This window comes from Plecotus auritus (assembly GCF_963455305.1).
Source record: "Plecotus auritus genome assembly, chromosome: 7".
Taxonomy (NCBI): Eukaryota; Metazoa; Chordata; class Mammalia; order Chiroptera; family Vespertilionidae; genus Plecotus; species Plecotus auritus.
Window position 1 is genome coordinate 45,987,481 of NC_137774.1, and position 867,706 is coordinate 46,855,186.

Here is an 867,706-nt window from a genome sequence, read left to right on the forward strand (position 1 = left end):
AATGCGCAACCACTGAGCCACATTGGATGGGCCCTACTGTCTCTTAAAGCGGATTTGCTTTATTCGTTGACATTCTTCGCCTGATCTTTTTAGGCATTTATTTTAGTTTTCAGTCCCTGTCATGCCTGTTGAGGGATTTCATGTCAGATAATCCAAAAAAGATAAGAGAAAAGGTGGTATTTTCTAGTCTAAGAGCTGTTTTCCTGATAGTGGTGAAGGAGTAGGACAGTGGTCAGCAAACTGCGGCTCGTAAGCCACATGCAGCTCTTTGGCCCCTTGTGTGTGGCTCTTCCACAAAATACCACGTGCGAGCACGCATGTACAGTGCAATTGAAACTTCGTGGCCCATGCGCAGAAGTCGGTTTTCGGCTCTCAAAAGAAATTTCAGCCGTTGTACTGTTGATATTTGGCTCTGTTGACTAATGAGTTTGCCGACCACTGGAGTGGGGGATTTGAGAAGTATAGACAGGGCCTCTCCTTTCAACAGGATTCCTGGATGTAGAAGGACCTTGGGGCACAGACTATGATAAGCATCTCACAGCTCACCCAGGACAATAATACCTGATTTACCCGAAGGATCAGCGCTCAATTGTGGAATCTTGAAATAGAAGGAGTGATGTAAAAGCAGAGACTCAATGAGCTGAGAAAGATGGAACTTTCCAGAATTTTCTTGGACCCTGTAAGCTCTGGAGTTCTGGGGAAACAGCCATGAGAAAAAGTTCCTGAAAATTACTAATTTAAGACCGCTTGCCAAACATATGGGATAAGACTAAGTCAGATTTAATTTGATCTAGAAAAATGAAGGTGTGATACTTCTTGCATCCTGATGTCTTAGAACAAGCCATAGCTGTGGCAAATGCCTATTGAGTGTCCTTTATATCTGGGGATTGTGCCAGGTGCTGAGGAAATACCTATATCAACACAGCAGGGTCCCTACCCTCAAGATGCATACAGGCTAACAGGAAATATAAGGAAATGTGCAGATAATTATAATAAAGCAGGGGTTCTTAATATTGAGTCCATGGAAACCTAAAGGGCTCTATGGGTTCTATAAAACCTCTGAATTGTATGCAAGATTCCTTGTGCACTCTTCTTCTGGAAGATCTACAGCTTTTAGCAGATTCTCATAAAGACCTCTGATCCAAGAAGGTTGAGAGAATGCAATACAGTATGGTAAGTACTACATTATGGGAAGTACAGCAAGATCCAGGGACATATAAGAGGGACCCTTAACCCGGAATGTGGCAGGAGTGGGAGGGGGTTCTGGAAAGTCTTCTTAGAAAAAGTTATCTTGAAAATATAATCTGAAGAATAAGACATTAACCAGATGAACAGGCGGAAAAATCTTTCAGAAAAAAAACAGGATATAGAAGGGAGAATGAAGGTCAGAAAGAAGTTCAGAGTAGCCTGAAGGTTGAGAGCAAGAGAGCAGAGAGAGCAAGCATGGAGGAGGGTGAGGGGTCTGGAGGCAGTCCATAGGGCCAGATGTATGTATTCACCATGAGCCAGAATTTAGATTTTATCCAGAGGACAATGGGGAACAGTGGAAAAGTTTTAATTTGAAGAGTAACATGACCAGGTTTGTGTTTTAGAAGAATCACTCTGGTCATAATGTGGAGAATGGAGTGAAGTGGGGCCAGGAGAGACCAGTTAAGAGGCCACTGTCAAACAGTCCAGATGAGAGATGATGGTGACTTGGTCTAAGAAGGGGACAGCAGGCTGGAAAGACCTGGTCAGATTGTGGTGATTGCTGTTGTGAGGATTAAGGGAGTATGTAAGGTATCACACCAATGCATGAAGACATTAAAGTGCCTAGCAAAGTGCGTAAGGATGTCTATAATGCCTAGCACAATGCTTGACACAATACAAATGGATTCCCTTCCTCCTTCCTCTCATGGCCTCCTGAATTAAAAGCAAGCCCTCAGTGTATCTTTTACACACTTTTATAAAAGCACCTATAAAAATTCCTTACACATTTTCAAATCCATCCCTGTGTCCTATGGCAACTGAGTGTAAATGAATCAGGAGCATTTGGCTAGAATTGAATGATATTATTCAGGGGTCTTATGGTTTTCGAACCAGAAACACAACCAGGCAAAACCCAGAGTGCTCTGAAGAAGAAAGAAAAGCTTGGGAGTTCTTACAGTGAAAAGTTCATTCTTAAGGAGAATCAGTCCTGCATTCTTAACTTCTGGATTGGTCTAAAATGATAATCTTCCAGATCCTTGTTGTTCTGAATAATGGATGACAGGTGGTCTGGATATATGAATATTCTTCCCTAAGTCCTTTGGGGGGTAATCAGAGGGTTAACTATAGGATTTATATACATACTAGAGGCCTGATGCATGAAGATTCGTGCAAGAATGGGCCTTCCTTCCCCTGGCTGCCAGCACTGCCTTCGCTCTGGCCGGAGCCACCTTTTTGTTCTGGCCTGGAGCCGCCTTTCTGCCTTCCCACACTGCCCAGAGGCCAGGAGCGGCTGGGGCGGTGCAGAACACCTGTGTGGTCACCATGGCGATGACACAAGCATCCCACCATGCTCCCTCGGCATCTGGGTATGCAAATTAATTCGCCATATTTGTTGGGTTAATTTGCACACTCACGCCTGTTTGGCTTGCAGGTGTAACGAAGGTATGGTCAATTTGCATCTTACTCTTTTATTACTGTAGATACACATGCATATACGTATACGTTTCCAGGCATAACTGGAGAGTTCAAAAGCTTAAGTTCCCAGGCTAGTTAAAACAAGAGTGGACTCATTTCCTCATGCTTCAGGCTACTTGATTTCACTAATTTAGCAGCTTGACTAAAATTACATCATTTTATTTTTTCACTCTTTTCTTACCTCCCTTAAGACCAGTGCTGTCCAAGAGAAGTAGAATGTGAGCTACCAAAGCAAGCCACATATATAGGTTTAAATTTTCTAGGAGCTATGTTTAAAAAGTAAAGACAAATAATTGAAGTTAATTTTGACTTATTAACCCAATGTAAAAAGAATATTACGTTTCAACATGTAACCAGTTAAAAATCATTAATAGGATGTTTCACATTCTTTTTCTTATGCTAAGTGTTCAAAATCCATGTGTGTTTCAGGCCTAGAGCACATCCCATTTCAGACTGGCCACATTTTTAGTGCTCATCAGCTATCTGTAGCTGGTGGCTACCACATAGGACAGCCCAGTTCTAGACCATGAACTCCTTGCAGGCAAGGCCAGTGTGTTCAACTTGTATCCCAGGGAACTATCTCAGCACTCGATACATAGCAGCTGCTCATTAAATGTTTGTCAGATAGAAAGATGGCTGGATGGGTAGGTGGATGAGGAGGTCCCATCCAGATTTCCAGGCATCATTTTAGCCGAGCCTGAAAAGTGAGCAGGATTACAATATGTGGTGAGCCGGCACGGCCATGGCATACTCAGCCCCAGGGTGCCTTATGTGCCACACCAGCTCATCCAGGTTTAGTGACCCTGAGAGGGGGCGTTGAAGGATTGAGAAAAGACAGACAAGAGAATAAAAGCTGGGTCTGGGTGGGACGCTGCTCCCGGATGGAGAGACAGCGCCACGGACTACAAGCCGTGTCTTTATTTTATGTCCAGATGCCATGAGGCAAAGTAAGGGCGTGGTCAAGATGTTTACAACATTCTCGTGGGTTTCGATCCTACTCAATTACATGCACCTGAACTCTATCAAGCCCACATCACTCAGGCACGTGGGGCCACGTGTTTGGACCATAAGTTCAAGCTTACAACTATAGCTGTTCGCTATAATTGTGCTGGGAGGGCTCTGCCCTCCAAGCTAGGACTTGCACGTGGCCATGAGAGGACTGTGCCCTCTCATTAGTCCGAGGCTTGAACCTGTCCAAATACTGTAGCCGCTCTCCACACAATATAGGTGATGACAAAGGATGGTGGGCTGCAAGGAACCAAATCATGGGCAAAGGCGAGGAAAAGTGATACCAGGCAACAGTGGGATGAAATCATGTTTGGTTACAGTATGGAATACATGCTGCAGAAAAGAAGGTGGGATGTGACCCTGGAGGTTCCTGAAACCTGACACCACACTCTCTATATATCTGGGGATTCTCAAGCTTCTAGTGTAATTTTCATCAGTAAATATTTAAAGAACAATTGAAAAGAGAAGTAAGAGGACAAGGTAACAAAAGACAGGAAAGGATTACAAAAAGAAAGGAGAATGTTAGCAAAGTGGTCAGCGATCGCTGGTGTTAATGTTGGCAAATAACGAACAATAGGAAAGTTTATAGGATCCAGGTTGTGACCATGCTGGTGGTTGGTGGAAAGAGGAACAGGTTACTGGAGGCAAACAGTCCGAGAAGTCTGAATTATGCTCAATGGTTAGAAATGAAAGCAGGGTTGTCGGGCTCAGTGTCTGCTGGCCCTGGTGGATCAGGTCTGGCGGGGACGTAGAGAGCCATGTGTTGGTGTAGAGGGCCCAAGGTTCAAATCAAGCATCTCTGTTGTTATATGATATAGCACTGTTGCCACCTGGTTTTTAAGGAGTCAAGCTGGTTTGCTTTTCTTTGTGTCAGTTCTATTCACCAGGTGGAGAGAAGAATCAAGAAATTGCCCTAGATTTGCTGAAAATAAATATAATTCTTCAGGCAAAAAAGTGTGTGGGTATCTCATTGTTTTGAAAATCTACATCAATCTATTCTTGAAAGATATTTTCTATCAAAGGTTCTTGTTTAAAACATCTTGCATGATATTGGGCAAGTCCTTACGCCTCTGAGCCTTAATTTAATTGTGTGCAAAACAGGGATAACAATAACACAAATTAATAGTCAGTATGTGTTCCTTTTTATTAACACTATTATATTAATCATCAGTATCATTCCCTCTTCAAAAGGAATTATACATAGTCTTTCACAGGAAATTTATAATGCTCTTCCATTATTTTCTATAGATGTATATTAATCAGAGTGTGGTTCCTGGTTTAGAGTTTTAAATGATACATGAAAAATACATAACCTGCAGAAAAAAGTCACCTAAGGCAATCAAAGTTCTTATAAAAATAAAAAAATATATAAAATAGAAAAGCAATGCCAACTGGAAGTTATATTCATATATATATATAACTTCACGAATGGCTCTTCACAGAAAGGTCCACTCAGATAAAGAGATTCCTCTATGAACTCAGGAGCCTTTCTCTGTATGTCTAAGCTAGAGAAATGGAAAGGCTTGAGGGAAATCCCAATATTCACAATGCGCCTTGAGGACACGCAGAGCCCTCTGCAGAGGTAGAATGGCACAGTGGGTAAATGTCTGGACTTGGCAATCAGTTCAATTGGCTCTACCACTTACAGCTATGTGACCTTGACCAAGTTTTTCATCTATAAATAGTGATGATGATAGCACAGACTGAATGGGATTGTTTTAAGAATCAAATAAGACAACCTTTGCAAAGGCAAATTGTGTCCCCACGTGGAGGACGGGGAAGGGGGCTCCGTGGGTCTCTTTTACAAGGGCCCTAATCCCATTCAGGAGGGCTCTACCCTCAGGACCTAATCACCTCCCTGAGGCTCAACATAAATGTGGGGGGACAGAAACATTCATTCCAGTCTCTCTACTTTGGCATATATTTGAAATTCTCTGTAACAGAAAATTTAAAAATTATTTTTTGTTATAATGATTTCTACAGGGAGGGCTGGATTCTAGGGACAAGAAAATGAGATCGAAAAGAAAATAAGAGATTCCTCAGCTTGATTGCCACAATCCTGCATAATCTGGTCTCAACCTACCTCCTCAAATTCATGTTTCCTGTCCCTTCAGCACACCTGTTCCTCTCAGTCACCTCTCCTCTGTCTTCTCCACCTGCCTGTTCCTTTCTGGCCATCTTCTCCCCTTAGTCTCTGCTATTTCCCATTGGAAGGCCCTTTCTTCACAAGCTCACCTGGCCAACGCCTCCCCACTTGTCAAGGCTGAGCTCCAAGTTCACCTCCTCCTTGAAACTTCTCTGAACACAGTCTAGCCAAAATTTCTGTTTTACTTAAAATTACTTTGTTTCCTGCCTGTGCATACTTTCCCCTCTAAAATGAAAATAGAAGACATTGTCCAGCTCTGAGGCAGGCACAGAGTAAGCCCCTAGCAAGTATTTAATCAACAGAAAATATTGATTCAGTTTGTGATCCCGAATCCACCTCTACTGCCTTTGCAGTCTCATCTCGACCTATTCTGATGACCCAGCAGACTGATTGATTCTGATTCCTTGAAGATACCCTCATGCTTTCCTCTTATGACCAACATTTCCCTGCCAGGCCTTCTCTAGGTCTCCACCGACTGAAATTCTGCCCACTCTTGGAGGTTTGTCTCGTGTACCTTTTCCTCCCAAAGCCTCATCTCTATTCTCCATCTCACCTGCAGCCCAAACATTTTAATTTCTTAAACAGTGAATTTAAATTCAAACAGTTTTGGCCAGAAAAAAATCACTGACCACTTTGAGAATCTCATGGAATCTATGGGTGCTCTCTCCACTCCCCATAGGCACACATACATCTCACAGTTGATTTTGTCGGGGAGGCCCATGGACCCAGGTTACATTCCTGCCCAGGTCCCTGCCTTCTACCACTAATCATAATCTTTCCGGTGCTCAGGTGTTTTGTAAATGAGACATGTTTTCTTCTAGCCTTATGAGGGTCTTAAAGGAAAAAAAAACATGCTTTGCTTAACTTTGTATCCCCCATGGCACCTATAGCATGATGTTGCATACTCTGTAGGTTCTTTTTTTGTTGTTGTTAATCCTCACCTGAGGATATTTTCCCATTGATTTTTAGAGAGAGTGGAAAGGAGGGGAGAGACAGAGAGAGAGAGAGAGAGAGAGAGAGAGAGAGAGAGAGAGAGAGAGAGAGAGAGAGAGAAACATTGATATGAGAGAGACACATCGATTGGTTGCCTCCTGCACACATCCTGGTCAGGGCTAGGGATGGAACCTGCAACTGAGGTACATGCCCTTGACTGGAATTAAACCCGGGACCCTTCAGTTTGAGGGCCAATGCTCTATTCACTGAGCCAAACCAGCTAGGGCTTCTGTAGGTTCTTGAAAAACATTTGATGCACAGAGTCAAGTTGGACTGATTGCATGATGGTTGTGGATTCCTGTTTAATAATCATATAATTAATCAACTACATGCTTTCTAACAGCTGTTCTGGTTCATGTTAGCTCTCCAATTTGTTCCTTTTTTAATTTTCCTCTCCAATTTTTAGAAAGAGAGGAAGGGAAAGGGAGAAAGAGAGAGAGAGAGAGAGAGAGAGAGAGAGGCCATCTATGTGAAAGGGAAACATCATTTGGCTGCCTCCTGCATGCCCCCTACCATGGACTGGGCTGGAAATCCGGGCATGTGCCCTGATCAGAAATCAAACCAGCAACTCTTCGGTACAGGGGACTGATGCCCAACCAACTGAGCCACACTGGCCAGGGCCAATTTGTTTCTTTACTTCTTTTCTACTGGGGAATTACACTGTGGCCTGGCCAAGGAACAGAATCGAGAGGTGGTTTTCAGATTTGTGTGGCTGCTGAAACTCTTAGGGTAATTGTGAGGCACCTGTGGCAGAGGCTGGAACACCAATTGGATTTTTTATTTGACTGGGCTAAGCCCTTGATATCCTCCAGCCCTCACTCCTCTTGACCCAATAGTGCAGCAAACATTAGACCTGCCAGGCCAAATAACAGCCTAGAGGCACTCCGGGATACCGACTGGGCTCGCAACAGTGTTTATATGAGGATGGATCTGCTGTCTTGGCAAAGTGTGCGGCCTCCCCCATCATTACTCTCAGAGGCCACTGCAAGGCTCTGTTTGCCCAAAAACCCTTCCCCAGGGGCTTGCCATGGTGCTGCCTGCCTATCTGTCCGAAACTTCCCACCATCCATATGACTCTTCTGGTTTGGACCAGAGCAATAAAGTGTCACCATCAGATGCACATGCCACCTGAGAATGGAAGGTGATTCTCTCCAGGACCCCATTTGTATGTGAGCATGAATATTCTAGTCAAGTTAGCTAATTTTTCTCTTGGGAGAGTCTGACCACTGGTGGTTGGGGAGCCATTAAAGGGACTGCTGGCTGCCGTGTGTCAGGGAACCTCACCGAGCTCTCCTGTGTGAGTCAGTCAAATTTTCTAATTAGTTGTGCAGTGTTTTTGGCACGTTAGGAAATGGTGATTCCTGCTCTGCCCTTAAAAGGAGATTTCCCAATTTTCTTCTATTGAGGACATTGATGATCGCGAGCCCATAGAGAACACCACTGCTTTCCTTACCAGGTAGATGGAAGTTGGCTCACAGGAGGGAGACGCAGAGGCCCTGCCCAGAGTCTGTGTCCAGATTCTGTCTGCCCTTCACATGGGCGTGTGGGAGCCACTGAATCTAGATCCCTACAGATAGAAGAGGCTGCAGGGGCCAACTACTCATCACTTCACAGATAAGGTTATGAGTCGGAGGCTTGCCCAAGCACAGGCAACAAATCAATGCAGAGCTAGGACTCGACCCTAAACCACCTGCCCACTCTCCACCCAGGGTTCTCTGTGTGTCCTCATTGTCCACACAGCAATATTCCGGTGCTCCTACTGTGTGCAGAACTCCTACTATTTGTGGAGAAAAATAGCACATCATCTCAGGAAGAGTCACTAGAAGTCAGTAGACGCTGGTGTGCTTAGGTGAGGGGGTGGAGGGATGGGAAAGAATGCATAGAAACGGGGCTTGTGCTGAGCTCAGACAGAGTGTGGAGAGGAAGGCACAGGGCAGCAGGATAATGGGGAGCAGATCTAGAAGTCAGAGGGAGATTTAAATAGAAGGATGCCCATTCTTCCCCAAACTGTCTATTTGTAAGTCTCAGAAACCTCCAGTTACCTCCTTTCCCCACAATGCTTGAAAGCCTGTGAAAAATGCCTAGGATTTTTTTTTTTAATTTTTTTTTTTTTTTTTTTTTTTTTTTGGCTCCCAACTGGATGGTCAGAGGCTCTACGTAAGCAGCCTGAGTTCAAATCCCAGCTCGGTAGTGACTTGACCTAGGACTAGTCACAGCCTCTCTGAGTGTCCAATTTCCTTCCTACAAGCTCAGGGTCACCATGTGGGTCTAGGAGCCACTGTACATGAAGTGGGAAGCACGGTGCCTGGCACACAGATAACTGCTCAGTAAATGATGGCTGTGATCATTCTGGTACTTGGCTCCTCTGTCTCCATAGTTCTGGCTCCTGCGTCAACACGAAGTTGGCCTAGAGACAGATGAGCTCCCCGGGAACATACCTGGAATCAAGACCTATTAAAAGTTTCTCTCTCTTTCCTCATAGCCGCGTCTTTCATTTCGGGGAGAATTAGAAAGAGCTATACTGGGAATGGAAAATTTGCATGTGACAAGAGGTATGTGCAGACACATGTTTGCAAATGAGGTCAAGGTTTCAAAATATTCCTTCTCTGACAGATGAGTCAAGCCCCACACAGTGGTCTTACTATTTACCAATCATGACGGCACATTCAGCGACCGATAGGGTCGTCTGCCAGGAGTTATATTGGAGGGAGTTACTCATTGGAAAATGTGGCTGCATTGCCCAGACTGAGAACTGAACTTGGACTTCCAGGGATTTCACCCAAAATAAGCTGAATTCCTCGGCTATAATTGTAGGAGAAACACGGCCAAGGAGTCTGTGTGCCAGCCCTGCACCAGTTCCTGCTGGGGAAGTGTGGGTTCAGGCAGGAGCCACTCCGGCTTTCAGCGGGAGGGCACAGGGCACTGGCCTATCCAACCTCATGGCATTTATTGTTCCTGTCAAGGACTGTTGCCAGTTGGTCAGTCATTCGTCCTTTGATTCAATTATTTACTCACTGCCTCGGGGACTGTTTTGTGACCACCTAATATAATAGCTAACACTGGTCTAGTACTTGTGTGCTAAGCGCTGTGTATGTGTTATCTCCTGTGGTCCTCCCCACAGCCCTATGAGATAGGTATTATAGTATAGCAGGGCCAAATATTTCAGCTCAACTACAGCAGAGCTGTGTGGAGAAAATGTAAGTGTTTCATTGTGTCTGTAACTAATCAGGCCTTCTTTCGGAGTCTCCTGCCACCCCCACTCACTCGTGTTGGGAGTGGGATGAACTAAGTGGCTAATCCAGTTGAAATCTTTGTCTCATTTTATTAGTTAAACTAGTGGCCCAGTGCACAAAATTTGTGCACATTAAAAGGGGGACCCAGAGTCAAGTCCCCGCCCACCCACATGTGCCTCAAAATCACATGAGACCCAGACCCAGCGGCCCCTCGCATGGGGCTAGATCCAGACCCGGCCAGTCCCACCCTTGTCAAGCCTCACTGGCAGGGGGGCGCAGCCTCAGGTCCCCCATCAAGCCCCGCTGGGCGGGGGGCGCGGCCTGAGTTCCCCTGACCCAGCACTAGGGGTGCACCTTGAGGTCCCCTGTCAAGCCCCGCCAGGCAGGGGGATGCAACCTCAGGTCCCCTGGCCTGGTGCCAGGGTGGGGGGCGCGGCCTGAAGTCCTCTGTCAAGCCCCACCTGGTGGGGGGCACGGCCTGAGGTCCCCCGGCCTGGCGCTGGGGTGGGGGGATCAGCCTGAGGTCCTCTAGCCCAGCACCAGGACAGGAAGCGCACCTTGAGGTCCCCCATCAAGCTCCACCAGGCAGGGAGCATTGCCTTGGGTCCCCTGGCCTGGCGCTGGGGCAGGGGTCACTGCCTGAGGTCCCCCAGCCTGGTGCCGGGGCAGGGGGCGAGGCCTGAGGCCCCCTGTCAAGGGGGAGGGTGTAGCCTCAGGTCCCTGCTGATTGCTCATTAAGACTGCTTAAGGGAACTTGGCCTCAGCTGTGGGTGCAGCCATCTTTGTGACGGAGTGATGGTCAATTAGCATATTCCCTCTTTATTATATAGGATAGTCCTCTTTGATAATGCCCAGTCTCTCAGACAGTACCCTCTGCTGCCTCTCTCTTTCTCTCTCTCTCTCTCTCTCTCTCTCTCTCTCTCTCTCTCTCTCTCTCTCTCTCTCTCTCTCCCCGTGTGTGTATGTGTGTGGTGTGTGTGTGTGTTGGAGTGTGTGAACAAGGATGCATGGCTCACTCCATCTTGTGGTTGAGGGAAGTTTTGGAGTTGCTGGTGTCATGTACTCTGGCCTCTGGGGCAAAGTCCCAAGTTCTCTCATTTGATGTCTTAGCACATGTCATCCTCCTCTATCGCCCACCCAGAAGACCATACTCCTGGACCCAGCTCTCAAGGTTCTCCCCACTAGAAGTGGATTCCCACTTTCCAACTTTCTCTTATATGCTTCCAATTTGTTCCTGAAGACCTGACATTTCCAACTACACCCGAGATAAGGGATTTGCCCGTGATTTTGCGCACCTGAGCCGGATCACTCCCTTCTCTGAACTTCTAAGATCATTATATCTGGCAAGTAAGTCTGTACTCCTTTGATATATCTTCTTATTGTTTCATAAAATCACTTACATCTCTCGCTGTTATTTAAGTTTTAAGCTCCCTTGAAGCGTGGATGATGCCTTAGATCTGGTTAAACTCACCAAATCCAATCCAGAGTCCAGCATAGAGAAGGGCTGCAGGTGTTCCCTGAAAAACGGCGCAGATGCCCAGTGTGTGAGCAACTTCTAAAAACACAGGAGAAACTAACCAGTAGCACCACAGAGAAATGGGCTAGAGGTATGAATAGATAATTCACAGAAAAAGAAATGAAAATGGTCCTTAGTCACATGAAAAAATGCTCAAACTTGCTCATCACAAGAACAATAAAAATTAAAAATACACGCATACTATTTCTAACCGATCAGATTGGCCCAAACCCAAAAGCTTTACAGCACACTCTTGGCAAGATGGCAGAGAAAAGGGCACACTCGGGATTACTGGGGCACTGTATCTCATTGTGCAGAAGCCTATTGCATTTGGGCTGGGAGGAAGGATGTAACATGGTAGTTTATTTGTCTTTGCTCTCACCTGAGCACTTTCCTTGCTCAGATCCTCCCATACCTCAAAGCTGTGTCCATCTCCAATGTTGGCAGCAGCATGACCCACACGCATTCATCGCATTAGACACGGTCACCCTTATTTCAAGGCTACAGGACAAGAGACAAGGAGAAGTGTTTTCCTGAGGCCTGCATGGTGTTAGTGATGAGAGAGGGTGTTTAGGGCCCTGCACACGACAGTGTTTTGTGCTTGGGACTTAGTGTCACAGGCACCCCTAAAATACACTTTAATGAGGGCATCGTATGTTTGTGATAGGTGGGGCCCCTAAAGCACAGGGTGCAGGGCAGAGGCCCAGGGTAGCCCTTTTGCCAAGTTCTAAGTAAGTTCTGCTTCAACATCATCTCTAATGAAAAGAGCAAGGTGGAGAAAAGTACGTAGAGAATGTAAGGAAGGATGTATCTTTTTTTGTTTGTTTGCCACAAAAGGTAAGCCATATTTTCTTTTCATATTTTCAAAAAAATATCTGGAGAGAGAGAGAGAGAGAGAGAGAGAGAGAGAGAGAGAGAATAGGGTAGAGACAGGATAAAAATTGGATTTCTCAGAACACATTTTGTTTATATAGATATGACTTTGGAGTCATGTAAATATTTTAGAAACTATACAAAATCAAAGTTAAAAAATCTAAAGTAAATGAAAAAAAAAAAGGAGCATATTCTTTGTCCAATTTGAGGCATAACCATACAGAGAAAAACAATCCCAGGTGACTTTAAAGCATAGAAACTTGAGTGTACATTTCTAGTGGGACATACCCTAATGACAAAAAGAAGTGTCTTGAGGGGGAAAAAAAAAAAAAGAGAGGAAAAAAATTGTCGTCCACAAATACTATTTCCCACAAATGCAACCAGAGTTCCTTGGAGAAACTGCTGAGTCTGAGTCTGAGGTAGGAAATATACAAGATGAGCTTGCAGCATCTTGTCAAAACAGACAGCAAGGAAACAAAATATCAGAAACTATTAAGTTGTGACAAAAGGACTCAGGAACTAACTTGACGAGATTCCCTCTGGCAAAGATGGGAGGCACAATGTGAGTATCATCCTGTATAATAAAAGGCTAATATGCAAATTGTCCCCTCCACAGGGAGTTCAACTGGGAGTTCGACCAGAGGGCAGGGCCCGCTGGCCAACCACCTGTGGGTGCCCCCCGCCTTCATGGCCAGCCCAATTGGCCCCAATCTTGGGACAGGCCAGCCGGACTCCACCCATGCATGAATTCATGCACCAGCCCTCTAGTAATGATAATAATGGCAACGAATGGAAAAATGCTAAATATGTTTAAAAACATGAGTTCTTAATGATTAAAAGAAAACAGTGGATTTATTAGTTAACTTTGAAGAGGGCAAGGGAACAATCTCCTGATTTCAAAAACAAGTAGAAGTAAAAAAATTAATCAAGTATTTATTTCATCTTTTCTATACACACTGCACCTCACAATAGCCAAATTATTGATAAGGAAGAAGTTATATTTTTTTAAAGAATCCCTATCTAGAGGTACAGATGGATATATTTAAGACAAAATAATATGATGTTGGATCTTATTCAAAATAATCTGGGAGGGGTGGATAGAGTTATTGTTGAAACAAAATTGTCTACAGGTTAAGAATTGTTGGAAGCTGGGTGATAGGTCATGAGGGGCGGGTCACCAAACTATTGTTGTTTTTGCTTATGTTTGAATTGTCCATAATAAAAGGTTAAAAATAAATAATACATAAAAGGTATTTTTAGGTACAAAAAAGTACATGCTTTTTGAAAAACATTAAAATAATATAGAAGTGCAGAAAGTGAGAGGTAAACCTCCTTCATCCGCAGCCTGCCCCACACGGCGACCTCATAGGGGGATGGGTGGGTAGGTTCTGTGGGAACATTTTGCATTACTGCTCAGACATTGTCACTATGCTGCTCTGAGGAGGGAATGTACTCTTTCACCGTGTTGCTTTCAGGCTTAGTCATGTGACTTGCTTGACCAAAACACTACAAGCAGAAGGAGTCTCTTCGGGAGCCAGTACATGGCTCTCTTTTCTCTCTGTCATGTTATTCCAGAAAATTGGATCCCAGAGTGAAGACAGCAGAGCCACACCAGCCCATGATACACTAGTGCAGAGGACAAATAACCCTTTATTGGTGTACACTGAGATTTTGCAGTCATTTATCACCAGACATACCTTACCTATCCTGATCGATTCAATATCCTTCCACACCTCTGCTGTGCATCTATAAACAAATGTTTCCCCACAAATGTTACACATACTACTCTTCCATTTGCTGTGTGTGTGTGTGCGTGTATGTGTGTTTCGTTAATCTTCAAACAAGGATATTTTTTCCATTGATTTTTAGGGAGAGTAGAAGAGAACGAGAAAGACAGAGAGGAACACATTGATTGGTTGCCGCCTGCATGAGCCCCGACCATGACCCTGGCCAAGGAGGAGTCTGCAACCAAAGTATGTGCCCTTGACCAGAATCGAACCCAGGACCCTTTGGTCTGCAGGCCCACGCTCTATCCACTGAGCCAAACCAGTTATGGCTGCTTTTTGGTTTAATTAATAATGTATTGTGGGCATTTGAGTCTACCTTGAAACAAAACCAGTCTGAGTTCCCAAAGGCCAAAGAACACTTTCCTAATGCCAGAAGTTTCTGTGTTGTTTTTATTTAAATAGGGGTCAGTGGAGAGGTTCTCCAGAAAAAACTGGTACGGGAAGTAAGCTGAGTGTGTCAGAGTGTGAATTCAATGCTAGAGCCCTCTTGTCACTGGAGCGTAATTGGCAGTGAGCTGTGGACTTTTGCACGATTCCAGTGCTTTTCCTGCCTGGGAAAGGCAGGAAATCTCTGAGGCTGTTAAAGTGCTTGTCTTTCTCTTTGTAGTCTTGCAGGCACTGCCTGTGGCTGGAAGTGAAATCCTGGATTTCCTCAACAGCTTGTAGTCCGAGGGCTGTGACTGTGGTTATGATCACAGGTGAAGTGCCTGGGAACTGAGCACTTACTTTCTTGGTTATGTTATCAACCCTGCGTTCAAATTGGCCTCCTGGGTTCCTTACCTGTGCTCGTGGCAGCACCATGCCATGCCAGGTACAAACACAGGAACATTGGCACCATCTTTCATTTTCCAGTCCATGAGCGTAGAAGCCCCATGAAGCAGAGAGTTTTACCTGTTTTATTTACTGCCATGTCCCCAGCGTCTGTAACATTGCCTGACGTGTAGTAGATGCTCAATAAATAATTTATGCATGGCCCGGTCGGTGTGGCTCAGTGGTTGATTGTCAACCTACAAACTAGGAGGTTGAGGTTCAATTCGGTCAGGGCACATGCTCAGGTTTTGGGCTCGATCCCCAATGGGGGTTGTGCAGGAGGCAGTTGATCAGTGATTCTCTCTCATCATTAATGTTTCTATTTCTCTCTCCCTCTCTGAAATCAATAAGAACACATTTAAAATAGTAATTTATGCATGAATGAATCTAAACAGTTGTCAAGTCCTGTGATTTCTCTCTCTCTCTCTCTGTTTTATCTTCCATTTGTCATCCTCTCATTCACATTGTTATCGCCTGTGGGGGATTAAAGATGGCCACAATTTTTTCACAATGTCCCCCATTGAGAGGTGGTGTGGATGTCCCTAACTCTTGCGTGTGGGTGGGTTCTGTGACTACCTGAACCAATAGAACACGGTAGAAGTGATGCTATGCAGTCTGCAGGCTGAGGACTTAAGAGGTCTGCAGTTTCTACTTCCTGTCTCTTGAAACACTCACTCTTTGAGCCCCGGGCAGCTGGATAAGCCCTGAGACTTTTCCAGCCCCGTCTTCCCAGGAGCCAGATATAAGAGAAGCTATCTGAACCCTCCAGCCTATCTCAGCCTGTCAGTGGGACAGCGCTGAGAAACTCCAGGTGGATGTTATGTGGAACAGAAGGAACATTCAGCGGAGCCTTGGGCTGATCTACACAATTGTGGCTGAGCCCAAATTCCTGAGCTACACAACTGTAAGGTATAAAAAGTGTTGTCATTTAAACCATTACGTTTTGGGGGTGATTTGTTAATGTCAGAACATTACCGTACTCAGGACCTTATGCAACTTCTTACCTGGAAAATGATCCGTACACTCAGTTTCCTGACCATGCTCCGCACTGCTGTTTGTTTTCATGCAGAAACTATTTGGGGCTCCTGCTTTTCAACGCAAACAAACAAGTCATTGTCAATAGAACAGAGCACCATCTTCTTAGCCTGCCCCTATTGGCCTTCTAAGATCTGTTTCTGAACTCGACTTTGCCAGCTCTCCTAGTCCTCCCTCACATTTCCTATGTTCCAGTCAAATCCAACTTTTGGCTCATCGCCTTGGCACGCCATGATTTCGATCACATAGTTCCTCCTCCAGGAATGCCCTTCACCTCATCTGCATCTGTCCACATCCTACTTGTCTTCCAAAGATATCCAAGAATGTCAATCTCTCTCGTGGAAACAATCTCTTCTGAATTTACAAAGCATTTTACCTGGGCCTTTCAAAGGTTTGCCCTTTTCTACTTTTCTAACATTATAATTTGGAAAGATGTGTTTAACAGTCCTCATAGACCAGGAGTCCTTGAAGGCAGGGTCCACATCTTATTATTGTAAATTCATTATCAAATATTTATTGGACAAACAGATGGATAAATGAGTGAATGGGGCCCAGTCTCACTTCTCTCTTGTCATAGGTCAACAGTAAGAGCACTTTATAAACTACTGGAGGCCTGGTGCACGTATTTGTGCATGGTAGGGTCCCTAGGCCTGGCTGGCAATCAGGGCCAATCAGGGCCTTCCAGCTGCCGGCTGGGGCCTCCCTTCCTTGGCTGCCAGCTGCCAGCCGGGGCCTTCCTTCGTTCTGCACTGCCCCCAGGTGGTCAGTACACATCATAGCGAGCAATCAAACTCCCTGTCTCCCAGTCGAACTCCCAAGGGGATATTTTGCATATTAGCCTTTTATATATATAGATGGTTCAGTTTATAAATACATCTGCTTGAAACATGTTGCCAGGCCTCGGGTTATCTCCATTTCTCAGCTCTGCTTTCTTCTGTCTTGGTTTCTTTCTGGGGTGGGCTCTCCCAGGTGCTGGCACAGACAGTCCCTAGCAGCCTCACACTGATACCCTACCAGTTTAGCAACCCCCACAGAAAAGTGTGCTTTTCTTTCTCAGTAGTTCCAGAAGAAGAGTAGAAATTAGGAGTCACTAGACACACAGGAGCCCTTTTCCTGTGGCCAAGGGTTTGGACTGTCTTAATGGCCCAGTCCTGGGTTTTCAGGAGACCCCAGGAGCAGGAGCTGGAAGCTCTGGTGATAGGGATTAGCCTAAAGGATAACGGTACTGTTACCAAAGGAATGGGGAATGGAAGTTGATAGGGAAAACAACAGATACCACCCTACCCGTGCTGGAAGAGGATACCAAGTCTTACATAAATAAAAGGACTGCTCTTCCTTAAGCCTACTTTTGGGTACTTGTTCTGTACTGGACCCTCTAAAAAGAACCATCCCAACCAGGCCACAGAGTGTCCAGGGCCCAGGATAGCTCCATTCCACTGCACACCCCACCATCTCTGTTCCTTACCCAAGTTTTTTTGTTGTTATTCCTCACCTGAGGATATTTTTCTATTCATTTTTAGAGAGAATGGAAGGGAGAGGGAGAGACAGTGAGAAACATTGATGTGAGAGAGACACATTGATTGGTTGCCTCCAACACGCAACCTGACCGTGGCCAGGAAACCTACAACCAAGGTCTGTGACCATGACCAGAACTGAACCCGGGACCCTTCAGTCTGCGGGCTGATTCTCTATCCACTGAGCCAAAATGGCTAGGGCCTTTCCCAGACTTTTTAATTTGTCTCTGATTTACCCTTTCTTACCCAATCACATCTTGCTCTCATAGTTCCTGACTCACTATCTCTCTTAGCATCCATGAGCATGAAACACAAGAGCCACTTCCCTGTGCAAACCTTCTGTACCATCAGCATGCACTTACATCTTTGAGCTGCTAGCAGCCATCAGGCAAAGAGCCTATCTGAATAGTGAAGAGACAGAGATCTGGTGATATTGTTTGAGCCCCTGAAGCCAGCTATCACTCTATTGTGGGTTGAATTGTGTCCTCTAGAAAGATATGGTCCCCGTGATTGTGACTTTATTTGGACATGGGATCTTTGCAGATGTAATCAAGTTAAGATGAGGTTATATGGTGTCCTTATAAAAAGACACCAGTCCTTGTAGGAAGAGGACAAGAGACATAGAAACAGACACATAAGGAGAACGCTATGTGATAATGGAGGAGGAAATTGGAGTGATGTGTCTACAAGCCAAGGATTGTTGGCAACACCAGAAGCTCAGAAAGGTATCACGCGGAATCTCCTCTAGAGTCTGGAGAGAGAGAGAGAGAGAGAGAGAGAGAGAGAGAGAGAGAGAGACAGAGAGAGACAGAGAGAGAGAGAAAGAAGAAGAAGAAGAAGAAGAAGAAGGAGGAGGAGGAGGAGGAGGAGGAGGAGGAGGAGGAGGAGGAGGAGGAGGAGGAGGAAGAAGAAGAAGAAGAAGAAGAAGAAGAAGAAGAAGAAGAAGAAGAAGAAGAAGAAGGAAAAGAAGAAGGAGAAAAGAGAGCCTACAGAAAGAAGTAACCTTGCTGACACCTTGACTTCAAACTTGTGAGAGAATAAGTTTCTGTTGTTTTATGTCACCCACTTTGTGGTAATGTGTTAGGGCAGCTGAGAAGGAAACCTATACTATGTCTGTGTTTCTCCTTTGCTCTCACACTACTATCAGACTCACAACACTTCTGTACCAGATGTGTGGGGTTTTCCCCACACTAAGCAATTCTCTGACACCAGCTGGATGTCTTACAATTCAACTCAATTCTGACACTGTCTACCTGGAGAGAGCTTCAGATCCCAGAGGTACGGGCTCAGCCCCACAGACTGCCCTCCCCCACCTCAGAGCCCATCACAAGTTCAGGTTGTCACCTGTGCTTCTGACTGACCCGAAATAGATTGGTTGGAAGTTCCAATGACACCCTCCTTGGGTTTGATTAATTTGCTAGGGTGGCTTACAAAACTCAGAGAAGCACTTTCCTTACTAGGTTGCTAGTTTGTTATAAAAAAATATATCTCAGGATGAAGGGATGCATAGGGCAAGGTGTGGGGAAAGGGCACCTTGCATGCCTTCTCCCAGGACCTCCACATGGTCACCAATCGGAAGGGTTTATGGAGGCTTCATTGCGTAGACAGGACTGATTAAATCATCGGCAATTCATGTTTGAACTCTCGCCTCTCTCCTCTCCTTGGAAGTGGGGAGGTGGGGGTTGGGACTGAAAGTTCCAACCCTCTAATCACTGGTTGGTTCCCCTGGCAACCAGCCCCCATCCCTAAGTAACCTAGGGGCTTTCCCAAAGTCACCTCATTAATGTAACAAGACACCTCTTCTGGCTCTCATCACTCAGGAAATTCCAAGGGTTTTAGGAGCTCCGTGCCAGGAACTGGGACAAAGACTAAATATATATTTCTTATTATAAATCACAAGATCACAGCAGCCCTAGGAAACTCATATACCCTCTCACCCCTTCCCCTGCCTAGTTTTGTGAGCCAGTGAATTCCCTGGTTGTACAGCAAAATTGTTTCTATTACAGCTGAAGTCCTCAATAATACAACGTGTTTTCTACTCTACATGCTGAGGATACAAGAATGAATTAAACCCTGTCCCTGTCTTTGAGTTACCCACCCTGTGGCACTAAGCCCAGCGCCATCTAACATTACTGGGGCCAAAACCAGTGAGAAGGATGAGAAGAAACCCAAAGCAGTACTGGGAAGGCAATTTCTTAGCGCTGATTAATGAAAGTAATTCATCTCAAGCACAGTCCAGACTCCAATAAAAAATGGTAATGACTTCCCATCTCATACAAGATAAAGGCCAAACTCCTTAGCCTGGCACTGGAGGCCCCGGCCTATATTTCCATCATCTCCCACAATACTTGGCTTCTCCTCCACCTCATTTGCTCCAGCCACATCAAAATACTAATTATTCCCCAAGGACATGGATGGTTTAAAAAATTATTGCATTCACGCATAGTAGCTCTGTCAACACATAGTCCTTCCCTCCATCTCAGAGTCCTACCCATCTATATTGATTTCCTAGAGCTGCCATAACAAATTACCACAAGCTGGGTGGCTTTTTTTTTTTTTTTTAAAGATTTAAAAATTGACTTTTAGAGAGAAAGGCAGGGAGAGAGCAAAACATCAATGTAAGAGTGAGACATTTATTGGCTGCCTCTTGCACACTGTCTACTGGCCATCAAGTCTGCAACCTGGGCAGGTGCCCCCACTGGGAAATGAACCAGCAACCTTTTGGTGCACAGGACGACGCCCAACCAACTGAGCCACACAGGCCAGGGTATGGGTGGCTTTAACTGACAGACATTTATTCTCTCAAGGTTCTGGAGGCGATACATCTGAAATCAGGGTGTCACCAGGGCCATGCTTCCTAATCCTTCCTGGCCTCTCCGAGGCTTCTGGTGGCTGCTGGCATTCCTAGACGCATCACTCCAATGTCTGCCTCTGTTGTCACATGATGTTCTTGTATCTGTGTCTGTGTTCAAATTTCTCTCTTGAATGGAGCCCACCCTAATTCAGAGTGACCCCAGATCTTAACTTGATCACATCTATAAGCAGGTATTGGGGGTTAGGGCTTGAACATTATCCCTTTTGGGGGAACATTATCCTTCAAAGCACAGCTCAAATACTACTTCCTGCCGGAAACCCTTGGCACCTGCCTACAGCAGGAACGTCCAGTGCGCCCGAGGTTCGCTGCAGCATAGACACTGCTGAAGTTACTTAGACTCAGGCACAGGCCTAGGAGTCAAACCCTGTCTGTATGGCCCAAGTCCCTTGGTCAGTACCTATACTAGTCAGAAAGTAATCTATAAATGTTTGTCATTTTTAAATTAAACTGATAAGGAGAAGAGTGATAAGACGAGGGAGAGAGTAGCTGTATGGCACATGCTGGAAGGGTTTTTGTTTTTTAAAAATCCTCACCCTAGGATATTTTTTCCATTGATTTCTAGAGAGTGGAAGGGAGGGAGGAGGGGGAGAGCGAGAAACATTAATGTGAGAGAGACACATCGATTGGTTGCCTCCCACATGCACCCCTACCGGGGCTGGGGACCCTGCAACTGAGGTCCGTGCCCATGACTGGGAATCGAACTGGGGATCCTTTGGTCTGAGGGTCAGTGCTCTAACCACTGAGCAACTGGCCAGGGCTGGAAGGGTTTTTAAGCCATTAGAAGACAGAGAATAAGATTAAAGCTATCTAATAAGAACTGAAATGCGATGGAATTTCTCTATCCCTCTTCTGCAGCTCGTCCTTCTCTGTTCCCACCTTGCAATCATTTTGATCTCCTGCATCATCTAGATGGGGGGCTTTGAGATGCTCCGAGGGCCAAGCAGAGTCTTTGAGACCAAGAATGGCTCCAGTCCAGTGGCTGCACTGGCCTCCAGGCTCAAGGACAGTGAGAAATCGCCCCTCTCTATGACTCTGGCATAGCCTCCAGCCCCAGACTCTGCCCCAAATCAAACTCACACCAGGAAGACCTTCTGTGTCTGCCTGATGTGGTACAGTCTGGGCCCTCATGGTGCTTCACGGAAAATTGTTGGCCAGTGTCTGGGCCCAGATAATGCTGATCCCAGCACGAAGAGGAAACAGCATGGCTGGCTCAGAGCCCGGGCTCTCTCCCTCTGTCTGTGATCTCAGCACTTGACAGAGTGGAGCTATTGCAGTCTGCCTTGAGACAAGAATAACATTGCAGCATCCTAGTCATCCTGAAATAGCTGAGACATGATCACCCAGTACCTTGACGCCTGTCCTTCAAGGAGACACTTTCAGAGACTGGCCCAGTAAAACACAGCCGTATTTATTCCTCATTCGAATGTGTCAGTTAGGCCCTCAGTCAGACTTTGGGGCCCAGGTTTCAGCAACCCCTCTGTTAGGGTTCCTCTCTGGTGTTTTGGTAGCTCTTGCTGAATTGGGCAGTTGATGTAGAGACTGTTTCTAAATCAGGGTCTAAGAATAACTGGCCTCCTTAGGAAAACTACCAAAAGAATCAAGAGGAAAAGGAAGTATTAAAGACAGTCCTCATATTGCACTTCCATGGCCTTATCCAGAATTATTTTAAGCACTGTCAGTAGATACTGCAGTAGACTGTATTATTGTCCCCAATATTTTCTGTCCCTTCTTATGGGAGAATTATATCTCTCCCACCATGGTGACATTAAGCTTAGCCAAGGAAATGTAAACAGAAGTGACACCTCATTTTTAAGAACAAGGCTTAACCATCAACCATTCTTTTCCTGCTGCCCTAACATCAGCCGTGTTCCAGATAAGGGCTGCTCCTCAGCCTGGTCCCAGGGGGAAGAGCCAAAGCCAACCTGTAATGGACACGTGATATGAGCAAGAAATAAACCTTTGTTGTTGTAAAGCCACTAATTTTTGGAGCTGTTTGTTATTGCAGCTTAGTTTAGCTTAACCCTGAGTATTATTGTCATCCTCATTTCACAAATGGGGGAATAAAGGCACCTAGAGACTGTGGAACTTGCCAAGGCCATACAACCAGGATTCGAATCCAGACTACATCTCTTCCACCAATGTCTTTGTTGTTTTTTTCCCAAACTCCTTCAGCCGGCAAGATCCCCAGGAATGTTCTGTTTTTCTGTATTTCCCATGGAGGTAATTAAGAATAATCAGCAGATTATTTGGTCCTCAGTAGGTAGAATGGACCAGGTAGGTAGACTGTACAATAAAACATATCTGGTTGTTGAGTGAGCTGGCCTCATTGGTATGCAAAGCAGTTAACAACTAAATTTTTTCCATACCAACAGTCTTTCAGGAATTAACAAACAATTTTATTATTAGAGATTTAAAACTGAAATCAAATTTTGTCTCAACACTCCAACTCTTCAACCATTTGAAAGCTTCTCTCCTGTCCCTGGTTTGGAACTTTGCAATAGGCCCTAAATGTTGGGGGATTATGGGTGGCTTCCTCTTGATTTGCCTCTTCCACGCCACCCCCACTCACCTGGGGCCTCAGGCTCCTGCAGAATGACAGAGTTGGAGTGGTAAGGGGGATAAGAGGCAGGAAAAATCTTATGTGGCTTTAGTGTCTTCTGGGTGTGGCAGGAGGTCAAATGCTGGCTCTTTGTAACAAGGGCCTCTTTTGTTTTGTTTTGTTTTGTTGTTTTGTTTTTTTGTTAATCTTCACCTGAGGACATTTTTTCTCATTGATTTTTAGAGAGAGTGGAAGGAAGGGAGAGAGGGATGGAGAGAGAAAGAGAGAGGGATAGAAACATGGATGTGTCTCTCTCACTGCTGGAAATAAGGCAAGCCCCAAAACCAGAGGTCCTGGTAGAACACAAAGCATACTCAGGAGCCAGTCAGCAAGGCGAATATCTGTACTCCTGCAGGAGGGTGCGCGCTCAGGGTCTGGGAGCACGCATACACTGAGCAGGCAGTCTGCTCAGGCTTTTATCTCTGATGCACATGATTTGTCCCTCACTCTTGATTGGAAGAGCTTAAGCTCACACTCTTTCCCGATTGGCTAATTTAAAGGAAGGGGTTGACCTTTGCCGTTTCAAAATGGTGGCCCCCAGGTGAGCTGTAAGTCATGCGAGCCAAAATGGTGGTTGCCTAAATTCCCTTCTTTGACAGAAAAGATTACTTGTTTATTCTCACACTCACATTTAGATTGGTTGCCTCCCACATGTGGGCCTCCCACACGCAGGTAAGTGCCCTTGACCAGGAATCGAACCTGAGACCCTTGTTGAGCAGGTCCATGCTCTAACCATGGAGCACACTGGCCAGGTCATCAAAGGCCTCTTTTATGGACATTAAAAGACAGAATTCCCTAGAGTTTTCCTCTTGGACATCCCACAGTATCACTTTCTGGCCCAAGTAATGAGCTACCTGACTCACTACTTAGGATGGAACCCTTCCTTCCCCCCACTAGCTTCTGCACCAATCTCTTTCTTCTGAGGTAACCTGGCTCCAGCACAAGGCTCTCCTCCGTAGAGTCCTTTTTTGGTTAAACAGCCTTACTGAGATATAGTTGGCATGCAATAATAAGCTGAACATATTTAAAGTGTGCTACTTGGTAAGTTCTGACTTTTGAAGGGGCCCAACGAGCCAGAATCAAGATAATAAACATTGCATCACTACAAAAAGCTTCCCTTTGGCCCTTAGTGAGTCCTCTTCCCTTTCTCCCCACCCCCAGGCTCCACTGCTCTGCTTTCTGGCACGTGGGTAAGTTCGAATTCTCTAGAATGTTAATGGTACCGTACAGTATGCACTCTTCCTTTGTGGGGCACTCAGCCTAATTCTTTATAGGTTCATTATGGAGTCTCTTTTCAAGAGAATTTAAGTCTGGCCACCTTCCGGGGTGCACAGGCCCATGGGAAAGTCCACTCACCCGTGTCTTGTCACAGTGCAAGTGCAGCCTGTTCCCAGGCAGCCACCGGACTGCTCCCCCTTTGTTTTCCAGGTGTGGCAGCTCCAGCACAAGGACTCCTCAGGGAACACGGGCCAGCCTTTCTAAGCACTTGAAGGTCTGTTCCACTTTGCTCGAGGAAGGGAAAGGCACCCCTTCTGTCCTTTGCACCCCATCCTGATGACTTGGGTAGATCTTCCCTTTCCAATCTCCTTGTGGTTACCTCAGCTCCCAATTACACAGCCTTCTGATGCTATTGTAACTGGACAATCAATGGGTCTGGGCTGCCTGTCACTAGTTGAGCCAATTCAGCAGAGACAGGGTTGAATCATATATGAATGTTTATCCCAATACTGCTGGCAGTGTGGGAGAGCAGCAGGTCATCCACAAAAATCTGCTCTGCAGCCCACCATAAGCCCGCTGCTTATATAGGGTAGGACAAGGATTACATGGGGAAGTAGAAATTACAGGCACGAGGAAGTAGGCTATGCAGGCTGGGGTGGGACTCTATTGCTTGGGCAACACGGTTGTTAATCTTTCCATGATAATAGGCAGGTCTTGAATGAGAGTGAACTGCATTCCAAGGTTGACTTCTACTCCAAGGTTGACTCCCAGGTCCCGGGAACATACAACTTCCAGCCAAATTAGAATGTCCTTTCTTTAATCAGAACAAGGCAATCATGGTTAATAGAGCATGATTAATATTTCCCATAACCATAGCTAGTCCCCAATATTTTATTTTTGTTTCTAACACTTCGAGTCCCCAGATCAGTTTTTTGGATCACCTCAGTAAGTTCTGTCTGCACAGATATTCTGAAGTCTTTAGAATATATTAAGTTCTCAGCTGAAACAGACAACAGGAAAAGTTACATGCTAATAATCTCTGTCAGCGGTCACCAACCTTTCGGATCTCATGGACCTCCAGTGGTCCATGGTCCACCGGTTGGCGATCATTGATCTATGTCATAACTCAGAGGTAAAAGGACAGCCTTGTGCAGAAATGTCCCTATCAGGTTTCTGCACCCAAATCCAACATGACTGTGTGTGTCTGTGCATGTGTGTGTGTGTGGGGGCAGGCGGTGGGGAGTTCCCCATACCACCAAGCAATTCTCTGACAGCAGCTGAGGGTCCTATAATTAAGCTCAATTCTGACACTAACTAGCTACCTGGAGTGCTACTATATTTTTCCGTGTATAAGACGCTATTTTTTCTAAAATCGTTTGACTGAAAATCGAGGGGTGTCTTATACACGGAAGTCAGCCGAGGAGGGAGCTGCACAGGTGAGTAGCTGCCTGTACCTTATCAAACAGGCTTCCTCCAATCACAAGCTTTATTGTTACTGACGGCAGCTGATGCAGTAATTAGAGGTGAAGGTGGAGAGTGTGCAGATACAACAGGGACCAAGCGTTCTGAGCCCATAAAGATGTCAAAAAATAAAAAGATAAATACACGTAAGCGATTGTCTTACTCTGCAAAATTCAAACCGAATGTAAACAACTATGCAAAAGAGCATGGAAAACAGAGCTGCAGAAAGACAATTTGGACCTCCTCCCACTGAGTGTAGGATCAGACAGTGGAGAACACAGGAAGAACAACTCCTTAAGATTACGCCAAAAAAGAAGAAGGCCTTAAGAGGAAAATGTTTAAAATATTGATTTCTTAATTTTGGGATGGAAAAGTGGGGGGCTTCTTATACATGGGGCATCTTATACACGGAAAATAAGGTAGTTAGCTTCAGATTCCACAGGTTAAGGACTTAGTCTCATAAGACTTCCCCCCAGACCTCACCCCAAACCTCAGGCACCAGTCCCAAGCCCAGGTTATCACCTCTGTGCTTCTGACTAAGCAGCCATGGTTCAGAGGTTTGATTAATTTGCTAGAGCAGCTCACAGAACTCAGAGAAACATTTCATTTACTAGATTACCAGTTTATTATAAGAGGACATAAATAACTCAGGAACGGCCAGATGAAAGAGATATACAGGGTGTAGTTTGGGGAAAGGACTCCGAGCTTCCATGCCCTCTCGGAGCTCCCCGCTCTTCCCAAATCTTCACGTGTTCACCAACCTGGAAGCTCTCTGAACTCCTCCTTTCGGGTTTTTATGGAGCCTGCATTACAAAGTCATCATTGATTAAATCGCAGGCCATTGGAGATTGATTCAACCGCCAGCCCCTCTCCCCTCCCCAGAGGTCAGGGAGGTGGGACTGTAAGTTCCAATCCACTAATTGCAAGATTGATTCTCTTGGCAACCAGCCCCCATCCCAAGGTCAGCTCAAGACCCACCTCATTAATATAACAAAAGACACCTGGATGGCTCTCCTCACCGAGGATATCCCAAGGATTTTAGGAGCTCTGTGCCAGAAATGGGGTTGGAGGCCAAATATATATTTCTTATTACAAATCACAGTCCCCAACCCTGATGCCTCCAGTTGGACTTGTAACTCAAGGCTCTCAGACTTCATCAGCTTCTAAGGTCATGCTGCCCTTGGATGTCCAGAACACTCTAGCCCAGGGCCAGCCCCCTTGACCAGAATCTCTACTTTGAGGTGTCTAGGACTGCAGAAGAAATGCTCTCAAAGCTACAAATCTCCCTGACCTCCACTCCCACCTCAGTCAAGGAGTGACCCTGTGACTCTGGGTCACTCCATGACCCTCCTGAGCCTAGAGTTTGAGTCCTCTGGCATTGGCTATCCCTCCCATCAGCATGGCTTCACCCCAAGCGTGGCACAGATCCCTCCTTCAAGTGCCCCCAGCAATTTTTTAGTGTTACTATGTTCCGTGCCACATTAGAAACCAAACATTATTCGGGATATACTTAGGCTAAAATATTTTTTGTTGTTTATCTGAAATTCAGCATTTTATCTGGCAACCCTCTCCCCTCCTGAGTCTTTCTGTGGCCCTTGCTGTGCCCCCCATTGCAGAATTGAACTTGTTCTCCCACATGGAAGTGTCCTGGAGACCCCTCCTTTCCCAGGTCCAGGCTTTGCAATGCTCAAGATTCCAAGAGCAGGAAGCAGTTTTCCCCTCGGAGACTCAACGCTCCTTCCAAGTCCCTATTTTAGGCCACAGGCTGACTGATCTTGGGAACATCCATTCCTTTCAGGGAAGCCCTACGCAGACCCAGAATAATGTGGTCTTTTCCTTAGCCCCAAGGGCATCAGAACAATCTTCTCAGCACATTTCCTAGAGTTGCATAGCTGTTCTAGAATTAGCCGGCCTGGGGAATGTCCGTGGAGTCCAGGTTGCCTCAGGCCATGCCAGTCAGGCTGCCGTTAGAGACCTCAGTGGTCCTGCAGCAAAGAGACCAATTCCAGGTTCGCTCCTTAACCTTCTGATGCCGGTGTCTGGTCTTGGACCAGACTGCCTCACAGGTCTCCCCAGAGGAAGCCATAATTTTAGAAAGGAACGTGATGTAGCTCTGCCCACGGTGAAGACTCTAGTTTACATCATGCAGAGAAGCAAACCGCCCTGTTCTGTAATGGGGTAACACATTCGCTCTACCTTTACAAAATCAAAGCCTGTTGGAGGATTTTCCCCAGGTCAAAGCAGTAAGCTGTCCCCAGGCTGACCTCCCAGCCTCGACCTAACGGAGAGACTGCCTGTGTATGGGAAATGTTCGTTTTTTGCCTGGCCCATGTGGTTCAGTGGTTGGTCCTCATCCAGACACCGAAGAGTTTGCCGGTTCGATTCACGGTTGACGTTTCTCTCTCCCTTTCTCGCTCTCTCTCAAAAATCAATAAAAAAAAAAAATCTTAAAAAATAAATCCATGACCCTTCTGCTAAAAATAAACAAATAAGAAATTTTCGTTTTTCCTGCTCAGAACCATTAAACTTATATAAAATCTAGTTTAGTCTTAGCCAAGATTTCCCCCACACCCTCACCCGTACATACCACTAGTGATTCATACAACTGGTAGACTTTAAATCTTTGAATGCCTTGCTAGGTTTACTTATTCAAAACACAGTGATGCTTCAGTTATGTAGCTTCCGGAGCAGATTTGTTCTCCAGTTAACTGAGGCTTATTTCTGAAGCCCCAGCACTGCTTAGTTTAGTCATTTTGGTTGGAATCCATGAAAAATGTCACAGCACAGTACTACGGGTGCATTTTTTTTTTTTTTTTTTTTTAGTTTCTCTGTCTCCTTTGTCCTCAGGCTACCAGATGGTTTAACACTGCTGCTAACATGTCTGTGCTCCCCGAGTTTCACCCACTGTTGAGAAGGATGTGTTAAAAAAGAGTAAGTGCAATTTTTGCGTATAGAGACTTTTCTCACAAAAAAGGCTTTTGTCTTTAGTGTGGGACTCTGTGAGGGTCATTACAGAAGCCAAAGCGTTTTGTTTTAGATTTTCATCATTCTGAAAGGTTACGATTTTCCCTCCTTCTGGATCAGAGACGATATTATCATGAAATCTGCAAGTTCCTTTAGAATGAGCTCTGGCAAGCTATAAAAGTTAGAGCCGTTGCTAAGGGAACCAGGCAAAGCTTGCTTAATGCCTAAACCTGGTTATTATATTTAAAATCCAAGTTGCCGCCAGAGACTCCTAATGGGAGAGGGAAGTGGGAAATTACTTCTCTCATGGGAAAGGGTAGCTCCTGAGGCTCATTCCCGGAGGCCTAGAGACACGCTTATGTGACTTCTCTTCCGTGTCACTAATGCTGGAAGGAAAGGAGAGCCGTCTTCCAACAGGAAATGAAGAGGAGACACGGCAGCCCGCCTTTCTCCACCAGCTGTGTGGCTGACTGAGGTGGAGAGACCAGAGAGCCGAGGAAGCCCACAAGCTCGATAGCGGCTCGAGAGATGTACAGGATGACCCCGAGACAGAGAGAACTGGATCCTGAGACATTAAGGTGAGGAAAGAGCAAAATACTGTGTTCCCCTTTTAAGGAAATAGGTTACAAAATGAAAATGTTGAGATTGAAGGACAAAGACATTAAATTGTCCCTAGTGGCATGCTCTCCCCAACCTTCACCCTTCCCTCTTCATCCTGATGGCACATCACAGGGGAGGGGATCACATGAGGTCATCTAGTTGTCAGACTGAATGAACTGTTGCAGGAATGAAGGTCCACAGAGACCCTCATCAGACAGAAATGCGAGTTCCAGCTCTGAACCCAGGATATTTTCTCACTGCATCAATCAAGGCAGGAATTTCCCTGGAAAATTCAGGAAATTTCTCACTTCCTAGTGCTCCCTCCGAGCTACAGAGAACAGTGTTTCTAAACTGTGTTCCACAGAACACTAGCCCAAGAGATGCTCCGGCAATTCCACGTTGGGGCATACACCTAAAATACGTGAAAGCAGGGACGCAAACAGATATCTGCACATCCGTGTTCACAGTGTTACTCACTATTGCCAAAAGGCGGGAACAACCCCAGTGTCCGCTGATGGACGAACAGATAAACAAAAACGTGATATATACATACAATGGGAAACTTATTGTTCGGCCTTAAAAAGGAATGAAAGTCTGACACATGCTGCAACATGCATGAACTCTAGGACGTGAAGTGAAATAAGCCAGTGACGAAAGGACAAATATTACATGATTCCACTTATATGAGGTACCTGGAATGCTCAAATTCATAGTGACAGAAAGTAGAATGGTGGTTGCCAGGGACTAGGGTGGTGTGGGGGAGGGGAATGAGGCGTTATTTAATGGGTACAAAGTTTCAGTTTGGGAAGATGAAAATCTTCTGGCGATGCATGGTGGGGATGGTTGCCTAACAATGTGAATGTATTAATGCCCCTAGGTGGTACATTTTGTGTTAGTTATATTTTCTCACACACACACACACACACACACACACACACACACACACACGCGCGCGCGCGCGCGCGCGGAATGCTCCACTAATCAGTGGTATCACCAGACAAACCAGTCTCAGGAGGTCTGACACCTAACCCTCCACCCCTTTCACACACAGCCTCAGCCCTGGCTGTCACGGGGCACATTCACTAAAAGACTCCGATAAGTCCTAAATCAAAGGCTGTTTAATTGGATTTAATCAAGCATTTCCTCAACTGCATACAGACCCTTTTCATTTCCATGGGGCACTATTAATAGCCCGCATCCACGTGCACACTCTGGAAATGCTGATAAAGAGCTGCATTCCCTTCCAAGTCCTTCTGTCAATACTCCACTGGCTGCTGCCAGCAAGCCTGCAAGATGGTCCCCAGAAGTTAGACCTCAGTCATCTGTGCTGACTATTGAACAGCCAATGAGCTTATTAATGGCTCCTACTTACTGATGAAGAAACTGGAGCCCAGAGAAGGCAGGCCCTGGCTCAAGACTACACAAACCACTCTGCCAAGATCGGTCCAGGGGTGAGACAGAATCCCTGTTTCCTCAATCCCGGTTTGGAGTATGTCCCCCAACCCCTGTGTGATCTCCCGTCATCCCTTCTGGGTGCCCAGATGTGTGAGCAAGTTCACTGAAGACCCTCAGAGCCCCAGGGCTGCTGGCCAGCAAGCCAGGGACACCAGAGGTGACAGGACTCAGGGAATGCGGCTCACGTCCCTGACATCTGAGTCCTTAAAGGCTAGAGCTGCCAGCCTATTCGCTGTGTTTTCCATTCTCCAAATGGAGATGTCCCACCCCCTATAGTAGCTCCTGGATTTTCCTGACGTAAGACTCATCCAGGTGCTGATTGAAATAGATGCCAGTGAAATAAGTCAGACAGAGAAGGACAAACACTGTATGATCTCCCTTCTATGTGGAATCTAAAAAAATGCAACTCACAGAAATAGAGAACAGATTGGCCATTGCCAGAGGCAGGGGATGGGGGTGGGGGGAATGGGTGAAGGAAGTCAAAAGGTGTGAACTTCCAGTTATAAGATAAATAGTTCTGAGGATATCTAGTTTACAATACTGTATAGTATATATCTATTTTTTAAAAAAATATTTTTATTGATTTCAGAGAGGAAGGGAGAAGGAAAGAGAGAGACAGAAACATCGATGATGAGAATCACTGATGGGCTGCCTCCACACTGGAGAAGGACATTTCTCACTTCCTAGTGCTCCCTCAGAGCAATAAAGAACAGTGTTTCTAAACTGTGTTCTATAGAACACTAGCCCAAGAAAAGCTCCAGCAATTCCACTTCTGGGGATATGGGTATACACCCAAAATAACTGAAAGCAGAGACTCAAACAGATAACTCAAACTCCCCCACTTAAGTATATTTTTAAGTTGCTAAGAGAGTAGATCCTAAAAGTTCTCATCACAAGGGGAAATTTTTTTTGTAACTGTATTAGATGATGGATGCTAACTAAACTTATTGTGGTAATCATTTTGCAATATATATATACTAGAGGCCCAGTGCATGAAATTCGTGCATTGGAGGGGTGGGGTCCCTCAGCCTGGATTGCAAGAGGGCGCAGGCCATGCTGAGGGACCCCACCAGTGCATAATCGGGGCCAGGGAGGGATGCAGGAGGTTGACCATGGGAGGGCTCCAGGGTGTGTCCGGCTGGTCTCGCTAAGTCCAGATGGGCCAGACCCCAGCGGCAAGCTAAACTATGGGCCAGAGCATCTGCCCCCTGGTGGTCAGTGCACGTCATAGCAAGCAGTTGAGCGGCCTTAGCATATCATTAGCATATTACGCTTTGATTGGTTGAACAGACAACCAGACGACTGGCACTTAGCATATTAGGCTTTTATTATATAGGATATGTCAACTCATTATGCTGCATGCCTTAAACTTATACAGTGTTGCATGCCAATTATCTAGCAATGAAACTATATTAGTAAATAAATTGTGCTTCAGTATCCTCATCTTTAAAAATCTATATATATAAAAGCCTAAGCGACCCTTTGACTGTTCAGTAGCTATGATGCGCACTGACCACCAGGGGGCAGATGCTCAATGCACAGGCATGGAAACATGGAACAGACTGATGAATCTTAGAGGGGAGGAGAGGAGGGAGGGCAGGAAGAGATTAACCAAAGATCTTATATGCATACTAGAGGCCTGGTGCATGGATTTGTGCACCGGTTGGGGGCCCCTCAGCCTGGCCTGTGGGGATCGGGCTGAAACTGGCAGTCTGACATCCCCCGAGGGGTCCCGGATTGCAAGATGGCACAGGCCAGGCTGAGTGATCCCACCAGTGCACGAATCTGTGCACCGGGCCTCTAGTAAATAAATAAAATGAAATCAAGTACAGGTTCCCAGGCCCTTTCTCCAGAGATTCTGACTGAGGAGGTCTGGGGCAGAACTTAGAAATGTTCTAAACAGCCCAGCCAGCTCAGAGGCTCAGTGGTTGAGCATCGACTATGAACCAGGAGGTCATGGTTCGATTCCAGGTCAGGGGACGTGTCTGGGTTGCAGGCTTGATCCCTAGTGTGGGGCGTGAGGAAGTAGCCAATTGATGGTTCTCTCTCATTATTGCTGTTTCTCTCTCTCTCTCCCTCTCCCTTCCTCTCTGAAATCAATAAAAATACTAGTATATTAAAAAAAAGAAAAAGAAACGTTCTAAACAAGAGTCCTGGGTGATCCTATCTTGGAGGGAGTTTGAGAACCCTGAAAGGTACCCCAACAGAACACCCTCTGGTTTACTCCCCCAATCCACAGATATTGCCGCTGAGGTGCCACAGAGCTAAAGTGATGGTCCACATTCACACAGCTGCTTTCCTAACAGCCTTTAAAACAGATACAAAATAGTGATCTGTCTGCTCCCCTCTACTCATCCCTGTCCTAACTCTCCCTGCCCAGTGAAGGCCTCCCTTCCCCCACCCTCCTCCTGTTCTTTGGGCAGGTCCAGCTGCCGTCTCCCTGCCACAGACCTAACTGTGACGGCAGTGTTGACCCAATTGCTTTCTGAGCACTGATGGAGACCAAATGGTGCTTGGCTTTGCTGGCCCACCCCATTTCCTCTGAGCACGAAGCTCTCAGCTCCAGCTATGCTGCAGGAGGGAGCTGGCAGCCTCCGAGTCTGCCCTCCACAAGGAGCTCACCCCAGAACTGTGGCTCCAGCCCAACAAGGGAGATGGATGACCCGTGGGGAAGAGCCTGGGCACACACACAGCATTCCGCCATCACTTGGCAGAGCCTTGTCAAACAGCAGATGGAAAAGCCTGAGGACACTCAATTCCCCAGATTCCTTTTCTGCGAGCTCTACCCCATCTCAGCCTTGGCAAGTTAATCTTTTCAAAGGAGTTAAAACCCAGCTCCTCCCCACCTACGCACACACCAGTTTTCTTTTTTTAAATACTCACCCTAGGATATGTTTATTGATTTTTTTTTTTTTTTTAGAGAGAAGAATGGAGACAGAGAGACACAGAGAAAGACAGACAGACAGACAGACACACACACACACACACACACACACACACACACACACAGAGAGAGAAAGAGAGAGAAAGAGAGAGAGAGAGAGAAAAGAGAGAGACAGAGAGATGTGAGAGAGAAACATCGATTGGTTGCCTCTTGTATGTGCCCCAACTGGACTGAACCCACAACCTAGGTATGTGACCTGACCGGGAATCGAACCTGCAACTTTTTGGTGTATGGGATGACACTCCAAACAACTGAGCCACCCAGCCGGGGCACCAGTTTTCTTTACTTCAGGTCCCAGGCAAGGGGGAGCTAAGAGACTGATAGATCAGCAAGAATGTGTGGTTCTGGGGTTGTCCTCCTGCCCTTGCTGGTGAGGCTGCAACTCCTGCTCTGGAAGGCCCAGAGTGGAACCTGCTATTGGCAGGGTCTTACCGGCCACACGTTCCCTCCGCGGGGCCTCAGTGTTGCATGGGGCCCTGGGGCCCTGGCCAGCAACAGGAGCATGGCTTGCACACAGAGCCGGCTTCAAACCCTGGCTTCCTGGCTGAATGATGATAACGCTGAACATCTGTGGGGCTCTCTCTGCACCTGTAAAATGGGATCATAGTGTCTCCTTCACTGGGCTGTGGTGGAAAGTAAATGAAATGCTATGTGTCCAGTGCCTGGCACCCAGCTAAATGCTCAGTGAATGGTAGTAGTTGTTACTTCCTGAGGTCTCAGGACACTGCCTCACCTTTGTGTGGCTCCCCTTTGCCATGAGGAATGCCACCAAGTACAATCAGCGGGGATCTGGGCCTCGGCCATCATAAGGCCTAAATACTGGGCATCCAGAAATATTTGATTCAATTAAATAAAACTTTACTACACACACAAATGCACACAATACTAATAATGGCCACCTGGGGTGGGGTGTCTTAATTTGTGAATTTTCATCCTATATAATAAAAGGCTAATATGCAAATTGACCAAATGGTGGAACTACTGGTCACTATGACACACACTGACCACCAGGGGGCAGACGCTCATTACAGGAACTGCCCACTGGTGGTCAGTGTGCTCCCACAGGGGGAGCGCCGCTCAGCCAGAAGCCCTGAGCTGGGTGCAGCAGCGGTGGTAGGAGCCTCTCCTGCCTCTGCAGCAGTGCTAAGGATGTCCGACTGCTGGCTTAGGCCCTCTCCCCCCAGGCCTAAGCCGGCAGTCGGACATCCCCCAAGGGCTCCCAGACTGAGAGAGGGCACAGGCCAGGGCACATTACAATATTAATTTACAATTGATTTACAGTGTATATTTTATGATCAACTGTCAGGTGACTGAGGGATCCCCTCCCCCCCCCCAGTGCATGAATTTCGTGCACCAGGCCTCTAGTGTAAAATAAACCTGGGGGTATAAGAAGATATACTTCGATCTCTATTGCTAAATTGCTTCCAGAAAGGTTGCATCAATGTACACTTGAGTGTACGATGTGGGAGAGTGCCTGCTTCCCCGGCCCCCTCCTCAGCAATGCCTGTGGAAACATCTCCTAGGGCAGTGGTCGGCAAACTCATTAGTCAACAGAGCCAAATATCAACAGTACAACGATTGAAATTTCTTCTGAGAGTCAAATTTTTAAAACTTAAACTTCTTCTAATGCCACTTCTTCAAAATAGACTCGCCCAGGCTGTGGTATTTTGTGGAAGAGCCACAATCAAGGGGCCAAAGAGCCGCATGTTGCCGACCACTGTCCTAGGGCATCACCAGTTTGATGAATTATCTTATAGTTGTTCTGATTGGTGAATCTGTGATTAATGGTGAAGTTGAAGTAGTTGTTTTTTTCCCCCTACTTATTGGATATCTGTATCTCTTGTGAATTTCTTATTCATGTCCTTTGCTTATTTTTCTAAGGCTTCTTCATTTATTAATTACAATATTAATTTACAATTGATTTACAGTGTATATTTTATGATCATATATAAAAAATATAAATCTTTTATCTGTCATCTATAAGCTAATTTTTGTCTGATTTTAGTTTTTAATTTATTTTATTGTATTACATGTATTCTAAAGTTTAACATTTTTAGGTAGTCAAAACTGTCTTTTTTAAAATTGAATTTAAAGTAAGTTTATTGGGGTGACATTGCTTAATAAAATTATATAGGTTTCAAGTATACAATTCTTAAACGCATCATCTGTATATTGTATTGTGTGTTCACCACCCAAAGTCAGTCCTCCCATCACCATTTATCCCCCCTTTCCCCTCTTCTACCTTCCCCACCCCCTTTCCCCTCTTGTAATCACCATACTGTTGTCTGCGTCTATTAGTGTTTTAGGTATTTTTTTTTTTTTTTGCTTAATTTCTTCACCTTTTTCACCCAGCTTCCCAACCCCCATCCTCTCTGACAGCTGTCAGTCTGTTCTCTGTTAGTCAAAACAGCCTTTTCTTTCATGATTTCTCTTTTTGATAAAACCCCAAAGAACACCTTCTTTACTCCAAGATTCTATTTTTACTTATATTTTATTCTAGTACTTTCTTATTTCTTATATTTACACATGTAGTCCATAAAGAATGTGCTGTTCAATATGGTAGCCACCAGCCACAAATGGCCATTTACATTTCAACTAATTAAAATTAGAAATTTAGTTCTTCAGTGCACTAGCCCCATTTAATAACCATGTGTGGACAGTGACTACATGTTGAACAGCACAGGTATAGAGTATGTTAGACAGAAAGTTCTATTGGATAGCACTGATCTACAATTCATTTTGTGAATGATGGGGGAAGGTAGGTAGTTCAGATAGTTGTTTCAACAACATCTTTTGAATAATCTACTGCTTTTATCCCGATTTGAATGCCACACATATTTGTAAGTCTAGTATTACATACTAGCACATATTTCTGTGCTTCTTATTCTATTCCTTTATTTTTCTAATTGTCACACAATTCTGACCATTATGATCTTATATTTTATTATTTAGTAGAGCAGCATCTTTTCTTTCCTTGTTATTTTTAAAAAAATTTCTTGGCAATTATCATACTTACTTTACCAGACAAATGTCACAATCATTTTGTAGTTTGGAGTTGGATTTATATCTATATAATAGCTCAACTCATGATGGGCTCGATGGGCCCCCTGCTTTCTCAACTTCCTTCCCATCCCATCAAACTGTAGGCTCCCACTAGACGTAGCCGCTTCCCTTCCACAGTGTCACTGTGCACTGTGCACTCCTCCTGGAACTCGCTGCCTGGGTCCACTGGGAACTTAGGCTCTTCCTCTCAGCTCAAAGCTCCCTCTCCCTGTAAGCCCTTTCTGATGCTCCCAGGCTGTAGATGCCACTTCTCCTTCTGTCCTTTCTACATTCCATGTTGGAACAATGAACTTAGGATTTTGCCCTTGTTTACAAGGCTGTCTTCTCACTGTGAAAAACAATTTGAGGATGTGGACTATGACCTTTCAACTTTGGATTTCCATAACCTGCCACAGTACTTGGCTCAAAGTTGTCACTCAACAAAAATGTATTGAGTCAAAGAGCATCATCAGGCAAAGCTGGAAAAGCTGGCTGTGGCCTGCCGTGGGAGGCCTTGACTGGAGACACTGGTGGGCTTGGCGCTGGCAAGGGCTAGGACAGAGCTGTTCTGTGTTCATTTAATCTGGCAGTAATGCAATGCTGAATTGGAGTGGAGAAGCAACAGAAAGCCAGACACTAGAGAAGAGGCCCTTATAAGAGTTCAGGGCAGACAGAGTAAAGGCCTGAATGAGGCTGGTGGCAGGGGCTTGGAAAGGAGGGACATTGTTGGGGACGACGCAGGGTTAGAACTGTCAGGTGACTGAGGACCAACAGAGCCAACACTATGGCCAGCAGCCTAACACGCTCTTTCTGCAATTTATTCTCATGGAATTTTCAATACCTGTACATGTGCTGTGTCCTTCACAAACATGACAATGAGATTTTATTATAAAATCGAAATGAATTATGATAATGACAACAGCAATTGTTCTAGAACTAGTTGAGTTTCCTCAGTCAAGTCACTTCACCTGTGTCTGTAAAATTGGCATCGTGATGGTACCTCCTTTAGAAAGCTTTGGTGAGTGTATACTTGGGACGTGCTTAGAGCAATGCTTTGAACAGAGTAAGTTCTCAGTCGTTGGCTATTTTAAAAATTATTACTCATACATTTCCATCCAGAGAAGCACCCATTTATCCCTGCACCTAAGGTAGCTCCCAGCTTGTGACAAAAAGTGACCAGTCATCCAGTCAATGACTCATTCAGCCTTACATGGGGCAATTTGTCAAAGGCTTTGAAGGCTCAAACCTATACATAGATGTATGTATGCAGTTGGGAAAGAAGCTAGTCTTCTCCTATCAAGATAGGTTTGTTCAAAGATATCATTACCTCACTGTTCAATGTGTAACTGGTAAAAATTGCTCTCTTTGTCTCCTTTGAGAGGTGATGTAGGAGTAGCTAAGCAAAGAGCTAACAAGCACATGGCGTGTGTAGAGTGTGAATAGGGCCATGTAGAAAGGGCCATGCAGATGGAGAGTGAGGAGAGGCCACCCCACGTGAGACCCACCCATTCATGTCCCCAAAGCAGGACAGGATGCTATTTTTCCACAGGGCTCCATTGTCCATGCGGAGAAGGTGAGTTGAGAGGGAGGAATTGGAGGTTGAAGCGGTCTTGTTCTTTCTACCCCCAGAGAAGGGTGCATGAGGAGCTGTGATACTTCCGTTAGGGAGAAACTACCCTGCCAGCAGATTTTTAAGTCATAAGGATTCAGGTCCAAGGCCTCTCATCCTAGACTTTGCTTTGTGGCCTCCTTAGAGTCTACGGCCCAGCACTGCTACTTGCTGCATTGCCTGCATTTCACCCAGTTTTATCATCAACCTGGCTTCTTGCCCATAAATAAAGTGAGACTTGCCAGTGTGCTTATCATAGCTCTTATCATCTTTAGAGAAAAAAGTGAACTATCCCAGGATGTCTGTTACAAGATGATCTTATCGTCTTGCTCATAATGAGAGTGAACATAGCATAGTGTTTATTATTGATTCTGTCCTCTTACCAAGAACGAAGGTGAGAGGTGCCCCCATCTTTATCAAAGCTTCTGTTAGTCCTTCCTGTGAATGGAGGTTGAAATGGTATAGTGATGGCCAAAGCCAAATCTGTCCAGCTACTCTGGAACTCTCTCTCCATCCATCCTGCCTTGTCCTCGGACGTGCCTGTCTCCATCCTCCGGGACAGGATTCTGACACTTTAAGGTCTTTGGTGGGCATTGCCAAGCTTGGGAGGGTCACACTAACAGTTAATGCCTTTGTGCTGGAACAAGGTCCCCACTGTGCCTCTCCGGGTGAAAACAAAATCCCCGAGACACAGAGCTGACTTCCAGAACAGCTCCCGTGCTAAGCCAGCCAGCAGACTCCAGAGCTAATCGGGACCAGATGTGAGTTCTTCCACTGGAATATATTGCAGGTCACAGATTTATTTTTTGAGAGCACCTATAATAACAATTAAAGTCATAAAATGTGTTTTCCCTAGATATTTTCTCCTCGTCAACCAAGCAATATAGTCTGATAAGTTTGGGCTAACCTGGGCCAAAGTCAACATACTTGCTTTGTTAGAAATCTGCAGAATGTGTCTGTCTGTGGAGGTGCGCTCTGGTCAGGGACAGCTGCCAACAGACAAACAGTTTCCTAAAATATCCCGTGCATGCAGGAATGATAAGCGGACTCCGTGGTTGAGAGGTGGGAAGAGAAAAGCCTGGGGGAGAGGCATAGAATGAATGGCATTAAGCATAATTCATGTAAGGTGGCAGATACTTCCTGTGTTTTAAAAACGGAGTGTACAAAGGATTCAGCGACTGCCGACAACTTGCTCCATCCCGGCCTCACTGCCAAAGTTCAAGTGCTGGGCTGAAGTCCACCTCTGGGAAGCAGACTGGCAGACTCCTGGGCTGTCCTTTCTTCTAAGGTCTCCCATCAAGACACATCTACTTATTGAAGATGTTGCCAGGCCTTCTCAGAGCTGATTCTCTGCCCCCTTAGACAGGTATTGCCAATTGTCCTCACTTGGGTCCCAACCTCATGGACAGTGGCTTGGTGTCCAACGAGAAACGTCAGTGAGCAGGGGCCTCACTGCCCCCCTCCGCCCCCCTGCCCCCCGCATCCCTCTTTGGCCCTAGGGCTTGTTCCTTTACTTGATGGCATCCATTCCCATTGCAGCCCATCCCTTATTTCCCAACACTACACTCCCAATGCCCTCTGGTCCTCACCTCTTTTCTATGCTTAATGTTAACGTCAGCAGCAACGGGAGAAATAATAATCATGTGATGCCTGATAGAATGCCATGATATCATATATCACATCTGTGACATTCCTGCCCGAGATTCAGAACCTGAAGCCAATCATGAGGAAACATCGCGTAAACCCACGGAAAGACATTCAACACGGTGATCATGAAGGCCGAGGAAGCACTAAGGAGTGATTCCAGACGGGAGGAGACTAAGGAGACATGACAACGGCAGGCAACATGTGGTTAGGAGTTGGATCCTTTTGTTGTTATAAAGGACGTTACTGGGACATGGTGAAACTTGAGTGGTGGAAATAGAGCAGTGTCAATTTTTCTATTTTTAAATTTGTTCTGAGATTATGTCTGGGAAGGTCCTTGTTGTAGGAAATCTACACTGAGGTCCTCAGGGGTGACGGGGCATCATATCAGCAACTTACTCTCAAACAGTTCAGAAAAAAAAAGGTGATTTTTACCATACTTTCAGCTTTCATGTAAATTTGAGATTATTTTAAAATAAATTGTTCTAAGTTATCTAAGAAAAATTTTGCCTCTAATTCCTGACCCCCATCTGCCTACCCACTCCTCAATAATAGATAGCCATATATCCTAGTGTATTCTTTAGCAGTTTCTTTCTAATGTATATATCAGAATGAAGAAACGAATGCCCACACTTACGAGGCCTCTTTAAGACAAGGGTCTCTGAATCATAATCTAGAAGATCTGGAAACTGTGCTCAGGTTGGGTAGCTCCTTTCTCGTTCTCATAGCTCTTGGGGATCCCCATTCTATGGGTGTGGAGCACCTGGCTCACAGCTGACCTTATTCAGGTCTGCGACTTGTACTCTTAGGCCTCTTTCTCTCGTCTCTCATCAGAAGTCACGTGGCTTTGTAGAAATAAAAGGGCCTCCTGCTCCAAGAGCTCATTTACCCAAGGCCCCCAATCCATGGGAATCATATACAGTGGACCCTTGAGCAACACAGATTTGAACTGAGTGGGCCCACTTATACATGGATTTTTAAAAATAAAAATACCTGCCCTAGCTGGTTTAGCTCAGTGGATAGAGCGTCGACCTATGGACCAAAGGGCCCGGGGTTCGATTCTGGTCAACTTCATTAGACATGAGGAAAATACAAAGTAAAACAACGATGAAATACCCCACTAGAATGGCTGTAATAACAAAACAACTGACAACATTAAGTGTAGACAAGGATATGAAGAAACTAGAACCCTCAGGGCTGGTGGGAATTTAATGCCTGTGCCACTTTAGATAACAGTTTGGCAGCTTCTTAAAAATTTTTACATAAACTTATCACATGACTCAGCAATTCCACTCTTAGGTATATACTCAAGAGAAATTAAAACATGTGTCCATTCAAAAACTTGTGGCAAATGTTCAAAGCAACATTTTTCATAATGGCCAAACACTGAAACAACTGAAGTGTCCATCAATTGATGAATGGATAAATGAATGTAGTCTATCCATATAGTGGCTGCTATTCAGCAGGAGTATAAATATGGGATCAGTGTGAAGGACTGATATATTCTACATGGAGCAAGCTCAAGAATATTATGTTAGTGAAAAAAGCCAGGCTACAAAACACTGTATATGATTATGCTTACATGAAATTTCTAGGGAAGACTAAACCGGAGACTGAAAGCAGGTTAAGGGTTGCCTGAGGTGGGGGTGGGAGGAAGGATTGACTCCAAATAGACACAAAGGAAATCTTTGGGGTGATGGGAATATTCTAACACTGGGTTCTAGTGATGGTTACACAATTGTATAAATTACTCAAACTTGTCTGATTGGAGTTCTTACCATTTGCAACAACATGGATAGAGATGGAGAGCATTATGCTAAGTGAAATAAGCCAGGCAGAGAAAAATAAATATCACATGATCTCACTCATTTGTGGAATACAATGAACAACATAAACTGATGAACAAAAATAGATCCAGAGACAGAGAAACATCAATCAGAACGTCAAACCTCAGGGAAGGTAGGGGAGGGTGGGGGTAAGGGGGAAAGATCAACCAAAGGACTTATATGCATGCATATAAGCCTAATCAATGGACACAGACAACAGGGGGGTGGGGTCATGAATGGGAGGTGTGAGGTAATGGGGGAATAAGGACACATATGTAATACCTTAATCAATAAAGAAATTAAAAAAATAAATTACTCAAACTTGTCTGACTGTACCTTAGTAATAGATGAATTTTATGATATGTAAATTATGCCTTAATAAGGCTATTTAAAAAAAATCATTCCTAGAGGTGGGACGAGGTTAAAGATAGAAGACGCCTTAGAAATCCCAGAGAGTCTTCTCTGTGCTTTGTTTCTTGGATTCTCACTTCCAGAAATCAAATCTCCCTTAAAAAGAAATGCAAAGCACCTCTCCACAGAATGACAGAGTGGTGACATTTCTGACCTTCTGATTCAGCAGACTCTGAGACTAGCCCCAGAAGACCTCCACAATGAACAAGCACATTCAGGTTATGTAGGATTCACAGTTTGTCTAAGAACAATGGATGGGACCCTGCGTTATATTTGTTCAATGAAGAGTCCATTTTAATGGGTTTTCCCCAAACAAGCAGGATAAAAAACAGTTGGCTTTAAAGATAAATCGAAGACTCCATCTCTGGTGATAGAAAATTGTTCCCAACTTTTAAATTATAGACCCCCTCTCATCCCCTCAAAGTTTCAAAATTCATAGGGTCTCTTGCCTACCCCTCCTTACACTAATTTTCCTCACCCCACCCAGCAGAGGGAAGATGTTGGTAAACATATGTTAAGGACCAAGTGATTAAATTTTAGGATGCTTCCATTGTCATCTTCTCTCTCACTGTCTGTCTTTTCTCCCTCTCAATTCATCTTTCCAAAGTCTTTTTTGTTGTTGGTATCATGCTTTTTTCTCTCCTGGTTTTGTTATTGTTGGGCTGCTTTTAACAATTGTGGGGCCTGGACCAAGAGAACAAATGGAGGCCTGGCTTGTTATATTTCTAAATATTTATAAATTATAAGCCAAAATGAATGTCAAACTGTTAAATAAAATCTGTTCTTCCTCCTACCTTGACATTTACCTTCATAACAACCTTGGAGGCCAAGTTCGAATTTAGAATTCTCATACTCCTTGGAATATGGAAGCTTAGAGCAAGCCTGCCCACCCCCAACCTCAGGCTGAGGCCTGCCATCCTACTCTTCTCACCCCCAGCTCCATCCCACACCAGGAGGCACCTCATGTGCACAGCTAAGGACACCCCAGCCCACAAATCCAGGCTTCACCCTACTACACTGCCATCCCCCACAAGCAGCTTGACCTTGGCCACCCCTCAGGCCTTGGGATGTATACCACTCTGGTGGTAAGATCCACCCTTGAGCGGGTGGAACCAGGGAAGAGGCCAGTGTAAGTCCTGGGAATGGGCTTGGGCCATTTGAGCAGGCAGTTTTAGAGTCCTGGTACCCCAAATTCTGGTCTAATAGGGAGGAGGAATACAGGATGAGTCTTTGGGAGAAGTAGGCCTGGAGGGGGATTAGGCAGGGAGCCCTGTTGGCCAGGTCAGGGGCAGTACTGATTGTCCTGATAAATTGCCTCAGTTGATTTCCTGATATTCATCCACCCTGGAATAAACCCTGCTTAGTCATGGTTTTTATATACTGCTAATGTTCCACACAGGAATTTTCCATCCATATTCCTAAGCGACATTAATCTCTAATCTTTATTTGTGCCAACACTGCAAGTTTTGATATCAGGGTTATGCCAGTTTTGTAAATTGAGTTGGGAAGCTTTCCACTTTTTCTGTGTTCTATAACTGTTATTTCATTCCTTCTAATCTCTGAGGCATTTATAAAAACATTCTCACTGTAAAAAATTCAAATCATACAGAAAAAGCAAATATTTTCCTTGACTATCTCTTCAAATCTTAATCCCCTGCCTAGAAATGACCATATTATCCATTTGCTGTGTATTCATGTCCATCCATTCATGTGCATATATATATTTATCATTTTCTACTTTTCTTTTTTACACAATGGGATTAAATTCTACTTACAGAATTGCAAGTTTTTGTGTCTTGCATACTTTTTGTTTTGGTTTGGTTTTACTTAGCAAATGTGTGTCTTGGAGAACTCACCATGTCAGTACACACAGAACTATCTCATCCTATTTAAATGCTACATGATAGTCCATAGTATGGGCATATTTATTTAAAACTATTTCCCATTTGAGGGACATTTAAGTGGGTTCCAAATTTTCTTTATTACTATGCTGAGTTAAACATTGTTTCATAGCACTTATTACCTTCTGATTTTATCCTATTTGGACATTTGTTTGTTGGAATGTTCATTTGTTTCTTGTCTGTCTGCCAGCACTAGAACTTCAACTTCCTCAAAGAGAAACCTTTTGACGCTCTTTTCCTCCTGTGCCTACAACTGTGTCTGGTACACAGTAGTCACTCAATGGATAGTCACTGAATAGATAAGTGAGTGAAGATCATCTTTGTAAATGGCTCTTTGGATGTACATGCTATTGTTTCTTCAGATTAGGTACCTAGAAGTGGAGCTCCTAGTCAAAAGGCGCAGGCATTTGAAATATCAACAGATATGGTCAAATAGACCTCCAGTCTAACAATGTATACCTTCACAAGTGATATAAAGGAGAATTCGCTTCTTCACATTCTTGCCAACATTCACCATTAACAAACAACTTTTTATTCAATTTATGAGTGAAAAATGCATCTTAAGTTGGCTACTGCTGCAGTTGACCATGTTTTTGTTTCTTGGCCATGTGGAGATCCTTATTTGTGAATTACTTTTTTCTATTTTTGTCCCATTTCCTACCTAGTTACTTGTATTTTATTGATTTGTGGGAGGTCTTTATTTATTTTGGAAAAATTGTTAAATATGTGGCCACAATTTCTCCTAACCTGTTGATTTTGATTTAACTTTATGGTATCATTCTAGTCTGCATTAAATAGGTTATATTTTAATGAATCAAACTTATTCTTCTTTTCCGTTATGCTTTTTTCAATTTTTGAATCTTAGTATTGATTGACTAATCTCTGTGAATAATGAGAATTTTTTCATAATCATAAAGAGTACCCTTTCAAATTGATAATCTTTAAATATTTGTTAGATGTTTATTTAAGAGGACAGAAAAAGGCTGTTTTGAAAATGATAGTGGAACATGGCTTCTTTATATGCCAAAGAAGGGATTTATCCCAGACACTGAATGTCACAAAGCATTTGAACTTATTGGCATTATCTTTTATTTTAGTCTTTTTCTTGTTCACAAGTAGATCCCCAGGGATGAAAATGATCTGCTGCACTAAGTGAAAGCCAGCGTCAAGGCGATGGGTGCCCATAGGAGCCCACAGGAGGACAGGCTTCCATTCTGGGTGCAGGGTCTGATTCCACCCCCCCGGCCCTTCATTCCCACCATAACCTGTTATCTCCCAATTATGTCTGCTTCGGTTGGGGACAGGGAGTTGAAATATGGGCTAGGTCTTGGACTTGATGTTTGTTGCATTTTTATAGTTAGAGATTTGGCTCCCTGGTCTAAACTTTTAAACTAGTAAATTGAACCTCTTGTATTTCTCTCTCAACAACACCATGCCAATCTAAGTTAGTACTTAGTGCTCTACAAGTATTTGTCAATTCCTCTCTGCCCTCTCCTCCCTGCCCTCCTCTTTCTAGATAATCAGTAGCCTTTTTGAGAAAAGCCCAGCTATCGGGGGCAGTGGTTCTCAACGGAAAGATGCACACCAGAATCACTTGGGCAGCTTTAGAGCATAGACTCCTGGGCTTTACCCTACATTTGCTGCATCAGAATCACCAGGGGTTCTGAAAGGTTTAAATTTCTCCAGGGGATACTGAGGTGCAGCCAGCGTTGAGAACACTCAGGTCTTGATTTTTAACATCTGACATCATCCTTGAGGAACAGTTAAACCACCCAAAGAATATACAGTCAGCCAATGTGACTAATTCTGTAGGACAAATGACCCAGTTTCTTCAGGTAAAGTGTCATGAAAAACAGAGCAGGAGAGTGGAAAGTGTTATAAATGAAAAGAGTTGAAGCATGTCAACCAAATTAAACATGTAGACTTTTATTTGGTTCCTGATTTGAACAAACTAGAAATAGCCATTTTGAGATAATTAGAGAAAACTGAATACTGGTAATTTTATATTAAGGAATTATTATTAACTTTGTTGGAAGCAATGATGGGAGGGGAAGAAACTTTCCTCTACCCTGCTAGGTTTTTCCAGGTGGTCTAATCATCAAATAGGCATGAGGCAGATTAGCAAGACAAATTACATAGGTACGTATGGGAACCCCACACACATGACAGACAGGCTCAGAGACTGACAGTTAAAATGAGTTATATATGACTTTCTGAGTGAGGGATGAAGTAAGGCACATTTGGGAGGAAGGACAGGAAGGTCGTTTGAAGGACGATAAGAAGAGCAGATGTTCAGTAATTAAATGTTTGCCCTGCCATAGGTTATAAAAGTTATTTCTGGTGCTAACTCTTACCACGGGCAAGGCCCCTAATTTAAATTCTTTAAGGGAGACGTAAAGGTTTCTCATGAGCCCTCAGGGTCTCAATTGCCTTCAGCTCAAAATAATTCACATGCCAAAGTAGCACATCTTGAGGAGGCCTGTTCTGAACCCTTTCATGATATTGCTGTGATGGTTGTGTTAAAAAAACAAAGTTTCTGTCCTTATCTTTAGTCCTTACCAGTCGGAGATAAATACTGACGTATTTAAGGGTGAAATAATATACCTGGAATTTGCTTTTCAATATTTCTGGGGGGAAAATGTGGGAGGAAGCAACGAAGCAAGAAGGGTGGAGTGTTGCTAACTGTGGCAACAGGGTGATAGGTACAAGGGGTTCTTTGTATTATTTTTTCCATTTTTGTATATGTTTGAAAATTTCAATAAGGAAAACATTTTTAAAAAGTGGAGTTTGGCCTTAGTGAAAAGAGAATCATGATATACCTGGGAACTGGCTTTTCTATATTTTGTCTTGTAGACAAAAACAAACACACACACACACACACACACACACACACACACACACACACGCACACAAACACCAACCTATTGTTTTTCAAACTAGGTTTTCTTGATTTTTAACTTAAGAGTTGTGTGTGTGTTTAATTAAAATGATGAGAGGAAAGGATGCTAACTGTGGAGTTAACCATGCTTTGACTGTAGTGAGGCTGTACCAACATCATGACAGAGTTCCACTGGCAGCAACTTACCCTAAATTCAAGCAAAGTGCCTCAGAGGCAATCAGCAACCTCCCTTGAAGCCTCATATCTCAAGTCCAAGTTCCGTTAAGTACTGTCAACAATGAACACACGAGGACAAAACCATTTCTCTGTCCTCTCTCACTTGGCCTATTGACTTCTACTGGACTTGCCAATTCCAGTTACAACACCTCTGTTTTCTGATTCAGGCTGCTTCTATCTTCACTCCCTCATGACGCTAACCTCATCTCTGACCCTCGCGTGAGCTCAAATTCCCCTTCCTTTTGATTTTACTCCAAAGAAAATGAAAAGTGGAGTGGCAGGGTGGAGGGAGACCTGACTCTACATGCTACCGACGGTCTAGGTTGGAGTCAGGCTCACTGTTCACTCAGCCACCCCTTTTGTTTTTTGCTTTTTCTTTCCTTCCTGCTGAGCAGAGAGGGGTTGCTGTTCTCGCTCAGCTGGCTGATGTCACCTCATCTTGGGGCCAAACACTGTTTTATGCTCTTATTAAATGAAGAAGCAAGCTTTGAAACCTATTCCTTGGCAGCTCATGACAGAGGGCAAGAGGAAATACCACGCTGCTAGTGTCAGAATTCAGGAGTGTGCCCAGGGCATTTCTTGCACCACCTGACGTATCATCCTCCCAGGGTTTGTCTTGCCGGGTTTAGCCTTGGCATCCTGGGAAAGGACAGCCACAATAAGTCCCTTCAGATCTGTCTGGTATGTAAAGCAACAGTGGTGCTTAGGCAGGCGAGCCCTGGAATTGCATTATGGGACCTTGGCACAGAGGGTGCCCCGGTGGGCAAACCAGTCCCTGTTATTTGGAGCAAATTGGAAGACAGGGACCACCAAAGTCACGTTTTGCCCATTGTGCTCTCCCTGAGGCTGGTGTCTAGACACCTTGTGAGAGGCTGGCTGCCCTCCCTGCCCTTGTCATCGGAGGTTTAGCTGCTCCTGTGAACACCCCAAGCTTGTGCCTGCCACTCAAGAGTTGGTCTAACACTGCTCCGCCTGACCTTGCTTTAGGCTACTTGAACAGTGCCCCCTGTGACCCGTGGGCAGAGCTCAGGAGAAGATCTGAACTGGAGGTGTAAACCTTGGAAATCCTTTTGTTGTTTTTTTTTTTTTTTTTTGGGGGGGGGTGTCATACTACAGTCCTTTATTATTTTATTTATGAAATAGATTTGACATACAACACTGTATAATTTTAAGGTGTACAATGTGTTATACATTTACATATCTATCTATGTAATAGAGGAATATGCAAAGTAGTCGGGACACCATAACGTCATGACCGAACAGCAGGGACCTGAGGCTGCATGGCACCTGGCTGGGGTGAGGGACTCAGGCCACCACCCCCATGGGGCTTGACAGGGGACCTCAGGCCTCACCCCCCCACCCCGGCGCCGGGCCAGGGAACCTGAGAATGCACTCCCCCTCCCAGAGGGGCTTGATGGAGGTGGGGCCGGCCGGGTCTGGGTCTCCTGCATTATCGAAGCCTGTTCGAGTGGTGGGTGGGGACTTGACTCTAGGTCCTGCAGCGCACCCCAGACTCTGACAGGAGGGAGATTTCCATATACGATTTTACTAATTTTCTTTCATCTGTGACACTTCTATTATAGAGAAAGGGCAAATAGCAATATTAAAATATTTCCTCTAATTAATTCCCTTTTAATGTGCACGAATTTCATGCACCAGGCCACTAGTTGTAATATGATTACTATTGTAATGATACTTAGAAGCTTATCACATTACAGGATTATAGTTGAATATTGTTGTCCATGTTCATCATATTGTGCTTATTTACTACTTGCTGCAAGTTTGTACCCTTAAACAACATTGATCTTATGCTCACCCCCATCTCTTGGTAAGCATAATTTTTTTCTGTTTTTTACAAGTTTGACTTCTTAAAGATTCCATATGTAAATGATATCCTATATAATAAAGAGGTAATATGCAAATTGACCATCACACCTTCACACAAGATAGCCACCCCCATGTGGTCACAAGATGGCTGACACAAGATGGCCAGCAGGGGAGGGCAGTTGGGGGGACCAGGCCTGCAGGGGAGGGCAGTTAGGGTTGACCAGTCCAGCAGGGGAGGGCAGTTAGATGGCTGCCCCCATGTGGTCACAAGATGGCTGCCACAAGATGGCCGGCAGGAGGCCTAACTGGTTTGGATCAGTGGATAGAGCGTCGGTCTGCAGACTGAAAGATCCCAGGTTTGATTCTGATTAAGGGCATGTACCTTGGTTGCGGGCACATCCCCAGTAGGAGGTGTGCAGGAGGCAGCTGATCGATGTTTCTCTCTCTTTGATCTTTCTAACTCTCTATCCCTCTCCCTTCCTCTCTGTAAAAAAATCAACAAAATATATTAAAAAAAAAAAGATGGCTGGCAGGGGAGGGCAGTTAGGGGTGACCAGGCTGGCAGGGGAGGGCAGTTGGGGGCGACTAGGCCTGCAGGAAAGGGTAATTGGGGGTAACCGGGCCTGCAGGGGAGGGAGGGTAGTTGGGGGGGACCAGGCTTGCAGGGGAGGGCAGTTAGGGGTGACCGGGTCAGCAGGGGAGGGAAGTTGGGGGCGATCTGGCCAGCAGGAGAGGGAGGGCAGTTGGGGGTGACCAGGCCTGCAGGGGAGGGCAATTGGGGGTGACTGGGCTGGCAGGGGAGGGCAGTTGGGAGGGAACAGTCCTGCAGGGCAGTTGGGGGCAACCGGGCCGCCAGGGGAGGGCAGTTGGGGGCGATCGGGCCAGCAGGAGAGCAGTTAGGCGTTGATCAGGCTGGCAGGGGAGTGGTTAGGGGGTGATTAGGTTGTCAGGCAGGCAAGCGGTTGGGAGCCAGCAGTCCTGGATTGGAGAGGGTGCAGGCTGGGCTGAGGGACACCCCCCCAGTGCACGAATTTTGTGCATCGGGCCTCTAGTCATACAATACTTGTCTTTCTGGTCTGACTGACTTCACTTAACACAATGTGCTCAACCCCCACCCATGTTGTCACAAATGGCAGATATACTCCTTTCTTGTGGCTGAATACTATCTATCTATCTATCTATCTATCTATCTATCTATCTATTTATCTGTCTCTATCTCTATCTCTGTCTATATCTAGTATATCTTTATCTATATCAATATCTATAAATCTATATTTATATATAGATATCAATATAGATATAGATGATATAGATATAGATATCTCCATCCATGTTCAGGGCTCCTTGATGTGGCAGGTGATAAGCCTTGGAAATCCCTTTTTTTAAAATATATATAAGACAGTCATCATTGTGGACCAAGTAGCCATTGCTACCAAGGAACCATCAGACAAAACAGTTCTTCATAGGAGCCCCATAAAGGCAGTCACACAAAGTAGCCTCACAAAGCAGCCCAGCAAACATAGGGGCCATTGCTAACATAGGGGCCTTGATGCACACGTGGCCAGCCACTGGCTGCTCAGCAGCACATCTTCATTCCCACTCAGACACAGGAGCCTTGGAAATATTGATTGCCTCAGGCTGGAAGTAGAAAGTGAGGTCCTGACACCACTTTGGGGATCACCACTGTGTATTCAGGTCTGCTGGAATGTCCAGGCTGTGCTGCCTGTGCTGCCATTTTGCTGCCTTCAGGTCCCTGGACAGGCCCCCTCACCCCCTCGGCATCTCTTGCTTGACCAGGCCAGGTGGGGAGGCCCAGCCTCCAACATCCTGCAAAGGCGGTTCCTGGAGCTGAGGATCTCACCTGCTGTGACTCCACCCTCTGAGTCCTGCCCAGCCTCAGGAGTCATCTGCACCTGGCCAGCTTCTCTTGGGCTGGAGGTGTGCAGGGAAGAAGGGGACCCCAGCAAGGGGACAAAGGAGGAATGTTGGCAGAGGGGGCCCCGCTGGAGGAGGCCAGCATTGGAAAGACTCAAGGGACAATACAGGGACGAAGTGGGCAGGGGGTGAGAGGGGCAGGGATCAAGGGAGGGAATTGACAGCCAGCAGATCTCTTCCCCCACATTCCTCCTGGGATTTTTTTCATTCTCTTGGTTAGAGAAGAATAGCAATTAGCAAATTCAGTAAAAAGAGCCAGATACGGAGACTGTTTGTGCATTTGGGGGCCAACATGCATTAGTGAAGGAATGTGACCAGAACTATATATAACCCCTCTCTGGGCCCACCCACCTGTCCAGCGAGTGAGCCATGGTCTGTTTGTTCTGGGCTGGTATGTAGCTCACTGCACTCTGGGAGCTCACCATCTGGACTGAAGCCGTGCCGCCAGTAGCTCTCAGTGACCATATATGGCAAAATGACATATGTGATAAAAAGAAGCCAAATTCTCCAGTTGCGTCAGCCCCCAGAGTATGCAACCAGCCTGGGTCGAAACCCCTCTGCAGCCCGACTCTCTTCCTCCCACCCCCACCACCTTTGCTCCGAAACCAAAGGCGCTCAGCGATTGGCTGGGGGAGCAGGACTGGGCGGGAGCTCAGGTCCAGACTGACTGAAATTTGTTTGGGATGGGGAAGATGAGTAGCGAGGGTCAGAGCTGTGAGTGTGTTTGAAAGTGGCCTTAAACCAGAAAGATTGTAACTTAAGAATGAGAGCACATTCTTTCCAGAAAGCAGCCTGGTGTAGTGCCGGTGTGTATGTGGACAGTGAGGCAGGGGCACAGTCCACCCCACTTCCAAGGATCAAGTGAACCCACGTTCCCCAACATACCTGTAATTCCCTTGAGCCTTACTGACCAGGAGAAAGATTCAGTGTAGATTGCTCAGCTGGGGGTGGGGGTGATATATTACTAATATATTCTCTCCCCAATCTTTCTCTCTTCCCCTCGGCCCTGCCCCCATCAGCCAAACCCCATGGCTGCATCCATATCCTTCAGCCGGTTCCCACTCCAGGCCAGGCACTGTGCTGGAGGCTGGGGGAGGTGACCGCACAGACAAGATCCTGGTCCTCAACCAGCTGGCCCAGGGGGACAGACCAGGCAGTGGCATTGCTGCCCCCGGGGGAGGATATCCAGCCCAGACACAGGGACTAAGATGGCTCTGGGAGGAGGGACACTGGAGCCAGGCTTAAAGGACAAGCAGTAGTTTGCCTAATAATGGATGGGGATTAGGCACAGCAACCCCAGGCTGAGGAGAGAGAGGGTAAGTTCCATGTTGATGTGGTGAGACCTGAGCCTGGGATGTAGGCAGAGGCCAGAGCAGTGAGGCCTTTTCCAAGAGGTGCTAAATGGTCTGGACCTCTGCCTACAACCCCAGCCTTCTATCACATCTGAGCCCACTAACCCTGAGCAGATGCCAGTCCTGGCCCATGCCCCAGCATCCTTGATGCACACAGAAACAGATTCATTTTCTCTCTCTCTCTCTCTCTCTCTCTCTCCCTCTCTGATACATGCTCATGCCCACCCATTGCCACATCAAGGAGCTTTAGCAAAAGGGAAGAGCAGAAGAGCAATGATGTACGAATGAGAACCAGGGAGAGAAGGTAGGCCTGGTGAAGGCAGCTTGCCAGGAAGGGGTGGGCGCTGAGAGTGAAAAGTGTGTGGGAGGGAGAGCCAGGAGTTGTTCTTGGAAGGGGAGAGACATTCTAGCATGTTCTGGGCTCCTCTTTTGGGGAAAGAACAGATTGGGATGGAGATAGCTGGTCAGCAGAGGGGGTGGGGGTTGGAGGGGTGGGCCAACATAGGTTTTCTAGCCCAGCCTCCCGCAACTGACAGCTCAGCTCAGGATGTGTTGTGTGCCTGTGTCTCTGTAGGGGGGTCAACACCCCCTCCGACACCCTCTTCCTAGCTTATGGGAACTGTGGGCCCTGTAATTCCATTTCTCTGAGCTGACGACTGGCTGCACGAGGTCCCTGAGAAAGTGCTCTGGTGTGATCCAGCAGGGAACTAGGGTCTGGAGGTATTATCTGGCTTTCTCCCCTCCAGGGTGCATATATTGACCAGACATCTTGGAATCTGAGGGTCTGTCCTGAAAGGTGTGCCTTCAGAGACCTGTCTACTGAGCATTCAGGGGGAAGGATAGACTTTAGGACGGAGTTTAGTCATTACTTCCACCAGGAAGTCCTCCCTGGCTCCCCAGGGCAAGCCAGGTAGCCTCCTGTGTGCTTACCTGGACATCAGAATGCAGCGGGATACGTCCAGGGGGAGCAAGAAGCAAAGTATAATGTCTCTTCTGACCTAGCCTGAAAGTCACACATCGTCCCTTTCACTGTATTTGTTTATCTCCCAGACTAACACATGTAGGAGACTGCAATGGGCATAAATACCAGGAGGTGAAGATCTATAAGGGCCATCTTGGAGGAGGCTGGTTGCCATAGTTACTAAACTTGGGGTTATTCATTATGCAGCCATAGATAATGAATACACTGTAGATGCCCTTGAAAGGGTACTTGGGCTCAGGGTGACAGGCAGATAAGGCTGGGTAGGACTTGACTCTATATTCTCTTTATTAGACAGGATTCTTTATGTCTCTATATTAGACAGGGTGTTTTTTCCCCATTATGTGAGATAAAAATTCACTTCGAACTGAAGTGTAGAAAGAAATTTATTGACTCATATAACAGAAGAGCCCAGGAATAGTACTGGTTTCAAGAGTAGCTGAAATGAAGATTTCATGAGAAAGTATATGAGTAATTGTCAAGTGGGAGGCATGGACAAGTTAGAGGTGCTTGGAGGAGGAAGAGATCAATAGAAGTGAGGATAATGAGACATGGAGACCCACTGTACTCTTCTTGTCATTATTATCTATGTTTTCAAAAGTCTACAACAAAAAGTAAAAACAACAACAAAAACCCAGAATGGACACGCTTCCTAGGAAGTGGTCATGTTGTTGGTCTGTCTCTCTTCACACATGTGTAGTGTTAACCACACTCACGTGCACATCAAATACCCTCAAGACACAGACTGAGGCCTGGCTAGTTTGGCTCAGTGGATAGAGCATCAGCCTATGGACTGAAGGGTCCCAAGCTCGATTCTGGTCAAGGGCACATGCCCGGGTTGCAGGCTCGACCCCCAGTAGGGGGCATGCAGGAGGCAGCCAATCAATGATTCTCTCTCATTGATGTTTCTATCTCTCTCTCCCTTTCCCTTCCTCTTTGAAATCAATAAAAATATATATTAAAAAAATACAGAGTGATTCTCTGCATCGAGTGGCTCCCGATGCACATCTGGACACCCTCCAAAGTCCCCAAGACCTTCTAGATGACAAGCCCTACCTATTATGGGAAGTTTACTTTGCTGTGACTCCCATGTCTATTGCATCTATTTGCTGCTATTCAATAAATCAGTCCAAATTAAAGCACCTGCTCTGCCAAAGAGGTTGAGCTACTTGACTCCTTTGGAAGCAGGAATAAATTCTGACGACGGATTCAGTCACTCATTGGCTAGGAGCTTCCTAGGAGGGAGTAGCCTTGGTGTGAACACTGAGGCTGATCAGAAGGCGTGGCAGTTCGGGGCTGTCAAGCAACTACATTTCTCCAGACTCTCTCTTTTTTTAAAAAATTTAAATTTTTTATTGTTTAAAGTATTACATATGTCTCCTTTCCCCCCCATTGACCCCTCCCCGGCTGCTCCTGGCCCCCAGCACATGCTCTCACCCCCCTACTGAGTGTGCCCATTGGTTATGCTTATAAGCATGCATACAAGTCCTTTGGTTGATCTCTAACCCCCCTACCCGCCGACCCCCACTCCTCTGCCTTCCCTTTGAGGTTGGACGGTCTGTTCGATGCTTCTATGTCTCTCTACAGTCTCTTGAAGGGCCTTGTGAGTAGTGTCCCTCCGTGGCCACACAGCACCTCCCCAAACTAGATCACACTCCTTTGATACATATTGTCCTGGAACGGTGTTCCTTCCCCTTGGAGAAGTTACCTGAGTTGTGACTATACCACCCATGAGCATCATTTTTGTTTAAGGACCGTTTCTCCTTGAGAAACAGGGACAATGGACTTGCTCACCATTGTGTCTCCCATGCACAGCAGTGTGATTGTTCTGAGTTGAGTTTGGGGGGCTATGTCCCTGGATTTCAGTAAGAGTTTGTTAGAGAAATGAAAGAATGAACAAGTAACTAATAACTAGTTCAGTCTCTCAGAATCCCCTCGTCATGACTGGCTACCGGGGGGCTGTTGCTGACCCTGTCCAATCAGCTATGTTTGGGAGGGGCGTTGGGTGGTACATATCTGAATGCAACAATGAGTATTTCTAGAATGGGCATCGCTGGGCCTCCATGAATCTTTGTGTCCCTTCCTTGTAAAGGGTTGGCACTCCTTCCCCTGACTTACTCCAGAGCCTGGTCCCAGCTGTGAGGAGCAGCACAAATGTTGGTGAGTCCCCCACCTCCTGAATGAGTTGTCCCCAGGAGATAGCTACTGGCCCTTCTGCGTGAGGTTTTGGTATATACATAGCATGTCCCCTCACTCCTCTCTCCTTCCCCAGAAGCCTGCCCTTTGCTCCATTTCCCGGAGGTGCTTCAGCTGGGGCAAAGGCAGCATCTCAGGGCTAGTAACTCCATTCTGGAGTTTACTAACATGGGATGAAAACATAGCCTATGTTAGGAACATGGGCTCTAGATTCAGACCACAGCCCCTTCACTTCCAAGCTGCAGGACTCTGGGCAAGCTTGAGCCTCACCTTTGCATCTGTAAAATGGAAATAGCAAAATGGCAAAAACAAAGGCTGTTGCAAAGGGTAAGCAGAGTCTGTAGTAATGATTCTAACTTGGAGGCGCCTTAGCCTGTTAAAGGCTCTGAGAAATCCTGCGGTGAAGAGACCCCCATCTTATTGGACAACAGGTTAGCAAACCCAAGTGCACATGGGATCCTAGGGTTCTACAGAAAGTGTTTCCGGAAACACTACTCTAAGTTTTTAGCCTTTTACTTTTAGAATACTGAGGACCTTTAAAACGACCACCGGTGAGATCCAGGTGGGCTTGGCTTCCGGTGCGATCACGCTGAGTAGAGTTTGGGGGTTACGTCCCTGGATTTCACAGGGGGTTACTGAAACTCTCTAGTGCAGTGGTCGGCAAACTCATTAGTCAATAGAGCCAAATATCAACAGTACAACAATTGAAATTTCTTTTGAGAGCCAAATTTTTTAAACTTTAACTTCTTCTAACGCCACTTCTTCAAAATAGACTTGCCCAGGCCGTGGTATTTTGTGGAAGAGCCACACTCAAGGGGCCAAAGAGCCGCATGTGGCTCGCGAGCTGTGGTTTGCCGACCACTGCTCTAGTGCATTCCATAACTGTGGTTTTTCAGGGATGTTGTGATGCTATCAGCGATGCCCCTCTCTTTAATACTGAAAGGACCTCTTCTCTGGCAAAAACTGGTCGTGGTCATAGAGGCTTGGAAGTGGGGAGCACCCTAAGGTTTGGTTGGGGCTCTCTCATTCCACGGTTGATAGATGGGAAAACAGACTCAGCTAGAAAGTCAGGTGACTTGCCCAGAGGCGCACAGAAGTGAGGGGCAGGGCCCAGGACTCAGAAGCAGCTGTCTGCTGCACACTGGATGGACGATGCTGGGCCCTGAGGGAAGTGACATCTCCTTGGTGAGAACTGGGCATGTAAAGGACCACTTGGTGGGGACTGCAAGGCCCCTTGGCTCCTCGCTCCTTCTCCCAGCATGGGTTATATGGAAGGAGGTGAGGGAAAGGCTTATGGCCGAAGGTCAGGGGTTAATAGGCCTGAGTCCAGATGGCAGGCAGCTGGGCCGAGGCACAGACCAAGCACTGCTTCCTCCCCTTTCTGGTGATTCCAGGGATGAGAAGGCAGGGTGGGAACTTGCAACAGATGGAAGGGGGACCAGAGGAATTTGGGAATGAGCCCAAGGGGCCCAGCTCTTAGAAAATGAGGGGAAACATGTTCTGCTCCGAGAGAACGTTATTTACAAGAGGAGAGCTAGGCAGACTGGTGGGGTCTGGCTTACATTTTTTGGCCATGACCAATCATACCAAGTCATGTTTCTAAGACAACTAGAGAACCAAATAGGAACAACATTAATGGTGATAAGAGGTGGCTGTTGCAGACTGGGCCAAGCCAGACAAGTTGAGCTCAAAGATCAGAAGTTTTGAGGCCAGTTCTAAATTTAGAGTCCAATTTTTGAGGGAGCCAAAATGAGCTCTCCCTGCATGAAGTATGTCAGAAGAATAGGAGATACAAATCCCAAAGAGCAGCTAGCACAGAGGGGGTAGGGAGCCCCTTTCAGCCAGAGATGCTAAGAATGAGATCAACCAGGCTCTTTATAAAAAAAAATAATAAAAAAAATAACTCAGTGTCTCTTTAAACTAAGAGCTTTGAAAGAACTGCATATCACATCCCCTCTTCTCTCTTCCCTCAGAAAAACCCTCAAAGCAACTCAGGATGTATGTGGAGGTGGCAAAATTAAGTCTCCATTTCCTCGTTCAAATCCAGCCCCCATCTAACTCCGAAGGGCCCAGCTCTTCACAGCGGGGAGAGGACAGGTCATCCATGAGGGCAGACCTTTTCTGTTGGTTCAAACCATCTCTCACTGGACAATTCACAGGATTGAACTGACATGACACCCAGGCCATGCTGATGCCAACGTGCCGCACAGAACGGTCAGTGGAGCCAACTCTTCCGGTTCCCACCGCGGACCAGGGGTCCAAGGACTTGGGCTCCTGGGCTCCACCCTCTGCTTATTCTTTGGCCCATTGACCTCTTCCCTTTGCCATCTGCTTTGCTAAGAGATCCTGGAGCATTTGCCTTTCAGAGACACACTTTCCTCATCTGTAAAATGCCAACTTGTGTCAAATCCACCCCTGAAATGTGTCCTGCATTCACACCCAAGTTGTGTCAAATCCACCCCTGAAATGTGTCCTGCATTCACACCCATCCTCTGTTCCCATGTATGGTGTCTAGGCCAGGTCTTCAGCACTCCTGTGAGTCTCCTCACCTACTGGGCTGCCTCCATTCACCCAGCACACACAGGGCTCCCTTCAGCTCCCTGGTCAAGCCACTCTCCTGCTCCAAACTTTTGCATAGCTTCACATCGCCCCCAGAATCAAGTCCACAGAGCTTAGCCTGTGTTCCGAGTCATCCCCTGTGACTAAAGGTGGCCCCAGCCTACTTTTTTTTTGTCTCATTCTTATATACACAGTTCTTCCTGCAAAGTGAACAGTTACACTCCCGGTCACAACTCTGGGCCCTCACTCACATGCATCATTTTATCTGAAATGTCCTTTTCCACATTTCTGCATGTCTGACCTTTACCTTACTGACCTCCCACCCAAAACCTAATTATTAGCTGTATGATCTTGAGCAAATTATTTAAACCCTATGTCTGAGTAAGATCACTTCCAAAGATGACCACAGCAGTTTCTTCCATCCTGCGTGTCCTTTGCAATGTGACTTTGCCACTCCTCGCATGACAATTTCCCTTCCACTTGAACCTGGGCTGGCTCTGTGACATTTGTTGACCAATTGAATGGTGTACTTGATGCTGTCACTTGCAGTTTCTGTGTTTGCACTCTGGGAAGACAGCTGCTATGTAAAGAAGTCCCAGTTATCCTGCTGAAGAGAGAGAGGTCACATGAAGGACAACCAAAATGCCAGCTGACAGCCAACCCCGAGGCCCTCATCATGTGCAAGGCCATCTTGATCCTCCAGCTCCAGCCAAAAGCCCAGCTAACACTGTGGAGCAGAGATGAGCTGTCCCTGCTGAGCCCTGCCTGGATTCTTGACCCACAAATTATAACAAAATAAAATGATGGCTGTTTTAAGCCACTCATTTTGGGGTGGATTGCTAAGCAGTAATGGATAAATGGAACCGTCTCCTCCTACAAAATGGGAATATCAATGGTTTCCTGCCTCAGAAGGGCTGGGAGGATGAAAGAAGTCAATCAATAGAAAGCACTTAGAACAGTGTCAGCATGTTAGAAGCACTCAATAAACGTTAGCTCCTTATAACCTGAAATCGCTTTGTTTAATTTTTCTTATTCATCCCCAACCTCCTTCCCCAATAGTGCGAGACATAGCGTAGATACCCAGTAAACACAGTTGAATGTCAAAGGTCCCCTTCTTCATTGAGACTTCTGATTCCCTTCCACCAGAGGGCGGTTACTCTCCCTCCCCTGACCCCATGGCACTTCCTCAGCGCCCCTCCTAATGTAGATTCCGTCAGCCCTGAGCTCTGGTTGTAGTCTCCTTTGTAGAATGTCAGCTCTTTGAAGGCAATGACCTTGCCCATGGTACGTGGAATGAATAAATGAATGAACTAATGAAAATGGGAACAATGCCACCTGCCCTATCAGCCTACTAACCAGGCTTATTGTACAGGAGTCCCCCCTTATCTGAGGCTCCATTTTCTGTGGTTGCTGTGGTCAACTGCAGTCTGAAAATATTAAATGGAAAATTTCAGAAATAAAACAACTCATAAATTTTCACGAGTAGTGTAAGGAAATCTCTTGCCAGCCATCTAGCTTCATCTCAACCCCCCATGCTGGATATGCTACCCACAGATTGTCTCTTAGTAGCCTCTTTAGGGGGGTGGTGGTGAGGAGAGGGGGGGAAAGGAAGAGTGAGCCAACATTCACACAACTTTTATTATAGTATATTGTTATAATTGTTCTATTTTATCATCAGTTATTGTTGTTAATCTCTCACAGGGCCTAATTTATAAGTTAAAGTTTATCATAGGTGTGTTTGCATAAGAAACAGCATATACAGGGATTCAGGCATTCACAGGGGTCTTGGAACCTATCCCCTGTGGTTAAGGGAGGACAACTATAATTGAAAAGGAGATGAAAGAAGTACTCAGATACCTCTGTGCTTCTTCTGGAGAAATATATTTAGCTCCAATTCTACTGCTTCGGTGTCTTCTGGTCCCATCTGGGTGACCTTTATCTGTTAGGGCAGGAGAGAACAGAACATGGGACTCCTAGAGGAAGCCTCCCTATTTCCTGGTTTAAGAGCTGGCTGACCTCGCAGGCCATGGCAGTACAGGATGTGATGTCACAGATCAAGTCCGTTTCTATTGTTGACAGATGCCTGAAGTTCCATCACGACATGAAAAAGAGCTGATTCCTAAGCCATAATTCAATCGAATATCACTTTAATATCTCTGAGACTTGCATGGTCTAAAGAGGCAATAAAATAGGAAAGAATGCAGGATCCCATCTGGTTCAAAGATCTTCAGCTTTAGGTAGAAATGACTAATCATAAAAACCAAAAACATGCTACATCAGATCAGGCAGTAGAGTTTCCTGTGTGGGGTGTGACATATAACTTAGATCTAGGCTTCCTAGGCCACGTGGCACTTCCTTTGAATTATGGGGTCACCGGCACAGCACTGATAAACAGGGAAGACCAGATGTTCTGTAATCTCAAGAGTCAAGAAGGCAACCCTCAAAACGGTGTGAGGTGAATATTACAGTTTTCTTGGTGAGTGAGCACCTTTAAAGATTTAAAATTAAGTATAGAAAGGTTAAGGAAATCCAAATCATGGTATTAATGCTTCTATGTGAAAGAATGTGTGTGCATTTGGTATTTAGGTATTTATAACTCAATATGATTTGGCCTACTTAGAGTAAAAATCTTGAACTTCCAGTATAAAATTAGTAAGTATGAACTGACTGAGATTCATAATTTTAACCAAAAATCTTCTCAAATATGTACCTAGCTTTGGAACATTTAGGAGAACTCAATGTTCAGTATAGTTGCAAGTTTAATTTATTGGGTGAATAATTTAAATTTAAGTACTTGGAAAGGTTTTGTTTATTAAGTCAGACCACTAAAGTACATAAGGAAACTGAACACAATGAATGCTTAAATGCAGTTGAAAATGGTTAAGGGAATTTACCTTTGGAACTGAAATCAAACATTCAAAATCCCTTTAAAAGGGTTGTTAAAATATGTTGAACACAAATAGAGTAAGATTTGTAAGCTGAAGCTTAAGGAAGAACTTGAGTTTTTGAATAGTAATTTCAATAAATAAAATAAGAATTTTAAAAGTCATGCCCTAGTTGGTTTGGCTCAGAGGATAGAGCGTCAGCCTGTGGACTAAAGGGTCCCAGGTTCGACTCTAGTCAAGGGCACATGCCCAAGTTGTGGGCTCGATCCCCAGCAGGGGGCATGCAGGAGGCAGCCAATCAATGATTCTCTCTCATCATTGATGTTTCTAACGCTCCCTCTCCCTTCCTCTGTGAAATTAATAAAAATATATTGAAGAAAAAATCAGTTAAACCTCTGAACCATCCCTGTCTAGCAAATGAGTTTTATGGTAGTACCTGCCTCATAGGATTGTTGAAATGATTAAATAAATATAGGGTTAAAAGTGTTTGGCACTGCAACTGTCACATGATAAGCATTCAATACATCATGCCTATTTCTTAAAGGAGAGTATAAAAATGTTCTTAGACCAGTGGTGTGGCTCAGTGGTTGAGCATTGACCTATGAACCGTGAGGTCATGGTTTGATTCCCGGTCAGGGCACATGTCTATGTTGTGGGCTCTATACCCAGTAGTGGGGTGCATGAGGCAGCCAATCAATGATTCTCTCTCATTACTGATGTTTCTATCTCCCTCTCCCTCCCTCTCTGAAGTCAATAAAAATATAGTTTTAAAAAATGTTCTGAGATAAGAGGATGTTCTGAGACAGGATGTGACACAGAACACAGGTAATACCGGTGGCTCAGTCAATATATCCACCCCACACCGTGACCCCTTAGTCCCTCTCTAGCTAGCAAGGTTCACCCTCATTTTATCTGGGCCTCCCCAAAATGTGGTAGACTTCTTCAGGAGTGCTGTTCAGTTCATTATCATTACACCACCCAATGTCTCCTTTGCCAGTCCCCATGGTTGACATTTCTCCCACTTCACTCATTCATTCACTCATTCATCCATCCTACAAACATCCATTGATGTTTTACCAGGCATTGTTCTAGGCAGTGGGGATACTTTAGTGAACACAGATGACAACCCCACCTACATTCTAATAAGGGAGACAGACATTACACAAAACCAACAAGGAAATTATGAAGTATGCTCTGAAGCAAAATCTGCAGGACAAGGGAAGGGAGTGCCAGGGGTGGGGTCTGTAATTTTAGAATGGGTAGCCATAGTAGACCCCAGTGAGGAGGGGGGTAGCCATAATAGACCCCAGCTGAGCCATTTGAGCCAAGTCCTTAAGGAGGTGAGAGTGAATTCTGTACACGGGACAGCAAGTACAAAGGCCAGGAGGTGGGAGTGTGCCCAAGTATCAGAGGAGCTGGAGAGGCTGGAGAGGAGTGAGCAAGGGGGAGGGTAGGAAATGAGGTCAGAGAGGTGCCAGGGGCAGGGGTGGGAGCTGATCACAGAGGACCTCACAGCTTCGGTGAGAACTTTGGCTTTTACTCTGAATGAAGTGGGGAGCCACTGGGATATTCTGGGAATGATGAGAGAAATTTATAAACTGTATATTAGATATTATTTAATCAATACTCAAATTCAGGAGCATGATAATTCCTAATAAATTGAAATAAAACTTTGGGGTGTCATTGTTCTTAGAAGAAACAAGCTAAAATATTTAGAGCTGAAGCATCATGTCTGCAACTTATTAAGTGTTAGGCAAGAAAAGTAAAAAACTCTAGCTATTCATAATAGTTATCTATCACTGAGTAATAAATTACCTCAAACTTAGGGGCATAAAACAAGATCACACACATTATATGAGGGATTCTGACATTACCACTGTTCATTTTTCACTTCTTTACTGTCTTTTAAAACACATTAATTCAGTCTGTAATGTTAATTGAGCTCCAATCATTTTCAAGCTGCAGCATTCAGAATTGTAGAGATCTAAAGAAGATCAACATAGGTCCTTCCATTAAATAACATAGACTTTATTTATTTTATTCAACAAACACTTAATGAGCACCTACTATGTACCAGGCATTACTCTGAACAACGAGGACACATCTCGGAGTAATATAGAGACAATTTCTTCTTTCATTGAGCTTAAACTATAGTGGCGCTAGTTAACAATTCTATCCTATATAATAAAAGGCTAATATGCAAATTGTCCCCATGGGTGGGAGTACGACTCACCAGAAGTTATGTGTGCACTGACCACTAGGGGGCGGCGTGAAACATGGTGGGTGTCGGTGACATGGCGCTGGCAGCGGGCCACAGTGGAGGCGCTGCTGGCCCCAATGGGCCCCGATGAGAGTGGGTCTGTGATGGGATGGTGGAGCAGGTGATTGGGCGGCACCAGGCCAAGGTGGGTGTGAAGGGAGGTCCCAGCCAGCGCTGGCAGCCAGCAGCCAGCAGCAGCTAGAGACCCTATCCATGCACAGATTTTGTGCACTAGGCCTCTAAGTAAACAAATAAGAAAATTAAGTAGTAACAGGTGCTGTAAAAAATACAATGGATTTATACACTGAGTGGCCAGATTATTATGATCTTGAATGCATAATAATCTGACTACTCAGTGTATATCCTATATAATAAAAGGCAAATATGCAAATTGTCCCCTTGACCAGGAGTTCGAGCAGCAGGCAGGCTGGCCAACTGCCCATGTCCCCTCCCCCTGGCCAAGCTGGCCGGACCCCACCCATGCACGAATTCATGCACCGGGCCTCAAACACACACACACACACACACACACACACACACTGAGTGGCCAGGTTATTATGTGTTCAGAGATCATAATAATCTGGCCACTCAGTGTATACTAGAGCAAGCATGTCAAACTCAAAGGCTAACATGGGCCAAATAAACAAGGTTTAAGTTTATGTGGGCTGCAAAAAGCTTCAATTTTCATAGAAATGTAGGTTTATTTTGATAGAGATATGCTGAATACAAAGGGCTGAAATAAATGAGTAATTGTTAACATAAAATAATAGAACATTTTAATAAAGATTAATATTTTTTCTTGAACATTAACTTACCAGACACTGAATAATTGCACAAATTAATAAGCTAACTCAAATAAACCTATTTTTCTTGTTCTCTGAAAGCGAAATATTTCCTGTTGCGCACACCAAACAAGCCAGTCCAAGACTAATGATGTGGCAATCGGCTGCTAAAATATTCGCTGCTAGTATTAGTGGAGAGAAATGGTGCGCCTGCGCATAAGGCACATAAGGGAAATGAATGCAACATTATGCTAGTAATCAGTCATTAGCGAATGTTGTTCGTTATTAATAATTATGTATAACAGGATATTGTAAAAAATAAGTTACAAAATTTTTATTAAAACGTTTCTTATATACCATTATATTGGCTGGGCCGCAAAAATATTCGTTGTGGGCTGCATGTGGCCCGTGGGCGGCAAATTTGACATGCTTGTACTAGAGAGTGATTGGGTAGCTACTTTAGACTAGGTTGTCAGCCAAGAAGGCACTTTTTTTTTTAAAAAAATATATTTTATTGACTTTTTACAGAGAGGAAGGAAGAGTGATAGTCAGAAACATCGATGAGAGAGAAACATCGACCAGCTGCCTCCTGCACACCTCCCACTGGGGATGTGCCCGCAACCAAGTTACATGCCCTTGACCGGAATCGAACCTGGGACCTTTCAGTCCGCAGGCTGACGCTCTATCCACTGAGCCAAACCGGTTTTGGCAAGAAGGCACTTTTTGAGAAACTGAGATGACAAAAACAACCAACCAACCAAACCAAACCAAACCAATCCAAACAAAGTACCCCCACACCAAACCAATAATATCTCCCATGATTTCTGAGGACCAGAATTTGTGAGCAGTTTTACTTTATCATGAAGCACAGTAAAGACGTTGTCCAGGGCTACAGGAATCTGATGACTTCCCTGAGGGAGGAAGATCCACTCACAGGGCTGTTGATGGGAGGCCTCAGCTCCTCCATGGGAAGACTTCTCCATGGGGTTCCTTGCATGTCCTCCAGGCATGGCAGTTGGCTTCCCTCAGATTGAAAGGACCCAGAGAGAGAAAAAGGAGGAAGCCACCAACATGCTTTTTAAAAAAATATTTTTTAAAATATATTTTTTATTGATTTCAGAGAGGAAGAGAGAGGGAGAGAGATAGAAACATCAATGGTGAGAGAGAATCATTGATCGGCTGCCTCCTGCACGTCCCCTACTGGGGATCGAGCCCACAACCCAGGCATATGCCCTTGACCAGAATCAAACTGGGGACCCTTCAGTCCACAGGCTGACGCTATATCCACTGAGCCAAACCAGCTAGGGCCACCATGCTTTTTATGACCTAGTCTTAGATATCATATATCTTTGCTCGGCCATATTCAATTATTCAGAAGTGAGCCCTAAGTCCAGCCCACACTCAAAGGGGGCAAAATTAGCTCTACTACTTTGAGGAGCAAAATATCAAAGAATACTCTTTGCTATACAAGATTTGTTATTGTAATAATTGTTGTTATAATATATTTGACTTTGCTGGTACCTCCCCGCCCCCCGCCCCTTGGAGGAGAAGTACTGCATAGACCTTCCTCTAACCAGGTCTCAACTCTCTTTGTGTGATGAGGGGCCTGAGAAGAGCCTGAGAGGGCATATGCAAGGACAATTTATGGGGAAAGAGAGAGGCCTGGGCAAAAACTCAGCATGAGAACAAACCTTTACCTCTCCTTTTATCATGTTTGCTGTGCCTCAGGGAGGAAGTGGCTCCAGGAGTTACCTCCAAGGGTGGCTTGGGCAGCATGGTTAGAAGGGTAGCCACTGTTTCTAACATCCCCTCTCTGGTGCCTCACATATCACACCTGTGGGTACCACAGGCTCAATAACTATTTGATGACGAGGGTGTTGAAGATTCTCACATGTTTGCTGCTTGTTTGTGTGGATGAATCTTCCTACTTGTCTGTGTCTTCACTCCTGATGCCTATTGATTATTGAGGGATCACGATTTAGATGAGAGACTGGCATCATGATCCCAACCATGATGGCATCTCGTGAGCAGAGGGAAATGGAATGATGGCTCACGAATTCATTCAGTCACTAGGATCACAATGATAGAAAATACTCCCCATGTCCCAGGTTCTGTTCTCAATGATGTACATATAGGGTGGGCAAAAGTAGGTTTACAGTTGTTTGTATGGAACAATACACATTAATAAATAACAATACAAGAACAAACTCTGTTTCACGTACTCACAACTGTGAGCCTACATTTGCACTCCCCACCCCCACCCCCCCGTATATTAATTGATTTAATCATGGAAGCAACCCAATGAGGTGCTGTTATACAGGTGAGGAAACAGGCACGGAGACTAAGAAACATGCCCAAGGTCACAGAGTTCAGCGTCTGATTCCAACAGTCTGTGTTTAAAACCACTATGCTAGATGGCCTCTCAAAATTTAGGCAATTCATCTCCAGCATTTTCAGATCTAAATACAAGCAGGAGTTAAAGAGTACCTAAATGATTGAGATTAAGGTTTGGGGAACTAGAAAGCCCAGGGATCCAAGAATGCTAAGTAGCCTGGCTGGGATGTATACAGCAGGCAACCGATCCATGTTTCTCTCTCATATTGATGTTTCTCTCTCTCTCCCTTCTCCTCTCTCTAAAATCAATAAAAACATATCCTCGGGTGAGGATTAAAAAAAAAAAAGTGAACCTAGGAAACCCGTAGGGCAAACGTTTTCAAACTGGATTCTGGAGTCCCAGGCTTCCTGGCATGTCGCAGGAGCTGCCTGGCGGGGGTGAGGGGGGCTGGGGGTGGGGAGGTGAAGGAGGGAGCCCTGTGGAGCCTCAGCATGCAGCTCACCGCAGCATTGGATCTGTTTCACATACTGTTCCTCTGTGAAGCCCAGGTTTGCATGGGCCACTGCACAGCTCCAGATTGTCGGCCAAATGTGGGAAAGACTTTGAAGTAGGCAAACATTTTACTGCTTCCTTTCAGTGGAGGTGTCTCCAGAGAACTCATCTAGGCTTATCTGATTCGACAGGGGTTTGCACCTTTCTCTTCTTTTCCGTTTTTCTTTACCATTTTGCACTTCCATAGAGACAGAAGTTAACTGATGGAGGTGATGCAAATGATTTCTGTTCATAGACATGTAGATGAATTCTGCAAGGGAAGATGCAATTGGCTTCTGCCCTCCGCAGAGATCATTTCTGCATCGATTAGCAAGTTAACTTCATTCCTGATGGTCTCTGTTTTGTGCCTGTTCTTTGGATTCTCATTTGAACTGGGTTTTATGTCATACCGGTTCTCTCAATTGATGAGTTCCATACAATCTTTAAGCGTGCCCATTCTATATTTATATGGCAGTCATAATCTTACTTTAAAATACTATCCTGTAGCAAGATTGACTCCACTCTGGCCTCCGTTCTTTCTATTTTTTAAATCCTCACCCCAGGAATGAGGATATTTTCCCATTGGTTTTTAGAGACAGTAGAAGGGGCAGGAGCAGAGACACATCGATTGATTGCCTCCCACGTGCCCCAACCAGGGCCGGGGATTGAACCTACAACTGAGGTACGTGCCCTTGACTGGGAACCGAACCCCCAACCCTTCGGTCAACGGGCTGATGCTCTAACCACTGAGAAAACCGGCCAGAGCCAGAGCCATTTTTTTTCAAGGGAAAATCTGACCATATTCCTCCCTGGCTTGCAACTGACATGCTATGTAGACAGACGGCTGATAGCCTTGCAGATCTGGCTTCTGCTAAGACAACTGCGGGCCATCATCCTGAGTCTGACACCTTGCTCTGTAGCAAACGGTGGGACAGCCCCAAGGAAGGCACTCTGTGAAGGGGCAAAGCCGCGCCTGCGCCTGCCTGAGTAAGCCCAGGTTTTACCAGCAGCTCTCAGAGAATTGCCTTTCTAGCACAGGACAGAGAAAGTTTTTGAGTTTTGCTTTGTTTTATTTTTCAGATTGAAAGATCCTTCCCCAAACCTCATTTCTGAGATCCTAGATTCTGTGCCAAATTGAATTTCTAAGCCTGACCCTATAAAACAAACACAGTTCTACTCAGAGTTCAACCCTGGTCTCTTATTCTTTTTAAATATAAAATCCTCCCGTGCTCTTCAGTCCCCTTAGGATAAAACACAAGATCCTTGGCGAGGCCTTCCCACAGGGCCGCCTGACCTAGGCTGCCCAACCCTGTCCAGTGACACTGGCCTTCTAAGCCATTCCTTCCAGACTCAGGGTCTTCCCATTTTGCGTTAACACAGCCCTCCCTTCCCTCTTTCACCTTGTCCTCATTCTCCCTCTCATCACTGTCTGGCTAAAATAACACTTACTCATCCTATAAGTCTCTTCCTAGATGTTACATCGCTTCCTCAGAAGGACTTGGCTGGTTCCCCACCTCCACCCCCTTCTCTGGTCTCAGCACCCAGCACTTCTTGCCAGCCTCGCAGTGAAAGTTAGTTACTTAACTATTTGTCTAATGTCTCTCTTTCCCAAGAGACCACAAGACCCAAGAGTCAGCAACCACCTTAGTTGTTTACTAATCTGTCACCTTTGCTTCTATCAGAGCTGGCACATGGAAGGCTCTCTGGCCACACCGTTTATTGTTGATCAACAGAAGGGTTCTGCAGCCCAGGTATGAGGGTAGAAAATGGGGAGGATGGGTGGGCGTGGAGGACGGTTCATGTGTGGGGGCTGTGAAATGAGTTATGGGTAGGGCTGGGATGCTGTCTGTTCTCTAATTCATGGTCCAGCCTCCTTCCCTTGAGTCTGGACAGCCTATAATTCATCAATCTTGAACTATCCTAGGTCATTGCTTCATCAAATCCTGGTTTTCCTTCGGACTATTCCTTGCCAGTTGGCCTTCCTTTTTGCTAATTTGCCATTAACCTCTTAAATAAAAGTGCCCCCAGAGCATCTCAAAAGGCAGCTGTTCCAAAAAATGTAGCAGTCCTTAAAAGGTTAAATGGAGTTACCTTATGACTGGCAGTTCAATACTAGGAATATATATACCCAGGAGAAATGAACTTGTACAAGAATGTTCACAGCAGCATTATTTATAATAGCCTAAAAGTAGGAATAAGCCAAATGTCCATCAACTGATGACTGGGTATATATGTGGTATATCCACACAATGGAATATTATTCAGCCATAAAAAAGAATGATAGATGCTATTACATGGATGAACCTTGAAAACACTATGTTAAGTGAAAGAAGCCAAACACAAAAGACAACATATTGTATGATTCCATTTATATGTAATGTCCAAAATAGGCAAATCCAGAGAAACAGAAAGTAGATGATTGGTTGCTTAGGACTGGGAGTTTGGGAGGAAGTGGGAATGACTGCTAATATGTATGCATTTTGCGGGGAAGGGTGATGAAAATTTTCTCAAATTGATTGTATTGATGGTTGCACAGCTCTGTCAATTTAATAAAAACCATTGAATTGTACACTTTTAAATGAGTGTATATACGGTATATGGCTCATATCTCAATAAAGCTGTTAATTAGTTCCTACTGCTTTTTGGGTAAGGATTCTTGGGATAATCTATTGAAAGACTTTCTCCTGCCTCCCCTACTCCACCCCCTCCCTCATGAAAAATCCATAGTGGATGTTTATAAAACTTTCAGAAAACATCAGGAGATCCCCAGACTGACCCAGGTCCATTTACAAAGCAGAGGTTCTCAAACCTGGAGGACTTGTTAAAACCCAGATGGTGCCATGGCAAGTGTGCTCAGTGGCAGCCGTGGGCAAACTACGGCCCGCGGGCCAGATCCGGCCCGTTCGGCTGTTCTATCCGGCCCGTGGAGCCAAAAGAGTGGAGGGTTCTCTTGCTCTCCCCTCCGCTCCTTTACTTTGAATTTATATTAGTTCACACAAACACTCCATCCATGCCTTTGTTCCGGCCCTCCGGTCCAGTTTAAGAACCCATTGTGGCCCTCGAGTCAAAAAGTTTGCCCACCCCTGGATTAGAGCAATGACCCATGCACCAAAAGGTCCCGGGTTTGATTCCCAGTCAAGGGCACTTACCTGGGTTGTAGGTTGAGCCCCAGCCCAGCTGGGGTACATGCGGGAGGCAACCAATTGATGGGTCTCTCTCACATAGACATTTTTCTCTCTTTTCTCCTCCTCTCCCTTCCACTGTCTCTAAAAATCAATGGAAAAATATCCTTGGGTTACAATTCACAGAAATCAAACAGACAAACAAACAAAAAACAACCCAGGTGGCTGGGGCCCACCCAGAGTTTCCGATTCTCATTTCCGGAAAGTTCCCAGGTGATGTTGATGCTGCTGGTCCAGAAGCCAAGCTGAGATGGATGGTGATGTGTACAAAGCCCAGAGCAGGACCCAGAGGGGAGACTGCAGCAGCCCCCGGGGTCACGGGGATCCCTCTGGGGTCACAGGGCCAGGGAGGAAGCAAGGAGCCTCGTCAGGTGGGCTCCTCAGCCTTCTTTGGAGGGGACAGGGGCAGTGTCTGTCTTCTGAAGGGCAGCTTGGCTGAGGGCGCCCAGGCTGGGGGCAGGCAGCCCGAGTGTGAATCCCCACCCTGCCCTCTGTACCAGTGTCCTTGGGCAAGTGGCATGTTAGGTAAGACGGGGACACAGAGTTTCCACTGGGGTGATGAACATTAAGTGATGCTCAGTAAGTGCTGCTTCCTCTGTCCATCTCTGACCCGACTTTTGCCGCTGAGGGTTTGGAAATGTGAGGCTGAGTTTTGGACACTAAGTGCAAGGCTTTCTATCGGCCCTTCCTCAGTTTAGTTTGGCTGGTGAAGCCATCGTCCAGCCTGCTCAGGCGCTGCCTGCTCTTCCTGTTAGTGTGGCTGATACCATGTTGTAGTTTTAGGGTTCCCCGCGGGTGGGAGAGCAGGGAAGAGTTGGAACTCTGACTTGGGAAGCTGCCTTCATGGCTTCTAGTGGGCCTCTGCACCCCACTTAGAAAGACCCACCTCACACATTGTTTTTGGAGTAGTAGAGGGAAAATAGCCCCAGGTGCCTCCCCTGCTGGTGTGGCCCTATGAATACCTACTGTGTGCAAGACACGCTGAGGAGACATGAGACCTGAGATTTGATGTCTAGACCCCAGGCAGCCTAGTGACCAGCTTCAAGAGGGGGTGTTTTGGAGGGGAGGGGGCGGTTCTTTCCTCAATGGGCCCTCTTCCCCGTGAATAACCAAAACGAGAACTTAGGAACAAACTTCTTATAGAATTTAATGTGTGCAGGGGAGTGCTGGGCTGAGGCCCGAGGGGAAACCTGGCAGGGTGTCTGCCAGCAGAAAGGCGCAGGTCCCAGAGGGCTGGACTGGGCTGACCGACCGCAAGCTCACCAGGAACTTCTCTCTCCGTCTCTGCTCACAGCAGCTCCTTAAACCCGGATCTGTGGCGTTTGGTCCTTCTTCTTCACCTCTGCCCAGATGTCCGACAGGTCCTGGATGAACTGCTGGATCTGACAAGGCAAGGGGACCAAGTGATCCTGCCCAGCGACAGGCCGCCACCCAGAAACAGAGCACATCTAGGAGCCCCCCTGTTCCTGTGACCACCTGCAGCCACTTTCCCTCATTCGACAATGATTCCAGTGGACACGGAGGACCAGGCTTCGTAGACTAACTGCAATAAATAGCCGTGGAGCTGGAACTCCTGGAGGCAGTGATGGGAAGGAGCCAGGCTGGGAATCTGGCTGAAGGGCAAGAGGAGAGAGGAGGGGGGACGGAAGCATTTGGTAGGCAGGGTCCGGCAGTATGGGGTGGAGCGTGCTCCCCCATGTGATAATCTTTAAGGTGTCATTCACCTGAAACCCAGAACAGATGCTCCTTATGCTAATCTCCAGTCATCTGGGAAGTTTGAATTCTCTTTGCTGGCTTCTTTTTTTATGTTTTATTCTATTTATTTTTTTGGTTAATCCTCACTCCAGGATATTTTTCCATTTATTTACTTATTTATTTAGAGTGGAAAGGAGGGGGAGAGACATAGAGAGAGAGAAACATCGATTGGTTGCCTCCCACATGCACCCTGACCAGGGTCAAGCCTGCAACCGAGGTACGTGTCCTTGACCGAATTGAACTGGGGACCCTTCAGTCCACAGGCCTATGCTCTATCCACTGAGCCAAACAGGCTAGGGCGCTGGCTTCTGTTTGAAAGAACATGAGGTCAGTTCGACGGTGGAAACTGTGCTGCCTTACAAATTAGAGGCCTGGGTCCCGATGCAGCTCTGGGGAAATCACTTCATCTTTCTGGGACTCAGTAGCTTCATCTTTAAAAAGGGAGAGGGAGGAAAGCTTGGCCTAGATGACCCCTAAGATCTCAGTTCTAGCATTTCTCCTTTTCAAGAATGTCCCTGGAGATAGGACTGTCCCAAACTCCCACCAACTCTGTCAGTAGCTAATACTGGGACCATTACTGATGTGACGCCTAATTTGCAAAAGAGGAAACAGAGTCAGCGAATTAAAGTAACTTTCCCAAGGTTACAGAGAAGAAAGCCCAGCGTTTCCCAAACCATGTTCTTACAATAAGTAATCACATACCCTCCAAAAGGGTTCAGTGGTCAAGTAAGTTTCAGAAATGTTAAACATAAATTATATTGAATCTCCTTAGAGAGCCTCAGGTCTCTGAAGTCCCATATTTACAAACCCATGTAACTTAGTTTTACTTTAGAGTTTTCAAAATTTTTTAGTCCATAGAGTCCTTTTATTTCCCCAAAGGAAATGTCTAAGCCCAGCTTGGAAAATGCTGCTCTAGACCTTCCCCCATGCAGTATGTGGAATTCACATGGTCTCGGCCGTTTGCAGGCTGCACTGTGATGCTGTGCTCTTACTTCTATATAAGTGGCTCCCGAAGCCCGTGGTTGGATCGGTTGCAGGGATTTGTCAAGAACATTGTTCACTGAGTATCTCAGAAGCCTCTTTGAGGAATTTCAGTTAGAATTAAGAGCTGGAAAAGGCTCACTTTCTCTGAGGAAAACGTATGTTTTCTTATTTGGGTACCAGAGCTGCATGTTGCTCTTCCTTCTGGTCACCAGGAAGCTCAGCATCAACATCTGTCCTTTATAAGGCCAGAATCTACAGTCTTTATTTCTCTCTCTTGCCCTGACCTCGGATTTCAACTTATGTTTTTCCTGGTCCTTATTTTCAATTGTTCAGGCTACTTGATTGTGTGTATTTCTCTCAGTAGGCTCATATCCTTTGGGAATGAAGTGGGATATTTTAAAAGAGCATTTGGGCTATAGTAAGTATTCCTGTGGAGACAAATCAAGGTTGAAAGGGAGTCAGAAAGCTCAAATTTTGGAGTAGATGAGCTGGAAGCTATGCTCTGAGCAGGGATGCTCATGCCGAGGCGAGGAGCTGGGCTCACAGCCCCCTGCCCACCTGTCTTCACAACAGCCAAAGGAAAGGGCCCCAAGGACCCCCAGAGTCCCTGAGACCCCACTGCTGGGGAGAGGGCTGCAAGGTCCAAACTCTTTTTATAATCTAAGATGTTATTTGTGTTTTTTGCTCTTATTCTCTCATGAGTGTGCAGCGTTTACCAGAGTAGAATGTTTCAGTGACATGGGCTGTCACAACAGAATGAAGGCAAAAGCAGACACGAGAAGCCACCCGTCCTCCATGCAGCCAGACATTAAGGGGATTTGTAAAAGGGTCAAATACACCACTCATCCCACAATAGCTTTTGAAAATGGATTTTTCATTAAAAATTCTATTTATGTTCATTTGCTTCCTGTCATTTAAAAATGAATGAATTAAGTATTTTTAACTTTTCCGTTTGAGTTTCTAATATGGTAAATATCAGTAGATATAACTGGCATAAACAGAAGCTCTTTGAGGGTCTTCAATAAATTTTAAGAGTGTGAAGGTATCCAGGTACCAAAAAGTTTGAGGATTGCTGCTTCAGCAGAGACTTTCTTACAAATTCCCTTCACGGTCTTTGGACCTTCAATAACCCTGCCCTCACTTGCCTTAAGAAGGAGGCAGAGTTTTTGGTTTAAGGAAATCCTTCTTCCTGGCTGGTCAGTGGGTGAAATCCTTTACATTTCATGACTTTCACCTTTTTGTTGTTGTTAAACAGGGGAAATGCCTCTTAATCAATTGCTTTTTGTAGCTTGTGTTTGATCTTCATTCACCAAATACTTGTTGAGGGCCTACTATGTGGCTGGCATTGATCTAGACACTGGGATACAGTAGGGAACAAAACAAAAAAAATCACAGTTTAAGAGCTTACTTTCTACTCCTTCACAGCAGAGCTAAAGACTTTTGCTTTAAAGGAATGTTTTCTGCACATTGCAAGAAACATAGTGAATGCATCTGCTGCTATGGAATCTCCTAACTTATGGGTTGTGTTCACCTTTGGTCAGAAATGAGATGATTTTAGGTGCCACGTGACATGGCATCAAATAGCTTTGGATCAGACAGTGAAAAGTTATTTCCTTTCAATGACTTCAAAGAGAAAATCTCAGACTAGTACTAATATGTCTCTACGACTTCCCTAAACTCGCTGGTTGTCCTCCCTTCTCCCTCACCAACATTCTCTTTTTCCCAAAGAGTGGGCCTCAGGCATAAGCCTTTGGGAATTCACTAGATCTAACAAGACTGTCTTGCACAATGAATTCAATAGTGGGTCCCTGCTACTGTCCCTGTTGATTTGGGCCAACAGGGTCTCAGTTCTAATGCCGTGGTTTTCAAAGTGTGGAACCCAGGCCAGCACCTGGGGCTTGTTGAAAATGGAAATTCAGCCCTGTCTGGTGTGACTCAGCTGGTTCGAGCACTGTTCTGTGAACCGAAGGGCTGAAGTGCTGAGGATTCGATTCTGGTCAGGGTACATAGCCAGGTTTTGGGTTTGATGATGTTTCTCACTCATATTGATGTCTCTCTCTCTCTCTCTCTCTCTCTCTCTCTCTCTCTCTCTCCCCTCTCCTCTCCTCTCCTCTCCCTCCCCACTCCCTCTCCCTTCCTCTCTCTCTAAAATCAATAAAAAACACACACCACAATATATCATCAAGTTCAATTAAAAAAACAAACCTCACACATCCTCTGGTGAGGATTAAAAAGAAAATGGAAATTCGTGGGTTCTCACTTCAGTCCCGCTGAATCAGAGACTCTGGGATGGGGCCCAGCAACACTCCTCAGACCCTAGGTGATTGGAATCCTGTTAACATTTGAGAACCGGGGCTCTATCCGGTTCTTTCCTCCACTCAACCAGTCAAGCACCATCTTGGTTCAGTAGACACAGTCCACCCGGCACCTGCACCTCCTCTTACCATGTCCAGCTGTTTGTGCGTGTCCTCCAGGGACACGAAGGTTGTCTCCTTTAGCTGCTTGCTCACGATCTGGAAGAGGTTCAGCGTTGCCATCTTGATGGTGCCAAGCAAGAGGGTCTTCTTGGCGGCGGTGTTCTGGATGTGCGCCCAGCGGGATTCCTGGGGAGGACATGAGGGAGGGATGTGAGGGCAGCCTGTGTGTGTGTGTGTGTGTGTGTGTGTGTGTGTGTGTGTGTGTGTGTGCGCGCGCGCGTGCGCGCCTGTCCCTCCCTCATTCTCCCAGTAGCCCTGGCCCTGAAGCCTCTGCCCCAACGGGTGGCTCACCCAGATGATGACGTCGCTGCGGGCGCGGTCGAAGCGCATCTGCAGGCGCGCCAGCTCATTGTTGTGCTGCAGGATCTCGTCGTCCTTCTCCTCCATGTAGCGTGCCAGCCGTGCCTTGGCACGCTCGATCTTCTCCTGGCCCTCCTGCGCCGACTGCATGAGGTCCTGGTGCATGCTCACCAGCGTCTTGTGCCGCGCCATCACCTCGTGGATCTCCTCGAACTGCAATGGGGGGCTTTGTTCACAGCACTGCAGTCCCAGGGTCCTACTCTGCCCCTGTTACCCGCCAGCTTCCGGCCTAGTTTCCTTGGCCTAGCAGAGAGACCCTAGGCCAAGGTCAAGGGGCAGAAGCTCTGAGGATATTGGAGTCCAGCTGCTTGTTCCTCTTGGGTTGGTATGGGCCATGGGCCATATGTTGGGGGTACATGCAACTGGACCAAGAGTTCTCAGTCTTGCTGCGCATTGGAATCATGGGAGGAACTTTAAAAAGGACACCTGGCAGGCTCTACCCCCAGAGATTTGGATTAATAAACTGGTCTGAAGTGGTCCCTGGCATCTGAATTTTGCAACTCCCCCCTAAATTCCTTCCCCCTCCCAGGTGATTTTAGGGTTGCAAATTGCTACAGGGAACAGCCGGAGAAAGATGATGGAGCATATGTGGCATGTTTAGGAAGCTCAAGAAAGGTTAGTATGAATGACCCTAGTTCAAGAAGGGGAGGGAGAGATCACCTGGAGAAGTAAAAACAGTGCCCAGGGAACCCTGGAAGGAGCATGGACTTCATCCCCTGAAGGATTTTAAGAAGCAGAGAGAACTGCATGTCTGTACGAGGAGGAGGGTGCATTTTGAGATGTTTCCTAAAGCAATGATGATCCTATTCAACAAGAATGTACCAAGAACCACCACAATCCAGGAACTATGCTGACTGCTAGGGACAGAGCATGAGATAAGCCAGGCAGACCCTGCTCTTATAAAGCCTGCAATTTGGGGTGGTGTGGAGGCAAAACAGACAGACAAGTAAATAGTCAGTTACAACAGAGTGATAAGCCTTATCTCTGGCTGAGGGATGGGGCAGGACGGGGACTGTGAGGGTAATATCTTCAATATGGTGCTCTCTGGTATTCAACATTTGCTGAGACCGCCCTCCAGCAGAGGCTGCAGAGGGTACCAGTGGGTCAGGAGGCCTGCCAGGCTCCGCTGCCTCCTCTGCTCTAGAGCCATGCCACTCTGGCCCTGACTCACAGGCCCCACTCAGCAGAAGAGATGAAGGCGGTGTGAGCACCAGTCCCAGGGTGACAAGTCCCCTCCCCAGGCGTCTATCAAAGTGAGCTTTCTGGCTACCCAGGGGACACCCCTTGAGCACTTTGTTCATCGCATGGCGTTTCCAGTGATAGATTGGTGTCTGGGATCTGCCCTGCTGGCCTTTCCCCAAGTATGCCTCTGGGGAAGGGCCACCCAACCCAGCATTAGGGGAGATGGAAACAGAAAAGGTTTCCTCGGGGAAAGGATGCCTAAAATGAGACCAGAGGTATGAACAGAAGATAGCCAGGCAAAGGCATGGGGCGGGGGGTGGAGGGTTTGGGGAGGAGAGGTGTGGAAGGATTACAGGTAGAGGGAAGAGCCTGGTTAAAGATCATGGATGTGTGTGGCATGTTCAGGAAGCTCAAGAAACTTTAGTATGAATGACCCGAGTTCAAGATGGGGAGGGAGAGATCCACCCGAAGAAGTAAAAAAAGTGCCCAGTGAACCCTGAGAAGGAGTGTGGACTTCATCCACGGAAGGATTTTAAGAAGCAGAGAGAGAACTTCATGTCTATGTTTTGAAGTTCACCCAGCACATGGTGCAACAGCATACAAGTTGAATGAATGGGCCACATCCAAGCTACCAGGAGCACCTCTCCAAAACACAGTGCTGATGGCAAAAGGACTCAGTGCCAACTTGAAGAGGCTCCCACTATCCAAGGATGGGACACTTGGAACATCAGGAAGAATAGGTGCAAAGTATCAAAACATACCAAACATGTTAGAAACCCATGAGTTCATAATGATTATAACAGCAGTACAAGTTGCTTTTGGAGGGTGCTGGAAAACCAATGCACTATTCTGAAAAGAATCGAGCATTTAAGTAGCTTCTTTAAGACTCACACAGGGACCAAGTAGTTGACGAAGGGAAGGTTCTCTCTAAGGAGTCCTTTCCTTTATGGAAGGATTCTAGTTACATGTGAAGAAGGGCTGATAGGACATTTCCTTAGAGGGGTCTTCTGCCCCTTACTACCAAGGAAATCAGAATTGTGACTTCTATCACCAAAGACTCACCTTTCCCGTTTTTAAACACATCAGTGGCATCGGGCAATATGTCCTCTTTCAGGTTTGGCTTATTTTGGTCATCACAATAATGCCTGTGACTTGAGAAACATATCCACCAAATGCAGTGTGGGGACCTTGTTTGGCCCCTGATTAGAACAAACCAATTGTCCAAAAAGCATTTGTGCAACAATGGGGGGATTTTTAACATCAACTAGATATTTAACATTAAAGAATTACTAACACATTTTCCCTAGGTGTGACAATGGCATTGGGACTACATTAAAAAGAGCTCTTCTTTTTTAGAGTTACATACAGAAATACTTATGGATAAAAAAATATAATTTGCTTGAAAATGGCAGAGGTGGGAGGTTTGGGGGATTTGACTATGAGTTGATAATTGTTGGAATTAGGTGATGAGTAATGGACAGTCAATAGACTGTTCTGTCTATTTTTGTATATGTTCGAAATTTTACATAATAAAAAGGGTTTAAAAATATTGATGGGAAAAAGTAAGTCACAAGAGGACATGTACAATAGTATTAGCAGTTTATGGGTATGTAATATGTTGCCAAAGCAATAAAAACAAACATGTGAATGAGAAATGAGAAAATCAGGAGACCCGGTTACCTCTCAGGAGAGGGGAAGAAGAATGGGTTTGGAAGGGCGCACAAAATCGCCTATAGTGTTTTATTAAAGAAAAAAAGAATTAGGGGCAAATATTAAGATTTGACAAAGCTGTGATGAGTACTTGGGTGCTATTTTATATTTCTCTATACTTTTCAGTATGCTTAAAATATTTTGAAAGAAGGAAAGAGAGAAAGAATCAGAGGTGGGGGATTGCACTGGCTGTAGAATGCTGGAATGGCTGGTGTCCAGGGATAATACAAACTTGAGCTCCAGGTGAGGCACATTGGTGGTCTGGATGAGGAAGGGGCAGGGACTGGATTCCAGAAATACTTAGGAGGCAGATCAGACCAGAGCTGCTGATTGATGGCTGTGGGGAATGAGGAGGAGGAAGAGTTGAGGCTCAAGTTCTGGTGAGGCTGTGGGTGGGAGGCTGTGGGTGGGAGGCTGTGAGTGGGAGGCTGTGGGTGGGAGGCTGTGAGTGGGAGGCTGTGAGTGGGAGGCTGTGAGTAGGAAGCCTTGGGTGGGAGGCTGTGAGTGGGAGGCTGTGGGTGGGAGGCTGCGGGTGGGAGGCTGTGAGTGAAAAGCCATGGGTAGGAGGCTGTGGGTGGGAGGCTATGGGTGGGAGGCTGTAAGTGGGAGGCTGTGGGTGGGAGGCTGTGGGTAGGAAGGCTTGGGTGGGAGGCTGTGGGTGGGAGGCTGTGGGTGGGAAGCTGTGGGTGGGAGGCTGTGGGCGGGAGGCTGTGAGTGGAAGGCTATGGGTGGGAAGGCTTGGGTGGGAGGCTGTGGATGGGAGGCTATGGGTGGGAGGCTGTGAGTGGGAGGCTGTGAGTGGGAGGCTGTGGGTGGGAGGCTGTGGGTGGGAAGCTGTGGGTGGGAGGCTGTGGGTGGGAGGCTGTGAGTTGGAAGCCGTGGGTGGGAGGCTGTGGGTGGGAGGCTGTGGGTGGGAGGCTGTGAGTGGGAGGCTGTGGGTGGGAGGCTGTGAGTGAGAGGCTGTGGGTGGGAGGCTGTGAGTTGGAAGCCGTGGGTGGAGGCTGTGGGTGGGAGGCTGTGAGTTGGAAGCCGTGGGTGGAGGCTGTGGGTGGGAGGCTGTGAGTTGGAAGCTGTGGGTGGGAGGCTGTGGGTGGGAGGCTGTGAGTGGGAGGCTGTGAGTGGGAGGCTGTGGGTGGGAGGCTATGGGTGGGAAGGCTTGGGTGGGAGGCTGTGGGTGGGAGGCTGTGGGTGGGAGACTGTGGGTGGGAGGCTGTGGGTGGGAGGCTGTGAGTGGGAGGCTGTGGGTGGGAGACTGTGAGTGGGAGGCTGTGGGTGGGAGGCTGTGAGTTGGAAGCCGTGGGTGGGAGGCTGTGGGTGGGAGGCTGTGAGTGGGAGGCTGTGGGTATGAGGCTGTGGGTGGGAGGCTGTGGGTGGGAGGCTGTGGGTGGGAGACTGTGAGTGGGAGGCTGTGGGTATGAGGCTGTGGGTGGGAGGCTATGGGTGGGAGGCTGTGGGTGGGAGGCTGTGGGTGGGAGGTCTTGGGTGGGAGGCTGTGGGTGGGTGGTCATGCCATGCACCTGGACCAAACACACCAGCAGCGGACTGGCCTGGGGATGGCAGGAAGCAGATGAGATGAGTTGTAGACAAGATAAATTACTTGTAGGGGCCTGAACTCAGGAGGGAGACACAGGACAGCGAGATACAGGCCACGCTCCTCAGTGCATCCTTTGTCTCTCCGCAGCTGCCACAGGGCATCGATCCACACTGAGAGGGCATCTCAGACCTCACTCTGCCCTGATAAGGGGTCCTGCCTCCTGCTGTCACATGGGGTCATGGGGAGACAGAGTGGAGAGCCACTGACATGGGTGGCACCCACAGGAGGCCCAGGGAATTGATTAGGGAGAAAAGTGGAGGGTTTGGGACAAAGACCTGAGGAATGTGTCAGGAAGGAGCTAGGAAGAGGAGTCCCAGAGAAGCCTGAGGAGGAAGGGCCAGAGGTAGGAGGAAAGCAGGAGGGGAAGGAGGGCCCCAGAGGAAAGGGCAAAGGTATGCTTAAAGGAGGAGCATCAACAGTGTCGGGTTCAGCTGCGCTTGAACAATGCAGGGCTGAGGGGCGATGATGCCCATGCAGTGGAAAATCCACATACAGCCTTTGACTCCCCGAAACTTAACCACTGACAGTCTACTGGAAGCCTTATTAATTACATAAAACAGTCGATTGCACGTATTTTGTATGTGATGGGTATTGTATACTGTATTAGAGAGTGTTGCTGAAAAAACATAAGGAAGAGAAAATACATTTATAGCGCTGTACTGTACTTATCGATACTGCAAGTGTATTCCATTGTTTTAGGCTGCATGGTTCGTCTGAGCTTTTTCAGATTAACTATTGAAAAAGTCACATGTAAGTGGCCCTGCACAGTTCAAACCCCTGTTGGTGAAGGGTCAACTGGACTGCAGGGTGCATGGGTGGGAAGAGGGTGGGGCAGTTCCCATCTCTCTGGCAATGAGGTGGCTTCAGGAAGAGCAGTGGTCAGTGCACTGTGCAGCCCGCAGAGGAGTGGTTAGAAGCCAGCGCTCAGCCACGTACAGGCTGTGAGACCCTGAGCAGTTTCCCTGACCTCTCTGAGCCTCCACGTCCTCCTCGGGGCGAATGAGTGAACTGAATGAAGTCACGCGTGTGCAGCACCGAGCTCAGGGCCCAGCACACACTAAGCTCTCAAGCGCTGCCTTAGGTTGGGTGTTTTCCAGTTTCTCTCCCTTCCTCTCCCTATTTACTCTCAAGTAAACAAAACGCCAGGGAGGAGGGGACGCTGGGAGAGAAGTAGGCCACATCCTGACGCAGGCAAAGCTTCTCGCTGCGCTGCTAAAAGAAACCTCCTTCCCCAAGACACACCACCCATACAGAGGCATGGACACAGCTGTCACTTGTGCAGACACCAAGGTACAGCACCCAGCCCCCAGCCCCGATCAGGGGCCTTTCCCAGCTGCCCTCAGAGTAGGGTGGGCATCCCTGCAGAGGGTCCCTACGCCCCCTGTAGCCCCAGGCCGGGGCCCCCACTCACCTCGGAGTTCTCCACCACCTTCTCCAGGTACTTGTTGAAGATGGAGTAGTTCTGCAGCTTGCTGCTCAGCCGCTGGTGCTGCAGCCGCAGGGCCGCCATCTCCTGCTTGGCCTTGGCCAGCTCACGCATGCGCTGCCTCTTGAGGTCTCTCTCCTTGTTGGCTTTCTTTAGGGCGCGGATCCGTTTCTGGTCATTCTCCTGGGGCCAGGGAGGTGGTGTCTGCCAGGCACTCACCCTGCCCTCCCTGGGGCCCAACTGGTGGTGCCCCTCCCCCCCCCGCCCCTCAGGGCCTCTGTTTGCTGAGTCCAGCCACCCTGAGGATGGGCAGGGACCATCCAGGTGGGCAAGAAGGCCTGATTTTTCTCCTGATTTGGTACTTGGTGCCTCAGTTTCTCCCACTGTAGAAATGAGAGGCAGTAGCCCCTCTCCTTCTTCCAAAAGCTGGGGCAACAGTGCTCAAGCCATAGGGAGATGAGCGAGGAGAGGGGCCTGCTCCAGAGGACCCGGGGCAAGGCCACGCCAGAGATCATGCAGCTAGGAGCTCCGACTGGCATCACGCTCAGGCAGGCGGAGATGTGCGCGCAATTCCAGGCCCAGAAAAAGACAGGACACTCAGCCACTGCAATTCAGGCCGACCCCCCTTCTGCCTTTTTCTGCAAAGCCCTCCCCCCAAGATTAGAGGGTGAGCCCACCCCTCACAGGGCACGCGTGTGGCTCCTTTCCCACATGGATGGCATGTGTGCTGGTGCCTTTGGAGGCATGTGGGGAGGACACAGAGGATTGGCACTGTTCCTGTCAGCCCAGGAGAAGACTGAAGGCTCTAATCCAGTGGTTTTCAAGTCCAACTGTGCATCACAACCCCTGGAGGAACTTCTTAAAAATGTATTTGCCTGGGCCCGACCTCAGGCCTCTGAAAGCAAGGGGAGGGGAGTGCCGGGGTCTGCATTTGGAATAAGCAATGCTGCTGGTGACCATTTGGAGAACCCTGTCCCCCAAATTTCCTGCTGCCCCAGCCACTCCATTCGCTTTCCTCTGGTCCATAAGAGGAACTGCACCTCTGGAGAATATGCCTGGTCCCTCCGCTTCCTTTCCCACCTGGGTTAGGCCCAGAGCAAGACAGAAGAGGCTCCAGAGCAGGACTCCCCTGTGGCAGAGCCAGTGATTTCTCCCTGGAGTTGGGCCAGCCCTTCCTTTTTGGAGAAATCTGGATTTTAAAATGGTGACATCGCTCCTCAAAGGACCAATTGAGAGGAGTTGCCTCAGAGTGGACTCTGGTGCCTGGTCCTTCAACCACCCCCTCCCTGGATCCACAGTGCCAGGAAGGAAGGATGGGGTGACTGAGGAGACTAAAACTCTGCCTGACTCATCTTTGTATCTCCAAGTGCCTAGCCCTGCCCCTAGTGCATTCATTCATTCATTCATTCATTCAATACATCATGTGTACCAGGTATGGGAAAGGAAATGGTAAACAGAAATCTAGAAGGAGCAGAGACTGATAGGTAAACAAGAAATTACCAACAGCAATAAGTGGGGACCTAAAGGGAGAAGCCCCAGGCATTGTTGAGCATTGTGAGACATCTAATCCAGGGTGGAATCAGCCAAAGCAAGGAGGAAGAGGAGAGGCAGGATGTGGAGGAGGGGACGAGAGTGTGGGTGTCCACTGGGGGTGGCCGCACACCCAGATACCTGGATGAACTGTTCAAACTTCTGAATGTGGGCCTTCAGCTGGGCCTCCTTGATGCCCAGTTCCTCCCAGCGCAGGTTCAGAGTTTCCATTCTTCGCTGAAATGTCTTGGGGTGGAGGAAGCAGGAAGGTGAGGAGGGCCTCTGGCATGGGAACCAAGGAAGGCCCCAGCATCCTCTGCTCAAGCGTCTCTCTCTCCAGGCCTCCCCACTTTCCACCCCATGCCTGGTTCAGAGCAGAGCATCCTGGGTTACTGGCACCCCCAAGCCTGGGATTGTTTCTGTGTCTGCAGAGGCAACACAGAACCACCATCCAGGACTCCTGGCGTTAGCCAAAGCCACCCACAAAATGAAGGGCTGTCCCTGTGGCCCCTGCACCCCTCCCCCAGTCTCCCACCTCCTTCTTATGCAACATAGCATGGTGCATGATCTTGGCCTCCTTCTTCTTCTCCAGTAGCTGGATAGATGGGGACTCCGACTGCTCCTCAATGTGGGGGAACTTCCTGTCCAAGACATGGGCAAGAGGGGCTGGGGCAGGCTGTGCTGGGAGTAACCGTGGAGACAGACAGCCATGGGGAAGGAAGGGAGCCCTGTCTGTGCTGAGTGTGCTGTGTTGAAGTCCAAGGAGCAAGGTGAAGCAGGGTGATGATGAGGGGTGGGGATCCGGTGATGGGGGTGGATTGGTGCCAGGTGAAGGGGCAGGACGATTTGGGTCACTGGGTTATAGGAGAAGGAGGTGTTGGAAGGTGGGGTGTGGGTGGGAATGGGAGGTCCCGGCCCAGGCCCTGGGCACTCACTGGAGCAGCTGGAGCAGCCGCTCCCCATACTGGAGCCGGAAGTACTCGGCCAGGTCTTCCTCTTCCATGATGCCTAGACTCATGGTGGCGGCGGTCTAAGGCCCAGGCAGCCCAATCTCTGCAGGAAAAGAGTGGGTGGTGGAGCCACAGGTAGCTCAGTAGTGGTCGGCTCTTGCTTCTCCTTTCTGACTGCTTTTCAGGGTCCAGAGGGCAGGTGTCTGAGAGACTCCTGGGAAAACGGCTGGAGACTGAGAGCAGCAGCCACCAGAGACCTGGTTACCTAGCAACAGGCCGCCGTTCCGTGGACCACACCTGGAACTGGGCTTCGCCCTCTGACCTCTGGCCCCGCTGGCCCTTGCTGGCTGGGGCCCGCTCTCTGCACCTGCGTTTACCTGCAGGGACTTTGTGAAGAAGGTGGGCTGATTAGATGCTGGCGTCCAGGCGGGGAGGAAGGTAAACCGGTTCGGTCGAGGGGTGTCCGTGTGAGGGCGCCCTACCCTGAGCCTCCCTCCCCTCCCCGGGGCAGGGTGTGTGAGGCCGAGGGAGGGGCTGGGCTGGGACAGGGGGCAGAGCAGAGAGGGACAGAAGGAGGGAGGTGCTTGGCTGAGGCCGGGATCTGCGGGAGGTGCGGGGAGGCCTGAGCCCAGAGCCAGGGTGGGCGAGGGAGGTGCAGGGTGCATGTGGGGGGCTGGCAAGAGCGCGGGACTGCAGAGGCCTCCCTGGGAATGGGAATGCGGGCCCCGGGCAAGGCCCCTCCAAGGGGAACAGACCCTTCTTTTGAGGTTGTCAGGATATTAAAATACGAAGACGCGCCAAACCAGGCACCGTAGATGTCTCTTATGGACGTGTTTGCTGTGTGGTGGCTGCCTTTCTTGATCCCATCAGAGCACCATGCGTAGCTCATCTGTCCCGAGGGTCAGCGTGGAAATGTGAGAACCTGCGTGGGAGGCGGGGCTCGGGGAGGTGCGGGCCCGGCTCCCCCTGCCCACCCGTCGGGGCCCCGCTCTGCACCCTCTGCACCCCCGAGGGTGGGGGGCTCCGGCTGGGGCGGGGGTCCCTGCTCAGCAAGCCCGCCCCCGCGGCATTGCCGGTCCTCTGGCGCCCCCTCCCGGCCGCCCCACCCCCCTCAATTCTGGCCTGGGAGGAGGAGACTGGTAGGGGGCGCTGCCAACCCCGCCCCGCCTCCCCCAGTCACACTGCCCAGTCTTTCCTCCAGAGCTGGTCGCTTCCAGCCAGCCCCGAGAGCTCAGCAGAGGCAGCGGTATAGTCCTCCACCCAACCCTCTCACCATGCTCCCCCGCCCCCCCGCTCTGCCGAATGGCAGGGTGACAAGAACACCAATAAAGATGGTAAGCACCTCACAGGGGTTTCTCTCTTTGTTTATCCCTAGAGCCTGGCACAATGGATTGGGGTTTCCCCCTTTTTCCTTGAGGGCTCCTGGTGATGCCAATCCTGAGGAGGAGGCTCTCTGTTCTCCAGTCAGCAGTGTGCCTGGCTCATCCTTGGTTGCATCTATGGAATTAGCTGGGCCAGGGCCAGATGCAGACAGTAAGACATCCTCCTCGGCCTGTGTACCCCTCACATCTGGGGCTCTTTCTGCTGCTTCCTCTGTACCTTGCATGAGAGTCATCAGAATCTTTATCTCCATCACCCTCCTCCATCCTTCTCTGGGATCTCACCGTCTTCCCAGGGATACCCAGCAAGATCAGGGCTGTCTGAGACTCACAGAGGCTGTGCTCCCCATCCCTCCCCCTCTTCCCTCCCTGAGGGAACCCTGCTCTCCCCCTCCTCATTTTCTTTTTCTTTTTTTGTAAATCCTCCCTCGAGGATATTTCCATTGATTTTTAGAGAGTGGAAGGGAGGGGAGGGACACACCGAGAAAAACACCAATTGGTTGCCTCCTGCATGCGGCCCAACCAGGGCCTGGGACCAAGTCTGCAACCCAGGTACATGCCCTTGAGGGGAATCAAACCAGTCCGCTGGCTGACACTCCATCCACTGAACCAAACCGGCTAGGGCTCCCTCCTCCTTTTCTATCTTGACATCGGCCTCTGAGACATATAGCAAAATCTCCTAATGGATTTAGGTGGTTGGAAACCCAATAGGCATAATAGTTTCTGCTTTCTGTCCCTTCTCATCCTCTCTCTGAGACAATTATCAGCTTAAAAAGGGGGAGGAGGAAATATCAGGAAAGAAATTAGGTCAATATAAATATTATTCTGCCATACAGACCAGCACGTAGCGTGTTGGGTATGAGGAAACTGCTTTTTATCTTTATTTTTTTCCATTTCACATACATGGAATCATGCAGATACGTTACTTAAATGCAGCCATGTGTCACTTAAGGACGGGGTTATGTTCTGAGAAATGCATCATTAGGCAAGTCTGTCGTTGTGCTTACATCATAGTGTGTGAACAGAAACCCCGGGGGTATCACCTACTCACACGCATATGGGATAGCGCTCCCAGGCTGCAAACCTGTACAGTGTGCGACTGTACTGGATACTCTAGGCACTTGCAACACAATGGTATTAGTGTATCTAGACATACCGAAACATGGCAAAGGCACAGTAATAATGTGGCATAAAAGGTGAAAAACGGTGCACCTGGAGAGGGCACTTGCCAGGAACGGCGCTTGCAGGACTGGAAGTTGCTCTGGGGGAGGCGGTGAGTGAGTGGTGAGTGGATGTGAAGACCTGGGACACACTGCCCACTACTGCAGACTTTATAACACCGTGCATTAGCCACACCAAGTTTATAAAAATACCTCTCTTCCTTCAATAATAAATTAGCCTTAGCTTCCTGTATCTTCTTTACTTTATAAATTTTAAAACAGTTTTAACTTTTCAACTCTTTTGTAATGACACTTAGCTTAAAGCACAAACACATTGTGCAGCTATGCAAAAATGTCCTCTTTCTTTATGTCCTTATGCTGTCAGCTTTTATTCCACTTAAACATTTTTTTTTTACTTTTTAAATATTTTTGTTAAAAACAAAGACACAAACACACACATTAGTTTAGACCCACAAAGGGTCAGGATCATCAATATCAGTGTCTTCCATCCACATCGGGACCCTACCGAAGGTCTCCAGGGACCATGTGTGGGGCCCTCATCACCTATGACAACAATGCCTTCCCCTGGAAGACCCCTGGAAGGACCTGCTGCAGCCCTTCTTGAGGTATCACCCTTCTCAGAAATATGTCTATGGTGGTTTGCTTGATTCGTTTCCTTTTTTTCCATCATGGATTTGCTTACAAGCAGATAATACACCATGAACAGGCCTCTCTATTAATTAAAACCTTATGATGTTGGGGTCCATGTTTTCAAACTTTTTATGGAGCTTGAAGTCTGCAAAAGCTTCTGCTGAAGTGTCACTGTGTAACCTTAAGGGACCACTGTTGTGTATGTGGTCTATCCTTAACCAAAATGTAGTTATGTGGCACATAGCTATGTTTCAAGATGGCATTGTATTGTATTGTATTGTATTGTATTGTATTGTATTGTATTGTATTGTATTGTATTGTATTGTATTGTATCGTGTTAGTTCTGTAATAAGCAGCTAACAAGTTCCAATATGAATTTTCCTAGTGGGGTGCTTCTCCTGGGAGATTTTCTTCCAAGCAGTGAAGGGTCTAAGCCTTTTCATCTTGCAGCTCCATGACCTCCATGACTGCGTTGGAAGGGAGAAAAGAGAGAAAGGGGAAAAAAGGCCCTCCCGCTGTGAACAAGCTCAGCATCGCCCTTGTGCCCTGGCCTTTGCGGGGAACAACCACATGCCAGGGGCTGGGATGTTATTCAGCTGTGGCCCCAGGAAGAGGAAACTAATATGACGAGCATCACACCGGTGTGTGCTGAACTCTTGAGAATCAGAAGGATGTTTGGAAGTAAGCTGAAGGCAGAGCTTCAGAAAGAAACAAATCAACAAAGAAAAAACAAACAAACCAGGCCAACCATGAGCTCACGTATGAAAAGTTTTAATGGAAACATTATCAAATTTAATTTAGTATAATATTAAAAAAATCCACCAGAACCATGAGTACAAAAATGGTTTAATATTGGGCAATGTATTAATACAATTAAGTTTATTAATGTCTCAAGAGAAAAGGTTTATTATTGTTGCAATAAATGCCAACATGTCATTGAAAAATACAACATCTGTCCTGATTAAAAAACAAACTATTAGTATTCAAAAGCACTTTATTAACATGATAAAAAAATCTGAACCCTACAGATAACATTAAAATGTACATTAAAGATGTTATTGTTAAAGTTAGGGACATAGGCTTTCTTCTATCACTACAATCATTCAACATTGTTTTGAATACTCTGCTGCAAAAAGACAATAAAATTAAGTTTTCTTTTTTTTATGTATGGCAGATACTGTGATCATGTACTTTGAAAACCCAAGAATGGTTAATCAATGAAAACCGATTAGAATTTAATGTAATACTATCCTAATACATAAAAAGCCAGGGGGAGAGAAACCAAGATGGCGGCATAGGTAAACACCTCAACTGCTGCCTCGCACAACAATTTCAAAACTACAACTAAAAGACAAAACGGACATCATTCAGAACCACAGGAAGGCTGGCTGAGTGGAAATTCTACAACTAGAAGGAAAGAGAAAAGCACACTGAGACTCAGAACAACTGTGGAAGGCAGAGGTACTGAGGCGCGCGTGTGGAGAGGACTGGCAACTGAGTACATGGCTGGCTTTCTCAAGTGGGAGGGAGACAAAAGCTCCCGACTGCACTGAACTCCAGTTCTGGGCAAGACTCTGGGGACCCAGACTCACTCGGGGAGAAACTGGACTGTCTGGCAGCGGGCGGAACTCGAGGGCAGCTTTCTCTCAAAGGTGCTTGCAGTGATTACCACAGGACACTGAGACACAGGGGCCTATTAGGGCAGGGCTGACGGAAAACCAATGCTGTCTGCTCCGCCCTGAGACTCCGCCCCATCCAAGCTGAGCACAGAGGCTTTTGCAAGTCTTGTCTCATAAGGGTGTCTCCAGCACAGAAGTTCTCCCAGCGTAGACACAGCTGATCCACACAGCCAATTGGCCTGGAGGTCAATTCCTCCCAGTGATACCAACAACAATCAAGGCTTAACTACAACAAGACTGTGCACACAGCCCACAAAGGAGTGCACCAAGAGTGTCCACCTCAGGGAACTGGGGAGGCTGAGCCACTGGGCCCTAGAAGACACCTAGCACACAAAGCCACTCTATCAACTCAGGGAAGCAACCAAACAGCAGAGACAAAGAAAGAGATCACAAATGAAAGAAATGGAGGAAAGCAAACGACTAGATATAGAGTTCAAAACCACAGTTATAAGGTTTTTCAAGAATTTTCTAGAAAAGGCCGATAATTTTAGTGAGACCCTTGAGGATATGAAAAAGGACCAACTAGAAATTAAACATACACTGACTGAAATAAAAAATATCATACAGAGATCTAACAGCAGACTAGAGGATCACAAGAATCAAGTCAAAGATTTGAAATACAAAGAAGCAAAAAACACTCAACCGAAAAAGCAAAAAGACATAAGAATCCAAAAATATGAAGATAGTGTAAGGAGCCTCTGGGACAACTTCAAGGGTACCAACATGAGAATTATGGGGGTGCCAGAAGAAGAGAGAGAGCAAGATACTGAAAACCTATTTGAAGAAATAATGACCGAAAACTTCCCCTACTTGGTGAAAGAAATAGATTTACAAGTCCAGGAAGCACAGAGAACCCCAAACAAAAGGAATCCAAAGAGGACCACACCAAGACACATCATAATTAAAATGCCAAGAGCAAAAGACAAAGAGAGAATCTTAAAAGCAGCAAGAGAAAAACAGTTAGTTACCTACAAGGGAGCACCCATATGACTGTCAGCTGATTTCTCAACAGAAACTATGCAGGCCAGACGGGAGTGGCAAGAAATATTCAAAGTGATGAATAGCAAGAACCTACAACCAAGATTACTCTACCCAGCAAAGCTATCATTCAGAATTGAAGGTCAGATAAAGAGCTTCACAGATAAGAAAAAGCTAAAGGAGTTCATCACCACCAAACCAGTATTACATGAAATGCTGAAAGGTATTCTTTAAGAAGAGGAAGAAGAAGAAAAAGGTTAAGATATTATTATGAACAACAAATACATATCTATCAACACGTGAATCTAAAAATCAAGTGAATAAAAAAACCTGATGAACAGAATAAACTGGTGAATATAATAGAATCAGGGGCATAGAAAGGAGTGGACTGACAATTCTTGGGGGGAAAGGGGTGTGGGGGGTGCGGGAAGAGACTGGATAAAAATTGTACACCTATGGATGAGGACAGTGTGTGTGTGTGGGGGGGGTAAGGGCAGAGGGTGGGGTGGGAACCGGGTGGAGGGGAGCTATGGGGGGAAAAAAAGGAACAATTGTAATAATCTGAACAATAAAGATTTATTAAATAAATAAATAAAAAAAGCCAAGGACTGTCACAACTGAAACAACCAGATGGATGACCGAACAGCAGGCTGCATGGGGTGACAAGGCCAGCAGGGAGGTTAGTGAGGGATGACCAAATGACTGAACAGCAGGCTGCGTGGGGTGACCAGGCTTGCTGGGGGGTTAGTGAGGAACGACCAAACGACTGAACAGCAGGCTGCATGGGGCAACCAGGCCAGTGGGGCATGTGTGGGGGGGGCAGTTTGGGGCAACCAGGCTGGTGGGGAGGCATTTGGGGGTGACTAGGCTGGTGGGGGGGGCAGTAAGGGGCAACCAGGTTGGCAGAGGGGGGCAATTGGGGTGACCAGGCTGGCAGCCAGAGGCAGTTAGGGGTGATAGGGGTGGAAGTTAGGGGCAATCAGACAGGCAGGCAGGCAGGCAGGCAGGCGAGCAGTTAGGAGCCAGTGGTCCCGGATTGTGAGAGGGATGTCCAACTGCTGGTTTAGGCCTGATCCCTGGGATTGGGCCCAAACTGGCAGTCAGATATCCCCCGAGGGGTCCTGGATTGGAGAGGGTGCAGGCTGGGCTGAAAGGATACCCCCCCCCATGCACAAATTTTGTGCACTGGGCCTCTAGTACAATTTATAAAGGGGAAGGTTGATTTATATGCATGGACATGGAGAGATGTCTGTAATAAACAGCTATGTGACAGAAGCAAGATGTAGAACACTATGTATGGTGTGACCTAGTCAGTGTGTGTGCATGTGTGCGTGTGTGTGTGTGTGTGTGTGTGTGTGTGATTAAGTATAGAAAAAGCATTAGAAGGATGTAACCATACCTCTGGGGAAGGACCTGGCATTGGTGGGGGTGATGGTTCTTTTACTTTTTACTCTTTTTATTTCTGTTTGCTTATTTTTTTATGACTATACTAGAGGCCCAATGCACGAAATTCCTGCAAGAGTAGGCCTTCTTTCCCCTGGCTGCTGGCACTGGCTTCCCTTTGGCACCTGGGACCCGGGCTTTCCTCTGGCTGATGCAGACACCCAGGATCTGGGCTTCCCTCTGGCTGCCAGCAGGCATCCGGGACCTGGGCTTCCCTTGCAGCCCTGGCTTTGTCCGGAAGGACATCCAGTCTAATTAGCATATTATGCTTTTATTATTATAGGTATTTTTATTGATTTCAGAGAGGAAGGGAGAGAGAGAGATAGAAAAATCAGTGATGAGAGAGAGTCATTGATTGGCTGCCTCCTGCACATCCCACACTGGGGATCAAACCTGCAACCCAGGCATATGGCTTGACTGGGAATCGAAATGAGACCTCCCGGTTCATAGGTCCACGCTCATCCACTGAGCCACAGGGGCTGGGCCAGCTATGGACTTTTTATAAATTGTCTTTATTGTGCTGAGGAAATTTTTATATCTATTTTATTGAGAGTGTTTATCATGAATCCATGTTGAATTTTCTCAAAACTTTTTCTCTATTGAGATAATCCTGTGGTTTTTATCTTTTTTTTTGTTAATATGGTGTATCACATTGATTAATGTTTGTATGTTAAACCAACTTTACATCCCAGGAATAAATCCCACTTGGTCATGGTGTATACACTTCTTGATGAATTGTTGTAATCAGTTTGCTTGTATTTTATTGAGGATTTTGGCATCTATTTTCATCATAGACATTGGTCTATAGTTTTCTTTTCTTTTCAGTCTTTGTCTGACTTTGGAATCAGTGTGATTCTTGCTTCATAAAATGAGTTTGGAAGTGTTCCCCCTTATTCTATTTTTTAGAGGAGTTTGAGAAAGATTGGTATTAATTCTTTGAATGTTTGGTAGAATTTAGCTGTGAAGCCATGTGGTCCTGGGCTTTCCTTTGTTGCTAGTTTTTAGATTACTTTAATCTCCATATTTGTTAACAATCTGCTCATGCTTTCTATTTCTTCTTGATTCAGTCTTGGTAGGTTGTATATTTCTAGGAACTTACCTATTTCTTCTAAGTTATCCGATTTGTTCACATGTAATTGTTCATAATAGTCCCTTATAATTTGTTTTCTTTCGGAGGCATCTGTCGTAATGTCTCCTCCTTCTTTTCTGATTTTATTTGAATTTTCTCTCATTATTCTTAATTAGTCTAGCTAAGAGTTTGTTGATTTTATTTTTTCAAAAACCCAATTCTTAGTTTTATGGACTTTGCTGTTGTTTTTCTATTCTCTATTTGATTTATTTCTGCTCTGACTTTTATTATTTCCTTCCTCTGCTAACTATGGTTTAGTTTGTTTTTCTTTTTTTTTAGTTCCTTGAGGTATAAAGTTAGGTTGCTTATTTGAGATCTTTCTTCTTTTTTAATGTTGGTATTTACTGCTATAAACTCCCCTTTTAGTACTGCTTTTGCTGCATCCCTTAAGCTATGTTCTTGTTTTCATTTGTCTTGAGATTTTTTTGGTTTCCTTTTGATTTGATTCTTTAACATCGTGGTTGTTCAAAACTATATGAATTTAAATTACAGGTAGATTAGATTTAAATGTAAAAATGTATTATGTAGCAGGATATCCAATGGAAATTACACAATTGTTTTCCAATAAAATTGACACTTTTCTGCCCCCTTGTGAGAAAAAGTACTGCCAGAATATAGCCTTGATGCAGTGAGGTTCGTCAGTCACATTTGAGTCTCTGAAGATTATACTGCGCAAGTAGGTATCCTGACCAAAAGCATATGGAGTATTCATTTCTCTGCATCGTCACCAACACTATATATTACTACTCTAAATTTTTTTGCCAGTCTGATAGGTGAAAATGACACTTAATTGTTGTTTTAATTTTCCTAATTATTAGTGAAATGATGCATCTTTTCATATACATAGCCATTTCTCCCTCTGTGTGTTTGTTGTTCATATTCGATGCACATTAAAATTGAGTTGTTTGTATTTTATTTATTGACTTATAGGAGGTGTTTATGTTTTCTTGGTAGTAATCTCACACTTTCGATGCTCTCTTATACCTATCCTAATATTTTTGAATGTGTTGGACCCACATTAGATGCAATAAGAGGCAGGGAAGACAACCAATGGCAAGCTGACGAAGAGTAAATAACACAAGCCAACTCACCAAATCCCTGGGAGAATGAGCTTAAAAGCAGAGATGGCACCAAACAGAAGAGGGGGAGGCAACTTTGGCCGTCTTACCCTGTGACCGCATCACAGGAAGCACAGCAGACCTACAGTCCCCAAGAATGTTCTCAGGCTTAGAGCAGACTATTTTATTAACAACCTGAGTTCACGCTTTGTGAGTTCGTTCTTTGACATGGCACAGACTCTTACCCAACTCCTCTCAGATCTTACTTGCCTCATCTGCATGTGCTTTACGGTATCAGTGACATGAGGAGGGGTCCTGTGATGGAGCCGATCTGGAGTAGTCCTTGTACAGTTCTATATGCTTGAATAATTGTGTTCTTGGCTCAACCACTTGGTTACAAAAGCATCAACACTGTGCAGCCTCCTACTTAACTTGTTTGTTTCTCCCAGTGTCTCCTCTAAATTCATTGACTTTAGTTATTTTATTTCCAACTAAACCCACTACACTTCCCTGTCACACACAATAGTTTCCTTTATGATCAATACTGCCCAACATATGTATGTAAATATTTTCTCCCAGCCTATCCTTTGTCTTTTACTTGTTTGTGTTTTCTTTTATCATAGAAATTTAAAATATTTATCTAGCCAAATCTGCTTATCTTTTTATTTTGGGGAACTCTGTGTTTTGTTTAAAAGTATTTCACACTCAAAATTATAAATGTATTCCAACCCATTTACTTTTAGAATTATGTTATTGATTTTTTTTATTTAATTGTGGCAAAATACACATAACATAAAATTTACCACCTTAACCATTTTAAGTGTACTGTTCAGTATTGTTACATATATTCATATTGTTATACAACCAATTTCCAAAACATTTGCATTTTGCAAAACTGCAACTCAATATGTATTAATCAACAACTCCCCCTTCCCCTCTCCTCCCTATCCCCTGGCAAACACTATTCTGCTTTCTGTTTCTATGAATTGACTACTAGGTACCTCATGTACGTGGAATCACATGGTATTTGTCCTTTGTGACTGGCTCATTGCACTTAACATAACTTCCTCAAAGTGTATCCATGTTGGAATATGTGACAGAATTTGCTTCCTTTTTTAAGGCTGAATAACATCCAGTTGTATGTATGTACCGCATTTTGTTTGTCCATGTATCCGTTGATGGACACTTGTTGCATCTACCTTTTGTCTCTTGTGAATAATGCTCTTATGAATATGGTTGTGCAGACATCTCTTTTGAGAAGCTGCTTTAAATTCGCTGGGTATGTATCCAGAAGCAGAATTGCTGGGTCATATGAAAATTCTATTTTCAATTTTTTGAGGAACCACCATACTGTTTTCCATAGTGGCTGCACCATTTTTCATTCCCACCAGCACTGCACAAGGATTCCACTTTCTTCACATCCTCACCACCTCTGTTAATTCTTTTTTTTAATGGTAGCCATCCTGCTGGGTAGGAGGTAATATCTCATTATGAAATTATATTGTTTTGATTAGAAGGGAATTAAGTGAATACATTCTCATTATACATTATTCAAACAATAAAGATACAGAGGAGGCCTGTTTATTCCCCATCCAGTCCCGTTTCCTAGAGGTGACTGTGCATTCAACAAATACTTAGGTGAATACCTGAGGTTTGCCTGACACTCTCCTAGCTGGATACAACAATGAACAAAATAAGTTCACCACTCAGACAGTGGCTGAGGGAGGAAATAGGAAATGCATTCTGGTGACTACATCCGGGGATGTTGTCTTCAGTGGACTGCCCTTGCTACCACCATAAGTGACCGTGGGGAGGTAGGTGTGGAAAATTGGGACAAAGGAGTCAGTAATGACCAAAGACCCAGGCGCCTCCCATAAAATCTCTTCAACAGGTCCTCCGGGACCTCTGGGCACAGAACCAAGGTCTATGAGCTTCTCAAGAGCTTACAACAGGGTTTGAAGCCTGGAAATAATTATTAGCTCTAAAATACAAAAAGGAAACCACAAAAGAAAGAATAATTTATTATTTAAATGCATACTAAGGTAATATTCCAACTTCATAAGTTGTTAACTTTAGCATTCACACGGCATTTCACTTATTTGAAAGTAACCTGTGGACTTGATTTCCTCACTTCTCAAGAATTCCTAATTATGCACAGACTTTTTGGGGAAAAATATCAAAGCAAGTTGCAAATGAAATGAGTTACTTATAGACAAATAATTTCAAAAACAAATTTATAAAAATCCTTTCATTGTCCCCCTAATTATATTTAGTGTTGATTAAATTATGGTATTATCATTCTTTTTCCCCAAATTATACTTAGAACGCATTTTCGTCTGTTTGCTAAAACAGGCTTAGGGCTTAGAATTATCCCATTCACCCTGGCCAGTGTGGCTCAGTTGGGTGTCGTCCTGTGCACCAAAAGGTTGCCGGTTTGATTCCTGGTCAGGGTACATGACCAGAGTTGCAGGCAATATTCCCGGTAGGGGGCGTGCAGGAGGCAGACCCATGTTTTTCTCTCTCCCTCTCCCTTCCTCTCTCTATAAAAATCAATAAAAAGCAGGTTCCATGAAAAGCATGTGACATTTAAATATGGCACAAGACAAAAAAATCAATAAAAAATAATTATCCCTTTCTTCTGACCTTGATGTTCTAGGAATGTGGCCCTCCCTTGGTATCAGGAGGCTGGCCGATGATCTCAGTGCATTTCTGGGAGCTCCTGCCAGTGACCTCATCACGCAGAAGAGACCTAAATGAGTGGGAACAGTCTTCTCGTTATTCCATTCGCTTTATTATTCTCCTTGCCTGGGGCTCCTTCAACAATTACACTTTCTTAAAAACCTCAAACAGGTATTCTGATAGCCATACTTCTCAGTATTCAAAGGTCAAAATTGAGTTTTTTTAAAGATAAAATATTGCCCTTGAGTACAAAAATAGAGAGTAAAAGTGTAATGCACTACTGGGAATAATAAAGAACAAATTAGGATAATGGTTCCTACTTCTTAGTGGCCGTCGAGAGAGGATTACTACATATTGGTGAGGAGTAATATTTTAGATTGGGCACTGGGGACCCAAACATTCAGTAGATTATTCTGTGGGCTTTTGCTGTGTCAGGAATATTGAATAAGGAATTGGAAAGCAAATATTGCATCTCCTCAAGGTGTTTGTCATTCTCACTTGCCGATTTTCCTCCAAACCTCTTTTGAATAAGTGGTTTTCCTTTTCTCCTGTGAACCTCTGCCAATGTCTTCCCCCATCTCCTCGTTCCTTAAAACTTGATTGACATTCCACCCTCTAAACTTGACATCCATTTTTGCTGACAGCTCTCTCTTGTTGGGTGTTTCCCCATTATGTCTCTTTATCTCCTTGGCAACTGTGTAGTCTTAAAATACCTCAATGTCTCTTACTGGCCGCCCCTTCAATTACTGCACAGAATCACAGAACTTTAGAGCTGGAATAGCTTTGGAGTCACCTCTTCCAAACTTCTCATTATATATAGAAAAAAGGGGAGACGAAGATCTCATTTCATCTTCAGCAACTACAAAGCCAGGATCCCAAATGAGACTACCTTCAGGTTCCCCACAAGATTACAAACCAGGAGAGGCTCTTTGCTCCTGTCCCTGGAGATGCTGTAGAGTTGGGAGGGAGGCTGATGGATCCTTGAACCGAACACAGAAACTAAAAGAAAAATCCCAGGGAGGCACAAAGTGGTTGGATGTCTCTCTTTGTGAAATGCAGTCTAGAGCAGAAGGCCAGATACCAAGACTAGGGGTCAGACCCTGCCAATTCTCTCTTTCACATTGTTCTGGGAAGATCACTCCCCCTACCTTACTGCCATATGTGGCAAGAAAACAGTATTGGCCCAGTGCCAACTTAATGCCAGCCCAAGGCAGTGGGGTTAGAGGAGACAGCATTGAAACAGACACAAGGCGCTCAGAGGGAGGCGGCCCCTAGAAAAGAGCAATGTCTGAGGATTTAGGGAGAAAATACGGCCTGGTTGGAAGAGGCAAAGGGGGAAGTGGTTGCTCACAGACAGCAGCACTGGAGGCTCTCTGACTGCTCAAGTACACATTCCAGCCACGGTAGCTGGTGGGCTCAAGGACACATGAGCTCCTGAGAAAAAATACAGTCAAACCTCGGTTCTCAAACGTCTCCCATCTGGAACAATTCGGTTGCGGGTGTGTGTGTCTCAGTTGTCCAACAAAACTTTGGTTCTCAGCCTGACCACTCTTTTATGCCAATACCTGTCTGACCATCAGTCACATGTCTCTCAGGCGACAAACAAAGGAGAGAATGTGGAAGTGGGAGTCCATTTACTTTTAAACCTCGCATTGTTAACACCTCAGGAACTTGTGCTGTGAATATTTTCGTGTTGTTTTTTTTTTTTTTTTTTTTTTTTTTTCTTTTGAGGGTCTGGAATGGATTCATTCAATTTACATGGATTTCTAATGGGAAAAAAATGATTTGGTTTTCGAATAGCCTTCTGGAACAAATTAAGTTCAAGAACCTAGGTTCCACTGTAATGTGATGTCTGAGGAAGACAACTGTTATAAGAGAAAAGCAACAGATTGGAGAACCTGTACCAAAGGAAGCAGAACTAATGGATCAAAGGAATAAGAGTTTAAAATAGGCAACGAATATCCTCAGAGAGATGAGAGAAGATATTGAAAATATGAAGCCAGAAGCAGGCAAAAATGATGAACAAATTTGATTGACATACTGGGTATGAAAACTGAGTGAAATAACTCAGGGGTGCATTGAATGGCAGTATGGATATAAACAAAACATTAGTGAATGAAGACCATATTTAGGAACTTTCCCAGAGGCATCAGAAAGAAGTAAAGAAAGAATAAAAGTGAAGATACAGAGGATTGAAGTAAAAATTAGAAAATCCAAGCAACAATAGGAATTTCATAAGAAAAAAATGGAGAGAATGAATATTTGAAGAAAAAATGACCAAGAATTTCCAGAAGAGCCCTCTAATTGAAAGAAGTTCATATTTAAGAAAACAACCATCACACCTTGACATATTACAATGAAATTTAAGAATATGGAAAGTAAATAGAAAAGCATTTAAATTTAATTTTAAACAAATAATTCATTGTCACGGTTCAACAAATCCAAAAAGGTACAGTGAAAAGTCCAACTTCCATTCCTTATTTCATCTACCCAATTCTCACTTCTTACCTAAATATCACTTTCACTCCTTTTTGTAATATTTTCAGAGTTTCTTTATGCAAATACATTCTTTTTAAAAAATGTCTATACAAAAGGTGGCACATAGACACTTCTGCCCCTTACTTTGAAAATTTTAAATTGAATATATATTAGGTATTTTTTCCATATCAATATACACCTGGCCGCTTTTAATTATATGATGTTCTACATACCACAGCTTAGCTGGTCTCTTATCAATGGACATTTGGGTTATTTCCAATTTTTTGCAATAAATAACAGTATAAACATTATTTCACACAAAGGCAGGTATAATCTATAGGATAATTTCTAAGAAGTGGGATTGCAGAGTCAATCCATTTGTATTTCTTTTTCTATAAACTGCCTGTGTTTATAGAAAAACCTTCTTCTATCAATCTATTGGATTTGTTGGTCTTTTCCTCATAGGTTTGTAGGGAGAAAACCTTTTTGTACATGAAATGAGTTGCAAATATTTTTCCTTGTTTGTCTTTTGACTTATGGTGTTTTTTGGGGGGTAAAATTTACTTTATTTTCCATGCATCAAAACATTAATATTTTTTATGGCTTGTGGATTTTGAGTCATAGTTAGAGAGACTTCCTATTGCAAGGTTATTAAGGAATTCTTTCACTTTTGTGGTTTTAATTTTTACATTTTTATCTTTAAGCCAATTGGAATTTATCTTGTGAGGTAAAATCCATCTTCCCCTTCCACTCTTCTGATAGTTGTCCAACTGTCTTCAAATCATTTATTGACTAGTCCAACTTTTCTTCATGAACATTTTCTGTTCAGTAGGTCTGTCCATTCACAGGTCTTTATACTGAGACTTCAAGTGTGTTGGTTTACATCTCTTCGAGCTGGCATCCTTCCACTTTGCTACTTTTCCAGTTGTCATAGTTATTCTTGTTTATTTTCACATATAAATGTTGGAATCAGATTCTTTAGTTCCAAATAAAGTAATCAATGAAAGAAGACCTAGTTAATATTTTTATTGAGATTGCATTACATGTATAAATTAACGTAGAGAGAATCAACATCTTTGAGATATTGAATTTACCAATCAAAAAACATGGTATGCTTTTTCATTTGTTTCAGTCTTTTCATTTTTTGTCCTTCAACAGAATTTTAAAAGTTTTCTTTATATATGTCTTATACAGTTTTTGTTAAATTTATTCCTAGGTATTTTATTATGATTTTTTGTTGTTGTTGAAAAAGAAAATTCTAAAACCTTCCAGAGAAAAAGCAGATCACCTACAAGTAACAAGAAATATGTTGATATTAGACTTCTCAACATGAAACTGAATGCAGTATAACAGTGGAGTAGTATTTTCAAAAGACTTAAGGGCAAAGACTTCTCAAATTCTAGAATTAATGCATCTTAACTACTATTAAAATGTGATCATGAATTAAAAATATTGCTAGGCACATAAATTCTCAAAAAGTTTACCATATCTGGATCTTCTTTGAAACCATTTAACAAATTATTTTCTTAGTGGTTGACCTTGGCATTACAATTAGCATTTTAATTTAAAACAATCTGGTTTGGGTAGATATTAACTTAATTTCAATAGTCCACAAAACTTTGCTCCAATACACCTCCATTCCCTTCCTCCTTCTTTGTGTTATTATTGTCATACAAATTATCTACACTAATAAAAGAGTAAGATGCAAATTGACTGTACCTTCAAGATGCCCACCAGCCAATCAGGAGTGAGTATGAAAATCAACCCAAAAAAGATGGCAGGTTAATTTGCATACATAGGCACCGAGTGGCCGGGGGCGGGGCAGGACACTTGTGTCTTCACCTTGGCAACTATGCAGGCGTTCTGCACTGCCCTAGCCACTCCGGGCCTCTGGGCAGCATGGGAAGGCAGAAAGGTGGCTCCAGCCAGAGCAAAGGTGGTACCAGCAGCCAGGGGAAGGAAGGCCCATTCTTGCACGAATCTTCATGCATTGGGCCTCTAGTATCTTGATATATTATAAGCCCTCTGCTAGCTTTTTAAAAAGTTCTTATTAACTACAGTTTTATAATTATTGCTTTATGCAGTTGTTATTAAATCAGATAGGATAAAAAAGAATTACAGCAGAAATATATTTATACTGTCTTTTGTATTTACTTATATAGTTATCTATACTAGTGTTCTTTATTTCTTCAAGTGGATTCTAGTTACTGTCTAATTCCTTTTATTTCAGCCTGAAGGACTCCCTTTAGTATTTCTGGGCAGGCCTGCTAGTGGCAAGTTCTCTGTTTTTATTTATCTAGAAATATCTTAATTTCACCTTCATTTCTGAAGGAGTTATGCTAGGTATAGAGTTCTTGATTGATAGTCTGTATCTTTCAACACTTTGAAGGTGTTATTTCACTGTCTTCTGTCTTTATCATTTCTGCTAAGAAGTCAGTTGTTAATCTTATTGAGGCACCCTGGTATATGATAAATGGGTTTCTTCTTGCAGCTTTCAAGATTTTCTCTGTCTTTGACTTTTACCAGTTGGACTATGATGTTATTTTGAATTATTCTATTTCGAGTTTGTTAAGTTTCCTGAATGAATATATTGTTTTCATCAAATTTGGGATGTTTTTAGTCACAATTTTTTCCAATGTTATTTCTTCTCTCTATTTTTTTTCTTCTCCTTCTGAGACTCCTATTAGGTGTATATTGGTATGCTATAAATTATTCTATAGGTATCTAAGGCTCTGTTCTTTTTTAAAAATTCTTTTCCTGAGAGTTGATAATCACTATTAACCTATCTTCAAGTTTGTTGATTCTTTCTTCTGATAGTCTAAATTTGTTATTGCGCCCCTTTAGCGAAGTTTTCATTTTAGCAGTTGCACTCTTCAATTCTAGAATTTCTATTTGATTTTTTTTGTAATTTCTATTGTTTGTTAATATTTTCTACTTGGTGAGATACTATTGTCATAATTTCCTTTAATTTTTTAGACATGGTATCCTTTAGTTTTTAAAAAATTTCTACTAGCTAATTTAAAGTCTTTGTCTATTAACTTAAACATCCTTGCCTCCTCAGAAATATTTTCTGTTGGTTATTCATTTCACAGGGTATCTGACATACTTTTCTGTTTCTTTACATTTCTTTTAAATTTTGTCAAAATTACACATTTAACATAATATATTGAAACAACTTGAAATCAGATTCTCTTTCCTCAGATTTGTCATTGTTGCTGTTTTTTGTTCTTATTGCTGATTATTTGTTAAATGACTTTCCTAAATTAATTCTATAGATGCTACATTCCCTGCAGCATGAAGCCCTTGAGTTCTCTGCTGGGCCCTTTTTTAAGTTCTTATTTTTAAGTCTGTTTTCTAGGGTTCACTCCTGGTTCAGTATAATTTAGTGGTGAGTCAATGATTGGTCAGAAGCTTTTTAAATGCCTTGTTTGTATGTCTTCTACCCTTTGACAAGGGGAACAATGTCTGAAGGTACACATTCAAACTTGAGGCAGCTTGAATGCTTGAATAGCCTTAGCTTTCGCTTTCTAAGTGCACAGGGCCTGAAGGTCAGCCAGAGGTGAGTGACTGGGGCCTTCTTTCCAAGGTCTTTCCTAAGCATGCACATGTGTGCAACCTTCTAGATCCCCAAGAATATGTTGGAGCTTTTCAAAGTTCCCTGTGGCTTTCTAATTCTCCAGAGCTTACTTTTAAACTTTTGCTCTTGTTTGTTCCAACCAAAATCACAGCCTTAGGCAGTTTAGGTATTTCCAGCAGACTGCTATTTTTTTTTTTTTTTTTTTTTGTAATGCCCTTGGGAAGGTTCATCTACTGTCCAAAGTCAAATCACATAGCCACAACACCTTGGGAATGGATGTTTTCCTGGTAGCTGCTAATTCAGACAAATATTGACTATGCTCTAGGGATGGGGCTTTTAACATAGCACCAAAAGAGGTCAGTGTTCTCCAATAGCTGTGAGACTGCTGACTTTTCATGGCTACTAGGCCAATGACATGGGGCGGGAGAGAGGACAGGAATAGGCCCAAGTTATAATTCCACAGATACCACTCTTTTATTAAAGTTCAGTAGTTTTTCTTGGATAGATGATTTTCAGTTCATTCAGTGGCTTTGATACATTTCCAAAGTTCTGAAATGGTTGATTTAAGTTGTTTTGTCAGTATTTTTGCTGTTTTTATGGAAGAGTGGTTCACCAAGAACCTCACTTCACCATTCCAAAAGTTGATCTCCCTTGAAAGCATTTTAAAGGGAGCAGTACCTCGGTAAGATGGGAACTGAATCCAGGAAGAAGCGATGAAGCATGCAAAGTAAAGGGGAGAACATAGTCTAGAAAAGTATAAGGTTACCTTAATTAGCAATGCTTCTATCCTGTAAAAATACATATATTACAGATAATTCAGAAATAAAGTCATAGAGTAGAAACATGGCTGGGGAAGGAGAATGGGGAACTGATGAAGGGAGGAAAGACTGGAGGGTTATGGAAGTATGCTAGGGTACTTGCCCTGTTTAAGTATAGATTTGTTAAGCTTAAGATATTGACAGGGGAAAGAATAAACATAAATAAAGGTCATAATAAGTTAGGTTAACCACGAGAGGAGTATAAATGGAATGTATTATTTTTGACAGAATAATTTGATCTTGTCAATGGAAAGTAGAAAATCTAAACTTTTCTTTTGAAGAAAGAAATTTTGAACTATTCCAAAAATGTAAAAGAGTAGAAAGAAAGTATAGTAAATGGAAAACACAAAGTGAGGTAGCAGAAAGAAGTCCTAAAATAACATTAATAAATATAAATAAGATGAATTAAACTCACAAATCAAAATACAGAGACTCTCTGATTGGCTATAAAAACAAGATGCAATAATATATTGTGAGCAAGAGATCATTGGAGCAAAATTGGAAAATAAAAGGATAAAAACATTTTATTATTTAACATGTAATATTATTTTATTTAATATTTTAATAGAAATATTTAATATCAAGTAATATTTATTTAATATTTAATAGTATTTTATTAACCACATTATAAAAGAAAGAACTTTAGGGTAACAATTTTAGCATCAGAAGAAAAAAATGAATTTAGGGTGAAAAAATAACAGGTAACAAATAGAAATGTTATGTATTAATAAATAACAAATAGCCCTAACCGGTTTGGCTCAATGGATAGAGCATCGGCCTGCGGACTGAAGGGTCCCAGGTTCGATTCCAGTCAAGGGCATGTACCTGGGTTGCGGGCACATCCCCTATAGGGGGCGTGCAGGAGGCAACTGATCGATGTCTCTCTCTCATCGATGTTTCTAACTCTCTATCCCTCTCTCTTCCTCTCTGTAAAAAATCAATAAAATACATTTAAAAAAAATAAATAACAAATAAAAAAGACAATCATAAATACACATGCACTCAGCAATGTAGCCTCAAAATACATAAAGCAATAAACAGCTAAAATGGGGGAAATAGATATATCCAAAATTATATTTGGAGATTTAAAAAAAGTGCTTTATTTTTAATTGATTTCAGAGAGAGGAGGGAGAGGGAGATAGAAACATCAATGCTCAGAGAGAATCACTAATTGGCTGCCTCCTGCCTTCCCTCGCACTGGGGATTGAGTCCACAACTTGGGCATGTGCCCTGACCGTGAATCTCGGAACTGTGACTTCCTGGTTCATGGGTCAATGTTCAACCACTGAGCCACACAGGCTGGGCTATTCAACCCTTTCAGGATATGATACATCAAGCAGACCAAAAACAGCAGAATAGAATATTTGACTAATGCAATTAATAATCTTGAACTAAAATATGTCTCCACAGACATACTTCTTTTTAATTAACAAAGGAAATATATTACAAGTCACAAAGAACAATTTCAAACCATAATGAAATAAAGTTAGAATTCAATAAAAGGAGAACACTTAAAAATCCCAGCCCTAACCGGTTTGGCTCAGTGGATAGAGCATTGGCCTGCGGACTGAAGGGTCCCAGGTTCGATTCTGGTCAAGGGCATGTACCTTGGTTGCAGGCACATCCCCAGTAGGGGGTGTGCAGGAAGCAGCTGATGGATGTTTCTCTCTCATTGATGTTTCTAACTCTCTATTCCTCTCCCTTCCTCTCTGTAAAAAAATCAATAAAAATATATTTAAAAAAATCCCATATTCCTGGGGAAAAAATTAAATTACCTTTGGGCTAAAGAAGAAATGACGAGGGAAATTATGAAGTATTTAGAACTGAGTTACATTGTCAAAGTTTGTGCTGAGTTACATTGTCAAGATGTGCACTAAAGCAATACATGAGGGAAATTAAAATTTTTGACTACATTTATTGGAAAATTAGAAATACTGAGAACAGAAGAGTTAAGTGTGTAACTCAAGAAGTAAAAAAGAAAAGAAAAAGAGCAATGGAGTGAACTCACAAAAATAAGAAGGAAGGAAGTAACACATAATGGCAGAGGTGAAAAGAAAACAAAAAATAATAAAATGACCAAAACTAAAAACAAGTCTCTTGAAAATACTAAACACAAACCTCTGATATGCGTAACTAAGCAAAAACAAAAACAAAAACAAACTGTGTTCAACTGACTATAGGCTTTTCTTGCTCAGGCTGGCCAACTTATGGTTTCAAGAGGGTTGTTTCTCCTCTAAGGAAAGGAGAACAGGAGGGGATAGAGCCTATGTAGGAGGTGGAGTCTATATCTGGGAAAGTTTTGCTTTGAATAATAGTGGTAACGGTAGTGGTAAAATGCAGATTTCTACATGCAAGGGAGTCTGGGAAGGTAACCATTTTCCTTGAACACAATGGTTAGGAACACAATTTGAGTCAAGAGAGAAGAATGAATATTGGGTAGGCATGCAGCAGTTTTTGCCTCAACAATTATATACGCAATGCATTGGAAAACTTGGGTAAAAAGCACACATTTTCAGAAAAAATGTCCTATAAATGAATAGAAAACAGTATAAACACTCATACACTAAGTTCCCTTTATACAAGAAAACTTGTTCTACTAGACTCCAGCACTCATTGCCATGGTGGTGGCCACGAAGTTGGTGGTGGGTCCCAGTTTGAATGGAGTTGTGACATCTGGTGGCTCTTCTTTCCCAGCTTATTTTTACTTAGATCCTTTTGGTTACAATGAGACTGATTTCTGGCCACTGATTAACAGTTATTTAAGAAAATATCTTGTTTTCTAAAGGCTTTTTTAGTCCCTATCCAAGACAATGCTAAGCAAAATTTAGCTATTACCCCACACTACTCTGGCCCTCTATGGAAGGAAAGATTTCTTCAAATGTGCAAGCATTCTCAGTCCCTGAGTTGGTTTAGCTCACTAGTCCCAGGAACAGGCACAGCGGGTGTGCTTGCTGCTCACAGCTGGGCTCAGAGGCAAGGCGGGCAGCTGTTGTGAAGGGCATTCAGATCTTTCTAACAACTTTCCTTAGAAATGGTGAGCCCCTGGCAGCATCCATTCACAGCTCTCAGACCTCAGTTACCGCAGGCTCAGCGTGTCTCTGACCGAATCTGTCTCACTGAGGGCAAGCTTCTCACTATCCTCCAGCAGAAACCTAGAAAGCCAGTCACACCACCTCTAAGCAAAAGCATGTGTTTGATTCTTTTCTTCCTGGAAATATACTCTTTTTTTCTGGGAAAAGGACACCCAGATTTCAATGTAACTTGCCAAGAAAAAATAGGACTGTTTGTTGACACCATCTGCTTCCAGAGAAAAGGAAGACATTGCAACATGGTGACATCAGAGGGTGTCAGGATTTTCCTGCAGGTCTCCCATGACAAATCTTCTCAGCTTTTCCCATGGGTAATGGGGGCCCATGGATGCCTGGTGAGATCAGAGTCATTTGTAAACTCGCAGAGGCCCTCGCTGTAGGCACCCAGAAATAAACAGGTGCAGCCAGTGTTGGGAGGGAGGCTGAGGAGCAGGGGGTACAGATCTGTGAAGCTGAAGTTATTATTGTGGCTCTGACCCTATGTGGCCCGTTATCAGTTCTAGGAAACTCAAGTGGAACATGCAGTCACTTGTCCTGTTTCTTTCACACTTACACCAACTCCTTCCCACCCTGACCAAGACTAAGGCAGCATTAGGGTAGCCTGTCTGCTCAGGAAGAAATGCCTGAGGCTGCTCTGGGCTGGGCCAGCTGTTGGTACCTGTGTTTATTAGAGGCCAAGTCCAATGCAGGTCCTTGCAGCTGTCCCCTTTCCCCAGGCCCCTCTCCTATCTCTCACACAAAGCTAGCCCAGCAATTGGCACCTGATCCTTGGGTTTTTCTGTAAGTTCCAGGCTCCAAGAGCTGCAGGGTCTTCAGGGAGCCCGCCTCAGCCTGAGCTGGAGCTTTGGGAGGGGGCCAGACCCGGTTTGCCCAAGGAAGCACTGGGGAGTTTTCCCAATGTGTTTGGTGCCTCCTGGTGGAAAGCTGCTGAACTGCTGGTGGAACCTCTTCCTCCTTCCCTCCCTTCATTTAACCCTAATCATTTACTAAAGGCCCTACCAAATATTGGATGTTTGGGCTTCAGTTTATGAATTTGGAGGGGACACAATTCAGTCCATAGCTCATACATTACCTTGTCATTAGATCCTCACAGGCTTCTGAGATGCAGTCCCTTCCTACTTGGACAGTCGCAATGTTCTGTCCAAGACAGACATCCCAGCAGCCCTGGAAGCTCCCTGACTCAGACCCATTGTTCACAACGCAACTGGCAAAAGAGAGTCAAACAGCTTCAGTGCCTCTTCCCTGGCTGTGACACCTTCCCTTCCTGGAGGCAGCATGATGTTTGGATGAAGGCCATGGGATTTGCAGTGGCCATATCTGGGTTCAAACCATGCTAGACCCTCTGATAGTCATGATCCTGAGCAACTAAGTCAGTTAATCTCCTGCACCTCCATTTCCCCTGCTGTAAAATGAGCATGACAAGCGGTACTATATGCAGATGTTAGGCACAGAGAGGGTGGGCGCAGTCAACCTGGGTGAGTTCCCTCTCCTTTAGGGTGACATTTAGGGTGTCCACAATCTGATTCCAACCCATGTCGCCAGCCTATTTTCCACCACTCCGCATGTGAAATTCACAAGCCAACTCAACGAGTCGTTCCCGCCTTATCCCTGCCTCTGATTATTGCTCGCTCTCCTGCGTGGACTAATTGGAATTACTATTAACATAGAGGTGGAGAGGACTGGCTCAGACAGACCTGGTTTTGAATTGTAACCTTTCTGAACTTCAGTTACTTCACGTGTGAAGAGTTGATGCTCTGACTCAATGAGATAAGCTTTGTCACGTTCTCAGCAGGGTGTGGGAGCCCAGGTTTGTCACTGACAGCTGAGTTGCCAAGTTCGCACAGAAAATCCCAGTGTTGGTGTTTTCCAGAGTCTCTTGTAGGGAGTATTAGTTCTGCAAGATTGTGGTTGGTGTGACCCGGAAGAAGTTTGTGGTACTGGATATAAAAGGAGAATTACAGGTCCAACAGAGCTAACAAGTTTGTTGACCACAGGGCTTTTTCAAGTCTTTAATTACTAATGTTTATTGTAATTTTCTCAGAAGTGACAATAATTTATGTCATTTTCCAAACTGGTTAGCCACAGAATCCTTTTTTTTTAAAAAAATTCTTTATTGTTTAAAGTATTACATATGTCTCCTTTTCCTCCCATTGATCTCTCCCGGCTACAGAATCCTTTTTCAAACAAATATATCTTTATTGGTTTCAGAGAAGAAGGGAGAGGGAGAGAGATAGAAATGTCAATGATGAGAGAGAATTGTTGATTGGCTGCCTCCTGCATGATCCGGGATTGAGCCTGCAACCTGGACATATGCCCTGACTGGGAATCGAACTGTGACCTCCTGGTTCATAGGTTGACGCTCAACTACTAAGCCACTGTGGCCAGGCCAGAATTCTTTTTTAATTGCCCCCACCCCACCCCACTAGGATTAAGTGTTGTACAAAAGTCATTTGGGAAATAATAGTTTAAGTAAACCTGAGAATAAAAGTTAATAGCTCATTCAATATTTGCTTTCCTTTTAGCTGGAACCAACATATGTTAGAACTTAACATTTCTGATAGTCCTGAGACTGGGAGCTAAACATTTATTTAGTTTTGATTTTATGAAGTTTAACTGACCTACCGGCTAGTCAACAGAGTAAAAGTCACAGCTGGAAGTTGAAGTCTTCAAGTCCTAGTTCTTTCTTCAATGTGCAAGCCTACTCTTCATCATCTCCATAGGGTGCCTCTGAACATCCCAGCCCTCAGCCATCGTACCTGCCCCAGACTTCATGAAGTACTCACTGTTTGAACTTCTCATGTGACATTTAGCTTGTCCTGTTCATCCTGTCTTGTTCTGTTTGTGTACATGATTTTGGTTATTCATGATGGGCCTCTCAGATCACACCTGGGTTTGTGCGAATGAGGTGACTCTGAATATGGATTATCCATGCAAGAAAGATCAACCACATGTTAGGAATTTGAGACTTTGAGCCACATAATATCCCAGCAGTCTGATTTCTGGGGAGGAGAAAGGACTGAAAGTTGAGTCACAGGCCACTGATTCAATGAATCAGGCTTATATAAAGAAGCCTCACTAAAAGCCATGGTCTCCAAAGCTGGGTGAGTCTCCCTGGTTGGTAAGACTCCATCTATTGTTGCATCAGTGTGCTGACCGCATGATGCATTCTGACTCCACAGGGAGAAGACATGGGACCTCACACTTGGGACCTCACAGACTGCCCCCTCTGCATCTCTTCTTTCAGCCGGTTCTGATTTGTGTCCTGTGGTTATAATGAAATTGTAATCATAAGTATAGAGCTTTCTGGAATCCTGTGAATGGCTCTAATGAATTATTGAACCTGAGTGGGGAGTGGGCCCCTTCAAATCTGTAGCCAGTTAGTCAGAAGTGAGGGTGTCTGAATTGAGGGCAGTTGTGTGTCCTTAACCTGTAGAGTATGGCCTAACTCCGGGTAGTTGGTATCAGAAGTCACTGCAATTATGTCGAGTGAAAGAAGTCAGACATAAAGGAGTACATATGATAGTCTCTAAAAATGCAGACCACTACACAGACACGGTAGACGAAAGGAGGTTTACAGTTCATATGGAAAAAGACGTGCAGGCTCTGATTATCACATCTGTAAATCTACTTGTGCCCACCCCTGTATAGTGACAGAAAGTAGACTTTAGAAAGCAGTGCTAAGACCAGGTAGAGTGAGGGGGAAAGGAGGGATTGCAAAGGGGCAGGAGGAAATTTGGGGTGTGTTTGTGTGTATATGTTCACTATGTTGATTGTGGTGTTGGTTTTAGAGGTGTATAAATGTTAAAAACTTATCAAATTGTACAATTTAAATGTGTGCAGTTTATTACATGTCAATAATACATCAATAAAGCTAGTGTTGTTGTTTTTTTAAAAGAAAGCTCAGCGCGGTCCTCACCTGTGATGACCCTGTCCAGAACCTTGCATGGTTTACCCAAAGTCTACCGAATCAAAACCTTTCCTGATCTGGTCCTAAGCCATCTTTCCAGTCTTGATATTTCTTGCTATTCTCCAAGTAGACCCCATACTTCCCACCTTTGTAACATTGCTCACGCTCTTCCCTCTGCCTGGAATGGCCTTCCCTGAGTTACCACCCTCTCTGTCTACTAGTTAGCTTTCCTGTCCTTTAAGCTTAGCTTAAATGTAATGCCACAAAATCTTCCTTGACTTCTTGAGTCAGAAATGATCTGTCTCTTCCCTAAACTCCCATAATGCTTTTGTGTGTGTGGCATTTTTCAGTGTCTTGTGCTTCTTATGTATGTGTGCACGTATAGAAGTAATCTTCTGCCCAGCTGGTGTGGCTCAGTGGTTGAGCATAGACCTATGAACCAGGAGGTCACAGTTCGATTCCAGGTCAGGGGTGCTGGGGCTTCAAACTTGATCCCCAGGAGGGGGCGTGCAGGAGGCAGCAGATCAATGATTCTCTCTCATCATTGATGTTTCTATCTCTTTCTCTCTCTGAAATCAATAAAAATATATTTTTAAAAAAGAAGTAAATCTCCCAGAAAATCTTAAGGGTACGGGGTTATGTATTTTATTCATTCTTGTATTTTCCAGGACAAGTAGCATAATTCTTTACAAATAGAGGCTAGTCAAATAATAAATAGCCGGAAACACACATTTCTCAGCATCCTTCCCATCTCATTTTTAGATCCTTAAACCATTATATCACTCAGTTTCCTTTCAGCTCTTCCTCCTCCTGCACCTCGTGCTCCCCTTTCTCCTCCTCTTCCTCTTCTTCCTGCTGGACCACACTCACCTTCTTAACTCTTTCCTTAAGCCAGCACTTATTCCTCATCCTTTTGTTTAAGTTAGGGACACACATGTGTGTATTTTGGTATTATTTATTGTATGTTCTGTCTACATAGTGAATACTATCTATACCCAGATTTCAAGTGATAGCCTCCTTAAACCTTAATATTTAATGTTCCATCTTTTGTCCAATTTCTTGGCCATAAAGCAGTGATGACAGTTTCAGGCTTTGGCCCCAGGCTGGCTCAGAAGCCCCACTCTGCCACCTACTAGCTGTGTGTCCTCAAGCCAGTTACTTAGCGGTCAGCTTTGTCATCTGGAAATTGGATATGGTGATAATGCCTTCCATCTAAGAGGCTGTAGGACTAAAGGAGCTACACCTGTGAAGTGTCTGAACAATGTCTACATAGGGTAACTCTCAGTAGCTATTGTCCTTTTCCCTTCGGGCTGAGAAGCGTTCAGCAAAGGAGTGGCAGACGCGCAGGGCATGGTTAGCCACAGACTCGCTCGGAGTTTGCATCACTTGGGGATTCTGATGGAGCCCAGGAACCTGTCTTTTTGGATATGCTCCTCAGGCGACTTGGGTGGCCAGGCAGGCGTGGACCTGCTGGCATAGCAGAAAATGCACTCAATTTGGGGTAAGGAGATCAGGGCTCTGGTGGTGTTTTTGCCCGTGACCGAATGTGTGACTTTTCCAAGACTCCATTTTCTTGTTTGTAAAATGCAGCGAACAAATTTGCATTATTCCTAGGGTTGCTGTGGGAGATCTAATTGCTAAAGGCATGTCTGTGGGAAACAGGCTTGCTGTGCAGAAAGAGCACAGGCTTTGGAATGAGACAGGCCTGAATGTGAGCTCCGCTTCTGACGATGGGCTAGGCAGTGCCAGCCCCCCTTCTTCCTAACAGGACCCTGATTTTGCTTGGGGTGCAAATGTGCCCACTGGAAAATACTCCACCTCCCATATGCCTTTGCAGTTCAGGGTGGCTATGAGAGCAGACTGATGCTATGGATTTCTGGGAAGTTTTTGTTTTCCTGATGTAGGCATTCAATCCTGTGGCTCCCTTCGCTTTCTTCTCCCTGCCTGGAGCATGGATGAGAGGCCTGCAGGTGCAGCGGCCACCGTGCTATGAGTGAACAATATGGGAGGGAGGCCTATAAGCTGAGGATGATGAGGCAAAGAGATGAAAAGATTTGGGTCCCCGGTGGCATCGCGAAGCGGCTGTACTAGCTCTGGACTGCCTACCCCTAGACTTCTTATGTAAGACAAATGAATCTCTAATTATTTAAGGTAGAGGTTATTTTTTGTTGATTATTTGAACCCTTAGGAAGACTTTTAAAAGAACAAAGTTGCTAGAACCATGACTAATCCATTGGACATTCTGGGTGTGTCCCCTTCCCCAGCTATGAGACATTTTCTGCGTTTGAGGTCCCTTCTAAATCCCATATCCTATACTTACCTGATTATGAGATAGAAGAATTGGCTCTGGGGGCTGGTCCCTGGAATAAAGGACCGTTTTCTGGGATGTGGGGAGGGTTTGCAAAAGCACCCCACCAAGTGATTAGGCACAGGTGCCATGTGGACTACCTGTGGCATCTGAACCCTACAGAGGCCGTCGCACACTAATCAAAGCAGAGGTGGGGTGGAGTGTGTAAAATGGGAGTCCCAAGGACATTGCCTTTGCTCTGACATAAGAATGGAAGGCAGTTCTAAGGATTCTATTCCTGGTGACACATTTGAGAGTAAGAATGAAAACCTATGAACTCCCACCCCCTCTCCCCGGGACATATTACATTTCCATCATCTTCTTTTATTGGAAACTAAAGTACCTGGGTCTGAGTGTGGGCACCTGTGTATCGGAGAGGGGGTGGAGGGGGGGGGAGAGTTCTGGTTTTCATTACAATTCTCACCTGCCCAAGCATGGCTTTAATAGGATCAGATGCTTGCCCTTTAGGACCCACAGGAATGCACAAGACTCATCAAAGCCAGCTGCTCCCTCTGCTGCTGGAATCCTGCAGGCCCCATGGTCACCCCGGCACTGCCGGTTTGATCTGAGCACTCCCGCCATGGCCGGATTCAGCAGCACCAGATCCATACTAGTAAAGCTCTGGCAAACCTCATAGACCAAAAGGCAGTGACCACAGAGGGAACTTGGTTTTTTAGCAAATGTTTTTTTCCTTCATGACCTTTTACAAAATTGAACTGCAATCAGACAAGGAGAGGAACCCGTGGGGCTTCCGCATGGAGGTGCTTTCTCTCCCCCGAGGCCCGTGGAGCCCCAGTCAGGACTCAGGGACTCTGTCCTCAGCAGGCTGAGTTCTGTCCAGTCCTTTGGCTCCTTCCCAGACTGGCCTTCACAAGGCAGTCCCGTTCTGTCCCCTGCTCGGAGTCGCTCGTGTCACTTGCCTCCACGACCAGCAGCTTTGAGTAGCTGACTTTCCGCTCCTGGGGCAGTCTGGGCTGGACCGACAGGAAGAGGGCCAGCCAGAGCCCCAGGACTGCGCAGCTGGCCTGGTAGAGCACTGCCAGGCTGAAGCGCCTCACCACGAAGCCCCCCATGAAGCTGCCCAGGCTGGCCCCGCCCCCATAGAAGTGGCCTCGGAACATGGCACTCAGAGGTCTCTCCATTCGGGGGGTGGCCAGGTCCTCTATGGAAGCGCCCACTGCCCACCACAGAGCCCCATTGCTGAGGGCACTCAAGAGCTGCACGGGGAGGATGGACCACCAGCTCCAGAGGAAAGAGTAGTACAACAGCTGCCCTGTGAGGCAGCCCAGCCCCAGCCCTATCGTTCCCAGTCTGGACAGTTTCCTAAGCAACGTGGTTCTGAACGGGTGAAGCAGAATTTCCCCCAGCAAGCCCAGGGCGACCGAGAAACCCATCACCAGCTCGCTGCTGCCATGGTCTTGCATGTGCCAGAACAGAAAGTTCTGGATGGTGCTGGTGACGGCTCCTATCAGAAAGACAGTGATGGCTAGGAGGATGAGGCGGGGGTCGCCCTCCACCAGAGACAGCGCTTTGCTGGTTTTGTAGCTGGGCTGCTGGCGCCTGCAGATGGGGACGGGGAAAACAGTGCTCACCGGCAAAGCCAGGGTGCTGACCAGCGCGTAGCCGTAGAAGGACACCACACCCCGGGGGCCGCCGGTCTTCAGGGAGCAGTCCAGCTGCTCCACCAAGGCTGCGATGCCGCACACGCCCGCCGACGTGCCCAGCAGCTTCCAGACCCAAAGGTTTCTGTGACGGTCAGTGGCGTCCACAAAATCCAGGTACTCAAAAAGGCTGTCGTCCGCCACCTGCTCCAGAGGGGCCGCCAGCAGCTCCCAGAACACCAAGGACACCAAGCAGGGAATGAAAGTCCGCAGCAACCCTTCCACCGGCAGGCCCAGGGTCCCTGAGTTCCCCTTGGTCGCGGACACATTGGCTGGACTTCCCAGCGCTGTACCCTCAGCGAGCAAAGGGAGGGCGGTGCTGACCACCTTCAAGGCACCTTCCCAGGGAGTAGCTTCCCTCCCTGAAGTGACAGGATGGAGGACTTCGGATGTGGTCCGGGCTCCTTCCACGGAGCCCACAGAGTTTCTGGGCAGATGACTGGAAGGCGCTTGGACACTTGCCGCGGGTCCTTTTCTGAAGCCGGAGGCGTGGCTGATCCCAGCACTCCTCTCGGCTGGGAGGCTTGAGCCGGGCTCCTTGGCCAGGGTGAAGTTCACAGCTAGCGCCGCCTCCGCTGGCGGGACTGCGGGGGTCACGCTGTGGCCGGCGTGACAGGAGCGGTGCCCCAGATCTCCGTCCAGCGGCGGCACCAGCAGCACCAGCAGGCTGGCTCCCACCGAGCCCAGCAGCGAGCCCGTGAGCAGCACCCTCCTCCTCTGGTGGCTCTGGGCCAGGAAGGCACAGAAGGGAGCCCAGAAGGCTGCGATCAGGTGCTTGCTGCCCATCAGGATGCCCACCCAGGGCGCGGCCAAACCCAGCTGCCTCAGGTAGAGGGTCAGAAACGGGGTCACGGAGGCATCCCGGACCCCACACACCAAGTGGAAGAGCCCGGCCACTCCCAGCGCCCGGCTGATGTCCCATTGGGGGTTGGCGCTCATGGCTGCCTGGCGCCCTGGGACCCAGGCTGCGGAGGGGGAGCTGCGCGGGGCAGCGCGGCGGGCCCGGGAGGGAGGGAGGCTCGCGCCGAGGTGTGAGCGGATCCCGCCTCCGGCCTCGCTCTGAGCCCTGGTCACCTGGTCAACGGCCGCCCCCGCCCCTATGTCCGGCCTCCCGCCCGGAAGTGGCCCCGCCCTGAGGGACGGTGCACCTGGGGGCGGGGCCGCGCACCTGCGGCCGCACTTGCCGCGTCCCGGTCTTCCTGGGCCGGACACTGCTGCCTCTCCCCCGCCCCTGCCACCTGCCACCTGCCACCTGCCACCTGCCACCTGCCACCTGACGCTTCCCGGTCCTCCTAGGCCGGCGGGCACTGCTGGCTCTCCCCCGCACCTGCCGCGTGTACAGGTGCTGCGCTCCAAGCTGAGCCCCTGCGACCCCGGCTGTTCTGTTCCGTGTCTCTCAGTCTCTCACGAGCCTGAGTTTGATCCCTGAACTGCTTCAGGCGAGTGAAACTATCGGGGAGGCGGAGAGTAAATATAGAAGTCAAATTCCTTCCTCATCTTCAGGATTTACTCAAATGCCAGGACCACCTGTTACTGTCAGGGACCGCCCGAAGCCATCCTCACTGAAATACCACCCTACCCCTCGCAGACTCGCACCCTCCTGTTCCCCGCTTTACTTTTCTCTCCAGCAGGTACTGCCCAGCACACGATCTATGGGGCTCTTTATCACTTTTTATCTTGTTTACCACCCGCCTCTGTCCAATCAAAGCTCCAGAAGGCAACTATTTTTGTCCCCAGGGCTCAGAGCTGCTTCATTGGACGTGGGTGCCCCCTGGAAGGGGCATGGCTGGGTGACACCATCCTCTTCAGTTGGGACCACCCCCAGAGAGGGCTTGGTAGCTGAGGGCTGTCTTGGAGTGGCACTCCACACCCCATCCGGGCATCCATAGACCCAGAAAGGGTTAGTTCTAATCTACACCTAGGATGTCCAACTTGGGAGTACACACTCCAGAGGAGGTTAGCTAACATTTACTTAACAAGCCACATCCAGAGACAGGGTTGCTCACAGCACCGAATTTGGTTGGGGTAGCGGGGAGTTGGGGTGGGGGTGTATGCGTGGCAGGATTTGGTCTACAACTTGCTTTCATTGCAAGCTGAACGGGATGGGCTCAAGCCTCGCTTTTATGTTCTCTGTATTCCTTTCTCCCCCACCCACAGCTAGTCCTGGGGGCGAGGGAACTGGTTCTGGGCCACTGACCTTCCCTGTTTTACATTGGCTGTGAGTTTTTGAACTCAAGAGCCAGCATTTTGTTGTCTCTAATCTCTGGTTTCTCCGAAACTAGCCTGCATTCCCACCTCTGTTTTGCGAGTCCCTACGTCAATGTGTGGTCAGGAGACACTACCTGGCCCAAGTGGATTCACAGGGTAGTCCTGCCCCCAGTCCCTATTAAAATATGAATACTGTCGGTGTTAGATAAGCGCAGAAACACTTTAGTGTGCATTTATTGAACCTGACACTTTCCTCTCAACCGAGAGAGACGCGCGGGAGTGGGTGAGGTGGGCAGAAGGAAGGGAGCAGACATGGGAGGCAGAGGAGGTGTAGTTGCCTTTGTCTACTTCCCATTTCCCCCCAGGACACAGGGCCCTGACCAAAACAGCAGCTGTCACTGTGGTTTTAAGGGCTGGGTGGAAGCTTGAGTGGGAGAGGTGGGAACTGGAAGGAGCGGGAGGAGCTGGGCTTGTGTGTGCGCAGCTTTGCCCAGGCATCCTTGAGCCTTCATTGTGGGCTCCATCAACCTCACGGCCAGCCTCCTTGTGCTCCAGGCACTCGCTGGCTCCTAGCTGGGGCCAGTCCAGGGCAGCCTGGCCTTGTTCTGGCCATTGGTGTGAGTATTTGGACTTGGGGGGTAGTGTGTCCTTCCTCGTGGGCCAGCAGCTCTCAGACTCAGGGTGTCCACTGCCCCTTCAGGCTCATTGGACGATGCCAGAGAACGTGTTGATGGGCATGAGAAGGGGCTTGGGCTTGGCTTTGGTCCTTTCCATTTCCTTCTGCTGGTGTGAACTGATCCAGAGCGCCTTGGACTTCTGGACCCCGGAACATGGCTCTGGGCAGGGGGCAATCTCGAATCTGTGTGTAGAGAGACTTGCTCAGGAGACGGATCTCAGGGGTCAAATCTGCCAGCAATTTTAAAGGGTATCAAGGAGGGGGCCCCATAGAGGGAGGAGGAAGCATCAGGACAAGATAGAGCCCCCTGGGCCAAGGGCAAACACTGGGAGAGGAGAGCATGCCTGTATGGGTCACTGTGTCTGCCTTCCTTACCCAACCAGGGTCACAGGAACTGGGCACAGCTGCCACAGTAGGGTAGCTTGTGTTGCAGGGGGCAGTGCCAGGACCAGGCATTGGATCAGGAGGGCTGCAGCTGCAGGTTCATGGGAATCTCGGCTACTAGGGGTGAGCTGTTCTTTTGCCCTTCTTCCTGGATTCAAGTCACAGGGCAGTGGCCCAAGTTCACACCCACCAGGAACACCTGCCCGGCCTCAGGATCTGCCTCTGACAAGGCTGGAGGCGGGAGATGGGAGGGGCTGGCTTCTGCTAGGCTTGCCCGGTGGGGCACGCAGCCCAAGAGGTGGCGGGCCCAGCCTCACCTGACCACATCCCTGAAAGTGCGCCGATTGTCCTTGTCCAGCCACAGTGTCAGCAGCCTCTGGTCCTGGCTCTGGATCTGCACGTTGGCCGCACGGAAGGTGTTTTTCACTGTCTGCAACAAAGAGACAGCTCCGGCATCACCTCTGTGGCAGGCGGCCCTGCCAACGTCTCCTCCCTGTACACAGGTGTGTTCCATCCAGCACACGGGTCCCAGCTCTCTTCCTGCAAGTGACTCGGCAGTGGCAGTCCTGCACAAATCGCTTCCAGGCAGTTCTGGTCCCCGCGGGCCTCGGAGTTTCTGCAGTCCTTCTCCCAACCTGCCATCCTTAATTCAGAACACAGCCTGCGCTGCTGTGGCCGGTGCCTGCCAGGTTATGAGGTGGCCTGAGCGCTCCCATATGACAGGCAAGCTATGGGTAGAATTTTCTAAGTCCTGACCCCCCAGTTCCATGTTGGATTACATACAAAATTATTTACCTGGGACAGAGACAGGGCGTCTAGAAAGAGGCCACCTACCCCCCAGGACTTAAATCAGGCCTTATCACTTTGCATCCTGGAATTGTCTGGGGGCCAGATATGGGCGGAAGGGATCCACCCTCTGCACAGGGAACCTGGGCCAAGGTGTTCAGCCTTCCATGCCCCAAAGCCCTACGTGGCTTCTCTAGAAAGTACCCAGGGCCAAAGGAGAGCATCTCTCTAACCTCCAACTTCAGGGGCCTCTCAGAGAGGACCTTTCCCACCAGCAGGGAACTGGAGCTGCCTGGCTGCAGGTGGGATTTCAGAAGGCCTTTCCAGTCACTGGCCCAACCCACATGCAGCTTTGGGTGATTCCTCACCACAGAACAGTGGAGTGCTAGAGCCTGGGACATTTGTCCAAGTGTTCTCAGCCCTGGCTGCTCGTAAGAATCATCTTTCAAAACATAAAATTAGAGATTCTGACTTAAATGGTCTGGAGTCCAGCCAGGCGTGATTTTGTGTTAGAGAGAGAGAGACAGATCTATGTGCCCTGACTGGGGATTGAATCTGAAACCCATTGGTGTACCAGATGATGCTCCAACCAACTGAGCCTCCCAGACAGGGCCAGGCATGAGCATTTTAAAATAAGCTCCCCATTGTAGGCATGGCTGGGAACCACTGAGCTCACCTACCTCTGCATTGTCACAGAGCAGAGGCACCAGTTGCAGCCTAAAGGGGGTGGGGGGATGGGATGTCAAGCATGTCCTGGCATCTCTGCTGCAGTATTGGGGGCTGGGGTAGGCCAGCCAGAAATCTATGGGCAGAGTGTGCAAGAGTCTCGTGGGAGGAGGGTCAAAGCCCAGACTCTACAGCCAGACACCCGGGTTCTCATCCTGGCTCTGCCCTGTATTAGCTGTGTGACCTTGCACATATTTTTCAATCTCTTTGTGCTTTTGTTTCTCACCTATTTAGGAAAAATGTGGTAATAATAGCAGCCACTTTGTAGGTCGATTGTGGAGATGAAAAGACAGCATATGTTAAGCTCCCGGGACATGACAAGCTGTTTATTGATGATAATTTTTCGGAAGGAGCTGGCATAAATGATGGCCTCCACTGTTAGAGGAGAATGGAACAAACCCACGGTGGGTTCTTTCACTCCTCAGCCTATCTCAGCCGTGGGCAAACTACGGCCCGCGGGCCGGATCCGGCTGTTCTATCCGGTTCTCTTGCTCTCCCCTCCGCTCCTCTACTTTGAATTTATATTAGTTCACACAAACACTCCATCCATGCTTTTGTTCTGGCCCTCCGGTCCAGTTTAAGAACCCATTGTGGCCCTCGAGTCAAAAAGTTTGCCCACCCCTGGCCTATCTCCTGGCCCCAGCCCCCTTCTTCCATCACTCTATAGACTAGGCCAGTGGTCGGCAAACTCATTAGTCAACAGAGCCAAATATCAACAGTACAACAATTGAAATTTCTTTTGAGAGCCAAATTTTTTAAACTTAAACTTCTTCTAATGCCACTTCTTCAAAATAGACTCGCCCAGGCCATGGTATTTTGTGGAAGAGCCACACTCAAGGGGCCAAAGAGCCACATGTGGCTCACGAGCCGCAGTTTGCCGACCACTGGACTAGGCCACAGGGCAAGTTCACGGTCAGCCAGAGTGAAGGTATTCTGGCTTCAAGAACAGAAGGGCTTTGTGAGTCTGAGCAGGTGGGCTGTGGGGAAAAACAAAATGCACCCAAATTTTTCTAAGATAGAGGGTAACACAAAGGGAGAGGGGCTTTCCCCTGCAATGCAACAGAACCTGCGGCAGCTTAGGTGCCATGGCGCTCTCGGTCATGGCGGGCAGGTGTGGCCCGGGAGTTGGGGGAGAGGCAGTGGACCCTAGTGGAAATGGACCAGACGGCCAGCTGGTGATTATGGACACTCAGATGTCATCCAAGACCTTCCAGAAAGACCTGGACAGACAGCAGGGAGGCTGGGGTCCTGGTGAGCTGGGGGCTGGGGGAAAGCCACGGGCATTTAGTATGACATGGGTGATGCCCCACCTGACATGACCTAGCCAGTGAGGCTCCCACAGAGGGGAAGGCAGAGGTTTGCAGGGATTGACTGTGGCCACTGCAGGGCTGCGCTAAGTGTCTGCCCGCAGGACCTCAGCCACCATGGCCCTGCCCCTTAGATAACCAGAAGCAGTGTTGGGGCCTTTCCCATGTGCCTGCATGCAGGTAGCTGCCTTCGTTTCCCCTTGGGGGTCTGCACCCCTGGACACACCCAACCTGCCGGCTTTGGCCTGTGAGGGTCGAAGGAGTCTTGGCTGTCAATCTATAAATGTGGCCGTGGGTCAGTGGAGAGGACCCGATGCAGGATTTGCAAAGACTGCCAGTCTAACTCATGAGGGGATGAGCAAAAGGCTGCCAGTTGTTTCCTGCCTTCTACACCCCAATGCCCAAATTTTACCATTCTCCACTAATTTCCTAAATCAAAGTTCCAATCCAGCCTCAATAGTGTCATTGCGGCCCCTTAAACACACCAAGCCTCGATGCCCGAGCCCTGCTGTTCTCAGAGCCCGGAACACCTTCACTCCGCTGACTGTGAACTTCCCCTGTGGCCTAGTGTTCATCATCTGACCCATTTGTACAGAACACGCACACGCTCCGGCTCAAAGAGGAAAGCGCAGTGACCGGAGTTTCTCCCAGCGAGTCAGTGCAGGAGTAAAATGCAAAAAGCCCGCAACCAGGTTGTTTAAAGAGGCCATTAAAAGCAGAAAGCATTGTAAGACACTGACTTCAAAGAGGAAATACATGCGGGTACATGGGTCCACCTCGGAGCTGACAGGTTAAACACAGAGCTGTCCCTGGGAAGGAAGACTCCAGCTCAGCACAGCAGACCTCTTAGCCAATCAGAGCTCTCCTACAGTGGAGGGGCTGCCTCAGGAAAAGTGAGCTGTTCGGGATGAGAGCTTGTAGGGGTGAAGGATGGACCAGCTGACCCAGAAAGCATCTGGAGTGGCCAGACAGCACGCTGAGTGCCGGCGAGAGCAGGGAGCACTCAGACAAGGGCCTGTGTGTAGGAGCTCACGGTCCATGGACACACAAAGGCCGTCACCTGTAGTGGTGTAAGTGCTTCTATGGCTGCGACCATGAGGCTTTCTGGGGGCACAAGGGTGGGGCACCTCGCTCACTGGGGAGTGGAGAGTGGGGTGGGAGGAGGACGTGGAGGGAAGGGAAGAGATCGAGATGGGTCTCCAGGGGGAGTTGACACCTGAGTTTCATATAAAAGGAGAAATGGAAGTTACGAAAGGAAGATGGGGAAGAGGAAGGGAGAAATGGGGTTTCAGGCCAAGCACAGCGCAGGAGCAAGGCCCAGGGGTGTGACTGCTGGACACTTTAAGTACCCTGGTGTCAAGGGCCTGCAGGGTGGCCAGAGTCATGGATGGAGAGGAAGAGGAGCAAGCTATGCCACACTGAAGAGTTTCTGCCCTTTTGCCATGGAGAATGGGAAATGGCAGAGGGTTTTGAGCATGAAGTGATGTGTCTAAGTTCTGTTTTAGAAAGGTCGCTGGGGCAGAGGTGCGGAAGGTGGGCCTAAGGGGTGGATCCAAAGTGAGGATCTGCCTGGTAGTTGAGGGTATATAAGAACATGGTTCAGTGTAATCATGGGATCTAAGGCCCAGCTAAGTAAGGAAGTGAAGCCCGGAGAGGCCATCAGATAGGGAGAAGATGGGTGAGTCTGTATCAATAGGGAATCCATATCAAGAAGTATGGATAAGGGCAAAGGGCAATGAGGCTGAAAGAGCTGGTTTGATTTGGTCAAAGGTCATCTAGCTGGACCTATAGTGTTTAGGAGTCTGGCAGTTGTGCAGTACAGGAGATGCCAGAATGTGTATTTTGTAGTTACCTCCGTATGTCTTAGGTCTTCAGAGAGCCAGCAGGTGGGGGACAAGGCCTTCACTCTCATAATGCCTTATTTATGCCAGTTCATGCTCAATATTTCAAACCGACTGATTGGAAAGCAGATTCTTTCTGATAGGAAGACCCATTTCCATAGCAAAGGCTCAGAAAGGCTCACAAGTCCTTCCTCTGAACACCCATCCCCCTGCGCTCCCAGCCACCTGCCCTATTTGAACATCCCCAGTTCCCGTTCTACCCAGTACTTACAGAGAAGGACCTTCCTGCCAAGTTGGACGACTTGACAACTTCCGTCACGTTAACACTCAGGCATGTGTGGTCTGTAAGGGAGAAACATTTTGGGGGGAAGTGGGTAGGACTTGAAAGGGGAAGGAATGAGATGGGGGCAGCTATGAATGGGCCTTCAGGGAAGTAGGACAGTTTGAGATTCTAGGTCCTAAGAAGACTCCCTCTCCCCACATGAACCTTCTCCCACATTCTGCTTAGCCCCTTCCTGACTCCACCTTGGTTCTAGCCACATTTCTGTTCCTTCCTGATTATATTATCTATTTCCCTCCCCTGGAGAATCCACAAGTTTCCGCATCCTCAGGCATAGCAGCCAACCCAGATCCCTTTCTTCATGCCCTCGGCACCCCTTTTCCAATGGGAGAAAGTTCTGTTGAGCTTCCTCGCGGCTCCTGGGAAGGAACCTAGCCCAGGATGTGTGTGCAGCAAAGCACCACGGAGCGGGAGGAGCGCAGCACTCCCGACAGGCTGAGAGCCTTCCCTGGGTGTTGGAATGGTGGCTAATGTGTCCAGATCATGTGTGACTGCTCCCAGGCTCCCCTTCTCCCTGCTAAGGAGGGTTCTTCGATGTCGATGCCTGAGGCGGGTCTGGCCTCAGTCCTGACAGGGTTTTGTGATGGAAGACTTGGAGGAGACATAAGCTAGAGTGGGGGTGGGCAGTGTGAGTCTTGTGAAGGAGAGAGAAGAAATACAAAGTTAACAAGAAGTTAAGATTATCATTTACTACATGCACATAAACTAGTATCTTAGCTCCATTTTAGAAGTGAGAAAACAGGTAGAGCGGTCACAAGTAACTTGCCCAGGTCACGCAGCGGTAAGTGACCAAGCTGGCTCCAAAGCCTGACCTTCCGGTCCTAGAATCTGTGCTCTCGACCCCCACCCTCCACCTCACCTCTCGGTAAGAGCTATTGCCAAGTCACACGCCCCCTTCACGGTGGGCGTTAGCAACCTACAAGTAAAGGATGTCTCGTGCCCTGGCCTGGCAGCTCCGATACACCAAGAATGTCTGGCTGTGACAGAGCTTCATGTCATCCACAAATTCAACCCACCCGGAAGCCATTTTATCAGGAAGTGATCAAAGCAACAAATTATTTCTTGACTGTCCTTTTGGTGACAGATGCCAAGACAATTTAGGAGCGATGATGCCCATAAATAAACACAAATGCTTTACAGGACAGATGTCGTAACTGGAGAGCTAGCAAAGCCGCACAGGAGAGGAGGGAGGGAGTGAGACATACTCCTCATAGGCTTCCAGGCTGGTTAATGTGTATTTTCAGTCTGTGTTTCTTCTGGAACCAGATTCATTCATTCTTTTTTAAAAATAGATATATTTTATTCATTTTAGAGAGATAGAAACATCAATGATGAGAGAGAATCATTGATTGACTGCCTCCTGCACGCCCCCTACTGGGGATCGAGCCTGCAACCCATGTGCCCTTGACCAGAATCGAACCCCGGACCCTTCAGTCCTCAGGCTGACGCTCTATCTGCTGAGCCAAACCAGCTAGGGCTCATTCATTCTTTTTAAAACAAATTTTTGGGTGTAAAGTAACATTTCTTTTATTCAGTAAATGTTTACTGAGTACCTACTATGTGCCAGGACATGTGCTAGGCACTGGGGGTAGAACAGTGAGCAAGATACATTTCTGCCTGGTGAACTGTTTGCTCTGGAACAACCTTCTACAAGCATCTGTGGCTTACAGCCTGGACACCTGGCCTGCTGAGATTTGGAGGTTGCAGAGGAAGTGTGAAGAACAGAGTGAGGAACACGGGCTCTAGTGTGAGGTGTGGCCTTGGGCAAGTTATTTCATTTTCTTCAGTTTCCTCTCCAGTAAAAAGTTGCTAATAAGAATAATGCCCATGTCATCGGGTTAATATGCTTACAGGAATGGATATATTTGACAGAGAACATAACATGGCCTTTGAGCAATGTATGTGGTGGTTAGAAATCCACATCACCAACCTTTTCATTATTCCAGAGGCCAGGGTGCTCATAGGAACAGCTCACATTTATAACCTATGCATATAATTATATGCACATAAACTGGTGTCTTCTATGATCTCAATTTTAGACTTAGATAATTAGGTAACGATCTTCGTATCAATAGATATCTGTCATTCTATAATTAGTTAGTAGATACTTTGGATTAGTAGTGCCCTTTGTGACCTGGAGGGTCCCTGCCCAATTGAACAGCATTCAAAATAAAAATCCTATCTAATAAAAGGGTAATATGCAAATTGACCATCACTCCAACACACACAAGATGGCCGCCCCCATGTGGTCAAAGATGGCCACCCCCATGTGGACACAAGATGGCCACCACAAGATGGCCAGCAGGGGAAGGCAGTTGTGGGCGATCAGGCCAGCAGGGGAGGGCAGTTGGGGGGGACCAGGCCTGCAGGGGAGGGCAGCTGGGAGGGACAAGGCCAGCAGGGGAGGGCAGTTGGGGGGTGACCAGGTCAGCAGGGGAGGGCAGTTAGGGGCAATCGGGCCAGCAGGGGAGCAGTTAGGCATCGATCAGGATGGCAGGGGAGTGGTTAGGGGGCAATCAGGCAGGCAGGCAGGCAGGCGAGCGGTTGGGAGCCAGCAGTCCTGGATTGTGAGAGGGCAGTCGGGCATCCCTCGAGGGGTCCCAGATTGGAGACGGTGCAGCCTGGGCTGAGGGACACCCCCCACCCCATGCATGAATTTCGTGCACCAGGCCTCTAGTTTCCAAATAAAATTCTAGCCCTGCAGCCCAGGTGCAGAGAAGGAGCTGCTGCAGCCCTTCCTGTGGTCCCTCCGCCTTCATCAGGCCTCAGACGTGCAATCCAGTGCTATAGTGCACGCCTGCTGCTCACTGCTCAGCATCTGAAGGCAGGAGCTGCGCTTCACTCCAGCAGCCTGGTGCCAGCCCTGGGCCCAGCATGAGTAGGAGCTCAACCACATTCAATGACCCCAGGGCTGGGGTGGGAGGCCTCCCCTGGTTCACCTCTCCTCCTGTCACTGGACCCTTTATCCTCCACCCTCTTGTTTCTTCACCCTCTCTCTGCTCTGCTTTCCCAGCTCCTTACCTTCAGTGTCACTGGCTGGAAGGGCCTTCAGGACCAGCCCGGTGGCCCTCAGGGAAATGGTAACCTCTCGGGTCCGGTGGCTGAGCAGAGCCTGGGGAGGGAGATCAGGCACAGATGGCGGCCCTCACATCCTCACATCAATAGTCTCACTTCCAGCCCCTGCCTCGAGTTTTATCTGTGCCCAATAAGGGGACACGGGAAAAGGGCTTAGAGCACTCTCAGCCCCAGGGGGCATGTGCAGCCTTCTAGACCCAAAGGACGAGGAAGGGGACAGCCCCTTGTTCCTGAAATCAGGTCCCCTCCTTGTCTACCTGTGAGGCCACTGGTAACCCTCACATTCCTAGAAAACTCTCTGAAAGCTGGGACACTGGGGGCAGTGGCCGGAAAAGGGCAGAAAGCTCCTCTGGCTCTGTTTTCCCTCCCCGTGATCCTGACACCTGCTTCCATCCAGTGGCACCTCCTGACCACACCCACCACTGACCTTCTGGTAGCACAGGGAGAGCTCAGCCCCTGGGGCCTCAGCCACGCCTCTCCTCCTGGGGGAGAAACCATCTGAGGGAAGATAAGAGGCTGAAGGTGGGAGGTCTTCCCTGGACCCCAGTTTCCCCACCTCCCTGAGCCTCAGGGGGACCAGGCTGCAAGCTTGGAGGGACCCAAGGTCACCTCAGTATTTAGCCAAGGCAGGTGGGAAAATGGGGCTTGGGGAGGCTGAGTCAGGGCGAGCTTTGGAAAAGGGGAGCATCACCTTTGGGGAGTTTGGAGTCTTGGATCTTCACCTTCAGCTCAGTGAGGAAAATGTCCTCTGCAGAGTCTTGGCTCAGATTGCCGAAGAAGATCTGGAGAGACAGGGAAGGGGGGAGGAGGGGGAGGTGTGGTATGGGGGAGGGGGAAGGAGGTGGAGAAGGCTGGCTCCCTGCCAGAGGCAGCTCCCCCTGCAACCCTAGAGCTGGAGGATGTGGGTGGTTGGGAGAGTGTACAGAAGCTGTCAGAGTCCCCCTGCCCCTCCTGCCAATGCTGGATTCTGAGTGGCATCCAGTGATGACCTGGATCTGACTCTGTCCATCTACCTACACACATATCATATGTACAGCAAATCATAGATTTATAAATAGTGGAGGAAAGTATGATTGAAACCCAAACTACTGTAACCACCACTAAATGTGGGTGGCAGGAGCGGGGGACACAATTCACATGGGGGAGGGTAGTAAAGTCTCTTGTAGACCCTGGGAGGATGAAAGGGTGAGGGCCAGAAAGGAGGACCTGACAGTCCTCGATGTGCACAGAGGAGCCGGGGCTACAGGAGCCAAGGGCTAGTGAGAGCTGATTTTCTCCCAGTGAGACCCCGAGGAAATATGGGGGTGGGAGTGGCTCCTGAGGGAAGAGGGACAGAGCAGAGGGGAGCGGCAAGAGGGAGGGATGTTGGAACAACAGGGAAGAGTAGCCACAGGATTCTCAAAAGAACAGGGATGGAGAGAGGAAGAAAGTGTCCGCCAGAAGCCAGGAGCTGGCCTGGCTCTCACAGCGAGGTCTCCGTGTTCTGTTGACCATAAACAGTTTCTCAGATGCCAACATTGTTAGGCGAGGCCACTCTGTGACTGTGATGGGCCAAGACAGAAAGCAGACCATGCCACTGGCAAGTCTGAACACAGGCAAAAATGGGAAGACTGTGCAGCCCACAGCCCTTCCGCTCCCCTCCCAGCAAATAGTGAGCAGCTGCTGTTTCTTAGTGCCAAAGAATAACAGTTAAAACTACTGAGATGTCCAGTTGTAGAATCATTCCTGCTTCCTGACAGCATTCGATCCAGAGCAAAGTCATATTTTTTGGAGCCCTCTCCAAAGTCACCGGCAGGAGGCCGAATGCTGTAAGTTCTAACAGTCCCCTCCTGAGATGCCTTGTGGTTCTCCAGTGGTGTGGCCCCCCTCACTCAGCAAGTCGGGAAACTCATCTCTGTCCAGCGTCAAGTGTGCTCCTGGGGGCCTTCAGCTGAGGGCAGTGGCAGCTACCGATTCTCTCAATGTTTGCATCGCTGCGATGTTTACTCCCTATACCAGGGACCTCTGAGAGTTTTTTTTTTTTCCCATTTGTCTCTTTTGTGTTGCTTTGGTTTGCATTTTGAAAACCAAGGAAAAGTCCTAAATCCTTTATTTAGGTCAAGATCAAGGCGGCAATGAAGAAAAGATCTCCCCCAGGAAGCAGAGTGTAAACAAGACTTTAGTAAGCTAGAAGGACTTCCACAAGAAGCTAGAGGCAGAGGTGCCCATAGGAAACTAGCCTGCAGGCGCTCAGAAATCCAGGAAGAAATCCAGTAAGAAGGTAAAATGAACAGCCCAGGGTCTCTGGGTGGGTTTATGATGTGCACCCTGGTAACCTGTGTTTCCCCTGAGCAGGTACTGAGGGGTGGGGGCCTGGGGCCCAGCAGGCTGCCCCAGGTGGAAAGCTTACCTTGACTGTGTAGAGCTGGAAATAGATGGGCTGGGTGCCCATGCGGACATAGTAGGTGATGACATCCAGGATGAAGGGGTCTACAGCCTGGGATGTGTCCAGGGAGGGAGGCTGTGAGGGAGACAGAGAATGTTTTCAATGACCTCCTTCCATGCTACTGTGGGAGGTGCCACTTTCTTAATAGAGAAACCCCATAACCCCCACCTATCCTCTGTCATGCACTAACCCAGCTGGTCCTTCAGCGCAGTCCAAGCCTTTCCTACCACCCAATTTCCACTCTAGTCAAAATATGCCTGTACAGAACCCCACTTCCCCAGGGACTCGGGTTCATTGTAATTGCACCAAGACATACTTGGTATCTCGATGTGCAAAGCATTGTGCTGGGTGCTTGGGGTCGACAAGATGCTTGAGAATATAACTAATCATGAAAGAGACTGGACTGGATTCTAGGTTTGGATTAGCTACTCACTAACCTTGGGTGTGAAAAGTTGAACCAGAAGGTGATGTTTCCTTCAGTTCTGGTGGTAGCTGAATATATTAATAAACTAACTATTTTTTACATATTATTGGGAAGGGACTAGTGCAATGTCCTACAAACCCCCCCTCCCCCGAGCCCCATATAATTCTAAAGCATAATAATTTGGTGTTTTAGGTAAACAGAACAGAAAGTCTACATAGAATCTGATAGCATCAGAGTTGGAAAGAAACTCAGAGTTTATCTAACCCATCTATGTATGGTCCTATAAGATCTCCTCTGATTCTCACATCTGATCTATTGAATACTGTTCCCTTCAAAAAGGTTATGCTGAAGTACTATGACCTTATTCTAATCATGCTGCATTCCTCACACTGTATCCAGTCTCCTCATGTGGAAACTGCTTTTGGAGTAAGTGTAAGGGTCATACAAATTGTTAATTATAAGGAGAAGGAGAGCAGGGGAAAACCAAAATCTTATATGTGTCCTGGCAGGGGGAAACACTACCAATAAAGGTACATAGTTTTGAGGAAAAGGTATTTTAATACCTAGCTAAATAGTCTTTCATGTATATGCAGACATTGTTTAGATAAGCAATAATTCAGAAAACATGCCTCCCTCCAACATCTTTATTCAAATAAAAGATATAAGAAGGCACCCCAAATCAATCAGGCACTAAAGCAAAATGGAGATCTCAATAAAGTGGCAAGTTTGAAAATAAATACGTAAAAATCAGTAAGTCCCTTTTATACTAGCAGTAACACCATCCAAAAACAATGGGAGAAAAATACCATCCTCACTTGCAAGGAGAAATATTAAACGTGAGGATAAATTAAGCAAGAAATGGGTCAAATCTATATGCTGAGAACTGCACAACTACCATGAGGGATACACAAGAAGACCTTAATAATTAGAGTTATACTTTGGTCTCAGAGAAGGTGACTTAATATGCTAAAGATGCTAATTCTCCTTCAAACTCCAATCCATGTCCCAAGGGAATTAAAAATAAAATAAAGCGCCAGCCAGTGTGGCTCAGTTGGTTGGGTGTCGGCCCTGTACACCAAAAGGCTGCAGGTTGGATTCCCAGTCAGGGCACATGCCCAGGTTGATCCCTGGTAGGTAGCATGCAGGAGGCAGCCGAGTGATGTTTTGCTCACACATCAATATTTCTCTCTCTGTGTCCCTCTCCCCCTAAAGAAAATCAATAAAACATTTTTTAAAAATGAAAACAAAATTCTGAAACCAAACATAAATAAGCACATTCTGAAAAGCTTTGAAAAAGAAGAGTAATGGGGTAAGCTTACCCTGACAGCTATTAAAATACAAAAGTGCTAATTTGTACAGAACTGAATAGGTCAATGAGAAAGAATAGGTATCCAGAAATAAACTCAAGCATATGTTAGAATTTAGTAAATGACGAGAGTGGCATTTCAGATGGATGGAGCAAGATGGTTTATGCAATAAATAGCTTAGGAAAACTGCTAACCATTTGAAAAAAATAAAATTACATACTCCACACTAAACACTGAAATTAATTGCAAATAGGTTATTTAAATGTAAAAGTTGAGATGTTAAAAGTATTAGGGTAAATTATCAGTGAAAATTTATTTAATCTTGGATACAATTTAATCAGTAGATAAGTCCTTTCAAAACATAAAAGTGCTATGTATATCTACATAAATGTATTAAACTTTTGAAGATCAAAAGCTCTATTGACATAATTGATAGGCAAATAATAAAGTGGAATAAAATGTCTGCAACACATATGATCGCAAAAAGGATAAGATTCTCTTAATATGTCAAGGCCTTTTCAAGTCAGTAAGAGACTAGCTTCTTCCCACTATCGGCCGAAGGTGGGGGTGGCGCTGCGGTTTGTGTATGAGAATGTGCTCTGGCATCAAGCTGCTTGATTCCATGTGGGACTCTACCACTCATTCAGTACCTTTGGGCAAATTACCTAATCTCATTGTGCCTCAGCTGCTTGATCTGTAAAATGGGGATGTGGAGACAATAGCACCTGCCAACAGGAGTATCTAATTGGTAGGGAGGCCCTGCGTTAAGTGCTCATAACAGTGCCTGGCACATGGACGGACCCTGGAAGCATTCACTATTATAATCACAGACAAAGCACCCCAGGAAACTCACAAGAGAAGGAGTGTAATTGGCCTACACATTTAGGCAAGGATGCGTTCCTTCATCTTTTCCACCGTGGTTTTGTCCAAAGTACAGTCAGTAACCACGGGGATTGCTTCCAGGACCCCTATGGATAGCAGCATCTACTCACACCCTCCCGTGTACTTTAGATCAGCTCTAGATTACTTCTAATACCTAACACAATGTGAATGCTATGTACATAGCTGTTATACTGTATTATCTGGGGAATAATGACAAGGAAAAAGAATGTGTATGTGTTTAGTACAGAGGCAACTGTAGGCCTAGCACACATGAGCAACAGTGTAACTTCTTCTTCCTGAGTGTTTTCCATCCCGGGTTGGTTGAATCGGCAGACGTAGACCCCGTGGATAAGGAGGACTGCGGCGCCTGGTAGGTGTTCTGAGTAAATCCCAACCACTCGCTGGTCAGGGTTCGCTCCTGTATTGCTCTCCTGCCTCCTCCAACCATGGATCCCCTGGACTGACTCTTTAGGTCAAGGGTCAAGAGTCATATCAGAAATGGCCCCCACCTGCCTCCCTCCACCCTGCTGCCCTCCCCGCCCCTACCATCTCTGCCAGCTTCTGGATGGCCGGGCACAGGGTGTTGACGGTGTTCTCATACCAGGGGTCTGCCCGGCCCAGAAACGCCGCCAGCTCTCCGAGCTCCAAGTGCCGGGATGATGCACGTTTCTGAGGACACAGGGATGAGGCCAAGCCGTCAGGCCTTGTCTCGGCCCGCTCTTCCTGGCTGCAGGGTCCCCAGGTACCCGTCCTAGGCAAACCAGCTTTGGGAATGTGGTCCAATCCCTTAACCTCTTGGGGCCGTTTCTGCACCATCGACGGTGCTGTTCTATCTCGGATGAAGCGGGAATGCCCTCTCTGAGGGCCACTTGCCAGGGACATTGCGAAATGATCATCAGCCTTAAAAGGAGGGAGGCGAGTGTTGCACTGAACTTAATCTTCCCAAAAAGCAGCGGAGTGGGCAACAGGAATGAGAACCCTCGAGTGGGGCTTCCTCTCCCCCAGCAGGCCAATGGGCTTCCGCTGCCTGAAGTTCCCAGGAAGTGGTGTGTGTGTGCGCATGTGTGTGCGCACACATGTGTGCACGTGCATGTGTGTACATATGCATGCGCGTGTGTGTGCCCCTGTTTGAGGAGAAGCTTGCCATTAATTCCATTAGAAAAGCAAAACGAAAACCAGAGATGGGCAGGCTGCCTGCCCCTGTGAGAGAACGTCCCGCTGGCCACACTCAGCCCCAGGGCCGTGTCCGTGGCTTCTGGAAAGACCTCTAGGGTCTCTCCCAGCTCCGCCTCCAGAGGAAGGGTGACCCTAGTTCCTGGAGCCGGGTGGCAGGCTGCAGTGTGTCCTGCCCAGCCCCTAACCCAGCCCCCTGCTCCTGACGCCCCTCCCCCTCCCCCATGCCTCCTCCCCTCTGTCACCTCAGGAGTCAGCACAGGGATGTAGTAGAGCTGCAGGCTGAGTCTGGGAGACAAGCAGAACGTCTGGGTTTCTCGGTTCCTGGCAAGGGTACAGGGGGTTTCAGCACAGGCCCACCGGTGTCCCCAGAATCCCCCGCCCCCAGCCCCCCTCTGGGCCCTACCTGAGGCTGTGGTAGGCCCTGGCCAGGCGCCCCAGCATCCTGTCGTCCCCCAGCACCAGCACCCGGGCCGTGTGCAGCCGGGCGACACCGGGCAGCAGTTCTCCATCCCCACTGGGCCTGCCTGTCCTCCGGTGAAGCCCGGGGGGCCCGTCCCAGTGGCTGATGTCCGGGGGCCACATGCGCTTCTTCACGCCCCCTTTGCGCTGCAGCCCGGCGCGCTCCGTCTCGGGGCTGCTAGGTGCGGGCAGCTCGTCAGCGCCCGAAGGAAGGTCCCTCTCGATGCCACTGTCAGTGGACAGCACGGACACGCGGGCCAGCTCCTGGTCGGGCAGGAGGCCCTGCAGGTCCAAGGCCTCCAAGTCCATGCCGAGGTGCTGCTGGGAGCGCGGGTGCAGGAAGAGCACCAGTTCCTTCCCTGTGACGTGGAGAACAAGGGTACCGAGGGCAGAAGGCGTGAGAGCTGGCAGGGCCTCACCCTGGCAAGGTCGGGGTTCCTGTTTCTCAAACGCTGCTTCACTGAGCAGCAGCCCCACAAGATGTGCCACGAAGGAGCAGAGGTTCTGTGGCCAACAGACCCAGCCCCCCCTCGCCTGCCCCCTCTTGTTGAGTTCCATTCCTCAGCAGCTAAAGGCTCGAGAAGTCTGCGGTCAAGGAATCAGCGTCATCAGTACCTCCCGACTCTAGACCCTCTTTGTCACCATTGCTCATTAGCATCTGAAAACAGACCAGTAGCTTGGGGGAAGACCTCCAGGCTTTCCTGACCTCCAGACACGGCCCTGGGGGCTGAGTATGTTCATTTAATTTCCCACGAGGAAACAGGCCCAGGGAGAAAACTGGGTCTGTCCAGCTGTGGGCAAACTACGGCCCGCGGGCCGGATCCGGCCTGTTCGGCTGTTCTATCCGGCCCACGGAGCCGAAAGAGCGGAGGGTTCTCTTGCTCTCCCCTCCGCTCCTTTACTTTGAATTTATATTAGTTCACACAAACACTCCATCCATGCTTTTGTTCCGGCCCTCCGGTCCAGTTTAAGAACCCACTGTGGCCCTTGAGTCAAAAAGTTTGCCCACCCCCACAATGGGTTCTTAAACTGGACCGGAGGGCCGGAACAAAAGCATGGATGGAGTGTTTGTGTGAACTAATATAAATTCAAAGTAAAGGAGCGGAGGAGAGAGCAAGAGAACCCTCCGCTCTTTCAGCTTCGTGGGCCGGATAGAACAGCCGAACGGGCTGGATCCGGCCCGCGGGCCGTAGTTTGCCCACGGCTGGTCTAGACTCTAGGGTGACCCAGCATGTGAACAGAAGTGCCAGGACCTGCCCCAGCTCACTAGTCCAGCTCTGCTCCCTGCAGCCTGTGCCTTTGTCTTCCCCTCTCCCTTGACAAGGGCCAGGGGCACCAGGAGGGGACGCCAGTGTGGGGGGGAAGTGCTGGGTGAGCGGGTCTTTCTGGCAGGCCCCTTCAGCTCCGGGAGCCATGACTTCCCTTGTGACTGCCTCCTTCTTGGGGACCTGCATTGTCTGTTGGCATCATCATGCGCATGTGGCACCTTCTAGACAATGCGAGGCCAGTGGCTAATGCACTAAGCTATTCTGACATAAGGAAAATGCCTTCTTCCTTCAGATGTGCAGAGCAACTCAGCACACACCCCCCTTCACACAACAGATGTACACACAGGCACACAGACACATACAGACACACACAGATACACCTAGACAGGTGCACACTCAAAGACAGACACAGACATCGACACACATAATAGATACAAAGATACAGTCACACAGAACACACACAGACACAATAGATACACATACAAGCACAGATACATACACACACACACACACAGAGACACATGTACACACAGACACATGTACACACACATACACAGATGCACAGAGACACACACATATGCCACTGTTCCCATCCAGCTGCCACGGAGGAAGTCAAAGGCGTGACTTACAGAGCTGCTCCTCATCTGTCCACAGCTGGAAGGTGATATGCGGGCTGGGCAGGGGGATGCTTGAGGGCTGGGCTGGGAGGGGGTCACCTGAAGGAAGGAGCAGGCTGTGGAGACCACGGAGGAGAAGATTGTGGGATTCTCCTCTGCCCTCCCACCCCACCCCCAGCTCCTGTATGGGGCCTAGAGGGGGTTGGCAGAGACCCTCGCCCTCCCACCCCCACTCTGGTTACGGCCTCTCTCTCTCTGCCACCGTCAGCTCACCAGGGCCTAACACTGCAGCAGTCCCTCCTGCCCAACGGTGCTCAGAAGCTCCGTTTCCTGCAAACTTCTTAGCTCAGCCTTTAGGACCCTTCACAAATCAGCTCGCAGGGTCTTTCCCAACCTTTGCTCCTATTGCTGGTCCCTCCACTAACCCCACGTGCAGCCATGCTGCCTCTCCCATTGTTCTTAGGCGCCCTGCCTTCATCCAGAGGAAGGGGAAAGGCTGCTGTATTTCTCAGCGTCTCTCCCAGTAGCTTGCACACAGAAAGCACTCAATTAATGTTTGCTCCGGGGGGTGAGGCTAAAGAGAGCTCAGGAGCCAAGTACTAAGGTCAGCAGGACCCCTGCAGTCCAGGGGAGAGACGGGGCTGGCCCTCCTCTTCTCCTCCTTCTGAAGCCTTCCTGACCACTCCACCCCGGTCGTCATCCCCTCCTAGCAGATTTTACTGGCTGCACTTAACAATGAAATCCTCACACGTACGTAGACTTAGGATTTGATTTCTACATAGCATGGCTCCCTCCCTTTCAAGGCTGCAGGCTTCCTTAGTGGAGAGCAACCAACGCCCACAGAACACTTACGACTGCCAGGCGCTGTTCTCCGCACCTGGCACACCTTGCCATCACCTCACCAGATCCTGCATGGGCCACACATAGTATTCGTATCCTCACTTTACAGAGGAGGAGCCAGTGGCACAGAGAGGTTAAGTAACTGGCCCAAGGCCACACAGTGAGTCACGGAGTCAGAATGAGGCCAGGTATGCCAGCGTCAGAGTGCATGCGCTTACCCAGGACCCTGCGCTCAAAACCACTGTCCCATGCAGGGGCTCAAAGGGGTGCTGGCTGGTCAGTGAGATGTGCAGGACAAGTCAAGGTAGGAGGCAGGTGCTGGATGTGGCTGGGTGCCGGGGGTGGCCAGACCTGGTCTCACCCTGTCCATGCAGTTACTGCAGAGTTAGCAGGTGATACCCAAGGAGAGCACCCGCCGCTTACCGCTGCAGCGCCCCCTGGCGGCCGACGTCGGCCCCAGCAGCGAGCAGTAAATCTCCTCCAGCCTCTCCAGGTGCCCCTCCTGGGTCGCGCTGGGCTCGCTGGCCATCTGCTCCACCGCTGCCACCACCGCGTGGAAATGGCGCTCCAGGGTGCGGCGGGGGCTGGCCTGTCGAGGAGCAGTGTCAGAGCCTGGATCCCGGCCCAGCACCCGCCCACCCCAGCTCGACGCCAAGTCCGCAGGTGCATGGACAACCCAACCTGGAGCCTCCTCTCTGCCTGGGGCGAAGCAGGGGGCGGGGCGCAGACGGAGCTTCCCTGCCAAGGCTCTGCGCCCCCACATCCAAGGCGCCTCTCCTGCCCCGCCACAGCTGCTACCAGATGCTGCCTGCGACTGCCCGTCCGCTCTGCCCCTCCACCCTGGGGTGGGAGACAGCTGGTGCCCAGCAGTGTGGGGAACCCAGCCCGGCAGGATGGCTGCTGGCACCCACCTCCTTGAGGCGTCACCAAGCGCTTGTGTCAACGCCCTGCCCCCACCAGAACGTGAACTCCAGGAAAGCAGTGAGTTTGTCTGTTTCATTTATAGCTGCATCGCCAGCTCTGTGTCCATCAATGTATGGAATATTTCCTGAACTTCTCTCATTTTTATACTGCCTTGACATAGCACCTATACTGCTAAGTACACATTATTTTTATTTAAATCAGCTCCGTTTTTTGGTTCAAGAATATTTTAAAAAGAAATGTTATATTGCTACCCTACATAAAAAGGCTGGCTCAGTGGTTGAGCATTGACCTATGAACCAGGAGGTCACGGGTTCGGTTCCCGGTCAGGGCACATGCATGGGTTGCAGGCTTGATTCCCATGATGTAATCAGCCGGTCAATGATGCTCTCTCATCAGTGATGTTTCTATCTCTCTCTCCCTCTCCATTCCTCTCTGAAATCAATAATATATATATATATATATATTTAAAATAAATAAAAAATAACTAATGATCACAAAGCACTATGGCCGGCCAAGCTTTAGGGCTGGAAGCTTGGTCTCTTTTTGAAAAGGGAAATGGGCAAGTGATGGAGATGTCTGAGGTAAAGCACCAGGCTGAGCCTTTCTCCTTAACGGAAGCAGGTCTTGAACGAGTTTCTCACGGTGCCCTTCCGTGCCCTTCAGCACCGGTCCTTCGCCTGCAGTGGGACAGCTCTGACACCCTGAGAACTGCCCTAGACCCTGCTCTCTGGCCGTCTCCCTCGCCGCACCCACCACCAACGAATCCTCTCATCACTGGTGTTGCAGGGCCCACACAAATGACACGGGCTGGCACACAGGTCTTGCTGCAATCTCTCTTCTGTGTTAGGGGTCTGCTGACTCGGGCCTCCACTTCCTGTGCTAAGGCAGAGTGGGGCGTTGTGACTAGCTAGGGCACTAATAAATATCTGCTGAACGATCAACTGAATGAACAAAAGCAACGAGAGGGATATGGAATCAGTGTTGGAAGGGGCCATGGGGACCATGGCATCTTGTTGCTTCATTTTATAAATTAATTATAAATAAATGAATTAAATATGTCTCTATTGAGCACCCACGATGTGCCAGGCACTGTTCTGGATACCCCTGCCCTCTTGGGGCTTATACTATAGTGTGTCTGCGGGGGTGGGAGAGGGAGAGGGCTGGGGAGATAATAAAACTGTATACAGCCCTGGCCGCATGGTTGAGTGTCAACCTATGAACCAGGAGGTCAGGGTTCAATTCCCGGTCAGGCCACATGCCTGGGTTTTAGGCTTGATCAATGATTCTCACCATTGATGTTTCTCTCTCTCTCTCCCTCTCCCTTCCTCTCTGATATCAATAAAAGTACATTTTTAAAAATAAAACTGCATATAGAGGGTGATATCTCAGTTTGTTAGAAAGAAGTGGTGGGGGAGGCGACTGAACGTGGGCTTGAAGTCAGATCTGGGTTCAAATTCTGACTCTGTCCCTTTGCATGTGTGACCATGAGTAGATGCTAAGAGTAGGTTAGCATCTTCTCTGTCCCTGAGTTTTGAAAAATGACATCCATTTCAGTGTTGTGGTGAGAATTTTAGAATGTGATATATGAGAAGTGCTTAACACAGTGCCTGGAACACAGCAAACATCCAATAAACAGTAGCTATTATGATTATCATTGTCATTATCATTAAGGCAACATATCAGACTGTCAATTGCTAATATGTCTGGGTAGAGGGGGGTGAATGATTTTTATTTTCTTCTGTGACTTAACTGCATTTCTCAGGCTTTCCTTAGCGCATGTGTATTAATTTTTGACTTATGAACAAAGGTAATATGGCAATAGGAGAGGGGGCAGACGAGTAGAGTAAGTAGTTGGTGTGGGCATGGAGGGCCCAGGACCAGACCCCACAGGGCTGGGCAGGGAATTACCTGCAGCTTCCTTTGCAGAGCATCCACCCGGCATGCGCCGCCCAGAGCTGCCTGCAGGGCGTGGGAGACCACGTGGCGCATGCAGGCCTCCGGGGTCTGCTGTGTCTGGGCTGCCTGGATCTCCAGCAGCAGGGCGCTGCACACGGAGGGAGACACCAGCTCAGGATCCACGAAGAGGAACACTCTGAGGGTAGAGGTGGGAAGGTGTGTGCTGATGAGAATGACTACTAGGTGAAGAGCCACGGGAGGGGCACCCTCAGAGTCTTGCGCTCCCCCAAGTTATTTAGTTCCTCCCAAAACAGGAACCTCAAATTCAAAAGTCTATGGGGGCGGGGGCAACAATAAGGAATGGTGAGGACTGTGGCAAGGATGAGCATGCACAGCTCTTCTAGAGAGGCAGCTGGTCCGTCTACTCCAAGCATGTCAAACTCAAAGGCTGACACGGGCCAAATAAACAAGGTGTAAGTGTATGTGGGCCGCAAAAAAACAAAAGCTTCAATTTTTATAGAAACGTGGGTCTATTTTGATAGAGACATGCTGAATACAAAGGGCTGAAATAAATGAGTCATCGTTAACATAAAATAATAGAACATTTTTATAAAATTAATATTTTTCCTTGAACTTTAACTTACCAGACACTGAATAACTGCACAAATTAATAAGTGTAACACAAAAAACCCCCTATTTTTCTTGTTCTCTGAAAGTGAAATATTTCCTGTTGCACACACCAAACAAGTCAGTCCAAGACTAATGACGTGGCCATCGGCTGCTAAAATATTCGCTGCTAGTATTAGTGGAGAGAAATGGTGCGCTGCGCGTAAGGTGCATAAGGGAAATGAATGCAACAGGATGATAGTAATCAGTCATTAGTGAATGTTGTTCATTATTAATAATTATGTATAACAGAATATTGTAAAAATTAAGTTACGAAATTTTTATTAAAACGTTTCTTACATACTGTTATATTGGCGGGGCCGCAAAAATATTCATTGTGGGCCGCGAGTTTGACATGCTTGGTCTAGTCTCTGGTATTCAGGTAGGTTCTAACCTAAATCCTGCTTCCTCCTTTGGCGTGATGGCCCATCGACCACATGGCCCTCTGGGAGGGACCCTAAACCCTTCTTGCTGAAACTGGTGCTCTGAGCAGCCCCATCTGCTCTCATCATCCCTATCACACCAGGAGACCACCTCAGCCAGCTGCGCCTCCCAACCTCTCCAAGGCTTATTTCTCTGAGCCCTTCCCCTCCCTGCACCTCCATGAACACAGAGCCTCAAACCATGCCTTTCAGCAGGGGAGGAAGCTATGCACCCAACACCATCTGTCCCTCTCCCCACCTGTAACAGTGGGCACTTCCTCAACCTTAGCTACAGGGCCAGGCACACCGATGACAGCCCGCAGACCTCTGTGACCGTGGCCTGAGCCCCTCTGCTCTAGGCATTCTGGAGCTGCCTCGGCTGCCAGCCTAGCTGATGCTGCCTGACGGCCACGGGCAGGATGGAGGTGAAACAACAGAACCCCGGGGTGGTCAGTGTCTTGTCCAAGAAGGAGACCCTTCCTACTCTCAGTGAGCTCCAGAGAAGGACCTGCACCCAGAGACGCACCCACCGCTGGACACATGTCATGGACAGGAGCTCCGCTGGGCTCCCCTCAGTCCAGCCCCCTCTCTTGTCCTCCTGTCAGTGAGCAGTCACACAGGCTCAACACTGGAGGGGTGACAGGCAGCGCCTGTCGGAGCCACTCACCTCTCCTGGTAGGGGTACAGCTCGCTCTTCAAGTTCTGCTCGGCAATGACCAGCCTTTGGTACAGCGTCCCTGCCAAGCAGAGCACTTCAGCAAGCTGCCGGGCCTCTGACCCCAAGCCCCTCCCCACAGCAGGTGCTGGGATGTTTGAGCTCCCAGAATCCTGAGACCAGTGTGAGGCCTTGGGTGGAGCTGGATTGCAGCATGGGAGACGCAGCTCCTACCTGGGGCAGCCAACTCGGTTCTCAGCCTGATGGCACAGTCCAGGGCCACTGTGCAGTAAGGGGCGGGCAGGGTCAGTAACCGCACGCAGAGGGCGTAGGTCCTCCGGTAGAGCTCCTGCGAGATGCCTGTGGCCTGGGACAGAGGGAGGGGTTGGATGCCTGGAGCCCGAGGTCAGGAAGGGTCCTGGGTGGGGTGGGAGAGGAGGACGGTGGGCCTGAAGCAGGACCTGGGCTCCCACTTCTCTCCCAAATCTATGCCTTCAATCTCTTCTCCCAGTGCCTGGAGGACAGGCTATTTGACACTCCACTCCAGCTCCCCAAGAGGGAAAGCCATCTGTCCTGTTCCCCCAGTAAGTCCTCTCCCTCCTCACCCTCTGTTCAGTGGGCCCCCCACGCCCCCCGGCCTCCAGGTTTCATTGCCCACTGCTAGGGAAAGGGCACAGACAGTGAAAGGAAGCCGATCCGGCCCTAGCTGGTTTGGCTCAGTGGCCAGAGCTTAGGCCTGTGGACTGAAGGGTCCCAGGTTCGATTCCGGTCAAGGGCACATGCCTAGGTTGTGGGCTCCATCCCCAGTAGGGGAAGTGCAGGAGGCAGCCGATCAATGATTCTCCCTCATCATTGATGTTTCTCTCTCCCTTCCAAACTGAAATCAATAAAAATATATTTTAAAAAAAGAAAAAGAAAACGAAAGAAAGGAAGCCGATTCGGGCGGGAAATCCAAGAGTTCTTCCAGGATCGCCCAGTCAAGGGGAGAGGACGTGTCCAGCCCAGACCCTCATCGTGGGTCCCCCTCCCCCCCCCCCCCCCCCCCCGCCACCCCCCATGCACCTCAGCCGGCTCACCTTGGTGAGCACGTACATTAGCGTGTGCAGCAAAGGGATGATGATGTGCCGGGTGTCCTCACGTTCTGCCTGGAAAACACGTATGGGGCTGGGGTTGAGGGGCTCACACACCTTGGCAGGAGGCAGCTGAAGGGGGTTAGGGGATGGCAGGGACGTGGTGGGAAGGGCCACAGTCTGCCCTGTGGAGGAGGCGCGTGGGGAGAGCACAGGGTGGCGGTCCCAGTGTGAGGGGGCGGGGGCGGGGTGCAGGCGACTCCGTGGGGGAGGGGCGGCGGTGAACCAGGGCAGGAGCTGGGAGCAAGTGGACAAGAAAGTCCCCACCTTGGAGGCTCCCTTGAGCGCAGCCCTGGGTGTGCAGGGCACTGGGAGCTGTGTGCGGGGGCGCGGGGAGCGGTGTGCAGGGCACTGGGAGCGGTGTGCGGGGGCGCGGGGAGCGGTTTGAGGCAACTGGACATTATAGTAGCTGTGCAGTCATGTTTCCAGGTGCGTTCTCTCTCTCCAAGTGGTGTGATTTTCCATTGGTGCCCACGTTATGATTTTTTTAGAAAGATGTCAGCTCACGTTAAACAGTGGCGTCATTTAAAGAAAATATTGCTCATAGAAAAGTACAGGAGGGAGACGCGTGGTGGAAACGCAGCCAGTTCACAAATGAGCAGTCTGGGGGACGCAGCGCGCAGGGGCTGAGCCCCAGCGGGTTGGCCTCTCTTCCTCTCACCCCTTTGGCCTCTCGGGGCTGGGGACCCACCTTTTCCAGTTCTCGGAGCAGAATGCGGACCAGCGCCGGGCTCTTACCAGGATCCCGCTCGACCTTCTTGTGCAGGGACCATCTCCACATGCCTGAGCCAGGAGAAAGGGGCCCGCCCAGCCAGGCGGGGGCAGCTCTCAGAGGAGACCCCCTGAGCAGGACCCCGAGTCCCGGAGCCCCAGACCATGTCTTCTAGCAGCCCTGGGGCTGACCCTTGGCGAGGCACTGGCTCCAGGTACACCTGGGAGGCCTTGTCACATGTGGGGAGTTCTCACCTGCTGCCCCTGGTGGACAGAGAATTCCCAGTGCAGACAGGAGGGAGGTGGGACATAGGGAGAGGGGTGTGCGCACGTGGCTTACGGAGCAACATCCTTTAGAGGTCAGCACCTCCACCCACGTTTCTGGAAGTCACGTGGGCCTGGAGGGCCCAGGGATTTCGTGGGCAAGGGGAGTTGGGGCGGGTGGTTAGGAGATAGACTGCAGGTTCCGGGGCGCTCTGCCACAGTCGCTGGCAGGTGAGCAGGCGGCAGGGGGCAGGGAAGGCTTCTGGTTCTTCAGGCCCCAGGGGTCTCCAGCAGGGTGAGGGTTCTGCTGGAAGCCCCTCCCTGTGAGCTGCAGGCCACATGCTCTGTTGAGAAGGTATGTGTGTGTGTGGGGGGGGAAGTGGGGGTGAGGACCGCTGGCTCTTACCTTGGTTGCTCCGCAGGGCGGGGGCCGGGGCACTGAGCTCCCGGAGCACAGCCTGCACGCTCCGCTGCAGGTCCAGCTCCACATCTGGGGGCAGATAGGGGGGAGCTGAGAGACCAGGAGCTTTGGAGCTCAGCCCCTGGTCCTACCCTCGCCCCACGTCCACTCTTCCACGAGAATGTCTGTAGCCCCTTCTCCGAGCCTCAGGAGGTGCCTGAAAATATCAACTAGGGCTGGCAGGCAGCACCCGGCCCGGGCAGGGAGACAGCCTCTCACACAGCGTTTCTGTGATTCCTGTAAAACCAGCATTTCCAAGAGACATTTAAGATGGTACACAAATGATCCTAATATTTGATAACGATGATCATTTTAATGGGTAGTGGAAAAACATATAACCAGTTCCTCAACAAATGCATGAAGCCAAAGTTAAAGTCAGTTTACAGACACATATTGGATAATACCAGGAAGAGGCCAAGACTCTCTCCCTGACCAAACTTCACTCAGGCTCTTCTGAGCCCTCTTCTCCACTGGGCCTGACCTTGGCCCCTGTCCGGTCCTTGGCCTGCCTAGCAGTTTCAGCAAGACTCCTGCTGTCAGTGTATAGAGAATCCCCCACTTGATATCTGATCAAGTTCGCCGTCCCCATGTCTGATGTATAAGTCCTTGACCTGCCTCTAGCGAGAATCCTGTCAGGTCAGTTGAATAAGAAACCCCCCAGCCCTGAGGTCTCTTCTTAGTAATTTCCCATCCACTGGCCCTCCCTTGTGGGAGGGCTGTAACTCTCCAGCTATCTCTGCTTACTCAGAGTTGAGCTGATGTCTCTCTCCTATTTCAGTAGTCTCGCATAAAGAGTGCTTTAACGAGTGCCAGGGTAGTTTTTTCTTTAATAGTGGTGCGTTGACATGGCGGCACAGAAATAAGTAACTGATGTTGGGAAGCGTGGCAGCCATGAGAATGCACTTGGCAGGTCCCACTATGAGACGTTCCACTGACCAGGGCGGGCGCTTGGTGTGGCTGGGCTGGGAACTCCATTGCTTTGTGCCGAGGCCATGCCACCCGGCCCACACTGAGGGCAGCAGGGATGCCAAAGCAGGCTGGTCCTGGAGATGCAAGCCTTCTCTGGTGGCTGACTTTGGCTCAGGGATTCCCCAGTCGCCCTGCGGAGCCTTCCTCTGTGACCTGTCAGTCTGAGACATTTCCCCCCACCCCTTCTTCCTTCTCCTTCATCCAGTTTCAGATTTGCATCAGGGCCCAACAGCTTGCTCCTCAGTCATCTCCAGCGCCCTCTCCACGTTCTGCCCACAGGTGTTTCCCCACATAAACCCTTGCGTACCTACTCCTGCCTTGGTATCTGCTTCTTGGAGGATCCGATGAGCACAGGAAAGATGGGAGATGCTCCCTGCATGTCAGTCCCCCTTTATGATGAATGCCAACTGAGAGTTTGGCTTTGTGGGCAAGTGTGCTTTCTCTGGGTGTCAGACAATACCAGCCATATACCTCAGGGGCTCCCCTTTTGCCTCAGCCGCCAGGAAACTTACAGCCAAACTGGGGCCCAGCCTCAAACATCAGCTCATCCCCAGTGATGGGGACCTCTGTTCTGTCCCTCTTCGGTGCTTCTGCTTTATGTCCTACTTAACACATCTACGAGTTGCTTCGGATGCCTCGGAAGCAGATGGGATGGAGATGGTAAGCTTTAGAAACAAACAGGCTGCCTCCGGGAATCGAAGTGTGTTTAGGCCAAGGCACTCCCTGCCCTGGTGCTCACAGACGGGCTCCTCCGGGCGTGGCTCTGGCACAGGCTTGTGCAAAGTCTGCTGGGGCCACTGGCCACGCTGAAACCTCGCCCTTGTCCTCCAGATCACATCAAGGCCCAATTCTAAGCCCGCTTCAGCTTGAGAGCGGGCAGTGAGCTGTTCCAGCCCATGTTTGCCCACCTGGCCACTGGCCAGGAAATAATTTAGCCTGGCACGAGGCTGGCCACAGCTGCCCTTTCATCTACTCTTCTCCACCTTGCATGAGGATTGGTTGCAGGGTGAGTTATTAAAAAATAATTGATGTTAAGTCTTCTCCCCTTCCTTCTTTTCCTCCCTCCTTCCCTCCTTTCCTTCTTCCTTTCTCCCTTCCTCCATCTCCCTCCCCACCCCCGCCTGCACACACAGACTTACAGCTGATATGTGACTTCCTCCCGGCCCCCTAGCTAGAGGGCAGAGGAGCCTTTATCTTCGGAGCTTTAGTTTCCCTTTGCTTTGCAAAGGGAGTTACTTTTCATTTTCAGAGAAAAATAGAGAAGTTGCCTGTAGCCCCAGGAGACAGCCCCAAATAAACTTTGTTTTCAAAAGTCTGGGCAGCCGGAACACACTCTTAGGCTTCGGTCCACATCTGGCTGCAGATGTGTTTTGTTTGGGCTTGTAGAGTCTCAAAAAAAATTGAATGGGCTGCCAAGATGTACAAATCAGGAGACTCTGCATTACAGTTGGGGGTTTGGGCATCTCCTGGACGTCTGCTGACACTGGCATGCGTTCCTTTCACAGCTGCCCCATGAGGGTAGGCACAGGTTCTGGTTCTTCCCAGTTCCCACTCTCCTCCTTTCACTCATCTACATCCTCCCCGAGCCCAGGAGTTTGAGACCCTGGCCATGTGATTGAGACAATCAATCAGATTGTCTTTAAAGGCGTGGGGAGGGAGCCTGCAGCCTTTAGTTAAAGAGGGAAGTGGCAATCCAAGAGTGTGTGGTTGGATTCCCTGAGAGTTACAGGGCCCAGGGGTTATGGGGACCCAGGGAATGAGGGAGACCAGGGCTAGCTGAGACATAGCTTACTGGGGGTGGCAAGGATCTCTGATGAGGGCAGCAAAACACTAAACTCTGTGCCCTTGAATGCCATTGCCATGTTCTCCTGTGCCACCTTTGCCGGAGCATAAGAATGTCCCCAAGGGAACCCCCTTTCTCCCTATGGACCATGGAAGCCTGGCCAAGGGGCCTGCAGCCCCCATGGAATAGAGACAACATACTTTCCCACCAACCAGACTCTCAGACCCAGGTAGGTGTTGTTATAGCTAAAGAGGCAACAGGGAGAGAAGGAGAAGAAAGGCTGAGAGGGTCCTGACCATGGTAGGACCCCCATAGTTCAGGGTCTGCTCCTCAATTTGAGACCATTCAAAGCTGTCCTAGGACTTGGCCATGCCAGCTCTCCATTGCCCTTCAATCCCAGACGAGTCAAGTCTCTTACCACACACCTCCTAGGGTTGTTTGCTTTCTCCTAGTCCCCAACCTTGGTGCACTTAGAATCACCTGGAAAGCTTTCAAAGTAAATACCCATGCATAGTCCCCCCAAATAAATATCTCTTCTCTGAGGGTGGGGCCTACTGATCAACTTTTATTTTATTTTATTTTTTAAATATATTTTTATTTATTTCAGGGAGAAGAAGGGAGAGGAAGAGAGAGACAGAAACATCCATGATGAGAGGGAATCATTGATTGGCTGCCTCCTGCCTGCCCTACACTAAGGATTGAGCCCGCAACCCAGGCATGTGCCCTTGACTGGAATCGAACCTGGGACCCTTTGGTCAGCAGGCCAATGCTCTGTTCACTGAGCCAAACCGCCTACGGCTCAGCTGGATCTTCTGACTGGCGCTGCTGCCTGGCGGTAAGTGGCGTGTGGCCAGTGTGCATGTCTTAGGAATGATAACCATCTGGTAGCTGTGCTTGCCCTAGGGTGTCCCCTCAGCTTCCCCAGGACAGGGATCCTCCAGGGCACTGGAGTCTGCGCCGCCGGGAGGCCTGCAGAGTGCTCTGACGTGCTGGGTGACCACTGGCTAACACACACCTTAGGGGAGGGGTCATCGCTCCTTGCTGTCACAGGTTCATATAAGGAAATGAATCTAGGTTTTGGAATCAGCCAGATCTGGGTTGCAATCCTGACTCTGCCACTTACTAGCTTTGTGGCTTTGAGCAAATTTCCTAACCTCTCTGAGCCTCAGTTTTCTTTTCAGTAAAATAAGGAAAATCACACTGATATTCCTACCTCACAGAAATATCTGACGTTTGCATGAGGCCATCTATAGTGAAATCGCTAAGAGAAGGATGCTGGAGCCAGATCACTGGGTCAAATCCTGATTTCACCACACAGTATCTGTGTGACTGTGGGAACAATACCTGTCCTCCCTGTGTCTCGCTATCTCCGTCTGTAAAACGGGAGTAAGAATGATATCTATCCTTCTAATGACTAAATGAGTACATATTTGTTGTGCTTTCACTAGTACTTCATATAGTGTAAGCTCTATAAAGGCTTTTGTTAAATAAATGCAAGTTTTGGTAATAAACCTTGCCTATTACTGTCCTTATTCCCAGGGTCCAGCTCAGTGATCTATACACAGTTGAGGCCAGTAACAGTGTGTGGATATCCGAATGGGGATGTTCTCACATTCGGGCGGCTGGGTTGGGCTCTCACAGCCGGCTGCGGGGAGGTCCTGCCAGCCCTGGGCAGCCTCACCTGCAAGAGTGTCTTTCCCATGATGCACCAGGCGCACTAGACCCCTCTCCCTGACCATACTGACCTGAGCTCTCCATGGGAGCCGACGTGTGAGGAGGATGTGGTTGTCTCGGGCAGCAGAATGGAAAGTAAAGTGGTTTGGTTTTTCTCTGCACAGAGATGGTTCTGCAAAATAAGAGGCAGTGAGCATAAGGGATAGGAAGGTGCAGAAAGTGTACTTGGGGATGGAGAGGCTCCCAGGGACCTGGGCTTCCAGCACACTGCAGGGCAGTCTAGGTTTATGTAAGAAACATGTCTAAGGTGCTTGCTATGTGGCAGGCACTCCTCTAAGCACTTACAAAGGGTCAGCTCTTTAATATTAATATTAACCTTATGTTGTAGATACTATTTTCTCCTAAAGTACAAATGGGAAAATTAAAGCACAGAGAGCTCAAATAACTCTTTAAGGTTAAATAGCCAGTAAGTAATACAATGAGCACTGGACTTGGACCATCTGGCTTCAGAGCCCATGCCCCATCATGAGTACAGGCTGCTCCACTGGAGGGGAGGGACTTCCAAAGAGAGAGAAAACAAAGAGACAATATTAGGAATGACAAAAATGCATATATACACTGAGTGGCCAGATTATTATGATCTCTGAACTATGGACATATGATGTTGTGCTGAGTAAAAAAAAACCATACTCAAAAGGTTACCTGTTGTCTGCTTCCATTTACATGACATTTTAGAAAAGGAAGAATTACAAGGCCAGAAACTAGAGCAGTATTGTGAGGGGCTGGGTAAGGTGAAGGGTTGACTGCAGAGGGGCAGGAGGGAGCTTTTGGGGGATGGAACTGCTCTGGATCCTGCTTGTGGTGAAATCTGTACCTGTGTTAAAACTCATGGACTGTATAGCAAAAGTAATCAATTTTAATGTATGCAAATCTATTATAATCTACAATAATAAAAGGGTAATATGCTAAGTAGACCAGAAGTCCTTCCAGACATCCTTCCGGATGAAGCCGGAGCCGGAGGGAAGCCCGAGTTCCGGGTGCCAGAGGGAAGCCGGTGCCGGCACCAGGTGGAAGGAAGGCCTACTCTTGCACGAATTTTGTGCATCGGGCCTCTGGTTAACAAAATAAAAAAGTAAAGTATTTTTTAAAAAGAGAAGCCCACATCTTACTTTGCAAATGGCATCACATGCTTCTATGCTCAAATAGGTTTGTGTTTTGTTTTTTTTTACCAGATTCTAGAATTTACAACAAAAAAGGACTGCTCATTCAATGGTGCTCTTGCAGCTTTATAAAACCCAACCATTCACACATAGGGCACCAGCTTATTTGGATGGGGGCTGCTGTCCAGACCACTGTCTCACTGGCCTCTGGGTAATTTACCCAGCCAGGGAGGGCAGGGCTTTGTCATTCATCCGTCCAAAGGGGCGCTTGCTGTGATTTGTCTGCTCCGAGGGGGAGGGGATGCTTCTTTCTGATGTGCACACAGGCCCCTGGCGCTGGCCGCAGCCTGCAGCCCTGTCTGTGCCCTCTGTTTCCCCTCCAGCTGCCAGTGTGCGGGAGGCTGGGAAGCCAGAGGAGCCCACGGGCTTGTCTTGTATGAGACAAAGCCTGAGAAACTGCTCTATGCAAAGAGCATGACACCTGCACCCACAGACTTGAAACATGTATTTGGGCTGCTCAGAGGCCCTGTGAGTTGCTTCCTAGCTCCTGACAGAGCTCTGAGGGACAGAGGTTGCTGAGGAAATGGAAGAGCGTCTATGGAACACCATCCATGCGGCAGACATTGTGCAGGGCGGAGAGCACAGAGAGAAATAAATGACGTGGTCCTTGCCCTTAGAAGCTGGAGGTCTAATCAGACAGTGACTTCTTAGTGACCGCGGTCACACTCCCGGCCGAGACATGCGCACTGACAGCTCACAGACCCAAGGTCCACAGCATGCTGACAACATACTCGCTTCACAGACTCACACGGGGAACCAGAGGCGTGCTTGGCCTAGTGTATTCTTAAAACTCACTTGTCACATCAAAAACCAGGCCTGTGGTAAACATAGAAGGCACAAGTGGCTGTACAGTGGGAAGCAAGTGTCCTCCTCACCTCTCCTCTGGCCCATCAGTGCCCTTCCCCAGAAGGAGCCATCGTGTTAAAAAGTCCTAGTCTGTGGCCAACCTTTAAAAGTATATGCGTAACCATGGACACAGGCAGCAGTGTGGTCGGCCGGGGAAAGAGGGAGGTCCGGGGTGGAGGGAGTCAATGGAGGGGAAAAGGGACATTTGTATTACTTTCAACAATGAAGATAAATTTAAAAAATAGAAAAGGAAAAAGGAATAAAAATAAGGTCAGCTGGGCTCGGGCGGCCCGTGGTGCCTGTGTGAATCATCTGACAAGCATCCATGGGCACTCTCTGCTTCTCCGTAGCACCTGACACATGGTGTCCTGTTTAATTGTCCGGTTGCCCCGCTAGAATGCAAGCTCCACGGGGGCAGGACCCTGTCACGTCCACTGCTGTGTCCCCATTACCCCCCAGGGTTTACACCACCTAGAAGGCCCTCAGTAAAGATCGTTGAATGAACAGCTGTCAGGCACTCAGATGGAGATAAGACAGTGTCACTGTCCCCAAGCTACTCTCAGGCCAGGAGCAGAAGCAAGTCTGTGGGGCATGGCTGGGAGGACAAATGGCACAGGAAACAGAAATCATCTTGATGCTCGGAGTACTGGCAGAGGAGCCAGTCATCCCATGGGGAGGGGACACGGGCACAGACACAGTAGTGAGGACGCTGTGCGCTGCCACACTCACATCACGGCCACCCCTGCCACATGTGCCTGGGGATCTGTCTCGGGCCCCATCTTGGACAACTGGCTGCAATGTCCGGCTGCTCCTTTTGTGCCTCTGACCAAGCAAATGGCACAGCAGAGCTCAGCTCACATGCCCTGCGGCCTCCCTGTTCCCCCAGTCACATCAAGAACGTGACACCACAGGAAAGAAGTACATGACCTCTGCCACCAGCACAGGCAGCAGGGCAAGCGGCTGGGGGTGGAGCCCAGTGAGCTGGGAGAAGCGCCAGGTCACTGCACTGTGGCCTCTCACCCTGCGCTGTCCATGCATCGTTTCATTTGTTCAACAGCTATTGAGCCTCATTATGTGATGGACACTGTGCTACAGACACAAGGTTGGAAAACGTGTCTTCAATTGAAGACCAAATCAATGAACAGATGGATTCATTCATTCATTTATTCAATATTTACCGAGCATCTTCTGTATGTCAGACACTGTTTCAGGTCCTGGGGATATGGCAATACCTTATCACAGACCAAGACACCTGCCCCCTAAAGGTTGTGCTCTAGTCTAGTGAGTATGTAGTGAGTACGGACGGTATAGACAAGGTCAGTGATTAAATTGCATATTAGATGATGGCAGTGCTGTAAGAATGAGACTGGGAAGGAGAATGAGGGGTTTCCAGAGCTGGGGATGTGGTTTTTAGAAGGGTGATCAGGGAGTTCTCATTGAAGAGGTGACATCTGAGTAGGAACCTGCAGGAGGAGGAGAGCAAGCCAGGTGGCAGCTGCAGGAATCATGCTCCAGGTGAAGGGAGGAGCTAGCCAGGCACTAAAGAGGGTGCCGGCGGACAGTTCTCCATTGCTTGTGCAGGTCTGTGAGGGTTCGGTTCAGATCACATCTTCAAGAAAGTTTGTGTCATGAATAGCTTTGGAAAAGGGAGAGTGTGTCTCCCCCCCCCCAGGGCAGAGCGTAGATTTACTTGCCATTCAGTATAATAAGAGACAATGTCTCCTTCCAGGGCAAAGATTTGCTGGCAGCTCATTGTGAAAACTGGGCTTCCCGAGCTCAGGTTCCTTGGTTGGGACAGCATTCACAGGCTCCACCTCCGTGCTGTCCCCCCATGGGGGGGAGGTAAGGGGAACCAAAAGACATGACACCCATGCTCTGATTGTGCCGGGAGTAATAAAGTCCTTTGTCTCTGACCCTGGAGTCTCGTGTTTCCTGCCAATGTCCTTAGAACTGTGGCAAGCAAACTTGTTAGTTGTGGGGAAGCATGGGACTTGGTTGAAAAATTTGTAAGGAGGATTCTCCGAAAGGTCGGGGGGCCTCTGAGGGACCTTGCCGAAGGCAGCAGCCCCTGCCTTGACTTTTCCAAACAAGTCTGAGCCCCGGGGTGTTTTACCGGAATCTTTATGTCTAGTCTTTAGATGTCCTTGCTTAAAGGACACTACAGACGCATGTGTCTTCTCAAGGATGCTTACCCTGCTGGTAGTGTCTAATAGTTAACTTTAGTTCAAACTGTTACAATAAAAGCTTGAGGAGGCAGGCGAATGGGGCTGTTTGGTTTCTCAAACCAAGCTGTCCCTTAGCCCTCTCTTTCACAGAAACGTGTGTCAGAGTAATCATTCATCCATAGCTCAGGGTCTGCCAGTCAGCCCCAGCAGTTAGTTATAAGTAGGGTAAAATCTTAGACCCTTCATTGTTCTTGACAGAGGGACCAGACCAGAGACAAAGAGAATGAGTGAGTGAATGAATGCATGAATAAGTGAATGAATGAGTGCATGAATAAGTGAATGAATGAATTGGGATTTAGAGGGCCTGTCTCCTTAAATACAGCACATTCACAATGAGCAGTCCTGGGGCAGGTGCAGACCCACACTGGTCACTGCCTTAGGGAGCAGCAGGCCCCAGGACTGTCCACAGAACCACAGAGGCGCTCGTTGGGACGCAGCAGGAAGAGGCAGACGGGAGTGCGTTCACAGCTGCCGCTGTCCATAGTTGATGCAAGTAGCGTGGGAAGGCTTCCGGAGAGGAAGCACTGGAGTGAGCAGGATTTAGGGGAGGATGTGAAGAGGCCTGGCTCAGGGTCAGTGTTTCACAATGAAGATCCCAGGTTCTGACAATCCCCGCCCACCCCAGCACCCCAAGCTCCTATTGCTGGCTCCTAGGGCAGGCTGTTCAGACAGAAGAATCACCCCCCAGACCTCCCTGTGGCCACCCCTTCCGGACTAAACCCGAGGAAAAAGATGTGGATTTCCCAGGACTGCATCTCTGCCTCCCTCATGCCCTCTGTCCACAGCCTGGCACAGAGAGAAGGGGCCTCCTAAGCTTGCCACCTCCCTGCTCCCCCACAATCCACTTTCCCCTCCTCCTGCCACCGCTGCTTCATGCCCCAGGGTGTCAGGGGCAAGTGCTCTTTCCAGTGCTCTGGCCCTTTCTCCATTGAGACAGTCACGCTGGCCAGACAACACACCTGGTTCTCTGGTTTAGAGCATGTGGTAGCAGACTCACAGCAGGGGGGAGGGAGTAGGAATGAGGGTCCCCTCACCCCTCACCCCTCAACCCTCACCCCATGAGGCTTTCCAGATCCTGTGGGGTCGGGGAGGGGACAGCTTGCTCCCCTGTGGCTGTCCCCTGTGGGTGGGGCGGCCCATTTCCTCCTCTATGTCTGCCGATAGCTGGGAAGGAAACACCTGGCTGTTGGAAGGCCATTCTGAGGGTGAGGGGAGAGCATTGTTCCCGAGGGCAGGGAGCCTGCACGCAGGCTGGGAAGCTTGGGACCAGGACAAGGTGGCGGTGACTGCAGCGTGGCCTTCTCATTCACTGTCAGTCCGGGAGACAGATCTCTTGGAGATAACAGAGGGGCGCGCAGGCCCTGGCGAGCGGCTGTGCAGCAAAGTGGCCTGGCAGGCAGCATGGGTGCTGGGCTGCCTGGGTTCAACCCTCTCTATTGCTATGGCAACTTGGACCAGTAGCTTAAAACCTTTGCCCCTCAGTTTCCCTAACTTTAAAGGAGACCTAATTGCCTGGCCAGTGTTGCTAAGTGGTTGAGCATCGACCCATGAACCAGGAAGTCACAGTTTGATTCCTGGTCAGGGCACACGCCTGGATTGTGGGCTTGATCCCCAGTGTGGGGTGTGCAATCATCTCATCGTTGATATTTCTGTATCTCTCTCCCTCTCCCTTCCTCTCTGAAATCAATAAAAATATATTTTTAAAAAGGAGACCTAATAATAACACCTTCTCACAGGATTACTGTAAAGACTAAATGAGATCATATTCAAAATCCACTTAAAACCAAATAAAGAAACGGGACAGGCCACACCTGTAAGTCCTCCATAAACTCTACACTTTAGTGTCCAAATTGAAACTCTAGCCGTTCTTTCCTTTAATACCACCTCTCACAGCCACTCTCCTATGCCATGGGTTTGCACACAAACCATCTGCCTCCCTCAAGGCTCAGGTGCACCTCCTGCCGAGCCCTTCCTGATCCCACATCCAGCGCCAACCTCCGCCTTCACACCCCTCCCGCCCAAGGCTCTGGCGCGTTTGACCTTCTCTGTTAGTCATTTGTAGCCAGGTCTCAACCCCCACACCAGCCAGCCGGTCAACTTCTCAAGGATGGAGACCGGCCTTGGTTGGACTCGCGCTGGCTGCACGTGTAGAAGATGCTCAATCCATGTGTGTGGAGAGAAAGGCCAGACTGGCCTCACTGGCTCCAAGTTCCCCGGGAGAGGGGTGGGCAGAAGCTGCCCCAGAAGAATTGCAGAGGGAACCCAGAAGGTTCGTTCTGAGTTGCCTAATCACCCTGTACTCTTCGGTAAGTTGCGTCATCTCTCTAAGCTTTAGTCTCCCGGCCTATAAAATGGGCATTAGAACACTTATCCAGCCTGCCTCCGATTGCTCATGAGAATCCAGTGGGATGGGGACTGTACTCTACAGCACAGATGGGGCATGTATATTAGTCTTATGATTATTGGCATTTGCACGATTCGGAGAAGAAAGAAGAGGTCTTCTCACAGGGGCCTGTGTCCTTTCTTCTTGTGAAAATGGGCTGAACAATCTTAACTTGGCTGCGTGGTCCCAGTAGCCACCAGATCTGGGTAACCCTCAGAGAGGCTGGGCCTGTGTTCATCAGAGCCAGGGCTGTCTCAGACCTTCCCTGGACCCCCCTCCAGCATCCCTCCTCCAGGCACCCCATCTGCTCTGCTCTGATCTGCCTCTTCAGCTCCCTCTTTGCAGACCCCGCCCCAGCCAGCGCCTACCTTGGCTCAGCTGCTGCAGCTCAGCCCAAGTCCTTCGGCCAATGAGCTCCCCACAGTCCTGCCCAGGGAGGCTGCCAGCCCCAGAGAAGCGATGCCTTAGAGGAGCCAGGCTGGTGTTTTCAGTCTCAACGGCAGCCTCCAATCTGCAGAGAAAAGCCCAGGGTTGAACAGGCCGGCTCTGTCCCCTCCTCTTCCTTCCCCTTCCCCTTCCCCACAGGCCTCAGAGCTCCTCCCAGGGCGCACCCTGCTGCGAGGTTGCTCTGTGGTCAGCCACGGTCACCAGAGGTTCTTTATTCTGATTGAGCAGGAGGTGGGCACCTCTGTCTCCTCCCAGAGGTCCTGCTGCTGACTGGGCAGGGATGCAGGGAGAGCTGACCTCTCTCCACAGTTCCAGACACACCAAGCACCCCTGCCTTCCGACACACAGCCAGGGAAACCTTAGGCACCTTCAAAATGTGTAGGAACCTAGCTCATCATTCCCCTTCACACCCACTTTTCTGCTCCTCGCCTTAGAATCAGAAACCTGAGAGTCTGACACCTCTGACTCCCTCAACCTCTACCATCTAAGCAGCACCAAGTCCTGACAGCACCTCATGAACCCACTGCTTTTCCCACCATCCCTGCTTCATCAGGCCACCATCGTCCTTTGCCGGGACTGACCAGCAGACCCTGAGCGACGGATGAATGATTGCTTTCACACACGTTTCTGTGAAAGAGAGGGAGGGCTAAGGCTCTACTTGGCTATCGCCGCCAAGTCGCCCTGTTCGCCTGCCTCCTTTGGCTTTTATTGTAACAACAGCTTGAACTAAAATTAACCTCTAGATACAATCAGCAGGGCAAGTATCCTTGAGAAAGCACATGCTTCTACAAGGTCGGGTCTAAAAGACTAAACATAGAGATTCTGGCAAAACACCCCAGGGGACTGGACTTGTTTGGAAAAGTCACGGTCAGAGGCCCCCAAACTTTGGGAGAATTCTCCTTACAGACAGACATTCCAACCAAGTCCCGTGCTTCCCCACAGTCTTTCTCCTAAATTCTGGCAACAACCGGATGTCTCCCAGGAATGCTGCCTCCACCTTGCAGCCAGAGGGCTCTTTCTGATAGTGAAACACATTCTGATCATATTACACCTTCCATGGCCCCCTTGGGCTGAGCTGCAGCCAAACTCCTTGGCGTGACTTGTAAAGACCTTCTCAAGCTGGTCCTCCTTTGATCCCCAGCCTCGGGCTCTATCTCATCACTCTGTCTCCTCCCAGAAGTCCTGAAGCACTGCAGCTCCTCAGTTATCCGGGCTTCACCTGTGTGCGCATTCTCTTCCCAGCCCTCCTCCCGGCTCCCTTTAAGTTATCCTTCTTTCAGCAGAGAAGAGCCAAAAAGAAGAAGTCAGAGGGGCAGGAGGAAGAGTGGAGGGCCAGGAAGCTGGGGAGGGAGCGTCAAGGAGATGATGGTCAACACTGTCAAGGATGGCAAAGAGGATACGGATGAGGATGACAGGTACCTGCTGACCTTGGTGATGAGGAGAGGGCAGGGCTGGGGAGTAGCTGGCCTCCAAGGTGACACATCTGCTAACTTGTCATGCTTTTTCTTTTTCTCGCATTTTGAAGCCAAGCAGTCTCTTGGGGGAATCTTCAACACATTTCTAGACCTTGGTAAAGCTCACAGATTTCTATGCTCTCATCGATTTGGCCTAATGGGTAATGGAGAGTGACAGATTGCTGATGGCGTTGTCTGAATGTCTAGATTCAGCTCTGCCTGACCCTGCAGCCTAGATCCACTCTTAAATTGTTCAACTATGTGATCCAAGACATACCCCCTTTTTTTTTTTTAAATATATTTTATTGATTTTCTACAGAGAGGAAGGGAGAGGGATAGAGAGCCAGAAACATCGATGAGAGAGAAACATCGACCAGCTGCCTCCTGCACACCTCCCACTGGGGATGTGCCCGCAACCAAGGTACATGCCCTTGACCGGAATCGAACCTGGGACCTTTCAGTCCGCAGGCCGACGCTCTATCCACCGAGCCAAACTGGTTTCGGCCATACCCCCTTTTTTTATTGGGCTTGTTTGAGCTAGGTTTCTGTCACTTGCAACCAAAGGAGAAGTCCCTTTTTCTGCAAAGACTGGAATACATTTTGTTCCATCCCCTCATTTCCTAGAAGAGGACATTCGGAAAAAAAAAAAAAAAAAAGAGTCCAACCCTAGCCAGTTTGATTCTGTGGCTAAAGCCTCGGCCCGAGGACTGAAGGGTCCCAGGTTTGGTTCTGGTCAAGGGCATGTACCTCAGTTGCTGCAACCAGTCGATGTCTCTCTCACACATGGATGTTTCTCTCTCTGTGTCTCTCCCTCTCCATTCCACTATCTCCAAAAGTCAATGGAAAAAATATCCTTGGATGAGGATTCACAATAACAACAAAAAAAGCCCACACACATACACAAAAAAAGGGAAAAAAAAGAGGCCTGAAATTTAAATAATTTGCTCTATGGTTCTGCTTCCCTCCCACATGTACTGTTCTGTCTCCCTTTTGTGTGACTGGATTCACATTCTATTTTGCATCTTTGTATTGGGGTTCTTAGGTCACATGTCTGCCTCGCCCCTCTGGCCGTCCACTGTAACTTCTGGGAAAGCAGAGAGGAAGTCTTCATTACCCTACTCATCATAGGATAAGAGAATGTTAAGAGAATGCTTGGCTCATTAGATAAAGTAAATGGATGAATGGGTGAAGGGAAGGAGAGAGGGGTGGAGGGAGAGAGGGGTGGAAGGGAAGGGAGGGAGAGAGTTGGGAAGGGTGAAATGAATAAGGACCGAGAACTCAGCCCCCGCAGGTTCAGGACTGAGCAGAGGCCAGGCAGTGTGGCCATTCTTATCAGCGTGGGCCTAACTGAATCGGAAGTCACAAGCCAGTGATGCCTCTGTGGCCACCCTGCTCCTCTTATCAGCTGCTGGGTCTGTAACTGCACTGGGTGTGGCAGCCACAGAGGGGGGCTTGGTGCCTGTCCACACTCCAGAGCTGTCCCTGAAAGGAGCAGAGGCCTCCCCGCTCCTCGGTCTCTCCTGGGCATTGGGAGCTGCTCCTGCAACTCGGCCTGGGGCTGTGAAGTTACTGATCTTTCCTGGCCCATCCTCATCCCTTTTCCCAGGAGAGCCCCGTCCGGTCCCACCTATTCAGACAAATATGTCTCATCTATTTTCTGGACTTCTTTTTTTTTCAGTTACAGTTTACATTCAATATTATTCTGCATGAGTGTCAGGTGTACAGTATAGTGGTTAGACAATCATACACTTTACAAACTGGTCCCCCCCCAATATTTCAAGTACCCACCTGGCCTCAGGCATAGTTATTACAATATTGTGGACTGTATTCCCTGTGCTGTACTTTACATTCACTTGACTATTCTGTAGCTCCCAATTTGTACTTCTTTTTTTAAAAAAATATATTTTATTGATTTTTTACAGAGAGGAAGGGAGAGGGATAGAGAGCTAGAAACATCGATGAGAGAGAAACATCCATCAGCTGCCTCTTGCACACCCCCCACTGGGGATGTGCCCGCAACCAAGGTACATGCCCTTGACTGGAATTGAACCTGGGACCCTTCAGTTCGCAGGCCGATGCTCTATCCACTGAGCCAAACCAGCCAGGGCCCAATTTGTACTTCTTAATCCCTTCACCTTTTTCACTCAGTCTCCAAATCCCCTCCTCTCTGGCAATCATCAGTCTGTTCTCTGTATCTATGAGTCTGTTTCTGTTTTGTTTGTCATTTATTTTGTTCTTTAGATTCCACATATAAGTGACATCTTAGGCAGTGGTCAGCAAACTGTGACTCGCGAGCCACATGCGGCTCTTTGGCCCCTTGAGTGTGGCTCTTCCACAAAATACCACAGCCTGGGTGAGTCTATTTTGAAGAAGTGGCGTTAGAAGAAGTTTAAGTTTAAAAAATTTGGCTCTCAAAAGAAATTTCAATCATTGTACTGTTGATATTTGACTCTGTTGACTAATGAGTTTGCCAACCACTGTCTTAGGGTATTTGTCTTTCTCTGACTGTCTTTTTTCATTTAACATAATACTCTCTAGGTCATGCTGTTGCAAATGGTAAGATTTCATTCTTGTTTATTATATAGGCGAGAACTGTTCCATTGCATGGATGTACCACAACTTTTTTACCCATTCATCTATTGATGGGCACCTGGGTTGCTTCCACAGCTTGGCTATTGTAAGTAGCTGCAATGAACATAGGGGTGCATGTATTCTTTTGAATTAGTGTTGTGGGTTTCTTTGGATATATACACAGAAGTAGAATCACTGGGTCATAAGACAGTTCCATTTTTAATTTTTTGAGGAATCTCCATACTGTTTTCCATAATGGCTGCATCAGTCTGCATTCCCACCAACAGTGCAAGAGGGTTCCCTTTCCTCCACATCCTCTCCAACACTTGTTTGTTGATTTATTGATGGTAGCCATTCTGACAGGTGTGAGGTGGCATCTCATTTAGGTTTTAATTTTCGTTTCTCTGATGAACCAGTGTCAGATTTGAACTTGGGTTCATTTAATTGCAGGTCCTGAGAACGGAAAAGGATCATCCAATAGAACTTTGTCTACTTCTGATGAACTCGTAGCTTACAGGGGCTGCTTAAATGTGTAGCTTGGTTACCTATCAGAATACTTACACATGAAATCAGGAGTCCTTAGTTTTTTCTACTGTCCACTGAAACCCTCCGTTTCAGCATATGGAGTAAAACCCAGTGGTATTTGGTATTTTGGATGTAAAATTCTTGTTGTTTGTGGGATTGTCCTGTGTTGAGCACACAGCTGGCCGCAGTGCAGTAAATGCTAGTAGTGCTCTCTAGTGGTTGGACGAATGAAATCTCCCTGCTTGTTTCCAAAGACTGCGGGGACCCCCCTGGCTGAGAACCAGTCTTCATTTCTTCTGCTTCTCATAGGCTCGGCCTTACTTGTGCATCCACGGTTCTCAGATGTGAAAACTCTGTCTCATGTTTGCGAGATGCGCTACCTTTGAAAACGCCATGGATGTGTGCATAGGCTCTTGTATGAGGAACTGGACTCAATCACTAATATTTAAGAAACTACTGCACTCAGTTCTGCAGGGTACATATTCTTGGTGAGATTTGGCGTGAAAATCACAATGCCAGCATATCAACCCAACCGTGACTTCACACAAAGAACAAAGTGAGAGTTTAGAGAACCTAGGACCACATAAGTGAGCGGCTCTGCCCAGAGAGCAGCCAGGCGTGTTCAGTTCAGTGGTTTAAAGTGCATTCATATTGTTGTGCAACCACCACCACCATCCACGTCCAGAATCTTTCCATCTTGTAAAACTGAAACTCTGTCCCCATTAAACAATGACCCCTCATGCTCCTCCCCCAGCTCTTGTCCTCCACCCTTCTCCTCCCTGTTTCTGTGAATATGACTATTCTAAGTACCTCATATAAGTAGGAACATACAGAATTTATCTTTTTGTGTGTGTGTGTATGACTGGCTTATTTCACTTAGCATAATGCCCTCAAGGTTCATCCATGCTATGGCATGTTGCAGAATTTCTTTCCTTTTTAAGGCTGAATAATAATCTATTTTATGTACATGCCATATTTTGCTTACCCATTTATCTGTCAATAGACACTAAAAACTCTTTATTCTTAAAACATTAATAACATCACACCTAAAAATTGATAATTCCTCAAAATCAAATACCTTATCAATGATAAATTTCTCTGTTTGTATCAGTGTTTTAAACATTTGATTTCTTTGAATCACCATCCAAAATAAGAGCCCACGCATTGCATTTGGTCAATGTTTTATATCTTAGAGCTTTTTGAGCAAATCTTTGATCCTATTTTTTAAAAACTTGATTGTTCAAAGTATTACAAATGTTCCCCCCTTTTCCCAGTTGACCCCCTACACCCCACTCCTACCATCCCTATTTTTATATTTAACACAAATTTAGTATTTTATTTGTTTTTGTGTACATCTATCTTTTTTATAGTCCTTTCAGATCTACTAGTATTAAGATTCTATTCTGATTGTTATCCTATCCTAGTGTATTGACAGTCTCAAAGAAGACCCTTAGCAGGTAATAAAAACATCCCATCTGTGGCTTCAATTGGAGAAATTGTTCCAAATGTTGACTAGTAGGTGATTAAGGTCAGAGCCCTGGGTCCAGCTAGGGGACAGCACCCATAGGCCAGCACCACCGCGGTGCGGCTCAGCTGTACACCTGCTTATATACAAGCTCACTTCACACTTTCCCATCTCATCCCAAATCTCTTTTGTTTCATATGCCGTCTGAGCTTCTATATGCTGGATATTTTTGATGAATTCAAAGTGAGGAGACCCTGAAATCTGACTCTGAAGAATAAACAAGCAGTAATGTGTATGTGAATAACGAATACAAAGCAGAGTTCTATATGCCATAAAATGCCATAGAGAAAAGGCTTGGGGTGGGGTGGGGTGGTGTTACTGGCCATGGAAGGGACCTCCAGCTGCCTTAGCAGAGCTAAGCCAAATGCTTTGCTGAGATGATTTATTTTACCCCATTTGTTTGGCTTCAACAAAATGAGGTTGATTTGGCATGACTTCTCAGTGATCCCACATTGACTCCAGGTAACCATAGTTTCCTTTCAAAGGGCTCCCAAGTCATCTGATGGATAATATAGAAGCTGGAGGGGAGCTCGCACGCAGCCACTTGTCTTCTAGAGCCCCATTGCCCCATTTTGAACATTGTACTATCTAGGACATTGACATCATTCCATTATTTAGGGTATTCCTGCAGACAGAGCCAATAGCACTAACCTGAGCCACATGCTTCAGGGATTTACCATCTTAGATATTGTCCTGTAAACCAGCAGGGGACTAAGGGGGAAGAGGACGAAGGAATCTGAGTGTGGCTCATACATGAGAAAGCGGGCAGGACTGGGAGGTTTTTTGTGATGTTGTGGAGCTTCATCAGTTATTAAGCATCAGTGGTGGTTGCTTTGTGGGATTTCTGTTATTTCTCATTCTTGGATTATTTAAAAAAAATTTTTTTTTATTGATTTCAGAGAGAAGGGAGAGAGGAGAGAGAGGGATAGAAACATCAATGATGAAAGAGAATCATTGATCAGCTGCCTCCTGGGCGCCCTCTACTGGGGATTGAGCCTGCAACCCAGGTATGTGCCCTGACTGGAATCGAACCGTGACCTCCTGGTTCATAGGTCGATGTTCAACCACTGAGCTATGCTGGCTGGGCTCATTTGAATATGCCATCTTGAATTAAATTATGTTCATCCTGTGGGCTGCTGCTCTGCCTCCCCTCAGAGTCTAGGTGCTCCCTAGGGTTGTGCCATGGGGTCCATGTCCACCTGCTCACTGCTCACGTCTCTCTCCGTGATTTCATGTAGTCTCTTGGCTTCACCTGCCACCCATACATAGACAACCCCATATTTTTTATGTTCTGATAATAAATGTATTATTCAATTTATTTTTTACACATAAGTAATATAAAACATAATTTAAAATATACATTCACTATAGCCAAGTTCTATTCTTTTTTTAATTTTAATTTTTCAAGTGCAGTTGATGTTCAATTTTACATTGGCTTCAGGTGTACAGCATAGTGATTAGACATTTATATAACTTACGAAGTGGCCCCTCTGGTAGGTCTAGTACCCACCTGGCACCATATGTAGTCGTTACAGTATTATTGACTGTGTTCCCTGGGCTGTCTGTACTTTACTTCCCTGAGACTGTTTTGTAACTGCCAATTTGTGCTTCTTAATCCCTTTACCGTTTTCGCGCCGCGCCCCCACCCCTTTCCATCTGGCAACCATTAGTTTGTTCTCTGTATCATGTATCTGTGTTGTTGTTTTTTTTTGGTTATTGTTTGTTTTGGTATATTTGGATGCCACATAAAAGTGAGGTCATATAACATTTGTTTTTCTCTGTCTGACTTATTCATTAGCATAATACCTTCTAGGTCCTCCATGTTGTCACAAATGGTAAGATTTCATTCTTTTTATGGCCAAGTAATATTCCATTGTATATAGGTACCACATTGTCATCCAATTGTCTATTTAAAAAAAAATACTTTTATTGATTTCAGAGAGGAAGGGAGAGAGAGAGAGATAGAAACATCAATGATGAGAGATAATCATGGATTGGCTGCCTCCTGCATGCCCCCTACTGGGGATTGAGCCCACAACCGGGGCATGTGCCCTTGACTGGAATTGAACCCGGGACCCTTGAGTCCGTAGACCGATGCTCTATTCACTGAGCCAAACTGGCTAGGGCCCAGTGTCTATTGTTGAATACTTAGGTTGCTTCCATATGTTGGCTATCTACACTAATAAAAGAGAAATATGCAAATTGACCATCACTTTGTGACACCCACCCGCCAATCAGGAGTGAGTATGCAAATTAAGTTGACAAAGATGGCGGCAGCCTTGTCCCCCAGCCGCTCCGGGCCTCTGGGCAGCATGCATGCAGGTGCGGAGTGGCCAGGTGGGGCAGGATGCCTGCAATGAGGGGGAGGGCGGGGGGTGGAGGGAGCTATAGGAGCGGCACTCCGGCTGGAGCGAAGACTGAAGGCTCCGGCCAGAGCAAAGGCCTGAGTCCCAGGTGCTGGAGGAAAACTGGTGCCGGCAGCCAGGGGAAGGAAGGCCTATTTTACGAATCTTTGTGCAATGGGCCTCTAGTTGTAAATAATGCTGCAGTGAATATAGGGATACATATATATTTTCAAATTCGTGTTTTGGATTTCTTCAGATAAATACTCAGAAGAGGAATTCCTGTGACCCCTATTTTGGGGCCTGAAAATTTTCTTTTGACTTAAAAAGTAAAGCAATATATTATCTAAGAAAATTATGAAAGTAAAGAGTGCTGAGGAGGGCAAATCCTATCAGATGTTTAAAAACTATGTAAAACCTCAATAAAGAAAAGTGTGTCCCTTGCCAGTTTGGTTCAGTGGATAGAGCCTCGGCCTGTGGATGGAAGGGTCCCAGGTTCGATTCTGGTCAAGGGCACATACCTCAGTTGCAGGCTTGATCCTAGCCCTGGTCAGGAGCATGTGCAGGAGGCAACCAATAGATGTGTCTCTCTCACATTGATGTTTCTTTCTTTCTGTCTCTCTCGCCCTCCTTTCCACTCTCTCTAAAAATCAATGGAAAAATATCCTTGGGTGAGGATTAACAAAATAAAATAAAAAGAAAAGCGTGGCACCAATGCATAGGCAGATTAATGGAACTGACTAGAGAGCCAAGAATAGACACATAAGGAGACACAAATACATTTTGGGATTTAGTGTGAGATGAAGATAGCATTTCAAAGGAGTGATGAAAAGATTATTGACTAATGATACTGAGAAAACTGAATAGCCATTTAGGAAAAGGTAGAAGCTGGAACCTTAATACCAAAATAAATTCCCAGTACATTTAGGACATAAAAAAGAAAGCATAAAGTCTTAGAAGAAAAGGTGGTAGAAGGCTAAGTATGATGCCAAATCCGGAACACACACACACACGTGTGCTTGTGCAGGTCTGACGAATTAGACTGCATACAAATATGTGCATAAACGGACTCAAAAGGGTTGCAGCTCATTTCAGAGAGCGAAATTTATTCATCTATCAAAAGGCCCTTCCAAGTAACGAGAGACTCAATAGTCAGGCAGAAAAACGGGCGAGGATATCCAGAGACTGTCTGTGGGAAAAGATATACAAAAGGAGAAGATGTTCAGGCTTTACTTGTGAGAAATATAAATGAAAAATTTAAAAATTTTTAAAAATTATTGATTGAATTTTAGAGAGAGGAAGGGGGAGAGAGAAAGAGAGAGGGAGAGAGAGAGAGAGAGATTTGTTGTTCCACTTATTTATGCATTCATTGGTTGATTCTTGTATGTGCCTTAACAGGGGATCGAACTCAAAAACTTGGCATATTGGGACAACACTCTAACCAACTGAGCTACCCAGCCAAGGCCTAAATTAAACATATTCATCTATTGAAGCATCAAATATCAAGGATGTAGGAAGTAGGTATACCCATTTGGGGCTGGTTTTGGAATGTATCCCTGTCCCATACAGTTCTACTTCTAGAAATTTATTCTATAGATATTTAAGTATGAAACTGAACATATATGAACAAGGTGACTTATTGCAGTGTTCAAGGTAATACCAAAAACATTGGAATAAGCCAGCTAGCACTACTAAGTACATTAAATTATGTTGCATCAATACAATGAAATATTGAATGATAAAAAGCAGGTGCAGAAAAGTGTGTATAGTGGGCTATCAATTAGGGAGCCTATATAATACTAGAGAAATCAAAATACATCCAGGTAAAGATATTTTAGGCTTTGTGGGCCATAGGGATCCTGCACATTTTTGCACCTTGTATTTTTTAACTTTCCAAGTAATAGGCCTCTTTCCAAATCACTTTGTACACATCAGACTCACAGTTTTTATTAGTTGCAAAGTACTCTGATTATTGGTAAAGCTACGGAGAGTGTCTTTGTCATATCCATTTTCTGCTAGAGCATGTGATGTTTTTATGCACTCATGCTCCTGTGTGTTTTTGTGGGGTATACTAGTATACGTTAAATTGCTGAGTCACACATGTTGTATTTCTTTAAGACTGATACTCCTGTATGGCTTTTGAAATGCTCTCTTCTACTCTGCATGAATACCCATTCTCCCACACTCTTGTCAACATTAGATATTAATCAATATTTAAAATGTTTCCCAAGTTGATGAGAGGAAAGTGGCATCTCATTTCAATCGACATTTCTTTATTAGTGAAAATAAATACCTTTTGTTGTCTTTTTATAATCTATAATGTCGTATTTATAACAAAGCTGGGGAAGGTGTGGAAAATGTAAAGGTTTGACAAAGTTGGGTGTTGGATACTCAAGTGTTAGATGCTCTCCCAATGTTACTGTATGCTTATACTATCTCAAAATAAAAAAGGAAGACTGTCTAGGTCTCCTGGGGACGTTCTTTTACCTAATCTCCCCGCCCTCCCGATGTGACTTGTCACTGTCCCCTAGCCATACATGTCACCTGTGGGCAACTCCATACGGTTCACTTCACAGGCTCTGTGAATATCTTGCTATTTTGAGAGTCGAGCACCGCGGGTAGCAGGTAGTATGGGTTCAATACTTACTCATGGAATGAATGTCTGCAAATTACTCGCTTTGAGGAAGTCTCCTTTCTGCCTGACTGTGCTTGCATTAACCCGTTGCTTCAGATGGCTTTGTGATAATTCTGAAACATCGCGTACATATTACCGTACAAGCAAACTTTGCAGAGAGAAAAAAGTATTGGAAAGAGAAGGATCGTTCCAGGAAAGTTAGACAATCAATAGGTTAATCTATCAGCAATGATCAACCGGATGTGAGAAATGGCGGAGACTCCTTCCCACCCTTTTGCTGTGTCTAACACCTCGGTTCCCCTGGAGCCGGCACTTCTGCCTGTTTTGTCCTAGCGGTGACCTCAGTTTATAATGAGCTCGTTGGCTTCCCTCCTGGAACGTGAGCTGGGGCAGAATCTTGTCTGCCTTGTTGTCCACTGTCCCTAGAGCCTGGCACATAGTGGTACTTGATATTTCTTTGTTGAAAAAAAAACAGTTGGTGCTTTCCTAGCTAGATTCTGAACTTAATTTGTTGTTTTAATTTTAGGAATCCATGTTGAGTCATTTCTGCCAAATTAACGGTAATGTGATAGACCAGCATGTGGATGTTCTGTGTGACGGAGAGAGGGATGTCGGGTGACAAACAGGCAGATAAAGACTTTAGTAAACAGAGACTTGTTAGAAGGAGCTCCGTGTGTTTTAAATGCCCCATGGTTGAGTGTGTTTTCCCTGCTGTAAGTGCTTGATTTTATTCTTTAGCCCAACCTCATAGCAGCCAGTGTATAATTCACTTTTTAAAAAAAAAAATGTTTTTATTGATTTCAGAGAGGAAGGGAGAGAGAGAGAGAAAGAGAAAGAGAGAGACATCAATGATGAGAGAGAATCATCAATCAGTTCCTGCATGCCCCACACTGGGGATCAAGCCCACAACCCGGGCATGTGCCCCAACCGGGAATCGAACTGTGACCTCCTGGTTCATAGGTTGATGCTCAATCACTGAGCCATGCCAGCCCGGCTAATTCACTTTTAAAAACGTCCCTTAAACGTTTTTTGTCTCCCTTCGACCCCGTGGTAAAATATACCAAACATTAAATTTACAATTTTAGCCATTTTTAAGTGTACAGTTCAATGGTCTTAAGTATGTTTACACGCTGTGCAGCCATCACCACCACCATCTCCAGAACCTTCTCATCTTCCCAAACTGAAACTCTGTCCTCATTAAACACTAACCCCTCAGCCCTCCCTTAGTTTTGACCAAAAGGTTCAACTTTTTCATTGATAAGTAGCCTGATCCATTAGGAGTATTGTATTCAGTGTATCGTCTTACTAATTATAGAAAATTAGAGGTCCGGTGCATGACATTTGTGCCCCGGTGTGTGTGTGGGGGGTCCCCTCAGCCCGGCCTGCGCCCTTTCGCAGCCTGGGAGGCCTCGGACATCCTTAGTGCTCCCATGGAGGCGGGCCATTGCGCTCGCCAGCTGTGAGCCGGGCTTGTGGCGGAGCAGTGCTCCCCTGTGGGAGCACACTGACCACCAGGGGGCGGCTCCTGCATTGAGCGTCTGCCCTCTGGTGATCAGTGTGTGTCATAGTGAAGGGTCGTTCAGCCGTTGTATCAATTTGCATATTACTCTTTTATTATATAGGATTACAAGATTACCAGGTATGCATTCTAACAACGGCTGTGAGCAGTGAAAAGGGGTGATTCCACACTTAGAGATACCCAATGGTAAGCTGGGTGTGTGGTCTTCCAAACATGGAGACATACAAAAATTATAAAATTGTGTTTTTCAGAGTTCTGACTAAAGAGGACCTTTTCAGTGAAACGGACAAGGCCAGCAGACCTTGGGGGGTCCCCAGAGAACTGGGCACAGCCACACACCCTTTCCCTCAGGGCCAGCACCAGCCTCCTGCCTTTGGCTTCTTCGTGGGAGAAGTCTGTAAAGCTCATTGTTTTTACCTCTTGATCTTGGGGACACTTAATATAAATTCAGGCTCAAAGGGCTATGGTTTGGGTATTCCTTTAGGAGTGAGATTTCCTTTCGACCTAGTTTCAGCCCAAGTCACTTTTTATTGCAGTGGTTCTCAGTCTCGGGTGGCACCTGCCTTTACGCAATCCTCTAGGTCAGGGTTTCTCTGTGGAAGTCCCCAAGGGAGTGCTTCAGAGCCGAGAGCCTGGCTGCCCTCGCCTGGGCCGGAGAGGCTGGCACATGTGCCCCCGTGAGCACGGCCGACGGTTGGCATGACTCTGTGTCCGGTCACCTGGGCTGGAACGGGAAGGGACGGTCCTGTGGAGTGGCAGTATTCCTGGGTAGGTTTATTTTCTTAATGCTTTCGCTGCCATCGTGAAGTCATGGTTTGTTTTGCTTTGTTACTATTATGAGTGCTCTGGCCTGTGTTGGACTCACTTAGGACGGTAGTCACCACGTGGTCCCTCCGTTCTGGGTTGAAATGAGATATGAACTTCACACGGCTCAGCACTATGCACGGGCTGCACTTACACTGGGGTGTCATCAATCACCTTTGTGGCTTGGGAAAGAGTCCTTCACCTCAAAGCCTTGTTTTGCACAAGTGTAAGTCGTGCAAAGCATTATCAGATGGGTGACCTTTGTCCTGCGGCCCGGTGCACTCTGCAGCTGGCATCTCCAACGTGTGCTAGACCCAGACCGAAGTATAGACAGGGTCAGCCTCCACTTTTGAGCAGTTCGTGTCCAGAATGAAGGAAGGAGAAACCCTGATAGAATAAACTGATATCAGCCATATGAACAGCCTCAGTTATGCTCCTTCCAAAAGTTGCTGGTTATTTTTGTTTGGTTAATCCTCACCTGAGGATATTTTTCCATTGATTTTTTAGAGAGGGTGGAAGGCGGGGGTGGGAGGAGATACATCGATGGGTTGCCTCCCACACGCACAGGATGTGCCCTTGACCAGAATTGAACCTGAAAGCCTTCAGTCCTTGGGCAGACGCTCTATCCACTGAGCCAAACCTGCTAGGGCAAGGTTGTTGGTTATTTTTAGCAAGTGGTCTCTGATCTTTGTTGCTAGGGTAAACCTATACCAGGTCACATGGGGTAACAGGAGTTAAAGGGTCAAGTCAATCTGTCAGGTTTGGGTTGAGCAGAACCATGTTTGGAAACAAAGGTGCCTTGTGGGTAGGTTGGGCAGGGGAATTATATAGAAACTAGAGGCCCGATGCACAAAATTTGTGCAAGGGACTTGGCCCTCGCAGTCATGGTTGCTTGCCTTGGCCCTCGCAGCCCCAGCTTCATCCAGAAGGTGGTCTGGAAGAACGTCTGGACTAATTAGCATATTATGTTTTTATTATTTATATACACTAGAGGCCTGGTGCACAAAATTCATGCACGGTGGGGGAGTCCCCTCAGCCCAGTCTACACCCTCTCCAATCCAGGACCACTCGGGGGATGTCCGACTGCTGGTTTAGGCCCGATCCTGGGACCACTGGCTCCTAACTGCTCACCTGCCTGCCTGCCTGATCGCCCCTTACTGCCCCCCCTGCTGGCCTGGTTGCCCCCAACTGCCCCTGCCACTGGCCTGGTCACCCCCAACTGCCCACCCCCCACCAGCCTGGTCACCCCTTACTGCCCCTCCTGCAGTCCTGGTTGCCCCACACAACCTGTTGTTCAGTTGTTTGGTCGTCCCTCACTAACACCCCTGTTGGCCTAGTTGCCTCACACAGCCTGTTTGGTCATCCATTCGGTTGTGATGGTCGCTTAGGCTTTTATTATTATAGACTAGAGGCCCGTTGCAGGAAGATTCCTGCAATAGGGCTTCCTGCAGCAGTCTGCTTCCCTCCCTTCTCCTCCGACCCGCCTGCTTCTCTCCCTTCTCCGCCTGCTTCCCTCCCTTCTCCCCCGCCCTGCCTGCTTCCCTACCTTCTCCACAGCCCCACTTGCTTGCTTTTCTGAAGCTTCGCTCCCTTCTGCAATGCTTGGCTTCCTTCTACGCTGTCTTCAGTCTTCGCTCTACTCCTGGATATGCAAATTAACTGCCATCTTGGTTGGGTTAATTTGCATACCCGCTCCTGATTGGCTGGTGGGCGTGGCTTGTGTGTAGCAGAGGTATGGTCAATTTGCATATTACCCTTTTATTAGATAGGATAATAGAGAAATATGCTAATTAACCAGGACGCCGTAATGGGTCGACTGGACAGGAGGAGGTTGCGCGTGCAGCATTGGGGGCGAGGCGGCAGGGGCCTCCATGTGCCTGTGCTGGGAAAGGGACTGATCAGCAGCAGCCATGGCTGCTTCAAGGGCTGGAAAGTGAGGCAGGGCCGGACCAGCAGTGGCTGCTGTGGAAACTGGGGAAGGAGGCAGGGCCAGACTGGTGACTCGAGGTTGGGCGGTGCCACATGATTTCAAATTGCGCACTGGGCTCCCAGTTATAGATAAGCTTGTTCTTCATAGGGGTGCCGTAAATGTCCTGAGTGTGTGTCTTCTCAGGGTTTTTCATGGAAGCTTACCTCACTAATAGGTCATTGTTTAAGCTGGCACAATGTACAAATTGGGCTTTAGTGAAAGGCACTTGATTTCAGGTTACACAAGTAGAGGCATTCCGTCCACCCTGAAGATATACCAGACCTATTGGCTTTTTATTAGCCTCAGAGTACCCAGAGTGACAGAAGTTCATCTAAATCAGATTGGGACAGACTTTATGAAATGTAGGGAAATATTTTAAGCAAAAGCTCTTGCTTAGTTGTTTGTTATTGCTTGTTTTTGGAGAAATCAGCTTTGTGTTTTCTGCTTCCCCGCACTGGCCCTGCCTTCCCTCGCCAAGACCTCCTCCTGCCCAGGCTCTCGCTGGGGGCTCAGGGGTGAGGTGTTCTTCCCAGGGCTCCTGCACCCGCTCCCCGCCATCTCTTCCTGTCTGTTCCACCCTTGCTTCTCCTTGGTATTACCTACCCTGTCCTTGTGTGTTGACTTCAGCCCTGAGGGACTGTGATAGGGTCAGGCTGTGAGGCCAGGCCAGCCTCCCGCTGGCGGGAACTGCTACATTTTTGCTTCTTTCTCAGTGTTCAGATGCATTGCTTCAGCTCTAACAATGTTGAATCTGTCTTCTTTGCATGATAAGTGTGAGGCTATGGAACCAAAGAGGTGTAATTTTAAGGCTATATCCCATTTTGACTGCAATTCTGTGGCCATAAGCATGATCTTGGACCCTTGTAGTACAAATGGTTGGCAAATGGAGGATATGCAATGTTTTAAAGACCCTAGACCAGGGGTGGGCAAACTTTTTGACTCGAGGGCCACAATGGGTTCTTAAACTGGACCGGAGGGCCGGAACAAAAGAATGGATGGAGTGTTTGTGTGAACTAATATAAATTCAAAGTAAAGGAGCGGAGGGGAGAGCAAGAGAACCCTCTGCTCTTTCGGCTCCGCGGGCTGGAAAGAACAGCCGATCGGGCCGGATCCAGCCCACGGGCCGTAGTTTGCCCACGGCTGCAATGGACTTTAAAAAAAAAGGTATTTGCGCAGTGGTTGAGTTACATTTCACTGTTTTGCACACCGAGGCTGTTTCGCAGGTGCCAGTGGGAAAGTCTGGAAGTGAAGCCTGGGGGTCTAGGCTTGAATCTCACAGACTCCCCTCTTTGGTTAAGTCCCGTGATTGGAAAGGGGCTTGCAAGAGACGGACTTGTTTTTACTTTATTTTTGTTCATCTTCACCCGAGGATACTTTTCCATTGATTTTTAGAGAGAGTGGGAGGGAAGAGAGAGACAGAGAGAGAAAAACATCGATGTGAGAGAGACACATTGATTGATTTCCTCCTGCACACACCCCTACAAAGGCCAGGGATCTAGCCTGCAACCGAAATACACGCCCTTGACCAGAATCAAACCCAGGACCCTTCAGTCCACGAGCCGGCGCTCTAACCAGTGAGCCAAACCAGCTAGGGCAAGAAATGGGCTTGTTTTTAGAAAGGTCTGCCTTTGCTGCTGTCCTGGCACCTGGCCGAGAGCTCCCGGGGTGCTGAGCCCCTGGCGTCACCAGTTGGGAGAAGCCTGGAGCCCATTTGCTCACTCCAGTCTCCCCTCAAACCCTCTGCTGATGGATTCGTGGTGAATATTTTAAAACCAGAGTTGCATTTTTACCTTTGACCAAAAGAGTGTGAAGTGGGGGTAGAATTCCCCATCTGTTGCTTATCATTTTAATGGAACATTAATACTCCACCTGAGGAACCACAAAACGGCTTGTGTTTTTTTGTTGTGTTTTTTTGGTACAGCCCAAAGCTAAGATTGGTTTTTATATTTTTAAAGAGTTGTAAAACCAAAATCAAAACAGGCGAATATGTGACAGAGGTCTTACGCTGTATGTCCCTTTATAGAAAGAGTTTGCTGACTTCTTGTGTTATTGGCCTGAGTATAATGTTCCTATTTTTATTGTGAAACATTGCCCTTCGATTATTCGTGTGTTTCTTTTTGCAAACTTTCCCTTCTCCCCTTTATTTTTAGAGGCAGGTTGAATGTAAGCCAATGCAGGGCCAGCTTAGCCGTTAGTGGCTCTGCTGGGGAGGGAGGGGCGGAGTGATGCTGCCCCCTGGTGGTGGCACACGGCTCACCTTGCAGACTTGAATCTGACCTGAGGTTGATTCCCTCAGGAGGCTGGTCCCCTTTTTAGTTTTTCCTCTGGGGGGCGCTAAATATTTTGTGCGTCGTGTTAAAGAAGTTATTTTTAAGTATCTACCGTCAATTTGACAAGTTTTCAAGTTAGAGGAAATTTCCTCTGTGACGCCTATCCCATAATTTAACTTTAGTCCACTCTTTTTTTCCTTGCTTTAACTGCTTCATTCTTTCTTTAATTACTTTATTCGGGTATAATTTACACACCATAAAATCCACCCATTCCAAGTGTGAAGTTTAATGATTTTTGGTAAATTTATTGAGTTGTGAAACTATCACCATGCTAAGGTTTTACAACTTTCCTACCACCCCAAGCAGTTCCTTTATTCCTACTTGTAGTCACTCCCCACTCCCACCACTAGCCACAGGCAGCTTTTGGCCTCTGTAGATTAGCCTTTTCTGGACATTTTGAGTAAATAGGATCATGCTTTTACATCTGGCTTCCTTCACTTAGCACAGTGTGTTTGAGTTCCATCCACGTTGTAGCTTGTATCAGTAGTTAGTCAGTACTTAGCTTGTATCAGTAGTTAGTCAGTACTTAGTTCCTCTTTAGTGTTGACTAATAGTCCGTTGTATGGCTATTAGTTTCCCCATTCACCAGTTGATGGCAACTTGGATTGGTTCCACTTTTGGGCTATTTTGAGTAACGCTGCTAGAATACTTGCCTATGAGTGCTTGTGTGGATATATATTTTCATTAGGGGAGGAGCGTGTGGGGATAAATACCTAGGAATGGAAATGCTGGGTTATATGGCCAATTTGTTTACCTTTTGAAGAAACTATCAAACTTTTCCGAAGTGGCTGCAGCATTTTACAGTCCCTTTGGCAATGTATAAGGTTTCTAGTTTTTCCACACCCACGTCATCACTTGATATTGTCTATTATGGCAATTCCAGTGGTTGTGTACTCATTGTAAAACCGCAATGAATACCTCATTGTATGTGCGTTTTGTTGTTGTTTTTACGTTAGAAAGAGGAAAGGAGGGAGAGAGAGAGAAACGTCAATGTGAAAGAGAAACATGGATCAGTTGTCTCCCATATGCACCCTGACCAGGGGTCGAACCTGCAACCTGGGCATATGCCCTGACTGGGGATCAAACCCATAAACTTGGCATATCAGGACAATGCTCCAACCAACTGAGCCACACTGGCGAGGGGTCTTTTACTATGTTTTTAATTCTACATGAAGTTTTAAAAATATTTAAAATATTTACAATTCTGACTATTACAGAATCTCAAGCACTTGGATATCTAATGTGACAGAACAATATTGATGAATTTCTTTTCTTTCTTTTCTTTTTTTGTTAATCTTCACCTGAGGGTATTTTTCCACTGATTTTTAGAGAGAGTGGAAGAGAGAGGGAAAGACAGAGAAGAACATCGATGTGAGAGAAACATATTGATTGGGTGCCTCTTGCACATGTCCTGACCAGGGCCCGGGCCAGGGAGAAGCCTGCAACTAAGGTATGTACCCTTGACTGGAATTGAGCCTGGAAAACTTTGGTCCACAGGCCAAAGTTCTATCCATGAAGCCAAACCGGCTAGGGCAGCCGTGGGCAAACTATGGCCCGCGGGCAGGATCTGGCCCGTTCAGCTGTTCTATCCGGCCCGCGGAACCGAAAGAGTGGAGGGTTCTCTTGCTCTCCCCTCCGCTCCTTTACTTTGAATTTATATTAGTCCACACAAACACTCCATCCATGCTTTTGTTCCGGCTCTCCGGTCCAGTTTAAGAACCCATTGTGGCCCTCGAGTCAAAAAGTTTGCCCACCCCTGGGCTAGGGCATGAATTTCTAATTATCTGAAAATCCATGGACTCTTATGGCCTCCAGGATCTTATATTTAGTTGATTCCCCTCATTTCCTTCCATTTATTACAGTTGCATTATAAAATAGGATGGATTACAGATGTGCATTTTGTAAAAGCATGTGTCCACTCACATTTGAACCTGTCTCTATGGAAGGGAAAAGCAAACAAATTATTTGCTCTTGGCATCATACGTGACTAAATTAACTTAGTCGTGTCAGCACTCACTTTACGTGAGCCCATCACTGTCCTGAAAAAAAAAATTAGGGTCTTCTTATTAAGGAAGAAGGGGGAATGGAGGAAGGAGGGAGCAACGAGAATAACGCCCAGCACTGTATTACTGCGCCCCATTTTCTGTAGGTGTGAGGATTCCTGAAAAGGGCGGCATGCACGCATGCAATGTGCTCAATAAATGTGGATAAAATCATGGAGAATTAATGTCGTACAGGTGGATAAGAGAGTTGACAAAGAAATATAAAACCCAATAGATATTTTTAATGCCCCAAGAATTATGTTTTTCATGTCTTAAAACTTCTTGTGTCTGTATCTAAGGATTCAGAGTGAGTGCTAGACAATTCTGCTTCGGGGTTGTCCTGGCCATTAGGTTCAGTGGGTGCGAATGCCGGCAGGTTCCTGCAGCAAGCTGGGGCGTTTGGTGCTATGTAGTAGTTACTCTTAACGCCCCTATGTAATTGCTACACTTGGACATAGAGGTGTGAGTTTTGCTTTGTGACAGGTTACTCAACTGCTCTGTCTGCAACCACACATCAGTGCTGAGATTCTCATAGCATGTTTGAAACATGCTGTTTCTTTTTAAAAAACTTTTAATTGATGTATTATATACGTACCAAAAAAAGTTAATATCATGGTTGAATAGCTCTATGAATTTTCACAAACTGCGTAATCTTCCCTTAGATTTAAAAACCAAAGACAGGAGAAACCAAGATGGCGGCATAGGTAAACACCTAAACTGCTGCCTCGCACAACAATTTCAAAACTACAACTAAAAGACAAAATGGACATCATCCAGAACCATAGGAAGGCTGGCTGAGTAGAAATTCTACAACTAGAAGGAAAGAGAAAAGCACACTGAGACTCAGAGGAGCTGCAGGAGGCAGAGGTACTGAGACGCACGTGGAGAGGACTGGCAACTGAGTGCGCAGCTGGTTTTCTCAAGTAGGAGGGAGACAAACGCTCCCGACTGCTCTGAACTCCAGTTCAGGGCCAGACTCTGGGGACCCAGACTCATTCGGGGAGAAACTGGACTGTCAGGAAAGAGAAAAGCACACTGAGACTCAGAGGAACTGCGGAAGGCAGAGGTACCAAGGCGCGCGTGCAGAGAGGGCGAGCAACTGAGTACGTGAATGGCTTTCTCAAGCAGGAGGGAGACAAAAGCTCCCAACTGCACTGAACTCCAGTTCTGGGTGAGACTCTGGGGATCCAGACTCATTCGGGGAGAAACTGGACTGTCTGGCGGTGGGCGGAACTCAATGGTGGCTTTCTCTCGGAGGTGCTTACAGTGATTACCACGGGACACTGAGACACAGGGGCCTATTAGGGCAGGGCTGACAGGAAATCAATGCTGTCTGCTCCACCCTGAGACTCTGCCCCATCCAAGCTGAGCACAGAGGCTTTTGCAAGTCTTGTCTAATAAGAGTGACTTCAGCACAGAAGTTCTCCCAGTGTAGACACAGCTGATCCTCACAGCCAATTGGCCTGGAGGTCAATTCCTCCCAGTGATACCAACAACAATCAAGGCTTAACTACAACAAGACTGTGCACACAGCCCACAAAGGAGTGCACCAAGAGTGTCCACCTCAGGGAACTGGGGAGGCTGAGCCACTGGGCCCTAGAGGACACCTAGCACACAAAGCCACTCTATCAACTCAGGAAAGCAGCCAAACTGTGGAGACAAAGAAACAGATCACAAATGAAAGAAATGGAGGGAAGCAAAGGACTGGATATAGTGTTCAAAACCACGGTTATAAGGTTTTTCAAGAATTTTCTAGAAAAGGCCAATAAATTCAGCGAGACCCTCGAGGATATGAAAAAGGACCAATTAGAAATTAAGCATACACTGACTGAAATAAAAAAATATTATACAGAGATCTAGCAGCAGACTAGAGGATAGCAAGAATCAAGTCAAAGATTTGAATTACAAAGAAGCAAAAAACACTCAACCAGAAAAGCAAAAAGCAAAAAGAATCCAAAAATATGAAGATAGTGTAAGGAGCCTCTGGGACAACCTCAAGCGTACCAACATCAGAATTATGGGTGTGCCAGAAGAAGAGAGAGAGCAAGATACTGAAAACCTATTTGAAGAAATAATGACTGAAAACTTCCCCCACCTGGTGAAAGAAATAGACTTACAAGTCCAGGAAGAGCACAGAACCCCAAACAAGAGGAATCCAAAGAGGACCACACCAAGACACATCATAATTAAAATGCCAAGAGCAAAAGACAGAGAATATTAAAAGCAGTAAGAGAAAAACAGTTAATTACCTACAAGGGAGTACCCATACGATTGTCAGCTGATTTCTCAACGGAAACTATGCAGGCCAGATGGGAGTGGCAAGAAATATTCAAAGTGATGAACAGCAAGAACCTACAACCAAGATTACTCTACCCAGCAAAGCTATCATTCAGAATTGAAGGGCAGATAAAGAGCTTCACAGATAAGAGAAAGCTAAAGGAGTTCATCACCACCAAACCAGTATTATATGAAATGCTGAAAGGTATTCTTTAAGAAGAGGAAGAAGAAGAAAAAGGTAAAGATAAAAATTATGAACAACAAATGCATATCTATCAACAAGTGAATCTAAAAATCAAGTGAATAAGAAAATCTGATGAACAGAATAAACTGGAAATATAATAGAATCAGGGCATAGAAAGGGAGTGGATTGACAATTCTCAAGGGGAAAGGGGTGTGGGGGGTGCGGGAAGAGACTGGACAAAAATCGTACACCTATGAATGAGGACAGTGTGGGGGGGTAAGGGCAGAGGGTGTGGTGGGAACCGGGTGGAGGGGAGCTATGGGGGGAAAAAGAGGAACAATTGTAATAATCTGAACAATAAAGATTTATTAAATTAAAAAAATAAAAATAAATAAAAACCAAAGACAAAAATAAAAATACATGATGGGAACCGAGCACCTCAGAAGTTCCTTCAGGCCTCCTTCCTGTAATGACTCCCCTCCCCCCCAAGGTAACCACTTGCAAATAAAGGAAATCATGATTCCTTTAGTGCCTGGCTCATCCACTCTCCCGTTTGTGAGATTCACCTAGAAATCGTTGTATATTTTAAAGGATCATTCCTCACGATGAAGGCACAGCATGCACTTGCCGAACCCGGCTGGAATATGTTTGCACATTCTGCTGTTATGGCTCGTTTACAGCTTTGGGGAATTAAGAGTAATGTTGCTTTGTACATTCTTGTAAATGTCTTCTGGGGGACATATGTGTGCCTTTCTGTTGAGCATTCCTGTACTCAATCACTGGGACATCGGGATGCTTACATTCAGTCTTCTAAATGGAGCACGCATCTGATGCTCACACCTGCCCTGGGAGTGTCTGGTTGGCCCCACCCCCACCCACCATTGGTATTTAGTGACTTTTCATTTTAGCCTCTGGAGGATGTGTACACAGCACACAGAAAGCTTGGATGCTTCTGGTTATCCCGCAGAGTCTGAGAGTTCAGAAGCAATGGAAGAGCCGCCTGGTCAACCTCAGGCACTGCTGGGTTTCCTCAGCATCGATGGAAAGCAAACAAGGTTGAGGAGACACGTTAGTGGTATATGCCAGCATCACCACCACACGCCCTAGACATCCCGGGAGATACACAGCTTAGGGACAGTGGCAAATAACAACTCCTGGTTCCAGCTGGTTATTGGCCTGGTGCCCAACATCCTTTTTGTAATGCTTGCGTAGCTGGGTCAGAGGAACGCATGAGCAGTACCAGCAAGGGACTGACAGTTCATCTGCATCTGAGTTCCCCAGAGGACCAGTTGGCAGGGCAGACGAGGGGCGCCCTCTAATGCCAACGTAAGATGGTTCCTGAGACAGAAATGTTGCTTTCGCGGGCAGCCCCACGGTCAGTAGTGGTGGTTCCCACCGCAGCACAGCAGCAGGAGGGCAGACCCGAGGTGCTAGAGGGATGCAGGGGGCCACCACCAGGGCTCCCACCTCCTGAGAGTCAGTGCCCTCCGACCCCCTCCCCTTCTATCCCTCACCCCTTCCCCAGGCCACCAATGCCCCAGGGTTCTGAGAGTTTAGAGCAGCCGTGGGCAAACTACGGCCCGCAGGCCGGATCCGGCACGTTTGGCTGTTCTATCCGGCCCGTGGAGCCGAAAGAGCGGATGGTTCTCTTGCTCTCCCCTCCGCTCCTTCACCAGCAGCAGTGTTAACATGGCAAGGTCGGGAAACATGGCCTCAGCTCCTTCTTCTGAGTGGGCGGATTTATATCCGCCCATTCAGTAGAAGGAACAACCTCTCAATCTTCCAGAGGCTCCTTGTAATGCCCACGGACGCGTCCCCCGACATCACCCTGGGAATGCGTAGACACGTTATCGTGGTGATGTAGGGAGACACGCCCCTGGAGAGCACAGTATCAGAGCATTAGCTAAAAAGGAGACCAACAACACTGTTCCCACTGAAGTTGATGTTTTAAAGACCAAAAACCTTTCAACCCAGTCTACATTGCCATCTACATCTACGTCCCGGGCATAATTTGGAAGTTGCACTAAAGAAAATGTTTAATTTACTGTTTACACATTTTGTTCTTTTCTATTTGTTTTAGTTTTAAATTATTTTATTATATTTAAGTTTAATTTGAAAGGCTTTTGTACCTTTCCTTTGTTAGGCAATTTTATTTTGCCTTTGCCATCTTCAATATAAGGTATGTTATTGTGCTATGATGCCTCCATTTTTTGCAGTTTCAAATTATAATAATTAGTGTTTACATTCTTCTTGTTAAAATGTTTGAAATGAATAAAACTATTGAAATAAAAAAAAAGACCGTACCCTTTTATGTAACGATGTTTACTTTGAATTTATATTAGTTCACACAAACACTCCATCCATGCTTTTGTTCCGGCCCTCCGGTCCAGTTTAAGAACCCATTGTGGCCCTCGAGTCAAAAAGTTTGCCCACCCCTGGCTTAGAGTCTGGGCCTGGCCTGGTGCTGCTGTGTCCTTGGCTGCCCTCACCCCACCCCACCCTCCCCACCCAGGTGCCTGGGTGCTCCTGAGGGCTGAGACCATCCCCTCCCCACCCTCCACCCAAGCCTGAGCCTGGGCACTGCTCCAAGTTCAAGTGTATCCCGCTGTGGCACTGCAGCCCGCATGTGGAGTCAGTGGACAAGAGGCACTCCCTTCTAGGGGCCATGCCCCAGACCTACAGCTACAGCTGCAGCAGGAGGAGCTGCGCTTCCACACCAACCAGCTGCCCAGCCCTTCTTCCGGCGCTGAACCTGAGCAAGCTGGGCCGAGCAACCACGAGATCCAGCGGTTGCCCCGGAGGCGGCCAAGTTCATGCACCTGGAGGAGCTGGGCACATCCCGGCACACATCCCCGAGATCCCCGAGAGCATCAAGTTCTGCAAGGCCCTGGGGACAGCAGACCACAGCGGGAACCCCTTATGCAGGCCCCGAAGGCTCCACTCGGCCTGGCTCACCTGGCCCTGAATGCCCTAGGCTTGCAGGCGCTGCCCCGGGACCCTGGGCAACCTCGCCCACCCGGTGGCCCTGAGATCTGGCCGAACCTGCTCAAGTCCCTGCCTGCAGCCTTGTCCTTTGGATCTGGGAGGCGATGATGTGGAAGTGCTGCCTCGGGTGATGCCCTCAGGTGGGCGGTGGCTGGATGAATCCAGCTGCCTCTGGAGCTCGGGAGCCTGCGGCCTGGTGTACCTGGACGTGTGGGAGACCCACTGGACGTGGCCGTGGAGCTGGTGAGGGCGCTGCTCCTGACCTGCTGCTGCCCCGGGCCCCGCCGCAGTGGCTCCTGGCGGCTGGGTCAGCTGAAGCGGCTGGTTCAGCTGAAGCAGCTGTCCATCTGAGTGGGCCAGAGCCGCCGGAGGTGCCCGAGGCCTGAAGACTGCGAGAACTCGTCAGAGTGGTCCTCACCGAGACCCTGCTGAGGGCCTTGCCCCTCCTGGGGAAGCTGGCCAAGCTGACCAACATCAGTGTGGACCGGGACTGCCTGAAGGTGCTGCCCCTCAAGATCGGCGGTGTGGCACTCAGTGTCTCGTCCTTGAGGGTCAGCCGTCTGGTCATCCTCGGACACACTGCCAGCTGTGGGTGCTGAACGTGTCTGGGCACCGGCTGCAGAGCCTGCTGGTCTCACTGCCCCCTCCCCCTCCCCTGTGGCTGCCTGTGAACCAGGTGCAGCTCCTGCTCCGCTTCTAGACCCAGGACGACGCCCAGACCATGAGAAGGTGCTCACCGGCTCCCTGCTGTCCCAGGACCCCCACCCAGCCTTGAAGACAGGGCAGTGGAGCAGCCCATCTGAGGCTGAAGTGACCCCCTGCTCAGCCGAGGCAGTGTCATCTAGTCCCGAAGGCCCCTCAGGCAACGAGGGCAAGTGGGGGTGGGCAGCTGCCCAGAAGCAGGGCCTGCAGCATCAGCCACGACTCACCCCAGCAGCTCAGGTGACCAATATGGGTGTGGAAGAGCGTGGGAGCGAAGCCTGCAGGGTTTGGCCGGGGTCCTCCACATGGCGAAGCTGAGCGGCACCCGCAGAGCCCTGAGCTGGCCATGCTGAGCAGCCCCTGTTCCCCCAATGCAGGCCCTAGAGCAGGGGTCCTCAACTACGGCCCGCAGGCCACATGTGGCCCGCCGAGGACATTTATCCGGCCCGGCGGGTGCTGCTGCCTGTCCTGCTTAGCAGCCGACTCGTCCTGGGCCCACAGTGCACATAGGAATTTGTTCATAGTTTTTTGTTTTTTTAAAACTATAGTCCAGCCCTCCAACGGTCTGAGGGACAGTGAACTGGCCCCCTGTTTAAAAAGTCTGAGGACCCCTGCCCTAGAGGCAGAGAAGGTGAGCTGGGAGGGCAGCCAGGATGACTCACCGCTCATTCTCAGCAAGTCCCAGGATGGACAGAGCAAGCGTGGGCCCCTGAAGCGGCTGCCTGAGCCCCCTCCACCCCACACCCACCCCTTGGGAGACCTTGATCCCCAGACTAGCACCTCCCTGACCACCTGTCCCTTAGATTTTGCTGAGGAGCTGGGGTCCTCGGAACTGTCTCATGGGCTGTCGCCACATGCCGTGGGCCTGGGGGAGGTGACACTGCACAGCAACTGCCACCCAATGCGGCCAGGATGCTGTGTCCTGGGCCTGGTGCCCTCCTAGAGGGTTGGTGTGCCTCCCCTGAACTTGGGATGGGGCCCTGCGGGCTCCAACACCACCCTTACCCAAGTCTTCTAATTTGGGTGTTAGTATTTTAAAGAGATTCCTCGGGAGTTCTGACCACCAATTAACTGCACCCTCCCAACCTCTTGGCAAGATTGTAACTAGTGATGTTTGTACAACAAAGGCTATTTTGCTGTTTAAGGAGAATAAAACTGACAATGTTTACCTTCAAAAACAAAAGAAATGCTGCTTGCGTGATTTTGTTTCTACTCGGTGCAGGTCAGATATGAAAACCTGATCAAGTGCCTCACAGAGGTTACTTCCGCTTCCCTGTGGGGCTGGGAGGGTGGTCTACTGCCAGCTGAGGCCAGTTTACAGGCGCTCAGACAGGGAGCTCAGGTGTGCACTGCTCAAGGGGACCGCTTCTTAGCAGCCATTTTTCCTCTTTGATTAAGAACATTGTGGTTGCAAGCCCAGCCGCCGTGGCTCAGTGGCTGAGCGTCGACCTATGGACCAGGAGGTCACGGTTCAATTCCTGGTCAGAGCACATGCCCAGGTTGGGGGGTGGGGGCAGTTAAGGGTGTGGGGGGGGCCCACTAGGGGGCGTGCAGGAGGCAGCTGATTAATGATTTTCTCTCATCATTGATGTTTCTATCTCCCTCTTCATTCCTCTCTGAAATCAATAAAAATATATTGTAAAAAACGTTGTGGTTGCCCATCAAGATAGACTTGAGAGACACCCTCCTGGTGTGTGTGCGTCCTCCGCTCTTGCTTAGAGCTTCCCTTGTCTTGACCACCGTTTCCCCTCTGGTTAGCTAGGGTCAGCAGGAGAACAAAGGACCTGTGAACCAGGACACTGCGTGGCCCGACACTCAGGGCTTTCTTTCCTGGAAGTGCAAGTGGCCTCAAGAGAAACAAAAACTGTGCATTTTCTGGGTCAGTTACTTCCTGAGGAAAAAAATCCAGATGCTGAGAAAGGTGAGCCTTCCTTGCTGAAGGCTTTCAGAACCACCCAGTCCCAGCTTTCAGATGAAGCGAGGATTAATCGTGCATCGAAAGGAAGTGCCTTTCTAGGTAAAGACCTAGGGCCACCGTTTCTACAAGCAGTTGTATTCCCTATAGATGGTCCACATTGATGTCATGGGAATGGGGGTATGTGAGCTGATGTGTTGTGATTGTATGCACATGTGTGTGTCTTCCCCCTGGAGTTCCATCCCCCTTACAGAGCAAAATGGCATAAAAAATCCCATCCCCACTGCTTTCGGGGTGGAGCCGTGTCCTCTTTCCACCCTACTGGGTGCACTGCCATGCCACTCTGACACTAACTACCAGAGGCATTATCAGATCCCACAAGTTAGAGACCCAGTCCTTTACAAGACTGTCCTTTCTTCAGACACCAGCCACACTTCGGGGGGCCCCAGGCCTCCCACATTTCCAAAGGATGGGCTATAAATCCAGGGCCTCCCATGACACCTTGAGCTTGACATTCACTATTAATGACTCACAGAACTCAGGGAAGCTCTGTACTTGTTCCAGTGCTATTACAAGGCTAGGCGTAGGCTGAGGTCTGGGAGGGCCCAGGAGCGGAGCTTCCATGCCCTCTCTCTGTGGGTCAGGGCACCGTGCCCTCTCAGCACATAGGGTGGACTCACCAAACAGAAATCCCCTTAGCTTCTGCATCCATTGTTTTTATGGGTTCCATTCTATAGGCAGAATTGATTTGAGTCAGTCTCTGTCTGCCCTCCCTCTCCTGGCCTTTGACCTTGGTTACCTTATGGCAACATGATCATACCTGTCTGAGCATCTACATTGGGTGCAGCATTTATATAACAGATAAAGCAATAGTAGCAACGTGAATATACCTAGTGTTTGGAGGAGTGAGTGTGGGGTCCATATAGTAGGTTTTTAGTTTAAAAGTATGTCCCAGTATTTGACTACCAATATCGGTATTATAATTTTACCAACAATGGCAGTGATTGTTAGATCCTATTGCAATGATGGGAGATGGAACCTGAAAAATAAAGGTCAAAGGTCCTGGCACATTCCTGGAGTTCCTTTTAGTCATCAATAATTAGTGGGTCCATCATCATATCATATGATGAACATGTCCCCTGGGGCAAGGCCACACAGGTGTGCAGGCTTCATTTGAGGTTCAGGTTCCAAAGGAAGGAATGGTCTCAGCTTCACCCTCTCATAATAGAGCTCAGAGCCTTTTGTGAAAAAGATTGGATTTCTCTCTGCATAACCCATGGCTTCATTCCTTTACCCTCAGCTGTTAGTTCCCCTTCTCCCCATCCGTACAGGACTAACGGGTGATTTCTACCACTAGGCAATACAGGTACATTCATCATTAACCCCATTTGTGCCAGATGGAGTGAAAGTACAGCCCACACAGTCAGGGCCGTAAGAATTCTGACATAAAAAGGTAAAAGCATATTTACAATTTCTTGCCTAGGAATCATGCCTGCTTCTGACCATTGTAGTTGCAGCCCAGTCCTGGAAGTACTGCCTCAGGTAGGAAAAAGTTGTGATGTGGGGAAGAAAGAAAAATATATAGTCATTCCATTATCTCCCCATGGTGGGAAGAATGGCATAGTCATACCAGCTTCCTTTCCCCCACCCCTCACCCCTAGATCCACCAGAAAAGCAGAGGGATCTATCTAGTGGGGCACACCCTTAGCATCCCCATGGTGAGTGTGAGCAAACACTCCCGAAGACATGTAAACAAGCCCAGCTGTTTTATGTACGTATATCTCCAGCTGTTTTAATTGCTTTAATTGCCCAGTCCAGTTACCTATGCAACCATTACTCTGAGTATGAGGATGTGTCCCTGGGTCTAACTTGGCTCAGGATCTTCTGTGCTGGTTCTTTTGTTGTGCTCTGAGCATTCGTATCTACCACCTGGTACACACGGTCCAGAGTCAGTCTATTCCCGTCAGGACCCATGTCTAGCCCTCTGGGGCTGCAACATGGTCTAACGTCCTCCACTTGCCAGTCTTCCCCCGGGGACCCTGCCCCATAGCCATCTGCAGTCTCTGTCTCTCTTGTTGGTACAGGACACTTATTTTTTCATTAATCCTCACCCGAGGATATTTTTCCATTGGTTTTTAAAGAGAGTGGAAGGGAGGGGGTGAGACAGAGAGAGAAACACCAACGTGAGAGAGACACATCGATTAGTTGCCTTGCACATGCACCCCGACCAGGGCCAGGATTGAGCCTATAACTGAGGTATGTGCCCTTGACTGGAATCAAACCTGGGACCCTTCAGTCCACAGGCTGACGCTCTTTCTACTGAGCCAAACCGGCTAGGGCAGTGGTCGGCAAACTCATTGGTCAACAGAGCCAAATATCAACAGTACAATGATTGAAATTTCTTTTGAGAGCCAAGTTTTTTAAACTTAAACTTCTTCTAACGCCACTTCTTCAAAATAGACTCACCTAGGTTGTGGTATTTTGTGGAAGAGCCACACTCAAGGGGCCAAAGAGCCGCATGTGGCTCGCGAGCCGCAGTTTGCCGACCACAGGCTAGAGCAACAGGACACTTCTTACTGGCGTTTTGGGCCTCAAGGGCTGCAAGAGGAGTGCGTCTTGATTGAACCCATTTCTGCCTTATTGCAGCCCATGGACCAAGGAGGCCACCGCAAGCGAACACACTGGTATATACACTCATCACCGTCAACCACCACATGAATCTGATTGACATGTACTACTTTAATGCATTCTTCAAATTTCCCTAGTGACGTCCACAGCGCCATGCCCCATTTGAGCATCTTAACAGGCCAATTTCCCATGGCCCTTCTGCCCGACTATATGGCCAGGCTCTTGGTCACTACCCACAAGCCAGTACAAACCCAAACACAGAGGCAAACACCATGTACTTGGCCTGGGGACCTGATTTATTTTTACCTTCTTTGTTCAGAGCGGTGGTCTTCTAAACAGGAAACTATTGTTCACCTTGGAGGTCAGCCATCCCAAAGCCAAGCAGTTCGGTGTTGGTCAAAGAAAAGCTGTTTATAGGTCACTGGTCACTGTCCATGTGGCAGTAGAATCAGGCAGCTCCTGGTGTGGTCCCAAGGTCAGCCATTAGGGGAAGACATACCTGCTTGGGAAGATGCCGAGTAGCCCTCTGCACCCCCTCCTAGCGTGCTCCTGTGCAAGCCTTTTCCATGTTTACTGTGGAATGCTTCTGGGCACTGCCCGCCCCACCCCTTCCCCCTGCCCCGTAATCATCAGTTCCGTAGTTATAATATCTGCAGATATTGTCTTTGCAAGCAGTAGTTTGGGGTATAGTGCTGCTTTAGGCCCAGTCCAGAGGTTATTGTGCCCTGTTTAACATTCAGGGGACTAAGACTTGCAAGGCATTTCCTCTGGGATGACAGCTCCATCTCCATTTATTTTCATTTTACAGTGCCTTCCCAACATTCATATGTTAAACCCTAAGGTGATGGTACTAGGAGGTAGGACCTCTGGGGGGCAACGAGGCTTAGGTGACATCATGAGGGTAGGGCCCCCATGATGGGATCCGTGTCCCTGTAAGAAGAGGGAGACAGAGCTTCCTACCCACACCATGTGAAGACACGGCGAGAAGGTGGCATCTGCAACCAGGAGGAGAGCTCTCCCCACAGACAGAGTCTGCCAGCACCTTGATCTTGGACATCCCAGCCCCCAGGACTGTGAGGAATGAATGGCTGCTGGTTAAGCCCTCCCCCCACAAGGTATTTTGCTATGGCAACCTGAGCTAAGATGGGGGGGGGGGGGCTGTGGTCCGAGCTGGGACACAGGTGTGAGCCTGCTGCACAGAACGAAGAACTAAAGTGACACAGGTGGGGACAGTCTGCCACCTGCCTGTTATCAGCCTCAGTAAAGAGGTAAACGGAGACAAGCTCAAGACTGTAAAAAAGATGAGTTTATTCGGTGATAGCGAGGAACTGCAATTTGGGCCGTGTGAACTGTAAAGCTACAGGCGAGTCTGCGGAGGGTTTGGGGAGGGCGGTATTTGTGAGCAGGGAATGTAAGGAGGGAGAGTTCAGTTGGAGTCTGTTAAAATGGAGATCAGCCTTGAAAACTCCCTGCAAACAGAGTTCAATTCAGCGTATTTTGTGAGATTAACCCAACTTGGGTGGTTTTTTGTTCACGCCTCTGGAAACGATAAGCAAAACTTCCCATGGTTGATGCAAGGCAACCCCTAACCAACTCCCCCTAAGAAAACCCCAGTATTATCAGTTTCCTAACCAGGCATTTACGGGAAATCAGTCTCTCTTGGTCCTTAAGTTCTGTTTTCCTGACTCTGCCTGAGGTTTCCTATTTCATGCTTCTGGTTCCATTTGAGATGGAAATTTTATCACACTGCCTGTGCCCCCAGGGCGGTGGGGACAATGCCCCTTCCCCGGAGGACCTGATGTAGCGGCAGGGTTGGGGAGGAAATAGAAGAGTTCAGAAACAGGAAAGGAGTGCGCAGCTTCCTTCCCAGAAAAGCAAGAAGCCCTATTCCAAGGGCAGGGGCCAACATCCCAGTGCTGGAGGGGTGGGGGTGACAGGGAGGATGGGAGTCTGAGCACTGGGGAGGCACCCAGATGCGGGCCACACTCGTCTCCTGTGCGTGTGAGGCTGCGGGTGCTGGACAGGGGTGTAGGCGGTGCCTCTGGAGGGCACATGGAGCTCAGGTCAGGGACCGCAGGGAGGGGTCTGAGGAGGGTGAGTGACCACTGCATTCTGAGCCCCAGAGGAAGCTCCAAGCTGCCAGAAAGGAACAAACTGCTAAATTGGACGTCATTAAAATGAAGACCATCTGCTTGGCAAAAGGCACCGCTACGAAAATGAAAAGACAAGCCGCAGACTGGAAGACATATTTACAAAACATTTACTGTGTCTGCAAAAGGACTGGTATCCAAAATACACAAAGAAAACATAATTTGACATTAAGAAAACAAACAATTTAAAAATGGGCAAAGCATCTGCACAGATACCTCACCAGAGGAGGCATGCACATGGCAAATACACACACGGGAAGATGCTCAACATCACGGTCACTGGGGAATCACAGATTAAGACAACAATGATATCACTGCACACCCACTGGAATGGGGAAAACCCAAAATGCTGGCAACACCAGGTGCTGATGAAGCTGTGGAGCCACAGGAACTCTCATCCACCTGGGGAGAGTGCAAAGGGCCACAGCCACTTTGGAAGGCAGCCTGGCATTTGTTTTACAACTAAACATGCTTATACCATATAGTTGAGTAATTGTGCTTTTTGGTATTTACCCAAATAAGTTGGAAATACCCGTCCACACGGAACGCAGTACATCAATGTTTATAGTGGCTTTATTCGTAACTACCCAAAATTGGCATCAACCAAGATGTCCATCAGTAGGTGAATGAATAAACAAATCAGGGTACATCAATACAATGGAATGTTATTCAACAACAGAAAGAAATGAGCTATGAAACCACAAGAAGATCCGGAAGCGCCTTAAATGCATATTGCTAAGTGAAAGAAGTCAATTGTAAAAGGCTACAATCAGGGGTCCTCAAACTTTTTAAACAGGGGGCCAGTTCACTGTCCCTCAGACCGTTGGAGGGCCGGACTATAGTTTAAAAAAAAAAACTATGAACAAATTCCTATGCACACTGCGGGCCCAGGATGAGTTGGCTGCTAAGCAGGACAGGCAGCGGCACCCGGCGGGCCAGATAAATGTCCTCGGAGGGCTGCATGTGGCCCGCGGGCCGTAGTTTGAGGACCCCTGCCATAGTTTCAACTGTATGATATTCTGAAAAATGTGTTACAACGGAGACAGTAAAAAGATGATTTGCTTCCAGTCTAATTACTAAAATAATGGTTTCAACTTCTTTACTATATTAGCCTACTCAGTATAACCATTTCTTTCAAATTGGCAAATTGTATTTTTGAGAAATTTCTTCATTTTACCCAAAGTGCCTAATTTATTGGTGAATATGTACTATCCTTTTATTATCTTTTTTAGTGTGTATAGGACCTGTTTTTCATTCATGATATTGATAATTCTCTCTCTCATCAGCCTTGCTGGGGTTTATCAATTAGTATGTTGGTTTTCTAATTTATAGATTTCTGTTCTTACACTATTTCCTTCCTTCTACTTTCTTTAGGATTGATCTACTGTTCTTTCTCTGGCTTTCTCTGGCTTATTGCTTGATTCTAAGATATGCTTTTTATGGCAATAAATTTTCTCCTAAGCATTGCTTTAGCATCCTAAGAGTTTCAATATCATATGTTCATTATTAACCAGTTTAATATATTTTCTAGCTTCCATTTTTTTTTAATTTTTTTGACCTGTGAATTATTTAGGGATGTTGTGCTTAATTCCCAATCAGTTGGAATTAATATTTTATACTAGAGGCCTGATGCACGAAATTCGTGCAAGAGTAGGCCTTCTTTCCCCCAGCTGCTGGCACTTGCTTATGTCTGGGACCCGGGACTCCGGCTTCCCTTGCAGCCCTGGCTTCATCCAGAAGGTCATCAGGATGGATGTCCGGAAGGACATCCGGTCTAATTAGCATACTATGCTTTTATTATTACAGATTAATCCTCACCCAAGGATATTTTTTCCATTGACTTTTAGAGAGAATGGAAGGGAGAGGGAGAGACAGAGAGAAACATTGATGTGAGAGAGACACATCGATTGGTTGCCTCCCGCATGCCCCTGACTAGGGCCCATGCCCCTGACCAGGGCCAGGACCTTGCAACCAAGGTACCTGGTCTTGACTGGAATTGAACCTGGGACCCTTCAGTCCATAGGCCGATGCTCTATCCACTGAGCCAAACTGGCTAGGGCTAATATTTTTTTTTAAATATATTTTATTGATATTTTACAGAGAGGAAGGGAGAGGGATAGAGAGCTAGAAACATCGATGAGAGAGAAACATCGATCAGCTGCCTCCTGCACACCTCCCACTGGGGATGTGCCCGCAACCAAGGTACATGCCCTTGACCGGAATCGAACCTGGGACCTTTCAGTCTGCAGGCCGACGCTCTATCCACTGAGCCAAACCGGTTTCGGCTAGGGCTAATATTTTTATTGATAGTCTAATTTCAGTGTAGTCAGAGAACATACTTTGAGTTCAATCATTTGAAATTTGATATTCTATTTGTATTTAAAAGTTATGTGAATTCTGTTGTTGGGCACAGTGTTCTATTTCAAAAAGATCACATTCATTTTATTTATTTACTAGGGGCCCAGTGCATGAATTTGTGCACCTTGAAAGGAACTGTGGGCCGCAAGGCTATGGTAGGCACAGGGGTGGGTCTCGGCCCATCCTCCACACCCCCACCTGGCCCCTCCTGCTGAGGCCCCCTGTCCCCTGTCTGCCAGCAGCCCTGCTCCTGCTGCCACCATTCCCACTTGTCCTGCTTGCACCCGCTGACTGGGCAGAGCGGTTGGGGCTGGCCCCAGCAGCGGGTGCAAGCAGGGCCAGTGCTGTCAGTGGGTGCAAGTGGTGGCTGTTGCCCTGATCGCCCCTCAAGAGCAGGGGTGGTGGAGAAGCCCTCAGGGGCACTGAGTGATCGGGACTGGCACCAGCAGCGGGTGCAAGCAGTGGCTCCGAGCAGTGGCTCCAGTGCTGGCTGCGGGTGTGAGTGGGGCTGGCGCTGTCAGCAGGTGAGAGCGCTGGGCGGGACTGTGGCGCATGGGAGCAAAGAAGTTTCAGTAACCACCAGAGGCTCGCCCCAATGACAGTAACTGGTGCCCTGCCTTGGTCTGGCGCCCTCACTCACCTGCTCCACCATCTCGCCACCGCCAATGCCCACCATGTTCCGCACACGCCCCCTGGTGGTCAGCACACATCATAGTGACCAGTTGTATGGTTGTTGGGTTGTTCCAGTTGTTCTGCTGTTTGGTCTTTTTGTATATTAGCCTTTTATTATATAGGATAGGATTATTTATATATTTTTAAAATATATTTTTATTGATTTCAGAGAGGAAGGGAGAGGGAGAGATAGAAATATCAATGATGAAAAAGACTCATTGATCATCCTCCCTACTGAGGATGGAGCCTGCAACCTGGGTATGTGCCCCAACTGGGAATTGAGCCATGACTTCCTGGTTCATAAGTCCACACTCAATCACTGAGCCATACCAGATGGGCAAGATCACATTTATTAATTATTTTGTCCAGATCCTCTATATCACTACTGATTTTTTGTCTATTTGTTCTATCAGCTATTGAAAGAAGTGTGTTAAAGTATTTCACTATGGCTGGGGAGACGTCAACTATGCCAGTTTCTGCTTTATAGTTTAAATGCATGTCATGGGATGCATGCAGATTCATGATTGTGGTATCTTTTTGTTGGATGGACTCTTTGATCTTTATAAAATGTCCCTTTTCATCTTCTGTAATGCTTCTTGCCTTAAAAATGTTTGTCTGATATTAGTGTAGCACCACTAGCTTTTTGGGTCAGGTGTGCATGATGTTATCCTTTTAGTTTTTCTGTGTTCTTAGATTTAAAGTATATCTCTTATGAACAATGTATAATTTTTTAAAAATCATTGGACAATACTAGGTATAGAATTCTAGGTTGATGGGTTTTTCAGCTCTTTGAGGGTGTCATTTCGTTATCTTCTGGCTTGTTGTTACTGTTGAGAAGAGAGATCTCAGTTTTATTGTTGATCCTTTGATGATAACATGTTTTTTTTTCCTTTGGCTGTCTTTAAGTTTTCTTCATTACCTCCCTCCCTCCCCCCTCCCCCCAGGAGTTTGACAATGAGGTGCTTGTGTGTTTTAAAAAGTAAACTCCAGACTTTATTGGAATTTCACCAGTTTTTTCATTAATATTCTCTTTCTGTTTCATGAGCCAACCCTTGGTACCACATTGCATTTAGTTTTCAGGTTTCCCACATCTCCTTTGGTCCTTCCTTGTTTTTTATGACACCGACTGTCCGAGGAACTGGTCAGATTATCCTGTAGAATGTCCCACATGGGTTATCTGATACCTTCTTCATTAGACTAGGGTTGTGGGATTTTGGAAAGAAATCAGAAGTGAAGTGCTCTTCTCATGTAATTTTGTTTTTATTCTGTATGAGATTTGCTGAATTAAGAGTTGTTGTGCTTCTTCACTTTTGGCCAGTTGAATGTTAGGAGGAGATGCTGTGCCAGTCCCAGGCCCAGGCCCTAGGAGGCATCACCTGTCTCTGCTTTCCTGTCTAGTGCTAACATGCTGACCCAAGGTGCCTGAGAGACCCACCAAGCAGAACAAAGCCCAACCTGCAGCTCGAACCCAGCCCCGCTGAGCCCATTCTAGGTCCAGGGATCCCTCGATGTCCTACAGATGCATAAGCGAGAATAAATAAGCACAGTTAGTGCACAGAGCACCAGGTGTGCTTTACTGTTTGCAAGAGAGGCCAGTGCAGACCTGCAACAGCTCACGGTTCTGTGTTTCTCCATCTCCTGCAGCTGTGTTTGGAGCAGTTTTGTCTGGTCTCTGTACTTCTCCCAGGCCACAGGTGTCCTCCACCACCCCTTTGCCTCCTCTTCTCTCCCTCCCTGTGCTCCAAGACTGAAAACACCCCCAGATCCGGAGGGCCCGCATCGAGCTGACTTTCCTTGCTCTCAGCAGCATGATAAGGCTTAAATGGAACAGTGTCAGGGAAAATTTAAGCACAAATACATTTTCTACAGAGAAGAAAATTCCCCAAATAAACAAAACAACCCCCAAGAATCTTATTTCTGCTGTCGGTGAAATAATTTATGTGAATTGCCCAACTAGTAGTTAATTGTCACACAACAAAAATAATTCTAGGTCTTTAAATACAAGATTAATGTTTTATTTAACAATAATATTAAATTCAATTCATTTATTCTTGGATATCCCTCGCTCATATAGTAGGTCATCCTATTCACACAATAAAAAAGATTGAAGGTATATAGCCGACCGCTCTCTGGTGCCTGGCTGGAACGGTAGGAATTGCGATTCCGGATAGGAGCCGGCTCTGTCCACTTCTCTCCAGTTGTGAATACTCTGGGCGCCTATAGGCCCAGAACCTTTGGATCAGGATGAAGCAGGAGGAGAGGAAGGAGGGGGTCTGTGCACCATACAATTGTCTGCTAGCATGGTTCCCTTCCCCACCTCCACCAGTTTAAATCCTGGCCCCGGCCCTGCCCTCCACCCTATCGCCCTAGCCCAGTGGTCAGCAAACTCATTAGTCAACAGAGCGGCAAACGGCGGCTCGTAAGCTGCATGTGGCTTGCGAGCCACAGTTTGCCGACCACTGCCCTAGCCTTCCCTTCTTTCTTTCTTTCTTTCTTTCTTTCTTTCTTTCTTTCTTTCTTTCTTTCTTTCTTTCTTTCTTTCTTCCTTTCTTTCTTTTTCTTCCTTCCTTCCTTCCTTCCTTCCTTCCTTCCTTCCTTCCTTCCTTCCTTCCTTCTCTCTCTCTCTCTCTCTCTCTCTCTCTCTCTCTCTCTCTCTCTCTCTCTCTCTCTCTCTCTCTAGTATTCCTCACCTGAGGATCTTTTTTCACTGATTTTTAGAGAGAGTGGAAGAGAGAGAGGTAGGGGGAGAGACAGGCGGGGACAGAGATGGGGGCTAGTCTGAAGGTCAGGAATGAAAAGTCTCATCCCTATTTCTGGAGTCAAGGGGACTGGACTCCAGACACAAAGGGTTTCCCAGGCCTTTGACAAAGGAAGGAGTGGGCCCCGCGGGCCGCAGGTTGGGAGAGGAGGCCTAACCCAGACCGCAGAGCACCAGGGCCTCCAGTCCTTCTAGAAAGGATTCTGACCATGTTGGTGGCCGGGGCCCTCAGAGGTCAGCTCTCCTTTCTACCTCAGGAACCTGAGGGGCTGTGTGGCCAGGCCCCTCTCTCCCTAAAGCCTGTTTCTGTCCCAAGCAGAGCCCCGAGGCCCCAGAAACCACTGACGCCCTGCCCTGCCCTGCCCAGGGCAGGGCCCTCAGCAGGACCCTGACTCAGCGCAGGCCCGTGTGGTTCTCCACCAGGAGCGAGACCCTCACAGCCGACCGTCTGGAGAGGCTTGGAAGAGGCTGCTTCTGGTCGTTCTGTCCGGGGTGGGCGGGGTGGGGGTGCGGGGACGGTGGGTGCAGGGCCCCGCTAGGGCAGAGCTCCGCTGAAAGTCATGATGGGCAGGCAGAGGAGGGAGCAGAGATCGGGCGTGGCCTGGGCTGGTGAGTGGGGCGACCTCTGGGGCTGGGGGCAGAGGCTGCTCTTCTCAGGCTTGTAGCAAGGTGAGACCTCACACCTGTGGGCGGGGCAGGAGTCAGGACAGGCTCACGTCCCTCCAGCAACTTCCAGGCCTCTGGATGGGAACAGTTCAGAAACTGACCCCTTCCCTCACCCGCACTCAGCTGGGGAGAGCGGCGCCCCATCCTACCTGACCACACTCTGCAGGATCTTCCTCTCATCCTGGTCCAGGCACACCGCAAACGGGCAGCTTTTGGAGCCAATAATCTGTACCTTGTCCACTTTGATCTGCGAGGTGCTGATCTGGAAGGAAGGCCGAGGTCAGTCCCGTGGAATTGCCTGCTCCCCTGGGGTGGGGTGGGCATTTGTCTGTCAGCTCTCTAAGGCGAATGGCCAGCTCAGGGGAGGGGTTCTGTGCACGGCTCAGGCCCTGGCTCCGCCCCAGCCTCTGCCCTTTCCTGAGCCTGGAAGAAGCAAGTGCCCTAGAGGAGAAGCTGCACCGTGCTCTGCCCCCCACCCCCACCCCCTGCGGTGAGAGTCCTGGGGGTCCTCCGACTTAGGGCAGAACCCTTCCACACCACATATTCCCTTCCTCCTAACGCCGCACAGCACTCCACGTGTGTGCACACACCACACCTCACCCCTCACCCTGCTTCTCCTCCCACCCACAGTCCCCATAGCCTTGGACACCCTTCCTCTCACACAACATGCCCACGTGCACACACACGGGTGCACACCCCCCAGTAAGTCTCCTGAGGGTGTGGCTTCAAGGAGAGGGAAGCTCTTACCTGGTTAAAGCCCTTCTTGGATTTGGGGTTTTGCCTCTTCACCACTTCCGTCAGGTTTAGCGTCAGGGACTCTACACCGGAGTCTGAAGGGCAGGGGTGCTCAGGCCAGGCTCAGAGCCCCTCCCTGCCACCACCCCTGCACTGCCCACCTGACCAACCTAGCTCCTCCTGCTTCCGGCAGGCCTTGTTGAGGTTGATGGAGGTGCAGACCTTCTCCATGTTAGACCAGCGACTTCGTCCACTGATGGCCCCCTGGAAAGACAGCAAACCAGGTCCTCTCTCAGCTCAGGGCCCCGTTGCCTGCCACCTTCCCTTCAAAGAGGAGGCCCAGATTGTCAGGGCCCAGAGCTGCCTGTCGTGGGCACACCCAGGGAGCTCTCTCTCATTCACCCAGGTCTGCCAGCTCCTTCACTGAGAGCCCTGGCCCCTGTGTAGACCTTGCTGACTCTGGGGAGGGCGTCATGTCACTGGCTTGGTTCATGGGTCAGCCTGTGACCAGGTCATAGGACATGAGAGCTGAACACCTTAAGGGGTGGTCTTGATGACCTCCTGCTGAGCCCAGAGTGAGGAAGAGAGGGGCCCACAGGCCTGGAGCTCCTGGCAGAGCCAGCCTGGAACTCCCTTTCATTGGGGACCTCCATGTTGCCAAACCCAAGAGGGTTTCTAGGTCCTTGGTCAATCTTAAGGTCAGCTCACTTGCCCTTGCAAGAGAATTTGCTTCTGTTCACCCCTCTCCTCTCCTGGGCTTTTGTGAGGGCACACTCCTGGCTCCCCACCACCTTTCAGCTGGGGCCTCTGCTCAGCACTACACCCTCCTCAGCCTGCGGTCACATGACACGGGTCTCAGGACCTTCTCCTGGCTCCTCTGCTCTTTGCACTTGTACGTTCTCCATTAGGGAACCTCGACCACCTATACACCCCTCCTCATATTTCATGTCTGAGTTCAGGCCCATCCATCCAACTGCCTGCTCTGACTTCTTCCTTCTACCTCTCAAGGGCACTGCAAACTCACATGTCCCACATTCCTGATCTGCTGCTATGGGACCTGGGCTGCTTCTGAGACAACGTACTATTAGTTTCAGAAGACTGAAATCTGGGAGTCCAGGCCCCTCTTTTTTCCAACCCATCCCTAAGCCCTGCTGCTCACATAATCTACGTATAGCCCCCATTCCTTTCCATCTCCACCACCACCAGCCTAGACCTGGCTGCCACGTTTCTCTCCTGGAAAACCACCGGAGCCTTCTATGGGCCTTGCCGTGTCCCCTGTGGACCCTCCGATCTGTTCTCCACAGAGCTGCCAGAGGGAACTTCTAAACCTCAAATCTGATCATGTCACACACATTCCCAGCACTACCCCAAACTTAAGCCCCTTCAAAGAATATATGCTCTTGTGACTGGACAAAACTCCTCTCACTATAATTAAGGCCCTTGGTATTCTGGCCCCGCCTCTCTCTTTAGCCTCACCTCATCACCTTTGCTGTTCATGCTCTCTTCTACCACAGGGCCTTTGAACATGCTGCTTCCTCTGTCTGGGGAATACATCCCTCTCTTTTTAGCTTAACTAACTAACCCCTGTTTTCCGCCCCCCCCCCCCCCCCCCCCAATACTGACTCAATGTCGCTTCTCTAGGAAGCATCTAACTTTCCTGACTGGGTTGAAGAATCCCCTGGAGGTTCTCCCAGTACCATGTACCTCTCCTTCGTCTGTTTGTCACAATTGTAATTATACATCTGTGGGTCCATCTAACCAGTGCCTACCATCCCTCCAGGCTGTAAGCATTTTGTTCACTCTTGACAACACTACCTGTGCCCAGAACAATGTCTGGGACTCAGTAGGTGCTAAACACCTGGCACACAGCTCTCAGGGTCAGTCCCGCCTGCCCACCTCCATGGCCACCAAATGTAAAGTAGCCCATGATCACCATCCCATGAACCCTTTGATTGCCTTGTCAGACATGACCTTGGCCATTTCCTTGTTTCCTGCCTGTCTCTCTCTTCTGAAAAAGCTAAGGGCAGGGACCATCCCTTCCTGCTTACTGCATTCCCCCTTACCCAGCACAGGGCCTGGCAGGAGTCGGTACTAAATAAATATCTTTTGAATGGTTGAAAAAGGAAGAAAAGAAGGCAGGAGGGCCCCCATTTGTGAGGTCAAGGTTCTCATGGCCTGTCCCCCAAAATATGACATGCTCAGAGACTCATGCTCATGGGCACCCCTTCCTCTCTTACCTCAAATATCTCTTCACTCCCTATCCCACTAATCCCACCTCCAATGCACCCAACCTGGCACACCGGCCCCCAGACCATGGCCTCTCCCTCATGGTGCCTCTGGAAGCCCCAGCCTTGCCCCACTCTCCACCCTCGCCCTGTAGCCAGGCCCTGACACTTCACGGGAGCTGCTGGGCACATTCAGGAGGGGCAGAGCCTTCTGCGGTCTCCAGCTTGAAAACTGGGGCCCGGGAACCTGAGTCTGGCTCTGCGTGAGGAGGATCAGGAGCAGACCCCAGAGGGCGGTGGCCCAGTGCCGTCTTACCTTGCTGTAAATTATCTGTAGTGTTAGAGGAACGGCCTCCCGGTCCCCATCAATGCCCAGCCTCTTGCTGCCAGGACCTGTGCCACACACAGACAGACCCTTCACTCAGTGCCACTTGCAGACCTTGGAGCTCTACCTCCCCGCCCCCCACCTCTGGCCCTGCTTTCCGGTGACCCTGCCTCCCAGTGCTCTCCCTCCCCGGAGCTCCACCTCCTGCTCCCCGCCCCCCCCCCTCCGCCCCCGCTCCACCTGTCTCCAAGGACTCAGGCAGCACTCACCTGAAGCCTTGATGGCTCGTGTGGCAGCAGAGTGACCCAGCTCCAGGGAATGAATGAAGATCTCCGTGGCCTTCTCCCCGGTGATGAAGGTCAGCTGCAGAGGACAAGACCAGGCATCAGTGTGGACCCCTGCAGGGACCCACCAGGCTCCTCTGGCTCAGGGCTGGGGGCTGCCATGGGGTGGGGACGGGGCACAGGCTGGGGCCCGGTGATGTGAGGGAGGCCTGCCCGTGAGTCCGAGGGAGCAGGTGGCTGGGGCGGCAGGGCACTCACCTCTGTCTGGTAGACCTGCAGCAGCACCGGCCGTGCAGCGAAGCGGCAATAATAGAGCAGCATGTCGGCCAGGATGGGCAGCTGGGTGGGGGAGCCCTCCAGGGGCCGGGAGTCCTCCTTCAGGGACTGCTGCATCGGGGGAGCCAGAGCCAGAGGGGCAGGTGGACAGCGAGTGGGAGGGAAAGGGGAGATGAGAGGAAGAGGCAGAGGAACATGCACACACATGCAGAGAGACGCAGAAGAGAGAGCCAGGGAGGGGTGGTGAGGCGAAAGCAGGAAACAGACGGCCAGGGGAGCACCCACAGCCGGTCTCCACACCTCTCCCGACCTGGCCCGGGGGCTCAGGAAGGCCCCTGGCAGAGCTGGACAGAGAGGAGCTGAGGACGGGGGCTGAAGCCCCGGGTCCCCTGGATCCTTCTGAGGAGCCTCCCTGTCACTGTGGTGACTCCACCCCTGCCCCCAGAGCCCTGTCCTGCTTCTCCCCTGCTCTCCCTGCTCATCCCCAAGTGCACCCTGGTCTTCCGTGGAGTCCTCGAGCTGGACCTCCCCAAACCAGGGCCTTCTGAGCCAGGCCCTGGTGACCCCAGCCAGTGGGCCTTCTCTTCCCTCCCAGGGGCCACTTACCTGGCACAGGACTTCGGGGGGCAGGTGCATGAGGCCCAGCACATTGCGCTCATACCAGGGGTCGAGCATGCCGAGGTAGTGAGAGATGTCGTTGGTGCTCTCCTCCCACTGGGCCGTGCCCAGCTCCTGAGACAAGGGGCGAGTGTCATGCCCAGCGACCCAAGAGGCCTGCCAAGGCCCTGGGCAGCCCTGCAGCCCTAATCTGAGCTCCCCCCGCCCCACCCGTCGCCCTTGGACACGTCTGTGTCACACAGCAAAACGCCACCCCAAGTGCAGGGCGGGGACCACTCCTGGGAGCAAAGGCCAGGTGGGAGAAGGTGCCCCACAACCAGTGATGGCTTTGGTGGCCTCCAACCAGCCCTCTCGGATGACTGCGACCTGCTCATGTCCATCTACTTTCCCACCCGTTTGGTGCAGGGCCAGGACATACTGTAGGGAGGGGGTGCCTCGGGGACTCGGGGGGGAGGGGCGGTGTCTGGCTCCGAGGGGCCGAGCAGGCACTGTAGCAGGTCCCCGGGCTTCGCTTCATGGGCACGTAGAAGAACTGCAGCTTGAAGAACCGGGTGAGGAGGGGGCGATTGCTCTCCAGCAGCCTGGCAACAAGAAGGTGGTGAGAAGGTGCCCCGGGGCCCTGTGGGACCTAAGCTGAAGCCTGAGATGCCACCAGCACCACCACCCTGCCACCCCGGCCGACGCACCCAGTCCGGCTCTTACCGCAGGTTGCTGTAGGCCCGAGCTACCTTCCCCGAAATCCGATCAGAGCCAAAGACCACAACGCGGAGGGTGGAAGCCTTGGGGTCCTCATCTCCACTCAAGAAGGGGCGGCGGCGCTGATGGCGTGAGGCGGGCGCCAGGAGCCAGCTGGGCAGCTGGGTGCTGAGCTTGGGCTGGGGCAGGGAGCGGGAGCGCTGGGCGCGGGTGGGGGGCAGTGCCAGGCTGTCCAGGGGGCTGCAGAGGCTCCCGGCCCGCCGCAGGGGCAGTGCTGAGTCCGGGCTGCTTTCCAGGCCCCGAGAGTCCCTCCGCAGCACCAGCTGGCTGGTGCTCTTGAACAGTTTGTAGATCCTGTTAAACTTCTGTCCGGGCCTGCGGTAGGCCCGGCGTTCCCGGCCGCCCGGCCTCTTGGGCCACTCCGGGGAGCTCTCCTCGCTGTCCTCCACGTAGCCACTGTCCACGCCATCAGAGAGGCCCGAGACAAAGGAGGTCAGCAACTGGCTGGAGAGGGTGGCCCCCGAGGCCTGGGATGAGGCAAGGCTCAGGGCGGAGTCACGGGAGGCCTCCGAGCTGGTGGAAAACAGTGAGTCCCTCTGGGCACACTGCCCATCTGTTTCCAAGTCCTCCTCCTCCTCTTCCTCCTCCTCCTCGTCCTCATCCTCGTCCTCGTCCTCGTCCCCCAGGAGCCCCGGCTGCTGCAGCTCCTGTTCCTTGAGCAGCATCTCCTGCAGGACGTCTGCACGGGAAAGGGAGGCACCGCTGGGTGTCCGGCCCAGGAACCCTCTCCCGCTCACCTTTGGGAGGGTGACAGGTTCAGACAGAATGGACTTGGGGAGGAGATGCCAGAAGGCGGATCAAGTCCAGCCCAGGACTCAGAGTGCGGCCTCTGCCCTGCCCAGAGCCTGCTCAGGCCAGCGAGCTGATGGGGAGTGGAGGCTGCTGCACAGACGGGCTGGGAAGAGAGCCTAGGCCGCTGAGGTGGGCACCACGGGGCCCCAGCCGGCTGCTTACCAAAGCTGTCCTGTTTCCAGCTGTAGGTGTAGCACCTGGCGACAGGGATGGGGATGGTGCGGAGCTTGCCGGGATTCGCAGTATCTGTAAGAACGGGTGGGGCCAGCCAAGGTGACGCCTGGGAAGGAGCCCTGAGATTGGCCAGCCCAGTGCCCTCGCCTTAGAGAAGAGGGCAGAGTTGGGAGAGGGTGGGCCAGGCCGTGAAGCTGGGTGGGCCAAGGCTGAACTGGAGCTGAGAGCTGGGATGCTGGCTCGCAGCCAGAGGGCACTGTGGGGTGCCATGCCCTTTTGAATGCTGTGTAAATGTGGCGGGCACACACTTTGATTCTCCTCTTACAGGGTCCAAACGGGAAAACAAGGGCACTCTCCCTTCAGATGTGAGGATATTGTGCCCCTTCTGTGGTAACACCGTTGTGGAGAGGAATTTTCTCAGGCTCCTCAGGGTGAGGTGTGGCCATGTGACTAAAGTGGGCAAGGGGATATGTGTCGATGTGATGTGTGCAACTTCCGTATTATCTTCATGCCAAATAAAAGGCCCCTGTCCTTGATTAGCACACACTTTTCCTCTCCCCACAGCCCCACATGACGCGCCCAGCCCTGACCCCGCAGGCAGGAACCAGGCACCAGTGTGGAGGACATGTTGAAGAGCGTGGTCCCCAAGTGACTGTGTGGAGCAGAGCCTCCAGGCCGACCTGGACTGCTCACGGTGGGAGTCAGAGCAGGCGACGGGGAATGTGGGCCCCCCGTCCCAGAGCCTCACCTAAGACATCGGGGAAGCCGGCTTTCTCTCCCACCGCCTTCAGCTTGGTCCTGAGCCACTGCCGGGCCTCGGCGGCATCCCCGATGCCAGCTGCCAGCTCCTGGGCCTCTGCCGTCTCCGTGTAGACGTCCTCGAGCTCGGCCAGGGCCTTGGCCTGGAACCCCAGGAGGCGACTGGCTTGCTCCTGTGCCATGGCCGGCTGCCCGCCGCCACTTCCCAGGTTTTCCCGAGGGCAGCAGGGCCCAGGCCCTCCCAGCCTCATCACCCATCTCCACCCATAGACTGGGAGCCAGGCCTGCCCCCACCCGCCATCTCAGGACATGGTCATGAGAGAAGGGCCCGGAGCCAGAGGATCTGTCCAGGGCCACACAGCTGGCCTGTCCCAGCGCTGGGACCAGACACCAGTCTCCAGCTTCAGTCTGAATCTCATTCCCCTGAGGCGGGTCCCATCCACCCTGGTCAGGCCCCAGCACAACAGAGAGCCTCTTAGCAAGGCCAGCTCTCCAACCACCGCCCGCCATGCCCTGGGGTGAGGAGGCCAGTGTACCCTGGAGACTGCAGCCCGAAGATGGAGCAGACACAGGTCTGTGAGAAGGGGGCAGGGTTGACCCCGGGCCCCAGACACATACCTGCAGCCTGCAGTGCAGACCTGCGAGGTCACAGTGGGCCCCGAAGGTGGCCTGGAAGGCGTGCAGGAGCAGGGTGATGTAGGCGCTGTGGGGCGAGTGCCCGGGCGCGCTCAGCTTGTTGGCCACGGCGAGGAACTCTGCCTGCACCTCCACGGGGTTCAGCAGCAGCACGGTGCTGGGGGCACAGAGGAGTGGCTGTGGGCACCAGGGCGCAGCCACAGGCCTCATGCTGGGGTTGTGTCCCTCCGAGGCCCGGGCCTCCTCACAGCCCAGGTAGGGCCTGAGGCCACGAGAGAGGTGGGGGCTCAAGGGTCCCCGTTCTAAGAGGAAAGCGTATGGTCTACTTTTGAGCATTTTCCCCCCAGGGTTTTCAAAGACCTTTGAAACACTGAACTCAATTTTTTAAAAAAAAGTTTTACCTTAATCTTTATATAAACATTTTTTTCTACAGGACATCTGAATGGATGTAAGATTACTCAAGAGAAGACTGTGTTTTAGGTGAGGTGGCTGGAAGGGGGAAGTGGACAGACACATGCCGTGGTGCAGGGGGGCTGAAATTTCGGTCCCCGCCCTGCTCCTCAAGCCACGGGTTGCAGGGTAAGGTGGCATCTGCCAGGAGGAAGGCGGGCCAAGTCAGGGCTGCATCCGAGTCCTCTGCCCAGGGGACCCTTTTCTAACTGCCGGAGCATCACACAGCCGGCACTGGCCAGGGAGGAGTGTGTGTCCAGCCACCTCTGCCTCTGTCCCCGCTCCACCCCGGGCTCCTCCTCGGTGCCAGTGTGAAGTTTGTTCATTATGAAAATTTCAAACATACACAAATGTTGAGAACCTTGAACCCCGAGGTGTTGATTACTCAGTTAACAGTTAACAACCCAGGAGGGTTCTCGTTTCGCCCACGCCCACGCCGACCCTCTTCGCTGCATCTCCTCGAACAAACAAACGCGTCTGACAGCTGAGCCATCGCGGTGCTAGTGCGCGTGGCTCCCCTTCACTGCGCTCTCTCCCAAACCCCAGCTGCGAGCTGCGTTCACACCAGCGCAAAGCAGTGCCGGGCAGGTGGCGCTCCCCCCAGTCCCTGTGGGCATCTGCCCAGAGCGGGGCCCTGGGCTCCGGACTGGGCGCTGTCAGAGGCATCATCATGGAGAGAAACTGTTTGATTTCTCTCTTTTAAGAAAAATGGGGCAGGCTCACATAAGCAGCCCCTAACTGAGCCCCTCTCCTTCACTGCGGGCTTGATCCCAGGTGCTGGGCACACATGGCCTCACTTGATTCACTGCGTGCAGGACCAGTCCGGCCAGCCTGTGCCTCGCTGCCGGCACACCATCTCCGCTGGAAAACCAACCATCCTTCCCAACTCACAGGAAACAGAAGTGAGTTCATCCTCAGCCCCGAGACCTTCTACTCACCTCTCGGAACTCAGTTCCCTGACCTTAAAACTACCTTTTCCATAAGGTGAGCACGAGGATTGCAGGGAGCAGCGATGCCCATAGCAGTGCCCAAAGCTCAGTAAGTGCCCGACGATGTTGGTGAGCGTTCACCAGCCCCCTGCCCCGCCTGGGAGGTAGCTTATTTACTTGCTAAGCTAACATTTACAAATACGTTCGGACCTGCTGTCTCGCTCAAAACCTGCACTGCTAGGGGATGGGAGGGCGGGGGTGACTACAATTTCTGCTGCTGGAGCTGACGCGTCTGGGCGCCCAGGTGTCCAGGAGAGACAGCGCCCACACGCCCGGAGACCCACTGGAGGGTCCTCAGAATGGAGGCTTCTCTTCTAGTGTTGGTCAAACTGCAGACCTGGCCCGGTAAGTGGGCAATGCAATCCATTTGGGGAGTTGCAACCAGACTTGCCTCTTAAATGAAGTGGAATAGAAGGGGACAGAGCTCACCCTAGGAGGTAAGGGTAAGTTTCAATTCATGAAACCTGTTTTAGCTGTGTGTGTGTGTGTGTGTGTGTGTGTGTGTGTGTGTACCAGGCTGTCACAGAAAATGAATTCTTTATTGCAGACTCTGGTTAAAAAAAAAAAGTTTGGAAAATACTGCTTTAAAAACAGGCAGAAAGACACTGTGGGAAGAGCATGGGATTTCGAGGAAGACTGAGGTTCGGGTCCTGGCTCAGGCACTCGTAGCTGTGTGACCTTGGGGAATTACTTGGCCTCTCTGACCTTCAGTTTCCTCATCTGAAAAGTGGGGTGAAGTGAGGTAATGTGTGCCTAGCACCTGGCATGATCAATGCAGCTGATTCTTAACGTTTTTTTTTTTTTGTTTTTTTTTAAGTCTCAGACCTGTTTAGGAATCTGATGAAAAGACCCTCAGCCAAGAAAGCGGCTCTGTGCACAAAACATCACCAGCAATTCCAGGGTCCCAGGTCTAAGCCTGTCTGCTGGGGGCTTGGGTGGGGTGCAGTGAGGGAGGGATGCAGGGGTGCTGGTGCAGGAATGGTGGAACAGTGGGCGCAGCCCCATCCCGACCCCACCCTCACCCCCATGCTGTTTCTCCCTCCCCAAGAGCACTCACACAGTGGAGCTGCGGTGACTCCGAATGGGCAGACCCTGCTCAGCCCTCACCAGCCGCTGGTAGGAGATTCCTGTGGCCAAAGGAAAAGAACAGATTCCTGCGTTTACCTGGTCCATCGGTGCACGTGGCCTGTACCCCACAGTGGCCGCACCGGACAGTTAGGATGAGAGTTCCTGGATGGGGTTCAGGACCAGGGGCAGATCACACCTAATGCCTACAGGGCCTCTGACAAGATGAGCCCCAGGTCCCACCTGGCTCCAGCCACCTGCCAAGCTTTGCTCCTGAGAAGAGAACCGAGGCCCGTCTCCTGCTCTCCAGCAGTCCTGGCTCCTGTCACGGCTGGCCTCTCTCAGTCCGGGTGTCCTGCAGTGGGTGTGCTGGGCACCCTTGGGCCATCCCCTCAGCCTCAGCCCCTCCCACACACTCTTCTTCCCCCAGCATCTTGGCCTGGCTTCCCACAACTTTTCAGGGACCACAGACCCCCTGATGGGTCCCTCCCAGAATGAGCCTCTGCACCATGCTCCCTCGCAGCCTTCCTCTCCGCCCCGTCCACCTGCCGGCCTCCTTGACTTCAAATGTGTGGAGAAATGAACTGAAGTGTTTCCTGCAACTTGGCTCAGTTCTGCAGCTGGAAACAGACCCTCCACAGTGTGTCTTCAGTTCTGTGCCACCCTCGGGAGGAGATCAAAGCACATTTCGCTCTCCTCACTGACAAGGGTGACAGAGCAGAGGCTGGGCCTCAGGGAACAGTGCCCTTGTTAGAACTTGGAAGTCTTTATGGGGTTCCTGTCTCCCTGTCGGGGGCAGGGCCAGCCTGGGCTGGTGGGAGTGGGGAGCAGAAAGGCGATCCACTCGGGAAGCATTGCAGAAAGCAAGAAGAAAGACCCTGATGTTTGTCTAGCACATGGAAGAAAATGGCCAATTTATGCCATTCTGATTTAGCACCTACTTGCTTTGATTTGGGCCTTCTGTTTGGTGTTTCTTTTATGTAATTGTCACATGTTTAGACATGACTGTTGTATCTGTTTTGATAGGAGAGTCCCAGACAGTGGCTACTCCTATCAGGACTGGGAACACTGTCTGGCAGCACTCACATACACATGAGAATAAATCTTCCCCACCCCCGTGCCCCTTAAGCCCCCCAGGAAAACGCTGGAGTGGATGAGGATGCCCACCCAGCACGGGTTCCCCGCGAGGAGCACACAGACAAGCTGCCTCCTCTCAACTCTTCAGCTCTTTCCTTTTATCATGGGACTAGAGGTCCAGTGCACGAATTTGTGCATAGGTGGGGTCCCTCTGGGTGGCCTGCAGGGATCAGGCTGAAACCCACAGTCCAACGCCACCTGCAGCTCCTACCTGCTGCTCCCGTTCATCCCCACTGTGCCTGCCTTGGGCTCGCACCCAATCAGTCCTGATCAGGAGAGGCGAGTGCTGCTGTGGCAGCGTGAGCTCTGCATCTGGCACCCTCCCAAGGGGAGTGGTCTGTGGGATTGGGCTGAAACCAGCTCTCCAACATCCCATGAGGGGTCCCAGATTGCGAGAGGGCGCAGGCCAGGCTGAGGGACCCCCTGGTGGTCAGTGCACGTCATAGTGAGTGGTTGAGCAGTCTTAGCATATCAGTAGCATATTACACTTTGATTGGTTGTTCAGTTGTTCTGCCGTTCGGTCTATTTGCATATTACCCTTTTTTTTAAATATATTTTTATTGATATTTTACAGAGAGGAAGGGAGAGGGATAGAGAGCTAGAAACATCGATCAGCTGCCTCCTGCACACCTCCCACTGGGGATGTGCCCTCAACCAAGGTACATGCCCTTGACCGGAATCGAACCCGGGACCCTTCAGTCCGCAGGCTGACGCTCTATCCACTGAGCCAAACCGGTTTCGGCTGCATATTACCCTTTTATTATATAGGATGTCCTTAACAGTAACCCACACCCCATGGACTCATCGCCTCACCTCCTACTCTGCCTCTATTGACGCAGGCCACACAGCTGGCCACTTTCCTGGGGAGGGGAGCAGCCGGCAAGATCACTCTCCCTCCAACAGATTCTTCCAGATGCCGGCCATCGGCTTCCAATCCCATTATGCTCCTGAACCACCCTCCTGAACTGCCCTCCTGGACTGCCGGACCTGCCCTCCTGAACTGCCCTCCTGAAGTCACAACACCCAAGGCCTCAACCTTATCATCATTTTCCTTGAATTGCCTTTTTTTTTTTTTTTTTTTTGAGTCTTTGATACTGTTGACCACTTTCTCCTTGAAGCTTGCTCTTCTCCATTAGTCTCCATGACAAGGAACATTCAGCCACATCTTGTATTTCTCTCCCTGTTTATCTTAGGACCAGAGGGTAGGGTAGGGTCCCTAGGCCTGGCTGGCGATCTGGGCTGATGGGGGCCTTCCTTCCCCCAGCTGCCAGCTGTCAGGCAGGGCCTTCCTTCACTCTGCACTGCCCTCTGGTGGTCAGCGCACATCATATCAAGCAGTCGAACTCCCGGTTGGTGGAATTCCCGAGGGGGCAATTTGCATATTAGGCTTTTATTATATAGGATAATATCTGAATAGTCTCATTTGGGGACCGCAGGGGAGGTAGAGCTGGGAGCTGCCTCATATCACTATGTAGACTCCATATAACCTTGCCCTGTGCCTGATTTTGCTGTTGGGGGACTTTTAGGAGGATGTCTGTGCCCCTGGGCACACCCTCACCCAGAGGGAGTTATTTCCAGAGCTGGATATCCTGGATGCCAACAGTTCCCAAGTGAAGCACAGAGCATCAGATGAAACTCCCCCACCCCCCAACAAAGACATTAAAACAAAAAATCAGGTGGAAGGCAATCCAGGTGTCAGAGTAAAAACAGCACAGACCCTCTCCTACTAGTGGTCCCATGAACATTTGGGACTAGGCTTCTCCATTTCTGCTCCTCCATCCTTGGCAGGAGACTTCGTCCTCAAGGTCATTCCATTGTCTAAGATGGCTGCTAGAGTGCCAGCCATCAAATCCTCATTTCAGTTAACAGGAGGAAGTGAGGGGGAGGAGGGTGTAAAAGTGTAAGCCACTGTTATTTCAGGCTTTCTTTTATAGGCAGCCGGCTCAATTAATCACACTCCATGATTTCTGGAACATCTGCCTTCCACTCCTTCCCTGAGTCTCCCCCTATAGTAACATATGATGAGAGAAATATACACTGAGTGGCCAGATTATTATGATCTCTGAATGCATAATAATCTGGCCACTCAGTGTATATCCTATATAATAAAAGGCTAATATGCAAATTGTCCCCTCCCCCTGGCCAGGCTGGCTGGACCCCACCCATGCATGAATTCATGCACCAGGCCTCTAATATATATAGACTAGAGGCCCGTTGCAGGAAGATTCCTGCAATAGGGCTTCCTGCAGCAGTCTGCTTCCCTCCCTTCTCCTCCACCCGCCTGCTTCCCTCCCTTCTCCTCCACCTGCTTGCTTGATTCTCGGCAGCTTCACTCCCTTCTGCAGCACTTGGCTTCCTTCTACACTGTCTTCAGTCTTCGCTCTGTGCCTGGATATGCAAATTAACCACCATCTTGGTTGGGTTAATTTGCATACTTGCTCCTGATTGGCTGGTGGGCATGACTGGTGGGCGTGGCTTGTGGGCGTAGCGGAGGTACAGTCAATTTGCATGTTTCTCTTTTATTAGATAGGATACACACTGAGTGGCCAAATTATTATGCATTCAGAGATCATAATAATCTGGCCACTCAGTGTATATTTGTATTTATTATGTGTATATGTTCATCCTCAGTTCCTGGGACAGAACTCCTAAAATCCTTGTCATTTCCTAAGTGATGGGGTGAGAGCAGCATCTATAACAAGCCCCTTTTAACTGGACCTGAGATTATGCTAAGGAGGTGACTCTGGGTGGGTCCCTAGATAGCTTCCAGCAGGGGGCTGGTTGCCCTATGGAACCAGCCATGTGATTGATTTGAGGGCTGGAACTTTCAGACCTCCCCCAGCAACCTTCAGTGGGGGCAGGGGCTGGAGATTGAGGTAATCATCAATAGCCAAGATTTAGTCAATCATGCCTACTTAGTAGGATCTCCATGAAACTCCTAACCAATGGGGTTCAGAAATCTCCCAGGGTGGGTGCCAGGAGGGTGGTGTAACCCAACTCCACAGGGACAGAAGCTCCTACACTCAGGACCCTTCTAGACCTCACCCTCTGTACCTCTTCACCCAGCTGTTCCTCTGTATCTTTCATAGCATCCTTTCTAATAAACCAGTGGATGTAAGTAAAGTGTTCACCTGACTTCTAGGAGCTGTTTTAGCAAATTACTGCACCTGAGGAGGGAACTCTGGGAAATCCTGATTTGTAGCTAGTTGGTCAAACGTAAGGGAGACCTGGGCTTATGGTTAGCATCTGAAGTGGGGGCAGTCTTTCGGGACTGAGCCCTCCACTGCGGGTTCTGTGCTGACTCCAGGTGGTTAGTATTGGAATTAGATTGAATCTGTGGACACTCGGCTGGTGTCTGGGGAGCTGGAACGGGTGTGTGGGGGAAAGACTCCCATGTATCTGGGGTCAGAGTATAAACAGCACAGACCCTCTCCTACTAGTCTGTGTTGGCTGACTTTCCTTTAAGAGACCTAAACCTTTCAATCCATAATCAGAGACAAAAAGTAGAAGATGCAAATGTTTATGATCAGTAATGTCCCAAGTGAAACGTATTGCCACTGAAGAATATTCACAATTTACCTGCCACCAGTCAACAGGCAGCACTGACCCCATCCAGGTTTTTTCCTGATTGGCAGGAGGTCCAGGGTGGGAGGGCACTAAGCGAAAGGAAAGGGCCGGGAGAAACTGCCCAAGAAGCAGAAGGTGCTTGGGAGCCAGGAGCACCCAGGGCCTGTCAGTCATGCAGTCCCCTGTCTGGGTCTTTTGAAAGAAACACAGCATTTTGCAATGTGAAAAGGTAGTTTTTTTGACTCAAGCAGACATGGGTTCAAGTGGTAGAGCTCTTGTTAGCTATGTGACCACGGAAAAGCTCCTTAATTGTCTGGCCTTCGGCTTCATCATCTGAAAGATGGAAATACTAGTAACTATCCAGGGGGCTGCTCTGAGGATAAATGGGACCGACACTTAGCAGTGTTTAGTGCACCGTAAGCACACAGGTAATGCAGCCATTGCCACCACCACCACCACCACCACCACCACCACCACCACCATCAACCACAATGTCAGCCCTGCTTTTGACAAGGAAAGCTTACGTAAGCTGTCCCAGGTCACCAACTAATAAGTAACAAAGCAGACGTCTTTGTCATACTAAGGTCCATGTTTCTTCTCTCACACCTGGCTCTATAGCTTGGGCAAGAAACAAACTTCTCCAAGTCTTGGTTGTGTCATGTACAAAATGGGAATAATATTGCTTTTCCCTCTTACTTCATGGGGCCGTGGTCTGGGTGAGAAGCAGGCATTGAGGCTGGGGCACTCTGAGTGACTCACACATCGGATGCCCACTGTCACTCCTCAGGATTACAGATAAATTCTTTGCAGGCAAGTATTGTGCTGAGCGCAGCCATGTGGTCACAGCGTAAATATTCAACAAACATGTGGGCTTAACCCCAGAGGCTGTGGTGGGCAGGACCTGGCAGCACTGATGTGAGGTTTCCTGCCAGCCCCAGAGCACAGCCAGTAGGCACCCTGTTGGGGGTGGAGTCAGGAAGAAGGGGGAGGCCCTGGGCTTCATAACCTGCCCACTTCCTCTGCTACCCAGCCACATCAAAGTGGAGTAAACTGTTTCATTCATCTCCATGGCAACTCGCTCCCTAAGGCTCCCTGGGTGGAGGCCCCAACTCTTCAGGTCCCTGGTCATCTTCTTCCTGTGACCTTGCCAGGACCTCTCTCTTAAGCCAACACACTCCAAACCCTCCTGCCCAAGCAATGTGAAATCAATGTAGGTCAGCATGTAGCCTCTAAGAGGAAGATAGCCTCCTCCCATTTTATAGATGAGGAAACTGAGACTCCCAGAAGTAAAATGTCTTTGCAACGGTCCCAGAGCTCCAGGATTTGAAACCACAGAGGTCTAATAATACCTAGTACTGGTAATTGCCAAGTGATTGAGCCTCATTCCCAGCCTCCATTCCAGCCCCCCTATGGCTCCTCCCACTGCCTCTCTCAGCTGGGAGCGGGGCACTTAGCCACATGCCTCCACAAAACCACACTGAAGCATTTTCTAACAAGCCCACTTAAGGCTCCTGCAGATGAGGGTCAATTTTGTTTAACTTACTATTTGCTGTTGATGAGGGCTCAGGTTCTGTGAAATTAGAGGTTAACGTGTGGATGTGAGATGAGTGTTTTGTTCCGGACAAAAGATACCCTCAAAGGTTACAGTTTTATTCTCCTAGATGATATTAACTAATTTGGTATCTAATTTTGCAACCTTATTCTAGCTTGCATGAGAAACTTATGTCAGTTTCTCGCAACCTCCTCTAAACCAGCTCTGTCATGTCGCTGGTTCCCTCGGTGACGGGTTGAACACATCTGGGACACGGGCTCGGTATGCATTTGTCTGAGAGCTTGGTTTTTGTTTGAAGACGCCTCTCTGACATGAAAAAGCGATGGTTTCCTGTTTCAGTTCTGCTTTCCCTGGAAGAGAAGTTCCTAGCACGGGCAGCCTGGCCTGAATCCCCTCTCCACACATCTGCCTTCTCCTGGGTCACCGGCGTATCTGAGGACTCGCGTGGTCCCTGGACATTGCCCCTCAGTGTGGGGGTGGGGGGGAGGGCAAGGAGTGCCAAGGGTCCTCCCTGTGCTGAGTCCAGCTCCAGTTGCTGCTCTGCCTGGCTCTTGTCCCCCAGGCTTAGAACCCCATGTCCCAGCATCTGGGCCTCGCCACAGCCCGCCCCTCTGCTCCACATCTGCTCGCTGGGCTGCCCAGAACAGAGTTCCTGCTCAGCTGCCCACAAAAACACTTCCAGGCATAGCGTGCGTTCAGCGGAGGAGGGCCAGCTGGCTCCACTTGAAATTGGGAAGCGGTCGCCCCACATTGCAGGTGACAGCCCTCATACAACCAACATCTCCCTCAGCCATTTCAAAGAAAGTTGTTTACATCTTTGGTATAGAAGATAGAAGGTCCTGCCAAGGCATTTGCATTTAAGTATTTTCCGTCTAAATCATAAGCAGGAATACAACTTTGCATTCTTGTGAAAGGAATTCTGGTCACCAGCGAGAAGCCCAGAAGTGATCTAGATCTACTTACTTTGGGGTCAGTGGGAAGGACGGGAATGAAAGAGATTAAACTTAAACTGGTCTGTTCATTTAGGGTGCCTTGGAAAGTTAGGCTGGCAATTTCTCGATTCATCATGTGCCCAAGCACCTTTCCTAGTTCAGCACCTTCTCCTCAGGGTCTTCCTGATTTCTTAATTCTTCCACCAAGTCTCTCCCATGAAGTGAGGTCCATGCAATAGGTAGACTTGGGTGATGGCCAACCTCAGCCTGTGCCTGCTCTGCTCTGTGACAACACACAGCTGATTGGCTGGGGGCAGATAGATCAGATAGATGATTGGTTGGGGAAGGAAGTCATGAATCCCTCAAAGAAATCTACAGACAGAGCTTCAGTCCTGAGCTTCCTAGGGTTTGTAAATTGTTGGGGAATAAGATTTGGTACTTCCGTTCTATGTGTATAATGTGTACAATGAGAATGAAACAATGTCAGTACTAAATAGGGCTTGGTGTGTAGAGATTTAAAAGAAAAAATGGGATTACAACATACATAGTATTTTGGGGCCTGCTTTTTTAAAAATTCAAGTTACCCAGCACCTTCTGATCTCAGTAATTACATTTCTATATCATTTTTAACAATGCACTAGCATTCCACCAAACGACTTTGCTACAATATACTCAGCCATGTCCAATATTTAGGTTTTTTGGAATTGGTTGATTACTAGAAAGAACTCATTGATGAACATCCTTGTAGGAAAATCTTTACATAGCCATAATTGTTCAAATTTCTAGGAATGGAATTGCTGGGTGAAAGGATATTCTTTTTAATGTTTTAGAGAACACAGCCTCCCCTTTTCCTAACCAATACTGGCTTTTTTTTTATCTTTGCCAACTTGTTAGGGAAAAATGGTGTCTCACTGCTAAGTTTTGCATTTTCTTTATTACTAATGAGGGTGAATGTCTTGGAAGTTGTTCCTCAGCTGTTGTTAGTTCTTTTTTTGATGTGCTTAAAGCATGCTTTATTCGAATTTTCATTAGTGTGTTGGCCTATTTTTACTTGACTCAAAAGAACTCTTCATGGGTTTCAATACTATTAATTTTTATTGAAAATATTTTTCTTAGTTTGTCATTTACCTTTCACTTATAGTGGGTTTTGCCAAATAAAGAGCTTTAAATTTCATGCTCTCAAATCTGTTGGCCTTTTATAATTTTTGTCTTGCAGGGACAATCCATTTCCATTCTAAGCTCAGGTAACCTATTTTTCTTCTATTACTTTTATGGTCTTGTTTTCTACACTTAAGCTTTTAATCCATCTATAAGATATTTTTATAAAACACAATTTTGTTTTTTGGAGATAAAATTCTAACTCATTTTTTATGGTCTCTCCATTATCCTGATATCACTTATTAAATGGCCAATTTTTTTTTCAGGACCCATTTGAGGATGCCACTTTGTTATATAACAATTTTTTACTATTTCATTTGTTCCTAGCTATTCTATTTTGTTCCATTATTCATGTATTCTTTTCCCAATAGTGTATGATTTTCATAACTACATAACCTTAGGGTACCTTCAAAGACCTAGTAAGGAAATATCCATCCTTACTCTTCTTTAAGAATACATAAATATATATAAAATGCATGGGTAAATGCTATTGTAGAGCACTGATAGACTTTCTCTATTTTGTTAAATTGTAAAAGATGTTGTTGGTATTTTGATCATGGAAACACCTGATATTATTACAATATTGACTCAATCTAGCAACATGTGTTTTAAATTATTTATCCTTTGGTTAAATTTATTTCTTCTATTTAGGTTAGTTGCATTTATTTTATTTATTTTATATTTGTAGTCACCATTGCAAATTGTTGTGGGTTTTTTTCATGTCTTCTAACTGGTTAATGCCATTATATGGCAAAGCTCTTAGCTCCCTGTTTACCAGTCTGATAGTCCTTCAGGTGATCCTCTTAGTCTTAATAAATAAGCAATTGTTTGATTTCTACCTATTAAAATTTTATCTTCTCTGGAAAAGGAAATATTCTTTATTTATTTTTATTTTTTTTGCATAGGCAAAATAGTTGTAAGCATGAAGAGAAAGATTATTGACTAAATGGAAATGCCTCTAGTATTGCACTGTGAACTGTTACCTTATTAAGAACACTTCCATATATTAAAAGTTTTCATATTTTAGAGGGGTTTTAAATATTAGGAATGGATATTGAATTTTATCAAATGTTTTAGAGGGGCCTATTCAGTTGTTTACTGACTTTATTCCTTTGAGCGACTGATGGGATGAATTACTCTAATATCAGACTACCTCTCAGGACATCATACTTGATTATGTTTTCTCTTGCTCTACAATAGTTTTCTTCTACCTCATTTGCATGTGTATTATAGCACCTGCAATTTCTCAAGAATTCCTACTTTGCAGACTCTACCAGGCCCCTGTCCACACTTGTCATGGCGCCCATTAACCTGTCCATTCCCAACACCAGCCACTTTCCGTGGCCAGACTGAACCTATCCACACATACATTTCCCCACGTGCTCCTGAAGCAAAGAGAACAAGCGAGGGCCTCATGTAAACATGGACTTCGCTGTTGGACCTGGGTAGCCTCAGAGACCACTTGTATAACCAGAGCAGAGGCACAGGCCACATGGTGTGGTCTCCTTGCCTTGACCTCCTGCTCAGCCTCCCCTAAGAATTCCTGTTTTTTCCCTTTCTATCCTTTCCCGAGGAGATTTTCTGATTTTCAAAGAGAGGGGAAGGGATGGAGACAGAGAAGGAGACAGGGACAGTTGCCTCCCACAGACTGGGTAGGGATCCCATAACCTGGGTATGTGCCCTGACTGGGAATTGAACATACAACCTTTTGGTGTACTGGACGAAACTCCTACCAATTGAGCACCACGGGGCAAGACAAGAACTCCTCTTTGAGTTACTGCCTACACTCACTGCTTTCAGCCATCAGATGCTGGTGCGCATATGGTACACACAGCACCATAAAGAGGAGACTCCAAGGTTTTGAATCAGGGCCATGGGCAGAGACAAGCTGAAGGTTGAGAGGCGAGGAGGATCATAGCCAAAGGGCAGTACCAGAAGAACCTCCTGCATGATTCCCGCGCAAGCCGACTCAGCACTGACCTGGGGCCTTGAGCTCAGCATCGATGAAGGTGAGCAGCTCCTGGCTGATGCTGCAGTACGGAACAGGCCAGGTCAGGAATCGGTGGTAGGTGCCAGCTGCTTTCAGAAGAAGGTCTGAGTCTGGCGGGAAGTGCGGTGTCTGCAATGCAGAGGGAGTGGCAAGCAGAGAAGTCTGAGTGGGAGAAAGTGCACTGATATTCCAGAGCAGAACCTGCTACTTTTCTGGAATGTTCCACAAAGGGCACCCATTTCCTGGCAGCCGCATGTCCAAGAGCAAGGTCAGGAAGAACTGGAAGTAACCCACAGGCAGTGAGTTACAGATAGGCAAGATGGTGCCAGGGATGTCTCTACCGAAAGGGCCTTGGTTTTATTAAGCGTAACATTGTTCACCCAGGTCAGGAGAGCAGCGCTCTGAAAAGCTGGAGTCAACCTAAACGGTGCTGCTGCTGCCTCTCATTTTGTGGGAATGGTCTTCAATGTCTAAACCACATTTATCCTTACTGGAGGGAAACGTTTCTTCTGTGAAGTGAATTGACTCAATGTACATGGACTCATCTGATGCCCCTGGTCTGGCAAATAGGGGGTGATTACATTGGGTAACACTGACCGCTGGGGTACAAAATGAGGTGGGCATAAAATCTCTCTAACAGGTCTCTTTCATGGCTTGTGACTGGCTCCTCCATGGACGCCAGATGTGCCAGGCACAACAGCATCCACATGAGTTACTGGAGACTCTCAAGACGGCTAAGCTGAAGCCATCAGAAGGTTGACATGCATCTTGAGCGTCATTGATGGACAGTTTCTCTCTCAGTGTTTATCCTCCGAGTTGTGAGGGCTATGCCTGCCCTGTGCAGGCTGCTTTCTTTCTCTCCCCACGCCCGCCCCCCGGAACTTACACAGAGGACAGTGGAGTAGAAGAGCAGGGCCAGGGGCGTGAAGAGGTCATAGGAACCCTTCTCTTGGACCTGTGGAGAGGACAGGAGAGGAGGGTGAGGCTCACTCACAGGTACAGACAGAGCAGCACGTCCTTGTCTTATTGTTGTTGCTTTTTAAATACATTTTTATTGATTTCAGAGAGGAAGGGAGAGGGAGAGAGAAATAGAAACATCAATGGTGGGAGAGAATCATTGATTGGCTGTTTCCTGCACACCGCCCCTGGGGATCGAGCCCACAACCTGGATATATGCCCTGACTGTGACCTCCTGGTTCATGGATCAATGTTCAACCACTGAGCCACGCTGTGAGCCATGCTGGCTGGGCTAGTCTTTCTTTCTTTCTTTCTTTCTTTCTTTCTTTCTTTCTTTCTTTCTTTCTTTCTTTCTTTTTTCTTTCTTTTCAATGAAAAGCAATGCAACCACCTGACAAAATTTGGAAAATAGAAATGAGAAAAAAACTCCACTCACAATGGCCCCTTCCAAACTCAACCACTGCTAATGTTTCAACGTACTTCTCCTTACACTGTTTCTCTGTGTATTTTCCTCTGCAAAGTCATCATAGTGTGTATATTTTTACTCTTAATGTCTTTTACATATAATATTATAGATGAATTTCTGTTTTGTTACATGATCTCTAAGCCCACCTTTTGTTCCCCTTCTGTTTATACATTTACCTGTTACCTGTATTGTAACGTTTTTGTGTTTTTTTTTCCCCAGTTTGTTGTTTGCTTTTAAATGTATGGATTTTTTTGTGTACATAAATTATGTGTTAATTTTTCCTTTATGGAATTTTGCTTTGTCGTGCACCGATCATGTGATTATTCATATATTTTCTTTGAAACTTTATTTTCTTAAATTTAAGTCTTTAATACATCTAAAATTCCATTTGCTGTATGGTATGAATTAGGATTCTCACTCTGTGTTTTTCCAAATGTGTAACCAATTTCCCCTAAACCATTTAATAAATATTACTGTTGTAATTTTATTACATATTAAATTGTGTTAATACCCTTAGATAATATCCATTATTTTTATTAGCTGTATAATATTCCTCCTTGTAGATACCTATAATGTACTAGTTTCATTTTAGACATTTGAGATCATTTCTTGCTATTTAATTACTTTTGCAATGAAAACCTTTGAGCAAATTTCTTTTTCGATAATTTGAATGATTTATCTAGAATACAGTTCAAGAAGTGGAATCGATCAAGGTTATAAACATATTTATGATCTTTTAAACATATTGCCCCATTGCTTTCCAAAAGGATTTTGCCATTTATAAGATCTTATATGTTTGAACATGCCAGTTTCACTACAACCTTCTCTGCATTGCTTATTATAATTTTTTGCTAATTTGCTAGGCAAAGGCTGTCTCATTATGATTTTAATTTGCATTTGTTTTATGATCACGGGGGCAACTTTTTTCCTGTATATGTTTAAAGTTCTAGTTATTCTTTTGTGCACTGTCTTTTTTATAGCGCTCACCCACCACAGCACATACACACCTGAGCGTGGGATTTAGAATTCTTCCGCCTTTCAGCCCCGCCTAGAACTCTTGGGCTGAAGCCCCCCGCAGGCTCAAATGTAAGGTTCTCCTTTCCTTTTTCCTGAATAGACTGTGTACCTGCTCCCCTGTCACTGCACAGTGGTTGATCCTTTACATTTGGGTTGTGCGTTAAGCACTCCAGGGGAGGGTTAGCTCTCCTAAGCTGGTTTGCGTATAAATGCACCAGGTTAATGGTGGTGCTAGAACTGGGACCTTGGGAGTCTTGATAAACCAATACTTTCTTCTTATAGGTAAAGGGTCAGCTAATAGAGAAAGGTAAATGTTTTCCAACTCAGTCATGTATTAAAAAACTTGCCAAAACCGGTTTGGCTCAGTGGATAGAGCGTCAGCCTGCAGACTGAAAGGTCCCAGTTTCAATTCTGGTCAAGGGCATGTACCTTGGTTGCAGGCACATCCCCAGTAGGAGGTGTGCAGGAGGCAGCTGATCGATGTTTCTCTCTCATCGATGTTTCGAACTCTCTATCTCTCTCCCTTCCTCTCTGTAAAAAATCAATAAAGTATATTTTTTTAAAAAAAAACAACCAAAAAAAACAAACCACAAAACTTTAGCTCAGCTGGTGTGGCTCAGTGGTTGAGTGTCGACCTATGAACCAGGAGGTCACAGTTCGATTCCCAGTCAGGGCATATGCCCAGGTTGCAGGCTCGATCCCCAGGAAGGGGTATGCAGGAGGCAGCCGATCAATGATTCTCATCATTGATGTTTCTATATCTCTCCCTTTCCCTTCCTCTCTGAAATCCATAAAAAAATTTAAAACACACACAAATAACAGCAATAAAAAAAACTTTAAAGAGAATTCTTTAGTAAAGCGCCAGAATCCCCCTTAGGGACTCAGCTGTCCTGGAACCCCAGCCCAGCTCAGCTCTAACTGCACTCTTCCTCTTAGACATAGAGACCTCCTTATTGACCTGTTAGAGGAGGTCTCAGTTTAACTCTCCATCAGCCTTTGTTTTCATGGATCTTTTTGAGGAAAGGAATTCAGCAAGGCTTCCTCCCCCTTTCTAGTCAATACCTGGACATACACGCAAGCAGCTTAAAGGACCCTGGCTCACGTACCACGTGTTGTCATTGCGAGGCCCACACCTCTTCCCAGAAACCTTCGATCCACGGCTGACACAGAGCTCGCAGGTTCCCAGAGCCTTTGCCAAGCCCCTCGGCGGCCCAGGCACCCCAGAACTGACATTCTGTAGGGCCTCTTTCTTGACCGTGAAGCCGATCCCAGCTCACCATCACCCCTGGCCAGCCTCACCTCTCGTGTCTTCTGCAGGATCTGCTCCAGGAGGATGAGGAAGTGACCTGGGTCCCTGCTGACCAGCTCCTGCAAGCTCCAGCAGTTCAGACACAGCCCGGCTAGGAAGGGAAAGGCCAGTGGTCAGATTGGGGGTGGAGAGAAGTGGGGACCTCTGGGGCTGTACGGGAGCATTCCTTTATGAAGTAAGAGGCTCTGAAAACTGTACCAACACTCAACCCTATCATGCCCATTAGGACAAAATGACAAGTTTCTTATTCTTGGAAACTCAAGAGACACAGAGAGGGGCTATGGTCCCCCCTCAAAGGCCATGAGCGGCCACGATTCTGCTCCCCTGTACCTCCAGAGGGCACCAGGTCTCCCACCACCACCTGCCCTGCTTCCTACAGGAGGAGCTGGAGTCCCCGAGATGCTGGGAAGGAGGGCAGAAGCAGTGACTGCTGGAAGAATAGGGAGAGGAGCCACAGTGAAGTCCGCCCCCAACACCCCAACACAAGGCTGAGTCCCTGACAGCCTAGGGGACTTCCCAGGACTGCCTGGACTGGAGGCCAGGAGGGGGAAGCCACATTCATTTCTTTTTTGAAAGTTAGAATGAACACTTTGTCTTTCTAACTTCCCCACACTTTCTTATTGTGTCAATAAGAATTCTAATTTTTACTTCCCTGCAGTCAGCAAGGGTAAACCCTTAAAAATTAAAGGGGTGGACGTGGAGGCGCTTGTGCATGTGTGTGTGTGTGTGTGTGTGTGCAGTGTGTGTGCAGTGAGAGCAGTAGGGGCAGAAGTGGTTACACCAGGAGTTTCATGGAGCTCCAGCCCCCACCTCATGGTGGGGGCTCCTCCAAAAGTCCTGGAGGCCCGAATAGTGTGTTTCATGTGGTCATGGGATTTTGTAAATTTGTAAAATTAAGATATTTTTGTGTGATTTTACTTAATGATGGCCCTCTCAATTCTGTGAGCTTATGCTCCATCAAAACCTGGGAAGGAGGCAAGAAGAAAAATACTACCACCTATTGTCCAACTGCCATGTGTCAGACCTTGCAAACACATCTCCATTGAGCCTCCCACCCTCCCTTCAGGAAGGTGGTTCCTGTTGTCATTATTCTCATTTTATAGACAAGGCAGCTGAGGTCCTGAGAGGTTAAGTGACACACAAGTTTATAGAGCCAGTGAGAGAGAGTTTGATTCGGATCGGTTTAATTCCAAAGGCCAAGGAAAGCCTCCAGAGGCGGTGACTTCTGAGCTGAGACCTGGATGAGAAAGAGCCAGTGGGCACAGTTCTGAAGGAAGAATCCCAGGCAGCAAGTGCAAAGGTCCTGAGGTAGGAATGAACCAAGCTGTGTTCAAGGACCAGTGGGTATCTCTCTCATAGGGCAGTTAGGGAGGCAAGTGAGATATGGAATAGAAAAAAAATCTTTACAAGCATAAGAATTATTACAATTAGCCACCAGCCTTCAGAGAAAGAACTGCCCCAGCCTGCAGATCCCTCTGTTTCTCAGTCCTGGGAAACATGGAGCATAGAGGCCTCCTACTCCCTGTGAACAGGATTCCACCGAGAGCTGCCTATGAGGTCCCAACCGCTCTTTCGGAACCAGCCGATATGGTATTTCCAAGCAGGTTAAATAATGACTATGCTTCTGCAGGGGTGGGCAAACTTTTTGACTCGAGGGCCACAATGGGTTCTTAAATTGGACCAGAGGGCCGGAACAAAAGCATGGATGGAGTGTTTGTGTGAACTAATATAAATTCAAAGTAAAGGAGCGGAGGGGAGAGCAGAGAACCCTCCGCTCTTTCGACTCTGCGGGCCGGATAGAACAGCCGAATGGGCCGGATCCGGCCGGCGGGCCGTAGTTTGCCCGCGGCTGTAGCGTATGCTAAGGAAGCAAGATGCAGCCCTGAGCAGGATGAGGGAGACAGCATGGGCGACAGGAGAAACTGCTGCATACTGAGGGCCTACCTCCATTGGGGGCTGTGCCAAGCACCTGCCCAGGTGAGGTCCAGGGGTTTGCAAAGTCACACAGGGTTGGAGCCAGAATCTGCCCGGTCCAGGGCTCAATGTGGCTCCCGAGGCTCCCTTGGACCTTCACAGCACCCCGGAGCTCTCTCAGACCTACCTGACCAGGAGGTGGAGCGGCGGCGGTTGAGGCTGAGTCCGTGCAGGCAGCGCTCCAGGGCATGCTGGATGCGGTCCTCTGTGCACGTCGTAGCCCCTGGCTGCATCCTGAGTCATCGCCTGCGTGGAAACGGACACTGTCAGCCCGGGGACCCCCAGGTGTGAGGAGCGCACAGCCAACAGGGCAGATGGCACAGACAACGGCCCCCCCAGCCCAGTGCTGCCAGCCTTGCTATGGCCTGGGTGCTGTAGGCACAGCAGGAGGGGGCTCAGCTGCTTCCAGGGCTGGAATGGCTCCCGGGGGCTCGGCTCCGAGTGCTCCTGCAGCCAGTGGTGCGATGCTACAGGAAGCGAGGGGTCAGGGACAGGAGTGGAGACGTGTCTGCCCCAAGGCGGTCATGTTTCCAAGTGCTTGGGAAATGCCCAGGGAGTGGCCAGACCCCAGTAGGCTGGGCCGGAGGACCTCCAGAAACGAGCAGAATGGCTTGGGGATTTTTCTGAATTTCCAGGCCTGCATCCCTCAGCCCCAGGGACGAGCACGGAGATCCCTCTCAGGGCATTGGGGGCTCCAACGCCAAGGCCTGGTGGGGGCTGCCCCACGTGACCCCCTACCACCCTCTCTGCTAGGGTGCCCAGTCCCAGGCACCGTTCCTCGCCTGCCCTCACCTCTACTTTGGCCATGTTTCTTTGCTCTCTCTGAAGCATTGCAGTGCTACCAGTTACCCAAAGACTCCACTTGCCCCCCTCTCCCTTGTCCTGCTGAGAGACAGGGGTGCTCAGCTCAGGCTGGAGGGCCACGAGGAAGGGATCTAAGAGGGGGTCTCAGCACCCGATGTGGAACTGTGGGAGGGGCTGAATTCTAAGAGTCTCCAGAAGGACCAGCCCGACTCTCAGTGATGTGTGAGGCCCCCAGGTCCCTTGGAGCCACAACAGGTAGGTAAGCCAGTGAATAAGCCTGGCCTCTGGGTCAACAGACTTGGACTCAGATCTGGACTCTGCTATTTGCTAGCCATGCAATTCTGGACACACTTTTTCACTTTTCCAAACCTCAGTTTACTTATCTGTGAAATGGGATAATGAGAGCACTGACCCCACAGGGCTGTTGGGAAGATCAAATGTCACAGTGGTGGATGTGCTGGGTAAGCTTTCAGGACACGAAAGCTATGGTGCCCCAGTCTTGCCACCACTCTTTCCCTCAGAAATTCCACTGCGTTCACCCGCCAGGCAGACGCCACTGCCCACCAAGCCAGCCAGGCCAGGGAGGGAAGCCGAGGAGGCCGCGGTCCAGCTCTGTGGAACTGGGGACAGACCAGGAAACCACAAGCAGAAGCACCCAGAGCTGAGCCATGCAAACAACATGCAAAGAGCTATGGAATCCGAGGCTGGCTCAGCTGCCTGACCGGCAGTCAGCTCACGGGGCCCCGGGAGGCACATCCTCCTGCTCCCCCAGCCGGGGCGGAACCAAGCGTCCAGGGAAACATAGCCCTCGTGAGCTGTCCAGCATCACGTCACTTCGGTGATGTCCTGGGATGGTGCAGCGGTCTGCATGCATTTATTCTTTCAAGTAATTGATGACCACCTATGTGTGGCAGGTGGTATGGACACAGCACTGAGTGACACAGGCCATCTCCTTGGTAGGAGACAGACATTAACAAACAATTTAACAGCCCTGGACAGTTTGGCTCAGTGGATAAAGCCCACGGACTGAAGGGTCCCGGGTTCGATTCTGGTCAAGGGCACATGCCCCGGTTGTGGGTTCAATCCTCAGTAGTGGGCATGCAGGAGGCAGCCGATCAATGATTCTCTCTCATCATTGATGTTTCTGTCTCTCCCTCTCCTTTCCTCTCTGAAATCAATAAAAACATATTTTTTTAAAAAAAAAAAAAAAAAACATGAATAAGGAAATCAGGAGAAAAGTTTGAGGAGAATGGGGAGGCAGATGTTCCAGAAAGAGGAGCCAGCGTGTGCAAAGGTCTGGGACCGCCACGGACTGAGAGCCCAGAGAACAGACCAGCCTTCCAGGTCCCACACCTTCCTGCTGCCGAGGTGGCGGGCAGAGCTCCACAAACCGCTCACCAGTTACCCAGGACACGGACCTTGGGGGCTTCAGTGAGTGTCACCTCCATGCCTGAAGATGCCCTTGGGCCTTCCCGGGGCAACTTTCACAGTCACCTTCGGGCCTTCGTCTGCTGAGCCCTCACGCTAGTCCAGGCAGGGAGTCCTCAGCCCTGAACCAGGAGGCAGTTTGCAGGCTGCTGGGCCCCTCCTTCACCTGGATAGGCAAACCTCCATGTGCGAGTGTGTGTGCATTGGGGGGTAGGGGTAGGGTTGGGGAGCGGGGACACCAGGAACAAAAGCTGGACCTGAGCAGTTTTGTTGACACTTTACTCTGGAGGGCCCCCTGCAAGTGAGGGGTGCTTAGCAGTAGAGGCCTGAAGGTTAGACCACCTTTAGGGGAAGTGGAGGGAAACCTGTGGCACAGAGAAGCTAAACAACTGGCCTAAGGTCACACAGCGAGGAGGTGGCAAAGCCAGGATGCGAGCCCAGCGAGTGGCTCTGACACTAGCACATGCCGCGCCTCAGCACCATCACATGCAGTTACTAGAAGAAAAATAAAACCAATTCACACTTCCACCCTACAGTGAAGCCTCAGTCAACTATTACATGATCTTGCTTTTGGTGGCCCAGGCGCCCAGTTGCTGGGAACCCTGAGGCCACCATGTCTGTCTACACAGCTGCCGCCTCCAAAGAGAGGACTGGCCTCACGGAAGCAGCATTATCGGCTGAACTGGGCGATGACCATGGTGGCCCTCCAGTCTGGAGCACGGGCTTTACCGTGGGAACCGGGGTGAGACCCCTCTGCCCAGCCCTGCTGCAATGGATAAGTCCGTTGTGTCGTGAGGCAGGAATGAGTCACCAGCTCTACTGTGCCCCATTGTAACTGATGCAAACACAAGATGCAAATGAACAGCCTCAGCCGACACCCCTCTGCAACAGCCCATCCTGGGGAGGGGGGGGGGGAGGGGTCAGAACACACTGCTCTTCATGAGGCTGCAGGGTACTCCCCGCACACCCCCTGTGCCTGCAGGCCCGTCTTTCCTTCTCCAGGCCCTGAGACTCTCCTATCTCCTGGCCTTAGGGTCCCTGGCTGCTCACTGGAAGCAATCAGGGCTTCTGCACAGATGGGCACTGGGCAGAGTTCCCGGTGTGCCAGCCTCCCTGGCACCTAGGCCATCTAGAGCTTGTCCCTAAGCTCCTCTTAGAGGCAGGGCCTGCCCAAGTCTCTGGGGGCCCAGCCGGGATCCTTGGCCGAGCTGCCCTGGGGGTTCACCCGGCTCACCGCCTGGTCCTCTGGCACGCTCATTTCCGTTTGATGAGTCAGTCATCAGCCGTTTCTTATGACTCGTCAGCAGAACCCAGTGGCTTTGGGGTAGAGATGAAGGGGAAGAAGGTGGCATCCACTCTCCCCAGGGATGATGCCTTTTTTCAAAGGCTTGGCTAGCAAGGCTTGGCTTCCTGGCACCCTGCTCCCAGCCCCCCTCTCCACCAGGCTGAAGGAGCTGTTGTGAAATTCAGTGGCTGCCGGGAATGGGAATGCCCCCACATCCGTGGTGGGGGAGTGTCGAAACAGTCAACAATGGGGTTTGCCCTCACCTCCAGTTCCTCTTCTGAACCAGTAAGGATGAGTCTTTACTGGGGACCCTGAACAGGACAGGGCCATGTTGACATGACCCCTTGAGGCAAAACAGGGGTTGTCTTCCCTACTGTGCAGGACTGGTCAGAGGGTCGGGGTCTACCTGGGCCCATCTTCTTAGGCAGCCCCCCAGAGGGCAGGGAAGAGGGCATCTTTTCTTGGGGGATAGAGCGTCAGCCTGCAGAAGGGCCCCAGGTTTGATTCCGGTCAAGGGCACATGCCGGGGTTGTGGGCTCAATCCCCAGAAAGGGGTGTGCACGAAGCAGCCAATCAATGATTCTTATCATTGATGTTGCTATCTCTCTCTCTCCTTTCCCCTCTGTAATCAATAAAAAAATATTTTTAAAGTAATAATAAATGGAGGAGAAGAAACAGGTCTCATTTACAAAAGAATTCCAATTAATAAATGAGAAAGGAATGAGAGAAATACAAAATCACCATTAGGCCAATACCACAGTAGTAATTTTACAGGCAAGAGCCACACCGGCCAGGATAACCCATTGATTTTAGCACTAAATTCAATGGGTTATCCTGGCCGGTGTGGCTCAGTTGGTTGAGTGTCATCCCATGCACTGGAAGGTCACCAGTTCGATTCCTGCTCAGTCCGGGTGCATATGGAAGGCAACCAATTGATGTTTCTCTCTCACATATGTGTTTCTCTCTCCCCTCCCTCTCTCTCTAAAATCAATAGAAACCTATTTTTAAAAATTAAAAAAATAAAATCAATGGGTGAAAATTTGAGAGGAAACAGAATATTTGCTTAATCTCAGGGTATTTCCCCTACGAAATTGAGCAATTATAAAGGGGAAAGTACTAACTTTAGAGTGGAGAAACCCAGCACTACCTAAACCTCACAATCTAAGTTAATATCACCAATAAGAAGGCATATCAACATCATGTATTCCCTGATATGATGCACTGAGACGCTCATAACATCACTTCCCTGAGATATATCCCAAAAATGCAATCTAATGAGAAAAGATCATTCCCAACCTAAATGGGAAGAAATGCTATATGACTGACCAGTACTCACCAAAGTGTCAAGGTCATAGAAGCTAAGGAAAGACTGAGGAACTGTCACAGATTGGAGGAGACTAAGGAGACACCGAAAACTAAATGTAATGTGGGATCCTGGGCTGGGTTCTGCAACTGAAAGGGGACATTAGGGGGGAAACGGCTAAAACCCAAATAAAGACTGTAGTATTGTACAGTATTGTACCAGTTATTCATGGTTTTGATAACTGCACCACATTACATGAGCTGTAAACATTAGGGGAAACTGGGTGGGGGCATGCATGACTCTAAGACCCTTTACATAGTTACCTAACCTCACATATCCTTTCTGTATCTTTATGGGTGGTGATCCAATGCCTTGCTGCCCTTCATAAGGGCACTTGTGAAGTTGTTATTTCACTTGTTTGAAGTTGTTATTTCATAAATACTCATTAATTCCTAGTTACAGGCGGGTAGACCAGTGCAGGGCTGGGCTGCCTTAAAATCCTCTACATCGATGTTCCTAAACTGGGGTTGAGACACTTTGGGGTTCTTGAAGGGGTTCTGAGGCTCTTTGTAAGAATGGTTAAGTTGTGTTTTCATTTGGAAGGCAGTCTATGAAAAGTTCGTAGTTAACATATTCTGGAACATCTTGATGACACCTATGACCAAATATTACCATAAGGTGTTGATGCCCAATTTGCATTTGTGTCTATTATTGACTTGGTGCTACCTAAGAGGACAGAACATGCCAGATGTGTTTTGGGGGTCTGCGAGAGCTCAAGGTTGATCAGAATGAATTACTAGGTGGAAAATGTTTGGAACAGTGCCTGGCACAAAATAAGCATTCAACAATGCTGTCTATTAACTATCAGGGTACTTTCCTAACACATACAATTCTGCTGCCCAACTCTAGATGCCTTTGAGATTGGGCCAAGAAATAAAACATTCCCTGGATGATTCTGATGCATAGTCAGGCTCGGAGAGTAATGTTTTCTATTTCACAAATTCTACACATATACATACTCATAGACTGTGAGGTCAGGAGGGCACCATAGCCATCATCCCGTGCACCTCTCCCATTCCACAGATAAGAAGTGGAGACTGTAGTGAAGGACTTGCTCAGATTAGAAAGTGGTAAATCCACACCAGAAACTGAGCCTAGAGCCCAGGAGAGCCGTGGCACCTCCTGCTCATCTGGGATCGGCCTTGGCTGCCCCACAGTGAGTGACCTCAGTGCCTCTCCTCTAAGTTATGTTAGGAATCCTTTTGAAAATGTCTTTGGAGTTAGGTGTTCCACTTCCTCACATGTCAATTTTGTGAATTTAGGTTTTTGACAATATCATTCATTTTAATCAAGACTTTCAAGTTTATTAACAAAGATCTGAATCTAGAATTCCTAAATAATTTTTAAAATTATATCTGAATCAGTGATTTTAGCCACTCTTTTAATCTTAATGTTGTAATATTATATATATATATATATATATATATATATATATATATATATATATTCCTCACCCGAAGATATGTTTTTATTGATTTTAGAGAGAAAGGGAGAGAGAGAGAGAGAGAGGGAAACATTGACGTGAGAAAAATCCTTTGGTTGCCTCCTGCACGCATCCTGACCGGGAATCAAACCTACAATCTTTTAGTGTACGGGATGATGCTCCAACCGACTGAGCCACCTGGCCAGGACTTAATGTTATAATATTATGTTTTCTTTTAATACAGGTCTGATTTCTAGTAAATATTTTAATACATCACAATTCTTTAAGTAATTATTTTTGACATTGATAGTAAATGTAATAACTATGATAACAGCAATGTTTGTTTTGGACAGAGGCTTTAAGTTTGATTTATTTCATTGCTCACTGTTTTGTTTGCCTGTTTTGTGCCATGCCACCCCTATTTACAAGTTCTTTATTGTGATTCATTTCTTGCTCAGCTGGGGCATTTCGAGTAACCTCAGGAAGAGTGCGTGGGCAAGGTACTTTCTAAGACTATATGTCATGTCACCACTGAGGTTCACTGGAAATTATAGCTTTGCCAAACATAAAATTGGCATAATTCACTTTTTCACCCTCAACATGTTCATAGAAACCCAAAATAATTCCTCAAAAAAACTGGCTATAACAAAAAATATAACTAGGTAAGGTGATTGGGCACAAATTAAAATAAAAATTTATATTATTCAATTTTACAAATAACAAAACAGAAATTATGTTAGAAGAAGACCCCATATAATATAGCAACAAAAAGAACAAAAGAAGAGAAAATAAACATCACAAATATGCAACACCTGAATGAAATAAAACTTTTGAGGGACATAAAAGCAGGCAAATCACTGGAAATGCATACCCTGTTGTTAGACAGGAAGATTCAATATCATAAAGAATTAATTCAGAATGGATCAGAGACCAAGTGTAAAGATCTTAAACTATAAAATTCTTAAAAAAAAAATACTAGGTGAAAACCTTCATCACATTAGACCTGGCAATTGTTTCTTGGACATGACACTAAAAGCACAGGCAACAGAAGACAAACTAGATAAATGGGGCAACATCAACATTTAAAACTCTGCACATCAAAAACAAAACAAAACAAAAAAAAAACAACAACAACAAAACCCACAAGAGACTGAAAAGGAAACCTACAGCATAGGGGACATATCTGCAAATCATACATCTGATAACAAGTGAGTCCCAGAGTATACAAAGATCCTCTATAAACTCAACAGCAATGAAACAAACACTCCAACTTAAAAACGGACAAAGGACTTGAATAGACATTCCTGCACAGAAGGAATGACCAATAGGCACATGAAAATTTGCTCCCTATCACTAATCATTAGGGAACTGCAAATCAAAACCACAGCAAGCTCACACCTGCCAGAATGGCTACCATCAATAAACCAACAAACTAGTGCTAGCGAGGATGTGGAGAAAAGGGAGCCCTAGCACACTGTTGGTGAAAATGCAGCCACTATGGAAAACAACATGGAGTTTGCTCAATGGGCCTGCCTTTTGACCAGTGGTCCCACTTCTGGGAATATATCTTAAGACACCCAAAACACCAATCAGAAACAATATATGCACCTCTATGTTCACAGTAGCGTTATTTACAATAGCTAAGATCTGGAAACAGCCCAAGTGCCCATCAGTAGATGAATGGTTAAACAGCTGTGGTATATTTACACAATGGCTGTAAGAAAGAAGCATCTCTTATCCTTTGTGACAGCATGAACAGACCTGGAGAACATTATGCTAAGTGAAATAAGCCAGTCAGATAGGATCTCATTTATATGTGGAATCTAATGAACAAAATAATTTGATGAACAAAATAGAACTAGAGGCATGGATACATGGAACAGACTGATAGAGGTCAGAGGGAAAGGAGGTGGGGAAACTGTATAAAAGGTGAAGAGTGGCCAACGAACATACAGACACATCCCACGGACACAGACAACAGAGTGGTGAAGGCCAGGGGAGGGGGGCAGGAGCTGGGTAGAGGTGGGCAAAGGGGGAGGAAATGGGGGACATTTGTAATAGTGTCAACAATAAAAAAATAAGAAATAGTTTAAAAAAAGAAAGAAAGAGTAAAAAAGAAAACTCACAATGAGATATAACCTCATACCTGTGAGAGGGGAGTGGGGTGTTATTGTTGAAAGGGTACCAGTTTCAGTTTTACAAGATGAAAATAGACCAGGATCGCTATTATCAAAACCAAAATAAAACAAAACTAAGTGTTAGCAAGGATATAAGGATGTTGGAACCTTTAGGTGCTGTTGATTAGAATGTGAAATGGTGCAGCCACTATGGAAAACTATGCTGGTTCCTCAAAAAATTAAAAATAGAATGACTGCCTTCCAATAATTCTACTTCTGGGTATATATCCCAAAGAACTGAAGCAGGTACTTGAACAGACATTGCACACGCGTGCTCATAGTGACATTATTCACACTAGCCAAAAGGTGGAAGCAGCCCAAGTGTCCATCGACAGATGAATGGCTAAACAAAACGGGGTGTATACAGACAGTAGAATGTTATTTGGCCTTAAAAAGGAAGGAAATTATGACACATGCTACAACATGGATGAACTTTAAGGACACTATGCTAAGTGAAATAAGCCAATCACAAGAAGGTAAATATGATTCCACTTATATGGGGTACATATAGCCCCTTAGAGTCCTAGAGAGTTCTAGACTGGGCTAAATGGGATAGAAAATAGAGTGGTGGCTGCCAGGGGCTGGGGGAGAGGGGAGTGGGGTGTTATCGGTGAATGGGTACCAGTTTCCGTTTTACAAGATGAAAAGAGCTCTAGAGATCAGTTGCACAATGTAAAAGTACTTAACACCACTGTACTGTACACTTAAGAATGGTTAAGATGATCAATTTTATGTCAAGTGTATTTTACTATAATATTTAAAAAGAGCTAGAAGAATTAACATGTTTATGATATTACATAGGAATGTCAGTTGTCTATAAGTTTCAGCCTAGAAAACAGGAAGAAAGGAAGGGAGGGAGGAAGGGAGGGAGGGAGAAAGGAAAGGGCTGCTCTATGTCAGATGCTATGCTGGGTACTTTCACTTGATTATCTAATTAGTGATCATAATTACTCTACAACATAATCACAGTTTTTCACAATCCGCGGTACAGGGGGAGTCGGGTATTTGTTTGCCCAAGTTCCTGTGGTGGCATTCCTGTGGCTGAGCTGGCCTGACTCCCACAGCCCGCGCTCTTTCCTGCGCCAGGTTCATAGGAAACGCTCCCTATGGTTTCCTAGATGGAGCTGAGAGCACCGCTTCGCCTCTGTTATAATTTAAGGCTTCCAGGGAAGACGCCTTGCACAAGAAAGTGCCTGAATTCTCATGGTCAGTGATTCATTCCCCATGCGTTCGGGTTACTCACTTCCCCCGTCCTACCTTATTTTTCAAGATGTAAGATTCCTGGAGGGACAGTTAGCTAACAAATGAGTCTATTATGGCAGCGACAGTGGACAGTGGGCGGAGGAAGGACGCCAGGCCATGAGAGGAGGGAAATATGAAAAGGTAGGTGGAGATGGCATTGGGGGGGAGGGAGTGGGCCGCGCAGGGAGCAGGATGACGTAGAAGTGTGCACAAAGTGGGAACCGCGAAGGAAGCTTAGACAAGCCTTTACCTACTTCCCAACTTTGCTCACGCTCTCCTTTACCAAGGAAAGGGCCCAGGAAAGCTCAGGAAGACAACTGTGGTTAAGACCAAGAGCAATGAGACGAAGGATGGTGGAGGGAAGGAGAAAGATGCCAACATATACACAGCACTGACTCTACACCAGATTCTGTGCTTAGGGCTTGAAGCACATGATCTCATTGGTTCTGAACAACCCCCCAAAACTCTGAACATCCAAGGATGAGAACATGCAGCTCCTGATGGCTAACTGACTTTCCAAGGTCGCACAACGAGCAAGCAGCCTAAGCAGAATTTGAACCCAGGTCTCTCTGACTCCCTTCTACCGAGGCACTCATCTGGAAGGATACTGAAAAGAAAACAGGATGCATGAAGTTGCCTTCGCATATAATAATTATAATCATAGCAGCTAATGCTACCTGAGAGCTTACTATGTGCTGGGCACCATTCTAGGTGTTTTCTATGAATTAGCTCATTGAATCTATAGAAGCAGATACTCTCTTATTCCCATCTTAAAAATGAGGAGACAGGCATAGAGTGTTCTCAGCTGGTAAGTGATGTATGTCCTTTCTTGGCATGTCTTAGGCAAGTTAGCTTCTCTAGGTGCATTAAAGGAACCCATAAGGGAGCTAGAGATGGGCAAACTGAAATGACTGAAAAGAGACTAAGATTAAGGTATAAACTCCAGGCAGCAATGAAATTCTATGGGCCTCTAGGCTAAACCATGGCACCTGGCCCTGGAGACTGTTTAACCTGCCACCTTTCAAAAGCAGGTTATCTTGTTTGTCGGCAAATGCTCACAGAATAGCAAGGCCAAAAAAATGAATGGAGATGTAAAAGCTCCAGAAAGGCCAATTGCACATGTGTTGGCAGCTTTCTGGTTTTCGGGATATGGAAAAAGATTGTGGTTGTGACAAACTGCATTCATTATAGGCTGCTCGATTTCTGCAGAATCATCTTCAGTTGGAAGACAGGCATGAATACTTCATAGTTTTGGGCAAAGAAGATTTTATGGAGCACTGTGACTTGCAGATGCTTTACCAGTGGAAAAAAATGGGGCACAGACTGGTCCAGCCCATCATCTCTTCCCTCCACCATCATCTCTTCCCTCCACCATCATCTCTTCCCTCCACCATCATCTCTTCCCTCCACCATCATCACTTCCCTCCATCATCTTTCCTTCCCTCCCAGAGTGAAAACCATTTAGCACCCCACTGTCTCTCTGTTAATCGGCAACAGGTAATTGCTCCCAGACACTGGCATGTCCACCTTCTTTAGTCTCCTTCTCTCTTTAAGCTCTTGCCCAATTATATACATCTCTCCCCTCTCTATATCATTCATGAATATGGTTTATTAGTGCAAGAAAAACTTCTCTAACAAGAAAAGAAACTATCAATGTTTGTGGACAGAACTGATCTCAGATACTCCTCCTGATACTTGGCCAGATGTGATTTATACAACTTTTCATGAAACAGACACTGATTTCAAGAGTCCCATTTAGCACACTTAGTCCCATTTAGAACTCTTTAGGAGCCTACGGGGCTATTTGCTGTGGCAGGACAGCAGGCACAGAAGCAGCGGCTCCCAACATCTTACCAAATATACCCATGAAGAGGAAAACAAAGGAAGGCATACTGAACACCAATGCTGACAGGCCAGGGTCAAGGACTGACACTATGTCTGAACCAGATGGAAATGGATTAAGAAAATCTAGCCTTCAGCTCAGGCCAAAATCTCTCTAGAAGGTGGCCAGAGGACTTGGCATCATGGCTGATCAAAGTTTGGCACTCAAGTGGGTGGGCAGCCTTTTCAGATATTTGGTCCCCATCTGTCTTTTCCCTCAATGAAAATTTAAGGGTCACATTCGTGGAGAGGGGGGAAATTTGGGAGCAGGACAATTTGAGAGGGGAAAATAAGAGTCCTGATTTGGCCAAGTTACATCTCATTTTGACCCCAATGGAGAGGTCTGGGTGGCAGCTCTAAATTTGGGAGCTACTCTGAGTATAGTGATCACTGAGACTATGCACTGTGTGACGAGAGAGTGAGGCACTAGGGCTCAGCCCTGAGGCATCCAGTGTTAAGAGGTGGTACATGAAGAATCAGCAATAGGACACTCAGAAGGTACAGCTCATAAAGTAAAAGGAGAGCATGATGTCACAGAAACTCAAAGCAAGAGTGTTTCAAGGAGGGAGTGGGGACCGCTGCTGCAAGGTCCACAACATGAGGGCAGAGGAGTGGCCATTGGACTTGGCGACATGGAGGTTTTGGTGACCTTGGGAGAGGGCGATAAGACCCAACAGAATAGGCAGAGGAGACAAAGGGAGGTAGGAGAGAGGCAACTCCTCTGAGTTTGGCTTAGAAATGGATTTTATGAGATGCTCCAGTATCCTTCTGCTAATTCCTCTGGTTCTTTACATAGCATAAATTCATTTCTGGTACTTTGATCAAAAAAACCTTAATATGTTCCAATTATGTTTTTTAAAGATCTATATCTACATCTAAAAAAAACTACTCTATATGATCATCAGTGATTATTTCCAAGAGGCAAGATTAGATATCATTTTTTGACTATAAACATTTTAATAACACATTTTATGCATTGTTTTTCTTCACACAGATTATAAGTGTTAAGTATATAAGAAATGGACAACAGTTCTGGGAAAATGGAGTAGATGTACTTTTCCCTATTCCTCTTGCTAAGTACAAATACAAACCTAGACATTATATTAAAAACTAACATAAAAGGCCCTGAAGGTGGAGGGAGAGAATGCAGACCAGGTAGGGACCTTGGCCCCAAGAAATAACATGGTAGGAAAAATCTCTGTTTTCTCTTTGCCTTGTAATTCCAAACTTGGAGCTAAAGAGCCAACAAGCTGGAAACACCAATGAGTCCAGTGGCGGGGGGTGGGGTGCGGAGGAGGCCCCCAAAGAAAAGCCTGCTCTCTCTAGCCAAAGGACCAGGAAAGGGGTAGCTTAGCAAGACAGAAAACTTTAAGACAATAATCTCTCTATTCCAGGCAAAAACTGCAGAAAAAACAATGGTACCATCTCCACTAGCAAAGGCCTAGATGGGGAGCCTAGACTTCACTCTGGCCAGGCTATAGTTAATGAGGTTAGGGGAGCCTTCACCATGGGGGTATCCGAGAAAGCCAAATAGGGGACCAAGCTTTTCATACCCACTGGCAGTAATGAGCCCCCTTCCACCCTCTGTGATCAGTGGAGACCTCTGTGAAGCCTGGACATTCAGCCCCACCAAACAATAAAGAGCACCCCGCACACACTTGTGGGGTGTCAGAGGAAGCCTAGCCAGGGAGTCAGGACTTTGGCTACTGCCCAATGGTAATGAGGTCAACTCCTCAACCCCAAGGTGTCAGTGGACAGTAATGAGCACTCCTGTCTGGCCCAGCCAGGGAGGGGAGGCATCAGTGGAGGCCTAATGAGAAGCCAGAATTCCCAGTCCACCCAGCAGTGATTAGGAGCACCTCCTGGATTTCAATGGAGGCTGAGAATGGGATGTGTACATGCACCTTTACCTGACAGTAATGAGGTGGTGTTCCCCACCCTCATAACCCCTTTCAGGGGCATGTTAGAGAAAGCCAGCTAAAATAAAAGGTTTAAATAGATCCAGAGTCTCACAACTCTCATAATACCCAAAATGCCCAGGTTTCAAGAGGAAATTACTTGCCATATCAAGACCAAGGGAGATCTCAAACTGAATGAAAAAAAGCAATCCATAGACGCCAACACCAAAATGACAGCTGTTAAAATGATCTGACAAAGAGTTTAAAGCAGCCATCATTGAAAATGCTTCAATGAACAATCATAAACAAATAAAAACTAGAAAAATCTCAGCAAAAACTAGAAGAGATAAGTAAGTACCAAATGGAAATTTCAGAATTGAAAAATATATTATCTGAAACAAAAAGCTCAGTGGATGGGCTCAACAGCAAAATGGAGGGGACAGAGGGAATAATCAATGAACTTGAATATAAAACAATAACTTTATCCAGTCTGAACGACAGAGAGAAAATGAGCTGAAGAAGAATTAAAAGAGCCTCAGGGATCTGCGGGACTATAACAAAAGGTCTAAAATTCATGTCATCTGAGTCCCAGTGGGAAAGGGCAGAGCTGAAAAAAGCCTCAATCTGGAAGCAGCCAAATATAGCCAACTATATTTTAACTATATTTTTAACTATTATTTTTAACTCAAAGAAATAATGACTGAAAATTTGGCACATCTGGAAAAATACATAAAACTACAGATTCAAGAAGCTGTGTGAATCCTAAACAGTATAAAGCCAAGAAATACACACCAAGACACATCATAGTCAAACTTCTGAAAACTACAGACCAGAAACAACAACAAAAAACAGAGGGGAAAAACAGAAAACAAATAATAAAATAGCAGATTAAAGTTCCAACATATCAATAATTACATTACATTTAATTGGGCTAAGTTTACCAATTAAAAACAGAGATTGGTAGTGAACTACAAAACATGACCCAACTATTTGCTGTCTACAATAGACTCGCTTCCAATTATAATGATATAGGCAAGTTGAAAGTACTAAATGTACAGAGATACATCATGTGATGTTAATCAAAAGAAAGCAGAAGTAGATATATTAATATCAGATAAAGCCGACTTCAAAACAAAGAAAATTACCAGGGACAAAATTACACTATATTAGTATAATGACAAAAAGGTCGATCCGCCAAGAAGATACAGTAATCCTTAATGAGACTTCACCAAACAAGAGAGTTGCAAAATACATGAAGTAAAAGCTGATAAAACTGAAAAGATTAATAGACAGATCCATAATTATAGGTGGATCAACAGTCCTCTCTCAACAACCTTTAGGAAATGAGCAAGGACACAAAAGAACTCTAATACCATTGGCCAACAGGACCTAATCAATATTTCTAGAACACTTAACCCAATAACAGCAGAATATATGTTCTCTTCAAGTACCCAAGGAACATGTACTAAGATAGAGCATATCCTGAGCCATAAAACCAACTTCAACACATTGAAAAAAAATTGAAATCATAAAGTGTGATCTACAACCACAATGGAATCAAACTAGAAAGTGATACAGAAAGATAACAGGAAAATCTCCCAACACTTAGGAACTGAATACACAGCTAAATAACAGGGCAGAGAGGAAGTCTCAAGAAAAGTCCAAAAATACATTGAACAGAATAAAAATGAATATACAACATATCAAAATTTGTTGGGCACAACTAAAGCTGTGAGAGAAATTTCTAGCACTAGGTACATACATTAGAACTACCATGTGGCTCAGCAGTTTCACTCCTGAGCATTCATCTCTGAGAAATGAAAACTTATGCTCACACAAAAACCTGTACATGAATGTTTATAGCAGTTTTATTCAGAATAGCAAGACAGATGTCCCTCAGTGGGCTAATAGTGAGACTATGGTACCATGGAATACTATTCAGCAATAAAAAGAAAATAATGATTAATGCATACAACATCCAGAAAATTATGTGAATCAAAAAGCCAACCCTGAAAGATTACCTACTATATGATTCCATTTATATAACACTTTTGAAATTACAAAATTATAGCATGATCACAGATTGGGAGAAAACAGTCATAATACATACAAGTGACAAACGACTTGTACCCCAGAATTGAACAGAAATAAGAACAGCTACTTCGCAAAAATATCCAATGTGAATAAATAAACACATGAAAATATGTCAGTTACCGCTAGTCATCAGGAAAATGAAGTTGTAAAGCTGTAATGAGACTACACTGCACTAGAGTTGCTAAAATTAAAAAGATGGACAATACCAAGCTGGTGAGAATACGGAGCAACCATACCTGATTGGTAGAATCATAAAATGGTGTGACCCCTTTGAAAATCAGCTTGGCATTTTCACAAGGGTAGCAAATACCTATCATTTTGACTCAGTAATTCCGCTTCTTTAACCAAAATAAATGAAAACACATGTCAACCAAAAGACTTGTGCAAAAATGTTCGTAGCAGCTTTATTTATAACTAGAGGCCCGATGCACAAAAGTCATGCAAGAGTAGGCCTTCCTTCCCCCGGCTGCTGGCACCAGCTTCCCTCTGGCACCTGGGACCCGGGCTTCCCTCACAGCCCCAGCTTCATCTGGAAGGTCGTCTGGAGGACGTCCGGTCTAATTAGCATATTACGCTTTTATTATTATAGACAGCCTCAATCTGGAAGCAGCCAAATCTATAACCAGGAGAATGGATAAACATATTTGGTATCCTATATAATAAAGAACTAATATGCAAATGGTCATCACGCCCTCACATCCTTGCGCCCTCATGCTGGGTCCGGGGGACCTGAGGCCACACCCCCCGCCCTGCGGGGCTTGATGGGGGGGGGGGCCGGCTGGGTCTGGGTCTCTCATGATTTCGAGGCATGCGCGGGGTGGGGGGGGGGGGCAGGGACTTGACTCTGGGTCCTGTGGTGCACCCCAGACACTAAAAGGAGGGAGATTTTCATATACATTTTACTAATTTTCTTTCATCTCTGACACTTCTATTATAGAGAAAGGGCAAATAGCAGTGTTAAAATATTTCCTCTAATTAATTCCCTTTTAATGTACATGAATTTCGTGCACCGGGCCACTAGTATTCATATAATACATTACTACTTAGCAATGCAAAGAATAAAAAAGAACAAACCACCAATGTGTGTAACAAGTATGAGTATAAAAAACATAGTGTGTGAATAAAGCTGGGCTCAAAAATATATTCTATGGTTCCATTTACAGGAAGTACTAGAACAGGCAAAACTAGTCCATGATGAAATAAATCAAAATGGTTCTTGTCTCTGGGAGGCACAGGGAGAGTTGATCAGGAATGAAATTTATGCATTTCACTGTATGTAAACCATACCTCAATTAAAAAAAATTAAAGAGGCATGCATACTAAGTGTATAGAATAAATCTTTAAACTTTTCTTAGCCTGACCACTTAGCTGTGCCCTCCCTGCCCCCCCACCCCCGCACACACACACACATTTAGCTTCAGTTTAGCCTCTTATCCTTCCAGTCCTTTTTAATGCATTTATATGCCACATACCCACACACATGCATTTTCTTCTTACATACATGGGATCACAACACAGACACTGTTCTATGCAGAGCTGTCTCCCCAAAAGCACATCTGCCATTCCCTCCCTGCCCCTTAAAACTTCCTAATGGTTTTCTGATGCCTTAGGACAAGGTGTGACCCCCTTAGCTGGATTACCTGACTCTGAGAGCTCTGGGCTCTTCTTCCCTGGCCAGTCTCAGGCCCTCACTTTGCCTCTCCTTGCTGAACCTCTTCCTGCTTGGGCTCGCCCGGCCTGAAACATCCCCACGGTCTGCCCTGCTTTTGATGTGGCTCCTAATACGCATTTTTCCGTCTTCCCTTTACATGGTCACTTTTTCAGGGAAGGCCTCCTGACAGCACCCCCCCACCAAAGCTGGGTGCACACCCCACCTTCTCTGCTTCCTCTACACCTGTGTTGTAACTGTTTTATTTTTTAGTTTATTGATTTAATTAATTAATTAATTTTATTTATTTATTAATTTTTTATTGATTGATTGATGAGAGATCAATTGGCTGTTCCACTTACTTGTGCATTCACTAGTTGACTATTATTTTTAACTATATTTTTATTCATTTCAGAGAGGAAGGGAAAGAGAGAGAGATAGAAATATCAGTATGAGAGAGAATCATCAACCAACTGCCTCCTGCACACCCCACAACCCAGGCATGTGCCCTGACCAGGAATTGAACCAGGACCTCTTGGTTCATCAGTTGAGCCATGCCGGCTGGGTCCACTCTATGATTCTTGTATGTGCCCTGACCGGGGATCAAACCTGCAACCTTGGCATATTGAGATGATCCTCTCACCAACTGAGCTACCCGGCCAGGCTGTACCTGTTCTCTCTACTGGGCTTTCAGGTTTGATGACAGTGGCTCCTCTACCGTGCAAATGGTTCTAACGCCAGCCTCTGGCACAGGGCGTGGTGGGATTCTCCCTGGACAGTTACATGAGTGTACAAATGTGCCCTGCAAACCAAGAGCCCCACCCAAATCTGGGGCATGATGCAATGACCACACGAGCAACAGGGGAGATTCCTCAGGCCTCAAGGGGAAATCACGTCTATTGTAACTTCCCAGTGAGTCAGTCCTCCGAGGTGTCAGTACAAGTCACCCACGTGTGGCAGGTCGACTCCAAGCCCTGCTTCCTCCTGTGTTTCCTCTGCCAGAGGCCAGAGGAAGGGAATTCGGTCAGAACCGAGCTTTCTAGGAGCTGCTCTCAGGCCACAGGGGATAAACACAGGACGACTTCTTTCTTTCTGTGCCGTGTTCCCTCCCCTCACCGTCCCTGCTAGCAAGGCACCACCCTGGGGACGGTGTGTGGCAGGAGTGAGGACCGGAGCTCCGGGACAGCTCCTAGCAGGATGGAGGGGGCTCGGAGCTGTATTTCCGTTGATGTAAGAAGATAAAGAAATGGTTCTTCCTTTTCTTTTTATTAACGTTTAACTCTTAAAGCAGTTTTAGGTTTGCTGCGCCCGCCCCCCCCACACACACCCTTCCTGCCCACGGCTTCCTCTCTTATTAATATCTTCCACTTAGTGAGGCATATTTGTTACAATTGATGAACCAATATTGACACAATAGTATTTATTAAAGCCCACAGTTTACTTGTTGTAAGTTCTACAGGTTTTGCCAGATACAAAATGGCATGTATCCACCTTTACAATACCACACAGAATAGTTTCACTGCCCTAAAAATCCCCTGTGCTCTATCTATTCATCTCAACCCCTGCAACCACTGATCATCTTACTGTCTCTAGTTTTTCCTTTTCCAGAATGTCACACAGTCAGTATTATACATTATGGAGACTTTTCAGATTGGCTTTTTTTTCACTTAATAATATGCATTTAAGGCTTCTCCGGTCTTTTCATGACTTCATAGCGCATTTTTTTTTCTAAAAAAACTTTCCAGTCTATGGATGTACCATGGTTTGTTTATCCATTCACCTACTGAAGGATATCTTGGTTGCTTCTAATTTTGGCAATTATGAATAAAGTCGCTATAAACACTCATGTGCAGGTTTTTGTGTGGAAGTTAATTTTCTATTCATTTGGGTAAACACCTAGAAGCATGATTGCTGGATCATATGACAAGACTTCTTAGCTTTCTAAGAAACTGTCAAACTGTCTGCTGAAGTGCCTTGTGCCATTTGCATTCCTATTAGCAGTGAATCAGAGTTCCTATTGCTCCACATCCTCGTCAGCACTTGGTGTTGTCAGTGTTTGGGATTTCAGCCATTTAACAGATATTTAGAAGGATCTCATTGTTTTAACTTTCATTTCCCTAATGACATACGATGTCAAACATCTTTTTATATGCTTATTTGTCATCTGTATATCTTCTTTGGTGAGTGATTCAGATTATTTGCCTACTTTTAAAAATTGGGTTATTTTCTTACTGTTGAATTTTAAGATTTCTTTGTATATTTTGGATACAAGCCCTTTATCAGATAAATGTTTTGCAAATACTTTCTCCTAGTCTATGGCTTGTCTTTTCATTATCTTAATAGTGTCTTTCAGAGAGCAGGTGTTTTTAATTTTTCTTTCATGGACTATGCTTCTGGGGTTATATCTAAAAACTCATTGCCAAACCCAAGCTCATCTAAGTTTTCTTGTGTTATCCTCTCCTAGAGGCCCGGTGCATGAAATTTATGCATGGGTAGGGTCCCTAGGCCTGGCTGGCGATTAGGGCTGATCAGGTTCCCCTCCCCGCCCCCTCCCCACCTCCTCCTTCCCTCACTCCCTCAGCACCCCACCGCTGCTGGTTGCCTGCCATGTTCCGTGCTGGCCCCTGGTGGTCAGTGCACGTCATAGCAAGCAATCAAACTCCTGTTCTCCCAGTCGAACTCCCGAGAGGATACTTTGCATATTAGCCTTTTACATATATAGATGAGTTTTATAGTTTTGCATTTTACCTTTAGGTGTATGTTCTATTTTTAGTTCATTTTTGTGAAAGATTTAAGGTTAGTGTTTCCATTCACTTTTTGCTATGGATACCCAGTTGTTCCAGCACCATTTTTTAAAAAGACTATCCTTTCTCCATTGAATTGGGTTTGTTACTTTGTCAAAGATCAATTGCTTATATTTGTGTGGGTCTAATTCTGGGCTCTCTATTCTGTTCCATTGATCTATTTACCTATTCTTTCACCTATATCACACTCTTTTGATTACTGTAGCTTTATAGTAAGTCTTAAAGTCAGGTAATATAGGTTCTCTAACTCTGTTTTTTCCCTTCAGGATTGCTTTGGCTATTCTTTATAATAAAAATTTATTAGAATCAGTTTATTGACATATAAAAAATAATTTGTTGGATTTTGACTGGAATGGCATTGGATCTATATCAAGTTGGGAAGAACTGACATATTAGCAATATTGAGTCTGCCTATTCATAAACATGGAATAGCTTTCCATTTATTTGCATCTTCTTTGACTTTGTTCATTGAAGTTTTGAAGTTTTCCTCATATAGATCTTGCACATATTTTGTTAGATTTGTGACTAAGTACTTCATTTTTTTTGGTGCAAATGTCAATGATGTTATATTTTTTATTTTAAATTCCAATAGCTCATTGCTGGTATATGGGAAAACAATAGATTTCTTTGTATAAGTCTTGTATCCTACAACCTTCCCATAATTGCTTATTAGTTCCAGAAATTCCTTGTCAATTATTTGGCATTTTCTACATAGACAGTCATGTTGCCTGCAAAAAAGATAGTTTTATTTCTTTCTTCCCAACCATGTATCTTTTATTTCCTTGTCTTGTCTTATTGCATTAGCTATGACTTCTAGTATGATGCTGAATAGGAGGAATGAGAAAGGACATCCTTACCTTGTTCCCCTTCTTAGGGAGAAGGCATCTAGTTTCTCAGCATTATATATGATGATGGCTGTAGGATTTTTGTAGATATTCTTATATATATTAAGGAAGTTCCCCCTCAATTGCTAGTTTGCTGAAAGATTTTATCATGAATATATATTGGATTTTGTCTAATACTTTTTCTGTATCAATTGATGATCATAGGATTTTACTTCTTTATCCTGTTGATGTCACAAATTACACTAATTGATTTTCAAATGTTGAATAAGCCTGCATACTAGAAATAAATCCCACTTAGTGGTATATAATTCTTTTCATAGATTGTTGGATTCAGTTTTTTAACATTTTGTTGAGGATTTTTACATCGATATTCAGGAGAGATATTGGTTTATAGTTTTCCTTTTTTGTAATGTCTTTGGTGACTTGGGTATTAGAGTAATGCAGGCCTCATTGAATGAGTTAGGAAGTGTTCCCTCTGCTTCTATTTTCTGGAATTATATTGTAGAGCAGCGATTTTCAACCAGTGTGCTGCAAATCATTTTAAAACATGTAATTCCTGACTGTAATTTCTTTAAAATATACAGATCTATTCAGATGACCTATCCTGGTGTGAGCTTTGATAGACTGTCTTTCAAGAAATTGGTCCATTTCACCTAAGTTATCAAATTTGTGAGCACAGGGTTATTCAAAGTATTCCTCTGTTATGTCCATGAGTTGGTATTGATTTCTTAACTTTTTACATTTTTGATATAATTCACATAACATAAAATTCACCATTTTAAAGTACACACTTCAGTGGTTTTTAGTATATTCACTATGTTGTCCAAACATAACCATGATCTAAATCCAGAATGTTTCCATCAGCCCAAAAAGAAACCTCATACCTATTAGAGCAGTCACTCCCTTCTTCTTCCCCCATCATCTGGCAACCACCGATCTACTCTCTGTTTCTATGAATTTCCTTTTGCTGTACATTTCATATAAATGGAATCATCTAATATGTGGTATTTGGCATTTGGCCCTTTTTGCCTAGCATATTTTCTAAGTTTACCAATGTTATAGCGTGTAACTGTACATTTAATGATTGAATAATATTCCATTGCATCAACATTCAATGGCTATTTCTTAAATACTCCAATTTATGGACCAATATTGGATACCTGGGGGCTACCTGTTCCCAGCCTAAAGCCAAAGAGAAAGATGGGAGGCATTATCAGTCTTTCGTTCTGTGTGAGGGGTCCAACTGGGGTTTCCTCTGTAATGAGCAAGAATTCTACTGGAATCTCATGGGCTTAAATAAACTGCTGCCGCTGCCACCAGCTACTGCCCACGATGAAGTTCCCTCTTCCTGCCAGGCTGCAGACTAGGCATGCATGGCCCATGGAAAATGCTCCAAAGTAGATCTCTCACCCCCACTTGCACGTAAAGAAACTATGGCTCTGAAAGACAAAGCCACTACCTCAGGGTCTGCAGCAGCAATGCCAACGCAGGTTTGCCTCCTGCCATAGCCACCCTTCACTGTCCCAGTAGCAGGACTCCTGGCCTTTTCATGCCCTGGACCCACTTGGCCATCTGGAGAAGTTTACAGACCCCGCTTCAGAAGAATGGTTTAAATGCCTGGGATAAAATCCGTGGAACTGTAATGGAAGTGAGTTACACTGGAATACAGTTATCAATCCTATCTAATAAAATAGTAATATGCAAATTGACCATCACTCCAACACACGAGATGTCTGCCCCCATGTGGTCAAAGATGGCTGCCCCCATGTGGATACAAGATGTCCACCACAAGATGGCCAGCAGGGAAGGGCAGTTGGGAGGGACCAGGCCTACAAGGGAGGGCAGTTAGGGGTGACCAGGCCTGCAGGGGAGGGCAGTTAGGGGTGACCAGGCCTGCAGGGGAGGGCAGTTAGGGGTGACCAGGCCTGCAGGGGAGGGCAGTTAGGGGCAATCAGGCTGGCAGGGGAGCAGTTAGACATCAATCAGGCTGGCAGGGGAGTGGTTAGGAGGTGATCAGGCTGGCAGGCAGAAGCGGTTAGGGGCAATCAGGAAGGCAGGCAGGCGAGCAGTTGGGAGCCAGCAGTCCTAGACTGCGAGAGGGATGTCCGACTGCCCGTTTAGGCTTGATTCTACTGGGATCAGGCCTAAACGGGCAGTTGGGCATCCCTCGAGGGGTCCCAGATTGGAGAGGGTGCAGGCTGGGCTGAGGGACACCCCTCCACCCCATGCACAAATTTCATGCACCGGACCTCTAGTGTTTTATATAATCAGATTTGTGAAATGGCAATACATGTTCTTCTCATGAATACACTAAATAAAAAGAGCCAGCAGTGGGTCTAGACCAGCCTTGGGCAAACTACGGCCCGCGGGCCGGATCTGGCTGTTCTATCCAGTTCTCTTGCTCTCCCCTCCGCTTCTTTACTTTGAATTTACTTGGGCAAGTCTCTGCTCCCGGAGGAAAGGGAATGTGGGCCAGGAGAGAAGGGAGACCCTGCCCCTCCCAGAGCCTGTGGTGCCCCTGGATGCCCATCACACTTAGCAGCCCTGGTGTGTGTGTAGGGGGGGTGTGGGGAGGGAGGACGGGGGTCACCTTCCTGCCCACTATATCTGCCTAGTCCAGAATTCTTCAAATCTGCTTTTCTGGGAAGCTCCCTAAATAGTGTTTCAGTTTCTCATGCTGGTCCTATCTGTCTTAGTCTTATACATTCTCTCTCTCTTTGGACAGTTTAATGCCTTTAAAACAACCCCTTGAGGTTTGGGGAGTTTCTCACCTCTCATATCAGACTTCTTATATGACTTCAGAAGGGCAGCCCCTAAGGCAGTTCCCCTGGGAGAAGGGGAGGCCCCACCTGAAGGCGTGGTACAGAATGAAGGCCCAGGACGCTGCCCAGCAGGGGGCGCCCAAGAGCACAGCAGTTCCCTGTGCAGAGAGCCACTGGCCTTCTCGCCTCCTGAGGGCCCACTTGGGCATGGAGAACAAAAGCCACGGAACCTCTCTGGACCTCAGTTTCTTCATCCATAAAATGGGCCTCTCCATAGTGGCACATTATGGGGTGGGGAATGGACAGCAAGAAAGCTTAATTACAGCCCCCAGCCGTGGGCAAACTACGGCCCGCGGGCCGGATCCGGCCTGTTCGGCTGTTCTATCCGGCCCACGGAGACGAAAGAGCGGAGGGTTCTCTTGCTCTCCCCTCCGCTCCTTTACTTTGAATTTATATTAGTTCACACAAACACTCCATCCATTCTTTTGTTCCGGCCCTCCGGTCCAGTTTAAGAACCCATTGTGGCCCTCGAGTCAAAAAGTTTGCCCACCCCTGACAGCCCCAAACCTGCTCAGAGGTCACCCCTGCAAGATGAGGCCGGGAAACACTCGCCAGGGACAGCAGCAGTGATTCCTCACACTTGACTAAGGCCCAGTGCACACACGGCAGTCCCCACCCCACCTCATCCCCGCCTCCTGCATGCCTGTGTCCCAGCCTGGGAGGGGGGTCTGGGGCAGAGCCAGAGCTTGGACCCAGACCTCCTCACCTCCTTCCCGTTCCTCCTCTTTATCAGCCATCTATCTAATCTGGGTCCTTGGAAAGTCCCCAGCTCTCTCAGCCTTAGTGTCTCCATAGATAAAGTGACGTCTGAGGGCCCCTCCAGCTCCAATCTGACCCAGGAGGGATGACAGATTTCCCTTCCCAGCCACATCTCCCCTGTGTCCAGCTATAGGACAGTGGCCCCAGCCGCTGCAGGTCCTACTTCTCAGAGCCACTCTGCTTCCTGTCCAACCACCGCAATAAAGGTGGGGGGAGTGCAGGTTGGAGGGGGTGACGACAGGTGCAGGGAAACCCCACTTCACAGAAGCACATGCTCCAGGTTGCATACGTCAGCAAGACATGACACCTGTTTCCCTGGTCTAGACTGTCCGCCTCCCCACAGCAGTGATGGGGTGGGGAAGAAGGTGGTCGAGGCAAGAGGGACAGAATGGAGAACGCCCAGAAGGGGGCAGGATGGTAAGGAGGCTTGAAAGGTAGGGCTGAGCAGAATAAAACACCTGAGGCTGAGACAGATGAAAGGGGTTCAAAAACAAAAACAAAAAAGTCAAAATGTACCCCAGCAGCCCCAATGTTTCCTGTTTTTCTAACAAATCGCCAACGATTTCCAAGAAAAGCAAACTGTGCTACACTCGACCCTGGGCACCGCCGCAGAATCCGCACACCTGGTCTGTGCTTCGAGAGCAGCAGGACCGGGCACAGGATGTGGCAGAGCCGCCCAGAGGTCGGCAGCCTGAGGGGCACGGGGCACGGCCGCAGCTCTCCAGGGATCCCGCACTTAGAGGGCCTGGCGGAGGACTCGGGGATGGGCCCCCTGGGCAAGTTTGAATTCTCCGAGGATTTCCAGTCACAACATGTGGGGCTCAGAGAGGCCCAGTGGGTCTTGCAGGGTCCTGGGCTTTTTCAAAAACCCCTGGAGTGATGGGCAGACCCCAGAGCTGGGGCTAAAGATCAGTGTCCTCTGACCAGGACTCCCACCCTTCTTCCCATGGCCACCTGCTCCTCCCTCAGTCGCCCCAGGAAGCACATCCTGACCCAGCCTGCCGGACTGATCACTCTGACTGCTCACCCTCCAGGAATACACAGCTGCCCCCTGAAGAGCCCCTCGCAGCCCTGTCCCAAGCCTTCTCTCCATCGGTAACCAGAGCCTCCTCAGTAGTGCCTTCCCCTCTCCCGCCGGCTCACCATCACTTTCCCAGACGGTTCTTTTAGACCAGGGTAGGGAATGTCCAGCCCCCGGGCCACTTAGGGCCCACAGAATCGTTTGGTCGGGCCCTGCCGAGGCATTAGGGATGAGTTAATTCAATGCTTAACCAAATATTGCAGGCTAATTTTTAAGTTGATAATTTTGTATGGCCCGAGAATGATGTTATAAATATCCACATGGCCCTTGGCAGAGAAAAGGTTCCCCACCCCTGTAACAGAGGGCCAGGGGTTTGTTTGTACAGAAAACTGAGCGACTTTGCCTCACCCATCGGGCTCGGGGCAATTCAGCCCAATGTAGACCTGGCCTGCCCTCGCTGAGAGAGACGCCTCCAGCACCACCCATCCCCAGGGCAGGGCAGGAGGCAGGCTGTGGGTGACAGTTTCAGATGGAAGGGAGGGAGACAGTGACCCCAGCCCCATCTGCCTGCAGCCTTGCTCCTATTGGGCTGGGACCCCAGTGTGCAGACTGGATCCTTGGGTCAACACCACACACACATACACACACACACACACACACACACACACACACACACACATTTATTTTGCTGAACCATTTGAAAGTAATTTCCAGGTTGCAGACATCATCTCCTAAATTTTAGATTCAAGCATATTGCACATGAGCCGATATCAGCCAGTTCATAGGGCTCAATCTAATACTTCAGCAGGCATCCCTTGAGAACAAGGACATTCCCCACTCTGGTGATGCCATTAGCACACTTAGTAAAGGGTAACAATCAACACACCTGCTCTGCCCCAGGGGCATATGAACTCTTGCAGAGCACCTGCTCTGTGCCTGAACACCCATCTTCCCCAGGCCCTGGGGCTTCATCCACACAGCGCACGCAGTAAGGGGGGAGGCCACCAGTCCCAGCAATCATCTCACACTGGGACTTGTCTCTGAACAGGGTGTGAAAAGACATCTGAAAATCCACGACAGTCCAGGGGCAGCAGGAAATGAGACTTTCTCCCCAGGAAAACAAGAGGTGCTATAAGAGATTGTCTTTTCCAACTTTGGTCACAACATCTGCCATCCCACAGCCTCTTCTACATTCAGCCTTGCCACTTTCCATCAAGAGGTGGAACCTAATACCCCTCCCATAAATCTGGGTGGGTTTGAAACTGCTTCAACCACCAGATGACAGTGGAGGTGACACTGTGGCTTTCCAAACTAGGTCATTAAGACAACACAGCTACTGCCTCATTTGCTGCAACACCAGCACTTGGAGCTCTGGGCTGTCCTAGAAGTAATCCGACTGTCCATTTAGAGGTTGGAACCCCCAGCTACACGGAGAGGCCATTGTAGGCACGCTGACTTCAGTGCCAGCCCCCAGCTGGCCGGGTCTTCCCAGCAGAGGCCCCGAGATTGATGAACACAGATAAGCCATCCCCATTGTGTTCTGCCCAAATCCCTGGCTCCCACAATCCGTGAGCATACTAAAATAATCAGTCTTCTACCATAAGTTTTGGATAGTTTGTTGCACAGCCACAGTATATGGCACATACTAGTATATATCTAGTGAAGGCCCCACCCCTTGACGGAAGCCAGGCCACATGGCCAGAAGCCATGTGTTCAGAAGAGCACAGGTGGGACAGCTGGAGGCAAAACCACCTGGTAGCTAAGATAATCGTAGCAGTTCAGAGGTGAAAGGGCTCTCAGAGGTTGTCCAACCTAAATTCATTGATTCAAATAAAAAGTTTTCTTAGTAAGTGAATATGACCACAGATACTTTGCTGGGTGCTGTTGTAGAGCCAAAGATGACTAATACACTGTCCTTCATTTCAGATATTAAGCTTCGCTAATGCCAGCGTGCAAGTGGCCAGTTCTGAGGACTAGAATGACCACAGCAACACACCAGGAACACTCCTGCCTCGGACCTTTGCACTTGCTGTTCCCCCTTCCTGGAGTGCTCTTCTCCCAGATGTCCATTCGGCTCACTCCCTCACCTCTGTACAGTTTTTGTATTATATTCTTAACAAGGACTTCCCACCCCTCTTATCACCAACTGACACAAAAAAACACATTACTTATTATTTACTGTGCTCATTGTCAGTCTCTCTCCTCCAGCCCCATTAGATTATAAACTCCATTAGGACGTGGAAGAGTGACTGACACATATTAGCTGGATGAATAAGTGAATTTTGAATGAATAAGTGATACAGAGGTTTGAAGGAAGATAAAAGAAGAAAGAAGCACATGGGATTACCCACACATAGTTTAACTGAGATATGGATGCTGCTTTTCTCATATGAATCATAAAACTGACCCACAGCAAAGTCTAGGGATGTAGCATTTCACCTTGACAATACATGGAAGACAGTACCTGGCTCCCCTGATCATCTCATCTCTTGGAAGGTTGAGGAAGCAGAGAAAAACTATTCCATCTTGTGTCGTTGATTCTGACCAAGAATAATGAAAGGTTTGTAAAACAGGAGTGAGGGGAAGACAGGAAAAATGATCACATCATTTTTTAATCCTCCAAGTTTGGACTAATCATGGAAGGAAATGTCAGGCACACGTCTTAGACTTTAAGAAAGTGGAATCAGAGAGGATGGCTTAAAAGGAAAAGAAAGCTCTGAAAATTAAATTCTGAAGGCACAGGCACAGAGCCTCATGAGAATGGTGTGGGGTTGGTGAGGTTTTCTGGGCCATATACAAAAGATGGAAGTGAGGTTCCCAAATAAGAATGGACACAAAAGAGCTGCAGTGAGCAGGCATGAAAGGAAATCTTGAAAAAAACACTGAGGACATTAATAAGGGCCCATAGAGTTATTTTCAGAGCCTAAACTTGGAAAGATTGAGCCAACCATGCAGGATAGGTGGGCAGTAGTCACAGATACCCAAGAGAGAGCGGAATTGCTCCACCGCTATTTCTTCCATCCTTTTCCTCCAGGAGGATGGTTATCTTTCTGGAAATCATGGATCAAAGATGGTTTATTTAGTCAACAGCAGATATATATGAAGGGTCTATTATTAGAGGGATTTTACTAAGGGGCGGTCCAGAAATCTCAAGGAGCTTGTGACCAGAAGGGAAGGTGGGCCTCTAAGAGACCCATCATCTCCATTCAAAGTGTGAGGAGCTGCAACAAATACAAAAAAAAAAAAAAATACAGACAACCCAATAGAAAAATGGGCAAAAGATTTGAGTAGACCCTTCACAAAAGAAGATATCCAAATGACCAATAAACATGAAAAGGTTCTCAATTTCATTAGTCATAAGAGACATGCAAATTCAAATCATGACGCAATACCACTAAACACCCACCAGAATGGCTCAAATGGAAAACACTATTTGTGAGGGTGTGAAGCACCTTGAACCTCGGGGCTGCAGGTGGGAGTGTAAACTGGTACAGCCACTTTCCAAATGGAAAACCTTTTAGCAATACCACTAAAGCACAGTCTGGGCATGCCCTACGACACTGCAATTCTGCTCCTAAGAATGTACTCAAAGGACATACGCCAGAAAGTTCACAGCAGCACCATTCAAAATAACCTTCAAACCAGACACTACCCAATGGATGAGCTGTCCCAGTGGAGGTTAATATGGGACTGGTGCACTAGGGACTTGGAGGAGGGTGAAGGTCAATTAGCAAAGCTTCTCCAAGAGGGTAGCTCCCGAGATAACTCCACAGGCAGGAGCCGCTGCCCTGGGTTTCGAGCATGGTGTTTGGAAAATGGACAGAGGCAAGAGGTGTGAATCAGAATGGTTCCTTCAGGGAATGGCCAGGCATTTAACCCCACTGCAGGATAACGTATGACACGGGGCATGCTGGGAGATGAAGCTGCATGAGCTGGGGTGGCAGATGGCACATGGCTTTATATGCCAAGCTAAGTGCTTAAGGATTTACTCCAGGGCCATGTGGAGCCACTGCCAAATTAGCAGCTGGTACATATATTGTCCAAGTGGAAATGACACATCAACCTTGTATTTAGAAGACCACAGCAGCAGAGGAGAGGGGGAGACTGTGGGAGAAGGGTCCCACACGGAGGGCTCTGAAGTAAATAGAGGGTTGGCTGAAAATGAGTTGAGGATTGCATGAGGATAAATACATCTCAGAGTCATACGGAAACTTGAGATTGTGAAAGGGAACTGCTATTAGTAATCTTTGATGGATTGGAGAAAATGAAAGATGTACAAGAGAAAGAGCAAGACAGAAAAAAGCAGAGACAGACACTAGAAAAGGCTGTGCTAATTTTTGAGAACATGAACAAGGTAGAATCTTGGAAACTGCAGTCTCTGAGCCCACTAAGCCCCTGGCAATGTTCTCTACATGTAATTGAGAGGCCGTTCATGAGCAAAGGATCTAGGGACCACCAGGCGCTAGAATGGACTCACTAATAAAGCAGGTATGACAGCAAAATGCCACCAAAACAGCATATCTGGATTTTGTGTAGAAAAATGTGAGCTGAATGGCAACACAGATGAATGCACTCACCACTTGTTGGAGACCGGGTGTAAACTGACAGAGTCCTTGCACCCAAAGGGACTCATAAGATTCAGTCCCCTGCCCACACAGTGTCCCCTGACTTGTTTGGATGGCGATTTCCAATTGTCAGCAGAATGAGAGCGACCTTTCATGGCTTACCAGAAGTCTGTAACTACTGAAGGTTTGCTGTACCGAGAATTTGGCTTCCTGCTTCATCTCCCTTAAGAGATTAAGAGGAACGGAGAGTGCGTTCCTTTTGAACTGACCTCCCAGTCAGTGTTTGTGTATAAAAGGTATTGCGCAGTTAATAAAGCTGCTGCAGTCTGTCAATGGCTTGCAGTCCTCCCGATCCCGCTTTCATGTCTTTCTTTTCTTAATTCCCACCTCCCTACCTCAGTCCGGTTCACCTGTCAGGCTGGCACTGACAACCACTGACTTCATAACCTCACCCAAAGGGTATGGAGAATCTTGATCCATGGGGACATCTCTCCTAAAATGCCAGAAAACTCCGCTTTTAGATCATTAGATCATGCCACTTAAAAAATTGTGGCAAAATATAAAAAAAAAACATAAAATTTATCACTTTAACCATTTTTAATGTACAGTTGTGTGGCATTTAGTATATTCACATTGTTGTGCAACCGTCACCACCATCATCTTCAAAACTTTTTCATCTTCCCAAAATGAAACCGTATCCATTAAACACTAATTCCCCATTCTGCCTCCTCCCAGTATACTAATACTTCAGTCAACACTGAGTTAATCTAAGAAATAAAATTATGTTTTACTAGAACCATAGTTCTACTTTCTGTCTCTATGAGTTTGACTCATGTAAGTGGAATCATACAGTGTTTGTCCTTTTGTGTCTGGCTTATTTCACTCAGTATAATGTCTTCAAGTTTCTTCCAAGTTGTAGCATGTGTCAGAATTTCCTTTCTTTTTAAGGATAAATAATATTATTCCATTGTATGTACATACCACATTTTATCTATTCATCCATAGATGGACATTTGGGTTGATTTCATCTTTTGGTATAGCATGCCATTTTTTTAATGAACAATTTTCAATAGGACTTAGAAGGCATGCTTACTATATGACAGAAGGGATGAAGAATATTTATATGACTGAAGATTCAGTAATATCTCAAACTAATAGTGTTCATATATGGATGAGACTCATAATTGTCCTGTGTCCAATCTCCCTTCTTCTATAGTAATATAATTTTTGGAAATTTTAGATTACATTTCCCAGATTCTTTTGTAATTAAATGTGGTCATATGATAACATTCTGGCCAATGAAATGTGAGTAAACATTGACAATTGCAATTTCCAAATGCTTTTAAATGCCTTCTTCTCCTTTCTCCTCTTCCTGCTAGCTGGAATGAAGATGTAATTGTAATTGCTAGAGTTGCCATTATATGAGGTGAAAGCTACATGTTGAGGGAGGAGGAGCAACGAGATAGAAGGGGCATAGGCTCCCAACCTATGAAGATGACATGTATAGTCTGGATCACTTATTCTCAGACTATTACATGAGTAAAAAAATTAACCTCTATCTTATCTAAGCCACTGCTGTTTTGGGTCTCTCCACTACAACATCAAACCAATATACCAACTAATACTTCAGTCAACACTGAGTTAATCTAAGAAGTAAAATTATGTTTTTGTCTGTTACTATGTCATTCAGATACAGCTGGTGGGATTTCCCCCCAAGTTGTAGAGTATGTTTTATGGTCTGACCTTAAATAGAGACCACACAATGTACCCAAAATTCCCTTGTTAAGGGGACACCTCATAACAGCCAAAGTCATCCTTCAGAGAAGCCGTATATACCTTCTATACAGCATGGCCACCTCTGTGTATCCTACTCTGGGGCAGCAACAGCAGAAATGAAGTTATTTAAAGGTTAGATATTCTTTGGAACAAACTGGGTTGGCCAGCTAATGTTGAAGCAATTCAAGTTGAGAGGGTACCATTTTGGTAAATGAATTAGAGATCACCTCTTACTGGTCAGTAAAAAGGTACTTGAAAATAAAGTATGGGCATTACAAAACTTTTCCTCTTTAAATGAGATAAAATAGTTCAGTAAAATATAATGTTCCCAAGGCAAAACTATGGAGACAATAAAACAGGGGTGGAGAGCGGCTGGCCTGCAGGCCATATAAGGCCCATGAAATCATTTGGTCTGGCCCTGCGGAGGCATTAGGGGTGAGTTAATTAAATGTCTGACCGAATATAGCAGGCTAATTTTTAAGTTGATAATTTTGTATGGCCCTCGAATCCTATAATATAAAGAGGTAATATGCAAATGGTTGTTACACCATGATGCGTAACGACCAAACAGCAAGAAGGCAGGGCAGCGAGCTACGTGTAGCAGAGAGCTACGAGCAGCAATGGGCCGGGAGGCCCCCTGAGGAAAGCAGCAGTGAGCTACTCATGCACAGATTGGTGTGCAGGGCTACTAGTTATGTTATAAATATCCACATGGCCCTTGGCCGATCAAAGGTTCCCCACCCCTGCAATAAACAGATCAATGACTGAGAAGGGTAAGGGGAGAGAGAGAGATGAATAGATAAAGCACAGAGGAATTTTAGGGCAGTAAGAATACTCTGTGCTATTATAATGATGGGTATATGTCATTACATTACTCATTTAGCTAAAGCCATAGAATATTAAGGTAAGTTATGGACATTGGGTGGTTATGATGTGAAAATGTAGGTTCATCCTTGGTAAAAAAAAAAAAAAAAAAGAGTACAATTTTGGTGAGTAATATTATAAAGGGGGAAGCTATACATGAGTGGGGATAAGAGATCTATGAGAAATCTCTGTACTTTCCTCTCAATTTTGTTGTAAACCTAAATTTTCTCTAAAAAAATAAAATTTCCTTTAAAAAATAATGATGATGTTCTCACCTCCATCTACTGAGCAGGTCTTAGAAATAATGTAGCCAAATGAGAAGTAATCCCTCATCTTTGAAGAGAGGATTCTCTGAGGGCACTGAGCTCTGGACCCAAGGTGGAATTCAACTGTGGTCCCAACCCAATCAATCCCTTTGAAATCCCCTTGATGGAAACCCAGTAGAGTTTAGCCATGACCCAAGAAGGGGCATTCTCAGTCTGCCACGTGCATCTCAGGGAAAAATGTTGGCCATAACAGTGCCTTACCTTGGGCCAGGGGTGGGAGAATAAGAGGAATGGTGCCTCTTTCTTTTTACATGCACCCAATATATGGCTTTGTACTGAGAGCTGCTTCTATCAATTCCCACAAGTCCCCATCACCTTGCTTTTCTAGCTGATCAGGTATCTTCTAGAATAACCTCCTGTCCAGACCCATAAAAAGCTCATATGCCTTGGGCCTGAGCTCCTTAGCCCCACTAGTTCAGAAATGCATTTTCTTGATGCTACCCAAGTCTAATCCTTGCTCAACCCCACCTCTCATCACTCTTCTCAGCCCCACCCCTCAGGCCAACCTCTATCTCTTTCAAGTAGGTTTTTATTATCAGTTTCTTTAAAGGGCCCTGCCCTTATTTTAGTTCTTCCTTTGCATTTTATAGCAAACCTCCCTACACAAACCAATACTGTCGCACCATGACCCGCAGGCTCTTGTGTGGCTGTCAGGGGAGTCCTTTGCACCTCTGCCCTGCAGCTGGGCAGCTCTTGTTCCACATCCTTTCTCTAATGGGTTCAGAAAAAGAATTCACCACAGAAAACAACCTCAGATCTTTGAAGTCAGGTGGTAAGGTTGAGCCCCAAATTTGAGTCACCCACTCATTGATTACCCACTTACCAGAAAGGGAATATGGCATATTTCTGTCCCCAGGGCCAGGAGAGCCTGAGGCACTTTACCAGACCTTCCCAGGGACCAGAGATACAAGCTTAAGTTCTTGTGGAAGCCATGGTGGTGGTTCCAGGCTGGTGGGTGGGTGCCCCAGGGCTGCCATGGCCCTTTGAGGAGGCAGGTGAGCATGGACAGGGCACCACTCTCCATCTTTAGGGGAACTCTACATCAGAATGGGAGGTTCTCTCTCACTGGGAGTCCTTTCCGCCACTCTCTCCCTCCCTCAGAAAGCCCTCTTTCCTCTCCCAGCATAATTCCCCTTCAGAAAAAGAACAGCATCCTGGCTGACCTGACCCTCGCACCTGCTTGGGAGCAACAGAAGAGAGTGTCTTTCTGCTCTAAACAGCTCCGCATCAGACCAGCAGGGCCACACTGCGGAGCACGTGTGCAAGCTGTGAAGGGCAATATGCAAATTAATAACAATGATGAGTAATACTTTCTTTTCTCCTAATTTAAAAACCTGAGTCCTACGTCTCCCTTGACCTCCTCCAGGGTCTGCTTGGCCAGGTACCCCTGGGGATGTTTGAAGAATCCCCCCAAATCCTCCAAGCATTTCCTCCCCCCACTCTCCTGAAAGCACAGCTCCCAATTGCCCCACAGCTGCCGGGCAGGGCAGGCGGGACAGGAAGCCCCTCTGCCCAGTAAACACCGTGTTGCAAACAGATACTTCCCCAGGCTCCTGTGAAGCAGAGGTCACCAGGCTGGGCGTGGCTCGTCTGGGGCCAGTTCCCCAGGTCTTCCCCTGTCAGACTCAGAGAGCTGCTCATCTTAAATCGGACTGACGTGGAGGGTGCTAAGAGGACGCCAAGCAGTGGAGTCAGTCTGCAGTCTGCCAGGGGTCATGGGGTCTAAGCAGCTCAGAGGAGGACACCTGGCTTGCCCATACTAGAGGGCAAAGACACATAGTTTTGCCCCTTCAGATGCCCACAGAAGGCCAGTGAGGTGCCTGCAGGGTGCAGTCCTTGAGGAGGAGGATGACTGAACCCCCACAATGATCTCAGATGGGGACAGCCCAGCCACCAGGTCAGCAGCTATCCTCAGCTGAGGCCCAGGTCTCCCAGGTGCTGCTGCTCAACCAGACAACCTTTCATTCAGCAAACACTGATTGAGCACCACCCAACGCCGGCCCCTCCGGGCGCTAGGGAGTCAGTGCTGAACACAATGGTGGGAAGAAGGATGAGAGAGGCAGGAACACACATTAGGCCTTGGGGAAACTGAGTCAAGCAGTCTGGCTGGAGGAGAGGGTGAGAATTCCTGGAGAAGACTCAAAGGGCAGGACTAACCTTGGAAACTTGAACAGAAGATGAAGGACTGGATTTTCCCTATGAGGTGGGGTAGTATCGAAGATTTCCAAACACGACGAAGGAGCTTTCATAAGAAAAATCTCCTGGTGAAGCAAGGAAGAGACTGTGGCCCAGAAGCACCATGAACAGGCACATGGTGATGAAAGCTGAATTAGATGGCAGAGAGAACGATGGGGAAGTGAGAGAAGCAAGAGCTCCAGGGAAAGGAAGCGCCATCAAAACTGACGGAAGGAGACCAGACTTGGGGTGGTGAGCACACAATGCAATAGACAGGTCATGTGTTCTGGAGCTGTGCACCTGAGACTACATGTTACCAGTCGATGTTACCCCAATAAATTTAATTTTTGAAAACCTGGCTGGATTATGAGAACAGGTAGATGGAGGGGAGCTCAGAGATGACGCCAAGCTCTCAAGAGCAGGAGTCTGATTTCACTAGACATAAAACAGGGAAGTCTGCAGAGGAAGCTGCTCTGTGGACGAAGACTTGGGCTTTGGACATGTGCTGAAGGTGAAATAGTGAAAATAACCAGCATGGACATGGAGAAGAGTGTTTGGGGAGGGAGACAGGCACATTGGGGAGGCAAGAACAGGAGTCTGCAGAGGAAGGAGGAGGTGAGAGTGCTAAGAGAAGAGGCTCCAGGTGGAAATGTTGGGCATCAGATGCTACAGAAACTTCAAAGAGAGATGTGGGTTGGGAGCAGGCCTTTGGAATTTGCCCTTACAACGCCACCCATGACCGTAGGGGAATATGGGCAGGGGAAGGCGTGGCGCCATTGTGGTCTGAAGAAGGGTCTGGAGTCCTGGAAATCCTGCCAAAAGATGAGCACCATGAGGGAAGGAGCAGGTCCCCTCTGCTCAGCCCATCAGAGCAGCTCCCACTATGGAAGGGTAGACTTTGAAAACTCACCAGATGTCAGAACAATAGAGGCCATTGGCTCAGGGGGGATGTGGAGGTAAGCAGGGGACAGCTCAGACTAGAGATCTCATCTCCTATTCCTATCCTGCAGCCTGAACATCACACCATAGCCCTGTTTTCTCTTAAGCACAGTAGCAGGCCAAGGAAAGCTCTCTGAGCCTTTAATTCTCTCAAAACCAAACCCCCAAGATGTCAGTATAGACGTGAATGCAAAATGCAAAGGCCTAGGAAACGTTGGCTCAGAAACTGCAAGAGCAAGAGGCCATTCATTCCCAGCTCAACCTGCAGGTTGGGAGGTTGGCCTTGAGAACTTATCTCGGTCAGCCACAGAGGAAGGTGATTCTGAAGTGGAGCTCAATTCATTTATTTCACCCAGAGTTGGGACGAGAGATCCCAAGAGCAGCCTGGGCTCCAGCACAGGATGTGGGCAAGGGTCCCAGGTCAGGGATGGCCCCTGGGCCCTTCCCCATGGGTAACCACCAAAGTGCTCCTGCTCTGGGGAATGGGCTGTGAAGCTGTGGGATTTGGGAGGCAGCTTCCCAGCTTTGTGATTTGTTTATTCAAGGCCAGGGAACTTCTTAAATTCAAATTGTGTTCTCAGAACCATCATTTTTTAGCCCTAACCAGTTTGGCTCAGTGGATAGTGCGTTGGCCTGCGGACTGAGAGGTCCCAGGTTTGATTCCGGTCAAGGGCATGTACCTTGGTTGTGTGCACATCCCTAGTAGGAGGTGTGCAGGAGGCAGCTGATCAATGTTTCTCTCTCATCGATGTTTCTAACTCTCTATCCCTCTCCCTTCCTCTCTGTAAAAAATCAATAAAATATATATATTTTAAAAAGAACCATCAGTTTTTATATGACCAGATGGACACAGGCAGCATGATTTGGAGAACTAGCCACTCTCAGAAGCGGAGCGATCTTGGTCTTCATCCTCACAGCTATCATTTCCACATCCGACATGTATTTTCCCTGAACACTTCCCCCGACAGGGAACTCACTACCACTAGGCCACCTATTCCACTATCGCTCTGCTCCGGATTTCTCCAAGATCCCCTCGCAGCACGCTGAAGTCTATTTCCTTACAATGTCCCTTCACTGGACCCTTTTCCTTCTGGAGAGAGACCGCCACCGAGCAGGTGTTTGGCTTTTCCGAAGGATGCTGCCCTTCAAACATGTGAAGAGAGAGATTACTTTGTGGGTGCTCTCCTTAGAGGAAAACATCTCGCTTCTTCAGTCATTTTGTATTATGGCACCAGCAACTAGGGTACCTGTCTCTGGGTATAAAGTGGTTTATCAGCATCCCCACAAAATGCAGCACCTGGAGTGGAACTGCCCTCCAGCTGGCTCTAAGCAATTGTATGACCAAGAGTCCAAGATGGGTCTCGGGGGCTGGCGTGGGAGCAATGGAGTGACAGGTGTGCACCTGGAGAACTGAGGAAGAGAAGAGAAGAGAAAGGCCCAGGGAGCGGATAACCAAGGATCCGGCCATAAAGGACCTGAAGACCAGAGCCGTTCTCCCAATTTTCAGGGGACGGATCATTGCCCTGCAGGACAAGCTGGCCCAGGGCACAGGAGAAAATCAAATGCCTCCCAAACCACTTGGCAAAGCAGCACATCAAACCCTGACAACGCGGGACGGGAAAGGGGAATAGGCCAGCACATCAAACCCTGACAACGCGGGACGGGAAAGGGGAATAGGCCAGCACATCAAACCCTGACAACGCGGGACGGGAAAGGGGAATAGGCCGAGCTTACTTATGAGTATAGATGTACAAACCCTACAGAGAACCACCTCACCATATTAAAAGAATAAAACACCTTGGCAAAATGGAGTTTATTCCAGAAGTGCAAGGAGGGTTCCATAGAAGGACCTATAATAATAAAAGCATAATATGCTAATTAGACCAGACAGCTGAACGACCTTCCAGATGAAGCCAGGGCTGGGAGGGCCGAGCCCCTTGCACGAATTTCATGCATCGGGCCTCTAGTGTTGATATAATGCGCCACATAAATCTATCTCGAGGTGAAGGAATACAAGAATTGCCTAGTAGATGCTTAAAGAAGAATTTGACAAACTTAACTTCCATTCCTGCTTTTTAAAATCCTTAGAAACAAGGAGTTGAAGCAAACATGCTTCACACGTGGTGCCTGATTTCAGCACTTAAAGAGCTGTGACCACGTCAGAGAAACAAAGCCCCAAGCCAGACCCTGGAGCACGGCAGGGAGGGGCGTACCTGCGCAGGGGCTGCCTCTCTGCCTCCTAGACTGGCTCCAGGTGAACAGCCACAAACACACATTTTCTCTGACTCTCATTCCTGGCCTTCAACCCCCTTCTCTGGTTGGGGGAGGTGGGTGGTAGGGAAGCGGAAGGCTTCTTGTAAGGACACCCCCAGCAAAAGTGATGCTCTTTAATCAACTTGGAAATGGGTTGAATTCAAGACTTGATGAGAGATGCAGAAAGCGGATGCGAGGCGGTGGCTCCGTGAGTGGTCAGGGAGCTCGGCCCGCTGCTCGCTGCCTGGAGGTCTGCCAAGGAGTCCGGCGCCTCCTCTGCAGTCTGCAGGCTTCCACTGGCCAGCATCACCCCCAGCTTGCCTGTGACAATAGCTGGGACTATTCAAAGCGATTGCCGTAGAGAAAGTCCTGTTTTCTAGAGCAGGGGATATTATACTGGGTTACTCGGTGGACTGCAATGTTTAAGAAGACCCTGAAGTTTTTTTTTTTATTCAAAACTTTGAGAGAGGGAGAGCAATTGTGCACACACACGTGCTTTTTGGGGGAGGGGAAGAAGATGATCTATCACTTTGATCAGTTTTTCAAAGAGCCGCATTATCTAATAGAGTTTGAAACTCTCCTTTAAGAGCTGTAGGTATAGCCCGGCTGGCGCGGCTCAGTGGATAGAGTGTCAGCCTGCAGACTGAAGGTTCAATTCTGGTCAAGGGCACATGCCTGGGTTGCAGGCTCAATCCTCAGTGTGGGGTGTGCAGGAGGCAGCCAATCAATGATTCTCTCTCCTCATTGATGTTTCTCTCTCTCTCTCTCCCTTCCCCTTCCTCGCTGAAATATATATATATATTTGGAGAGAGAGAGAGAGAGCTGTAGGTGTAGATGTGATCTAACAAACCCAAAAATGCAAAGAGGAGGCAGGTCGCCTCAGCTTCAGCCGGGCAGTGTGGAAGTGGCTGTGTGAAGATTTGCCTGACAAGATTCAAAGCCACCACGCTATTCAGGAACAGATGCTCAGACCCCAAACCCAGAGATACGTCTGCAGAGACTTTGTGGTTCTGGGGTGACAACTTTGGATTAAGAAGGCTATGAGGGCTGAACAGGTGTCTTCATAGATGATAGAGAAAATCAGAGTTTCTGAACCCTGCGAGAAGAGCAACTCTGGGGAGGGACGTAAGGCAGGCCCAGCAAAGCATGTGATGGTTGTCTGTGGAGGGGGCACCCTATACCCTGATAGCCAGCGTGAAAGCAACCTGCAGAGGACGCCTGCACGGAGCCATGGCAGCAGCATGGAAACGTGCTCTCCGGTGATGAGCAGCGAAAGGAAAAGGGAGACACCCTGTCAGAGCATGTGTTTCCTTAGTGTGGTTACCTGGCCTTTGGAGTATGGGGGAGGCAGGGAAGGAGGAGGTTCAGGGGATGAGCCCTGGTCTATGCCAGGCATTGGGCGAGGTACTTGCCAGCAGTTAACTCATGTAATTGTCACAGGACAGGAAGTCTACAGAGCCCCGCCGAGTTGTTAAAGGACTACCTCAGAGGGTGCACCCAAAGAACACTCTGCACGTGTCTGCTAAATGCTAGGCATTACTATTGTTAGCGTTACTGCTTTTTAAATTTCATATCTCAAGTCTCAACTCTAACATGATTTTTTTCTTTTTTGTTTTGTTTTGTTTTGTTTTGTTGTTGTTAATCCTCACCTGAGGATATTTTTCCATTGACTTTTAGAGAGTAGAAGGGAAAAGGAGAGACAGAGAGAAACACTGATGTGAGAGAGACACATCGATTGGTTGCCTCCTGCACGCACCCCAACCAGGGTCGGGGAACCTGCAACCAAGGTACCTGCCTTTGATCGGAATCGAACCTGGGACCCTTCAGTCTGTGAGCCACCTCTAGCCACTGAGCTAAACAGGCTAGGGCTCAAAAATGATTTCTTTAGGAAAGCCTTTCCTTAATTCCCCAACTATATTGGGCTCCTTTAACGTAATCTCACAGAACTCCATAATTCTTGTGATTGTAATGAAATGATATATGTGCCTAGTGTCTTGTCCACTTGACTGTAATTTCCACGAGCAGGAGCACTGTATGTTTTGCTCATGAGTCCAGCACATGCCTGGCACACAGGAAGTGCTCCATGTTGAAATGCTGAACCAATGTGTGCAATGTTGAGGTTAAGGTGCATCACAGAAAGCAGCTGGTGCCACGCTGCCATGCAGATGGGGAAACTGACACCCAGAGAGACACATGGATTAGCCCAAGGTCACATGCTAGGAGTCAAGGACTCAGGCAGAAATGAGAGACCCTCACTCCATGGGAAGCAGGAGCCTGGAAGCCACCTTCAGCCCTCATCCCCAAGCCCTGCCCCCCACAGAGAAACCACACAAGCTTATTTGCCTAGATCAACAACAGCAAGAAGACTCTGGAGGACATGAAAATGAAAAGCACACCACTCCCTCCGACCCCACCCTCCTGCCCCCCACACCATCCTGTCCAGGCAGCTTCCACTGTTAATGTGCTTGGACTTGCCTGTGAGACCCTAGAGGGTTCATGGTGACAGCTTCACAGCCACACTGAGCATCAGTGAGCAAGCCACCGAGCCACGGATCAGACCCTGTCGGCCAGGGTGGTCAGAGTTCTGGTAGGAGGACATCATAGGCATGGCAAGGACAGAAGGAGTGGGTGCTCAGTGCTGTGGAGTGGGGAGGAGGTTGGGGAATACGTCAAAGATGATGTTTGGGCTGGGTATCCAAGGATGAATTCATGGTCCCCCGGGCAGGTAGAGGAAGTGAAGGGCAATGGGGGAGAAGGAATAGCACGTGCAAAGGCACTGAGGTTTGCCTGAGCTTCAGAGGGTGAAACAGGCTGGGTGGTGGAAGGCCTTCCTAGTCATGCTAGGGGGTATCGGCCTTCTCCAGAGGGCAATGGCAGCTCTGCAGGGTTTGCAGTTGAAAAGCAACTTGGTCTCATTTGTTGTTTTACATCACCATGGCAACAGGAGAGGCGCTGGACTGGGAGTGGGGGGAGGCCAGAGGCTGGAGGCAGGAGTCTCCACTGAGGCCACTTAAAGCTCAAAGCCTAGTACCCACATGGGTAATTCACTAGGCTCAAGAAGGACCCAATGTCTGCTTTGTGCCACCAAAGTCACCTCCTTCTTCCTATCCATTGTCCTCGCCCTCCTATTGGGTGCACCTTGCTATAGCTATATCTCACTTATCCAGAAGTCACTTAACCAGTAACCCCAATTATCCAGAACCTAGATGCTAGCCGGGAAGCAGACAGAAAAGTCATGTGGACAGCCATAGTTATGTCCAAAAGTAATGCCCTACAGAGCATGCACTTCACACCCAAGAGCACATGCAGGCTGCCACTCAAGCTTAATCATCTCTGGTCCAGAGTAAATGCCAGTGTCTGGCTGGCTGTGGCTAAGTGGTTGAGTGTCAACTCAGGAACCAAGAGGTCACGGTTCGATTCTCAGTTAGGGCACACGCTCGGGTTGCAGCCAATTGATATTTCTATGTCTCTCTCCCTTCTATTCTCTCTCAAAAAATCCGTAAAAACGTATTTTTAAAGAGTAGACACCAGCCAGGGTCAGCCCCGCTCTACCACTTTCTAGTCACGTGGCCAGGTTCCTCATGCATAAAATAGGGGCAACAGTTGTGGCTACCTCAGAGTGTGGCTGTGAAGATTAAAGAACATGATAAACTGGGGAGAAAGGGCAGAAAGAAAAAGGCAGAAAATGTGTCCTGAGCAGACACAAGGCACAAAAGAGAACGGCAGGTAGAACCGTGTGATATTTTCAAGATATTAAATCCGACACAATGTGCTACATTTATAAATGCAAGCAACACGTTTTACAAAGATTCCTTTAAAACTAGACACATTGAAAAGTTTTCGGGTGTTTAGAAGGCAGAGTTACTAGAAAAATTAATGTATACAAATTTACTTATGGGAATGTCAATTCTGTGTTTACCTGTGTACATCTAAAGTGTCCCTCAAATTTGGGAAAACATACATCGTGTTTAACAGAATCTAAGATGCCATCGATTGTATGTAAGACGCACCATTATTTTGTGTGCCACTAAGAAAGGAACACTGCTATCTATTCTAATGGTAAGATGCTATAGATGGTAAGATGCATTTTGATTTCAGAGTTGTTAAATTGTGAAACTATGCACATCTTCAAGTCAATGGAAATCTGAATATGCAATACGTTTGCTGTGAAAGTGTCTCTTCTCCTTGGGCAGAGAAGTAAGACATATTCTTTCCTTCACCCACCCATGTATGCCAGATGCTCAAAGCCAAATATAACACCTCTCCTTTGACCTGGTGATCACTCTATCTTGTCACTCCAGAAGCTTCCTCTTTCAAGAAGCTGATCCAGATTTTCAGCCCACCCATATCTCAGACAAACAAGTCTTCAGGTGTCGAGGGATCCCACAGAGCCCCCAGCTTAGGGTGAGCCTCTCTGAGCCAAGGCCGTGTGCACAGCTTGAGTGCTCACTGAACCCAAGCTGGGGCCTCCAGCACCAGGCTGCCCAGGCTAAAAAGCTGCTGGCTCTCCTTCTCCCACTTCTCAGCCAGCAGACCCATGGCCAGAGATTCACCCGGGACCATGGAGCAGCCTTCAGAGCCAGCTTCCTCAGCCTTCACCGGGGCACCTCCTATCATTACCACTGCAGTACTCCCAAACACACTGTAGCCCAGTGCCACCTTTATTCTTGAAAGAAACAAGAGGGGTGCATGGGAGGGAGGGCGAGGTGGTGGCTTACACCACAGCTTGCTGAGAGAAGACATTACTCACCCCCACCCAAGCTAGAGATAAGGGGGGAAGGATTTCTTAAAACCATAATGAGGCCAGCACACAGACTGGGCGTCCTCCTGCCCCACAGTCCTGGCCGGTTATGCTTTAAAAAAAAATCGAAGGAGGGTTTCCTGAAGCAGGAAGAGAGAGCTTGATCATCCTACCCCAGTGACCACGCTGAGGGAGAGGTGAGCCCTTGCCGCCTACTCTTGCTCTGCAAATACCCAGGAAGAAGCTCCCCTGTGCAGCCGCTCTTATCACACTTTTCCCATTTGATATTCCCACAGCCCCAGAAGTCGCTATTGGGGCCCATTTTACAGATAGGGAAACAGGCTGGGAGAGGGGCGGGAAGATGCTCAAGATCACACCGCCGGGCTTGGCTGGAACTCGGGTGCCCTTTCCACGCAACAGGGAGTCCCCAGACAGTGGCTCCAGCATCGTCACTTAAGGGGTTTGTTCAGATTGTAGAATCATACGGATTCCAGACCCCACCCCTGAGAGCTGTGCTGTAGGGCTAGGCCTGGACCATGTGGTCCAGGTGGTCCAAGGCCAGGAGGAAGGAGCGCTGGATGGAAAGATACTGGGCCCAGGGGGAGGCGGGGTAGGGGGAGAAGGGCAATCCAGAAGGGGCCTGGGAGGCAGCCCTGGCCTACTTTGAGTCCTCATTTTGCCTAACCCACCCCTCCTCTCTGCACCGAGGCTTGTTAACTCACTAGATACCACATCCTGCTACTTTCATCTCATCTTCCTTTTCCCTCTGAACAATCTCCTTCCTCCTACTGACCTGAACTTCTTGCTTATTTACCCCAGGACTGGGACGGGCCAGCCCGACGCGCACGCGCGCGCGCGCGCGCACACACACACACACACACACACACACACACACATACGTCACGCAAGGGACAGGCAGGGTGTAAACACAAATCCTCTGACAGTGCCAGGCGTGCAGTTCTCGAGAAGAGCAGCCACTGTCTGGGGCCCACGCTCGCTAGGAGCGGGCTGAGGCAAGCACTTCCTCGACCCCCTTTGATGGCAAAGGACCCCTGAGGACAATGCTCGTCGGGAGAGCTCCCAGGCGGAGAGGTGCAGACGCCGTGACCCCATGACACAGGGCGCACGCGGCCTGAGTAGGTGGCAGGAAGCTTTGGCCAACTCGGACCGCACGCAGTCAGGCGGTCCGGCAGCGGTCACGTAGACAACGATAGATGATCCCCGGAATGCCCCTGTCTCCGGAATTATTGGGACCGCGGGTGTGCGGACCCCGTACCCCGAAAGTGGCTCCTGTCCCCAGAGCCCTAAGAGAGCAGGATCTGTCCAGCCACCGCCGCAGCCGCTGCTGAGCCCACCGCTTCCCCACGGTGCCCGCCCGCTCGGCGCCGCCCGGAGCCCCAAGCTGGCCCACGACGGCCCCCGCCCCGGCCGCCCGGCCACACACCTGCAGTCCCCGCCGGGCGCCACGCCCCTCTCCAGTGACGACGCCCTGCGACCCGGGGTACGGTCGGGACCCCCGCACCTGGGCTGGAGTCGCGCGGCAGGTCCCAGCATCTGCCCAGGCTCGGCTCCTCAGGCAGCTGTGGGCGGGGCCGCGCCGTGGGCGGAGCTTGCTCGGGGGCGGGGGCGGGGCCTGGGCGAGGCCGGCCGCCCAGCGGGCCTGTTGCGCCACCTAGTGGCGGGGCAGGGATTGCGAGGCGCTAGGCTGGTTCACGAGTCCTCGGAGTCCCGCTGCAGCCGCCGCTCTGAGCCGCTCTGCCATCGGAAGGAACCGGCCCTGACGGTGGGCGGCCGCGGTGGGAGGGATGCCAGCCCCGACCGCCAGCGACCCCCGCAGGAGCAAGGTGCGGTTCCGCCGGGGGAGCGGAAGCGGTTTTGGACCCCGCAGGGGAGGTGGGCGGAGCAGGAGAGAGGCTGGGGTGGGGGCTTCGGGGAAGGAGGAGAAAGGGGAAGCTCCGAGGAGCTGCTTCCTTCTCTCGCGGAGACCCAGCGCCCCACTTCCTTTTACTACTTCTATTTTCTTTCGTTGCTCTTAACATTTAAAATGTCTGCGCCGCCTCTGTGCAGAACGACGCCTTGACCTTCACCCTTCCGCGGAGAACTAGAAACACCAGCCAGTCCAGACTCCACGCCTCTGGTCTGACTTTCCCTCCTTCCTTCCCGGTGGCTGCCACTTCCTCGGTTTCTCGCCCCTGAAGGGAGAGGGGGCATCTCCAGAGTCGAGGCCCTCTTCTGGCCTCCCCTTCTCTCCCCGCAGACGACGCAGCAGATGTGGTTCTACTAAGAGTTGGGTCACAGAGTCCTGGAAGTCAGAGCACACCCCTGTGCCTCAGTTTCCTCATTTACAAAATGGGGATAAGGTTTGCTGCTGTGTAGGCAGCCCCAGCAATGCAAGACAGCACTTTATTCAGAATGAACAGAGGGCAAGGCTGGAGTTTTCACTTCCACTATTGGACGCGACCGTGTCACAGTATCTGTCAGAAGTGTTCAGACTCTGCCACAAGGTTGTACGTTATTGTGGGTCAGAAGCCACAGCCCTACCTGAGGCTTGAGAGATGTGAGCACCAGTGACTTGTCTCTCCCTGACAACCTAAATAACAAAAGAGAGCAACTTCCCCAAAGGCCTAGAAACAGAAAGTCCCTGGGTGAACACGGAGGACTGTTCCCGCCGACAGTAAGAGATGGAAAGGGGCTCAAAACCATCTAGTACTTCTCCTCATTCACCACGAACCCCCTCCCGCCCCCCAGCCCCACCCCCAACACACACACACCACCATTTTACAAATAAGGAACCAAAGCCATGAAAGACTGAGAGGATACGCCTAAGGTCATGTGACTTGATGAGGGTGGGCAAGGACTGAAGTCCCCCCAACCCTACTTTTCCACCACGAAAGGGAGAGGGGGTGGGAAGGAGAGAGTCAGGAGATGGCCAGACTCGGGGGAAGGAGCAGAACTGCTCTAGCGTGAGGAATGGAGTAGCAAGAGTGACACGGTTGTGTGCCAGATTGGCATATTGCATTATGAGATCACTTTGAATGCTAAAGAAACTGCTAGAGGGGTGATGGCATCCTTGACTTCTTCCATGTCCTTGGTATTCCTAAAACTGCAGATTCAGGAAAGCTGAAGCAGAGTTGCCCCTCACAGGTCACTCCCAGGAAGCTGAGCAGCCCAGGAAGCCCACTCAGGCCCATCCTGCCTCCCCTCACAGGTGGGCGTTTTCTTCTCCATCAGCAGGTGTGACCCAGATGTTGAGTTTTCATGTTATTCCACCCCCTCCGTTTGCTCCACCTGTGTCTCCCTGTCCCAAGGCGGCAGGTCACCAACCAGGAGATCTGAGCAGCACCTGACACCTATTGGCCGAAACTTAGAACTGCAGCTACTGGGGCATCTTTGACTCCCACCTCCCCAAAGCAGCTGGTAAGACTCAAGATGTCTCTGTCACTCATGTGGCACCTGATTTTGTACCACCGTGTACAGCTCTGCTGTTGCTTCATTTAAAAATATGTCTATTTTTGTCTCTTTCTTTCCTTTCACTGTGAGGAGTCTAGTGGTCTCAACTCCCTCATCTTACATTTATGTTTCATTGCTCTGAAAATATCACCAAAGAAACCCCAACTGCCAAATCTAGTGCCCTCATTTCTTACCTTGCTGTAGCATTTGATGCTACCCCTCCTTGAGGATTATCTCCCTTGACTTCTCCTCTTCCGCCTCCAACCAATATTTCTGTTTTCTTTTTCTGGCTTCATTTTACAGCAACCCTAGGCAACATTTTTTTAAAATATTTTTTTATTGATTTCAGAGAGCGGAGGGGAGAGGGGAAAAGGGATAGAAACATCAATGATGAGAGAGAATCATTGAGCAGCTGTCTCCTGCACGCCCCCTACTGGGGATCGAGCCTGAACCCAGGCATGTGCCCTTGCCCGGAATTGAACCTGGGACCCTTCAGTTCGCAAACTGACACTCCATATGCTGAGCCAAACCGGCTAGGACTGCAACATTTTTTTATAACTCCAAAATCATTGCAAAATATGCATTTAAAAAAGCAAACATTAAATGTTGCAACTCTTTCAAACTTTTGAAGAACTTCCCATTTCATTTTCCTTGTTACTAAAACTTAAAAAGAAAACTACAGACCACTCTTTTCTGTTATACAAATATAAAAATCGGAAATAAAATAACCACAGGCTGGCCAGAGTGGCTCAGTTGGTTGAGCATCATCCTGTGCACCAAAAGGCTGCCAGTTCGATTCGTGGTCGGGGCACATACCTGGGTTTGATCCCCAGTTGGGCATGTACAGAAGGCAACAGATCTCTCTCCCTTCCTCTGTCTAAGCAAGTCCTTTGGTGAGAATTAAAAATAAAAAAGTAAGTACAAATTATATTCAGCCTTTAAAATAGTAATATGCCATGACAAAGTAGAGTCTATCAAGGAATGCCAATGTTTGGATGAGCCTAAAGCAATTCAGGCATATTCAGTGGCTCACTTGGACTGGTTGCCCACCAGCAACAATGGTGCAAAGTCAGGGCCCTGCCAGGAGGGGTTTATGGCGGGTCCTGGGTTGCAAGATGAAGTGTGGTCTCCAGTGAAAGCCGGTCAGCGTAGGAGACTTAGGATCTGACTGATCAATTGCCACTTTAAAGTTCTGTAAGGACATTTTGGGCTTAACTGATGAAGGTGAGGGCCAACCTTCACCGCCCCCAGTCCCTCCCAAGCAAGTCCATTGACGTTTTACTGGTAGTGGTGTGACCGCTGTCCCAGGTCAGCCTCACCGATTGGCATTTGATCCTTATGGAGGAAAGAGCTTCAGGCAACAGCAAAAGAAGTAGTTTCCATTAGGGTCCTGGAGAACAACGGGGGCGAGGTAGGTTTCGGGGGGACACAATGAAGGAAGCTTTGAAGGAAGCTGGAGGACTGAGCAGGGGTCAGAAGCGCAAATGTCTCCAAGAGCCAAACAGGCCCAAGTTCTGCGCAGAACTGGTGAGATGGTGTTCACTTACCTGTCTTGTGCCATTTCATGGCAGCTTCCTGTATACGCTGTGCCTCCAGACACAAGCCCTGCTGAAATGTCAGTCCCTTCTTCCCCAGTTCAATAAGGTTTCCTCTCCCCACACAGCTTTTCCACATTCTTCTTAGGATTTCTTTTCTGGAGGCATTGTGCATTGTACTCTTTCAGCAGGCACACTTCATATATTATACATAAAGGAATATTCTTCACTCCAGCAAGAAATATGCCTCCTCCCATTTCTTTTGAAGTACATATCCCTCTTGGCCTCTTTTATTTTTCCACATTTACTAGACATGATTACAAGAAATATTTCACTCTTACCTAATTCCAATATAAGCAAAACAATTGCACCAATACAAAAAACTGGCAACTGACCCCTGACCTTGATGTCTGGGAACAATAAGGTTTGGAAAGGATGCAAATGAGGAGACCGCTAAAGGACGCCCCCTGGGAAAAACCCAGCTTCAGCCCCATGGAAATGCAGAAGTGATGTGGTCAGACTTCATAATTTTTAAAGAAAACCAAAATTTGGAACTCTTGATCTGAAATTGCCTGGTTTTTAAAATGCTAGAAATTCAAAAGAGTATTTTAAAACTCCTTGCAGGCCAAACCAGACACGGCCTACTGTCTTCCAGTGTGTGACATCGGGTCTGTATTGTTCAGGTGGGAGCTGCAGCAGTGAGCTCCGAGTTATTTCTGTTAATGTGTGCTAATTTGTTCCCACTGGAGTGGGAGACCATTTATGCAAAGGAGGGTCAATGTTAAAAGTTTATTAATGTTGTTCATCATATGAATGGGACACCGGAGAACAACTGCATAATTATCCTAATAGGATGCACCCTGATGAAAACTCTTAGGGACTAGGAATAAAAAGACTTTGTCAAGATGATAAATGTTATCTCAAGCCAACAGACCATATGATACCTGGTGATGACCGGGAATGGAGAGCAAATATAGTTCTTCAGAACACAGGCAATGCTACAAAAAACAAGGAGCAGAACAAGGATGGCATACTGTGAATAATGTCAACAATATTCTGAAGTTTAAGGAAAAACAATAAGAAACATAAATAAGAGACATAAATTTGGCAAGTAAGAGTCATGATTATTTGCAAAAGATATGATAGTCTACCTGAGAAACACTCGCTAATGGATTGAGGAATATTTAGAAAGAGTTGTAAAGTAGCTGTATACAAAAATATATGTAATTCAATAGTTTTCTATACACCAGCAATGACCAAACAGAAAATAAAGCTCATTCACCCTAGCAACAAAATGCCAAGGATTAGGAAATTTAAGGAACCCAGAATAGCCAAAATATCTAGAGAAAGAAAAATTGGAGGACTCGAACTCTCTGATTTCAAAACTTACCGCAAAACTACAGATAGACATACAATCAGTGAGAGTCCAGAAATAAGCCCTCACACTTACAATCAAGTGATTTTTTTTTAGCAATGGTGCCAAGATCATTCAAAGGAGGGAAAGTTGTTGCTGAGGTAATTGGATATCCATATGAAAAAGAGTGAAGTTGCATTCCTAACTCACACCACATATAGAAATTAATTCAAAATTGATCAAAGACCCAAATGTAAGAGTTAAAACTATAAAACTCTCAGAAGAAAACAATAGTTTTCTTGAATTAGACAATGATTTTTTAGATAAAACCTCAAAATCACAAGCAACAAAAGAAAAAAATAAATAAGATGGCCATTATCAAAATTGAAAACCTTTGTGCTTCAAGGACACCATCAAGAAACAAAAGACACCCCACAGAATGGGAGAAAAATTTTGCAGGTCATTCATATGATTGGGGATTTAAAGCTAGAATATATAAGTATCTTCTATACCTCAATAATAAAAAGACATAAATACATTCAAAAATGAACAAAGGACATGAATAGATATTTCTCCAAGGAAGATATACAAATGGTCAACAAGCATTTGAAAAAATGCCCAATGTCATTAGCCATCAGGAAGATGCAAATCAAAACCACAATGAAATACTACTTCACATCCCCTATAATAAAAAAGGCAGATAATAAGAAATGTTGACAGGAATGTAGAGAATTTGGAACCCTCATATATACATTGCTGATGGGAATGTAAATGGTGCAGCTGCTTTGGAAAATAGTCTGGCAGTTCCTCTAAAGGTTCAACAAGAAAACCATATGCCCTAGCAATTCCACTCCTGGGTATATACCCAAAAGAAGTGAAAACATATGTGCACACAAAAATGTATACACAGATATCCACAGCAGTATTATTGACAACTAGAGGCCTGGTGCATGGATTCATGCACCAGTGGGGTCCTTTGGCCTGGCCTGCACCCTCTCGCAATCCAGGACTCCTCGGGGGATATTGGACTGCTGGTTTCAGCCCAATTCCACAGGCCAGGCTGAGGGACCCCACCGGTGCACAAATCCACGCACTGGGCCTCTAGTATGCATATAAGATCTTTGCTTAATCTCTTCCCACCCTCCCATCTCCCCCCATCCCTCTGAGATTCATCAGTCTGTTCCATGTTTCTATGCCTGTGCTTGAGAGTCTTCCCCCTGGTGGTCAGTGTGCGTCATAGCTACCAGTCAAATGGTCAAACTGTTGCTTAGGCTTTTATATATATAGATAGCCAATGGGTGGAAACACCACAAATGCCCATCAACTAATGAATGGATAAATAAAAATGTGGTATATTTATACAATGGGATATTATTTGGCCATAAAGAGAAATGAGGTACCAATACATGCTACAACATAGACGAACCTTGAAAACATGGTAACTGAAAGAATCCAGTTACAAAAGACCACATACTGTATGATTCCATTTATATGAAATGTTCAGAATAGACAAATACCTAGAGACAAAAAGTAGATTGGTGGTTGCCTAGGGCTGGGATGGTTGGAGAAAAGTAGGGAGTGAATGCTAATGGGTATGGGATTGTGTGTGTGTGTGTGTGTGTGCGCGGGGGGGGGGGAGTAATGGAAATGTTCAAAAACTGACTGTGAGGATAATTGCACAACTCTGAACATACTAAAAACCAATTTATTATATTTTCTAAATGGGTGAATTGTATGGTGTGTGAATTATAGTTCCACAAAGCTGTTATTAAAAACTATAGGCTTTATTATGGGAAAGAAAAGATCCCTGCATAAATGTAAGACACTAATGTTCTTGGATTGTAAAATTGTATTATAAAAGAGACCCATTCTTCTCCAGTTGAGTATATAAATGCAATATAGTTTCAATCTATAGCCAAACAAGGCTTTTTTTGGAGGGAAGAATATTGACAAAATGATTTTACATTTCATCATGAAAAAGAATTGTGTGAGAATAATTGAACCACAGAGTTAAAACACTATAGTTCTCATATAAAAAGTGTAACAGCTCAATGAAGCAACTTGATTTGTCAGAAACAAACACAAGTATCTGAATGAATTTAATATATGATAAAGGAGATAGGATTGATTGTCCAATAAATGGGCTATGACAATTAAATAACCATTAGGAGAAAAACACAATTGTGGTTTCAACCTCAAATCTTACACAACAAAAAATTCCTGACTTACTTAAAGATCCATATGTAAAAATTCAAATAAAACAAGAGAAGTTTAGAAGAAATAAAGGAAATGTGTATATATTGTTGGAATTCTAGGTAACCTTTCTTTGAAAAATCTTGATTGTTGAAAGTATTACATATGTTCCCTTTTCCCCCCATTGACCCTTTCTAGCCCACCCCCACCCCCATTGATGGCCTTTTAAAACATGACACCAAAATAGGAAATTATGGAGGAACTGATTAATTTGAATATGTAAAAGTAAAATAACTTCTGTACATAAAAAAATTACCGTAAGCATTAAATTAAAAGGCAAATGGCATACTAAAGCAAAATGTTTACAGCAAATAACAAGGATAGCATCCTTAATATAAAAACTTACATCTGACAATGAGGCAAACATAAAATAAATTATACTACCCAGAGTTCTCAAACATTTGGAGACTCAAAATCAATGGGGGAAAAAAAACAACCCACAAATATTCAACAGAGAGAACCAAATAAAGCTAAAAAGATGGTCTTTGAGAAAATAAAAACAAATCTGGCAAGATAGATAAGAAATAGAAAGCACAAGTAAATAATATTAGGGATGAAAAAGACATAATTAGAGATAAAGGGAAGATTATAAAAATAATATAATACAATGATCAACTTTATGCTACAGAATTTTAAAACTTTGATGAAATAGGGATTTTTTTCCTTTATATAAAAAAACTAATAAAAACAACTCAAGAAGAAATAGAATGCCTACAATTTCATAACTTGTTAAAACATTGAAGCAGTAATGAAAATCTTTTCACAAAGACTGTCCCAGGATGAGGACATGTTACAGGTGAGTTCTAGCAGACTTCCAAGGAACAGATCATTCTAATCATGTGCTAAACCCTTTCAGATAATTGAAGAAGGAATAGCCCCCAACTTATTTGATGAAGGTACCATAACCTTCATATCCAAACTCAAGAAAAACAGTAAAAGAAATTAGAGGCCAATCTTATTTGTGAACCTAGATGCAGAGATATTAGGTGATCAAACAGATTATACACTTGGATTTATCTGAGAATGCAAGAGGGTAATTTGACATTAGAAAAGCCTGTGGCATCCTATCAATAGTGTGCCATGTAATTATCTAATTGGATGCCAAAAAGGCATTTGGTAAAATTCTCAATTTAGGAAACTAGGAATAGAACTTCCTTAACCTGGAATAAGGCATCTACCAAGTACCTGTAATAAACAACCAGTTTTAGTGAGGAAGCATCATCTTTAAAATCAGGCACGAGCAACAACATAGATGAAGCTTGGAAACTCTATTCTAAGTGAAAAACAGCCAGGTACAAAGCCCGGCTGGTGTGGCTCAGTGGTTGAGCACTGACCCATGAACCAGGAGGTTCCTCATCCTGTATACTGTGAATGAATTTATGTTAAATTGGCATTATTTCTTTCTTAAATATTTGAAAGAGTTTATGTGTAGTGCCATCTGGGCTTAGGGGTTTCTTTGTAGGATTTTACAGCTTGTTGAGGTATAACTTATGTACAGTAGAGTGTGCATAAATAAAGAGTACAATTTCAGAAGTTTTGCCCAATGTATAGATGCATGAAAATGCATCACCACAATCTGGATGCTGAACACATCTATCAATCCTCAAAGTTTCTTGTGCCCCTTTTTAGTCCCTTCCTCTCACCCAACCCGTTTCGTTTCCAGGCAACCACTGACCTACCTTCTGTCCCTATAGATTAGTTTTCATTTTCTAGAATTTTAAATAAAAAAATAATACAACATGTATTCTTTTTTTATTTTCTTTCAGGAGTGTTTTCCAACACCAACAATCAATTCTCTAATTCTCTTAGCACCAACTGGATGTTCAATAATTCAGTTCAATTATGACACTAGCTACTGAAGTTAGCACAGACACCACAACGTAAGCACTCAGCCCACAAGACTGGCCCCAATTTCAGGCACCAGTCACAAGTCCCAGGGTTCCCAGACTTCTGACCAACCCACTATAAGTTGGTATTTCTCACAGTCCCCTCCTAAGTTTTGATAATTTGCTAGAAAGGCTCATAGAACTCAGAAAGGCACTTTGCTTATGTTTACCAGTTTCTTATAAAAGACACAGCTCAGGAACAGTCACACTGAAGAGATGCATAGGACAACGCATGTGTGAGGGTGCCCAGAGCTTTCACGCCCTCTGCAGGTGCACCAGCCTTCCAGCACCTCGATGGGTTCCCCAGCCCAAAAGCCCATCAGATTCTGTTGTTTGAGAGTCTTTACAGCCCTGACCGGTGTGGTTCAGTTGGTTGAGCATCAACCCATGCACCAAAAGGTCCACAGTTCAATCCCTGACCAGGGCACATGCCCAGGTTTTTGGCTCCATTCCTGGTGGGGGGTGTGCAGGAGGCAGCGGATCCATGTTTCCCTCTCATTCCTCTCTCTCCAAAATCAATAAAAACATTTTTAAAATGAGTTTTTATGGAGCTTAATCTACAGCCCCTTCTTCCCTGCCCTAGAGGTTGGTGAGTGGGACTGGAAGTTTTAACCCACATAATCTTTCCAGTGACCAGCCCCATCTGAGGCTATCTAGTAGTTAACTCTAGGAAAGAGAGAGGGTTATGATCAAAGAGAAGCCTGTGGTAGGCTTGGGTGGGGTGGGGGTAATATTTTATTTCTTGGTGGTAGTTAACACATTTTATAATTATTTATTAAGCAGTGCAAATAATGATGTTTTTTTAAAGTTCTTTGAAGATAGACAACTTGTGCCTTTATATCAACAGACACAGCAATGTTAGACTCTTTTTAGACCTGGAAGCCATTTTCTCTCCTTAATAAAGTTCTACCTACTTCTATTAGACCTTGTCTCACCATGTTTTCTATGTTTTCCTCCAAAGACAACCTCACCCCCAGCATTGCTGGCGCCTGGGAGGAGTCCCACTGCCACCCTCACGCACGAACACCAGCGGCATTTGGAGATTCCAATTTTTGATGTCTCAGCTCAAACCACTGTGTCAACCATGCATGGTCTAAGGCAAACCACTGTAGTCATCACTCCCCCTCCACCCCTCTCTCTTTGGACCTGGCTGCCCTGACTCCCATGCCTGTGCCACGGCTCAGCAGCCCCCCTCGGTGCAGAAGATAACACCATTAAGCCAGCTTCTTCTAAAGCAGGGTCTTTAACCACATTTACAACACGAACCCCCTTAGCAACCCACTGAGGCCGATGAACCCCATTTCAGAATAATGGTTTCAATCCAATAAGATAAAATACATAAGACTCCAAAGGAAAACAATGATACTGAATTACAGCTTTAACATAATTTTTTTTAAAAAAATTAGCAACCCAGTAACATGCGTGCTTCTTTATTGATGTTAAATAACACGGTCCAGTGGCAGATCTAACAGCTGGCATACTTGTGACATAGCGATCAATGAAAATGAGATTTCAGGTTATCGGCAACAACTGTAATGGGAAATAAAAATACCTGTTCCTTGCGACAAAGTCCAGGTACTGTTTGTTGACACTATTATGATTTGTTGCGTGCATTCATTCTTAACGGAAATGCTACATTTCAGTAAGAAGCCAGTGAAAATTAAGGCGTGTGTTTTTGCCCCCTAAATTCATCAACTCCCAAATTAAGAATCCTGAAGTGGATGAATACTTGCTCCCACTAGGGGGCGCTGGGATTTTAGAAAGCGGAGCTAACTCCTCTGGCTAGCCCAGGGAGAGTCAACTACCAGGGCAGGGCCTCAGCCCTTTTCTGGGGTGGTTGGGCCTCAGCTGTCCCAGCCTTCTCTTCCTCAGGCTGACCCCCACCTATGACCCCCACCTTCCTCACACGCACCCTGTTGACAGGGAGGTACAGCTCTTGGTGTAACACACAGAGGCGTCCTGGGGACGAATCATCTGCCAACCAGCACGCAGAGGGTTCGCCAACTTGGTGGGCACCCCTCAAAGCTGCCCAGGTCTAGGCCCTTGGCTGTAACAATGTCCTCACCCCAGGTCCATGCAGCCAGCAAGACCTCACAGGAATAGCACAGGCTCTGGTGCAGGCCGGCTGCCTGGGCCCTGCCATTGTTCCTGCTGTGACTGGTAGGAAGCCAGGGCTCTGGGGCAGCTTCTGATGAAATCTCAGCAGGGCCACTCGCCTTCTGGAAAGTTCTCTCCTCATATTTGGGGGCTCCCCAGGAGAGAAAAATGATCTGCGTGTTGCCTGCACCTGGCGTTGTGATGCTGTGATGGTCAGAGCTTCCTGTGGTTGCAGCTTCCCTGACTAATCCCGCTCAGAACAAGCATGGAATTAACTTCCTTCAGGAGCAGCGTTTATGCTGCTGTCCTTCTCCGCGTACAAAGCAGAGGGAAGTGTCAGGTCTCGCCGCCTGGTGCTCCTGGGGGTACTGGAGCTGGCTTTGCAGTCACTTGAGAGGCCGTGTGAGGAGTGGCTAAGAAGCAGACCCCAGACAACCTGACTGAGAAACCCTAGCCCTGGCACCCACGGTACATGTCACTTTAGGTGAGTTATTCAACCTGCATGCCTCCAGCTCCTCATCTCCAAAGTGGAGATAATAATAGTCCTGAGCTTATAAGGCTGTTTGTAGATTAAATGACATGTTACCCAGAAAGCACTTAGAAGAGTGCCCAGATTACAGCAAGTGTCAAGTGAGGTTTTGCTGTTATTAATAATTGGCATAAATGTTATAAAATAAAGAAAACACTTCAGCTATTTCTTCTCTCCTTAGGTCCACTTATCCAAAAATCCACTCCAGTTCCTTCCTCCCTTCATGACTTGTTTTTATCTGAGAAATTAGTCTTTTCCCCCCAAACTTGCCCAGCCCTCCCTGTTGCTTTTTCTGGGGAGAGCAGGGAGACCAGCACAGGAGATGGAGCCCAAAGGCTTGCTTCTCGTCCATGAGCCTCAGCCAAACATGTTGGGCCCCTTTGGGTTAAAATGTGGATTTTATTATGATGCAGGATGGTGAGGCCAACAGATCAGGAGGAACCTGCTGCTGAGAAGATAGCATGTTACAGTTCCTAGGCCTTGTGGGGCCACACGGAGCACCAGGATCAGTCACGAGGCATAGGAATGAACGGAAAACGTGGCAAGAGCCTCCTTTGTGCTTTTCATGGGAAAGGCAAGGCAAGGCAGGGCAGGGTGAGCCAGCTCAGGACTGGGTCAATTTGAATCAGTTCAGGGGGCTCAAGGGATGTCTCTAATGGTCCCATACATGGCCCTGAGGAAATTAGGACGGGAGAGATAGTGGCCCGGCCTGTGATAGCTTGGGTATGGGCTCTGAATCGGTTGGTTTGCATATCAAACGCATGTTCATAGGGAAGTGGTTTGCTATCTTTAGGAATTCGAGATAACCGTATGAGGCCAGTCCCTCCAGAATCAACAACACCCGGATGCCAAAGCACCAAGGATACAGAAAACAAGCAAACATAGTTGATTCGCCCTTCTGCTGTGATATGGTTTTGTCAGTCTCTTTATACATGCCAACATACACACTGAGTGGCCAGATTATTATGATCTCTGAACGCATAATAGTCTGACCACTAAGTGTGTGTGTGTATGTATATGTGTGTGTATGTATGTGTGTGTGTGTGTGTGTGTGTGTATATATATATATATATATATATATATTAGAGGCCCGCTGCATGAATTTGTGCATGGGTGGGGAGTCCAGTCAGCCTGGCCAGGGGGAGGGGACATGGGTGGTTGGCCGGCCTGCCTGCTGGTCGAACTCCTGGTCAAGGGGACAATTTGCATATTAGCCTTTTATTATATAGGATATACACTGAGTGGCCAGATTATTATGAGTTCAGAGATCATAATAATCTGGCCACTCAGTATATATCTTTCTAATAGGACCATGACTTTTGATCTGATATAGAGGTTAAGGATACAGTCTCTGGGAATGATATCACCAAGAGAGCGAAGTAGGAGACCCAGCCTCTGTCCCCTGACAAAGACCCACAATTAGACAGCCGTCCACAAACAAAAATAACTCTGGGAGAGTTCAGTTTCTTCAAGAAGCTTTAGTCCCTCCCGCTGTGTATCTGCATGCTACTGGCCTGACCCCTGTCACCAGCCTCTACTGCTATGTGCTTGCCCAAGGTGAGACCCTGCAGTGCACACCTACAGCCAGGATTCCCACAACCACCAGCATGCCTGCCATTGGTCCCAGCCCTGGCTGCTGGCCGTGACCCCCACCACAAGGTGTTTGTGTCTGCAACTGACCTCTGCCAGTAACAAGCACCTACAGCTGACCCCCACAGTCCATTGTATGCACCCACTGGCTCCAGCAACAACTGCCGCCGGGCTTGATCTCTAACTGATGGACCTAGAGACACTGCTGAGGACCCCAACAGCCCTGGCAGCCACTGTGGATGCCCCGATACACTCACCAAGAACCATGCGGTGGTTGATGCTGTGGACCCCAGTGGCCTGAGCTGATGAGACATCATGCCCCCCTCCGACCCGGAGCCTCTACATGCCCCTGCACGGGGTGACCTGCACCACCAGACCCAGGTCACAGCAGGCTCCAGCATTCTCCAACCACAGGCAGAAGTCTTTTCTTACTGAAGTCCGTCTGTAAAATCTGGAAGAGGTGACCGCTTCTTCAAATGTGCAGACACGTATAAAAGGCTACAGGGACCATGAAGAATCAGGGAAACATGCCCTGACCGGTTTGGCTCAGTGGATAGAGTGTCGGCCTGCAGACTGAAGGGTCCCAGGTTCGATTCTGGTCAAGGGCATGTGCCTTGGTTGCGGGCACATACCCAGTAGGAAGTGTGCAGGAAGCAGCTGATCAATGTTTCTCTCTCATCGATGTTTCTAACTCTCTATCCCTCTCCCTTCCTCTCTGTAAAAAAATCAATAAAATATATTTTAAAAAAAAAGAATCAGGGAAACATAACACCACCAAAGGAACACAGTACATTTCCAATGACTGACTCATAACAAATGGAGATACATGAATTGCCCAGCAAAGAATTAAAAATAGTTGTTCTAAAGATGCTTAGAGATCTACAAGAAAACACAGATAAGCTCTTTGTGAAATCATAAAAACAATGCAAGAACGAAGAGGTAAGAAACATAAAAAAGAACCAAAGAGAAATATTGGAGCTGAAGAATACAATGACTGAACTAAAGAATTCAACTGAGAGCTACAACAGCAGACTGGACCAAGCAGAAGAAAGTGTCAGTGAGTTAGAAGATAGATCAATTTTAATTATCCAGTCAGAGGAGCAAAAAGAGAAAGAATGGAAGGAATCTGATAAGGGTTTAATAGTCAAAATATACAAGGGACTCATACCACTCAATAGCAAATATGAAAATAAAAAACACTACCACCACCACCACTACCCAAATAAGAAGATTAAAAAATGAGCAGAGGCCATAGATGATTTGGTTCAGTGGATAGAGCATCGGCCTGCAGACTGAAGGGTCTCAGGTTTGATTATGATCAAAGGCACATGCCTGGGTTGTGGGCTCGATCCCCAGTGTGGGGCGTGCAGGAGCAGCTGGTCAATGATTCTCTCTCATCATTGCTGTTTCTGTCTCTCTCTCCCTCTCCCTTCCTCTCTGAAATCAATAAAAAAAAATATTTTTAAAAAATGAGCAGAGGACTTGAATAGACATTTCTCCAAAGGAGACATACAATACAACTGGCAAACAGGTACATGGAAAGATGTTCAACATCCAAATCAAAACCACAATGAGATACCACGTCACACCTGTTTGAATGGCTATTATAAAAAAAGGACTAGAAATAACAAGTTAGCAAGGAAAAAAAGAATGTAAAGAGGGGCAGCTACTATAGAAAACAGTGTGGATGGTCCTCAAAAAAATTAAAAAGAGAACTAGCATATGATCCAGTAATTCTACGTCTGGGTATATATCCTTAGGAAATGAAATCATTACCTCAAAGAGATATATGCACTGCAATGTTCATCGTAGCATTATTCAAAATAGCCAAGACATGGAAACAAGCTAGTGTTCATTGACAGATAAATGGATAAAGAAAATGTTTATTTATTTATTTACTTAGTGGGAAATCATTAAACCATTAAAAAAGGAAGGAAATCCTGCTATTTGCAACAACATGGATAGTCTTTGAGGGCATTATGCTAAGTGAAATAATTCAACAGAGAAGGACAAATCCTGTATGATCTCATTTAAATGTGGAAGCTAAAAAAGCTCAATTCATAGAAACCAAGAGTCGAATGGTGGTTGCCAGGGGCTGAGGGGTGGGGGAAATAGGGAGATTGTGGTCAAGGGGTAAAGGCTTTCAGGTATAAAATGAATAAGTTCCGGGAGATGGCGTACAGTACGGTGATTATAGCTAACAATACTGTATTTGTGTCCTTGAAAGTTATTATGAGAGTAGAGCTTTAATGTTCTCACTATAACAAAAACAATGACAACAAATGGTAACTGTAAGGTGAAACATGTGGAAATCAGTCTTATTGTGGTAATCATTTCGTAACATAGTTATGTATCAAATCTTCTCATCAGACACCTTGAATTCACATTATATGTCAATTATATCTTGACTAGTCGCCCTGCACATGAATCAGTGCACCAGTAGCTCACCAGTAGCTCGCTGCCGCCCTCCAGTAGCTCTCTGACCACTGCCCTGCACTCCTGTAGCTCCCTCCGCGCCACCCCCCCCCCCCCATAGCTTGCTGCCCTGCCCCCTCCTGTAGCTCTCTGCCAACCGCTTGTAGCTGGCTGCCCCACCCTCCTGCTGATCCGTGATCTGGTGTTTATGCTTCAGGGCGTAACGACCATTTGCACGTTACATCTTTACTATATAGGATAAAGCTGGGGGGAATGTTTCTTTAAAAATCGATAGTCTCCAGAGTCAGATGACCTGGGTCCAAATGCTGTCTCTGTCATTTTGAGAAGGTAATTAACCTGTCTCTGCCTCAGTTTCCTCATTTGTACAACAGGGCTGATAGCATTTTATTTCATAACATTGTGGGCATTAGAAGAACTGATACTGAGCAGCTCTTAGAACAGGTTGGGTACATAGTGAGTGACCTATAAATGTCCACTATTATGATTTCTTGGTCACATCAAGCTGCCTTCTGACTCAGGGCCTTCACCTGGGCTGCTACTGCCACAAGAAGTCTCTTCCCCACACTCTTCACCTGCATCACACCTCATCCCTCAGATGTCGCTTCCTCAGTGATGCTGGTATCCCTGCTCCCCCCAGCCTCTGTTATGATCCCTCATGGGCTCCTGCATTCCTGGCAATGCTTATCGTAATTGCAATCACATGGTTGTGTATTGTTTACTGATGCCTGTCTTTCCCATCAGGCTGTGAGCCCTGTGAGAACAGGGACTGTGCCTACCCAGTTTCCACTGTACCCATAGTGCCTGGCATACAGGAGGTGCTCAATAAATGTCTGTGCGCTAGATAAGTCACACAGGCTTACGCTGCTGGTATGGCCAGGGTGAGAAGCCATCTGGACTGCTGTCTGAAGAGCAGAAATACAGAGTCATAGGCTTCTGACCCTTTGGTTTGATGATGGGAAGGCTTCTGGGCTCTTCTGCTGCCCGTTTTAGACCAAAGAGTCTGGGAAGGAATTCTTGAGGCAGCCAAACCTGTGTAGTGGATGACCAGCTGGCCCCCAGACATCAATTGGCAGAAGTGATGGAATGTGTGCAGAAACACGCAGCTGCCCTGCCCAGGAAGATCCAGTCTTGGTTTGCTAAAGCAGCTGAATTCCAGGAATACCAGCGGGAGATTGGGTCATGTCATACCTGCCTCTCAAGACAAACAAGCTGACAGTCAGGGCGAGGTAGGGGGGAGGTGCCAGAACTGCTGAGAGAAAGGAAGGGCCAGATGCACAGACCGGAAAAAGCCCCATAGCAGGTGGAGGTGGACATAATTGATGGAGCCCAGTGAGCGAGCCTGTACATGCCAACTTGTCAAAACCTTGTCCCAAGGAGTCCTGGGCTTGCTAGCCCTTCCCTGAGAAAGCAGAGCAAGAATAGCTCACGATTGGCATGCCCAGCAAATGGAGGGCAGGGAATTCTCACAAACCAGGGGCTTGCTCAGCGGCCCTGGCCCCTCTGGCTAAAGTCAGTATTATGTCTGTGCTGATTTACTTCCCAGCTGGGTCTTAGGAAAAGCTCAAAAAAGACCCCTCAGTTATTCCTGAGATTGGCAGGCGAGGCCAGCCTCCCTTAGGCCTCCCCTTTCTGGACAAAGAGCTAACTGAAGGGGGACAGAGGAAAGGCCCCACCCACAGCCTCTTTCTCTCTGGAACCGCTTTGAGTCCCGGCTCTAGTCCCAGATGAGTATATCTGTGTGCATTAGAGAAAAGCAAATGCCCTTTACAAGGTGAGCCCTTTAGCAGACTGAGTGCCCACTTGCTAGAAATGCCCACAGCAATTTTGATCCCAGACCAGAGGTTCTCAACGGAGATGCTATTGTTCAGTTGAAACTTTGTGGCGAAGGGGTTTTGACTTGCCACAGTGAGTGGGGAACACTTACTACTGTTCAGTAGGCGGGGACCAGTGGTGCCGGGCGTCTACGCTGCACATAGGGGACAGTCGTGCACTTCACAGCTTTCCATACAACTTTTAAAAGTCCCACTGGACGTTCATAAAGATGAAAAATCATCTGTGCCCAGAGTCTAACTTTATTTTGTCTGTGAATACAAAGGTATGGTTTGGTTTTGTCTTGATGAACAACTTTAACATGCACTACCATTTCCAGGAAGGCGACTTACCCAAGAACTACTGGCCACTTTGGAAAACCATGGTGCTTTCTGCAGTGTTTGAGATTGCCAGAATGACACCCTTCTATCAGACATCATTTGTTCTTGGTAATTCTTAGTTATAGATGGAGGCATGCAATTATTGCCTTTGTTGGCTAATGTCCTTGTGCCTAAGCCTTTACATATTGAAATGCATGTTATTTTACTAGGTGTGACTTTATTTTTTTTTTCTTCCTCATATTTCCTTCAGGTCATTATGTTGATATGGGGGAGAAAATTACGCCTCAGAAAACTATATTGTCCATAAATGTCACTTCAGGATGATGAAGGAAGGTGTTACAGAATGTTCGTGATAAAGTGGAGGAGGGTACTGTGGGGAAACTCACATATGTGTTTCACTGCAGGACATCAGCTGGTTTGCAGCTCATGTTCGACCTTCACCATGCACTTTATTTGTAGACATGCACTGGCTGGCTTCTCTGTGGAGCAAATTTTGTCCAGTGAGTGGCACTGAATAGAGAAATTTGCTGAATTATAGGTGATACTGCTATAGGTAGCTCACCGATGGAACTACAACAACAGCACTAGCAAATGATTTGCATGGTTTATCACAGCCCAGGGTTAACTGTGCAAGGGACCGAGGGCCATTTTCATTGCCGAAGTGTTGCGCCTACGCCACCTAGTGGGACAATGGAAAGTAGCAGGTCTGTAAGAAGTTCAGCACTTCCATTTGCAGATGGTTAACAATAATAAATGAATAATATTGTCAACTAATGCTTATGGGGTGCCAACCACAGACTATCATGATATATATATTAATTTATTTAATCTATACACAATCCTTATGACATAGGCACTTTTATCCCCATTTTGCACATCAAGAAACAGCACAGAGAAGGTAAGTGGCTTGACTATGTTCAAAGCAGGGCTGGGATTTGAACCTGGCGTCTGCCTCCACAGCTGCCATTCTGAACCATTGTGTTATGGCCTTGCAGAACTTCTCTGTTGGGAGACACTGTTCTGAGAGTGAAAAGCTATACTGAGTCTGTAGGGCTACTGCAGCCATTTCTCTCAGGGCAGGAGGATTGCCAAAAGAGAGGAAGAAGAGAAAGTTAATGCCTAAGTATTAGGACATGGTAAGATCCAGAAGACTCTTGCCTTCCTATGAGCCATGAAAATCTTTGTGCATAAGTGGGAGGGGGTGTTTCATTCTTTTGGCAGACTATAGCGCCCTGAAATGGCTAAACCCCAATTACATTGTGAGCTTCATGAGGGCAGAGCCCACATCTCTTGGTTACCTCAGTATTTATTCCAGTACCTGACATGTATTGAGTGCTCAATAAGTATTGTTTCATATAACATCTGCATTGAGACAGAATTCACCTACCATACAATTCATCCATCTAAAATGTAGAATACAATGGTGTTTCATATGTTCATAGGGTTGTGCAACCATCATCACCAACAATTTTTATCACACCGAATAGAAAACCAGTCTTACAAACGTTCACTTCTCATTGTCCCCAACCCCCATCCCCAGTCCTAGGCAACCACTAACCTACTCTCTGTCTCTTTGGATTTGCTTGTTCTGGGCATTTCATAATTAATGGAACCATACAATATGTGGCCTTTGGTGGATGCCTTCTTTCACTTAGCATGACGTTTTCAAGCCTCATCCATGTTGTAGCATGTGTCAGTACTTCCTTTTTATGGCTGCTGTGACCATTTGTGTACAAGTGCATGGACTTATGTTGATATATCCAGGAGTGGAATTGCTGGGTCACATAGCAACTGTATGGTTCACCATTTGGGCACTGCCAGAGCGTCTTCCAATGGCCGCACCATGTTTTTTCATTCCCACCAGGAAGGGATGAGGGTTCTAACATCTCCACCTCCTCTTCAACACTTGATATTATCTATCTTTTTATTACAGCCATCCTATTGGTGTGAATTATCCTTGTGGTGGGGCTGTTGCTTTTCATCATAGACCAACAGACTCCAGGACTGTTGGAGCTGATGGGACTGCGGCAATCATGTAGCCCACTATGTTCCTTTTACAGGAGAAGCAGTGAAGGTGAAGAGAGAAGGGACCAACTCATGCTCACAATTAGTAAAGGAGGCAGTGACAGAACCTATATCATTTTTTTCCTTTAAAAGGCAAAGAAAATTAAAGACAGATGTCTAAAAAGGATGAGAGACTGAATTATATTATCCTCTAAGTCTAGAAGTTTTTTGCAACTATAAAAACCAGAAGACGATGAATCAATAACTAATAACATTTATGAATCCTCTATGTGTCTTAGCCACAGAGCAAAGTAAGCACTTTTCATTTGCTTCCCTGCTTAATGCTGACAAGATCCCTGCCTTACAGAGTTGTAAGTGTAAGTAAAGGGTTTTGGAGCCTCTATCCTATAGAATCCTAAGTCTATCTAGGGCCTGTGTATAAGTTAACAGAGACAATCTTGGACATGCAATGACTCAAAAAGTCCACCATCCATGCACCCTTCCCCCAAAGGTTACTCAAAGTAGCATTTCAGTTGTGTGAGAGATTAATTAAAATAAGCAACTGAGCCCTGACCAGTTTGGCTCAGTGGACAGAGCGTCAGCCTGCAGACTGAAGGGTCCTGGGTTCGATTCCGGTCAAGGGCATGTACCTTGGTTGCGGGCACATCCCCAGTGGGGGGTGTGCAGGAGGCAGCTGATCAATGTTTCTCTCTCATTGATGTTTCTGACTCTCTGTCTCTCTCCCTTCCTCTCTGTAAAAAATCAATAAAATATATTTTAAAAATAAAATAAAATAAGCAACTGAAGAATGAGGAAGACATTTGTATAAAAGAAATGTTAAACAATGAAGAAATGGGGAAACCGTGTTAACTATTAATGCAATTTGAAATCTCAGTACAAATAACAAAAATAATTTCTGAAAGAGAAGACAGATGATGTAAAATATTAAGAATGGCCTGAAGTCCTGGTTTACCCCTATGGTAGGTGAGCTCTGCGGCAGGTCCCAGGGGTCTCCACTCTGAGCTGGCAGGAGGCAGGGGAACGGGGTTGCTTCAAGCCCTTCCCAGCCCACTCCTGCTTCTCACCTGATGAATGCGGAGTCCCTTCGCCCTTCCCTGGGCTCCTCTTAAACTTTCCTGTTTCAGGAGCGTGAAGGACACCTTTCCACAGATTTCGGTGGCGACAGTTCTCTACAGCTTCAGTCATTTCAGTGGTGATGGGAGGAGGCCTGCACTCGCCATTTTAGATCAAGGGCGAGAGGACCAGTTTGACACGGGCTTGAGGCGCCTCCTGAGATGATGACAGTGGGGGACATCATCGCAGGTCCTTGGACAAGACTCCTCAACCTTCTCCACCCCTTCCCTCACTGCCCCAGCATGACCCCTCTCCCCCAAATAGATTCCTCCATCCCCAGGCCCACCAAAGCTAGAGTGGGCAGGATGGCTGGCTTGCTCTTGGGTGTCCGTGTCCCAAAGGATACCCATGCTGTCCTCCTGTGCTTCTGGCTCAGCTCCGCGGGAGCGGGCGCGGCAGGGTGCGGAGTGGAAGCGAGGGGCTGGGATCTCTGCCCGGAGCGGCCTGGGAAGCGGGGTGGCCGCGGGGGTGAGGAGCCGCCCCAGCCGGGTCGGCCTGACACCACCTGGCGGAGTCTCGGGGAAAAGTCTTAAAGCGCGCGCTCCTCGGCGCCCCGCGCACTCCAGCGGGAGCCGCGGAGCTCGCCGCCCTCTCCCACCAGCGCCTCCGGAGGTAAGTGCCGAGCGCCGGCCGCAGTCGGGGTCCGGTGGGGGCGGCCCGGGGCGGCCCCGCGCTCGCCAAGCCCTGGCCCGGCTTCTTTTGGAGGGCGGAGCCCAAGTTTGTTGAAGGCCTCGGAGGGCAGCCGGAGCGGCACAGTGCCGGGGCGGGGATGGCGCGGGTGGCCGAGAGCTGGGCCGTCTGGGGCGGTCTTCCCCGGCGGGGCTCCGGGGAGACACCCGCGCGGCGCACGCCGGCGCCCCGGCCCCGCGCCCCGAGCACTTGGCGCGCTCTGGCCGCTGTCCCAGCGAGCCCCAGCCTGCTGCAGCCGCCACCGGCTCCGCGCCTTCCCGCCCGCCCGGGTCCCTCTGCAGCCCTCTCGCCCCGCGGTCGCGCCCGGTCACGCCGGCTGATCGTGCTCGGCGGCCCGCCGCGCCCGCCCCAGCCCCGCCGCGCCCGCGCCCCGGGCCACCCCGCCCGGCCTCAGCGCTGCGCCCCTCGCCTTCCCCATCTCCAGCCGCTCGCTATTTTCACACCTCCCAGTGCCCCGGCCCCGGCGCCTGATTCAGTTCTTAGTAATTAATTTGGCGTTTCAGAATGGTCACCGGGCTGGATAATGGGCGCATTCATCCCCCGGGCTAATCTGAACAGAGGTGGGAAGAAAGGCTTTCACAGACAGAAAATGCCATTCGCCGAGCGCTCAAAGGGGCTGTCACTCCCAGAATAAATCGCCGCCGCGCCCGCCGGCTTCTCGGGCCATTTCCATACAGCGCGGGCCGCGCCGCGGACCCGCCGCCTCGCCCGGCTCCCGGGAACCAGCCACTGGAGTGCCTCCGACGGGAAAGTCGGCGAGAGCGCGACCGGGGCAGGGGCCGAGGGGAAACGAGAAAGGAGGGACTCGGTTAAGGCCGCAGGGGACAAAGAGCTTGATTAGAAAATCAAATGCCAGACTAGGAGGAGGCGACGCTAATTCGAGGCGCGGACGTTGGAGCTGGGGTTTGGGGAGCCTTCGTCCCAAACCCCACGGTTCGCAAAAGAGAAGGACCCGCGTGGTCCAGGGAGGTCCGGAGGGTGCCCCAGGCCACGCGGCAAGTTTCTGGGTCTCCCAAAGTATAACCGGAACCCAACGCACCAACACAGGTCACAGGAGCGGGGCCCACGGTGCAGCCCCGACCCTCGCCAACTGTTTCAAGCCGGGTTCCCTGTGGCATCGGCTCTTTCGCCAGCGGGGCTGGGGAGGGGGCGCCGTGCCCTCCGTGGCCTCCTGCCGAGACCCTAGGTGTGCCCCAAGGCATCAGCTGAGGGTGACGGCAGCTTTATCCTCTGACCTCTTCTTGACCCGGGGTCGCCCCAAGAGTGTCAGGCATACACGGTCTACGGCTCTGAAAGCCGGGGCCCTTTCCCGGCGGCGCCCCGCCCTTTAGCGAAGCTGGATAGAGCGCCCCAGCTGCAGCCCTGAGCTGAGCCTCCGGGAGTATCCCTGGTGGCGCTCCAGGCACTGAGTCTTCTGCCCTCGGGGCTCACCTGGCGGGGCCCCCGGCGGGACCCCATGGGGGAAGAGAAGGAGCTGTGTGGCTCTAAGTTCGAAGCTCAGCTTGGTTGAAAGGCTGGAATGACAAGGGAAGCAGCTGGTCAGAAGGGACCTTCCTGGAACGGCCAGATGGGTGACCCAGCGTGTACAGGGGGTGGAATCCCATGCCACTTGCCAACTTCTGAGTGGAAGTCACATCTCCCTTGAGTCTCACTTTCCTTGTCTGGGAAGCAGGAATGAAATGGGATCACATTGGGCTCCGAGTGCTGGGCCCTCAGTAGAAGGATCCCACACACCCCTCACACCCCCAACCAGCGATCCAGCCAACGCCCCTGGCATCCCTCCAAGTCTGCATCAACACCTCTCCTTGGAGCTCTAGTGACTCCCCTGTCTTTCTCAGGCTGCTTCCACCCATCCTTTCGGCTCCTGGGTGTGGTGTCCAGCTCTCCTTGAAACGAAACATTCTAAGAATTGGAAGGGGCCTTTCAAAGATTCTAGGGCCATTGCACAGACGGTGACCCTGAGACCTGAAGTGGCTGCCAGTGTGACCCAGCTTGTCAGAGAACTTGAACGAGCATGGGTTTCACAACAGAGTGGATCCCAGCCCCTGGCCCCGCCACCAGAGAGCGCTCCCTTAGGCCTGGGGAGGAGCTCAGAAATCTGCATTTTAAACAAGCTTCCTAAAGCACTTAGATGTAGGTGCGATAGAGACTGTATTTAGGGAAATGCAGCCCAAACCGGGCTTTCCCCAGCAGCCCCTTTCCTCCCAGGACCACAGGCCCAGCTTTCCTCTGGAGCTCCTAGTCCATCAGCAGCTCAGTCCCGACTGTCTCCTGTCCCTATTGGAGGCCTGTGGTGGGTGGAGTCTCCTTCTAGGAGACACCTCTGGATGCCTGAATGTGCTGCCTATGAGGGAGCTGCTGCAGGTGAGCTGAGCACGCGCCAGATGAGGCACAGTCTGAGTGGACGGCAGACTCCCTGGACATTGAGCCCCAAACCTGGGGGCCTTCTCTTACCAACACACGTTGACAGCTGGACCTAACACTGTGCACCACAGGCCCCACACAGACAGTACAAATATGCCTGGAGGGCCCCTTAGCAAGGCAAACCCTGCCCACACCAGGGACAGAGCAGCCCGCCATAGGGGATCCGTGCCAGTAATAACCCAGGTGCAAGCTGTGGCCCAGAATACCCAACACCTGCCCCTCCACCATGCTGGGGCTCAGAGGAGAGAAGGTGGGGGGCAGGGGAAGGTCTGGAAGAGTGTGTGTGGGGCGGGAGAGGAGAAGCTATAAGAAGAGAGTGGGGGCAGGGAAAGGGACGAGTCCCTATTTATGTAAGCCGTTTGTAGCTGTGGATTGTAAAACTAGGCAGGATTCTCTGGAGTAATTCATAGTGTTTGGACAAGACAAACATTGTTCTGCTTTAAACAAACCTCCAGAAAGGTCAGCCCGGTTCATCCTTTTGCTGCAAGTTGCTGAGACTATCCAGATGATGAGAAAATCAGATCTTAGCTGAGGGGCCCGGGCAGGAGGCAGTTGTCTCTTGAGCCCTTTGGATCTAGGGTGAGGGCACTCAGTCCAGGGAGAGTCCTTAGCTCCACTGAGAAAGGCTGGCTCCCACTCTGGAACGAGGAGACATGGGTGAGTGTGTGTGTGTGTGTGTGTGTGTGTGAGAGAGAGAGAGAGAGAGAGAGAGAGATGATGAGATCTTGATGATGCCAAGGAACATCCAAGTTCTGGAGCAAGGCTAACATGTCCTGCATTGTGAGTCTTCTTTATGGGGGTGAAGAATTGATGGGAAGTGAAAGTTCATGGATACAGAACCAAATTGGACCCACTAAACCCAAGCCAGATACGCTCCCGGGTACCAAGAAATCGCTGTTCCTTACATATGGGTGCATTGGCTGGGCCCCTCTGTGTTCACTGAGCAAACATTTTTTGAGTGCCTACTATTTGCTAGAAGTTGAATGTATAGTATTGAGCAATAGAGATGTGTACCCAGTCATTGGGCCTATATTCTGGCTTCCCAACCCCAGCCCCATTGTCCCTAAGCAGATAAACTCACAATTTCACTTCCAGCACCTCTACTACCACGGTTGCCTCTGTAAGCCCCTGGCTGAGACAACATGTCCATTCCCAGACTGAGCCTGGCAGCCATACAGTGTTCTGTAAGTGTGAGCTGTCATTGTGACTATGATTATGACTGTGATCATAGACTCCACTCTTGAGGGATCTACCTGAGCCCAAGCTGAAGTGAATACTTTTTGATAGTTATTATGCATGCTCATTGACTTATTATGAGTTAGTAATTAGTAACGTGCTATTAATACCAAGTCCAGTCTTTCTGTAGTACTAGTTGTCACTGTCCTGTACATGATCTTCAGTTGCCCAGGGAAGCTTGTCATCCCCTCAAGAGGGTGGTGTCACTGTGGTAACCATGGTGATGGTAGTGCACTGGGTTATCTGGTTCCACACAAACTTATAAAGATTATGTTTGTTTAGGGCTTTGGACACTTCAGGGTCTTTTGAATATACTTTTTAACTCAGTACTCCTGATATCCATGGGAGACTTGGATGGATGAAAAGAAGGAAGGAGGAAGGAAGGAAAGAAGGAAGGAAAGAAAAAAACAGAATATCATAGACTGGGTGGCTTGAGCAACAAACATTTATTTCTCATTCTTCTGGAGGCTGGGAAGGCCAAGGCCAAGGTGCTGGCCAGTTTGGTTCCTGGTGAAGGCTCTCTGCCTGGTTTTCAGACAGCTCGCTGCCTTCTTGCTGTGCTCTCACATGGAGGAAAGAGGGCTTATGTCTCTCCCATCTCTTCTTAAAAGGGCACTAATCCCACCACTGGGGATTAGGGCTTCAATAGACACAGTCGTTTAGTCCATAGCACCCACTGTCTCAGACGTGTGAAGGTCAGGGAGTGTACATGACTGGAGTGTAATCCAAGAAGTCTTCTTGGTCCTGCACCATCCTGCCGACCACCTGAGGAGCTCTCTGCAAACAGGGCTAGGAACCTGGGCTCCCTGGGAGACCCCATAACCAGGTGCCCAGCGGGAGGCTAGGAAGTAGCTTCTAGGCTAGGTCATGTCTAGCCAGCCTCTGTCTAGTTTCTGGCATCTGTCTTGGGGCTAGAATGTAGCACTCTTTGCCTGATGTTACCATCAGTGAGAGTCCCCTCCTTCCCCCCAAATCCTACTTTCCTTTTATTTATTTATTTTTAAAGATATATTTTATTAATTTTTTACAGAGAGGAAGAGAGAGGTATAGAGACTTAGAAACATCGATGAGAGAGAAACATCGATCAGCTGCCTCCTGCACACCTCGCACCGGGGATGTGCCCACAACCAAGGTACATGCCCTTGACCGTAATCGAACCCGGGACCGTTCAGTCCGCAGGCCGATGCTCTATCCACTGAGCCAAACCGGTCAGGGCCCTACTTTCCTTTTATATCTTATTATGATTCATGTACTTACCCAATCTGTTGGAATCAATGGTCCGTGTCTGTTTCATCTTGTATCCCCTCTTGAAATGAAGCCCTCCTAAATTTTCTCCCTGTGTGCCATGAAGACCAGTAATACCTCATTTTACTATTTGGGGGATAATAAGCTGTTTTACATAGCTGAGTTTTTGCAGGTAATGGAAGATTACTCCTTTAAGCATAGAAACTTTTTATGTAATAATATTACATGAAAAACATTTTCCCATCAAAATCATGATCTTTTTTCCACCGAGGTCAACAGGATTGAATATATAGCAGGTGTCCCCTAGGTGTGGTTAAATGGGTGACCCACAACCTATTCTGATGACTCACAGCCATCTTTATGCACATCAGTTCCTAGGCAATTTGCTCAGCCCCCCTGCCTCAGTTTCCTAACTTGTAAACTGGGGAGCACTGGATGGATGCTCTCTAGGGGCTCCTTCTATTCTTCTCTGTCTCCACTGGGCTCTGACACAGCAATGAATCTGGGTGGGACCTGTCTTGAGTCCCTGGGTGGTGGCTGGGGTAGGTTCTACTGTCAGCTGTCACTTCCCAGTGCAACAATGTTCAGCAGTCACCCATCCCTCCAGGACCCTAACCTGTGGTTCTCTGTGACGCTGGGACAACAGAAGATGCCCTATAGACACTTCTAAGTGAGGAGCTTCTGGCTCCCCTGAGGACTAAACTCCCTGATGTTGTGACTCCTCTTCTCTCAAATGCTCAGGGGGCTACTGGCTTGCTTTTGGAATATGTTCAAAATCATAAACAGTGCAGCAACCCTGGCCTCCAGAAAAGGGGGTTTATAATACCTTAATATTAAGAGCAGGCACTTCACAAGCTTATGTTGAAGGGCTGAACACAGCATTGTGGGAGGTAAAGGACAGTGAGACGTGGTCACAGCTCATGAGAAGACCCAAAGGAAGACTTCACAAGCATTTCAAAACCAGAGTGCCAGCATTCCCTCTTTTTGTTCCTTTCATTTACCACAAGCTCCCCTTTTAATATTTGTAAAGAACCCTCTCTAATATATATATATTTCTTCCCCTGATTTCAGAGAGGAAGGGAGAGGGAGAGAGAGACAGAAACATCAATGATGAGAGAGAATCATCGATCTCTCCTGCATGTCCCAACTGAAAATCGAACTGTGACCTCCAGGTTCATAGGTCGATGCTCAACCACTGAGCCACACCGGCTGGGCTGCAAGGGACCCTCTTAATTCTGGCATTTCTGGGTTTTTAGTGTATTAGCTTCCTGTGGCCACAAATTCCCACAAATTGGGTGGCTTAAAACAACAGGAATTTATTATTTCACAGTTCTGGAGGCCAGAAGTTTGAAATCACTGTCACTGGATTGAAGTCAAGGGATGCGCTCCCTCCACAGGTTCTGGTGGGGAATGAGTTTCTTGTTTCTTTCAGCTTCTTGTGGCTGCCAATATTCCTTGGCTTGTGGCCACACCACCCTATGACTCTGTCTTCACATGGCCTTTCCTCTCCTATTTTGTCAGATCTCCCTCTGTACTCTCTTATAAAGGCACTTGTGATGGCATTTAGGGCCCACCCAGATAATCCAGGATGATATTCCCATCTCAAGATTCTTAATCACATCTGTAAAGACTTTTTTTTTTTTTTTTGGTCATATAAGGTAATGTTCACTGTGGGCAGGGGTCAGGAATGTCCAGTGTCCTGTAATGGGCAGGGCTGTTCTGTTCAGTAAAGAATTTTCTGATCCGGAATGCCAATAGTGCCTCTTTGGAGAAACAATCTTAAGGAAATAGTTTGTATTCCATTCCTAAAATAGTATTTTTCAACCTTAATTGATAACCTTTTATCCTATAAGAGTATTTCAAATTATTTGTCCCTGGACACATCACCTTCTGCTAAACCTGTTTGTGTTCCACGGCCCGTTCACACAACCTCTTGAGATGCTTCAATTCACCCCTTTCCTCTTGGCGTCGCTCCAGTGTCACCTCTAAATTTTGAGGTTTCAATGAGAAGACTCCTGCCCCTTCAGATTTTGTCTAAACGCTCAATGTGTTGAGCCCCAATTTGGGGCTCCGAGCCCCTGCCCACACACACTATTTTCTCAACCTAGAGAACCATCCTTTTATTTGCATCCTTTGTTTCCTGCCTCCAAGGCCAGCTTCCATCCATGACAAAGCTTCCCCCATGGTGTCCCATCTTCTTTATTTTAATAGTGTTCAGGGTGGGACCTTGTCAAAACCTTTTTGCAAATGAAAATAAATTACATCTGCTGGTTCCCCTTATCCACAGGCATTTCACCCCTTCAAAGAGCTCTGGTAGATTAAAGGATTTGTCGGATTTGGGGTTTGTATGGTTTCTATGCCCAACTCCCGAGTCCTCAGCCAAGAAGCCTGCAACAGGGGAGGCCTGAGCTGAAGATGCAGATAAACAACACTGAGGAAACAGACAAATCTCCAGGAATCCTCTGCACTCTCCAGGCCTGTTCTCCATGCTCTCAAACCTTTTCCAGAACAGCCACATCTTCTGAAATCCTGCCAGGGACCTGGGATGGGGCCCTTGAGCAATCTCCTGAGCCTGATATGTGAGCTGAGCTCTAGAAGCCTTGAAATGAGAGGATGCCCCCAATTCTTCCAGGGTGGGGGTATAGGAGCCTGATCTGAGAATTATGAGTGTTAAAAAGAAACAAACAAAAAGCCCCTCTGAACTAGCACATATTGAGCCTCTACTCTGTTCCAGCTTCTTTCTTTTCAGATACATTTGTAATCACCCTGACAAACCTATCAGGTAAGAGTGATGCCTCCCATTTCGCTGTGAGAAAACTGATGCTCAGATGGGTCAAGCAGCTTGCTCGAGGTCATACAATCAGTTATGGCAAATTGGAATCAAGCTTTGTCTAAGTTAAATTCTTTCCATTTCCAAAAGAAACACAATCAATCCAAACCACACTGACCCTTTTGGAGGGGCCAGATGCTGGGGCCACCTCTGCAGCTACAATTTCCAGCCTATGTTGGGAGTCCTGGAAATCAAATCATTTAATGTCTGTCCTCTTAACTGGACTAGACAGCTGAGCCAGGTCACAGCTCAAGTTTCTGGTTGACCTGACTTTCTTCCTCTGTCTCAAGGTTGCTGAGACCCATTTTTGTTGGAAGGCTTATGGCAACCAGCCCATCCTGCCTATAGGTGCTAAGAGCTCCAAACACTGGAACCAGACCATTTTAGGTCAAACCTCTGCTCCTCTACTTACCAGTGATGGCATCTTCAGCAGATTCCTTCTCTGTGTCTCAGTTTCCTCCTCTGTAAAATGAAGATAATAGTACTTACCTCATAAGGTTGTGATGAGTATTATGAGTTAATAATGGATAAAGTTCTTAGAAGCGTGCTTGGCACAGAGTAAGCATTCTATAAATGCTCGATGTAAAAAGTAAAACCCTCAGTCAGGCCCGACATGAAGGCCCCTCGGGTCATCTCGTTTCTCCATTAGCGGGTGCCACCTGGTGACCCCCACCCCTGGGATATGCTCTCCCCTGCATCCTCACCCTGTTCACTGATTGTTCCACCCACCTTCATGCTTATCCCACAGCCTTGCCCCATGCACACAGCAGCCCCCTTCAGTGGGGCTCTTCTCCCACATCACACACACCCAGTGCCCTGGAGGGGGAGCTGTTGTCATCCTCAGTCCCCAATGTTCCTTCCATCTTCATTAAAAACCCCAGCAACACTCCGTTCCTTTAAGGCCAGAACCACACAGCTAGTCCACCTTCCACATCTCATCCTTGGAATACCCTCTCCATCCAGGTCAGTGATTTTCAACTTTTTTCATCTCATGGCACACACAAACTAATTACTAAAATTCTGTGGCACACCAAAATATATATATTTTTTGCCAATCTGGCAAAAAATAATAGGTGTAATTTTTATTCATTCACGCCAGATGACTATTGTTGTGTTGGCTGTTGTCATTTTTTAAAATTTGACAATCAAAGGGAAAAAAGATCAGTGCCCGACTAAACAGTCAGGTCTTGCATGATTTAAAAATTCTTGCAGCACACCGGTTGATAATCGAAGATGTTGGTCACTTCCCTTTCTTTGAAGATACTAGCACCTGGTTTGGTTTTCATCTCTGTCCCAAGCCCTGATGTGGGTCCCAAGTGTCTTTAATATCCAGGGTACCTTGACCACCTTATCTCCAGTCATTTTCACCTCTCCTTCCGGGCAGTACCAATCCCCAACGTTACCCTCAGTGGGCCTTGTCACCACCCAGAATTGTTCCACATCTGCTTTCCTCAATTCAGACATCTGGTTTGGGGCCACACTCTCCCAAGTTATTCCCCACCACATTTCTTCTTCTTTTTTCCTGAATCCTCTAGACCAGTGGTCAGCAAACCGCGGCTCGCGAGCCACGGTTTGCCGCTCTGTTGACTAATGAGTTTGCCGACCACTGTCATATACTACCCTCTACCTCTTTGCACACAATATGCCACAATTGCCTAATCCTCACAGCTTCCAACTATACGGTAACATTTAGTCTAGTCCAGTGGTCGGCAAACTCGTTAGTCAACAGAGCGGCAAACCGCGGCTCGCGAGCCGCATGTGGCTCGCGAGCCGCGGTTTGCCGAGCACTGCTCTAGACCAGTTCTGTCCAATATAAGTTTCTGTGTTGGTAGAAATGTTCTTTATTGGCACTATCCAAATCAGGGGGTAATTGAGGAATGAGCTTTAAATTTTATTTAAGTTTAATTCTTTTTTTAAAAAAATATATTTTGATTGCTTTCAGAGAGGAGGGGAGAGGGAGAGAGAAAATCATCCATCGGCTACCTCCTGCACGCCCCCCACTGGGGATCGAGCACTGACCTGACTGGGAATCGGGACTCGAACCGTGACTTGCAGGCTCATAGGTCTATGCTCCATTGGGCTATGCCAGCCAGGCTTAACTTCAGTTCTTTCAAGCTGAAAGTGAACTACCGACATGTGCTTCCTGGCTATCGCATTTAACAGCACAGTGTTAGAGCCCTGGCATCTCTCTTTCCTCTTCTATCCTCTCCTGTCCTCACTTCCTTCTCTCTTTAGCTTAGTCTCCTGGTCCATCCCATCAGCCACCCTCTTCCCCTTGTCCTTCTGTCCCACCTCCTGGAACAAACCCTCAACTCGAGATTAACTCAACTGCTCTGCTTTTTCTAAGTCTACACAGGCGGTTGCTGAGCACTGCTCGGGGGAGGGAAGCCCTGCGACTTTGCTGGTTTGCATTCTTTCTCCTAGATAGTCACCAACTTCAATGGGACCTTTATCTTCCCAGCACACATTATCCTCTTTTCTGTAATGACCCCATCCAGCCTTCTCCCCCATTCTGAAACCTCCGTACGCCCACCTGCTCCCTCACTCTCGGCAGGTGGTGCCACTTCCTATTCCATTGTAACATGAGCAGCTCTCAGACCACCTGACCACACATTTTACAAGGCTGGTTTTATCTGTCTTCAACCTGTCTCCTGAGCCTCCTTCAGATCAACATTTAGGCATGTTTAAATAGCCTTATCTTATAAACAACAATAAAAAATCCCAATGTCCCCTCAATCCCGTGTCAGCTTCCTGCTATCACCATCTTTCTTTCCTACCACTTGTTTTCACACTTCTTGAGCGGTGTCTACACTCACTATCTTCCACTTTCTCACCTCCCATTCACTCCATACCCTGAGGCAGTCTGGCTTCTGTCCTTACCACTCCTCAGCCAGTGCTGGTCAAGGTCACCAATGGCTTCCTTGTAGTTTAATCCAAAGGACTCCTTTCAGATCTTATCTCGACCTTGAAAGCATGTGATACTGCTCACTGCCCCTGCTTCCCTGAACTTGCCTGTTGGTTTCTAGGACACCCGACTCTCCTGTTTTTCCCCCTTCTATGTTGGCTACTTGTAAATTTTCTTGAAACTGCCACATTCTCCTCTTCTGGGGGGATCCTGGGCTTCAGGTGAGGCTGGGTTCCAAGAACGGCAGCTCCCCCTCCAGACACATTCTTTGCAGAAACACCTGGGAATTTGCTTTCTCACCCAACAGCCATTGTTGTGTTTTGAACTCCAGCCTGAACCATGGATCCTGCTGCTTAGTGCCTGGCTTGACAGCCTTTGTGGGTGTGTATTTATAACCCCCACTTTGAGAAGCTCTCACAACACTTGGACATCTGTTTTTTTCATTTGTCCCCTCAAAAGGTAGTATGCTTTAGGAATGGACATTGACAAATTAGAGGGCATTGGGCGATCTGCAGAGTAGTCAGAAAACAATGTCCTTGCCGAAATCTTTGAAAGAACTGGGAACGTTTAGCCTAGAAGACATCAAACTGAAAGATGATAGAGGGTTGATTTAAAAAATTTGGAGAGGCAGAATGGTGCAGTTGGAATTGGACCAACTGTACAAGCGACAGGGAGGTGGGTTTGAATGGACGTAGACAGGTTCTACTGTGTCCCAGAATGTTCCAGGCCTTCAAGGTACAAGGTGAGAGTCCAGCTCACCAGGAACTACTAAAGAAGATAGCTTAGGCCTAAGTGACCACAAGCAAAGTGGAAAGCTTCCCCCCAAGGCCCCTCCAGAAGACCACTGGCCTAGGCTCAGAGGCCACTTGTAGCTGCAGTCCAGGGAGTACGTGCCAAATCTACTGCCCCCCAAGGGCCACCAGCAGCTCTGCAGACAGAAAGAGCAGCGGAAGGAAGGCTTGGAGGGCACTGGGTGACCGGGCGGGCTGGGTGGGGAGTGGGGCACTCTGATTTGCCTCTCTCAGTCCCTCCTTGTCAGTGTGTCTTTTCCTGTGTTTTGGTGCACTGCCAACAGCTTATGTTGTGGGCCACCATCACAAAAACTGCGCCACGGAGCTCACTGCTGTAACTGTGAGCAGGATGTTGTTGAGGGTGTTTGCTGTCACCTCACACCGTGTTCTGTTTATGAGGCCCCCCAGGAGAAATTCCTGTCTGATTTTAGTACCAAGAATAGTTAGTTGTAATTCTCTTGAGTAATAGGTCTGTTTTTATCTCTGGGACACTGGGAATTGTGTAACTGACATGGTCTTCTTTTCACTTTGGCTGTTGGGGGTGGGGTTTGGGGGTTTGGGGAAGCTTAGGGACAAATTTGTGGCCCACCCATAGGAGGTGAACAGACATTCCAGGGTGCATTTTAGCTCTATCCCCATCTCTACTTGGTCCTTCCTCTTGGTTTTTCTTTTTTCTCTTAGCTTTCCCTCTTATTTTACTACACAAAATCGAGAATATACAAGCAAACGTAAATAAAAATCACCTCTAATCTCACTATCCAGAGATAACCACAATTAACAATGCTGTCTTTGTATGCAAATTAAAAAAAAAAACAACAACCAATAGTATACTGTGCATAGTGTGCTTTGGGCTATAGTGTTTTGTAATTTGCTTTTTTTTTCATTTTATAATTTTTAAATTAAATTTACTTATTAGTTTTAAATTCCCATAAAGATCTAGCAATTTAATAGTAAGAACTAACATTTCTACATCCACTTACTTATTATGTGCCTGGTTTTATGTATATTTACATATACATATATGTGAAAGTATATTCATGTAGATTATATAAATACAATATATATACATTTTATAAGCTATAATATTTATGTTAGCTCCTTTGATGCTCACAACTCTATGAGGTAGATAATGTTGTACCCCTTTTGAAAATGAGAAAAATAAGGCACAGAAAGTTGCAAAAATTGCCAGCTCACTCGCTCCTAACCGCTATGCTGCCTATCATGCCATTGGGATGTCAGAGTCCACAGTGATTAAACATCTCGTTCATCTCCTTTCAGCTCACTGTCTAATTTATGCTATGTTGCCATGTTTAAGTACCCCTGTAAGTTACCTGAAATCCTCTCAGCCTTAAGGTCAGGCATAAGTAACCTGTGCACAGTGGCAGTGGCACAAGAAGGCAAAGCTCATGTGTTACCCCAGAAAGAGGGTGGGCCCTGGCTGTCCTGCAAAGGACCGGATGTCGCTTCTTAGGCTCGGTGAAATCCCAGGCCTGGAAGAGCTGGCTTGGGGGCTGTCTCTCTAGGAAAGCGGTTCTTCTGAGACAGAGCTGGGCCAGGCGAGCCCTGAGGCCCCTTCTTAGAGTCTCAGAGTTTATGAAAATGCCAACAAGACCAAATGAGGCACTTAATGGAGCTCATGCAGCAAGTCAGCTGCTGGGCCAGAACCAGGACCCTGGGCTTTCAATCCAGATCTATTACTAGTGACATAAAGCAACAGAAATGGAGTCCCAAACTCCCAGCCCAGAGCATTCTTTCCCCAGAGCTCTTGGCGGCTGCTGCAACGGTCCAAGGATACTGTCAGATACTGCCACTGTCCTCAGTCTTTTCCTTAAGGTAGAGAAAGAGGTAAGGAGAGGCTGGGCAGCCCCCAGAAGGCCCCATGAGACTACAACTGGGTGGGACTATCCACTTGACAAATGTGAGGAGAGGAAGGATTTGATGTTTACCAGTTGGGAGAGCTGGGCAAGTATCTTCACCTCCAGAGACCTCAGTGTCTTCATTTGCAAAAAGGAATTAATGCCTGCTTTGCAAAGCTGCTATGGGCTCCCATGAGCTAGTACCCTTCAAAACCAGAGCCAGGAAGAAGTCCTATAAGCCTGCCTCAGGGGACCTGGGCGGGCTGGGCTCCCCCTAGGGCCTAGCCTGAGGCTCCGCAGACCTGGCTAGAGGGTCGCTGGCCAGTGCCCAGGTGCTGTCTTGCTTCTTTCCCCTTCAGTCTACTGCCCACCTAGGCTCCCCCCCCCCCCCCCCCCCCCCCCCGGCATGAAAGAAGCCACGTGCCTGACAGATAGGCCCAACCTCACAGTGACAACTGTGTGTCCCTGGGAGGAAGTGTGTGTGGGAGGGAGTGGGGGGGGGGGACACTGGTGCACAGGAGCAGCCCCTCTCGCCAGACCCCAGGGGCATCGGGCAGGAGGGGTGAGCAAGCAGAGGTTACATCCTCCTCTTCCTCATGACCTCAGGCTGTTTGCCGACAGGGGCACGGAGCTGTACGCGGTGCCACCATGGCCATAAGGCTGGGTTAGAGGAAGGCCCGACCTCGGCGCAGCAAAGAAAACAAACACAGATGTGTTTGGATGGGACCTGGAGGGAGAAGACCGTCCCCTCCCCCACCCCGCCTGCGCGCTCCCGGAGGAGAGGGGCTGGCGGAAACCTGCGAGGCTCCCGGGGCAGCGCGGGCCGGAGCGGGGCTGACAGTCCCCGTCCCCCGCCGGCCCCTCCTCCCTCCGCGGGGTGCGCGCGGGCCCAGCCTCCTCTCCTCTCCGGGGTTTCCCCGGGCGCTCTTCTAGCTTTCTCTTTGTCTCTGCTTTTCTTTCTTGGGCTCTCGGGTTCCCACCCGCGGGCGCTCTCGCTCTCTCCGCGTCCCAGGCCGGTTCCCTTTAACTTTCTTCTTTCCCGGGGTGAAAACTTTGCTTCCGAGCGGGCGGCTGCTCGCCGACGTTATTGGCCGGCGCCCCTCCCGGCGGCCCCGCCCCCCGCCTCCGCGCTCCCCTCCGCCCCCCACTCCCGGCGCGAGTGGCGGCCGCTGCGGAGCCCTCGGAGGCGTGCGTGCGTGTGTGTGAGTCCTCGCCAGCCAGTGTGAGTGTGTGTGCGCCCCGGGCGCGGGCTGGGCAGCACTCGGACCGCGGCGGGAGATCGGCGGCCGCGTCGTCACTCGGACGAGAGAGGCGGCGGCGGCGGCAGCGGCCGGGCCGGGGCTGGGTAGCGGCGGCCGCGCCGGGCATGGAGCTGGCAAGCCCGCGCTGAGGCAGGACGCGTCTGCTAGCAGCGAGGAGAGCCTCTCGCTGTCCGGCGTGCGGGCTCCCCGGCCAGTACCCGGCAAACTTTTCTTTCTCTTTTGCCCTTTCCAGAGGTAAAGTCCTGAATGCAGAGTCTCCGGCGGGGACGCGACCTGGGGCAGCGGAGAGGGACCCCAGGCTGCGGGAGGAAGGGGCGCAGGTCGTGCGGGGTTGGGGCCCCCCGCGCTCTCCTGCGCCCCAGACTTGGGGTGCTAGACGGGCTGGCTGCGAACGGGCAGACGGGCGCGGGCATGCCCCTCGGGCGGCGTGGAGGCGGCGGCTGGGAAGCCTAGCTTTCGCCCGCGGCCCCGCTTCGCCGCTGGGCTGGGGAGAAGCGCGGGCGATGATGGCTTGGGGGCCCCGGACTCGCCTTCCTCTGCGAGGCAGGCAGTCTGCCGCGGCGTTGGTGCTGGGGAAGCGGGGCGTTCGCCCGCACCCCGGCTCTTTGCCCTGCGGTGGGTAGAGGGCGCGGGCGGGCTGGCTGAGCGCAGCTCCCCTCTCTCCGCAGGCGCCTTCTGCGGCGGGCGGACCCACTCCTCGGCGCGGCGGGGCCGGGGCAAGCTGGACGCAGCATGATGCGCGCAGTGTGGGAGGCGCTGGCGGCGCTGGCGACCGTCGCGTGCCTGGTGGGCGCGGTGCGCGGCGGGCCCGGGCTCAGCATGTTCGCAGGCCAGGCGGCGCAGCCCGACCCCTGCTCGGACGAGAACGGCCACCCCCGCCGCTGCATCCCTGACTTTGTCAACGCGGCCTTCGGCAAGGACGTGCGCGTGTCCAGCACCTGCGGCCGGCCGCCGGCGCGCTACTGCGTGGTGAGCGAGCGCGGCGAAGAGCGGCTCCGCTCCTGTCACCTCTGCAACGCATCCGACCCCAAGAAGGCGCATCCGCCCGCCTTCCTCACCGATCTCAACAACCCGCACAACCTGACGTGCTGGCAGTCTGAGAACTACCTGCAGTTCCCGCACAACGTCACGCTCACGCTGTCGCTCGGCAAGAAGTTCGAGGTGACTTACGTGAGCCTCCAGTTCTGCTCTCCACGGCCCGAGTCCATGGCCATCTACAAGTCCATGGACTACGGGCGCACGTGGGTACCCTTCCAGTACTACTCCACGCAGTGCCGCAAGATGTACAACCGGCCGCACCGCGCGCCCATCACCAAGCAGAACGAGCAGGAGGCCGTCTGCACGGACTCTCACACGGACATGCGCCCGCTCTCCGGCGGCCTCATCGCCTTCAGCACGCTGGACGGGCGGCCCTCGGCGCATGACTTCGACAACTCGCCGGTGCTGCAGGACTGGGTCACGGCTACCGACATCCGTGTGGCTTTTAGCCGCTTGCACACGTTCGGCGACGAGAACGAGGACGACTCGGAGCTGGCGCGGGACTCCTACTTCTATGCAGTGTCCGACCTGCAGGTGGGCGGCCGCTGCAAGTGCAACGGACACGCGGCCCGCTGCGTGCGCGACCGCGACGACAGCCTGGTGTGCGATTGCAGGCACAACACGGCGGGGCCCGAGTGCGACCGCTGCAAGCCCTTCCACTACGATCGGCCCTGGCAACGCGCCACCGCCCGCGAGGCCAACGAGTGCGTGGGTGAGTGGAGCGCCGCGGGGGGTGCGGGCGGCGGGCGGCGGGCGGGGGGGGGGCGCGGGCGGCTGTTCTGGGGGCCTCGCACCCTGGAGCGCCGCGACTGCACCGAGGATCATCCGCTACGGTAGTGCTGCGGGAATGGTGGGAGGTGCGTTCCGGGATGTAGTGGACCGGGTGGACAGACCTCAGGACCACGCGCTCCCGTGGCGCTGGCCCTGGACTCTGGGTTTTGCGACCAGTGCACTCTGCAAAGCCAAGAAGCACGAGAAATGTTGCGGGGAGAGAGAGGGTTTTTCAGAAAATATGCCGACTGGTCCCTCTAACCTGGGATCCACATGCAAACATACATTGCCTTACCCTCGGCTTGGCGGGACCCTCCTGCCTTAGGGCTGAAACTGGGCGCAATTGGGGATCCCGGCCGGGTTCCCTGGGTGTTCCAGCCCCACAGCCATAAATTCCTTGGGAGATGGCAAAGGGATTTGCAGTTTGGGGCCAGTTCAGTACCCGACGAATATCATTCCTACGCTCTCCATTTATCTTTTATAGTTTGAATTTTTTTTTCCCTTTTGGACAGCGTGCTTGTGTTAGCAAAATAATGATGTGATTTAAGTTAATTACTATCTACAGATTACAAAGGAGAGTTCATTAATTATTTTAAATTAATTCAATTCTGGTTCAAAAAATGAGCACAACAGATTTGTTAGTGTCAGAACTGGTGAAATTAAATAGTTTTGAATTAACTAAGGATCCAGATTCCCACTTTTTAATGGGGTTTCAGTTCCTGAAAGAGAAAACTGACAAAATCGGCACTGGCGAATAGATTTTGTTAGAAATGAGACTAAGTGGGGGAAAAGAGGATACATTCTATTTCTGAATTTTGCAACTTTGTTGCTATAGAAACTCAGGGACCAATTTCTGGGGGCGGTGGGAGGAGGGGGCAGGTAGTAAGACATTACTCTTCCAGTATGAGATGTAAATTTCATTTTATTTTAAGGAAAATTATTTAGGTTGTAAAGTGCCATTTGGTGTGCATCTTTTGTGAACGTATAGATTTTTCCTTTGCCTCCCCCCACCCCCAAACAGCCAGTGTGAGTCTCTTCAGTTGTTTCACCCTCTGAAGCACATTGCAAAGTTTGCTGGTCCCCACGCACACACGTTTTGAGGTCTGGTTCTGATTAATTGTGTCATGTTGTTGTCGAATAGTTTGTGCCTTATGACTGCGGATGCAGACTTTTGAGCAATCCAGAGGAAAACATGTCTTGGAGCGCTGGGTGGGCACTGAGGCCCAGTAAGGCCTCCTGGTCTGCAAGGGCTGGGCCTCCTGTTGCATGGCGGGCCCTCCATTTTTGCACTCACTGTGTTGGGATTTTGCAGACCTAATTGTTCTCCCCTCTTCTTTAAGAGATGGAACCGGTGGCCGGTTTGAAGAGTCTTTTCAGGATTCTGCAGTGAGATAGTTATACACGGGCATTCGGCATTCGTAGTCTTTGAGAATAAAATTCCTTTGATCTGCTCAAGTTCTTCAGAAATATTGGTTTTTCCCATCTCTTCCCCCCCTCTTCCCCTTTCCTCTTTTCTTTTCTTCCTTTTGTGCGTAAAAGCCCTGTATTGACATTCCAAGGGCCTCCCAGGGTTTTGCTATCAGTTTTAGTTTGTATGTGCATATGAAAGATACCTTTGAATTGTCACTAGCAGGGTCTAATTGGACAAATGCAAGTGAATGCATGGAGGCAAATAAGCTGGATGTTGTGGTAACAGTTTACTTGTTTGAAGATTTGTCTTAGTGTAGATTTGTTCAGATTCATCAGCCACCCCTCCCTCTCCTAGTCACTTTGGATGTGGGGACATAACCCACATTTGCTGCAACAATAGTCCTGCACTTGAAATAACCTCTGTAGTTTAGGATTTTGTCTTTTGACGACAGCACTAACTAGGCACAAATTGGATTGACAGTTTTTTTAAGCCAAATTGAGCAATCAACATATTAACTAATGTAATTAGTAAGCCTTTTTGCTCAAAAAGTTTAATTAGGCCTAATAAGCACATGATCTACATGACAAATAATCAGCTAACAATATTTTCTGTTTTTTAACTGAAGTTATTTTAATTCTCACTAGTTAAAGTATCTTTAAATTTATAAAAGCAAAGCTTATTCAACTATGTCAAAGTTTCTTATCGTTTCCTTTTTGAATAGATATTCTGATATCTTGTAGATACAGACGGAAAGTCAGGTTGAAGTTCCTATAAAGTCTTAATTGAAGTCTTAGTGATTTTTCCATCCTTCTGTGAAAGAAAAAGCCAGCAAAGACAATTTAAAAGTGATTTACAATTAAAGGTCGAGCTTTTTATGAAAAGGCCCCGCAGTGGAGAGATGTGAATGAATTAGTATTTGACAGGTGATCTGAGACACTACAGGGCACTGTGCTAGGAAAAAGCGTTAATAAATCCTTCAAACACTAACTTTTGTGCCATCAGCGGCTCAGATTTTATTTTTTCTCTCCAACATAATCCCATCTTGTGAATTTCACACTGTTGACCTAAATTCAAGCTCTCAGATTATTTACAACTAAGGCAAATTGAAGAAGTATTATCTGTTTTTCATTCCCCAAATCAGTCTTGATAAACAAGAAGCATTGTCACCGTGCTGTCTTTGCCTTGATAAAATGAGACATGATGAAAAAGAGACTCCAATGGTACCCTTCTCCAGGTTAACCCCCCCTCCACCCTAAAACTCTAAAAAAAACTTTTGGTATTATTTCTCTAAATGGTTATGCAGTATGGGACCAAGGTGCTTTCCCGATCACTAAGAAATGCATATGTCCTGTAGGTTTCCGTTGGCCAAGCTTTCTTTTCCACATTGTTTCAAGGTTGGGTTCTCTATGGAATAAATGTGAACGTTTGTAAAACTCAATTTTATTTTAAATGCCATGTTGGGTTTCTTCTGGAAAAACACACACCCTCAAAACAATATGAAAGACAAGACTATGTATAACGTTACAGCCTCGACAGCTCTCAGTGGAATAACTAAAGACTTTCTTCCGCCCATATGTATCAGCAGTGTTCACATGCTTTTATACACATGTGCATTTACATTCATAGTGTAAAGAAGCATCCATGCATGGTGTGTGGGGGGGTGTACATTCAAGGGAAAATGCAGGAACAGTTTTAAACCACCTGGGTTGCTAGGCCCTTTTTTCCCCCCTTCCTATTTTTTTTTTTTTCAAAAGAGCATCTGAAGACCATATTGTGTTTCATAAATTATTGGCATCAGTTTTAATCAGTGTCCCCCTGACGTCGGAGCTGTGTTAGTATTTAGTGCCTGACGAAGCATGCTGTTTAATCTTGCTGTGGGGATGTCAGCAGGAACCCCTGCCTGGTTTGTGACAGGGTGAGCTTGTGAAAACTCGTTTTTCGACTCACTCTCTGGTTTTGCGTTGCCCAGCTGAAACCCAAAACCCACACAAAAGACATCTCTGCAAGATGAGCACCGTGCTGGGCTGGCCTCCTCCGGTCATGGGTACCTGCAACATAATGCTCATAATTGTTTAAACATGGTTCTGGGAGGGAGTTTTTCATTCCGTAAGTGGCTCCAGTGTTTGGGCCTACCGTCATCCTCAGCGCGAGAGGGAGGCCTATCCTGGTGGTGTTGCCGTGAGAAGTCCAATGCCCCGCTAATGATGCTTGCAAAATCAGAAGGCTAACATCTGCTGCCTGGTCCAGAGTCTGGCACATAGCTGCAGATCAGTGAATGGTTTCTTAGTCAGGGTAGATACTATAATTATTGTCATTGTGATGATTAACTCTTGAGGGCTTATTTTTTTTTGCTCGACACTCATTAATTTAATAATTTTATCATTGTGACTATGCTAATAAGAGGCACTATTATTGTTTTCATTTCACAGATGAGGAAACCATAACCAAGAGACATTAAACGGTTTGCCCGAAGGCTACCAGCTGTTAGTACTACATATACCTAGTAGATGGTGGAGGTGAAACTCCAGTCTGATATTTATGCTTTTAAAGCATCCTCGGTGCTGCCTCCCCATAGAATGGGTGGATGGCTGGCGGGGGAATGGCAGGCACACATTCCACGTACAGGAGAAAAGTCGGCACAACTTTTCTTGCTAGAACTGCACGTGGTTCCCATGTTAGATTATGTAATATTATTATTATATTTATGGTGTTTATTCATGCTTAATATGAAATTATATATAAGAAGCTGTCCTTTATTTTAGCCATCAGGCTTAGTGGGAGCTGGAGTGAGGAATGTAAGTGAAGAGGGTTTAAATCAGGGGTCCTCAAACTTTTTAAACGGGGCCAGTTCACTGTCCCTCAGACCATTGGAGGGCCGGACTATAGTTTAAAAAAAAAACTATGAACAAATTCCTATGTGCACTGCGGGCCCGGGACGAGTCGGCTGCTAAGCAGGACAGGCAGCGGCACCCGGCAGGCTGGATAAATGTCCTTGGTGGGCCGCATGTGGCCCGCAGGCTGTAGTTTGAGGACGCCTGGTTTAAATACTTCATTGTGGGTGTTCAGCATCCACAGGTGTTGCCGATGGCCACGTCTTTCTTGATTCCAGAGCCCGTGATCTCTCTCAAAGACGCTGGAACAGAGCTCATAATCAGAAAATCCTCTTTAATAAGGCCTTCTCCTTTCTTCCTAATGCTCGGATTCCCTTTGCTTCTCCAGGACATATTGAAAAAACAATAAAGTAGAGGCAGTGGCTAAGAAGTGTCATGACATATCCTGGTCCCCAGCGCGGTGCTGGTGGGTGCAGTGCCTGGTGTCAGCAGCACAGGGCTGTCATCGATCTCTGTTGGCCGCTAGAGCTGGAGTGAGGGTCTTGCTGGGTCCTGGTGGGCAGGGAGGCTGCTCCCTATGTCTCCAGAGAAGGGAGACAGCTTCGTGTCAGGGTATCCTCCTGGGGCGGGTCTCTGCATTTCCAGACTCTCCTTTGGCCCCGCCCAGACTTCTCTCTGACCTCCTCCTCCTGTAGAAAAATGAGATCCTCGGAAAAGTATTTGAGACTTTATGTCCAGAGAAAATATTGGAAAGGCAGTGGGTTGAAATTCAAATGTTCCCTGGAAGAAATCCCCTCATTTTCTGCTCACAGCTGGTATCGATATTTCCTTCTTGAGATGAGTTGTGCTTTTCATTAAGTCGATTTTTTGTCTTGGGACTAAACCAACATTGTATTCTTAATAGACTTTTATGTTTACACTTCAAAAGTCCACTTGGTTGGTATTCGTGTTATCTTGATGGCTTCTATAGTTTCTGCTGTGCACGCTGGCCTCACCAAAATAAATGGCTCTCCAGGGAACTGGATTAGAAAACAACCTTATCTGTCTGCGCACGAGTGTGGCTAGTTTGTGAGGCAGAGTTTCTTTCTTCCTTTTAGAAGTGGAAATTGTGCCAGGGGTTTGTGCAGCGCCTTCCATTGATGGGAGCCCGGAGGTGTAGGAGGGCTTAGGAACCGCTCAGGATCCCAGCCTAATACTTGCAGAGCAGCCCACAGCATTTGCCTGTGGTCTGGAAAGATGCACATCCGCGCTTGTGGTCTGCACGGCCTGGGAAGGTGTGGCATTGCCCGGGCGGCTGGGGAACGGCACAGTGTAGAATGCCAGTTTAAGGTGGTTGTCAGGTTGCATCCTGAAAACAGCCTACAAACCCCTACTGAATGCCAGGCACTGTACCAGGGGCTTTATATGTGCTTTGTTTTGGTGCATCAGGCTGCCACAAGGAGTGGAAGCTTTTCCAAAACAGATGTCCCTGCCACCCATGGGCAGTTTTTACACGAACTGAACTAAGTGTGGACAGGCATGCAGGGCACATCCTGGCTCATTCAGTGACACCGTTGCACACACAGAGTGGGGCTGGGGGACATGAGCAGGGCTTGCTCTGAAGGCCCATCTCCATAACAGCTGAGTCCTGTTGTAATCAGCTCTAAGGCACGGCGTTTTGGAATAGCGCCTGAGACAAGTGAGCGGCCGGGGACCGTCCTCCTGACACAGGTCTCTGCCTTTGTGCTGACTGCTGTCCTGAGGTTTGACTTGTGGGGCACAACACAGTGAGTTCTGTATTGCATCCTCATATTCTTATTTCAAAAGGGTGTCTCCATTGTGAACTCAGAATTAAAATTTACTCTGCCTTGGGAACGTTGTGTAATTTATGTGAATCCCCCGTGCCTCCCCACCGGGTCAGTAGGCAGAGACCCATTTCAGTTGTCAGTCCTTTGCCTGTAGAGATAATGTTGCCTTTCTATCCCCAGCTTCCCGGAGACCTGCGCTGGGTAGGTGCTCAGCCCTGGCTACATTATTTTGTGCCAGTTCTACCCTCTGACAGAGGGAAGGGACTGTGGTCCTGAGATGGGAAGGCCTCTCCTCTGAGCCTTTCCCTTCTAGCGCTGCAGTGCCTGCCCGAGCCTCCTCTGCGATAGGCATTTCTGTCAGAGGCGTCGCTGGCACGCAGAGAACAGGGGAGGCACATCTGAGGGGACCATGTGCAGGAGCACTGCCAGGGAGTGGAGAAGTGTGCTCTGCCTTCTCCTGTGTTGGGGTCGTCCCCAGAGATCGCTGGTCCTCCTGCCGCTGGGATTCGCCAAGTGGCTACAGTTAAGTTGAAGTGAATTCATGTGGCGGTGCGTTTACGCATATGAGGAAGACCCGGAAGAAAGATGTCTCTATCCCTATGGTAGCCTTCCAGGCATTTCAAGGGGTGGCTTTCCAGGGATCAAAGAAAATGTGTGGGTGAGAACCTTGAAAGGTAGAAAGTAACAAACACCCCAGTTCATTATATCCATTGTAACTAGTGAATCTCCCCAACTCAGCTAGTGCCTGGAAGAAGATGCGAGAATCTGTCTCTGAGGACGATTCAAGAGTAGCCCAGATGAGGTGTTGGCCCTCTTCAGATGGGGACCCACCCATGTCCTCTCCTAGCGGGTGCTATTGCTATATTCCCCCCTCCCCTCCCCCAGTCCTTTTCTGCCCACAGAGGAGAGATTATTGGTTGTCATTTCCAATTTTTACATGTTCCAGAGGCTCCACACCTAAGTTAGATAATCTGTAAGACCACAGGGGTGTTCAAAGGGGCTGGATCTGAATAACTGAGTCCTAGGTAAAAAGGAAATGAGACATCTTTTAGTTTCCAGGGGCCTATCCTATATGTTGTGCTATGTCCCATATTTGAGATCCCAAAGTAAGCCCTGGCCAGTGTGGCGCACCAACATGTCACCAGTATGATGCTGGGTCAGGGCACATGCCCAGGTTGCAGGCTCAATCCCCAGTAGGAAGCAGCTGATTGATGCTTCTCTCTCTTTCTCTCTCTTCCTTTCTCTCTCAAATCAATAAAAACATATTAAAAAAAAAAGAAATACATCCAAAGTGATGGACACTTCCTGCCTGCCTGATGGCCAATGCCAGTGTTGGGAGTGGCGTGGGAAATACATAGCAAGTACACCCCCACTTCCCAACTCTGGAACCAAGGCAGACGCTGCTAACCCATCACAGCCCTCTTTTCTCCCAAGTCCAGAAATGGTCTTTGGGTATTGGAATCCTTCTCAGGATAATACCCTAGGCAGCCATTACTGCTTATTCAGAATCAGCCTCAGAGATGAAAACCAGGTGCTGTTGTCACTCTCAGAAGACGTTCCCCCGCCGCCCCAGCTGCAGACGAGGAAGTGCCTGTAAGTGGATGTTTCTGGAGTGGTCAGTGGTCAGGTGGTCTGTTGGCTCTGGAATGCATGTAAGGCAGTGAGAAGGGGATGCCCTCCCCGCAGGTGGAATACCTGGGAAGTTGTACTAATTGGAAACATGGGTGGGTCCCCAAAGTGAGGAGGTTTGCCAAATGCCTGGGACGCAGGGGAGGTGGTGAAGGTCTTGAGGCAGGTATCCGATTTGGCTCCTGGGTTTCACATGTTTCTCCTGCTTTTGCCCTGTCCTGGTGTTTCTGTTTGCTCTAGAGACCACGGTTCCCTGAAAAGGTCCGTCTTCCTGGGGGTGCAGCTCTGTGGGTGCCAGGCGGGGGCGGGGAGGCGGGATTGTTCCAGGGCGCCTGCGTTCTGAGACAAGTTCACCACGTGGAGGAAATCACACGCCAGCCCGGGTCACATGCCCCCTCCCCTGCATGAGGCTTGTGGGGCCCTGCCCAGGTTGGGGTGTAATAGTCCCACCTCAGAAGTTGGATCCTTGACCCCAATCCACATCTGTGTGGCCTTGAGCAAGGAGGACTCCGCGCAGGCCACTTTGCCCCGCGCTCTGCTTACATTCGGGCAGCGCAGAAAGTGCTGAACAATAACAGCCCCAAGCCCAGCATGAAAAAGGAAACACATTGTGTTTACAAGATACAGAATTTGGCATCCGAAACATGAAAGTACCTTTGGGTCGGGCGCCCCAGGGCCGGGCTGTTGGACACCAGCCCCCCTGCTCGGGGTCCTGAGGCCAACTTGTTTCCTCTGCCCGAAGCCAGGCCTCAGAGGTGGGCAGGCTGATCTCAGCCAGCTCTTTATTCCCAGCCCCAGCCCAGCCTCCCCGCCTGGCTCAGACCCGAGAGAACGCACGGTGAGAAAGTGCTTGGCCTTCCCAGCTGCCACAAGGGAGGAAATTGCTTCTCACTCCAATCCACAGAAATCAACCTCCTTACACCACATTTGCTGCCAGATTTGCCATCCCGATACCCAGAAATGCTAGGGAAGAAGGGCCTGAGCATTCCCCTGTAGTTCTCACCCTATTTATTGTTGGAACCGGGGTCCGACAGCTATTTTTATTGTTGTTGTTGGTTTTGTGTTTTGTTTTGTTTTTAAAATCAAAGATCTCTGCAGAAGAATATGACCCAGTGAAAGTGGAAAGCAAGTACGGCTTTTTCTGATCCTTAGGAAATAGTTCTAAAGTCCAGAGCAGAGAACACAGTATTTTATTTAATAACTAGAGGCCTGGTGCATGAAAATTCATGCACTGGAGGGGGGTCCCTCAGCCCGGCCTGCCCCTTCTCACAGTCTGGGAGCCCTCAGGGGTGGGAGGCAACCCGGTGATCAGGGGAAGGCAATGCCCCCATCACACCTCTGCTGCTGCCAATGCCAGCAGCACAGGCCTCAGCTGGCCCTGGTTACCTGAGCCTCGGGTGGTCCTGGGCGGCAGGGCAGCTGCCATCTGAGGCTTGCCTGTGCCTCGGGCCGGCCCTGGGGGGCTGAGGGGACTGAGCGCCACCATCTTGTGGCTGTGGGCGCCGCCATCTTTGCGACGGCGTGAGGGTCAATTAGCATATTACCTCCTTATTAGGTATAGGATGTATGAAATACCAAGATGTATGTGTTGGGGGTTATGGTTGAGAGCTCATCTCCAGCTTCAGGCTGCCCGGGGCAAATCCCGCTCAGGGCATTGGGTGTGCGAGCCAGCCGTGTGAGCCTGTGAGTGCCCTCAGCCCCCCTGGGCCTCCCCTGGCTTAGTGTCCTGGGGGCTGTGCTCAGGACCACACTGGTATATGAGGCTGATGGGGAGAGAGAGGAGCCCTTTTGTTCCGCTAGGGCGGGGGTGCCTTCCTATGGACACCCAAAGGCCAGGCACTTATCTTCAGCTTTGGGCTTTTATCAGCATACATTTCTATAGCTCTTACTATCACCACACTCTGTTCTAAACACTTTATAGATATCACTTCTTTCCTCATAATGGCATTATGAGGTGGGTTCTATTATCATTAAGTAAACTTTTTCCTTCTTTCCATCCTTCCTTCCTCCCTATCCTCACCCAAGGATTTTTTTCCATTGATCTTTTTTTTTTTAGAGAGAGTGGAATGGAGGGGGAGGGGAGAGAGAAAGAGGAAGAGGAGGGAGGCATCAATGTGAGAGACACATCGATTGATTGTCTGGTTGCCTCCCACACATGCCCCAACTGGGGGCAGGGATTGGACCTGCAACCCAGGTACGAACCCCCTGACCCTCTGTGCACAGGTCAGTGCTCTAACCACTGAGCACACCAGCCAGGGCAAGTAAACATTTTTACTGAAGTATTACGTACATACAGAAAAGCACACGAATCATAAACAGCCAGCTCAAAGACGTCTCACCATGCGACCACATCTACATATCCATCACCCACATCAAGAACATACCAGCATGTCTGGCCGGTGTGGCTCTGCTTGTCCCATGCACCAAGAGGTCATGGGTTCCATTCCCAGTCAGGGCGCATGCCCAGGTTTCAGGCTTGGTCCTCAGTAGGGGACATGCAGGAGGCAGCTGATTGATGTTTTTCTCGCATCGATGATTCTATCTCCCTCTCCCTTTCTTTCTCTCTAAAAATCAATAAAAACATTTTTTTTTTTTATAAAAAGAACATGCCCTGTGTCCCCTTTTAGTCACCACACCCCCTGCCCACTGCACATTGGGTTTGACTGTTTTTGAACTTTATATAAATTGAATGTATTCTGGCTTCTTTTGCTCAGTAGTAAATTTGTGGTATTTACCCACAGGCAGTCATAGTTTTATTAGTTCTCATTGCTTTATAGTGATCTGTGATATACACGATACATTTATTTGTTCCACTTATGGTGGACATTTGGGTTGTTTCCAGATTTTAGCTGTGAAAAATAATGCTGCTGTGGCCATACCTGCCCATGTCTTCTGAGGCACATATGGGTGTATTTCTGCTGGGTATGTATCTAAAAGAGGAATCACTGGGTCTTAGGGTAGGTCTCTGTTCAGCTGTAGTAGAAGGTGCTATGCATTGGTTATACATCTTGTAGAAAGTGTTACACACCATTTTACAGGTGAGGGAATAGAGGCACACAGGATACATAAGCAGCCAGCAAGTGGTAGGGTTGGAATTAGAATCGAAGTGATGTGGCTCTGGAGGCTTGCCTTTTCACCCCTCTTCCTGGTGGCCTTTATCTTTAATCCGTACGTACCCGCCAAGGAAAACTAATGGGGGGTGGGAGGTGGGATGCAGAGGTGGCTCTGGGTAAAGTTCTTTACTTTTCTGGGCCTTGTTTTTCTCTTCTGTAAAATGAGGGGTTGGGCCTGAAGACGCTTCAGCTCTGATATTCTGTCTTTCAGTGGGTGCACCTCCTTCCCGAGGACTTCCCAATCTACACTACCCACCCCCTCAATTCCATCTCAGCCAGAAGCAGCTCTTCCTCTGGAATGATGTATCCCCGCCCCCCTCCATTCCATTAGGGTTCCATCCAAAGACTGCTGGGGCTCTGATTGGGGGACCTCACTTGGACCTGCCCTCCAAGACCACTGGGAATTTCTCCACCTCACTCACCAGCTCCTCCATGCAGGTGCGGGAAGACATGGAACCTATGCCATCCTTGCCCTCTGGCATGTCAGCCAGCCCTCTCTCTTCACATCACGCATGTTTAGTCCACTCATCTGTGTAACTGGCTCCGTCATCCAGAGATAAAATATTTTCATAAGGCCCCCTTGTGCCTTTCCCAGTCACCCCTGACCCCTGTAACCACCATATTGACTTCTATCACCAACATTTCATTTTGCTGGTTCTTGAACTTCATATATGTACATGAAATCATAGTGTTTGTTCTCTTCAATACCTGGCTTCTTTGCCCAGCATTATTCCCTTGTAAAGAGTTTTAGGCATAACTTATCCTGTAGTCCTTTTCAGTTTGATGGATAATCTCATCTTTTTTGGGGGGACTGATCCTCCTGCTTGTTCTGTCTGCTGGCCTTTCCTCATAGTGAATGATTTCCTTGTTTTTTTTTGTACTGTCTGCCTGGGAGCTTATCTTTATTGGCGATTTTGTGTAAATTCCACTAGTCTTAGTTCTGGAAATGTTTCTGTTGAGTGATTTTGCCCGATATCCTAGAGTTATCATTGGCTTGGGACTGATTTTTTTTCCCATTAATTAATTATCTTGGAAATTCCTGTATCAAATGAGGACTATGCATTTTGCCTCTGATCTCTGGCAGGCTTCAGTTTCATGTTCCCACTGAAGACTTTTTCTCCCTTTACTTGAGAGTGTCACCATCTCCTTAGGTTGATGGACAAAGACTTCTAGTGTCCCTCTCACTTCAGGTACATTCGGAAGGTCCAGGCTTGTTCACCACCTGGATTACTGCAAACTGGTCTCCCTGCCTCTACCTCCGCGCCCCCCCCCCCCCCCCCAGTTTGTTCTTACTAGAAGTTCCCTCTGCTCAGGTGTCTGAATGGATGGCTTCCTCAGCTCCTCTAAGTCTTTGATCAGTTGTCATTTCTCAGTGCAGCCTGCCCTGACTATCCTGTTTAATATCCTTAAACAATTTCCTTATCTGTGCCTGCCTGTGTCCATTTCTTCCTCCCACCTCCCACCCCACCCCCACACACAATCTCATACTTCTGATCACTCCCTCATCTTGCTCTATTTTCTACCCCCATAATACTTATCACCTTCTAACATACTATTTAATTTACTTATTTATTATGTTTATTAACTGTCTTCCCATCCTCCCACTTGTTGCATTCTAGCACTTGCCAGAATATAAATTTATGTAAAGGCAGGAATCCTTGTCTGTTTTGTTGACAGGGGGCTGGCATGTCATTAGGATCTCATTTCTAACTCCTGGCCTTGGAAGAACCAAGGCCTCAATTCATGTGTGTGTGTAGGTACTAAACCCAAGCCCATAGCCATGAAGGCCTATTTCCAAGTCTAATAACCAATATTTCCTTTGCGTCCCTCCCTCCCTCCCTCCCTCCCTCCCCCCCTCCCTCCCTCCCTCCCTCCCTCTCTCCCTCCCTCTCCACTCAATACCTCATGATCACCGTGCCTCAGTGCGTCTTTTAATACTTTGGCTTTCAGATTCTTATTTCCTCTAACACCTGGGGATTTCCTTCTTTTTTCTTGTGAGATCTGCTACACATTAAGTATTTTTGAAATTACGTTTCATCTAGTATTTTTAGATGTTTGCAGAGGTAGCAATTCTGTATGAGCTCAGTCCACTTTGTTGCCAGAACTCAAGTTGCATATTTTAACCCTTCGTGCATCTGGCATGGGGACATACGGTGTGCAGGTAAAGATTTCCATTTCTTTCATCAAATATTTAGCCAGTTACTCAATGACAGTTATTGAAAAAATTATTCTCACTGATTTGAGATGCCACGTTTCTTAAACGCTTAAGTATTGTGTAAACTTGGATCTATTTTCTGGATTTTCCATTTTGTTTCCCTGATCTGCCTATTTTCCTGCCATTTCCTATCTGTCTGGATAGTGCATTTTAAAATCTGGTGGGTTCAGTATTTACTCCTTTATCCTTTTTTAGTAATTCTCATTGCTATTTTTATTTATTTATACATATATGTTAGATGCGTTTGTCACATTTCAGTACAAATGCTATTAGTAATTTGATGGCACTATTATTAAAATAAACTTGGTGATCATTGATAACCTTACACTTTTAAAATTGTAACAGTATCAATACAACTGTTGTACTTAATGATTTTATTACTTAAATGTCTCCATTAGGGTTGTTAGGATATCAAAAGGGAAGGCTATATAAGTCTGGATAAAATTACAAATTGTGTGTTTCTCTCTGGTTCTTCCAGATGAATTTTAAAAAGTCTTATTGAGTATAATTGAAATTCAATAAATTTCACATATTTAAAGAGTGTTCTTTGATAAGTTTGATATATGCATGTACCACTACCACACTAAAGGTAAAGAACATATCCATCAGCCTCAAATGTTTCTAAAAGCTCCTTGGTAATTCCTTCTACACCTCCGGCCCCTTTTCACCATCATACTTTCTATCACTTTATATTAGTTTGCCTTTTCTAGATTTTTAATATAAATTTATACATACATATTTCTAGTTGGGGCTGTTACAGATAAAGCAGCTGTGAACATTCTGTACACGTTTTGCATGGCCATATGCTTTCAATGTCTCTTGGGTGAATACCTAGGAGAGGAATGACTGGTGATATGGTAGGTGGACGTTTAACTTTTAAAGAAACTGCCGAATTTATTCAAGCTATGCTGTCACAAGGTAATTTTACTTACTTGCAGCACCTAAAGGAGAAGGGGATTCACATCTGAAGCTCTGTATCCTGCCCTGGCCGGTGTTGCTCAGTGGTTGAGTGTTGACCCCATGAGCCAAGGGTCACTGGTTTGATTCCCGGTCAGGACACATGCCCTAGTTGTGGGCTCGATCCCCAGTAGGAAGTGTGCAGGAGGCAGCTGATCAGTGTTTCTCTCTCATTGATGTTTCTATCTCTCGACCTCTCTCTCTTCCTCTCTCTCTAAAAGATCAATAAAAACATATTTAAATGATGTCAAGGGAAATGCTGAAACCGGAGGAAGCGAAGGAACTGCACGGAGAAAACAGATCCTCCCAATCCATAGTAGACCCCGAGCTGGGAGCTGCCTGGGGCAGGACAGGCAGCTTCCTACCGTTGACCCACTTGCTGTATTTCTTAATTTATGTAAGCGCTTTATTTCTTTATGTCAAATAAACAGATCCAGTTCTGGAGGAGTTGAGTTTCCCAGAGCCAGTACATTTACATACAAGACAAACCCAAATGTCCACACAAAGAACAAAATCCACCTCCTGCAGGACGGACAGCCAGACCAGAGATTGCCACTGAGATGTCTTGGATTGTCTGGCAGGCATTCCTCAACCCTTCAGAGTTAGACCTCGGTCAGGCCTTGAATCTAGTGTCCTAGGCACGCCCCAGAACTGAAACTACTTTTCTGGCAACCCTTTATCCCAAACAGGAATAGAAACACTAATTGAAGTGAATACAGGTGCTGGCCTTCTCACCTCCCTTCCAAAATGCTGACCGGAGCAGGTTCAGGTGGCCATTCCACTTCACTGTTGAGGCAGGCCAGGCAGCTGTTCCAGTGGTGAGCACCAAGGCAGAGTCTCCTATAAACAGATTCTCTGTCCAGTGGAGGCAGATGACAAGCTGCCGCCGCCGACTCCTTGGCCAAGTGTCCACACCAGGCTGAGAGGGAGTCCCTTTACGAGAATCCCAAATATGAATCATCAAATTTGTTAATGAACTCAGGGGTTTGCCTCTTAGGGTGATCTACAGAATGAGAGGTCGCTGTAACAAGTTCGTTTTATTTCCTTCAGCAAGTAAAGGAGACAGGGGATATACATCCAAAGCTCTGTCTCCCCTAAGGGAAGGTTAGCCATTACTTATGTACACTGTGCAGTCAATTACACATTGATTTCTCCTTTGCAGTTAGCTATACTTACCCAGTTGAGTTCCTTTCAAGCTCATAGTGTTTATAATTACAGTTACAAAATACTGTGCTGCATTTTAATTTTTAGCAAGAATAACATGTAGTAATAACATTTAGAACTGCCTACACCTTTAGACCCTTGTCATATCTAATAAAACTGTTATCCAGAATGGTTGTACCACTTTATATTTCTACCAGCAGTGTAGGCCAAGCATGTCAAACTCAAAGGCTAACACGGGCCAAATAAACAAGGTTTAAGTTTATGTGGGCCGCAAAAAAACAAAAGCTTCAATTTTCATAGAAATGTAGGTTTATTTCGGTAGAGACATGCTGAATACAAAGGGCTGAAATAAGTGAGTCATCGTTAACATAAAATAATAGGACATTTTAATAAAATTAATATTTTTTCTTGAAAATTGACTTACCGGACACTGAATAACTGCACAATTAATAAGTGTAATGCAAATAAACCTATTTTTCTTGTTCTCTGAAAGTGAAATCTTTCCTGTTGCGCACACCAAACAAGTCAGTCCAAGACTAATGACATGGCAATCGGCTGCTAAAATATTCGCTGCTGGTATTAGTGGAGAGAAATGGTGTGCTGCGCGTAAGGTGTGTAAGGGAAATGAATGCAACACGATTATAGTAATCAGTCATTAGCGAACCTTGTAGTTTGTTATTAATAATTATGTATAACAGGATATTGTAAAAATTATGAAATTTTTATTAAAAGGTTTCTTACATACTATTATATTGGCTGGGCCGCAAAAATATTTGTTGTGGGCTGCATGTGGCCCATGGGTTGTGAGTTTGACATGCTTAGTGCAGAAGAATTCCAGTTTCTCCAGTTCTAGTTGCTCATCAGCATTTCATATGGTCAGTCTTTTTAGTTTTAGTCATTCCAATAGGTATGTAGCAGATAGCTTTACAACTTTAAGTGTTACAGTCTAGAAACATTGAACATTTTCAGTTATTTATGTCTTCTTTTATGTCTTTTTGTAGAGTATGTAAATTTCTTTGTATTGGTATCACACTTAAAGGTTTTATTTGTGTATTTATAATTTTTATTACTATTATGAAAGGGATTTTTTCCTTCTCATTTTATTTTCTAACTGGGTATTGCTGACATGTAGGAAAGCTATTGATTTTTATTTAAGTACTAGGGACCCAGTGCACGAATTTGTGCACCTTGAAAGGAACTGTGGGCTGTGAGGCTGTGGTAGGCACAGGGCGGGTCTCGGCCCATCCTCCACACCCCTGCCCGTCCCCTCCCATCATGCGCCCCCCCCCCCGCCCCCGTCCCCTGTCTGCCAGCAGCCCTGCTCCTGCTGTCACTGCTCCCACACACTGACAGTGCCAGCCCTGCTGGCACCTGCTAACGGCACGGAGCAATTGGGGCCTGGGCCAGCAGTAGGTGTGAGTGGCAGCTGCTACCCCAATCACCCCTCAGGAGCAGGAGGAGGTGGAGAAGCCCTCAGGGGCTATCAAGGCCGGCAGTCACTGCTCGCACCTGCTGATGGTGCTGAGCGATTGGGACCAGTGCCAGCTGCGGGTGCGAGTGCCAGGCGGGACCATGGCATGCGGGAGCAAAGAATTTTTAGTAACCACCAGAGGCTCGCCCAATGACAGCAACTGGCGCCCTGCCTTGGTCTGGCACCCTTGCTCACCTGCTCCACCATCCCACCATGGCTGACTCCCGCTATTTTCCGCACACACCCCCGGTGGTCAGCGCACATCATAGTGACCAGTTGTTTAGTTGTTCGGTTGTTCCGCCATTTGGTCTATTTGAATATTAGCCTTTTATTATATAGGATTTTGTAACCCTCAACTTTACTGAACTCTTTAAATTAGTTCTCATAGTGTTTCAGTTAATTCTCTTCTCTTGGACTTTTTTTATGTTCAGCTATAATCCACAAATCATGAATATTTTAGTTCTTCTTTACCAATACCTGCATTTTTGTTTTTCTTGTCTTATTGCATTGGCTAGAACTTCAAAGTTACGATATATAGTAATGGTAAGATAAACCTTTGGGTTGATCCTAACTTGAGTGGGAATGTTCTAGAGTCTCATCATTAAGTTTGTTGTTTGTTACCAGTTTCAAATAGATAATCCTTATTGTGCTAAATGGAGTGACCTCCATTAATGGGAGGCTTGCTTCTTTTTGTTGTTATTGTTTTAAGTCAAATATGTGGAATGTTAATCCTTTGGATATCAGTCAGAATGATCATACAATAAATACTTCTGCTTTGACTATTAACGTAATGAATTATATTAATTGACTTTCTAAATTCTTTAACAACTTTATTGAAATATAATTCACATACCACACAACTCACCCATTTAAGGTGTACAATTCAGTGGTTTTGGTATGTTTAGACTGGTACAACCATCACTAAAATTAATCTCAGAACATTTTTTTTTCATCTCCAAAAGAAACCTTGTTCTCATTAGCAGTCACTTTCCATTTCCTTCCTTATACCACCACTCAAGCTCTAGGCGATCACTAATCTACTTCCAGTGGCTATGGATTTACCTATTTTGGATGTTTCATACAACTAGAATACAATATGTGGCCTTATGTAGCAGACTTCTTTCAGTTAGATTAATGTCTTCACGGTTCCATCCGTGTTTTAGCATGTGTTAGGACTGCATTCTTTGTATGGCTGAATAATACTCCATTATATAAATATGCCACATTTATTTATTTATTCATCAATTGATGGACATTTGAGTTGTTTCTACTTTTTGGCTATTATGAACACTGCTCCTGTGAACATTGATGTACAGGTTTTTATATGGATATGTGTTTTAATTTCTCTTGTATTTATACTTAGGAGAGGAATTGTTGGGTCATATTATAACTCTTTTTAACCTTTTGAGGAGCTGCCAGGCTGTTTTCCAATGCAGTTGCACCATTTTGCATTCCCACTTAGCAACATATGAAGATTCCAGTCTCACCACATTCTTGTCAATACTTATTCTTTGTATTTTTGATATAGCCATTCTGGTGGGTGTGAAGGGATATCTCATCATGGTTTTTGTGAATTTCTAAGTCTGAACTATCCTAGCATTCTTGGAATACACTCTCCTTGGTGATACATTGTTTTTTGCTCGTATTTATTTTTGATTTTTATGTCTGCTCAAAAGTGAGATTTCTCTTTATATTGCCTTTTGTATCAGAGCTATTCTAATCTAATGGAATGAAGTGAGAACTTTCCATTCTTTTGTATGCCCTGGAATAATTTAAGTAGCATGAACAATATCTGTTCCTTGAAGACTTGTTAGAATTAGCCCACCTGGGCCCTGTGCCATTGTTGGAAGTAGTTATTTGATAACCATTTCAACTTCTTGCATGCTTGTATGTTTATTCAGGAATTTTGAACTGCTTTTTGAGTCAAATCTGGTGATTTCTTTTCCAAGAAAATAATCATTTACCCAGGTTTTCATTTTTAAGCATAGTTGTGTAGAGTAATCACTAAAAATATTGTTTAAAATTTCCATATGTAGTTCTATTACCTTTCTAATGTCTAATAGTGAATATTTATTCTCACTCTCTCTTTGCCTAAGTTTGTTGTTTCCTTGACATTTTAGAAGTGATGCTAATCACATCTGATAATATCTATTGGCAAGGCCCTGTGCTAAGTACTTTGTATGCAGTCTAATTTTTTTTAATCTTTATTCAGATTATTACAGGTGTTCCTCTTTTTTTCCCCCATAGCTCCCCTCCACCTGATTCCCCACCCCACCCCATGCCCTTACCCCACCGCCACTGTCTTTATCCATAGGTGTAAGATTTTTGTCTAATCTCTTCCCGCACCCCTCACACTCCCTTCCCCCTGAGAATTGTCAGTCCACTCCCTTTCTATGTCCCTGATTCTATTATATTCACCAGTCCATTCTGTTCTTCAGATTTTTTATTCACTTGATTTTTAGATTCACTTGTTGGTAGGTATGTATTGTTGTCATTTTGTTGTTCATAATTTTTATCTTTACCTTTTTCTTCTTTTTCCTCTTCTTAAAGAATACCCTTCAGCATTTCATATAATCCTGGTTTGGTGGTGATGAATTCCTTTAGCTTTTTCTTGTCTCTGAAGCTCTTTATCTGACCTTCAATTCTGAATGATAGCTTTGCTGGGTAGAGTAATCTTGGTTGTAGGTTCTTGCTGTTCATCACTTTGAATATTTCTTGCCACTCCCTTCTGGCCTGCATAGTTTCTGTTGAGAAATCAGCTGACAGTCATATGGGTACTCCCTTGTAGGTAACGAATTGTTTTTCTCTTGCTGCTTTCAAGATTCTCTCTTTGTCTTTTGCCCTTGGCATTTTAATTATGATGTGTCTTGGTGTGGTTCTCTTTGGATTCCTCTTGTTTGGGGTTCTGTGTGCTTCCTGGACTTGTAAGTCTATTTCTTTCAGCAGGTAGGGCAAGTTTTCTGTCATTATTTCTTCTAATAGGTTTTCAATATTTTGCTCTCTCTCTTCTTCTGGCACCCCAATAATTCTGATGTTGGTACGCTTGAAGTTGTCCCAGAGGCTCCTTACACTATCTTCATATTTTTGGATTCCTTTTTCTTTTTGTTTTTCTGGTTGGGTGTTTTTTGTTTCCTCATATTTCAGATCTTTGGTTTGATTCTTGGGGTCCTTTGATCTACAGTTGAATTTCTGTATATTCTTTATTTCAGACAGTGTATGCTTAATTTCTGACTGGTCCTTTTCCATTTTTTTGGCATTCTCATTAAGGTCCTTGAAGGTCTCACTAAGCTCCTTGGAGGTCTCATCAAGTTTCTCGGCAATTTTTAGAAGATTCTTGACTAACCTTATAAATGTGGTTTTGAACTCTATGTCCAGTAGTTTCCTTTCCTCCATTTCTTTCATTCGTGACATGTTTCTTTGTCTCTGCATTTTGCTGCTTCCCTGTGTTGATAGAGTGGTTCAGCCTATCACCTGAGGTGGACACTCTTGGTGCACCCCTTTGTGGGCTGAGTGCAAAGTCTTGGTGTAGTTAAGCCTTGATTGCTGTTGGTACACTGGGAGGAATTGACCTCCAGGCCAATTGGCTGTGAGGACCCGCTGTGTCTATAATGGAAGAACTGCTGTGCTGGAGACACACTTATGGGGCAGGAATTGCTTCAGTGGGGCTTTGGTGCTCACTGAGTCTGCCTCTTGAATGTGTATTTATGGATGTGAGTAGTTGAAATCTGGTGTCATCTCACACTGACCACTAGATAAACTAGCTTCTGGATCTTCAATGGGGTGCAGGTCAGCTACTGTCTGAGGCCACCCAGCAGGAACTACAGCGAGAACTATAGTTTTCTCCTCTTTGCTTAGAGTTTGGAGGTTTTGGAGCTGTCTGACCAGAGCTGCAGTTTGTTAGGTTAAGCTGCGATAGGGCAGACCATTTATATGCAAAAGCCGTTGCGTGGAGCTTGGGTGGGTTTGTAGATTGTGCGGGGCGGGGGTCTCAGGGAGTCACTAGGCTAGGGCATGGCAAACAGCGATGACTGCCAGTCAGCCATCTCTGTGTCTCCGCGTTTCCAAGTCCCCGCGTCCCGTGCCCCAGCACAGTAAACAATGATTGCTGTGTGCACCTCTGCAAGAAAGCCACCCTCACTTTCCGACCCAATGGCAGAAAGTCCAGCTTCTCGCCTTAGGAGACATCCCCAGCATCTCCCCAGAAACTGGAGTTCAGAGTAATCGGGAGCTTGTCTCCCTTCGGGTTGAAAAAAGCAGCGCATCCAGTAGCCCGCTGCCAGCCCGATTCGCACACCTCCATACCTCAGCTTTTCAGCGCTTGTGCACGTCTCAATGCTCTTTTCTCTTTCCTTCTAGTTGTAGAACTTGCACTCAGCCAGCTTTCCCGTGGTTCTGGGTGATAGACGTTTTGTCTTTTAGTTGTAGTTTTGAAATTGTTGTGCGAGGCAGCAGTTTAGGTGTTTACCTACACTGCCATCTTGGTTCTTCCTGCAGTCTAGTTTTTAAAATCATTACAACTCTGTGAATTGAGTACTATTATTCTCATCTTACAGGTGGTTGAGAAATTTAGAAATTTAACTTGCCTGAGGTCACACAGCTACAAAGCCCAGAGCTGGAATTCAAATAAGACCTTTCTGCTGTCAGAACTGGGTGTCTTATCTACTATTTTAGGCTGCCACTTATTTTTGAATGTCTTATTGTTTTTAATTTTCTAAGTTATGTTTATTAATTTCTTATTTAGGATTTTGTGGTCCTCCTAATAGTTTTAGTTGAATGCCAAGTTCAAATAATATTATTGTTCTCTTATTTCTGTTTATCAGTAAAGCCATTTAAGGTAATGACTTTTTCTTTCTCGAATTGCTTTGACTACTTCCCATTAGTCTTTATTTGCACTGCTCTCACTATCATGATTTTACAGTGACTACATCATAGTCGTTTTGATATTCTTTTTGCTCCTAGAGTTACTTATGAATTGGATTAAAAAAAAATCCTCACTCAAGGAGTGAGGATGTTTTTTTCCATTGATTTTCAGAGAGAGTGAAAGGGAGAGGGAAGAGAGATGAGAGGGGAGGGAGGGAAAGGGAGGAGAAGAGAGGGAGGGAGAGAGAGAAATATCAACATGAGCGAGACACATGACTGGCTGCCCTCCTGCTCACACCCCGACCAGGGCCAGGGATTGAAGCTGCAACTGAGGTGTGTGCTCTTGACCAGGAATCGAACAGGCAACACTTTGGTCTGAGGGCCAACGCTTTAACCACTGAGCAAACTGGCCAGGGCGAGTTGGATTTTCATTTTCAAGAGAATTTGTCCTCAAAACATATATTTGGTTATTAATTTCCAATTTTATTTTATTGCAGCTGGTACTTTCCTAAAAAAAATCATCTCGTGTGAGTATATAAGATCTTTTCTTTTTTTTTGCTATTCTATGGGAAGTGATGGAGAACTCTGTTTAGAGTACAGACTCCAATATATTATGAAATCAATATTATTGATTACATTCTTCAGGTACTCTCTCTTCTCGTTTTTAGTTTTGCCTACTTGAAACAAAAAACAATATTAGTGGTAGCCTCTCACATATCACTCTCAGTATTTTTTTTTATTTTTGTAAAATATATTTTATTGATTTCAGAGAGGAAGGGAGAGAGAGAGAAACATCAATGATGAGAGAGAATCATTGACCGGCTGCCTCTTGCATACCCCACACTGGGGATCAAGCTTGCAATCCGGGCATGTGCCCTTGACCAAAATTGAACGCGGGACCCTTCAGTCCGCAGGCCGACACTCTATCCACTGAGCCAAACCAGCTAGGGCTCACTCTCAGTATTTAACAAGTTAAGTGACCACGTCATCCACCTTTTCAAAATTAAGAGATGTGCAAAAGCATATAAGGCAAATGAACAGCAAGCAAAAGCAGGGTTCATAAAATCGTATCTGAAGTGTGGAGTTCAGAGCAGAATGCACCAAATAGGACCAAACTGGCGGTTTTATACTGATAAGTAGAGAAAGCGCACAGTGTCGTGAACTTTAATGGACACTCCCTGGCCTCGGTCTGCTCCTTAGGGAAAAGGGGGAGTTGGACAGATGATTTCTCAATTCCTTCCAACACTCCAAGGTTTTGGGGTTCCCTACCAAGTAGTGCCAAGGAAGGAATTAACTGTGAATGAGAATTAGAAGCAAAGAAAAGGTCAGGATGACTCCTCGCTGAAACTGGAGCAGTTTGAGCTGACAGCTGGGGTGGAGATTATTGCTTTGGCTCATTGCTGTCTTTACATGAGCATCTGCCTCCTTGCCTTTTGGCCTGGCAAAGGAGATTTGCTGACATAGAAGCCAGCCTGCAAGAACAAGATGGTGAGGCCACAAGAACTCAGTGATGTGGGGTGCCACCTCCTGTAATGAAATTTGACCCCAAATGGCTTCATTTGGCTCTGGAATATGCCACCACCACCCTCCAGGAGCTCTCAGCTCTCCGAAAGAGCATTTCCATAGGTGGCTTCCTGTGGGAACAGGCAGGCTACCCAGCTCCATACCTGCCTCCGTTTCTCCTCGTTCTCCTGCCAAGGGGTGATGAATTCATGGAAGAAAGAGGGCATGCTAAAGAGGGGCATGCTTTTCACTGGATACCAGAACCATGAGAAAGACAGAAAATAATGAACTAAGTATCTAATTTAGGGAGTTAAAAAATTAATAGAATAATCCAGAAAAAAGGCAGGGAGAGGGGGGAAGAGATAAAAATAAGAGGCAGAAGTCATTGAACTAGAAAACAAATATTCAGGAGAGGACCAACCAAAGCCAAAAGTTGGTTGTTTGAAAAGACTAATAAAATAAACAAATATCTGGAAAAGTTGGTCAAGAAAAAAAAGAGAAGGTACACATAAACCACATTAGGAATGAAAAAGAGATATAACTAGAGATCTGACAGAGGCTAAAAAATAATACTATGAACAATGTTGTGCTAATAAAGTTTTAAAGGTGTAACCTCTAGCATTTTGATCAAACCCTTCGAGTATTCCTCATAGAGCTGTCCATAGGTGATATACATCAAAATGTTCTGTGGAGTCAAATAGAAAAACATAACGTGAACGTCATCAAAATTTAAAATTTGTGCTTCAGAGGACACTGTCAAGGAAATGAACAAACAACCCACAAAATGGGAAAAATTTTAAACATCATATACTGATAAGGGTCCAGAATCTGTAAATATTATCCTAATATATAAAAAGCCAGGGGCCATCACGACTGAAACAACTGGACAGACGACCGAATAGCAGGCTGTGTGGGGCAACCAGGTTAGTGAGGGATGACCAAACGACTGAACAGCAGGCTGCATGGGGTGACCAGGCTGGCAGGAGGCTTAGTGAGGGATGACCAAACGACTGAACAGCAGGCTGTGTGGGGCGATCAGGCCGGCGGGGGGGAGGGGGAGGAGGGAAGTTGGGGGTGACCAGGCTGGCAGGGGGGCAGTTGGGGGCGACCAGGCTGGCAGGGGGGGGGCAGTAAGGGGCGATCAGGCCGGCAGGCAGAGGTGGTTAGGGGTGATCAGGCTGGCAGGTAGGTGAGCAGCTAGGAGCCAGTGGTCCTGGATTGTGAGAGGGATGTCCGACTGCCGGTTTAGGCCCAATCCCAGGGATCGTGCCTAAACCGGCAGTCGGACATTACCCGAGGGGTCCCGGATTGGAGAGGGTACAGGCTGGGCTGAGGACCGCCCCCCCCCCCCCCCCCCGCCGTGCACGAATTTCGTGCACCGGGCCTCTAGTAATATATAAAGAAATTTTACAACTCAACAAAAGGACAACCCAATTTAAAAAGTCAAAGGACTTAATAGACATTTCTCCAAAGAAGACATGCAGGTGGCCATGTGAAAAAAATGTCAATGTAATTGGCAGTCAGAGACATTTAGATTAAGACCATAATGAGATACCACTTCACACTCATGCAGACAGGTTATAATAAAAAAGACTGGTGATAACAAATGTTGAAAGAATGTGGAGAAATTGGAACCTTTGTGCTGGTGGGAACAGAAAGTGATGTCGCTGTTTTAGAAAATAGTTCCTCATAAGGTTAAACAGTCTCAATATGACCCAGCAATTTCCCTCCTGGTATAAACTCAAGAGGTGAAAATACATATCCACATAAAAACCTGGACACAAATGTCCATATTAGCATTACACTTAATAGCCAAAAAGTAGAAACAGTCCAACCATTAACGGATAAATGAAATTTGGTATACCCACACAATGGAATATTATTCTGCCATGTAAAGGAATGGAGTGCTGACACATGCTTAAACATGGATATGTCTTGAAAACTTCATAATTGGAAGCCAGTCCCAGAGGACCACCTACTGTATGATTCTACTCATACAAAATGTCCCAAATCGGCAAATCCATGCAGGAAGCCGCTAGTGGTTACCAGAGACTGAAGGGAGGGGTAGATGGGGAGTGACTATGCAGTGGGTATAGATTTTCTTTTTGAGATGATGAAAATGTCCTGGAATTAGATGGTGTTGATGGACCAACCATGTGAATATACTAAAAACCATGGAACTGTACACTTCTAAAGGGTAAATTGTATGGTATGTGAATTATAACTTTTAAAAAACCTCATGGGAAGTGGGAAATGCTTATTAAAATGTGTATTTTTGAGCTTTCCCTGACTTAATGAAGTCATATCTTTGGAAGTAGGGCCTAGAAATCTATATTTTGAATGAAACCAGTGCACAGAGAGATTTAATCACTCTCCACTATTTTTTTTTAGTAAAATTCCAATAGTAAATGTAAAAAAAGAATGATTGAAATAGAAACTCACTACTTGGGGGTGTGGGGGAAATCCCAGTAATAGTTGTTGTAGAGAATCGGAATGTCTGCTAAAGTTAGTGGGTGAAAGTACGATGAGAAATAGAAAACTTATGGAGTGTCACAGTATCTCCCCACAAGTTCAAGAGGAAAAATAGTAACTTTACAGTGAAGAATTCAGGCAGATATCACCCTAACCAAGTGATCAGAATTACCATGACCAGTGATGGAATATGCTGACACCGGGGGCCGCCTGATGGGATGCACTGAGGAGGCTCTTGCTAAAAAATGCATAACTTGAGCTTAATCACGAAGAAAGATCAGATAATCCTAAAGGAGAGACATACTACAAAATAACTGGCCAGTACTCTTCAGGAGCATCAGGTTATTAAAGACAGAGTGAGCGACTGCCACATGGGGAGATGAAGAAGACGAAGGAGACATGGAACCTAAATGCAGTGTCTGATTCAGAATTGGAGCCATCCTGCATCAGAAAAGGACGTTCGTGGGACAGTGAACAAAATCTGTGGATTTCCAATTCCTGGATTTGATAACTGTGGGATGAGTATGTTAGACATAAACATTTGGGTAAGTGGGGTGAAGGGTAAACAGGAATTCTTTGCACCATTTTGCAACTGTGTCTAAAATTATTCCAAATTGAAATATTTTTTTTAAAAAGCACTCTCCTAGAGCATCGTGGGTCCCAGTGTGCAAACCAGTGGTGTCATACGGTAAGAACTCTGGCTTTGGAGTCAGCGAGCCTCAGCTGGATACCAGCTCCATCAATGACCAGCTGGGCCTTGAGCCTCCCAGCCTCAGCGCGTCATCTGTGAAATGGAGTTAATCATGTTGGTGTCCGAGGGTTGCTGGATGGTTCAGAGGAAACGATGTATATAAAATGCTAGGTGCAGGCGCAGGAACCACCACCGCTCCCCAGTGGGTCATGCTCTTGGAGTTATCCCCCACTCCTCAGCCTCCAGGCCCTGGGCGGACCCGTCCTGGGGCGGGGCTGCGTGCGCCTGGCAAGGAGCCATCTCAGCTTCCTGGCCTGGCAGCTGGGGAAAGGTGCATCATGGGAGAGGGGATTTGACCGAGGTTGCGATGGGGGAAGCAGCCTGGCCTGGGAGCTTTCTCACAGGCTCTCCTTGGCAGGCTGCTTAAAGTTACACCAACTTCAAACAAAACGTTTTCAGACACAAAGAAAGGCTCAACCTGGCCAGTGCCAGGCCTGGCTTGGCATTTGAATTCAGCAATGCAAGTCCTCGGTGCTCAGACAGGCCACGCTGTCCCGGACGCCCTCCTGCCCCCGCTCCCGGAATGCCAAGAACCTGCAGTGGCGCTCTCGGGGCTGCTCCCATTGTTGACCTGGGGTCCAAATTAATTAGAGTTAAATGAGAGCCAGTTCCCTACAGTGTTTGTTCTGCTGACAGCTGAGGCCGGGCGACAGGCCCGAGGTGGTGGTCCTTCCACCTGCCTTCCCTTCCGACTCCTCCCCACTTTGCAGTGCGGGTGTGCGTGCTGGGGCTGTTTTCTTCACTGATTATTTATCTACGTCATTTGTTTTTCCAGCTTCTAAAGAAATAATCGACAATCACTGTGTAAGCACGATGCTTTGATTTACATAGAGTATTGTGGAATGATTACCACAATAGGTTCAGTTACCATCCATCAGCTGATACACTAAAAAGCCAAAAAAAAATATCCTTTTAATAAGAACTCTTCAGCTCTCTTCTCATAACCACTTCCCTGTATACCGTGCAGTGTTAACTATAGCCATCGTGTTGAAATCACGTCCCTACCTGACCTTATGACTGGGAGTTGGAACCTTTGTAGTACCTCCCTTTTACTTTTAAAACAAAGCAGCCATGTTAGCGTGCTACTGGGCCAGGTAGTTTGGGTAGTTTTTTGGTTGTGTGCTGTCACTTGGCACCCCCATGTGACAAAAGGCACAGGTATAGAACATTAGAATGACCAAGTGTTTTACATGAGCTTCCCCGTGACTTGGCAATTCTACCTCTCAGTGCCCACCCTAGAGAAACACACACATGCACAAAAAGGCGTGTGCAGATGTTTGTCCCAGATGTATATAGATCTAGATCAGTCTTTCTCTATTATCGTGATTGTTTACTGTCTCTATATTATACACACACACTCACACACCCTGGAGGACTCAGCCTTAAGACCTATCTTCTTACTGGTAGGCTAAATAAACTGGGGTATTCACACTGGAGAATTGAATGCTGCAGGTCAAATCATAAATGTCTATGTGTGCCCATGCACAGGACTCCATGATACATGAAGTATGATGCCACTTACATATCAAAACAAAATCACGCCTCGTCTGTCATGGGTGCGCAATGCCCCCCTGAGCAGAAGGGCTCCCTCCTCCTCACCTCTTTCCTGTCTCAGCCCTGGCACATACAGGTCTCATGGCTGCTTTAGCAATAGTGTTGGTTTTAGCAAGTTTGTTAATTAACTGAGTTTGCCATTATTATGTGGATTATTAATTCAATTCATTAAATTAATGAAGAACCAGGCCCAGAGTTGATTCTTTCTCAGTGCTGAACTGGACCATGTAATTGGCAGACTATAGCCCGTGGGCCAGATTCTGCCTGTTGCCTGTGCTGTAAATAAACTCGTATTGGAACACAGCCACACCGTTTGTTTATGGATTGTCGGTGGCTGTTTTCCCTACAGCAGCAGAGTGGAGTCGTTGCAAGAGAGCCTGTGGCCCACAGGGCCTAAAATAGTCATTATCGGCCTTTCACTGAGTTTGTTGAACCTTGCCTAAATCCTTCTCCCAGACCAGCCCCATTTCTCCCAATACCTGGAGAATATTGAAAGGAATTGGCCCCTCCTGCTGCTGCCATAGGACTCAGTGGTGTTTGGAAGAGCTGTCGGGGGTCGGGGGGAGCCTGGACTAAAGGTTACTTTATTATGAATTAATCATTAAGAAAGTTGCTGTAGCCCTGGCCAGTGGTTAGAGCATCAGCCTAAGCACTGAAGGGCCTGGGGTTCAATTCCGGATCAATGGTAGGTACCTGGGTTGCAGGTACCATCCTTGGCCCCAGTGGGGGCGCATGCGGGAGGCAACCAATCAGTGTGTCTCTGTCACATCGATGTTTTTCTGCCTCTCTCTCTTGCTCTTTCTCTCCCTCTCCCTTCCTCCCTTCAACTCTCTCTAAAAATCAATGGAAAAAATATCCTCAGGCGAGGAGTAACAAAAAACAAAAAAGGAAAAAAGAAAGAAAGTTGCTGCATCCCCTCGCCTCTCCAGCCCTGGAACTTCTAAAATGCTTTGTTTCCTGAATCCCACCCCCAACAGACTGGACAGGCTGTTGTCTTTGTGTCCTCAGGGCCTAGCAGAATGCTGGAACATAGCAGATGCGTGGGTAAATACATCAATGAAAAGTGTCCTCTTTAGTGTCGCCCCCGGGATGGCCTACTATTGAGAGAGTATCCTCCAGAAATTAAAGAAACCCATTCACCTGAGTGAATGACCAGCTGTCCGAATGTCAGGCGAAGGGCTTCCAGGTCTAGTGCTCCATGGGAGCGAAGAGAATGGTTTCCCTCCTTCGGGGAGCCCTGATGTTGGACGTGCGCCAGGTGCCACGAATGCCTTGGCGGCACCAGGTCCAGGGACACATACCCATCGTGTTTGTTGGGGCTGTCGAGCCATTCCTCCCAGGGTGGCCCCCCTTCTGCTTTGGCAGGGATCCCCGATGGTTGCCTGACCTTTGGTTCAGAGGCCGCAGGTAGGAAATGCAAGGCCGCCATGAGAAGGGAGAATCTGGCCTGATGGGCACTACGGGGACACGGGAACGTGATTCTCCCTCCAGAGAACCTGGCAACCGGTGAGCACTTCCCGGGGAGTTTTTGTCTGGTTCACAAGCTAATTCCAGCGGCAGGGCGATTATCTGGAGAGCAGTGTGCCACGGGGTGACTTCCCTGGCGAGCTGCAGCGTTAACTCCGGGAGAACCGCTTACAGGGCCTGCCTACAGGCTGCCTACTGGGAGCTGGTGGATAACGCAGGGAAAGGGTCCTGGGACGATGGCTGTGAGCAGAGCAGCCCTCCCTGTCGGTCCCACCTGCCTCGCCGGGAAATGGCTCCTGCTCTCTCTTTGCCCAGGGATGGAGGGCAAAGCGAGGGGGCCGGCTCAGGAAGGATTAGCCCCCCTGTTCATTCTGTAAAGGGGATATTCATCTTGCCTTGTGGAGGGGTCTTTCATGGGAATGAAAAGTCCCCCATGCAGTACTTATCAAAAGGTCCCCTCACGAAGCAGAAAGAGGCTGGGGAGGTGCAGGGCAGAGAAGAGGTGGCGGAAGGGAAATGCTTCAGAACAAGAGTCAGAGAATGAGAATACACTCCTCTATTTGGCAAAAATAGAGAAAGACTCATAGATAGAGAGCAGGCTGACAGCTGGGGCGGGGTGGGGGTGGGGGGAGCTCGGACTACTGTGGTGATTGTGGGGTCCATGGAGGGTGAGGCTAACACACAGCGCAGTGTACAGATGATGTGCTGTAGAATTGAGCACCTGAAACCTGTATAATTTTGCTAACCAGTGTCACCTCCAATAAATTTAACAAAAAGGAAAACAGAGAATACACTCTCAATAACGGAAATGAGAGGGCACGTTGAGCTTGGCCAGTGAGGAGGGAGATTATGCCAAGTGGCGGAGCTTCCAGGGGCCCGAGCCTCTCCCCGGCCCACAGTCCGTCCATCAGCCTCCAGCCGGGCAGCACAACGAGAGCTTTGGGATGCTAATGGCCCTTTAGGAATGCTAAATGGAGCATTTCTGTCGCAACAAAGGGGCAAAATGAGGGGAGAAAGGAATTTTAGTTTTGAAGTTTCCTTAGGGGAGGACCAAACAAAGGCAGTTTAAATGGACAGTGTAAAAGTTTTATCTGTGTTATGAAAAAGAAGAATAGCGTGCACATGCCCCGGGTAGTGTCCCGGTCGGGTTACATAGGGACCAGTGTGGATCAGTGGAGGCTGGACTGGTGTTTGCTGGGTTCCCGCTCTCCCTGAGCAAAGAGCAGAGGGTCCCGTTGAGGACTGCTAGGGGGTGCCTGACTGGAGACACTGCTTGCTGTCTCGCTGAATTCATTTAAGCACTCACTCATGCATTCATGCACTCAGTCCATTCACTCACTTTCTCATTCACTCATTCAGTAAATGCCGAATGAGTACCCACTGCGTCCAGGCAGAGTGCTGAACTCCGCAGACACATGGTGGACAAGCAGGGTCTCCGCTCTCACGAAGCCCGTGCTCTTTCCAAGAGACAGATGTTAGAGAAGTGAATGCTGGGAGATGAGAGCAGGGAGTGCTTGGAGGGCAGTGACAGGCAAGGCACAGGGAAGGCCTCTCGGAGGAGGTGCCTCTGGGCTGAGACCTGAACGAGGGCAGGGGCCAGCCATGCAGAGGTTGGAGTGGAGGCCATTCCCTGTTGAGGACGAGGATGAAGTCCGGATGCAGGAGGGAGCTTGCTGTGTTTGAGGAACAGAGAAAAGGCCGGTGGGAAGGAAGTTGGGGAGGTGGGAGAGGCAGTAGTGAGGAAGGCAGGAGGGCTGCCCTCACCACGAGTTCTGTGGGCTCGGTGAGAGGTTAAATTTTACCAAGGACCACGGAAGCTCTCGGGGGACTTCAGGGAGCTAGTGGATAACGCAGGGAAGGGTCCTGGGCTGATGGCTGTGAGCAGAGCCTGAGTGGAGAGTGTGGAGTGCTGAGTGATTGCCTGGGGTGGCTTGGGCAGAGGGAGAGCTTTTGTGGGTGGGGCACCATCCATTAGTCTAGGTTCGGGAATGTACCCACATTCCTGGAGTGTGATACCCAAAACAGGTGAGCACTCACCCCAGCTTGCCCAGGCTCTGCTCAGAGTCCAGACGTAGGATTCCCACCCTGTGAGGTTAGGCGAGGCAGCATGGGCAGGAGGCCCAGAGCTCCCAGGGCGACCTTGGAGGGACCAGTGATCAAGCACTGATGGAGGGAGCCCTTGTGGTGAAAGTGAAGGGCAGAGTGATCACGCCTGCAGAGGACCGCCTGCAGCCTTCCCTTTTCTCTGGCTGTGTTCATACCTCAGCATTGATTTCTATCAGACACCCCCCTGCCCTACAGGCACCCCCAGCGGCCAGTAGGGAGGGGCCAGGAGCACTTCCTGGAGCCTCAGAATGTAACCTGGACACATTCTCTTCATTGCCGGGGCAGGGGCACCAGAGAGAAGTAAAATGACCAGCAAACTGAGGTGCCGGAGAACTTGGGGAGCACCTCTCCTCTTGGCCGGACTGTTGTGGACGAGGGAGCCTGATGGGAGTGCCCTGGGACATGCTCTGAGGCCACCCAGGACACTTAACCCTTTGGGCCACAGGTGGCGGCAGGAAAGTGTGCTCCATGCAGGTGAGGGGTGGGGGTTGGGCCAGGCCACTGGCAGCAGGAAGGCTGTTGCTGGGACCCAGGAGAGGGGCCATGCCTGGGTTGGTGGCCTAGGCTTTGGGAAAGAAGTGAGTTGCCCTTCTGAAGGAAGAAATGATAAAATTTGGGGCCTGTCCAGTGTCAAGGATGAAGAAAAGCTGGAGAAACAGTCCAGAGAAGGCACAGCATGTATGTGCTGGCTGCACCTCCACCACACACAAGACCCTCTGTGATACTGTAGGGCTTGCCTCTTGCCCCACCTGCTTGTCTTGCAGATTCCTTTGGTCCTCAAGATTTTTTTTTTGCAAGTTTCTTTTTTAAATTTATTTATTATTTTATTATGTACTAGAGGCCCGGTGCACAAAATTTGTGCACGGGCGGGGGCGGGTGTCCCTCAGCCCAGCCTGCACCCTCTCCAATCTGGGACCCCTGGGGGATGTCCAACTGCAGTCAGACATCCCTCTCACAATCCGGAACCGCTGGCTTCTAACTGCTCGCCTGCCTGCCTGCCTGATTGCCCCTAACCGCTTCTGTCTGCCAGCCTGATAGCCCCCTAACCGCTCCCCTGCTGGCCTGATCACCTCCAAGGCTTTTATTAGTATAGATTTTTGTTGTTGTTGATTAAGGTATTACAACTCTTACATGAAAACTCAGAGGGCAAAAAAGGTGAAAGTTGAGCTGCTCTGGCTGAAGGAGGTATTGGTGAAGGCGGGTGGCTGGAATGTCACCCTGACATCCCCCCAAAAGACCAAAGGACACCTAGGCTATGGGGGAAATGGTTTGCAAAGAGAGGCTTGGGACCAAATTATATAGCCTTTTATTTTTATTATTATGAAAATATATTTTTATTGATTTCAGAGGGAAGGGAGAGGGAGAGAGAGATAGACAAATCAGTGATGAGAGAGAATCATTGATTGGCTGCCTCCTGCACTCCCCACAGTGGGGATCAAGCCCACAACCCAGGCATGTGCCCTGACTGGGAATCTAACCGTAACCTCCTGATTCATAGGGCAACGCTCAACCGCTGAGCCATACCAGCCAGGGCTACAACCTTTTATTTTTGACCTCATTGAATTTACTGTGTAAACAACAAGCAGTCAGGTTTGTTAGCTGAAATAATTTCATCACTTAATCCTCAGTTTGACGTCTGACTGGTTGATTGCACACAGATCTGGTGACCCCAGGCTGTTTCCTAGCGATTGCCCGGGGTTAGCACTGTCTTGTTTGCTTTTGCTCTTCTCGCTGACGTGCTTTCCAGGGGCAATAGTCTGACCCGTCCGCCTCTTTCTTGGTGACCCCTTCTCACTCTGGTTAATGCACCTTCATCTTCCTGTTTTCATTGATTTCTCAGGTATTTTCCATCCCTTAATACGTTGACTGCTGTTTCTTCCTTGTTTTTATAATTCATCTGCTGATTGCAGTTTACACAACATCGCCATAAAGGCCTCAGGTGGGAAGGTGGTATTATTGACCCACAGGGCAGGCTCATTGACGGCTGGCCAAGGTCGGGTTTGAGATCCCATGTGAGAAAATTGTACATGGCTCCTTTAAGTGCAACCCTTTTTATATCATCTTAGTCATTTTGAATAACAGTCTTCCTAAAATGCATTTTGTATTATCTGCCTTAAACAGAGCGCCCCAAATGTAATCTTTTTCTTGGCAACTCAGGTCATCTGTATGAGGGTCATCCATTGAACGTAATGTACAGAAGTGTGTAGGACTCTTGTCCTGGCACTAAATGGCTCCAGATGGCCCACCAAGCCTTAGCAATTAGCATTGTATATTAAAGTCTCATTTTTTTCCTGTCCATAAAATGGGGACAATTATACCTATCTTCTAGGATTTTGGTGAAGATTAGGGCCTAGAGAGGATATTGGACCTATGGTAGGCACTAAAAAAATAGCTTAAAAAAAGAATGGAAACTGGCAATAGATGCTAAGGAGGCTGGATGATTTTCATGTGAGTTCTTTTGCTGTGTTGATCTGATTTTGTTTTTTGAGCCCCAGGTACCAGGTATCCCCCACACTTCCCACCCCAATTTTGTCTTTTTCGAGTTGAAGGTGATTGATGGTGTAGTAGTTTAAGAGCCCACATTTTGGAGTTAGACTGCCTGGGTTCGAATCCTGGCTCTGTCACTTTCCAGCCATTTACTCTCCTGCATCTCAGTTTACTTATTGGAAAAATGGAGATAAATAATAAGTACTACCTCACAGGTCTGTTATGAGCATTAAATAAGTTAATACACATAAATCTCTTAGCAAAATGCCTGGTAAGCCCTCTATATTATCACTCATTGTGACGCCTCCCTACTGTGTGTGCTAGGGCCTGGGTATAAGATGAGGGTATAATATAAAGGTGCCTGAGGTTCTGTTTTTGCCTACAAATAACACTGGGGGGACATAGGGCAGATACATTGAGGAACTCATGTAAGAATCTAAAAAAGCCCCAGCTGGTATGGCTCAGTGGATGGAGCATCGGCCTGTGGACTGGAGGGTCCCGGGTTCGGTTCTGGTCAAGGGCACATGCCTGGGTTGCAGGCTTGATCCCCAGTAGGGGACGTGCAGGAGGCAGCCAGTCAATGATTCCCTCTCATCATTGATGTTTCTATCTCTCTTTCCCTCTCCCTTCTTCTCTGAAATTGATAAAAAATATATATTAAAATTTAAAAAAGTTTAAAAAAAGAATCTAAAAAAGATAAACATGGAATTACCATATGACCCAGCCTGTATACTCAAAAGAACTGAAAGCAGGAAATCAAATTGGATCATGTACAACAATGTTTATATCAACATTGTTAACAACTAGAGGCCCAGTGCACAAAATTCATGCACTGGTAGGGTCCCTAGCAGCTGCCGGCTGCAGGCTGGGGCCTCCCTCTCTTACCCACTCTGGCCGGGGCCTCCCTCCTTTCCCTCGGCTGGTCCCACCCCCTGGTCAAACTCCTAGACAAACTCCTGGTCGAGGGGACATTTGCATACTATGCTTTTATTATATAGGATAGGATAGCCTAAAAGGTGGAAACAACTCAAATGCCCATTAGTGGATAAATGGATAAACACAGCGTGGTACACACATGTAATGGGATATTATTCAGCTATAAAAGGAAATGAAGTACTGATATACGCTACCATGGAACATGCTAAGTGAAAGAAGACAGACACAAAAGGCCCCATGTTATATGACTCCATTTATGGGAAATATCCAGAATGGGCAAAGCCACAGAGACAGAAAGCAGACTAGTGGCTGCCAGGCTGCAGGGAGGGGGCTATGGGGAGTGACTGCGTCATGGGAATGGGGTCTCCTTTGGGAGTGACGAACATGTTTTGGAACTAGCCAGAGCTGATGGTTGTACAACACTGTGGATGTACTAAATGCCACTGAATTGTAGTGGTTAATTTTATGTTATGTGAATTTCATCTTAGTTTAAAAAAAAAAAAATTCATGCAGCCCTAGCTGGTTTGGCTCAGTGGATAGAGCGTCAGCCTGTGGACTGAAGGGTCCCAGGTTTGATTCCAGCCAAGACACATGCCTGGGTTGTGGGCTCGATCCCCAGTGGGGGGCATGCAGGAGGCAGCCCATTGATGATTCTCTCTCATCATTGATGTTTCTATCTCTCTCTCCCTCTCCCTTCCTCTCTGAAATCAATAAAAATATATTAAAAAAAAAAGATTCATGCAAATGGAAAGAGCGCAGAGGGTGAATCTAAACCACCAGGGTCATGTGTGTGTCCGTGAGTGCTGAGGACAGAGGAGGGGGGCTGGTAGGGTGGCAAGGATGACATTGGTCAGAGGAAATGGGGCACGCTACCATCAGGGTGCATGTATGTAAATGTGTGTGCGCACATATTTATCCCAAACACTAGCCATTAGAATTAGGGCAGGATATATAGGGACAAAAGCCTATTTTGTAACAAGGTATGGTGCAAGCAGTGGGCTTGGGACATGCACAGCACACAGCAGAGGAAGTCATCCTGCTCTTTGCAGAACACCAGGCTGTCTGCTTTGTCCTTAGCTGGCCAGCACTCAAGTGCGAAAGCAAAGAGCAGGCAGCAAAGGTTTAGGAGAAATATGCAACTGAAAAGGCATTAAATGGCGAAAATTATTTTACAGCTAGTTATGCTGCCACAGTTACTGTAATTGAGTCACCTTAGGCTGGCTTACTTTGCAGAGGGGAAAGACTGCCATGTTCTGTTGTCTGGCAGAGCCCCATAGTTCCCAGGGAGGTGGGGAAGGCCTGGTGGGAGCGGTAGGAGAGGGCTCAGTCTGGGTTACTGTTTTTTCTTCCCTAGAGAATAGAGGACTTACGTGATGGTGGGAGAATGGAGTGGGGAAGCGGGTAGATTCTAGGTAAGTGAGTGCAGTGAGTGATGATGGCCCAGAGGGCAAGTGTGGCGCTGGCATTTTCAGGGAACATCCCATCAGCGAGAGAGCCTGGCTAGAATGGAGGCTTGGAGTGGGAGAGAAGTGGGGGCTGGAGCAGAGAGGTGGCAGCCAGTTAATGGATGGGGTTTTCTATGGGCCAGTGGTTGTCACACTGTAGCATGCATCAGAGGCACAGCTTGCTGAGGTCCATCCCCAGAGAGTCAGTAGGTCTGGGGAAGGGCCCCAGAATTTGTACTTCTAGCAAGTTCCCAGGTGGTGCTGGTACCTCCTGATCTGAGGACCGAACTTGGAGAACCACTAAGAGGCAGTGGGGAGCCAGGACCCGTTTTTGGTAGGGTCACGTCTGCTGGAACGGGGCAGAGGGTGGCCACTGGATATGGCTGTGAGAGCAGTAACTCATTAAACCGGGTCGTTTTGTTTCTCAGCCAGTCTCATGTCTCCGTAGATCTTTAGCCCCAGATGCTCAACGTGCTAACAAAAAGTCTTTGAAGCCTTTCTATTGTGAGGACCACAGACTTTGTATGAAGTTTTCCCAGCTCCAAAGCAGGGGCTGTGGCCTAACAAAAGATGTGTGTGACCCGTCCTGGGTTACAGAAGCAACCTAGAGAAATGTTGTTTCTAAAGTGTTGAGATATTCAGGATGTTTTAATGAATTATAAAGACATTGAACAGAATATATGAACTCAGATCCTTTCTGGAAATTTCAGGCTATATGATTTCTGAGCCAGAACGTTTCTCAAGCTTTTTGACACATTTTTTTGAGACCCCTCTCCAATATTCTCCTGCAGAAATATGGCTTCTCCAGGTGTGCATTTAACACTGGCTTCTTTGCAGCCAGCCAAGTCTTGAGCTAAGGGAAAAAGCCCTCCTACCCCTGGTTTCAAAAGGGTTTGAAATGCTAATTCACAGCCGTGAAGTATTCTGACAGCCTGGAATGTAATTCAGGGCAATCAGGCACTGTGATTATTGCAGAAGTGTGAAAGGTAAATTGCTGCTACCCAAGAAGTCACCCTGCTTTTTAAGAGAAAGCTCAGACAAATAGCACACGAAATTATGTTCAGGCATCACATTTCATGTGTCATGTGATGAGGGTATCTGACACCCAATATATCTGTAGGTGTGACAGTGTCAACTCATGGCAGAAATCTAACAGCTTTGCCAGCATTGCTTTCTGTTAGGAAAAAACACACCGGGTTGTGGCAAGTACTTTTAGAACTCATCACATGCCTATCTAACATCTGAAAGCACATTTTCTTAAACTTCCACTTTTCTGTTTTCCTCTGAGAAATCCTGCCCCAGAGATGAGACTTCCATAACGTTTTTTTTTTTTAGGAAAAACTGATTTTCACCCATACTGTAGTCTTTTATGGATCTCATTAATGGCTTTTAAAGCTTTTTTTGTATTTTTTGCCACAATACACACAAAATGGTGTTTCTCTGTGGTCCAAGCTCAAAGGCAGGAGTTAGACTGGAATCCGAAGGTTCCACACCTTGCTGTGAGGGGGTTAGTGTGTGTGTTGAGGGGCGTGAAGATTCTCATTTAGCCGAGACTGATACATGCTTTGAGGGAGCCAGTGTCATAGTCCACTGCTTCTGGGAAAGAGAGAAACCCATCTGGATTTCTTTACAGAGCGTTTTTCAGTATGATTTACGTACTTTTAAAATCATTAAGTAAGCAATACAGCGCATCCTAGTTACCAGTCCCTTATTTGGCGATGTCTTATTCAAGATCAAGTGGGTGGTTGTGGCCTGTTGCTGTCCTTGGAGGAGTAGGAAAGAGGGTTCTTTGTCTTACCGGGACGGAGAAACCAAGTCAGTGGGGAGGAAAATGTGTGTATTGAGTAAGTGGTCCTATTCCTTTGCTGATGGCAGTAACTGTCAGGGCCGTTTGCAGATAAATCCGTGCATCCATCCATTTCTTGCCCAGCCTTCTCTCCTGGTCACTCCTCCTCTCCTTGACTGTTCCATTTAGGAGCTCACCCCAGAGTTCTCTCCTCTCTTCCTTCTGCACATTCTCTCTGTAGATGACATCCTCCTTCTTCTTGACTTTGTGTAAAGCTATGCAGAGCCTCTCAGTTTTGCCTCTCTGGCCCTGACCTCTCTTCTGAGCTCCAAACCCCACGAATCCCTATACCTCACCTCCCCTGAGATATCTACTGGGGACCTCAAACTGGTGGGTTCATTTCCACATTTGCAGCAGGGAAAACACAAACCCTCTGTTTGAAACCCCGGGTGGCTTCCGATGAGTTCCTTTCAGTGGCATCCGGCCTGCCTCTCACAGCACAGTCCCCACACGGCAGCCACAGCCACAGCCACAGCCACAGCCACAGCCACAGCCACAGCCACAGCCACAGCCACCCTTCTTCAGGCTCCCTGAGCCCCAGCTGCTCTTCCCGTCTTCCTTGGGCTGTTTTTCCTCATTTCTCAGCTTTCAGCCCGAATGCCTTACTCAGAGAGGCCTTCCTTGACTAGTAGTGACCCTGTATAGCTGAGCTTCATGTTGTCATGTTTTCACCATCTGAAAGGATCTTGTTTACATAGTTGCTCACTCATTTGATGCCTGCCTTCTGACATTGGACTGCAAACGCCTTCAGGCCAGGCATGAGTCCGCTTGGAGGACTCTGTGTCCCAGTCCCTGGAGCAGTCCTTGGTTCAGTGTGAGCTCAGCATAAACCTACATGGAACGAAGGAAGGAAGGAAGGAAGGCCCGCGTGACCACCGCAGACACAGGGCTGGGCTCCTGCCAAAGCGTGGACAGTGTGCCAGGGTAAGGGAAGTATGTGGGAATTTAAACACTTTACCACTTACTGATGAGTTCCCAGAACGGCAGGAAAGCTTAGTTTAAACAAATTATTATAATAAGCAGAGTTAACCATACATGACCCAAATCCTCATTTATCATTTTGCTAATCCTAGCTCCTCTGTGAGAATATTTACCTTTAGTTTGAGGTTATATGCAGTCACGTGTCTGGAGAAAGGTATACAATATATGACCAATGTACACGTCCATAGTGAAGAATGTGGTGGAACGGACACCCCAGTGTGGATGTATTCGCAAGACATTAAAAATGGGTAAAATTCAATAACATCTATCATTGTCTGATTAAGAAAGTCACTCATTTTATTAAAGACATAGGCTTGCATTGGTTCCGTTCAGACAGAGGCAATTCAATAGCAGATACTCAGAATGGTTGAGTCGAATACCTGGCTGGTTTAATAACCAGTCCTGAGAATGGCACTGCCGGTGGTGGCGGGACGTGGGCATGGCAGTGACTCTCACAGTGACGGAATATAGAGTGTGAAGAAAGGTATATGTGCTCCAAGCTCTAGAGTAAGCCACAGGAAAGAATACATATTTTGAATATTAGTTTCTCTGAGCTTTCTGCTACCATAGAATAATGGTTTCATGACAATAAATACATTTGTCTGTGAAATAAGGTACATTTTATATAACCACACCTAGTCGCATTCATTCATACCCACATTGTTCTTTGGCAAACTGCCACCCAAGCTGCCTTCTTCTGTGATTCTGATTCTTTTAAAAAATATTTATTATTATTATTTTTAAAAACTTTATTGTTGAAAGTATAACAGATGTCCCCCTTTTTTTCCTATTGATCCCTTACCAGTATCTATATATATATAAAAGGCTAAGCAACCATCACATCTGAAACAACTGAACAGACGACCAAACAGGCTGTGTGGGGTGACCAGGCTGGTAGGGGGGTTAGTGAGGGGCAACCAAATGACTGAGCAGCAGGCTGCATGGGGCTACCAGGCCTGCGGGGGGGGGGGGGGTGGGCAGTGAGGGGTGACCAGGCCAGCAGAGGGGGGCAGTGAGGGGCGACCAGATAGGTTGGTGGGGGGGGCAGTTGGGGGCGACTATGCTGGCAGGGTGTGCAGTAAGGGGCAACCAGGCTGGCGGGGGGGGGGGCAGTGGGGGTGACCAGGCCAGTGGGGTGGGGCAGTTGGGGGCGACCAGGCAGGCAGGCAGGTTAGCAGTTAGGAGCCAGTGGTCCCAGATTGTGAGAGGGATGTCTGACTGCCAGTTTAGACTCGCAGATCGGGCCTAATCTGGCAGTTGGACATCCCCCGAGGGGTCCCAGATTGGAGAGGGAGCAGGCTGGGCTGAGGGAACCCTCTCTCCCCCATGCACAAATTTCATGCACCGGGCCTCTAGTATATATATATATAATAGCCTGCCCCTGCCCTCACCCCAGGCCTCCACCACCCTGTGATTCTGATTATCCATCCCTGTCTTTTGCAGGAGCAAGTTCAAGCTCCTGATTCACATGGGATCTGAGGCCCTTCTCAGTCTGTCCCTAATGTCCATCTTTCTGACTTGTTCAGCCACCTCCCATGTCCCATTAGGTTTGTGCTGCACAAGTGCCCTTGGGCCTGGGTCGGGAGTTCTTCCGGGCATCTCTGCCTGTCTTGCCCCTTGGCAGGTGAGAGGGGGTAGGGCTCCAGACTTGGGGGATGAATGCCTCGCCCATCCTTCCTCAGCCAGATGCTCCCTGCCCGGGTGCTGGGTCTCCGGGTGCAAACTCACACTTGAGTCTGCCGCCACAGCGCTTAGGTTGTGTCTCCCAGTGCAGCTCCTCTGACGAGACACTTGGTGAAGGTTTACTGGTTGGATAAATGGAAAAACAGCCAAGCTAAAGTGGGATTGATGACCTTATACAGTACCTTTTTGGTGTGAATAGTCAGATTATGTTCCCTAGTTAAGGCACTCTCCCCTTTTTATAGGCCTTTTCTCACTTTAGACCCTTGGGAGGGAACAGTGTGTCAACTTCAAGTTTTCAGTGCGGGGATCTAAACGGCTGGAGGGGGAGTGGCTGACTTCCAGATAACAGGGCAGCAAAACATGCTGCCCCCTAGCTCCTTTCCTGACTGATGTCCTGTGTCCTGGACACCCCTCCAGCCCTGCATCAGCATGGGAATAAGCTCGCCGGCTCTTCAAAACAGCACGCTGAATCTCCCTACCCTGCACATGGCCTCCAGCTTCCCTCCTGGCGTCATCTACCGCACATGTGTGTTGTGTGTGTGAGTGTGTTTGTGTGAAGACCGGGTACCCAGCGCCCTGTGCTGATGAATTTCACAATCCTGTGGGGATTGTGGGCTGCTAAGACACTTTTCTCAGCTGTTAAATTTGAACCTCTTCGACACCAAGATCTCACTTCCCCTCCCAGGAATTTTCCTATTAAAACATTTTAAAGGTCTATTCAACTAGTTTATAGTTATGGGAATTAAAAAAAAAAAAAAAGAGAGAGAGTGGAAATTAAGTTTTAGGAACATTTCTTTCTGGTCTTCTTTACAGATCAATTTAATTTCCACTTTATTGGCTTGTTATTCCAGAGCAGAAGAATGGCCATTTTTTTCTTTCATGTTTCATAATTAAAAAGCCCTCAGCAGACTCTGCACATAAACTATTTTAGTTTGAATATGGATTAATCACTTTCACTTTGTTAAAAAATATAACGGAGTCAAGAAGGTCATTTTCTTTTCAAGAAGAGTTTTGTCTTCTGAGTTAGTCTCCTTCCTCAACTCCTCATGTTCTCCACGTGGAGGTCCTTCCTTGCTTGCATCGCAGGGATCTAGCTTCTTGGGATTTGGGGACAGAAGGGCCGAAAGGCAACCTGAAGTAAGAATGTAAGGGTTTGAGTGGAAGTGTTGCATGGGGCTCCCATTGCTCCTAGTGAAGAAAGACTGGTCAGTTTTTAAGAAAATGTTTGAAGTTGGGATCCCCTATTTGTGGCCCTAATATGTTTCACCTTTGCCCCCCTCGGTGAGGGTAAAGACCCAGTGGCATGCCACAGGCCGAATGAATCACCTCTGTACCATCTTCCGGGAGCTATTGGTGGGTGACCCAAATACAAGCGGGCAGCCTTTTGGGGAAAGCGAGTTAGTCCAGCTGCGCTCACAGGCACGTGGCACAAGCCTGTGTGTCCCGAGCACACGGGGAGTCCCACACTTCCTCTTCTCAGCAGGTTGTGTAGCCGAGAGGCCACGAGAGGTGGGCGGGCTCCTGTGCCAGCGTGTGCAGGCTCAGACACCGCCTCCATCACCTACTGACTCGGAGACATTGGTCAGGTGCCTCAGCTACTGGGCGACTCAGGTTCTCCTTCTGTCCACCGGGGGTGATATTAATGCCCCTCCTTTGGCTGCTGCGAGTTAAATGAGCCAGTTTCAGTGCATAGGACAGTATTTGGTTCAAAGCAAGTGCTCAATAAAAGTTAGCGCTAAGCCTTCTGGGTCGATTTTACTTAAGCTACTGGTTAGGATGACTCAGGAAATTTCATCTGTGGTTGCCCCTCCCGGAAAGGAAGTTTTGTCTAAACCAGCCGTGGGCAAACTACGGCCCGCGGGCCGGATCCGGCTGTTCTATCCGGTTCTCTTGCTCTCCCCTCCGCTCCTTTACTTTGAATTTATATTAGTTCACACAAACACTCCATCCATGCTTTTGTTCTAGCCCTCCGGTCCAGTTTAAGAACCCATTGTGACCCTCGAGTCAAAAAGTTTGCCCACCCCAAACTCACTTCACTGTTCAGGGAGGACCTAGAGACACAGGGCGTGGTCATGGCTCCTTTGGCCCGACCCCTGAGACGCTGGAGAAGTGCAGTGTGATGGAAAGGTAGAATTAAAATCCCTGATCTCCTCGTCTAGCGTTGTTACTTCTACTCGAAGCTGCCGCTGGCTTGGAGCTCAGTGACGAGACTTGTGCTTGTTGGGGTCAGGCCCACACCTGGGGCTCCCCGAGCCTTCTGCGATGCTCTGGGCGCCAGCGCGTGGGACCGCCATGCTGCTTCCTGCCAGAGCCCTTCTGTGGTCACCAGCTCATCCCGCTCCCCGCAGACCTCAGCCCTCCATCCTCTGGGAACTTTCTGTCTTGAGAGAATCGCCACCAACCACAGAGGCTCCCGAACCAGCTCTCTTTTGCCCTGTCAGCTGCCCGAGGAGTCTGCTCTCTCGGGGCCACAGATCGAGCTTTGATGCCACACGGATCGCCTGACACTGATGCCCCGGGACGCAGTGCCGTGCTTTCATGTTTCGCAGGCATTTAAAGGGCAGGGTCTGGAATGCCCAGTAAGCCCCTGACAGGGTCCCCGGCATGCTCTAAGCCTGTTTTGATCACTTTCTAATATAATAATATCTCCTTACATCCTCAGTAATGAGACTTCGTAATCCCCCTGTTCTGTTCTGCCTGACCTTTATCTTAAATTAAATTTTTATATGAAGTTGGAAAAAAAAAACACAAAACCCAGAAACCTAACAAACCAAAATGTGTTTGCAAAGACAAAAAAAAGTATTAAAATGATTCCTAGTTTCTACGCCTGGCACTGGACGACCTGGCTGAGTTGGCCCTGGGTTGGAGGGTGTGCCCACCTGCCTGCCTGGACGGATGGAGACCCCACACACATGCCCATCAGCCAGCAGCCTGGAACGGAGGCCTGGGGACAATGTGGCAGTCCCGTGGTGGCCGATTTCACTGGAATTGTTTTCCCCGCACCCGAGAAAGGGACTTAAACTGCAAACATATGTCTCCACAGTCAGGACCGGGATCTCGTTTCCCTGCAGGGTTCCTCAGACTCTCCGGGTTCCAGCCTGATCTGAGGGATGCTGGTGAGACTGAGAGATGGGGTGTGGGAGGTGCCTTGTGTGGCATGGTGGTCCCTGCGTGTCACAGCCCCTAGCAGAGGTGGCAGTTTCAGCACCCCTGTGGAGGGGCCAGAAAACCTACATCGGCCTTTGCGGGGTCTGAGCAGACAGGCAACCAGAGAGATGGGAAGGAGGCCAGGGCTGGGAGACAGAGTTCTTTGACCTTCGAGAGCTGAGCTCTGCCGAGACGTCTCTGGGCCCAGCGCCCCGAGGGGAGCACCTTCCGTGACCCTCCTTTCCTGGGTGTCTGTAGGAAGCCCCTCGCCCCATCTTTCCAGCCTCGCACCAGCCCCTCCCTGGTGGCCCTGGAGCCGGGTTATTTGCTGTTTTTTCAAGCGAGCACCACACCCTTGCACTGGCTGCCAAGAAGGGCCATTGTTCATGAGAATTCCTCGCTGGCTCCAGCTAACCCTTAGATGCACTATTCTGGGGTTGTGCCCTGAATTCTTCCCTGTCTTTTTTTAAGCCCCCCTCCTTCTGACTTATTCTTGCCATCTCTGGACCCAACCTTCTCATCAAGCCTGCTTTTGTTGTCCAAAAAGCTTTGAGAGGTCGGAAGGGTGCGGAGGCGAAGCCCTTCAGGGAAATCTAATGTGGCTGCTTGAGCCAGTCTGAGGCAGCTCTGCGCCCTGGGCTAGGCCTGGGAGAGGAGGCATGGAGGCCGTGCTCAGGTGAAGGAGGCCAGGTAACCTCAGCTGGGCATGCAGAGAGCCATGAGAAGTGTGTGGAGGTGGGGGTGGGGTGGGAATAAGGGGGGAGGCTAAGGAATGAAAACCAGTATCTGCCCCCACCAGAGCCGAGCTGATTAACCTGTAGACACGGAGGTCCTGCCAAGCCCAACTTCCTTGTTTCCAGAAACCTTGGCACAGAGGCCCCGCTCCTGGCAGAGGCTCGTCCTCATCAGGGAACCAGCAGAGCAGCTGCTGTGATTTTCTTTTTCCTCTCATTTCTGGCTGTCCCGAATGGGACTGTTTACTTTTCTCTTCCCCTTTCCTTCCCCACCCTCCTGTAGCAGGGAGTTGGTTCTGGTTAATGTTGAAGATCATAACATGATTACCCCAAGTCTCATGAAATTAAATCACTTTTCTTCAAAGAGAAAGGGGTGGGGGGACCGTCTGGCTGGTAGGCCAGCGAGGGACGAGCGGATATTGAAAGCAGGCTGGCAGGCGCGCCTCAGTGTGCCCAGTGGAGGCAGCTGCGCAGGGCCCCGCTTTGCAAATGGTGGCGGTGGCCGTGGCTCAGTGGCTTGGAGGAGTCAGGCCTCCCACCTGGGCCCCAGGCACCTGCCTCAAGTGCAGGGAATGGCGGTGGGAGCTGGTTAAGATGTGTGGGGGGTGCAGAACCTGAAAGTGAGTCATCTGGGAAGAAATTGAACTCTTAAAGCAAGTCCCTAGGAGAGTTCCCCATCACATCCTGCCCAGGAGTTCATCAGGGCAGGGCACAATTTTAGGGCAGATTTTCCACCGGAATAGCCTGGGAAGGCGATAACGTCAGTGGTGGGCTGGGGCGTGTTCTTGTGTGGATCTTGCTTTGCATCAGATTTTCACGGGCTCATTAAATTTTAAGGATCGAGAGGACTCTAGGGATTCTCCAGCGTCTGACCTTCCACCCAGTGCAGGAATCCCCTTTACTCTTCACCCTGACACAGAGCCCTCGGCCTCCAGCAGTGGTGACCTTTCTCACAAGGCCAGCTCTTGGAGAGATGTGCTGGGAGTCGCACCTGTTTGTCCCAGCTGTGCCTTCCCGAACCAGAGCAGTGTGGTCCAGCTTGCTCGGTGCCTGGCCGCGGTAGGCATTTGGAAAGTGCTTGCTGTGAGCGTGTCCTTCGCTGCACTTCGGCAGGGCAGGCTGCTGGGATATCAGTTCTTGGTGTGGCAGGTTCAGCACCTCTTCACTGGGTGTTTTCCTGAGCTGGTCCCCCCACCATTTTTCCATGGTCTTGTAAGGGAATCAGGAAAGAGGGAAACCATTTGGGAAAAGGGCCTGGAAGATGCGTGGCTCTTGCTGCCAATGTCCCAGCACCCTGAGCTCTTTGTCTGGGGACAGAAACCAGCCTGGGAGGCCCAGGAAGCAGTGGATATGTGGCGTGAAGACTTCAGGGAACCGGTCTGCTGGTAACAAGAGCCAGAGGGCACAGCGTAGTCAACGAAGGGAGCATCCGAGAGAAGGCATCTGTGCCACCTGCTTGCGGCATTGAAATCTAACCAGCGCAGGGGAAGCCTAGGTTGGGGAGGGTGGTAGCCTGTACCCTCACAGTTGCATTTTTCAGGAGAATGAGGGATGGGGCGTGGCCAGCTCACTCCTGCTGGAGCTCCCCGCGGTGACTCATTCTCGACAGGGGTCACTGAGCGTCTCTCTGTGCGCAGCCTTGGGCTGAACTCTCACCTGGCCAGCCTTCTCGAAAATGTGTGTCATTCCTTACAAGGCAGAGTGGTGGAGCGGGGGAGCGGGTGTGCAAATCAGTGGAAACTCATCTCCACCGCTGGAAAAACAACTCCAAGTTCATGACCCGTTGGCTTCAGAGGTGTGACTGTGAAGGATGGAGCCGGCTTTCGTGTTTTCCACCAAACAGACCCCAGTCCCTAGGCCCCAATGAGTGTCCTCTCCACTTGAGTGGTCACCTTGGGAGGAGAAACATTTCTTCCACTGGAGCTGTTGGACCAGCCCTGAGTGTGGGGGTTGAGGGGAAGCCAGTTTTGTTACTTTGCAGTCATGATTCATTTTTATCCAACAACTACATCACCCATGCTTGGTCCTGGAGCCTGGACTCACCATGTTTGACACCCAAGGGTTGGGACTGGATATGAAAGTGCTCTCTGCACCCAGGGGTTGAGGCTGCCACCCCCGGGATGTTCAGAAACGCCTGAGGGCAGCTCCTGAGACAGTCCCCGCCATGTTTTGGGTGATGGTGTCATTGTTGAAATAAGTGAGCAGTCCTCACCCCTCCTTCCCAATACCCAAGGGTCTTTCTCAAAGAACATGTGGATGTGGAATGTTCTGGATTGTTGTGGTCAGACCTAGTTGTGGTCAGACCTAGTTGGTTTGTGCAGCATGCGTCCCGTTAAGAGGTGGTACGGCACAGTGGTTAAGGGCATGGATTCTGGAGCCAGACCACCCAAGCTCAAATCCCAACCTTATCACCTAACGATGATATGACCTTGGGCTTGAAGTTGGAGAGGACCATAGGCTAGAACATCCCTCAACTCAGGGGAGCCCTTGAGGTGATGCCACCAGATCCTGAGGCCCCTTGAGGTATTTTAGAAACTGCTGGTCAAAGAGATGAAGCAACTGCCCAAGGTCACTTTGCTGGTGTCACTCGGGAGCTAATTGGAGAGCCACGCCCTCCGGAAGATGTGCGGCCCCACTGTGTCCTTTAATACTCATGACACTAACAAAAGGGGACCCCATGTTAAGGTGGAGTAGACTCAACCCCAGGTGAGCAGCCTGCTGAGTCCCCTGTCCATCCTCCACCCCCCTGTACAAACCGCCACGGATGGGAAGTACTTCAAGGTAGAGTGATGGGAAGGCTCAGACATGCCCCTTTCTTACTGTTCACCGGTTTTCACCCATCGGCATGCCCAACAAATAATCATTGTCCCAAATGAATATACAGACCATGCATTTTGTGTAGTTATTGGTGATTTAAGTATTTGGTAATAATTGCCACTCCTTTATCAATGACCCACCACCACCCAGGGTGGGGCATCCCTAAGCTAGGACTCAGGTGTCCGGGCTCCTCACTGTCAGATGGGCCCTCTCGCTGCCCCTTATTCTAGGAAATGTTATGCAGACCATTATCATAACCCTAAGTCAGGGTCAGTTAGGTAACCTGGCTCTGAGTTTTGGGTCAAGAGTGTGAGTCCTAGCATTTTGCATACGTTGCATAGAAATCAGAGGTGGGTGAAAACACATTTTTGAAGCTGAAACGTTGGCCACGGTGCTTACCATCTCCCGGAAGCACATCCTGCCCTGTTCTGCGGCAGGTAATTGCCAGACAGCTGGGTGAACGTAGCCATGTTATCATTTTCTTTCCTGTTTGGGGCATCTTGGAATTAACAAAGGAAAAGACAGAAGAAAGAACTGATAACAGCTGGAGATAAAGTGTTTCCAAAATGTGGGCAATGGAAATGGAGATTTTTTTTTTTAAAGAAAAGAAATGGAAGAAATGTTGTAGGTTTTGGCCAGAAAGAGGGACAAAGTTTGGGGCTACATGTTGTTTGAGGAGCAGACCCAGGAGAACTTAAGTTCAGATGCATTAGAGGTGAGAGGGAGGGCATCCAGAGGCAACAGGATATCAGAGGTGGAGCACTGGGCTGGGAGTCAAAAGACTTGGTTTCTGATTCAGGCGATACCAGCAGCTCATTTTAGCGCTTTGAGGAAGTCATTCCCCCTTTCCGAGCCTCAGTGTCCTCACTGCAAAATGGAGCTAATAATCCCCAGCTACCTCCCAAGGTGATTATGAAGAGCAAATGAGCTAAGACAAAGATGACATACTTTATTTTTAAGGTGCCATCATAATTGTTATTTATTATTATTTCTGTTATTTTAAAAAATATTTTTATTGATTTTGAGAGAGAGAGAGAGAGAAAGGGAGAGAAACATTGATGTGAGAGCAAAACGTCAATCAGCTGCCTCCTGCATGCCCCCTGCTGGATGAAGCCTGCAACCGAGGCATGTGCCCCAACCATGGAACTGGCGGTCTCTTGATGCACAGGATGATGCCCAACCAACTGAGCCACAGCTTCCAGGACTTGTTGTTGTTATTACGAATATGATGTCGCTGGTAGAAATGAAGTGGAGAAAGGTTGGAAATATGAGCTCTAATTGCTAGTAGGCCATCCAGGAGGACTGGAAAGATGGTGGAGACATCACTGGAAGAAATTGAAGGTAGAAGGAATGATGCACAAAGCACCCATTTATCTCATCTTAGACATAAGATGTCCAAACCTCAGCCACCTAGGAGAGCTAAAGCTCCCTCTGAGTGTGTGTAGCAGGGCTGAGGCTCCCTCACTGTCTCTTGGTCATTGGTATTTGGGGAGGCTTGTGGAGTCCTGGGCTCCATGTTGGGAATGTGAAGGTCAACCCAAAGATGTTTTCGTTAACAGGTTTTATTACCATTTCTCCACTCTTGTGTTCCCATTCCCAGATAGCGGTTAAGCTCTCCTTGTCCACACTGAGTATTGCTTGTTCTTTGGCCTTCCCTCCCACTTCCCCTCTCTCCTGTTTACTTCAAACCCTTTCTATGGGTATATAGAAACTGACTCGGGAGTCTGGGGTACATCTGGCTGGAAAGATATCACATCTAGGGATGCTCCCAGTGGCTTCTATGGTCTCCCCAGCAATCCCCCATCACACATGTCAGCCTTTGGCCCTGGGGGAGGAGACCCAGTGCAGGAAACAGGCCTGAGATGGCAAGGCAGTAGAAGCTGGACTCTTCCGTGTAGCCAGGAACCAAGGTCCTGCTGACAAGGTCCCCTGTGTGGACCTCCGCTGCCATGCTGTTGGAGAGGAACCCTGCTCAGGGATGGTGGGTTGTTAATCTTGGAGGAGGCAGGTTCCCAGGGGTGAGCCGTGGTGGCTTGTGCTCCATCTCCTTCAGCCTGGCTGCCCCTTCAGTATCTGAAACACTTCTTCCCGAGCTTTGGGCTTGTTCCTAGTCCTCTTAAGAAAGTGCCCTGCATAATGAGGTGAGCTGGGAGCTTCTCTTTTCTCCCCTCCCCTCTGTATTGATGGCTTCAGGGGTAAGCTGTGTTTTGTTTTTCTTGAACACCATCCCCTTCCCCTAACATCCCTTCTAGCTGCTTCTGGCCACTGCAGGAGGAGTGGTCCCCCAGGCAGCCATGTACCTGGATCTCCACGGACTCCCACAGTTTCCTCAGCACACCGCTGAAACATGTTGACAGCGGCAACCAATGACCTTGGTGGCTAAATTCACTGGCCCTGCTCGACGTCCCTGAAGCATTAGGCCACATGGACCTCCTTCCCCTTGGAAGGTCTCTTCACCTTGTCTTCATGAGCAGGTTCCTCCCCACATTTCTGCCCAGCCCTTGTCTCGCTTCCTCCGTGGCCTGCCCTCCTTCTCTAGCTCCTGAAATGTGGGTGTGTCCCGAGGTAAGCCCTGCCTTCTATAGTTCTCATCCCAATGACTTCGTTTATTCTTAGAGGTGAGATGTAAATGGGTCCGATGTAAATTTGTCCACCTATGTTCTAGTCTTTTTGGAAATATCAAATATTCTGATCTCAATCTTAGAACATCTGAAATCTCATTCACAAGCCAAAATGTATTCCTCTGTCATCTTCTCTGTTTAGGCCAAGGAGAAACCCCAGGAACCCCATCTTGGTCTTCTTTGATTTCTCAACCAATCCGCCAGTCTTGTTGATTATCTCTTTGTAATGACCCATCTTCACCTGTTCCTTCCATTCTCATTGCCAACACCCATGTTCTCTTCTCCTGCAGACATGACGACCCTCCCAACTAGTCTAACCTGCCCCCCTTCTTGCCAAATCCCACCTGTCCCACAGGTTCACACTCACTGTTATAAAGCACCTCCTCCATCCTGACACGTCACCAGGGAAGCAGACCTGCTGGCACAGAGAGGATGCTAAGCTCAGGCCTGCCTTTCTCAACAGTCTTACTCCTTTGAGGAGAAGATTGATGACAGGCCGGTAAAGTTATGAATCTCAGGAAGCTGGGGTGTGTGTGGTGTGGGATAGCCATAGGGGAAGCCCTTTAATGTCCTATGGTTGAAGGCAAGAGTTGGCTGGATAATCAAGTAAGTCAGATAAACATTTAAATATTTGATTTTAACTTAATACATGTAAATGTTCATCCATTTGCCAAGCTTTTGATGTAGGGCCAAGACATTTTCTTTGAGTTGGGTCTGCTGGTTAGATTCTGTGTTCTTTCTTGTGCATAAACCTTGCCCACAACACATTGTCTCCAGTCTCCAGTTTCATTAAAGGGCAGCAAGTCCTCAGAGAAGCTTGTGAAGTTATCTGAGTTCAGAATCTTCTATTTTTTATAAGTTCTTTCCAATCTTTTCCAGATATCGTCTCACATCTCAGTTGACAGCACTTCTTTGTAAATGTAGGGACTTGCTTTGGTTGTCTTTCCAGTTTAGTTTTGCAGAAACAACAGCGCTTCTCACGCTGTTTTAAGTGAGTGGGGAACCCACACCACTGCCTGGTGAGAGCAGCAGCGCTCAGATGCAGGGCAGAGAGCCCGCAGCCATGGGCAGCACTCACCTTGCTGTGGACAGGGGTCTGAGAGGAGAAAGTGTAAGTTATGCCAGCAAGTGCAATGAGTAGAGATGGGTCAGGAAGCTTGGATGACAGAATCACCTGAGCTAACTTAACCAGATGCACAGTGTGGGGATAAGTCTAAAGTCTTTGCCACAGGTCTAAAGAATGAATGGCACTGTTACAGTGTGATGGACAAACATATTATCAGAGAGACCTAAGGATTTCATTTGAAAGGGAAATTTACGAGTCAACTATGCAGTGTGGCTGCCAAAGGAAGCTAATGAAATCTTCCATCGCTGATTATCCCCCCAACATTCGTTCCGCCCCTTGTCTGTGTACAGCCCAGTGGCCTGGGGGGAATTTCTGTGATTTGTATAATCCAATCAGGATGACTCCATCTTCTTTGCCACATGATTGATCAACACACAGCATTTCCCTGGCTACAGAGATTGGTCCAGGAATAGACGTATGACCCAATTTGGTCCAAAGAGGCGTAAGAAGACATTGGCTAGGCTGCTGTAATAAAGTCGCTATAACTCTTCTGGAGAGATTCTGGAAACCAGCCCTCTCTCTTTTGCCTTGGATGGTATGTGGATGCAAAGCCTGGAACTGCTGCATCCATTTTTGCCACCACAAGGAACACCCACCCTAGGAAGATGCTAATTCCACAAAGGCCCAGAGGACGGGTGGAAGATACCAAGGTCTCGATGACATTTTGAAGGAAACCAGTTCTACCTCCAGACCTTTCCGTTACCCAAACCAGAAAATCCTCTTAAGCCATTTTGACCTGAGTTTTCCATTACTTGGCACAGAGAGAGCCTTGGTTGCCACAGAGAAGAGAAACCCAGCTTCCTCCGAGGGAGGTACCTTGCTTGGCATGTAGTGCTTGCCCGCCGAGGAACTGCAGAGTGGCCGAGAAAGACCTGTGAGGCTCAGGGAGGGACAGGGAATCAGATTTTAAAAGCATGTACAGTGGGAGTGTATAGATTCATAACAGCACTCCTCTAAATGGAGAGCTCAGCACATGCATTTAAAAAAAATGAGGCTCTGTGGAATGGTTCATGTTTCAGGAGCACAGGTACTGCATGTGGTAAGGTGCACTCACAGCCTCCACGCACATGCTGGGAATAGCCAGAGAACATTTCCACAAAGGCGCACAGGGTGATTTGAATAAAAAAGAAGCTGTTTTGTCTAGTCATTTTGTGGGAGGGAAACCCAAATCCCAAATTGTCATCATTCCAGTATAGAAATAGCCACTGGAGTGTTGTTTTCACAAGAGGCTGTCACAGGGTGGCCCTTGAGGGAGTGTGGAATGACTTGCTTGGGAGATTTCCATCTGGGGAGCAACATCTCCTGAGAGTCGGCTGCTCTTTCTGGCCTCCCTGCGAGCGTAGGTGGCCGGAGACCTCTGGATGTGCCACTGCTGGGCCCACAGCCTCCCTGGGCTGCTTCAGCTCTCGCCCTCCTTGTGGCAGCTTTAACGCTTCCTTCTGATGCTTCGAGTAGCAGGAGGGAAGCCAGCAACTTCTCTCCGTGTACCAGGACACTACAGAAACAAACAGAAGAAAGGAGCTGTGTGACTTGGGCAGGGACCTCCTGCTTAGCTGTAGGCTGTTTCTGTAACACAGAAACCTCCAAACACACAGGCTCAAGCAAAGTGGATGTTTATTTCTCTTTCACTCACTAGCTCGGAGGTAGGGGCTGAGCCTGGTGAGTAGGCAGCCCTGCTCCATGATGTCATTCAGGACAGGACCCAGCCTCTGTCTTGTTGTTCTCAACCTCCGGGGTGTTGTCTTCATCTTCCTGGTAGAAGCTGTTTCCCTAGAGGCCTGTGTTCATTCCAGCCCGCCAGAAAGTGAAGAGAGGAATGGCATTTAAGGAAGTGATGTGGAAGCTGCATGTATCATTTCTACTCATTGGCATGACCTCAAATTTGTTATGGCCACATCCAGCTGTAAGGTATCCTGAGAAGTAGGGTCTCAAGCTGGGTGGCCATGTGCCCCCATAGCTAAAAGGAAGGGGCAGAGTGGGGACAGGTAGCCTCTCTGCCACAAAGCCTCAGGTCCTGCATTGATAGAACGAGGTCCATAGGATCACGAACAGTCTCTCCAGCCCTTGCCTTACGCCCTCTAATCCTCAGTACCTTCACCTATAAAATGGAAATAACAGAAGTGCTGACCTCAAGACACACTGGAAAAGACTTTGCCCAGCACCACACGCAGGTGGGTACTCACGCATATGGGAGCTGCCATCACGGCTGTCTTCAGTCAGCAAATCAGCACGCAGGCTTTGTGTTCGGGGTGCTGGAGATCAGCAGTGAACACACCAGGCTAAAGCCCAGTCCTCGGGGATCTCACATTCTAGTGTGTGTCGTGTGTGTGTTGGGGTGGGGGGCGGAGCAGTGGCACATACTCAGGGAGAACTGTCAACTTTTCTGACCACCTTGGGCTCTTTGCGAGAGTCTTCCAGGTGGTTGCTTGCAGTTAGCATGTATTGAGCATCTTCTGTGTGCCTGGCACTGTGCGAAGCTCTTTGCATGCATCATCTCATTTAATTCTCACCATGACCCGATGACGTCGAATTATTATTCTCATTTTAGAAGTGAGAAAAATGAGGCTCATAAAGGTTAAGCAGCTTACCCAAGGTCACACAGCAGGTGTATCAAGAATCAAGCCCAGGCTGCCTGTTCTGGCGCCTTACTGAACCCACCACACTGGGAAGAGGAATGGGCGTTGGCCAGGGGCGCTGGGGCCAGGAGCATTCCAGGGAGAGGAAGTCACAGGCCCAGGGCCCAGAGGTGCAGATTGCTGGGGGCAGGTGAGGACCCAAGAGGCTGGAGTGCTTCGGGCGAGGGCTGAGAGAAGAGGCCGGCCGTGGGACGGGATCCAGCCCACAAGCCCTAGTTGGCCATGCTGACATTTGGACTGTAGCTGATGAAAATATGAAGAAGATATTGAAGAGTTTTAAACGGAATGGGGGCTCTCTTGGATTTGTCCCATAGAAGGATCACCCTGATTGCAAAGGAGATAGTGGAGCTGAGGGGGAGCCTGAGGCAGGGAGACAGCAGCCGGGGGGGCGGTCTGGAGTCGACTGCTTCCCCTCATTGAAGTCCGGGCCTGAAAGAGAAGGTGCCCCTCTGCGCATGCACTTAGTGATCCTCGCGTTCCCTCTGGGTGCTTGTCCCACCAACCCCCAGGGGATCAGTCAAGCTGGGAGCACAGTTCACCCCTCTTTCTCAGGCAGCGGCCCCTCTCTTATTTGGGGCCCTGGGCCTGTGCCCGATTTGCCCAGCAGTTTAAAAATGAGTTCATGAAACATCAGAAGAAAGCAATCCCGCTCTGCCTTTTATGTTTCTTTAAAGCCAGACTTGTGCTTCCTGAAGTTTTGAGGACTGGGACCTTGTAGAGCACGAAAGGGAGGTTTACATATGGGTGCATCCCCAAGTGCCCCTGTGCTGTGGCCACCTGACCCTTCAACCTGGTCCCCAGTCCAGGGAGAGTGCGGTGCCTCTGAGCCACTCCTCGCAAGGCTAAGGGTCTGGCCCAGGAAGGTCAAGGTCTAAGACCTTGGGTAAGTCCCAGGGTAATAAAGATGGCTTTTGGGCATCCTGCCCCCAGGAGCTTGTAATCTAAGAACCAGGAGGCTGAATGAAGCTGTTTTTCCCGGGCTCCCATCTGCTGTCCCTTCTCCTCTGAGGCTGCAGCATGACTTGGTGACTTTCCTGGAGAATGGGGCTGCCGTGCCCAGAGCTGAGGGCTGCACCGCCGGGCCAGGTGAGTGAGCCAGAACCCAGCTCCACCAAGCTGGCACCCATGGTGAACAGGTGGCCCCGATGGGGACAGGCAGGAGGCAGGAGGCAAGGGGAACAGCAGAAGGTCGTGCTGAGAGGGTCCTGTGGGCGCCCAGGTGGGCATCCATCTGCAGATCGGCCTCGAGGGTCCTGTGGCCACCTGTTCTGTGACTTGCAATTTCCCGTTGTCCTGCTCTGGAAGATCTGGAGGGATCCCTCGTGAGTGGGGGTCAGGAGTTTATCACCAGTTCACTAGGGAATGTGGGGCCGACCCTTCCCCTCTCTGGGCTTCAGTCTCCTTTTTAAGAAACAAGGGTTGGCCTTAGACGTCATCTGAGGTCCCTCCAGGTTGAGAGGCTGGACCGTGCTCTGGAGCTCCTCCCACCCCAGTGACTGACGCTAAATAGGGGTCCCAGACAGATGGGTGGCCAGGCTCCAGGTCCAACTCTATACTACTCCCAGGTGGGATGGCATTTGGGGACTGAGACATCAGGCAGACTCGGAAGCCTGGGACGCGTTCAGATGTCGCAGATGCAGGGTTTTTCCGCTTCAGTGATACTGCTTGGGCTTTTAGGCAGGTTGGCAGCTTGGCTGAGCCACGGTAACTCTTTCCACGCTGGCTCGAAGCGAGCGTGGAGGACCTCAGGGGTGAAAGTCTGTCCTTCCAGATCAAGAGTGTGAATGACTTCAGATCCAGAGAAACAGCCTCTCTCGGGTTCCTCGTGGCCACCCATCATGAAGGCCTCTCTCGTACCTGCTCACCCTGCCAAGCGTGTTGTGTCTGATCTATTTAAATGGCTGGGTTGGCTGATTAATTTCTCTCTTGCCTGATGCCTGGACCTTGGGTGGCTGCCATCGGGACGGAGGTGATGGATGTAGGGCTGGTCCTCCCGGCCCAGGAGGAGGCTCTTCTCCACCATGGGAACTGAGCAAACCGGGCACAAGAAGCCTGATTGGCGTGCTCTTTATTATTAAATGAGCACACACATTTTGCTTGCTCTCCAGTTTTTACTTTTTATGCCCGATAAACACATTGGAGCTGCCCTGGAAGGCGAGAATTTCCTATTGAGAACGTGCACCTTCGTGAAAGTTTTGCCTAAGCCTTGCTCCCGCTTCCAGGTCCCTGGCAGGTGTCTTGGTCAAACTGAGCATTACTTTCCCCTTCTGAGCACCCCTGCTTTGCCACCGCCCCTCCCCACAGAGGCCCCTGAGCCCGGGCGCCCTCAGCCACTCTGGGACCTTCTCCCTCGCTCCCCCCAAACACCGCAGCACTGGAGACGGGGCTTGTGTTCACAGCTGCAGCTGCTTGCCTGTGATCGTCTTTTTCCAGGCCGGGGCTTCATCTCCTTTTATAACCTGGCTCTGGCCACCAGCCTCCTGCACTTTCTGGCGACCACTTGTTAGAGTGGCTAAACAGGTTTATTTTTTTTTAAACACTAACAAAACTATCTGGACACAGCAGCATAGTTACTAAGCAAAATGAACACGGCTCCATTTCGTACCCAGAAATCCCAAAGCCCACGTGGCCGCCCATCCTTTTGAGGTCCAGCAGGGAGATGGCATTTGAGGACACGGGGGAGCGGCGTGAGCAGAGACTGGCGTTAGCACCTGCTTCCGGGAACCAGGGGCCAGTGCCCTACTGGCTGTTGATTTTTCTCACTTTCCCCAGCAACTTTCCCAAGGACTCATCCTGTGACACTGAGGAAGAAAGTCATTCAGTGTCTCTGGCCATTAATGAGCAGAGAGATGGACATATGGATGCTGGTGTATGAAACCGGATGGTGTGGGGCAGCAGCTCTCGCTGACTCACTGGGGCCGACTTCTTGCTGCCTGCCTTCTCCGGCCATGTCTGTTCGGGGACAGAAACCAGGCCAAGTGCTGGGGAACATTTAGCTTTTTGTTGTGAGGAGGAGAGAATTAGAAAGTCAAATGTTCTTATGGACTGGCAGCCAAGAGAAGGGGGCAGGGAGGCTGGAGGGGCCTGGCGGAGGCTTGGCCACAGTCGCAGTGCTTGTCCATCCTGAGACTGCGGCAGGAGGGAGGGGCGGCCAGGGGCCAGCGGAGGCCCTGCTGCCGCCACCATACTCTCTGGTCCCGAGGCCAGTGGGGTGGAGCCAACCAAAGGGAGATGGGTGAAAAAGTGCCAGCTTGCAAAGGGCACTGGATGCCAGGCAGAGAAGTCAGCTGTGCCAAGTGAAGCCTCTGGAGTGCTGGTTATGCCTCACTCTCTACACTAGCACCTCCTCGGTGTGGCCTTATCAGAGAGCAAGCTGTGCTTCCTAAGTGACTTCTGAAGAACTGAAGCTCCTCCCCAAACTTTAAAAACTGACCTACTTTGTGTGTCAAGCTTCTTAGAAAAATTGTGATAAAACACTGACACATAAAACTTACCATCTTAACCATTTTTAAGTGCACTGTTCCATGGCCTTGAGTATATTTACGTTATTATTGTGCAACCATCACCACCATCTATTTCCAGAACTTTCTTCATCATCACAGCTGAACCTTCATTTCCATGAAACACTAACTCCCCATTCCCCGGCCCCAGCCCTGGCAACCACCATTCTACTTCCGTCTCTATGAATTTGACCACTCTAGGTACCTCATGTAAGTGGAATCATACAGTATCTGTTCTATTGTGATTGGCTTATGTTACTTTACATAATGTCCCCATGGTTCATCCATGTTGTAGCACGTGTCAGAATTCCCTTTGTTTTAAAGACTAATTAACTTCCTGTTTTATATGCATAGACCACATTTTGTTTATCTATCTGTTCATGGACATTTGGGTTGCTGCCACCTCTTGGCAATTATGAATAGTGTTGCTTTGAATATGGGTGTACTCAAGCTATCTCTTAAAAACAACTTTTGAAAAGTGTTTTTTCTTATGTCAAAAGTGTATTCATTTAAAAACATTTTGAAAATGTAGGCAAGCATGGCCAGCGTGGCTCAGTGGTTGAGCATTGGCCTGTGAACCAGAAGGTCACGGTTCGATTCCCAGTCAGGGCACATGCCTGAGTTGTGGGTTCAGTCCCCAGTGTGGGGCGTGAAGGAGGCAGCCAATCAATTTTCTCTCTCATCGTTGTTTTCTGCCTCTCTCTCTCTCCCTTTCCTTTCCTCTCTGAAATCAATAAAAATATATTAAAAATAAATAAACAATATAAGCAAGTTAACATCAAAATTGGAAATAAACTAGAAGAGCCATCATTGAAAACCGCCTGAAGTATAGCTGAACAGAAGTCCTGTAACTAAGGACATACAGAAGAAGCCACAGCAAGGCTAGTAGAAAGGGCGGAGATGCAGAAGGGGCTGGTTCCACATCCATGTGTGGTGGTTAAAAATTGGGAGGGAGATCTCAGATGTGGAGGTCCCCCTGAGGAGCTAGGGGTCTCAATCCCACCCTGGCCCTCCACCCCAGGGTTCCAGTGCCAGGAAGAGAAGTCCCCATAACTTCTGGCTGTGAAAACCAGTGGAAATTGTGGCTGAGTGAGATGAGGGCTTCTGGAGTTCCAGGTGTTTCTCTTTAAGGGCTCGCTGTGCACGAACTTACTCTGACTCACTCGCTCTGAGCTCCAGCAGCTTGAAAGGTCCAGGGACACATGGGGAGGAACTGAATTGTCTGGCATCAGGATGAGGGCTGGAGGGGCAGCTTTCTCCAGGCAGAAGTGCTGGCAGAAGCCATTGTTCCTTTGCTGAGCCCTCCCACTGCAGATGCAGGTGGTGCCATATCTGAGTCTCTACAACCTGGCTAACACCATTACCTCCCACTGCCCCCTTCCTCCCCTACTCCGTATTCCCTGAGACCCTACCTCACCCAACTTGCAGTCCCACCCAAGCCCCATCCAGTGGCGTTTCCATACAAACGGCCTGTCTTCACTCATGCAGTGGATTTCCCTAAAATCTCTCAAAGGTCCACATACCCCAAACAAGCAGCATTTGGCCTCAGCATGCCCTGCACCTCTTGCTAAATAGCCCCAAGCCCTGCATTAGGGGCAGCCGCTTCCATGCGTAGCTTGGGCTCTCCCGAGGGGCACTTCCAAGTCCAGCACAAGTGACAGCCATCTGCAGATCACTTTGTAGCTCATGCTGTGTGGCCCTGGGCAGGGCACAGGCAGCGGCTGACCTGGTCCTGTACCTCCCAGGAGGCCTCGAGCCAGCACACTGAGTGCACAGCTTCAGACCACATTGGAGTACCACCAACCACCTCCACTAGTGACACGCTCAAGGGGCAGACTTGGTAGGCACCAGAGCCTTCTGAAGTGAGTCCTGCTGAAGTGAGTCCTGCTGAAGTGAGTCCTGCACAACAGCCTCTCCCTTATATTTGCAGCTGGTCCTCACAGTGGATCAGTGGGGGAGGGGGAGGCTATCTCTCTAATTGCTGACAGCAATCAAGGTTCAACTACAACAGGAGGGTTCAGACATCCCACATGAGGGCACACCTGGAGCACCCCGCTTGGGTGCCGACTGGGGAGGCTGTGCCACTGTGCCCCATACGAAATTTACCATATAAGGCCACTCGACCAAGATTGGGAGACATAGCAGCTCTACCCAATACATAGAAACAAACATGGCGGGGATGGGGGGCGGGGAGGAGGCATGGCCAAAATGAAGAGACAGAGAAACATGTCCCAAATGAAATAGGACAAAGCTCCAGAAAAAGAACTAAACAAAATGGAGACAGTTAAAAACGCTGGTTATAAGGATGATCGATAAACACAGGGGAAGAACACTTGGGGTGGTGAACACACCATAAAATACACAGATGATGTACTATACAAATGTACTGAAATCTGCAAAACTTTATTAACCAATGTCACCCCAATACAGTAAAAAGGAAAATAAAAATTTTAAGAGTTTATTTGAGAAGTGCCAAACTCGGAAGTGGTTAGGAGCTTTCCACGGACAAGAGCTCAGGAAAAGACTTTTATAGAAAAAAGGCAGAAGCAAAGTAGGGAAAAAAGAACAGGGGAAGAACAGATCAACTTGGCAAGAACTTAAAGAGATAGGAAACATAAAAATGGAGATAGAAAACATAAAAAAGGGCCAGTCAGAAATGAAGAATACAATAACTGAATGAAGACTACACTAGAAGGAATCAACCATGTTTTAGCTGAAGTAAAGGATCAAATCATCAATTTGGAAAATAAGGAGGCGAACCAATCAGAACAGCAAAAATAAAAAAAAATAAGACCTCTGGGACAACTTCAGACATACCAACATCAACATAATGGGGTGCCAGAAGGATAAGAAAGAGAGCAAGGGAGTGAGAACCTATTTGTAAAAATGACGGAAAGCATCCCTAAATTGGGGAAGGAAATAGACACATAAGTCTAGGAAGCACAGAGTGCCCCAAACAAGATGAACCCAAAGAGACCCACACCAAGACACATCATAATTAAAATACCAAGGGTTAAAGACAGAATCTTAAAAGCAGTAAGAGAAAAGCAGTTAGTTACCTACAGTGGACTTCCCATAAGACTGTCAGCTGATTTCTCAGCAGAAACTTTGCAAGCCAGAGGAATTGGCATGAAATATTTCAACTGATCAAAAGCAAAGACCTACAACCAGGATTACCCAGCAAAGCTATCATTTAGAATCAAAGAACAGATAAAGAGCTTCCCAGACAAGAAAAAAATAAAGGAGTTCATCACCAGTATTACAAATATTACAAGAAAAGTTAAAGAATCTTCTGTAAAAGGAGAAAAATGAAAGATAAAAATATGAGTAATCAAATGGCACTAAGCACATATCTATCATCCATTACTTTAAATGCAAGTGGATGAAATACTTTAATCAAAGGACACAGGGTGGTTAAATGGATAAGAATATAAGACCCATACATATGGTGTCTATAAGAAACTCCAGATCAAAAGACACACACAGACTGAAAGTAAAGGAATAGAAAAACATATTTCATGAAAATGGACACAAACAAACAAAAAAGCTGGGGTAGCAATACTTATACCAGACAAAATAGACTTTAAAACAAAGGCCACATCAAGAGAGAAAGAAGGATACAGCAGTTTTCCTTCTGGCTATTTATCCAAACAAATCCAAAACACTAATTTGAGAAGACATGTATTCATATGTTCATTGCTGTATTATTTACAATATGGAAGCAATCTAAGTGCCCATTGATAGACGAATGGATAAAGATGATTTGGTACATATATACAATTTGGTACATATGTATATATAATGAAATATTACTCAGTCATAAAAAAGAACGAAACCTTACCATTTGCAACAACATGGATGGACCTAGAGGGTATTGTGCTTAGTAGAATAAGTTAGAGAAAGACAAATACCTATGATTTCACTTACATGCAGAATCTAAAGAGCAAAATTAACAAACAAAACAGAAACAAATTCATAGATACAGAGAAAATTTTGAAGGTAGCCAGTGGTAAGAGGGACTTGGGGGCTGGGTGAAAAAGGTAAAGGGATTAAGAAACACAAATTGATAGTTACAGAATAGTCATGGGGATGTAAAATATAGCATTAGGGACTATAGTCAATGATATTATAATAACTAGGTATGTTAGATGGGTACTAGATTAATCTGGGTGATCACTTCATAAATTATAAATGTCTAATCATTGGGTTGTATGCCTGAAAATATAATATTGTGCATCAAGTGTAATAGAAAAATAAAAAATTATTTTAAAAAAAGAAAATAGATTATTTAGTGCCAATTACAGGTCATTAAATGCTGTAAAGCTCTAAAAATTATGTTGTAATAATTATCAAAGATGAAAAGGGCAACTACTTAATAAAGTTGGAAATTCGAGAGCAAAAAAAAAAAAAATGTAGACAACTTAAAAGAAAAGAAATCACCCATAATCTCATTATCCAGGGCAGCTTTTGGTGTGTATGTTTCCATTTTGATATACGTAGTTCTGTTTCACCTTTAGTGCATATATACATTCCATTTCTAAGAACAGGATTTCATGTTCAAGCATACGCTATTTTGTAACTTGCTTTTCTCAACTTACTGATGTCTTGGTGCTCTTGCAGTAACATAATTCTAATAATTGCTTAGCATTTTAGTACATGAATGTACCACACATCCTAACCAGTTTTTCTCTACTTTTCCAGTTTTTCCCTGTTACCAACAGCTCGTGAGGCGCATCCTTGGAGCCCAACCTCTTGTACATGTTTAGTCCTTGCTTTGGGATAGAGTCTTAGAACCACAGTTGGTGGGTTAATCTTTTACACATATTGGCAAATTGCTTGTCAGATGAATTTTACTTATTTGCATTTTAATCATCAGCATGGAAGGGTAGTGCTTTCCGCATCCCCTCACAGATACTGAGTATTGTCATTCACAAATTCTCTGCCAATTTGAATGGTAAGAAATAGCATCTTGGTTTAAAAAGTGCACATTTCTTTGAACATTTTAAAAAATGTTTGTTAGCCGTCTGTATTCTTTCTTTTGGGAGTTGCTTATCCATGCCGTTTGTATATTTTTCCGTGGGGGTGGATTAATGTTTTCTTATTAACCTGTAGGAAGCCTTTGTATATCAAGGATGTAAATTGTTTGTTCTATCAGTTACAAACAGTGTTACCACAGTTTGTACCTTCACGCCTCAGTTTTGCTACTAGTGTTTATTGACATACAAATGCTTTTATTTTTTTGCAGAGGTATTTCTGAGTGTTTTCTTTTTAAGTTCTGCATTCGGTGTCATTCTTAGTGATTATGCTCCTCTAATATGTCATAGCTATTCATCTACATTTTCATTTATTCTAACACTTCCATACTTACATTTTGAATAATTTTCACACTTAAATCTTGAATTCATTTCTAACAGGATCTGATGTCTCATGTGGGGTAAAGAATCCAACCTTATATTTTCTCAACATTGTCCTTCTCCTACTGATTCAAAAGGCTCCCTTTGTCATCTGTTAATTCTCACATATTCTTGGTTCTGTTTCTGGAGTTCTTTCTGTCCAATGATATGAATCTCTATTCTTTTGCCAATTCCACACTGTTTTAATATTTTAATTATTTTAGGGCATGAATCCCATGATTACAAAATTTCTTGGCTGCTCTCTTCCATTTTATTTCCAAATGAATTTTAGAATGATTTGGTCAACTTGGAAAAAAATTTCTCTGTGATTCTGATTGAAATTGCCTTAAATCTGTAGGAGAATGTTAAGGGAATGGGAATCTTTATAACATTGGATCTGCTCCCCTGGGACTTCAGTATGCCCATCAGATGTTCACATGGTTTTCCCATATAGGTAGGTCCCTGTACATTTCTTGACACCTGGGCATTTTGAATTGTTTGCAGTCCAGGTGAATGCTATCTTTCCCCAGTATATTTCCTAATTGTTTGCTGTTGGTATATATAAAAGAAATGGATTTTCATGTATTTTATTATTATTACTAGAGGCCCACCCAGTGCATGACATTTGTGCATTGGGGGCAGAGGGGGGCGTCCCTCAGCCCAGCCTGTGCCCTCTCGCATTCTGGGACCCTTTGCGGGATGTCTGCCTGCCACGGAGATGGGAGAGGCTCCAGCCACCGCTGCTGTGCTTGCCAGCCATGAGCTTGGCTTCTGGCTGAGCAGCACTCCCCCTGTGGGAGCACACTGACCACCAGGGGGCAGCTCCTGCATTGAGTGTCTGCCCCCTGGTGGTCAGTGTGCATCATAGCGACCGGCCATTCCGTAGTTTGGTCGATTTGCATATTAGGGTTTTATTATATGGGATTTTGTTAATCTTCACCTGAGGATTTTTCTTTTCCCCATTGATTTTTCAGAAAGGGTGGGAGGGAGAGGGAGAGACAGAGAGAGAAACACTGATGTGAGAGAGACACATTGATTGGTTGCCTCCTGCACACACCCTGACCAGGGCCGGGGGTTGAGCCTGTAACCAAGGTATGTGCTCTTGACTGGAATCGACCCTTCAACCCTTCAGTCCCAGGGCTGATGCTCAAACCACTGAGAAAAACTGACCAGGGCAATTTCTCATGTATTTATTTAGTAAACGTCCTGCTTACTAAACTGAGGGGCAGTCTTCCTGGGTTTTATGGTACTCCATTATAGCATCCTACTAGCATCTTCTGTTTCTTTTCAATGCTTTCTGTCATTCATTCTCTTTTCTTGTCTTATTGCATTGGCTATACCACTCAGAACAACTTTAAACAATGGGAATGACAGCAGGCACCTTTTTCTTAATTCTGAGTTAAGTGGGAATGTCTCTAGTGTTTCAAATGTCTCTGCTGAAAGAGTGTTAAGCTAATTTTATTTTGATGTTTCAGAGTCATTGTTAGCACATAATTAAACATCGTTTTATAATACAGTAATATTGCCAGGGATAAATGGGTATTACATATCTATTTGGCTATGGGCCCCAAACTTCTATTTTTTCTCACATTTCCCTTCTCTTTCTCTTGGATTAGTGACTTACTGAAACTTTCCTTGTATCTTTTCTCTTGTTCAAAAGCTGTTATCAGTTATTTCTGCTATCACTGGATCTACTTCCAAAAGTGATTCCTCTCCCCCTTCTTTCTTTCTTTTTTTTTTTTTTAACCATTGTTTTAATTGAGTGTGGAAAACATTTTAAGCACTACAAAAGTAAAAATTCAAAAGCAAAAAAAAGCAAACATTATAATAAAAAGTATCTCCCTCTCACACCAAATCCTTGCTCACTTTGAGAAAGGCAACATTTTTGTATCCTTCCAGATATGTTCAATGCATATACCAGGATATATGAATATATATCTTTGTATTTTTTTTACACAAACAGAATCACACTATTCATACAATTTAGTGCTTTTTTCACTTCATATATTGTGGCAATCTTTCTAAACCAGCACATATGAATGCAGGCAACATTATTTATACAGTGTTCAGTGTATTTAGGTTTTTCCAGTCTTTTGCTGTAACAAAAACAGTTACAGTGAACATCTGTATAAATATAAGCCTTTGCTCTCCTTTGCTGATTTTCTGCTCCTCATCTACTTACTCCCTCCCTCCTGCTTCTCTCCCTGCCTCCCTATCTATTTATCTATTACAAAATTCTATAAGGAACGTCCTAGATGTAGATTTGTATAAATTCATAATTTATTTATAATAAATTCCTACAGGTGAAATTTCTGGGTCAAAGGGTAAGCATATTTTCTATTTAAATTTGCTTTCCAAAAAGATCAAAGCAATCGTGTTTCTACCAAAAACATATGAAAATTCTTCAGACTTTTGCCCACAATAGTTATTATAAAAAATGTTTTGCATGTGTATTAGGTAAAATAATTATCACATATCATATTTGTAAAGGTTGAATTTCTTTTTTCTCAATTTAATATCTATATTATTTTTCAAATATTATACGATGTAGAAAAAATAAGAAGAAAAAGTTATTGAGTAATCCTTTTCAACTGAGAAAAATCACCACTTATATTTTGATGACAGTCCTTCAAGACACCTTGCTGTATGTAATTGTGCATACATTTTGCCCTGTGCCATTTAGGGACTGCATTTTCTGCTCAGCAATATGTCATAAATATCTGAACTGGCCAGTATATAGCTCTACATCATCATTTTAATGGCTCATTATATGGATTTCTAGAATTCATGTAAACAACTCCCTTTGTCTACCTTATGATGCAAATAATATTTTTCCATTGTGGCATTTGCCATTTAATTATGCATGTGTGTGTGTGTGTGTGTGTGTGTGTGTGTTTGTGTGTATTTAATCCAAAAGTTAACTTTTATGACATGTCCGTATCTTTCTTCCAAGATTTTTGCCTTTGTCATTTTTCATGCCAAGCTGAAACTTTCTCTAGCCATTTAACCTCCACTTCCCCAGCCTGTTTTAATTCATGCTGTTCCCCATCTGGAGGGCCTTCCCTTCCAGTTTCCAGTTGTTGAAATACTCTATCCATTGTTCTGAGTCTACCTCAAACTTCTCTTCCTCCATGAAGCCTCCTTGATTCTCTATAACCAGACATTTTTTTCTCCATTAAATTCATCATGTCCTGCTTACATTATATTCATGTCTTACTTGCAACGTTGATCACATTTTTCCTAACAGTTACGTTCTTGTAGACCATATGCTCTGAGGGCTAGGACCGTCTTCCATGTCTCCGGCTCAATGCTTGGCGCATAGCAGGGCCTCCATAAATACTTGCTAGATGGAGTCAGACTGACTTGGGATAGACCAACAGATCAGGTCTAGCTCAGGGAGTTGATTGGCATGATTCTTGAGCAAGACCAGGCATGGGTTACTCTTAGTTCCTGTACTGATTGCGGAATTCTCCATATTTGTGGTTTGTTGTTCCTAAGAATTGCACACTTGTTATTTGTTGGCTTTTACACATGCCGACCCAGTGACATCTGGCTCTCTTGGCAAAAGGCCTGGCCCTGGGGACACTGTTATGAGCAAACAGTGCTTTGGGAGCAGGCCAGTTGTGTCGAATCCAGGCCAGAACCTGTGACAGTGACCTGGCCAGGTGAGAGGCGAACGTACCTAGATTTTATCATGGGACCTGACTGCCTGAGAGGCATGGAGACGGCACTGAGAACCCTGCTGTGTCTTCTTATCAGACGTTTGTGAGCTGTCCCTCAAACATAAGAGAAAACAATAGACATGACAAGATGCTCAGCTTCCTGAGTCATCAGGGATGAGTGAATTTAAAGCACAAGACACTTTCACTACTATTTGCCCAAGTGGTTAAAATGAAAAAGAGAATATCAAGTACTGGCTGAATACTCTGCTGGCAGGATGTAAAGTGGTACAATTATTTTGGAAAATTGTTTGGCTTTATCTACTAATGTGGATATGTGTACACATACGACCCAGCAGTTTCCACTGCTAGATGAGTACCCATAAGAAATGTGTACCTATACTACCAAGAGACATAGAAACACTGTCTGTAAGAGTCCCAACCTGGACTCTGGTCATAGATACCCATCCACAATAAAATAGAAAAATAAAATGTGATGTACCATCCAATGGAATGCCATACAAGAATGAGTGTGAATAACCCACAGCTACATGCAACAGCTGGCTGAACCTCACAAACGTGATGCTGAGTAAAAAAAGCCAGACACACACTATATGATTCCACTTATGTGAAGTGTAGAAACAGGCAAACTAAGCGAATGCATGCTTTTAGAAGACAGGATATCGGTTTCCCTGGTTGGATGGAGGGTAGTGGCTGTCTGGGGTGGTGGTGACACGAAGGGCCCTCTGGGGAAGTGGCTCTTGATCTGGGTGCTGTTACACGGACATGTTCAGTTTGGGAAAATTCCACGGACAATACACTTACCTGAGCAATTTTCTGACAAATATTATATGTCAAGAACACGTTAAAAAGTAATTGACAGGGTATACTAGTATATCCAAAAGAATTGAAAGCAGGGACTTGAATCGATATTTGTGCATCCATGTTCATAGCAGCATTATTAACATTAGCTAAAAGGTGGAAGCAACCCAAGTGTCCGTTGACAGATGAATGAAAACACACACACACACACACACACACACACACACACTAATATATACACATACATACATACAATGGGATATTATCCAGCCTTAAAAAGGTAGGAAATTCTGACACATGCTATTCATGGAGGAACCTTAAAGACATTATGCTAAATGAAATAAGCCAGACACAAGAGGATAAATACTGTGTGATTCCACTTATGTGAGGTTCATAGAGGAGTCCAATTCATAGAGAGAGAGAGTAGTAGAGTGGTGGTTGTTAGGGGGTGGGGGGTTGGGGAGGAATGGGGATGTTAGTGTTTAATAGGTATGAAATTTCAGTTTGAGAAGATGAAAAAGTTCTGGGAATGACATGGTGGTGATTGTTGCACAACATTGTGGGTGTATTTAATGCCGCTTAGTTGTGACATTAAAAAATGGTTAACATGGTAGATTCTGTTGTGTATATTTTACTAAAATAAAAAAAGTAAATGATCCTATATAATAAAAGGCTAATATGCAAATTGACCGAATGGCGGAACAACCAGTCACTATGACATGCACTGACCACCAGGGGGCAGATGCTCAACGCAGGAGTGCTGCTCAGCCAGAAGGCTCCCCGCGGCCTAAGCCGGCAGTCAGACATCCCCCGAGGGCCCCTGGACTGCAAGAGGGCGCAGGCTGGGCTGAGGAACCCCACTTCCCTGAGTGCACACATTTCATGCACCAGGCCTCTAGTTATAAATAATTATTGACAGCACAATGCCAGCTCTGATGAGGGGCCAGTGTGAAGCTCTAGCAGGCAGTGCCGCTGCTGAGCGCAGGGAGGGAGCTTGGGTGAGAGGGGCTCTGAAAACGTCCCGACGGATGGAGAAGGCCCCATGCGACCTTGGAGGTAACAATAGGGTCAGAATCATCGGGCAAGCAGGCTGGCATGTTGAAACTGGCACATTTGAGGGTGCTCATGCCAGCCAGAATGAACTTCTGTCTTGCTGGCCCAGCACCCTGGTCTGGCTGGTTTCTGAGCTCAGGGCAGCATTCCCGTCAGGTCCTGGAGACAGGAGGCGTCAGGAGGCATTTGGCCTGGGACAGGCAGGAATTCCCATGTGGGACTGTTCTGTGGAGCGAGAGGTTGGAACCACAGTCCTGATGGGCCAGCCAGGGCCCACTGCCCACAGGACATTTCAGTCAGAGTCACATTCCTCGGCGCTACAGGGCCAGGCCCGGATCGCAGTCTGTGCCTCCAAGTGGGGCAAGGGTGGGGGACCTGTCGCCAGGGCTACTGTGGCAGTAGAGGCCCTGCTGACCATGTGGGTCCCGGGGAAGCACCCTGGACCCAAGGCCCATTGGGGGCAGAGCTCATGCTTCCCATCTAGGTTGGAACCCTGGGCAGCTGTGCGGCCAGGTGTTTTGTTCTGAGTGTCCACTTGGTAGTGGGAGGCGCCATGTGATTCATTGACCAGCAGGGACAGGGATCCTGGAAAAGGTTCCTCCTGACACCTGGACTTCTGGGCCAGCCTCTGGCTGGTCAGCTCAGGCCACTCTGTCTGCCGGGGCCTAGGAAGTCGGCTCTTCCTCTCCCCAGCCCCACCCAGACTTGTCTTGTAGGCAGCCAGCCACCTCTCTGGGCCTTCACTGGAGGATCTGGAGCCCGGAAAGGCTTAAGAACATTTTTGGGCCGAGGAAAGAATGTTCTCAGTCGGCAGGTGGATGTAGGTGGCATTCACCCAGAATAATTTTTCCTACTTTGATGGTTTTGTTATAAATCTATGGAGACGTGGGAGTTCCTTAATATTATTCCTGCCTTCTGCATGGAGAGAGGGGTGGGGGCAAGGGCTCCAGGCTAAGGAGAAACAGAGTTTGTCCCTAAGAAGTTTTTTGTGTTTTTTTTTGGTTCTCTCTCCCCTTTCCTCCCTCCCTCCCTCCCTGCCTCTCTCCTTCTGTACCTTTCTTTTTCTATCCCCCCAACTCCTTCCTCCATGCTATTGATGGAGAACAGCCAACCTATCTCTGGGTCTTTAGGAACTGTGGGAATCCCGTACCCCAACCCATGGGTGGGAGAGATAAGGAGGCCACACAGAGAAAAAGGGGAGAGGGTTGAAGAGAAGGAAAAAGAATGAATGATGAGTAGACATGTCCTAGTGTTCTGATCAAAGCATGCTAGTCTGAGTGTGAGGGGGCGGGGAACCAAGAGACTTTCTAGATCAGTGGTTCCCAAAGTGTGGCCTGAGGATGCCTCAACACCCCTGGGAACTTGTTAGCAAGGCAAATTATTGGGCCCCACCTCAGACCCACTGAATCAGAACCTGCATTTTAACAAGACTCTCCAGATTCACATGAGAAGCGCTGAATGGGCCACAGAGAGGTGAAGCGGCTTGTCTGTGATCCCACAGGTGCTTAATTGCAGAGGTGGGACTTTCTACCTGCTGTGTAGGTGAGATGGGGCAGAGTTAGGACCTGACTCTTGGTACTGAGGATTTGTCTTTCCATTTGCATTTTGTATCCTGGAGACTGAAGTTTTGCGTGAGCTATTACGGAAGGACTAGAGGCCCGATGCACGTAATTTGTGCATGGGTAGGATCCCTAGGCCTGGCCTGTGATCAGGGCCAATAAGGTTCCCAGCCTCCCCACCTCTCCGCCTCTTCCTTCCCTTATTGCCCGCACACTGCCACTGCTGCCGCTAGTCACCTGCCATGTTCGGCACCACCCCCTATTGGTTAGTGCACGTCATAGTGAGCAATTGAACTCCCGTTCTCCTGGTCAAACTCCTGAGGGGACACTTTGCTTATTAGCCTTTTATATATATATAGATGGTAGAATTGTGAAGATGGAGACCTGCCTCAGAGTTAAATCAGAGCTGAATTCCCGAAATGCTGTGGGCTTGGTTCTGATCACCAATTTGCCATCTAGTTGCTGACATTTCAAATCATATTTTGTTCTGTCATCATCATCACAGCACTGACCATTTTTCAGGCATTTACTGGGATCTGTGCAGGCTATCTCACTTGTCACACCAACCACACACTCAAATAAAACAGAAACCAAGGCTCAGGAAGAGAGGTGGCTCAGGAAGAGAGGTGGCTCAGGAGGAGAGGTGATGTGCTCTCAGTCACTCATGTAGATGAAGGAAGAGAAGGAATTTGGACCAAGGCCCATGCGACTCCACCATCACACTTATTTACACTAGGGAAATTAGGTGAAACTGTGGTACATTTTGTATTTCTGACATTGTCCAAATTTTATGGTTCTGGTGCAGAAGTTATCCTGATAAGTGCCAAATCTGTTTGGTTATTATTATCATATGTTAAAGTTCATGAAGACATTTTATAGTATAAATGCTAATGTCTGAATCAGTTTAAGTTTCCATATGCATTTTAATTGTATTTTAATTATAAAGGCTGAAATGGAAATTCTGTATATTTTAGCCAGTTGAGAGAAAAGAATCCTAAATGCTCAAGTAAGTGTGATTTATGCTGTTGCCAAAAAAACCAAAATGAAGGACATATGGACACTATCTCCTTAGTTATGATTGTTTGCAGACTACACATTTGAAGAGAAAGAGAAAGTCTGGAGTGGGGAGGAGTCCTGAGTAAACATGTGGACACTGGATTAGATCTGTGGCTCATTCAGCTGGGAATGGGACGTAGATGGCCAGGGGATGGCTGACTTGTCCCTACTTCCCCACAGGTTAGGGTCACTTGGTGATTGGTTTATTGTTCTTTTAACTGATGGTGGGGCGGGGGGGTGCTTGGCAAACTATGGTCTATGGGTAAAATCCAGCCAGCCAGCTATGTTTGTAAATAAAGTTTTATTGGAACACAGCCACACTTACTTGTTTGCATACTGTCCATGGCTGTTTTCATACTACAAGGGCAGAGTTGAGTTACTGAGACAGAAATGGTATGGCCTGCAAAGCCAATAATGTTCACTATCTGGTCCTTTACATTAAAAACCTTGCCAAACCCTGGCCTAACATTATCTTTCGGATGTTTTCTTTCTGCTGTGTGTCATAAATGCTTGAAACTCATTTATTCATTGGTTAATTTATTTGTCAAAAATGGTTTAATCATAGTGGCAAGAAATCTTAGCACAGGGACTGTGGGCTAACGAGAAAAAAACATGTAGTCAAAGACCATGGGCTTGATAATAAGAAACATTCGGTGAACTTGCCATGGTCAGGGTTCTTACCTACAAGTAACAGAATCCACTAACTTAAGCAGAAAAGGATTCATTTAATAATTTAGATAACTCTCAGAATTGTTGGGAGGGCTGAAGAAAAAGCTTCAAATCACCAAAGCACCCCAAGAACAAGCCCACCAAGGGAACTGCTGCCTGCCACAATCAGGAAGTTTCAGAACCCAGTAGTGGAGCCATCTCTAGAACCACACCTTCCACATAGCTCATCCCATGGAACCACGCCCCACCTTGCCTTTGCCCTGGCTGTCTCCTGCTGATTCACATGAAACCCTAATTGGCAAAGCCCAAATCACACACAGAACCAGCTGCAAGGGAGTCTGAGAAGGGTTTCCAGCTCTCCAGCCCTTGGATGTTGATCCAGCAATTCGCAGCCACACAGCTACTACCTCTGTAGTTTTGCCTTGAAAGATAGAGTGTTCAACTCCTTTACTTCTATATTAAAATTTGAGAACATAAGGCATTATTAAGTAAACATAGCAAATGAGACTGGCCGAGAATACCCAAATGAGCAGGAGTAGGTACTATGGAAGTTATTCTCAGACCCAACTCCCAACCCCACCTATTTATCTTTATTTTTTTTTGTTCCATCAGTTCTATTTGTCATATATCCAGAATTCATTATATAAATTTTTCAAAATAGATTTTACAAGGGTAGTTTACCATTTAGCTCTAATTTCACAAATGTTTGACATACGAAGCCATTTTTACTAATACATGTTTTCTTATAAGGATACTTTAATAAAGAAAATAAGTCTCTATACTTCTTACAGAAAGATTGATGCAGTTTCCTCCCATTCAATTATCATTTTAGATTTTATATCACAGCATGTCCATCACACTCAGTAAACCAAATTACAATTTGCTGCTGCTTCTCCTTTTCAATCACTATTGAGAGTCACACTGCTAAGAGTTTTTAGGCTTTTTTCTAATCTTCCCTGATCTGAAAGAATTCACGTATTTAGGCTAGAAGAGGTCATTTAAACAACACTCCTTCCAAATATAACTTGTATCAGGTTGTATTTGGCTAATCACTGTGCTTGCTGAGTGACCTTTTCACTTCTCACTGAGGCTACAGCAGCTAGTAGTTTTATCCCCGCTGTATCAGCAAAAGGGATGAATCCTTGTATTCCTAAGTTTTTAAACTGCAAAGTGAAACCCTAGAAACAGGAGTTATATAGAAATATTAAGAGAGCTAAAACATTGCTATTGTTTAGAGAACACTTTTAAATTCGTTCTCACCCAGATGGCGTGACTCAGTGGTTGAGCGTCAACCTATGAGCCAGGAGGTCACAGTTCAATTCCCGGTCAGGTTGCGGGCTCAATCCCCAATGTGGGGCGTGCAGGGGCAGCCAATGGATGATTCTCCCTTATCATTGATGTTTCTATCTCTTTCTCCCTATCCCTTCTTCTCTGAAATCAATAAAAAAATATATATATTAAAAAAAATTCAAGGTCTCTCTCAGGTTAAAGAAGACATAAAAGAAATAAAATTGAAGGATATGGCAGTAGTTTCATAACATACTGAAAAACTGAAAAAGGTTAATCACTCAGGTCAGTGTTGTGTCATATCCAAAATGCCAGAAGATACGGACTCTGTGGCTGGCTGAGCTCCATGTTTGACATCTGTGTATACTCACGTACCCAAGGCAAGTGATCACGTAGGCCAGGGCAATGTTACAGATTACTGACCATGTTACCTGAAGAGACAGGACCCACAAGAGGCAACGTTTGGCGTTCATTCCATCCCTTCCCTGTTACTGAAAGGGTGTCTGTCCACTTGGCAAAGCTCGTCTTGCTTTTCAGGTATCATGAGTTAAACCGAGAGAACAGCAGTGTTCTCCAGGCCTGTTCCCGAGCACTTGGCTCCAGTTAGCAACAGTCTTGAAAAGATTCTTTAACCGAACCCTTGTCCAACAGGAGATTTAACTGTACTTGGGGACTACAGCATGTCCCATTCACTTCTCTTTTATTTCTCCTTCTTATCTCAGTGTAACAATTATTAAGTTTTTGACCAAAGTACTTCAGCAGTAGTTGGAAATGAATTATTCTGTATTACCAGAGGTGTTCAATCACCTTATAATGGGGCACTTTTGCATAACAACTAAGAGATGGTCACAAAGTGTCTACTGTAGTGATTTTGCAAATTCAGGGTTGTGGTTGCATCCATCATTGTTCTTGTATCCTTTCTTAAAACACCATCTATTAAGTTAACCAGTTCCTCTTCACTCATCAGTAGTGCCTGCTCATTCCCCTCCTCCTTATGGACATGAGCGATGGCTGTGGATAGTTCTAGGCCGTCAAGCAAATCACTGCCATCATAATCATGCATTTTGAAATAATGGAGCTGCAGTTCTGGTGGGGACATCTGGTTTGTTGATGACACCTGGATGTTCCATGACGTGCTCTTGGTGGTGCACTGTGTTCTTATCCAAGCCCATGCTGCTGGGATGGGAGGAGCCAGCCCTGGGGCTCCTGGGCCCTGGCACCTGGGGCACACAGGGCCCAGAGCAAGCCACACAGAAGGGGGTTCTGAGCAGATGCGAAGATCTCAGTCACTGGTACTCTCGCTGCTCACTCCCCCGCCCTCCCACATTTATCTTTCAAAGCCCCAGAGCCACCACTTTCAGGTAGAAGGAGGTGGAAGTCTCTGTCCTCTGGCATTCTCAGAACACTTTATCTCACATACATTCTTCCATGTCTTTCTTTTAACTTTTTTTTTTTTAAATAAGAGAACGTCATTGGTACAGTACCTTTGAAGTACCTCTCATTTTCCTTTTCATTCCATGAAACTCCCCTCTTCCCAGAGACAAATAGTAGAGTCGATTTATCTTTCCATATTTTTCAACTTTTACTACGTATGTGTGTCTGTGCATAACACAGAGGGTTGTTTATGAGTTAATGAGTTTATCTAAAGGCTGTCACGCTAGATGTGTTTTTGCAATTTGCTGTGTTTTTGAGATGGATCCATGTTGCTTCATCAGGCTCTACTTCATTCATTTTTCAGGGTCATATGATAGGACATTGTATAAACAAGCTGCAAATCATTTGTCCATTTCCTATTGATGGCTATGCAGCCTGCCCCCAGTGTTTTCTTACTGTAAACATTGCTGCCATCAGCAGCTCTGCCTGTGCTTCCTGGGGTTGTGTGAGATTTCTCCAGGATGGGCACCGAGATGCAGAATTGCTTGGCTATTTCCAGCAATATTTGTCAGATTGCTAAGGTGAATCTCCAGTTCCTAACAGCTCTACATGGAAGTTTTCATTTCCCCATTTTAGCTAACACTGGACATTATCAGAGTTGTAGATTTTTGCCAGTCCAGTGGGTGTATTGTTTACATTTACATTGCTGTTTTAATTTGCATATGTCTGATTATTAGTGAGGTTGGCTATTCAGGTTTCCTTTCTGTAACGTGAACACTCATTGCACGCACTCGTGTGTGTGTGTGTGTGTGTGTGTGTGCGTGCACGCGTGCACGCTCTCTCTTTTGGGTTGTCTTTTCTTGTTTACTTGTTGGTGTTCTTTATGTATTCTGGATACAATTCTTTGTTATATGTGGTGCCATTATCTTCTCCTAGTCCGTCATTGTCATTTTTCCTTGTCCTTTGTGTCCTCTGACCCCGTTTTGCTTCATGCCAATGTTTGAATGAGGGCAGAATGATGCTTTCCCACCATCTGAGCGGCTGGGCTCAGAATGTCAGCTTCTATATCAGTGAGAAAACCCGAAATCCCTTTAGCTGCTGCCCCTGGAGGTGGGCAGAGCAGACGCCTTCCCCTCTCCCCACCTCCATCATCTTTCTGAATCTAGGTGTGTTGGTTTCCCAGGGCTGCTGTGAGAGATTAACTCAGCCTGGTGGCTTAGAACAACAGACATTTATTTTTCCACAGTCAGGAGGCCAGAAACCCAAAATCAAAGTGCTGGCAGTGTCGTTTCTTCTGGAGGCTCTGAGGGAGGATTTGGTCCATGCCTCTCTCCTAGTGTCTGTGGCTGCTGGCAACGCTCAGAGACACAGAGCTCCAGACTCTGCTTCCTTTTTTCACACGGCCTTCCCTTCTGTGTGACTCTGTGTCTCCTCCTTACCCTAAATCCAGGATAATCTCACATCAAGATCCTTCATTTAATTACATCTACGTAGGGTCACATTCACAGGCACTGGGAATTAGGACATGGACATATATTTTTGGACTATTCAACCCACTACGTTAGGCAAACTCCATGAATCCCAGGGAACAACTAGCTAACAGCAGGATGTCTGTGCTCATGTGTGAGTGTGTGTGGGGTGCAGTGCTGGGAGGGTGTAGAGGAGAAAGAGTACTTTCTGAGAGAGGCGTGTATTCTGGGAGGTACCATTCCCCCAGACAGGAAGAGTTGTACTTGTTGGGCATGTAGGTTATCGGATTCACAGTCCCAGAAGACAGGTGGTGGGAATAAAGGAATACCCTTGGGTGAGCAGGTATAAGCCATGCAGCACCTTGGAAGTGGCTGTTAACCCTGTCCCTTGTGGTGGAGTTGAGCAGGTGACTGTACCCCTGCAGAAGTGGGCAAGACGGAGCCAAGGGCGGGCTGCTCTGTCCCTTCCCAGATGTTAAACTTTACAGATTCTGCCCTTTTGAAGATAAGTAAAGGGAAAACAAATAGGACCCACTGAGAAAATAGAACAGAACCAAGGAGAAGGAATGGCACCGCTGACCTTCATTATTTGTGGAGTTCATATTTGCCACGTTACTCACGTAACTATTTATGACCCCCAAAACAAGATGCGTGGTCCTTTCCCAGTGACCGTGGGCTGAGCAGGGCAGCTAGGAACCTGGGTCAGCCATGTGCACGTCCCCAGCTGAGGGGGAGCCGGGCCAGGCTCTGCCCTCTTGTTTCAGCTCGGTGTGTTTTCTGAACTTTCATGCTTTTTCTTGATGATGTCACTGTTTAAAATGGCCCCACATGTGTGGCTCTGTCTAATGTCCCAAGGCACAAGAGGCTGTGATGTGCCTCACGGAGAAAAAAACATGCGTGTTAGATAGGCTTCCCTCAGGCATGAGTTAGGCTGCTGTTGGCCGTGACTTCCATGTGAAGCAGCAGTGTGTGTAAAATAAGGTGTCTTTAAATAGGAACACACATAAAACGAGGTTCAGTATTGATCGATGTGTGAAGATGTGACCAGAGGCTTGCAGGAACCTAACTCTGTATTTCTCTTAGGAGCAATGGTTCAGAATTTGCTAATAGAGTGTCCCCAGCAGCCTTATCTATATACTATATATATAAAAGCCTAAGCCAGTGGTGGGCAAACTGCGGTTCGCGAGCCACATGCGGCTCTTTGGCCCCTTGAGTGTGGCTCTTCCACAAAATACCACGGCCTGGGCGAGTCTATTTTGAAGAAGTTACATTAGAAGAAGTTTAAGTTTAAAAAATTTGTCTCTCAAAAGAAATTTCAATCATTGTACTGTTGATATTTAGCTCTGTTGACTAATGAGTTTGCCAACCACTGGCCTAAGTGACCGAAGGACCAAACAACCAGTTGACCAGTCACTATGACACACACTGACCACCAGGGGGCAGATGCTAAACTCAGGAGCTGCCCCCTGGTGGTCAGTGTGCTCCCACAGCCAACCTCCCATGACCCCTCCCCCACACCGGCCAACCTCTTGCGTCCCCAATTGGCCCTGATCGGCCCCAATTGCTGGCCAGGCTGAGGGACCCCACCTGTATACCAGGCCTCTAGTAGACTATAACTGCCATGAATAATGAGAAACAACAGAATCTGAAAGAGCCCACCTCTGGAGATGATTACACCATAAGATCCAGGAGCAAGTGCCTAGAAATTGGCACCCTCAAATGGCAAGAAGATGCATTCTTTGTGCAAGCAAAGCCAACATGCTCCTCAGGAGAGGACAGTCTGAGATTAGAAGGCCTCGGGATAAGATGGAAGTGGAGATGGAAAATAGGGAAGGATTACAAGGAAACGAAAAAGTTAATTGCAGGATCAAAATCCATACGGCACACAGTGAGGAGCAGAAAATGTGTCCAACACTAGATCCTTTAATTAGCTATAAAGTGAAATATGTATGATTCGGTTATTAAGATACTGTGCCTTATTTACTGACTTAAAAGGAGTAAGGAAAAAAAGCAGGATTTAAAATAGCATGAGCAGCCCTAGCTGGTTTGGCTCAGTGGATAGAGCATCGCCTGTGGACTGAAGGCACATGCTCCGGTTGTGGGCTCGATCCCCAGTGTGGGGCGTGCAGGAGGCAGCCAATCAATAATTCTCTGTCATCATTGATGTCTCTCTCTCTCCCTCTCCCTTCCTCTCTGAAATCAATAAAAATATTTAATAAAATAAAACAGCATGAGCATATGATGTTTTTAATTCCTTTTCTCTTTTAAGTACATGCTTACTTAGAAAAAGGTCTGGATGACTCTATTAAGGTATTTAAGGTGGGATAAATGTTACTTTTTAGTATTCAACATGCTTATGCTACTGTAGTGTTTGGTTTTGTGCAAAAAAAATTGTATTAACTTGAGTTAAAAATATTAAAGTAGGGATACAGAAAACAAGGCATTGTCAGTGTGGACTGTTGGGTACACTCCCTCCTCTGTTCTCCCATAGCTCCTGGTCCTCTCTGGCTGGCAGCACTTACTCACCTGTGTCTATGACCATCTCCCTCCTCAGGCTGTGAAGGCAGCCTTTATATTTCTAAAATCTGCTGTGTGTGTGAGATGCTCAGGGCATTCTTCCTGTGGGGAGAAGTGGTGGAGGTGCGGCCCCCAGCCTGGGCTTGCGGCTCTGCCCCCGTCCTTCTGTTCCTGGGTCTGCCTCAACTCCTCTCCATCCTCCAACCCAGCTTCTTAAGGGTGGGAACTGTGACACAGGCGAGGGGCTAGTGGAAGTGGGAGAATGACGCACTAAGGCACTTGAGCTCATTCATTCAGGTGGATCAGAAGGTGTGTTGACACGGATTCAGAAAGTTCAAGGCTTTTGAGAAAACTTCTGCGTTTTGAATGGGAGTGTAGGAGGTGGAGGTGGTTCTGTGGGGTTCTGCAAAGATCCATTCTGTCGGTGTTGGCTTAGCACATCTCCCTGGGGTCGGGCTGGGGTACACAGGCATCTCTCTGAGCAGTTAGACGGGCTCCTTCCCAGCGCTTAAGTCAGGGAGAGAAAGCCACATCTCTGCTGAGACTGTCCTTGTCCATGAAGTTCCTGGAGCTGGATAGATCCCACTGAGATCCAGAGGGTTTGCTAAATGCTGTCAATGCTCCCACTCCTGTGCTGGAGTCCATTTAAACCCAGCTTCACAGACACGATAGGAGGCCTTAGAAGGCAAGGAGGCAGGCGGAGCGAGCTCTTTGCACTAACTCATCTTTCCCAGGGCCAGTGACACCTGGCTCTGATATTCTCTGAGTTCACAGCCCCCAGAAGGCCCCCGGAGGCTCTGGGCAGCCTTGGATGGGTTGCTGCCTCTCGCCCTGGTGTGAGGCAAGGAGAGCCTGGGGGCGAATAGGAGTGAGGTCCTCGCTGTCTCCTAGGCCTCAGAGGAAGGGACCCAGTCTCCCTCTCTGTGAGCGTCTGGAGCATTTTCCTCTCAGAAACCAGGCAAACATGAGCGATAGGGTGGAGGCCCCGGAGGCAGTCCGGGTGGCCCTCCCTTCAACCTCCGCATTCGTTTCTCCAGGGGCAGAGTGTAGAAGCTGTTAGAGGCCCGGAAAGCCGCCCGTGGGTCTCAGCGTCTTGGTTCACGGTGCTGGCTCTGGCTCTGTTGTTCTTGGAGAAGATGCTGTGAGCTTCTCAGATCCTGGTCCACACAGGCAAGTGGCTCAGCAGAACCCAGACAACGAGCAGGTGCTCCCGGGCCAGGGCAGGCAGTGTGGTGTCTCAGGCAGAGACTTCATGGGGTGGGGAAGCAGCCTCCAGTTTTGACCACCTTCTCTCCCCCACGCTGCTCCCCGCCACTAGCTGGGTGGCCTTTGCCAGCCCTCTCTTCACGGGCCTCAGCTGCCCATCTTTTGCTCAGAAGGTCAAGCAGAGGTCCCTGGAGTGTCTGCCAGCCTTTGAGTCTGTGAACTACTGGGAGCGGCTGCGGCGGTGGGGGCTTCCTCCTGAGCCCCTCCCCGCGGCCCCCTTTCTCTTCCACGTCTCACGGACTCACCCCTATTTTGTTTCCGAAGCTGAGATCCCAGGCCTTTCTGTGAGCTGAGGAAGATGGTGTTTGCTTCAGTTTGAAAACAGGGCCAGAGAACACTGCCATCCATCACGTCCTCATTGTCACGTTAGAAGGTCCCAGAAGGTCAGCTTCCAATTGCCTCCCGGGACAGAGTCCTGTTTGTGTGGCCAGGGGACAGCCTTTCACAGAGACAGTGGAGAAATGCCCCCGTCCTCCCCAGAGGAGGCGATAGAAATGGATTATTCTGAAGGTCAACAGAAGCAGACGTTCGGAAGATATGATGCTACATTAAAGTACAAGGACGGGATAGAAATATTTTTGAGTGCTGAGCGCATCCCATTTATTTTATTTATCGCTGATTGAGTATATTTTGTCTGCTTTCTGGAAGGATTTGTGGCCGGGATGCAAGGGGTGGCTTTTGATATGAAAATGTGTATTGTGGCTCTGTGAATGGGGTGTGGGAAGGGGCAGAGATGGCCCCCACTTGCTGGAGGAGGGGCCTCGGTGCGGGTCCAGCCCAGCTGGAGCGACCCGGGGAAGCTGTGAGGTGTGAAAGGGTGCTTTTAGGAAAGTCTGGATCAGACATGATGTTATAGGAAAAAATGCAGCGTCTGAGGAAACTGCGCATGAATAGAGAGAAAGCCGAGAAATGGGCAGGGAGGCAGAGGACATAAAACAGATTGTCATCGGGAGCTGGGAGTGAGGCGGCTGCTCCTGGGGGAAAGGCAGAGGCTCCTGCTCCTGAGGGGAGGCAGAGCAGGGGCTGAAGCCCTTGCGGAGTGGCTGGGGAGGCCAAGAGTCAGGCCCGTGCATTTCTGAAGCGTGAGGACAGACAGAGCCTCAGACAGAGCCATTGCCCCTTGGTCTGTGCCAGGGAGATGCATTGCCTGTGCTGGGCTGTGCCTGCTCACCTTGACCCCCAGACCTTCGGGGTGGGTGGCAGCATCCACAGCAGGGAAGGGAGCCACCTGTCCAGACACTTCGGAAAGGCCTGGGAGGCAGCGGACTGCCCCTTTGCATCTCTGTGCTGCAGGGGAGGGCAGGTGCCACCTCTCAGGCTGCAGGCAGTTTCCAGCGGCAGGCGCTTGGGAGTGTGGCCCACACTGCCCGCTACTCATCCAGGCTCTGCCCCTGGCCAAGTGCCCGGGGCACTAAATTCTTTGTGCCTCAGTTTCCTCACCTGTAAAAAGGGGGTTAAGCTCTATCTGGTTTGGGTCAGTGGATAGAGCGTCGGCCTGCGGACTAAAGGGTCCAAGGTTCAATTCCGGTCAAGGGCACGTGCCCAGGTGGTGGGCTCCATCCCCAGTAGGGGGCGTGCAGGAGGCAGCTGATCAATGATTCTCATCATTGATGTTTCTCTCTCTCTCTCCCTCCCTATCCCTTCCTCTCTGAAATCAATAAAAATACATTAAAAAATAACTTAAAAAATAAAAGGGGATTAATGTCAGTGCCTACCTCAAAGGGATATGAGGACTAAGTTAATTCTTTTTTTAATGTCAATATATTATTTATTGCCAAAACAGAATTTATTGTCTTTTAACTTTCCCAGCTAACATCAATATAGTTTAATGTACCTTCTGAGTTTATCTCATTTTCAAATCAGTGTTACTGGGTTTGACATTTCCTCATGAAATAGTGATGCTTACGTAATTAAAATTACTTTGATTACTAAAATGTTCTTTGCTAGACATCTCTGTGAGTTGATTTAAAAACATAAATAGCCCTGGCCGGTGTGGTTTAGTTCGTTGAATGTTGTCCCATGCACCAAAAGGTCGTTGGTTCGATCCCTGGTCAGGAGGCAATGGAGCGATATTTCTCTCTCCCTCTCTCTCTCTCTCCCCCGCCTTCTCACTCTAAAATAAATTAAAAAACATTAACAAATAAAATCAAGAGACTTTCTAATTTGTCCTGGGATTGTAGTAAGCAAAATTCGTGAAAACAGCTCCCTGGCCAGGGTGGCTTCCAGTAGGCTGGTGGAGGCCAGAGCTGGCTTCCCGAGCCTTGTTTCTCATGGGGGCTCCACAGGCCTGGGGTTCAGTGGAGAGTGAACACCCTAGTGGCATTGGTGGTGGTGGGGGGGTGTTAACAGCCTTTACAGGGCCTCTGGCAAAGGGGTTCATTCACAGCAAGCATTAGTTTTGATGGTCCTGACCTGGAATAACTGTCATGCGGTAGCAGGAGCTCCGTAAGTACCAGAGTCCTCCTGGTCTCCCACGAGTCTGTAGCTCCACCTCCTCCCATCCTCACGCCAGGCCAGACCTGGGCGGCGGGGGCGGGTGGCAGGGCGGGTGGCAGGGCGGGGGGCCCTCTATGTTTCACTTCTTGAGGAGCTGCCAGTCAGGTTCCCAAAGTGGCGGCACCATTTGACATTTTCCCACCAGGAGCACCCGAGGGCTCCACTTTCCCCCATCCTCACCAGCATTGGTTAGTCTTTGCCTCTAGACACTCTGCTAGGCCCGGCTTTGGTTTGCATTTCCCTGGCGGCTAGTGGTGGTAAGCCCCTGCTCATGGGCTTATTGGCCACTTGTATATCTTCTTTGGAGACATGTCTGTTCAGATCTTCGTCTATTTAAATTGGTAAGCTAGTTCTCAGTCGTGCTTGGAAGAAGGCCTTGCATGTGGGAAGCTACTGTTTGGGAGAGTCCCCAGGACTTGCCAGCTCGACTTCTCACCTACCTGAGCTAAGGATATGGGGGTTACTGCATGAATGACCAAGCATGCAGAGCTGGTGGCTTATGTTCCCCTCAAATATTTTCCCACTCGGGAGAGGCTGGAACCACAGGCCAAATACCCACCAGACATTTTGTGTTTCTTTCCCCAAGTCCCTGTGGTGGGCAGGGGCCTGCCCATACCTGGCCGCCTTTGCTGCTCAGGATCTGGATTCTGTTCACCCACAAGCCCCTGAGGGGCTGCAGGGGGTGGGGGTGGCGGGGTGGGTTGGCACACGCAGTGTCTTGGGGGCTGCATCAGGACGTCCCAGGTCCTGCCCTTCAACACCCCTCCAGCATCTTCCTCCAGTGCTGCTGTTCCCTGCGCCTGCATCATCCCCGAGTTTTTTGGTACCAGCTGCTGGCTGCTCAGGTGGCTCTTTGGCTCAGCATAAGCTTTCCTTTTCATTTTCTTTTTGCTTAAAACACTCATGTTTTCCCAGAGTCGATTAGTCCTTGGTGATGGCTGATCAAAGGTTTGGGTTGACTTCAGCATTTCAAGCGTAGCAGGTCCTCAAAGAACGAAAGTTGTTTTGTTCAACATCGTTATGACGTTGAGAAAAAAAAAAAGATGCCCGGGCCACCGTGTGGAGTTTGCATGTTTTTCCCGTGTCTGCGTGGAAAATTAGGATGCAAGGGTCCAGATCAGGCGTCCTCAAACTGCGGCCCGCAGGCCACATGCGGCCCACCGAGGACATTTATCGGGCCCGCCGGGTGCCGCTGCCTGTCCTGCTTAGCAGCCAACTCGTCCCGGGCCCGCAGTGCGCATAGGAATTTGTTCATAGTTTTTTTTTAAAACTATAGTCCGGCCCTCCAACGGTCTGAGGGACAGTGAACTGGCCCCCTGTTTAAAAAGTTTGAGGACCCCTGGTCCAGATGTACACATAGGGCAGATAGCTGATGTCATAATTAAAATTCCCCGGAGGGACGAGCTGGTCATACAGTCCTGGTGTTAATGACCCCACTGGTCATACAGTCAGCGGCTTATTAATGACCCCACTGGTGATAAAACTCCTGTCTCCTCCCAACTGAGGGCTTTCTCCTTCTCTTCCTAGAGGCCATTTATGTTCAGGTTCTGTTCCTTGTGGCCATCCTTTGCTTCTTTCCCCCTGAACTTCCCTGGCTGCTCCCTGCTTTGCCTCGCCTTGCCTCGCTGTGCAGGGGGTAGTTAATTTCTCCTTCCACAGTACAATATCTGGCAGTGGTGCCTCATCCTATTTTTTATTTCCTCCCCCATCTTCTCCGTTAATCCGTGCCTGCTGGAAGCGTGCTTCCTCTGCGATTTCCCCGCTCGGTTCAGGCGCTGCGTTTCTCTTGGGGACCTCTCGGCATTTCTGTGCATACCTATGCTTATTGTTATTCTGGCTCTGGGATCATCGTGCTTGCTTGCCTGTGCGCTGTGGGAACATGGTCTGCAGCACCCCCCATCTGGTCAGCCACACCGGGGCCCAGCCCAGGGTGGCAACTCTGGTCAGTAACATGCGTTTCCCTGGGCACAGAGCAGCTGCCCTTCCACTTCCACAAAACAGCCACCCCTCCACCTCCCCAGGCTTTTCCTCTCCCTGCGATCGCACCTCCTTCTTTAAACCAGTCCTCTTGTTGCCATTTCCAGGCCTCTTAATGTCTCATCACCTCCCCTGACACCCTCCAATTTGTCAGGGACCCTCTTCTTCTTCTTCTTCTTTAATATATTGTTATTGATTTCAGAGAGGAAGGGAGAGGGAGCGAGAGATAGAAACATCAATGATGAGAGAGAATCATTGATCGGCTGCCTCCTGCAGGCCCCCTACTGGGGATCGAGCCTGCAACCCGGGCATGTGCCCTTGACCAGAATCGAACCCGGGACACTTCAGTCCGCAGGCCAACACTCTGTCCACTGAGCCAAACCAGCCAGGGCCAGGGACCCTCTTCTTGATGTGGGAAAGGTAGACTGTGACCCCGTCAGTGCTAAGGGGGAGTATGACCTTTCTCAATTGTAGGCATTTGGGGGTCTACAGAGTTAGTTTCAGAATTACACTTTTTTTTTAGCATTATAACTAGCAAGTGGTGACTTGGATGGGAGGTACTGGGGGTCGGGCAATGGCTTTAATTTCTCCATGGTACTCCTCATCAGATGATGGGTTTGCTGTGCCCTAGAGCATGTGAGTGGGTCTCGGGAGTGTAACATACTGAGGAGTGAGCATGTTGTCAAGGCATAACCCCAGTCTCTAATCCTGTGCTTTTGTTTCTGGTTAAACATTTTTATTGTTTTATTTCTCATGTTACAAAGGCAGTGCCTGTTAGTGGTAGAAAAATCTATATATATAAAAAGCCAGCGACCATAACGCTGGGGCTGCCAGGCCCACCGCCCACAGCCCCTCCTCATGGCCGGCCCCACCCTCAATCGGCCCCCCCACACCTCAATTGGGGGCGGGGCCTGCCGGCCAATCACCCGTGGCCCCTCCCCCCAGCTGGCCTGGCCCTGATTGGGCCGATCAGGGTGGGCCAGCTGGCCAACCTCCTGCCGTCTCCTTCCCCCCGTCCCCCCAGAGGCCTGGCCCTGATCCGCCCCAATTGGGGCCAGGCAGGCCAAACTCCCCCCCCCCCCCCCCCCGTGCACAAATTCGTGCACTGGGCCTCTAGTTAGAAGATAATAGACTAGGAGACTAGGGGGGAAAAGAAAATGCAAGTGACAGTGAATTTCTCCCGCCCAAGTGACTGCTAACATTTAGAGTCTCTGTCGCCTGGTAGGCCTTTCTCCACGTGTGTGTCTGTTGTGCGTGCAGTCACACTGCGTTTTACATGGTATATTTTTGTCATCTGTCCATGTTGTTGAATCGTCTGCTAACCTGTGGTTTTGTGTGGCTGTGCAGGATTGCATCTGTGGATCTACATGCCTCCATCAGACGTTTAAACTTGCCAGCTGGGCTGTGCTTGGATGTTTGCATTCTAAGCTTTGCTGTGTTGAATATCCTTCTAAGTTGAACTTTATGCCATTCTCAGAGAAATTACTAGGATGTGGGGTTTCTAGATCAAAGAATAAGCACATGTTTAAGACTTTTGATACATATTTTTATTGCTGTCCCCAGAATGCTTATCCTTGCTTCTTTATATGTATCGGGCAGTAGTTACTCTAAACAATATTGGCCAACTTGGAAGACAAAAAGTGGTATTTGAATTTGTATGTCTTTGAAAACTAACAAGGAAGATTGAACATTTTTGTGAGTTCATATTTTGTATATTACCTTTTGGGGTATTGATACATTTTTTTAGTAAGAGCTCATCTTTTTTTCTTCTTCTTTTTTTGTTTTTTTGTTAATCCTCACATGAAGGTATTTTTTCCAATGCTTTTTCAGAGAGAGTGAAAGGAAGGGAGGGACCGGGGAGTGGGAAGGGAGAGGGAGGGGGAGAGAGAGAGATAGGGAGACAGAGAGAGACAGAGACATCCATGTGAGACACATCGACTGGTTGCCTCCCACATATGCCCAGACCTGGCCCTGGGGTGGGGAGCGAACCTGAAACCTAGGTACGTGCCCTTGACTAGGAATTGAATCCAAGACCCTTCAGTGCATAGGTTGATGCTCTAACCACTGAGCACACTGGACAGGGCCCACTTTTTTTCTTAATGAACTCTTTATATATTAAAGACTAGTGGCCCGGTGCATGAAATTCATGCACTTAAAAGGGGATTAATTAGAGAAAATAATTTAATATTGCTATTTGCCCTTTCTCTATAATAGAAGTGTCAGAAATGAAAGAAAATTAGTAAAATGTATATGAAAACCTTCCTCCTGTCAGAGTCTGGGGTGCACCATGGGACCCAGAGTCAAGTCCCCGCCCACCCACATGCTCCTCAAAATCGCATGAGACCCAGACCTGGCCCCTCCCAATTGGGCTAGATCCAGACCTGGCCAGTCCCATTCTTGTCAAGCCTCGCCAGGCAGGGGACATAACCTCAGGTCACTTGGCTTGGCACCAGGATGGGGGGCATGGCCTGAGGTCCTCCATCCCAGACCAGGGCGAGGGGTGTGACTTGAGGTTCCCCATCAAGCTCTGCTGGGTGGGGGGTGCGGCCTGAGGTCCCCTGTCAAGCCCTGCTGGGCGGAGGGTGCAGTCTGAGGTCTCCTGGCCTGGTGCTGGGGTGGGGGGGGTGCGGCCTGAGTCCCCTGTCAAGCCCCACGGAGGCGGGGGAGGGTGTATGTAGCCTCAGGTCCCTGCTGATTGCTCCTTAAGACTCCTTATGGGAACTTGGCCTCAGCTGTGGGTGCAGCCATCTTTGTGATGGAGTGATGGTCAATTAGCATATTCCCTCTTTATTAGATAGGATTGTAACTTTCTGCCCATCTTCTGTCTTACAGATATTTCTCTCAGGTGTTATTGATTTTTATTATTATTTAAATTTTTAAATGTGTGTGCCTTTTTTACATAGACATCTTAAAATCGTCATCTATCCAGATATATGTTTTACGATATTTGTTTTTTGTGTCATCCTGTAGCAAGGCCTTCTCAACCCGAAGATTATATAAATATTTACTTACGGTTTTGTCTAGTAATTTTTGCAGTTTCGCTTTTCACATGTAAACATTTAATCTGTCTGAAGTATCTTGGTAGAAGGTACGAAAGTAAAATGTAACCATTACACCACTTATTACTCAATCTGTCTTCTTCTTCCCAATTTCCCCCTCAGTTTATGAAATAAATAGGTCTCACTTTAGGCATTCTATTTGACTAAATCCTCTCTCTATTCTTATGTCATTTCGCACTGTTTTGATTCTTGTGGCCGATGACACACTGTCAGGCTCTGGGAAGCTTTGCGAACGGCACAGCACACGCCAGAGCAAAGGGCTGTGTGCAGTGTCGATCCAAGTGGCTGTGTATGTTACAGTCGCTGTCCTCCCTGGTGAGAATAAATAATCTCTATTTTTTTCAGCTTTTCTTCAGGGATCCTGAGTATAATGGCTTTGTCATTTGAGCCAGCGAGTGCTCAGGTCTCTTAATAAATGTTTGCCTTGTCTCCTGCCCCGAGCCTTGCACAGTGCCCGGGGCCCAGGAAAGGCAGGTCTGTGTCAGCCCAGGCCCCTCAGTTCCATGGCCAAGTCTTCATCACATCCGTTTTTCTTAAAAACCAGCAACCCCCCTGCTGACTCATGTTCTTGACTCCTAGATGCTTTTCTTTCCTAGTTGGGTGTGCCAGGCACAGTCCTTGCTTTTTCCTTCCTGATGGGGGGTTCGGGGTGGAAATGTGGTGGAGGACCTGGAAGCCAGAGAGTCAGGGATGCTGCTTCCCCACTCCCGTCACTGGGCTGTTGCCATGACAGTGGGTCAGACAGACAAGTCCTCCCTGTGCCTCCTCCCTCCAGCTTCTCTCTGACTCCACTTCCTGAACTCAGAGGGAGCGTGTGGGTGGGCAGCCTGCTGGGTGGTCTGCCCAGGCTCCAAGGCAGCCTTGGCCACTCCCAGGGCCTAAGAGGGGCCTGGCGGCCCTCAGACCACACTCAGCCATGCTTTCTTTTCCAGCGATGCCTTCGATGATAGTGACGATGAGGACGAGCCCGTGACAACCAGGGAGTAGCTGATGATACCGTGGAAACCGTGGATACCGTGAAGTATCTTCTACCAAGATACTTCAGACAGATTAAATGTTTACATGTGAAACCGTGCAGGGTTCACAGATTGTAGTGACATTCCTGAGCACCTGCCTGCTTTGTGCCCTACGCGATAGTAGGTGCTGTGGGCCGTTAGAAGAAACTTCCTGTCCAGTGCTCGCCCTCATTCTGTCAGCCCAGGCCAGAATCCGTGGTTCAGCTCCCAGACCCTGGGACCTGACTCCCTCCGTTTGAACCCTGACTGTGGCCCTACTATGATACCTGGACCAGTGACTGAACTTTTCTGTGCCTCAGTTTCCTCACTGTCGAATGGGAATGATGCTTCCTTGGGCTATTGCAAGGATTAAAGAGTTCGTATAAATAAGCAAGACAGTGCCTGGCCCATGCTGTGGGTTTGCAGTTATTATTATTGCTGTTGTTGTTGGGTTTGTGCCTGTCTTTCCTATAGTTCCAGCGAACCCCAAGATCCATGAGAGTCTTCTGTCCTTTATTGTATTCACCATTGCATAACCTTCACAGACCCAACACCCAGTAAATTCATTGCTGATAATACAAATGTGAATTATTATTATCCCCTATTGTGCTGGGCTCTTGGTCACAGTACCTGACCTAACCTTCAAAAGCTTCTACAGTAGGTGTCAGTGGTTTTACAGATGAGAAATCCGAAGCTTCAGGGGTCTAGGTGGCTCGCCAAAGGCTGCCCAGCCCACAGGCGCCAGGGCCAAGAGTCACCCCCAGTCTGCCTGACCCCAAAGCAGAGTCAGGATGAATGGATGACGACGAATGGGGTGGGGACAAGGGAGATGATTTGAAAGAATTCGAGAACAATATGGCATTTAAGGAATTTAATAGGGCCCATCGATGTGGGTGCCATGGAGGGGAAGGGCTGATGGGCAGCCAGGAGGGGAGACGAGTGGATTTCACGACATTTGGTTTGTGAAGGAAATGAAAACCGCTTGGCATGTGGAGGGGCTTAGACACTCACCTCAGCCTCCAGGTTGCTCTGCCTGCCCCTCTGACTTGCCTGGCGCAGGGGCCCAGAGCCGTGAGGGAGGGTTCCTGGAGGAGGAGGGCTTGGGTCCCGCTCCTACTACTGGTAGGAGGTCTGCGGTCAGAGGGTACGGCAGGTGCCACAGGATGCAAACACCTGCGGAACATCCCGGCACACCGGGAGGCGTGGCCTCGAGAGCATCCTCTGTGGAGGGCCACAGATGCCAGCGGGAGGGACTGGTGCTTAGGCAGTGGGCCCTTTCAACTGGGGGATGGGGCTGTGCAACAGGCTGCCCTGTGTCCTGTGTACATCCTGAAGAAGGACTGGGGGAAGGTAGCCGCGGGTGGAGCAGGTGGGAGGGTGAAGGCTGGTTGGGGGGTGGGGGGAGTGGCGCAGAGAAGCAGGCAGAGGCTAGATGTGGGAGGGCAGAGATGGGGTGTGGGTTTTATTCCAAGTGCAAAGGGAAAATGAAGGTGTGTGTTGAACTGAGGCATGATATGATCCTGTCCGTATTTTTGTAAGGTCAGCCTGGCTGCTCTGTGGGAGGCTGGGGGAGGACCTGGGAGTTTCCAACTCAGAGATGGTGGAGGCCTGGGTGTGGATGGGATGATGGCGAGGAGCTGGGGTGTGGGAGGTGGTGCCCCTAGAACTTGGTGGGCTACTTGTGGAAACAAAAGTTAAGAAGTGACCTTGAGTTCTTCTCAAGGGGCTGTAGGACACCGAAGCTTGGTGCCACTTGGAGGACAACGGTGAAGGGTGAGAGCCATGGCGTCTGTGTCCTGGGCGAGCCTGTGTAGGCTGGAGGGTGGGACGCTCAGAGGGGGTGGCAGAGGCAGAGGAGAAGGACGAGGCTCTGTTGCCTGATTTCCTTGGTTGCACTTGGCCTCTGCTGGGCACTCTTGGCCTTAAAAACCACCTTGTGCTCAGAGGGCCGGAGAGGCAGGTACCATGAACCTGAGCCCAGCCCTGGGGAATGGTGGGCAGTCTCCTGAGAACAAGAGCCGTCACTAGTGGTTTCATCAATGAGACATGAGTGGCTCGGGTGGAGTTAATCTTCCTAGGAATTAGGAAAGGAATGTCAGGTTCATCTAAAGGTATCCTAGGTGACCATGGCCTCTGTGGTCTGGGAGCTGGAGCTTCTGGTCACCTAACCCACTCCAGAACCTTCCTGCGGGTTACCAGTGACATGGGAGGGTGCTGAAGGAGGGCCCGTGGACCTGGTGCTCCTGGCATCAGCCTGGGACCGAGGGGCCCAGCAGGAGGGAGGTGGAGATAGCTCCCTGCCTGACATCTGTCCCCAGTGCACAGCGGAGGGAGTGCCCCTCACCCCCGCCCCCCACTTCAGACCCCCCGTTTTTAGACTAATGTTCTTCATCTAAACCTGGATGTTTTCCTTGGATTCAGTTATTGGGAGGAGGAAGAACCCAGGGTCCTGGACGTGGCTGTCCCTATGGTGTATTACCAGGGAGTCCCCTCAAGGCCTCTAGCATGTTTCATACCTGCCCCATTTGAAGGGCTGCCTGGATCAAGTTCACCTACACCTAGCGCAGTCGTGACCAAAATCGGCACCTTCCTGGAATTTCCAGACACTGAGAACAGAAAGAAAGGGTCCCCAGAGCTAAAGAAAAAAAATCCCATTTGACGTTCATCCGAGGTGCTATGGAACAGAAGAAAGAGAATTTAAAAATGAACCAAGGGGCCTGCAGCCCCGTCTTGGACGCTACCCCGAGTGACCGGGCCAGGCCCTCCTCCCTCCGCTTGCAAAACCGGGGACTGGCTCTCATCTCCAGGCCCCTTTCGGCAGTAACACTATCCCGTGCAGCGCTCGCTTTCATTACCTGCTCCAGCAAAAAAGCGAGGGCCGAGATTAACACCCTCAGCTACGTCTTTGCAGAGCTCAGACCTGAGGAAATTGGAAAACACTCCAGCCAGCGTGGAGTTGGGTTTACAGCGTGTTCACTGGAGACGCCAATGGGCCTCATTAAAAGGCACTTTATCTGGGAGGCCCCAGGAGCGGCCGTGCGGAGGGAAGAGCCGTGGGAGTGGAGGCGGACGCGAGCTGCCTGATGCAGTGGGAAGAATGCCGAGTTTCGGCTGCGCCTCTGGTCTGACTGCTGCCCCTCACCAGGCACCTTCGTGTCCCCGCTTTTCCCCTCCGGGAGGAAACATTCCGGTGGAGCGCCAGCATTCAGAGTGACCTGGTGAATTCCATCAGCACTGAGGTGCTTTCGAGTCTAAGGTTGTGCACATGCTAACAGGGAAAAGCAAACGAAATCAGGAATGCCCCCAAAGCATTTCCTCTCAGCACCTGCCCCGAACCTTGGCCCGTGTTTTCTACGCTGTCCCCTCCCACGCTGCAGGCTTTGATGTTCATTTGCAGCCAGTAACTAGTGAGCCACCCCAACTACCTGGTCGACATCGGTTCCAGAAATGGCAAAACTTAGAGAAATGTGCATCTCGGGATTGATGAAATCTCGTTCAACAAAGAATTTGAAAACTGTGACCCCTCTGGGCCAGCGGTGGTGTCTCTGCCTCCCCCAGTAGCCCGGTTGCTCGGGCATGGGGTTGGGAAGAAGGTGCCTCTTTGGGAGCAGGCCCTTGGGGTGCCAGTGCTGACGCTCTAGAAGATATGTCTGTCCCTGGAAGCCATCACGGGCTCGCTCTGACACCGCGATGGGAGCCTGGTGACTCCAGGGCCAGGCTGGTCTGGTTGGTGGCCATCTCTCCTGTTTTCTACCTGATGTGAGTTAGCTGGCAAGTTTGGATTTGTCACCCGTGGGAGGCAGGTGATGGGGTGGGAAGGGCAGACCCTATGGGATGGGTCGAACAGGGGTTTCCTCTAGCTCTGTCATTCCCACAAGTCAGGCCTTCATGTGCTTGTCCCCTTAGCTATAAGATGGGGGTAACCCTGAGGACTAAGGGAGGTGGAGGGAGACCCTGTCCTCCCCTCTCCTAGGTGCTGGGGAGGCGATCAAAGACCCAGAGCCTGTCCTCCAGGAGTTTCAGTCTTGCTTGGCGATCTTTCTCCAAAGCTGCGGCTGGTTAGGCAGCCGCCCAGCAGGGGACTGCTCCCACTGGCTGCCCCTCAAACTCAAGCAGACCTATTCCCCCTCTGGGTTTCCCCTTTGGCCCCTGACATCCCTTGGACCCTAAATACCTCAGGGCATTCCCCGTCTTCACATGCTGGCGTAGGACCCCACCCCGGGGCTGCCAAGGACACCTCCAGTGGGGCTCCTCCTCTTTCCCCCCTTGCCCCACCCTGATTCCGGCCCTCAGACCACACCTGAATGGCCCACAAGCTCCATACTGTCCTCCAAGTTTGCAAGGCCTGTGGCACCATGGCTGTCCTTACCTACTGTGAGCATCATATCCCAACTACCGTAGTGTCTTGGGCGCTTTGTTCTGTCATTAATATCGAGGCTAAGCTTGCTGATATCCATGGGGAGCTTTCTGTGCCCTCCCTCGGCCTGGGGCTGGGTCGCGTCCCTCCTCTGTCCCTGCCCTAATTCCTGTACGTGTTGCAGTTATGGTCTCCTGGCTACTCCTCCAGACTGGCAGGCACTCTCTCTCCTCAGGGCCTTGGCGCTGGCTGTTCCTTCTCCTGAAATGTCCTTCCCTTGTATGTCTGCGTGGCTCACACCTACACTTCTTTAGGTCTTTACTCACAGGTCACCTACTCCACGAGGCCTCCATGATCCCCCTTTTTAAAACCACACTTCTCTCTGACATCTGGGACCCCTCTCCTCTCTCCTGCTTATTGTTCTTCCTGACACTGTCATCCTCTCACAGGCCAGACGGCTTCTTTTGTGCCTTGTTGATCGTCTGTCTTCAGTGTCTGGCCACAGGGATTTTTTGTCTGTTTGTTTGTTGCCAAATCCTCTGTGCCTGGCACAGTGCCTGGTATGTAGCTTTCAGTAGATATTTACTGAATGAATGAATGAATGAATGAAGTGCATGTACCCCATTTTTAAATAGTCCATTCTGGCCTCTCCTCCACTGGACCCTGGCCTGCTGGCAGGCAGGGCCGTGTGCTGTTGGTCTTTGTTTGGCCAAAGTATTTCCTGGGTTCCTTTTTGATGAACGGATGTTGTCTCAGTCTCTGTCTAAATTCTGTCTCTCAATAGAAATCTGAGCATGCCCTTGGGCCTTTGAAAGGCTAGCTTTCTGGGTGGTTTCTCCACAGCATCCACTTATTCCTTTATCACCTACCCATGTACCCGCTTTTTCCCTCTCTCTCAGCTCCTTGTGCTCACATTCTGGGCTCATTATTCCCTCACTTTGTCCACTAACACGCCATGTGCTTTCAGGAACATTACCCAGTCCCACTCCACGCCTTTCTTCTGCTGTCCCACCGGCCAGGAGTCCCCTTGCCCTTGGCCTCCTGGAAAGCTCCTAGGCATCCCTCACTTGCTTTGAACCCTTCTTCCCTGTGCACACCCACATGTCCCTCCCCTCTAGCAGGGCCCACTCCCAGATCATGCCTACCTTCTGCACTAGTGTATGAACGTTTCAAGCCAGCCACCACATCCTGTGCCCTTTGTGCCCCTGGGCCTAGTACAGTTAGCTTTTGGCATGAAGCTGACCTGTACGTTTATCAGATGAATTAGCAGGTCTAATACAAAGCTCCCTTTGACTGAGGGTCTGAATGAGTGTGGCCCAGCCTGACTCCTGGAGCCTTTTAAATGTCATTGGTTAAGGGCTCTGGTCAAACCCCTGTACCGACTATACATGCTCACAGCCTGATAGTTCTTCCTCCCCTGCAACTGCTGACCACATGCTCACTACAGAGCTATGCCAACTTCTCCCAAGCCCTGGGCAACTGCTTAGTCCCCTTCCTGTCCCCTCCGGGTCCTCTGAGAGTGCATTCTCTAGTGGGGGGTCTGAAGGCCATGGCTAATTGCCTCCTCTGAGGCCTCTGGGGAGGCAGGTGCAGGACACTGGCAGGCAGCTCCAGGTGTTTCTCCTCGCCCGACTTGTCCTTCTGAGGGGAAGTCTGGCTGCTGTCCCCCCTTCCCCCCGCCCCCCGCTGCCGGGCCCATTCAGCTGTGGCCCGAGGCCAGGTGCCTGCCTGAGGACGCGCTACAGAAGGAACTGGGCCGCCCAGCCTGGGCAGGGCCCTCCTCCTCCCTGTGTCCCGGGGTTTGGCTGTGTGTGAACCTGCGCCTTAGGTCTGCTCAACAGGTTTTGTCTGGACCTGTAGTGACCACGGGGTGTGAGCTGGGGTCCTTGCATCGTTGTCGTTGGAGCTGGAAAGCAAGTGGCCGCCGTGGCCTTGCATCTGTGACAGGGCCTTCCTAGTGGATGTGTGCAAGGCCTACTAATCACAGAAATGGGGATCTCCCTAAAATTTGGACCCCTTTGTTCTGGGGCTGATAATACTCTCCTCGTGCCCTCCGATGACTGGTTTCTTGCCAGTTCCTCCTTAGTGATAACTGGGTGAAACACCCTCCCCCCAAGTTCTTAGCACTTCTGGGGGTGCAGCCGCCTCTTCCTCACCTCACACCAGTCTCTCTAGATCTTATTGGAATGACAAAGGTTGGTTTATCAGGGAGTCTTATTCCTTGTGTGTTACTGTCACGGGGAACTTGAAAAGCTGCCCAGCCAGGACCTCACTTGGACTAATTAATCAGATTGATCTATTTCCCTTCTGGGGGTAGGAAACCTTGTTTTTCTTTTTAAAGCTTTCCGGTGGGTTTACTGTGCCGCAGGCGTGGAGAACCCTGAGGGTGGAGATCGCTTTGCCGTTAAAATCAGTTCGTCCTTCTGCGCAGCCTGTGCTCTCAGGACCCTTTGGCGCACGGATGCCCACGCTCACTGTCCTGCTGGGCCGGTCCAGGTGCGAAGTGTGTGCAGACAGCCCCTGCATCACGGAAGCGCAGGGGTAAGCCTGCGGCCTGGGCTCTTTTTCGTGGTGGCTGCTTGCTAGGCATTTGCAGACCTGAAATGAACCTCACCAGGCCACTCAATTTTGGGTCCTGGGAGAGGTGAGCAGACTTGTCCCAGGACTTGATGGTCTAGTTTGGGAGGCCTGTCCCAGGGCCCCAGACCAGAGGATCTGAATGAACACCCCATCCACATGCCTCCAGCCCCTCCAACCCCATTACTCTCAACCAAACCCTCTGAACGCTCTACCCGAAAACTGGCTTCCTCATCCGCTCCAGGGACCCAGTGAGACACAGTGTCCCCAACTCCTGACTCTCCCAGGCCCACCCTCTGCTCCCCATCCTGACTCCTCCACTCCTTCATCTTTGTCCACCTTTGCCAGGTCTTTGCATCACCCCCTGATCTGGTCTTTCCTCGTGGAAAGTGTGTGAGATCAGCTGCCATCTGGGTCTGAAAGTGCCCCGCCCTCAGCACACCTGTGCCTACCTCTGGGCCTGTCTCCAGCTGCAGCCCCTAATGCAGCCTTCCCCGCCGGCCCGACTGTGCTGATGTTACCCTCACGCAAGGCTGCTTCTTGCTCTGAGCCTTTGCACACCCTGCTCACTGTTCTTGGAAGACTCGAGTTCTTCTCCTGCTCCGGCCGGGTTGGCTCATTAGCCACTCTCAGGGGTCAACTAGGTGGTCCTTTGTGACCATCAGCCTCTTGCCTGACCCTGGAGCAGAGGATGGGTTAACTCCCCTGTTCCCTGGAGCCCGTCGATTCCTCCTGAATCCTAAGGAGCCCTGGCATGTGGCTTCGGGTGGCGTTCGCGGAGCCCGTTCTTTCTGTAGAGATTGGACTCGAACTTCTGGCACCATCGTGTCATCTGCAGATGGAGGTTCTGGAGTGGCTGCAGCGGAGCCCTTGCCTGTACGTCACCCCCGGCTTCCAGCGTTCACAGGGCATTGCACTGGCTTTGCTTTTGGGAGACTAGCGTTCCAGCCCTGGGCCCACCCGTGCCAGACTGCGTGTAACTGAGTGTTGGCTGAGCCCGGACCACACTCAGAGGGTACTTCCCGCCGAAACATGCTCCATGTCATAGCCCCATGCAAACACGTGTGCACTCGCACGTGGCCTCTGTCCTCCTCGCTTCCTGCTGCAAATGCTGAGCCCATTTCTCACATTTTCCTGGTGCACCAAACCAGGCTGCTTTCTGGAATCTTTCTAGAGTCAGTCCTCACTGAGGAGAAGCTGTCCCAGGCCATGGAAGGGGCGGCTCTCCCTGGAAGGAGTAGGCGGGAAGTTTTCCCTCACCAGGCCAGCAGCCAGGTCAGGGAGAGAGCACTCGCCTCCGTTCCTCAGTCTACCCAAACAAACCGACATTTATTTTACTCTGAACTAGTTACAAGGATAATAACACAGCTCAGAGGACAGTGTGGTGACTGCCTATGTGTCCCCCTCCAGCTTTATCAGATTGCACCATTATGCCCTTCTTTTTGCTTCATCTTTTCCTTTTCCTTTTCTTTCTTTCTTTCTTTCTTTCTTTCTTTCTTTCTTTCTTTCTTTCTTTCTTTTTCCTTCCTTCCTTCCTTCCTTCCTTCCTTCCTTCCTTCCTTCCTTCCTTCCTTCCTTCCTTTCCCTCTTCTTCTTCCTCCTCCTCCTCCTCCTTCTTCTGAAATTTGATCTTTAAGAAGCCTCATCCTCATCCTCACTTCAGTCTTGCACAGTGGGAAGTGCAGTGTGGAGAGAGGGAAAGGACCTGGGAACCATGGTCAAACCTTCCCTCTAGTCCCGCCACATGCTCCTTGTGGAATTTAGGGTTTTTCCCCAATGGGACCCCCTGCTCCTCCAGCTTTTCTTTCCCTGCTCTTCCCTGCCCTGCTTCTTACTCATGGGCAGAAAGTGGATGGAGTGAGGGCAGAGGGAGGCCCCATCTGTTTAGTATCTAAAAAGGAATGTATATAGATGGTAAGAAAAAAATAAAGTTACTCCTCATTCAGGCCAACTCTCTGCTTCAGAGCTCAGGAGAGAGGGGCTGATGGTCCAAACTCCCATGTTTTTCTCTATTTTCCTCTGCTGGGAACGCCTTTCTCCCTCCCCCAGACACCATCTTCTCTCTATTTTTGAGGCCCTGGCTCAGGTGACACCTCCTCTGTGAAGGTTTCTGTCAGCCCCATCAGAAACGGCCTCTGCCTTTTCTAAACCTCCTTGCCCATGATCAGCACCTGAAATTGAGTTCTGTCCATGCTTTGTCCCTCCCTCCCACTAGACTGTAAATTCCCAGAGGCCACAGACTGAGTCTCCTGTTTGTGTTCGTATCCCCCACTCCCTTTCCCAGGTCAGTGGGCATGAAGATTTGGTGAGTGAATGAATGAATAAATGAATGAATACATGAAGTGTTCTATTGCTGGGGCAACCATGCCTCTACTAGTAAGAGTTGGCTGGCATTTGCCGGGGGGAGGGGGGGACCGGGGGGGGGGGGGACCCCAGGCTGGACCTGGAGCTGCCTCTGTGTCTGGTTTGGGGAAGAAGGTAGTGTTTCAGGATGCCCAGGCCAGTGGCTGTGTCCCTGCTGTGGGGCGGGCCCCACCGACGTTCTCTAGTCTTCCTGGAGAACAGTGAGCCCCAGGACAGACTCCAGGCCCCTCCCCAGCTAGCCTCCCTCGCTCCCACAGTGAGGCCAGCCGCCTCTAGAAGCCACAAGCCCTGCTGTTTGCAGGAAGCCCGGTGTGTTTTTTCCCGTTGAGTGACTTTAAATCGTCTTTAAAATGATTGCTCAACTTGAAAACCCTGCCGGCGGTGTCTGCAGTGGTTTGGATCGTGCTCCACATTTCATTCCTTTCCCCAAATTGTTCATTATTTCATTTGCATAAATTTCAGTGGTGAGATACTGCCCCAGGCCCAGGAAGCTCAAATAGACCTCGTAATGGGGCAGCAGAGATGAGGGGCAGACTCCGTCTGGCCGAGGGTGTGTGCCTGTGATTTTCTCAGCTCTGTCCTCCGCAAGGCGGCTGGCAGGGGCAGCTGCCAAGGCGGGCAAGATGGCACTGCTTCCAGGAAGCACAAGACCCTGCCCGCCTGGCCCTGGCCTTGACCTGGACTCCTCTCTCTGCATGTTGTCACCAAAGGTCCTTGTCCAGGCAGGAGACAGAGCCAGACAGCCCCTCGCTCCCACCTGGGCTCTGGCATCCCTTCCCCATCAGTCAATCCATCCACACCGACTTATTGAGCGCCACCCGGGGTACTGACAGCCAGGCGCTGGGTGCTGCTGCAGGCAGACGAAGAAGCGAAAGACACAGGGAGATAAGACTCTCCTTCGGGACCAGTGTGGACAAGACAAGGCAGCTGTGTTAGGTGCTATGCCAGGGGTAGGGGCAGTCAGAGCTAGAGGGAGGTGTAGGGGTGAGGATGGGATGTGAGGGTGAGAACTTGGCCTGAGCGCTGAAGACGGGGACTTAGGGCAGTGAAAGTTGGCCCGGAACATCTGGGGCTGAGCTTCCCACCAGGTGTGCCCCAGGCCGCCTCCTGCAGCAGAGACCATCCAGGGCTGCGGCCCCTCGGTGTACCTGAGTGTGCTGTGGATGCAGCGTGTGGTAGAGGAGGGTGGATAGCTGTTCTGGGTCAAGTTGGTGGATGCCATGGAGGAGGGGGTTTAGTCAGAGGGGTCTCTGAGGGAGGAAGTAGGTGGGCAGCCGGCAGTGGTAGGGAGTTGTGGGGGTGACACCAGGGATTGGGGGGATGTGAGGAGCCTCAAATGCCAAGCTGTAGAATCTAGATGTGTTCTTTAGGCTCAGTGGAGCCAGGGCAGGTTTCTGATAAAAAAGGAGCCTGATAAAAGAGATACTTTTGGCCTGCCCATCGGGCAGTGGTGTGGGTACAGGAGGAAGGAGTTGGGGGCAGGAGCCCAGACCTGACACCACGTGGGCAGGAAGTGGGCATGACGAGGGCAGAGGGAGCCCCCAGCCGGCAGCCATGACTTCTCAGACCTGGCACCTGCCACCCGCACTTCCCAGCTCCCTTGAGGTAGCATGAAGGAAGCCTGGTATTCACCTAGCACTGGCTTCAAGGTTGAAGGTGAGGTTGTAGCAAGGACAGACTTGGCCTTCACCTTGGTCCAGGCAGAGAGCTTGCTGGGACCTAACAGGTTTCAGTTCCGAGAGAAACGATTTCCTCACTCTCTCCAGGAATGCCGTCAATCCGTGTCTCTCAGTGTTTGCGAGAACTCCTGTGAGCCCAGCATGCTACTGAGCCCAGTAATACAGCAGCAGAGGAGTAAAGCATGGCCCTTGTCCTCCAGGACCAGCCAGACCACACTCAGTGGCATTTAAATGAAACACTTTGGACCATGACACACAGTAGAAATATATTTACCATTATAAATCATGACCTAATAATCTATCTATCCATCCATCCAAAATAAAACTGTAATGAACCCTTACTACATGTGGTTCGTTTTCTGTTTGCCTTTATTTATCTTTTTTTATGCTGCCTCACAATCCACTAAATCAAGCATGTCAAACTCGTGGCCAGTGGGCCACACGCCCACACGAGGCCGTGAGTTTGATATGCTTGCACCAAATGACCTCGTGACTTGCCAAAGGGTTGATACCTTCCCTTTGCTAAGTGCTGATCACATTGGAGAGCTGAAGCCAACACACTCACGCCAGGTGGCAGGCAGTCTAGGCAAGCGGTGTGCTGCTTAAAGGAGCGTGTGGCTGTGCGTGCTCTGGTTCACAGCAAAGGGGTCATCACCGTGGACTTTGGTAAAGAGCCGGCAGTGATGGTGGCATCGCTTCCCGCTGACTCTGCACTCCCACCTCCGGCATGTGGTGCAATGGCCTGTTTTGACCTTCTCACTGGACAGAAGGGGAAAGATGGTCTTCGGAGAATTCATAACCACGAGCCAGCTCTCAGATGGGTGTAAACCCAGGTTCATGACCCCTGAGCAGGTCAAGGATGATTGTGACTTGGACTCGGGAGAGAAGTAGGGGTATATGGGAGAGATTTGGGATTGAAGAGTCAACAGGACTCAGTGACAGATTCCATAACAGGATTGAGGGGTGGGAGGTGACACAGGTGACTCCTACACTTCTGGCTTGCACTGTCGGCAGATGAAAGCCTGCTATCCTGGAAGACAACTGGATTTGGGAGGGACTAGCATGGCTTTGATCTTGAACCACGTTAAGTTTGAAGTGCCTGTCAGAGATCCGAGACGGGGCAGGCAGTTGCATACATGTGTCAGAAGCTCCATGCAGATTTCTGGGCTGGAGACATCAATCTGGGAGTACTTTTCCCCCAAGAAGATAATTGAATTGGGTTAGATTATGGAGGGAGATAGTCCAGTGAGAGGGGAGAAGGCCTACGTCATCTTAGAACTCCAGCTTTGATGAAGGTCAAGCATGGCAGGGGGAATGGGGCCACCGGAGGAAAACCAGGCTCGGGTGCTGCTGTGAACATCAGAGAAGCGAGGACCGCAGAGGAGATGTGGGGAACGCTCAGGACTGAGTGGTCTAATGGGCAAATGGCGACCTCGATTGGATTTGCAACATTGTGGCTGTGGGTGACCTTAGTATGGCCATTCTGGTGGAATAATCACAAAGGAGGCAGAGGGGGTAACTGAAGAGTGAGCCGAAGGGAGGCCATGGAGAGCTGAGTGGGGAAGGCCAGGACAGAGGGGATGGGGAGGTGTGGGCTGGAGGGAGGGCTTTCCAAGAGGAGCCACTGGGGCACAACTACAAGTAGAAGGAGGGGACGAAGGGAGACAGAAGGGAGAGGCCGAGCACCAGCGTGAGAAGGATGGTTTATTTTCCCTGAAGGAGCCGAGGGGGTAAGGACAGGAGCAGTGTGGGGACTGGCTCTACATGGGGAGGAAGGAGGGTGCCCCCTGATGGAGGTGGCTTCAGGGTTGGGAGCAGCAGGTTGGAGGAGCTCTTGTTTAACGACATCCATTTTCTCTGAGAAGTGGAAAGTGAGGCTACAAACTGCAGCTGTGGAAATGAGGGCGAGGTAGGGCTGGAGGTTTAAAGAGGGTGGGGAGCATTCGAAATAAGGAATTGTTCCAAGGATTGGGAGAGAGGGTTGACAAGTCTTAAGGACCCATTCATTCATTCACTCACAAATATTACTGTGTCCCTACTATGTACCAGCCACTGTGGTCTAAGCCCTACGGGTATATCAGTGAACAAAACAGACAAAAAAATCCCTGCCCTCAAGGAGCTTAGATTAGGGAAGCATGGTAAATAAACGGGTATGTGAAGTATGTGCTATCCTATATCCTATATAATAAAAGGCTAATATGCAAATCGACCTAATGGTGGAATGACTGGTCGCTGTGACACACACTGACCACCAGGGGGCAGACGCTCAATGCAGGAGCTGCCCCCTGGTGGTCAGTGTGCTCCCACAGGGGGAGCACTGCTTAGCCAGAAGCCGGGCTCACGGCTGGTAGTGCAGCAGTGGTGGCGGGAGCCTTTCCCGCCTTAGTGGCAGCACTAAGGATGTCCAACTCCTGGCTTAGGAGATTGGGCCTAACTGTCAGTCGGACGTCCCCCGAGGGCTCCTGGACTGCAAGAGGGTGCAGGTCGGGCTGAGGAACGTCCCCCCCCCCCCCCCAGTGCATGAATTTCGTGCACCAGGCCTCTAGTATAATAGAATCAGTATTAAAGTATGTGTATGCTGTGGACAGATATGCTATGGTGGAAGCTACAGCGTCGGGGGGAGGCGTGGGAGGTTGCAGTGAGGAGCGCGGAGCAGGCCAGTGTGACCGGGAGACCCTTTGTCATGGATTTACGGAAGTCCATCTTCCCTGTGGTGTGACTTCTCCAGAAGGGCTGGCTGTTTGGCTGGGGGTAGAGAAGAGAGGAGGTCATGGTGATAAAGGGGCCACACACCCAACGACCCTGGGCCTGGACTCACCTGATTGAACTCGTGCATCCAGCTCCAGGCTTGCCTTCTGCATTGTGTTTTGCCAGCTGTAGCTCATCTGATAAAGGGGTGCTTATCGTCACCGTTTCTTCAGCGACCAGGGAGGGTCAGGGGACCTGGCCCAGGTCGCACAGGGAGGAGATTTGTACAGGCTCCAGGTCCCCCTCTTGGCACCTCCTGCTCCTGCCTCAGTGGTGTTTGCTGATGAAACAGACCAACAAATGGATGAAACCAAGTCCCCACTGGGCCTAATGAATCCTGCTGTTACAGCTTGTTTGCATTTGTTAAGTTAATTCGTTTTCCAGACAGAACCACAGACCAGTGTCCCTGCCTCCTTCCCAGTGTGCCCCGCCCCTGGGGCCCTAACATCCGCCCTAGGCCCTGTCAGTCTCCTAGCTCTGGGCCCAGGGGCTAGAGAGGCTAGCTGGCCAGGCGAGAGGCTGACCGTGAGGACCATGGTGTCTGGCTGGGCTCCTTGCTCCCTGGCTGGGGCCAGTGCATGAAATCTGAACTGTGGAGGGAAGTTTACTGCACAATAAAGGGAGAGTGGCCCGCTTTGGGGACAATTAAAGCCATATTACTGTGGAATTACAGAGGACGCCCGGGGAATTAGCCAAATCCAAAGCAGCCAGAAGTACCAGGGCCAAGAAATGTGGGGTGTTCACATATGGGTCCCCCCACCCCACGTGTACAAGGAACCTGTCTGGTTCCCACCCCCCTAATTTTCGGGCAAAAACGACATTTCCAAAGACTTTACCTGAGGGGAACTATTGTCGTAAAAGAGCCCAGCTCAGATTGTCCCTTAAATAGTTCTATTCTTATTCCAAAGCCAACCCAGTCAGCAGCGGAGGTCCAGCGGGGCGGGATAACTAACCCACCCCCTGCTGCCAGGGAGGGAGGGATGAGCCAGGTTCTGAGCCGAGCCGAGCAGGGTTCCATGCCCGTCACCCCCTGTGAGCGGTGTGAGCCAGGCTGCCCCTAGCTGTCCTCATCTGTGAAATGGGCGTGGCTGCGCCTTCCTCACCCACTGCTTGTGAGAATGTTGGGTGGATAAAGTATGTCAAAGTCGGCCCCTGGTGCCTCCACTTTCTTATTTTATGGCCTTCCTTGGTGAGAATAATTTAAAGTTGTACCATGTGGGGGGCGGTTAAAAGAGCAAATGTGTTTGTACTCATTTTCCATCTGGGCCTCCCGTGGAGAGGAAGAGGGGTAGGGTTTTGTGTCTCTGCTTGGATGGCTTCCGTGTCTTTCCTCCCTCGCCTCCATGACTTACCTTGAGAGCAGTAGCGAATGCTTCATGATGGGGAAACTGAGGAAGATAAGTAGGGTGCAAGGTGGGATGCTAGGGATCCCTGCATGGGGCAGGGGGGTGGGGAGAGCAGTTGTGAAGAGTAAATGTAATTGTGGGTGTCTGGTACCTACCTCAGTGCAGAGAGATGACTTCAGGTGGCTCACCTGTCACTACTGTGGGGTGGCTAACATGGCACCCCTAGTTGGCAAGTGAATTAGGAAAATGAGAAGGCATGTTGGTGTTGATCTGGAACTGAAGAATCAGACAAGCCTTGGTGCTCAGCAGGCAGCTGTATTGGCGCATTTCTGCAAAAGATGGGTCTGCCCTCAAGCCTCTGAGACCTTGGGAAACTGGCTAGTTTTCCAACAAGCCACTGCTGTCACTGCAGGCTCCTTGCTGTGAGGAAGCGGTGACTGTGGCCCCCAGGCGTGCTCTCTAGCTACAGCTGATAACTGAGGACACCCCTCCAGAAGGAGCATTTGGTTCATTTTCTGCAAATAAGCCCCCCACATTTGCCCACAGGTCAGGTCTTCTGCCATCTCCTTCCTGCATGCATAGTCCCTACCCTAAGGACTGAGGGTCTCTGTGGACTGGAAGACTTCCCAGGCCCCTTCCACAAACCTAACTACAAGACTACTATCCAGGCTGGCCCTGGCCGGGTAACTCGGTTGGTTCGATCCCCAGTCAGGGGACATACAAAAGTCAACCAATGAATGCATGAATAAGTGGAACTACTAGTTGATGTTTCTCTTTCTCTCTCTAAATCAATAACTTAAAAAAAAAAAGAAAGAATATTAACAAGGCCAGCCCTAGACTCAAACCTGGGAGGTTCTCTGAGCCCAGAGGTGGAACAGTGTCTTCTGTAAGGCTCTCTGAGAAGGAAGGGACTCTGTCAGTCTAGTTGGACCTCCTCTCCTGAGCTGGAATCTCCCGCTGGTGTCCCTCTTCTGGAATGCTTCCAGGAACAGCAAGACCTCTCTCTCTCTCTCAATCTCTCTCTCTCTCTCTCTCTCTGGCTGCCCATTCTGTTCCCCATCAGCTGGAATCTGCCTTTCCTTGTCACTTTGTCAGGTCTGTGGCAGGCCACCTACTAGTACATTCTTCAGTGATATGATGATGTTTCATTAAAGTCTTTCATTGCAATCTCATAAACACTTTACTGATATCTAAATAAAGGTTACCTACTGGTTTGATTAAAATAACTGGATTCAGAATTGGGGTTCAGAGTTTGATCAGTTTCACCATAAAGCATGTCCTGATGAAAATGGCCTGTTTGGGGTAAAGATTTGGGGTGTGGCTCAGTGGTTGAGCGTCGGCCTGTCAGGGCATATGACCAGGTTTTGGGCTTGATCCCCAGTGTGGGGCATGTGGAGGCAGCCCATCAATAATTCTCTCTCATCACTGATGTTTCTATTTATCTCTCCCTCTCCCTTCCTCTATGAAATCAATAAAAATACTTTTAAAAAGATTTTAGGCCATACTGGTCATAATTGCCTTCCTTCTGTTTCTCCCTAAACAGCAGCATGAGTCCACATGGGGAGCTTTGCAGGGGTATTGAGGCATTCTAAGGAAATCGGGGTCCTTCCTGGGCCTGATGGGGACGTGCCTGTCAGCTCTGCCCTGGTGGTGGAGTGTGTAGCCTGGGGAACACATTTTGGGTCATCAGATGAGCAGGCTCTTTCCCTTCTCTCACATTTCCCCGTGGTCTCAGACAGGGTTTCTGTTCTCATTTAGCAGTGGGAGAAAGGAACATGACTAAGAAAGGTCAGAGTGACACTGACCAAACAGGAACTGAAGCATCAGACAAGCCTTGGGGCTCAGAAAAGCCCACCAGGCCTCTTCCCGGCGGGTCCTGTGGAATCGAGGGCCCTCTTAACCTCCCCTGGGACTTTCAGGTGCTGAGAAGATTAGTTTCCTTTGATTAAAAATTGTCATGTAAAATCGCACGTCTTAGGCAAAGCACACCTTTGATATAGGGGTCCACCAGGTGTTGGCGATAGGATTGCCAGGCAACTCTTAGGCATCCTTTTACTAAAAGGTATTTGCTGAAATTCCAGTTCAACCGGGCATCCTGTATTTTTATTTTTTGAATCTGGCACCCCTAGTTGGCAAGTGGATTAGGAAAATGAGAAGGCATGTTGGTGTTGACCTGGAGTGGCCCAGGGGACCCCTGTTTCAGCTGTCTCCATTCATAAGCATGAACCCCGAACTATTGAGCTCACCTGGCTCTGTGTGTGGCGTTGTAGTTCTGGAGCAGTTCAGGCTGCAGGGTAGGTTGGTCTCTGAGCTTAAAAGTCCAAGTCCAAGTTAACTGAAGAGTTGAATTAAATAACTGGTCAAGCAGAGAGGGACGCTGCCTGAGACGGTGGTGATGGGAGTGAGTGGCATCCTGGGAATTGCATGCTTTCCTGCCTGGTGTCAGGGGCGTGGAATCCACTGCGAGTCATTCACCCCCCTCGCCTCTCCTACTCCCGCTGGAGTCGGCCTTGCACCTCCCGGCTGGCGTGAGCCAGACTTGGTGATGGGACCCATTACAGATGGGAAATGACTCCAGGGAGCTTGGGGCCAGGCCTGGCCGGTGAGGCTGGCAAATCAGTGCTCATCTGTCCGTTTAATAAGTGTGGGAAGTGTGCACACCTCTGGGGAAAGGGCTGGGAGGAAGCCCGTGCTGCCAGACAGGCATTGGGCAGGGGGACAGCCACAGGCAAAGAGGATTTCATGGCATCCCCAGTCCAGGGGGGTGGGGTGGGGAGCTTTATTCTCACCTCTTCTACTTGGAAAATTCTGGGCCTTCAGAAAGGAATTCCAGTGGCCATGGGGATTTATCAGGCTCCTTTTGCCGCCGCCATGCCACCCTCACCTCCATGCTGGAGGTCTGGAAAGGGCCTGAATTAGGAGCGCTCCCTAACTGCTTCCAGGTTCTTGGCAAGGTCGCTTTGCCTGTTGGGGGCCTCGTTTTCTCATCTCTTCCACCACAACAGGGTGCACTTGGAAACCTTGGCAACTGCAGCAGCCGCAGGAGCCTGCTCCTGCTTCCCTGTGTGGCGGATAGATCTTGGGTATGGATTGGGAGTGGCAGGGGTGTTTTTGTAGGGTCTGTCCCTGGACCTCTATTTTGAAACCAATACCTGTGAGGACAAGAGAATTCACATCCGGTAGCCAGTAGACAGCCACCAGAAATTCCAGAATGGGGCAGTGACAAGGTGGGAGGAGTGTTCAAAGAGGGACTACGGTGGAGGGTCATTGAGTTGGGAAAGACACACACACAGTGGGCCAGGGCTGAAGTCCCCCAGGGGGGTTCCATAGCCGGCTCCCCCTCGCCTGGCTGCCTGGAGCGGGCCCAGCCAAGGGAGGATCTGAGGAAGGACGCAGACAAAGAATGGAGGGCTGCTGGGCCCAGCAGAGCCTCCTCGGCATTTCCTCCGCGGAGGGGCCTACCCTGCAAAGAGGAGGGTGTTTGTGCAGCAGGAGCTGGCTGCTTCCTTAGCAGTGAAAGGCCTGGGAGATGTTAGGAGGGGATTGTTTCAAAGCCTTAGGGGGAGGCGTGGCAGCCAGAAAAGGGCAGGAGAAAGAAAAGGCTAAGATGTTTACAGAGAAAAAAGTCAGTGGAAAATATGATGGCGAGATCAAGCTGATTCAGGGGATGGCCCTGCGCAGTTGATTGGGGAGGGGCCGGTCGCCCCACACAGCGGGAGAGAAAGCACCAGGCTGTGGCTGTGGTATCCTTAATCCTTCCGGTGGCCCCAATCCCAGCCCCACAAATGCATCCCAACCCCATGAATACCCTCTGTTCGAAGATCAGCCTGTTTGCAGACTGCATTACCAGGTCTCCCAGCTCAGATGGAGTTCACACACCTCTCCTCCGCTTGAAGGAGCAGGACTCACAGGCCTCAGATGTACCCCCCTGCACCGTCCCTTCTCCAGAAGCCCTAGAGGGTCTGGCTGGGTTTGGGCTCCCAACAGCTCTTTTGTCTGACATCTTGACAAAGGGGCCAGGCCGTTCCCAAGCCCCACAGGTGTGAAGAGCTTGTTACCCTAGTGTTTGTTCAGCCCTATTAGTGGCCTGAAGGGCTGTTGACAGAGGGCCCCTTTGTGTGAGGCCTCAGCTAAAGCTCCCTAAGCCCTCGACAAACACAGGCCACTTATCTCCCAGGACTCCATCAGAAACCGCCTGAAGCCTAAAGCCGCCTTGGCAAGGAGCTCCAGCCTCCTTGACTGACCCCGGACTGGGTTTCTAAAGCATTTCCCAGTGTTTTGTTGTTCGTCATGCTTCCTACCACCTTGATCCACCTCTTGACGATTCTGTTTCTGATATCAGAGATAAAGCACCGGCCTGGGGCTGGGGTCAGAGATTTGGTGTTCCAGGTGGAGTTTTAAAAACAATGGGTGGCTTTGCAGGTCTGTGTCCCACGGGGAGGTGCTGTCAGAGGGGTCGGTGGGCTCCCCCTTGAAGACTTGGCTTCAGGATCTCCTGGGTCCACCAGGAAAGTTCCCTCTTGCTAACTGCCCTCCTGGGAATCCTCTCACAAGGCCTCCCCGGCACCCCCCCCCCACCACCACCACCACATGCCTAAACAGGGGACTACTCCTTTCTCCCTCAGAATGGTTTCCTCTGCCCAGTACCCTAGAGATTATCCTTGCCACAACCTCTCCTTCTGGAAGACCCAGGTGGTCACCAGTCCTCTCAGCTTCTCCCCTTCTGAGGCTGCTCCTCTGCTGAAGCCCTTCTCCCCACCCCATCACCCTCACCTTGAGTGATTGGAAGCCGGCATGATGCCCCTTCAGGGCCATGGTATCATCATGCCTCATCTCTGATCCACCTGGGCTGGTGGTGGCCTTACTGCCGGCGTAGTCCCACCCTATGGGGTGTTTACACCTGGAGCGCTCCCCTCCTGGACTCTAGGGTACCCTCCTTGCTGACAGGAACCTGCCTTTACCTCCCAGGCGTTTTGGTGCCCTGCAGCTATAGACTTCTAGGCCAGAAAAAAACTCAGAACTCATCAGACCCAGTGTCTTCATTTTTTAAAAATAGACTTTAGAGAGAGAGGAAGGGGTGGGAAAGAGAAACATCGATAGGTTGCCTTCCGTACATGCCCTGATGGGGGATTGAACCTGCAACCTGGGTGTGTGCCCTGACTGGGAGTTTTGGTGTCCTGCAGCCTTTTGGTGTACAGGATGCTGCTCCAACAAACTGAGCCACCTGGCCAGGGCCCAGTGTCTTCATTTTTCAGATGAGAATGTGGAGGCTCAGGGAGGCCATGTGGGCTTTCTAGGGTCACACACCTGGGTGAGGTGCAGGGTCAGGACTAGCGCCCAGGTACCAGGTCTCCCAAATCAGGTCTAACTCTCTCTCCTCTCATCCTTGTGTGCTGTTTGATTTTTATTTAATAACTAGAGGCCCAGTGCATGAATTTGTGCAGGGATCAGGCCCCAGCTTGTGCCCCTAGCCTTGCAGCCCCACAGCCCCGCCTGGCACCCTGCCGTGGCCTGGTGCTGCCCCCTCACCTGCTCCACCATCCCATCTGTGGGGTGATTGATTGGGGCTGGGCCCCCCTGCCTGGCTCCCTCAGCACCTGGGAGCTGGGCGGGGGCCCTGCCCCCTGCTGCCGCCACTGGTCGCAGTCTACGGCAATCAGTGGGGCGATTGGCTCCTGCTTGCACCCGCCTTGGCCTGGTGCCACCCGCTCACCTGCTCCACCATCCTGCCGCGGTCCCACTCTCGTTGTGGCCCATCAGGGCCGGCAGCACCTCCACTGCTGCCCGCTGCCAGCACTGCATCACCGACACCCGCATGTTCCACGCCACCCCCTAGTGGTCAGCGCACGTCATAGTGAGCGGTCAAACAATTTGCATATTAGGCTTTTATTATATAGGATAACTATACCACATGTGAACTCTGACATCCTTATCTTTAGACATCTCTTTTCTCCTCTGCATTATCAGTGGTTTTTACTAGTATTCCCAGTGCTTCTCAAAGTGTGGCCCTGGGACAGGCAGCTCAGCCTCACCTGGGAATTGTTAGCAGTGCAGATTCTCAAGCCCCATCTACAGATCCGAGACTCCTGGGGGTGTGGCTCAGCTGCCTGTGTTCTGATAGGCATCCTGGTGATTCTGGGCATCTGAGTTTGAGAGCCATCACATGCTGGGTCTTGGGAGGGAGTTAATGGCTACTTGAATTGACCCCACAGCAGCTATGCTTCTCTGCTCAGAGGCTGATGCGTCGGAGGGGCCCCGTTTATGTTCATTGAATAAGAAAAGACTGAGCAGTCCTGCAGAAACAAGTCCTGTGGGGATGTCATTGGTGGCCCCCTCTCATGCCTTGAGGTGCCACATCTTTCCTTATGTGTCCTCTGGAGCCCCCCAGAGTCCCATTGAACATCCTCACCTCTCCCGGGCTCTGTCTCACTCAGCATGGACTGTTGACTCTCTTTATACAGAAGAACGAGTTTCCAGTTCTCCTGGCCATTTCTCAGTGACGCTTTTTAACAGTTTATTTAAAACTAAAATGGACATGCGCACCCATCAAATGATTGCAAACCCCAGAGCCTTAGCGCGGCCCGATCCCTTTGGCTCACCCTGCCTGGTCACCACTGCATTGCATCTGGCCAGTTGATGTCTCCAGTGACGAGCATTAAGCCCTGTGCTCAGCAGTGGAGGTGGCCCTGGGAGGGAGGTGGCAGTGACAGCACCCAGACTTTTATCACACCAGGTGTCTCTGAAGACTGTGAGGGCAGGGACCACACCTGTCCTCCCCTGGTATATCCCCAGGGCCTTGCTGGGTGCCTGGAACATCGAAGGTGCTCAGTAAATACTTATTGAAAGCTAAATCCATGAGCTACCAGATTTGCCAAGTGCGCTTTGATTGTTTTGCAAATGTATCCATGTGTAAGATTACTTCTCATACGCCCAGCTCACCTGTAGACACGAAAGGGCTCAGGCCCTGAAGTGCTTGGGCCAGTCCTGCCTCAACCCCTTTCCCAAAAGGAGTCCTTTGAGAGCCCAGCTGTGTCCCCAGGGGCTGGCAGGAGCCAAGGGTGTGGGAGGTGGTGGCTGCTCGGCTGTCATTTCAGGAGAAGCTGAAAACGGGCTTAGAGTAGCCATCACTGGGAGCAGGATGCTTAAAATTTATAAACCAGGGTCAAACAGTTTCTAAATAAAAAGTATACCAAGTCGAGTAACTAAGTAAATACAAACCACCCCAAACTCTTAAAAATAGCTCTCATATTTTTATTATTCCAAAGCAGTCATTTAAGGAGGCATTTCTTTTCAAAACCAGACCTCTGCCAATGGCTCCAACCCAAACTCCCACCATGAACTGTCCCGTAACCTTCCTGGGCTCTCCCCGAGGCTTCTTTCCCCTTTAGTTCCAGTTCTGCAGACTAGCAACAGCCACGTCACCTGGATGCTTGTTGGACGTGAAGGCTCCCAGGCCCCACCAGATCTCCTGGGTCAGAATCTGCTCCTGGATGCCAGGGTGACCCTATGCCCACTGCATGGGGCAGTGCTGGGTGACCCTATGCCCACTGCATGGGGCAGTGCTGGGTGACCCTATGCCTGCTGCATGGAGCAGTGCTGGATGACCCTGGGCCCGCTGCTTGGGGCAGGGCTGGATGACCCTATGCCTGCTGCAGTAGGGGCAGTGCTGGGTGACACTATGCCCGCTGCATGGGGCAGTGCTGGATGACCCTGGGCCCGCTGCTTGGGGCAGTGCTGGATGACCCTGGGCCTGCTGCATGGGGCAGGGCTGGGTGACCCTATGCCCGCTGCATGGGGCAGTGCTGGGTGACCCTGGGCCCGCTGCTTGGGGCAGTGCTGGATGACCCTGGGCCTGCTGCATGTAGCAGTGCTGGGTGACCCTGTGCCTGCTGCAGTAGGGGCAGTGCTGGGTGACCCTGTGCCCTCTGCATGGGGCAGTGCTGGGTGACCCTGTGCCCGCTGCAGTAGGGGCAGTGCTGGGTGACCCTGTGCCCTCTGCATGGGGCAGTGCTGGGTGACCCTATGCCCGCTGCATGGAGCAGTGCTGAATGACCCTGTGCCCGCTGCAGTAGGGGCAGTGCTGGGTGACCCTGTGCCCTCTGCATGGGGCAGTGCTGGGTGACCCTATGCCCGCTGCAGTAGGGGCAGTGCTGGGTGACCCTGTGCCCGCTGCAGTAGGGGCAGTGCTGGGTGACCCTATGCCCGCTGCATGGAGCAGTGCTGGATGACCCTGTGCCCGCTGCAGTAGGGGCAGTGCTGGGTGACCCTATGCCCGCTGCATGGGCCAGTGCTGGGTGACCCTGTGCCCGCTGCAGTAGGGGCAGTGCTGGGTGACCCTGTGCCCGCTGCAGTAGGGGCAGTGCTGGGTGACCCTGTGCCCGCTGCAGTAGAGGCAAGGCTGGCCAGACTCTTCTGTCTGGGCTCCGATTCTCTCCTCAGGCCCCTCCTCTCCACCTCTTCCCAGAGCAAAGAAGCAGGGCCTCTCCAACCGTCAGTGCCGCAGGCAGCACCCAGCCAGCTGGGAATCCAGAGCTGATAGGCGGTGCCGAAGCATGGCCACCTGTCTGAGCAGACTGCCTGAGGGCGGTCTCCATCTGCTGGCCTGTGGCCTCTGACTCCCACCAGCCTGGTAAAGGCTTGGAGTTGAGAACTTCTTAGCTCCCTGGGCAGCACTCAGAGCTGCAGGGTTTGCACTTAGAGAAACATCTTAGCAGTGAGGGCGGTAAACATTCATATACCCCGAGGTGTGGACAGCACAATTTCCCTAACCCAGGGCTCCTCACACTTGGCGCTGTTGACATTTGGGACCGGATAAGTCTGTTGTGTGGGGGCAGGGGGGGGGCGGGGGGCTGTTCTGTGCGTGTTTAGCAGCATCCCTGGTCTCTGTCCCCTCGATGCCGGTACAGTAGCACCTCCCTCCCCAGTTGTGACGACTGAAAGTGTCTCTAGATGTTGCCAAATGTTTGCTGGGGGCACAGTCACCCCTGTTGAGAAGCACCACTCTAATCCTCACCCCCTGCAGGGTGTGAACATGGTGTGGCCTGTAGGTCTCATGGTCCTGCCCAGAAGCCACAGATAAAATTAGCAAACGAAATGGTGAGAGAAGCAGCCCCCACCCCACCCTGCACGTGCCCACATGCCCAGCCTGCCCCTGCGGCCTAGCCACGTGGAAGTGGGAGGCGTGAGAGCTGTGCTAAGGGTGCGCCGGAAGCCCGGGGCCGGGGGCCAACCTCCTGCATATGGAGCCCTCAGCCTGCAGATGGTTCGTATGGCCAGTTATTCTGGACAGTGCCGACAGGTCAGTCCAAGCTCCCTGTTATGCTGCAGAAGTCACACGGGGAACCTTCTCAAAAGAACTGCCCTGGGAAGGAGGGAGGAATGTTGGGGTGATTCTGTGTGCTGGAGGGCAGAGGAGGGGCCCTGGGCCATGCACAGAGCCTCTGAGGAGGCCCATCGCCAATGGCCTTCCTGCTCCACTGGAAGCCCCGAGCCACGTGAAGTTTTGGGGAGCCAGGCCCAGATATCCTGAGAGACAGGGTGGGGATATCGCCGGATTCTTTCTGGGCCTGGGCTAGCTCAGGTGGAACGGGGTTAGCTCATCGGGGCATTCCGGGACGAGCTAACCCCGTTTGGTAAACTCATCAAACAGCAGATGCGGATTCAGCCACTGTTGTGTGCAAGAGCCCACTCAAGGTCGTGAGAGGAGTCTAGGGCAGCGGTCGCCAGCCAGTGGTCTGCGGATCACTGGTGGTCCAGGAGGTCCGGAAGGTTGGTGACCGCTGGTCTAGGGCATCCTAAATATGGGTCCTTCTCCTTAAAGCACTGCAGTCTACTTGAACAGGCAGTTAAAATAGCAATGCAAGGTAAAAGGAATGCCGCGTATCACAAGACCATGCCTTGTCAGGGTGTAGTCTGGGCAGACCACACAATCTTTCCTTCAACCTCTCTATCCCTACTACCCACCCACCATTTATCCACCTATCCACGCATCTGTTCATTCACCCACCCATTTACCTGCCAATTCACCCACTGATCCATCCATCCATACTCATCCAGCCACTCACCCATTCATCATCCATCCATCTATCTACCACCCATCCATCTATCCACCCACCTACCATTCACTCACCCATCCATTTACACACTCATCCATTGTCCGTCCATCCATCCATCCATCCATCCATCCATCCATCCATCCATCCATCCATATTCTGTCTGACTTACTTTTGCTCTCTCTCATTTGTGCAACAAAAACATTGAGGTCTGCTCTGGGCTGGAGGGTATAAGGCAAACACTGTTCCTCCACGGTTGCTGAGCGTGCCCGCCTGTCCCTCCACCTCCCTCCAAAGGGGAGCTCCGGACGGCAGAGCACTGTCCATCCCGTCTCCCTCACGGCTGGTGGCACAGGGCGTGGCAGGCAACTGGAGTGCCTAACTGTGTGTTGGATTGAACTGGCCTGGGGTGGTGAGGGGTTGCACAGTCCGGGTTGGTAGGAGAGGTTTGGAAAAGCTTAAGGAGCGGTGGTGACTGGTGTATGTTAAATGAGGACATAGGAGAACTTTTCATGGGAGAAGAAAATAGAACCTCGTCTCTTGGGCCGCCTTTCCTGCTGGGTTTCTGGTTAGGGTGTGTGCGTGGGGGGACCTCTTCCTCCTCCTTCCTGCCCCATGTTATGCCCCTGGGTCTGCAACGTAGCCACCCACGATGTATCCTTGGTGATCCCCACATGACAGGTGAGGGGGCATAGAGCTCAGGGTGGTTGGGCGACCCCTGCACAGGACGCAGCGCCTCACAGGGCAGCCTGTGCAGGTTCCTCAGAAGTTGTGCTGCCCCAGCCCCCACCCTTCTCCCTGGGGCTGACCTCTCTGTGCTCACAAAGCTGCCCTTTCCTTCCCGCCTTGAAATCTGATAATGAAACTAATACCCAATATTTTTGCCTCGCAGAGAGGCAGGAGGTAAACAGGAAGGCGCAAGGGATTAAGGTGTCTCTGAGAAAGGGGCTGGGGACAGGTTGGGAGTGGGGTGGCATCTCTGTGTGGAGCAGCGGGAGGATCCAGATGTGAGCTGCTTTGCCTGATGCATTTTTCCATTTGTGCAGAGAAAATAAAACAAAGAGAAAAGAAAACAAGCTGTAAAATACTTTGCAGAAGGTTGAGCGTGGGCAATTGCCACTTGATGTCCCCTGAGAGCTCCAAGACGAGGGGTGGGGGTGGGGTGGGGTGGGGTTGGGGGAGCCCTGCCTTTTGATGTTCAGCCTCTGAGTTTTCTTTTGTGTGACCAGTTGTTTGAAGAACCTTTTGTTGGTGTAAGGTGCCTATGGAAGGGAGAAACCAGCCCAAGGTTTTCCTCAGGGTGGGAGTGGGAGTCGGGGTGGGGGTGCGGGCTGCGCTCCCAGCAGGGGCTCAGAGGCTGGGGTGGTCCTGTTGGGGGCGTGGGGGCAGCTGGAGCCATCCTGACAGAGGAGGACACAGGATTAGCAACTGCCTCCAAGAAGGAACAAGAAGACGCTGCCCCTGAGGCCTTTCCCAGGATGAGAGGCCGAGGGAGTGAGGTCTGGGTGATCTTTCCAGATCCCTGTCCCTGGGCAGGTGTGCCAGGCCCTGTGCCTTCTGTCTGGTAGGAAAGCCTCCCTTCCAGGCTGTAGTCTAGGCCCAGCTGTTCTTCCTTCCAGTGGCGCAGTCCTCTCCATGGGGGCAGTGGACCAGGAGCCCGAAGACCTGGGTTCCAGTCCCAGGTCCCCCGTTTACTGGCTTGGTGGTCCCGGGCTGGTAGGTCACTTAACCACGCTGAGAAGCTCCCTGTCATCCTGGACTGGTGTATGCACCATGAACTTGTGTATGCACCATGACCCCCAGTGCTGGGGGCTGTGGCTTCTCTCTTTATACTTAGTTGAGCTCAGCCCCGAAGACTGGGGTGCTGAGGGAGCTTGCAAAGCTCTCAGGAGGCCTCCCCTGGCTTCGTGTGTCCCGCTGCTTCCAGACGTCAGGCGTGAGCTGCTTTCTGTCTCCCCACTGAGCCTCCTCTAAAGCACTTGGCCATCCCAACATGTAAATCAAGTGACGAATGGGTGCATGATGGGGAGGGTGACTCCGGGCAGAACATTTAAAGAAGCTTATTATGACATCACAGAAAAAATTAAAGGAGCAGATATTTTGTGAAAACCACAAAAGTAATACCTTAATAAGAAACTGGTAAAAATATTGGCGGCTTATATAGTAGAAAGGACAAATGGTTTTTCATCCATCATATTTAAGAGCGCTAGACATGGTGGGAAAAACAACGCCTTGTTTGAAAACTAGGCAAATGGCATGAACAGGCAATGCACAAAACGTGAAGTATAAATAGGAAAACAAACATGGAGAAACGTTTAGCATCACTGGCAATCAAAGACATGCAAATTAAAATCGTGTGTGTGTGTGTTTTCCACACGAATTGGCAAAGATTTTTTAAAAAAAATGAATGCTGATACCAAATGCATATTATTATTCGTTTCAAGGGTGTGTCCAATAGGAGCTCTCATATCCTGCTGATGGGAGTGGAAGCCTTTTTTGAGGGGAATTTGGCCATTTGGATCCCAAGTTAAAAAAAGTAGACCCCAAATCTAACTACCAAGTCTGTCTTGAGAAACTTACTAGACAGCCGTCATCAGATAAGAGTAACATTTTGTGAGTGCGAAGGTGGTTATCGGTGTGTTGTTTATAATAGTGAAAAAACTGGAAGCAACCCAGCCACCCAACCAACCCGGGGAGGCCCTGAGCTTAAATGCACCCACTGCAGATCCAGGCGGCCCCATTACACGCGTCCGGACAGTGGTGGACTAGACAGGCTTTCAAAATCATGAAGAACGTTGTCTCACACTAAAAAATGTTCACCATTATGAGGAATGAAGCCACGAGCCTGAGATGCACACGTGTGATCCGTGTCTGCAGAATTAAGCAGCTCCACAGCTGAGCAAAAGTGTTCATTCAAGTCTGCGAGGACGGAACCCGTGTTAGCAGCAGTCGATGGAAATTTGAGTGCAGTTTTTTCCTTTCTGCTTTTGTTTTTCAAATATCTGGCATTAAACACGTCTTTCCTTAGAAACTACATAAAATGCCATTTAAAACAAGCTTAGCCCAAAAGCAGGGCAAATTATGTTACAGGGTGAGCAAGATCGGGCGGATCTAAGCTGAAGTTATCTTGGCATCAGAGACCTAAGGGGGAAGGCAGGCAGCGCACTTCCCAGGGTGGCATGAGGAGGGAGGGCTGTGGGGGCTGTGCCGATGCCTGGGGAGCCCATGGCCCTCTTGCCTAAGCCAGGCTGGTGGAGGTGACAGTTGAGACCAGTACATGGAGGGTGAGCAGGTTGCAGGCAGATGAGGAGGGGGCTTGGGAGAAGAGGGTCCTCAGAGGCAAGGAAAGTCATAGTGGGGGCAGGCAGGGGGTCCTCACACAGGGCGAGTCTAGACTGAAGCAAGTTTGATGGAGCTTAAGAGCGAGAAGTGGAAGCAGAATCAGCGCATCGAGAGCCCTCGAGGCTGTGTGAAATGACTTCGATTTTATACAGAGAAAAACCTGGGAGCCATTGAAAGAGTTCAGTAGGGAAAGGGCATCCTCAGATACTTAGAGCTCCTGTTCTGAGAACAGCCTAGAGCAGTGGTTGGCAAACCGCAGCTCGCAAGCCACATGCGGCTCTTTGGCCCCTTGCGTGTGGCTCTTCCACAAAATACCACGGCCTGGGCAAGTCTATTTTGAAGAAGTGGCGTTAGAAGAAGTTTAAGTTTAAAATTTCTCTCAAAAGAAATTTCAGTCGTTGTACTGTCGATATTTGGCTCTATTAACTAATGAGTTTGCCGACCACTGGCCTAGAGGGCTCAGCTCAGGAGGCAGACGGGCTGCGGTCTGGCAGCCCGGGAGCAGTGAATGGATTTGGAGGACTCACCTCTGGGTCCCAGTGTGGACCCCAAAGTCGAAGCTGATTTCATGGATTTGGGAGTCAGGAGTGCAGAGGTGGTCCTGTGGCTGTGAGGGGTGAACAAGGGAAAGGGTACTGAACCCTGAGGAGCAGGTAGGGACCAGTAGAGGGAGAGGGTGGGCGGAAGGAAGGCTGCGGTCCCGGGCGGCAGGTGGCTTGCAGGTGCCACCTTCTCCCTGTTCCTCACTTGGTCTTTCCTCTGTGTGTGTGTGCCCTGGTGTCTGGCTCCGTGGCCACACTTCCTCTTCCCAGGACACCAGTCAGATTGGATGAGGGCCCGCCCTCACCGCCTCATTTTAACGTAACCACCTCTTTCAAGCCCTATCTCCAAAGAGGTCACATTCTGAGGTCCCGGGGTTAGGGTAGCATTTGGATGGGGGAGGCACAATACAGCCCTAGGCAAGCGGGATTTGGGCATAAGGAGATGCCAGGTCCCCTCCCACCCCGAGTGTGTATGGTGGGCCGGTGCCGAGGGAAAGGAAATCTCCCCGTGGTGCAGGCACTGCAAGGTGGTCCAGAAGCCTGTGTGGGTGAAACGGGAGCCTAGGAGAAGCTCTCTGGAAAAGACTGCCTCGCCGGCCTGCGGTGGAGAAGGGTCTTGGGGGCAGTCTCCAGCCCCCAGGTGCCCCTTCCTGACGCTCTCCCTGCCCCTCCACAGCCTGCAGCTGCAACCTGCATGCCCGGCGCTGCCGCTTCAACATGGAGCTCTACAAGCTGTCGGGGCGCAAGAGCGGGGGCGTCTGCCTCAACTGCCGCCACAACACGGCCGGCCGCCACTGCCACTACTGCAAGGAGGGCTACTACCGCGACATGGGCAAGCCCATCACCCACCGGAAGGCCTGCAAAGGTAGGCGGTGGGGGCGGGGCCTCGGGCACCCTCCAGCACCCTGCCCCCTCTCTTTCCTCGGTGCTTCTCCTTTCCTATTGCTTTTGTCCATGATCATACACGGGCCTGCCCGCACGCACGCACGCACGCACGCACGGCCTCCCTGGCATTTGGAGGTGTAGGCCCAAACAAAGGAGCGATGCAGAAATGACTCGGAGGAGAAGAAAGGAGGTGTGATCTTTGCGAGGGTGCAGGTCGCCCCGCCCCCTCCCAGCTGCTTGTCCCTCGCACAGGTGTGCCGCATACCACAGGGCGGGGGTCAGGTTCACCGGGCTTACCATCGCACAAAGGACTCTATTTTACCAAAACCAGGCAGACGGATTTCTTTGGATGTTGCATGCCCCTCCTGCCCCACCCCCAGCTCGCCCAGACAGACAGCGCTGCTTCGGGGGCAGGGTCGCAGGAGGAGCATTTCATCTACCTGCAAGTAGCTTTACTGCTCAGGACAAACCATGAAAGTGAGATGGAGACTATTTTCGTCCACTGAAGCAAGCACTAATGGTAACGTTCTGTGTTTGTTTTCTCCCACGGACACAAACGAAGCAATGGTGAGATGGCTCAGAAGAGCTGATGAAAAGCCAGGGAATTGCAGATATTGGGGGAGAAGTGAGCCCCACCCCACATTAGCTTCTGGGAATTCCAGGAATCAGGGCTCTTTGGGTCCAGAATTTGGAGCCTGGAGCCAGGGCTTGCTGTGAGCATGGCTTCCCAAGATGATATCTCTGAGGGCTCTTGGGGGACACTTGAGAAACCCCAGCCATGGCAGACTCGAGCCCAGATGATGAGCTACAGCAGAGAAATCCTTCTGTGGCCACTGCTTAGCCTTTGGATGAAGCCAGAGTATCATCTTCTCAACAGGAAATCCACCAGATGTTGGGCACTGGTCCGCAGGACAACTACACGATCTGCAGGCCCCGTGCAAAATGAAAACACAGGGCTTCGTGCCCGGCCGGTGTGACTCAGTGGTTGAGCGTCCACCTATGAACCAGGAGGTCGCTGTTCAATTCCTGGTCAGGGCACATGCCTGGGTTTCGGGCTCCTTCCCCAGTAGGGGGAGTGCAGGAGGCAGCCGATCAATGATTCTCTCTCATTATTGATGTTTCTATCTCGCCCTCTCTTTTCCTCTCTGCAATCAATGACACACACACACACACACACACACACACACACACACACATAAAAGAAAGGAAATACAGGGCTTCTTGTTCAGGAATTACTAAGGATTTCAAAATGGCAACAGCAGAGCTTCAAACAAGCATGTGACCTTATGAGCATGTGGCCAGTGAAGCTGGCCTTGCTTGTATGAAACACTTTTCTTAAAAACAAACAAACAAAAAAAACTACACACACAAAAAAAAACCCCACAAACCAACAAAAACAAAGCAGGTTCCCAGTCTGCATCTTCCGGAAGAAATCCCTTCGATTCCAAATGAACAGGTGGCTCCAAGAGAGCTCCTCTTTCAGATCTGTGGACTGAAGGCTGCCTCTGGTGGTTGTCAAGAGAAACGTAAGCATAAGGGTAGTTGGGTTATTTCCACATCAAACAACAACTCATCCAGGTGAGAACCACCCTCCCCCCCCCCAGGAGACTCGAGCAGGGACTAAGAAAGTGGCCTGGGCAAAGGGACCCAAAAAAGGCCTGCAGTGGCAGGAAGGCATGAGCAGGGACATGACCAGGGAGTGAGGGCTTTGGGTTGTCAGAGAACATAATTGGAAGGTAATCCAACTCCTTCACCTATGCCCCAGTGTTCATTGTATTTCATTGACAGAAGAAATTGAAGCCAAGGTCTTACAAACAGCTGCTTGCACACAGATATCTTGGGGATTTGGCCAACAAATTTTGATCAAAAGTGGCCACTCAGCTGGATAAATGGAGAAATTTGCCGGTGGGTGAGACGGTCTGGGTGTCAGTTTCTGCTGTCAGAGCAGGGGAGGTGTGTCCCCTGGAGAGACAGGAAGGAGCATCTTGGCCGTCTTGCCATTTGCCTGCCCCTCCTCTCCTCTGTTGCAGTGGGGAGGGATAAGGCCACTTCGAGTGAGATGTCAAGAAGCCACAGGATTCTGTGACCTGCAGGTCATCCTCTGGGGCTCTACCACCTGGTTAAATGTTGTGTAGACACCCAGCTTCCAGGGAACAAATGCAGGCAGGCAAGGGTGTAGCCCTGTCTTATTTCAAATGCTGTGGCCAGCCATGGTGGCTGTATGTTCCCTCTCAAGCCCTGGACAGCAGCTGCCCGTCTTGGTAGGAGCACAGGGAGAAGAACCCACAGAGGAGGAGGAATGGATGGATGGATTCTGCTCAGAAGGATTCCTGCATATTCTATTGGGGAAAAGTGACAGGAAAGGGCGGGACTCTCAGTGTGTCCTGATTGGTGAGGAAAAACAATGCTTTCAGGATCCTGCCACCTGATTGGTGAGGGAAAATGCTACATGGCCGGTCCTAACACTGATTGGTGAGGAAAAGTATTACCCGAAGGGCTTCATGCGTGGTGAAAAGCCACTGCCTGGAAGAACTGCTCTCTGAGTGCTGAGCAAGAAGAATGTGACCTGACGGTTCCATGTTCCCCCCTCTGCTCTTCTTTTCCTGATGTCATCCCCGTAGGGCATGTGGGAACTTTGAATCCTCAGTTGCCTCTCAGGATACTTCTCAGCAAAGAGAGGCACTGCAATCTTGTCAGGAACCAGCTGCAGGAGCCGAGATGCTGGCGGGGGATGTGCACCCTTGAGATCTGTAGATGGAGGTCTCTTCGTCACCTCCAGGGAGCCTGCTGTTTTGCCTTCCCAGGGCTGGATGGTTTAAGGAAGTGATTCCTTTGGCGGAAGCATTTGGCCCAGTATTTTGATCTCCCAGGGTTTGCTCTCAGAAGCTTCCAAAAACCTTGTCGCTGAGGAGCTACCCCCATGCCCTGGCCTCCTGGGATTGACCTCAGGGAGCCTGGGCCCAGCCCTCAGGTGAAGGCTGCATGCCTCCTCCTTTGCTCTGTTTCCGATGCATTTTCCGGGGGAACTGAGACAACTGGCCGTGGCTCTTGACTCAGGTTGGCAGTTGACCTGAGGAATGGCATCAGGGCCCTCTTTACCGCCTGACTTCCCAGGGCCTGGGAGGAGCCCGGCAGGGGGGCTGAGGCCACCCATACACTCCTGGAGATTGGCTGACTCCCAACCGTGTTCAGTCTAGAGCAGGGGTGGACCCAGACAAGAACAGTGTGGAGCAAGGGCATTCGATTCCAAACGTTATTATGCAGTCCCCCATCTGGGAAGTTTCGTAGCAACAAATTTGTTGGGTGCTTTCTCCTCTCCAGTGGTTTAGAACCAAGCCAGGGCTGGCAGGGCTGGCGCATACAAAGGGCTGTAATAAACATGCCCGGGGAACAGGCGGCTGCACTCTCCGGCTATTCAGCGCGATTTCACAGCCCCGGGAAGGCCTCATTATGGCGTGGGCTGTTGTCCTATACAAAGTCAGACGAGATGAATTTCTCTTTTCTCCCCAGAATGGTTTGTGAATGATACGCATCCTGGAATCTGTCAAACGATAGGGGGTTTTGTTTACCATTTGTCTTCTTTATGGACTGGGGGGCGCTTTCTCTTTGGAGCCAGCAAAGAAGACGTTGCCATTTAACTATTTCAGCCAGGCCCCCATTTAAATGATATTAATTTATCATCTTCCCAAACCATCTGTGATGGATAAAGACATTCCAGGAGTCTCCCGTGAACCGCATCGCGATGAGAATTAAGAAATTAACCACCACATCTAGCATCCTGCACAAAGGGCTTCGTTCCATCTCACTGAGCAGCCTGTTTCTTTCACTCTCTGCCCTGCCCCCTTCAAGTCCAAGGTCCACACTGCTGAATGCCGGCTGCTGGGAAGGTGCACGTCCTCAGAAGATGCAGGCGGTGGGAGCAGAGGAATGTGGGTCCTCTCTCCTGGCCAGCGCACACCTGCTGCTCCCATCCACCCCCTGCCGCTCTGCCAGGGGTTGGGGAAGAAGCAAGTGCCTTGGGCCGGCCCTTGGCTCCCTTCCCACTGTGTGTAGCTTTCCATTTCTCTCCTTTCCCTTCACATCAGGGCATCCTCAGTACAGCAGGTCCTTGAATAACATCATCTCCTTCCATGTTGTTTTGTTATAAGGTGGATGAGATACTGTAGGAACTTCACTGGTTAATATCAGTTCGCCTTTAGTAACATTGGTTTTGTTATACGTTACTTCACTTAAAGTTGCAGAAGCTATTGACGATGTCTGTATTTTTTCCCTGACTCGTGTGGAGGTTCTCACCCTTGGCTGCACTTTGGAATCTCCTGGAGATTCGAAAATACTGGCACCTGAGTCCTACCCCCAGAGATTCTGGTTTAATTCCTGGGCCAGGTGGGTCCTGGGAACCTGAAAAGCTTCCCAAGATGGGTCAAATGTGTAGCCCAGGCTGAGAACCAGGGCCGTGGGAGAGTAAGAGAGGACAGTGCTCGCTCTTGGGTTGAGAAAGGCGGCTTAGGCCCCAGGTTTATTCTTTTGAGGGGAGAGACTTATTATCAGTGAATTTAAATGTCTTTTTTTTTTTTTTTTTAATGGCTCTCTTGATGAAAACTGGGTGGAGGGGTTGTGTATTTAAAAATTTTAAATTTAAATATTGCCAAGTGAGTCTGGAAGCTTAACTAAGCAGCTGAAGTTCTAGTGTCCGGGTGAGAGCATGGGATTGGGCGTGTGCACCCGTGTGTATGTCTGGACTTGATCATAGTCAAAGCAGGGCTAGGAACCTGGGGCCCCACCCCTTCCTGACTCTAAGGCAGGGTTCATGCACCCCACAAAAGCCTAAAAGCATCAGGAGTGCCCCTGCACTCTGTGGGTCCCAGGCCACGTTTCCATTTCCTATCATCACTTTAGGGGTGCAGGGGAAGGGTGGTCACCTTAGGCAGGAAGGTACTCAGTGGCTGGAGCAGCTCCCAGCTCAGAGGGCAGAGGCCACAATCAAGGAGTGGACTGTGTTAGGGTGCAATTAGGGCCAGTGCCCCTGGGGAGAGAGGAAATGAGAACATCCCCGTGGAAGCTCCACACTCAACGCCAACTGTGGCCTCTCACCTCCAACTGTGGCCTCTGGGCCTCCTGGTCCCTGGGGGTTGGTGGAGGGTCGGAAATCCTGATCTCCAGATTTGGCTCTAGGTTTAAAGCCTGTGGGAAGTCACATGACTTCCCTAGACCTCAGTCTCTCATCTCTGAGTCATATTCAGATTTATGGTCTCCGAGTCCCATCCAGCTTTGACATTCCACACGCCATGTGCTCTTTTTAAATAAGCTTTTCATCAGTCCCTGGTGCAACAGGACATTGTCCTGCCTCAGTGAAGCTTATGAGCTGAGAACGTGGGCAAGCTGGCAGACACCAGGCGGAGGTTGTTTGCTCCCAAGATCTTTACAAATGAGGAGACCCTGCTCTTGTGCCCGGGCCCACACAGCGCCCCAGCCCACACAGCGCCCCATGCTAAAACGGGATCTTCAGGCCCAGCCCTTGGTCTCATCCCCCAGGTCATCCTTGGCCACTTTCTTCACCCTTCTGGGTGCCAGTGCCCTTCCTCTGAAGGTTGCTCTCATCCCAGTGCCCTGGCCTTGAGCTCCTCTGTTGATGGAGGGCATTTCACCTGGGACATAGCCTGTGTCACCAGGAGAGCAGCAGGTGGGCTCCAGCCAACAGCCTTGGGGTGGATAGCTTTTCAAATCAGGGAGTTATTGAGACCAGGGCTCAAGTTCCATCCCTGGGCAATGTATGTACTCTTCAGTGCCTCAGTTTTCTCATCAGAAAATGGGGTTAACAATAGTTTCTCCTCCCTCCCAGGATTATGGTGGCAATTAAATGAAATGACATAGAGGAGGTTCCTGGCACGTGCGTCACCCCACACCTGTTAGCTGGCAGGGTTATTTGTACAATTAGAGGAAAGTAGAACAAGCAGGCACACGGATTCCCTCAGCTCTTCTGTTGCCTTAGTTCTTTCGGTGAGCGGGGTGCCTCTCACTTTGGAGGGCTCAGCCTCCGTGTGGACTTGGAGGCAGATTCCCACAGGATTTGTCCGAAGGCTGTTGCACACTCTGGATAAAGGATTTACGCGCTTGGGGAGCAAAAACGACAAGTCAAACAGCAGAGATGAGTGTCTGGCACAGCCGTGGACAAACTACGGCCCGCGGGCCAGATCCGGCTGTTCTATCCCGTTCTCTTGCTCTCCCCTCCGCTCCTTTACTTTGAATTTATATTATATTCACACAAACACTCCATCCATGCTTTTGTTCCGGCCCTCCGGTCCAGTTTAAGAACCCATTGTGGCCCTTGAGTCAAAAAGTTTGCCCACCCCCTGCTCTGGTAGCTGCTCCTGGAGGTCCTGTGCGGAGAGGTGGGGACAAGCCGTGTGTATAAACGTGGCTGTGAAAATGCCGCCAAGAGAGATCCCGCCCCTGCCCGCCTGCCCTGAGCCTGTGCGAGCAGACTCCCCACCCCCGCCCGTGGGGAGCCATCTGCAGGAGCTGAGCCTGTCCCTCCGCTGTAAATCAGGTGCAGGAAGACTATAGTTAACTAGATCAGGAGGGTCAAATAACCCAGTTTGGGATTATGGGGCGCCCCTCCCCTTCTACTTCCTGCTGTCTGCACCTTGATCCGAGAGTGGCAGGGGAGAGGAGAGGTCGCACAACTTGAAACATTTATTCTTTTGTGCCTCGTTAGCAACTGCTGGGAGAAAGAAAAGCATAGCTGTGAGGAGGTAGACACAGACAGCTGAGCTGGTTTGTGGATTATCTGTGGACTGAAGTGCTCCTCGCTCCCTCGCTCCCTCGTTAGCATGGAGAATGCAGGAGCAGGGGGTGCTCTGGGGTCAGGCTGGGTCTGAGGATGGTCTTCCCTGCTCGCCCCCTTCTTTCCTCCAGACTCACAGGTAAATCAAATAGCCTTTCCCCAGGGAGAGGGCAGCAGATTTGCCCCGAGTTTGTTCTTTGATTCCACTAGTATTTATGGAGCACCTGCTTGCTCTATGTGGGGGGAGGTTGATGATAAAGAAGAAGAAGAACATAAGATTATTATATATTGTGGTGAGTTACAGGGAGGAAATAAAGAGAGTGCAAGTGGGGGGAGCTGCTCTACAAGTGGCCAGGGAGGGCCTCTCTGAGGACCGGACGTCTGAGTTCAGGTCCAAAGCTGCCCTTCACCCCTGGCTGGTGGCCTGAGTGGCAGCCATTGGTGACGTCTGAAGTGAGGATCGATGCTGTGGTCTGTGGTCATTCCCTCTCCCACCCTCCTTGGTCTGTGGCCATTCCCTCTCCCACCCTCCTGCCTAGAGCTACTCCAGGAGTCTGGGCACCAGGCCACTCCCCTCTCCTATGTCCTGAGATCACTGCCATTTGCAGGTCCTGCCTGAACCCAAAGGCCCTTAAATCCAGGTCTTCAGGAAAAGCAGCCAGACACATTCCCATAGGCGCCCAGGGTGGCTCCCAAAGGCCACTGTGTGAGCCACAGTGAAAGGGGCAGCCTCGGGCATGCGCCTCCCCCTGACGGAGGCTGTGGGCCCTCAGGGAACCTGGACAGACACTGGAGGAAACAGGAACTGCCAGAGACCAGCAGCCTGGGGTCAGGACTGTCTGCCATCCCGTCACTCCGCCAGGGCTCCGGGAACCCTGCTGTGCTGCTCTTCCCTGGCAGAGAAACCGAGTCTCAGCGAGGACATCCTGGCACTACTCGGTGGACAGTGGTGTGGGGCAGGGCGACCGGTGGGTGTGGACGGAAGGCGTGCTGTGTCCGGCAGTATGAGCAAGCCATCGCCCGAACCCTCAGTGGGGACACTGCCATGCCTGCAGCGGTGGGGGATGGTCCCGGGTCAGACACCAAGCCCTAGGCTGTTAAGTTGGAAGTGCCTCTAGTGGGAGTGTAGACCTCTGTCCTAATAGGTGAGCCACCGGGCCAGAGCAAGCGAGGCACTAACCCAGGGTCACACAGAATTACTGGCAGGACAGGCCCAGGCCTGGGTCTCCTGATGCCCATCTGAAACCTGATGGGCATCTGTCCTGAGCACCTGTCCCTGTCCGGTGGCCCAGTGTGAAGACAGCCGGGCTTCTGCTGTGTACCTGGAGGCCCTCTAGCCGCCTCACTCGTGAGAAACTCATCCTGCTGCCTCCTCAGGGCCCCGAGCTCCCGCCTGGTCCCACCTTCCTCTGGATGGGAAAAGCCTGGGGTAGACCGTTACCCATGGCCAGGTGCTGCCGACCTTGTGCACACGAGGTGGCCTGCGTGGAAGGGATTGACCTCAGCTGACAGAAGCTGCTGATTCCAGGAAAACGGGAGTAACTCAATAGGCTTCCCGTGGCGGAGGACTTCTGAGCCTGACCGAGTTCTCATATCAGGGAGGCTCTCCTCGCCCCCTCACCAGACCCCCTGCCAAGGAGAAGGGCTCCACTCACCTGAGCTCCACGTTCTCTGCAGCTCCGCCTGCCCCTCCCCACCACGCCGTGCACCTGCACGCTCACAGGTGCTCCTCTATCTGCGTGTCTCTCCCTGAGGGTCAGGGCCTGGGCCTCCTGGTACCCTGCTCAGCCCCTTCCTCTGACACTGCTTGCTCCATACCCGCCTCCCAAGCTATAGCAGAACCCTCTGCAGGTGCCATCATCCATCAGTTTTCTCACACCCCTCTTTGCACAGAGGGATAATTCAGACTTTTCCTCATAAACGGGGTTTTGGGAACAGTCCTTACTTTGAATGCAATGCAAGTCTGCCTGTTAGGATTGTATTTGACCACGCATAACAAAACCCATCTAGCCTTGGTTTCAACTGTTTTGAGCATGAATTTCTCCTTGCAGAATGAGAAGAAGGGGCGTCCAGAGAGGGTGAGGGCCTCAATGATGCCCTCAGAGACCAGCCCTCCCCCGCATCTTCTCCCTCAGCTGCAGTGTTCGCCACCTGTCTGCAGTCTCCTCCTCCGGGGGGTTGTGCCAATGTCGCAGGCAGGTGTGAGGGCCAGAGCTGATGACTGTATGAGAATGTGGACACATAGGTGTTCACAGGCGCTACGTTGGAGGCGTTCCCCCCCCTCCTGATGGCCCACTGCCCTGGAGGTGACCAGGCTGGCTTTCTGAGCACCCCGCCACCCCACTCTGTGGGACCCTGATGGCTCCTCCTCCACAGTGAGCACTGCTCCCGCTAGACCAGGCTGCGGGGCCACCTGGTCAGAGTCTTTGCAGATCTCGGGAGAAAGATTTGGAAGCCAAGATGAATCACCCCCTCCTTTAATCAAAGGATGGTCCTTGGGAAGTGCCCGCTCCAACCAGCAGACAGCCGCCCCAGCAGCACAGAGGGTGGCCTCGGCTCCACCGGACCTCAGCTGGCGCAGCTGAGAAGTCACAGCTGTGGGGGTCGCGGGGGAGGGTCACAGTCCTCCCACTGCTCCCCTACTTCTGCTCTGGGCCAGCTCCACCCCACGGTGGAGATCCCTGGACTGATGGTGGTGCCTGCGGGTAACCTAGCTCGGACCCTTCAGTCCCTGAGTGCAGCCTTTGGTGACCTCTGTCAGCCAAGTCCAAGCGTCCTGAAGTCCAGCGCAGGCAGCAATGTTCGGTCACATGGAGAGGAGGCCTCTTGGCATACGTCTCGGCCTCACCAGCCAGCTTGTGTGAGCAGGCCAGGACGTCAGCTGGCGGGAGCCTCGGTCCACATCCAACTGGTGCCATGTCAGGAGCTCGGGACAGCAGGGTCCTGTGCTGTGGCCCTCTGCTTTCACGTGGCAACTGAGACATGCCGCCCACGCGTGAGCCCCCTTCCCATCACGGGGACATGGAGGCCGAGGGGAAGGTCAGCGAGTTCTCCAACCGTCCCTCCTCATGTCATCCACACCTTGTACCGAGGCGCAGTCTGTTCTTACCGAGTAAAACCAAACAAAACAAAAACAAGAAGGAAAGAAAACAACAGTGAGGCATGAACTTGAATTCAGGGTAGGTTTAAGAAGATCGGTTTCCAACAGATGGGTTCACTGCTGTTTACAGAGGTGAGACTGGAGCAGGCGTCCAGTCTACCAGCCGCCTGCGTGGCACCCAGGGCCTCTGTCCCGGGCCTGTGCCCCCCCGTCTCACCTGCCAGGGGGGCACACACAACCAGGAGCCCACTCCTCCACGAGTTTCGGGAAGCCACACATGTCCAGACACAACTTCAGCAAACATCTCCTCATATTCCTCTCCTCCCTGCTCTCCTCCTGCTTCCTTCCTCCTCCGGATTCCCCATCCCCCTGGCCCAGGGCTGCGGGGAGAGGCCCGTCTTCATCGCAGACTCTGCCTTCACCGTGAGCAGAGCTGGCCGGAGAACCCGGTTAGCTCCTGGAGAAGCTCTGCTCCCACTTACTTTCTTGGCTACTTTTCCCCTTTGGAGCAGAAGCCCAGAGCAGCTTGTGGCACCAGTTGAAATTGCTGCAGGATGCCTCTATGAAGACCTGCCCCCACTGCCCTTGGGGGATAGAGAGGTGGAGGGAGGAGGGGGAGGAGAAACAGAACACTTCTCCTTCCTCCTGTCTTCCCTTCCCACGCCCACTCGGGGTACTGCCTGGCCTCGGGGGCAGGACACAGTGGGGACTCAGGTCCTGCCTGGTGGGTGCAGCAGTTCTTGCCCAGGCATCAGGTGTCGGTGTCAGTCAGCTCTGGCTGCTGTAACAAAACACCATAGACTTAGACAACAGCTCTGTATTTCTCACCCGCTGGAGGCTGACAAGTCCAAGATCAGGTGCCGCAGAGTCAGTGTCTGGGGAGGGCCGCTTCCTGGTTGCAGTGGCTGCCTCCTTGCTGTGTGCTTGCGGAGACCTCTCCCTCCCTCCTCTTTTAAAGGCGCTAATCCCAGCAGGAGGGTCCCACCCTCATGACCTCATTAACCCTGATTACCTCCCAGGGGCCCCACCTCCTCATACCATTGTATTTGGGGTTTAGGGCTTGAAGGTAAGACTTTGGGGAGATACCAACAGTCCATAGCAGTGGGATGTCCCCCCAATGTTGTCTGGCCACTGCATTGCTGGAATAGGGTCCTTAGGGCACAGGAGTGGGCGTCAGGATACAGTGTGACAGGATGGGCAACCAGGAGGACGGGCATGGGCGTGCTCTTCATGTGCTGGCCAGTGGCCTGAGAACGGGGCCTCACGTCACTGCCCCGCTTGGCCATTCCCTCTGTGAGACCCTTGGGGGAGGGTTCCCACACCTCCCAGTCTTTGCACATTTATTAAACAATTGCTGTGCCTCTTCCCACTGCTGCAGTTTATGGGTTTGGGGATCCAGAAGCCTGAGCCTCAGCCCGGCTGCAAATCCTGGCGGTTGGGCAGAGCAGGTGCGGGCAGCAGCCTGCAGGCCGCACCTCCTGGTGACTCCCCCATCAGGCTCCAAACCCTGTCCCCCTCACCCAGAGGGTCAGCAGGGGAGTGTGGGGGCCAGCGGCGGGCGGGTGGAGGAATGGGAATGCACAAACCCATCGGGAGAAGGGGCAGCTCCCAGGTCTGACTCCTACACTCGTGGTCAGAGTTTGTGCTCCTGGAAACATGCTTGATTGTGGGTCTTTCTCTCTGGCCTTTGGAAGGGCTCCCCACTTTCGCTTTCCTGCTGCCAGAACATCCTTTCAAGTCCGCGTATCCTAATCTTCAGTCCCCATTTCCCGGTAGGCAGGTGGCCGGTGTTCAGAGCTTCCGAATGTGTGGGCTTGGCTGGGCCCACTCCCCCGTTCCTGTCTTCCCTGGGGAGGGACCCCGGGGGGGAGGGTGTGCACGGGGCCCCTTCCCACCCTCTGACCCTCCTGTTGTGTGTCCTCCACAGCCTGCGATTGCCACCCCGTGGGTGCTGCTGGCAAAACCTGCAACCAAACCACCGGCCAGTGTCCCTGCAAGGATGGCGTGACCGGCATCACCTGCAACCGCTGCGCCAAAGGCTACCAGCAGAGCCGCTCCCCCATCGCCCCCTGCATAAGTACGCGGGCGCCTGCTCCTGGGGGGCTTGGGTGCGGGTGGAGGGCCCTTTCTGGAGGCAGGTCCCGCCATCCAGGAAGTACAGCTCATGGGTGCGATCTCTGCCTCAGTGGGACCCCAGGTGGGACCCCAAGCTGTGGGGTGCTTGCAGAAGCAGCTGGAGTGCAGCAGAGCCAGCCTGTCTGTGGCTGTCTGTCCTGACCAAAAATGAGTTGGGGAAGCAAGCCTGCTCCTACGCCTGGGTCCTGTTTCCATGTGCCACCTTGACCTTGGACCTGGGTGGGTGGGCAGAGCAGGTGGGGGCAGCAGCCTGGAGGTCACACCTCCCTGGTGACTCCCTCAGACCTGGCAAACCCCAGAGCCCCATCTGGCTCCAAACCTTGTCCCTCCCAGCCAGAGGACCTGTACCTAGGCCACCACTGCTGCTGTGGGAATTCCTACACCCCCTGCTCCTGGCCGACACCGCAGAACTTTTGAGGGAAACTGGGAAGGCTCCCATGACCGTTATGAAGGGTGGGAGCAGCCCCGAGGGTCCTGGAGGCCCCATCGGGCCAACCATGACCCCTTAGTTGCTGGAGCTTGGAGAGGAGTGACGAGGTGGCAGGGGGCCTTGGCTCAGCCAGTCTTCATGTTTTACAACTGGTGGGATCACACAGGCGCCGTGAGCAGAGGATTAGCCCTGGTGGAAGTGAGGTCTGGGGCGTGCAGGACGGGCCTGCCCCAGGAAGGAGGGCAGAGGGAGGAGCCGAGCCCAGCCCGCAGGGCGGAGCCTGACCAAGTGTGCTGTCCAGAGCAGGGAGTGTAGCTCATTGGCACACCTGCCAGGAGGTTCCCGCCACCTGGTTAATACTGCTGCAAGGGGTGTGTGTGTTTACCCTTTTTAAATGATTGAAACCAAAACAGAAGAATACTGCTTCTTCCCGTGTGAAAATGACAGGACAGTTCAGTGTCCACAGGGGAAGTTTTATGGGGACCCAGCCGGGCCCGCTGTTCACAGGCGCCTGTGGCAGTTTTTGAACCGTAACCACAGAATCAGGCAGTTACAATATAGACCTGTGACCCGGGAGCCTGAAGTATTATCTAACTGTTTCTACCTGGGCCTCTACAGGAGAGGCCGGCTGGCCTGCTTTAGGGTGTCAGCGTCCTGTGGCCCTTCTGGTCTGTCACAAGGCACCTGGGGTCCTTGGAGTGGTCCCCATGGACCTTTTAGGGAACCCTACACACGCGCGCGTGCCCACGCACACACAGGCACACACACACACACACACAGGCAGGAGCTATGGCGGCTGCACCTCACCTGCCCCAGCTGGGGTGGCCTACACCTTCCAGGACACATCGGGCGGGGTTGGTTCCGGCAGCGCCAAACAGCTTCCAGTGCCAGCCAATGACCCAGCGCCCAGCCTCAGGAAATTGAGTTCAGTGCCCACCGGGGCAGAGCAAGGTGAAATGGTTTCCACAACAGTGTCTACCTGCCAGTGTCCCAGCGTTCAGCAGTCCCTCCATCTACCCAGAAGCTGCAGTGACCACTATTGGAGCGCTGGGCGGAAACCGTGCCGCCATCTGGAGAATGAACACAGGAAACAGTCTTCCTTTTAAAGGAGTCAGGAGCTGTCGGGTTGCTCAGAGGCGGCGGGAACCAACATTCCCACCGCCCAGGGCAGACCCGGCAATGAAGCAGATGTTTCAGACTCAGAGACAGGGACCTGGAAAACGGGGGCTCTCGCTTCCTGATGCTCAGTACCTTGCCCCGTCCTCTCTGAGGCAGGTGATGCCAGGAGAGCTGGCCCATCAGCAGCCTAAAGACCTGGGTCTCCCTCCCGGGGTTCCCATGAGTTCTGCCAAGAGCACCCACTGCAGGCGCCAGACAGTGACCCGAGGACTGCTGTCACAGCTCGGGGAGCCACAGGCCCCTGCGCCCCGGTGCCAGCCCTCAGGCCAGTGTGGCTCCGTGGCCACCGGCATCAGCTCCGTTTGGGGACATGCAGGATTGGCGGGACCATGCGGACGCTCCCTCTGGGGTGTTTCTGCTGGGACCAGGTAGCTCATAGGGACAGAGGGGGGCCTGGTATAAGGTCGGCTTCTTAATGAACTGCTGTGACAGCACTTGTTGCTGCTGATAAAATCCATCAAGCACAAGATTTGCCTCCACGTTGAGGGCTGGCTCCTCTGCCCATTTCTCCCTGAAGGTGTTCCTGCCGTGATGCTCAGGTTTGCCCCCAGCCTGAGTGTCCCCAGGTGCCCAGCTTCAGTCCTAGCTGGTCTAGATCTGGGGGTCCAAGGGAGGTCTTATCCCAACAGTCAGAGTGTAGCCAGAGTCATCAGGGCTCTCGGAGGCCTCTGACTCCTTGTTCACATGGTCACTCCACAGGGCGTCCCTGCCCCTCAGGGACTGTGGTCCCTGGTTTGGCCTCATTTAGAAGGAGGAAGCCTCAGCTGTGATACCTGGTCCATCCTGGGGACCAACTGAACCCCTCCCTTTGCAGAGCAAAGGTGGGAACTGACCGCCCCTCTAGGTGGAAGTGGAGTGACCACAATGAGGCGCACACTTCCACAGACCCCTCTTTCTTCCATGTTGTTGGCCTCTACTACCCACGGAGACAATGCCCTAGCTGGTGAGATGTGCCCATGGGAACCTGGGCAGGGGTGCAGACCCCTTTCTGCACATGTAGGACACCTCCCAGCCGCCTTACGTGCCACCCCTGCCATGGGCACCTCCCGGCCCCCCCATGAGTTGAGGTCAGAGGTGAGCAAGGCCTAGTGAGCCACATGGAGATGAGCAGGGGGCCTGGGGAAGCCCCTGTCTGCCACCTCAAGGGCCCAGCAGAAACACACACACACACACCCCACCCCCTACCGGGCCCTGGCTCAAGGGCGGGTCAGCCCAGCTTCCCTTCTCCTCACTCCCGTCCCTCCTCAGTGTCGAGGAGTGTGGGCATCCCTGCGGGTGGAGGGACAGCTTCCACAGGAGAACAGGCAGGGAGCCTGGGCACCACCCCCCAGCTGCCTCCTCCTCCCCGACCATTCTTTCCTAGAGCTGGGGTGATGGTGGTGGGGGGGTGAGGGAGACACTGGAAACCTGGGAGGGGTCTGTGCTGTGCTCATCCTTCTCTAAGGTCAAAAATAACACCTCTTCACCTCACTTTCCCTTCCTTCCGTCCTGAATCTTGCAGAGATCCCCGTGGCACCGCCCACCACTGCAGCCAGCAGCGTGGAGGAGCCCGAAGGTAGGCTTGCCCCCTCTGCTCGTCTCTTTGGGAGGGGTGGGAGGGGGAGGGGGTTAGAGGGGCCAGAATCATCCGAACCACCATCAGGGCGCTATTTGGCATGAGTGGTACCCGGGCTGGACTGAGGAGGATGGAGCCCCAGGGCATTTTTCTGGGAGCCCCCCCCCGACCCTGCACCCAAGAATAAAAGAGAGGGGTTTATCAGTGCCTGTGGGCCAGCCTCTCTCCAAGCCCAGGATGCTCACAGTGGCTCCTCTTGTTCATCCACCAAGTTAGGAAGCGGCCTGAGCCCAACACCGGGGCCGCGTAACCCCTTCCAGGGCTGCAGAAGGTCCGGGAAGGAGGTGACAGCGCCTTCCTGAGCACCAGAACAGAACAGGGCGCCGCACACAGAAATCGGGGTGGGGACAGGGAGAGAACCACACCGCCACTGTCCCTCTCTTCTCGCTGAACGTGAGCATTTCCTTGGTTGCCAAGGTGGTCACAAACCACAGCAGGGTCAGCAGCCTGGTGACCTGGGTGCCAGCAGAAGTCGCAGGTGTTTTCTCACCCCGTTAGAGTGGGTGCAGATATCCCAGAATGCCATTTAGGTCACTGTTGCTTCAAAATTATGGGAGCTGCCAGGCCTGCTGCTGCCTCCCAACCTGTAACCGCTAATAAAGAAGCGATGCGGTGCGGGGCTGCCCCGTAAACCTCGGGTTTGAACATGTTTGGATAAGTGCATTTTAGTGTACTCATTTCCTTTGTAATGTCGACAAAAGAACGTCCAGCCTAAGAAAAAGTCTGAGAGGAATAGACTTGAGCCAAACTGACGTTTGCCGGGAAGCAAAATCTCCACGGAGTGAGAAAATGCTTCGGAGAATGGCAGTTTTGCAGCTTATTTTATACATTATGATCAAAGGAGGAGGTGTAAGGGGGTTACATGAAGTCCACTGGTGGTAGATTAAAGGGATGGGAGAAAGCAGAGTGGGGAAGGTCTGGAACTGGATACAAAGTAAAATGGAGAGACGCTTCTTTTCATTGCTGGGTGCAGGATAGTTAGCAGTTAGCACTTACAACCCATGGAGAGGGCTTTGGGGGACAAGAGAGTGATATGGTGTCTGGTATGTGGTGTGCCCTGAGGGGTCCGGAAAAGGAGGTTACTCTGACATTTCAAAGGTGTGTTATCACAGATGCAAAAAGACAGACAGGCTCCGCTAAGGTAAAGAGTGACCTTTGTCAGGGAAGCTACAGGCCTGGGATGTAGCCACCTGCCACGACCCGCTTTGAGTTGGGACTTGTATGTTCAGACCTTCCTGTGTGGTTACTTTCGGTCTCTGAGTCTGTAAGGCCCCCCATGCAGGGCCCTGAGTGTGTCCGGATTAGTATGCGGCCCCTTTTCCATCCACAGGAGTCCCATGTATTTTATTTTTGTATTTGGCGATAATACTGTGAGAATGGTTGTCACCAGTCCTCGGCACAAGAGAGGTTATGGGGGCTCTGAGCCAGCGGGATGGGGCGCCACACGGAGAGCAGGCCAGGCTTGTACCCAGCGTCTGGTCCTGGGGTCCCACAGGCCTTTTGTGCACTGGCACTTGGAGTAGGAGTGGGAATGGGTGGCCCATGTGAACATCAGTGTCAGCTCTGGGGACCCCCTTCCTCCTCTCCAGGGAGGTGTGGGGGAGGCTTGCACACCCACGTGGTTGCCTGAATGTCTTAGAATAAAGACTAGACTTGAGTGCTGGCCATACGCTGGGAACTGAGAGAGAACGTTTCAAACTCGCATATGTGCACAGTCAACGCACAGCCCCCAGAGAGGAACGGACAGAGAGCATTTCAGGGGGTTGCCGAGGTCACACCCGGGAAAGCCAGGGACATGGGTCTTGGGAAATTGGGTTGAGTCGTCAGACACCTTTGGTCGAGCTGCAAGGGACACTCACAGGAAAAACTGCAGGAGGAAGCAGCTCGGGGGCCTGGGAGGCGGGAGGCAGGAACCAGCGTGAGGCTGAGGAAGGCATGTCCCATCCAGCTCTGGGCAGTGCAGCTGGGTGAGCCGACACTGCCGCTCGCTGGTCTTGACTCCTGCTTCCGTGGTGTGGCCTCAGCCGCTCAGAGCTCACCTGGCCCAGCTCTTGGGGCTGTGCACACAGCTCAGCCAAGGCCAAGGCAGACCAGCATCTCGCTCTTGCCTCCCGTTTTCCCAGTCCCTGCAGCGGTTTTGGCTTTTTCCCTTGCAAATCAGAAATGGGCAAATGGAACAAAAATAGGGAAAAAGAAAAACGACTCCCAAGATGTCTGTGCCGGCCACAGGAAGCTGGAGTAAAGCAAGCGACAATCTTTGGCCAGACAAGATTCCTGAGCGAGTGCTTGCAGACACATGGAGCATCCTCCTTTGAAAGGCCTTTTCAGTTCTTGGTTAGTTAGTTAACTTTCTGACTCCTTTTGGTTTTGTTACTGTTATTTCTTTTCTTTCTTCCAAACCTTTAAAAAACACGTTTTAAATGAAAGCAAACAGTAAACACACTTTACACAGCACTTTGCTCACAGATGGGCTGAACGAGCAGGTGCGATCCTCATACTTTGACCAGACCCTTCGAACCTTCTCTGGTGATCTGGGGTGCCCAAGATCTGGTGCTCACACCCAAGGACCAGGCCATGCCCGGGCCTCAGGTGCTGGACTCTGGGCCTGCCACGCACGGCTGCCTTGTCTCGGTGGGCGGGATGGTGTGGGCAGGAGGCCAGGGGGCCCCTGGGGAGCGGGCCCGGAGCACAGCACTCCCCAGCCTGTCAGTTCTTGCAGTGTTTGAATAGGGAAGGCTTGTGTGCCAGGCTGCCGGGGAAAAGCTTATTTACTTTTGCCCGTGTAAAGGAGGAGAATTAATAAACCGAGAATTTGTCCTGAAAGCTGATGGACATAACCTCACACTGAACCCACCCCCTGGCAGGGCCAGCTCACGTACGGAATGCTGTCCACTGCTGTCTGAGCGGCCAGAGCCCCGTCATGGGGCAAGAGGCAGGAACGCCATGCCTGTGGGATGTCTGGGCCAGGGCCCAGGAGGGTAGTGGGCTGAGGGGCAGAGAGGGACCACCCATTCCAAACCCACTCATCCTCTGGGCTAAAAGAGGGCGCCACCCTCCCTCGGCCTCCATCAGCTCTGTGTAGTTGTTGATCGCACGTTGTTTGGCTTCGTGGAGGCCACTTGGCTCAGCGGGATGAGTCCCAGTTTGGACCAGGGGCTCTGGGGTTGATTCTCTGCTGGTTGAGAGGCCTTGGACATGCAAAGACTTCTCTTTCCTGCCCCCGGCACCCCAGGTTGAAGTGAGGGGCTTTCTTGCCTTCTTCTCAGGGTAGGAATGGCCTTCTTTCTCCTGGTAAGCTTTCTTCCTCTTCAGAAATGCTTGCTCTGTCTCCTCTGCCTCTGATGGTCAGTCTCTCCTGCAGCCCCGTGCTGAGGTCTCCACGGGCAGAGGCGCTGGTGAATAGTTACGACCTGGCTCGGGTAGAGTCTGACATCTGGCATTTGCCACTTTCCCTGGTGTCAATACTCCTGGTGGCTGGTTGCAGACACCCTATCTGATGCCATGGAACATACAGGTGGGAAGAGATGCATATGACGGGCTCTCGGAGCTCAGGTGAGCTGACTCCACCCAGCACTGCCTGCAGGCTCTCCCGGGAATGGAGTGTAGGCATAGGAACACGAAAATACAGAGGGAGGAAGGGCCGCCTCTCAGCCGGGCGAGAGGCTGTGGTCTTTCACTGGCTTCCTTGGTGCCAAGGGGCACTGCTGTCTCCTGAGTGGAGGCTGGACTTTGGATGGAGGTGCAAGAGTAAGGAGCCAACTCCTGGGACCCCTCCCCGCAGGGTCTTAGTCCTCTCTCTGGGCCTCGTCTCCTCATGGCACTTGCCCTACTGGTATGTGGTGTGGTGCCTTCTGCAACCTGCTTCCATGGCCCTAGTCTCGGGCCAGTCACCTGAGCGTTGTTACACCTGGTGGCCTCTTAGCGCCTCCATTTTTTCATGAAAGAAACTTGGGTTTATAGAGACTTGCAACCTGGAGCAGCTTGGACTGTCCTTGTGTTAAGCTTGTTTTCAAGGACAGGGAATAGGTGATGAGGAGGGAACATGAGCTGGCAAGACTGGGATGCAGCCTTCCCAGGTGCCGGGGGCCGGACGGAAAGGAGAGGACACTGGATGGGAGCAGTGTCAGACTCTACCCGAGCCAGGTCGTAACTATTCACCAGCGCCTCTGCCTGTGGAGACCTCAGCACGGGGCTGCAGGAGAGACTGACCATCAGAGGCAGAGGAGACAGAGCAAGCATTTCTGAAGAGGAAGAAAGCTTACCATGCCCAGTGTCAACCCAGTGGAACCCCCTGGGAAGCAGACACTACAGTGTGTGGAGGTCTCGCACTGCGTTGAGGTGTCTGCGGGCTCCGTGGTGGGAAGGCAGGGTGGCAGCAGGAGGTGCGGCCCGAGGACAGGTGTGCAGGGCCCGCTAAGTGGAAGCTGCTGGTGGCCTCATCACGTCCTTCCCAGCAGCTGAAGTTAGACCCTGAACCCAGCAGAGAGTTGAAGCCTGGAAATGGATTACAGGTCAGATGCTTGACAAGAGACAAAAGGTGGAAGCAGCCCAAACACCCATCAGTGGAAAAGGGGTAAGCCGTGTGGCAGTTTCATGCAATAGAATAATATCCAGTCATTAAAGGAACGGAGTTCTGACACGTGCTAGGACTTGGATGAGCCTCGGAAACATCATGCTGAGTGGAAGAGGCCAGATGCAAAAGGCCACATAGTGCATGGTCCCATTTATATGAAACTAGAGGCCCGGTGCATGAAATTTGTGCACAGGTGGGGGTGGGGTGTCCCTCAGCCTGGCCTGCACCCTCTCCAATTCGGGATCCCTCTCTCAATCCAGGACCACTGGCTCCTAACCACTCACCTGCCTGCCTGCCTAATGCCCCCAACTGCCCTCCCCTCCCAGCCTGGACACCCCCCAACTGCCCTCCCCTGCCAGCCTGGTCGCCCCCCAACTGCCCTCCCCTGCCAGCCTGGTCACCCCCAACTGCCCTCCCCTGCCAGCCTAGTCACCCCAACTGCCCTCCCCTGCTGGCCTGATCGCCCCTAACTGCCTCTGCCTTGGCCCCCACCACCATGGCTTTGTCCAGAAGGAAGATGGCTGGTCAACCCAGTCTAATTAGCATATTACCCTTTTATTAGTATAGATAGATTATATAGGATAGGATTGCTTAAATGGGGCGGGGGGAAGCCTTTTACAGCATGCAGAGATGCTCTTGGCAGACAAAAATACATAACCCCTAAATCTGGACCAGTTATTAAAAAATTGAACTGCTTTCTTACACCTTACATCAAACAGCTGTTGCCCTTAAAACCCTCCTCAGCCCCCACCTTAGGTTCTGCCTTTGCAGTTCACCCAGATTAGGTTCTGATTGGTCAGTTTCTATGCCAGTCAGTGTCAAAAGCTCCGCCTCCTAGGCAGCCATTGGCTCCTCGCAGTTCAACCAGATTTGGTTCTGATTGGTTGGTTTCTATGCCAGTCAGCTTCAAAAGCTCTGCCTCCTAGGCAGCCATTGGCTCCTCTAGGAAATCCAGAATGGCTCCACCTTCAGTCGGCGCCAGCCCTTCAGTCACACCCCTAGTCCGCTACCAGGTGTATCTCTGGCCGCTTTGAGAAGCGGCACCTCAGGTCTGTGCTGGTGGCAATTTTGAATTCTCATCCCTGACCTAACCTTCTTACAGTGTGAGCTCTGTGAAGCCAAGCATTTGTCTTGTTCATTCTTAGTTCACTCAGACTTTACCTGTGTCTATGGCATCCATGCTAGCACTGCATGGTGACTGGTCAAACAGTTGTTTTGGTCATCACAGTCATTGCCTTTTTATATATAGAGATGCCCAGAATAAGCAAATCCAGAGACAGAAATCAGATCTGTGGTTGCCAGAGCCAGGGAGGAAGGAGGCATGGCGAGGGGTGACAGTGCAGGCTTCCCCTGCGGGAGGGAAAAGCTGGGGAACTAGGCAGTGGCGCTATGGTGAATTCACTAATGCCACTGGACTAAAGTGTTTAAAAATGACTCAGATGTCAAGCACTTGTGGTCAGAGCCCAAGGGTGACGTGAATCTGGCTTGTTGCGTTGGGGGAGTGGAGAGCAGTGGCCACGGAGCCTGAGCACTGGGCCTGGGCATGCCTTCCTGCCCCTTTGCTCACTGGAAGACTCTGAGGGCAGGGGGTGTCTCTTAGCTCCTCCTCACCCACCTCCAAGCAGGGATAGCTCAGCCAACACGAGAAATGGCAGGTGTCCTCCGTTGCCCTCCAGGCACACAGGGTGGCCATGGCCTTGTGTTAAGTAGCAGAGGTCTGGCTGCACCGCCTACAGCCTTATTCTCTTTTGGGGGGTCACATGAGCCCCAGGTGAGGGAGCCTCGGTACTCCTGGCATAGGAGCAAGGGGCCTGTGGGTCTGTGGGGGGACTGGGGCTGGAGCTGGGATGGCTGATCGTGCGGAGATCCCAGGCCACTTAGAAGGAGGAGGTCTGTAATGGACTGCGGCCTGGCCTTCAAAGCGTGATGTGAAACAGGATGTTAGGCTGTCCAGGATCTGCTGTTTAGGAAACGACCATCAGCTAATTAGTATCCTGAGAAGAAATTTACCCAGACCCATGATAAAGGAGAAATTGATTCTGGGTAAGGGAAGAATAGATGACTTTTACATGATGCTAGCACTCTTCTCAATTATCAGCCATGGAGTCTTCTCCGCCCTGGAGGAGAAGACTCAGTGGAGGTGGGCGCACCTGGCTATCCCCATTGCACACAGGAGGGAGCAGGCACAGAGAGGTCCGTGCGCACCAGTGCACAGCGCGCCGCTGGGATTCCAGCCGAGGCGCCTGGCCTCCCTCTGTGAGTGGCGTGGACCTCCGTGTCATTCTGTCTCTCAGTAGTTATGCTGGTTGGTCCATGTAGGAGAAGGTTTTACTATTGCTGACTGTGTGGTAACATTCTACCAAGACAAACTCACGTGTTCACAGGGGACCCGAAACCAAGGTAGAGATGGAGGTTAAAAGCCGCGTGTTCTGCAGGTGCCAGGTAAAGAGGCTCTGAGAGTGGTTGGTTGGTGTGTGGGACAGGCATGGCTGAGGCCACAGGGTCTGGGCATGGTGAGCGGTTGGCAAAGCTGTCCTGTTGGTCACAAGGCAGCCAAGCGAGACAGGGCAAATGAGTGAGTGTCTACCAGTAAACCAGCGGGGGAGGGAAGGAGAGGGCTCACGGCGCTCCCTCACACCGGACAGCCCTTGCATGGTGAGAACAAGCCTGCAGAGAATCGCTGGAAATTGCTAAGAATTCTGTAGGGAGGCCATTACAACATTAACATATAAAGGTCGTAACTTTTCTTATCTATCAGCAATAACTAGTTACAAAACAGTGTCATAGCGACCAAAGAGCATGTGGTGGGGTATCTGGCCTGTAGGAAGTGCTCCATGAATGCACATCATTTTTATGATACTGGAAACAAAAGCCCAGTTAGAATAGCAGCGAATCAAATACACAGAATAAATGTAGCAGTAAAAGTACCCAATGGATATTAAAAGAAAAGATAAAGATTTCCCAAGGGACACTAAAGAAGACCAGGAAAAAATGGAAGGTCTTACCATGTCTGGCAGGGGCAAGACTTAAAGTTGCAAAATGTCATTTCTCCTTGAAATAATCTAAGTTTAGCAAAATTCTAGTCAAAAACCCCAATTGGATAGGACATGATTCTTAAATTTAGCTAGAAAAATAAGTGAGTGAGAATAGCCAATAATTTTTTTAAACCAGAGCAATAAAGAGTGGCTTTCCCTACCAAACTTTAAAAATATTATAAACGGGATATTTAAATGAGTGTGATAGTGGCATAGGAATAGACATCACAAAAGCCGAGTGGAGAGTCCAAAAATAGACTCAAATATAAATATAGGAACTTAGTACAGTAAAGCTGTGATTATACATTGGTGAGGAAAAGCATGATCAGTAAATGGTGCTGAGGAAAGTGGCTATTTATTCTTAAATATTAAAATTAGATTTCTACTTGATGCTGTAAACCAACATAAATCCCAATAGATTAAGTGTTTGTATATATTTTAATGAATCCTTAAAGTTCGAGAACAAGCATGTCAGACATGCAGCCCGCCGGCCAAAAGTTTGACATGCATGTAATAAAACATACCAGTATCAATGTAAAATGGGAGTGAGGGAGGCTTTCTAGATATGATACAAAGGTCAGAAGTCATAAAGGGAAAGATTTTAAGTAGATAAAAATAGAAAACTTCTGTATTTCAAAAAACCTCTGTGAGTAACATAAAAGGCAAGCTGAAAGCTGAGAAAAATATTTGTGATATGGATAACTAAAGATTAATATCTTCAATAAATAGAGAGTGTTTAGAATTCAGTAAAAGAGAGCTCCCAAAACAAAAATGGACCGAGAAGATGGACTAGAAATGTAGAGAATTTGTACAAATGGCAATCAGCACCTGAAGTATTACACTCACTAGTAATAAAGAAATAACATTAACAAGAATGCCATTTTTTAAAAAAACAACAACATTAAGTTGACACCATTTAGAAAACAAAAAGTAATTCCCAGTGTTGAGGGGTTGGGGGAAAAAGCACTCACCTACTCGGTGATGGAGGGGTATTTTGGTACCACTTTTATGAAGGGTGGTTTGGCACCATGCGTCAAAATGTACCTCTGATCTCATTTCACTTCTAGGAATGTAGGCGAAGGAAAAAGTGATGTGTATCAAGATTTAGCTGCAAGGTTGCTTACTGCAGCATTATTTATAACAACATAGGAGGAAACAACTAAATGTCTCGCATAGAGTTTTAGTTACTCAGTTATGGGGGGATCCATAAAATTATGTTGTAGGAGAATATTTAAATAGGATATGGAAAGATACAATATATTGCCAAAGTAGATCACACAACAGATTACAAATGGAGGGTCACCTTGGATTGGTGAGAAGACTGGTTTACAGAGTATTTCAAATACACTGTTTTCTTGTGCTCATATATTTTTGTGGTTCTCAACCAGCGGCTGCTTTGCCCCCAAGGGATACTTGGCCACTTCTGGAGACATTTTTGATTGACAGCTGGGAGGAGGGTGCTGCTGGCACCCAGTGGGCAGAGGCCAGGGATGCTGCTAAGTATCCTACAGCACACAGGGCCACCCACTCATAACAAAGAATTGTCCAACCCCAAATGCTAACAGTGCTGAGGTTGAGAAACCCCATAACCTCTACAGGGTAGAACATATGTGTTCTCTCTGAGAGCACTGAGGAGAGAGGCTGCTGTATTCACAGGTAACCGGCTCATTTGTGAGTTACACATCACACGGACACAGATGTAGCTGAAAGGTTAGAAAGCTGTTTTCTCAAATCAGCAAGCAATTTCTGTGTTCGCATAGGAAATGCTGTGTTCACATAGGAAATGCTTGCCAGGTCTCTTCCGTGGTGAAATTTAGCCCAACCTAAAATGAAATTATCCCAAATTCTGAGTTTTACTATAAGTAACTGTACTTTGAATTACTATGATTTACGTAAGTGTTCAACTTTTTATTTCGAGAAATCTCAGAGAAGCAGAGAGAATAGTGGTGGCGGGGACCCATGCCTATCACCTACACTTAACCATTGACATTTTGTCCCATTTGCTTCAACAATTTCTTTTGCTGAGATATTTTAAAAGAAAAGATGACGTATGACATTTTACCCCTACGTCTTTCGGAATGCCATCTCTGAAAATATTCTCCTCAGCTTTTCAGTAGCATCATTACACCTAAGTGGACAATGCTTTAATATCATCTGATCCCAGTCCATCTTTCTTATCCCCCAAGTGTCCTTTAGAGCTGGTTTGCTCAGTACTTTAATTATGGAAGCATTATGCAATAACATGCTTCATAAAGCATTATGTTTAGAAGTACATCTGGGTCCCCAGGCGTGGGCTGCTTTTGAGGATGTGATGCACGTGGGGTGGCGTGTCAAGTGAAACGTGCTGCCCACATGTTATATGTCATCATCATAATCTCATGCTCTGAAAGAAGAGGCAGGGAGCGCCACGTCGAGCCCGAACTTCAGCCCACCCTGTGGTCTTGGAGGTGGAGGGTTGCAAGATCTGTGCTTCCTTCAGGGGACCGGCCCTAGGGGTGGGCACCTCCACAGCAGAGGGACCAGGAAGTCCACAGTGTGGTGGGAGCAGAGGGTGCCGAAGCTCAAAGACAAGTGAGCACCACGGGTCTGAAGCGGGCTTTTTAAATTAATATATATTTTTACTGATTTCAGAGAGGAAGGGGGAGAAAGAAACATAAATGATGAAGGAGAATCATTGATCAGTTGCCTACTGCTTGCCCTCTACTGGGGATTGAGCCCACAACCAGGGCATGTGCCCTTGACCAGAATCAAACCTGGGACCCTTCAGTCCGCAGGCCGATGCTCTATCCACTGAGCCAAACCAGCTAGGGCTGAAGCAGGCTTTCTTGATCCTGGCACTGCCAACAGCAGTGCTGGAGAATTCTTAGTGTTTTTTTTTGGGGGGGGGGGGGGCGTTGGCTGGCTTGTGCACAGCATCTTTGGCCTCCTCCCTCAGCCCAGTCCCCCTCAGAAACCAGAGACTGAGCCCCGAGAATGGGCACCGTGGGTGGGACCCACTCACTCTGCCCTGGCTGGGGACCAGACTGACCCCATGTGGATCAGGTTGGACTGAATGGAGTTGCCATTGTATTTGGCCACTTGTGTCCCGCAGAAATGGCAGTTTCACATGGTCCCGCTTACTGCTTGCTTCCCGTGGCCATGGACCCTGCTCCCCGCAGCCTGCATGAAGCGGGTGCTCCTTCCCTCTTCCTCACTCTGTCTGTCCCTTTCTCTGACTGCCTTTCTCTCTGTGTCCTCATCTCCCTCTGTCGTTCTCCTCCACCCCCCTCCATCACGTCTGTATTCCCTGGCTTTCCCTGCTCTCCTCCCCTCCCCCTTTCTCTTCCCTTTTTTGGGGGCTGCACAAAGGGAAGGGGCAGAGGTCAGGCAGGGCGGGGAGCGCTCAGCTGCCCCCACTGCCCGCCACCCCAGGGAGCACAAAGGAACCATTTGCATTGTGTGTCTCAGGCCCCCATTGTTTCCCTGTGGAGGGGCCTTTGCAGGTGGAGCTGCCACCATCAGAGAGGAGGATAAAGGGATGAGCTGGGAGGCAGAGGAGAGCGGGGGTGGAATATTTAGCCCTTGTTCCCACTGGGGACTCAAGGGGACGGCTGATGGGAATGGACAAGTGACAGGTGTCAGTGAGGGAGAGGATTGGAATCCCCAGGACCCACCCCATGTCACACTCATGTCACAGGGTCCTTGTTGGCAGAGGAGGGGGGACTGCAGGCTGCAGAACAAGGGTGGGGCAGGGTGGATGCAGAGACCCACCCCCATCCCCACCCCCACTCCCAGGGTGGCCCCCAGCCCAAAGCTGGGCCTGACACCTCCCTTGGGGATTCCTGTCGAGATCCTGGCTGGGCACTGGGGGGAGGGTGCATGGAAATGGGCCGTGCCTGGTGCCCTGGCCTGAGGCCCTTTGCACACAGATAGTCCTCTCTCCTGCCCGGATTGGTGGGGGGAACCCCAACAGCCATTGAGTCATGTCCCCAACCCTAGAGGTGGGGGTTGGGCAGCACCTGCAGTGGTCCCTTTGATTTCCTACATACCCTGCAAGACTGAAAATACATTAGTTTGCTCGGGCTGCCATAACAAAGCACCACGGACTGTGTGGCTTAAACAACATGAATTAATTTCTCACAATCTGGAGACTGAAAGCCCAAGTTCAGGGTGCCGGCATGTCGGTTCCAGGGAATGCCCTCTTTCTGGTTGCAGACTGCTCACTTCTTGCTGAGTCCTCAAAGGGCAGGGAGAGAGCTCCCTGGTGTCTCTTCTTTTAAGGGCCCTAATTCCATCCTCAAGGGCTCTATCCTCTTGACCTCATCTAACCCCACTTACCTCCCAAAGGCCCCACCTTCAAATTGAGGGTTAGGGCTTCAATGTAGGCATTTTGATGTGACACAGTTTAGTCCACAGCAAGTAGTAATAGTAACAGTCTTAAACACAGTCACTAAAGAGCATGGATTTTTAGTCTTTTGTTACCCTCCCTCCACCCAATTAAAGTGTCCTACAGGCCACTTGATAGCTTTGGGCTCAGGCTTCTCAATGAAATGAGGGAGTTGGGCTACATGATTCATTTAGTCCCCTTACAGCTCGAATTCCCTGGGTCCAAGCCACCTGGGAGGCCAACTGCTCGCAGGGCCCAGTGGCCACAGGGCCTTGCCTTGGAGGCTCTTTCCGGCTGTGTTGAAGGGACTGTGGGAGATTTGGACCAAGAAGGGTACCCAGACCCAGAGGAGGGAAGGAGAAAAGAATGGATTGGGGACAGTGTCTGCCCATTCGCCAGGTGTCCTCCCTGCTGTGGACATGGACCTTCATGGCCTCAAGGCCTGTCCCCAAGCCCAGCCCTACCTCCTGTTGAACAGGACTCTGCTCTCTGCTGCACTGGCCCTGTGTTCCTAAAGCTATAGGTACAGACACATGACACAAGTCCCTGCTCTGTCCCAAGGTGTGACCACTCAGATTGGGACCTTGTGCCTTGTCCCCGGGCAGAGCCCAGAGCTTTAATTTAGTAAGAGCAGCGGCTCTGCATCTCGGGAGGGGCCGTGCCCTTCCTGCTCCTTCCCTGCAGGTCACTGGGAGGTCAGCGTCTCCCTCGGCAAGATGGTAGCAAGTGTCATTGGACTGCCTTGTGGTCTCTGTTCAAGAGTGAAGTGGACTGTGGGGTTGAGGAAAGGAGAAAGCCCTTTGATTTGTAGAGATTAGAAATGAGCCAGGTCTGAAATGAAGTTATTTTGTGCAGTGAGGTATCTGCAAACCAGTGGTATCCTGGAGCCAGCATGCACCTGCTCACACGGGCTCATGAGAACTGACTGTGGGCATCTCTTCCCAGCTCTGCATTCAGGGCATTGTGCTGGTGGTTTGATATTGGCCATGACAGGAATATTTACACCTTGGAAATTGGCACATGATACAAATTAAGGGTTTTCTTCCTAGAAAGCTGGTTGTTAAATATGTCTCAGCATTTCTCCCAAAAGGCATCCTGGAAGTGGAATTTTGGATTTTGATAGCAGCAGGAAACCTAGAGATAGCTCATGCAATCTGGCTGCCACATTGGACAGATGGGGAGACGAGGTCCAGAGGAGAGCAGTGACTTGCCCTATGGTTGAGGGCAGCATCAATGAAGACCCAGTCTCGCAACTTTGTTAACCATAGGGCCTCAAGCAAGCATCCTTTCAAGTGGTAAGTCCTGGAGAGAAATCAGACCTGGGGACTTGGAAAAGATTCCTCTTACTGAGGAGAGGTTAGAAGTTCATGAATGTTTGGAGGCAGCTGCTTTAGTGAACCTGCCTTGACTTTTTCTTCAAGCCACATTGGATTAGGCTTCCACCCACTGCCATCCTTCTTCACCCTCCCTCCGCCACCCCAATGAGCAGGGCGGGGCACTCCCCGGTTTCCTGGCCAAGCATTCCTTCTGATCCACGAGGTCACCTCCTTCAGCCCCAGTATGGGAAGATGTGCTTTAGCATCTACAATGTCCCTCCAGGCCATGACATCTTTACAGTAGCGTCCATCTTCACCGATGGAGAGACCTCTGAGAAGGTGGTGATCTTTGTAGGCCTGAGAGTCTAGGATTGTCCAAGCTTGGACTTCACCCCGTCTTCTTCCTCTTTATGACAAATGTCCTGCTGTGGATGGGACAAGAGGTGGAATTCTAGCCACTCTTTTGGGTTACTAGGGTTCTAAGAGGCCTCAAGACAGGTATTCTTGTGCCAATGATTTATTGAGGGGGTATTCTCAGGAGAAACTAGTGAGGGAGTGAGGGAAGCAGGACAGGGCAGGGAAGATGCTAGGGAAACACGTGGGTTCGAGAGAATTCAGGTCTCAACATAATCACAGGGGGCTCTGGAGAATAAGTTGCACCAAAGTTGTCCTGCTTAAAAGCAGGAGGGCAGGGCGGTTATACCTGTCCATATAGCTGGCCGTTGGCTAGGACTGCCCCTGGGGAGGGGTATGTGTAACCTTCCAGGTATTTCCAAGCAGGACAGGTTTTATCAAGCAAGGGAAAGCCTTCAGGGAAAGTGCAAGTGTGAGCCATTAGCTACAGGCACTGGCAGCTGCTGGAGGTAGGCATACTGGCCCAGCCACATCTTGGTGAGTTACTTGGGTGAGTTACTTGAGGGGAAGACAAGTTTATTGTTATTTAGGGGCCATCTGTGGATTTCTGTTTTGTCCACTCTCCAACAGCCCTGTACTGTGGGAAGACTGAGTGGAGGTTCTCTGGGGCCGCATGTCCTTCCTCTGATGTCCAACCAGTCACTCAGCCATGACATCTCTCATACCCCTCTTCTCTACCATGCACACTGCTGCTGGGGGTGTCTTCAATTAGACTCTCTTCTCACCCCCCTGTACTGACTAGTACAGGCTGCGTGCTGTAACAAGCAGCCCCGGTGGTCCATTGCAGCAGCACAGGTGTCCTGCTTGGGGGGCTCCCTTCCAAGTAGCGAGTGGGGCCCAGGCTTCTCCCATCATGTGGCTCTGCCATCCTCTAGGGCAGTGGTTCTCAACCTTCCTAATGCCGCAACCCTTTAATACAGTTCCTCATGTGTGGTGACCCCCAACCATAAAATTATTTTCGTTGCTACCTCATAACTGTAATTTTGCTACTGTTATGAATAGTAATGTAAATATCTGTGTTTTCCCATAGTCTTAGGCAACTCTGCTAGCAGTTCTCAACCTGTGGGTCGCGACCCACAGGTTGAAAACCACTGCTGTAGAGCCTTTCTGATGTTATCGGCATCAGAAAGTGATGGTGAACGTTAAGGGTCTTTTATCTGTGGAGGAAGCAGTCCTGGCCGAGGGGCATGTCTCCTGCACGGCAGCTGCCTATGCTGGGGGTGTAGGCCCACCCAAGGAACCGAGCAAAGGCGGCACTGGCTTCCAAGGCATGACCTCATTGGCACTGGCTTAACCAGCTGGGCTAACTGGCCAGCCAACCAGCGGCTGGACACTACAGGGCCACAAGCTTCCCTGTCTTTCATGGCCTTCCCAGGGAGCCCAGCTTAGCCCCCCTCCGCTTCGCTGAATCACCCTTTCGTGCTGACAGCGCGCTGGGCCGTGTCTGTCATTGGCTCTCCCTGGAAAAGCGTATCGAGAGCCAACTGGATCCCCATTGGGGCAGCTTTGTTTTCCCTGCTGAACACAAAATCTCCTGTTCACTTGGAGAGCCGACAAGGAGACCCCGTGGGGCTGCCCTGTGGGAGCAGCCCCGGTGAATACAGTGCCCGAATGCTCCAGCTTATTAAAGGCGGCTGCGCAGGCCGACTCTGCCCTCAGAGCGCGCAGCGGAGGGAGGGCGCGGGGCTGTTCCAGCAGATTAGCAGCGCAGACTGAGGGCGGCAGGTGCAGCCCTCTCTGCTGTTTGGAAGGGTTATGAAATACTGATCTTCGCTCTACAGATCCTCCCCGCGGCCTCGTCCGGCTATAGGCCGAGAGGGGATTTCTTGTTCAGCCAGGCTTGGTGGTGGTTTTTAGTACCCCCCACCTTCCCCTGATTCCCAGCATTCCTTGGGAACTCCAATGGGAGGATTCGTGCACGTGTCTCTCCATTTTCTCTTCATTCGTTCAAGCTGCACATTTACTGAAGCTGAGTTAGTGCTGGGGTTACAGGGGTGGGTATAGAACATGGAGCCCCGGGTTCAAGAGACCCTGGCTTACTGTGCAAGAAAGATGCCTCAGGAGGTGATTCTAACCAGGCTGCTACCTGTTAGAGTAGATGCAGTGCAGGTGTCAGCAGGTGCCCACGTGGCCTTGTCGGCTGGGCTAAGAGCCGGCTGTGTCTGTTCTGCCCTCATGCACGCTGTGATCCCCGTGGTCCCCGTGGCTCATCACGCCTCCAGCCAGGCTGCTGCTCGCTAATGGTGCTGATAGTAGGTAAGAAGGACCCGTGGCAAAGCCAGAAACAATTTGGGATCCACACGCAAAACCTCCACAAAGACTGTCTTATGTGGCAGAACGTGCATCTTGAGGAAGCTCCGGGGCTGTAATCCTCGGCTCTGCAGTAGAGCAGTCTCCGTGGCTTTCCCTGAGAGCTGGGGCCGCCCATCGCACAGTCAGAACCCCTCACTCGCCCAGCCTGGCAGCGAGCAGGGATCTGCCCGCACTCTCCCCTGGGATCTCAGGGCTCCTCTCAGCTGTGAGTTTTCATTTCCAGGCTGGCAGTGGATGTTCAGATGTGTCCTGTGGCTCCCGTTTCCGTGAGCCTGTTACAGTGGGAAGGGGCTGGTAGACCTCGGGGCGCCTCTAACGCCTGACTCCCCAGGTCAGAGGCACGTGGCACCCAAAGGCTCTGTGGTAACTTGTCCCAGGGGCCCAGCAGCTGTTTCCCAGTTCCTAACCGGAGCGGGTGCTGGGCATGGAGTGAGATGGTGTCGCCCACACCTACGGCCTCCTCAGTGAAAGCTGGTTAATCCTTTGTCCTCCAGGTTGTCTGGAAGCCTCCCAGGAGGCCTGGGTGAGCTCCCGCAGGTCAGGGCCAGCGCTGGGGGTGGAGTCCTGTGCCTCACCCTCGCCCGAGCTCCCGAGGCCTCATTCCCTCATTCTAGCTCCTCTCTCCCTCTCCCTCTCCCTCTCCCTCTCCCTCTCCCTCTCCCTCTCCCTCTCCCTCTCCCTCTCCCTCTCCCTCTCCCTCTCCCTCTCCCTCTCCCTCTCCCTCTCCCTCTCCCTCTCCCTCTCCCTCTCCCTCTCCCTCTCCCTCTCTCTCTCTGTGTCGGGGGGTGGGGGGCGTCGGGGACTGACTCTCAGGGGGCCCTCTAAGACTGGGGGACATACATGGGCACCAGCTGGAAATTCTGTGTTGGGGGTTCCTGGAGACAGAAGAGATGGTTAAGCAGCAGAAGAGGGTGTAAAATGTGAACTTGGCCACCAGTTAAAGCCCAGATGTATCCATGTGGGGAGTGCAGGGCTGGGGGAAGTTCAGTGTCCATTGGCCTCTGGCCCCTCAGGGCTCTCCGGTCAGCAGGCCTCTGCCGGGATGTGAGGGCTCCTCACACCTTCTGCAGGGTCTGGTTCCTTGGGGTGTGGAGAGAACCCCTCACTCGCGGAGCAAACAGTCCCTTGACTCTCCGGGAGGAGGCAATCGGGCAGGGCTGGTCTTAACGGGAAGATTTGAGCACCTGCCTCTGTTCTTGTGGAATGAGCAGCCCCCGCAACACCTGAGGTGTAATTCACTGAAACACCATGTACTTTTTAAAAATTGCAACCATTTTGGGTGGGAATCTTTCCAAAAGAAAACCCAGCTTTCCTGCCTCGTTAAGCCATGCACACGGACCTGTGGGGATGGCACAGCCGTGGCAAAAGCGGACTGGGCTGCAATATACAGCCTAACCCCGAGGCTTTCTCAGCTGTTCCGGATTGTTTGCCTCTGTTCAGAGTGGCCCTTAGGTGTTCTCTGTCTGCTCTTCATGGTTTCATGGTCCCTGGTCCCTTTTCTGCACCCTGTTGGCTGGCTGTTCCTTCTTCCGGTCAGTGGGTTCCCACCCCCCACCCCCCCTTTAAATATGTGGATCACAAGGCGCTGTGCTCTAGAATGGCTATGACATTTATCACCAGTGCTGGTGAGGAAAGGATAATTAAGCTGTGAATAAAGACCTGGAGGCTGCTTAGACCTCTTCCTTCCTGCTTCTCACCTGAGTTCCAGAGACTTGAAATATGCAGGTTAAGTAGGATTGTATCCGTTCTCAACAGAGACGTCTGTAAAGTAAAGAGGAGACAGAATTCGTCTCTTCAGTCCTCACATCGAATAACCGAGGAGCAGAGAGGGTAAGAAGAGGGACCTGCTTGGTGGGGGTTCTAACGGCCAGGTCCCTGGGTTTTGAGGACCCAGGAAGGCTTGGGAGGGAGGGTGCTTTCTCTGAAAGTCTTGAGGGCTGATCTGTTGGCTAACAGGCTTATGCTGGGCTGTTCCAGAAGGTGGAACGAGGGCCATCTGGGAGGAGCTGTAGAAACAGGCAAGGCGAGGCTCACGGAAGTCTGTCCAGATGGTGGGATGGCAACAGGAGGAGCGAGGGTGGACCGACCTTCAAGTACCCTCTCCTCGAGAGAAGGCAGGTTCTGTGGCTGGTGTCCAGTCCGTCAGTAACCGGCCAATGACTGAGTCAACAGGGATGGCAGGAATGTGTCAGCTCTCCCACGAGTAACCAGGCCCACTGATTGAGTTCTGGGCTCCCTTGGGTGCTGAGGTTGATTAGTAATGTCTGCCACGAGCTTGGCCGGGAATCTTGTGGCTTGTGAGCTGCCTATATGCTTTTCCTGCTTCCACACTCGCTCCCAATCAGTGTCTTCTCTGGTGACCCTCCTTTTTTCACCTGGAGATAAGTTGCTCATCATCGAGCCTTTCAGAGTAGGAACCTGAGCTTCCTGCCTGCTCCTTTCTTTCTTGGGCAGCCGCTGAGCACAGCCGATCTTCCTGTGGGCTGGCTGGTGGGCTGGCAGGGGCGTCAGGTGGGAGCTGAGTGTGGGAAGGGGAGTGGCAGGAGGATGATGGGGAGGGGGAGGCACACCGAGATTCTTCCTGAGGACAGGCAGCTAAGAGGAGGTACCCTTGAGAGGGGGCAGCCGCTGCATTGGTGTGGGGGGAGGTTAGGGTCATTGCTTAATGCTCATGGACTTGGGAACAAAGATGTGGATGCCTCAGGGGGTGTTAGCAAAACTGCTCCCCCACTGGTGGGCGACCTTGGACACTGAGCATTCTGGGCCTCAGTTTTCTCATGTGTGTAACAGAACCTGTGGTCCTGATGCCACCTGCCTGGCTTCCTGACAGGTGCCTGTGCTGCTCACCTGGGGTTGTGGGTGGGAAGGCTGCTGAGGGCTGCCCAGGTGCGGCCCATCACTGTCCCCTAGAGATGGGCTGAGGTGGGCCACGTGGGTTGGACATGGGCTCCCTCCAGGGAGGAGGCGCTCCCTGAAGGCCCGGAACAGGGTGGCTGGTGGCAGAGGAGGCTCCACAGCCCACTTCGTAGTGGAACTGACCTTCTCGTCATAATTACCACTGGCTGGGAGGCCTGGGTGAGCACCCGAGGGTCAGGAGAAAATTCTAGATGGCCAGGAGCTGGTTCAGCCCACTGAGTCTCCTGCCTCCAGTCAGGAGGGCTTTCTGCAGCCCTGAAGGCTCTGGGCAAGGGGCTTTAATCTAATTACATGCTTTATTTGAGCCAATTTGTTTTCCAATCCATCTTGTTCAGCAAGAAGAAAGAGCATGCTGGGGACTCAGGGCACCCTCCGGTTCCGAGTGGAGAAGGGGCTGCTCTCCTGCCTCACGTGGCCAGGGCAGCCCTGACCTCTCCCAGCCCGGCCACCCCACCCCCAAACCCGCTGCAGGCTGCCCTGCCTCGCGGGGAGGGAGCTGCCACTGCTCAGCCACTTACATCTGCTCGGAGAGAAAGCTCGGCTTGCTGGTCACCCTCCAGAAAGCTCAGCCAGTGAGCCTGTTCCTGCTTTTTCCGAGTCCAGTGCCCCAGGCCGGACTGGAGCAGGAGGGGCTGCCAGGCAGGCGACCTGGCAGGGACTCCCCTTCCCCGTCACCCCAGCTCCGAGCCTTCCTGGCTCCGCCCACGGGAGCTGCCCTCAGAATCCCAGGCCCAGTATTTTAAATCTGCAAATCTCTTTCATAATAAGACAGGGGATTTAGAATCTTGTTATTAAAGTCCAAACAAAACACCAGAGCCCTTCAAACCTCCCTGGAGAGGGCAGATTTATCGGCTCCTGCTGCACTTCCCGAGTGTCAGCATTTGGTTCCACAGCATTTTCCAGAATTGTCTTTTCCCGCTCTCCCTTCGGAATCCTGCTTCAGCCTTTGCTTCCCTGCTGGTTGAGAGCTTGTGTCCTGGGCCCCGGGCATGAGCAATGCGGTGGCCTCTGCCTTTGGGAGGGAGGCAGAAAGCAAGCCAACCCGAAAACCCTGTCCCTGCCCCTGTGACAGGTGCTGGGAAGGAACCAGGTCCCCTGAAAACGAGTGTGCTGTCCAGGACAGCCAGAGGTCCGTCAGTACATGCTCGAGTGAGAAAGTGAAGCATTTTAATTGGTTGTGCCAGGAATACAGTGAGAAAGGTGTGTTGTTGTTGTTTTTTTTTTCATGCTCCTAAATTTGAGTAAAAATGATAGCTAACATTTTTTAGAGCTTAGCATGTCAGGCTTCATCTCACTAGAGCTACCAAGAATGCCACACTCACCCCATTTAATCAGCGAGGAATCTGAGGTCCAAAGAGGTGCAGTCACATGCTCACAGACACAGCTCGAAAGTCCCGGGACCAGCATGTTGAGGCCCTCCATCATCTGCCTGCCTGCTAACGGCTGCCTGGCGTCCCGCAGCCCTGAAGTTCATTACGATCCTGAGACAAGCCGTTCCCTCCACCGCAATGGGTTGTATCCCAGGTCCAGGGAGAGGCAGTCTGTCCACCGGACACTCCAGGCCCCGAAACAGCAGGCACGGCGTGGAGAAAAGCCCTGTGGCCTGGAGCTCGAGGCTGTGCTTTCTAGGTGACACAGGTGGGCGGGCCTCCTGATTTCTAGTGCCACTCACGGCCTCTCCAGCCCAAGCCACGCCCTCTTTGTCATCAGAAAGCTTAGCAAGTTTAAAAGACGCCTAAGCCCTTCACCCAGGCATTCTCACGGGTCACCAGCATAATGGCAAAGGGAGATGACTGTGACTTTCTTAGGGAAGCTTGGGGAGCCTGTGTTTGTGGGTTTCTTGGTCCAAGCAGTCTGGCATCTCACAGGAGCCATTGCATGCAGCTGATTTTACACCCATGAGCACCGGGGGCAGGGGTCATGTTCCAGTGGGTTCAACGAGCATTCAGTGGTGACCCCACCGCGGGCAGAGGAGGCACACAGACAATTCCAGAGCTGAGGTGGGTGCTGAGAACGGAGCGGTGCCCAGCTGTGCGTGGGAACAGAGAGGAAGGCTGCACTGGGAAATGAAATGATACAGGAATGGGTTGCAAGGAAGGTCGCGAGGGGAAAGGCATTAATGGCTGAACCTGTGAATGGCCCACCGTGGTCTCTGGCTTCTCCAGTGTCCCTGGGGTGCGGTCCTCGTCTTTCCAGATAGTTTGCGGGCAGTAGGATTCAGGCACCGCTCACTGGAATGGAGGAGGAGATGTGTGAACAGAGTAACCGTCCCAAGGCCATGGACCTCGGGCACAGGCAGGGTCCAGCTGTGGGTCTGAGGACCCCGCTGCATCTGGGCACCTCTGTCTGGCTGTGGCCTGGCTCTGGGTCCACAGTGTACCCCAGAGAGGATCTTGGGGGCAGATGTCTTTCTCTTGGGAGCTCATGGCTCAGACCCCAGCACACCAGCTGGCTTCTTGGTTTGAGGACCAGGCCAGTCACCCCCTCCTTGCCTCATGAGGCCCACTGGTGGGGCCCCACCTTTTCAGTGCTCTGCCAATCATTCACCCTCCATTTACCATCATCCAGTGGGGGCCCCCGGAGGCCGCCTTGAGCCCATCACACCCAGTTAGCAGCTTCTCATCCTTTGGGTCCCAGCTGAAGGGTCATCTCCTTGAGAGCCCGTCTCTGACATCCCTTATCACTCTTGCCGCACCCTAGTTATTTCCTCCTAAACCCTAAGAATAGGCAGGACAGTTATTATTACCCCATTTCACTGATGGGCAAACTGAGGCTTGGAATAGTCAGATCATAGGGCTGGTGATGCGACCCCTTTATACAAGAAACAACCAGTTTCTCTGGAGTCCACTAACACCTCCACCCTCAGGGCCGAAGTGGGGACGTGACCTTGGGGAGCTGCCAGAAGGGCATTTGAAGTGGAAACGTTGAGCTTTGCTATTTGGGAAGAAAGGAACATGGGATTTGAGGCCACAGTGGATGTGCCAGACCCAGGCCTGATGTTGGAAGCTGGCATAGCGGGTGGCTCTCCAGGAAAGGTATGAGCACCAGCCCTTGCTCTAAGCAGCAGAGCCCCTGTCCCTAGTGGGGTGCAGGGAGAGGACCCAGTGCTTGCGTAAAGCCCACGTTTCCTGCTTCCCCACCGGAATGGTTATTTGCAGTCCTTGAGAAGGAACGCGATTCCTGTGGTAGAATGGCAGGTTAGGCTTCTAAGGGCTTGGAGACTGTTCTTTGTAACCACAGCACAGAGCAGAGATCATGTTCCCATAACCTCAGGTGTGAGTGGGCCTCGGCTGCCCGGGGGCCCACCTGTGGTAGTAAGAGGGTAAAAGCCTCCCTCAGCCCATGCAACTAAAGACCCTGCACCCAGCAGCCCCGAGTGACCCAGACCTGGCAGAACTTTCCGGTGGCTTTGCTTACATTTTAAATGGAATCCAGACCATCTCCAGCCCCACAGGGCCCACTCAGGCAGTGTGACTCATCTCTCTCCTCCGCTCCTCCTCGATGCTGGGCAAGGCTCCCCAGCCTTCATTCCGTGCCTGGACGGTGCCAGGCTTACTCCTGCCTTCGGGCCTTTGCACGGCCATTCTTCCTGCTTGGAGCCCCCTGGCCTCAGAGCTTAGCCCTGCATCCTTCGCAGTGTTCACTCTCGGTCCTGTGCTACCTCCCGGGGGAGCTTTCCCCGGCCACCCTGGCTAGAGCCGTGTCCTCACTCCCGGCCGCTTCCCATGCACACAGTTGGCTGGCAACTCGTGCTTCCCTTTCCCTTGGTATCAGCAGCTGTGGAGTTGGGGGAAGAGGAAGCTACATGCACATGCAGCACTTAGCAGCAGAACCCCGCGCATTAGGAATACAAGTGTCACCTTGTTAAATACGGATACCACCTCATTACAGGATTCACACCCACCACCCGTGTGTGGTTCCCATCCTCACTGAAGAAGACTCACCTCAGAGTTTTAAGTGCAACGTTGTATCCTCATTAAAGTAAAATTAAAAATATGGATGAGACAAAACAGACATAGTCCCACCGCCCAGCATTTCAGGGCATGGTGCGTTCTTCCACCATAAAATCCAGCCCCTGCCACGGTCGCCTAGCCTCCTGCCAAGCACACAGCCTCAGTTCTGGCTGGGCCCCCTCGCCAGCTCCAGGCTCCCCTTTTTGTGGTTCCTCGCTTCTCCCTGGCCCTTTCCTGCCCCGGGCGTCTCACAGGACTGATTCCTTGTCATCCTACCCATCACCTCCTCAGACTGGCCTTCCTGTCTAAGTAATGCTGCCCCCCCCGACCCCCCCCCCCCCCCCCCCCGCTTTCCCCATTCTCTACCTGCTCAGTGTCTTCACTGAAGGAGTGTCCCTCATTTCTGAGCCAGTAGCACTCAGGAAAGTGTATATGAATTTGCATCCCTGACAAAAGTCCTGTTGATCTAAGTTGCGTCTTGCTGAGATTGAACATTTTTACTTCTCCGTATCCCCTTTGTCCCTCTTTTGTGAATTGTTTGTTCCTCTGCTTTGAATTTTAGGTCACTTGTCTTTTTTTAATTGATTCAGGAGAGCTTTTTATATATCAAAGACACTAGTCCTTTGCTATCTATGTTGTAAACACCTTGGGGCTTTTTTTCCAGTCATTTGCCCCCATAGGTTGTAAGGTACCCCACACCCAGCTGCTCTGCCAGTATATTGCTAGAGGTTCCCTTGTTTGGGGAGTCCTTGGCCTCTCTGTGCCAGAGCCCAAAGTTAAGTGGGCATTATGCTCTCAAGGCAAGTAGGGGTGGAGGTGATAGAGTGGGTGGGTGTGGAGAGTTGTGTGGGTGCTCAACAGCTGCCTCGGACCCCAGCTCTCCCAGAGCGGTCGCTGGGCGCTGGGCAAGGTGCTGTGGGTGAGGGTGGTTTTAGCAGGGGGACAGTCGCTCACTCACCTGTATTAGGACCAAGAGGTGAGAGCTGGCTTCACAGGGAGCACCTCCTCCGTCCGCACCCCGCGACGGCTGTTACAAAACTTGTGGGTGGCCACAGCCGCTGGGAAATTGCACACTGAAAGCTGGACTCTGCCCGAGGAGTTCCAGGCAGCTTGGTGGCTCCAATTGAGCCCAAACACACTTCCTGGGAAGACTGACCTAACCTGTCTTTTGTCACCCGCTGGTGGGCCAAAATGGGTGGAGTGCCTTGAGTGCTTTTACCCCGGGGCCCAGGAACCAGCGGCCCCTCCCCTGTGCCCAGCCAGTGGAGTCTGAAACTCCCCCAGCCCTCCAGGTCCCTGTCCGGGGATGGACCATGGTAGCTGGGTGTCCCTCGCTCATTACCCGCACAGCCCCACCTTCCTGAGTCCCACAGCCCAGAAGCAGAGGCAGGGGTGCTGCTGGGAGCAAGACCTTGCCAGCTCCCCGCCCCACTCCAAGGGAGGCACCAGATGCAGTGCCCCTGGTTCCAGCCAGGGACCGCTGGGCCCGCCTGCCATATGCTCAGAGATGAGCTTCGATCTGCCGAGCAGGCCTGCCCAGCAGGATTTTTGGCACCTGGGCACAGGAGGCAGACCAGAGGGGCCAGCTACTCAAGGTGGAGGAAGAGGAGGGAGGGGCTTGGCCGCTGGGATTGGGCCTGCAAGGCCCCCTCTTGGTTCTTGGCTGTGGGTCGGTCAGCGGAGCAGGTGGGGGGAATAAAAGGGAGGGTTGGCTGCTCCCAGGACGCCAGCCAGGCAGCCAGCATGGGCCTGCTGCGAGCTGCAGATGGCGGCCTCGGTGTCTCTGCAGCTCTCCCTGGGACAGAGCCGTCCCAGTGGGGAGCCAGGCGGTCCGGTGTTTGTCCCTGGCAGCTCCCACCTCGTTGGTCTGTGCACGTCTTCAGTATTTACCTGTGCCCTTGACTGGGGCCCCAGAGGGTCGCCCGAGAGCATGAGGGCAGGAGCTTTTTGCTCACCCCGTACTCACTACATTTGTGTGGAGCCAGGGTAGGTGGGGGCCCGGCGTTGGGTCCAGTGAGGATGAGAACGTGCTGGGCATAAAATATTGGGACCCATTTGGCAAATGAGGTAGATCCACTGATCTGCAGGGTCTGTGTGTGCTTAAGCTTATGCTAGCTTTTATATTAGGGTTGAACTATATGAAACTGCTTTTTTTTAAGTTGACAAATGATTGATTTTAGGCACTTTCATGTGGTTCATCCTAATAGCTTTCTATCTTTTTCTGTGTTTCTGACCACATCAAATTACATGAAAAGGATGTGTCCTTTCAATGGTCACATGGACTCAGCCTTTGAAATTGTCAGGATCCAGCAAGTTCTTAAGATTATTTCTCTGTTCAGCTTTGATTTCTCTCCTTTGGTTCAACTTGGTCATTTATGTGACGTATTTCATTCAGACGTCCAAGATTTCAGCCTAAAGCTATACAATAGCCTTAGAATTTGTAAAACCTTCTTTAGATTGTGGTTATGCCCCCTTTCTCCTTCCTTTCTAATGTGTATGTTTTCTGTCTTTTATTCATAATTAGACATCATAGTGTATTCTCTGTTTGGTTTTTGTTGTTGTTTTTAGTTGGTTTTGGGACTTTCTCGAGAATCAATTCTTGGGTGTGCTTATAACCTTTGAGGTTTTTAGTATCGACTTTGTTAATATGTATATCTGTTGTTATTCTTCCTTCTGCTTCAGGTTTTGTTTTGCTTGTTTCTAACTTGTAGAATTCAATATACTTTATTTATTTTCATTATTTTTTGCTAATTTGTTACATCGTGGTCAGGACATGTGGCCTGTACAGTTTCAGCTCCTTGGAATTAATTTAGCATTCTTGTATACTTATGTGTCTATTCCTTTTTGTATTTCTAACGTATTTGTTTAATATACTTCACTAAGATGTTATTCCACACAAAATGTTATTTTAGAACAAGCATGTAAAGCTCGTGGCCTGCGGGCTGCATGCCTCGTTTATTTGGCCCGTGTTAGCCTTTGAGTTTGACATGCTTGTTTTAGAAGCTTACAACTTCTTCTTTAAAGTTGTAAACTTAAAGATTTGGCTTTATTTGGTTATGTCCCTCTGCAAAAGTTATTTAATGTACTTGGACCGGTTTTTCAATAGAGTTACATCCATTTACAGTCATTGCTCTTCTATGATCTTCATTTATCACAATTGCTTTATGTATGTCCACTTTTCCTGTTTTTTGCTTTTGGCATATTACCTGTAATTTATTTGCTATCTTCTCTGGTGTTTTGTGATTTTTCAAAAAGCACTATTTGATCTAATAGCTCCAAATTGTCAGAGTAAAGCTGAAATAGCATCTTTTGTATTCTACCTACTTAACAGAGAGAGTTGCATTTTCCGCCTCACTTTATTTCTTAGTTTTTGTTAATATGGATCTAAAGTTTCAGATCATATTAAGATCACATTAACATATAGGTAGTATGATCTAAATTTTTATAGTTATTTATACATACATACACATTTTCTGATGTTCCCTTTGAAACATTTTTAAATTACTTTGATATTTGCCTTGTTTTAGAACCATATTTGAAGTCTCTATGTTCACTGGTTTTGTTCTCACCACCAGTATGTTCATACTATGACTTTTTCTCTTAAACTCTTTTTTGATTGATTTCACGGTTGGGAAATATTCTCAAGTATTTCTCTCAAAAAGGATACATGATTGGAATGTTTTCAGAATCCTTGCTTACTTGAGAATGCCGTTTGTTTATCATGGCCAAAAAACATGCAAGACAGTCCAGCTAGGTATAAAATTCTTGGGTCACAAACTTTTTCCTCTTCAAGACCCATAGACATTGTGCCATAGTCATCAGGCCAACTTCTCCTTCTTGATTTTTAATCTGTATGCATTTTTTCCTCATCTTGGTATTTCATATGTTTTGCAAAGATATGTCTCGGTGTTGGTGTCTTTTCCTTGATGAAAAACAAATCCATGAGCCCTTTCCTTGGGCATGTGTAGGTCTGTCTTAGCTCAGGAATCCTATCATTGATGGTTTCTATTCCGCTTGGCCTCCACTGTAGTTCTCTTCCAATTATATGCCACCTCGCCACTCTTCCCCTACACCCTTATCATTTTCTCTTTCATAGTTTCCATGTCTCTATCCTTCTCCTCTATATTTTAGGAGAACTTCCCCAATTCATTCTCCATTTTCTGAATCAGTGTTCTACAGTACCATTTTTCTTTACTGCTTCCACAGTGGATTTTAATTGTGCTGGGTTTTTAGGTTTTTGTTTTTTAGCTCTTTCATCTCTCCTATGTCACTCTTCATGTGTCATCATATGGCCTTTTCAGATTTGCATAGTCTTCCCTTATGGCTTTCTTCTCCTATTTCATAGAAGATGTGCTTTTTTAGGATTCTTTTAGTCTGCCGTACTCATTCGGTTACATATTTTCTATGACTGTTTTACAGCTATGGCGACAGAATTTGAAGAGTTGTGATTGAGACCGTATGGCCTGCAAAGCCTAAAATATTTACTTTTGACACTTTGCAACAACAAAAAAAATTCACAGATCCCTGTACTAGTGTGACAGCTGGATTCCTGTTTAGCTCCAAGTGGGATGGCAGGGGACTGTATGCAGCTCCATCTCCAGTTCCTCATTTCAACTAGCCTTCCCCCTCAGTTCACTTCTGCTCTGTGCAGCTGGCATTCTTCTATCTCCTTGCCGATTCTCTCATTCTCTGCATCGATAACTTGGATAAAAGTGCAGGTTCAGGTACCTCCTGCAAACACTGTCCTTCCAGTCCCTACCCTTCCTTAAGCTTTCCCTCCCTGAAGGAGGCCACTGTCACCAGGCCCCGCCCACTTCCTGCCCATTTGTTTTCTGGTTGTTGTTTCTCTGTCATTCCTCCCCACCCCCCACCCCCAACTTTTTTTTTAGGATCTTTCTGTTCATCAGACAAAGAACTGTGTCCGGAGGTAAAACCTGGACAGGTTAGCATGTAGCACCACCACCTGCCTTTAATTAATAGAGATTGCTCCCAGATTCCAGCATTGGGTCATCTATCAGTTTCGTTTCTGGCATCAGTGTGAACTTTCACTTTTTTTCATTGTCTTTATAGCTATTTTGGAAAAAAACAAGGAGGGGCTACGTGGGTGACTGCCAAGTAGATGCCATTTTGAGGGAGTCGGAGCTGCATTTTCAAGCCGGGTTGTCCATCTCGAAGCAGTCTCTCCAGCTTAGTGCGCATTTGATAAAAGAGGAAAAGGCAGGAAGGTTTTCCTTACCCAGGGACCACTTGTCCAATGCCCTCAGTCCCCTGGAACCCAGCCAAAGCGGAGAGCCCCCAGCAGCCAGGGACTGCCACGGGTCCGCGTCTGGGAGGACAGTCACGTCACCTGCCGGAGAGCAGCGCCTCTCTCACTCCAGCCCCGTGTGCCCGTGCTTTACAAACAACCCGGCAAGCTGGGGGTGACTTCCTGTTTCCTTAGCTCACAACTAAATTGGAAGCCGCGAATATGAAGAGTAGGGGACATTTTACAGCAAGAAGCACACTGGCCTGACGAGTTTCTGGCCAACTGAAAGGAAAAACATAGGACCCTCCCCCTGCCCCCCCTCCCCCCCCCCACACACACAAATACAACTGCACACGTTCAGAGGCTGGCTCCATGTCCTGCAGGCAACCTGAGCGTTGCTGTGTGAGCGCCCGTCTTCTACACGCACCTGGCTGGCCTTCCCCTGCCCAGCTGGGTGCTCTGTGCAAGTGCTGGGTGCAGGGACTCCGTCCCCTCCTCCACAGCTACACCTGATCCAGACAGTGGTTTCTAACCCTGGCTGCACATTAGAATCACCTGGGGACTTTATGAACCTGGACACTCAAGGCAGCCCCCTGTATGAACCTGGACACTCAAGGTGGCCCCCTGTACCAGTGACATCAGAATGTCTTGGGGGTGGGACTCAGGCATCGGTGCATTTTTTACAGCTTCTGGGTAATTCCACTGCGTGGTCCAGGCTGGGAACCAGGGGTTGGGAGCACAGACTGCAGCCAGTATCTCCCATCTGTACCTGGGGCTGATGGGCAGGGTAGAGAGCCAGGCCCCAGGCCCCGTTAGTGCCCTGTGAGCGGCTGCCACTGCTGAGGCACAGACTGGATAGTCTGGGGTGGCTGTGATTCGCCAAGCAGGGTCCGGAGCGCTAGCTAGCTAGGCAGTGATGGAGGCCACACATCCTAGTACGCTTCCTGTCTCGGGTGGGTTCCTGGCTCTGAAAAGAGGAGCTGAAGATGTACCAGGAGGGAGTGATGAGCGGGAGGGAGGAGGTGAGAGCTGGAGGTTCAGGGCTAGGTTGTCCCAGGACTCAGCGACCTGCCCTTCTGCTCCGCAGGGCAGAGCTTACTGGGGGCGGGCACCTGGGGACCTTCCAATCTCTAGTGTCCTGGTCTTTAAGGGGGATTTGGTCCCTGCCTCACCGGTTGCTGTGAGGCTAATAGCGGTCGTGCCTCAAGGCTCTCTCTGGACCCGCTGTCGCCTCGGCTGAGATGCAGGATGTGCTGGGCCCTCAGAGGAGGCAGTGTGCACGTTCCCTCCTAACCAGAATGCAGCATGAACAGGGGCCAGTGAATTTCCTGAAAAATAACCAGAAAGTAACGAGAGTGGATTCACGGCTGTCCCTGGAATGACGTCACCCGGCACCACTTACATTCCAATTCGCTTCCCTAAGTGGAGAGAGCTGGTGGGATTCCGGCCAGCACACTCGGGACCACGAGGACTTACGCACAACCTGGGTTTAGCCACAACAGTGGCTTTGCTATGAGCGTCATCTGGCCCTGAGCTGGCAGAGAGGGCTGTCCCGGCGGTGACGGTGATGGTGACGGTGGTGGTGACGGTGCTACTTATCTGGTGCCCAGGCTGCCATCCCCTCTCAGATCCCCCTCTCGGACTTGGCCATGGTAGAGAGCAGGCCACGCTCTCAGGATGACCCAGTCCCTGCACCCCAGCAGGTTCTCCCTGCAGTAACCAGCCAGCCATCCAGCAGGCGGGAGGGACTGGTCCTGCAGCCTCTGGTGCACCTGGGCAGGGCATCCCGGGGTAGGGTCCAAGGGCTCAGACCCAGGGGAGCTGGCGGGGGGGCTGTTTTTTCTCAATTCCTGAGACTGGTTTCTAACTGGGTGCCCCAGGAAGCTGGCTCCGGAGGCATTAGGCAGCTGCCAGCTGTGACGCTCAGGGTAGTGGGGCGGAGCTGTTTCGACTTTGAGGCACCATCCGTGTATCGCAGGCCCCTGAAGGAAGCAGCGACCTCCGATGGGGTCAGCGGCTGACTCTGGGGTGATCTCTGAATATCCCCTGCAGACTTCAGCCAGGGGTTGGGGCGTTTGGCACTGGAGGCCCAACTTCATGCTCTGGCTTTGTCCTGTGCTCCCAACCCAAGTCACTGCTTTCCGTGGCCTAGGTTTCCCACTCCGCACACTGAGGGGCTGGCCAGTCACTTTCATGTCCTCATATGTGTGCCCCCTTCACCTTTTTAGTCACCCTTCCATCCTCCCCAGGACACACACCCAACCCACTCTCAGCAACCCACGCTGTCATTGCTCCTAGAACAGGCCGGCCTGGCTGCTCCCACAGGCAGTCCAGGAGTTGCTGGAACACGGGGCACTCCTCATCCCCAGCTCTGAGCCTGACACGCACTCCCACTGAGGGACTGTTGTGTTTACTGAGACCCAACATGGCGTAAGCACAGGGGCAGTCATTTTGACATCTCAGACTCGGTTCTAGGTCCAGTCTTGGTGTTAGCTGTCTGGGATGCATTGGGCAGGCGGCCTCAGTTTTTGTATCTGGAGAATGGGAATAACACCCACCCAGCAAAGAATGTTTGTGAGACTTGAATGGGATCCAACATGTTAAGTAGTGGTGCAGGGAGGCTGGGATGAATCATTGGGCCTCTGTGGTGGGCTGGGCGCCAGACATGGAACTAGGGAAGGAATTGTACCCCCTCAACTACAGAGCAGCAGGAGCCCGCAGGGTGAGGGCGTGCTGAGCTGGGGTTGGAAGTGTGCGTTTGGTGGGTTGCCACAGGCCACTCCCAGGAGAAGCAGGCCTGATTTCCGGCCAGGCCCAGGGCCCTCCACACCCCACCTGGCTCGCACTCGGACTGTGGGAGCCCCGAGGTGATCCCCAGCGGCCGCAGCCAGGCCGCCCTGTCTCAGCAGTAGAGCCCATTAGAACTGAACTCTTCTTCGGGGGCATTTTATCTGCACACTCCAGTAGAGTGGACACCAAAGGGGTTTTCTAATACTTCATGGGCTGCTAATTTCCTCCGTGACCCCTTTTGTTGGGGCCTGACCCCAGCCAGAGGCTCCAAGCCATGAAAGCCAGCGCCTGACACAGACCCGGGGCGCGGCGACAATGAGGCCTCTATCGGCTTTAATCAGGCTCCACTTGCGTCTAAGAGTGGGGGGATTTGTGTGGCGCTCAGAGCCCTGGGTGGCGCAAAGTGGGAGCCCCCAGTGTCCCTCCCAGAGGCCAGGGGGGCTGCAGGCTGCGGCTGAAGGATTCCTCAGGCTGGTGGGGGGGCGGGGAGGAGGGAGAAGGGGCCTTTGTCCCAAGCGCCTCTTTAGAAGCCAGGCCTGCCCTGAATGGCCGCAGCCGGCCTGGCCCAGGGGTATCACGGGCCTCTGGGTATTTAGGGAGGTGGCCCCCCCACTCGCCCGAGGCCTACTCAGCACCAGCCTAATTAGGTTTTGTTTGTGCGCTCTCTCCCCTGCAGACTGTGATTCCTACTGCAAGGCCTCCAAAGGGAAGCTGAAGATCAACATGAAAAAGTACTGCAAGAAGGACTATGGTGAGTGAGGGGCGGGGCGGGGCGGGCGTGGGACCAGCGAGGAGCAGGGTCGGGTGCCAGTGGCCCCGAGTGAGTGTGGGTGATGCAGTCCCTGTGACCGAGCAGGAGGCAAGCCGGGCCGGACAGATCCCACACCCAGGACTTCTCATCCCTTCCACCTCGGTCCTTGGTGGCGAGGGGCACAAGGGGCACAGGGCGTGAGGACTGGGTTACCCCAGCCCTGCAGGGCAGCACCCAGGCCAGCAGGGGGCTCGGACTCATCCATTCTGTGCACATTCCGCCCGAGTCTCTGTTGCTCAAAGGGAGGTCCATGGTACGTTTGAGATGCAGATTCCTGACGCCCCTTCCTCTGGCGTTGACTCCAGAAGGCGCTGGGGTTGGGCAGGGGAACAGCGTTGTCACTCTGATCCACGGGAGTGGGGAGTGTGAACACGGCCAACGGGAGCCACGACGGGGCTGCCAGCCTGGGCGCCGCCTGCAGATTCCATCACCTGAGCCCTCAGGCTCTCTAAGCTGGGAAGGGTCTCCTGTCCCCCTACTCTCATTACGCACTCTTCTCCCCGCCCTGGGGACAGGGAGCCCCCTTCCCCATGGAGCTCCCTGTCCCGCCTCCTTAAGCATCTGCTGAGTCCTGTGCAGGCCCCACCCAGCGGGAAGTGAGGCGTCGCCTTGTGATTCTGAGCCCTGAGAGTGTTCTCACTAGCCAGACACCATGTGACACGGGGCACAGCCTGGCTTCAGCCCTGGTGGCAGGAGACAGACGGGGAGCCTGCAGGAGCGGGGAGGCCTTGTTGGCCACAGGTTGTGTGCGAAGAGCAGAGGGACAAGCAAACGGGAATCGAGAGAGTCGTTCAGCCGCTGCCCACTGGCAGGGCAGGAAGCCCCTGTGTAGACTGGGCGTCCTCCTGGGCAGCCGAGGTCCTGGTCAGCCCGCCAGGAAGTAGCACAGCCTAGAGGCAGGCCCGGGGCTGTGACCCAGGCCTGGCGCCTTCCTGGGGGGCTCCTCCTTACCTGGGGGCCGGGGGCCGAGCCCAGGCTGTCCTTGCAGGCCCTGCGCCTCTCACCATGCCTCCCCTGCTCCCCCCACCCCAGCTCCTCCCACCCCACCTCTCGCCCAGGACAGGGGCAGGAAGGGGAAGACTAGGCGGCCACGTGGCGCAGGGTTGTTTCCATGTTCGCTTGAAGCGCTCCTAAGTAGATGCTGGGGAGGGGCTGGGACGAGAGAGCTGAGCAGGCTCCCTGTCACGAGTTGACCCACAGCCAGTTCTGTTTTTCGAGTGAAAAAGGAAAAATTGGACTTTTGTTTAAAAGTTACCAAAACGAACCCGTTTCCACCTGGTTCTGTTGGACTCCATCCTGTTCTCTTCAGACTCCTCGTCCTCCGTGGAATTCCACCTTCACGCCCCTGCCATTCCCTGGGACACGGCCCCTCCGAGCTCTCCGGGCCTCCTCGCCCACCAGCTGGCAGCCCCTCTTTCTGTCCAAGGGGCCCAGTACCCTCTCTTCATAGACCTGGAGGGTCCCCCGCCCACCTGCGCCCTGTCCCTGCTGGGGCCTCCCTGGGGCACGGGCCCCTCTCCTGCTGGGATGGGTGGGCACAGCCTCTGGCTTGCACTTGACCTCTGCTCCCTGACTCAGCCCTTGTCTTCCTCTCTCACCTGACTCCCCCGGGGATGATCAGAACAAAGCAGTGTCAAAGGGGGCAGGCTTCAGTTCCCTGGCGCCCCAGGTGGGACCTGGCCAGCTGGGACGCTGACTGGCCAGTGGTGGCCCAGCCTCTGCTCCTCCCACAGGTCCTTCCCTGGGTCCCCCTCTCCTCCCCACATCACATTTAGCCCCAGGTCCCCATGCTCACCTTTCCAGACTTCATTGAGACCCCTCGCCCCGTCCCCCACACCCACTGCCAGGCGGGACGTGAGGAGCAGCACATGCAGGAGCTGTGAGGCCTGGAGCTGTTGTCCCACTGCTTTAATGCCTCCTAACCACACCCTTGGCCTGTTACCCCAAGGCCCTCCATTCCCCCAAAAACATTGGGGGGTTTCTGGTCCCCAGGATTGTCCCTGATACTCTTGGGGTCCCCCACTCAGCTCAGCGTCGAGGCCTGTGTGTGGAGAGGCAGGACAGGGAAGGATCAGGAAGGAGGTGCGGGGGCCTCTGGGGACGGCTTACAAGAGCCCGCAGGGGAGGGGGGAGGTTTGGTGAAGAGGGTGTGAGTGGCACCTATGGGGTCCGGGCTGGGCCCACGGGCATAGCAGGAGGCAGCCCCCTGCAGCTGCAGGCCTGGCTCTGAGGCTGGGGCGGATCCTCCGTGGAATTCCATTGGGACCCTGGACCCTGAAAGGAGTGTGAATAGGGGTGTCCCTCCCACCCCAGAAGCAGACCTGGGCTGGCCTCGGGATAGATGAGCAGGAAGAGGATGAGGGGGTGCTGGCCTGGGGATGGGTGAGGAGGTGAGGCCACCAGAGCAGGCCAGGCAGGAATGCCAGGGCGGCGGGGTTGGGGGTCGGAGAGGCTGTCCAGTGTCTGCCCTCTGACCGACACCTCGGGGGAGCCAATTAGGAAACACCGTACCTTCACCAAAAGACGGGGCACTGGGATGTTCCAGAAGCTGCTAATTAGAACCTTGGGCCTGCTGCCCCCGCCCCCACCCCCCCGGGAGAAGAGCGGCCCCTCTGAGGCCAGCTCAGCACTGGTGTTGGCTGGTGCAGAACAAGGGTCCTCTGACCTGGGCAGTGGTCAGTGGGCGCGAGGCTGGGAAGCGGGCAGTGAGGCCGGGTGGGGTGTGCAGGTCCCACCCTGTGTTCTCTTGGGCATGTTTGCCAGTGAGAGAGGGCCCAGCCTGGGTAGGGTTGGGGTGGGCACCTGGCAAGGCAGGAGGGCATTGGGGTGGGGGAGGTCTCAGGGCCAAACCCCTCCATGCTTCTCACATTCACCTGGAGAGACCGCAGGGCAGGGCAGGGTGGCCGGCCCATTTCTTCTACAGAGAAAGGACGCTGGCCCCCATCCTGGCACACAGATTCCGGGGTTGCTCTGTGACTTGGGACAGGGCCACGAGCCTGGGCCTCAGTGTCCTCATCTGTCAAATGGAGATGTGCACCAGGGGACCTGACATCCTCTAGCTGAGCCAGTCCCGGCCCCACCCAGCCCCGTGCCAGCTCCCCGGGCAGGTCCACGGTGACACTGTCCCTGCAGCCCCTCTCCTGGCCACCTCAGTCCTCTGATGCCCTCTAGGGGATCCGGCTCACCTTGCAAAGGCTTGACGGCACCCGCGAGAAAGCCAGTTGTTCACGGAAGACAGTTTTATTATTTTCAAGTGTCTCAGCTGTTCCTGGCAGCTTTGCAGGAAGCCCAGCCTTGGAGGCCTGTCCTTGATGTAACGTTGCCATGAGTGTGCATGTGTGACTGTGTGTGTGTGTGTGTGTGTGTGTGTGTGTGCGTGTGCGTGTGCGTGTGCGCGCGCGTGTCCGCCACAGAGTCTGTGCCCTGCGCCCTATGCAGGCAGAGCGCATCTGCGGGGGGCACGTGTCCTGGGAGCCAGCAGAGTCCGGGCGGTGAGAGTGCCGGGTGCACCTTGTTCCCGAGCATCTGTTGTGTGAAGATGCTGGCCAGGCCTGACCAAGGGCTGGGCACCTCAGCTGGCATGGGAAACACCCCCTGTGCTCCCAGCCGACATGGCGTGGAAGGGGCAGAAGAGCACCTGCCTCCCATCCTCCTGACCTGCTGTGAGCGCCCTCACCCCACCCTGTGGGCCCAGGCCCCTCCTGACTCCTCCCAGGCCCTGCCCCTCAGCCTCCCGCCTTTCTCTTTCCCTTCCGGCCTCTACTCCACCTTGTCCCTGTGCTCCTTGGGGGAGCCCCGTGTGGTCCTCTCACCTCATGTTTACACAACCTCCTCTCATCTCACACAGGCACTCCCACACACATGCACACACAAGCACATGCACACATACACATATGCACACACAGGCGCAGCAGTGTATAACAAAAGGAATCCTCCCGCACACAGCTGTCCCCACCCCCAGTCCTTCCCTCCTTTGTGAGAGAGGGCCCAGCTTGGGGGTTGGGTGGGCACTGAGCAAGGGGTTTGGGGTGTGCCCCATCCTGCTCTGGGTGCTGAGCTTACAGATGTGGAGAAGACAGGCTTAGTCCCCAAGGAGCTTACCGTCCAGGAGGAGCACAGACACGCAGATGAGAACATAGAAGGTGGATGTGTGGCGTGCACATTGCAGGGAGCCCGTCCTCTGAACAGGGTGGGAGGAGGGCCTCCTGGGGGAGGGAGCCCCGTCGTCAGTGTTCAGTGAGCAAAGCAGGGCTCCTAGGCAGAGAGAGCGTTCTCCAAGCACAGAGTGGGCACAGGCTGGGAGATGGGGGAAGAGCAAGCGTGGGGTGCTGGGTGCTTTGGGGGCCAGGGAGAGTCTAGTGTGGGCCTCAGCAGTCATATCCACGTCCGTGTCCAGAACCCCTCTGCCACCCCCCCAACCCCCGCCCCCCAGAGCTCCTGCCCACTCCCCACACCGCTGCCTGGGGTGGCCGGGGGCTGCTGCCGGCCTCATCCTTCCCCCTGAGGTTCAGACAGAGGGAGACAGACAGCTCACTCTGAAAGGTGAGGTCATCTCACTTTTGCCAGTTCTTGGAAAAATTATCCGTTCCCAGAAATGTTTATTAGTCACCCCTTTTGTTGAAAGACGTTTTGGCACCACCAGATGGAAAAGTCAGAATGCTTCACAAGAGGATTTGTCTGCGCTCCTCTGAGAGCCGGAGGGGCACTGCCGAGGGCACAGCTTGAAGGGAGGTCTGTGGGCACCTGTGGGGAAGCTGGGCTTGTTCGGCTGTGCGAGGTCCCGTGTGCTCTGGGGGCCCCCTGGCAGAGGTGGGCCTGGGGACCTAGGCAGAACCTCCGTTTGTAGCAACACACCCTGTGTGCCCTGGTACCTCCCGGGGCAGTGGAAACCCTAGGGAAGAGCCTGCCAGGCCAGCGCCTGCTCCCTGCCCTGTGGGCCCTGGACCGGGCACCTCGCCACCTGTGTTGTCATCCTATGGAATCCTCAGGGACCGGGAGGCAGGGATGTGTCTGTCAATCAGATGTGGAGATGCAACCAGATGAAACAACATGCCCAAGATCAGGAACCCCACGGCTGAGTCTGTCTCCTCCTGTGCCAGGGCCCCGCGCCTGGGGCAGCACAGAGTGGCACTCAGTCTCTTAGGAGGCTCCAGAGCTGGTGGCCTCACGGGCCCCTGGGCTCCCAGCTCCTGGAAGTCTCAGGGGAGGCACAGAGATGTCTTCACGGGGTCACCGTGCTGTCGAGGTGACGGTCACAGTGGATGGAGCTGAGATGATGGGTATCCTCGCAGGGATGTCAGTGATGGTGGCAGAGGTGGGGTGGGCCCAGCCATTTCGGTGAGAGGCATGGCCTCATGGGAGAGGAAGGTCCTGGGCAGAACCACGATGGCGGAGGTGGGCGCAAGGATGCTGCTGGTGGACGCCTGCAGAGGGCCATGCTGCCACAGGCTGGAGGGTGCGATGTTGGGGGAGGTGGGAGCCGCTGCCGGCCCTTGTTCAGCTGCTGGGAATCAGTGAGCTCGGCCTTTCTCTCTCCCCGGCTTGCCCCGGGCATATGGGGCCTCTCAGCACAGGCTGGCCTCTCCCCTCTACACCCCTTCCCCTTCCTTTCCTTGACCTTGAGGTCAATAGCTATTCTGACCAAGACCGATCCCTTCACGTGCGGAGAACCCGGCAGGTACCAGCCACGTCCTAGAGATAAAGTGGCGTCTGCAGCGCGGTGACTGTGGGGCTTGGGAGTGAGTGCAGGTGGTAGGGGAGCATCTGGGGCTGACCCCCAGAACGAGGGCTGCTCGGGGAGCTGGGCAGTGGGCAGGATCCTGGCCGAGGCTGGGGCAGCTGCCCGCAGTGACTGGAGAGCCAGTCCCCCACCCCCAAGCACTGCCCGGAGCTTTGGGGGGCAGGACGCAGACCAGCCAGCAGCACGTGTCATGTGTTTCAGAGGCTCACTGACCCTTCCCTGGGGGTCACTGGCCCCCTGGGGTCCTCTGATTTCCCCACCAGATGTGACCTTCCCCCTTCCCCCCGGGAGTACCAGCCCCATATGGAGGCCAGATGTGGAGCTGGGTCCGCGTGAGTCAGCCTGGGTCTCGGAATGTGGTGACCACCAGGTTGGGCAGGGAGGGCTGGTGGGCCCCAGGGACAGCTCAGCATAGAAGCCCACAGGGTGCGACGTGGATGGGGGCCTCCTGCCATGGTGGGGGGCTCTGCAGTCCTTCCTAGCACAGTGACCTCCATCCCCGCAGACAGGGCAGCCAGGAGGCAGGCCTCGGCCCCTCGGCCCCTCCCCGAGGACTCCGTGGGGGCCTGCCCTGGGGCCTAGCGGCTCCCAGCTCTCATCTGTCCCCCTCTCTGGAGCTCCCGTCTGTCTTTGTTCCTCACACTGTCTTCCCTCCTCGGACATCCTGGTTTTAGGAAAGGAGGGGCCGGTAGGGAAGGCTTTAAGGGGCCACAAAAACCATCTAATGAACAGTACCTCCTTCCATCTCACCGATGGGGACACTGAGGCGCCGAGTGGGGCTGGGAAAGGCAGGGATCTGTCCACGGTGCCGGAGAGCTGTCTGTCGGGCCGGGGACGCCAGGCGTGCTTCTTGCACAGCCACACGGCATCCTCTCTCCACTCCCAGGGCCCTGTCTGAGTCACTGAGCACTTGTCCCACCCATGCTGGACTCCGGTGGGTGTTTTCCCCAGTGGGGTTGATCTGGTGGGTCCAGATGCCCCCTTCCCTGAGATTAGTGCCTTTGGCACTGAGCACCTTATCACTTCAGTCACTGATCCTGGGGCTTCCTCCCGAGACCTGCCTATATCTGGGAGGCAGTCTTCACACACCTGCCACTCCACCTGCTTGCGCGGGGCCTGAATTCATCCCCAGGTGAGAGTGGCAGGCTAAGGGTCACCCTGGGGCTTGGTACCCAGCAGGGCTGTGTCCGGTCTGAATCCTGCTTCGGTTCCAGGCCTGAGCCCCTTTCTTTGGTTCTCCTTAGAGGAGCAGTTTCATCCTTTCAGGGTGCTTTGACTTAGGAGCCAGAGCCAACTGTGATATCAGAGGCTCACAGGGGACAAAGGTAGCTGCTGGGACAGGGCTGCATGCGTGCCCTGGGAGGGGCCCGAGGGGCCAGCCTGTCTGGGAGGAGGCTCTTCTCTCTCCTGCCAGCGGCGCACTGGAGGCTGGCGGCTTGCTGGGGAAGGTTGTGGTCAAGACCGGTGTTTGGGGTGCTCTCAGATGGGCCACACTTACCCAGGAGCAGGTATAACTATGCATTAGGCATTCTGTGAGCTCCAGAGGCCGGGGGCCCTGAGGGACGTGGGGTGATTAGGGACCTGGGCTGATACCATGTGGGGAAAGCTGACCCTCCCGCCTTCTTCACCAGAAGCTGGGAAGGGCATGGGGGACGCTCATTGCTTGACCTCCCAGCCAGGTGGTCCCCAGCGACACAGCAAGTCCTGCCCTCCATGTGGGGGTGGGTTGGGGAGTAGGCGGTGTGCTCCAGCCAGCCTGGGAGCAGGCGTGGGTAGTGGGCATCTCATGAGACTGGGTGAGCCCTCGGGGAGGGGACTTGCCCCTCCTCAGCATGTCACTCTGGCAGCTCTGGCCATGCCCATGGTTTGGGTGGGGGGTCAGGCACTGCATTCGGAGCCCCTCGGGCTGGCCTAGTTCCCGCTGACTGGGAGAGGGAGACAGGCCAGGCCCCTGATCACCCCATATCCCTCAGGGCTCTCTCCTTGGCTGCTTGTCTAGGAGACCAGCCGTGGTGATGAGGGCACCTAGCTGGGCAGGACTGGGCTCACCCAGGCCCATCTCCTACCTGATGTCTGTTTGAATTTGGCCCCCATTCCCAGACCTCCGATGTCCCTTCCCCTGGGGATCCTCATGCAGTCCGATGGTCTCAGGCACCTAACCCCTTCCCCTCCCAAGCGCAGAGCCTAAGTACCAGGACGTGGCAGGGGACATTGAGGCAGCCTCACATTGCTGTGGGTTCGGAGAGAGAGGCATACCTTTCCTCCTTTGGCTGAGGGAGAAAGGGGGAACCTCTGGCTCTAAGTTGGGTGTCCCTACTTTACTCAAGCTCAGAGGTAGGGCTTTTGGGGGTGTGGGAGGAGGTCACAGCCCCAGATTCCTGAGGATTCCAGGGGTGGGGTATGTGTGGCTGGGGCTGGATCTGGCCACAGTGAGCCTCCAGCTCCCCCTCATTTAATGAAAACTGGGCAGGGCTGCCGTGACCCCGTCCTGGGTGTGGGGGCCCTGCCTGCCGCCTGCAAGCCCCCTTGGCATGCTCGCTGCATGCGCTCCCCCAGCCCTTCAAGCCCCCAGCCTGTGGCAGGTCAGCTTCCCCCGCACAAGGCCTGGCCCTGCTCGGCGCTTCCCTACCTTCACAGGGGCCTGGGGAACATGTGGTCAGAGCCGCATTTTATGAAAGCAGCTGCAACTCGTGACGCGCTTTCTGTGCCGGGAGATTTATGGGCTGCATGGTTTTAATGGTTTCTGTGGGGTTAGTGTCCTCCCCCATTCATCCTGGCCGCTGTCTCCGAGGCAGATGGGTGACAAACCTCCCCTCACTGGACAGGAAGGTATGGCTGGGTGGGGGAGGGAGCTGACCACCCAAGCCTCCTTGGGAGGGGCAGCTCTGGGAAGCCCTGGGGGCCTGCTGCAAGCAGCCCGTAAATCCAGGAGACCTCCAGGAGGCAGGAAGCCTCCCGGCAGAGGTGTCCCAGCACTGGGCCTGTGGGGAGGAGCACGGCGCACCCCAGAGGCCTGTGCCAAGGCCACGCCCCCAGGCTGCCCAGCAGGTTGTCTATGTCAGGTGGGCTGGGCCAGCAGATGAATGAGCAACAACTGTATACTTGCTGACTTAGCAGCTTTCCTAGAACCTGGTCCCAGGGCAGGGACTGTGATCCCAAAATCTGCATGGGGCGGGGGGTGGGGTGGGGGAGGGGGGGCAGAGTTTGCGGGAAGCTGCCTCCTGCCCCTAACTGTCCAAGGGGGTGGCAATGCCAGGCTCTCGAGGGCCCAGGGCTGACAGGCTCCAGGTCTCCTGGGCCAGGGCTGCCGCTGGGGAGGGAGAGCGGCAGGCTTCGAGTGAATGGGGCGGAGGGCAGAGAGCATGTCCCACTTGGGAGGGACCCAAGCACCGAGAGGGACCTGGAGCTCCCCACTGCGCAGGTTGCCTTTGACGGCCTCATCACTTCTCAGCATGGGACTCCAGAGGTCAGGGCACCCGGGAAGCACAGCCAGAGGGCTGCTTCTATGAAGGACACACAGGAGCCTCGCACTGCGGCTGGGGACGCAATAAACAGCTGCTGAGAGGACTCCCAGGCTGGGCAAGGCCCCCGTCTGCTGGGTGCCTGCCCCATAGCCCCCTGCCCCTTAGCCAGGACCAGCCCAGCACTGGCACACGCTGTTCTTGCTGACTCTGGCCTCCGTGGGCTTGATCTCAATCCCCTTCTTGTCTCCTTGGGGTCACAGCATCCCTCCATGTGCCCCTGCCACCGGAGGGGCAGGCGTGAGCTACAGCAGGGGAAGTCAGTCCTCATAGCCTGCCCAGTAGCTGAGAAGGTCACCTGCATGAAAGGCCTTCCTGTGAGCCCCGGAATTGAGGGACGGGAGGTGGCTGTGGGCCTGGCCGCCTGCAGGCTCGCTAACCAGCTGGCCGCTGCGGGAAGGGGTGTTGCTGCCCAGGTGCGGGCAGCCCAGGACTGCAAGGCCAGGACACATGGCAGCGGGCGCCTGGGGCCTGGGCTGTGCTCTGGAGCCCGCTCCCTTTGCCAGGATCTGTCCATCCTGCAGACCGGCAGTGGCCCAGGTGCCGCAGCTCTGGTGGGCTTTCTGGAGCCAGCCTCACCCACCCACCTTGTGGGCTCCGACTCCCACACCCCGGTGCCCACTTTTGTCTGCACTGAGCAGAGCTCATGGCACGTTTTCAGCAGCCGCCCAGCCTGAGCTTCATTTTCTGTGTGAACGAGGGCTCAGAGGGAAGGAGTGATTCGAGGTGCGGACCCCAAGATAGGACCACTTATCACTGAGGCTGGGGGCCAGGTGGACCTGGCTGGTGCCTGCCTCCACCACTCCCTGTCTCTGTCCCAGAGAACGGCTCCTCTGCCTTGGACCTGGACCCTCTCATAGACCAGACTGATTTGTGGGGTCTCTGTGCCTCACTGGTCTCTCCTGATCTCATGGCCGGCCTTCCTGAGGGTCCTCTCATCTCCCTCGGTTCTGAATACAAGTGGGGGGCCCTCTGAATACAGGAGTTCTGGCCTCATTGGTGTCAGCTTAGGATGCCACCAGTTTGAAGGGGTTCAGGTGTCCTGAGGTCTGAGACTAGGGGGCCTGGGGCGAGTGTTGTGTGGGTATAAGGGGCCCGGCCTCAGAGACATGGTCCTGGGGTGGGCAGAGCCACTGAGGTCACCATGCCAGCGCCAGGCAGGCGATGCACGCCCCCAGTGACCCTGGTCCTTCCCAGCTCCAGCAGCAGGGCTGTCAGAGGCGGCGGCAGCCCCACGCTTGCCGGGCAGTGCCATGCTGTGCATGCTGAGCGCCGGGAGCCTGCTGAGCGGCTCTGCCTGAGGTCACCGCTTCAGTGTGTATTTTGAATATTTTCAGCTGTATGTGCACTGCGGGGACTTGGCCCGTGCACTGCGTGTGCAGCTCATACTTGGTGGGCTGTGTAATGTGCGGAGGCGTTGCCAAGGGCAGCGGAAATGTGGATTTTTTCCAGTATAATCATGCGAATCCTACCACCACCCTCCCTGCACCTTCCTGGGCCTGTGCTGTCTCACCCCTGGCAGGAGCTGCCAGGAGCTGCTGGGTGGGAGGAGCACAAGGGCCGGTGCTTTGTCCCAACCGACCAGTGTCCCCTGCGTTGACCCCTGGATTCTCGAGAGCAGCGAGGTGTCCAGTTGTGGGTACCCCTCTAGGCTGTGTCCTCAGTGTTAAGTGGGTGCCCTTCCCCATGCTGGCTGAGCCTGGGGAAGTGGGGTGGGGGCTGCTCTGGATGCCCTGCCTGGTGGTCCAGGGCAATCCTTGTGGGGGGAAAAGGGGGGGCTCCAGGTCAGGAAGGTGGGGCCGGTGTCAAGTCCTCCTGTGAAGGGCCACGTTCTTGCAAGTGCAGGGAAGAGGAAGGCCTGGCCTCGTCCAGCCAGGTCTCAGAATGCACGGCCTCCCCAGCTCTGCCTCCCACCTGGCCCGCAGCTGAGGCCCAGCACTCAGAGTCCAGTGGCTGGGGCTGCCAGAATGAAGCACCACAGACGGGGCTCGAACGACAGACATTTATTGTTTCACAGGTCTAGAGGCTGGAAGCACTAGATCAAAGTGTCAGCAGGCTGGGCTTCTTCTGAAGCTTCTCTCCTGAGCTTGTAGGCGGTGCATTCTCGCTGTCTTCACGTGGCTGTTCCTCCCTGTGTGTCCGTGTCCCGATCCCCTCTTATGAGGACAGCAGTAGCTTCATTTTAACGTAATCACCTCTTTAAAGACTCCCATCTCCAAATATGGTCACCTTCTGAGGCACTGGGCTTAGGACTTCCAACATATGGATTTGGGCATCACAATTCAGCACATGACACCCACAGATGCTCAGGGCCTAGGATCAATGCAAATTCTCCAGCAGCCCCAGCCAGAGGCGCCTTCTGTAGCATCCGCATCGGCCACCCCAGCCCACCCTGGCTGGGACACTGGCTGGCTGGGGGTCTGTGGTCCCATGCAGGGGAACAGCCACATCCGGAGGGAGGCTCATTCTGTATTCTGCTCAGTCCTGAGGAGAGGAAACCAGGGCTCTCAGGGAAGCGGGGGGTGGCTCCCCGTTGCTTAGCTAAGGGGCACTCAGTTGCCACGGTGACCTCTGTCTGCACAGTCAAACACACACAACCCAGCCACTTCTCTCGGCTGGAGGGTTCCCCGCCCCCATCAGAGTTCACACTGAGTGTTGAGTCCCTTGGTGACAAAAACATGGAAACGGTTGCCATGGCAGCCATTCTTTGGAGCCCTCAGACTGGAGTGCAAAGTTCAGGATGCCCAAGAACAGATGAAATGAAAATATGGGAAAATCTGCCACTTCCCTCACCCCAGAAGGATGCGTTGGATGGTGGTTCATGCTCTCCTGGGCCCAGCCATCCCTGCCCCTCCCATCACCCTGGGCCCAGGAGGGGAGAGGAGAGGCCCTGGGAATGAAGGTGGCAAAGAGGCCCACAGAATCCTTGGGAGAAGCGGGCCAGCCTGGGAGGCCAGAATGAACTGTGGGTGGGCCCAGTGCCTGGAGCTGTAAGTGGGCAGGCGATGATGACCTCTAGGCACTGCCTGGGGACATGTCCTCCTGGTTGCTGAAGTCCCCAAGCCTGCTGTGACTGTTTTTTTCACTGTAATCTGGAGGGACAAGCAGCTGCCTCTTTCTCGGGGGGACTCATGTCCACTCAGCTGCCAGGGTAATGCTCAGCCTGGTCCAGGGGTGAAGGGTCCAGGGCATAGTAGGTAGGCTCAGCACCGGAAAGGCACCCTGTTCTGACCAAGGGGATGGGAATATGGCCCTGGGCAGACAGACTTGGCCCAGAGTGCTGGGGTGCAGTCAGTTCATTCAGAATTCCTCTAGTCTTCCTGGACACTAGTAGGAGAGGATCTGGGTCCATTAATGGAGGTTATGGCAGAGGCCTCTCCATTTATCCACTGGACTGGGGAGAATGAACGTGTTCCCCGATGAGCAGTTCCCCAAGTAGGCCCCATGGGGCTCTGATGACTAAAATGCACCAAGCAGGCACATGTGCATGCACCCCTCCTACACAATTTATAGATTAAACTAGAGGCCTGGTGCATGACATTGGTGCACCGGGGGGGCAGGTAGGGGGGGAGAGGCCCTTCAGCCCGGCCTGTGCCCTCTTGCAGTCCGGGACCCCTCGGGATGTCCAACTGCCGGCTTAGCGGGGAGCGGGCCTAAGCCGGCAGTTGGACATCTCCCAAGGGGTCCTTAGTGCTGCCTTGGAGGCGGGAGAGGCTCCCATAACCACCACTGTGTTTGCCCTGTAGAAGCGCACTGACCACCAGGGGGCAGCTCCTGTGTTGAGCGTCTGCCCCCTGATGGCCATTGCATGTCATAGTGACCGGTCGTTAGGCTGGTCAATTTGCATATTAGGGTTTTATTATATAGGATGCTCTGAAAAGTCCTGCAGTAAGGGAATCTCTTGACTTTAAGCCAGTATTTGAAAAATAAGCTTTTCCCTTTTTTAAAAAAGTATTTCCTAGATTTAAAAAAAAATCTCTTAATATCCTGCAGAAATAACATTCGGTGACACTCTCTAGGGCACTGGTTCTTTGATCCCTGGGTCAGCAGCTTCAGCAGCACGTGGGAATTTGTGAGAAATGCATATTCTCCTTCCACCCCAGAAACTCGTGTTTTGACAAGCCCTTCGGTTTGAGAACCCATGTTCTAGGGCAGCAGTTGCCAACTGGTGGTCTGTGGACCACTGGTGGTCCGTGAGGTCTGAAAGGTTGGCGACCACTGTGCTAGAGAATTGGGGGGAAGGGGAATGGCCTGGGGGATTTGAGAGGTGAGGGGGAGGGAGGGAAGCATGGCAGGGATGGGAAGTGGGCAGCACAAGAACCTGGACTCTAGAAGAGGTGCTGTGGGCACCTTGAAGGGTGGGTTCAGGGTGCACTGCACCTGAGCACTGAGCTCCCACTATGGTTTTCTGAGATTGCGTCAAGTGCAAGGTTGTGTGTCTGGAGGTGTCACGAGGCTTGGTGCTAATTGATTGGGGCCTTTGGAAATGCCTGGGGTCATCTGAGGAGGTCCTGTGTCCTGTCCCCCTCCTACTCGCCAGCAAGGAGTATCCAGGTGCTCCGAAGGCACCTGCCCTGGGCAGATGGACTCTACTCAAGAGTGCTGGGCACGGGGGTCAGTTCCGTAGTTTTTTTCTTTGGGGGCTTGTCCCCAAAGGCAGTGCTGGGTGGCCCCTTCAAAATAGGCATGAGGTGAGGCCTGAAGCGAGGGCCCTGGCCCAGGTATCAGGAGGTGGGGTTCCAGGTTAGCTCTGCCACCACCACCCCCCTCCTCTGCCCCCCCCTCCCCCCCGTGGGAATGCCCTGTGCAGCCACTTCCCGGCTCTGGGTGTCCTTTTCCTCTCCATCAAACAGGCTGCCCCACTGTCAGCCTCGGGGAGGGTCAGGCAGACAGGGCCCACCTGGCCACAGGAGCCGGGCACACAGGCGGCAGTACCCGCCCTGCGCCCACCGCCTGCCTGTGCTTCCTTGCAGCCGTCCAGATCCACATCCTGAAGGCAGACAAGGCGGGGGACTGGTGGAAGTTCACGGTGAGCATCATCTCCGTGTACAAGCAGGGCGCGAGCCGCATTCGGCGCGGTGACCAGAGCCTGTGGATTCGCTCGCGGGACATCGCTTGCAAGTGCCCCAAAATCAAGCCCCTCAAGAAGTACCTGCTGCTGGGCAACGCGGAGGACTCGCCGGACCAGAGCGGCATCGTGGCAGACAAGAGCAGCCTGGTGATCCAGTGGCGGGACACGTGGGCGCGGCGGCTGCGCAAGTTCCAGCAGCGCGAGAAGAAGGGCAAGTGCAAGAAGGCCTAGCGCGGAGGCAGCGGGGCGGGCGGGCCGGGCAGCACCGCAGCTGCACTTGGCCCGCGAGGGCTTTCCCAGGTGGGGGGAGGGTAGGGCGGGGCTACGGCGGGGGCGGGGCCTCGGCAGCTCCTTTCCTGGCGGCCCCGCCCCTCGCCCCACTCTGAGCGCCCCTGGTGGAACCGCACGCGGGGAGGGGTGCATGACAGGCCAGGCCCTGGAGAAATGAGGACGAGACTTAGCTACCTCACGGGCTCCTTCCAGAGCAGGGACACGCTTCCCTAGGGCCAGGCGGGTCGCCGTGGCGGGGGCGGGGCAGCCTGATCTGGGCCCCAGGGACTGACACAGAACGCGCAGGTGGAGCCGCACCTGCGGCTGGTGTACCGTTATGGAGAAGGGGACGTGAGGAGAACTGTGAATTCTCAGGCTCCCAGTTGGGCCAGGGGCTGAGCGAGCCCGGCCAAACCATCACCCAAACGTAAAAGACTGAAAATCCCCGCCTTTTCCCTGACCCTTGTCACAGGACCCCCTGGTTGGGACAACTTGGGCCCCATCTGAAGGGGCCAGACAGGCATTTGGGGGCAGCAGGATTCCCCATGCAGACGGTGGTCCATTGCCACCTGCTGCATTGGTCCTCCTGGGTGGGGCGAAGCAGGAACCCTTGCTGGCACCGATCCCCCCTCCCCCCACCCCAGCTGGGGTTTAGGTGCAGCCCAGGATTCTGGCCCAGGCAGAGGGCTGTGGACCCAAAGACACCCCTGAGAAGCTCAAGCCGGGTGGTCGTGCCTCACTGAGCTGCCCGTCGGAGGCGGCACTGGGCAGGCACCACCTCCCAGAGCGTTTCCTCTCTGGAAACTTGGAACCAGCCCCTTATGACATTTTCCAGGGGAGGGGATGGCACGGGCTGGGTTTATGGCTGTGACACTATTTGTGTAATGACATCAGCCCCACCAGGCCCCTCAGCAGTGCCTGCAGCTGGGAAGGGCCTGGATGGGTATGGAATGCAGGCTGCAAAGGCGGTTAGCCTGGCTGGGGGAAGGGGTTGGCTCGAGTCAGGGCTGAGTCTATTGGCTCAGCAGGGTACAGTATGCCCACGCCATGGGCAGGCAAGGCCAGGAATGGCCAGGTTCCGGGGAACCACGGAAACCATGACCACTTCCTGATGCTGCCCTCACTCCTGGCTCCAAGGGGCAGCGGCTGCTGAGCCGAGAAAGCCTGCTGCAGCCGCCCCCACACCCCCCGGGGCTGCCTGCACCTGCCTTGGTCTATCCCAGGCAGAGCCTTGCCTACCCTTCCCGGCTGCCCCCTTTGTGGGTCCCCCCATGCCCTCCTTTCCGAAGCTCAGAGACACTGCCTTCAAGCAGGCAGCTGACCTTTGGGTCTGAGTGCCTCCCACGGGGCATGTTCCTAGCCCGGGGCCCACAGTCTCCCTTCCCCCAAGCTCTCTGCACCTGGCACGGAGAGGCCTGGCTTCCTCCTCAGTCAGCAAACTGGCTTCACTTTCCTTCGAGTCTGCCTGCTCAGAAGGGTCACACTGAGTATGAAGCGCGGCCCTGTGGTCCAGCTGCCCGCAGCAGCCTCTGCTTCGGCCTGCATCCTGGCTGCCATGTAGTGAGCACCTGCCCTGTGCCTGGCACTTTACCCACAACCTCCTGTGGCCCTCAGGACAGCCCCGTGAGACAGGGATCCTTGCCCCACTCTCACCAGCGGGGAGACTGACACACATGTGCCCAGAGTCACTGGGAAAGGAGCGGCAGAGCTGGGTTCACAGTGCAGAGCCAGGCTTTCCCACCACGGCCCTGCTGCCCTTGCCCCAGCGCACCAACTCCCACGGCAGGCAGGCTGCGAGGGGTGCTCCTGGGAGGTCGCCACGGAGACACTGGGCCTGGTTACACCTGGCGAATGAAGTATGTGGGGGTGGGCACAATGACATCTTCGGGTGGAGCAAGAGTGACGGGTGAGGCGCACAAACACAATTTGTAGATCAAAGGCTCTAAAAGGGGCCTTGGCTGATCTGGGACGCAGTAGAAAGGACATTTGGCTGCCTGGCTGGGGTGTGTGTGTGTGGAGGGATTCCAGGAGAGACTGGCAGAGATGACCCCGTGGAGGAGAGCGGACAGAGTGGCCCTGGGAAGGGATATTTGGCTTCCTTGAATCCAGGCCCAAGACAGGAGCAGAGGGACCTCTCTCCTAGCAGTGAGCCCTCTTGACACCAGCGTGGTTTGCTGAGTGCCATTAGCACCTCGCAGGCCTTGGCATTTTGCTGGCCCACAGTCCTGTAAAGGCACTCACTGCTCGGGCTGGTCTTGTTCTATTTACACCCGTCTGGCTTCCCTGCCTGCCTGTCCAGAAGGGCGTGGCAGCCCCACCACCTCCCACCCTGGGTCTGAGTCACCCAGGTCCATCCAAAGGCCAGCACTGGTGGTCTCCGAGGCCCCCAGCTCTGGAGCCAGTAGCCTGCGAAGCTATAAAACATCTTGCTTTAAATTCAACCAGCTTCCAGCCTCACCCTCCTGCTCTGCCCCTGAGGGCAAAGGCCACCCAGTCCACCCAGCTGCCTGGCCCCTGGGCCATGTGTCAGGGCGGCCGGATTTGTCATCACAGGCCTCCGCCTCTCACTGACCCAGCCGGAACCCAGCCCCCAACTTCAGCAGTGAGGCCCTCTCCCTGAGGACGCACGCTCCCTCTTCCTCCAGGAGATGAATAGGAACTGAGGTGTGCCCATTTGTACAGTTAGGAAGGGATGTAAAATGAACTAGATTTTGATTTTGAAGAGTGTATTAACCAGAATTGTGATATGTAGGTATTTGAAGAAAAACACACCAGATTATTCCTTTTTTGTTTTAAACAAACGATTCCCCAGTTGTCCTTTTTCTTACCTGCTGGGTGGTCTGGAGCCCCTGACAGCGGAGTGGCTGCTTTACTGAGTACAGCAATGAAGACAGGGTGGAGGGAAGGGGACACGGGGCTGCCCGGACTTACCTGCAGCCGTGCTTCTGTCCTGAGCAGGGCGGGAGGCAGGCCCCGCAGGTTCTGGGAAATGAGAGGGAGGCTGTGAGCTGCTCCCAGGCCCCAGTGACCTGGAATTCTGCCTCCACAGTAGCACGCAGGAAATGGGTATCGACTTTCTTGGGTTGGCCCCAGGTTGGAATGAGACTGAAATCGAGAAGATTCTGAGTAATCGGGAAATAATCCCCTCCAGGGATCATTTGGGATGAAAATGTTGGGATTGCAAAGCTCAAAGGAAGTGCCCCCCATCACACCCCACGAGAGAGACTGAGTAGACAAACTAGACTCACGGATGGGCTTCTTGGGCCACCGTGCACAGCCGCAGCCATGCCACACACCAGGGGCATCACAATGTGTACTCTGAGGCCTCGCCTCTGCCACCCCAGCCAGCCCACTCCTCGTCATTCGCCATCCTTCCCACCCCCGCTCCTGGGGGCACTACTCCCTCCCCCCTGTGTTCTGGAATTCTCTTCACTCAGAATGGTAAATGTTTAGTTATGATCATGACATTGGGTCAGTGCTCCTTTCCAATGCATACTAATATATTATGGTTATTATATATGAATATATTTAATGACATGGAAAAAGTTGTGGATTTTTGTTTGTTTGTTTAGAGTTGTAATGGACCCAGATGGAACTTGTAACGTGGGCCCCACATGATAGAACTAAATTCAGATATCAATTAAATAAACTCTTGTACACTGTTCTTTGTCTCCCAGTCTTCACTGGTGGTCTGAGCTGGGGGCGGTGGGCATGCGGGAGAGTGGAGGATGGCAGGTCTTTGTGCCATTTAAGGAACGTGGATTCTGCACTAAGAACTCCCAGCAGGACAGCCACTGGGTTCCCAGAGCCTGAGACAGAGCTCCAACTACCAAAAAATCCTATCTAATAAAAGAGTAATATGCAAATTAACCATCACTCTGCTACACCCACCAGCCACGCCCACCAGCCAATTAGGAGGGAATATGCAAATAAACCCAACCAAGATGGCTGCAGCCACAGAGAGCAGGAGGGAGGCTTGGGTTTCCCTGGTAATGGAGGAAGCCAAGCTTTCCGCCTGCCCTTGCCGGCCCAGGCCTCCACTCAATGCTACAAATTTTCAATTATAGAAGATAAATAAAGCCCAACAGAAATGGTGGCAGCCACGGAGCTGGAGAGAGCAGGAGGCTAGGGTTGCCTGCGGTGATGGAGGAAGCCAAGCTTCTGCAACCCCGGCCTGCTTTGGCCTCCGCTTAAGGCTACAAAGTTTCAATTATAGAAGATACATAAATCCCAACAGAAATGGCTGCCGCCACGGAGCAAGCAGAAGGCTTGGCTCCACTCCAGGCTACAAAGTTTCAATTGTACAAGATAAATAAATTCCAGATCCCAGGGCCTCTGCTCGGGTCTCTGGGGGGTGTGGCCAGCCTGCAAACCACCACAAGCCCCTTGCCCAGGCCGCCCCACGCCCCAAGGGAACCCCCACCCTGATCCGGGACACCTTTCAGGGCAAACCAGCTGGCCCCCACCCATGCACCAGGCCTCTATCCTATCTAATAAAAGAATATGCAGATTGACCATCACTCCAACACACAAGATGGCTGCCCCCATGTGGTCAAAGATCCTGCCCCCATGTGGACACAAGATGGCCACCACAAGATGGCCAGCAGGGGAGGGCAGTTGGGAGGAACCAGGCCTGCAAGGGAGGGCAGTTGTGGGCGATCAGGCCAGCAGGGGAGGGCAGTTGGGGGGCACCAGGCCTCCAGGAGAGGGCAGTTAGGGGTGACCTGGCCAGCAGAGGAGGGAAGTTGGGGGTGACTGGGTCTGCAGGGAAGGGCAGTTGGGGGGTACCAGGCCTGCAGGGGAGGGCAGTTAGGGGCAAACAGGGTGGCAGGGGAGAAGTTAGGCATCAGGCTGGCAGGGGAGTGGTCAGGGGGTGATCAGGCTGGCAGGCAGAAGGGGTTAGGGGCAATCAGGAAGGCAGGCAGGCGAGCAGTTGGGAGCCAGCAGTCCTGGATTGTGAGAGGGATGTCCGACTGCCCGTTTAGGCCCGATCCCCCTAAACGGGCAGTCGGACATCCCTCGAGGGGTCCCAGATTGGAGAGGGTGCAGGCTGGGCTGAGGGACAGCCCCCCTCCATGCACAAATTTCGTGCACCGGGCCTCTAGTAGATAAATAAAAAACAAAAAGGAAAAGGCAGCTTTGCTGGGAAGTCCTGGGGCTAAAAGTCTCTCAAATGGGTTGAGCTGTATCTGAGTCCCCCCAAACCATCCCTGGGATGCATCCTTACCACTCCTTGGGGCTCCAGGTCCAGGCACCGCAGGGGAGGGCACACAGGTACTCTCCCCACCTGCCCCAAATCCAGCAGCTGGCAGAGTGCACCTTGGGACGGCCCCATCTGATCCTGAACCTGCAAGCAGAGGCTTTGCCTTTCACAGAACGTTTCCTGAAAGCCAAGAGCAGACTCACGAGAGAATACTGCAGCGTTAGTCAAATTCAAGAATTTTTCAGGCCATTGCTCAAGGCTTTGTGTGGTGCAGGGCCGGGGCTGAGCTCACTGGGTTTCTGAGAAACTATATTTAAATCTCCAAGTGGTTGTGATTTCTTTATTAAACAAACAATCCAGTCATTAGGAACATGTTGTGTTGCTATGCAGCGCAGCCGATCGTCACCAGGAAGCTGTAATTTCTGCACCCGGCTGTTTTGTAGACAAGTCTCCGCCATGGGGCTGGGCTGACACCTTAGAGCATGGATTTCGCTGGCACCTGGGAGGTGTGGAGCCCGTGCCTGCGGTGTGGGGTGCTGGATGTGGTGCCTTAGCCTCTCCTCAGGAAGGAATAGGCCAGCCCAGCTCCTCACCGGGTCCGGCTAGGGAGCAGGAACTATTCTCAGAACCAGGGGTCAGAGCCGGGGCAGCTCCATACAGGGTTGGCCTTGAGTCCCGTTCAGTCCCAGGAGTAAGTCCCTGCTGGAACGGCACTTCCTGCTGACACTGGGTGGTCGGGGAGGAGGCCGGTCTCAGGTGGCCGGGCAGGCCAGGAAGAAAACCCGCATTTTCTGAAGAATCGGGCTCTTCCCAAGGCCAGTTCAGACCCAGCTGGGCCCCTGGAGGGCTGAAGGCTGAGAGACCGGGTCAGTTTGTGCTGCACTTGGAACTCTCTCAGCTTTGGTCATTCTCGTCAAGGGCCCAGTGCTCAAAGGCTCTCACGATGTGGCTTTTTCCTGTCCTTCTTAAAGACGTTGTCTATGATTGAGGACACCTTTGGGACGCCTCCACTGCCGGGCCCAGTTCTGGCAGCTGCAGCCCGTCCCAGGCTGGAGGGAAACAGGTTGGTCAGAGACACACTGGAGCATGATGGAAGCAGCCGCTGCCTCGTGGGCCCGCCTCACTCTCTCTACTCGGAGAGAGGGCATTGACAGCTGCCAAGCTCAACGCAGGGCATAAGCTGGGTCTCTGCTAAGTGCTGGCCAAGTGGTCAGAAAAGTCCATGCTGGAGGCTGAAATGGTGAGGCACAAGGAAGCTGAGTGACCCCATCAGGACTCAGGGCCCAGCACAGTCCAGTCCAACGCCCAGAGCCTGCCGGGGACAAGGCCTCCCAGGGCCTCTGACTTGCAGAGACGCGCTCCTTCCGAAAGCCCGCCCCGCCCTTCCCGACATGCTGCCTACTCACAGGTTTCAGACACACTCCTGGGTTTCAGACTTCGTTGCACAGACACCTCTTCTATGCTCTTTTAAGACTAAATAAAGACATAAGATATATGCCAAGAAAAACTGGGAGTGGATACCAAACGGCCAGTGAGAAACAGCACCGGACGGATGAACTCATTGCTTTATCAGACCGGAGGCTCACCGGACAGCAGCTCCTTTCTGCAAAGAGGTGACTTGGGAAGAAGTGTAAAGTACAAAGCAACAAGAGGAAAGATGAATCCTGACCCCCTTTTTTAAATAAAGGGGGGAAATTCCACTCAACCAGGGGGGCTACTAACTAGATAAAAGATGGTCTTCAGTCTTTGCCAAGAGCTGTCATGCCACCCGAAGCTGGAGAAGCAGGGTTGAGGGTTCAAGGAAGCCGAGGAAAGAGGCAGCGAGGCTGGCAGGTGGGCTGAGGAGGAGGGTGGGGGCTCTGCTGGCCCAAGAGGTCAGGAGCAGACTGGCTGGGGGCTAATGTAGACTAAGGTCAGCTACAGTTAATAACAAAGTTTCAACGGAGCAAAAGTCCCTGTTGTAACCAGCTATCTGGATTCCTTTATATGGTATCCAGACTAGAAATGCTTATAATTAATAATCAGTTAAGTTAAACAATACTTCTACTGTTATTTCAATCAAGTCTATTTCCATTGAAAAAACACCCAAGGTATGGGTGCCACGTCCCGCCCTTGCCTGTTCTTCCTGCTGAGCGAGGTCTCACTGCTCACAGGACAGACTCGGAGCAAGGCCACCCGGGCTGCGCTCCTGGCACCTGTGAGGGGAAGGGCGGGCCTTAGCAAACCCGGCCAGAAAGTGCAATGCGATGTTAGCTGTCACTCTAGAGTGGCTCCAGGCAACAGACCCCCAGAGTGATTGGGGAAGGCCTCACCACTTCTGGTCCACCCTTTGCTGCAGAGTGGGGTGGCTGTCTCCTGGGAGAAGCGCACCCCAAGAAAGCTAAGTAAGGAGCAGGGCGCCTTCCTGCCCAGCACGTCTACCTCTGGGCGTGCACTGCCTGAGTCTGGATGGCAGGTCCCTGCAGTCTGACCTGGCCAGGCTTCCACCCAGCTATGCCCCCACTCCCTATCCCCTCCCCCATCCCACCCCGCCTGCAGGTCCAGAGAAGTGAAGTCGCTGGTCCGGGTCTCTGGGCTGCAGAGCTGGCGGGCCTCGAGCCCACTCCTCCCGAGAACAGAAGCTGTTGTGTGCAGACATCAGCTCAGTGTTTGGCTTGAAAAGGCCTTTCCGTGCGGCGGAGCCAGAACGCCATGGCTCTGGTTCAAAGACGCCCACGAGTTGCCGGGCTCCGTGCTGAGCAAGTCAAGAGGAGGTGAGAAAGTCAAACAGACCTTCAATGCGGCCTCCCATGAGCCCCAAAGTGGGGGCTCCAAGGAGACACTGTTTACAGATTTGGGGTTTTGCATGACACACTGAAAGCCGTGGCTCTCAGATTCCTGATCTGCTGTGGGTGATCCATCAGCAACCACTCCGCTTCCCCCACATAAGCAAAATGCACCCCTGGTCCTGCCCAGCATGGCTCCTCTCCTTCGGTTCCTGCCCATCCTGAAGCACGCCTGCTCCCTTTCCTCTCCTGGGTTCTGCAATCCAGTTCCCCGACAGCGTGGCTCACGTGTACCTGCCTCCGCTCCCTGCCCTCTCACCCCGTCAGTCTGTCCACGGGGGGTCAGGTGACGCCTTCGTGTGCGCAGATGCCCATAGTATCTAGGAAATCCACACACCATCGCCAGGCCTCCCCCAGCACAGGCCTGTCCTCTGCTTTGCCTCAGTGAAGTCTTGTGCTTTGGAACCTGCCCCATCACCAACGGGAATTCTTTCCCCTTTTGCCAGAGAGGACCAAGCAGGGCTAGCTGGCCCAGCCTGCTTTCTGTACAGACAGGAGAGAGGGCACGGAGCTGGCCCTCTACCCTCTAACCTGGAACTCGCCAACAACGCCAGTGGCCAGGATCGCCTGAAAGCCTGCTCCCCGTCTGCCCTTTTCCCTGGGTGCACTCACACCCTGGGTTGCCAGAGCCAGGTTAGGAGCCGAGTAAGGCCTCTGACTCCATACTCACACCTTTCTGTGAACCCTAAACAGACTTCCCAGACTGATCTCTTCCCTCCCCACCCACCTCATGCACCAGCCGCATTCTGGCTGCTGATCAAGTTGTTTCAGCCTTGGAAATGGCTACTGTCACCACAGAAATGAGAGAGACTGTGTCTCTGGGTCTGAAGGCAGCTCTGCCAAGTCCAGAGAGGCTGCAGCAATGGCAGCACCACCAGGAGTGGTGCGCCTGGCGGGGACGTGGGCAGGGAGCTGGGTACACACTGACTCCGCACCGGTCAGCCCTCGCGTCACTCCCTCCGCCCGGGCTGGACAACGTGGCCTTGACCATTCACTTATTTCCTACATGGACACACCATTTCCTAGAAGACCAGACATTCACAGTTACTCACTGCCTATGCGTTCGGTACCATCCCCCAGGGCACCAGCGCACTTTGGGATGGGTGGACTCCATTGTAGCCGTGGCAGTGCCCACTTGAGGAACCTTGGGCTGGCACAAAAACGATCAAGGCAGGACCCAAGGGGGCCACACTGGGCCTGAGACTCCGCTGGCTCCAGGGCCGCCACGCAGTTTGCTTTGACCGAAGCCACGCACATGGAGAGTTCAGAGCTTTGAGGGGATTTATTGAGAGCAGCTTCCGTGTATCAAAAGGTGCTAAGCTTTTCTCCGTCACTGGCAGGAGTCCAGCTGGTGGTCCCGTTATTGCCGCTAGCTGGTAGGCCAGACCGCAACCACCACAATAGCCACGAGCAGCAATAGAATCACCATGATCATCCCTGAAAAACAGAAGCAGAAGAGACCCCTTTGAGTGATGCACGTGGACGAGCATCCCACGCCCAGAGCATCTTCAGGGAGGACGGCAGTGCCATCCATCTACTCTTCGGGAGCCTTTACTTTGTGCTTCGAGGTGTGCCAGGTGCCAGCACCCCAGGGCACGGCCGCAGGTGAGTTTGTAACCCACCACCTCGAGAGTTGTGCAGCAAAGGGCAGGAGCTCCTGACAGCAGGACTGGGGGGCCCAGGGAGGGCCCCCACCCTGCACTTGTGCACATCGGCCTCCAGGTCTAGCTTCTGTGTGCAGCTGGACCCTGTTTCCTGTTTGCATTGATGAGAGACCAAGAAAGGACAGGGCTTTTGAGTTTACAAAGAAATTCATTCTAGAATCTGTTATCTCCACCATCCACACGGCTTTGCCGTTTCTTCTTGAGCCCAAGATACTTATGTCGTCCATCTGTGAAAATACGCAATAGAGGGGCTTTTCTTCACATACACATTTTTGTTAGTATTTTTTCTGTTTTATTTCCTAACATTTTTAGCTGGGAGACAAAGGCCAGCATCAGCCCTCAGGCCAGTCTGCTCCCTGTCTGCGCCCAGCTCCACCCACACTACCACCTGCCAACCCCACCCGCCTCTCCAGCGCATCCTGGGACAGGATTGCCCATTCCTGCAGTGCTGATGAGAAGGCCCACGAGAACACAGCCCCTTCACTCACTGACTTCCACGCTTCCCGGTGTGTAATGAGTGCTTACCACACCAGGCACCTGAGGCCAGCACGTGCCAGAGGTGGGCATGGCTCCCACACAGTAAGCACTCAATCCTTTGCCTACTGAAGGGTCCCTGAGCACTGAGGCCCCAAGGGGGAGGAGCAGATGGGATAAAGCACCTGAAAATGCTCTATGAAGGAACAGGTGAGTCGAGCCCACAGGACCATGTAGTCGTGGCCACCAGGGCTGACCACCTCAGACTGAGGAGCTGTTTTTGGAGAGGTCGGTGCCCTGAGGGTTCAACAACTTCTTCTCTCATAGGAAGCCATTAGCTAGGTAACCACTGGTCACATCTGGCTATTTAAATTTCAATTAATTAAAAGGAAATAAAGTTAAAAATTCAGTGCCTCAGTTGCACTAACTGTTATTTCAAGTGCTTTAGAGCCACACGTGGCCAATGGCTACCATATTGCCAGAGACAATAAAGACCATCATCATGGAAAGTTCTTTCCGACAGAACTGAGCATGTGGGGCTTTGATTATCTTATTCACTGCTGCACCCCAGCTTCCACGACAGTGCCTGGGATGAGACTCAATACATAGCTGTTGAATGAATGAACGAAGGGCTGCTCAATGCCTTTTCAACACTCACTCTACACTTGGATAGCTTCCCACGCTGGGAATTCTGTTTTTCCCTCTTCTTGAGTCAGTTTTGTTAAGTTATATTTTTCTGGGAAATTGCCATTTTTTTTCTGAGTATTTAAAAATATTGGAATAAAACTATTCATTCTATTCTTGTAATTTAAATACTATGCTAAATCTATAGCCCTGGCCGGGTAGCTCAGTTGGTGAGAACATGGTCCCGATACGCCAAGGTTGTGGGTTTGATCCCCTGGTCAGAGCACTTACAAAACTCAATGAAATGAATGCATAGATAAGTGGAACAACAAAGTGATGTTTCTCTCTCTCTCTAAAATCAATCAATCAATAAAAATTTATAGCTATGCTATATCTATGTCCTTCTGTTTATTTCTAACCACTTATTTGTGCACTCTTTTCTCTTGACTAGCCTTGCCACAAAGTGTGCCTGTTTATTAATCTTTTCCAAGAAAAAGTTTTGACTTTGATAATCATCTCTCATTTATTTTCTGTTTTATTAATTTCTGCATTTATTTTCCTTAATCCTACTATTCTGGATTTACTTTGTTGTTCCTTCTCTAACTTCTTGAGTTGAAAGTTAACTCATTCATTTTCAATCTCCTAAATATTATCCCTCTAAACCTATAATTTGATATGAAATAAATGCTGTTAGTTTCCAAATTATAAATATTTTTTAAAATTTCACCCTGACCAGATAGCTCAGTTGGTTAGAGTGTTGTCCCAATAGGCCAAGGTTGCAGGTTCGATCCCCAGTCAGGGCACATACAAGAATTAACCAATGAATGCATAGATAAGTGGAACAACAAATCGATGTTTCTCTCTCCCTTCCTATCTCTAAAATCAATAAATAAAAATTTCAACAATTACTTCTTTGGCCCAATAATTATTTAGAAGTGTGTTTGAACATTTCAAATTAATTGAAACATACTTATCAAAAGTATATTTTTAAAATTCTGTGATAATAATACATGTTCTATATTTTGATGTGAAAATATCTGTAATTTCTATTGGTGACAAAGTCACAAGTTCTACCACTACTGTTGTCTGTTAACGGTCTTCTTAATTGAAGAAGATGCTAACTCTCAATTACAGGTTAGTGAAAATAAGAATGCACTTAGCTTTCTCCTCCCCGTTCAGACTCCTGAATTCCAGGCACAGATCACAGGGTTCACTGAAGCTCACAGTATGAATTTACAACCCACCATGTCAGCACAGCACGTCCACAGTTCTGAATTCAGAGGAGCGACTTAGAAACGTGTGGCAAGCTTCCCTCTCATCTCCGTGTGGCAAGGGGTGCATGTTTTCAAATACACTCTCTTTCTTTGACGATCCAATCTTTGAGAGGACTCCCTCTGGGGAGTTGAGATTTTCCCCCGTCTTTATGTGGACACAAACCTTTCTGCATCAGGAGCCAGCAAACTGTGGCCCAGGGGCCAAATCTGGTTTATGGGCTATTTTTGTACAATTCATACACAAAGAATGGTTTATATATATTTCAAAGGTTGTCAAAAAAGAAGCCCAGTTCCGGGGTTGAGCATCAACCTATGAACCAGGAGGTCATGGTTCGATTCCCGGTCAGGGCACATGCCTGGGTTGTGGGCTCGATCCCCAGTGTAGGGCATGCAGGAGAGAGCCAGCTGATCAAGGATTCTCTTTCATCATTGATGTTTCTATCTCCCTCTCCCTTCTTCTCTGAAATCAATAAAAGTATATTTTTTAAAAAAGAAAGAAAAAGAAGATGCCACACTGTCTGTGGTCTGGGAAGCCTCACTTACTGTCTGGCCTTCACAGAACTGGGCCGAGCCTGCTCTGTGTCACTGTGGCTGACAATGACCCAGCTGCGCATCAGTCACTCACCCAGGTTCCGGTTTCCAGTTCTCTCTCCATTTGTTTCATCTGGGGATTTCCTTTCTTCCTTGTAAATTCAGCTATGCCTTAAGATTTTAAGGGGTGTTGTAATATTTTATCTAGCACTTCAAGATGCTTATAGTGAGGTGTGTGTGTGTGTGTGTGTGTGTGTGTGTGTGTGTGTGTAGATTATCTCCATCCATCTTCTTGCCAAAACCGGAAGAACAAATCTCCTCATTCGTTTCTGCCTCCAGAAACATCTTTAGGTTGATCACAAATTCCACCTGGGCAGGAATCCCTCTACTTCTGGACTGGGGTGAAAGGCATACATGCACACACACACAAAAAGATGGAAATGGGGAAGCAGACAGTGAGGTGGAGCGTTGGGGCGAGGGCTGGCCCCCAGAGGCCGGGCTGACCCTGAGCCGGGGGCAGGGGGAGGGGGGAGTTCTGAGGAAAGCAGAGCTCAGGAGTGGTGCTTCAGGAAGAAGCACTGTCACGTGCTCAGGTGGGTCAGAGCCGGAGAACACGAGGCTGAGGGCGCCTTGTGCAGCAGGGTCCTGGACTGAGGCTGCGATGGCCCAAAGGAGATGCCGATGCAGCAGAACAAGTGATGAGAACAAAGACCTCGGGAACAGTGACTGGTTGGGAAGTAGAATCCTCACATCCGGTTTCAGTTTAAACACACGGACTGTCAGTCCAAGGGAAGAGCCTGCACGTCTCCTGCTTGGGCCACTGCAGGGACTGACCTGCCGCTCCTGCCACCCAGTCCACCCCCACAATTCAGCTGGAATGGGAATCAGATCAGGCGACTTCCTGGCTTAACACTCTATGATGGCGCCCTAGCCAGTTTGACTTAGAGGATAGAGCACTGGCCAGTGGACTGAAGGGTCCCAGGTTCGATTCCTGTCAAGGGCATGTACCTGGGTTGCAGGTTTGATCCCCAGCCCTGGTCAGGGCATGTGTGGGAGGCAACCAATCGATGTGTCTCTTTCTCACTGATATTTCACTCTGTCTCTCCCCTCTTTTCCACTCTCTCTAAAAATCAATGGAAAAATATCCTCAGGTGAGGATTAACAACAACAACAACAACAACAACAACAACAACAACAACAAACTCTCCGATAGCTTCAGCTCAAGTCCAAACCCTTCCCAGTGGTTAGAAGGCCCTGTACAGTCTGGCCCTTGCCACCCCTGAAGCCACCCTACACCTGTGGTCTAGCCACCCTAGCCGTGGGTCCTCAGGGCGCCGAGCTCCTGCTCGCCTCCCGGCCTTTTCTCTTGCCATTCTTTCCTCCCAGACAGCACTGCACATTCTTGGCCCAATTAATCCCTCCTCGTCCCCCAAATCTCACGAGTGTCACTTCCTCGAGGAACTCCGTCTAGACCTCCAGTGGACCGCGCTCTTGCTGTCCCTCTTCCTACATCCTAGCTTAGGTCCCCAGTGACTAGCTCCTCCGCTGGCCCATGAGCGTCCAGGCACCGTGCCTGTCTAGTCCACCACCCGACCCCCAGTGCTGGGGGCAGAGCCTGGCTCCCAAAAGGGGACAACACATTCTTTTTTATGTAGTAAATAACGTACTGAGTACCCGGGCGGCACAAGAGCCAATACAAAGAACACAGAAGCAATGGTCGGGAGCGAGAGAGAAGCTGGGGAAGTTGTCAAGGAGGCCAAGAAGAGAGACACTTCAGTGCTGGTCTTCAAACACTGGCACAGGGTTCGCAGAAGGGTGGGCAGGACCATTGGAACTACTGTTAATTCGTCATTTCTCTTTAAGCGGCTGATTGCTCTTTGACAGAAATCATGAGTTATACAAATTGTGCCACAGTCAAGGTGTGACAGGGCACACAATACCTGTGAAAAATGGAAATGCACTTCAGCTATTGACACCAGAGATAGTGTCACTTGATATGTGATAAATGGGGTTCTTGTCCCCAGATGAAAAGGGAGACCGTGAGAGCAATGCCTAATAAGACTCTTACATTTCAAACCCTTTCAGAACAAACTGGGGCCTCTGGGGAGGAGATTCTCAATAGATTTAAGCAAACTGCTGTGCACAGAGGGCCAGCGGAGGAAGTCGTTCCGAGATGGCAAGTGACAGTGATAAGCAAAAGCCAGTTGTGGCCTTTGGATTCTTTTGGACAAAGAACAGGTGTTGACACACCTTATCGCTGCAGTCCTCTCTCCTTAAGGCTTGTGGCTGTCCTGGAATGTGACCACACTCTGGCACCTTTCCTGAATGGAGGCTCTCTCCTCTAAAGGATTTCAGAGAGAGGAGTGCAGGCAGGGTCTTCTGGAAGCCAGGAGAGCTCAGCCATGCTGTGGGTGGGGCACTCACATGCCAGGTCTGCACTGGCTGCCATAGGTGGGGAGGGGTGGTGTCGCCTCCCAAGTTCTCAGCAGCAGAGGACTCTCATCTGTTCTAGAGGAGGGAGAGGGGGTTCTGGGAGGTGGCTCTCCTCCCTAAGCCCCTCATAGCAGGGGTGGGGAACGTCTGGCCCATGGGCCATGTAAGGCCGGCGTAATCATTTGGTCTGGCCCTGCCAAGGCATCAGGGGTGAGTTAATTAAATGTTTGACCAAATATAGCAGCTAATTTTTAAGTTGATAATTTTTATGGCCCGAGAATGATGGTTATAAATATCCACATGGCCCTGGGCAGAAGAAAGGTTCCCCACCCTGCCCGATAGCAAGAGGAAGCGCTGGAACTGAACCGGGTGGGACTGACCCTGGGCCACGCTCTCGCCCCTTCTCTGCACTGGGGCCTGTGCGGGGGACCCTGTCTCCCACAGTGTGGGGCTGATCAGGGAGAGGCTCAGACTTCTTTGGGCTGCAAAACTTGTATAAAGAGGCTCTTCTCTCTTTTTTCCGTTCTCTTTTCTTTCTCCTCCGTTCCTTCCTATATCTTTCTTTGGTGAAAAACTTTAAACAAATACAAAAGAAGACAGAGTATAATGAGCTGTGATGACCGCATCACTCAGCTTTAACAAAGACCCATTCACGGCCAGTCTGTGGACACCTCACTGCTCCCTGCCCGTGCATTATTCTGAAGCACATCCCAGATCCACTCCTAATAAATACGTCAGTAAGGATCACTAAAAAGGCATCATTAAAAAGAAAACGCCGCCGCCATGCACTGCATGGCCTCACAATTTCTGAGACTGAGGCATCTGTGCGCAGAGTAGAACCCTGTCCCAGCGGGAGGGCCAGAGCACCCACGGTGCCAGAAGCACCTGATGTCATCCAATCACCTGGGAGAGAGAGCACTTCCTTCTCGTACCTCAGAGGGATGCTTCAACCTCAGGGGCTAGTCATCCATCCCAGCCAAGGAAATATCTGGCATTTCAGGACGAGGAGAGACAGCTGAACATCTGGGAACCTGCCAACTTCTTAGACAATGGATGCTCTCTGCCCCCAATCCGGCGCAGGGACACCTGGCGAGCTCCTGACAGCGGATCACTTCCTCTGGCTTCACTCAGCTCCGCGGGCGGCGCGGCGGGCACCTGGCGAGGCAGGCTTTCCTTCCCAACACCCAGCGCCCCTCTCAGGGGCGGGCATGGGGAGCCACTTACGGGGGCGGAAAGAAATGTCTGTTTCCTTTGGTCAGTTCACCAGATGAGTATTACTCAACCACTTATAATATTTACAAGTCCAGCTCAGAGCAATTAAAAAAAGATGTAAGAAAATAAACTTTTCAAACAGGGAAAGGATATGAAGCACAGTCTCTCAGGAACAGTGTTATGCTTTCTGAAGATTGTTCCTCTGGATTAATGGTCCATATTTCTTTCCAGTGAAACACTGGAAACCTGCAAATTGTGGAGGCTGTGCTGCCACATCTCTGCCACAGCTGAGTGTAGGTAACAGCTCCTTGCTTACTAATAAGGAAGAGGAGAAGAGGTGAGGGGAGAGGAGGGGGGTGGGGGGAAAGAGAGAGAGACCTCCATACTGGACACTTCTCCCCTTTAGCTGTAGGAAACGTGGGAGGTAAGGATGGTGGGAGAGGAGGGGCATGGAGGGTGAGGGGTGGCGGCAGGGGATGGGCAAGTTTATCTGCAAGTCTTTTTACCTGGTTTTGTTTATCACAAGGAAAGTCATACTGGTCACCTGCTGTTGGTTGTTTTGAACCAAAATACATATTTTCCTGTTGTCTGCGGCTCTCCCCAGTGGAGCCGCCAGGGCTAACAGATGACTCTCACACACTGATAACCCCCAGACCCACCAGGGACATTGCTGCAAGGATCCTGCAGGTGTCTGCCCAGCTGTGCCTGCTAGGTGACATTTGCTTAAGTATTAGCCCGTTGGTTCTCACTGGTCAGATTTTTGCAGCAGACTCCCAAGTTAAGGTGGGGGATAAGCAGGAAAGACAAAACTGGAATATTTGTTTTCAAAAGTTCATGTAAATGTTCCCTTTAATCCCATTACTGGGCAAATAAGCTAAGAGAAGAGTAGATGCCGTGCAGAGGTGAACATATTGACATTCTGATTTTCAGCTGAATGCCTGGAGGCCTGCGGCCACCCTCAAGATCCCCCTCAGCCTGGGCTGCCGGCTCGGAGCTGTTTGCTTTGCCAGTTGCCGCAGACATGGGCACCTGCCACCTGCCTCCAGCGCCAACAAGATCAGCTGTGCTGGGAAACCACCTTAGGACTTGGGTTTGCCCAGAACGGGTGGCGGGTGGCAGGCCCCAAGTCGTCCGTGGACTATTTCACACCAGGTCCCACATTTTCATTTCCCACAATAGTGCTTCCATGGAACACGGTGACAGTCTTCCCTGACTGGCTGAGCTGGCCCTCGCCCACCCCTCCAGGCTTGCCCTCTCTATTGGTGGTAAACCTTCCCTGCACTAAGCTCAGAGGCTGCCCACCTCCTCTGCTGACCTCACATTCTTTCCCCTCTGCTTCTCCGCATCCCTCCTCCTCCCCCCCTCCGCCCCCCGCCGCTTCCAGGGCCAAGGTGCTGCACTCAGCTCAGCTCCCGCTCCTCCGGCAAGACCCTGGGCCTGGCTGGGCGTGGCCCCGAGTCAGAAAAGCAGAGCCAGGATGCTGCTCTTCCCCGCGGCCCTCCATCTTTACACTCAGATTATTATTAATGCCTCTTTCCTTAGGTCACGAATCTCCAAGGACAGGTCATGTGGTAGAAGGGACTCTGGTTGTAGGAGTCAGGGGGACCTGGCTTTGGACCTGTCACCTTCTGGCTATAAGACGCTGGGGATGTTCTTTACTCTGAGTTCCAGCATCTGGAAAACAGCCTAGAAATGCTGCTTCCGTAGGCTGGTGTGAGGGTCAACAAGATGAAGTACGAAACTTCTAGAACTGAGTTGGCACGCCATCAATGGGAGCTCTAGGGACAACAATCATTGCTTGTATAACCCACAGCCCGAGAATGGCGCCTTGTGTATGGCAGATGCTCCCTGAATGGCCTGGGAGAGAGCTGGCCTCTTGGTTTAAAACAGAAATAAAATGTCATTCATTCCAAAAGGAAGAGCAATGGAAGCAGAGGAGCACCTGGATGGCACTTGGGTAGGAACAGAGCCCGATTTCAGCCGAGCCTGGCAGGGTGACGGTGTCCAGGAAAGGTAGGCAGTTTGGGTGGAATGTCTGGCAGATTCGTGTTGGGCACTGGCCACAGGAAGGACAGATGTGCTGGCGGGGCCGCTGGCTGAAGTGGGCTGTGAAAACCACCCTGGGAGGGCGGCTGAGAGGGGAGGGCAGGGCAGGGGCACGCATCGCATCCAGAAGAAGGTTAGAGCGAACCCAAGGGGGTGGAAGATTACAGGAAGCTCGAGGGAGCGCTGCAGTTGTGCCCGGCACCGTACCATGCTCAGCTGCATGGAGAATGGGCGGAGAGGGGCTCAGGGCCTGGGGGCCAGGCATGTTAGCTATGATGGCACAAATAATAATGACAATGACAACAAAAATAATAACAAAGAATAGAAGTGAAAAAAAAAATAGGAGCTCCTGCTACGCCGTGAGGTGCGTGTGCACAGAGCCTTCCAGTGCTTTGATTCCTTTCTATTCTCACCATACGGCAGTGGGGCTGTTAGAACAAAGCACCCCGATTTATAGGAGGAGACGGGCTCAGAGGTTGGTCAAGCCACCTGCCCCAAGAGAGCCGCTGGAGCAGGGCCTACGGCAGGGCAGGACGGGCTGGGGCGAAGGGCCAGTTCTCCAGGCAGAGTCAGGTGTAGCTGGAATCAGCCTGCAGCTAGGGAGCAGGGTGGGGGGGAGAGGCGAGGGAGGCATGGAGTCCTGCTGCCGCAGCCTGGCCTGGCCAGCGTTCTGCACCTGTATCCTCGGGCTCAGGAGGGAAAACACAATCTCAAGGCTGCAGGGGTCACGTGGCGCTCATCATGGCCCAGGGCCTGGCACGGGCCAGGGCTCACTAAATTCTGGCTCCATTCTGCAAAGTGCAAGCTTCTGAGGGTAAACACCATGGTCTTCTCCGAGGCGACTCTTTGGGGAGGCAGGCCCAGGGCCCTGTGCCTCTAGGATAGACTTGAGCTGAGGTGGCACGGGAGGACAGAGACCTTCCTACACTGGCACTCAGTCCTGCCCTCTGACGGCCGGGCCCCGCCTGGGGCAAGTTCGTCCTCCCTGTCCCTTGGGCTGGTGCCATCTCAGTGCAGACAAGAGGTAACGCTCCACGTAAATAGAAAAACTTGAAGAGAATCAACTCGCAGGGGAAGGCCACTGCTAGGGGAGAGGAGAGCAGTAGAGGTGTGTGCTGCGGAGAGAGGGAGAGCAGGAAACGGGGACGGTGACCTGAGAGCAGGGGGGCTGGGAGGAGGAGAAAAGCACTTGCCCAGAAACAGGAAATTAAAAGGAAGTAAGGCTGTACGAGCAGGCAGAGGAGTGGACGAGGCCTAGTGAGAGGCAGGTTCCCGGGCGCAGGCGTCCGGTGTGGGCACAGCCACAGGGTGGGAGACGTGCACTCAGCCAGCAGGTCCCGTGGGAGAGCTCATCTCACAGCCCAGGGAGGGTCAGGCCCAGGAAGGGGTCTCGGTGCACAGCCCACGCGGGCACTGTGCTGGGCGAGACCTGCCCCCGACAGTCAGATCAACCATGCCAAAGCCAGACCCAACAGATGCTCATTGAGCGCCTGCTGTGGGTCGTGCTCAATGGTGCAGAGGTACACGCTGACCCGTTCACAGGAGAGGCAGAAAAGTCACCCACGCTGCCTCCCCCAAGCAAAACAAAAACACTCCGCAGAGGACACCTCCTCAGAGAGCCTGCAAAGACTCGGCCATTATCGTTGCTTCCTGCCAGAACGTGCCCACTCGTTTCTAGGCCCATCCCCATGCTTGTCCTTAAAGGGTTCTTCATTTCCCTTCCCCAAAATAAGTTCAGCCCAGCAATGGCCACAATTCCATAGCAGAGTCCTATTGCAAATAGATAACCCGTCACATCGGCAATCAGAGGCAGCCCAGGGAGAGTTGTCACGTCGATAATTTAATGCCGATTCGCTGGCACTATCAATGTTTGCTCAGAAACGTCCCCCCTGCTGCCCGCGCGGTGCCCCTGGGAATGGGAATCTGTCTGGAGTCTGGCAGGAATTCAAGTGTCTTTGACAAGACAGTCAGGACCTCTGTTATTGATATCTTGTTTTGACAACTCCCTCTTGACTAAGTGTCAAAAGATTTCTGGATGGCTCCAGTTAGGCTGTGGATTCACCGCTCCAGCCCCTCATCTGGGCTGCAGGACGGGAGCTGTCACCTGGCATCGATCAGGGATGCAGGCTGGGCGAGGCAGGAGGTGCTGCTGCCCAGTCCTCACTCAGGTAAAGAGAGGCTGGGCAGAGAGTACAGGCATCAACACAGTCCTTTCTCAACACAGCACGTGATCACCCATCTGATTTTTTTTAAAAGCAAATCATTTGACCAAGATGTAAAAGGCTACCGGGTGGTAGGTCTGAACTGAGTCTCTGAATTCTAAACCTCAGAAAAGCATAGTATTGGGCGAGGGAGGGAGTCACGCCTGTCCAACCTGACCTGCCTCTACTGTACACAGCTGATGGGTCCAGTGGGGAGCGCTCTTCTCCGGGAGTTCTGGCTTTTGGACCGAGCAGTGCTGGGCTCAGTCACAAATGCAGCCGGAAGGTCCCAGGACATGCCTCTGTTCTGACTCCTCCTGAGACGTGGCTGGCCCAATTATCCCTTAGATTCTCGCAAGTAACCCAACATAAATTACATGTTGTTTAACCTAAATGAGCCAGTCATTTCCTCTTACAGTAACCAAAACCTTTCAGTAAAGACACCATCAGCAAAAGTAACTGTCTCTAATTATTTGGAAAAAAATATGAGTAGCATGAGAACCTTTCGCTTTGCCCATTTACTGCTGAAAGGACTCCTCGCTGCGAACAGCCAGGTCCTGAAGTGCCTACTACCGTGAAGCACCTTCTCAGAGACCAAGCTCTCACTCGGTCCATGTCCTGGAATGTCACAAGTGTGCTGTGGTGAACATGCAGATGTCCAGAGGAGTCCACGTGAACGGGAGATGCACTCAAGTTCTGGGGCAAACAGCCAAGCAAAGACAGGGCAGGAGAGCTCCGCTGTGTAAACAAAGTGGACAAGACCCCCTGGGCCCCTCCTCCCCAGGGCACACCGTGTAGGGCCAGCAGGAGTCTGGGTGAGGCAGGTCCCCGGTGAATGCACGCTATTCCTGCCACCACAGTGCTTTTCGTAAGAGCCACATCTACCGTTAGTTGCTCAATAAACGTTTAATCAACAAATGAAACAGAAGGCCCCACTCCTGATGAGGTTAGGAAAGCAAAAATGGTATTTATAACCTCTAGATTTGCACCTCTATTGGCTTTCAATTTATATAACAAATATTGATTGAGCCTGTACAGGGCTCCAGGCACTGTTCTAGGCACTGGTGACACAGCACAAACAAAACAGACAAGAATCCCTGCCTCCACCTCACTGAGCTGCTGTGTGTGTGTGTGTGTGTGTGTGTGTGTGTGGTGTGTGGTGTGTGTGTGTTAAGGGGTGCAGTGGGTAAAGATAGACAAAAACCAAAGTAAGTAAATTGTGCAATGTGCTGGTTAAGTGCTAAAAAGAAAATAAAGCTTATCCTCTTCGTACTGTGGCAGCGAGGTGGCAGCTCAGAGGCGTGGCCCCTTTCCCTCGGGCCCTAGAAGCATGTGGGGAAGGAGGGCTAACATTTTCCAGAAACTGGCCACCCCACAGTGGGGTTTGGAAACATCACAGGAAGATTAGGGTGCCTTCCTACGGGCATCAGAAGACTGGCATCCCTGAATGTTAATAATATGGAAGCTTAGGAATAACACATGACGAAGCTTTGCTGGAATGAGGGTGATGTAATGACAACTGGAAACAGAAAAGGGACTTATTATGGAGTAGAAAGGCGAGTGGAGAGGGAGAGCGTGTCCGTGGGCGCCCAGCACTTTCCAGGGCAGGGACACCTGGTCGGGGAACTCTGTGCCCGCCTGATCTGCGGGACACGGATCTGCCACGGGGTCGGACGCGGAGCAGCAGCACACTGCTTCCTCCTGACGGCTCTCCCAGATGGAAAGTGTGCTTAAGCTGGCGGCCTACACTGGGCTTTCACTTCAGCTCTGGCTGAGGGTCACCCAGGACTGGCCACCAGCTAGTTGTGGTGGGAGAAGGAGAATGAAATCACAGATGCAGGATGTCACCCCGAGTCTACAAGGATCCTGCTAAGGGCATTTCAGCTGAAGCAGGGATAGCCAGCACCACTTTGGTACTTTGGGTGGAGAGCCACTCTGTCATCTGGGAGGCCACATCTGCCCCCACTAATCCCAGCATTCCTTTGGCCTCCAAGGTGACACGGATTATATATAACCAAGAGCAGAAGAAAGATGACTGCTAAGAGCTGTGGGAGAAAAGAAAAATAAGGGTTGGAGAGAGAGCCAGACGGAGTCCTTTCACTTTAAGAGCATAGTCTTTCCTCAAATAACCAGAACAGATGTCAGGATCACTCAGTCTGGCCGTGAAGCCTTCCCTATCACGGCAGCAGAGAAATGAGCTCTCCTGTGTTCAAAGGTCCCCTGCTTCCAGTGCCACCATCAGGTGACTGTGACTCTCTGTCCCACTGACCTCTACTCCGTATGCCACCTCCCAGCTGCAGCAGGATGACGGAGGCCGAGTGTGTGTGTGTGTGTGTGTATGTGTGTATGTGAGTGTGGGTGTGTGTGTGTGAGTGTGTGTGTGTGTGTGTGTATGGGTGTGTGCGCGTGTGTGTGAGTGTATGTGTGTGTGAGTGTGTGGGTGTGTGTGAGGGTGTGTGTGTGTGTGTGAGAGTATGTGTGTGTGTGTGCACGTGAGTGAGTACAAGCTTTCCCCCTTTGGGGCCCGGAAGCCAGTGGCTTCATTCCAATCAAGGGGCTGTCACTGGGTAAGGGATCCAGTCCTCTGAGCCTAAACTCAGGTGGACACTACCAACCCTTAGCTCCCAGACTGGTCCTGGCGAAGAAACGAGCTAAAATGCTTGGTGAGCACACATGACCTGGAACATGGCATGTTCTCAAGTGACCGCGGCTGCGATTACTACTGACTGGAAACTTCTCTTGCGACAAAGGGGAGTTCACAGCTTAATGTTTGGACAGGAGACACTTTGAGCTGCCCCCTCTCTGTGATCACATTAGCCATGCACATCTTCCTCAAGGCACACGCCAAGAGCACAGGAGACAGGGGCGCTGGGAGAGGCTGGCCAGCCTCCTACCCTCAGGCATGACGAGTGCCAGTGTAACCACCAAGGCTGCCACATTCTGCTCGAAAATCTGCTCACCTCACTATTCAGACTCCATCACGGAAAAAGACTTTGAAACTTATGCTTATGCAAAGTCTTTCAAGGCCTGTAAACCCAAAGGAATGAAAACACGCAGCGAAGAGCACGCCGGTTTCTATTTGCTCTCGCAGGAGGGATGTGCATCTTCTGCTCAGGTGCCCAGGCCTCTGCTTCAGGCCCAGGAGCACTAACTTCACGGTGCTGCTGCAGCCGGTGCCTGGTGGCAGGGACAGAGTGAAAACGAACAGGCGCGCAGTCGGCTGCTGGTTTTTCAGCAGCAGCAGGAAGAGAGCCATCAGAGTTGTGAACCCCGTGGGTGGCACCAACACTGGTAGAGCGAGAACAGAAAAGAGCCTTGGAAGGCCTCTGCACTGGGTCATGGAAAAAGGGTCTCCTACCAAAAGTACCAGGTGCACCGGTTAATAATGTGGACTTTGTGATCAAAGAAAACACGATAATTTCAAGGGAAACATCAAAAGTGCTTTATTCAAAGTAATGTCCATAGCTAGCTACACATTTCCCCCATCTTTCAGGTAATTTGTGGATACCGTCCCGATAGAACTTTTCTTGTTTTGAGGCAAACTATTCAGAGACCCAATTTTCCACTTCTTCATATGTTTTGAAGTGCTGGCAGAAAGTGCGTGTGCCATCGATCGGAACAAGTGGTGATCTGAAGGAGCAAGGTCTGGTGAATACAGCGGGTGGGTTAACACTTCCCAGGCAAGATCTTTGAACGTGTCTTTAACTGGTTTTGAAGTGTGTGATGGTGCATCATCATGAAGCAAAATTACTTTGCCGTGTCTTCTGGCCCATTCCGGTTATTTCACAATCAAAGCATGGTTCAAATGGATTATTTGTTGTCGGTAGCGATCAGTATTAACGGTTTCACCTGGTTTTAGAAGCTCATAATACACCACACCTTCCTGATCCCACCAAACGCAGAGCATTGTCTTCTTTCCTAAGCGATTTGACCTTGCAGTCAATGTTGATGGTTGACCTGGATCAACCCATGATTTTGTGCATTTGGGATTCTCAGAATAAATCCACTTTTCATCGCCAGTCACAATTCGATGCAAAAAAGACTTTCTTTCATGCCATTGAAGCAACATTTTACTGATGACTTTCCGGTTTTCCATTTGTCTTTCGTTCAGTTGATGTGACACCCATATTCCTTCCTTTAAAATCTTTCCCATTGCTTGTAAATGATCGGATATTGTTTGCTGAGCAACATTTAATCTTTCTTGTTGTTTTTTAGTTTGACACGCATCTTCATCCAATAATGCTTTGTAATTGTTGGTCTTCAAACTTTTTCGGTTGACCTGGACGTTCTTTGTCTTTCACATCGAAATCATCACTTTTAAAGTGTTTAAACCAGCGTTCACAAGTATCTTGAGATGGAGCATGTTCACCATAAGCTTCCCGAAGTATACAATAACTTTTTCTTCAAAATAATGAATTAAAACTTCCCTCTTTTTTTGGCACGAAATTCGACATTTTTAAGTGTAAAAATATCTATGATGTTAACACCTTGAGAAAATTTGAAATATGAAGTCTTGAAACTTGCTGTCAATACAACAGAATAGCATACATATCAAATCGCATATATATCAACATATGTGTAACTCCATCTATTGAAAAAAAAATCCGTATTATTAACTGGTACACCTAGTAGCACCAAGCTCGCTGCCCCATCTGGGAAATATGCAGGCGCAACAGAGGCAGTCGGGCTGCAGGGCTGTGATGCCCGATACACGGCGACACTACAGGCACAGTCGCACCGTGCAGTGAAGATCTCTCCTTCATGGCGGGGAATGTGGCCATGACGTCAACTCCTTTCAGTACTATCCTCAAACACTTCACCATCCCAGACACATCCTCTGTGAGCAGCATATCATCTCAGGAGCCATAATCTGGCCTTGGCAGAGGGGGTGCCACTGAATGTAGTGGTGACTCTCAAGGTAGCAACAAAGGTGGGTGCTCCTAAGTGAAAACTCAGAGTGGACACTGGGTGTCCTCAGAACCCCTGAGAGCTCTAGTGATGTCACCAGTGAGCCCACTGAACAATGGTCAGATCCCTGGCTATACATTCCAGAGAATGATTGGCCTAAAAACTATTGAGCAAAGATTCTATCGGCAAGGATGAATAGACATACCCGAGGCCCAAGGATTCATGCAGCAGAGTTGGAAGACCGGGACACAGCTGCACCTGAGGGAAGTGGCTGGGAATACTCTCTTAAGAAGTGTGGCTCATGTCACTGTTTAAGGAGAAGGCCACCCAGGTAGAAGGCCTTCTCCTCTCCCTTCCTCCGAAGGTGGTCAAGGTGGAAAGGGTGTGGACCATAAAATACAGTCACAGAAAGGCACACCGATGACCACAACTGAGCACCATCGGCCACACACCAGCCTGTTCCAGCCAATCTAAGGCAACTGCCAGTCACATCCCAGGTATGAAACCACCAAACAGCTGCCCTTCAAATGTGTGTTGTTAGTGCAAATAATAAAGGTATCTGCAGATAATATTAAAATGATGCCATCAACTTCTGATCTACTCTTCTGAGAAAAAGTAGGACAATTCAAAATGTCAGATTTGGCTTTGAGATATTTGTGGGCTTACATGTGTTGGTCTGTCAGATATTCCAGAAATCATTTCAAAGGAAAATTAAAAAGTTGAATTATGACACATTTCCAGTGAAACAACCCAGCGTCCCCCCCTTGGCCTCTCATTCTCACACGCTGCGCTCCTCACGCCTCTGCGCCTGGCAGGGATGGTTTACGCTGCTTCAAGCCTCTGCCGGCTTCTATGCACCCGGCACCCGGCACACGACACAAGCTTTAGGCCTCAGCTCAGAAATGCTCCATCCCCAGTGCCATGTGGCTCTCAAGCCCAAGGCAGTCTTAGGATTGCTTTTCTAGGCTTCTTCTAAATGGTGAACACATAGATTACAAAAATAAACATATTACTTAGGTAAACTGACTGGGTTCATGGTGTAAGTCCGTAGGTTCTTTGCGAGGTAGGTGACCAGCACAGACATCATTTAACACACGCGCAACATGTTTTTGTGTTTTGGTTGATTGGACTCAATTGTTTACATGGTTTAGGCTCAAATATTGCTTGGATATTAAGAGTCAGTAGCATGGATTTCAAATGACATTTTTACTTGGTGGTAATTAATGTAGAGATATTCTAGCAGCTAGAACAGTAGTACTTGGCACATAATGAGTGTTCAATAAATGTGTTGAAAAATGAATGAATGAATGAATGAAAGAATATAAACTATCAATGAAACGGGTTATTAAGGAGCACTGGTTCTAAAGAACTATAAAAGGATACACGTAAAGTAAGTACAGTTGGTATTGCCAAACTCAAAATATATTGCCCATTAGTGGTTAGTAATCTGCATATAAAATTCTAGGATAATATATTCTATGTGTATCTTTCAAATAAATGAACAAAGTTACATTTTAGTGAAATGTTGGGATTTTACCAGACGTTCTCGGGTTCATGGGTTTCTAACACGGATGATACAGACTCAGAATTCTCAGCCAAGTAGACCCTTTTTATGTAGAATCCGAAAGTTCCAGTTCAGACTTCATTCATTCCCTGTAACTTTTTATCACCCTCTATTTGCAGATATTCCAGGGAAGGCTATTACTCAAAAAATCACCTGATGCTAGAAATGCCATGCTTATGTTTAGAGCAGTGCAGCTCAGGGCATGACCTCCAGTGCAGCAGCATCACGGAGAGCTGGTCAGAAATGTAACTTTAGGGGCCCTGCCTCACACCTCCTGAGTCAGAGATTCTGGGGGTGGGGCCCAGAAAGCTGGGTGTTAACAAACCCTCCATTTAATTCTTCTAGCACTAAAGTTTGAGAACCACTGGTGTGGAGGTTAGGATCCAAAGTCCACTAGCAGTTCTCTGCACTATATAATCAAATACCACCTGTTAACGCACTAGGACGAGCTGTGGCTTTCTCTGGGCCCTAGGAAGACAATGAGCCGGGGTCCCCCAGCTGGTGGGGAGGCCACTATCCTGGGGGCAAGAGAGGCACCCCGGACTGTCCTTGGAGACACAGCCTCACAAGGAAGAGGAGCAGCCAGAGTTGTGCTTGACGTACAATCTCATTTGTTGTCACAATTCACCCCCTATTCCACACCAGTATTACCTTAGCCTCATTTCCTCTGACAGAGGTATTTCTGCACCAGCAGGTCTGCAGGACCACGGCAGCTGCCAGAGTGGCCAAACACTGCTCTCACTTAAACCAGGAGAGCCAGGGAATCATCCCTGCTGGGTCGCCAGACTTTTCTTTTTAGCATCTGGCTGAGCCAGATGGCCTCCCCTGCTAAGGAACTCTGACCCTTGTCTTGGTCCCAGGAGCCCAGGGAACGGCCCAAGAGAGGAAGAAGAACCTGTGATGAGGACTACATGGTGGAAGAAGCTGGTGGTTCAGTTCCAATGCAATGGTAGGACTGCAAAGGGGCCAGGGTGACAGTCCTTTTCCCACATCGAGGGTCCTGGCCTTGGATACCGTTTGTGTTTCTAGTATGCCTGAAGAACGAAGAATTGGGATGCTCAAGCACTGGGTGCAAAGTGAGTCAAGAGGAGATGCTCTGTCACTCACATACAGCTAGTCACAGCTGCCTGCCATCCCAGAGGGTTCCCCAAGCTAGCATGCTGGAGAGCTGGCTCTAACGCTCGGGCAGACTCACTGCTAACAGCCTTCTTCAAGCACTGTGGTGAGGAAATGAGAGCGGGAATGTCTGATGATTAGTTCCTTATGGCCCTGACATTCCTGAAGTACACTCTTTACACCCCTGGAACACTTCTGCATTCTTGATAGCAGGATTGCAGTGTGAGTTTTCCTTTCAGAGCACTGTCTTTTATTGACTCGCAATATCCTAGGAGCAAGACTTGCCTCCCCCTCCTCATGCCCCTCCTTCACCATGGCCACGCTCTCCACGCCATTCCTTGTTCTCTTTCTAAGAATGCAATAAACATTTCAGCACAATCTTTTCAATCCACATTATTTATAATATTCCGAACATCCATCGAGCCTGGCTAGAATGCTTGGTAATAAATCAAACTTAACAACAACAGAAGAGGAAGGGGGGAAAAATCACCCTTTGGCTAGGCTAAAGCCTGAGACATTTCATTCCCCAAAGGGTTTAGTTATGTTGGGAAAAGTGAGATGGGGATGAGACTCAAGGTTTAGAATGACAGAGCCAGGAACTCAAATCTATAGACATAATCATAACTTTGTAGAAATCGCAAACAAACTGACCTCTGAGGGGTGTCAGGAGGATAAATGAGATATGTGGGAAGCACTCTGCGTGCCGCCTAAAAGCAACCGGAGCCCAGTTCTCCTCTCTGGGTCCAAAAGGTCATCTCCTTGGAACAAACAGACTCAGAGTCCTCCTCGCCTGGAGCCCCAGTCTTTGCTAATTAACATCCCCCTTCAGGTCCGAATGTGGGGGGGTGGCGAAGGGGGGGAAGCCCTGAAGTGGGGCCTCCAACAGGGCCCAGCAGGCAGTGTGATTATGGCAGCCTGGCCATGCAGTCCGGCTCCGGTAGCCACCTCTGGGCGGTGACCCTGCCCTCCCTTCCCCACCAGTGAGGACCAGCCAGGCCACACACAGCCAAGCCACATCGATTCCGCTCCGGCCCGGGGGTGGGAAGCGGAACTTGTCCCACACCCATACTGTGTGGCGCTGTGTATAGTCTGACTTTCTCCTCACAAAGAGGAATCTGGCTCAAGAGCTCGCTGATGATTTCAAAATTTATCTAAACAAATGTGGAGGCCAGCATAGGCTATTGGCTAATTGCATAATTGGCCTGAGGCCTTCCTGCGTTGGCGATTTCCCCACTCGCTCTGCATCTCGCCCTGGAAACCCAAGCTGCTCAGCCCGCCATGGAGCAGGCGTGTGTTTACGTGGCTAGACCTCAGCTTAGCGGCTCCGCTGGTTTTAGTCTGCCGAGCTCGGCCATCGGCCCGTAAATGGTCCCTCTGACAGTTTCCTGGCTATGAGGTACAGCTGCTTTTCTATTCTTGCTGAAGACATTGAATATTCTATCAGAGTAACTGAATCATAATGGTCTTTTCATCGTGATGGTCTCAGGCTGGTGCTGGGGAAATGACCCTAACTGGCTGGTCAGGAGACTTTTCTATAATAATGTCAGGCAAGAAAGTAACTTTTCTTATTAAAATTGCCAAGGCTGCCAACTAATCTAGCTTCAGCACAACTACCACATTACATTGCAACTTAGTTTGCTCTTTTTATACGTCAGATTTTGTCACCTGCTCGTTGGACTGGGTGGCAGGCAGGTCTCAACCAATGTTCTAAAGGGATTTGGTACCAGCTTTGCTTGTTCATCACTTCCACCAGTGTCCAAAAACAACAAACCAAGTTTATGGATGATAGCCACATTTGTTTAAAAAGTCTTCTAAAACCCAGCAGCTTCTTTCTAATGCCCCCACGTCACAGGAACCACAGCATCTTCATCGCTTGACTCTTACAGTTAATGGTCTGTTTACAACCTCCACTCCTCCTGCTGCTGCTGCTGCTGACACCAAGCCCTCTTCTCCAGACTCCCCCGGCTGAGCGGTTTACCCAGACCTCTTGGGGTTCTTCCTCGGTAGATTTCCACTTTCACCCCGGCACCCAAGGGGACTTCCTTCCTCAGCGCTCACCTCCTAGGCTGACCTCCTCTACCCTGGGAGCTTCCCCCATCGCTCCTAAACAGAGGCTGGTGTGCCTGGTGCTGGGAGGCCGCTGCTGCTCTCTCTCTCTCTGCTTCTTCCTTTAGTCCCTCTCCGTCATTCTCCCTTTTCCAACTTGACCCACTTATATACGCTATCTTCCTATCTTTACCCATAGAGTGTCACTGACAGGTAAGGAACGGGTAAGCCATGACTTTACAGCCACACAGCTTTGGTCCTATCCTGGCTACCCCACTGCCCATCGGTGTGATTATGGGCAAGCTACTTTGCCTGTCTGGGCCTTACCTATAAAATTGGGGGAACAGTAGCATATATAATGAATTGGGCATAGTATCTGTAACATAGTAAGTACTCAATAAACATTCAATTGTCCTACTACAGTGTCTTTACCAGACATGTTTTATGGTGTGCCCAAAGCCCCTTCAAATGGGATCTGTTTCGACCAAACCTCTGGTTGAGGGGTGAGCCAAGGCAGCTGTGGTTTGCACCCCATGACCCCACCCAGTGAGCCACAGTGACGTGGGCATACAGACAGGTCAGCCAATCCACAGGCTGGCCAGCTGCCCCTGCCCATTTTAGCTTGGCTCATGAAGCTGAACTGGGCAAACAGGTTCTTCTCTCTGGAGCTGAACTAAGAGATAAGGAGCAAAGCAGGCTGGCCAGGTCTGCCTTGCTTCCTAACAACGTAACGTGACCCTATATAACCCACATTTATTGGATAATGTGAGTGATTCTGTCCCCCTACCCCACCAAAAAGATCTCCCAAATAACAAAAGTTTAATAAATATCTATCTCATGCTACAGATATATACACTTTAAGCAAAGGATAGAATCTGACTAAAGGAATAAATTTTGGGTCATCAGTAAGATGGTTGGAAGGCCTTCTGTCCTTTAGAAATCATTGTGAGATATTTAAGACATGAACAAGGTCGGTTTTAGTTAGTCACCTTCTGGTGTCCACCCCATTTCACAACCAGATTCTACAGTGTCTGAAGGTATAACCAAGATTGAAGTCTTCACAAGTCAAGGTGAGTAAGAGGACACTCCTTTCTAGGTAACTTCCTGGTCACTCTGGAGAATGTCCCCACCACTGTATCTCAGATGAAAACTCCTGAAGCTTCTGGGGCACAGGTTGTGGGTGGGGCTACAAGAGAAGGAACGGTGGGAAATGGCAGCCGGTGAAGCTTAGTGAGGGCAGGACTTAAAAGGTTCAGGATGGGACCTAGGCTGAGTCAAGAGGATAGAAGCTAGTCATTCTCCATCTATCACTAATGTATTCTGTATTGGGTACCATGTTAGGTGCTGAGAATACAAGAGTGGTCAAGATGAACCGACACCTGGCCCCAAGGAAGTTACATGCTAATGGGGGAAACAGACATCCAGATAACCACACAATGAAATAATAATTACAGGTCACGGATAAGTGTTTAGGAACAAACGAGATGCTATGATAACAGCTACCATAAGGGAGTGGTCAGACATGGCCTTCTGTTACAAAAAAAAACCACCAAACAGCTGGGCGAAGACCATTCGGGAGTAGTAACCACAGAATACCTGGGGAGTTCTCAGACTGGAAAGAGAGCCACTGTGGCTAGAACTGGCCAATGTGGAAGAGAGAAATCAGGATGAGTTTGCTGGTAGAGCAAGGCACTAAGTTCTGTAGGACCCTGGAGGCAAGGAGATGGATTTCATTCAAGAACAAGGGAAGCCACTGATGGGTCTATGCAGGGAGTAGCAATATCTCATTTGTGTTATACAGACACTCATGCCACTGTGTGGAGACTGAAGGGGACAGTCTTCAGGGACAAGGAAAGCCAACAAGGCCTTCTTGAGAGAACTCTCACAGCATCGAGGCAAGAGAGTGGGGTGAATGGGGTGGTGGCAGTGGAGATGGGGCATTTGAAATATATTTTAGGATAGAATTAACAGAGCTTCCTTCTAGATAAGAAAGAAGGCTGTGATGATAGAAGGAGAGGAAACAAGATTTCAACTTGGAATAACTAGGTCAATGGCGCCATTTACTGAAATGGAGAGAATGAGGGAGTTCTGGCCACGCTGTACAGTGATTCAAGCTAAGGTAGCAAATATGCAGTTGGGTGAGCAGTCTAAATCTGAGGCTCAGAAGATAGAGCTTGCTGGGCACAAAACAGTAACTCCATGACGTCTGCTGTAGAGCTGTGCAAGAGATCCGCAAGAGAGGAGACACACAGAGCCCCGAGAGTTGTCACGAGGAACTTGGGCAATGGGAACCTCTGAAAGGCTTTACTTAGTGGGGAGAAGTGGTGGTGGGGAAAGGGCTGATAAAGCAAACCCACATTTTCCAAAGCTCACACTGGCTTCAGTGTGGAGAACAGATCGGGAAGGAGAGGGGTTGGAGAAAGAAAGATGAGTTAGGAAACAAAAGGAGTAATCCTGAAGGTGACAGCATCTGAAGGACAGAAGGACAGAAGGGTACAATTTCCACAGATACAGGGATGGAGAATCAGCAAGAACAGACATCTGTTTGGACGTGGGGCCTGAGCGAGAGGGAAGCGTCAGGAACAACTCCTGAGAATTTGGCTTGAGAAACTGAGTGGTTGGTGGTCTTGCTCATCAAAACAGAAAACAGGGACAGAAGAGCAGGGCTGGAGAAGATCATGCGTCCAGTGTGGACCTCTTGGGTATTGTTTTGAGCAAGTTTTGACAGCACACTATTTGCTTTTCTTCCACTGGGATTACATAGAACTTTGTTGGGCTAGTGAGCCACTGAGGAAAATTTCTTGTTCTGGGGTTGGAGAGGGAGGGTTGGGGGGAAGACCTGCATCTACTGTCCCTATCCTAAATGTAAAGCAGATACAGTCCCTTGGAGTGCTTATAAAAGTGTAAAAGGCTCAGATATGGGTCCAGCGATGGCTAGTAGAGGCCTCCCGGCAAGGCCCTCTTTGGGGTTTTCTACTCACACTCACGTCAGAAGCTCAGTGTGATGCCACTTCCCCATGCCCCCTTCTATCCCAAGACTCCCAGGTACCCATTCTATGTTTTTGAACATTTGATAATATTTGGGTTGGTACTGGATATTTTCTTACTAAATCCCTCCTCTTTGACATCCTAGGATGCATGCCTTCTATTCATTATATTCCTTCAAACATTACGTTGTTTTAAAGATGGCAAGAGAGTTTTCAACAGGAAGGCCTATAAGGGGAAGCCATGCTTTTTATTGATGAAGCATCAGTGCCTCCAGGTTTCTGTTTTCTTATAGATTGGCATCACCCTGGTCCTTAGACTCAGTTCTTTCTCACAGGGTCGAGAGAGGTCAGCCAAAGGGAAGGTCACTTTTCCCTGTGCTTCACACTGCGCTCGAAACCTCCTTGGCCAAGAGCAGAACCGAGAGTCTGCGCTCACCTGTGGCAGCACACCCAGCTGAAAGAGGGACCCGGGAGGGAGGGTCCAGGGAAGAGCTGGACTTACAAACCTGACCACATGAAACAAGCAGGTGGCGCTATGGGGGTGAATGTTCTTCACCTAATGGAAGAGCTGCGTGTGTCGGTCGGTCCAGCAAACAGCACCTAAGACCCAGCAAAGGATGAAGCAAGAGCACTGCAGTGTTTTTTGTGGAACCAGGTGGGGGCACCAGGGGGTAAGAGTGCAGAGCACTGGACAGGTGTCCCCAACAGGACAAATGGGGTTCACAATGATAGACCCCAGATCAGAAGGTGACCCCGGGCGACCAGCACCCGAGAGGAGGTGCTGCACAAAGCTCCCACGGTCCCCGGAGGAACTTCTGAGCCCTCCACCAGTTGTAGAAAATTAGAAATTACTTTTCTTAAATGAAGGAGGCTTTTCCTTTCTAGAACTATTCAACCTTCTGTGTTTGAAACAGAATTCTCGAGTGTTCATTTCATGGGGGTCAAGCCTAAGCCCAAGAAAAGGATGCACTATGCCAACTTGGAACGTAGAGCCTTTGCGATGGAGGGAACACCGCCCTTTCATTTCATCAGCTTACATGGCATGCATCTTTTTAAATTAAAAACAATTTTCTTAAGCAACTAAATGTTTCCAACAAGTTCGTCTACAGGGATTAAATTATAGTTCTGGAATTATTTTATTAATCAAACACAAATTTATTATTGTCTATCCCAAAAAGCCTGATGGAAACTGTGACCTGAATAATATTCAAGGGTTTTCTTTTGAAGCTGAGAGCCAGCAATTACTATTCTGGAAAAGGCAGTTTCACTGGGGTGCGTTTCCTCAGGAGAGGAAATGATTTTTGAGAATACTGAAGTCTTTTTTATTCTAAAGCAGGCGAGCAACACCTGTACACAATCTTTCTAGACAACAATAAGACTTTTCTGAGGTTCCATGTCATGACCGTTTAATTTAATAGCTCTGAGAGTTTAAGCAGGACACTAATACCTCAGTTAACTGGCACGATTGGTGAACTGGGGATTCCAGTTAACTTAATTTTTCCATCCACTAATAGTAGCCCATTTATGCAATGAAATTTCCTCGGCAGGATACAGGGGATCTGGACATCTCTTTCCAGGTATGCACAATTGTATGTTTTGTCTCTCAGTTTTACATTTTTAAAAAGAAAACTCAGCATTCTGCCCTCCATAAATCTTCAAATTAGTAAACCAATAAGCAACCACATATAAGAAAGGGAGGTCTGGAGGGGGGAGAGGGAATGAAAGAGAAAGAGAGAGAGTGAGAAAGAGAGAAAGTTTAACTCTGATAATCTCAGCTAAAGAGAACAAACCTAGGAAGAAAAATAAAATCTCTTTCTCTTGTCCATGCAGCATCCATTTAGCATGCTGGACACTGACCTACACCCAGGGACAGAGATAAACCATCCATGGCTCTTTAACCTCAGAAGCTCACAGTTTATATATAGGTAAAACCAAAAACTTCATAAGATATGAGAAATGACAAGTGTTTAAAAATTTTTTCTTTAAAATACGCATAAAAAGCGTATTTTATTGCTTTTGAAAAGTCTTTTGAAATGTATTTTTAAAAATAATTGTGAAAAGAAAATAAATGTCAAGTTGTCTCTAATCTTTTAACTAGCAGAAGGAGGACTGATTTTATGTCCTTACTTGAACTTAGGAGAATTGAAAGCTTTGAAAGTTCTCAGAAATGCAACAGGTAAATGGGTAAAATTAATCAAAAAAAGTCCTGATTTGACTTGCATTTAATCGTGCCAGTTAACTGAGGTATTAGTGTCCTCCTCCGTCTCTTGCTAGTTTTATGTTTTAATTAACAGATGCAAAGTCTTTCAAAGTCACGGTGGGGTGTGGTTTCCTCCCTCTGATGGTTTCCAGCAGGCAACCTTGGCCTCAGGATCTTAAGTTTTCTGTGACACTGGGCTCCACGCTCCCTATTCCCAGGCCCCTCCCCTTGGGAGATCCTGAATCAGTGGTTCCGGGATGAGGCGCTGGAATTTGGATTTTTAGTAAGAATATCATGTGATCCTTATCTTCAAGGAGGCTTGGAAAAGATGGCCAAGGACAATATAATTTGCCTAAGAATGGAGAGCAGATTCCCAGGCCTCAGGATCAGGAGACCCAGGCTCAGTAAGCCTGGGGTCGGGTTCAGGAATCCGCATTTATAACAACACCACTGGTAACATATGGTCAACAGAAAACTGCCCTTGTTGCTGATGAGCCGCCAAACTCTAATCTGCAAGTGTTGGACATAAAACAACCCGGATCAGGAGGCACCGAGGTGGAGATCCGGAGTAGTGACAAGGGGGGCATCCGGGACATCTGGGTCCCCTGCGCCCCAGGCTGCTTTCTGCAGTGCCTGACCTAACCTCCATGGACCACTTGCTTCTCCAAGACCTGCCTCCGGAAGCCAGGGCAAGCCCAAAGCATTATGGGTAACAAAGTGCCTGTCTGTCCCCACATGAGGCAGATCTAGGATGCCCACAGGCGCAACTCTGGTAGTCTCAAACGTCGATCGCTTGACAGAAAGGAACACAAAGTGGCAAAATGTCTTTTGCAACAGTCATGGCCGGTTATATCATGCCTGGAAATCGCAAATGAAACTATTACATGTACCATCGCCCGCTCATAAATGAACACATTGTTTACCACAAATTCTGCCGAAATAAACCTGTCTTCACATACAGTTGCTAAGGCATTTGTGCTTAGGAAACAAATACTTTAAAGACAAACAATACCTTCACATTTTCCCCTCAAAAGTGACTAATATACTCAAGTGCCTCTGAGAAGTTGTAATGACCTCTTCTGGAGTCCCCATAGAACTCACTGCATTTCGCACTTGCTCATAACCATGCGAACCTCTTTGGGAATGCCAAGGGAAATAGCAGACTTGGTAAAGCTAGAAAGAGAAAAAAACAGGGCAAGATCCTAAGTGGGATAAAAACGCCACTTGAACGCTTCCCCATGAGGTCAGTCTACGTTCTGTCCAAATGGTTGAACTCTGAAAGTCCCTCAGCAGCTCCACTGCCTCGATTTCAGATCTCTGCCCACACCCCACACGGCTGGAATCTGCAACTTAAATATTCAGCATGAAAACAAAGTTCCTGAACTGTTAGCACAGGATTCTTCTCCACGGGGAGACAGAAAGGCACACGCTTCAGCCCACACACGTACACCGATCCCTGGCTCCTACACGTCAGTGTGCAACACGAGTGTTTTGGCTTTGGGAGACGATACTGTCTGCTGTGGGTGGGCAGTTAAAACAAAGCTTGTCTTGAATACCGCCTGAGCTGACGGTTTTTAAGCACGTATAGCATAGTGCACATGGTTCTTTTTCATTTCAGACAGAAAAAGCACGTGTTTAGCACAGGTTGTGGGAGGCTTTGCAGCGGTATTTCACCTCAATACATCTTTCAAGTTGATAGCCTGTAAGCTCACGGCTTTGGTTCTCGTCCTCAGCCTCAGACAACTCTAAGCTGTCCACAGCAGCTGCAGAGACCAGGCCTTTAAATGAAATAAAGAAATAATTGCTTCAGGGAACAAAGGGAAGGGGGAAAAGCCCTGTGAGCAGAACTACATGGCCCCCGGGACTGTGTGTGGTATGTACTCCTGATTAACACTGTTCAATGTGGTGAGAAGGAGTGCCTGAGCAGCCCCAGAGACCAGAAGTGTGATGCGGCCGCAAGGGCGTGAGTTCCAGAGGGTGCCTGGGTCGCCACTGCAGCTATGACAAAGGGCCACACCTCCCAGGGTCTTTGCCTTATCTTCACTGTGGGAATAGCATGCCTGCCTCAGGCTGTGATGCAGGCTGGCAGGAATGATATATGTAATATGCTGATTCTGTGAAACAGCAAATCCATCACCCACGGTTATCTCTGCTCCTCCCCAACTCCACCCACAGGGGAACATGGTACAAATCCATAAACCAAAAGAATAGGGCAGAAAATGATATCCAACCAGGTACATCAATAAAATGTTGAAAGTAAATGGACAGGTGGCAAATGACTTAGAGTAAAAGATGAAACAGTAATGGGGAGACGGGACCCAAGGTAGAACATTGACTGGTGCGCTGGGTCCCTGGAAAGGCTCAGAGATGGGAGGGGCCAGTATTTCTGAAGGAAGAGCTAAGAGCAGGGGGACTGATTAAGACTCTGTGAGGACCAGTTCCATCCCAGGTCCCCCATCACCCACACAACTAGGCAAACCACCTCTTCACTAGCCTCTCAGGGAAGAGGCTCAATGGAGAAATCAGGCTAAAGGGGTTCCGAACATGGGGCGATGGGCTCAGAAAAAGAAAGGGATGGGCAAGAGGTTGGAAACAGGGAGATTAAGTATCAGTTTTCACATGAAATGGTGAGCTCGCTGTCCCCGCCCCCTATGAGGCTCCCAGACACTAACAGCAGGGCCCCTCTCGGCAGAAAGGGACGAAGCAGAGAAAATACCTGACAGATACGACTTCTGGGGTCCCCAATAAAATGACGAGGTCCTTCCTGTTTGATGAAACCTACAACTCAACATGGCTACCCATGCATATGGAACTTTTAGATGTCTTTTTAGTGCCTCATTCTTTTTTGTTTGTTAATCCTCACCAGAGGATATTTTGATATTTTTTTCCATTGATTTTTGGAGAGAGTGGAAGGGAGAAAGGGGGATAGAGAGGGAGCGGGGAGAGGAGAGAGTGAGAGAAACATCGATGTAAGAGGAACACATCATTTGGTTACCTCCTCAAGTGCCCCAACCGGGTTGGGAATCAAACCTGCAACCCAGGTAGGAATCCGTGACCTTTCTGTGTGCCAGCTGAAACTCTACCACAGAGCCACACTGGCCAGGGCTAGTGCTTCATTCTTCAACATTAATGGGTAGCCAAGTGTAAATAGACATTTGACCAAAAAAAAAGGACAAAAATCAAACTCACCCCCCCCAACAACAATAAAACAGAAAAAAGAATTCAGCAAAAAGATACAGTGCAAAGAGCAGAAGAAAACTGTAGAGAAACAATAATATACTCAGAGATATATTTTATATCTATCAAACTAGAATAGAATACTTAAAAATCAGAAAACTTAAGAATTAGAAAAATAAGACAGCAGCAAAAAAGATGTTCAATAGAAGAATTTGAAGGTGTAGTGAAAGAAGTGCTCCAAAAATGAACAAAAAGATAAAGAAATGAAAACCAGGAGATGGAATAATAAGGGAATGCGAGGACTAACCCGGAGGCCCAGTTCCCTCCTCTCGCTTCCTCTGCTGGGAAGAACACTCTTGGGGCCTCCCCACTTGACCTGAGGTCGGCTTCGATGCGCACAGCCGGGCCTGAGGGCGAGTTCTGGGAAGCCAGGTTTCTGTCAGTTGCAAACATGGTATCAACACCAAAAAACATTGCTATCAGCCAAACAGAGAGTTTCTGTGCATTCTCTAGAGTCCCGTTAAATTATATGCTTTAAGTGCTGTGACATATATCCAGTCCCAGGAAATAGCTTGCCTTTCTTGAAAATGTGTGTTTCTTTTATATTAGATATTGTCATTATTTAACACATCCCAGTTCGCCTTTTTATGTTGGTTTTTTTAGGATTCTATTCTTGGTGTTAAATTGGACACTCAGCCTAGCGGGCGTGGCTCAGGGGTTGAGCGTTGACCTATGAACCATGAGGTCATGGTTGGATTCCTGGTCAGGGCACATGCATGGGTTGTGGGCTCCATCCCCAGAAGGAGGTGTACAGGAAGCAGCCAATCAGTGATTCTCTCTCATAGTTGATGTTTCTATCTCTCTCTCCCTCTCCCTTCCTCTCTGAAATCAATAAAAATAGAGTTTTTAAAAATTGGACACTCAAACATGTATTAATTTAGCAATTTGGTCTGTTCTATTTAGGTTCTTGTATACAGTATATTTAAACATTTTCTATAGAAATGTTTAGACCTTTGAGATTTTACACACACACACACACTATGTTGTAAGCTACCCCACATACTCTTTGGAATACAGAGGTTACAACTTATAAATAAAATCTATCCCAGGACAGAATTTGGACTATCTTTGTTCCAGAATCTACCAGATTCTTCTATTTCAAGGTGGGGGGAGAAACGAGGCTTTGAATAGGCCACAAGCCTTGCTAGCCAGTCTTCTTACTTGCTCTGTATCCTCATTCTTGGTCTATAGGCCAGACTCCACGAATCTATCTATTTATGCTACTGTGTATACTTTCCTGTTGTTTCCTAGGAAAAGCTCTTTTTGAAATTTCACAGCCCTTAGCTGAACTAAGGGGAAGCAGGCCTGTCCTTCTCACATGTCTGTGTGTGTCCGAGTGTTGGATGCAGCCGGCTCACAGACCAGAACCAGAATTCGGGACCAAGCCATTAGAGTTGGGGGCAGTGCTGTCAATCCAGGTGGTACAGGACCAGGGCAGAGGTGGACAGATGCTGGGCTTGCCCACTGGGCAATTCCTTCATGTGGTCAAAGACAAACTTCAGACAAATAAACAGATACTAATATGAATCTTAGAAGGCTAAGAGCAAACGCATCATAAAAGTAGGTGACAGGATCTCAATCTTGGTGCCTGTCAGGGGCCTTGGGAAGGACGGTCATGGGGCGGAGCTGAGAGTAACAGGCACACAGGACCAAGAGGGCTCCCGGTTCCTGGGTCAGGGATTTGGAATGCTTTTGCCAAGCCACAGTTCGGGACAAAAATAGGATCTGTTTATTAAACTTGTCTCCTTCATAATACAACACAGACTTCAGAAGGATAATCACACAGCAAAGTAAAGGGCAAGCCCTCTCATATTTCTCTAGCTACCTGTGAAAGGCTAACCTCATCACGCTTTATTCTGAGGCTACAGAGTAAGTGTCCTCTTCCCACCTCCAATGAAAAGGACCGCTTTTAAAATGTGCCATCAAACCCCTCCCCAGCACAGCTCCACTCTGGCTGCAGCTGGCCAGGGCTTCAAATCCTCCCTTACCCTCCTGAGCTGGTCGGGAAAAGCAGAGCCAGCGAGCCTTCCCCTCTGTGTCTCCTCCGTTCCTGTGCCCCTAATCCTCAGATAACGACTTGGTATTCAAATGTCAAGCTCTCTACCCTTCTCCCCAGACACGTGGCCGCACACCTGGCTGGCAAGCTGCCTTTCTGAAGACTATTTTCCTTGCAGATTAAAGTGATCTGACAGAGACAGAAGAAGCGTGAATGTTGGACAGCTTTCATGATGGGTGTTGGTTGGCTAAGCAAATTAAAATTCAATTCGCCAACATTACTGAATTGCGCCAAGTCACTACAAAACAGCCAGGAGACTGTAGCCACATACCTCCATGTCTGTTGGACAAGGGAGGAAAAATAACAACAAATACAGCACTTCCTTGTGCCAAGCACGTTTTAACTCATTCACTCCTCCCAGGTCTCCTGCTGAGAGACTGCTCTACGCCTTGTTTCCTGTGTTATGTCGCCCTTCTCACTAACAGTGCTTTGCTGGGCTGTGGTCAAGTGAGCAAGATGCAGTGGCAAACAGCAAAGCAATAGGTCAACAACCCGGGCCCCCAGTTTCCAGGTAAGGAGACAGAAACAAGGGTGCTCAAGGTCACAGCTGGTAAGTAATGGAGCTGGATTCAGATCCAGAAAGTCAGACCAGACAACTTCACTCACGACCACTGCAGGACCGCCTTCCCGCTTCCAGCAAAGCCAATTCATGCTCTCTGACCAGGTCAGGAGGCTCCACAGGAGGCCTGGAACTGCAGAGACGATTTTTAGAGAGAGACTATAACTCAGGCATGGGAGGGGGATGACTTATGTTCATGAGGCAGCTTGGAGAATTCTTAAAATTCTTAAGGTCCTTTTGAGTTTGTCACTACACTGACACAGAAGATGAGCTAAAGTCCAGTGACCCACCCAGAAGACACTGTTATGGGAATGGACTCTTAAAAAAGCATGAGCGGAGGGAATGTGGTACCTCAGTGATGAGGCATCAGGAAGAAGTGGGGGGCCAGGTGGGCCCTAATCCAATGGGGCCAGGGTCTTTGTAAGAAGAAGAGACGCCAGATCTCTCCCTCCCCCCCCCCCCCGCCCCGCCCCAACCCCATCAACAGTGGAAAAGCCACGTGAGGGTGCAGCAAGAAGGGGACTGCCTGCAACTCAAGGACAGGCCTCACCGCAAACCAACTCTGCTGGCACCTTGATCTTGAACTTCCTGCCTCCTGAACTGGGAGAAATGGATTTCTGCTGCGTAAACCACCCGGACTGTGGTATTTTGTTATGACAGCCCGAGCAGACTGATACTCTGAGCCTTGGCCTTGCCACCCCTGGCCCTTGGCCAGCACGGGTTCATCTTTCAAAACTCGGAGGAATCTCTTCGCTGCAATCTTTCTCACCCACCCAGCCACCTCCTCCTCGATGCTCTCACTACATAAAGAGATTTTTATCTTAGGATCCATACACTTTATTGACTTTTTTTTTAAGGAGTCTGTCTGCCCCTAATAACTCTGAGCCCTTTGAAAGAAGAGACTGTCTCACTCAACCTTGCAGTCCGAGTCCATGGCACATAATTGTTTATGGACTAAATGAAGAAATGAGTGGATTTAGGACACTGTCTTAAAAATGTACATTAATATAAATGTTATGACATGATATATTCACTCACTCATTTATTCAACAATCAAGAGGTAAATGGTTAGGAGAAAAAAAGAAGTAAATCATTAAAAGAGAGGAATATAAAATGGGGACATTTCTAGATAATAAAGAAATGACAAAATGAAGAATTAGTTGTGTAAGAGAATACAAATACCAGCTATTTATATGAACTACTTACCGTGTGGCATGATTAAAATCTATAATTAAATGTGCAGGATGGAGGGTGGGCTAAGTGAGCTCCAATGTGGGGCCCGTGGTGGTGGAATCCTGCTTCTGCTCATATAGTCAGGTGACAGGGCAAGTTACTGGGCTTCAGTGGCCTCATCTTTTTTTTTTTTTTTTTGAACAACAATAATTTCACTGAAATGTAACACATATGCAGAAAAGCACACAGTTGTTAAGAAAAGAGCTCAGTGAGTTTTCTAGTTGCCAGATCCCATAAACAGGGATGACAGCAATACCTGCCATGTGGGGTGAGCATGAAGGTCGTATGACACAATGCTTGTGAGGTTAAGAAAGGTGCCTTAACACAGGGACCCCCCCCCCCCCGCCCCATTTTAGCTCTCATTAATGTATGCTTGCCTAATGTAACTGCAATTCTAAACCTGATTCAGAGAGGTCCAAACCTGGCAGTATATACCCAGGCTCAAGAAACATTGTGAATACTACTCCCAAACCACTGGTGAGTACAGAAATTCACCACCAGAACTGAATATGAGAACCTCATTACTGCCACCTCTCCTGCCACTCTGGTTGGTGCAGTGACTCTTTATCTACTTAAAATGCCAAGTAAGCTGGGAGTTATAAACAGGCTAAAGGAGGCAACAGAATCGATTTGGAAATGCTGCCCTGGTTGGTACAGGAGACAGAGAAAGCGAAAACCTTCCATTTCAGCACGTGACTTTTGAAACCAGCGCGTAATGTTCCAGTGCTCGCAGTGGCAGACAGCAACGTGTGTTAGCCAAGGGCACAGCCAGAGGCAGTTTCTGAAAGGACAGTGTGGACCCAGGGTACACTAAGCAGCATTCCTAAACACCAGCTGCCTCCATGCACCTAACAGGCCAGGCCACATGGTCACCTAATTGGGGGTAACCTGGTGAGTAAAAGCAAGTCGTTCTGCTCCCAAACGTCCTCTGACCAGATCCCACCACCAGAAATTACTGTTGATGTCCTGCAGGACAACACTTTCCATCCCCAGTATCTGAGCGTGAATGGACTCAGGGAGTCCTTTGCTCTGTAGTGAAGCGGGTGGACAGGAGAGGCGCCCAGGACTGAGGACGCGATGTGAGGAAGTGACAAGTGGGGAGGGCGCTGGGGGAAGAGTCGGGTGCAGACGAGGAACTGCCTGACCTCCCCTCTGCTTCTGCCCAGGGCAGCCTGGCACGGCAGGAAGGAAGGGGCCTGGCAATGAAAAGGCTGGTGAGGCAACGAGCCCAGGTTTTCCTAAGTGACCTTCTAAGAGCTGCCAACATCGTCCTCACCTGTCCCACGGCTGCCTTGTTTTCCCCTCTTGCAAGTACCAGACATACTTCCATTGCCCAATTTAAAAAGAAAACAAAAACAAAATCCAAACCTGAGCGGCATTCACCTTTGCAAATGTTCCTGGGCAGCTCCTCAGAAGGTCCAGGTTCCCCAAGTAGCAAGGGCAGAGGTGGCTGAGAAGCAAGATGCTTGGGGAGAATGTGCAGCCTGTGACCAATTAGCCAGATGGGCTAACCTTCCCACCTGGCTTTTCTCTGTGCTGTGAGCTCTCTCTCTCACACTCTCCTGCACTCTCCATTAGCTGAGAAGGTCATTTCCCTTTGGCCTGTGGGGCTCATTGTCTGAGGGCCATCTTGGGTTCACATATGCTCCCGGGGACTTCAGATGGCACGGTGACCAGGACAAGCTTCCTCCAACATGCACGTGAGCACAGGCACCGTGACCTTTTCTCCAAGAGTCATATCTCACTATCGTTCTCCACACGTTTGTGAGCTCCAACTTCAGCTGGTGCAAATGTGCTTACATGATTAATTCCAAACATATGCTGCACGGAATCTCAATCTGACCATATCTGCATATCATCTACAAAGCAAACTGAGGCACTGAATTTTAGCTATAAAACCCATGATATGGGAGAGGGAGGGGGACTCACTGCCCTTTTCTGTATCCTTTCTTGTGCTATTTAGCAATGATTACACTATTTCTTGCTTGCAGTGTATGGAGCAGGGTTACTTAGCTTTCTAGAAGCAATCCTCTCAAGTTCTTTGTTATTCTGAATGAAATGTAAACTCCTTTACTTTCATCTTGGGTTTGCCTCAATCAAGGAACTTGCCCAAGTGCTGGAGAGGAAGGGAACTTTAAATGGTTATCTAGTGAGATCTTTGAACTTAGGCCTGGTATGAACATAAATCACACAAGATAAACATTTATCTCGCCTATTTTTACAAATTTCCAGAGTTGAAAATTCCCCAATTGTTTCAAAAGCCAAAGAAATTAGACCTGACACATATTTACACAGGCATTATCATGCCTTACACATTCGCTTTCCCTTCCAGACATGGGTTTACTTTCCCAAGAAGAGTGCCATTTGCGAACACAAAACAAAATGACAAATGAAAGTTCTTCCGACCAGCACACACTTCCCATGCAAACACTTTCTGACTGGCATTTCCTCTCCATCTCTTTCTTCTTCCTTTGGCTATGGAGGCAGCACATGCTGTCTTGCTTGGGTCATCTCCAGCATCACTGAAAACTGTGTCCAAGGTAAGGTTCTTATACTATTCCATAAATATCCTTACATTTAAACCCATGTCGTCCACCACCACACTTAACAATTCTTCACCAACCCACCCACAAATTTTTCTGTACACTTGTCATTTCAGATCAGATCTTTGCATTTTCTTCCTGCTCTTTTTATTTTGGCAAACTTGTTCCCCGAATCATGTGTAAGAATGACACGCTTACACTGTCTAGTATTCATCTTTGGTTGTAAAGCCAAACATAATCATTAATGGATGGGGAGAGAGTATGGCTTCCATGTCTAAAGAAAAGCCATAGCATCTGGCTCTAGGAGGCATTCACAATAACTTGAGTGATGGAAGAGTGACAGATACTAAGTCTCTGAATGCCTAATTAAGAGTTCCCTGGGTTATGTACATCTATACAGGGAGGAAAGCTTTAAAAACTAGGTGTCAACAATGGAGCATTTTAAGTTTAGGATGAAGATAAAACACTGAGATGAAGATGTATAAATTAAAGTGGTCCCTTCCATTGGGCACTACATATGTCTGTTACTGCAGATGAACTTTAGAATCATGATGTGAAGTACGCCCCAAACAAACTCCCTCTGAAATTCTAAATTAGATGGTATGAAATTTATATATCAACTTAGGGAAAATCTCTCTCTCTACAATGAGCATATCCCTACATTTAATCTAATCTTCTCTGTCTATAGCTATAATTTTTCCTGCCTCTCAACTGTTACCCCAACCAACCTGCACACCAGTCCAATAAAATGGCCTGCTTGCACCCTAAGCCAAACACAATAACCCACATTTCAGGGAGAGAGACAAGACCCCAGCAGCCCAAAGAGAAACTGTCCCATGACTCTCCTAACTGCAAGGAAGGAACCTTCGCACAGAGGAAGGAGGACAATGTGGGGCTCTGCTCTCCACCACAAGGGAAAGCCAGCCCGTGGCAGGAGAGAGTGACCAAGTGGATGCAGCCCCACCACCGACCCAGATGGTGTGTGTGAAACAGAAAGAAACACTCCGTCCTCACTGTCGTAAAACTTCTGTCCTAATATCAGGTGTACCGGTTAAAAATGCAGATTTTGTAATCCAAGAAAACACGATAATTTCAAAAGAAACATCAAAAGTGCTTTATTCAAAGTAATGTCCATCACTAGCTACACATTTCCCCCATCTTTCATGTAATTTGTGGATATGTTCCCAATAGAACTTTTCTTGTTTTGAGGCAAACCATTCAGAGACCCAATTTTCCACTTCTTCATATGTTTTGAAGTGCTGCTCAGAAAGTGTGTGTGCCATCAATCAGAACAAGTGGTGATCTGAAGGAGCAAGGTCTGGTGAATATGGTGGGTGGGTTAATACTTCCCAGGCAAGATCTTTGAACGTGTCTTTAACTGGTTTCGAAGTGTGTGATGGTGCGTCATCATGAAGGAAAATTACTTTGCCGTTTCACGATCAAAGCATGGTTCAAATGGATTATTTGTTGTCGGTAGCGATCAGTATTAACGGTTTCACCTGGTTTTAGAAGCTCATAATACACCACACCTTCCTGATCCCACCAAACGCAGAGCATTGTCTTCTTTCCTAAGCGATTTGGCCTTGCAGTCGATGTTGATGGTTGACCTGGATCAACCCATGATTTTGTGCATTTGGGATTCTCAGACTAAATCCACTTTTCATCACCAGTCACTATCCATTGAGCAAAACCAGCTAGGGCAGGTCTTCAAACTTTTTCGGTTGACCTGGACATTCTTTGTCTTTCACATCGAAATCATCACTTTTAAAGCATTTAAACCAGCATTCACAAGTATCTTGAGATGGAGCATGTTCACCATAAGCTTCCCGAAGTATACAGCAGCACTTTTCTTCTAAATAAAGTAATGAATTAAAACTTCCCGCAAATGCTCTTTTTTTGGCATGAAATTTGACATTTTTAAGTGTAAAAATATCTGTGATGTTAACACCTTCAGCAAATTTTGACATATGAAGTTTTGAAGCTGGCTGTCAATACAACAAAATAGCATACATATCAAATCGCATATGTATCAAAACATGTGTAACTCCATCTATTGAAAAAAATCCGCATTATTAACTGGTACACCTGGTATATACAGCTGTGGTGACGGTCCTGATGAGTGGCAAGCCCTTAGTTTAGAGTTGCCCACTGTGTGCTCTGAATAACTGAACTCTGCAGACCTTGCTCCTTCAGATTACCACTTGTTCCAATCGACGGGAGAGTCCTGGGAGCTTTGAGAATCAAGTTCTACTTCCCAAGGCCTCAGAGCCGCCTTGACTCCTGTAGTCCTTCCCTTGAGCTATGATCTCCTCAATCACAATTATGGTTAATGTCCCCCCCCCCTTTATTTTGCCTCACCTAGATCTGCATTTTGAACTTAGTGATCCTATTTCTTGTTGAGTTTTTGTAGCTATTGCTAATGTGATCGTTTCTCTGTTCCCTGTGACATTTTCTGATTATGGGTGCTTTATGAGAAAACAATCTTATATATTTACTTTATAATTGGCAAAGGACTTGGCTTTCTTTTTAGTTTTCCCATTGATTCTCTTAAATTTTTCAGGTAGGAGATTGTAAATATTTACAAAAATGATGATAATTTTGATTTCTCCTTATTAATTAATTTGCATACTGCAGAGGCTAGGTCTTTCAAATTAATGATACATATCAATGGTGAGAGGGGACGTTCTGATTTTCTCCCCAATCTGATCTTCTCACTTAGCTTGTGATAGTTATGATGCAGCATGATAATGAAGTGACCTTTAATGTCCACTTTGAACAGTTGCTTTCTTTTTTTAAATTAAAAATGTTTTTATTGATTTTAGAGAGGAAGGGAGATGGATAGACAGAAACAATGTGAGAGAGAAACATCACACATTGCTGCCTCCTGCACACCCCTTACTGGGGACTGAGCCTGCAACCTGGGCATGTGCCCTGACGGGGAATCGAAATATGTTAATATTTCACTAACCACTCTTGGCATTCTGGTTGACTTGGGCACAGTGCTTTATTCTTTTAAAAGAGTACTGAATTGCTAGAGTTTTATTTATGATTAAGTGAGACTGGACTACAGAATTGTGTGTCTATGTTGTCTTGGTTAGATTTTGATATCCGAGTTATGCACACTTCATAAAAGTGAAATGGGAAGCTTTCCTGTTTCTCCATATTCTGAAAACAGTTTTACATAACATGCAAATTATTTCTCTAGGGATGTTTGAAAGAATTTGCCTATAAAACTGTTTAACACCAGAGCATTTTGGGGGAAGATACGTGCTTTTGTTTTTTCTTTGTGCCATTATACTTGACATACATTTATCTATTTGATTTGCCTTTTCAAGTAGACAGCTCTGATATTTATCAACACATCTATTATTTATACATATTCAAATGCACTGAATGGTCATCCTCCTCTAAAAACTATCAACAGCTTTTTCTGACTAAGGATTATTACATTTGCATTCTCCATGTTTTAATATCTCATTTGGCCTATTTTAATAGTAATCTCTGAACCAGAAGACTTGGTAAGAGCCAGATCCTCTCTGCAGGGCACTGATACTGCCTTGTCAGTACCCATACCCCTCTGCCCAGGCCAGCAGTGCTGGCAACACTGGTTTTTGTGCTATTAATGACACGTCTTTATGTGTTTGATTTTCTAGGCCTGCTTTTTAAGGAATTTATTCACACTCACACAAGTTAATCCTAAAAATTAGGTGGTAGGAGATTGCTTAACAGCTTTCTATTAAAATAACTATAATAATATAATTAAATATATTTAGAGATAATGCACATGCGGTAGTTAAATAAATGCTTCTACATAATTTGTTAACTTTAAGCAAGCCATTACAAGAAAGTGATGAGCTCATGCAAGAATTGGCCAGGTTACGAGAAGAGATGGAAGGGAAAGCCTAGAAAATGGGGGCCTTGCAGAGCTAGAAAAGTCAAGCAGCTGGGCCCCGAACAGGGGGGATGCCACTGTGGGTGACCCAGCCTTTCTTAATAGCCTCCCAGGGAGCCAAAGAAAGAGGGTCAGCCCAGTGGCAGAGGTCAGGTTTACGGTCGTCCCTCCTAAATCTATCATTTCAGGTAACCCCAAAGTAGCTACTTTGAAAACAGGGAAGAAGCATTAATCTAATCAGAAGTCAGAAAACCAATCAGAACTACGTAGAGAGATGGAGCTCAAAGGTGGTGCTGGGCACAAGGAATGGAAGTCCCATAAGTTGGAAAGAAACCCCAGTCCTGGGGAAGATAGGGGAAGGAAAGGTACACATAGCTTGTGTTTTAGTTTTGAGGTCACTAGACCATGGGCAGCCACCTCAGAGCCAGCTGGAGAAGACTTCCCATCACTCAACCACCCTGGCCTTTGTGCAGGATTTAGTAACTGGGTAGGGTTTGGGGCTGTCTCCCTGGGGAAGAGGGTGTGTTCTCTGTGTGGAAATAGATCGCAGTGAGTGTGTTGGTGGCCAGGCTGCAGGGGTCATCGTTAGATTAGTCCATCAGGATTCCCTTTCCCTTTCTTCAGCAGAAATAGAGTACATTTCCCAGGTAGGGGAGCATGTACTTAAATTTGCACTAATGGACAGTGAGCAGATGTGATGTGTCCCACTTCTGGGTCTGAAAACATTAGCAATGCATGTTAACACTCTTGTTCTCTCCCTGAAGTGTAGCATGATGTGCGGAGGCCTAGCTTTGACTCTGGGGACAAGGATCCATACAGCACAGTGGGGGGAGGGGGAGAGGGGAGGGAGGGAGGGAGGGCCAAGAATGACCCCAAGAAAAGGCAAAGCCATTAGGGACAGACTTCAGACCAGTGATTATCAGGGACTGGGTGGGGAGGTGGGGAAAGAGGGAGGGAATAAACTGACCATTAAGGAATATGAGGGAACTATTTGAGATGGTGGGAATATTCAATATTTTGCCTGTGATGGAAGTTACTCAACTGTATTTGCTTGTCAATATTCATAGAACTGGTCACACAAAAATGTTGAATTTTACTGTATGTAAATTAAACCTCAATATATTTGACTTATAAAAGAAAATAACCCACTAGAGAAGAGACCTCCCTGTTTCTCAAAAGTTTCTAATATTTATATAATTGTAATTATCAATTTTTTTAAGTTTTTTTTAAATTGATTTTTAGAGACAGAGGGAGAGAGAAACATCGATCAGTTGCCTCTTGTATGCACCCCAACCTGGGAGTGAACTTGCAACCTGGGCATGTCCCCTGAGAATTGAACCGGCGACCTTTCGGTGCATGGGATGACACTCAACCAACTGAGCCACACCAGCCAGGGCTCAATTTTTTCGTTTGTGATGCCAAGATTTTAAGGCATAGCAAGGTCATCTCCACTCCAAGGACATAAAGGAATTCTCCTATAGATTTTTTCCTAGAATTTTAATGGTTTTTTTTGGTTGTATTTAAAATTTTGACCCATTAGGAGTTTATCCTAGATGGGTTATAAACCCACCTTTTTCTATTTTCACAAAACTACTCAGTTGTTCCAATACTATTTATAATTTAATAATTCCATCCTTATTCCTACTGATTATGGTTGTAACCATGACCACATACTAATATGGAAGATTATCTTTAAGTCCTAGCAATTTATTTTAACTTTTTGGCTTAAATTACAGATAAATTATGTGACTTACCTTAAAATATTTTTTTACTTATTGTAGAATTAATATATGTTTGAAAAAAACACATTTACTGAATAAAATATAAACAAAAATTTAAAAATTAAATAGCCCTAATTCTGCCATTTACCAATGTTAATATTTTTATGTGTATATGATACTCACACACACACACAGTTTTGAATAAGCTACTATAATAACCATATGGGAATAATATACATTTGACCCTTGAACTACATGGGTTTGAACTACACAGGTCCACTTACATGCGGATTATATGCAAAAAATCATCATAAGCAAAGTCAAAAAACAAATAAGGAAAAATATTTTCAACTCATTGTCACAAAAGATTCTTTTCCCTAATGTATGAAAGGCTCCATAAAACTGATAAGACAAAGACCAGCAATAGAAAATGTACCAAGAACATCAACATACTGTTCAGAATGAAAAGAAATACAGTCATTAAAATATATTAAAAGGTATTCTGTTTCACTCATAAGGAAAATATAGAACAAAGCTATTAGGTTGAACTATATGAAATTACTGAAGGTCTACCAATTCTGACCTACATAAATTGCAATTTCATGTGGTTCAACCTAATACAATGAAATAATATTTTTCATGTTCAGACTGGCAAAATTCCGAAAGCTGAGCAACACACCCTTAGAGTAAAGGCTGCAGGGAAATGCTCTCACACACACTGCTGGAAGCATCAAGCTGTACAGTCTCTGCAAAGGGCAGGCTGGCAACATTTATAAAAATTTCCATGCCTGTGAATTTATCCTAGATATACCTATATACACATAAAATAGAAAATGTTTGAGATGCAGAAGATATGTGTAATACACACACACACACACACACACACACACACTATCCTATCCTATATAATAAAAGGCTAATATGCAAATAGACTGAACAGTGGAAAAACCGAACAACCGGTTGCTATGATGTGTGCTGACCCCTGGGGGATGCGCAAAACATGGCAGGCATCGGCAGCAGGTGGTAGAGAGGGGAATATGGCGGGCATCAGCCGTGGTGGGATGGTGGAGTAGGTGAGCGGGGCACCAGATCAAGGTGGGGCACTGGTCGCTGTCATCGGGGCAAGCCTCTGGTAGTTACTAAAAATTCTTTTCTCCCGTGCACTGCAGTCCCACCCGGTGCTCGCACCTGCTGCTGCACTCACTGCTGGTGCCAGCCCCAATGACTCCACGCTCCACATCATCATCAGGTGTGAGCAGGGTTGGCCCTGTCAGCACGTGGGAGCGGCGGTGACGGCAGCGGAGCTGCCAGCAGACAGGGGACCGGGCTGCGGTGGGAAGGGCCAGGCAGGAGCATGGAGAATGAGCCAAGACCCATCCCTATGCCTACCACAGCCTCAGGGCCCACAGTTCCTTTCAAGGTGCACAAATTCAAATTCGTGCACTGGGCCTCTAGTACATATACAATATGCTACCTTTCATTAGGGAGGTAGGGATATAATATACACAATATACACAGATTTTTCCCTATTTGCTTGTACTGCAAAAAGGAGCACTAGGAAGAGACAGGAGAAACCGATAAAAAGTGGTTAGCTATATGTGGAAGGGAAAGAGTCAAGAAGACAAGAGTACAAGTTCTCAGGTATACCTTGCTCATTGTATTGGTGATTAAAAATCACACTAAAAGGTAAATAGGAGAAGTTAAAAAGTTAACCTGCAGGTATTTGGGAAAATTGGCTATTAAAATGACTCACTTGCCACAGTCTTAAATGATGTCACTACGATATATAATTTATGCATTTACGAAGATTTTCCCACTACCAACAAAATAAACAAAAAATCATGCATCTAAACTCCCTCACTGGGCTGATTATTTTCCATTTGCCTCTCTGGATTCTTGCTCCGCTCTTCTCTGCTTTCTGGATTTTGCGGGGGGTGGGGGGGGGCGTGGATGACCCCCACATACTGCATCATCTGGGCTCTCCTGCCTCTGGCTTCCTGTCGGGTTTGGTGAATGGAGGCATTGGCTGGAGGTCAGAGGTCAGGGGAGAGCTGTGCTGGAGAATTCTGGTCTCGCCTTGCTTCAGCACTTCCCCCCTCCATATCCCCCTCATAACCACACTTGCTGGCTGCTGGCCTCTTCCTGGCCCAGCTCCTACTAAGCTCAGGAACAGTGACTTCTCCCCTTGCTCCCTAGGGATGGGGATGGGGATGAGTATCACTTGCCACTATTGCCAGTCCCTGTGGGCCCCAATGTCTCTTGTTGGTTCCCTCACCCCTGCTAAGACCTCTGTGTGTTACCCAGCTGAGAATGCTCTCTATTTCACGCTGGGAACCTGGCTGATATATTCAGTCATCTGTTTCTTAGAAAAACCACTCAAAAGTCATTCTCTTCTCATTTTTATATCAAAGGCCAGTTTATTTATGGAATATTTCACACACACACATTTTTGCTCCCATATTTCTTTTCTACACTTTCTAGGTTCATAATTTTTCCTCCTCTGTCTTCCTTTGACCAAGCCTCTTAAATTCTTTCTGTGTAGCCATCAGTTAAGCCATGAACTCACCCCAATATTCTTTGTCAGAAATACTTTTAACAACTGTACTCTCATCCATCCAGCCATTCATTCAGCAAATACTGTTTGAGAATTTACTGAGATTAAAATGGCATGTAAAAAAAGGCACGATCCTTACATACTCATGGGGGGGTTCAACTTTTGTGGGGACAAAGAGAAACAATTTGACCAAAACATGTGTAATTACAGCTGTGCTACTGCTATGAAAGCAAGATATAGGCGTGCATAAGAGGCTCCTGTGGGGACTAGAACAGGCTTCCTGGAGGAAGTGATGGCTGGGCTGAGATCTGAAGGAAGGGAGGCGCTGACTGAGAAGAGAGGATGAGCGGAGAGGAGCGCAGGTGTTTCTGGCTCCCGTTCCCACAGCCTCTTTCCAACAGGAACGTGCTCTCCCTCTAAATGCGCTGAGCTTTACCTGGTGGTTGGGTGATGTGGGAAACATAGTATGTTTTTCCCGACCCAATGTCATTCAATGTCCTCTCACCTCCGGACCTTCAATTCTACATGAGGTCACGTGAAGTCCTCTCTGCCTCTAAGGACACAGTGCAGAACAGACTGGCCACTCCTTTCAAAGTAAACTGTATTCTAATGACTTTTTTTCCCCAAATAGAAAAGCCATTTTGTACTTGCAACTTAGATGAGTTTAATACTAACAACTTCAAGGATAGATGTGAAATGAACCTAAAAGAAAATACGATCAGAAAATTATAGGAAGCGTATTTTTCCCCCTAAGTGATTTTTCTACTCGTTTGCTTACAATGAGCAGCTTATTCTTCAATTCTGACAACTAAAAAAAGAGGGGTGGGGGCAAATGAGTGTGATCCACTGGAAAAACAGAAACAAAAACTTCCCCAAACTTAAACAAAACTTCTCCAAGTTGCCAACATCCAGAGTTCTTTGCAAAACTGCTCGTCCTGTCCCTGGAAGGACATTTTTCTCACCCATTTACATGGCAAGGGATGAAGCCACATTTTTAAGATTTCAGCTTTTCAAATGAGGGGTACTTATGATAAAGGGTGTTTTCAAGCCCTCTTCTTCACTCAACCTGCCAGCTCACACGGGAAACCATTAGCTCAGGCGCTACAATTAACTCGGGGCTGCTTGGTAAAAGACTCACACAATTCCCAGCTACTTATCATGCAAACAACCTGGGGACTCATTTTCCTTGCAGTGCAGTAGGAGGGGTAAATTACTGAGATAAGTAGATTATTGGGGAAAAAGTCACACTCGGAGGCCTTATGAAATGATTAAGCCCTGGGAAATTCACCCCCTGAAATCCCTGGCCTGATAGCACACATTCACTCCTGACTCCTGGAGAATCAACAATGAAGAACCTTTTTTGGAAGCAATACACACTCCCACTCAGCTGAATTTTCATTTAACTTTTCAGACCAGTGGGTTCTTTTGTTTTGATAGGTGAGAGTCACCAAATATGAAGCAAATTAAATAAAAGAGGGGAGGTTATCAAACTTGTAAGATTTAAATTTTTTTTCTAAAATAGAAGAAGTACAAATGCTAAAGCCAATAAAATGATCACTCTAGGAAAAAAGTCTTACCGACTTCCTTGCATTATCTTCAAAAACTCCGTATTGCCCTGGCAGGTGGGGTTCAGTTGGTTGGAGGGTTGTCCAGTACACCAAAAGGTGGTGGGTTCGATTCCCAGTCAGGGCACATACCTAGGTTGTGGGTTCAATTCCCAGTCGGGGTGCGTGTGGAATTGTCTCTCTCCCATGAATGCTTCTCTCTCTCTTTCTCTCAAATAAAATAAAAAATAAAAAACATTTAAAAAAAACCCTTGTGTATCAATAGAAACCATTTCACATGTGATTAGCCATCTTCAAGTCTACTGTGAAAAAATATATCTTCTCAATAAGAAGGACTTGCTTATAGCATGTATTAGTCAATGATCAAGTTGACTATTACTAGTCAAGTTGATGAACAACCCAAAATAATGTTTCAGAAGAAATATATACTGAAAAACAACATAAATAAATGTAACCATGACCTGGAGACAGAAAATGAACTCTTGTTTTCTGGCAAGAGGGAAAAACCAACCAATTAACCAGGAGCTCTGGTAACCAACATCTAAATGAGAGAGTTTCATGGAGGAGGCTGTTGGTATCAATGAGGACGTTAGAGGCCAAGTTGGGAGCAGGTGGTATGAACAAGCAGAGCTTCTGGTGAGGAGGGCACACGGCGACCGGGACACTCCCAGGCAGGGCAGTGCACTCAGTCGTCATCCCTCTAGGAAATACACAAGGAATTACCAACTCTTACGTCAAGCTTAGATTGAAATACTTAATTTAACGGAGTGAAATACTTCTGCTTCTTCTCTTCTAAGCAGAACAGTCACTGCCTCCCAGGAACTTAGGCTTCCTCCCACCTGTCTGATAAAGCAGAACTCGAGATAATTTGCCTGAACCAAGGCCAGGAGGGTGAGGACCAGGGAGGCTGTGGGGGCTTTTGGGGAAAGAGCAGCAGATGACAAAGCCCTGACTCTTCTTTTTTTAAAGGGAAGATTGGCCCTGGCTGGTTTGGCTCAGTGGATGGAGCAGCGGCCTGCGGACTGAAGGGTCCCGGGTTCCATTCCTGTCAAGGGCACATGCCTGGGTTGCAGGCTCGATCCCCAGTGGGGGATGTGCAGGAGGCAGCCGATCGATGATTCTCTCTCATCATTGATGTTTCTATCTCTCTCTCCCTCTCCCTTTCTCTCTGAAATCAATAAAAGTATATTTAAAAAAAGGGAAGATTGGCTTTGTGGGTACAAATGTAACCTGTTCCTCTGTCTCAACATGAAACCTTTAGTAAACTCTATAATTCAGCAAAATTCCTGAAGCTGTTTTGTATGTGCACATGGGCACGTGCTTGTTTGGGGAGGAAAGTGTGCTATGATGTCCTGGGATTAACCTTTTGGGGTGGGGATGCTTGGGGGTAGGGGTGATGGTCGTCCACGGTGATCTGTTCCCATTCAACTTATAATATGGCTACCTCCATCGTTACAGATGAAAAACCTGAAGCTTAAGAGGTTAAGTTACTTGCCCAAGGTCTCAGTGCTTGAACTGGGATTTAAGTCTGTCTGATTCTGGAACTCAAAGTCTAACATCACACTAGACTTAGAAGATGGTAGACGGAAAAAGGACCAGTTGATATCTCAAATTGCGATGCTTCATTTATGAAAGTATGCATTACTGGAGGTAACAGAACTGATATTTGTGGGGTAGTACAGAAATTCATCACTCTTAATATTCAATAGTTGCCTGAGCACATTTATCGTCAAAAGCATAACACTATTTCACCAACAGAATCGAGATTCAAATCAGAAGGCACAGCAAGGAAATAATATGGGAGATAAAAAGAAAATTTTTTCATTAAAAAATGGCAGATTTATTAATAGAGTATTGCTTTTCTAAACCCCAATATGAGATAGTAACAGTGAGATATTAATCATATTTATGATGAAAGAGAAAAAATGTTTTTAATATCCACATAAAGATGCACAGATATCTTGGCATCTGTTAAAACAGACAAAAGGAATGCAGATAGAATAGTTATTAGCAACATGGACAGTGTGAACCCCAGCTCAACCATTTACCAGCTGTGTGGCCTTGGGCAAATCACTTAACCTTTCTGTGCTTCAGTTTCTTCATCTTTAAAATGTGAACATAAATGTCCCTATTTTATTGGATAGTTCTGAGGATTCAATGAGTTAATCTATTACAGTGCTTGGAACAATGCCTGGTACATGTACTAGCTAATATTATATTCTTATTACTAAACATGTGGGAGCAGAGGACTATATTAGCATGGCATATGTTAAGGGTTATCATAAGAGACAGTAAATGTGCAGTAGGTTTCAAGTGAGGAAACTGCAGGGTGTGTAGTTGAAATGAGTACCCACTGGGTTGGGGCTTACAAGGAAAGAAAGCTGGACTATATGTTAGGAGGGTAGAGATGGATTATGAGACAGAAGGTCACTCTCTGGTTAAAAAGCAGGTTTGAGTGGGGTGAGAAAGTGGAATGATCTGTGGTTGGGGTGAGAGAGGAGCTGTAGAAGCGATACAGTTCCAGATGTATGAACTCCAGGACGTAGCCATGGAGATGGAGAAATGACGCAACCAGGGTGTTGGATAGGTCATCATCCCCTAGCACGACAGCTGAAGATGGGTGAAAGAGATAACTGTGAATTGAGTGTCAATGTCCTCAAGAAGCATGGTGGATGACTGGAATGTCAAAACACTGCATCCATGGGGTTTTGTTGTTGTCAATGGCAACATCCGCTCTTATTAGTTTAGGCAAAGTGGGGGGGGGGGGGAGATTTTTTTTTAAAGGCTATTGGGCATTTAACAAAATCTTCAGGACAACCAGAAAACCAGATTTGGAGGCTATACAACCAGAACCTGTAGAGCCAACCACACAGGACAGTCCTCTGCCACTGTTGCAGCTGCCCGCCACATGCCACATGTCATACAGGGCCACAGGAACCAGGGGCTGGACTCTGCTGAGCTCCCCACAACCACCGTGCCCAACTGAAGACCTCAATCCCTGCGCACCGCTAACACCTCACAGTGGTCACTTATACCTCAAGTCTTCTAAGGTAGAAGTCAGGCCACAGGCGGATTCCTTGTGGCAAGGAGTCTGAGAAATTACCTGTTGACTTTCCAACTTCTATAATTCAGGGAGGAAAGGAGGACGGGGCTGAAGTGGGTGGTGGGAAAGCCTACCTGCCAATCAAAACTACCTGGCAGCGCAGGCCATGAGAAGAAAGAAGGAGATGCTGATGCCACACAGCTGGGCTTCCCTGATGGGATCACAGGAGAACAGGATGCTGAGAGGGAAGAGGGGTGAGAGAGCTGTAGTGTTATGGTGCTGAGATATTCAAGTCATGGAAGAATAAAGGCCCTCAATTGAACAGGGAGCTGTAAGAGGAAATCTATGCTTCAATTAAGCCTGTGCTAGAAACAATGTTCTAGGAAAAGGGAATTACTCATGATGACATATTGTGAGCATCTTTCACATTCTGGGTTCCAGTTGAGACGAATTTCTCCTTGTATCCCTGACTCACCCAAGCACCATCTCTCCTCACCATTTCCACTTGTCCAAGTCTTCTTTCAATGAGCCATTTTTCAATGAGCCTGTTTTAATTTCCCTTACTCTGCACACACTTGCAGGAAGGAATTTCTTCCTTTACTTTAAATTCTCAGAACACTTTACCTGGACTATACTCACACCATTTATCTCACTTTGCCTTGTCTTTGTTATTTATCTTGTTTAGTAAGACAGAAATACTAAACAAGATAAAGGAATATTCTATAGCTGAACACTGATGGAAGCAGAGGAAATTCTGAAAGTGGAACTTGCTTACTGAAGTTGTGCCAGTTTCCCAAGTCATTTAAAAATATTTGGGTATTCCACACAGCAGTTTTTAAAAAGTATGCAAAAAAAAAAGAGTTATTTAAATTCATCTCTCCCTCGTGAGGCAGGGTGTATATCTGATGAACTCTGGTGTTCTTCTCAGCATCTAGTACAGTCCCTTGCACTCTAACAATCTTTGATGAATGAAGAATGAATGAGTCATCATATGTACTTCTCAGTATTTTTAATTTAAAAATATTTTTTTATTGATTTTAGAGAGGAAGGGAGAGGGAGAGAGAGATAGAGACATCAATGATGAGAGGGATCGAGCCCGCAACCCGGGCATGTGCCCTTTACTGGAATGGAACCTGGGACCTTTTAGTTCGCAGGCCGATACTCTATCCACTGATTCACACCGGCTAGGGCTCTTCACAGTATTATTTGCCAATTTCCAATTTCTGTGAGGAAAAGTATTGCCAGGTAGCCAGCTCCTCTGTTTGAAGTTCATTCTAACCAAAATGCTAAACCTTTAAAAATGCCCATAATTTTGGGCCTTGCTCTACCTATATTATGGGTTTTTCACAAGATTCTGAGACTAGGGATATGTCTTTCACATCTTTGTATATCCTATAATGCCGATTGTAGGACATATCAAAGAACACTTCTTGACTTGTCTAAGTCCCAGATGTGGACAGGCCCTGAACTTTGTCTTATTGAGGATGTCTACTAAGATTTCTATATGACACATCTGGAGAGATGAATAACAGTAACAGATATTAGATCAGATTTACTCTGGAAAAGATAGGGTTTAAGAGGAGATGAAGAGGATGAGGCATAAAGGAAGTACAGCTCTGCAACAGTGAAGAGAACTGGAGAGGAACCATCAGTGAAAGAGAGATTTCCACGAAGTTCTGGAAGACAGAAGACAAATGGGACAGGGCTGACTACTCAAGCCAAGGAGGAAGCTGTGGCTTAGAAAACACAGAAGAGCCATAACTGAAGGGGGCACCAACTTGCCAAGCACAACTCCTGAGAGGCTCCAGATGGGGGAGAGAGAGCAAACAAGAGAGTGAGAAATGGAAATAAAAACAAGATTCATTTAATATCTTTATATGGCTCCTGCCTCTTACCAGGTGACAAAACCACCATGCAGCCAAGTGTTTACACCTGCATAAAAAGATGGAGTGACTAGAGCTGCTAGTGTGGGTCCTGCTGTCCTAGAGTCCTCTGCTTTTTTGGCCAAAGTATGTGTTGAGGGATGCTCCCCAGCAACCTGGCTGGGAGGCTTGTTGGTCGACCATACCCATACATTTACATAGAGCTTCCCATCAGCTTTTCTACTATCAAATTTGCACACATGAATTCATCCCCATGATTCATCAAGCATGACACAGAAAGCACAGATAAACAAACAGACAAGCTGACCCTAGAGGATACGGAGATAATTCTGATAACGGAAGAGAACTTAAAAACACAGCATGACCAAAATCTCTAGGTAGTACTCTTGAAGAGACTTGGGAAAAATAGTGTACCCATAAGAACAAAGATAGAATCCAATTTAAAAAAAAAAAAAAAGGAACAATCAAGAATGAGCTTTTACAAATTAAAAGACCTACAACCAGATGCACTGTTTTGACATTTGAAAACAGCAACAGTAAGAGAGAGACCCTAGAGAGAACGGGGCATCTGGCATGCGAGTGGGAACCTCTGTGCCATGTGTTACAACAGAGCGATTTAAAAATGGGTGATGTTAGGAAGGGCAAGAAGATTTTTGTTCAGAAGTGTGCCCAGAGCCTTACTTTGGAAAAGGGAGGCAAGCACAAGGCTGGGCCAAAGCTCCATGGTCAACTTGAGCAAAAACAAGTCAGGCCCTGGATTTCCTTACAAGAACAAAGGCATCAGTTGGGGAGATGGTACACTGAGAGAGTATTTGAAGAAATCCCAATAAGTATGACCCTGAAGATAAATCTTCACTGGCATTAAGAAGAGTGCAGAAAGGGTAGACTTGATAGCTTATATCAGAAAATCTAATGAGTAATAGTTGGCCACACCGTTATTTATTAAAAATAATCTCATGCCTTTTAAAATATGTACCATATTTAAATTAATCTCATACACCAGAATTCAGATCATGAACGGCGACTTCTTTGGGGTAGGCCTGCTTTAAATAAGATTGACTTGTGGTTAAATGAATATGATCAGCTTCTTGAACTTGGACGATGATTTTGGTTCAGAAATGCTATCTCTGTTCTCTCCTAAACGTATGATTGGACTTGGTTCCTAACGTTCAACTTTCCAGAGATGGTGAGTGCCATCTCAAAACCTGCAGGAGATTGATTTATATTAGATTTGTAGAACTGGTTGTGTTAATATGTTTAAACACAGAGGAAATCCCTTCACTCTCTTAGGCCAGCAAGGCGGGCCTATGTTTCAAGTTGTGCTCATCAGCCTGTCACAGGCAAGGGCTGCAGATAAGCTGGCCGTGTCCACTTTATCCTTTTGGTCCCAACTATGCCAATTTAATGAAAATTCCCTGTATCTAAACTGCTGCCTTTTACTGAATGGTAGGCACTTTAGTGTGGTTTATGTATAATATAGAATAAAAAATATTTAACACTTCTCACATTTTATAGATGATCTAAGGTCAGATGCTTTTAAAAATCAGCGTGACAAGATATGCTAGTAGAAGCAAACTCTGCTTGTGAATTCTTTAAGTCAGACGAAGTTATAATTCAGGACTGTCTTGAACAGCTATTCACAAACACCTGTAGAATGACTGTATGCACATGATCGGTAATGGTGTTTTTGCCAACTCACTAGAAGGATTAAAGTACAGGAGACTAGATCATCACAAAGCTGTAAATTATGTGATCATAACGCTTAAGATAATTAAAAACAAAATCACAGATCAAAAGAAGAAGAAAAAAAGAAAGACCCTAAAAGCTTCCAAAGTGAAAAACAAACAATATGACAATGACAGGATAAATAAGAACAGATCACAAACGAAGGCCCAAGACTCAGACTGGCACGGACCTCTCATCAGCAGCACTGGATGTTATTAGACATTAAAGCGAGTTCTGAGTAATTTATAACTTAGAATTCTACATCCAGTCAAGCATGAGGACAGAACTCAGAAAGCATACATACTACACATACTACTTTCGCCTCCTTATTTAGAAAGTTGAGGATACTGTTCAGCAAAATGAGGGTTAACATTTTGAGAAAAAAGAAGACATGAGATCAGAGACGCAGTGTAAGTACACAGGATTACGACTAGAAATACCGGGATGGCAAAACGTGCAAAAAGCAAAAACAACCCAGTTTAGATTGGAGCAGAAAGGGGATCTGGAAGGGAAAAACTCTGGGCAAACACACAAACCAACAAAAGGCAAACAACAAACAAATGAAAAGATAAACAAATAACAACCTTGCGAGATTTTCTGATAAATGTTTCCATGTGGAAGTTATTATGAGGCATTTTAAAGAGATGTTGACATGTTGGGAAGAATTACAAATGAATTGAAGACTGAACAAAAGATAAAAGGAATTACCAAGATCTGAAAAATCAAAAAGTGACATAAAACAGAAAATATAATAGCATCATACCAATTGATTCAGCAGTAAACATATTAACAAAGTAATAATCCCATCCAAATCGAAACAGGAAACTTAGGGTTTGAGGATTTATGTTTCCAGGGAAATTCAGGTTAGAAAAACTTCCAGACAAAACAAAGGCAAGGAATATAAGAAGAAAAGAAAGGCAATTGTAAACTCCAAGAAAGATAAAAGGCAGTATAATTTGTTTTCTGGTATAAGAAGCTGTTTAGAACAAGCAAATGAGAACAGAAAGTTGGTGGGCTTCTAGAAGAATGAAATGGATTCAGAAGAACAGAGTTAGAAGCTGGAAGGTACCAGGGGCCTGGTGAAAAAGACACGTACTGTTTCTCCCAACAAGCAAAAAGGAAAAACAATCAGAAGAATTACAAAAACAATAAAATCTGAAAATAATTTTAGCAAACTAAAATGTGGCATGGTTATAAACCAATGATGGAATGTAAGAAAAGAGAACAGGCTTCAGCCTTCTCCTTTGACTAACACAGGATTATGACTTAAAATTTATAGGGAAGGAAATACTAATATAATCAGCCACAGCGCACGTCTTGGTTTTTCAGTGCACACTATTCATACAGGTATAATCATAAAAAAGCCACCTATTGGCTTTTAACTTAGAACGTATAGAAATCTTAAATGTGGTCAAAATGGAATGCAAGTTGTCAACAAGCTGACAGAAGTGAAGGGTAGGAGAGATGAGAAGAGGTGGAAGAAAGGTGAGGCAAGCATACTGTTCATAGTCAATGGCACAGGAAATAGAGGTTTAAGGATATTACTTAAAGTTACAACAGTAATAGAGGAATAAAAACAATGACATTGGGAAGAGGAGAGGTGTGTTTGGAGTTGGGAGTGAAACCCTATATACCAGACCAGGAAATCAATAGGCAATGTCTGAAGTGGAGAAATAAAACACGGTGTATGAATACGTTATGTAGTAATCTGCAAGCAATCACCAGGAGAAGGAAAAGCAACAATGGTTATAAGCGACTGACTCTGGGGATCAGGACGGGGATAAGGAGGGACAAGGCCAGGGACTGGCTGTTGTTTTTAAACTGTGTACATGCTTTATCTAATTCTTTTAAAAGTAAATATTTACTGACTATTTTGGCTCATGACTGCTAAGACATTAACCTTTGACATGTACTACTGGATACACTTATTCTCCCTCTTATGCCTGCTCCCTGGTTATCTAGCAGTACCCCCAGATGGCATCCCACCGAGCATGATGTAAGGACGGAGGAAGCATAAAAGGTGGGCCACCGGTCATCCTGGGGAGTTTCTACTACAAGTCATGAAAGAGGAAGAGCTCCCCCGGGCTGACTGCAGAATAGCCCTGGGTCTCCCCAGACTTCCATGTTCCTGCTGGACAGAATAAGTAAAATGTCTTATGTATTCCCTTTGAAAGCACGAGGAGCAGCTCACGGATTTCACAGCAGAATGAAAGAGGGGGCTGTCACTTAGTTCCTTAGGACTCACAGCTTGAAAGGAAAGAGGAGGCCCACAGGGGGCCTGTGGACCATGCCCAGCGGGGAGGCTGAGCACTTCCACAGCCCAGGGGGTGGGACCACAGCTCTTAAAGCCACAGATCTCCTCTGTAGGCACAGAGACCCTCTCAGCAGGAATCCATTCACACCAGTCACCCTTGGAGACTGCTATTTATGCTAAAGAAATTTATCCCATTCCATTGTATGTTTCTTGTCCAGAGTTCTCTTGGATCCCTTATTTAAGGCCTTAGTCCTATATTGTGAGCTGTGGAATGGACAGGCCATTTAAGAGGGCAGAGATGGCTAATGATGGGTCTGTTAGCTTTGCAGCCAGTCTTTCCTTTGTGAACCAAACCCAATTTGGGTGCATTTGCTTAAAAAAAAAAAAAAAAAAAAAAAAAGAAAGAAAAGAAAAAGAAAAGAAAGAAAACCTCCATTCGCGGTGGAAGAAATGTTAGTTGTGTTCTATTTCTTTTACTAGGAAAAAAAACAACACTGGAAGAAACTTTATAATATTTATAATCCGTTCTTTTGGTTGAAATACATATCCAATTATTTCGAGGGTAGGGATAAATACTGCAGCTGTAGCGCCTCAAGATCGGAAGAATATTAAAAAGGAGAAGGCCTTTTTACCACTAGAGAGATGCTAATTTTTATCTTGCAAAAAGTAAGGGGAAGCCCCTTCTGAAATGTTCTCTTTTGAGGCAGAATTTAAACGTATGCTACTGCTTTCATGAATTCTATGAGCCAAATCCTTATAAATCCTGTGAGCTGACAGATCAATTATTCCTTCTAACAGCTAATGAACTAATAACCCTTAGAAACAGAAAAAAATACTTAAGGGGGAAAATCAATTAAAGACTACATAGCAATAAAAAACAATTAAATTCATTAAAGCTTTTTAAAGAGAGCTATATTTTGTTTGAAAGCTGTGATTTTAAAATTAAAAACGTCAAATAACCTTGTATTTTATAAACATCATAAATATTCCTAAAATATGCCTTAATCTCATATTGTGTCCTGTTAAGGGAAGGAAATTGAGAAAGGGCAGGAAAAAAGAAAAGGAGAAAGAGACGGGCACTGGAGAAGACAGCAATGAGATGGCGGGGTACTAAGCGCCTGCTCGTGGTAGGCTCCCAGGGAACCAGAGAGGGGAGAGGATACGCATGCCCAGCAGTGGAGACAAAGGAGGGAGAGATGTGTAACTCCAGCATTCATAGACTAGGAGGCCTGTACTAAGTAAGAATTTTGCTAACAGAGGGAGTCTGGGGGTGGTGGTGGTAGAAATGGCATATAGTATAGGTTGGGCATTCAGGGGGTTGGACACAGGGACACCGAGGGCTAGACCAGGTGGCAGAAAGGGCGCTGGGAGAATGGGAGTGTGCGAGGGCACTGGAGTGAGCTCTGACCTCAAGAATGAAATGGCATCTTCTGTGTGTGCAGGGCACTGCAGGGCAGAGAGACACCGATCCTACGTTGTGGGAGAAGGTCAAGGACTTGAACATTTGAGAAAACTGAAGCACTGGGAAGTTGAGTAAATGACTTGCTCAAGGTCATGTGGCATCACACACACAGTTGTGTGTAAAAGAGAGTCTGTTAGAGTGTGGTGATGGTCTGGCTCACCACAAGCTGGTGAGCACTGCTCTCCTTCCTTCCTGCAATGCAGTCATTGGCAGTGAAAAGTCAAGCCTCATTTTAAATGGAGTGAGTAGTCTTTTTCCTACAACATTAAAACCTCTGGAGGATGATGCCCGAGAGCACCGTATACGTTCCAGGAAGGCCACACAGCTCTCACTCTGTAAGCTCCTGCGCCGTGTGGCATGGGGTAGAGACAGGGGACTGAAGGGTCAGAAGGCCTGGCCTGGAACCAGAGTCCCAGTGTTATCCAGCCTCATTTGCTCCAACTGTAAAACAGGGACAATTATAATCAAGTTGTGAGTAGCAAACAAAATGAAATAACACTGATACATCAGAACCCACTTGCACAGCCTTGTAAAGGGCCCCAGACCCAACTGTGGACCTGTGGCCCTGCCAAGTAAAGCCAGGACCCGCTTCACGGGTGTGCGATGTGAGCATCACTCAGGGTCCCGTGCTCGGGGCCCCAGGCTTGGTCTACTGCCCTGCTGTCGCCATCTTGATGTTCTGAATAACTTCTGAACAAGGGCCTCATTTTCATTTTTCACGTGGCCCCACAAATTACTAGCTCATCCTGGGTGAAGATGGGAGGAGGCTGGGAAGATGCCCATCCTTGGCCAATCACTCCCAGTGGAGGCAGGTAGGAGGCAGGGCAAAAGGGCCACATGTTGGCATTCCCCTGTCTTCCCGCCAGCTAGTCTGTAGCCAGTGAGGGGCCACGCCTCTGGAGCACAGTGAGTTCATTTGGCAGTGTGGGCAGCAACATCAGTTCTCCAGGGGCATCAGTGGCAGCCCCTCCAGCTATAGCCTCTGGTGTCCCCGGGAGTGCTGGGTAGTGAGGGGTGTCTAGCAGTTGTGGCAATGAGACCCTCCACCAGGTGGTTCTGGCTCTGTGGCTGGGCAGTGGTTATGGCTCTAGCCACCCTCGGTTTCTCCCTATGTCCTAGTTCTCCAGGCTTCTCAATGATTTATTTTCAAACTACTCAATATCCTTTTAATAAGTTCCTTTTGTGCTTAACTAATCAGAGATGGTTTTTGTTCTTTATGGCCAAGAGCTTTTTCTGGCTTAGAGTTGGACTCCATTATGGAGTTACTGCCCCAATGTCCACTCAGCTGATAGAAAGCCAGAGTCCTGTGTCCTGAGGCAGAACGCGTTGGGCCCCGCCCCTGGTGATGACATGAGTGTGGCACCTGCCCACACGGAAGGGACCTTGGAAGTCACTGGGTCCACACTCCTTCTAAAAGTAGGAATCCTTCCAGCACAATCCAGAGTCTAGATAAGATTCAAATAAAGTTGCTCCTGATAATAGAGGGTATGCGCAGCAGAAAGCCTTATCGTGGGTGACAAACCTTGAGGCCTGGCAGCTTCTATTTCTGCTTCCCCAGGTCATGGTCATCTTAGTACTTGTGAGGATATCCCTACCTGTCACCAAACTGTCGAGGATGAAGTTCCGGGAAATTCCACATCACTCATGGCCAGGAGATGGAATGCCATTCCTTCAGAGCTGGTAATTAAGATGGTAGGTGAATTGCTAATGGATTCCCAGAGCATGATGGGGTTACAGTGCTCTGGGACCCTGAAAACCAGGGACCACCCAGTAAAGATCCCACATAAATATCACTGCCACATAGGAAACTGCAAGTGTCGGGCACGGTGCTGCTGGCTCAAGGATGCCTGGGACATTTCTTTCTTTTCCTTTCCTGGGCATGTCCTATCAAAGGCAACAATATCCTACATTTTGCCAAGGACTGGGAGAGAAGGCGAAAAGAGAGCTCAGACAAGCTCATTCCCAACACTTGAGCTGAGCTCCTGGCTGAAACAAAGTCACTGGGTCACTGGCATCGCAGCTGTATTCCTACAGCCCGCTTGCCTGGCTGGGTGACTTTACAGTCCCCGAGGGAGTGGCATCAGTTCCAGAATAGGGCCCATAGCCTGAATCAGACCCAATTACAAGGAGCCTCCCCAGGAAGCCCAGGATGCAACCCACCCAACTCAGTCTGATTAGTAGGCACATGAGCAGGGGCAGAGGGCTGCCATGACAGAGAGGTAGTAGGTAGGACACAGGGCCACTGCGGGTCCCATGAGACCATTCAGGCAGCTGCAAAGTGGGTCTTGGGTCAGGACACTTAATGCCAAAGTCACGAGTAGGGTCCCTCCCCTCACTGCCAAGCAAATGGCAACTTCCGAGCTGGCAGAGCGCTGCCATGAAGGAAGAAGGTAGTTATCCTTTATTTGGTACCTGAATTGCATCTCATCAAGTCAGTGAGCTGGGGGGAGTGCAGGGTTTCAGAGGGTCCAGACAAACCAGGGCCAGGGCTGGGTTACTGGGAGCAGCAGACCCTGCAGGGGGCCTGAGCCTGCGCAGAGGGCAGAACGGGGCTGCAGGGCCCTGCCCTGGGGGAGGAGGAGGGCAGAGGGACCCTGGGAGGTCCCGCAGCTTCAAAGGGAAAGGGAGAGAGGTGGGCAGGGAGAAAGAAGGAAGGGAGGCGCTGGCTCTGGCTGGCTTTCCAGAGAGTAAAGTACTCATACCAGGGCTTTATTTGAATTTATCACCTCTTATTAGTGTCTTTTGAAATGCGAATTAGCTGATTACCCACTGCTCACAGCCTTCCAACTGCTCTTTATTCTCCAGCATTCAGCAACTTCGCTCTAAATAGGGCAGCCACCGCAGCCCACGGGGCATTTTTCTCAAGGTTAGGAGAACAGAGACCAGGCAAACTCACTGCCTGGCGGGTGGGAGGAGGCTGGGGTGAGACTGTGCCTGAGGCTGGCTCTAACCACTGCTGGTCCACATGCAGCCCTGGGAGGACACAGGTTACCCTCCTGTGAGCCCTCAGCCCATCAGGATGATTCGGGAACAGGAGCCAGAGAACAGCTAGACTCTCCTTCCCCAACTTCTCTAGTTACTACATGCCTTTTATGAAGGCTGCCTTGGGCCCAGGTCCCTGCCCAATGTCCCGGCACTGGCTTTCCTCCCTGTCTGGGCCCTGGACTCACATCTCTGACCTCTGGCAGAGCCTCATCCGCGCCTGCTCCTGCCTCCAGTTGGGCAACAGGACACAAAGGCAGTGTGGCCTGTGTACACTCTCCAGGCCGCACCCCTATTCAGAGGGGGCTGCAGCCTGTGCATAATGGGCCCCCTGCAGACAAAGCCAGCAAGTTTCTTAATTAAGTCTAAGTGAAAGACAGATCCCACTCACATCTGCAGAGAACCTGCCTTCAGAACTTCAAACACCCCTGGGACCGCCTATCAAATCTAGGCACGAAGAACCAGCGAGCAATTTCTTCTCTTTTTTAAATCTAGAAAGCCAAGCCCCGGGCGCCCACTCTTCAGCCCCCTCTCACTTTCCTGCAATTTCAGACATGCCTCTGGTTTGTAAAACAGGAAACAAAGGGACTTCTTGTGTGTCGGAGGAGCCCTCAGAGGGGCTGCATTTCACCGGGCCTTCCCCAAAGCTGGGCTGTCTAAGGGGCTCTTTAACTGGCTTCGTCTCATTAACATTTCCAGGCGGTATCAAAGGGTGCGCTGAGAAACCAGCGCCTGTCCATATATCACATTCGGACAAATCCTAGATGGAATTATACGAAAATTTAATTATTAGCTAATTGCCTTTTCAAAAATGGGATTTTCACAACCCCGACCCCTGCCCGACTTCTTACCCCAGCCCCAGCGACCCCCTCTCTCAGACAGACCTGTTTCCCGGGCCTTGCTGTGATCATGTTCTGTGCAAACAGAAACCAATTATTCTGCAGCAGTAAGTCACCAGGAGTAGGAATTGCTTTAATTTTTCCCCTTTCACCAGCTGCCCAGGGTGGTTGTGAGGTGGCCGCAATCATGAAGCCGGAGTGATACTAACGCGGCACCGAGGCCCGGTGTCCCGCAGGGAAAATGATGGGCAAAAATAAAAAATGCGCTTTTGATGTGAGAGGCTAATCAATGAGTCGGATGCTTCCAAAATCGCACTCTCCACTCTGGATTTGCATGGCTACGCTGCTTTTCCCAGTCACTCCTGTGCACCTGACCGACCAGCTTGTAAAAATGTCACCTGACTGGTAAAGTGTAAACGCCTGGTTTTCCTCGCGGTTCTCTCCTCCCTACCCCCCTTTTGCCTCTTTCCTCCTGCAATTCTTTGCTTTCTCATTAGAAATGCCCAGCAACGTCTGGCAGACAAAGACACTACAAATAAAGTGTATGGAAAGGGAAAAAATTAAAAAGGAGAAAAGTGCAGAGGAATTCTTCATTCACTGATCTCTGGAATACATTAATATCTGAAACTGTTGGCACAGCCTGAAGTGCTTGGGCAGCTAACAATGCAAGCAATGATTTGGAGTCTGGGATCTTCAAACAAACCCCTGCGCTGTCATGGCCACCAGGAAGGGGAATAATGGCGATATTAGCTGACCTTCATTTTGTTGTTTCTTCAGACCTGACTGCTGGACCTCTGTTTGCTTGTTACTAGGATTTCTTGGCTAAAAAAATTTTTAGCATTTCCCAGGCAATACAAGAGCCAGTTTATTAGGCAAAGAAACTAGGCCTTAAGCAGTCTTTTCTGCTTTGCACTGGGAACAGGGGGAATTGGAATGAGGGCGTCGGTGGTGGGAGAAGACTAAGAATCAGAGACAGACAATGAGGACAGACTCTACAAATCATCAAATCCATGTGCTGGCTGTGGTTAACTTAACCAATGCTATCCTCGGCGTGAGGAGGATACGGCTCACAAAAGCCACGAACAAAAAGAGCAGCTTTCTTCCTTAGACAGCAGACCTTCCATGGCATTTCCCTTACCCCAAGTGTACGAGTAACTGGAGACCACGTTATAGCACATTCAAGTGGAAATGACGCTATTGTATTTCATTCATCTGTCATAATTACCTAAACGCACTTACGTTATCCAAACCACTCTCCAGTGACCATCTTAATGATGTTAATAAAGTAAGTGATACAGAACTAGAGCCTTTAGATCCACAGGGTGGGCCGCTGGCTGCCCAGACCATCAAACTGGTGATTATTACATTTATGTGTCTGTTTACTGCCTCTCTCCCTTGCCTCTCACTGCAACAGAAGCCCATTAGGGCAAAGACCACTGTTGTATCCTATCTCACCCAGCACAGCACCCAGCATCTAAGGTCGCCTTGCTGAAGGAGCTAATATTATTGTTTGCCTGTCTTTGGAAAAATATACGATATCTTTAGTCTTTCAGCTGCAACACCTAAAAGGTACTAGATGCAATCCTTCCCTAAAATGCAGTAATTCTTCACTGAAAATGAACATAGGAGGTGAAGTTTCCTGTGGTTCCCAACTTTCACATTAAAATATATCTGATAATATGCCAGGCCGGTGTGGCTCCAGTGGTTGAGGGTTGACCCTTGAGCCAGGAGGTCATTGTTTAATTCCCAGTCAAGGTTCATGCCTGGATTGCAGGCTAGATCAATAGGGGGCATGCAGGAAGCAGCCAATCCATGATTCTCTCTTATCACTGATGTTTCTATCTATCTCCCTCTTCCTTCCTCTTTGAAATCAATAAAAACATTTTAAAATATATATCTGATAATAAATGCAAGAAATGTTTATTCTTGCTTAAAGCAGGATGTCATGTGAAAAGATACACACACTTTTCAACAAGTTATGCAGTCATTAGAGTTGGAAAGACAGAAAATTTCACACTCCAGAAAGAAAAGGAAGTTACATGGCATGTGGGATATGATATCAAAATGGTTTTAAAAGGTAGTACACGTAGACATATGTATGCATGAACACACACACAGACTAGAAACATACACCAAAATGATAAGAGAGAATGTAGGTGGTGAATTTTTATTGTTTACTATTCTCTAGTTTACCATTTTTCTACAGTAAACCTATTATGTTTAAAATCAGAAAAAACCTTCAATAATCTTTTTGTAAAAAGGAAATACGTTAAATGAGCCACATCTCTGCCTCAAACATTTTGAGAAATAAATTATAGTTAATACAGACCCCCAATGGTATTTCTTATACACACACACATACACAAAACACACACATTTGCTTCCAGGGTGCGCCTGTTCAAAGCTATACAGAAACAGGAGGGGGGGCGGGGAGAGTTCTGTGGTAATTACTTATTCATTTATTTTTTAGTTTATTGAGACAAAGTTGCTACAGGAGTCTGGAGAGAGTTTTCTCTCTCAGCATGAAGCGACCTGGTTTCTCATGTCTGGGTTTTAAAGGAGATTATAAAGGATGCTCAATTACCCTGAACAGGTGTGACATTCCAGGCTGAGGGGTAGTCACAGCTGTCAACAGCTGAGAATGAGCATTTCAGAACCTTCTACAAACTTCTTCAGTGTGAGGCTTCAGCACCTTGCAGAAGGCAAAGGCTGAGTGCAAAGCAGGGTAAAAACCCTTTCTGATGGGGAGTGGTAGCCAAAGGCATGTTAGATGCTAGAGACCCAGCTGCCAGGCACACCTTGCCAACTTGCAAGTCCACAATGCCTGCCAGCAGTTGGGAACAAGAGCACTGCTTTCGATTTTTAATGGGGCACTTAGAGAAGGAGTAACCATGCCTGGGGGAGAGTGTTAGGGAGATGCTGGATATCTGATAATATTTACTCATCAAGGTTCTCCCGGTAACATCATTCTCTGTGCATTTCTGCTCTGATTCCCACAAGGCCACAGTGAGAAATGGGAGGGGGAAATAAAGTTGAATTAAACGCCTATTTCAACTTCAAACGTTCCCTTGAAAATGTACTTTTAAGTAAGATGGACTAACTGCTCAGGAAACACTGTAAGGAACAGCCTCACACCTCAGACAGACCCCCGACAGTGCCTGAGGCTGGAAATGCATCCCCAACACGTGTCATCCCTTCACGCGCACGTGAAAACACCTGGAGAATTCCACGGGAAAAACACATGAAGGGGACCAAACATTTTCCTGCCCTGGTGCTGCTTTTCTGGATATTGATTCTAAGCTGGTTGTTAAGAAATAAGACACAGAAAGAAACTCGGACCCTCCCTTTTCCTGCCCAAGAGATTCAGACAGAAAAACCTGCTTCAGGAAGGAGGTCTTAGGATGTTGCCTTAGCCTGATCTGAATTAAGTGTGATAAACAGGAGGGCTTCAGGCAAGGGCCTGTTAGCTAGAACCCTAGGCACCCACTGCATCTGAGCTGCCTAGAGAACGTGCCTGCCATATGTGTGCTCCTCAACTACCTGCATGTCACCCGCTCCAACTTCTGAAATCTAAGACCCCACCCCCATCCTGTCTCCTTTATCTAAAATGTCATATATACCCAATGTTGCCTCACTATCATTAGAATGTTCATACTTAGATGAATTCTCCATGGAGGAGGAAGGAGAAGCAGAGAAGGAAAATAGGGAGGAGGGAGAGAGAGGAGAGAGAGAAGGAAAACAGGGAGGAGGGAGAGAGGGAGGAGAGGGAGAAAGGAGGGAGAAGGGAGAGGGAGGAGGGAGAGGGAGGAGGGGGAGGGAGGACGGAGAGGGAGGACGGAGAGGGAGAGTGAGGTGTGAGAGGGAGGAGGGAGAAGGTGGAGGGAGAAGGAAAAGAGGAAGGAGGGGGAGGGGGAGGGGAGGGGGAGGGGAAGGAGGAGGGGGAGGAGAGAGGAGCAGGACCATATCTGGTTTCCCTCATCATGGACATAAAGCCATACTGGACCGGGCTTTCCCACAGGGTGATGATGTCAAGACCCAAAGAGATGTGTGTCTTTGAAACACCAAGGACTCTTCTTCCTCGTATTACTGCTAGCTTCTTAAACAGGCCACTGAGGAGCCCGGGACATGGATCACATGCTCTCTGGTGTTATTGTGGTGGTCAGGATGCTTTCTCTCACACTAGACTTCAAGCCACTCGCGGGCGGGACCATGGCCGATGCCCCTCAGGACCCTCCCTGCCGTTCATCATCGCTGAAGGGACTCAATAAACCTGCGATGAGTGGATGAAAGATGACTGTGTCACAGAAGCCTACATGTAATAAATAATAGCTCATTTGGAATCTGCACCTGTGGGAGAATTCTCCGAACACCTGCTGAGGCCAGTCCTCCTGTTTTCCCAGCCTCTCAAAGAGGGCAGCTGTTCCGCTCTCTCCTGGGACAGGCTCCCATGCATCTAACCTGGAAAGGGCTGTGGCTTTCCCCAACATCCAACAGGCCCACTAAACAGACTCACCTTTAATGCCAACCTAGTAAATCTCATTTAAAAACTGGTTTCAAGGGGGAGGGGAAGGGGAATGGGAGATATCTGTAATACTACCAACAATAAAAAAATATTAAAAAAATATTGGTTTCATTGAACATTTTCATAAAATGAAAATAAAATGTTAAAGACATCTGGTTATGTTAATTAATGGAGATGCCATATCACTCATTGCATCAGTAAAAGGAAAGAGTGACAAACACGGCCATATTTCCTCCTATCATTTAAATCCCAACTTCATAGGATAATCTTGCAGCACCACTTTTACAGATCCCAAACCCATCCTGAAAAGCGGCATTGTTCCTCTCACTTGTATCTGTACACCGATGCATTCCTATTTCTAGCCATACTGCACGCGAAGTAGTCTTTAAACTGTCATCTAAGGGGCTATGCTCCCCTGGCAGGCACCACTTTTAAAACAGGATGCGAAAAATTTTAAACTAAGCATTTTCCCATGGAAATTGAGGCTTCTGACTTTCCATGAAAAACAAAGGGGCCCACAAGGCTACCTTGCAGCAATCCCCCGGGCCTGACCCCCCCACCCCCTGCCATGAGAGGGATGCTGTCAGTGGCTCACCTCGGGCTCACTCTTCTCGTGCCTGCCTGACGGTGCCACCTGTGGTGACACATAGGAGGCCCGCTCCTTTCCCGAAGGCACTTATGTGCATGGACTGTTAATGAATACACGTGTGGCATAGAGCATTAGCCATAACAGAAACTCTTAAGTGGCGTTGAAGGAAGACTGGAAGTAGAACAGCACTGAGGGAGCCACCATGTGAACAAATGCCCAGAAGCAGAAAAGAACAGGCCAGGTTTAGAGAGTGGAGATACCCGGTTTGGATGCAGTGGAAGGTTCCCAGGGGGACCCAGAAAGAAGGTGGCAGCTGAGACATAGGGGAGCGAGGCTGCCAAGGGTTCTAGATCTGGAGCAGGGACCTGGGCTATGTTCCAGGGGACGCTCGCGCTCCGGCACGGCCAAATGACAGTGGTGCTCACAATGCACCTGGGGGCCATGTCAAAGATGCACAGGAGAAAAGTGAGACCAGAGACGGGGCCACTGGTGAGCCCACCCAGGAAGGTACAGTAACAGCAGCCCAGCCCACAGGGGAGTGTGATAGGTGAATGCAGAGGGAAGAGACCGAGTGTGTAAGTAACACGACGGCCTGGGAGCAGAAGGCACTACAGGAGGAGGGACAGGAAGTAGAAAAGGTCCAGCTGGAGCTGCCGAAGAACAGTGGTGCCAACACAAGTAGTGGGGAAGGCTGGCCATCCGCTTGGTTGCAGTGTGCATAGGTGTGTGTGTGTGTGTGTGTGTGTGTGTGTGTGTGTGTGTGTGTGTGTGTGTGTGTGTGTCTAAAGTGGCTGTAAGTGACGAATGTGGTTTGAGACCTGTTGGGTGCCAGGGAATGACAGGATGGTCAAAAGACAGATGTGCAGCTTGGGAGCACACACGGGGAGACACTGGGTGGTGAGCACCACTGGAACCAAAGGATGGAGGAGACTCCCGAGAGAGGGAGCCGAGGTCTGAGGATGACCGCACCACCAAAGGCAACATTTCTGCTCCAGTTCGAGAAACACTGGAGGATTCATTCTCCCATGCGAAGCCTTAGAAACCAAACTCAACTGTTGTCCTGGATATGCCCAATCTCTCAAGTTTTTACTGAGCCTCCGGCGTGATGGATGGGGCTCAGTTTACCCAGGGACAGTAAAGTCAGAAAGGGGGGTAATTGCAGCGGTTCTCTCTACTGCTGGTGCAAAACAGCCAAGAGGAAGCCACAATAAAACTGCAACTATTTAAACAGCCAAATTGATCACTGTAACTGGGGTTTTTTCTCTTCAAACACTCCCACACCTTTAAAGCCATATCCCTGCTTTTCAAAGCCTCTCATATAAAGAACCCCAAAGTAAAAGATGCCCAAATAATCCGACACCTTAAAGAGGCCTTGATTTATCATTTCACAACTGGTTCCCATGCATCCCCCATCCATGCCCTTTCCACTTTTTCAGAACTTAACTATAAATCCTGCCACCAGATCCGGGAGGCAGCAGGGTGGTGATGGATGTCAGGCCAGCGGTGGGGAAGGTGAAGTGCAGATCCCGCCTGGGAACAGATAAGCACGCACAGTGGCACGGCTGGCGGCTGCCTACAGGTTTCCCACAGATTGTTCCAGTTATGACTCAGCCGGCGACACCCCTGCTCCCCAGGCCTCCCTATCTCCCCTCTGCTACAGATATCTAGCTGTGCTCGCTCCTCCACTGGGGAAATGAGGCTTCTGCTCCTGGTTTAAGCTCTTTTTTGAAAAATATCAGGTTAATTAATCTTAATTAAAATATAAGGTTAATTTTCACCCAGAGTTTCTTAACTTAATTTTTTTTTTAAAGAGCAGATAATGCAAAAATGAGGCCCAAGCACAACAACTGACTATGGGACAACAAAATAAGTTACAAAATATAAAAATAGCCACTTATAGCAAAGTTAATCTGCTTGTTCCAGGCTCCCAGATTCTTGCTGACTGGTATAGGGCTCTTTGCATTTACTTGTAGGTTTCACCTTTAAGCAAAGAGGGGCACTTCCATTTGACATGGGGCTGGGGGACTAGGACAAGTAGGGTTCTGATGACTGAGGAGGCTCCAGGTAAAATGTGGAAGTCAGGCAGTCAATCTCTTATTATTATTATTATTGTTGTTGTTGTTCTGTTGTTGTTGTTATTATTATTATTAGAGAGAGAGAGAAGGACAGACTTTGATTGGTTGCCTCTGCACACACCCTGACCGGGCTCAAACCCGAAACCTACGTAAGTGCCCTGACCAGGAATCAAACCTGCAAAACCCTGTACATGGGACCATGTTCCCACCAGCTGAGATACCCAGCCAGGGCGGACAGTTTGTCTTTGACACCAAATTTTCCTTTTCCTTCCCCTTTCCTTCCTTTCTTTCTGTGCTTCCCTCCTACTGCCCAGTCCTCCTCTGCCCAGCACCCGGAGCCCTGAGATCTCACTCACAATGCTGTCTCTGGCTTGCCAAGATGGCACTGTCCCAGGGCAGGGCTGTCCCTGGCCCACAATGCCACCTCCTCCAGGCCTCCATCACTTCCCCCAGGGCATCAAATTATTTCCCCATCCAAGTTCCAAACTCCCTAATATGAATGATTTCCTGGAGATATATATATATTTTTAATGAAATGAAGTCACTGAAAAGGTGAAGAACAAACTCTTTGACCTCCCCTGACCTCATGCACATCACATCCGGCCTTGGCATCTGTATTAGTAATTTGTTAACTTAAGTCACTGCTCATAACCTGGTAGCCAGGAAGCCAGGTCCGCTCTGCAGTGATGTTTTGCCCGGGACACCGTTTTAAAAATTGGCAAGTTCCACACAGAATCAGGTTTTTCTCCTTCTCCCTTTGCCTCCCTCTCCTCTTTTAAAGAAGACAGCCGCTCCCCTGGCAGCCCAGGGCCACAGCTCTGAGACTGAAGAGCAAGGCTCTGTCCACGGGGCACCTGCTCCCTTTTGGAGGCAATCGCTGCTCCCACTGTTAGGGCCTGGTCTGCAGCTCGCATTATTTTTTACTGAAGCTTTGAGTTTGTGACCCTGACCAAAATGGCTCTCTAACTGAGGGCGCAGTCATTAGAGAAGACGTCTTTTGAGGTATGGGTCTTTCCTAGGTTTCTGCTGTGGACCTGGACATCTGCGATGCCTAACACAAACATCCATAACTTTCACATTTATAATTCACCCAGGAAGTCTGAAAACAAGTCACTGTAGGCTCCTCACTACTGAGACCAAGAAAAGGCATCACAGTGTAGGAGCCGATTCCACAGGCACACAGGAGGCATTCACCACAGATCTTCCTTCCTGCCTTTCAGAGCCTCGCCTCACCCTTCTCCTCCTCTCTCATCTTTCCAATCTCTGCTTCCAATGCTGCTCCCCGGCCCCTGGGCTCTCCTCCACGCAACCAGGTGTGGCCCCAGGAGACTCCTCTCCCAGCAGGTGGCCTGTCGGTCCCACCTAACCTCAGTCCTCAACACCCCGTGTGTCATGGAAAATTAAGAATGTTTGGGAGGCACCAGGGAAAGAAAAAGTTCAGCAAGTGATGACCACAAACCACGAACACTGGCCACAACTGGTCACTTCCTGTATGAAACTCAAAAACTTTATCAAACACTCGATGGGGGGTCTTCCAGACTACACAGGTCTGAGGGTGATTTTACAGACATCCAAATCAAGTATTTTAGGAAAAAGAAAACAAACTCAGAGACCAGGCGGCCAGGAAGTGCACAGTCTCCCTAGAGCTTCAACTCGCTGACCGGCAACAGTGACCCCAAGGGAAGGGCCTTGCTGAATGGGATCCACGCTCTCTCCTGGCCAGTCTTTATCACAGCGACGAGGGGGAACACAGCCAGAAAGCAAGCTTCAAAAGTTAGATGTATCCCCAACTTACCCTAGCTCACTTTAAATAACCTATTGTCCTTCTATATAAAACTGTTTTGAACTTTTAAACCAGGAAACCCCAGCCCTCCCAAATTGCCTGTGCTGCTTGAAATAATAGGATCCTCAAGAAATTCCTTTTTATAAGAATTAGTCCTTGCTTTTAATGGCTTTTCTTTTTACTGTTTTAACATATACATTTATTGGTATAAATTACATTTACTGTATTGTACAACCATCACTACTATCTCTACCCAGAGCTTTTTCATCGTCCCAAAAGGAAACCTTATATTCATTAAGCTATTTCTCCCCATTCCCTCCAATCCTCTAGCCCTTGGCAACCATTTCCCTTATACAAAATGTCTCTATACATTTCCCTATTCTAGACATTTTGCATAAATGGAATCATTCGATATGTGGCCTTTGGGTCTAGCTTCTTTCAGTTAACATGTTTCCAAGTTATCCATACTGTAACATGTATTGGTACTTCATTCCTTTTTCTGGTTGAATAATATTCCATTGTATGGTGTGTGTGTGTGTGTGTGTAAGTTTAGCAAAATGAATATTTGTGGCTCGGCAGTATGTGGCTGCAAGCTACACAACTTAAGGAATTTACCTATGTGATGGGTATTTCTTTTTAGTGGCCCTACCAGGGGTCCTCAAACTACGGCCCGCGGGCCACATGAGGACATTTATCCGGCCCGCCGGGTGCCGCTGCCTGTCCTGCGTAGCAGCCGACTTGTCCCGGGCCCGCAGTGCGCATAGGAATTTGTTCATAGTTTTTTTTTTAAACTATAGTCCAGCCCTCCAACGGTCTGAGGGACAGTGAACTGGCCCCCTGTTTAAAAAGTTTGAGGACCCCTGCCCTAGACATTTGAGTATTGTAGACCAGGAGAACAAAACTCAAGCGTACCTGACCCATACCATTCATGACCTAATAACTTTCTATCTGTATTCAATTCCATCTTTCCGGACTTGAGTTACTAGGTTGTCACATTGCTGGTGACTGCTAAGTTTGATTACTTTGTTCAAGTATCTTTTCTCCTTCGTAATTAATCAAGAATCTGTGGGGTGATAATTTGAGACAGTGAATAAATATCCTATTTCCCACCATCTTTTACCCAATAGTGTAGCATTCATTGGTGGTTGTGAAACAATTATACTCGTGGTTGCAAAATGGTGATTTTATAATTTTATCATTCTTCCACATTTATTAGCTGGCAAGAAGACCCTCTCCCCACCCTCACCTCTGCCTTTATTTTTACTATCACCCTGGACTCATTTTTAAAATTCAGTGTTTAATCCCATCATTACCACCATTTTCCTTTTGATTGCTCCAACTGCCCCAAATTTGACCAGTGGGAGTCCCTGTAAGCCAGCGTCTGTGTTCTTTTCATATGTCCTCATCATTGTATGTCCAGTTCTTTGATTTCTGACCAAAGGTGTAATAAGCTTCACTTAAATTTCTCTGCCCCAGACCTGGAACTAGCAGTTTCTGCCAGGAGCCTTAGTTCCTGTTAGTGGTGAACAGTATTTAACCCAAAATCTGGGTGCTACCTGTGCTCACTGCTGCCGGAGAGCCATTGCTTCTAGTCTTTCAGTAGTTAAAAGGAGAACATTAAAAATAAACAAATTAAGTAGAAAATTTATTTTTAAATCACGAGTCCACAATGATGCTTCTAATTCCAATCTAACACCCTGTGTTCTTACTTCTCCCACTTGCTAATTGTGTCTCCCTGGTCACTAAGAGCATCACCACATTTACTCATCTCTGCTAGTAACACACAAAGTAGACTCAGAATTACATGTCTACTATCATCCCCAAAACAAACCTACTTAGTACAGTTTGAGATTTCTGCAGTTCATCATCCTGCAAATATATTCAACTAAGGGTATACAAAGAAATCTATTTTAAAATTACTTGAATTCTCTTTCACTAAATAAACTCTCTACATTTTTAATTAACTCAGGTTTTGTTTGCTATTTAGAAGCGTATCCCTCAAGACAAACAGAACCTACAAATCTAAAAACCTCAACATCAGAGAAAATTATGGTATTAAAATGATTTATGCACAAATTTAAAAAGTCAAATAATTCTTAAAAAGGTTTATAATTGAAAACAGTAATCTGTGACTCCCCCTTCTAACTTCTCCATCATTAACCTCCACATTTTAAAATAATATGCTCACACCAAAATCTCAAAATTCCAACCGCTTGGGAAGTGACATAGTTATTTCTTCTTTCATTGTGGATGGAATTTAGACTTAGCTCTCTTACGTTCCACCTCTTCCCTCTCCCATCTCCCTTACAGTTAAATCAGACAAGGCTATGTCCATATTCACTCTTAAGTCACACATTATATTTATGTTTCCTTTCTTGTATTACTTTTTGTTTTCCTGGAGTTAATAATTGCCTTTCTTTTTTGGTTGCTTAGGTTTTCTCCAAGTAAATCCCACTCTCCAGCAGCCTCTCAGTGTAATTTGCCATGAGGGAAGCATATTCTAGTTTCTCTTGACTTCCAGCTCTATTCTGGAATGGTGGTCCTCTTGGTCTGTTGCCTAATAGACACCCTGGTCTTCCCACTGTTATTATCCAGAGAGGTCTCTTTACGTCTCTCTCGTTTCTGGCAACACAGCTCGCCTTCCAGAAGTTACTTCCTCATTTAGGGAAAGCACATCTGCCCGGAGCTTCCTGCAGTACTGCATTGCTGGGATACTAGATACCATTCTGACTTCAGATCCTTTGAATGTGATCTACCTTGACTACCCCAAGTGATCCGCAAGCTCCCCCCTCCACCCCCTAGACCCATTGGGAAGCTTATAGCAAAGTCTCTTTATCTGGATATTGAAAAATTTCATCATGCTGTGCTTTAACATGTGCCTTTTCTTCATTTCTTAAGCCTGGTATCTAGAGAACTCTGTCAATATGGTCACTCCTTTCCCTCAGGTCTAGGGAAATTACTTGCATTATTTTCTTTGAAAATTTCCTTGCTCCTGTTTTCTCGTTGTGATATTCCTATTATTTGGATCTTGAACTGATCCTTTAATTTTTTAAAATATATTTTATTGATTTTTTACAGAGAGGAAGGGAGAGGGATAGAGAGCTAGAAACACTGATGAGAGAGAAACATCGATCAGCTGCCTCCTGCACACTCCCCACCGGGTATGTGCCCGCAACCAAGGTACATGCCCTTGACCGGAATCGAACCTGGGACCCTTGAGTCTGCAGGCTGACGCTCTATCCACTGAATCAAACCGGTTAGGGCTGATCCTCTAATTTTTATATCCTCCTTTATCTGGAATATTTCTTCAACTTTACCTTCTACTCCTTAAAACTGCAGGAGGTGGCCAGCAGGCCGTTTTGTTTATCACTTTTTAAAGACAACTTCTCATAGTCCTTTCTTTCACAAAAAAATAGAAAGGAAATGATTGAAGGGTGTAAGCCAACCTAAATATAAGACCTTAAGGCAGACTATTGTACGTGTGTTCACATCTATAGGTATTTAATATGCAGGGGGTAGGTCCAGTGCCAAGCAGAAATGGCATCACTCCTTTCAGTAACTCAGTGTGACAACAACATTTTCTTCTGTTCATGACCATCTATGTATTTCAGGGTTTTCTGAAATTCATCTTGCCTGGCATGACTTCAAGAATGGCTCTAACTCAACAGTCCTTCAGAATACATATAAAACTCTTCAAGTTCAACAGGCCCAAGAAGAACCTAGTAATTCTGAAAGAAACATCAAAGGCTGGGAAAACAGCTCAGATGATTTTCGGTAAAATATATACAGAGCATTTCGATGGCCCCATGGCAAGAGCCCGTGGGCCAGGAATACCTGCTGTCTCCCACTGCACACCTGCCCTTCTCTGCTCTGCTCTGTCCTGCTGGGGCTTGGAGTCTGCAAACGACTGTTAGCGAGCTTCCTGCTTTGTTCTGTCAGCATAAGGTACTGGCAGGAGTTCAGGGAGCAAGAAGTCCTCATCTACTTCTAGCAGTGTCTCTGCAAGTGTTAGCATTCATTCCATGATCCCAGCTGCAGCCACAATAGCCTCTCTTTAGCAGTCCCAGCACCACCGAGGCAGGCCCTCCTGGTCTGCTGGCACCTCCTCGTGGTCCCAGCACGCCCTGGCTGAGAAGCCACCCCAGGGGTGCAGCAGTGAGCGTGCTCCCGGGCTCTAGAACCCCACTTCCGCACCTTCCTTCGCCTTTGTCTATGGGTAGTTACTAATTTCTGGGTTACATCGCTCTCCCCTCTTATTCTCTCAGTCCTTCCAACAGTATGGTAATAAGTTCTCTGCATTAAGTCTTCTCTTGGTAGGCTACTCCTTTTCCTGATTGGCCCCTGACTAATAGAGCCTCTCTGAGGATAAAAACTTTTAATAAAAATCTCTACAACTCCTCATAACCAGACAGAGCTAAGGGCGCAGTGCCTCATCTATGGTTATAATTGCAAAAGTATAATCTGACTTAAACTGTGTTATCAATAAAGTCATACATCTCTAGAAGATGGCAAATTTACCCTAACCTGAAGCCCAAAATTAAAGCCGGTATCTACCACTTTCCAGACTAAGTAGCTAAATGCATGACAGACCCTTCAGGTTATGACAGACCCAGCAATTCTCCATGAGGTTTGACTGTTGCAAAAATGGTTGCATTCCACTGATGTGACCAAAAACGCAGCACCTTTCCATGAGGAGATGAAACCAAGTTGGGAGAAGGCTGCTCCAGTCTTCACTTCTGCAAAATGCAGCCACACTTCATCACGCAGGTGCTAACCCACTTCAAAATGAGGAAGGGAAATGGCCAGAAAGCAGATACAAATGATCCTTTCAAAAGCAAGGAGCAAAATATATCATAAAGATACCGCTCAATAACATTTTAAAAATGCAGTTCTTGGACTCTTCCTCTATCTGTTTTATTCTTAACAACCTTCCAGATAGCTCATGCTCTGTGATACACCAAGGGAGAGAGTGACTGTCTGGGACAGACAATACAAACCGGAAAGGCACGGCTTCCTACATGCTGGCGGAGGGTGGGATGAGGCTGAGGAGGGAGGCCATGGAAGGTGTATTCTTAGAGATGATGAACACGGAAGAGCAGTGGAGAGACAAAGGCTGGCACTAAGAGAAGACAGGGAAAGAGAAATAAGGAAAAAAAGACTAGAAAGAGGAAAGACGGGAAGAGGCGAGAGGGAGAGCACAAGAGTACAGGGCGTGCCCAGCACCCCAGCCTAGAGATGCAGCACCAAGGTGGGTGTATTAGGTTCCGGGTGACTGGCTGATGTCAGAGCCCAGAACCCAAAGTGAGCCCCTCGGGGCAGCTAGTGCGACAGGGCTGTTTGCTCAGAGAAACCACCTTAGGATTATTTCCAGCATCCTCTCACTGAAGTGAAGGGCCGTGACTTTCAACATTCACAGGGAGGAAAAGAGATATCACTGGCTGTGGGAGCTACTACCCTCAAAATGAGCACATCAGCCCCGGAGGAAAGGTGGAACAGAGAGCCTCAAGTCCCTACACAGCAATTCTCCAAAGGGCTTCCAGCACCCACAAACCGAAGGCTCTCCAGGTGTTCCCTGATGCCAGAGACTCGACTGGGCTTAACTGAAATGAGCAGTATAGATAAGCAGAGTTTGTATGCACTTTGGTGAGAACAGCTTAGAGAATAAAACTACCGGGTTAATTTTGAGGGTTCCTATTGGTATAAGTAGTAGTAATTTTATTTCTCTTGTTCCAAAGAACCTGCATATGCCTTTAAATAGCTAAACCTTCTGATCTGCCAAAGACACGTCACATCATGTTCAGCCTGGAGAGGATGAGAAGCGGTCCCTGAGTAAAAAAGAGCTCCATCCCGCGGGGCCCCCTGTACCCTCCTTTTACAGACCAGGTTAGAGCACAGGCCCAGTCTCCGCTTTGCAAAGTGGCTACAAGTAGGTTTATTTCGTACTTACACACTAGAAGGGCTTCTGTCCTGGAAAATATCCTAAGGCCCAGCATTTATTTATGCAACTGGCAGATGAAGCTCTTTTGTGTGTGTGTGTGTGGGGGGGGGGGGGGTGTCGGTGGAGGGAAGGAGGAGGAATAATTAAACGTAATCACATAATAAGTGTTATATTGATAGGAGCCATCATATGCCACCAAAAATCTAAGCCACAGCTTAAAAACTACTGTCAGGAGAAAACCCACAGGAAGCAGTTCCAGATCACATATTTTTTTTTAAAAGAAGGAAAGGCAGAGTGGAAAAAGTAGATGGAGATGTAAAATTGGATCACAAAGAATAGCCGTGTTTTGGAAGGACTGGAAGGTTAGCCTTTCGCAGGCACAGAAAGTATAAAACAAACTCAATGTCACTGTGTCTGTTGCCTAACAACAAGTATGTTACTGAAATTACCTAAGAAGTATAATCTCAGAGGACTGGTGACAGGAGTAGAGAAGTCGGCAAATCAGACATCCCAGGCAAGAAACTTTCGTTCCAGGTTTCAAAAATAAATTGGCAATAATTTAGATGTATGAACACACTATATCATTGATCAGTTAACTATGGCAAGAATAAGATATAGTAACAATGACGCTTAATTCACTCTTAGTTATTTGTAATACATGCTCTAGTTTTTGAAGCCATTTTTGTTATTTAGGAAAATCAAGTAGATATTAAGATTCTGTTACCACATCATGTAAAAAATGGTTGTGTGAACCAATGTGGCACATTATTTTAAAGATGCCAAGGAATTTTCGAAATTATATTATCCTAACTCTATCATAATTTCATGGAATGGAGAGCACTAAGCATTTATTCAGTTTTTAATTAGAAAAAAACAGGTTATTGTAATAAAATATACAACATAAAATGTACCTCCTTAACCATTTATAAGAGGACAGTTAAGTGGCATTAAGTATATTCACACTGTCATGCTCCTGCCACCACCATATTAATTCATTTAAGTGACCATTTTCGCCCTGGTCAGATGGCTTGGTTGGAGCATTGTCCCAAACACCAAAAGCTTCGATTCCCAGAGAGGGCACATACCTAGGTTTCAGGTTTGATCCTGGTTGGGGTGCGTATGATTGATGTTTCTCTCTCACATTAATAATTCCCTCCCTCCCTCCCTCCCTCCTCCCCTCCCTCCCCCCTCCTCTGTCTCTGTCTCTGTCTCTCTCTCTTCCTCCCCTCCCTCTTCCCCTTCCTTCCTCTCTCTCTAAATCAATAAATATATCCTCAGGTGAAATTTTTTTAAAAGGAAAGGTAAAATATTTTTAAAAATAAAGGGACTGCCCTAACTGCTTTGGCTCAGTGGATAGAGCGTCGGCCTACGGACTGAAAGGTCCCAGGTTTTATTCCGGTCAAGGGCATGTACCTTGGTTGCGGGCACATCCCCAGTAGGAGGTGTGCAGGAAGCAGCTGATGTTTCTCTCTCATCGATGTTTCTAACTCTCTATCCCTCTCTCTTCCTTTATGTAAAAAAAATCAATAAAATATATTTAAAAATAAATAAATAAATAAATAAATAAAATAAAGGGACCATTTTCAGTTTTCTTTCCAGTTCTCTGTGTATTTACAAGGTAAGAGGCTATTCCAGACAAATGGCAACGCAATGATGAAAAACTTTAGATCTATTTCTGCAGTAATTTTTTTAAATGAGATTTTTCAGAAATCTAAGAGTCATTGTGAAAGGAATTACTGCTTAAGGTCTCAAAAAGGGAAAGGGCTCTTAGAAGCACAAGTCAGGGGAAGCAGGTCATTGGGGACCATTGGACCCCTGCTCTGCCAGGGCCCCTGAGATGCCGCCCGCTGTGCAGTCAGCTCCCAGCGCAGGTATGTGAGATACATGGGGCAAGGCGGGGGGTGGAGTACAGGGAGGGGAGTGCGTCACGGACCACTTGATACCCAGTCCCATACAAAGATCATTTTGCTTCTAATCTAGAGAAATTGATCTCAGTGTTCACACTTATGGACAGATAAAACCCAACAGTGATGGAAAACGAGCCCCAAATCAATTATTCTAAGGGATTTAACGCTGGCTCAGTGAATGAAAGTTATTATCATTGCCTGGCTCTGAAACACAAAGGAAAGGTGAGTCAAAAAAATAAATACCAAGTCCCGGCGAGGCTGTGGGAGCTGATTAATGGATCCCTAGGGCTGATAAAGACTTTAATTAATGCAACAAGGCCTAGAGTCACGTTCTTTAAAAGTTACCACAAGACTCATCACACTATTTCCAAAGGGTTTGGCAAAGGAGAAGTATCTGTTTCCTGAATACTACAAATTCCCTTAAACTATCCAACCCTTCCCGCTTTATTAAAACATGTGCAGTTCCAAGTGGGCATCTGTGTCCTTAGGATCAAAAAGAAGTCCCAGGGCAGGCCCTCTGAACTGTAAGTACTGCTTTGCGACTGAACCGCTGCTCACATGGGCACCAGCTGCTCACATGGGCATCTCAGTGAAGCGTGGGGCTTGGTGAACAGTAGTAGGAGCAGGGATTTACTACGGACAAAGCAACAACAACAGTGGCTGTCAGAGGGGCTTTGCAGAGAGTTAGAAGTGACTACTGCCAGGTATTAATTGCTATAATTTCTAAAATGTTATAACTCCTTCTTTAATTTTGTTTCTATGTGAACCCCAAGAAAGAAGATACCTATTAAGAAGGGCTCCTGGAGGCTAAGTGGGCTCAAATTTTTAAAAAACACAGCCTCCAGCCATTTCTACACAGGGGCCTCCCATGCAAACTGTACTTCAAGGAAAAGCCTGCACTGAGCTGCCTGCCCGCACTGTGTCCTGCCGGCTGCGCCAGCCCTTATAAAGGAGTTCCTGCAATCCTAGTTCAACCAATAGGACTGAGGCTTCCTCCATCCAACTGGAGATGCATAGCTCCACACAACCAGAGTGCCTCTATTCTGACCAATCAGGAAGTGCCTTCTGGACCAATCAAACTTCAAGAATTTGGAGTCCTCATTTGCATGAAGACAGACCAATTAGGGACGAGGGGCAGGGGCTTCTGTCTCTATAAGCCAGCTCCCCCGTGGCCCTAGGAGCACACTTTCCCTTCCCACCGAAGACTGAAGAATGCATTTCCCTGGCTGAGTTGAAACATCGAAGATGTCTTCCAGAGCAGAGCTAAGCAGGCCAGCATGGAGCAAAGCGAGCCGGTACCGACCCAGAGCAGACTGGCACAGAATGCAGCCATCCAGCGCGGAGCAGAGCAGCACAGCACAAAGCAGACCGGCACTGTCCAGCCCCCGCACATGCGTGCTGTTTTCACAGCCTCGCTATATCACAATTGAGCTGTTCTGCATAAATAAAGTTTCCTTCTTCCCCACACCACAAACTGGGGATTCCTGTTGGCACTGAATTGGCGCCAACGGTTGACATTATCCAACTCCATCAATGGTGCCTGTTTCTCCTGGGCAATGCTGGGTATCACAACTAATAGTAAAGTAAAACAGTCTCGTTCTCTGAGCACACACCAGTAACTGGCTGGGCCGGAGGACCTATCAAACAGGACAGCAAGCACTAGAAAGTCAGGAAGGTGACCTGACATTTAAATTTTTGTTTTGATAAAACACAAAGAAGATAACCCACTTGTGGATAATTAGGTGTTTAATAACCCTAAACCAGTGGTCAGCAAACTCATTAGTCAACAGAGCGGCAAACTGCCCTAAACCAACTACATGTCCATTTAATCTATTTTATAGTCATAAGTTTTAAGGAGGGAGAGGCATGAACATCTCTACCAAAACTTAAGTTTTAGGGAACTTTCTCAAAAGATAAAAATCACCCACCAGATCACTTTTAAAAATGTAACTAACAAACTAAACAAATAAACAACAACAATGTAACTGAAAATTGCCCCAGAGCTATAATGCCTACTTGAGAGGAAAGCATAAGGAATCTCTATCCACCAAGTACTTCTGAACAAGGACTGAAGACTTCCTCTCAAGAACCCCATTCCTTTCTTTTCCCATGTAAGTGATTACATACCACCAAACTTTCTCATACCTTCCATTAGAACCTTTTCCCTTTCTATCTTTCTTGTTTTGTTCTGATGAGTAAAAGCGTATTATATGTGTTTCTTTAACATTTTCCAACCAACACAGCAATACATAACATTTAAGGTAAAAGTCTGTTTAGGTATGATTTATCTCTGCACATATCTTACCTGGTGCTGGCCACCCTGTGAAAGGAAGAGACTGACAAAGGTCTGACCTAGATCTGATTTACTGGTGGGTGGGTGGGTGGGTGGTGTGTGTGTGTGTAGGGTGGCGTGAGTGTCTAGTTATCTTCAAAGGGGTATGGAAGGAGGATGAGAGAGTTGGATAGAATCTCAAAGACCATCTAGTCTAAGCTATTGACTTTATATGTAAAAAGACATCATGACTTCCCTCCCAGGCTTATCAGTTTGGGCAACTGCAGTCAGAACAGAATCCCATCCTTCAGTTCATCTGAATTTACAAATATACAATAAAATCAATATATGAATGAGAAGCACTTGAGTGTAATATTGAACCCCTGAAGGATTAGGTTGGGTTGGCAAAATATCTTGAGCGGTGATGGGGTGCTCTTCCCCCATAAGCAGGAGACAAATAGCAGAGGTAATGTATACTTTGAATACACAAAGCATACTCTGTCTCAGGCCTCCTGCTAGTCTTTCTAAATGCAACCAGTGCTTGCTGGTCCCGTGGGGCTGGGTGAAAGCAGATGAATTCACTGGTGAACAAACATTACCAGAAAACACGCACAAACACGTACATCAGCAGTAGCATCAACTGAGGCCCATACAGTGTAATTATTATTCCATAGCTACATAAGCCACTCTTGGAAATCACACCTTATCTTTCCAAACCACACCAAGCAAAAACAATAATCAAAAAATTATTCTACTTTGTGATCATTTCTGACCCCCTTGATGATAGCAAAAGTCATACCTCATAACAGATTACAGGAGCGTGGAGCCTCTGAGGTGGTCACGGTGACGGCTGGGAGGCTGTCAGCCCCTATCAATCACCTTCCATTAAATAAAGGTTTTCCAATTTTCTGCTTCTCTCAAAAGTTTTGTTTTGCCTGGATTAAGCTGAGGCATCAACAATTGAACTTACTGTTCCTATTACTGCTCCCTAAATAAATGCTATTAGCAGAAAAACTAGCTTTTCCACAGTAAGAACTCAAAATCAAGGCTGACAACAGTGATGTGGTCGCATATAAAAGATATCTGGCTACAAACACTTGACAGGTACACATTATATGAAGTTCATGAGCAACTCCAGGGCCCAGGAGGGAGGGAGAATGTAAGGCGCCAAGAGGAGAGGTCTGTGAGTTGTACCTTTTAGCTCCTGAAATGAAAATTGAGCAACTCCAATATATTCACTGGAGTGCCACAATACTCTCGGATTTCAGAAGCAGGCCTCCTAAGAGTTTTATGCTATATGGTTTCACTACCTGGTACCTATTATCTTCATGATGGAGAAAAGTGATTTTTCTAAAATATAGCAGATATGTCTGGGGGTGGAGGGGGACAGTTTAAATCAATTGAAAAAGGCTTGTTTAAAAAGTAACAGCACCTAAGGAAGGGATTCATCTTATTTATCTTTGTAATCCTGATATCCAGGTAGATGTCTGCTGCATTAAGAAACCAAATTCATAAGCTGGGGGCCCGTTTATGTAAATATGATCAAGGTTACAATCATGCACATTCCTCTGTACCAATAAATAGACTTTTCATTATGATTTTTAATGGCTGCATAAATGTGACGAGAGCCAGAAACAGAGTGGTAAGAACAGAGAGTGACGAAGAGGGAAGAGACATATTTTCAGAGTTAGTCTCAAACAGGCCTAGAGGCTACCTAGACTGATGTGTACGAAAGAGGTCCCAAGGTAGTACACTGTGACATGTGTTATTTGGCCCACACAGATTTTTTTTAAATGTTAATTTATTGTCAGCATTAAAATATTGGGAGATTTTACTTAAAGATCCAGAGTTCAGGCTTCTCCTAAAAAAGTAAACAAACAGATGGTCTGGCAATTCTAGGCTTCATCCCCACCGGAAGGAACCTGCTGTGCAGTCTCACTAGCGTGCCACTGGAGATCACCACAGTGGCCCCCTTCATTCCTGAAGGCTTCCTGTCTGGCCTCTGAACGCATTTGAAGCGATGAAGGAAGGTTTGATCCTGAAAAAATAGGAAGCACAGAAGAGATAGCCTATTTTGGGATGGAGATAATGAGTCTACAAAGAACATGTACGGATTGAGAGGATGCTGGGGACAGTCAAGAGACAGTGACTGGAAGCAGAGGAAGACACAGACCTTGAGATGCAGAACTGGTAGTTGCTCATGACGTCATACAAGAGTCAATGAAGCAGCTTGGAGAAAAAGCATCAAGAGGAAAAGAGCCAAGGACTAAGCCCCAGGTCCTGTCCTCACCAGGAGAGAAAGAACATGGTGAGCGACAAAGGGAGAACTAGCTCCAATGGCTCTCCCAGACCTGGTCCTCGCTGTCCAGCTTCATTTTCTACGCCTCCCAGCAGGCACCGTGAGCCCAGCCAGCCAGTCCTATTTGTTGTTTGAGAAACCGAGTACTGTTGCCTGCCTTAGAGCCTCCTTCAAACCTGTGCTTCCTACCACCTGAGATGCTATTTTCTCCCCTGCCTTCGTGATGTTTCTATTTGACCTTCCACAATGAGCTGGAGCGGCCCAGGAGGTTGCTTCCCCAGCGCCTCCACACAACTAGCAGAGCCTCTCGCACTGCCCTGAGCTTGCTGCCCTCCTCTTGGGCTGAGTGCCAGGCACCAGGTCTTCTCCAATGTCTGACCCTCAGTGCCTGGCGTGGCATTCAACAAAGAGCAGGACCAAGGAGGGAAGGAGTAAGCCACTGCAGGGGTAGATAAACCTCGGGGAGTGCTGTGCCTCAGAACTCGAGGAGGAGCCATTTCTAATAGAACCACCTCTAATACCAGGAGTCATTCAAGGAGAGTGAGAGCAGAGAGGCACTATATTTCAGCAAGAACCTGTGGCTAATAAGTTTAGGTAGGGGGTGGTTTCTGATACATTATTGGAAAGCAGTTTGGTAATGTGTATCAAAAGGCTTACCACTGCTCACACCCTCTTTGGGAAATCCATCTGTAACTGACAACTTGTTTTATTTGTTCCCTGGTGGTTCAGATCTACCCCCATTTCCATGTTGCAGGAGCTCCCCTCATGTGAGTCCTGGCAGGAGACCATGTGTTGCTTCCCATCGGGATGCCAATGAGACCAGACTCCTCCTCTGCCCACCCTGGCAGCCAGGTCTGGCCATGCTGGCACCCCTCCTCCAGCAGGGGAGCAGACACACTCCGAGGCGCTGGCTTCACTCAGCAGCTCTGGATGCGGCACCCCGACCTCGCATTCCCAGGGACCCCTCAGGGACGCTGCTCAGACCCCTGGCCCTCCGCTTCCTGTCACTTCTCTGAACCTCAAACAACCTTCTAATCAGGGCCCCCCTTTTATAAGACAGCCAATTCCAGTCTCTGAAAATATCCTGATAGGAAAAAACTCCTAAATATGGGGAAAAGCTTTGTGTGTGCAATGCAACATTATTTATAAAGAAAAAATGTGGAAATAATCTAAACTCCCCCAAACAAGTCAATGATAGTACAGCCACTTGATAGAACAGCACTAATGGAAATAAAAGGAAATAGGTTTATAATAAAACGTTAAAAAAAAAGAGGGGTTTAAAAATACATCATTATTGTACTCTTGCAAAATACAGGAAGTACCAAAATGTTGAGTAGAAGTATCTTCTTCTTAAAATTTTAATTATTTTTTAAGTACAAAAGTAATTCAGGTTTACTGCAAAATGTTCTAGAGAGACATACAGAAAGCACTGGCACTTCTGCCACCAGCTCCAGCCTGGCCTCCACGGTGCTCTGAGTCACCAATGTTAACGCCACCTGCTTCATGCTCTGACCTCTACACAGCACTTCCTGGACCCTTCTGTCTTCCCTCTCTCCCTCCATCCTTGTGTGTCCCTCCATCCCTCTTTTAAGCGAGACTGCAGACGCTGCTTCTTTTGGTTTTACCCTTTGCCAAAAGCAGCTTCTATTCAGTCCTCAGACCTCTGCCCAGTGTTCTGTCCACTTGGAAACCTCTGGACCCCTCGGCTGATGTAGACCCTTTTTCTCCTGCGCCCCATACTAATAATGCTTTGCCAGTGTCCCTCCCATTTGCTCTAAGTTCTCTGAGGGCAGGAACTATGCCCCGTGTACCTTTCAGCTCCGGTACCTCGCCCAATGCTGGACACTCGGATGGCGCCCCGTGACTGTGTTGGCACGGAGGAAGAAGAAAGGATGTGTGAATGGGCGAGGGAGCACGGTGCTTGAGGACAATATGGCTGTGAGGGCACACAGGCATTGGCAGAGGACTGGGCACTTCTCCATAGAGACTGAATGAGCGAGGACATGAGGAAACACAGACACGCATGCATGGGAAGAAAAGGGAGCTGAGGGGTTTAACTAGATTATCTCAACAAAGGAGAACAGAAGAAAGAAGAAAAGGCAGGGAACAATAGCCAAGAAGGATATTCTGGGTAAACAGTAAGATAAATAAAAGAGACTGCATGGTTATTCTTTTCCTTCAGATGAACTGTTTATGTTTGGGGAAGGGTTTTAAAAATAATCCCTTGAAAGATTAAACTGTCTCTAAGGTCAGTTAAACACACCAGGCTGCTTAGAGATCAGTTTCCGACCCATGTTGTACTGGGCTCCCAGGAGTTAACCTAAGAGAAAGTGTGTTCAGTGAGATACAAACCAGGCAGCACCATCACCACCCGCATGCGCCCCTGGGGGGCTCTCACTAATTCCATGATGGGGAATGGGCTTCAGCTACAAAATTCCAAATTCCAGTCTCAGTTGCTTTTTAATCAACTCTGCTTCTAGTCATTGCTAACCTCCTCGCTCCAGAATATCCTGGTATAACTTACTCAAGGTGTCACTGTTCTCCATAAAGGCCCTTGTATGCTGCTTCAGACGGAGCCTCTGAGTCTTACCTCCTGAGGCGGCGCTAGGCAACCGATTCAACTTCCATTTTTAACACAGCCGGCTTTTATTAAGGGCTCTCTAGAACCAGTCACTATGCCACCAACTTGTTCTCGTGAGTCTGCAGAATGACCACGGGTACTAGTCACTGTTACCCGAATGTTATAGAGAAGGAGCTGAGACCGAGGGCCAACGGCTCAAGCTGAGTTGTAAGTGGCAGAGCCCAAACCATGGCCCGGTCTGTCCATCCGGCTGCAGGCCCACACCCTCCCGTGCTCATCTTCACCGCGGACCTGCTCAGCTCCCTAAGACACCACACTCCCAGGAGCTGAAGGCAAACGCATGGTTCCAGGATGAGAAAGTGTTTATGCAAATGGAAGCAAGGCTGATTTCTAACCACATCGCTGAAACCTTGCTAAAATCACAATCAACGTGCTTAGACAACATTACGTAATAGTCAGTGTGCTGGGAGGCAGCTCTGTCCCTCAGCCTGAGTCATTCAGGACTCGTCGTCTGGCCCCTCACAATTGCCTGTCCCTCAGACGCAGACGGGGCTCTATTTTGAATTCTAATGAGAACGAGGCACACTGAATATTTAAACTGCAATTACAAAGATCCTGCTTTTACACAGATGTTCTCACTACAAGTAAGGGACCTGAAAATACACATAGGTACCAACAGAAAATATCAGTCTAATTTACATTTAGAAGCTGGAAAAAGACAATATTGTTTTCTACTTAATGCTATCATTGAGGTAGGGGTGGGTGAAGAAAAGGGAGGAAAAAAAAACATGCAAAAATCTCAGGAAAAATGTTAAAGCCCGGGCTCCGAGCGAGAGGTTCACAAAGAGGTGCTTGAATCCTTTGTTAACAACTGAACAAACAAATTCATCACCAGGCCCTTCTGTGTGGCCCCTTGCAATCCAGTCTGTACATATAACTAGAAATTTCCTCACTGCAAAAGCATCTATGACTGATGTATCCGATCAGCAAGGAAGATACGCTGAGGGAAGGGAAACAAAAGATCATTTCACGGTTCGCAACCTATTTTTGCAGTCCCTTAAGTAAAACGATGTGCCGGCTGCTCTCAGTTAAACAGGAATAGCGTGCCCTGTGAACAGCCAGCGAGTTACACAGGAGGGAGCTGTTTGATCCCCACCTCCCAAATTGTTAAGATCTCTCTTGCTTACAGTATCATCTATGTATCTGAATGTGTTTACATGTGAAACGATTAATCTGGGCTTGCATTTGGGAAAAGCAGGTGATTAACTCCCTGCTCTGTCTTCAGTCTCCTGGACCAAGCCCCTGCCCCCAAATGCCTTTCTTATTAAGAAGACCATAATTGAACTTCCATGGTATCTGGCTCTCCTCTTGTGAATGCCAGCATTAAGGAAAGGGGCTATGGTTCATTCCTTTCTGATCTCTCTGGTTGCTGCCCTCTTCAGCTGGTATGCAATATGTCCAGTGAGTTTTTAATTTCAGTTATTTTTTATTTCTAGACATTCTACTTGGTCCCTTTTCAAATGTTCTATGTCACTCTTTATAGTCTCTTCTCTGAAGACCCTTTCAAGGTTGTCATTTCTTTCTTTAAATATGGTAAGCACAATTGATGTTATAATCGTGTCTGATGATCGAGCACTGCAAGTCTGTGCAGACTGGTTTCTGTGGTCTGTTGCTGGTCTTGGCTCATGTTAATCTGTTCCATGTATCCTAGGTATCTTTGACTATGTGCTGGTCATTGCCCTGGAAATTTTTTTTTTTTTTTGGTTGAATCCTAGTGACCGAATATAAATAGGCCTTTCTCCAGAGAGGCATTTCATTGTTTTTTGCCAAGTACCTGGAGCTATTACAGGTGAGTCCATCTCAAACCAAACTCAGGGTATGAGGTTTCCTGACCATGCTGAGTATGGATACCCAGGGTGCAAACCAGAGGAGGGCCTTTTGTGCCACACTTGTCAGGAAATGTAGGTTTTTCCTTTGTTTTTCTTCTATTGTGTTCAGTGCCAAGGCTGCCTTCTCTACAGTTCTCAAAGGCAAGTTTCCTTTCAAGTACATTTCTATCCTAGGGTGTAGCTCTTTGGGGCACAATCATCATCATCATCATCATCATCTCCTATTACATTTCCAGTTTGGAGTGAGCCTGGGGACTTCACTTTTACTCTGCTTGCCTGCCCCTCTCGGGCTGTGGAAGTCCCTGACTCCTGCCTGCAAAAGGGCTCTATCAGATAAGAAAATAAGACCCTAGGCAGTACCTGAGAGTTCAGAAGCTGGAAGCAATGCAACAGGTCAGCTTATGGTGGTTCCTCAGAAAAATGAAACACCATTTGATGTAGCAACTCCACTTGTGGGTATATGCACAGAATAAAGGCTTGACCCAATACTAGTGCACTCATGTTCCCAGTGGCATTATTCACAATAGTCAGAGTCCACTGACAAAGAAATGGACAAACAAAATGTAGTATATACATTCAATGGAACATTATTCAGCTTTAGAAAAAGGGGAAGGAGATTCTGACACATGCTACAAAGTAGAGGAATATTGAAGACATTATGCTCAGTGAAATAAGCCAGATTCAAAGGATAAATACTGTGTTATTTCACTTACAGAGGGTCTTAGAATAGAGACAGAGAGTAGGATGGTAATTGACCGGGGCCATGGGAAGTGTTTAATGGGGATAGAGTTCCAGTTTGGGATGGTGAAAAGTTCTGGAGACGATGCTGGGTGATGTTGGCACAACCATGTCAATGTGCTTAGCACTGTAAATAGCTGCAATGGTCAATTTACGGTATGTATATTTTACCACAATAAAACAAAATTTTTAAATAAAAGGTATGGCTAATTTTGCCAAGGGCTGCTAAACCTACTCAACAAATCCCACAACATGCCTTGTGTTCAAAGTCTTAATATTGACCAATGGAAGTCTCAGAAGTTAAGTGCTGGGTGTCATAAATACAAGTCTGACCCCCCTAGAGCTCCAGAGGCCACATGCTGAACCTGCAGGATTGTGGGAAAATTCGCACTGCGTGTCAACAAGCACATACATAATTACACATTTCCTTTAAAAATATAAGTGCAGTACGTTTTCCTTTAGAGGTATCAGGCACCAGAAATGGTAGAGGGATAGTTATTCGGTGTTGATCTACAACATTAATGGAGCTGCTAAGTAAACATTAGGAAAAAATTGAAGGGATAAGAGAAGTAAATCTCTAAATTATTTCCATTGGAAGAATAAAGAAATTTCTTCTTTCAGTACGTGACACTGCTGTCCTGTTGCCTCTCCCTTCTGAGTCACTACATGTAATTCTGTTATAGATAATATATGTTAAATATAACATATACCTACTAGATAACCACTATATAACAAATTACTAAATACAAATGAGGCATAAGATAAATTTACAGTTAACATATTTTAAGATACCAAGTTTTAAAAACATAAACATGCATTTAAGTAATTCTAGGAGTCTCTAAGTTTCTTCTATTTAAAAAAATGAAACAGAGTTCAGCTCAGAAGGTTTTATGCAAATTTCTGGGTATAAAAACTAACACTAGGTAATACCATAAATTTAAAAGGTGGCAACAGTAGAAGTAACGTTCTTCATTGTGACTCTATGAATGGCGTATACTGAGGCCACTACATTGCAAATACAAAACTTATCGACTTGTCTATGAATATGTTCATTCCAAAATAATAGCAACATGATGGCTCATCAGATAAAAAAAAAAGACCTGGGGACAGTTATCCCTCAACTGGGAAGAGTCTTCCTCCTTCAGACATAATGATAATGCCTCATACTTGCTCGTTGCTTACTATGTGCCAAACACTGCTCTAAGTGCTATCTATAACAATAAAAGCATACTATGCTAATTAGACTGGACATCCTTCTGGACGTCCTTCTAGACGAAGCCGGGGCTGTGAGGGAAGCCCAGGTCCCGGGTGCCAGAGGGAAGTTGGTGCCAGCGGCCGGTGGAAGGAAGGCCTACTCTTGCACGATTTTTGTGCATCGGGCCTCTAGTATATCTAGATATCTGTATCTGTATCCTCTATCTCAATATGAGCTATAACTTGTATCTTTATCTATATTAATTCATTTATTTCTTACAACAACCCTCTCATTCCCATTGCAAAGATGAGAAGCCCAAGGCAAAGGTGAACATGGGCTTCCCCCAGGCCATCCAGCTGGTGAGCGGCAAAGCTGGATGCACATTCTGGCTCTGGAGCCTGCTACCACTGTGCTCTCGGGCCTCTCTACATAAACAGGGAAATTCAGGGAAGATGGGCAGCGTTACACACACGTTCCAGATTCTATACAGTTTAATTCTGATAATCAGATCTTCCACATTTTTATAGCTGAGGAAACCAAGGCTCAGCAGGATTAAGTTTATACAGAAATTGAAGAGGGTAAGAGAGGCAGGTGTGAGTGAACCCACATCTCTCTGCCTCCCAAGTTTCAGGGTCATGTGCAGAGAAGAAGTTATGTGAGAAGGCTGGGGAGACACAGTGGAGGAGGCTGGGCTTCTGGCAGGAAGAAAGGAACTCATGCCTCAGGAACAGAAGCACAGAGTGTGTTGGTGTCTGCTGGATGAGAACTGGGGGTGGGGGGAGCAGGACAGGTGATAAAAGGGAAGCAGGTCAGCCCCTCAGTTTCCCTTCTTCTGAGGCTGTGGAGTCGCTAGCTGCCTGGTCCTGCCTTGGCCTGTGCTAGACTCCTGCTTAACCAGCAAGTAACACAGGGGTGGACGGCCATGCTTCTCAAGGTGGAGCCTCAGGTGACCCTTGCACAGAGGTCTCTGCTCTAAAACGAGGTAGATCAGAGGGATCCGTTATATTTTTCACGATGAAAGGGCTACAAGTTAGGCTAAGCATGTCCTCAAATCAATAGTTGTTTGTCATGCTGTATTTCTATTTACAATAAAAGCATCAGCTTGATAAACTTGGTGCACCTCTGTGGGATGGAACACCGGCAACAATCACTATGATTGCTCCCACTGCCCCCACCACAAATCAGCACCGGCCTCGGTCTGACAAGGCACGGGATGCAGGCTGCGTGTAATGTAAACAGCGTGAAAGCTGCATCGGAACCTCACAGAACAGCAAGTACCTGCAATCAGAACTGCTTGGCATTCCTGTTACATAGCAAACGCTCTTGAACTCTGACCTGCGCCTACTCAGTCAGAACCTCTGGGAGTGGGGGCTGGGAATCAGCCTTGAAATCACTCCGAGTGACTCTCATCTTGGCATGTGAACCCCCATTTTACTTACAAGGTATCCTATCTAATAAAGAGGGAATATGCTAATTGACCATCACTCCGTCACAAAGATGGCTGCACCCACAGCTGAAGCCAAGTTCCCATAAGGAGCCTTAACGAGCAATCAGCAGGGACCTGAGGCTATACCCTCCCCCACCCCCATAGGGCTTAATAGGGAACCTCAGGCTGCATTCCCCACCCGGCAGGGCTTGACAGGGGACCTCAGGCCCCACCTCCCACCTTGGCACCAGCCCGGGGGACCTCAGGCCATGCCCCCACCCTGCGGGGCTTGACAGGGGACCTCAAGGCCTCACCCCCTGCCCTGGCGGCAGGCCGGGGGACATCAGGCCATGACCCCCGCCCCGGCGCCAGGCCAGGGGATCTGAGGCCATGTCCCCTGCCCGGCGGGGCTTGATGGGGGACCTCAAGGTGCACTTCCTGATCCTGGTGCTGAGCTAGGGGACCTCAGGCTGCTCCCCCCCGCCCCAGCACCAGGCTGGGGGACCTCAGGTCGTGCCCCTCACTAGGTGGGGCTTGACAGGGGACTTCAGGTCGTGCCCCCCTACCCCAGCACTGGGCCAGGGGACCTGAGGCTGCGCCCCCCTGCCTGGCGGGGCTTGACAGGGGACCTCAGGCCGTGTTCCCCACCCAGCGGGGCTTGACGGGGGACCTCAAGGTGCACCCCCAGTGCTGGGTTGGAGGAACTCAGGCCGCGCCCCCTGCCCAGCGGGGCTTGACGGGGGACCTGAGGCTGCACCCCCCTGCCGGTGGGGCTTGACGGGGGTCCTGAGGCTGTGCCCCCCTCCCAGTGCCAGCCGGGGGACCTGAGGCTGCATGCCCCTGCCTGGCAAAGCTTGACGGGGGACCTCAGGCCATGCCCCCCGACCCAGCGGGGCTTGACAGGGGATCTCAGGCCATGCCCCCACCTGACGGGACTTGACGGGGGACGTCAAGGTACGTCCCCCACTCCGGTCTGGTCTGGGGGACCTCAGACCACGCCCCCCCATCCTGGCACCGGGCCAGGGGACCTGAGGCTACGTCCCCTACCCGGCGGGGCTTGACAAGGGTGGGACTGGCCAGGTCTGGATCTAGCCCAATGGGGGTGGGGGCCGGCCGGGTCTGGGTCTCATGCAATTTTTAGGTGCATGTGGGTGGGCGGAGACTTGACTCTGGGTCTCGTGGTGCGCCCCAGACTCTGACAGGAGGAAGGTTTTCATATACATTTTACTAATTTTCTTTCATCTCTGACACTTCTATTATAGAGAAAGGGCAAATAGCAATATTAAATTATTTCCTCTAATTAATCCCCTTTTAATGTGCACGAATTTTGTACACCAGGCCACTAGTTAAGAAGTAACATGATTGCCAAAGATAACATCACCAAATACAGGATTTGAACTCACCTGAGCTTCAGAAGCTGGGCTTGTATCTGCTCAGGAGTTCTCCCTTCAACAATTAAGCTTTGATTCAATTAAAACAAGGCACAGCAGTGAACGAGATTGCCTTGAAAACCCAGAGCTCCACCACCACCAATCCACACACTGTCACACAGCTTCCCAAGCAATTCTTTTCTATAAGCACACAGAAAGGTTCCTTCTTTTAAATTTTAAAAAATTAATACGCCCTGACCGGTTTGGCTCAGTGGATAGAGCGTCGGCCTGTGGACTCAAGGGTCCCAGGTTCGATTCCCGTCAAGGGCATGTACCTTGGTTGCAGGCACATCCCCAGTAGGGGGTGTGCAGGAGGCAGCTGATCGATGTTTCTCTCTCATCGATGTTTCTAACTCTCTATCCTTCTCTCTTCCTCTCTGTAAAAAATCAATAAAATATATAAAAAAATATTTAAAAAAATAAAATAATAAAATAAAAAATTAATACATTTTACTTCCCCTGAACTCGTAACAACTCATTTCAGTTGAACAAGACCTGGGTTAACTGTTAGCAGTTTGTGCCTCATCAGATGGGGCTGCCGTTTTAGAAGCGCAGCCAAACCTGCAGTAATTAGATAAACGTGGGAAAGCCAAAGCAGAGGAGACCGAACACGGGTGAGGTGGCACCCTAACTATACCCTCGCTTACCACAAGACGCTGACTTTCTGTCCACCAGAGTCACACGCCGAGTTTCAGTGCGGAGCCTCTCATCTGTGTTCTCAACCAGGTTGGCAAGGTCATCAATGATCTCTACAAAGGAAAACAAAGATGGGTGGTTAATACTCCAAAATGCCCTGGCCACGTCTAAGCAGCAGAGCTGTGTGGCCTTCCCAGGAATAATTCTCCCAGTGCAGCCAGGGAAGAGGAAAAAACTTATGTGTGTTCTTTGAAAACTGCCATATTGATTCAAAAAAAGGGGGGGAAACTGGAGTGGTAAAGAAAAACCTGGTTTAACACAATAGACAAAGGAGTCACGTCACAAGTTCAGGGAAAAGGATGCATGACCCAAGACTGTACGGCAGCCAAGTGGTCATTCAAGTGCTCAAGGTGACAGACAGACAGTGCAGGAAGACTTCAGGGACAACTGGGGTCCTTCCTAAGAGACCTGCTTGATGGTGAAATCTAGTCACTAAGAATGGAGAAACCAGAGACCATGGCACAGAGGATGGTGAGAACGGCATCCATTTGAATACTGAGCAGAGAATAAACAGATGCATGGATTAGGTTACAGAAAGGAGATGCAATTACCACTGGAAACCAGGATGCACTGGGGGAGGGGAAAAGAAACTGAAGGTGCTATTCTTCATCACTCACAGCAGAGCCCTATTAAGCTGTTAAAAAGTAAAGTATATAGTAACGTATAGCTTTATAAAATCACCAAAGCTTCAATATTTTATGAAATGTTAGATGTATTTTTTGGTAATTACTCTCTCATAAAGAATCCTTTATGTGGTTTGTCTTTTTATTTTTAACACTAATATTTTAAAAGTGAAATTAAGCACTTAACATTTAAGATAGCATATATACAGTATGATCCTAATTATGTAAAAATATTTCAAACTATCTTTTTATATAAAAACCAAGAAGGATATATCTGGATTATTTATTTCTAGGTGATAGGACCCTGGGTGAATTTCCTTATATTTTCTTTCGCGTTCCAATTTTCTTTATAATGAAAATATTATTTTTCCATTTTGATTCTCTTTTCCTCCCTCCTTCCCTCTCTTCCTCTCTTTTTTAGTGATTCCTTTAGAGATATGTTGTCCAATACACATCATCACTTTTCTTAAGAATAAAACAAACAAGGAAGTCAAAGGAGGTTTCTGGAATAGTGCTGAGTTGAGTTTGAAGGCCACCTGGGAGAAGCAGAGAAAGAGCAAGCCCGGCAAAAAGAAGAGCACGTGAGAGGCTCGCGGAAGGGTGGGTGTTCTTCCTGCCAGCCTCCTGCAGCGCTTCCGGCAACTTCTTTTTACTTATAGACCTTTAGATTTGTGTATTCTAATTATTTTTCGCATGTCTTTCTTTTACAGAAAGACTATGACAGAAACTTTTATTCATCTCTATGCCTCCCATCCCAGGAGAGTACCTGGTACACAGCCAAGATAAAATAAATACTGCCCTGGCTGGTTTGGTTCAGTGGATAGAGCGTCACCCTGCAGACTGAAGGGTCCAGTCAAGGGCACATGCCCAGGTTGTGGGCTCGATCCCCAGTGAGGGGCGTGCACGAGGCAGCCGATCAATGATTCTCTCTCATCATTGATGTTTCTATCTCTCTCTTCCTCTCTGAAATCAATAAAATTATATTTTAAAAAATAAAATACTGAAAGATAAAGGCAAGGAATAAATGAAGTCTCAAAGATAAAAGCATTGAACAATTTCAAAGCACTTTGTTGCTTCTTTAAAAAGCTAATCTAAGCCATGTTTTCAAGTATTTATATAGCATCTGTCTATACAATCTTTCATATTCATTCATAACTCTCTATTCCCTTGTATTCAATGACATACCCTCTCCCATTTTTCCTTTCGCCTATCTATAAGCTCTATCTAGGTTTTTCTCTTACTCTGAAATGTTGGCAGTCCCAAGAGTTCTATTTTTACTCTATAATACTACCGTGGTGATTTTTTATGCCTTTTACTTCATCAATATTTATATTAAAAACATGAAAATTTTCTGCTCTATCTCTCCAAAATTCTTGACCCATATAGCCAACTGCCTATTACTTATCTCTACCTTGAAATTCCTGCAAACTTCTGACTCTCAAGGTCTCTAAAACTAGACTCTTCATGTTCCCCCAAATATTGCTTCCCTCCCGTAATGGCACCATCATTCCTTTGCTTGACCAAGATAGAAATCTTAGGAGTTACTTGACCTTCTCCCTTCCCCTTCTCTTTCATTAGACATTCTGTTTTTTAGCCACTCCAGTTGATTCTCCCTCCCTAGTATCTTTCAATCCTACCTTCTCTCTTAAACTCTATCACTAGTATCTCACAAAAATTTTCCATTGTTTCTGAGACAATTCCTAACTTACCTTCCTGTTTCTACTCCTGGGTCCTTTCAATCCATTCTCCATACTATAGCCAGGGACATATTTTTTTCATATTTCAATTAATTGAAACTTAAATAGCCATATGTGGCTAGTGACTATTATATTGAATTACAAAGCTCTAAGTATTTTTTTAAAGAAAACCAAAGCACATACCCCTACCACTATCACCACCACCACTGAGTTATTGCTTTAAAAATATTAACAGAGGGAATAAAAATAAATACTAAAAGTGCGTGATTCACTCAAAAAAAGGCAAAAAGGAGGTACAGAGAAACAAAGAGTAGACAGGACTAAAAGACTATAAATACCTAGATGGCAGACTTAAACCCAACTATATTAGTGGTCAGTTAAATATAAATGGACAAACTGCTCAATGAAAAGACAAAGAATGTCAGGTAAAATTTTTTAAAAAGACAACACAATTATATGCTTTCATAAGAAATTCACTTTAAATATAAAGCATAGAAAGTGTTTGCATGAGAAAGCTGGCATGGTTTTATTAATATTAGACCAGACAGACTTCAAGCCAAGGAGTATGACTAGATATAAAAAGGACGTTTTCATCATCATGAAAGAACACATGTGACAAAATGGGAAAATCCCCAGTGTCTGAATAATAAGGAAACTGCCTGTAAATAATCCATGGGATAAGAATCAAGTCACAAAAGAACATAGAAAATGTTTTGAACTGAATGATAATGACAATCCAAAATAAAAGTGTGTGAAATGCAACTAAAGCAGTGCTGAGAGGGAAGTTTACTGCTTTAAACACATATATTAGAAAAGAAGAAAGGTGTAAAAATCAATGATTGGACTAATTATTGATATGATTGATCATATCAATAATGTATAAAAAGACTTAGACAAAATTCAGTGTTCATTCATGACACAAAATCTCAACAAAATAGGAAAGGGAGCTGCTTCAACCTGATGAAGGACAGCTATGAAAAACTTAGAGGTAACATCACCCTTAATGGTGAACACTGAACACTTTCTCTATGGTCAGGAACAGGCAAAGACATCTGCTCTGATTACCTCTGGTGACTATTTTATCAGAAGTCCTACACTGTTTAATGAGGAAAAAAACGGCAAAAAGATTTAAAAGAAAGATGTAAATATGTATACCTAACATGACTGTACATAGGGTATTCAATGGAATCTATCATAAAACCACTATATTAAGTTAATTTAACAAGTCCACAGACACAAAATCAATTGTAAAGCATAATGTGTTTCTATATAATAGTGACAAGCAACTGAAAAATGAAAGTGAAAAACAGTATCATTTAAAATAGCACCCAAAACTACATCAAATACTAGAAATAAATCTAACAAAAAGTGTGCAAGACCTCTATGCTGAAAACTATAAAACGTTGTGGGAGAAATCAAAGACCTAAATAAATGGAGAGCTATACCATGTTCATGGATTGAAAGACTCACTATTTTAAAGTTATCTGTGTATTCTCCTCAGTTGATTTATAGATGTAGTGCAATTCCAATCAAAATTCTAGCAGGCTTTAAAAATGAAATTGGCAAGCCAATTTAAGATGTGCATGGAATGCAAGTGATTTAGAATTGCCAAAATAATCTTAACAAAGAAAAAATTCAAGATTTGTTATAAATATATAATAATCAAGATACTGTGGTATTGGAATATGTATAGACAAATTGATCAATGGAACAAAACAGAATCCAGAGATAGACCTTGTGTGTGTGTGTGTGTGTGTGTGTGTGTGCGCGCGCGCACACCTACAGATGCACTCCATTAATTCTCAACAAAGTTGTCAATCACAAAATCAGTCAAACAGGGAAAGAAAGGTCTTTTCAACAAATGATGTTGTGACAACTGGATATCTGTATGGGGAAATGAAAATAATCTTCACCTTTTCTTCCCACTATACAAAAAAAAAAAAAACTGACTTGAGATGGTTCATAGATCTAACTGTAAAACCTAGAATTGTAAATCTTCTAGAAGAAAAATAGAAAACATTCATGAACTAGGGTGGGCAAAAATTCTTGGACAGAACATAAAAAGGCTATACACAACAGACAAAAAAACTGGTCAACTGGACTTCATAAAAAATTTTTTTCTGCTCATCCAAGATACCATTAAGAAAATTAATAAACAAAATACAGACTGGTAAATATTTACGGGCCATATATCTAAGTATTTGTATCTAGAATACATAAAGAACTCATACATATTAACAATGAAAATACCAAAGAAACCTAATTTTAAAATAGGCAAAAGATCTGAACAGATGTTTGTAAAAGGAGATGTACAAACGGCTAATATGCACATGAAGAGGAGCTCAACATCATTAGTCATTAGGGAACTGCACATTTAAACGGCAAGCACTACTGCATACCTATCAGAATGCTAAAATTAAACACTTACAGTACTAATTATTGGGGAAGATTTGGCACAAGGGTAATGGTAGAAGTGCTTGTCAGTTTAATCAAGTTAACCAGACACTGATCCAGAAATTTCACTCCTAAATACTTGCCAAACAAAAATTTAAAAAGACCTGCACAAAAAATATACATAGCAGTCTTATTATATAAAACAAAAAACTAGAAAACCCCAATATCCATCAGTATGAGAATGAATAAGCAAATTGTGATCTATCTGTACAATGGAATACTATTCAGCAATGAAAACAAAGAATTATTTATAAATACAACAACTGTATAAATCTCAAACACATTTTGTTGGCTAAAATAAGAAAATAAAATCTATATGTACTTAGTGATTGTATGTATACAAAGTATAAAGTTAAACCTAATCTACTGGATAGAAATCAGGAGGTAGTTGCCTCTAGGGGTGGAGGGATTGACTTAAAAGGGACATGAGGAATTTTCCAGATGATAGAAATGTTCTAAATAGTCACACAAATGTATACAGTTGTCAAAACACATAGAACTGAACACTAAATATTTGTGCATTTTGTTGTATACAAATTATACACCAATTAAAAATATAAATCAGAAAAAAATAAAAGTTTACAATATTATGATATTCCTAAGATTTTTCCAGAAGGAAGAAAGGCAGACAGGGGTACATACATGGATGCTGGAAAGACAAAGCAAATGATTCTAACAAAATTTTAGAGTGGCAAGAGGTCATGGGATCATCTTGTTGCACCCTGCCTTTTAAAACACCCTGACAATGGGGTGATTAATTTCTTGCTGAACACTCCCAGTGGCTAGTAACATGGAAACTCATGAGAAAATTAGCTCTATGGCTGAGCTGGAGGGTGACTAGTTATTGTAAGGTTCTGTGTATTGAGCTGAAAATCTACCTGCCTTCAACTTCTACTTTAGTTATTGCTAGAACAATACAAGTCCATTGTTCTCCCACAAGACAGTTCTTCTCATATATCTCTGCTAGGCTAAAGACCCTTAGCTGCAAACTTTAGCCGATCCTCGGAGGAAGAGATTTGTAGATCTGGTGACACCTTGATGCTTTGGGCACAGTGTTCATCCTGAAATGTATGCAAAGACTTGGATACATGGGTTCAATTTTGTCTAGTCAGCAAAGAACACAGCTGAGTTTATTTTAATAGGACACATATAAGTGGATATTTTTATGATCCATTCCTCATGTCCTATCAGGATATTCCACAGCAACACCTGTGCTTCCCATAGTTGCTTGGTACATTGTTCTCATGCTACCAATTACGGTCAGAATTTCATGACATGCTCTATGCTGCAATATGTGATACAACACTCAGGCTTAATAAACCTCTGTCACTACGAGAAAGTCGAGCACAGAATAATCCTTGTCTGATGCTAAGTATGTCAGCTGTTATATATTAACTGCATTTATAGATAGATTTTTAAAATTTGTAAATATTCATAACTTAGAGGTCAATAAACTTTCTGTGGCAGATTAGCTCAGCAAAAATCAGTAATAAACACTGAGGAGTTACCTCTTCTGATTACTAGTTTGTTTTTCTCTGTTTTTTGTTTCTTTTGTTTTTTAAAAAAATACCTTGAAGTTATGCAAGTTATTTATGAAGTTTATAAAGAAGAGGGGGAAAAAGTAAAATATTATCCAAACTAGAGGCCCAGTGCACAAAATTCGTGCACAGGGGTGTATGTCCCTCAGCCCAGCCTGCAGCCTCTCCAATCTGGGACCCCTCAAGGGATGTCCGACTGCCCGTTTAGGCCCGATCCAGGTAGGGTCGGGCCTAAACGGGCAGTCGGACATCCCTCTCACAATCCAGGACTGCTGGCTCCCAACTGCTTGCCTGCTTGCCTTACTGATTGCCCCTAACCGCTTCTGCCTGCCAGCCTGATCACCCCCTAACCACTCCCCTGCCAGCCTGATTGATGTCTAACTGCTCCCCTGCCAGCCTGATTGCCCCTAACTGCCCTCCCCTGCAGGCCTGGTCCCCTCCAACTGCTCTTCCCTGCAGGCCCGGTTGCCCCCAACTTCCCTCCTCTGCTGGCCTGGTCACCCCTAACTGCCCTCTCTTGCAGGCTTGATCGCCCCCAACTGCCCTCCCTTGCAGGCCTGGTCCCTCCCAACTGCCCTCCCCTGCTCGCCTGATTGCCCACAACTGCCCTCCCTTGCAGACCTGGTCCCTCCCAACTGTCCTCCCCTGCTGGCCATCTTGGCGTGGCCATCTTGTGTCCACGTGGGGGCAGCCATCTTGTGTGTTGGAGTGATGGTCAATTTGCATATTGCTCTTTTATTAGATAGGATACCCCGGTAATAGGATACTCTTTTATTAGATAGGATGTTCCCTTCTAAGATTTGCCATAAACACATATTGTTTATAAATACAAACAGTGAATAAAGAGTTTTTCTTGCAGGTATTAGTTTAACGCCCTCTATTTCCTATACTTGCAATAGATAAGTCTTTTGTCCCCATGAACATATCATTTGTACTTTTTCATGTTGCTATACCACCTTTTGTTATCATTTCTAATGGTTATTCATTAAATAAACATTCATTCTAAGTGTGAAATACTTAGAATGCTTCTCTATTCCTACATAATGAGTCAATGAATTCTTTCCTCTATTATCATTTTCCTTCTCTTGTATCATTTCCTGAAGTTAACAATGTGTGATTATGATGGCTGCATGGGCTTTGAGACACATTGCCAGGCCAGCTTTTGAAAGGTTTATACTGCCACTGTTGGTTGGTTTGCTAGAATTGCTCCCCTGTCAGTTATCCTGATCTCAGAAGATTTCCCAGGGCAGGGAGGCTGGGGGAATTCCCACCCTGCAGCCCACAGGCTTCTTAGGTGGGAATTCCCCAACCAGAGTCTATTCCGAGCAAATTACACACAGGTTTCAGAGTACAGGTTGAGAAACAACCAGCGGACTCTTTCAGATTCCTGACAGCACAACCCCCAGAAAAATTGGTATTTGGTTTCCTGTAAGTATTTGTATTGGCTTCCAGAAGGAGCCTATATTTCCGCCCTGTGTTAGTTTGAGACACCAGGTGCCATTCCAACAGGTAGAAGGGAAAAAATGGACACTGTAAAACAGGCATCCTCAAACTGCGGCCCGCGGGCCACATGCGGCCCGCCGAGGACCCGGGTGCCGCTGCCTGTCCTGCTTAGCAGCCGACTCGTCCCAGGCCCGCAGTGCACATAGGTATTTGTTCATAGTGTTTTTTTTAAACTATAGTCCGGCCCTCCAACGGTCTGAGGGACAGTGAACTGGCACCCTGTTTAAAAAGTTTGAGGACCCCTGCTGTAAAAGATGATGCAAAATTAACAGGATCTAAAGCAGTTAACAAATATTATATGGTATCAAAATATCTGACTCCAATCATATTTCATGTTTTTTCTATTTCCAATTATGGTCTCAATAAATTCCATGTAAAGGCAGAAAGTGCGCTGCACATTTTCAGATAATTATGGTGCCTTTCATATCAGAATGGATGCTGGCAGTTGCAAAGTCATTGTTATTTGGCCTTTCGCTTATATTGCTAATACCACTTGAAGACAAATATTAAAAAACAAACAGTGAATAAAGAGGTTTTCTTACAGGTATTAGTTTAACTCCCTCTATTTCCTACAATGGAAGCTTTAAAAGGGGGGAGGGGAGATGACCTCTAATAGTACCTAACACTAGGAAAAAGCGTCAAATACATTACAGAAAGCAGGAACAGAAAGACCAATGTGTGACTCAGCAGGAAATGCACTAACTCACCTCTGGCACCGGTGGGGGCAGTTGGCAGGAAACTCTAGCACCCCAAGCAGAGCCTCTCGGACACGCTCAGGCTTTGGGGGCCTAGGAGGAATCCCCTGGCCACGCCTGCTCAAGCGCCTGAAGCAGGAGCAGGTGGACTGGGCTAGGCAGAAGGCACAGGCTCCTTTCCTGCTTCCTCTTTACTACCAGCCAAGGCCTCTCGTTCTTTCTTCATCTGGGCCTAGAAATGTGGACCTACACCAGTGGTCAGCAAACTCATTAGTCAGAGCGGCAAACCGCGGCGCGAGCCGCAGTTTGCCGGCCACTGACCTACACCAAGATGGCACCTCCCCAAGTTCTAACAACAGACGCTGACCTGTGCATGTGAAGATGAGCAAACAGCCCACAGGTGTAAATGAAGAGCTCCTGATGGGGAGCACCTGAGGAGCATTCAAGGGAACGTCCTCTCCTCATCCTGTGCCCATGCTGCCCTAGAAAATACAGTTCCTTCCAGATATGAGAAACCTTGAGAAACTGGTTTCTTAATTTTTACAAACAAGATTTAAGAGGACACCAAATCAACACAAGCAGAACAGAGAGCCACCAAGAGGGAATTAAGATGACTAGAAATGCTGTATCCAGATAGAAACAGAGTTGTCAAATTAAATACCACAGCCAGGGCAATTAAACAGATTGTAATCTAAATAAGAGATTTAGAAACCAAGCTTGAACTGTCTCCTGAAGTCACAGAAAAAAATTAGAGAGGACAAAATATGGGAGGGAAAAGAAAAAGAGACAGATATAAAGATCTAGGAAAACTGAGGTAGAAACAATAACCAAATAAATAATTTCCTTTGAGCTGAAAAAAAAATGTGAGTTTTAATATGAAAAAAGCTCACCAAATTTTGAACATTAATTTAAAAAAGGTCTAGAAATATCTCTTGATATTTCTGAATTTCAGAATAAAAGAAAAAATGCTGAAGCTTTCAACATGGTAGACAAAGGAGAGAAGCTTCGCAGATTTTGAAATTAAGAAAATTAAAGAATTAAAGAAAATTAATTAACTTGCATCAGATTGTTCCTGTGAAACACTAAATATCAGAAGACAACGGAATAAAAGAGATCTGAGGGACCAAGTCTGTAACCTAAGGACTCAAAATCTAGTCACACTGCGGTGGGCGCCATCGGTAAGAGGAAGGCATAACTGCGCACGGACTCAGAAAGCACCCATCGACTGGTCAAACAGGGCACGAGGTCATGGAAACAGGAGCACTACTGAAACAAAACTGCACAGTGTGTGACAGTAAGTTCTTAGAGCACCAGGCAAATAGAGTGGGGTTAAGAGAATTATCATAGCCTCAGAGACCTGGGGACTACCACAAAAGGTCAAATATGTCATCAGCGTCCCAGAAAGAGAGCAAAAGAATATGGGGCAGCAAAAATATTTAAAGAAACAATGGCTGAAATTTTCTTAAATTTAGCAAAAACATAAACCTACATATTCAAGAAGCTCAGAAAACCCTAAACAAGATAAATACAAAGAAATCCATGCCCAGACACATCATATCCAAATTGCTGAACACTAAAGACAAAGGAAAAAATATTGAAAACAACCACAGAAAAATCTGACACATTACTTACAAGTGAAGATACATTACTTACAGGTGAACAGAGAGTTTAAAGAAAAAGGAAATGTAATATTTTTAAAGTTCAACTGAAAGAACTGTCAATACAGGATTCTATATCCAGTGAAAATATCCTTTAGGAATGAAGGCGGAAGAAACACTGTCAGATAACTAAGTACTAAGAAAATTTGTTGTCAGCAGACCAGAAAACAAACAAACAAACAAAAAACCCAAAATCCCGGAACCCTTCAAACAAACAACAATAACAAAAAACTGCTAAAGGAAGTTTTTCAGACAGAAGGGAAATCATACCAGTAGGAAATCTGGAACATCAGAAATAATAAAGGAAGAGCAACATAAATGGGAAGCAGATGGGTAAATATAATACAGTGTTGTCCAATTGAGTTCTTTAATATTTGTTTGACAGTTGAAAGCAAGACCTATAATGTCTGGTTTTCAATACACATAGTGTAATCCTATATAATAAAAGGCTAACATGCAAATCAACCAAACGGTGGAACAACCAGTTGCTATAACACACACTGATCACCAGGGGACAGATGCTCAATGCAGGAGCTGCCCCCTGGTGGTCAGTGCACTCCCCCAGGGGAGCACTGCTCAGCCAGAAGCCCTGAGCTGGGCTCATGGCTGGCAAGTGCAGCAGCAGTGGCAGGAGCCTCTCCCACCTCCATAGCAGAGCTAAGGATGTCTGATGGCTGGCTTAGGCTCGCTCCCCCAAGGACACCCCCTGAGGGCTCCCAGACTGTGAGAAGGCACAGGCCAGGCTGAGGGACCCCAGCCATATGCACATTGGGGGCAACCAGGCCGGCAGCAGAGGAGGGCCGTTACGGGTGACCAGACAGGCAGGCAAGGGAGCAGTTAGGGGCATTAGGCAGGCAGGCAGGTGAGTGGTTAGGAGCCAGTGATCCTGGATTGCGAGAGAGATGTCCGACTGCCGGTTTAGGCCTGATCCCCAGGGGATCAAGCCTAAACCGGCAGTCGGACATCCCCTGAGGGGTCCTGGATTGGAGAGCGTGCAGGCCAAGCTGAGGGACACCCCCCCTCCGTGCACAAATTTCATGCACCGGGCCTCCAGTACATAATAAGACAATCACAGCATAAAGGTGGAGTAAAAGAGCCTATATGGTGGCAATTTTCTACAACCCAGTGAAGTGGTAAAATATTGATTCTAACTTAACTATAAAATGTAAATATATATGCATGTGTATATATCAATATCTATAACTATAGATATAGACATAGATACAGATATAAATACTGTCATCCCTAATAACCACTAACATAATCTATACAAAGAGATATAGAAAAGGCCCTGGCTGGGTAGCTCAGTTGGTTGGTGTGTCATCCCAATACCACAAGGTTGCAGGCTCCACCTTGGATCAGGACATATACAGGAAGCAACCAATGAACACATAAATAAGAGGAACAAATCAATGTTTCTCTCTCTCTCTCTCTCTTTCTCTCTCTCTCAAAATCAATTAAAAAAAGATATAGTAAAAATACAATATTTTTAATAGAATACTAAAGAAGCACATATAGACGATTTAATTTATATGATACTAGAGGCCCAGTGCACGAAACTCGTGCATGGGGGTGTATGTTCCTCAGCCCAGCCTGCACCCTCTCCAATCTGGGACCCCTTGAGGGATGTCCGACCGCCTGTTTAGGCCCGATCCTAGTGGGGCCTAAACTAGGATCGGGCCTAAACGGGCGGTCGGACATCCCTCTCACAATCCAGGACTACTGGCTCTCAACCGCTCACCTGCCTCTGCCTGATTGCCCCTAACCGCTTCTGCCTGCCAGCCTGATCACCCCCTAACCACTCCCCTGCCAGCCTGATTGACACCTAATTGTTCCCCAGCCGGCCCAATTGCCCCTAACTGCCCTCCCCTGCTGGCCTGGCCACCCCTAACTGCCCTCCCCTGCTGGCCTGGTCACCCCTAACTGTCCTCCCCTGCAGGCCTGGTCACCCCTAACTGCCCTCCCCTGCAGGCCTGCCCCCCCGAACTGCCCTCCCCTGCAGGCCTGGTCTCCCCCAACTGCCCTCCTCTGCCAGCCCGGTCACCCCTAACTGCCCTCCCTGCTGGCCTGATCGCCTCAACTGCCCTCCCCTGCAGGCCTGGTCCCCCCCAACTGCCCTACCCTGCAGACCTGGTCTCCCCCAACTGCCCTCTTCTGCTGGCCTGGTCACCCCTAACTGCCCTCCCTGCTGGTCTGATTGCCCACAACTGCCCTGCCCTGCAGGCCTGGGTACCCCCCAACTGTCCTCCCCTGCAGGCCTGCCCCCCCTCAACTACCCTCCCCTGAAGTTCTGGTCCCCCCCCAACTGCCCTCCCCTGCAGGCCTGCCCCCCCCCCAACTGCCCTCCCCTGAAGTTCTGGTCCCCCACATCTGCCCTCCCCTGCTGACCTGGTCTCCCCCAAATGCCCTCCTCTGCCAGCCCAGTCACCCCTAACTGCCCTCTATGTTTGCCTGATTGCCCACAACTGCCCTGCCCTGCAGGCATGGTCCTCCCCAACTGCCCTCCCCTACAGGCCTAGGTCCCCCCCCAACTGCCCTCCCTTGCTGGCCTGGTCTCCCCCAACTGCCCTCCTCTGCTGGCCTGGTCACCCCTAACTGCCCACAACTGCCTTTCCCTGCAGGCCATCTTGTGGTGGTCATCTTGTGTCCACATGGGGACAGCCATCTTTGACCACATGGGAGCGGCCATCTTGTGTCTTGGAGTGACAGTCAATTTGCATACTACTCTTTTATTAGATAGGATTCTCCAAAAGACAAAACTGTAGTGATGGAGTACAAATCAGCTGGTGGTTGGCAAGGTTAGGAATGAGGCAGGGTATGACTGCAGAGGAATAGCACAGGGAAATTTCTAGAGTGATGGAACTGTTCTGTGTCCTGTTTGTGGCAGCAGTTACACAAACTTACATATGTGTTAAAATTCACAGTACGATATAGATGTAGATATAGGTATAGAGATAGAGATACATATAGAGATATAGATACAGAGATAGATATGTAGCTATAGATACACACACAAAGTCAATTATGCTGTGTGTTAATTTAAAATTTAAAATTAAAAAAGATATAATGAACAAAGAGAGGTATGGGTAAAGGCAGAATCTCAGAAAGCACTGGTATATAAAGAACAAGAGGAGGGAAAAACAAGAGGAATAAAAATAGAAGCAAAGAAGGAGGCAAAAAGCCCCAGAAGCCCATGCTGTCACAGAGAGCAGCACTGCAGGAAAAGGGGTGCGGAATAGACCACGTCCACTGGCCTGGCAACTGGGCACTCGGTGCGGGCTGTGCTCACAGCTGCTTCGGGTGTGGGAGGTGAGGGGAAGCAGAGGGCAGTCTGCCTGAGCTGCATAAGTGAATGCATGCCATGTGCGGGGAAGGGAAGCGGCCAGACTGGACTAGTTTATTACAGAAAGTGCACATTGAATAAAACCATAACAACTACTAATATTTACTAAACACTTGCTAGGTGCTAGGCCGCTGTTTTCCAATCTTGAGTTGCATATGCTTAGTTATAGTTAAAGTTAAAAAAGTTCTTCCATACCCCTCAGTGTTGTTATCTTATTTAAGTTATTTAATTAAATAAAAAATATCTGTTCTTTATGCTTACAGCTCTTGATTCCATACTTCTAAGAATAAATATTCATATTAAAAATAAGAACTACAAAACTAAAATTCTAGCAACAATAATTTATTCTTAACAGATAAAGCTTGTTTTGTGAATACGAAATGGCTGCTTAAAACATGAATATGATACTAAGATATAGGTCCTTGGGACTGTTTGCTAGGCCTTTCTTAAAAATCTTTATTGAGAGTATTACAGATGCCCCTATGGTCCCCCTCCACCCAGTTCCCACCCTGCCCCAGTCCTTCCCCACCCTATTGTCTGTGTCCCTGGGCAATGCACATATGCATATAAGTTCTTTGTTCTGGTATTCTTTATTCCAACTGTGGAGACATCCTTTACACAGTGCACAGTGACAGCCCTGGTCTTCTCTTGGAAGCAAATACATGGTTACGTATTAAGTATATCTTTTTTTTCTCACCAGCCAAGAACCACTGGGATTCAAGACAATTACACACACAAATACAAATGTGGGCAAGAATGTGTGGCAAGACACAATACAGGGGTCATCCGATGATCCAGAATATTAATTTTTAAATATTATCATCAGTAGGAAAATACAAAATTTAAAAACAGTCATTAAAAGAAACAAACAGACCCAGAGCTCAGAGAAGACACTGTCAGCCCTAATTAGAAGACACGATGCTAAAAGCAAACACACATTATCTTAATTCAGGCATTACAACCCTATGATAGGTGCAACAAATAAAGACCTCACCAGTTCTCCTAGGCCCTCAGCAAAAATTTATTTAAAAAAATGTAAGCCACCTCAGAAGTTTTGCTAAGTAAGGTAACAACAAAAATCTCCTTCCCATTATCTAGAAGACTGGAATCCTGGCAATAATGGGCTCAGCTCCAACTGAAATGATTTATAGATCATCAACATGTGTTTTCTAGCACCCTGCATGCATAAAAAGGTTACATCCTGCACGAATCCAATTATATAACATTCTGGAAAAGGCTAAACTATAGAGAGAATAAAATAATCAGCGGTTGCCAGGAGTTTGGAAGGGAGGGGAAAGGGATAAATAAATGAAGCATGGGGGATTTTTAGAACAGTAAAAATATTGTGTGTGATATCGTAATGGTAGATATGTGACATTATGCATTTGTCAAATCCAATAGAATGTTACAGCACAAAGAGTGAACCCTATGAATGTAAATTTTTAAAAAATCATTTAGGAGCCTGCGGATTCCAGGAAAGAATGCAGACTGTGATAAGAGCATCTCAATGCTCTACAAACGTATGAAACAACACTGAAAGGGGTGGAAAGGAAAGATGATGACTTAAGTTTTTATGGAAATGAGTGGAAACGGTAAGACTAAAGGCAAAAGGAACTGCACATAAATCAACAGTGTACTCTAGGCGGTAAAGTAGTTTTCTACAGGGTATGAGTTAATTCAGATACTGCTTAACATGTATATTGGAACTGATAATTAAGGAAATAGAAGATGGATGTTGGGAGCCAAATTCTCACTGCTGGAGTGAGAATTTAAAGATAAGCAAGGGGATGAGGCTAGAATGACCCATGTGGTAATGAATTAGAGACATTGGTATGAACTCATGTTTATCTTAATATACTAGGTGTACTGGTTAATAATGGTGGATTTTGTAATCAAAGAAAACACGATAATTTCAAGAGAAACATCAAAAGTGCTTTATTCAAAGTAATGTCCATTGCTAGCTACACATTTCCCCCATCTTTCAGGTAATTTGTGGATACGTTCCCAATAGAACTTTTCTTGTTTTGAGGCAAACCATTCAGAGACCCAATTTTCCACTTCTTCATATGTTTTGAAGTGCTGCTCAGAAAGTGCATGTGCCATTGATCAGAACAAGTGGTGATCTGAAGGAGCAAGGTCTGGTGAATACAGCGGGTGGGTTAATACTTCCCAGGCAAGATCTTTTAACATGTCTTTAACTTGTTTTGAAGTGTGTGATGGTGCATTATCATGAAGCAAAATTACTTTGCCGTGTCTTCTGGCCCATTCCGGTTATTTCACAATCAAAGCATGGTTCAAATGGATTATTTGTTGTCGGTAGCGATCAGTATTAACGGTTTCACCTGGTTTTAGAAGCTCATAATACACCACACCTTCCTGATCCCACCAAACGCAGAGCATTGTCTTCTTTCCTTGCAGTCGATGTTGATGGTTGACCTGGATCAACCCATGATTTTGTGCATTTGGGATTCTCAAAATAAATCCACTTTTCATCACCAGTCACAATTCGATGCAAAAAAGACTTTCTTTCGTGCCGTTGAAGCAACATTTTACTGATGACTTTTCGGTTTTCTATTTGTCTTTCATTCAGTTGATGTGGCACCCATTTTCCTTCCTTTAAAATCTTTCCCATTGCTTATAAACGATTGGAAATTGTTTGCTGAGCAACGTTTAATCTTTTTGCAAGTTGTTTTTGAGTTTGACACGCATCTTCATCCAATAATGCTTATAACTGTTGGTCTTCAAATTTTTTCAGTTGACCTGGAGGTTCTTTGTCTTTCACATCGAAATCATCACTTTTAAAGAGTTTAAACCAGCGTTCTTAAGTGTCTTGAAATGGAGCATGTTCACCATAAGCTTCCCGAAGTATATGATAACTTTTTCTTCAAAATAAAGTAATGAATTAAAATTTCCCGCAAATGCTCTTTTTTGGGCACGAAATTCAACATTTTTAAGTGTAAAAATATCTATGATGTTAACACCTTCAGCAAATTTGACATATGAAGTTTTGAAGCTTGCTGTCAATACAACAAAATAGCATACATATCAAATCACATATATATCAACATATGTGTAACTCCATCTATTGAAAAAAAATCCGCATTAACTGGTACACCTAGTAAATAAAGATGGCTACATATCGATATGTGTATATATATATACAGGTTAGTAAACATCTACGTTATTTCTGTGTTTTGTCAACTGAGAAAGAATAAAAACGCAACACCCACTCGCAATGAACACATGCAGCACCCAGATCTTGGTTTCTAACACCAATCTCCAATAAAGAAATGGCTAATTCTAGGATGGGGGCAGGAATATACAAGACGAATCTGAAGTATCTGGTAATACCAGGAACAAAGGAAGTGCTTTAAAAAACAAACAGCAAACGCACTGGTGGGGTATGCCAAGGAGCACAGGAGCCAACCAACACAATCAAGTAGCAACCAAATAAAGTAACTTTGGATTACAAAAATGTAAAATAAATTTTCATGAGTCCACGCTGAGATAAACACATGATTGAGTCAATTCATAATGGGAAAGAAGAGGTAGATCCCCCATTCGGAATTCCAAATAGTTTACGTAGATATTTGTCCTCGAAGAGAGGGAAGAGTATCTCCTCCCTCCTTGGGTGCGGGCGCCTGTAGTGACTTCCTTCCAAGAAGTAGATTATGGAAATGGGGGAGCAGAAGGAGTCACTTCACAGTGAAGCCTGACAAACACAACCTCAGCCAGGTGATCAAGGCCAGCAGTGAGTCACAAAGCATGCTGATGGATGTACCCTTGCTATGCTATGATGAAAAAGGTGCTTTACCCTGTGGTCTTCCTCCTAATAACTTATAATTCCAGTCTTATCATGAGAACAAAATCTAAGTCTAGCTGTGTAGCATCCTACAAAATACCTGACGAATATCCCTCAGGACTGTCAACATCATCAAAACTGAGTCTGAGAAACTGCCACAGCCAGGAGCTGCCTAGAGACGAGGCAGTGAAATTAATATGGCATCCTGATGGGACCCGGGAACCGAAAAAGGACATCCATCAGGTGAAAACTAAGGAAATCAGAATAAACTAGGGACTTTAGTTAATAACTATATATTGATATTGGCTCCTTAAATGTAAAAAATATACCATGCTAATGTAGGGAAATCAGGTGTGGGGCACATGGGAACCCTCTTGAACTATCTTCTCAATTTTTCTGTAAATTTGTTCTAAAAATAAAGTTTATTAGTAAAAGAAAACAAAACCCTACAGCTAACATTTAACGACACAGTAAACATTTTCCCCAATATCAGAAACAGGGCAATTATGTTTATTAGTCTCATTACATCTAATCAATGTTTTGGAAAACAAAAACAAAGCAAACCCAGAGCTGGAAAAGACACACCACATGATATCAAGGCTTCCTATAAAGCTTCAGCAATGAAGACAGTCAAGACAGCATGGTATGGACAAGAGTTAATGAAAGAGCCCAGAAGTAGATTCACACATATGGCCACATGAGTGTCCACCCATGCAACCTCAGGTTCCATGAGAAATGTCGGCAATTGTCTTCAATTGTCAGGCCTATGTCTTCAATTTTCTTAGGAACCCAACCTACATTATATGCAAGAGTGAGAACACAGTAAGGGAATGTATGAATTCTTAAGAGGCTCCTGAGAGCCATGTATTATTTCTGTTCATCCTTCAGAGAACCCTGTGAGGCAGGAGTTACTAGAGGCGAAGCTCACTGAGGTTAAGTAATTTGCAGTTACATGGCTGGTAAGTGGCAAAGTTGGTCTAAATGGCAATCGGTGTGATTCCAAAGATTTTTTAATCACATTCAGAAAGCAGAAGATAACAGATCTAATAGTCCAAGGCTGCCTTGTTTGCTCCATTGTTTTGCTTTGTTTAAAAGATAACATCATTCAAGTTTCCTCTAGAAAATATCTTTTAAATTATTGTTAAGTAAATGTTTAATTACAATTTACTACAATGAATATATTGGTTTATTAAGTCAAATTTATGATCCAGTTGGGTGTTTCTGCATGCTGTGTATATACTTTGTAGTAACTGAGGGGTTTTTTGCATAGTCAGTGGAATTATTGAAATGCTATGAAACTAAACAATAGTCTTATTTGTAGTTGTTATAAAATCGCACAGTTGTTACTTGTTATATCTTGTTGGCCATTATCATGAGTATCTAATGGATGGCTGTGGTCAAGAATATAACTTCCTACTGAGCCAAGGTCATTTGCTAACATATTTTCCCCCCCTCACAATTGATTGTAGGGACCCAAACTATGAGATCTCTGCTCCCTCTGATAACAGCACATACCTCAAATCCAACAGGACATGTCTCTCTTGAGTACCTTCCTTCCTCCAGGACTCAAAAATGCCCAGAGGAGATCACAGCCTTGTATTTCCACATCTGGCCCTGCTACTGAATATTCATAGCTATTTATGATACTGAACATTTAGAGCATGTTTATATTCTCATAGCATAGAACAAAATATGTAAATCCAAAAAGAGAACATTAGAAATAGAGAAAGTCTCATACATTATTTCTGGGTTCTTCCTCTTAGATCTCAACGAAACAGACTAGCTTTTAATGAAATTCATAAAATGGTGTTATTTCTAAGTTAGGGCTTACTCTCCTTGCTTCAATTGGATTTCATATAGATGAAGAACTATAAATATACTTCTGATGATGGTAACACAATTTTAATGCACTGTAACCATTTATTATCTCAACCTATACTCCTCACAATATTGAAAGGTAGATAGGGAAACTGTTATTGCATTTTACAGAAGTCAAAACAGGACAGCACAGATTGCGTAACTCATCCAAGTTACCACACCAGTCAGTAGTAGTGCACAAGACGGGTCTCTGGATTTCAACTCAAAAGCTTTACTCGGTAGCTCACGCCTCTTATGTCTCAAATTTCAGGTCTATGTCTCACTCCAGACTAAACATAGTCTGCATTTTTCCCATTCCATAGGAACATCACCTTAGTTTCTCCACATTTCCCTTTCTTACAGAAGATCTCTGATGAAGCTCAGATAGTGGCTTAAGACTTAGGTTCTGAGAGACTGAGAACCATGACATCTATCAGTCAGAAAGCTGAAATTAACTATGTACTCTTGTTGGTTTAAAAAAAATAACAATAAAAACAAATAACTTGAAGAAGAAACATATTTTCCACTCAAGAAGAGAACATTCCTCTTTGCAGAAGTTACCTACCTTCTTCCCAACTAGTTTCCATATTCCGGACATATTTTAGGTGTGTTTCTCCTTTAGAAAAAGGGGGTGTAAATGAAAGAAGCCTATGCCAACGTTTTCCTGAGGCCAGTATTTATAGGCAGGTCTCTTAGAGCCATAGTCCAACCAGTATCTTTGACTTTCTGGTAATATATACATTTTAAATAATCCTAGTGTTTTACTTTATATGTATTTAAACATTCCCATCTTAGAAAAAAAATCCAAATACAAAACACCATATGAAGCATCTTATAACTAAAATGCTGCTGACTTGAAAATATCCCAATTTTATAAGAAGTATCAACAGAATGATACATTGCATTATATTTTATTCCTCTATGCCAGTTATCAATCTATTGCCTCTTAGCTCCAAATTCACCCTTCACTACCAAATCTGCCACTAATGGGCTGGACTCTAAGCTTCGCGCCTTTGCAGTGAGCATGCTATTGCACCTTATCAGTAGAGGGCGCTGGAGGGACAATGCAGAGGAAAGGGCCACTCCAGGGATGGGTGCGCTACTGTGTTTCTTCTTCTGCTGTGCTGTACCAGTGACTATGGGTACAAACAGCATCCAGTGGTGCTGGGCCCAGCTGTGAGCCCTGAGCAACAACCCTTCAGTGCACTCAGAGCCTCAGCCTGGTGACCACCTTGCCATGGCCCTTCCGACATGGACACATGCACCATCCTGCCAGGAGGCCAGTTCCCGGTGCCAGGACTCCACCATGTGCCTGCCTACAAGCCTCCGCCTGCCTTCAGCCCAGAGAGGTATTTCTTGCTTGCCAGCCCTGGTTGTGGCTCCTCACTGGCTGGCCTCAGTTCACCTTCAACCCAAGAGCAGCGTTTTCTGTGGACCAGCTCTGGCCCGGGAACCCAACAAACTTCTCTGCCATCTGGGCTATGGAGAGGTCCACACCTTCTCTGGTGAGGTCTGGTTCCCACTTGGGGAGCTCTGTGTCTGGGATCCGGGCACCCCTGAGGAAGTGGTCTGGTGTAACAAGAAGAGCAGCATTAAATAAAGTGTGCCTACTAAAATATACCAGCCCCTGCTCACTACCCCTCCTCCTGGAATCTCGTTCCCCAGCAGTATCCAGAACTCGGGGGAAGATACTCCTAGGAGGGGACAGGAGGGTTGTCTTCCAGAAACAGGCCAGCCCAAGAGGAAAGACGTAGACATTCTGACATTGAAACTCCTATAATGAAATGGCTGGGTCCCCCCTGTACTGCCCTAAAGTGAGGCCTACCAGTTAAACTTCAGCCAACACAAGTCCTTCCAATCCACTTTTGGTGCCTCACTTTAAAAGAGGATAATTTAGAATCAACAGATATTTGATTTAGAATCAATAAACCTTTTTTTTTTTAAGACACACACACACACACACACACACACACACACACAAAAGGCACACACACATATACACACACATCCTCAGATAGATAAAAGAAGGCAATGTAGTCACAAAATTATAACCAAAGGGTAAAAGAGGAGCTTTCAGGGAACAAGAATGAGTTCTCAGAAATTAGGATATGAGGGTGTGGAATGGAGGGGGTCAATGGAAAAAAAGAGAATAAAGATAAATTTAAAAAATTAGGATACCAATAGTAAATTGAGTCTTGATTGTGGTAATGGTGAAATGAATCTACATAACAAAATGACATAGAACTACACGCATACACTGTACGAATGTCAAATTCCTGGCTTTGATATTGTGCTATAATACTATACGATGTAAGCACTGAGAGAAACTGGGTGAAGGGACTGTGGGACTGCGGTCCTACCTTTATAACGTCTTGTGAATCTGTAATGATTTCAGAATGAAAAGTTAAGAAAACATTTTTGAAAAGTAGGCTAGTGAGAGAGGGAGGATGAAGGAAAGAATTAGAAGGAAGACAGAGTTGAGGACATCATTTAAGAAATAAAGCAGTAAGACAAAGCAATGAAAAATAAGAGAAAAAATTTTTTAATTAAATGGAGGATCAATTCTTGAGGCCCAACACTGATGATAGGAACTACAAAGAGAAAAAGAAGAGAAAAATCATGTGGAGGAAATTAACAATAAAATAATACAAGAAAGTCTCGCAACATGCTGAGTGCCCTGATGAAAAGTGAGGAAGAAGTGCTGAGAACAATGAAAGAGCAGTCACACCCACATCACTGAGAGACTGCGGAACGCCCGAGATGAAAGACTCTGGAAGCTCGGAGATGGGAGAACACCAGCTCATGGAATGGAAACCAGACGCAGACCTTTCACAAACAGCTGAAATTTGGAAGCTAATGGAGGAAAGCCTTCAAAATTCCAAGACAATCAGCCCCTACCCTAACACACTCTTTCAAGAAGGGAGAATAAAGGGATTCTCAAACGTGCAAGGTCTTAACGCTTTTTACCTCCCATTCATCCTGATTTTGGAAATTCCTGGTAAACGTGTTTCATCAGAAAAAGGGAGAGGGAAGAAAGAAGACCCGAGAGCCAGAAAACGGGAATGTGCATAAAGAGAGACAAAGACCCTGGTTCCCAGAGTGGAGGGAGGTGCAGGGACATCCCTCCAGCAGGGGGCAGCTGCCTGAGTGCGGTCAGGCCAGACAGGACCAGGGAGATACAGACTCCAATGGCTAGGTGAAACTGACAGCCTACTGCTCTGATCTGTGGTTCCCCTGCCCCCAAAGCCATTTGATGAAACCCTAACCCCGAAGGTGCTGGTATTAGGGGGTGGGGCCTTTGGGAAGTACTTAAGCCCTGAGGGTGGAACCCCCATGAATGGGATCAATGCCTTATAAAGGAGACCCCATAGAGCTCACTAGCCCAGTGGTCGGCAAACTCATTAGTCAACAGAGCAGCAAACCTCGGCTGGAGAGCCTCAGTTTGCGGACCACTGCCCTAGCCTAGCCCATTCTGCCACGTGAGGACACAAGAAGTCTGCAAACTGGAGGAGGGTGGCACTGGCCACGCTGGCTCCCAAGTCAGGCCTTCCACCTCCAGAACTGGGAGAGTAAGTTCATGTTGTTTATAAGGCTCCAAGTCTGTGCTATTTTGTTATAGCAGCCAGAATGGACTAAGACAGCTAATACAGTGCTTGTCTATATTGAAAGAAATTTTACAATTCTATCAGAGGCTTTTTTTTTTTAAGAGAGGTGGGATAAAAAAAAGTTTCAATACAGACAAATTGTTTCTTTCTTATATTCAAAAACAAGAAAGAGGCAATTATTGACTTGATGGAAAATGGTGTAACAAAATTATAGCTATTCTAGTGCACACTGTGACTCAGGTATGAGCAACACTTACATGGTCATGACTCTGTACACACTAATGTCACGACAATGTGTGAGCAATGGGGGAGGGGGCATGTGTATGTATGATTACTGTAGGTTACATGAGCATCTCCCTTTGGAGAAAGTCGACAGAATCTAAGATGGAAAACATGAAGAAATGGCAGCACGTTGTTTTGAAATATAAACATTGTGCTGTAGATATGAACATATAAACCACGAGCAAAGCAGAAGCACTGCTCCTCAGGGGAGGACCGCAAGGAGGGGAGGGCCGACGGGGAGATCTGCTTCTCCTAAGCCTTCTCTCCAACTTTTCAAACCATGTAAAGGGATTAGTCTGGTAAAAAAATAAAATTTAATTTAAAAAATTAAGCCCAAAGAACTTTAAATGAAAATCACTACAGGTGAATATGACCAAAATCATGAAGGTCTTGGAAACACTGCTGAGGCAATGAAGAACCACTGAAGGTTTCTAGCAAGTAGGTAACATGATCAGAACACTATTTTACAAAGAAAATTACTGAGATATAAAAACAAAGAATGGCGTGAAAGAGGGAGAGTGTGGAGGTTTAAAACAGCAGTGAGAAGTTTCTAGTGGACACCACGCTGGTGTGAGCAAAGGGCACTTGGGCTCCGTGTATGGGAGGGCTACAGAGGAGTGGAGTGGTGGCGACCACAAGGCTATCTCAGTCTCTATCTACCTAGCAGTCCTCTGACCATAAATCAGTCCTAAGTATCATGGTCTTCTGTAAAACATCTCATCCATGGACAAAGAACCACCCTGAGTTATGAATCAGTCTTTCAGGAGAGTTCCCTGAGGGTGGATTTCCACTGGGTCCCATTAGACCACCGTGAAAACGCTGACCATCCCAGTGCTGGACCTCCGAGCCGAGGGCCACACCTTGAGAGTAATGATGCTTGAAAACCCGCAAAACCCACACTTAGTCACACATCCTTCCATCCCCAGGCTCTGCCCACATGTTGAGGAACAGAGACCAAAGAACGCCGGGTTCACTTTCCATTTTCTTTCTTAATATGGCCACAAAAAGATGGATCCGAGAAAATGAGGCAGATAGTGTATCTGGATTTCAGGAAGATGTGACAAAAGAACTGAAGCTTATCTTCTGCAATTCATCAGTTAGAAAAGTGTGCTATTTTGCAAAACAGCGGGGAGAGTGCCCAGTGAAGGTCTATGAGAACCGGAGAGTCTGAGAAATAAGTAAGCCTATACCAGGAAGACAAGTAAGAGTCATACCTACCCAAATGCACTCGGGCCAAGCCACAAGTTGGAGATCAAGGTTAAGTCCATATCTGCCCCCTCCCCCGCCCCACCCACCCACTGCTTACTGGTAAACCCTCACCCCTCCAAGTGTGGTCCGGGCCAGCAGCAGAGGCTTCCCCAGGGCCTTGTTAGACATGCAGAATCTCAGGCCCCACCTCAGAACTAAGGAATCAAAATCTGCATTTTAACAAGGTCCATGATACTGAGCCCATTAAAGTCTGAGAAGCGCTGACTTAGGAGAGAGAACCCTCCGCCGCTCCCTGATGGATCTTCAGATGGTGCCGCGGGGAAGCTGCACTCCACCCTGGGGTCTGAAGCTGCTGAGGCAGCAGCGGGACGTGCACAGTGTGAAAGGGGACGGAGGACCTGGTGGCCAGGTCTCGCCCAGAAACTCACTCCAGGACGATTGTTTCTTAGGAGCTAGATTTGAGACTAAAATTAGAGCACGGATTTTCCTTTTAGCTGCCTATTTTATTTAAACAAAAAATACTAAACATTAATTTCAGTTGTACTTAATTGAATAATTTCTCGGGGGAATAGTTCAGGGAGAGTTTAAAACTGCCTGTTTCCAAAAGCCATTACAAATTGGCATACACTCCAATGTCACCGTGCCAACCCAAACAGCGCGCTTCAGCGTCCCTGGGGCCGCCTCTCTCCAGATGTGTTCTGAACTCCCAGTAATGGACTGCAGGCGAAAACCATATTCACACGAAGTCGTATTTTGAATATCCTTTTCCAATTATCTGGAATGAGATAATAGATCCCTAATTGGAAGCACTGGGTGGGGGGAGACCAGGTCTGTGGCCTCTCCCTGTGAGTGCTTTTTATTAGTCGAAACTAAGAGCATTCGTTGTATAAGAGTAAAAGAACTCTCCTTTGCCACATTTACTAGTAACCATCTGAACATCTATAAAGTTAGAAACTAGCCCACGGTCGCCTCTAATTAACTAGCGGATTTTTAAAAGATTGATCTTTTCTTCTGAATCGTAAATACACAAGGACTGGGATTGGAGGAGGCAGAAATGAAACTCGAGTGGGTGAAATCCAAAAAGCACTCTGGGTGGGGTGCAGGTGTTGCTCCTCCTCCCCAACCCCATCCCACCCAAATGCCCTCAACTCCGCTCCATGCTGACACGCATGGCACAGGTCTGACCCACTCTGCCACTCCTTACTCGGAATGGTGAGAACGCGGCCAGGTAAGCCATCCTGCTCGTGCTCATGAGGGATTTGTTAGCTTGCATCCCAAATGAAATCATCTTTTTCTTTTCTAACTTAAGCAGGTATAGACAAAAATTAAGTAATGGATTTTACAGTTTCTGCTACATTGAAGTGTCCATCCTTAGCATTTATCTAATAAATGTCAGTTTAAATTCAGGTGTAAGTCAGATAAGTATTTTGTGCACAGCGGCAGTCGGTCAGTTCCGGGGAGACTGGCCCCACACATCACACAGGCTGGAGCATGCCACGCGGTCATGGCTTGCTCGGTTTCTGAAGTTGTCTGTTTCCACAGATGTCACTGAGCAGCCATCTAAAAACTGTGCATAAATGCAGCTGTGCCTGGCCATTAGCAAGATATACTTGGAAACCTTGTTCCCTAGAATGTTCAAAACTAGAAAGGGTTTCATAAATAAAAATTAATTATTGAATTCCATGTGTTGACAAGCAAACACTCTAATGGGTTTGTTTCAACTTGACAAAGGAAACTTAAGCATATTACCCAGAAACCTCTAAAGAAAACAAAGTCCATGTATGGTATTTACTTCACTGCATTTTTCTCCTAAAATGTTTAAAAACATTTTTATCATGGAATGTAACTTGCAAAGACAAAGAAGATCATATGCACAGTTTAACACATAGTAGCAAAGCAGAACCTGTATAACCATCACATGCTCACCCAGCTTGGTACCACAATACTACAGACCAATCAATCTACCTGGCGAAAGTCTAGCTCACTCACTCAACCGTGCAATCAACAAACTTCATGTCATACTGTCACGTGCTAATGTAAACACTTTACCAAGTATGACTTGCTAGCACATTTGCTCAAATAACTACCACAGTCCTTAGTTGTCACCTACCTGAGTTTCAAAGAAAATAAATACCTAACTCTATCATATGGACAGGGGGCATTTTCCTCCAATAAATCTACACTAGAGGCTTGTGCTCTGGGGATGCTTAATAATACATCACGTCTGAAAGGACCTGGAGAAAGGGCTTGGTGGTCAGTCACACCCAGATGTGAACTTTTCTCCCTGACCTGTTCCGGCAGTGAGTGATGCCCCCATCGTCCCTCTGATTAACCCTGAAGTCAGGCCTCTTCCACCGGAACAAAGGCCTCGCCACTCGGAGCTACTGAGAGCGTTCCCAGCACCTTGCAAGCTGCCTTCTTTTCCATGCTGTTTCCAGATCCAAAACAAGCATTCATTCCAGCATAAAGACACTAAAATGAATGTTCTCTTAACTCTAAGAGGAGCTTAATCCACAGCTTTGCTGTAAGAGAAACAGTTTTCAAGTAAACTTGGTTTGTGAGATTCTCAGCAGCAGTTCAGCTGCTTCCAAATCGCACATCGGAAAATTCCTACATTACACAATCCAGGATAATCAATGTTAAAACAATATACAAAACATCATCATTTCCGTACTAGGCGCCATTTCTGTCGGGAAAGGAGGGAGACATCTAAACCAAGATGGTAATTTAAGCCAATAATCTACAAACTGGGGTGTGCAAGATGATTCCTTGGAATGTGGAAAGAAAGAACTGAAACTTCTATTAACATGCTGTATTTTTTTAAATCTCCACCTCTTCTAATTTCTAATTGTAGGAGCCAAATAATATAGAGAAGAGTAGTACATATAATTTTATAAATGCAATTATAAAAGAATATTCTAGAGAGTTGTTCATACTTTTTTACTAATGCGATGGATGATCTAAAATGTTGGAGGCCATCGCGGTAAGAGTGATATAGAGCAGTGGTTGCCAACCGGTGGGTCTACGGACCACTGGTGGTCTATGAGGTCTGAAAGGTTGGCGACTGCTGGTATAGAGGATCCATAGAGGAACACGAGACAATTAACCCAAGAGTCTCAAAGTTAAATGTCTTTGCCATTATTCAAGAAAATATTCACTACATCCTCAGAGAAATAACTGAGCATTCGGTCAATCTGAATTGCAAAAGGGTTAAAAACCGCACAAACACATCACCCAAAGAATATAGTAGTAAAATGTTCATATTAGGGAAAGTGGAATGAGGGATATAAGAGAACTCTCTGTATTATTTTTGTAACTTTTCTACAAATATAAAAGTCGTTCAAAATAAAACACTTAAAATTTGCAAATTATTTTCACTAAAGCAGAGTGTAGGTTAACCCTACAATGGCACACTTCCCTGCATTTCCTAACACCCAGGCTCTCCTACATCCCTATCACTGTAACTGATACACCTGTAGTCGGAGCAATTAGGGGTTATCTCACCACTCCACTTTCTGGCAGCATTTTGAGAGCTTTTGTCAAAATGTTTGTTCATAGAGTGCACTTTGCATATAAACATGATTTGTCTTTGGAGTTCTGGTCAATGACAAAAATAGTTGAGAACTGCGGAACCATGAAAGAGGACAGAGAAAGTAGAGAAAGCACATGATTGCATAATCAATGGAAAGATAAGGAAAGAGCTCCCAGATGTGATTAGAGGTTTGCTTTAGGAGAAAAATGGCAACAGGACAGTGTGCCTGAGAGTAAACAGGTGTCAGACACAGACTGAGCAATGGGGACACGGAGGGACGGGCAGACACCCCCTTGTCCTCAGGTAGCTTACAGTCTGGACTCGAGGGAAACAGACCAGGAAGGAGGCTGCAGCAGTGCGAGGAGAGTGGGGCTGAGCTAAGCCAGTGGCATAAGATGGAAAAAGAGAGGCCAGGAGGAGGGACAAGGAGGAGCAGAACTCACCATGTCACAGTGAGAGAAATCCTTTGCTCACAGGGAAACTGATGAGTGCTAACCAAGTGGATCTTTTCCCTTGAGACACAGAACCAGGGGGCGGAGAGGGGTGGTGAGGGGGAGACAAACCCCTACATTGTTACTAAAATAAATTAGCGCTGTCCAAAGGTAAGGAAGTGAGTGTGAACAAGAGGCCAAGGTGATGGGATGAGGCACCTGAAGTACAGCTGTGACTGTCAGGAAGGAGACCTGCTCCAGAGGCTGGGAGTTGTCACAGCTGAGCACCAGGAAAGGGGCTTCCTGAACAACAAACAGTAATTCCTCAGGCTGAGCTGAGGGCTTTGAAGGGTAGCCTTTCTCCTTCCATTGTTTGGTTTTGTTCTCAGCTACCCAGCCAGGGCATTCCCCGGCCTTAAAGAAACAAGCCTCAATCCAAGAGGAACCACCACTGAGTTTCCAGTGTTTCAAATAACCCCAACACCACATCTGTCCATGGACTATCTGCTGAGTGAATAGATGACTGCAAAGAATCCTGGGTCAGGAGCCCCTGAGTGAAAGTGATGAAACAGCCATGAATGTCTCCCTCCCTCCCTTCCCTTCCCTTCTTCCTTCTTTCCTTCCTTTCCTTCATCCATCCATCTATCCATCTATCCATGAAAGCAACACCAACATCCAAGAAGTGGTGACCACCCAACACAGAACCCAGGAGGTGAGAGGGAGCTGCAGAGCTTCCACGGAGGGCAGAAGAGCATCCGTCAGATGGGAGGGGAGGGGCTAGGACACTGCGGCTCAGACTCCCTGTGGTGCAGAATTTTTAAAAAATGTCCAGCTGTTACAGGTCAATGCTTTTGGAAAATGCAGTGAACATAAATTACTAGGACAATAATATTGTAAAATCCACAAAATGCAAGCCCACTAATAATGCATCTGGACGTCATGGCAACGCCAAAATGCTGTCCTGAGGTCTGACTCTTCACTCTCGTGTGCACTTAGCTCAGTGTGCACTGCTAACCCATAGTTAAGGGCAGGCTCCGGTCCAGGGACCGCAGTTTGGGCTCAGGGGCTTGCTGGGGCTGAGTTTGCACAGCGAGCACACTATCTGTACTTCTCAAGTGCTCAATTAGAACTATAGCTGCTGCCCAGGGTGGCCCGGGCCAGACAGCTCTACCATGGTCAGCCACGAGAACCAGTTATGTACAAATCTGTTCATGTCTTTTAGAGCTTCCCCAGTCCACAGCTTTGGAGCTTATTTTGACTTGATGCCTGAAGCCCGAGTTCTGCATTCCACCCCTCCCCACAGTGTGAGGAAGGTGGGGGTCGTACAGACTTGTGGCAAGGCTGGCTGGTAGACGGCCTCTTTGTCTAGCACCTTCAGGCTCTTTCCCTTTCTCCAGACACCTCTCCTCTGCCTTTCAACACTCACCTCAGTCTGGGCTCCTCTCCTTGGGTCTTAACCTTACTATGAACAACCCTCAAGATCCTTCTCTTGACCATGATGCCCTCACAAGTTCTCTCCTGCCCTGGTTTGCACCTTCCTTTCACGGACAGGTTCCTGGCACCTGGGGTCTACTCTGTGGGTCGTGGACTCTTCAGAGAAAGTCCTAGAACCTGGTTTCCACCCCTAATGCACTCTAGTGAGATTGGTCCCCCATTAATCACCTCAAAATCCAATGTGACAAAAGCAATGGCTTTTCTTCTTGGTCATCTTATACCAGCTCCCCACGGCTTTCCCAACAGGCTGGCCACCTCACCTTTGAAAACGCTCCTCTATGAATCCCATGAAGCATACTCACACCTCTCTATGCTGGCCTTTTCTTCCTTTGGGATGTTCCCAAGTCTTTGTCCTGGGCCCCTATTGTTTGTAATGGTAATGACGCCTAGATTTATTACCACTTTACAATGACCCCCAAGTGAACAACTCCGGGTCGTCATCTCCCTTGAGCGCTAGCTCCCTCTGTTCAAGCATCTCTGGAGCCACGTCAACCTGAAGGTCCCACCATTACCTCACACAGGCTTCCCAGGCCTGCGAGCACCTCAGAAGCACCTGGCACTCTCTTACATGATACCAGCCCTGGCCTCACACCCAGAGATTCTAATCCAGCCGTGGGCAAACTACGGCCCGTGGGCCGGATCCGGCTGTTCTATCAGGTTCTCTTGCTCTCCCCTCCCCTCCTTTACTTTGAATTTATATTAGTTCACACAAACACTCCATCCATGCTTTTGTTCCGGCCCTCCGGCCCAGTTTAAGAACCCATTGTGGCCCTCGAGTCAAAAAGTTTGCCCACCCCTGTATCTAATCTGATGGGACCGGAAGTAGGGCTAAGGCTTTTTGTCTATAAGACTAAGCTTTTAAAGGACTGCCTGAGAACAATGCTTTTCAAACTTGGCTGCACACACTGGAAGCATCTGGGGCGCTCTAAAAACGCAGATGCCTGGTTCCTACTCCCATGAATCCTGATTGAATGAACTGTAGTAAAATAAAGAAGACACTTGGTCTATGTCCCTGGTTTCGGGCACAGTTCCTAAAACCCTGGGACTTCCTTAGTGATGGGAGTGTCTTTTGTTATCCATAACAAGTCCCTCTCAATCATGCCTGAGTTTATGCTAAGGAGGTGACTCTTGGTGATCCCCCCCCACACACAGCTTCAGGATGGGGGCTGGTCACAAGAAGGAACCATGTGATCAGACAGCATTGAAACGAAGTTCAATCACCAAGGTCAACGATTTAATCAATCTTGCTTGGGTAATGGAATGCCATAAAAACCCTTCAATAGTGGGATTCTGAGAGCTTCTGGATTGGTGAAAGTATCCACCACTCGCTAGTATCGGGTGCAGACTGGATACTGGGAATTTAAAAACTCCCCAGGTGATCCTAATATGCAGCAAAAGCTGAGAACCACTGCCTGAGACAACCTGTGTACATATGAACCTGCCTTTCACTCCAAGTAAGAGCTTCCTTCTTATCCCAAATACTATCTTAGCTTCCCAGCCACGCTGTACCTGCTTTTTGTTGCTGTTATTTTTATGTTTTTATTGATCTCAGAAAGAAAGGAAAGGAGAGGGAGAAAGAGATAGAAATATCTATGAGAGAGAAACATCAATCTGCTGCCTCCTGCACGTCCTCTACTAGGGATCGAGCCCACAACCTGGGCATGTGCCCTGACTGGGAATCGAACCAGTGACCTCTTGGTTCATGGGTTGATGCTTAACCAATGAGCCACACCAGCTGGGCCGTGTACCTGCTTTTTAAATTCATGTACCAGTGTGGCTTGGTGCTTCATCATTTAGTCCCACACTATTCACTGTTGTTTCGTGTGCATTAGTTTTCCCTCCCTGGCTGCAGTGCAGGCTTTCTGAAGACTCAGACACTGTTTCCTAATTCTCTCCCAACATACTTATTGTCGACCACACTGCTAGGCCCACAGTGGGTACTCAGCACACTGTCAACCACACTGCTAGGCCCACAGCGGGTACTCAGCACACTGTCAACCATGTTACTAGGCCCACAGCAGGTACTCAGCACACTGCTGGTTAAAACTACTTTCCAGGCAGTAACACTGACTCTAACCCCAAATTCCATGAAGGAAATAGGGAATCGTATACTTCTTTTTTAATCTCCTGTGACCTGGTTCATAATATCATGGTTCTTGGCATTTTTTTATACTAAAGCAAGATTTATTAGCTTATGGCCACAGAATCTAAAACAGCCATCTTAATGTATTCTTTTTTTCCCCAGAGAGAAATTTTACATTTTAAAAGTGTTTATTTTGAAGAAAAAAAGTTTTCACATCATAATTGATTAAACTGACCATTCTTCCACTAAGTAGCAAAAACTTTTCCAGAGTTCTAAGAATTGAATCAATCCTAGAAATATTATTCTAAAAGAAACTACAAGATAAATTCCCATTAGGAGATGGTTCTAGAGCTAAACCAGAAAAGACCAAGAAACCCAAGAAATAAAATACAATGGACTGGTTTCTCCCCAGAGTTTGCTCTTTCACCATGCTCTCCCTAGTTTTCTGGAAAATGGGAAAATGTCTTGAGAATTGTCTTAACCGAACATCAACAATCTCTGACTTACTTTATAAAAGCCTGTTGATAATCAATCACCTTGTTAAACAAGGGGGTGCACTGTAGATTCCAAAACCATGTGGCATCAGCTGGGATCAGTCATGAAAGAAAGGGAAGGAGGAAGTTGAATTTCAGCAGCAAGCAGGTCAACAAACGGGGTGGACAATCAGCATCTGGTGATCATTTCATAACGTATATAAATATCTAACCACTATGGTGAACACCTGACACTAATAAGATATTGTATGCCAATTATACTTTAATAAAAAAAAATGCTCTACCCAAGGATGCAGAGGGCTGCTCACAGTGGGTACTAAAAGCCTTCATTATCAGAGTTGGTCACACACAGGCAATGGCTCAGGACTCACCCCAAACTTCAAGGGCCACTCACACCTGCATGGGGAGGACTGTGTTTTCTGAGCTTGCAGTCCTCTCTCTCACTCTTACAGAACCCAATTTTGCTAAAACAAACAGAACAGGGAGGAGGGAGAGAGACAGAAGGAACACACATCTGGTCTAACTACTAAACCTCAGAGGATTCACAGAAACTCTGGATGAATTAGGAATTATACGTGCGTGAACTAGAAATTATCTTCTATTTTAGTATAGGTTCACTCTTCAGCAAGTGTGTGCAGGTCACCCTCTTGTCCACTAACCTAGCGTAGTACTGTGTGCAGTGGAATCACACTGTCATGAATCAACCTGCTGAACCCACTGCTGGAATGACCCTTCTGAATAAGAGTGTTGGGTTGTAGAGATCAAGACTTAGTAACATGTCTTGCCTGACCGACATGGCTGTGGTTGAACGTCAACCTATGAACCAGGAGGTCACAGTTCGATTGCCAGTCAGGGCACATGCCTGCGTTGCAGGTTCCATCCCCAGTGGGGGATGTGCAGGAGGCAGATGATCAATGATTCTCTCTCATCATTGATGTTTCTATCTCTCCCTTCCTCTGAAATCAATCTACACTAATAAAAGAGAAACATGCAAATTGACCGTCACTTCGCAACAACCACCAGCAAATCAGGAGTGTGTATGCAAATTAACCTGACAAAGATTACGGCAGCCCCACCCCCCAGCCACTCCAGGGCCTCTGGGCAGCATGCTCGCAGGCACGGAGTGGCCAGGTGGGGCTGGACGCCTGCTATGAAGGGCAGGGCAGGGGGCGGAGGGAGCTACAGGAGCTGCGCTCCGCCTGGAGTGAAGACTGAAGGAGGTGGCCAGAGCGAAGGCCTGGGTCCCGGGTGCTGGAGGAAAACCGGTGCCGGCAGCCAGGGGAAGGAAGGCCTATTGCATGAATCTCTTCATGCAACGGGCCTCTAGTAAAAATATATTATTTAAAAAAAAAGACTTAGTAACATTTCTCATTCTCTCTCTCACAACATTCTTGTTGAAAAATTAGAAAAGCATGATCTCATCAGCTGTTCTTAGATGGGTGCCCAATGGCACATGAACACACTCCGTCAACATTTATTCACTGAACTAGAGGCTTGATGCGCGAAATTCATGCAAGGGGCTTGGGCCCCCGCCACTGCGGCGGCTGCCTCTGCCTTGGCCCCTGCTGCCGCAGCATCGTCCAGAAGGACATCTGGAAGGATGCCCAGAAGGATGTCCGGTCTAATTAGCATATTACACTTTTATTATTATAGACTAGGGGCCCGGTGCACGAAATTCGTGCACTGGGGGTGAGGGGGTCCCTCAGCCCAACCTGCCCCCTCTCACATACTGGGAGCCCTCAGGGGATGTCCTACTGATGGCTTAGGCTCGCTCCCCACGGGGAGCGGGCCTAAGCCGCAGTCTGGCCTCCCTTTGTGGGAGGCAACCGGGCTGATCAGGGGAAGGCACCAGCACCATCACCCCACTGCTGCAGCCACTGCCAGTCACCACAGCCACCAAGGTGTTTTCATCAACACGGACTCCAGTCTCTTCACCATGAAAAAATGACAACTTTCTTTAGGCATTTTCAAGATGTGTCTTTCATAGGATATGACATTTCTTTCTTTCTTTATTTTTTTTATCCTCACCTGAGGATATGTTTCCATTGACTTTTAGAGAATGTGGAAGAGAAAGGGAAAGACAGAGAGAAACATCAAAGTGAGAAGAACACTTTGATTGGTTGCCTCCTGCATGAGCTCTGATCTGGGCCCTGGCCAGGGAGGAGCCTGCAACCTAGGTACAAGCCCTTGATCAGAATCGAACCCAGACCCTGCGGTCAGCAGGCCGAGGCATTATCCACTGAGTCAAACTGGCTAGGGCAGGATATGACATTTCTTAGCCCTCCAACAGTGGACCTTCATTTTTTTTCTCCAGAAGTGTGGTGGAAAAACCCTAGATCACCTTTTTAGATTCTTATTACCCAAGTTATTAAGAATATTACCAGTGGCATACAGGAAGCTTAGCCAATGAGCAGTCAGAAAAGGTGTTTCCTCTGTAGTTCACACCAATCCCCGGCTGGGCAAGGGACCCCCAGCTCCCTCTGATTGCTGGCTCCACCCCTGCCCCCTCAGCTCTGATAGCAGGCTTGGCCCTGCCCAGGAGCCCCCTGACTCAGGCCCTTCCCAGGCTGCTCAGGGCCCATGCAGGGCTTACCTCAGAGTGACCTGGGTGCCAGGATGTTCCTGGGAGCCAGGTTCTGGGCACCTATGTATGCAAATTAACCGCCATCTTTGTTGGGTTAATTTGCATACTCACTCTGATTGGCTATGGCGTAGTGGAGGTATGGTCAATTTACATGTTTGTCTATTATTAGGTAAGATGAGCCCTAGGAACTCATCAATTGTACTAAACATCTGCTACTAGAGACCCTTAAAATCAGCTGCCCCAAACCTCTGCAATTCTCTAAGACTTGGACCCCACACCCAACTCCTTTCTCATTCTCAGCAGGTGCTCTTGTCGATTATTTCATAGAAAAAAAAGAGGTCCTTTAGGAAAAACCACTGCCAAGTTCTCTCCTCTCCACCTCTAAACTTACCTGTAAGCACCCACCAGTGCCTGTCTATGTCTCCTTTCTCTTCCTGGAAGATGGATCTGCCACCCGCCTGCTGGGTCCCAATATGACCCTCCCCCCGCCCGTTTGGACCCTGCCCCACCTACAGCTCTCTCTCATATCTTCAAGGAGATGAAAATGGCTCCTTCCTCAGCCTGCAAACACGCTTAGATCTTCCCCTTCCTATTAAAAAGCAGCCCTGACGCGCATGCTTTTAAAGCTACCTTCTTCCCTTTAACGCCAACCCTCTTGAGAAGTTAGTCTACAATTCTGCCTCCATGACCTGGACCCTCACTCACTCCCATCCCATTATAATTGGGTGTCTGGGAGCACTGTTCTGGGGACACTGTTCCTGCTGAAGTAAATCAGTGGGCTGCCTGAGATTTCCAGAGGCTTCTTTTTAGTTTCATCCTATTGATTGTTCTGCAGAACCTGGAACTCCTCAGAAGCCTGGACTCCTTACTTCCTCACTGCCCTTCTTCAGGGAGTCTGAACTCCATCCTCTCCAACCAGAACAGGCCTCTCAACATGGGACTGTGAACCAGCATTTAAAGGCAAAATGTATGTCCATGTTCACAAAAAAAATTTTGGGGGTGAAGGGTCCACAGCTGCACCAGCTTTTCAAAGGGCTCTATGGTCTCCCCAAAGTGAAGATGATTGGACTACCACAATCGCCTCCTCACTAGCTTCCCTGCCTCACACCTACCGAACTCCTACCTAATTCAACCTTCACATCATTATCAAAACTATTTTTCAGATTATACCCGACGGTGGCCAAGCTGGCCTGCCTCCTCTTACTGTGTGTATAGTTTACAACCCAATGTGCTGGAATACAACCATGCTTGCTCACCCACATGCTGACTGTGGCCTACCTCTTTCCTCCTGAGAAATGAATGGCTTTTTCTTTTATTAAGGCTAAATTCACATAGCACAAAGCTAACAATTTTAAAGTGAACAATTCATTGGCATTGTGTACACTCACAATGTCAGGCAACCACCACCTCCATCTAGTTCTAAGCCATTTCATCACCCCAAAAGAAAACTCTGCACCCATTAAATAGTTGCTTTCCAAAGCCCCCTCTCCCCAGACCCTGGCAACCACTTATTTTGTTTCTGTTGTCTATGGATTTGCCTATTCTATCCTAAGCATTTCATAGTGACCTTTTTTGTCTGACTTCTCTCACTTAGCATAACGTTTTTGAAGTTCATCCACATTATAGCATGTATCAGAACTTCATTCCTTTTCATGACTGCATAATATTCCATTATATATACCACAGTCTGTTTACCCAACTATAGCTGCTTTTGTACTACAACTGCAGAGGTCAGAGTTGAACAGGTGGGACAGAGGCGATGTGGCCTGCTGAAAAGCTGAAAATATCTATTATCTGCCTCTTTATGGGGAAAAATTACAACCCCTGAAATCTCCATGTCTTAACCTTCAGAAGAACTGGCTTCTCAGACAACCTTCTCAGATGCCGTCCATGTTAATAGTCGTGTAGCACTATATGGAATAGAAAGATACTGGAAACAAAACGCCCATCCTTAGAAAACTGGTTAAATTATGGTAAATCCATACTGTGTAATACCATGCAGAATTGGGTAAATGTGTACATGCTGACGGGGGAAGATTTCTTGGTTGGATTAGGTTTAAAAAAGCAAAGGATTACAGTACATATAGTACACATGCACAGAATATATTACCTTTCTCTTAAAAAATAATAAGCCATAAGTAAGTGCATATATACACATCTGCACAAAAATTCCCTGAGAATCACAGGAAACTTTCACTTACCACACTGTACCTTTCTGAAATTTCTACCTGAAATTTCTAACTTTACATGTGCATTTATTACACTGTTAAAAGATATTAACTAAGAGGAAATCGTGGTCCATTTATTTTTATTCTTTACAAACCTTTGTATTTACATGTAATCATGAAAACGCAATCTAATAAATTCTGTTTTTAAAGAAGAAAATAAAAAAGAGAATTCCAACCTGCCAAAGCCTGTTTGGTGGTTTTTAAAATCAGCTTTCTTTTTTTTCCCCACTTAACAGGTCAGTGATCCTCCAAAGAAAAGAAAGTTCCTACCATAGCCAGACACAGCACCAGACGGCCTTCTCAGACGCCGTCCATGTCAGTCATGAACTAGGTTTCGATCCGAGCTTTCCGCTGATTACTATCGGAAGGCAGTCCCCATCAGTCAGCCACAGGACACTGCAAATCTATCGCCGGAGCTCAGGACGCGGTGACTTCACTTCAGCACACCAGTCAGCTTGGCAGGCTGGTTTGCAGGGTTTATCTATGTATGCGATGGTCCCTAAACATTTTCCAAATGTGCTGGTCTCATAAAACTGCCACCTACCAGAGGCTGTGAAAGAACTGCTCCGAGACTGTATTTTTCCCATCCCCCAACTATCACGACCCCCTGGGCTCCTGGCTGGGCAGCCCCCTAAGTTCTGCACTAAGTTGGGCACCAGACTTGAGCCTTGAAAAGACAATGATGGCAAGCAGCTTGGCAGCAAGGAAATTTTGCATCTGCCAACCCCTCCCTGTTTGTGCCCAGGGCCAGGAGCCCAACCATTCCTTGTTCCTTGGGATTTAAGCCTCTGCTTTGCTCTGGGTTCCTGCAAAATTGGGGGTCTGCCTTATTTTCCCAACCAGTCTATCCTCGAACCCTGCCACTTTGGTAGGATCCCCATAACTTGCTCCTCTTAGACCTGCTTCAAGTAGAGGGGGCGGCCTTCCTCCCTCCACCGCCAGCTAGGAGCTTCTTTCTCCTCGATCCTTGCTTCTCCCACCGTGAAACTCTAGTTGCTAGACCCTTTCTCCTCTGCTCTGGCCTATTACTGATCGAACCCTTCAGCATCAGCTTTCTCACTGAAGTATCCTGGACAAGTCACTGGGGCAAGATAGATATTCGCAGGGTATTTTCTTCCGGTTACAAAATAAAATTAACTGAGGAAATGACCCCAAATTGAAACTATCTTTCTTGATGTTGCCTATATACAAGGCACTTTGTACATCTTCCAAGGAGACAAAGATCCGGCGGTCTTCTTCCCTTAGGGAGTTTGAAACACAGGAGAGAAAAAACAAATTGAGAAATAACTATAAATAATCCAGTGCAAAGAACACTCCAGGACACAAGAGAGGCACAAAGTGCTGCAGAGGTAAAGGATGAAGAGATCATCGCCGCCGGGACAGCCAGGGAAAGATTCATGAAGGAGGCAGCGTTTGCGGTTGATACTGATGAATGATGGGGATTTCTACGAGGTGGGATGCAGGCCACAGTTTCTGACTAGGAGAAAGTCTATTTATCAACTCCTCTGTGTGAATAATGAGCAAATCTGGCCTCTTGTCAATATATGCTTTGTAATCAGCTGCCTTTTTGTCTGACAGGCTATACTATATCATCCAAACTTGTTCAAGGAAGATATTTCTTTTAGGGAATCATCATTCAACCCTTTGTGAAATCTCAAAAACTTTTCATTTATAACATGTTCCCCCATCTAGCTTCTTTCTTTTCAATTGCCTAATTATATATTCACTGTTTTTAAATTATGTATAGCGTTTGTATCGGTATGATATATGCCATGTTTCCTGACTGTCATTAGGACAAAGACGGGGGCCTGAAGTGAGGGGACACTCTACTTAATAACTGCACTTAACAATGATAGCTGCCAGCCACCCGGCATTGCATGGACCTTAAACACTACCACCCAAAGGGTTTCACAGTGAAAAGTAAATCATTTTTAAAATTTCCTTACACCCAGCTGGCGTGGCTCATTGCTTGAGCGTCAACCTATGAACCAGAAGCTCACGGTTCGATTGCTGGTCAGGGCACATGCGGGCTCGATCCCCAATGTGGGGTGTGCAGAGGCAGCCTATCAATGATTCTCTTTCATCATTGATATTTCTCTCTCCCTCTCCCTTCCTCTCTGAAATCAATAAAAATATATTTTTAAAAATTTCATTACAACCCATTGTGATCAAAATTTTTTTATTTACTTATTTTTTTTTATTTATTTCAGAGAGGAAGGGAGAAGGAGGAAGGGCCAGAAACATCAATGATGAGAGAGAATCACTGATCAGCTGACTCCTGCATGCTCCCTACTGGGAACCAGGGCATGTGCCCTGACTGTTAATTGAACCATAACCTCCGGGTTCATGGGTGGATGCTCAATCACTGAGCAACACTGGCGGGGCTGCAATCAAAATTTTTATTTATTCAGATGTTACCTTCAGTAATACTTGCAGGATAATTGCAGTGCAGGATCTAATGCTTCCTTCTGGCTAAGTGACAGGTAAACTTAGTTTCCCATCCTGTGCTAAGCATGGAGACTCCCTGATACACCTGCTAATGTCCTGCTCAGCTCAGATCCCCAGGGGTTCCTGGAATATGGATTCAGCCATGAACAAAAGACTCAGCACACACATCCAAAGGCCTGCACGTATACAGACAAGTCAGTCTCCATCTCTGTTCTTCTCTCTTACACACGAACACATGCACACATACACATGCACACACATGCATGCACCACACATGGCTGAAACATGGCTTCAAGGCCATGTCCTTTAGCTGTAATACTTGCCCCCTCTCTTCTCCAGTAGGATCAGCCAACCACAAAAAGGCACCCTACTAATTAAAAACCAGACAATGTCTTTTAATTTGACATGGTGCCAAAGTAGTCCCCAAACCCTGAATTTCAACACTCAGAAGGATTTCTCCTACATTAATAAAGACCTGAGTGAAAAAAAATCTATTCTCTGAAGATTTTCAGAGGTGCAGGCCAGAGAAAACAAAGTAACTCAATGTAAGTTGTGTCTAGATATATTTATTGATAAAGAGGTGGAAAGGTAGTCTGAAATTCATGTTACCACTTATTACCTTCTAATTTCTATGATTTTTCACCACCACCTTCAGCTTCCCAAAGTTCACATTTCCTACTCTCACCTCATTAAGTGGTGGCGGGGGAGGGGGAAGAGAGGGAGGGTGTCGGCGGGGAGCTGGGTGGGGGGGGGGGGCCTGTTTTCTAGAGGCATACAGGCACTTGCCAGTTTGCAAAGAGAATGAATTCCAAACGTGTATTAAAGAGTTGGTTGTTTACAACTCAAGAATGCCAAAAGACACTTTCACAAAGAAATAATGTTGTACCCATGATGGACTGGTTTGGAGGCAGCCCCTGAAACCTACATACACCATATCCTAAGAGTAACAGCATTAACACAGGCATACCTGACCACCTATACAACAGTCTCAACCTGAGTCCACTGTGAAATGCCAGGAGCACACCTCCCCGTGTGGCAGCGCCTGTCACCTTGGCATCCTGAGACTTGTCTACTAAAGGAGCAGGACAAAGTTCACTCGGGTATTCCCTCTATAATGTGATCTACGCGTTTCTGAAAAGCCTCACATCCTGCAAAGTCACACTCTCAAAATAACAGGGTTTATGGTGGAAAACACCGTTAGGGGCAGACCGCCTGAAACCTATGTAACTTTGTAACCAGAGAACTAACCCAGAGAGTAATTAGTACCAAGGGAGATGACTTGGACAGCCCAGGCCAGCAGCTCGGCTGAGGCTGCGCTGCCTCCGGGGATATTAAACATGCAAACATGCGTGTGACAGCAGAGAGGCTCTGAGCCCAAGGCCTGCTAGTAAGGTGGCCACGGAGGGAGTACCCCTGCCAGGAGCCCAGAGTCCTTCCAGGCTGGGGTGCCTTCTCTGGGGATGGGGCCCTGGGTGCAGGTGCTCATTTTTAATTTTCTTAAAATAGAGTTGAAAGGGTGTCCGCTGCCTGAGAGGCCTTTCCTTTCTTGCCTAAGGCTGTAATTCTACTCCTACGATGCCTGCTTCTCTTGCCAAAGAAAAACTGCCTCTGAACCAGTCCAACCTCCAGGATCTACTGACATCATTTCTCTACTTTTCAACTGAGCTAGCTCGCGTTATGGAACTGCGTGCCTTGCAGACCCACTGTTTTCCTAGGATGGGACCTGTGGACTCCTGAGAGCTCTCAGCTGATGAGAGGAGGGTCTTTCCCAGGCCTCCCATTCCCAGAAACTCTGAATTAGATAAGGGGCAGCCATCAACATCAGGTCAATTCAGCGACCTCCTGTGTTCTAGCTCGTCATCAGAAGTGAGTCTTACTCTCTCTCAAAGTCTGTGACTCCTGGGTAGGTCAGGATTGCGAGACCAGCCCTGTCCAAGAGAAATGTAACATGAGCCCCAAATGAAATGTAAAAATTTTAGTAGCCACATTAAAAAAGTAAAAAGAAACTAATATATCTAATATTGTATTTTATATAACCTAGCATATACAAAGTATGTAATGAATATAAAAATCATTAACGAGATTTTCGCATTCTTTCTTTCATACCAAATCTTCAAAATCCAGTATTATTTTGCCCACATAGCACATCTGATTTGGAGTAACCATATTTCAAGTGCTCAAAAGCCACCTGTGGCCAGTGACAGTACAGTTCTATTCAGATCCTCTGTAGATAGCAAAGTGTCATATTTTTAAAACTTCATCATTAAAAGACTATACCACCCAATGAAGCACAAAAAATGTTTAAGTTCATATTCATATTCCTACAAAAGGTACCTTTCACATGTTAGTTTCAATGTAATTTATTAGTCCTTAATTACCTAGAACATTGATTAACCAGAACACTCCCTAACTACACTCAGTGTTTGAATTTTAACAGCTTTATTGAGATATAATTCACATACCATAAATTCACCAGTTTAAAGTATATAATTCAATGGTTTTTGTGTATTTCATTAATTTTTAAAAACTGGTAAAGTGCCCAGCCAGAATGGCTCAGTTGGTTGAGCATCATCCTGTGCACTGAAAGGTTGTAGGTTAGATTCCCGGTCAGGGCACATACCTGGGTTGTGGGTTCAATCCCCAGTCAGAGAGTGTATGGGAGGCAACCAATCGATGTTTCTTTCTCACATTGATGTTTCTCTCTCTCTCTCTCCCTTTCTCTCTCTCTCTCCTTTCTCATCAAAATCAATGAGTATGTCCTTGGTTGAGAATTTTAAAAAATTTTAATGGTATTAACTATAATAAAGTCATACAACTCACCATAATTTTAAGTTAAAAACAAATATTGAAGAAATCAAATTTTAATGCTTTAATTTAACATTTGCTTCAAACAGGAAAACACTGCATTATGGATTCTTTTTTTTTTTTAACCTACTTTTTTTTTGTTTAAGTTCTCAAGGAAAACTAAAGACGTTCCAATTTTACATATTTTATACTGGTAAAACAAGATGTGGAGAAAACTTTTCAGAGTACCAAGCAGAGTTAATTAATTCGGTACAGCCTCCTCAGATGGGCCAGTGCTTGCAAGCAGATGTGCTGGCTAAATAGCTCAGGTCACTCTCAGCATGTTATGGAGGGTAACCTCCCATTCCTCAGAAGGTCTGGCAGGCAGCTTGAGTCGACAGCAAACACTTGGACACATGGAAAAGTGGGATTTAATCTCTCTTGATTTGCACTCTCCATTTATTTCCAAACCTTTGCATTTACATAGCGGGGGGGAAAAAGCCCCATAGTCAGACATATACCATACTTAAGTATTAGCCACTAAAGTAAAAGACGAGGAAGCAATTTTAGGCACAGTTACCACAAATGTGTTTTTGGGAACTTTTACCTTGTTTCTCATAAACTAGAAAGTGTACTTCATGTTTCTTTTGATTTCTAATGACCAATGCGTTTAAACTATTAACATTTCATTTGCAACACGTGTCTGTTTCAGAACTAGCAGCTGGACTATTTATTTTGCTAGCTGGTGATAGAATTCAATACTGAGTCTTTGAAAACATTTACCAGCTTTCCCTCTGACCTTCTGTGTACTTTCCAAATCAGGCGACTTTGATTTTTATTAGCTAAAGGTTTACATACTGCAACGCTAACACTGTTACCTTCAGAATAAATTGTTTATAGCTCAGGTGCGGTTTGAAATATTTTCCTCCACGCAATACCCTGGAGGTTGAGGAGGAGAAAAGTTGAACTCGGTCACTCTAGAGCAACAGTTTTCCTTTGTGAGTCCCACAATGTTCAGGCCGCAGATCTAGACGCAGGCAGGGAAACCAGTTGTGAAAACAGTACTAGTCCTCTACAAAACCACAGGCTTCCTCTGCGAGCTCCCGAGTGCTTCATAATCCCAAAATCACTATCCTCAGGGAGGGCCTCGTCATGCATTCTTAAGATTTATTCTTTGACACTAGCGTTTTGACATGGTAGACAAGGCCTGAGCTTGGAACCCAGACCGATCTGACTTAACATCACGACTCTTGCCTATTAGCTATGTAGTCTTAACCAAACAATTTAACCTGAGTCATAGTTTCAAGCTCTGCAAAATGGAAGTAATTGTTCCTGCCTCATAACTGGATTGTGAGCACTCGCACTGAACAGATGCTCAATTCAATGGTTTCTGATGGAGTCAAAAATCCCCCTTCACAAAGCCTCTCCCAACATCCTCAGCCCACATCACTCATTACACGTTCATTCATTCACTCAATCAAAACTATCTACTGGCTCCACTGAAAATGAAAAGACAAATTGACTGTGGCCCACACAGTATGTCTGTGGGTCCCAGATATTAAATGGGGAAAATCCAAAATAGCATATACTTTAGTCGCTTCACGGAGTATTGTGGGGCCCACAGAAAGGGCCACCTGCCTGAGAAAGTGGGGAAGGGTTTTATGGAGAAGACATCTGAACTATGACTCTTTTAGATAAGGACGGCGGGAAGAGCATCATGAGTAGAAGGAATGACATGGGAAGGTAGAGGTGTAAAACGGATGCCACATTCAGTGTGGCTACGCACAAGATGAGGTTGCCTAGGGCGCGAGATGGGCTTCTGTATTTTACCCTAAATGTGACAGGAGCCATGAGAGGTTTTCAGCATGAAAACAGCACAAATTTGTTTTTAAGAAGCTAATTCTGTCTGCAGTTGGGACGACAGACTAGAGCACAGAAAGCTGGTGACAGGAAACCTGCTGGGCTGCAGCCACAGCCCCAAAGGGGAAAATGGGGTCTTAGGTGAAAGCAGAGGTGGGAGAGAAGCTGTGAGGTGGTGTCAGAGGTGAAATCAACAGAACTGAGTGACTGGAAGCAGATATCTAACCTGGAAGATAAGCTGGATGGTGACACCGATACCCAGAAAGAATTGCAAGGAGTGGAGCAGGTTTGAGGGGGAGATGATGACCTGAGTTTTTAGACATAGTGCACTGGAAAATCTTAGGTGAAGATGCTAAGGCAAGTTGGAAATATGGATCCAGGACTATGGAGAAATACAGACTGAAACATGATCAGCATTTATATGAGGCTGAAGCCACAGGAACAAATTTGGATGTGGATTAGCCAGTAGGAATAGGAAAGGACCACAATAACAGCAGGCAGAGTAACAGAAGACCAACAACGGGCCCAGGAGCCCCAGATTTAAGTGATGCTTACCTATGTGACTCAGTATATACTTAACTATATGTTGCCTTTTATCATTATTACTAGAGGCCCGGTGCACAAATTTGTGCACCAGTGAGGTCCCTTGGCCTGGCCTGCAAGATCGGGCTGAAACCAGCTCTTCAACATCCCCTGAGGGGTCCCAGATTGCGAGAGGGCACAGGCCAGGCTGAGGGACCCCATCATTGCACAATTGGGGACAGGGAGTGAAATGGGAGGTTGGCCAGCCAGGGAGGGACCATGGGAGGACTCCAGGGCGTGTCCGGCCCATCCCACTCAGTCCCGATCAGCCAGACCCCAGCAGCAAGCTAACCTACTGGTAGGGTCGTCTGCCCCCTGGTGGTCATTGCACATCATAGCAAGCGGCTGAGTGGCCTTAGCATATCATTAGCATATTACGCTTTGATTGGTTGAACAGCCGACTGAATGACCAGACACTTAGAATATTAGGCTTTTATTATATAGGATTATTTTATATTTAAAAATTTTAATTTATTGATTTGAGAGAGAGAGAGAAACATCAATTTGTTGTTCCACTTATTTATGCATTCACTGGTTGATTCTTATATGTGCCCTGACCGGGGATTGAACCTGCAACCTTGGTGCATCAGAACGATACTCCAACCAACTGAGCCTGCACTGTGAGAGCATACAGTCTCCCCAAATAAGTTAAAAAGATAGTGCTTATACCCATTGCTTAAGGAGCACCAGAACAGTAACAGGTATGTAAAAGACATACAGAATTGAAATAGAAGAAACTTACATGGAATACAAGAAAATGAGGGTTGCATTTTAAAAGGGCCTTCAGTATTGGCCTAAGGAATTTTAACATCATCCACTAGATAATAAGAAAACAACCAAAGTTGTTTTTTTTGTTGTTTTTTGTGGTTTTTTAAAAATATATTTTATTGATTTTTTACAGAGAGGAAGAGAGAGGGGTAGAGAGTTAGAAACATTGATGAGAGAGAGACATCGATCAACTGCCTCCTGCACGCCCCCTACTGGGGATGTGCCCGCAACCCAGGTACATGCCCTTGACCGGAATCGAACCTGGGACCCTTCAGTCCGCAGGCCGACGCTCTATCCACTGAGCCAAACTGGTTAGGGCAACAACCAAAGTTTTTGAGAATTGAAGTCATCAAACAAAAACAGTATTTTTAAAAGATTTATGTAGGGTGGAAGAAAAACAGAGGTTCCCCAGCACAGGAACCCATTAGAAATGAACTGTGGGAATTGAGCCACTGGTCCTAGGGGAACACAAGAGCCAAAGAAGATGTAATCCATCTAGTTGATGAATGGAACAACATGCATGGGTCCCCCAATTTCTTTTTAAAAGAGACTTGCCAAAAGAGAGAGAAGCAAGGATTGCATGAAAGGTGAGTAAGAAGTGGGCAGGTGGAATGGGAAAAGTAGGCAAGGATATCTATTTACTTGTAGAAGTGGTGAAAGACCTGGTATACATGAGATAACAGGAAGAGGGGGCATGTAAAATGTTAGATTTTGAAAAATATTAATACAGTGGTTATTTGTGGTTTCACTTTCCGAGGTTTCAGTTACCCAGGGATCAACAGCAGTCTGAAAATATTACACGATAAAAGCCAGAAATAAATAAGTCGTAAGTTTTAAACTGCATGGCGGTCTGAGCACCTTGGTGAAATCTTGTGCTGTCCCGCCCCATCCCACCCACACCCCTTTGTCCAGCGTCTCCACGCCATATACGCTCCCCCACCCATTAGTCACTAGCGCCTTGGTTATCAGATCGACTGTCACAGCATCACAGTGCTTGTGTTCCGGTCACTCTTATTTCACTTGATTATGACCTCGAAGAGCAAGAGTAATTGAAACTTTATCATAGGTGTGTATGTGCAGGAAAAACACTGTACAGGGTTTGATACTATCTGCGGTTTCAGTCACCCACGGGGCGTCTTGAAATGTATCCCCTGCAGTGGGGGGACTACTGTACACACACACACACAGATCTGTAAGATCACCAACATGCATGGGACAGAATCTACTCTTCATGCTACTTGGGTTTTTAACGATCAGAATAGCAATTCTGACAGCGATACAGTGGATGATGAAGAACTGCCTGAAAAGTCTTCAAGAGCTGAAAGGTATTTGGCCTGTGTCACCGTAGCCGAGCTCTGGGATTGGGGATATAGGTGGATTTACTAAAGAAAAGGCAGCATTGTGTGTGTGCTGCCTCCACCATCTGTTCTTCCCTCCCGTTAGCAGAATGACACAAACTCTCTGGGCAAGATATTGATTCACATTTTTCAAGCGCTGACTCCTGGTTTCGATATAGAGCTGAGGTCAGAATTCCTGTGTCCTTTTCCAACCAAACCGATTTTAAGACAGGCAAGCAATCACAGAATGCTCTTCCGTGCAATAAATATGAAAATACTTAACCTCCCTAGGGTATTACGAAGCATAAATCATGTATTTAAAGGCCCCATGACAAGTTGAAATGAAAAGCATTCCAAGTAGAGAAACACAATGAGAGCACTACCACAGCCACTCGCTGAATTGTGTGTGGGTAGTTGTACTATTAACTTAATGAGTTTTACGGTTTTGAAAGTATTCATTCATAGCCAAATATTAGGTTGCTAAAATACTCTGTGACTACTACTCATCTGCCTAAATATACTACAGACGCCAACATTGATCAGCTTGCTCAAATGGCTAATTTCGTTTCTTTGCTTTCTTTTCTCTCTCTCTCTCTCTCTCTCTCTCTCTCTCTCTCTCTCTCTCTTTCTCTCTCATACGTCTTAAAGGAACCATTTACAAGAGGATTCACTCATCAGGGCTGAAAATGACTTGCAGCTGGAAGGTCGGACTACAGCCATGGACCTGTTCTAGGACTGATAACTGTGTTCAGGGAAGGGATGTGGGAGCAATGCACCCAAGTGGAGAGTAAGAAGGACAGGGATTACTTTTAACTGCTTCATAAGTGAACAAATAAAATCCTATGAGTGTGACAACCGCAGCCTTTTCAGTACACGCAAGGGCTGAGTCGAGTAATATGAAGCACAAATTAAACTATAAAAATCAAAGCTAAACACTTACTCCATGAGTTTATTGAATGTTAAGCCTCAATAGTTTGCTACTCCCCTTACAAAAGTAAATTAGCTGTTGTACCATTTAAGAGAGATTAATCCACCCGGCCAGTGTTGCTCAGTGGTTAAGCATCAATCCACAAACCAGGAGCTCCTGGTTCAATTCCCAGTCAGGGCACATGCCTGGGGTTGCAGGCTTGATCCCCAGGAGCGGGTGTGCAGGAGGCAGCTGCTTGATGATTCTCTCTCATCAATGATGTTTCTATCTCTCTCCCTCTCCCTCTCTCTGAAATCAATAAAAACATTAAAAAAAGAAAGATTAATCCAATAATACCAAACCTGCTAGGCTAGGCCTTGTATCTATGAGCAATTCAGCTCTGTCCTCCCACTCACATATTCTCTCTTCCCTTTATCATGGCAACCAAAGAAACCGAGCTGGAAGAGATCACAAGCACCACCCTCCACTTTGGGAAAGTCCAACCACTTGTCCGATTTCGGAATCTGCTCATGCTCCCAGCATCACTGCAGCCCCTGCAGGGACTCTATGGTTGTATTTCATTAGCAAGGGCTTCCTAGTAAAAACCAGAGCTCTGGAGTAACGTGGAACAAGCCTCTTTCCACTTTAAAAATGTGATAATCTCTCCTTTACAACACATCTCTTCCCGCCCCCTCTCCTCCCTTAGATGCCTGGTCCCTCACAACTCCGAGGGTAATGCAAGGCCCGGTAGCTTTGGCATTGTCTGGGAGCTTGTCAGGATGCAGAGTCCCTGGCCCCAACCTCCTGACTCAGAGTCTGTAGTGTATGTAACAAGAGGCCCAGGTAATTCACCTGCACAGGAAAGTCTGGGACCCGCTGCATACGGCCAGTGGTTGGGAAACATTTTCTGCAATGGCCAGATGGTAAACATTTTAGGCTTTGCTGGCCATATGTCTTTGTCACAACTACTCAACTCTGCTGTTACAGTGCAAAAGCAGCCACAGGTACACTGTACCCCAGCAAGCATAATTGCACTCAAGAAAACTTTAGGCCCGGTTTGGTTCAGTGGATAGAGCGTCGGACTGTGGACTGAAAGGTCCCAGGTTCAATTCCGGTCAAGGGCATGTACCTTGGTTGCGGGCACATCCCCAGTAGGAGGTGTGCAGGAGACAGCTGATCGATGTTTCTCTCTCATCGATGTTTCTAACTCTCTATCCCTATCCCTTCCTCTCTGTAAAAAATCAATAAAATATATTTAAAAAGAAAAAAGAAAACTTTAGGGACACTGGAGTTTGAATTTTGTATAACTTTCATGTCATGAAATAGTATTCTGCTTCTGAGTTTTTCAACCCCTTAAAAAGATAAAAATCTAAATTCTTCCTTGTGTGCTGTACAAAAACAGGCAGTGGGCTGTAGATGACTGAGCCCGCTCTGTACCCTGGTCCTTCAATGTGAACATGACAATATTGCTGGTTCTACCCAGGCCTGGTCCCCAACTCTAGGAAATGTATGCCAGTTCCTCAAGGTGGCATGCATAGCCAAATCAAACACAACGGGTGATGTTTAACAATATAAAGTAGAGCAAGACAACAATTTCTTTTTCTTTTTACACAGTATTTCTTTTAATTTAGACTGATGTTTAACACCATCCTTATTTTAACATAGCAGTACACAACATAGCTGGAGGGTAGTATATTAGTGAGTATTAAAAGGTATTTATCCTTTTGCAAAATGGACTTTTAACTTCAATAGCCATATCTTTTCATACTATAATAATTGATGGTTACTAACAATACCATACTTTCCTCTATATAAATTTTGTCATTTTTATCAAGAAAGCACCAGCGATATCACTTCCTGCTGGGCGAAGGGGAGGTCTGGCCCTGGAACACACAAGCATTTAAAAAATTCTCACCAATGCCCCCCTGTGTACATGAGAAGTAAAAGGGTGCATAGGAAGGGTATTCTGGAAGTCTCTCTCCATGGGGGACTTTTCAAACCTGGTAGGGATAGATAAGGGGAAGCTGGAGGCTCAGCCTGGTGGTGGGTAAACTAACCCGTGTCCAGAGCCCTGGAAAAATCTCACTTGTAAAGGGACAGGAAGAAGGGGACTCAGAAAGAAAGGAGCTGAGAACTACATTCACAATCGAATGGCTCCCACCCTGAGCTATTCCACTACATCTTAGATGGGAAACACTGGATGAGATGACATGCAAAGCAAGCATGTCAAACTCAAAGGCTAACATGGGCCAAGTAAACAAGGTTTAAGTTTATGTGAGCCACAAAAAAACAAAAGCTTCAATTTTCATAGAAATGTAGGTTTATTTCGATAGACATGCTGAATACAAAGGGCTGAAATAAATGAGTCATCATTAACATAAAATAATAGAACATTTTAATAAAAATATTTTTTCTTAAACATTAACTTACCAGACACTGAATAATTGTACAAAATAATAAGCATAATGCAAATAAGCCTATTTTTCTTGTTCTCCAAAAGCAAAATATTTCCTGTTGCGCACACCAAACAAGTCAGTCCAGACTAATGGCATGGCAATTGGCTGCTAAAATATTCACTGCTAGTATTAGTGGAGAGAAATGATGCACCTGCACATAAGGCGCATAAGGGAAATGAATGCAACACAATTATAGTAATCAGTCATTAGTGAATGCTGTAGTTTGTTATTAATAACCAGAGGCCTGGTACAAGAATTCATGCATGGGTGGGGTCCCTCGGCCTGGCTGGTGATTGGGCCGATGGGGGCTGTCTCGCCCAGTCCCAATTGGGCCAGCCGGCCAGGGGGAAGGACTGCGGGAGGTTGGCCAGCTGGTGGGGAGGGACCATGAAGGTTGGCTGGGGAGGTTGGCTGTGGGAGCGCACTGACCACCAGGGGGCAGCTCCTGCATTGAGCACATGCCCCCTGGTGGTCAGTGCATGTCATAGCGACCGGTCGACTGGTTGTTTGGCTGACCGGACATAACCGTCACTTAGGATTTTATATATATACTAGAGGCCCGTTGCAGGAAGATTCCTGCAAGAATAGGGCTTCCTGCGGCGGTCTCCGCCGCCCCGCTTGCTTCCCTCCCATCTCCACCGCCCCACCTGCTTCCCTCCCTTCTCTGCAGCCCCGCCTGCTTCCCTCCCTTCTCCGCAGCCCCGCCTGCTTCCCTCCCTTCTCCCCCGCCCCACCTGCTTCCCTCCCTTCTCTGCTGCCCCGCCTGCTTCCCTCCCTTCTCCGCCTGCTTCCCTCCCTTCTCCGCTGCCCTGCTTGCTTGCTTCTCCGCAGCTTCACTCCCTTCTGCAGGCTTGGCTTCCTTCTACACTGTCTTCAGTTTTCACTCTGCACCTGGATATGCAAATTAACCACCATCTTGGTTGGGTTAATTTGCATATTTGCTCCTGATTGGATGGTGGGCATGGCTTGTGGGCGTAGCAGAGGTACGGTCAATTTGCATGTTTCTCTTTTATTAGATAGGATATATATACTAGAGGCCCGATGTGCAAAGATTCATGCAAGAATGGGCCTTCCTTCCCCTGGCTGCCAGCACTGCCTTCACTCCGGCCCAGAGCCACCTTTCTGCCTTCTTACCAGCCTAGAGCTGCCTTTCTGCCTTCCCATGCTGCCCAGAGGCCCGGAGCTGCTGGGGCAGTGTGGAACGCCTGCGTCCCACCCCACCCCGCCCCCGGCCACTCGGCACCTGTGTATGCAAATTAACCCGCCATCTTTGTTGGGTTAATTTGCATACTCACTCCTGATTGGCTGGTGGGCATCGTGAAGGTACGGTCAATTTGCATGTTTCTCTTTTATTGGTGTAGATAGGTTATGTATAACAGGATATTGTAAAAATTAAGTTACAAAATTTTTATTAATACGTTTCTTACATACCGTTACATTGGCTGGGCTGCAAAAATATTCATTGTGGGCCACATGCAGCTGGTGGGCCACGAGTTTGACATGCTTGCTTTAAAGGCATTTTCTAACTCTCGATGTGGAGATTTGTCATTAGTACCATTATTTATCTAGTAATATGGCTCAGAGGCTGGGAACCATCTCTTATACATCCCCTGCCTTAGACCTCCCTGCAGATCCATCACCAAAGCTTGCGGATTCCTCTTTTTTCTCTCTCAAATGTATCCCCCTTTCCATTCTTATTGTCACCATCCTAGTTAATGCTTCACCCCAAATTACTTCAGTTGTCTCCATGGCCAGACATCCGCAGTACTTCACACCACTGCCTAATTAATCCACAAGCGTCACTTTTCTTTTTATACTGTCACCGCCACTTCTGAACAATCTTCAGTACTTTCCCAACCCTTAAAACATGAGCGGCACATCCTAGTGCACTTTGGTCTTCCCAGAGCTATCGCCATGCCTCCTTCGCATCACTGTGACTGGCCTCCTCTCGGTCCCCAGTGCCAGAGGCTGGTTTCACTCCTGTGCCTCAGCCCTTCTCTCCTGCTTTCCTCGCCCCCATGCTGGGCTCAACATTCCCACCTCAGGCCAAATGGGAGGCATAAAGATATAGTCAAATAATTAACAATCCTGACTATAGAAAAGCAAATGCTAACATGGGCACATTAGAAAACAATAGATTAAAATGAGAAGGACCTTAGAAATTTGTTCTCCTCACTTTCCTCAAATCTCTCTGGCCCCACTGCCCACCACCCTGCCAATTAACAGCAGTATCCTGGGAACTCTGCCCGAGGCCCTCAGCTCTTCCTGGGTTCAGCAGTACCGCTTCACTCATCATCACACATGCTGACTCTCAGGTCTCAATCTCAGGTTCACAGTTCTCGATTGAGCTCCAAACCATAAAGAAGCAAACTCCCTTTGACATACCCAATGTAAGAGGATCTCAGGCACCTCTGAACAAAATCTGTCTGTCCACTTCTTTCCGTACCAACATTATCTCATGTCTGTCTGTCCACTTCTTTCCATACCAACATTATCTCATGATTAAACTTTGAGTCACCTCTTAAGTGGCTCTCAGTCTTTAATCCTGACCCACTCCTATCCATTGTCCACACTGTCACAAAGTCATCCTTCCTTTATGCAAATTTAATTGGTCAGCGTGGAGCCCCGGGATAAGTGGGTGTCATGGTGGTGGAGGCAGGTGCCGTCTGTAAGTGGAACAGGTGAGCAGCTGCAGTGGTGTATTAGCAGCTCAGAATGTTAGGAACACGTGAGACATCCTCTTGGGACTCACCAAAATATTCAAAAAGGGGAGTCGGTGAAAATTCAAAATTAATGTTAATACAGCATCAGTGGGTATAAATTCATTTATACACAGAAGCTGGTGAAATTGGGAGTTGCTCTGGCTATAGATTGGTAACTATCTGGGTAATTCCATAGATGGAAAACCCAAGAGGGCTACAGAGAAGTGCTTAGATCAGCCGTTCGGCTGTTCTATCTGGCCCGTGGAGCCGAAAGAGCGGAGGGTTCTCTTGCTCTCCCCTCCGCTCCTTCACCAGCAGCAGTGTTAACATGGCAACGGCGGGAAACACGGCCGCAGCTCCTTCTTCTGAGTGGGCGGATTTATATCCACCCATTCAGTAGAAGGAACAACCTCTCAGTCTTCCAGAGGCTCCTTGTAATGCCCGCGGACGCGTCCCCGGACATCACCCTGGGAATGCGTAGACACGTTATCGTGGTGATGTAGGGAGACACGCCCCTGGAGAGCACAGTATCAGAGCATTAGCTAAAAAGGAGATCAACAACACTGTTCCCACTGAAGTTGATGTTTTAAAGACCAAAAACCTTTTAACCCAGTCTACATTACCATCTACATCTACGTCCCGGGCATAATTTGGAAGTTGCACTAAAGAAAATGTTTAATTTACTGTTTACACATTTTGTTCTTTTCTATTTGTTTTAGTTTTAAATTATTTTATTATATTTAAGTTTAATTTGAAAGGCTTTTGTACCTTTCCTTTGTTAGGCAATTTTATTTTGCCTTTGCCATCTTCAATATAAGGTATGTTATTGTGCTATGATTCCTCCAGTTTTTGAAGTTTCAAATTATAATAATTAGTGTTTACATTCTTCTTGTTAAAATGTTTGAAATGAATAAAACTACTGAAATAAAATAAAAAAAGACCGTACCCTTTTATGTAATGATGTTTACTTTGAATTTATATTAGTTCACACAAACACTCCATCCATGCTTTTGTTCCGGCCCTCTGGTCCAGTTTAAGAACCCATTGTGGCCCTCGAGTCAAAAAGTTTGCCCACCCCTGGCTTAGATGCTTGAGAAGATCCTAGTAAATCATAGTTAATACTAAAGAAGATAATCATAACATGTCCTCCTTGCACATAAACTTCAAAGGTGGCCTTGGGGGCTAGAGGATCATATCAACAGGGCAAAACCACTATTCTTATGAGTCTGAAATATTCATGTTTGGGGCTGAGTAGTTAAATCAACTATTAAAAGTAGCTGTAGGGTCTTCAACTATTTCCCCTTTGCCAAAACAGAACTAAGAATTGAGTCACTCATCCGTCAAACATCTACTGTGTGTAAGTGGAGAGCACAGAGATGGCTCACATACAGTCTCTATCCTAAAGGAACCTGAAATCCAGCAACATGGTACAGTCTGCTACAGTTCATGCAGAGCATGATATTGGAAGGTGCCAATAAGCTCATCAAACATAAGTGCTTACTAAACCAGAAATCACTTCAGTGGCTCAAGAAGAATGGCCCAGCTGAGAAGCAATTTGAGGTAAAAGTGATTTCCACTCTCTCTTTCCAGAGTTCTCTTTATTCTACTTCTTCTACTTTATTTTTGCTAGCTCCTCCCTGGGTCTGGAGACCCCTAATCTCTACAGAGAAATGAGTACTCCACCTACCTTGAACAAGGAGCAAGTAATCCCATTGCCCCTTTATACTTCTATACTAAATGACAATAGAAACCATTTACCAGAGGGTAACATGATCACAGACAAGAAGGAACAATGATTTGTGTCATGAAATCTCCACCAAATAATATAAACTTTTCTTTCTGACCCTTTTTCAGTTTTCCACTTTGCCTTCCCCATCCATGAATAGCTTCCTCATCGCTGTTATTCATTCATTCACACCTACTGAAAATACACCGTAGCACTATATCAGAGTTTTAGTTCAATACAAAGAGCTCTTTTTGGAACTTGTGCTTCCATCCACAGGTCCTCCCTCCATTACTCATTCACATAACCGTTCATACACTCTTCTCTTAGTTATGTCTTCCGCTCTACCAACTCAAAGTCCCTCCGCTAGGCCATGGTTTCTGGCCTACCCGGGCACTCCTCTGCCCTAGTGAACTTAAAGGTCTCTTAAAAGTTCACCAGTAGTAAGATGACATCGTGTGTTCCGATTAGCACTGATTCAATGGAATTATTTCCAAACCAGCTGGTGATCAATCTGTGTTAGATGGCAATGTGTTTGTTGGTGCAAATGAGCTGGACCTCTCAGCCATATATCTACCTTAACCAGTAATAATAATAAACCTAAATTAAAGCTTTATAGCATATTTCACATCAGTATCAAAATGTTGGCTTTACCTTGAGGATGGAGAAATCAACTAAAATTCTAAACCTCAGGGTCTTTTTGTATTGCAGTGAGAAATCTCCAGAGATGGTACAACAAGCATGAGCACACAATCTTTACCAAAGAAAAACAAGGTATTTATTGTGTGTGTGTGTGTGTGTGTGTGTGTGTGTGTGTGTGTGTGTGTACGTACATCTATTTTTTCTCTCTTCTTTTTTTAGTGCTACTTCCTGACCTCTCGGAACAATTTCCTTAGGACACTGGCTAGAGGTATTTGCATGGATTTTTCAATAGGTGGTTGTGTAAAGGGACACAGGCTTTTTGTCTTTACCCCGCAAAAGAATGGAAACAGAGTCTTTCTTTCAAAAGTTGGCAGAGATATGTGGCAGAGGGGTCCAGCTCATTTGTACAGGCAAACACGTTGCCGTCTACCCCAGATTGATCACCAGCTGGGAAGCAAGTCGTCCCGCTGTAGGCTCACAATAACATTGGCTCTCTGCGGCTCTACTGACCATCAGTGACAGATTGATGTGCAGTTCTCTGAGCGAAGGAGCTGGCTATGGAGGAGCACTGAGGGGGAGCTAAGCAGGTTGTGAGTGTACTATTCACGGACTCCCTGCCTAGAAAAACAAAAGTTTCCCACCTTTCTGACCTGAGTTTGGAGAACTATTAGGGGCTGAGTTTGCTTTGTGACTTGGAAGGCTGCACACAGCTTTTCAGAGCAACATAAAAAATGAATACCTATTGGCACTTTCCAATGAAATGACAAAATCCACAAAGAGAAATGACCAAGGAGCATTTTTTTTCCTTTTCCCACTGCGAGTGAGAAAGAAGAGACATGATATTTCATGTCACTGCCAGAGAGTTTGTTTTGTAGAAACAAATGAAGAAGTATAGCTTGTTGCACCATTCATAGAAGACAGTCCAGGGTCCGGAAAAGTACGGCATTTCTCTGGGTTTCACTTGGGATGATGAGAACAGTGAAACTTCCCCAATGAACACCATCCAATAGGCAAGGCATGTTTGTTGCTTAAGAAAATTGGCACCAAAGTGGCAAATTTGGAAAACAGATCAACCTGCTGATGGGTTTTATTCTGTATAAGTTTGAGTAATTACACTTTTCAAATTTTTGCACTTTTTAAAAACTATTAACATGCTTCTAATCTATTGCTTTTTAAACCATTTTGAAACTTTAGGCACATTAATGTTTCAATCGTGGTTTTCTGCACTAGTTTTCCATCATCTTCTAATAACGGACACTTTAACCAAAGACATTTAGCACAAGAAAACAGAGTAATTACACAGCGGTCAGGGACTATCTTCTTCACCACGGTATCGCTAAAGCCGAGAATGCCTGGCACATAGCAGATCCTCACTAAATATTTGCTGACTGCCTATTCACTGGAAGCCGGCTTAGCAACACCATTTCTTATTCTTCTGGCCTAATAGAAGGTTTAATGGCAAAACTTCATGAGCAGTTTTCCCACAAATTTCACAATACATCTTAATGAAGAAACACAATCATGATTACACCATTTTTGCTGTTACCACTTGGTCCACAGTTAACACTATTCAATTAAAGCTGAACATAAAGAAGACATCTAACCCGTGGGATTAATTTCTGCAAAGCTAGTGAGAGGGAGGACGCAAACTACTGTTTTCCTTTTCATGGGAGTGCCATACAGGTTCCTCTCCACAAAGATAGGAAAGCATAAATATGTAGTAGTTAATGACGGGGCGAAGCAACAGTTTTTTTGGCCGTAGTACAAAGCCAGGAAATTTAGCAGTTTCCAGAGAGTTGCATATGCTTTCCAGTGAAAAGGTTTGTGATAGCACTTCCTAATGAAATGCCAAAATCCACACCGAGAATGAGTGAGTAGCAGTTTTTTTTCTGTTTTCCCACTGAGAGTGAGAGAGAAGATACATGATGTTTCATGTCACCGCCAAAATAGTTTGTTTTGTAACAATATATGGAGAGAGACAGCTTATTACACCACCTGTACTATGCTATGTGTTAGTATGTTAATAGGTCATTAATCTTGATTTGATAGGATTTAAGATTTTTATTTTTTGGCGCATATGCTCAAGCTATTATGTTATAAATCTCAAACATTTCAGCAAATGTCATCCTGATTGTTCCCTACTGCACAGAACACTACCAGGGAAATATTCAAGGTCAAGAACTTGGATTCTTTACCCACTGTATTCAGGAAAACCAATTTATTGTTCTGTCTTAGTAAAGAGGGGTGCTTTCTTTGGGGCCTATATCATATTGGCAGTCAGTCTAGAAAAGTTAGAATTACTTTTAGGCAATGCAGGTTTGTTAAGTACATTAACCTGTCTCTGTGAATTTAAACACAAACCCTGTAGCTATTACTCTAATAAAATTTGAAGTTCAACATTTTATAGTACTTTTTAAGAATTAATTGTGTGCTTAATATGTTTGAATGGTGCACAAGATGTGGAATAAATCGTATGTTTTTGCAAAGGGGTAAAATCTTAGGAAGGTTTTGAGGTGCTTTAAAAGCAACTTTAATACTGAATGATACTGGTTTACCAAATTAATTTTTCTTATCAATTTATTGGAATAAACATATTCAATTATGTTTGGCATTAAACCAAATTACTACACATCATTATTTAAACAATATTAAGCACTTTCTAAAATATAAAAAACAGGTGAATGAGCCTACTCACCGATATTTCTTTGTGACCCAGATACAGTAGTTGGGGCGCCTTGACAGTCACCACTGCACGTGTCGAAAGGGTGAAACCTGAGTCACCCACCAACACGACATCTCAGCCGAGGTGCAACGAGACGGTGTCCCCTTCTTGTTTTTGTCTCAGACTCGAAACAAGGGTCTCTTTCCTATTTATTTAGTGCCACGTTTTTCACAGTTTTGTGCTTTTTGCTAGTGATTATGATTGTTTAGAATGAGCCACGAGTACGGGCTGCGATGTGCCTTACAGGACAAATGCGTGTATTAGTGAAGCTATGTGTAGGTTGTTGACCATGAGCTCAATGTTAATGGATCAGCAAAACTTATGAAATGATGTGTCTTTAAACAAACACACTTAAAACGAGGCTACATATTGGTCAGCTGTGAAAACGTTGTGGCCAAAGGCTTGGGGAACCTAACTAACCCTGTATTCCCCCGGGAGCAGGGGCTCAGTATTCACGAATTCAGCATTCACGGTGACTTCATAGAACATAAATACTGCAAATAATGAGAATCGACTCCAATTACTTTTTTAAGTGACTTTAATACAAAATTTTCACTATTCAGGGAGAAATTACGCTTTTGAGGGGTATGGGTAAACTCTCTACACTATAAAATGTACTAAAGGAACCAATTTTTAAAGAGATATTAAAAATGGCTAAATTTTTTTTAATGGCAATACCAAGAGCTGACAAGAATGGGGTGCAACTGGAAGTGTCATACACTACTGGTGGGAATGCAAACGGTACAGACACTTTGGACAACAGTTTGTCAGTTTCTTAGAAAACTAAACAGATGCTTACCATATAAACCAGCAATCCTACTCCTACAGATTTACCCAAGAGAAATAAAAACATCTGTTCACACAAAAATTTAAACATAAATGTTTGCAGCAGCTTTATTCAACATTGTCAAGAGCTGGAAATTTCAACTGGTGAGTGAATAAACGAATTGTTGTGCTGAGATCCAAGGGAATATTCTTTAGCAATAAGAGAAACGAACTACTGATACACACAACACTATGAACGAGTCTCAAGTGCATTTCTTCTTGGTGAAAGTGGTCAGATACAAAAGCTACATCCTGCATGATTCCATTATCCCATTTTGGAAAAGGCAAAACTGCAGGGATAGGAAACAAATCAGTCATGCCCAGAGGCTAGGGATGGAGGGAGGAGGTGACTGCAAAGGGGAATGAGAACTTTGGGGGTGATGGACCTGTTGTATATGATGATGACCCAAAGAGCTTGTCTATGTTTATTAAAACTCAGAACTGTTAACAAAAGGAAAAAATTTACTAAGTGTAAATTTTATCTAAATAAACCTAATACACACACACACACACACACACACACACGTAACAAAGGACAGTACTACTATAAAGACGGACATTGCTTCAAATTCTCCACTAATTTTTACCAATGTTCAAAGACACAGTTTTATCTAACTATCATATAAATTGATGATTTTTTTTTTTTTTTTTGCTTTTTAAAAATCTGATTAATTTTTCCACTCCAGCAAAGACCAGCATGAGGACCTGGCCAGGTAAGACCCCTTAAACAGCTTCGAGTCGACATCTCTGTGCTTGTGCAGCAGCGCGTCGCATGAACTGGTTTTAGTTCCCGGTGGCCCTCTCCTAGTAAGTCTTGGTGCACATACATGCTCTACCCACCAACAGAAGAAGTCAGTGACTTCCTGAAACAGGCCTCTTTGTGGCCTTCCTCTCTGTGAGGCGCTGCCTTCTCCTGCCCTCTGACAAGAGAGCAAACATTTGCAGAGCACAGACCATAGCAGGCCCCACTCTCAGCCTCGGGAATACAAAATGGGATCAGCCCACCTGGCTTCTGCCACTTCTTCACTTTAGTTTCAAGTAATGGAGCCTACATGAATTTTATCCCTCAAAACTTCTGGCATGGGTTATATCTGAGAATTCTCTCCTTTGTTTATACTTCTTCCTTCCAGCATTTATCTTCTGAATTATTCACTTCTCCCAGATCTAATCCTCACCATAATCCCATTCCCTTATTAAAGTCTGACTCACAGAGAAGTCCGAGCTGATTCTGCTAAATCCATCTCCTTGCAAAGAAAAAACAGGGTCGCACAAGTCAATGTCATCTCATCTCATCTCATCTTTAAATCTCACACGTTGTTACTAACTGTGCTATCTACGAAGACAGACAATCCCAGTTTGAGAACTTACACCAGGCATCATTTCAATGTTTAATGTCATCATCCAAAGTAAGCACTAATTCCCTTTGGGTACAATGGTTTTCATAATTTTTCTAAATGAAATGGTGCCTCTGACACAGATATGGCCCTTGATAGAGTTCATGATTTCTAATGACCCATAGAACTTAAAATATTATATACTTTGTGGCAGGTAAAAGTAACTAGAATCCCTATTCCAAGAGTTATAATTTAGCTCCCACTATACATATGTCCAAATTATTTGTGTAATTTTATAAATAATCCCTTCTCTAAGTTTTCCTTTTAAGGAAAAATGAGCATTTATGAGAGAATGAAAAAATACTCAAGGTGCTGATTTTCCCCCAAATCATAAGAAACAAATGTGCAATTTAAATATGCACATATATATACATGTATACACTCGCACACATTTGCACATAGTCCCTACATTCTTAGAAAGCTGAACAAAAGTTTCACTGCTTAGAAAATCTGAGTTTCATAGTTTGCTTCTTTTTTTCTTTTTTTGTTTAATTCACGTTGTATCTGATATATGCTTTCCTCTTAATCCAATTAAGTTCTCTTGATTTATGCTTAAAATGTAGAGGCATTTACTGTAATCTTTCTTAATATAAGGTACATGACTTCTTCTGTTGGGGTCAAATAATAATGAGAAACTATAAGATATGTCCCAACCACAATTTCACCATCATTATGATGGGGCTGTTATGAGACTCAAATTTTAGTTACTCAGCAGTAACTATAACGTAATCTGATTTCTTCTTTGATGCTTTATACTAAGTATCTTAATTTATTTTCACCCCAGACATTCCCAGGACCTAAATGCTTCTTGGTGGAGCCTTTGTCTTGCCTAGAAATACCTGAAACGATTAGCTCTATTTTCCCTTCTTTTAAACACAAGGGTACTTGTGGGGAAGAAAACTGATGCTGGAGAAAGGTGGGATAAGAGGGAAAGAAATTCTCTTCAATCTTTAGTGGAATTTAGCAAATTTAAAAAAAAAAATCTTTGTTCAACTAGAAGCTTATTATAAATGTGTCCCTATTTCTAAACACTAGTTCTTAGTTACGCAATTATGATACTTCTTAGGAAAGGGAATCAGTGCTGTAGAGCGCACTGTCACTCTACAGTGCCAGGTAAGACCCCTTAAACAAAGACTCCGATGAGCGGTAGGAAGTACCCAGTTGTGGAGGCCGGCGCTCAGCCTGATGAAGTGCATGCAAAGAATAAACACTGTGCAGAGGGCAGATGGCCACACTAGCCGTGATTTCTGGCTCTGGATGGCAGCAGCAGAGCAACGAGGGCTCCTGTACATACATGAGCACCTGCAAGATCAGTACTGCAAGGTCAGTCATGAAGAGCGTTCCCCACGAATGAACTTCCACGCCCCTTCAGCTGTCCATGGCTTCAATCCTCACGTCCACCTGGGACTCTCAGACAGCCAAGTATCTCAGTAGGACAGGCTGGACCGCCATCCTCTTTAAGACCAACTTGGCTAGAAATTGGTGTGGGGATCCAAAAGGTTAATTTCCTAGGCCCTGAAAATCACTGATACTGGTTCATAGTGTAGGTTCATCCAACCCACTGTCAAAGTCCAGGAAAACCAAATACGATAACTATAAATCAACTTAGCTGCCATGGCTCCAGTAAAAACACACTTACTCCATGAAGAAACACGCTTACTATTGTTATTAATACTGACTATACCCTAATGATCCAGGGTGAAGAATATACCTGCTCAGATCTGAATTAGTAGGCATACAGGCACAGACAGAGCCTTCAAACAGCACTTTATAGCTCCCATTCTTCACCTTTCTTGTGAAATACCGTAATTCTCTGTTCACAACGCTGCCTTTGCCATTAGAGTGTAAATTACTTGGAGGAGGAAGAAAGCTAGGTGAACACATTCCGATTTCTCTGTGCACAGTGCAACAGGGATGTTGAATTACTGTTTGGTGAGTTAATAAGTAAAATATGCCACAAGTCTCTGGCTCTCCCGTCAGAGTTTACTGTTACGACTCTGAACCCGCCTATAAAGCCTCTGTCCCTGGCTCAGGACGACAGGGAAGCTCGGATTGAAGCTGACGAATAGGGAAGGGCAGGCTGTGGGATGTTGCTCTAACACCGTTTTCAAACACAATGATGTCAAAGAGGCAAAGGAGGAGTTTGAATAAAATAATTTCATAAAATTAAATTGGAAATTTCTATATTCCTTCATATGTTTTTCAAGTCATTTAAAATATGTATAACTAAACAATAAATCGAATAGCATAAGTAGACCATTGATTATTTCAACTACAGACTTAAAAGTTTATACATATTTCCCCCACGTTGAGAAATTGGTAGGGGGATGGGGTCTTCTCTTTGGAAAACAAGGAATTCTATTCAGGAATGCATTTTTACAAGAGTAGATAGTTGTGAAGGCTTTGGGGGATACTAGGGAAAGCATAGCAAGGGAGATATTTGGGCATGCTAGTGCGAAAAAAGCACAAGTGACAAAATTACAGTGTGGTAAGTAATTAAAGCAATAGTTGAATAAAAAGTGGTAAGATTCTGACTATGGTGTCGGGAAGGGAAGCATAGGGAAGAAAGGATCCAAATATGGATGGAATACAGAAACTTAGCAATGTAGGCAATGTGCTTTGCAGATGGCACATTTCATTACCAACAAAGTGGGCAACTATGCACACACAGCTTTCCAACCAGGACTCTCTCAAAATTATTTATAAAACTTTATAACTTACACACTATAAGAGAAAGTCTGCAACCAATAAGTTGAATTAAGGTTCTGACCATTTCTCATATGAAAAACCACACTGAACTCCTCTGTGGTGTACAGCTCATCCCCCATCTGGATTTAGGCATATGATTTACTATCCCCAGCACACACCCTACCCCCACTACCCTAACAATACAACTGTGCTTCACACAGAAGCCAGTTCCCGGGAGGCACCATCGTGACTAACAACGTTAAGTATATTAAACATGCAACCAGTAGAGGAGGCCCTCACTAGATGGGCAGAGAGAGGCTGGGTGCCATGACAAGAGAAGGTCTGACTTCTCCTGGACATGATCTTCATCTACTTTACAAAAAGACTTTGCTGGTGAAGGGGAGGGGAGGAGGCAATAAGGCTGAGCAAGTGCACAGGTGGGTGAGGGAATCAGGATCATCTGTGGAGAAGAAATTACAAAAACTAATTTGAAACTCAGAGGTGGGAGAGAAAAGGTCTGGAAACCAAAGGAAATAGCATTTGATCTTTGGCCTCTCGGATCTTAAACTGGGCTGAGCCTCCAGCTGAGTTCACCGAGGCCATTGAGCAGCTGTCCGATGATAACCGCTTTCATAGTTGTCAGCAACATTTGGTCAGAGCCTGTCCTGGGGCTGCTCCCACGCTGGAGATGGAAAGGGGTCTATGCTTCCCTTTGCTTCTACCTCTGCTTGAGCAATCCTAAATTAGGAAATCATCTGGATCTGTACAGATAATCACTTCTTGGCTTGTTCACAGAGTCTGCTGAAATGTTATTTTGAAAGGAGAATTTGAATGCCCGGAGGTCACAATAGGAAATGAATCTGGCAATTTGAAAGTGCACCTGCTTAAGTTCCAGGCCATCTCAGTATTCAATAATTTATCCATCCTCTCAAACATCTTTTGTGTCTTTTTTTTTTTTTTAAGAGTGTTAAGTTATTACACCTAGTATCAGAAAACAGCCCTGCTTCTTTAGGTGTGGATTCTGGGGCTTTTCTCCAACACTTTTTTCACAATTCAAGAAATAACTCATTTATTTTTTTTTTTTTTTCAAATTTTTATTAAGGTATTATATGTGTACATATCTTACCATTGCCCCCCACCCCCACCCCACTCCCATACATGCCCTCACCCCCCAATGTTTTGCATCCGTTGGTTACTCTTATATACATGCATATAAGTCCTTCAGTTGATCTCTTATTTCCCCCACCTCTCCCTAACCTTACCACTGTAATTTGACAGTCTGTTTGATGCTTTACTGCCTCTGTAACTATCTTTTTGTTCATCAGTTTATAATGTTTTTCATTATCCCCAAATGAGTGGGATCATGTGGTATTTTTCTTTCATTGACTGGCTTATTTCACTTAGCATAATGTTCTCTAATTCCATCCAAGTGCCTACAAATGGTAGTAATTCCTTCTTTTTTACGGCAGCATAGTATTCCATTGTGTAGATGTACCATAGTTTTCTGATCCAGTCATCTGCTGATGGGCACCTAGGCTGTTTCCAAATCTTAGCTATTGTAAATTGTGCTGCTATGAACATAGGGGTGCATATATCCTTTCTGATTGGTGTTTCTGGTTTCTTAGGATATATTCCTAGGAGTGGGATTACTGGGTCAAATGGGAGTTCCATTTTCAGTTTTTTGAGGAAACTCCATACTGTTCTCCACAGTGGCTGCACCAGTCTGCATTCCCACCAGCAGTGCACGAGGGTTCCTTTTTCTCCGCATCCTCGCCAACACTTGTCGTTTGTTGATTTGTTGATGATAGCCATTCTGACAGGTGTGAGATGGTATCGCATTGTTGTTTTGATTTGCATCTCTCGGATAATTAGTGACTTTGAGCATGTTTTCATGTGTCTCTTGGCCTTCCTTCTGTCTTCTTTCGAAAAGCTTCTATTTAGGTCCGTTGCCCATTTTTTTATTGGATCATTTATCTTCCTTTTATTAAGTTGTATAAGCTGCCTGTAGATGTTGGAAATTAAACCTTTATCAGTGATACCATTTGCAAATATGTTCTCCCATACAGTGGGGTTTCTTGTTGTTTTGTTGATGGTTTCTTTTGCTGTGCAAAAGCTTTTTATTTTGATGTAGTCCCATTTGTTTATTTTCTGTTTGGCTTCCATTGCCCTAGGGGCAGTATCACTGAAAAAGTTCTTTTGGCATATGTCTGAGATTTTGCTGCCTGTGGATTCCTCTAGTATTTTTATGGTTTCCCATCTTATATTTAAGTCCTGTACCCATTTTGAGTTTATTTTTGTGTATGGTGTAAGTTGGTGATCTAGTTTCATTTTTTTGCATGTATCTAAGAAATAACTCATTTAGAGTCTACCTTCTATACAGCACTCTGCTAAGCATATATGTATCAATCAGGACAGCTTAGGCTGCAAGCAGCAGAAAATCATTCTCAAACTAAACAAACATCATAGAAACTTGTCATACGGACTGAAAAATGCAGGGGGAGCTCCAGGGTCAACTGATTGAGAAGTTGAGCAAAGTCATTAAGTACTATCCAGGTTCTTTTCATCTCTGTATTAGTTTCCTGTTGCTGCTGTAACAAATTACCACAGACTTAGTGACTTACAACAACACAAAGGTATTATCTTAAAATTCTGGAGATTAGAAGTCTGACGTGGGTCTCATTGGGTTAAAGTCAGTGTGCCAAGGGGGCTGTGTTCACTTCTGTAGGCTCGAGGGAAGAGCTTGTTTCCTTGCCTTTGCCAGGGTCTACAGGCTGCCTGCATTCCTTGGCCCATGGCCCCTTCCAAAGCTAGCAATGACTGGTTGAGTCTTTCTTACATTGCATCCCTCTGACACTGATTCTCCTGCCTCCCTCTTCCACTTTTAAGGACCCTTGTGATTACATTGAGCCCATCTGGATAACCCCAAATTATCTCTCCATCTCAAGGCCCATACATACCCTTAATCACATCTGCAAAGTCCCTTCTGCAGTATAAAGTAATACTGTCTCAGGTTCAGGGAGGAGAACATGAGTCATTTGTGGTTATTTGGTCTACCACAATCTCTACCCCTCCAGACTCAGTGAGACCTGGTTCCTCCCAAGAGTCATAAAATGGTAATTAGAGCAGATCCACGTCATATCCAGACAAACCTTCCAGAAGAAGAAAAGGGTACGCCATCTCTTTCTTGCTTCTCTTTCTTAGAAAGAAAAGGAAACCATTGCCATAGGCCCTAGAACAGATCCTCCTTCCTGTTTAATTGACTAAGATGAGTCACCTACCCATTATCAAGCCAAGTTTTGACAAGGAGAATAGGTTCACTGTAGTTGGCCTAGACTAATAATTTGGGATGGCTGTGGGAGAGTCAGCCACCATATTCACTCTAATGTAGCAAATGCCAAGAAGGGAATATAATTACTATTTACAGAATACTTACAATTAAAGGTCCACTACTATGCTAGATGTTTTACACGTCATCTTGCTTAATCTCACATCAACTCTGTGAGGTAAGTATTAAACCCATTTTACCAAGAAAGCTGAGGCTCAGTCTGAATTTTACTATTTGTTCTAAATATAGATACTTCTGTATTTACCATTTCATATACAGATGCAGATGTAGAGATGCTGGTTATTAAGGACAGGAGAGTTGAGTTGAAATCCATTGTTCTCTACCAAAAGAAGGCTCTTTGATACTATGACAGTGTTGTCCAAAGTAAGCATGGCTCTGAGCAGCCCACCTATGGCTAGGAAACAGACGAGAGGCCCTAGCTTCGAGTCTGTGGTTCCCCAAAGGCCAGAAATCCCAATTCCCAGTGCAACGTGACAAACCTCAGAGGATGCATAGACCACTGCTCCCCAAAACACATCCCTATGCCTAACTGGCCTGATGGTATACAGCCTGAATGGCTTCCACCGTGTCACTGCTGTGTGATTTCAGGCAAATATTCAATTCTCTGAGTGTCGGTTTCCTCGTCTGTAAAATGGGAATAGCACTGCCACCCACAGGGTTGCTGCAAGTATACAATACAATACTGTACACAAACCAGGAAGAACAGTTCCTGGAACAGAGCAGGCAACCCCGTATGCATTGCCAATTTTATGAATTTTTTTCCCTACTACAGAATTTCTGATAATAAAAGGCATCACTAGAATCTATTTCATCAAGAGACTTTTTTTAAATATTTTTTTGTTACTCCTCACCAGAGGACATTTTTTCCATTGATTTTTAGAGAGAGTGAAAGGGAGGGGGAGGAGACAGAGAGAAAGAGAAACATCAATGTGAGAGAGACACATCGATCGGTTGCCTCCCGTACGCACCCCAACCGGGGCAGGGATTGAGCCAACAACCAAGGTACGTGCCTTTGACCAGAATTGAACCTGGGACCCTTCAGTCTATGAGCTGACGTTCTAACCACTGAGCAAAACTAGCTAGGGCAAGAGAGGTTTTTTTTTAGTATTAAGTTCTTCCCTCCAAATCAAAATAACTCTCCAATTCAAAGTCAATATTTTATTTATCAAAGAACTAAAATATTCTGCTTTCAGAGAGTTACCATATATGCTCTATACCTTTCTTAAATCTGATTCCTAATGAGCGGCTGCAAGAGGCAACTATCAGAAAGAGCAGTTGTTTCAGAAAAAGATTTTCTAAGGTATTCCTATAAATAAAAAGGTATGTTAAGGGATTTAAGTTGTAACCTGCAACAACGATCTTTCAATTATGATGTGCGACTATTTTAGGAATACACCTACGACACAGGCAAATGTCTACCTTTGGGTACAATCCTTAGCTCAGGTCTCAGACTTAGACATGAGTAGGCTGAGTAAGGACAGCTGAACATTGAGACAACTTTCCCTTTAGATGTACAAAACAGCACAGGAAGCAAAGAAGGGCATTTAAATATGAAATCAAACCAAGTACAATTTTTCTAAGATTCCTGGAGGGCTCGAAGTGCTGAGAAAGTTTAGTACGTGTCGTCAGTGAGGAGTGTCAGGAGTGGGCACATAATGAATGTGCCAACCAGCGTGGCAGCCGGAACAGGGGCCAGCTGCAGAACCCAAGTGCCCTCTGGTGCCCATCTCAGCCTCCTAGACACACACTGTTGGTCATGGCTTCGAGCCTCTTAGGTTTAATATATTCTCCACCACAAAGTGATTCAGAATTATTCTTCTCCCCGAAGTCATGCAATTTCCTCTCCTTTCTCACCAAAAACACTTCCTCAATAATAAGCAGAGTGTTATTACTTCAGGTTGTTGTTGTTTTTAAGTTGGAGAAATGTCAGGCATGTTCTTTTCAGAGTGATTTAAACAGCTTTAGTGAAATAACTAAAAAGAAAGAACAAAGATGCTAAAATATGAATCATCCGCCCAGTTGTCCACTGGAGTAGCTGACCATGGCAACACCACGTCTGCTGGCCCCGCAGCCACATCATGGCCTGGGCCACATGCTCCCTTTCCTGAATGTATGGAGCAGGCTCAGGAAAGTATTTGCCTCAGTGAACCCTGACTAGCCAATCAAAACCAGAAGGTTCCAAGTTCAGTGACTAATATCAGAAATGAATTGTGCGTGGTGAAAAGGGAACTTTGTGCAGCGGAGAAATTTATGCCCTGAGATCAGCCGTATCACAGGTGTGCAGGATCACCTGGAGAAACTGAACTTTCAAAAAGGCGAGTTCAAACATTTCTTCAAGCAGCACGCCTGTCATCGCCGAGGGTGGAAAGCTAAATCGCGTTCTGTGGTAACTGAGCGCTGCACAGCAGGGCTGCCACGCACGGGGGACTGCCAGGGCTCAGTGCGGCCGTCGCTGTGCTAAGCACTGCGTAAGCCCGATGCTAGTGAGGCTAATCCTCACAGCCCACAGGCTGGTGTTATCCTCCCTGGTCTGCAGGGAAAGCAGCATGGAAAGATGAGGCCCACTGCTCTTGGTCACACAGCTAGAGGATGAGGGGTGGAGGAGGGAAGGGGGCTCTCTCTCCAATCCCAGAGCCTTTGTTCTTAGCCACCATACTATTCAATATTCTTTAAGCCCTTTCTCATGCCCCAAAGTTCATAGAAAAGGATTTTTAAAAACCTGGGGAAATTACATGAATAGGCACAGGCTGAACAGAATGGTCTTGAAAGTATGGGGGTGAGGTGGGCACCTATTTCCAGAGTGGATTATATTTATTAATAACCATGCGAGATAAATTAAGTACAAAATTAAAGGCATTTTGGCCACTGAGAGGGACTAACATTTTTTTAAACATATATTTTTATTTATTTCAGAGAAGAAGGGAGAGGGAGAGAAACATCAATGATGAGAGAGAATCATCGATCGGCTGCCTCCTGCACGCCCCCTACTGGGGATCGAGCCCACAACCTAGGCATGTACCCTGACGTGGAACCGAACCCTGACCTCCTGGTTCATAGGTCGATGCTCAAGCACTGAGCCATGCCACCCGGGCAGGACTAACGTTTTGACATTTCAACAAAGAGTGTGTGAATAAGCTTCGGAGAGACCTTTGCCAGCTCTTCCAATTCTATATAAAACAATGAAAACTCAAAAAGGGTATTACAGAATCCTAGCCAGTTTCATCCTAAAAGATACAATTATATTAAATCCCCACACTTATTTTCAACAACAAAGTGCTATAGACCTGTGTCCACTATGCCTTCGTCCCCTTTCCCTTGGCCCAGCAGAGTTCACAAGGTCATGGTGTGGTCCAGTGGTCCATGCAACCGAGGAGAATCTCAACTCAACAAACCTTCATTAACCACCTGCGAAGCACCAGGCATTGTGATGACAATGGCTTCACACATGCTAGGCAGTGTGCTCTTTATATGCTTTATCTCATTTAATCCTCACCAAACCTTGGGAGATGAGTACCACTATTTGCCCACTTTAAAAATGAAACAACTGCCCTGGCTGGTTTGGCTCAATGGATAGAGCATGGGCTAACAGATTGAAAGGTCCCAGGTTTGATTCTGGTCAAGGGCATATGCCTGGGTTGTGGGCTCGATCCCCAATAGGGGGCATGCAGGAGGCAGCCAATCAATGATTCTCTCTCATCACTGATGTTTCTATCTCTCTCTCCCTCTCCCTTCCTCTCTAAAAAGTCAATAAAAATATTTTAAAAAGGAAATAACTGCCCTGGCCCATGTCGCCTGGTGGTTAGAGAGTCGGCCTGTGCACCAAAGGGCCTCATGTTCCATTCCTGGTCAAGGGCATGTACCTCAGTTGCTGGTTCGCTCCCAGTGCCTTGACCTCGATGCGTGTGGGAGGCAACCAATCAATGTCTCTCTCTCACATGGATGTTTCTCTCTCTCTCTCTCCCCCTTCCTCCCATCTACTCTCTCTGAAAAGCAATGGAAAAAATAACCTCAGGGGAGGATTAACCAATAAATCCTATGTAATAAAGGCTAATATGCAAATTGTCCCCTTGACCGGGAATTCGACTGGGAGCTCCACCAGGGGCGGGGCCGGCCAGCCAACCTCCCATGTCCCCTCCCCCCAGCTGGACCGGCCCAATCGCCTGCTCAGCCCCGATCAAGGCAGGCTGGCCGGACCCCACCCATGCACAATTTTGTGCACCGGGCCTCTAGTAAATACATAAACAACTAAGTAAATAAAAATGAAACAGCTGAGGCATGCAGAAGAGTTAAGAACTTTGTCCGAGTCTCATGCTTAATTGCTAAGGCTGTGCTGCAGGCTCCGTGGAATGAAACACAGTGCCCGGCATCCAGATCGTACAATAATGTGAAGATAAAGAGAGGTTTCCGCAGCTCCAGGGCTGAGGAACAGGCTGAGTACGTACGCACCCACTCCCTCCCCAACTGAGGACATTGTAACTGTGGAAATCCTCCAGGCAGCCTTTTCCTTCCGAAGAGCGGGAAGGGGGCGTGGTTACCTGTGGGAAGAGAAGAGCTTCCCAGAGAAGGGCTCACTTTGGAAAAGGAAGAGGGGACAAGGAAGGAAAAACAATAACATGGGAGTGTCCCAAACTGAGACCCCACCACACCCCTGCTTCTCTGAAAGCAGATACCCTCTTCCCGGAGAAGGGGAAGCCGCACTCACCCCACCCTGCAGAGCAGCTCAGGGCCCAAGAAGACTCCAGTAAGAGTCACCTGCTCTGACCCCTCCATCCCCCGCCCCCGCCCCCGCCCGCTGGTTCCAGATCGCAGAGTCCAGGGGTCACCCCTCGGCTGGTGGCAGTCTTGTCCGGGGCCCTTCATCCAGCATAGTAAGGACCATCCCACATATTCTATCACAGTTTAACACAGAAAGGCTCTTGAGTGGATGTTAGATACAGGAAACACTTCTGGGGAAGGAGATACTTTGTTATATTTAAAAGAGAGCATTAAAGCTATTCCTAAGGAAAACCATCTTATTTCCAACTGAATTGGGAAGTTTAGTTCTTTAAGTAGTTTCTTGTGGAGAAGTTTATTGTCTCCAGTTAAAAATCTGCTCATTTTATCTTTCTCTTAATTAAGTAGTTAGTAGTAAGAATTACCAATGTGTGAAATTTTTAAAAGAATAAAACTATAAAGTCTAACTGGTTTTCTTTTTCTTTTTTTTCTTTTTTTTCTTTTTTTTGTTAATCCTCACAGGAGGATATTTTTTCCATTGATTTTTAGAGAAAGTGGAAGGGAAAGAGGAAGGGGGAAAGAGAGAAACATCTACATGAGAGAGACACATTGATTGGTTGCCTCCCACACATGCTCCAAAGGGGGCCCAGGGATCAAACCTAACCCAGGTACATGCCCTTGGCCAGGAATCGAACCCACGACCCTTGTGGGGGGGGGGGGGGGTGTGTGCACACAATACTCTAACCACTTAGCATCACCGGCCAGGGCTGGTTTTCCTTTTTAAAGTAAAAGGGATGCTGAAGATGCAGTTAGAACATTGTCTAAAATAAAGCAAACAATCATTTCTACTGGGTTTGGGCTTTTTATTCTTATTTCCCAAGTACCTTCAGAGAACCCTTTATGTCTGCTGACAGATTCCAACTGTTTCTGAACAACTATAACTGAGTAATAGCTTTTAAGCACAGAGGCCCTGAAATATACAGCTCCCATAACAATACACACTGAACTATAAAGGGTAAAGAAAAGGAACAATGTTCCACATTTTCACCCCAACTACTAACAAAGCTATGCTTAGAAATAGGGGAGAGGCAATATACTGACTTACTTCCCAGGATTTATAAACATCTTTCCAAAGGTTGGGTTGGGTCAACCACTTCCAGAGACTGCATTCTAGTTTACTCCTGCCCCATGACCTGCTGATTTCTTCTTACTCTACGGACCTAACGGTGTTCAAATGCTTAAAACTAACTCACTGTGTGATAGACCCAAAGCAGAGGCTCCAGTCCCCCTTCCAGGAAGGGCTTTCTGCCCCCACTGCTGGGAATGCGGCCAGCAGATGGCCTCAGGCCCTCGGTCGCCGTAGGGTACTTACTTGCTCTCTCAAGGGCACAGAGCGCTTGCCCGAGGACATGCTCTTCCCAGGGTCTTCCATCTTCACCACGGAGCAAGGGAGCAAGGTGGAGGTGTAAAGGCCCAGACATGTGAATGCAACATGGGCCAACTCCGACAGACCATTTGGCTCTAGAACGAACTTCCCATGGGGGTGGCTGAGGCTGTCTGCGAGCTCGGCTTCTCCTGCCCATCCTGCTCGCGTGGCCTCCCTCTCACAGGTGTTGATCCCACAGGAAATCCCTAATCAACAGCCTGCATACTCAACTCCCTCCTGCGTATGCTCCCAACAGAATCCCATCTGTAACTCAATGCCTCTATGAATAAGAAAAAGATATTCCATTTTCAAGATAAGTGGCACATGTTGAATGAAGAGGCTGGAAAAAAATTTTCATAATTATCTTAATACTTTTCCTCCTCTATTTGACCTACACTCCATGGGGCTTTAAAATTCAACCTAGGCCTGGCCTGTGTGGCTCAGTGCTTGAGCATCGACCTATGAACCAGGAGGCAGACAACCAATGATTCTCATCATTAATGTTTCTATCTCTCTCTCCCTTCCTGTCTGAAATCAATAAAAATATATTTTAAAAAAAAAATTCAACCTAGAACAAGACTGAACAGCTCAACCTGGGTTGGTCTTTTGCATTATTGCAGGTATAGGAGCACAACAGAATTCTCAGTGAGGCACACTTAGATACCTGGTCAGCTCACAAATGCCCTGAGCAGCGCAAATAGTACTGCTACCTGGTACTTTAGTGTGTTGAGAGCTCCTAGACCAGTGGCCGGCAAACTGCGGCTCGCGAGCCACATGCGGCTCTTTGGCCCCTTGAGTGTGGCTCTTCCACAAAATACCACGGCCTGGGCGAGTCTATTTTGAAGAAGTGGCGTTAGAAGAAGTTTAAAAAATTTGACTCTCAAAAGAAATTTGAGACAGTCGGCAAACTCATTAGTCAACAGAGCCAAATATCAACAGTACAATGATTGAAATTTCTTTTGGGAATTACTTCTTCCTAGATTCTCTGCCCATTTCTGGCAAGAAAGGTACAAAAGAACATATTATTTTTAAAACAAAACAAAACAAAACAAAACTGGCTACTCTTATGCTCTTTGATAGGATGACAAAATAAACCTGTAAAGGAGACTCACCCTACTCCCATCCCCAGGAACTGGCCAAGCTTAGGATGAGTTGAGGAGCACAAGCCCTCCATGAGTCAGGGGTGAAGCCAGAAGCAGAAGTGAGGGCCACATCTGTGCACAGAGCCTCAAATGATCCCACCCAAGTGACTGCAAGGGGTACCGAAACACCCTGGGTGCCCTGGTGTTCACTGAGTCAAAGGTGTGCATGCACATTGAAGCACACTCAAAGGCTCGTTATACATACAGGGTGAGAAAAGCAGGTTTATAAGGACTTCTGTGCTCAAGTGTGTTTGAGTGTAGCAAGTAGACTACCAGAACATGTAAATAATGAAGGCCAGCAACTTGAGCACTATCGAGATTATACCCAAGTGCCCAGAATTGTGACTTTCTTCTGAGTTAATAAAGCTACTGTGATTATCACACTGCTTGTCTTTTTCCATATGAGCTGTAAAACTACTTTTGCCCACCCCCCTAGACATACTCTAATTGACTAGCTGTTAATTCTTTAATATATAATAAAAGCATTTAAAGTTCTGTTTATGAATGTCAACCTAATCAAACTGACTGACAGAACACTTTTACCTTTGACCTCAATCCAGTTCCTAAAGTGGATTGGTTTAAAACACTGTGAGCAATCCTATCTAAAAAATCCTATCTAATAAAAGAGTAATATGCAAATTGACCTTCACTCCCCTACACCCACAAGCCATGCCCACCAGCCAATCAGGAGCAAGTATGCAAATTAACCCAACCAAGATGGCTGCAGCCACGGAGCGAGCAGGAGGCTTGGGTTTCCCCGGTAATTGAGGAAGCCAAGCTTTCAGCACACCCTAGCCGGCCTAGGCCTCCACTCAAGGCTACAAAGTTTCAATTGTAAAAGATAAATAAATCCCAACAAAAATGGCTGCAGCCACGGAGCAAGCAGGAGGCTTGGCTCCGCTCCAGGCTACAAAGTTTCAATTATAGAAGATAAATAAACCCCAGATACCAGGGCATCTGCTTGGGTCGCCGGGGGGCGTGGCCGGCCTGCAAACCACCACAGGCCCCTCGCCCAGCCAGCCCCATGCCCCAAGGGAACCCCCACCCTGATCTGGGACACCCTTCAGGGCAAACCAGCTGGCCCCCACCCATGCACCAGACCTCTATCCTCCTATCTAATAAAAGAGTAACATGCAAACTGACCATCACTCCAACACACAAGATGGCTGCCCCCATGTGGTCAAAGATGGCTGCCCCCATGTGAACACAAGATGGCCACCACAAGATGGCCAGCAGGGGAGGGCAGTTGGGAGGGACCAGGCCTGCATGGGAGGGCAGTTGTGGGCGATCAGGCCAGCAGGGGAGGGTAGTTGGGAGGGACCAGGCCTGCAAGGGAGGGCAGTTGGGGGCGATCAAGCCTGCAGGGGAGGGCAGTTAGGGGTGATCAGTCTGGCAGAGGAGGGAAGTTGGGGGCGACCGGGCCTTCAGGGAAGGGCAGTTGGGGGGGAACCAGGCCTGCAGGGGAGAGCAGTTGAGGGGGACCAGGCCTGCAGAGGAGGGTAGTTAGGGGTGACCAGGCCTGCAGGGGAGGGCAGTTAGGGGCAAACAGGCTGGCAGGGGAGCAGTTAGGCATCAATCAGGCTGGCAGAGGAGTGGATAGGGGGTGATCAGGCTGGCAGGCAGAAGCGGTTAGGGGCAATCAGGAAGGCAGGCAGGCGAGCAGCTGGGAGCCAGCAGTCCTGGATTGTGAGAGGGATGTCCCAGATTGCAGTCGGACATCCCTCGAGGGGTCCCAGATTGGAAAGGGTGCAGGCTGGGCTGAGGGACACACCCACCCGTGCACGAATTTCGTGCACCGGGCCTCTAGTTACATTAATAATAAAAAGAAAATAAAAGGTCTTTATCACTGCATTCAACATGTTTTCTCTAAGGTTTCTCTCTCTCCTGGCAGTACCGTCCAGATGGAAAGAGAACATCGTGTCCCTGCCCAAAATAAACCGTCAAGACCGCATCACCTTCCTGCAGCAGCTCCTTTAAGGGTTCTAAATCAACTGAAACTTCTGCTCAGCAACTTTAGTTCCTTTCTCATGCTCTTTCCCTGCGAAGCACTTGGTTCTAATCAGACCACTTCCTTCCTGCTGCTTTGGTTTTTATTACCAAAGTTCTTCAGTCCTTTTCACCACCCCATATGCTACACAACTCCCACTTTTAAAAGCACATTCTTGGAGACTCCCAAAGAGAAGTCAGGCTCAGCTAAAAGTCTTCAATAATGAAACTGGCCTTCGAATATTCTAGATGAAACTGGGGAGAGACAAGTTTGTCTCCAGTGGTTTTCACCTTTCTTCTGCATCCCTTCCCTTCTGAAGAGCACACTCCTGCTTTTCTCCGGAACCAAGCATCCTCCATCCTTTCGCACACCCGCCAACCCCAGCAAGTGTAATAACATGACAAATAAATCACAGTTGGTGTAGACCTCCGTCCAGAAAGGAGCTAACACAGCAGGCCTAACTGCTTTTCTTAGAAAGACCTGCTCACAAAGTTGGCTCTTGACTGGGCGTTTGGGAACTTGAATTTGGGGAGGGTTCCCATCATTAACGAAGAGTGGTCACTGCTCCTAAATTGTATAAACAATATGGTTTATGCTGAACACCTGCTTTCCTTCTGAGAGTCTGGAATTTGGGAAGCTGCCAGGCAGAGGGGGCCTTCATGACCAATACCCTCGAAAAACCCCTGGGCCCTGAGTCTTCAATGAGCTTCCGGTTGGCAACACTTCACAGGTGTTGCAGCAACGCGTTGCGGGGGGATTTAAGCACATCCTGTGTGACTCCATTGGAAGAGGCCTCTGGCAGCTCCTGCCTGGTTTTCCCTGGACCTCACCCTTTGCCCCTTTTCTCTTTGCTGATTTTGCTTTGTATCCTTTCACTGTAACAAATCATAGCCATGAGCATAACTAGAATCGATTCTCATTATTCGTGGAAGGTGTGTTCTAGAAAGTCTCCATGGACACTGAATTAGCAAACACTGCATCACTGTTCCTAAAGAAAATACATACATATGTGTGCATGCATATGTGTGTGTGTACATTTTATTTGTATATAGCTACATATGTATGTGTATATATATATCTCTACATATATATCACATATGGACTATATCTTAAATCCTAAAAACAACTCATTGTGGTAGATATTTTTTTATTTTTCAAGTGGGAAAACAAGGTTCAGGAATGTTACTTTGGCTTGCTTGAGACCGCCCCTAACAGGAGCCAGAACTGGGATTCAAACCCCATCTGACCAGCCTCCATCCTTCGGTCATCTCTGTGTGAGAGCAAAAATGAGAAGGCAGAGCACTGCTTTATTTGACCTTGGCTCGGAATGTGTACAATAGATCACTCAAAATTTTCCCCTCTATATACACGCCTATGAATAATTGCTGAAACACTGCAGGAATTGGTTTGAGGGTTATGAATTTTAGTGAGTAGCAAGTATATACTGAGCTCTATGAGTCCTTCCAGCAAATCACCAAACGTGGGGGTGGTCTTGGGGACCCCTGACATAGCCTCCAAGAGGAACCCCCGGTCTCTCCTTCCTGCAAAGGCACCAAAGAGGAGGGACAATATTATCATGGGCCCAAGTGGCAGGAGGTTAAGCTTCCAGTGTGACCTGCTCTCTGCAGCGGTCATCACTGTGGCCTTTCCTTTGAGATGCTCTTTGGTCTCATTTTGGCTTTTTTGTCATCCATTCTCCGGTTCAGCTGCCACAGCTGGCATGAAAGACTCCCTCTTGGAAGTCAAATAGGAGCTGTGGTGAGCCCCAGGAGAAGGAGGCCTGATGAGTCACTAGGCCGCTGTCCTGGGACCTGAGTATAAATGCTCTTTTCCTTGACAACTGTTTCCATAGCTTTTCCTCTGGAAAATCCTTGCCTCTCTCTCATTAGATCGCCTCTCAGCATGGCCAGGTTGAAGACGAAGGCCTAGGCCTAGAAGGAAGGGATAAAGCAGGCACCAGACTAGAAGGGAGAACTAAGTCCTGTGGGCCCAACCCAGCTCATCATCAGTTATAGCTAGCGGCAAAGCCAGGTGATAAATGCTGTGCATGTGTCTAAATATCGTTTCTGTGCCCTAGCTGGTTTGGCTCAATAGACAGAGTGTTGGCCTGCGGACTGAAGGGTCCCAGGTTGGATTCCAGTCAAGGGCACATGCCTGGGTTGCGGACTCAGTCCCCCGTAGGGGGTGTACAAGAGGCAGCCAATCAATGATTCTCTCTCATCATTGATGTTTCCATCTCTTTCTCCCTTCCTCTCTCTGAAATTAAATAAATAAATAAATAAATAAATAAATAAATAAATAAATAAATATCGTTCTGCAGACTCAGCAAATGCAAAGGATATGGGTTCCTCATGTGCCCAGAGATTTGGGCAGCCCTGCTGATGTAATGAAACCTCAGAAAAGCTCTTCAACACTGAGGTCTGGGAGCTTCTAGGCCTGAGGACACACTGATGTGCTCTGCAAGGGTGACTTACATGGAGAAGGCACATCCACCTCAACACCCTCCCTTTCTACTCTACCATTTGGCTTTCCTGAGATGTATCCTTTACAACAAAACAGTAGTGTAGGTATAGCATTGTCCTGCATTCTGTGAGTTGTTCTCGTAAATTACTAAATCCTGAAGGGGGACAATGGGAACCCAGTGTTTGCAGCCAGCAGGCAGAAGTGATTGGGGACGCCGGGACTTGCAGCCGGCATCAGAAGGGACAGCAGCCTTTTGGGACTGAGCCCTTAAACCTGTGGAATCTGACATTAACTCCAGCTAAATAGTGTCACAATTGAATTAAATGATTGGTGTCAGAAAATTGTTGAGATGACACAACTGCTCTTGCTTCTCTCTCTCTCTCTCTCTCTCTCGCCCAGCAGCTCCATTACTATAAACCAGTCCCTTCCTACGGATGAATAATGAATGTTCTGATGACCAATTTTATATTCACCACGTACTTAATACCGTTAAGTGCATAGAAAATAATCACCTTGCATAGCTCTGTCTTATCTTTAGGCAAATTCATCTCTAAACACATCAGATGATAACTTGCAGGTATTACTCAAACCACAAAGCCCTAGAAAACAAGACTAATTACAAACTTGTTTAATTGAAGCTTCCAGAACACGTTTCAGCAAAACAACTTCTATAGATACCATGACCTCATAAAAAATATAAACCCACTTTGAGCTCAAGACAATAGCGTAAGCATACAGAGCTGCCCCCTTCCTTCCCAAGACACAGTGAGATGCCAATAACGATGTTTGTGAACGAATGAACCTGTGGTGGCACTGAAAACACGAAGGAGTGCTCTCAGTAAATAGGTCATCATAAAGTCTTTCTTAAAAAACGAAGATAATTGGGACTGTATTGACAAATAAACAAAAACTAAAAAAATATGACTTTAAATACATAATCAAAGATAGAGACAGGGGTTCTTTTTTCCCGACAGAACCCGGAGAGTCTCCCAGCTTGGAGTCCACTGCGACTGGGAGCCAAAAATGGTACAACATGGTTGCCAGGCAAGAATTGGGGCAGTGGAGGGAGAGTCATCCACAGAGCAGCTGAGCCAGTGGTCCTTACCCCTGCCCTGTCTGTGGGCTTGGCTCCAAGCTGGAACCACTGGAGTAGCTCTCTCAAGAGAGGAAGGTTTGGTGTTCAGGCTGGCGAGTGAGTCAAAAGAAGAGCCTTTAGGATAGACACAGTGGAGAAAAGAAATAAAATATATGCCACCCCAAGGTTAAAGTTCTCCTTACCTGTGTAATTTTGGGGGAAGCAATACAACAAAGGCTCTTGAATCTGCTTATGTCCTCTTCTACTGACCACACACCCGAAAGGGAAATTTGCCTCCTGGTCTATACTGCCCACTTATACTGAGTCCACACCCAGTCCTCCCATTCAAGAAAAAATGTCTGGGGTCAATGAACCTACCTAAATACCAAGAAAGCCTATGTCAGCTGCCTCTATTCACTGACATGGTCCTTAATTCATAAATATGAAGTCAATGAAGAATTAGCAGATATGGAAGGAAAAGCCCACAGCATGTGTACAAGTTTGCTAGAGCTGCCATACCAAAGTACCAAGACAGGGTGGCTTAAACCACAGAAACCTATCTTCTCACAAGTCTAGGGGCCAGGTGTAGGAAGTCAAGTGCAAGACAGGTTTCTCCTGAGGCCCCTCTTCAGCCTGCAGATAACCATCCTCTCCCTGTGTCTTCCCTCTTCTCAGAAGGACATCAATCATACTAAATAAGGGCCCACCCTAATGATGGAATTTTAACTGAATTACTCTTTAAAGTCACTATTTCCAAATACTGTAACATTCTGAAGTTTTGGAAGTTAGGACTTTCAACATATAAATTTTGAGGGGGCATAATTCAGCCCATAACAGATTAAAGAGATAATGAGATGAACAACCCAAACTTTATCAAGAGGAAAAAGAAATATCGCGAGGAGCAGAAGGAAAATTTTAAAGTTCTAACTAGTACCATTTAAAGGTTGAAAATATTTTACAATCTTAAAAACATATTCTTAAAAAAAAAAAGCAATGTGAGCATTAAAGCTTATTGGTGCTTAAAAGTATAGTTCTCAAAATTAAAAAAATATCAATTAGAAGAGATGAGTAGTAAAATGGCTACAACAATTTTAACAGAAATCAGTAAAACATGTTAAATCAAAATAAAATACTGACTGTAAAAAGGGGAGCTTCAGTGTAAAACAACATGAGAGATAAGTTTGAAGGAAAGTTTAAGAATTCTAGACTTAACTTATTCAGTGATTTTAATTTATTTTAGACTTTGTTAGAAAAATGTAAATTTAGGTATGCTAGTTAAAAATATAAGGGTGGCTGTGGCCCAAGGTAGGAGGCAGAGCTGAGCATCTCCTTCTTGGATGAGGATAGGGGAAATTCATTTTCCCATAAAACAGCCATTTCCCAGCTTCTGGTTCTACGTGGGGAGGCCACGTTCAGCCCCTCACAATGCACAGGGACCACAGCCTCAATGCCCCTCTCTGCATGAGTGTTAGAACGCTAGTCCCTGAGGTGTATAGCTGGTCCAGTTTTCTCTGAGGGCCACGAGACTTCCATTTTACTTGCCACTACAGGTTTGTGCCTTCATTTCCAACACCTGAGAACTCCTTTTCTTGCTTCCAAACTCAGCTAAGAATGGGAAGCCAATTTTTAAAAATACACGGGTGCGCAAAAGGAGGAATACAGTTGTGAGTATGTGAAACACAGAGAGTATCCTTGTATTATTATTAATCAACTAGAGACCAGTGCATGGATTCATGCACTGGTGGGGTCCCTCGGCCTGGCCTGCAGGGATCAGGCCAAAACCAGCTCTCTGACATCTCCCAAGGGGTCCCGGATTGCGAGAGGGTGGTTCTCGGGTGATGCACCCCGGAATCAGGCTCCCTCCTCTCTGTGGGTGCATCACCCGAGAACCACAGCTGCCAAGTCACCGCAGCACAGCAGCTCCTGCATTGAGCGTCTGTCCCCTGGTGGTCAGTGAACATCATAGCTATCAGTCGGAGCGTTTACCCCCTGGTGGTCATTGTGCGTCATAGCTACTGGTCAGATGGTTGGATGATCACTTAGACTTTTATATATATAGATTATTGGATTATTTTCCATACAAACAACTGTAAACCTCCTTTTGCCCATCCCTGTATGTCATCTAATATTTCCGTGTGTTTGGAAAAGGGAGTGGTGGGAATAAATAGAGTTAATAATGAAAAATACATTTAGAGCACACTATGCTAAGAGCTTCATGTATCAATTCATTTCATCTTCATAACAACACTATAAAATAGGCACTAAAGTCCCCATTTTAGAGACAAGAAAGTTAGGACAGAGAAAGAGGAAGTAACTTGTTCAAGGTCTCAAGGTCACATGGCTAATATGTATCAGAGGCAGTTTGCCCCTTACCTGCTAACTACCCCTGTGATATTCATTTGTGCTGTTCAACCAATATTGTTGGTGCTCGTCCCCCCACATCAAGATACATGAGTATGATTATACCTCCTAGTATAATCACTGGTTGGGGCACATGATTACCTCTGACCAATGAGTTGTGAATGAAACTGGCACATCCCTTCTGGGCCAGAGCATATAATTGTAGGAACAAGACCCTCCAGAGCTCTCTTGCTCTCTGGCACGGTGACCAGCAATGTTTGAAATGGTGGCTATTCTGTCAGCCAGGGATCTTAAGTAACTATGCCCATCACTGACCCAACGTGAGTTGGTTTTTTATTCTTGCTATAAACACACACGTCAGAAGTCTGCCATGAGCTAAAACCAGGTGTCAGCAGGGCTGCATTCCTTTCTGGAGGCTCTAGGGGAGAATTAAATTTCCTTGCCTTTTCCAGCTTCGAAAGGCTGCTGGCATTCCTTGCCTTATGGCCCCCTCTACCATCTTCAAAGCCAGCAACAGTAGATGGAGCCCTTCTCACATTATGTTACTCTGAACTCTAACTTCTACCTCTGTCTTCCACTTTTAAGAGCCTCTGTGATTACACTGGACCTACCCAGATAATCCAGAATAATTGTCCTAAGGTCAGCTGATTTAGCAACCTTAATTCCATCAGTGACCTGATGCCCCTTGGCCATGTAACCTAACATATTCACAGGTTCTATAGTATGTAGACAACTTTTTTGGGGGGCGAGGGGTGTGTACTCTTCTGCCTACCACAGTACTTTATACCAATCACATCAGCCCTTCTGGGGTGAGGCCCAAGCATCAATACTGTTTATAGGTCCCCAGATAATTTCAATGTGCTGAAAAGTTTGAGAACCAGTGCCTTTGTTGGATATGTGGAGAGAATATACTTAGTCCTCTACTTTCATATTGCCTCTCATGTTTGCATGACAGATATAAGCCCCACACATGCACAGAAGAACATCACACAGTTACATACCCACGCATCTGCCATCCTAATCGCAGTCGGAGACTCTTCATCATATTTTAACCCCATCCTTTTCGTTTCCACCCTGCCTCCCAGTCCTCATCTTCCTTCTAGCCCCAGATGCGTACATGTGTACATAGACAAACATGAGGTATTTTTCCATTCATTGCCAAAATAAGCTATTTTCCCTGTGGTGGCCTCCCAGAGAGACCGAGTTACGCTGGTGGTTTTCCAACATGCACATTTGCTCCTCAGAAATGGGGCAGAGTCAGCCATTTTCTTTCATTAGAACCAAGAGGCTCTAAGGATAAAAATTATATCCCTGCTCAGACTATAATCAGCCTCTACTGCTTTTGTATCTGTAGGTGTTGAGAATAGGGCTGCAGCCCTCACCGGACTGTTACTGTGATCTGAGCATACACTGAGGAATCTGGACAATGGAGAAGGACACCACTTTTGTTGTAAATATCTCTATTTGATTTACTGACCTACTGAATTATTCTCTTGGTTTTCATTAAATGAGAGAAACAATAGTGTAAGATAAAGGCCAACCAGGCCATTTTGGAATCAAGTACCAAAACCTTACTAAAAAAATACATTGTACTTAGAACATAACCACAAAGCTGAAGGGTCAAATTACCATCAATTTAGAAATTCAGTTTCCAATCTCCTCATACAGAATTAAAAAGGGCCTGACCAACACTAGGGATTATCTTGTTCACATGTCAGTGACCAAGCCTAATGAGGGCAAGGGTGAGCAGTTTAGTGGCAATGCCAGTGAGGGGAGACTTAAGTGTGCAGTGGACCTGGGGCTGGTCGCTGGTGAAGGTGCGGGTTGGCAGGAGAGAGCAGTGGAGGCCAAACCAAGGTTGCCTCATACAACAGTTTAGTGCTTCAGTTCAAGGTGAACTGCACAGGAGGCTGGGCACAGAGGGCTCCATCAGGGCTTACTAGAAACGTCCTTCAAGTTCATGCTCAAGAGGACAGGGCCTTTTGAAAGGAACAAACAAGAAAATAAACGGGACTGAACTGACTGAAGTAGGTGTTGCTGAGACCTAATTCTGGCATTGGCCAAACCTTCAAGCAGGGGTGGGGAACGTCTGGCCCTCAGGCCATATAAGGCCCAAGAAATCACTTGGTCTGGCCCTGCCAAGGCAGTAGGGGTGAGTTAATTAAATGTCTGACCAAATACAGCAGGCTAATCTTTAAGTTGATAATTCTGTATGGCCCATGAATGATGTTATAAATATCCACATGGCCCTTGGCAGAAAAAAAGGTTCCCCACCCCTGTTAAAGCCAGCACCACAAAGAGCCACAGGCACAGTTCTGGTGGATAAAACAGCTATTTCACCAGTCTCTGCCAGTGTGTGCCAGTCCCCATCATTCTTTTTGATGCTCAAATATCCCAAATTCGGCCAATCATCTTTATGTATCTCTGTCAATCTTTGCACCTTTCCTTTCCTGAAAGAAATCAAGGTGATAAGGAAGACCACTGTCTCAATAACATCAATACTGGGTGTGAGGGACCAGTGTGTCCTTTGAAAGAACTACAAAATAACTACTATGCTCCCTGAAGGACACAAATGATCAGAGATTTTATATACTTACCAGTGAACTACCATTATAAAGGTATGTTAGAGCCCGTCAGCTGAATTTTCATGTTGAAAGGTTAGGAAGGTAATGTGGTAGGCTGAATAATAAATATATACCCTCATCCTGATCCCTGGAATCTGTGAATGTTACCTTATATGGCAAAGGGACTTTGCAGGTGTGTTAATAAGTGAAGGATAAAAAAGGAGGAAGAATTAAGATATAAAATTGCCAGCTACAAAAATAGTCACAGGAATGTAAAGTACAACATAGGGAATATAGTCAATAATATTGTAGTAACTGTGTATGGTATCAGATGGGTACTAGACTTATCAGGGTGATCCCTTCGTAAGCTATATAAATAACTAATCCCTATGTTGACCTCCTGAAACTAATAGAATATTGTATGTCAACTATAATTGAAAAAAATAATTATAAATTAATTAATTAAAGATGGGAGATGCAGAGATTATCCTGGATTATGTGGTTGGGCCCTAAATGTAACCACATGTCCTGATAAAAGGGAGGCAGAGAGGAATTTGACACAGAAGGCAATGTGACAATTGAAACAAGGTGTGTGGTGCTGGCTTCAGAGATGAAGGAAGGGGCCACGAGCAGAGGAATACAGGGAAGGTAGCTCTAGAAGCTACAAAAGGCCAAGAGGTGACTTCTCCGCAGGGCCTTGGAAGGGACCCCTAATTTCAGTCTAGTGAAACTCATTTCAGACTTCTGATCTCCAGGACTGTAAGGGAGTAAGTGCGGGTTGTTTTAAGCCACTAAGACTAAGTGACTAAGTTTGTGATAATTTGTTAGAATAGCAATAGGAAACTAACTCAGGTGTGGCCTGGGCTTTGGGAGTTTTAAAAGCTCCCCAGGTGATTCTAGTATGCAGCAAAGTACAATAACTATTGAACTAGAGTTACCAGAGGAAAGACTAGATAAGGACATGCTGGTGTGGTTGCTTATGTGGGAAAAATGTATGGGAAGTCAGCAAGTCACCTCACCCAAGAATGAACCATCAATCTTTAACCATCTACCCACAGATTACTACACAGCGGCCTATCCAAGCACGTCATAGGATGGGCATGCTTCCCCAGTGTGGTATCCCTTCTAGTCTGACCCACTGCAGATGCTAAATTTCCTTGGGATAAAGAACAACTACACATATGGTAGGCAGACTTTCTACAGAGCTAACTTTCTTACCAACACCACCTTTCACAGAAGGAGCAGGCCAATGACTACATTATATGCAAATACATGAATCAGCACATTCACGTGAACACTATCAGGAAAAGGACTAAACTGTCTTCCTCTCTGGGCTTAAACTACGAAAAACCACTATTAGGATTGTACAGATGGAGAGTTTTTCATTTGCTTTAGTAATCTATTTACTTACGATAGATTATATATTATTTATTTGGGAACAAAGTAACTCATTCTTCATAGAAATCCAGAAAATTACAACTTGTACAATTTTGCCAGGGGCAGCCCCCCCTCTAGAGAGAGCATTTGCCTGCTCCTGGGGCTTCCTCATACCATGGTACATGATAAGTTTACTAAAAAGCCATTCCATCATGAGCCTCCATAGTACTATCACCAACAGCCAAAACCCACAACCTCTTACTTTTTATTTTTCTTTCCCTACTTTGTCTTCTCCAGAGAGGAAGCTAGTGAAGTAGAAAAGGCAGTCACATGAGAATCAGAAGACCTGTTTGGAATTTCAGTTCCATCCCGTATAAGTGATGTCATGTTAGGAGTCCCTCAGCCACTGTGAGCTCTGTCTCTAACAAACAGATACCATTGCCTTCACAGTGTTGATGAAATAAAACAACACAGATGAAACTGCTTGGCACATAGTAAGAACTTCACGAGGCTCAGCTTTCACACATCAACCTATGCTGAAGCTTCTCACGTCTCATCTTCCGTCGTCCTCTCATGAGCTCTGGCCCTGTATCTCCCACTGTCTCCTCAATGCTCCGGCTCGGATCTCTTACTGGCATCTCCATCTGGACATGTCTAAACTGGATTTATGACCTGCACTCACAAACCATGACCCTCCAATTGCCCTGACCGTGTCCATCAGTTAAAATGCCATCAGTCCCCTGCCCCATCCTTTCTTCTCCATTCCTACTGCTCACCTCTCATTCAGGCTCAGAGCCTCGCAGCTCACATCTCAAGCACAGGAGCCTGTCAGATTAAAGCTCTGTCTCTTCCAAGCCAGCCTGCTTGTGGACTGTAAATGAGTCTCTCTTCAAACAGATTCACCACATCAAGCCCTGAATAAAGATCCTCAAGCACTTTCTCGCCCTGCAGCTGGTATCTGTGATGGAGGAGGAGCCACTCCACCGGGCATGCAGAGGACAGTCCCCGAAGCTTCCCTGTGCCTCCCGTCAGTGTGCAAGGCACTGAGCAACTTCACTGCATTATGCATTAAGGAAAGCTCTCAGAATAAATGGATCGTTAAACAAAGTATTTTTAAAAGCAGTTCCAGAGAACTGGAAATTTTTTATCCAATTTCTTTACATAGTATTTAGTAACTACAATCTAAGTCTGCCACAAACCACCCTCAACTGCATTAAATATAATAATCCATCGATAGTAAACCACGTTACATGTTTTGTAATATTACAATCATTTAACAAATAGTCAAGCCTTCAGTATTTATACTAAGTAGCAAATGTGGTCAATCTCAGAGATGTTCTTACCATTTTGTTCCTCCAGCTCATTCCCAATCTCTTGCCCCATTTGTTTTTGGCGACTTATGATAGAAGAAAGGGCATCGAGGCCTGCATCCTGTTCTGAAAGAAAAAGTAAAACACTCAACTAAAAACCAAAGGAAACCATTTAAAGTCCAGAAATATACCCAGGGGCATAACACAACTCAATATATGATAAAAGTAACATTTTAAATTATTAGGAAAAGGAAAGAGAAAACAGTTAACATTATTGGAACAAAATGAAGGAAAAAAAATTAAGTATTTACCTCATACCTTAAACTAAAATTATTTCCAGATGAATTAAAATTTTAAATATTAAAAATGAACATAATATTTGACTACATAAACATTTAAACTTTCGAATATTTGATACATAAAGAGCATGTGCAAATCAATAAGAAAGACTTATTCTTCTAAGTTTTAAAATGGGCAAAGGATATAAATAAGAAATGAAAATGAAAAAGAATGCAAATACGCGGGGTTAACTAAGTGTGAAGAACTAGAAGCTCCTACGTACTGTGTCATGGGAGGACAGTTCACATACCTTTCTGGAGAGCAAATTGTGCCTACCTTTTTATCTGTCAGCTCTATGTCTAGAAATGTATATAAGAAAGGATCAGACCGCATGCAAGATGTACATCCAGTGACATTCCTTGATACATCACTTCCTGTGCTAGTTATCAATGTATTACCTCTCAGCTCCAAGTTGACCCCCTTTTGACTGCTCTGTGAAAATGGACCTGGGTCCTTTAAATATTTTTCCCTTGGCCATCTTTGTCAGTAAGAGGGGACTACAGAGACATCACAGGAGGAAAGGTTTGCTTCCTGCCTCCAGCCTGCTCTCTCGACAGGCTCCCACAGCCTCCCAGCTTATCCAGTGTCCTCCAGCACACAGAGGCCAGCAGCACCCCAAGGTCAGCAGGGCACCCCTCTGTGGGCAGTTTCTTAACAGAGTGCCTCCACTTGAACACTTCCCCATGAATAACATCCCTAGCATCCTAGAGGGCAGATTCCAGCAGGTTCCACAGCCTGGCTGCAAACCACAGTGACCTCTCTGAAATCGTTACTCTAATGTCCTGTTATCCTATGTAATAAAAGAGTAATATGCAAATTGACCATCACTCCAAGACACAAGATGGCCACCCCCATGTGGTCAAAGATGGCTGCCCCCATGTAGACACAAGATGGCCACCACAAGATGGCCTGCAGGGGAGGGCAGTTGTGGGCAGTTAGGGGTGACCAGGCCAGCAGAGGAGGGCAGTTGGGGGTGACCAGGCCTGCAGGGGAGGGCAGTTAGGGGTGACCAGGCCATCAGAGGAGGGCAGTTGGGGGAGACCCGGTCTGCAGGGGAGGGCAGTTGTGGGCGATCAGGCCAGCAGGGAGGGAAGTTGGGGTGACCAGGCCAGCAGAGGAGGGCAGTTGGGGGAGACCAGGTCAGCAGGGGAGGGCATATGGGGGGGACCAGGCCTGCAGGGGAGGGCATTTGGGGGGACCAGGCCTGTAGGGGAGGGCAGCTGGAGAGGACCAGGCCTGCAGGGGAGGAAAGTTGTGGGTGATCAGGCAAGCAGGGAGGGCAGTTAGGGGTGACCAGGCCGTCAGAGGAGAGCAGTTGGGGGAGACCAGGTCTGCAGGGGAGGGCAGTTGTGGGGGACCAGGCCTGCAGGGGAGGACAGCTAAGGGCAACCAGACTGGCAGGGGAGGGCAGTTAGGGGCAATCAGGCCGACCAGGGAGCAGTTATGCGTCGATCAGGCTGGCAGGGGAGTAGTTAGGGGGTGATCAGGCTGGCAGGCAGAAGTGGTTAGGGGCAATCAGGAAGAGGCAGGCAAGTGGTTGGGAGCCAGCAGTCCTGGATTGGGAGAGGGATGTCCCAGATTGGAGAGGGTGCAGACTGGGCTGAGGGACACTCCCGCCCCCATGCATGAATTTCATGCACCGGGCCTCTAGCAGTTAATAATTCTGTATATTAAACTTTCAATCCTCTTTCTCCTAATTGGACCCACACTAATACATTTATAATAGTGAAAAACTGGAAACTATCCAAATGCCCAAACACAATTTCTTTAAAAATGTGTATATAGCCATATAATAAAACACTACAGAGCCATTAAAAGTGATATGGTCCATGGATATTTTGATGTTGAAAGAAATCCATGATATGTTATTAAGTGTAAAAATGCAGTACATAAAACAATAAATAGTAAAAATCGAATTTTTGTTTTTTAAAATGTATTGCTTTTCTAGATTGTAAAAATTTAAAGAAAAAAGAACTCAAAGTACTTTCTTTAAAATTTTATATTGGTTTGTTCTTTGCAGTCTCAGTAATCTCTTTGTAAGAACCGTTTTCTTTGCTTTCAGGTGCATTTGGAAGAACATTCTGAGGCTGAATCTAAGGAGTCTTTCTACCCAGGCAATATGCCAGATGAGGGTAACATGCCAATTGTGGCTTCATTTGTTGATGGGGTTCTTTTCATGACTAGTTCACATAAAGGCATATCTTCAAAAGCAGAAATCACAACCGTCTTCTTATGCAAGATCACGTTAACATTGACTTGTATTTTTTCCTAGTCTTTTTATGGAATTAAGCCATTATGCTTAACTCATTAATTCATCTGGAATTTATTTAAACTAATGGTGTGAGGTAAGGACCCCTTAGTGACATTTTTTGACACCACGTATTTTTCAAACTATACAAATGACCTGCTTTCTCCAGGGATCATTCTAAGGGACCATTTTATAGCAAAATCTCTTTATAATGAGGTCCTTTTGGTCTTTAGTAACAACCTCTTGGATGGCTTCCAAGATAAATCTATCATCAACCTAGTGCTGCTATAGGATGACCAATATTATAGCAAAAATCCAAACGCATCCCGAAAAGAATCTACATATAGAACTGAGGGTCAAGAGTCAACATGAATTAAAAGGTAAAACAATTTAAAAAGAGGAAAGAAGATTCCTCTACAGTTTTCAATTAGAAAAAGAATCATTAAAGTTATGAAGTTGTTTTATCTAGTAGAGACACAGATTGTGAATGAAAAATAACTACTCTGCACTCTTTTCTCTCAACCTTGACTCATGATATGGTTTAACTACCTAAAGGTTCTCTTTCTAATGCAAAACAGAAAGAGGGCTAAACATTCTGCTCAACTGAAATCATTTCTGTAAAAACTTAGCATCTCCTCACTGTGGTTAAGTGCGATAACATTTTCATTCCACAATCCAAAGACACAGACAGTCCAGGGAACTGAGACACTGCATATGTGATGATGATATTGATGACCTGAGCTTCTCCAAACCCTAAAGCAGCAATTCCAAGGGCAGGTGGTATGGTCATCTCAGAGACAATGAACCAAGTAAAATACTGTACTTAACAAAAATATAAAAAGTCATGCAGAACCATGCAAAACTATGATGTCATACTGACTAGCTCATTACTGTCATCTGCCCTACCCTATCACATATCCCAAGTCATTATATCACAATAGATCATTTGCAACATACAACAGTCTATTAATCATTCTTCAATTTTATAATGATGTTTATTTTTTAAAAATGGGTAACCATTGTGATACGTAGAATAATGTGCCCCCTAAAGATTCCCATTTCCTAATCCCAGGAACGTGGGAATATATGAGTTTACTCAGCAAAAGGATCTTTGCAATTGTGATTAAGATTAAGGCATTTGAAATGGGATATTATTCGGATTGTCCAGGTGGACCCAAGTGGAATCATGAGTCCTTAAGACAGAAACCTCCTCTAGCTGCCGTCGCAGGGAGACATGAAGAAAGATCTGAGAGATGCAACTACTGGTTTTGAAGACTGAAGCAAGGAACGACGAGATGGTTGGCAGCCTCTAGCAGCTGGAAAAGGCAAGGAGATGCCTTCTCTGGAGCCTCCATCAAGGAAGCCCTCACCTTGGCCCCAGCCCAGAGACCCACAGTGACCTTCTGACCTACAGAACTGTAAAATAATAAGTTTGAATTTTAAGTCACCAAATTTGTACTAATTTATAATGACAGACTAGAAAATGAATACAATCATTTTTTTTAAATCCCTTTGGAATAATTAGGTGTTTGGAGATTTTCTATCTTTAGATATTCAGAAAAGCCATCTTCTAACTTAATATCATGTAATTGTGGGAGGACTATCTGGTGGCTGCAGATTAAAAATAAAGAGTCATCATACTGTATTCTTACCAAAAATAACAAACTTGATCCTGATCAAGCCACTAAATCTAACTACCAATTTACAGAAAACATGTGGGACAAAGGAATATTTTAATATATGGGCATACAAATAGCAAGATCTAGATGATGGGAAACTACACGGCAATTGACCCTGTTTCTTCAACCAAGAAAAGGCAAAGAAAAAAAAGAGAGAGAGCTGGCAAAGGAACCTATCTATTAAAGGAACTGAAGGGACATCAATTAGTTGCAATAGACAGACTATATTCAGATCATGAATTGAACAACCTAAAAATAACAAAATCAAACATCATGGGACAATCAAGGAAATCTGAACACTCGATGTTTGATTATACTATGGAATTATTGTGAACTTGCTAAGGGTGATAATGGCATTGTGATTATATTTTTAAAAAACAGTCCTTATCTGTTTAAAACATACTTTAGAGACATATTTTGGAATATTCACCCATTAAATAATACCTGAGATTTGCTTCAGAAATAATCCATGGAATAGGTAGTTGGGTAGACATATGGATGAAACACAATGGACTATGAATTGATAATTGCTGAAACAATTGATGGGTAGACTGGAATCATTACCTTACTCTCTCTACTTTTTTGTTTGAAATTTTCCACAGCAAAAAATTATCAACATTTTAACAAGTAAATAAAACAAAGGGGCAGTTCTAAGAGCTGCAGCCTCAGGCCCCTGACTAAGCACATGACAAGGGCCCCTAGGGCTGGGCTGTGTCTTCATTTCCTTTGTCTTTGTCCCAGTTCAGAGCCCAACTGGTGGCAAAGTGCAAGTACTTAATAAATGATGTTAAATCAAGGAATAACCAAAGAGACAGCTAGGTCTGTAGAAGGAAGAGATTTAGTCTCTATTAGACCTATGAAAGGGCTTCTTGTCAATACAAGACAACCTTCTAAGTTCAGGTAGTAGAAAAGTTGATGAAGTTTATTGCCCAGTGCCCAGAGAGAAGCAATGGAAATTCCAACGTTTTACATATAGAAGGAGCTCTCCCTGGATAAGGAGAAGTAAGGAACAAATGAGGAAAAGATTAAGTCAAGCTGGATAAAGTTAATCACTTTCCCAGCATTGGAAAGACTTTTAGAGCAAGATCTAAGAACAGATGATTTTATTTTGAGATTTTAGTGAAAGATTCCTGGTCTAGGTGATAGTTACAAGAAAGAAAGAAAAAAGTTGTCTGTGAAGAAAGGATTGCAAGAGTTTAAAGATTAGCTACTAAGACTTGCTGGTGTAAAATGGAGTCTGGCTAGCCACCTTCCCACCACTATTTTACATAAAAATATTTAGAGGCCGAAGAACACAGAAATCTAGAAAAAACGTGCGGCTTTCTGCTAAAATCCAGAAAGGACACCTATAAAATAACAGTTAAGGAACCCCATCAACAAAGACCTCCTGAGTGAAGGTAGAACAATACCTCATACCTTCTTCAAGGTCTGCAGTCTACTCAGAGACAGGGTTCTGTATTAATCAAAAAGTTACCTTCCCTTGTTCTATCTCGGGAATTTTTGAGGTGATCTAGATATTGTCATCACCTCCTCCATCTCATGCTTAATGTCCATTTGTGCCTCAAATTACAGCATGACTAACACAGAAGCCGAGACAGGCTGACTGGCTGTAACAAAGCCTAGCTTCTAGCTTAGGCAAGGAAGGCATTCGTTGCAGCGTCCAAGATCTGCCAACAAACTGTTATTTTAGGATGATTTTCAAAGTGTTTCTAAGGGTCAACTAAAGTACAGAAAGGCTAACAGAGTATATGGGCCAAAGGAAGTTAGAAATGACCCTTCATGGTGCTTTATTTTTATCTGGTGTAGGCCCTGGTGATGAAACAAAGCCATAGCAACCTTAGCACATTGCCAAGTCTTGAGGCAGAGAAAGGCCAATAGGGCTTCATGTAAATTTTTACTTCCATTTTTGTTTTTATCCTTGAAGATCAACTGCTAGGAAAGCAAAGAGGGATACAGCATTCCAAAACACGAAGGTAAAAGCAGAAAAACAAACTGACCTACAGTATGAGCTGCTACTCTCGTCCATTCCTTCCTCTCTCCACCCTCCAACAAACCGCCAAGGCTTCGCATCGCAATAAGGATGCTCTTTGTCCCAGAGACTCACTGACAAAAACTTGCAGGTGACATCCGCTCACATTGAATGTAGCACCTTCCTGGTGACAGGGATACTGTACCTAACTAAAACAGCTTTTCCTGGCACAAAGCCACAATGCAAGAAAATTCCTTAGTGTGAGCTAACAAGACCCGCTTTTCAGGAGCCGTGGATCCTGAAGAGTGAAGCACGGCTAATGAATGGCCATCCTTCGGGGAAAGCTGCATTGCTCTAGATTTTTCCACTTTGCTTCAAACATGACAATGGGTGAGGCATGTGGGACACCGTGTCTCATTCGCTGGAGATCTTAACAATAGAATTAGACTTCTGTTTCTTGCCAAAATGAATGGACAGGAACCAGATTTACTTCTGGCCTGAAACTTGGGGGAAAAGCACACACACACAAAACCACAGGCAAAATATACCACCCGCCCCCCCCAAAAGAAACACATAGTTTCAAGACACAGACATCAGGAATTGAAGTACGTGATCCCTGAGAGATGGGAAATAAACGAGATTACTGCCCTGGGAGGGCTGCCAGGCTGTGGGGGTGGGACAGGTGAGCCCAGGTGGAGCCTGGCCATCACCCTGAGTTGAAAAGAATCAGAACAGGTCAGGGTGGCTAAAGTATATAGGGCACAGGACCACAGAGGAGAGAGGTGCGCAGAGAAAAGCCTGGGGGTCTGCACGGGCACGGGGTCAGGGTCCACTGGAGGCTTCAGCTGAGTGCTGAGGGCATTTATCTGAGGAAACTAACCAAGGCTGGGGAAAGCACCCCCGGAAAGGGGCCTCTGGGATCAAACAGGGTTGGACACAGTTCCATTCCCACTGACCAGGTCACCTCATAATTCATTAGGCAGAGTGCAGGCAGGCCTCGTTTTACGGCACTTCACTTTATTGCACTTCACAGACGTTGTGTTTTTTACAAATTGAAGGCAAGACCCTCTACCAGCCAGAAGATTACGACTCCCTTCATTGTGACGCTCACTTCACTGCAATGGTCTGGACCCGAACCTGCAATGTCCCCGAGGTGGGTCTGTGCTCAGAATGGTTTTGGCTCAGTAGTGGAGTAAATGACCGCTAGCCTGGCGTCAGCAAACATTTTCTATAAAGGGCCAGATATTAAATATTTTAGGCTTTGTGGTTCATACTGTCTCGAGACCAACTACTAAACTATGCTATTGTAGCAGAAAAGCATCCATAGATAAAATGAATAAGCATGGCTGTGTTCCCAGGAGACTTTATTTATGGACACTAAACTTTGAATTTCATATAATTTTCAGTCACAAAATATTCCTCTTTTGACTATTTTCTGAACACTTAGAAATGTAAAACACATTTTTAGTTTATAAAACACAGGTAGCAGGCCAAATGTGGCCCACAGGTTAAGGTCTGCTGACCCCTGCTCTAAAGCAGACACTGCTCTGGTCCACATTACAAAGCAAGACCCAAATAACAGCATCCCAGAAAAGAATCTCAAAAATATTTCTAGAAATACAAAGCTATCCAGGACCAGCCCTGGATGGTGTTTCTCAGTGGTTAGAAAAGTCAGCCTGCAAACCAAAGGGCCACAGGGCATGTTTCTGGGTTGCAGATTCAATCCCCAGCCCTGGTCAGGCCATGTGCAGGAGGCAACCAATCTCTCTTTCTCTCTTCCTCCCTCCCTGCCTGCCTGCCTTCTTCCCTCCCTCCTCCTTCCCTCTCTTCTACTTTCTCTAAAAGTCAATGAAAAAAAATATTCTCAGGTGAGGATTAACTATATATATATATATATATATATATATATATATACACACACACACACACACACACACACACATATACATACACACACACACATATACATACACACATACACACACACACACACTAGAGACACGGTGCACAAATTTGTGCATGTGTTGGTCTGGCCAGCGCGCCCTAATGGGGGCCCGATAGGGCTGGGCCGGTGGGGGGGCCAATCGGGGGCTGGGCCAGTGGAGGAGGGGGGCCGATTGGGTCCGAGATCAGGCCAGTTGGCTGCCACAGTGCGCGTCATAGCCACCAGTTGTTCTGATCATTCCACCATTCCAGTCGCTGGGCTTGTATATATATATATAGATAGATAGATAGAAAAATTCACAGTACCTGGCTTCCAAATGAATACTTCCCCTCTAATATTAGAAATAAGGCAAGGATGTCTGCTCTTATCATTTCTATAAGGCAGGGGAGGAAAAAAAGACATCCAGATTGAAATGAAAGAGGGAAACTATGCCAACTGAAAAACAGAGACCATCAGAGTGGATCAAAACAGAGGAGCCAGGAGAAACCAAGATGGCGGCATAGGTAAGCACCTAAACTGCTGCCTTGCACAAAAATTTCAAAACTACAACTAAAAGACAGAACGGACACCATCCAGAACCACAGGAAAGCTGGCTGAGTGAAAATTCTACAACTAGAAGGAAAGAGAAAAGCTCACAGAGAATTGGAGGTACGGCAAAGGGTCTTTGTGCGCGCAGAGAGGAAGGGTGGCTGAGAGCCTGGCTGACTTTCTCTGGCGGAAGGGGGAAGGAAGCCCCCGACCGCACTGAACCCCAGTTCTGACTGCACTGAACCCCAGTCCTGGGCGAAACCCCGTGTACCCAGGCTCATACAGGGGGAGTCTGGACTGTCAGGTAGAGAGAAAGGCACCCGGAGACTCGGCGACCCGGGGGAGACCCGGGGGAGCCCCGGCAGGCAGGGTTCTGGAGGCGCGCGCGCCAGTGTGCACAAAGCCTGCAGAGGTTGCCACAGGCTTTCCTTAGCAGAAGGGAGTCCGAAGCTCCTGACTGCACTGAACCCCAATTCTGACTGCACTGAACCCCAGTTCCAGGCGAGCCCCTGGGGACCCGCGCTCTTACGGGGGGGAATCTGGACTCTCGGGCAGAGACTCGGGAGCCGGGGAAGGCAGAGGTCTGCAGGCGCGCACATGCCAGTGCGCACAAAGGCTGCGGAGGTTGCCACAGGCTTTCCCTAGTGGAAGGGAGTCAGAAGCTCCTGACTGCACTGAGCCCCAGTTCTGACTGCACTGAACCCCAGTTCCAGGTGAGCCCCTGGGGACCCACGCTCTTGTGGGGGGAATCTGGACTCTCGGGAGGAGACTCGGGAGCCGGGGAAGGCAGAGGTCTGAAGTTGCGCGCGCACGCGCAAGAGCAAGGCTGACTGGAAGCCAAGACTGTCTGCTCCGCCCTGAGACTCCACCCCATCCAAGCTGAGCACAGAGGCTATTGCAATTTGGCAAGTCTAATCCTATAAGGCTGTCTCCAGCACCGAACTTCTCCCAGCGTAGACACAGCTGATCCTTACAGCCAACTGGCCTGGAGGTCAATTCCTCCCAGTGATACCAACAACAATCAAGACTTAACTACAACAAGGCTGTACACACAGTCCACAAAGGGGTGCACCAAGAGTGTCCACCTCAGGTTAACTGGGGAGGCCGACCCACTGGGCCATATAGGAAACCTAGCACACAAATCTACCCTACCAACTCAGGGAAGCAATGAAAATGCGGCGTCAAAGAAACAGATCACAAATGAAAGAAATGGAGGAAAACAAACGACTGGATATAGAATTCAAAACCACGGTTATAAGGCTTTTCAAGAATATCCTAGAAAAGGCCGATAAATATAACGAGACCCTCGAAGATATGAAAAAGGACCAACTAGAAATTAAACATACACTGACTGAAATAAAAAATATTATACAGAGACCCAACAACAGACTAGAGGAACACAAGAATCAAGTCAAAGAATTGAAATACAAAGAAGCAAAAAACACTCAACCGAAAAAACAAAAAGCAAAAAAAAAAAAAATCCAAAAAGTTGAAGATAGTGTAAGAAGACTCTGGGACAACTTCAAGAGTACCAACATCAGAATTATGGGGGTGCCAGAAGAAGAGAGAGAGCAAGATACTGAAAACCTATTTGAAGAAATAATGACCGAAAACTTCCCCCACCTGGTGAAAGAAATAGACTTACAAGTCCAGGAAGCGCACAGAACCCCAAACAAAAGGAATCCAAAGAGGACCACACCAAGACACATCATAATTAAAATGCCAAGAGCAAAAGACAAAGAGAGAATCTTAAAAGCAGCAAGAGAAAAACAGTTAATTACCTACAAGGGAGCACCCATACGATTGTCAGCTGATTTCTCAACAGAAACTATGCAGGCCAGAAGGGAGTGGCAAGAAATATTCAAAGTGATGAATAGCAAGAATCTACAACGAAGATTACTCTACCCAGCAAAGCTATCATTCAGAATTGAAGGGCAGATAAAGAGTTTCACAGATAAGAAAAAGCTAAAGGAGTTCATCACCACCAAACCAGTATTATATGAAATGCTGAAAGGTATTCTTAAAGAAGAGGAAGAAGAAAAAAGTAAAGATAAAAATTATGAACAACAAATACATATCTATCAACAAGTGAACCTAAAAATCAAGTGAATTAAAAACCTGAGGAACAGAATAATCTGGTGAATATAATAGAATCAGGGGCATAGAAAGGGAGTGGACTGATAATTCTCAGGGGGAAAGGGGGATGAGGGGGTTCAAGAAGAGACTGGACAAAAATCATACACCCGTGGATGAGGACAGTGGAGGGGAGGTAAGGGCAGAAGGTGGGGTGGGAACCAGGTGGAGGGGAGCTATGGGGGGGGAAAGGAGAAACAATTGTAATAATCTGAATAAAGATTTATTTAAAAAAAAAAACCAGAGGAGCCAACTATATGCTATCTACAATAACCCCACTTTAAGTCTAAAAGTACATATAGATTAAAAGTAAATAGATTCTAACACTATTTAAAAGAAAGCAGGAGTAGCTACTTTAATTTCAGAGCTGACCTCAAAGCAAATAAAGTTATCAGGAATAAAGAGGGGAATTACGTAATTATAAGGAGGGTAATTCTCCAAAAAGACATAATCCTTAATGTGTAAGTGCCTAATAACAGAGCATCAAACTACATGAGGCAACAAGTGATAGAACTGCAAGGAGAAATAGATGAATCCACTATCACAGTGGGAGACCTCAACACCCCTCTGTTAGAAATGGAAAGATCCACAGGCAGAAAATCAGTAAAAACATAAATTCAACACCATCAATCAACTGGATATAATGGACATCTACAGACTACTTCATTAAACAGCAGAATAAACATTCTTCTCACGCTTATATGGAACATTCACCAAGACAGACCACATTCTGGGCCACAAAATGCACCTTAACAAATTTAAAATAGAAATCATATAAAGTTTGCTCTCAGACTATAATGAAATTAAGCTAGAAATTAATAACAGAAAAATAGAAAATACCAAAATATACAGAGATTAAATAACACAATTTTAAAGTTTTGTGGTTTGTTTTTTGTTTTTTGTTTTTTTTTTTAGAGAGAGAGAAGAAGGATAGGGAGAGAGAGACAGAAACATTGATGAGAAACATCAATTGGCTGTCTCCTGCATGACCTCTACTGGAGATCGAACCCACAACCTGGGCATGTGCCCTGTCTGGGAATCAAACCAATGACCTCTTGATGTGTGGGTGGATGCTCAACCACTGAGACACACCAGCTGGGCTAAACAATACACTTTTTTAAAATAATATATTTTATTGATTTTTTACAGAGAGGGAGAGGGATAGAGAGTTAGAAACATCGATGAGAGAGAAACATCGATCAGCTGCCTCCTGCACATCCCCTACTGGGGATGTGCCCACAACCAAGGTACATGCCCTTGACCAGAATCGAACCTGGGACCCTTCAGTCCATAGGCCAACGCTCTATCCACTGAGCCAAACCGGTTAGGGCTAAACAATACACTTTTAAATAACACATGTGTCAAAGAAAAAATCTCAAGAGAAGTTTTTAAATATTTTGAACTAATGTAAATGAAAACACTTACCAAAATTTATGGGATGCAGCAAAAGCAGTGTATAGAGGAAAAGGGCATGTAGTAGAAAAGAAGAAAGATCAATGTTCAATAACATAAACTTCACCTTAAGAAACTAGAAAAAGGGCAAATTAAATTCAAAGTAAGCAAAAGAAAAGAAATAAGAATTAGAACAGAAATCAATGAAACTGAAAACGGGAATTCAAAAAAAACAATTCTAGTTCTTTGAAAAGATTAAAAAAAAAAATAAGCCTCTAACCAGATTAAATAAGAAAAAAGGCAAGGACACAAATTAATAACAGGAATGAAAAGGGGAAACATCACTACAGATCTCATGAACATTAAAAGAATAATAAAAAATATTATGAACAACTCTATGCCACCAAATGTGATAATCCAGATAAAATGGACCAATTTCTTGAACAATACAAACTGACAAAACTCACACAAGAAGAAACAGACACTCTGAATAGACTTATATCTAAAAAAAATGAGTTAGCAATTAACAACCACTCCAAATAGAAAGCACCAAATGGGTTCACTATTGAAGTCTACCACACATTTATGGAAGAAATTATAACATTCCTCAGATGTTATAACCATAACAAGTTGGATTTATCCTAGGAATGTAAGGCTGGTTCAACATTCAACAATCAAAGTAATCCATCTCAATTTGTTGAGAAGACTCCATTGTATTACCTTTGGTCCTTTGTCATAGATCAGTTGACTATACTTATGTGGATTTATTTCTGGGCTGTCTATTCTGTTCCAATGATCTATTGATGTATTTTTTTCATCAGCATTAAATATTTTCTTTATCTTTGATTTTCTGTAGTTTGAAAATGATATGCCTAGGTATAGTTGGGTTTTTTGTTAGTTTTTTTTTAATTTACCCTGTAACTTTTAACAAATTTTAGTGAACAGGCTGTATGTTGGAAAAAGCACTGTAGTAATTTCACCAACATAAATAAATATTATATGTCTACAATTATAGTCTACATATTTAAATCCAAGAGTTACCACTGATAAACAATGTTTGGCAAATGATTAGCACGTGATCACACCACATGAAGCTAGGTAATTGGTTCTGTTGTCACATGGCATGACTTTTTGCAGCAATTTTAATGCATGCCAGCTGATGTTCCCATGTGCACTGAGCCACGCCCTAGCCATGTGCATTTGTTTACTCTTGGTGACTGGTGCATGCACAATTAACTAGACCTATTCAGTATAAATTTAAAATTACAGTAATACATATAGAAAACTTTTCTGCAAAATTAAACTTTTCATACATTTTAATTACACAAACTTGTCTATGTAAGTAAAAACAGGTAAAATAATTAATTTGTCAATATTTTAACATATGCATTCGGAAAACCTACTTTATTATATGGACTTTTAGCTTTAACAGACACCCCCTCTCCCAAATTAGTCTGTTATATCAAGGTTTTACTGAGGTCATTAGGGCGATACATATTAGAACCACAATGAAATGCAACACAGATTATTAAAATGTCTAAAATGAAAAAGACTGACTGCACCACGTTTGCTGAGGATCTAAAACAAATAGAACACCCAGCTGGCATGGCTCAGTGGTTAAGCGTCAGCCTATAAACCAGGAGGCCACGGCTTGATTCCCCGTCAGGGCACATACTCTGGTTGCGGGTTCGATCCCCAGTGTGAGGCATGCAGGAGGCAGCCAATCAATGATACTCTCTGATCATTGATGTTTCTATCTCTCTCCCCCTCTCCCTTCCTCTCTGAAATCAATAAAAATATATTTTAAAAAATAACACAAATAGGATACATACATCTTTTGATGATGATGTAATATATAGTACAAACACTTTCAAAACTAGTGTGGTAATTTCTTTAACAGTTAAACATACACCTACATTGACCAGTCATTCCACTGGTAGGGATTTACCTAAGAAAATGAAAATTTATGTCTATACAAAGACTTGCATATGAACGTTCAATAGCAATTTTATTTATAACTAGAGGCCCGGTGCACGAAATTCGTGCACAGGGGTGTGTGTCCCTCAGCCCAGCCTGCACCCTCTCCAATCTGGGACCCCTCGAGGGATGTCCGACTGCCCATTTAAGCCTGATCCCGGTGGGATCGGGCCTAAACAGGCAGTCAGACATACCTCTCACAATCCAGGACTGCTGGCTCCCAGCTGCTCGCCTGCCTGCCTTCCTGATTGCCCCTAACCGCTTCTGCCTGCCAGCCTGATCACCCCCTATCCACTCCTCTGCCAGCCTGATTGATGCCTAACTGCTCCCCTGCCAGCCTGTTTGCCCCTAACTGCCCTCCCCTGCAGGCCTGGTCACCCCTAACTACCCTCCTCTGCATGCCTGGTCCCCCTCAACTGCTCTCCCCTGCAGGCCTGGTTCCCCCCCAACTGCCCTTCCCTGAAGGCCCGGTCGCCCCCAACTTCCCTCCTCTGCCAGACTGATCACCCCTAACTGCCCTCCCCTGCAGGCTTGATCGCCCCCAACTGCCCTCCCTTGCAGGCCTGGTCCCTCCCAACTACCCTCCCCTGCTGGCCATCTTGTGGTGGCCATCTTGTGTTCACATGGGGGCAGCCATCTTTGACCACATGGGGGCAGCCATCTTGTGTGTTGGAGTGATGGTCAGTTTGCATATTACTCTTTTATTAGATAGGAGGATAGAGGTCTGGTGCATGGGTGGGGGCCAGCTGGTTTGCCCTGAAGGGTGTCCTGGATCAGGGTGGGGGTTCCCTTCTGGTGTGGGGGCAGCCTGGGCGAGGGGCCTGTGGTGGTTTGCAGGCCGGCCACGCCCCCTGGCGACCCAAGCAGAGGCCCTGGTATCTGGGGTTTATTTATCTTCTACAATTGAAACTTTGTAGCCTGGAGTGGAGCCAAGCCTTCTGCTCACTCGTGGCAGCAGCCATTTATATTGGAATTTATGTATCTTCTATCATTGAAACTTTGTAGCCTTAAGCGGAGGCCTGGGCTGGCCAGGGTGTGCGGAAAGCTTGGCTTCCTCCATCACCGGGTGCAACCTTAGCCTCCTGCTCTTTCCAGCTCTGTGGCTGCCGCCATTTCTGTTTGGGTTTATGTATCTTCTATCATGAAACTTTGTAGCCTTGAGTGGAGGCCTAGGCTGGCAAGGGCAGGCAGAAAGCTTGGCTTCCTCCATTGCCGGGGAAACCCAAGCCTCACTCCTGCTCTCTGTGGCCGTAGCCATCTTGGTTGTGTTTATTTGCATATTTGCTACTGATTGGCTTGTGGGCGTGGCTTGTGGGCATGGCTTGTGGGTGTAGCGGAGTGATGGTTAATTTGCATATTACTCTTTTATTAGGTAGGATACCAAAATACTCATCAACATGTGAATGGACACAAAGATTGTGGTTAATTCAAGCCACGTAATACTATTCTGCAATACAAAAGAATGAAATACTGACCCATGCAACAATGTGGATGAATCTTAAAATAATTATGCTTCAATAAAGAAGCCAGACTCCTTCCTCCTAAAAAGAGTACATACTGTATGATTCCATTCATGCAAAATTATAGAAAATAGAAAATAATTTATAGTGACAGAAAGCAGATCAACAGCTGTCTAGGGATTGGGGGAGGAGCAATAGTAAGAATCACAAATAGACATGAAGAAAACTTTTGGGAATAATGATTATGTTCATTATTTTGATTATAGTGATGGTTGCGCAGATGTACACATATGCAAAGCTTAGTGAATCACATACACTGTGTGCTCTTTATAATAATGTCAACTGCACCCCAATAAAGCTGTTTTTAAAAAGCAGAATTAGAATGAATAACATCTCAACACTGACATGAAATAATATCCATGATACATATTAAATGAAAAATTAAAAAGCTGTGGAATTATATATATCATAAACCCACTTATGCAAAATATGTCTTCTTATACTGAATATATACATGTGTATTGACAAAAAGTCTGAGGAAATATATATTAATTTGTTTATATATTGGAGAAGCAATATGGAAAGCTTTTCATTTTATATATCTCTGTATTGTTTGAACTTTGTATAACAATTGTGCATTACTTCTGAAATTTAAAAGATAGAAGACAGTAAAAGAAATAATTAGCAGGTTAAAAGTCACTGGGCAAGATGAACTTCAAGATAAAGGCCAAACTGACTTATTTTAATAAGGAAACGATGGAGTCTGTGTTTGGTGAATAAATTCCCAATTGTGGAGAAGAGGGGGCGCACATGCCTCACGGGGCTAACCAGCCTCAGAGCTGCCGGCCACTCTCTCCCAGGGGGAGTCACTACCTCCTGTGTCACGGATTCATGGATGACATCATTTGTCTGTTCCTCAGGTTTCCTGAGGCACAAAACTGCCAGGGGCTTTAAAAGACCAACAGTTCTCCCTCTGATCTTCAACGGGCATAAGGAAGAGTCAAGGCTACTGTAAAAACCAGACAAGGTTCCTGAGCCCACAGTCCTTGGGTAGTCAGTACCTTGGATGATTTTCTGCTGCTGTTGCCGGATTTCATCAAAACCCAAGCCTCTGGTCTCCTCCGGCTCCTCAAAGAGCCAAGGGTTGGGTACGCCTCGCTTAGCCCCTCCCGTCATCAGGCTGGACCTAAGAACAAGATTAAATGTGTTACATAACTCAAAAAATATAGCTCTGCTGCAAATTATTCCCACAAGTGCGGAGGTGGCCAGCCTCGAATGCTTTGAAAATTCAATTCAACCACAATTTATTGCAGCCTACGTTGATGCCAGCAACTTTGTTCAGTGCTGGAAGAGACCTGAGGATGAATAAAGCACAAGCCTGGTCCTCTGGAGAATTACAGCCTGTTAAGGAGGCTATGGCAGCACGTAATACTCTTACTAATCCTCCAAGATACATTAGAGTCAATAATCACAAATGAGGGTCTTAAATTTCAAAATCATGAGGCCAATGGAAGTAGCCTTTTTAAGGACAAAGTTTGTCTCAGAGGCTATGTAACATCAAAGGCACATATTTTATCTCAAGAATATCCAAATTTGCAACCACAGATTATAGCATTAAAAAATGGCCATATAATTTTCTATTAATGGGTATTTCGTAGCTCACAGATAGACACACACGCAGGGTTTCAAATTCAATTTTATGAATGTAATGTAGCATTCATAATAAATTCTGAATTATCGATCTTAATCTCTCTCCCTCTAGTGAACCACATGCCCCTTCTGCGCCAGACACGTTGGTCTCCTTGCTGTCTGAAGACCGGGGCACACACTCTCCCAGCCTCAGTCCCATGTTTATAGGGTTCTTCTCATCTCGAGTACCCCCGCTTTTGTTCCCACCTGCCCACACTGTCCAAGCCCCAAGGACCATCTTGTTCATGAAACCATCTCTGACCACTTCAATCCAGATGTGAATAGTCACTCACTTTAGAGTTCACAGGATTCATAAAAAATGACGATGACAACAATCGCAACATAGAGGTAGGAGCAGTGACAACTTACATGCAGGCACAGCTCCAGGCGATTTACAGGTAATCACTAACATTGTGATTCCTAGCCCTTTCTTTTTCCATCTCTTTTATTGTTTACGAATAACTGCTACCTTATTGTTTAACTTTTTATGTAAATGTCTACTAGACTGAAGGCAGGAACTGAAAATCACCCGTGATGGGACTGCACACAGCTTCCCAACACAGAGTAAACAGCTGTCAGCTCCACCCCCTACCAGCAATACCATAACATCTGCCTCAGAGAGCTCGGCTGGTTGCTGCGTAGTTAGTCCCCCTACACTGAAAGGTGGTGGGTTCAATCCCCAGTCGGGGAGAGTAAGGGAGACAACCAATCGCTGTTTCTCTCTCACAATACTGTTTCTCTCTCTCTCCCTTCCTCTCTCTAAAAATAAAAAAGTAAAAAAATAAAGCACAAAGCTTTGAAAAAGTTCTAAGCAATAACAAAGTTATCTTGGTCTTACTCTCACTATAACAGCAACGGTAAAATGCGGTAAAAATGATTCCCTAAAGCCTTCTTTCTCAGTTATCTGATTCCAAAACTTCTGTTATGTTTTTCAAGGCGGAACTACCTCTCTCTCTTTTCTTCTGGTGTTTGTCTTTTGCTGATGCCCCAAACCTGGGGGAAATCCAGCAATGGCCACCCTCTACTAACGAAGCAGGTCAGATCGCAGGCGTCACTATGCAGAGACTTGATTTTCTTTACTTTAGGGTTTTATGCTCAACTTAATGTTTGGACTGATGCCTACTATTACTCAGTATTCTCCTAGGTAGAGAGAAAATATGGAAGAATTTAAGACATAATTCTTGTTTTCAAGGAGTTTACAATCAAACTGAAAAGAAAAACTAACCACACATGAAGCAATTACTAACTGAAGTAAGAAAACTGCAGCTTTGTATCCCTGGGCACTTCCAACAACCTCCTCAGCCCATAAAACAAGTGAACTAAGTAGGTCAATGGTTTTCAAAAGTTCTGGTCAAATGCTTGAGGAACAAGACACCCTCATTAACAGTCCTTAATAGTGGTTTGGGAGGTGAGTGGGGAAGACTCAATCTTGGTGGGGGAGCCAGGCATTCCCTTTACTCCTACAGAAAATGATTTTCTATCATTGGACATCACCGAATTAGATGATCTGTAAGATCCTTACTGCTTTAACTAAAATTTTTCTCATTAAGTATTAAATTACATAAATAAGAACAGAAAAAAAACACCAATTCCCCACATAATCCATTCTCCTCTCCCCCAGTCTTTCTATTTTTACCACAGACCCATGGGCTCAGGCCAAACACGCTGGAATGATCTCTGACTCTCTCTCTCCTATCCCGCACATCTAACGCACTGGAAATCCTTCAAAACGTATCTAAAATCTGACAATTTCTCCTTTATTCTGTTGCTTCCACCCTACTGCTCCTGCCTCCTGCTTCCACTCCTACCCTCTACAATCTACTTCCCAAAGAGCTGCCAGAGTGATCACTGTAAAAATAGATCTGCTTCCTCTGCTCTTCCCATCCACCTTTAAAACACATCTTTACTATAACTACAAGCCACACTAGTTTCCTTGCTGCCTCTAGAATACACCGAGCACATTCATATCTCAGGGACTTTGCACCCACTGTCCCCTCCAACCTACCATGGCTAAGGCACGCCTCCCTGTCCTCCCCCATCCCCACCCCATGGTCATGTAGCCTTGCTCCCTTATTCATTCTACTTTGCCGAAATGTCATCTCAGACAGGTTTCCCTGACCACTCTAAAACAGTACCCTTCCCTATAACTCAGCCCCCCACCCCCGCAATCCTGCTGTATTTTCTTTATAGTACTTAAACCACCTGCTATTATGTGATATATATTTGTTGATTTTCTGTCTCCTACACAAGACTACAAGCTCCACAATGATAGGGACTGCCTTGTTTGTACAATATCCTCAGTGCCTGGCATAATAGACACTGAAAAAAAGGCTGAATGAATTAACTAATTCAGCAAAAAACATAACCAAAATGAATGAAATAAACAAGCGTAGTCAGGAAATTATAGTATCATATGCTGGTGCTGTGTTTTGTAATTTCAAAGGCATTTCACAAACATTATTTCATTTGAATTGTACACAAGCCTGTGTGTAAGAGTTGGTATTACTGACAAGAAAACTAAGGTAGCCTGGCTGGCGTGGCATCAACCTATGAACCAGGAGATGATGGTTCAATTCCCTGTCAGGGCAAATGCCTGAGTTGTGGGCTCAATCCCCTGTGTGAGCGTGCAGGAGGCAGCCCATCAATGATCCCTCATCATTGATGTTTCTCTCTCTCCCTCTGCCTTCATCTCTGAAATCAATAAAAATATATTTAAAAAGAAAAGAAAACCAAGATAAAGAAACATCATAGTGACTTCCTCCAGGTCACACACTTAGTGGCAAAGCTAAATGTTCAATGTACAGCTTCTGACTCTTAACCCAAGGCACTTTCTACCACCTCAGGAAAGGTTTCAGAAAGGCAAGGAGACTCCGGACAGCCTTGAAGAATGGGTAGGTTTAGCTATGTGAGAGAGAGAGATGATAAGGCATTCCAAGAAAGGGTAAGGACATGAATGGAGTCTCCAGGGCAGGGAATATAGGCCATATATATAGTGGGATGGCAGTGGAGAGTGGGTGAAATTTGAAGGGCTGGATCGAGGAGTATTGATTCCAAATTAGGTAGCCACTGTGAACCTCTTTCTGTTCTCCTAGTCACTTTCGTCATGACACTCTTCCAGAATCTTGTCATTTTAGCCATGTTATAAATCCTCAAGCAACAACTTTTTCTTATTCACAGCCCAACTTCCTGAAACAATGAACTTTGCTCATCAATTGTACTGCCTGACCCTCACAGTTCATTCTTCAATCCACTGCAATCAACTTCTGCCCCATTACTCTACTAAAATTCTTCTCTCCCACAATCTTACTACCAAATCTCCTCCCAGGTGTCACTTTGCCCCTCTTCTAGCCTCGTGTGTCACAGCTGACTTTATTCTCTTACCCATGAACCTCCACTCCCCTGGTTTCTTCCATCCCACTCTCCCACTGAGAGAGCTTTCTCTGGAATTTGCAGGTAACTCTCCATCTGCCCCTTAAATATTGCTGTTCTTTAGGAATTCTATTTAGATCTTCTCTTTTCACTATATTGTCTCTCCCTGGGCAATTGTTTCGGTTCCAGTGATTTCAGGCTGTAAGAACAGGAGCTAGCAGTGATTAAACATTTTTTACGCCCCAACACAAACTCAACATCACTTTCTTTTGAATCCTTACGGTGGTGGATTCTTAATTGGGGGTGGGAGAAGGGCATGCTCCCTTCCCTAGCAGGGCAATATCAGAAGGTGGAATATAAGGTACAAAACACACGAACAAAGAAAATAGAAACAGACTCACAGATACAGAGAATAGACTAAGGTTGCAGAGTGAAGAAGGGATAGGAGACTGGGTGGGTGAAAAAGGTAAATGGGAGAAAATAAGATGGCAAGCATAGGTAAACACCTGAACTGCTGCCTCACACAACAACTTCAAAACTACAACTAAAAGACAAAACGGACATCATGCAGAACCACAGGAAGGCTGGCTGAGTGGAAATTCTACAACTAGAAGAAAAGAGAAAAGCACACTGAGACTCAGAGGAGCTGCGGAAGTGCAGAAGTACAGAGGTGCACACGCGCAAAGAGGGGCTGGCAACTGAGTACATGGCTGGCTTTCTCAATCGGGAGGGAGACAAAAGCTCCCAACTGCTCTGAACTCCAGTTCCAGGAGAGACTCTGGGGACCCAGACTCATACGGAAAGAAACTGGACTGTCTGGCAGCAGGTGAAACTCGAGGGCGGCTTTCTCTCAGAGGTGCTTGCAGCGATTACCAAGGGACACTGAGACCTGAGGGCTTCTTATGGCAGGGCTGACAGGAAGCCATTGCTGTTTGCTCTACCCTGAGACTCTGCCCCATCCAAGCTGAGCACAGAGGCTTTTGCATATGAATAGCCTGGTCCTTTGAATTCTAAACTTACCTAACAAACTGCAGCTGAGTCAGAGAGACCCAGAACATCCAAAAGAAGGCCCAACACCCCAAGGCAGCTTGCATTGCTTCACAGCTGGGCCACATCTGGGCACCTCCAAAACCCAAACAAAGTAGAATAATCTGCAGTTCTCTCTGTAGCTCCTGCTGGGTGGCCTCAGGCAGATGCTAAATTAGCACCTCCTTGGAGATCCAAGAGCCAGTGTACCCAGGAGTCAGAGCAGGACCATCCAGATTACAACTCCTCAGATCCATAAAGGACACACTCAGGGGGCAGACTCAGTGAGCACCAAAGCCCCACTGAAGCAAGCCTTGCCTCATAAGGGTGTCTCCAGCACTGAAATTCTCCCATCATAGACACAGCTGATCCTCACAGCCAATTGGCCTGGAGGTCAATTCCTCCCAGTGATACCAACAACAATCAAGGCTTAACTACAACAACGACTGTGCACACAGCCCACAAAGGGGTGCACCAAGAGTGTCCAACTCAGGTAACTGGGGAGGCTGAGCCACAGGGCCCTATAGGACACCTCGCACACAAAGCCACTCTATCAACTCAGGGAAGCAGCCAAAATGTGGAGACAAAGAAACAGGTCACAAATGAAAGAAATGGAGGAAAGCAAATGACTGGATATAGAGTTCAAAACCACAGTTATAAGGTTTTTCAAGATTTTTCTAGAAAAGGCCAATAAATTTAGCGAGACCCTCGAGGATATGAAAAAGGACCAACTAGAAATTAAGCATACACTGACTGAAATAAAAAATAATATACAGAGATCCAACAGCAGACTCGAGGATCGTAAGAATCAAGTCAAAGATTTGAAATACAAAGAAGCAAAGGACACCCAACCAGAAAAGCAAAAAGAAAAAAGAATTCAAAAATATGAGGATAGTGTAAGGAGCCTCTGGGTCAACTTCAAGAGTACCAACATCAGAATTATAGGGGTGCCAGAAGAAGAGAGAGAGCAAGATACTGAAAACCTATTTGAAGAAATAATGACAGAAAACTTCCCCCACCTGATGAAAGAAATAGACTTACAAGTCCAGGAAGCGCAGAAAACCCCAAACAAATGGAATCCAAAGAGGACCACACCAAGACACATCATAATTAAAATGCCAAGAGCAAAAGGCAAAGAGAGAATATTAAAAGCAGCAAGAGAAAAACAGTTAGTTACCTACAAGGGAGCACCCATACGATTGTCAGCTGATTTCTCAACAGAAACTATGCAGGCCAGAAGGGAGTGGCAAGAAATATTCAAAGTGATGAATAGCAAGAACCTACAACCAAGATTACTCTACCCAGCAAAGCTATCATTCAGAATGGAAGGTCAGATAAAGAGCTTCACAGATAAGAAAAAGCTAAAGGAGTTCATCACCGCCAAACCAGTATTATACGAAATGCTGAAAGATATTCTTTAAGAAGAGGAAGAAGAAGAAAAAGGTAAAGATAAAAATTATGAACAACAAATACATATCTATCAACAAAAGAATCTAAAAATCAAGTGAATAAAAAATCTGATGAACAGAATAAACTGGTGAATATAATAGAATCAGAAGCATAGAAAGGGAGTGGACTGACAATTCTCGGAGGGAAAGGAGTGTGGGGGTGCGGGAAGAGACTGGACAAAAATTGTACACTTATGGATGAGGACAGTGAGGTGGGGGTTAAGGGCAGCGGGTGGGGTGGGAACCGGGTGGAGGGGAACTATGGGGGGAAAAAAGAGGAACAATTGTAATAATCTGAACAATAAAGATTTATTTTTTTAAAAAAAGAAAAGAGTCGAAACCGGTTTGGCTCAGTGGATAGAGCGTCGGCCTGTGGACTGAGGAGTCCCGGGTTCGATTCCGGTCAAGGGCATGTACCTTGGTTGCGGGCACATCCCCAGTGGGAGGTGTGCAGGAGGCAGCTGATCGATGTTTCTCTCTCATCGATGTTTCTAGCTTTCTATCCCTCTCCTTTCCTCTCTGTAAAAATATCAATAAACTATATAAAAAAAGAAAAGAAAAAGGTGAAGGGATTAAGAAGTGCAAAATGGTAGTCACAAAATAGTCCAGGATGTAAAGTAGAGTAGAGCCTAGGAAATATAGTCAATAATAAATATATATATATATACATACAGTGTGTGTATATATATATATATACACACACACACACATATATATATACACAGAATATATATATATATATATATATATATATATATATATATATGGCTAATATGCAAATAGTCCACTTGGGAGTTTGACCGAGAGAGAGGAAGTTCGATCACTCGCTATGACATGTGCTGACCCCAAGGGGCAGCGCAGAACATAGCAGGTGACCAGCAGTGACATTGGGGCACTGAGGGAGCGAGGAAAGGAGGAGGTGGGGAGGCGGGGAGGCCAGGCCTAGGGACCCTACCCTGCACAATTTCATACACCAGGCCTCTAGTCCTATCTAATAAAGAGGGAATATGCTAATTGACCCTCATGCTGTTGCAAAGATGGTAGCACCCACAGCCAATAAGGAGGGAATATGCTAATGACTGCCCTGCCCTCAAAATGGTGGCACCCACAGCCACAAGATGGCAGCGCCCAGTCCCCTCAGCCCTACTGGGGCGCAGGCGCATGGCAAGGCTGCGCACCTGCCTCCGGAGTCCCCCAGTTCCCTCAGCCCCCCAGCTACCCAGGGCCAGCCAAGGCTTGCGCTGCCGGCAGTGGCAGCAGCAGAGGTGTGATGGGGGCATCGCCTTCCCCTGATCGCCGGGTTGCCTCCTGCCCCTGAGGGCTCCTGGACTGTGAGAGGGGGTAGGCTGGGCTGAGGGACCCCCTTCCAGTGCATGAATTTTCATGCACCGGGCCTCTAGTATTATAATAACTATGTATGGTGCTAGGCGGGTACTAGAAATACCAGAGGAAACGCTTTGTGAAGTATATGCTTGTGTAACCACTATGTTGTACACCTGAAACTGTTACAAAATACTATTGAATGTAAACCATAATTGAAAAACCATGTTTTAATGAGGGGGTGGAGGAAGGAAAGCACATAAATAGTTACAAGGAACCCCACATATACAACCCCAGTGAGGCATATCTTTCCACCCTCAGCCTGATTGACATTACCGTGTCAAGGACATCCCAGTTATCTCTATCCCTGATACTTTCCTACAGGCTCTACATCTGCATTTATTGCTTTTCATTTAGAAAACTCCAACTGATATTCCACTCCAAATCCAATATATCCAAAATCCAATCTATTACTTTTACCTCAAAGCTGTTTTCCTCCTCTGCTCTCTGTTCTGGTTAGCACCATCACTGTGTTCCCAATCATCCAAACCTGCCCCTCCCCAACCCCATGTCCTCTCAAAGCCCGAGGCCTTCCTCAGAGGTGGTCTCAAGTATGTGCCCTCACTGCCATCCCCACTGGCATTGCCCTCATCAGCTCGCATGTAAAAGATGGTCATAGCCTTCTGACTGGTCTCCCTGTTCCCAGTCATCCTCATTCAAACCATCTCCGCCTCTGCGGCCAGAACTCTTTCTAAAGTGGAGTCTCGCCACAACATTTCCCTGTTTTCAAACTTTTACAATTCCCTAGAAGGTACAGATCAGGTTTAAGCTTTACAATATGGCCCCTCTGATCTCTGCAGCATCATCTGCCAACACCCCTTCCAAGCCCTGCTCTTCCTCCAGCCCACAGACTGCTCACCACTTCTGAGACAAAGGCACCAACTTTCACACTCGTGTTTTTGCATGAGTCTGGAGGGTCCCCACCCCCACCCCTTTGTCCATCTGGCAAAATTCTATTCATCCCGTAAGGCTCAACTCAAATGTCACTTCTGCTGTTTAGTCTTTCCTGATCCCCATCCCCACCCCCTTCCCTCAAATCAATCACTCCCTGGTGCTTCCCTGGCACTTTGTTCGAAACCTCCAATGTGGCATTTATCAAGCAGGATTGTAGTTAGTTATTTGCTCATCTGTCTCCCTTCCTAAATTACACGCTCTGTAAGGAGAGCGGCCACATGACAGTCTTGTTTACACCACTAGTGCCAAATAAGCGTGCTTCTGCGCATGCTGGACAGGAAGCCTTCAGTGCGTGTTCTTGAAACAGGACGGGAAAACCACTGAGCTGATTAAGCAAGAGAGACAAGATGAGAGGGGTAGTTAACATTTTTCTCACGAGGTTTTCTTTTTTTAATGTATTTTTATTGATTTCAGAGAGGAAAGGAGAGGGAGAGAGAGAGAGAAACATCAATGATGAGAATCATTGATCGGCTGCCTCCTGCACGCCCCACACTGGGGATTGAGCCCACCGCCTGGGCATGTGCCCTGACTAGGAATCGAACTACAACCTCCTGGTTCATCACTGAACCATACCGGCTGCACGAGATTGTTTTTTTACTAAAAAAGCAAAAGAAACCAACTGCTGCCCACCTTTCAGATTTTAGAGCGAATGGAGAGAATGTTACTAGAAAGGGAATTCTGTCACTAAAACACTTGGTAGCTCAAGCCCACATTTGGAAGGACAACGAAGGAGTGTTTCTCCTTTGAAAAGTAAGTTAAAGAAAGGAAATGCTAAAAACTCTCCTCAAGGTTAGGATAGACTCCCAATGTTCTTTGAAATAAATAACTTCTATCCATATTCTTTCAAGATGCAAGTTATCTAAAATATGGCACTTATCAAATAAATGCCACATTAATAAATAGGTTAGATATGTCATAAAGATTTTACCAAAAATTGTACAGTCACTTCTAAAGATATAAAAATACTGTATTTCCATTCCCCAAAGCAAATAAAGTTCATTTTTAAATTATAATCCGTGATGCAGGGGGGCACAGATAATCCGCGTTTTTCTGCGGACAAATGTAGTTGAAGATGTTAGAGTTCGCGTGCTTATCTACTGACTATGGAATGGGAAAGGCAATGAATTCCGAGAAGCAGCTTTCTTTAGCTTTGCTTACCATTTCAAAAAGAAGTCAGAATGACTATAGAAAATGTCTGTTCTATCTGAAAAAAAAATCTCAGTGAGTATTCACAGACTGCAGGGAGGCTAGAAGTTAGGGTTAGGAAAATATTTCTAGGGCGTCGGGGAACTGCTTTTTCAAAATTTTGTCTTGGTACTTTCTTACTGTGATTCCAGAGATGCACAGAGGCTCAAATTTCAATCAGAAATAGATTCACTGACATTGATTCTTTAAGGAAAATCTGGCAGCAACATGCACACTGAGGAGATCGCAGTCAGAGGTGGGCCAGGGGCGAGTGTCCTCTGGGCGGAAGGTGATGAGGGTCTGGACAAGGGGAATGACAAGGAACAGCAAGAAAATGACGATTCACACACTGACTCGGAGGAAAACCCCACAAGTGTTGGTGAACAGACTGGCTATAGGGGACACAGGCTGTCACACTGGGTGACTTGGGGAACTGACACAACTTAGGGAAAGGGAAAGTTTCATTTTCTTTCAGAATTTTCTCCAACTTCAACATAGTTCCTAGTACAACCCTGAAGTAAAACTGCTCCTTTAAGATCATGATCTGTGGATGAATGTCTACTTGTAGCCATGTTTACTAGACAGCTAAAGTCTTCAGTCCAGTACTCTGTCCTATTCTTTTTCTGTATCCCATCCGCCTGTCCAATACTGAGGACCTTCCATTGCCAGGCTTGGAAGGGAACAGGAGGACAAACACCTGACCTCACAGAGCTGATACTTCAGGGACAACAAATGCCTAAACTGTGACTTTTGCAAGTAAGTACTCAAAATAACTTCTTTTTTGTTAAATTGAATAAATCTTTATTGTGTATTAGTCCAGAACAATAAGAACTCAAGCAAAATATTTTACATATCACCCAAGGAAATTCTCACCATAGCATCTTTAAAATCTACTGCAATAAAATATTTTTCTAATTTTAAACGAATCCCATTTTGTCCCTATTCATTGCTGACCAAATTTACCAATAAAACGTTTTAACATTAAAGTAAAAACTTAACCACAGAGTTCACAGAAACATGGAAATGCCACAAAGTAGTTATTTTGGCCTCCAACCTAAATTTGAGAAATTCCGGTTTGCTATTCCAAAGAGCCATGCGGCAATCCAAAAATCAAGCAAATAAAACCAGATCGCTTTACCTAAGTGTGACTGTCATGGTACCTGAAGAGGGGCAGGAAGGATAATATACGAAAACATGAGAATTCTAAGTGAAAAGTGAATTAGCTACTCTGCGAAATTTATGGTGACTGAGAGCCATCTGCTGGTTAGCAATTAAAGTTCAACTACAAAATAAATGTTAAGAAACCCAATAATTACCATTTATTATAAGCAGCTCCTTACTTTATTACACAATGCACTACTGGAAACACGTTTCAAAACAGAATGAGCGAAAGTCAAAAAAGTTTGCTTACATATTTCCAGGGAGTTTCTAGTGCCAGAGCTGTTGCTTTTTTTTTTTTTTTTTTTTTTTATCCTCACCTGAGGATATTTTTTCAATTTATTATTTTTTAAGAGAGGAAAGGAGAAAGGAAGGGGAGAAAGAGAGATACATCAATGTGGGAGAGACACACACATCGATTGGTTGCCTCACACCCAACTGGGCCAGGGATCGAGCCTGCAACAGAGGTATGTGCCCAGGAATCTGAACCCACAATCCTTTGGTCTGCAGGCCAATACTTTAACCACTAAGCAAAACCAGCCAGGGCAGACCTGTGCCTTTTATGACATTACTAGAGGCCCGGTGCACGAAATTCGTGCACGAGGGCGGGGGGTGTCCCTCAGCCCAGCCTGCACCCTCTCCAATCTGGGACCCCTCGAGGGATGTCTGACTGCATGTTTAGGCCCGATTGGGATCGGGCCTAAACGGTCAATCTGGGACATCCCTCTCACAATCCAGGACTGCTGGCTCCCAACTGCTCGTCTACATGCCTTCCTGATTGTCCCTAACCGCTTCTGCCTGCCAGCCTGATCACCCCCTAACCACTCCCCTGCCAGCCTGATTGATGCCCAACTGCTCCCCTGCCAGCCTGTTTGCCCCTAACTACCCTCCCCTGCAGGCCTGGTCCCCCCCAACTGCTCTCCGTTGCAGGCCTGGGTCCCCCCCCAACTGCCCTTCCCTGCAGGCTCGGTCATCCCCAACTTCCCTCCTCTGCTGGCCTGATCACCCCTAACTGCCCTCCCCTGCAGGCTTGATCACCCCCAACTGCCCTCCCTTGCAGGCCTGGTCCCTCCCAACTCCCCTCCCCTGCTGGCCTGATCGCCCATAACTGCCTTCCCTTTCAGACCTGGTCCCTCCCAACTGCCCTCCCCTGCTGGCCATCTTGTGGCGGCCATCTTGTGTCCACATGGGGACAGTCATCTTTGACCACCTGGGGGCAGCCATCTTGTGTGTTTGAGTGATGGTCAATTTGCATATTATTCTTTTATTAGATAGGATTAGATAGGATAGAGGCCTGGTGCACGGGTGGCGGCCAGCTGGTTTGCCTTGAAGGGGGTCCCAGATCAGGGTGGGGTTCCCTTGGGGCATGGGGTGGCCTGGGCGAGGGGCCTGTGGTTGTTTGCAGGCCGGCCACGCCCCCCGGCGACCTAAGCGGAGGCCCTGGTATCTGGGATTTATTTGTCTTCTATAAGTGAAACTTTGTAGCCTTCAGCAGAGCCAAGCCTCCTGCTTGCTCCATGGCCACAGCCATTTTTGTTGGGATTTATCTTCTATAATTGAAACTTTGTAGCCTTAAGCAGAGGCCAAGGCAGGCCAGGGCAGGTGGAATGCTTGGCTTCCTCCGTTTCCAGGGAAACCCAAGCCTCCTGCTCTCTCCGCAGCCATCTTGGTTGGGTTAATTTGCATACTCGCTCCTGATTGGCTGGTGGGCGTGGCTTGTGGGTGTAGCAGAGGTATGGTCAATTTGCATATTACTCTTTTATTAGATAGAATTTTCCATCTTTCACTTTGCTCTGCACAACCAAACACACTTACATGACAAATCCAATGAGTGCCCAACTGAGGTTATCAATGTGCATGTAGGCACTCAGCAAGCCCAGTGACCATCTTTGTGTCAACTACTGTTTTGTCCCTTTAGTATGTATTCCCATTCACACTCATTTTATAAAATAAAGATTAAATGCACTAAAATATTCAATACATTGTACAAATTATCACTGTTCTATGGATAAAAATGCAAAGTCTAGTTAAACAAAATTATTGGCTGGCAGTGAGTAGAATTAAACACTCTATAGCAGCCGTGGGCAAACTACGGCCCGCGGGCCGGATCCGGCCCATTCGGCTGTTCTATCCGGCCCACGGAGCTGAAAGAGCGGAGGGTTCTCTTGCTCTCCCCTCCGCTCCTTTACTTTGAATTTATATTAGTTCACACAAACACTCCATCCATGCTTTTGTTCCGGCCCGCCGGTCCAGTTTAAGAACCTATTGTGGCCCTCGAGTCAAAAAGGTTGCCCACCCCTGCTCTATAGTGTTTAAACTCTAGTGTCGAAAATTTTACAGTAGAAATTGCCAGCTGACCTACAAAAATCCAAATCTGGCATTAAAACACTGTTTAAGGGTGTCAATGAATAATGCATCTATAATCAAGATATACAAAAGCCAATAACCATCTATACAGTCATCATTTCCACCTCAATAACCTTGCTTTTTACTACATCCACTAGAGGCCTGATGCATGAATTCATGCACGGGTGGGGTCCCTCGGCCTGGCCAGTGATCAGGACAATCAGGGCCGTCTTGCCCAGTCCCGATCAGGGCTGATAGGGACTGGCCGGCCAGGGGCGGGACCGTGGGAGGTTGGCCGGCTGCAGGAGGTTGCCTGTGGGAGTGCACTGACCACCAGGGGGCAGCTCCTGCATTGAGTGTCTGCCCCCTGGTGGTCAGTGCTCATCATAGCTACCGGCCGGTCATCGGGTCCTAACAGTCGCTTAGGCCAGCGGTCACCAACCTTTCGGACCTCAAGGACCACCAGTGATCTGCAGACCACTGGTTGGCGACCGCTGGCTTACGCTTTTATATATACAGATTAACCAGATTCATATCTAAAATCCCAAATAAATAGCAAGGGCACCCATGCTTTTAACTATGGCATCTTTCCCTCTGCAGGCAGGCCCCAGGAATCTGTAAGCTCTCTCGGGTGATTTTTATGCAACCAGCTGGGAACCTATATGCAGACTGGTATGGACATTATTGTCTAAAAAGAATAGGATCAAAGAAAGCATACAAGTAAGCGGGAAAATGTATGGTGTACAAATCTATTCACTCTACGAAGGCTATCTGGAGTCTTTTTCTTTCATGGTCTCTCAAATTCCTCCACCTCACATGCATCTCTCCTTTCTCTAAGAGATCACTTACGGCCCACACCACACAATTTAGCACTTAATTATAAACAACAACTGTTCTATAATTATTTTGTGCAGGATAGAAAGACCTCCCCCAATGGCATGCCAGTTCTGGATTCCCCTCTGCTAAGACCAGAGACAAGTGTTCAGTGATGTTTACAAAGCACTTTTCAAAGCAAAATATACTTTTCCACATAGATTTGTGTCATTGGAACTTCACAATATTGAGGAGTCATGATTATCTTCATTTGACAGAAAATGAAATGGACTCAAAATTCTAACCTAGGTTTCTAATACCAATCCCCCCTTTTTTATTACTGAATTATACATGCAAAGTTAGCAATATTATCTACTAGGTGCCATGAACAAGAAGTCAATGAGAAAGGAATAAAAGAGGGTGCTTACAGGGGAACCATGATAGGACACCAAAATTAGAGAGAAAAGGCCTGAGAGACAAAAACATGGCAAAGGACAAGAAGGCTTTCTAGTTCTTTCTCTGCCGTTTACTCACCTCAGGCACAATGACTTCTCTAAGAATCAGTCTCCTCATCTGTGAACCAAAATAGTAATCCCTTCTCTGCTTACCTCTGAAAATTAATATGAGGGTCAAGTGAAATAATATATAAAAGTGCTTGGTAAATAGAGAAAAGAGGGAGGGAGACATAGAAAACTTTTCAATAAAGAAGAATATTTTCAGCAGTTTCTTTAAAATTTCACTTATTAAAAAAGCAGTTTCATATATAGTACTTTTCAAATTGAAAGTATTAAATAGGCTTTTCAAAAAATCAACTAACGAACTTACAACATGGGGTATATAAGTAGCTCCTCTTTCTTCTTCCTGCTTATTCGTAGACTAGAATTCTCCCTTTTCAATTCCCAGATGATTTTTACAATTTAATTAATGTATACAGGGGTATCAAATCTTTTTATTTTTCCTGTCAAAACTCACAATTACACCAATAGTTAGGGACTGCAATTCAAAACAAGATACCATATGTCACTCATCAAATTGGCAAAACCCAATAAGTTCCATCACACTCTGACAGCCACGGTGTAGGGAAATGGGATCCTATATATTGCTGGAGGGGATGTAAAGCATTACAACTTTCAAGAAACAGACATGGCAGGACCTGTTAAATTTGAATACCCATACCTTTTGTCCCCACTTTGGGGATTCTGTCCTACAGAAATTGAAGCCACACTTTTTTTTTTAATATATTTCTTTATTGATTTCAGAGAGGAAGGAAGAGGGAGAGAGAGATAGAAGCATCAATGATGAGGGAGAATCATTGATCGGCCGCCTCCTGCACTGCCCCTACTGGGGATTGGAGCCCACAACCCAGGCATGTGCCCTTGGCCAGTATTGAACCTGGAACCCTTCAGTCCACAGGCTGACTGACACTCTATCCACTGAGCAAAACTGGCTAGGGCAAAGCCACACATTCTTTATGGATATTTGCTGCAATATTGTTTGTAATGACAAAAAAACTAAACAACCCAATATCCATCAAATGGGGAGTGGTTGTAATGACTGCATATTCATACTGTGGAATAATGTAGCTACTGAAAAGAATTTTGGTAGATCTATTGATTTGGAGTAATGCCCAAATGTAAATGAAGAAAGTAAATTACAGCCCTGGCTCCCTCGGTTGGGTATTGTGCCGTGTACCAAGAGGTTGCTGGTTGGATTCCAGGTCAGGGAACATGCCTGGGTTTGGGGACTGAACCCCAGTAGGGGTTGTGCAGGGGATAGCCGATTGATGGTTGACTCTCACATTGATGTTTCTTTCTCTCCTTTCCTCTCTCTAAAAAAATCAATAAAGACTTTCGTCCGTGATACAGCAGTGCAGCCATGGCAGAACCGCAGCCCGCGTCTGGCGGCCTTACCGACCAGGCTGCCCTCGGTTGTTGCTCGGACCCGGACCCCAGCACCAAGGATTTTCTGTTGCAGCAGACCATGCTGCGAATTAAGGATCCTAAGAAGTCTTTGGATTTTTATACTAGAGTTCTTGGAATGACGCTACTCCAAAAATTAGATTTTCCCACCATGAAATTTTCACTCTATTTCTTGGCTTATGAGGATAAAAATGACATCCCAAAAGATAAAGATGAAAAGGTAGCATGGGTATTCTCCAGAAAAGCTACACTTGAACTGACACACAATTGGGGCACTGAGGAGGATGAGACCCAGAGTTACCACAGCGGCAACTCAGACCCTCGAGGGTTTGGTCACATTGGAATTGCAGTTCCTGATATACATGGTGCTTGCAAAAGATTTGAAGAACTGGGAGTCAAATTTGTGAAGAAGCCTGACAATGGTAAAATGAAAAGCCTGGCATTTATTCAAGATCCTGATGGCTACTGGATTGAAATTTTGAATCCTAACAAAATGATAACTATTATTTAGGTCTGTGAGAATACCGCTTTGAGATTTCCATAAAGATACTGTGGGAATTAAAAAAGAGAGACAGGGAACTTGGATATATTCAGATAACAGAAGCATCGAGGACTGATGGTGCATTGTCTCAATTCAAATTATTCTTAAGTGCATTTCCCTCCCTATTTCAGCTGTGCTTTCCACCGACCTGATCAGTCCCTCTAGTTTTAAACAGTGCTTTGCCTTGTGTCCTTGAATGTGGTTGTATAACATTAGTTTTCTAGGTAATGATTAGAACAGTTCCCTTCAGAGGCTGCATTTGCCTTCTCCCTCCTAATATGACCTCTCTACAAGTCCGCCTTTGAATCATCATTTAAAAAAAACACATTTAGCAGAAACCGGTTTGGCTCAGTGGATAGAGCATCGGCCTGCGGACTGGGGGGTCCCACGTTCGATTCCGGTCAAGGGCATGTACCTTGGTTGCGGGCACATCCCCAGTGGGAGGTGTGCAGGAGGCAGCTGATCGATGTTTCTCTCTCATCGATGTTTCTAGCTCTCTATCCCTCTCCCTTCCTCTCTGTAAAAAATCAATAAAATATATTTTAAAAAAAACACAAAAAAAATAAACAAAATAAAAAATAAAAAATAAAAAAATCAATAAAAATATTAATAAATAAATGAGATTACTATGCTAAGTGAAACAAACCAATCAGAGAAAGACAAATATCACATGATCTCACTTATATATAGAGTCAAATGAACACAATAAACTGACAAATAAAACTGAACCAGTGGCATGGAAATATAAAACAGACTAATAAATCTCAGAGGATAGGGGAGGAGGTTAGGAAGAGATTAACCAAAGAACTTATATGCATTTATGCATTGACCATGGACACAGACAATAGGGTGGTGAAGACCTGGGGCAGGGTGGGAACCATTGGAGAGGGGTAATGAGGGGGAAAAGGGGGACATCTGTAATACTCTTAACAATAATGATTTTTTTTAAAGTGGGGGGAGGTAAGAGGACTTGTATGCATGCATATAAGCATAACCAATGGACACAGACACTAGGGGAGTGAGGGCATGTGCTGGGGGGTGGGGGTGGCCGGGGAGAGGTCAATGGGGGACAAAGGAGACTTACGTAATACTATCTGTAATACTTTCAACAATAAAGAATTTTAAAAAAATAAAAAAGAATTATGGAATATGTACAATACAATTCTGTTCTCATTAAAAAATAGGAAAAGAAAACATATTTATATAAAAACATGGGTAAATATTTATATAAGCACAGATAAGTGTGGGGAAGGAAACCCTCCAAACAGTTAACACTGTTACTTTAGGAGAATGACACTGAAGGGAAAGAAAAGGAGAGAAGCTATTAACTTTTGGGTTACACCTCTCTATGGTTTGACTTGTTATAATGAACATGTATCACGTTGATAATTTGTTTTAAATCCAATAAAGATGAGCCATGTTCCCAGGGGGAGGTGAGACAGGGGAAGGGGAACAGATGCCCACAAAAGCAAACGATAACAAGTGAAGATTATTAGAAAGAAATATTGAAAGCAAACCCTCTTCTTTCAAAATTAAGAATGGGAAATAAAAACTAAGATTAAAAAACACAGAAATCAAGCAGCTTTTTCCAGGGGGAAAGAGCAATGGAAGAGAAAGACATGAAAGGAAAAGGCAAGAAAGGAAGATGAAAGCAAGAGAAAGAAAGAACCGACTGGGGATGGGGCAAATGTCTAGAGTCACTGAGAAGAAAGCTTAAAATGACAAATAGGTTTTTGTTACACAAAGGAGGAGGGAGAAGATGAGAGAAAACTGGAAAAAGTGAGACAGGTCTTTTTCTAAAATCAGGCAGTATAAGCAATCAACATTCTCTCCTTACTTTCAAGGGGGAAAAATGCTAACTTTCCAAAATCTAGAAACTAGAATCAATGATCTAGTAACTTTCCTCTTCTATTGACTTATATCTCCATCTTGTGGTCTGTTCAGAATACAGCTCTTTGTGTGAGTGTGTGTTTGTATGTATACAAATGTATGCATGAATATGCATGAGTGTAAGTATATATATATATGGTTATAAACATATATCAGTATACTTAGTAATATACATGTATTACAAATACTTATTATCTACACTAATAAAAGAGAAAGATGCAAATTGACCATACCTCCACTACACCAACCAGCCAATCAGGATGAGTATGCAAATTAACCTGAAAAGATGGCGGCGGCCCTGCCTACCAGCCACTCTGGACCTGTGGAAGTCAGAGAAGTCGGGCGCCAGCACCTGAGGCTGGCTGCGGCCATGGAGACCAAGAAGCTAACTGCCCCGTGATCCCAGACCGCAGCCAGCAGCAGAAGCCTTACGTCCACCACCCCATATCCTGGGGGAGACGGAGAAACCGGGCCCCAGCGCCTGAGACTGGCTGTAGCCCGGGAAAAGAAGAAGCCGCCTGCCCGTGATCCTAGGCCGCAGCCAGCTGCAGAAGCCTCACATCCGCCTGCCCCACGTCCTGGGGGAGACAGAGAAACCGGGCCCCAATGCCTGAGGCTGGCTACAGCCTGGGAAAAGAAGCCGCCTGCCCCCTGATCCCAGGCTGCAGCCAGCAGCAGAAGCCTCATGTCTGCCCGTCCTAGGGGAGACCGAGAAACTGGCCCCAGTGCCTGAGTCTGGGTGTGGCCCAGGAGATGAAGAAGCTGCCTGCCCCCTGATCCCAGGCCGCAGCCAGCCAGAGAAGTCGCCCCCACTGCATCCCAGGAAGATGGAGAAGCCGCCCGCCAGTGATCCAGGCGCCAGGACCTGCAGCTGGCTACAGCCTGGTAGACAGAGAAGCTGCCCACCCCACAGTCCCAGGCACCAGTACCTGGGGCTGACTGTGGCCTGGGATACGGAGAACTGTGGCCTGGGAGATGGAGAAGCTGTCCAGCCCGCAGTCCCGGGAGCCAGCACTTGAGGCTGCAGCCCAGGCGAAGCCACCTGCCCACCATCCCCTAAGGCTGCAGCCGACCTAGGCACCTATGGCTGACCAGAATGAGGGAAGCCCGGATCCCAGGTGCATGTGGTCGGCTGGAGGAGGGAATCCTGGGTCCCGGGTGCGGGGCCAAGGCAGAGGTGGTTAGGGCAATCAAGCCAGCAGGGGAGCAGTTAGAAACGATCAGGCTGGCAGGCAGAAGCAGTTAGGGGCAATCAGGCAGGCAGGCGAGTGGTTAGGAACCAGCAGTTCTGGATTGTGAGAGTGATATCCGACTGCCGGTTATCCCCCGAGGGGTCCCAGATTGGAGAAGGTGCAGGCCAGGCTGAGGGACACCCCCCCGACACCCCAGTGCACGAATTTCATGCACCGGGCCTCTAGTATATCATAATTATATACATTGAGTGGCCAGATTATTATGATCTCTGAACGCATAATAATCTGGCCACTCAGTGTGTGTGTGTGTATGTGTGTGAGGCCCGGTGCATGAATTCGTGCATGGGTGGGGTCCAGCCAGCCTGGCCAGGCAGAGTGGATATGGGCAGATGGCTGGCCTGCCCGCTGGTTGAACTCCTGGTCAAGGGGACAATTTGTATATTAGCCTTTTATTATATAGTATATACACTGAGTGGCCAGATTATTATGCATTCAGAGATCATAATAATCTGGCCACTCAGTGTATAAGCATATATAAGTATAGATAAGTGTATTATAAGTATCCTATCTAATAAAAGAGTAATATGCAAATTGACTGTCACTCCAACACACAAAATGGATGCCCCCATGTGGTCAAAGATGGCTGTCCCCATGTGTACACAAGATGGCCACCACAAGATGGCCAGCAGGGGAGGGCAGTTGGGAGGGACCAGGCCTGCAAGGAAGGGCAGTTGGGGGCAATCAAGCCTGCAGGGGAGGGCAGTTAGGGGTGATCAGGCTGGCAGAGGAGGGAAGTTGGGGATGACCGGGCCTGCAGGGAAGGGCACTTGGGAGGGACCCAGGCCTGCAGGGGAGAGCAGTTGGAGGGGTGACCAGGCCTGCAGGGGAGGGCAATTGGGGGGGGGGGGACAAGGCCTGCAGGAGAGGGAAGTTGGGGGTGACCAGGCCTGCAGGGGAGGGAAGTTGGGGGTGATCAAGCCTGCAGGGGAGGGCAGTTAGGGGTGACCAGGCTGCCAGGGGAGGGCAGTTAGTGGTGACCAGGCCGGCAGGGGAGGGAAGTTAGGGGCAATAGGGGTGGCAGGGAAACAGGCATCAATCAGGCTGGCAGGAGAGTGGTTAGGGGTGATCAGGCTGGCAGGCAGAAGCGGTTAGGGGCAATCAGGAAGGCAGGCAGGTGAGCAGTTGGGAGCCAGCAATCCTGGATTGTTAGAGGGATGTCCAACTGTCCATTTAGGCCCAGTCCTACTGGGATCGGGCCTAAACGGGCAGTCAGAAATCCCTCAAGGGGTCCCAGATTGGAGAGGGTGCAGGATGGGCTGAGGGACACCCCCCCCCCCCATGCACGAATTTCATGCACCGGGCCTCTAGTACTTATATACTCATACTTACATACATTCAGTACATATGTATAATACATGTGTATTATAAAAATGTTTATGTGTAAATATGTACTTACATACAAATTTTTAAATTCAAGTAGAACACATAAATAGAAAAACCATAGTGTATATAGCTCAAACATAATTCACTAAGTGAACACCCCAGCTAATCCCCACCCAAGGCATAAACAGAGCACTAGCAGAACTCTAGGGTCCCTCGTGCCCCCTTCTAGTCCCTCTCCCCAAGAGGGAGACACTTTTGTGATATTAATACCATAAATAAATTAGCCTTCACAGGAATGGAATCATACAGTATGTACTCTTCTGTCCAGCTCACTTCACTCAACATTCTGTTTGTGAGATTCATCCATTGTGTGGTGTGTAGTTGTAGACTGTGACGTCCCATTTGCTGTGTAGTATCATTGTATAAATATGTCATGATGTATAGTGTTGAAATTCTTTGGACTGTTTCCAGGCAGGACTATTAAGAATAATGCTACTGTAAACACAGTTCTGCACATGTCCTATGTACACTTCCATTTTAGGAGATACAATCAAAGAATTTTCCCAAGTGGTTGTACAACTGAGAGTATATTAGAACTCCAGTCACTGCACATCCTAGCAACACGTGAATTGTCTGTTGTTTTAATTCTGGTTGGTGTACTAATATGACATCATGGTTTTAGTTTGCAATTTCCTGATGACTAGTGAAGTTGAACACCTTTTCATATGTTCATCAGTCACTGGATATTTTCTTTGGTGAAGTCCAACTTCGTTGTTTTGCCTATCTGTCTTCTGTCTGCTTTTCTTCTTAATTATAGGGGTTCTTTAAATATGCCAGTACAACTCCTGAGACTGATAAATGTGCTGCAGATATAGATTCCTGTTCTGGGACTTGTCTTTTTGCTCTCTTTTTGATATCTTTAAATAAAAAGAATTTCTTATTTTAATGGAATCCAACTTACCATGTATTTCCTTCATAGTTAGTCCTTTTTCTGTTCTGTTTAATAAATCTTTGCCTATCTCGAGGCCATAGGCAAAGATTTCTAAAAGCTTTCTAGTTTTACCTTTCACATTTAGATCTACAATCCTTTTGGAATTGGTTTTTATGGTGGGTGACAGCAGAGGCAGAGATTCATTTTTCCATATGGCTAGCCAGTTGACCTAGCACTATTTACTGAAGAGGTCATTTTTTCCTCCACAGCACTGCAGTGTCACCTTTGTCATAAATCAAGAGACAATACATGTGTGGGACTGTTTCTGGACTCTATTTTGTTCCACTGGTTTAATTGCCTATCCCCCTGCCAACACCACACTGCAGCTTTGATGTAAGAGTTGATAACATAATGTGAGTCCTTAAGCCTTTTGTTCTTCCAAATTGCCTTGGCTTTCCTTGGCTCATCGAAATGCCATTTAAATCTCAGAATCAGCTTAAGTGACAAACAGAAACAAAATAAAAAAACTGGCTGGTGACACTACAGATCAATTTTGGGTGTGAGTGTGTGTTTTTTTTGGGGGGGGGGTTGTTGTTTGTTTTGTTTTGTTTTAAATATATTTTTATTGATTTCAGAAAGGAAGGGAGACGAAGAGGGATAGAAACATCAATGATGAGAGAGAATCATTAATTGGCTGCCACCTGCATACCCCATACTGCGAATCAAGCCTGCAACTCAGGCATATGCCCTGACCGGGGATCAAACTGCAACCTCCTGGTTCATAGGTAGATGCTCAACCACTGAGCCACGCCGGGCAGGCCTCAATTTTGAACCTACAGCTCAATTTTGAGATAACTGACATCTTTACAGTATTGAGTCTTCCCATCTCTAAACATGGTATACCTTCTAGTAGGTTTTCCTTAATTTCTCTAAAGAGGTGTCATGTGCCTTTCATTTGATTCATTCCTACATATTTCATGCTTTTCATGCTACTATAAATAGCTTCTTTTCATCGTTTTCATTTGATATTTCTTCGTTTCCAGCTTTCAAAACCTGAGGAGAAACACTACCAGGTTGCTATTGCTAACCTGTTTGTAAACAGACTATGCAACTTTTAAAGGATTTCAGGATTTAATGTAATCCCAATTAAAAAACGAACAGTAGTGTTCCCTTTTTTGATATTTGATTAGCTGATTCAAGAGTTCACACCAAAAAAACACACAACAAAGCTCTTTTTCTTTTTTTACAAAGCTCTTTAAAAAAAAAGCACAATGACAGAAGACGAGCCCTATCATATAATAAGACATAATAAAGCCTTAAAATTAACGGTACTAGCACCATTAGTAGATAAAGGGACCAATGGAACACATTACAAAGTCCAGAAATAGTCATAAATATGTATGGGATTGTATTATATAAATCTCACCATCTCAAAATGTGTGAGGAAAAGATGGATGACTCAATAAAAAAATGTAGTCAGTCACAAAAATAAGGTAGCCAAGTAGGAAAAAAGTTGGATTCATACTCTGCCAAATTAATTTCCAAATAGATCAAATATTTAACAGTTAAAAAATAAAATCATGAAAGCACTAAAAAAAAGCACAGGATAATTTCTTCATGACCTTGGTTCACTATACCTATATATAATAACTACATAAAACACTACTAAGAAATACCTAAAACTATCTTCAAATATTAGATAGGATACAAAAGTTTAGTAACACTCTCTTTGGGGAAGACTATAGGGAAATAGGCACTCACATAAATTGCTAGCACAAGTCTAAACTGGTTCTGTGAAAATTATAAATGCATACCCTTTGACCCAACCATCCTACTTCTGAGAACTTATCTAGACATAAACTTTGTATGTAATACCTCACATATAAGGTTATTCATCACTTTACTTTTACAATAGAAAACATATATGTATTAAACAAATATGTGTATAATGTAACAAAATGAAAAAAAACACACATTATCTCTTAATAGGAGACTATTAAGTTAGATAAAATATGGGACATAAATGAAATATAAGGCTATGAAAACTAATAACAAAACCCTATGTGCTGCTTCGGGAAGATCTCCAAGATATCTGATTAGGTGACAAAAGAATGATGTAGAATTGTATGTATAATATGCTACCATTTGTGTAAAAGATGGCCGGAAAGCCTGGCTGGCATGGCTCAATGGCTGAGTGTCGACTTACAAACCAGAAGGTCACAGTGCAATTCCCAGTCAGGGCACATGCCCAGGTTGCAGGCTAGATCCCCAGTGGGGGGCATGCAGGAGGCAACTATCAATGACTCTCTCTAATCACTGATGTTTCTCTCTCTCTCTCCCTCCCCCTTCCTCTCTCTGAAATCAATTTAATAAAAAACACACCATATATTTTTTAAAAATTTGAAAAAAGATGGCAGGAAATAAAAAAATATATTCATATTTTCCAGCAAATACTTATGAGAACCCTGGAAGGATATGCCAAACATTAACAGTAATACGTATGTACAAGAGGTGGGGGACATAGTGGGAGGGAGGCTTTTGACTGAATACTGTTACATGCTTTTAAAATTTCTTAGCATGGGAACGTATTACTTATGCAAAGTATACCCTTCTTCCTCTCCTATTGTTTTTTGTAGTGTATCTGAGAGGAGGGGGTCTGAAGATAAAGATAACACACCGACAGTGAAGACCTGGGTCTGTGGAAACATTGCTGGGCTGTAGAGTTAACCGTCTCTCTCAATTCTCTAATTTGGAAGTTCTTATATGAAAAATAGAGGCCTGGTGTACAAAATTTGTGCACGAGGGGGTGTCCCTCAGCCCAGCCTGCACCCTCTCTAATCTGGGACCACTTGGGGGGTGTCCAACTACAGGTTTAGGCCCGATCCCCTAAACTGGCAGTCGGACATCCCTCTCACAATCCAGGACTGCTGGCTCCTAACCACTCACCTGCCTGCCTGCCTAATTTCCCCTAACCACTCTGCCTGCCAGCCTGATAGCCCCCTAACCACTACCCTGCCAGCATGATTGTCCCCAACTGCCCTCCCCTGCTGGTCTGATTGCCTCCAACTGCCTTCCCCTGTGGGGCTGAGGGGACTGGGGGACTGAGGCTGGATGAGGCACACGGCACCTGCCACCCCCTCAGCAGGGCTGAGGGGACTGGGGGACTGAAGTTGGATGAGGCGGGGCTGAAGGGACTGGGGAACTCTGGCTAGATGAGGCGGGGCTGAGGGGACTGGGCACTGCCATCTTATGGCTGTGGGCGCCACCATTTTGTGAGGGCATGATGGTCAATTAGCATATTCCCTCTTTGTTAGATAGGATGGTTTTCCTATTTCTGTCATTTTGAGCAGGGTTAGCTATTACTTGCAGCTGAGGGCATCCTTATTGCTACACTAGCGTGGTAGCTGAACCAGACAATGCCTGGCTGGGCAGAGGGGTGAAGAACAGTAAGCTCCGTGTTCTTTTTCAGACACTCTGCATGCTTTACTAGTCCTCCTCCTCTCTCTGCTGAGACCACCTCCCTTGCAGTCTTCATTGCACTTGCCCTTTGGCACTTAATTTCTCTTATGCTGTGGATTTTTTGTTTTTGCTTATGTTTCCCCTACCTGACTGAACTCTTTCAGAATGAGCATTATGAAAGATGAACAAGTCCTACCAGAGTCACCTCGCAGCTTACGACATGTGCCTCTATTAACTCCTGATTCTAATCTTTGCTGACTAAGAAGGTAGCTAGACTGCACCAAAGTTACCTACTGTTCCACCAAACTACCCAAATAATCAGTGAGGCAGAGACAAAGCAATATGCTTCTCCAAGTCCCATTTCATTTTCCTCTTCGTGAACACAGGCAAAGACTACATTTCCTAGCCCTCCTTGCAGTTAGGTTGAAGCCATGCGACTGGTTATGGCCAATGAGCTGTAGTTATGAAAATTCCAGGCTACAGCACATAAGTGGGGTACAAATGCTCCATTCCCTCTCTCTTCTCATGTCATAGTGAACATGAAGGCCTTGTGTCAAGACAGCACAGCCACAGGCAAGAACAACCTAAATCCCCAAATCACATCTTTTTTTTCTTTTCCATTGGCTTTTAGAGAGAGTTGAAGAGGGAGGGAAAGACAGAGAGAAATATCAATGTGAGAAACACATCAATTGGTTGCCTCCTGCACAAGCCCCAACCAGAGCCCCGCTGGGGAGGAGCCTGTAACTGAGGTACGTGCCCTTGACTAGAATCAAACCCAAACTTGGGACCCTTCAATCCCCAGGCCAACGCTCTAGCCACTGAGTCAAACAGGCTAGGGCCCTGAGTCATGTCTTGAAGGCAGTGGCCTGGAGCACCACCAGGCTTTAGATGAGGCAGGAAAAATAAAGCTTTCATGGGAGAAACTCCTGAGATTCCCAGGGTGGGTTTGTTACCGGAGCCCAGCCTATCATATCCTGACTCAACCCTTCAATCAACAAAAATATACTGAGGGCCTATTACCAGTATATACTCAACTCTGTGCTAGGTGTTATGAAAGATATAGAAAACAAAGCAGATTTTTTTTTTTTTCATTGAGCAAATATCTATCGAGCACTGTGCTAGGCTTTGGTCCCCAGGTAAATTAGCTCCCCACTGATATTCTCTCAACATACAGTACTTTTCTGCTGCACTTACTTGTATCATTCTTTAATTCACGTCTGTCTTCCTTACTGCGCTGTATATAGCTCAAATGCATAAAATAGATGTTTTTGTTATTTTGGTCATTTTGCTACCACATTTCCAGTACTATTGGTTGGTACATAGTAGGCACTCAATAAATACACACTTAATGAAAGAAGGCTTCTATTTACAACATTTTTGCTACCTTAACTATTTTTTATTAAAATAGCAGGGAATTTTAATGTTCTTAATTATACTTAACATAACCTTGGTTCAACTATCCTTATACTCAATGAAACAGAGAAAAGCAAAGCCTTTCTGATTTCAGCACATCCTTTACAGGTCAGAAAACCTAGGAAACTAGTGTATTTCTGGGACATAAGATAAATTATTACTGCTTGTCCATTGTCTCACATGAGCAGGCTAATGATGCAGGTGGATATTTCTTAGCAATTTCCTACTTCTAGAAGAGTAGGCTGGTCATGTGTTAATAACTTTAAGCAACACAAAGTATAAATCAATGATTCTTTAGAAAATCTCAGTACTATCTGATACAAATCATGCTTCTTATAAACCAAGCTTAAAATTGCAATAAAACGTTCAATGGTTTAAAATGGGGGATGGACAGTACTTTTGATGTAATATTTAATGTTAATTTTTTTCCTGTCTACCTTGGCTGTGATATGAAATATATATTGCAAGTATCATACTTTCTTTAGCAGCTCAAATATCTGAAATTAAATTTAAATGAAATGTTTACATTTCATTATCATCTTCTACTCTTTAAATTTTAGCAATTAGTCTGCTTGTTAATATACCATTTCTGACAAATAACTACCATCTTAACCTCTAAATAACTTCCTATTTCCTATAATCCTTCATATAGTTGGTGGTGTGAAGATTCAAGGTTAGCCAATTAGCCACCCATTACAGCCCATTTAATCAGAGATGGTCACAGGCAGCGGAGTATGCGATGATTTTTTTTCCCTTTTACAGACAAAGATTTAAGTAATTGTGAGACTCAACAACACTCTCAAATATAAGGGGCAATAGGGTTTTCAATCAGAAGCTGTGTCATTCCTTCAGAAGTCATGGCTTATCTTCTAAGAGACACTGTCATGCAGAGACTTCTTTAACAAGTTTCCAAATGCCCTAAATTAGTCAACCATTGCTTATTTAGACCACGGTCTCACATCAAGGCTCTCTGCTTCCAAATAATGGCCAGTAATCCGTAGGTAAAGCTAACATCCCATCACATGACAGCTACACATTCAATTATGTGATTGCCACGTGAATGTCTATCTAAAGGAAATGTTAATCCAAGCTGAAGTTTCACAATACTCTTCGCTCCTTAACAAGGCCACCTCTGAGGAGGAAGAGAAAAGAGGAGTAGGGGGGATACAGAAGGACTCCTGGGAACAAGGGATGGGGAAGACAGAAAGGAGGCGAAGGATTTGGGTGTGAGTGGGAGAGGAGAAGGAGTACAGAAAGGTAACAGGAAAAAGAGAAAGAAGAAAGAGCTCTAGGACAAAGAACCAACAGGTTCCCAGTGAGTCCTGGTCAGGCAGACTGATCCGGGGGACTGCTGCCAGTTATCACGGGGCTTTGAAATACTGGTTAGCAAATGAACCCCCGTTCTCCAACAGTAAATGTCCTGCGGTGATAATCTAGCATTAATGACAAATGTGCCATAGACAGCACGTCTACAACATTTTAAAGTGCTGACAAGGCTTTCTGGCCACGTGTTTCTGTAGGTCAGGACCTAAAGGAAAGACATATGCCACCACCACCCTCCTGATATCAAGGCAGCCTACATTGATATCAAGAATTACAAAATCAAACAAAAATGTGGGAGAAATCCAGAGATTAGAGAAGCAAAAACCCTCGAGGAGCCAGAAGTAGAAACTGACCCTGAGGAGGACTGAGGAAGTCTTTGTAAGTCACTGGAAATACCAGACACACGGACAGGCAGAGAAGGGAATGAGGCTTCCCCAAAGATAGAGCTGAAAGGGCCTTGACAATTGGAATCAGAAATGATTAGGCAACCTGACAATCAGGAGGCAAAAGGGAAGGTTTTACGGTGAGCCGGAAATGTCATGTCTACAACTGAATTCAATCCTCAGAAGGCTAGGTCTAAGCAGAAGAATGATCAGGGTATAAGAAGTTGGGGATGGAAGAGAAGGCTTAAATGTGGAGTTAGGGGTTTAAAAAAAAAAGGCAAAAATAATACTCTGGCATAGGTAGGTGAATAAAGTCAAAGATCAGAAACTCTGACCTCAAATTAATCTACTTGTAGCCACCTACTTTTAACTTGAACATTTATTCATCCACTCATCTGTCCTTGCACTGCTTGACTCCAGTACAGTGGTCACCAAGTGGTGGTCCGTGAAGTCCGAAAGGTTGAGGACCGCTGCTCTAGTAAGTCTACAATGGTGCTATTCTCAGTTTCATCTTGGAGCATGTAAAAGAGCCTGGCTGGTTTCCTAAATTACTCCATCCCTCAAGACGTTGGTTATCGTTGCTTCATAGATTCTCCTCCATCCCCATGACGCCCCAGCTGCTCACCAAGTAAGACCTTTAGGCCCACCACGTGCACTAGCCTTAAACACAGGAGGAGCGGGGGGCAGGCCTAGTGAATGGACTTCAGAGGTCTCAATAGGCCTCCATCCCCAAACACCTCTGCCACCAATCTGCCATATTCCCTAAAACCCTCCCATCAGTTAATTTCCTTTAGACTCAAGGAGGTTTTAGCTAAACTACTCCAGAAGACAAGTCACTGCCAGCCATGGATTCCACTGTGAGATTGAATGCACAGCTGTTTAATAAGACAACAAGCAGCAAGCTGAGCACTGAGGAAGGGGAACAGAACAAGATTCGCAAGGGGAGAATGGGAGGGCAGAGGACCAGGGGCAGAGCATGGAACAAGACCGGCCATGGAGGCCAGGACTCCAGCACTCAGGGGGTGCAACAAGGACAGAAGGCCTCCTGGAAACAAAGGAGGCAGCATGAACCCCTCAACCCCCTCCTACCCTAAAGGTGCACTATGCTCCAAGAATAACGTCTTACATTTGTAAAGGTTTTAGAGCTTACAAAGCCCTTCACACAACAATCACCTCTTCTGGTCCACACAACAACGGAAAAGAGGCAGAACAAGGTCAATGATTTTGAAGCCCAGAAGACTGAGTAACTAGTAAGCAACAGAGCTGGATCCTTCCAACTCTTGGTCCAGCTTTTCGTGCACAGTGGTTGAGTGCCCATCTGAAGACACACAGACCTACTAGTAGAAGAAACCCAAACTCTGAGACTGATTCGTTTTAGAGTCTGTGCAAGTTATCTGACTCCTTTGAGCCTCAATTCCTCCTCTGCAAAATGGGGATGTAACAAAGATCTCCTGAGGAAGGTTCTTAAAAGAGCTTAGCATGGTGCCTGGCACACAGAAACCAAGCAGCAGACATAGCCATTAGCTCTCATTACTGGTATCCATGACACAAAGCAGGGCTCTAACCTGCCCTGTTAGGATCACCTGAGGTGCCCAGCATGACTTCCACCCAGGCCTCTCACCAGACTACTAATTCACACTTTGCAAGTATATGGTCCAGACACTTGTATTTCTTTTCTTTTGTCTTTCTCTCTCTTTCTTCTTTTTTATTTCTTTTATGTCTCTTGAGTGATTCTAATGCAAAATGTCACAATTAATCCTATCTAATAAGAGTGATATGCAAATTGACCTTCACTCCAACACACAAAATGGCTGCCCCCATGTGATCAAAGATGGCTGCCCCCATGTGGACACAAGATGGTCACCACAAGATGGCCAGCAGGGGAGGGCAGTTGGGAGGGACCAGGTCTGCAAGGGAGGGCAGTTGTGGGCAATCAGGCCAGCAGGGAAGGGCACTTGGGAGGGACCAGGTCTGCAAGGGAGGGCAGTTGGGGGCGATCAAGCCTGCAAGGGAGGGCAATTAGGGGTGACCAGGCCGGCAGAGGAGGGAAGTTGGGGGCGACCAGGCCTGCAGGGAAGGGCAGTTGGGGGGGACCCAGGCCTGCAAGGGAGAGCAGTTGGGGTGGACCAGGCCTGCAGGGGAGGGCAGTTAGGGGTGACCAGGCCTGCAGGGGAGGGCAGTTAGGAGCAATCAGGCTGGCAGGGGAGCAGTTAGGCATCAATCAGGCTGGCAGGGGAGTGGTTAAGGGGTGATCAGGCTGGCAGGCAGAAGCAGTTTGGGGCAATTAGTAAGGCAAGCAGGCAAGCAGTTGGGAGCCAGCAGTCTTGGATTGTGAGAGGGATGTCCAACTGCCCAATAGGATTGGGCCTAAATGGGCAGTCGGACATCCCTCAAGGGGTCCCAGATTGGAGAGGGTGCAGGCTGGGCTGAGGGACACCCCCCGCCCTCGTGCACGAATTTCGTGCACCAGGCCTCTAGTAATAATATAAAGCAGTGTCTCTCAAAATCTACAGTGCATTCAAATCACCTGGGGGTCTTGTTAAACTGCAGACTCGGTAGAGCTGGGGTGAGGTCTGAGATTCTGCATTTCTAACACGCTCCACAGAAAGGACTTAAGAGCCTGGGCTGGTGTGGCTCAGTAGCTGAGTGTTGACCTATGAACCAGGAGGTCACAGTTCAATTCCTGGCCAGGACACATGCCCGGGTTGCGGGCTCGATCCCCAGTGAGGGGCATGAAGGAGGCAGCTGATCAATGATTCTGTCTCATCACTGATGTTTCTATCTTCTTCTCCCTTCCTCTATGAAATCAATATATATATATATATATATATATATATATATATATATATATATACACACACACACACATACACATACAGAGATATATATGTCCTATATAATAAAAAGCTAATATGCAAATTGTCCCCTCTACTGGAGTTCGACTGGAAATTCGACCAGGGGGCAGGACCAGCTGGCCAACCTCCCACATCCCCTCCCCCCGGCCGGCCCAATCAGCCCCGATCAGGGTGGGCCAGCCAAACCCCACCCGTGCACAAATTTGTGCACCGGGCCTCTAGTCTTTATATATAAAAGCCTAAGCAACCATTGCAACCGAACGGACAACCGAACAGGCTGCGTGGGGCGACTAGACCAGCAGGGGGGTTAATGAGGGGCGACCAAATGACTGAGCAGCAGGCTGTGTGGGGCAACCAGGCCAGCAGGGGGGGTTAGTGAGGGGCAACCAAACGACTGAGCAGCAGGCTGCATGGGGTGACCAGAACAGAAGGGGGGTTAGTGAGGGACGACCAATCGACCGAGCAGCAGGCTGTGTGCGGTGACCAGGCTGACAGGGGAGTTAGTGAGGGGCAACCAAATGATCAAACAGCAGGATGCATGGGGCAACCAGGCCCACTGAGGGAGCAGTTCGGGGTGACCAGGCCGGAGGGGGGGGGGCAGTGAGGGGCCACCAGGCCTGTGGGGGGGAGGGGAGTTAGGGGAAACCAGGCCGGCAAGGGGGCAGTAAGGGGCAACCAGGCCGGGGGGGCAGTTAGGGGCAATCAGGCCGGCGGGGGGGCCACTGGGGGCGACCAGGCCAGCAGGGGGGGCAGTTGGGGGTGACCAGGCGAACAGGGGGTGCAATTAGGGGTGATCAGGCAGGCAGGCAGGTGAGCGGTTAGGAGCCAGTGGTCCCAGATTGTGAGAGGGATGTCCGACTGCCGGTTTAGGCTCAATCCCTAGGATTGGGCCTAAAATGGGCAGTCGGATGTCCCACAAGGGGTCCCGGATTGGAGAGGGTGCAAGCTGGGCTGGGGGAACCCCCTGCTCCCATGCACAAATTTCGTGCACCAGGCCTCTAGGATATCTATAAAAGGCTAATATGCTAAGTGTCCGACCATCCGACTGGTCACTATGACAAGCATTGACCACCAGGGGGCAGACCCACAACGCAGGAGCTGCCGTGATGTGTACAGAGAAACAGCACTGAGGACCTGACACCCAAAAAGCAGCACTCAGCTTCCCCCAAGTGTGACACAGGCCCTGCCACTACCCCGAGTGACACTCCACCATGAGAGGAATCCACCTGTTCTACTCCACAAACCCCAGACTGCATCTTACGAGGACAGTTTTTTCAAGGTGCCAATTGAAAACAAACATTTCCCCAGGTACGTATGTGACTTCGGGAGTTTAAAAGGCAGCTAACAGTGGAAAGCTCAACAAGGCATGCAAAAGAAAGGTGCTGACTGCCTGTGTTCTATCTAAATACCCTTCCTCTGAGATGGGATCCAGCTGAACACACCTGGTGCACAAAACCTAGAAAATTAATGAAAACGGAATTGAATAGATACGATAGGGAAACACTATAAATAAACAGATTATATTTTACTAGTTAAAGGAATTAAGCCATTCAGAATACAGCTGTTCTCTGCAAATAAACCTTCCCCCACCACATAACCCTGTAAATGAAAACACCATACCTGATGAGATCGGGCTCTGCACCCTCGTTCTTAAAGGATGCCAGAAGTAGTCTCTCTCGGGTTACAAGATCATCCAGTAGGTTTTGTCTTCGGTCCCCTTCAAGCTGTGTTCTGCAGACATCTCGTTAAGGTCCAACATTGCGTGAATGACCTCATTCTACCTATCACGTTATTAACTGAGCTGACTGCTCAGACTCTAGTCCATCCTGTCCATAAGAGATTTGAACCACCCTTCTTCTCCTGCTCTGACCTTCAATTTCACAGTCATTCAAGTAAAGGACTTTGACTGGCCCTCACAGGGGACTTACAAACACTGGAATGGACCCCTCACACGGTTCCTTCACTAAGGAATGCAGTACGTGAACAGTATTTTCCTCCCAGTGACCAACACTGAAACCAACATTCCTGTCCAGCAGGACAGTCTGACTCAGAGATTCCTCAGGTTTTCAGTTATAGCTGTCAATGGTCAAGGGTGTTTTCCTTGACATCAATATGCTAAATACTCCGTTAAAAAAGAAAAAGAGGAAAAAAAGGTTCCAACATTGCCTTCTTCCTTCCATGTTAACACCTATGAACACCTGGAATATATTTTGTAAAGAGCCACTTTATGCAACAGATTTGCTCTAAAAGTTGTTACCATCCATTCATTATTTAAATACATTGCATGATCTTTAAAGAAAATTACAAGGAGATAATAATATTTTAATCTGTTGATCTACTAATAAGCATGCTAGGCTAGAAGTCCTATTTTGAACACTATCTATGATTTTGAACCAGTTATCTCACCTTTTTTAATGTATTTCTATGTAATGACAGGTAAACTCTAACCCCTTTCCAGCACAATTCATAAGCTATGGCTAAAAAAATAACTCAGGATTAAATCCAAAGTTTTATATACTAGCTTTCTTGAAGCAAACTACATGAGCTCTTCTAGGCTCTGTGTGTGTGTGTGTGTGTGTGTGTGTGTGTGTGTGTGTGTCCATGTGTTTTTTAAAAAACAAAATAAAGGAACTGTTGATGGAGAAAACTTCTGCCATAAAGAGAACGAGTGGAGAAAGCTAAGGAACACCTTTGAAAGGACATATATGGCAAAATACACAAAAAGCAAGCACAAAGGTAAGCCAGTTCATCATGCTGGGATTTATCTGGCTTTTACTTTCCTATTAAATGCCCTTTGTCTTCCTAGAGCTGAAACACTGGTGACTCAAAGCCCTGGCCACCACGACCTGCTCTAGAAGACACTAGTGAGACAGCTGCGTTGGACTTACAGATTTTTTTCTTTTAAAAGAGGGACAGCAACACTCCATTTAGGCCCCAAAAATTCTAAGGAATTGGCAGAATCAAGTAGTGGCATCACCATTGCCTGGTGAATACGGAAAAAACTGTGGCCCAGTGTATCTACAGCTTGTGTTGCTAATTTTGAATACAACGAGCTGGCTAGCTAGTAAAACAGTAATAAACCTGTAAAAATTTTCCCCCAAAACAGATAGTAGTTAGAAAAGTCATAAATCCCCCAAACCAATGTAGCTAAGCAGTGTTAGTGGCCTTACATAAAAAAAATAATAATAAATGAATTCTCTCAACATTCCAGAATGCCATGCTTTTCTGAGTGAAATTACTACCACCGTTTTTCCATTTCCTTCTTGACTGTAGTCACTAAGTACCCATCATAGAGACCAGGAAGTAGCAGCTCTAACTAAGATACAGTGGGTTAAATACTTCTTCTGTCTTAATAAAAGGGCCAAACATTAGCAACATCAAGAATAAATAGTGATGTGCTTCAAATTAGTGGTAAATAGTCAATAAAGCAGAAGGCTTTTCTTCTATTTAAAGGAAGTTCCGCCAAAAACAAAAACAGAAATGACAGAAGCTATAACATGAATTACATAGGACAAAACAGGAATTTTAAATTGTGGAAACTATTAATTATATCACAATACTATGCTCAACTTACTCTGGCGACCTGTGCTTTTCAGCATCCAACACCCAAGCAAACATAAGCTGAACTATAATCCAATGTTACAATTAAACACAGATTTAACTGGCTCAAGGATTTAAACATAAAAAGTAAAATGACAGGAGTATCCTTAGAAGAAAACATAGGAAAGCTTTTTAATAATCTTGGAGTAGTAAAAATCTTTCTGGACTGAAAACCTAGAGGCATGAAGGAAAAGATAAATCTGGCTACATAAAAATTTTAAATATCTGCCAAAAAAATTGCAAGTTACAAATTAATAGTGGCAAATTTAAAAAGGCAAAAGCCATAACAGAGCACAAGAAAAAACACTAATAACTCTAATCAAAGGAAAAACACTTCGTTCTGCATTAGTAGGAGAAATGCGAATTTAAATAATATAGCAATTTCAGCTATCTGCAGGGAACTGTGGTGAGGCAGCCCTGGAAAGCGGGCAGGAATGAGGACTCTCAGACATGCTTGGCAGGAATGTAAACAGATTCAACCAACTGCCACATTGCCTTCCAAATACCTAACAAAATTTAAATGGCACATTCTTTCAAAAGGAATTCATCCTGCAGATATATTCACACATCTATACAAACTCAGAAAGGAAGATGGGCACTGCAGCATTACTTATTAGAGTAGACGAGAGGCCCGGTGCATGAAATTCGGGCATGGGGGTGGGGGGGGCGGGGGCAGGGCGGTCCCCTCAGCCCGGCCTGCACCCTCTCCAATCCGGAACCTTATGGGGGATGTCTGACTGCCTCTCATAATCCAGAACCACTGGCTCCTAACTGCTCGCCTGCCTGTCTACCTGATTGCCCTAACCCCTCTGCCTGTCTGCCTGATTGCCCCTAACCCCTCTGCCTGTCTGCCTGATTGCCCCTAAGACCTGTGCCTGCCTGCCTGATTGCCCCTAACTGCTCCCCTGATGGCCTTATTGCCCCTAACCCAGTGGTCGGCAAACTGCGGCTCTCGAGCCACATGCAGCTCTTTGGCCCCTTGAGTGTGGCTCTTCCACAAAATACCACAGCCTGGATGAGTCTATTTTGAAGGAGTGGCGTTAGAAGAAGTTTAAGTTTAAAAAATTTGGCTCTCAAAAGAAATTTCAATCGTTGTACTGTTGATATTTGGCTCTGTTGACTAATGAGTTTGCCGACCACTGCCCTAACCGCCTCTACCTCAGTCACACTCGTGGGACCCAGGATTCCCTCCTCCGGACAGCCGCAGGCACCTGGGACCTGGGACCCGGGCTTCCCTCCCTCTGGCCGGCCACAGGCACCCGGACCCGGGCCGGCTTCACCCAGGGCAGCCACAGCCGCAGGGGACTATGGGCGGGCAGCTTTGCCCGGGCTGCAGCCGGAGGCACCTGGGACATGGGTGGGCGTCTTCTCCCTCTCCTGGGCCGCAGCCTCAGCTGCAGGTGCTGGCAACCCCGGGACTACGGGGCGGGCGGCTTCACCCGGGCCCGGCTTTGTCAGGAAGGACGTTAGGATGGTCGTCCGGAAGACGTCCAGTCTAATTAGCATATTACCCTTTTATTAGTATAGATTCTGGAAACATCCTAAAGTTCATTAATAAGGAACTAGTGCATCTACATAATGGAATGCTTTGCAGCCCCCCAGAAATCCAGGGAAGCTCCTATGTACCAATGATAATGATAATTAACATGTCTGAGCACTTACTAAGTGCTCCTATGAATTATTTGATATGGAATCATCTACAAAATGCAGCATTAAACCAAAAAAATAAAAATAAAAAAAGCAGCAGCAGCAGCAAAGAGCTAAACAGTAAAGAGTACGTTTCCACTGCGTTAAAAAAATCAGATAGCCACATATATGTTTGTATATACACAGAAAACTCCTGGAAGGATATGCAAACAGCTAAGGAGGGGGAGCTGGGAGTTCAGGATGAGAGAGACTTGTTGTTCATTGAATACTGTTTCTATCGTTTGACTCTGCCATGTGCTAATTAATAAAATCGTTTCAAAACCTTATGTATAATATTATACCTTTAGAGTCAAAAAGATTTTTGTATTTTCATCTATACAGACATTTGTTCATGCCTAGAAAAGCATGGATGACAGGTACCAACCATCAACACTGTTAACTATGGAGAACAATGGGCAATAGGATGGGGATGAGGAAAAGCGCAGAGTCACTGGTAAAAACTAACCAAAAGAAGTGGGTAGGGAGAAAGTAGTCTTAATCATAAAAATAATAAAGAAACATTTTAAAATTCAGCAGACATTAGTTACAGATTTAAAGTAGTTAAGAATGGACTGATTTACTCAGAGCTGTACAGCTCCGTGAGTATGTTTTGTAGACTAGTAACTGAAGAACAGTCACCGACAGTGAATGCTAGAAGAAGCCTCAGAGGTCCCTGTTCCAATGCCCCTGTCCTGACCGGGACTTGAGGGCTAAGTCCCGTGGTTGGTAATGGCAGTGCTGGACTAGAACAGCTCTTTCTGCTCTAAATCATGGCTTTTCCACCACACCTGCTGGGCTTGCCACCAAAGCATTCCGGGCTTCTCCACCCTGAGGTTCCCAGTACTGTGCATTGAATTTTGCCCCTTCTTAGCATCCTATTAAAGACAGTAACAAAACTGGTACTATTAATTCAGAATATTCCCAGGAAGTCGAGGAAAACTAACCAATACTCCACTAGGAACACTCCACCTCTTCATTTTAATCTATTCAGAGAACAGAGCATAAGGAGACGGGGGAGTTGAGGTAAGGGTTGTTAACAAGAAGCTAAAGAATCATCTAGGCAAGGGGTCACCAACCTTTCAGACCTCACGACCACCAGAGGTCCATGGACCACCGGTGGGCGACCGCTGCTCCAAAGGTTTCCCTAAACCAGCCGTCACCAACCTTTCGGACCTCACAGACCCCCAGTGGTCCGTGGACCACCGGTTGGTGACTGTTGATCTAGGCAATAATCATACTGAACGTATGAACACTCATGGTAGTTTGGGGTGTGGGGACAGGGTAAGGAAGGAAAAGTAAGTGGCTGGTGATAGCTGTAACTTTTACAATCTATAATAATAAACGGGTAATATGCTAATTAGACTGTCCTTCCAGGCGTCATTCCGAACGTCCTTCCAGACAAAGCTGGGCCAGAGCGAAGCAGCTCAGGTTCCCAGGCACCTGCCGCCGGTGGCCGGAGGGAAGCAGCCCGGGTCCCGGGTGCCAGAGGGAAGCCAGTGCCGGCAGCCGGGGGAAGGAGAGCCTACTCTTGCATGAATTTTCGTGCATCCAGCCTCTAATAATAAAATAATAGCCTGGAAGCATGGCTCAATGGTTGAGTGTTGACCTATGAACTTGGAGGTCATGGTTCCATTCCTGATCTGGGCACATGGTAAAAACTAACAAAAGAAGTATGTAGGAAGAAAGTACGTTTAATCATAAAAACAATAAAGACAAGTTTTAAAATTTAGCAGACACTAGTTACAGATTTAAAGTAATTAGGAATGGACTAATTTACTTAGAGTACATCGATTTTAAAAGCAGTACAACTCTCTTGTGGGCTCGATCCACAGTGTGGGGTATACAGGAAGCAATCAATCAATGATTATCTCTCGTTAATGTTTCTATCTTTCTCTCCCTCTCTCTTCCACTCTGAAATCAATACAAAAATATTTTTTGAAAAAATAAAATGAGTAGCAGCTAATTCTCAAGGAGGGCTTATTATATGCAAACCACCTTCTATCCATATAATTTAATCCTCACAACAATCCTATAAACCAGGTCTACTTTTGTTATCCCTTTTTTTTTCCACTGACCAGAAAAACGAGGCACAGAGATTAAGTAACCTGTCCAAGGTTACACAGAAAGTGCTGTTAACTATCTTTTATTCTACACCCACCACATGAGAGTCTAGTCCTGTGAGGTGCTTTAAATATATTTTCTTCAATGTTCACAACAGCCTCGCAAGGTCTGATCATTCCTACTCTACAGAATGAAACAGGTCAAGAACGGCTACACTGTTCCTTGGCCTGGCGGAAGTGGCGGAGCTGGTCTTCCACCTCAGTTCTGTCTGGTCCCAAAGCCAGTGTTGCTCCTACTTCTCCAGCGGTGCCTGGACTTGGATTTCATGGAGCAGAAAAACTTCCAGACAAACATGGGAAGGAGGGAGACTTATATGAAGTTACCAACTATACATTTGCCATGTATGGATATTCAGAAAAACCACAACAGACAAAACTGCTTTTACTATCATGATGAAAAGATTTTAACACTAAAAACAAGAAACAACCGTGTAACAGACTATAAACCAAAAGGTTTCTGCTGACAAACGCGATCTGGTCTTTATTTTTCTCACATCGCTGGGCACAGTGAAAGCGGCCATGGGCAGGCGCAGGGTCTGAGAACCACTGTGCTTCCACTGGAGCCACGCAGGGCTGTCACAACTCTCCAGCTGGCCTCTCCGCACCTACATTATGGCGAGTGTTAGAAGGTGACTGCTGCATCTGTCCTTCCATCTACCTCTCTACCTAACCTTTTCCCAAAAAAATAATACAAAGTGGAGAAAAGTCATTCATAGATTTACAAAAATTATTCTACAAAACGTCTCCCAGGACACCAAAACATCTTTTGATACTGAATCCCTTTGTAAAGAGATTTTAAAATTCACTTTACATGCCGCCTTTGAAAACCCAAGCGCCACAAAAAGAAATTTGAGTGCCACCTGAAATTTCACATGCAGCTCCCGTAGCACACACCTCTCTCAACTGGTGAGGCTATTACAATTCCATCTCAAAGAAGCTCTGTGAATAGAAGCTAATGTCTTTCAGCAATTTAAACTCTCTGGCTGCAGGACTTTGGTTTATGAATTGCAAACTAACCAATTCAAAAGCACAAAACCTTCATTTTAATTTCACATTTATTCTTGTCAGAAGAAAAGTACTTTTTTGGGAAAGAGCAATAACATCTTATGCCTGAACTCCATGAATTTCATTGTTTGGAAGGCATTTTCATAGGACTTACCTTTCTGGCAACTCCTAGTGTTCTTTGGAAAGCATCACGAATGCAGAAGGGCATAAATTCACTCAGTAAAGTACCATAAACTCTCAACTACCCGACACAGTAAGGAAATGTGGCATTCAAATATTCACATTTAAGCAGTCACCCATCATTAATTATGCCCTGAAAACAAGATTAAAATGTTACTCTATTGGCGATTTATGGACAAAAATTTTTCTAAGAATTACAACATCATAAAGTATACCTAATAAGCCACAGGGAACACTGTTTAATCTTTGCGATGATGAAGAAAGGTCTGGAGCATCTGCATCATAGGATTTGTCTTGGCACTGCAGTAGCGTGCCAGTGAACAGGGAATTCTAGTTGAAGACATGCCACGTGACAGTTGACTGTGTAATCTCTACTCAATTGGAAGTCAGCTTTTAAACAACTGGCTTTGAGGCCAGACAGCCCTGCGTTTGCATCTTAGCTCTTCCATTTCGCAGCTGTGAGGTCCAGGGCACATTACTGAAGATTTCAAAGGTGCCTCTCCTCAGTGTGAAAACCTCTGCTGAAAGGCTGGGTTCTCTCTCCAACTCCATCAGTGACTTAAGGTATTGTGCAATACCCTTTTTGTAACAAAGGGAAGGAGCCATCCAAACAAACTGACAATATGAGCTTATCTATATTAATAATAGGGTAATATGCAAATTGGTCAGGATGCTGTCACAGTAATGGCCAATGAGCAGGCTGCATACGCAGCAGGCGCAGGCAGGCGGGGACTTGCAGCGTCGGGGGCGGGGCCGCAGCAGAGAGGCCTCTCCGCGTGCCTGTGCCGGGGGTCCGCAGATGCGCAGAGAGGCCCCTCCGCTACGGGCCCGCCCGGCCAAGGGTCCACAGTCGCTGCAGCCTGGCCAGGGGGCAGGGTCGCAGCAGGGGCTTCTGGACACCTGCGCCAGGGGTCCACAGGCCTCCGCTGTGGCCCAGGGGTCCGCAGGCCTCCCCCAGCTCCAGCCTACCTCTTTGGGGCAATCCATCGAGGAGCCACGGATGGGTGGGTGGGGCCTACCTCTTTGGGACGATGGGTTGCGGGGCTCCCGCACTGCGACAGGGCACAGGCCAGGCTGGGGGACCCCACCCCCACCCCGAGTGCACGAATTTTGTGCACCGGGCCACTAGTTTAGACTAATAAATTGCTATCTGATATACCAAAATCTGGAGGATAACTTCCATAGAATTACTTAAAATACCTGGGAAGAGGAAGATCAGGGGAAGAGCTGTGGGGGAAAAAGAGAATTAAAAAGAGGCCTTCATAACAGAAACTGCCTCCTTCTTTCCTTTCTATCAAATGTCTCCCAGAAAATACAGAGGTTTGCACCCTAACTGGTTTGGCTCAGTGGATAGAGCGTCAGCCTGCGGACTGAAAGGTCCCAGGTTCGATTCCAGTCAAGGGCATGTACCTTGGTTGCAGGCACATCCTCAGTGGGAGGTGTGCAAGAGGCAGCTGATCGAAGTTTCACTCTCATCGATGTTTCTAGCTCTCTATCCCTCTCCCTTCCTCTCTGTAAAAAAATCAATAAAATATATTTTTAAAAAAACGGTCCCAGGTTCAATTCCAAGTCAAAGGCACATGCCAGGTTGGGGGCTCAATCCCCAGTAGGGGGCATGCAGGAGGCAGCCGATCAATGATTCTCTCTCATCATTGGTGTTTCTCTCTCTCCCTCTCCCTTTCTCTCTGAAATAAAAAATATATATACTTTTTAAAAAAATACAGAGGTTTGGATGGTCCCCATGGGGTGGATTATGTAAATTTCATCCTTAGTATTGGTTTTATTCCAGGAGATACAGACCCAATTGTTTGAAATATATATATAGGATTTTAAAGAAAGCTGTTATATTCCAGTTGAGTTTTGTAGTTCTCCTAAGAAATTCTAAATTATCCATATTAAGGTTTTTAAATATTTTTATAATGTTGTTTAATAATTCTGTTTGGTAATTTTAAATGCTTAGTGCTTAATTCAGCAACTCTGAGATCACCACAAAACCAAAGTCTAAGAGATTCCAACAGCTGGTCAGACTGCAAGCATGTAGAAGAACAAAGTCAATGATTAGGCTAGAATGCTTACTACTCTCTATAATTAACAACTACCAGAAATTATTAACAGAGAAAAGTGTAAGTTTTTAATTTGAACCCTTTGTGCCTTATATGCTTTGCACATAAATATTATTAGATGAATAATAATCAGTTACCTTAATGGAAGTTAGCAAATACATAGTTGTTAATATTGCCTTGTATAACCATACTCAGTTACCTTTCAAATATATGTGCTTTAGATAACAACAAAATGAAATTTCACACCTTGACCTCATGTGCAGACTTTCCAGTACTTAGTACTAAAGTGGAGAAAATAGCCCTTCCAATCTCAAACTACTTGAGCGCTATATATTAAGACTTGTTGATTTTGATAAAATAAAAACTCTGTATATAACAGATTAACTGTGCAGTAAGTAAAAAATGATACCAGATGGAAGGTAAAGTTAAAAACTAAATGTATCAGAATATTCCAATCTAGTTAAAAATAAGGTCCTGCTTGCTTATTGAAATTAAACTTTTATTCTGAAACCTTAGTGGGTTAATAACTGAATATATGAAAAATCATGCAACTAATCTAAACAAACCTCCCTGGTGATATAAAGGGGGTTACACTTGGAGAAAAATATTTTTTAAAACATTTTCTATTGTTTTATCTAAAAAACTATATTTCTACATTTTCCCCTATTTAAAAGTGTGCAGTAACAACTATTTCCTGAGATACTACAATTTGGGTTTTGGGTATGAACTACTGACAATTTAAAGAAATGAAGAGAGGACTAGTTTGAGGTCAATTTCCAAACCAATATAAACTCAGGTTTAAAGGATTCATTTAGTTAATAGGTCACATGTATTTCACTAAATTGGCCAGATTATGGATTTCTAAAATATATATATATATATATATATATATATATATATATATATTTTTTTTTTTTTTTTTTAATACTTGACAGTGTTGGTGGAAGTTGAGATGATGACTCAACTTGCTTCAAGCAACTGCCCTCCCTCCCCGCCACAAAATTCCCAAACCAGAGGCAGTGTTCGTACAGCATGAAAAATAATAAGGCAAACAAGTTACATCCCAATAATCTATATAAACGGGGGGGAAAGTATGGTTTCTACTGGTACTGGCCTTCAAGGCAGTCTAGACAGGTAGTAAGTAGCACAAGGCTCTATGCAAACACAGCACTGACAGAAAGCGTCCGCTTCCTGCACCGTAAGGACTACACCCAAATAAGTTAATTCCTTCAGTATGTCTTGCTTGGCTAGCATATTCACTGTAAAACATGTAACAGACCCTTAAAATAGAAATCAACAGTATAGGGATATTTTGGAAACCAGGTCTTCCTTAAGCTGTGGAAAAATCTGGGTGGCCCAGATTCCTTCCTTTCTTAAAATAAGACCATTTTTCCTCCCACTCTAGAAGAGAAGTGGAAATGTTTACATGGATACATCTGATGTGTTGACACAGCTCTTAGCAATAAGTCCTTCAAAAGGGCGATCTTTTCCTTCAGATTCTGCAACAAAGCTCTGATTGTCACGGTAAGCTGAAAAGAAAAGAACACATCCTAAGTATGCCAGTCCAAACGAAGAGAATCCTCTAAAAGTATCATGTAAACGCTGCTTCATGTGCTATGATTCAATCAAGGGAGGACTGGAAGAGACCCTTAGCCTTCCTCCCAAAGACAGCCTCAGGGTCGACGGAATCTTAATGGTCACTACAACCTGAGCAGGTGGTAAGCCAGTCATGTCTAACACTGGCATTGACTGGAAACTGTCACTTTGCCCTCACAATCTACTGACTTCTGTCCCCTAAGAATCAACCCTTGATCCCGTCTGTCCCTCTTGGAGCCACGCAGAAGACGGTGTTCTCCAGGTTTCATTCTCCCCAGTGAGAACCCACATTTAAAAGTTTTATAGCAGTGTGTTCTTTCTACACACGAGGAATGTTAACCATACATTGCTCTTTTTCCAGGATTGTGTGAATTTTTCCAATCATTCTATAAACCCAGAGGAAATTTTTGTTTGTGACTATCAGTGCTACCTTAAAGGACGGAGGAAGGGTGGAGAGAGAGCTTCTTAGGAACTTAGAAATGTGAAAAATAAAATCGCCCATGTAAATTAAACATAGTCAGCCATGGATGAAATCAGAGAATGTTTAAAAAGACAGACTATCACAGGTTTCATTTGCTATCATGTTAAAAATGGCAATTATACAACTATAGTGGAAGCAGGGGCTCCCTCCTCAGATTAACAGTAGAACACCAGAAACTGGCCAAAGGCTACCCTCATGAAGCAACCTTCAAAAGAATCGACAGCCAACTATTCTAATACCTCTGGGGACCACAGAAAAACCACCCACAATGTTTATGGGGAAACTCCAAGGAGAAAATATTTCTCCTCATTCGTGAAGTAAAGAGCTAAATAAACAAACAAAAAAGCAAAACATACACACACACACACACACACACACACACACACAAACGCACACACACCAGGCCTAAGAAGAGTCTACAAAGTTAGAGATCAAAAGTATTCAAGATATAGTGCTTGCTTGGGCAGCACATACACTAAAATTGGAACGATACAGAGATGATTAGCATAGCCCCTGCACAAGGATGACACGCAAATTCGTGAAGCGATCCATATTAAAAAAGAAAAGTATTCAAGAGATGAAAGAGTATGTAGTCATTAAAAAGTATGACTGAAATAAAAATGTTGACATAGAAAGCCATCCATCATAATTTATTAAAAGGAGAAAATATCAAGTCATAAAACACATTGTCACCCACACATGGAAAAAACAATCCAGGAACTAAATACATCAAAATGGCAAGTGTGGTTATGTAAGTAGTAGGAAAATGATTACTTTATAATCAGGAAAGAAAACTTACATTTTCTATTCTTTACAAACAATAGAAAAAGAAGAAATGCCTAATTCATAGTTTAAGCTTACACAGAGTGGTAACAAGCACTAACAGAGATAATGGAAAAGGGAAACCACATGGCAATCTCCATTAAGGGTTATAAATGTAAAAGTCTTTTTAAAATATTAGCAAAGCAAATTCAGAATTACATAAAAAATTACAATAGACCATACCAAGTAGAATTTACACTAGTAATTTAAGAACAGTTTGTTATGAGAAAATCTAATAATAAAGCAAATAGTGTTAATGATTAAAAACAGGAAAATATATGATTAATACAGTATGGGAAAAATTATTTAAAAACAAAACAAAGAAAGAAAACTATGAATGAAGCACTATTGCCTTAGCTGCAATATTAACTTTGGTCTAGAAGTTCTTACCAATGCAGTTAGACAAATTAAATACATTAGGGCTAGAAAGGAGATGAAATTATTATTATTCAGATTATTAATAGTGTATTTGGAAAAGTTAAGAGAACTGAAAGATTACTAGAAACAGGGAAAAATTCACTATGCTGATCAAAAATAAAAAATCAAGGACATTCCTAAATTCAGTAATAGCTAGGGAGAATTTTTTAATTATTATTTTAAGACGTTATTAACAATATCGACACAATCTAAAAATTATCTAGCACAGTACCTGGCCTATAGTAACTGCAGGAAATACTGCTGAAGGAATGAGTAAAAGGAAAGACTCAATATTGTAAAAAATGTAAATGCTCTCCAATTTAATCTATTCAAAAATCCCATTTGGAGTTCTTTTATAGGACAAGAAGTGGTAATTATGGTAAAGGCACAGCACAAAGTTCTTTTTTCATGAAGCTGTGACAGATCACTCTAAAAGAAGGATAAATGAAGAAAAATATAGAAAATTCATGAATAGGTATAATACCAGGGCATTAAACAATCAGATAATAAATCTTTATTAAAAAATACAAGAGTATGATATTGACAGCTGCTAACAATTTCATTAGAGAAATAGATCAGAAGGTCCAGAAATAGTGTAGTTGTGTCAGAGTTCAGTGAATGAGATACAGAATATTTCATATGTTGGGGGGGAAGGTAATTAATAATTTATCAAATGGGGGAAAACCAGATCCCTACAACACACCAAAATAAAATGCAAATATTATAAAGATTTATGTGTTTAAAAAAAATAAAAACAGAAGAAAAGCTTAATAGGTAGACAGAGGTAGATGGCTATCCAAACACATCAACAGGGCCTATATATCAACATCGAACTCAGAAACCAATTGTTTGTCTTTGCCTGTCTGCTAATAATACTAGTCATAATAATAGTTATACTTGAGAGAGAAACCAAGATGGCGGCATAGGTAAACACCTGAACTTGCTGCCTCGCAAAACAACTTCAAAACTACAACTAAAAGACAAAACGGACATCATCCAGAACCACAGGAATGCTGGCTGAGTGGAAATTCTACAACTAGAAGGGAAGAGAAAAGCACACTGAGACTCAGAGGAGTTGCGGAAGTAAAGTGCAAAGGTACAGAGGTGTGCGAGCAGAGAGGACTGGCAACTGAGTATGCGGCTGGCTTTTTCAATCTGCAGGGAGACACAAGCTCCCGAATACTCTGAACTCGTTCCGGGCGAGACTCAGGGGACCCAGACACATACGGAGAGAAACTGCACTGCCTGGCAGCGGGGGTAACTTGAGGGGGACTTTCTCTCAGAGGTGCCTGCAGCGATTACCAAGGGAAACTGAGACCCAGGGGCCTCTTAGGGCAGGGCTGACAGGAAGCCATTGCTATTTGCTCCACCCTGAGACTCGGCCCAATCCAAGCTGTGCGCAGAGGCTTTTGCATATGAATGGCCTGGTCCTTTGAATTCTAAATTTACCTAACAAACTGCAGCTGAATCAGAGAGACCCAGAATATCCAAAAGAAGGCCAAACGCCCCACAGCAGCTTGCACTGCTTCACAGCTGGGCCTCATCTGGGCACCTCCAAAACCCAAACAAAGAAGAATCTGAAGATCTCTCCATAGCTCCTGCTGGGTGGCCTCAGGCAGAGGCTAAATTAGCAACTCCTTGGAGATCCAAGAGCCAGTGTACCCAGGGGTCAGAGCAGGACCATCCAGATTACAACTCCTCAGATCCATAAAGGACACACTCAGGGGGCAGACTCAGTGAGCACCAAAGCCCCACTGAAGCAAGTCTTGTCTCATAAGGGTGTCTCCAGCACTGAAATTCTCCCATCATAGACACAGCTGATCCTCACAGCCAATTGGCCTGGAGGTCAATTCCTCCCAGTGATACCAACAGCAATCAAGGCTTAACTACAGGGGGAGAAACCAAGATGGCGGCATAGGTAAACACCTAAACTGCTGCCTCACACAACAATTTCAAAACTACAACTAAAAGACAGAACGGACACCATCCAGAACCACAGGAAAGCTGGCTGAGTGAAAATTCTACAACTAGAAGGAAAGAGAAAAGCTCACAGAGAATTGGAGGTACGGCAAAGGGTCTTTGTGCGCGCCGAGAGGAAGGGCGGCTGAGAGCCTGGCTGACTTTCTCTGGCGGAAGGGGGAAGAAAGCCCCCGACCGCACTGAAACCCAGTTCTGACTGCACTGAACCCCAGTTCCAGGCGAGCCCCTGGGGACCCACGCTCTTACGGGGGGAGTATGGACTCTCGGGCGGAGACTCGGGAGCTGGGGAAGGCAGAAGTCTGAAGGCGCGGCGTGCCAGTGCGCACAAAGGCTGCGGAGGTTGCCACAGGCTTTCCGTAGTGGAAGGGAGTCGGAGGCTCCTGACCGCACTGGGCCCCAGTTCTGACTGCACTGAACCCCGGTTCCAGGCGAGCCCCTGGGGACCCACGCTCTTGTGGGGGGAGTCTGGACTCTCGGGCAGAGACTCGGGAGCCGGGGAAGGCAGAGGTCTGCGTGTGCGCACAAGGGCAAGGCAGCCGGGAAGCCAAGACTGTCTGCTCCACCCTGAGACTCCACCCCATCCAAGCCAAGCACAGAGGCTATTGCAATTTGGCAAGTCTAATCCTATAAGGCTGTCTCCAGCACCGAAATTCTTCCAGCATAGACGTAGCTGATCCTTACAGCCAACTGGCCCGGAGGTCAATTCCTCCCAGTGATACCAACAACAATCAAGACTTAACTACAACAAGGCTGTACACACAGTCCACAAAGGGGTGCACCAAGAGTGTCCACCTCAGGTTAACTGGGGAGGCCGACCCACTGGGCCATATAGGAAACCTAGCACACAAATTTACCCTACCAACTCAGGGAAGCAATGAAAATGCGGCGTCAAAGAAACAGATCACAAACGAAAGAAATGGAGGAAAACAAACGACTGGATATAGAATTCAAAACCACGGTTATAAGGCTTTTCAAGAATATCCTAGAAAAGGCCGATAAATATAATGAGACCCTCGAAGATATGAAAAAGGACCAACTAGAAATTAAACATAAACTGACTGAAATAAAAAATATTATACAGAGACCCAACAACAGACTAGAGGAACACAAGAATCAAGTCAAAGAATTGAAACACAAAGAAGCAAAAAACACTCAACCGAAAAAGCAAAAAGCAAAAAAAAAAAATCCAAGAAGTTGAAGATAGTGTAAGAAGACTCTGGGACAACTTCAAGCGTACCAACATCAGAATTATGGGGGTGCCAGAAGAAGAGAGAGAGCAAGATACTGAAAACCTATTGGAAGAAATAATGACTGAAAACTTCCCCCACCTGGTGAAAGAAATAGACTTACAAGTCCAGGAAGCACACAGAACCCCAAACAAAAGGAATCCAAAGAGGACCACACCAAGACACATCATAATTAAAATGCCAAGAGCAAAAGACAAAGAGAGAATCTTAAAAGCAGCAAGAGAAAAAGTTAGTTACCTACAAGGGAGCACCCATACGACTGTCAGCTGATTTCTCAACAGAAACTATGCAGGCCAGACGGGAGTGGCAAGAAATTTTCAATGTGATAAATAGTAAGAACCTACAACGAAGATTACTCTACCCAGCAAAGCTATCATTCAGAATTGAAGGGCAGATAAAGAGCTTCACAGATAAGAAAAAGCTAAAGGAGTTCATCACCACCAAACCAGTATTATATGAAATGCTGAAAGGTATTCTTAAAGAAGAGGAAGAAGAAAAAAGTAAAGAGAAAAATTATGAACAACAAATACATATCTATCAACAAGTGAACCCAAAAATCAAGTGAATTAAAAACCTCAGGAACAGAATAATCTGGTGAATATAATAGAATCAGGGGCATAGAAAGGGAGTGGACTGATAATTCTCAGGGGAAAGGGGTATGGGGGGTTCATGAAGAGACTGGACAAAAATCATACACCTATGGATGAGGACAGTGGGGAGGAGGTAAGGGCAGAAGGTGGGGTGGGAACTGGGTGGAGGGGCGCTACGGGGGGAAAAAGGAGAAACAATTGTAATAATCTGAATAAAGATTTATTAAAATAAAAATTAAAATTAAAAAAAGGCTTAACTACAACAAGACTGTGCACACAGCCCACAAAGGGGTGCACCAAGAGTATCCACCTCAGGGAACTGGGGAGGCTGAGCCACTGGGCCCTATAGGACACCTAGCACACAAAGCCACCCTATCAACTCTGGGAAGCAGCCAAAATGCGGAGACAAAGAAACAGGTCACAAATGAAAGAAATGGAGGAAAGCAAACGACTGGATATAGAGTTCAAAACCACGGTTATAAGGTTTTTCAAGAATTTTCTAGAAAAGGCCAATAAATTTAGCGAGACCCTCAAGGATATGAAAAAGGACCAACTAGAAATTAAGCATACACTGACTGAAATAAAAAATAATATACAGAGAGAAACCAAGATGGCAGCATAGGTAAGCACCTAAACTGCTGCCTCGCACAACAATTTCAAAACTACAACTAAAAGACAGAACGGACACCATCCAGAACCACAGGAAAGCTGGCTGAGTGAAAATTCTACAACTAGAAGGAAAGAGAAAAGCTCATAGAGAATTGGAGGTACGGCAAAGGGTCTTTGTGCGCGCAGAGAGGAAGGGCGGCTGAGAGCCTGGCTGACTTTCTCTGGCGGAAGGGGGAAGGAAGCCCCCGACCGCACTGAACCCCAGTTCTGACTGCACTGAACCCGAGTTCCGGGCGAGCCCCTGGGGACCCACGCTCTTACGGGGGGAGTCTGGACTCTCGGGCGGAGACTCCGGAGCCGGGGAAGGCGGAGGACTGAAAGCGCGCGCACACGCCAGTGCGCACAAAGGCTGCGGAGGTTGCCACAGGCTTTCCCTAGTGGAAGGGAGTCAGAGGCTCCTGAATGCACTGGGCCCCAGTTCTGACTGCACTGAACCCCGGTTCCAGGCGAGCCCCTGGGGACCCACGCTCTTGTGGGGGGAGTCTGGACTCTCGGGCGGAGACTCCGGAGCCGGGGAAGGCGGAGGACTGAAAGTGCGCGCGCGCACGCCAGTGCGCACAAAGGCTGCGGAGGTTGCCACAGGCTTTCCCTAGTGGAAGGGAGTCGGAGGCTCCTGACCGCACTGGCCCCAGTTCTGACTGCACTGAACCCCGGTTCCAGGCGAGCCCCTGGGGACCCACGCTCTTGTGGGGGGAGTCTGGACTCTTGGTTGGAGACTCCGGAGCCGGGATGGCGGAGGACTGAAAGCGCGCGCACGCCAGTGCGCACAAAGGCTGCGGAGGTTGCCACAGGCTTTCCCTAGTGGAAGGGAGTCGGAGGTTCCTGACTGCACTGAACCCCGGTTCCAGGCGAGCCCCTGGGGACCCACGCTCTTGTGGGGGGAATCTGGACTCTCGGGCAGAAACTCAGGAGCCAGGGAAGGTGGAGGTCTAAAGGCGCGCACGTGCGCGCAAGGGTAAGGCTGACAGGAAGCCAAGACTGAGACTCCACCCCATCCAAGCTGAGCACAGAGGCTATTGCAATTTGGCAAGTCTAATCCTATAAGGCTGTCTCCAGCACCGAACTTCTCCCAGCATAGACACAGCTGATCCTTACAGCCAACTGGCCTGGAGGTCAATTCTTCCCAGTGATACCAACAACAATAAAGACTTAATTACAACAAGGCTGTACACACAGTCCACAAAGAGTGTCCACCTCAGGTTAACTGGGGAGGCAGACCCACTGGGCCATATTGGAAACCTAGCACACAAATCTACCTTACCAACTAAGGGAAGCAGTGAAAATGCGGCGTCCAAGAATCAGATCACAAACGAAAGAAATGGAGGAAAACAAACGACTGGATATAGAATTCAAAACCATGGTTATAAGGCTTTTTAAGAATATCCTAGAAAAGGCCGATAAATATAACGAGACCCTCGAAGATATGAAAAAGGACCAACTAGAAATTAAACATACACTGACTGAAATAAAAAATATTATACAGAGACCCAAAAACAGACAAGAGGAACACAAAAATCAAGTCAAAGAATTGAAACACAAAGAAGCAAAAAACACTCAACCGAAAAAGCAAAAAGCAAAAAAAAAAATCCAAGAAGTTGAAGATAGTGTAAGAAGACTCTGGGACAACTTCAAGCGTACCAACATCAGAATTATGGGGGTGCCAGAAGAAGAGAGAGAGCAAGATACTGAAAACCTATTGGAAGAAATAATGACTGAAAACTTCCCCCACCTGGTGAAAGAAATAGACTTACAAGTCCAGGAAGCGCACAGAACCCCAAACAAAAGGAATCCAAAGAGGACCACACCAAGACACATCATAATTAAAATGCCAAGAGCAAAAGACAAAGAGAGAATCTTAAAAGCAGCAAGAGAAAAACAGTTAATTACCTACAAGGGAGCACCCATACGACTGTCAGCTGATTTCTCAACAGAAACTATGCAGGCCAGACGGGAGTGGCAAGAAATTTTCAATGTGATGAATAGCAAGAACCTACAACGAAGATTACTCTACTCAGCAAAGCTATCATTCAGAATTGAAGGGCAGATAAAGAGCTTCACAGATAAGAAAAAGCTAAAGGAGTTCATCACCACCAAACCAGTATTATATGAAATGCTGAAAGGTATTCTTAAAGAAGAGGAAGAAGAAAAAAGTAAAGAGAAAAATTATGAACAACAAATACATATCTATCAACAAGTGAACCCAAAAATCAAGTGAATTAAAAACCCGAGGAACAGAATAATCTGGTGAATATAATAGAATCAGGGGCATAGAAAGGGAGTGGACTGATAATTCTCAGGGGGAAAAGGGTATGGGGGGGTTCATGAAGTGACTGGACAAAAATCATACACCTATGGATGAGGACAGTGGGGGGGAGGTAAGGGCAGAAGGTGGGGTGGGAACTGGGTGGAGGGGAGCTATGGGGGGAAAAAGGAGAAATAATTGTAATCTGAATAAAGATTTATTAAAAAGTAAAAATAATAATAATAATAATAATAATATACAGAGATCCAACAGCAGACTAGAGGATGGCAAGAATCAAGTCAAAGATTTGAAATACAAAGAAGCAAAAACACCCAACCGGAAAAGCAAAAAGAAAAGAAGAATCCAAAAATATGAAGATAGTGTAAGGAGCCTCTGGGACAACTTCAAGCATACCAACATCCGAATTATGGGGGTGCCAGAAGAAGGGAGGGAGCAAGATACTGAAAACCTATTTGAAGAAATAATGACAGGAAACTTCCCCCACCTAATGAAAGAAATAGACTTACAAGTCCAGGAAGCGCAGAAAACCCCAAACAAATGGAATCCAAAGAGGACCACACCAAGACACATCATAATTAAAATGCCAAGAGCAAAAGACAAAGAGAGAATATTAAAAGCAGCAAGAGAAAAAGTTAGTTACCTACAAGGGAGCACCCATACGATTGTCAGCTGATTTCTCAACAGAAACTATGCAGGCCAGAAGGGAGTGGCAAGAAATATTCAAAGTGATGAATAGCAAGAACCTACAACCAAGATTACTCTACCCAGCAAAGCTATCATTCAGAATGGAAGGTCAGATAAAGAGCTTCACAGATAAGAAAAAGCTAAAGGAGTTCATCACCGCCAAACCAGTATTATACGAAATGCTCAAAGATATTCTTTAAGAAGAGGAAGAAGAAGAAAAAGGTAAAGAAAAAATTATGAACAACAAATACAATCTATCAACAAGTGAATCTAAAAATCAAGTGAATAAAAAATCTGATGAACAGAATAAACTGGTGAATATAATAGAATCAGGAGCATAGAAAGGGAGTGGACTGACAATATTCGGGGGGAAAGGGGTGTGAGGGGTGCGGGAAGAGCCTGGACAAAAATGTTACACCTATGGATGAGGACAGTGGGGGGCAGTAAGGGCAGCGGGTGGGGTGGGAACCGGGTGGAGTGGAGCTATGGGGGGAAAAAAGAGGAACAATTGTAATAATCTGAACAATAAAGATTTATTAAAAAAATAATAATAAAAAGTAATTATACTTGATCTTTTTGTTCTATATAACTTGTTTAGATTATTGAACATGTATGAGATTACTGTTAATACTCTTTTATTACTTATGTAAATGTTATACAAGATACCAAATACAGTGAATGAGACAGATGGCAAAACCTGGATCATGATAATTAACAGAATAGAACTGATCCAGATTGTTTTTTTGCAGAGAAGGCCATAAGACCTGACTGCCTTCCATTTACCTGCTCTTCCTTTTGGGGGAGAAATTAGGCCTCCACTCAGATCCCATGGTAACGGCATTGTCCCATCCCCAATGGTCAACAAGATGATGTGGATACTGAAACTTCCTAGGAATGAACCTTCCTAGATCTGTGAGACCGCACTATTCTTGACCAAAAGGCTGATCATCAGCGAATCCTTGGGACTGATTTATGACCAAAAGGGGGAATTGTGGATGAAAAAAAAAAAGGGTGTTCTATGCAAAGTAACCTCACAGGGTGATCTGATCATAAATTCCTAACTAGGCTGGTCATGGCGGTAGTCATGCCCGAGACCTGTAATTTCTTTAGTAAAAGGTTTTAAGCCAGCTCTGCCCATTGTTCTTGTGCATTTAAGTTAACACACCTCTAAAATACCATAAGCAAGTCCGGTTGGTGTGGCTCAATGGTTGAGCATCGACCTAGGAACCAAGAGGTCACCAGATCAATTCCTGGTCAGGGCACATGCCTGGGTTGTGGGCTTGATCCCCAGTAGGAGGCGTGCAAGAGGCAGCTGATCAATGTTTCTCTCTCATTGATGTGTCTATCTCTCAATCCCTCTCTCTTCCTCTCTCTCTCTCTAAAAATCAATAAAAACATATTTTTTAAAAAATACCAGAACACTCATGGAAGTGGGTATTATCCTCAAGAGAGCAATTAATCTTATTAACTATCCTGTAACCAATCCCTGCCTTGATTCCTCCAATCTTCCTTACCCTCTCCTTAATTTCAAATGCATAAAAAAAGCTGCAAAACTGTTATTCTCTCTCTCTCTCCCCCTTCCTTCCATTCTCTCTGGGAGGTTGGGGGGGGGGGGAGAAATCAATGGAAAAAATTATTTTTAAAAAAAATCACATATACCTTGGTTCTAAGAATTCACCCTTAAAAGACACTTCTAAAAATACAAAGGAAAAAAGCACAAAGCTATTTATTGCAGCATTATTCATAACAGCAACAGACTGGAAACAATCTAAATGCCCACTAGAATACACACTAGAATATTATACAGCCCTAAGAGAGATTTCTATGATATATTATTAAATAAAAAGAGCAAGATACAAAAGAGCATTTTGTTTAAAAGGAAGAGAAAAATACACAGAGAAATGCTTATTTCTGCAAAAAGTAATACAGGAAGAATAAATCAGAAATTAATGAAAATACTTACCTATAGGAAGTAAGTGAAGAAAGGGTGGAAGACTGAGATGGGAACAAAATTTGAGTGTACTTTTGTGTACAATTTTGACTTTTTAACAATGTAAATGTTTTACATATTTAAAATTAAATCAACAAGGTAAGGGGGGGGGAAGTAAACCCTAAAAATGAATATCAACAGAAACAAAGGATAGCATAAGACAAAGAAAAAGAGAATCAATTTTTACATTTTTTAATGTAACATGTAAAAAAAGACTATTATTCTTCTGGTAAGAATGAATACTCAAAGAAATGAGGACATTGCCTCTGGTCCTGCAAAACCTAAAAGAGTTACTATCTGGGGGGGAAAGTGTACCAACCCTAGGACAGACTAAAATGGTTAGAAACTTTTAAGATAAAACAGGAGAAATTAAAGAGATGTCATGCTTCATTTAGTGTCAGTGATTAAGTAACTATTAACTGTTTGGTTGTAATGTCAATGCAACAAACATGTAGGCCATTATACATGCACACATACACACACACAAACCCTCAGAAATAGGGGGGTTTTCAGACCTCAAAGCTCAAACAAATCATTTGCTACTACTAGTAATTCCCTCCTGGTCATACCTTGGTTGTACTTTCACCATTTCTTTCATACTGGTTTCTTTGTTGAATTTTTTCAGCAATCTCTTGTGCAATTTGACAAGTAGAATCATATGTGGAGAACCTGTATCAAAGTCATAAAAGGAGAAAAATATTTAAGGTACTTTAAAAGAAATGTATGCATTATATATTTTATACTATATATATGAGTTTTTTTTCATGTATATCAAAAAAGAGCAGGTGATTCAAGACATGCATCATTAAGAAAATAGGAAGGAGGCTCAAAAGGAAAATTGGGTCCTGGTCCCAGCTTCACTACACTTCCTCTTTTTCTCCTCCACACTATCTTCTATAATAATAAAAACGTAATATGCTAATTAGACCGGATGTTCTGCCAGACAACCTTCCGGACGAAGCCGGGGCTTCGAGGGAAGCCTGGGTCCTGGGTGACTGCTGGTGGCCGGAGGGAAGTCCGGATCCTGGGTGCCAGAGGGAAGCTGGTGCCGGCAGCCGGGGGAAAGAAGGCCTACTCTTGCACAAATTTCGTGCATCGGGTCTCTAGTCATTTATAAAAAGAACAGCTTAGTGGAGGTATCACATTCCCTGACTTCAAATTATACTACAAAGCTATAATAATCAAAAAAATAGACACAGAAAAATTAACAGAATTGAGAGCCCAGAAATGAACCCGTATGTATGTGGGCAGCTAATTTTCGACAAGGGAGTCAAAACCATACAATGGAGAAAAGAAAGCCTCTTCAATAAATAGTGCTGGGAAAACTGGAAAGCCACATGCAAAAGACTAAAACTACACTGCTATTTGACACCATGCACAAAAATTAACTCAAAATGGATCAAAGACCTAAATATAAGACCTGAAACAATAAAATACATGGAAGAAAACATAGGTACTAAACTTATGAACCTTAGTCTCAGAGAGGATTTTGTGAATTTGACCCCAAAGGCAAGGAAATTAAAAGCAAAAATAAATGCATGGGACTGTATCAAACTAAAAAATTTCTGCACAGCTAAATAAACCAACAAAACAAAAGACAACCAACTGAATGGGAGAAAATATTTGCAAACAATACTCCAATAAGGGGCTAATATCTAAAATACATATTAGAAAAACTCATACATACAACTCAACAGCAAAAAACAAACAATCCAATGGGTAGAGGACTCGAACAGACATTTTTCCCAAGAAGACACACAAATGACCAACAGATATATGAAAAGATGTTCAACTTCACTTGGTATAAGGGAAATGCAAATCAAAACTACAATGAGATACTACCTCACACACTGTTATGTTCGATTGGCTATTATCAACAAGACAAGTAATAAGTGCTGGTGAGGATATGTAGAAAAGGGAACCCTCATGGACTGTTGGTGGGAATGCAGTATGGTGAAGGCGCTGTGGAAAACAGTATGGAGTTTCTTCAAAAAAATTAAAAATGCACCTGCCTTATGACCCAGTGATTCCACTTTGGGGAGTATATCTGAAGACACTCAAAACACCAATCAGAAAGAATATATGCACCCTTATTTTCATTGCAGCATTATTTACCATAGCTAAGATTTGGAACCTGCCCAAGTGCCCAGCAGTAGAAGAATGGATAAAAAAAGCATGGTACATTTACACAATGTAATACTACTGGGCCATAAAAAAGAAGGCAACCTTACCTTTTGTGACAGCCTAGATGGACCAGGACAGTGGTCGGCAAACTGCGGCTCGCGAGCCACATGCGGCTCATGAGCCGCGGTTTGCCGCTCTGTTGACTAACGAGTGTGCCGACCACTGGACCAGGAGAACATTATGCTAAATGAAGTAAGCCATTCAGAGACAGACAAGTACCATATGATTTCACTTAAATGTGAATAAACTGACAAACAAAACAGAAACAGACTCATAGATACAGAGAACAGACTAACAGCTGTCAGACGGAAGAGGAGGGTTTCAGAGCTGGGTGACAAAGGTGACAGGATTAAGGGGGGAAAAACACTCATAGACACAGGCCACATGGGATTACCAGGGGGAGGGGGTGTGAGAGAAAGCAAAAGAGTGGTAGACAGGGAATCAATGGTGACGGAAGGAGACTCCACTTTGTGTAGTGAACACTGAATAAATACACTATACCGATGATGTATTATAGAACTGTACACCTGCAACCTATATAATTTTATTAACCAACTAGAGGCCTGATGCATGAAATTTGTGCAAGGGGCTCAGCCCTCACAGCCACTGCAGCTTGCCTCGGCCCGGCTTCATCCGAAAGGTCGTTCAGAAGGATGTCCGGAAGGATGCCTGGTCTAATTAGCATATTATACTTTTATTATTATAGATTATTATAGACTAGAGGCCCGGTGCACAAAATTTGTGTGTGTGGGGGGGGTGTGTCCCTCAGCCCAGCCTGCACCATCTCCAATCTGGGACCCTTCAAGGGATGTCCGACTGCCCATTTAGGCCCGATCCCACTGGACATTCCTCTCACAATCCAGGACTCCTGGCTCTGAACTGCTCGCCTGCCTGCCTTCCTGCCTTCCTGATTGCCCCTAACCACTTCTGCCTGCCAGCCTGATCACCCCTAACCACTCCCCTGCCAGCCTGATTGATGCCTAACTGCTCCCCTGCCAGCCTGTTTGCCCCTAACTGCCCTCCCCTGCAGGCCTGCTCACCCCTAACTGCCCTCCCCTGCAGGCCTGGTCCCCCCCAACTGCTCTCCCCTGCAGGCCTGGGTCCCCCCACCTGCCCTTCCCTGCAGGCCCGGTCACCCCCAACTTCCCTCCTCTGCCAGTCTGGTCACCCCTAACTGCCCTCCCCTGCAGGCTTGATCGCCCCCAACAGCCCTCCCTTGCAGGCCTGGTTCCTCCCAATTGCCCTCCCCTGCTGGCCATCTTGTGGCGGCCATCTTGTGTCCACATGGTGGCAGGATCTTTGATCACGTGGGGGCAGCCATTTTGTGTGTTGGAGTGATGGTCAATCTGCATATTACTCTTTTATTAGATAGGATAGAGGCCTGGTGCATGGTTGGGGGCCAGCTGGTTAGCCCTGAAGGGTGTCCCTCCTGTTCTCTGTGGCTGCAGCCATCTTGGTTGGATTTATTTGCATATTCCCTCCTGATTGGCCTAATAAAGAGGGAATATGCTAACTGACCATCACTCCGTCACAAAGATGGCTGCACCCACAGCTGAAGCCAAGTTCCTATAAGGAGCCTTAATAAGCAATAAGCAGGGACCTGAGGCTACCCCCTCCCCTGCCCCCATAGGGCTTGACAGGGGACCTCAGGCCACATCCCCCACCTGGCAGGGCTTGACAGGGGACCTCAGGCTTGGGGACCTCAGGCCACACACCCCGCCCCGGCGCCAGGCCAGGGGACCTGAGGCCATGCCCCCCACCTGGAGGGGCTTGACGGGGGACCTCAAGGTGCGCTTTGCGTCCTGCTACTGGGCTAGGGGACCTCAGGCTGCTCCCCTCGCCCCATCGTCAGGCTGGGGGACCTCAGGCTGTGCCCCCAACCAGGTGGGGCTTGACGGGACTTCAGGCCGCGCCCCCCACCCTGGCACCAGGCCGGGGGACCTCAGACCGCACCCCCCACCCAGCAGGGCTTGACGGGGGACCTCAGGCCACACCCCCCACCCAGCACCGGGCCAGAGGACCTGAGGCTGCAACCACCTGCCTGGTGGGGCTTGACAGGGGACCTCAGGCCATGCTCCCCACTCAGCAGGGCTTGAAAGGGGACCTCAAGGTGCACCCCCAGTGCTGGGTCAGGGGAACTCAGGCCGTGCCCCCCACCCAGCGGGGCTTGATGGGGGACTGAGGCTGCACCCCCCTGATGGTGGGGCTTGACGGGGGACCTGAGGCTGTGCCCCCTCCCAGTGCCGGGCCGGGGGACCTGAGGCTGCACGCCCCTGCCTAGCGAAGCTTGTCGGGGGACCTCAGGCCATGCCCCCCAACCCAGCGGGGCTTCACAGGGGATCTCAGGCCATAGCCCCTACCTGGCGGGGCTTGACCGGGGACCTCAAAGCATGCCCCCCACCCCGGTCTGGGCTGGGGGACCTCAGGCCATGCCCCCCATCCTGGCGCCGGGTCAGGGGACATGAGGCTACATCTACCCGACGGGGCTTGACAAGGGTAGGACTGGCCAGGTCTGGATCTAGCCCAATGGGGGCGGGGGCCAGCTGGGTCTGGGTCTAATGCGATTTTGAGGTGCATGTGGGTGGGCGGGGACTTGACTCTGCGTCTTGTTGTGCGCACCAGGCTCTGACAGGAGGAAGGTTTTCATATACATTTTACTAATTTTCTTTCATCTCTGACACTTCTATTATAGAGAAAGGGCAAATAGCAATATTAAATTATTTCCTCTAATTAATCCCCTTTTAATGTGCGCGAATTTCATGCACCGGGCCACTAGTAAGGCTATAAAGGACTGGACTATGGTAGAAATGGACAGCATAAAAGATTTAAAAGAAAAAAAACAAAGTGACTAATCTGATGCTATAAGGAATGAATAAAAAGGAGATGATTAGTTTTCAGGCATAAGCGATGCCAGGAAAGAGACTGAAAAACTGGAAAAGGGATAATAAAAGAAATTTCCAGACTATGAACTGGGCCTTCTTCTAGCACAAAAATACTGAATGCATGGCTAAATTGATATATGTATAAAACATTAAAACACACTCAGAAAAAAAAAAAAAAAAAAGGCATGGAGGACATAGATGAAACAAAAATGGCAAAATATTGATAATTCCAGAAATTGGGTTATGAGTATAAAGGGCTTTTTCCAGAAATGGTGTATCATCAACAAATAAGTTGCCCTAGCAGTAAAGCTAAATAACTTTAGCAAAGAGCTAGTTCAAAGACAATAACCACTCAGTACTTGTATTAAACTGTGAGCTTACTTACCACTTGCTGTGATATGCCATTAGGGCAGTAACTGCTGTGTTCCCTTTCTAAATGCTAGAACACTACTCAGGAGTGAAGCATCATTGACCTATGACTGTCAACAGCATGAGGCAACGCCACAGTCAAGTCTGTTTTCATAGGTTTTTCAAAGTCCCATTGCATACTCCTTTCTACCCTCCAGATCAGCAACCCATTTTGCAAGGTAACTGATGCTCCACAGCCAAATTCCCCCATTGCTTCTTTCAACAGTCAAACGAGAAAGCCACTGAGTCAAGCTACTTGAGAGTAACAGAAAAATTATAAAAGTCTTTTCAACATTAACTGTGGAAGAGGCTTGGGGTCCAGTGATAGCTTCCACCAATCTAAATGGATAACCTGCCGTAACCGGTTTGGCTCAGTGGATAGAGCAAAAAAAATATTTTTTTAAATATATTTTATTGATTTTTTACAGAGAGGAAGGGAGACAGAGAGTTCGAAACATCGATGAGAGAGAAACATCGATCAGCTGCCTCCTGCACACCCCCCCCACTGGGGATGTGCCCGCAACCAAGGCACATGCCCCTGACCGGAATCGAACCCGGGACCCTTCAGTCCGCAGGCCGACGCTCTATCCACTGAGCCAAACCGGTTTCGGCTCAATAAAATATATTTTAAAAAAATAAAATAAATGAATAAGCTGGGACCCTTATCTCTGAGCTTTATATCCCACCTTATGTGTAAAGTGAGGGAGTTAGCTTTCAGGAGGTAGAGAGCAATTTAGCAAGATGCTATCAAGGGCCTTAAAAAATGCTCAGCCCCTTGGATCCAATAGTTTCACTTCTCAGAAGCCAAGGAAATAAGAGATGGAAGAAAGGGATAGTTTTTATAATAATTCAAAACAAAAACAAAAACAAAAAAATACCCTAATATTACAGATACAAAGAGGGTAATAATTAAATAAGATATGGTTATTTATGGCATTATTATGCAACAAGAAAATGTATTTTCAGTAAGTACTTAATAATATGGAGAAATATTTCTTTACATAATATATGTGTTATAAGTAACACATATATATTATATAAATAAATTCATTTTAAAAATCAATAATGGCTACTATTTCAAATGACAACTAAAGATGTCAAAATTTTTCCGCTGTAAATATTCAGTATTTTCTAAATTTTCTATAGGGGTGTATACAATTGTTAAAAATAGATGGAAAAATTAGTGTTAAATCAAGCCATTGGCCCAGACACCCTAGATCATAGATAGTGCTAACTTTGATCTTGCAATCCATTCTAATGTCCAGGCTTAAGCAATTACAAACTATAATTAGAGATGTCAACATAAGACATATACTCCAAAAAGAACTTTACAGAACTGTAATGTTTTTAATTATTACACAAAAAGGCTCAAGTCTGATAAACTATGGCAATATGTTCCTTGGGATCAGAACTGAGTCTTTTGTCATTCAGTCCTTGGGGATTTAATTGTTGAATAAAATAAACAATTAAACAGCTATTGTTTTACTGCAAGGGTTGCTGCGGTAGAGTCTTCATGATATTGACTCGAGTAAGGGTAAAATACCTTATAAACTAATGCATAATTCCCCTCCCAGATTCCTACAAGTTTTTTGAAGGACTCACAAGACGTGGGTCCTAGTGCCAAGTGGTTACTAACTGGCTGGTGACGATGGATTCTGAACCTGTGAAATAAGGGGGTTCATCAGATGGCCAGGCATCCCACAGAAAGGTTACTTCTACTGCACTTTCACAGGAGTCCAGCGAAGTCTGCATCAGCCAGCTCCACAGCAGGGGAAGCGGGAAATCCCCGCGGCGTGACGCGGTCCAGAAGGGCGAGCGGAGGGTCCAGATTTCAGCGCGAGCCCTCAGCTCCGAGGGGTTCATTGGTCTCCTACCCCGGCCACTCCTGCAAACACCGAGAGTGGCGGGATGCGGCAGAGACCCCATCGGCAGCGAAAGAGTCCTTGCGGCCCCTCCTCTTATCTCTAAGGGCTTTCAGCCGCAATGCCCAGCGGTCGCCTGCTCCCCGGAAACCGGGCCTCCCCCAAAGACCCCATGCGCGTGGCCGCCGCCACCTGAGACTCACCAGGGGTCCGGAGCCATAGTGCTATCTCCACCGCTCCCGGACACTTCCTGCCCGCAGCAGCTGACTACGGCGGCCCGCGCGGGTCACACCCCGCGCTCCGACCCGAACGCGCCGGAACCTGGAGTTTGCCAAGTGAATATACAGTAAGCAGGTCTTCGACACTGTGATAAAGGACAGCGCTCCGCCGAGGAACAATAGGTTGGAGCAATCTGCTTCCGCTAAGAGACGCGGACAGCTGGGTACACTTAAAATTGTTGAACAAAATGTAATCTTTTTCCCTGTTAGTGGAAGTGCCTCTAAACCTCCTGCTGTTAACAGAAAATTGTATCCTGCTTAAAACAAAAATGATCGTGGTGATAATTACACAAGTGTATAAGTTCACTAAAACTCACTTTAAGTGAATTTTTTGATATGTAAATTATGCCTCAATAAAGCTTAAACTCCTTTTTACCCAGCTTCAAACTAGCGACCTGAAGTATTAATTATATTATTTTATGGCAGTCTCCCCATCAGAAGAAATCTTCTGTTTGATTAATTTTTAAATGCCATTAAGTACTTGATTATATAGTTACCAAAAAGATCACAGACTCTTTACATTGGGGGAAGGAGTAATTCCTCCTGTGCATTTGGTAGCCCCTAAATTTGCAGAAAACTAGGAAAAAGAAGACCTCTCCCTAGTTGCAAAAGAGCTTGCAGGCATTTGAACTCCGCAGGCTAGGTTTAGCGCGGGCGTGGATCTGATGCGCATGCGCACGTACGTTACCATAACGACCAGAAGACGCTGTATGTCCTGGAGGTTGAGGGAAAAGTGAGAGGTGTCTCCGCATGATGGAGAACCAAATTTCGCCCAAGGCCGAGGTGGCCGAGGCAGCCGAGGTGGCCGAGCTGGAGCTTCAGGCTGTGATCGGCTTTAATGGTGAGGCCATGAGTATGTCTGGGCTGGGTGGTGTGGGAAACCTGGGATGTGTAGTGCCAACAGGAGCAGTGAGACAGCGGGTGGTAGGTACCTGGCAGACAGGTGGGATGCTGACATGAGCCTTGGCCAGGGCCATACATGGGGGCCGACGGGGGAGGTGGGGGGTGGGAACAGCTTCTCCTGCGCAAAAGCCTTAGAGAGTCAATTCTTCGCTCCAAGTCTCAATGAACCGGATGGTTATTGACAGCACCTAAAAGGGACCAATTGTCTCCTCACAGGGCTGTAAGGATGAATAAGCGTGTTGTAACCCTTCTCCCACCAGATCAGCCTTCCCTGGTTCTAACCCCCATGTAGTTGGAAAAGCTGTCCGCCCCTCAGTAACCACTGGATTACCCAGTCCATGATGGCCTCTGGGACCAAGTAACTTCCAACATCCCAGCTGCTGTATACATAAACACCGCTTTAGGGGATGATCCTGTGCTTTAACCCGAAATAAGGATTCTATTGGTGAGGACTTCAGACCACGACAGAAGCCAAGGGGGGAAATGGAGGGGAGAGAGAGGCTTTGGTCAGAGGGGGCTGGTTGTTCTGCTCAAATCCTTACTTATAACTGCCTATTATTTTGGACATTAGGGGGAGAAATGATTTTGGTTTTTTTCTGAAGGATGAAAAAAAGCAATGAATTACATTTTTAAAAAGCGAGATTTTCAAAAGTACACTGTAATGCCTGGAAGCTTTAAAATTGTAAAATTGTACCTACAGAGCAATCAATGACCAAGATGTTAAGAACATTCTAGGACATGGCTCTTGATCTTATCTCCATTTTAATTTAACCATCTCTTATAGAAAGTGGGCACTTAGCACTAACTGGTTTGGCTCAGTGGATAGAGCTTCAGCCTGCAGATTGAAAGGTCCTGGGTTCGATTCTGGTCAAGTGTACATGCCCAGGTTATGGGCTCCATCCCCAGTAGGGGGCGTGCAGAGGCAGCGGATCAATGGTTCTCTCTCAGATCAATGGTTCCCTCTCATCATTGATGTTTCTCTCTCTCCCTCTCCCTTCCTCTCTGAAATCAATAAAAATATTTTTTTTAGAAAAAGAAAATGGTCACTTAGTACATCTGAGGTATGAACCATCTTTAGAGCTGATTCCAAAATCATTGTTAAAGGAAGTAAGTGGCCTGCAGTCTGTGCAAAGGGTCACACTGGTGACCAGTGTAGAGCCTCAAATATAGAGCTCTGCAACCGAAGTCATGCTGCTCTGTATCACTCCAAGAGTAAATATATGGCAAATTATATCCCAATGTCTTCCATGGCAATTAATTACTAATTATCTTGGCTTTTTTACTTTATTTTTTATTTTTAAATATATTTTTATTGATTTCAGAGAGAAAAGGAAAGTGGGGGGGAGAGATGGAAACATCAATGATGACAGTGAATCATTGATTGGCTGTCTCCTGCTTGCCCCACACTGGGGATGAAGCCTGCAACCCCGGGCATGTTGCCTGACTGGTAGTTGAACCATGACCTCCTGGTTCATAGGTCAATGCTCAAGGACTGAGCCATGCCAGCCGGGATATCTTGGCCTTTTTAAATGGCCCATTTTAATTGAATGGTTTTTACCTTGTTGGTTTTGTGATAATTTATATTCTCACCTAGTCAAATATACATTTGTTTAGAACAACCACATGCCAAGTAATGTGCTATTCACTGCGAACACAAGGACAAATTCATAGCCATACTTAAAAGGAGTTTTTAAAAATAGAAAAATGCAGTGAAACCAAAAGAAAAATCAGCCATCATTACATTTCCCAAAATATCACTGTTCAATTTTGCTGTGATCCTTTCACATAAACACATACATCACTTACATATAAATATGGTGTTTTTTTTAATACAAGTTGATTCAGACATAGATAACCTCTTATAAGAAGAATTTCACTTAACAGTATGCCATATAAATCTTTCCTTAGCAGTAAATATACTCTATGCCATAATTTTAATATTTTAATATAATATTCTGTTGCAAAGATATGCTACAATTTATATTAGGTAACCTTTTTACCCTTTTTCCCTTGGGGTAATTTCTGAGTACATTTTACAGATTTTTGATGTATCCTCCAAATGCTATATCTGACATGGAACAGAAATGTGTGCCCAAAAAGCAGGGGAATATTATAGTAGCACTAGTGGCCTGGTGCACGAAACTCGTGCACATTAAAAGGGGATTAATTAGAGGAAATAATTTAATATTGCTATTTGCCCTTTCTCTATAATAGAAGTGTCAGAGATGAAAGAAAATTAGTAAAATGTATATGAAAACCTTCCTCCTGTCAGAGTCTGGGGTGCACAACAAGACGCAGAGTCAAGTCTCCGCCCACCCACATGCACCTCAAAATCGCGTGAGACCCAGACCCAGCCGGCCCCCACCCCCACTGGGCTAGATCCAGACCTGGCCAGTCCCACCCTTGTCAAGCTCTGCCTGGTCAGGGGACGTAGCCTCAGGTCCCCTGGCCCGGCGCCAGGATGGGGGGCATGGCCTGAGGTCCCCCAGCCCAGACCAGGATAGGGGGCATGCCTTGAGGTCCCCTGTCAAGCCCAGCCAGGTGAGGGCCATAGCCTGAGATGCCCTGTCAAGCCCCACTGGGTGGGGGGGGCATGGCCTGAGGTCCCCCGACAAGCTTTGCCAGGCAGGGGCGTGCAGCCTCAGGTCCCCCAGCCCGGCACTGGGAGGGGGCACAGCCTCAGGTCCCCCGTCAAGCCCCACCGGCAGGGGGGTGCAGCCTCAGTCCCCCATCAAGCCCCGCTGGGTGGGGGGCGCGGCCTGAGTCCCCCCGAACCAGCACTGGGGGTGCACCTTGAGGTCCCCTGTCAAGCCCCACCAGGCAGGTGGTTGCAGCCTCAGATCCCCTGGCCCAGTGCTGGAGTGGGGGGCGCGGCCTGAGGTCCCCCAGTGTGGCGCTGGGGCCGGGGGAGCAGCCCAAGGTCCCCTAGCCCAGCACCAGGACAGGGAGCGCACCTTGAGGTCCCCCATCAAGCCCTGCCAGGCAGGGGGGTGGCCTCAGGTCCCCTGGCCTGGCGCCGGGGCAGGGGTCATGGCCTGAGGTCCCCTGGCCTGGTGCCAAGGTGGGAGGTGCGGCCTGAGGTCCCCTGTCAAGCCCAGCCAGGCAGGAGGCGTAGCCTCAGGTCCCCTGGCCCAGTGCTGGGGCGGGGGGTGTGGCCTGAGGTCCCCCGTCAAGCCCCACCAGCAGGGGGGTGCGGTCTGAGGTCCCCCGGCCTTATGCTGGGGTGGGGGGTGCGGCCTGAAGTCCCCTAGCCCAGTACCAGGATGCGAAGCTCACCTTGAAATCCCCCATCAAGCCCCTCCAGGCGGAGGGCATGGCCTCAGGTCCCCTGGCCTGGCGCCTGGGCAGGGTGTGTGGCCTGAGGTCCCCCAGCCTGAGGTCCCCTGTCAAGCCCTACGGGGGCAGGGGAGGGGGTAGCCTCAGGTCCCTGCTGATTGCTCGTTAAGGCTCCTTATAGGAACTTGGCTTCAGCTGTGGGTGCAGCCATCTTTGTGACGGAGTGATGGTCAATTAGCATATTCCCTCTTTATTAGATAGGATTATTTCTTTTTTTTCTTTTTGTCATATTCTTACAGTAGCATTATTTCAAACCACTGGAAATTAAAAACAGCCAAATGTTCATCCAAAGTAAAAGGACAAATAAATTGTGGTATATTTACACAATAGACTGCTGTGCAGCAATGGAAAAAGAATGAACTATTACACACAGCATGGCTAGATCTCACAAACAATGTTAAATGAAAAAATCTAAATGTAAAAAGAGTGCATATTGTATAATTCGATTCACATAAAGTTCTAAAATGAGGAAAATTTATTTATATTAAATAGAAGTCAAAACAGCAATTACCTTTGGGGAAATGTAAACTGGGTGAAGGCACTTGGAGGGTATTTGGGGAGGGTGGTGGTAATAATCTACCTTTTTATCCAGGCCATAGTTGTATTGGTATGTTTACGTGGTAAAAAGTTATTGGGTTTTCTTGTATTTTTATCTTCAATGAAAAAAAAATGTTTAAGAGGACTAAAAATGGCGGTGGGGTAAGTGGAAGCTGCACTGACACTCTCCCAGGACCAAACTGGAAAGACAACTAAAACACAGAAAAACCAGCCTGAAAAATCAGCTGAAGACTAGTTGGAGAGAGCCCTGATAACCACAGAATGGAAGTGGAGCCTGCATAGAGACGAGGACATCTTTCTCCTGGGACCTTCGCTAACCAGGAGGTTTTGACCTGGGGGAAAGACAGTCACCCACCCTGTAGTCCATCTAAGGCCAATCAAGGCTGATAATCAGACTGCAGGCAGAGGCGGTTCTCTCTGGAGGCTTTGAGTCTTTGCCTGATCTTCTTCTGCAAGCATGTCAAACTCAAAGGCTAACACGGGCCAAATAAGCAAGGTTTAAGTTTATGTGGGCCGCAAAAAAACAAAAGCTTCAATTTTCATAGAAATGTAGGTTTATTTCAATAGAGACATGCAGAATACAAAGGGCTGAAATAAATGAGTAATCATTAACATAACATAATAGGACATTTTAATAAAAATTAATATTTTTCTTGAACATTAACTTACCAGACACTGAATAACTGCACAAATTAATAAATGTAACACAAATAAACCTATTTTTCTTGTTCTCCGAAAGTGAAATATTTCCTGTTGCGCACACCAAACAAGTCAGTCCAAGACTAATGACATGGCAATCGGCTGCTAAAATATTTGCTGCTGGTATTAGCGGAGAGAAATGGTGCGCTGTGCATAAGGCGCGTAAGGGAAATGAATGCAACACGATTATAGTGATCAGTCATTACCAAACATTGTAGTTCATTATTAATAATTATGTATAACAGGATGTTGTAAAAATTAAGTTATGAAATTTTTATTAAAACATTTCTGACATACCGTTATATTGGGTGGGCCACAAAAATATTTGTTGTGGGCCACATGCGGCCCGTGGGCCTCGAGTTTGACATGCTTGCTCTAAGGCCAATCAAGGCTAATAACAATCAGATTGCAGGATCTCTGGAGGCTTTGCATCTTTGCCTGATCTCCTTCTGGGCCCAGGTGTAGGAAAAGCAGACCCCGGTACACATCTTGGTCCTTTCAAAAGCCATGCAGCTCCAGAATAGGGAGCCACAAGCTGTGGATTGCTGATAGCCCTAAATAGGATACTCGGGGCAGAAACAGCATCTGACTGTCCTGAGCTAGAGATTGGGAGTCATAGCAGATCTACCTAACACATAGACACAAACCCAAACAGGCAGCCAAAATGGGGAGACAAAAAAAAAAAAAGAAAAGAAAAGAAAAGAGAAAAGAAAGAGAAAAGAAAAGAAAGAAAGAAAGAAAGAAAGAAAGAAAGAAAGAAAGAAAGAAAGAAAGGAAGAAAGAAAGGAAGAAAGAAAGAAAGAATTATCCAGAAGAGATAAATGAAATGGAGATAAGAAATTTATCTGATATAGAGTTCAGAATAATGATGGTAAAAATGTTAAAAATTCTATAATACCTCTCATAAAAAATAAGCAAACTTTATGAAAGTTTGGGAGGTCAAGGAAGGGTTAATTCAAGTAGTCTTTAAAGTTGGGTAGGAGTCAGAGTAAAGACTGAGGAGCAGAATATTCGAGGCAGCAGGAATATGGTGAGCAAAGAAGGAAGGTGGAGCGTGTGGGGACTGGTTGGAGAATGGCAAAGGCTTGGTGTGGCTTCAGGGTTAGGGAGGGCAGGATAACCCAGGAAAGAACCTGGGATTAGATTTTAGAGGCCTTAAATATCAGGTAATTGAGTTTAGTCTCCACCTGGAAACACATTAGAAGCAAAAGTAAAGGCCCTTTTATCATTATGACACTAGAACTCATTGTAGTTTCACATTATAGTTTATGAGTTTTAACTTGAGGGAGTAAATGTTTAACTGTACTTGACTCTTTTAGGTATTTTATTTTAATGGGAATTTATTACGTAAGCAAACCAATATAGTTATGTTGCTTATGAAAGCATTTTATAAGGCTATAGGTATTGAGAGTTTGGTATTGACACAAGAATAGTCACATCCACCAACTGACTGGTAAAGTAAGCTAGTGACCTGCAGCAGATAAGCCCGTGCTTTTCCTATTATGCAAAGAGTTCTTAAACTACAAACACCAACGTTACCAAAATAGACCAGGAGTCTGCAAACTATAGCCTGTAGACCAAGTCTGGGCTTCTGCCTGTTTTTATAAAATTGGAACCCAGCCAATAAAATGTTTCTATCTCTCTCTCTCTCTCTCTTATTCCCTCTAAAATTAATTTTAAAAAATAATTTTTAAAAAATACTTTAAAATTGATAAAAAATTGGTTTAAAAAGTTACAGTCTGGAAATGTTTTGGAACTAGATAGAAGTGGTGCCATTGGATTGTTCATTTTTTAAAATATATTTTTATTGATTTTAGATTTGAGAGAGAGAGGAAAGGGGAGGGAGAGAGAGAAACATCAATGAGAGAGAAACAGCAACATCGATTGGATGCATATACTGGCATTTTCTGTTACGATTTGCTCTTTAGGCATTATGTTTAAGAAGTCATTTCCTACAACTTGTATATACATTGAGTCTTGTTTTTCACACTTAGATCCTTCACCTACCTGGAATGTATTGTTTGTGGATGATGGGAAGTGCAGATCTAATTTTACTTTTTCCATGTGGATAGCCATATGATCTACACTAATAAAAGAGAAACATGAAAATTGACCTTACCTCTGCTATGCCCACAAGTCACACCCACTGGCCAATCAGGAGCGAGTATGCAAATTAACCCAACCAAGATGGCTGCAGCCACGGAGCGAGCAGGAAGCTTGGGTTTCCCCGGCAATGGAGGAAGCCAAGCTTCCTGGCCTGCCCTGGCCTCCGCTGAAGGCTACAAAGTTTCAATTATAGAAGATAAATAAATCCCAGGGCCTCTGCTTGGGTCGCCGGCGGGTGTGGCTGGCCTGCAAACCACCACAGGACCCTTGCCCAGGCCACCCCACACCCCAAGGGAACCCCCACCCTGATCTGGGACACCCTTCAGGGCAAACCAACTGGCCCCCACCCATGTACCAGGCCTCTATCCTATCTAATAAAAGAGTAATATGCAAATTGATCATCACTCCAACACACAATATGGATGCCCCCATGTGGTCAAAGATGGCTGCCCCCATGTGGACACAAGATGGCCAGCAGGGAAGGGCAGTTGGGAGGGACCAGGCCTGCAAGGGAGGGCAGTTGTGGGTGATCAGGCCAGCAGGGGATGGCAATTGGGAGGGACCAGGCTGGCAGAGGAGGGAAGTTGGGGGCGACCGGGCCTGCAGGGAAGGGCAGTTGTGGGGGGGACCAGGCCTATAGGGGAGGGCAGTTGGGGGTGACCAGGCCTGCAGGGGAGGGCAGTTAGGGGTGACCAGGCCTGCAGGGGAGGGCAGTTAGGGGCAATCAGGCTGTCAGGGGAGCAGTTAGGCATCAATCAGGCTGGCAGGGGAGTGGTTAGGGGGTGATCAGGCTGGCAGGCAGAAGCAGTTAGGGGCAATCAGGAAGGCAGGCAGGCAGGCAGGCGAGCAGTTGGGAACCAGCAGTCCCAGTAGGGATTGGGCCTAAACGGGCAGTTGGATATCCCTTGTGGGGTCCCAAATTGGAGAGGGTGCAGGCTGGGCTGAGGGACACCCCGCTGTGCATGAATTTCGTGCACTGGGCCTCTAGTTATTTATAAGGAGCCTGCAGTTAGAAATAAACAAATATACATTTTAGTAGGAATAGATCACCCCCAGACATAAAGCTTAGTATTATGAGAACTTACTGCATAAAAAAGGAACAATAACAAAATGAAAGAAATAATTTACTCGGTAAATACATTTGGCCATTTGAGCAAAAAGGAAATTTATTTAGCTACTGGGATCACACTCTGCACCAAAATAAATTCCAGAGGGAGTTAAATATAAAAGACAAATTCATTAAAAGACCAGAAAGCTACATTAATAAATATGACACTTTTGGTGGAGAATGGAAATAACAATAAATAAGATTTTAAAGTATCCAGGAATAAATGTAATAAGAAATGTGTGAGATCTTTCCAAAGGAAAATTGGAAATGCTACTGGGCAGAGGCACATAAAAGGAGAATATACCATTTTTAGAAAGAGACATAATGTATCATTATGGAAATTATCTTTCCTTAAATTAATCTATACATTCAATACATCCCACTAAAAATGACTTTTTAACAAGTCAAGCTGAATTTAAAGCTTAAATTGTAAAATAAATATGAAGAATAACTAAAACAAATCCTAACCAAAGGTGAGTGATAAGGGGGACTTGTGTCTATTTCACATTAAAACATATTACAAAGGCCTGGCTGAGTAGCTTAGTTGGTTGACATGTCTTCCCAATACATCAAGGTTGCAGGTTCAATTCCTGGTCAGAGAACATGCAAGAAGCAATCAATGAATGCATAAATACGTGGAACAACAAATCAATGTTTCTCTGTCTTTCCCTCTCTCTCTCTCTCTCTCTAAAAAAAAAATCAATAATAAAAAACATATTGCAAAGGTTTGAAGTTGTTGACATGATTCTTGGCAAATATCTGGAAGATGCCATCTTCCTGTGAGAGGTCTGGGGCTTCTTCAAAGTGCCTGGTGGAGATTTAGGACTGAAGCCAGAATTTTATCTTTACCAAACTTGTGCTCAGGGCAGTGAATTCACATTTACCGTGCCTGTGTTCTCATGAGGATGCATTCACCAGACAGGCTGGCTGCTCGCGCCTCAGACAATCTTCCTCCTTAGAATTACAAGAATTGGCCCAAGGGCCTTGCTGTTCAAAGTGAGGTTCCTGGACCAGCATCAGCATGGCGGCAGCACTTGGGAGCTTGTCAGGAAAGGCGATATCTCTGTCCTGCCCCAGACCTAAAACCAGAACCTACCTTTCAACCAGGCACCTGGGGAATGTATGCACATTACAGTTTGAGAAGTCATACACTAGACTAGACTGACCTTGTCAGTGGAATAAAATTACCTGTTACCCACCACTTATTTTCGTTGAACTAAGGCTTATATCAAAAGTGTTCTCTGCTGAAACCGGTTTGGCTCAGTGGATAGAGTGTCGGCCTGCGGACTGAAGCGTCCCGGGTTCGATTCTGGTCAAGGGCATGTACCTTGGTTGCGGGCACATCCCCAGTAGGGGGTGTGCAGGAGGCAGCTGATCGATGTTTCTCTCTCATCAATGTTTCTAACTCTCTATCCCTCTCCCTTCCTCTCTGTAAAAAAAAAAAAAAAAAAAAAAAATCAATAAAATATATTTTTTTTAAAAAGTGTTCTCCTTTGTACTCATTTTTTATTTAATTACCAGCCACTTCTGCACCTTCTGATTATTTTTAATCTCTTTCTTTTAGGACATGTGCCCACTGGTCTGAAATGCCACCCTGACCAGGAACACCTGATTTACCCTCTGGGTTGCACAGTCCTCATTCAGGCGATAAATACTAACCAACAGAATTTCCTGCATGGTCATGGCAACAACGTCTCCTGTGTGACCGTCTCCAAGAGCGGGGTGTACATTGCCTCGGGACAGGTCACATACATGGGCTTCAAGGTGAACAAACTGAAAGTAACTCACTGTGAGTCGATTTAGAGGTGCCTGCCTAGCAAAACTGCCCCACTTACTAGTAGGTTAGCTCTGTGCGGACGCACGCATCTGTACCCTTCCTCCTCTCCCTCTTGACTCTCATTGAGCTCCTTTTCATCCTATCAGGCCGAGAGGGCAGGAACCTGGCGTTCTTACACCAAATGCTGCTGGAGTAAAAGTCACCGTTTAAAACCGTTTCCATTTTATTGCTGTGGTGCTTGTAGGACATGATGTACTTTCTAGAAAAGTGACATCACTATTATTCTTTGCTGAGGGGGGTAGCCATCTCCTCGGGTCCTTCAAGTCCTGTCTGTGACCGGACTGTGTATTGTTTCTCCCAGGCAGATATCATTTTGTGGGATTACAAGAAAAGGGAGCTGATTGCTCGGCTGTCACTTCACAAGGGCAAAATTGAAGATCTGGCCTTTTCACCAAATGATCTGTACTTGGTATCACTCGGAGGCCCAGATGATGGAAGGTAATGAACTAAACATGCTTAGTTATGTTCCAGCAGGCATGTTTCTAGACATGCCAAGCACCCTCTCCCCTCTAACATTCCTTGTTGTGTGAAAGCCTAGGAAGAAAATGCCATAGGACTCTGGCTGGGCATTGAAATGCACTGAGGAGCTTTAGGAAATTACCAGTGCCTGGCTCCACCTGCAGACAGTCAGCTTTGATTGGCCTGGCGTTTGGGAGCAATAAAAGCTTCCCACATGATTCTAATGTGCATCTAAATTCGAGGATCATTGCTATTTAAAAAAAGAAAAGAAAAAGATGACATCATCATCATCATTATCAGCAGCAGCAGCATCAAAGACAACAGCTGATTTTTGTGAGCATTTACTATGTGCCAGGTGTATGCTGCACTTGAACTGCATTATCCCATTTAAGACTCACAGCAACTCCAGGAGGTGGGAGCTGTTGCTACCAGGAGGAACTAAAAAGCTACCAGCTGGTAAGTAGCAGAGCTGAGAGGCAAACCCTGGTGGTGCGACGCCAGAGGCGGCATTTTTACCTTGCCTTTGCCCTTAAGGAACTCATAGACAAGTGAGCATGCAGAGAATACATACAAATGAAATTGGGGGAAAGTCTTTAAAAACACTACATTAGGAGGAACAATCAGCACAGTCCATATGCCTATGTAAATAGCCTGGAGAAGAAAAAATAACAGCACCTGAGGTGTGCGTAGGATTCAATACTTTGGTGGACTCAATACAAGGTACTTCCTTGTTTGAGCTCCATGTGTGTATTACAAATGAGATTTATAAAAAAAATGAAATTTACTTTTATGTGTAGTGATACAGTGATAGCGCTGTATGTATTACCAGTCTTGATGTAGTGGTACAGTGATAGCTCTGTATGTATACCAGACTTGAACAGCAAGCCCACAGAGTTTTAATGAGATTTCCACCTTTTATAGTTGTTCCTTTCCCCCGTTGAGTAGTTACACCTTCCCTGGGCTATCCCCATCGGACTGTTTGTGATAAGAAATGTACCCAGATATCATCGATCAGTATTCTTAGTTTAACTTTAAAGCAGTTGCTCTCAGCCTTGGGTGCACATTGGAATCACCCAAGGAAATTTGGAAACTACTGATGCCTCGTCTCACCCCAGAGATCCCTGGAGCTTGGCAGTCAGGCTCCTTCCACTTCCACATCTTTCTGCCAGAAAGATGCCCAGGCTAGACCTAGGGGGAGAAAAAGATGGCCCTTTAGCCAAACGTAATCTGCAAATTGTTTGTCTCCTCTGTCATTTTAAGTTTGATTTTAGGCTATCTAAAATTTGCTTGCAGAAGGTTGGGGGATGTTGAGAAAAACATTCTAAAGCAAGTTTCTTTTCTAAAGAAAGAAAGGAAAACAAACCTTGCTAGGCAAGAGCATGCAATATGCCCACCCCTGAACAGCCATGGTGGTGAGGAAGACAAGGTTCTGAGGGTTGGTTTTGGATAATCAGGGGTCAACCCTGAACCTGTGGCAGGGTCCCTTCAACCCAAACCACCTGGCTTCTACACACAGGATGAGGAACAGAAGGGGTGTTGGGGACTGTAGTAGACATTTGACAAGTTTGGATGTGCATGCTTTTAAAAAATATTTTGTAAACTATTTATGAAACTTTTTTGGCACTAATATTATCACATATCAGTATTGTAATGCACCCTGCTTTTTCATTTGACAAGTTTGGATGTGCATGCAGAGGCTCTGGTATCTGGGATTTATTTATCTTCTATAATTGAAACTTTGTAGCCTTGAGCCAGGCCAAGGCAGGCCAGGGTTGCAGAAGCTTAGCTTCCTTCATCGCTGGGGGCAACTCAAGTCTCCTGCTCTCTCCAGCTCTGTGGCTGCTGCCATTTTTGTTGGGATTTATTTATCTTCTATAATTGAAACTTTGTAGCCTTGAGTGGAGGCCGAAAGCTTGGCTTCCTCCATTGCTAGGGAAACCCAAGCCTCCTGCTCACTCAGTGGCTGTAGCCATCTTGGTTGGATTAATTTGCATACTCGCTCCTGATTGGCTGGTGGGTGTGGCTTGTGGGTGTAGCAGAGTGATGGTTAATTTGTATATTACTCTTTTATTAGATGCTGCTAGGAACATTCATGTATAAGATTTTGTATGTACATGTGCTTTTATTCTCTTGGGCATAAGGTACTTGGTTTTAAGAGGGGTTTTGTTGTTGTTGTTGTTCATCTAGTTATCAGTATAATCTTTTAAGTGATATGCCTCTCAAATATCCCATGTTAGATGGTAACTATCAATTTCTTACTAAGAAAAAATAATGTATGGCTCTTATATTGTCTCCTACCTCTCCATTCTTGGAGATCTTGGTTAGACCTTGATTTTAGATTACCTGTGATCACACATTCCACATGTATACAATTTGGGAACTATAAATAGGCATGTTTTACATTGACAAGGTTTGTAACATTTGTATTCTATTTCTGTAATATTTGGATGTACTGACCGGAAGCTTGAGGGTGGGTCTTAGCACTCTGCTTTAACAGGCCCTCAAGTGATTCTGATACTCGTTCAAGTTTGAGAATACTGCCTTAGGTCGTCCCCTTTATTGCTTTTTTTTTTCCTGGAAAACTTCCCTAAGGGAGTTTTTTACATGGTATAAATGGGGGGTAAACTTTTATGCCTTGAATGTCTGAAAACGTCTTTATCTTAGCATCAGACTTGATTGTTGCACTTGCTATTTTCTAACCTCACAATCACTTTCCTTCAAAAAAAGTGTTAAGTGTCACTTATTTGTCTTTTCAGATCCAGTGTGATCGAGGACGTGGCGGGGGGGGGGGGGGCAGATCAGTGTAATTTTTTTTTGTTCCTTTGTAAGTAACCTGTTTTTTCCTTTTTTCTAGAACTACTGAAAGAACTGTTTCTTATTTTAAAAGCCCATCTTCCCCTGACTTTTTTGTCCCTCTCATTTTGGCAGTGTGGTGGTGTGGAGCATAGCCAAGAGAGACGCCATCTGCGGCAGTTCTGCGGCCGGCCTCAATGTGGGCAATGCCACCACGGTGATCTTCTCGGGGGGCTGCGACGAGATGTTTGTCACCGCTGGGAAGTACGCATCTGCAGTCGGGGGTGCAGGATCCATAAGCCACTTTATTTGCTTATGCAGAAAACACAGTCATTCCAGTGTGGGGGAACATGTTTTTGATCCTGGCAACATATCCTAAAGTCTTAAATATGGTCATTTGAAAATTTTGTGCTTCCCACCGAAAATATTCAGCTTATCTGCTAAATCCATTTCCGGTTCTGGTCCAGGTGTTACTGATAACACATCACCTACAATCCGTGCTCCCAGAGAGTTTTGCAGAGTCACTTACTGGGTGATGTTTTTCCCCACCTGCTTTTGATTTAGGTTTCATGAAATGACAGTTTGAGAATGAACTGTTCCAGGAAGTTTCAAGGGTTTGACTAGTAGCCATATGAGATCCTTTGCAGCAGGGGACCAAGGTCTGAACAGAGGCCAGCATCTGCCTAACCGCAAAAATTAATTTACAGACTCACCAGCCTATATGAAAGCATCCTATTTCATGCCACATGTCAGTTCAAAGGTCAAACATCTGTGAATGTCGGTGGAAGTATATGAAAGTCTATGTTGGCTGGAACTATCCTTTCTGGTCCACCTGTGGCTTCCTGTCTAGAGAGAGATACAGTGTCGCCTGCTTTTCCGCCAGAGTCAAGCATTTGTGCTGCTGTGCACCTGTACTGCTTCCTGTCCCCACCTGGTGACTCATGGCATGCATTTGTTCCCTGGATAACAATGAGGAAGGGCTTATTCAGAAGCCATGACATGACTGGCTGGGATGACAGCCAGCCCCTAAGGAGCGAATCTGACTAGGGCAGTACTCGGACCCTAAAGCAGCTGACCACGTCCCACCCTGTCTCCAGGGGCTGGTGACCATGAAGCTCTTCAGCTCCGTTCAGGTTTCAGCCAGTGGACGAGGCCTCTATGTGATGGGGTCGCTCTGCTCCTCGGCAGCTGCATAAGCTGTAAGCATCACCGATTCTGACACCTGAGGACAACATTTCTTCAGGAGTCAAACTTGAATTTGAGTCAAAACTAAAGTTTTTAGGACAATCTCTAAACTAGGTCTGCTTTAATTTCATGTGACCCTGAGAACTGAGAAAAAGCACTCTAAAGTATGATTTCTGGTATGGCGCCATTACTCTGGGCTCTCCACGATGCTCCAATTTCAGGTGTTCCATCCGATTGTCTCCAAGAGATATCCTGCAAATCCCAATATTTCAGCATCCAAATGCCAGCTAGCAGGAAGGCCATGGAAAAGCTCTTTTTCTTTTTAGTTTAGAAAGTACATTCAAAATACTTATTGAACACTTAATTATGGGAATAACTCTGGGGGCTAAAGGAAAAGAAAAACGGAACTTGATCAATAGATTTTTTAAATGTTTTCTGTCTTAAGATATTAGCTAAAGTCTTTGTGATGTTGATGATATATTTATACAATTATTAATTCAGATGAACTCATCATACAATGATGAACTATCACCTGTATGCCAGGTCTTATGTTGGGTGCTGATTTTGTTGGACTTTTCGTTGCTTAGTCTCATTTCTCCTTCCTTGAAGACAGGACTCCCCATAATGAAGTCCTTCCTTTTAAAAAAACTTCCTCCCAGATCAACACCTATGAACTCTGGTTTGCTTTCATTTGTTTTCTTGTTTATTTGTATGTCTTTCTATTTTCACTCTAGTGGGCAGAGTGTATGCTTCAAAGTGAGAGAGCCGAGTGTGAGTCCTTGCTCTGATTTGTGCAGCCTCTGCCTTTTCTCATTTGGAGAGCTGGGGGATCATAATCCTTCCCTGCAGGGTGGTTGTGACCATCAAATGGAAGATCTTCGGTAGAGCACTAGACTATAAGAAACCCTCAAATATATCTAGTTCTATTCTCTTCACCTTCAAGACATACAGGAAACAGAAGAGACAAAGTGGTTGTTAAATGGGCACCCACTTGATTGTGAATTTCTTTTCTGTAGTGGGACAATTCGAGTTTGGGAACTGGATCTCCCAAATAGAAAAATCTGGCCAACTGAGTGCCTCACAGGACAGATGAAAAGGATAGTCATGTGTATTACAGTAAGTATTACTCTGTGTTGTTTTAAGGAACTATTAGTGCAAGTTCCTGTTAACTGCACTAACCGAGGTGCGTGTGCGTGTGCTTGTGCGTGCGTGTGTGTGTGTGTACATGTACCTTGGGCTTGGGTAGGGAGGGGAGGTCTGGACATATGAGATAGTGAGTGAGGAGGCACAGGTGAGGGAGAGTCTCAATTCTGGAGCTCCCGTCAGAAGTCAGAGAGGAGCTCGACTAGACTAGACACAACGCCGGGTGGGTCTTGTTGTACTGGGACCTGGGCTGCCACACGGAGGGAAGCAGTGTAGCCAGAAGTCACATCACTGTGCCACTTAGGTTATCTCTGCCACTGGAAATAAGGTTTCTAACCATGCAAGTCATTGTTGAAATGCAGTCTTTCCATAAAGAGGAATGATTCATATGTTTTCAATGTGGATTCATACATGCAGACTTGTAACGCCACTCTCCATTGACTTGTTCCTCTTGTCTAACGCATAGTCATTTTATGATGTAGCCTTTGGAAAATAGGAGATACAGCAAATGCCTGTTCTCTTTGGAGGAGTACAGCTGCATCCTAGGAGCCCTTTGGAGGAGTCTCAGGAGATGGAGCCCACAGGGTATGCACACTAACCTCAGACACAGATAGACTTCCCGTGAAATGCACAAGCTAAATGCAGTCTAAGGTTTCTGCCAGTTCTGAGTTCAGCCACAAGCTTTTCTTACCCACCTTTGTGTCTGAGAAAATAGAAGTAGCCATGTGCGCCTTTGTAGGTCTTGGTGTTTCAGAGAAAGCTCATCCCATCCCTGACCAGGCTCATGGGCATCACTGGGGAAAGTCAGGTCTTCAGGATTCTTTGTCCTCTGACCCCCAGATGGCCAGTGATGACAGCTTCTTCTACCTTGGCACCACGACTGGAGATATTCTAAAAATGAACCCTAGGACTAAACTGATGGCAGACACCGGGCCCGTGAAGGACAAATTCAGTCTGGTAAGTGGAGACCTTCACAGTCTGCTTTGCTGTTTTCCATGGATTTCTTCCCTTCGCTGCCGATGCAGACTCTAGTTAAGGAAGAGTCTGTGGAAAAAAAGAAAAGTCTGTGACCTACCTCAGGCCACACCTAAATTTGCAAGTTGCATGGACTAGTTCGCTAGGCCCTCGTCTCTGTTTATATTCAGAGCAAAGGTATTCTTAGGTATCCTCATTTAGGGCATCAGAACCACACCTTTTTCCCATCTTCAAAACACACAGCCTAGGGCTTGTGATTGGTAATCACATTGGTCCCAGCATGTGGGCAGGCAGCCTGTTGCCATATGCAAGAGAAGCATGCTCTTTGATCTATAAGACTATAGGTACATATAACCTTTTAAATCGAATAACTAGATCTTAGATTTCAGCCTTGGCCAGCATTATAAGTCATGAGAAGACCTAGAAATTGTCTATTGTTTATATTTGCAGAATTCCTAACAATTCTGGTAAAAAGTCCAGTGAGAGATGTTGATATTTAACCAAAATAAAAAGTCTACAATCAAAGGATAACTTTACAGAGTGAATGCTGCTATTCCTAGTACCCCCAGAAAGTTACAAGGGCTGTTTCTACTCATCTTTGAAGTTGAAAGCTTGTGCACCTGCCTATGTCATGTCTGATAATGGAACAGATGGTTCTAACTAAACTTAGATACCTTCCATCAGACATTCCCAAGAAGTTTTAAAATACTGCACTGTTTCTGGGAATATGTCAGAGTGTTCTGTGTTGTTGTTTTTTAATCCTTACCCGAGGATATGTTTTTATTGATTTTTAGAGAGAGAGATTGAAAGACAGAAACATTGATCGATTGCCTCCCATACTAGTCCCAACTGGAGGTCAAACCGGCAACCTTTTGGTGTATGGGACAACACTCTAACCAGGGCCATGTCAGAGTTTTCTTAATCACATAATCATTTAATATTCAAAATTTTGAGGCGATGCACAAAAATGGAAGAAAGCTATAAGTAGAAAAGAGTTTAGAGATAATCCTACAGGAGGTTGAGACGTAGTCTAGATAATGTCTTTTCAAATTATTATTAGGAGAGGGATTCCAATATATTAAATAGATGAAGACAAAACAGATCAGGTTAAGGAAGGCAAGGCTGAGAGTGCTGCCAGTTCCAACTCCAGAGACACCCCAAAGGACTCCATAGAACACAATATGAAAACTGCTGGGCATTTTTGCCTTCCAGCACTTGGGATCTAAGTGCCTCCCCAGAAAAGATGCTGGCTGTCTTAGTGTCCCTCTAACCTTCGTCACTTAGGTGCTATCCATAGCAGCACTAGGAATGCTTTCACTCCCAACCATTCGGGCCTGATGGTAGATTCCACAAAGCAATGATTCCATGTGCCTTTTATGCCAGTGAAAAGAAAATCATTGTTATGGGGCGAAGGGTTAGGAGGTATCACTGAAGACATTTGGTTGGAACATCAAGTAATCTTGATACCCATTTTGAAATTCTACTTAAATCTTTGTTCTACAGTTAAAAAGGTAAAAAATTAAAATGGTTTCAAGTGGGCCTATTAGGCAGACAGTACTACAATGAAGATGATGATGATGATGATGATGATGATGATGTGATGATTGTAAAATAACATTAAAAACACTTCCCTTGGTTTGTCTCATTTGATCCTTATCACAGTCTAATGAGATAAGTACCCTTTTTATCCATTCTTTACAGATGAGGAAACTAAGGCACTTACCATTTAGGATCTCATGGCTAGCAAGTATTAGAACTGAGATACAAACCTAGGCAGACTCCAAAACCTGTCACTTGAACAATATCATCTATAGTTTCAATGAGTTCATTTAGAAATCACATATATGTAACTTTGAGGCTCTGTTGCGCTCTTTACCTCTTAATTCCCCAAGTCCCTGAACAAATGCTAAGAATATGTATGAGGACTGTCTCTTCATCGGCCAGGCATGCTCCCTGTTGTCCTGCTGTGGCACTTTTGGTTCATGCCTTCATATTCTTGAGCCTTGGTTTCTCTTCTCCAATGTCATGAAGTCTCTTTGGAACCAGAACAGGCAAAATTCAATTTAATGTAACTTGAAAGAATTAATATTTGTTTTATAATATTCAAACTTGATTAAGACACAAGCTTATAAAGTAATGAGCTGTATTATTATTGAAAGTTTTAAAATGTAATACTGGTCAAGCACATTTTAAAATTAGAGCTTTATAGTAGGTGCTACAAAATGGCCATCATACATCCCCAAACTCTGAAGATGACTTTGAATGTAAATGCTATTTGTAAGATTACATACTGTGCGCTTTAGTTCATAAGATAGAGTCACCAGACAATACGAAGTCTTCTCTGGATGTCCAGCATGGTCTCTCTGCATCACAAGTGTCAAGTGAAGACGGTGGCACCTGAGGAACAAATGCTGCTGGGGCTGTGCTTGTCCCTTCTGCTCTACCTTCCTCTGAGTGGATATGCAGTGTTAATTTTTTAGTATATTTTCAATGCACAGGGGCTTTAAAGGGAGGAAGTCTGCTCCTTGCAGGACCAGGAGGCTACTTCCCCCACAGGAACTCGTTGTTGGCACTGAGCCAGCCCCAGAGTGCATCATAGACAACCCCTATAGGAGCTTCATCTAAGCCACGTATGGCAGCATTGACATATCCTGGCCATGCCCATTGTGTCAGGTCATGCATTGTCTTAATGATGAACACAGTTGGCCTTTTTCATGATGCTTTCTCTCCCCCTAGGGAGTGACAGCGATCAAGTGCCTGAAGATGGGAGGGTTATTGGTGGGCTCTGGAACCGGATTGCTGGTCTTCTGTAAAAGCCCCAGCTACAAACCCATCAAGTAAGTTCCAGGTCCCACAGGGTTGGGATGGAGAGAGACCCACCAGTGGGAGGTTTGCTTAAAGCCCACAAAAACTGATATTGGCAAAGTGATATTTGGTTAAGAAATTTCATCTTGCTGTTACAATGAGTAATTGGAATCACAGTAGATGCTGTTTCTGTGCTAATCCTATCTAATAAAAGAGTAATATGCAAATTAACCATCACTCCACTACACCCACAAGCCATGCCCACAAGCCACTCCCACCAGCCAATCAGGAGCGAATATGCAAATAAACCCAACCAAGATGGCTACGGCCACAGAGAGCAGGAGTGAGGCTTGGGTTTCCGCCTGACCTTGCTGGCCTAGCCCTTCACTCAAGGCTACAAAGTTTCAATGATAGAAGATACATAAACCCAAACAGAAATGGCGGCAGCCACAGAGCTGGAAAGAGCAGGAGGCTAGGGTTGCCCCCGGCGATGGAGGAAGCCAAGCTTTCTGCACACCCTGGCTGGCCCAGGCCTCTGCTTAAGGCTACAAAGTTTCAATTATAGAAGATACATAAATCCCAATAGAAATGGCTGCCGCCACGGAGCAAGCAGAAGGCTTGACTCCGCACCAGGCTACAAAGTTTCAATTGTAGAAGATAAATAAACCCCAGATACCAGGGCCTCCACTTGGGTCACCAGGAGGCGTGACCAGCCTGAAAACCACCACAGGCCCCTCGCCCAGGCCGCCTCATGCCCCAAGGGAACCCCCACCCTGATCTGGGACACCCTTCAGGGCAAACTAGTTGGCCCCCATCTGTGCACCAGGCTTCTATCCTATCTAATAAAGGAGTAATATTCAGATTGACCATCACTCCAACACACAAGATGGCTGCCCCCATGTGGTCAAAGATCCTGCCCCCATGTGGACACAAGATGGCCGCCCCAAGATGGCCAGCAAGGGAGGGCAGTTGGGAGGGACCAGGCCTGCAAGGGAGGGCAGTTGGGGGCGACCAGGCCTGCAGGGAAAGGCAGTTGGGAAGGACTTAGGCCTGCAGGGGAGAGCAGTTGGGGGGGACAAGGCCTGCAGGGGAGGGCAGTTAGGGGCAAACAGGCAGGCAGGGGAGCAGTTAGGCATCAATCAGGCTGGCAGGGGAGTGGTTAGGGGGTGATCAGGCTGGCAGGCAGAAGCAGTTAGGGGCAATCAGGAAGGCAGGCAGGCAAGCAGTTGGGAGCCAGCAGTCCTGGATTGTGAGAGGGATCCCAGATTGGAGAGGGTGCAGGCTGGGCTGAGGGACACACACCCCCGTGCACGAATTTCGTGCACCGGGCCTCTAGTGAAAAGATAATGACTTACATTGAATCAAACCAAAGTAGTCCACTGTTACCCAGGGAAATACTTCTAATACACACATTTTTTTTATTTAGTTAATACACTGAGCCATGACAGTGTTAATAAGCTATTATAAACTTATTCAACAAATAACCTCAAATTTCAAACTTTCAAAATTGGCTTATTCAATGAAATGTCTTATGCAATGGGTATCCATTATATACCCCTTGACTATTATGTTAGTAGGTAATGCATTTGAATACAAGTTCTAATAAAAATAGCCAACATTTACCACCTATTTCTGTGTACCACATACTGTACTTTACTTGGCTTATCTAAATAAAAGAAAATGAAATAAAACTATACATTGTTATTAACAAGTATTTGTTGAGCACCTCTTCCATCCAACCCAATGTGCTAGATGTTATTAAAAAATAAAGAAGCTAAGGTATGGTCTTTGCCTTCCAGAACTTACAGTCTGATTTGGGGATAAGGTATATTTATACAGGGCGTTCCCCAAAAATGTATATACACTTAACAGCTGATAGCTCAATTTTGAAAATGAAATGTATTTTAATAAATGCTGCCTTTATAATTATTCAAAGTGCATATGTACATTTTTGAGGATATCCTATATAATAAAGAGCTAATATGCTAATTAGACTGAACAGCAGAACGACCGCCCAGACATCCTTCCGGACGAGTATCCAGACGAAGCCAGGGCTGCGAGGGCCTGCGAGGGCCGAGTCCCTTGCACGAATTTCGTGCATTGGGCCTCTAGTGTATACATATGAAAAAGTCACTATAATATAAGATAATATACAAGCACTTCATGGTCCAGATAAAGTAAAGTATCTCATAGGTTTTGTAAAGACACTTAGAGAGGGGTGTGATCTTGTCGGAATGATGAGGTCAGAGGAACAGAGGCAGAATTTAAATTTAGCTTCAACAAAAGCCAGAACTCCAGACATGCTCCACGAGGTCCTTGATAGCTCCATGGGAGTCAGGGGTAGTTCCATACACATTGTAGGAATGAGCATCAATTGTCTTCCTTGGCACAAATCTGTACTCCGAATATGTACCAGGTGCTATTCTAGGTGCTTGGGACACATTAATGAACAAAGTAAACAAAGAAGAAAAAAACCCCTGCCTGCATGGAGCTTAAATCTAGCAGGAGGGAAAAGAAAACCACGAAACATGTACAGCGTACATAGTACTGAAGGGTGATGAGAACGATGGATATAAATGGGGGAGGGTGTAGGGTTAGGGGGATTAGGGCTTAAGGGGAGGCGGGAACAGGTTGCAATTTGAAATCCAGAGCTCAGCACAGGACTTATTGAGACTGTGTTTGGACCAGTTATGTGTTTTTATGAAGGGGAAAAAGGAAGGGAGACAACTTAAGAACCATGTTGGGTGGATTCTGGATACATGAAGTGAAAATAGAAAATTAACCCCCTAATTATTTAACCCCTTACTTTTAATGCACAAATGTTCCCACTGTATGAAGATAGACTCCGAGCAATTACCACAAGGTTTGTGCTCTAAGTGTCCCCAAAATAACCCTGTCCCCAGGCTCCAACTGGATGCCGTGATTTCTGCCTCCTCGGGTTTGAGAACACGCTCACACAAGAAGTCATGGGACAAGCAGTGTGCTAAAACAGACCACTGGCCTTGGCCCTGTAGCCTGGGCTTCACCTTGTCCTCTAGGGAGCCCAGATGCCAGTATTTAGCCAATAGTTCTTGGCCTCCCCCTGTGGGCTCCTGTGTTACCTCTGTTATCTCTAATCTCCACTGCAACCCTGAAAAAAGGGGTTATCCGTGGTTGAGTAAACTGAGGCCCCGAGTCACAGAGCTCTAGTCAGTGAAGGAGCGGAAATATGACTTGAGGTCTTCCCTTTCTTCACTTACGGTTCTATGTCCCACCAACACATGAATCTCTGTGCACAGGAATCCCCATTGAATTCTTATCGTCAAAACTAAATTAGTTGCAGAGAAGGCTGGGTTTCTAAGGCCTTATTTATTTACATATTCTTTTTTTAAGCTTATACTCATTATGCATTTGGGGAGCAGGGGGATCAGAAAGTGGAAGAAGATAACATAATTGCTGTAAGTTCTGATGAAGATAGCCATGATTAGCTTTTTACTTCTTATCTGTGTTATTCATGTAATTTTTAAAATCATTGTGCTTATTTGGTATATAAAGTTTTATATTCTGATATTTTACTTAATGAAAACAGTATAAATAAACAGTATAAATCTTTATTAATCCTATCTAATAAAGAGGGAATATGCTAATTGACTGCCACGCCCTCAAAGATGGTGGCGCCCACAGCCACAAGATGGCAGCGCCCAGTCCCCTCAGCCCCGCTGAGGTGCAGGCATGTGGCACAGCCAGGCCTGCCCCCAGGTGGGTCCGGCCACTCTGTGTGCCTGCCTCTGGAGTCCCACAGTCCTCTCAGCCCCCTAGCCGCCTAGGGCTGGCTCAAGGCGCAGCAATCCTCTGATGTCGGCTGCCCAGCTGCCCAGGGCCTCCCGAGGCTCAGGTAACCAGGGCCGGCTGAGGCTTGCGCTGCCAGCAGTGGCAGAAGCAGAGATGTGATGGGGGTGTCGCCTTCCCCTGATTGCCAGGTCGCCTCCTGCCCCTGAGGGCTCCCGGACTGTGAGAGGGGGCAGGCTGGGCTGAGGGAACACCCCCCCGCTCCAATGCATAAATTTTCATGCACCGGGCTTCTAGTGTTACTATATAATCTTTAAAAATTTTTTTGATAATTTATATACATAAACTCCATAATCTTTTATACATGATTTTAATGACTAGGCAAATATTCTTTAAAGTTGCTGTCTCATAGATCACCTAACTATTCCATTATAATTAGTTATTTAGGTTGCTTCCAATTTTTCATTCTTTTAAATAAGGTTATAATAACATCCTTTGACATAAGGGTCCCCCACCCGCCCCGATTTTAGGATCATTTCCGAAAAATGGATTCATGAAGTATTTAATTGCCATGGTCACTTGTGCCTATATGCCTGCCTGGAACATTCCCTCTATTCAACTCCTACCACATTGCACAACCCATTTCAAACTATATCTCACTGATGAAGATTTCCTGTTGTAACCTATGCTTGACCATGGGTACCCCATATTGTACTTCCTGCCTTTCTAACTGTGTCACCTCCTTGAAGTCATTTCCCAGGTCATGTGCCTGGTTTGTGTCCTCTGTAATGCTTCAGATGGTTAATAAATAATTGTTAAGTGACTCTGCTTTACCTTTTTGCTTCTCCTCAAAGGAAAATCCAGTTACAAGGTTGTATCAGCTCTATCACGCTCCGAGGGGAAGGACACCAGTTTTTTGTAGGAACTGAAGAGTCATACATTTATCGTGTCAACTTCACAGATTTCAAAGAGACTCTCATTGCCACTTGTCACTTTGAAGCTGTAGAGGACATTGTCTTTCCATTGTAAGTAGAAGAGGAAAATATTTTCACCCCCAACAATAAGAACATGAAGACTTGGTGTAGTGTGCAAAGAAATTTAATTTTATTAATACACTCTAATATCTATTAACATAATAAGTCATAATAAATTATGATTTTTTTCTCTTTATTGTGCCCCAATCTGACTCCTTTTTCATATCCAAATTGGAAGGATCTGCACTTTTTTACATATTGGTATTTTTAATCTATTTATAAGTTGTCCTTAAAAAAAAAACCCACAAATCTAATGGACCAATTACTCTGAGATTCTCTTCCTTGTTCACAATCTTATATTTTCTCATAACTAAGCAAAAAAGTGTTTTGAATTATTTGCAAACATGAATTCTAGCACCCTTTTCACTTTCTTCTTTGAAATTTTAATGATTATTTACTTTACAGGAAATGTTTTATTTAGCCTCTTTTAATATAAATATTTTACGATGTATTCTATTTCAAGAAATGTTACCTACTATCCTCCAGTCTACCAGCACATCGAAAGACTTCTTTATTGACATTTTCCTTGTCCCAACCCTTCCTCAAGGGAAAGGACTACAGAAGATCATTCACAGATGATTTGTGGGCATCAGATGCCATCCTATATAATAAAAGGCTAATATGCAAATTGTCCCCTTGACCGGGAGTTTGACTGGGAGTTTGACCAGGGGGCGGGGCTGGCCGGCCAATGGCCCGTGGCCCCTTCCCCCAGCCGGCCCCTCCCCTGATGAGGGTGGGCCGGACCCCACCCGTGCACTAATTTGTGCACTAGGCCTCTAGTTTTACATAAGAAACCTGTAAGACCATCAGGCCTTGAGATAACTGGTGCTTAAAAGGCATCCTTCCCGCTATCCTATGAAACACATTTTAGTGCCAAACATACATCTAAGAAACACTGTGCATCTTTTATGGCTGCATCTCATAGTCTCTTGGTGGTTTCTTTTCAGTGGCACTGCTGAGCTATTTGCCACCTGTGCCAAGAAGGACATCAGAGTGTGGCACACACTGTCCAACAGGGAGCTGCTGCGGATCACCGTACCCAACATGACCTGCCACAGCATTGATTTCATGAGAGACGGCAAGAGCCTCATTTCTGGTAATGTCAACATATTAAAATGTGGCGTCCAGCTCTGGCTGTAGCTCTGGATCTTGTCATTCTCATCATACACTAGTCTGTACATGTGCATAACCTGAAACAGCCTCCCGCTGCCTACCCACCCGCTCCTTGCTTCTAATCTAGCCTCTCTTTGGCATTCCCTTCCAGCTGGCAGACTTTCTGAGCCAGGAAGCACCAAATTTCTCTTCTCCCAAATTGCTACACACAGCATGTAGCTTTCGCTCTAGCAGGGAAATTTAGCAATTCGATTACAGAATGGATTTGAGCCCTTGGTGAGTGCAAGGCACTTGTGCTAGAACCTCTTGTGTTGTTCAAGGGATAAAATCCTGACTTTAAGTTATATCCCAAAGAAAATTTATTTTTAATTTGGTTATTTTATGCCAAAATATTTTAACATACATTATAGGGATAACAATATTCCATTTATAAATATTTCAGTATCCATCCCTAAAAAATAACATTTTCCTATCAAATAATAATTTCTTAATATCTTATTATTCCAATCCATGTAAAATTTTCCTCAGTCGTCAAAAAGTAGACTCAGTGGTTGATATCAGCGAAGAGTCAAGTGGGTCTTCAGGCGTAGCTAGTCAAGTAGTGACATCAGAAACCCATCTCATCCCTCTTTTCTTGGCTCTGTTGCCTCCATGTTGGCCTCTCCCTGGGGCATGTTCTTTCTCCACACAGAGGCCACCAGGAGTTCCTGGCTGACATTACACTCCAAGCTAACAAACATTCAGGTCATCATCACCTCCTCTTTCTCTTATACCCCACATTAATTTGCCCCTAGTGATTCCCTCTTCAGAGAATATCCAAGATTCCATCACTTTTCATCATCTCTCTCCTAGGTTACCCTCATAGCTTCCTACCAGGTCTGCCTACTTTTGCCCCTGCCCACCACCCTTCTCCCTCAGTCTATTCTCAACACAGTAGCCAGAAATCTGCTTTTAAAGTTAAAGTCAGATCGTGCTATGTCTAGGCTTCAAAGGTATTTTACTTCCATAGAATAAAGTACAAAGTCCCTGAAAGTGCCTACAAGGCCCTACATGACCTTCTCACCTCCCCAACCTTAACCTACTTATCTCTGACTTTGTCTCTTCCCAGTCACCACCACTAGCCATACTTATCTCTTTGCTGTTCTTCACACACACTGCATGTAGGATCTTTGGTCTAGCTGTCCAGTCTGCTTGGAATGTTTCTTTCCCAGATAGCCCCATGACTCCCTTCTTCACCCCCTCACTTCCTCAAGTTTTTGATGAAATGGGATCTGCTGAGAGCATCCTATTTAACATTGCTAAGGTCAAGAGGTGACACTAAAGATGATGGGAAGGACCCAGCCATTTAAAGATGTGGGGGAAGAACATTCCAGTCAGAGGGGACAGCAAGAACAAAGACCTTGAAGTGGGAGATAGCTTGGTGTACTTGAGGACTAGAAATATGACCAGTGTGTCTGGATCTTAGTAGGTAATGTTGGGGTCAGCGTTCAGGGAGAGTGGTAGTAGAGAAGGTTGAAGGTTTTAAAAGTTCTTGATCCCAGGAGGTAACATGGTTTGAAGAGGTTCGCCCTGACCCCTGCACAGATAATTGATTGTAGGGGAGCAAGAGTATAAGGCCAGGGAAGAAGCTGTTATAATAACCCAGGAGAGAGGTGCTGATGGCTTAGGTATAGGTGGTCCCAGTGGATGAGTTCAGATTCAGGGTATTTAACTGTAGAGCTGATGGGACTTGCCAATGAGTTAGATGTTGGGTGGACAGAATAGTGAGGAATCAAGAATGGCTTTGAAGTTCTTGGCTTGAGTTCTTGGGTGGCAAGTTTTATTGATATGGAGAAGATGGTGGGAGTGGAGGAAAGAGCATCAGGGTTTAAAGATGTGGGAGGGGTGAGAAGCCAACATTTATTTGGGGATGCTAAATTATACAACCCAGGTGCTATATCCAACAGCTAGTTGAATGTACAAGTTTTGCAGCTCATGGGAGAGTGGGAGCTGGTATCCCTCCTTCCTCCCCATTCCAACTTCTCTCCATTGAAGTAGGGTGTACATGGAGGCAGATGCAACTAAGGCCACTCATTTCCCTCAGCCAGGTGTGACCAGTTTGGGGAGTCAGGGGAAAAGGTGATAGGATTCCTGGCAATTGGTGGGGGACTGGCCTCTTTCCTCCATCACTACCACTGCTCCCCAATCCTGAGTTTTCCTTATGATTTAGGAGAGCAACAGTCTGCAGAGAGAGTATGATATACTGATCTTGCCTGCCTTTTGTTTTCCTTTCATGCCAGCCTGGGATGACGGTAAAATCCGAGCCTTCGCCCCGGAGACAGGCCGCTTGATGTATGCCATTAACAATGCCCACAGGATCGGCGTGACGGCCATCACTACCACCAGTGACTGTAAAAGGATCATCAGTGGCGGTGGGGAAGGGGAGGTAGAGTCTTTTTAAAAATAGCCCTCAATTTAGTGTGACTGCCTCATTATTTTTTTTAACCTGCTCTACAAGTCAGGCAGGACCAAATTAAAATTTTGACGAAACCCTAAACTACACCATAAATTAAAATTCAAATAATATAAATCCTTATATAAATACATTTGTTCTCAGAAGAACATTTAAGATACAGACATGAAAGTGTTCTGTATGGAATTGAGCTATGAATCCAAGTTGTGTTTTGCCTGAGTTTTGGAACACATGTTTGTTCCCTCCCTTCAAAGACCATCGTTACCTAAATTGTCTTTATCCTATCTTTTATGTACGTATTTATTTATCTTTATTTTATCCTCACCTGAAGGTATGTTCACTGATTTGAGAGATAGAGAGGAAGGGAGCAGGAGAGAGAGATATATTGATGTTAGAGAAAAATATCCATCAGTTGCCTCCTGTTTGCACCCCAACCTGGGATGAAATAGCAACCTAGGTATGTGCCCTGACTGGGAATGGAACCTGCAAACTTTTGGTGTACAGGATGACTCTCCAACTAGCTGAGCTACCTAGTCAGGGCTTTATCTTATCTTTTAAAGGAGATGCTATTTTTAGAATTAATTCTTTAAACTGCCCAGATGTTTTGACCATTATTTTGAAATGATTACACTTGACCTCTTCCTTCCATCATTTTGATGAGCCTACAGCATCTCTCACTCAGACATTCATCTCAGCGTCTCTCTCCCTTACTCCCCAGCTGTTTTCCTATCCACAGCCTTCCCTTTCTTGACATGGGGCATTTTCTTTGCCTTCTTTTTCTGCATGCTATCAGAAGAATGACATCAGGGAGAAGAAAGACACTGCATGATGATGTAGCCTTTAGTAGAGTTTGGGCCAAACAGATGAGTGGCTGAGCGCTTAGGTGCTGGTGTCATGCTGCCTGCGCTCAGATTTCACTTCCACCCCATCCCAGGGGTGAGAACTGGGGTGTGTTCTTTAACCTCTCTGTGCTTCATTTCCTGTGGTAATGTGAAGATAACAGTGCTCCTGTCAGTGAGCTATTTCACACTCTATTTGAACTAAGTCTTCAAATTCTGGTGTGCATATTCATCCAGAGTACATCTCCACCTGCACCAGCCACTTTTCAGGTGCTCTAGGGACACACCCAGCCCTAGACAATCTCTGGGCTCTGCCTGTCACCACCCTCATGGCTTGACTCCCTTCGCACGCTGTTGCTGACACCCTCAGCTTCCTTGCTTACTCCCTCAACCATTTGCGGCATCTGCCTGGCTGATGCCCAGGTTGGCTTGGACCAGACCATCTGCATTCAAGGTGCCTGAACCTGAGCTGAGAGCTGCGGGAGGAAATGACATTCCAGTCATTGCCCTGTTCAGCAATCTTCTGACAATGTCAACTTTTTCCGCCATTCCCCACAGCTATTTCAGAACTTCCCTTCCAAAAAACAGTCTTCAAGGACTTGGGAAGTACCACAGACCAGGGCTGCTGGCCAGCAGGTGTGCACTGGTATGAATGCAGCAGTTGCTGAAATACTTCAGCACTTCCATTTTCACTGGTAAATGGCCATTGTCTGAGTTGTGAAGACCCCAATCCCACCACTTTATCCCCTTGCCCCAAGCATACCCAAACCACCCCTGCAATCCCACAGCTCAAGGGCTAATGCCCGATACCTCCAAAGTTCTGGTCCTGGTGCTGTTTGGTCAGGACCCACAACATAGAAAGAGACCACATGTATACCTCCGCATGTAGTGGGATTTCAAGATTAGAGATTTGTTTCCTTTGGCAAAAGTCATTATCCCATCCCACATCTTAACCTTGGGATATTACTTGGACGCCGTAAAAAAACATACGGCTCAGCTCATTTGGGATACCTCATGCTTCCTAATTTTCTTTACTGAGAAAGTTGTTTAGAATGTTTTTCTTCATTTAGGTTACTTTCGTCTCATCAGGTACAAATAACTTACTTATCCTAACACCAGCTTTTAGTCGTGTCCACCTAGACCCGTGGTCGGCAAACTGAGGCTCGCGAGCCACATGCGGCTTTTTGGCCCCTTGAGTGTGGCTCTTCCACAAAATACCACGTGCGGGTGCGCACGTACAGTGTGATTGAAACTTCATGGCCCATGCGCAGAAGTTGGTTTTCGGCTCTCAAAAGAAATTTCGATCGTCGTACTGTTGATATTTGGCTCTGCTGACTAATGAGTTTGCCGGTGGTTGGCAAACTCATTAGTCAACAGAGCCAAATATCAACAGTACAACGATTGAAATTTCTTTTGAGAGCCAAATTTTTTAAACTTAAACTTCTTCTAATGCCACTTCTTCAAAATAGACTCGCCCAGGCCGTGGTATTTTGTGAAAGAGCCACACTCACGGGACCAAAGAGCCACATGTGGTTTGCGAGCCGCGGTTTGCCGACCACTGACCTAGACTATTGTTCTTTCATTCTTATATTACATGAAATAGTTTCTGCTCTTCTCATTTATCTTATATGAAATGTATTAATTACAAGTAGGTATAAACATCTGACTATATTATTGTTTTCGGGTACAGTTGTAACAGAGCACTTATCCATTACTGGACATACAATAATAACTAAATTACTTTCCTTTTTTATTACAGTTAGGGCCTCATATGAACTATTTTGAAAATTTGTATGTAGGTAGTTGTATTACCTATGAATTTCACTTTAGGATAGCAAAGAGGTATTAATAAAGTATTTTTTTAAATAAAAAGTGGGGCCCAGTGGTTGGGCGTAGACCCATGCACCAAGGCACCAAGAGGTCACTGGTTTGATTCCTAGTCAGGGCACATGGCTGGGTTGCAGGCTCCACCCCCCTAATAGGGGGCGTGCGGGAGGCAGCCAATCAATGTTTCTCTCTCCCATCAATATTTCTCTCTCCCTCTCCCTTCCTTTCTCTCTAAAATAAAAATAAAAATTCTTTTTAAAGTAGGTATTGGCCTTGATGGAGTGGAGACCCAGGGACTTTTAAATGATTAAAATTGAGCAGTGATGTGAAAATTTAAATATGGCTCTGAGTACCCATGAGATTTCCTGACACCAGACATTTGAGAGCAATGCTCAGAAGAAATGAGTAGCTATATTCTTTCCCTTGGATTAGCAGCAGCCCTTGCATTGTTGTTTTTAGTAGCAGGAATTGAATACATTTTTCAGCCTTGAAAGTAGAAGTAGGTGCATGCTCATTGGGAGCATTTTCCTGGCTCCATGGAAGAATATTCTCGGCCTACAACTCCGCACTCCCACCCCACTCAAGTGAGGGGAGGAGAAGACAAGCAGAGCAGAGGTGGCCAAGTTCTTGGAATTTATTTTATCCCTTCGAAAGTCCAGGTTGTATTGAGAGCCTGTGTTTTGTGGCTTCCAGGTGAGGGTGTGGCAGATAGGCTGCCAGACCCAGAAGCTGGAGGAGGCCCTGAAGGAGCACAAGTCCTCCGTGTCCTGCATTCGGGTGAAGAGGAATGATGAGGAGTGTGTCACAGCCAGCACGGATGGCACTTGCATCATTTGGGACCTTGTGTAGGTAACTGTGATGGGGAGGACTGAGTGGCACTTACACACCCAACAATGCCATCATTTTGTTGAGCTTGAAAGAAGATTCAGACTAAGTGTAGACATCTTACTTAAGGCAGCAGTAGAGCGATGTTCATCAGAAGCCATTTATTTCTATGGCTAGTCATGGATGCTGGTAGAAATAGAATAGTTTTCAGGAGGAGCTGGGTGTTAGGTTTCTGGACAGGTAGCAAAGTCGCTTTCTGGATACACACAGTGAAGCATGATTTAACTCACACTAACTCGACTCTGAAGTATTTCCCCAAAGGGAGAAGGGAAATAACTTAGGCAATGCAGGCAGTTCCTCTGGTCATTCCACGCAGGCCAGTCAAACCCCGAATGAGCCTGCCTTGGGGTGGGAGTAGGAGAGTGGCGAATTGCCCTTCCCTCAGTTGGCCTCATTCTCAGGGTCTCTCTATACGACCAAGGCATGTAAACTTTAGTGCTGGAGTAATTAAAAGTATTTTCAAGGATATTTTTGGACTATAAGCATTTTTTCTGTGTTTATTTTGAGAATTAGACCCTGTTCCACCAACACCTCCTCCTGCCAAGCACCCCTCTACCACTAAAAAGATGCCTCACCTTTGTGTATAACTGCATTAGATACTGAAGTATAGAGGAAATGATAGAGAGATAGATAGACACATACATATAGCAAAAGAATATAAAATTTTCTTGATTGGAGAGAAGAGAATGGGAACTAAAGGCAAAGGCAGGACACATTTTATTTAATACACTAGTTGCCTGGTGCACGAAATTCATGCATGGGGGTGGGGGGGGGTGGGTGTCCCTCAGCCCAGCCTTCACCCTCTCCAATCTGGGATCCCTCTCGCAATCCGGGACCGCTGGCTGCTAACTGCTCACCTGCCTGCCTGTCTGATCACCCATAACCACACTATCTGCTGGCCTGCTTGCCTCCAACTGCCCCCTCCTGCTGGCCTTCTCGCCCCCAACTGCCCCCCTCCGGCCGACCTGCTTGCCCCCAACTCCCCCCCGCCAGCCTGCTCGCCCCCAACTGGCTCCCCCTGCTGGCCTGCTCACCCCCAACTACCCCCCTGCCAGCCTTCTCGCTCCCAACTGCCTCTCCTTGCCAGCCTGATCACCCCCAACTGCCCCACCCTGCCGGCCTGATGGCACCCAACTGCCCCCCTCGTCAGCCTGCTTGCCCCCAACTGTCCCCCCTGCCAGCCTCCTTGCCCCCAACTGGCTCCCCCTGCTGGCCTGCTCACCCCCAACTGCCCCCCCCCCCGCCAGCCTGATCACCCCCAACTGCCCTCCCCTCCTGTCCTGATCACCTCTGCCTCAGCCCTGCGACCATGGATTTGTCCGGAAGGATGTCCGGAAGGTCTCCCAGTCTAATTAGCATATTATCCTTTTATTAGTATAGATTATAAAACAAAAACCAAAGCACATCTCTTTCTTTGGGTTCTGTGTATCTCTAACTTTGATGTGCATACACATCACCTGGGGATCTTGTTAAAATGTTGATTTTCTTTCACTAGAGTATCATCTGAGATCTCACATTTGTAAAAGCTCCCAAATGAAGCCCCTGGTGCTGGCCCAGGACCACACTTGGGGGAGGTGTTGCCTTCACCTGCACTTCCCATGGGGAAATACTATATGACTAGGAGGCCATGTCTATGCTTGTTTCCATGGATGGTTTGTGACCACTTCAAAGCTTTAAGCCTCTTTGCTCTGTAGCAGGAATATTTGGTTAATTTGTGCCCAAATCTTTGAAAATGCTCAGTTCAGGTACCATGTTTGGAAACTCCCATAATGAGAAGAAACTCTGCAGAAGGGACATTATTTTACCCAGTGGAGCCTGGCCTGTGAGACGGCCACCCAGCCACCTCACCGGTGGAAGGTGAAGTTAATTTACATATTTTTGGTACAGTACCTAAAGCCATGGTTCTCAAACTACTTTAGAGTCATTTGGGATGCTGATTAAAAATGCAGATCTGTGGGCTTTATCCCAACCTACTGAATCCAAATCCCACAGGTAAGGCCCAACAGTCTCCGGTTTTCAAAGCCCTTCCCTGTACTTTGCACTCAGCTTGTAGAGCCCTTCACTGGGAAACGGGGCCTCAGGAGTCAAGTGCATGGTGTGGAAGACAGCAGGTGGACTCCCAGTTCAGCCTCCTACTTCCTTCTCACTGGAACTTGAGGCATCCCATTTAGTCCTGGGCTTTGTCTTTAGGAAACCCCCTCCTCCCCTCCCTCCTTCCCCCCTATCTTCTGACTGCCCCCTCTGTGCAGTGGGGAGATGTGGAAGTGGAGTGGGCAGAGTCACAGGACATCTGTTTGGAATGAATGAACCAACCCTAATCCAAGCTTGCACCAAATCCAGTTTGAACAGTAAATATGTTTTCCAGGGGAGGGAAAGTCGAGTTTTACAGCTTTTGAATCTATGTTTCAGACATCTTAGGAGGAATCAGATGATCCTGGCCAATACCTTATTCAAGTGCGTTTGTTACCACCCTGAAGAGTTCCAGATCATCACCAGTGGGACAGACAGGAAGGTAAGCACTCCTGGTAGGAGTTGAGATCTTTCTGGTACAAGAGAAAAGCAAAGTGTTGTGGCTGAGGGTGCAGGCTCCGGACATGCCAGTGCAAAGGATGGTCTTTGCTGTTGATCAGCGTGTCTCTTGGGAAGTGCTATGTCATCTTTCGGTACCATCACTTGCTCATCTGTAAAATGGAAATGATGGTGCCACCAACCTCATAGAGCTTCTGTGAATATTAAAGCCACGCTCGCATATAATGCTAATAGCAGGGTGCCTGCGCCAGGGGCGATACTCCATATATATTGGTTTTTATTATTAGGAATTTTCTGAGGCCGGAAAGGAATTGCTGTGCCCAAACCAGTTGTCACTTTGACTGAGTTCAAGTGGAATGACACTAGAGCTCCTCATCTCCTCTCATCACTCTGCTTCATCAATATATTAAAAATCTTTTAAGTTAGAGAGTCCATGTCCTCGGGTGAAGATTGGTTCTTTTTGGGGGTAAATTTCTCCTTGAAGAAGTAAGAGGCTTCAGCAGAGAGGCACATGGAGGGGCGAGGATGCTGGGGTGCCATCTACCCTGCTGGCCAAATCAGATCCTATCAGATCTGTACATCCAATGAATGGATTTTTGATTTTTCTAATTCAGACTCTGAGATCAATGAAGAGGGGGTTGCACGTTTATCTTTTCCTAGCCACAGAGAAAGTCGGTGAGTTAAACATATAACAAGATTGTAGGGGTAACAATACTAAAGGTGCCTCTCCCATCCCACACCACCCAAATTGGACTCTAGGAGTGGGGCTTTTACCTATTTAAGTTTCCCAGGTGATTGGGGACTACTGCCCAAAGATACTTTTTCATAAAAACCCCAGAAATGTTGCCTGGTCCATCCAGGATTTGTTAGTTCTTTGTGTCTCATTGGCCCAAACTGGCTTATGCCTGCCCATCCTCTAACATCCTGTCTGACTTGTGGTCTATGTGGGCTTCCCTCTTGGGACTGGGGTGGGGTGGATAGTAGGGAGCGTACCACAATGTCACTATAAATGCTTTGATATATGGTTCCTTAACTTTCTAAATTAGTGTGACATTTACTACTATATTTTAAGTTTTAGTGTATGAACAGTCTATTTCTCTCTTATTAGAATATTTACCAGAATGTTTAAATCATAAATCTGTAAAACTATTCTAAGTGCCGGGGACATGACAGTGTCCCCGCTGTCATGCCACTTACTTACTTTATATGTTTATTTGGGGCAGGAGGGGATGAAATTGGATGGTACACATGTAAACCAACATATGAATAAACAATGAGTAATAAGTGAACAGGATGATATGAGATGGTGAAAGAACTAAAAAGAAAATAGGACAAGTTATAGGAAAAGAAAACAAAACAAATTATAGGGAAAGAAAATAGAACGGGTTCTATGATTGTGGCTGGGAGGAAGAAAGCTGCTTTAGCTAGAGGGTCAGTGAAGGGCTCCTTAAGGAGGTGACATTTGAGCTGAGGCCCGAGTGACCAAAGGACCCAGCTACGCTCAGATCTCGGGGAAGACCATGCCAGGTGGGGGGATCCAGGAAAGCCCGAGGCCTGCTGGAACTCTCAGGAGAGGCCTGCTTGGACTTCTTTGGCCAAGAACGCTGGTAACCAAGAACAAAGGACTTATATGGGTGTGCTTCCTGAGAACAAGGATTCTTGGCGTGCTTTTCTAGTTCTTTATGCTTTGCCTGTGAAAGCAGAACTTTATTTAAAGTGATCAAACATCGGATGAAATTATACGGCCATATATATCTCTCCTACACAGTTTCTAGCTAGATTCAGAGGATTATAGATTCCCGGCACAGTGACTGGAACACAGCGAGTTTCCAACAGGAAACCAAGAGAGGAGTGAAATACATGCCCAAGTTCACACTCCTGATTCCTAGTCAAGGGCTCTTTGTTTAGAAAGAAATTTGAATTTCGAATAGGCTGTACATTTATGTTTCAAAGTTCAAAAAGTATAAAATCCGTCCATTTAGAGAAAAATTTCTCTCCTTGAGCTCCTGTCTCCCCTGCCCCCCACCAAAAGCCCCCCATTCCACCCCTATCCTAGTTTCCCTCCCCAGGAGGGGCCGAGAGTAACAATTTGTCTTTAGAACCCCACCTGTGGAAAGCTTAATTGCTTTGAGGCAGAACAGAAAGTTGGACTAAGGGTGGGGTACGGCCTGGCCTTCTCCAGGACTTTCTGAATGGCTGGGCTCCTCATCCCAGCTGAAGGAAGGAAACACTTCCCTTCCCCCAGGCCGGTCGCTCCCACTCCTGCTGTGAGCAGAAGAGGGGAAGTGCAGGCAGTGGCTGTTGCCTTTTCCTTTATAGCTTAGTTCAGACTCAATCTGCTTTGTCTGATCAAAAGCATTTCTGTCGCAATCTGGGTTTCAGCCTATTGACATCTCTCTAAATAGGATGCAAATTTAAAAACCGATACTAAAAATATGAACGTGATTTCTCCACCCCCTGCTTTAGCCTATTTATAATCTCAGCCGACATGGCATCCTTCTATATAAAGTAGAGCCTTCTACAGAAAGCAGAGCCACCTTTTGTTAGCCTGCGCATGGATGTGGATGATTCCACTGAGCCGAATTTCGCCTAAGGCTTCTCTCTGAATTCCAGATTGCCTACTGGGAGGTATATGACGGGTCAGTCATCAGAGAGCTGGAAGGCTCCTTGTCTGGGTCCATCAATGGTATGGATATCTCACTGGAAGGAGTGCACTTTGTCACAGGTCAGTCCCGGGGTCAGACAAGAACACCAAGCCTGACTGAATTGGGCAGGAACATGGAGCTCCCAGGCAGGAGGTGACGGGAAGGGACCCCAAAAGGGTCTGAAGGGCAACATGGTTTGATTCAGGCCTTAGCCCTGCAGCCAGCGTGGTTGGGAAGATAAAAATGCAGAAGTCCCATTTAGTGAGAGGAGACCAGGAACCTTAGGGGCACAAAGAAACATGAAGCCTTGCATGGCTGGCTTTTTTTTTTTTTTTTTTTTTTTTTTTTTGTGGTGGGCCTTCATGATGGAAATGGGACTTTAAATGGCCCGGGCTGTCCACTGTGCCTTGTTCTGTTCTTTCCTGCTGAAGTCTTAAATGCCAGGCTTTTAAATCAGTATTTCCAGGGGGCATTTACCACACAACATGGCTGTTGGAACAACATCAATATCATTTCCTGCCAGGCTCTTTGATTCTTCAGGACATTAAAAGTCCCAAGTGAATTAAAGTTTCATAAACACATTTACGGAAAACAATATATAAAACCAGACATGGTGTGACCCCTGCCACATACACAGATGTAAACGTGTACCTGCACACTACGGAGAAAAGACTGGAAGGAACGAAACCAAGGTGCTATTAGTGGGTTATTTCTGGGTGGTGGGACCAAGGGTGATATCACCGCTTTGCATTCCCGCCCCCCCTCCCCCTCAAATTTACTACAACAGACCTAGACTTCTATAACCAGGAAGAGTTATTATAACGACAGGTTTTCTTTCTTGAAGTTGACCCAGGGGGAATGTGTTGAAGATGGTTCAGTTTTTTGAGATCAGGGCTGCTTCTTTGTATTCTAGGATAGCCATGCCATATAAATGTCTTTTTCAGGTGGAAATGACCACATGGTCAAAGTTTGGGATTATAATGAGGGTGAAGTGACTCACGTTGGGGTTAGACACAGTGGCACCATCACGCGCCTGCGGATAAGCCCCGGAAATCAGTACATCATCAGCGTAAGTGCCGACGGAGCCATCATCCGGTGGAAGTGCCCATTTACCACCTGAAGCTGGGAGATCTGACTCAGCATCGCACACAGTTCTGGTGACCACTGCGCTTAGATAACTCCCTGGTTTTGATTTCTCACATCTGTGTTTTTGTGTTACCTATAAGTTTCAAAATATTTCCTCTTTAAGTTTCTCCTTTCCTTTATAGAACGTATGTGACATTCTTAAACTGTATTTTAAAATGGAAATGTGTCCAAGGATAATTTGTCCACGCTGTAATTAAAGATTTGTATTATGAATAAACTTCCCGTGGTTGGTTTCCTATAATAGTCTCTTTTCTAGGACTCTGCAAAGCCCACAGCCCTTCCTCTGCTACATCCACAGATGGCTTTGCTGATGCCCTCTAAAAATAAGGAGGCAGGCTCACCTTCTTAATCAGCATTTCATTAGTCAAGCTGCACAGGCAAGACTTGTGTTTGAATTTGGATCTTGGGTAGTTTTTTTTTGTTTTTAGTTTTTTGTTGTTTTTTTTTAGTTCTCTGAGCCACTGTTTTCTCTTTTATAATGCAAGAATAAAATCCTGCTCCAAAGGTTACTGTGAGAATTAAGTGAAATAGTGTAATAAAGCAGAATTCCTGACACGGAGAGAGGTAAATGTGAATTACAGGGCTTTCTCCAAGAAAATGTGTTGTTGAGGGTCTTGGGGTGATTTCTTGGGGTGATTATCTTGGGGTGATTTCATAGGTGCTTTTTTGGAGTTGGCCATAAAATCTTTCTTCTGTGCTTACCATTAGAAGGGCGAGGGACTGGATCTTGTGTATGATCATCCAAATTCTTTCCCAGCGAGGGTAAACATTATTTTCCGGAAACACAGAGGCCCCAATGCACAGTACAGTCTTTTGTTCTTAGCATATTCTTTATCCTTAACCAAAGCTCCTTTTTTTTTTTTTTTGCATTCAGTGATTTGCTGCTGCCTATTTGATATATCAAGGAGGATATTTAATAAATGATTATCACTTATCAAATAATATGTAACATTTCAGGGCATTGATGCAATAATGCATACGACTGATCTCTTTTTGAGCTAGATCCACGAGAAATTCGTTTTGCAAGACTTTGCCTGATTAATTATAAACCTGACAGTTACAGGATAAAGTGAGTGGAGTCCCGCAGTTATCCAGGCAATCAAGGGCTGGGCAAGGCCCTCTGAATACTGATTGGGCAACAATTCAGCAAGGATTATTCGTCAAGGAATGAGCAGGTGAGCAGGTAGGTGGAATGTCTGAGACCCAGAAAACTTCTTGATAAGCAAATACTGCACCGCGCAGAGGTTGGAAAGAGCCCGCCTGTGGGGCTGGCAGTCCGCAGGCCCAGGAGGAGTTCCATTTTTCCTACCTATGGGTTTTGTGACCTCGGTATATTGTATTAACCTCTCTGAGTCCGTTTCTCCAGCAGTTAAAACAAATGACAAAGTCTCGTAAGTTTTTTGGGAAATGATTCTAGTCTAGTCTGTAGTTTAAAAAAAGCAAACCATAACCAGCTGGGTTATTTCACGCAGGGCAACACGCGACTCCCAATTCCGGTCCTAGGGTGGCGGGTCCGGGGAAAGGCTCTGCCCACCCCGCAGACAAACTGGAAGGAGTGGCGCCACGTAGGCAACACCTCCCCCAAGTGTGGTCCTGGGCCAGCACCAGGGGCTTCATTTGGGAGCTTTTACAAATGTGAGATCTCAAGCACACACCTGAGCCTGCGGAGGAACCGGCGGTGGACAAAAGCGCTCCCCGTCCCTTCACAGTTCCCGCTGCGCGCCTCCCACCGCGCCAGAGTCTGCCCTTTGGGGAGTCTTTTCCCTTTTCAACGTACTCACCTGGACCTAATGACAAGACACTTAGAACTAGCCAGGGCTTTGCAATTTACGAGGCGCTTTCAAATGTATCATTCCGCTCATTCCCACAGCTAGTTGGCCGGGAGCGGAAAGGAGCAGAGGTTGAATTCAGGTCTGGTGGTTTATAATAGGTGAGGGAGGGAGGGAGGGACGTGAACTCGGTGACTCTGTGTCTCATTACTAGTCCGCGCCGCGGGGGCGGAGGAGGCTGGCCCGGCGCTGCCCCGGGGCGGAACCTGCGGCCGGATTCCCGCTCGGTGCGGGGTGGCCCCGCCCTGGCTCCGCCTCCGCCCAGTCTGCACACACCTGGCCCGCAGGTAGCCTGCGCCCCGGCGCCGGTTCGGGGCTGTAAGGGCCTGTTAGCGGCGGGTCCGCTTGGGACCCGGCGCTCGCTCGGGGAGGCGCACCGACGGGAGCCATGGAGCAGGGCCCGGGGGGCGCGGCAGGAGGGGGGCCGCCCGCGCCCCGGTCCCGCCGCCGCCGCTCCCTGCGCCGCCTGCTCAGCCGCTTCCTGCTGGCGCTGGGCAGTCGCTCCCGCCCCGAGGACTCGCCGCCCCGGTCTGAGCCCCAGCACCAGCCGCGACACTGCGATGGCGACGGTGAGGGGGGCTTTGCCTGCGCCCCAACCCCGGCCCCGGCTCCAGCCGCGCCCGGGAGCCCCGAGGAGGACCGCCCGCCCGGACCTCTACCCCAGCTCCACGCTGGCGATGGGGCGCGGCCCCCGGGCGTGCTCGGTTTGAAGAACCACGGCAACACCTGTTTCATGAATGCCGTGGTTCAGTGTCTCAGCAACACCGACCTGCTGGCGGAGTTCCTGGCGCTCGGGCGCTACCGGGCCGCCCCCGGCCGCGCGGAGGTCACCGAGCACCTGGCGGCGCTAGTGCGCGCGCTCTGGACGCGCGAATACACGCCCCAACTTTCCGCGGAGTTCAAGGTAGGCAGCGCCCCGCAGCCGGCCGCCCTCGCCGCGCGGCGGCAACCTCGCCCCGGCCCTTCTGGTTTCGCTTCTTGGAAAGAGTGTGCTCCGTCAGGAAAGGGCTTTCCTGGAGCTTTCTTTAGATGGCATTTGCCGATTCCGCCGCGGGTTGCCGCCCTAGTTTTGAGCTGTTTTATTGTGCCATAGCTCGCACACGTTTTCTTCATGAATTAATTCCTCCCAGGTATTTTAAAGGGTTGAATGGAGGGAGCTGGCAGATTTGAGTAGTGTGTTCAGCCTTTTTTTTTTTTTTTTACGCCTAGCAAACATTTGTTTAGTGCGAATGAAATCCCTAGGATGCGTTAGCGCGGGGTTGCACCCACTGTCCCCAGGATCGCGGTTTATTCACTGGGGATGCTGCAGGTCGTGAGGCTTTCTTTGGAAGTTATGTGTATCATTTCACCCGGGGTGAAAGCGGGGCGTTTGTTTGGGGTCCCAGTTGGATTCAAGAGTTCCTGATAATTGATGCACATGGCTTGCTTCCTGCTAAAAAAATCCACAGCTCTGGGCGGAGAGCTGATGCTCCCCTTAGACTAGCGATTGTTGTTCTTGGGGGAGGAGGGAACCTGTCAGTGTTCATTCCGCAGGCATCACTGCTGTTGAGTTTCAGCCTGAGAAAGCAGTCCTTGTCACGTGACCCACCGGGATGCCAAGCCCCACCTTCCACTCTCCTACTTCCTCTATTGAAGCACTGTGCTGCAGGAATCAATGGATCAAATTGGTGTCATTAATACCTCTTTTTGGCAACATTTGCTTTTTAAATAGAGGCAGTATCACACAGTGATCGAGAGCAAGATCTTTGGAGCTTTGTGTCCTTGAGCAAATTTCCAAATCTTGCTGTGCCCCAGCTTTCCTCATCTGTGAAATGGGACCATAATGGTACCTGTAATATACAGCATGCCTTGTGGAGTTTAAGTGAGTTATATGTACAGCATTTAAAACAGTGCCTGGAAGGAACTTTTTATTATTCTATTATTATACCTCCTCACCTGCAGAAACCTAGAAGGAGGGAGGATGGTAACCTTTGTGTACTTTTCTCATACCAGATGCATTCTCATCCAGTTACTGCAGGGATGGGAGCGGTTCCAGGAGTAGCTTGGAAAAAACCTTCCAAATTACTAATCACCCTTGGTGACTCACCAGGAGTTCTATCTCTCTCCTGTTCTGGAACTCTGAAGGCCTAGAAGCTCCTGGTGAGCCTTGGGGAATGGAAGGATAATCAAATTGTTAATGTCAATGAGGGTGATATAATGTCGGGTTTCCTGGGACTTTCTGGGTAACCAGCCTTGGAGAGAGTGGAGGATCCCAGAATCCGGGGTTTTAAATCTTGCTGATTGAAATCTAGGTGAGCTCCTCTTATTTTACAGATGAAAAAATATTCATTCATCTAACAAGTGTTTCTTGAGTGTCCAGACACTGTAACAGGTGCATGGGCTATGTGAGTGATGAGCATAAAACCTGATTCTGGGGCTGCCCTCCAGGAATTTACAGTCTGTGGGAGAGATGGTTGGTAACGACGTAATCACCCAGGCACATGATGAGAACTGGTGGGAAGTGTTAGAAAATAAAAATACAGGGAGCTGTGGCAATTCTGGCAGAAGGCTGTGATATGACTGGGGCGGAGAAGTGTCAAGGGGCAGGACGGCTTCCCAGGAGAGGTAACCACTGAGTTGAGTTTTGGAGGAACAAGGGTCAACTGAGGAATGGAACTGAAAGTGCCTGTCACTGAGGTTCGGGCTGAGGAGCTAGGCAGAATGAATGAATGGTTAAATGAATTAATGAAAACGTATGTGATTGGGGGTGAAAGGCTGGAGAATTGGTTGGGGACAAGCCACATAAGGTTTTAAACAGGAGTCTGGTCTTCAGGAGGGATTTGTAGCTTCAGACAGAGGAAGGAAGGAAATTGAGAGGAGTTACCCAACCCCCTCCTGAGCCCTGAGTCACCCAGCCCCTCCCCCCCACCACACACAGCAGGACCACTCTTTGTTTTAACAGCAAATGAATACATACATTAAAAAATCCTGTTTATGATATTATCCCTAATACTTTGCTTTTCTGATGATATGGTTAAATATGTGTATGCTATAAAAAATTGAAAAGTTCAAAAATGTAAACAATGATCTGGAACTCCACTAGAGACAGCCATCTCTAGAGATAATCATAATAAACATTGATGTGCTTCAAAGCACATGCAAACAATTGGAAATCCTGGCTTTATAGCCTGCCTTTAAAAAAACCATCACAAGACCTGCGATACTGAGACAGTCGATCTGATAACCAAAAGGGCCACTAAGACTAACAGGAGGGAGCACATACAGCGTGGAGACGCTGGACAAAGGGATGATTCATGTCCCAGGCGGGATGGAGCAGGACAGCGCGAGATTTCTCATGCTATTCAGAATGGATCGCAATTTAAAACTTACAGATTGTTTATTTTTGAAAATTCCCATTTAATATTTTCGATTTTTGCTTGACCTTGTATAACTGAAATTATGCAAAGCAAAACCAAGGATAAGGGAGGACTACTGTACATCATATTGTTTTGATACATTTATATTACAATACTAGAGGCCCAGTGCACGAATTTGTGCACGGGTGGGGTCTCTTGGCCCGGCCAGCTGTCTCACCCAGTCCAGGGGCAGGGGGTGGTCAGAGGGGGGGGACCACAGGAGATTGGCTGTGGGAGTGCACTGACCACCAGGGGGCAGCTCCTACAGTGAGCATCTGCCCCCTGGTCGTCTGTGCATGTCATAGCTACTGGCCAGTCATCTGGTCATAATGGTCGCTTAGGCTTTTATATATATAGATGATTGACATAGCAGCATTAGCTAACGTCTTCCTCACATGAGGTAATTATCCTTTCTTCTAGGATTGGAACAGTTAAAAGCCAGTCTCTTAGCAAGTGTCGTGCTTATAACGTGGTTTTGTTGTCTGTAGTCACTGCACTGGGTGTTAGGTCTGCAGGTCTTATTTTTTTACTAGTTGCAAGTTTGTGCCCTTAAACAGCACCTCCATTTCCCCACCACTCGGCCCTCAAAACCACCAGTTTACTCTCTGCTTTTACAATTTCGGTTATTTCTTTTATTAGAAGTAAAATAGAGTATTTTACCATGCTTCTTACTAGTTGTAAGGCTGCTCTTGGAATTATCTGTTTATGTTATTTGTATATTCCTCTGCTTTGATCCTAATGTTTTTTTAACTTGTTTTTACAAGTTCCTCAACCATTGTCATATTTCTTGCAAATGTTTTCTCCAAACTCTCCTTCCTATCCTGATACTGGAAGTTTTAGATTTATTTATATCAGACCTTAATAAATATTTTATGTGTTTCTAATTTTTCTGTGGTTATATTAAGGATTTCAGCCACCTGGAATTTATCTTAGCTTATGTGCTTAAGAATCAATTTTAGACCTATGATTTTAGACACAGAATGCCTCAATTGATATACATTACTCAAGGCACTGCTGTTTGTTTGTTTGTTTATTTATTTATTTATTCATTTCTCAACCGAGGATATTATTCCAATGATTTTTAGAAAGAGTGGAAGGTAGGGAGAGAGGGATGAAAGAGATAGACACATCAATTGGTTGCTTCCCGAATGCACTCTAACTGGGGCCAGGGTACATACTCTTGACTGGGAATCGAACCTCCATTCCTGGGCCAACACTCTAATCACTGAGCAACACTGGCCATGGCTCCCGGCACTGTTTTTTTTTTTTTTTGTTTTGTTTTTTAAAACCATGATGCCTTTATAATTTTTATGTTCTGGAAGTTCTTGACAAAACAGTACACATGAAATTAAAATGGAGTAGAAATATTAGAAAATTACCAAAGGGCTCTAGAAATTCATATTTTGAATTACAACTATCACTAATGAGATCAGGTACAAGACAGAAAGTCTAGAGCAATAACCACTTATAATCATTTAGAACATTATAAAAATTAGGTTTTATTTATAAATACAACCACAAATATGAAATAACTAGTAATAACTTTAATAAGAAATACTTAAAAAATTATCAATATTTGAGAGAGAGAAAGCACATGGATAGAGCAATGCCATGTTGCAAGGCAGAAATACCAGACATTTTTGTTCATTCCTCTCAAGTTAGGATTTAGCTTTAATGTGGCTCTAAATTTCACTAGACTTTCTATAGGAATGTGCTCTGTAGAAATTGATAGGCTATGTTAATTTAAAATTTCTGGAAAACACCTGCCAGATACTATTATAATTGGAGAAGAAATAATAAAGAAAAAGTTCACTGTAAAAAAAAAATTAAATATACAAATGTGAATGAAAAAAAAACCACACCTATGGTCCCATTCTTCTATGACAACCATTTGTTGTTATTTTGCTGTATATTTTTGGGACTTTTATCTATCTATAAATATATATAAAACAATGTCAAATAGATATTTTTCCATTCTTTTTAAATGACAGGATCGTTTATTTTACTTTTTCATTAGTATTTCTTCAAGCATAATTTTTTTTAAATCCTCACCCAAGGATATGTTTATTGATTTTTAGAGAGAGAGGAAGAGAGAGAGGGAGGGGAAGAGAGAGAGAGAGAGAGAGAGAGAGAGAGAGAGAGAGAAATGTCATTGTGAGAGAGAAAAAACATTGATTGGTTGCCTCTGGTGTGTGCTCTGACCAGGGATTGAACCCTAGGTCTGTACCCTGATCTGTAATCGAACCCAAATCTTTTTGGTGTGGGACAATGCTGAGCCACCCAGCTTTTTAAGGCCATCTAATATGAGTGTGCCACAGCTTTTCCTCAAGTTACGTTGATACTTAGAGATACCTTTGTTTGTATCTCTCATTTCTTAGCCTAAATCCCCCAAAGTAGAATTACAGTTGACCCTTGAACAACTCTGGGGTTGGGGCAGTGACAACCCCTGTCCCCACTGCAGTAAAAAATCCATGTATAGCTTTTTGGCTCCCACAAAACTTAACTACTAATAGCTTACAAGTGACCAGAGCCTTACTGATAACATAAACAGTTGATTAACACATATTTTGTATATGTATTATATGTGATACTCTCACAATAAAGTAAGCTAGAGAAAAGAAAATACTAAGAAAATCATAAGAAGAGAAAATATATTTATAGTATTTCTTGAAAAAACTTGCTTAAAAGTGGGCCCATGCAGTTCAAACCTGTGCTGTTTAAGGGTGTGTTTCTGGAGGAACATTTTTAAGGCCCTTGCTTGTCTTCCTGACATTCATTGTCAAATGCTTTCTGGAAAGGGGGTATGGCTTTCCAGCCAGGCTGACATGAAGAGAGGATGAGTCTTAAAGCACTAGATTGATTAGCAGGAGGGGCATGGGTTTCACATGGGAGGAAGGAGAAGTACAGGTAGAGACTTTTGAAGTGGGCAAGCATGTTTGGGGCACCTGAGTGGCTTGTTTACCTGGAGCTTTGAAACACATGAGAGAGCTGTGAGAGACACGGATGCGGCCAGACCAGGTGGTGAGTGAGAGTCAGGAAGGGTTTGGAGTTCGGCATGGCGCATGGCGTTATCCAGCTGTGGGAAGGTGGTTCTGCCCTGCCCGGCCGGCAGGGGGTTGGCAGGGGAGACTGTCGGGACTGGGCTCCTTCGTAGGTAGGTATTGCCACCTGGGTAGCAGTAGTTAGGACTCAACAGTGGGAATGGGACTGGGCAGAAAGAATTTGGGAGTCAGAATTCAGAATGCTTGACAACTGACTGATGTGGGTGTGAGAGGGGATCTGAAAGCGGACACGGACTTGAAGAGGAGGAGCTGATTTGAGAGCTTTCCAGCTGGTGGGGCTGGCTGCTCCCCAGGGCACACGTGAGGTGGTGGCACTAAGGATGTAGGTTGGAGGGTGGCAGATAAAATACATGATGCCCACCAGTTAAATTTGAACTTCAGATACAAATGACTTTTTCGTCTAAACATAATCTCAAATATTGCATGGGACATATTTATACTACAAACATTGTTTATTGTTTATTGCTTATTTATGATTCGTTGTATTCGCTCAATTTGGCAGCCCTAGAAATGGCACAGAAACTGGAGGGAAGGATCCAAACTTGACTCTCCAGTGAACCAGGCCAGTGTGACTGGCATATAAACTCAGCACCAGCATTTCAATGAATGAAATCTTGAATTTTGCTTCATCTCATCCTAAAGTTCCTTTAAATTCCAAGGAAAGATTAAACGAAAGAAAAAGAATGGAACCCAGGCCATTGGATTTGATTGGCAGTGGAGAGGCTTCTCTGGGCCCACAGCCTTACTCAGACTGGCCCCTTTGCTGGGTGTGAGCGGAGAACAGCCCGGGGGCAGGGTTGGACAGACCACCATATACTGTGTGCACACACAGACAGGAGGCTTCGCTTACACTCAGCATTAAAAAAATAAATAAATAAATCGCTGGAAAGGTGCTTAAGAAACTGCTGAGAGCAGCCTCCCTGTGGGGAGGGGTATGCAGGGATTGAGAATGAGTAGAAGGAAGACACTTCATTACTGTCCTTTTAAAAATTTTTTTGAATTCTTTTTTTAAAGTACGTGCATATGTTACCCTTTGAAATTAAGTTTTAAAAAGCTGAAATATGCATTTACACAGACATGGACATAGTTGTTACACAGTTTAACAGGACAGTACAAAAGGAGCAGGGAATCGGGAGTGTCCCGGAGGCAGGAGTCCTGTCCTGCTCACTGCCGTGTCCCCAGTGCACATGGCCCTCCGTGAATAGTTCACGAAGGAATGAAGCTTGAAAACAACCAACCATAGGAAGAGAAGTCTGCACTTCGGTTTTACATATAGGAGAAGAGGCAGTGAAAGAGCTACATGCATGTTTAAGGTATTTGAGGAAGGCCACCTCACTTTGCCAGAGAGTTGAAGTGATGGGAGAGAAGGAAATCGCTGAGGGAGGGGTAAGGCAAGGAGCTGTGCACCTGCAGGTGTAAATAGACAGACGGGCGGAGCAGGTGCCCAGTGATCAAGGGAGGACAGATGGTCACAGATGGTCAACAGAATCAAAATATTCCACAGGGACCACCCTGTGGGTTTCTAAGGACAGGACTTCCGTAGCAGTCTTTCTGGAGAACAAGGTGCCTTCTCTGTACAGAAAACCCTTATAGCATCTGGGACCCTGCCCCAAAGGGCACACTTTAGCAGGAAAGACCGCTTCTCACCCCAGATTGTCTCCATGTTGTCGGCCCAGGTGAGGCGAAGAGGGACCGCTGGTGGACCGAAGCGAATGGGCCCTGATTGGGTTGTGGGAGGCCAGGGTGACCCTCCGGTTTTCTCCTCTCCTTTCAGAATGCTGTTTCCAAGTATGGCGCCCAGTTCCAGGGCCACGCCCAGCACGACGCCCTGGAGTTCCTGCTCTGGCTGCTGGATCGGGTGCATGAGGACTCTGAGGGCTTGTCCCGAGGGCCAGGGTCCCAGCAGGTCAGTCTCTCAAAACAACACATTGTACTTGATTTTCTTTTCTTCGTTTGAATATTTACTCAGCTCCTGCAAACTGAATCTTGAACTTCAGAGTCTTGCATCCCTGTGTGTCCTGGCTCGCATGCACAGCGGGGTCCCTGTGCCTTTCTCTTAGCTCCTTTCTTAGACAATGCACTTCCTCCGATGCGGGTCCATCCTCTAATCCCATTGAAACACTGAAGAGGTTTCCTTTTGGATTACCGTTTGAAAAATCTCCCGTTGTCAGTATTCTGTGCATCAGTGTGTGCACCTGCAGCCCTGGGTACCACCGCTTTCTCATCTACGCATCCTACAGAGCAGGGATTCCCAGTCTTTTTGTCTCAAGACACAGGATGGATGATCTTTACATGTGTGTGCTTAGCATTCCAGGTGGCGGGAAAACCCCAGACCTCTGGGAGTGAGAAAGCACTGACTCGTGTCAGAGCCGAGTTCATTGAGCCATCAGCGTGTGCTCTGTGGGCTTTGCTCATAAGGGCCAATGACGGGTTCTGCTCTCCTGCTCTCTTTTTACCTCTCCCTCACGGAAGTAAAAGCCAGTGAAGTTACTACACCATGAGGGAGCCAGGGTATAACAATACCTGTGAATAAGCCCCTGTCATTTAAAACATGGCTCATAAGCTGCGGTAAATAATCAGTCACACATTATTTTAATGTGTCTCAAAGCTGACCCAGATGCAGCCATGAGAACTACTTTACCCATATATTTTTTTTGTGTGTGTGTGTGTTTTTTAAATCTGGACACTATTCCCATCCCACTTGTGAATTAAACACCCTTTGGAAGTGTTTAAGTCTTTCAACCATCACCTTCCCATCCTTTCATTATTTGCCTGGAGCCCATCAGTCATCCTATATAATAAAAGGCTAATATGCAAATTGTCCCTTCTACCAGGAGTTTGACCAGGGGGTGGGGCCGGCCAACCGCCTGCGGCCCCTCCCTCCAGCTTACCCGCCCCCGGTCCCCTCCAATCAGGGGTGGGGCCAGCCAGCCAACATCCCATGTCCCCTCCCCCCAGCTGGCCGGCCTGATAGCCCTGATCGGGGTGGGCCGGCTGGACCCCATCTATGCACGAATTTGTGCACCGGGCCTCTAGTAAAGAATGAATGGCAGCCCTTTCCAGTGTGGCTCAGTGGATAGAGTGATGGCCCGCACATGGAAGGGTCTTGGGTTCCATTTCTGGTCAAGGGCACGTACCTGGGTTGCAGGTTTGTTCCCTGGCCCTGCGTGACAGGCAAGAGCAGGGGAGGCTGTTGGCCAGAGAGAGGAGCCTCCCAGCTCTTAATTTGACCTGATTGAAACCAGACAAGATATTTTTCTCGGTCTGGGGTCCACGCCACCCCTTGAAGTCTGCGGTCAGAAACGGGGCCACCTGTGGAGGCTCGGCTGCTGGGGCTGCAGGGAAGGAACAGGGCTGCTGGGATGGGTTGGCAGGAAACCTCATTTTTCCTTTCCAAAAAGGAAAGGGACTGACTCTCTGTGTAACTCTGTACAGCTTTCTCTTTGAGGTTATTTCAGCCTCAAAACATATAAAAGCCATATAGCGAGGTGTACGGAAACGAGTAGAAACCATAAGGACCCCTTTCTTCTGTGACTTTAATGATTCTCAACTGCTTTCCCCTGGCAGAGAGGGCCCGTTTTACTCTCCTGTAGACACACACAGCAGGTTTTCTTAGAGGAAGAGCTGCTCCTACAGCGGTAACAAAGGGATGAGGCTGCGAGAGGACCAGGAAGCTGACACATATTAAGCACCTACTCTCTGCCAGGCAGGATACACAGGTCATCTTTTCTGATTTTATTGATGGCCCCCTGAGGTGGATGGCACACTCCTATTCCTTTTACAGGTGGAGTGAGGCCGAGACACGTGCAGGGCCCTGGCAGATGGAGCCAGCCCGGTCTGACCTGTAGTCCATGCTCTGTGCGAGCTCCCCTGCCGCCCCTCCCCAGCCACGCTCAGGATTTCCTCCTTCCACACCCCACCCCTGGGTGATCCCATCCACTGCTGCTCCCACTGTGCTACATTGTCACCTTGATGCAGAAGCGGTCTGTGTCACTGTGGGTGTTCAGCTGACTCAAATAAGAATGGGACTTGTGAGAAGGCTGAGGGGTGGCACGGGGACCACAGGGCAGGCTGAAGACCTAGGCATGGGTTCACTGAGATCCGGACAGCTCTGGGTGGGCTGTCTCAGTGCCGGAGCTATTCTGGCCTGGACTCTGCCAGCATCGCTGTCTCCAGCCCTTTGATCATTCTGCTTGTGGGTCGTCGACTCAGTCTAGCTTGGGGCAGGTGCCTGCCCTTCGGTAAGGGACAGCAGGGCCTCTGATTAAAGAGCCTGCCCACCTCCCCATGGACTGGACTCATTGTTCCCAAAGGGGGGCTACTACCAAGAAGAGGAGTGAATACCAGGCAGCCAAAAATACCATGTGCACTCTGCATCCGAGCTCTCTCTGCTCTCAGCCCTTCGCTGCTCTGCTGTCAGATGTCTCGCCTGGATGGGGATGCCCTTCCCTGACCCACTTCCTTTGGCTTTCGTTCATGGAACAGGCATTCGCCAAGTTCTGTGTCCGAAGCTTGGAGCTGGTCCTGTGTATCTGCTCCCTTTCCTCCCTCTGTTCCCCCATCAGCTGCGTGCACAGGGTGTCTGAGTCCTTCCCTCCTTCTCCTTTTTACAGCTCCTACTCTAGTTTACCCTGTTTCAACTGGACCCTTGAGCCTCCAAGTCTGTGTCATAGCTCAGACTTAGCCTCCTTCCTCCTGTCGAGTTAGAGCATCCCTCCGGGCATGTCGCCACCACTAGGTTCCAAACCATCTACAACATGTAAATAGTGCTTACTGTTCCAGCCACTGTTGTGTTTTGTATTAACTCGTTTCCTCTCAAGAAAGTCCCATCAGATAGGCATTATCATTCCCTATTTCTTTATGACAGTTGGGGAACCTTGGAGCTCCGAGGGTGACTAACCCCCTGGCCCAGTGCCAGTGCAGGGGTTTGAACCCAGGCAGTGCACCTCGAGGTCAATGTTTAACTCCTGTGCTATGCCGTTTACTGAACCAGACAGTCTTCTCTGGGGCATGGAGGGCCCCGCCCAGCGTGGCTCCAGACTCGCTCTCCAGCCCTATTTCCTGCTTCCCTTTGCACATCCTGTGTTCTGGTCAAATGGGGCTTCCTAAAATAGTAAGAGTGACCATTCTGAGTATTTGTTGCTTTTATTCGTCCCACTATTTTGTTATGGAAGATTTCAAACATATGGACAAGTTGAATTACTTATAAAGTGAACCTCATACCTACCACCTAGAGCAGCCGTGGGCAAACTGCGGCCCGTGGGCCGGATCCGGCTGTTCTATCCGGTTCTCTTGCTCTCCCCTCCGCTCCTTTACTTTGAATTTATATTAGTTCACACAAACACTCCATCCATGCTTTTGTTCCGGCCCTCCGGTCCAGTTTAAGAACCCATTGTGGCCCTCGAGTCAAAAAGTTTGCCCACCCCTGAGTCCTAGAGTCTATAATTTGTATTTAACTAAAATTGCTGTATCACATTTTATCCATCTATTCATTCTTCTCTCTACTCATCACTCCCTCGGGTTTCCTCAACTTATATTTTTGATGCATTTTAAATTAAATTTCAGACATTGCTGCCCTTCACCCCAAACCCTTCCTTTTTCCTGGCTCTTTGAAGGAGATGCTGGCCTTGGAGACTGCAGTGATGTGGCCACAGGCCACAGAATTCCTGTAGCCACGAGGAGTTGGAAGAGGCAAGGAATGTCCAGAGGAAGTGTGGCCTTGCCAACACCTTGATTTGGGGCTAGTGATGTTGATTTTGGATGTCTGCCCTTGAGAACTGTGAGAGAATAAACGTCTGTTGTTTTAAGCCACCAGTGTGTGGTGATTTGCTACAGCACCAACAGGCAACTGAAACATAAGGGGATGCAAGGGAGGATGCAGTAGACTCAGTTGTGAGTGAAGGAGGCTTATGCAGTAGTCTAAGGTGCGTGGTGGTTTGTCCGAGAAGGACGGTGGTCATGTGGGGGCTGGTTTACTGGGAAATGTGGACAGACAGGTTCAGTCAGTGGGAACTCTGGCTCGAATGTGTTTGAAGTCATGGCAGCGCATCCCAGTGAGACGTCCTAGAGGCATCTAATCACAGGAGGCCCAGCGGATGGAGATAAAGAACAAGGCGGTAAACTCAGGGTAGTCGTCAAGGCTGGGTGAGTGTGTGTGAGTGTTCGTCCAGGTTCATGCTGCAGTTCTGCTCTTCCAGCTCCTTCTCTCTCGTGGGGGATTTGGGAGGTGAAGAGATGGAGGGAGCAAGGGGTTGTGGCAAAGGCAGCATTGAAGGCCCAGGCTCTGCAGAGACTAGGCCCAGGAAGGGCTGGCATCGCCCAGGAGGAGGCCGGGACTCCATGGTCTGGAAGTGGTGGCGTGATGGGAGGTGTATTAATTGGCTTTCTTTCCTCATTTCTTTGCAGCTTCAGCCTGAAGGCAGTAAAACCTCTGAGAACCACCTGTCACCATCGGCTCAGCTTTCTCTAGGTCAAAGCTTTGTCCAAAGCCACTTCCAAGCACAATATAGGTAAGAAGGGGATGTGTGTGTAGAGTCACCCAAGAGTACAGCAAACTTCTATGCTGGACACGGTCTCCCAAGGCCAGGTTTACCCTGAGATTACAAAGCAACTCTCCCACTATTAATCCAAATGAACCACTCACTCCTACGGCTCTGACCTCTAGTGTTTCTCCCTTTCCTTCTTGCTGGCCTCTGGGCCTCCCATCTCCTCTTGAAGGGGGGGCGATGCCAGGGTGGTTCCACAGACTGTGAGTGGGGAGGCCAGGACCTCCCCAGCAGGCAGGCACTGGGTGAGGCCCTTCCTGTTTGTTCCTCATTGCCAGAGAGCCCAGTTAGAGTTAAAGTTGTTAGGAGTTCAAGATTTCTAGAGGACATAAAAAATGTATAGTTACATAGCCTTTGACTTCAGAAAAGTTCTCCTTGGGCTTTTATATGTGACAGTTCAGAGATTATGTAAGGCGGAATATTTTCAAGTATTGCAGTGGTTTTTTTTAAAGGTAAACATGAACCAATATTTTATTCCATGCTAGATTTTAGAAGCAATTTACTAACTTATTTTTTACATTTTAATTGGACATTCAATATTATTTTATAATAGTTTCAGGTACAGTGGTGGTCATGTGAAGGCATTGACATAATTTACAAAGTGATCCCCCCAATAAGGCTAGTTCTCACCTGGCACCACGCATAGTTATTACAATTTATTGACTATGTTCCTTATGCTGTACCTTACATTTCCAGGACTTTTTTGTAACTGCCAATTAGTACATCTTTTTGTTGTTGTTGTTGTTAATCCTCAACCGAGAATATTTTTTCCATTGATTTCTAGAGAGAGTAGAAGGGAGGGGGAGAGAGAGAAACATCATTTGAAAGCGGAACATCATTTTGAGAGAGAAACATTGATTGGTTGCCTCCCGCGTGTGCCCTGGGGATCGAACCTGCCACTTCTCAGTATGCAGGCTGATGCTCTAACCACTGAGAAACTGGTAAGGGCTAATTAGTACATTTAAAAAAATATTTTTATTGATTTCAGAGAGGAAGGGAGAGGGAGAGAGAGAGAAACATCAGTGATGAGAGAGAATCTATTGGCTGCCTCTTGCATACCCCCCCACTGAGGATTGAGTCTGAAACCTGGGCATGTTCACTATCCTGGAATCAAACTGTAATCTGGTTCATAGGTCAATGTTCAACCACTGAGCGACACCAGCCGGGCTAACTATTTCAGCTTAATCCTGTCATCTTTTTCACCCAGCCCCCAACCTCCCTCCCATCTGGCAACCATCAGTCTGTTCTCTGTATCTATGAGTCTGTTTTTTTTGTTTGTCCATTTATTTTATTCTTTAGATTCCACATATAAGTGAAATCGTAGGGTATTTGTCTTTCTCTGTCTCATTTTACTTAGCACAAGGTATTACAGTGTTTTAAGGAAAGCACTAATTGCAGTGAGAGGTCAGAAAGGGGAGAAACACCGGTGGGCTTCTCAGAGGGGGTGTGCCTTTGGATGGGCTCTGAAGGATGACTAGGATCGAATGGGAGGGAACATAGTCAACAAGAATGAAACATGCTTAGAGGTGGGAATGAGCACAACGATCAGGATCCGGGGAACCCACTGTTTCAGAGAACCACCTCTAAGGGACATGCTCGCCCATATATTTTACCGTTTATTCCTTCTAGGAGCCTCAGAAGGTGAGTCACAGTCAGGGAGGTTGGGCTTTTTGTGAGCTCACGCATAGTAAGTGGCAGAACCAGGGTTTGACTTTGAGAGATCTCTGAAGCACAAGTCCTGCTTTTGCTTTCTTCATACTTCGTCCTCTTCAGTTGCTTTTCCACCTCCCCTTGTCGCAAGGGAAGTGCTGCTGCTACTTCAGTTCCATGGAAACTGCCCTCTCATATTATGGACACCAAACTGGCTTGAAAATCATTTTCATCTGGATGTTGCAGCCAGTCTTTCTTCAAAGGTGTCGTCATCATTATGGTTGGCTGAGTAGACATTAGTTCCACTGCCAGTGAGCGGGTGAAGCTGGCCAGGTTTGAGGTGTGAAGTGTGCATTTGGCAGCCGGGAGAGTCAGAGTGGTGGGCTGTTCAGTGTCGAAGCCGCGGGCTCATTCCTGGCGTTTGGAACTGGGGGAGCAGAGCTGTGCGAGGTGGCAGCTGACTGCTGGGCGTTACAACAGAAGCAGGTGACCGGAGAGCCACCCCCTCAGGGAGATGGGCGAGTGCACACTGAAGGGCAGCGGGTGATTTCCTGCCCCTTCCCCCTGGGGCTGCTGGGGAACACGAGGACAGGGCGTGAACGCGCTGGAGGGTGACAGGGCCCCTCAGGCCCGTGGAGGGGTAGCTGGGAACTTCTGGAGTTTCTGTAAGAGTGACACTCCCCTCTCTCTGTTGGTCCCACTCTGTCCTTACTCCTCATCCTCTGAGAAACAGCTGTATTTCACATCCTTTCTGGAGCTTATTGTGCCCGCAATAGGTTTTCTTCATCCTTCAAAGATAAAATTAGACCCTTGTATGTTTTTTCCAATCCACACATCTCTTGCTTCCTGATAGAGATTCATGGCTCAATATAGAGGCCTATACTGAGCCAATTTTAGTAGATTAAAAAAAAAAAACACAAAATATTCTTTTCCATTTGTTTGCTTAAGTGTGAGACAGGGATTTGGAAATTTCCCAACAACACAAATGCATTCTTTAAGCCTCTGCTATGTGTAGGTATGTGATGGGTGACGTGGGAGAAGGACTGGAAGGGAAACGGGGTGGTGAGACCCCACAATGCCAGGTCCCCCCGGTGGCGGGAGCTTGATGTCTGATACACAGCTTTTTACCAAACCATTACCAGGATTTCCTGAAGGGCAGTTTATCAGAGGCAGTGAGAGTGATTGAGCGTTGCATACTTGGGTCTGTTTTCTAAAATCAGTGTTGGCGTCTGTAGGCTTGTATCCAGGAGGGCGACCTGCTAAGAGCAGACCACGCGGGTTGCTGGGGGCAACATCTGGAAAACCTCCCAGGTCCTTGCCTGTCCCTCATCTTTTCTATTTTGTTTGCTCAACAGAAAACCCATCAAGCAGGGCGGGTGCTTTCCACGGAGTTGGGAACCCTGTTTTTTTTGTTTGCTATCCTCACAGAAGGATTATTTTTCCATTGATTTTTAGAGAGAGTGGAAAGAAGTGAGGAGAGAGAGACACACACATCAATTGGTTGCCTCCCACATGTGCTCCCACTGGGGCCGGGGATCGACCCAGCATCCCAGGTATGTGCTCTTGACTGGGAATTGAACCTGCCACCCTTCGGTGCATGGGTGGATGCTCTGTCCACTGAGCCACACCAGCCAGGGCGGGAACCCTTGGGCTGTCTAGAGGAGAGAGCAGACTGCCAGTGGGCGGCTCTTCCATGTTCCCAAGGAAGTCAGTGTAGCTTTGGGATCAGGAATGTAGCATCCAGAAATCCCTTATGTCTTGGAAGAAATGGTGCATTTCGTGATTAAGGAAGGAAGTTGGAGCACCCATGTGGAATATGAAAGTTGCACTTCGCTTTCAAAGGCACTAAAGTGAGGGAGCGTTAACTTTAAAAGGGTTTAAAGACTATAAATAATGTGAAGTTTCAGCCACGGAGTAGCATTGTCAGGACTTGTGGCTGGGGAACAGCCCACTGTGTGGATATACTACGTTCTGTTTATTAACCCATTGGTGGTCACTTGGGTTGTTTTCACCCTTTGACTGCTGTGAATAATGCTGTTAGGAGCATTTGTGTACAAGTATTTGTCTGAATATTTGTTTTCAGTTCTTTTGGACATTTACCTAGGAGTGGAATTGCAATGGTAATTCTGTATGTGACTTTCTGAGCAACCACCAGACAGTTCAGGTGTGATTACACGTCCATCTCTGTTCTTTGTCCTCACAGATCTTCCTTGACCTGTCCCCACTGCCTGAAGCAGAGCAACACCTTCGACCCATTCCTGTGTGTGTCCCTGCCTATCCCCTTGCGCCAGACCAGGTAGGCGAGTGCTGTGCCCAGTGCACCTGACCTCCTTCCTCCTTTTGCAGCTGCATCTGTCTCTCTTACTTCTCAGCCAGTGTTTTTCCTAGAAACCAGCCTTATAGCTGGGTGACATTCAGTTACTGAATGTGACAAATAAAGTGAAAGGTTACTGTGTCCTCTTTTAGCTGAAGAAGAAATTATACACAGTGCTTTTGTTTATCAGCACCTGGCTTATGTCTCTGGCCCGTTCAGAAGCTGGCATGGGCCAATGGGTACTAGTTGGTCAGATGGGCAACCCAGAGAAAACCTGTCACCACCTGCCTTTCCTTGCTTTATTCCCCCTCCTTTCTCCTTTTTGTGAAGGTGTAGGAAAAGGCTTATCTAAGGAGCAAAGATAAAGGAAAAGGGTGATTGGGGGAGATGAGAAAAAGAAGAGAGAGGAGTCAGGATTAGGCAAGAGCCATGTGGGGCCCAGCTTTATATAAGGAGGAAGCGCATAGTGCAGGCTTCCCAGCAGTGCAGGTCTGTCTTCACAGTGACCATAGGCACCTGGCCAGAGTCAGCCTCACGGAACTTTAGTGAGCTCTCAGATGGGGCACCTTCACTGGCATCAAGATGGTGGCATTTGCCCATTTGGCTCAGTGGATAGAGAGTCGGCCTGCGGACTGAAGAGTCTTGGGTTCGATTCCAGTCAAGGTTAGGTACCTCAGTTGCAGGCTCGATCCCCAGCTCCGGTCGGGGCACGTGCAGGAGGCAATCAATTGATGTGTCTCTCTCACAAAGATGTTTCTCTCTCTCTGTCTCTCCCCCTCCCTTCCACTCTCTCTAAAAATCAATGGAAAAATCCCCTTGGGTGAGGATTAACCAAAAATAATAATAATAAAATTAGATGGTGGCATTTCTTCCTGTGTTCCCCACCTCTGTCTGTACCATTTCTCTTGCTCTCTGTTGAGATCCTCCATCTGTAGGATGCAGCTGAAGGCACTACAGCCTCATCAAGCCTTTCCTGGCATCTTAATCCTTTTCCGCTCTGAATTCCTGTGCTGCAAATAGTTTATGCCACACATGGAACAGGGGCTTGTCCTGTCACCAGTGACACCATCTGATGATGTCTGCTGGTAGATAGATGTGAGTTAAGGTTCCTGACTTGATTCATCATAGCACATCGGTTAGGCCCAAGGACTCTGGGACCTGACTGCCTTGTTTCAAATCCCAGCTCTATTAGTTAGCTGTGTGAATTGGGTAATTATAGAGCAGGAGAGACGGGAGCTGGAGGAGTGAGGCCCAGTGAGCTGGTGGGGATAGTAGGGAGTGGGGCCAGCCAAGGGCCCTGTCTCATCCATCACCCAGGGAGAATTTAAAAAATGAAGGAGGGCAGCATCGGTAGTGTTGAACCAGACTGAAGGAGAATCTTGAAGATTATCTAGTTAACAAATAGAACCTTGAGACTGTAGGTCTGTGTTGTGATTATTAATCGAATACCTTTTTAAAAAATAGATTTTTATTGATTTTAGAGAGGAAGGGAGCGGGAGAGAGAGATAGAAACATCAATAATGAGAGAGAATCATTGATTGGCTGCCTCCTGCACACCCCACACTGGGGATTTAGCCCACAACCTAGGCATGTGCCCTTGACCGGAATCAAACCTGGGACCCTTCAGTCCGTAGGCTGACGCTCTATCCGCTGAGCCCAACCAGCTAGGGCGTAAATAAAATACCTTTTATTTTTAACTTGCTGGAAAAGTACTCAGCTGGTATCTGTGGAGAATTGGCTCTCCAGTGCCACCTGATGACAGTGTACCTGAAATATAGTGACCTGCCCTGGAAGCAGAGAGAAGCCCAAGTGCTGAACTTGACCTAGTGTCAGTGGTGTTGGTGACAGTTCATCTCAGTCCTTTAAGGATGTGGACTCTTTCCTCTTTTACAGGTTCTTGAGCATCACCTTGGTCTTCTCCTCTCAGAGCCAGCGGTTCCTGCGGGTGGGCCTGGCAGTGCCCATCCTTAGCACAGTGGCAGCCCTGAGGAAGATGGTGGCCCAGGAAGGCAACATCCCTGTGGATGAGGTCTGATGGAAGCGCCTGGGGCCTGGTCACTGGAGGGCGAGATGCTCACTGAGCCAGCTGTCTAGGTTGCTTAGGCTAATTTCTGGTTCTCAGGTGACTCCAGCGTGATTCATGAGTTTCTGTTTGATTAGTCATCCCTGGTGTCTGTGATGACTAGGTCTTAACCTCTCTGGGCATTTACATAGAATAACCAGAAAAAGACTCTACCTTTGTCTTCCAGGACAGTGGTGGTGTTTGCAACTACAGTTATTCCACAATCGCTACCCCTCAGCAGTGCTTAATAAGCGCTGGGTACTACTCTATGAACTTTATATCTGTAGCCAATTTAATTCTCACAACATCCTGTGAAGTAGATACAGCAGTTGTCCTCATTTACCACTGAGCAAAGAAGAGGAATGGAGAGGTTGGGTGACTTGCCCAGGGTCACACCGTTGAGCCAGGATTTGAACACGGATGGTTTGATTTCAGAGCCTGAGCCACTAGTCTATATTTTCACTCCCAAGAATATAAGCCAGGTTGTCGAAGGGGCAATCAATGAAATGTGAGGACCACTGAGGGAACTGAGGATGTGGAACATGAGAGGGGTACTCAGGGGAAAGTGGGGTTGGCTATGCTCTACCTCTTTTTTAAAGGAGGCTTGGTAGAGAGATTGGATTCTCTGTGACTTTGGAGGACAGAGCTTGTAACAGGGGTCCCCCCATGAAAGGACGGGGTAGAGGTGATGGTGGTGAGAATCACTGTGGCATGAAGGGAAGGGCTCAGAACGGGGCTTTAATTGTGATTCAGTTACTTTCTAGTGTTCTGACCTGGGACAAAGTAATTGGTCCTCTGTTTCTTTAATTGTAAAAGGGAAATTTTGTACTTTCTTAAAGACCTCATGGGAGTTTTTTTCAAATTAAAAAATACCTTTAACCTTTTTGTTAAGGAATAATACACATACAATAAAGTATACATGCTTTAAGGTTAAAATCTGTTGACATTTTACCTGCATGTACATCCTGTAAAACACTATGATTACTGAGCCTTTCCATCACCCCAGTGCTCCTTCCTGTCTCCACCCAGGTCCCTCTGACCTGTACAGTCACTTTATAAGGATCTCAAGTGGGTAAAACTCTGTGTTTCTTGCTTTGTGCTCTATGGGGGTCTATTGAGAAAATGAGAGAGAAGAGAGTAGGACAGTAGGTGAGAATCTTGGAGGGAAAATCTATAATAATAAAAGCATATTATGCTAATTAGACCAGACGTCCTTCCGGGATGAAGCTGGGGCTGCAGCCACAGCATCAAGGCAGCTGTCTCGGCTGCGAGGGGAGGGATCGAGGCAGCTGTGGCTGCAAAGGACTACTCTTTTTTTTAAATTTTTTTACTTATTTCAGAGAGGAAGGGCAAGGGAGAGAGAGAAACATCAATGATGAGAGATAATCATTGACTGGCTGCATCCTGCATGCCCCCTACTGGGGATCAAGCCTGCAACCCAGGCATGTGCCCTTGACTGGAATCAAACCTGGGACCTTCAGTCCACCAGCCGACACTCTATCCACTGAGCCAAACCAACTAGGGCTGCAAAGGCCTACTCTTGCACTGATTTCGTGCATCGGGCCTCTAGTGTCAGTAATAAAAGATCAAAAGTCTGAGAGGTAGAGTTTGAATAGTTAAGAGAATGAAAGGACTGTCGGGGAATTTGAAAGGTGTGACCTGTTTGTTCAGGAAGATACATATCACTTTTGCGATTCCTAAGTGAAGAGAGCGCACTTTGATTGGAACTTAAAATCTATCTGACATTTAGTTTTAACTGGCATATTTATTCATTTATATTATATATGATCATTGACATATTTGGACTTATTTTTATGCTTTCTATTTACCCTACTTTTCCTTTTTTTTTTTTTTTCCCTTTATTGCTTCTTTTGGATTGAGCAATTTTTCTTCATTTCATTTCTTCAGGTTTGGGGCATATACATTATATTTCTATGCTCTTATTGGTTATCATTAAGATGTCAACATGCAGCTCTAGCCGGTTTGGCTCAGTGGATAGTGTGTCGGCCTAAGGGTCCCAGTTTCGATTCTGGTCAAGGGCACATGCCTGAGTTGCAGGCTCGATCCCCAGTAGGGAGCATGCAGGAGGCAGCCGATCAATGTTTCTCTCTCATCATTGATGTAGCTATCTCTCCCTCTCCTTTCTTCTCTGAAATCAATAAAATTATATTTAAAAAAAGTCAACATGCATAATTAACAAAGTCTTATGTTAATTTTCCCAAGCAACACAGGGATCTCGGCATGCTTTAATTTTCTTTATACCTTTTTGATTTAGATATTATTGTAGATGATAATCCCTCCTCCCTGTTCTTTCTTGTAGTAGTAGTTTAGTTGTTATTATAGGTTTTCAGGCGTCCTCAAACTACGGCCCACAGGCCACATGCGGCCCGCCGAGGACATTTATTCAGCCCACCGGGTGCTGCTGCCTGTCCTGCTTAGCAGCCGACTTGTCCCGGGCCCGCAGTGTGCATAGGAATTTGTTCATAGTTTTTTTTTTAAACTATAGTCTGGCCCTCCAATGGTCTGAAGGACAGTGAACTGGCCCCCTGTTTAAAAAGTTTGAGGACCCCTGGATAGTCACTGCATATTTACATTTACTAATGTTTACCTTTTTGTGGTTTATCGTTTCTCCTTAAAACTCAAGTATTGCTCTGGATTTAGTGTTTTGGTTTTTTTTTAAACCCTGAAATGTATCTTTTATAAGAGAATTTTCAGCCACTGTGCCTTGAATGGTTTGTATGCACTGAGATGTTGATTCCTTTAGCCCTGGAGGTGACAAAGTTGGGACTGGGGCATCCAGGACCCTCAATGCAGTCACCCCTCTTTTCCTCTACAAAACCAGATTCTTCTGCTTACCTCAGTGTTCCATAAAAATATTTTTAATGTATGTGATAGTGTAAAAAATGTTGGCAGTACACTTTAGAAATTCTTTCAATGGAGATCTGAAGAAGATTTTATTTTATGCCCATCTTGCATGATACTTTAGCTGGGTATTAAAATTTAGATTTTCAACTCTCCCCACCCCCCCAACCCTTCTCTAGGCCAGTGTGATATTCTGTTGTTGCAGTTGAGATGTCTGTATTTAATCTAATTGTTATATCTACTGTATTTTGGTATTAAAAATAAGTAGTATTTCTCACTAGCTAGAAGGGAGGGGAGGGTAAAAGACAATTTTAAATCTATCAGTCTCTTTTCTTATTAAAAACAAATTTTTAAAAATTTTCAATTATAGTTAACATTCAATATTATATTAGTTTCAAGTGTACAGAATAGTGGTTACACATTTATATAACTTATGAGGTAACCCCCTTACCCCCATGAGTACCCATCTGACACCATACATAGTTATTGCAATATTATTGACTCTATTCCCTATGCAGTACTTTACATCCCCATGACTATTTTGTAACGGCCAATTTGTACTTCTTAATCCCTTCACTTTTAGATTTCTTATTTGTTAAGTTCCCTTGGAGAAATCAAGATGGAAAATGATCCTTCTCATTCCAGGTGATCTTGGTTGAACTGTGCCCCAGTGGATTCCAGCGGTCTTTCTTTGATGAAGACGACCTGAACATGATAGCAGAGGGAGATAACGTGTATGCCTTCCAAGCCCCTCCACCACCCGGCCAGGAGACACTCGCAGGTACAATAGTGCTTGAATATTGTGGGTTTCAGGTTTGAGAGAGTACTCATTGGGTCCTGAGGCATAAGACATTTAGTTTTCATACTTGGAGGCTTATTTTCTCTGATATTTGTTGTGCAGATGGTTGATTACTTTAAAATATTCAATGAATACAGGGGCTTTCAAGACCTTCGTGAGTATCAGAGTCACCTGGAGGGCTTGTTTGAGCAGATTTCTGAGCCCTACCCACAGGGTTTCTTTCTGATTCTCTAGTCCTGGGGTGGGGCCTGAGAATTTCCAAGTGAAACAAGTTCCCAGGTGGTGTTGCTGTCCTGAGAGCACACTCTGACGAGCATTAATCAGAACAGGTACAGGTTAGTCTTTGTTTTCAGACTCCAGAGATTCAAGATCTGTGCTTAAAGTAAACATTTTATAAGTTTGACCAGCGGATGGCCAAAGAGGTTATAAATGACTTTTTGTTAACAGTTCCACTTCCCGATGCTTGGCTTTCCTAAACTTTGGATTGGCTAAGATGGCCAATACCTGACAATCTTGCATTGCAGGTTAGTATACATTTTGGCTCAATTAATCAGTCAAGGACCCTGTGCCAGTGTCACCATATCCCCAGACAAATCCTGTGCCCACGCCCTGCATCCTCAGCGAGTCTAGGTGACAGGTGTGGGGACCAGGTGTCTACGGGGGTTCTGGGTCAACAGAGACTCTGGGCAAGGAATCTGGAACAGGACATTGACTGGCCCTGATTACGCTGTAGCTCAGTGAAACAAGCCCTCATTTCAAATTCAATCATAGGTGACACATCTGTGCCTTAAAAGTCAAATTTTCAGAATCGACTGGAAATTGAGGAAAGTGCAGATCCCCTGCTTCCCCAAGGGTAAAGATTCCTACCTGCTCAGTGTGCTTCTTACGGGGACTTTCTAAGACTGTGGATACTCTGTGGCTCTGATCAGGTGTACGAGCATCCACAATCATTTTGGAGTATTTTTCACATTGGCTTTGAAAAGTGTTCATTAAAATCCCTACCCTCATTTTTTAATTACTGGCTGAACACAACACAAATTCTCTACTATTTATATGATCTTCGTGTGCCAGGTGCCAATGGCACAAGTGTCAAGAACCTTCTATCTCTTCCCCTAAAGTGCTCTAGTGTCTCCTAAGGGTGGTTAAGAGAACGGAGGCCTAGAGAAGCAGGGTTTTTTTTTTTTTAAATATATTTTATTGATTTTTTACAGAGAGGAAGGGAGAGGGATAGAGAGTTAGAAACATCGATGAGAGAGAAACATCGATCAGCTGCCTCCTGCACACCCCCTACTGGGGACGTGCCCGCAACCAAGGTACATGCCCTTGACCGGAATCGAACCTGGGACCTTTCAGTCCGCAGGCTGATGCTCTATCCACTGAGCCAAACCGGTTTTGGCGAGAAGCAGGGTTTTGACCCAGCGAAGTAGCTCCTTGAAGAATACAAATGTAGTTCTCTCTCTCCAGCTCCTTCACCTGGTCTGTCCGTGTCCCCTCGCTTGGTATCCCGTGCAGGTCAGCGGTTGTTCCTGCCTGCCCACGGGGAGAACAAGGTGCTAATCCTCTGCTGTAACCTGGTGGGGTCAGGGCAGCAGGCGAGCAGGTATGTTTCATTGCATCCTTTTTACGTGACGTCTGGGATGTGTACTTGGAATTCTGTCTAGAATAATTCTAATTTGATTAACCATTTTCAAGGTTAATCAACTAGGAATAGGGACTGGAATAATTTAAGCAGATGGCAAACATTGTCCTTAACAATTAAACATTGAAAGCTTTTAAAGTTAAGTTCAGGGACAATTATTCTTGTTTTCACCACTATTATTTTCTACTACAGGCCCGGTGCATGAATTCATGCATGGGTGGGATCCAGCTGGCCCACCCCGATGGGGGCCCATTGGGCGGGGCTGGCCGTGGGGTCTAATGCTGGAAGCTATAGATTACCCCCAGCTGGATCTAATTATACTTGAAGGATGGCCAAAAGAAAACCCACAACAGAACTGTTTTGCATTTCACGTGCCATGAGATGAAGTTGTTTATGTGTTGCTTGCAAACCTTTATCAAGATGGATGATGGCCCTTGAGTGATTTTTGCGTTCTTCCCGGGGCTCTGCCCTGAGTTTCCCAGTATGATCTTCATGTCTGTTTGTTTACATGTTTTTCTGTTTTTGAATGTGCCCACCCTTTGCTGTTGCTCCTGGCAGCCTGTGGGCCGCTCCTTTTAAAGATATATTGAAAGCTCACCTAATCTGCAAGCACCACAATTTCCCCAAATCCCCACCCGGCCTCTCTACATTCCTCAGCAAAGGGCTGCCATCCCATTAATGCTTAGGTCGCCCTTTTGGTTAACTTGGAAGGTCTCCTGGGGCTGTGGGCCGTGGAGGGAGAATTCCACACCTTGGCTGCAGTATCAGCAGAGCCCTCTGGAGACTCTGTTCGGGGACAGAAGGGACTGATAATTATTTTCTTGTGCTTTCACGAAATGTACATGCACCAAGGAGCCAGGCAGTGATTTAGGGGTGTTGGGGGCCGATAGGGCCGATAGGGCCGGGCTGGCCGGGGAGTGGGGGTGGGGGACAATTGGGGCCCGGATCAGGCTGGTTGGCTGCCGCAGTGCGCATCATAGACACCGGTCATTTTGGTTGTTCCACTGTAATGGTCGCTGGGCTTTTATATATATAGATTGTGTACTAAGGCTTGGGCAGTATGGTAAGACAAGGAAAAAGAAACTGGCTCTGTAATTGTAAGGAGATACAATGACAACTATTTGCAGATCCACTGTCCAGAGAACCAAGAACTTGAAAATGATTAAAACTAACAAAAGAGTTTAGGAAAGTGACTGGCTACATAACTAATACACAAAAGCAGATACTTTTTTTATATAGTCCAAATAAAATGTTTAAAAGATATATGGCTCCAATAAAAACGTTTTAGATTGATAAAATGTAAAATTTATCTGGACTAATAAGCTTGTAAGAATAGTCAGAAAATATTGGGGGAGGGAAAAATGAAGAAGAGGGATTGTTCTATTAGAACAGAATGAAGTTGTGATTATTAAAATATTGTGATACAGGTAGAAGAATAGATATTTAAATCAATGGAACAGACGAGGCCAAAGTATATTTAAGTATTATGTTATAGACATGGTATATTTCATATTACCATATAGGGAGTGAATTATTCTATATAAAATGCTGACTTAATTGATTTCTTTTTAAATTTTATATAATCAATTTTTTACTCCCACCATAAATTCACATGTGTAAATTCCAGATTGATTAGAGGGGTGATTATAGTAAAGGAAACCATAAAATAGCTTGAAGATAATGTAGGGGCATATTTGTCTTTGGGTGGGGACTATTTTAACACTTAAGTCAGGGTGTATAAAAGAACAGGATAATGTTTTAAATACATTTACAATTTTGAACTAAAAGCAAATTTGAAAGGCAAAGCACAAAGAGGAAACATATTGGCATCATGTGACAGATAAAGGATTCAGATCATCATATAAAACCTAGCTCTCAGATAAGGTAGAGAAATGCTCTTTTAGTAAAACGAGCTTCAGAGATTAACATGAATTTCCAGAAGAAACACAAGCTGAAGTTAAAATATGCCGCTTCATGTGCTAGTAGAAGAAGTTCTGACTGCAACAGCAAGATGCTATTCTTAACCTTTCAGGTTGTTAAACAAATTTTAAGATTAGCGATACTCCTTCTGGGCAGGTGCTCTTCTGGAGGGCAGCTTTGGTCTTGCATTTCTACTAATTAGTCATGTGCACCCCAAGGTGTGTGCATAAGAGTACATGTCCTGTTATAAGCAAACACTGTTTAAAAAGTTGGAAGCAATCTGAATGCCTAATAGTAGAGGACAAGGCAAATAACCCGATCTGTCCGCACAACAGTGCGTGGCCCAGTGTGCTTGCCTGTCCCGACACAGCACCTGAGACTTGTGAAAAGTTTATTCTACAGCTTCACATTCTTTCTTTTTTAAAAAAATATTTTCATTGATTTCAGAGAGGAAGGGAGAGGGAGAGAGAGATAGAAACATCAATGATGAGAGAGAATCATTGATCGGCTGCCTCCTGCACACCTCCTACTGGGGATCGAGCCCGCAACTGGTGCATGTGCCCATGATTGGAATCGAACCCGGGACTTTCAGTCCACAGGCCGATGCTCTATCCACTGAGCCAAACTGGCGAGGGCAGCTTCACATTCTTAACCCACTGACTTTTCACAAAACCATGTGTGGTGTGGTCACAGGACAGTCAGCAGTCAGGGATGTGCCTGGAGTTCCCATGGCTGAGCTGGAACTGACCCTTCGGGTGTTCTCAGCATTGGAAGCCACTGCAGCATGTCCATCAGCATGGGTCATGAAACCTTTCCCAGGGATGAGGATAGTCCCGATGCACAAAGCAGCAGTGCCGGCTGGGCTGGTTCCCTCTGGCTTTACCTCTGCCCTGCTTTCCTCTGGCTGCAACGCTCTCCTGCTCTGCGCTCTTCTATGGGGAGAGAGTTTCCCAGCCGCTGAGCACGGGCAGCATCTGTTTGCCCTGCAGTGTCTCCTCGGCCTCTGTTTCCACCTCAGTGTCTCCACTGGCAGCAAGGTTCTCTGACGGGCAGTTTTGTGTTATGCCTGGTGTTAAGCTCTGAGCCAGTGGAGAGGAGCCATGATAGAGCAAAGGTCACACGTGTTGGTTTTTCCTCTGCTGAAATAACCCGATGTCCTTGGATTTTCAGATTTGGGCCACCATTCCTGATCAGGGAAGACAGAACCATCTCCTGGGTCCAGCTCCAGCAGTGCATTCTCAGCAAGGTCCGCCATCTCATGAAGGGCGAGGCCCCGGGACAGCAGGTCAGTGCATGTGTGTGCACGTATGGCAGGTCAGTGAGTGTGTGTGTTTGTGTGTGTGTGCGCATGTGTGTGTGAGGCAGGTCAGTGTGTGTGTGTGTGTGTGTGTGTGTGTGTGTGTCTGTTGTGAGCGGGTGGAGATGGGGTGGGAAACCAGGAGTAGCTCAGGAGAAACCAGAGTTTGCTATTCATAAGTATTCACGTTATTGTATAAAATAATTTTGATTTATGTGCAAGGAAATAACCAATTTATGACCCGTAGTGGCTCACTCTTCACGGCCTTACAAAATACCTTTCATGGACAGAGCTTTTTTCTCGTTAAATCTTACAAAACACCGTTGGAATAAAGAGTGGGATTTACATTATTCTTCTCACTTTTGTACATTTATGGGTTACCGTAGGACAGCTTATTGTAATAAATTGTAACTTTTATGTTTGCATCAAAAACTTCAAGGGACTTCAGCTATAATTAATGTGGAATATTGAAATTGATGTTCCTGTCCAAATATAGAGCCTAATTTTAAAATAGTTTTGTCCCGTTTTTGAATAACAGAGAGAAACTCTAGGGAAAACACCTTTTTGCCTTGCATTTATTTATTTCAGGTTGGTAGTTTTCAATGAAAACAACGTATTTTGAAACCAATTCCTGTAGCTCCTATAGTATCGGGAACCATTCCCATGGCTGCCTGGCCCAGAAGATGTTGACATTTTTAGGGACAGGTCAGTAGCTTTGTCCGCCCTCCCCTCCCACCCCAGCTATTCTCTTAGAACTTTTCATTTGGGGGATATACCAAACTTAGTGATAATTCCTCATAATTCACGTTGCTTCGTGCTCAGGGAAAACCATACATTTAATTTAGGATTTACTCCAAATACCACTTTGTTAAAGACCTTGCCTACATTGGTACCCATCATTAGTTCTAAGGGACTTTGCTCTTGTTCTGCCCAGCAGCTCTGCCAGAGCCCAAATTAGAAACACGGCTTCTCTCTAAGTAGGTCACGGTATCTAGGAATAGCTTTAGCCTCCCCCAAACCCTGTGCCCCTGATTCTTGAAAGTGGATGAACCACTGTCATGTGAACACTGAACCCAGCTGGCCCATTCTCTGCTGGACACATGTGGGCCTCTGCCTCTGCACCCTGCAGTCATTTTGACTTTAGAAACCAATCAAGCAATCGGTGGTGCCAGCAAAATTCTATTACAGGTCACCTCCACCTCAGCTGTGGACGCCTTTCCAGTCGTTGGTAAACGTGTGGTTGGAAGGATTTTCTGTAGGAATAATGAATGCTGAATGGTTGGTTGTGAGCTTCCCACACTAGCCCACCCGTGTAACTCAGAAGGCTTTTAGTAATATATTCAATACTGGCTCCATAGGCTAATCATTTGGAAAGAATACGTTCAGAATTCACATCCTTGAACGGAAGAGATGAAAAATAGTGAGCATATAGCAGAGGTTCTAAAATGAATTTCTCCAGCCAAGGAGAGAGGACAGGAAAGTGACTCTTACATAAATGACCTATTTGCTGGACAGGCTTACCTTTCGTGAATTATGATAGAAGAGAGTTATCATTGTCGAGGCATGTTTATGGCGACTGTGTAAACTTACTTTGAGTGCAGGCTGGGTAAGCTGCCTCCACACAGTGCCGAGGCCTTGATTGTGTTGTGTTGCCATCTAACCAGCAAAGCTCAACTAGGAGTGTCAGGAATAAGAGTCCCCCCAGGTTTAACTAGCTTCTCCTTAGGAAGCACAGCAGGTCCTCAAATAACAATGTATCATTCAACATTGTTTCATTATAACGCTGATGAAAAAAAAGATTTCTGGCTGGGGCCACTGTCTCTGTGGAGTCTGCACACCCCCCCCCCCACTCCTTGTGTGTGTGTGTGTGTGTGTGTGTGTGTGTGTGTGTGTGTGTGGTTTTCTCCCACATCCCAAAGATGTGCACATGAGGTGAAGGGTGTCTGAATTGTCCCAGTCTGAGTGAGTGTGGGTTTGAGTGGGGTGTGAGTGCCCTGTGATGGAAGGGTGTCCTGACCGGCATGGGTCCTGCCTTGTGCCCTGAGCTCCTAGCAGAGGCTCTGGCCACCCATGACCCTGAACTGGAATAACTGGGTTGGAAAAATCATTCTTTTACTTGTTTTCATTCATCTTTTTAAATGTTTATATAGATCATATTCATTTCAATGTTAAATAGTAGAAGTGTGTTGGGTCTTTATTTAGAAGTTTGATGGTATTTTTGGGACCAGAAGTATGCATTAGGAACTTAGAATAAAAACATAGCTGGTATTTCTTTATGTGGCTTGTTTTGAGGTGTTTACTTGGCATTTGGAATGTAAAATATACACTAATTTGCTTTTAGATTCTTGGCTCATTTTGGTAATTTGGTGATGATAATTTCTTAGAGTAAGTTAAATTACTGGTTAATAATTCATTAACATACTTGATTTATTTTTCCAGTGACTGTGCCAGCTTCTGTTCCAATGAAACACAAGTTATTTAAGAACAGCATGTTTATCCTTCAGGGAAATTTACTGTGTTAGACAGTGTTGGATCACTATGTTAAAAGAAACTGTGCATCTTTAAAAGCAGATGAAGCATTTGCACATCTAGGTTTTGAATACTAATTATTAAGGGAATATTCAAAATAGACTATAAACAAAAAGGCTTACATTTTTTGAGTAATGCATTTGCACTAGGAGTCTAATTTACAATAGCAGGCCTCATGACCCCCTCCCCCGTTTTTGTCTTGGCAGAACCCAGGGCCACTGTTCTCCATCCGGGTTGTGGGGCAATCCCTGGCCCTTAGCTACTTATCCCCACAGGACAGCAGGCCCCTCTGTCACTGGGCAGTTGACAGGTAAGGGGATGTTTCAGATTTGGTAAGAGTAAGAATGTGGTCTTATTTGTCCAGACTCCTTTGACGCTATGTGTCAATACCATTGATTACAATTGTAGCTACTCTCTGTAACTTACCTCTCCGGTGCCTGCCTCCGAGGCAGGTCCTTATACACGTAAGTGCTTGCAGTCCTTATGTGTAGGGAGGAAGTACGATGCTCACTTCAGAGATGAGGAGACACTGAGGTTCCCAGAGATCAGTTAACGTGCTCACACTCACATAGCTAGTTAATGGCCGAAGCCAAATTTGAACCCAGATCTGACTGAAAACCCCAAATTCATTCAATTAGTCATGTTTCTGAATTCAACCTGAATTCCCCCTCTGTGATAGGGAGAATTCTACCTGAGCCATCGGCCCCAAACTGTAGTCAGTTGTGGACTCTGGCTGAGGATGAAACCAGTGTGGCTGTGTCTCCCGTGGTTCTGACTTCCTGACTGTCCAGGTGCCCGCACACAGCCTTCCACTGGACACAGCCTTGCCCAGCAGCCCGCGGGCCAGCACAGGACCCGAGAGCCAGCTTTGCTCCTTTCCCACAGACAGACCCTCAGAAAGGGTCTCATTTCCTGGCTTGGTCAGCCAAGGCTGACTGAGTCCAGTGTCGTTGTGATGTTTTGGGTTATAATAAGACATACATATTTGGGGCTTCCAGTTCTGGCACAGAGCACCTAGAACCCTTAGGATTTCCTAAATGATGAAAGCATTGACGATGTCTTGTTATTATTCATAATGACCCCCTTTCAGCCACACCCAAGTGTGTGTAATGAGGTGACTCTTGGAAAGCACCTAAGGAGGGGGGCTGGATCCCCTGACCTTGGGGAGACGGAGAGGGGCTGGAGGGTGACTCTGTCCCACCAGTTAATGAGGTAATCAGTCATGACTATGTAATGAAGCCTCCATCGAAACCAAAAGGACATCATTTGGGGGGCTTTGGCCTGATGGGCACATGGAGGTGCTGGGAGGGTGGAGCCTGGGGAGGGTGTGGATGCTCCCCGCCCCTCCCCACATGCTTGCCCTGCTTGTCTCTTCCACTGGCTGCTCCTGAGTTAAGCCTTTTTATGATAAATGGGTGATCGAATTCGTACACTGTTTCTCCGAGTCCTGTGAGCTGCTCTAAGCAAATTAACTGAACCCGAGGAGGGGACACTTGGACCCTCCAAGCAATTATTGGGTTGGTCCGAAGCCCATGTGGCAGGCAACCCGGACTTGCTATTGGCGTCTGAGGTCGGGGACGGGGCTGGCAGTCTTATAGGACTGAGCACTTAGCCTGAGGCTTCTCCAGGTGGGGCGTGTCAGAACTGAGTTCATTGTTGGACGTTTGGGAAAAACACACTTGGAATTGGTGTCAGAACCTGAATTGGCATCAGACTTATAACAGGGACAGGCCCCTCCCTTTATAAAGAGACCAGGAACCAGGATAGGGGTGAGCTAGGAAGTTCTGTGCCCTATACTCCATCTGCACCCTCCTTGGCTGGTAGCTGCTATACCGAGTTAGGGAGGCAGGAGGCATGTCAGCTGGGCCTGCCTGGGTGTGAGAGGGAGACCGAGCCTGGGGTGGGGTGGAGGCTGTGGGAGGCCCCTTGAGGCACTCAGAGAGTTCCCTAGATGCCCGCTGGTTGGCCCAATCCGTGACAAAAACCCGAGAGGAAGCTTTAGAAGCTTTGGAGCAATGTGCTAGAGCAGTGGTCGGCAAACTCATTAGTCAACAGAGCGGCAAACCGCGGCTTGTGAGCCGCATGTGGCTCGCGAGCCGCAGTTTGCCAACCACTGTGCTAGAGCAATTAAAAACATGATGCATAGAATAATTTTTAATTGAACTTGTATTTTTATATCTTCCCTCCCCCCGTACATTTTTTTAAAAATATATTTTATTGATTTTTTACAGAGAGAAAGGGAGAGGGATAGAGAATTAGAAACATCGATGAGAAACATCGATCAGCTGCCTCCTGCACACCCCCTACTGGGGGTGTGCCTGCAACCAAGGTACATGCTCTTGACCAGAATCGAACCTGGGACCCTTCAGTCCACAGGCTGACACTCTATTCACTGAGCCAAACTGGTCAGGGCCAGTACATTTTTACTATATTAGTTTGCAGAAGTGTTAGTCTGCTCTGATTTGGAAACAAACTGAGACACGGGCCTGTCACTAGAGGTAGTCTGAGAATCACAGAAGAGTGTAGCTGCCCCCAGGCTGGCCCTGCTAAAGGGAGCCCTCCCCTGAGGCTGCAGCCCTTCCTCCCACCTTCAGCCACCCAGCCTGTCACCCCTCCCTCTCCACCCCACCCCCCTCCTTCCTTTCCACCCCCCACACACCCATCCCTCTCCTCAGCATCTGATAGCCTCAGTTTCTTGCTCCATTATCTGAGCACCTCCTTTTCCCCCTAGAAATTTATTTTTTAAAAATAATTCTTTATTACTGAAAGTATTACATATGCCCCCCCTTTTCCTCCATTGACCCCCTCCAGCCCCCCTCCCAACTCCTGCCCCAGGCCTTCAGCACCCTATTGTCTGTGTCCATGGGTTATGCATATGTGCATACAAGGTCTTTGGTTGATTACCTCCCACCCACCCACCCTGCCCCGCCTTCCCTCTGAGATTCAGCACTCTGTTCCATGCTGACTGGGTTCAGCCATCGGTGAAAAATTGTGACCAAATATACATAACTTGTAATTGACCATCTTAACATGTTTAAGTGGACAGTTCAATAGTGTTAAGTACATTTGCAGTGTTGTGCAACCATCACCACGATCATCTTCAGAACTTTTTCATCTTCCTAAACTAAAACCCTGTAGCCCTTAAACAATGACTCCCCTTTTCCCCCTCCCCTCAGCCCCTGGAAATCGCCATCCTACTTTCTGTCTGTGACTGTGACGACTCTAGGTACCTCATATAAGTGAATCACACAGTGCTCGTCCTTTTGTGACTGGCTTGTTGCACTTAGCACCATGTCCTCAGTGCGCATCCGCATGGTAGCATGTGTCAGAATTTCCTCTTTATAAGGCCGAATGATACTGCATTGTATGCATATACCGTGTTCTGCTTATCTCCGAGCAATTTCCTTTTTTCTTGGAGTGTTTCTCTTCCTCTCCGCCCCTAGAATATTGTGGGGCCTCGGCGTCCCAGCACAGCCCGCTATGTGCTCCTCCGCACTCCGTCCCTGGGCCATCTTGCCTGGGCTCTCCCTGACACCTTCAGGCCCAGGTCTCAGATGCAGACCCGCCCAGCCCACTGAGATGTCTCAGTGACATGGAAACTGGATGCTGGCCAATCGGAACTCCTCCTGGGAACCTTTCCGCTCCGGTCTCTGTGCCTAAACGGTGACCACCATCTACGTGCTCAGCGACCCAAGCTCGTAACCTGGGGATTCCTCCTCACTTTCTCCTTACATTTCACCCACGACCAGGTCTCCTTGTTCCAAATCCAGGGGATCCCTCAGATCTCTCGCCTCTCTACGTTTTCCACCATTGCCTGAGTTTAGGCCCTTAGCACCTCTTTGCTGGATGCCCAGAACCTCCACCCTGTCTGTCCTACCTGCCTCTAGGCCAGTGTCCCTCTCATCCATCTGCATCTACACCCTTCAGTGGCCCACAGGGTTAAGCCCACACCTCCAAGGTGGCATGCAAAACCCTCCCTCCCTCCGAGGTTTGGGCCCGCCCTCTCGCCGTGTGGCCTTCCCTCACCCAGCCTCCACTCATGCTCATTGCAGCACACACCCTGCCCTCCTCTCCCCCCCTCCCCCTGCCCTCTGCCTGTACAAACCTCTGACCCTTTCCCCTCTCCACTCCCCTGGACACCACAGCGCCTCCTCTGCAGGTTGTCTTCCCCGGTCTGCAGAGCAGCCGGGGCGCATTCCTCTGAGTCTCTCCCGTTACTCTTAGTTCCTCAGGGTAGAGAATACGCCCATGTGTTCCTGGAAGCACATCCTGCCATAAAGTCAAATAATGTCCTCATTCCTGCTTGACAAGAAGCAGACTGCAGGTTACACGCAAGCTTCTGCCTTTGTGTGGCCTGCGGGCTTTTGTACAACGGCCAGAGTCCAAGGACACCATGTCTCCTTCCCACCCCACGCCGAGGCTCCGGTGGAAAAGGAGTCTGAGGAGTGAGGCAGAAAGAGGTCAGCACATTAGGTGCATTAGATGACCCTTTACTGATGAAAGGATGTGGCTTAGATGTGAGTCCAATGCACGCTTTCGAATAGGTTCCATAGAATTAAGTACCCCCATCCCCAGCAAGGCAGGTCTCTTAATTGTGGGAATGGGGAATTCGAGGGCCCTTTAATTTGTAAAGAAATTCCATCTGTGAAGTGCAATCAAACAAGATATGCCTGTATTAGTCCTAAAGAAAGAGGTTTTGACATAGGGCTGCACACGAGCTCCCCAGTATGTCTCCTCTGAATTGAAGAGACATCCCAGTCCGCCAGCCATCCACCTGCGGGGACCAGCCTTCCACCTGTGGGCACCAACCTTCCACCTGCGGGGACCAGCATTCCACCTGCGGGGACCAGCCTTCCACCTGCGGGGACCAGCCTTCCACCTGTGGGGATCAGCCTTCCACCTGCGGGGACCAGCTTTCCACCTGTGGGGACCAGCCTTCCACCTGTGGGCACCAGCCTTCCACCTGCGAGGACCAGCCTTCCACCTGCGGGGACCAGCCTTCCACCTGTGGGGATAGAGTTGCTTCCAGGAAGCTCAGGGCATGATGAGGGAGGATCTGCTTGCTAGTGATTAGGCTGCAGGGAGGAGTAAGCAGGAGGGGTGAGCTGACCACCTTTCCCCAATCCCATCCACCAGCTAAGACGCTGCTTTCCTCTCGGGGGAGTGAGTCAGATGGAGAGGGAGGCAGCCACATGCCCGTAGCTTAGTCCCCTCATTTGACACAAAGGTGAGGAAGGGTGATCATTCTTCATCCGGAATGACAAGCTGGAGGCCTTCTCCCAGACACACCTGCTCCTTGCTCCCTGCTGGCTCGTGTTCCTCCGGATGGTGCCAGCCTCCACCCTAGACCTGGCACTGCTCGCTGTAGGATTCCGTGCCTTCCAGGAGCTCACACCGTGTTTTTGAATCATCCTGGTGACAGGTTCTCATGTGACGTCCCCACTTTTTTCTTTCCATTCATTCCAAGCGCCCTTAGGTGCAGACTTTCCCAGCTCTTGCCTATGTTGTGTTGATTTGGGGACAAAGCTGTGTGTCCTCCACCCTCTTCTTGACCTATCTCTTCTGTGCTAAGAAAAATAAACCTGTTCAGAAATGGGCTGAGCCCAAGGAGCTGGGAAGAACTAGAGGATTCACATTTCACCTTTCTGAGTATTCGAGGGCCTGAAAGAGAAGACCTTTTAGGTGGAGGTGGTGGACTAGGGGAGGTCCTTTGGCTTGTGGTGGGGGAAAGTGAGCAGCTCATTTTAGGCATCGTCGGAATTGGGGATTTGTGTGAGATCTTCAAGTGGAACTGCCCCCCAGACTAGAAGGTTCTGGGGTGCCCTGGAGAGTTGGTCTGTGTCCTTGCCATGTTCCCAGTCCTCCGAGCTCGCCAGCTCCAGGGAGTGGCTGGGGCGTGTTAGGAGGCGGATTAGGACGAAGCCTCCACAGCCAGCAGCTCCCAGGTCCTCGGGTTGCGCTCTGCATTGTGGAAGCTCAGTCCTGGGGTTGGAGGCAGACCCTCGCCCCCTGCAGAGATGTGGGAAGGAGGCTGCGTGCTTTCTCATGGGCTCCCTGTTCTCTCCTTCAGGGCTTTGCACCCCAGGAGGCCCGGAGGCCCCCCCCACATCAAGCTGGCTGTCGAATGGGATAGCTGTGCCAAGGAGCGGTAAGTCTGACAGGATTTGACTCCAGCGGGGAGAAGGGGCCTGCCTGTGCCGGCATCTTCCTCTGCCCGTTGCCCCAGTGACTGAGGCAGTACGCTTATCTCCTTGATGCCATGTGATCCATGCCCCTGAGAAACCCTAGTGACAGCTGTGTATAAACAATAAGGGCAGTACAGGCACACCTCGGAGATACTGCAGGTTCGGTTCCAGACCACCGCAATAAAGCGAGTACCGCAACAAAGTGAGTCGTAGTCTTGCTGATGGAGGGGCTTGCCTTCAATTTGTAAAAAAGCACATTTGTGAAGTGCAGTCAAACAAGATGTGCCTGTAATAGAGTGGTGGAGGTGGCACTAGTGGTGTCACAGTTGGAGTAGACTGTTACGTAATGCTTCCTCACCCTGTGCCTGTCATTGCTCTGAGCATATTTGCAGTTTATGTAATCTTTATTACATTGTGTTAGGTGCATGCCACATCACCTACCTTGTGGAAACTGAGGCCCAGAGAGGCCGCACAGTTGCTCAGTGTCACACCGCGGGTGCCTAACGCGGCTGGGACTTGAGCCCGTGTCGTCTTGCCCTTAATCACTGCACTCGGCTGCTTCCGTGACACCGAGTGCGTCGGCCGCACTTTGAACGAGGCCACTGTTGAGCCCGCGAGTGTTCATTAGCCTGCTTCTGGGTGGTGGGCCCTGTGCTAGGACAAGGAAGCAGAGGCAGGCAGGGGAGGGCTGGGCCCCTCGCGGAGCTGGGGGGGGGAAGACAGAACGCCAGGAAACAGAGCGAGTGCTGAGTCAGTGCATGAGGCCCCCGGGGCACCTTCGCCTCGCCAGGTGGGTCCTTCCACCTGCTGGTGGGGAGTGGGGATTAGGAGAGACCCCTCAGGAAGAGAGAAGCCCTGATGGCATCCACTCCTCTCCGCAGCCTGTTCGGGAGCCCCCAGGAGGAGCCGGTGCAGGACGCGGACAGCGTGTGGCGGCAGCAGCAGGCGCACCAGCAGCACAGCTGCACCTTGGACGAATGCTTTCAGTTCTACACGAAGGAGGAGCAGGTCCGGCGGGAGGGGGACCGGTCACCTTGCGGGGGTGGGGAGGCCCAGTGCTGTGGGGGCCTCACATCAGGTGGCTTCCTTTGCAGCTGGCCCAGGACGATGCATGGAAGTGCCCCCACTGCCAAGCCCTCCAGCAGGGCGTGGTGAAGCTGAGTCTGTGGACGCTGCCCAACATCCTCATCGTCCACCTCAAGAGGTTCTGTCAGGTCGGGGGGAGAAGAAACAAGCTCTCTACTCTGGTGAAGTTCCCGCTCTGCGGCCTCAACATGGCTCCGCACGTGGCCCAGAGGAGTGCTGGGGACATGCCCACGCCTGGCCCCTGGCCGTCCTGGCAGCAGCCAGCCTGCCTTCCCACCAGCTACCCGCTGGACTTCCTGTACGACCTGTATGCCGTCTGCAACCACCACGGCAGTCTGCAAGGTGGGCATTACACAGGTGAGCTCTGCCTCTTGGCTGGTGGCTGCCGTGGCCATGTGTCATGGCTGTGGCCTGGGCCTCAATGCCCTGGGAAGAGGCACCCCTGGAATGCCATGCCGAGCTCGTGCGGCCACTCGACGTGAGCTGGCTCCTCATCCGCTGCACCCAGGCATCTGCCAGAGGGCGGGGGCCTGGTCCAAGCCATAGAGTTGAGCTAGGTGGGTGGTGGGTGGTTGGGATGTAAAGTTAGTTATGGCCCAAATCTTCGACCACGTCAAGAATAGGAGGGTAATTGTTAGAACCGAGAGAATGACATTTATCCTTGTTTGTGCTTCAACACGAGGGCTCTTACTTATCAGGTTTGGATTCCTATCAGATGTTTTTATTTCATTGGGGTACACTTAATTGTTACCTTCAAGAGCAACTTGAGAGAAGTAGACGAATGGAAGGACAGAAACAAATAGCTGGATGACTTGTTCAATTGTTCATATTCATATACCTTAGTCTGTTCTATTCTAGAAGAACATACATTATTTCATTTTAAAAAAATGCTTTAAAATATTCATTTTTCAAAAGGTGCACTGTTGTAGTGTACTAATGTACCTGAGATTTGGAAGACACCGGACTGTACAGAAATCCATGATCATCACTCATTCATTCATTGGACAAATACGTGTTTATTAAGGTCTCATTCTCTGCCAGACCCTGTGCTGGATGCTGGAGCGTCAGGGGTGAACAAGACAGTTATGAATCCTGCTTTCGTGGGCCTTCAATCTAATTTCAGACACAGACCACAAAAAGGGGGCTTGCCACTTTAGCATTTCACTGCCTGGCGTTATGACAAGGTGGCTGGCTGAGTAATGGTGTCTGTGATAGAGATGAGGCCTCTGAGGATGTTCCTTCGGGTGGAACTAGCTATGTGAGTAACAGGAGGAGGAGCATGTGCGAGGCCTGAGGCCGAGTGTTGGTGTGGTTGGAGCTGATGCAGGCCTGTCCCGGCTGAAGCGTAGTGAGTCAGAGGTCAGACAAGATGGGGCTGGATGAGAAGGCCACGGACAAGAGTGTATTCTAAAGGGTGATGGGAAGCCCTGTAGGGTTTTAGGCCGAGGATGAATGGTGTAATTCTGTTAACAAATGGAGGTAGTAGCTCTGCTCCATGGAGAACGGGTAGAGAGGAGTGAGAGTGGAAATTGTAACTCCCATTAGGAGGATGCTTCTGGGGCTCAGTGAGAGATGGTGTTGTCTGGTGCGTGGGTGATGACAAGCAGGTATTCAAGACACATTCTGGAAGTGAAATCAGTAAAAGTGGCTTCTGGGCTGGGTGTGGGATGGGAGGGAAAGGGGAGAGCAGAGGTGCCTGCTTGCATGAGTGCAGGGGTCAGCAAACTACGGCCCATGGGCCACATGCAGGCCAGCACCGTTGTACGGCTCGTGAGGTAGAAATAGTTTTTGCATTTTAAAAACTGGCAAAAGATCAGTAATATATGGCAGAGACCAGGTGTGCCGTGAAATAGTTTCTGTCTGGTCCAGTATAGGAAAACTTGGCTGATCCCAGATGAGTGTATTGGGTACCATTCACTGCGATATGGAGGGAAAGGAGAAGAATATTTTATTTTGTTTGGAAGGTGGTGAGATCCTTATTTATGAGCATTTTCTTTTTTAAAAGATATTTTTTAAAAAATTGATTTCAGAGAGGAAGAGAGAGGGAGAGAGAGAAAGAAACATCAATGATGAGAGAGAATCATTGATTGGCTGCCTTCTGCACGCCCCCTATTGGGGATCAAGCCGGCAACCAGGGCATGTGCCCTGACAGGGAATTGAACCCTCCTGGCTCATAGGTTGACACTCAACCACTCACTACACCGGCTGGGCTATGAGCATTTTCTTAAATGTGGGACTTCAGTTCTTGAGTAGGAAAGAAGCATTCCATGATCCAACTGCATATTCTCATCGCATGCTGAATTAGAGGTGTGCATTGTGAAGCTTTTCAGAAGACATGGGGTGCACGTGGACAGCATTGCCTGGCTAAGTAACTTGGGGCTCCCTTTTATTGGAGATTGTGCTTGAGCAGGGCTACAAGGTAAAATTCCAGTTCAAGTCGCAGCACACCTTATCAGGAAGCATCTGGGTGTGTCACTGATCAATCCTTTAGGATTCCACAAAATTCATTTCTGGTCCAAAATGGACCAAGATTTTTCATTCTGTTGCAAACCTGTCCATTTCTTAGCTCTGACTGGGGTATGTCTTCCTGCTTTTGGGGGGCTGCAGTAATGGGATTGGGGTTTGGACCTTTGCAGCCTATTGCCGGAACTCCCTGGACGGCCAGTGGTACAGCTACGACGACAGCATGGTGGAGTCGCTGCCGGAAGAGGAGGTCATCACTCGAGGGGCTTACATCCTGTTTTATCAGAAACGGAACAGCATCCCTTGCTGGTCAGCCAGCAGCTCCATGAGAGGTGGGTGCTGCTGCTCAGGATGGGGGTGGAGGTTGGGGTGCCACTTTCAGAGCTGGGAAGGCGCTTAGTCCAACGTCCAGGGCCAGGAGCGGGAGGCAGGGGTCTGAAAGAGGAAGCAGTGGCTGCTGCTGTAGAGATCTGAACACCGCCGGCTGGCATCCCGTTTGGAAGGGTGTGGAATGGTCATATTGAAATCTCAGAAAGGGGAAGGGAACAGTGTTTTGTGTCCGTGGCAGGTGACTCTTGGTGGCGTGGGATTTCATAGTCCCACTCTCACTCGTGTCAAGCCAGCTTTTAATTAAGCTTGTGCAATAGCAACCTGCGTTTTTTCCTGTCGGAAAGGGCAGGGCAGTCATGAGGGTGACAGGGTCTTCCCAGGAAACGTAGCTGTTTATCTAACTGCTGCCCAGTGATGCCTGTATTGGCTAACCCTGACCTCAAACTTGCTTGGAGGTTAGGAGGAAAAAAAAGAATCAAAAGTTGACCTTTTTTTGGTGACTGTTTTTAAAAATATATTTTTATTGATTTCAGAGAGCAGGGGAGAGGGAGAGAGAGATAGAAACATCAATGATGAGAGAGAATCATTGATCGGCTGCCTCCTGCATGCTGCCCCCCACTGGGGATTGAGCCCCAACCCGGGCATGTGCCCTTGGCCGGAATCAAACCCGGGACCCTTCAGTCTGCTAGCTGACGCTCTATCCACTGAGCCAACCAGCTAGGGCTGTATGTGACTTATTTCACCCTGAAAACTAGCCATCCTTATCTTTGGGATTAAAGAGCTTTTAAAAAACAGTGCTCAGATTTTTTTCTCCAATTGTTGGAAAATAGCCAAGTAAAACTAAGATGCACCCTAAATGGTCTAAATCAACCCTAATGCAAAGTCTGCCCTCCTTTCACAGAAGATTGTAGAAAGAATGGAAAGCATGTCATATTTAGAAAACGAGTTGGTGAAAAGTAATTTCATGGAAAGTATTTCCTTACTCATCAACGTACTTGCCTTTCTGTGCCCAAACGCCTGTCCTTAAACTTTCAGCGTGGCCAGCGGTTCATCAGTTGCAGTTTTCTCCTCTGGCCCTGAACTTCGAGTGTGTGGTTCTGCTCTGGTCGGCAGTTCCAGGGCTCGGGGGTGGGAGCCTGGCCCTGCGGAGCTCGGAGGGGACCCCTGATGCTGGAGAAGGTGCGCCTCCCCTTCCCCTGTGCTTCCCCCGTAGGCTCCACCAGCTCCTCCTTGTCCGACCACTGGCTCCTGAGGCTCGGGAGCAACCCCAGCAGCACGAGGGGAAGCCTGTCGTCCTGGCGCTCGGCCCCCAGCCCCGCCCAGCCCCCGGTGCCCGACCCTCTCGTTTTCACAAGCCGCCTCTCCAGTCAGGAAAAGGGTACGTTTTATCATGTTGGTTAAATGTGCTGATTCTATTCTTATTTTCTTTAACGAGGGCTGGATTCTTGGCCTTGGGTGTCCAGTGTCTATCATTATGCGAGGCTTCTTCGTCTCTCAGATCGGGTCTTCCACGACTGGCCCTTGCCTGCCTCTCCTCCCCGTCCTCTGCAGCAGCAGGTTCATCTTTCCTGCTCCGTGGAGCTCACTGTCTCAGGGGGAAGAGAACACGGAAACAAGGAAACGAATGTGGTGATATGACGTAGCGCAGGGACAAGGTGGGGAGGTGACTCATCAGAGAACAAGATATTGTTGCAGGGGTGAGGGAGAGAGGAAGGAGGGCCTTTCCATGAAGGAGGCCGCTTTGGACAGAGTGAGAGTGAGGCATGGATTGGGAGTGAGCGGGGTGTGTGGGAGGGTGGAAGGCACCAAGCTGTGGCGGAGCACAGTGAACGAGGAGGACAGTGACAGGCGATCAGGGGCCAGGTCATGATGCACCATTTGCCCATGGACTAAGGTTGCATTTTATCCCAAGTACAATGGGTAGCTTTGGGGGAATTTTGAGCAGAGAAGTAATGTATGTAAAAAAAAAATAATAATAAAATAAAAAATATATATATATATCTCCTATATAATAAAGAGGTAATATGCAAATTGACCATCACTCCAACACACAAAATGGCTGCCCCCATGTGGACAAAGATGGCTGCCACAAGATGGCCAGCAGGGGAGGGCAGTTGTGGGGGACCAGGCCTGCAGGGGAGGGCAGTTGTGGGTGACCAGGCCGGCAGGGGAGGGCAGTTGGAGGTGATCAGGCCGGCAGGGGAGGGCAGTTAGGGGCAATCGGGCCAGCAGGGGAGCAGTTAGGCATCGATCAGGCTGGCAGGGGAATGGTTAGGGGGTGATTAGGCTAGCAGGCAGAAGCGGTTAGGGGCAATCAGGTAGGCAGGCAGGCGAGTGGTTGGGAGCCAGCAGTCCTGGGTTGTGAGAGGGATGTCCGACTGCCTGGTGGGATAGGGACTAAAAGGGCAATCGGACATCTCTCGAGGGGTCCCAGATTGGAGAGGGTGCAGGCTGGGCTGAGGGACATACCTCCCCCCCCCCCCCCCCCCGTGCATGAATTTTGTGCACCGGGCCTCTAATATACATATATATGTTTATATTTATATACATATATATTTAAATATATATTTTTTTATTTCAGAGAGGAAGGGAGAGGGAGAGAGAGATAGAAACATCGATGATGAGAGAGATTCGTTAATTGGCTGCCTCCTGCAGGTCCCACACTGGAGATTGAGTTTGCAACCTGGGCATGTGCCCTTACTGGGAATTGAACCATGACTTCCTGGTTCATAGGTCAACGCTCAACCAGTGAGCCACGCCGGCCGGGCTGATTTATATTATTAAAAAGTCTACTCTGGCTGCCATGTGGAGGATACATCATAGGGGGGCGAGAGTGGAAGACAGAAGGTCGATTGGGAGTTTTATTGTCCAGGCGAGAGTGGTGGCTTGGACAAGTGTGTTAGGTAAGAGACGGTCAGATCCTGGACATACTTGAAGACGGAGCTAATGGATTTGCTGATGTGAGAGAGTGAGTAATCCAGGAGGACCCTGCTTAGAGAGCACTGGCATGACTAGCTGGTCAGGTTAGTAGTGCAGTTAATGAGATGGGAAAGAATTGGGTCGAAACAGTCAGTTTTGGAGAGAAATCAAGAAACTTGTGACATGATAATTTTGAGAGTCCCATAAGATCTCCAAGTCAAGATGGTTTGAGGAGATAAATGTTTGAGCCAACAGCACAGGGATGGACTTGAAAGCCTGGGGCTGGCTGAGCTCCCCTGGGGAACTGCACAGACCGGAAGGAGTGGAGACCTTCTGCAAGCCCTGGAGCTCTCCACAGGAGGGTGGGCAGGGCGAGAGGCCAGCAGAGAATGGGGAGGAGCCAGGGAGACAGGAAGAAACCTGGGTACAAATGAGCCACTGATGCAGAAGAGGTCATTGTGGCCAACGGTGTCACCTACGGTTGAGAGGCTAAGGTGAGGATGGGTAAGGGATCACCAGGCTGGAAGGCCACTGTTTGAGAAGCTCTGAGGTGGTACTAAACCTGGGCAAGATGAGAATCTAGCCTATAGGTATTCAGTAGTGGTTGGTACTACCCCTTCTCCCCAGGGCTATGCGGGAGATCCTCACCTAGGATGTGTTTTCATTGGTTCCAAAGGGAGAGGAAAGGAGAGGGAGGGAGAGAGAAACATTGATCAGCTGCCTCCTATATGCACCCCAATATGGGATCAAACCCGAAACTTGGGTAAGGGCCCTGATCGGAATCAAGCCCTTGACCTTTAGGTGTACGGGATGATATTTCGACCAACTGAGCCACATTGGCCAGGGCTGCGAGAAGACTTACTGTCAAAGGCAGGGTGCTGACTGTCCCGCCCTGCCCAGGGTGATGCTGTTCCGTCCAGAACGGTCCCTCCCAAATGCCAGCAGTCCTCTGTAGAGAAACACTGATAGCTGGGAACGTCATCCTCCCAGTGGCTCTGTTTATGGGACATTGTGATAATGAGGCATTTTAAATGAAAATGAATGGATTCGACCTTGTGGTGCTGCACTTACACCACTGAGGACAAGTGTTGGAGAGGCTGTCCAAGGAAAGGATAGAAACACAGCTTGCTTTTGCAACTTTTACAAAAACATGACCCTTAGAAAATATTGCTGGGGTCCCTGGGAGTGTGGGGGCCTGGGGCTTAAGCTTCCTTGGGTTTTCAGTAGTGTAGGTGCCCTGATACATTGCTTTTATGGCTTTCATTGGGCTCAAAAGTTTTGTTTTTCTCTCTTTCAGTGATTTCCAGATAGTATGTTATTTCAGTTGTGATTTCTCTTTGATCTAAAGGTTATCTGGGAGTTTCAAATATTTAAGATTTTTTTGGGTCACCTTTTTAATCTTTATTTCTAATTTTGTGGATTGTGATCCAAGAATGTGGTTCTCAAACTTTCCCTTCTTGTGGTCAAATAAATACCTGAGTATTGTTTTGTAAGTGTTCTGTGCACGTATAAAATAGTGTACACCTCACCTATTTGAGGGATGTGAGCTTTATGTCATTATTGTTAAATTAGGTGAGTCGACGGTTGTCTTCAATTCGCCTATGTCTTTAAATTAACCTTGGTAGGACTTCCTGCAGAGCTGTAGTTTTAATCGAGTACTCCGAGAACTTGAACACCTTTTGTTTTAAATATAAGCTTACGTTTAGCTGCTTTGGTGGTAGGGTTTGTAAGCTGATGACTGTTAGGTCTTCTTTAGAAATTGTGTCTTTTTTCATAATGTTGCTCTTTATCCTGCTTAATGCCTTTCATCTTAAATTCCACCTTGTTCAAGATGAATAATGATACCCCGGCATCCTTCCTTTTGGTTTGCATTTGCCTGGCATCGTTTTACCCTTCTCTTTTGCGTTAGGAATATTTCTTTTAGAGTCAGTTTTAATCAGTTTGATAAACATTATGTTGCTTTCTTTTACTGTCAAAAATTCAGAGTTCACCTTATAATGGGAAAAGTTCAGTCTATTTATATTTAATATAATAACTGCACGACTTGACTTCATTTTGTTTTAAACTTTTTCCATTACTTGTTTCTTTTTTCTTCTTCTTCTTCTTTTTTTTTTTTTTTTTTTTACCGATTTGATTGTGTTGTTATTTATTCCCTTTTTCTCCCCTTGTTCATTTGGAAGTTCTGTTCTTTTCCATCTTGCTAATTGCTGCTTTATATTTCCCAATACTTACAATCAAATGGCTTTTCCTATAATTATGTGGATATGGAAGCCAACAACTTCCTGCGAGTCCTTCCATTCCCCCACTGCTTCCTCTCCTCCCCCAGACCTGTGAGGCCTACATGACGCTTCCATGTCAGCCCTCCAAACCAAGGCTTCAGATGCTTTCACATGTTCCCTCTGGTCTGCCCTAGGCGCCCCCCACCTCAGTCCCGACTCTCAGATTTGCTGAGATGGTGTGATATTCTTGCAGACTGTAATTAGAACTCCTCTTGCAGTAAGTACCTTTCCATCCCAGACTCACTGATTTAACATTATGTGACACGGTCTAACCCCATCTGAGCCCCACGTGGGTGGGTGGGCGGTGCAGGGGTCGCAGGGTCCACTGAAGGCCTCGGACGGTTCCATCACCGCGGCCTTGAGGTCTCAGTTCCGGCCCGGGAGTGTTGGGTCAGAGCTCTTCGGGGCGTGGGTCATGTACCCTCTAACTGCACAGCCACAGATCTTTCCTTTCACTCGGGAGTGAGTGCGCTTGGCTCTTGGAGGACTCTTGGCTTGCAGTCCTTTTCTCCCAGGCGTCTGCGGGAGTTTTCCCACGGTCTGCCAGGCCTCGGCTGTAGGTGAGAAGCCCATTATTTCCCCCGTGAGAGTCACTTGTTCTTCCTGGCTGGAAGCTTTTCAGATTCTGTCTTTGACCTTGGAGTTGAGAAGTTCTACCAGCGTGTGCCTAGGGGTGTGTGTTGTCCATCAATCCTACCTAGAACTCGGGGAGGCCTTTCCCTCTACAGATGCAGGCTTTTCTTTCAGGAAATGTTCTTTTTTGTTGTTTAATTATTGTCTCATCTGCTTTTCCATTTCCTGTTATTTGCCTCTTGTGTCTCCTGGATCTGTCCTCGAAGTCTCCTAGCTTTTCCCGGAGATTTCTGTCTCTTGGTCATTTTGCTCTGTGGTATGAGACATTGCTTTCACAATTACGGATTTCTCACAAACTCCATGATCATTTCAGGCCACCAATTTCAGTTCCAGCAGTGACCTTGGATGTCTTCATTTACTGACTTTAGAAACCTGAGAGTTGTTTTTTCAGTCTCTTGTTGTTTTAAACCTGAATCTCCTTAAGAACTTTAAGTTGTCTGTTTCCTCTGGTGGCTCCATTCCGTTAAGGGGCTCTTCTGATGGTCGCATGTTCTGATGCTCTGATTGCTGGACCCCTCGTGTGTGCTGTTACTTTTCTGTTTCTCCCAAAGGGGCCCCCCTCCACCTTCCCTTGAGCAGTGGTTATTAGAGTGGGGAAAGGGCAGTGGCCTTAGCTCCGGAGTTAGCCTTTCTCCTCGCCAGCCTTGTCCTGCAGATCGGGGCTCAGAAGAGGGACGCTCCTTTTCTCCCTACATGCCAACCATGGTGGTCTCTTTCCTACCTCCCTGACCTTCCAAGCTTACCTGTGCCTAGGGCCTTTGCACTGGCAGCTGCCTCTGCCTGGAGCCTGTTCTCCCCATGGCTTCTTCCCTCTCTGCACTGAGGTCTCATCAATCCTCCAGCGTCACTCCCTGACTGCCCTGTATTTTCCCTGCATTCTTCCTCATAGCTCTTGTCCTGACATCCCATGAGATCATAAAGTTTTATTTTCTGTCAAACCCCATAAGGGACAAGCACTTTGTATTTTTTTGACAGTGGTGTCCCCAGCACTGCAAACTGTCCTTAGTCCGCAGCAGGCTCTTAGGAAATGTTTATTGAGTGCAGAAGTGAGTGGACACCCTCGGAAGATGGAAAGCACTGGCTAGGAAAAGGCTGGTCCAGTTGCAGGTGGGCTGAGGATGCTGAGGAGAGGCCCCTGCCCACCACTGCCAACCGCGCACATCGGGATGGCTCCGCTTCCCTTTGGGGGGCTGTTGTCGCTGGTGAAGATGGGCATCTAGCCAGAGTTGCCCCGACTCCTTCAGCAAGTGGACAGCATCTGCAAAGGCTGAGAGCAGGGGCTTGGGCAGGTACTCTATGCCATGCTTGGCACACAGGGACCGTACCTAATTTGGCCTGGAAAAGCAGGTCCAATAAGCAGAACGTTTGCAGAGTCTGCTGTTTCAGGAAATATTTAAAGGTGAATGAAAGTGATGTTGAATCGTAGGGCTAGCCACCTCAGGGACTGGCCTTTACCAGGAGTCTGCACTGCCTGGGCCTGTAGCTAGCTACCTTCTTGGGCATCGGTTTGCCCTGTGGCTTCAAATGTGCAAATGGATTCAGTGGAATAGGGGTGAGAGCATGATGCTCCCGAGGGCAGCAGCCGCCGTGGCCTGCCCAAGGCTGTGTCCCTGCCCTGCACAGCGCCTGCAGCAGCAGAGGTGCCCAGTCACTCCAGTTCAGTGGCTGGCGTTGGAGTGACTCCTGTTGAGCTGGAGGGGTACGTGGGCACTAATGCTCTTGGCGTCTCTTTCAGGAGGCCTGGAGTCCAGGCCCTTGGTCCGGGGAGAGAGAGGCCGAAGCATCAGCATGAAGGTGCCCACTCCCTCTCGAGCCAGGCAGGGGCCCTTCAGGACCATGCCCCTGCGGTGGTCCTTTGGACACAGAGAGAAACCAGTTGTGGCATCTGTCGAGCTGGTGGAGTACTTGGAGTCCAGACGGAGGCCTCGGTCCACGAGCCAGTCCATCGTGCCGCTGCTGACGGGCGCTGCTGGCGGAGACGAGAAGTCGGTGGTGCCGAGGTCAAATGCCACCCACTCCGCTAAGGGTGAAGGTAGTGAGCAGCGAGCCAGCGAGAGAGGACCGGCCGGCGTGTCCTGCTCCAAGGGCCACCCTGGAGCCTCGGATGGTCTGGATGGTTTGAACACAGTGGGGAAACTGGAGGGACGTGCGGGCCACGACATCAGGCTTCCCAAGCAGTTTGATGTGCTGCTCACAGTCACACCCTCGGTGCACAGTGAGAAGCGAGCCCGGCCCGAGGGCCAGAGGATTGCCAACGGGAAGGGAAGTGGCCACGTGGGGACCCAGGATGCCTCAAGTACTGTGGGCAGATCAGCTCCCCAAAATGCCTTCGCCAGGGCCAGGGCAAATGCAGAGGGAAGGAACCCTGAGACAGACAGACTCTCACAGGGGACCCTCACCCTTCTGAGGTCTCTGTTTTTGAAGAAGAACAAGAAGAATGACAGGGCTGAGGTGGCCCCCCAGGTGTCCCCAGTCTCCCTGGGGTGTGGCAGACTGAGCCCGGCGGTGGGTGAGCAGACTCGAGTCTCGTCCTCTCCCCTGAGGGTGCCGGGTGGCCTGGCCAGGGGCCTGGAGGGCGCTGTCCACTCTGCGCCCAGCTCTCTACACCTCCCTCGCAAGGCCTGCAGGCCCCCGAGGGCCAGTGCCCCGAGCACGGCACAGAGGAGTGTTCCTGGGGAGCACACGCCTTTCGGCAGCTTGCAGCGGGTGAAATACCACACTCTCTCCTTAAGGCGAAAGAAAACATTACCGGAGTCCAGCTTTTGATGGCGCGTCCCAGTGTCGTGTGAAGCTGGCATCCTCTCAGCTCTGCCCCGAGCAGCTGCGGGCGGCCTGGCTTGCGAGCAAGACGTTGGGAAGCCACTTGTCTTGTGACCCCTGAAAAATAAAATATTTTTGTTCTTCATGATTTCCAACACATCCAAACACCTTCCTGTATTGTCGGCTGCTTTTCTCCTCATGGGACACTAGAGGGTGCTGTTGGGTCAGCATTGCCTTTTCAGGGCAAGAACTGCTGTTTTGTTTAAATAATTCCAGGACCTGAGGAATTATTTAAGGAGTGATTGGTTGTGGGCACACCTTTCAACATAACTCTGTAGGAAAGCCCAGTTAATAAGAATCTTCTGTATCAAACCAAATATTGTCATTGACTGCTCCTATTATTATTTTTTTTAATTTAAGTAGTTGACTTAACAGGAAAAATCTTTTCCTTTTAATGTTTCTCTGGAATAAAGCACTGACAGGCAAGATTCTAGGAGAGAGATGATTGAGGTGTTAGGAGAATATTTAATATATAACAAAATAATTGTATTAAAGATTTTCAAGGTATTTAAAAAAGGTAACTATTTTGATACTAGGACAAAAGGAAGTTCTTTTTAAAAAAAGTTTAAGTATGAGGTGTGTGTATACTGTTAATAAAAGTCAGTCATTGAAATATGGGAATGGCTGAATTACTCATGTTTTATAAATGGTATTGTTTTGTTCCTGCTGTATCTACTCTGCTTATTGCTATTGATATCAGACCGTCATTAGTTGAGTTTTACTGGAATTTTAAAAAGCTTTTAATTAAAATGACTTGCTTTAAAATATTTTTATTGATTTCAGAGAGGAAAGGAGAGGGGCGGAGAAAGAGTCATTGATTGGCTGCCTCCTGCACTACCCCTACTGGGGATGGAGCTCGCAATCTGAGCATGTGCCCTGACCAGGAATCAAACCATGACCTCCTGGTTCATAGGTTGACACTCAATCATTGAGCCACGCCGGCCAGGCTAAAATGACTTGCTTTATAAGACCTAGAAAGCTCCTCCGGTCTCACGCTGGAGGTCTGCCTCGCACTTGCGAGGGCCTGGGAGTTGAGCCCGCCCACCTCCTGGAGCTTCGCACGGGGCTCAGCGGCCCCTCTGAAAAATGCCCTGTCACTGCCCCGGAAGGCGCCTGGGACCCCAGTCCTGTGGCCCGACAGTTAGGGTTCCTGGTGAGTCTGTACTTAAACAGCACGCTTTCTAGAAATACTTCCTTTCTCATGGGAGCCATTGGTTCCAGACACCGACGCCCCAAATGTAGTTCTCATACTCACTGCATGGCTCACTGTATGTCTTTGGTACCTTTTTTTCTTAAGAAGAAAGAATGATGTCCCCACTGAGAAAGACTGCTTGCTTTTGAGCACGGATGCTAAGGTAGACCCGAGATAACAGGAGGAGAAGCAGGAAGCCCAGCCGCCTGATTCACCTGAGGGCAGGTGTGCACAGTGGACCTGTGTCTGCATTTTAGAAGCCCAGGTTCTGCTCCCGTCCTGGCCGATGTGCTCCGGGCGTGTGGGAGCCGTGGCTGGGAGTCTGGGAGTCTTCCTGCTTCATCTGGTTCTTGTTCTTCAGATGACGCTCATTCGTCATGTTTAGCACCCATGCTCTTTCTAAGCCCAGCTTCACTTTCTGTGTCCGCAGATGTGCACCCCTTATAAGGTCCCAGCGTTAGAATACCCCTGGGTATGCTGAGTGGGGCCCCAGTGTTAGCCGTGTTCTCCACGATGCACCATGAATTGGAGCACTTGCCCTGGGCCTAATTGCACAGAGTCCTTTCATTTCCCCACTGCTTCCTCTCCTCCCCCAGACCTGTGAGGCCTACATGACGCTTCCATGTCAGCCCTCCAAACCAGGGCTTCAGATGCTTTCACAAGTTCCCTCTGGTTTGCGCTAGGCGCCCCCTGGTGGATCCATCTTCAACAAGGATGCCAGAGGCCCCTTGGTATTCCCTTCCCTGAGGCTGCTTTTCCTTAGAGGAATCAGTAGGGAAGGCTGTGAGGACAGAGCATGTCTCTATTGAAATAATCCTATGTTTCTATGAAAATTGAAGCTTTTGTTTTTTTTTGCAGCCCACATAAAACTTGTTTGTTTGGCCCCTGTTAGCCTTTGAGTTTGACATGCTTGCTATAAAATCTTCCTGTCATCTTTGACCTCATTTCTCCCTACCCCTCACTTCCAATCAATTGCCTGTTCCTCATTTGTTGCATCGCTTGCATCTGTCTCTACATCCTTCCACCTGACCCTCTCTAGCCATCACCTGCATTACTGTAGCGGCCTCCTAGTACATCTGCCAGCTGATGCAGCCATGCTGATTGGGCCGCCCGCCTCAGGGCACCAGGCTCCAGTGTTTCTGACCCTCTATCCATAGCAAAACTGTCCTCCTATGAGCCCTGCCCTCGCAGCCAAGTGGTCTGTCTGCTCATGTATAGTAAGACACATGCCACTGAACAGATTTGTTTGGAATATTCTGGAGATAACAGTTCTACCTTAGAGGGGCTTATTTTTTAAAAATATATTTTATTGATTTTTTTACAGAGAGGAAGGGAGAGGAATAGAGAGTTAGAAACATCGATGAGAGAGAAACATCGATCAGCCGCCTCCTGCACACCCCCTACTGGGGATGTACCCGCAACCAAGGTACATGCTCTTGACTGGAATTGAACCTGGGACCCTTCAGTCTGCAGTCCGATGCTCTATCCACTGAGCCAAACCGGTCAGGGCAAGAGGGGCTTATTTTGGTGTCTGAAATTCCCACTCACAATTTTGGAGCATATAAGGCCCTTTGATGAGGAGTTGCTTAATTCTCCGATGCCGTATATAGCCAGCTGTTACCGTGGGCTCAGGAAGTGCCCCTAGAAGGATGCTTGTGTCTGCTGGAGAGATGTGCTGTTTCCTCTGTTTTTTTTTACTTTCCCCAAGGGAGTCTCACAATTCTTCTGGGTATTGGCCATGTCGGTCAAGATCCAGGCTGGAAACAGAGATCCACTCGAATAGGGTGTATTAGTTTCCTGTGGCTGCTGTAACAAATACCACAGACTGGGTGACTTAGAACAACAGAAATGTATTGCCTCACAGCTCTGGAGGCCCAAAGTCAGATCAGGACACCTGTAGGGGAGAATCCTTCTTTGCCTCTTCCTGGCTTTTGGTAGTTTGCTTGCAATCCTTGGCCTTTTTTTTTTTTTTTTTTTTTTTTTTGGCTTGCTGTAGGCTGGAAATAGAGCACACTGCATTCATGCAATAGTTTGTTTCTGGCTTCCAAACCTTGTTAGTTGGGGGAGGGAGTCTGCACTTAGATATTCCCTGTGTATTGCATTTATATTGCAATGCTTTCAGCAGGTGCTGGTAAGTAAATTAATTGTTTGGAGTGTTGGTTTTTCTTTTTAATTTTGTAGTCTCCTCTAAGCCATGACCTCATCCTTAACCTGACTCAGGACGGGATCCAACTACTGTTTGATGCTTTCAACCAGAGACTTAAGGTAACTAAAGTTTCATGTCAGGCTGATTAATATGTGCTGTTGTAAGATGTTTCTGAAACTCCTAAGTGGGAGTAAACTTCGGTCTTGGTTATCACATGGCCGCTCCCTGTGTGTCTGTCTTCACGTGGCTTTCTTCTCATAAGGACACCGGTCCATTGAATTAGGGCTCCATCCTACCCCAGCAAGACCTCATGTTAACTAGTTACATCTGCGATGGCCCTATTTCCAAATAAGGTGACATTTCTAAAGTACTGGGGGTTAAGACTTCAACATGTCTTTTTATGGGGGATACAATTCAGCCCATAACATGTAGTATCCAGGAGAGCTTAACAAACGGGCTAGGAATGGAGGTGTGGTCAAGGTCAAGGGAAACCAACCAGGTGCCGCAGCTCCCAGGGGAACAGCCAGGAGCCATGGCCACCTGGCATCGGAAGGGGCGAAGGGAAGGAGCAGTTCCAGAGTGTGATCCGAGGGCGCAGCTGCGGGACAGGAGCGGTGGCTTTCAGGGTGGATTGCAGTCATGTCACAGCAGCCTGGTGGAGGGGAGCAGGGGGACTAAATCCTGGGGCCTCATTCCCTTCCTGCCCCCCAACCACCGATGGCTGAACCCAGTCAGCAGCCGGGATGAGAGCGCCCTCTGCTGCAGTCCTCCTGGGCACTCAGACGGAGCGTAACGGCCTGGAGGGGCAAACAGTCCCTGTCCTGGACACAGACTGGCTGTCCAGCGGTGTCTCTATGGCGCTGTCTTCTCTCAGCCGGACTCTGGGTGGCCCCTGAAGCTGCTCTAACCTCTGAAGATTCTGGCTCTTCAGGAAAGCGCCCACATGGGAACAGGGCGTGCCAGGGGACCTGAGTGTTTTTCTCTGTGTCTTTATGCTTTCTCACTTTTTTCAATTAAAAAAGAAATTTGTAGATATTGGGAGGAAAAAACCAGAAAACCACATTTATGTCACCCACGTGGAGTGTGAGGGCTGTGTCAAGCTTTGCAGTGTCGCTCTGTGGTCTGGGACAGTCCTTCTGTGTCCTAAGGGCTCGCCATCCTCAGCATTGCAGAGCATGCTCACCCTCAGTTTTCTCTTCTGTGAAATGGATTTGTCAGCCCTTCCAGTGAATCAAAGTTGATGTGAAGACCAAATGGGACCTTGGAGGGGGATACTCATTGGAGATTATGAACTGCACATAATCTTGTGGGATTATTACTATTAAACTCTACAGTGTCTTGGCGGAAAGAAGTAGCTATAGAATAGGTTTGGAGCCACAGTGACACCTCGTGGCCAGTCCTCATATTGCATGACACTTTGCCCCCTCAACTTAATTTTTCCCCTCTCTACCTTTGAAGCTTTCCTTGTGGGCTTTCGTTTAGTGGGCTGGTGAGATACCCCATCCTGAGTGGCAGCAGAGCATGAGTGGACACAGGCACATCTGAAAGCCAATAAGGGCATCCAGTCAGAGGGATACCAAAGTTCATGGACAGGAAATTCAACTTCAGGGCGTTTGGTGTGTGGGACAGTCAGTCCTAAAGCTGGGTCCACCTGCAGGTGTCTGACCCCCACCGCGGTGCTGCAGAGCGCCCTCTGCCGGGTCGCAGGGGAACAGCGGAGCAGACCCACGGCCATGGGAGGTCCTTATTCCCTCTCCTTGCTGTCCTTTCAGGGAATCCAGGGTCTGAGGTCTTAGGTCTTTCTCCAAGTACTTGCCTTCACAGAATGCAGCTCAGTGCCAGTGTGGATGCATCCCTGACGCAGTCCTTCCCTGCCTATCCACCCCCACCCCCATCCAAGGATCATCCCTTGAGCCCCACTCCAATAAACTACCTGAGAGGAGGCAGAGCCCCACGGGCAGCTGGTCAGGACCCCACCGCCTGAGTCTGGGTCATGGCCAAGCGTGGCCGGAGCCAGGCCTAGTGCATCCTCAGGACTGGCTGCCCGTGGCCCCAGCTCCAGGCCTATTCATCCTGAAGCGGTCATCTCTGTCTCTGGCCACCAATAACATGTTAGTGGTGTTTTTTGGTTGTTGTTGTTGTTGTTGTTTTATCGCTGCTGTTGTTCCCCCTCCAGCCCTAAGCTCCCACCTGCCCTCCAATGATGCTGGTCTGAGCACCCCTCTAGCAGCCAGCTCCCTCAACAGCAATAACAAGACCTCTCAAAAAATACTTAGACAATTATCTGGGGCCTCTAGGCCTGTCGCACCTGCTGCTTAGCTGACTCCTGAATTCTGGTGTCACATCCCAACCATCAGCCTTGTCCCGGGTGGGCCAGGTTCCTTGGTGATCTCGTGATCCTAGGTATTTTGCTTTTTAAATAAGGTTTACAGCCCAGCCAGTGTGGTTCAGAGGTTGAGTGTCGACCTATGAACCAGAAGGTGGCGGTGTGATTCCCGGTCAGGGCACATGCCATGACTGTGGGCTCGATCCCCAGTGGGGAACGTGCAGGAGGCAGCCAATCAATGATTCTCTCTCATCATGGATGTTTCTATCTCTCTCCCCTTTTCCCTTCCTCTCTGAAATCAATAAAAATATATTTAAAACTAAATTAAGGTTTATACAGGTGCATATGTGTACCATATGCATGTTCATTTTGTAAATAGCTAATTTGAGCCCCCTTTCATCTATAAATATGAGAAAGGTTTGAATCAGCAGTTACAATATGGATGTAAAAAGTGTGCACCTACACTTGCCAAGATCCCAAGAATCCCTAACCGTTTTGTGTAAGAAAAGCTAAACGAAGAGAAACACTCATCAATAACAAGGGTGGCAGTGTCCAGGGAGTTTTGCTTTGAGGATGTAAGCAAAGGCTGGGATGCGGTGGATGCCCTGGGGCAGGAGTTCTGAGCATTCATTGCCCCTTAGAATCAGCTGAGGAACTTGATAAAAACAGCGGTCCCTGGGCCCCTCTTCCAGCCAATGAAGTCTAGGGAAGGGGCTCACTCAGCGGCGCTGCCATGACTGTGAATCACAGCTCTGCGCCGCTGCCAGCGAGAGCTGCCAGCCACCTGTGGCTGTTGCCGTTTGGGTTCATTAGAATTAAACAAAATGAAAAATCCCGTTTCGTAACTGCACAGGCTACATTTCGAGGCTCAGCAGCCACGTGTGGCTAACGGCTGTCATATTGAAAAAGGCAGATGACAGAATGTTTCCATTGTGGACAAGGGGGGGCCACGTGCTCACCTGACAAGCTCAGGGGAGGTCTGCCGGCTGGTCCTGCACTCAGAGACCGAAAGGAACCACATAGGATGGTCTGACATGAAAACTTTCTGACTGAAAGCGAGTCATGGCGGGTGGTCGTGTCCTAGGCCGGCATCTTCCCTGACAAAGGTCAGTCTTTACCTTAACTGAGCCTGTCTATTGTCCTGTTGCATCTACGATGACATACCTTTAGGATGTCAGGGTAGCTTCCCTTTTCCAACCCTCACTTCACCAGAGCAGAGAACACAAATCCCCTCATTGCTTTGTGATCGTGTTAATTGTTAACTGCTAACTCTCCTATACCCACCAATGGAAGAAAAGTATGTGTCTATTCATTTTACTTTTTATCCATTCCCAGAGATTTCCCTGTCTTCCTGATCTATCACCAATGGACCCTGTCTTCCTGATCTATCACCAATGGACTTCATGTAACCCCTTTCGCCTCCTCCTTTGATTATCCTATACTAGAGGCCCAGTGCATGAAATTCATGCGGGGGGGGGGGGGGGGTGGGGTGGTCCCTCAGCCTGGCCTGCACCCTCTGGCAGTTTGGGACCCCTAGCTCCTTACCACCCGCCTGCCTGCAGCAGAGGTGGGAGAGGCTCCCACCACCACCGGTGGGTGCACTCACCAGCCGTGAGCTTGGCTTCTGGCTGAGCAGTGCTCCCCCTGGGGGAGCCCACTGACCAACAGGGGGCAGCTCCTACGTTGAGTGTCTGCCCCTTGGTGGTCAGTATGCATCATAGCGACCAGTCATTCTGGTCGTTCTGCTGTAATGGTCGTTTAGGCTTTTATTATAGATAGATAATAATCCTGTATAATAAAGAGGTAATGTGCAAATTGACCCTCACGCTCTCACAAGATGGCTGCCTATGACCAGGCTGGCAGGGGGCTTAGTGAGGGACGACCAAATGACTGAACAAGCAGGCTGCGTGGGGCGACCAGTGAGGGTGGGCAGTTAGGGGCAACCAGGATGGCAAGAGGGGCAGTAAGAAGTGACCAGGCTGGTGGAGGGGGCAGTTGGGGGTGATTAGGCTGGCAGGGGGGACAGTGAGGGGTGACTAGGCTGGCAGGGGGGCAGTTGGGGGCAACCGGGGGGGGGCAGTAAGGGGTGGCCAGGCCGGCAGGGGGGGCAGTTAAGAGTGACCAGGCCGGCAGGGAAGGGACTCTTGGGGGTGACCAGGCAGGCAGGCAGGTGAGTGATTAGGAGCCAGAGGTCCAGGATTGTTGGACATCCCCCAAGGGGTCCCGGATTGGAGAGGGTGCAGGCTGGGCTGAGGGGACACCCCCCCCCCCCAGTGCACAAATTTCATGCACTGGGCCTCTAGTAATGTATAAAATAAGGTGTGAAGCTGCCATTCTCCAGAGCACTTTCTCGCTCGGTTGAGATTTTGCTTCTTAACAGTTGTCGTCAGTTTGGCTCAAATAAGCTCATAAAAATTATCTGCAGGTTTAAAGGTTTCTCACAGTGACACATCATTGCAGAAAGTCTACATGGTAGGGCTGCCTGTAGGGTTGCCAAGCCCGGCCTGTTCTTGGGGGCTGAGGTGGGCAAGTGGCCCTTACCAAAATGGGAGTGGTTTTCTGAGTGAGTTCCTAGGCAGGCTGTATGTGTGTGTGTGTGTGTGTGTGTGTGTGTGTGTGTGGTGTTAGGTCCACACTGGTTCCTGTTTTCTGCTCAGATGTCACCCTACAGAGTCAAGAAGCTTCTGGAAATGTGTCCCGGGAATGTCGAGTGGAGATGCCCAGAGGCCCCCAGGCCATCCTTCCCAGGATGGTGAGCATCTCCCACCAGGAGGACAGGTTAGGGGGGGCTTGTGTGGGGCCCCCAGTGCCGAGAGGATAGAAGAACTGGCTCCTGCAGGAAAGCTTTTATTCCCATCAGGTGAGCCACTGCCCTCTGTGTCAGCCCTCCTCGGGGACACTGAGCCTCTCCTTCACCCCACAGGCCACCACAGCGAAGAAGAACTCGGGGAAGAAGGTGCGCATGTACACGGCGGCCTTGGGGATGGGGTTAGCCATGAACACCTCTTGCTTCTTCCGCCTCACTGTGCGCATCACCTCCTCGGCCACGTCCACGGGGTGCACCCCATAGGTCAGCTTCCTGGAAAAGACTGAAGAGCCCCAGCGGAGGGCACGGGTTCGAGCCTCAGCAGGAGCAAGCTGGTCAAGCCCCTCTGCGCCCAAAGACAGGGCCGTGTGTGCCGAGCCTGGAGTCAGGGGCTCAGGGCAGCTCTGCCTTCCACTGGCCGGAGGCCCTGGGAAGACACTTTATGCCTCTGCACCTCAGCTTCCTCATCTGTAAAGTGGGCGCAGCTTCCTCCCCTATTAACTTCACAGGAACCGTAGAAGGGATGAAAGGAGCTGGGAAAATCTAAAGGCGTCGGGGGAACTCAGGGGATGTTGCTGATCACTGCTGTTTGTGAAGCTGTGCTTTGCCTTCTGGACTCACCCCCCATCGTGGTTCACCCTGACTCCGTAATGTGGACCGAGCCGTGGGCAGAGGGCAGTGTGTAGAGCATTCTAGCATAACAATAATAATAACGTGCTGGGACCTGCTCCAAACCCTCTAGGAGCCAGGGCCCTCATTCCTCCCAATGACTCCATAAGGTGGATAGCACCATCCCTCATTTTCTAGATGGGAAACTGAGGCTCAGAGGTGAAGGGAATTGCTTGTGCTCAAACATTTAGCATGTGACAGAGGCAAGCTTCAGATGCAGGCAGCCTGGCTCCAGACTCTCAGCCTCTATTCTAGGGAAAGGGGAGCAGGCTGTTCTCAACGATCAAACCTGGGAAACTGAGGCTCAGAGACAGGCCGCTCCATGGCCACGGTCACAGAGCATGTGAGCGACTGAGCCCAGCTGGCTCTGGTCTGCAGGCTACAGGTTAGGATTCTCTCGACCTGGTGCCTCTGGTCTGAGTTTTAGGGCCCCTCCTTGCCATTAGATGGTGCTAGGACCCCACCCCCAGTCTCATGCTTCTGGAAGACACCCCTCCCCTCCCTCGGGTCCAATAAAATCAGGCTGTCCTGGAGGCACCCCCTATTGCACCCCCCCCTCAGCCCCCAGCCCTCCCCACTGTTCCTCTGACTTCCCTGGGAAAGCTCACATTTGCAAATGGAGGCCTCCCAGCTGCCCTGGCCCGGGGACACATTGTAGGACCGGATGAAAGTCGGGCTCACGGTGCTGACCACCACGTCGTACTCCTCCACTTCGGCTCGAAGGCAGTCAAAGAAGCCCAGCGCCGCGTGCTTGGAGGCAGCATCTGGGAGGGAAAGCAGCCAGTGGTGGGTCAGGGTGCGACCCCGCTTTCGGGAGAGCATGGGGACAGGGCGCCTAGCACACACAGTCCTACCAGCTCAGCTGGGAGGGGCCTGGGACTCACTTCATGGGGGAGGAAAGAAGCCCTGTGTGGGGAGGGGCAGGGCCAGAGCTGGGGTTGCTCACTGCACAGCCTCGGGCAAAGCACTTTACATTTCTCAGGCTCAGTTTCCTTATCTTTAAAATGGTGATGGGCCCGGCTGGTGTGGCTCCGTGGTTGAGTGTCAACCCATGAATGAAGAGGTTATGAAGAGATTCGTGGTCAAGGCACATGCCCGGGTTTCAGGCTCGCTCCCCAGTAAGGGCCGTGCAGGAGGCAGCCGGTGGATGTTTCTCTCTCATCCATGTTTCTATCCCTCTCCCTTCCTTTCTCTCTAAAAATCAATAAAAACATATTTTTTTTTTAAAATATGGGGATAACATGACCCTTGCCAAGTTGTGAAGATCGAATGGGACATCTATAACGTGCCTGGCCCACACGTGAGCTCCCCTTCCTCGCCAGGAAGGCTGTGAAATGGGGCAAGCTGCCTTGGAAAACAGTCCGGCAGTTCCTTAAACTATGAGGAGTTCCCACACGAGCAATGAAAACATGTGTTGCCCTAGCTGGTGTGGCTCAGTGGAGATAGAGCGTCAGCCTGCAGACTGAAGGGTCCCAGGTTCGATTCCAGTCAAGGGCACATGCCTGGGTTGCAGGCTCGATCCCCAGTAGGGGGCATGCAGGAGGCAGCCAATCAATGATTCTCTCTCATCACGCATGTCTCTATCTCTCTCTCCCTTCTCTCTTCCTCTCTGAAATCAATAAAAACGTATTTAAAAGAAAAGAAAAGAAAAGAAAAACATGTGTCCACAGAAGGTCTGGTCCATGAATGTTCACAGCAGCATCATTCATAATGGCCCCAAGTCGAAACAACCCAGACATCCATCAGCTGATGAGTGGATACATAAAATGTGGTCTCTCCATACAATGAAATAGCATTCAGCCATAAAAAGGAACAGAGCTCTGACACATGCCAGGGGTGAACCTTGAAACATCCTGCTGAGTGAAGGAAGCTGGCCCCAAAGGCCCTCGCATTGTATGCCTCCGTCTATGTGAAATGTAAAGTCACAGTGGTGATTGGGCTAGGCTGTGCACCCCTGTCCGGAGTGTGGGCTTCGTCTGGCACTGATCACGTTCAGCCAGGGCATGTCCTGACACTGAGACAGGAGCCCCCAGAGAGCGGGCCCTTACTTTCATGTCTCCATGTCTACTGCAGCCACCCTCGGGCTATCGGTGCTCAAAATAGGAACTGAAAGGATGTGAGAAAATGCAACAGACCATTTCCCTTTTGGACCTTCTCCCATGGGACCATAGGCCTCATCCTTGACACAACACCTCTTGTCCTATAAAACATGGAAGACAGAACATGCTTGTCTTGGCAACTTACAAGCTGTACGGAATGGGACTCCGAGCTTGCCTTGGATGTTGTTCACTAACACGATTTGGCCCGTCCTCCGGGAGATCATGTTGGGAAGCAGGACTGGAAAGCACAGGACAATGGTCCAGGTTAAAAATCTGAGAGCAAGTCGGCATTAACAGGCAGACCTCCCCCAGACCCATTTCTTCAGGGCTCCTCCGTCTCCCTGGTGACAGGATAAGTATGGAATGGACCCTCAGCCATCATTTGTCCAGTTTTCCTAAGAGTGGGCTGGTCTCAGCTGGTGAATTACTGGGTGCCTTTAAATGACCCGCCCATGTGCGCAGTGACACGATTTCAATAGTGAGGGAGGTAACCCCTTTTCAGTTCTCTCACCGCCAGTAGGAAATCTGTTGTTGGTTCTAATGTGCCGTCAGCACCTCTTGCATGTGCTAATCTTTTAACAAAGAGAGGGAAGACCTCAGCCCTTGGGAAAATTTTCTACTTTGTTTTGATTTCAGGTTTTCTTCTATTTATGGGGAGAGAAAGGGGCTTCTAATTTATGGTGGTATTAGAAAGATTTCCTCCCAAAATAAATTACTTTAAAATGGAGAGAATTCAGGTGGAAGAGTTAAAAGTTAAAAGACTCAACTTTCTGATGGTCAACTGAATCCGGCGCCTGCGTGTTCGAGGCAGGCGCACGGAGACTCGACCAGGGAGTGGAGTCCCGGCTCGGCATGTTAGAGGTGCAGCCAGGGAGACACCCAGCCCTGGCCTCCCCACTCCACTGTGCGTTCCTCACTTGGATGTCCATGAACCCTGATGCCCCCAGAGGTTAACTGAAGGGCACGGCGTGGTGTGTCCCTGGGGGCTGGGCCGGAGGTTCTTGTTATTTCTGGGCACCGTGTCAGAAGCTCTGGGAGGTCATCTTTCTGCGTAACATATTTTTTTCCCTTCTGTGTCATTGTAGCCATTAGTATGGAGATCCTGGCTGCAAAATCCTGCTCCCTCAGCCTCCACCAGGGAACCCCACTCCCTACACGTAGAAATTCTCCATGCTTAGATGCTCCCTCTTGGGGTTCTGCTTTGCTAACCTTTTTATGGGGAAGGACTTCAACTCTTGGTTCTATCACATGTCCTCTCCAGCCCCAACCCCCTCGGCTTCAGACCTGCATTTGAACTTGGCAGTGAAAAATGCTCACACAGGAACCACCACTTGACCCTTAAAAGGGATTCCTGCACTCCCTGTGTCTTGCAAAAGGAGCGACAGTATTCTGGGTCCTCTTGTACTTTGGGGATAAACTGTTTTCCTTTTCATTACTGAGGATAGAAGCTCTACCTTTACAAAAACTGTCATGGTTAGAAGCAGATCAACTGCAAGGCTGATAGGTGGAAATCGATGCAGAGCATGAAGACAATGTGCAGAGATATGGGATGGGGTCGGAAGGGAGCCATGGATATAATGAGGGGACGGGGGGAAGGGAAGGGCTTGGGGACGGGCCTCACAGAGAGGGAGGTTGGATAGACCAGGAAGATACTTCCAAAGCCCCTTTCCTCCCATCAACATTTACAGTCAGAATGTCGAAGGCTTTCACCAAATAAGTAGGGACTTTTCTGAGGGGCTGGAGACTTCTTCTAGAATTGGATGACCGTCTGTCTACATAAAGGAGCCCTCTCTCTCAGCAGGTGGCCCAGAAATCCAGAGGAAGGTCAAACCCATGAGACCTTTGGTCAGTGTGATGGGCCCAAAGTAGTTGGCATCCATGATCCTTCTGTCCAGCTCCAGGGAGATCTTATCGGCTGGTCCCTTCACCTTCACGCTGGCGTTGTGGATGAGGATGTCCACGCAGCCGTAGCAGCCCAGGACCTCTTTGGCCACGTCCTGCACACAGCTGATGTCCGCCAGGTCTAAGAAGACCAGCTTTGGGGTGAATGTCTGCCGAACCAATGAGACAGTTAAGACACGCATGGGAACAACACCTCCTCTTCACGCTTTGGGGCCCTTCAATCGAAGAGCCACCCTTTTTAAATTCAGAAATTCAGACCCATGAAATGACTCTGAAAACTGGTGAGGAAAAAGCAGAAATGACTATGGGAGGGAGGAAAGTGATGCAGGGTGCATCCTTGGGGACCAGAGCCACAGCAGCAGTAACACAAATCCAAACATGCAAATATGCAGCCATCAGTCTGCGCTTTTGGCCACAGGGCCACAGCGAACGATCCAAGTGAACATGGCCCTTCACACGGGCTGTGTCCTGATTCCAGTGGTGCTGTCATTATTTAAAACGTTTCTGAGTTTTCCAGAAATTGCTTTCCAAAATGGCTTACAAGCCACACCTGGCTTAATAAAAATTTTCCCTTTAATTTTCAATTGCACTTGACATTGAATATTCTATTAGTTTCAGGTGTATAGCATAGTGACTAGACATTATATGACTTACAAAGTGATCCCCCAGCAAGTCTAGTACCTCCCTGACATCATGCAGCGTTACTACGATATTACTGACTCTATTCCCTAGGTGGCACTTCCCATCGGTGACTGTTTTGTGACTGCCCACATCCAGCTTTGTAGCCAGGCATAGTGGTGAGCCCTAGACACATGCTGTCATGGAGACTCATGTTTAGAGGGATAGAGATGGGAAAATTGATGATACCATGTGATAAAAACAATCGCAGTGGTTAACAAACACTAGTCCTGAGATACACCCTTGAAAAGAGGGTTTCCTGACCAAATTTGGGAAATTGCATACTCTTTTAGGAGGTACACAATGCACCTCATCAGCATGTCAAAGGCTTGGGAAAGTCCCGGGAAAGTAATCAGCCAGACAAGTGTGGCTTACTCAGCATCTCCCCCACCATTGCCCTCAGAACCGCGTGCTCACTCATTCCCTAAGAACATCCTGGGAAACACACCTTGAAGGGTCATGTGCTGTCCTGTTTGCTCCATCGTTTCATATACCATACTTAGGTCTGAATTATTGTTGGCTATTTTCAAAAACCAAGTTCAACATCACGGGCAAAGATTTAAAAAATCCTGAAGAGAGCTGAAGGCAGTTTCCCAGACAGCGCTCCAGAGACGCTCTGAAAACGGCAGTGACACTAAAATACGTGGTCACCTCCCAGGTGACTTCTTAGGAGGGGTTTCATCCTACTGGTCTCTTTGAAGAAAACATCATTTGAGGTATTATGCCTATGACATACCCTCCCTCTGGACCCTCTCTGGCTCTGAATGGGGGTGGGGGCTGGGAGTCAATGGCTAGAGGACACAATTTGACCTGGCCAGTGATCAGTGAATTGACCCCTGTGACTGGCAGACATGCTGTGTCAAGATTAGTGAGGCCATTGCCTTACATTCCCCTAAAGTTATCACCACGTTTCCCCCCATTTGACCAAAGAGCTGCTCTTTAACAACGCACGAAGGTTAAGGGTACCCGGGAGTTGTCCGAGCTGACCGCCGGAGGCCTCACCTTGCTGGGGTCAGCCACGCTGATCAGGGCATCATAGAGGTTCTCTAGCCTCTCCCAGTTCTTCCCGCACAGCACCAGCCTTGCGCCGCCTGTGTGGAACACCCGGGCGCACTCTGTGGGAAGAAGGAAGGAGGGCAGGGCACACGGTGTGGATGGAGCCATGGGTGGTGGGCCCCTCTGCATTGCAAATTCAAAAATTCAAAGAATCTCAGAGATCAACCAAAGGACTTGTATACATGCATAGAAGCCTAAACAATGGACACAGACACCAGGGGGGTGAGGGCATGAGTTGGGGGAGGTGGTGGGGGGCAATGGGGGGATAAGGACACATATCTTAATCAATAAAGAAAAAAAAAAAAAGGGGGGGGGAATGCAAATAATCTAAAAGTCTTAGGACCCTGAGGTCTTTTAGAGGTCATTTCACTCAACCTCCTCCCTGGGCTGGGATCTGTTCTCATTGCTGCCTTGGTGTGTGGCCTCCTGTGATAGGGAGCCCGTCGTGGGGGGAAACAGCCCTTTGTTCACAGGTGAGCTCTGATTATTAGAACATTCTTCCTTAAACTGCATAGAACAATGGCCCTGCCCACAGAGGCCTCCTGACCACAGCCTTAAGATACATCACAATCTTAAGATATTGGGAACAGCCTATGTATTTTTCGGACCAAATGACACCAGTTTTCTTTACATAGTCTCTGTAGATAAATACTCCAGCCAGGGTTCTTTTTATTAAAAAGGTAAACCTGCCTTCTGTCTAGTTAATTTGACTCTGGACTAACTCCCAACTCACCCAATACAGGACTTTCTCAACTGGGCAGTGGCTGGTAGACACACTGCATTCTTGTGCAGCAATAACACTGCGTTTCAAGAACAATGAAAGCTAACATATCTTGGGAGTTTACTTGTTCCAGGGACTCCTAAAGGAGATGTACATGTATTAGCACATTTAATTCTTACAGTAGCCCTAGGCGGCCGTCCCCTGGTTGGGCGCCCTGGAAGCAGAACCAGGGTGGCCAGGATTTACCGAGCGTGCTCTTCAGGGAAACCCTACCAGGAGTTAGGCTGCGGGGTGGTGCTAGGCAAGGATGGGGTCCCAGGTAAAGTCCGGCCGTGGCTGGATCCAAGGAAGGCTCTGGAGCAAACCCAACCTCAGAGCTGTTCTCCCTGGAGGCAGGAGGACCAGCCTTTCCTACACCTGTGCCAACCAGTCACTGACTGTGCTGCCTCCCTCTGCGTGTGGGTGCAAAGGGTGTTTAACTCCTGGGCAAATCAATGTCCACAGGCAGACAGATGGTGAGTGAGTCTTTGAGCCCCAGCAGCCACAGCACCTACTATAGGGGGCAGGTACCTGCTACTGTCCCATTGCTCACCAAGCAGAATGCTGCAGGTTGGCTGGGCAGCACCAGGAGGCTGGGTCCGGGGTAATGGCTCAAAGTGACCTGGTTGTGATAGTCTCCTGTGAGCTTAGCAGCCGGTGCAGGGAAGAGAAGGGAGCCAGACAGTTGACTGGGACAGCACGGTGGGCAGGGGGTTGTGGTGTTGGAGAGAGCACGATTGAGGTGCTGGAGCGGGCAACCTAAGCCAGGTGGGAGCAGGAGAAGGCAGAAGGGGCCAGAGAGAGGACCAGCTGAGACCTGTGAGGCCTAGAACAGTGCGGGGGTGTGGCGGAGCTGGGAGGAGGGAAGCTGTGGTTAGTTCTTCTGACGGAGGAAAACCTGAATCGAGAAATAACTGTGTTGTTTTCCTTCCCTACCTGGACCTGCCAGAGTGGCTCCCACAAGAAAGGGAGGCGAGAAGGGCCATTCTGCCATCGAGGCGGTCGAGATCAAAGAATACACTATCGCCATTCCAAGTGCTCCCATGGCGTGGGTTTCAGGAAGCGCGGCCCTCGGGCACTCACAGAGACCCGGGAAGTTGCCAGGAAGGACTTGGGGGCGCCCCGTGTGCGCCCGGACACCAGGCTCCACAGAGCTGCCTGGGTCACAGGAATAGGGACTGTCCCATACCGCAGTCCGGCGCGGCCCAGAAAGCGTGATGAGGATGAAGATTCACCAAACAAGGTCTACGGGCCTGTCACCAGTTTCAAACCTACAAACAGCTAATGCGGGTGACAACTAGCTGCTGCTGATCCAATAAAGCGATAAAACTCCAAAATAAAGCACCACAAAACTGTCAACAACAGCACCTTGAATTATTAGGACCACAGAGAATGGGAGATTCTCTAAATGCAGGTATTTTATTGAGAAAGAGGCATATGATTGTGGGTGGCGAAGTCCAATAAAGATGTGAATCCATCTGCAGTGGATTTGATGCAGGAACAATAAATACGCAAGAAAAGCAATGGACATTTTGATAAACAATAATGGGGATGGGCTAATTGTATCTGTTATTAAAATGTATCATAAAGCTACAGAAATTAAAGCAGTGGCTCAAGTATAGATAGAAAATTTGATTAAAAACAGAGCCACGTATTCATAAGAATTTAGTATTTAATGAAGTTATGTTGAATCAGTGTGAAAAGAACATGTTATTTAGGGGTATTTGGACCACTGCTTAACTATTTGGGAGGGGGAAAAAGTCTAGATGCAATATATTGCAATACATTAAATAATTAAATGTAAAAACAGAACCATAAAAGAACTAGAAGGAAGGAGAGATGAATATATAACCCTGCTCTGGGGAAATATCGTTTAAGCATGACACTAAAGGAAGAAATCATAACAGAAATGATTTATAGAGCTGTATCCTCAAAAGAGCTTCCTTTACATCAGAAAACATAAATAAAAATTAGGACCAAGACAAATTGAGGAAACAGGATTTTAATTGGAAGTCTGACCAGAGCAAATAGATATACAATTCCGAAGTTAGTGGCCGGTCTAAGATGTAAATTTTCAAAGAAATTGACTAAACCCTGTTTTAAAGATCCATTTGTGTCCAAAAATAGGACACAAATGGATCAAGAAAGAGGAGGGGGGTCTTTGAAGAAGGAATTTTGGGGGAAAGAACTGTTATGTATTTGTCCATTTCTCCCTCCTGGAGAGAAGGTGCCAGTGGGCCCGTGTCAACCGCTCCCTAGTTCCCTCCAGCTGGGAGTCCAGACCCATGTCTGAGTCAGACCTGAGAATCGAATGGAAATGACCATGGGCCAACTCTCCCCGGAGCAGAGGAGGGGAGAGCTGGCTGCCCCACAGGGTGGGTTTGTATTGTTGAAGACCTCACCGCACAGCCACAGTGGACCAGAGGTAGGGTGTGACTGGTTGGGAGCTCCTTTGAATTCTGCCCAAGGGGAGCTGGCAGGAGGGCAGTGGGTCTCACACAGAGGGCCCGGGTAGTGCAGACCCTCAAAGACGGGCTGAGCCGTGACTGAGCAAGCAGAGCAAAGCCCTTCACAGAAGGTGTGAGCGGATGTTCCCAGGAGAACGCTGCTGGACCCAACACTACCCCAAAGGAAGACTCAGACTCGGTTTAAACGTGCCATCTCCCACGTGTCAGGCAGGTAAGACTGATTCCTGCTCTCCTGCTACCTCCTCCTCCCCTCCCCTTCACCCCGGAGGGGTCAGGAAGAGCAGCAATCTGGCAGGTAACCTGCCCTACCGGGAGGAGCGGAGAGGGAAAGCAAGTTCAGCTTTCATGAGAATTGGCACATTTACTAATGTATTGGAGGGCATCCCATTTCTGAGCCGACGCTGTGTTTTATGGCCATAGGGTTTTGCATAAACTAGTAGTATCAGAAAAGTCATGGCACTACCTGTTTTATTAAGAGAACCAACATGCAGCCCAGCTGGTGTGGCTCAGTGGTTGAGCAACGACCGATGAACCAGGAAGTCACTGTCAGGACACATGCCTGGTTGTGGGCTCGGTCCCATTATTTCTCTCTCATCATTGATGTTTCTATCTTCCTCTCCCTCTCCCTTCTTCTCTGAAAATCAATAAAAACACATTTAAAAAACCCAAAATATCTTTTTAAAAAATCAAGATGCAGAGAAGTCATTCCCCACTGCATGCGTCACCTCAGCCCTGATTCCTGCTGGTTGCACCTGTGAGCATCATAAAGGGGCTGAAAGAAAATAGGGTGAGTGAGTGTTCTTGACTGGGTGGGGTTCTATGTCTTATGTTATTTTTACTTAAAAATTCTTTAATATCTGTGGCCTTTATAGAAACAGAATTCATTTGGAGGGAGGAAGCCTTCCGTGGCTCAGCTGTAATTTGAGTGGCAGCCACTGGGTGTGGGGCAGCCATGATGGTCAGCCGTGCTGGTCGGGGTTTAACAGACCAGAGAAGTGAGGCTCAATGACATGAAATGATTACCCCGAGTCCACAGCTGGTCCCGTGAAGCCAGGACATTAACCCAAGCAGTGAGGTTTTCCACACTGGGCCGCCTCTTGGCCCATGCCCCCCGCTGAGAAAGGAGCATGTAGGGGAGAGCTGTCACCTGTCCATACTCTCCCGCCCTCTCAGGAAGATGGGACAAACTTACAAGCTGGGCAAGGGGCAGGTGAGAAGCCTGTGGCCCAGAGCCAGACCAAACCTGTGGCCTTGACCTCATTAGGAGGGGCAGCCAGGAGTGTTCCTTACCACCATCCCATTTCCCCTCTTCTCTGCTAACACCTTGCCTTTCCCAGGCCTGGGAGATGGCCCAGTGGTGTGATCGCTGCTTTGGTCCAGCAACCCCCAAAGGCACAGTCCCAAAAACTGTACGTGGTAAGTCGTTCTTGCCAATGCAAGGCGTCAGGTGTACCCAGGTGTTCTTATTTTACTCTTTCTCAGGTTAGCGCAGCACAGCATCTATCCCAGCCGTGGGCAAACTACGGCCCGCGGGCCGGATCCGGCTGTTCTATCTGGTTCTCTTGCTCTCCCCTCCGCTCCTTTACTTTGAATTTATATTAGTTCACACAAACACTCCATCCATGCTTTTGTTCCAGCCCTCCGGTCCAGTTTAAGAACCCATTGTGGCCCTCGAGTCAAAAAGTTTGCCCACCCCTGATCCTGTGTCAAGCAAGTGGGCACCAGGCTTTTTCTCTTTCAGGCAGCGAACATAAGTCGAGCCCTCAAATCTAAGATGCCATAGACTGCAAGATGCTTCCTGACATCGGAGATATTCAAATGCAAACAGATGGCCTGTGAATGTTGTGAAGTGCTGTTGATTGAAAGACAATCAGCTCGATCTCAGAAATGTTTCACGGTGAATCATCGTGCATCCTGAAGGTGATGGACAAGCCGGGCTGTGCTCTCTGAAGTGCAGTGGTTAAGGATTTTGAGTGTTACTCTTGCTGCAGTGACAGTGGGGACCAGGTCACTTGGTTCTTGACTTGGCTGAATGGTGAGGGTTTGGGTGAGGGTTAGATGTCCTGATAAACAGCTGTTTTCCTAGTAAACAGCTTGACGCTGAGCTCCTTGTTGCTCCCCCGGGTCAGGTCAGGTTCCCTGGACCCAGAGCTGTGCTGTGTGCTGTGCACAGCCTGTGTCATCTGCTCAGTGCCTCTCACTTTTTTCTTGCCTTGGACCTGCAAAATGAGGCTTTTTGAACCTAGAATCGCTGTGGTCAGCAGCATGCTCTGGCTAGGCATTTATTTAAGGTCACATACACCCAGCTTCTCAAGTTACTTCTAAACACTTGGACTTAAATTTTTCTGCTTTGCATTTCTTTCCAGGGGGTAGGGGAAGGGGTCCATACCATCCAGTAAAAAACAACAACACTGACAGTAGTCACGACAGAGATTAGGCCATGGACCTCAGAAAATGCCATTTTGCCCCTGAGGTGTATTCCCTTGGGCATTGGATTTGTACAATGTGTCGCTGAATGAGACTTAAAAAAAAAATAGAGAGGCTACTATAGCACATCTCTCAGCAGTGGATAGAACAGGAGCTCTATCTAGTGAGACAGAAAACCAGAGAGGGTACGGAGGAACCGAGCAGCATCCTGACCAACAGGACCTAACGCACGTTTGCAGAACACTCTACCAAAGCAGCAGGATGTGCCTTCACTCCCAGGGGCCGTTCCCCAAGGCAGTTCTCTTTCTGGGCCATAAAAAACACTCGACAAATTCAAAAGAATTGAAATCACACAGAGTGTGTTCTCTGATCAGATTGGAATCTAGTTAGAAATCAATAAAACAAATACATAACGACATACTTACCCAAATGAGTGCCTTCTCTCATCAGATGGCCACTTTCAGAAGATAGTCCTTACATGCACATTTTGGGGGGTACTTACTATACACCAAGCTTTGAGCTAGGTGGTGGGGACACCTCAGGTCACCAAAACAGTCTCCAGCACAGGGGAGCTCATGTCTAGAGACCAACTGAGAAACGCATGGATCCGGCACAGTGTGGGGAGGGCACCAACGGGGTGTGTTTCTATGAGGAGCCCCGGGGGCCCAGAGGCCAGTTCCTCAGGGAACATCAAGGCATCAGGGAAGACTTCGCGATGAAGGGGCCTCATGTGTAGCTGGCCTGATGCTAGGTGGGCCTGTTCTACTTGAAGAACAAGGGTTCCCCAAAGACTTTGACTCTGAGTGTCTGTAAGTGGGTGTCTCTGCTCCAATTCCCCAGGACAACTGTTGCTTCCCATTGTCTTGTGTCTGGTCTGGTTGACAAATGTGTGTGTCCTGCTTTGTCCCTGTAGAGTCTATAGTGTAGACGATGGAGTTCATGCCTCTTCCCTCTTGAGCCCTGAGTGTAAGGATGCAGGCTATCCTCTTTGGGAATTGCTTCTGGGACCCACATAGGGGCCACACAGAGAACCTAGTTCATCTGCCTTACACTTAAAAAAATTACATGGTGAGCCCCAGTTGATCACCCACTGAAATGGAGCTTATAGTCAAGGCAGGAAGATTGACTCCCATTGGGATGCCCAAGAGAATGAGGCTCTGATAGAATTCTCAGCAGGAGGACTAGGCATCCAGCCTCCCAGAGGGACTCCTTGGAAGGGGCAGTACATCTCAGCCCTCAGGATGTAGTGGACTCGATGGACACTTGCTTGGTGACCTAAGGAATGTTGGGCAGGTGTGTTCTTCATCTGATTAAAAATAACAAAACAACAGCAAAAATTACACCCAGACTATGTAGCACATGGGGCTGCACTACCATGGTTAGGAAGGATAGAGTCAGAATCTTACAAGCCTAAGGACATCACGCCACAGATGTCGCCCGTGGAAGGGCCCTCTAATTCAGGGGCTGCAAACATAAATGCCTCTAAGGCCAGGAGGTAATGTGCTTGAGAGAATCAGGTCGAGTGTGGCACCTGAGGATCGGCAGGGGGCGGGGGGGGGGGGGGAAGGGGATGCGGCACACCGGAGCATGGGAGCATGCACACCCGTCATTTTACCACGCTCACACTTGAGCCGTACCCACTACAGCTCCGGCCACTGCTCTAAGACCTTTCTGTCTCTTAATTCATTAGTCCCTCACAATAATATTGTGAGGTGGAGATTACTAATACCCCCACTTACAGGTGAGAAATCCAAGGCAGAGAAGTGACACCACCCATAGAGCCAGGAACTGAACTCAGCTCCCAAGTCTGGGCTTATAACCGGCACACTGCCCCAGCTGAGGGCTCTCCATTGCAAAATTTCTGGAGACCCTATGAGGGCAAAACAAGCCACACCTGCAGACCACTTAGGCTGTGAGTTTGCAACTGCAGAAATCTCAGTGCCCTCCTTTCTCAGGCGAGGGAGCTGCAGCCTCCAAAAGAGAAGGTTTGCACAATGTGTGACCTGCTGGTTAATGACAGACGCTAGGAGAGAACACGGCCTTGACCCCACCCGCCTCGAAGGCTTGTCTGCACCCCACCCCGCGGCTGCTTATCCCTCGGGGCAGGAGTGGGACCGAGTGGGGGTGAAAGCAGCTTACCCTTGCCCAGGCCCGAGATGGCATCGGTGATCACCACCACTTTGTTCTGCACGGCCGACTTGGACCACAGCCTGGACACCTCTTGGTAGATGAAGAGAAGGCCGCTGATGCCCAGGAGCAGCAGAGGCAGGGCGAGCACTGCTGTGACCCCCATCTTGTTCTGGGGAAATGGCAAGAAGGAACTGGCTTTGCAAAGGGTTTCTGACCAAGACACCGGGGCTGGGGAGGCCCAGGGCTGCAGGGTGCCGGCTCTCGTGCACCAAGCCCTGAGTGCTCTCAGGGAGCCGGGCTCTGTGCAGCCCCAGGCGGCTTCCGAGCCCAGCACCCTGCTAATCCCCCACAGTCTGATAAATAGGAAATTACTCACGGTGTCTCTGAAAGCAACGTGAATCCAGGGGCCTGCCCTCCTGAAGGTTAATTATAAATTTAATTAAAATGAGTCTGCATTTTTGGAAGGAAATCCATGTGTTAAGGCCACTTGCTTGGGCCCTAATGGCTATTTATAGGGCTCAGTGCACTGGAGGGCTCTCAGGGTAAATATAGTGTCTGTTCTGATATTCGGGGACACATGCTGGCCGGCTCTGATTTCAGGGCTCTTGCCAGGACTCTGACAGCTCTCCGCTTGCCTGACTATTGGAGGTTCCTCTGCAGTTCGAGGCTGGGTATCCGGGGGCAGGACCTGGGATTTCAGCACGAGCATCCTTGCCCTCGCTTCCTGTGGCCCTCCTATCAGGTAGCTGCTGGGTAGCTCAGACTGGCCTGGCAGCGAGCCATCTGGCCTTCCTATTCTGGCTGAGGCTGAGAAGCATAGAAAAGCTGTTAAATGGAATGGAGCCTGTTGCAGAATAAGCCACTTGGAGGTGTCACAGGAACTATTAGAAAGAGCAGAGTTTGGGGAGCGTTTCTCATTTGTCATGGTAACCCATCTCACTGAGGCTTAGCTTCCTCACCTGTGCAACTGGCATCACAGTATTATCTTGCAGGACTGTTGGGAGGAAAAATAAGATACTGCCTATTAACCTGGAATAGACCCCGTCTCACAAGAAGAGGGCTATTGTTATCTTTAATGATTAAGAATATTAAGAATTTATTCCAAATGTCAAATATTTTACAAGGGAAGCCAGAGGGATTAGAAATGGCGAGTCATAAATAGCTAATCTCCAATTCAAGTACTCACACCATCAAAAACCAGGAAACCTATCATAATGACACCTTAACTTGTGTGGGAAGGATTGTTGGGCTGGCTAGGAAGTGGGGCCCAGAGCAGTGCATAGGGTGGTGGTGGGGTGGTGGTGGAGAAACTGCATTTCTTCCTTGGAAATTAAGACTGACCAGAAACATTTTTTAAAAAACCACAAATTTAAAAAAAAAATTTATTTATTGATGAGAGAGAGATAGAGAGAGAGAGATCTGTTGTTCCGCTTATTTATGCATTCATTGACAACCAACTTTTTATTGACCTGTAATCTACTAGAAATGTGTACATATCCTAAGTGTGGCACTTTCTGAATCTTCATAAACTGAACATGGCCCTGCAATCAGCACCCAGATGAAGACACAGAGCATTGGTCCTCGCCTGTGTGGCTCAGTTGGTTGGGCATCACCCTAGGCACTGAAAGGTTGCCGGTCGATTCCCAGTCAGGGCACATGCCTGAGTTTCGGGCTTGGTCCCCGGTGGGGGGTGTGCAGGAGGCAGCTAATTGATGTTGTGGTCTCACATCAATGTTTCTCTCCCTCTCTCTTCCTCTCTCTCTAAAAATCAATACAAATATATATATATTTAAAAAGTAAAGAAACAGCCCTATCTGGTTTGGCTCAGTGGATAGAGTGTTGGCCTGAGGACTGAAGGGTCCCAGGTTTGATTCCAGTCAAGGGCACATGCCCGGGTTGTGGGCTTGATCCCCAGTGTGGGGTGTGCAGGAGGCGGCTGATCAATGATTCTCTGTCATCATTGATGTTTCTATCTCTCTCTCCCCTCTCCCTTCTCTCTGAAATCAATAAAAATAAAAAATAAAAAAGTAAAGAAACAACATTGACAACACGTCCCCACCACATCTCTTTCCAGTCTATAAGGGTAACAGCTTCCTAACTTTTAAAAGTATCGATTAGGTTTACTTGTGCATTAAAACATGTCTTTTATTTAAATAGATTTACAAGTCATTACTGTTTTTGCTGAACATTGCATTTATGAGATGCATCCATATTGTGTGAAGTTAGAGATCTTTCATTTCACTGTATGAAGACCCCTCACATATTACATTTTTAAAAAATAAATCTTTATTGTTCAGATTATTACAATTGTTCCTCTTTTTCCCCCATAGCTCCCCTCCACCTGGTTCCCACCCCACCCTCTGCCCTTACCCGCCCCGCCACTGTCCTCATCCAAGGTGTACCATTTTTGTCCAGTCTCTTCCTGCACCCCCCACACCCCTTTCCCCCTGAGTATTGTCAGTGCACTCCCTTTCTATGCCCCTGATTCTATTATATTCACCAGTTTATTCTGTTCATCAGATTTTTTATTCACTTGATATTTAGATTCTTTTGTTGATAGATATGTATTTATTGTTCATAATTTTTATCTTTACCTTTTTCTTCTTCTTCCTCTTCTTAAAGAATACCTTTCAGCATTTCATATAATACTGGTTTGGCAGTGATGAACTCCTTTAGCTTTTTCTTATCTGTGAAGCTCTTTATCTGCCCTTCAATTCTGAATGATAGCTTTGCTGGGTAGAGTAATCTTGGTTGTAGGTTCTTGCTATTCATCACTTTGAATATTTCTTGCCACTCCCTTCTGGCCTACATAGTTTCTGTTGAGAAATCAGCTGACAGTCATATGGGTGCTCCCTTGTAGGTAATTAACGGTTTTTCTCTTGCTGCTTTTAAGATTCTCTCTTTGTCTTTTGCTCTTGGCATTTTAATTATGATGTGTCTTGGTGTGGTCCTCTTTGGATTCCTTTTGTTTGGGGTTCTCTGCACTTCCTGGACTTGTAAGTCTATTTCTTTCATCAGGTGGGGCAAGTTTTCTGTCATTATTTCTTCAAATAGGTTTTCAGTATCTTGCTCTCTCTCTTCTTCTGGCACCCCCATAATTCGGATGTTGGTACTCTTGAAGTTGTCCCAGAGGCTCCTTACACTATCTTCATATTTTTGGATTCTTTTTTCTTTTTGCTTTTCCGGTTGGGTGTTTTTTGCTTCTTTGTATTTCAAATCTTTGACTTTATTCTTGCGATCATCTAGTCTGCTGTTGGATCTCTGTATACTATTCTTTATTTCAGTCAGTGTATGCTTAATTTCTAGTTGGTCCTTTTTCATATCCTCGAGGGTCTCGCTAAATTTATTGGCCTTTTCTAGAAAATTCTTGAAAAACCTTATAACCGTGGTTTTGAACTCTATATCCTGTCATTTGCTTTCCTCCATTTCTTTCATTTGTGACCTGTTTCTTTATCTCCACATTTTGGCTGCTTCCCTGAGTTGATAGGGTAGCTTTGTGTGCTAGGTGTCCTGTAGGGCCCAGTGGCTCAGCCTCCCCAGTTACCTGAGGTGGACACTCTTGGTGCACCCCTTTGTGGGCTGTGTGCACAGTCTTGTGGTAGTTAAGCCTTGATTGTTGTTGGTATCACTGGGGGGAATTGACCTCCAGGCCAATTGGCTGTGAGGATCAGCTGTGTCTATTATGGGAGAACTTCAGTGTTGGAGACACCCTTATGAGACAAGACTTGCTTCAGTGGGGCTTTGGTGCTCACTGAGTCTGCCCCCTGAGTGTGTCCCTTATGGATCTGAGGAGTTGTAATCTGGATGGTCCCACTCTGACCCTTGGGTACACTGGCTCTTGGATCTCCAAGGAGGTGCTAATTTAGCCTCTGCCTGAGGCCACCCAGCAGGAGCTATGGAGAGATCTGCAGATTCCTCTTCTTTGTTTGGGTTTTGGAGGTGCCCAGATGAGGCCCAGCTGTGAAGCAATGCAAGCTGCTGCTGAGCCTTGGGCCTTCTTTTGGATGTTCTGGGTCTCACTGACTCAGCTGCAGTTTTTTAGGTAAGTTTAGAATTCAAAGGACCAGGCCATTCATATGCAAAGCCTCTGCGCACAGCTTGGATGGGGCTGAGTCTCAGAGCAGAGCAATCAGCAATGGCTTTGTGGGGTGGGATCGTAGGGTGGAGCAAACAGCGATGGCTTCCCATCAGCCCTGCCCTAAGAGGCCCCTGGTTCTCAGTGTCCCACGGTAATCACTGCAGGCACCTCTGAGAGAAAGCTGCCCTCGAGTTTCACCCACTGCCAGACAGTCCAGTTTCTCCCCATATGAGTCTGGGTCCCCTGAGTCTTGCCTGGAACTGGAGTTCAGAGCAGTTGGGAGCTTTTGTCTCCCTCCCGATTGAGAAAGCCCGCCGCGTACTCAGTTGCCAGCTCTCTCTCGTGCGTGCCTCCATAACTCTGCCTTCTGCAGCTCCTGTAAGTCTCAGTGTGCTTTTTTCTTTCCTTCTAGTTGTAGAATTTCCACTCAGCCAGCCTTCCTGTGGTTCTGGATGATGTCCGTTTTGTCTTTTAGTTGTAGTTTTGAAATTGTTGTGCGAGGCAGCTGTTTAGGTGTTTACCTATGCCACCATCTTGGTTTCTCTAAAACCACATATTACATTTATTCCTCTGGGAGTGGGCACTCGGCTGGTTTGCGATACGGGGCTATTATAAATAGTGCTGCTACAGACACATGGCTTTTGGTGACATGAGCACTATTTGAATGTGAGCACATTAGGCCTTTTGGATGACAGAATAAGAAATGTTGGCTCTGATGACCTTCACATCTGAAGACATTGGCTGAAAAAAGTAAAATGAAGAGGTAAATGGAAAGTCCACCCCACTGTCTTAGTGTCAAGGATTCCTTGAGTTAAGTCCCGGGGTTTCACTCCACACCCACAGGCAGGGATGGAGGCATTTTAAATTCATGGAAATTATGAATCAGGAAACTTCCAAAGAGCATTTTTTGGGGGAGCAGCTTACATTGGGAGGCTTAAAATAGTATTACTATTATAATGTCTCCATGCCAAGGTTGGTTTGGTCCCTACAGAAGCTCCTGAGCCGTACTGTGCAGATGTGGCCCTGCTGTGATTGAACACTGTACAAGTCCTTCATTGGAAGACCAGCCCACAAAGGTACAGGCTTCTATGTGAAGAGGCGGCATCTGGGTCTGCTGTGGTGTTGGTGGCAGGCTCCCTGTTGAAGATCAGCTGACAATGATCACCCATGCCCAGGTGTCCGGAGAACCAGCCACCACTTCCACAGTCATGCAGGCCTTCGGGGTGCAGCTTTCTGTGCTGCTGAAAACAGTGAGTCATTGGACAGCATTGCGCCTAAAGACTAGTAAACATCCCCAGATTTCAGCTTCATGTTTCCAGAAGATTATTCAAGCTGTGTGTACTAAGATTCTATTCTTTCATTTATTTTTTCAACCATTATGTTGCACAATTACCATGAGCTGGACGGTGCTCTAGGAACACAGCTGTAAATGAAATAAAGGTAGTTTTTGACTTCTTGTGTTGGGAGCTGGACAATAAACACACAAGTAAATAATTGTACAGTGTGTCAGAGGGTGGTAAGTCCTGCAAGAGAAGAACAAAATCAGGGAATCAGGTGTGTCCAGGCAGGAAACAAAGTCACCCTGAACAACTCAGTAGAGAGACTTTAATGGAAGGACCCTTACAGGGCTATGGAAGGGTTAAGGAAACACACGAGGGCTGAGAGGCCCCCAGGGGCCAGCAACAATGGGACAAGGGATAGAGAAAAAGTTATTGCAGCCCAGTGAGAGGTGGAGCTTGGGTGGGGTGGGCATCCAGCAGGCTCTGTAGTCATGGAGAGTCACAGCTACTGCCAGCGATAAAGGACCACATCAGGAGGGCACACCTTGATGGCTCCTTCTCCAGTCACTGATGCCATGGCCACTTTAAGCAAACATGAGGCAGGCTGGGAAGAGAGGCCAACCAATAGCAACTCCATGGCCATCTTGCCCACCTGAGTAATAAGAGCTCCAGTGTGATGATTCCTCTCAGGAGAACATCTCATGGGACCACACATGTTCATACTCAGTGTCATTGCAAGAGGAACGTCCATACACCTGTTCCCCAGATCTCCTCGTCACCATTTCCCCCCCATAGTCTCTGATCAGTTGCCAACCCATTAACCAACTGCCTCTATGTTGGTGTAGAGCTATAGCTCAGGCCACCTTTTCTTCCAAAGACAGCGGACAACAGGTATTGCTCACAGTTCTGTGCACAGGTTTTCCTTCTCCACGTGTGTCAGAGCCACCCTTTGCTGGGACAGTCCACCTCCAGCTGATGCTAATGTATCAGACAGGTTCATCTGCAAACCGGGCCCACCTTTTTCATTTAACAGGAAGCAAAGGAGTCAGTCAGCACAGGTAGGTATCATGGAGTGTTAATGCAACGTACTAGTGCCTTTTCTACCCGCTTAGGTCCAAGATCAAACCTCTCTAACGGAGGCGACCCCCGCAGGGGCTGATAGCTGGCTATCTGCTGACTGCACTGCCAGCATCTGGGGCAACAAGTCCCGGGTTGAAGAGGAGGTGGGAGGAGGCACACTGAGAATTAGTCGCTCTCAGGAGTGACCGGAGAAAACCTTGGTGAAAGTTGGCATTTGAACAGATGCCTGAAGGAAGTGATGAGGTTACATGGGGGACAGAAGTTCTAGGCAAAAGGACCAACAAATGCAAAGATCCCGAGGCAGAGTGGGTGTGGTATCTCAAGGAGCAGCGGAGAGGCCAGTGCAGTGCTGCGGAGTGGCAAGCGTAAAGAAGAAGAGCAAAGAGGAAGAGATGGGGAGAGGGGTACGAGACATCAGTTGTATCTCTTACATGTATTTATTTATTTTTATTTTTTTTAAAAGATCTGTGGCAACCATGACAAAGCCTTTATTTCTGATAAATCTGACTGGTGGGTACATGCATGCCTGTTACATTATTTTATATGTATTGGAACATTTCCTAATTGAAAAGAGGAAATAAAATAAAATAGAGAGAAGCAAATAGATCCTGTATGACATCCTTATGACCTCAAAAATTCTATTTTCAAATTGCTGCCTTCTCTCCCATGTGTGAAAGACGTCTCTCCTGCTTCATGGGACAACTTGAAAACACACCTCGTTCCTCGTGCCTCACCTTATTTCTGTCTTTCTATGCAGCAACTGACTTAACAAGAGTGAATAATATTGATGGAAATGTTTTTTAGCCTTGGCTGTTTTCTAATCTCCCCTAACCTCCCTCCTGCTGCACAACACAAAGTTATTTCTATAGGTGGCCCCTTGAAGGTAAGGGTACGTTCTTAGTCATGCCCATATCTCCATGACACCCAAATGGCGCTTTTGTACATGTGTGTAAATTTGAATGAATGAGTGAAACATGTATGCATGAACAAGTGTGACTAGTCTCACTAGGTGGGCTTATTAACTTTATTCTGATCTTCAGAGAAGTCCCTCTCAGCCCAGACTACTCAGGTGTGGCACCCAAGAGGTGACGGAAATGCGGCTAAAAGGAACTGTCAATTCCAAGAGAACAATCCATAAAACAGACTCTGTGCCACGCGAGTGAGCTTAGGGCTGAATTAACTAATCTGGGAAACTAGGTGGCTTCCTGGCATGGGGCTGCTGCTTTCTCAGTTCTTCATCTCTGAACACATTGTTTATTCTCGCCCAACCACACTGAGTCAGCTGCCACCCTTGCTTGCCACCCGCCATGTAAGAGGAGACACCACCACTTGCCTCCCGAGTCCCGGGGCCTGGTCGGGAAAGGTCCTTGAGCGCCAGAGCTGGTTCCTTCTGATGGTGGGTTTGTTTGCAGAACAATGGCCACTCTGGAAATGACCGTGTCTGCTGGTGCAATATGCAGACAGTCGGAATAACCGACCCCAGACAGGCATTTTCTTCCACCAGAACAGGAAGAAGATTGAGCCCCTCCTTCTAAGAGACACCTGATAAAATTCACTGAAGGGTTAGCTAAGGATGGATGGCTTCCAGGCTAAACATGGTTGGTGACTTTGCACTCATCTGGTCCTGGCTGTCTCTTGGACAGGGACACTGTGGTTTCGGCATTGTTTCCCCAACGCATTGGCAAGGCTCAGACGCCATCTTGTTTCCTTGTACACTCAAGGGACCTAACGCAGTGCTTTGCACGCGGCAGATACTAGCAGTTAATCCTTCTGTTGTGCTTACTAAGCTGCAGGCATTGTTCTACAATCTTCACTTAAACTGATGCACTTAGTCCTCACAACCCTTCAAATAGATAGGGTTGTTCTCCCACTTTACATATGAGAAAACTGAGGCGTAGAGAGACAAGTGACTTGCCCAAGGTCAAGATGAGGAGCTAGGAATTACATTCAGGTAGCCTGACACCAGAGTCCGTGCTCTTGATCATAAGCCATATTACTTCCCACAAAATGCTAAAAAAAGTACTTGACAGAGCTGACGCCTCCTTAGCTCCAGTGGGGACTTCCTTAGCCTGAATTCCACCTCCCACATGTGCTGGGGTCAGGAATGGGGGTGTGAGCCAGACTGAGGCAGAGAGACAAAGGGGGGAATTTGGGATCTATTAGGAAACACATTTCCTTAACATATACTCATTTGATAGATAGATTATCTCGCTATACACACATGTACATACTTCTAGGTAGGTATACACTGAGTGGCCAGATTATTATGACCACTTGACATTTGTAGGCAAATTAGCTGTACACTGCATCGTATGCGATATGGAAGCTGAAGGCCTGTTCGAACACCTTTGCTGTCTGCAGTTACCAAGATAAAACGTCTCCAATTCGCACAGGAACACAAGGATTGGACAGTTGAACATTGGAAAAAAGTCATGTGGTCTGATGAATCACGTTTCCAGTTGCATCATGCAGATGGAAGAGTGAGAATTTCACGGAAACAGCATGAAAGCATGCACCCCACATGCATGAGTACAACCCTTCAAGCTGGTGGGGGCAGTGTTATGGTTTGGGGCATGTTTTCCTGGCATGATTTGGGCCCTTTAATTCATGTGGAACAACGTCTGAATAGCACAACATACCTAAGTATCATTGCTGATCAAGTTCATCCTATCATGTTGATGGCGTATCCCAATGGAGATGGCTTCTTCCAACAAGACAACGTGCCATGCCACAGTGCTCGTATTGTGCATGAGTGGTTTCAAGAACAAGAGGGAGACTTTACCTTGCTTAGGTGGCCCCCACAATCACCAGATCTCAATCCAATTGAGCATTTGTGGGACGAAGTTAAAAGAGCCATCAGGCAGCTGGTTCCACAACCATCAAATCTCACAGAACTGGACAGTGCTATTCATCAGGCATGGTGTCAGATTCCTCACATCACCTTTCAACATCTTGTGGAGTCAATGCCAAGAAGAATCGCCGCAGTATTGAAGG

At 47.5% G+C, this 867,706-nt stretch overlaps 10 protein-coding genes and 1 pseudogene across 22 annotated transcripts; 4 read left to right on the forward strand and 7 right to left on the reverse strand.

The window, feature by feature from the left end:
- Nucleotides 1-71,191: 71,191 nt before the first annotated feature.
- Nucleotides 71,192-84,102, reverse strand: CCDC42 (coiled-coil domain containing 42; the record flags this gene model as incomplete). Its single annotated transcript, XM_080678762.1, has 7 exons — nucleotides 71,192-71,448; nucleotides 75,250-75,408; nucleotides 75,574-75,795; nucleotides 81,540-81,737; nucleotides 83,226-83,330; nucleotides 83,620-83,725; nucleotides 84,020-84,102. 7 exons carry the CDS (start codon nucleotides 84,100-84,102, stop codon nucleotides 71,368-71,370), a joined length of 954 nt encoding a protein of 317 aa, XP_080534888.1. The 3' UTR covers nucleotides 71,192-71,367.
- Nucleotides 84,103-113,087: 28,985 nt separating this feature from the next.
- On the reverse strand, nucleotides 113,088-115,006 carry MFSD6L (major facilitator superfamily domain containing 6 like; the record flags this gene model as incomplete). Its single annotated transcript, XM_080679510.1, has 1 exon — nucleotides 113,088-115,006. The coding sequence occupies one exon, from the start codon at nucleotides 115,004-115,006 to the stop codon at nucleotides 113,225-113,227; it is 1,782 nt and encodes a 593-aa protein (XP_080535636.1). The 3' UTR covers nucleotides 113,088-113,224.
- Nucleotides 115,007-116,478: 1,472 nt separating this feature from the next.
- PIK3R6 (phosphoinositide-3-kinase regulatory subunit 6) lies at nucleotides 116,479-149,466 on the reverse strand (the record flags this gene model as incomplete). The annotated part of the gene is given in 22 exon segments (XM_080677387.1): nucleotides 116,479-117,134; nucleotides 117,653-117,765; nucleotides 122,267-122,406; nucleotides 125,357-125,447; nucleotides 125,838-125,908; nucleotides 126,102-126,192; nucleotides 127,800-127,910; nucleotides 130,995-131,117; nucleotides 131,867-131,945; nucleotides 132,028-132,442; nucleotides 133,981-134,074; nucleotides 134,077-134,084; nucleotides 135,232-135,397; nucleotides 137,641-137,824; nucleotides 139,384-139,453; nucleotides 139,606-139,738; nucleotides 140,448-140,516; nucleotides 141,193-141,284; nucleotides 141,883-141,966; nucleotides 146,434-146,453; nucleotides 146,455-146,534; nucleotides 149,449-149,466. Coding segments are annotated over 22 exon segments (2,409 nt in total). The 3' UTR covers nucleotides 116,479-116,977.
- Nucleotides 149,467-191,626: 42,160 nt separating this feature from the next.
- Nucleotides 191,627-263,355, reverse strand: PIK3R5 (phosphoinositide-3-kinase regulatory subunit 5). Of its 4 annotated transcripts, none has more exons than XM_080678005.1 (19): nucleotides 263,293-263,355; nucleotides 218,765-218,883; nucleotides 216,654-216,754; nucleotides 213,801-213,869; nucleotides 212,905-213,043; nucleotides 202,571-202,640; nucleotides 200,057-200,231; nucleotides 199,428-199,581; nucleotides 198,668-198,751; nucleotides 197,660-198,392; nucleotides 197,376-197,538; nucleotides 196,946-197,071; nucleotides 196,322-196,450; nucleotides 196,049-196,142; nucleotides 195,771-195,847; nucleotides 193,400-193,493; nucleotides 193,242-193,324; nucleotides 192,644-192,756; nucleotides 191,627-192,511 (listed from the first exon to the last, which is right to left on the reverse strand). In XM_080678005.1, exons 2-19 carry the CDS (start codon nucleotides 218,868-218,870, stop codon nucleotides 192,364-192,366), a joined length of 2,658 nt encoding a protein of 885 aa, XP_080534131.1. In that variant the 5' UTR covers nucleotides 218,871-218,883; nucleotides 263,293-263,355; the 3' UTR covers nucleotides 191,627-192,363. The 4 variants fall into 4 exon arrangements, with proteins under 4 accessions (XP_080534131.1, XP_080534130.1, XP_080534133.1 ...); XM_080678004.1 differs by having other exon boundaries at nucleotides 263,215-263,354; XM_080678006.1 differs by lacking the exon at nucleotides 191,627-192,511 and adding an exon at nucleotides 192,522-192,568 and having other exon boundaries at nucleotides 263,215-263,354.
- Nucleotides 263,356-299,311: 35,956 nt separating this feature from the next.
- NTN1 (netrin 1) lies at nucleotides 299,312-480,663 on the forward strand. 2 transcript variants are annotated; one of them, XM_080677886.1, is made up of 7 exons: nucleotides 299,312-299,661; nucleotides 300,096-301,177; nucleotides 418,821-419,009; nucleotides 430,841-430,990; nucleotides 434,160-434,213; nucleotides 465,871-465,945; nucleotides 480,240-480,662. In XM_080677886.1, the coding sequence occupies exons 2-7, from the start codon at nucleotides 300,160-300,162 to the stop codon at nucleotides 480,566-480,568; spliced, it is 1,815 nt and encodes a 604-aa protein (XP_080534012.1). In that variant the 5' UTR covers nucleotides 299,312-299,661; nucleotides 300,096-300,159; the 3' UTR covers nucleotides 480,569-480,662. The 2 variants fall into 2 exon arrangements, with proteins under 2 accessions (XP_080534012.1, XP_080534013.1); XM_080677887.1 differs by having other exon boundaries at nucleotides 299,334-299,387; nucleotides 480,240-480,663.
- Nucleotides 374,842-375,114, reverse strand: LOC308252946 (multiple coagulation factor deficiency protein 2-like; annotated as a pseudogene). The gene has a single exon. The product of its transcript is annotated as a multiple coagulation factor deficiency protein 2-like (transcript).
- Nucleotides 480,664-486,133: 5,470 nt separating the features above from the next.
- Nucleotides 486,134-746,851, reverse strand: STX8 (syntaxin 8). Of its 6 annotated transcripts, XM_080677317.1 has the most exons (11): nucleotides 746,778-746,835; nucleotides 746,315-746,597; nucleotides 739,808-739,907; nucleotides 727,934-728,028; nucleotides 717,466-717,576; nucleotides 684,249-684,373; nucleotides 667,551-667,643; nucleotides 580,755-580,856; nucleotides 489,688-490,072; nucleotides 487,217-488,005; nucleotides 486,135-487,042 (listed from the first exon to the last, which is right to left on the reverse strand). In XM_080677317.1, the coding sequence occupies exons 6-9, from the start codon at nucleotides 684,361-684,363 to the stop codon at nucleotides 490,005-490,007; spliced, it is 378 nt and encodes a 125-aa protein (XP_080533443.1). In that variant the 5' UTR covers nucleotides 684,364-684,373; nucleotides 717,466-717,576; nucleotides 727,934-728,028; nucleotides 739,808-739,907; nucleotides 746,315-746,597; nucleotides 746,778-746,835; the 3' UTR covers nucleotides 486,135-487,042; nucleotides 487,217-488,005; nucleotides 489,688-490,004. The 6 variants fall into 6 exon arrangements, with proteins under 6 accessions (XP_080533441.1, XP_080533443.1, XP_080533438.1 ...); XM_080677312.1 differs by lacking the exon at nucleotides 746,315-746,597 and having other exon boundaries at nucleotides 746,778-746,851; XM_080677315.1 differs by lacking the exons at nucleotides 717,466-717,576; nucleotides 746,315-746,597 and having other exon boundaries at nucleotides 486,134-487,042; nucleotides 727,926-728,028; nucleotides 746,778-746,838.
- Nucleotides 700,408-701,306, forward strand: LOC308253535 (lactoylglutathione lyase-like). Its single transcript, XM_080679118.1, has one exon. The coding sequence runs from the start codon at nucleotides 700,431-700,433 to the stop codon at nucleotides 700,983-700,985; it is 555 nt and encodes a 184-aa protein (XP_080535244.1). The 5' UTR covers nucleotides 700,408-700,430; the 3' UTR covers nucleotides 700,986-701,306.
- A 713-nt stretch (nucleotides 746,852-747,564) lies between the features above and the next one.
- CFAP52 (cilia and flagella associated protein 52) lies at nucleotides 747,565-784,971 on the forward strand (the record flags this gene model as incomplete). The annotated part of the gene is made up of 14 exons (XM_080677388.1): nucleotides 747,565-747,693; nucleotides 757,127-757,326; nucleotides 757,701-757,837; nucleotides 760,787-760,915; nucleotides 762,853-762,952; nucleotides 763,820-763,936; nucleotides 766,691-766,791; nucleotides 771,382-771,552; nucleotides 772,509-772,657; nucleotides 774,954-775,099; nucleotides 778,486-778,637; nucleotides 781,087-781,189; nucleotides 783,820-783,931; nucleotides 784,796-784,971. Exons 1-14 carry the CDS (start codon nucleotides 747,603-747,605, stop codon nucleotides 784,969-784,971), a joined length of 1,884 nt encoding a protein of 627 aa, XP_080533514.1. The 5' UTR covers nucleotides 747,565-747,602.
- Nucleotides 784,972-787,214: 2,243 nt separating this feature from the next.
- Nucleotides 787,215-835,945, forward strand: USP43 (ubiquitin specific peptidase 43; the record flags this gene model as incomplete). 2 transcript variants are annotated; one of them, XM_080679535.1, is made up of 15 exons in its annotated part: nucleotides 787,215-787,730; nucleotides 795,058-795,189; nucleotides 799,689-799,792; nucleotides 803,682-803,774; nucleotides 805,686-805,821; nucleotides 809,362-809,497; nucleotides 810,980-811,115; nucleotides 814,245-814,363; nucleotides 817,114-817,210; nucleotides 822,971-823,048; nucleotides 823,967-824,093; nucleotides 824,180-824,528; nucleotides 826,808-826,966; nucleotides 828,178-828,342; nucleotides 834,531-835,945. In XM_080679535.1, the coding sequence occupies 15 exons, from the start codon at nucleotides 787,215-787,217 to the stop codon at nucleotides 835,559-835,561; spliced, it is 3,378 nt and encodes a 1,125-aa protein (XP_080535661.1). In that variant the 3' UTR covers nucleotides 835,562-835,945. The 2 variants fall into 2 exon arrangements, with proteins under 2 accessions (XP_080535661.1, XP_080535662.1); XM_080679536.1 differs by having other exon boundaries at nucleotides 824,180-824,513.
- Nucleotides 835,946-844,107: 8,162 nt separating this feature from the next.
- Nucleotides 844,108-858,943, reverse strand: DHRS7C (dehydrogenase/reductase 7C). Of its 2 annotated transcripts, none has more exons than XM_080679540.1 (7): nucleotides 858,651-858,943; nucleotides 858,284-858,443; nucleotides 850,436-850,548; nucleotides 848,694-848,904; nucleotides 846,999-847,091; nucleotides 845,363-845,518; nucleotides 844,108-844,368 (listed from the first exon to the last, which is right to left on the reverse strand). In XM_080679540.1, exons 2-7 carry the CDS (start codon nucleotides 858,435-858,437, stop codon nucleotides 844,160-844,162), a joined length of 936 nt encoding a protein of 311 aa, XP_080535666.1. In that variant the 5' UTR covers nucleotides 858,438-858,443; nucleotides 858,651-858,943; the 3' UTR covers nucleotides 844,108-844,159. The 2 variants fall into 2 exon arrangements, with proteins under 2 accessions (XP_080535666.1, XP_080535667.1); XM_080679541.1 differs by having other exon boundaries at nucleotides 844,112-844,368; nucleotides 847,029-847,091; nucleotides 858,651-858,794.
- Between the last annotated feature and the right edge of the window lie 8,763 nt (nucleotides 858,944-867,706).

Bases quoted from the DNA above. Each gene is read 5' to 3' on its own strand.
- LOC308253535 (XM_080679118.1), top strand. From the start codon at position 700,431: ATGGCAGAACCGCAGCCCGCGTCTGGCGGCCTTACCGACCAGGCTGCC.
- PIK3R5 (XM_080678005.1), bottom strand. From the start codon at position 218,870: ATGCAGCCAGGGGCTACGACGTGCACAGAGGACCGCATCCAGCATGCC. The intron at 196,143-196,321 runs GTGAGTGCCCTG...TGTCCTCTGCAG, and splicing joins TGCAGGTCTACCAGACAGAG to CTGACCTTCATCACCGGGGA. The intron at 193,494-195,770 runs GTAAGACGGCAC...CTGTCTTTCCAG, and splicing joins TACAGATAATTTACAGCAAG to GGGGCCATCAGTGGACGAAG.
- STX8 (XM_080677312.1), bottom strand. The intron at 717,577-727,933 runs GTATCCATGTAA...AGATGTCTGCAG, and splicing joins GCTGTGTCAACACATCAGAT to AACACAGCTTGAAGGGGACC. The intron at 667,644-684,248 runs GTACTGACTACC...TTTTTCTTTCAG, and splicing joins GCAGCAGAAAATCATCCAAG to AACAGGATGCAGGCCTCGAT.
- NTN1 (XM_080677886.1), top strand. From the start codon at position 300,160: ATGATGCGCGCAGTGTGGGAGGCGCTGGCGGCGCTGGCGACCGTCGCG. The intron at 430,991-434,159 runs GTACGCGGGCGC...TGAATCTTGCAG, and splicing joins CCCCATCGCCCCCTGCATAA to AGATCCCCGTGGCACCGCCC. The intron at 465,946-480,239 runs GTGAGTGAGGGG...GCTTCCTTGCAG, and splicing joins GTACTGCAAGAAGGACTATG to CCGTCCAGATCCACATCCTG.
- DHRS7C (XM_080679540.1), bottom strand. From the start codon at position 858,437: ATGGGGGTCACAGCAGTGCTCGCCCTGCCTCTGCTGCTCCTGGGCATC. The intron at 850,549-858,283 runs GTAAGCTGCTTT...TTCTTCCCACAG, and splicing joins CATCTCGGGCCTGGGCAAGG to AGTGCGCCCGGGTGTTCCAC. The intron at 845,519-846,998 runs GTAAGTTGCCAA...TTTCCCTCCCAG, and splicing joins AGTCCCATTCCGTACAGCTT to ATGCTGCCTCCAAGCACGCG.